Source organism: Rhinatrema bivittatum, chromosome 1, assembly GCF_901001135.1.
Source record: "Rhinatrema bivittatum chromosome 1, aRhiBiv1.1, whole genome shotgun sequence".
Classification (NCBI taxonomy): domain Eukaryota; kingdom Metazoa; phylum Chordata; class Amphibia; order Gymnophiona; family Rhinatrematidae; genus Rhinatrema; species Rhinatrema bivittatum.
This window is the reverse complement of record NC_042615.1, coordinates 344206294-345359726: the sequence shown is the minus strand read 5'-3', so window position 1 is coordinate 345359726 and position 1153433 is coordinate 344206294. Positions and strand designations below refer to the sequence as shown.

General features: G+C 43.1%; 1 protein-coding gene across 6 annotated transcripts; it reads left to right on the top strand.

Annotated features, from left to right (window-relative positions):
• The first annotated feature begins 187596 nt into the window (after nucleotides 1–187596).
• ARHGAP24 (Rho GTPase activating protein 24) lies at nucleotides 187597–1146186 on the top strand. 6 transcript variants are annotated; one of them, XM_029599271.1, is made up of 10 exons: nucleotides 187597–187787; nucleotides 392183–392382; nucleotides 639817–639904; nucleotides 1054633–1054755; nucleotides 1076097–1076304; nucleotides 1121509–1121641; nucleotides 1124410–1124483; nucleotides 1135817–1135938; nucleotides 1139347–1140418; nucleotides 1145340–1146186. In XM_029599271.1, exons 1-10 carry the CDS (start codon nucleotides 187682–187684, stop codon nucleotides 1145581–1145583), a joined length of 2370 nt encoding a protein of 789 aa, XP_029455131.1. In that variant the 5' UTR covers nucleotides 187597–187681; the 3' UTR covers nucleotides 1145584–1146186. The 6 variants fall into 6 exon arrangements, with proteins under 6 accessions (XP_029455131.1, XP_029455175.1, XP_029455147.1 ...); XM_029599315.1 differs by lacking the exons at nucleotides 187597–187787; nucleotides 392183–392382; nucleotides 639817–639904 and adding an exon at nucleotides 845502–845623; XM_029599287.1 differs by lacking the exons at nucleotides 187597–187787; nucleotides 392183–392382; nucleotides 639817–639904 and adding an exon at nucleotides 847479–847577.
• Nucleotides 1146187–1153433: the final 7247 nt, after the last annotated feature.

The window sequence follows — 1153433 nt, the reverse complement described above, 5'->3', positions numbered from 1 at the left end:
CCAAGGACGCGCGACCCAAAAGCCCTGGAGGTTTGAGGCTTGTCCTCCAGCAACTTGTATAGCTTATTGTCCCCTAGGGACAATTAGCTGTACAAGTTGTGCTTCCAGATCATCCCCAAACAAGAATTTCCCTTTAAAGGGAAGATTGCCTAGCTGGGCCTTGGAGGAAACATCAGCCGACCAGTTGTGGAGCCACAGAAGCCTTCTAGCCGAGACTGCCGAAGCCATAGTGCCCGAGGACGCCCGAAGATCATACAAGGCATCCATGGTGTAAGCCACAGCTGCCTCCATTCGATCTGCCTGCTCCACTTCCGCTGGAGGAAACTCCTGCATGGTGAGCAACTGTTGCACCCTTCATGAGGCTACTGCAGACCACCGCCCTAATGCAAAGTGCCGAGACCTAAAAAATCCTCTTAAGAAGGACCTCCAGCTTCCCATCCTGAAGATCCTTAAGAGCGGCAGCCCCTGCAACCGGAATGGTCGTCCGCTTAGTGATGGCTGAAACAGCCACGTCCACTTTTGGAAACCTAAGGATGGCCAAGGACTCGTCTGCCAGCGGGTAGAGCTTCTCCATGGCTCGCCCCACCTGAAGGCTGGTCTCGGTAGCCTCCCATTCTCGGGTCACAAGTTGTAGTAGCATAGGATAAAAGGAACAGCTTTAGGAGGGGCCCGAAGCCCCGAAAGAACGGGGTCCCCCTTGGTAGCCTCCGAGCTCGGCTGCGGTGCCTCAATACTGAGCTCTGTCAGAACATGAGGGATTAAATGATCAAGCTTCTCCCTCCGAAATAATCTGAGGACCCTCGGGTCATCCCCCTCAACTGGGGTGGGCTCATCAACATCCCTGTCAATAACCAAAAGGAGAGGGTCCAGCAAAGGGGGATCCGGTGGATCAGAGGTCAGGATCCCGGAGAGATCCAAATCCACACAGCCCGTCCTCTCTCGGAGGAATTGGAACCCCCAGAAAGCCTAGCCACCTTCGCAGGCGGAGGCTCCTCAGCCTGCAACTCAGGGCCTCAGCCTCCAAAAATGCCTTGTGCATTAAAAGCACAAATTTGGAAGAAAAAGGAAGCTGCTCCTTTAACACCCCCCCCCCCCAATGTGGGGGGGTCAAAGCTCAGAGAGGAGGCAGGCACTGGGAGCCGCTATCTAACAGGGCTCAAATTCGGCGGGGAGAGCGGAGAAGGGTTCTCCCCTCCCCTGCATCCAGCCCTACACTGGGGCGTGGTGGAGGCAAAATGGCCATCGTTCCTGCACTAGACGGGGATGGGGCAGGCCGAGGCCGGCAGAGGCGGGAATTCCTCCCTGTGCCACGGGAGCGTGCTGAAAACGACCCGCTGTTGCTCTCCAATGGTCCTTCTCCTCCTGGGAGGCACCGTGTACAAAGGCCATCGCAGGAGAGCCGCACCACCGGCTCCCCACATGCTGAACATGCTGAACCCCGCAGCATACCAGCGGAGAAGGAGCGAGCACGAGGCCGAAAAACTTGGCGAAAATCACCCCTCCGGAGCCCCGGGAAACCTGTGCGCACAGTAGAAAAATAACTCTCTTTTTTTTTTTAAACGCAGACATGCATCCACCCAAGGGGAAAAAAATGCCCCTGGGACTTCAATCGCAGCACAGGCAGCCCCCCCGAGGAATTATGCCATCTCAGGGTGCAAGGGGGAGGGGAGGGGAGGGACCGGCCCACCGGTAAATCCCCCTACTCACCGGTAGAAGAAGCGGCTCAACCAAGGCCACAGCCTCGGGAGGACTGAGTCTGCTCACCTCCAGAAAGAAAACTAACTTTTTTTTTTTAAACAGTTTGATTTAGCCACTAGTAGAAACAAACACCCTTAGCTCTTATAATTTCTAGTTTGCTTTGTTTTCTTTATAAAGGATCAGGACCGCAGGTTCTGTCAGCCTCATCTGCTGGAGTCAGAGAAATACTGAAGGATCGCAGGTGGCACACCAGTGTAAGAGGGGGTGCCTTTCAGCTTTTTTCTCTGACTCCATCTGTTGGAAGGGAGACACAACCCAGTGGTCTGGACTGATCCTGGTATGTACAGGGAACTATGATTAACTATATGTTCAATAAATTTGCTGTTTATAATCGTTTCAACCATGTTTTCCGGCACTGACATAATGCTTACAGGTCTGTAGTTTCCTGGATCACCCCAGAACCTTTTTTAAAAATTGGTGTTATGTTGTCCACCTTCCAGTCTTCAGGTACTGTAGCTGATTTTATTTATTTATTTATTTATTTTTGGTTTTTATATACCGGAAGTTCCTGTATACAATACATATCACTCCGGTTCACATTTAACAGAAATAACTATCGCCGGGGAGGCGGTTTACATGGAACATATCGAATATAATGAACGGATAATAATCAAGGTAATAATAATCAAGGAATAATCAAGGTTTTAATGATAGTTTACTGATTACTAATAGTACATCAATTTCATTTTTCAGTTCCTTCAGCATTCTGGGATATATACTGAATCAAGTGATTTGCTACTCTTTAGTTTGTCATTTTGCCTTATTATATCTTCCATGAGCACTGAGGTTTCCTTAATTTGCTCTAAATCATCACCTTTAAATATCACTTCTGATATGGGAATCTGCCTTACATCTTCTTCAGTAAAGACCAAATTAAATAATTCATTTAATATTTTTCTATGGTCTTGTCTTCCCTTAGTGCCCCCTTTTGGCAGCATGGTAAAAAAGTAGGGATGTGCACACATTTTTTTTTCATTGGTGTTTGGTTTTCGGGGCCAGAGTGGGCCATTTCTGTCCACTCCCCAAACCCGAAAACTTTTTTCGTTTCTATTTCGGGAAAAACCTGAAAAAACAAAAAAACCTCCACTTGACCCTTCAAATTATTTAACTATAATCCCCCCACCCTCCCGACCCCCCCCCCCCCCAAGACTTACCGAAGGTCCCTGGTGGTCCAGCGGGGATCCCGGGAGCGATCTCTCCCTCTCGGGCCGTCGGCTGCCAGTAATCAAAATGGCGCCGTGGGCCCTTTGCCCTTACCATGTGACAGGGGCTGACCAATGGCACCGGTAGCCCCTGTCACATGGTAAGGGCAAAGGGCCACCGGCATCATTTTGATTATTGGCAGCAGATGACACGAGAGGGGGAGATCGCTCCCAGGACCCCCACTGGACCACCAGGGACTCTCTCAAGTCTTGGGTTGGGTCAAGCAAGTCTTGGGGGAGTCAGGACGTTGGGGGTTTGTAATTAATTAAATTTGAAGAGTTGGGGTTGGTTTGGAGTTTTTTTTTATGTGCCCTTTCTCCCCCCCCAAAAAAAACAAAAGTAAAACCACACGGAATTTCGTGGGTTTTCCTTTCGTTTTGTCAGCCCCCCCGAAATGCAAACGAATGCACATCCCTATTAAAAAGTAAGGTAAAAGAGGCTGACCAATGGCACCGGTAGCCCCTGTGACATAGTAAGGGCAAAGGCTATCGGCGCCATTTTGATTACTGGCAGCCGACAGTCCGAGTGCAGGAGATCGCTCCTGGACCCCTGCTGGACCACCAGGGACTTTTGGCAAGTCTTATGGGACCCTCCTGACACCCACAAAACTTGACAAAAGTCCAGCGGGGGTCCAGGAGCAACCTCCTGCACTCCGGCCATCGGATGCCTGTACTCAAAATGGCGCCGATCGCCTTTGCCCTTACTATGTCACAGGGGCTACCGGTGCCTTTGGTCAGCCCCTGTCACATGTTAGGAGCACAAGATGGCGCCGATGGCCATGTGACAGGGGCTGATCAATGGCACCGGTAGCCCCTGTGACATAGTAGGTCAAAGGCTATCGGCGCCATTTTGAAACCGGCACCGAGGGTGTGAGTGCAGGGGATGGCTCCCGGACCCCCCGCTGGACCACCAGGGAGTTTTGGTAAGTCTTGGAGGGGTCAGGAGGGTGGGGGGTTGTAGTTAATTTAATTTTAGTGGGGAAATGAATAGGAATCAACGTATCAACGTATCGGGGCGCCATTCGGCCGAATGCAATGTATCTGCCCCCCGACGAATCCGAATCCCAAATGCAATGTATGGCGTCCCTCTGCACATCCCTACAAATCTCCTTCATTTTTTTGAAGGAGTGAATAAACATGTGGACAAAGATGAACCAGTAGATGTGGTGGATTTGGATTTTCAGAAGGTGTTCGACAAAGTCCCTCATGAGAGGCTTCTAAGAAAACTAAAAAGTCATGGGATAGGAGGCAAAGTCCTTTTGTGGATTACAAACTGGTTAAAAGACAGGAAACAGAGAGTAGGATTAATTGGTCTGTTTTCACAGTGGAAAAAGGTAAACAGTGGAGGGATCTATACTTGGACTGGTGCTTTTTAATATATTTTTAAATGATCTGGAAAGGGGTGTGACGAGTGAGGTGATCAAAGTTGCGGATGACACAAAATTATGCATAGTTGTTAAATCTAAAGCGGATTATGATAAACTGCAGGAGGACATGCAAGGCTGGAAGATTGGGCGTTCAAATGGCAGATGACATTTAATGTGGACAAGTACAATGTGATGCATATAGGGAAAAATAATCCTTGCTTTAGTTATACTATATTAGGCTCTATATTAGGATTTACCACCCAGGAAAGAGATCTAGGTGTCATAGTGGATAATACATTGGAATTGTCTGCTCAATGTGCTGTGGTGGTCAAAAAAGCAAACAGAATTTTAGGAATTATTAGGGAGGGAATAGCAAATAAAACAGTGGTTATCATAATGCCTCTGTATTTGTCCATGGTGAGAGCACACCTTGGATACTGTATGTAATTCTGGTCACGGCATCTCAAATAAGATATAATTCCACTGGAGAAAGTACAAAGAAGAGTGACCAAAATAATAAAGGGGATGGAATGACTCCCTTATGGGAAAAGGCTAAAGAGGTTAGGGCTGTTCAGCTTGGAGAAGAGATGGCTGAGGGGGGATTTGATAGAGGTCTACAAAATCATGAAAGGACTTGAACAGGTAAATGTAAATCGGTTATTTACTCTTTCATACAATAAAAGGACTAGGGGACACTCCATGAAGTTAGCAAGTAGCTCATTTAAAACAAATCGGAGAAAATTATTTTTCACTCAATGCATAATTGAGCTCTAGAATTCATTGCCAGAGGATGTGGTTAAGGCAGTTAGTGTAACTGGGATTGGATAAGTTCCTAGAGGAGAAGTCCATTAACAGCTATTAATCAATTTAGGAATAGTAGCTTGGGATCTATTTAATGTTTGGGTACTTGTCAGGGACTTGTGACCTGGATTGGCCACTGTTGGAAACAGGATGCTGGGCTTGATAGACCCTTGGTCTGATCCAGTACGGCATATTCTTATGTTCTTCGGGATAGAAGGTAAAGTTTGTCTGCAGATGATACTAAGATCTGAAACAGAATGGAAATGTCTGAAGGAGTAAAGAGAATGAAAAATGATTTAAGAAAGCTTAAAGAGTGTTTGAAGATTTGGCAGCTGGGATTCAATGGCAAGAAGTGCAGTCATGCATCTGGGATGCGGTAATCCAAAAGAGCTGTATATTATTGGGGGGGGGGGGGGGGGGGGGTGAAAGACTTATATGCATGGACCAAGAGAGAGATCTTGGGGTAACAGTGTCTGGCGATCTGAAGATGGTAAAGCAATGTGACAAGCTAATAGCAAAAGGCAGAAGAATGCTGGACTGCATAGAGAGAGGAATAACCAGTAAGAAAAAGACGGTAATAATGTCCTTGTACAGCTCCTTGGTGAGGCCTCACGTGGGGTACAGTTCTGGAGCCCGTATCTCAAAAAAATAGAGACAGGATAGAGGCGGTCTGGAGAAGGTTGACCAAAGTGGTGTGGGGTCTGTACTGGAAGACTTATAAGGAGAGACTGAAGGATCAAACTATGTATATCATGGAAGAGAGAAGGTGCAGTGGAGATATGATACAGACCTTCAGATACTGTACCTGAGGGGGAAGGAAAGGGGAATTGGATAGGGGTATGCATTCGTTTCCTACGTATTTGTAATCCGCAACATATAGGGCCATATTCGTTGTATTCGTGGGGAAGCGAATCGTATCGCTATTCCCCACGAATACAATGAATCTTCGCCGAATTATTCGGCCGTCTAAAGGAGCCAATTTAAACAAACCCCCCACCCTCCTGACCCCCCCCAAGACTTACCAAAACTCCCTGGTGGTCCAGCGGGGGGTCCGGGAGCCATCTCCTGCACTCACACTCTTGGCTGCCGGTATTCAAAATGGCGCCGATAGCCTTTGACCTACTATGTCACAGGGGCTACCGGTGCCATTGGTCAGCCCCTGTCACATGGTAGGAGCAATGGATGGCCGGCGCCATCTTGAATACTGGCAGCCGATAGTCTTTGCCCTCAATATGTCACAGGGGCCGACGGTCATACATTGCTCCTACCATGTGACAGGGGCTGACCAATGGCATCGGTAGCCCCTGTGATATAGAAGGTCAAAGGCTATTGGTGCCATTTTGAATACCGGCAGCCGAGGGTGTGAGTGCAGGAGATGGCTCCCGGACCACCCGTTGGACCACCAGGGAGTTTTGGTAAGCCTTGGGGGGGTCAGGAGGGTGGGGGTTGTACTTAATTCAATTTTAGCTGGGAAACAAATAAGAATTAATGCATGTACATATCGGGGGGCCCCCCTTGCCGAATGCAACGTATCTGCCCCCCAACGAATATGAATCCCGAATGCAACGTATGGCGTCCCTCTGCACATCCCTAGAATTGGATTCAGATGACAACAATCGTGGGCCCTGACTTTTATGGTATGGGATACTGATAAGCAGACATAAGGGAAAAAGCACAGGACTGCTTCTATGGCCAAGTCCATAAGCAAAGCATGTCAAGAAGCACTGTCTGAATTTTCAAAAAGGCTCATCACCCAGTAAAAATGTTGCTAGCTGTAATTTTTTATGGGTTATCTTAAGGCTTGGGGGAAACTGCACAGTGTGGCAGTTACTACCCTTAAGAGAAACATGGGGTATCCTGCATGAACCAGTAGTTGCTACCCTTAACATTAACATAGAGTTAACTTGTAAGGAGCGGCAGTTACTACCATAAGAATCTTGCCGGGCAAACTGAATGGACCCTTTGGCCCTTTTCTGCCATTATTACTATGTTACTATATATTATTATTATTATAACCATACTATTCCTCTAAGTTTTCTTAACTGAATGTAAATTAATTATTTTTATGTGAAATGCAGTATCACAGCATCAGCCTTTCAATGCATATTTCCCTCCTGTGAATTGGAAAAGCATCTGTCCTTCTTTTACATTACATTGGCTTTAGGGATATCATAAAAGAACTAAGGTCTTGAAACAATCTTTCCTTGAAATAGCAATCCATGTTAGATGAAATATATATATATATATTTTCTTTTAACACATTTCTTGCCAATAGCTGCATTTACATCCTTTATTCAACAAAAAAAAAATGTTGCTGCTAGTAAAAGCTTGCTGAAGATTAGCCTACCATCCAGATGCAGTTTGAATTGAAGAGTAACCAGTGAGAAAGCTGTTGCGCTTTATGGCTGCGTTTGCTCCGTGGCCGGGCCTACTCACCTTTCTCGTCCGTCCACGAGCTCTGGGCTCTCCCACTCTGCAGCCGCAGCCAGTTCATGGTGTCCTCGGCTCCCCCACGCTCAGTCACCCGTCCAGGCCTCACGACGGGGCTCGGCGTCCTCTGTGGCATCAGCCCCGCCCCTAGGCGCACATGTGCGGACTGTCTGGCCTCTTAAAGGGCAAGGGGAGGATCCAACCTCCACGGCATGCCCTGTTTGATGGCTGCATTAAAGGAAGTGGTCTGACAACACTTCCTCGCCTTGGCAATTGGGTCGTACACTCCGGTGTCTCTAGTTTGCCTTCCAGCGGCTCCTGTTCCATTGTCTCTTGTTCCTTCGTCTCTCCATCCCTGGTAGTACCCTTCAGACTGATCTCACGGTACTGACCATTGCTTGCTCCTGACTACTCTTAATTGCTGCCTTGACCTGACCTCTGCCTGTTCTCTGACTACTCCTGATTGCTACCTGGAACATGACCTCTGCCTGACCTGACTACTTCCGGATTGACTACAGGTACTGCCCCCTGCTTTGGCTGACCATTCTGAACTGTTACTCTGGCCTTGATCCTCGCTATCCACTCGGACTCTCTGTTCTGGCCTCCTGTGACCTCGGGACATTCTTGTTTGGACATCGACCGCGCACCCTTGTTCATGGTGGGCACTCCTCTTCACTTCCTCTCTAGGAGATCCTGCGAGGCCCACCTAAGACCAGGCGGCCCGGGTACCCAAGGGCTCAACCTGAGGGAACCCCAGGTTGCTATTGGTGAAGCTCCAGCTAGCCTCTGTCTCCTCCTGTGCTCCGCCTCCTGGTGGCAGGCGCTCTCAGGGTCCGACCGGAGGGCCGTACCAATCCTGTACCAGGCCAAGGGTCCACCTCCAGCGCAACCAAAGCATCTGCAGCATGCAGCCAATCTATTGTACTACTGCTGCATGTTTTGTTGTTTAATATTCACAGAAGAGCTAGATGCAGGAATAAAAATGGATCCTTGCATTCTCTATTTATTTTTATTTTCTAGGTATAACGTTTTTCTTTTATTACGGTATGTGCTGCACTACACACACATTGACTATTTCAGCTATATGAAAATAAACGAGAAAGCTAATGTTTTTAAAGCTTGCTTATTTTTGTGCATACACATGATTGGCTAAGTATGCATGGACATATGTGTGCATGCATACACAGCAGTGATTCTCATCTCTAGTTCTCAAGACTCCCAAAACAGATCATGTTTTGGGATATCTACAATGAATATTTGCAAGATATTTGTTAAGTTAATTTGCTTATTTTGATTAACCTAGAAACCAGACCTGTTTGAGGTTGAAACCACTGATATGCAGTAAATATTTATATGTATGTATGCATACTTGTATTATACAATACATATTGAAAGTATGTACATGTATTGGACCTCCTTTGTTATGTGCTCATACATCCCTTTATGACCACAAGAAACAGTATGTTTCTCACCTGAAGGTTGTAAGGAATTATCGATGATAATATGTCTCATTTCCCAGTAAACAGAAAAAATCTGCCAGCATACAGCAGCTGTTAGTCCTAGTGTGTGAATGTCTGAGATTCTGGGAGCTGGAATGCAGGTTGTTATGGTTCTTTTGTGCAGTTATTTCAGTAACCCAGAGAGCAGCTGTGAGGTTATAAGTATTTAACCCTCTGGTAGTGATAGCTGTTGCTTTAATCCTGGGCTGAAATGAAAACCACAATTATTAAAGACCTTTATGAACTGACTTAGTGCATACTAGCATTTGGTCTGGTTTTTGGTATGTTTCTCTTTATTTCCTGTTCTTACTTCATCCAGATTTCATATATAAAAATATTCTATATCAATACCCATCTTTGTGTAACCATATCAATACTGATATCCCTTTCTGCCCACACTGAAAAGAGAAATATTGTTTTTGGTTATTTTTAGATAATTTCCACTGTCCGGAGGTTAGGGGTTCAAGCAGATTTGGAAAATAAAAGGATCTGTTTATGAGAAGGTCAAATTACAAGGCACTCAGAGGTAGGGTGTCCTTGTGGTGACCTTAGCCCTTCCCGCAAAGAGGGAGGACCACCCTCAGTAGAGAGTACATTATTCAGCCTTTACATTTGTTGTTGTATTAACATTTTTGTGGTTCTACTGGACACATGCAGCTAATAAATTTCATTAAAGATAAAGACAGTGACTAGAACCTTGTTCTCCAGGGCACCATTTGTTCGTTATCAAATACAGACATCACAGCTTCTGGAAACTACACAATACTTCAAGCTTCATTGTATTTTCGTAAATCAGAGCATGTCCTCGAGAGCTATCCTAGAGCGGGCCAAGGCATAAAGGGAGCCAGGAAATGGCATGTGAAAACACTGTATCATATCATCACTGCCAAAGAACGAAACTTAATTATCAGGGGAACTAAAGTCTAGTTATATGGCTTCATATCCTAACCAAGCGAGCTAAAGTAGGCACTGCTGAGAAATGCTAATTCCTCATTATCCACAAATTTTATTTCTTGTCAGTGGAGTCAAAGGAACAGCTGTGCCTATTAATGACACTAAACACACCTGACAGACTTCATTATACTCTGTCTTGGTCTGTAGCTTAATTTGCTAAGGTTAGAACTTGTGATGCTTTAACTTTTTACTGCTAATACTAGCACCTCAATGGAATATTGCATGGGATGTATTATTTTTGGTCAATTTCAGGACTTTGTGAATTTTTTCTTTTTATTCTAGTAATTCTGTCCTCTAGTAAAGTTGTTTGAACCAAACAAAGCAGGATCACATATAAAAAATTGAATTTGCCAGGAGTAAAAATAAACTGAAAATTCAGTATATATAAAAATCAGGGAGATAGATATTCAGCCACTATTGGGCTGAGAAAGTTAGCCAGACAAACATTTCTGGCTAAGGACCAGATTCATTAAGGCTTTTCTCCCATTTTTTGTCTATGGGAAAAACCCTTAGTGAATCAGGTCCTAAATTAGCTGGGATATTCAGTGTCGAGGCTGAGCCACTGATTATACCTAGTTATATAAAAGCTATATCCAGTTAACTTTAGGATTGTTCAATAGCAGGTCTATCACATCTGGTTATCTTAGCTGAATAAACCTGAATATCGACACTTATCTGGCTTAGGCCTAGATTCATCAAAATGTGATAATTTTCACATGAAAAACACCTGTGATAAGTAAAAGGGGCATGGCTATGATAATAGTTATCACACTCTGCAATATTTGAAGTTCACAAGTTGTGAAGTACTGTGTGTGTGTGTGAGAGAGAGAGAGAGACTGACTCTTTACAAGGTTCTCATAGTAGTAAATTCTTTATACCACTATAGGAGGGCCCATCTAGTAACTCGAGGTAAGGTTTTGGTGGTGGTCTAGGATTTTGGGGCCAGTTTTACATGCACAGTGAGACATACAAACAGTTAGGATGAGAGAACATTGTAGAAATCTCATCTTTGTGTGACTTTCCTCACTCCAAATCATGACAAATCTTCACTGATATGTAATGTGCTGTTCATATGTCTCACTCTGCATGTAAAACTGGTCCCAAAACCTTAGACCACCACCAAATCCTATCCTTCAGTTATTTTCTGGCCCTCCTATAGTGGTATAAAGAATTGACCACTATGTGTGCCAGCCCAGAGGTGTTCTCTCTCTCTCTCTATTCCATTACACTCTATTCCTCTCCTCTCCCTCTCTCTCCCCGCTCTCTGCCTGAAAATGGCCAAAATGGAATTTGCAATAAATATCGCAAATTCCACATCAGGGCTATCGCACAGTGTGATAATGCCTCTCATTTTCATTGATCCCACCCAAACTCCTCCCCGATCCCAACCCTTTGAATAAATTTAAAAAATTTGCATTCACGCCACACACTGCGATAAATATCACATGCGTTATGACATTATCGCAGGCATTAGGGCCCTAAAGTCAACACATTTTGATAAATGACCCAGAGAAGTAGCCACTCCTCAGAATGCCCCCAAAAATCTAAAAGGTGAATTTTAAAAGCCCAGTGTGTGCCAAAACCAGGCGATATGCGTACAAGTTAGGCTGGCGCAGGCCGAGCAGATTTTAAGAGCCACCTGGATAGGCACGTACTTGCCACTATGTGCACAAATGAAAAGTTCAATAAAAGAGGCGGGGCATAGGCATGGTCTGGTTGAGGCATGGGCGCCCCTGGATCCCCGTGCCGGGATCCCCTGCCGCATAACTTTGCTTCTGCTATGGATGATGGAACAACATTTGATATGTTTTTCTAATATCAATAAAATTGTAATGTCTTGAATGCTTAGGGCTACCCAACCTGCCCTAGTTTTGTTTAATTATTTATTTCATCTTCTTTTTACTTTTACCAATTTTTTTAAACACAGATTACACCAAATACATACACAATAATACAGTCAGTCATAAATAATACATAAAACATATTAGAAGCATTAGGGGTAATTTCCAGATTGCATAGTTGCAAAGTCCGAAGGCAGATTTTACCCACAGACTTTGCATTAGTTTTGCAGATCATTTCACTTTGAAATTTTTCTAAGAAAAATTACCTGCACAAATTTACATAGTTACATAGAACATGAAGGCAGGAAAAGATGACTCATATAGTCTCTCCAGCAAATTGTTTCGGGTTGTAACTATTGCTCTATGCAAATTACCCTTATGCCTTCTATCAAGGTAGTAACTGCCACTCTGTCCAGGATACCCCATGCAGAAATGTTACACTTAGAGTTAAAACGCCCAAAGAAAGAGAGGCAGCTAAATACAGGTGAGACTTGCAGCACATGAGCACTTATTCATAGAATGGGTATCAGCAAGCTGGGACATGTGCTCGACTTTTTGTAAAACACAGAGGTAGTCTGGACCTCTCAATCACCCAGAAACATTTTTACACCCTGCTTTTCCACAAGCCAAATTCAAACTTTCAATTGTCTTTTTGACCTGGTGTTTGGCATGTTTTCTTCTCACGGTGACAGGAAAGGGTAGATTGCTAGTAATAGAGCTAGATGGGGGTCTAACAGGGAAATCGATATCCCTGCCTATAAGTTTGTTTGGCGTCTGATTCTTTTCTAACTTTTGTTTTTGCAGGTTTCTCCTTCTGTCTCATCCAAGGTTTGCTTCCATTCTTGGGATGGTACTGCATTTCTAGGAAGGGGGTGTGTGTCACTGGGGCTGCCTAGGACTAACTGGCTGCCTGTGTGTGTGTGTGTGTCACTGGGGAAATCTGGGGCTAATGGGGGGGAGGGGGAGGGGGGAGGAGTGAGTAGTGGTGAAGTCAACATTAACATGAGTATTACAAATGTATGGATACTCTGGGCAATGTTTGAGATGAGAAAGAACCGGGGAGGAGGAAAATATACAGAACCACATCACAATTTCTGGATGTGTCTGAAGAGCAAATTTAGCGCAGGTTCAGGTTCAACAAGGGAACTGTATTATACCTATGCCAGTGTTAAACCAGAACCTGCACCACTTTACTTGGAGGGGCCTTTTCTTGCCACGTCACCTTTTTGACATCTCAAGGCTGTCGGCAGGAATAAGTCAGCCATCTCTTTATGTAATAGATCAGTTTCTGGCTACATTTCTCAGGAAAACACATTAGTATATCGCTTTCCCTCAGTGCAGACAGCGACAACAATGACTGATTTCTACTGAATTGCACATTTTACCTCTGTCTGGGGAGCAGACAACAAGGCGACCTTCTGCGATCACAAAGGAGTCCACTTCCTCAACAATGCCAAAGGGATCTTCATGGATATAGGGCCCAGATTTCTGGGATCCTGTCATAATGACTCCAGGAAATTCATGACTTCTTCCAGGATGGTCATACCTCTGGAAGCTGTCTTCTAGAAAATAATGCTGCTCTCACTTCAATGACACAGCAACTAATCTCTACCTTTTTCTCTATCTGATCTTACTGCTTAGGCTCAGGAGGGCAGCCTCACCATCAACCAGCCAGTGTATCAAGTTTAATATTTTACTTTCCTCTTTTTTTGCCTTCTCCTATATAGGTGACAGAGAAAATTCACTCAAAATCTGGCTCATGATCCTGCTGGCATACACACACACTGCAGCTACAATAGGGCCCACTGGCTTAAGAACTTAAGAATTGCTATACTGGGTCAGAGAAAGGGTCCATCAAGCCCAGTATCCTGCTTCCAAGAGTAGCCAATTCAGATCACAAGTACCTGGCAAGATCCCAAACAATAAATAGATCCCATGCTACTATCACCAAGCCTTGACAAATAGTGACTATTCCCTAAGTCAATTTGGTTAATAACAGTTTATCAACTTCTCCAGGAACTTGTCCAAACCTTTTTAAAATCTAGCTGTGCTAACTACCTTAACCACATCCTCTAGCAATGAATTCTAGAACTTAATTGTGCATCGAGCGATATTTAGGGAGCTAATGAAATTGAAACTGCAGGGGTGTCACATGTTCCCAGGGAGAGTCCTTCTTGACCAAATGTTGCACTCCTTCCACAGCTGGAGCCACAGGAGGCGCTTACCTTCGAGGCCTGGAGGCCGCCGAAGCCGGGGCCTTTCCTTCAGCCCGGAGCTGCACTCACCAGGACTCTCTCATGACAAGGAGTGCCGCCAGGGTCTTTCTCCTTTTCTGCGGCCGGTGGGCCACTTCGGAACTCCTCTTCAGTGGCAGGGAGGCCGCTTCCAGCGTCGGGGCCCGCAGCCCAGTCTCTCTTCTCAGTGTCGTCAGCGGCAGGATGCTGCTGTCCAGGGTCCTACTTTCTGTTCCTGCTCCTAAGGGGCAGGCCTGTGGCTCTCTTCCCTTCTTAAAGGGATAGCGCAGGTGGGGCCCTCCTGGCCCATCTGTGGACTCCTCCTTGGGTGTGGTCCTTCCTGCCCTACAAAAGGGCTCTGAGCTCACTTCATCTTCGCCTTGGCAAGGAGCTAGTCATCAGGAACTAGTCCTCCCTAGGACACCTGTGCTTCATGGACTCCATGTCTCATCTTCCACATGTTCCTGATGTCTTCGTTCCAAGTGTTCCTGAAGTCTCCGTTCCTTGGCTGCTCAAGTCTTCTGTTGATCCCGGCTTTTAACCTTCCTCCACTGAGTCCTGCCTCAGTGCTCCGGTCAGAGTTCTGTCTCTGGATTCCTGGCTCCAAGTCCTGTCTCCGAGCTTCCTCCTTGAACTGTGTCCTCGTCTCAGGAGCTCCCTGTACTTGCCTCTGTCTCCTTGATGTTCAAGTTCCAAGTCCTTGTCTTCGTTCCAGTGTCTCCACATCCTGATGTCTTCACGTCCTGAAGTTCTTTGTCCAGAGGTTCCCTGTGGCTCCGCCATCCCGTCCCAGCGTGGTCCATGACCAGCCCGGCTGGTTGAATAGGGCGCTGGTGGGATTCCTCCATCACACGGGGCCGAAGTTCCTCCTCATGTCCTACCCTGGTAGGACATGAGGAGTGAAATGCAGCCCCGTTGATAAACAGGACCGGCACGGAGTAAATTCGCCGAAAGAAGAAGACGTTTTCTACCACCTGAATTGGCTTTCTGAATATTTTCCCCTGAAGCAGGACAGAAGTCCGAAACATGGCCATGTCGGGTTCGGGTTCCGAGTGCGGATAAGTATCCGTTTTTTACTCTCGATTGCAATTGCTTAAAAATTTTTGAAAATCAACAAAAAAAATTATATTCGATTAAAGGATTAGTGACCCCTATGCGAAACGAGCAGTACTGATAATGTCTGCCCGTGAATAGAGGGTCATACACAAGTTTGGCGTATTAGGTGCTATTTAAAATTTAGTACCAGGACACTTGTTGTTTTTTGGATTGTTTACATTGGTGTGTACTGGAATACACCGTTGGTGTGTGTGGGTTTTTTTGGTGTGATTGATATCGTATTTTGCTACCCTGGTAGTACCATCTGAACTGATCTCGGTACTGACCTCAGCTTGTTCACTGACCACATATGACCTCTGCTTGCCTGACCATTTGTTTCCTCTTGGACACTCTCTCCTGGCCATCTCCACTCCCAGATGAGGGAGGTCTTTCCGCAAGGGCACACTCATCTTGTCCCGCAATGGGGAGCGCCCCCTAGCACTCCCTCCCATCGGATTGCAACACCAAAATTTTATAGAATCTACAGCATGAAGATGGGAAGGCCTAAATAAAGGGCCTTGTAGTAGTCAATTGTCTATAAAACAATTGACCTTGTAGTAGTCAATTGTCTATACAACAATTTTCTCAGTGGAAGGGAGTGGACAGTGGAGTGCCTCAGGGATCTGTATTGGGACCCTTACTTTTCAATATATTTATAAATGATCTGGAAAGAAATACGACGAGTGAGATAATCAAATTTGCAGATGACACAAAATTGTTCAGAGTAGTTAAAGCACAAGCAGATTGTGATAAATTGCAGGAAGACCTTGTGAGGCTGGAAAATTGGGCATCCAAATGGCAGATGAAATTTAATGTGGATAAGTGCAAGGTAATGCATATAGGGAAAAATAACCCATGCTATAATTACACAATGTTAGGTTCCATATTAGGTGCTACCACCCAAGAAAGAGATCTAGGTGTCATAGTGGATAACACATTGAAATCGTTGGTTCAGTGTGCTGCGGCAGTCAAAAAAGCAAACAGAATGTTGGGAATTATTAGAAAGGGAATGGTGAATAAAACGGAAAATGTCATAATGCCTCTGTATCGCTCCATGGTGAGACCACACCTTGAATACTGTGTACAGTTCTGGTCGCCGCATCTCAAAAAAGATATAATTGCGATGGAGAAGGTACAGAGAAGGGCTACCAAAATGATAAGGGAATGGAACAGCTTCCCTACGAGGAAAGACTAAAGAGGTTAGGACTTTTCAGCTTGGAGAAGAGACGACTGAGGGGGGATATGATAGAGGTGTTTAAAATCATGAGAGGTCTAGAACGGGTAGATGTGAATCGGTTATTTACTCTTTCGGCTAATAGAAAGACTAGGGGGCACTCCATGAAGTTAGCATGGGGCACATTTAAAACTAATCGGAGAAAGTTCTTTTTTACTCAACGCACAATTAAACTCTGGAATTTGTTACCAGGGGATGTGGTCAGTGCAGTTAGTATAGCTGTGTTTAAAAAAGGATTGGATAAGTTCTTGGAGGAGAAGTCCATTACCTGCTATTAAGTTCACTTAGAGAATAGCCACTGCCATTAGCAACAGTAACATGGAATAGACTTAGTTTTTGGGTACTTGCCAGGTTCTTATGACCTGGATTGGCCACTGTTGGAAACAGGATGCTGGGCTTGATGGACCCTTGGTCTGACCCAGTATGGCATTTTCTTATGTTCTTATACAAAAAAATTGAACAATGATTTTAAAATCACTGGGATCTAAAACATAACATACATGCTGAAGCATTTCCAAGTTAAAATTAATGGATTTTAATATAGACTCAATATGACCTCTGTAACTAAGATTGGTACGAAAATGAAATCCAAAATTTCTCACTGTATCTAAGAATTTTATTACAGAAACATTCACCGTTAAAACACAGTTTAACAAATCAGGGGGGAGAAATATAGAGCCGTAGATTTAGCTAAAATGTATTATTCATCCAAGTATTAACAGATAAACAACTGGAAATATGCTCCATTACAAATGGGAAAGGACCCTTAACTGGAAAAAATAGATGTATGTGGCCTGCTTAGACTCTGACTTCAACTCCTAATTGAAACACAAAGATGCCAGATAAACATTAAATAATGCTAGGGTATTGCATAACCCATCTCAACCCATTCTGAAAAATTATCATTGAAAAAAACCCCCACTGCTTCCGTTCAGACAAGTAGGAGTTGAACAATTTGAGAACTATACTACTGAGTCCCATCTCTTTCAAAAGGCAATTCAAAATTACATGTTCAACAGTATCATACACTGATGATATATCAAGAAAAACAGCTATCTCAATGACTTTTGCATCCATTTCCTTTAACAAGAAATTTGTAACTGGTACCAGAAAAGTTTCCATACTGTGCATCTTTCTAAAAGCCACATTGATAACGATGTAATGAATTACTGGTTCGCAGGAAATCACTAAAATGAGAATACACAACATTTTCCAATAATTTACCCAGTGATGACACATTTGAAATAGGTGGAAAGCTAGAGGGGAGTGTTGTCGAGAGCAAGCTCTGTTTTAAAACATTCTGAATCAAAACTTGCTTTAAAATTAGCAGCACATCCCCTTCTATTAAGGCAAAAAATTACGTTTGGTTAAAATACCTAGAAAAACTTCCCTTAACAAGTAAATAACAGATAAAGGGCAAGGAACAAGAGCACAGAGTTCTTCAATGTCCGCAATACTTCCTCCACTTCCATGGTTCGTACTATTTCAAAGCAATCACAGCTAAACCCACTTTTACCTGATTGATTAGTAGGAGGGACCACAGTTGAGCTCCCCAAAGTACTAATTCATTCTACAGAAAAGTCAGCTTACTCTTGAGGACTAAAATTAATTTCTATCCGGGAAGCAAGTTTGCTATATCAACTAATTTGTTTATTAATGAAAATAATTTCTGAGGCCAATTTAATGACTCATCTAAATAAGATTTAAAATAATCCTTCCTTGCTGAGTCTAAAGCATGTCTATATTACCTATGGGCAAAAGGGGCAGTTTTCTGGGCCCAGCATAACAGGGGGCCCATAGGTAAAAGCGACCCGGTGTGCAAGGCCTGCCGTCAGCGGCAGCAGAAGGAGCCCGTGCCCAAAGTATCAGCTGCTGTGCTAAAAAATGTCTTCCTTTTATTCACTGCATTGGCTTTGCAACGTGCTGCCAACTTTCCAGGTCTATAGGCAGCACAATACAGCACGACAGGCTGTAGAGACTGAGAGCATGTGCAGCCCTCTCTCTCTCTCTGCCGGTAAGCTTTGAAACAGGAAGCATGCCAGGAGAAGGAGGAGGGGGGAGGGTCATGAGGAGTGGCAGTACTGCACATGCTCATTCTCCATGGCCCTTCGTGTAGTGAAGGCTCCTCCCTGCTGCACGACCAATAGACCTGGAAAGGAAGAAGCATAGATTGCGGCTACTCCTGCTTGCTGGGGGCAACCTTCCCAGACTGGAGCGAGAGAGAGGTTAACTTTGAAAAGAAGGAGAAAGATGAGTGGAAGGAGATGTTGGGAGAAAACAGAAAGCTATGAAAGAGTGGGAAGTAGGGATGTGCAGAAGGAAAAAATTCATTTCAGTTTATTCATTTGTTTCATTGGTACCTAAATTTGTTTCAGTACAAAAAACTCCAAAAACATTTGTTTATTCGTTTCATTAGTTTATTCATTTGCCATTAAAAGCTATGGGGGAAGCATTGCAGTTTATTCTAGCCTTCACAATAATGATTTTCTTATCAATTCTAATGAAATTTGTGAAAATAAATCATCAGAAGAAATGTAAGGTACTTAGACTGTGTCAAAGTGGTATCAAAAGTGGCATAAATTCTAGCCTAAGGCTCTGCAAAAGGGTAAAGAGCGTCCTGCACTGGCAGGAGTTCTCCAAAATACCATGGGACTCATGTAATAAGATCTGCAGCAAAACAGGCGCTTGTTAGGGGCATGGGTTTTGATCACCGCGCGTGGCTGAAGCTGCCACTTCTGCAGGATGTAAAAAAAAATAAATTATGCAAATGATTTGCGCGCAGAAATCTGCACACATAAGGAAAAATGTGCATACATAAGCATGGTACAGGGCCTATGTAATAAGCTGCCGCATCCGTGCTCAAAACCCGCACTGATAATCCGTGCATAAAAGCGAGTGAGCGAGTGAATGGGTCTCCCTATTAAGTGAAAGTTGGAAAGTATTTTTAATATTTCAGATAACTGTGCTCCAGAAAATATGTCAAATATTTTCATGGATGCTAATTCACAACAATCCTTCAGCTCTTCTGGCCGTGTATCTGTCTGCCCAGGGAAGCGCCTACCTCGGATGCCTCAGGTGAAAAGAACTTTGTTAAGCTGGCCACACAGTAGCTGAGATAGGCGCTGAGTTAGGTGCTTATCAGGCCACTTCTGTTTTATTCGTGGCAGATAAATCTATACGATAGGGTGCCCAGAAAGGCACCTAGCTAATCTTGCTACTCAGGCACTGAGCTAAGTGCTCTTCTGGCTGTGTATCTGGCTGTTCGGGCACTGAGCTAGGCGCTCAGCTGCTTACAAATCTGGCCGCTCAGACATCGAGAAAAACTCCTAGGAAAGCACCTACCTAAGCTGGCCATTCCAACGCCCAGAAAAGTGCCTAACTAAGCTGGCAACTCGGACATTGAGATAGGCACTCAGCAAGGTGGTTTTCAGGATGCTTGGACGCAAACATAGGCCCCCCGAGTCAGCACTGACACTTAACTCATGCCCTGACCATGGCGGTAAATACCCCACATTTAAAAAACTCGCAATAACATTAGCACGATTCCCTGCATTGCCTATGATTAGCTAATCCCCTCCTTTGCATGCCGTTAGCATGCATTCGTGCAGGAAAAACTGCGGGTTTGTTTATTTGTAGCCTTGGCTGCATTTTGCCCTGTGCCACCACCCGTGGAGGTTTCCTAGTGCCATAAGGGCATTGGTGCTGCCCTCTGAAGCTTTGAACAGAGCTGTGCTGTTGCTGCTGCTCCAACAGCTGTGGTTATGGGGCTGCACATAACCCCAGTGTGCCCATGTATGAGAATGCACCTTAATACATGAAACCTTTTCCCAGGTTTTTGTGCAAAACTGCATGCAGTGTACAAGAACCTGCAGCAGGTTCATGTGGTTTTGCACATGTGCCCTAGTTACCCTCACACCCCCCCAATCCCCTAGTTCCCTTCAGATGCTTAAATTCTGAGGGTAGGAGGCTCCATGGTTTAATTGTCTCCACAGGGCCTACCTCATAGTGCGGGTGTTTCTCTACAGTCACTGGATGGCGAACAGCATGCTCTCATCCATGGTGGTGAAGCTAAGCTTTCCAGGGCCCATGTTGGAATGAGCCTGCCCCAGTAATAATGGAACTGCGCATCTGTCTGAAAACGTATTCATGTACTAATGTTCCCAAATACATGTGAAAGTTTGTGCATACTCGTACTTTAGGGGAAGGAGATATGCGTATTTTAAAACCTGTGCACATGGGTCCTCACAGGTTCTAAATACTATAACAATTCTCTACAGACCCCTATATTCGAGTATATGGGGCCATGTGGAATGTTTGAAAGCTATCTTTTCTGCTTGTATCTGAGGCAATGGGCTATTCTGGACTTTCTGAAGCCTGTGCATTGGTCTTGGGTTAGTTACTGACTTGCTGTTTCTCACGGTTTACAGTAATTTTTATAATGATTTCTGCATTGTGTATTTTTTGTAATATGCTCTGGATGGGGCTTTAGATCAAAACTTTGGTTCAGCCGAAGGATAAAAGACACAGAGGTACTTGGCTGGGTCTGGAATTAACTTGAATCACCCTTGGCACACTGGGTAAGGATAAAAGAAGCCCAGAGGGTCCCTGGAATCTGACCTCCCCCTGATTGTCTCACGGCTCATACTATCCCCATTTGTGAGTAGCAGGTCCAGTATCGCTCCTCCTCTCTTGGATTTCATTATCATTTGTCAAAGCAGAGCCCCTTGAATGGCATCCACAATCTCTCTCTTTCTTAAAGTTTATTTATTACTTGATTAATCACAAATCTTCCGCATGTAAACCGATGTGATATTCAATAGTTTCTCAAGCTAGCATAACCTTCTAAGATTCCGCAGCAGAGATACTCCAATCCACATCCAGCAGATTAGAATCTCAGATGAAGAACATCTCTCCCTTCCTTCCCACTTTTTGGATGTCTTTGGCCAAATTTCTGTACAGTTCTTCTGTCTGAATCAGAGGCCTTTAGACCACACCAATGTAAATGTGCAAGCACCATCATATCATTCTAAGGCCACCCACAGTATTTCTTTCTTTTCTGACGCCCCCTGCATTTCAGTTGTTAAGAATAACTATTCCCTCTTTTGTGTCATCTCAATCCTTCCTCAACAGTTTATAACCTGGTATGGCCGTATTCTATTCATGAGACTCACTGAAACATGTCTTTCTAATAGCAACAATGCCCTTCACCTTAGGGCCTGCAGATCTGCAACTTTATTGCTCAGACTAAGAGCATTTGCACTCACAGCTTTCCATCTTTTCTCCCTCAGCTTTCTGTTCTTCCTGGTCAACTTTTCTTCTATTTTGCTCAAGACTGGACTATTGAGCTGATATTTCATGCATTTGTATTTGTTGGGAGTGATACTCCAAGTCCATTGGCTTCCTTCTACCACTCCTGTCCTCTAGTTTACACCTGTTATTTTGTATGGGTAAATTTTTTGAGTAAAAATATACACATACATTTGAATTTTCAAAAATATATGCATAGTTCCAAATCCTGCCCCAACCCTGACTCCAAGATGTCTCCCTCCTACTGCATATAATAGTGTGTACTTAGTGTCACTGTTGAATTAATTTTCAAAGGTTTCTATATGTAAAGATAGCATTTGCACACAAAGTAGCATGTACAAATGAATATTCTATTTTATAAATGTTGAGAGCATGTGTGTATTTTTCATTTCATGCATATAGTTTACTGGGGAAAAAAGAAGCAGTCTGTTGCAGGTGTGGAATCTCCTTAGACTGAGGTGGAGTTGGCACAACCTACACGGAGGAGCTCTGCAGGTCCCCACCATCGGCTGGCGGAGCTGGCTGTGGCAGAGACCCAACTGGAGCTTCACCTATACCAACCCTCATTCCCCTTAAGTTGAGCACTCGGGTGCCGAGGCCAGCAGGTCTTAGGCAGGGGGGGGGGTTGTTCTTCTGATGAGCTGGATGTCTATGGACGTGGCCGGGTCACAGGCCAGGGCCCGGGGTAGGCTGGATTCAGTCAAAGTCAGAGGCAGGTGGTGGTCAAGGTAGGCAGCATACAGACATGGTCAGTAGTCAAGCGATGGTCAATGGCAGGCAGAATTCAAGCATAGTCGAGTGTCAAGAAAGCTGAAGTCAGAACCAGAGACCCATCCAAGGGAAGGCAGGATGGATAGGTAGGCAGGGAGGTGAGGAATGGCACAGGTGGGCAGGAGACTCAATACACTGAAGACTGACCACAAGATCAGGACCTGACCACAGGACAAAGACCAGGGATGGCAAGACAAAGACCAGGAACACAGGATTGCAAACCAGGACCTCGCTGAGGCAACTTGCTCTACTCACAGTAGTGGACCTATTGCCGAGGTGTGAACTGCAGGGAGAAAGGCGCTTTTATGGGCCAAAGGTAGTGATGTCATCCATGGGTGTCATGGGGGATTTCCCACCGTGGGCCCTTTAAGTTTAAGAAGAGTGTGAGCACGCCTAGGAGTAGCATTGGGGGTGAGTCTGCGGTGTCTTGCTGTAGGTGGCGTTGGCCTTGCTTGAGTGCAGTGGCCTGCCATGTCACAGTTTGAGGGGTTTGTAATAGCATCAGGGCTGGAGATAAGTGTGGTGGTTCGTAGGGCAGGGTTCAGAAATACACATGGTAGTTGATATTTTGCAAGAGATATAAATGCAGGGCTGGTGTGTCCCAATAGGCAAATTAGGTGGTCACTTAGGGCGCCAGCCATTAAGGAGCAGTAAAGAACAGCCATATGGAGCCACGAGTGCAGCCCATCCCACTCATGGCCGAGAGAAGTAGAGACTTGGTGGCCACGAGTGGCAGACACTTGGCAGGCCACAAGCAGTGCCCATCCTGCTTACGGCCAAGATACGCAGGCACTTGGTGGGCCACGAGCAGCACCTATTCTGCTCATGGCTGCGAGGAGCAGTCTCAGGGGGCCACGAGTGGCACCTCTGTTTGGGGTGGGGGGGGGGGGGGAACAGAAGGTTCGCCTAGGACAGTGATGGCCAACCTTTTGAGCTCAGTGTGTCAAAATTCATAAAAAAAACCAGGCATAACTCAGGTGGTGTGTCACTTCTAGAAAAATCCATAATTGTGATATTTGTAGCTCTAATTAATAACAAAGTTATAATTTTAATATGTACTATATTTACTAATAAAGCAAAAACAAATAATTCTTTACCTTACCTGCTTAGTGACTTTTTTGTTGCTGAATTTCATCGGCTAAATCTTCAATTAAAACACTCTCTCCCCCTCCCACAAAAACTCTTACTCCCCTGGATTTTCTCATACATACTCATGCTCTCACACTCACTGGCTCCCTCACATACACACAAACACACACACCCAGGCAGGCTCCCATTCATTTTCACACCACTCCCGCTCCATCCTCCAGGCAGGCACCAATTCATTCTCACACACACAGACCCCCAGGCAGGCACCCATGCATTCACACACATATACCCCCAGGCAGAGTCCCATTCATACACATGCACACAGTAAAGGCAGATCCCCCTCTCTTTTGCCAGCAACCTCGGAGCCTCTCTCATTCCTCTGCTGCCACTATCACTGCTGCCACATGACTATTGGGGATGTTGCTATTCTTGCACATTCCCAAAGATTACATGTGCCAATCACTAAAAAGAATTTTTTTTTTTTTACTTTGCTGTCTGATCTTAGTTTTCTAATTGGTTGGTCACAGGTTTTTTTTTCCCACCTTCCCTTTCTTTTTTTTTTGCCAATTCCTTTTATATTGTCTTTTTTTCTGTTTCTTTTCTCTCCATCTTCTTCCCTCAAACACAGTCAGGTTCTCATTCTCACATGCATTTCTCTCTCTCACACACACACAGGCTCTCACTGTCACATGCTCTCTCTCATACAATCATTCATGCACACAGGCTCTCACTGGCACATGCTCTCTCTCATACAATCATTCATACACACAGGCTCTCACTGGCACATGCTCTCTCTCATACAATCATTCATACACACAGGCTCTCACTGGCACATGCTCTCTCTCATACAATCATTCATGCACACAGGCTCTCACTGGCACATGCTCTCTCTCATACAATCATTCATGCACACAGGCTCTCACTGGCACATGCTCTCTCTCATACAATCATTCATGCACACAGGCTCTCACTGGCACATGCTCTCTCTCATACAATCATTCATGCACACAGGCTCTCACTGTTACATGCTCTCTCTCATACAATCATTCATGCACACAGGCTCTCACTGGCACATGCTCTCTCTCATACAGTCATTCATACACACAGGCTCTCACTGGCACATGCTCTCTCTCATACAATCATTCATACACACAGGCTCTCACTGGCACATGCTCTCTCTCATACAATCATTCATGCACACAGGCTCTCACTGGCACATGCTCTCTCTCATACAATCATTCATACACACAGGCTCTCACTGGCACATGCTGTCTGACTCACACACACAGGCTCTCTCTCACTCCCACATGCTGTCTTGCTCAAGCACATGCAGTCTCTGCAAACATTCAGGTCCTCACACACAATCTCTCAACTCATCTCATACACGCGCGCACACACGCATGCACACACCCTTTACAGACCCTCAGCCTCTCTCTCACCTCTGGGCCTCCTCTTCGCGGGTCGCCGCAGGATGGGCTCTGCAGCGGCCCTGCTACCGGGCCTCTTCCTCTTCTCGGGCCGCTGCGACTTGGGATTCGCGGCGGCCCGTAAGCGCAAGCGATGCTCCTCTTCTGCACACGCTGATGCTTCACCTCCTTCCTGCCCACGCGGCTCCGGCAACGTTTACTTCCGGGGCTGCACAGGCAGGAAGGAGGAGGATCAGCGCGTTCAAACACGATCTTTTTCTTTGGGCTGTGGTGACGCCCTGCCTGTCGCTGCGCCCGGGGGCATTGGGGAGATACTGAAAAACTAATTTTAAAGGCTCGGCGCAGCCGATTAAAAAAAAAAAAAATTCGATAGTCCCAAAACGCTACGCGTGTCAGCAAAAACGGCTCGGCGTGTCACCTCTGACACGTGTGTCATAGGTTAGCCATCACTGGCCTAGGATGCCTAATACCCTTGCACTGGTCCTATATAAATGTATGCATTACTGAACTTGATCGTACATTTTTACATGTGCTAATTGACTCCCACAAGTGAAATTGGACTTGTCTGTTGTCTTCTGTTTTTGGGTGGGAGGTGTGGGTGAAGAGGTGGGGATTCAGGATGATGTGCTAGGGGTTGTAGGTGAACTGATGAGTCATGCATACTTTGTAAAATACCTGCCTGCACATTCAATTTTGGATGTTTACTCATGCTCTTTCAGTCATTTTTGCCTGTAAAATGCAAGCAAATTTTTATAAAATATGTAGAGAAAAAAGGCCTGATTTTTCAAAAGCATTTACACACTTAAAACTGTGTTTTACATGTGTAAATGCACTTTACCCGTGTAAGTGGGCTTTTGAGCATTGCTACAGTATATGCCATTGAATTGTCGATAGGCTTTTCCCCACATGAAATGCACTGAATGGAGGTAAATGTCTTTTCAAAAATTGCTATGATAGCATGTTACATTTTACATGCATAGCTCCTTTGAAATTTCACTTGTATGTGTTTTATTGCATTGGAAATATAGTGCATACTGAAACACGTACATACTTTTGGAGCAGAAAAATGTGGTATTTTATCAACTGTGCAGATCCTACTGCACATTTTATAAAATATTAGCATTAATCTCCGCATGGCTACTTACCCATGCAAATGCTGTTCCGTGGATAGGTTCAAAATTAAACTCAGTGTGCATGCTTTCCCACATACAGGGTGGGCAATTTTCAAAACACCCATTTTCATCAGTAAAGCATTATTTTACCTGTGGTAATAGCTTCCAAAATTACCCTCCCTAGGGGCAAATGCACAAATAGACAAATGCACAAATCAAAAGTAGTGGTGCCAAGGATAAAGATGGAAGAAAACAAATGGAGAGTTTTGATGCTTAATGTTACCAATACATTTACAACTGGCCTTTGAAACATATAAGCTTTTCTGCTGCTTTGATGAAATAGCAAAGTCTGACAGGTTTAATTAGTTACACCTGGCCATTTCTTTACAGTTAAGCATTTCAGGAATATGGAAGAAATATGTCAAATGGTTTGTTTGGCCTAGTTTTCAAAAAGCTTCCACAGCTCAAATAAAAATAGACCACATTACACACACTGACTGAGCCAAAGAAAATGTTAAAATTAACATTTTCAGCGATCGTCTGTATGCATTAAGAAAAAGATTCAGGAACAAGAACCCATACCAAGACTTACAACTCCACCTCCTCAGATACCACTGACCACTGCCTGACCTTTACCTCAGCTACCTCAACTACCACGGCATTGTCTTGGATCCCCCATGTTTCATGGGGGATCCAAGACAATGCCGTGGCTTTATAGCAAGTGCCGCATGCACTTCCAGCTACAGCCTGTTTTGTTCCCTGATAACCGGACCAAAATCACTCTTTTTCTTTCTCTCTTGGGTGACACCGCTTTGGCGTGGATCCCCTTTTTGTGAGCATAAGGATCCCATACTTCAGAACTTGGGCAGTTTTCTGCAGAAGTTACGCCTTGTTTTGACAAGCCAGAAAGGGACACTGCCTGAGCCACTGACATGCTACAGATCCAAGAGGGTTCCCAAATCCTCTCAGAGCACACCATTGAGTTTAGGACGCTTGCCTTGGAATTGAACTGAGGTGAGAACAGCCTCACGGCCATCTTCCTGCAAGGCCTGTAGGCCACATAAAGGATGAGTTTGGAACTTCCAGCTTTACATAGAAACATAGAAATGATGGCAGAAGAAGACCAAACAGCCCATCCAGTCTGCCCAGCAAGGTTCACACTTTTTTTTTTCTCATACTTATCTGTTTCTCTTGGCTCTTATTAACCTTTTGGTTCTATTTCCCTTCCACCCCCACCATTAAAGTAGAGAGCAGTGTTGGAACTGCATCTAATTAGTTAGGGGTAGTAACCGCCACAACAAGCAAGCTACACCCATGCTTATTTGTTTACCCAGACTATGTTATTCAGTCCTTGTTGGTTGTTGTCTGTATATATATATCCACTTTTCTTCATTCCCCCTGCCATTGAAGCAGAGAGCTGTGCTGGATATGCGTGAAGTATCGCTCTTTCTCCCCTGCTGTTGAAGCAGAGAGCTATGCTGGATATGCATGAAGTATCTGTCTTTCTCCCCTGCCGTTGAAGCAGAGAGCTATGCTGTATATGTGTGAAGTATCTGTCTTTCTCCCTTGCCGTTGAAGCAGAGAGCTATGCTGGATATGCATGATGTTATGGCTTGGAGAGTGGACCCCTATTCCGAGGTAGAGTCAGCACTGCCGAGAAGGGAGTTAACCCTTGTCGGTCTCTACCGTCGGATGGCAAGGCCTGTTGGAGAGGTAGAGCTGAAGACTTCACCCTGGAAGCTCGTGAACCCCTCCAGGAGGAGCCCGTAGGGGCACGGCTGCTGGGACTTAGGAGACTCCCTGAAGAATGAAGATGGTCTGGATGCAGGCGCCTCCTGCAGGTCGTGGTTTCCAGATGGCTGGCGCCTCCAGCAGGTCATGGGAAGTCGGGGAGTATACTTGAAGAATAGTCCCAGTCCAGTCCAAGGGTCGAAGTCCAGAGAGAGGTCGAGAGCCGGTCCAGGAGCAGACAGGAGAATGGTCCGAAGCCAATCCAGGAACAAGAAGGAGAAGGGTCCAGAGCCAGTCCACGTTGAAGCCAGAAATTCACTACCACTGGTCCAAAGGTCAGGAGCCAAAGAATCAATCCAATGGGGAGAAGAGCAGAAGCGGGACAACAAGCGGATCCGTAACACCAAACAGGAAACCAGGAACTGAGCCTCAGTACCAAGGCAAGGTCTGAGGAGCAGACCTTGCCTTAAATACCTGGAAGAAGGGAGGAGTCTTCAGGAGGGAGCCACGACATTTCCTGTCATGGCCCCTTTAAATCTATTCTTCAGCCGCGCGCACGGCCCTAAGCAGCCAGGAAGTAGGAGGAGTCATCGCAGCCCTGCTGGGCTCCGTGGCCGGCCTGGGCAGCAGCCAAGGCCGCGAGAGGAATGCCGAAGGAGGCTCCCTGCTCCTGCAGGAGCCCCCGAGTCCACCCTACGTCGAGGGTGAGTATTAGTTCCCGGCTGCGGGCTGCCGCGGCCAGCGGCCATGACGGTCGGCCCCGGTCGCGGTTTGCCGTGGCCGGAACACATGAAGTATCGGTCTTTCTCCCTTCTCTCATCACCCTGGTCGGTCGTATAGACTACAGACTCCAGAATACTCGTGAGCACAAGTCTCAATGCACCTTCCCCTTGGCACCACACTTCCAGTGGTCTCTTTCTCCACCGGTGACTCAACCCTCAGAGCACAAAGCCCAGGATGAACCCATGCAATGGGTTACAGCTGGCTGACAGTCAAGGGAAAAACATGTTGTAGACAACAGGGCCTATGCATATGCCTTGCTGCTCCAGGACTCCTGGTGGCCCACTGCCCAGAGAAACCAGGAAACTTCCATGCCTAGGATTAACTGGGGAGATAATCCTAGGCCGGACTTTCCCTGCTCTTCAACTTCTGGTTCCTGTAACAATCACTTAAGGTGAGACCCATTTCTTCCCCCAGGCTTTCCTGGATTCTGTAGTGGGGGAAAATTTCATAGATCAGGCCCTGGTAAAACACCATTTAACTATGCTTCCCTTGGAGCAACCATTTATAGTTTTCTCCATTTACGGCGAACCTCTACTGGTCAGGATCACACAATGCATGGTCTGCTCATCCTCCATACTGGCGTATTTCATTCTGAGTCAATCACGCTCTACATCCTATCTTAAGTGGTCCATTCGATTGTCCTGAGTCTTCCTTGCTTGCAAAAACACCAACCCATCATTGATTGTACCACACTGGAGATAACCCACTAGAGGCCATCTTGTTCTTCCTCCTATCTTACCTCAGTCACTCCTCCGGCTCCTCTTACCATTACCGCTACCCAGATTGAGCTACCACCACAATATGCGCAATATGGGGTCATGTTCTCCAAACAGCAAGCCGAGACAATGCCCACCTCACTGTTCTTATGACTGTGGGATCGAGCTCCTCCCAGGCAAGAACCCTCCATGAGGCAGGGTGTATCCACTTTTGGGATTGTAAGCCAAAACCATGAGCAATTACATCCAAGAAAATCTTGCCATGAGCTTTATTTGGCCATCCTCCTCACCTGCTGATGCAGGGTTCTTCTTTGTGGTGAAGAGATATGGAATACTGAGACCCTGTATTGATTAGAGACCTGAACGCTATCACCAAAAAGGATCACTACCCCTTGCCATTGATTTCTGAGCTGTTTTACTTACTCAGGGGGCTTGAGTCTTCACTAAATTGGATCTCTGGGTTACATATAGTCTCATCTTAATCAAGCATGGGAATGAATGGAAGACCACCTTTAATACAAAGGATGGACACTATGAATATTTAGTCATGCCTTTTGAGTTGTGTGATGCCCCAGCAGTCTTCCAAAAAATGGTGAATGATATTTTAATGGACCTTCTTTATTCTTCTGTGGTGGTATTCTCATCTCTTCTGCTTTCTGCCTGCTCACAGGATCCACGTAAAACAGCTATTCAAAATCTTACTAGAAAATCATCTGTTTGCCAAATTGGAGAAATGCCTCTTCGAATAAGAGAGCCTGCTCTCCTCCAATACTGGAGTCAGCATGGACCCTGCAAAACAGAAGGCCATCCTAGAATGGCCCCAGCTGGTGGGCTTGTGAGCCTTACAAAGGTTTCTTGGATTCGCCAATTACTACCAGCAATATAGCCATAGGTACTCCACCCTGGCTGCCCCCCACACAGCCTTGACCTGAAAGGATGCAAATACCAGAAACTGGCCACCAGAAACAGTGGAAGCCTTTCAGAAGCTCACAAAAGCTTTCACGTAGGGACCCTGACTCTAGCATCCGGACACTTCCCGTTCTTTCATGCTTGAGGTAGATGTCTTTTCCCTTGGGGTTGAGGCTGTCCTCAATCAATACAGAATGCAAGGGAAACATCTCCCTTGTTCATTCTACTCTCGAAAATTTTCTCCAGCTGAGAAAAATTATACTATCAGAGACAGAGAACTTCTAGCTGTCAGTCTTGCCCTGAGTAATGGTGGCATCTCCTGGAAAGCTCCAAATACAAAATCACTATCTACACGGACCACAAAAACCTCAGCAGGCCTCTTGGTCTCTCTTCTTCTCTCTATTTGACTTTGAGCTCCATTACTGTCCTGCTGAGAGTGGAGGCTGTATCTCATTCCTTTCTGACCAAGTATACTGTAGAAACACTGTAACATATCATTGACCCAGCAAGGGCTCTTCTGGCCTCCTTCACTTCTGTTCTGGCAGGGAAGACTGTTGTTCCCAAGAGACTCCAGGAAAAAGTGCTGAAATGAGAGCACAACTCCTGTATAGCGGGGCACCCAAGAATGTCTAGAACTCTCGAAATCCTTCAGCACTACTACTGGAAGCCACATATCAAACAGAATACAAAGGACTATGTAAGATCCTGCTTAACCTGTGAACAGAACAAAACTGATTACGCTGATCCTGGGGCTTGTTACAGTCACTGCCAGCCCCCAGGGAACCCTGGATCCATATATACCTCAACTTCGAGGTGGATCTCCCTCTCTCACATGGCTCCACATTGATATAGATCATCGTGGACAGGTTCTCCAAGGTGTCTCAATTCATGCTTCTCACTGGACTTCCTTCAGCTCCAGAACTGGCCTGCTACTTTGTGCAACATGTTTTTCATTTAATGGATTAACATCCCATATTCTCTCCAACAGAGGCATGCAATTTACTGTCCATTATTGGCAGGCCCTTTGCTATGAGTTTAGCATCTCACTAGACTTCACTATAGCCTATCACCCACAAGGCAACGGACAGACTGAAAGGATTAACTAAACTCTCAAGACATTCCTCAGATCTTACATCAATAGAAAGCAAGATGATTGGGAACTGCTACTCCCATGGGTGGAATTCTCCCATAATAATCATTTATTTTATTTATTTGTTGAGTTTTATATACCGTCATTCGATGAAGCCAACATAATGGTTTACAAGATTCAAAAGGTATTTTCTTAACAATTGTGAATTAAGGTATAACAGGATACATATTATAAACGAAAAGTTAATCTTTTTTATAGTCCAGAAAAAAATCATTTTTGAATGAGAAGGGTTTGATTGGTGCTGGTTGGTGACAAGTTATTTCATGGATTCGGTTGGCAGTTCTGTTGGGTGGTGGATGTTGTGATGTTTGATTGTCAATGTAGACTTTGTAAAACAGCAACGTTTTTAGATCTTTTTTGAAAGTTTTGAGTTTAGGTTGGGTTCTCAAATCGTTTGTGTGGGAGTTCCATATTTTAGGGCAGGTGATGGAAAATGCTCTTTCTCTGGTTGTTGTCAAGTGAGCATCTCTGATGGGGGGGACTGTTAAGCGGCCTGTGTTGTTTGAGCGTAAGTTTCTTTGGGGATTCTGGGGAGTTATGTTTAAACCAATTTGACCTTGATGTTCATTGTTTAGTAATTTGTGTATGATGGTCATGGATTTGTGTTCGATTCGGGCATTAATTGGAAGCCAGTGTAGTGAAATCAGTATAGGCGTTATGTGGTCATTTTTCTTTATTCCTGTCAGAATTCTGGCTGCTGAGTTTTGCAAAATTTGGAGAGGCTTGAGGTTGGAAGATGGTATTCCAATCAGTAAGGAGTTGCAGTAGTTGATAGTTGAGAATATGAGTAGTTGTAGTACAGTTCTAAAGTCATAAGGGTTAATAAATGTTTTCAGACATCTTAGGGTTAGTAGTTTGTGATATCCTTCTTTGATTTTGTTTGATATATGGTTCTTGAATGAAAGTTCTTTGTCAATAATAATTCCTAGGTTTCTGGTGTGGGTGACAGGGAGTATTGGGTTCATTTGATTGTCAAGTATGAGTTGGGGTGGTGGTGTTGGATTGGGTTTTTTGTCCATGAGGATTATTTCAGTTTTGTTGATGTTGATTATGAGTTTCAGTGATGTTAGAAGATGTTTAATTGAGACAAGTAGAGCAGATGTTTCTTTGTGCGTTTCTTCAATTGAATTTTGGATGGGAATTAGAAGTTGAATATCGTCAACGTAGAGGAAGTGGGTGATTCCACTATCTTTTAGTAGTTGGCAAATGGGAAGAAGGTATATGTTAAATATGGGGAACTCCAGTGTTGAGGCTAATCTTTTTGGATGGGTTGTTGTTAATTGATACTTGGTAGGTTCTATCGGATAGATAGGATGAGAACCATTGTAAGGTGGTATCAGTTAAACCGATTTCAGTAAGCCGTTCTAGGAGTATATTGTGGTTTACTGTTTATGCTACCCCTAGTTGAAGTTATCAGCTAAATTATTTGGTTTATTGGTATATACTTGTTGACTGTTCCTTGTTCTTTGTAAAGGCCATGCCTATTTATACTTTTGTTATAAGTTATATGTAAACCAATATGATGTGCAAACGGCTGTCGGTATATAAAATCTTTAAAATAAATAAATAAATAAATAAATAAATACTGTGTCGAAGGCAGCTGAGAGGTCAAGGAGAATGAGTAGGTATTTTTTGCCTTTGTCAAATCCTCTTAGTATCATGTCATTCAAAGAGAGTAGGAGAGTTTCTGTGCTTAGGTTCTTTCTGAATCCGTATTGGGTTGGTGATAAAATGTTGTTTGTTTCAAGATAATCATCAAGTTGGGAGCGTACGACTTTTTCGATGATCTTGGCTATGAAAGATAGGTTTGAAATAGGGTGGTAGTTTGCAAGGATTTCAGGATCCAAGTTGTTCTTTTTTAGTATTGGTTTGATTACTGCAGATTTGAGGCATTTGGGGTAATTACCTTCAGTCAGGGATAAATTGATGATCTTGGTGATAGTTTTAGATATGGTGGGTTCGATTGTTTTGAGGGATGTTATGGGGATGCTGTCTGGGGGGTGGTTGGCGGGGTTCATTTTTTTGATAATAGATTGAATTTCAAGGGTGGAGGCGGTGTCAAAGTTTTTCCATGTTGAGGTTACCTTAGTGTTCAGTCTGATGTTTTTGGCTGTTGTTGCTTAAGTTGGTTTGTATTAGGTCTGATATTTTCTTATTGAAGAATTCTGCAAAGTCATTACTTCCATGTTTGGTACATTTAGTTTCTTGGGTGGTTTTAGTGAGGTTTTGTACTATATGGCAGCAGCGCCACTGGTTCCTCGTCCATCCAAATCGTATAAGCGAAACTTCCACAAATGCCACTTCCATTTCCTCTCAGTTCAGGAGCTCCATGGTCTTTGGACTCAAACCTCTCAAGTAATTTCACAGGCTGCCTCACAAACTAAAAAGTATGCAAATACTAAAGGCTGACCTGCACCACACCTCAAGGAATGTGACACAGTCTGGCTGAGCACCTAACACCTTCAACTCAGATTTCCTTCTCTATGCCTGGTACACATTTCATTGGCCCATACCCCATTCAATGGCAGATATACCTTGTCACTTTCCAGCTAAAAATTCCCCAGACACTCAGAATACCTAACGTATTTCATGTCTCTTTGCTAAAACTATTAATTCTATCCTGGCCATCCAGAAAGATTCCCACAGCCATGGATGTGATGGGAGAAGAAGATACACAGTTTGAAGTGGAAGAAATTTTGGATTCCTGTAGGCAGCGAACCAAACTTGAATATCTCATTGTCTGGAAGCACTTTGGGCCAAAAGAAAATGCTTGGGAATCTGCCATCAACCTTACAGCACCTCTTCTGGTAAAGGAACTACATACACATTTTCTCTCTAGACCCTGAGGAGAGAGCTTAGAAGAGCGGGTACTATTACGTTTGCTATATCACAGGACAACCTTGCAAGCTGGCACACTCACCTGATGCCGCCCAACCTGCCTGGCATTTCTACTTCATGTGGCCAATGATGCTGCCACTCCATGCAGCTAAGAACATTGCCATTCTCTTCTCCCAGTCATTCCCTAGGCACACTTGTGTTATGCCGGCACTTAAAGGCTCTACTGTGGGAAATCAGCTCTCCAGTGCTCCATGATGACATCTCACGGTCAGGTATTTAAACCCCAGCCTTGCAACACAAAGGTGGCTCAGCAACTGGTCGACTACTTCCTGGTGTTGTGAGTTTCTGCTTCAGACCGTTTCTTCAGCCTTGCCTAGCATTGCATACATCTTCAGCCTTGGCCAGATTTCTGTGTCTTCAGCTTTGCCTTACCTACATCTTCAGCCTCGACCAGCCTTCTGTGTCTTCAGCCTTGCCTTGTCCCCCTTGGACTGTCCCCCAGCATCGTCCATAGCCTGTGACCTGACCATCCTTCTCTGCCACCTGCCTCAACTACTGCTTGCCTATGGAAACTCTCCTAGCCTTCACAAGAGATTCTCACCTAAGCCCTGTTGGCCCTTGAAATCCAAAGGCTCAAACCATGGGAAAAGGGACTGGTATAGGTGAAGCTTCAGCTCAGTCTCTGAATTGTCTTCCACCAGTTGGCAGTGAGGACCTACTGGGCCTTCCCAGTGGCATCAACCTCACTCCAACACAAGGGGCCATAACTTTAACACTCCTCTGATAATTGAAGGAGTGGTAGATGTTGAAAGAAGTAATTTCTGACCTCCACAGTACATGAGCATGCTGAATAGTATTTTATAATATGAAACAAAAGCTTCTGAAAACGCCTCTGTAGTCACATGACTCCATATTCCATGGGACAGTCTGTGGTTTTGTTTCCTGAATTAAGTTTGCCAAGAGTTTCCCTAACTTATTTCACCATTGATGAAGTTTAAATTTAGTTGTCTGAAAGCAAATCCTCTTTTCCACATTTCCCCTCTGCCGTAGAAGCAGAGAGCAACACTGTTTTTGCATTCAAAGTGATGTATCAGGCTTAATTGGTTTAGGGTAGTAACTAGGGATGTGCATCATCTTTTTGATGGATGAAAATATCATACGATATTTTCTAATCCGTCAATTATCGGGGGCCCCCCGAAAATGATATGAAAACCCACGAAGTTTTCGTGTGGTTTTCTTATTGGTTTTTTTTTTTTTGGGGGGGGGAGAAAGGGCACACAGAAAAAAAACCCCAAATCCACTTTCACCCCTTAGATCTAATTATTTACAATCCCCCACCCTCCGGACCCCATCAAAACTTTCCTAAAGTATCTGGTGGTCCAGCGGGGGTCCCAAGAGTGATCTCTCTCTCTCGGGCCATCGTCTGCCACTAATCAAAATGGCACCGATGGCCCTTTGCCCTCACCATGTGACAGGGGCTATCGGTGCCATTGGCTGACCCCTATTATATGGTAGGAGCAATGGATGACCCGCACCATTTTTTAAGATGGTGCCGGCTGTCCATTGCTCCTACTATGTGACAGGGACCGGCCAATGGCACCGATAGCCCCTGTCACATGGTAAGGGCAAAGGGCCACCGGCACCATTTTGTTTACTGGCAGCCGACGGACCGAGAGAGGGAGATCACTCCTGGGATCCCCTGCTGGACCATCAGGTACTTTAGGAAAGTTTTTTGGGGGGGTGTCAGGAGGGTGGGGGATTATAAATAATTAGATTTAAAGAGTCAGGGTGGGTTGGGTTTTTTTCGGCTCGGGACAGCCAAAAACAAAAACCGTGTGGACCGCGGGAAACTGAATTTCCTGCGGGTCCACGATCCCGAAACCGGAACTGATTCCGGCACCTGATTCACATCTCTAGTAGTAACCGCCGTAATAAGCAAGCTACACCCACACTTATTTGTTTACCCAGATTGTGAAGTTCATTCCTTATTGGTAGTTGTCTGAAAGCAAATCCTCTTTTCCACATTTCCCCCTGCCGTAGAAGCAGAGAGCAACACTATTTATGCATTCAAAGTGATGTATCAGGCTTAATTGTTTAGGGTAGTAACCGCCATAATAAGCAAGCTACCCCCACGCTTATTTGTTTAACCAGATTATGAAGTTCAGACCTTGTTAGTAGTTATCTGAATACAAATCCTCTTTTCCACATTTCCCCTTGCCATTGAAACAGAGAGCAATGTTGGAATTGCATTAACCACGCGAAGGCTTATTGAGTAAGGGTAGTAATCGCCAGGTACTAGCCTCCACTCCAGTAATCCACCCCCATGGCTCTTCTCTTCATTCCCATCCTCTAATCTTTATGGATCCACAGTGTTTATCCCATGCCTCTTTGAAATCCTTCACAGTTTTAGTCTTCACCACTTCTTCCGGAAGGGCATTCCAAGCATCTACCACCCTCTGGAATGCCCTTCCGGAGGAAGTGGTGAAGACTAAAACTGTGAAGGATTTCAAAGGGGCATGGGATAAACACTGTGGATCCATAAAGACTAGAAGACATGGACACAGTGTGCTGGCATATTGGGAACACAAGTTGGCAGTCTGGCCAGACCTAGTCAAATTTGCTCAGCACTATCTTTTCTGCACTCTAAACAGTATGCCCAGTGAATGTGTCTTCTCAATGGCAAGGGATATCATGAACCCTCTTCATTCCAGGATGGCATCAGATTTGATGGAAGTTAGTGTTTTTGAAAATAATCTGGCTTTGTTAGTCTTTCCAGAATTTCTATGTGAGTTGCAAGACAACTGAAAATACCTTGGAGGTCTTGCTGCCACTACGTCTAGCTGCCATGCTTCTGATATACCACCTTAGGATCTTGATGTCATTCTGCCCACCTCCCATGCCCCATATGTTATTTATGTATAGCCTACTATGAACCAGATGTACCATCTTAGGGGTCTTGCTGGCAATGAGCCTTCCTCCCATGTCCAGATATACCACTTTAGCAGTCTTGCTTTTACTATACATACCTGCCATGACGCAAATATATCACACCTTAGGGATCTTCCTGCTGCTATGCCAAGCTGTCATGCCCCAGATATACCACCTTAGGGGTCTTGCTTACACCCTGTTTATCTGCCATGCCACAGATGGTACCATCTTAGGGGTTTTTCTGCCCATGTGCCTATCTGCCATGCCCCAGATGTACCACCATAGAGATCTTGCTTCTACTATGCCTACGTACCATGCTCCAAATGTATGATCTTGGGAGTTTTGGTGCCTCCAAGTTTGCTGTTTGTATCCCAGTCTAGTTCTTCCACCTTACTTCTTTCTTTTCTATATGGAGGTTTTCATCCCCACAATAAAAATATGAAACAAGAAAAAGAAATACATGTTTCTTTTCCCACCTCTTTTCTCATTCTCTACCTTACTGTTTTGCTCTACCTTCTATAATCCCAGGCTAGTTCTCCCACCCTTCTTCTTTGTCTCTTATTCTGGGATGTTTTCTCCCTTTGCATTTGTGCTGTTTGTGATTCTTCACACTGTATACTTGTGGGTTTTGATGCCTTTGTGCTATTTGCAATTCCCTATACTGTACACTTTTGGGGTTTGATGTCTTTGGGCTGTTTGTGATTCCCCACACTGTACACCTTAGGGGTTTTGATGCATTTATGCTGTTTACAATTCACTACATCTTATGCCTTGGGAGTTCTGATGCCTTTGTGCTGTTTGCAATTTACATCACTGTAAGCCTTTGGGGTTTTATTTTTTATTTTTTTAAATACTTATAGTCTGCTTGTTTAACAAAGCCATTCCAAGTGGATTATATACAAATATCATGAAATACAATAGAAAAACATTTAATACATTTTACAAATTAAAGCATAATCTATATACAATATAATATTAATTAAAAGCGCCACAAAATTTAAAAAAAAACTTTTTACTTCTAAGCTGTTTCTCCCTTAACAGCTTAACATCCTGGGTTTGTTTCAAATTGTCTGAGAGCGCATTCTGCAATGGTGGCCAAATTACTAATAAAGATCGTTGAAGAGATATCTGGAAATGGACTGACTACATTAAGAGCTTCAAAAAGTAGTTGATTAGCAGATCTTATAACACGCACTGGACGATATTTCTTAAAAAGGTCAGACAAATGTTGTGGGGTACCTTTGTGTCTTTGCAGTTCCCTGCACTGTATAACTTGGGTGTTTTATGAATTTGTGCTGATTATGATTCCCCACACTATGTCTTGGAGGTCAGCACTCATCAGCATGTATTATTTCCACAATTACCACAGTTATCCAACTAACAGATGGAACCTTAACTGATGTAATGAACCATTTGCAATTTCACTGGCCATGTATACTTTAGATGTGCATGGCTTAATCTTTGACAGGATCAACCAGGTGACCATGCCTCCAACTGGGTCATGTATCCCCCACTCTGGCTGCTTTCAAGGGCATTTTCAAATTCCCTTCCCTTGTCAACTCTTGGTCTTGCCCTGCCATCTGTTGTTCTGCATACTTGCTGCACTATTCCTTGGGCATTTAATACCATTCTTCCTCCTACCTCAGCCCTCGAAGTACACCTTGGGAGATTTTCAGTTACTCTTCTCGCTATATTTCTTTGCCTGAAATCCAAACTGCTGTGTTTCTCTGAAGGGTGATGATATGGAGGTGGGCTGGGAGAGGTGGGATGTTTTTAGTTATTTGGGATGAATAGTCTGTTTTTAATGTAATGGAGAATATTGTTCACTGCTCTGACCAGGTCTTGAATCAGCATATGTAGTTTATAAAGAATTTTAAAATAAATTTCTGTATTTTATTGTCAGCACCACTGCTACTTCCACTATTCTAAGCCAGTCATGGTATCTTTGGGTGCTTCCTCTTCTGCTTTATTTGTCTTCAAACTTCTGTCCAACTCCCTTTCCCATATAGTACTTGCTGACTTTTGCTCCTGCTCTGGCCATTTGTTGCCATGCACACTTGTTGCACCAATCCTTGGGTCTTTTATGCCACTCCTCGTACCACTTTGCCCCTACACCTTGAGGGGTTTTCAGCTATTCTTCTTCATGCATTGCTTTGCTACTATAGGCTCTGGTTTTAATTGTCAGTGCCATTGCTGTTGCAATTGCTCCAAGCCAGTCTTGGTACTTTAGTGTGCTTTCTCCTCTGCTTTGCCAGTCTTCTTGGTTCAAATCTCCTTCAACTACAGTACTTGCTGAATGTTGGTCTTACCCTTGTTATATAATGTTTTACACATAACTCATCCAGTTATCTTTAATAGTTTCATGCCCTTTTGGACATTTTCTTCCAAACACCATTCTTTTACTAGTCTTGCTATTATTGCTTTCATCTGGTATTTAGTCTTCAATGTATTATACCATAGGAAATGGCAAGAGCTGCAGAAGTTCAGCACCCAGAATCAGGACCTCGCTCTTCCATATTTACTAATTCTGAGGATATGGAGGCAGTATTTGAAAAAACTGATTCAGAAGAAGAATCATGTTCTGGATTCCCTGAATCACAGGACATTAACAGCTAATGATTAAAGAGAATTTGTGCCTCTAATCAATAGCATCTCAGCCTCCAGTGAACAGCCAGCTCCTTCACCTAATGAAAGTCATAGAGACATGGCATCAGGCCTCATTTAGGGATTTTCTCTGGCTTCTCTCTGCTTAGGAATTTCTACCAGTTTGGTTAGTTCCCTTTGCTCCTCATTTGCACTCTTGGGTTGTTCTTACCACTCTGGGTGGATGCTTTTTAACTTTTATGATACTTTTGGATCTTTATGACACTTAGTTGCTTTGACCCTCTTTCACGCCTTGGGGAGTTTCTTCCTCTTTTGGTGCTTTGTTCATTTTCATTGTGCCTTAACTCTTCATGCCATACTTGGTGCCACTGTGCTCCTCTCATACAGCCTTGGGGGGAGGGGAGTCATGCCACTGTTGGTGTTCTTTGATCCACATTTACAGCCTTGGGGTATTCCGGCCACTCTTGATGATTTGCTTCTCTGACAGTGCTTTGGATAAATCCTGCCACTATTGGTATCAGTTTGCCCCATTGGGGGTCCTTGGGCTCTTCATGTCATTTTTGGTGCCATGGTTACATTGTCTTGATGCATAAGAATGCCTTCATCCTTCTTATGATATCTATCCACCCGTTTTATTAGAAATTAATAAAAAAGCCCAATTTGACAGCCAAAATTAGGCTGTTTTGCTTCCCCTATGTTGTGATCTATATATGGAACAATGCTATATAAAAAGTCTAAATAAATAAATAAATAAATATAATGCTAGACAAATTAATGAACAAACCAAACAAATGAAAAAAAATTGTATGAACCAACCTGAATGAATGACTGTGACCTAAGAAATGAATGAATGAATCAAATCAATTTTTTGACTCTGCACATGCCTAGCTATCATTACAAGAAATGTAGTCATTTTGCCATGGATTTCTATTTTGTACCCAGGAGATATAAAACTCCTCAACATGTAAAAAGGGCTAGTATTTTTCCAGCAATAAAAGAAATCAAAAAATTATCAGACTGCAAAAAATTGCCAAAAAGTCAATCAATGAGAAGATAACCACTGGATCTACCATGAAGCAACTTACAATCTATTAAAAATAAAACATATAGATCAAGAGACAAATGACAGAAAAAAACTATTTTCAGTAGATTCTGGTGCCTCAAGTCATTCAAATGAACAGCATGAATTATTTAATAACTACAATGCAGTACAGTACAGATCTGTAACAATGGCTGATGGCACATCCAAGAAAGCAGTGGGAGTAGAAAGTATTCAATTCAAGCTAAATAGAGACAGCAACTATGAAAGTATGATAGCTGAAGGTATACAATATCTACCTGAACTAGTTGATAATCTCATTTCATTTTCCAAATTAATAGATGATGGATTGAAAGTGATTTTTTTATAGATAGTTCCAAAGTAAAAAATGCAAAGAACTTTTGTTAACTGCATCAAAAGATTGTGATATTTATCAGATGAACACCAAGGCTATACAACTGAGTAATCATGCAAATATTGCACAAGAAAAATATTCCATAATAGGATCTATAGCCTGTACATCATCATCTAGAAAGAGCAATATATTATCTGCAAAGAGACATAATTTCAACTCTTTATTACCATCCTTTAATCCAGTAATATCCACTGCATCCTGAATTCCAGTAGCTAGTGGTTCTATGGTTAAAACAAAAACAAACAGAAGAAGGGATAGGGGACAGCTCTGCCTCGTCCCCTCACTCTAATAAAAACTCTCTGTATAAAGCCCCAATAGCCAGTATCCGCACCTTGGGGTCGGTATACAATGATTTAACCCAATTGAGAAAGGGCCCCTCTATACTATATTTGGCCAAGACCCAAAAGATAAACTGCCAATTTACCGTATCAAAAGTTTTTTCCAAATCCAAGCTAAGAATCATGCTTACATCCTGGTGTGCTCTCTTCTTCCCTAATATTGCTAGAACTTTGTGGACATTATTGACCCCATATGTCCCAGGAACAAATCCTTTTTGATCTGAGCCCACCAATGAAGGCCCAACCAACCCTAATCTTGCTGCTAAAATAGAGGCGAGCAGCTTAGTATCAACATTCAGAAGAGAAATACGCCAATAAGATGCTGGATTTCCCAGATCTCTGACCTTCTTTGATAAAATGATTATGGCCACTTTATTCATGCAAGAGGAGGCAAACCCATGTTGTAGGGCACAATTATACATACATTGTAAGGGTTTAAATAATTGAAATTTTAATATTTTATACAATTCTGCCCCAAATACATCCCCCTTGGTGTTTTACCTGCTTTAAGGTATGTAATTGGGGTGGGGGGGGGCATGAAGGGAAGGTTGAGGGGGAGAGAGCGAGAGAACTTCTGGGGTGGCTGCATAGTAAGCAGCTATTAATGCTACTATATGAGGCCCACCTAGTAACTCGAGGTGAGGTTTAGGTAGTAGTGTAGGGGTTAGGGGCCACTTTTACATGCAGAGTGAGATGTACGAACAGAACAGTACACACTTGTGAAAATTTGATGTCCTTCGGAGTGAGGAAACTCACAAAAGATGAGATTTGTACAGTGTTCTCTCAGCCTAGCTTGATGTTATCTAGGTAGAGAGTCCATCAACCTAGAGTGAGAGAACATTGCAAAAAATCTCATCTTTGTGTCAGTTTTCTCACTCCGAAGGTCATCAAATCTTCACAAGAGTGCACTGCTCTGTTCGTACATCTCACTCTGCATGTAAAAGTGGCCCCTAACCCCTTCACTACTACCTAAACCTCACCTCGAGTTACTAGGTGGGTCTCCTATAGAGATATAAATAGCTTACTACTAGACAGCCCTCATAGATATTCTCTCTCTCTCTCTCTCTCTCTCTCTCTCTCTCTCTCTCTCCAGCAACTTAATCAAAGTCATTTGGCTACCAGTCAGTTAGTCAACTCCTCTAGTTACAACCCAGAATGCCTCTAACTAAATTCTAGCTGCTGGATACATGCTCAAATTTTCATTTAGTTAGCCAGCTAAATGTTTTTTAATATGGACCTTTAAAAAAAAGCTGAGTACCTACTTTAAGTCCCTAAGGGGCCGATGTAATAAATATGCACAGAACAGTCAGCATCCGCTTTCTTAACGCGCCCCCAGGCACCCCTCTTGGGGGCACCATGCATTATTGAAATTAGGGAGTCACGTTAGCAAAGAGGCACTAGGGGCACTAGGGGACCTCCTTGCTAACGAGAAAACCGATGCCGAGTTTATCAGCGTCGGTTTCCTAAATGCCACACAGCCAGGGAGTTCAGGAAACGGACATTTGTCAGTTGAGCATCCGTTTCCTGCATCCGACTGCCAGTGTTTTGTTTTTAACTTTTTTAAACTTCATTTTGTTTTGTGTTTCCTCCTAATTAATATTGCAACGATATTAAGTAGGAGGCAGTACAGAAAAGCAGTTTTTTATTTTTTTCTGTACTAACTTTAAGAGCGCTCCGCTATTAACACCTGCTCCAGGCAGGCATTACTTTCTGATCGCTAAATTTGTATCCTAGACGCACATATTTTTTTTTGCATCGGGAGTGAATGACTAATAGCCTCAATCACATACATTTGCACCGTGATGAGCGTTATTAGAGTCACTCCACATTGGATGTGCGTTGTAGAGGCGCTAATCCCCTTATTGCTTAAGGGGATTAATTAGCGTCTATACAACCTGCATCCAACTGTGGGTTATACAGTGTGCTCGGCTGAGTTCACAGTATTGCATTGGCCCCTAAGGTGGTACGGACCTGATTTTCTAAGGCTTTCCTCCCATTCTGTCTCTATGGGGAAAAATATTTAGTAAATGAAGCCCTTAGACACCAATGTTTAGCCAAAATTAGGGTCCAAAGTTTTTAACTGTAAATTCATTACTTGTTTTCAAGAAAATAAAAAAATCATAATTATTACCTAAAGTAAAAACAACAAGGATTGAATATGAAGAAATACTCTAAACAGGATGGATTGGACAAGAAGAATGTTACTGCTGCATCTGTCTCTTCTGTGCTTGGGAGATGAGCGGAAAAGTGGCTGTACACACAATGAGTGAATCAGCCCAAGGAAATGCCAATAACTAGTTCAAATGATAACTTATTTTGAAAACAGTTATTATATTTGTTCAAATATGCTAGTTTTGCATATCTCCCTGCAAAACTCTGCTAACTTTACACTGAGAAAGTTAAGCAGTAAAGACATTCCAGCCTGCAGAAACCATTATTAGCCAGGTAAACTTGTGAAAGTCACTGCTTGTCCTTGAAGATGAGCAACAAGAAATGGATCTACAGGATTGACCACTGTCTGATACAGGATGTTGGGTTTGATGGCTCTTTGGTCTGACCCAGCATGGCACATCTTATGTCTTGTTTGTATTTCCTCCTGCTCTTTAGGAATCAAACCAGAGACTTTGCACATGACAACACTGAGCCAAGCTGTAAATAGATGATTTTGATGTCTATTTAAATTTTTAAAAGCCCCAAATAATTTTACAATAAGGTATTTACCAAAAATCAGCAAATTGTTTTCTGCATTTTCCTGCTAGTTGACCTTTATAAGATTAAAATTGGAATATAGTTTAGTAATGCCTTTTTTTCAGGTTGACTTGAGTTTCATCCTGTAGAACAGTTTATCTGCATTTAACATTAAAATCTGTGGTATAATAAATGTTTATTGAGTGCTTTGATGTCATAGTAGACATATGCTCATTTTATAGTCACACATATCCTGGCTCAGGCACATTAAACTGCCTAGTTTATAAACTGCAATGGGGTGAAGTACTCTTGTCAGTAATTACTATTGCTCATGATATATAGTGGTGATTTAGTTACATGCATTGTGGAAACATCAGTTCTGAGCAAGCTACATACATTATGACATACAAAAATTAGAGTAAATAGACCTGGCAGTCATGAAGCAAGAACAATTTTCATTTCTATCTCCTCATCAGGTTAAGCCTAATGTCTACAGACAGTGCAGCTGTCATCTGTTTGTACCACACACTGGTGGGATAGCATTAATAATAGTAAGAAAAATGCAAACATGAAGAAAGTGTTATGATCTCATTAGGGACCATTACTGGGTGCTGTAAAGCATAACAACTTGCTCTAAAATAATTGATAAAAGAAATCTTGTAAAGGATTTGAGGAGGGCCAATCCACTGGCTCAGTGGCAATGCTGTGTGAGCTGCCATGCACATACCTGGGAACGTTTGAGTTGTAGTCAGAAGAAAAGGGTGCATGGGGGTAGCCTGCATGGAGCGGCAGTTAGTACCCTTAACAGAAGACTTGATGGTTTTAATGCAACTATGAGGGATAGGGGGAAGGGTATTGGATTCTGTAAGCAAACTAAAGGTGTTCTATAACCTATGGGGGGGATATCCTGCTTTCCTCCAACCCCCCCCCCCCCCCCCCCCCCGTTTCTCCCTGTTTCATTGGGGAGGGGCAGGGCTACTGACATTTACCTCCTATTTATCTTCTTTGCAATCTCGGCAGCCCAGGAAAGGACCACTGTTTGCTTCAGAGACAGATCTTTATTGATCAGACAGACTGCTTAAAATAGTACACACCATTTACGTCACTTATGTCAGAAGCTTATACTACAATTCTTAACACCGCATATGCTTGTAATGACTACAGATTTGCATATCCCTGGTGAACTCAAAGCAACACACATCAGACAACTTTGACTGACTTTGGATATTATCAGTAGACTGAGCTAAATAACCCTCATTACTTTAGAAGATACTTTCATTCTCATCCTGGAACGTTCTTGGCCCCGGTCGCTGGTTGGGCTAAGGAGACTTGTCTCTGAGCCCTGGAGAAGAAAATATAGGCTCTTCACAAGCTCTCAGGTAACAGTCAGGACTCTCTTCTGTGCACTGCCTTCCAGGACACAGGAGCTCATCTGCTTTGTTGCAGGGAGGGGCAGGGCGTTACAGCTCAGGTGTCATCTACAGGTGTTAATAGGTCATCTTCTGCCAGCTGCCTCCCTGAACACCTCTCCCGTGCTGCTTTTGTAAGCTAGGTCATGCATATGTACGAGCTCATACATAATCAAACAGGAGCACTCTTCTTCATTTCAGACTGCTAGATCCCCCTCTCTAGTCCTCATGATCTCTGTCAGCGTGATACTGGTGTTGTGGCATCTTAACCAAGAAGCTGACTTGATCGCGTGAATTCTGGTCTTGTGACATCTTGACCAGGGCTCTGACCTGGTTGTGACAGAGCTCACCTGTCTGATAAATCAGCCTTTCAGAACTGGCACGTTCTCGTCTCTAGAAAGATTTGGGCTCTGCAGCAGGTCTTGTGACCTGTGCTGCCAGCTGGAAAGATTTCATGACCAATTGAGATAGCTGTGCAGATCGACTGCAGGGAATTTGAGGCTGTTGTGGGGTTTCTTGGGATACTTTTAAGGGCATGTGCAGTTTTTTGGAAGATATATCAGCCTCTTCACTCTCTTATTATTGAATTTAAAATGTATATAAAAAGGGAAGAGTGGGGGCAAAACAACCGAGAGGATTTCTTTTGAAAAGATGAAGACTCATGTACTGGCACTAACGTCTGTCCAGCGTTCAGGTAGGTGCTGCTGCGAGGGATACATCGTCCTTAGTTTTTCTTGAGGGCTGTTCAGGAGTGTGAATGTGAGAAACACTGAGGTTAGTCCTTACTCCTCACTTCCCCATTGGCTTTTTTAAATGTTTGATAAAAACCCCAAACTTTTAGCTGTTAACATTGATTGCATTGGTCCCTTTTCTCCTGCTTCTAAAAATGATTTCTTAGTACTTCTCCTCCCCTCCCTCAAGGCGACAGGACAGTATTTTAATTGAAGGCTTTAATGTGCTGGTGAGTAAGGTGAGTAAGGTTGATACGGGTGAGCTTTTGCTCCATTGATATTGGTAGAGATGGAAACAGTAGAGGAACATTTCCCCTTGCAGCCAGCCAAATTGTAAGCAGAAATGAAAGGTTGAATAAACAGAAAAGCATGGATGGAAAGAATGCTTCTAAAAGGGCATGACTTTCTTTCTTTCCAACATAAAAATGTATGATGCTTTACCCTGTTTTGCTTTATTGAGTCACTGGGTTTCCCCCACCTCCACCTCTATTAGATTTAAACAACACAAATTCCATAGTAGGAGGAAAATGTGCTCTGACTCCAGTTTCTTTGCAGATCTACAGTTTCTTTGCAGACCTCTGTGTCTTGTCGAGGATAATAACTGGTATCCCTTCTTCTGCTGTGCTTGCCTGATACAACTGACTTTTTCAGTCAATGTATAAAGTGCCTAAGATTATCACTTTTATTTATATTCTACTTTTCACACTTTTTTCAGTGCTTCAGAGTGGATTACCTTCAGGTACTGTAGGTATTTCCCTGTCCCCACAGGGCTTACAATCTAATAGAGTCATTCACTAAGGGGCGGATTTTAAAAGCCCTGCTCGCGTAAATCCACCTGGATTTACACGAGCAGGGCCTTGCGCGCCGGCGAGCCTATTTTCCATAGGCCTGGCGGCGCGCGCAGAGCCCCGGGACTTGCGTAAGTCCCGGGGTTTTTTGTCGGGGGCTGGGCCGATCAACACGGCATTTTGGGGGCGGGATGCGGCGTTTCGGGGGCGGGCCCGGAGGCGTGGTTCCGCCCGGGCCGGTCCGGGGGCGTGGCTGCGCCCTCCGGAACCACCCCCGGGTCATGTCTCGGTGCGCTAGCGGCCTGCTGGCGCGCGGGGATTTACTTCTCCCTCCGGGAGGCGTAAATCCCCGGACAAAGGTAGGGGGGGTTTAGATAGGGCCGGGGGGGTGGGTTAGGTAGAGGAAGGGAGGGGAAGGTGAGGGGAGGGCGAAAGAGAGTTCCCTCCGAGGCCGCTCCGATTTCGGAGCGGCCTCGGAGGGAACGGAGGCAGGCTGCGCGGCTCGGCGCACGCCGGCTGCCCAAAATCGGCAGCCTTGCGCGTGCCGATCCTGGATTTTAGCGGCTACGCGCGTATCTACTAAAATCCAGCGTACTTTTGTTTGCGCCTGGAGCGCGAACAAAAGTACGCGAATGCGCCGTTTTTAAAAATCTATCCCATAACCTTTATTGCGTGCGTTAGGGCCCTTCGCTGCCAGGGAAAACATTATCGTCAGCAGTAGCATGCCAAATAGCACCACCTTTTACAGTGGCGCTGTTTGGTGCGAAAGCCAGCAGCAAAGACTGCTGGCTTTCACAGTTAATATAGCTGTGTTTAAAAAAGGATTGGATAAGTTCTTGGAGGAGAAGTCCATTACCTGCTATTAAGTTCACTTAGAGAATAGCCACTGCCATTAGCAATGGTTACATGGAATAGACTTAGTTTTTGGGTACTTGCCAGGTTCTTATGGCCTGGATTGGCCACTGTTGGAAACAGGATGCTGGGCTTGATGGACCCTTGGTCTGACCCAGTATGGCATTTTCTTATGTTCTTATGTTCTTAAAGACACCACTCTGGTGCAAAGGCTGCACGCTTTCACAGGCCCACTGCTTTCGCTAGATTCATCATTCTACAATGAATCCAGGCCTAAGTTTGTACCTGAGGCAATGGAGGATAAAATGACTTGCCCTAGGTTCAACAGCAGGACTCAAACGCTGGTCTCTTGGTTCAGAGACCACTACTCTAACCACTAGGCTACTCCTCAGACAAGAGGGTTAGTTAATTTCCTAAATTCTAGAATTTGCCCCACCACCCATTTGTGGCAAGGAGCTGTACCAGCGCTGGCCCATACACCATTTCTGGCTCATCTCTTTCTCATATGTCTGTATTTGCCCATAGGTATAGGATGTGTCTGTGTGGGCGGAGGACAAGACGCACGCCCTAAGTAAGTATTCATGTTTACCTGTCAGGTAACCATAAAGGGAAATAGTGATAGTGTGCTTCTAACAGTGTTCTGGATGTGGTATTTACAATGTAGGTTTCTAGGCTTTTCTAGCCTTGCTTAAGGCTTTTTATATCCATAGTTATTAGAAGCAGAATTTTTTGTCGATTTTTCAGCATGGAATAAAGGATTCTATATAGAATCTTACATAATTAAAGTTTGATTTGAATTTTTAGTTTCTATATAGTTGTTATAGCCCATAATAAAATTTGGGGCTAGATGTTGTGATAGGTTGGGCTATAAAAATTGTTGGCATCTGGCACCATTGCTTGTGACATTTTACACACACACCTGACTGGTGCTGTCTTAGGTCAGTTTGTTTACAGAGACAAGTTGTTATTCTAATCTTCAGTGAGACCTAGTTAAAGAGACAAATCAGATAATGCAGTCATGTCTTGCAATTCTGGCCAAAGTTCTTCATCTCTGTATTTCTGTTGAAATACATGTCATTGTCCATCTTTTTTTGTTTGTTTGTTTTCTTTATTGGTTTTCAAATAACCAAACATTGGGGTGGATTTTAAAAGGGTTACGCGAATAAGTTACACGCGTAACCCTTAAAAAACCCCCTGTGTGCGCGTGCGAGCCCCGGGACCCGCATGACCTGGGGCTTTGCTAGGGGGGGCGTGTCAGGGGGCGGCGTGACGTTTGGGGCGTTCTGGGGGGCATGGTACTGGCCCGGGGGCATTCTGGGGGGCATGGCCAAGGCCTCTGGACCAGCTCCCGGGTCAGGTGATGGCGTGCCAGCAGGCCACCGGTTCACGCGAGTTACGCCTGCTTCAGACAGGCGTAACTTTTGCGATAAAGGTAGGGGGGTTAGATAGGGCTGGGGTGGGGGGGGGGGGGGGGGGGGGGGGGGGGTAGGGAGGGGAAGGTGGGGGGAGGCAGAAAGAAAGTTCCCTCCGAGGCCGCTCTGATTTCTTTTCTGTGCACCCTTGCATTCTCAACTAGGCCACATCTACATCCCTCTCCTCCACTTCATTCCTCTTCTCTTTCTCTGGCCGCTGCCACTCGCTTCTCTTTTTTCAAATCACAGTAAAGGAAACGGCCTGTTTTATCACCTCTGCCAAACTCATTACTAGTTCTTCTGACCCCCAATCCCACCTAGCTTCTAAGTTCTATTTCTCTTGCAGTCATCCCTTCCATCTATTACATCATCAATCTATCACTTTCTTCTGCAACTGTTCCTGCTGCTTTCAAATATGCTGTGATCACACCATTCACCCAAAATCCTAACTGGACCCTACCAGCCCTACAAATTATTGTCCCATTTCTTTCCTCCCTTTCATATCCAAACTATTCAAATAAGCTGTCTTGACTTTCTTTCATCTCAAACCATTCTTGATCCACTCCAGTCTGGTTTTTGCCCTCTACACAGAAACAGCTGCTGCCAAAGTCTCCAATGACTTATTTATGGCCAAAACCTAAAGCCTTTACTCGATCCTTATGCTTCTTGATCTGTCCACTGCTTTTGACACTGTTGATCACCACCTTCTCCTTGATACTTTGTCCTCAGTTGGATTTCAGGACTCTGTCCTATCTTGATTCTTTTTTGCCTCTCCCATCACACTTATAATGCATACTCTGGTAGATCCTACTTTACTGTCAGCCCTCTATCAACTGGAATGTTTGAAGGCTCTATTCTGGGTCTTCTTTTCTTCTCTCTCTCTATACTAATTCCCTTGGTGCTCTGATTTCCTCCCATGGTTTTCAATACAATCTTCTATCTCTCTACACCAGAAAGTTCATCAAGAATCTAGTCCCAAATCTCAGCCTGCTTGTTTAACATCACTGCCTGGTTCTACTACTTCCAATTTAAATTCAACATACCCAAGTTTTAGGGATTTTCAAGACTGCTGAACTACCATATATACTTGGGGGAGGGGGGAGAGAAAGAGAGCACTGTAAGTGGGGCACTTTCAGCTCAGGGGGGGTTTGAATCATAAGAATCTTTTCCAAACCTTTTTTAAACTCAGTTACACTAACTGTTGTAACCACATCCTCTGGCAATGAATTCCAGAGCTTAATTGTATATTCAGTGAAAAATAATTTTCTGTGTTTTGTTCTAAATGAGCTACTTGCTAACTTCATGGAGTGCACCCTGGTCCTTCTATTGTCTGAGAGAGTAAATATCCGATTTACATTTACGTGTTCAAGTCCTTCATTCCCTCCCCCATGACCAGGGTGCAAGGGTCTATAGCGCACCAATGTAACACCGCACCCCCCCCCCCCAAACCCACTCTTGAGTTGAAAGTGCTCCTCTTACAGTGGTAGAGATATTTAGTGCCATATTGTCTCTCCTACAGTGCGTTCTCTCTGACTATTCCTGCCCTAGGACATGAAAAGACTGGTTTTCCCCTTGTGTGAGCATGTGTGTTTAAAAGCCCTGGTAATACGGGTGGGGCATTTACTCGAGTCTCCTCTTAGGATAATCTGAGGTTGGTTATTTCAAATGATGTGTGCGCACAAACACACATATCTTTGCTCACGTGTTTATGGGTGCATGCGCGTTCTTTTTAAAATTAGCCAGTTAAGGAGCAGTTTGTAAGCTCCCTCCCTATTGATAGAAGTAGTTCTTAAGGTCCCTTTTAGTCAAAGTCCACTCCCAACTCTCCTATAGTTCTTCTTCTTTACTAACAGTATGTGATGAGCACCTCTATATGCCTCTTCTTGAATCTCCATGAGATGATAATGAACCCAGTGATAGGTCTAATAGACTCCTTCTTTCAACTTCAGTCCTTCATCATCCAGGAATGAATAAGAGCCCACTCCTCTTCAGAACTCTTTACAGTTCACACATGTTCTTAGACTGAGGAACATCTCCCCTTTAGTTTACACACACTGAGCATCTGGTGCACCCGGTCCATCTACTGTCTGAGAGAGTAAATAGCCGATTTACATTTACGCATTCAAGTCCTTCATAGACTTAGTTTTTCAGGCATGTTGGAAAACCAAATGATTCCAAAATGGGAAAACCAAAAATATGACATGAGGATGCTGTGAAAAACACTTTATCTCTGAAGCACAAAACATTAAAGGGTTTCCAGTCATGGTCTGCACAGTTTCAGACACATCCCTACAAAAGAGTCAAAGCTCTCTATTTCCTTTTCTGAACCCAAGCATCAATCCAGAAAGCCCCAGTGGCCTTCCTCCTGAAACACAAACAAAACCAGGAAATGGCCATGGAGATGCTGTTCCTGGAAGGGCGATTAAAGATTCCATACCCTAAATTGGTGGCAGTGGTTTATATAGTCTAAGAGTATACCATCTCAGACTCCATGTGGGAGAGCTGCACACCCAAACTATTTACTTCTCTATTCTCTCTCCACATTAAGGGATATTCCTCTTGGGTACTGGTACTATTAGAGATCTATGGGAATCTCTACATATGCAAATTTAATTCTCGTGGCTTGACTTTGATTTGTAAGGATGGGTTTGGAAGACGATTGACTGAGGTTTGTGACTCATAAACTGAAGGAAGGAGTGTGTAAAATATGAGATTAATTGAGATTATTTCTTGAATAGCACAAATAAAAAGATTTTGGTTGAGACCTGCCCTTTCTTGTATTCACAAAGTATAACATGGAATTACGTGGTCTTGTTGTTCTAGTTACTTCAAGAAAGCCAAGACTTCTATGTCACAGTTGTTTTGTATCAGATTCACTAAAATGGAATTTTAAAAGTTGCAGAGAAAGCAATGCACTTAGAGTTACAGGTTCGGAAACCTCAAGATAAAGTGCATGGAATGTAGTGACTGAACATAGTATATTTAGGTCATCGGGCTTAGCAGCCTAGTGTGATTAGCAGCTGGAGCTCAGTGTCAGCAGTGGATACAGCTCAATACTCTCCCTTGAGAACATGAACAGAGAGAGGGATGCGGAATAAATCTTAGGGTTGTTTTTCAGATTTTCTTCTGTCTGGATTTTAATCCTGCTCACCCTAATCCTTGCCCATCCACCTCAGTGTCTGCTTTTCTTAAACGGCTTTCCAAGGTTATAGGTCAAATGACAGGGGATATATAATACAGACATTTAAATACCTGAAACGTATTAATGCACAAGAAGCAAACCTTTTTCAGTTGAAACGAGTTGTAATACTTCATGATATGAAGTGCCAAAGGGGCAGACTCATAAAAAAAAAGCAGAAAGTATTTTTTCACAGAGGGTGGTGGATGCCTGAAATGCCTTTCTGGAGAAGGTGGCAGAGATAAATCTGACAACAGAATAAAAAAAAACCCAAAACCAGTAGGGTAACCACAAAGGATACCTGGAGACAGAGAATAGTAATGAAGCACTGCTTAACCTGTATGAAATGGTGGTTTGGCTTATGACAGCAGTGGTATGGCTGCAGTGCTTTGTACTTCTTGGAATGCATTAGGGGTGACTAATGCAGAGTGGTGATTAAAGTCCTTGGCAGCAGGGGACAAGGATCACATTGGTCTTTATCTGCCACTATTTACTATGTTACTTTCAAGAGAAGACCTGAGCTAGACCTTATGCTGCCCCATTGGATCTGTGATCTTCCAATCCTGTTTTTTTTAAGCAAAATCTTAAGTAGAAGTCCCTATAAAGTATGTAATAGAGGAAAGTTTGAGGTGGCTCTGTCTGTTACAGATAACCCAGAAATATGATAACCCTCTGACAGTTTCAACTTAACTTCCTATTCCAGGACAGAGGATTCTTATGGATTGACTTAAGAGTTGAAACAAAGTCTAATTCTAGGGTTCTATGTGCAGAATGAGAGATATAAAATAGTCTCAGACTCCTTCTCTTGCTTTCAGTTTCCCTACCTGTCTTCTTTAGTTTATTAAAACTTAATCCTCTTTGTGAAGTAGTAGTCAGAGTGATTGTTATACCCTTCCATTCCTTTCTCCCATCCATTCTTCTCTGCCTGAAAGGAGCAGCAGCGGCAGGAGCAGCAAACTGCAATTCCATTTGCCCATCAGGCGGAAAGAGCAACGCTTCCAATGAGGAAGGGACCACGAGGACACCCAAAGCTCCTGACTCTATATCAACAATATTTTTTCATTATGAGTAAAGCATTTCAAATAAATGCATTTCCAATAATGGAATTATCTTTTATAACTACCTTTTCCATGCTTCCAAATTAGAGTTCTGTAGGAACAGGCTGCAAATCAACTCTGTGAAATCAGTCATTCGAGGGCCACAGCTTTTTCTCTGTATTCTCTCAGTTTGGATCTTTTTCCACCCAGTTCAGATGATGTTATTTCCAGGTGCATATTTACATCTGATATTTGTAAAAGTTCACACAATTTTGGAATATTTAACATACTCCAACTTCACTGATATTTACATAAATCTCAATGCAAGTGACATCCAAAGTCAGAAAGTTTCTCACAGAATTAGATATGAACTGGGTCAAAGCTGACTACACCTGAGGCAAAAATGAGAAGAACCAAAACTATATTTGAACTGAAATAGAAGTTTGTTCATCCTTAGTTTGTGAGCGTGAGATCCTGTGTGTGTGAGTGAGACAGCATGCGAGAGTGGGAGTCAGTATTTGTGTGAGAGAGAGAGCGCATGCAAGAGCCTGTGTGTGTGAAAGAGATCTTTATTTGTTTTTTGGTTGAGTTATAATTATGAATGTCACTTTGTAAACTGTTGTAATCTACACATGGAACAATGGTATATAAAAAGTCTAAATAAATAAATACATAAATAAATAAATATGGGAGTGGGAGTGTGTATGTGAGAGAGTATGTGAGAGTGAGAGCATGTGTGTCTGTATGAGAGAGAGAGAGAGAGACAGCATGTGAGAATGAAAGCCTGAGTATGTGTTAGAGGGGAAGAGAAGAAGATATGTGTAGAGAAAGCAACAGAAAAAAAAAAAAGAAACCCTGGAAAAGGAATTGGTAAAAGCCCAAGAAAGGGAACGTGGAAAAATAAAAAGCCTGGGACTAATCGATTATAAAAATAAGATCAGACAATAAAGGTAAAAAAAATATATATTTTGAATTTTTAGTGATTTGGCATATGTTATCTATGGGAATGAGCATTACATAAAGTATTTGTATTTTGATCTTTCTTTAGTATTCCACTGCTCAGAGTCTGATTTTTCTAGCTTTCCATTTTATTTTTGTTTGCATGTTTCTGTTTCTAATTTGTAGTCTCTTATTCTGTATTAGGTAAGGGTCTGTTTGTGTTCTGCATGAGTAATTGATGTGCAGTACTTCTGCTGGAATATAGTTTTTCTGTAGGGCTTTGAAGCAATACTGCTTGTTCTGGTAACCCCAGTAGGTGGTATATTAGTGTTCTATGGCATGGTATAATATTTGCATTGCTGCCATGTCATAGATAAGGCTGCTGCTGTTTGAGCCCTGAGAAAGTGGTGGTATGTTATGGCAAGGTTCTAGGTGACTTTTCTTTTTTGCAGGGGTTTGTGTTATTTCTCAAAGTGCTTGGTAGTGAAGGTTTGCTGTTACTGAGATGAGTGTGTGTGTGTGGAGGAGGAGGAGAATTGAGTGAGTGTGCATGTACATGAAAGTCTGGGGATTGAATGAAAGGAATGAGAGTATGTGTGTGTTTGTGAGAATGAGTATGTACTGTATATTTGAGAAAAAGTATGTGAGTAAATATGCAGGGATGTCAGTATGGGTGTGTGTGAGAAAGTTTGTATGCATGCTGCTACCAATGTTCTTTCTAAGGAATAGATTGCTTTGAGCATAAAATTGATATGCTTTTTGCAACAAACAAAGCAGTGCTCACCCAATCCTTATTTATTTATTTTATTTATTTTATTTTTAATTTTTATATACCGAGGTTCTTATAGAAACAACAAATCACTCCGGTTTACATATAACAATAAACTGCCCAACAGAGATAAGGGGCTTTACATAGAACAGTGGCACATATGTAAAAATATAACTGGATGACAATATAACAAAATGATAATAAATATTATAGATTAACATTGTAATTAATAAAATTATGTAATATAATCTGTATAATTTAACTATTTAACTTGGATATAGTGACATAGAACCATGCCAGATGTAAATAATACGATAAAATGAGTTTTTGAATTTTTGAACTTAGATATTGTAGTCCAGTTGCAGAGGAAAATATAAATAAAAATAAGACGAATTTTTAGAACTCAAAGATTGTAGTCCAGTTGCAGAGACCTGAAGGTAGGACTTGGTACATTGACCTAAATTAGGGGGATACTTCTTATTTGGGAAGGCTTTCCGTCTTGGTAGGATTGAGAGACTGGGAAGGCTTGTTGGAAAAGAAGAGTCTTTAGTCTTTTTTTGAACTCTTGATGATTGGGTTCAAGTCTTAGATTTGGGGGGAGCATGTTCCACTGGTGGGGGCCTGCTAAGGATAGCGCTCTTTTGCTCAGTGATGATTTTACTTGTTGGGCTTGCAGTGTTCCTTTGTAAGCGCTTCTGATTGGTCTAGAAGATGTGTGCGGTTGGAGTAGAGAGCTTAACGTGATGGGAGCTATTTTGTTTGTCGCTTTGTGGATGATTGTGAGTACCTTATAGAGTATCCTTTGTTTAATGGGAAGCCAATGTAGGTTACTAAGGATTGGGGTGATGTGATCTTTTTTGTTAGTGCTTGTTAGAATTCTGGCAGCAGAATTCTGTACCATCTGTAATGGTTTGATCGTGTTGTTGGGAAGACCTAGTAGCAGGGAGTTGCAATAGTCGAGCTTAGATAATATAATGGATTGTAGTACTAGCCTGAAGTCGGAGAAGTAAAGGAGGGGTTTAAGTTTTTTGAGGACTTGCAGTTTGTAAAAGCAGTCCTTTGTGGTATTGTTTACGAACTTTTTTAGGTTAAGATGATTGTCAAGCCATGCTTCAAGGTCTCTGACGTCAGTTGAGAACATGTTATTAGCGTTTGGTAGAGAGAGGCTAGAAGAGATTGTAAGGGGATCTTGAGAGACAATGAGCATCTCGGTTTTATTGGCATTCAATACTAGGTTGAGGCTTGAGAGTAATTCCTTAATGGGCTGTAGGCATTCGTTCCAGTAAGTGATGGTTTTTTGAAGGGATTCTGTAATCGGGAGAAGGATTTGAATGTCGTCTGCATAGAGGTAATGGGTAAGCTTGAGGTTTGAGAGTAGGTGGCAGAGAGGGAGGAGGTAGATATTGAATAGGGTGGGAGAAAGTGAGGATCCTTGCGGGACTCCTTGTTCTGTAAGGATTGGATGCGATTCTTTGTTGTTTATCCTTACTTTGTAGAATCTGTTGCTTAGGAAGGAGTGAAACCATCTGAGGGCTGTGCCTTTGATCCCTATATTAGCTAGTTGGTCTATAAGTGTAGTATGTTTTACCGTATCAAACGCCGCAGAAAGATCAAGTAGAACCAGCAGGTAAGATTGTTTTTTCTCGAGGTTCACGAGGATGGTATCAGTGAGCGATAATAAGAGAGATTCGGTGTTTAGTCGTTTTCGGAAGCCATATTGAGCCGGGGATAGAATGTTATGATCTTCCAGATATTCTGACAGTTGCTTGTTGACAATTTTTTCCATCAGTTTGGCGATGAGTGGTAAGTTTGCGATAGGTCGGAAGTTAGCTGGGTCTGATGGAGAAGCGTTTGGTTTCTTTAGTAATGGTTTCAGGATTGCCAATTTTAACTGATTAGGAACTAAGCCTTGAGACAGGGATGTGTTGATAATTTCTGCTATTGGTTTTGAGATGGTGTTTGGTATGGCAATGAGGAGATTTGTTGGTAATGGGTCTGATGGGTGTGAGGATGGTTTGAGTTTTTTGAGTGTATTTTCAATCTCCAGAGAAGAAGTGAGCTCGAATGAGTCCAGGCTTGTGTTTTGTTGCGGCACTGTTGTAAGATGGTGTGTTAAGGTGGGGCTGTTGGATGTGATTGAATGGGTAAGGTTAGTGATTTTTGTCTTGAAGTAGTTGGCTAGTTCGTTTGCTTTGTTGAGAGCTTGGTGGTCTGGGATAGTGGGAGGAGATGGTTTGGTTAAAGAGGAGACGTAAGAGAAAAGAGCCTTTGAGTCGAAAATGAAGTTGTGTATTTTTTTTGCGTAGAATTCTTTCTTTTTTCTAAGGATAGTAATCCTGTAGGTGTTGAGGTGGGATTTGTAGATGGTTTGTGTCGAAGTGGTTGAGTTTTTTCTCCAGCTTTGTTCTTTTTTTCTAAGAGATTGTTTAAGGGATTTAAGTTCGGCTGTAAACCAAGGTTTTCTATTGTCTAATGTAGGTTGTATGGTTTTGGTTGTGGTTGGGCAGATTTTATCTGCAATTGTGTTGTTAATATTGATCCAAGAGGTGGTAGCAGTTGTTGCGTCTGTGAGGTCAAGTTGATTTAAAGCTTCGGACATCTTTTCACTGAGTATGTCTAGCAAGCAAGGTTTCCTGAATTGGATGGTGGATTTGGTAGTGAATTGAGGTGGTGGGTTGTTGATCCTGAGGGTTGTGTGGATGACTCTGTGGTCGGACCATGGAACTGGTAAGCAAGTGGGGTTGGTGTGAATGTTGAAGGGTTCGTTAATAAAGATGAGGTCCAAAGTGTGGCCTGCCTTGTGGGTAGGACTGTTGATAATTTGAGCGAAGCCCAAATGGTTGAGTGAGGAAAGGAAAGTTTGGCAGTTGATGGATTGTGGAGTAGCGTCTACATGTAAATTAAAGTCTCCGAGGATTATAGCAGGTTTGTCAGTGTTTATGTGTTTGGCTATAAGTTCGATCAGTGGGGAGGGATCCAGTTCTAAGGTACCTGGTGGGGCGTAGACTAAAGCTATTTGGATTTGATCCGATTTAAAGAGGGAGAATTCTAGTTTGGTGGAGGCGTTGGTAAGTTGTAAGGTTATATTAAGACCTTTTTTTGCAGCAAGGAGGAGTCCCCCACCTCTTTTTTTGGGTCTGGGGACAGAAAATAAGTCATAAGATTGAATGGGCAGCTGATTTGTAAGTACAGTATCTGTGTGTTTTAGCCATGTCTCTGTAATTGCACAGATATCTGGGTTGACTTCTATGAGATAGTCACTAAGGATGTCCATTTTTTTGGAAAGAGACTGAGCGTTGAATAGAGTTAAGGTAAATAAAGAGAGTCCTAGGATTTGTGTTATAGGTGATATCATTATTGGTAAAAGCCTTTGTTGTCGTGCGATGTGATGAATTGCAGGTTTTGTATGCTTTCTGAGATTGTGCCAGATTTTGGGTATGGTGCAGAGGTGCATTGTTGTGGTTCAGTTGGATGAGAGCAATGTTGAGATATTGAAGATGCTGCGCTAAGTATTGGTGAGGCTGACTTAGTGCTGGACTGAATGCTGAGTGAATGCTGGAGAGGCTGAGTGAATGCTGGAGAGGCTGAGTGGATGCTGGAGAGGCTGGATGAATGCTGGAGAGGCTGGATGGAGGCTGGATGAATGCTGGAGAGGCTGTAGGCTGGATGAATGCTGGAGAGGCTGACTGAATTGTGGAGAGGCTGACTGAGTGCTGGAGAGGCTGGATGAATGCTGGAGAGTCTGGAGAGGCTGTATGGAGGCTGGATGAATGCTGGAGAGGCTGGAGGCTGACTGAATGCTGGAGAGGCTGGATGAATGCTGGAGAGGCTGACTGAATGCTGGAGAGGCTGGAGGCTGGATGAATGCTGGAGAGGCTGACTGAATGCTGGAGAGGCTGGAGGCTGGGTGAATGCTGGAGAGGCTGACTGAATGCTGGAGAGGCTGGATGAATGCTGGATAGGCTGACTGAATGCTGGAGAGGCTGAAGGCTGGGTGAATGCTGGAGAGGCTGGAGGCTGACTGAATGCTGGAGAGGCTGGATGAATGCTGGAGAGGCTGGAGGCTGGGTGAATGCTGGAGAGGCTGGAGGCTGACTGAATGCTGGAGAGGCTGGATGAATGCTGGAGAGGCTGACTGAATGCTGGAGAGGCAACATTGGATAGGTTTAAAGGTAGCCGGCTAAGGTAGCCAGTTAAGTGGCACAATGAAAAATAAAGAGTGGCATGCAGGCTTGCGTTCCGATTCCCATACCCCCACCCATTATGTTAAAAATGAGGTCTTCTGAGCCGAGCGCCTCCAACCCTACCAAATTACTACAAGAGCACTTTAAAAAGAAATGTGGTAAGGGGTCCTCTAAGTGGCCTTCCCCCTCATCCAACCCCTCCCTGGTTCAGCAAAATGTGCAATCAATGCCCCCTGCTCTCTCACCCCACTCCAACTCAATCCGAATCCTCCTACCCACTTAGTACCTTCTGAAACTCGTTCCTTGTGTGGGGATCACATTACACCCCTACTACGACCCAGTAGCTTTCAGTGTTGCTGTCACATCATACCATGATCTTGGCATATGGAAGAGGTTTCTGAAGGTACCAGGTGAGTGGAAAGGTTAGGCCTGGGGTAGGGGGCTGGGGGTTGCTTGGCCCAACATGGTCCATTTTTTAAATATGGGGAGTATACATCACTTTTTTTTTCACAGTGCCACTTATATTCTTTTGAATATAGCCAGTTAAATCTAAAGTTATCTGGGATCACGTTCCTATATAACTTTAGACCTGCTCCAGGGGACGGCTAGTGTTAGCCAAAAAAAATTACTCAGCTGACTTCCAGTATCAGAGTTAGCTGGATATGTTTCCTGGCTAACTTGTCCTCATTCCGGAACGCCCCCTGAAATGCTCATCACTTATTTGGTTAATTTTTATAATGGCTTATGCACCTAAAAGTTAGACGAATAAGTACAAGGGATATTGAAAAGTTAGCATTTAGTTAGATAACTTTAAATATTGGCTTTGAGGGTGTGTAACTTGTAGAAATGCTAGAAAATGAGAGTTTGGTAGCTTTACAGGTCAAAAGCACACTCGTTTCATTCATGGAACATAAGTTTGGTTTGAAAACCTGGTTTGGAAAACCTTTCTCCGAACCCTCCCTATGAACATCTCTTTAATATGTTGATTGGTCTCAAAGTCTTCTCATCCTTGTTGTACTCTTAGAACGAAAGAATGTTCTGCACAGTTCGGTCACTGGGGCATGGTGCATCTATTTATGAAACCGGGATGAACTTAGTATTTAGTGCAGATATCATATATTAGCAGATAGTATCGCCGCCTTGATGTATCAGTTTGAATAAGCAGTGAAAAGAAAGGCAACATAAGTTTTAGTAATACCTCCGACTGCATTAATTTGGAGAGTTGATTTTTTTTTTTTTACAGCTAGTTTGCTGGGCATCGAATTGTTAATTGAAAATGAGTTATCAGTGAACTATATATATCAGTATTGGTTTTCTTTGTATGCCAGTCACTGAATTTTCAAAGGCTCACTGTGTGCATGCTCTTAAGTCTAGGTGCTCACAATACATTTTGAAAATATCTATGCATTAGCTCCTCAGTGCCAAGGGTACTGTTAGGCCACTTGACATGGATTTTTCAGAGACAGTATAGACAAAGCATTTAAATTTCATTTTCTAATCCAATTGATTTTACGTTTTCAAGACTGGGCATTGAAATTCCTCAGGTGCGTGCTTTCAAGAACCCAAATGAACAGGCATTGTAATTGGGATTCTGCTTCCCGGCGCACATCAGTTCTTAATATTATTTCCCTGAGTAATTTTGAAACTGGAGGTTGCATTTTGACTGTGTTAACTCTTCTAGTGCCAGCGCACAGTGATATCCTAAATTACTCCTCTCTTCCATCTTATCGCTTTCTGTGGTATGGGAAAGGCTTTCTGCTTCTAATTGTTATAAATTATGCTTCAATACAGTGACTATGCTGGCGCCTGGATGTGCTTTTTGCATGATTGTCAGTTTTGCCTCTTGTCTTCCTCCTTGAACTGAAACTAATTGCTTTTTAAGGCTGCCCATGTAGAAGAATTATCCAAAGCTCTCCAAAACATCTTTTTTTTTCTTTGAAGGTGTGTGAATTTGTGCTTGTGCATTGAAGGATGCAAGTCATTTGCTTCAGTGGTTTTCAAACTTTCTTCTTGGCGCCCAGTGGAAGAAAAAATGTGGAAGGCAAACACTTTCACCCTCTCTTCCCCAGGCCCTGTTTCTCATTCTCACTCCCTTCCTTTCTCAATCACCACTGCTCATTCTCAAACCCCCACCCCTTGGCTTCCACTGCTCACTTTCCATCCTTTCTCCCAAGTACGGTAAATGATTCTCTGCCTTCTCCGACGTTCCTGCTGGCTCCGGGATTGCTCCATGCCATTGCTCTCAGCCTCTTTTGAGCTACGTGGTGCCTCTACTTCTGCATTTCTCGTCAGTCATCGCAAGAACAGCACAGGAGTATGGGTACCGTGCAGTTCAAACTTCCTGAGATCTGGGTGGAGCCCATGTTTACTGCCGCATGTGCTGCCTGCTCCCTCCTCCCCAGACAGAATGCATGCAGGGCTGGGAATGGTGAACCATTACTGGCATCGTGCGACCCAGTAATGGGTCATGACCCCAGGTTGAAAAGCACTGATTTACTTCGTTACTCTGATAATCAGTTGGTAAGGATCATTAGACCTTTTTCCCATTCGGTGCTTGTGGAAAAAAATCTTTATTAAATAAATCATATTGAAGGAAGTAATATCTGCAGTAGTCTGTCATTTCTTGGCACAGCAACAATTAGACCATCTTACACAAAAATAATGGTTAAAAATATTTATTCAGAAGGCTCAGTGTGTGTGGATGTGCCTATCATTTAGGTATGCAGGAAATTGCTTCATTTTTTTATACAAGTAATTTAGTGATGTGCAAATCCGTTCTGATTTAAATTGAACTCATATTGAACTAATGTTATTTGGATAACTGAAGTCAAACCAGAACAGGTGATGGAGTGATTTGGATAAATGTGAGTCTTTTGTAGCTCCTCTCAGATAAATTCATACCTGTCATGGCTCATCTCCAATTAACACCCTGACTATGAATATTTGCAAGGCTGTAGACAGTTTTAATATCTCAGCTATGTAAGTATTTCATCCAAATCAGTGGTTCCTAAACCTGTTCTCAGATACAGTATTTCCAGCTGGTTAGGTTTTTAGGATATCCATAATGAATATACATGAAATATATTCGCATACAATAGAGGCAGTACATACAAATATATGTTATGCATATATATACCGTGGATACAATATCCTGAAAATCAAACTGATTAGAGGGTATTTGAGGATAGGTTTGGAAACCAGTGATCCAAATGCCGCAGAAACCAGTGCATTGCTGCAGCTACTGGCAGCAGCAGGAAAGTGGTACTGCTAGCAGCTCAGTGCTCATATTGGGCTCTGATTGCTGCTATGCATATGACAGTATACCAGGCAGGGTCAATGTGCCAGCAGTGAGCGTGACCCCGTCTCAGATTCTATGATTCTGACTTGTTTCTGATACTATTGGAAATAATTTAAGAACATAAGAAATTGCCATGCTGGGTCAGACCAAGGGTCCATCAAGCCCAGCATCCTGTTTCCAACAGAGGCCAAACCAGGCCACAAGAACCTGGCAATTACCCAAACACTAAGAAGATCCCATGCTACTGATGCAATTAAAGCTGTGGCTATTCCCTAAGTAAACTTGATTAATAGCCGTTAATGGACTTCTCCTCCAAGAACTTATCCAAATCTTTTTTGAACCCAGCTAAACTAACTGCACCAACCACATCCTCTGGCAACAAATTCCAGAGCTCTACTGTGCCTTGAGTGAAAAGAATTTTCTCTGATTAGTCTTAAATGTGCTACTTGTTAACTTCATGGAATGTCCCTAGTCTTTCTATTATTCGAAAGTGTAATAACCAAGTCACATCTACTCATTCAAAACTTCTCATGATCTTGAAGACCTCTATCATATCCCCCCTCAGCCGTTTCTTCTCCAAGCTGAACAGCCCTAACCTCTTCAGCCTTTCCTCATAGGTGAGCTGTTCCATCCCCTTTATCATTTTGGTTGCCCTTCTCTATACCTTCTCCATCGCAACTATATCTTTTTTGAGATGCAGCGACCAGAATTGTACACAGTATTCAAGGTGTGGTCTCACCATGAAGCGATATAGAGGCATTATGACATTTTCCGTTTTATTAACCATTCCCTTCCTAATAATTCCTAATATTCTGTTTGCTTTTTTGACTGCTGCAGCACATTGAGCCGACGATTTTAAAGTATTATCCACTATGATGCCTAGATCTTTTTCCTGTGTGGTAGCTCCTAATATGGAACCTAACATCCTGTAACTACAGCAAGGGTTATTTTTCCTTATATGCAACACCTTGCACATGTCCACATTAAATTTCATCTGCCATTTGGATGCCCAATCTTCCAGTCTTGCAAGGTCCTCCTGTATTGTATCACAGTCCGCTTGTGATTTAACGACTCTGAATAATTTTGTATCATCCGCAAATTTGATAACCTCGCTCATCATATTCCTTTCCAGATCATTTATATATATATATATTGAAAAGCACTGGTCCAAGTACAGATCCTTGAGGCACCCCACTGTTTACCCTTTTCCACTGAGAAAATTGACCATTTAATTCTACTCTTTGTTTTCTGTCTTTTAACCAGTTTGTAATCCATGAAAGGACATCACCTCCTATCCCATGACTATTTAGTTTTCATAGAAGCCTCTCATGAGGGACTTTGTCAAACGCCTTCTGAAAATCCAAATGCACTATATCATTTTTGAGTTCCTTCAGTACCCTAGGATGCATATCATCTGGTCCAGGTGATTTGCTACTCTTTAGTTTGTCAATCTGACCTACTACATCTTCCAGGTTCACAGTGATTTCGTTCAGTTCATCTGACTCATCACCCCTGAAAACCATCTCCAGAATTGGTATCTCCCCAACATCCTCATTAGTAAACACGGAAGCAAATAATTCATTTAGTCTTTCTGCAATGGCCTTATCTTCCTTAAGAGCCCCTTTAACCCCTCAGTCATCTAATGGTCCAACCGACTCCATCACAGGTTTCTTGCTTCGGATATATTTTAAAAAGTTTTTATTATGACTTTTTGCCTCTATGGCCAACTTCATTTCAAATTCTCTCTTCACCTTTTTTTATCAATGCTTTACACTTAACTTGACAATGCTTATGTTTTATCCTATTTTCTTCAGATGGATTCTTCTTCCAATTTTTGAAGGATTTTTTTTGGCTAAAATAGCCTCTTTCACCTCACCTTTTAACCATGATGGTAATCGTTTTGCCTTCTTTCCACTTTTCTTAATGTATGGAATACATATGGATTGCGCCTCTAGGATTGTATTTTTAAACAATGTCCAAGCCTGATGAACACTTTTAACCTTTACAGCTGCACCTTTCAGTTTTTTCTATTTTCCTCATTTTATCAAAGTTTCCCTTTTGAAAGTTTAGTGTTAGGGCTGCAGATTTACTTATTGTCCCCCTTCCAGTTATTAGTTTAAATTTGATCATGTTATGATCACTGTTGCCAAATGGCCCCACCACCTTTACCTCTCTCACCAAATCCTGCGTTCCACTAAGAATTAAATCTAAAATAGCTCCTTCTCTTGTTGGTTCCTGAACCAATTGCTCCATGAAGCAATAATTTATTATATCCAGGAACTGTATGTCTCTAGCAAGTCCTGATGTTACATTTACCCAGTCCCCCAGAGAACTATATAGATCATATCCAGAACTCTCAGGCCTTCTTTGAATCCTTAACAGACTTAAATCCATTCCCAGATTGATACCTTGCTTCTTTGTTTTAGCCTACATTAGGCTCTGTAGCATTTACGTTATGTTATGTTATTTACGTTATGTTATGTTATTACCCCATATAGCTGTGTCCAAGTTACTTTTACCTGTTCATTGTAAGACATTAACTTGTCATTATTCTGTTCAGAATGTAAACCGAATTGATCAGTAGCTCTGTTATTGGAAAATCGGTATATAAAAGTGCAAAATAAATAAATAAATAAATATTGGGGTAATTGAAATCTCACAGACTATAAACAGTTATGTTAAACCACAACGAATGCAAATCTCGTTGAAAAGACGTCGGGTAATTTTATTTTCTTATATTTCAATGTGCATTACTGTTGTTTATAGAGCCATCATAACACCTGCAGGCATACCAGCATATTTAGCTTGAAGGTTTTGCCACTTCAGGTCATATTTAATCATTGGCTCGAGTCCTTTATTCTTCAACTTGCAACTTGCAACAGCAAGAATCACACGGCGACAAGGTTGGAAGGCTAGAAGCAAGCCAAAAAACAATTGAGTAACGGGGCAACTCCTCTCCGTTGATAATAACAAAAGCGGAGAATCTGTGTTTCGGTCCCTGATGAAGCAGTGCGAAACGCGCGTCGGACTGGACTCTAAACTTCCTTGATACTCTGAGTTACTTTCAAGGAATACATTTACCCCGATACAGAATTTTACAAAAACAAAAATTAACAAAAACAAGTTGAAGAATAAAGGACTCGAGCCAATGATTAAATATGACCTGAAGTGGCAAAACCTTCAAGCTAAATATGCTGGTATGCCTGCAGGTGTTATGATGGCTCTATAAACAACAGTAATGCACATTGAAATATAAGAAAACGGTAATTGAAATCTCCCATTATTATTGCACTGCCAAATTGGTTTGCTTCCCTGATTTCTCTTAGCATTTCATCATCTGTCTGACCATTTTGTCCAGGTGGACGGTAGTATACTCCTATCACTATACTCTTACCCAACACACATGGGATTTCTACCCATATAGATTCTACTGAGCATTTAGTCTCTTGTATGATCTTTATCCTGTTGGAGTCTATACCCTCCCGGACATAAAGTGCCACACCCCCACCAAGTTGATCCTCCCTATCATTGTGATATAATTTGTACCCTGATATAGCACTGTCCCATTGGTTATCCTCCTTCCGCCAAGCCTCTGTGTTGCCAATTATGTCAATCTCATCATTTGCTGCTATACACTCTAACTCTCCCATCTTATTTCTTATACTTCTGGCATTGGCATACAGACATTTCAAAGTTTGTTTTTTGTTTGTTTTAACAACCTGCTTTTCAGTTGTTTGGGATAATTCGGAAATCATTAGCTTCGGTGATTTTTTACATATAGGCATACGGACTATGTTTGCTTTTAATGGAGCCTCTCTGTTGGGATGCCCTAACTCTCCTGTTTCATTAGTATCCTTCAAGGATACATTTCTCCGAACCATGCACTGCTGAGTGACCGTTGTTCTAGTTTAAAAGCTGCTCTATCTCCTTTTTGAAAGTTAGTGCCAGCAGCTTGGTTCCACTCTGGTTAAGGTGGAGCCCATCCTTTCGGAAAAGTCTCATCTTTCCCCAGAGGTTTCCCCAGTTCCTTACAAAGCTGAATCCCTCTTCCCTGCACCATCGTCTCATCCACGCATTGAAACTCTGGAGCTCTGCCTGCCTCTGGGGACCTGCACGTGGAACAGGAAGCATTTCAGAGAATGCCACCCTGGAGGTTCTGGATTTCAGCTTCCTACCTAAAATCCTAAATTTGGCTTCCAGACCTCTCTCCTGCATTTTCCTATGTCATTGGTGCCCACATGTACCACAACAGCCGGCTCCTCCCCAGCACTGTCTATAATCCTATCTAGGTGACGCGTGAGGTCTGCCACCTTTGCACCAGGCAGGCAAGTTACCAGGCGGTCCTCACGTCCACCAGCCACCCTGCTATCTACATTTCTAATAATCGAATCACATAAATTGAATGGTATTGCTGCAGAGAAGCCAGCCAACAGCCATGCACTGGTAGCAATGGCTGTGTATAGCTGTATTTAAAAAAGCAATGGCTGTGTATAGCTGTGTTTAAAAAAGGATTGGAAAAGTTCTTGGAGGAGAAGTCCATTATTTGCTATTAATTAAGTTGACTTAGAAAATAGCCACTGCTATTACTAGCAACGGTAACATGGATTAGACTTAGTTTTTGGGTACGTGTCAGGTTCTTATGGCCTGGATTGGCCACTGTTGGAAACAGGATGCTGGGCTTGATGGACCCTTGGTCTGACCCAGTATGGCATGTTCTTATGTTCTTACAGACAAGAAGTGCCAATGAGTCCATGTTGGGAATAAGCATTAAGCAAATTCTAGAAGGCTTAGTAATTCTTAGAGTGTGGTAAGTAATTCTAAAATATGCAGCAGAAAGACAAGACAGTAATAGTAGTATCCTAGTACTGTCTGCATTATCTATTGTAATATAAAAGCTACTTATAAGCAGTGCAAGTGTGCTTTACTGAATCCAATACCAGAGGGACCAATCATTTCTTTTCATGTTTATTTGGCAGATAGAGTGGTAGTGGTGTGCATGGAAACATGAGAAGACAGCTACAATTCTGGGCATACTTGTAATCATAATCACACACAAAGTTGTACCATAGAAGGCTGAGGAGGCTAACAGTGTACCTGAAGGAACACTGCAAACAAATTGCATAGGGTGAGCTGACATGATCATTTCCCCCTGATCTATTGTGGATAAGGGAGAAAGAGTGGCAGAATTCTCAGAGCCTGTAGAGAATATGGCATACTGGAAATCCCAGGGCCGAAGAAACATATTCTAACAAGCTTATCATCTTTTTAATCATTTTTTTGGCAGCTTCTAAGGGTATACATGAATTTTGATCAAGCTTACATTCTTTCTTTAGTTGACAGATTTATTAAGTTCAAGTGATTTGATTTTCTTTAAGTATGCCAGTTTTTCTGGAAGGTGTGGATTAGTAGTTAACACACTAGGAGGCCTAATGGACTAAACTTCACTTAAACTCACAAATGTGAGAGCACAATAAAAACACTGTTAGTGCAAGGACACTAGGATTACCTGTGCTATTTCAGGTGAATTTTAAAAGTAGTTAATTATATGTGTAAATGTAACATATTATTGTAGCATTATTTACTCATGTAAAGTGCACCGATACATGAATATCCTATAGACATTTCAATGGTATATGTTGTGGCAATTTTTAAAAGCATGCTTACAAGGGTAAAGTGCATTTACGTATGCAAAACCCTATTTTAAGCGTGTAAGTGCTTTTTAAAATCAGGCCCATAGTGTTTATTTCACAATTTATCTGTCTTATTCTTAACAGCTCTTTTAATGTGTGCACTTTAACTTTGATGAGTTTAAATCCAACGACCATGTTAATGAGGTACTGTGATGCAAAATTATGGAAAGCAGCTCATTAGTTTCTCTTATTAGTGATGCACGTGTCCCCTCAGACAGACAGCAGTGAGGACAGAGAGGAGGTTTGGGAGTTTTCAGACACTCCAAAAAAAAAAAAGTCTGTTTTAACATCTCCCTACATGTTTCCCATTCACCCCCACAATGTGCCCGTCAAAGACCCGAGCAGGCTGCTGAGCTTGTATGAACACCAATATGAAAATATATATTATCAAATTCATGAAAAGGTGAATTCAAATTTACCAATTCCTGCAAGATCCAAATCAATCCAAGTAAATCTGTATGCTGTAAAAAAAAAAAAAAAAAGCAAGCTGACTGGTTAATTAGAGGCAACAATTTAAAGATACAAAGCTTGACTTGGAGTAATAGAAGGTAATTTGCAATTATTAATTGAAATAATACATTTAAGTATTTTAAAAGTTTATATACCACATAATCAGTGTAAAATACAATAAAAGAAGTTTACAATATCAGCAGTATTTTCAGATTTAAGCACTGACAAACAATCAACAGTATTTTTAAAACTAATTTAGTCCTTTATAACAAAGATGAATATTAGGATAGGCTATACCTAGTCAATTATTCCAGCACTGAGTAACACCAAATTCGTTCTTATGACATAGATTCAAGCTTGCCATATCGGGCATATTGTTGCTTTGGTATAACCTTATGTACCTCTGATAGGTCTGGTTCAATGTATCAAGTGGAAAAGGGGGAAGTTCAAAGAGATGGAAAGAGAGCAGATATACTACCCTTCCACAAGGGCGGCAACAAAGGGAAAGTGGACTTGCCAGTTTGATATTGGTGGTAGACAACGTTACTAAAGGCTAAGACAGTACCATACCTTGATGTTAGTTTATTACAAGATTTATTTATTTAATAAATTTCAGTTACACCTTTTTCAAATAAATTGTACCAAGGTGTATAGATCTCATGCAGTACAGATACGGAAAGGGAAGATCTAGTCAAGCAATTTGATTAGGAGGAATGGAGATATCTGGCAAGTTGGTGGATGTGAGAATTGCTTGGCAACTTGCTTGCCAGGTGCAAAGGAGCAGATCTCACTCATTAACCAGATGGGATTTTGTAGAGTGTGGGGAGGGGGAGGGGAGCCGGCCGACGCGATATCTGTGGGTACCAATAGCATAGGAAGGTGCAGGAGGGAGGTTCTGGAGGGTTAAATTTAGGATTTTAGGTAAGAAATTCAAATCCAGAACCTCCAGGTTTGCATTTACAGAAATGCTCCCTATTCCATGTGCAGGACCCCAAAGGCAAGTTGAGCTCCACATTCTCAATGCGTGGATGAAATTATGATGGTGCATAGAAGAGGATTTTAGAGTTGTTAGGAACTGAAGAACATTCTAGGGAAGGGAGAGCCATATTTGATGGGATGGGATGCATCCTCCAAGGATATTTTCAAAATAGGGAAGTAGAGAGATTGTGATTAAAGCTAAAGTAGCCCAGATGGATATAAATAAAGAGCACACAAATGTGAATGACTCTTTACTGCCTGGATCTTCTGCAAATAAGCAGGTTGTTGTGCGCCCCGTCCGCGTCCGGTCCGCGCACGGGCCTGCTCACCTCGCTAGCTCCTCTGCAGGTCACGGGTCGGCCTCCCCAGCCGAGAGGGGCACAAAAATGTTGCATGGCCTGCACTATGAGCCTGATTTTTAATAGGATTTACATACATAAAACCCAGTTTTTCTGTGCATAAATCAGATTTTGAAAATTGCTCAGTGGGTTGTATGCATAATAGAGAGAGACACTTGTATGTGCATACTTTCAGTTTTTGAATGTATGTGTATAAATACACTCATTCACAATTACACCTGCTTCCAAGTAAGTGTAAATGCGTGCACATATGTTCTGCGCACACCCGCTAATTTTCTAAGTGGACTTGCATAAGTCCACTTTGAAAATTTCATCTGAAGTCTGTGGGTACTTTCAGTTCAGCTCTGAGCGCTACGTTATAAAATTACCCTCCTTATATGCATCACAGATGTGCCCTCTAAAAGAAGAGAAAGGGCAGATGTGTTGAAAACGTTCACATATCTAGCAGACGTTAATAAGGTAGCAGAAAGTAGCATTCCCATAGAGTAAGAAGCTCTGGGCAAGAGGTCATCATGTGAATCTGAAAGCAGAAAGGCTGGAAAGGAAAGCGAGAAAATACTTTTTTACAGAACATCTGAAGCAGACTTCCAGTTAAGGAGAGAGGAATCAAAACAGCATGCACGGGACAGACATAGAGTGGGTAATTCTAAGACTGGCCACATAAGTGCAAAGTCTATGGGTTATTTTTACTCGTGGACTTTGCGCTAATTTTCAAAGTGAAAAAAATGCACATATTTTCTTTGCAAATGATCCCAGGAAGACTGCCAGCACATTTATAAACCTGCTGATGTGTGTAGGTAGTTTTCCCATGAAAAATCACACAGATAATTTTATTAATCCTAAAGCATGTGCGCAAATGCAAACCCTTGTGCAACCTGCCCTCCGAAATGATGGGAGGAGAGAGGGTCAAGACCATGGATAGAGGAACATCTGTGACAGTACAGGAAGCAGGCACATATGGTCAGACTAGGTGGACCTCGTTGTCTTTATCTGTTGACAGCTTATGTGTTCATTTGTTTACATATGAGCAAGGTATTAACTCTGACTCAAAATAGATTTTACAAGTCAGTCATGGCCTTCATAGAGTAGATGCATATCCTCTGAGAATACATAGAATGATATCACATAAATAAGAGGTCAAAGAAACAAATTCTCCTAATTATATTTTATTCATAGCATGCTTTACATCTACAATTTTTATTGCGATCGGACCTTATACACCTCATTTACATACAATATTTAATACATTAAGGAAATATTATCTCCAACATTTATAAACATTTATAAATATAATACCCACAAAAAATCCCCACTCATGCTTGATCCTCATTCACACCACACCTCATACACACATTACCCATCATATTACCATCCCCCTATTAAAACAAGATAAAAGCTATGTTTGTTTCAAAGTACAATGTATTATATTTGACTAGAGCACAAATCTATTTCTTCCGACTAGAGCACGAATCTATTTCATCCAAAATAGTGGGGATTTTTTGTGGGTATTACGGTATATTTATAAATGTTGGAGATAATATTTCCTCAATATATTAAATATTGTATGTAAATGAGGTGTATAAGGTCCGGTCACAATAAAATTGAAGATGTAAAGCATGTTATGAATAAAATATAATTAGGAGAATTTGTTTCTTTGACCTCTGATTTATGTGATATCATTCTTCATAGAGTAGAGCCTTACATATTCTCCATTCAGGTATATTCAGTCACTACACTAGATATCTACATGAGCTTCACAGAGGGCTTCACTATCAGAGAAAATATACATCAAAGAAAACTGCGATCCAGATGGCCTCCAAGACGAATTCAGATGACTTTGCCAGATTCAACGATGAGACCGTGGTTTGAAGAAAAGGGGCAGAGGTCTGAGAATTGACGAGATTGTGCATTGAATTGCCACCATCTACCTCTCTCTCTCTCTGCAGCTGAATCGCTTCATAAAGTTCAGCATTTTCATTGCCAACCTGAGGCGCCATGGAGTCTTCAGCCAGCGACTCCCCTTGCTGCAGGATGGAACCCCGAGCAGCAGCCAGACCCAAGGAAGTGTTCTGGATGCTGGGCTCAAGAATACTAATGAGCCTTGGAGAGACGGCAACAAACTTTCCCCTGCCATTCTCCTCAGAGCCCAGGGTCCTGGAGAACAAGAGCATCCATAGGCCCTGACACAGGCACCTGCCTTACTTTTGCGCCCCATAAGAGCCAGGAAACAAATAATAAGGTAATCTCAACAGGAAGCAAGAGCACACGTTACACACTATGTCCGCCATCTTGAATGCCTCTTTTTAAACTGGCTAAAAAGTACAACATTTACCCAGGCACACAAGGACAATTTTCAGTCAAGCCCTTGTTTTTACCTTGCTAAAAAGTGAATTGGCTGGGACATGGCTTTGAAAATTGCCCTATTCGATTTATTTCCACACATTTACAGATAACAAGTAATGACTTCCTTATTCAGCATGCTCTTAATATTATCTTTCCTCATCAGTCTGAGCAGGTAAACTAAATCCACCGAGAAAGAATCAAGGGAAGGGCCACAGAGGGCATTTCAAGTTACTGAGAGGGCTGGGGCCAGGGGCATGGTCCTCCTCAGATTTTCCTGAGCTGGGATGAGGGAGGGAGAGAGCCTTTCAGACTTATTTGCTGAGAAGGGTTTGAGGTGGGGACTATGCCTGGCTCTTTCAGCGATATGAAATGCTGGAGAAAAGGGGAGAGAGAGGTCAGTGTTCCCAGGGATGTAGAAGTGTGGCAGATAGTGTCGGCAATATATTTCTAGATTTCTCCAAATGTGGCAACCTTGCCCCCTGCTTCTCCCCCTTCACCAATTTCTGCCCACCTAAGGAAGTAGGATGAGGGTGGAGTGCAGAGGGATGGAAGAATGGTGTGTGTGTGTGTATATATGTACTCTCTCACTCACATCCCATCCCCCAACCGAATGGTTCCACTCATGCTGCTCTGACGTGCTGCCCCGTGCACTTCTAACTTCAAGTATCTGAGCTGGTGGTGCTGGCAGAATGTGCTCCTGCTGCCACCACTGCAGGCCATATCAGTCTCCGTATATCATCACTGCTGCAGGTTGGATCAAGTTCCTTCTACTACTGATGCCAGGGGCTGGATGAAATTCAGCCAAGGGCTGCATCTGGCCCTTGGGCCATAGTTTGGGGACTCCTGCCTTAAGATATACAATTTTAATAACTAAAAGCAAGACACATCCTATAGATTCATCATATACCTTCCTTTTTTTTTTTTTTTTTTAGAAGAGTTTTGTAGGAATTTTTTTCCATGACATTTTGACGTTATTAGCATTGTTTGCTCAAACCTATCTCAATTGATAATGTCAAATTTATATTATTCTTGCTCCAAATAAGAATATTCCTATTAAGCTGCCTTTATGATTGTACCATACTGTACATGCATGAATAACTTAAAGCTATGTTTAATATTGATTTAAAAGACAGTTTTATTCCATTACCTAAAAACAGCCATGGTTTGTATCATGAGTTTAATTGTCTAATCTTGTATTAGAGGATTTTGACTTTGACCCTGATCATCTACCTACTGTCACTCACAGGCAATTATTTTATTACAGAACCCACCACTGTGGGATCTATCATTTAAATTTTGTGTTTACAAAAGAAACCAGTTTGACAGGCAATGGAATCTGAAGTCCTCCACTTACTCTAAATAGTGGTTCAGTACAGCAGGTCAGTATCTTGATGTGCTTTTCTCCACGGATTTCACCAATTAGATTAAAATGTATTCTAGTGGGACTTTCTTTTTTTTTTTTTTTCAGCCATGCTGCCTCTTCTTGCTCCTCCTGCCACCTTTCCTTTCAGGCATTCCTAATTAAATAACCTGCCCCCCAACTCTGCTTCCCTTTCAAGCTATTTCTAGGCAGGACCTGCTCTTTCATTAGGCAAACTAGGCGATTGCCTAGAGTACCAAAATGGAGGGTGCAGTAAAAGAGGCTGCTAGAGAGGTGGGGAGAGGGTTTGGGAAAGATGGGGTGGGGCTGCTTGGGGATTAGGAAAGAGAGAGAGTGCTGGGAAGAGAAAGGTAGTTGAGGGGGGAAGAGAGAGATTGCTGGGCTGGGGGGTGGGAAAGAGGAGGGGCTGGGGCTGATGGGAAGAAGAGACTGAAGGTTTTACTAGGGATGTGAATCATTTTTTGACGATTTAAAACAATCGTCAGATATATTTTAAATCATCAAAAATCGTTAGAGCCGAGATACAATAGCAATTCCCCCAATTTATCCTCAAAAAATCGTAAACCGGGGAGCCCAGGAGAGAGAGAGAGTGTGAGGGGCGCCAGCACTTACCCATATTGGAAAAAAGAACTGCCCGAAACAACTACGGACTCATTCGTTGAACCCATGGTGAGAAGATCCGACCCTCCCCCTCCCGGCTGCGAGAAGGAGGAGTTTTGATGACGTCGGAGGAGTGCGACTGCCCATAAAACCACGGGCAGACGGTTACATCTTGGGAGCCCAGGAGAGAGAGAGAGTGTGAGGGGCGCCAGCACTTACCCATATTGGAAAAAAGAACTGCCCGGAACAACTACGGACTCATTCGTTGAACCCACGGTGAGAAGATCTGCCCCTCCCCCTCCCGGCTGCGAGAGGGAGGAGTTTTGATGATGTCAGAGGAGTGCGACTGCCCATAAAACCACAGGCAGACGGTTACATCTTGGGAGCCCAGGAGAGAGAGAGAGAGTGTGAGGGGCGCCAGCACTTACCCATATTGAAAAAAGAACTGCCCGGAACAACTACGGACTCATTCGTTGAACCCACGGTGAGAAGATCCGACCCTCCCCCTCCCGGCTGCGAGAGGGAGGAGTTTTGATGACGTCGGAGGAGTGCGACCGTCCATAAAACCACGGGCAGACGGCGCACCGCTGCTGTCAGCGCGCGCTGTCTAAGCCACCCGCTCTGTAAGGGGCGCGCGGCTTGGACCGGCTTAGGCCGGCGAAGGCGAGAAGGCGCCCCCCCCTCCTTGATGTTGAAGGGGTTGCAAAGCCCGGAACGTCTCTCTAACTCCATATTTGATGATTCTAACAGGAACTGTGAGTAAAAGTTTCAATTTGTTTTTGGGACATTTGTTTGGTACCTTTAGGAAATATGCCGCACACCAAGCGGAAGGGGAAGGTTCGTTTGGATGCCTCGACCCCGGTGAATCCTTCCCCAATGCAAACATTTTTGACAAACTTTTACCCACCTGCAGATCCAATAACCCCGGAGTGTCCCGTTATAGAGGTGATAGGAGAGCAAACCCCACCTCTATTGGGAGAAGTGAGCTTAAGTCCCGGGGCACCAACTATCCCTCCACCTCCGAGAAGTGGCATTCCCACTGGGGTTTCTGGCTCAGCTGACATACGGACACCGATGGTACAGCTGAGCTTGATCGAGGCGGACTCTAGTGGTATGAAGCTACACAGTCAAGATCAGGGCAAGGAACTTGGGATCCTACCCTTTAAAGAGTTGAGAGGGGTTGGAGAGATCATGGAAAGTTCCAGGACCTCAATTTCATCAATAGAATCGGTAGTAAGCCCTCCATTGAGAAATATCGTGGACCAGGCACACGTTAATGGATCTTCTCCATCTCAAATACCCGAGGCCCAGCTTGGTAATCCAAAAACGGTGACTGTGGAAACACTCTGGCGTGCTATGAATACATTACAAAATAATATTTTGAAATTAAACAATAGTATTAAAGAGATGCAAAATGTATTGATAAATTTAAACCCCATGGTAGTTAACTATGGGATGGTAATAAATAAAGTGCAAGAGAGTGTATCTTCTATAGAAAAGGTGCATTCATCAATTATTAAAGGTGAAACAGCTTTAAGTAAAAAAGCTGAAGTACTGGAAAACCGGGTTAGATATGCTAACTTAAGATTTGTCAATTTCCCCAAGTGTAAGATGGTTTCACCTAGGGAACAACTAAAAAATTATTTTTTGGAAATTTTGTCATGGCAGCCTGATCAATTTCCACTAATAACTAATGTGTACTTTATTAATGAAAAGAAATGTAATTCTCCAGAGCAAGTAGATAATTCTCTGAATTTAACTGAGTTAATTGAAACATCTTATACGTCCCAAGTGAAGTTGAGAGGAACTCTTTTGGTTAAGTTTGAAAAGTCTCTAGATAGAGATAAGGTCTTAAAAGCCTTTGGGGCAGATTTTAAAAGGCCCGTGCGCGTAAATCCTTCCGGATTTACGTGCGCAGGGCCCTCGCTCGCCAGTGCGCCTATTTTGCATAGGCTGCCGGCGCGCGTAAAGCCCCGGGACGCGTGTAAGTCCCGGGGCTTTCGAAAAGGGGAGGGAGGGGGCGTGTCCGGGGGCGTTCCCGAAACGATGCGGCGTTTCGGGGGCGTGCTGGGGGCGTGGCACCGGCCCGGGGGCGTGGTTGAGGCCGCCGGACCAGCCCCCGGGACCGGAAGACGGAGCGGGGCTGCCGGCCGACGCGCGCAAAGTTACGCTTGCTTTCAGCAGGCGTAACTTTGCCGACAAAGGTAAGGGGGGGGGGGTGGGTTAGGTAGGGGAAGGGAGGGGAAGGTGGGGGGGAGGGCGAAGGAAAGTTCCCTCCGAGGCCGCTCCGAAATCGGAGCGGCCTCGGAGGGAACGGAGGCAGGCTGCGCGGCTCGGCTCGCGCAGACTGCCGATTTTGTGCAGCCTTGCGCGCGCCGACCCCGGATTTTATAAGATACGCGCGGCTACGTGCGTATCTTATAAAATCCAGCGTACTTTTGTTCGCGCCTGCTGCGCAAACAAAAGTACGCGCTCGCGCAAGTATTTAAAATCTGCCCCTTTATGTTGAAAAGATCCTCCCTCTACTTAGGACAGAAAATCTGGATATATCCAGATGTCTCTAAGGAGACACAAGAAAAAAGGAAAAAATGTATTGCTCTGGCTAATATGGCAAGGACATATGGCATACAAATAATGATAAGATTCCCATGTAAGTGTGTCATGCGGGTGGATGGAGTTAGATATGTGTACTATGATCCACTTCATTTAGAGAAGTTCCTGGAAGAGCGAAGGAATCAAAGAGAGGGAAATATTGCCGTAATCTAATTACCAATTGGGAAGAAAGTAATATCTATCTACAATTCCTGTTAATATTGAGTACCTTGTTAAATGTATAAATATTTTGCTCAGTGCTCCCCTCTTGTTTAGTAATTGGATACAAGATATGTTATTAATATGTTATTAATTAGTGATTTAACTTTATTTGGTTTCTATATTGGAATATCTTGTATACCTAAAGAATATTCAAAGGTATTTGAATAATGTAAAATTTGAATGATACTTATTCTAAGTTGAGAATTCAGAAATAAAGAATTAAAAAAAAAATAAAAATTCGTAAATCGGGAGAGGGCGGGAAAACCGGCACACCAAAACAACCCTAAAACCCACCCCGACCCTTTAAAATAAATCCCCCACCCTCCCGAACCCCCCCAAAATGTTTTAAATTACCTGGGGTCTAGTGGGGGGTCCCGGCGCGATCTCCCGCTCTCTGGCCACGGCTGCATTAATAGAAATGGCGCCGGTGGCCCTTTGCCCTTATCATATGACAGGGCAAAGGTAGCGCCAGCGCCATTTTGGTTCCTGGCTCCTGACGTCATGCGTGCAGGAGATCGCTCCCGGACCCCCGCTGGACCCCCAGGGACTTTTGGCCAGCTTGGGGGGCCTCCTGACCCCCAAAAGACTTGCCAAAAGTCCTGCGGGGGTCCGGGAGCGACCTCCTGCACGCAGGCCGTATTGCCAATATTCAAAATGGCGTCGGCGCTACCTTTGCCCTCACCATGCCCCCGGACCACCCCTTTTTACAAGCCCCAGGACATATGCGCATCCTGGGGCTTGCGCGCGGGGCTGATTTTCTCGGGTTATGCGCGTATGTTACGCGCGTAGCCTTTGAAAATCTGTCCCTTAGTGTAGCTGGATTTAAAAAAGATTTCAATATGTTCTTGAAGTAGAAGTCCTTTACCTGCTATTAATCAAATTGACTTAGAAAATAGCCACTGCTATTACTAGCATTAGTAGCATGGGACATACAGTTTTTGGGTACTTGCCAGGTTCTTATGGCCTGGATTGGCCACTGTTGGAAACAGGATGCTGGGCTTGATGGACCCTTGGTCTGTCACAGTTTCACTCAAAGCATTTCTTCTTGTCGACTCCTCTTTCTGCTGATATCATCTACTGCGGATAGCTCTTATTTCAGACCCAGCCACTTCACCTACAACTGCCTTTTTCTACTAGTTGAATACATTGTACTTATCTCTACTGCTCTCTCAACCAATATGAACACCAAAAATAGAAATCTTACCAAAACTATCAACCCTCTTCTCCTCTCAACAAACAACACACACCAATACTACAAAACAGGCCTTCTATTCACCCTTCTACTTCTAAATGCTCAATTCATCTAAAAACAATCCCACTAATCATAATCAATGACATTATTAATGACCTAAAACCATCTATATTCTCTATTATTGAAACATGGCTAAATGTCACGTAATCTCATCCAAACGACATTCTATTCCATATACCTAGAAAAAAAAAAAGAAAAGGTGGTGACTTACAATCTGCAAAAAAAGAACTCAACCTATCTCTAAAGAAAATTGATATTGACTCACCATATGAAGTAGCCATATTAAAATCTAAACAAATCAACATTGGTTTAGTATACTGCCCTCCTGGTCTTCTCCTTAAAGACTGCTCACCTCTAACCGAACTCTTCACTAAGGAATTCCCTAATCCTGAAATTACAATTATCCTAGGAGACTTTAGCCTTTATGTAAATGAATCTCCAAGATTCCCCCCCCCCCCCCCCTTATGATATTTTCCTTAAACAATGGAAGCCCTGGAATGGACCCAGCATGTCTCTGGAGCCACTCACAAAGCTGGAAACACTCCTGACCTAATTTTCGCAAACCCTAACAGCTATTATATAAAAACTAAGCATTCATGTTTAGAAGGAAAATAAAACCGATACTCTAATGCTTTAGAAACCAAAATCTGTGACTTAAAATTTTCCAACTGCACTGAAGCCTTTAATTCATGGGATTTAATGCTTAAGGAAATAACAGACTAATTTAACCTGATACAAAACAGAATCATAAAAAAAACAAAACATTATAAAAAAAATTGATGAACCCCTGGTATAATGAATCTCTGAAAGAATAAAAAAAATACCTAAGAAAACTTGAAAAACAATGGCAAAAAAATCTTTCAGAAGAATCTCTAAAAAAAATAGAAAACTCATCTTTCTCAATATTGAACCCTCATGAATAAATCTAAAAAGATTACTATGCAAAGTAATTCATGGAGTAATCTTCAACTCAAAACTTCTATTTGATACAAAAAGAATCTGATTAAAAAATCTTCATTTAATCAAACAACCAATCATGATTTCTTTAAAAAATCATGCAACGAATATGTAACTGCTTTATCTGAAAAAATTCTGAAACTTAAACAACAATTCTCTATCACCACCTCTCCTTACAATATGACCTTATTGATCCGAAAGACAAATGGTCAGACTTTGACCCAGTATCAAAATTAGAAATAAACAAAACTTTTCAAACTTAAACCTGCTACTCACTCTCTTGACCTGATTCCAGCCTCATCACTAAAACAAGTAAACCAAACAATAACCCCTACAATCGCAAGTATGATGAACCTCGCCCTCACTGAAGGCTATGTACCTCATAAGCTAAAACAGGCTGTAATTAAACCAATTTTAAAAAACAAAACTGGAAAATCTTTTGACTGGGATAACTAGCACCCAATCTCCAATTTAACCTTCCTTGCAAAAATCCTTGAAAAGGCAGCTCTCTCCCAACTTGAATCTCATCTTGATGACAAAAAAATCCTATACCCTAACTAATTCAGCTTCAGGAAGAACCGCTCAACAGAAACCCTTCTTCAATCAAAAATTGACCCTGTATTACGTGGCTTCGACTACAACGAATCAGACTACCGTACCTAGTACTAATTGACTTAACCGCAGCCTTTGACATCATAGACCATAATCTTCTATGCCTCCAACTAAGAAACATAGGAATTGAAGACAATGTCCTAAAATGGTTCTCCTCCTTCCTTACTGATAAATCATTCCAAGTAAAACTTAATAATCATCTGACATTTTCCAACGTACTTCTGGCATTTCACATGGATCAGCACTTTCAGTAACTCTATTTAGCATCTACTTGTTGCCCCATGCAAATTGTTAAATGAACTTGTTTTAAATCTCTTCCTATACGCAGATGATCTGCAATTCTATATCCTTTTTAAAAATGTATTTGAAAAAACAGCTTGAAGGCTACACGAGAATTACCTTGCACCGGTGAGAACAGATTTGTTTCCTTTGGGTTTGCAGCTGGAGAGATCGGGATGCCGGGCTCTCACCCGACGTCAGAGGGAGGCGCCGGAAGAACTCTATAATAAGCGCATTCCCGTGAGATCCCTCAAGGCTACACAAGAATTACTTTGCACCAGTGAGAACAGATTTGTTTCCTTTGGGTTTGCTGCTGGAGAGATTGGGACGCCGAGCTTTCACCCGACATCAGAGGGAGGCGCTGGAAGAACTCTATAATGAGCGCATCCCCTCCGGTGCGTCGCCGAATCGGTGCGTCGCCGAAGCCGTGCACACACAAGGGGCGTGCGCGACTTTGCCTAACTTTGCCTGATGGAGCCCTTAAATTGGTTTTCTTAATTTCTCTGGTAAAGGAACAAGTGTCATAGGTCAAGTTGAAGTGTTTCCTGGATGGTTACCATGCCTGCGAAGAGGAAGGGGAAAATTCGGGTTTTCCCTCCAGAGCCCATGCCCCCTACCTCAACGCAGTTAGAAATTCATAAATTCTTGACACAGCTGGGGAAAAATCAGGGAGCCGAAGTGTCTATTGGAACTCCTCAAGAATGAGAGATGAGAAGTTCCCGGAATGAGACGTCCCTAAGCCCTCACAGTAGACCTTCACCGGCCCAACACACTTCCGAGGATCAGACAGCTCAGCCGCCAACCCAGACTAGGGAAGAAACGACAGAGCAGGAGGGGGCCTCCTCTTCGAACATAGAAGATCTTATGCGGATAACATCTAGGTCTGAAAAGGTAACCCTCGAGGCAATTTGGGATGCGGTGAAAAGTTTGAGCAATGCCATGACTAGACTGGAAAAAAAGATGGAGAAAATGACTTCTGATTATCAAGGGAATTTACAATTAGTACAAACAAATTGTGTAGAGATATCTAAGAAGGTTAATAAGAATGAGGAAAATATACAAGCGATGCAAAAATTGAATGTAATGGTTGTTAAAGACCAATTATCTACATCTTATCACTTAGAATTATTAGAGAATAGAGCTAGACATCTAAATGTTCGAATTACCAACTTTCCACAGGTTTTGGGTGAGCTACCTTATATTTCCTTTAAAAAATACCTTAAAGATGTATTGTTATATTCTGAAGATGAAATGCCATCTATAAATACGTGTTACTTTTTCTTAAAAAATCCCCAGTTCCATCTAATTTATCCAATTTTTTGGAAGATTCAAGTTTAGATGTGATCCATAGAAATACCTTGATTGATTCTTTTATTGTGACCAAGGATATAAGTAATCTTATGAAAAAATATTTTCAGAAATTCCCAACTTCATTTCATGGTCAGATAGTAAAAATGTATCCAGATCTAGCCCCTATTACCAGAATGCTTCGTAGAGAATTTCTTTTGTTAAGACAAAAAGTAATTTCATTGGGATATACTTTTTTCCTACAAGATCCCTGTAGATGTGAGGTTAAAAAAGGGGACTATGAATATGTGTTTTTTCAAATTGAACAACTCCAGCAGTTTGTGGAGGCTCAACAGCCCACTGCATCCACTCTTTTGCCCAATAGATTGTCAACAAATGAGGTGGAACCCATAAGTGAGTAACTACTATGGACTTAATATAGAAATTGAATCTCAGCTGTCACTATGTAAAGCTATTGTTAGAAATTTCCTGTGGTTTAATCTCCTTCTGTATCTTTAGGTTCCTAATTAGCCTCATTTTTTTACATATAAGATAAATTTGTTTTCTTTTTAAATTTTCAGATATACAAGACTGGATTGTATTTTGTTTTTTGAAATTTCATAGATTTGGTTTCTAAAATTATGTAATGTATATTATGTAATGGTAATGTAATAGAAAGAGTTAATCTGTTTTCTGTATATTTGAAATGAGAAAAATTAATAAATAAAAAAACAGCTTCACTTATTTATGAGTACGTGATCACCATTAAAGAAACTTTTCCACAATTGAAACTCTCAATGAACCCTAAGAAAAGCAAACTAATCTGGTTAAGCAAAAATCCACCTAAAACTATTCCCCTCAACATTGATCTTGGAAACTACCTTCTAACTCCAGCAACACAAGTTTGAGATCTCAGCGTCCAAATTGATGAAAATATAACTATGAAACCTCACATAAGCAAACTGATTAAATCCATTTTTTTCAAACTACGAATACTAAGCCGTCTGAAACCCCTATTGACATTATCAGATTTGAGAACCGTTTTACAATCACTTATATTCTCTAACTTGGACTACTGCAACACCCTATTCCTAGGACTTCCAGCCAGTCAACTTAAACCTCTCCAACTTCTTCAAAATGCAGCGGCCAGACTCTTGACTGGTAAAAGAAAATGTGATCACATAACCCTGACTCTGATTGCTTTACATTGGCTCCCTGTGCAATCCAGAATAATCTACAAAGTTCCTACAATAATTCACCATGACCTGAATCCTAACATTGAATTACTAGGAGTAAAATTCAATCCACATATTCCTACACATTCACTTAGATCTCATGACAAAAGCTTACCTGAAATCCCAACTATAAAAAACTGCCACCTAAAACAAACAAGAGATAGAGTCATATCAATAGCAGGCCCTAAGCTCTGGAATTCCTTACCAGAAAACCTTTGAACATCTACTGGCACCAAGAAATTTAAATAAGATCTGAAATCTTGGCTTTTCAACAATGCCTTCTCGCGAACTCTGTAACTAAATGTTCACCCTTAATTCAAGGATATGCTCATTGAATGTATCCCTGTTTATATGCCTTCCTTTAAAGTCTTCTTTTGTACTTTAACCTTATACACCGTTGTGATCTAATAATTCTCTCATGGAATGCCGGTATATAAACCCCAAATAAATAAATAAATAGGTCTAAAGTTTGTATCTGTAAACAGCAGATGATAAGGAGGTAGGCAAGAGAGAGAAGACCAGGAAAGGAGAAATAGCTGGAAAGCAATTAGCACAAAAGCAAGACTATGATAAAATTCCAAACTTGCAAGCCCTAATGGCAGTCAGAGGCAAGTCTAGAAAGTGTTGCTTTCACAGAAACATGCTGTCTGGCTTTAGCTCTCACTGTCTTCACTCATTCACTACACAGAGAGAAATGCCTAGCTCAGAGGTTCCCAACCTGGGGTCCCTGGACTCCCCAGGGTCCATGAGACCATCCCAGGGGGTCCTCCAGAAGGGATGCAAGAACTTTTAGTTGGGGAGAAAATAAGTGGGCTGCTGCTACCTGTGATTAGTTGAGCTGCTGCCACAGGCCATGAGAGTGAGATGGGGCTTATTAATCCTGAGAACTTCACCCCACATTGCTATAGACCAGGAGGAGAAGGGACAGAGAGGGGCCATTTGCATCCATTAGAAGCCTCAAACCACACTGCCGCATGTTTAGTAGAGGTGTGAAAAAGAGAAACCAATTGCAGTCCTCAATAATCATAAACCCCACTGCTGCACTTTGTTAGAATGTGGGGAAGATAAGGGCCCATTCCAGCTGTAAGAACTATTGTAACCTCAGCTGCACACTGAGGAAAGGAAAGGAAATCTGGGTATTCACAGTAGTGAGAAACATTTCCCACTAGTGCCACATGCTCTCCTAATGGACTGTCAGAGAGGGAAGAGAGGGAGCTACACCATAAAAGTGGGTAGATAAGATCAAAGGAAGAGGAAATGGACCTGGGGTTGACAATATGAGGGGAAAGATAAAGAGGAGGCTTAGGAAGGGGAAGATGAGGTGGTGCTGTGTGAAGTACGCATGCTGCACAAAACAAGGCCCAGCTATTCATGCCCTGCAATTACCACACTTATGCTGTAGCTGGGAAGATGAGGCATGCATGATTACACATGTTCTCAGAAAGGAGCGCCTATACATTAAAAAGCCACAACTGGTGTCTCTTGTTGCTGCCAGGTGCTGAGAGCAGATTCCAGGTGCAGGCCTGGATCTGAACATCAGGCAGTAGTGACTTTTCCATGGCATGCCTGATCAGGTCTGAAGGTTCACCAGTGTGCTATGGAACACTAGTTGGGAAACTCTGCTCTTATGTTTGATACTCAGTGAGAGTGGTGCAGTTTTCTTCTGTATGCATCATTCTTTTATTCAACAATAATAATTTCCTGGCATGTAGCCAGATGGACTCAGAACGAATGGGATACTATCCCATGCGTTCTGAGTCCATCTGTCTACACTAAGGAAAAGGAGATTATCAGGTAGTAATCTCAACATTTGTCCCATGTAGCTGACTTTGTAGCCCAGTTTCCCCCTTCAAATAAAAATGGTTCAGTGAGTACTTGTGCCAAATGTTCGTCTGTATAACTAAACCCATTCTCCCACTATAAATGTTCCATTGACTCAATAAACAATAACTAATTATAGTTAGAGTACTGTATTTGAATGTAACTCAAAGAATAATCAAAACAACATTGCACAGTATATACTTTTGACTCTAACAATAGTGTAACACGCCTTCATAAATGAGAGCAAAAGTCTATGTGACACCCAAGGGTAGAAGAAGCAGTAGAAGAAAAATAATGCAAAGTATGCCTGAACTTAATTTTTCCTATACGGGCTTTGTAAAAATCAAAAGGTGTTGTGTGAGGTATCTTTCCTGTGATTTTCACATGCAAATATGTGTGGTCTCACATGCATGCCTCTTTGATATGAAAATCATGATGCAAAGTTGAACATGTGACATTTAAAATGATGTAAGGTGACCTCTTTTATCAGTTTAACAAGATCATATAAAGCATTGTAGTGTGTGTGTGTGTGTGTGTGTGTGTGTATGTGTGTGTGTGTGTGTAGAATAAAATTATGTTAAATTACCTGCATTCAATTACAAAGCCAACAAGTTGTGTGTGAGAAATAAGATCTAATGTGCAAGTTGATGAAGGAATCTGACTGACATGATCATCATCATAATCTACAATATAAGAGTTATACAGAGACTGAGGGGATAAAACTTCCTGGTTTTTTTGGGGTCTTTTAGCCAGACTGCTTTGCTAAACTCTGTCAATAAATCATAATGCTATTATACACCTCACGAAGTGCCAAAATAAATTTAAATTAAAAAGATGCCTCATACCAACTGATGTTATATCAGTGCTCCTTAATAGCTATATTTCCATCTGCTCATGGATATCTTATGTAATTCAATGTTTATATTAGTTTCGACTTGTGTTTCCTTAAGTAATGTTTATTTAAAAATGTGATGCAACTTAATAATATATGACCACCTAACATCTAGTGATTGCTTTATATCCATCATGAAGAGCTATAAAATCAGAGCTCTTTGAAGCGCAAGCTTAGGGCTCAATTTAACCATGTTTGGGCTTTAGAAAAAATTGTGTTAAATAGTTATTCACTGACTGCGGAGAATAAAAATAATCACATCCTGTATTAAGAAAACATGGCTAAGAGGTACCCTGGAAAAAAATGAATAACGTCCCCTATATGGTTTTGCACAGGTCCTTTCTTTGAATCGCATAATACATTACTAGCATCAATAATATTTCTATGCTCCACATTATCTTACATAGAAACATATGGAAACATAGAAATGACGGCAGAAGAAGACCAAACGGTCCATCCAGTCTGCCCAGCAAGCTTTCACTCCCCCCACCCCCATACTTATCTGTTACTCTTGTCCCTTGTGATTTTTTTGTTCTATTTCCCTTCCACCCCGCCATCGATTTATTTCCCTTCCACCCCTGCCATTGATTTATTTCCCTTCCACCCCCGCCATCAATTTATTTCCCTTCCACCCCCGCCATCAATGCAGATCTGTATATTCTTTCAGATATACAGAATTACCAATATCTGGAAATGGACAGAGGAAATACATTGAACATATACATGCTAGGATGTCAACTTGAACCAAGGACAAGAAACTAGATGCAATAAATGCTTCGTGCATTTCAGTCACCACATTTTGTTTAGATATCAGAGTGGACACACCCAATGGGTTAAAAAAAATAAATGAAGGGGGGAAGTGGGAAGAATAATTAAGGGGTTTGGAAAATGAGCTTCCATGTTAAAAAAAAAAAAAAAAAAAAAAGTAAATTCATGTATTTGTGATGCCAAAATCTATTAGCACATATCAGTTAGAAGGGGTAGAACTGGAAACTGTCAAACAAGGAAGAGATTTCTGAATAATCATCTCAGATAGCCTGTCAATGTAATAAAGCAACTGAGAAAGCTATTCGTATTCTTGACTGCATAAATAGGGGTGTTAGGGGGAGGGGGAAAGGAGGTAATATTGCCTAGTGAAACCCCAGCTTGAGTAGTGTTCAGTTCTGGGGCCATTCCTTCATCAGGACTTTGAAAGGAAGGAAGCAGTTCAGAAAAGGGTTGCAAAATGGTAAATGGTCCTAAAAGACAAACTGTGTACTGAGAGGCTTAAGTCACTCAAAATGTACTCACGGTAAGAAAGAGAGATAATGGAATATGCTAGAAACATTCAGATATTTGACAGTAATGTTTTCCATAGAAAAGGAAATTCTAGGACAAGGGGCTATGTTCTGAAGTTAAAGGGAGAGCAGATCATAGAAAAATTGAGAAAATGCATCTTTACTGATAGGGTGGGAGGTGGCTGAAATAGCCTTCAGGCTTAGATAGTGGCAAGTGAAACTGAGAATTTAAGTATGCATGGGACAAATATAGAGAACAGTAATAGGAGGAAAGATAGGAGGAGGCAGCATATAAACAACTCACTCTTTACTGTCTCAAGAGCAGATGCAAGGAGAGAGAGATAAAGAGAAGAAGGTGCAGATAAAAGAAGCACGAGCCAGCAACACTGCAAGACCCAGGATAGCCAGTGGAAATGAGCAGGCTTCAACTCCCTAGAATCCAACCAGGTTGGTGCCGACAGATTGGTGATGGTTGGGTACCATCCAGCAAGGGCATAGAGGGGGTTGGATGTCAGGGCAACAGCTTCACTTGTTTAGTATCTATTTAGATTATTGCAAAAGCTTGCTAGCAACACATGGGGAGTGGGAAGGCCTAGGTGTTGAATAAAGGATGGGCACCAGTATGTTCATGTAGTCAGGATGGTAAAGATCCAAAGAGGAAAATGACAAAAACCGATATAAATATGCAACAATAGCCTGCAAGTGGTCAGGCTTTTATGGTTTGCTACTGGGATATATCATTAGCAGTATAGACCAGGAAAAACTGGGCACACTGGATGGAGCAATGGTCATAATCTGCTATCATCTACTAAATTACTGTATCCTTAAGAACACTTATATAACCCAACCCCACAGAAAAAACTGTGTGTGGGGGGGGGGGGGGAGAAGGAAAAATACAAGAAAAATAGAAATATTTCTATCAAAATCACAGACCTCAGTTTCTGCAGCAGCTCAGGGGTGGATTCGGTGGCAAGAGTTAGAAAATGTTGCAGTAAATTTTCTGAAATTCTGCATAAATTCTGTGGCATATTTACCTCAATTTGAATTGTATGCTTATTAAATAATTTGCATTTATTTTACATAATTAAAGTAGTTTTCTAACCTTCCTTTGTGTCTGAATAATTTATTTTGGGGCTTTTATTTTTTTTGGAATCTCAAGTACTGAAGTGGGGGAGGAGGAGAAGAAAAACAGGAGATCTCAGGAATGGGGAGAGGGAGGAAGGATTAGGGAATGGAGAGGATATGGAGGATCAGAGATAGGAAGGCAGAAAGACAGGAAGGATTGGAGATGGAGAGAAGATTGGGATGAAAAGATGGAATGAGAGGGAGGAGAGATTCAGAGAGGAGAGATGGGGTTCTCTTGTTTTTTTTTCTCTACCTCCTCACCTTCCCTTCCCTTCCTCTCCACATCCCATGTGCCCCTAGCTTCTCTTTCACACACACAACTCATCACCCCAGTCCCTTTCACCACCACCATCCGCTCCATCCCCTGTTTCTTACAACCTTCACTCTCCTTCCCAACCCCTTTTTCTCACAGTACCCCTAGCAAAAAAAGGGCCAAAGATAATTCTACAAAGAATAATACTGAAAGTAAAAAAGAAGGGTGTCGAAATATCAACTACACGCTACCCAAATGTTAAAGACTTGCATATAGAGAGCATCAGAAGAGGAAAACATGAAATGGCCATATATAAAAAAACAATTTTAAGTTATGCCAGAGCCTACATATCAAAAAGAAGCAATCATGAAATATTTAAGTCAGGTATTATGATTTGTGGGTTTGTGGACCCTTGGCCCGAGGCGCGAGTTGTTACAGCCTGTGGGGAGGAGCCCCACAGGTCCGCACCATCAGGAGGCGGGATACCGGCACAGCGGGGAGCTCTAGGCACAGCGATGGAGAGGCCCCAGGGACCAGTAGCTAACCTCCGCAGAATGGTAAGCCGTAAGAAGTTCTCCGGAAGGTCGGCCCCAAGATGGCGCAGCTGCAAGGTGATGGACGTAGGAAGGAACGCAGACCACCCATGGGGTGGGGTAGTCCAGTCTTGACCACAGCAGCTGATGTAGGTAGGAACCCTGAGAGCGGAGGTGTTGCCAGAGACGAAGCAGTAGCTGACCCGAGGAACGGGACAGTTGACAAACAGGAACAAGCTGGGGTCCAGCCCCGAGGAGTGGGGTGGAACCAGGTAGATCTCTTGAGTAGAGTCGCGGCCCGAGGAGCGGGCAAGCACTGCCAGTCTTAGGCAGGGATGCAGGCACAGCCCAGAGGAGCAAGGAGGCCAGACGAAGAACTCACAGGTATTGTGATGATCCGGAAGAGACTCAAGTAGTTGGAGCCAAAGCAGGGTTGGACCCAAGAGGCGCAGAGCCAGTCTGAGGAGAGGGGTAGGCCAGGGGAGCAAGTCGCGAGGAAGCGCACACTAACCCCCGAGGAGCAGGTGCCAGACAGGGTCCAAGGCAAGGCAGCAGTTGTCGTCTCAGGGATCTGCAGGAGCTGAGTTTATGGATGGAACTTGTTGCCAAGTTGGTTTGCTGGGGGCGACGGTGGAGCTTATATATGAAACATCATCACAGCGGGACGCCCCCAAGGTTCCCGCTGAAGAGGCTTCATAGGCAGGGCCTGTGGTACGCGCACATGCCTAGGAAGGCCCAGTGTCGGAGCAGGGAGCAGCGACGTCCATGCTGCTGAGGAGAGTCCCGTGGGAAGTGGCGATACAGACAGGCCTACGCAGTGAGCAGCTCCGGGGAGAGCAGAAGAGTAGTGCAGGATGTGAGTACTTGCGGTCGCAGCTGTCTGCGACCGACAGGTATAACATCAGGAATAAATGTATTGAGATCAATAACGTATTATAAACTTTAATTTTTGCAGTTTGATAATAAACCTGGCAAAATGCTGTCTCATTTGATTAAAGCATGTTGTCCCTCTAAGTTTTTTTTTATGTATAATAAATAGGTTAAGAGTAAAATGTATACTGCACAAATTTTTGGGATATTTAAAATTTGTATCCAGATCCATGTAGTGCCAAAAGAGATGAATGGACAGCTTAATTCAATTCTTTAACTGAATTTGTAATAAGGAAATATTTATATTAATTAAATCTGGTAATGCTTTCATAATTTTGTAACTTTATGTTATGATTTTTGTTTCTTAAGCTTCTCAGAGTTTCTATAAAAAGAGCAAGGTACAAATTAAAACCAGAATTTAAATTGAGGCTTTCTGACCAGTGATTTAAATTGCAATGAAAATCCTTGATTTAAATTAAATCCACCCTGCCTGTTGTAGAGAATTTCAAAGGATACATATCTGTTTTTATAACTCTGTTTCTTCAGGTGAAAAATTTTACCAGCTGGGTAAGATAATTTCAAAAGGCAATTAATTGTCAGAGGTCTCCTCTCTGTGAGAAAGGGCATTTTATCGTCATAGATCTAGCTAGAGTCACCAAATATTGGTTTGTAGTAGAAGCAAACATTACATCTACTGGAAATGAACAAAATTACAGCCTAATAAAATTCAGATAAAGAGTTAGATGCTTTCTTTAATAAGTATGACCATTTGTGTAAAACTTGTACATGGGTTAAACTATAGTCCTTATATAATTCAGTTTTATTGCAATATTTAAACATTATTTATATATGTGCATCACACGCAACTACAATGGGTAAATGGAATAAGTAATGCATCACTATATTTTTAGCTTGTCTCAGTTGGGTCTGTGTGAATATTTATTACTGAGATTGATTGGTGGCTTAAATCTTGAAAACAGAGGGGGCTGAGTGTCAAGTGTTTTATACTGCCATGCAGAACATATGAGTTTGATTCCTGTACCAGACTCCAACTTATTGAGCTGACCAAGACCAGGGAGGCTGCAAAAGTAATACTCACAATCCCTGGTTGGAGGAATCTCAGCCATCACCCAATAGTGACAATTAGGCACTTAGGCACTGCCTAGATAGACAAGTTAGTCGGATAAACTTATCTGATTAACTTTGGAGGTATAATCAATAGTGTAGCCATACTATTGAATATGGCTGGCTAAAAGTTAGCCAGCTAACGTTATTCAGCTAACTTTAGGACAGCTCTTTGGTGCACCAGACTTAGCTGGATAATAAAATACAGTATCAGGCTAAGATTTAGACAGATAAATACCCAAATTTTCATTTAACTGGATAACTAGTGAGTTACTAGTGAGTGGCTCCTGGCCAAGGACTGTTGCTAAGATGGCTTTACTGAATTGAGAAGAGGATATAAAAATAGGGGAAAACCCTAGGCATTTGCAAGTAAAGACTTATGACACCAAATGTTGCATATCCCCGTCGCGGCAGGCCCGCAATCAGGCCTACTCAACTCTGGCGCCCGGCTCCCGGACCTGGCCCGTCCTCCCTGGTGGTGGTGGCTAGCCGCTTGTGCTCCCGCATCCCCCGCTGCCTCCTCGATCTCTCTCTGTCCCTCTGCAGGTTCCCCTGGCTCTCTCTGTTCTTCCATGGACTCCTCCAGTTCCCAGCGGGTCTCCCCATGTGTGCCATGGGGAAACGCAGCCGTCCAGCAGTCCGTTTCCTCCTAGGCACGTGCACACACGCTTCTTCTACTTTTAAAGGAGCTGTGGTGGGAATTCTACCCGCGGCCCCGGATGATGACATGATTGGGCCCTACTACTTAAGGCATTCATTCCTTGCCTTGGCGACAGGTCTCCATGATTGACGTGTGCTCATTGATTGTCCTAGTTCCTGACTTCGTTCCTGGTTCCTGTTCCTCACTTCGTTTCTGGTTCCTGTTCCTGACTCTGTTCCTGGTTCTTCCCTAGCCTTGTGTTATGCTCAGACTTGTGAACCCTTGGGCCGACGGTAGGATGGAATACCTTAGGAGGAAGATCCATAGGTTCTCCCGTCGGGTGGCGAGGCAGGAACAGAAGACGTGACCAGCTGACCCTCGGCACTGGAGACAGAGGTGACTGTGGAGGCAGTTGAAGAGTCGTGACGTCGAGGAAGGAGCTGTGTCTTTGCCACTGGAAGCCCGTGGTTCCCCCAGGAGGAGCCTGTAGGGACCCGGACCGCTGGGACTTAGGTGGACCTTTGAGAGGTCAAGAAGCAGTGCGTTCGGTGCAAGGGCTGACTGGAGCTTCACCCCTGGAAGCCCGCGGTCCCCCCAGGAGGAGCCCGTAGGGACCCAGGCCACTGGGACTTAGGTGGGCCCTTGGAGACGATGGTCCAGAAGAAGTCCAAGGTCAAGTGCCAGAGGGTCATCACTTACCAGTCTGAGGTCACACACCGAGGGATCACCACATGCCAGTCCGAAGTCACACACCAGAGAATCACTGCTTGCCAATCCGAAGTCAAACACCAGGAATCACCGCTAGCCAATCCGAAGTCAGGAACCAGGAACACCAAGACAAGACAGGAACAAGGATGTGAAGTAGAAGAACTCACCAAAGCAAGTAGACCTGACTAACCCAAAAGTTGCCAAGTCAAGGAATGAGCAGAGGAAGCCTCCTTTTATACTTCCTCTGCTCTGGACCATAGGCAGCAGCTGTGGGTAATTAAAGGGCTTAGGTCCCTTTAATTCTGGTGAGGAGGCGCGGCCTCGTGCCTAAAGATGGTGACGGCCATCTTGGATTTCCTCCGGGGAGGAAAGCCTACAGAGCGCCGCGAGGGAGGAGCGGGGATGGCTCCCTACCTGGCGGCCAGACCGGGAACCTGTGCTGGGATGGCGGGCACCGGCCCAGGGTCATGACTCAGAATTACCATGGCGGGTCGCCGCCGCGGATGAGGTAGGGGGCCGCACCCATTGCCGTCCACGGGCGTGGAACACAACACCTTGCTTGGACTTACTATTGACTATGACCCTTGTTATGTTTGGACCATGCTCAGTACTGATCGCTGACTTTGACCCTCACTTCATTGGAACTACGCTCAGGACTGATCACTGGCTTTGACCCTTGCTTCGTTGGACTACGTTGGACTTCTTTAGACCACGCTCAGGACTGATTCCTGGCCTTGGCTCTCACTCCACTGTACCTCAACTAGCTCTGCCGCCTGCCCCGACTCTAGCCTGTTCCCGACCATGCCTTTGGTATCTCCTTGGACTTGGCCCTATAAGGCTCCATCCTTCTGCTGCCCGGGCATCATCTGCTTTTGTTTCTGGCCCGTCCTTGGTGTCTGGCCTCTGGATCTCTGCCTTGTCCGGACCTGCTTCGGTCCCTCTGATACCTCTGCTGGTCCCTGGCTACCTGCTACAACATCCACTGGGAATTGTCTGATGGAGGCCAGCCTAAGACCAGCTGGCCCTGGCACCCAAGGGCTCAACCTGCGGGGAACGTGGGCTGGTATTGGCGAAGCTCCAGTCGGCCTCTGTCTCCTAGTCTGCTCCACCTCCCGACGGTGGGGACCCGTGGGGCTTGCCCTGCGGGTAGCGTCAACCCTACCTCGGGCCAAAGGTCCACCACCAGCACAACACCATAATCCAACAGATGCTGGCTCCAATTGAGCTGGAAGCCCAAATGGTGCAGAAGGAAACTGCTGAGCCAAAAAAATCCCCCAAACAAGTATGGAATTAATTGCATGGCATCTTAAAAGAACATGTTTTATGACTCTGTGATCTGCAGGTGAATGAGTACGTGTGTATGTGTGTGTGTGTGTTACAGGAGTTCCAGATGTTTGAGTTTTGCAGTTCCTCCAAGATACAAATGTGAGGATGCGTGAAGGGTTATATGTAGGAGGCTATCGGAATGTAGTGGGTAGTGTGTGAGTGTGTGGAGGAGATAAGTGTGGTATTGGGGTGTGGGTATGGTTGAGTGAGGTGGGTGAAGGGGATGTGGGTGTGGTTGAGTGGGGTTTCAAGGATGGGATATATATGGAAGGATATGGGGGATGAGGCGGTATGGTGTGGGTGGATGGGTAGGTAAATGGGTGGAGGTGTTCGGGGCTGAGTGCATGGGAGTGTAGGTGGGTGGGATGGCTCCTCTTCCTCTTCTTGACCTGGTGGTTCCACAGGCTCTACTAATGGCTCCTCATCTTTTTCGGCTGGTGATGCATGGGCACCCAGTCAGACCTGCTGCTCTGGCTTTTGTCAGCCTTTTTTCATTAGCTGGCAATGTCTGTGGAGCACACGAGAATGACTGGTGCAAGGATATTAGGCACCCTAGGCAACCTTACAGCCTGGCAACCCCCGCCCCCCCCCCCCCATTTGACTTCCCTACTGACAGTTTAATATTAAGCATTTATAACAATAGATTTTACTTGAAAAAGTACACTCAAAGGTAAAAATATAATATATATGTTTTTGTGACAATTACATGCACTGCTGTGGTACCAGTCTAAAAAGTACAAAAAATAAATACACTTGGAACCAATATGGTATTAAAATATTATAAAATGTTGGGTGTGGACTTGGTTTTCTCATACCAAAACAGCGCTAACTGCTAACACTCAGCCAGTGACAATCCTACCTATGAAAAGGTACATTGCAAATATTACAGCAGGCTAAAAGACGCCAATACACCTATCAGAAAAACAGAACAAGCCAAGCTGATATAGATCCCTACACAGAAACTACATGCTGGCAGAACACCTCACCTTAGTCACACATGCAAAACACAAACAGACCCTCACCAAATACAGAATAAAAAAACTATAAAGTATAAATAGAAATGTGCAGACAAAAACTGAACTGTAAATCGCAACAAGCCAGACTATGTATGTGGTGCAACAATAGAAAAACAGAAACATTACCATTCCTCATAAAACATCATCACCATTCCTTTTAAAACATGAAATAATAAAATCAAGAAATATAAATCATTAATCATAATTGTAAAATCATACTAATAAAATATTTCTATACAGTTTACAGTGGTAACAATGCACAAGCTGTCTCCTCTCTCTCTTACATACACACTCTCCAATACATACACACACTCTCTTACTCACACATTCATACATCACTTTCTCTCCCTCACATGCTTTTTCACACACACACACACACACACCCTTTCTCTTTCCCACATGCTTTCCCCCACACATGCTCGCCACCTGATCACACACAATGCTCTCTGCCTCACATAATCGCACACACAAACTCATGCACTCTGTCCTGCAAATGATCTCACACGCATACTCTCATACAAACACCCTCTTTCCCACATGCTTTCCCCCACACATGCTCGCCACCTGATCACACACAATGCTCTCTGCCTCACATAATCGCACACACAAACTCATGCTCTCTGTCCTGCAAATGATCTCATACAAACACCCTCTCTCCCATATGCTCTCCTACACACATACTCTCAAAATCATGCTCTCTCTCTTTCATCACACGCACACATTCTCTCTCTCTCTACCCCCCCATAATCACACATGCAAACACATGCTCTCTCCCCCACATGATTACAAACATATGCTGTCTCTCCACATCACAGACATATGCTCTCTCCCACATGATTACACATACATACATATGCTCTCTCTCGCCTCCACATGCTCTCATATGCTCACACACACACACACTCTTTTTTTTCTCTTTTTGAAGGCAGAAGAAGCAGCTTCAGTTCTCACAACATAAGGAGGTCTCCTCTCTTCATTATGGAGAGGACGCAGCTCTTCTTTCGATTGGGCCCTTGCCCCTCTTCAGCCATGTGGCCCAGTCCCTGCTCCTCTTTGGCCACGAGGCCCGATCTGCCACTGCTGTTTCTCTCTTCAGCCATGCGGTCCAGCCTGCCGCAGCTCCACCACTCTTCAGCCGTGCGACTCGACCTGCTGCTGGTCCTCCTCTCTTCAGCCACGTGGCCCAGCCTATCGCACCTCCATTGCTCTTGAGATGCACAGCCCGTTCTGCCAATGCATCTCCTCTCTTCAGCCACATAGCCCGGCCTACCGCAGATCCTCCACTCTTCAGATGTATGGCCTGACCTGTCACTGCATCTCCTCTCTTTAGCCACATGGTCCAAACAAGTCGCAACTCCACCGCTCTTCAGCCGGGAGGACCTCCTCCTGCTTCTGAATAGTATGGAGTCTTTTTTTTTTCTTCTGGCTTAGCCAGGCCAGGAAGAAGGAATTCCAATTGCTGTGGGTTGGTGCAAGCAGTAGACGGCTGCCCCCAAGGCAGCTATCTAGTTTTCCAACTGCTTCCACCGGCCCTGCACACCTGCACTGCTGTTCCAGCTGCAGGTAGCTCCTTTCCTTGAACTGATGGGGCCTGGAGAACCTGCTGCTTCAACCACCAGTGGCTTCTCCACCAGCACTTACATTTTCTGTTTGTTGACCCCGCCTGCCACTACTTCTCATCTATGATGTCAGTGTCATTGATGGGCAAAGTGAAAACAAAAATGCTTTTTAAAATTACATGTGCTAAAAACTGCTTTTTTTTGTCCAAGTGCAGACATTGGCATGCTGGGCCATATGTATTGTTATATTACATTTGGAGTTCTGAATGATTTTCCTGAAATGAACTAAAAGTATTTTCTTCTATACCATTGTAATGGTAATGGTCATTTTTATTTAATAGACTATTTTTCCAGAAATCAAATTGGTATCGCCTTTAACAATTAATACACTGACCTCTGGAGCTCCTTTTTTTGCCGCTCATGAACATAGGTGTCAATATAATTTGGCATTAAAAATATTTAAGACAGCTACAGAGAGAAAGGGAAATCTATTTAAAGTTAGAAATCCATGCAAGAAATGTGTAAAAAAAAAACAACCCAAAAACAAAAACAACCTGATTGATTCATCTTGTTCCTAATCATCAGGAACTATGATCAATCAGTGTATGTGCTGGCAGTTTTGTATCCTACTCCAGATTCGAGGAACGAATGTAGTATTTTAGAAAGTTATAACGAGGTAAAAGATTATCTTGTCATTGAGGTTTATACATATATTCATACTATTCCTCCCAATATGGCCAAGATTAACCATGATTTGAACAAGGGAGTTTGAATGATAAAAATATTGCATTCAGACTCAAGGCATCTTTTTTTTTTTTTTTTAAAGCTACCAGTGTTTTAAATTGTTTGATGAGGACTTCTGAAAGAATCATTCTAAGCCTTTCAATTCTATTGCAGTTACTTTTTCCAACAGAGTGCCACTTAAAAGAGGCCACCTTGAAATAAATAGCTATTTTATACAAGGCAAATGCCAAAGAAATGATTTCTTAAATCTTAGGAACTTATTTACTAAAGATTTTGTCCTTTTGAGTGTCTGTGGGAGAATGCTTAGTAAATAGGGCCCTTATTTTGCCTTTATTATACTACTAAGACCCAAATCATTAGAGGTCGTCATCTTCTTCAGTAAAGAGTGATAGATGCATGGAATGGCCTCTCAGCTGAGGTGATGCAGACAAAAATGGTAAAATAATTAAAAAAAAGCAAACAAACCTAGGATAAGCACAGAGGATCCATAGAGGCAAGGACATGAGGGGAAAGCCTGAGACTGGATGAGCTATGCAGCGGTAAGGGTAGGCACACTAGCTGGGTCTAATGATATTGATAAGAACACAGAAACAGAAACACAGGTTGCGAGGCTGAGGAACATAGCAACATAGTAGATCATGACTCATTTTATTCATATTCAATGCATTTCTCATATTTTTATGGCCTAACAACATTATTGTGGTTACAATTTTGTACTAACTCCCTTAAATCTGTATTTAAGGATTTTATAGGATTCATGACTCATTACAAAGCCAGAAACTTGTAAGACCGCGTCTCTCTTCATCTCTTTTCTTTTACTCAATTTTCATGTTGATTACTCATACCTGTAGTTGAGTAGATAAACAGGGGACAAGCATAGTATCAAATATTGCTTTTGAAAACCACAATGCTAATTTTTATTTATAAATTTTTAGTTTTGTGTTGGCTTGCACCCTATTTTTCATCATGTATTTAGACATCAAGGAAGATACCGGGAAGGTCCCATTTGTTTCTTCCTGATGACTATTCTTTTTTAGCAGCTGGTCAGAAATCCTCATGGCCTTATTTAATATAACAATATCTGAGATGAATTTGCAAAATTAATTTCCAGGATAAGTGGTATGTAACTTCTCTCAGGTGACTACTTTTAAGGATGTTCATGAATGAAGAAAAGATGTGCTTGCTGGGGGTATCATTCTTATAATTACGGGCTCCGTATGCTCTGAATAGCAGAACCTACCAGCCAAATTCTTCAGGAGATTCCTGAGGGGATTCATATATATTTATTTATAAAATACATGTATTCACGCTTCACTCCAGGTTATTATGTGAACATGTTTTAATTATTATTCGTGTAAAATGTGTCTGTTTGTGGAATTTTATAAAATGAGATGAAAAATGATACGTTTTCTTGCATTACAAATATACACTTGTCCTGAATCATATGCACATACTTTTGGGGCAGAAATAAGTGGTATTTAATAAAACATAAGCACAAATATACATGAAGCCACTTTATGTACGCATTTGGTGACTTACACAGGCTATTGAAAATTGGACTGATAATGTTTTGGCTCACCAGCTCAACCCTTTCTGATGCAACCTGAAGTGTGTTTTGAAAAGAACATTTGATCAACATAAGAACTTAAGAACATAAGACTTACCATACTGGGTCAGATCAAAGTCCACAAGCCCAGTATCCTGTTTCAAATCCAGGTCACAAGTACCTGGCAGGATCCCAAAACATCGCTAGATTCCATGCTGCTTATTCCAAGGATAAGAATGGATTTCTCCAAGTCTACATTAATAATAGTTTATGAGCTTTTCTTCTAGGAATTTGTCTAAACCTTTTTTAAATCCAGCTACACTAACAGCTTTTACCGAGTTTAATTATGTATTGAGTAAAAAAATATTTTCTCCTATTTGTCTTAAACGTATCACCTAATAACTTCATTAAATGTCCCTTAGTCTTTGTACTTTTTAAGAGTAAACAACTGATTAACGTTTACTCATTTTTATAGACCTTTATTATATCTCCCCACAGCTGACTCTTCTCCAAGCTGAAGAGACCTAACCTATTTAGCCTTTCCTCATAGGGGATTCCTTCCGTCTCCTTTATCATTTTGGTTGCCCTTCTCTGTACCTTTTCAAATTCTGCTATATCTTTTTTGAGACGTGGTAACCAAAACTGCACACAATACTTAAGATGAGATCATACCATGGAGCAATACAGAGCATTATGATATTCTCTGTTTTATTCTCCATTCCTTTCCTAATAATCCCTAGCATTCTTTTTGCTTTTTTGGCTACTGCTGAACACTGAGCAGAAGATTTCAAAGTATTATCAACAGTGATGCCTAGATTCTTTTCCTGAATGGTATCTCCTAATGTGGAACCTTGCATTGTGCAGCTATAATTTGGGTTACTCTTCCCTAAGAGCATCACTTTGCACTTGTCCACATTTAATTTCATTTTCCATTTGCATGCCCCGTTTTGCAAGGTCCTCCTCTAATTTCACACAATCCTCTTATGATTTAAAACTTTGAATAATTTTGTGTCAACAAATTTGATCACCTCGCTCATTGTTCCCATTTCTAGGTCATTTATGTTGCATTTGGCCGGTCGCGGGTCTGTCCTGTGACTGGCGGCTCATACCTCCTGCCTGGGGTTGCAGGGGGCCCACCAACGTCGTGGCTGGGCCCTGGTCAGAGATGTGGCCAGCTGCCATGCAGGCCTCATGCACTGCGCTAAAGATGATGCTTGATTGAGCGGAGCATCCCTAGGTGCATGCGCATGCGGCTCAGGCACATTTGAAGGACCCATGTTGGGAAATCCTCCGTGGCACTCCATGGCAACCTTTCACTATATAAGGCCTGCTGTTAGGGATGTGCAGCCAAAAAGTTTTCGTTGCATTCGTGATACGTATTCGTGGATGGTCGATTCCGTTTCATGCGGACGTATGGAGAATTCCATACTTTGTTGATCTGTCAATACGTTTCCCGGTTCCCATTAAAGTCAACGGGGAAAGGATTTCCTAAATAAAAATGTAAACCCCCCACCCTCCTGAACCCCCCCCAAGACTTACCAAAACTCCCTGGTGGTCCAGCGGGGAGTCCAGAAGCCATCCCTGCACTCGTTTGCCGGTTCATTATGGCGCCGATAGCCTGTGTTACAGGGGCTACCGGTGCCATTGGTCAGCCCCTGTCACATGGTCACCGGCGCCATCTTGTGCTCCTACCATGTGACAGGGGCTGACCAATGGCACTGGTAGCCCCTGTGACATAGTATGGGCAAAGGCTATCGGCGCCATTTTGAGTCCTGGCATCGGAAGGCCGGCGTGCAGAAGATCACTCCGGGACCCCCGTTGGACCCACAGGGACTTTTGGCCAGCTTGGGGGGGCCTCCTGACCCCCACAAGACTTGCCAAAAGTCCAGCAGGGGTCTGGGAGCAACCTTCTGCACGCCGGCCGTTCGATGCCAATACTCAAAATGGCGCCAATCACCTTTGCCCTCAAAATCGCCGTCCGATGCCAATACTCAAAATGGCGCCGATCGCCTTTGCCCTCACTATGTGTGACATAGTGAGGGCAAAGGCGATCGGCGCCATTTTGAGTATTGGCATCGGACGGCCTGCGTGCAGGAGGTCGCTTCTGAACCCCCGCTGGACTTTTGGCAAGTCTTGTGGGGGTCAGGAGGCCCCCCCAAGCTGGCCAAAAGTCCCTGTGGGTCCATCGGGGGTCCCAGAGCGACCACCTACATGCTGTCCATTCAATACTGGGGTAATTGAAATCTCCCATTATTACTGTTCTGCTGATTTTGTTATCTTCTCTAATTTCTTTTAGCATTTCATTGTCTGTTTGTTCATTCTGCCAGGTGGATGGTAATACACCGTGACTGCTATTTTATTCCCCTTTCACCTGGAATTTCTATCTATAAATATTCAACATTGCATTTTGTTTTCTGCTTGACTCAATGCCCTATTTAACGTATAGTGCCTTCCCTCCACCAGTTTGATCCATCCTATCATTTTGAAATAATTTGAACCCTGATATCACAGTGTCCCATTGGTCATCCTCCTTCCACTAGGTCTCTGAGATGCCAATTATATCTACCTCTTCATCCAGGTCTAAATATTCTAACTCTCCCATTTTATTTTTTAGACTTCTAGCATTTGTATACAGACATTTCAAAGTATGTTTTTTGTTTGTATTAACATCCTGCTTGTCAGTGGACAGGGGTAATTTGGAATCTTTCTGCTCTGTCAGCTCTTAAGGGCACTTTATTCACTTTAGCATTCATTGCAACCTCTCTACTGGGATGCCCTAATTTCTCTGTTCTGTTTGTATGCTTCAAAGATACATCATTCCAAACCATGCACTTTTGAGAGACTGTCAGCTTTCTCCCATCATCTAGTTTAAAAGTTATGCTATTTCCTTTTTAAAAGTTAGTGTCAGCAGCCTGGTTCCATTCTGGTTAAGGTGGAGCCCATCCTTTCGGAAAAGGCCCACCTCTTCCCCGAAATGATGCCCAGTTCCTAACAAACCTAAAATGTTCTTCATTACACCATAGTCTTATCCATGCATTGAGACTTTGGAGCTCTGCCTGTCTCTGGGGCCCTGCATGTGGAAGAGCATTATTTCTGAGAATGCTACTTTGGAGGTTCTGGATTTCAGCTTTCTACCAAAAATCCTAAATTTGGCTTCCAGTACTTCCCTCCTGTACTTTCCTATGTCATTGGTACCCACATATACCAAGACAGCCAACTCCTCTCCATCACTATCTAAATCCTATCTATATGATGCGTGAAATTCACCACCTTTGCACCAGGCAAACAAGTTACCAAGTGATCCTCACATCCACCAGCCACCAAGCTATCTACCTTCCTAATTATCAAATCACCATCTACAACAGCTATCCTAATCCTTCCCTCCTGGGCATGTGTCCCTGGAGACACATCCTCAGTGTGAGAGCATACTACATCATCTTGTGGGAAGGTCCTAGCTAAGGATTGCTTTTTGCCACACCAAGATGATTCTCTCCTTCCAGGTGACCTTTCCTCTCCAGGGTAGCACAGGGGCTGTCAGATTGAAGGTGGGATTGCTCTGCCTTTTCCCTGAAGGTCTCCTCTATATACCACTCTGTGTCCCTTAGCTCCTCCAGGTTTGCCATTCTAGCCTACAGGGATCAGACTCATTCTCTAAGGGTTACATTCTAAGTGCAGAAAATCATATATATGGCACTCATTTCAAAAGACTGGAAAACTCCCTCTTGCTGCTGGACCGCTATCTGCATCTTCATTTTATTGATTTGTGGCTGGGTTAAAATTTATAAGGGAGTAGAGACATAAAGCTAATCTAAAGTATTTTTAGTTGATTGAATTATTTTATATTCATCTGACAATGACCCTCAAATCACTACAATTAATCTATCTATATCTATCTAGTTACCCACCTTATTGACTTTTGTTTTGAATTAAATTCCTTCTTTATAAAATCTATAGCAAATTTATAGTAAGGAGCTTTGATGTGCGCTCCTGATGCTTTGGATACTTCACAGGACCAAACAAGATCTGTAAGTAATGGGTAATAATTTGGGATTGTCATTGTTAATTTACTGTCTAGTGCCTATTTTACCCCAGTTCAGCTTTCTCCTTTTTATTACAGGAGCAATAAATACAGTACAGTCCTCATTTAACTTCCTCTCAAATGAGTGTGAAATCCATTGCATTTGAGGTTAAAGCATATTTACTCACTCGTTTGAGGTACAGATGGAATACATTTCAAGTCAATTGGTGGGAAAGTTAAATAAAGGCTCTGCTGTAACTAGGGAAGAAAGGAATATGAGAACGATGTGTCTTCCCTGCTTAATTTTCTCACACTGTGTATCATTGATAGCAGACAATGTTTGAAGCAGTCCAAACATCCTAGACTAGTGATGTCGAACAGGAATGTCCTGCATTAAAGATCAGGGACGACAAGAAAGTGTGAAAAAATCAACTAGCAGCATAACAGTGGTCTTTCCAGTGAGTCATTCTATGGCCAGTCGGGAAGTGTAGTAGCTTGTAGGTGTTTCTGAATTTATATTTGCTTTCTTGAATATGTCCGGTCTTCCATGTGCATATCACCATTTCTTGTCTCACTTTTCCCATTAAGAAAGCATGCAGTAGCTATTAAAGTTCTTTTTTCATCCCTTGCATTAGTATTTCATTTTTAGCCATTCGGTTATGTAGCATTTCATACAATCTATTTCAATGTATGAGTATAATGTTCCAATCAATGCAGTTTTTTCATATGCTGCCAGTCATCTTGCAGAGCATTCATTTTCTTTTAAATAAAAAAAAAGTATTTCTCTATTTTTCTCTCATCTGTATCCCCTACCCCAGGTGGTATATATATACACAGGCAATAACTGGGCCCTAGCTGGCCAAAATGGTGGAAATGAAGTCTCTGAGATTTACCCTTAGCACTTCTCCTTTCCCTGGCAGGAGTTGCTGCAACAGCTGTATTGGATCCTTTCCTGGGATGTAGCCTGCACAGTGTACCGAGCCTCTGGTGGTCCCATTGGGCAAGAGACTCAACATCATAGAGCTTCTGAACCACAGAGTTGATGAACAGTTTTGACATATTACTGATAAGATGAGCTGTCTTTAAAAAAAAAGGCTTGCTTAAGGAATCAGGACCATATTCTTATACAACACAATATTTGAAAAGATCACAGAAGGAATGTGTTTGGTTTTTAGGTAGTTCCCTGCAATGAATACATTATTGATAGGTCATTTGTTTTAGATAGGTAAAAAAGAATCATCCATGCTTTGGATTGCAACCATGAAAGTATGACACCAGGCTCAGTTCACCTACTGTAGCAGCTAATTCACAAATCTTAATTAGGTTTGTGTCAGCACAGCAGAGTATCTGCAACCTGGGTACATCTTCATGAATGCTATGAATACCTAAAAAAATATATAGCACACAGTCTAAATACATGCTTTAGCTTTCAATATAACTAACGGAGGAAAGAAACATTTTGTCCTGACTGATGTGAAAGGTCTCTGGAGCTTTCTCCATTGCAGAAAGCAAAGCTAGAGGTCAGTTTTCTTGGGGAAAAAAGTAATGTTGTCTTGAAATGTCAGGCTTTTGACTAACACTAAGATATTCTTGTGAGCAATCCTTTTGCTTTTACCAATTTTTTTCCAGCTGATTTGCAAAGCCTTTACTTTGATCTGCTTGCTAAAACTGTGTTAAAATTGGATATTAATGCCTGATTTTATCCCCAGTTACTTTCCATAGTATTCACTAAACTGTGGTAACCGAGTACCGCAGCTGAGTTTCATGGATGCCGTAGGCTTGTTCCCTTGGCTGGGAAAGCATGCATGTTACCAGGATGGTAACATCCATTCATTTCTGTTTGTGAGAACACATGCTCTCACCTGCCTCCTTCCCTCGCCCTGAGCATTTTTAAAGACGAATGACGCTTTGAATTCCAAACCCCTCTGGCACTGAAAACTTGCCTGTTACAAATCCCCCTCTGGGCTCCCTTCCTAACATCCTCCCCCTATCATGTGTAAATATTTAAGCCTCGCTCCCAGTTCTGAACCTCACCCTTCCACTCAAATTATAAAAAAATGACAACTCTGGACTCCCTATCCCCCTTACCAGCACACATCCTCAGTTCGATAATGGGACAAAAGTGAGTCCAGTTGATCCTGCCTGGCCAGCGCCATTATCTAAAATGGTGTCACCTGGCCCACAGGAGATATGCAACGCAGTATTCAGAGTGATAAGAAAAGATTCAGCATTGCTTAAAACAGATATTTGTAGTGTGTAGGAGGGGGTGGCGCCAATAAGGGTCCTTTACTGCCCTTTCATCCACCCATGAACGTACCCACAATGGGTTATTCACCTACACATTTGTGTTTTACTTATTCACCACTCAGAGCCTTTAGGCCTAAATGTATTTACTCCTACCGAGGACTGGAATATTTCCAGCAGGACCCTTGGTGCAGCTGCTTGGTTTCCATTATACTCTAGAGGAGTGTTCTATCCCTTTTATTTCCTCTCATGGCCAAATCAGCAAACTAGCTACAACAAGCTGTGCCATTCTACTCTATCACACCCCATGAGACTGAAAACAGACACAGTCTTCTGCTCTATTGAAAAAATTGGCTGTATTGTCTTATGGCTAAAGCTTTTATAGAGACAGTACTGATTTGTCTGTAGCATTCACCTTTTTTAAAAAAGCACTTTGACACTGAACTATTTCCATTTTCAATTATTACAACATTCGCCATTATATCTGTCAGTAATGTGTCACTGCACATGAAGCAAAAGTCTTTCCCATTTGACCCTTCACCAGCAACATTAGAAATGTTCTGGATTCTACAGTAATGTTCTAAAGGACATCTGGCAGGACATCACATCAGCAATTTTCTTCTTTCCTGTGTCATATATTAATAATCTGAAGGGACTGTACAATTCATCCTCATGGTAACAAGTATTTTCATTTGACAAAATGTAGGAGTACCCATTCCAAGCCTTCCAAATCAAGGGGTCTTTCTATATTATAATAACCACACTGATTTGTTTGCATACCTACCAAGCATCTAAGGAGATAGCTTTGAAGATAAATATTCCAAGCAAGATATTCTTGACAACCAGGAACAGTGTTGTTTACAACAGATGAAAGATGGTGGAATCAAGACATCAGAACATCCATAACCTAATTGGTATAGCTTTTCAAGATACTCATGACTTCTCTTTCCTGATAGACATCTACGAGCAAAGAATGCAGAACAAAACCATTTAAGAAGGGCAAACTGTAAGAAGGATAGTATCTTTCAGCCTCTATGTACAAATAGCGAACCGGAAATCTGGAGATTACATGACTGGAGTAAGGTGCAAGAAACCATGCTAGATTTGGGGAATAGAGGGCCTGGCTTTTTTTATAGCCACATTTCACTGCCAAGTCTTTGACTTTCAAAGCTACTTGTCCACAAGTATGAGACCTAGAGAGCAGCTGTGAACATACATATAGATGGAGCTATGACCAATGATTGGTATTTCTTTAACACAATTACATTTAGGGGTTGGAAGACTGCTTCCTCCTCAGTTGCAATCATTCTTGACTCTGAGAACTGTTGCCTCCTAGGATTCAGGAGTAGATGTGACTCATTGCAAAGCTTTGCTGGTGCTGATTGCATGCAAATTCTTACTTCAAAGTCTGCAGAAAAGTTCATCTTCCTGCTCCCTGCATATCAGATATTGCTTCCACATTTGCTGCTTGGAAGTAAAATCCTATTCAGACATCCAAAATGTAGCATTCGCCTCTTGCAGTTCTCATGGCATGCAGCTCAGTTACACGTTAAGCCTGCTGATTCTTTTGCGTACTCACTAAAATGCATAACAGTCCAGCTTGAAGTGACAGTTAAGCAAATGTTCATTATATCTTCTCCCATGATTCTTGAACTGCTCAAAGGATGACTATCTCTCAAAATGGGTTGGTTCCTGTGTTTCCCCCAGGAAGCTGTAGGCTAGTAAATGCATGCCTACTGAAAAGAGGATGCCTTCAGCTCTTTGATTATAAAAACTGTAGAAAATGTATTGCTTATGTATTGAGTTTACACTTGAGGATTTTGGCATAATTTTAGTTGTGTGTTCTGTATTCCATTTCTAAGATTTCTCTATTTTTGAGATAGTTGTCAATATATGCATGTGCCCTTACAGGTTTGGTATACTTTTAGGTATCCTGTATTCCAGATAGATTGGCTATAGACATTTAGATACATATATTAGAGAGATTTATAGGACAGAAACACAATAGTAAATTATATTTATGGCAGTGTTGGAGCATATTCTAGTCAGACTTGTCTCCTGCCAGGATAAGATTGCCTGGCTTCCTGCAGCTCCTGGAGGGTCTCCTGGACAATAGTGTTATTGTAAACAACAACTCCAGGGGCATGAGTTACTCTCTGCGGGGTGACCCTCTGGTACTTCTGGCACAGCTTGTGATCTTGGATTCTTTGCAGTCCATCTGCGCCATCACACCTCTCCAATGGTGTTTCAATTACTTCAACTCCCTGGGGTCCATTCCAATGTTATTGGTATTACTGTCAGTGGTCCTACAGTGTACCCTACAATGGAGAAATATCGGAAATGTAAGACTATGTCACGGATTGACCTCCATTTCATTAAGATGAAAGTTGGGCAGGCAAGACTTCCTGCCTTTTCTATACTCTGTCATTTGCCAGCCTCAGTATCCCTCCGGTCTCAGGATTCTGCCAAAATATTGACTACTGAAAGCAATGGTCCATTCCTGAGAAGTCAAGGTCCCTGCAAGATGCTCTGTTTATTTGGAAATGGGGTCCTGGTTATCAGCAGCAATTTGACCTGTTGCTTCCATAGTGCAGCTGGATAAGGAGTGGGGTATGTCAGGGTGCCCCTATGTAATCAATGTGCTTATTGATTTTATATACTTGTTTGGAGTTTACCTCTATGTTATCCCATATTTTAAGTCAGTTTAATGTTATTCTATGATACTAAGATGGTTTAACATACTATATTGTAATCTGTTGTGAGCAATTCCCTAGAAAGACAGAAAATAAATGAGGATCAATGTATTTTAAAGTGTAGTCTGTATTCCTGTTAAATGCTGAAAGGTGTTACTTTTTTTTATGAAATCCAAGTGCTTTAGTCAAGACCTGCATATTGGGAGTCGGAGGTAAACTACAGGATAAGGATATTAGTTATCATCCCTTCCAGAAAACCCTTCTACCAGGCTCCAAGATACTTAATTATATTCCCAGTGTGAGATAGCAATTAACACAAGTTGCTATTTGTACATATTTCTGTGAGTTCTGTTAAAAAAAAATTAAGATACCACAAATCTTCCTATTTAATTAAATTGTTCACCTTATAACTTTCATCATACTGCCCTTTCCCAATGTTTCCAATGAAGCAGGTCTGTGAAAAACATTATTAATTAATTTTTGTATTAGTCCACTGCATCTGACTAAAAGACTCCCAAACCATATTCACTGATTTTCGAGTTGTTGCTTGTTGTATACCTATAGCTAGTCATGACAAATCCATATCTGGTTAAAGATATCTACTCTAATTTCCAGCAATAACATAAGCATTTACTAGAGAGCTGTCTCATAGACTCTCTTTAATAGAGACCCAAGGCTCTATAATCAACAGTTGAAACTATATAACTAAAATGTAATTAAGATAGGAAAAAATGCATATTGATTACAGTGCCTATTATTAAAATGTGGTATGTTATCTGTGTTCCTTTATGCAATTTCTTTGTTTTCAATTAAGAACGGTAAATGCATAATTAAAGGACCTTCCAGTTTCCTATCTGCATGCATAACTTATTATAGGTGTAAAATTGGCATAAATGTAATTTGGCAAGAACTTAAATAGGGTTAAACTTTGCCAAATTTGTTATTTATGCTAACTGACTCTTACCATTTTTATTTATTTATTTTAAAAGGTTTTATTGATCGTCGTTTAGTTGCCACTTTCACAACGGTTTACAAACTTTAAGAAAATAAATATATCATTTTCTATAATAACATTAAAAGGCATAAAACAGAAATACAGTCTTAACACAGATTATTAACAATAAAAGTAAAACAGAAAAAAGATAAAACAGGGGGTAAAAGGTAAAAGCACTGAAGTTGTTTTCATGCATCTATACTATACTAACTTTGTAGTTGGATATATTAATTCTCAGCGCAATTCACCTACATTTGTGTCTTAGAAATATGTATCTAAAAGATGTTCATTGACTTGGTAAATAGCACAAATTTAATCCTATATAAAGAATACAAGTATATTTAGAAAAGCCATGTAAATGTCTTTTGGGCTTCTCTTTTGACTGGCTCACACTCAGACTTAGAGAATACATTATTAACCTCATGACAATCTGCATGTGAAGAAGGGGCATGATTGAAATATGTTCTGTAGCTCTAGTGCTAGAGAAAAGACAGTGATGGCAATTTTAAAATGAGCATGTGATGTATTCTGCTATCTGATGGGAGGAGCAATCAGATAGGAGTTAGCAATCTGTTAGGAAAGCTCTGTGTTAGAGCTGGGAGTTAGCAATCTGTAATGAATCTCCTTGAGGAGTTTAGCAATCTGATGTAGTTGTGGGTGGATCCCTGGGCCGGTGGCAGATGACCACGCCCCCAGGAGGATATCCCGAGAGGGACCACCAGCTAGGCTTGAGTATGGAGACAGACACACATTAGTTCTTTTATTAAACAGGTTTTAGAAACCACCAGAGGTGGCAGTAGTGAGCTGATATGCCCGGCAGGGCTGTAGTCCCTCAGGTACTGGAACAGCGATCCAGGATGGCTGAGCTGTTGAGAAACTGTAGAAAAGTGAGTAGGCAGAGTTCATGAACAGAACTAGATGACGAAACTCACATAAGGTCTCAAGGAAGCTCAGGAACTGGAAAGGTTTAGGCCCTCGAGGAACGAGTACCTGGTTCCAGGGAAAGCTCTGAGAGAGCGATGGTAACTCACAATTGTTTGTAGCAGCGATAGCTTCCAAGCAGTAGAGAATCTTCAGAGTGTCCAGGAACATGGGCCCTCTAGGAGCGAGTACCGGTTCCTATCTGTAATCTGAAAATAAAGAAAAGAGCGAGGCCCCCGAGGAGCGGGTACCTCTGGTAAGTCCGAGGAGGCAGATTAGCTTGGGGGGTGTAGCCGAAACAATCCCCATCCCTTGCTAACTCAGTTAGATAGCGAAATAGAGATCTTTAAATATTGGAAGCAGATGACGTCATCTCAGGAGGATGCCCCTGAGATTCACGCCCTTGCTGGTACTTCAATCAGAGTGCGCGTGCGCGCCCTAGGTCTTCAGACAACATGGCTGATCTGCAACATCGAACCGGTCCGGGGACGCCGGAAGGAGACGGCATGGAGACACCGCGGCAGCCAGCCATCCATCAGACCCCAGAGGGAGTCGCCACAGAGGTAAAGAGGGCGGAGTGAGGGCATCGAGCAGCGACGGTTGCAACAGTGTGTGTGCACTCATACATGTGCGTATCAGCATGTGAGCCAAGATATGCTGGAATTTTTCACTGTGTGCGCACTTGCACGCATATGTTGTAAAATACATCAACCAGGCGTAAGTAAGCTCCTCATTTTAAGAGGTTACTCGAGCATAGCTAGCATGTGTCTTCCATAGGACTTTGTTGGCTTTTATATGCGTATGTCAGCGGATTCTATATTCAAAACATTTTATTCCTCGATACAGCAGAAATGCAACAAAATACTGGACAATTGATGAACTCTTCCAATGGCCCGCTCAGCTCTGTTGAACAATAATTCCATTGCCCACAGAGTGTGCTTCCCTCCTTCCTCCCCATCCACTCTTCAAAAATCCCCAAGGACATATTGTCAACTGTGGTCAATTCTGTTGAGGAAAATATCCACAAGTTGGGAAAACCAGGTCCATTGTGCTTATAAATTATGCAAAACTGTTAAGAACCATGCTTCAAGGGCCCAAATATGCGGAAATTTTTTCATGTATTGCTCACAAAGACACATCTGATGTATTTGACTTTTCTGTTGAGTTATCTGGTGGATCTTCAGCCAACCAGCAGTGTAGTATGATTTTTTTTCACTTGAAGCAAAGCTTTATGTATCCATTGTTTAACAAATGTATTGCTACAGGCAATATCTTGAATATTGTCAAAAAGAATCATTTTAGCATCAAGGGGCATGGATACTCCAGTTAAACAGTTTATGTAACTGATAACTTTCTACCAGAAAGTTCTAATCTTAGAACAGTCTTAAAATTGATGCCTTAATGTTCCAATTGCTAATGTACACATAACACATTTATCTGTAGTAGATATCTTAAGCACAAAAGCTAACTGTTAAGAGAAATGAAAACACATAAGAAATTTATAAAGCATTTCACGCAAAGTTATATTGCTAGTCAAAGAACAATTCCTTTTAAAAAGTTGTAGATATTGATGGGATGCATCTAAGTTGGTGGCTTTTAAAACATTCTCGCGTGAGGCTCATTCCCAGTTTTTCAATTAGTCCACCAAGTTTGCTCAGTTTGCCCTTCTGGTTCTTCATCCTGCATACCCAGTCCTCCCTGACCACTCACCATGTTCTATAAGCCCTAAAACTCGAGATCTCTAGACTTGTTCCTCATCAAGAGCAGCAGTAAAGTTACATGAGCAGAACACGAGCAAAAAACACTTCCCTCAACCACAATTTAGTTATAGGAAATCTTGCTCCTCTGATGACCTCCACAACTACCTAGTCTCAGAACTCCCTCTCTTAGACGTCTCCACTCCTAATTCAGCCCTCCACTCTTGGTCCAATATAACAGAAACAGCAGCAAACAAACTTTGCCCACTGGCTACAAATAAACTCAAACACAACACGTCCAAAAGCCAACCATGGTTTAACAAAGAACTCCAAAAACTCAAACTTTCCCTTCGCCAGAAAGAAAGCAAATGGCGCAAAGCACCATCAGCAACCACCCTCTCCGATTACAAAACCGCCCTCCACCTTTACAAGAGCTCTACTTTAAAAACAAAAAGAGATTTCTTTGCTCAGAATATCCACGACCTTATCTTCGACTCAAAAGCCTTATTTGCTTATGTATCTAATTTAACACAAATCAATGCACCCGACATTCCACTCAACCAAGCACAAGAAAAAGCCGAGGAGCTGGCCCTCTTCAACAATAAAATATCTAACCTTCTTACACAGCTGAAGTCTAATACCTCTTCCCCATCCAACACCTACCATCACCCCAACAAAGACACTTCTCTCCAATTATTCGAACCCATCACAACTTCAGAAGTCCAATCAGTACTGAAGAAAATGAAACCTTCGTCACATCCATTTGACCATATCCCGACCAAACTGCTTCTTCTAATTCCAGACACCATCTCCAAAGCTCTGGCAGACATTATCAATTGCTCTCTATCCCAAGGGATTTTTCCAGAAGACCTTAAAATAGCTTCCATCAAACCGCTCTTAAAAAAGCCAAACTTAGACCCCAAAAATCCTACTAACTTTCGTCCAATCTCCAATCTCCCTTTCCTAGCCAAAATAATGGAAAAATTAAATTATCAGAATACCTCGAAGACCACAAAATCCTGTTCCCTATGCAATATGGCTTCCGAAAATCATTAAGTACTGAATCACTACTCATATCACTGACAGATCACCTCATCATGGGTCTCGATAAAGGTCATGCCTACCTTCTGATCCTCTTGGACCTCTCTGCAGCATTTGATACGGTTAACCACTCCATCCTCCTAAATCAGTTAGCTAACATCGGCATAACAGGCACGGCACTGGCCTGGTTCAAAACTTTCCCTAGCAACAGAGGCTACAAGGTTAAAATACACAACAAAGAATCACAGCGTTATCCTTCCTCTCTAGGAGTTCCCCAGGGCTCCTCCCTCTCACCCACGCTCTTTAACATTTACCTCCTCCCTCTCTGCCAACTGTTAACCAAACTGAACCTAAAACACTTTCTATACGCCGATGATGTCCAGATCGTCATCCACCTTAAAGAATCCCTTACAAAAACGCTAGAATTCTGGGAAAAGTGCCTTCTAGAAATCAACAGCCTCCTCTCCAGTCTAAACTTAATCCTAAACTCTTCAAAAAGCGAACTCCTACTCATATCTCCGGAAAACAGTTACTTCACAAATCCACTAGCCAACCTACAAACACCTCAAGTTAGAGACCTAGGAGCAATCATTGATAATCGGCTAAACCTAAAACCATTTATAAACCAAACTACAAAGGACTGCTTTCATAAACTGCATGTCTTAAAAAGAATAAAACCTCTCTTCCACTTTCACGACTACAGAGCTTTCCTCCAAGCAATAATCTTCTCTAAGCTAGATTATTGCAACTCTATTCTACTAGGTCTCCCCTCATCTCACACTAAACCCCTTCAGATGGTTCAAAATACAGCGGCGAGAATATTGACAAACATACATAAGAAGAAGAGATCACATATCTCCAGCTCTCAAAGACCTACATTGGCTGCCAATCCACTATAGAATCATATACAAGTCCATCACCTTGATCTACAAAGATATCCATAAACACTCTCCGCTTAACCTACAAATCCCATTCAGAAAACATACCTCCTCCAGACCCATCAGAGAGTCCTATAGAGAATCTCTACAGGTGCCACCCTCCAAAACTTCTCAGCATATAACCTTCAGAGACAGGGCCTTCTCCACTGCAGGACCACCTTTATGGAACTCCACACCACCGGATCTGCGACAGGAACCCTGCCTTCCAACATTCAGGAAAAGACTCAAAACGTGGTTATTTAAGAAAGCCTTCCCAGACCCTAACTGTACCTTTAACTCACCATTAACCGACTTTCCGACCTTACCTTATCATGATAAACATTTTCATGGCTATATTCAATTACTTAGTAAATACCATAAATTTGTAAATTTGTTCCTTCTGTTAATTTCCTATCGACTTTTCACTGCTCCCAGTTGTGTATCTCCCTGTTTTATTGTAACTGCAATATTTATTGTAACTGAAATGTCCTTCGTTACGCACCTGTTTTGTTATTGTTTATTCTTTGTACACCTCCTTTTGTTAATTGTAAACCGGCATGATGTGAAACCTTTCGCAAATGCCGGTATAGAAAAACACAAAATAAATAAATAAAATAAAACATGAATATCTAGCATACGCATGCTGTGGTTTTCAGTTTTAAAATATGGAGGTAGATGCGTACGTCTTGGCCTCACCCGGGAATGCCTATTCCTCGCCCTTGTCACTCCCTTATTCTTCACATGTACACAGGTACATACACACATGTTTTGTGGCTTTTAAAAATCAGTGTTACTCACACGAGTTCCACAGATGCGCAAATTTGGGCATTTTTGCATGAGTAACGCTTTTAAAATTGACCTGTCTATGTGGCAATACAACCTAGTGCTTAAGTACTCAGAAAGGGTGAGCCATGCTTTGCTAGTGTAGCAGTATAATTCAGGTGGAGGTAGTTAGCAAACTAAAAGCAATCCGAAGAAAAGCAGTCAGTTGACAGAGTACCAGAGGGAGAAAAACAAGAGCTGCAAAGGAACAAGAGAGAGAGAGAGAGAACCAGCTCCTGAAGCAGATAGCCTGAAAGCAGATACATGGGTAGGAAGTTAAATACTAAGGAGTTTAAACAACTTGTTAAGTAACTGCAAGTCTTTATGTGGACTTGTGTGAAATCCTTTTGTACTTACCAAGGATGACTTAAGAGGTACAGTGCTGAGAAAGTTTGTGAACCCGAAGTATAATAATGAGAATTAAAGTTCTTACCATGATACTCTTATTTAACTAAAAGCAGTCTTCTCATGAAATAAAAAGGGTATAAATTAAACAATTTGGTGTTTCTTGAGATACAATGAAGTCCAAAGTAGGAACAATAAAACTAATTCGGAATCAGTGTGTGTGAAATAGCAGGCAAACCTCTCCTTAGCACAATCAATTGTCTAATTAGAATCTAGTGCTTAAATAATTGGATAACAAGTAAATCACTCTGCAGAGGAAATATGCACGACTGAGTTTAAGAATCTTGTCCTATATAAAAGTCCAAAAGGTTTTGAATTTTGTCTTCACCATTAAAGTTAGTGGGAACTCATCATATCACGATCAAAAGAAAATGCAGAGGATCTATGAAAAAGAGTGGTTAATGCTCATCTGTCTGGACAGGGTTACAGGACCATTTATTTCTAAATATTTGGGGTTCCATCCATCCACTCTCAGAGAGTCTATAAAAGAAAAAAAGCTGAAGACTACAGTAACTGTATCCAGGAGCAGTCTTCCTGCCAAGATCACCCCAAGAGCAAACCATAAAGTCATCCATGAAGCCACAAAGAACCCCAAACTAAAACCTCTGCAGACCTCTCTGACTTTGGCTGATGTGAGGGTTCGTGTGTCTGCCATCAAGAAAATAAACTGAATGGGAATGGTGTTCATGGGAGGATAGCTAGAAAGAAAGCATTGCTTTCTAAAAAGAACATTGTTGCCTGTCTCGTGTTTGCCAAAGAGTATCTGAAATAATCCTGACTGGTGTAAGCTGCTTTGCAGCAACAGGACCTGGACAACTTGCCATGGATGGAACTATGCATTCTGTTTTATATCACAAAAGTCTACGAGAATGTCAGGCCATCCATCTGTGAGTTGAAGTGGAGCTGAAAGTGGGTCATACAGCATGATAAAGGATCCTAAGTATTCAAGAATGGCTGAAAAAGAAGAGATTTCATGTTTTGAATTGTCCAAGTCAAAATTCTGACCTAAACTCTACTGAAATATTGTGGCAAGATCTAATACAAGCTGTTCATGCAAGGAAGCCCTCAACCATCAGAGTTGAAACAGTTCTGTATGGAAGCATGGGCCAAAATTCCTTCAGGGTCATTTGAGAGACTGATCAACAGTTAGAGGAAACATTTAGTTGAAGTAATTGTTGCTCAAAGAAGTTCCACCAGTTACTGAATAAAGAGTTTAATACTTTTTCACACAAGGATATTTATTGAACTTTTTTGTTGAATATATAGTCAAAATATAGTCTGAGGTTTTTTATTCAATTTGGTTACCTTTCTCTCTGATCAAGGTTTAGATTAAGATCTAATCATGTTATGAGCATAAATTGCGCTAAAATTCAGGGGTTCTTCTCAGCATTGTAAAACATAATTGTCAGCTGTATAACTGCTTAGATGTAAATAAAGGCAGAAACCATAGCTATGGTGACTTACCCAAGTGTCCTTGGGAAAAGTAGAATTTGCCTTCTCTGTTTCTAAGCCAGTGGTCTACTCCTCCACTCCATGCGATCTCACAGGTGGATATGTGTTAAAGGGTTTGCATACATGAGGCATATGAGGTATGACATGTAACGGGATGAGTGTGTAAAATAGTGAATAAAGGTATTAATACAATTAAACTTTGTTCTACAATAGCTTGAGAAAAGATGTGAATGCTGTCTGGCTAGTGGTTCTTAACCAAGTCCTCAAGAATCACAAGGCCCTTTGACCAGTCCAGTTTTCCACAAGAAATCTGCCCCCAAAGTAAATCTGTACTTAAGGCTGATTTTTACAAACTCGCCTATTATATTGTATTGGACGTTTGTTATATCCCGATGACTTCTGCACAGTTGTCCATGCCCTGCTCTTTCCCACCATTGACTTCTGGAATACCATTTACCTTGGTATACCAGCCACTCCTATCAGGATGCTTCAGCAATTGCACTATGCAGCTGCACACTTAATTGCTGGATGTAAATAAGAAGTCTTATTTCACCAGTCCTATTTGACCTCAGCTGACTTCTGGTACAGTGGAGGATTGACTATAAAATTGTTATTCTAGTACACAAACTCCTAGCCTTGGATGCCTTGCAGGATGCTGTGTTTCTCACGTCTCTTCAATATGGTACGCCAGAGCAGACTATCTTGGTCGTTGCTCTGATCCATTGGCATATCCTTTCCCCAGGAGATTCGACTAATGGAAATCCACAAGACATTAAAAAAAAAATAGCTAAGACAAATTTCTTTAAACTGGCATTCTTATAGGCCAATGACCCTAGTACTGAGGCCATGCAGCAGCACACCAGGTCTCAAGATTCTTTTTGTTTTGTCTTTTCTGTGTCCATGATATGAATGTTTTTATTTTGTGTATGTTGGCTTGTATGCTGCCTAGGGCCTCAGTTTAGGTGTCATATAAATACATAAATTAGGCAGATTTGTATGCGCTGTCTCCATTGTATACAAACAGTTCATGCATATTCTTTATAGAGTTTCCTGACAATCAGATTTGCTGGGTGCATTACTGGTCTAGGTTAATCTAAGTGTTGGGTTAGACCAAAATTGTTTATAAAAGGTTAGAACTGTCATTCCTGGTAGAAAAGTTTGGCCAGGTTTTGGAATTTGGGAGAGGTTGTTAAAAAAATTTTCAGGAGTGTTATCTCATCGAGTAAAAATAGCTAATTTTTGCTTCTCCGCTATATTTCTGTTGAGGCTCTGGTTCAGGTGAAGCATAAAAGACGACACCATCTCCGGTGTAGCACAGGATGTCAGGGCAAGACTAGAGGAAGGACTGGGCAGTTCAGTAAGGCTTGAGCAAGTCTGAACTGACTGGTAAGGCTAGAGAAATGTTTGGACTGTCTGGCAAGGCTGGAACAAAGCTTGGACAGTCTGGTATAGAGTACAGACAGTGCTGGAACTAAGGCTTGGACTGGAACAACGTATAGGTAAGATTGGAGCTCAGGAACATTGTGCAGAAAAGGCTGGAACTCTGGAACGGTGTGCAGGCAAGGCTGGAACTTAAGAACGGTGTGCAGGCAAGACTGGAACTCAGAAATGGTGTGCAAAAAAGGCTGGAACAGAGTGCAGGTAAGATTGGAACTCAGGGACAGACTGCAGGTAAGACTGGAACTTTGGAACTGCAATGCAGGAAAGACTGGAATTTGTGAACAGAGTGCAGGTAAGACTGGGACAGAGGCTTATCCAGGAACAAACCAACACAAGACAGGGCAAGATCTGGACAACACAGAACATGGAACACAAAGCCCAAAGGTAGCAGTACAGGAAGGCCCTGAGGGGCATGACATGGAGAAGCCTAGATAAGCCACAGAGCAAGAAAGGCCTAGATAGGCCAGAGCACAGGAAGATCGGATGGCCACAAGTAAGGCAAGACTTAGGTCAGGAGACCCAAAGGTCATGAAGCAAGGCAAGGCAAGGCTGAGGTCATAAAGCCCGGAGGCCAAGAGACAAGGCAAGGCATGACTGAAGTCAGAAGGCCCGAAGACCCCAGGGCAAGGCAAGACAATGCTGAGGTCAGAAGGCCCGGAGGCCACAAGGCAAGATGAGGAAAGACCTGGGTAGGCTGCTAGGCAAAGGTGGCTAAAGCAGGGATCCAAGAGAGACTCAATACAGAAGTATTGAGGCAAGGGACAGGCTGGGTTAAGCAGGGCTGGAGTCTGGGTGTGGTGCAGGCAGGAAGGATGAGCTTGGCCAGCCTGTAGACTATGCTTTCTGGGGTCTTCTGGTGGAGGGGATGCCGCACAGCAGCTGGAACAATAACAGTACCCCCCTTTAAGACCACATCCTCCTGGGTCCCATTTTCTATGGGGGTCACAAGTGGTTGAGCGAGGCGAGACTTGACTGAAAGCTTGTTGACCGGGGTAGAAGCCGCTTGCTAGGCAGACTGACTGTGAACAGATACTACTTTCTGGGTGGACTGACTATGGATGGATACCCTCTCCTGGGCAAACTGGCTGTGAACAGATGCCTCCTCTTGGGCAGACTGACAGTGGATGCTCTCTTTTGGGCAGACTGACTGGCTGGTGCTCCCTGCTGGGGGAACTGTGTGGACAGATGCCCCCTGCTGGGCAGACTGGCAGTGGACAGGCACCCCCGTGCTGGGTAGACTGGCTATGGCTGGGTACCCCCTGCTGGCAGACTGGCTGTTGATGAGCATCCTCTTCTGGGCAGACTCTGTGAACAAGTCCCCCCTGCTGGGTGGATTGGCAGTGGACAGATGACCCCTGCTGGGCAGACTGGTGATTTAAAGGCATCCTCTGCTGGGCAGATAGGCTGTACTCAGGCACCGCTTGCTGGGAAGACTAGCTGTGGGCAGGTATCCCCTGCTGGTCAGACTAGCTGAAGCAAACACTTCCTGCTGAATGGACAAACTGTGGAAGAGCACCCTCTTTGGGGTGCTCAGGTGGTAGAAGAGTGCCCTCCACTGGGCGATCAGACTGTAGAAGAGCGCCCTCTGCTGGGAATCAGGCTGTAGAAGAGGTCCCTCTGCTGGGCCATCAGGCTGTGGAAGAGCACATTTTTCTTGGCAGTTAAATTGTAGAAGAACATCCTCTTCTGGGCGATCAAGCTGTAGAAGAGTACTCTCTGTTGGTCTTCCAGACCATGGAAGAGCGCCCTTGGCTGGATGATCAGACTAAGGAAGAACACCCTCTGCTGGATGCAGTGGTAGAGCACTCTCTGCTGGATGAACGAGGTCAGGCTTTGGATGAATGCCTTTGGCTAGACTGGCAACATCAGGGTGGGAGAACTCTGTTGAGCTGACTACATCTGGATGAGAGCCCACTGCTGGGCAGATTGCATCTGGATGAAAGGTCTCTGCTGGACTGGCTGCTTCTGGGTGAGAACCCTCTGCTGGGTTGGTTGCATCTGGGCGACAGCCCTTGGTTGGGGTGACTGTATCTGGGCGAGGGCCTATTACAGGGCTAGCAGGAACAGAACTGAGGCCCTTTGCTGGCCTGGCTGGAACAAAACTGGAGCCATTTTTTTGGGCTGGCTGGAACAAAGCTGAAGCTTTTGGGCGGCTGGAACAAAGCTGGGGACCTTTACTGAGCTGAGTAAGTGGACAGTGCTTTTCTCTGAGTACTGGGTATCTGAGGCAAAGCTCTTCTGGTCTGCACATCTGGGTGTTATGTGTGAAGCTTAAGGTCAGTAAAAGCACATGCTACTCTCTAAGGCTTCAATGAATGGCTCGATAGCAGCTGTGGGGTTGCAGCTGGCATGGACTGAGCTCTGCCTGAGTTAATTAGTCCTTTCTGCTTTAGTCAGTTTGATGTCTGTGAATGAAGCAGGGAAGCCATGGAATCACTGCAATCAAGGTTTGTGTCAGTCCTCTTTAGTAAAGATTTTAAGTTACCTTGGTATATTGTTTTTGCTGTATTTGTTCAAGAAGAATTTGAGAGTTTTAATTCAGGTGCAGATTTTGCTGTTTTAATTTCTAAATTAGTTGATTCCTTTTCCCCAAAACCTGAAGCTGCTTTACTAAGAACAGAATTCAAGCTAGTAAAACAGGTTGGAGTTTTCTGAACTGCTGGGCAGATATTTTTTGCAGCAGTCTGAACAAAGCTATCTTTAATTAGCTTTTCTCATGCTTTAGGCTCTGTACCTAATTGTGCGCAGTCTTCCTAGAAACTGAATAGGTAGCACCAGAGATGGGACAGGTTCTATCTGGTGGCCGATAGTTAGGGATGCATGGGCATTTCCATGAGCTTGGGTTAGGGGAATCACAGCTGAAGCAGTGTGTGAACAGCAGAGCGTTTTTCTCTTTACATTAGCTGCATGCCCAAGATTTAAAGTTGGGGAATTGACAGGTTATGCAGACAAGGTAGTGTGGAAGGTTTACAGTTGGCAGGTAGTGCAGGAAAAATACCATTCAGCAGTGGGTATATTTTTCTTGTCTAAATTAAAAGCAGACTCACCGGGATGGTCTAGGGTTCTGCCCCAACTCGTGAAGATGATAGTTGCCTTCTGCATCCTATTGCAGCTCCAGTTCAGGTGGAGCACTCTGGACACCACCTCCAGAGTGGTGCAGGATGACAGGGCAAGACAAGTAAGGCTTTGCAGTCCATTAAGGCTGGAGTAAGGCTTGGACTGTCTGGTAAGGCTGGAGAAAAGCTTGGACAGTCTGGTACAGTCTGCTACAGAGTGCGGACAGTGCTGAAACCAAGGCTTGGACTAGAACAGCGTGAAGGTAAGACTGGAGCTCAGGAACAGTGTACAAGCAAGGCTGGAACTCAGGAACAGTGTGCAAACAAGGCTGGAACTCAGGAATAGTGTGCAGGTAAGACTGGAACTCAGGAATACAGTGCAGGTAAAACTGGGATGGAGGCTTGACCAAGAGCAGGGCAAGACAAGGACAGCACAGAACATGGAATACAAAGCCCAAAGAAAGCAGCAAAGGAAGGCCCCAAGGGACAAGACAGGGAGAGGCCTAGAAAGGCTGCAGAGCAAAGAAGGCCTAGAAAGGCCAGAGTGTAGGAAGATCAGATGGCCACAAACAAGGCAAGGCTGAGGTCAGGAGGCCCGAAGACCACAAGGCAAGGCTAAGATCAGAAAGCCTGGAGGCTGTGAGACAAGGCAAGACATGGCTGATGTTAGAAGGCCCGAAGGCCATAGGGGAAGGCAAGACAAGACTGAGGTCAGAAGGCCCGGAGGCATGAGGAAGGTGGATAAGGCAGGGAGCCAGGAGAGACTTGATGCAGAAGCATTGAGGTAAGGGGCAAACGGTTAAGTAGGACTGGAATCTGGGTGTTGTGCAAGCAGGAAGGAGGAGCTTGGCCAGCCTATAGAGTATGCTCACTTAGATCCCCTGGTAGAAGGGAGGTTGTACAGCATTCGGAATCATAAAAATTTCCTGAAATGTAAATAGGTTCATATTTATTTGTTTGTTTACACCTTATCACTGCATGTGTCCTAGGTGAGAGACAACATCAATTACTTATGATTTCTGTAACGTGGATTAAAATAATCTAACAAACCATACATTGATAAATATAACCACAAGAAATACATGAATATGCTCTTAAACAAAGCATAAGTCAACAAATGCCTTCCAGTGGAAGGAAGTTATGTATCTGTGGCAGCGCTTCAGCCTGAACTTACAGCAACTTTGAACAGGAATAAATATGTGCAGGTCTAAGAGCTCTCAGAGGTGAATAAAATGTACCTACACATTTAACTAAATGGGTGTTTGCGACCAGATGCATGGAAGAGTAGAAGGCATTAATGCATCATCAATAATGGCTCTCTATTTTCTATTCCCTCTAAATATCCTTTTTTGAGTTGTGATTGATATCTTTTTTTCCTTTTATAGAATATTTCCCAAATGTCAGTTTATAGCACAGATGCTATTTGGATTTTTGGCTCTATTGACCCTCAAGAGATAAAAAAAAAAAAGTATTTGGCTCTTTAGTGGTTAATTCACCTAATGTATTCCAAAGTCTCTTTTGCCCTGTTTGTTTCTCTTAATTAGATTGTGAACTGTATTGAGCAAGGGCTGTTTCTTATGTGTTTTTGAACAGAGCTTGTAAAAGTGATAAATAGTCATAGTAGTAGTAGTAGTATTAAAGAGCATCAAAGTTATTGCAAGTGTAAACACAGGGGTAGTTCTATAATGAGGCAGGGTGAGGCAGCTGCTTCAGGAGGCAGGATTTTGAGGTGGCAAAAAATGCCCCTCTCAGAACGCGGCTGTGGAGTCCACTTCATACTGCCTGCCCCTGCCATGGCTGCCTCAGCTGGCTGGGGGGTGCAGCTGAAGCTCAGGCCAGTGGCGGCTGAAGAACAGAGGCCGCATGGCTGAAGAGAAGAGGCCGCCATCAGCCGGGCTGCGCAACTGAAGAGAAGAGGCTGCCACACAGCAGGGCAACACAGCCTTCTCTTTTTGGCCTCCCGGCCCAGCTGACAGAGGCCTCTTTTTTTCAGCGATGTGATCCGGCTGACAGCGGTCTCTTTTCTTCCGCTGCGTGGCTGAAGCAAAGAGGCCCCTGTTAGCTGGGCTGCAAGGTAGAAAATAGAAACCTGTAGTCTGTGGGGCTGCACCGCCAAAAAGAAGAGGTCCTGTCAGCTGGTATGTTCCGCGGAGAGAGAGAGCAAGAGTGTGTGTGTTTGTGTGTGTGTGTGTGTGTGTGAGAGTATATGTATGTGAGATGGAGCATGCATGTGTGAGTGAGCATATGTGTGAGCAAAAAGCATGTAAGAGAGCATGTGGGTTAACATGTGTAGGACATGTGTGCATATGAGCAAATAGCATGTAAGACTGTATGTGAGAAAGAAGCTGTGCAGGCCCAAGGAAGCCTCTATTTGTATGTGCTGGGGAGAGAGAGTGCGCATAAGAGAGAATGTGCGTGAGAGAGAATGCGAGAGTGCTTATGTATGTGTATATGAGAGAGCATGTGAGAGAGAACGTGTGTGAGGATGTGTGAGTAAGCAAGTATGTGAGTGTATTGGAGAATATGAGTATGTGAGAGAGAGGAGAAAGTTGTTCCATTCCCTCCCCGAATGAATCCATGACAATCTCAGAGTGACTTGAAATCAAAAGTTCCCAGGTATGGAGAGCAGGGGATTTTTTTATCCTTATTAGTTTTAATAATTGAGTGTTATTTGATGTCTTCTGTTTTTAAATTTTATTTATTTGGTTTATATTCTGCGTTTAAGGGTATTTGGGAATAATTTCAAAAAATAATTATTGGGTATCTTTTCATCAGCTATTTTGAATATTTATTCTTTTTAAGATTATGGTTTTACTATTATGATTGATGATTATCTTTCTAGATTTTATTTATGTTTAATAAGGAATAGTGATGTTTCTGTTTTTATGTTGTTGCACTTCATGCAGAGTCTGTCTTGTTACGGTTTCCAATTCAGCTTTTGTCTGCATGTTTCTAGTTATACTTTGTTTCTTTATTCTGTATTTGGTGAGGATTTATCTGTATTCTGTATGTATTTTGCTAGCATGTAGTTTCAGCTTGGCTTGTTCTGTTTTCCTAGTATCAGGTGTATTGGTGTTTTAGGGCCTGGTGTAATATTTGAAGTGTTGCCTTGTTACTGTTTGAGTGCTGGCAGTTAGTGCTCTTTTCACATGGGAGGTTTACTATATGGTAATTAAGTTTACTTAAAGATTTCTGAGGGCCGACATGCTTTACAATAATCCCAATACCATATGATTGTAGGTGTCTTTTTTGCAGAGTTTTCTGGTTGGTACCACCAGTAGTACATGTAAATAATATACATGTTTTAAGTGATATTTTTACTTTAGAACACTGAATATTCTTTTTCATGTAAAATCTGTTACTATAAATGCACATTTTTAAAAATTATTTGTGGGAAGGGTAGGACCAGGAGTGTTTGCAAGGCTATAAGGTTACCTATGACACATAAGACCTTCACACCAGCTCTGGCTGAACTGGCTCCACAAGCGAAAGCAAGATTCCATCTGGAACTGTGTGACTTTGGGTTAGTGGCTCTCCCCAGTCTTGGCCAGGGCTTACTTTTCTGTTTTTATAAGCCCAGGGTGTTGTAAATCTACTCCTCCAGAGGGGAGGAGTTAACATTCTGTTAGGATCTGCTATGCTGATGGGAGGAGCAAGCAGATGGGAGTAGCAATCTGTTATGATATAGCCTGCTGAGTTGGCAATCTATACCAGCAGAGTGCTAGAGAGGGCACTCAGCTGGAAAGGAATGTAAATAGGTGAATCCTTGGGCCGATGGCAGATAACAGCGCCCCCAGGAGGATATCCTGATAGGGACCACCGGCTAGGCTTGGGGATGGAGACAGACAAAAATAGTTATTTTATTAGACAGGTTAGTAGAACCACCAGAGGTGGCAGTAGTGAGCTGATATGCCTGGCAGGGCTGAAGTCCTTCAGGTACTGGAACTCTGATCCCAGGTTGCTGAGCTGTAAAGAGACTGTAGATAGTGAATAGACAGGGTATGCAGTATACATAGCCAGTATTTAGATGATAACTCACATAAGGTCTTGAGAAAGCTCAGTAGCTGAAAAAGGTTAGGCCCTTGAGGAGCGAGTACCCTGTTCCAGGGACAGTTCTGAGAGAGCGATGGTAACTCACAATTGTCTGTATCTGTAATAGCTTCCAGGCAGTAGAGAATCTTCAGAGTGTTTAGGAACATGGGCCCTCGAGGAGCGAGTACTGGTTCCTATCTGTAATCTGAAATAGTAACTCACAATGTCCGTAACTGCGATCGCTTCCAGGCAATAGAGAATTTTCAGAGGGTTTAGGAACATGGGCCCTCGAGGAGCGAGTACCGGTTCCTATCTGTAATCTGAAATAAAGAAAAGAGAGCTAGGCCCTTGAGGAGCGGATACCTCTGGCAAGTCCGAGGAGGCAGAGTAGCTTGGACGAATTCGTATCCTTGTCCGAGTCCGAATCCAAGTCCGAAACCAAGTCAGAGTCCTTGCTAACTCAAATCGTAAGCATAAGTGAAGACCTTTTATGTTGGAAGCAGATGACGTCAATACAGGAGTACGCCCCTGAGGTTCGCGCCCTTGCTGGTACATACTTCGGAGCGTGCGTGCCCTACGTCATCAGGAACATGGCGGATCCGCAGCATCAAGCTCGTCCGGGGACGCTGGGGAGAAGCGGCATGGAGATGCCGCGGCAGCAAGCCGTCCATCAGGCCCGGAGGGAGTCGCTACAGAGGTAGAGAGGGTGGAGCAAGGGCGAAGAGCAGCCACGAAGGCAACACAGGGACAATAGGGGTCACTTCTTGTCCCCTCTCCCCTGGAGTCGGTAGGCAGAGCAGAGCCTGGGAAACCATAAAAGCAGCAGACTGTGTATCCTGCAATCATTGGGAATGCACTAGAGTGGTAGGAGGGTTGCGGAGAAGTGGAAGCAAGCTATAGGCACAGATAGGAGAAAGTGCCTATGCAGGGCCCTTTATCTCTTGCGAATGTTCACGCAGACGACAATCAATTTGTCCTGCAAGATCAATGAGGGAGTCCAAAGTATCGTGGAGCTCACGGGCATCTAGTTCGTCCTTAATGCGGTAATTAAGACCTTCTAGGAAAATAGTCCTTAGACAACCCAAATCTCTGAGTATAGGATCATTACGCTCCCAGAGAGGTGAAGCCCAGGCCAGGGCTTTCCCGTCTAAAAGGGACAGGATGTATGTAGTTTTGGACACTACATCTGTAAAATAATTAGGCTGTAAGGAGAAGTGCATATAGCACTGGTTTAGGAAGCCTCTGCATAGTAAGGGATCATCTGTAAAATGAGTGGGTGCAGGCAACGGCACTGAAAATCTTACGGATCCAGAAGGTGGAGAGACAATAGTTTTGTCAGGCGAAGATGTAGCGTTCAGTCGGGAACTGAGCTGATTGAAGGCATTAGCCAGTGTCTCCAAAGTCCTTTGCTGTTCAGCCAGTCACTGGGCCAGGCCACAGATGGCCTGAAGGGCTGAGAGCTGAGCCGGGTCCATGGAGTTATAAATCCGTTATGTTTAAGGAAGAATGTGAACCCTGGGCTGAGATGAAGTGATGTTTCCGCCCACAGGGAGGAGCCCTGTGAGCCTCACCATCAGCAGACGTTGTCTCAGTGGCGTGGCACACAGCTAGAGGAAGAGACTTTATTATATAGAAAAGGAAAGCAATGTCCACAGTATTAGCAATATGGAAGTACAGTCCTGGGCAATGAGAATTACCCAGAATGAGACACAATGGAGAAGATCCGGTAGTGGCACTTGGAGCGGGGTATGCCGTGGATCTCCTCTGGCGAGAGTAGGCACCTCAGGATACAGATCCGGTAGTGACCTGTGGAGCGGGGTATGCCGAGGAAGTCTGTACAGTTGATATTGGTAGCAATGCCAGACCCGGAAGTGGTTCTGTGCAGATGGTAAGCAGGAATACTGTAGAGCAGGAAGGATGAAAGGCTCTTACTGAAGAAAGGCGGTAGTGGCCCGAGGATCGGGGTACTCCGTGTAGGGTCCTCAGTGTAGTGCAGAAATGAAGATGTCTGTAGAGGTACTCACAATAGATGGTTCCTGGAGCAGGGTAAGATCTGAGAAGCACATCCAGCAGCAGACATGCAGGAAGGCCCTCCAAGGAGCGGATAGCCGGGAACACAGAGGAGCTCCCGAGGAGTGGGTACTCAGAGCGTCCAATTGCCAAAGTTGAATCAGGAACAGGAAGTCTTGAATGAGCAGAGTACAGCAAGATTGAACCAGCAAGGGTTGGTTTGATTAAATACGCTACTGGGTTGACGTTATCGGGAAGGGACGCCCCTGAGGTTCCTGCCATGACGTATTAAAATAAGACCGACCGAGCGAGCGCACGCACGCCTAGGTAACTCCGTGTCCAAGATGGCGGCCTGCAGTATGAGCTGGCAGACATTGCCATTCTTCCTAGACTTGATGGAGCGGGGTAAAAAAAGAGGTGAGCACAAGAGGTCACAGCCGTCTGCGACCGACAGGCGTAACACCCTTGGGCTGATATTTTCCTGCAATCCACCCCTTTTCACACTCATACCTGGGAACTCTCTGGATTTGGCCCGGAGATTCCAGAATTCTGAACAAATTGCTGGGTCTCTGGGCCAACACCCGAAAACTCCAGGTGCCCTGTTGTAGATGGCCAGAAGAGAAAGGACCTGGAGCAGCATACACTTGAAGAAGGAGGAGCATCAGTACCCGTGCCCCCAGAAGAAAATGTGAAGCACAGTGCTGCACTGCAAGAAAGATGAGCAGGAGCATCACTCTCCTCCGCGGGGAACAAGAAACAGAAAATGCAGGAGGAGGAGCAACAGTATTGGGCTGTGTGGCAAAAATAAAACAAGGGCAGAGCGGGCTGACGCTACTGGAGAAGGAGGAAGTGGAGCACATGTCCCACAGGCCTGGGGAAAGTGAAGGCTCCTGTGGCTAATGAGAATCGAGGTAAGAAGAGACAATGAGAGTGCATGTGTGTATGGAAGAGGGAGAGAAGTGAATGAGTGTATATGTGTGTGCTCATGTATGGGTGTGTGTAGAAGAGGGAGGGGGTGGGGGGGCACCATCTCATCCCTCACCTTAGGCAGCAGATTGCCTTGAATCCCCCATGTAAACACATGGTAAAAGTGGTTAGTGAGTGAAAGCTAGTTTTATGCAAACTAACAGTGTTTTAATGCACATAAATCCACTTGTGATTTTTTAACATTAGATCTATGCTAATGAGGTAATCCAATGCAAAGCTATTCAAAAAGCTCATTACATATTAGCACAAGGAAAAAGCACATGCATAGAGCGCTTTGCAAATGCTTTAGTGCGTACAACTTAACAGCAACTTAGGTAGGTGTAGTTAGTTTTGTGCAATTCCATAGTATGCATATAATTTACCAACTTCCTCTTTTGCATGTCATTAACCTCAGCTGTTAGTACATGCAATAAACATCATGCATTAAGAACTGATGGTAGTGCGCTTTAGTGCATTGGCCCCTAAATGTATTAAAGAGAAAATTCAAAGTGTAAACTGACATACTTAACATAAGAACATAAGGCTTGCCATACTGAGTAAGACCAAGGGTACATCAAGCCCAGTATCCTGTTTCCAATAGTGGCCAAGCCAGGTCACAAGTACCTGGCAGGATACAGAGGGGTAGATAGATTTCAAACTGCTTATCCCAAGAATAAGTACTGGATTTCTGCAACTCTACCTCAATAATTGTTAATGGACTATTCCTCCAGGAAGTTGTCCAAACCTTTTTTAAATGCAGCTATACTACTAATAGCTGTCATCACATCCTCTGGCAACGAATTCCAGAGCTTAATTATGCATTGAGTAAAAAAATATTTTCTCTTCTTAGTTTTAAATGTATTACCCAGTAACTTCATTGTGTGTCCCCTGGTCTTTGTACTTTTCGAAAGAGTAAACAACTGATTAATGTTTACTCATTTCATTCCACTCATTATTTTAATGATTTCTATCAAATCTCTTCTCAGCGGCTCTTCTCCACGCTGAAGAGTCCTAACCTCTTTAGCCTTTCTTCATAGGGGAATTGTTCCATTCCCTTTATCATCTTGGTCACCCTTCTCTATACCTTTTCTAATTGCCTTTTGCCTCCTCTTATTAAATTTCTAAAGTATTTTCTGATGGTTACCTTGTCATTTTTATACTTGTTCCCTTTGTATCTCCCTTCTCTTCCTTTCTTATATTCTCTGCTATGCTCTGTCCTACTTTCTCACTCACACACGTTATATCTATAGATCTGTGTATACAGAATGCTAATTGATTATATAAAAAGGAAGCTGCATTGTAATTTGGTAATTTTTTTGACTAAATGATTAGAATACTACATAATTTCTATAAGTGTGAAAAACGCTGAAGAATTTTTATTGAAATCAAGTAGCATCAGATTTCCTAAGCACAATCAAAGGTGTAGATTTTTTAAAAATCTCATGGATGTCCATGTGTGTGCGGTTCACAGTGCACGCACATGGACGCGATAATTTTATAACATGCATGTGTCGGCATTTACATGTATAAAATAGGAGTCCCACATGCACATGTGTATCCATATGCGCATGTGCGGGTGGGAGGGCTCTTCCACGTGCAGGGGGGGATTTTTAAGATTACGCGCAGCGACGCAATTTGTCTTTTTCCCAGTTTCCTCCCAGTCCACTCCAATAAAGGATCAAATGGGGAGGGAACTTCCCTACACTCCTACCTGGCCTTCTTACCTTTTCTTCTCTCCTCTCCTCCCTGACCCCTCCCTAAATTTTCTAAATTTTTTTGTTTTTTTACTTACGTGCTCTAAGGAGCAGACATAAGTTGCCGGCGCGCGCTTCCCAGGGACGGCATCTAATGGCACTGTCCTGGTCCATCCCTCCATGCCCAGACCCTGCTCCTGGCCAAACCCTTTCTTCAGGTCTGGCACTTGTGTGCATATCGAGGGTTACGAGCGTGGCTGGACCTTTTCAAAAATGCGCGCAGCGCGCACAGGGCCTAGCCACACACATAACCCTCGAATTTTTTGCACGTGGGCCTTTTAAAATTTGAGTGATATTGAATAATGAATTATTTACTATTTTATCTTGATAATGTATGGATTAAAGACTCCACTTGTCTATGCAAAAAAATTATGGAAATGACCTAAGCAAACGGAACACCCTGAAGCAGCAGTTTAGGTTGCAAAACATGGCCATGTCAGCGTTGTTTGCTCTCCAGAAGTCTGCATAAGTCTTGAAAAGATAAATACTGGTATTTGAAAAATGTTGGTTATACAAGATTGAATTGCATTGTGTCCAAGAGAACTATAGACAGAGTTTGCATTGCAATCAGAAGAAGTTTTTTGGATCTAAAAGAAAATAAAGGAATCATTGAGATTGGTTAAAGCAATGGTTACGTTGAAGTGGACATGCACACAAAGGCTTCTTTTTTTTTCCAGTGATGGCAGCTCAAAGTGGCTTTATGCACCGTTAGAAATTGTCAGTTTGACATTCAATGGGTGCGCTGTTTAAGGTTTTCCCCTTCTTTTGCCATTGCTTAAAATACAGGGCTAGATGATTGACTTCTTTTAAGTTATGTATAACATGTGAAGAAATATTTGAAGGTAAAAAATTAAAACTGCAAAAACATTATTGCATAGGCAAGTGGGGGATGTATTGATTTGGTTACAGTATGTTTGGGGGACACTTCTGAATCAGTCTTTTTCCCGTGGATTAAAGACTCTGCAGCCTGAAAGCAATCCACCACCTGGTTTATGAGCTATAGCATTATCACATCTGAATGTGTGAGAGACTCATTACCATTAACCATGTATTTTTTATTTATTTACAGTATGTGGAATTTGCATACTAGCAAATTACCATATTTTACATTGGTACAAAGAAATGGAAAAAAAGGAGGATTAATGGAATTTCTATTTAAAAAATCAGGTTGTGGATTTATCTGCAGATATATAGGATGGTGTATTCACAGACAAGATGCTAGAAGTGAGAAAGCACAGAAACACAATGGAAACTGGCAAATATGAGGAACCTCTACAAGACTGCGTGTAAAAGAGCAGAGGTAGTATGATGAGGAGTAGCAACAAATCAAAGGAGAGAGATATAAAGAGTAATATTGTTTAGCCATTTGAATGCTGATTAAAATTTTGAATTGGCATCAAAACTTGATAGGATTCCAATGTACAAAAGTAAGGCATATAGGAAAGAGTGCAGGCCTAAGCAAAAAGAGTGAATATTTCAAACGACAAAAAATGTAAATGGGCAGCTGAGTTTTGAAGTACCTGCGGTGGTCAGAGAAAGATTCAGTTAGGCTGGCAAGAAGTGTGTTTTCAATAGTCCAATCAAGAAATTAATAAAGCCTGAAGTAGAGAATGATTAGTGTTAGTGGAAAAGAAAAGGCAGACTTTGTGGATATCATATAGTTAGTGTCCAAGGGTGGAACTGAATTTAAAAATTATGAAAGGAAATAGAGTATAAAAAAATGACTTAGGGTTTTAGCAGAATTTGAAAAAGGAAAAGATGAAGTTAATGAACTATAGGAATATCTTGTGTGAATAATTACAATTGATTAAAATTATTTAACCTGATAACTTTGATATGAATTCATTAGTTTTAAGGTAACAGTTGCTTATACTTTTATGTTTTTGGTTTTAATGTGTTACAGTTTCACAGTGCAAAGCGCTGTTTTGAAAGATAACGCATAGTTCTGTTTATCTCCAGGCCCAACTTTACACTTGTTAATTACGCAATTAATTAACCCTGCTGAAAGGTAATTAAGCCAGTTTTATCTCACCCTTAACCAGTCCGGGTCACACTCCTGTAGAAGGCCAGGATCTGTCTCAACCCCACAAGCAAATCCAGTGAAATCCTTTGTGGAAGATAACAGAACCCAAAGGTTTCACAGACGTCTCTGTGAGATATAGGATGGCAGAAACAGGATAAAGATTTCCTAACTTGCCAAAGTCTTTCAAGGGATAAGTTGGTAATACTCCTGCTTCACGGTTATAGAGCAAGCTGCTGAGTATGCAGTGCAGTCTTACTTGTAAGTTCACAGGTATAGTGAACTGCAGTAGTCAAAGTTCTGGAAAAGAAAGCCCTTAGCAGAAGTTCTTCGGGATAATCCACAGTCTGTATAATTTAGAGTCCTTTTCTCTCTTCAGAACCTCATTGTATATACAGTTTCATAGGATACAATGTTGATCTTGATGGGATGTTACCACCTTCTATAGACACAGGATTGGTGGAGTGCAAATGATGTCATTTGAGTCCAGATGCATCTGAATATTCTCACTGCGGGTTAATGAAACTCAAAAAGTTCATCAGCAGACATGTGCTAAACAATACCTGTTTCATAGCTGGTCTCATCGTTCGATACAAAGTTTTCACCAAGGACATTTTCTTGGCCAGTATTCTCCTCTTATATAGTGAGGGGCTGACAAATGTCTGATATGGAAGAACAATCACAGTTTATTCTCCTCTGTGTGAATCACAGTCTCATATGAAGTTGCCAAAGTCATCACATGGCTGTGGACTCCATCTTTGTTTTGCTTAGGCCTGCACTTTTTGGTTCAGTTTGTGTACACAGCAGCAGACCTCAGTTTATTTATGTACATCCTTGTTTTGGTTCACTAGTGTTTATCCTACAGACAGAGGAACAGGAAGAGAATTAGCAGAAGCAATTTTGACTGAGAACACCAGTAACTAGGTTTATAGTAGATTCAAAGAGCAATTGTGAGTACATCGAAGCACTTAGGAGTTGATAAACATGCGCTGAGGTCCCCTGCCACATAACTTTAGTTCTGCTATGGAAGGCACATAAGTAAAAATAAAAAAAAAAATCTAACAAGACATTTCAGAGAGGTGTAAAGGGTCTGAGGTAACTGGGTGGTGTGCAGGCTGTCAAACCAGTGAGGTTTGGAGGACCTAGCTGATAACTTGGTGAACTGGGTAGGAAGTTAGGAATTGGCAAAATAGACAATGGCGTCAGCTCGTGTTCCTTTTAAAATTTCCCCACTTATGCAGTAAGTGGCTTTTGCGTGCACAGGTGCACATCCACTTAAAATTGGGTGTACTTGTGCATGCGGCCAGGCTATTTTATAACATGCGTGGATATACCAGCATATGTTATAAAATAGCTGTGTCCCTGGGAGCGGGCTGACGAACATACGCATGTGTGCCTGCGCGCCATTTTAAAAGTTACCATCTTAGAGAATAGCTACTATTTGTTACTGCATGATAGCAGCATGAGATCTGTTTACTGTTTGTGATCTTATCAGGTACTTGTGACCTGGATTGTCCACAGTTGGGAACAGGATACTGCGTTTGATAGACCCTCAGTCTCACCCAGTATGGCAATACTTATGTTCTTATTTTACTAAAATCAGTGGCACAACTGGTATTATTCAGCACCTCAGCTGTGAGTATCAACAGAGGCCAAGTACGGATGCTGGATGGGGGCCTAAAAGTCCTTTCTTTTTTTTAAATTCATAGAGGTGGTTTCTTAGGATATGATTCACAGAGTTCTGTTTTCGAAGACTTTCAGTGAACAATTTGTAAATAGACAATCTAGTTGCAAAGTACACAGGTGCTTTTAGTGCTTGTACTTTATACTAATTTTCAAACAGAAAACACCCAGAGAATTTTTCTGAAAATTACCATTAAACACATGTACTAAATGTGCCATGTGGTTTGTATCTATGTTGTGCAGGTGGCCAAGTAGGGTAAAATAACATGCCTACCTTTGAAAATGCCACATATATGTACTACTTCATGCCCCCAACCTAAACACACCAAGGGTACACCTCTTTATCCCACAGCTAAGACTGCCTGTACTGTGGGAGCCCATTTGTACTTTTAGCTGGTCAGAGGAAGGCAATCTTCAGACAAGGTCATCGATGGGGCACTAATCTAGTTAATGTGCCTAGGTTACCGTAAAGTTTGTCCTGCTTGGGTTTATCTTTTAGTTGTTCAGGTGTTTGAGAGTTGCTGAGTTATTCCTATTCAACCACAATCATATTTTAGATGTCTATTAAGTATAGCCCCTTGCTTTGGGTGTTGTAGTTCAAAGTAGTGCAGGGGACACATTCAGTCCCAGTACTATATCCTCACATAGAATCTGGGGAGTGGATTCTCCAAATGAGGGGGTAGGCTGCACCTCTAGGACCCAAGGCTTATAGGGAAAATCTCTCTCTCTCTCTCTCTATCTGTCATGGAGTGTGAGTCCTTTGGGCTTTGGTGAGATTGGTACTGCTTGGCTGTCAAACCAGCTATGCCCCCACCGACAGTAGGCAGGCACACTCACTCAGAGACAAGGACTAGGCTTCACCTGCACCAGCCTCTTCCCCCACAGGTTGAGCCCTTAGGTTCCAAGGCTGGCAGGATTTAGGCAACGGACCTGTAGAGTGCAGTCAGGCAGCATCAGTAACCAGGCCAAGTCAGGGCAGATAGACAGAAGGCATGTCAGTATCCAGGAAGAGGTCAGGGCAGGTGGAGATTAGGCGAAGTCAGGATCCAGGCCAGGATCAATGAACCAGAGGACAGTCCAAGAGGCAGAGGAAAAGGTTGGAAGAGACAAGGCATGCGACAGGCATGATAAGGACAGGAACAGACCCAGTACAGACAGGCAGGACGAGGACTGGAAGAGGGCAAGACAAGAAGCAGGACTTGAACAAGGCAAGGTGAAGCACAGAACTGGAGCAAGGCTGGAGCAGGAATGAAGACAAAGCAAGGTGAGTAGCTGGAATAAGGCAAGGCTGCAACAGGAACATTGCAACACGTACTGCAGGCAAAGCATGGCAGGGGACTTGTTGCTGAGGTGCTGACTGGTAGAACTGAGCTTTCTTATATACCAGAGCTGGGATGACATCATCAGTCATCTCCCACAGGAAATGCAGGCTGCATGGTCTACCACAGAGTTACAGGAAGTGCAAATGATTTCAACTAGGCCCTAGGATGCAGCACGCTACAGGAAGCTCTGCCAGAAGCATTTGAGATAAGGGGCATTACACTATCTTTCTCGTGTTCTTACAGTTTGTTGACTCCTTTACCCGGTCTCTGCCCCAGGACCAGTGTCTCACAGAACACTCAAGTGAGCGGTTCCAAACCAAAATGTTGCTGTAACAAATCTTCAAAGTCAGTAACAGGAATCTTCTCATTTAATCTTCAGCAACCAAATCCAGATGTGAATACAGTATCAGTCCTGTTCCTCCATGCAAGTACCTCTCAGAATGGCGGTCACAGGGAAAACACAGGTTGTGGGAGCTCAGCTCCTACTGGGGGTAGTAGGGTCTCCTGTCTCTCTTCTGTTTCCAAAGGACCTCTCAGGTAAAGACTCCCACAAGCTGCACACAGTAAAAGTACACTCTCCAGTTCTTCTCCTGTGCAGGAATGGGTAGGCAAACATTCCTCCCAACAATAATATTCTCTAAATTTTAGCAAAACACTACTGCCGCCTCCTTTTATTGCAGACAAGGAGCTATAGCACTTCCCTGAGCTCTTCCAAGCAGGAGGAAAAATCCTCCTGAAGCCAGACACAGAAATTCTTCTAAAAACAAAACTTCCCAACAATTTCTCACTCCTCTGAGCCATCCCCTTCCAGACCTGTTGCGTACTAGATAGGGAGATGGAGATGGAGCTATCAGGCTGTGGGACCTAATGTTTTGAGACTGGGGGAGGGAACACCAAAAATATATCTCCTCACTCTAAATCTAAACCAACGTGCCATGCTGATTTTCCCTCTCCGCCTGCTTTTTATACAGGCTGGGCTGACCATTCCAGCAGATTCTCTGGAGGTGCTAGCCAAGGATGGTCTGCCACCTCCTATTTCTTAAGTCCTAACCCAGGGCTTGAGTCAGGGGTCTCTACATAAAAACAGAAAGCAAGTTAAGAGCATTGAATGGTTAATGTTGGTTAATAGTGTCTGTTTCAAGACTTAACAATGCCATGGGGCTAGATAAAAAAAAAAAAACTGACTTACAGTTAAGTGAGCTCAGCAGTAGAATATTTTGAAATGCTATGAACAGCATAACTACCCATGGGCTTAATTGCAGCTCTGGTGTTCTTTTATTATCGTAGATAAAACACCCATCCTTATGTGCAATGTTAGGATTTCAATCTTCTGCTCCACCATGGATAAGATAACTCTATTGCTTCAGGTTTACATGTTTTATGGTTTTATTCTCCTCCTAATTTTATTCCTTATTCAAATGCCCCCCCCCCCATCAAAAAAGTGTTAATTATAGTGCTTCAATTAGCCTCTAATAGCAAAAGCACTCCCTTGAAACTCTGAGCTATTTTAATGCACTTCTATAATCAAGTATTTCTCAATCTAAAGTATCAGAGAATAATGTATCAAAGTAATCCTCCTTGATGATGCAGGTCCTCCCAATCTATTTTGAATGCCTTCATCATTGTGCTATTTCAGTTGATATCTTTCTATCAGTCTGCATCTGGCACTCTGCTAAGCCCAAGGAGAGTACAGGTATCATGCTGTGCAGAGATTTAATCATAAGTATTACTGTTAGTAGCATCATCATTTTAGAACTGGAAATGCTTTAATCCAAAATGCATACACTAGAAAAAAGAATGCAAGATTTCTACATATATATACATATATATGTATACCCATACATATGTATGGGTATGACCTCTAGTTAAGCCACAGTATTTTTTTTCTAGTGAATTATGAAAGGAGCCAGCTTCATAATGTTGGAAGCGAAAGTCTTCCATTTTATTCATAAAATAGGCCCAATGCAGTCAGTGGCAGGACAAGCTTTTCTATACATCCCTGTTGATGTTCCTCAAGGCTTTTCCGGAGAGACTATCAGCTCTGTGCTTATTCAGTCCTTTCCCTCTATGCTAAGATGAATGTTCCCTCTAAGGGGTGCGCATGGCTGGTGCAGAGTTCTTCATGCTTCTGCACACACTGTACCTCAACTCATGCACAAGAACTGAAGGAAAAGTGGGAGCCCATTTTGTTGATCCTCCTTGTAAGCTAGCCCTGGGAGCGAACTCAAAATTTGGGGGTTGGCATGTCTTCCATGCTGATTTTATGATACAAGAGAGGCCCAGCATGCCTGACAGAAATAGAGGGAATCTGCGTGTGTGATAGTATGGCCCCTGCCCCACTAATCCACAGCAAGCTCAGGATGACTGGAAATTAAAAGTTCCCAGGTATAGAGAGTGGGGGATTTTTAAAATCTTTATTAGTTTTTTATTATTGGCTGTTTGATATGTCTGCTATTTTGAAAAATATTATTGGTGTTTGTAAAATTTTTAAAAATGTTTGATTTCTTAAATATTGGATGTTATTCTATTCATCAGCTGTTTGGAAATATTTATTCCTTTTATTAGTGTGATTTTACTATTGTGATCTATATTTCTTGATCTTTTTGTTTGATGCTTTATGAGGAATGGTAATGTTGCAGTTTCTGGTTCAGTGTTTGTCTGCACATTTCTTTTTCTACTTCATGGTCTCTTTATTTTGTATTTGGTGAGGGTCTGTCTTCTGCATGTGTGACCAAGGTGAGGTTTTCTGCTAGCATGTAGTTTCTATATAGGGATCTATACCAGCCTGGCCTGTCCTGTTTTTCTAAAAAGAGGTGTATTGTGGAGTTAGGGCTGGGTGTAATATTTGCAGTGTTGCCTTTTCATAGATAGTGTTGTTACTAGAGATGTGAATCGGAACCAGAATCGGTTTGGATTCACATGCGCTTTTTTTTATCGGGCCCGATGGCGGTTTTGTTTATCGGCTGTGCCTGAGCCGATAAACAAAAAACCCACCCCGACCCTTTAAAACTAATACCTTAGCTTCCCCCACCTTCCCGACCCCCCCCCCCCCCAGACAGTTCTACCAGCCAATGGTGGGGACCTGCAGGGCTCCTCCCTGTGAGTAGCACCAACCTCACCTCAGTCCAAGAGTCCACTTCCATAACACGTTTGAATTCTGACCCTACAAAAATGTTGCAAAAAGAGAGTTACAACTCAACTAAGAATGCATTGGAATCTGTTTTTTTAACTAAAAAAGAAATGAATTACTTGAATCTAAAACAGCTGCATATTCCAACAATATATACATTGCCCAAGGTTCACAAAAATGCTTTGGATCCTCCCGGTAGAACCATAATTTCAGCCAATGAGTCTACACTTGAGAGAATTTCAGCATTAACAAAACTGTTTTCCCGTTATGAACAAATCTCTGGAATGGCAATGGGTGCCACAATGGCCTTAACATTTGCCAATCTGTATATGCAACAGATCCGCAGTGGGTTCATGGGTATTGCAGGGATGCTGAATGTGTTGGGTGCTATCTACTGCACTCATATTGCGTTTTTGAGGGTATCATTTATGAACAAATCTCTGGAATGGCAATGGGTGCCAAAATGGCCTCAACATTTGCCAATCTGTATATGGAAAGATTTGAGAAAGAATGGGGTGAGTTCTCGCTATTTAGAAGTAAAGTAAAACTGTGAAGGAGCTTCATGGATGATTTTTTTTGGTCAGATACAATGCCTCTGTATTGCTCCATGGTGATACAGCACCTTGAATACTGTGTACTATTATGGTAGCCGCATCTCAAAAAAGATATAGTTGCGATGGAGAAGGTACAGAGAAGGGCAACCAAAATGATAAAGGGGATGGAACAGCTCCTCTGTGAGGAAAGGCTGAAGAGGTTAGGGCTGTTCAGCTTGGAGAAGAGACAGCTGAGGAGGGATATGATAGAGGTCTTTAAAATCATCAGAGGTTTGAATGAGTAGATGTGAATTGGTTATTTACACTTTCGGATAATAGAAGGACTAAGGGGCACTCCATGAAGTTAGCAAGTAACATATTTAAGACTAATTGGCGAAAATTCTTTTTCACTCAACGCATAATTAAGCTCTGGAATTTGTTGCCAGAGGATGTGGTTAGTACAGTTAGTGTAGCTGGGTTTAAAAAAGGTTTGGATAAGTTCTTAGAGCAGAAGTCCATTAAATGCTATTAATCAAGTTGACATAGGGAATGGCCTCTGATATTACTGGCATCAGTAGCATGGGATCTTCTTGGTGTTTGGGTACTTGCCAGATTCTTGTGGCCTGGTTTGGCCTCTGTTGGAAACAGGATGCTAGGCTTAATGGACCCTTGGTCTGACCCAGCATGGCAATTTATGTTCTTATCTTATAAATGTTTAAACAGCTATGAAGAACAGATACAGTTTTCTATGAATTTTGATTTACAGAGTATCTCATTTTTCGATGTGCTTAAAAAGAAAGATGAAGAGGGAAATAGTTACAACTTTTTTTTTTAAATTTGCAGATCATAATACATTTTTAGCATATTCCAGCTTCCTTCCAAATCATTTAAGATAGTTTATATTTCTCACAGTTTTTGAGAATTCGTAGGAATTGTACAGATGTTGTTGAATTTAAGGATCATTCAAGACAATTATCAGAGAAATTATTAAAGAGAGGATATCCATATAAAAATTAGGGATGCACATTCGTTTTTTAAAAATTAGACAATGTCAAAGATATTGTCTAAATCGTAATGGATCGGATACGCCAACATTTTTGCTGAAATTTCGTGATAGTACGCACTAATGGAGTTACTGTGCACTACATATCTGTTAGTGCGCAGTAATACCAATTAGCATGCACTGTTTTTCTAGCTAACGAACTCCTCTGAATTGATACTTTTTCTTTTTAAGTTGCATTTTTTAGTGCGCACTAACATTAGTTACAGCGCACTAACACTTAGTGCACTGTAAGCTCTATTAGGGCGCACTAACTAACCTGTTAATGCGCATTAACATCTAGCTCGTTCGGTGTACTGCGCACTAATGCTGAGAGAGTGCATACTAACTGGTTGTTAATGCACATTAAGGATCGTTAGTGTGCACTAACGCACTTTGGCGGAAATTGCTGAAAAAAAACGAAATTTTTCGCAAAGCGGCCGATCCGAAGCCTGACCCAATATCTTTAAACGAAGCACATCTAATAAAAATGTAAAAAGAGCCTATAAATGAGCATTGTTTTTCAATAGGGATTTATTATTATCAAGAGCAAATATGGAACATTGTAAAGAAGGGAGTTTAACATTCATTACACGATACTCTATAGCTATGCCCTGTAGTGTTAAAATTATGAAGAAAAATCAGACTATCTTGGATATACATCAGTGTTTTAGTGACACAAAATCAGAAATTCTTATACCCGCTCAAAAAATTTGAAAGAATATTTGTGTCCACCTATATTGCTGATGCCAGAGAATTCATTAAAAACTGTCAGTGCATCCAAACTCCATGAGCATTACAAATGCTCATGGAGCATTTGTAATGCTCCGCAGCCTCCCCTCCACCCACCCCTTAGCAACCTTTCCTTGAAAGTACCATTGCTTTAATGTACCCTTGTTCCCTCCACCCCCCTCCTCTCCTTTTCCCTCCTCGCTCCCCCCCTACTCCCCCTGCTCCTGCATTTAATTGTACATAAGTGCACATGCCTCCTTTATACTGTAAATAAGTTCATATGCTAAGTTCATAAGTGCATACGCCTCCTTAACATTGTTTATGCATATCTAAACTTAACATGGATAATCAAATCCCATTTCGTTCAACAAATTTGTATCTCTGCTCGTTGACTCTCTCTCCTTATACTTTCGTATTTTATCCAGTATCGTATATTATCCAGTTATTATCCAGTTAGCCCTTTATCCTCGTTCATTGTAATTTCCTCTCTGTTACTTGTGAACCGACATGATGTGTCCTACGAATGCCGGTATATAAAAAGTGTTAAATAAAGAAAATAAATAAATGTGGGAAATGCTCTGTGATATTACTTTGCATATTAAAGAATTCTGCAATCCATATAATCCAGGATTGTATGTTTTAAAACATTTTATTATGTGTCTTTCTGAATAAGTGATTTACGTAATTCAATGTCCGTGCCCATTTTTACATATCGGGAAGACCATAAGGACACTCAGAATTAAGAACATAAGATATGCCATATTGAGTCAGACCAAGGGTCCATTAAGCCCAGTATCCTGTTTCCAAAAGTGGCCAATCCAAGTCACAAGTACCCAAAAATGTAATAAATCTCAAGCTACTATTGCTTATTAATTAATAGCAGTTTATGGATTTTTCCTGTAGGAACTTATTCAAACCTTTTTTAAACCCAGTTACACTAACTACCATAACCATATCCTCTGGCAATGAGTTCCAGAGCTTAACTATGTGCTGAGTGAAAAAGAAATTTCTTTGAATTGTTTTAAATGAGCTGCTTCCTAACCTTATGGAATGTCCCCTAGTCCATCTATTATCTGAGAGAGTAAAAAATAGAGACGTGTTTCAGCCGAACCTTTCGGTTCAGCCTTCATTATCAGCCCACCGTGGGAAATTTCACTTTCCTGCGGTTCAGGCCGATTTTTTTCAGCTGCCCCGAAAAAAAACAAACCCACCCCAACCCTTCAAATTCAATTACCTACAATCCCCCCAAAACTTACCGAAAATACCTGGTGGTCCAGCGGGGGTCCCGGGAGCAATCTCCCATACTTGGGCCGTCAGCTGCCACTAATCAAAATAGCGCCGGTGGCTCTTTGCGCTTACCATGTGACGGGCTACCTGTGCCATTGGTCGGCCCCTGTCACATGGTAGGAGCAATGGATGGCCCGGGCCATTTTCTAAGATGGTGCCAGCCATCCATTGCTCCTACCATGTGACAGAGGATGGCCAATGGCACCGATAGCCCCTGTCACATAGGGCAAAGGGCCACTGGTGCCATTTATTGTATATGTACTGTTGAGTGTCCAGCCAGGATGAGTGGGGGCGGGATAGAACCACGGGTGTCTGGGCTACCCAGTTACTCATTCTCAGCCCTTGATGGCTGCAAACAGATAAATATGCCTCCACTGTATGCAAATCTATCCATGCGCATTCATTAGGGATAGAGTTAATTTTTTTTATTTATTACTCGCCTCCACAAAAAGACTGAGACGAGGTATAAAATACCTGCCTCCGCTTGTAACTCAGGGTTATTACACATACATGTTATTTTTTTCACATGCATGTGTATAAAATGAGTAAAGAATGTGTTTTCTTGCACTGGAAATATTTGCAAAATTATATAAAATATGCTGCTTTCACAAAATACTTGAAAACATTTTTTTAAGAACCAAAGCTGAATTCAATATTCATATCAAATGGATGAAAAGACCTCAGAACCAGAGCATGTCTAGTTAATAAAACTTAAGAACATACTCTATATCATTCAATCATCAGTCATAAAAACCTCCAACCTTCGTTAATTTTATTTATTCACAAATAGTTTTAAAGTTTCTTTATATATATATATATATATATATATATATAAAACTTATCTTAGTTCATAGTCCATTGTGCTTCTCAAGTTATTGTTACCTGCTGATGTTGGCCAAGCATTTCTCTGACAAGGCTGCTTCAGGGAGTATGTCTAAAATACAAATTCTTTGTTATAACACTTATTTTGTTAATTTTGAAGCACATTTCAAAATTAAAAATCAACTTTTTATTCACATTCCATGCAAATTCAGTGTCATTTACTCATGGAAGTAAATGTTCTCTCTTTGGCTTGTTTGACAAAAGACACTGGTGCAGGTGCAGTCCATTTAAATACATCAAACACTGAAGACATGTGCATAAGACCATCTTGTTGCAACTAACTGTTTGGCAAAAAGCCCGTTGCCTCATTTAATTAACCATTTATTCAATCTCCACTAATTTTTCAATGTCTATCTTCCAAATCACTTTTATTAAGCTATATATAATTGGTCTGCTGCGATTAAGCTCTGTTCAATTGATGTTTATCATACAATGTTATTGAATACCATGTGCCAACATATCCATTATCGAAAACCCCTTATTTCTTAAAGAATTCATTACTGCTATTTTTGCAATAGAACCAGCAAAGACACATGGAAAAACTTATCAGCCACCATTTATAAAAAGAACTCCATTCGATGGCAACATTTAAACCATGCATATGTATTTTATTTTAGTTTGATTGTTGTAATTTTTGTTTCTAGTGCAGATTTTATTGTGAATGTTTTATTTTGTATACCACTTGGTTATAAATAAGTGGCATATAAGAAAGAAAGAAATACATAGATAAATATACATCATTTTGAAAATGTTTGCAAGTATACTTGAAATCACCAGTTCGCCGATACCTCAGCCAGTTCACCCAGTAACTCTCCAGTTCATCTAGACCAGGGGTCAGGAACCTTTTTGGCTGAGAGAGCCATAAACGCCACATATTTTAAAATGTAATTCCATGAGAGCCATACAATATGTTTAAAACTAAATACAAGTAAATGTGTGCATTTTATGTAAGATCACACTTTTAAAGTACAATAAGTCTCTGAAAATATTACACCAGGCCTTAAGACACCAATACATCTCCTATTAGGAAAACGGACCAAGTCAGGCTCCTATAGAGTCCTACACAGAAACTACACGCCAGCAGAAAACCTCACCTGAATCACGTGCTGTCCCTCACCTAACATAGAATAAAGAGACTAAAACGCATAACAAGAAGCATGCAGACAAAAACTGAATTGGAAACTGCAACAAGCCAGAGTCTCTGTATGCAGTGTAACAAAGGAAAAAAGAAACATCACACATCCTTATAAAACAAATCAAGAAATATAAAATCATCAGCAGTAAAACTGTACTAACAAAAAGAACATATTTCGAAACAGCTGATGAGTGGAATATCCAATAATTAAAAACTCATATAAAACATTTCCAGATACCAACAAAATATTTCAAAATAGCAGACACAAAGATCCAGTAATGAAAAATAATAAGGATACAAAATTTTTTTTGCTCTGCATACCTGGGAACGTTTGATATCCAGGTGTCCTGAGATTGTTCTGAATTAGCAGGAGGTGGGGTGGTTTGCTTGGAACTTTCTCCTCTCTCAGTCACATACCAGCGCTCTCTCTCACACTGGCTCTCAATGACACACCTATACACACATGCTCTCAGTCACTCACATATACAAATGTTTTTTCTCTCTCACTTATATAGGCTCTTAATTACACATTTACACACATGCTGTCTATCTTTTCACGCTTACACACACACACAGGCTTTCAATCACATAAATACATGCTGTCTTTTTCTCTCACACACAGACTCTCATTCACATGCTTACAAACATGTCCTCTCTTTCTCTCATTTACACACAGGCTCTCAATCACATACTCACATGCTCCCTCACCTAAATCAGCTCTCAATCACACAGACACACATGGTCTCTCTCTCTCATTTAAACACAGGCTCTCAATCACATACTCACATGCTCCATCACCTAAACCAGCTGTCAATCAGACACAGACATACATGATCTCTCTCTTACTTATACACACAGGCTCTTAATCATACATACACATGATCTCTCTCACACACAAAGGATCTCAATCATACACACATACTCTTTCAAACAAACAGGTTTTCAATTACAAACTTACACATACAGGTTCCCAATGGTAAACTTACATTCATGCTCTCTCTCTCACAGGCAGGATCTCAATCACAGACATACTCTCTTTCACATATACAGGCTCTCAATCATTCACATACATGCAATCTCTCACTCACACACACAGGATCTCAAACACACATGCTTGCTCGCTCATTCATTCACTCTCTCTCCCCCCCCCCCCCCCCCCCGGGAACTCGCGGCAGCAGCAGCCACCTCCCAACGCTAACCTCCTTCATTTTCAGCCCTCGCGGAGGCGAAGGCGGAGTCCCATCGGCCGCGGTTGAAGATTTTCATTTTCCTCCGAGCCGCGCTGCAGTCTTCTTCCCGTCGGACACTAGGGTGCCTGCGCGGGTCCGATGCTCACCACTTCCTCTTCCGGGCCGCGGGGGGGGAGGAGAAGAGTGCACGCCGACTGGAGTCATCCGGGTGCATGCGCGGGAGTCATCGGGTGTCAGCCGGGCGGCACCCGATGACTCCAGCGCTGGCACCCGGCTGACTCCAGTCGGCGTGCACTCTTCTCCTCCCCCCCCGCGGCCCGGAAGAGGAAGTGGTGAGCATCGGGTGCCTGCGCGGAAGAAGAGACCACGCTAGTGTGGTCTCTTCTTCCCGCGCAGGCACCCGATGCTCTCCACTTCCTCTTCCGGGCCGCGGGGGGGGAGGAGAAGAGAGCACGCCGGTGCCGCTGACTCCAGCTGTCCTGCCGCGTTCCGCCCGGGCTGACAGCATTTTAAGCCCGGGCGGCGGAGGACCGGGGAGCAGCTGGGTCAGCGGGGAACCGCGAAGTATGGCGACACTTGTCTGCGAGCCAGATGCAGCCCTCAAAAGAGCCATATCTGGCTCGCGAGCCATGGGTTCCCGACCCCTGATCTAGACCCACTAGCACCTCACCCTGAACCCCCCACCATTTCAGCTGGGCCTCCCACCCAAAAGCTGCAAACAGACAAGTCTGATTTGAATCTTGTGAGTCAATTTGCAGTGTAAAAGTAAACGAATGAGTTTGGCATTGTGTACATGGGTATCTCTTATAAAATAGCAACTACTGCATGTACTTCTCATCCTTGCCTTGGAATGCACCTAGCCAGCCCCCCTTTTTTCCCGGTATAATGTATATATAAAATGGAAAATACCTGTGTGTTCTCAACATTTATAAAAAGGATTTTAAGTGCATACATGTTACTTGTGCGCATAGATGCTATTTTTACACATGAAACCCCTCTGATAATTCACTCCACATTAGCACTATTTTTCCCTGTGTGTTTTTTTTAGTTTCCCAGTCTTGCAAGGTCCTTCTACAATTCCTTAGGTCTGATTGGGTTTTAACCACTTTGAACAATTTTTTGTTATCTGCAGATTTAATAACCTCATTCATTTCTTCTTTTTCTAACATAGCAAAATACATAACAAAGTAACATAGTAATAACTGCAGAAAAATATCAAATGGCCCATCCAGTCTATCCAGCATGTTTCCCATGGCAGTAACTGCTGCTCCAAGCAGATTACCTTCAAGCCTTATGTTAAGGGTAGTAATATTTACAATCAAAATCAATCAACTGTCAAACCCATAACAAAATTACTGCTAGCAACATTTTTATGTGGTGACCGTAAACATCAGGGCTCAGCGTCAGCGTTGGCTGTCTTCTAAATCCAATTCCCCTTTTTCCCTTGCCGTCAAAGTAGAGAGCAATGTTGCAGTTGCATCACAAGTATCAAGACTAATTGGTTAAGGGCAGTAATCTCCCTGTCTTCTGTCCCCCCCCCCCCCCCCCCCCCCCATGCACCTTTTTTTTAAATTTCCAACCTCTAGTCTTTAGGAATCCACAGTGTTTATTCCATGCCTTTTGAATTAATTTACTTTTTTCATGCTCACCATCTCTTCTGGAAGGGCATTCCAGACATCCATCACCCTCTCCATCAAGAAATACTTCCTGAGTTGATTCTAGATCAATAATGATTTTGTTGAGCATTGATCCCCAGAGCATTCTGTTTTCTCCCTCTGTCCTTTGAGAAAACTGATCATATAATCCTACTCTATTTGCTATCCTTAAACCAGCTACAAGTCCACAATAGGACATTGCCTCCTATCTCATAACTTTTTAATTTACTGAGGATTTTTTTTTATGAGAGACTTTGTCAAATACCTGCTGAAAATCCAGATACACGTTAATTATCTGGCTCACCCAAATCAACATGTTTATACCGTCAAAGAATTTAATAGATTGGTAAGGTAGCCTTCTCTTCTCCATTAAGCTATGTATATCCATGTGAAGAGGAGGCAGAAGAGCTGATTGTGGGACGGGGGAGAAGGAGGCAGAAGAGTGGATGCTGAAGGAAATGGAAGGTTGTTTGGAAGCAAGGGTTAAGCATTGAAATGGAGGCATTATATACAGTAGGTGATATATAGTGTGCAGTTAGAGGAATGGGGAAGGAGGTGGAAGGAATGGGAGACAAAAGGAATGGAAGGCTAGGAGAGAGGAAAATGGTAAGATCTGAAAACGTTAAGAAAAAATCTTAAAGAGGAATGAGAAAAATGGTAATGAAGAGAAAAGATGGAAACTGAGAAGAGACAAATGAAAAGAAAGAAGCAGAAGGGTTCTTGGTGATGATTCACTAGCAACAGCAAATAACTCATGGTACTATGGTAAAAACAGTATTTTGCTGCCACACCCCTCCCCCCCTCCCTACCACTCATATGCAAACGTTATGTGCTCAGTGGTAGGGGGCATTCGCACCCAGCTAGAAAAAAATTAGAAGGGATATTTGTTGAGACTGCAAGGATACAGAGACTGGCAAGAGTAGAGCAAAATGGCTGAAGTAAAGTCAGTGAACCAAACAATAAAGTAAATTAATGACAAAAAATGACTTGAAAAATAAATTTTTGTATTACTGTGAAATTATACAAAACCAGGGCCCTATTTAATATTTACTGTTGTTGTAAATCACTTTGATCTTAATTTTGCAATGGTGGGTTATAAATACCATAAGAAAAATAAAATATATAGGCAGCTTATGCAGAAATGGAGACTAGGGGAGGGGAGGTACTCCCAGAGATCTGAGACTGGAGGAGGTGGGGGGGGGGGTGGGAATATGGAGAGGGAGTGCTACTGCGGTATCCCTTTGAAGTGGTGCCGGCACTCAACCCTAAAGCAAACGGGAGCAGGATCATCGGGCCTAAGTATTTGGCACCTTCAAAAATATGGAGCCGTAGGCCATTGCCTGTGTTGCCTAGGCCTAAATCTAGGCTTGAACAAAAATATTTACTATATCTGGTCCATATATCTAATATTTGTTTCTGCTGGGACTCATCAGAATGTTGTTGGCATTTCTTAACAGCAGCAACAGTGTACATTGGGCTGAGGCAGAGACTTTCTGCGACACCAATATCACCTGCAGTGATACAGGCCCAGTCTCACAGTGACTAGTGCTTTCTTGTACTATTCCTTCTTCTGAGCTCTTCTGAGTATAATACAACTTTTCCAGGCACATCTGGAGTATCCACAGCCACTTTCACTAGAAGTATAAAGCTAATAGCATCATCACATTTCTAAAACCTAATATTGTTGCCATCACAAGAAAAATAGCTACAATCCTTTTCCCAGGACAAGCAGGATGGTAGTCCTCACATATGGGTGACGTCACTGGACGGAGCCCTATCACGGAAAACTTTTTTGTCAAAGTTTCTAGAACTTTTGACTGGCACACTGAACATGCCCAGCATGCCATGATCCTTGCAGCCACAGGGGTCTCCCTTCAGTCTCTTTTTTTCCACACTGCAGTTTGCTTCACGGTTAGGAGCACTGGGAGAATTTCTCACAATTTTCCTCACTGAAAAAGTTAATATTTTACTTCAAAAAAGATTCCCTCATAGGGGTCTCCCATTGTGATACCGTTTTCCATCGCTTGGTGAGTAAGTTCACTATTCCCGGTCTGTTCCCACTCCCACCTTTTTCAGTGTCCGCAGGCCATCGACCGTTTTTGGGCCTCGACCTCTCATTATGGCAACAGGTTTCTGAAAATGTCCGGAGTGCCCCGAACCATGTCGATTACCGACCCACATGATGTCTGTGTGCTGTGCCTCGGCTCATCACACGACGTGTCTCTCTGCCCAAGTTGTGCCCAGATGACTCCAAAGGGTAGGTGGTAATGCCTTGACAAGATGGAGACTCTGTTCAAAATCAAGATGACTCCATCAATGTCCAACCAATCATCACCAGCAGGACCATCGAAGAAATTAGTCATCAAACCTTGCCAGGAGCACCAGGGCAGCGGTGACCACCCATCACCAACTCCGTCTAAGGCATCCACATCATCTACCTCGGTGCTGGGGAAAGACCGGACTGAGCACCGAGGGAAGCACCGATACCGGCACAGACGAGAGTCTACTCCCATTGCCGGCACCGACCCCCGTATCGGCCTTGATGGCTATGGATCCGCTTGCGAAGACGACACGGGTAGAGGAGCCTCTAACACCCTCTCCACCCAAAAAACCAAAGTGACCCCCACAGTTATCGGTGCTGGGTACTGAGCCCCCACAAGCCCCTGTGGAGGTGCCAGTAGTGCCTAGCCTGCCACCCCCTGTAGCTGCGATATCTACACCAGCTTTCAGGGAGGAACTGGATGGTTTCATCTGCCAGGTAGTGCTCGATGCTCTCTAAGACCTACAGGCATCGATGCCAGCACTGACACCGGAGCCATCGATATTTGCACCATTGCTAACCAGGGTGGATACATTCATCTGTGCCCTTTGAACACAACCTGGGCCACTGATGCCAAAGCAACCTGCAAAGCCTCTGAAATCTACGATTCCCATTTCGGGGTCCTCAGACGAAGAAGGTATGGATTCCAGTCTTCTGTCACAGATGCCTGAACTGATGCCTGGTCCATCAGGGCTCTCGGGACCGAGAGGCCCTCATTTTCCATCGATGCCTCTGGTGCCGCCGAAACACGCATCGGTGCCACTGCATCTTCCATCAAGGCCATCAAAGGATCCATCGGTGCCAACCCATCCTACCATACCGATCTTCTTCCTTCCTTCATGATCTCGACAAGAGACCTTTTCTGACACATGGGAAGATGTTGATACTGACATATCCATGGGGGATATATTATCAGAACCATCTCCTCCAGGAGAAAATCTCTCTCAGAGGATCTCTCCTTTGCCAATTTTATTAGGGAGATGTCAAAGACAATTCCCTTTGAACTTATTACAGAGGACACACGCCACAAAACATTAGAGGTTCTCCAATTTGTGGATGCACCAAAAGAAGTGATGGCTATACCAGTACATGAAGTGCTAGTAGATCTGCAACATAGTCTCTGGAAGCATCCTTGTGCTGTTCAGCCTGTGAAAAAGAGGACAGATACAACTTATCTTGTCCAACATATTCCTGGTTTCCAAAAACCACAACTGCCCCATCAGTCGGTGGTAGTTGAATCTGCACAAAAGAAGGCCAGAAGACTGCGACCACATTCTTCAACACCTCCTGGCAAGGGCCAAAATTTCCTTGATATCTTAGGTTGCAAGATGTTTCAAGGTTCTATGCTAGTGTCACGCATAGCTGCATACCAAATTTACATGACAGTATCAAAAATCTCTGGAAGCAGGTTCAGGGAATAGCCGACTCTCTTCCCCAACAGCAACGCCATACTACATAAGGGCCTTGAGGCTGGAAAACATGAGTTTTGTGCTGCATACAACTCCTTTAAAACAGCTTCTCGCATGTCAGCGACAGGAATCAGTGCCAGGAGATAGACCTGGTTAAAAGCCTCTGACTTGAGACCTGAAGTCTAAGACAAACTCGCTGATATGCCATGTACTGGTGAAAACTATTTGGCGACAAGATGTAGTGGCTCAATTAAAAGACCATAATGAGACCCTATGGCAATTATCCACAGTGATTACCACTTCTTCTGCAAGAAGATCCACTAGAAGGGACCCTGGAAAACAATTTTATTGCCCACACATACTACCCACCTGCATCTCACTTAAGGCCAACTAGACCATCTCAGAAAACACATCCTCGACAGCCCAAGACATCCAGGCCTCAGCCACTACCGCAAACAGGCCAGGCCTCTGGATTTTGAAGCATATCCAGAGAACAGCAGTCGCTCCATAAATCCAAAATCAGATTTGCCAGTAGGAGGTCAAATTTGCCACTTCATCACCACCTGGCTCAACATAACCACAGACCAATAGGTTATATCCATCATAACCCAGGGATACTATCTAAACTTCCTCATGGTACCCCCCGGACTTACCACCTACTTCTCTATGGATGCAAGATCACACATGTCTTCTAGAGTCAGAACTGTCCACCCTACTGGGCACCAGGGCCGTGGAACCTGTCCCCCGAGCACAGCAGGGCAGAAGGTTCTACTCCTGCTATTTTCTCATTCCAAAGAAATCAGGCAGCCTCCGCCCCATCTTAGACCTCCTCAATCTCAGATTTCTACGAAAAGAAAAATTCAGGATGGTGTCTTTGGGCACCATGCTTCCCCTTCTGCAAAAAGGAGATTGGCTCTGTTCTCTGGATCTTTAAAACACTTACGCTCACATTCCAATATCCCCACATCACCGCAAGTACCTGCGTTTCCTAGTGGGACATCAACATTTTCAGTACCGGGTCCTGCCTTTCGGACTTGCCTCGGCACCCCATGTATTTACAAAGTGCCTAGCAGTGGATGACTGGCTCATCAAGAGCCAATCCAAGTAATTAGCTCTCGACGCTCTCAAGCTCACTATCAATCTGCTACACTCTCTGGGATTTCTCATCAACTACCAAACATCCCACCTGACTCCATATCACCTCCTGATTTTCATTGGAGCAGATTTGGACACCACAGTGGCAAAGGCCTTCTTGCCCAATGACTGCGCAGACACACTCTCCAGACTAGCTGTATCTCTGCACACAAAGAAAATAGCCTCAGCCCATCAATTCTTAAAGTGGCTGGGACACATGGCTTCCACGGTCCACATGACTCCTATGGCCAGACTGGCCATGAGAATAACTTAATGGTCTTTGAAATCTCAATGGCTCCAAGCCATTCAACCACTGTCATCCCAGATTCAAGCAACCCACTAATTACGTTTATCCCTTCTCTGGTGGACGAACAAAGTCAACTTGCTAACAGGTCTACCTTTTCAGCAACTAGTTCCATAGATACCTTTGACCACAGATGCATCCATCTTGGGTTGGGGAGCTCATGTGAACAATCTTCAAACCCAAGGTACTTGGACACAGTTTGAAGCAACATTTCAGATCAACTTCCTAGAGCTTCGAGCTGTACATTATGCTCTATATGCGTTCAAGGACTGCCTTTCACACAAGGCTGTTCTCATACAAAACAGACAACACAATTGCAATGTGGTACTTGAACTGGCAGGGCGGCACAGGCTCTTATCTCCTCTGCCAAGAAGCCATGCAGATCTGGGACTGGGCCCTTGCACACTCCATGTATCTATGGGCCACTTATTTGGCAGGCATGCAGAACGTGGTAGCAGATAGACTCAGCCGACAGTTCCATCCCCATGGGTGGTCTCTGGATCCTGTGGTAATGACCAGAATCTTCCAACGCTGGGGTCAACCAACAATAGACCTCTTTGCATCCGAACTGAATCACAAAGTGGACAGATTCTGCTCCCTGTACAGACAACCAAACAAGTTAGCCATGGACCCCTTCGCTCGCCCCTGGAACACAAGCCTCCTATACGCGTATTCCCTGATACCGCTGATAGCCAAAACCCGTGTGAAGCTACAACATGACAAAGGGTCAGTAATACTCATAGCCCCATATTGGCCTCAACAAGTATGGTTTCTCATGCTTCTTGACCTCTCGATCAGACAACCTATTCGCCTGGGCACAGCACCCACTTTCATAACTCAGAACCAAGGCATGTTACGCCATCCAAACCTTCAGACCCTGTCCCTCACAGCCTGCATGTTGAAAGCTTGATCCTTTAACCGCTCAACCTTTCAGCTGGTGTCTCTCAAGTGCTTGTAGTCTCACGAAAGCCTTCCACATGAAAATCCTATCATTCTAAGTGGAATAGATTTACTATATGGTGCATGCAAAAAGGTATTGACACTTTTTCCTGCCCTACTCCATCTCTATTAGACAATCTTTGGTACCTTTCAGATTCTTGTCTCCAGACTTCTTCAGTGAGGGTACACCTGAGTGCCATCTCAGCGTACCACAAAGGAATTGGGGATGCCCTGGTAACAGCGCAACCCCTTGTGAGTAGGTTCATGAGGGACCTATTACAACTTAAGCCCCCTCTAAGGCCACCAGTCACCGAATGGGACCAAAATGTAGTACTTACAAGGCTCATGTGCTCTCAGTTTGAGCCTTTACACTCCTGCGATGTTAAATTTCTTACATGGAAAGTTCTCTTCCTACTAGCCTTTACATCTGCTCGAAGGGTTAGGGAGTTATAAGCACTTATCACATACTCACCCTATACCAGGTTCCTACATGAACTAGTGGTCCTACGTACTCACCCTAAATTCCTTCCCAAGGTGGTTACTGACTTCCACTTGAATCAGTCTATAGTCTTGCCCACCTTTTTCCCAAGGCCTCACTCTCACCAGGGTGAGAGGGTTTTACACACCTTGGACTATAAACATGCACTTGCATTTTACCTAGACGGTACTGCAATCCATAGGAAATCCACCCAACTCTTTGTTTCTTTCGATAAAAACAAACCAGGAGCTGCAGTGGGCAAACAAACTCTCTCCAATTGGCTAGCAGACTGTATTGAATTCTGCTATGAAAAAGCAGGCTTTCCTCTCCAGGGATGAGTGAAGGCGCACTCAGTGAGAGCCATGGCAACCTCAGTAGCACACTATCATTCAGTACCAATTGCCGAGATCTGTAAAGCTGCAACATGGAGCTCTCTTCACACATTTGCAGCACATTACTGCCTGGACAAGAAAGGGCGTCAAGACTCTGCCTTGAACTTATTTCCAGTATAATCCCAACTCCTTCCTCATCCATCTGCTGTGATTTTCAGGCTGCCTCATTTTTCCCAAAAGTACGCCAGTTGTTGTGCCTGTTACACAAGTTGTACGCTGTTGGTCCAAATTAAATATGAGTCAGCTAATCACCCATATGTGAGGACTAACTTCCTGCTTGTCCTGGGAGAAAGCAGAGCTGCTTACCTGTAACAGGTGTTCTCCCAGGACAGCAGGATGTGGTCCTCACGAAACCCATCCCACAGAGTTGGGTCAGAAACGTTTTATTTTTATTTTTTCGCTCGCACCTTTTGCTACAAATGAGACTGAAGGGAGACCTCTGTGGCTGCAGAGATCATGGTATGCTGGGCATGTTTAGTGTGCCAGTCAAAAGTTGTAGAAACTTTGACAGAAAAGTTTTCCGTGATAGGGCTACGTCCAGTGACGTCACCCATATGTGAGGACTACCATCCTGCTTGTCCTGGGAGAAGGATTGTAGCTATTTTTCTTGTGATGGCAGCAATATTAGGTTTTAGAAATGTGATGATGCTATTAGCTTTATACTTCTAGTGAAAGTGGCTATGGATACTCCAAATGTGCCTGGAAAAGTTGTTGTTACGAGCGCGCGCGGAGCGCGGTCGTCTCAAGCGGGTGGTGAGCCCTTGGGCCACGGCAAGACTTAGGGAGCCCCAAGCCACACTGTGGGAGGTGAGCCGAGCAGGCATGGTGAGCCAGGCAGGTACAGAAGCAGGGAGTAAGGAGGAGTCTGACCCTCAGCCGGACCTGCACGCCCATGGCAACCAACATGGGGATGTTGATTGATGAATGGTCCTCTGACTGTTCCCGGCCCTTTCGGACCTGCCGCTGGGTACGGCAATGGGCAGCAGGCCGGACAGAGGCGAGGGCAGACAGAGTCCTTACACAGAAGACGTCAGACGGGGGCTGAAGCAAGACATCCAAGACAGGCTGAAGCAAGACATTGAAGACATCAGGGCAAGGGCTGAAGCAAGACATGGGCACTGTCTCTCAAGGCGCCCTACACAGCCAGCACGGCTGGACTGGTCACGGACCACCCTGTCCCACAAACACGGGAGCGTGACACGCGCAGGGAAGAGGAAGCGGTGGGTTGCTGCACTCCTGGCAGCCTCAAGCAGGAAAGGTTGCTGCACTCCTGGCAATCTCAAGCAGGTAGGAACTGGATCAGGCATGGGATCAGGAACAGACATCAAGGCAGAGACACTGGACAGGGAGCCATCAAGGCACAGACGACCACGGAGGACCTAGATCAAGGCAGAGGTACAGATAACTGTAGTGTTCAATCCAAAGGCAAGCAGGAACTGACAAGAAAGTCCTTTTATACAGCTGAAGAGGGTAACTCCCTGGGAGGAGTTTACCTGGACCGCCCCTCGTTGGTCCTATAACTAAGGTGGAGAGCTGCGAGCCAGCCCCTAGGGAAAAGGGCGTGGCCGGAAACCAGGAAGTCCAAACAGCCAAGCAAGCCACAGGCAGGCCTCAGGAACAGCTAGGCCTCTCAGGCCCTGAAGCAAGTCCTGGATGGAAACCAGGCAAGGCCCTGGCTTCGAAGCGGCCTCCAGTGGAAGGTGAGATACCACCTGTAGCGCAGCAACAGGGGGGATCGTAACAGTTGTATTATACTCAGAAGAAGGAATAGTACAAGAAAGCACTAGTCACTGTGAGACTGGGCCTGTATCACTGCAGGTGATATTGGTGTCTCAGAAAGTTTCTGCCTCAACCCAGTGTACACTGCTGCTGCTATTAAGATATGCCAGCAACATTCTGATGAATCCCAGCAGAAACAAATATTAGATAAATGGACCAGATATAGTAAATGTTTTTGTTCAAGCCTAGATTTAGGCCTAGGCAACACAGGCAATGGCCTACGGCTCCATATTTTTGAAGGTGCCAAATACTTAGGCCCTAGGATCCTGCTCCCGTTTGCTTTAGGGTTGAGTGTCGGTCGGCACCACTTCAAAGGGATACCGCAGTAGCACTCCCTCTCCATCTTCCCACCCCCCCCACCTCACCTCCTCCAGTCTCAGATCTCTGGGAGTACCTCCTCTCGTCTCCATTTCTGCATAAGCTGCCTATATATTTTATTTTTCTTATGGTATTTATAACCCACCATTGCAAAATTAAGATCAAAGTGATTTACAACAACAGTAAATATTAAATGGGGCCCTGGTTTTGTATAATTTCACAGTAATACAAAAATTTATTTTTCAAGTCATTTTTTGTCATTAATTTATTTCATTGTTTGGTTCACTGATTTTACTTCAGCCATTTTGCTCTAATCTTGCCAGTCTCTGTATCCTTGCAGTCTCAACAAATATCCCCTCTAATTTTTTTCTAGCTGGGTGCGAATGCCCCCTACCACTGAGCACATAACGTTTGCATATGAGTGGTAGGGAGGGGGGAGGGGTGTGGCAGCAAAATACTGTTTTTACCATAGTACCACGAGTTATTTGCTGTTGCTAGCGAATCATCACCAAGAACCCTTCTGCTTCTTTCTTTTCATCTGTCTCTTATCAATTGAAAAAGGTGGGAGTGGGAACCGACCGAGAATAGTGAACTTACTGACCGAACGATGGAAAACGGTATCACAATGGGAGACCCCTATGAGGGAATCTTTTTTGAAGTAAAATATTAACTTTTTCCATGAGGAAAATTGTGTGAGAAATTCTCCCAGTGCTCCTAACCGCGAGGCAAACTGCAGCGTGGAAAATAAGCCTGTGGCTGCAGGGGTCATGGCATGCTGGGCATGTTCTGTGTGCCAGTCAAAAGTTCTAGAAACTTTGACTGACAGAAAGGTTTTTGATATGGCTCCGTCTAGTGTCGTCACCCACATGTGAGGACTAACATCCTGCTGTCCTGGGAGAACACCTATTACAGGTAAGCAACTCTGCTTTCTCCGGCAGCAAAGCCGGGGGAGGGGGATGGGGTGGTGTGGAGGGTAATGAGAAATTTAAAAAAAAGGATGTTTATTAATAAATGAACAAGATATTACAAAGGAAACACCTGCAAAAATAGCAGAAGGAGGAATGAAAAGCAAAACACAATCATCTGAGAAGTTAAAGGAAAGGGAGTGGACAGCAGTTGGTACCAGGAATACTCTGATAATAAGATCTGTATGTGAGGAGTCCAAGGCGGTGAGCCCTACTGCACAGTTAAATGGCTAAGCAGCCTTTGGAGGCCTCAGAGAAGTGTGGTACAGCTGAAGGTGAAGTATCATTGAGGGTTCTAGGCCATATCTCATCTTACAAGTGAGAACGCTTTCCCTATGAAGGGTTCTTCTGCCTCTCTTGCTGCGTAGTGTGGATGGGAGCTGCCAGTTGTCAGTGAAATCTGAAACCTTAGCCTGTGTCTTGAGGGCTGGCCCTGCCACTGTATCCCGTCCTCTTCTACTGTATATTTACACATTCGCACACAATCGCTCTTTCTGATTTCTTTCTCGTGCAACTGCTTTGTGAAGTGCATGTGGTGATTCTGCGGAGCTCTGTGTTTGGGTAGCTGGAAGTCCCAGAGGGACTTTGAGTGTACAGATGGTCTGAGCATTCAAGAGTGGAGAGGAGGAAAAAAAAAAATCCCCAACATTTGCTGCAGTGACAGCTTATTTTTAGGCACTGCTGTATTTCTGCTCCGAAACTGCCCGTGAAGCCTCCCAAGTTTACAGAACTCATTTTGTTCTCGCTTGAACTTGAGTGATTTTCTTCTCTGAGTGCTCGTCTCTGTTTCTTCACTGGAGTTTATTAGCCGGGATCACAACTCTGTATACACATAAAACGCGGCCGGTTTGGATCAGCCCTGCAGTTGGCACGGTAGGTGAAATCGTTAAATTGCTGTTTATGTCTGTGAGAGGTTGCGGAAGGTCCAGACAGGACGAGCTTCTCGTTGCCAGCCCTGGGAGGCAGCAGCTGTCCTGGAGAATGCGAGGTTTGTTCGCGGTCACAAGGCTCGGATTCATCGCCAAACTGTGTAACAGTATCCGTTTAAAATGCAAACTTCTGTGCCAGCCAGGTACTGTCTTCTGGGCAAAACAGCGTTCACAATAGAAGCATTATTCTGGGAATAACCATCTCCTCCAAACGCTGGGTCCTTTTTCTGTTTACATTTTAATAAACGTGCATTTTGGTACTTAAGCTCCTAGTGCACAGCAGATTCCGTGAATAAGGACTGTGGTTTTTAGAGCACTCTGCCCAAAAGACTGTCTTGTCAAAACCTCATTGCATTCTTTATCTAGGGAAATCATTTCTGTATAATTACAGCAGCATTATGCATATAGGAACATTTTATCTCTTCCCATGGGTGTTCTAATGAAAGTAATTTGTAATTGTCCTTAATTATATCCCCTTGTCTATACAATACAGCAAGACTTCCCTAGCTTTGATAGCATGGAAGGTATAATTGCACTGAAAGAAGACCAGAGTTTCCAGGTCGTCCTTAAATTTAGAAGTACCACAGGTATGATGTCTTGAGTGAAGAGAAAAGCAGATTCAGCAGTTCTCATCCTACCTGTGCCCCATTCTGTTGAGATGGTTAAAGGAGGAAAAATCCTGGTCTTAGTGTATTCTTTACAAAGTAATACGGTATGCAACTTTAACTACATGGACAAGAAGCATGCATGGTGATAATATCAGGCATATTTTAAAATGATATTCTATGGCAGAAATGCATTAGAAGGTCATGTGATTTTTTTTTTTAATTTGAAGAACAAGTGGCAATGTCATCCATAAAGCAACCTGGTGAATACTGTTTTTAAGAAGCGGAGAATGCTGGGTCACCAGTGGCAAACATTTTAAAGAATTAGGAGAGGAGGGAGATGCTAAAGGAGTGGAGGAAGTAATAGAGGGAGTAAAGAGTGAGCATTATGGTCAGGAGGATAGACTGGGCAGTGGCAAAGCTGTGGAGAAGTTTGGAGACAGTTGGGGCAGTTTTGAATTTGTTCCTTTAAAAAGAGCGAGAAAACCAAAATAGTTCCTCGGGACTTGAAAGTTAAGCTGCCCATACATCTGTAATCTATTTAAACACACAGCACACTTCCATGGCATTATGGAAATCCAAGCTGAGAAGAGAATGAGTTCTTGTGTGAAGCGAATGTAATATTGTAAAGGATGAGTCCTTCTTCTTGTGCATTGTTGGGATGATATGCCCAAGCAGTTAACTGCATTTTGTGACACCCAATGGCAGTCTCCAAGGAGAACTGCACTAATAACCTTGGATCGGCATGACACTTACTACGTGCAGGCATGGCCTCCTGAAATCCCACACTGTCGGGCCGATACAGTAAACCACGCGGGAGAGCGGGCGAGCGATTCAGTAACTTAATTTATTTTAATTAGGGCCCGCGGTAAAAAGAGGCGCTAGGGAAACTAGTGCATCCCTAAGCGCCTCTTTTTTGACGGAAGTGGCGACTGTCAGCAAGTTTGACAGCCGACGCTCAATTTTGCCGGTGTCGGATCTTAAACCCGCTGACAGCCATGGGTTCGGAAACCGGACGCTGGCAAAATTGAGCATCCGGTTTTCAACCCGCGAGCCCATTTTAAATTTTTTTATTTTTACCTTTTTTTAACTTTTGGGGCCTCCGACTTAATATTGCCATGATATTAAGTCAGAGGGTGCACAGAAAAGCAGTTTTTACTGCTTTTCTGTGCACTTCCCCGGCGCCGGCAGAAATGAATGCCTATCTTTGGGTAGGCGCTAATTTCTTAAAGTAAAATGTGCAGCTTGGCTGCACATTTTACTTACTGTATCGCGCTGGAATGACTAATAGGGCCATCATCATGCATTTGCATGTTGCAGGTGCTATTAGTCTCGGGGGAGGGGGGGTTGGACGCGCGTTTTTGATGAGCTATTACCCCTTACTGAATAAGGGGTAAAGCTAGTGCGTCAAAAACGCGTGTCCAAATGCCGGTTAACAGTGCGCTCCACTGGAGCGCACTGTACTGTATCGGCTTGTGTGTTATTTCACTGCACCAAGGGTTTTATGCTGTCGATTCCTGCCACAAGACCCTCATTTTCTGAGTTCAACATAGGGCAGCTTTTCCCTGATTCCTCTGTATATCTTTTTTGTAACCATGAAATTAGATACTTTTTGCTGTCTATGGGGGTCATTCATCAAATCGCGTTAAGGCCATAATGCTTGCGATAAATAATGCATCACAAGATGTGGATGCAAATTTTAACATTTTTTTCCAACTAGGTGGTGTTAATTAAAATGAGGGGTCCTTAGCATTGCATGCGATAGCCTGTGATAGTTATGCGTTACTCCTAAAAGGGGATTTGCAATAAATATCACAAATCCTGATTCAGGGAGGGAGCGAGAGAGAGAAAGAGAGAACCTTTAGCAAAGCACCCATATTAGTCAACTATTTATACCACTGTATATTAATTCTATTCTGAACTATCTCTAGTCCGGAATTTGTTATTTCTCTTTTCTTTACTTAACTTTATCTCTTTTCTTCCAGCTACCTAAGCTTCCAAGTTCACGGTCCTCGTTTAATGTAACTTTGTCTCTTCCTTTACCTAATTATTTTTATCCCTGTTCGATGTAAACCGTCCTGATATGGTATTTAACCATGAAGGTCGGTATAGAAAAATGTTAAATAAAATAAATAAATATATATATATGTAAGTCCTGCTGAATAGTTAATGTGCAAATGATGACACCTCCCTTCACCAGATTTAAAGGAAAATCTTGTCATTTTGAAACTAATTGTGGATTATGTCACATGCAAACATACATGTTGAGTTACTTTCGGGTGCTTTTTATACTATGGGCCTAATGTATGAAAGGGTTTTTCCCCAGACACAAAATGGGGAAAAGCCCTTTAGTATTATTGGTTCTTAGTGCTATGAGCAGGCGTTTTGACTAAAGAAGCAAAGCAAGAAGAGAGCAGCTAGATATTCAAACACACAGAAATGCTTCTTCCAGAGCCCAATTCACATCTTGCCTGCTCCATTTTGATTTTGGTCTCATTACATGGTATTCGGCAATCTGTTTTAAGGTTTGCCTTGAAATGGGATCCAGATAAAACAAGTTTTGGCTCCTACATTTTCTACCATTTTTTGTTAACTTCTCAGGCATTTTGGTTAAGATCAAAGGCAAAGTCTGAGTCACGAGCTTGAGACTGAGAGCTTGTGTAAACTGGGCAGCAGGGAGAGTTCATGCACTGCCATCTGACCCCACTGGGGCTACCAAATGTTTTGGATTGATTTCAAGTCAAGAAAGTTAAATCTGCCATTAGAAAATAGTCCCTGCTAAGGAGTATGCTCCTGGAGAAGGGCCAGTTCAGATTAGAGAAATGTACCATTTTTTGCCACAGCACTCCCATAGGAGGTTTATGTACTAGGTTGTTCTTGTTTTCATGTTAGGGTGTGACCCCCTCTCCTGTCTCTGTGTATTTTCTGAGTTGGATTTTGAGAGACTAGGAGCCTTTTACCTACCTCCTGTGCCTATATTTTGAGTTTCAGGCCCAAAGCTTTGGTGAGGATCCTAGGTGTGGGATGGGAGATTTGCTGCTAGTTCACCCCCAGTGGATAGTGAGCTGTTTCTCTTTTTTGTGATTTTTATTTGGAAATAAGTTTTATATACCTAATCCTTCCCTTCTATGGAAAGAGGACAGGTGTTGCCTAAGATCTGAAGGAAAGCTTCATTTTCTCCAGGGCCTTTTCTTGCAAGACAGACCCTAACGATATTTTGAAAGACGGGAGTTTTGTTTTTTTTGGCTGAAGGTTACTCTGAGGTTTTTTGTTTTTTTTTTAAGAACTTTTCAGTCACCTCTGTGTCCCTCAGCCCAAGAAACTCAAATGCCAACTTGGCAGACTCTGGAAAAAGAGTGGAATTCATCCAATATCATACTTTGGTGAGGAGAGAGAAGCCACCTTTTGTGGTCCTTCCTCAGCAGAGACAGCGAAGGAGGTACCCAAAAGGTACAACACAGAAGAAAAGTGAAATTGGATAGTAAAGTTCAGGCAGTGGATTCCAGGTATTTAGGGAATAAGAGGACCCATTTCAGTTTGAACCAAGGCAGCTTCAGATTCCACCAAGGAAACTGAAGGGATCCCGAGGGAGAGCTCAAGAGAACACAGACTCACTTAATTATTGTTTCAGTTTGCATCATGGATGCTACTAAGGGAAAACTACAAAATGTTACTCGTTTTACGTTGAGCAAATATTTCAGTAAAGTTATGTTGGAACCCCACCATGAAGGCTTTACTAATTATTGGCAGATAGAAGATAAGGGTACTCTTAACACTTTGGGCCTTAGATTTATCCTTCTTGCCAATAGAGAACCTCATTGGAGTTTTTGGACTCGAGGAGGGTAACACCTTATAGACTAATCAATTTATCGAGGCATGAGCTTTCGGGGACAGAGTCCACTTCGTCAGATGCATGACAATACATTTGCTTGTATTTGTCCTTTCATGCTTCTATCATTTCTTTGCTTCATCTTGTGATACAAAAAATCTTTGAGCACAGGGAAGATGACCCATGTTAATCTATCTGGAGTTAGAAACTATACCTGGGTTAGAGTCAAGGCAATATTACCCATTCTGGAAGAAAGGTCACATATGTACACAGAGATGCAATATCCACTCTGATATTGTCTGATATTGTACACAGCCACAGAAAATAAGGCTATGACATTCATCTGTCATGTTGTAATTCAATATAGTCTTGGTTCACCCAAAGTGTTTTTGATCTCTGAAAAGGAGGAGAAGATACAAATATCAGAAGAAATACAAATAGCATCTGTCAAAAAAAGATACAGTATTTGTCAGAAATTCAGCAATAAAAAAAAATATATATCTGTCAAGACCTGAAAAAGACATTTAAAAGTACACAGGAGCCCTCATACATACTTCATTATCACTCTCAGCTCCACCCCTAGATCTAGCTATGAACACCTTTTCACCCAAATACATGCATGCCTTTTTATTCACTCCTTGCAGGTCTAAGACCTAAATATATTTATTTCTGCTAGACGCAGGCATAATGCAAGGCTGGAGTACTGCCAAAGCCTTGCAGCCCCCATTGCTTGCTATGAAAGCAATTTTAACAAATTTAAAAATTAGATTAAGCTTGTACAAAAACAGAAATAATAAATAGAACAATTCCTCTTCTTTCACTCTGACAAGCAGTGTTTAGCAATCTTCCTCTGTTTTTAAACAGTAGCTACATTTTCCCATTCAGAGTTCTTGTTTTAATAGGATAGTATTGCTTTTCTCGCCAGGGATAGTGGCATTCACGCTGACCTAATCTAACACCTTTATTAACCTATACACCATGCATACTATCACTTATCCTTCTGTGAGTTTAGTTTCCCTCACATTCATAGGTTGCCATTTCCCTTCTCTCACACATAGCAGATAGCCTTGCTCTCCATAAACTTCATTCATGCAAATAAATGTATACATCTGTAATCTATTTAAACACACAGCACACTTCCATGGCATTATGGAAATCCAAGCTGAGAAGAGAATGAGTTCTTGTGTGAAGCGAATGTAATATTGTAAAGGATGAGTCCTTCTTCTTGTGCATTGTTGGGATGATATGCCCAAGCAGTTAACTGCATTTTGTGACACCCAATGGCAGTCTCCAAGGAGAACTGCACTAATAACCTTGGATCGGCATGACACTTACTACGTGCAGGCATGGCCTCCTGAAATCCCACACTGTCGGGCCGATACAGTAAACCACGCGGGAGAGCGGGCGAGCGATTCAGTAACTTAATTTATTTTAATTAGGGCCCGCGGTAAAAAGAGGCGCTAGGGAAACTAGTGCATCCCTAAGCGCCTCTTTTTTGACGGAAGTGGCGACTGTCAGCAAGTTTGACAGCCGACGCTCAATTTTGCCGGTGTCGGATCTTAAACCCGCTGACAGCCATGGGTTCGGAAACCGGACGCTGGCAAAATTGAGCATCCGGTTTTCAACCCGCGAGCCCATTTTAAATTTTTTTATTTTTACCTTTTTTTAACTTTTGGGGCCTCCGACTTAATATTGCCATGATATTAAGTCAGAGGGTGCACAGAAAAGCAGTTTTTACTGCTTTTCTGTGCACTTCCCCGGCGCCGGCAGAAATGAATGCCTATCTTTGGGTAGGCGCTAATTTCTTAAAGTAAAATGTGCAGCTTGGCTGCACATTTTACTTACTGTATCGCGCTGGAATGACTAATAGGGCCATCATCATGCATTTGCATGTTGCAGGTGCTATTAGTCTCGGGGGAGGGGGGGTTGGACGCGCGTTTTTGATGAGCTATTACCCCTTACTGAATAAGGGGTAAAGCTAGTGCGTCAAAAACGCGTGTCCAAATGCCGGTTAACAGTGCGCTCCACTGGAGCGCACTGTACTGTATCGGCTTGTGTGTTATTTCACTGCACCAAGGGTTTTATGCTGTCGATTCCTGCCACAAGACCCTCATTTTCTGAGTTCAACATAGGGCAGCTTTTCCCTGATTCCTCTGTATATCTTTTTTGTAACCATGAAATTAGATACTTTTTGCTGTCTATGGGGGTCATTCATCAAATCGCGTTAAGGCCATAATGCTTGCGATAAATAATGCATCACAAGATGTGGATGCAAATTTTAACATTTTTTTCCAACTAGGTGGTGTTAATTAAAATGAGGGGTCCTTAGCATTGCATGCGATAGCCTGTGATAGTTATGCGTTACTCCTAAAAGGGGATTTGCAATAAATATCACAAATCCTGATTCAGGGAGGGAGCGAGAGAGAGAAAGAGAGAACCTTTAGCAAAGCACCCATATTAGTCAACTATTTATACCACTGTAAGAGAGGCCACTAGCAACTCGTGGTGAGGTTTGTGGAGTGGGATGGATTCTGGGGGGCAGTTTTACATGCACAGTCATACATACGAACAGAACAGTTACCATCAGTGAAGGTTTTATGTGATGAAAGGTACACAGAAATGAGAATTGTACAATGTATTCTCGACCTAGCTTGATGCACTCTCTATCTAGCTGCTATCAAGCTAGCTTGAGAGTACAATGTACAAATCTCAGCTTTGTGTACCTTTCATCACTCCAAATCACACTATCACCCCCATAGTGCTGCTGGGAGATAACTCCACCCAAATCCTGCCCACGCTCCTCCCCTTCCCCTAATTTTAATAATACTGCATGCGATTCCAGCACATCGCACAATAAAGAATGACCCTCTAAGTTAGCAGCACAGTATCTGTCTTTTTAGGGCTATCCCTCACATTGTGCACAAAAAATGTCTCTGTCTGTCTCTCTCTCTCTCTCTCTCACACACACACCTATACACAGACACAAACACAGAGACACACACACACATACACACACATATCTACATTGTATGTGTGTGTGCACTGCTGACTGACTTCTTTTGCATACACAAAAGAACTGTCACAAACAGAACCAAGAAGGCTGGCAAGGCTGTGCTTCTCCTCACTTCAGTCTATCTGCAAATAACCTCACTGCATTGCCACTACCTACTTTTTTAAGCTTTTCTTTAATTCTAAGAGAGCTTCTGATAAAGAGATCCTTCTCTGCAAAATCCACCAGAGCAAATGGAGTTTCTTTGCACATGCTCTGACCTTTCAGTGGGAGGACATCAATGTCACTTGATCCAAATAGCAGCTAGTTAAAAAGATGCTTCACTGTGATTTGTCCTCCATCCAGTCTCCTTGCCAACTTTTCCCACCATGGCTCTGATGAGGCTGCTATGTTACTCAGGAAAGAGTTGGTTGCTATAGTTACCTGTAGTCCCTTCCTTCGCCTGCTGCTTGTTCAGTTACAGCCATGGACTTGAATAGGAAACATAAATGATTGAAACAAAAAATTTCATTTAAACTTTTGGGCAACCTCCATTTGTTTTGGAGGTCCGTGAATGAAACAAAAATGTTCTTATTCATTGCATTTTACCCATTCATTTCATATGAATGCACATCCCTACTATTTAACTGAAGCAGTGTGCTCACTGTAGATCTTACTTCTAAGCCTTATGGCGGCATCATGCTCATTTAATGACCTTTGCCCAATTCCAGACGTTAGTGATGTCAAGAGAATGACCCTGGATATCTGAATGAGGACAACGAGGTGCATGCATATTGTAAGAAACCTGATGAGTTTGCATGAGAAGCAGTTAAAATCCCCTAGATCAGCAGTGCTGAAACCAGTCTTCAGGTCTCTACCTTGTCAGGTTTTCAGGATATCCTCATTGAATATGCTTCAGATATAGTTGTATTCACACTACCTGCACTGTATGCAAACATATCTTTTGGATTTTTGTTAAGGATGTCCTGAAATCCTGGAGGACTACCTTTGAAAGCAGGCTCTCCAAAACAATTTTTTTCAAAATATGGGATTTAATAGTAGGGATGTGCAATCATTTTTCCCGAATTAGGCAATGTCAATGAAATTGCCTAATTCGGAATAGTTTGGGAGAACCGAAAAATGATTTAAATTTTTCCGAAATTTCGGAAAAAAATTCATTTTGGAGTTAGTGCGCGCTAACTCCCATTAAAGTGCACCAACTCCCGATAGTGCGCACTAACCCAAAAATTGGGCCCCCCCTAAAAAAAACCCCCAAACCACAGGAAAAATGAAATTCCCGCGGAGGGGGGGCCCCAAAACGAAGCCCGACACAAAAGTTTTACCCAAAGCACATCTCTATTTAATAGGTTTTTTTTTTTTTACAAGGGTGGCAAATATCTTTCTGCTGGAAATAATTTTGAGCCCCAAATTTGAACTTATTGATCTCCATGCGATGTTAGGCACACCAGGATAAAATACTGTGTAGATGCCTCTCAGGAGGCGACACACAGTGATTTGCATCCTATTATTTTCATGTGCTTCACTTTGGCCTGTTTGGTGTTTACTAGCAGCATTCTGATTATTCCTAGTGTGACCCTGCTGGCCTTTTGAAGTACATTTTATCCCCAGAGCTATTAATGATCTGGTATGTTTCTCTGTGACATGAATAAGAAAAAGCAGCACTGGTGCAGACTCCATTTCTTGCACTTGTTTTTTTCTTTTTTAACTTCAGTATCAAGCTAGAATCTCACTGGTCTCCTAAATAGGATCCATATCAGGTTACTGGTTAAAATATGTTAGTTTCAGAAGGAGAAAACGGTTCCACATTTCTCTGCACTCATGTTCTTTTAACTTCTTTCTTGGTCTTGTGTAAAACTTAGCCTGGTCCTGAAAAAAAAATGTTGTAGCTGCTGTTATCCTATTAAATATTCTTTCTGTATATTTAGTTTGTTCATACATTCATTACTGATGTCCCTTTAGATCTAGAATGACAGACTAAAGTTATGAAAGGCTAAAGTTAATTAGGGGACATAAAGACTGCATCATCCCTCATTGTATGCAGCAAGGTTTATTGATAATACATCTTTTTGTTTGTTGAGTTTTTGACTATAACGTTGATATTTTTCTCTAACATAGGCAGGACCTTCCCAGCATCCCATTCCATACTCCTTCCTTCCAATAACATGAGAAAAATGGGTTTATTATAAGCCACAATGTTTTTTGCTACGATGAACAGTGCCAGCCTGAGCCTTATATACAATATTAACATAAATCTCCCCAAACCACAATACCCCACCTCCAGCTTCGGGACAATCTACTGCTTCAACACAGCAGAACACCGCCAACAGCCCACCAAAGCTTTGGAAGCTCCAGTGGAGTACCACCACATGCAAAGCCCATACCATCACAACCCAAAAGTAGAGATCCTGCAACATGATCACACTGTCCCTGCCGCTGCCTTGGGTAGCAATCCTCCCACTCCCCCCCTCACCCAAAAAAAATGCATAAAAGTCAATTCCAATAGTACAAGCATATGAACCTAATTTGTTTTCTACATCTTATTTAGTTATTTAAATAAAATGCTCTTACATTCTGCCTATTTCTGTACCAAACCTACTAAGTGGATTCCAATGTAAAATATAGACAATCATTGACAAACAACATAAACACAATTAAAACAGTCTTAATAAAAAATCAATAAACTCAGTTGAGAACCACTACCAAAGATTTTCTTGAAATAAATAAGCTTTACTATCTTACAAAAACACTTCAAATCATGTTTGCTATGTAATTCAGCTGGAATAGTGTTCCATAAAGTTGGTCCCACAAAGAAAATGCAAGTATATCTAAAGGAGGATATACCAGCAGGAGCTTAGTAGGAGAGTATATAGGGCAACCAGGAGGAATCAGAGTCGGGACCAGCTTTTTCTGTGCCTGGGGCAGATATCCAGAATGATGTCCCCTTCTTCCCTTTCACTTACCAGTGTCTGCTCTGACACAGCACTTTTTCCTTTAGCAGCAAAGGCACAGCTGTTGTTATTGTGGTGGCAGCTTCAGCAAAGCACCCTCTCTCTTTTTCTCTCTCCCCTCCTACCTAGCATCCCATATTTCTCTTTCCTTTTCCTCCTTCCCCCCCTGTATCCCCTTCTCCCTCCCACTCCACTCTCTGCCCTTTCTCTCTCCACTCCTTTCTCTGCCTACCCCACTACCACTTGCCCTAGTTCTTTCTCTTTCTACCCCACCCACATCTTGCATCCCCTTTCATCCTCACCCACCCCCTGCCCTGCAGCAGGAGTCCCTTCTCCCCTACCCACCTATGCCTAACATCAGGAGTCCCCTCTCCACCACTCTGCCCAGCAGCAGCAGTTGCCTCATTCTTTTTGCCCTCTAATCGACTGCACAGCTGTAGTCCCTTCTTTGGCTCCACTCTTTATACCTGCAAAGCAACAGTCCCTCTCCTTCTTTCTCTCTCTCCTCCCTCCTATGCTCCTTGGGCTGCAGTGCTGTAGATCTTTCTGCAGTGGTGACAGCAATAGTTGAAGAAACATAAGATCAACACAGGGACACTGAGCCATGAGGGAGCCCCCTACCTTTCCTCCTACACAAGCTTATTCATTGCAGTATCCTGAAAACATGAATGGCTGGGGATCCCCCAGAAGAACACATTTGGGAACCTCTTCCCTAGGTCCTTCAGCTGTGCACACCTTCCTCAATTCATTTTCAGGCTCATAAGCTCCCCCTGAGTGTTTATAATTAGACTCAACTATCATTGTTTCTCCATTACAACCTTTCCCAGAGCAATCCTGTAAAATCACATAACTGGACATCATACTTTTAAATATTAAACATTGATTTGCAAAATATATGTTTCAGAAATTATGTCACAGTGATTGATAAATGTGTTCTGTACTTTTTGGAAACAGACTGCAAAAAAAAAAAAAAAAAAAAGATCCCAAGAAATACCTAAATTTATCAATTAAAGAGGTACATATTCAGCCGCTGTGCAGCTCTGTTAGTCAGCCAGAGAAACTTATCCGCCTGACTAGTGCTGTCTATTCAGTGGCACAGCCACACTGCTGAATATACCTGGATATCGTAAAGTTAGTTGGACAAGTTTTTCCAGCTAACTTTATAACAGCTGTACAGGACAACCAGAGTTCACCGGATGACTCAGCTCCTCCCCAGAATGCCTCTGGACCTCCCCGGAACACCCCCTCACTTATCTGGCCTAATTTTAGCCAGTCAAATAGTTGTCCAGCTAGAATTTAGCCAGCTAAATGGCCAAATTTTCATTTAGCTGGATAACTTCTAAGTGGTTGAAAAGTGATCCTGGAATAGCTGGCTGGGCTGGAATTTTTTCCCTTTATTACCCACTATAGGAAAAAAATTCAAATTATGTTGTCACTTCAGTTATAAATTACTAGACACTTTGTGAGGTAACACACAAACCCTGGAAAAAGTCACTCAAAACCTATATTACAGGCCTGCTATACCAACACAGCATTAATTCCAAGAAGCCCAAATAGCAACAATCCTGCATGAAAAGGCAACACTGCAAATATTCCACCAATACACCTTCTAGTGGGAAAACAGAACGAGCTGGACTGCAACAGATCCCTACACAGAACGTATATGCTGGCAGAATACTTCACCTCCGATACACATACAGAACACAGTCAGACCCTCGCTGAATACAGAATAAGGGATCACAAATTAGAAATATTCAAATAAAAACTGAATTCTTCTTTGATATACTATCTTCTCTCCCCCCCTTCTGTACTCTGCATGTAGAAGGGGAGAGAAGGGGATTGATAGGGGGGGGAGGGGGCTGTTCTTGGCTTTGCATTGTGCTCTGCCTACTCCAGGCTCACATCCACCCCCATGCAGTTACTTGCATGCTGTCTGGGAGGGAAGGGTTGGAGTAGGAAGCACAGGGCTGACCTCTGCTGTCTGAGACTTTGGATGATGGTCAATAAAGACAGGCTGCGTTTATCTATGGACAGAGCCTTGTGTGCTTATGCCCACAGGTAAAAGCAGCTTTGATGATATCACCCCCAGGGGCTTGACACCCAGGGCAGCCGCCCTCCCCCCCATCACCACCGTCCCCCTAGTCCCACTTCTGCCAGGAACATAAGAAGAAAACCGGTCACTTAAATATTGGGAGGTGTATCACCCTTCAGTACTTTAAAAATCAAAGTAAGGATATGAAATTGAATTACTGTATGTGATCCATGGGCAACCAGTGCAGTTGGCACAGTATTGGAGTTAGTTGGTCTTAAGAGAGTAGGTAACAATCAAGTGTGCTACATCTGAAGAATGCTTAGATCATATTTAGGAAGCCAAATATATAAAGAGTTACAGTAATCAATCAAAGTTAATATATAGGCCTGGATGACTGCAGAAAAGTCATCGTTGATAGAATGTACCTTATGAAAGCTTGAAAAAAGTCACTTTTAACACTGCCCTCCATTGAGGTTCTAAAGATAAGTGGGAATTAAAGAAATAAAGACGCCCAAAACATGCACAACACTAGAAACAGGGAACAGGGTACCATCAATTTCCAAATTACTTGGGCTATCAACAAATGAGGCCTAACTCATCCATAACACATTTGTTCTAGCAGTATTCAACATCAATTTATTTTGCTTGAACCAGAACTTAATATCTTGAAGGCACAGTGATAATGCTTCAGCTTGTGGAAGTTAAATTCTTCCATATGGGACACAGCTCACATGCTGTCTGCATGGATTTTTCTTTCAACTGCATGCACAGAAAAGGCAGTAGAAAGTGGCTGTGAATGTGTGACAATGATGAACGCTGAGGAGCTTTGGCATCTATGGGCTCCCAAGAAGTTATTTGATCCGCCAGTCCTTCTGTAACAAAAGATGTAAACCAAGCTGAATCCTTATCTGTTAACCCAAAACGAATTCAGTCACTCAATCAAAATGCTACGATTCACTGAATCAAAAGCATCTGAGACGTCTAGAAAAAAAACCACCATAATCACTCCTCCGCCACTGTCAAGTTCCCTACAGTGCTTGATCGGCTGCTGATAACCACCATGTTACAGCTCTTTGCTCTTTTCTGAAACCACATTGCTGGGGCTTTAATACCTGATACTCCTCTCAAAACTCATTTAACTGGGACAGCACAACTTTTTCCAATGCTTTTCCTAAAGTTGGAAGAAGTGGAATGGGCCTCTAACTAGACAGCCGCTCTACCAGTAAACTTGGATTTTTATTATGTAGGTGAAACCACAGCGCTTTTTAAAGTATCAGGATTGATGCCTTCCTGGAGAGATTTGTTAACAAATTTGGTAATAACCTCTAAAAATACATGTTTGAGGCCTCAAAGAAACTCAACGAGGGCAAGCATCCAAAATATAAAGGGACTTTCATCACTGCCCTCCACTTTAGAGGAGGCTACTTCTCAGAATACACCTCACAATGTAGACCCCACCCCCTTCTTACCGTACACTCATTATTATGTACCTCGGCACACACAGCTATTTTCATCATTGAGGTCATCTTATAACCAAACTCTGAAACTCTATTACTATTTAGCATTAAGAATTCATCACAATTTTTTAGGTGGAGATTCTAACCTATTTACTCTGCCAAACAACTTGTAAGGATGGTTCAATGCTGCATGAAGAATTTCTGCATAGAACTATCTTTGAGAGGCCTCAAACCCTTTCATAAAAATTCTCTGTGCAGACTTTACATTATCCAAGTTTTCTTTAGAAGGTGCTTTACCTCACTTCCACTTAGTGTGCCACATACTGGACTTTAATAAAAGCAGTTCTTGAGTAAACTGCTGCACTCAGGGGTGGACCCTTGTTCTGGAGCAGTGGAGAACGGCTCCCTGGTAGGGACCAGGAAGCACCTGCCCCCAGGGGGCAGAGCACAGGAGGAGACAGAGGCTAGGATGAGCTTCACCACTGGAAGCCCGAGGTCCCCCCGGGAGGAGCCCATATGGACCCAGGCTGCTTGGACTTAGGTGGGCCTCGCAGGGTCTCCTGGAAAGATGGAAGCCCTGCGAGCCCACAGACAGAAGGGGATCGCGGTCAGATGGAGCAAGGAGAACCAGAATAGCGTAGGTGATGATAAGGCTAGGAACAGAGCCAGAATCTAGAGATGTAGTCAAGCAGGCAAAGATCAAAGTCTGGTGGTCAGTCCGTGGAGTGGTCAGCAAAGCAGGGGTCAGGTTCCGGAGGTCAGACGAGGTCACAGGCAGGCTGAGATCAGAAGGCAGGCAGCAGGCAGATGAGTCTAAGAACAGGCTGAAGTCAGAAGGCTGGCAGCAGGCAGGCAGGTCAAGGAACAAGCCGAGGTTAGTATCAGTGAGACAATCTGAAGGTACTACCTGGGGAGATGAACAGACAAACAGAAACAGGAGGATGCTGGAGAACTAAGAAGCAGGAACAGAACTGGAACAGAAGGATCCTGGAATGAGACTTGGAACAAGACTGGAACAAGGTACAAACACAGTGACAATCTAGCATACAAACCGACTCTATTGCCAAGGCAAGGAAGTACAAGCAGGGACTTCTTATATCAGGGAATCAATCAGGGTACGCCGTGGAGCTAGGACCTGCCCTTGGCCCTCCAAGAGGCCAGGCGGTCCACGCGCTTGCGTAGGGGTGTAACCAATGCCACCAAGGATGCCGAGCTTTGGTGTGAGGCCTGGTACGTAGTGGAAGGCCTGGCGACTGCTGCCGTGGGACACCAAGGCCTGGAAGAGATCGCAGCTGCTGCTAGGGAGGCCAACCCGGGACCTGCAGTGGAACCAGAGAGGTGAGCAGGCCTGTGCGCGGGCCAGGCGCGGATGGGGTGCGTAACATAAACCAAGGCACTCGATAGGCAAGCTTGTGCACAGACCCCGATTTCAAAGGAAAAGCAGTCTCTAGTTTGTGTGCCAAACCAGCTTTAAAAGGAGGAGGAGGAAGATTCATAGTTAATTGAATCAATAACCGTAGCTCAATTCTACTCAAACTTTTTTAAGACAATGGATCTACGGTGAGCCGTACTGGGCTTAATAATGCTAAAAAGGCCACCCTCTGAGAAACATTAGTAACAATATCACTGCCATCCCAGGATTCAGTGGCTATCTAAACAGTGACCTGCTCGATGACGGGGTTCCTCCACTATTTGTACCATCCTATGAATAAACAAGAATAATAAATATTCTTCTGCCTGTTTATTCACTTCATTTATTCATTTGTTTCATCTGATTTAACCTGGGCTTGGGTTACCCACCACTGTAAAAAGAGCACCAGTTTATAATGAATGTGAAGGGAGAAAGGGAGGGGGGATAAGCAGACAGAATACCCTGCAGCTGCTTAAAAGGAGAAGAGGTGCTATACCCCAGACCATCAACCAATGCAAGGCCAGTCCAGCCCCTAGATGGGTCAAGGGAGTGCCAGAAAGCTCATTAATGCCCCCCATCCCTCCAAATGGGACCACCAAAATTCACAAGGATTCAGTCCTCAGATATATTTCCAAATATCTAGCCGATATTATCAATTGTTCCCTCTCACAAGGAATTTTCCCAGACGCTCTCAAATCAGCCACACTTAAACCCATTCTCAAAAAACCGAACCTGGATCCGGATGACCTCAACAACTACCGCCCCATCTCAAATCTCTCGTTTATAGCCAAGATCATGGAGAAATTTGTAAATAAGCAGCTTTCAGACTACCTGGAGGACCATAACATTCTACACCATTCACAATATGGCTTCCGAAAAGAACACAATACTGAAACCCTCCTCATCTCTCTCCTTGATCAAATTCACATTGGCTTTGACAAAGGTCAATCATTCCTTCTAGCCCTGCTTGACATCTCCGCAGCTTTCGATACCGTAAATCACAATACCCTACTAAACCGGCTGTCAGATATAGGTATTACTGGATCAGCTCTCAGATGGTTCGACTCCTTCCTTAGCAATAGAGGCTATAAGGTTAAAATCAATAACAAGGAATCCTCTCATACCAATGCCCCATTCGGAGTTCCTCAGGGTTCCTCCTTATCGCCCACCTTGTTTAACATCTACATACTCCCTCTCTGCCATGTACTCTCAAATCTAAATCTTAAGTTCTATATATATGCCGATGATGTACAAATTTTAATCCCCATATCCAGGTCACTGGACTCAACACTCAAATTATGGAACTCTCATTTACAAACGATCAACCATCACCTTTCAAGCATTAACCTGGTACTCAACACTTCCAAGACTGAACTACTGCTAATAACCCCAGAAGGCAGTCCTCTTCATAACCAACTGCATTCTAACATTCAAATATCCCATGCCCGAGATCTTGGAGTTGTAATAGATAGTCACTTGAATTTAAAGCAGTTTATAAAACAGACAACAAAGGAGTGCTTCTACAAGCTACAAGTACTCAAAAAACTCAAACCACTACTATTCCACCATGACTTCAGATCCGTCCTTCAAGCTATTCTTTTCTCCAAGATAGACTACTGCAATTCCATCTTGCAAGGTCTACCGGCTTCTACTATAAAACCTCTCCAGTTGCTCCAAAATGCAGCGGCGAGAATCTTAACAAATACCAATCGGAGAGCGCATATCTCCCCCATCCTAAAGGACCTCCACTGGCTCCCAGTAAACTTCAGGATCCTTCATAAATCACTGACAATTATCCACAAATATATTCACCATCAGACTCCTGTAGATCTGCTACACCCTCTCAAACTACACTCGACGACCAGACCCTTAAGAGATGCCTACAAGGGATCCTTACATGTTCCCCCAATCAAATTTGTACAACACGCTGACATCAGAGACAGGTCATTCTCTACCGCAGGACCCTCCATCTGGAACGCTATACCCCCGGACCTCAGACAGGAAACCTGTCTACTAACTTTTAAAAAGAAACTGAAAACATGGCTATTCTGCCGAGCCTTCCCTGCCAATAGCCCAACAGCCTGATTTAGAATTATCATGCCTCCCTCCCATTCTCCATTGTAAATAGTAGTTTATTTATTGTATATAGTAATCTATCTTCGTTCTCCCCCTCTTTTTTTCCCTTCTCCCAGTTAAGGCAACCTTGTTAGAATGTAACTTTTATGCTCCTTCAAATTGTCTCTTGTTATATGGTTGGTTATAGTTCTGCTTTGTTCGATGTAAACCAAGTTGATTTGATCTGTATCAAGAAAGTCGGTATATAAAAGCCTTAAATAAATAAATAAATAAATATAAGAGAAATGCATGGGATAAGAGCCAGGCCTGTTGTCATATTAATGGCGAAAAACACACAGGGATATTAAAAAAATAATTCTCTATCCTTCTAATCAATATACTTACACAGAGAATAAATTGTATATAGATAATAAATTGTACATACAACTTTAAATACACTATGGGGTAGATTTTAAAAGCCCTGCGCACGTAAATCCAGCAGGATTTACGCGCGCAAAGCACTCGCGCCTATTTTGCATAGGCCGCCGGTGCGCGCAAAGCCCCGGGACATGCGTAAGTCCCGGGGCTTCGTAAAAGGGGCGAGAGGGGGCGTGTCCGTGGGGCATGTCGGCAGGCCAGGGGTGTGTCCGGGGGCGTGTCCAGGGTCAGGGGGCAGTCTGGCGCGGGTCCAGGGGCATGGCAACGGTTCGAGGGCGGGCCGGGAGGGCGGTCCCGAGTCCCCCGGCACTGTGGCCTGTGCCGGGGGATGCTGGGGCGGCGCGCTCAAGTTACGCCTGCCTCAAACAGGCATAACTTGCACAACAAAGGTAGGGGGGATTTAGGTAGGGCTGGGGGGTGGGTTAGATAGGGGAAGGGAGGGAAGGTGGGGGGACACGGAAGGAAAGTTCCCTCCGAGGCTGCTCTGATTTCGGAGCGGCCTCGGAGGAAATGGAGGCAGGCTGCGTGGCTTGGTGCACGCAGGCTGCCGATTTTGCGCAGCCTTATGCGTGCCGACCCCGGATTTTATGATACGCGTGGCTATGTGCGTATCTTATAAAATCTGGCGTACTTTTGTTTGCGCCAGTTGCGCGAACAAAAGTACGCGTGCGTGTACTTTTTTAAGATCTATCTCAGCATGTATAAACTTTATTATTATCACAAAATCTAAAGCATCCTATCTAAACAATTAAAAACTGTCTGATCACACAATACAATCTCACTTTCATACCACTTTAAAAACAAATAGCATCTGTAAACATAGTGACCATAAATACACTTTGCAGTTTATACAACTGTTTTTATACACCAGTATTTTTCACTATCTTATAACAACTAATGTCAATGGCAATTGTCTTCTATATCAGCTCCCCACTTATAACTCGGTCAGAAATTCTTATCCGGATCTCCCAACTAGGAATTCTCTTCTTATTTCCGTCATGAAGAACGATCATATTCCTCCAGGTCCAACAAAGATCTTTGTTTCACCCCCTACTTGGGGCTTCCTCAGGGCCTCATCAATATAATAATATCCAAGATATCCTCTCTCCACACCTTCAAATCTCAACTTATACTCACAAAAAAGCTTATACTTCAAGATATCCACCTCAATTGCACTCGTCAATCTTGTAGTTTATATTCCACATTTTCAAGTAGTTTATAATCCAACCGGAACCGACAAGCATCACATGTCAAAGAATGTCATGATTTTGCGATAATAATAAAGTTTATACATATAGGGGTAGATTTTAAAACCCCTGCGTGCGTAAATCCTCCCGGATTTACGCGCGCAGGGGTTACGAAGCCCCGGGACGTGCGTAAGTCCCGGGGCTTCGTAAAAGGGGTGGGAGGGGGCATGTCTGGGGGGCGTGTCCGGAGCAGGGGCGGTCTGGGGCGGGTCTGGGGGCGTGGCGACGGTTCGGGGGGCGGGCCGGGAGTGCGGTTCCGAGTCCCCCGGCACTGCGGCCTGTGCCGGGGGATGCTGGGGCGGCGCACGTAAGTTACGCCTGCTTCAAGCAGGCGTAACTTGCCCAACAAAGGTAAGAGGGGGGATTTAGGGTAGGGCTGGGGGGTGGGGAAGGTGGGGGGACGCAGAAGGAAAGTTCCCTCCGAGGCCGCTCTGATTTCGGAGCGGCCTCGGAGGGAACGGAGGCAGGCTGCGCGGCTCGGCGCGTGCAGGCTGCTGATTTTGCACAGCCTTGCGCGCGCCGACCCTGGATTTTATAAGTTACGCGCGACTACGCGCGTATCTTATAAAATCTGGTGTACTTTTGTTCGCACGCGCGTATGTTTTTAAAATCTACCTCTTAGTGTATTTAAAGTTGTATGTACAATTTATTGTCTATGTACAATTTATTCTCTATGTATGTGTAGTCATATTAATGGTAGCAGGCCAGCCTTTCACCCTCCCAATCTGTAACATAATTTTGAAAACAATGTTGGGATTAAAAAAAATAGTTTATTTGAGTGATAAACCCTCCAACCAAATTATTTTTCCCAGCTCCTAGACACTGCACACCCTTTTTTTTTTGGCTTTTTTGAGAACAATACTTAGTGCTGTACATTCAGTTCAATGCTGGTAATTTGTGATTGCCATTAAACCCACTGAAAGGAGCTAAGTTATCCTCCTTCGATGATGAAGATGTGGACTGGTATGAAAAAGGGAGGATGGTGGGGAGGCTTGAGTGGAGGAGGAGATGGCAGAGGAAGTCACATACAAAGAAAAGAGAATAACTGGTAGGGATGTTTGAATGGTTTGTTACACACAAATTTAACAATACATCAATCACATGGAGACAAGATAGAAGGCCCTCACTTCCTCATCATTTGATCTATAAAATGTGATCATCTTCTTTTTTTATTTTTTTTTTTTTTTACTAGAATGACGATACAGTGCAGTTTGCAAATATTTTATAGCCTGTTTCTTAGAAGTAAAACCAACCTGGATAATTTGCTGTAATTTATTACTAGAAAACTGTTATTAGCAATACTGATACAATGAAATAAGGTTAGGTCATGCTTTCTTCTACAGTATATATTTTAAAACCTGTGGTCTAAACATCTGCTAAGCTATTTACATTTATTTTTATAAAGATTAGTGTGTCTGATACAGTAAACATGGTTTCAAAATTATGCCATGACATCAAAAGCACAGCTATGATATATATTAAATTAGTAATCAGTTTAAATGTGTCTTACTCCTGTAGTTGCTGGATTATTTATTTTTAAAAATAAAGATTGTGAATGAAGATGTTATTCTAGCACATAATATCCAGCAAGTCGTCCTTAATAGGAATGCACAAAGGCATATCATTTATGAAGTCTTTATTTTAATCTGTTGCTAATCATAGTTTAATGACTATCCAATGTTAGGGATGTGCAGGACAACATTTTTCATCTCAGGTTTTTTTTTTTTTCATTTTAGGGTTATTTTGTTCTTTGTCCTGGCTAAAAATTATTTTTGTGCCAAAATGGGACAATCATGGTTAAAAAAAATAGGAGGTTTCTTTGACTCGTGATTTTGCTTTGTCACCAGATCTGGGAATTTATATCAGATTTGATATCTGAAGTATTTTCCTCCTCATTAATAAAGTCAGTTCTGATGATGTGATTACTATTGACTGGGTGCAATTTTCTTTGCTATTGTAAGTTTTTTTATTGCATCGTCAACCTCTTTATTTTTTTTAAGTTTAATCTTTAATTAAAACAAAATCATTGGAATTACCTTTTTGAGCCTTGATTCTATCCAGAGGATCGTTAGATCATATGAATATTTGTGTGTGGTGTAGTTTCTGTGGCCGTGTGCATTTCCACTCCATGCACACACTTATAACTTGGAAATGGCTACACGTAGAGATATGAGATTTTGCAAACACAAAGACACTTGGAGGAGGATGTGATGTGTACTGTTTCCAGTATCTGAAAGTAATTAGCAGGGGGAGTTTTATGGGAAAGAAATGTGTGCACAGCACATTGAATTGTAAGCCATGCAGCAAAAGGAAGAGAAAGCATTTGGCTGGTCGAATGTCTAACTATAAATTTTTATAATGTGTGCACCTAATTTAGGCAAGAATGTATTCCAAGTATTCCATACTGTATGCAGCTACAAGTGGACAGAAACAGAACCGAGGTTGTTTAGAATGCATTGTTTCTTTGGATTCATTCTGAGTTTTACAATTTGTTCTGTAGGTGAAAAACATTACAATATATCCCTTTGATAAACCCCTGGGTCAGCTAGTTTGCCATGTTTGCATTTCAGAGTTACTTAATAATCTAGCTATTGTTTCGGAAAATGCACATGCATGAAGTTTTGAATACTGTCAAATGTAAGATTGTAATGATAATATGCAAAAACAGAAGAGATCTCTTCTTATGGTTCAAATACTAGTAGTTGTAAATACAAATCAGCCCAATTTGCAGAACTGAAATTGGCATTTTTTTTTTGCCAAGTACACAGCTAAAGGTATATCTACTCTACCAAGCTGTTTGCAGCAGTGGTTTTGGATATTCCTTCTACCATGTCGATCAAGGCACCTATGCATTCATGAGCTTCATCTACTCTCCTTCTCTCCATTCTACTTTGTTACTACACACTTCCATACACCCCTGCCTTAGCTCCACTGATCTTCACACCATATTGTATTGTACACAATGACCTGGCTACTCTCTACTCTCTTGTTTCTTCTTTTTTTTTTTTTAACTCTTACAGCGATACTTCAGGATGAAGCAGCTTCTTTTTCCTTGAGAGAAGATTTTCATATTGCTTTGGAGCTTCCACTAACACTTCTCACCTATACCTTAATTCTTTTATACTGGCATCATGTGTACTTTGACTATTGATTTATTGTAGTTAAATGCCTAGTAACTATAGCATTTATGGATAACAGCTACTGTTGCATGCTGAAGTCTGATCAGCTAGGTAACTGTACCCGCTGGAATTGTTTATATCCAAGGAATGTGAACTTGGTATTTGCTTCTTACAATTTTTGAGGCAATGATCAGGTTTTGTTAAAATATTCATATACTGGGTAACATCTTATTATTTTTCTTGGAAAAAAGATCAGGAAAATGGGAGTTTGATAAATCAAAGATATGAAAACACTTACAAGATATATTCTTTGTAGAATAAAAATGATTCACATCAACTCATATCAGGTCTATCCTACTTTGCGATAATGCAATTATTATTAGTCATGTTCTTTTTGTATAATGATTTAGACCAGTGGTTCCCAACTGTGTCCTGGGGACCTCCCAGTCGGGTTTTCAGGATATCCACAATAAATATGCATGAGAGAAAATTTGCATGTTATGGAGGCAGTGCATGTGTTGCGTCCGTCGGTTCCCGACACCCTCCTCCTGCTCTCCTTACCTTGTTGGTGCCTCTCTCTTTGCCCTCGAGAGGACTAGTTGCTAGGGATGTGCATTCGTTTCATCCGTTTCATCTGTTTCCTATACAAGCATGTAATATAAAACATATGAAACATATGAAACGAATGCACATCTAATTGACATGTAATGGGAAACGTATGAAACGAATGAAACAAATGAAAGGAATGCACATCCCTACTAGCTGCTACGAACCACCATGGCTCCTGCGGACCTAAGGGCGCGTGTGCGGTGCGACCCCGATGGAAATACCGGCAATGGCGTGAACTTCGGGGGCGTTCCCCAAAGATGACATCACCCGCAACAGATAAAAGAACTCTGCATTGCTAACATGTTGAGTTAGCAAAGGTTTACCTATGGACAGTGTTGCGACCTAGCTACTCTTTTCTGGACTTACTAGAGGTACCCACTCCTCGGGGGCCTCACTTTCTTTCTTCTTGATTTCAGATTGCCAGATCACTCAGTGGACTCCTCCTTGCCTGGAAGCTATCGCGGTCGTGAACACAGTGAGTTCTATTACATAGGAATCGGTACTCGCTCCACGAGGGCCTACATTCCTATTGCTCTGAAGACTCCCTTCCATCCAAGACGTTATTGCAGGTACAGAGATCAAGAGTTACATTGGCAAGATTACAGATAGGAACCGGTACTCGCTCCACGAGGGCCCATGTTCCTAGAATCTTTATACAGACTCTCTTCTACTCTAGAAGCCATTTCATATACAGCAATTATGAGTTCTTATTACAGACTGTTTGTGGGAACCAGTGCTCGTCTACGGCTCCTGTTCCTGAATGTACTGAAGTCTCTCTGTGGCAGAGAGCATTGCAGACATCTACTATTGTGAGTGTACCATCTTGTATCCAGTATACCCTGTCTACTCACTACTTCTAGTCTCTCTCTGCAGCTCAGCGACCCAGAGATTATATTTCCAGTATCAGAAGGACTTCAGCCCTGCCGGACATAGCAGCTCATTACTGCCACCTCTGGTGGTTCAACTTCCAGTCTAATAAAGAACTATCTGTGTTTGTCTCATACTCCAGCCTAGCCGGTGGTTCCTCTCAGGATCTCCTCCTGGGGGCGCTGTCATCTGCCATCGGTCTAGGGATTCACCAATTCTACTAGTGTCACTCCTTACACTATAGAGTGGTATTTCATCTGCTACTCTGTGGGAGCCAAGCACTACAGACCATTAGCTCCGCCTACGGAGTATTATAAATTGCTAGCTCCTCCCCTTGGAGGAGCAGCATTGAACAGCAAGCAAATTTTCTCTCATGCATATTCATTGTGGATATCCTGAAAATCTGACTGGTTGGGGGTCCCTAGGACAGGGTTGGGAACCACTGATTTAGACAATAAAACAAGTATAAATAAATATGATGATATTAGCCATTTTTTCCCATAGGCATAATAGGTGAAAACTTCACTGTACATCTAAGCCATTTAAGATTACTTGTGCCACTTAGTGGCTATTTATCTATAATAGAAGACCCCTCTGTTGGTACTGTTTGAAGCCAGGGGCCTATAGAAAGAAAATAAGACCTATCTGCAACCAGTTCTCCATGAATAGCTTTTCACTTCTGAGGTACAGGCTCCCGGGGGGGGGGCATAGCATCAAGGCCCTTTTGCATTCTCCAAAGTATGCAGCCCTTTTCCCTATCTCTGTAAGCAGCACTAATAACCTCTACAGTCTACAGCAGCAATGATCACACCAAGAAACAATATGGTTTCCAACTTCTTTATTGATAGTTGATTAAATTGACTGAACAATATTTACAGAACATAGATTTTAAATGAGGTGGATGAACAATAATGAAGAAGAAAAATTAATACATTTGTGACCTCACTCTTTTAGTAAAGTGTCTGATTTTATAGAAGCCAATTCCTTAATAATTGATTTCCTCCTCCCAATTGCTCAAGCTAACAAAGGATGATAGCCTACTTCAAAATCCCAAATTTATCTCAATCTTCTCCCCACTGCGAGGATGTTAAATCTTAGCCACAATTACTTATCAGAACATAGCAATTCCCAGTTCTCATACCTGTCCTGTAGTCTTCTTAAATAGCCTGGATCTCCTTCTGAAAGCACCAAGTGGGTATTTTCCTCTCAAGTGCAGCATACTTGAGTCAGCAGCTCGTAACAATTTCTTCACTTCTTTCCCTATGGTAATAGATAGGGGTCCATTCCTCTCTGATGAAATCTTCTCTTCTCAGGCACTTCCATGACAGAGGGAGAGACATATTTCATCTGGGATGTCAGCCCTTGGGCTGTGGTTTGTTAGACGTAACCTAGTGGGTGAACTCACTAGGTCTATGCTGATAGCTGGTAGACTCGCTGTATTGGGACTGGAACTGGAGCTTCACCTGTACCAGACCTGTTCCCCACAGGTTGAGCCCTTGGGTTCCAGGAGCTGTCAGGGCTTAGGTGAAAGTCCTGTAAGGAGCAGTCTGATGAAGTCAAGAGCAGGGAAGTGGTCAGGGCAGGCAGCAAGTAGGAGGTATCCAGGTCTAGGCCAAAGATCAGGGCAGGCAGTGAGCAGGAGAGAAGTCTGAATCCAAGGTAGGGGGTCAGAAGTGAAGTGGAGTAGTGAAGGAGTAGCCTAGTGGTTAGAGCAGTGGGCTATGAACCAGGAGACCAGCGATCAAGTCTCACTGTTGCTCCTTGTGACCTTGGGCAAGTCACTTTTCCCTCCATTGCCTCAGGTACAAACTTAGATTGTAAGCCCTGTGGGGATTGGGAAATATCTATAGTACCTGAATGTAATCCGCTTTGAAGTGCTGAAAAAAAAAATGCATGAATAGCGGAATATAAAAAAAACAAAAAACTGGAGAATCAGGCCAGAACAGATGAGAGAGAACAAGACACTGTACAAAGGAACAAGACAAAACTGGGCAGACAAGGCAGGACAAGAGAGGTGGGGTAAGGCAGGAACAACAGAGTTAGGGCCAGGCAGGAACCAGCAAAGAGGCAGGACAAAGAGGCAAATCACAAGAACAATGAGGCGCGGCACAAGGTAAGCAACACATACTGCAACGCAGGAAGACCTATTGCTGAGGCATAAATTCCTGGCCATGCCAATGATATCCAGGAGCAATCTCAAGAGGATTTCCCACCACAGGGAAATACACCAGAGACGCATGTGTACACCTAGGGGAAGGCACAGCATGGGCAGCAGGGCAGAAAATGGTGGTGTCTGTGCTGCAGGGGAATCCCAGCAGCATCCAGGGAATAGGTGTGGCCAGTTGCAGAACCTTCTTTCAGCTGGCTGGAATGTTAAATCCTCCCAGTAGATTGGAGAGTGAGTCCCTAGTATCATTTGACTCAATACAAGGAGAAAAACGAGACAAGAAGGGTGGAAAAACCTTCCTTGCCTCAAAATTGAGGAAAATAGACACTGAAGAAAGATAACTCAAGGTTGAAACGCCTCTGCACCAGGTCACTGACTGATCCAGCTGCTGGAGGCAAGGTAGAGAGCAGCAGAATCTTCCCTACTCCTTGATCTAACTTTATACAGTGACACCTCAATCCTCTGAGAAGGGAGCACCAAGGCTCTCAAAGGGAAGGCTCCAAAAAGTGGCTTAAAAGAGTAACATACAATCAGAAATAAATCACATTGACCTGCTGGCCCACAGAGGGCAAACAAGAGAACTCTTCTGGAATGAGTTAGCAAAAATAAAAGGAGATAGGGCGCTCCTGTTCTCTTGAAAAGTTAACTAAAATCCCATACCCTAAATGGTGCCTGGTGGTTAAAAAAGGCTAGGGCAACACCATCTTGGGCTCCCGCATGGGGGAGCAAAATCCAGCCCCTCTTTATGAAATCTCTCTGCACCTCCCCAGCTAGTTAGTACTCTCCTTCTGGTAAGGAAACAAGAGGCTCCTTCCACAGGTGTATGTGTGGCTCTCATGTGCTGGAGTGGGCCACCCACTGGTAATGGGGTATGAAAAAAATTCATCTTAACAGGATTTCACTGCATTTTCAGTTTTCAGTAGGGAAGATTTTAACAGAAGGGAAAATTGAAACCAGGTGACAAACACTGCTTACATATAGCGTTACTAAAAAATAATAATAATTAAAATTATGTACTTCTATCACATCTAAAAAGATCAAACTCGTAATTTCTTTTTCTTTCTTTTTATATAAAATAAATTATGGAAAATAAAGACCCATTCACCCATCCAGTCTGTCCACTGTTTAGATCAACATATAACTCCTCTACTTAAAACAGCATCAGCTCTCTCCATTTAATTTAATTTTTTTGAGTATTTGTAGGCCATCTTTCCTGACTGACCAGCCACTTCTACACAAATTATATTCGGGTACCATAGGTTTTTTCCTGTCCCCCAGAGGGCTTAGAATCTATTTATTAAAGGTTTTTTCCCCATTTTGTGTCTATGGGAAAATGCTTAGGAGTGAATTTTCAAAGGAGTTACACGTGTAAAGGTAGTACATGTCGTAGCAATTTCAAACATCCATTTACGCATGCAAAGTTCATTTACATGCATAAAGCCTTTTGAAAATTACCTCCATTGGATTTTTATAAGTCGGAGACTTCAGAACTGGCCATATATCCTTACTAGCTTGTAGATCAGTGATTTATCAAATCTGGGCCTTGGAAAGCCCAACTGATCTGGTTTTAGGGATAGCCTAAAGGAATATTCATGATATATGTGCATACATTTCATCTTTATATCATCTTAAGTATGCATATTTCGGTAACCCTGACAACTAGACCAATAGTCCTCTTAATCAATACACCTGTCAATCATACATTTGTTTCCTGAGCAACTAATTGATTGGCAGATTTAGCACTGGAGCATATTTGCATGAAACATTGTCTACATTATATAGACCATGAATAGACAAAGCTTAAATGTAAAGCACTGACGAATATAAATATAGCACCCTTTCAAGTAAGGTCATGATTTTGTTCTATTCCATTAAGGAATGAATTTTCAAAGGACTTACATGCTTAAAAGTAGCATATATCTTAACAATTTTCAAAAGCCCATTTATATGCATAAAACTTTTGAGATTTTCGTCCATATTATTTATGCCAGGGGTGACCAATTCCGATCCTCAGATAATCCAAAATGAATATGCATGAGAGAAATTTGTATACTATGGAGGAAATGCATGCAAATCTATCTCATACATATCCATTGTGGACATCCTGAATACCAGGCCAATTTTTAGATCTTGAGGACCAGATTTGGTCAGCCCTGGTTTATGCTTTTCAGCTTTGGCTTCTGGACATTGGCTTTTGTGATGAATGGCTTACATTTAAGTATGAAATTCCACATAAGACAATTAAGAAGCTTGCCTCCTTGCAAGAAAAAAAATAATCATTTTTCAGATTAGCTTCCTGGAGATTGCTTCATATCAGTTGGACTGCAGCATTTTAGCAGTACTGACAAGGGATACACAAACTGGCCAATCATGTGTGGTGATTATTGTAGTGATGGGAAATTGGAATGAAGTTTCCTAAATAATGCGAGTTGGTGCCACGATATTTTGCACCTTCACTGACCTTCTGAGTCTTAATTATGCTTCACACCGACAAAAACATTGCATTTTTTCAGAACAGTTATGGAGCAAGAGGTGTTTCTTGTTTCTATAAACAATAAATGTCAGCAAAAAAAAAAAAGGACCATTTTGTCTATTCAGTCTGTCCATTTGTACCTGCCTACTGCACTTTCACACATCTTATGTCAGGGCTCCCCAAACTGTGGATTGGGACCCCAGATGGGGTCCCGATCCACAGCTGGGGGTCACAAGTGCCTCGAATGGCAGCACTCTTCAGGAGCCAGTAGCATTAGTAATGGAAGTCAGTGTGGGGCCTATGAAGCAGCACAGGCTCACAGGCCCTGCAGTGGTACTGCCCTTGCAGGAACTTTTGTGGTAACTAGAGCCCTGCACAATTACTAATACTGTGGACACAGATCACAGCTTGACTTGGGACCAGCCATTAGAGAAGGGGAGGGCTGAGTGAGCATGAGTCAAAGATTACCACTGCTCCTCTGTTCTCACCCACCACTCAATCTACCTAAGAAAATAATGTTGACCCTGTCATCAGCCTTCCCTCTCTTCCCATCAATTGCCATCCAAAGGATGTTGTCCCTGATCCTGGCCAGGAGGATGTTTGGAGATGGGGCTATCTGAAGAGGGGGATGAGATGCAGGAGGGGTCTGAAGATTAGATAAGGTGGAGAGGGATTGGCTGTGGAGGGTGAAGGCAGGGACTGATAGAAGATCAACTGTGGAATGTAAGAGGAAGTGGGTGGTAAGAGGGGGATCAACTGGGGACAGTTTTCGCGGTTTGGAGGGGAGGAGGTGATACTAGGAGGTGAGAGAAGGGATGGAGATGGGAGAAATGAGAGAAAGGGGATGGAGTGAGAGGGGTCATAGATGACAGAGGATCAGGGGGATTATAAGAAGGGCTTAGGTGAGAAAGGATCAGATGGATTGGATGAGAGGTGAGAGGAGCAGAGATTGAGACAGAGGGTTCACTGGAGGGGGAGGATAAGAGAGAAGGTCTTCTGGAGGGGGTGAAGAGTGAGAGGAGATCAGTTGGAATGTGGAGTGGGTGAGGAGGAGTGATTGTTGGAGGGGGACCACAACCCTGGTAATTTGGGTCATCTTTTGGGATTATGAACATTTTCAAGTGATGAAATGGGGCCACATTGGCTAAAAGTTTGGGAAGTCCTGTCTTACGTGATATGTGGTCTTCTCCCTCCCTTTCTCCCTTCGCCATTAAGGTCTCTTTGTGTCAGTCTTATGCATGTTTGAATTTGGTCACTATTTTGGTTCCTATAAACTATGCAGAATCTCCTCCAAGTGTTCCCCAGTTTCCCAATGAAAAAGTATTTTTTTCATATTTCTTTTGAGCCTTCCTCACTTCAGTTTCATGTGATGACCTCTTGTCCTTGAACTTTTCATTGAATGGAAAATGCTTCCTTCTTGCACATTATTGTTTGCTAAAACATTTGAATGCTTATCAGATCTCCCCTTTCTCCCTTCTAGGGATTACATCTGTAGTTCCCTCAGTCTCTCTCCATGCAGCATTTTGGTGGCCCTCCTTTGACCTGCCTGTGGTCTTGTCAATGTCCTTTGGTAGATGCGGTATCCAGAATTGTACACAGGTTGCAAGGTGGGGGTTTCACCAGAGATCTAGAGAGGTAATACCGTGGTCCTCTTGCCATTATGCACCCAAGCACACTGGCGTTTAAAGGTCAGGGATGAAGACACCCCCCCCCCCCCCCCCGTAGCACCAGAAGTAGGCGTAGGCAACATAGGCATGTGCCAGGTTCTAAGGTGCCCGAAACCTGGGCTTCCCCCTTGCTGCTCTTTGATTCCTAGGGGCAAACCCCATCCCCCACCCCATCCCCCTCCCCTAGTTTTCTGCCTATGGAAACAATAAATTTAAATCCAGCCCTGTGCCCAGGTCTCTTTCTTATTTGGTGACTGACTGTTGGTCCTTCACCTTCAAAAATGTGTTTGATCCTTGGATTTTTGCATTCTAAATACCTGATTTTTCTCTTTTTCTTTTTGTTTTTTTTAATTACAGCATAGTTGCCATACCTTTGACCTTTTTTTTTTCCCAATTGTTAAAATCATTTTTTTTCCATCTTTCTCCCTCTGGCATGTCTACATTTGTGAAACGGGCACACCTTCCCTTGTGAGCCTTCCTTAAATGTCACTTTTAAAGACATTGAAGAGGACTGGACCGAACACTGATTTTAGTAGCACCCTGCTGGTCATTTCTACTCCCTAGAGTGGATTCCCCTTTATTATCATTCGGCACACTGCGCCCTTTGCTTAGTGCAATTTATTTTTTTTTTAGAGGAAAAGAGGTGGAAAAGTTAGGCAGTGGCGTTTCTTCGTTCTCCCGTTGCCTGTTTTTGCAGACCGGAGGCAGCACCACTGCCCCGAGGCGTCTGCTCTCCCTCTTTATTTGCTCTTGGGTCCGTCTTGTTTAATCGGCGGTTCAATTCCCATGCATATGGCAAAATGCACTTGGCAGCTTGAGGACCGTGTGCTAGGAGGGCTCAGGAATGCGTCGTCCCCCCTCCCCCCCCTGCCTCTCTCAGTCTCAGCTGACATCAGGAAGGGACGAAAACCAGCAAGCTGAATATGTGCACCACATGGCACATGGGCTTCCAGAGACTATTTATCATGTAAGAAGATGAAACGTCTGTGCCGCGGTGCTGGGCTAGCAGGGACACACTGCTGCTGCTGCCGCCGCCGCCGCTCCGCTCTGCTCCTCCTCCTCCGCCTCTGCCAGCTGCACGCGCTCTACCTCTCCGGCACTTTGAAAAGTGCAGGAGGACACATTAGTTCAGCCAAGGTGGACCGCCGTGTGCCGCGAGAAGGCAGGAACGAGCGCTCTCAATGCCCAGGCTTCCCTCAGACAGATGCTTGCGATTTGATGGTGTCGCCTCCGGGGCACTGCTTCTTCTCTCCTCATCCTCGATCGGGGGAAGGAAATCAGTAAATCGTGAGTTGCTGCTCCTTATTTTTTTCTTTCCGTCTTCTTCTTCTTCTTCTCTCGGGGAGTGACTGACCTTGCCTCTCCGGGTGCAAGCCTCCCTCCCCATTTGCTCTGATTCCTCTCAGTGAGCCGGCGAGAGAGATGTGACTCTCTATATAGGTGTCTGTTTAACAAGGGGAGGAAATTAGAGTGACTTCCTGAACCTTAGGGGCATGCAGGGCATCTAAAAAAAAAAAAAAAATTAAAATTATTTCTCTTGCACTGAAAAGTCAACACGGGTGCACTGTAAATAATAGTAATACAAAAAAAAACCCCGGACAGGATAAGAAAGCAGACTTCTCTGCTCCCCGTTAAAGGAGAATTTCGCTGTGAAATTGTGCATAGGCTTTCGGATCCGTTGAAATCTTCAGTCTTAACGTGAGAAGCGGATTCTGTCCCAGTCCGGCTGAAGAGGGAGGGAGGGGGGGGGGGGGGGGCAAGTCCTTGCTGTGCAGTTATTAAAAAAGGGACTGCAACTTAATCCTTAATGCCAGCGTGTGCCTTGTAAGTTTATAAGCAGAGCACACAGTGCTAGCAGCAGCTAGTGACGTAATGTGGGGCTCGCGGGCCCGATAGGAGGAAGGCTTGGCTTGGCTGCTAATTATCTGTCGGAAAGACAGAGCTGACGCTCAGCCGGCATCGATGGCTTGACTTCATTCAAACCTTCTTAACTCTTCCTTCAGGCTGTGCCCCAGCCTTCGTATTAGATGTCTGATAAAAGCAGCTCGGCAGAGAGGTCCTAGCAAGCTGTTTCTCCCTCTCTCTTGTCTGACAAGTTTTGCTGTGTGCTTGCTTGTACTTGTCAATCGGTTTCAAACCTTACTACAGCCTGATGCAGGTGGGGATTTCAACGGTGTTTAGACGGAGGAGGTTTATCAATTGTGTATTGCTCTTTGGCGAGCCTCTGGCGTGATGCGAACTTGATAAACTCCACGGGTTATAATGGACACAAGCAAGCGTACCTGTGCTGTACTGTAGTTATTCCAGCCAGCAGCTGCTCCCAACAGCAATCCCTCCGCAGTGATGAATTAACTGTCTGGAGACTTCCCAGGAATTAGGGTAGCCAGCTAGCTCTAGGGTTTTTTGTTTGTTTGTTTGTTTGTTTGTTTTTTACTCCCTAGGACGGGCTGCTCTAGTCCGGCTGTTACCATGCTGTATGCATGGACTTGTTATTCACTGTTTGGTTAGGGAAGTCAAAATCACAAATCCATGCCATGTAGCAAAGCAGCAGACAAGGATTGGACCAAACTATACAAAAAAAAAAAAAAAAAAAAAATAGAGCCAGCTGCCAACTTTACCAGAAATATTCAAGGTACCAAAGAGGGTTTTACTTAAGTAGAATCCAGAGAATAGGTCACAGATAATTCCCTATGAAATACTAAAGTTTTAGTATCAGTGAAAAGTACTAAAGGGAAATAAGAAAGCCTCTGATTCTCAGATATCAGTCTTTGTAAAAGGGGGGGTTTTCGGTTCCTAGTTCTACCTTGTCTTATCTTCATATGAATTTGCCCCATTGTTGTATGGGAAACCACATCATAGTTAATTATTCATACTTATGCAAACCTAACATCATGATTTGCAAAGCAATAGGCAAACCAGTTGCTTTTTTATTTGGACTGTTCCATATTTAAATAAAAACAAATTGTAAATAGATGTGCATATCTGGAATCCCTGAGTGACTGTGAGTCCAGCAGGTTATGGCTCTAGAGCAGAGGTTCCCAACCCCGTCCTTAGGGCAGAGCTAGGTAGTCTGGGTTTCAGGGCATCCACAATGATAGATTTGCATGCACTGCCTCAATTGATTGCAAATCTATCTCATGCTTATTCATTGTGGAGGTTCTGAAAACCACATTGGATGGGTGTTTCCTGAAGACCAGGATGAAAGCCACTATTTTAGATGGTTAATGCTGCATGCCATGGGCACAGGTTTTGAGCTGTGACAAGATTCAAGTAACTTGGCAAAAAAAAAAAAAAAATCATTCCAGTACACAATTTTTGACATTTTTTTTCATCCTAATTCACCTTAGTTCAGATACAGCATATGGAACTTGCATGTGCTGTAGAAGTCCTACAGTGGCAAAAAAATAACTAAGCGCCAGTGTCTTATTTAGTAAATTTTCTTTTCTTTTGAAGTCTGGTAGCAATCAACTTTTTCTGCAACCTTTTATTTTTTTGTACTTTACAATTCCTTTAGGCATGATAACTTTTGTGAAAGCTTGAAGGAAAGTTGGGGACATTTTCCTGGCACCTGCCCTATTAACATGACTTTGATCCAATAAGGGTGAGGTCATTTTCACTAAGTCCAATTTGAAAAGAGCTGGAAAATCCATGCATAAGGACACCTTTCACTCCCTGCCTTGTTACATTTGGCAGTACGTGTTTTTAAGTAAAGGGGAAACTGGGCATCAGGGAATTAGTCAGATTTTAGTCTTGGAAAAACTTTGGAGAACCAGAGCATGGATATTGTTCTTACAATCAGGTTTTAGCTGTGTTTCACAGTCACAGTCAGCTATTGCTGTCTGATCAAAATCAGATTATTTGATTGTTCTCAATCATTTCATAAGTAGGCTAATAACACAAGGGATCACACCTGAGTCGTAAGATCAGAAGACGAATACTTTCAGCACCAAAGAAGTGGACTGAAAATATTTGAGGATGCTCTCTGAAGTAAAATATGCCACATCCAAATAAATCCTGGATGTTTTGTTTTAAAAATGAACACAATTAACGCATTATACATTTTTTTAACTAGCTGTTTAATTATCTCAGCTGACATTTCAGTAAGGGCAGAGCATACTGTAAGTTCTTTTCGACAGTCTAAAGCAAACTCTGTAATATGCATTATAGCAGAAAACCACTGTTGATGTTTATGAATTGGACCTTCATATAAAAAATGGGCTACTATGCTCACGCAGCTCTTGGTTGAATACACCATATATTTGTGACAGGCACACTGATCAGCCACTATATGGCCCTAGCTCTCAGGTTTAGGATTTACATCAATTTAGGCGGAGTCATAATTCCTGCATAGGCCCTCCCCCAGAGGCTGCCTGTGAGGGATGAGCTCCTAGTCCACAAGGGAGGGGTTAAGTCCTACTTAGAAAGCGTGGCAGTGTAGATTTTATTTCAAGTGAGTTTTTTTTTTCAGTCTATGGTTTTTAATATTGATTGTTGTGATCCGCCCTGAACACACTATGAGTGAAGGGCGTGGAATATAAGCCTTTACATAAATAAACAAATAAATAAATAAATAGTGTGCTTTCCAAGGGGCTGATGCAATAATCTGAGTGCTAAAAAAAACTGTGCGCTGGTTTCCAGCGCACATTTTTAATGCTCTGGTTATTTTTTTTTTTATTAATTCCGATGCAGTAAGCTAATGATATGCTAATACATCAGGAGTTAAAAATGCATAAAAACTATAAATGTGTGTTCGTCACAGGCCGAATGCATATTTTAACACAAGGAGGGGTGAGCTGTCTCAAGTGGTGGCAGCCACCATCACATAGATAAATACCAACTTCTCTATTTTGCAGTAGGAAGTAGCTGCCAGATAGCGCAATAAATTAGTACTTAACCATCTATCTGGCACAGGTCACTGCTACTGCACCAGGTAAGTACTAATGTATCCAGCTATCTGGCAGCTGATTCCTGCCGCAAATAGATGAATAAGTCAGTAGTTATCTGGCTAGGTGGCGGCGGCTGCCACCACTTACCTGCCCAGACAGTTTTTTCCCCATTTAATTATTTTTTCTATAGTGCTGGAAACTTAACTCCAGCTTTGACCCAGGTGTTAAGTTTCCAGTGCTAAAGAAGGTGCGCTGGCCAGATGCAGTCTCTCTGCATCAGAAAGTAATACTTAATGCCCTCATTTGCATAGGATTTTCCCTGCAAAGGCACTAAGTATTCCTCTCCTTGAGGTATGAACATTTTCTGCATGCAGAACTCCTTCCTGCATCAGGAGTAAGTTTTGCCTGCAGAAAAGGTGTGCACAAATGCAACCTGCATCACTCCCAAAGTTAGGCCCTCAGCTTAGCACACAGGAGAGACACTGCTCTGCCAGGTCCCCAGAAGTGGACTGGAGGGGAGAGAGAAAGGAAGAAGGATTTTTTTTTTTTTTTTTTTTTAGTTTTTTCTGGACTTTTGCTGTTCCTGGTAGACTGTATCTTGTGCTCAGGGTAGTCAGGAGGGAGCTGAGTACCTCTTTGCATAGTTCAAGAAGAGGTTGCAGTGATCATGCAGGAAAAATAAAAGTGTTTTGATCGGAGATTTAGTTTTCTGCAAAGGGGAAGAAGCTGCTTTTCTGTCACCCTTTCTTGCTCTGAGCTGGAAGCTGTAAGTAAGGACTGCCTTCACTGGCTGGACTTTCCTCCAGGAAGGCTGCATCTGTTTTGTTTTTATTTATTTATTTATTTAGGGCTTTTTTTTATATCGACATTCATGATACCAATCACATCATATCGGTTTACAAGAAACAATGGTGCAATAACAATAACATCAACATGAACAATAGGTGAAAAGTGATAAAAGTTATAATAAAACGGGCACTCGAACTGGGAGGACGAAGAGCCAGAGGCATGGGTAACTCAGAGAAAATAATATCTGGTCATATACTCAGGACTATATTAATAACATGTACTCAGGACTGAATACTATCAATTATATAGATAAGATCATATACTCAGGACTGTAATAATATCGTATATTCATGACTAAATAGTGTCGGGTCATAGAGCTCGTAACTGACTAATATAGAGTCAGAAGCCATGTCAGGGTTGGGGTACATTGACTGGAGGACCATGGCGAGTTATTGTAGTTGGGGAGGTCAATGATCAGGGAAGGCTTGTAGAAATAGCCAAGTCTTGAGTTTCTTTCTGAATGTCAGAATGCAAGGTTCTTGTCTAAGATCGGCGGCATGGCGTTCCAGATGGTTGGCACCACTGTCGAGAAGGCTCGATCTTTGGTGGATGAGAGGTGTGTGGATTTGGCTGGGGAGGTGTGTAGCGAGCCCTTGTAGGCTTCTCTGATGGCTCTAGCAGAGAAGTGCAACGTGAGTGGGTAGTGTATATCGATGGGTGTTCTGTTGTAAATAGCTTTATGGATGATGGTGAGACACTTGTGTAGAATTCTAAAGTTTACAGGGAGCCAGTGCAGGTTTTTCAGGATGGGTGTGATGTGGTCTCTTCTGTTGGAGTTTGTTAAAATTCTGGCGGCTGAATTTTGTAGCATCTGAAGCGGTTTGGTGAAAGAGGCGGGAAGGCCTAGCAGTATGGAATTACAGTAGTCTAAGTTGGAGAATATAATGGCCTGGAGTACCGATCTGAAGTCTTGAAAGTACAGGAGCGGTTTGAGTCTTTTTGGTATCTGAAGTTTGAAGAAGCAATCTTTGGTTGTGTTGGTGATGAACTTTTTTAGATTTAGCTGGTTTTGAAGAGGAGTGTTTTACCATCATTTAGGAAGGAAGTATTTTGCTGCCCCTTACCTTTTCCAGAACTGGACTGTAAGACCTGTTCCATTAAAAGCTCTTCCTCCAGGAGGGTCAGTATTTTTCTTGTGAAGAGGAGATTAATAGAAGGAAAGAAACCATCTGAAAACACCCAATTGGAGTGAAGAATAGTAAATCACTTGGACCGAATGGTATACACCCCAGGGTTCTGAAAGAACTCAAAAATGAAATGTCAGACCTATTTCAATTAATTTGTAACCTATCATTAAAATCATCCATTGTAGCTGAAGACTGGAAGATGGCCAATGTAACCCTGATATTTAAAAAAGGATCCAGGAGTGATCCGGGAAATTATAGACCGGTGAGCCTGACTTCAGTGCCAGGAAAAATCGTGGAAACTGTTATAAAGAATAAAATCAGAAAACATTTAGATAGACATGGTTTAATGGGTCACAGCCAGCATGGATTTACCCAAGGGAAATCTTGCCTCACAAATCTCATACTTTTTTTTTTTGAAGGGGTGAATAAACATGTGGACAAAGGTGAACCGGTAGAAGTGGTGTATTTGGAGTTTTAGAAGGCATTCAACAAAGCCACATGAGAGGCTTCTAAGAAAACCAAAAAGTCATGGGATAGGAGGCGATCTCCTTTTGTGGATTGCAAGTTGGTTAAAAGACAGGAAACAGAGAGTAGGATTAAATGGTCAGTTTTCACAGTGGAAAACGGTAAACAGTGGAGTGACTCAGGGATCTGTATTTGGACTGCTGCTTTTTAATATATTTATAAATGATCTGGAAACGGGTACAATGAGTGAGGTGATCAGATTTGTGGATGACACAAAATTATGCAGAGTAATTAAATCTCAAGTGGACTCGATAAATTGCAGGAGGACCTTGCAAAACTAGAATAATGGGCTTCCAAATGGTAGATGAAATTTAACGTGGACAAGTGCAAAGTGATGCATATAGGGGGAAAAATAACCATTGCTGTAGTTACATAATATTAGGTTCTATCTTAGGAGTTACCATCCAGGAAACAGACCTAGGTATCATAGTGAATAATACATTGAAATCATCAGCTCAGTGTGCTGTGGCAATCAAAAAAGCAAATAGAATGTTAGGAATTATTAGGAAGTCAATGGATAATAAAAAGGAAAATGTCATAATGCCTCTATATCGCTCCATGGTGAGACCACATCTTGAATACTGTGTGCAATTCTGGTTGCTGCATATCAAAAAAGATATAGTTTTACTGGAGAAAGTGCAGAGAAGGACGATCATAATGGGGCATGGAATGGCTGCCTTATGAGGAAAGGCCAAGGAAGTTGTTCAGTTTGTAGAAGAGGAGACCAAGGGGGGATATGATAGAGGTCTACAAAATCATGAAAGGACTTGTGCAGGTTAATGTAAATCGGTTACTTAGTCTCTTACATAATAGAAGGACTAGGGGGCCCTCCATGAAGTTAGCAAGTAGCTCATTTAAAACAAAGCAAAGAAAATTCTTTTTCACTCAGCGCAAAGTTAAACTCCGGATTTTATTATCAGAGGATGTGGTTACGGTAGTTAGGATAACTGGGTTTAAAAAAGGTTTGGATAAGTTCCTAGAGGAAAATCCATAAATGTATTAATTAATAAGCAATAGTAGCTTGAGATGTACCTAATGTTTGGGTACTTGCCAGGTTCTTATGGCCTGGATTGGCCACTGTTGGAAACAGGATACTGGGATTGATGGACCCTTGGTCTGACCCAGTATGGCATGTTCTTATGTTCTTATGTTTCCACCCTGGGATACAGGATACAGGCAAGTTGAAGTTTGAGTGTGCCCTATGGACACCAAGTACTGTGGAGAAGGGGACATCCACTCTGCTTAGGACACAACAGCCACTTTGGGACAGTTATTCATTCCACGTCATGGATGAGATACTAGTCCCAAGTTTCAGTACCAAGGGATGATTCCACAGAGGGAGATGCTACTTAAACCTGTACTCCCATATGGATAAAGAATCTGGATGTAACTGCACACTTCATTATTTGCTCATATTGATTTTCACTCAATCAATCACAGTAAACTTTATTTTGAACACCCATCCAGTGAGTCCTGCCTGTTTTGTCAAGGTACCTGTCCCATAGAGCTATGGTAACACATATACATAGCAGGTTTCCAGTGCCTGGGACCCAGAAGGTTAGCCTTCCCCCACCCCATTGGAGACAGAAGAGTTGGGGGAAATGGCAAGGGAACTGTCCCTGTTTAAGAAATCCTTTTATGGACCTTTGGAAGCCGTACTATTCCTCCCAAAAAAGGTTACAATAGATTCAGATATTAAGTGGATTTTGCCTGCTTAAGATGAAAACATGACATCTGTGGTCCATAAGCTATTGTTGGACATAGTGACACCCTTTCGGGTCAGTAATTTTCTATTGTAACCCTCCAGTCTGGTCAGTACTTGTATGCTATAAGGAGGTACTTTCATAACAGCTCACATGAATTTGAAGGCTGTTACACTCCTAAGATATACCAGTTTTCAAGCAAATCTGCATACACTAGATTTTACTTTAAAAATTATGCCACAAGACGCTGCTCAAACCTACACCTGCTGCTTTATTCAGGGAAAGTTTTCTGGGAAATTTGCATGCATACTTTTCAAAATCAAAAACTATGAGGCAGATATTCAAAACCCCCCTAAGCAGGTAAGACAACTGGCTAATTATAGTCAGATATGTTCCTCAGAGTTTTCAGCTGAACTTAACTGACTAGATTTTCAGCTGAATATTCTGTGAAATCTAACCAGTCAAAATGTGATGCTTTTGATGCAACTGCAACATCACTCTCTCTTCGAAGGAGAGGGGATAGAGGGGGGAGGGAAGGAGGAATTTGGATTCAGAGACAACCAACATGAGCCATGACTTTTTACAGTCATGTGCAGACATTGGAGAAAAAGCGCAGGACTGCATCTACGGCCTATCCATAAGCAGTGCATGTCAAACAACACTGACCAATATATGGGGGTAACCTGCTCCGTGTGGCAGTTACTACCATGGGAAGCTTGCTGGGCAGACTGGATGGCCCCTTGGTCCTTTTCTGCCATTATTTCTATGTTTCTAAGATCACTGAGGCTGGGGTTCCCCAGGTAAAATTAGCCTGATCGTGCTGAAAATCTGGCACTAGTAACCAGCTAAGTCCTTTTTTAAAAAAAAGAAACATTTTTAAAAGAGGACAGTTAAAATTTTTTTAAACTTATCCCATGGTCCCCATCCCTTTCCGCTCACTCTCCCAATGCACCTTCTTTTCCACGTTTAGCTATCTCGGATAATCAGGAATTATTTCAGATTCTAAAGAAGCTTTGGAAAGGTCAGCCAGCCTGTGCTAAGCATTTTTAAATTCTGTCACGTTTTTGCTTGTCACTACCTCTGCTGGTGAGCTATTCTAGGCATCTGCTGCTTCCTTTAAGCCTTTCTCCTACCCTTTTATTTACTTTCCTAGCATAAAGATGTTTTTCCCTTACAATGGCTCCTTTAGTTTAGTCACAACCTATTTATTTCTAAAGATATTTTCTTAATACAGTTGTAAAATTCTAAGTCACACTTTTGCCCTTGAAGCAAATATTTTTCTTTACATCAGGGCTGTCCAACTCCAGTCCTCGAAAGCCACATATGCAGGATAACCGTAATGAATATGCATGGCATCAGTTTGCATGCACACTGTCTCAGCTGTATGCAGATTTCTCATGTGTTTTCATTAGGTTTAACCTTGAAAACCAGTCCTGTTTGTGGCCCTCAAGGACTGAAGTTGGATACCCCAGCTTTATATTGACTGGTTTTGTCAGTACTGAAAATGCTAGAGATAGCAAACTAAAAATGTAGACAGATTATTATTTATTATTATTATTTATTCTTTTCTATACCGTCGTTAAGCAGATGCCATCACACTGGTTCACAATAGGGCACATAACTACATGTTGCATAAAATGTCTTAAATTATAACAGCTAAACAGGTGCCATCAAAATACTGTAACATAGTTTCATAATAAGTATTAATTGGTGGGTGTTATAAGTCATGTCCAATTTTTTCTGTATCAGCTATAAGATAAAGTACTACTTAACTCTAGTTCTTTGTTGTTAAAATAAAAGAAAGAATAAAAATATAAAAATGAGAAACACACACATTAAGTAAAAAGGTGTGTGTGTGGGAGTTCGACTGACCGCAACCTACATTTCCCTAGGTTCTACTCTCCATTCTCTTTGTGGTATGCTTGCTTAAATAGCCATGTTTTTAAACTTTTTTCTGAAGGTTTTGATGTTTCTTTGCAATTTGATTTCTAAAGGCATATTGTTCCATATTGAGGGTCCTGCTATGGATAGGGTCCTATCCCTTACTTGAATTAGTCTGGCCGTCTTAACTGAGGGAATAGTTAGCAGTGCTTTGTTTGCTGATCTCAGGTTTCTGTGGGGGGTGTGTACACGGAGGGCTGTGTTCAGCCATTCTGCTTTTTCGTCATGTATTAATTTATGTATGGTATATAAAGTCTTGTATTGTATTCTTTGCTCAATGGGTAACCAATGCAGTTCAATTAGTTTCGGTGATATGTTCTCTTTTACTTTTACCAGTTAAAATTCTTGCAGCTGTGTCTTGTAATATCTGTAGTGGTCTTATTGTGGTGTACGGTAAGCTCAGTAGAAGGGCATTACAGTAGTCGGTACTGGAAAAAATTAAGGCTTGTAATACTGATTGGAATTGGTAGACATTAGTAGTGGTTTTAGTCTTCTAAGAGTCATAAGTTTGGCGTATCCTTCTCTTACTTTTTGAGATATATGTTGTTTCATACTTAGTTCTGAAGCGATTATCACTCCAAGGTTTCGTACTTTCTCAGCTAGTTGTATTTTTTGGTTGTTATTGAGTTTAATTGGGTTCTGAATGATCGCTATGTTTTTTCATTTTATTTGTAAGAATTCTGATTTCTCTATATTGATAACTAGTTCCATTTGGTTTACAAGTTGTTTTATTATATCTAGATACATGTTGGATATGTTTAATGTTTCTTAATTGTGTTATCAATTGGGAGTATTAATTGAATATCATCAGCGTATATGTAGTGTGAAATGCCTAAACCAGCTAGCAGGTGACATAAAGGCAGCATGTATATGTTGAATTGAGTGGCAGATAGGGCAGATCCCTGTGGAACTCCTGTTTGAAGGTTTATTTTCTCTGACATTATGTCTTTGATTTGTAATTGGACGTATCTGTTATTTAGGTATGATTTAAACCATTTGATTGTTTTGTTGCTTAATCCTATTTCATCTAATCTATTTAGTAGGATGTCATGGTTTACTGTATCGAATGCTGCTGATAAGTCTAGCATTACTAAAATGTACTGTTTACCACTGTCAAACCCTCTCATTATGTTGTCTGTTAGTGCAAGCAGTAGTGTTTCAGTGCTGAAGTTTTTGCGAAAGCCATGTTGTGATGAGTACAGAATATTATTGCTCTCTAAGTGTTTTGCTAATTGTTTTTGTATGTTTTTTTCTATTAATTTTGCAATTAGGGGTAGGTTTGATACTGGTCTATAATTGTTCAGGATTAGTTGGTCACTGTTCTTTTTCTTTAGAATTGGTTTTACTATTGCTCCTTTTAGTGAATCTGGCATGTTTCCTTCCTTTAGTGATAGATTCATGATTTTTGTTAAAGTCGGCAAGACTGTGTTAGCTACTTTTTTTAAGTCTTTGGTTGGAATTGTGTCTTGTGCATGTGGGGCAGGGTTAGTTTTTTTTAGCATCAATTCAACTTCTATTTCAGATATTTCATCAAATGTTTCCCATTGTTTAACGTCTCTTTCTTGCATTTTGATTTTTTGTTTAGTTATTTTTGGAATCTTTGTTTTTAGATTCGTAATTTTGTCATTAAAGAAAGTAGCTATTTCATTACATTTATTTACTGGTAGGTTCTGAGAAGCATCAGATTTGTCAGTTGTGAGATTTTTTACTATGGTAAACAGGGATCTTGGGTTATTTGCGAATTTCTCTATTTTAGTGCTGTAATATTGTTTATTTGCGTTGAGAATTACTTGTTTATAGTAGGCTAGTTGTTTCCTGTATTTAGTCAGGTTTTCTGTTTTATTATTTTTCCATTCCTTTTCTTTTTTCCTTAGGTTTCTTTTGACTGCCTTTATCTTTTCATTATGCCAGGGGTTTGTTTCTTTGGGTTCTTTGATGCTGATATATTTTATTGGGTTTATCTCGTTGGCTAAGTTTTTGCTTGTTTGCATCCACACTGTCGTGGCGGAGTCGCAGTCGGTGCAGTCTATTTCAGCTAGTTTTTCTTCTAGTTTGTCTTTCAGGGTGTCTATGTTGTATGGTGGGCGGTATTTGAATTCAATGGTTCTTTGTTTTGTGTCACTTGTTTTTCGTTAAATTTGATAGAGGATTCTATTAGGAAGTGGTCTGACCAAAGTATCTGTGTATATTCTGATTTGATTTGTTCTAGGTGGCTGTGGTTGATAAATGTTAAATCAAGAGAGTGTCCTGCTTTGTGGGTGGGCTTGTCAGTAGTTAGGATGAATCCTAGTGCCGTCATGATATCTATTAGTGTTTGACATGTGTTAGATAAGGGGTGCGTGTCCATGTGTAGGTTGAAATCACCTAGTACAATTATGGGGTTAGAGGTGTTTAAGTGTGTTGTTAAGAATTCAATTATTGGGGGGATGTTTAGTTCTAGTAGGGTGGGGGGGGGCAATATATAAGGCAAATTTGTAAGTTGTTGGTTTCAAAAAGAGTGATTTCATGGTTTTTTGGAGGTGTTGTCGGTATTAGTTTACACTTTAGACTTTTTTCAATTATTAGGAGTAGTCCCCCTCATCTCTTATTTATTCTGGGGATTGAGAAGACATCATAGTTTTTATGTGCGATTTGGTTCTTTAAAACAGTGTCTGACTTTTTTAACCATGATTCAGTAACTGCTATGAAGCTTGGTTTTTTGTCATATAATAGGTCCGTGATTATATAGGATTGTTTCCAGCAGGGAAATATTTAATGTTCATCATTTGACATCAAATGTCTGAGAGATGAATGAATCAGATGTGAATCACATCCTGACTGATAGAATGTCACAGAAAATTTGGACTGAAAATTTTTTATTAGAATTGGGGGGTGAGCTCTGAGGGATGTCAGTTGACCTGGAAGAACTGGATTCCTTTTTATACAGACTTGAATAGAATCCAACTCTGCCTCACTTGTCTACAAGAATGAATGATACTTTTTTTAAACCATTTTATCACTAGCTAGAGAAGTGCATGAGTAGAGCAAACCACTTGCTACAGCACCCCGTGTGGTGTTGATGGTGGTAGGTTCTAGCCTGCTTAAGGACAAGCTGTGTCAGATATCTGATTGGCAATTTTTATTTAGCATTAAAAGAAGAAAGAGCTATGTTTCCCCCCCCCCCCCCCACCCCCTTGTTTTCCCTATCTCTGATGAGCTAAGCCTTACACCTCCGGCTATCCAGGATAGAAAGAGAAGACCTACCATTTTATCTCACATCCAGTCGATGGGCAGTAGTGACTATGTTTTTGGAGAGTCTGTTTTAAGGAGTTTTTGTGAGTTTTTTATTTTTGTTCATGAGGAAGTTTTGTCTGCCCATCCTTTCTACCTAAAAATGGGAAAGAAAGAATAGGTTATCCCTGCTGTTCTATGATGGCCTTTTTACCAAAGGTCCCGGAACATCTGGAAAGGTGAATTAAGAGGAAGAGGAAATCATGTGCGGGCTCCCATCAGAGTCTTCATCCCAGGAAAAGAGAAGATTGATAGATTTTCTGGAGAATAGTACTTGAGATACTCAACCTGGTTGTAAACTGGGGTTTGTCCTATTTGAGGGCCAGAGCTCCAATGATGAGTCAAAGGTTGAGTCCCCAGGCTCCCAGACACAGCAAGTTAAAAAGGCTTGCCTACCTGTTCCAGCCTCGACCTGCAGACCCACCACTGAGTGTCTGGATTGATCCTCAGGCTTAGATAAGAGATTGCTGGGGCTGTCCAAATGTTCGTGGCGAGCTGATGGCTTAAGAGGTTTCATTGAGGATTCCTGAGGTAACGCTGTATCAGGACCCAGATTCCACATGCTTTGAATCTGTCTTCCTTGTATCTTGAGGCAGTTCCCATTTGCTTTGAACCTGGCATCTGAGTGAGTACCGTGCATCTGAACTGATGAGGCTTTCTGTTTGATTACCCAGTACTACTGGGTACCAGCTGTGAGCTGCCTTGCTATGTGTGCTTTGACTACTAGGGTGAAATAACCCTTGTTTTCTTTTGTTAAGAATAAAACTCAGAGTTTAAAAACCCAGCCTAGAACCATGTGATGTCCTGCCTAGCCCCAGCCTGATATGCGGAGAGACTGCGAAGGCTTAGATAGAGAACAGTGTGGCAGCAGCTGGAGGAGCTGAGTTGTCTGTTACATCTCTGAACTCATCTGGGCTGAGAGCTCATAGCCCTGGAAGTGGTGAGCTGATGAAACAGGAGCAGCACCCATGCCTCTTGCTTCAAGCCATCACTGTTAAGACCTAAGATGATAAGCTTGGAAAGTATATGGGAAGCTATTTCAGGACTTGAAAAATCCCTGCGGGAACAGAATATGCAACTTTCAAACCAGTTACTAAAATTCTCTGGCAAAAACAGGATTCTGGAGAGAGATGGCGGATAGTAAGACACAATAGCATACTGTAGAAATTATTGTTGGAAAATTTCAAGAGAACACATCTTATTTGGTAAGAGACAGTTTAAATCTGCATAACAAAATAGAGAAATTAGAGAAAATGTTCCATTTAATTAATTTTCCTAAGACTGTGTCATTCCCACCTGTTACTAAAGCTCTGTTGTTAAAGCTGAGACCAGGAGCTGGTCCGGGATGTGGGCCCTTGAGGAGCGAGTACCAGTTCCGGACTGCGACCTGAAATGAAAAAGAGAGAGTGAGGCCCTCAAGGAGCGGGTACCTCTAGTGAAGTCCGAAGAGGCAGAGTAGCTAGGTTTGCGGAGAGAGAGTCCCATCCGCAACAATACCCGGAGGTAGCAAATTCCATACCTTGCTAACTTGTCTTGTTAGCGAAAACTGAGACCTTAAATATCTGGAGCTGATGACTTCATCTCAGGGGGACGCCCCTGAGGTTCGCGCCAATGCCGGTACTTCAGTCGGGCCGCGCGCACGCCCTTAGGCATCTGGTCAACATGGCGGCTTGCAGCGTCAAGCTGATCCGGGAACGCCGGAGGAGGATGGCCAGGAGACGCCGCAGCAGCTAGCCTTCCATCAACCCCTGAGGGAGTTGCCAACAAGGTAAGGTGGGCGGAGCAGAGACATCGGACAGCGACGGACACAACACCACCTTTGGATAATTTTTTTATTTTAAAAGCATAAATCTCCTAATAAATCCTCTTCTCCCTCCCCCTCATATCCAGAGCTTATTATTTTCTAATTTTTAAGAAAAAGGAGGATGGTGAAGATCTTTCACAGGCTCCGTGGCTGTACTTTGACTCTTGGGATTTAATTGGAGCCCTGGACAAGTCAGGTAAAGAAATCATTTCTGTTCCAGTGCTGAGTGTGGACTTTGTACTTGACTCTGATAGGGACTGGATGCTCAGATAATTTTTTTTTTTTTTTCAAAAGAGGGGATCTATTGTTTCTTAACTGCAAAGTCAGAGTTTTTACTGAGGTTGCTAAGGTAACCCAGATGAAAAGAAAACCATTTCTTCTTACGAGGGCTTGCAATCTGGCATCCTGTTTTGGTTCACCTTTTCATGCAAATACACTATTAAATGCCAAAGGGTGAGACACTGCATATCTTCTAAGAAACCCTCAAAAATGACTTTATTTATGAGCCCTAGATGCATCCATGTTGCCTCTGCAGTTACCTTCGAGATTCATTGAGGTTGTAACCCAAATTAAGGCAATGTGACTGCCCTGACTTTGCTGTTTCTTTTTACTTTCTTCTTCATTTTGATTCTTCTTGTTTTGTCGCCTGCTCGTGAACTGTTCAGCCACTGAAAATGATTACCTTTCCTCCTTTTCATTTTGTTTTTCTGTTAATGAATTGTAGAAGCCAGATTCCTAAAAATGGATTCTCCCTTTTTTTGCCTATGACAAGCAACACACTCGCAGAGCATTTACTCAATTTACTAAGCACTCCAGTCATGGAGTGCTTGGTCAGACAAAGCAGGGACATCCTCACGCTGCTACTCACCCCATTAAAGACAAAACAGTCTTCTTTATTCTGTGCCAGATTTAAAATACTACTTTAAAAAATGCTTGTAGATCAAAACAGGGCAGAATCAACTCTTCTGCAGTTTCACACTTAGGTACATCCCCTGGCAGTGCTGTGTGCAATATTTAAGTACTCCGTACCATGAAGTGCTAATAAATTTCATTATATCGTTAGCTGAATACTCAGTTTATACAATCTATTGTCTAAATGAACCATTCCTTATTATTTTCCAATTCAATAAACTATGATCAATTTTCAATATAAATGTTCTCATAAATATATCATGACAAGCCGTTAAGCCCGTTAAAACGGGCTACATCCCTCTGTCTCTCACCTCCCCCTCTTCACCACCCCCTACCTCCCTCCCTCCCTCCCTCTCACTCACTCTCCCTCAGTCCCTCTCCCCCTCCGTCCCCCTCCCCCTCCGTCCCCCTCCCTCTCCCCCTCCCCCTCAGTCCCCCTCCCTCTCCCCCTCATTCCCACTCCCTCCCCCTCAGTCCCACTCCCTCTCCCTCTCTCTCCCCCCTCTCCCTCCCCCCTCACTCAGTCCCCCCTCTCACTCAGTCCCACTCCCTCCCTCCCTCCCTCTCACTCAGTCTCACTCCCTCCCTCTCACTCAGTCCCACTCCCTCTCTCTCCTCCCCTCTCACTCAGTCCCTCCCTCTCTCTGTCAGTCCCTCCCTCTCTCTCTCCTCCCTCATTGCCGCCGCCGCCGCTGCCACCCGCCGCCACCACCGGACGCTTCCGCTGCCACCCGCCGCCGCTACCACCGGACGCTGCCGCCGCCGCTGCTGCCACTCAACGCCGCCGCCGCTGCCACCCGACACCGCTACCACCGGACGCCGCCGCTGCCACCCGCTGCCGCTACCACCGGATGCCGCCGCTGCTGCCACTCAACGCCGCCGCCGCTGCCTCCCGACGCCACCGCTGCCACTGGACGCCACTGCCACTGGACGCCGCCATTTTTTTCTTTTTTTCTGGCTCAGACCGACGTGCTCGCCCGCACATGCGCGGTAGAGCTGGTCTATACTGCGCATTTGCGGCACGTCGGTCATCCTTCGTTTATTAGGTAGGATATAATTAAAACAGATACAACATCCGTATTCTGTGTATCACTGGTCTTACGCAATTACTACTATGCAAAAATTCAAATCATGCTTTCTATTCCAAGGATTATACTGCTCATATCATTAATTTAATAACTGACACCCATTACTAACTTAATAAAATTATGCAGTCTTAATTACTTGCTTTATATTTCCCTTCTAGCAGCCAATACATTTTAATTTCTCTATTTGTATCTACTTTTATAATTCCTGTTCTCTTATCAAAAAAGAAAAATTGGATGTTAAATTGATCTCAAAATGTCCTTATCGCATAATTCATAATTTCCTTAATTTGATAGTTGCAATAAATCAATTCAATAAGTGATTCAATTACTTAGTAACACAGAGGTCGATATTCCAAAAGCATTGAGCGCTTCGATGTAGGAACCCAAGTCAGGTATCTATGTTAGGAGCCTATTTTCAGCCAATCTAAGGCACCTTAATTTGGGCTGAATATATATAAGATTGATTAGATTGCAAGCTCCACTGAGCAGTGACTGTCTCTTATATGGTTTTGTGCAGTGCTGCACACGTCAAATAGCTCTGTGGAAGTGATAAGTAGTAGTAGTAGTAGTTAGTCACCTAACTTTAACTTTAGGAGCCTTAAATGGAATTTCCTAAATGTAGGCTCACAATTACTCTCCATACGTTAGGCACTGAGCACTGGAAATCAACTCTGAGCACCTAATTTTGCTCCCTCAATCTGACCTCGCTTTTGGCCCTACCCATGTTTAAGGCACCTAAATTTAGGCTCTGAGCAGGAAAATATTTTTATGTAGGAAAGTTAAAGTTAGGTGCTTAGAAATTTTGAATACCAGGCTCTTAATGAATGACAGCAGATAAAGACCAATAGGCCCATTCAATCTGTCTAACTGTCTGGTTTCTACTTCGGATGTGCATTTGTTTTCAACGAATTTGCAATCCACAATGCATAAGTCCCTGTTCGTTTGATTCGTGGGTTCGCGAAACGCATGGCAATCCCCCACGAATGAAACAAAACATATATTTGTTTCATTCTTTTGGTTCGCAGTGATTTCTTAGCATCCATTTGAAATAGGAGAAGGCCATGTGGGAATATCCATAGCAAAAAACCAGCCCTTTCCTGTGAATCATAAGTGACCTCACAGCCTTGTCATAGAGTGGGTCAGACAGGTTGGCAAGGAGACAAGAATGCAACCTATCAGAGCTAAGCATTTTTCTAATGCAGCCAATCTCCGCTCTCACTCAGTGCTCTGTGACACTGTACTATTTATACCTTAAGCACACAGCGTGCCTCGCTCTTTCTTTTCAGGTGTTGTCCAGGGAGGTGGCTTTACTCAGAGCTAGTCTGTCTTAAATCTGTATTCAATTGCTAGCTACTTTGATAGAATTTTCCATTGAAAAAGATACTTGTTCGTTTTTGCTGCTGTGCCAGCCAGGCTTTTTTTGACTGCACTTGTTTTATTGAACTCAGACTGTCTCTCTGTCTCCCTCTGAGACAAGCTGCCAGCAGTGGCATTTTGCTGCAGATCTTTTGGAGTTAAAATTTTGTTGTGAGTCTCAGTTGTAGTATACATCAAGGCACTGCACTGTGCATCAGTGGGTAGTTTACCAGACTCACATATATTGGTACAGCAGGGTTCTTTTAATCCAAATCCCCAGTAGGCATCTTTTGGAGTTAAAATTTTGTTGTGTGTACATACAGCAGTCTCAGTTGTAGTGCACATCAAGGCACTGCACTGTGCATCTGTGGGTAGTTTTCCAGACTCACATATATTGGTACAGAGGTGGTCATTCACCAATAAAGAAATAATTCTTTTAATTGAAATCCCTAGTAGGCAGTGACATTAAATCCATGATGTCAGGGAAAGGTAGATGAGTGACTGGGACTGGCAGAGCAGGCACTTCAAAAGGCAGTGCCAGTTCCCCATTAAAGTTAAAAAGGGAGCAGTAACAATCTAAAATCTCCGGAAAGGCAGCCAGTTCCATCCATAAAAAACTGAAATTTAAAGATGATGCACCACCACCACCTGTTTCTGACCCTGTAGTTTTGGAGGTGAGGGGAGGCTGAGTCATGCAAGACAAAGGGGCGAGACCCAAAAGCAGCAGTGTGACTCTACTTAACGCTGAAAATGTAGCGCATGCACTGTTTGCTTTTGATTTGCTTCTGATTTGCTTCTGATTCTGTTGAAGAATCATCTTGTGTGGGATTCTCATCATCAGAAATGGAAGAAGTAATAGCTGAAGAAGGTTTAGGAGGATTAGTTAGTTCTGTCTTAGCCTCCACTTCAGTGCTGCAGGGGAGAGATGAAACTGATGATGATGAGGAGGAAGAGCAGTCAGCGCACGCACAGAGTGTGACTGATGCCCCTTGCATTGCTTCTCAGGGTGCACCCACTACTTCAACTCCACTGCCAGCATCAACCCCGAAGGCTATAGAGAAGGAAGACGAAAGAAATCTGTGATCTGAGCCACTTTAAAGTGATGGAGGACCCGCGTTTTGCTCAGTGTAATTATTGTGCCAGGGCTATTGGCAGAGGCAAGAAAATGGGACATCTAACTAATTTTGGCATGATGCATCATATGCAGAAGCAACACCCAACAGTACTGCCATTTGGGGATGATGGCAGTACCAGTCAGGGGATCCCGTTTTCCATGCAGCGTAAAGTGGTTGAAAAGGAGCAGAGTCACCCCACGCCCTCAGCCCCTTCTAGCAGTCAGGACAGCAGCCCCCTGCCATGTGTCAGAAGCGACAACCCACCATGGAGGAAATAGGGTGGTGTTCAGTAATGCTATCCCGGGGAAGGAGGCAGGCAGCCTCAAAAGTTGTAACCAGGAGCATCGGGGAAATGATTACCCTTGATGACCATCCCTTGCAGGTAGTGGAGAATGTGGGTTTCAAGCATTTGCTGAAGGTCTTAGTTCCAAATTACAAAGTCCCCTCCATAACCACATTTAGCAGAAAGGTCATCCCCAGCCTGTACAACCAGTGTCGCAGTCGCATCCAAGCGCTGCTAGCTAAGGCACAGGGGAGTGTGCATTTCCCCTATGATATCTGGACTGCCATGAATGCTGCACACTCTTATCTCTCCCTGACAGCATACTGATGGGCCTAGCTAAGGCAGGGACAGGCAGCAGCTCTATTAGTGAACAAATATCAGGGTAGAGGTGGGCTTTACTGCACACCCACCTGACAGATGAGGCCCATACCACAGCCAATATTCTAGCATGCATCAGACAGATGCTGGAGGGCTGGCAGCTACACCAGCGAGACAGGAATCTTCAGGCAGGGTTCTTTGTCACAGACAATAGTGCAAACATGGTAAAGGCAATATGCAATGGGTGCTTTCAGAACATCCAATGTTTTGCACACACTCTGCACCTGGTAGTGAAGTCAGCTCTGAGACTGGAGTTCAATCACCAAGAGAATGAATACCTGCATATGTTAATACACACGTGCAGGAACATAGCAGTGCAGTTCCACAAAAGTGTAAAGGGGGTGGGGGGGGGGGGTGGGGTAGGTTCTCTGACAAAAGCGGACTGATATGGAGATGTCTCATAAGCATCTCATTCAAGACATTGGCACCTGGTAGAATTCCACCTATATGATGCTGCAGAGGTTAGTGGAGCAGCAGACACCCCTTCATGAACTTTCTGTGGAAATGGACACAGGTGTGCAGAGTCCCCTAGGGCATCATGATTGGTTAGTCATGAGTCAGCTGGTAAAACTCCTGCAGCCCTTCAAGGATGCCATGGAGGAGCTGAGTTCCAGAAGTGCCATCTTGGCTTACATCATCCCTATAGTTAATTTTCTGGAGGAAAATTGGAGGGCTTTAAACAGGAAGAGGGAATGACAGCAGAGGTGCTGCATTGTCTGGACTTTTTGTAGAAGCAGGTGCAAGAGAGGTTAAGACCTTTAACAAAAGACCACACATACATGCTCACCACAGTCTGTGATCCCCGTGTGAAAGGGAAACTCGCCCTATAGTCCGATTGTCTCACATTTGTGAAGGACCTGCTGTTAGTAAAAGTCCGTGAACAGGAATGCCATAGGCAGAGACAGATTAGGCATGAAGCAGAGGAGGAAACAGCGGGCACTTCAGAGAGTAGTGCAAGCCCAAGCAGGAGCAGGTCTCTGTCAGTGACAGCTAGTACTTCCTCCTTCACTTCAGTATGCTAAAGCCATGTTGCCCCTAAAAAAGCATCTGTTCTGGAACGGGCTAGAGCGAAAGCAGTTGGCAAGAAGGACTCTCAGCCCACCCAAGCAAAGGAGACACCAGCACAAATGTCAGTGACATGGTATCTCACAGAGCCCATAGAGGACATAAAGACAGATCTGCTGGCATATTGGGCATACAAGTCCACTGTCTGGCCACAGCTAGCCAAAGTGGCTCAGCGATATCTGTCATGTCCACCAACCAGTGTGCCCAGTGAACGTGTATATTCAATGATAGGGGATATCATGATCCCTCACCGCTCAAGGCTGGCACCAGAGTTGATGGAAATGCTAGTGTTTTTGAAAATAAACATGCCTTTGCTTGGGATTCCAAATTTTCCCTGTGAATGGCAAGATGAATAAAAGCAATTTAAAGCCTTGAAGCAGTTCCAACTGCCACATATGCTCCAGATAATATCAGCACATGTACCTGACCTTAACCGCTGTGCCTGTCTGTCCACTGTCCAGCCCTTACGTCACTACAAGGGCCTGACCTCAAACCGTGTGCCTGCCCAACCAGCCCTTACGCCACTATAAGGGCCTAACCTTAAATGCTGTGCCTGTTTGTACACTGTCCAGCCCTTATGTCACTACAAGGGCCTGACCTCAAATGCTGTGCCTGCCCATCCAGCCCTTACGTCACTACAAGGGCCTGATCTCAAACGCTGTGCCTGTCTGTCCAACCCTTACGACACTACAACGGCCTGACCTCAAACGCTGTGCCTGTCTGTTCCCAGTCCAGCCTTTACGAAACTACAAGGGCCTGACCTCAAATGCCCTGCCTGTCTGTCCACTGTCCAGCCCTTACATCATTATAAGGGCCTGACCCCAAATGCTGTGCCTGCCCATCCAACCCTTACGTCACTACAAGGGCCTGACCTCAATCGCTGTGCCTGTCTGTCCACTGTCCAGCCCTTACATCACTACAAAGCCCTGACCTCAAATGCTGTGCCTGTCTGAGTTTATTTCTAGTATTTCTAATTTTAGTTTCATGTATTTGTGCATCACTTCTTTACAGAATATTCTTTTTCCTGTTTTGCAACATTTGAAATGTAAGAACATAAAAAGCTGACAAGATGTTTGTTTGGAGCTTGCCTATGTCATATGCGCAATATTTTTCATGGCCTTCATAATATGGGCCATGTTCCCTAGATCTTTCTTAGGTGCCAATATTAATGTTTCTAGTACTATTGAAAACTGGTGGTAGTTGCACTCTAGCTCATCCTCTGTGTTCCCATAATTTACTGAGGCACTGTTTAGGGTACAAAGTCAACATAGGTTGAAATTGTAGATTTGGGTGGGAGATGATGTTGGCACTTCTTTTGGTCCTAACGGCTGTACCCTCATTGCAAAGGGAACCCTCAGTCTCTGGCAATCCTAACTACTAATCCTTCACAGCATGGATCCTTAATTAAACAAACAATTTTCTTTTAGTTTCAGGGCAGAGCAGAGAACTTCCTCCGTCTTGCTCAGGAAGTCATGATCTGTTTGTATATGCTTAAATCCTAACAATTTGTATCATTATACAGGCAAAATAATAATGAAACTCCATTACAAGTCTCCTAAATAATCAGAGCTAACTACAATACAATTCACATCAATGCACATATAAATGGATTTTCTTTCTTTACCTTAATTAAAACAAATTTTGGCCTCTTCCACATCGACTCGCCACACTTTGAAGGCTCGTGCTCCGCTCTAGGGGCCAACAACCCATTCTAGGGAGCCCTTTCCTGCACAAAGGAAAGGGAACTCTCCTAGGGTGTAGCCAGCTTATCTCTTAGTACCCACCAACCCATGTTGAACCAGAATGCTGTTCACATGGAAACTTCCTCCACGTTGACTCGCCACACTTTGAAGGCTCATGCTCCACTCTAGGGGCCAACAACCCATTCTTGGGGCCCTTTCCTGCGCAAAGGAAAGGGAACTCTCCCCAGGTGTAGCAAGCCTATCTCTTAATGCCCGTCAACCCATGTTGAACCAGAATGCTGTTCACATGGAAACCTCCTCCACATCAACTCGCCACACTTTGAAGGCTCATGCTCCACTCTAGGGGCCAACCCATTCTAGGGAGCTCTTTCCTGCACAAAGGAAAGGGAACTCTTCCCGGGTGTAGCCAGCCTATCTCTTAACACCCGCTGACCCATGTTCAATCGCTGTTCACATGGAAACCTCCTCTGCCTCGGCCTTCAAAATTCTCATTTGTATATCTGCTACGTCCACCAGATTTTAAAAGATCAGTGAGAGCTCACTAGATGAAGGAGAATAAAATGGCAATGTCATAATAACACTGTATTGCTCCAAGTTGAGACCATGTCTAGAGTACTGTGTGCAATTCTGGTCATCACTTCTCAAAACAAATATCACTCAACTGGAAAAGGTGCAGAGAAGGGTGTTCAAAATGATAAAGGGGATAGAATGGCTCCCCTATTAGGAAAGGCTAAAGAGGTTAGGGCTGTTCAGCTTGGCGAAGAAATGGCTAAAGGAGGATATTGTAGACATCTACATATTCATGAGTGGAATAGAATGGGTCAATGTAAATCAGTTATTTACCCTTTCAAAAAATACAAAAACTAAGGGACATTTCATGAAGTTAGTAAGTAGCACATTTAAAACAAATCTGAGAAAATTCTTTTTCATTCAGCACATGATTAAGCTCTGGAATTCATTGCTGGAGGATGTGGTAAAGGCAGCTAGTATAGCTGGGTTTAAAAAAGGTTTGGACAAGCTCTGGGAGGAGAAGTTCATAAATTGTTATTAACCAGATAGACATGGGAAAAGCCATTTTTTATCCCTGGGCGTTAGCACATGGGATCCTGCCAGGTACTTGTGACCTGGATTGGCTACTGTTGGAAAAGGCTACTGGACTTCATGGACCCTGGGTCTGACCCAGTACGACAATTCATTTATTCTTGTGTTGTAACCATGGCCATACCTTGCAGGCTTCCCCAGCCATTATGGAAGTCTGATGCAGTTGTCCACCACTTTTGGCTTATATTGTCTTCTCTTTAGCCCACTAATGTTTCATGCGACTGAACAATCCCTCAAGCTTCCTCCTTCATTTCTTTTACCTGTTACTCCCACTTGCCCTTAGTACTGTACCCTGTGCTCTGTCCCAAGCATCTTTAAATTCTGCCACAGTTTTGGTTGCTACTACCTCTGCTGGTAGGCTATTTGAGGCATCTACTGCTTCCTTTGAACCTTTCTTCCTGCAATTTCATATCATGACTCATGGATGGCCCTCAGGAGCCCACAATTCCAATCTGGATATGGAGGGTAGGTCGTGTCATTGGCCATCCAGCATACATGAACTAAGATAATGCAGCATGGCAACAGAGAGCGGCTTGGGTTCTCAGAGTGCCTGGCTCAGTCCCTGGATGGGGCCCTGCCATTCATCACCAGTGGAGCAATGCCTGGGATTTCACATCATATGGTAGTTTTGGTGGGCCGTATCCTTACCCCCCACCATGGGAGCATTGGCCAGCTCCCATTCCTGGAACAAGTATCTCACACAGCCAAGGGCAGACAGCAAAAGAAGTTCAACATGCCAATTCGAACAGCTCTGGAGCAGTAGAAGGCGGCATTCCATGTAGCACATTTAAGACTAATTGGAGAAAATTCTTTTTCACTCAACGCACAATTAAGCTCTGGAATTTGTTGCCAGAGGATGTGGTTAGTGTAGTTAGTGTAGCTGGGTTTAAAAAAAGTTTGGATACGTTCTTGGAGTTGAAGTTAATTGCTATTAATCAAGTTGAGCAAGGGAATGGCTTCTGCTATTACTGGCATCAGTAATATTGGGATCTTCTTAGTGTTTGGGTACTTGCCAGGTTCTTGTGACCTGGTTTGGCCTTTGTTGGAAACAAGATGCTGGGCTTGATGAACCCTCGGTCTGACCCAGCTTGGCAATTTCTTATGTTCTTATGTTCATATGAAAAACATAAGGTGAAAACATATGGCGAAAACACCCCTCTCCTGCTTCAAAAACTATCTACTACCAACTCATGCATGCCTATAGAAATGCTATCCATAAAACGAAAAAAGAATATTATGCCAAAAAAATTCATCACTTACAATTTCCTAAGGCCCTTTTCACCTTAATATCCAATCTTACCAAACCAAATTTGACACTACCTCAGGAACTCCCCACACAAACACGTTGCAATGAAATAGCTCTATTCTTTAAAAATAAAGTATCCAACATCACCTCCAAATTCTCCCCTAACACTAACAAAATAACACTCCCCATCATCCTCACATCTGCCTCTCTATCATCTTTCGAACTCTCCTCATCCCTCGAAATAGAGAACATCCTAAAAAAGATGAGACCATCATCCTATCCCCTTGAAGCCATTCCCACTAAACTCTGAGTGGTAGATCTTTAAAAAATTCGCGATCGTGTACTTTTGTTCGCGCACCAGACGCGAACAAAAGTACACGTAGCGCGTAGCCGCGCGTATCTTATAAAATCCGGGGTCGCGCTGCCTGTTCCCTCCGAGGCCGCTCCGATTTCGGAGCGGCCTCGGAGGGAACTTTCCTTCGCCCTCCCCCTACCTTCCCCTCCCTTCCCCTCCCTAACCCACCCCCCCGGCCCTTTCTAAACCCCCCCCACCTTTGCACGCGCCGGCCGGCAGCCCCGCTCCATCCTCCGGTCCTGGGGGCTGGTCCAGAGGCCTCAAGCATGCCCCCAGGCCGGTGCCATGCCCCCGGGCCCGCCCCCGAAACGCTGCGTCGTTTCGGGAACGCCCCTTTTCGAAAGCCCCGGGACTTACGCGCATCCCGGGGCTTTACGCGCACCGGTGGCCTATGCAAAATGCTCTTGGGATTGAGTGTTCAATAATCCAAGCAATCAATGGAGTCAAGCACAGATCTGCAAAATACAATTAAGAATTATGAGAAGGTGTGCTTGCCCGGTCCATCCTGTCATAAGTATTGACTGCTGTGGATCTCCATCCACTGTATGGTGTCGATCCATAGACTTGCTTGTGTCATGCTTGTGGCTGCTCCAATCCTAAAGGAATGTGTGGTAAATTTCCTGGCATCAGGCCCATTCTTATTACAGCATTCCGAGCACTGTGGAAAACTGATATCTGGGCATTTGGACCTGGTCAGCGTGCACCAACAAATGTACACCGCCAGAGGGTCAAACATCTAGATACTTTTCCATGTTCTGGACTGGACAAGTGATACATGCCTGGATCCACTTTAAAGAAAGGCTTGCTCCCTTTCTTGCTTGATTGGTTTTCAACCTGTGTATCTTTGTACGGAGTGCTAGAGGTGTACATGTCACATTCTGCAACAATTCGCTGTGGGTACCTGCTTTTGAAACAAACCCCTCTTAGCATGAGATAAGGAATCAGCAATATCATTACAAATCCCTGGAACATGCCTTGCCCTGACCTTAGTATTGATGTACAAACCCACAAGGACAACCTCACTTAGCAAGTCTACCACCTTGGGGCATTTAGCCGAATGTCGGTTCAAAACCTGGAACACCACTTGATTGTCACACCAAAAAATTATGTTTGTCCCTTAACCTTTCACTCCATAACACGAGGGTTACCTATATAGGAAATAATTCCAGGAATGTGATGTTCCTCATCAAGCCGACTTCAGCCCACACAGCGGACCAAAGCTTGGTGTACCATGCCCCTTGACAGAATATCCCGAAGCCCCACTCCTCTGAGTCATCCGAGTGTATATCCAAATCTCTGTTTGAGAGTAGGGGTCCCTGCCATACACCATTAAATTTGTCCAGAAATAAGGCAATATGGCGATGTCCGCACACATAGTCTTCGACACCCTCACAAAGTGATGTGGCTTACTAATGCCGACTGTGGCAGCAGCCAACCTTCTCAAGAAAACTTACCCAAGGCAAAGTTCAGTGTCCCCAAGATGGCTTGGATTGATGGCAGTGTGAGTTTCTTTGCTGTCAATGCTTGTTACAACATTACACATAGCTTTGCCACTTTATCATTTGGAAGCCTAGAAACCATGTTTATCGAATCCAACTCTATGCCAAGGAAACAAATGACTGCAGGACCTTCGGTTTTCTTGTGGGCCAGGAGAACACGAAGTCATCGGCAACAGATTGGAATTCCTTTAATAGGTGTGTGCATGCATCCCATTCCTTTGGCCCGACGAATAAAAAATCAAAGTAATGTATGATGTTGCTTGATCCTGCCTGCTGTGATGTCACCCAGTGAAGAAAAGAACTGAAGAGCTCAAAGAAGGCACATGAAACTGAACACCCCATTGTCATGCATTTATCATAGTAGTATTGGTTTCTGAACCAAAAGCCCAACAACGGAAAGCTGCTCAGATGAACAGGCAGCAACCTGAATGCTGACTCTATAATCGGACTTGACCATTAAGGTGCTTGCACCACACTCCCTGAGCAATGCGATAGCAAGGTCAAATGAAGCATATTGCACTGAGCACTCTTGTGGGGGAAGCTGTTTATTCACAGACGAGCTGGGAGAGTACAAGAAGTTCTGAATAAGAAAGACCTTTCTGGTCTTTTTCTTAGGGATCATTGCCAAAAGTGACAGGTACATTTTTTCAAAAGGCTGATGTGAAAATAGACCTGCCATACATCCTAGTGCCAACTCTATGTCCAATTTTGCTTGTACAATGTCTGCGTGTCACACTACAGGTGTAGCATTGGAAGTAGTTGTTCCCTCCAGGTGACCCTGGAATGGAATGGGGAATCCATCATGGAAATCTTGGACAATCCGTTGTGCCTCTTTGTGCTTGGGGTACCAATTGAGCCAAGGGATCATAGCCGACAGGTCAATGGGTGATGGTGCTTTGCCAAATTTCTGGTACCCATCTCCCTTTTCCATTACTCTCTCCCATTGGTTTCTTGGAGGATTTCGTGACCAAGTGAGGACCAGTGCAGGTTGATCAAACATGTTTGAATTTACAGTCCTGGAAAGTACATGTCAAATCTGTTGTAATGCCAGCAGATGTTGTCTTGTACCTGTGTTGCCCCTGTAGCCTGCCTGGTCAATGATGACTTCCTCGGTGCCCACCTGCATGCTCTTGCATTGCTTGCCTTGCTTGCCATTTGCTTCACCCACAAGCTGACATCCTGCGTTCCCCATGATAACTAACGATTTTCTTCCATTTTGTCTAGAAATTTCTCACCATAATTCAGGCAAGCCCTACCATCATATTCCTTGTAAGCTTTGAGGATGTTGTCTGCATAGCGTAGCATGAGGCCATATTGGGAGCGGTCATTATGCCCTACAATGCTTATCATATGCAGGAAGGCACGGGTCCAACTGATGATGTTCCTAGGGACTCTTTTGTCAGCACCATGTACTGCATTCTCATACTTTGTTTTCTTCCTTGTGACCCTCTAATGACCTCCCCCTCCATGATACAAAATATGTCAATGTAAGATTGCTTTTGAATCTTCCTCTGAAGGGATCTGGGAACGCTCTCCCACAATTCAGATAGAATGGTTAACACCAGAGGACCTCTGGATGCTTCGCCGGCTCCTGCTGCAGGGGGCTGAGATGAGTCTAAGTCGGATGTCTCTGAGGAGCTACCACTTGAACTAGAGCTGTCCCTATGCTTGCTCTTGACCTTATATTTTTTCTTGCATGCCGTCTTCCCTCCATCAGCACACATGCTACCCTCCTCAAGCATGCTACCCCCAGCTTTCCCTCTTGACCCACCCTCGACGACTTCACTGTTCTGGGCTGCTGGTCCCGTGCTGCTGGGTGCTGTGACTACAGCCAGAATCTATGGATTAAGCTGTGTTCCTGGGTCCTTTTGGGTGGTCGGTCTGACTTGCGATACGTCCATCATTGATGGGTTCCCAAGAACCTCCTGCAGTCTCATATTTATTTATTTATTTATTTATTTATTTAAATGATTTTATATACCGACATCCGTTTGCACATCGCATCGGTTTACATATAACTTATTACAAAAGTATAAAGTAGGCATAGCCTTTACAATGAACAACAGAACAGTCAACAAGAATATAGTAATAAACCAAATAATTTAGCTGAGAACTTCAATTAGGGGTATCCTAAGTTAGGAGAGGGGGAAAGTAAAATCACTATAGGAGAGGCTATGTACAGGGTTCAAAATAATACGTACGTTAAGATTGCTGGTTTTGATTATGGGGGAAAAATAGAGGAAGATTGGGAGGCCTGACGAAAGTGAGGAGGTTTTTAACAGTAAGTCACAGAATGGGAAGAGTTAGCATGAGAGGAAAGCGATGGGTAGGCTTGTAGGAAGAGCCAAGTTTTGAGTTTTTTTTTTAATTTGAGTGTGGAGGTTTCAGTGCGTAAGTCTGGGGGCAAGGAGTTCCAGAGGGTGGGGCCGGCAAGTGAAAGTGCTCTGTTTGTGGAAGAGATGAGTCTTATTGATTTTATAGATGGCGCGCAGAGGGTTCCATGGAGAGCGGCGCGAGTTGGTCTTGAGGAGGTGCGAGGAAGGAAGGGGGGGTTTATCCAGTGGTAATGCTCATTAGTAATACTTTTGTGAATAAGGGTAAGGATTTTGTATAGGATACGAGATTGTATAGGAAGCCAGTGGAGATCGATCAGAGTGGGAGTGATGTGGTGGTTCTTATTAGCATTTGTGAGGATACGTGCAGTAGCATTTTGAAGAAGTTGCAAAGGTTTGATTGCCCCTAAGAACTGCACTTGGGATTGGCACCTTGCGAGCTGGTTGTGACATGGATGGGCAAGCCAGGCATACGTTGGAAACATTTGTTACCCCTTCTTCAGCATTTGAGGGATTCGATGGTGGCCCCGGATGCCATCATAATACATTTGGGGATCAATAACCTTGGCAAATTATCAGGCAAGCAGTTAATTATGAGGATCAAGAATGACTTGGCTGAGTTATCATCCTAGTTCCAGCGTACTCATTTCTTGTGGTCTGATATTATTCCACGGCCAAAATTGAACGATTCAAGACTGTGGAGTAGAGGGCGCAAGAAGGTCAACCGACATATTGGCATAGGGACCTGCAAGCTTGGTGGCCACCAAATAAGGCACGAATGGGCAGATGTCCATTAACAAGGTTTGTTTAGGTTGGACAGCAGTCATCTTTTGGATGTTGGCTATGATATATTCAATAGCACCCTACAGGCAGCTTTGGAAGGATGGATGTTGGGGGATTGATGTCAGCCGCAGTTAAACGTTGGTGGGAATCATGAGGCAAGGGCACACCCTACCTCATGCCTATGGCAGTTACCTGGGCTAGTAGGGATGTTTCGGACATGGTGCAGGCATGAATCATGGTCCAGCAGTGGACTGGCGCCTTGGGCAACACATGGCAGGGCATTCCATATTCCTCAGGGGCGCCCCTTGCTTAAGGACAAAGCAGGGGACCTGGGTTTGATGCTGTATTTCTTGGTTATTATGGCAGGCAGCGGAGGTAGTGGTGTAGCCTGGTCTTTGGCAATTACCATATCGGCTCGAGTACTGGTTTGTCTAGGGGTATATTCAATAAAGCTGTGGCTTTTTTTTTTAAATCCAATATCTGTGTCTGTTGTTATTGCATTGTCTTAAGAAATGTATACATGTATGGCAGTGGCTTAATTAGAGGTGATAGGGGTGGTAGGGGATTTGGGAATAGGAGGGACGTAGACAGGATGACACTAAAGTTGTGGCTGCTAGAGTTACCTTTTCTATGGAAAATCTCACCTTCCCATTCATTATTGATATCATTTAAATGCATCATTTTTTAGAGGAATAATAATACATTTCCACATTTAGACCTCTGGCTGTCAACGTTTTACATATTAAAATGCAAACATTTTCATGCTGTAAAGATTTATGCAGTCTGTCAGCTCTCCTACCTAAAGGCTTTCTCCATTCCAGTGCAGCAAAACTTAAGTTGTCCAGTCTTCCTCATGCTCATTAGTAAAGGATCTAGTTGTAGTGTAATACCAACAGTCATTTCTTCTAATGCAACCTAATTGATCACCTATTCTCATAGAGGTTAAAATTCAGAAATATCTGGCCAAGTGAGTTAGCTGGTTAAGACCTATCGGGCTAACTTACAAGGAATAAACTACAATACGGCTATACTGCTGAATATCCACGAAACAATCACTATATAGCTGGATAAGTCTTATCCAGCTAAGTTTAAACCTGCTATTGAGGAGGTTTAACATATCTTGTTAACTTAACCGGATAAATCTGAATATCAGCACTGTGAGGGAATATATAGACTACCTTAAAGGACCAGGCAGAGCTGTCTTGCCTGGTCCTCCTTAAGATCTAGACCCATAGGGAATCCTGGGTGAAGGGAAGAGTTCTTCACTAGAGTATAAGAATGCAGGGCCTAGAAGGGTTAAGCAGAACCAGGGAGCAGGCACTCACCCTACGCTAAGACCTGCAACATTTAAGGATTGTGAATTACCTGAAGTTAAGGTGAGCTGCACTGTTGGTTTTTTTTTTTTGTTTGTGTATTGTAAATAAACTGCACCTAAAGAACAGCCAGAATCTGCCTCCTTATTTCTCTTGGCTGATTCCTACAGACCCTTTGGCCTCGTTACCACATATGGTAGCAGTAATGGTATATCTTGCCTAAGCAGGAAGCACAGGCAAGAGCCTACAGCCACAGCAGTGTAGAGAAAAAAAACCCTGCAGTATTTTTTTTTATTTTTCCTGGGGCCTCCCAGTTCTACCCAGCATGCCTTCACACAATAGGCCAAGGGGGCTAGCCCCACCTGTGTAGTTAGGGATCAAGCAGTGAGTAAGGGCCGGACAGGCCAGCAGTTGTTTTTTTTTTGTTTGTTTTTTCCCCCTCTCCTTTCCCCGGAGAGGTACCTAGTTTGGAAGCAGCTCTATAAGTAGGGAAGATGGAGCAAGTGATCCAGGTCCTTGCTATAGAGCAGCAATTACAGAATGCCTTGTAAACACAAATTGATCAGCAGCGGGTATGACGAGAGCAGGTGGTGTAGTAGCATACGGTGGTAATCCAGATAGCACAAGCTGTGCAAACTTCCTTAACCAGTCCACCTCCCATGTCACCGACACTACTTAAGATGACCCCAGGAGAAGACTCCAATGGTTTCCTGAAAAACTTTGAACGCATAGCATGACTGGCAGGTTAGCCAGAGGACAGATGGACTACCTATCTAGGGACTCTACTCACCGGAAGAAGTCATGATACCATCCCATCAGCCAATCTAGAAGGAAAGGCAACATACCAGGAAGTCAAGGCTGCCATTCTAGAGAAAGTGGGATTCACCCCAGAAGCCTACCAACAGTGATTTCGGCAGGGAGTTCTGCAGGCTGGAGAAAACCAAAGAAACCTATTCCACAGATTTATAGATGTCGCTTGGAAGTGGCTGCACCCAGAAGGGAAGACCGGGCTGGAGGTAGCCAAAGCGGTTCTGCTAGAATAGTTCCTAGACAGCCTTGAATTGCCTACGTGGTAATGGGTCTACTGACACCCAAACCTTACAGTTGAAAAGGCGCTGGAAGTAGCGAAAGCCTATTATCAGGCTTAGACCATGCTTGAGTCATCACGGTTCCCAGAGAAGCTACTTGACCCGGGTAGAGGAAGGCAGAGTCCTAAGAGTCAGAGATCTTGACAACTAGTATCGCAGATCTGGCAGGACTTCTCACCTCACCTGCAAACCTCAGCTGGACCGCCATGTTTCAGCTGTGGAAAAAGGGGAAACTGTCCCCATTGGGAAGATGAGACAATGGAAGTTAATGCCGTGACCCCACACATTTGTAATTTTGTGACTGTCTAGAGCAAGGGAGTTTCTAGTTTTGTGATTGCAGTTGATCTGGATGGTGTTTCGACCCAGGCATTAGTGGACTCTGGGAGTGTGAAAATGCTTGTATGAAAAGAGTTAGTGAAGTGAGCCCAGATTGACTATGACAGAGTAGTGACCCTGGCATGCATTCACAAGAATGAATGGCAGTATCCAACAAGCTTGGTACAAATAAGGACCCCGGTCAGACAAGACCAAATTGAGGTGGGAGTTCTTCCTTGGCTATCCTACCCTGTGGTGATAGGACAGGACTGTCCAAACTTCAGGAGACTCTGGAACCAGCTCACAATGGGCTTGTCCAACCACAACAATGAAGAATTAGAGTTTCCAGAACTATTTCCTTTGGAGAATCCAGATCTATATCATAAAGACCTTAAGCTCCTAAGTCCCAGAGGCAATGCTGACAGGACAAATATAGTGATGTTGCTAATTTAGAGACAGCCAAGAAGGCAGGGTCGGAGTCAGGGAAGAACAGAAACCAACCCAGAATGTCTTATCTGGCCCTTGGAGATGGAAAAGGGGAGTGATCTGGGGAGCTTCAGGTAGGCCCAGAGTGAGGATGAGACCTTTAAGTGGGCCCAGGAGCATATACAGAGAGTGGATGGAAAGCTAGTCCTTGGGGCACAGTTACAGACCCTATTCCTCCTTATTTTGTGATGAAAGGGGTCCTACTTTATCAAGTCACAAAGAGAAGTGTGGAGGGGGAATTGATAAAGCAACTAGAAAACTAGTTCCCAAACCATGTCACCAGAAGATCATGCAACTAGTCCATAGACACCTTTTAGGGGGTCACCTGGGGAGGAAAAGACCCGAGAGAAAATATTGGCAAAGTTTTATTGGCCAGGTCTACATAAACAGGTCCAGTTGTATTGCCAGTCCTGCCCTACTTGCCAACTCACAAAGCCTGCTGGCGAACAGGTGGCAACTCTCATCCTCATGTCCATAATCAAAACACCTTTTGAAAGGGTGGATATGGACCTTGCAGTGCCATTAGAGAGATCTACTTGAGGAAATAAGTATATTCTCGGCATTCTGGACTATGCCACAAGATATCCGGAAGCAGTGCTGTGTACATAATTTCCTGTACTTAGGGCCAGGGACACAAGAACACTTAGACTCAGTAAAAGGTATAAAGTAAATTTTATTTGGCATTATAAGTGTTCTTGGGAGATGCTGGATACTGGGTGCCCTTTGTCTTTCAAAACGACCAGCATCTCATTGAATACAGGAAGTGACCCTTCTTTTATAGTTAAACATACAGTATTGCCGAAACTTCTAGAATCACGTGACTGCCCAAAGACTCATTTACAGAGACACATCATGCTGTTGTCATGACAACCTATCCTCTGAACTGCCCTGACAAGTTTTTCCCAGATGTAGCTCATTTGCCCCCACTCTCCAGATAATCCTTTTGTCCTGTTAATGATCTTGTCCAGTGAGGTTTCAACAGGATAGTGCCTGAAGCTCCCGCCGTTGGTTTCTTCTGTGTGACCCATTGAATAGGCTCACCTCCTTTGGTGCCAGCTTGTCTATCTGCTCAGAGACATTCTGCAAGTCATGCTCAGAAAGGCACTCAGAGTTCATTCAGCTCTGACAGGCCACAGAACAGCAGAGGCGTCTGGGTATTTTCCTTCTCAATATTGGTTGTCTGATCAGGCATATTCTTCAGCTGCTATGGAATATGAAGGCTCTGATGGTGGTGACTGCCCTAATGGAGGTTTTTTCATGACTTAGGCTACCCAAGGAGATGCCAATGGATCAGGGAACCCCATTCATGGCCAAGGTAATGAAACAGTTCTGTACCTTGCTCAAGGTAAAAACTCTGCATACCTTAGTGTATGACCAGCAGACAAAAGGCATCATTAAGCGCTTCAATCAGATGCTGAAACAAATACCTGTATTGAGGAAATTTGTGGATGAAGATGGCAAGAACTGGGATGCATTGCTACCCTACATGCTGTTCGGAATCCGCTAAAGAGACACAGAGCTCGATGGGAGCTCGAGGAGGCCAAGAGGAATCTTGGACATAGCTCACAAGACTTGGGGAGATGAAGGAAATCCTGGGCAGAACCTCATTGGCTATGTTCTCCAAGTGTAGGATTTCCTAATAAAGGCTGAAGAGGTGGCCCACCTATGCCTAGAACAGGCTCAGGCTACCCAAGCTAGCGATTATAATCACCCCACGGTCCAAAGAGTATTCCAGCCAGGGATCTGTGTCTTTGTCCTCCTTCCATCTTCAAACTAACTCCTTGCCTACAAACTAACAATTTGTTAGTTTGTAGGCAAGGACCTATGAACTTTTGGAGAAAATAAGGTCCATGGATTTCAAAATAGCCTAGCCAGATAAACAAAAAACCCTCAAATCTACCACATAAACCTTCTGAAAACGTGGGTGGCAGAGGAGTGTGGAGTGGTGCAAAAAGGAGAGTTTAGTTCAGAGGTTAGTCATAAAGTGGACCAAGCCTAGGTTCCTTTCAGAGAATAACTGTCCACTTCTCAGACAAAGCAGCTGGAAGAGACATATAAGGAGATCTTCTCAAACCTGCCTGGTTGAAACAACCTGGTACAGCTGCACCTCCTGGAGTTGTTTTGCAGCAATGACAATATTGGATTCTTGAGGCCAGGCGCTGCATCATTGAGACCAAACAGAAGGAGATGCTCCAGCTCTGAATTATAGAGGAGTCTAACCATGATTGGTCCTCACCTATAGAGTTTGTGCTGAAGCCAGATGGGCGCATACAGTTCTGCATTGACTTTAAAAAGGTCAACGAGATTTCAAAACTCGACGCATACCTGATGCAATGAGTGAATGAACTGATTTAGCATCTGGATTCAGCCCAGCTCATCTCTACCCTAGACCTTACAAAAGGCTATTGGCTGGTACCTCTCATGCCAGCTGTGAAGGAGAAGACTTAATTATCAACACCAGGGGACCTTTTTCAGTTTACCATCCTCCCATTTGGACTCCATGGCAGCCCCGCAACATTTCAATACTTGCCTGCTCCGCCCACATCAAGAATAAGCAACTGCCTACTTGGATGACATTGTGATATACAGAGTCAATCTTACTTTTATTAAATAAGAATACAAAACATCAATGACATTAAATACCCCACATTGCACTCATACCTCTCATTCACTCCACATACATACACCCACCCCTAATAAAAATTCTGTGATTATACCGACAAGCAAATCTTGAAGAAAAAATAGTAAAGATAAAAAGACATGGCCGCAGTGATGGCACATTGAAAGTGGAAACATTTAGACAGAGTTTGTACCAAGATTATAGTTGTCATAACGGACACATTGCTGCAAGCTGAAAGTGAATAGATTTGGTCAGGGCTCATGCCAGGTTTATAGTTATAACAATGGACATATTGACATATGCTATTGTATGCTTGGAAACAAGTAACAAAAGGATATTACAAATGATGTTATGTATGTTTATATAAGGGGTTTGTGGCCTTTATGGGGCAATTAAATGTGTGATTTATAGTACGGTGTGGCACAGAGAGTTCTCTGAGCTTGCATATGTAAACATATTTCTGTGTCTTCATTTACATTGGTTTATAAAAATATTTTTGGTTTATCTGGCTAGGCTATTTTAGTTTAAAAAAATAATTTTGTGCCTTCATTTGTTATTTATTTATTTATTTATTTATTTATTTATTATTTTTATTATACCGAGTTTCATGTTATGAATCACATCAACCCGGTTTACAATTAACAATGTGAATAACTGCAGAGAGTAACATGGTAGAAACATTTCCCAATTCAACATCAAATATAATAAGAAACTTAACAATTAAAAACATTGTAACAATATTTAAGATGTGAGGAAGTTACAAAAAACAATGGTTTTTTAATGTAATGGTTGTTGTAATAGTAATAATATTGGTAATAGTAATGATGGTAATAATAGTAATAATAATAATAATAATAATTATTATATAATAATAATAATAGTAATAATAATAATGGTAATAGTAATGGTTGTTGTATTTACTTTCCATTTGTATGCGACAGTATATAAATATCACTATAAGTGAATTTTTATTAGGGGTGGGTATATGTATGTGGAGTGAATGGGAGGTATGAGTGCAATGTCATTGATGTTTTGTATTCTTGTTTAATAAAAATAAGATTGGCTCTCATTCATGTTGTTCAATGAGTCATGTGATATTTGAGAGTCGTGTGTAATTTTGCCCATTTGTAGTTTACCATTGTGATGCACAGCCCAGATTGTAAGACACATCTAAGACAAATCCAGGCCTTGCTAACCCATCTTAGGAAAGCAGGACTAATGACTAACAATAAGAAGTGCTTGTTGAGAGGGCAAGAAGTCTAAAATCTTGGCTTCACCCTGGAAATGGCAAGGTCCATTCGCAAACCCGAAAAATTGAAGCAATCAGCCAGGTGTCAGTCCCACAAATACAAGTGAAAGTGAGAGCATTCCTAGGCCTTACTGGGTACTACAGAAGGGTTATCCCCAATTACTTGGAGAAGATGGAGCCTCTCACAAGGCAGTTGTTGAAGAAAAACCGAGAGAAGGTCTAAGTGGTCAGCTTAAGCAGAAAAGTCTTCTGGGCTCTGAAAGAGGTGATATGCTCTGAACAAGTCCTGATAAGTCCACACTTCACCGAGCCCTTCACAGTGCAGACTGATGCCTCAGAAATAGGCTTGGGAGCAATCTTAGTCCTGGAGAAGGATGGCACAGAATATCCTGTGGCTTACATTAGCTGGAAACTGATGCCACAGGAGAGGCGTTACTCAACAGTTGAAAAGGAGGCCTTGGGTTTTAGAGGCCTTGCATTATTACCTGCTGGGATGGCAGTTCACGCTCATAACAAACCACCAGCTGCTCCTATGAATAAATAGAAATAAGGAGTCCAATGCAAGAATGTTGAAGTGGTTTCTGGCCCTACAGCCCTTCAGTTATTGAATATGACATAGGGCAGGAAAAGCAAGCACAAATGCAAATTTCCTGTCCATAGAGGTGTCCTTATATAGATAGGTGCTAATCTTGACAAGGCTGAGCTGAGGGGGGAGGGTATGTGAGGGAATATATAGAAAACTCCCCCAGATTACCTTAAAGGACTGGTCCCCCCTTAAGATCTAGACTCATAGGGAATCCTGGGTGAAGGGAAAAGCTCTTCACCAGAGTATAAGGACTTAAGGCCAAGAAGAGTTAAGCAGGCCCTGGGGAGCAGGCAGAGACCCACCCTATGCTAAGACCTGCTACTTTAAGGATTTTGAGTTACTTGAAGTTAATGTGAGCTGCACTGTTGTTTGTTTTTTGTTTGTGCACTGTAAACTGCACCTAAGGAATAGCCAGAATCTGCCACCTTATTTCTCTTCAAAGAACAGCAACCACAGATGTAGGTAATACCAAAAGTTTCTTTCAGTGTCCTATCCAGCTAAATTTCATCAGCATTTATTCAGCTAAGTTTCATTTTTTCTACTTTGATTGGTTAAACAATGGGAGAAAGTCTCACAAAGCAATTTTCATCAAGTAATGTTACAGGGTCTATTTGGCTAAGTTTTATTAATTTGTGTATGTATAACCATGGGACATTTTGGCATTATCAACTATCTCGATATAAGTAAGCATTGCTAAGCCTATGTAGACACTACAGTTTGGACAATTCCCATTTCTTTATAACAACAATTAAATTAAAGCACGTTGAATTAAGACTTACTTTTTGAATTATGAAAAAATACTTTAAAAAAAACAATAAGGGGGATGGTGGTATGTTCATGATTAGAAAAAGAATGTGGGAAACCTAGATGGTACCCTTTGATTCAATTTTATGAAACAACCACCACTCTCTTAAAAAAACTTTTTCTTCGACAAACGTTGTCTTGAATTCATTTTGAATCACAGAAGGGTTGAACAATTAAACAACATATCCTTATTTCTCTTGATTGATTCCTATATACCCATTGGCCATGTTACCACAGGCACTTATCCTGCTAAATTAACTAGATAAGTAACTCCTCCCCACTCTCCATTTCCTGCTCACCATTTAGCCAGATAACTACTTTTCTTGCTAAGTACTTATAAGTGGTGGCTGCAAACGTGACCAGTTAGCTGGATAAGTTCTTACTTATCCGGCTAAGTGGCACTGAATATCGACTTTTATAGAGGAAAATTTTCAGAGGGATCACACATCTGCAAAATCCATTGGTCCTTACTACTTTTTACCTGCAGTCTTTGCATTCATTTTCAAAGGCAAAGAACTCGCTTAACTTTCCCTTTTAAAATAAACTATACACATTTATTTCTGCTATTTTGTGTGGGCAATTTCTCAGACTTAAAATAGTTTTGTAAAGAATGAGCATAGTATCAAACACCACCACAACCTCACTCCCAGGAATGTCTTTCCTACTGAGGGTGTAAAAGCACACACCTAGTTGTAGGTACAAACTGGTTAAAAGAACAAAGGAAAACAGAGAGTAGGAATTAAATGGTCAATTTGTCTCAAATGTAAAAAGGGTAAACAGTGGAGGTGCCTCAGGGAGCTGTACTTGGACCAGTGATTTTCAATATATATATATAAACTGGCCGTTAAGCCCGTAACAACGGGCTACATTAACAATTATTTTTCGATTCCATTTCCTTCCCCCTCATTTCTCCCTCCCCCTCTCTCTCCACCTCCCACCTCCCCCTCATTCTCCTTCCACCTCCCCTCCCCCTCATTCTCCTCTCCCCCCCCTCATTCTTCTCTCCCCTCATTCTCCCTCCCCCTCCTCTCCTTCCCCTCCCCTCCACCCCTCATTCTTCCTTCCACCTCTCCCTTCCACTTCCCCCTCCCCTCCCCCATTCTCCCTCCCACCTCTATTCTCCCTCCCACTCCTTCTCACCTCACTCTCTCCTCCCTCCCCCTCCCCTCAGTCACTCCCCTCCTCTCCCAGCTCATTCACAACCCCTTCGGATGGTGTGCGCGCGCCGCCGCCGCTACTGGCCCTCGCCGCCGCCGCGCCATTTTTGTCAACAGGCAAACTCTGGCCGACGTGCTCACCCGCGCATGCATGGTAGAGCTGCTCTCTACTGCGCATTTGCGGGCCGTTGGGTCAGAGCCCATTTATAAGGTAGATGATCTGGAAAGGAATATGACAAGTGAGGTTATCAAATTTGAGGATGATACAAAATTATTCAGAGTAGTTAAATCACAAGCAGACTGTGATACATTACAGGAGGACCTTGCAAGACTGGAAGATTGGGTATCCAAATGGCAGATGAAATTTAATGTGGACAAGTGCAAGGTGTTGCATATAGGGAAAAATAACCCTTGCTGTAGTTACACGATGTTAGGTTCCATATTAGGAGCTACCACCCAGGAAAAAGATCTAGGCATCATAGTATATAATACTTTAAAATCGTCGGCTCAGTGTGCTGCTGCAGTCAAAAAAGCAAACAGAATCTTAGGAATTATTAGGAAGGGAATGGTTAATAGAACGGAAAATGTCATAATGCCTCTGTATCGCTCCATGGTGAGACCACACCTTGAATACTGTGTATAGTTCTGGTCGCTGCATCTCAAAAAGATATAGTTGAGATGGAGGCGGTACAGAGAAGGGCAACCAAAATGATAAAGGGGTTGGGACAGCTCTCCTATGAGGAAAGGCTGAAGAGGTTAGGGCTGTTCAGCTTGGAGAAGAGACAGCTGAGGGGGGGATATGATAGAGGTCTTTAAGATCATGAGAGGTCTTGAACGAGTAGATGTGACTTGGTTATTTATACTTTCGAATAATAGAAGGACTAGGGGGCATTCCATGAAGTTAGCAAGTAACACATTTAAGACTAATCGGAGAAAATTCTTTTTCACTCAGCACACAATAAAGCTCTGGAATTTGTTGCCAGAGGATGTGGTTAGTACAGTTAGTGTAGCTGGGTTCAAAAAAGGTTTGGATAAGTTCTTGGAGGAGAAGTCCATTAATGGCTAATAATCAATTTTACTTAGGGAATAGCCACTGCTATTAATTGCATCAGTAGCATGGGATCTTCTTTGTGATTGGGTAATTGCCAGGTTCTTGTGGCCTGGTTTTGGCCTCTGTTGGAAACAGGATGCTGGGCTTGATGGACCCTTGGTCTGACCCAGCATGGCAATTTCTTATGTTCTTATGTTCTTAGTGCCTGTACATGCATACTTTTACTTGCATATAGAGTGGGCACTTTTCAAATAGGCCCATTTCTACAGGTAAAGCACTGTAAAATTCATGGAAATGGCTTTGAAAATTTGCCTTCCTATGTCCTATTCACCTTTCCTAGTTATTTAAGACTGCAAGTACACTGAAATAGCTATACCACAAAGGTACTACTACAATTAAGAAAATCTAAGATTTTAAAAGGAAAATCTTATTCTTCAGAAAACACTGGGAACTGAATGTGTGTGCGTGAGTATTCTCACATTTCACTATTCATGATCCTTCGCTTCTCTCGTGATTCCTTGGGGATGTGCGTGTCTGTTTTTATGGGCTGCTTTGTCTCTCTCGCAGTGCCTTGGGCTATTGGTGCCTCTTTGCCCTACTCTTGATGACTCGGTGTGTTGTTGCGTCTGCTGCTGCTGCTGCCTGCCTATAAGTTTGATGAAGCTTGGATGGAAAATAAGATGCATTCTTTCCCCTACTGACTTTCATGGAAACAAAATAAACAACATAACAGAATAACTTGAGAAACAGAACTAATGAAATAATTGAAAATGGCAAATTAAACAAAAGAACAACATGAAACTAAATTTGTTTCTGTGCACATCCTATTACTAATTTAGAGAGGCTATGTAGACACAAATAACGTTGTGGATTTTTATTTTAAACTTAGAAGCAGTATGAACTTGATTCACTCACAGTCAGAGCTAAGTAAAATTTACTGCTAGAAATTGTTCACAGACTTCAGTGAATAAAAATTATCACATCTTATGTTAAAATGTGTGACTTGGAGGCCCTGCATATCTCAGAAAAGTCACTTAAATATCCTTTATGTGCATTTTTAGACAAGCCCCTGCTGTTAATCATGTAATACATTATCAGCTTCCTTTCAATATGCATGACTCTCATTAACTCTTTCTCAATAGGCAGTCACTTTCCTGGCATCAGCATCACCTGAATCTGAGATTAAACACAAAGGGAATGTTCCAGCTATCACACCTGCTAAAAGTAAAGGCAAGAAGTTTAAAAGCTTGCCAACACCTTATAATAATGGGGTGAATTTTGTGCATGTACAATCAGCTTATACATATATGAGCAGTCTTTGTGCAGTCCAAGTGAATTTTCAGAAGGCCGCAATTACAAGTGTATTTCCACTGCTGCAGGGAAACGTGCATAGAGAGAAGGTGTGGTGAGGTTGTTCCAGGGCGGGGTCATAAAGGACTTGCACTCTCACATAGTTTATAAGCGGAGTACTCGCATGCATTATCAAATGTGCGTGCATGCTTTTACACCTTCTCATCAAGTTTCAGAAATGAAATCTCTTTTGTCTGCAGTTTTTGGGTGGATGGGGGCGGGGGAGTCTGGATTAAGTGGTGGAGGGTGTGGGTCAACTAGTGGTGATCTCAGCAAACTGGTGCTTGGAAGAAGGTGCACAAGTAAGCATTTTCATATGTGAGATATGCAAATACATCAACCAAGTCAATGAGTGTAATTTTCAAACAGCCTGCATTGGCCAAAGTCTGCAGTTACTTTTTACCCACAGACTTCAGACAGAATTTTCAAAGCTTGTGGCATGTGTGCACAAAATTACAGCTGTTTGAGAGCAGTCAAAACTTTGTGTATGCAGATTCACACACAAATACTTCTGAAAATTGAAAGTATATGTGTAAACCTCAATCCTCCTAACTCCTCCCTCTGCAATGACTATTTAGTATGCATATGAAAGTTCATACAAAATAACATTCCATGCATACTTTTAATCGCATGCCCGCTGGGGCTATTGTCAAAGATCTGCTTGCGTGCATAAAAAGGGTTTTATGAGCATAAGTGCCTTTGAAAATTACCTCTTACAATACACTTATTTCTGCACATAAACGGGTTATTACACACGTTACAATAGTTTGCATGTGAAATATATGCACCTTCTTTAATAAAATAGGTATATAAAATTGAGGTATTTTTCAAAAGGATTTACATGTTTAAACATGTAAATCGGGTTTACGCATGTAAATGGGCTTTTGAAAATTACTATAAATCCTTTGAATGTTCACTTCATGATGCAGATCTCTGCATAAAAAATGTACGTGAAACATACACGCAGACTTTTGGGGTGGCGATATGTGGTATTTAAGAAACTGTGCATTTCCCGCTGCACAGTTGTTAAAATACAGGTGTAACTTTAGACGCTCCTACTTATGCGTGTACATGCTGAGATACGCACACTACTGAAAATTACCCTCAATACATTCAGAACTACTTACGCAGCTATTCCTTAAAAAGCAATGGGGAAAAATGAAAATGAAATTAGAAATACAAATGTATCAGTCCAGTTAGGAAAGATAGTGTTTTCATTAGCAGCATCTTAGAAAGAATGCAATACAGGGGTTAGGAAGATGGCTGTCTTAAAACTGCCCTCCTTTAAGTGGCTAAAGTAGGCATGCTGATTCACAATGCATGCCAACTTTTAGCCACCATGAGAGGAGATGATCCCAGGGATGTGATTTGGGCAGGATAGAAAAATAACACGTACTAATTGCTTTTCAAGTCTACATGTTGTTGTATTTGTGGATGCTTTGAACAAGGTGGAGTTGGTGCAGTCTGCAGGTTGGAGCCCTGCAGATCCCCACTGCTGCCTGGTGGAGCTGGCTGTGGCAGAGGCCCAACTGATGCTTCATTTATACCAGCCCTCATTTCTCTTAGGTTGAGCCCTCGGGAGCTGGGGCTGGCAGGTATTAGGCGGGGGCCTCTGTTGATGAGCTTGATGTCCATGGAGATGGTTAGGCCACAGGTCATGGTCTGGGGCAGGTTGAGTTCAGGTGTAGTCAGAGACAGGTGGTGGTCAAGGCAGGCAATGCTCAGACATGGTCAAGAGTCAGGCAGTGGTCAGTCATAGGTGGTATTCAAGCATAGTCGTGAGTCAAGCAGTGCTTGTTGGCAGGTGGAGTTCAAGCATAGTTGTGAGTCAGGCGGTGGTTGGTGGCAGGTGGAGTTCAAGCATAGTCAAGTATCAACAGGCAGAAGTCAGAACCAGAGATCCATCTGAGGGAAGGTGGGACAGGTAGGCAGGCAGGGAGATGAGGAGCAGTACAGGTGGGCAGGTAAAACACAGAAGAAACTGAAGAACTGAAGTCTGACCACAGGATGAAGATGAAGACCAGAAATTGGGGAACAAGGACCAGGAACTGAAGAGATGAAGACCAGGAACATATGAGCGAAGACCAGGAACACAGGCAGAAATGCAGAGGCAACTTGCTCTATTTCGCAGTAGTGCCCTATTGCTGAGGCATTTTGATGTAGGAGAACTGCTCTTTGATAGGGCAGCATTCATAATGTTATCCATAGGGGCCAAGGAGACTTTCCCACCATGGTCCTTTTAAATCTAGCAGAGTGTCACATGCGCACACCTAGGAATGGCATAGCACGCAAGGGCTGTCGTGCAGAGAGTAGAGGCAGTTTGAGTGTGATGGCCTGCTTTGCATCCTTTTGGGGGGCTTCCCCAGTGTCAGCGTTCACCCCACCAGGCTTGGGGCTGGAGGTAAGAGTGGTGGTTCATTGAATGCAGCACACATATGATTTTCCTTAGAAGTTTTACCTACAGGTACTAAGTAACCCTAGCAATTTTCAAAGGGAAAGTAGATATGTACTTTCCTTTAAAAATGTCACAATCATGGACATTGTATCTAGGTTGTCAGTTTGAAAATTGCCTCTCCTCCCCAGGATCAACAATTTAATAATCAATATTGAGCCATGGGCAATCTGGGTAAATTATTTAGATAAACTTTTCCAAATAATTTATGTAGAAATCCCATGGAATCTTCACTAGAGATTGTGATCTAGTGTTAGGAGCTAGCATTATAGAGTAGAGGAATATATCATTTTGCCACAGCACCCCCATTGGAGGTTGCTGCAATGGTATTTTCCTGCCCGTATAGAAGCATATGACCCCTAGTTTCAGTGAGGCATTTTTGTTTTGGAGTTGGCCAATAACAGGGGTATGCAACTTTAGTTCTCAAGGGCTGCAAAACATGTTGAGTTTTCAGGATATCCCTAACAAATATACATGAAGGAGACTTGCATGCACACTGCCTGACTGGTTTGCGGCTCTCAAAGACCCATAATTGCTCACCCCTAGAAGAATCTGATTTGTTTGTAATTCCCCCTATCAGTACCCAGGATTGGCTAAATCACTGTGCTGATTAGGGCTGGAAAAGAGAAATCCACATTTTCTGACCATACGCGATGGGTAGGAAGTGGATTTCAGTGTTTATGTGTCTGGGATATATGTGGAAGTGTTGTGTTTTATTTGGAAGGATGTTTCTTGTTTAGCCCTTCCTGCCTAGGAGAAAGGAGTGTGAAAGAAAGATTATTTCTTCTTTTTGGTATTACTTGTGGATCATTCCAAAAGATCCCTATGACATTGGAGAGGAGGTTGAAAAAGTGAAAGAAAACCATCTGGAAGAGAGAGGAGAAGCACGTGGCTCCCTCCTTTCCCCCATCCAAGGAGTTTCAGCCAAGGAGGAACAACAAAGGAAATGTTTGGAGATGCTGAGCCAAGCTGTGGACCACTGGTATTTGGAAAGGGAAGATCCATTAGGAATAGGAGACCTCATTTAATTTCATCCTGGGCAACCTTATATTCTACTCAAGAAGATAGGGAGCCCCTGGGAAAAATCTAAGCGATTATAGACAGAGATCAATTAGAATTTATTTACTGCTGTGATTATGGATGTAACAAAACAAAAATGTACCTGGTGACAATGAATTATGCTTGAGCAAGCTGAACAGTAAACTTTTTATCTTGGATCAGATGTATTCCACACATTAAAAAAGGTGGAAAGAAGGCAAAACGATTACCGGCATGGTTAAAAGGGGAGGTGAAAGAAGCTATTTTAGCTAAAAGATCTTCATTCAAAAATTGGAAGAAGGATCCAACAGAAGGAAATAGGATAATGCATAAGCGTTGGCAAGTTAAATGTAAGACATTGATAAGACAGGCTAAGAGAAAAGCAAACAGAATGTTGGGAATTATTAGGAAGGGAATGGTGAATAAAATGGAAAATGTCATAAAGTCTCTGTATCGCTCCATGGTGAGACCCCACCTTGAATACTGTGTACAATTCTGTTCGTCACATCTCAAAAAAGATATAATTGCGATGGAGAAGGTACAGAGAAGGGCGACCAAAATGATAAGGGGAATGGAACAGCTCCCCTATGAGGAAAGACTAAAGAGGTTAGGACTTTTCAGCTTGGAGAAGAGATGGCTGAGGGGGGATATGATAGAGGTGTTTAAAATCATGAAAGGTCTAGAACGGGTAGATGTGAATCGGTTATTTAGTCTTTCAGATAATAGAAAGACTAGGGGGCACTCCATGAAGTTAGCATGTGGCACATTTAAAACTAATTGGAGAAAGTTCTACTTCACTCAACGCACAATTAAACTCTGGAATTTGTTGCCAGAGGACATGGTTAGTTCAGTTAGTATAGCTGTGTTTAAAAAAGGATTGGATAAGTTCTTGGAGGAGAAGTCCATTACCTGCTATTAATTAAGTTGACTTAGAAAATAGCCACTGCTATTACTAGCAACGGTAACATGGAATAGACTTAGTTTTTGGGTACTTGCCAGGTTCTTATGGCCTGGATTGGCCACTGTTGGAAACAAGATGCTGGGCTTGATGGACCCTTAGTCTGACCCAGTATGGCATGTTCTTATGCAGCTTACTTGTGTGTCCCGACTGTTATTGGCATGCATCTCTACAGTGACAGAGAATTTAATCTTGCATCCCTGGAGGTCTTTTCTCCACCCGTGCCAGGGTTTTGTGGGACTCAGGGCTAAATCTTGATACTTAGTGTGCCTCTGCCTTCATAGCAACCACTAGAAATGGGGTTACATTTAAATTGGATATTCAGCAGCACAGGTACACCACTAAATATATCTGAATAAATTAAAGTTTTCCAGCGAAAAGTTTAAGACTGCAGCACGACCAGACTTGTTCAGATAACTTGCCTGGTAATTCTGATTATTGGAGTTATCTGGGTAAGTTATCCAGGTAACTGCTTGATTCACTGAAGCTTTTCTCCCATTCTGTGCCACTGCCTATAGGAAAATACCTTGATGAATCAGGCCCTAAGTTTGATCACTCCAAAATGACCCCGCAGTGCCCCTGCTTTATGCTGGTAAATTGTATCTGACTAAACAGTTACCTAGAGAAGCCAGGGCTGTTCACTGTGACAGAAAATTTGAAAACCACAATTTGGCTAAGTCCCGAACGTAGCTAGACACACTGTCTGAATCTAGACCTCTTACTTTATGAACTGCATGATGAAAACAAATCTTCGTAATGTACATTTTGAAGAGAAGTTAATGAAGTAAATGCATCATGCTATACCAGTGGCAGTGCTCTTATCAGCTAGGGCCATAGGAGACATGTAGATAAAGGGAAATGGGGAGGCAGGAAGAAACGACACATGACTAACCACAGTACTTCGGAAAAAAGAACTCCCCAGGCCCTATCTTAGAAAGGTCACCATCATTTCAGCATTATGACAGCATTGGAAAGATAATTCTGGAAAAGGTCATGTCCTGCACAAGAGACGTGTGTCTCCCTTCAGTCCATGCAATATCAATCTCTGCTTTTAAAACATTTAATCTTGTGCTTCCCGGTAAATGTTTCTAAGATGAAAGAGCTAGAAAAAAAAACACCTGAAAAATTTTTTCATGTAATAGTACTTTGGATTTGCTTTGGTTTTGGTAGTTTCATTGGCAAAGCAACAAGTAGGTCATTTTGTGCAAGCGAGCCAATTAAAAATTGCAGACAAAAGGTATAAAAATTAATAGGTCAATAATTGCCCCAGCAGTTACAGTTACTGTATAACAACTTATTTCAATTAGGGTGAATTAAACATTTGAAAATCAAGGAACAGATTTTCAAACACTACAAGGAATACATTGAACAACAGTGAATCTATTGTGGCAGGTTCTCTGATATCCACTAACCTGAGCAGCTCCAACTGAATCACTTAGGTGAGAGTAGAGGATGACGTCACTTTATCACAATATTACACATTCAATAAAGTAATGGACACAGAATTGATTGCAATAATAATATGGCTGCAGATTTATTAATAATTCTGACATTACCAACTATGAGGCCGATGCAATAAAGTCACGAAGAAAGCGGACGATGATTGGTCAGCGCCCACTCTCTTAACGCACCCCAGGAGCCCCCAAGGGGGGTGCCATGTAATATTAAAATTAGGGGGGTCGTGTTAGCAAGGAGGAGCTAGGAGACCCTAGCGACCCTAACGCCTCGTTGTTAACGCGAACCAAATCGGTTTTCGTGACCGCCGTACGCTGGTCATGAAAACCGAAGCCAAGTTTATCAACATTGGTTTTCCTTACCGGCGGACAGCCACGAAAACCGATGCTGATAGACTTAGCGTCAGTTTTCCTTAGCAGCGAACGGTAGTCATGAAAACCGACGCCGGGTTTATCGGTGTCAGTTTTTGTGACTGTCTGCTGTTAAGGAACTTTTTTTTTAACTTTTTTTTTTTTTACTTTTATTTTTCATCCTACTTAATATCACAATGATATTAAGTAGGAGGCAGAACAGAAAATCAGTTTTTTCTGCTTTTCTGTACTTTTTTTTGATGCGCACAGCTAGTAACGCCTGCTCCAGGCAGGCGTTAATAGATGACAGTTAAATGTGCGTCCGAGACCCACATTTTTATTTTTTATTTTTTTGCATTGGGAGTGAATGCCTAATAGCCTCATTCATATACATTTGCATGTGATGATCGCTATTAGATTCACTCCACATTGAACATGCACTAATCCCCTTATTGCATTACGTGATTGATTAGCACCTATTCTACCCTCATCTGACTGCAGGTTATCCGTGTGCTCGGCTCGGCTCAGCACACCGTATTGCATCAGCCCCTATGAACGTACCGTAGCCATCCTAAAGTGTGTGATAGGAATTTCAAAGAAACTCGCTGACTCATTTGGGAGCGACCTTCGCCACCACAAGCAAGGTCAAGATTCTTGGATAAATTAAAGACTGGGCAGCCCGCCCCATTCAAACCGTGATTCCTCTGGGGCCATCGCAGAACCGCGCGGGAACTACTGGTCTGCTTGAGAGGCCCAAACCCCCTTTGTTGTGTCTTGCAATTCAGTTTTGACAGCCCCTTTCTTCCTCTCGCTCAAATTCCTTCCCCTTTTTGGCTCGGGATCTGACCCCCTGCTGTGACAAATATACAGAATATCATACAGAACAACTGATTTATTACACCACTGCTGCACCAGGCTTTAGCTATACATACCTTTTGCATCTTTACTCTAAATATTTATGGGCTGGCTATTTCCTTGTTCAGACAATGTAATGAAAGAACTTAAGCTTAAGAAGTGCCATGTTAGGTCAGACCAATGATCCATTGAGCCCAGCACTGTATCTCTGACAGTGGCCAATCTGGGTAACTTGGAAGTACTGGGCAGAACATAATGGAGACTTCCATTAGGCTGAGGTGAAAGTAGCCAAGGCACCAGGATGAACATGAGAAAGGTAGTTTATAAGTATAAATAGAAATAGAAATAGCACTTTAGCCTCATTAGGCTATTGGTTCAAATTCAGTTGCCCCTAACAAATAGCTTTGCCATGTTTTGTGTAATACTGTATTAATATGTGTACTCATCAAAACTCTTTCAGAACCCAAAAGTTGTCAGTATGGGTTTATAGCTCCCTCATATGGAGCCTAGGGGGTGGAATCTTAAGTTTATTCTTTCAGATACAACATGTCCATGGCTGTTCCCTGGTTTTGTTCATTTTTCAAGGAGGAAGGCACCTGAGGTCTCTAGGAATGAAACTTTGGTTAAGAGAAGAGACAGAGAGCCTTTGTTCTGTTAAAGATCATGTTTTGGAATCCCTTTTATTCCATAAGTCTTTTGTTTCTAACATGCCTTAGCACTCAACCAGAGGCTTAGTATACATAAACCATCCAGAGAACAGGGTAGGACTGTGACTAGTTCTGAATTGGAGTGGGTTTTCATCCACTCCTGGATGAAAAAGAAAAGGGAATGGTTTGGATAAATTACTAGGTTCCTCATCATCTCAAGGAGATTCAAGGAGGAGAGGAGAATGAAAGATGCTTATTAAGGAGAAGTAGAAAGAAGAACTTTAGGAAAGGTAGAAGTTTTTTGGAAATAAGAACATAAGAACATAATATAATACCATATTGGGTCAGTCCAAGGGCCCATCAAGCCCACCATCCTGTTTCCAAGTCACAAGTACCCAAGCATTAAATAGATCCCTAGCTACTGTTCCTTATTGATTAATAATAGTTTATAGACTTCTCTAGGAACTTATCCAAACTCTTTTTAAACCCAGTACACTAATTGTCATAACCACATCCTCTGGCAATGCATTCCAGAGCTTAACTGTGTGCTGAGCGAAAAAGAATTTTCTCCAAATGTGTCTATGATATCCTCAGATTGGCTAAAGGGAGTATCCCCTATCAATTTGGGAGGGAGCTTACAAACTGCCTAAAATTATTTGAAGAGAAAGGGAAATTGGGCTTATTAATTGGAATTGGTCAGCACCATTCACCCAACTATTTAACATCTATCTGGCTCCTATTTGCCAGCTACTTGCAACCATCTGTGAGGGGTTCATCTCTATGCAGACGATGTTCAATTTTGCTTTTCTCCGGCCTCTTCATGGACGGACACCATAGCTTTGATTTCCTTAATCCTGAACACTGTAAAGCGATGAATCACTCATAACAAACTGTCAATGAACTTTAGTCATTCAGTAGAATCAAATAATACTGGTCCTGCTTATGGTTAAAATCAATGGGTTGGATTTACTGATCATGGCACAAGCAAAGAACCTTGAGGTTATTATTGAGCCAAGCTTTCTTGCATTCCTCATATAAAAAATACTGTTTGCTTCGGCTTTTATGAACTAAGGCTCCTGCAGGGTCTTAAACCACTTCTTCAGCCTGGAGCCTTTTGCTTGATTATTCAGGTATTATTAATGACAATTCTAGATTACTGTAATTCCATTCTTGTAAGACCTACCTGCAACCAACCAATGCAACTTGTAGAACTCCATAGTGCGTCACTGCGTCTGATCACTGGATATAATAGAAGAGATCACATCTCACCAGTATTATACGATCTGCACTGGCTTCCAATTCAGTGAGAATTTGATATAAAATCTCAATGCTGGTTACAAGTTACTGGCTGTGGACTCACTTCCATGGATGAATTCAATGCTACAAATATATAACCCATTAGAGCCCTGCACTCCTCCCAAAGAGTCTTCTTTGACATGCTCACGATTAGTCAAGCAAGATTAGTGGATACAAGAGAAAGTGTGCTCTCAATCCCTGCACCAACTCTGTGGAACTCATACCCTTAAGACCTCAGATTTACAAGCGGTACTAAGACATTTAAGAGACTTTTGAAGACATTTCTGTTCAGGGAAGCTTTTACCTAAGGTGTATTGGATTAGACTGCAATTTAAAATGTTGTTGCATTTGGTTCTTTGTGATGTGACATGTTGTTTTACTTGATACAGAATAAACTTATGCATATTTTGCTGTAAACCTCAGAGGGCCTTTAGTATTGACAGTATATAAATAAATCAATATAAATTTATTAATAAGAAATAAATCAATATAAATTTATTAATAAGAAGAAAAGTCACAAATCTATTTAAAGGATTACATTTGTAACATCATACATTGAAATAACTGTATTGAACTTTCATCAATGTCATCATTCATCAGTAAAAGTTATGTTGGAAACCATCCCTGCTTCCAGCATGATTATTGCTGCTGTGATCGTTAGTGCTGTTTACAATTAACTTTAGCTTGAGACTTACTAAATGCAATGCATAGGGCCTAGAAGAGAATTCTCCCCCCCCCCCCCCCATTCAGGGAATCATGGACACTCAGATAGCTTGGTAAGACTTTTAAGAAGGACTTGTGTTTGAAGTATGGTTCCTGGGACCTTTATCTGGTGTTATCAGCCCAGGCATTACATATGTAACCATTAGTCACTCTTTGGGTATTTGTGATCAGGATTTTCCTCAGTATTGTTGCATTCAGTTCTGTAGAACACAAACAGTACTGGTTATTTCATGTGGCTTCTTAACTTGCCTAACTTGTAGGAATCTAATTTGATTTAAACCAGACTCAGCTCTGCATGTCACCTTAAAAGCGCATCACATATGCTCTGGAACTTTGCTGGGGAAGTATGAGCTGTGTCACATAGCACCAACCAGCAAGGGGTTCCATGGAGAGAGACCTGTACCCCAGCCAGCCTGATGTAAAGAGCCAGACTCAGAATGCAGGCTTGGTTGATCTAAGTCAAAAGTAGGCAACTCTGGTCCTGGAGGGTGACAAACAAGTCTGGTTTTCAGGATATCTGCAGTGAATAAGCATGAGGGACTATATATTTGCATGCACTGCCTCCATTATATGAAAATATATCTCATGCATATTCCTTGTGGATGTTCTGAAAGCCAGACCTGTTTATGGCAGTCCAGGACCAGAGTTGCTTACCTCTGATCTGTAGGACAAGCTCTGGATTATCTTGGTGGCCTAAAAAATTTCAAGTAGTGTTTTAGTTACAGTGATGCTTTCGTGAGTGAAATCTGTAAAAAGGCAAATGATTTATATTATATGAGGTTCCTAGACTACACCTGTACTTATCTACTATTTTGATAATGTCTGATCAAATATCTTTCATTCTATTAATGGTATACAATACTTATACATATTTAGTTAGAGTTATTTTTGTTAAGGGGTAAATGGGATGGTGAGAAGTAGACAGTATCAGTTTCCATGAAAAAAAATCTCTCTCTTTCTCTCTCTCTCCATTCATCCAGGAGGAGAGGTCTACTGGTTAATGCAATGGGCTACAAACTCAGGAAACCAGGATTCAAATTCTGCTTCTCCCACTAATCTTTGTGACATTGGGGAAGCCACTCTGTCTCTCATTGCTCCACGTATCCACCTGAAGCCCATCTTTCAAACCTATCTGCGGTACAGCATTCACATACATAAGTGGATGGATGCATGAAGATGCTAGTATTTCATAAACTCTGCGGTGAGAGCACAATTTATAAAATGCCACATATTTCTGCTCCAGAAATAGATGCATATATTTCAGTATATGCAAATATTTTCAATACAAGAGAACACATACTTTCTCTACCCATCCTGCAAGGCAGTCACACTCCGGTGAGGCCATAAAATTATTTGTAGTTCTTCAGGGCAGGGATACCTGACTAGCTCTTCTCACAGACACCTTCTCCAGGATGTGGATTCTTTTTATGGGGGGAAAGAGTTAACTTTCAGGGGACAGGTGCTAGGGGTGGCTTTCTTTGTGTTGTCCCTGGGAGAGGGGTCTCGCTTCCTCTGCTTCTCAGTTTGAGTCCCCTGGGGGAGGGAATGGTGAACTCACTGTCTGCTGTGTGCTCAAATAACCACTCTGGAACCACTTCGTTAGAGTCCAAAGTTAGTCTTTACTGTTCAAACGATGATGATATATGGCACAATACCTTAAACTGCAGCACTACAGAATTCTCTTCCTTTTGTCGCTTAGTCTCTTCCTCTATCTGCACAGGACTTACATATCAAGGCCAGGGAAACATCCATTCACCGGGTCTTGGTTAAGTGGAGTTCCCAGGTAGGCAGGGTCACCTCCAATCTGGCAAAAATAGTAAATAGTCTGGCATACTTTTTCCCCAGAGGGTGAAAACACCAGATAGGTGCCCTCAGTGTTTGATGGTTTCTCTTACTCATGATTAGCAGATCTTCTGGATCTCGTGGTTCTTACACAGCCTTTTTATTTCTTCTTTCGGGATCCCTGATGGGAAGGATCCCCTTGAAGCAAGCAACTCTCCTTGCTTTAGACAGGAAGGAAGGGGCAGCCAAACTTGGATCTTGAACTCAAAGTCCTTTTCCCTTTACCGAAAACTAACACTGGAATTCCTTCTTGCAGCAGGTCACTGACACCCCCTTTTCTTGCTGAGGACATGGAGGGCAAGTCTTCCTTAACCTATACAGCCCCAGATGCAGAGTTAACCCATGCCGTGGGCCAAGCAGGTGCATAGATGCTCAAAAAGATCCTACCACTAAAAATCTTAAACCTAGAAAATATACCCAGACAGAAAATCCTAACCAGCCAGGGAATGGACTGGATAAGGGAAACCCTCCTGACCCTGATCAGTTTCCCCAGGCAGGGTTTGCCTGGCTCCTTTGACTGGGCCTGAAAACAACTCAAGCAAAAGCTCCTCTCTACCTCCTAACTCTGAGCAAACCATAAGGGACTGCCTCTTGAGCTCTCTGTAGAGAGCTGCTATATAGACTTTCAGGGGATGGCATTTCCAGGCATCTCAAAGAGAGTGGGGCTGCATTTGAATGGATCTTCTCCCCATTCACTAGTCTATACTATCTCCGCTAAACTAAGGGTTTTCCCAGGCCTTAATGGTAACAGTGGGGCTTTTGGTTACATAAACATACATGCATATATTTTAAGTGCATAAAATATATAATAAATATGCGTGATAACCCTGATTTATACACGGAGGCAGGTATTTTATAAACTCTGCACGTATACTGTTTTGAAAATAGTTGCATGAATACTTAAAATCACCAGTTTGCTGATACCTCCACCAGTTCACCCAATCCCTCTCCAGTAGACCCTCTAGCACTTCACTCAGAGCCCCCACCAATTCACCCAGGCCTCCAGTACAAACACTGCAGACAACAGCCTAGTGCACTGTCATTTGCATGAGTCAACTAACATTTGTAAAAGAGTATGAATGAGTTTGGAAATGTGAACACATATGGCTCTTACAAAATAGCAACTACCGTGCATAATTCTGAACTCCCTCCTGGAATACCCACGCCCGCTTCTCCCCCCCTAGTAAAATGCAGGCATGAAATGATAACTATATGCATATTCTCAATATTCCTAAAACAGCGAGTACATGGTTCTTGTGTATGCATAATGCTATTTTTATGCATGAAACCCCTTTGAAACTTTACTCCTTAGATTTTAAGCTTTTTGGGCTAGTGACTTATTATACCTGAAAAGAATGCTTTAAGCCAGTTAAAGGTGGGAAGACAGTCTAGAGCAGGGCTTCCCAAACCTGTCCTGGGGATCCCACAGCCAGTCGGCATTTAAGAATATCCACACTGAATATGCGTGAGATAAATTTTGTGTATCGTGGAGACTCGGTATATGGAAATTTATCTCACACATATTCATTATAGATATCCTGAAAGAACAGGTTTAGGAAGCCCAGGTCTAGAAATATGCTTTCATTCTTTAGTAATGGTCTCTTTTAGTAGAATGGTTTTGTTCTGATTTCCTGCCTCCCTGTACCTTTAGAACAGCTGCCATTTTGATTTTAAAATCCATGCATTTAATGTGCATTTTAATCAATCAGCGAAGCACTCCGAGCAAGTCAGGGGCAGTGCTAGCCATAGCTACAGGGGCTTGGGCTCCGAAACGGCTATAGCCAGTGCCCTGAATCTCAAACAGCTGTTCTGTTTACTTTTCCGCAGGGATGGGGAAGGGAGAAGGTGGAAAAGGGAGCAGAGCGATTTGTTTTCCAGCTCTGCTGCCTCCTGTGCTCCAGTCTCCTTCCCTTCCACTTTTCTCCCCTGTGTTTCACCAGGAGGGGAGGGAGGGGCTGGACCTGATACAGGCACAGTCACAGCTTGGGATCCCAGGACTCAGGAGTCAGCTGAGGGCAGCGTGGGGGGGAGGAGGAAGGAGGGCATCAGAGTATAATCAGGGAACTGTGAGTGATGGGGAGGGAGGGAGGGAGAGGAGGGATATGCTGAAAGGGGATGAGATGAAGAAGGGATGAATGCTGGTTCTGGAAAAGGATAAAGAAATATTGGAGGAGAGGACGGGGCGGGGGGGTTGAATTCTTGGAAGAGCACGGGGAGATAAATGGAGTATCCTCCCCCAGCTTCCTGAAATCAGCAATGCAAATTTGGGCTGTCTCGGGTGATGAAAGAGAAGCAGGGTATGGGGGATATATGAGAATCATGTGGGAGGAGGCATGTGGGGGTACAAAATGTCTGATGGTAATGGGGTGGAAGGGAGAAGCAGGGAGGGGGGTCTTTGTGACAGGAAGCTAGAGGTGGTGATGGGGAAGAAGAGAACCAGAACTAGGTGGAGGTGGGGATGGGCAGAGATGGTGATGGCGTGCTAGTGTGTGTGTGTGTGTGAGGGAGAGCAGGGGGTTGTGATAGGGAGAGGAGATCTAGAGGCACAATGGGTTGGGGGAAGAGAGATTCCGAGGTGTGATAGAGGTGAAGGGGGATAAAAGGAGACAGATTCAGAGATTAGGAAGCAGAAGAGTTTAAAAGAGAGAAGAGGGCTGATATAGGAGCTGGTGTGCGAGAGCCATAAGGGGTGAATAAGAAGCATGCATGATAGAGAGCCAGAGAAGATATTTTGGGAGGGGGGGAACAAGCAAGGGTGACTGGGGTGAAAGTGAGTTAGAGAGAGGCTGATGGGGAGAAGTCTGAGAGGAAATAATCGGGTACAAGGGAGTTAGAATGATGGAGTAAGGGAGACAAACTGGAGGGGATTGGAGATTGTGAAAGAAAATAAGTAAAAGGAAATGATTGAGAAAAGATGAGAAAATCAATCGGGCCGATGCAATAATTTTCGCGGAAAGCGGGCGCTGACTTTTCAGCACCCGCTTTCTTAACACACGCATGGCGCTGAGTTTATCGGCGGCCATTTTCATTATTGGCAGATGGGAGGTTAAGAAAACCGATGCCGAGTTTACCGGCGCCTGTCTTCATAATCGGCAACCGTCGCAAGGTTGTGCAAGTGATCCTATCACCTCCTTGCTAGCGTGACCCCCTAATTTGCCTATTGCATGGCACCCCCCTTGCAGGTGCCATGCGTGCGTTAAGAAAGCAGGCGCTGAAAAGTCAGTGCCCACTTTCCGCGAAAATTATTGCATCGGCCCCATTGATTTTCTCGTCCTTTTCCAATAAACTCATTATCCGTTTTTATTACTGGCAGACAGCCGGTTATGAAAACCGATGCCGAGTTTACCGGCGTCGGTCTTCAATAACTCAGCGGTCTGCCGAGATATTTTTTTTGGTTTATTTTTTTACTGAAGAAGTACATAAAAGCAGCTTTTTTCTGCTTTTCTGTACTTCTTTTACAGGCGCTCAGCTATTAACGCCTGCCCCAGGCAGGCATTAATATCTGAGCGATAAATGTGCGTCTGAGATGCCCATTTATTTTTTTAAATGCGGAGTGAATGATCAATAGCCTGATTCACATGCATTTGCATGTGATGAGCGCTATCTCATTCACTCCGCGTTGGACGAGGGTTAAATAGGCGCTAATCTCCTATTGCATTAGGGGGTGGATTAGCGCCTATTTAACCCACGTCCGACAGCAGGTTAAACAGTGCGCTCATGTGACTGAGCTGTATTGCATCGGCCCCAATTTGGGGATGATGAGAAATGGTGTGAGAGGGGTTGGCTGTTGGATGAGAAAGTAGCCAAATAGCAGGAGACTGATGAGGGAGCAACACAGAGAGGGGGAGATGGAGAGTGAGAGGAGCAACAGAGGAGAAAGTTGGGGAAATCATGTGTTGGGACAGGGAGAACGGTGGGTGAGAGATGGACTGAGAAAGAAGTAGCAATAAGATCCCTGTGTGAGACTAGAGTGAAGTGTTGATAATGAAAAAGAGAGATGTAGAGCAGAGACGAGAGAAACAAAGGAAAGATAGATGGTGGGGAGGGAAGGATGTGATGAAGACAAGTATGAGAGGGAAAAAAAGTAAAATGGAAAGGAGTGCCTGAAAATGAGCTAGGAGGAGAAAGATGAGGACATCAGGAAAAAGATACAGATCAAGGCAAAATAAATCCCATCAGATAATAAAGGTAGAAAAAAGCATTTTACCTTCAGTTTAGTGACAGGATTATGTAACGCAATGATCTAATAAATATATGGCTTCCAGAACAAACAGGATTCTCTGCAGGTGTGATGGCTTTTATTGGATCATTTATGAATTATCCAAACGTGTTATACACGAGCTATCGAGACCAGATAGGTCTCTTCTTCAGATGAGAATAATGTCTCTGATGTGACATCTGGGGAAGGAACCTCTGTAGTTTAGAATGCTCATGCTCAATGGGGCGGATTTTCAGAGCCCTGCTCGCGTAAATCCGCCCAAAACCGGGCGGATTTACGCGAGCAGGGCCCTGCGCGCCGGGAAGCCTATTTTACATAGGCCTCCCGGCGCGCGCAGAGCCCCGGGACTCGCGTAAGTCCCGGGGTTCTCGGAGGGGGGCGTGTCGGGGGGCGGGCCCGGTCGTCGCGGCGTTCCGGGGGCGTGTCGGCAGCGTTTTGGGGGCGGGTACGGGGGCGTGGCTGCGGCCCGGGGGCGTGGCCGCGCCCTCCGTACCCGCCCCCAGGTCGCGGCCCGGCGCGCAGCAGGCCCGCTGGCGCGCGGGGATTTACGTCTCCCTCCGGGAGGCGTAAATCCCCGACAAAGGTAAGGGGGGGGTGTAGACAGGGCCGGGGGGGTGGGTTAGGTAGGGGAAGGGAGGGTAAGGTGAGGGGAGGGCAAAGGAAAGTTCCCTCCGAGGCCGCTCCGATTTCGGAGCGGCCTTGGAGGGAACGGGGGGGAGGCAGCGCGGCTCGGCGCGCGCAGGCTATACAAAATCGATAGCCTTGCGCGCGCCGATCCAGGATTTTAGGGGTAGATTTTAAAAGAAGCGCGATCAGCCTACTTTTGCTTGCGCATCAGACTCAAGCAAAAGTACGCTGGATTTTAGTAGATACGCGCGGAGCCGCGCGTATCCACTAAAATCCTGGATCGGCGCGCGCAAGGCTATCGATTTTGTATAGCCTGCGCGCGCCGAGCCGCGCTGCCTCCCCCCGTTCCCTCCAAGGCCGCTCCGAAATCGGAGCGGCCTTGGAGGGAACTTTCCTTTGCCCTCCCCTCACCTTCCCCTCCCTTCCCCTACCTAACCCACCCGCCCGGCCCTGTCTACACCCCCCGCTTACCTTTGTCGGGGGATTTACGCCTCCCGGAGGGAGACGTAAATCCCCACGCGCCAGCGGGCCTGCTGCGCGCCGGGCCGCGACCTGGGGGCGGGTACGGAGGGCGCGGCCACGCCCCCGGGCCGTAGCCACGCCCCGTACCCGCCCCCAAAACGCTGCCGACACGCCCCCGGAACGCCGCGACGACCGGGCCCGCCCCCGACACGCCCCCGACACGCCCCCCTCCGAGAACCCCGGGACTTACGCGAGTCCCGGGGCTCTGCGCGCGCCGGGAGGCCTATGTAAAATAGGCTTCCCGGCGCGCAGGGCCCTGCTCGCCTAAATCCGCCCGGTTTTGGGCGGATTTAGGCGAGCAGGGCTCTGAAAATCTACCCCTCAGTGAATACGCGCGGCTCCGCGGGTATCTACTAAAATCCAGCGTACTTTTGCTTGAGTCTGATGCGCAAGCAAAAGTAGGCTGATCGCGCTTCTTTTAAAATCTACCCCAATATTTTTAGATGATTCATATGCTAATCAAGTAAAAAGTTTTAGAATCTGCCTAGAATCCCATAACTGGAATGTAATTTTGAGTGCTAAGCTATTGTATGTTCTGTGTAAAATTAACTTTTTGTTATATGGAGAGAGATGGTGGAAGGCTAAATAATTTTGTGACAACAGCGAGTGCCTCACCAGGTAGAACAGAACTGATCAGAGCCCCTTGATAAGAAACTGGCAGCACATCACTGATCGTGTAAGAATAAGCCAATGCAGTGCTATCTCTTTGGCTCTTCACGTGATTGCTACCAGTTTCTTGAACTGTCCCCATAATGCCAGCAGGATCTCAGTAAACCAAAGTCCTCTGTTTTTACATGTTCACTCTTGGGGGCTGTGTGGGAGGGGGAAGCTGATCGTGATTGTTGAATTTAATTATCAAAATTTCAGGGGGAGTCCAAGTCCTAAATACCTAGCCACACCTCTGGAGCAAGTGAAAAGATCCTGGGAGGTGAATTAATTAGTTTCAAAACATCCGGATGAACATTTTTTAAAAATATGCTATAAAACGTGTGTGTAAAAACCCTCTGCTTATGCATGGAGGCATAAGTCTGTATAAGTAATGCATAAACTTTGCAGAGGGAACACAGAAAATATGTACATATGAAACTTTCAGTACATGCACATTTTTTTAATGCAAGGATCCTCCTAATTTATATACCTATTTTATAAAAAAAAACATGCGCATAGATTTTGTGTGTTAAGTAATTGTAATGACTGTGTGTAATAACCCTCATCTTATGCACGAAGGCAGGTATTTTATAAAGTTGATTGATATATGAGCATATCTTGCTTATGAAAATACCTATTTGTGCGTGTTCTTCCAAGCACCAGTTCACCCACATTGTCCACCACTTGCTCCAGTCCCCTCACTCAAGAACTGCAGACAAAAGAGAGGTCAGATTAAATTTCTGTGATTTGAAGGTGAATTTTAAAAGCCCTACGTGTGGCAAAGCTATGAGATACGCGCAGAAGTAGGGCCGACGCATGCTGCATGGATTTTAAAAGGTGTGCACATACAGGCGTACCTCCTGGTAAGCGCACAAAACGTTTTTTTGACAAAAGGGGAGGGGCATGGGCGTGGTCTGGGCGGGGAATGGGAATTCCTGGATTTTTGAATGAAACCAGTGCATAAGTATTTACACTCAAGCACCTGCTGGGGTCCTCTACCATGTAACTTTACTTCTGCTATGGATGGTGTGTAAGTCATGAAACAATAAAAACTAGCCTAGTCAGTGGGGTTTTAAGGGTTGTGGCTAACAAGGTAAATGGGTGTCTATTTAACTAGGGGGCTTAGAAAGTCCTATCCTTTACCTGAGCAAACTGGGAATGATCTGGGGAAACTGGTAATTGTGTCAGCATGCGTAACTACTAAAATTCCTTCATTTACACAGTAGAGAAGGCATTTCTGCACACATGCTTGTCTGTATAAAACTGTGCGCACATCTACGTGCATACAGCCTATTTTATATCATGCATGCATATACGTGCGTATGTTATAAAATGGCTGCGTCCACTGGCACGAGACGGCATACATGTGCACATATGCACCCGTGCGGATCTTTAAAAGTTACCGTCCCTATTAGTAGGTGTAAATGCATATGAACATGTTTGATGGTATAGACGCGTACTCTGGGGCCGATGCAATAAATATGCGCAGAAAGCTGGCACTGAACAGTCGGCGCCCGCTTTCTTAATGCACCCCAGGTACCCCCAAGGGGGGGCACCATGCAATATTTAAATTAGGGGGGTCACGTTAGCAAGGAGGTGCTAGGGTTGCTTGCGCGCCCCTAGCGCCTCCTTGCTAACGAGAACCCGATCGGCGTTGGTGGTGCGCCGGTTAGGAAAATCGATGCCGAGTTTATCGGCGTCGGTTTCCCTAAACGCCGCATAGCCAGGAGGTTCAGGAAACGGACGCTTGTCATTCGAGCATCTGTTTCCTGCACCCGACTGCCAGTGGGGTTTTTTTTTCTATTTTTTAACTTTATTTAATTTTGTTTTTCCTCCTTCTTAATATCGCAACAATATTAAGTAGGAGGCAGTACAGAAAAGCAGTGCTATCTGCTTTTCTGTACATTTTTTTTTGTATCTGGAATGAATGCTAATAGCCTCAATCACATGCATTTGCATGTGATTAGCGCTATTAGACTCACTCCGTGTCAGACGCGAGTTAAATAGATGCTATTGCATTAGGGGATTCATTAGCGCCTATTCAACCCGCGTCCGACTGAGGGTTATACAGTGCGCTCGGCTGAGCGCACTGTATTGCATCGGCCCCTCTGTTTACAAAATATGTAAAAGTGCATGTTCTGTACTTCCAAATCCCGCCCAGAAGTGCCCTCAAAACACCCCTATTCGTACACACACCCTTTTCAGCATGGAAGCAACAGAGTGCATGTACTGTTGCCCTTCTGAAAATTTGCTTACCATGCAGAGGCCCAACCCCCTACATACGTCCTTGAAAATTCACCCCATATGTACAGGTGCTTACTACTAGGCAGCTAAATTATTTGGAATTGTCAAACTGTTCGTGTTATCTTGTCTGCTTTGCCAACTAGTAGCTTGATTCACTCCTGGAGGTTTGGGCCGAACATTGGGTTGTCCCAAGTATTTGCTGTTCTAAAAAGGGACATTGAACTATTATGCAGTGCATTTTGAAACAATTCAAAACTTATTCTGAAGGGTTAAAAAAAAAAAGATATTTAGGGGACATAAGAGGCATAGTTTGTTCAGATTATTATTGGGCTCCACACTCACTTACAGTCCTGTCCCAAAAGGGTTATTCACCCACCTAAATACTGCATGTGGCTTCTATTTGCTTTCCCAGGGTTGCTACTCTGAATAGGTTTACTCCTGCTCAGAGCAAAATTAAGTCTGGGCAGTCTCTCTTTTGCCTTTGTAGCTCCCCCTCCATTTTTACAGGAGGAAAGATGCAGCTTCAATTTCCTTTTGCTTCTGTGGAAAATAAAGGGAACTGTCCTGTTCTGCCTGCTTTCCTTTTTAAGTTCTCTTATTCCATTGGAATGAAAATGGGGAAAAAAAAAATTCTCAGGGAAAGTGCTGGGAAACATTGCGTCTCAGAGCCCTTTCTTGCTGCTCTTAAAGAGGCAGTATGGCAAGAAAAGTGGTTTAACAGTATCTACCTGTTTGGCAAGCGTTCCACATACTTACTAGTACACATGGGCTCTCCTCCCCCCCGCCAATATTCCTACATCATCCTCATATTTGCTCTATCGCACCTACACTACTGGTACCTACACTGCACATGTGCCCTCCTGCTTCTGCACTGTGCCCCTTCATTCAGACCCACACATCAGCAAATCTAGTCAATAACACACATACCTATGGCACAGAAGTTATATAAAATAAAAGGCTTTTAATAACAAACTGAATATTTTGACCATCTTCCTGTGGGTAAGGAGGAGGAGGGGGAGAGCAAAGAAGGGAGGGGAGAGTTACAAGTATTTGATGGGGCTGCCTCCATTTTTCTCTGCTTCTAGAGGTGAAGCATGACCTTCTGGGAGAAGCTGAAAGAGAGAAAAAAAGATAGTATGCCCCCAAACAACACACAAAGCAGGAAAAAAATGCAGTATATGCAACTGCTCCGCCAATAGGGGCTTCTATTTAGCTCCAAAATAACCCCAAGGAACTGACTCCTTCATTAGTAGCATGCATGGACAGTGAAAGGGTGGCCATCTGGAGTGGCTGCTGCATGCTCTGGGTAACCTAAGGAAAAGATAAGATATGGGAAGGAACTTATAGGAAAGGAGGAAACATGCCTCTAGGAAGCATGAATAAAGAGTGAAAATTCAGGATGCATAGAAGAGAAAAGATATAACATGCACTGCAGGCCTGCTCCCAGTCCTGCCATCACTCAGTTTATTACCCCCACCACCCTGTTGCCCCTTCCACACACCCACCCCAAAGAGAGTCTGGAGTCAGTCTTGTGGAAAACAAGGCCGCAGTGGTCTTCATTCATAATAAAAGCTGGACAATACAGCTTATGTATCCTAACTAAGGGGGTCATTTATCAAACTGCGCTAAGGGGTTTTCACATGCGTTAGCACCATATCGTATGGTGTGATGCAAATGTAAAAAAGAGGAGGAGTTAGGGGTGGGTTTGCCAGTCTGTGAAGTGCTATTGCACAGACTTAACTACACCTTTTTCAGGAGCGTATATCTGTGTGATAGCTTGCATTACAGAGTGGTAAGGTTTCCTTGCATTGCACGATATCACCTGAAAGGCCTGTTTTAGTAGATTTGAAGCTCCCAGTGCAAATGAGAGAGAGAGAGAGAGAGAGACTAGCCATAATGTCCTCTCCCTGGATAGGTATTTGTATCCCTATGGGTGGCCCACCTAGTAACTGGAGGTGAGGTTTAGGTATTAGTGTAGGGGGTTAGGGGACACTTTGACATTCAACGTGAGACGTTCGAACAGAAAAGTGGTCTCTTGTGAAGATTTGATGACCTATGAATAGAGGAAACTCACCCAAAGATGAGATTTGGGCAATGTTCTCTCCACCTAGCTTGATGTTACCCAGGTAGAGAGTCCATCAAGCTAGGCTGAGATAACCTTGCACAAATATCATCTTTGGGTGAGTTTCCTCACTCAGTAGGTCATCAAATCTTCACAAGAGACCACTGTTCTGTTTGTATGTCTCACATTGAATGTCAAAGTGGCCCCTAACCCCCTACACTCACCTCGAGTTACTAGGTGGGCCACCCACAGGGATACAAATACCTATCTAGGGAAATTACATTATGGCTAGTCTCTCTCTCTCTCTCTCTCTCCCTCCCTCCCTCCCTCCCAGTGGTTGAATGCAGGAAATACAACAGGTATGGCACTTATCACAAGGTCTGAGCATGTTATTGCAATTTCTGCTAACTTAGCTTTTTGCATAGGTAATTAGCACAACTTGCAATAAAACACACCCCTTTTACTATCACATGCGATACTTTTCACATTTTGATAAATCCAGACCTAACTTTCCTAAGATTCAGCTTACTGCCAGACAGATCTGGCTGATAGTAGGAATGCAGAGCCTGCTGGACGGACCAGCCATAGATTCCTAAACCTATATACTTGGCCTGCCAGACTGACCCAGCTGCTTTCTTGCTTGAATGAACTTTAACTGCACAAAGGCTTGCCCCAATCTGTGGGACTCGAATGTACTGCATTGTCCATTTTCTTCTCTTAACCAGTCTTAGATGCTATACCTTTAAAACTACAGATTTCTTGCCAAATTCCTAAGTTGCAAAAAACCATCTACACCATCAACCATTATTGGCTGCCCACAAACTCCCAGGGGGGTTGAGAAGGCAGGTGAATCCTATCCTGCCTGCAGAGGAAAAGAGGAAGTCCTTGGGAAGCAGTGCCTCTTTTATTGAGGGATTGCTCAGTCCCCCTCCTATCCCCATGCCATACCCCAACTCACTGCTTCTGATAGACACTACTCAGGGAATACAGAAACAGCAGTTGTGTTTCCATTGTATGTATCACACCCAAAGCACAGAAAGGAAACACCACCATGCACACCGGGACCGGTGCTAACGATTGTGCTGCCCTGTGCAAACAATTTCCGTGCTGCCCCCTACCACTCGCTCAGGGCCGGTGCGAGGGACACAGATGCCCTAGGCAAGCCATCATGCCAAGCGTTCTTCTCCTGCTCCCCCCCCCCTGCCGTCTTTCTCTCGCGGGCCTTCCTGATTGGGAGGAGAGAGTGGAAGCTGTGCAAGCATATTCTCAACACTCCATGATGGACAGCAATAGGAAAATTCTCAGAGTAAATATCCTCTACCACCTAAAGGTGTGTTCACCAGAAAATTTCATTTTATTTCATTTGGGTGCAGGGGGCTGGGAAGAGGGTGCTTCATTTAATTTCTTAAAGCATTTTAGTGCATGGTAAAGGTGTTGCGTACTAAAACAAATCCACACTGCCAACATTTAATAATGCTGTCCCCTGGCTTGCTGCCATTCCCCTGCTCCCCCACCCCAAATATCTTACCTCGTTTGTGGGTCAAAAGGGACCAGGAAGTGATCCCTTGTCTCACTGCCCTGCCCGTGCAGTATTTCAAAATGGCACCGATCTCATTTTGACTGGTTCCATTGCGACGTATGATACCAGGAGGCCAGGAGTGATGGGAGATTGCTCCTGCTGCCTGTTGACCAACAGCAGCGGTAAGATATGAGGAGAGCCAGGGGGAATAGTTGAGATGTCTAATTCTCTACTACCAGCCATTCCTTATCCTCTGCATCCTTATAATCTGAGGGCTCTTCATTAACCACTGAGGTATCCTTGCCTCCTCCACTTCTGCCTCTTTGTACCCAAAAAGGGTGGCACACATCAACTCATGGGCCAGAACAGGCCTCACGGAGTTCAGAAATGCATTAAAAAAGGAAAGATACTTATTACTAGACTGCATCCAAAAGTATAAAGCGAAGGAATAGCCTAGAGGAAACACTTTAACCCTAGCAGCACATAATTACACCCATGAATAAAGTATGTTGATTCTGTTCTTCTGACACAGAGAAATAAAAAAACAGGACGTATAAGACTTACTGGAGTTTGAAGAGGACTCACCGGGGTCGATAGTCCTTTTTTGTCCCAGTACTGGTCCTAGAGGGCCAGTTTGAAGAAGGCTAGTGTTTAGCAGATGGAGGGTTGCTGGCCCTAGATGCCATTCTGTCTGTCAGGCAATGAGCACAAGTATGTGAAGCCTGCATGTTTATAGTGGGTTAAGAGTCACCTCTAGGATAGCACGATACCAACATTTTAAGAACTAACATCTGTTTGTGCTGCCTAGCCACACCTGACTGGCATCCTGTGCTCTTTGGTGCTGAAAAATGTAAGATTTTTTGCCAGTCATCGCACCCATTTTTGTAGAAAGGTAGATAGTTTATAGTCTTGGGGAATTTAATGTCCAGATTGAAAATATATCCTTTGTTGCTGCCAGGGAAGTTTGTAATGGGATGATTGTTGGGTTTTTCACAGTGTGAAATTGAACCTAACCACAATGCAGGGCATACTTTGCTCTTGACTTTTTAATCTATTGGTGGGCCATATGATTGAAGAATGAATAAAATGCACAGTCCCCCTTTCTTGTACTGATCACTTTTTAATTACATTTAGAATGTGTTCTTAGTCTTCCTATAATCAGCAAAGTTTTGAAAAGGCTTGAAGGATATGGAGGATAACATCAGAAAATTTGCTGGCATCACTTGACATTCTATCACTGTTATCAGAGAGGCTCCTTGTGGAAACCATAGTGGGGTTATGGGACTTTCAAATCAGACGTTCAGTAGATGCAATTACTCCTGTGAGAGTACTCAAGACAAAAAGTTAAAACCTATTCGTTGGTTCACTGATGAATTGTGACTATCAAGACAAGAAAAAAGGCCCCTGGAGAGGCACTGGATAGGATCTCATCTAGGTTTTTGGATAGATGTAGATAGCAAAGAGCCATTTATAATAAAGCACTGAAGAATGTTAATTTCTCCTTATGGATGGCTGAATCACAAAATCCCCCTTTAATGTGCAGCAGCCTTCATTATTAGATTTTTCTAATTTTGTAGAGGAAGACTGTGAATGATTTGCCTGTCATTTTTATGATAAGATCCTAGGTATTCAGCTGGAGAAAGTGGATGGTAAATCTGATCTGGCCACTACCCTAAATCCTCTTCCTGTGAATCTGTCATCGAGTAGGTTTGAGTCAGTCTCTACTGAAGCAATATAAACATTCTGATGGCTTTAAATCTGTCATCAGGTATTTTGAGTCCCTATCATTGCTGGCTAGCAAGAGCTGTAATATCGGACTAGTTTATGTGAATTCACTGGCCGATTGAATAATTCCAGCCTCTTTAAAAAGAGCAGTGATCCATTCCTTGCTTTAAAAAAACAAAACAAGAAACAAACCCTAAAATACTGTTTTTTTTTGGCCAAAATTATTGAACAGGTAGTACTACTGCAGGTGTAGAATCTTGTAGAGGAAGGAAATTTGTTTGAGCAGCATTGGTCTTTGCTATGTTAAGGCCACAAGCACTGAGGCAATGCTCGTGGCACTGTTGGACGATATCTACCGAGTGACAGATAAGGGTAAATCTCTTTTTCCAGTTTCCACTTGATTTAGCTGCCATATTCAATACTGTCGATGATGATGAGATTTTAGTATGTAGGCTACGGGAAATTGGAATGGTAGTTAAGATGCCAGCATGGTTTCAGGCTTATTTAGAAGAGAGAACATAGCAGGTAGTGTTGGGGGACTTTTGCTCTTCAGTAAATCCTATGTATTGAAGTATAATACAAGGATCAATTTTGTCCCCACTGTTATTTAAGGTTTAGTTGAAAACACTTGCTGATGACATAAGGATTTTTGGCTTACAATTCCAATATATATGCAGATGAAATCCAACTGTGTGCCTCTTTAGGGTCAGATCATAAAACTACATAAATAATATAAATGATGTCTGCAAGCAACATGGAACTGGGTAACTGTTAGCAAGTTAAATTGAACCCTGGGAAATTGGAGGTCCTCCAATTTGGAAAATATTCATCTCGGATAGATTTTTTTTTTGTAGACTATAAATTAATGGTATTTCTTTTCCTGTGAGAAATGTGGCCTGCCATTTGGGAATAATATAAAAATCCAGATTTAAGTATGGACTCATATATCACTATGGAGTTGAAGAACACTCTTCTGCAGCTTTATTTGGCCTATCCATTAAAACCTTATTTCACTGATTCTAGTTTTGCACTCAGTCTTCTGTAATATGGAAACTCAATTGTTGCTATGTCTTTTAATTTGGGTTGCCACATTATGCGATTGAGGCACCTGCAGATGGAGCAGAATACTGCTGCCCAGCTATGATCAAGTTATGGTTTTAGGCAGCATATCCTCCCTGTTATGAAAAATCTTCCTCTGTTGCCTTTTATTTGATTGGACAAAATGCAAGGCTTTGTGTTTAAACTTTAAGGCCTTAAATGGCCACGTTCCTCTGACCTCAGTGATTGTTTGCAATATGTGTTCCTTCTTGTTCACGCTGGTTGTAAAATGAGGTGTTTCTTTCAGTCCCTTCCTTAAAAGAGATTTCTGCTACATTCCAGAAATCTGGAATTTGCTTCCTAGAGAAGCACAGTAAACCAAGGACTAGCTACCGTTTTGCTGATTAGTGAAAACATTTTTATTTCACCATGTGAATGAGTCTTAGCCCTTAATTGTAGTTATGACTGCTGTACTTTTTTTACCCTTTATTATTTTAAGAATTTTAGCTTCTTATTTTTAGTTATTTATTTATTTATCTATTTATTTATTTACTTATTAATTTATATTTTTGCGGTTATTAATTATGATATTGAATTGTTTTTCCTTGCTTTGACCACTTTGTGGTAAGGCAAGTCATACATTTTAAATAAATAAATACATCATATCTGTGGTCTGATGATCTCTGCTTCATCTCCTTGAGAGCCAAGAAGTTCTCAAATTTAGAATAAGGAAGTAGTGTTTTTCTGCATGTAAGAAGCTTTAAAATAGCGCTGGCAGTCAGAATAATATATTTTCCCATGTCATGCATATCACCAAAGCAAAAATATAATGAAGGAATGAAAGCCGGCATGGTGGGCATGAATCAATAAGTACTGCAGCTGAGCTACTGTACTGCAGCCTCGAAGCAATCCTTGTCTCAGTGGTGTCTGTCCACTTCTGCAAGACTTTAATGCACCAAGAAACCTCTTCAAGCATCTACACACAGGGCAAGTATTGTAAAAGGGAATACTCGAGAGATAATCAACAGAAATAAAAATATTTGGCTGAGTCTGTAAAAAAGATGTATGAGGTGCACTTGAGAGGATCAGCCATAGATGCTCCATTAATGCCCTCCTGTCTTCCCAGAAGCAGCCATTCATTCAAATGCATAATGATCTTTCTCTCCTGGAGCCTTCATAACAAAATAGATTTACTCTTGATTCTCAACAAGCTAGCTTGATAACTTGGACAAAGCTCTTTATTAATCTAGTGTGTCAGTTATTATTTTCTATTATGCCAAAATTAGTAGCTATAATTTCCATCCCAGACTTAGCTGCGCATTGGCTTTCTTGGATTCTTGATTTTTAATTATTGCTTCTATGGTTATCACTGTTAGTGCTATTATTAAAGTAGGAAATACTAGTAATTTTCAAAATTAATAGAACAAAGATCAATTTTTCAGTTCATTATTCTGTGAAATGTAGGATAATTAAAACATCAAACAAATATTCCTGTATGATCCTCAATTACAGCTTTGCATACATAATTCATAATAGTGTTATATTGTGCATTAATCCCATAATACTTCATAATTCCTTCACCTTGATGAATATCAAAGAAATTAAGAAAATATATATTTATTAATTTCATCATTAACTGCATGGTCAAAAAGGCTCCTTCTTTAAGTTATTTGTATTAAGTATTGAACATTATAACTTCGTTTAGTGTCCATTGCAGAATCTCTTGTGCACAACTGCATGACATGCTTTTCTCAAACTATATAAGCTATCAGTATATAACAGGGATCTCCAACTTTTCAAAAAACTGCCACATAGGAATTTTCAAATCATTGAGAGAGGGCCAGGGATTGGGCAGGGAGGCAGGGGATGTATCCTCAGACTTTTGCTGAGCTGGGGTGAGGAGGATGAAAGAGATCCTATGAGTTACTTGATTCGAAGCATTTGGGTGGGCTGACCATGTCTGGCCCTTTTGGTGAACATAAGAACATAAGAGATTGCCATGCTGGATCAGACCAAGGGTCCAACAAGCCCAGCATCCTGTTTCCAACAGAGGTCAAAACCAGGCCACAAGAACCTTGCAATTACCCAAACACTAAGAAGATCCCATGCTACTGATGCAATTAATAGCAGTGGCTATTCCCTAAGTAAAATTGATTAATAACCATTAATGGACTTCTCCTCCAAGAACTTATCCAAATCTTTTTTGAACCCAGCTACACTAACTGCACCAACCACATCCTCTGGCAACAAATTCCAGAGCTTTATTGTGCGTTGAGTGAAAAACAATTTTCTCCGATTAGTCTTAAATGTCCTGCTTTGAAATGCTGAGTACGAAGTGAAGTAGGGGGGGAGGGAGGGAGGAGGATTTAAGGTTCCCATGGGTATAGCGATGGGGCAGATAATGTCAGTAATATTTCTAGATTTCACCAAAGTTGGCAGCCCTGCCACACAGAAATATGGCCCCCTGCCTCTCCCTTCTCCAATATATAACTGCTTAGGGAAGCAGGAGGTGGATGTCAAGTAGATGGATGTTAAAATGGGGGTGTTTTGTGTGTGTGTGCTACAATATTTCTCACTCACAACCCCCCCCCCCAAATAAACTCTTGTTTCCTTTCTACTCCCCTCTCCTTTCTCATCCCTTTCCCCACCTCTTTTCCCTTTTTCTCTCTTCTCATCCCCCTCTCTTAGACAACATGCCAGATTTGTGGTATGAACAGAACAACCCTCTCTGGAGATCCTAAACCAGGGGAAGCACTCAGATTTGGTATCTTGGTTACAATGAGCATTTCTGCACTCTGCACCTCTAAACCCTGCATCCTTAAGGGACGATGTCCATGATCCCTCCCCTATAGCTCCTAACAAGTGGTAGTTGGGAGCACCAGAAACCACCATCCTTACTTGGCTTTTCCTGGCAGTTGTGTAAAACCCAAGGCTCGGTACCAACGGTTCCTACCTCCCCATAGTATGAACCACTCTCTACAGTGGCTAAAAATTCATTGTGGCTGTGCTGAAGTCTCTCTCTCTCCCCCTGTCCAAGTTGTCCAATTCAGCCAATAGCGGTGGCCTTATACCAGTATGCCTTCGCCATGCCACTCTAATTTGCTGCCACTTGTACTTCCAACTTTAAATATTTGAGTTGGTGGTAGTTGTGGAATATATTCCTGCCACTGCCACTACTGCAGACCAGATATAGCTCCATCTGTCATTGCTGCTGGGGGTTATTTCAAATTCAGCCAAAGGCCACATCCAGTCCTTAGGTCATAGTTTGGGGACCTTTGACATATAATTTGCAAAATCCACAATTCAATAAGACTAATTTTATAAATTAATCTTTATCTTAAATTTTAAAGATTCTTCCAGTCCCTTCACTTCTGTTTACTGATCTTTTGAATACTTTGAGAGGGTCTAGAACAATGGTTCTGAAATTCAATCCTAAAAACTCTAAAACAGGTCTGGGTTTCAGGATATACAAACTGAATATTCCTGAGATATATTTGAATATAGTTTGTCCAAGAAATTCTTAAGCCTCATTTTGGTCCCAAATGCTTAGGCTTGTATTGGAGAGTGTGAGACAGAGAGCTAGGAGTATGAGTGATGAAGGATAGGGAGCAGGTATTGTGAGGGGGGTATGATTAAGGGATATAGGTAGAGTTATGCAAGAAAAGCTAACAGGTATTAATGGTGGGGTGTGAGATGAGGCTAGGGGTATGAGATGGGGCTGAAAGGTGGAGAGTGGGTAAGAGATGGTGTGAAGGACCTGGTTCACTGGGGTGGGAAATAAGAGGAGGAATAGTAAACTGTGTAGGATGTAAGAAATAGAAGACTGATGCCAGAGAAGAGGCTGAATGACAGGGAAGGAGATTAAGCTGGGGAAGGGATGAGAGACAGAAAAGGTAGATGAAGGCTAGGATGGGGATGAGTACACAGGGTGAGAGAACCAGAAAAGAGGCATCATTTGGCAGTAAGGACAAGGGAGCTATATATCTAGAGATCAGTGAGGGTGAGATGGATGTCAGGGATCAGGGTAGGGCAAAGGAGGGTAGAGTTGGGGGGGATAAATAGCTGGGACAGAGAGAAATGGAGGGATGAAATCTAACTATGAATGAGTAGAATGACAGAGAAATAAGATGAAAGATCAATGTCAGAAACAAATGTATGGGAGAGAGTGAAACAAACAAGAATAGATAAAACAGACAGAAAATGGAAAAGAGACCCTGGAAAAGGAGTTTGGAGAATATGGAAAAGTGAAAAGCATTGAAAGCAGAAAAAAAGACTAGGTTCAGTGTGATTAAAAACAAATAAAATATCCAGACAACAAAAATAGAAAACATTTTATTTTAAATTTAGTGATAGGAATATATCAGCTTTGGGAATTTGCATTTTTTATGTCTTTGGGTTTGAGAAAATGATTTCTGTTTTTTTTCTTCAGTGTTGCACAGTATGCAGAATCTGACTTCTCAGGGTTTCTATTTCTATTTCTAACTTATGATCTCTTATTCTGTGTTTAGTGAGGGTCTGTTTGTGTTCTGTATTTGTAACCGAGGTGAGGTATTCTGCTGGAGAATAGTTTCTGTGTAGGGATCTGTAACAATCTGACATATTTTGTTTTCCCAGTAGGAGGTATTTTGATGTTCTAGGGCCTCTGTAGTATTTGCACTGCTGCATTTCATAGGCAGGATTTTAGCTATTTGAATGGTGGGAGTTGGTGCTGTTTTTGTATGGCAGGTTTGCCATATAAGTTCAGAATGTTTTTTATTGGGCTTTGTTTTATTTCCAAAGTGCCTGGTAGTGGAGAGTTTGTGTTGCTATTATTGAGGTGATTCCAGAATTTGTATATTATGTATATTACACTTCACCTATGAAGGTTTAATTGTGTATTTCTGCTTTTGTACATATTTTAATATAAACTTAATATAACAATAATAAAGATTTAGATGGGATGGGGTAGTTTTTCTTTTAAAGTTAGGGTAAATGTTAAGAAAACATTTGTGTGTGGCAACCCTAGGCACATCCTTGGAAGGGACTCCTTTCCCTCCTTTCTCCTACTCTCACACCTCTTCTTCAGCCTCTCCAAACAAGTCAGTCATTAGCTAAGGATGTGCATTCGTTTTGAACGAATGCGCAATCCACAACGTATAGGTCCCTATTCGTTGCATTCCTGGGGTTCCGAAACATATGACGAACCCCAACGATTGTAGCGTATCATTAACGAATAAAACCCCCACCCTCCTGACCCCCCCCCAAGACTTGACAAAAGTCCCTGGTGGTCCAGCGGGGGTCCTGGAGCGATCTCTGCACTCGGGCCGTCGGCTGCCGGTATTCAAAATGGCACCGATAGCCTTTGCCCTTACTATGTCACAGGGGCTACCGGTGCCATTGGTCGGCCCCTGTCACATGGTAGGAGCACAAGATGGCGCCAGCCGGCCATTGCTTCTACCATGTGACAGGGGCCGACCAATGGCACCGGTAGCCCCTGTGACATAGTAAGAGCAAAGGCTATCGGTGCCATTTTGAATACTGGCAGCCAACGGCCCGAGTACAGGAGAATGCTCCAGGACCTCCACTGGACCACCAGGGACTTTTGGTAAGTCTTGGGGGGGGGAGTCAGGAGGGTGGGGGGTTGTAGTTAATTAAATTTAAAGGGTTGGGATGTGTTTTTTTTTTTACTTTAATGGGAAACAAATACCATACGTAACTAATGGATGAATCAGGGTCCCCCGAAAATGGTTGTAATGGATTTGGGTCCCTATGAATACCGAATCAAACGTATCCATCCCTGGTGCACATCCTTATCATCAGCTGCCAATGGGAGAAGATATGAGGCCGACTAATGCCTACCAGTGCAGAAGCAGCTGGCTAAAGCAGAGGAGTAGTATGCATTTCACCAATGATATCTGGACCAGCAAGAACCTTATGCACTCTTACCTCTCCCTGATAGCACACTGGTGGGACCTGGCTGAGGCAGGGTCAGGCAGCAGCTCTACCAGGGACAGAGCATGAAGGTGCAGGTGGGCTTTGCTTCACACCCAGTTTTTGCATAGCTTCCATACCTCATGCAATATTCTCTCAGATGCTGGAGGGTTCTTAGCTAGACTGGAAAGGCAGGAGTCTTCAGGCAGGTTTCTTTGTGACAGACTGGTAAAAATATGGTAAAGGTAATAGACAATGGGGGCTTTAAGAATATCCATTGCTTTACATACCTGCTGCACCTAGGAGTGAGAAATGCCCTGAGGCTGGGATCCAATTATGATGAGAATCCATTCTTGAAGAATCTAATAGAGAGGTGCAAGGAAAGAACAGGACATTTCTATAGAAGTGTGAGGTTGGTATAACTTCTACATAAGAAAGAGAAAGAATTTGGGATGCCTCACTAGCAAGTGATTCAAGATGTTGGCACCTGCTGGAATTTCACCTGTATAATGCTGCAGAGGTTAGTGGAGCAGCAGCCATCCCTTCATGATTTGTCTCTGGAAACAGAAATAGATGTGGATCATCCTCTGGGGCATTTTGATTGGGTAGTGATGAAGCAGCTGGTTCAAATGCTGAAGTCATTCAAGGATGCCACTGAGGATATGAGTTTAAGAAGCACCGCCCAGGATGGGTGTCATCCCTATAGTAAATATAGTAGACGAAAAGTTAGAGGGCTTCTGTGAGCAAGGGGGAATGGAAGCAGAAGTGCTGTAGTTTTGAACTTCTTGCAGCAACAGATGAAAGAGAAACTGAAACCTCTCACAAAATACAATAGATACATGCATGCATGCTACACTTTGCGATTCATGGGTGAAAAGGAGTTTGCCCCTCCCCCAATCCATTCATCTCATTATCATGCGGAGATGCTGGTATCTAAGGTATGTGAACAGGAGTGCCAGAGGCATTTAACACAGTAGGGATGTAGCATAGGAAAGAGTGGCTACTTCAGAGAGTAATGCAAGCAGGAGCAGCACCCTGTCAGCTAGCACTTCCTCCCCCATCTCTATGTTGCCCACAAAGAACCATCTGTCCTGACACAGGCCATAGCAAAATCAGCTGGCAAGAGAGACTTTTCGCCCAACCAAGCACAGGAGACCCCAGCAAAAATTTCTGTGACACACTATCTCTCAGAGCCCATTGAGGAAATGGACACAGATGAGCTGGCATATTGGGTACACAAGTCTGTAGTCTTCTAGACCTAGCCAGAGTGACTCAGCACTATCTTTCCCGCCCACCAATCATTGTACCTAGTGAACATATCTTCTCAGTGACGGGATATCATGAAACCTCATCATTCAAGGCTGGCACCAGAGTTGATGGAAAAGCAGATATTTTTGAAAATCTATCTGTCTTTGCTTGGGTTTCCAGAATTTTAATGTGAGTGGCAAGATGACTGAAAGAACTTGAAGGCCTTGCTGCCACTCTGCCTAACTGCCTTGCCCCAGAGGTAGCACCTTATGGTCTTGTTGCCTCATGCCTACCTGCCATGCATCTGATATGCCACCTTAGGGGTCTTGCTGCTACCATGCTGCCTGCTTGCCATGCTCCTGGCATACCACATTAAAGGTCTTGCTGCCATATGACTACCTGTCATGTCCCAGATTTACCACCTTAGGGGTTTTGCTGCCATTGCTCTCCCTACTTGCCATGCCCCTAATATTCTACCTTAAGGATTATGCTGTTAATATACCTAACCTGCCATGCCTTTATTTATTTATTTATTTGTTGCGTTTTATATACCGTCATTCGGTAGAGCCATCATACGTACCAGCATGTGAGTTTTGTTGCTATTTGAATCTCAGCTTAGTTCTCCCACCCTGTTTGTTTGTTGTGTGAGGAATCACCAGGTATCTCTCTGGTCATTTGGACCAAAAGGAAAGGTAAAAGCTTTAAAACCCCTGGACAGGAACAATTTAAATCAAAAAGCATGATTAAGTTAAGATGGTTGCCCAGGGACTACATTTCCCAGCTGCCCTACCTTCCAGCTTCTGGGACGATCGGAGCAGGGGGAAGTTGGGGGGCGAGTGAGGTCACCCACGCTTGCAGCAGTAGACTCGCAGGTGAAACAAATGAGGCAGCCTTCTGCAGTAGTAAGAGAGAGGAGACGATAATGGAAGAGACTTCAGGAGGAACCAGAGCTATTACTCATGAACACCACAAACCTAGAACTAAGTTGCTTGTGTTATTATTAAAAATAGGATTTTTCTTCCTTTTAAATTATGGTCTCTGAGTTAGAAGAACCTGAGTAGAGTTCTTTGGGGAAAATAGGGCTGGGAAATATGGCAAGGCAGGTTGAAAAGCTACTGGACTCTAAGAGGGCCATATTCAATAGGCCAGTTAGTGGACAACTTATCCAGCTAAAGCTAGCTTGATAACTTGTCCCATATATTCAGCAGGAGTAATGTCTCACTGAATATTCCAACCTAAAGTTATCTGGCTAAATGTAACTGGATAACAAAAAGCTAACCGGCTCGCTGGGTCATTCATCAAGTTGTGTTAGGTCTTTAACTCATGATATAGTGCCTTTGGCATGCTATATTGCCGTGATATTGCATTATCACGGCAATATCGCGAGATATACGTGATATTTTACATCTTCCCACTCAGATACCCTCCTCTATTACAATAACTATCTTTTGCATGTGATTTGTATGAATGAATAATTGCAATGCATCCAAAGATGGTCATTAATAAGCAATTTGATGCTAATATTTTAATGTGGCTGACTAAGAGGTTGATCAGCTTCGATAAATAACAAAACCTCCTAGGGAAGCATTAGATGTATGGCGGGAGGCCCAGGAACCTAACGCATGTCCTGAGGCTCCCGCTACATATTTAAAGCATCCGTAAGAAAAAACAAAATACAGCCAAAGGGGGAGGTTGAGTGGGGGTCAGTGATAACCCCTGTTTCAACCTGGGGTCGCCTGACTCCCCAGAAATGAAAAATAAGTGCAAATATGCATGTGGTGGGTGTGGTGGCCCCCCGAAGTCTAAGCCCCCAGCCCCCCTGTCCCCTTGAAGATTCAAGCCAAATACCTCCCACTCCCCTGGCCCCCCCAAAGGCTCAAGCCAAACACCCCCCACACCTCTGGCCCCACCGAAGGCTCAAGCTCCTCACCCTCCCAGCCCCCATGAAGTGTCAATCCAAACACCCTTCACCCCCTGGTCCACTAGAAGGCTCAAGCCCCACCCCTGCCTCCCTTCCAGAGCCCCCTTACCTTATCCTGGATCCTACTTTTATGGGCAGATGCACCCTCGCCCTTGTCCCAGTTGTGGATAAATCATAAACTTTAGAAAATTGAATGAATGTACTAGAGCAACACCTGGATTAGATTAAGAAATTGGTGGAGATTGTGGAAAACTTGATTGAGAAACATGTTGGGATACAATTAGCTGTTATTAAGGATTTTAATAATTTGCATTCTAAAGTGGATAATTTGGTTAACTCACTTAGACACCACAGTTTGTGTTTTTTAAATGTGTTTAAATGTGATGTGGCTTTGCCTATCACTAACATTTTCCCCCAATTTTCCATCATGGGCAGTGGGAGGGGATTTTGGGGGGGGGGGGGGGGGTGTTTGGAGAATCTTCCACCAGCTGTAATCCCACCTTTTTGGGGGAGGTTTCAGTAGGGTATAAAATCCCCTGGAGCATGCTCAGTGATTTAGTGGGAATGAATTAGTAGGTTGGAGAGAGAAGGAGGAGGAATTGAAATTCTGGACGGTCCCTACCTCATCCCTGGAGGTTTGGAAACTTGAAGGAAGATGAGTGAGATTTACATTTGAAGATATTTTGGGGAGATTTATCAGTCAGGAGGGAATGGCATTCTCCCAGGACTCCAAAGAGCTGTATGATAGAGGGTACTGACAATTCCTTCACTCCACTTTAAGGAGCCTGGTTCAGGCTTTTAACCAAGTCCTCCTTAAGACAGGACACAGCAAGGGATTCTGGGTGAAGGGAGGTGAGGCCGGGAAGCTGAAAGGGTCTCACAATATGCAAGGAGCAGTTACGTTTCAAGTTTGTGATTGAAATAAAGATAAAAATCCTGCTCTATTAGGATTTTGAATTACCTGGACTTAAGGAAAGCTGTCCCACTTCTTTTGAGTTGATTTTTGTACCACTGAAGCTAAGGTGAGCTGCACTGTTTATCTTGTGTTTGGTAAACACACAAGAATAGATGCCTGATTCTTTTTCCAAAGCTTTATTGATGCAGAGACGTGTCAAATAAAAATCGCCCGACTCAGGCCGAGTTTCGCAGCTCTTTAGCCGCTGCCTCAGGGGCTACAAATAGAGTAAACAGTCACAAATCAATAATTTACTAAAACACCAATATTAATATTATTAAGATCTTCTAAATATTAAAAAGAATTTTATGTAAAAATTAATAAAACATCCTTTTTAAACATTATAAAGATCTAAAATCAGATATCCAAAAAATGGTAAAAAACTTTAAAAATATTAATAATAAATTAAACGGTGACAAAATATCAAATAGTAAAATGCAATTCAAAAACATATTTGTAATCACAAAATTACAAATAAAAATCTTTTGACTAAAAAATCTTTTTAAATAACAATTTTTACCTCCAATATTCAAATCAGTGATACGATTTCATCCAATCATTTGCAATGTTATGCCAGCTGTACAGAAGCAACTAGAAAGAAATCCAGCTACTATTAAAACATAATCCTAATTCATACAAGCAAGTGGCAAAAAATATCATAGATGTATAGCTAAAAATAAACTTCCAAATAACTTTGCAATTGCTAATAAGTATATACCTTATTATTACTAGATATCTAATATAAATCAGAACATTTATTATACCACACCCAAATCAATTAAATTAAACACGATGTGTCTGAAACAAAATCGTGTTTAATTTAATTGATTTTGATATTTTGTCACCGTTTAATTTATTATTAATATTTTTTAAGTTTTTTACCATTTTTTGGATATCTGATTTTAGATCTTTATAATGTTTAAAAAGGATGTTTTATTAATTTTTACATAAAATTATTTTTAATATTTAGAAGATCTTAATAATATTAATATTGGTGTTTTAGTAAATTATTGATTTGTGACTGTTTACTCTATTTGTAGCCCCTGAGGCAGCGGCTAAAGAGCTGCGAAACTTGGCCTGAGTCGGGCGATTTTTATTTGACACGTCTCTGCATCAATAAAGCTTTGGAAAAAGAATCAGGCATCTATTCTTGTGTGTTTACCGAACGGTATCATAGATCGCCTACCCCTTTGCTTTCTTGGACCATCCTATCTTGTGTTTGGAACAGTTTTTCACTGTAAATAAAGTGCACGAAAGGGTAACAGCCAGTGTCTGCAGCCTATTTCTTTCTGGCGGTTACCAAGCTGCTCTCGTCAGGTTACCACAGATTGCATCAAACAACCTTTTGCCCAAGTAACCAGCAGCAGAGAGGGTAAAGAGAATTGTTGCCTCTTGAGAAGAGGCCTCCAGGAATTTGAAGAGTTTTGGCTTACAAATTGAGATTTTTGGATTATTGGCCTTTGAAGATTTTTGAGCTTGGGAATATTTTTCCCATCTTTTGACCAGTGCATGCTGGAACTATACTGCAGTTACTCTACCCTTCAAGAAAAGGAGTTGCTTAACAAGGGTGGCGGTGGTTCAGAAGGGGAGACACAGAATGGACAAATAAACCTTGATTTTTCTTAATTTGATTTTTCTTATACTGTTTCTAATTTTTACTATTTTGACCTGGATACTCATCTTTCAACTGAAGTAAACTATATTTATTATGAACACCAACTAGACTCTTGGCATTTTATTTTTATTTACTTTTGGTGTTTCATTACAAGTGAATGAATAGTGAATACATCTGGTAAGCTTTTCTTTCATGTTGCCGGCTACTCTTGTTCTTCCTCCTGATTCTCTTAATCTTTACTAATCACCACCATCCAGCAACAAGGACAGGATTTATTGACCATCCAAGGGGTCGAGAAAGTTAATCTTTTCCCCCATCCATACCTGAACCCAGACCCATAGCACATCTGGATGAAGTCACATCACCAAGCAGAGAGTGGCTACATAAATTTTACTAAGATTCAGGTCGCCTCTACTTTGGAGATGTTTAAGCATTATTTGACAGAAACACTTAAGTTGCTTCGTAGTTGATTTCACCAGTTTCAAGGGAATACCATCTAATGCCATATTAAAAAAAAAAAAAAATGGAAGCTAATCAAGTTGGTTTGTCTCCTATGTCTGAAGATAGACATAGGAGACAAACCAGCTTTCTGGAGATGTAGCATGAGCACTTGGCAGCCCCCTGCAATTTTTCTTGTATTGTTGATATTTGAATTGATAGATTCTGGTTGCTTAAATTGTTTTTTAAGCACTGGGAAGTGCAGTTTTTAAAAATGAGAGAGGTCTATATTCAGTGTCAATATCTGGAGAGCAAAGTTAGGCAAAGTTAGGCCTGGATTTATCAAAATGCGGTAAGTACCGCATGTGATAGCAAAAGGGGTGTGTTTTATGCTAATATAGCATTTATTGCTAATTACCTGTGTGAAGAGCTAAGTTAGCGCAAATTGCGCTATCATTTTCAGATTCTGCGATAAGTGCCAGACCTGTTGTATTTCCTACATTCAACCACTGGGGAATATAAATAAATAAATATAGTGCAAATGACTAGACCATAATTTAGCTGACATTTATTGTACTTGAATTATCTTATTTATTTTCACTTGCTTCAACAGTTAACACTTTAAAAAAAATCCATAGGACACATAGAAAAGTTAATGAAAGGAGGCCCATGCAATTCACAATATTTTGCTTTTATTTTGTGATGTATAAGTTAAATTATAAACCAGACCCTTAACCAGTTAGTCTTGATGCTTGTTGTGATACAACTGCAACATTGATCTGTGCTTCAATGGTAGGGGAAAAAGGGGAATTGGATTCAGACGACAGCCAACACTGGTCCCAGACTTTTACAGTTTGGGGTACTGATATGCAGACATTAGAGATAAAACAGAACGCATGGCAGATCGCATGGCAGTTACTACTATGGGAACCTGACCTGTTTGTGGTATTCAAGGACTGGAGTTTGCCATCTCTGTTCTAGTGTAACCTCTGAAGTGAGGTCCTCTCTAGGAGTACATGGCTCCACACATAATCTCTTGGGGATGAATATAGCCAATGGTAATAATCCTGCTAGAAACAGATGGGATGGTCTAACACAACTTTACTGAAAGGCTTCTTTAAAAATGAAGCATGGTACTTTTAAAATTCTTTCCTTGGAAAGTTATGTGTGGTAAATCTGTCACTCTGGTATTTCTTCATTAATTAATCTCAAACAGATCCCTCTCTGATGGTAGTTTCTTGGTTTGTCTGCACTAGCGGGATAGCTAACAACAATTTAACTCTGCATTTACCATACCTTCACTCAGATGTGCTGGTTTCAATGTCCTACTCCTGATGTACCTGCAGGGTACCTCTTTACTTCAATCCGTGGATACCGGATAGGATTTGTACTAGATAGGAGCCCCTTCACTCCTCTTCCTTATTTCTTTTACTTCCCTCAGACAATGGAGAAATGTCCATGCACTTTCCATATTTTCTGCACATAAAATATGATTTATGCACACACAAACTATTTTCTGTGCATAAATCCCAAGTAACTCATGTTGCGCTCTTAGGGGCGGATTTTAAACCCCCTGCACGCGTAAATCCGGCCGGATTTACGCGCGAAGGCCCCTCCTGCGCCGGCGTGCCTATTTTGCATAGGCTGCCGGCGCACGCAGAGCCCCGGGACTCGCGTAAGTCCCGGGGTTTTCGAAAGGGGGCGTTTCGGGAGCGGGGCCTAATGACGCAGTGTTTCGAGGGCGGGACGTGGCATTTCGGGGGTGGGACCGGGGAGCGTGGTGCCGGCCCAGGGGCGTGGTCGAGGCCTCCAGACCAGCCCCCGGGTCGGATGACGGCGTGCCAGCAGTCTGCTGGCACGCATAGATTTACGTCTGCTTCTAGCAGGTGTAAATCGAGGAACAAAGGTAAAGGGGGGGGGGTTTAGATAGGGCCGGGGGGGGGGGGGGGTGAGGTAGGGGAAGGGAGGGGAAGGTGAGGGGAGGGCGAAAGAAAGTTCCCTCCGAGGCCGCTCCGATTTCCGAGCGGCCTCGGAGGGAACGGAGGCAGGCTGCGCGGCTCGGCGCGCACAGGCTGCCCAAAATCGTCAGCCTTGCACGCGCCGATCGCGGATTTTATAGGATACGCGTGGCTACGTGCGTATCTTATAAAATCCAGCATACTTTTGTTTGCGTCTGGTGCGCCAACAAAAGTACGCAATCGCGTATTGTTTTAAGATCTACCTCTTAATGAGTTAGGAACATAACTTGTGCTCCTAATTATTGTTGTGCTCTTAACTATGATAGGATGTGGACTCAGAATTTGTGCATGAGCTCTGGAAACTTTCTTCTAGTTCTGTCTAGGAGTTAAATTTCCAGCCTTATTAAACATCAATTAAGCCAGCACATCTCTCTGCATTGGGGTGTATAAGCTGTCTTCATTATCATTAAATTTACATCAGTGGTTGCTAACCTGTACGCACACCGTTGTGTAGGCATTTTTTTTTGCACAAAACTCCTTCCAGCATCAGCAGTAAAGTCTGTGCATAAAAAGTATGCACACAACTGTAGGTAAACCTGTGCGCTTTCCAGAGAGCACAGTATTACATTGGATCCTGAATTCTTCTTCAGATCCAGGCCCTTATGTGCAAGGTCTAGGATTTCTTCAATACCAGGATCCCCAATGAAACACTTCCTCACTCTTTGCTTTCAACTAAAAGATCCAACACTTCCACAAGGGGTCCTGACGTTATATAGGAATAGGTAGCAACCACTGTAGTAGCCTTTCAACAGGATCTCTGTGAAATATATGGTATGCTTCTCTAATACTGCTCTACTTAGCTGATCCCTGATCACTCTCCCTGACAGTAAACATTTCCTGCTAACCCCTTGGTAGTATCACTCGTGAAAATATTGAACAGAACCAGGCCTGAATATTATCTGCCATCTTGCTTGTCTTTGCTTTCCTTAGCTACAGTGTATGTCTTCTGTGCCTTTGCATTCTCTGTGTATACTTGTGTGACCATAAGAGAATGGCATGAATTTTATGGGTTGGGGGGGATCAGTAGATTACGGATGTGCTGGCAAAATATTTTTGGTTTGGTTCATTTCTTTCGTTTTTGAGCCTGTGTCACAGTAAAACAGATTCTAAGTGCTAAGTCAGCTAATATTTGAGGCTTAGGAATATGAATGATGTAACTGGAACTTTATTTTCCCCTTGTGCTTCTTCTTTAAGACAGAGCATGCCTGCAGACATGCTCTGGTACCTGTATTTATTAATCATAGTGCTTAAACTTAATTACGGGATGGGGGATGCTTAATGGGTAAGCTTAATGGGGTGGGGGATGGGATAGAGGTGCATGGGTAGAAATGAAATTATAGATGACTGGTCCAATGACCTACATGAATTTAAATATGAGAAGGGATATGTATGAAGTATTTTTCTGTTTCCATTCACTGTTGTATTCATAGACTTGTTCTCTTGTATCAGGCTACATATTCGGTTGTCAATGAAAAGTTCCAACTTCCATGTTTCGCACTATCTTCTTTATTTAATAATATTAACATTTCCAGAGTTTCAGGTGGGGAAGCAGTCCCTCATATCAGTAGTTTTTGCTGCTCCTTTAGACTTAAGACAGGCTCCCTCCCCCCTGCCAGTAGGAATGGAATTTGTGTAACTTATGGGCTCAGGTTGGGCTGGTGGCTTGCGGATAATGCTGTGCACTATCATGCAGAGGAGCGGGGTTCAATTACTGGATCAGGACTCTGCTCTCCTAATCAGTTGGGATGGGAGATGCTGTGGCAGCAGCGTTTAGAGCCACTAGGGGAAGATGACCACTCAGGGTCTGAGTTACCGCATTCTGGAGGCCACCACAGTTTGTGACCCACTGATCTAGGACCGTCACTGCAATGACTGATCTACATAAACTTGGAGGGGATTTATAGAAATAAGTGAAAAAACTCCTGGCTAGTAGTAAATAACGGCTCGTGGTGCCCTAGCCCAAGTGAATTGGAAACCCAAAGCAGTGGGAAGTGCAAGCAGGCATGAATCAATCCATTTATCCAAGTGCAAGTCATGAGGCATGGCAAGTCATGTACCTTGATGAGGGAGATGCAGCTGGGGGAGCTGGAGTAGGGAAAAGGGAGAGAAAAAGAGGAAGAAACCCTTGAACATAAATAGTAAATAAGGGATGATTGCATGTAGTAACACAAAGTAGACTGTATAAAAATTATGAGGGCAGCTTTCATAAGCCATTTACCAATCTGAGTATTACGCACCCTTAACTCGGCAGAAAGTACCACTGTGTATACTTTTAGCCAGCTGGAGGGGGAACGTGCTTGGTGATGTGTTTAGGTGGGATTAGATAATTGCATGCATTGATTGTATTTTCAAATCTGCGCACCCTGTTTCCCAGTCAAATAAATCCTGCACAAAAAAGCAAAGTCCATGGGCCACTTGCACCCATGGACAATTTGCAAAGGGAATGTACGTGTGCGTGGACTTTGCACCTGAATGGGCTGTTTTGAAAATTTCACCTTGTAGTAACAAAATATAAAAATATTGCAAAATAAAAATTCCACTAATTTGTACTTACTAATCTTTGAACCGCTGATGAAGTGTCACATGTACCGAGTGGAATGTTACACAAAAATAGCTGAGAAACCAGGATACTAAGATATTTACCTTCATGTTACTTTGTTCAATAAAAATCAAGATTAGTTAGCCATTTAAACATTTGCTCTATTTTAAGTAAATATTTTACTTATACTTTATCAAACAATTTAGCCATGAAACATTGGAAACTTGTAGTTTATGATGGAAGAGAACCAAACTGTAATCTGCAGGCTTCCAAGTAAGACTTAACATCAGACAGGAATAGGAAAATGAGACAAAAAAATACACATGCTGCTTTCTCCTTAATATCTGTTTCTATACTATATAACCATACATGGCTCACTTGTTCTTTTCCCTGCAATCTTATGTAGTAACATAGTAATGACAACAGAAAAAGACCAAACAGTCCATCCAGTCTGCTCAGCATCCCTGCACGAGAATTAAACACTGAGCCTGTTAACAAACTGTATAGATCTTGTCTTTTTCACAGAGAAAATAGGAGGCAAGACATACCAGAATTACTGGAATTGGGAGCAAGATCCAACAGGGTTAGTCTATCCCAGTAGCACCAGCTGAAGGAGTCTCTGGGTAGCAGCTGGGCTGACAGCACTTGTGGCCAGGGCTGTTTCCCTCAATAGGCTCTCAAATAAGCCATGATCATGAGCATGTGATTCCTGCAGCATGTGAGGCCTGTAACTTTTGTTCAGCACCACTGCTAGGATTTATTTATTTATTTATGTTAAAAATGTATATTCCATTTTCATTGTATACATATATTCCATTTGTATTGCACACATAATAAAAAGAAACAATTTGAACAAGAAAAAATAAAACAAGAAATCACAATGAAAATTCCACACCAGAGGGCAAATTCCTCAATAAATTGCCCTTCGATAAGAGGCACTAGACAGGTCCCCATAAGTGACCTTGCAGAGGGACTACAATGATAAGCTGAGCATAAAATAAAAATAGTATGCAAGTTCTGCTCCTGACAAATTAGACCTTCTGCCGGAGAGATTATACAGACATAACCTCACCAAACACTCCTTTAAAAAAGTAAACATTCACAGCTTTTACTGAATGTAGATGCACATATTATGTTCCTAACAAATTCAGGGAGTGTATTCCAAACTGTTGGTCCTATAACAGAAAAGGCCCAATCCTGCACCAATGCTAGGTAGCCCAAGCTAAAAAAAATGGAACTTTAAGCAGTGATCTATTAGCGGAATGAAGAAGGCAATATGGTACTTAAATCCTTAGGACTGCACTAATCCAAGGTACAATGTTATTATTTAAGAATTTGTGAACCAGCATTACAATTTTATATTTAATGCACCATGCTACAGGTAGCCAATGTAGATTGAAGAACTGGCATTATATGATCATGGGAGCCAAGACCCATTAGGATTCTTGCGGCAGAGTTCTGTACAATCTGTAGTGCCCATAACACATTGGCTGGAAGGCCAACGAGCAGGAAGTTGAAGTAATCCAGCCCGGTTAAAACTAAAGCCTGCAACATATTCCAAAAATCATGGGCAGAGAGAAGGGGCTTCAGCCTATGATGCATCTGTAATTTGGCAAAGGAGTTCTAAACAACAGATTGAATCTGAGATCTCATTGATAGATCAGAATCTAAAATAATGCCAGTTACGAACAGTGAGACCTTGATCTCAAGATCCTCAAATTTGAAGAAAAATGGGGCATTATCAGGAGCAAACCTGCTCAAAAATCATGATTTATTCTTATCTAAATTGAGAACTAGGTGATTGTAGAGTTAACCAAACTCTGATAGATGAACAATAAATTTTTAATAGGTAGTGGATCAGGAGGACTGCTTGGGAACAAAAAAACTAATGTATCATCATATAGCTTATAGTTAATGCACAAAGGAGTCACAAGAACCGTGTCTTCAAACATTCAAGAAACACCTCAAAACTTGGCTCTTCAGACAAGCCTTCCCAGAGGCTCGAGAACATTCAGACACTGGTCAAAGGACATAACAGGACATTAGGGAGACACTGGTCAATGGACTTAACTGAACCGTAGAGAGACTCAACCTCTCTAGCATATCCCCTGATCCGTAGAGAGACTCAACCTCTCTAGCACATTCCCCGATCCTGATTCAATGCCACTCTTCCCTCCCCCTCCTCGATCTTCCTTTTCCCCCATCCTCCTCGCTCTTCCTTTCCTCCATCCTTCAACCAGATCTTCTCAATCCACCTTTCAGCCGGAGCTTCTCAACCCTCTCCTTCCTCATGGCCACCCGATTCCCCTGGGCCCCACCACGCCCATTCTATTCCGCTTACGCACAGCAATATATATAAGTCGCCTTTCTTTATGTATCGCTTGTTTTCCACTGTTTTTGCTGCCCCATTATATTTGTCATTCGTTTTTGATGACCTGTTTATTTATAATCAAATTTTAACTATAATGGTTTTATTTATAATTGCTTATCTATAATTATTTTTTTTCTATATTCACTTGTTTTAGTTACAATTGCTTAGTTACAATTATCATTTTTTCTATATTCACCTGTTATTTAATGATTTGTCGACTTGTTTCAATGTAACGCCATAGCTGAGACTGTTCTGTTTCAATGGAAACCGATATGATTTGATATTTTTATCAAGAATGTCGGTATATAAAAATTCTAAATAAATAAATAAATACATACATAAATATACGGTATATGTTAAACAAAAAAGCAGAATGCAGAATGCTGCAGGACCCCAGTTATCATCTTGTGCCACTTCGAGGATGTTGCAGGTTTAATCACTTTTTGAGTACACCCATTTATATAAGATATAAAACCACTGAAGAAGTATGACATAAATTCTAAATTCTGCAAGGAGGTTGAGTAAGATGGAATGATTAAGTGTGTCAAATACCTCAGATATATCAAGAAGTAACATCACATAACATGTATCCCTATCAAATCCATGCCTGATTGTATCAATACTGGAGAGTAAGAGAATCTCAGTAATGATTCTGAATAACTTTTGAAATCCAAATTGGAATTGGTCTAGGATGTTATGCTGCTCTAAAATATCATCAGACTGGTTCAGTACAGTACTCTCAAAGATCTTAAACATAGACACATAGAAATGACAGCAGAAGAAGACCAAACGGCTTATCCGGTCTGCCCAGCAAACTTTCGCACTTGTTTTTTTCTCATCTTTATCTGTTACTCTTAGCCCTTAGTAACCTTTTGGTTCTATTTCCCTTCCACCCCCGCCATTAATGTAGAGAGCAGTGTTGGAATTGCATCTAAGTGAACTATCTAGCTTAATTAGTTAGGGGTAGTAACCGCCGCAATAAGCAAGCTACTCCCACGCTTATTTGTTTACCCAGCCTGTGCAATTCAGTCCTTGGTGGTTGTCTGAATATAAATTCACTTTTCTTCATCCCCCCTGCTGTTGAAGCAGTGAACTGTGCTGCATCTGTATTTCAAGTGAAGTATCAGGCTTAATTGATTCAGGGTAGTAACCGCCATAACAAGGAAGCTACATCCATGCTTATTTGTTTTCCCAAACTATGTAATTCAGTACGTTTTGGTTGTTGTCTGTATATAAATCCACTTTTCTTCATTCCCCCTGCCGTTGAAGCAAAGAGCTATGCTGGATATGCATTGAAAATGAAGTATCAGGCTTATTTGGTTTGGGCTAGTAACCGCCATAACAAGCAAGCTACTCCCCGCTTTTTTGTAAATGCAAATCCTTTTTTCCACATTTCCTCTTGCCGTTGAAGCTTAGAGCAATGTTTGAGTCGCATTAACCATGTGTATGTTTATTGAATAAGGGTATTATCTCCATGTAGTAGCCGTCATTCCCACGAGCCACCCTATCTTCATTCACATCCTCTGGACTTTATGGATCCACAGTGTTTATCCCACGCTCCTTTGAAGTCCTTCACAGTTCTGGTCTTCACTTCCTCCGGAAGGGCATTCCAGGCATCCACCACCCTCTCCGTGAAGAAATACTTCCTGACATTGGTTCTGAGTCTTCCTCCCTGGAGCTTCAAATCGTGACCCCTGGTACTGCTGATTTTTTTCCAATGGAAAACATTTGTCATTATCTTTGGATTATTAAAACCTTTCAAGTATCTGAAAGTCTGTATCATATCACCTCTGCTCCTCCTTTCCTCCAGGGTGTACATATTTAGATTCTTCAATCTCTCCTCATAAGTCATTCAATGAAGACCATCCACCTTTTTGGTCACCCTTCTCTGGACTGCCTCCATCCTGTCTCTGTCCCTTTGGAGATACGGTTTCCAGAACTGAGCACAGTACTCCAGGTGAAGCCTCACCAAGGACCTGTACAAGGGGATAATCACTTCCCTTTTCTTACTCGATATTCCACGCTCTATGCAGCCCAGCATTCTTCTGGCTTTAACTATCACCATGTCACATTGTTTCGCCAACTTCAGATCGTTAGACACTATCACCCCAAGGTCTCTCTCCTGCTCCGTGCACATCAGCCCTTCGCACCCCATCGAATACAGTTCTTTTGGATTTCCACACCCCATATGCATGACTCTGCACTTCTTGGCATTTAATCTCAGCTGCCATATCTTCGACCACTCTTCCAGCTTCCTTAAATCCCGTCTCATTCTCTCCACTCCTTCCAGCATGTTCACTCTGTTGCAGATCTTAGTGTCATCCGCAAACAGACAAACCTTACTTTCTATCTCGTCCGCTATGTCGCTCACATAGATATTGAACAGGACCGGTGCCAACACCGATCCTTGCGGCACTCCGCTTAACACCACTCTCTCTTCAGAGTAAGTTCCATTTATCATCACACATTGTCGTCTGTCCATCAACCAGTTTGCAATCCAGGCCACTACCTCGGCACTCACTCCTAAGCTTCTCATTTTATTCACCAGCCTCCTGTGCGGGACCGTATCAAAAGTTTTGCTGAAATCCAAGTAGATGACATCGAGCGCTCTTCCTCGATCCAATTCCCTAGTCACCCAGTCAAAAAAGTCAATCAGATTTGTCTGACAGGATCTTCCCCTGGTGAATCCATGCTATCTCTGGTCCAGCAATTCTCCTGACTGTAGGAGAAACAGTCCCCATGATGATTTGTGGATAGCAACTATGAGTCTAATTGCTATACAATGAAGGATCTAAAAAACACTTCTTTAATAAAGACTGAATAAGAGGCCTTTTTTAAAGATGGTGGCCAAAATACTTCCATTAAAGAAACATTGACAACCTTCACTATAGGGACAATCAGATCTTCTCGTAAGATCTTAAATAAGGCAGGAGAGTACTGATTTAGAGGGCAAGTTGATGGATTCAACTTGGCTATGGTATGCAAAATTTGCTTCCTAGAAACTGGAGTAAAAGCATCTCATAAAGAGGTAACAACAAAGTCTATATGACATATTCTTTTTCCTGTTATCAAAAAAATGGGAAGTCAGTTTTTTAACTAAGTGAAACAGCTCTCGTGGGTTGTTTCCAAACTCATTTTGGTGGAAAAAATACTTTTGTTAGCTGCATCTGTTGTAGTTTTATAATTTGCCAAGCAGGCTTGTTATTTCCGAAAACTCTAATTTGAAAGTTCATCTGGTTTAAGAACACGTAGGCCAGGTATAAACCAAAGGGCACTATGACTGCACTTAAGCTGACAAGTTTCTCAGGGGCCAATTCTTCAGAGCTACTGACAAAGATACCTAGTAGCATGTTAATAGCATCTGTAATGCCAGATGGATTAAAATGTGTCAACCTAGGAGTTCTCTTATCATGAAACATAGCAGAATCAATGCTTCTACATATTTTAAAGTGTGATGGAGCAATCTTAAAGAATTGCCAAGGTTGCTAATTAGTAATTGGCATGAAATTAGAACATGATCAGACCAAGGGAGGTTTTTTTTTTTTTATTAACTCTCTTGGGTAATGCCTTATAAATTAAAGAAGGAGGTGCATATGACAAAATTTGTGTAGAGACCCCTCTACCTGAATATCCCATCCCAGCACAGTTATAGTCTCTAAAAATGTTTCACCAGCAGGAGGTAAAACATATGCATCCATATACAGATTGAAATCACCCAAAACAATGATGGAACTGCAATTCACCTCCATACTGGAGAGAAACTCAAAAACAGGAGAAAGACTGTGTGCACTGTAAAAAGTTCAGGTGCACTGTAAAAATGGCAGATATTCCCAACTGAAGAAGTTAGCAGCAGAACCTCATATGATAACATCAGATTGCACACACATTTTAAATTGACTGCTTAAAAATATCTAAAAGACCCCCACTATGTCTAGTAGGGAGTGGCTGAGAAATTGTTGTGTACTCTGGGGACAGAGCTGATTAACTACCACAGAGCCCGAGTCAGTTAACCAGGACACTGTGATGCAAAAATAATCTGGTTGTTTATCATACAAAAAAAATCACAGGGCCCATTTTGGAAACTGACTTCAATAACACCATGTTATTTATACCATCATTATAAAATTGAAACAATGAATATTTCCTTAAAGGGACAAGAGAACATTCACAAAAGCTGCTGATGCATATCAGTAGAGAGAAAAAACATACTTTCCAATTCCTATGATTATGGAGATGGATAGATCATGATCTGAGGACACAATGTAATCTATGGAATCAACTTGAGCACTTTGTGTGCATAAAGAGGCAAGCTCCTTTCTTCTGCTCCTTCAGGCATGCTCCAAAGGTGCATACCCATCCAGCAGAGCACCTCTGGCATAGCTTGTGCCTGCATCCCGGGATGATGTCAGACTGGGGGGGGGGGGGGGGAGGGAGAAAGATGGAATCCAAGCAGATATAGGGCTGGCAAGTCGCAGAGCCCAGCGGCAGAGACAGGAGGGGCTCCAAGATGGAAATCAGGAGCAGTGCAGTGGCAGACAGACTCAGGTGGGATTTGTTGGGTTTTGTTTAGAGATTGGGTACATGCTGGCCTTGCATTATTTATTTATTTATAAAAATTTTATATTCCTCCTATTACCAAGCATGGCCTCAAGGTAGATTACAAGTGATCCAAGACAACAATTGCAATTTACATAAGTTACAGTGATGATCTGATTCACAGCAAGGTAAATAAGGTCAAGCTCTTAGTCAGAAGTAGAGGGGATTAGATTAGAGGGTATGGGATCTCTGCAGAGACCACATGGTTGAAAAGCCATGCCTTAGCTTTTTTTCACCGACAGTAAAATAGCAAGGTTCACGTTGTAGGGGTAACAGTACCTTGTTCAAGACTTTTCGTGCATAACAAGTGAAGGCACAAAGTCTAGTGCAGTAGTCAGAGAAGGAGACAAAAGAAAAGACATTAAGGAAGACTGGAGATCTTTATTGGGTGTGTAGGAGGAAAGAAGCTGGGAGAGATAATCGATTGCTTGCTTATTTATGCATTTGTAAGTGAAGTACAGAGTTTATAATGTATCCTGCTTTTCACTGGGAGCTAGCATACCAGCAGCTTCCCATGTACCACATCTTGATACATTGGTAGCTTGTTTGTCTATTTGAGCGAGTTGTGTATTTAACCCATTTATTTTTATATAGTTCTGATAGCATGTTTTCCCCGGCATGCTGACCTCTAGTGTCCTCTGATAGCAATCTGGCTGCCCCCAGGAAAGGAATTCTATAGGAGAAGGAAAGGAAGGAGGATTTTATCATTTAATTCTTGCTGTATGGGTTAATATGGTAATGCTCCAAACAGAAAGCCCTGCAACTTTGGACAGTGTTTCTGTCTTTGCTTCATGTTTCTTTCTTCTCTTCATGTTTCGTACTAATACAAGACCAGGAGAATTTACTCTTAAAATAGAGATATTTATTGCCAGGCTAGCGGTTTCCCTGCAACCGCCTCAAACAGCACTTTCCATGACATTCTACCAAGACCCCAAGCGGCTGGCTTCCCACACTCCGGCATGGATATTTCCTACAGATATCGGGTTATTTTGCTCTGCCTGGTCAGACTAAGGCCTTTCTGGCCACATTCAAGACCCCAGACAGCTTCCTGGTCCCTGTCACTCTGACCACTTCTAGGCTGGGGCTCCATGCTCTTTGAGGGCAGTTTTCAAATACATTTCTGCTGGTAAAAACAGCAATTTACCAGTGAAAATGGGCTTTTAAAAATTACCTGCTCTCAATGCATGAAATCTACAATGCATGTAACTTTAGCCACATTGTTTGGAGATATTCCCACCAGTGGAGTTAGGTCAGGAGAGGCAACAGCATGCATAGCTCTGGATTTTCAAAACCATGCATGCTGTTTAGGCTGGAAAAATGTACCCACAGAAAAGGCAGGTGCAGATTTCAGAAGGTGTAGTCCCAGGACCTTCTGGGACTACACCTCTCAAGAGCCTCTGTTTTAAAGCAACCTCCCTGCTTTTCTCTCTTTCACTGCACCTTCTAGTGGTCGTTTGCCACTATCTCCGGGAAAAATTGCACACTCCATTTTAGTAGTTAAGGGAGAAAAAGTATTTTAGAGAATGAGAAATAAGCCAGCATGCAGATTAAAATGTGGTCAGGCATTTTTTGCTTCTTGCCTTAGGTTCACACTGATGTCATGACCTGAGCATGCTCGCTGTAGTTTCCCCACCTTTATCTATAGGAGTTCAGCATCATGCAAATGACTTTGCATGTGAAAAAGGGGATAATCAGGGTATTGCATAGAGAAATGAGGCAGCTAATGCTTTCTGTGATTTTGAGACAGATATGCCCAACATGAATCATTATACTCCCGTTAGTACCCAATTCACTGCTATTTAGATTTAGCTCATGTCTTTCATAAGGCAAGTTACATTCAGGTATGGTAAATATTTCCCTATCCACCAAAATGCTTACAATCTAATTAGTAAATTTAAAACTGGTTACACATGGAAAATTAGCATACATACACGTACATAGCTTTTATTCGCTTATATGCTATTTTATAAATATAAAAACTACATGCATATTTTCAGTTTCACATGCACATTTACCTGCAGAAAAAAGGGGCAGTCTACAGGTGTTCCAGATAGGGCCAGGAGGTATGTACGGAAGTTGCCATTTTGTAAGAGATGTAAGCGAGTACATTAGGCAACTTATTTGTGTGGTTTTATACTTGCTAATTAACTAGTGCAATTGATATCAGTCGTCTGTTATCTGCTATTTTTTTTTGGGGGGGGGAGGTCAGGTTGATCTGGGTGGAGTTCACGGTGAAGTACTGGGAGGGTCTTGGTGAACTGGAGACAAATTGAGTGAACTGGAGGATATATTGGCAAACTGTTGATTTCAATTATGTGCACATATTTTAAAATATATCTACTTCCACACATAAATCAGCGTTTCATGTCTATATGCTCTATATTTTTTCACATTTATTTTTTTAGTAAATGGAGCACTTTCAGAGCTAAAATATGCTGCACTTTACACATGGGGCAGCAACCTGCAGCACTGTTGAGAAAATATTAGGATACTTATGCATGATAATACAGTAATATGCATATGTTTAAAGGTTATCCTCTAACCGTGTACTTGAGGCAAGGGAGGGTGAAGGACTTACCCAAGGTCCCAAGGAGCATCAGAAGGATTTGAACCTTGGCTTCTGTGGTTCTTAGCCTGCAACTCTAATCACTTTACTCCTCTGTCTACTGCACTGTTACTGCTCCCATTTTGAGTAGCAAAAATTGTTAATTGCTGGGTTTTCTGAGTACCTGTTTATCTCAGCCTTCTTTCTGGCCTCAGATTGGGAGACCTGACCCTTTTATACATTTGTGACTAGCTTTTTGACAGTAGTAATCCAAGTTACAATGTACTTATATATTCAAACATCATCATCCTTAGCTGATGTTGCCCAGACCTGATGAAGGGAACTTAAAGCTAAAAAAAATAGTCACAAAACTTATTAAATATGTCCAATAAAAATTTAGCCCATGCAACTTGTTGTTTGACCTTTATTTCTATGCATCTTGCATGGGTTTGATCAGCACATTTTTATTGTCCAGTGATTTAATTTCCTGCAACATCTGGAAAGTAAAAGATTTCACATAAAAAGAATTTTACAAACAAAAAGCACTTTGGCCAAACCTTGAAGTTAGCACTTTTGGTTGAGGACAGCTGTTGGAACCAAAGTTATTCTTGCCAAGTATTTTCTACTCAAAGGGCTCTTAAAACAATGTTAAAAGGAACCTCCAAGGTTGGATGAATCAGTCCTTGGAGGCAGGCCTATGGATAACATTGTGGGTGTGAACAGCAGCCTCATTCATGTGGCTTGAATTTCTATTTTAAGCTGCTTTCTAGAATTTTGAGTGGGGGGGGGAGAATATCTATTTTAACACATTTTTAGATTTGACAGGTAACAATATCGCCTGCCATTGGCCTGCTGGAGACCAAAACTATTTTGAGAAAGTCAAGCCTTTGATATTTACAGCATATTGCCCTTCTGCTGATACTAAGGATATGTTATCACACCTGAATTCATTTTGTTTGAATCATAATACATTTCTGCTTGAAGGCTACGTTGTAAAGTAAAATAAATATTGACTTCTGGAAGAGAACATGCGGCTCAGTAAAGACACAATCTCCAGTATCAGAGGCTGATGCTACAGGGATAAACGTTTTCGGCAGCCTCTGTTGTCCTGTGCATTCTTGCTATCCATACCTTGTTGCTGCTGATGATATTCAGATTTCAGCACTATAGTTAGGATTTGCTAATGCCTTTATATATTAGAAAATCAAGGTTTGTGTGTTACACCCATCGGTTGCAGACGGCTGTGACTGCTCTTGCTAACTTCTTTCTTCACAGCATTGACTCCGTTGGGTAGACTTGCAGCCTCTGCCAGCTATCGCCGGCCTGCCTACCACTCCCAGGCCTCCCTGGACGGCATGGATGCTGACGACCACCATCTTGCCCTCGGAATCCATTAGATGCGGGCACGCATGGGCCAGTCTTAAGCACGTCATGGCGGGAACTTCAGGGGCGTACCCTCCGGATGATGTCATTCCTCCAGGACACTTAAGCTGGCTGGCCCTTCCTACCGGCGACTTGGCAATGAGTTCCCTCATTGCTGAATTCGCTTTACTCACTACGGACTTCCCATTCCTGTTGCTGCCTCTTTGGCGTGAGACACTCTGGGTACCTGCTCCTCGAGGGCCCTTCCTCGTCTCTGGCTATCCGCTCCTCGGAGGGCCTAACGCCTTGGACTGATACCTGCCCTATTCTCCAGGGTTTCTCTTGGAACCTTTGCTACTGTGCGTACCTCCACTCTGAGGATCACTACCATAGCATCTTTAGTGAGGAACCCTCATTGGTGTACCCCATGCTGTAGACCACAACCATACCATCTCTAGTGAGGAACCCCCATCGGTGTACCCCGTGCTGCGGGCCACTACCGTACCATCTCTAGTGAAGAACCCTCATCGGTGTACCCCATGCTGCAGACCACTATCTTCGAGAACCATGCTTGCATCACCCTAATCCCGACAACCCTTCATCGTCGAAGTGGACACTTCAGATGTCAGTGTTGGTGCGGTCCTCAGCCAGCACTCAGCCAATCACACCTTGCACCCATGCTCATTCTTCTCTCGAAATCTCTCTCCCATGGAGCGTAATTATGGAATCGGGGACAAGGAATTACTGGTGATTAAATTGGCCTTTGAGAAGTGGCATCCCTGGCTCGAGGGAGCACAGCACCAAATCACGGTATACACTGACCACAAAAACATCGAGTACTTACATCATGCTCAATGCCTTAATCACAGGCAGGCCCGCTGGTCTCTCTTTTTTAGCCGGTTGAATTTCCTCCTACGATATCAGCCAGCCAATAAGAACATCCAAGCCAATGCACTCTCCCATTCATTCACCACTGAAGATGTTCCAGACTTTCCACGGCACATCATTGACCCAATGAAAGTTCTTCTCTCCGCCACACTCACAGTTCCATCTGGGAAGACAGTGGTTCCCTGACCACTTTGAAGGAAGTACCTCCACTGGGCATATGGTTCCTTGTTCGCAGGCCACCCTGGACAAGCTAGAACTCTTACCACTCTTCAGAGATTCTACTGGTGGCCAACCATGAAAAAAGACGCCCAAGTGTATGTAGAATCATGTCCCACTTGCACCCGTCAGAAGCTGCCAGTGGGTCTCCCCGGGGGCTCCTTCAGCCTCTTCCTGCACCTAGTGAGCCATGGACACACACAGCCATGGATTTCATTGTGGATTTACCCCATCCAGTGGGAAAAACACCATTTGGGTCATCGTGGACCGCTTTTCGAAGATTGCTCACTTCGTGGCATTACCTGGTCTGACTTCAGCTCCGGAGTTAGTGAAATTGTTCATTCGCCACATCTTTCGCCTCCACGGATTCCCAAGACATATACTCTCTGATCGAGGGGTGCAATTCACGTCGAAATTCTGGAGGTCATTATGCAAGAAATTCGACATAGCCTTGGACCTCACATCAGCCTACCACCCACAGGCCAATGGACAGACAGAGAGGACGAACCATACTCTAAAGCAGTTTCTTTGGGCATATGCAAACTCTCGGCAGAGTGACTGGTCCAACTTACTACCCTGGGCCGAGTTTGCCTTAAACTCCCACCAGTCTGCATCTACTGGATCATCACCCTTCCAAATAGTATACGGACGCCAACCTCTGCCTACTCTTCCAGTATCACTGTCTGTGTTGTCTCCAGTGGCACAGGCTTCTATGCAAGAGTTACACCAACTTTGGGAACACACCAAACTCCTTCTCCAGCAAGCCACTCAAAAAGCAAAAAGATTCTAGGATGTCAATCATCGGGCAGCTCCTCAGTTGAACCCCGGAGACAAAGTGTGGCTCAGCACCCACTTTATTTGCTTGAAACAGCTTCAGCTCGATTCACTCCCAGATAAATTGGGCCTATTCCCGTACTTCACCGACTGGGCCTGGTCACTTACAGCCTTCGTCTACCCACATCGCTCAAGATTCATAATGCCTTCCACATATCGCTATTAAAGCCACTCATCCTGTTGGAATTCTCTAAGAAACCACCTGAGCCCCAGCCTCTGGTGGCTGAGGAGGATATAACATATCAGGTTGAGGACATATTTGACGTGAGGAAGCGCGGGAAGCATTGGGAATATCTGATCTTGTGGGAAGGATTTGGCCCCGAAGAGAACACCTGGGAGCTTGCAGTCAATATCCTTGACAAAGAGCTGATCAAACAGTTCCATGCTTCTCATCCAAGAAAGCCAAAACCCCCCGGGGGGGCCCCTAAGAATGGGGTACTGTTACACCCATCGGTGGCAGATGGCCGCGACCGCTCTTGCTCACCTCTTTCTTCACAGCATTGACTCCGTTTGGTAGCCTTGCGGCCTCTGCCAGCTATCGCCGGCCTGCCTTCTGCTACAAGGCCTCCCTGGATGGCACGGACACTGACGACCACCATCTTGCCCACGGAATAAATTAGGCATGCACACGGGCCAGTCTTAAGCACATCATGGCGGGAACCTCGGGGGCATCCCCTCTGGATGATGTCATTCTTCCAGGACACTTAAGCCAGCTGGCCCTGCCTACTGACGACTTGGCAACGAGTTCCCTCCTTGCTGAATTCGCTTCGCTCACTACAGACTTCCTGTTCCTGTTGCTGCCTCTTTGGCATGAGACGCTCTGGGTACTCGCTTCTCTGGGGCCCTTTCCTCATCTTTGTCTATCCACTCCTTGAAGGGCCTAATGCCTTGGACTGCTACCTGCCCCATTCTCCAGGGTTTCTCTTGGAACCTTCGCTACTGTGAGTACCTCTGCTCTCTGGATCACTACCGTACCATCTCTAGTGAGGAATCCTTATCGGTGTACCCTGCACTGCGGACCACTACCGTATCATCTCTAGTGAGGAAACCTCATCGGTGTACCCCGTGCTGCGGACCACTACCGTGTCATCGCTAAGTGAGGAACCCTCATCTGTGTACCCCGCACTGCAGACCACTACCATATCACCTGTACTGAGGAACCCTCACCAGCGTACCCTGTTCCACGGACCACTACGGTATCATCTCTACTGAGGAGCCTCATCGGTGTACTCCACTCTGCGTACCATTGCCGTGTCTTCACTACAGAGGTATTCCCTTTGGATATACCCCACTACACAGACTGAGACTTTCTCCTGTATTCCCCGCTCCATGGGCAGTGCTTCTCTATCTCTTAATAAAGACTCTAACCTATAGCTGTGTCTGACATCAACTGAGACTTCGCCTCCTGATGGTGAGGCTCACAGGGCTCCTCCCTGTGGGCGGTACCATCTCTCACCTCGGCCCAGGGCCCACATACTTACAAATCCTAACATTGGGATGTCAACGGTTAATTATTTTTTAAAGAGAAATTTTTTTTTTGGTTATAAAGCCTTAATTTTTATGAAGTTCTGACTCTCCTGGAGTGGTGCAGGTATTCACATATTTGAAAAAAAATCTGTTTGGTTAAAAGAAGAAAACATTTATACTATCAATTCACTTAAAGAAAAAGTAGGTTATTAAACACAATAAAAGCAAAATTGCTTACTTTAAACATTGTTTTCAGTAGATGATTAGCCATGATCTGTGGGTTACGTCATCAGGCAGCACTGAATGGAACGGACTTTCCAAGCTAGTGGATCTGACCTCTCCTGAGCATGTGTGGAAGTTCTTGCATGGACATTGTCTTAGAGTCTCCTAAATCTGTTTCAAATCTGATATTAAGATAGTCTGCTGTCCAGGGAGGGTGGGCACATCTCATGGCTAATTCATCCTGTAATCTATGGAAAACATTGTTTACGGTATGCAAACTTGCTTTTTTTCATTTATAAACAGAGCTGAATTAGCAACCCAGACTCCACGATAGGAGCAGACTATTTTTTGTAGTAAATGGTGCAAGATTGCCTGTCCCACTGCACTGACCAAGGTAGCTAATCTATCTTGGCTGTAAGGCAATGTGAAAGTATGCACTGATGATCAGGTAGCTGCTATACAAATGTCTTCAATTGGAACCTCACTGAGGTGTGCAATAGAGGAATCTGTTGCTTTAATCTAGTGAATTGACTGGATTAGTGAGATTGAGACCAGCTGCAGTATAGCAATGCTGAATGCAATTTGTAATACAATTGGAAAGTGTTCTCTTAGCTGCAGCTGTCTCTCTTTGGATCATATGAGACAAATAAGTGTGTTGTTTTCTTGTGGGATTGTATACAGCCCTTACAGTAAACCAAAGCTCTTTTGCAGTTCAAAGTATACAGCGCTTTTTTACCATCTTGAGCATAATGGTTTGGAAAGAAAGTAGGAAGATTACATTGAATTCATATATCACTTTTGGCAAGAATTTGGGATGCATTCTGGGCACCACTATATCATGAAAGAATTGCATGTAAAGTGGGTACTGTACAAGGGCTTGCAATTCACTGCCTCATTGAGTAGAGGTAACTGTGACTACATTCCAGGTTAGGTACTTTAGAGGGCTTGAACAGAAATTGCTTCAGGTGAGTGAGGACTACTAGAGGTCCCACTGACTAATGGTCTGCAAACTGGTGGGTTCAGGTTAAAGACCTTTCATGAATCTGGAGGCAAGGGGATGCATGGAAATAAGTGTTCCATTTTCTGGAGAATGATAAGCCACAATTGCTCTGAGATGTACATGTACTGATGCTATGGCAAGTCCAGATCGCAAGAGAAAGTGAAGATAGGACATGAGATGACTCAATTCATAAGTAAATGGATTTAGCCTGTGTAAAGCACACCATTCTAAATAACGTTTACATTTAAAAGAGTAACTTCATCTCGTGTATGGTTTCCTCGCAGAGAGGGGTACATCTTGTATTGGTTCTGATAAGGACCATTTTACTAAGACTGAACCCTTAATATCCATGCCATGAGATTGAGAGTCAGAAAAATAGGATATAGGAGAAAGCCATCTTCTTGAGATAGGAGACATGGGTTGTCTCCCAGGTATATAGGAGATATATGGATATATAGGAGATTTGTGGATAGTTGTACTAATTATGCATACCATGTTTGTTTAGTTATGTTGGGGTGATCAGAATCATGATGGCATGATCCCTCATGAGTTTCTATACAGTCCTCACTATAAGTGATATAGGTGGAAAAGCATACACGAGATCTGTATTCCAGGGAATCAGGAAAGCATCTTGGGCCTTGCATAGAGAATGGGTAGTATGGAGCAGAATTGATCAAGTTTTTGGCTCTGTTGTAAAAAGGTGGATCCAAGGTTGACCCCAAAGTCTGAACAGATGATTGACTATGGCCTGATGTAATGACCACTTGTGTGGGTGTAGTATTCTGCTGAGCCTGTCTGCCAGGGTATTCGCAAGGTTAAATGGCAGATAAGTGGCCTGCAAGCATGGCTTTGATCTCTTTCACCCACTATCATATATGCAAGGCTTCTTGGCACAGGATCCATGATCCTGTTCCTTTCTGTTTGTTTATGTAGAACATCACAACTTGATTGTCTATCTGGATTATTATGTTTTTCTCTCAGAATATGTGGCTGAAGGTGTCAGTACATTGCGCATCACTCTGAGCTCCAATAGGTTGATCTGTAGATATCCTCTTTGAGTGGACCACTGAACTTGGGTCTTGTAGGCTCCAGTGAGGGCTACCCATCCCAGAGTAGAGGCCTCCATGACTAGTATGACCTGATATGGTATGGGTTGAAGGGGAGCACCTTCTTGAATTATCGATGGCTGTAACCACCATTGGATTTCTGTTACCATCTCTGGTGTGAGTAAGATCCTTGCGTAAAATGGTTGAAGGAATTGATTCCACTGAATCCTTAGTCTCCACTGCAGGTGATGCATGTGTATCTGTGTTAGAGGTATCATGTGACTTGCTGCTGACAAGTGGCCCAAGATTATTAGAATGTGGTGAGTCATACTGATGAAGATTCCAGTAGCGCTTTGGCAGCCTTGGATAATGCTGCTATTCTGTCCAAAGGAAGGAATGCTCACATATGCTTGCTATCTATGATGGCTCCAATGAATTGAAGGCATTGACTGGGTTTTAGGATTAATTTCTCAAAATTGATCAGCAATCCCAGGGATTGGTTATTGCTGTGAGAAGATGTGATCAGATATTGTCTCTTGTTGGGCCTACCAAGATCCAATCATCCAAATAAGGGAATATACAAATCCCTTGATAATGTAGGTGAGCTTCTACCACTACAAGGTATTTCATGAAGACTCGGGGAGCAGCCAAAAGTCCAAACAGAAGAACTTTGTGTATGTACTTTGAAACACAGGTAATGCCAAAAAGAAGGATGTTTTGGAATGTGTGCATATGCTTCTTTGAGATGTAGGGAGCATATCCCATCATGATATCCCACCATGCCTCCAGACCTATGCCAGAAACACTGCCCACTGACCTTAAAAAAAAACTAAAGACATGGCTGTTCAAACAAGCCTATCAATAACCATATAAGTGGTAATGTTACATTCTGTATTCTTTATTTTATATTGTATATATTGTTCTACATGTTTATTTTATATATATTATTGCCATAACATATATCATTTACTATTCTTCTTATCATTGTTATTCCATATATATACTGTTGTTGTTGTTCCATATATTTACTGTAACTCAACTGTTCCTCTCTCCTTACTGTCTTCCGACCTCCAAGTTCCTGTAACCCTTGTTCTTTGTAACTTACTACTTACAACTTCCCTTAACTCTATCAATAGCTCTCTAGCTATGATTATTGTTAAGTTAAACTCCCATGTTTGATGTGATATGACATGTGCCATGAATGTTGGTATAGAAAAGAATTAAATAAATAAATAAATAACCTTGTTGGATGAAAGGAAGGAGTGTACTCAAGGAGGTCATTCTGAATTTCTCCCGATGAAGATGTAGATTGAGATCTCAAAGATCCAAGATAAACCGTAGACCCTAAATATTTTTGGAATTAAGAAATACTGGGAATAGAATCCCTTATTGTGCAGGGAATGTGGTATCTTTCATATTGCATTCTGCAGTAACAGTTCTGGGAGATCAAAAACTTTGACCTAGTTTTAGTGGTTGTTATTGCTGTGTTTTCTGCTGACAATGCTCCCTTGGGTGACCCCTTATCAGAGCTGGTTGTGATTGTTGAATCTGCTTCTGCGGAAGAGGTAGATGGTATTGATGGTTAGATGTGCATGACCTTCTCAGATAATAAGAATGCTTGTAAACAAGATAGGGCTGCCTTCTGGAAGGATGTGGATCAGCTATTGTGGAAAGCGATTGGACACCATGTTTTGCTCTTTGATTTGGAATAGAGTTTCCATCAAATTCTCTCTGAAGAGATTGTCATCAAGACAAGGTAGGTTGGCTAATTTTTTGTGGATGTCCTCCCTAATGCTGCTTCCTCTCAGCCAAGTAATGTGGCAGGCCCCAGTGGAAGCAGCTGATGTTTGTGCTGTAATATGAAAGGATTCATATGCGGATTGAAATATGAGTAGATGGTGGATGACTTTTTCCAAATCATAAAGGGTAGCTGGTGAAAATTGTTCACTTGTCTAACTGAATGAAGGGTTTTAGTTCTGAACACAGTCATAGATATACTGAAACTTGTAGAACTGATGTTGTGTAATCCTTGTCATACGCATCATTTCTTGAAAAATCATTTTACCAAAGTTATCCAGTATACAGTGATCTTTTTTGGGTGGAGTGTTGGAGTGAAGGTGGATCTTTTTCACCTTTTTAAGGGCTGATTCCACCATTACAGAGTTATGAGGAAGTTGTACAACACCATAACCTGGGAAATTTTTCATCCTGAATTTGAGGCCTAATTTGCAGGTAGTGGTCATGTCCAGATAGGTCTCCCACATTTTCATGTGGGCGACATCCAGTACTGTGTGGATAAGTAAGGATGATGGTTCTGCCAGAATGGATCCTTGCATACTGCTATGTTAATTGATGTTCCCATCTTCTTCATGAATTTGGAATATGCCAAATCATCTGGTCAGGCGGGTCAGAAGAGATGCCAATGGAATTGCTGGGGGACTACCCTTGAGAGTGAATACTGAACCATGAAAATCATGGTGAGTATGAGGACTGAATCCCACAGAGGGAGCTGGAGTAGGTGGGGGTCATTCACTGGATGTAGACCGCATAAATCTGGAAGACGATGATGTTGGTAAAGGAGGTGCCCCTGGAATTGCCTTTTGAGGTGAGTATTACGTAAGCCTATTGAAAGGCTGGCTGCTCCAGTTCTGGTATGAAGGAGGTAAAGAATCGGTGTACTATATCTCTATGGTCTGTTGAGACCTTTGTGACTGGTGGTGGATTGGAGTCCAGTGGAAGAATGGAGCATATGGGATCTGAAGCTTGTAGACAGAGGCCCTGGGGCAGTAGTTGTCATCTAACAAGAAAAAATTGAAATTTAATTTTAATCTAGAACAGTGGTTCTCAACCCTGTCCTGGGGACGCCCCCAGCCAGTCGGGTTTTCAGGACATCCACAATGAATATGCATGAGAGACAATTTGCATACACTGCCTCCATAACATGCAAATTGTCTCTCATGCATATTCATTGTGGATATCCTGAAAACCCGACTGGCTGGGGGGATCCCCAGGACAGGGTTGAGAACCACTGATCTAGAAGAATTAAGATAATTAGAATTACTTTTCATTCTACTGCAAAAAATAAACACATTGAGGGAGCGAGTTTCAAACTGTTCATTCCGGGATTAAATTTGTGGGGTATTTTTACCCACGGACTTTGCCCCCCCTTTTACAAGCAAAACTATAAACATACTTTATGTTTGAAATGTGCTTCAGGAAAAAAGTTCCCACAGACATCATTCTGTACCTGCTTTTTTTGTCTACAGTTTTTTTTTCCATGGAAAAAAACATGTGTGGAGTTGAACATGCAAACTTGATGTATTCTTTTCCTCCTCCGACTAAAGTGATGTCCCTGTGAAAGCTTCCCCTAAGGGCTGTTACCAAAATGCGCATTGTACCGCACCACGTGCGCCTTAGGCCACATCAAGGGAGGGAAGTTTTTGATTGGCTGATTAAGACGGGTGAAATACTTTTTTGCCTGCTGAAATAGCTTTTAAAATTGTCCTCCCTATGGCTTTCAACTATAACAATTTAAAAGAAAAAGACAAATCAAAAACAAAATATTGTAGTCTTCCTAAGACCCCAATATAAACAGATGTGACTAAAAAAACATGCTGAAGTTGAGTGCACATTTTCTTTACTCTCATGCTAAATGAAAGTTAAGCTCCAATATGGTATGCTAATGCATCAGGAGTTAAAAAGAAAAAGAATGTAAATCTAAGATGTGCACAAGAAACCTGAATAGCTTGCATAAATCATGTTTAAATGTGTACAAACCATGATTGAGGATCACAAAACATGGTTTTTACTCAAAATGATTTGCATGCATAAGTCATGGTTAATGCACATAAAACATAATTTAGAAGCATAAACCATGGTTTATGTGCATTGTGTGCAGAAAACAAGATCTTTGTGCATAAATGTTGTGCTCCAAAGAGATATGTGCAAAAACAAAAAAGAGTTAGGAGCATACGCTATACTCCTAAAGGTTGTGCACAGAAAACATAAGTTGTCTCATAAAAGCTGTGCACAAAATACACACATCATGTTTTATGTGCATAAATGCTGTGTACAGAATCGACACCATGAGCCCCAAGTCTACCTCATAGACTAATACCAACTCCTACTCCACCTCTTACCAGGAGTTAAATTTCCAGTGTTAAGAAAACATGATTAAAAAGTCTACTCCATTCTCTGCACTGGGGAGTAATAGCTAATGGCTCGATTAATATGAGATTTTCATGTAGGTGCACTAAGTTGTGCTCAGAGTTTACTCACAGTTGTATGCTCCTTTTTTGTGTGTAAAACCCCTTGGTACATCAGGAATATAATTCTATATACAAAAATGTGCCCTTGGCTGCCTGCATATAGCCTCCTTACATCCCATGTTTACTTTCTTGAATAGCAAACATTTTTATTTGCTAGGTTACCCAAATAACTACTTGTCTCTGGCTGTTTTCCAGTAGCAATGTGAGTGAATCAACCTTTTAATGTTTAAATCATTGTGAGCATTTAATGAACTGGCAGTAGTAGTTGGCAAATACTAGGAAGCGTTGTAGGGCTCGAAGGCTGACCGGCCAGTGCCAATCCAAGATGGCTTTCTGTTTTGCTGGATCCAAGAAGAGATTAGTGTGAGAAAAGATATAGACTAAGAAGGGAATTTGTTTCCATTTAAAGGGGCACTTCTCGAGTTTAGTGTAGAGGTGGTGTTCCCATAGTCACTGAAGCATCTGTCATACATATTGCCTGTGAACAGCCAAGGAGTGGGAGTAGATAAGGATATCGTCTAAATAGACCATGAAGGTGGAATAAAGAAGGTCTTGGAAGATTTTGATGACTATGTCTGAAACACGGCTGGAGCATTGTAAAGCCCAAAGGGAATAACGAGGTACTCCTAGTGTCTATCGTGGGTATTAAAGGCTGTTTTCCATTCATTACCTCAATTGATGCGAATGAGGTTATAGGCTCCTCTGAGATCTAGCTTTGTGAAGATTTTAGCGCCCTGGAGGTGATCAAACAGTTCAGAGATGAGTGGCAACAGATAACAATTTTTTTTTAGTAATGGCATTAAAGACTTTTTAATCAATGCAAGGTCTGAGTGTTCCATCTTTTTTGACTACAAAGAAAAAACCTGCTCCTGGCAGGAGATAAGGAGGGCTGGATAAATGTCCTGGCTAAAATTTCTTTACTATGGTCTCAGTCTTTAGTGGAGATAATAGGTAAACTCTTCCCTGTGGAGGGACTTTATCAGGAAGACGTTCGATGCCACAATTGTACGGTCGATGCGGCGGTAGCATCTCTGCCTGCTGCTTGGAGAACAGATCAAGGTAGCCAGTGTACTGCGGAGGAAGTCCATGAACTGTAACCACCCTGGCTAAAAAAACTGCAGGCTGGACAGATGTCAGACAGGTGATGGAACAAGAAGGACTCCATTGGGTTAGTTCCAGAGAGTCCGAGTCGATCATGGGCTGATGTGCTGGAGCCAAGGCAGGCCCAATATAATGGGATTCACAGCTCACGGGATGACATGGAATGAGATGGTTTCAGAGGGAAGAAGTCTGGTATGGAGAGTCCCGGGAATGGTCATCTCAGATAGTTGGCCAGGAAGAGGATCCCTAAAGACGGAAGAAATGGACATGGGTTTCTTCAGCAGAATGGTAGGAATCTAGTGTTAATGGTGTAGAACAACTATAAAATTTCCTCTGGCTCCAAAGTTAAAGAAGGCTTCAGAATGAAATTGGGTCTTACCTATGGTGATCATGACCAGAACAATTAACTGAAGGGAGGAAAAGGTACGGCCTAGGGTTGCCTCTCCAGTCAACCTTAGGCATGCCAGTTTCCCTGCTTCTTGGGGCAATTGGACATGATGTTCCTCCAGACTGCACATAAAGACATAGGCCCATCTGCAGAGTCTCTTCTCTGGAGAAAGTTTGCTTCTGTCCAGTTGCATGGGTTCTTCCAGTGTTCAGGTATTTGAGGTGGATGCTAGAGATAAAGGCCACAGGAAACATGGTGCTAGGGATATCGGCCGCCATGTGCATTTACCTCTGTAGCTCACTCTTGAAAGTGGTGGTCAGTACAGCCAATTAGGGAGATTAAGGCATTCAGCGAGGTAGAGACATCTCACCTTTCTAGCTCATCCGTGATCCTCCCTGATAGGCCCTATAAAAATATAGCCATAAAGCTATGTTCTCCCTAATGTAATTCAGAGTCCAAGGTGTGAAGCTCTATGGCATATTTACTTGTGCACGTCCCTTAGTGGATCCCCAAGAGATTGGAGGCCAGGGAAGAGGTTCGTCCAGGTTCTTCAAAGACAAACCTGCATTGCTGAAGGAAGTCCTGCAGACTGTGGTATGGGAGTCCTCTCTCTCCCATATGGGAAAAGCCCAGACTAATGCCTTACCACCAAAGAGCAAGAGGATGTAGAGGACCTTGGAGCGATCCATCAGGAACAAACTGGACTGTAGTTTGAAATGTATTCTGCATTGGATCAGAAAACCTTGGCACACCTTAGGATTGCCCACGTAGTGAGGTGACATCGTAAACTGGGGTTCCAGTCTGGATAACGTGGCAACGTTAGGGGAGGAGACAACTGCAACAGGAGGAGCTGGGATCAGAACATACATATGGATTGGCAGCCTTTCCAAGGCTCTGGTGACCTGGTTCAAGACAGTCTGTCTGTTTCTGGACTCATTGGGCCAGGCCCAGGATGGCTTGGAGCGAAGACATGGCTTCAGCAACCTGTAAAGTTTGTGGACCCTTGATTCTGTAGGGAGATCGACTCAACCTACAGAGTAGGCCCTGTAGGTCCTCCCTGACAGCTGGCAGGACTGGGCTGGTGCAGGACTGGCCTAGGGCTTCATCTATACCAGCCCCTTTCCCCTTAGGTTGAGCCCTCCAGTTTTGGGGGCCGGCAGGATTTAGGCATGAGTCTTGTGCAGAGTAGTAATGAGAGATGTCCCAGTCATTGCTAGGGTAAGTGGCAGGTGGCAGACAAGGATGGTCATGATCCAGGCTGAGGTCAGAGACAGATGGCAGGCAAGAATAGTCAGGGTACAGGTTATGGTCAGATCTGGTAAGTCCGAGAAGAGAAGTGAAGGACTCTGGAGGATGAAGACACCAGGTCAGGGAGGAGAAAAAGGCTGGGCTTGGAGAGACAAAGCAGGCAGGCAGGGCTTGGAGAGAAGAGGCAGGCACTGGGACACTGGATTGGGAGGTCAGCAGCAGCAACTCACCACTGTAGGGATGCAGGCGACCCCTTGCTGAGGCATAAGTCTGTTGCACGGCCGGGATTTAACTACCTGGCTTTGTGATGTCATCTCCATGCACCATCTGAAGAGGTTCCCACCATGGGGCTTACAAGACTAGGTGCACGCTGTATGCCTAGAGAGGAGCGTTGGGATGGTCATGGCAGTAGCGTACCCACCACAAGGCTGAGTCGAGTGTCAGTGGCTTGGGGTGAGTGCAGCGGCTTTGGGTGCAAGCCCAACAGCCGGCAAACAAAACACATTTTATTGTTGTCATATTTCCTCTATATCTCTTACATCCCCTACTCCTGACAAGGTGAAGTAGCTAACCTATAGTTATATTCACTATCAATTTACTATGAATCCAATTTTTAAAAAGATCATAGTCATCTCAGAATTACCGTAATATTTGCCTTCTTTAAAATTTTATTAATTTTTAGTCTGATGCTTTTATGCCATAGAATATTTCAGTGTCTTAAAATGTTTAAGACCATTGAATGAGAAGGAAAGGAAGACCCCCATGTAATACCATGGCACTTTCAATGAACTTCAACTCATGTCTGACCACCCAAGAGATATCCTGGTATGCCTATTTATAGTTTATTCATCCTAACTTTAAAAACAAACAAACCTGGGTAGTAAAGGATGATAGATAAATAATATAGCACTCTATGCACAAGTTACGGTGATATGATTCAAGAGACTGCAAGTGCCAGCTACTTTGTATTTGTAATTTGTGAATTGTATCAGAAAAAAAAATGCCTTTACTGTGAAGTGCAGTTCTAATTGCCTATGATTCCTGCATAAACAAATATATGTAAATTTAATTTTATTTGTGCTTATCTTATCTGCAGCAGTATAATTCTTCTTTCTGCTCAACTTCGTTATTCATAGCAATACATTCTAACTATACGTGATGCAAATTTTCTATTCTGATTTTTTCTTTCCCCTAAATAGCTTCCATTGTTTGCCCTGCTGCACATATGCAGAATTTATTTCTTTTTAGGCTGCTTATCTACAGAAAGAAGGCTTTCTGAGATCACCATATATGAGTTCATGTGTTCCCTCTCTGCCCAATAACTTTTGCACTTAGGAGCTACTAGCCTGTGCGAGCGTAAGTAGCATGTACACACATCTATGCTATTTGATAAATGTCAAGAGCATGTGAGTATTTTCAGATTCATGCACATATTTTGCCAGGGGAAAAAAGGGTGGGCTCGGGACATTCCAGGGCAGGTTTCAGAAATACATGCAGTAGTTGCTGTTTTTGTAAGAGACTTACGTGTATATATTACCAACCTTATTTGTACACTTTTGCACCTGTTATTTGACTCAGACAAATGAAATCAGACTTGTCTGTTGTCTGAAATTTTTGGGTAGGAGGTCTGGGAGAAATAATGAGGATTCAGAATGAAGTGCTAGAGGGTCTAGATAAACTGGAAAAGGTTTGGGTGAGCTCTTGGAGGTATTAGCAAACTGGTGATTTCAAGTAATTGCACATATTTTACAAAACACCTGTCTCCGTGTTTAATTTTGAGTGTTTACACAATGTCCCAATTATTTTCTGCTTAAAATATGAGGTGAATTTTAAAAGCCCGGTACGCGCCAAAATTGGGAGATTTGCGTACAAGTCAGGCTCAAGTGCGCCCACCAAATTTTAAAAGCTGCGCAGATGCACGGGTATCTCCTGCTATGTGCACAGCTCAAAAGTTTCAAAAAGGGGTGGGGTGTGATTGCGGTCTGGGATGGACATGGGCATTTAGGGGTGTGGCTATGAGAGGTGAGTATAAATACTTACTTGCCTGGGCGCGCACCCAGATCCCCTGCTGCTTAAGTTCACTTCTACTATGGAGGAGATATAAGTTTAAAAATAAAAAGAAAGCCATTTGTCAGAGGTTTAAAGGGCCTGGGGTAATTGGGGGACTATCAAACCAGGAGGGTTTGGAGGAGCAAGCTGCTAACTGGGTGAACTGGTGAACAAACTGGTGAAACTGGCAATGGTGTGAATGCATACCCCTTTTAAAATTTCCTGATTTATGCGGTATAAGCAGGATTTATGCTCATAGGCAAGCGCCCACTTAAAATTGGACGCACATATACGCGTGGTCAGGTTATTTTATTACATGCGCGCATATATTTTCAGGCAAGTTATAAAATGGCAGCATATCTGGGCGTGTGCCAATAAACATGCGCCATAGTGCGCCCGTGCACCAATTTGAAAGTTACTGTCCCTCTGCGTGCTTCTTTATAAAATGGGTAGCGAATGTATGCATTTTTTTGCATTGAAAATATATGCATGTGCTGAAATATATACGCATACTTTTGGAGTAGAAATACATAGGGGTAGATTTTAAGACGTGCGTGCAGGCGTACATGTGTATGCGCTACCCGGCGCGCACACATGTACGCCCGATTTTATAACATGCGTGCGCACGAGCCCGCGCCAAACCGCACTGCCTTCCCCACGTTCTGTCCCAGGCCTCTCCGAAATAGGAACGGCCTCAGAGGGAACTTCCCTACCCCGCCCCACCCCACCTTCCCTTCCCCTACCTCCCCCGCCCTTTCCCCCCTACCTTTTTCTTTTTTTAACTTCTGATTTAAAACTTACTTCAGCCCTGGGGCTGAAGTAAGTTGCGCGTGCCGGCCAACTGCTGGCGCGCGTTCCCCGGCACATCGACAAATGGATGCTGTGCCGGGAGCCTCTGACCTCACCCCGCCCCTTTTTGCAAGCCCCGGGACTTACACGTGTCCCGGGGCTTTACGCACAAGCCTGGGCCTTTTGAAAATAGGCCCTGGCATGCGTAAACCCGGTTTTATAAATGAACAGGGCTAGTGCTAGCTTTTTTGCAGGCTTGTGCGAAAAAGTACTGTGCTACTCCCCCCTCCCCCCCCCCCCCTTCCGATTCATTTGGTGCCTGTCTGGGGCCCAGCTCCATCCTGCAATATACAAATTTGGTCCCTGAATACAAAAAAGAAAATCCCTAGACTTTTCTAGACAAACACATTTAAAAGAAGGAACATCTAAGTTCAACAGGGATCCTGACTGGAATGTTCTCTTTGGGCAGTATTCATACTGCCCAAACATACAATGTTTGTATGAGGCATTGCACCTCATACAATGAGGTGCAATGCCTTTCTTTCCTTTGTATACTATCATTAAAACTCAAAATTTTATCTGCCAGGCCACAGGAAGCCAATGATGTTTTAATATATATGGATTAATATGAAAATAAGATGGAATTTGCTCTATTGTTCTCATGGCAGAACTTTGGGGTAGATTTTCAAAGAAGTACGCGCGTAAGACACGCGCATACCCCCCCGAAAATCTGCCCCAAGCTCCCTCTGCGTGCGCCGAGCCTATGTTGCATGGGCTGCCGGCGCGCGCAAAGCCCCGGGACGCGTGTAAGTCCCGGGGCTTTCCTGAGGGGGCGTGTCGGGAGGGCGTGTTGCGGCGGGCGTGTCATCGGGGCATTCCGGGGGCAGGCGTAACTTTTCCAACAAAGATAGGGGGGGGGTTAGATAGGGCTGGGGGGTGGGTTAGGTAGGGGAAGGGAGGGGAAGCTGCGGGGGAGGGGGGGGGTGGAGGGAACGGAGGCAGGCTGCACGGCTTGGCGCGCGTAGACAGCCGATTTTGCACAGCCTTGCACACACTGATCCCAGATTTTAAAAGATATGCGTGGCTATGCCTATATCTATTAAAATCCGGCGTACTTTTGTTTGCGCCAGTTGCGCGAAGAAAAGTACGCCCGGGCGCAGTTTTTTAAAATCTACCCCTTAATGTGTATTGTAAAGCTCGAATGGCATTTTTTGGAATACCGAAATAAAGAGCACTACGATAATCAATGGTGGACAAGGCTATTGAGTGAAGAATCATTTTTAATTCAGAAACATTCAAAAAGGGTCAAATTCTTCTAAGTATCCATAGTTTAAAGTATGAGGTTTGTACTATCTTTTTTTATCTGAGGATGAAGTGATAGCTTGGTATGCATTATGATAAATCTGTTTTTATTTTTTAAAAAAACATACAATAATGAACATTACAATATATATATATCTGATTACATACAGTATATTTTTGTAAAACTCTTATGTTCATTTTTCTCTTCCTAGTCCATTTAACTCCCATCCCTTCTCTCAAAACCCAAAACCACCCCTACATTCTATTCCTCCCTCCAAAACCCAAAACCACCCCTCCATTATATTCCTTCCTCCCTCCCTCCCTGCACCAATGGAGTTCTTAAATAAAAATACATTAAAGATCTTAACAAGTCCTTAATAAAGTATATTATTAAGGACTTGTTAAGATCTTTAATGTATCAATAATTCAAATTTTTTGGAAGAAAGTTTACAGTTTTGCTAATATGGTTGTGGGATTTAAAATTCCTTTTTCATCTTTAGTGGCACTTTTTGGAATTATTCCAAAATCTTTCAAAGGAAATAAGAGCTCGATTCTTTGGATTATAAAGGTTTTTTTGTTGGCTTGTAAAGCTATATTGACAAATTGGATAACATCAGAAAATCCTTCTATAATATATTGGCACAATATATTGTGCCTTCTATAATATATTGGCACAACTTTTTAAAATCTGCCCCTTTGTGTTGTGTCATTTGATGTCATTTGGGGGAAAATTTTCCATGTTCTTTAGTTTTTCTCCCACTGTTTTTTCTTTTTTTTTTAGGTTTTAGGAAAGGTGCACACTAAGAAAAATAGAAGGAGAAACACAAAATTTTGTGGGTTTTTTTTCTATTGTTTCATTTTGAAAATAACATAAAATGGCATAGACAATATTATTGACATTGTCATTTCAAATGAATGCACATCCCTATTAATTAGGAAAAAAATGCAACACATTTATAGAACCATAATTAAGGCAATATAAATAGTTAGGAAAACAGACATATAAGTCCAATAAGAGAGAGCGAGAGAGGAGGAAGGAAAATCAAAAAGGAAAAATGCTATAAATCACAAGGATACCTGAAGGTGGATAGCATAAATTTAAAGATCCCTGACATACAATTAAGGCTGTATTCCACTAGCCAGGTAAGATGTTTATCTTTCTTCAGGAAACTTTTCAAGCTGATCAGGATCATAGAAAATGAAATTAACCCTCTGGTATTTGACTATACCCTTTACTGGAAATTTAAGAAAAAAGTCAGCCCTCAGATATAACACTACTCTATTACGCTTTGACAGAAATGTTTTCCTCTTAAATTGAGTAACTCTACAAAGGTCTTTGAGCAACCTAACCTTTTGGTAATAAAACAGTGCATCTTTATTACAAAAAAAGCTCTAACAGTCCAGTTCCTATCTGATTCAAGACCAAATGAAACCAACAAAGTAGTCCTGTGATTGTTCCAATATCTCTGACAAATTTAGTTCAGGTCCTTCAATTCAAACCCGCAGACATTCATTTATGCCATCACCATTTCCTACTGTCCAAAAAACAGGACGATATTGGTTCCTCATAATAGGAGGCAGTGATTCAGGAGAAAACTTTAACAGTACCTATGAAGTATTCTCTCAGGTGCAACACTTTGGGAAAATTTGTTGCATGCAAAGCTTGAATGTAAGAAATATTCTCTTTTTATTGGCAAACAGAAGTTGAATTTAAGGAAATTCGTATATCTTAATCTCTCAATTTATTGACTGTCTTATCTGAGAACATATAAAGTTTCACAGTTCTAAAAGGAGAGGCTTCAATAAATCTGAGATTCCACAGCTCAAACTTCTTGCAAAGAAGCATTAGAATTAATTTGCATGGAAGGTGGAAGAGGAAAGCTGACCGCCTCTGGGACAGGAATTGCCTCCAACAGTTCTCCCCTCTCCATGTTTTGCAAAACTAGCGAAGAAAAAAACCCAGAAGATCTTACTCCTTCTAGGCAGTCCACGAACAGTCCAGAAGGTATTCCGTCTTCTGTCCTATTTGTGAGCTTCCACCTTTCAAGAGTTGTTTTGAGCCTCCTGTGTTCTGCTGATCTAACATATGCAAAACTGCCTCAGTTTGTCAGCATCTGATATCATCAGTCAATGATGACAAGCAAGGCTCAGCTGGTGTCTTTTCCCATTGTTGGCTGTTGCTGAGGAGATCAATCCTCAGAGCTCAAAGGGATCTCAGTAATGGGCTTGTCTAAAGCCAGTTGCTCCATCTCCTTCTTAGATTAACCCAGTTATTCTGGGAAAATATAGCCCACAAACTATGAAGGAATCTGTTGGACATCCCAGAGACGAGGAGACTGGCAACATGGATGACTTCCTCTTGGCCTCACTGTTGTAAGGCAGTATCTCTCCTGGAGCAAACACTCATATGTCTATCATCTTGAACAAACTACTCCCCTCTTCATGCACATTTTGAACTATTACAATTGCTCTAACAACTGATTTTCTAAATGTCAAAATAACTGCTTCTAATTTTCTAATTTTATCAAAGTTAAATGCAGAGAAGTCACTTGACATAATGTGAGAGCATGGACGTGTTCTCCATCTGCACCGGGACTCCACTCCACATTGCAACTAACTAAAGGACTCTGTACAAGAAATATTGGGTTTTGACATATGTGTTAGTTTAGTGATTCTGTGGACAATTTTGCACGTGTGCAGTCAAGCAGTATTCACTATGATCTCAGAAATTCAGTGGAGAGAAAAAGAGAAACTCAAGACCACAGATGGAAAGATGACCAATGTAGCGAGCAGCCTATCCTCTCCAGAGGCCCCCAATATGAAAGAAGTGGCAGCTGCAGTAGTCTTATGTAAGCAGTGGGTAGATGAGAGATTCTCTTTGCAATCAAGTAATAAAAAAGCTAATGTGACCATTCTTATAGGGAAAATGGTGCCCTTTAGTGCCTCCACTGTAATAGAAGATCCTGATGGGAGGTATTTGTTAGAGGTGGGAGCTCTCTGTGGAAAATTTGTGGTGGTGTGTATGTGTATGCTCCCAACATTTACAATTATGCTTTTTTATTAAAATGTACATACTTGTTGACCGATTATGCCCATGATATTGAGCTGGTGGAGGGGTCTTTAATTATCTATCTCCATGATTATGACCTAGATAGGTTGACTTCAATTCCTTCTCCAGGTCCTCAGAAAGCTAAGGGTATTCCTTAGGGAAATCTGCGCAAAAAAATTTAAAATTCTGCACACAAAAACTTAAAATTCTGCATAATTTATGTTAATCAAAATAACACAATTTACATTACAGTCTTTAAGTAATTACATTTTAAATTAATACAGAATAAAGTTATTACTTAAAGATGCAGAATTTTAAATATTTTGAGCAGAATTTCCCTAGAAAATCATTGTAAGAGTGTCCCTTCCATTCTTTCTCCCTACTCCCCTGGCCACTTTGCCCTGTCAGGCCCCAACGCCTCCACCTGTCAGTATCTCTCCCCTCCACCTCTAGGCTCAACCCCTTCCACTTTATCACCACTCCCAGAATTTGACTCCGTTCTCAGTACTGCCCCTCACCCAGGCTCCCTCTGTCCCTCCCTCTCTCACATGTATGCTTCCTCTCTCTAATATACATACACACACCCTCATACAGGCTCCCTCACTCCCTCACACACATACATCCCCTCATACAGAGTCCCTCTCTCTTGCAAACACACCCACACAAGCTCCCTTTCTCTCTCTCATGCATACACCCTCACATGGGCTCCCTGTGTCTCTCTTTCACACACACCTTCACACAGGCTCTCTCTCTCACAACCCCTGCTGACACCAGCTCCCAATTTCTCAGACACATACACATTCCTTCACAATTTCTTCATTTAGGCTTCCTCTCTGTGGCACCCACACTCTAGAACCCACCCTGCTCTCTCACAACAACCTGCTTATCCCCCTGTTCTCTCTCATACCCCCCTGCTCACCCACCTCCCCTGCTCTCTCTCACACATCCCCAGCTCTCTCTCACACATCCCCTGCTCTCTCACTCCCTCCCCATTCTCTCTCTCTCTCTCTTATGTCCCCTCCCTCTACTCCCTCTTCCCTCCATCTCACACCTCCTCCCCCTCCCTCACACCTCCCCTCTCTCTTACCCCCTCTGCCCTCCTTCCCCCTCCCCTCTCTCACACCCTCTACTCCTTGTTCTCTCTCACACACACCCCTCCTATCTTTCACTCCCCCTCTTCCTCCTCTCTCTCACACACTTTTCTTTCTGTCACACCCTTTCCTCTCTGTCACACCCCCTCCCCTCTGTCATACCCCCCTCCTCTCTCACACCTCCCTCCCTCTCACACCTCCCTCCCCTCCTCTCTCTCACATCCGCTCCCCCTCCTCTCTCTCACACCCCCTCCCCCTCTCTGTCTCTCTCACACACACACACACACACACAAACACACACCTCTCTACACACACCTCTCTACATATATTCACTCTCACCGGGGTCTTCATCTACGCCACGAATGGTACACTCTGCATTTGTGGCATCCCGGGGCCTTCATCTTTGCCGTGAATGGTGCAAGCACCGTTCGTTGCATGCCAGGGTCTACTCTGTCTTTTTCTTTACAGAATTTGGCAATTCTATGCAGGGAGGAATTCTGCAATCCACAGTAGTGCAGAATTCCCCCAGACCTAAGTTATGTAATAACTTGGACTTGGTCAATGTGTGGAGGAGTCTACATCCATTAGAGAGAGACTATACTCATACCTTGAGAGCCCACAACTCACAATCTAGAATAGACTACATGTTAATTAAAAGAAATGTATTTTCTAGAATTATAAAGTCAGAAATAAGTCCCCTTATAATTTCAGATCATTCACCTATCTGGTTGAATATGGAGGGTTTCCAGTCCTTGAGTTCAACAGATCTTTGGAGATTTCCCATACTATTTGTACAATGATTAAGGATTTAAGTCATTTCTGCTACAAAGATGGGAGAATTCTCTAAATTTAATTCAGAACATCAGATTCTTCCATTTTATTTTGGGAAACAGCTAAAGCTCTATTAAGGAGGGAGCATTATTTCCTACATTGCTGCAGAGAAAAAGGTCTCTACCAATGAAATTTCACTTAAAATGGCAATACGCCAAGAAAGCCTATGAGCTGATATATATACCACAGCTAATAAACAGAGGTTTGTGGCAGCCAAAACAGCTCTTAATTTCCTATTGCAACAGAGGACTAAGAAAAATCTCATATACTGCAAGTATCAAATTCTTCATTATGGAAATAAGCCAGGAAGAGTTTTAGCCACTTTAATGGGGCAGAAATATATTGCTGTTTTACGGAACAGCTCTGGAGATGTGGTAAATTGTAATAAAGGAATCTGTAATATCTTCTGATTCTTTTCTCAATCATTGTACACAGCAGGCCCCAATAACTAAATAGCGAATTTTAAAGCCCAATGCATGCATCAGTCGGGGCTACACAAATAAGTCAGGCCCACACGCACCAAGCAGATTTTAAAAGCTGCAGAAATATGTGCATCTCTCCCTCAGCATGCACTTTCTTGAAATTTTTCAACAGGGTTGGGGCTTGAGTGTGGTGTGGGCAGGACATGGGTGTGTCAGGATATAAACCATAGATGCACGTGTTAATACTGATGTGACCCAGCGTGTGCTGAGGCCCCCTGCTAGATACATTTCCTTTTGCTATAGAACTAGGTAGATCTGTCAGGGCTAACTGGGGGGAGTTGGAAGACCTATCTCTTTAACTGGGTGAACTGGGGACTTAAAAGTTGCTAGGCTATTTTATAATATGTGCGCCTATGTACGCACATGTCCCTAGGAGAGGGCTGAACTATACATGCAAATATGCCCACGTGTGCCCGTTTGAAAGTTACCATCATAGGTTCCATAGATGAATATTTATCTGTAGTAAGATTACCCAAACTATGGATAGATGAAGTAGAATGATTAAATGACCTAGTCCAGTTATTAGAAATCCAGAGGAAGATTCAGACAGCTAAATTACTTAAGACTCTGGGGCTCTACAGGTATTCTGCTAAATTTAAGATCTTACTCCCTAAAATTATTTTTCCATTAAAAGATATATAAAAGCAATTGGTGGATTTAGATCATTTCCCATTATCACCTACCTGTGCCCTTATTGTTGTTACCAAAACCAGGAAGGGATCCTTTGTTCCCTGGATCCTATCGACTCATCTCCCTATTACATTTTGATGTGAAGCTATTGGCAATGATAATGGCTGACTAACTGGTACAGGTGTTGTTATTGTTGTTGATAAGGGGATGACTGGGTAGGTTTTGTCAAGTGGAGTCATTCTGTCTTTAATGTCTATAAAGTTGTTGGCTCTATAGAAGTCAGTAAATGGAGGCAGCTCTCTTCCATATTGTTGAGTTTTGATGCTGGAAAAGCATTTGACCGGGTGAATTAGATGTTTTAAGTTTGAAATCCTGAAAGAGGTAGGGCACCCAAGGGTATTTCCTGAAGTTTGATCTTCAATATGGAACTCATCAGGGCTTCCCTTTGTCCCCCAATTATTTTGGAAGAATTCTCTATGATATAGTAATTTAGCCAGCTTGCAGGTAAACTTGGACAAGTGGGAGACTTTAAATACAATTGTGTGGTCCCAATTTTCCTGTACAATGGGCAAGACACTTTTTTAAATATTGGAGAATTTAATTGCATAAATATCAGTTTAAAATGCAGGCTATAAATTATCAGTTTTACTTTCCCATAAATAGATTTTGTTACAGAATTGGATGGATTTTCACTTATCTTTGGCTGGCAGGGGCTGTATTGTTCCAGATGATTCCATTGTATTTAACAAAAAAGGAAGTAATAGAAATAGAAAAACGTGTTCGTCAGTTTCTTTGGTGCAAAAAAAACAACAAAAAACCCACACATTTTTCTAACCACCCAGATGAGGAGATGGGAAAGTGGTGGTACGGGTCTGTCTTATTTGAAATTATATAATCTAGCCTTTAATCTTCTTGGAAGATTGGTTGATGGGTACATGGTATTTGAGAGATTGGTTTCTGGGTACGAATTTTTATATCCCTTTAGCTCTGGAGAAAGAGTGCTTTTTGCCAATTAATAAGACCCTAAGAACATAAGACTTGCCCTACTGGGTCAGATGAAAGGTCCATCAAGCCTAGTATCCTGTTTCCAACTGTGACCATTCCAGGTCATAAGTACATGGCAGGATCCCAAGGGGTAAACATAATTCCAAACTTCTTAACCCAGGGATAAGCAGTGAATTTCTGCTTATCCCTGGAATATTTGTTATATTTTACATACTACTCACCTGGCATATTCAGTATAGGATGTTAGTTATCCCCATCTGAAAAACTTGGAAATGGGTTTGTAGCAAATTAAACTTGAACTACCTATTACAGGTAAGAAAGATTTTGTACCAGGTTTCCATTCCTCACTTTTCACCAGGTGGTACAGTAAAGGTCTTCAGACAATTTTTCAGTAATGAGGAGGGAATGATGCTCTCATTTCAAGATCTTCAACAGTGACTTGAGATTGATCATAAGCAGTTTAATGCCTACCTGCAGGTGAGACATCATGTCTTTTCTTTAGATTTGCAGGAGCTGAGCCATAAAAATAGGGAGTTTTTATCAGAACTTTTCGACCTTCACACTATCTCCCCATCATTCTCTAACATCTTAACTAGGTGATGTATGAGGTCCAATACCTTTGCACCAGGGAGACAAGTTAGCAAGGAATCCTCACAGATGTCAGCTATCTAATTATCTAATTTCCTAATAATCAAATGACCATAATAGTAGCCCTATCCCTACTCAACTAGGCACAATTCATCGGTGCTAGAGGATAACACATCACATAGAAGTGAGATCCCAGCTGCAGAATCCCTTTCAATCACTCCAAAAATAATGATCTCCTTTCTTGGCCCTCCAAACCAGCAGTGGAGGGAGGACTTCTCTGCTATGTCCCTGAAGATCTCCTCCATATACCTCTCTGTCTGTCTGCCTCAGTTTTTCCAGGTCCTATCACTCTCACCTCCAAAGAATATACTTGTTCTCTGACTGCACTTATAAGACTTCTCTTTCCATTTGACAAGTAGTCATACATGTTGTGTATCACTTAGTGCAAAAGTCCAGCTGCTGGACTGTTACCTGCATTTTGTTTTTAGTTAGTTAATAAAGGCAATGGGAAATGCTTAACAAAATTTAAGTTCCTTAAACTTCTAAACTGTGTGGCCTTGGAGTTTAGGTTAGGAATTTATTAATAGGGATTTTATATAGCTAGCTTTTCAAGGCTGTCATAGTGCTTACATTTTTAATAGCTTAGTGCCTAGTCCCCTGAGTCTCCTCCCCCTGTAGCTTAGCTCTCACAGCAGTCAAAGTGTCAGCAGCTCACTCTGCCAGCGTCTCACTCCACTAGGGGCTCTCTGCTTTCCAGTCGAGAGGATCTCTTGCAGTGAGATTTCAAATTATATTATCAGCTAGGTCTCTGTCTCTCCTTCAGCCTTATTCTTTAATGGGATTAAGTAAAGGTTTTGAAACTTTTCACCTAGGCTGAGATATATAGCTTAACTAATTAGCCACACACAGTAGTCAGTTAATTAAATAACCCGTTTGAAGCCTCTCACCTATGGTGAAGTGTATTGACTAAATTACTCAGCCTCAATACTAAATACAAAAGGAAAATTTAAGCAGCTTTACCTCTCCTCACCTTAGCCCAGCTCTCAGCAGCTTACCCTGCTAGCTTCTCACACCCCTCTGGGCTGTCCATTCGATTGACATTCAAAATTGATCCATCAAATTCACAGAGAGTGGGAAAGTTAATTTTTGAGAGTTGAGAGTTCATCAGTACAAAAATGTGGCAAACACAAGTTTTTTTGATAATAAAAGACTCAGAAACAGATGGCATAATCGTAAACATTCCACAACACAAAATCTACCTCCTCATGCACCTTGAGTAGATTGCTAACAGGAGAATTTGAACTTTCCTTCACTCTCAAAAGATCTTTCTTTCTCAGATACCCACACAGGAATTAGAGTATTTCTGACAATATTAAACAGTAGGGATGTGAATCGTTTTTTGACGATTTAAAATATCGTCCGATATATTTTAAATCGTCAAAAATCGTTAGGGCCACGATACAATACCAATTCCCCCCGATTTATCGTCAAAAAAATCGTAAATCGGGGGAAGGGGGAGGGCAGGAAAACCGGCACACTAAAACACCCTAAAACCCACCCCCGACCCTTTAAATTAAATCCCCCACCTCCCGAACCCCCCCCCAAATGCCTTAAATTACCTGGGGGTCCAGTGGCGGTCCGTAGCTAAATAGGGGGAAGGGGGAGGGCAGGAAAACCGGCACACTAAAACACCCCCGGCTGAACGACCTCCTGCAGTCGATCTCCTGCCGGCGCCATTTTCCGTACGGAAAACAATTCGCGGCAGGAGATTGCTCCTGGACCCCCGCTGGACCCCCAGGGACTTTTGGCCAGCTTGGGGGGGCCTCCTGACCCCCACAAGACTTGCCAAAAGTCCAGCGGGGGTCCGGAATGACCTCCTGCAGTCGAATCGTGTTGGTCTATGGCTGCCGCCATTTTGCACCGCCATTTTGCAAAATGGCGGCGCAGAATGGCGCCGGCTGAAGACAACACGATTCAATTGCAGGAGACCGTTCCGGACCGCTGCTGGACCCCCCAGGTAATTTAAGGCATTTGGGGGGGGGGGTTCGGGAGGGTGGGGGATTTAATTTAAAGGGTCGGGGGTGGGTTTTAGGGTGTTTTAGTGTGCCAGTTTTCCTGCCCTCCCCCTTCCCCGATTTAGCTACGGACCGCCGCTGGACCCCCAGGTAATTTAAGGCATTTTGGGGGGGGGTTCGGGAGGGTGGGGGATTTAATTTAAAGGGTCGGGGGTGGGTTTTAGGGGGTTTTAGTGTGCCGGTTCACGATTTTAACGATTTTCACGATACTCTAAACACCCAAACGGCGACGATACGATTCCCTCCCCCTCCCAGCCGAAATTGATCGTTAAGACAATCGAGGACACGATTCACATCTCTATTAAATAGTACCTGGTTGTGCACACAGTCTTCAATCTCGCTCTAAACTCACCACTTGTTACTCTGACTCTGTCCCTACCCAATTCCTTACCTCTATCTTCACTGTAGCCATCTCTTCCATCTGTCACATCCTCAATATATCACTCTCCACTGCTACTGTTCCTGTTGCTTTCAAACATGCTGTAATCATACCACTCCTTAAAAAACCCTCATTGGGTCCTACCTGTCCTGCCAACTATTCTTCCATCTCCCTTTTGCCTCCAAACTATTTGAATGTGCTGTTCACCACCATTGTCTTGATTTTCTTACATCTCAAGCCATTCTTGATCCACTCCAGTCTAGTTTTCATCCTCTACATTCAACTAAAACAGCCCTTGCCAAAGTTTCCAATGACCTGTTTATGGCTGAAGCCAAAGAACTTTGTCCTTATCCCGCTTTTGACATTGTTGATCACCAACTGATCCTTGATACTCTGTCCTCAGTTAGATTTCGGGACTCTGTCCTGTCTTGGTTCTCTTACCTCTCCCATCGCACTTTTAGCATTTCCTCTGGTGATTCTTCCTCTACTGCCATTCCACTATCAAGTGGTGTGCCTCAGAGTTCTGACTTGGGCCCTCTTCTCGTCTCATTATATATTACTACTATTTCCTTTCTGATTTCCTCTCAAGGCTTTCAATACCATTTTTATACTGATGTCTCCAGAAATCCAGTCCCGGATCTCAGCCTGCCTGTCTGACATTGCTGCCTGGATGTTCTGTCGCCACCTTATACTCAACATGGCTAAGAAGGAGCTCCTTATCTTTCCCACCAAGCCCACCTCCTCTCTTCCTCCTTTCACTGTTTCTGTGGATAACACAGTTATCACCCTGGTCCCATCAGCCTTGGAATCCTCTTCGACTCTTTTCTTTCCTTCTCTACACATGCTAAAATGTGCCATTTCTTTCTTTATAACATTGCCAAATTTGTCCTTTCCTTTTTGAACACACTACCAGAACCCTTATCCAATCTCTCATTTCCTCTAGCTTAGACTATTTGAATCTTAGTCTCCCAGCAAGCCATCTCTGCCCACTACAATCTGTCGTAATTCAACTGCACAACTTATGTTTCGCCAAAGTCGCCCTGCTCACATATCCCCTCTTCTGAAGTAACTGCATCGGCTCCCTATCCGCTCCCGCATACAATTCAAGCTTCTCTTTCTCACCTACAAATGACTTCAGTCTGCAGCACCTCACTACCTCTCCTCTCTTACCTCTTTCTGTGCCCCTCCTTGTACTCTGCTCATCAGACAAGTCACTCCTATCTGTGCCCTTCTCCTCTACCACCAATTCCCAACGCCATGCTTTCCACTTGGCTGTGTGGAGTAGTCTTCCTGAACTGGTGCGTCATGTTCCCTCTTTTGCCATGTTTAAATCTCATCTAAGGACCCACCTTTTTGAAGCCACTTTTAAATCTTATGCCTTATTGTCTGCTTTTAGTCTTGTTAACCAACTTTCTTTTCTTTCTTAACCATTGTGTTGCTTTATGAAATACCCGCAAGTCTCTTGTCCTGTTTGTTTGTCTAAATGTATTGTAAGCTCTATTGAACAGGGATTGTCTTTTTTGTATATTTGTACAGTGCTACATATGTCATATAGCGCTATAGAAATGTTAAGTAGTAGTATAATCCTCATGGTTGGGGGACAAGGGAGCAGAGCAGATGTTTGGGGGAGCTGGTGAGGCTGATCCTGATCGTTGAAGGGGAGACTGTATGGGCCTATGTCCCAAGTCTTTAAAAAACCTGGCAATGCCTCTGTCATCTATATTACTCAAACTAACCACTCCTTGAACCTCCCAGCATTGTAATGTTCCCCTCTTTCTCTATAGGAAGGTCTACCCAACACTATATAACAATGTTGGTTTTTTGTCTTACATTTAGGGAGGGTAGTTTTATAACTGTATGTGTTGAGGTAAAGTCTGTACTTACCTTTCACACACAGACTTTACTACAGATTTTCAAAGCAAACGTAGGCACATAAGTTCACTGTGGAAATTCTCAGGTAGGTGGCCTGGGACATGCACAAACTAAGCTGCTCTATCAAGGGTATAACAAGAACAGGCTAATTTAAGCACGTTCTTTTTTTTAAATACAAAAGTATGTTCATAAGTGCCTTCTAGAACACCAATCCTTAGGTCACATAAAGTATGCATGAAATTGAGATGCGTGCATACCTTTATGCGATCTGGGCCCCAACCTATTGTACAACTGTGTTTTATCTGTGCAAATGGTTTTGAAAATGAGGCCCTAAGGGATTTGTGCTAGGTAATTATGCCTCTTTACTTTCCCATATTGTATTTTTAAAAAATATTTCAACAATTTTAGGGTCAAAATATATTTTGCAAAGCAGTGACATCACAATCCTTTAGAAACTTGTGATTAGGTAGATCCAAGATGGCTGCCTACAAGCAAGTTGTGTGTTGAGAGAGCTCCCGATTTGACTTTTTGTTACCTGCTAAACTATGCCGCATACGAAAAGAAAGGGCAGACTGCGAATGGAGACCCTGACTATCCCTAGTACTGCCCTTTCGCAGCCGTTAATCGAAGGGTTCCTCTCTCCTCTAAATGCACTAACTCCAGGAGAAGTATCCATTGAGGGCGTCGGCCAGGAGCAAACGCCGACGCCTCTGGATCATCAAACCACTCTAAGCCCCGGAGCGCCTGTGACGCCGGAACCGTCAAGACCTGCCATATCTCCAGAGTCGGTGTTGGTTACCTCCTCAGAAGGTGCGGTGGTACCGGATCGGGGATGAGACCAGATATATAGAGCAGGGGATGAGACCAGATATATAGAGCAGGACTACAGGTTGGAGGAAACAAAGGTGACTCGCTGGAGCAAGTAGAAAGGCACAGCGGAGGGAGAAGCCTGACTTTGGAGCCACTAACCTCAACACCTAACGGCGGCAAAGGTAGAGCAGCGGTCTCAGAATTGAGACAGGAATGCTGCTTTCAAACTGTAAATCTTGCTTCTACCTCTATGGGAACGGGTGGTGCGAGCACACAGAAAATATCCCTAGAAAATATATGGCTGGTATTGATGGATTTAAAAACAGCAATGGTTGATCTTAATGTTAAGATGTCTGAAATACAGACTCAAGTTAAACAAGCAGAAACTGTGGTAATAAAACATTCTGAGAAGTTAGAATGTTTTTAAAATCAGATCAACCAAATACAAATAGCTCAAGTAGGAACAATGAAAGGAGAGGTTGCCAACGCCAGAAGAATCGAGATAATTGAGAACTTAAGGCATAACAACATTAGAATTTTGAATTTTCCCAGTGTAAAATGTATTTCACCATTTGAACAGTTTAAAATATTTCTAATTGAAAATTTACAATTCTCATTAGAAAAAATTCCACCTATTGAAAAAATCTTTCTTATAGTTTCTAAGAAGAAGGAAAAAGATGAAGGCTTAAATCATTCTCAGCAATTGAGTAATATCACAAACTTCTCGGAACAGTCGATGGAAGATCAGGTGGATTTGAGAGGAACTTTATGTGTAAGATTCTTGAAAACTGAAGATAGAAATAATATAATGAGGCTATTTCTTCGCAATTGTGAAAAACCTTACTTAGCACAAAGAATGTGGATGTATCCGGACATAACCAGACCTACACAGATAAGAAGAAGGAATTTCCTACAGATGAGCCAAGAGGTTAAGAGCTTAGGGGCTCAGATGGTTGTTTATTTCCCCTGTAAATGTATTGTTAAACATTTAAGTGAGAGATATGTGTTCTTGGATCCACCTGAGCGCAGGAAGTTTCTAGATGCTCAGATTTCTAAGCAATAATTTGTACAATTTGATCACAGGTTATACGTGAAATAAGCATTTAGATCCCTCTTTTTATCTCCCATTTGGGTATATTTGGATTTCCTTATATAATGCTCCAATGATTTATGCCTACTGTCTTGGATCTCCAGATTCCTTATAAATGGTCTATTTCTGCTATTGTCATAAACATTATATGCTGGCATGTAATATTTTCCTTGATGGTAATTGTACAAAGAATTGAAATGGTGCCACTATGTTTTTGTTTTATGTATCTATAGATTTAAATATTTTTCTTTGAGACCATTTCATTGACAATAGAAATTGTTGTCTATATTTTGTTAAAATGCATAAATAAAAATATATATATATAAAAAAAGAAACTTGTGATTAATTTCCTTTGGTATGGATTCTACGGCTGCATTTCAATGCAAGGGCATAGCTTGGTAGCTGAAAGTATGGTTGGGTCAGTGGAGATAGGACAGGGTAAAAAGAGTTGATAGTCTATGTGTAGGGGAGTATGAATGATGATCTCAGTTCTCTGTTTACAGTTGCGTTGACTTGGGCACATGGCATATCACTTCATCAAGGTCATAGCAAGACTCAGAGGTAGTCTGTCCCCTGACTTGATTGAAATCCAGGTTTAGATGTCTACAGTCTTACTAAGAAAATCAGTCTTAATTTGAATCTGACTGACTTTTTTTTAGAAAAAAATCTGAATTTACTGGTTTGATTTAATGAAAACATCTATGTATTCAAATTGTTGAAGTACCTGAAGATAGTATTAATCTTTGAATACTTGGAAAATAAGAAACTGCCAATATTCAGTCACGTCTTCATTGGAACTGAACAGGGTGAATATAGAGATTTGAGATGAAGTGCAGATAGCTTAAATTTATCTAAATTGATTCATGCCCTCCTTGTCCTGTTTGGATTCTGCATATCCACATTCCCTTTGCTTTTAGTTCAAATGAAGTTTGGATTTAAGCCAAACTAGTTTGTCCGTGTCTTATTTAAATCTAGGAATTGTCAGCTCCCACTGTGGAACTGTAATCACTGGGCCAATTCTTGCATGCTTTCTTATGGTTATGTAAAGATATGACTGTCCAAATCAGCAGACTCCATAGTCCTACTAAATATTAATCATCACTAATTTCCAGTTTTCAGAGGATAAACCAACAGGGCTGTTGAACCTTTCACTCCTCCAGGAGAATTCCTGGCACTGAGTGTAATAGAGGTGATACAGATGGATGGATATAAGCTGTTTGAAATTTTGTTTAAAATAGAGACATGGTTCTTATTCACATCAATTTCTGATAATCAGGTTACTCACTAAAGTGCTGCAGGAAGGACATTTATGTCCACATCCAAAGTTCTAGGCAGAGCATAATAAAACACACATACAACTTTAAAAAGGGTAAAAGAAAAGATGAACAACAAGCCTTCCATCAGAAACAGCAGCCCACAACTTACTGAAAGTTAATACTCAAAAAAGAAGAAAAAGAGAGACTTACAGGAAAACTACTACCCCAAACTAACAGTACACTGGGTAGGAAACAAGTGAATAATATGTTCTCTGGTGCTGGTATTCTTTAAGATATGAATGGCAGAATTCTGTATGATCTGCAATGTTCTTAAGGTGTTAGCTGGGAGCCTGTAGTAGACAGAATTAAGTCCTGGAAGAATCAGAGCTTGCACTACCGTGCAGAAGTCATAAGGCCTCAATAAAGGCTTTAACCAGCACAACATCCAGAGCTTAAAAAACACTCCCCTCACCACAGTTCCAACCTTTTTTTTTTTAATTGGACAAATGGTCCCCTGCTTCATTTTGACAGGCCATGTACCGTCCTGAAAGGAAAGTTTCACAATTTGAGTGATAAATCCGCAGATATCATTTCTCAGCACCTTAAGCAACACAGTATTACATGAATTCAATGGCAGGAAAATCCATTAATCTCTGATATAATACGTATGATCTCTTCATCTGTAGTCAAATCAAATCGATCCCCTTCTTGTACGAATTGATGAGAGGTACATTAGAATCAATAGGGAATTGTTCACAATTCCATACTATCTGGTTTGAAAAAAATTCAGCACATCCTTTACAATGCCTAGAGTAAGTAACAATAGTTAACTGTGCACCAGTCTTCTCTATGTTGCTGGTAAGTATGAAAACGCTTGTGTGGATTTTTCCATGCTAATTGAATCTTGTGGGCATAGTAGACTCTCTTTACCTCAAACGTCAGCAAGATTTAAAGGGCTCTGATTATTCTGCCAGCGACACTCCAAATGGCACAGGGCGGGCTTAGCATCCATTCAGGAGTAACACAAGGAACAATGTTAGCACATCAAGGTCATAAAGGATTTAACAGAGCAACTTCCTCAACAGCATTTAGGAGACTAGGGTGCTAGCCATGAACAGCAGAAAGTGCATCAGCATAACTTACCAAAAGTAGACGTGAAAGCAACTGGTCACACAGCTGGTTAAATTCAATATGTCCATGCTTAAGAATAATATTCTGACTGTTGCAAAGGATCTTGCTATCTAAAATAACAGGTGATGCAAGTGAAGTTAAACTGTGGTCCAACCAGGAAATCTCCTGAATAGAGACCATAAGAACATAAGAAATTGCCATGCTGGGTCAGACCAAGGGCCCATCAAGCCCAGCATCCTGTTTCCAACAGAGGCCAAAACCAGGCCACAAGAACCTGGCAATTACCCAAACACTAAGAAGAACCCATGCTACTGATACAATTAATAGCAGTGGCTATTCCCTAAGTATAATTGATAGCCATTAATGGACTTCTCCTCCAAGAACTTATCCAAACCTTTTTTGAACCCAGCTACACTAACTGCACTAACCACCTCCTCTGGCAACAAATTCCAGAGCTTTCTCGTGCGTTGAGTGAAAAAGACTTTTCTCCGATTAGTCTTAAATGTGTTACTTGCTAACTTCATGGAATGCCCCCTAGTCCTTCTATTATTCGAAAGTGTAAATAACCAAGTCACATCTACTCGTTCAAGACCTCTCATGATCTTAAAGACCTCTATCATATCCCCCCTCAGCCGTCTCTTCTCAAGCTGAACAGCCCTAACCTCTTCAGCCTTTCCTCATAGGGGAGCTGTTCCATCCCCTTTATCATTTTGGTTGCCCTTCTCTGTACCTTCTCTATCGCAACTATATCTTTTTTGAGATGCGGCGATCAGAATTGTACACAGTATTCAAGGTGTGGTCTCACCATGGAGCGATACAGAGGCATTATGACATTTTCCGTTCTATTAACCATTCCCTTCCTAATAATTCCTAACATTCTATTTGCTTTTTTGACTGCTGCAGCACACTGAGCCGACGATTTTAACGTATTATCCACTATGATGCCTAGATCTTTTTCCTGGGTGGTAGCTCCTAATATGGAACCTAACATCGTGTAACTACAGCAAGGGTTATTTTTCCCTATATGCAAACCCTTGCACTTGTCTACATTAAATTTCATCTGCCATTTGGATGCCCAATCTTCCAGTCTTGCAAGGCCAGTCTTGCAAGGTCCTCCTGTAATGTATCACAGTCTGCTTCTGATTTAACTACTCTGAATAATTTTGTATCATCCGCAAATTTGATAACCTCACTCGTCGTATTCCTTTCCAGATCATTTATATATATATTGAAAAGCACCGGTCCAAGTACAGATCCCTGAGGCACTCCACTGTTTACCCTTTTCCACTGAGAAAATTGACCATTTAATCCTACTCTCTGTTTCCTGTCTTTTAACCAGTTTGTAATCCACGAAAGGACATCGCCTCCTATCCCATGACTTTTTAGTTTTCGTAGAAGCCTCTCATGAGGGACTTTGTCAAATGCCATCTGAAAATCCAAATACACTACATCTACCGGTTCACCTTTATCCACATGTTTATTAACCCCTTCAAAAAAATGAAGCAGATTTGTTAGGCAAGACTTCCCTTGGGTAAATCCATGTTGACTGTGTCCCATTAAATCATGTCTTTCTATATGCTCTACGATTTTGATCTTGAGAATAGTTTCCACTATTTTTCCCGGCACTGAAGTCAGGCTCACTGGTCTATAGTTACCCGGATCACTCACTGGTCTATAAGTTACCCGGATCGCCCCTGGAGCCTTTGAGCATAAAAAAAAGCAGAGGAATTTAAAAAAATGAAGGCCAAAGCATGGCCTAGTCTATGTGTAGGGCCACAGATAACTGTTCTCAGCTCAAAAGGGACATGGCATCTAAAAATACCTTGCATGAAGTTGGTAAAGGATCTTTATCAAAATATAAGTTGAAATCGCCAAACTGATGAATGAACCTAAATTCATGTCGGTATCCACTAAACATTCAACAATAGGAGAGGAATTGAATGTGAGTAGCTTGGGTGGGGAGGCAATATTAAATATGACCACAGGAGATGATAGGAGCACCTCATAGGGTGGAGCTATCACATGGTCAACAAAGGAAAAGGCCAAACAACGCTTAAAAGCAATCAAAAGGCTGCCCCCACGTCTAAGCTTACATAGGCAGGACTTAACAGAATAATTGGGAGGGCAAAGTTGATTTAATAACATTGTCTGTGTCATAAACCCAGGTCTCAGTGATACATAAACAGTTAGGGGTTTTATCTTTTAGTAAATCAAGTATAACTGCCAATTTTGTAGTTACTGATATGGGAGAATGGACAGCACAGTATTACTGTGTCTCACTCAAAGGATGCTATTTCAAGTTCAGCAGAATTTGGAAGCACAAAAAAATTATTGTAATCTGACACCTGCTGGCTTATATGAAATGAGTTCAACCCAGTTTCCATGTCCATATTACCTATTAGCAGAGGAGGGAAAGGATAAAGGACAGGAAATATGAGGTGGAAGTAGCGGAGGGAAAGTGAGTTAAATGGAAGAGGAAGCAAGAGAAGGAAGGTGAGAGATGGGGGGGGGAGAGAATGGAGAGCAGAAAAAGGAATGAAGGATTGGGGAGCAAGAGAAAGGAGAAGAAAGAAAGGAAGAATAGGAGAGTGGCACAAAAGGTTGGAAAAGAAAGTAGAAGGGTGAGTAGGAGAGAGGGGGAGAAGAAGGAATGAAGAAGTAGAAGCAGAAGAGAAGAATGGAGGGAGAAGCAACAGAAAAAAGAGTAGGGGGAAATCAAAGAGAGAAGCAACAAAGGGAAGAGCATAGAGAGCAAGAGAGTGGAGGGGGAGCAGCAGAGAAGGGGAAGTGAGCAGGGGAGCAAAAAGCAAGGAAACAGCAGGGGGGGGGGAGAGAAAAGGGAAAGGCAAGAACAAAATCAGGGAGAAGAGAAAGGGCAAAGAAGGGGAAGAAAAGAGTCAGTGGCCAGATACCGAAACCAGTGAAAAGTTAAATGCGAATATGGTAAGAAGAGGAAGCAGGTGACCCAACCTAATCCAATTTATGAAAGAGGAGGAGGAAATCAGCTTACCGTGTCCCTTGATCCTTTGTAAGAAGGGGAGATGGAGAGTTTGTAGAGAAGGCTACAAAGAACTGATGGATGAAAAAGTGTGGTGGGGAGGGGCACCAGATTGATAACTTATCCCATTCTATGGCCCTAGCAACATGAATTAGGAATGTGCAGAGGGACGACATACATTGCATTCATAATTCATATTAGTCGGGGGGCAGATACGTTGCGGTCAGCAAGGGGGGCTCCCGATATGTCCATGCGTTCATTCTTATTTGTTTCCCAGCTAAAATTGAATTAACTACAACCCCACACCCTCCTGACTCCCCCTCCCCAAGACTTACCAAAACTCCCTGGTGGTCCAGCGGGGGGTCCGGAAGTCATCTCCTGCACTCACGCTGTTGGCTGCCGGTATTCAAAATGGTGCCGATAGCCTTTGACCTTACTATATCACAGGGGCTACCAGTGCCATTGGTTGACCCCTGTGACATAGTGAGGGCAAAGGCTATCGGCGCCATTTTGAATACTTATAGCCGACAGCCCGAGTGCAGGAGGTCACTCCCAGACCCCGGCTGGACCACCAGGGATTTTTGGCAAGCCTTGTGGGGGTCAGGAGGGTCCCCCAAGACTTGCCAAACATCCCTAGTGGTCCAGCCGGGGTCCGGGAGCGATCTCCTGCACTCAGGCCGTTGGCTACCAGTAATCAAAATGGCACCAATAGCCTTTGCCCTTACTATGTCAAGGAGCTACCGGTGCCATTGGTCGGCCCCTGTGACATAGTGAGGGCAAAGGCTATCGGAGCCATTTTGAATACTGGCAGCCGACGGCCCGCATGAAGGAGGATGCTCCCGGACCCCCGCTGGACCACCAGGGAGTTTTGGTAAGTCTTGGGGGGGGGTCACGAGGGTGGGGGTTTGTTTACATTTGCTCCTTTAGACAGCCGAATAATTCAGTGAAGATTCGTTATATTCTGGGGAATCGCGATACGTTTCGCTTCCCCGTGAATACAACGAATATGGCCCTATACGTTGCGGATTACCAATACGTTGGAAATGAATGCACACCCCTAACATGAATGGCAACTGTGTGCATACTGCTGCACCCCAGTACCACATGCAGGAAAGGCAGGAGGGCTGTGGGCATAATGTGAAGAAAGCTTGATCTGGCCTGCCCCCTCCATACCTAACTTGACCCCTTTTGCCCCCTTAAATTTTAATTTAACTGGAATGATGTTGTGGAAAAATTAGTTAAAAGCTTTAATGGAAATTACACCTATTCTAATAGGTGTAATGCATGCTATTGTTGCACTGGAGGTGGACCCTTAGCCTGGTGCAGGATTGGTATGGCCCTCAGGGAGGTCCCAGAGGGCACCTGCCACCAGGAGGCAGAGCACACGAGGAAACAGAGGCAAGCTGGAGCTTCACCAATAACAGTCCGGGGGTTCCGCAGGTTGAGCTTTTGGGTACCCAGACCACCTGGGCTTAGGTGGGCCTCGGAGGGTCTCTTGAGGACAGCTGCCTGCAGATGGCATAGTTCTTCTCAGGATGGGTTTGCAGAATGAGAACTCAAGCACCGTGGAACTGGAACAAATAGAGGGTGCAAGAGCACAGAGGGGCCGAAGGCATAAGAGTCAACAATCCAGGGATAAAGTTCACAAGAGAGATGACGTGGTCAGACAGGCGATTGTCAGGCTTGGAGAGGTCAGCGTAGTCAGGCAGGCGATGGTCGAAGTCCAAGAAGCAATCCAATGATAGAAGGTTTCAGAAACCAGGAAGTAGCCTAGAAGCAAGAGGAACCAAACGAACCTTGTTGCAAAGGCAAGCTCTGATTGCCCTAGCTTTCCTTAAATAGGTCCTGGATTATGACATCCATAGATCGGACTGGCAGCCTCTGCGTGCCGTGGCCCCTTTAAATTCAGCTGGGGAGCACACGCGCCTAGAGACCCCAGAAGAGGAAGCAGCCAGCAGCGGTGTGTCTGCCTCGAGGCAGAGCCACAAAGAGGACAACCACGGCATTTCCACCATTCCAGGGCCGCTGAGAGAGGAGCAGCGCAGGAGCTGTTCCCTCCACATCGTGGAGAGGCTGGCGCTTGCTCCGGCGGCGGCAGCAGGGGGTAAGGAAGACCAGCTGCAGGATGCGTGGCCGGCCGATGCAACAGCTATAATGCATGTGATAATGCCGTAACGCATGTGATAAATAGCGCATTGTAAAATGGTGAGAAATCTTTTGATAGAGTTAGCCAATATTATGAATTTAAATTTCCATGTAAATACAGTTTTGGATCATTTTAACGAACTCTGCAAAAACTCCACGTACAATTGTTGACATTTCTGTGTTTACTAAAGCTTTTTTTTCAAGTCTAAAAAGTTTATTTTAGAAAGACGTACTGGACAGAATTGCCCATTGCTCGGTTTTCTTCTTGGTCTTTCATAAGAAACCATAGCAGCTGTGTATGGTTGAGTAGTGCTATAGCAATAATAAGTAATAGCAGCTACAGTTAGGATTCTTTGCTAACTGGAAGTATAAAAGCCTTCATTCTAAAGAATTATTAATTGCAGGTAATGCCTTAGGATGTGTTTCTGGGCCCAATATACAATCATATGCCTGCTAGACATAAGACAAAAATATGGTTCCTGGGTCTGGTTATAAAGCTAATTGAACCAATCTAAAGTCCTTCCATGATGAGCAGCTATTTAAAATGCCATTTTTCTGCCTGCTATTTCAAATATCCCCCAAAGGCTTCAAGTGTCTAGGAACATTTCAATGAAATATGAACTGTGTATTGAAAAGCAACACAGAACTGAAACTAGACCACATTAAACATGATCGTAAATGATGAAACTATATGTCATTTGTTTCCTTGGGGAAAGAGTAAAATGAATGTGCTTCTGTATATATTTTATATATTTAGATATTCTACCACTAAAGCCTTTTTGTGAGGAGAACTTGTAGCTGTGATGTCCAGGAGTGAAATGGATTCATTGCAAAGTGTGATTCTTTTTATTTGGACCAACATAAAAATTATCCCAAGATGATGTTCTACATGAGCTTTTGGGACCACATTGATCCTTTCTTCAAATATAAAGTAGAAAAAGGGGTGGCAGGAAACTTACAGCAAGGCTTTTCAAATCTGTCCTGGTGACCTCAAAGTTGAGTTTTCAGGATAACTATCCACTATAACTATACTTGAGAAAAATGTGCATATGTTGGATCTCTTTAGCTATGATTACTCCTTGTTACTGAGCTTTTCATTTTATGGAAAATGCCACATTCCAGTACCTTACTGAAGTCTGCTAGATATTTTAATGTTTTTATCATATCTCCCATGTACTTTCTTCAAGAGTGTACATTTTAAGCATCTTAAGAATCTTTACTATGGCTTACAGTGAAGGTCATGCACCATTAACAACCTTGTTCCAATGTATCCGCCCCTGGAGCGACAGTTCAGTTCTCTGTAAACCGGTGCGATATGTATTCTATACAGGAACATCGGTATATAAAAATTAAAAATAAATAATAAATAAATAAATAAATTAAGGTGGTTGTTCTTTGATTGTACCATTTTCTAGATGTGGTCTCCAGAGTGGTATGCAGTATTCAGAATATCTGACACAAATACACAAAATATAAAAAGAAAAAAACCTCAGAAACTGTTTAGTAGTCCACTCCCTCTCTGAGCAATTTGGGAGAGTGTGAGGTAGATATTCAAAAGCCATTTAGACGGATAACTAAAATGTTATCCATCTAAATGGCTTAGCCATGATATTCAGTGAGATATCCTGCTAAATTCTGGTTGGCTAGCTCTTTATCTGGCTAGAATTTAGCTGTATATGTCAGGTGTATTCCTGGCACGGGCAGTAGGCATTGCAGAGAGGAGTGGACTTAGCCAGTGAACTTAATCGACTAATGCTGGCCATGCTGTAGGCAGGTCTAAGTTAGCCAGATATACCTATCCAGCTAACTTTTAAGATAGCCTGGTATATTCAGCATTGCTGCCACGCCGCTGAATATCCCGGTTAAGTTAGCTGGATAGGTGTATCTGGCTAACTTATTTAGCCACTAAGCAGCTGCATATGGACCCCTGTGTGTTTTGTAGCTCAGCAGTTTGTAGCATGCCTTTCCTATGTTGTCCTTCAGATTGTAAAGGAAGATTAAGGATTCCAAAGTTGAATGAGGCAGATGGACATCTATTACTCAGTCTTCAAACTCTTCCTATGCTAGTTTGCTTTCAGTTTATAGTTTTCAAGGAATTCTATCCTAGGAGGGGCAGACCTCAGCCAAATGTTTCAGAATAATAAAAAGAAATCATGTGCTTCTGAAGGGATTTTTTTTCCCCATGCTGTGTAGTGCTGCTGATGTTAATGATTACAAGACGAATTGTGAAAAGACATTGTTTAATTTTTTGATCTCTGGAAATATGTGTGAGCATAAAAGGGCACAGATGTTGTGGCTTGCCTTGAAATGGGACGTGGTTGGAATGGGGAGGCTGATACTCAGCCCTCAAGCCACTGGAAGGCTCTGATAAATCAAAGCTGAAGCAAACCAGGGTCTGAAGTAAGATCAAGTCCTTGACGACCCAGATTGTTCTTCAAAGATTACTGAAGAGATTCCTTGGAACAACATTTTGTTCCTAGTAGTTCAAGGGCTGTTTAGCTGTGTGCAAAAGAGCCATCAACTCTTGGTAGCTAATTAAGGCCTAGATTCATCATTCCGCTATAAATATGATGAATAACGGCCCATCACATTTAAAAGAATGACCCTGTATGTGTTGCAGTTCTGGCCGCAAGCACCGCGGCCAGGCCCTTAACTCTGGGCTCCCGGTCCTGCTCCCATTTCCAGAGCCCTGGTTTGCGGCCTGTTTGGCGGCATCCCCGCTGGGGCTGCGCCGCTGCGAGCTCTCCCGTGGACACCCGGCTCCTAGGCGTGCGCGTGCACCACTTGGGTGCTTTTCTAGGCCGTTTCCTGCCAGTGGTGACTCCACCCAACTCCTGACATCAGACACCACGGCCTTGATAAGCCGGCCGCGGTCATCCAGCCTTTGCCTTGTAACGGGTTAGCCTCCCAGTTTCCTGTTGCGCTGTGCCCCGGAGTGACTCGCTTTGCTTCGTCACTCCGTTCCTGCTACAGTACCTGCCTGGTTCCTGCTTGCCTGCTACAGTACCTGCTTGGTTCCTGCTTGCTTGCTACAGTACCTGCTTGGTTCCAGCCTGCCTGCTACAGTTCCTACCTGGTTCCAGAACCCGAACCCAGTTACAGTATTGCTACTGTCCTAGTCTGGTTCCCGTTACCTGTCCTGATCCACAACCTGCCTAAGTCCCAGTGGCCGGGCCCCTACGGGCTCCTCCCGGGGGGGGCTTCGGCTTTCAAGGGTGAAGCCACCTAAGACCCAGCGGTTGGGCTCCTACGGGCTCCTCCCGGGGGAGTACCAGCTTCCAGGGTGAAGAGCATCTACGTCCTGCCTGAACATCTGCCTCCCGGCCTGCTATTCACTAGAGACATTGACCACCTTTCCCAGTCTCCAGCAGGTCGGCCCAAGGGTCCACTAAACAGAGACTCCCATAACAGTATGTGCCTCATTTACTAAGCATTTTTCCCATAGACATAGAATGGGAGATAAACCTTAGTAAATCAGGCCCTAAGCATTTTTCCTATAGACACAAAATGAGAGAAAGCTTTCAGTAAATGACCCCCTAAACTATTGTCTATGTGTTTGGATTAATGCTCTGGAAACTGGATCCTGGACTGAACTTGATGCAAACTGAATTTGAATACAACTGCTGGAACTGAAACCCTTATTGTGTAAATGTGTGTAGAAGTAATATGAACTGTCTTTTGTTTAAATCTGCAATATGTAAGCCAGGATGCCGTTGTTATGTTACCATTTTTAATAAATACATACACACAATGCAGAGCAGCATTACACAAATTTTTACGCATGCCGTCCGCGGCAAACCCGTGGCACGACCCTCTCACCATCTTACATAGACTCCAGCTCCTGGTTCCTCCTCGCTAGCAGCGGTGAGCGCCAGCTCTGACCTCGGGCCACCCCTGGTGCCTTCAGCTCTGCCATGGTCCCCAGTGTTGCTGGCCAAGATGCCATTGCTCGTTGGGCCTCTCTGCGTGACCCACGGAGAGATGCCGCTACCCGCGTCGCGTCCCTCCCTAGGCATGAGCGCACCACTGATCCTTATGAAGGGCTCGCGGTGGGAAGTCGGCCGCGGCCCCGGATGATGATGTCAAACCATCCAGTGTATTTAAGCTCAGGCTCCGCTCCCTAGCATTGCCTTTGCAACAGGTCTCCTCGCTATTTGAGTACTCGTTGCTACTAGAGAGAATCCTCTCTATGCGTGTTCCAGATCTCCATTGTTCCCGGTTCCTGTCTTCCTCATTTCTGCCCTGTCTGTGTTTTGGACATCGACTTTGCTTTGTTTGAATATGCTTCAGCCTATCTCCAGACCCGGACCTCCACTACGCCTGACTATGCTATTGCCTATCTCCAGACCCAGACCTCCGCTACACCTGACTACGCTATTGCCTATCTCCAGACCCAGACCTCTGCTATGCCTGACTACACTGTTGACTTCTCCATGATCAGAACTCTACATCGCTTACCATGACTTCCGTTTTGCCACTGGCCCTGATCCAAGCCTGTCAGTGACGCCTCTTCTAGCCTATCTCCTGGACGTGGACTTATTAGGCTCTGGCCTATCTTTGCTCGAGTGCCTCCAGCTAATCTCCGTCCTGTTGGCACCCGATTTCCAGTACCATACCCTGCCCAGGATAGGACTACGCCACCTACCGACTGCTGTCTCTGGGCTGAACCAACCTCTCTTGTCTCTCAACCTCGAGGCCCACCTACGTCCTGCTGGCCCTGGCACCCAAAGGCTCAACCCGCGGGGAACGAGCGCTGGTATAGGTGAAGCCAGTGGCCACTACCTTCAGCCCACTCCACCTGCCGATGGTGGGGACCCGTAGGTCCTCACCTACGGGTTGTGTCAACCCCACCTCGGCCCAAGAGTCCACCTCTGTCGCAACACAAACGGTTACAAAAAACACTTTGCACATGATGGAATATTAAGTGGTATGTTGTGTGTTTGAATGCAAAAAAAACCCCCAAAAAGGGGGGGGGGGGGAGTATATTTGAAATATAGGTAGATGCATTGTAGGATTTCAGCCTAAAAAGAATACTAAGTGATATAAATTATTTTGATATATTTGATATAAATTTGCTTGAACTCTTAAATACTGTTCAGCATTATGTGACTATATTTATAATTTTGAAGTACAGGATAGCGTTTTTCTTGTTTATGTTAGTTGATACCATTTTAAAGCCAAGCTTGAACTTTACAAATGTGTGGCTTGCAGTTAGAGAGGCTGAAAACCTTACAGTGAGCCTTCCCTAACATCTGAATGTCATTCTATTTAACTTCTTTCTTCATATGACAGCATGTATTTTGTCAGAATCACAGATTTTTAATTTATTTTATGTTTTCTCTTCTCCATTGCTTTTATGGAGTTGGGTTTTATAAATGCTTTTGAGCATACTTAAATTAGACCTTAATGGAGTAGATATTCAAAACATAGCCAGTTACCTAAGTTAGCTGGCTAGACTTATCTGACTAACTTAGATAGGATATTCAACTGGATGCCATGCAGCTGAATACTCCCATATTTGGCACTACTTTAGCTGGATAAGTTTTATCCTTCTAGGTTTAGACCTGTTATTGAGCATATAATTTACCCAGCTAAGTCTCATTATCACTAGTTAGGCATATAACTTAGATAATTTAGTTCGACTTAACTGACTAACTGCCATTTGAATATCGGGCTCATAGTGATTAAAGTATGGGCAAGTAATTTTTGTGTTTTTGTCCTTAGTCTGAAATGAATTATAGTGGGTGCATGCTCAGTTTGCTTTCTTTTGCCTAGAGTCATCTTTTTGCTATAAATATTGCAAAAATAGCACCTGTGATAAAAAGGGGTGTGGTTAGACTAATTTTCTTGTAATGTATATTTAAATTTATGTGTTACTAACCAGACAGCTTTTATTGTGTTTTGGGCTGATGGTGAGTGAGAGAGAAAGAAAGAGAGAGAGCCTCTGTAGAGGCTCACTAAAAAGATAATTCTTTATACCACTGTAAAATGGGGCACTAGTAACTTGTGGTGAGGTTTGGGGGTGAGTTGGGTTTTGGTGAGCAGTTTTACATGCACAGTCATACATATGAACATCAGTTAACATCAGTGAAGATTTAATGTGATTCGGAGGGATGAAAGGTAAAACAAGAGCAGATTTTTACACTTTACTTTCTATCTACCTTGATTGCAGCTAGGTAAAGAGAGCATCAAGCTAGGTAGAGAGTAAAGTGTAAAATTCTACTTTTCTTTTACCTTTCATCCCTCCTAATCTCATTAACTCTTCACTGATGTTAACTGTGCTGTTCGTACGTACATACGTATGACTGGGCATATAAAATTGCCCCCCAGAACCCACCACACCCCCCACAAATCTCTCCCTGAGTTCATAATGCCCCCTCTTATAGTGGTATAAGTTACCCTCCTCAGAGGCTGTCTCGCTCTCTCTCTCTCTCCCCCCCCTCCCAAACTGGGATTTGCGATAAATCCTGTTTTGACTGTAACACACAGTGATCGCAGCAATAATGCTAAGAAAAAAGGTGTCATTATTTCTGGTGTTCAAACCTGTGATAGTGTGCATTACCTTATTGCAAGCAACGTTAGCCAGCCCTTATTTCCATTTACTCCACCCAAACTCCTCCCCACTTAACTACTAATTTTAAATTTGCATATGCATTTCGCAATGCAGTAATTATCGCATGTCTTATGGTGTTATCGCGGGCATTAGGGCCCCAGTGTGCGCGATAACGCTGTAATGCATTTTGATCTGCCTGGACACCTCCCAATGACATCACCTGAGCACAGTACTTAAGGCAAGGCTCTTCCCCCAGATCCTTGCCTTGGCAAAGGGTCATCACCTCGAGTGAAGCTAGTTGCCATCCTTGTTCCAGTGCTTGTTCCAGTGTTCCAGCGTCTGTTCCTGAGTTCCTTCGTTCCTGAGTCTTGTTCCATGTTCCACTACCCAGGTAGTGCCTCCTTGGACTGATACCCGGTACTGACCTCGGCCTGCCCCTGACCTCGCTTGGACTGATTACCTGGAACTGACCTCTGCTTGCCTTTGACCACATTTGGACCGATACGGAACCGACCTCTGTTTGCCTCTGACCATGTTTGGACCGATACGGAACTGACCTCTGCTTGACTCTGACCATGCTTGGATTGATACCCATTACTGACCTCTACTTGCCCTGATCATGCTTGTACTGATTCCTGGAACTGACCCTTGCTTTGGCTGACCACCCTCAGATGGATACCCTGGCTTTGACCTTTGCGCTCCATTCGGACACTCTCTTTGCTCCTCCTGTGACAACCAGGTCCACCAGCCTTGAAGCTGTCTGTGGCCTTCCTCGACTTAGACCACTAGGCGCTGCCTATCCTGCCCAGAGGACCTTTAGTTCTTGCCTTATACCCCTGGTCTCCGGTATTCTCTGTTCCAGTCTAGCTCGCCTGTTCTCCGACAGCTGTGCACCACTTCTCTTGGTGGGCACACCTCTCAGTCATCTCTCCGGGAGACCCCCAGAGGCCCACCTAAGCCCAGATGGTCCGGGAATCCAAGGGCTCAACCCACGGAGCCCCCGGACCATTATTGGTAAAGTTCCTGTTAGCCTCTGTCTCCTCGTGTGCTCCGCCTCCTGGCAGCAGGCACCCTCTGGGATCCCTCAGAGGGCCATTCCAATCCTGCGCCAAGTCAAGGGTCCACCTCCAGCACAACATTCATAATAGAACACTTCTTCCTATCCCATGATTTTGTAATGTCTTGAGGAGTTTGTCATATGGGACTTTGTCAAATGCTCTGGAAATCCAAATACCTTATATCAACCAGCTCACCTTTATCTGCCTGTTTATTTATACCTTCAAAAACTTCTAAAATATTGCTTAGACAAAACTTCCCCTTGCTAAAACCATGCTTACTCTTCTCTATTAAGCCATGACTATCTATATGGGCAGCGATTTTTTAAAGAATGGCTTCTTCCATTTGCCCAGTACCGATACCAGGCTCACCATTTTGATATAAGATTTAAGAGATGTTTGAGGGATCAAAAATTCTGACTACTTTGTACACTCCAACTTTACCCCTCCCCTCCTGTTCACTTTAGGACAGAAGGAAGGAGATGAGAGGAACAACAGAAGGAAAGGGTTCCCTGCAGATTGTCTGCAAGGAGCAGGTGTAGAGAGATAGCTGAGACTGAAGGCATAGAGGCATCCTGTAGCTTTCTTCAAAAGATTGAATTAAAAGGTAGGAATGACTCAAGATCACTGTAATTGGTTGCTTTTGGCTGCATTTATGGCATATATTTTGTATTAGGATTGTTCTAATTATTTTTCTTTTGTTGTTGTCTTGATGATTTTGTTATGTATTTATCTTTGCATGCCGCCTAGGGCTCAGGGCTGGATTTAAGATGAAGGTGTCCATAGGTGGAAGACTTAAGTTAATGGGTTCTTCCTTCCTTTCCCCCTGGAAAGCAGAGAGCAGCAGGGGATATTCCAGTTTTTAGACACCTTTAGAATTTGCCGCCCAAGGCATATGCCTATGTTGACTGTGCCTATATCTGACCCTGCTAGGCCTTAAGTGAGGGGACTTATAAATTTCCTGAAATAAATACTTACATTTTCATTTTGTGGTAGGCTGACAATTATGTGGCAACCTGCTAATTATGTGGCTTCTCCTACAACTTCACAATTGCGGGAGCTTGGGGCATAGAATAACATGTTTGCACTTAACATGTTCCATAGAATGAACTAATACATGTTGACCAGTATTTCTTTCTGTAAATTGAAATACTTTAATTCTTGCCTTTTTATATTGATGTGAAAAAATGAATTCATCCAGAAGGTCCACGATAATTCTTACTTGCTTAAGAAAGAATAAAATGTGAAATACAAATCAATATCATTTGGTATTTGCTGGCAAATACAGATGAATAACATCTTTTTTTCTGGGAACTTCTACTACTGAACTGTCTCCAGAGAATTAAAAGTGAACATCACGTTCCATCAGCATGGCTAAAGGTTTCAGAGAAAGCGGCAGGAAGACAGAGCCAAGCGTTCAAGGCTTTAATAAAACTCATGTGTGTGGGTGTAATAACAAAAGTATAAAGAATACAGCTAATATGGAAATGACCAGAAGATGTATGGACACTAAACACTGAGTAGTTCTGAACTATAAATGTACCTGTTCCACCATGTAAAAAATCTATACAATATAGAATGAAGGGCATTGTTTTAGAAAGAAAGTCTACAGAAGAAATTATTGTCCCATGACAGTGAAAATGTAATGCGCATGATTTTAACATCCTAATTTAAGTTTTTTTTTTCTTTTTGTTGCAATTTAAATGTCTTGATTGGCTGAGAGGATAGTTTGTGAACAGCTGTTTTCATGCTGCTCTGTGAACCAGATGTTTAGACTGGGCGAGAAGCCAGCAGCAGGAGCACTGTGAAATGAAGGAACACACAGCAGCTACCAAATCATTTTCTTATTTATTGTTTCTAATCTTTTTATCTTCACTTAGCTTACCTTTCTGACCATACAAGTTAGGGTGGTCCAGCTTTAGCTGGACTCTCTCTGCCTATGACCCTAGAGGTTTATCCTTGGGGGGGGGGGGGAGCAGTTGCTCCAAATGAGTTTGTTTTGCGCATACCTGAACAGGAATGATCATCATTTGTAAACAATGGCATGTTGGGGATGATCTCAATCTCTCAAATTAACTGCTAATGCCCTCCTTCGTACTTGCATTGTGCCAAAGTGACCTCCTCCTGGAGTTCACAGGGTGTTATCTTCACAGGCAACATAGCAAAGCGCACATGAAAAATCTTCTTAATTAGAACACTGGCACCCAGTATGATTGGGGCTATTTCTGTATCTTTCTGCTATATTTTCTTGGCCTCTGATTGCATCTCGGTACTTAAGGATTTTTGCTTTCTCCACACAATCCACAGAATAGTCACTGGGTGCCGACACCCCTATCAGAAATGTCGCTTTTGTGATCCTCGCCTTCACCACAATCAGGCTAACACAATACGGACGCGCTAAAAATCGTGTCCGCTTCGGCGCCTGCTTCTTGAATGCGTGCACAGGCCCCTCTCCTGAGCGTGCGATACATAATGCAAATGAGGGGTCGCACTAAAAGGAGGCACTAGGGGCAATTACGCACCCCTAGCGCCACCTTGGCCCAGGAGAGGTGACTGTCAGTGGGTTTCGGAAACGGACGCTCCATTTTACGAGTGTCCATTTTCCGAGCCCACTGACAGCCATGGGTTAGGAAAATGGACGCCCATAAAATGGAGCGTCCGCTTCCCTAACCTGACTTGCCAGTTCAATTTTGATTTTATTTTTTTTTACCTTTTTGGTTCCTCCGACTTAATATCGCTAGGACATGAAGTCAGAGGGTGTACAGAAAAGCAGTATATTTTCTGCTTTTCTATACACTTTTTTCAGCTGCTCAGAAATGAATGCCTGCCCTTGGGCAGGCACTAAGTTTGGAGCGTAAAATGTGTGGATTGGCTGCACATTTTTTTTCAGTATCCCAAGTGAATAACTAATAGCCTCATTAACATGCATGTGCATGTGATGAGTGCTATTACTTTCCAGGAAGGTTGGACACGCATTTTCGTCGTGCTAACCCCTTACTGTATAAGGGGTAGTGGACACATGATGAAAACGCGCGTCCAAATCGTGTAAAATGGCGCACTAGCCCAGGCGCACTTTACTGTATCGGCCTGTTAATGAGGTTTTTCATATATCGATCCTTTTGTCAGTGGGAATAGGAATATTCCAGGTGATCACAACTTCTTCATTCTCCTCTGTTCAATGTTTGTCAGGTTCATGGAGATTATAATGTTTACACAGCTTCCATTGAATAAGCCATGCTACCTTGTTGTGCCCCTCTGTATACCTGACTTCTGTCATCAGTACATCACATCCAGTGACAAGACGTGTAACCATTTCCAGGTCTCTCCCACAGAATCTGCATTTGTCCATTTTACCATCTCTCCTATGCTATTTGTGAACTGTCTCTTCCATAACCCACTATCCTGTACTGCAAACCATTGCTGTGTCAAATCTTGATCCATGTGGGGTTGCTGAAGTAGCTTTCTGTAGGTTGGACTTGGTGATTCTAGGCAATTAGAAAGCTGAGAAGAATGTCACTTCTACTCTAAGGATGAAGGTGATGGGCAGGAAGCAACCCTTTAAGCAGCATGGGACATGACTTGAAAGTGGCATTCCCTCTCCTTAACTTTCATTTTTCAAACAGCAGTCATAGCACTACCTTGTGGCTTTGGGGACAAACTGCTCCATCCAGAGTCTTGCTTTATGAAGCGCTTGGACTGGTTGGCAGGTATTACTAAAGTTGCTTCAAGCACTGCTTCTCCCTGTGGTTCTGAGGTTCGGGCTCTAGGTTTGGATCACCTGTATAGCAACATCAGTATAATATTTTTTTTTCATTATCTAATCCAAAATGTCCACATTTTATGGCAAAGAGATAAAAAAGAAACTTGATGCGGAGGTTTTTAACTTGCAAAGAAATTGGTTTAACAAAGGAAGTAAAAATGTGTAGCCAAAGAACTGGGACACTGTATGAATCAGAAAGAAAACCATATAGTTCAGTGGTGGGCAGTTCCGCTCTTCATGGGCTCCAAATCATTCTGGTTCTCAGGCTATCCACATGGAACTCACACCAGCTTACATGTGCATGCACTGCCTCCATTGTATGCAAATATATCTCATGCATACAATGACTGGTTTAAGGCCTTTGAGCACCGGAATTGTGCACCATTGGTAAAGCATGCCATCAAAAGAGGCAGGACAAGCCACTCCTGGTTTTACTCCCATTGGCTCTATGAACTTGCACTTCTATTTCTTAAGAAACAAGACAATAGAATTAAAACCAGGGTTGGCTAGATTTTCCCTTTTGACAAGGTCACTGTATATGGCCATCTTCCATATACAGATTTTAAGCTCAACACATTTTGTAATCAGATATGACAGCTGTGGGCGAAAATTGTGAGTGGAGGTCTTGGTTAAGTTATTGCCTGCCTCCCTCTTCTCTCTATGTTCACACCAACATACTGAGAAGACCTTCACACCTAGGGAAACATTAAACCACTTGAAAGTGAATCGGTGCTGCCTGCAGTGCTCCAAGGGGTTACGAGACAATGCTTCTAGCAATAATATTACCGCACAGCTATGCGGTGATATTTTCTGGAAAGATGACAAATATTTGCCAAAGGTGCAAAATTCTTCTAAGGCCCTTTGACCTCGCTTTAATGTTGAAGCAGTTTGGTTTTTCACATGGTCATATTTTATAAGCTCAAGCTTTGAATAGAGCCTATTATATTAGCATCCATTCAGATCAAAGTAAGACGCTGTCCCATCTTTGGAAAAGGAACAGACAAACTTTCTCACAGAAGAAAATGCTTGGGCTTACTAGTTTTTTTTTTTTTTTTTCCCATTCTCTTTTTTGATGCTTTCGTGCTAATGGTTTTGACTAATCTTGAGGCTGCTTGGCTGGCCTCTTTGAAAGTGGGTTTATATCTTTCAAGCCATTTTTTTGTAGTCTATCAATAAACAAATGAGTGGATACAAGGGATACGTTTTGTAAGTTCTTTACACTGCCTTTTCTTTCTTCACCTGTCAAACTCAATTTTTCCCCCTTCAACACAACTGGCATTCAATTACAGTGAAATGTAAAAGAGAGAAGATGACTTTAACCTACTGTGCAGGAGATAAAAGTTCAGCTCTGTGGTATCCTTGCTTATTTCACTTTCTTAGACAGTGGTCTCTGGCTTTCTTCTCTCAGGATGGCATGCTATCAGGAATTGTCAGTAAAAGTTGACACATTTCTGTAAGCACATGCAGAGCTCTTCTTTCATTATCGCTCTTTTTTTCTTTACAGTGAACAAGCTATCAAAACCTGCAAGAAGCTCGTCTTTTATCATGTGTGTGTGTGTGCCATCTTTTGGTAGCGTGTCCTTTTTCTGCGTTACGTTTTCAGTGGTCCGTTTTTCTGCCGTGACAGAACATAGATATTGTACTCAGACAGGAGTTCAGACACCGTACTCCAGTGTCCTTCTAGAAAGCTGTATGTTCTCCATGAGGCAGCAGGCTGGTCGAGGCAATGCTGGGATATTGCAATGACTTAGATTTGATCTTTTTGCTTTCTTTCACCTTTTTTTTTTTTTCATGTAAGCTATCATTTGTAATAGGCCTTGAAGATGCTGGAATTACTTCCTCTTTGTGCCATCCCACTGATTTTCTTGTAATTACATTTTATAGCCTGGGTGTTGAAGCAGCTGTAAAAACATCCAGTTGGCCTGATCTGTTCCTTTGTAGATTTCCAGCCAATGTTTATATTTCAGTATTCAAGTTTAAAAGTAGCTAATGAAAGAAACCCTATATTTTACAACCTGACACTTTGAGTTTTAAATAGGCTCAGCATTGACTTAAATTTCATAAAATCCTTAATTGCATGTGAGTTTTAATTATAAACAGTTATGGTTGCACCTCTCAAGCACCCTATAAAGGAGAAGAATCTCTACATGATCTTGCCAAAAGTATTTTATTTAAAGCATATCAAAGAATCTGATAAAGCAACCACTGAAAACAGAATATAAAGTATATTGTGGGAATAAGACAAATTTTCCAATTGGTATTTTATATTATATAATACTTCCTCAAGAGGTGTAAATAAACATATGCAGCCTGAAGTCTATGTACCCCTCCCAGTCAGTGCCAACATCTCATAAATGTCTAATTCTAAATTTAATGATCTTAGCATTCAGTATAAAATTAAAACAATCATAGATCTAAAGTAGCGGTTATCAACGGTCCTCAATATACCTAGAATCTAGTTCTACTGTACACTCAAATACTTCAGCAGAACACTGGGGTCTTTATAGTTAACCTTTTTTTTCAGCATAATTAAAACATTATAAAGAGCTTTAAATATTTTAAGGTTGGTTTTCTTTAATTGATAACTTCAGTAAATTCCTAATCTTATGTGGAGAATATACTTAAAATTGATGTTTACCTTCTATCCAGAACTGCAAGGAAGGCAAAACTCAACCATTTAAAACTTTTTACAGAAATGCCCCAGGTCTATCTCTCCATTGGGAATGTTTAGGCAGAGCCCTGGTTTTTCACCATTCTATGGGCAAAACAAAGGCCTCAGAATTGGCCCTTTGCTGTGGTGGAATGTTGGAAAACATTGATTTCCCCTGCCTGCCTGGAACACTTTTCCCTCTGCTGCTGCCAGCACAGCATAATTAAGAGGCCCACCGGATAGGGCTTGTTAGAGGATGTTGAAGATAGAGCGGGGGGGGGGGGGGGGGGGGGAGAAAGAAGGGAGGAGAGAAGCAAGGAAAAACTGAAGGAGGGAAGAGAAGGAAAGTAGACGTGAGAGACAGAGATAAAATGGGGAGGAACGGGACTGAGAGAGGAAAGCTGGAGGAGAGGGGAAATTTTATTTATAAATGATGGAGAGATGGAAGCTGAAAATTAAGACAGGCTGGTGAGGAAACAAAGAGGAGTGGCAAAGGAATGGGGAGGGGAAGTAAGAGGAAAGAAGAAACACTATTGAGGAGGGGAACAGATGGAGATGTAAGTAAATGTGTCACAGAATCTGAAAGAATCTGTGCTGCAGAATGCATCCGAGCTACCAGAGGAAGCTGGAGCCCTAGTGATAGAGCACGAAGAGCAAGGGTGGGGAACTTCAGCTCCTTAAAGGGCCTGCAAGTCGGGTTTTCAGGACATCCCCAATTAATATGCATGAGGTAGATTTGCATGCACTGCCTCCAATGTATGCAGATCTATCATATGCATATTCATTGGGGACAACGAAAATGTGAGTGGTGTACAACTCTCAAGGACCCGAGATCCCACGCCCCAGTATACCACAGAGTCAATATGTTTCTTTCTATAAGAAAAAAAATTCAACCAAGTACAAGCCTATCATTGACTCGGACTCTTTTATTCAGTGCCTATAAACCCAAATCCTCCTAATCTTCTTTCTGGAACATTACTCACTACAGCAGTGGTTCTCAACCTTTATCCCGCTGTGACACAACTGACAAACAACGCTTACGGGTGTGACACACTGCTTTCTACAATCCAAGGTGGAAATTTAAAAAAACAAGGCCCTGTATTACTTTTATTGTTAAGAAAGACACAAGGGAAACATAAGAGTACTCTCTCTGAACAGAAATTACATAAATAGTAAACCTCCCATATGAGAACAACACCAACTTCCAACACTCAAACACAAACAGTAACCACCTTACCTAAGAAAAGACAATTCTGAAAATATTACACTAGGCCTTAAAACTCCAATACTCCTCCTATTAGGAAAATGGAACAAGCCAGGCTGCTATATTTATGTATTATTATTTTATATATACTGACATTTGATCTCAATTGAGATATCACACCAGTACCATTCAGGTACTGTAGGTATTTCTCTATCCCCAGAGGGCTTATAATCTAAGTTTTTGTACCTGAGGCAATGGAGGGTAAAGTGACTTGCCCAAGGTCACAAGGAGGGACAGCAGGACTCAAACCCTGGTCTCCTGGTTCATAGTCCACTGCTCTAACCACTAGGCTATTCCTCCTCCCTATAGAGCCCTACCCAGATATTACATGCCAGCAGAATATCTCACCTCAGTCACATGTGCAGACCTTCACCTAACAAAGACTAAAGAGACCATAAAGCATAAACAGAAGCATGCAGGCAAAAAGTGAACTGGAAACCGCAAGCCAGAGACTCAGTAAGCAGTGCAACAATGAAAAAAGAGCAACATCACCAGTCCTCATAAAACAAATCAAGAAATATAAATAGCAGTAAAATATAAATATCAATAAAGCCATAATAATAAAAAGAACAGATTATTTCAAAACAGCTGAAACATGGAATACCCAATAATTAAAAAACATTTTTAGACACTTTTTTAGACACAAATAAAATATTTCAAACAGCAGACACAAAGACCCAATAATTAAAAATAATAAGGATACAAAACTGCTCTGCTCTCCATACCTGGGAACATTGGATTTGCAGGTGACCTGAGATTGTTGTATATTTGCAAGAGGAAAGGAGGAGCGAGGGGAGGGGGGCGGGGTTGCTAGCTCTCTCAGTTACACACAGGCAGGCCAATGCAATACTGTGTGCTCAGGCTAGCGCACAGGTTAACCTGCAGTTGGATGTGTGTTTTGGACACGCATCCATAACACCTGATGTAATAAGGGGATCAGTGCGTCCAAAACACATGGCCAAACCAGGGTGTAGCTAATAGCGCTCATCACATGCAAATGCCATGTTGAAGAGACTATTAGCTATTACCCTCGATGTAAAAAATAACCCTGCATCCGACGCGCATATTTTAACCCTCAAAAATTAATGCCAGCCCCAGATCTGGCGTTAAGTTTTGAGAAGCCCCAAAAGTTGAACAGAAAAGCAGAAAATATTGCTTTTCTGTGGTTCCTCTGACTTAATATTGTAGTAGTGCACGGGTTGTGAAAATGGACGCTCGTAAAATTGAGCGTTCGTTTTCCTAACCCTTGTACAGCCACTTCTCCTGGGCACCCAATGCCGAGGAGGTGCTAGGGATGCAATTTTCCCCTAGTGCCTCCTTTTTAACACAGTGGATCAAATCCTTACTGCATTATGTGCCTGGGATAGGTGGATGGGTGTGCGTTAGGAAAGCGGGCGCTCAATCATGAATGCCTGTTTTTCAAGCATGGATATTGCATCGTCCTGAAATTCTCTCTTTCACTTTCATAGGCTCTCAGTCACACACAGACACACTTGCACTCTCTCTTTCCGTCACTTATACACAGGCTCTCAATCACATACAAACATGCTCTCTCTCTCACTTACACATACTTGTTGTCAATCACACACTTATGTACATGCTGTCTCGCTCACACAAACAGGCTCTCAATCACACACACATACTCTCTCACAAACAGGCTCTCAATCACACACTTACAGACATGCACTCTCTCTCTCTCTCATACACACAGGCTCTCAATCACAAAAATGGACATTGTCACACACATAGAAACATAGAAACATAGAAACATAGAAATGACGGCAGAAGAAGACCGAATGGCCCATCCAGTCTGCCCAGCAAGCCTCACACATTTTTTCTCTCATTCTTATCTGTTACTCTTAGCTCCTTGTTCTATTCCCCTTCCACCCCCACCATTAATGTAGAGAGCAGTGATGGAGCTGCATGCAAGTGAAATATCTAGCTTGATTAGTTAGGGGTAGTAGGGGCAGTAACCGCCGCGATAAGCAAGCTACACCCATGCTTATTTGTTTTACCTAGACTATGTTGTACAGCTCTTGTTGGTTTTTTTTTTCTTCTCCCCTGCTGTAGAAGCAGAGTGCCATGCTGGATATGCATTGAAAGTGAAGTATCAGGCACATTTGGTTGGGGTAGTAACCGCCGTAACAAGCCAGCTACTCCTCGCTTTGTGATTGTGAATCCTTTTTTTTCTTCACCCCTGTCGTTGAAGCTATGCAGGATATGCGTGAAGCATCAGTTTTTTGTTTTTGTTGTTTTTTTTCCCCCTGCCGTTGAAGCAGAGAGTTATGCTGGAAATGCGTGATGTATCAGTCTTTCTCCCATGCCGATGCAGCAGAGAACCATGCTGGATATGCATGGAAAGTGAAGTATCAGGCACATTTGGTTTGGGGTAGTAACTGCCGTAACAAGCCAGCTACTCCCCGCGTTTTGAGTGCGAACCCTTTTTCTTCTCCTTTGCCGTTGTAGCAGAGAGCTCTGCTGGATGTGTGAAGTATCAGTTATTCTTCTCCCCTGTCATTGAAGCAGAGAGCTATGCTGTATATGCATTGAAAGTGAAGTATCAGGCATATTTGGTTTGGGGTAGTAACCGCCGTAACAAGCCAGCTACTCCCCTCTTTATGAGTGCAAATCCTTTTTTCCATTACCTCTTGCTGTTGAAGCTTAGAGCGATGTAGGAGTCACAGTAAGCATGTGTATGTTTATTTAATAAGGGTATTGTGTCAATAGCCATCATTCTGGCGAGTCACCCACTCTTCATTGGTGGCCTCTTGACTTTATGGATCCGCAGTGTTTATCCCACGCCCCTTTGAAGTCTTTCACAGTTCTGGTCTTCACCACTTCCTCCGGAAGGGCATTCCAGGCATCCACCACCCTCTCCGTGAAGAAAATACTTCCTGACATTGGTTCTGAATCTTCCTCCCTGGAGCCTCAAATCGTGACCCCTGGTTCTGCTGATTATTTTCCTACGGAAGAGGTTTGTCGTTGTTTTTGGATCATTAAAACCTTTCAAGTATCTGAAAGTCTGTATCATATCACCTCTGCTCCTCCTCTCCTCCAGGGTGTACATATTTAGATTCTTCAATCTCTCCTCGTACGTCATCCTATGAAGATCCTCCACCTTCCTGGTCGCCCTTCTCTGTACTGCTTCCATCTTGTCTTTGTCTTTTTGTAGATACGGTCTCCAGAACTGAACACAGTACTCCAGGTGAGGCCTCACCAAGGACCTGTACAAGGGAATAATCACTTCCCTTTTCTTACTTGATATTCCTCTCTCTATGCAGCCCAGCATTCTTCTGGCTTTTGCTATCGCCTTGTCGCATTGTTTCGCTGTCTTCACATCATTAGACACTATCACCCCAAGGTCCCTCTCCTGCTCCGTGCACATCAGCCTTTCCCCCCCCATCGAGTACAGTTCATTCGGATTTCCACTCCCCATATGCATGACTTTGCACTTCTTGGCATTGAATCTCAGCTGCCATATCTTCGACCACTCTTCCAGTTTCCTTAGATCCCGTCTCATTCTCTCCACTCCTTCCGGCGTGTCCACTCTGTTGCAGATCTTAGTGTCATCCGCAAAAAGACAAACCTTACCTTCTATCCCGTCTGCAATGTCGCTCACAAAGATATTGAACAGGACCGGTCCCAACACCAATCCTTGCGGCACACCACTTAAAACCGCTCTCTCTTCAGAGAAGGCTCCATTTACCATCACACATTGTTTTCTGTCCGTCAACCAATTTGCAATCCAGGTCACCACATCGGCACTCACTCCCAAGCTTCTCGTTTTATTCACCAGTCTCCTGTGCGGAACCGTATCAAAAGCTTTGCTGAAATCCAAGTAGATGACATCTAGTGCTCTTCCTTGATCCAATTCCTTGGTTACCCAGTCAAAAAAGTCAATCAAATTTGTCTGACAGGATCTTCCCCTGGTGAATCCATGCTGCCTCTGGTCCATCAATTCTCCATACTGTAGATAGTTGACTATTCTCTCTTTCAGCAGTGACTCCATTACTTTTCCCACCACCAAAGTGAGGCTAACCGGTCTGTAGTTGCCTGCCTCTTCCCTGTTCCCACTCTTGTGAAGCGGGACCACCACCGCTCTTCTCCAATCACTCGGCACCACTCCCGTTTCTAGGGATCTATTGAACAGGTCACACAGCGGACCCGCCAGAACATCTCTGAGCTCCCTCAATATCCTTGGATGAATCCCATCAGGCCCCATGGCTTTGTCCACTTTCAGGTTCTTTAGTTCTTCCCACACATTTTCTACTGTAAAAGGATTTTCATCTATTCCCCTTCCCTCCAGTTTCTTGTTGTTTAGAGATGGTCCTTCTCCAGGGTCTTCTTTAGTGAACACAGAGCTGAAGTATTCGTTTAATATTTCTGCCATTTCTTCGTCTCTCTCTACACATTGATCATTACCACCTTTCAATTTCACTATACCACTTTGGACCTTTCTCTTTTCGCTGATGTATCTGAAAAATGTTTTGTCACCATTTTTTATCTCCTTGGCAATCCTCTCTTCCGCTTGACTCTTTGCCAACTTGATTAATTTCTTTGTCTCCCTCAGTTGATATAAATATTCTTCTTTGTGCTCCTCCCTTTGGGATCCTTTATATTTCTTGAATGCTGTTCTTTTAGCTTTAATTTTGTCAGCCACCTCCATTGAGAACCAGATAGGTTTCAGTTTTCTTTTGCTTTTCTTTACATTTCTAACATATAGAGCAGTTGCCTTGGTGATTGCTCCTTTTAGATTGGTCCACTGCTGATCCACATCTCTCTCGTTCTCCCATCCTTTAAGTTCTTCCTCCAGGTAGTTCCCCATTTCCTCAAAGTCTGTGTTTTTGAACTGTAAAACTCGGGTCTTTGTGGTTCTTTTCCCTATTATTTTAGTGATATTAAACCATACCGTTTGATGATCACTGCTGCTGAGATGGGCGCCCACCTGGACATCTGAGACATTATCTGCATTAGTGAGCACTAAGTCGAGTATAGCTCCTTCTCTCGTGGGTTCCAACACCATTTGTTTGAACAAAGATACTTGCATGGCATCCACTATCGCTCTACTATTTTTAGTTTCTGCAGATGGGATTTTCCAGTCTACATCTGGCATATTAAAGTCACCCACGATCACCACTTCTCCCTTCTTACCTATCTTATGGATGTCTTTAACCAGATCTCTGTCCAGCTCTTCCTTTTGGTTTGGAGGCCTGTAAACCACTCCAATATAAATGGATGCTCCTTCATCGTTTTTTAGGTCGACCCATAGAGCTTCTTCAATACCCCAACTTCCTTGTAGCTCAGTTGCTTGGATGTTGTTTCTGACATAAAGAGCCACACCTCCCCCTTTTCTATCCTCTCTGTCCTTCCTTAACAAGTTGTAGCCTGGTATTGTTGTATCCCATTCATGAGATTCTGTGAACCATGTTTCTGTGATAGCAACAATGTCCAATTCTGCCTCAGCCATTAGGGCCTGCAGATCTGGGATTTTATTTCCCAAACTATGAGCATTTGTGATCATAGCCTTCCAGGTACTCTCTTTACGGTTATTGCATTTCCTGGACTCCTTGTGAGATATTTGTTGAGATTTGTTATTCACTTCACTATTTCTTTTTGCGGTAGTGCCACTGTTGACAGAGTTTTCCATCTCAATTAGATTTTTTTTTTGCTTATGGATCTTTAAATACTGCATGCATTGTGTTTTCTCTCTCTTTTCTGGTAATACTGCAATGCTTTTCTCAAGAACTTCTTCAGTTTTTATTTTAGAGAAGGCTTGTTGTTCTTTTTGCATTTGGTACATTGTGTACCAAATGCACACATGCACACACACACACACACATACAGGGTCTCAAACACACATGCTTGCTTGCTCACTCACTCTCACTCTCTCCCCACCCACTTAACAGCAACTAGTGACAGCAGCCTCCTCTTCTTATAACCATCGTGGCCTTGAGAAAGCAGTCCCATTGGCCACTGGGGCCAACTTTGCTGTGGGCTGCACTTTTCTTCTCTTTTGGACCGTTACTTCATGCGCTTGTATCTTAGCATGGCCTCTTCTTCCCACACGCATGTGACCGCTGCACACCACTTCCTCTTCTGGGGTGTGGGGGGAGGGAAGAAGAGAGCATGGTGCTAGTGCTGTTAATTCCAGCTCTCCTGCCGCATCCCATCTTGGCTATCAGCATTGGAAGCCCGGGCAGAGGAAGAGTTTGCATCTTGCTGGGGAAGGGGGAGCAGCTGGAAGGACTGGGAAAGTGTGGTGACACACCAGTTGAGAACAGCTGCACTATTGGGTATTTTCTCTCATTCCTTTTAATAGCGTCAATGTTCTTCTTAATTCTCTCTTTTGATCTTCTAGTTGTTCTTGCCACGTATAAGCTTTTGTTGCATTCACAATTAATCAGGTAAATCACATAGTTACAGTGGCAGTGTTTTGTATATATTTTAAAAGATAGAGTTATACGATGTGAATAATAATGTTATCCTGTTGTGACAGGATGCTGCTCACATCCTGCCCTGGACTGTTGTCAGGAAAACCACAAGGATTAGATGCCACGGTCTTTTTCAAACCTTTATTGCAGTGGAGACGTATATATTCTTATAGCCCGACTCTGGCTGAGTTTCGCCGTTAACAGAACGGCTGCCTCAGGGGCTCTGATGTATTTGGACTTAGGTTGCAACAACTGTGATCTTGTATGACATGCCTGTTTTTCCAAGTACAGTCCGCTGTAACATTAATTCTTTTTGTTTTGTTTGTGATTCATGATCTTGTCAATGCGATATGTCTAATTGGACCTCCAACTCAGACAACGCATTGGTCATGCACTGCGGCTAGGAAAGCTTGCGCTTCACATTCAGTTGCTCGTCTCCACTACGACTAGCGATCATTGAACGACAAGATCATGAATCACAAACAAAACAAAAAGAATTAATGTTACAGCGGACTGTACTTGGAAAAACAGGCGTGTCATACAAGATCACAGTTGTTGCAACCTGAGTCCAAATACATCAGAGCCCCTGAGGCAGCCGTTCTGTTAATGGTGAAACTCGGCCAGAGTCGGGCTGTAAGAATATATATGTCTCCACTGCAATAAAGGTTTTGAAAAAGAGTAAGACTGTGGCATCTAATCCTTGTGGTTTTCCTGACAGCTTTCTTAGATCGCCTACCTTCTTGCTTTCTGGACTGTTGTCAGACACTGCACCACAAACCCGACAACTTGGCAACGTGTAGAAAACAGCATCTTTTCTTTTCTATGTTAAGGCTGTCCCTTCACTGAGAACAAAACAAAGTCGGGCCTGCTTTTTTTTTTTTTTTAAATACATAAACAGCAGGCGTACTCAGGCTTGTACAAACTGGTAAACACAATCATCTTAAAACTCCTTTAAGAAATTTATGGCACCCTTTCCCTGAGCCAGACTCATGACATAAGCGCCCCGGGCTTTAGAGCAGGTCTTCCCAGACCTGCCCTGGGGACCCCACAGCCAGTTGGGGTATCTACGATGAACATGCAGGAGAGAAATCAACATGTACTAGGTTTCCAGTGTATGTAGATCGACCTCATGCGTATTCATTACCTGTTTTAGAGAGAGCTCATGCTCAGCTGGAGTGTTAGCTTTCAGATTCCGTAGTCCTCCTTGGCTCTTCTGTCTTTCTGTGTAGCAAGTGCCTGCCCCTTCCAGGCCTCCATGTTTTTCCCTGTTTCTGTCTCTGTAGCTGGCTTTACCCTCTCTCTCGCTACACCTGAATTAGCTTTGCCTACCTCCTAAGGTGAAGGCTTTGTGGGACTATAATTAGCCATAAGTCCTAACAGCAAGATTTTTGTTCTCTTGTGGGTCCTTTTCCTCTTTTAAGCTCCACCTGTTGCCCTGGTGTGTGCCTCTCTGAGTCTACACCACCCAAAAGGAGATTATCTAAAGCTATGCTGGGTTTTTATCCCTCTTTTCCTCCTGTAGAGTTTTCTATTTCTCTCACAGGCTGTCTGCTCAGCCTCACCCAGCTGTTTGTGCATGTGCAGAATTACCCATTCTGTCATGTCTGTAAGGAACAGATGAATGTTCGGTTTGAAATGCATTAAATACGCTCTACAAAATCATTGTGCTTTTATGATAGTTGTATTAACAAGTCATTTATTAAAATGACCTCCTGGCATTTCAGACCTTGAAATGTGCTAGCACTCTTTCTGCCCTGCCTTCTTGTCTGTTTAAATGCAGCAAGACTATTAATAATGCTGCTTTGCAGGCAATATTAGTGATGGTGCCTCAGCAGTAACCCAGAGTAGGCCCGTCCAGACATGCTTAGCTTACTTTGCAAAACCTGGACAGATTTGGGTGAAAATCTGATAGCAGAGAGTTAGCAGGAATGCGAGTAAAACAAGCAGAAACTGTAAAGCACATGGAATACCTTTAATAGTGTGCACAAAAAGATAGAGATAGAACAGCTTCCTGCTTCTTGTAAAGAGTGCAGAGGAAGTAACTCTTTTTTTTAAACTTTAAGCAGCACTGACAAACAGTTTCTATACAATACTGGTACACAGCTGAGAACAGTTGTTGTAATGACAGTCTGGGTTCAAAATACAGGTCCAACATCCCCACTCAACATCTGTTTCTCAGATATGTCCCAACTTAGAACTGATACTCTTGAAATTAGAATTGGCTTAGTCATAATATCTACTAGCATATTTTCATACTCACAATATTCAAACAATCACATCTTGTTCCACTAAATCTCGAAGATTATGATGTTTGACATCGACTTGTTTGGTTCTGGCATTCATTTTCTCACTGTTTGCAAGGCTTATACATCCTTGACTGTCCTCAACACTATTGATTGAGCAACTGACTTTCCAATATCTTGTAGTAGCTGATGCAGCCAAATGACGTCTTGACTAACGCAGGCTGCTGAGATGTATTCAGCATCTGCTGATGATAGTGCAACCAACATTTGCTTTTTAGTTTTTCTGGACCAGGAAATTAGATTGTCGCTAAGTTTAAATAAGTAGCCACTTTTTGATATACGATCACTGGAATCACTGGCCCAGAGTCAACATGTCCTTTCAGCTCAAGATTACCTTTCACAATCATTTTTAGAGTTGTCTTGAGTGTGCTTAAGGTACTGCATGACTCTTTAAATGGAATTCCAAATTCCTTGGTGAGGTTTACTGACATGTCTAAAAAGATGAGACATTGCCAGTCCAATATCTGGTTGAATAGAGGTTGCCACATACAAAATTGCCCCTGCCCCCGCTACTTGTCTATACTGATCATTACTTGGTAAGACATCAGCCTCTCTTGCCATCTTCAGATAAGAAGCATCCATTGGTATTGCACCTCCCTTAGCATCTGACCTCCCAAATTGGTTGAGAATTGCACATTTTAGCAGACTGATTTAGAAAAAAAACTCCCATTCTTCTTGTCGCTGAATATGGATTCCTAGATATTGTCACTTCTCCGAGATTCCTAGTACTGAAGTGGAAGTTAAGAACTTTGTTTAACTTTGAAAATGTTAAGCTTTCTTTATGGGCATTAATAAAATAATCTACATATAGTATAGATACATCCATTTTCCATTCTCAAACTTAGGGTATAGGCATTGATCAGCCTTCACATGAACCCTTGTTCTAGCAAAACTTTAGTTTCCAGTTCTATGTTCTAGCTGATAGCTTAAAACCATAGGGAAATATTTTTGTAGTTTGCAGACAAGATGTTCTTTTTCCTATTTAATGTAACCTTCAGGTTGTACCATATACAGCTCCTCTTCAATCTCACCATTGAGAAAAGCAGGTTTAATGTCATAATGTCTCACTTCCATATGTCTCAAGGCGGCTATAGCAATATAACATCATAATCTTCCCCATATTTTTGAGAAAAACTCTTTGGCGCCAATCTTATTTTCAGAGTCACCCTTGATTTAGAAAACTCTTTAACATCTGATAGCATGTTTTCCTGGGGGTAACTCTGTAAGCTCCCACGTCTTGCATTTTTTAAGGGATTCCATCTCTTCATCAGCAACTTTAATTCATTGTGTCTTTTTGCATGTCTTTCCAGGATCCTGGCTCAGGTTTATTGGTATCTGAGCAATGTAAGATAAACAATTAGGTGGGATACCCTTGTTCCACCTTGTGGATGTCCTGAGTGAAGACTGAAGTTGTTGCTACACTTTCTCTTCAGTATTAACTGGATCATCTATAGCAGCGGTTCTCAACTAGTGTGTCGCCAAGCACACGCAACTGTGTCACCACATTTCCCAGTCCCCCGCTGGCCAAGTTGCTCCCTCTGCCCCAGCGAGATGCCAACTCTTCCTCTGCCTGGGCTTGAAATGCTGATAGCCAGGGCGGGATGTGCCAGGAGAGCCGGAGTCAGCGGCACTAGCAGCCTGCTCTCTTCTTCCTGACCCCGCAGCCCGGAAGAGGAAGTGGTGGGCAGCGGCCGCACGCACAGGAAGAAGAGACCATGCTAAGGTACAAATGCATGCAGCATCAGCCCAAAGGAGAAGAGCAGCATGGCCCATAGCAACATTAGCCCCCACAGCTAATGGGACTCCTTTCTTGAGGCTGTAAGGGTTGCAAGAGGAGGAGATTTCTGCTGCTGCTGCTGCTTGCTGCTCTTCGATGGGGGGGGGGGGAGAGAGAGTGTGTGAGTGAGGAAACAAGCATATGTGTTTGAGAACGTGTGTGTGTGAGAGAGTATCCACAGCAAGTGTGTGGTTGAGAACCTGTTTGTGTGATTGAGAGCTTGTTGTGATTGAGATCCTTTGTGTATGTCAGTGTGTGGCTGAGAATCTGTATATGTAAGTGAGAGAAAGCATGCATGTTTGTGATTGAGAGCTTGTATGTATAAGTGAGAGAGATCGCATGTGTGTCTGTGTGTGATTGAGAGCCTGTGTTGCTTGATCCTTCTTTGTCTGTCCTCCCTGCTAGGGGTGAGGAATCAGAAGGCTAATAGATGCCAAACCTTCCAGGTGCTTGTACCCAGGCTTTACTATAATTAGAATTTTCTCTTACTCACCAGAACCTGACAGACAGGAAGAGATATACATAAAGCCAATTTGTCAAATTTAGTTAAATTTATTCAATAGCCAACAAATATATCTTAGTGCATACAAAATCGATCTCGTTTAGTGTTCAATAGTTCAATTTTATTAGCGTCCGTTTTCCTAACCCATGCTCAGCCACGGGTTAGGAAAATGGACACTTGTAAATTGATCATCCATTTTCCTAACCTGACCACAGTCAAGACATTTAAAAAATACTTTTTTTTCACATTGCTGCTTTTTGTGGTTCCTCTGACAATTACGGGTCGTGGATCCCTGGGCCTAGGGGGAGTTGGCACTACCCGTGGGGAGGAGCCCCACGGGTCCCCACTGTCGGCAGGCGAGGCTGGGAGTGGACTGAGACCCCGGTGGAGCTTCACCACTACCAGTCCTCATTCCCCTCAGGTTGAGCCGGGGCTGGCTGGACTTACTGGTCTCATGTACCATAGGGACGGGAATGGCAGCTAGAAGACCGGGCATAATGTGGAACCTGGCAAGGCGGCTCATGAACGATGAGCACAAACTAGCGTCGTGACAGGCGGCGGATCTCGTGGCCTGGGAGCAGGCGTAGGTCTTGGCAGGCGGCGAATCTCATAGTCCGGGTCAGGCATAGGTCAGAATGCACAGGCAGGTGAAGATACAGGAACGCAGGAAAAGAACTTCCAGGAACAGAAGCAGGAGCCAAGTAGCCAAGGCAAGGCCTGAGAAGCAGGCCTTGCCTTATATAGGCCGGGGTCAAGAGGGAGGAGCCCTAGCACCTCCCGTAGAGGGCCCTTTAAATAGGGTCAGGAGACGCGCGTGCCTAGGAAGCCCGGGGTGTGCAGGAGGGCCCGGACGGAGCTTGGCTGCATCCCGGCCGGGAAAGAGAGGCAGAATCAGAGGCCCAGAGGGGAATCAGTGCAGGTGGAGCGCGTCTGCTGCGGCTCCCCGCGGCCGCGAGATTCCCAGGGTCGGCGAGCGGCGGGCAGCCACACCGGTAGGTGGATGGAGCCAGTTGCGGCCTACTGTGGCCGGTTCCCGTAACACTGACTTAATATTGCCATGATGTTAAGTCAGAGGAACAACAGAAAAGTAATATTTTATGCTTTTCAGTTCAACTTTTGGGGCTCCTCAAAACTTAACACCAGCTCCGGTGCAGGCATTTAATTTTGAGGGTTAAAATGTGCACATTGGCTGCATAGTTATTTTTTACATTTGGGGGTGATATTAGCTAATAGTCTCATCAACATGGCATTCACATACGATGAGAGCTATTAGCTAGAACCTAGTTTGGACACGCGTTTTGGATGCACTGATCCCCTTATTGCATCAGGGGTTATGGATATGCATCCAAAATGTGTATCCAGTCGCGGATTAAACTGTGCACTAGCCTGAACACACAGCATTGCATCGCCTGCCTGTGTGTGACTGAGAGAAAGGAGAAAGTTGCTAGCAAGCCCCCCCTCTCCCCTCCTCTCCTTTGCTAATTCACAACAATCTCAGGGCACCTGCAAATCCAATGTTCCCAGGTATGGAGAGCAAAGCATTTTTTAATCATTATTTTTAATTATTGGGTCTTTGTATCTGCTGTTTTGAAATATTTTATTGTTGTCTATACATTTTTTATATATGTTTTTAATTCCTGGATATTCCATTCATCAGCTGTTTTGAAATAATCTGTTCTTTTTATTATTATTATTATTATTATTATTATTATTATTATGGTTTTATTGCTATTGATTTTATATCTCTTGATTTGTTTGATAAGAACTGGTGATGTTGCTCTTTTTCCTTTGTTACACTGCATACAGTCTCTCTGGCTTGTTGCGGTTTCCATTTCAGTTTTTGTCTGCATACTTCTAGTTGTGCTTTATGGTCTCTTTAATCTTTGTTAGGTGAAGGTCTGCACCAAACTGCATAATCTGCCTACTTTCACAAAGTATCTTATTCATTCTTTTAGCCACACCATTTTGTTCTGGGTTATATGGAACTGTGGTCTAGAATACAATCCCACATTTTTTCAAAATACCTTGTGTTTTGCCACTTGTATATTCTGTGCCATTATGTGCACATAGGGCCAGATTTTAAAACTTATGCGCAGGCGTAGATTTGTTCGTACAACCCGGCGCGATCAAATCTATGCCCGATTTTATAATTTGCGCGCGCTGCCATGAGCATGTTATAAAATCCGGGGCTGGCACGCCCAAGGGGGTGCATACATGTGCACCTTGCATGCAACGAGCCCGAGGGGAGCCCCGATGGCTTTCCCCGTTCCCTCCAAGGCTGTTCTGAAATCGGAGCGGGCTTGGAGGGAACTTTTTTTTCAGACCCCCCCCCACCTTCCCCTCCCTTATCTAACCTACCCCCCATCCCTAAGTAAATCCCCCCGTACCTTTGTTTAAAAAGTTACGCCTGCCCGAGGAAGGTGTAACTTGCGCGCGCCGGCTGGCTGCCGGTGCGCCATCCCCCGGCACAGGCTGCTGTGCTGGAGGACTCGGGACCACCGCCACACCCCCATCCACGCCCCCGGACTGCCCCCGTCCACGCCCCTGACTCGCCCATTTTTTAAAGCCCCGGGACATGCGCTCATCCCGGGACTTGCATGCGCCGCCGAGCCTATGCAAAATAGGCTCTGCGCATGCAGGGGCAGATTTTCTTGGGTTATGCGCATATGTTACGCACATAGCCTTTGAAAATCTGCCCTATAGTATTTTAGGAAAACTGCCAAATTTGTTGCTTACATGAGTAAGATATCCCTCAAGTTTTTCAGAGACTTCATCCTTGCTGGGTAGTAGGTAAACTGTTGTAAATCTTGAGAAATCATAAATGAATGTAAGAAAATATTTTTTCTTTCCTGGAGGTTCACTTTTCATTGGACCACACACATCTTTGTGAATCAGATCCAAACACCTTTCAGCTCTGCCATTTCTGATATTTGGAAAAGATTTCCTTGACATTTGCCTTTTTAAGCAGCTAGAACATTTCATTACTTGACTTCACAGATTCATTTTCATATCATCAGCTTGTTGTTTTCGGGTTAACTTCTTTATTGCTTCAGGATTTCTGTGCCCAAAAATGACTGTGCCATACATGAATACAATTAACATGATGTTCTTGCTTAGCAGCATTAACAATTTCACTGCAGTTTAATTGTTGTAGCTAATTTGAGATTTTGCCTTCTGCAACTGTGTGACTTCCATTTGTGACAAGGCAGCTGTCCTCTTTAAATATTATAACGTTACCTTGCTTGGTAAGCTTTTTCACTGACAGCAGGTGCATTCAAGATTAGGTACCTTAATAAATATCTTCCTGATAAGATTTAGCATGGCAGGGCAGTGAAGACACCCTTTCTCTATTCCTTCTGAGACCATATACTATCAATTGGCTGTGACAATCCTTTCAGATTTATTCTGATTTCATTTTGTGAAGAAATGTTTATCATTTGTCATATGAATTTTGGCACCTGAATCAATACACCAAGTATTTTGTGAAATTGCACTTGCATTAGTATTAAATGCAAATTTTACCCTTTTTCATAGTATTTTCGGCTTTTTGCTTTGCACTCTGTTTCTGTAGTTGGTTCATTCTAGCTTTCCAAACTCTGCAGTCTGCCTTTAAGTGAGCAGGCTTTTTGCACACAAAACATTCCCTTGTTTTTCATTTCTTAGTAGAGCTTTTAGAAATACAGGCCTGCACATGCAAGGCTGATTCACTATTATTTGTGCTTTCTGCTTTGTGATTTATTCATTCACAAGCTTCCTTTCACATACTCTAGAGAGTAACCTCAACATTTGGTCTAGCACCAGGTGTTGCTGCGAGTTTCTCATAACTATCTAGGAGCCCACTGAGCAGCAGGGCTGCAACATGAAAGTCTTTAATTTCTTCTCCTATCCCACACAATCTTTCCACCATTTCTAAGTCACATTTTATATAATCCCGCATGCAATGGCCTTTGAGCAGTTTAGTTTGGTACAGCTTTCTAAGTAAATACAGATTATTGCTTACATTTGCTCTGTTGTGCACTTTCTTCAGCTCATTCTACATCTGTTCGACTGTTACACATTTACAAATATGGACAATCTGATCATCATTAAGGCTGAGAGAAATAGTACTTTGAACTTGCTGATCTTTCTCAGCCCATTCCTGTGTGACCGGGACAGGGACAGTCTCTTCTATACATTTCCATATACCTTCTCGTATAAGCAGCATCTTTACTTTAAATTTCCATGTCTGGTAGTTCTGGTTAGTCAGAAGAGCAATTGCAAACTTGGCTGCTATTTCCCGTGACTTTGTCTTTTTTTCTTTTTTTGTTTGTTTTGCTCACTGGCAACCAATTTTCAGCTCTCTTCTGAATGCAGTCCTATGTTTGTTACAGTTCTGGAACCATAACCTGGTAGCAAAGAGTCAGCAGAAATGCAAGAAAAGCAGACTCTGTAAATCACATGGAACACCTTTAATAATGTGCACAAACAGATGGAGACAGAATACCTTCCTGCTTCTTGTACAGAGTGCAGAAGAACTGTAAACAGCACAACACTGACAAACACACATTTTCTAAACACTAGGACACAGCTGAGAACAGTTGTTGTGATAGACTGGATTAAACATACAGATATAACTCATCAGTCCAGTTAAGTTTTAACCAATTCTGATGTTTACAGCAGTGGAAAATGAAAAAATACCAAATGGAAAACTTATTTACCTTTTTCCTGAAATGGGCTTGAAATGCTTTTTATTTGAGTTTCCCCTTCCAGGTTCAAAGTCCATGGCTACTTTTTACCTGCAGATGTAACCAGGGGTTAAAATATATAATAAGAGGGCAAAGAACATTTTTTTTACTGTCTTGAGTCCTGGGGCTGTAAGAAAACATTGCCGGGATGTGGCATGTTTTTCCTTCCTCTCACTAAGTATGTGGCTACCTGGGGGGAATGGAAATGTGGTGGCTCAAATTGGAGGGAACTCGAGCTACGTGACAAGTTTCTTTAAGTTCAGGGAGTGACAGGCTACAGAGAGAAAAACAAAACCAACAGCATTGAGTTATCAGTGCTGGCAAGAGCAGAGAAACTCCAGGGAACTTGGAAGCCTTGAGAAAGGTAAGGAATCAGCTATGATGGGTTTTTTTCTGTCTTCCTTTCCCTGTCCAGTAGCCAGGGGTGGGCGGGACTGAAGTAGAATGAGCTAAGAAGGAGGAGCAGGGCTGCAGAGTTTGATTGTCATTTTGCTATGTCAGACTGCTAAAGCTAGGGCTGATGGGAATTCCATGCTGAAGCATATGCAAATTACCAGCTCCCATAATTTGGTGAGACTTGAGCACGTGGAGAGAGAGACTGGGCATAGAGGAGAGCAGACTTTATGCTGCTTTTACTACTTTCATAGGGCCTGTTTTTGTGTCCAATGTTGTGAAATAGAGAGGTAATTGAGGCAAACTTGTTAATGTCTACAGGTTTAAGAGTGAATGAATTTGTTTTGAGAGTATTTAATCCTAGGAACTCCAGGTAAGGTGCAGATAGCCAGATATTGTAAATACAGCTGGGCTGCGTGTTTTTTTCCCCAGTTTAATTGAGGTAGAACTATTGAAAGAAGATATGGTGTGAAAGAAAAATAATTTTAAAATCACACTTTGATTTAATTGTGTACCCTTTATGAGTTATCTACCATAAGCTTTCTGAGTTCATTCAGGTGGTTGTTTTAGATGCCTGCTTAACCCTGAGTTCAAATAGAAGGATAAGTAAACCGAGAGAGAGAAAGAAATTGCAGCCAGCCTGGTGGCTGGTGTTAATATTCATGCTATCAGAGTGGTTACTTTTAAATGAAAGCAAAACTCTGCACAGAAGGAAAGGGCTAGAGGGGATCCTGTGACTATCTTCAAGGAAAATCTTCCTAAATTGTGAAAATACCTGAATAAAAGTCAGTGAAGTACATCGGACAGTTTGAGAAAATGATATCAAGGACATTTGTTAGGGGTGTGCATTTGTTTGCAACGTATTTGCAATCCACAACGTATAGGGCCATATTCGGTGTATTCGTGGGGAAGCGAAACATATCGCGATTCCCACAAATACAACGAATCTTCACCTAATTATTTGGCCATCTAAAGGAGCGAATTTAAACAAAACACCCACCCTCCTGACCCCCCCAAGACTTGCCAAAACTCCCTGGTGGTCCAGAGGGAGTCCGGGAGCCATCTACTGCACTCACGCCGTCGGCTGCCAGTATTCGAAATGGTGCCGATAGCCTTTGCCCTTACTATGTTACAGGGGCTATCGGCGCTATTTTGAATACCGGCAACCGACGGCGTGAGTGCAGGAGATGGCTCCCGGACCCCCGCTGGACCACCAGGGAGTTTTGGCAAGTCTTGGGGGGGTCAGGAGGGTGGGGGGTTGTAGTTAATTAAATTTTAACCGAGAAACGAATAAGAATGGAACGTATGAACAGATCGGCCCCCCCCCTTGCCGAATGCAATGTATCTGCATCCCCCCACGAATACGAATACCAAATGTAACGTATGCGATCCCTCTGCACATCCCTAACATTTGTCTTGGAGAGAGAGACATTAACTGCTACCTCCTTATTCCTAGCCAAGATAGCTACTATTAATAATAATTAAAACTCTGTCAGCCCTGAACATCTGATCCACAGAAATAAAGTAGTTTAGTTTAGTTTATTGAGTTTTATATACCGTTGTATCAGATATACCATCACAACGGTTTACAATATTATAAGAAAGAAAATACAATTACAGGTATAAAATCGATAAAACAGGTTTACAGCAGTTATATTAACTAAAATAGTAACAAATAAATAGATATTAATAAGATTTTTAAGCAGAAAGATTGTGAAAGGAGAAGAGTGTAATAGTTAATATAAGAAACCACAAGAGTGAAAAAGACATTGCTTATTCCCTCTGTTAGCCAGAGCAGGGTCCCTTGCTTATCTTTTTATTTCTTCACTAAACTAAAACAAGTTCAATTAGACGGCGAAGACACCACATGTATTAACACCAGTAGTACATCTTTGAAAGAGGGGGACACGATAGAGTAATTAGGGAACACATATTTATGTTATTAAAAGATAGTCAGGAAACCTGCGACAGACAAGATATGGCTGAGAGAACCAAACTACAGACAGGGAACTCAAAGATCTATCAAAGATTCATCAAGGCTCTACAGCATGAGGAGACAGAGCATCACTGGACTTTATTTGGAAGAGCTAAGTGTATACACTCAACACAAACACTTAGTGTCTAGCTAGACTGAACAAGAAAGTAAGAGGTGCAGAGATACACACAGTGAAAGAAAGAGAGAGAGAGAGAGAGGACAAAGTGACAGCATTAATGGACTCAGACAAACTTAAGAAACACTGAGAAAGAGGGAAATGCACCAGAACACCTGTGAAGTGGAGCATAAGAGAATCATACGCTCTTAAACAAACATCTGCTTTACTATTCATTATTTCAAGTGGAACAAACTTTACTACTCAGAAATATATATATCCTATGAGAGTTCCATATTAGCAAGTACCAGTACCAGGCAGGGAATAAGAATCCTAGGAGGAAAAGAGATAGAGAAAAAGTTTCTTTAATGCTATTCACTATTGTAAAACAGTACTGTCTGCTTTGAAAGTTCACAAGAATTTGAATTGCTGATTTACACTACTTTCTTGTAAATACAATTTTTAAATTGTTTTCTTTAATTACCATTGAATTTATCTTAGTATTATACTTTTAAAGACCCTGCCTTCCCTCTCTACTCCCTGGAGACTGGTTGGGTGGGTTCAGTCCCTTTGGTTCCTGTTATTGGGAGACCCAACAGGAAGTAGGGGACATTTTCCTCTTTTGTGGATCTAGTGGCTCCAGGAGTAACAACAGAAACCCCATATTCTAATAGCCACCTTAGGGGAAGAGTCACTGCCCAAAAATAGCAGAGTATACAGACTTTGCAGTAAGGTTTCAAAGGGAAACTTGTTATGGGTGTCAGGCACCTGCTTTATGTGCAGGAAGATTGAACAAGGGAAGTAACATGCATAGACTTGAAAATGCAGTCTACCTGTATTGTCCATCACGTGCCTTCAGGAATGCCTCCACTAAATTCAGCTAAGAGTAGCACATTGTGGGACACCACAAGTACTTTTAACCATGCTAAGGGAGGGCAATTATCAGGCAGGCAGACAGTTTATGTGGGTAAATTGCTCTTTGCACATGTAAATGGCTCTAAAAATTGTCTTCCCCACTCATTTGAGATAGTGTTGAGTGAGGATTGTATTGAAAGTTTCACAAGACCAAGATGTGTAAAATTTGCCATAAATGTTGTTAGGGTATGGAGGTTAAAGACAGAGTTTCAGTGACTAACTGAAGTTCCGATATCTAAACATATCTCAGAATAGTCAAAGAGTCAGGTACCCCCAATGTAAAAGCACATTATACAGTTCTTGACTTCAGTACAATGTATTTTTTTAAATATTAGTTTATTTATTAAAAGTTTATATCACTTATAATAAAAGAAACATACTAAGCAGTTTGCATAGCAAGATAAACAAAATAAACATAAAACATAACTAGCCAAAATGCAATGCAAACAAGACATAATTCAATAAAATAAATAAAACATTTAAAAACAGCTCAGAAATCCATATTAAAAGGAAAGTACAGAGAAAAACATCAGGAAAAAGCTAGCTGAAAAAGATGGCTTTTCAGTTTTTTCCAAAAATAAAATTTATTGTCCTCTATTTCATTAAGCTTGAGAGGTAAATTGATCCCTAGAAGTGGCCCTGCTATTAAAGCATGTAAAGTGTACTCGTGATCACTGTAACATGCCTCCTTGGAAGGATCCAAAAACATTGGAGGCATTTAGGAAAAAGGTCTTCCAAAAATTCATGCATAGCACTCAAATAACAGCTCATCAGTTGTTTATGGTGTTATGGTCCCGGTCGCGACCCGGCCATTACCTCCTTGGTCCCGTTCTGTCTCCGAGAGCCTGCGGCCTGTTTCGCGGCGTCCCCATGGGGGGGGGGGACGCCGCTGAGAAACCCTTCCTGGATGCCGTCTCCCTAGCCGTGCGCGCGCACAGGAGCCGCACTTATGAAGGCCTTTTCCCGTCACTGAAGGCTCCACCTTACCCCTAATGTCAGATGCTGCAGCCTATGTAAGGTCGCCGCGGAGCCCAGGACTTTGCCTTGCAGCGGGGTTCCTTGCGGTTCCCAGTTGCTCCGAGCCCCGGAGCGTGCTATTGCGTTAGCAGCTCCGTTCCTGCCTATGACTTGCCACAATTCTGTGTCCAAGTCCTGTCTTTGCTTTCACCTGGGACCAGTTTTTTGATATCCCTTCCTCTTCTGGTATGGAGAAGGGTCCAGTGCTTTCTTCTGGAATGAATCCATGTCACCGGGGATTGGTGAGTCTTGAAAATTGTGAAGTATGGTTACTACTTACACTTCTCTTGGCCTCCTCTGACCCAATGAATTCAATCTTCAGCTCCAACCCTTCTCAATCTGCCCAGCTGCAGCTGGAGGTTGGGAGTCTCATTTAACAGAAGGCAATCAAGTTTGTCCCTTTCTAGGAGGGTGGCCAGAGGTTCTACTCCTGGTATGATTAACTCCCCAAGAAGCCAGGGAGATGGATACCCATCTTGCACTTATTTATTTATTTTAAAACTTTATATCCTACACCATCCACAACTTTGGCATGTAACATGTACGTTCACGTTTAACATAAAACACAAATAAAATAAAACAAAAATGAATAAAACAAAGGATGAACAAATTGTTGGTTCTGAAGAGACAGAAGTTAAACTTTCTCCAGATGATCCATCCTTTCATTCAAACTAGAGACTGGATCTGAATTATGCTTATGCAGATTCCCATTCTTCCCACCCACGGAAAATTCTTCAGGTTTGTGGTGAAAGACGTGCACTACTAATACAAAGTTGCTTCCTCCTGGCTTTTTGGCGACAACAAATGTTAACAAACTGTCTTGCAATAGTGGCTGCTCATCTCCATCAGCAGGGAGTCTGCATGTGCCCATACCTGGTTGATCATGGGTCTCTCGAGAAAATCATCTAACTTCTCCAGTCTTTGGGGTTCCTGAACTGCTTCTCCAAGTTTAGCTTGATTCTGTCTCAGAGAATTTAGTTCATAGGAACCTATCATTAAAATCAGCCATTGTACCTGAAGACTGGAGGGTGGCTAATGTAACCCCAATATTTAAAAAGGGCTCCAGGGGCGATCCGGGAAACTACAGACCAGTTAGCCTGACTTCGGTGCCAGAAAAAATAGTGGAAAGTGTTCTAAATATCAAAATCACAGAACATATAGAAAGACATGGTTTAATGGAACAAAGTCAGCATGGCTTTACCCAAAGCAAGTCTTGCCTCACAAATCTGCTTCACTTTTTTGAAGAAGTAAATAAACATGTGGATAAAGGTGAACCAGTAGATGTAGTATACTTGGATTTTCAGAAGGCATTTGACAAAGTTCCTCATGAGAGACTTCTAGGACAAGTAAAAAGTCATGGGATAGGTGGCGATGTCCTTTTGTGGATTATAAACTGGTTAAAAGACAGGAAACAGAGAGTAGGATTAAATGGACAACTTTCTCAGTGGAAGGGAGTGGACAGTGGAGTGCCTCAGGGATTTGTATTGGGACCTGTACTTTTCAATATATTTATAAATTATCTGGAAAGAAATATGACGAGTGAGGTAATCAAATTTGCAGATGATACAAAATAATTCAGAGTAGTTAAATCACAAGCAGACTGTGATAAATTGCTGGAAGACCTTGTGAGACTGGTGAATAAAACGGAAAATGTCATAATGCCTCTGTATCGCTCCATGATGAGTCCGCACCTTGAATACTGTGTACAATTCTGGTCCCCACATATCAAAAAAGATATAGTTGCGATGGAGACGGTACAGAGAAGGGCGACCAAAATGATAAAGGGGATGGAACAGCTCCCCTATGGGAAAAGACTAAAGAGGTTAGTACTTTTCAGCTTGGAGAAGAGATGGCTGAGGGGGGATTTAATAGAGGTGTTTAAAATCATGAGAGGTCTAGAATGGGTAAATGTGAATCGGTTATTTACTCTTTCGGATAATAGAAGGACTAGGGGGCATTCCATGAAGTTAGCATGTGGCACATTTAAAACTAATCGGAAAAAGTTCTTATTCACGCAACGCACAATTAAACTCCAGAATTTGTTGCCAGGGGATATGGTTAGTGTAGCTGGGTTTAAAAAAGGATTGGATAAGTTCTTGGAGGAGAAGTCCATTACCTGCTATTAATTAAGTTGACTTAGGAAATAGCCACTGCTATTACTAGCAACAGTAACATGGGATAGACTTAGTTTTTGGGAACTTGCCAGGTTCTTATGGCCTGGATTGGCCACTGTTGGAGACAGGATGCTACCTGCCTCAACCTTGGCCTGTCTCTGATTCTCTCAATCTGCTGCCTCTCCTGACCTGATGTGCCTTTCGACTCTAGTTCTCTTCACTGCTCTAGGGACTATCTAAGTCCTGCTGGCCACCAGAACCTCAGAGCTCAACCTGCAGGGGAGGCGGCTAGTATAGGTGAAGCTCCAGACTGTCCCACTACAGGGCATGTTCGCCAGTTGCCAGCTTAGGCCTTGTGGGTTCACTCTTGAGGCTGCATCCACTTCATCGCAGCACAAAGGGCTTACACACCTGCTACCCTTCACAAAGAGACCCCTGATGTACTACTGAAGAGGATTCAACCTCTTCAGTAGTACAGCAGCTTTTCAGCTATTTGTGTCCTTTGATCCCAACAAATCTGTAAAGGCAGTTACCAAAATGAACTCTGTCTAAATGGCTAGCCAATTGCATAGGGCACTGTTACACACTAGCTGCTCATATTTCAGAGCTTTAAAAATGATGCTGTCCACCTGGGGATGGTAAAGATGAAGCTCCTGCTCTGTCCCAAGAAGGTGTGTCTGCCAGCTGGTGGTATGGGCCTAGTAGGTTCACTTAGTAGGCTGTGTCAACCATGCCACCGCTCAAGAGCTCACAACTGTGACCATATTGTAGTATGCAGAGCACACAAAAAGGTGTATTTGGTATTTTTATAAAGTGTGCCCATGAAGGTTAAAGGGTAAATGAAACAATATTATCAATGTTATTGCCTAGAAGTTTAAGGTTCCTCTGAATACCTCAGGCCTGATCTACAAATCTTAGCAGTTTCTCATTTGTATGTCATTGTAGCTCAGTCCCAGTGTTATTGTAGCATCATCTGTCAGTAGGAACCCAGTTAACCTTCAGCGCATTGTGGGGTGTACTTTAGTAAAAACTTCTGAAGTAAGAACCTAGAAATGTGCTCATTTTCTGCTTGGGCACCTGCCAGAACCAGCTGTGATGTATGTTATAGAGAAGCTCTTTCTTGCAGACTAAGCATGGTTAGGGAATGAAGGTACACACAAATTCAGTGAGGGTAAAAGTGCTCTGTGGACATAAGAACCTACCTTGTTCATAGTTGTGCACCCGTTCAGTGTTAGCCGGTATCACTAATGATTTTGCTTTGCTGAAAATAGGACATCTAACGCACAAAGGACCTGTTTATTACTTAAAGCCTCAAAAAATCATTTGCCATGATATTAAGAGGGACATGTTTTAAATGTGGGCAGGCTCTCACTGCTGTATAAGAGTTTAGGTATCCTTTAATCAAACACAGCTCTAGTAAATCACGGTCACCTTTTAAAATTAAAAGGTTAATACGTCTGCATCTGCTGTTTGCTCCAGCTGGGGAATGATAAAAAGAAAAACATTACTGCTTTTATAAGCAATGGCAGCGATCACTTGCTGAGAGAACTACCGTACAATTTAATTTGCAGAAAAACCCAGTTGGGTACAGCTGCCATTAATACACATAAGCTGGGTGTTAGATGTCAGTCAGCCTTCAGGAATGTGTATATTGATTTTGCTAGAAGGTATCCTGCAATACACTAAAGGGCCTATGCACTAAAATCTGTGCTAATTCACATTAAACATTATAGTTTGAAGGTTAAAAGCCCATTTAACATGGACAAAACCTTTAGCAGGTGTGCAAAAAAAAAAAAAAAAAGAGAGAGAACATGCTAGCATAAAAAAGTGTAGCATGTGCATGGTTCAGATCAACATCTCTTGTACTAATCAGTTCAAAGTGAAAGAGTCAGTTAATATGGGGAATTTCATCTTCCCAAGCCTCCCTATCAACCACCGCCATCAAGACTGACCACCACCCCCCTGGAAGCCGATTTGCTACACCAACTCTGAACCCCCACATCAAGGCCTGAATCCCCTGGAACCTTCCCCAAAGAAGAAGCCCTAACCCACCTCTCTAGCACACTGTCGTACTATTCTGAAGGAACTCAATCCCCGATCTTCACTGTCGGGAGGCATGAACCCCTCCGGCCAGCAACGCTGCAGACCTGCAAATGACGCTGCCCAACAGAGTTTCAGCACTATCACATGGTGATAGCATTCAGAAATCTGCAATGATGCCTCCTTCCAATGGTAAGATGGCATGCCAGAGGGTAGGAGGAGGAGTAAGGGAACAGGGGCTTCTTATTGTGGAGATGGGAGCAGGGAGCAGGGATTCAATTAAGAATCAATCAAATGTTAATCCAAAAATAGCAAGGCAGCACCTAAATCTTAAATGCAATTTTATAGCTCTAAAATCTCTTGGTAAGAAAGTACACTTTGAGCCAGTTAGCATTAGTGATATGTGGCCCCAAAATGTTCAGTTTCGTTTGTTTTCTCATTAAATATATATTCATGAAATGTTTTTCTCACTTCAGTTCGTTAGCCAAATCAAAAAAACAGCATTGAACCCTAAACCTCTCCCCCAAAAAACAAACCGTTTAAAAAAAAAAAAAAGGAGGGGGATCCAGCAGCCTTGGCTGACCTTCCTGGGCCAAAATCTACCCTGAGCGGGTGCTGGCACTGAGGCCTATTCCTGGCGCCAAGGACTAGCCCTGGAGCAGGCTTGAAACTGAAAATTGGGCCTGACACAGAGGTCTAGCCCCAGGCCAGACGCGATGCCAGGGCATAGCCCAGAGGTCTGCTCAGAGTAGGTTGGAAACAGGTCTTTGACAAGTGTAAGGGCTGGGGAGCTCCCATACTGGCCATGTCTTACCCCCTTAAGAACATAAGAAGATAAGAAATTGCCATGCTGGGTCAGACCAAGGGTCCATCAAGCCCAGCATCCTGTTTCCAACAGAGGCCAAACCAGGCCACAAGAACCTGGCAATTACCCAAACACTAAGAAGATCCCATGCTACTGATGCAATTAATAGCAGTGGCTATTCCCTAAGTCAACTTGATTAATAGCCGTTAATGGACTTCTCCTCCAAGAACTTATCCAAACCTTTTTTGAACCCAGCTACACTAACTGCACTGACCACATCCTCTGGCAACAAATTCCAGAGCTTTATTGTGCGTTGAATGAAAAAGAATTTTCTCCAATTAGTCTTAAATGTGCTACTTGTTAACTTCATGGAATGCCCCCTAGTCCTTCTATTATTCAAAAGTGTAAATAACCAAGTCACATCTACTCGTTGAAGACCTCTCATGATCTTAAAGACCTCTATCATATCCCCCCTCAACCCGTCTCTTCTCCAAGCTGAACAGCCCTAACCTCTTTAGTCTTTCCTCATAGGGGAGCTGTTCCATGCCCTTTACCATTTTGTTTGCCCTTCTCTGTACCTTCTCCATTGCAACTATATCTTTTTTGAGATGCGGTGACCAGAATTGTACACAGTATTCAAGGTGCGGTCTCACCATGGAGCAATATAGAGGCATTATGACATTTTCCATTTTATTAACCATTCCCTTCCTAATAATTCCTAACATTCTGTTTGCTTTTTTGACTGCTGCAGCACACTGAGCTGACGATTTTTAAGTATTATCCTCTCTAGTGTTGAAGCGGTCAAGAATAATGCCCAGTCACTCCCTCCCATGTCTTGGCACTTGAAAAATGGTTCTGTCTACGTAGGGACATCATCAAAATGAAGTCACTTTGGCAACTTTCTCCAGTGAGGCTGGCGACATTTTATTGTACAGCTGTACATTTCTAAGGCCACACAACGAAATGGTGCTGGTTGCAATATAGGAAGGTTCTAAAGCAACCTTTTTCTAGACAATAACATTGATAATCCTTGTTTTATTTGTTGACCCTCTAACCCTCATGAGCATTCTTTATAAAAAATACCAAATATATCTTTTTGTGTGCTCTGCAGACTGCAGTATTGCCACAGTTGTAAACCCTTGAGCTGTGGCATGATTGACGCAGTCCAGTAGGTGACAGCTGGCGGACACGTGCTTGATGGGGCAGAGCAGGTGCTTCATATTTACCAGTCCCATTCTCTGCAGGGTTCCAGGTGCCAGCAGGACTTAGGTGAGTGACTCATAGGGATGGTCAGAGAGAGAGAGAGTCCAGATATAGGCCAAGGTTGTGGCTGGTAGCGAGCAGAGAGTAACCAGGTCAGGCTAAGAGTCAGGGGAGGCAGCATTCAGAGAGCGGTCATAGTCCGTAGCAGAGCTCAGTACCAGGAGATAGGTCAGATGGACAGGACAGGGACGGACACAGGAACGAGACTGGAACAAGGCACTAGGCAAGGTAGTGGACAAGGCAGGGCAGGACTTCAAGGAGGAGATGCAGGGAAAGAAGGGCACTGCAAGACACAGGCAGGCTTCTTCTCTCATGCACATGCATACACACACAGGAAAACTTCCTCTCTCACAGTCAAACATATAGGCAGGCATCTTTCTTACATGCACACATGCAGGCAGGCTTTCTCTCTCACACACATATTAAGGCAGGGTCCCTCACACACACACACACACATACATTCAGGCAGGCAGTCTCTCTCTCTCACAAGCCCACATGCAGGCAGGCTTCCTCAGGGCATGGACAATGAGTTTTATTGAATTGTTGTACTGACTCCCAGTTGCCTAATAAAGGGAGGCTCTCACAATCTTTAGCAAGCCATGGCTGCAAGGAATAACAAATAATAAAGGAAACTAGAAGAAATGATCTGCAATTGCTACAGACTTGTTTCACTGCAGCATTTGTACTTTTTCAGAACCATATGCTTCAGGGTAGGACCGTCTACTTCTGGAGGAATTCTGTGCCAAAAAATTTAAAATTCTGCACATAAAATCTTAAAATTCTGCGCACAAAACTTTAAATTCTGCTAAATTCTGTAAAATTCTGCAAATTTTATATTGGTCAAAATAACACAATTTACATGACATTCTTTAAGTAATTACATTTTAAATTAATACAGAAAAAAAGTTATTACTTAGAAATGCAGAATTTTAAATATTTTGAGCGGAATTTCCCTAGAAATTCACTGTAAGAGCGTCCCTTACACTTGCTCTCCCTACTCCCCTGGCCACTTTGCCCTCTCAAGCCCCAACTCCTCCACCTGTCAGTATCTCCCCCCTCCACCTCTAGGCTCAACCCCTTCCCCTCTATCGCCAGTCCCAGAGTTTGACCCCATTCTCAGTACGGCCCCTCACACAGGCTCCCTCTGTCCCTCCCTCTCTCTAGTACACATATACACACCCTCATACAGGCTCCCTCACTCTTGCATACACACCTACACAGGATCCCTCCCTCTCTCACACACATTCTCCCTTTCTCTAATACACATACACACTCCCTCATACAGGCTCCCTCACTCTCTCGCGCACACACACACACATCCCCTCATACACGGCCCTCTCTCTTGCATACACAGCCTCACAAGCTCCCTTTCTCTCTCATACATACATCCTCGCACAGGCTCCCTCTGTCCCTCCCTCTCTCTAATACACATACACACACCCTCATACATTCTCCCTCACTCTCTCGCACACACACATCCCCTCATACAGGGTTCCTCTCTCTTACATACACACCCACACAAGCTCCCTTTCTCTCTCACACATACATCCTTACATAGGCTACCTATGTCTCTCTCATGCACCCCTTCACACAGGCTTTGTCTCACACATACACAATCCCTTCACACAAGCTAGCACCCTCACATACACAGGATCCCTTTTTCATACACATGAGCTCCCAATCTCTCACACACACATACACAATCCTTCACAATCTCCTCATATAGACTCTCTTTCTCTGGCACCCACACTCAAGCATTCCCCCCCCCCCCCCCCGCGCTCTCACTTCCCATGCTCTCTCTCACACCTTCCTGCTCACCCCCCTGCTTTCTCACCCCTTGCTCTCTCTCACACCCCCTCTCCCTGCTCTCTCACCCTCCCCTCCCCTCCCCCGCACCCCCTCCTCTCCCCTCTCCCCTCTCCTTACTCCCATCCCCTCTCCCTCTCCTTCTCCTCTCACACACACACTTTCACTCTCACCGGGGCTTTCATCTTCGCCGCGAGCAGAGCACACGCCATTCGCGGTACACGGGGGCCTTCCATCTTCACCACGAACAGCTCGCCGGGGCCTTCATCTTCGCCACAAGGGGAGTGCGTCCCGTGGCACATATAGGCCTTCATCTTCACACGCTTTGTTCACGGCATGCTGGAGTTTCCTCTGCCACTTTCTGTACAGAATTTGGCAATTCTGCTCAGAAAATGGCAATTCTGCGCACGGGGGAATTCTCACAAATTCTGCGCTCTGCAGTAGCGCAGAATTCCCCCAGGACTAGGTAGGTTGTTAGAAATTTGATCCATGAATCACAAGTGTGAAGTGGATTATTTCTGAGTCCAGTTTGCAGTGGAATACCATAGAAATAACCTCTTGTGGTGATTCTTATGGCATAGCAGCTCTTTCTCATTTGTAGATTTGCTCAGTTGAATCTCCTTCATCTGTTATCAGAGGAGAAGTTGGAGTTGAAAACTTCTTTGTGTGCCGTGAGGGACTGAGGAAAGGACAAACACAATGAGAAAATGCAATGAATATATACAAAGAAAAAAATCAGGAAAAATATCAGCATAAGAGGCAGATGGAGGTCTTAACATAGATATCTTCAGTATAAACAGGTGTTCCCTCTTATAACACACCAAAAGTAGTTGGACCATTATATTAAGCACTACCGGTCAACTGACCTTCTTTGCTCTATACATAATCATCTGTCCTTACAATGTTCACTTTTTCTTATTTTATCTTTTTTTGCTGCATTTAAAACTATTTTTCAAATACATATACACACACTTATATGCTGTGACAAAGTGAGGGCAAAGGCGATCGGTGCCATTTTGAAACCAGTCCAGCACCGAGGGTATGATTGAAAGGATGGCTCCCGGACTCCCCGCTAGACCACCAGGTACATGTAAAAGGTTTTTGGGGGGGTCGGGAGGGTGGGAGAAGCAAAGGGGTAATTTGTAAAGGGTCGGGGTGGAGTTTTTTTATCGGGCCATCGGCGCCATTTTTATCTGTGGTAGCCAAAATGGCGCCGATGGCCCGAGAGCGGGATATCGTGCCGGGACCCCCCCCCCCCCCCACTGGACCACGAGGTAATTTAACATTTTGGGGGGGGGGGGGGTTCGGGAGGGTGGGAGAGCAAAGGGGTCATTTGTAAAGGGTCGGGGTGGGGTTTTCTTTATCTGCTCAGGCCTCACTAAAAAATTAATGATGTGAATTGGAATCGGAACCGATTCCAATTCACATCTCTAACGATCCGATTTTTTTCTCCCTCCATCCGAACCTGATCGTTAAAATGATCGGGCACACGATTCACATCTCTAGTCTTAACACAGAAACATGATGATAGAGAAAGACCATATGGCTTATCTAGTCTGCCCATCTCTACAATCCCTGCCACTCTTGCTAAAAGAGGAGAGGATAGGAGTCTTACATTACATTTAAGTGAGAATGGCACAATCTTCTTTCTGCTCCTAGGAGTGTGGCTTGGATATTTATATCCTAGTGGGATACTGCTGGGATGTGAGTACAAATGCAGGGGTAAGTAATTTGTACTCGTATTATTCATCAAATATATCAGTGAGGCAGAATGAAAAAGGAAAGATAATACTTGGGCTGAGGGGAAGAAAACCAAACTTGCCTTACAAAATCCTTCTGGATTGCCTTGTGCTAATTAACATCTTACAGAGTCCTATAAAGAGGGCAAAAAGGAAAACTCAGATGCAGATCAATGCACCCCCAACTGGAGATGAATAGCGATTAAATATTAGGTCATCAAAGAGGATGCTCGTCCACAATGTAGGTTGTTTTCCAACTTCCTAATAGATATTCACAAGGGTCAAATACAGCAATGCACAGCAAACAGGAGGTGGAGCACTCACATACTTTGCATTGCCAGGTTTTCTCCATTCCACCCACAATTTGTAATTCATCCCCTAGTGTGATGCATGGGTATTATTTGCCACCTAGAGGTGAATATCTTTGCTTAGAATCAGAGCATGAGTAAGTCTATCCAGTTTGTTTGAATAGCTCCCTTTATATCTTAAAAATACTTTTTAAGTTTAAACATGGAAGATAAATCACAGTTGGCTTTCCAGTGCAAGCAACAAAAGAACATGCTCAAGGCACTGTAAGAAAACAACAGCACAACCCAGACCCAAGCTGGAAACATTGACTCTGGGGAAAAGCTGGACCAAAAGAACATACAAGAGACAAGACAAGAGAACATGAGATGCCACATTGGCATGCCAGATACGTAGGATGTGTTGGGTATGTTCTGTTGTGAAGTCAGACCTGCTATTATGTGTAATTGTGAAGCTTGCTTTGGTCTATGGGCAAATGAAAGGATAAAGTTAAGGTTTACCCTGTTGGAGTGTCAAACCCTGAAGGGTTTGCGGTCTGATGGATGCCTTTCTTATGCTGGCAGTATCTCTGGTAGCAGTAACGTCTATGCTGCAAGTTCTCGACTGCAAGTTCTTCAATGGAGGAGGCCTCATTGAGCCTAGAAGTCCCTGTGACATCAGTGGATCCTTCATTGGCATTCACCTCCCTGTCATCAGCTGACTCACTATTAGTGTAGCTATCCCTGGGGTTTCTACAGCTCACCAGGGCACCCAGGATTGGTTTGGAGTGAGAGTCATGGTATTCTTAAGCTGGTGATATATCTGAGGTGGATCAAAGGTCAGTAGTGGTTGAGATATCTGAATATTTGGGTGGGAAATGTCAGTGTGAATACTTTTGATTTTCCCTTTGCATTGAGGCCTTCTGATTCCATGCTATTCTGATGGCATCTTTTGTGTTTTTACGGAATTGTGATTGCGATCTTAAAGTTTTCATGTGGAAAAAAAAATGAGATTTTGGGGGATTTAAAATATTTTATTTATTTATTTGATTTGATTTGATTTTAAGTTGGCTGGGTGGTACTGGCTCAGTTGGAAATTGCTCCCTCTATAAATGTAAGATTCAGAATTCTTACTGAAAATCTGGATATACGTTTGGGTTAGAGCAGATGTGTAGAGCTTGGAAAAGAGAAAATATCTCTTGGATATTAGTTATTTGATTAAGGATGGATCTTTAGAGAAGAGTGTAAAAAACATAGAAAATTCTATGAAATATAGAAAACTTGAGAAGTATTAATTTTTCTAGAGTTGTGTTTCATCATTTAAAATGTAAATGTTATCTACTGGATGGATCCTTTAACTGACACCCAGGGGCACATAGAAAAGAGAGAAATGGACCCTTTCTGCCTATAATTCTTCTTTATTCTCTCTCTCTCTCTCTTTCCAAGGATAGCATCTACTTTCTAAGTTCCAGGATTCCCAGTTGGGAAAGAACAAAAGCTCTAGTGCCCATTACTTGCAATACAAGCCCCTCTCCGTCCTCTGTGTACAGCACTGATAATTATCACAGTCTTTTCATCTAAAGAACACACTGAGAAGCAGAGTGGTTTCCAGCTTCTTTTACTGGTGGTTGATTGGATGATTGAATAATATTTACAGCTTCAATTCAGATTTCAATTAAAGTCAATAAATAGTAAGACCGCAGAAAAATTAATGAACATGTGACCTACATTTTTTAGTTTTAAGCTTTGTTGAAAAATCACTTTGAGAGTTGTAATCAGGAAGTCGATTAAGAAGTAATTTTTAAATAAATAAATAGCAACATTTCTAAACTTCTTTGGAAGCACGCTATTCAGCACTTCAGTTCCTTCTCTTTCCCAGTTACTCCAATTACTCAGATTACTCAGATGGTTGCTAGTTCAAGCCACTTGTAGATTCCCAATTTTATCCCAGCTTCTTTCCATTGTAGGTCCCTGCTTTGGGCCTCAACCTATGCCCTAGGCGAGGCCCCTGCCTTGGGGCTAGACCTAGGTTCGATGCATTAATTTTAAACAAATGCAACAAATAAAGTTTGTTTCATTCGGGGGGCCTTCAATTCGTTTCGGGGCTGCCCAAATGAAATGAATTGCCCTTATTCATTGCATTTTTTAAATTAATTTAAAATGAATGCACAGCCCAACTAATTGAAAATAGATTGGTGGGCAGCAACTTGGGATGGTGGGGGTACTGCCTTAGACTACCATTGTAGGCAATGAACATGAGCATGTGACACCTGCCTTTTTATACTATGTAACTCCTGGTGGGGCACATAAAATTAAAAAGTCCTGATGCTGGGGTATTTCCCTCCTTGACAGGTAAGATGGTAGATTGGACCTAGCTCATAGGTCAATGAGGTGTATTTCTCTGCAGGACAGGGGAAAATAAACCAAACTCTTGTCCCTTCTGTCACAATTTAACTGAATTACCCAAGTGGACCTTCAATACTCCTATTACCCCTTATTAAGAATGCCTCTTCTCTGTTGAACCAACTTCCTGGGATTCAGAAAGGTAGACTCTATAATAAAGTATTGTTAAACTTGTATTTATTCTTCTGGGGCTCTAGTAGTACAAATTAGGATTAATCACAAAACAATAGAGTGAGTCATAGGATCATGCTGATGAAAAATCAACAGACATCCTGGGAGAAACAGATCCCAATTCTCTATAGGCATTAGAACTTTAACAACTCCAGCAATCCACACACATAAAAGAACAAAGCCCACAGCCTAACCCATGATAAAACCAGCTATTACTCACATTTAGCCCTGATTTAATCAACTCAAACTTTCTCCTGGGAGGAAATTGTTTTGGCAATCAGGGATGTCTATTCTTCCTTCTGGTGCTTTTGATAAGCTACTAACTAGGCTTTCACGTCTAGAAACAGGGATATGCATTTGTTTGAAACAAATGTGTAAAATGCAATAAATAATAGAGATGTGATTCAGCCGAACCTTTCGGTTCAGCCTTCGTCATTGGCCTGCCGTGGGAAATTTCATTTTCCCGCGATTCGGGCCGATTTTATTTCTTAAAAAAGGGCACGGGCCATCCATTTCTCCTACCATGTGACAGGGGCCGACCAATGGCACCGATAGCCCCTGTCACATGGTAAGGGCAAAGGGCCATCAGTGCCATTTTGATTAGTGGCAGCCGATGGCCCAAGAGGGGGAGATCGCTCCCGGGACCCCGCTGGACCACCAGGGACTTTTGGTAACACTTGGGGGGGGGGGTGTCGGGCAAGTCTTGGGGGGTCGGGAGGGTGGGGGTTGCAATTAATTAAATTTGAAGGGTTGGGGTGGGTTTGGGTTTTTTTTTTAATGTGCCCTTTCTCCCCCCCCAAAAAAAAACCCGATAAAACCACAAGAAATTTCATGGGTTTTCTTATCATTTTGTCACCCCCTGAAACACGATGAATATAGGAAATATTGTCTCTGTTTCCTATTTCATCGCAAATGAATGCACATGTTGCACTCAGGAGTGGACCCTTGTCCTGGAGCAGTGGAGAACGGCTCCCTGGTAGGGACCAGGAAGCACCTGCCCCCAGGGAGCGGAGCACTGGAGGAGACGGAGGCTAGGATGAGCTTCACCAGTTGAAGCCTGCAGTCTCCCCCGGGTGGAGCCTGTAGGGACCCGGGCCACTTGGACTTAGGTGGGCCTCGCAGGGTCTCCAGGAGAGGTAGTAGACAGGCATGCCCACGGAGAGCAAGGGAGTGCGGTCGGACTTGAGACTGTGGGTCAGATGGAGCAAGGAGGACCAGAACAGCGTAGGTGATGACAAGGCAAGGGACAGAGCTAGAATCAGGAGACGTGGTCAATCGGGCAGAGGTCAGAATCCGAGGATCAGTCTGAGGAGTAGTCAACGAGGCAGAGGTCAGGTTCCGGAGGTCAGACGAGGTCACAAGGCAGGCAAAGGTCAGGATGCAGGCAGCAGACAGGAAGGTCAAGGAACAGGCTGAGGTCAGTACCAGAGAGACTGTCCGAGGGTACTGCCTGGGAGACGAACAGACAGACGCAGTAATAGAGGGACACTGGAACAGTAGGATGCAAGAACAAGGCTGGAACAGTAGGATCCTGGAACAAGGCTGGAACAAGACTGGAACGAGACTGGAACAAGGCTTAGGATGCAGTGACAATCAGCACACCATGCAGTGCCGACCTGATTGCCAAGGCAAGGAAGTGCAGGCAGGAACTTCCTTAAGTAGTTCCTTCAATCAGGGCGCGCCGCAGAGCTAGGACCCGCCCCTGGCCCTACAAGAGGCCAGGTGATCTGCGTGCGCACGCGTAGGGGCGTGGCCAATGCCACAGGAGACGCCGAACTCCGGTGTGAGGGCTGGTGCGCAGTGGAAGGCCCTGTGACCGCCGCCGCGAGATGCCGAGGCCTGGAGACACTCGCGGCTGCCGCTGGGTAGCCGACCCGGGACCTGCAAAGGAGCCAGAGAGGTGAGCAAGCCCATGCGCTGGCAGGACGCGGACGGGGCGCGCAACAGGCACATCCCTAATGAATAAGTCAATTTTGTTTCATTTATGGACTCTTAGCGGTCTCTAACAAGAGTTTTTAGTTGAAAATTACTCCATGTATCTGTTTTGCAAAATATTCTTTTTTTGATTTGTTCGTTAGTGTTCGGTATTGGGATAGGTGATATTTCTATCTTCTTAATGATTCATCTGTAGGGTTTTTTCACCATCTTTTTTCTAGTTTTCTTAGTAGTTTTTTTAGACTTTCAGTTTTTCATTATAGAAGGGATTCATTTTTCTCAGATTTTCTTCATTTTTGTTTATAACTTTTTTTGTTTGTAATGGGCTAAATTCATTTGAAATTTCTTTGATCATATTTTCCCATGATTCAAATGCATCATAGCAGCTGTTTAGTTTTAAATCATTAATTTTGATCTCTAATGCATTTGTTAGTGTTTCCATTTTTATTTTCTTTCTGAATGTTTTGGTGTTTTTCATATCAGAGCTTTCAGTTATTAGTTTTTTGTATAATAGATCAGCTTTGATTAGATGGTGATCAGACCATGGGATTGTCTTGTGTTTAGTACTTATATTGTAGTAATTAGGATTTGCGAATAAGTGTATCACCAGCTTTGTGGGTGCCTTCAGAGAAGTTGAGTCCATCCTAAGGCCTCCATTGCATCAAGAGGGGGTTCTTGTGAATCCTTTACATGTAGATTAAAGTCTCCTAAGATAATTGTTGTTTCTGGAGGACGGAATTCTTTTGTGAAAAGTTCAATAATGGGTGAGCAATCTTTTTTGAGTAAGCCAGGTGGGCAGTATATCAATCCAATATTAATTTGTTTTGATTTTAAGATAGCTACTTCGTATGAAGTGTAAATTACGATTTTCTTTAGTGTTAATTTGAGTTCTTTTTTGCAGATTATTAGTAGGCCTTCACCTTTCCTTTTTTCACTAATTCACAACAATGTCAGGATGACTGGAGTCAACAGTTCTTAGATATGGAGAGCAGGACAATTTTTTTAAAATCCTTTAGTCTTTTTAATTATTGGAAGGTATTTCATGTTTCTGCTGTTTTAAAATATTTTATAGATATTAGGACATTTTTTAAACTTTTTCAATTTTTGATTGTTGGATGCTCTAGTCATCAGCTGTTTGAAATATTCTTTGTATTAGTATGGTTTTAGTATTATAATTTATCTTTTGTGTTTTTATTATTCTGTGTTTTATAACGAACGATGATGGTTTTCTTTTTCCATTGTTGTATTGCTTGTCTGGCTTGGTTGCAGTTTCCAGTTAGTTTTGTCTGCATGTTTCTATTATAGTTTATCACCTTCCTATTCTGTATTTGGTGAGGATCTGTTTATGCTCTCATGTGTGACTGAGGTGAAGTATTCTGCTAGCATGTACTTTCTGTGTAGAGATCTATATATTTATAAATGATCTAGAAAGGGGAACAACGAGTGAAGTGATCAAATTTGTAGATGACACAAAATTATTCAGGATAGTTAAATCACAAGCAGATTGTGATAAATTGCAGGAGGAACTTGCAAGACTGGGTGACTGGGCATTCAAATAGCAGATAAATTTAATGTGAACAAGTGCAAGGTAATGCATTTAGTGAAAAATAACTCATGTTGTAATTACACGATTTTGGGTTTTATGTTAGGAGTTGCCACTCAGGAAGCAGATGTAGTTGTCATAGTGGACAATACATTGAATTTGTTGGCTCAGTGTGCTGTGGTGGTCAAAAAAGCAAACAGAATGTTAGGAATTATTAGGAAGGGAATGGTGAATAAAACAGATAATGTCATAATGCCTCTATATTGCACCATTGTGAGATTGCACCTTGAGTACTGTTTTCAGTTCTGGTTGCTGCATTTCAAAAAAGATATAATTGCACTGGAGAAAGTACAGAGAAGGGCAACCAAAATGATAAAGGGAATGGAACAGCTCCCCTATCAGGAAAGGCTAAAGAGGTTAGGGTTGTTCAGCTTGGAGAAGAGATGGCTAAGGGGGGATATGATATAGGTCTACAAAATCATGAGAGGACTAGAATGGGTAAATATGAATCAGTTGTTTACTCTTTTAGATAATACACAGGCTAGGGGGCATTCTGTGAAGTTAGCAAGTAGCATAATTAAAACAAATCTGAGAAAATTCTTTTTCACTCAGCTCACAATTAAGCTTTGGAATCTGTTGCCAAAGGAAGTGATTAAGGCAGGTAGCATAGCTGGGTTTAAAAAAAGTTTGGACTAGTTCCTGGAGAAGAAGTCCATAAACTGCCATAAGTCTTGTTGACTTAGGGAATAGCCACTGCTTATTACCAGCATTAGTAGCATGGGATCTGTTTAATGTTTGGATACTTGACAGGTACTTGTATCCTGGATTGGCCACTGCTGGACTTTATGCTGGACTTGCTGGACTCTCAGACTGACCCAGTATTTATTTTATTTATTTATTTAACAGTTTTTTATGGCAACTTCTTAAGTTCTTATGTTTTTTATGGCAACTTCTTATGTTCTTATGTTCCTGGCTTTTCTGCTTTCCTAATAGGAGGTGTATTGGAGTTTTAGGGCCTAATATAATGTTTGCAGTATTGCTTTTCTTAGGGTAGGGTTGATATTGTTTGAGCTCTGGAAGTTAGTGCTGTTTTGGTATGGGAGTTTTACTGTATTGTAATTTGAAATTCTGTTTATTCATAGCTTTCTGAGGGCCAAGCTCACACCTAACGCACTTTACAATAGGTCTAATACCAAATAGGTTTCAAGAATCTTGCTTTTTTTGCGGGATTTTTCCTGGAATATCTCTAGCACTCTTATCTGCCACTCTTCTGGGAACTCTCACATCCCCCCTTCCCCAGCATTTCAAATCACCAAGAAGGCTAGTGAGATAACCCCTTCCCCCCGCTTCTTCTCTGATTTGACCTGCACTATGCCTTGTGGAGGGGGGGGGGGGGTGTTTTTTTTCCTCGCCTCAGGTAGCAGATTACCTTGAGCTGCCCCTGCTGAGCATGTCCAAGAAAGTCTATATTTGCTGTCTAGAACTTGCTAGAGAAGGATCTTTTTTGTGAAAAGCTCTCTCACAGTTCAAAACAATTTTGCAACTGGTAAAGGGACTCTTTCCAATTTTTACCTGCTGCAGTGGTGTCCCTGTGACAGATAGAAAAGATAGAGGCATGTCACTGCTCTCTTTCACTTTTCACTAGAGGAAGGTAGGGAAGTGACACTGGAGACTGAAACACAGTGCTAGTAAAATTTTGCCTCTGTCTGTCTGACTGTTTGAAATACAATAAGGTTAGTACACTGACAGATTGAAGTGAAAAAATGTCTCAGTCCTGCCACGCTGCTAGCCTTCAAGATCTTAGTTCTGTTTAACTTTAGTAGTTTCTAATAGGGGTGTGCAGTGGTGTTTTTATCGTGTCATTTTTGTTTTGTCATTTTTTGCTTGATTTTGTTTTTAAAATGGTTAGGTGGGGTTTTTTTTTCATTTTTCCTTATATTCTTGGTTAGTGCACACTAAATTCTATTAGTGGATTTAGTGCATATTAACTCCAAGTTAGTGCATTCTAAATCCAAGTGCTCACTAACAGGCCGATACAGTACAGTGCGCTCCAGTGGAATGCACTGTTAACCTGCCATTGGAGGCGGGTTTTCCCTTACCACTTATTCAGTAAGGGGCCGAAAACGAGCATCAAACCCGCCGAACCTAATAGCACCCTCAACAAGCAAATGCATGTTGATGGCCCTATTAGGTATTCCCACGCAATTCAGAAAACAAAATGTGCAGCCAAGCCGCACATTTTGCTTTCAGAAATTAGCGCCTACCCAAAGGTAGGCGCTAATTTCTTCGGGCACTGGGAAAGTGCACAGAAAAGCAGTAAAAACTGCTTTACTGTGCACCCTCCGACTTAATATCATGGCGATATTAAGTCAGAGGTCCCAAAGTGTAAAAAAGAGAAAAAAAATTTTGAAGTCGGCCCGCGGCTGTCGGGTTGAAAACCAGACGCTCAATTTTGCCAGCGTCCGGTTTCCGAGTCCGTGACTGTCAACGGGCTCGAGAACCAACGCCGGCAAAATTGAGCGTCGGCTGTCAAACCCGCTGACAGCCGCCGCTCCGGGCCAAAAGGAGGCGCCAGGGATGCGCTAGTGTCCCTAGTGCCTCCTTTTGCCTGTTTCTACCGCTGGGCCTCATTTAAATGCTGAATCGCACGCACAGGCGAGTGGCCTGTGCGCGCGCCGGGAGAGCGGGCATTCGCCCGCTCTCCCGTGGACTTTACTGAATCGGCCCGTATGTCCAGTTAGTGTGCACTAACACAAAACTAAGAAAACCCCCAACATTCTGGGGATTTTATTTTGTTTTGTGGTTCCACCGAAATGAAAAGAAATAGACAATGTTGTTGACATTGTCTATTTTGTTTTAAATGAATGCACATCCCTAGTTTCTAATATGCATGGAAAGGAGTAAGTTAGTCAGCACTTAGCAGTGCACAGCACACACATTAATGCATGTTGTACAAACATTTTTCCACAGAGTGGTAATATGAGTAACAGTACCAATAGTAAATTCCTTTGTGATATTAAAACCTCCAGTAGGCTCCAAATTGCATCATGCCACTGAGAGGAACTGACAGAGGAGGGAATGACAGAGGCTGCCCAAGCCTAGCACTAGCAGTAGTAGTGAGAAAAAAAGGAGTCATGCCCTTAAACTGAAAAGAGACTTCTTTAGCCACAGTGTGACAGGAGTGGAAGCCAGCTCAAGGCAGAATAAATTGAAAGTTGGAGAGCATATGAATATGCCACCACAGCCTGGTCCTCCCCCTCTTGTTCTGGAGCAAAGGGAAAAGGTGGTAGAGCTATCCAAGGCTGGCATGAGCAGGACAGGGGCAGCAGAAGTGCAACACCCAAAACCAGCAGCATTCTTTCTCCCCTATGGTTACTGCTTCTGAGGCACTAATTTTACCAACGGATTCTGAGCAAGATTCTTGTGTGGCTTCTCCAGATCAGAGATTGAAGAGCTAGTAACTGAAGAAAATTTAGGAGGACTAGTCATTAGAGTCTTAACCTTCAGCGCGGCGATGGGGACGTCAGATGATACTGAATGTTCCGTCTCCACAGTGTGTTTGTAGGTATCTTTAGTATACTTCCACCTTGTGTCACCTTGAGAGATTGCTTGGCTTAAATTTTAACCATGTTACAGGTTTTCTCTATCCTGACTGGTTAATGTTTGAATGTTTCTGAATTTCTTGTTGCATCTGTACCTGTTTGCTCTCTATCGCTCTCTCTGTGATTCTCTCCTTTTCCTATTGGTCCTGTGACCAAAAGCAGCCTGGGACTGTTTAATTTCCTGTGAAGTTTCTCAGTTGGAAAAAGCTCTTGGCAGCTAGTAATCCTTCTCTTCAAGCTCCTAGAAACATTGCTTTTTTTCACCCAATCTAATAATATCCACAGCTTCTTCTATAGCTGCCATTATTTGCCCCTGATCCTGGGCTTTCGAGGATTCTCATCACAGCTGTACCAGGTTCTGTTATCTGTGGGGCTATCCTTGATATGCCATTCACAGTGAGTGTTAAATTGTTCATCATTCAATGGATATTTTGGTATCAAGAACTGAACTTTCTCTGATTTCTGAGCTGAGGAAACAGATTTAAGTGACTCTTTAGCAATTAAACAAAGGCAGATGATTTGTGAGAACAGTTATACTGACAGTGTTGAGAGCAACCTCCAGGAAGAGCGGACAGAGCTGGCTGAGAGTGAGTCATGCCTCCTGGCATTTTTCCTCAGGGTCCACCCTCAATCTCAATTCTAGTGCCTGCATCAACCCCCAAAGGTGTAGAGAAGAGATTACAGAAGACACCCACTATCTGGAGGCACCTCAAAGTGAGGGAGAACCCACGTTTTTGTTCAGTGTATTCACTGCAGTAAGGATATCTGTCAGTGGAAGCAAGTGAGGCATCTAACAAATGCCTGCAGAAGCAGCACCTGCCCGCATTGACATCAGGGGAGGGCAGCAGTACTAGCCGGGGAGGGGGGGGGGGGGAACACACACCACATCTGCTATTCAAAATCAAAGCCAGAGGAAAGGGGTTGAAAAGGTGGAGAATTTTCCCCAAGCTGATCCCTCAGCCCTTTCCACCAATCAGGTGGCAGACAAACAGCCCTGTGCCATGCATCCGCAGTGGCAACCCACTATAGAGGAAATGGGATGGTGTTTTATTTCATTGTCCTGGGGTAAGCATTGAAAGTAGGAGCATCAGGGAAATGATTGCCCTGGATGACCAGCCCCTGCAGGTAAAGGAGAACGTGGGCTATAAGCATCTGCTGCATGCATTAGCCCCCAATTAAAAAAATCCCCTCCAGGACTACATTTAGTAGGCAGATTATTCTTCATCCTGAAAAAGCAGGTGCAGCTGGCTAAGGCAGAAGGGCATAGCGTGCATTTCACCAGTGGTATCTAGACCAGCGAGAATGCTTACCTCTCCATGATAGCACACTGATAGGACCTGGCTGAGGAAGAGGCAAACAGCAACTCTAGAGGGAACTGTGCATCAGGGTGCAGGTGGGCTGTGCTGCATACCCAGGTGATGGATAGCTGCCATACTTCCTGCAATATTGTATCAGCTATAGGAAAGATGCTGGAGAGGCAGGACTCTTCGGGCAGGTTTCCTTGCAACAGACAGAGGGAAAAATATGATAATGGTAATAGATTATGGGTACTTTTGGGGTATAAACCAAACACAAAGATTCTCTTAATGGAAAATCCCACGATTGAAATGAACTTATATATAAAGACGTGGTATTTGATAATTTTGAACAATCACAACGCTATGTAAATCTTTTTATCAATTTTTACAATGTATATTTAAGGACCATCATACCACCCCCAGTGCTCACAAGTCATACTTGCACTTTCTGCACTTTCACAGGGTCATGTTTAATCAATTGGTCCAAGTGACATCAATGTTCAATTTTTTTCATTTTTTACTGTATAATAAAAAGGCAACTTTCCTTATTTCCAGGTTATCGGGGTTGCTTATCCCGGGGCTGTCGGAGGCACTTGTCCGACGCGCGCGTTTTGCCAAGGCTGCTTCAGAGACATCCGATTCAAGCTCTCCAGATCCAGCACTTCCCCTTGCTTAGCGGGGTATCTAAACAGCATTTATTTCATGCAGAATGCTGCTGAAATTTTCTGAGCAGGGAGACGGCGTCGGTGTCCGAAAAATTTATGGACCCGCAGCATTCTGCATGAAATAAATGCTGTTTAGATACCCCGCTAAGCAAGGGGAAGTGCTGGATCTGGAGAGCTTGAATCGGATGTCTCTGAAGCAGCCTTGGCGAAACGCGCGCGTCGGACAAGTGCCCCCGACAGCCCCGGGATAAGCAACCCCGATAACCTGGAAATAAGGAAAGTTGCCTTTTTATTATACAGTAAAAAATGAAAAAAATTGAACATTGATGTCACTTGGACCAATTGATTAAACATGACCCTGTGAAAGTGCAGAAAGTGCAAGTATGACTTGTGAGCACTGGGGGTGGTATGATGGTCCTTAAATATACATTGTAAAAATTGATAAAAAGATTTACATAGCGTTGTGATTGTTCAAAATTATCAAATACCACGTCTTTATATATAAATACTTTTGGGGTATCCAATGTTTTGCACACTTGCTGCAGTTAGCAGTGAGGGATGCACTGGAGCTGAGACACCTAGGACCATGGGAATCTATTCCTGATGTACCTGATAGAGAGGTGCATAAAAATAGTGAGACATTTTTGCTGAAGCATGCAGGGTGGGCAGCTTCTCCTAAAGAAACAGGATGCCTCATAAGCATTTGATTCAGGATGTTGGCACCCACTGTAAATCCAGCTATCTGATGCTGCAGAGGCCAGTGGAATAGCAATCATCTCTTCATGATCTGTTACTGGAAACAAACCTCTAGATTTATCCAAAAATGGGGCATGTTCATGGAAATTTTTAAGTTACTGCAGCATGTGGTAAAGTTAGCACACACTGCATTAATCCCTATGTGAGAGAGAGAGAGAGAGAGAGTGAGAGAGAGTGAGAGTGTCTGATTCAGTAGAAGGCCCTCCTAGTAGGGATATATATCTCTATAGGAGAGCCATCTAATAGGTCATGGTGAGGTGGTGGTGGTGGTTTAGGGGCCAGTTTCACATGTAGTGTGAGACGTACGAACAGCACAGTACACCTTGGTGAAGATTTGATATCATTTGGCGTGAGGAAAGTCTCAAAAAGATGAAATTTCTACTGTGTTCTCTCACCCTAGCTTGATGGACTCTATCAGGGTACCATCAAGCTAGGGTGAGATAATATAGTACAAAATTTCATCTTTGTGAGATTTTCCTCACTCTAAATGACATCAAATCTTCACAAAGGTGTACTGTGCTGTTCGGACATCTCACTCTATATGCGAAACTGGCCCCTAAACCCTAAACCACCACCAACACCTCACTTCAACCTATTAGATGGCCCTCCTATAGAGATATAAATAGGTGCACACAGTGAGGCCCCCCCAGAGTCTCTCTCTCTCTCCCTTTCTCCCCACTCCCCCCTAACCCAGAAATGGCCAAAATGCAGTTCCAAAAATTTATCGTGAATTGCAATATGGCCATTTCAGGCATATCGTACAGCCTAATGCCAGGAAAAAAGGTGTAGTTATTTCTGGCACTAAAACCATGCGATATTGCCCCTAATTTAACTAAATCCCACCCAAACTCTTCCCTGATCCCACCCCCCCCCCCCCCAATAATTTGCATTCGCACTATGCATTATCATACTTTTCACATGCATTATGGCGTTAATGCATGCGTTAACGCTTTATCGCGTGCATTGATGCCATAATGCATTTTGATGAATGATGGGGAAAGATAGGTGTGGCTCGTCCCCTGAGGAATTATTACTGAGTAGTGAAGAGGCAGCTGATATAAATCATGAAGCCCTTCAAGGATGCCAAGAAATGGTACTCTGAATTCCAGAAGTGCCATTCTGGGTGGGTTACTCTATAGTAAATATTCTGGAGGAAAGGTTAGAGAGTTTCTGTGCAAGTGAGACTAAAACCTCTGACAGAAAACAATATGTATATGATTTCAAACCTTTGTAATCCATGGGTGAAAGGGAGTCATACTCCAGTCCCAGTGTCTCACTTAGTTGAAGGAGATAATGGTAGCATGTTTATGTGAACAGAGCACCAGAAGTAGAGGCACATTGATATGTTGCACAGGAAAGAGTGGCCACTCCAGAGAGTAGTGCAAGCATAAGCCTCACCCTGTCAGCTAGCACTTCTTCCCCCACCTTAATACACCAAAGCCATATTGTCCTCAAAGAGCCATCTCTTCTGACATAGGCCATAGGGACCAACCCAGCAAAAGAGACTGCAGCAGAAATTGCTGTGACATGCTTTCTCATAGAGCCCATTGAGGACATGGACACAGATGCACTGGCATATTGGGTGCACAAGTCAACAGTCTGGTCAGACCTAGCCAGGGTGGCTCAGGACTATTTTTCCTACCCTCCATCCAGTGTGTCCAGTAAATATGTCTTCTCAATGGCAGGGGATATTATGAGCCCTCATCATTCAAAGTTAGCCTCAGAATTGAGGGAAAAGTTGATTTTTTAAAAAATCAATCTGCCTTTGTTGGGATTTCCAGAATTTCCATGCAAGTGGCAAGAAAACTGAAAGCACATTTGAAGTCTTGCTGCCAGTCTGCCTATCTGCCATAGCCCAGATGTTCCACCTTGGGGGTCTTGCTGCTACTAAACCTACCTGTCATACCCCAGATATACTACTTTAGGGGGTTTGCTGCTTGCCTTTTTACATACTGTGCCCCTGATATTCCACCTTTGTGGTCTTTCTGCCACATGTCTACCTGCCAATCCCCAGATACACTAACTTGGGGTTCTTGGTGCTTCTATGCCTAACTGCAATACCCCTTATGAACCACCTTAAGAACATAAGAAGTTACCATATTGGGTCAGACCAAGGGTCCATCAAGCACAGTATCCTGTGGCCAATCCAGGTTACAAGTACCTGGCAAGTACCCAAACATTCAATTGACCCCATGCTATTAATGCCAGTTATAGCAGTGGCTATTCCCTAAGTCAACTTGATTAATAGCAGTTTATGGACTTCTTCTCCAGAAACTTATCCAAACCTTTTTTAAACCAAGCTACACTAACTTCCCTAACCACATCCTCTGGGAATGAATTCCAGAAATTAATTGTGTGTTGAGTGAAAAACAATTTTCTTCAATTTATTTTAATTGTTCTACTTACTAACTTCTAGAGATGTGAATCGTGTGATCGATCGTCTTAACGATCGATTTCGGCTGGGGGGGGAGGGAATCGGATCGTCGCGGTTTTGTTTTTTTAAATATCGTGTAAATCGTAAACCGGGGGAGGGCGGGAAAACCGGCACACTAAAACATCCCTAAAACCCATCCCGACCCTTTAAAATAAATCCCCCACCCTCCCGAACCCCCCCCCAAAATGCCTTAAATTACCTGGGGTCCAGAGGGGGGGTCCCGGTGTGATCTTTTACTCTCGTTGTAGAAATGGCGCTGGTGCTACCTTTGCCCTGTCATACCTTTGCCCTGTCATATGACAGGGCAAAGGTAGCGCCGGCGCCATTTCTACAATGCACCGGAGGCCCGAGAGTAAAGATCTCACCGGGACCTCCCCCCCCACTGGACCCCAGGTAATTTAAGGCATTTGGGGGGGGGTTCGGGAGGGTGGGGGATTTATTTTAAAGGGTCGGGGTGGGTTTTAGGGTTGTTTTAGTGTGCCGGTTTTCCCGCCCTCCCCTTCCCCTCCCCCTTCCCCCGATTTACGATTTTTGACGATAAATCGGGGGAATTCCTATTAAATATCGCCTCTAACGATTTTTGACGATTTAAAATATATCGGACGATATTTTATATCGTCAAAAAACGATTCACATCCCTACTATCTGAAAGAGTACATAACTGATTAACATTTACCCATTCTAGTCCTCTCATGATTTTATAGACCTCTATCATATCCCTCCTTAGCCATCTCTTCTCCAAGCTGAACAGCCCCAACCTCCCCAGCCTCTCCTCATAGGAGAGCTGTTCCATCCCCTTTATCATTTTGGTCACCTTTCTCTGAACCTTCTCCAATGCAACTATATCTTTTTTTAGATGTGGTGATCAGAATTGCACACAGTATTCAAGGTGTGGTCTCATCATATTCTCATATTCCCTCTGCCAATCTTTTACATTACCCATGGCATATCCCCTTATTTTATTTTAAGTAAACGTTTGTTTAAAGCTAGAACCTACCTAGCTATTTTTGTCAATTTATGTATATTTTATTCTCAAATTTTAATTGTGTTCCCTACTTTTTGTTTTAATTGTTTGTGAACCGTTTTGACAACATTTTATTTTAAAAAATGGTATATAAATATTTTTAAATAAATAAATAAATCATGGAGCGATTCAGAGGCATTATGATATTCTCCATTTTATTCACCATTCCCTTCCTAATAATTCCTAACATTCAGTTAACTTTTTTGACCTCTGCCACACACTGAGCTGACAATTTTAATGTATTATCCACTATGACGCCTAGATCCTCTTCCTGGTTTGTAACTCATATTATGGAGCCTAACATCATGTAACTACAGTATGGGTTATTTTTCCCCATACTCATCATCTTGCACTTGTCCACATTAAATTTCATCTGCCATTTGGATGCTCAATCTTCCAGACTCACAAAGTCTTCTTGCAATTTATCACAATCCACATGTGATTTAACTACTCTGAAGAATTTTGTCATCTGCAAATCTGATCACCTCACTTGTCATATACCTTTCCAGGTCATTTATGATATAGTGAAAAGCATTGGTCCAAGTATAGATCCCTGAGACACTCCACTGTTTACCTTTTTCCACTGAGAAAACTGACCATTTAATCCTACTCTCTGTTTCCTGTCTTTTAATTGTTTGCAATCCATGAAAGAACACCGCTTCCTAGCCCATGACTTTTTAGTTATTTTAGAAGCCTCTCATGATGGACTTTATCAAACACCTTCTCAAAATCTAAATACCTGAAATCTACCAGTTCACCTTTATCCAAATGTTTATTATTCAAAAATAATATAGCAGATTTGTGAGGCAAGACTTCCCTTAGGTAAATCCATGTTGGCTGTGTCCCATTAAACCATGTCTATCTATATGTGCTGTGATTTTGTTCTTTAGGATAGTTTCCACTATTTTTCTCAACATTGCAATCAGACTCACCAATCTATAGTTCCCTGGATCACCCCTGTTTTTAAATATCAGGGTTACAGTGGCTACCCTCCAGTCTTTGGGTACAATGGACAATTTTAATGATAGTTTACACATTTTTTATTAATAGGTCTGAAATTTCATTTTTGAGTTTTTTCAGAACCCTGGGATGTATACCATCTGGTCCAGGTGATTTTCTATTCTTCAGTTTATCAATCTGGCCTACTACATCTTCCAGGTTCACTGTGATTTGGTTCAGTTTATCCGAATCATCACCCTTGAAAACAATTTCAGGAACCGGTATCTCCCCAACATCCCCATTAGTAAACATGGAAGCAAAGAATTAATTTTGTCTTTCCATGATGGACCTATCCTCACTAAGTGTCCCTTTAACCCCTTGATCATCTAATAGTCCAACTGACCTTGGTGGTCTTGCTACCACTCTACCTATCTGTCATGACCCTTATACTACACCTTGGGGGTTTTGTTGCCTTCTTGTTTGCTGCTTGGATCCCAGCCTAGCTCTTCTACCCTACTTTTTGTGGTTATACTGCAGTATTTGATCCTAACAATGAAAGGTAAAATTTTGGAAATAAATACAAGTTTCTCCTCCTACCGCACCTCTTTATCTTGTTTTCAAACTTGCTGATTTGTTGTACTTCTTTAGAATCCCAGCCTAGTTATTTCATCCTACTTCTCTCTTTTTTATAGCAGGGAGTTTTGTCCCCAGAAAGAAATATTGTTTAAAAAAAATAGAAAATATACAAGTTTCTTCTCCCACCCTATCTCTTTTCTGTTTCTAACACTCAGTAATACAGAAACACAGTAAATGATGCAGAAAAAGACCCAAGTGGTCCAGCCAGTGTGCCCAGCAAGTTTATTTTTATTTTATTTTGTATGTTATTTTTATTCCTTAGGGTATGCTGCTCTGTGCATGTTACCCCATTTAACATCAGTTACTCCTTTCCTTCATTTCCATCCTTTAGCAACTAGGGATCCCATGCCACTCTCCAATCTTCAAAAAAAGATGATCCCAGAAACAATAATACAGGAACACATCACTGGGAGCTCAGTGAGAATCTGAAAGGGAAGAAGGATACTTCTGCCTGTTCTGAGTGGGGAAAAAGTGCAGGAATTAATGCATCTCAGGAAAGAAGCAAAGAAAAGCAGCAGGAAATTCAGCTGAGAATTCTCCTGTGTATGAGCAAAGTGCTAGTAATATCACATATACAGGGAAAGATCAGAAAAATGATACAGTAGAAGAAAGATATATACATGATGTACATGTGGTATTCCTCAGGGATCCTATAATTCTGAAAGCACAGCAGAGATCTTGTAGTATACATATACAGACTATAGCAAATCCCTGAGTCAGAAGGAAGAAATGCAGGCACACCAAAAAGGCATGCCAGGAGAGACCTTTTTAAGGTTCTGAAGGAGGGAAATGTTTTAGTAGGAAGAAATAATCAATACAACATGGGAAAATCAACAAAGGGAAGAGACTGTGTTCAGCTACAGAATATGAGAAAAGCTTTATTAATAAAGGAAATTTCACAAATTTATCAGGAAAGCCATACTGATGAGAAACCATTGTTATGATCTGATTGTGACAAGAATTTCAATCGGAAAGCAAATTTCACAAGCAATCCAAAATTACAACCAGCAGTAGATCAATTTCAGGAAGGAAATGTAATAAAAATGTATTTACTAAATCTGAAAAGTGGCAAGTATGTCAACAGGAAGACAGACACCTTCCATGCCACTCTGTCGTGCTGCTATATCCCTTATCTACACCTTAGGAGTCTTTCTTCTGCTCAGCATTGCTGCCATACCCAGCCTTTGCACCTTCAGGGGCTTGCTTTCACTCTATCTTACTTTCCTACCCCAGACACTATACCTTGGGATTATCTTGACATTGTGGTTGGCTGCTTTGCACCTCTCATGGTACTTTTATGTGCTGATGCCACCTTTTGTGCTGCTTTGTCTGTTTATTGGAGCCTTTGGGTTTTTCCTGCCACCTTTTCTGCTTTGCTCTCCCTTCATGGTGCCTTCAAATGTTGATGCTACTCTTGGTGCCACATTGCCTCTGGCACTGCCTTCAGGATTTCGTGTCACTGTTGTTGGTGCCCTCTTTTAAAGCCCAGGTGTTTTTATTCCCATTCATGCTGCTTCTTTGCTCCTCTCACAGTGCCTGTGGGAACTCCTGCTACTGCTGGCATCCCTTTCTCCCTTTACAAGCACCTTAGGCTATTCATGCCACTTTTGGTGTCACTTTGCCACAGTGTAGATGACTTGGAGTTCTTTCCCCTGTCTAATGATGTCTTCCTCTAAGTTTCATTAGAATTGATGAGAAACTCCATTTTGGAACTCAAAATAGGCTGTGGTGCTTCCCCCATTGACTTTAATGTAAACAAGTGAATGAATAAAATGAATAAATTATTATTATTTTTTGTTTGAAACAATCCAAACAAGTAGAGGTGACCTATGAAACAAATTTACAAACCAAAATGATAATTGTGCCCCTATGCCTATATAAGAGTAATCCTCTGGTCCATCAGCATCCATTTTGAAACGGAGGCCCTGTTGGACTTGCAGAACCAGCAGGCATTAAGGGATATCCCCAGACCCCAGGGCATGGCTTTCCTTTTGAACTCCAAATTCCTTGGAATATGAATTCTCCTTCTCACTCAGAACTTGGACTTATATATATATATATATATATACACACACTAGGGATGTACTTTCTTTAATAGTCATTTCTCCATATAGTTACTTAAAGGAATAGTCAAAGAAAAGAATATCCTGTATTGAAGAACCAATCCACTGAAACTGGCTACCGGTAGAGGTTAAGCACCAGGATATGCCTGTAATTTGGGGTGATTATAATATAAACTGTAAGAGAAGGGGCAAGAAAAGCAAGTAGCAACAGTTACACTCTGTCCTCTGTATTTGTCTATAGGTTGGTGCATTACATGTCATGCACACATGTATCCTTGTTCAGAGCAGTGAAAGCTGGAGCTAGCCTATTGATATGTAAAATGACTGTACCATAGAAGGTGATAGCATGCTTGCAGATGTGGAATGGACGAAGGCAGCCTTCTGCCTATTCTGGTATGGATCTGGGAATAAAATGATGGATCCCTTGCTGGTGAAAATTAGACTCCAGTATTGGCCAGAACAGCAAAGCAGGAGTTGAGGTTTACATGGTGTATGTATACAAAAATATGTATGACTGCTGTCCTGTGAATGCTAACCCCTCACGAAAAGGACAGCTGTGAGTTAAGAATACAGAATAAAAACTGTGTAGGTAGGAACGCATGGTTTTTCTTCTTTGTGGATACATGCTGGCCTTGTATTTCAGCAGTTTCTTCTGCAGCTTTTCTCATTGTAAGAAGTATTTTTTTTTTCTGTCTGTGTGAGTGCTGGGGTTTTCCCCATGTGACTTATATTGAATTGGGGCAAATAGTTTTGTTTGGTGAGCATGCAGATGAAACAGTGAGGAGAAATTTTGGTGAGGGCAGATATTTTTTGCTTCCTGACCTTAGATTGTACTGACATCATGCCCCAAACTTGCTCGGTGTGGTCAGCCCATCTTTTTCAATTGGTGATTGACATCAATAGAGTGACAGTTTGCATCTAGAAAGGAAAAGTAAGGTTCATGTACAGAGAAATGAGGCAGCTCATGTATTGCGTGACTGGGAACTGAACTGCTTTATTAAATGCTCCTTTTTGCCCCATTCACCTCTAATTGTCATCCTGACCAGCCCCTGCTCTGGGTGTGAACAACAAATGTTATAATTTGCTGACCTGCTCGAATACCTATTTACCTCTGACTGCTTTCGGGTGGTGAAATGGCTGAATTGACCCCCATGGTGCTTAAAATAAAATGTATGTATAGGACGGAAGCATTAGCAAGGCCGGGCGGATAGTGATGCTACTGAAATCTACCTACCAGGCTTTATTTCTTCTCATTATTGAACATCACATTTTTCTTCTATTGGTAATTTTGATGGTATTTGTGCTGCTTATCCTCTTCCAGCTCATTAAGGATGATTTAATGCAAATAGAGTTAGCACTACAGGCCTTGGTAGTATTGCTGTAATCAGAGAATTAGAACTGTGTCACTAAGACAGCTGGTGTCAAACCATGCCTGCAGGGAACGTATTTTAGTCCCAGAAAGTCTAGTACATTTTTTTTCAACTTCTGCAACAGCCAAGTTGTATTGTGCAATAGCAAGACAAAAAGACAGTTATAGCAATCAATGTAGTAGACTATTAGGAAGGCAGCACCAATGTATTCACAGGGAGAGCATTCCAAGTCATACATGACAATTATTTTCTCATATTTTCTCTCTGTTAATAGAGACCTATATTCTAAGCATTTTTCCCCATAGACATAAAACAGGATAAACATCTGACCCTTAGAATGCTAGCAAGTACAGAGGCCGGCAGTGGCACTGATTCTCTGATGTTGGAGTGGAGGAGTAAGCCTAGTGGTTAGAACACCTGGCCCTGACCCAGGGAGACCAGCGTTTAAATCTCAGTCTCGCTCCTTGTGACCTTCGGTAAGTCACTTTACCCCTCCATTACCTCAGGTACAAACTTAGGCCTAGATTGAGATTCATCATTCCCTGCAGAATGATGAGCTGCCACGGCAAAGGGGGTGGGGGGGTTGTGTGGTGTGCAGCCAGTCGCAGTGCGGTTTCGCCTGCTGCGGTGTGGCTGTGCCGCACCCTAGTGCCACGCTAAAAGGTAGTGCTATTTCCCGCGCTACTGCTGGCGATCACGTCCAAACTGTTATCGCTGACAGCGGTGCCGCCACCCCTTCCCCTCATTTTAATTTTACCACCGCGATAATGGGCTATCACGCCTTGGAAAATGCCCCCTTTAGATTATGAGTTCTCTGGGGACAGAGGAATAATGACAGAACCTGAATGTAAACCAATTTGGAGTGCTGAAAAGTGGAATATAAAAATCTCATAAATAAACTTGATTCCTATCTTGCTACAAGAGTTTGGTATCTTTAGGATCATCCTCAGTTTAGGTTATACCTATCCGCAAGATATCATCATTGTCACCATTGACTCTAATAACTCAGAATGGCACACGATAACGCAACTGGTGTGTCCCCCAGGGCTCAGCACTATCCACCATGCTTTTTAACATCTGTATGGTTCCCCCTTTGCAGATTGTTGGTTGGGCTTTGTGCGGGATGCCATGTGTATGCAAATATCCAGCTTTTTAATCCATTTCCTACATCTTGGCATATTACTTTTGGGCTAGTTTACACTTGCCTTTCTGTGCTCAAGAGATAGCTTGGGCACAATGGCTTAGCTCTGAATTTGAGTAAAAAGAAGTGGACAGTGCTACAGAGATCCAGTGGGACCAATAATAAGACCAGAGGGTTTGGGTACTTGCCAATTACCTGTAACCCGAATTGGCCACTGTTGTAAACAGGATGCTGGGCTTGATGCACCTAGAAAGGCATATCTTATGTTCTCATGAAATGCCATAGTTTTTTTGAATTTGATAACATCAGAATTCCAGTTGTTGCCCAGTTAAAGGGCCTAGGGATTATTCTGGACAGGGAGCTTTCAATATCACCTCAAATTGCCAGTGTTATTAAATCCGGTTATTACAAGCTTCGTTTATTGGAGCCATTAAACAATCTGCTTGCTAAACATAATTTCCAGTCCATAGTCCAAGCTATGATATTGCCTAGCCTGGATTACTGCAATGCATTTATTGGCTTGCTGACATATGCACTTATGTGCTCTTCAGCTACTGAGAAATTCAATGGCCTGGTGATTACTAGGCCTGAGCAGGAGAGTGCATATTTCACCAACTTTATGTGAGCTGCAGTGGCTTCCTGACAGTTTTAGGGTGCAATACAAAAAAGTTTCTTTAGTCCATAAAATGATTAGCACAGATGCCCTGCCATGGATGAATTCTGTGTTGCACATCAATCCATCAAGGGCTCTTAGATCTTCACGGAGGGGCCTTTTGGATGTACCTTCGGTACCTTTTGCATGGCTTTCAGAGGCGTGAGAGAGAACCTTTTCTGTGGCAGTGCTTCAAGTGTGGAACTCACTCCCAGAAGCCCTATTGTTGACAACTGGCATAACAACATTTACGAAAATGCTAAAAAACGTTTTATTTAATTTGGGATTTTCTGATTTTGTTTGAGCAGGGGCCTGAAGATAGGATGCAATTCTGCATATTTCTTCTTTGGAATTTTGTACTGCTCATTGAATTTTAATTCTTTTTTGTCTATGAATATTTTATTCTGTATGCTGCTCAGAGCAATAGATATTGTGGTAGCATAACAATATTTGAAATAAATAAGTAAATAAATATAGTATTTCCCCATTTTGCCAGTAGAAGTAGCTTTGACTACAGAACTAAGGCAATTGAAAAGTAAATTCAGAAACTGGCACAGTGGCTCAGCAGTAGTGCTGTATACTGCCATGTAGAAAAACCAAGTTTGATTTCTGGGGTCTAGTGTTTACTCTCTAGGTCAACTGGGACTGTAGGATGCTGAAAAGGCAATGCTCAGAGCCCCTGGTGGAGGAGGGTGGGATCCCCAGCCATTTCTCAATTGTGTAACCTATTGTATTTAATTAGGATACATGTATACTTAATGCTAGAGGGAACCATAGTCTGTGGCCCCTGGCCAAGGGCCATATCTGCAATGAATGGGCTAGGAATGTTTATAAAAATTGGGGAAACTGTATTTGTGATTTAAGGTTCATTGCACCATTGCCCAAAATAGACTGGTTCCCATTAAGCTGGGAACCCAAAGGAGCAGGTGGAAACTGCCAGGTCAACCCCTCTTCCCTCCCCCAGAAAATAAAAGAAATGCAAAAGTACAATAAATTGGACAAGTTCTTAGAGGATGTGATTTTGGTAGACAACCTATAGTAACATGATAAGTGTTAATTCAAGAACTCTGAGTCATTTGCCATATTTGGAGAACTGACTAGAGAATGAGTTGTGCAGTGCTTTTTTTTTTCACCTTTCCTTGGATTACCATGTAGAGAGAATTGTTAAGCAATCAGAAGAAGTTTGAGACTCAAAGGACCTCTGCTCTTCTTCCAACCTTCCTATAATCCAGGAGTGGCCAACTTCTGTCCTTAAGAGCCACGTATGGTCTGGTTTTCTGGATATCCATCATGAGTGCACATCAGATAGATTTGCATGCTCTGCCTCTGATGCATGCCAACCTTTCTCATGCGCAGTCGTGTTTGTGGCTCTTGAGCACTAGAGTTGTTCACCCGTCCTATAATTAACTATGTAAACCCCCTTTGGCACATCTGGCCCTAAGTGTATGTGATCATAGCACAGTAACAGCAATTTATTGGCACATTTTTTGGCAAAATGGATACCCAGTTTCATCTCCTTCTGATAATTATTGTACAGATTTGAGTCCTTCTCCCTGTTTCTCTTCTAACCCCTTTGAGTATCACTGTATGCACATACACACAAACCATATTTCCTTTGAGAACCAAGAGAATTATTGCCCTTCCTAATAGGCTATATGCCTTAGGTAATAGTTTGATCCAGAAACCAACTGCTGTGTCTTGTGATATGTTAACCAATTACCTACAAGTGAAACCTCAAGAGTACCCTTACATTCTGATAAAAGTTCAAATAAAAAATAATGTCTTCGCAGAGCACCAAGCCTAATAGGTTTGGAGATGGTTGAGTTAAAGTGCGCCGTGCACTATACGGTGGTACAGATAATGCCTGGATAAAGAATAGAAGCCATGGGGATCTGTTACATTGCACTTGAAAAGTCCTTTTATTTTCTCATTCAAGTCTCTGTATAGCAGAACTTACCTTTTAATGATACTTTGGGAACTAGGTTAGCTCCCTACTGACTAGCAGAGGCAAGGAGATAGGTTTGAAGAATTGATCAGCAACCCGTGCTGTGCACCATTGTTGTCTGACTTTTATTTTTATTTTTTTTTTACTGTTTTCAGTTATACAGTGTCTCCTGCTTTAGAAAGATGGCAGGGTGTCTCTAAAATAAAAAAAAACAAAACAAGAATACAAAGAGTACCATTTAATATAGTATTGTTTTTTTTACCCTTTCCCTCTTTTTATTTTTTTAAACAGGAAAGTCTATCAGTCTCTTAATGGATGATTACAATGACTCTGCGGACAGTCCCCAGCCAGGCCAGGGGCGGCAGAATGCCATTAAATGTGGGTGGCTGAGGAAGCAAGGAGGCTTCGTCAAAACCTGGCACACGCGCTGGTTCGTCCTCAAGAGCGACCAGCTCTATTATTTCAAAGATGAAGATGAAACCAAACCCTTGGTGAGTGGGGGCAAAATGGGGCTTGGGGGTAAAGGAAGTACTAGGCATCGCTGGGTCAAGGAAAAACAAGTCCTTGACTTTTTACAGTTTTATTATGGAACACATCACATTTCCACATAACTGCTTGGTTTTTTTTGTGTTTAAATGTGGAGGAGTCTAACTACTCATATCAGGAGGACAATACTTGGGGGGGGGGGAGGGAATGTTTGTTTTTGTGGGGTGTTAATTTGTTATTGATTGTTGATGAACTTATCAGATTATGGAATTGTGTATGTTTTCTTTAAAATTGTAAACTGCTTAGATGTGTCTTTATAGCTGGTATATCAAGTAAAATAAACGTAAAGTCTTTTTGGCGGCATTCAACAATCCTTTAGTCTTTTTAGCTGTTCCAGCACATTCTAAAAGGCATCTAGCACCACAGCAATTTCCTTACCTTCATGGAACACCTTAGAGCACCTAATGAGACATATCAGTGTGTTCGGCATTCTTCTTTACTGTGGTGATAAATCATTTATGTGGTGGACCTCTGCCTAAACCATTTTCCCGACCCCCCCCCCCCCCCCGAACAAATACGTATGCTTCTGCCCCACATGTAGCTTTAATATATCCACATCTAGGGGGCAAATTATGTGGAGGGTTGCCAAGTGCACAGGAACATTTCCCCATGGACTGTGCACTGGTTCTTAAAGGGAAAGTACCTGTCTATTTTCCTTTTGATAAAGTACCCACAGAGAATTGTGCATCCATTTCTGTGGATACTTTTGTCCTAAAAAAGCAAAATGCATAAATTGTGAAAATGCAAAACTATGCATGTTGTTCCCCCCTCCCCCACCCTACCCCTGCCATCTAATCCCACTAACTCTTCCGGCAAGCAAAAGTACCCGTAGTGTAGATCACCATGTATAATTTTAACCTCATACAGGGTGGGTAATTTTCAGACCGCCTGCTTACTTGGATAAATGGCTTTTGAAACTTGTCTTCATAAGGTCTTTACACAGCTGTAATGTACTGTTAAGTAATTACCATTTGGACTTTTGTTCTGTGCAGTTAATTCACTGCTATTTGATGTTCCCCTTTTTTCTAACTTACTTTCTGCTTCTTGGCCATTACATCTGACCACAAACCATGAATGTGTCATAAAAAATAAAAGAGGAAACAACTCCACCTCACACAGTTTAATCCTTGGCAACTGAGATAAAGAATTTTTTTCTCGGTCTTGGCTGAAAGACAAACTGATACTTAAAACTTACTTGGCTGTATTTTCATTGATGTGCTGTTCAGGCAAGTGCTGCAAAAGACTGATGGGTACTTAGTTTTAGATGTACTAAAAATTCCTTGGCTTTTTCCTTGCACAAGGAGTTGGATCTATTTTGCATTACAAAAATACACATAATTTATTCTGTACAGATAAAGTCATGTCACAGCTGCATATTTAGCATAGTGACATGTGCAGTCTATATTTTATTATCTTATGCGTTTAATAATTTGAAATCTCATCACTGAAGCAAGCATGCTAAGCAAGCAGCCTATATCATACAGATTTTCTCCTGTTTTATGTCTATGAGTATAAGGCTTGGTGCCTAGGTGAGCAATTTAAAATTCATGATGATATGCTTAAATTTGGAGGGGGGGGAGGATTGTGTAAAATATTAGAAATAGAGTGGGGCCGATGCAATAAGCGCACTGTTTAACCCCGCAGTTGGATGCGGGTTGTATAGGCGCTACCTAATCCCCTTATGCGATAAGGGGATTAGCACCTCCACAACGTGTGTCCAACGCGGGGTGAAACTAACAGCGCTCATCACGTGCAAATGCTGAGTGTTGAGTGCCCGCTTTCAGCTCTCTTTAATTGCATCGGCCCCAGTTAGAAGAAATCCAGGCTATTGCCTGAAACAAAGCATTTAAGTAGGGCAAAAAATTTGCATGGTTAAGTAAAAAAAGAAATCAGATCCTTTTTCTTGAACAAGATGGTCCTCTACCCCTTTTTCAATCACATTGGCTGTTGACAATATTTGTAGATCATGGTGGTTTAAGTTTGCAAATTGCAATAGAGTAGCCCCTCCTGCACTAGCAGGATGCAGCAGTGATGAGAAGAGTGCAGGAATGCACTCATCCAGAAATGAAACACATGTGCTGCAGAAGTGAAAGCCTCAAAGTAGAAAGGGTATGTGCAGAACACAGCCACCGCATGCACATGGCAAACATAGCATAATTGGCAAAGATATGCTTCGCATATCTGACTCCACAACCCTGGTCCCTGGCACCCTAGCAACAGGATGTGAACAATACACTGCATTACACTTTTTTTTTTTTACTTCAGGAATAAAATTATCAAAAATCATAAAAAAAAAAAAAAAAAAAGACCATAAACATTTTTTTGGGATTTTAATTTGGTATCTAATGGCTAATGATGATTACAAACAATTAAAATACAATATAAATCTGTAACATGGTTTGTTGCAGAGGTTCCTAACCAGGGGTATGTGCACCCCTGGAGGTACTTGGAAGCCTGTCAGGAGTGCACAAGCAGATAACTGCTGCCACACAGGAGAAGGCTTCCTGAACTGCAGGAGACAATCACCTGCCACTGCCACAGGAAGAATCAGCCTTGTTCCACTCAGTGATCCATTGCCAGCACCATTCTGCACTTCCCCGCCTCCCAGAGCACTTGTGGCATTTCCAGTCTTGTAGGAACTGGAAAGCGGGCAAAGCTACTACCACTAGCAGGAAGAGAGTAGGAGAGGCAGCTGGGAGTGGAACTAAAGCAGAGGCAGCAGGCACCGCCTCTTCATCTTCCTCATTAGAAATGAAGCCTGCACATAAGAGGATAAGGAGGTAGTCATGGGGGTCCGGAAGTGTAATGTTTTCACTGACTCCTTTGCTACCTGCTGTCTCTCTTGAGTTCTGCTACTTGCACACATATGGTGGTTACTTTATTTTATTTATTTATTTATTTATTTATTTATTTATTTATTTATTTAGAACGTCTTGTTACCCATACCCTCCAATATTCAGGGTGAGTTACAGTAAAATCATTCACAATAAAAGAAGAAGCATATTCATAAAAGAAAAACAAATAATAAGAGACATCAAAACAAACTAAATACTCCAAATTGCTTGATATAAAATCAATCGTGCTGGACTGGGCAAAAAAAGCATAAGGTTACTGTCCTTGAAGGATGATGCACATTGCTGACATTTGGATGTGCCTGTCTGAATAGGTAACTTTTGAAGGCTTTCTTAAAATGTTTGGCACTGGGTATAAGTCTCATGGATGGAGAGATCGAATTCCAAATAGTGGGACCTTACGTTTTGAGAGAGTACATTAAGGGTTAGGGTTGAAAGTAGCCAAGGGCTAGTAATATTTTGTATTAGGTTGTAAATAATGGAGAGTATTTTATATGTTATTCACCATTGAACTGGCAACCAGCGTAATGAATACAATACTGGAATAATGTGCTCTCTAGGTTTAGTATTAGTGTTGCAAAAGTGGATCCTTAGACCGAGGTGGAGTTGGTGCAACCTGCAGGGAGGAGCCCTGTAGGTCCTCATCATTGGTGAAGCAGAAGCCCAACAGGATCTTCGCCAATACCAACCCTCATTCCTCTTACGTTGGGCCCTTGGGTGCCAGGGCCACCTGGAGTTAGGAGTGGGCCTCCATGGAGGTGAAGATCTGTTGTATAGAATGTGTTGCACCAATAGGATAGCAGAGTCATGACAAGTAGTGGTCAGGGCAGGCAGCAGGCAAAGCAGGACCAGGTTCAGGCTGTGGTCAGAGGCAGGCGGAGTTCAGAAGGTGACGAGGTTCAGACAGTGGTTGGGGCAGGCAGAGTTCAATCAGTAACGGTGAGAAAACAGTGGTGAGTGGCAAGCAGAGATCAAGCAGTGTCAAGGTCCAATCCCAAGTCAAGCCAGAAGTCCAATCCAAAAAGACAAGAGACAAAGAGAAGGATGAAGAACCACAGGAACGGGGGGAATGCTGAAGACAGATGACGAAAAACTGAACACGAAGAAAGGAACTCAAGATGAGCCAGACTACCAACTGAACCAGGAAATGGACACAAGAACACAGGAACACACAATGGGATACAGGAACCAGGAACCAGCAAACAAGAACTAGGAATGCAGAGACAAAGCACTTCTCAAAGAGATGACCTATTACCAAGACGCTGGATGGGAGCTCAGACAGGCTAATTGTACTGGACGTATGGAAATGTCATCTGAAGGTACCAGAGAGGATTTCTCATCGTGGGCCCTTTAAATCACCTCAGATCGGGCGTGTGCCTGCCCAAGAAACTCATGTGTTTCAGCAGCGATGGTGGCAGCCACAAGCTGGTGCACCTAGGCTGGGGGGGGGGGGGGGGTAGGGGGCAGCCACAGCATTGGGACATCATTGTGGGAGGCCCAGGCTGGAGGTAAGAGTGGCGGTTTAGGGGATGGACCCGCGGATCACCAAATGGAACAGCTGCAGAATTTTCGGTAAGTTGAAGTGGTCTTGTAATGTTCTGAGGAAGACTGACATATGGAGTATTACAATAGTCTATTCCAGTTAGTATAAAAGCTTGGAGAATGGTCTGAAAGTCATATGGTTCAAGGAGAGGTTCAAGGAGAGCAGTCAGAGCTTGTAATAGGTTATTTGTAGTACAGATTTAATATGAGATTTCATGTCTGATCTTGGGTCAAAGATGACCCAAGGTTCTGAGCAGAATGTGAAATTTTTAGAGTAGTATTAAGGGGAGAATGTAGGTGTCATGTCAGAAAGGGTAGAATTGCCTGGTACCATGATCTCAGTTTTTGATAAGCTTAAGCAAAGTTTATTGTGGGATAACCATTCATTGATGAAAGATAGACAAAGGCTTATGAATTGAGCAATAGATTGCCAATTGTGTTTAATAGGAAAGAAAAACTGAATGTTGTCAGCATAAAAGCAGTATGAAAGATCTAAGATAGAGAGAAGGGAACAGATGGCAGTAATATAAATGTTAAATAAGACTGCAAATAATACTGAGCCTTGGGGGACCACCAATTTTAATGGAAAACCATGGTGAAGTGGCCGAGTGCAAATGAATCTGTTGAGAACAGCCATAGAGGTATGATTTAAACCAAGGGTATACTGTTCCAGTCAAGCCAATATTGGCAAGGCATGAGAGAAGTATATCATGGTTAATGGTGACAAAAGCAGCAGTGAAATACAAAAAAATGAGCATATAAGAAGTCCAGAGTCAAATCCGCGATAGATTATGTCAATACTAGATAAGAGTAATGTTTCTGTACTATGAACCCCTACAGATAGTACAAAATGCCGCAGCCAGAATCCTAACTAACACTAAGAGAAGAGACCATATTACCCCCATCTTGAGCAACCTCCACTGGCTACCCATCAAACAGAGAATCCTATATAAAACATTACCCATCATTCATAAAGCAATTCATAACATCGCACCTATATCTCTACAAACCCAACTTCGTCCACACTTATCTTCCAGACCCATCAGAAGCGCCTACAAAGGCACTTTAGCCGCAGCTCCTGCCAAATCAACACTAAGAAAAAGAGCACTCTCCACTGCGGGACCACACCAATGGAATGCGCTCCCACCAAACCTACGACTCGAACCCAATCTACCAGAGTTCAAAAAGAGGTTAAAAAACCTGGCTCTTCAGGCAAGCGTTCCAATAGGCACCTCCTCCTGACTTTCAGATCCAACCATTGCAGGGTGTCACCAACACCTTGACACTTAATTTTCATACCGTACTTGCTTATTCGCATTTATATTTAACAGTCATTATTCACCTTTATATAACCGTTTACTGCAGACCATATTCGCTACTAAAGTTCCTTGTAAAAAGGTTAAATTTGTTAAATATTATTGTTACTTTCAATGTTCCTTGTAATAATGTTCAATGGTTGATTGTTATTGTTCTATGTTCTATGTAAAAAAAAAAACCCTGGTCTAACCTCCCAGACCAGGGCAACCTTTTCGTTACTTGTAAACCGGATTGATTTGTATTGCATACAGGAATTCCGGTATATAAAAATTAAAAATAAATAAAAATAAATGAGGTCTGAAACTGAAATGAAATTGATCCGAAATTGAATGATCATTGAGAAATTGTGTTAACTGTTTAAGGACCACTGATTCAATTATTTTAGAAAAAAATGGGAAAGAGGATATTAGACATAAATTATTCAAATCAGTACTATAGCAGATTTATTTTTTTTTATATTGGCAGGACTGAGGCAGTTTTAAGGGGGGATGGAAGAGATCCAGAGGAAAGGGTTGAATTCATGATGTGAGTGATTGGTTCAGTGAAAGTGACCTTGATCAATTTTAACAAACTAGAAGAGCAGGAATTTAAAGGGCATGAGGAAGACTTCATTTTTTAGATAATTTGAAGAGTTTCACTAATAGAAACCTCTTCAAAGATATCCCAAATAGAAGCAGATGTCACATTGAGTACTTGCTGAGTAGGAAGAACATATGGTGGAAAGGAATTTACAATTTTAGTAGTTTTGGAGCTAAAGTGATTTGCAAAAGCATTACATAGTTCAGAGGGAGAGTTTGCAATAGGATATTCTGATATATTGTCTTGTTTGGTGAGAAAGTTTACTGTATTGAAAAGTGTTTGAGGTTTATTGCCAGAGGCTCTCATGCATTTGGAGTAGTAATCTTTCTTTGCTGAATTAACAGCAGTTCTATATTGCATTAACTGCCCAATGTAAAGTTTTTGATTACTGGGAATTCTATATTTTCTCTAGATGGCTTCAGCCCTATGCAGAGCTTTTTTCATGGTTGATAGGGTATGGGTGTACCAGGGAGCATGATGTTTCCTCTGAACAATAGTTTTTTTCAATGGAGCTAGTCTATCTACAGTGTTCAGTAGTGCCGAATTCCAGATCTCAACAATGGTTTCAATCAAACCATCAGGAAGACTAGAGATGGGAAGTAACTGCTCTTTAACTTGATCAGGGTCAATATGTTTCCGTATATAGGTAATAGAAGAGCAAGAATTAAGTGAGGAAGACATTAAATTGATGCCAGTCGTGGCAGTGATTAAGAAATGGTCAGACCAGGATACAGCTATAGAGGTGACAGTTAGATTAACAGAGAATTCAGATGGATTAAGGAAGAGCAGGTCTAGAATGTGTCACAGCAGTAATAATTTGTTGCCAATTACAGGCTTCCATAGTACTAGGAAATAGCTCACCGGCATGAGAGAGAATATCTTGGTCCATGTGTAAACTAAAGTCACCTAAAATTATTATCTTCTTGGGGGACAAGAGAGCAGTAGAAGGAAATTCAATGAGTGGGGAGTAGTTATGGGCAAGAAGACCAGGGGGACAGTATACTAGACAAAGGTTGAATGCTTTGCTAGGAAGAAGCATCGCTTCAAAAGGGGCAGGCATATCCACCTGAACTTGAGTGAGGTTCAGTTCATGTTTGTAAAAGATAACAAGCCAACCGCCTCAGCGGCATGGATGAAGAAGAAAAAAATGTGTGTAATCCTTCTGACCTTGGGTAAGTCACTTTACCCTCCATTGCCTCAGGTACAACAACTTAGATTGTAATTCCTCTGGGGATAGGGAAATACCTACAGTACCTGAATGTAATCCACTTTGAAACGCTGAAAAAAGTGCGAAAAGTGGAATATAAATAAAATAAATTATTATTATTATTATTATTATTAAAAATAATCTGAGGGGCAGCATTAGTTCAGTAGTGATGTGTCACTGTTAGAAATCCATGCCTCAGTAACACAAAACAGTGAGCTTTGTAAGCAGAGAGACTATCATGAATGACAGGTGCTTTCTTAGACAGGGAATGAGCATTAATAAAAAATAATGAAAAAGCAATGAAAACAGATAATAATTTCAACAGTTGCAATGCAATGTTGATTAATGCAGACCTTGATTCCAGATGGCGCAGTTTCGGTCAAAGAGGTCCATACCGGCCATAGCCAGTAATGGTGGTGATATTCATAATGATAAGCAAATTCCAGGCTTTTAACAATTGATGTTGTGCATGAATGGGTGAACAAAGAGGCATATTCCTTTATTTGTGCTCCTTCGCGCATGTGCAAAACATACATGCCCCACGGCATGGGCACCTCCGGCATCCACGGCCCAGTTTAGTAGGGCCGACAAACTCAGATGCCCTCACAGGTCGGGGAGTGGGAATAGCAGTGCAAGAGCAAGAGCTCAAGCTGGAGCCAGCAGAGCAGCGTCAAGAGGCAGGGAAGACCCAAGAAGAAATGGATCCCATGGCTCAGAGTCCAGGCAGAGAGGTGTTCTCAGGCAAGCAGGCAGCTTATATTCAACCCTTAGTTATCATTGGGGAGAGAGTAAGATGGGGAGATGGAATGGTGAGACGTGGGAGGAGCTGAGAAGAGAGGTGGGAGCTTGGATTTGGGGAGAAGAAACAGGAGTGATATAGGGGCTAACAAATGAGAGTGAACAAGAGTAGGGAGGTCAAGAAGATGGGCAAAAGCAGAGACAGAGAATGGAAGGCTGGGAAGTGGAAGGAATGCTGGTGTGTGTTGGAGGAAGAGGATCATAAGAAAGGAGAATGGAGGGCTGAGAATGGGGGAAAGCCAGAATGAGCTTTATGGTTGGGAGATGTGAGGAGAAAGAGTCTGGGAACGTGAAATGGATAGACAAAGGAGGGCTGTGATCCAACAAAGAAGAAATGGAGAGCTCAGAGGGGTCAGTGAGAAAAGAAACAGGGAAGTGAAAATGTGGGAAATAGATGAAGATTGAAAGATGGGAGAAAGAGTAAGAGACAGAAGGAAGATGGAGAGACATTAAAGAGAGATATCTGAGAGACAGGTTTAATTTATGTCATTTGTTTGTCATTTATATAGCACTTCATCAGTCTTAAGAAGGTTGTCCGAAATGGTGGCAGAACATTAAAACAAGAGCAACACAGTGTAAATTAAAATAATACATTAACAAAATAGCTACTACTTCTAACCAAAAAGAAAAAGTTCTGCCTGTATATTAAGATTATTTTAGGTAGTTAGTTAATTAGATTCCCAGAAGACATTGTATGTGAAGGTGGGGTTAGTGATGGACCAAAAAAAAATCACCAATAATTGATAAATGTGGATCAATGTATGTATATTGTACATAGTAAGCATAAGGAAGGCCTGAAACTGTAGAATGCTGTTACTGATTTTCATTAGTCAGACAGCATGGTACTAGTGAGCTGAAGATAAGCAGGAAACTGCTCTTCCTAACATTTATTTTTCTAAGAGATTACACCAAAGAAGGCTAATGTCCAGAGACTAGCACAGAGTACCTCCTTAATAGCCATAGCTCAATGCACAATTAAGCTTTCTTCACTCAACGCACAATTAAGCTCTGGAATGTGTTACCAGAGGATGTGGTTAGTGCAGTTAGTGTAGCTGGGTTCCAAAAAGGTTTGGATAAGTTCTTGGAGGAGAAGTCCATTAACTGCTATTAATCAAGTTTACTTAGGGAATAACCACTGCTATTAATTGCATCAGTAGCATGAGATCTTCTTGGTGCTGGGTAATTGCCAGGTTCTTATGGCCTGGATTGGCCACTGTTGGAAACAGGATGCTGGGCTTGATAGACCCTTGGTCTGACCCAGCATGGAAATTTCTTATGTTCTTATAAATCATATTGTAACTGTGAGTATTAATTAGCCATAGCTTAATGAGTCGCAGCTGACCTGGCTAATATCAGAGATATGAGTACAAGTCACATCACTTAATACTTGTAGATGCTGGATTAAAGACAGAGAGAATGAGAATATAAGGAATTGCATTTGGTAGAGTTCTTTCGATGAGCCACGAATATGAGCAGATAGCTGGCATGTGGAGTCTCCAGGCCCGTATAATTTTCCATTTCCCAGAATACATTGGCTCATAGAATGTAAGGCCTATGAGGGAAGTATTCTTTGTATAAATCCTTTTCTTTATGTCTATCTTTGTTATTCCAATAATTAATTGTCTTGATTAATCTATGTAATGCTTAAAATGAGGCTGTGTGTTTATTACTGATATTAACTTTTGATATTGTCTGCTGATTTTACAATTTTCTACCAATTTTTATATTTAGTAATCTAATTTTTGCTTTTACAGGATTATGTATGTGATGATATAATATAACATCACTTAGCCCACCTTTCACAGTCTGAGTTAAGAGAACACAGTAAAACAACAAACTCAAAAGGGACTGTAGCCTATATAAGGATCTTCACGTTGGGGTGAAGAGAAATGTCTTCATATATTTTCTAAAGGTTTCCCATGACAGTTCTTGTTTGAGATCCTCTGGGAAATAGTTCCAGAGTTTGGGACCTGCTACAGGGTTTAAATAGTGAACTTTGAGAATTAGTGGGTTAAACCCCTGTTCTTAAAAATTTCCCGCTGCTGAATGGTAACCGTTATCCCCTAAATTCACAAAGTGGCTAAATATAGCCAGTCAAAGAAACATAAGATTCCAGAGGCCTTCCCAGGCAGACTTGGAGCTTAGCCAGTTAGTGCTGATTTTTAGTGCAAATCAGCTAAGTTTACTCACTCAACCCCAGTCACAAAAATTTCTGACTTTTAGGCTATTGAAACATTTTCAGCAAAAAATCTAGTTGGTTAGGTTTGGTTCAAAATTTGTCTAAAAACAACTGGTTAAAGTTAGCAGGTTATTTTTGCTGGTCAGCATTTTTTTTTTTTTAAATTGATCCCTATGGAGCAGATTTTCAAAAGCCTATGCGCATACTTAGGTGGGGTTACGCACACTTGGCCTATTTTAGAAAGGCCTGGTGACGCACATAAAGCCCCGGGATGCGCGTATGTCCAGGGGCTTCGAAAAAGGGGCAGGGCCAGAGGCCCGGAGGCAGGCGCAACAGGTAAAATAAAGGTGTGTGGGGGGGGGGGGGGGGGGTTAGGATAGGGCTAGGGGGGGGGAGGGTTAGGGGAAGGGGAAGGGAGGTTAGGTTAGGGGGTTAGGAAGTTCCCTCTGAGGCCTGGGAGAGAATGGGGGAAGGTCGTGGGCATCGGCGAGCACATGTTGCACAGTTGTGCACCCTCTTTCGCGCACCGACCCCCGATTTTATAACATGCGTGCGTCGATGGACGCACGCGCGCAACCTTTTAAAATCTATCCCTATAAGTGTAAGTATTGTTGAATAGTAGTGCTTTATACTTAACTGTTCTTAAACTTTCTATTTTATTAAATTTTAGTCTTTACATCAAGAATAACATTTTGAAAAACAAAATACAAATATAAGAGTGTATTATCATAAAAGAACAAGACAATACCACTCTGTCAAGAAATATCAATAACTATAAATTTCCTCAACTGAGAAGGGTTGTAGAAAACAAAACATAGCACCTTGATATGGTATTATATATTTCAAAGGAAATGTAAGAAAAACAGTAATCCCTAACTGGACAAGCCTGGAACACATAGCAAGGGACCCTTATTTCTTACCCTGAGTAGTCTTAAAAGGTCAGGAAAATCCCAAACCTTCTGATTATAAGATAAAATATCCATATGATGAAAAAAGTTTTCAGAATCCAGTTCTTGTCAGGTTCCAAGACACAAGAAACAATCATTGTTGGTATCGTCATCACCTCCTCCTGTACTTGTTCCAAGAGCGGCATCAAATTAATATCCTCTCCAGGCTTCTCTGGGGCTCTCTTCACTCCACTGTCTCCTTAAATGTCCTGGGAAAACACCAGCATATATTGCAGTCTCACTCTAGGTGGTCATGCTTCCACAGAAAATATCAATACCTCCACCAAATATTTACTTACCATATCTTTAGGAGAACTGAAAGGAGATTTTAAAAAATTAAAAAATCAAAGCTTACATTTCCTACTAATATTTTCTAACATTTCTACTTTATCACATAAATTTAGGTTACTGCTGCAGCAGCTGTGGCCCTGCAGCAGGCAATGGCTGTTTGTGTGTCTCTTCATTTAAGGGATCTGACAGAGAGCCCTGGATCCACAGAATTGGTACAGGAGTGCGTAAAAAATGATGTGCAAGTCTCTTCAGGACTTGTTTCTGCCCCCTACTCCAGTGGCTTCCAGCTCAGTTTCACTCTAGGAAATTTGGTCCTTTTGAGGCTAGGATGGAAGCCTTGCTGACAGGTTGTGTTAAACTGTGTGCCTTTTCAAACGACATGCAAGCTCAGGAGTCATAAATATTATCATATAATTGTCTATAGGGATGTGAGGAGAAGGTAATGTCCCTTCACCTTATGGATGTAGCCTTAATGAATGACAACCTGAGGTTTCAGCTCCACAGACTGTCAACATCTTATGTCATTGTTGGGCATTTAAGTCATTGGTACAGCTAACACTCCCATGCTGTTTGGCAGTAGTGGGGAGATCTCCCCTTCAGGCTCAATGAGATGTCAGTTGCAGGACCCCCTTTGCTCTACCATCCCCTCCTGCTGTGGCTGACCTCTGTCTTCAAATACGTAAACCCATGTAGTCCAAAGAAATTAATTGGACCATTCTCCCATGGTAATGCCAGCTCCATAGGATAAGTCCTAATTTCATCTGAAAACAGTAACATCGACACAAATCCTCCACCCAATTTACTCCACAAGTAAGAAACCTGGGAGCTATCATTGATAACAGGTTAAACCTAAAATCATTCATAAATCAAACTACTAAGGACTGCTTCTATAAACTCCAAGTCTTAAAAAGAATAAGACCACTTTTCCACTTTCATGACTACAGAACTATTCTGCAATCAATAATATTTGCTAAACTAGATTACTGCAACTCTTTGCTATTAGGGCTTCTTTCATCTCACACTAAACCCCTTCAGATGGTTCAAAACATGGCTGCGAGAATATTAACAAACACACGGAGAAGAGACCACATATCACCAATCCTCAAAGACCTGCACTGGCTGCCAATTCACTACAGAATCATATATAAGTCCATAACCACTATTTACAAAGCCATACATCAACACTCTCAGCTCAGCCTTCAAATTCCTCTCAAAAAATTTACTTCCAACAGACCAATCAGAGAGTCCTACAGAGAATCCCTACAAGTACCACACTCCAAAACCATGCGGAACATAACAGGACCAACACTGTGGAACTCCATCCCACCAGATGTGCGATAGGAATCCTGCCTTCCCACATTTAGGAAAAGACTCAAAACGTGGCTATTCATGAAAGCCTTTCCAGACCTAAACTGAACCCAATTCCATTATTAACTAGTCGCTTAGACTTTGCCTTAACATGGTAATTAATAACTCCACCTCATCAGGGCAATTCATTAATGCTACAATTACATTGACTGGCATATATGTTCTCTCTATTAAAACCCCAGCTTCTTTTCTCTGTTCCAAGTTGTATTACTCCCTTGTTTTATTGTAACTGCAATCCTTAGCTTTCACTTGTTTAATGTTTACTACTATTATTACTATTATTATTATTATTATTAGGATCAATGTTATTTATTACCTTTTTTGTTCCCTATCCACTTGTTAATTGTAAACCGACATGATGCGATATTTATCGCGAATGCCGGTATAGAAAAACTTTAAATAAATAAATAAATACATAAATAAATAAATAAGTCTTCAACTTATCTTTGTGCTTCAACATGGTGAATTTGGAGGCCAGGAGATCTAACTATGAGGCTGTAAAGTATGACACCATCTTGTTCCTCCTACTTTTTTAAAATTCTGTTTTCTGCATGTAGTATACATGCCTAAAATGCATCTTTGGCATTTTATTTACGCAGGGAGAAGTGAGGAGGGTAATGTAGTAATCTCTTGTAATATCCCCCCCCCCCCATACCCATCTCCCTGAAGTGAGCAATATAAAACTGAGTTGTCTAGGTTTCCCTCCACCACCACAGCCCTATCCATTAGAGATGTGAATCAACATTCAACCTCCAAGCAACAATTTTCTTTTTACAACCATCCTGGCAACCTACCCTAAGCATTATCAACATCCAGAATTTTCATTATTTCTGATCTCTTCCTTATTGTTAAAAACTACATTTATTTGAATTGATCAATTCATTGTAAATCACACACTTCCCTTTTTGGAAAGTCTACCATTTTACGGGTTAATATACTATGTTAAAGTTACTATCTTTTCTTCTTCTTGCTCCTAGTTGTACAACTCCTTGTTTTATTGTAACTGCATCTATACTATGTTTAGTACATATTATCTCGTTCTCTGTTACGGTTATCACCCCATTGTTTATTGTAAACCGGCTTGATGTGACATTTTCACGAATGCCGGTATAGAAAAAATCTAAATAAATAAAATGTGATCGATCGTCTTAACGATCGATTTCGGCTGGGAGGGGGAGGGAATCGGATCGTCGCAGTTTGGGTTTTTTAAATATCGTGTAAATCGAAAACTGGCACACTAAAACATCCCTAAAACCCACCCCGACCCTTTAAAATAAATCCCCCACCCTCCCGAACCCCCCCCCAAATGCCTTAAATTACCTGGGGTCCAGAGGAAGGGTCCCGATGTGATCTTTTACTCTCGGACCTCCGGTGCGTTGTAGAAATGGCGCCGGCACTACCTTTGACCTGTCATATGACAGGGCAAAGGTAGCGCCGGCGCCATTTTGTTTTTTTGTCCCCCGACGGCAGGAGCGTAGGAGATCGCTCCCGGACCCCCGCTGGACCCCCAGGGACTTTTGGCCAGCTTGGGGGGGCCTCCTGACCCCCACAAGACTTGCCAAAAGTCCAGCGGGGATCTGGGAACGACTTCCTGCACGCGAATTGTTTTTCCGTACGGAAAAATGATTCGCGGCAGGAGCATAGGAGATCGCTCCCGGACCCCCGCTGGACCCCCAGGGACTTTTGGCCAGCTTGGGGGGCCTCCTGACCCCCACAAGACTTGCCAAAAGTCCAGCGGGGGTCCGGAACGACCTCCTGCAGTCGAATCGTGTTGCCGTATGGCTGGCATCATTTTGTGCAAAATGGCGCCGGGCGTACGGAAAAATGATTCGCGTGCAGGAAGTCATTCCCGGACCCCCGCTGGACTTTTGGCAAGTCTTGTGGGGGTCAGGAGGGGGGGGGGGGGAAGCAGCAGAGACAGGGCAGGGAGAGTAAAGAGACAGAAGGTATAGAATGTTGCCAGAAACGAAAATAATTTTGTAGCCGCTGTCATAAAGACTCAATCAGGATGGGGTAAGGTAGGGGGCTAACTACAGTGCCTACCCATGTTAACCTTGGGTCCCCCCCAAAATATTCAGTTCTGGCTACTCCCCTGCATGGAAGAGAAATTAAATTGAAGCAGGGCCAATCTCTGCCCTCCAGTGATCGCAAATAATAGACCTCCTGCATCCCCAAATCATTGAATCCATGCTTAACACGTCTCTCCAATTCTCGTGGCAAAGGAGAAGCGAGAGAAAAGAGCAGCTTCAAGCTCATTATCACTAACACTTTTAGCTTTTCTCCTTTCAGTTTTAAAGACTCCTTTTTCTCAAAGAATGTGGTACTGCATAATAATCTTGTATTTTCTTAGAGAAAAGTTTAACAGATCTAAACTACTTTCAGTTACTCTACACAGCTGCTTTATTCCTTTCACATTTGTTTCAGTCTCAAGCGGTGACCCTATAGTTCGATATTGTTCAGTCTTTAGGTTTGTCAGACAATTCTGTTTTTAATTGCAATAGTTACTGTTTTCCATCAGTCATAATGTCTAAGTTATTGCCAGCTTACAATACCTTTGAATTATGGTACTGTGTTAAACACTTCATCCCAATGCTCTGTATCCTAGTTTTCTTTTTAATTTTATCAATTTACTTCTCTAAATCATAAGGCATGATAGAAATAATAATAATAATAATCGTAATGATATAAATTAGCGGTAGCAATGTATTAATCAATAGTAGTTATATAAATCTTCCAGACTAGCTAAACTCTATGGGAACCAATACGGTTCAGATTATATAGTGCAGACTTCACTGAACTTTCCTACTCATTTGTTGGTAATTCACTGCCAGTAGTAGAAATGAATGAGTCGCTGGCTTATTGGTAATGAGAGGGCAATCCCTTCCTTTGTGTTATTTATCAACTTACGATTACCGGGGACGGTTTTCAGTGTCCCTACAGAGGTTGCAGGCCAGTGGGTAATTTGTGCTTTATACCCACGGGCCTGCAAGTTCATTTTCAAAGGGAAACTCTCTGCGGAGTTGAAAATTAATATCGGGAAAGTCCACGGGTTGAGAAATAACTGCAGAATTTGCACCTGCTATTTACTTCGGTTGGGTCCGGAGGAAAAAGCACGCACATTCACTTCTCTGACCTCCCGCTGACCCTGGGAATACCCGGCTGGTAAAAGTATGCACCTGGTGAAACACCGAGGCGAGCAATTTTCCAAAGCCCATTTTACATGAGTGAAGACACGGTTAGTCACATAAAAAATTTTTTGTGAACTTTGTCCTCCCCCAAGTGATGAAGAAAACAATGCAATTCAATTTTATTTTATTCTGAAAATCAGTATATAATTTTCTCCTTAATCTCTTAACTTTTTTAAACCAAATGTCAAAGTCTGGCTGTCAAACTCGCAGCTGCTATGCAAATCAGTTTCTAATCATATGTCTGTGGGTTCCTCTGCAGCCTGTTTTCAATTCATCTACCACAGCAGTAGCAAAGTATTGCCGTCACCATTACATTTCTACAGTGGACCAGGTTCTAGGAATATCATTCAGGTTTTTTCTACTAAATTATCCAGTCAAAACATCATTATTTTGTCAAAACATTGTTCTGTTGACTTATATACTGTATATGATATTGTAACACGTTATAGAAAAATAAACGAAACAGCTGGTTGGACACTAACCTGCCAAAGTCCACGAAATGACTGGAGACTGCCATTCTTAGAATCACAATTCATAAACCTGACGGTGGGTAAATACTCAGAGTATAGAAGTAAGGTATAGGATTAAAATTATTAGCCTATTGGTGCATCAATCAATGACAATCACATACAGTCAAGTATAAATTATATTATTTGCTTTCTCTGGAAAAAAATTGATGGAACATAATTTCTACCTGTCAATATTTAAATTACTTGCTGCAGGAATTTTCTTGCAGTTAGCTGCTTGTTGGCATACATTTGACACTTTTGTAAGGATTTTATGCAAAACTGAAATTGCCCCTAGTAACAAAGAAGTACATTTTCAGGAGTGCTCCTAATTGCATAGCTAAGCTTGCAGTTTTACACATGCACAAAACCCCCAATTTTTTAAACACAAGGTACCCAGATACATTGTGTTGGAACATCCAATTATTTGGCTAAACATACTTGCGTAATTTTACTGTTTCAAAATGTTGGAAAAACTTAATGCATCACGTTGGTATATCAGCCATGCTATGCTTTATGGAAATTCAAGCTACCAGTGTAGGTTTAGAACATGCCTCTGAAACACTCCTTTAGAATGTCTTTTTTTTTAATGCAGCCAAATGTGTGCATGTTCTGAACTTATGCACATAAATTCAGGCAACTGAAAGTCCACTTAGGTTAATTCAGCCAATCTACTCATGTAACTCATTATTTTAAGCATTTGAAAGTCTAACCTTCAAAGTAAAACAAAAGCCATCACCTCTGCAGCTCCTCAGGGATCAGCACTCTCTGCAGTGTTATTTAACATTTGCCCAAGTCTCCTGGGAGAAATTATAAAATCACTTGGCATAAAAAAAATAACATTTCTGCAGATGACATAGGGTTGTACACGTCAGTTAGAGCTGCTTATGGAGATGAGAAAGCAGCATTATCAAACTACATTAAAGCAGTTGTTAAGTGGTTGCATGGAGTAGGCTAATCTGAAATGTAAAAAAACCTGAAGAGATATGGATTAGTCAAGATGATAGTATGCACGATAATGGGAATGTTGTATTGAACAACCGGACTTTCCCGCTTTTGACGAAAGTCTGTGACCTATGTTTTGTGATCAGCTCCGAGTTCCCATTCCAGTCTCAGCTGAGTGCAGTTCTAAAAACAGCTTTTTTTTTCAAATTAGTATTTGCGAAGGTCGAGTTATATTCTTTTAAAGGAGGATTTTCAAGCAGTAGTTCATAGCTTAGTATTAAGCTAGTTGGACTTTTGTAACAGACCTTATATGGACCTTCCTAAGGGACAAATTCAAGCAATGCAACTGATCCAAAATGTGGCAGCCCAATTGATTACAGGCTGCCAGAGGGGAGAATGCGTGACCCCCTTCCTAAAAGACTTGTACTGACTGCCGGTGATTTTAGAAATGCAATATAGTGTATAATTCCTCATAACATGAGGCCCCAACACACTTGAAGGAGCTTTTGCAAGATTGAATCCTTCCCCACCTCCCACTTCTGTCCCTTCATTTGGAAGATAAACATTTTCTTAGAGAACCCACATATGGGGAATGTAAACTGTGGTGCTCTCAGTCATAGTCTCCGTACTTTGGAACAACCTGCACCTGGTGATTAAGATGGAAGGTGATGCCAAAGTCTTCAAAAAGAAACTGAAAATATTACACAGGCATTCCCAAAATAGCAATGATAATAAGAGTGACTGAAACTAAGGAAAGCTGTAGGAAGCTTTGCATTTGATTTATGCTCTTGTTGTATTTATTGTTTGTTAGTGCTTTTGAATGTAATTTTATAAGTGTTTTAATACCGTGGACCACCTAGAACAATAGGTATTACAATGGCAGGTTTACATGTTTTAAGTAAATCAATAAATAAATTGGGTTAGGGACATTAGCGGGTTTTGGGACTCACTGTGGTGAGGTGTGGCGGGAAGGCTGGAGTGTGTGTACGGGAGAGGTTGTGAGGTTTTCTGTTATAGGACTCTATTGCAGGGGCACCATACTCAAGTTTCCCTGGTATGGGTCTGGAGCTCTTGCCCCTAGTAACCTCAGTTCTGGGGATCCTACACAAGAATCCCAGATCAGAAAGCCTTCAAATTCCCCCTCCGTCCCCACTAACACACACACACACACACACACACACACACACACACACAAACACACTATCCTCCCTTCCACTTAAGCCTCCACCCTCTAATACACCCCCAATGTAGCCCATATTCCTATTTAGTATACCTACCCACTCTCTAACACACCCCTAGCCTCAGCCCACCCATCCATTGAATCCCAAAACCCACTGACCCACCTGCTAATACACCACCCAAAGCCCACAACACACTGACATATCTACTGACCCCCCTCAATCCAGTAATGTTTTTCACTGACCCCCAAAATCAAGGATTTGAGGATTAATGGTGTATAGCGGTGGTTTGGGGGGGCTCAGTGAGTGGGGCAGGGCTAGGTGGATGGGTTAGTGGATGGGACTGGGTTAGATGAGTGATGGAAAGGTAAGAAGGAGGGTAGGGTGGATTGGTGGGGATTTCTGGTCCTGGGACAGAATCCCTCTGCTTCTGGGGGCCACTCGTTTTTTGTTTTTTTTTTATTTCCACCTCTAGCCATTGAAGTTAAAATGGAAGTAAAGTTAACGATTTATTTATTAAAAAATCTCCAGGTCGCACTATCCTTTGTTCTAAGTGGCTAACAACAAAAATTATACTTTACTTCCATTTTAGCTCACGTTCTTTTCACTTTAATTCTAATTTAGTGCACATTTTAACTATGGTGCACTATGCATTTCATTTTCTTATTACGTCAGAAGTAAAGTAACATTTACAGCAGTAGTACAAAAAAAAAATCAGCACTAAAAATTAAAGGGCAAATTTTTAAAGGGTCGTGCGCATAAAAATCAGGGCTTACACGTGTGGCCGGGCCCAGCACGCTCTGCGCACATTTTCAAAATGGCCCGGCCCCACACACCAGTCCCGATATGCGCACAAGTGCCAGGCCCTGAAAAAGGGCTGGGCCGGGGGGGTGTGATCTGAGTGGGATGGGGCGGGGTGGATGGAGGCCATTAGTTACTTCTGCTCCCAAGGAACAGTAAGTAAAAAAAAAACACATGGGGATAGTTAGGATTATGTTAGGGGTCAGGGTGGAGAGGGGAGGAGGTAGGAAGATTAGGGTCAGGGATAGGAAAGTTCCCTCCCAGTCCGCTCCTTAATTGGTAGACGTGTGCATCCATTTTCCACGTATTTGTAATCTGCAACTTATTTTTTGCTATCTGTTAAATACGTGGGGAGGCGAAACGCATCGCGACTCCCCACGTATTAAACAGATTTCTGTTTAATTCGGCCTAAATAAAAATTTAAACCCCCCCCACCCTCCTGACCCCCCCAAAACTCACCAAAACTCCCTGGTGGTCCAGGGTTTTTGCAATCAGGGGCACACTTTTTTCTGAAGTTCGCTTGCAAATGCTGTATTAAGTACTATGGTACCTCATATGCTTTTTGGGCTTTTTTTTTTAGCCTAACCAACTTTCCATTTTTCATAGACATAAGCCTCTACACCCAAAACCTCCTGAGTCTTTGTCCTCTGAGCCAGTATAATTTTTTATCTCGATTGTGATCTCATTTATCATAGTCCTGCAAGATAGCTGCTTAATATTTATTTGCCTGAATATTTTCGTATTTCTTCTTGGATTGTGATCTTGGACCCCTCCCTGATATACCGTGGACTTGATCTTCAAGAGCTGATGGTTAATTCCTTTGAAGTGAATTTTAAAAGCCTGGCATGCGTGAATAAGTCGGGCTTGCGTGCACTGAACGGATTGTAAAAGCCGCCCAGGTATGTGCGTCTCTCCCGCAGTGCACGCACATCTCCAAAGATTTCAAAAAGAGACGGGACACGGGCATGGTCTGGGCGGGGCATGGGCATCTGGGGGCATGAACCAGAGATGTGCGCATAAATACTTATGAGCCCCAGTGTGCACCGAGGTCCCCTTCTGCATAACTTTACTTCTGCTATGGATGACGTGTAAGTTAAAAAATAAAGAAAACTACGCACATCTGTGAGGTTTTAAGGGTCAGGGTTAACTGGGAGGAGTGAAGGCTATTAAACTAGGGAGGTTTGGAGGACCTCTTTCTTAACTGGGCGAACTGGGAACAAACTGGTAAACCTGGGAATGGCATCAGCGTACACCCCTTTTAAAATCCCCTGATTTATGTGATAGAAGCAAGATTTGTGCGCATTTGCTCGTGCTTAGTTAAAGGTTGGTCCACATGCGTGCATGGCAAAACTATTTTAGAACACGCATGCATATATGCGTGTTTGTCATAAAATGGCCGCGTCCCAGGGCGTGGGCCAACGTATCTGTGTAAATGTGCGCTGGCTTGAAAGTTACCATCTTCATGTGTATGTCCTTTGTTTTATTTTTGTTTTTCTTACTGCAACTTAAGATTCTCTTTCTCAGATTCATCTTGATTAATGTCATTTGAAATATAGAGAGTTAAAAAAAGAAAGCATTCAGAAGTAGAACACAGTTTCAAAATTTCAGCTATTAAAATCCTTTTTTGAAGTAGTTACTGCTCAGGAAGCTGCAGTATAATGCTTCTAATATAAACTGTAAATGTCATTATCTTATTAAAAAAAAAAAAAAAGGTCTAAGATACGACAGCTAAACATCCCATGAGTCTAGATCAGCTCTGAATCACAGCCCTGCTGCTTCCAGCTCCCTGTGTTGTGTGTCAGCTTCCTCATTTTCTCTCTGACACTGTCCTATCCCCTTTTACAACACATTTTATTCCAATGGAAATCTAGTGGATGCTTGCAGAATTACTCATAAGGCTTATTCAGACAACCGCACATGATTTTACACACAATCTTGTATGGTGGCAGTTAACCCCATGCCTGAAGTTACCGGGAATGTTGGTTGTTCATAACTAATGTGGTTTTCAGTGCCGAGAATAAGTGCAAGCATGCCAAAATGATCAGTGGTCTTATGGCTCAGAGCAGGACCACTAAGAGAATTATAATTTGTACCGGCAGAATTGTGTGCATGTGTTACATTTTCGTAGCTGGGAGCAATCGTCCTTCAGAATGCTCAGGTCAGTCTTAGTGCAAAAAAGATGGTCTTAAGATACTGGAAAACCAACCACATCTCTAAAGAGAAAACACGGTGTCAAGAAATGTTCCACACAGCTTCTCATGAATATATAATCTCTAAGCAAGAAGATAACCTGTCATCATTTCACAAGATTTGGTCATCCCTCCTGATGATATCTGAATAAGGGGCTGTAAGAGCAAATGCTAGCTGTGGTGTGCCTGCTCCTTCTCTTCCTCCCTCTTCCATTCCTTCTTTTTTTTTTTTCCTTTCATTTTGTTTTGTGAATCATTTTTTATATGTATAACAATGTAATTTACATAGGCAGTAAGAAGGAGATTTTTGCAATATTTCTTCTGGATGCTTGTTATTCTGTGTTTATATAAAAAGTAAATTAAACAATTCATATAAAAATAACCTTTTTTTTTTCTCTGTCACACCCCCACTCCCACACATATACACTTGCATATATACTTTTTATTTAGTTATATTTTTGAGCCAGCAGTTTCTTCCTTCTCCTTTGGGCTTCCAGCTCCATCAGGACCTGCATGAGTCTTTATGCCTAACTACCTGAGGTATTCCCTCTGTCTTTATAGCCTTCCCTAGCCTAGCCATTGCAGTGACAGTCCTTGGCTGGAAGCCGCAAACCATGGATTCCCTGGGAACTCCGAGCATGTGCACTCTAATTCCAGCCTGTTCAAGTTACTGTTGAGCAACGGTTGGGAATCTTCTTCACCCCAGGGGCTGCAAATATTGCCTCCACAGCATTCCAGCTCTGGATTTGTCAGTAGGCACCCTTTATGTTTGTGCATAGGATATACAAACATTTGGGGGCATGAAGCTTGCTCAGATTTGCTGCCTTCCAGCTCCGTTGAATCTCATTAAGCAGAGAACAACCTCTGCTGCCCTATAGCAGACCCTTACAGGAGGTGGTGATGGTGGGGGTTTAAAGCACCAAAAGTGCCTAGGGGCAGCAAATCCTAGATCCATAAAGTCTAGAGGACGTGAATGAAGAGCGGGTGGCTCGTGGGAATGACGGCTACTGCCTGGAGATAATACCCTTATTCAATAAACATACACATGGTTAATACGACTCCAACATTGCTCTAAGCTTTAACGGCAAGAGGAAATGTGGAAAAAGATTTGAATTCACAGAAAGCGGGGGGTAGCTTGCTTGTTGTGGCGGTTGCTACCCCAAACCGGGTAGGCCTGGTACTTCACTTTCAATGCATGGCCAGCATAGCTCTCTGCTTCAACGGCAGGGGAGAAAGACCAATACTTCACGCATATCCAGCATAGCTCTCTGCTTCAATGGCAGGGGAGAAAGACCAATACTTCACGCATATCCAGCATAGCTCTCTGCTTCAATGGCAGGGGAGAAAGACCGATACTTCACGCATATCCAGCATAGCTCTCTGCTTCAATGGCAGGGGAGAAAGACCAATACTTCACGCATATCCAGCATAGCTCTCTGCTTCAATGGCAGGGGGAGTGGGGAGTGGTGGATCTGTATACAGACAACAACCAGCGGGGACTGAGTCACGTAGTCTGAGTGGACAGATGGGCAAGGGTGTAGCTTGCTTGTTGCGGCGGTTGCTACCCCTGGCTAGTTGAGCTGGATGTTGCGCTTGGATGCAGCTCCAGCACTGCTCTTTGCATTGGTGGTGGAGGTGGAGGGGAAATGGAACCGGGGGGTTACTAAGAGCCAAGAGTAACAGATGAGTATGAGAAAAAAAAAAAAAGAGTGCGGGGCTTGATGGGCGGACTGGATGGGCCGTTTGGTCTTCTCCCCCTGCAGCATTCCCCTTTCCTGACCAGCCCAGGGAGCAACAACCAGGACCGGGAATCAACAAATCTGTATAGTGTGTCATAAAATTCAATAATGACCTGTAATTGCAAAATTAGTAATGACAAACCCAAATCTCTAGAAACTGCATATGAGCACATTTGAGGTCCTGTATTAAAAAAGGAAAGCAATAAAATGAGAGAATAATTTAGTATGGTTCGATTGGTATTAATTATTTTCTTAGACATGCAGCAATCTGTGTTTTGTTTTGTTTTACATAAACAGCGGAAATTAAATTTGTGGTTTTCCTATAGGAATTATTATTACAAGGAAATCATTGAAAACATCTTTTGCTACATTTTTTTTTTTACCTAAATTTCTAGCTTTGTTTCCCTGCACTGTTACTGATTAAGAATAACTGCATAAATGAAAGACCTCCCAAGCTATGGTACATATATTTGTAGAACCACTGGAGATCATTTTCATGGTGCCTTGGGTTTCTTGGCCAAATGGTCAGGATGTAAAACTGTCTGAGGCAAAACTTCAAGAACATGACAGGAGGTAAGAAGATGGAAGAGTCTTCCTGGATATGGTTCAAATACAAATTCTGTTTCTAGAGTAGGAGCAGCCAAATCCAGTGTTCAAGTGCCGCAAACAGATCAGGTTTGCAGGATATTCATCATGAATGTGCATGATATATATTTGCATTCGGTGGAGGGAGTGCATGTAAATCTGTCCTCTGCATATTCATTGTGGAAATCCTGAAAACTAGATCCGCCTGTGGCACTCAGAGACCAGAGTTTCCTACCCCTACTTTAGAGCATGAGATCTCTGAGGTTCTACCCAATACCATGCCATGTGGTCATTCTTCCTAAACTACAGCTTGTGGGTACACATGTAGCCTTTGTGTAAGTCTTATAAATGATTGTTAGCATGGGGTTATGCATTGTTCCTGTAAGTTTAGTCAGAGATCAGACCAAGCAACCTACTTCTTTTTCTCCTTTCTTTTTCTCCTTTTAATAGTCTACCATGTATTTTATTAGTATTGTTATTCTATTAATAGTACTTTTTATCACTATTATGTTTAATTTGTAATTACTTTATTGTATTTCCTTCAACTCTGTGAACCGTTGTGATGGTACGTCTGAACGACGGTATATAAAATTCAATAAATAAATAAATAAATATGAAAATTAGAGTTGAATCCTGCTTCCAACCTCTGGAGAGCCTCTTTAGCAATGGTATAATGAGTGATCATCTCTTTAAGAGGTGTGAGTTATTGCAGGAGGGGTGACATGCCACTCATTTATATTGACATAGCTTCTCATCCTGGTTAACCTATGGACCACCTGCAACTTCAGTGCTCTCTACTTTTGTTGTGTGTTACTCTGATACTGTTTACAGCAGTCTGGATGCCGTTGCTTTGTAGAATTGCAAATGTTTCTAATTTGTTCCCCAACCCCCATCTCATGAACCAAGACCCTTCCTACTTTGTAGTAAAAGCTGATCTTCTAGGCCTGTAAGGTAAACTATATATTTTGTAAACATATAGATTTATGATCAATCCAGATAATAAACTCTTCATGTTTACCTTGGATAATGAATTTTTTCACAATAAATCTATTAACCACCAGAGGACTCTGGTGAGCCCTGTTCTGAACTGTACTCTCCAGCACATCCCCGTTTTCTTGCCTCAGCTAGTCCTACAGCCTCCAATCTACCAGGGGACCTTCTTGAGCACACTCGCCCTGGCTATCCAAGCTCTTCTTGCTTGCCTGCACCATGCCCACACTCCAGCATTACTTATCTCAGTCTGTCCCTTGCCTCAGTGCTTTGGCATCGAGTTCCTGTCAGCTTCTTGTTCTAGGCACTTCTGTCTTGTGGCATTTCCTTGTCTCACCTCATGGCCTTGGGGTTTCTGACTCCTGTTTTGACTTTTCCCTTGGCTCCTGGGCCTTCTGATTTCAGCCTTCCTTGTCTTTGTTTTGTGGCCTCTGAGCCTATAGATCCTTCCTTGTTTGGGGCCTCCCCTGACCTCTGGTCTAGCCCTGAAGTCTCCCTGGGTCTCTTCCTGATTCTAGGTCTCTTCCTGCCTTTCCCCCCAGGGCCTGTCTTGTCTCTCTGCCTTTGGGCTTTATGTTCCATGTTCTGTGTTATTCTTGTCCTGTTCTATCCTGTCTTGTCTTGGGCTATCCATGCCCTAGCTTTTGTTCCAGTTCCATGCTTACCCACACTCTGTTCCAGTGTTCTTCACTCTTACCTCTACACAGCTCCACTCTGTTCCTTGTTACAGCTCACTCTTACCTCCATGCAGCTCCAGTCTGTTCCTGTGTTCCAGTTCACTCTTACCGCCACTCAGCCTGCACTCCGTATCTGAGTTCCAGTCCAACCTGTACTCCATTCTTGAGCTCCAGCCTAGTCTGCACAGCCTCCCTTGCTCCAGCCTCACTAGACCACCCAAACCTAGCCCTACTCTTGTCATGCCATCCTGTGCCACTCCGGAGATGGTGTCCACCATGCTCCTTCTCTTGCTGATTCAGGGTCTCCCATGCTGGGATGTCTCTGGAGCTGTTGTATTTCTACTCTTCACATTTATAGCAATTTACCTGAGATGGGCATAGTTGCAGTCTCTTGAGAAAAACTGGATTGTGCAGGACTCAAAGGCTAAAGGAAGAGTGCAGATGAGATCTGTTTGTGTTGGTTCCCATTCCAATTGATGCATGTGTCTCTCTACTTTTAGTCTTTTGTCTCGCCCTTTCTTAGTTCATTAATGCAAATCAATTGACTTCAAGATCAGCAGTGCGATTGGTCCAATTCATCCAATTTGTTTCAGACAGTTGGTTCAACTTGCAGCCAGTTGAACATTCACCACATGGCTTGTGCTAAATATTTCCTTGATAAGTCCACAGGCTCTGATAAATGAGTTGGTATGGAAGAGCCATAAAGATGAGATTTGGTGGCGCCGAGCCAGCTCTATTTTCTAGAAAGCAATCCTTCTTTGTCCTTGCTCCCTGTTCAGAGAAAAATGGTCAAAGCATCCCATGATGTTCTTGAGATGACTCCATCTTGTCTGCATGTAATTGTGTTAGAAGGTTTTACTCGGCCTTGTTCCTATCATTTCTCTATGTGATCTGTTGCTTTCCAGTAGCCAGCAGAACCTCTGCATACCTCCAGTCCCAGGATCTGGAGTGGTGCCCAGGTTCCTTGCCATTAAAAAATATGATCATTATTAAATGCTTAAGGTCCTCATAGGTTCCTCTCTATATGAAATTGGGGTCTTGTTTTCATGAGTGCTTTGTTTTCTAGTGCATTGATTCTGTAACAGATATGTGTGGGCTATGCACAGGTAGTGCTTAAAGTTATTCAGCATCCTGCTGAATTAATAAAGGTGTTAGGTCATTGCAAAATCAAGGCTATATTGAGGATTTGTTCATGTGTGCTGAATGTTGTTTATCTTCTAATTCAGCTGGCTCTTGAGAGATATCTAAATAGTTTTAGCATGGCTCTGAGCACTGTTAACAAATAAAGATATTTCTTGTTTGCTACTAATGGGATTCTATTTGTGTTCAAGGATTCAGGTACAAAGACTTATTTCAATCCTGATAAGCACCTACTGGGGTTTTATAGTAGTGACCTGAAAATTCTATACCTTCTCCATTGTTACTATGCCTTCTATTGCTTCCGTACCTTACCCATTGCCAATCATGTTAAATGTAAATGAGACTCTGTGGTAAATGAAGTCTGGACAAGCATTTTTTTTTTTGACTTCTTGTGCTTCACTCAGTCTGACATCCTGATGTAATCATGCTTAGTGGTCCTTCTCTAATTGAGTCCAGATTTTTGCCAAAACTAAGAGGGTGATTCATTACATTTGAAAAGAGATGATGAGTGTCATGCATATTGTGATGATCCTGAAACTGTATTAGATGAGTGTGAGTGGGTGCTGGATTAAAAACTGGAATAAAGGGGGTTTATTTTGACATAATGCTTCTGAGCCACATTCTTTTAAAACATAGAATATGTTCATTGTTATTTGTCAAAGTCAATCAACACTTTCTTCAGTAGATTTTTCTAAGTCATGACTTTGGGTGAATAGAGTCCCATGTAGTTTAACTTTCTTGTGTGCTGTGTTATTGGCTGAACAAAAAAGCGCTGTACTTAATATCATTATTATTTTTCGAGTTGAATATTTGTGTAAGGGGATCCTAAAACTGTATTGTACTAGTGAACTTGGAGACTCCCCAGTGATGTCACACAGCAGGTGTAGAGGTCTTTCACAAACTCCTCACCATGAGGCATCTAAGGTTTGGCTGACTGAATAAAATTTAAGGAGCCCCGAAGTCTCTGTGCTCTTTCTCCATGGGCAGTGCAGGACTCCAGTTCAGAGTCCCTGGTAGGGGTAAACTTGGAAACAATTTTTTGTTTTGTTTAAATGGTTTTCCATTTTGTCTGATGTTTATTTTGTTTGGTTTGGTTTATTAGAAGCAAATAAACACCAAAACAGAAAGGAAAAATAAAGAAAAAAAAACCAAAGGGAAAGGCAGGGCCCTTCCTCCACTGAACCCCCACCCCCCAGCATTGTTGACATTTAGTAACTGAAACCCTTCCTTCCAGGCCTTCCCCTATCCCCCAACCCTTCATGGACACCCGTTACCCATGCTGTGGGGTTTGTGAAGTGAAAATGGGGCAGGAGTGATTCCCAGTCACTCCTGTTCTGCTGGGTTCCGGATTCACAATCTGATTAGCTGATCCTGAGGCCGGTGTCATTTTGTTGTAAGATCATATGCTGTATGGGTCTATGATAAAATGTCACTGGCCTCATTTCAAAAACAGGACCTGGCAAGGCAGGAGGGACTGGTGATTATTATTCCGTCCCCATTTTGACTTTTGAGACTCCATGGAGGGGCTGAGAAGCATAGGGGATGACTTATGCTGCTGAATATTCTTAAATAAGTCACCAGTGAGCCAGATAAGTCTTATCTGGCTAACTTTAGACTTGCCATTGAGCAGGTCTAACTTATCTGGTTAACATAGCCGAATAAGTTTTAATATCGCTACTTATCCGACTATGGGGATCATTTTCCAAGTGGCTCGCACGTGATACCAGGATGGAGGTGGAGTCGGCCCTGGAAGAGGAGGAGTTGGGGCGTCACCGGGGCCGACTCCGCGAAGACGCCGCGGACGGCGAAAAGGTAGGTGCCTTTTCGCGTCCTAGTTCACACCCAATAGCTACACCTTCTATTGTGGCGCTATCCGGCTAGTGCAGGACCGCCCCCCCCGTTTCGGTCCCCGCCCCTCATTACCTAAAGTATCGCAGGCCTGCGATACTTTAGAAAATGAGGCCCTATGTTAGCCGGATAAGTAGCTCCTCCCCGTAACACCCATTACTTTGCTGGATCTGTATTTATCTAGTTAAGTCCATATCCAGATAAGTGGTGGTTACTAAATTCAGCAGCCACAATTTAGCTAAATAAGACCTTGCTTATCCAGCTAAGTGACACTGAATATTGACCTCCCTATATGTATCAAAAGGAGAAGAAGGAATTATCAGCTTTATTCAGGTACTAAAAGAGGGAGTCTCTAAATAGTATCCTCATAGGGTTCTGGGAATCAGAGGAAGGCACTGCTGCTGATTGATGAACTACATTTCTCTGACTACTTGGGTTTTTGTTTCTTCTATGGATGTTACTGGAAGAAGGTGTACATTTTGCCAAATCATTACCATTCCACAATTTCCTTAGTAAACTTTTACTTTTGGAGCCACTCCAAAACTATGTGGCTGTGTGGTGTTTGCGCAGAGAAAGTCTAGAGCCTTAAGGATCCTGAAGCAGGTCTATCTCCCACCTTTGGAAGAACCTGGGAGTCCCATGGGATGCCAGCTGTATCCGTCTTTCTAAAATAGAGTGGAGCAGGGTTTATGTTTTGGTTCTTGCTATCCAAGAGTCTTGCATAGATACTGCTATTGCTCATTGTATAGGCTGACAGAAATTTGAAAGACCCACATAAAATTAAATATGAATATGAAAGCCTGTAATGTTGTCCCTTTAGAGTTGAGATTATATTTACTAAAATTCTTTTTTTTTGTGATTTGTCAGCTAAGACATTCTCCATTGTGACATTTCCTTTTCTATTATTATTAAAAAATTGTATTCCCAAATGCTCTGCAGGCCTCCTGTTTATTGGAAACCCAGTTTTGTGCCAGTTTTGAAGGTCAGACTTCCAGCCAGAGAGTGGCCAGCCCTTGAGATCAACAAGGGAAGCTTTGTTGCAGTTGTTGTGTAGCTGCCACTGATTTACAAGTATTTCCAGTCTCTCCTTTATTTTTGATAGAAAGAAATGTTTGTTACTTTGGTTAAGTTAATGTGATGTGCTAATATAAAAAGGTTATAATACAGATATGCTGCTTTTTAGCCTAATTTCTGAAGGGAAGAAGGCTTAGGAGATTGGGGGTGGGGGGGGGGGGGGTGTATGTGGTTTTTTTTTCTCCTAAAAACTTGGTATCCTGTCCAAAACAAAATTTCAGGACATACCAGGGAAGACTCTAGTAGAAGCAGTATTTTTGGATCTACAAATGTACGCAGACTCTGGATGCACACATGTGAATGAAAGCCCTGGAAAGTAGGCTATTTTAGATCTGGGTGGAACTTCTTGCTTATTCTATTATTACAAAGGGAAGAGTGCTTATGAGGTCATCGTGTGTGTGTGTGTGTGTGTGTTTGTGTGTGTGTGAGTGTGTGTGTGTGTGTGTGTTTGTATGTCTCTCTGCCAAAATAACTTTAGTTTTTAGTGTCCTAGCAAGACCAAATTAACAGAATATGCCAGGAAATCCAAGTGGATCCTGACAAGGGGTTTTTGAGTTAGATAAACATCTGGGGTGACATAATCGATAACTAGATAAGTAGGACGTATCCGGCTATCTAGAGGGCCACTGAATATCCAGGAATGTAAGCTCAAGAAGCTCTGAGTGGAACGTCTTCGTTTGTTTTTTTTTCTTTTTCATAAATTTACAATAAACACAAGGATACCTTGTACCAGCAATAAGGAACATTGAAAAACTACAATAAAGACAGATTTAAAAAAGAAAAGAAAAATATTAACATTCCTTCAAATTATAGGAAATTGGAGAGACCAAGAAAGAAAAGGAGCAAAATATCAATGAAAAGTCATAAAAAGAAAAATGAGAACATAGCCTATACTATAACATTACTGCCAAGACTGAATGAGTGATCCATAGGTGTGTGAGTCCAAAAAGACCCTTAACTGCGCGGTTCAAACAAAATATAATTTACATTTAAATATTTCACTAAACATTTACTTGGATAGTGTAATATATATATTACCCCACACGAGAGAGAACCTCAGGTCTCATAGATAGAATGTCTTTCGTCGCTCCTGTGTTGTTCTTGTTACATCTGGATAACCCAAAACTTGTTTTCCATGAAAAGGAAGATTCCTGTTTCTCAGAAAAAACCTTAAAACAGTATTCCTGTCACTCATAAAGGCAAAGGTAACTAACATAGTCCCTCTTTGTGTAATATCTGTCTCTTGAGAAAGTTCCAAAATATCTGTGATATTCCTAAGATATTGATCTTGAGAAATAATTCCTGAAGATTCTGCCTCATCCTGAGGTAAATAATAAGCCCTTGTTATAAGAGGCATAGCGTTCAACGGTATCTTGAGAATATTTAAGATATAACTTTTAAAGAGATCAATAGAAGAGATCAGTTTAAGAATTGGAAAACTGAGAACCCTTAAGTTTAAACTTCTTAAGGAATTCTCTGTGTTCTCAAGTTTTTTGGAATGAATTATCTTGTACTGGACCAATCCTTGTTGAATCTTTTCAAAAGAAGAAATTTTAATTTCCATAGATTTTAACTTTGAATCTTGTGATGTAACCATTCCTTCCATTACCAATACCCGTTAATTTGTGTCTAATGAAACTTTAGAGGCTATAGCTGCCTCTAAAGAGACCAAAACATTCTAGACATTATCCAGTACCTGGGGTAGCTGGAGCTGCACCACCTTCACTTTGCGGGATATTGAAACTTGGTACCCTTGATGAAATCACCTTGGAGATAACCACAGGGATCTGTGAAGCAAGACAGGTGACAAACTCTTTCCCCGCAGTTAACACTGCGGACTCAGAGACTCCCGACGCCTCCAACCCTGCTCCCAATAGAGCAGTCACTCCCCTGTCTTGCAAAGAAGAGGTCAAAGAGGAATCCAAACTTGCCATAGGTAATCCACAGGGGGGAGTCGGCTTTCTTGGTGCACCAATGAGATCTTCTCAGCCAGTGGGGTTGACGTTCGCTCTGCGTCCACTCCCACAGCAGTCACCGCTCCCGGCATAGATGGCGTGGAAGAAAGAAAATGCTCAATCCTCTGCTGTATTAGATCAGAAGAAACAGGAGACTGAAAAGTTTCCTTAAGTTTAGCTTTGCATTTCGTATGTGGCATGTCGATAAGAGGAAAAACCGAAATAAAAAGAAAATCGAGGAGAGAAGGCTTTCGCCCTGCTTCTCATATGGCGGCCATCTTGGTCTTCCTGAGTGGAACTTCTTATTGCTATGTGTAGCCCCCACACCGAGGTGTGGTCTATATAATGATGGATTCCCTTTCAGAGAATAGCATTATGTCCTGAAAATGTGTGCCCTAGAAGTGTACCCAACCACTTTTACCTGTTAGCCAATGAACACACTAAGGCCTGGATTTTCTAAGGTCGCAGACCTTAGATAATCTGACAATAACGGGGGATGGGGTTGGTGAAGTGGGGGATGGGCCTGCGAAAGCTGGTAGCAATAGCACCTCCGCGGTCCAATCGCTGCCAGCTTTCGCACCCAATAGCGCCACCGTGAAAGATGGTGCTATTGGGCACGCTACTGGTGGCAATAAGGAGTCTTACCTTTTGCCGTCAGCGAAGTTGTTGTGGAGTCCGCCCCGACACTGCCCCGACTCCTACCCTTCCGATGTGGACTCTGCCCTGATCTAGGTATTGCACACGAAAAGGGACTTTTCACATGTGGAAAGTCCCTTTTTGCGTGCGATCCCTTTAGAAAACAACCCCCTAAGTGTGCAATTTTAATTATTTTAATAACCGGGGCTACAGTAAAAGAAGACATAAAGGGTAATCATAACCAGATGTGAATATAGATTCACAGTCAAACTGATTTCTAGTGATACTCAGCCCTAGGGCAATAACCTATAACTTTAAATCTACTGATGCCAAGGCATTGCATACCTTTACATTATTAGTGAGCTCACTATAACCGTCAAGAGTATATATTTTCAGAACTAATTGGACCCAGTAACATATATGCACAAACATATATATTTCTCCCCATGCCCTCAGAAATCAACTGCTGTGCTACATATATATATATATATATATATATATATATATATATATATATATATATATATATTTATTTATTAACTTTTATTTACTGACATTTGTGAAGCACATCATGCCGGTTTACAATGAACTCAAAGGAGGAAAATTACAATAAAACAATAAAACAATAGAGCAATAAAAACAGGGGAGGAGAGTAGGGAAGGAGGATACGGAGGGGTGGGAGAGGGAGGGGATAGGGGGAAGGGAAAAGCAGAACTGATAGAAGAAGTAAGAAACAAAATAGAGGAAACTATATACAGTTGACAATATGTACAGTTACAATCAAATTATGTAGAGCTAAGGAGGTATTGAGAGACTGGCAGTATTATCTGAGCGATGGTATTCACTTACATATAACGTAAATTTGGGGGTGGTTAAGAAGATTTAGAGGCGGCATGCTGTTAACCCCCTTTCCTCTTGGGGGTTAACAGCAATGTGATGTGCCTTCAATGCCTCCAAGAGCAACAGACAATAATGGACAATAAAGGACAATAATGAAGCACGCAAAGAGTTGAACTGGGGTGTTCTAAGAGATTCTTCCTTCTTTCTTTAGGATATGTCAGTGGTTCTGGGGATTCAAGGGTTAAAATTAGAAACAATAAAGGACATGGATTTAACTGTAAACCATGGAGTTACTTCTGGTGATGGACATCACTGGAGTATAGTCTGATGGCTCACTGATTTATGCAAGAGCCAGGAGAATTTATGCACGTGTGGAGAAGAGCTGCTCATGCTCTCCAAACAACTCCTCTGAGTAGTAGGGATGTGAATCGTGTCCTCGATCGTCTTAACGATCGATTTCGGCTGGGAGGGGGAGGGAATCGTATTGTTGCCATTTGGGGGGGTAAAATATCGTGAAAAATCGTTAAAAATCGTGAAAAAATCGAAAAAACCGGCACATTAAAACCCTCTAAAACCCACCCCCGACCCTTTAAATTAAATCCCCCACCCTCCCGAACCCCCCCCCCAAATAACTTAAATAACCTGCGGGTCCAGCGGCGGTCCGGAACGGGCTCCTGCTCCTGAATCTTGTCTTCAGCCGGCGCCATTTTCCAAAATGGCGCCGAAAAATGGCGGCGGCCATAGACGAAAAAGATTGGACGGCAGGAGGTCCTTCCGGACCCCCGCTGGACTTTTGGCAAGTCTCGTGGGGGTCAGGAGGCCCCCCACAAGCTGGCCAAAAGTTCCTGGAGGTCCAGCGGGGGTCAGGGAGCGATTTCCCGCCGCGAATCGTTTTCGTACGGAAAATGGCGGCGGCCATAGACGAAAAAGATTGGACGGCAGGAGGTCCTTCCGGACCCCCGCTGGACTTTTGGCAAGTCTCGTGGGGGTCAGGAGGCCCCCCACAAGCTGGCCAAAAGTTCCTGGAGGTCCAGCGGGGGTCAGGGAGCGATTTCCCGCCGCGAATCGTTTTCGTACGGAAAATGGCGCCGGCAGGAGATCAACTGCAGGAGGTCATTCAGCGAGGCGCCGGAATCCTCGCTGAACGACCTCCTGCAGTCGATCTCCTGCCGGCGCCATTTTCCGTACGAAAACGATTTGCGGCGGGAAATCGCTCCCTGACCCCCGCTGGACCTCCAGGAACTTTTGGCCAGCTTGTGGGGGGCCTCCTGACCCCCACGAGACTTGCCAAAAGTCCAGCGGGGGTCCGGAAGGACCTCCTGCCGTCCAATCTTTTTCGTCTATGGCCGCCGCCATTTTTCGGCGCCATTTTGGAAAATGGCGCCGGCTGAAGACGACAAGATTCAGGAGCAGGAGCCCGTTCCGGACCGCTGCCGTTCCGGACCGCCGCTGGACCCGCAGGTTATTTAAGTTATTTGGGGGGGGGTTCGGGAGGGTGGGGGATTTAATTTAAAGGGTCGGGGGTGGGTTTTAGGGGGTTTTAGTGTGCCGGCTCACGATTCTAACGATTTATAACGATAAATCGTTAGAATCTGTATTGTATTGTGTTCCATAACGGTTTAAGACGATATTAAAATTATCGGACGATAATTTTAATCGTCCTAAAACGATTCACATCCCTACTGAGTAGTGGTCTTGCCTTGGGGACCTGCTCTGCATCATGGCGCATTGAGTTACACACTGGCAGGTTTCCCACCCCATCAGCAAGAATAGGACCTGTCCTGCACCGCATCACAAAGAAGACCACCACAGTTCACTGGCAAGGTTCCCACTCACCACCAGCAAGAAGAGGTCCTGCATGTTGATGGGCCTGAAGTTGATTGTCAGTGGGCTTCCAACACCCAGCCAGCAAGAAGACGATGACAATGCCAGCAGGAAGGTGAGTCACATGGTTAGCTGTGTTAGCAAGGGACGGGAAAGAGCAAGGGTGGTGAGTGACAGAGGGAAGAGAAGGAAAGGGAGTGAATAGGGGATGGAGAGGATGAGGAGAGAGGGAGAGAGAGGGAGGATGAAGCCTGACAGAGGGAAGGGAGTGAGTGGGAAGGAGGGAGAGTGAGCGAAGAGAGGGAGTGAGTGAGGGGCATTGTGCAGCCCCATAAGGAAAGGCTGAAATGTTGAGAAAGGCTGTAGATGTCTCATAAACAGCAAATCAACAGTGTCCTGGCTGCATTTCTGTGACAGGTATAGTGGTGACTGCACAAAGAACGTAAAAATATAAAAACTGCCTGCTGTATCAGACCAAAGTCCATTGAGACCAGTACACTGTCTCTAACAGTGGCCAATCTCAAAAAATAGATCCAATTTCCTATTGCTCATACTAGGGATGTGGAGGGGGTTCCCAGAGTCACCTGGTTAATAACTCTTAATGCATTTTTCATCCAGGAAATTGTCCAAACTCTGTTTTTAAATTCAACTATTCTAGTTGTCTTGACCACATCCTCCAGCAACAAATTCCATTGCTTGATTCTGCGATGAGTGCAAAATATGCTTTCTCAGATTTATTTTAAATCTGCCACTTGTTAGTTTCAAGATGCCCCCCTAGTCCTAGTACTATTTGAAAGAGTAAAAACTGTTCCCTATTTATCTGTTCCATCCTACTCATGATTTTATAAACCTTTATCATATGTCCTCTCAGTCATCTCTTCTCCAATCTGAAGAACCCTAAGCTGTATAATCTTTCTTCGTAAGGGAGACATTGACATCCCCTTTATCATTTTTCTTGTCCTTCTCTGTATATTTTCTAATTCTTCTATATCTTATTTTGAGAAGGGGCAACCAGAACTGCACACAATACTCAAGGTGCAGAGACGTTATAATATTCTCCATTTTATTCTCCATTCCTTTGAGAATAATTCTTAACATTCTGTTTGCTTTTTTAACCACTACTGCACACTGAGCTGTGAATTTCAAAATATTGTCCACACTGACTCCAAAATCATAAGAGTTGCCATGCTGGGTCAGATCAAGGTCCATCAAGACCAGCATCCTGTCTCTGACAGTGGCAATCCAGGTTGTAACTACCTGGCACATCTCATAAAGTAGTCTAATTCCTCTTACTCACTCTCTCTGAATAGCTAAAGCTATCTTTAGTCTACCTGGCCAATATTGTATTCTGGATGTTTCCTCCAGGAACTTGTCTAAATATCTTTTAAACTCTGCTGATCACGTCCTCTGTTATCAGATTCCACAGCTTGATAGTGTGCTGAGTGAAAAAGTATTTTCTACAGTCTGTTTTGAATCTGCAATTTGTTAGTTTCATGGAGTGTTTTACTATTATTTGAAAGGATAAATAATAGAAATGTGTATTCGTTTGAAACAAAATAGGAAATGATAACAAATATTTTCTATTTAGTTTCATTATGTTTTAAAAATGAAACAATAGAAAATCAAACTACATTCCGCTGATTTTTTTTTTGTTTCATTTTTAAAAATAAAAAGTCATATGTCAGGCCCGACGCAGGGGCCACAGCATACACCAGGGCACAACACTGGGTCTCGATCTGGGCCTAGACTTGGCCCAATACTGGGGTCTCTGAATAAGCCAAAGCCCGGACCCTACACCAGGAACTCGGCCAAGACCCAAGCCCAGGCCTGGAATCCATCACACAAAACTTGCTGGGGTCAGGAAACTTCCCATCCCTCACTTACTACATCTGTCAGGATTCCACAGACACAGCCTGTCTAGGCCCAAGCCCTTGCTCAGGCTCAGTTTCAATGCTGAGGCCCGGCCCAGAAGCCAAGTCCTGACACTAGGGCCTCAGCCTAATCCTCGGCCCAGTCCTAGGCTCACACCCAAGGCTAGGCTCAGGCCCAACTCTGAGGACTCAGCCTAGCAAGAAAAGCCTGAATATCGCAACTTATCTGGCTAAGTTACCTGGATAAGTAGCACTGCCCAGTTATGCTCAGCGCCTGCCCAATGCCCACCAACTGACTACCTGGCTAATTACTTACGCAGATAAGAAACTTATCCAACTAAGTTACAGCTGCTAATCAAAGACAGATAATCAACAGCTGCCACTTAGCTGGATAAGTCCTAATTATCTAGTGTTAAGTGTGTTTTGAATATAGGAGCACATAGGTCCTAGTACCAATCCCTGTGATACTCCACTAATGATCTTTCTCCATTTGCAAAACTGATCATTTAGATCTACCCTCTGTTTCCCGCCTTTTAACCAGTTACCAATGTACAATAGAATACTGGCTCCTATCCCATGACTGTAATTTTCTGAAGAGTCTCTCATGAGGGACTTTGTCAAATGCCTTCTGAAAATCCAAATACACTATGGGGTAGATTTTCGAAGGGTTATGCACGTAACTCCGAAAACCTGCTCCTGCGCGCGCCGAGTCTATTTTGCATAGGATCGGCGGTGTGCGGAAGCCCCAGGATGCGCGTATGTCCCGGGGCTTTGAAAAAGGGGCGGGAAGGGGGTAAGGTCATGGGCATGGTGCCGATCTGGGGGCGGGACCGAGGCCTCCGGCACAGCGGCTGTGGGCAAGAGAGCAGGCGTAAATAAGTAAAACAAGGTAGGGGGGATTTAGGTAGGGCTGGGGGGTGGGTTAGATAGGGGAAGAGAGGAGAAGGTGGGGGAAAGCAGAAGAAAAGTTCCCTCTGAGGGAACGGGGAAAGCCATTGGGGCTCCCCTTGGGCTTGGCGCGCAAGGTGCACAAGTGCGCACCCCCTTGCGCGTGCTGACCCCGGCAGCGCACGCATGTTATAAAATCGGGTGTACATTTGTGTGTGCGGGGTAGCACGCACAAATGTACCCCACGTGCGCAGATTTTAAAATCTGCCTCTATATCAACTGGTTCTTTAACTACAAGTATCTTTACACCTTCAAAAAAATTCTAAAACATTGGTAAGACAATAATAGTAATAATTTAAAAAGAAGATCAGTGACCAATGCCATTTAGTTGTCATCCTCTGGGCAGATTCCATCCTGTTTATATCCTTTTGAAGGTGTGGTCTCCAGAATTGTACACAGTATTCCAAATGAGGTCTCACCAAGGACTTATACAGAGACAATATCACCTCTTTTTTATGCTGATCATTCCTCTCCCTATGTATCCAAGAATCACTCTCTGGCTTTTGCTGTTGCCTTATCCACTTATTTGGCCACCTTGGAATCATCAGATACTTTCATCCCTAGATTCTGCTCTTATTTCATGCATAGAAGAATTGCACCCCCTAGACTGTATCGCTCCTTTGAGATTTTGCAGCCTAAATACATGACTGCTTTTTATAGCATTAAATCTTAGCTTCTGGCCCCATCCCTTTTCTACTTTTAGTTTAACTAGCACCTCATGAATATAGTCTTCTAGGGATGTGCATTCATTTCAAACAAATTTCAGAAACATAATGAATATGGGCAATTTGTTTCATTTGGGGACCCTGAAATGAATCGTGGACCCCCCCGAGTGAAACAAAACTAATTTTTTGCATTTGTTTGAAATGGGGCCTCAGCTAAGGCATAGGCTGAGGCACAAAGCAGGGGCCATGGCCTACGCCCCAGCGCCTAGAGTCAAGCCGAGGCCTGGAACTTAGTGCTCGCAACTTCTCTCATGCTGTCCTCTTCTTTCTTCTAATACTGTGGGCTAGGTTTGCACCAGAGTTAATTAGGTCTGATGCATTTATCCAACGGATGGCACCATTTTGATGTATGGCATTGCCATACATCAAAATGGCTCCATCCACTGGGGTGGGCACAGGACCAAGCTGAGGCCCCAGCATAGGCCCAGGCATCAGGACCTGGCCTTCAGTTCTGATTGTAGCGTCGGGCCTGGGTCTGTGCACCGGCCTAGGCCGAGGTGTCAGCCTTGAGTAGGCCAAGGCCATGGCAGCCTACCGCAGCCTCAGCCTCAGCCTTTGCAATTCCAAGACTTCAGCACACGCATAGCCAGTGGATTCCCTCCGGATAGGGTAAGTGGGGGCTGGGAGTATCCTGGCCCCAGCATTTTGCCAAGAGGTGGGAATAAAAGTCTAGTTTTCACTTTTTAGACTTTTTTATTATTTTATTTATTTTTTTACACAAATGAAACAAATCAAGCAATCCATGAACCAAAATCTGTGGGAAAAAAAAAAACCTCTCGAAAATAAAATGAAAATGAAAACTAACTTTTTTCCTCTGCACATTCCTATAATTTACAAGTGTCCCACATGAAGAAAGTAATCAGTTTTCCTATTTTTGTAATCTTTTCATTAGCATAGATGTTCTAATTTAGATATTTGTGATGTGCTAACCGTGTTCAAATGTTTTCCATGGATATTTTTGTTGCATTGAGTTGTGGTGCAGATCTGCCATGGAGGTATAATGAATAGTTTTTGATATTCTTTCAATGGATTTCATTATCTTTTTCAGTAACATTAGATAGTACCTAGATTCACCATTGCAAGAATTCCTTATCCTTCTATAAAATAACTTTACTGAGTCGTAGGTAGAAGATCATTGAAAATAGATAACTAAGACCTGTAGCAAATGCGGGACAAATGGAAACTGGATTTTAGCACTGATATAGTTCTTTCATAAAGAAGAAATGCAGTCCTCTGTCAAGAGATACAGAAATTGCATTCTCAGATGCACTGAAGTCATACAATATATGTATAATTCATTTCCTGAAAATATTAGGTTATATACAGGGGCATGTATTGAAAATTTCTTAAGGAACTGAAAGCGTTAGACTACATGATGTAGGGCTACCCTGGGAAGAATCCTTATGTCAGACATCAAGGCAATTTTAGGGAATAGATTTTCACTCCGTTCTCTACAGTTACTGCAGTTCTTTGGTTTTTAGAGCAGCTTCATGTTTGGAAATGAATAAGTGCTGAATTGGTCGTTGATAAACGAATTAGAAGGAAATATCAGGACTGCCAGTAACGCAATGATTCAATGTATAGGAGGCCCGTAGGGCATGCCTGGATGCAGTTTAGTCAAGTCTGGATACAATGAATATAGAAGTCATTACATTTAAAGCATTTATTTTCTTTTTATAATACCTCGTGAGCATTGATACTATATGCTATGCCACTGCACTGCTCAGTTTCTACTGTGGTTGTTTTAGTCCCTTTCAGTCACATCTGCTGACCTCCAGTCCCTTTGTAAAACAATGCAACCACTCTTGCTGCACTGAATTTGTGGCATTATAACTGATGGGTGTTATAATGTCAATCGCTTAGGTTTACGGTGGAAACTGATTCCATACTGTGAGGAAAGGTGAACCGAGGCAAATACAGGCCAAAGACTCTCAAAACTAATTGTAGTACGCTGCTCATTTCATATACTATAGTCAATGTGATGTTTCCAGCTGGAAGAAAGCAGTGAACAATAAGGACCCATTATAAAGTCTCACTTTCTAGAATTTCCTCTAGAGTTATCTCTGACAATTCTGTGAAAGGGTTTCAAATGGCACGACAGTATCAGAAAGCTCCAGACTATTGGGTATAAGCTTTGATGCATTGCAGCTATGAATGTTTAGTCTTGCCTTTATTAGAGAAAATGGGAATATGAGCCCACAACTACAGCATGGCGAAAACCAGGGCTGCCTAAGCCTTTCTCAGATAACATGAAGCCACCCAGTTACTCTACGTATATATATGCAAATTTAAGATTCTGTAGATGCACACTGTATTTGGTTAATACAATATTCATATTGACAATTTATTCTCATTTACCTCAAGTTTACTGAGTTTAGAATAATAAAAAGGGAAGATTCTTTCTGTACGTATCTTTGAACCTATAGCTTCCAAGCCCTGCAGTTTGCTCTTGTTTGAAGTCTTAAAGCAGTTGCCAGATGGTTAACAAATAAAAAGCCTTTGCAATTAAAAAAAAAATAAAAAAATATATATATATATATATATATATATATACACACAAACCAAAACAACTCCCTCTGGAGTGAGATATAAGCACTATTCTTATAATCAGATTAATCTTTTTATTGAGAATTTTTAGACAAATATCAAAAGGTGAACAGTTCTCTTCACTCACAGTTTACCTAAAATCTCCACTAAACATTTATATTGCATGAAAAGTGCATCTGTGACGTGATATAATGCTGAAAAGCAGCCTTCATTCACACTCAAGCACACCCATTCACATACATTCTCACTATTATATTCCAAGCATAAATAATCTATACAACAAGCATACATGGTAAAATGTATCAGAGTAAGTAAAGTACCCATATTCAAAAGAAGATAAAAATGGAAAAAAACAACAACAAATCAGCATGACACTAGTTTTCATACTCCCTGACCTCCTGCTACCCATCAGGTACGATGCTCCATTCCAGTCTCTGGACCAATGGTAGGATAAACTTGATGGGGTCTGGGAAGTACAAAAATGTAACAGGATATAGACCCATCAACAGTCTATGATGGCCTTCAGTCCTACAATCAGGCAGTGGAAAAAAGGATACCTATCAAAGCTGGCAGGAGAAGCCATCAAGAAGAGTCATTGGTTTCCCAGTACAGGCTAGAAAAGTCCAGCTGCTGGAAGGCAGGCAGGTGATGACTTGGGCACTGCCAGCCATGGCTAGTCTCAGACAAGTCATGAGCATATGAAATCTGCATTTTTATTATTCTTAATTTTCCCCAATATGGGTGATGGGTATGGTGCTGCTAGTCCTGGCATGTATGAAGATTGAGCTCTCCTATACGAGGTCATTGCTGTTGAGAATCCACCATACTGAGAACTGTAAGGAAGGTGAAACAGAGCTGGAATCTTTTTCTGGCCAAACGAGACTCCAATTTCTATTGCTCCTCCTTGCCTGCCCCTATATTGATGTGTGATCTGCTTTGTGAACTATGAAGCCATGAAGGTATATGGTTTCTGTAAGGGAAAGATCTGAGGTGTATCAGAGCTGTACATTAATTGGCAGGACTGTTCTCATTCAATAATGGATAACAAGGATTGCAGAGATGGAAAATGGTGTTATGTAGTCTTGCAACGTATTCTGATCTTCCATATTGTGGGGAAGATTTTAAAAGCCCTACGCCCGTAAATCCAGCTGGATTTAAGCGAGCAGGGGGGTTACGCGCGCCAAGCCTATTTTGCATAGGCCCAGCAATGCGCGTAAGCCCCAGGATGCGCGTATGTCCCGGGGCTTGAAAAAGGGGTGGGGAGTGGGTGGTGCGGGGCGTGGCCAGTGGCCTTTGTGGGGCTGCTAAGCTGGGGGATCACACGCCGGCCTGCCGGAGGCAGGCGCAACTTGTAAAACAAAGGTGAGGGGGGTTTTAGGTAGGGCTGGGGGGCGGGTTAGGTAGGGGAAGGTGGGGGGGAGGGGGCGGAAGGAAAGTTCCCTTCGAGGTCGCTCCGATTTCAGAGAGGCCTCAGAGGGAACAGGGAAAGCCATCGGGGCTCCCCTAGGGCTCGGTGCGCGCAAGATGCACAAGTGTGCACCCCCCTTGCGCGCGCCGACCCCGGATTTTATAAAATCGGGTGTAGGTATTAAAATCTGGCCCTGTCTGTTCCTGATGCGTTGAAACTTGCTAGGTGGTTGTGGTTGTTTATTGGACCCTGACAGGTTATTTTCTATATGTGTCTGGTTGCTGGATTTGTCTCCATCTTATCCTATGGAACAACATAAGTATGGCCAAGTTGTGATTGAAGTGTGGGTAAGTATTTATCTTCTTGCTCTTAGACTGAACTGACAACACTCCTTAAACATGCTCATTGCATTTGCTTTGCCTGTTTTTTAAAAGGGTCAAACATTATGAAACAACTTTACGTATCTGAAAAAGGAGTAACAGACTTAAGCATGTTGTAATAAGAGGCCTATGCATAAAATCCTTCATGTGCTCTTTATATGATATTTACCAGTACCTGGGCTCCTAAGGAGCCATTTTAAAACTCAAGGTAAAATATTGAATAATTAGATTGCATCCTTTTTTTGTATCATTTTTTAATGTTGTTTTAGTAGTGGCTTGGGCAGTGAGGAGAAACATTAGCTTTACTTTTGCTTTGGGGAGCAGACTTTGTCACCTGAAATTTCTTTTTTTATGGATTATTTGTAGAGGTGCTTTACTTTGATGCAGGCACATTTGGAACGTGGCTGAAGTATTAGTCAGTAAAATGAGAGAATGAAAAAAACAATAGATCAGTTGTCACTGAAAGTCACCAAAAACAAACATGTCCTTTATTTCTAATGTACTGTCATTCCAGATCAATATTTGATGCTTGTAAACTCCTTTTGTGTAGTCAGTCTCACAAATTACAATGTGATACAATCTGGATGTTACAATTTAGAAAGAAAAATGTAAGCATTATTAAATTGTATGGGGATGAGCTATTCACCCTTGTTCTGAGATTTTTATGCTGTAAACATAGTCAACAAGTGAAACAGTAATTGATTTCCCAATGGAGTTAAGAAGCTACACCATTTTTTTTTTAAACATGTAAAAAGTAGGTGAATATCCAGGTTGTTTGGCTTTGCCTATGACATGTCCAGTTTGAATATTTGCTCCAATAAAATAGTGTCAGAAAAGGCCAGCTTTTGGGGTGTGTGAGCTGCGCGGCTGCACAGGGTGGCATACATAAGAGGGCACCCCACCTACAAATGTGCCTTCTAAGTTGCATGCACAGCTTCTGTTTATCCATGAACGTCTAAGGCATTAGACAAGCAGTCAGGAAGTGTCAACCCGTAAGTTTTGAAAATGCCTCCTGGTGCAGCAATGGAATGGTTGATGAAGCCTATCCTGCCAGCTGCCAAAAGAAAGAATGCATCCCGGGCTGGCTGGCAGAACCCATTCTGCCAGATGCTGAAGGGAGGAAAGAGGCTCAGGGCAGTTGGCGTCACCCATTCAGCCAACCATCAAAGAGATGAGGAGGTCTGCGTGTCACTGTAACCGAGGGAGGGCTTGGACTCGGGAAAGTAGGAGAGGAGGGGGAAAGAGAGGGAGAAGAGCATGCCGCAGAGCAGGGAGGGAAAAGGTGTTCTCTGAAGGGAGGAAACAGAAACAACGACAGAAGGAGAGGGATGGAAGCTGCCGGGTGGGGGGAGAGAGATGGAGATGTTTGGCAGGAGTTTGACAGAGAGGAGATGCTGGGCAGGGAGAAGGGAGGGAGTGGGGATAGATACTGCTGGGCAGAGGAAAGAAATCCTGGGTAAGAAAGAGAGAGAGAGAGAGAAGGGGATGGATGATGCAGTGATGTGGAGAGATACTGCTGAGCACAGAGGAGAAAAAGTGGGATGCTGAGCAGAAGGTATGGAGAATGAGGGATATGCTTGACAGCAGGGAAAGAGAGGGGGGGGGGGGGGGAGAGAAAGGTGTGTTTGCTAGGCAGTGAGAGAGTGGGGGGAGGAGGTCTTGTGATGGAGACCACCACTGCTGAAGAGGGATGTCTGGTGGGAGTGGGGGGTTTCATCGCCCAATTTCAGTTTTTGCACAGGTAGGCAGTTAGCCGGAGCCAGCCCTGGTGCCAAAAACATTCACTTCCCTTCCAGTTTCCCCAATTAGCATACCGTTCAATATAAACTCTCCTAAAAATTAGTGTGGATCATGCAAGTGTGCAAACAATTGGTGCAAAATGTCACTGTTCAGTTAACCAGCGTGATTTGGAAAGAGCACCCATTTTGCCTTAGGTGGAAATATGGTCTGAGGCCAACGCTTGCACTAAAAAAAACAAAAAAAAAACTGCACAAGTTACGAGAAGCTGCAGGGCGTTTTGCATTCTGAGACTCACAGGGAAGAAGAACACTAATGAGCTGCTCGCCTCTCAGACTGGGAGGCTGATGCTGTGTCTGGAGTGCTCATTGCTCTTTGCAGATGTCATGCCATGTCTCAGTGTTGCCACTTATCCTCGGTCCCTGAAAGCTCCTTTCAGGTTATTGGACATGGATACCAACAGAGATTTAATGATTCAAGTCCAGGGAGGGAGGAAATGGGTTCTTTTGCATTTAAAAAAAAAAATTGCATGGTCCCTCTTCATTTTCCCCAATAGTCCAACGTGGCCTTCTGTAGAAGAGACCTTAAACAAAGGCTTGTGTGGACCAGCCCAGCTTCTTGCCAAATATTTGTGCTGCCTGTGGGGTGAACTGATTTTGCATCTTCTGTGATGCTGAAGACCTGAGAAATTGTGTTCTTTTCAAATGAAACTCTAAATGACCGAGTTGCGTCTGTACTGCCTGTTCAATATTTGATTATTCACAAGGAAAATAATAAAAGTAGATAAACACTGGCAAAACGGAACAGAATACGATAAGCAGCGAGTGCATGATTTCTTAAGTGTGAATGCTTACAGGGACTGATAACTTTTCTTTCCATCTGCCAACATCTGCACTGAGACTGGTAAAACAGAAGGGCTAGATTGGGCTGCTGGGACTTCACACCACAGGCCTTATTCAGTGGAGATTTGTTTTCCTAGGCACAGACGGAGAAGTGGGCCTTTTACGAATAAGACTCCATGAGCGACACTAATTCGATTTTACAGATTGCTTTTCCCTCATGATGAAATAAATTGCACCAGTGCCCCCTTGTCCAATGCTGTGACTAAAATAAAGAAAAATATCAATCTAGCATTTATAAACCCCCTTCCCCCACCAAAATAAAATAAATACAAACAGGATATAAGCCCCTATAGTTGAAATTCATTTTTGGGAGATGGGATTTATTAAGTAAACTTTGCACCAAGCTAATACATTGAGAACCATAATTTAAAATATTCTTATGTGTCATTAAAAAAAACAAAACAGACTTTAAATTGACAGCTGAATATCAGAGACAGACAAATGACAGAATTAGATATTAGTCTTTCTTAAATGAGGACTGTCTCCCAGCATTACTGAATCACTGACCATTACACATTAAGCAAATTATTGGTAGGACACACTACATTTCCAGTTTAACGTTCCCGTGACTTAAATCAAGGAGACTGCGGGATCCATAATTTATCACTGGAAAGAGGATAGAAGAAAGGACACTCGCTAACACCAGTCTAGTGGAAAGGAATAAGGCTAGGGGAAAGGCAATACATATAGCATGAGAGGCAGTGCAAGCCCCCATGCACTGCCCTATATCCATGTGCATCCGCTCTAGGATGGGGGCAGGGTCAGCGAAAAGGGCAGGCATCGTCCGGGGGGGGGGGGGGGGGGGGGGATGCCAGCATGCCATGTGGCAACTGTCAAATCAGCAGCGGCGAAAGTAACCTTCCTCCGACACTCTTGTGTGCCCGCATCATGCCAGGGGGACCAACAGGCTGGCATGTCATCGGAGAAGGGACTCTTCTCCTTTGCCCTGACCACCCGGCATCCGTTCAGCTCGGTGAGACAGTCCTAGTGGAGGGACCACCTTTAAGAGTGAGGGGGACAAATCAGCTTCCAATTGATGACACTTTCTTTAGTGATGTGAGCCCCTGGCCAGTGGCATCTGAAACAAGACCCCCCGCCTGTGTTAGTTGCTTAAGCTGCTCCATTGTTGTTTTCTACATAATCCTTCATGGCTTGCAGCTGCTATTAGTATGTCACACAGAACTGCAATTGTACGTCACTGATGCACATTTTACAATGCACACTTATTTTATTTTTCTGCGGGGCTTGTCGTTATCTTTCTGGTCAGCTATTCTCAAAGGAATGCAAGGAATGAATTGGCTACTCGAAGGGGAGGTTTTCTTTTTACAAGGCATTGGTGGCACGTGGGTTGAGAATATATTTACCATGGGTCAGGCCAACCATTTACATAAAATGCATATTTGGCATTCCACTTGCTTCCAAGTAATGACTTTTTACATATTTTATTGCAACAATATGGCAAAGCAAGACAGGATATGCTTTAAAATAAGCCCCTACCCTTCTTTAGTCCTATCAGTTTCCCAGGAAGTTTTGCATGGTTCGTGAACACCTTTAATACTAAATACAAAACAAACTTCTATTGGGAAAAGTGCAGTGCAGTCCTCAGTATTTCCAACTGAGTTCATACTAGAGTTTGCACACAACATACAGGTCTATCCAGTACCGAGCGGTAGGAAGAGCTGCGTTAGTGCCCAGCGCACCCGCGGTTGCTGCACGCACAGTGCAGCTCACCTACCGCTCGATCCTGAACAATAATTTTATGCAAATGTAAACCGCGTCTAAGAAGGGTCCGTGAAGCGTTAGGCCCGCGCAACCCATTTTACTGGATAGAGCGCCTATACAGTATCCTGGGTGCATGGGCCTAACGCTTCACGCCACGCTGGTATCTGTCATTTCAAATGTCATTTGAAATGACAGATACCAGGAAGTCGGGACTGCCAGTCCCCCCTCCCCTCCTCCCGAAGCAGGGCGCGAAAAGCAGCCTTGCTCCGGGAGGAGGGGAGAAGGGACTGGCAGTACGAAGCGACTTACTTTTTGCAGCCCCCTCCGGACATCGGACGACCTCTCCTGCCTCCAGCTGCTCGCGAAGATGGACGCCTGCAAAAAGTAAGTCGCTTCGCCGCTTCACACTGTCAGTGTCTCTTCTTCCCTCCTCCCGGAGCAAGGCTGCTTTTCGCGCCCTGTTTCGGGAGGAGGGAAGAAGAGACACTGACAGTGTGAAGCAGCGAAGCGACTTACTTTTTGCAGCCCCCATCGGACCTCTCCTGCCTCCCGCTGCGCGACTTACTTTTTTTTGCAGCCCTCCGGCCATCAGCAGGAACAAATCGTGGCTCCCCTGCCTCTCGGGGAAGATGGATGCCAGCACGGGGGAAAGCGACCCCTGTGCATGCAATTGGCCGCTCAAGACGTGACGTCACATGCCATGACGCCAAACGTCGTGACGTCACGTCTTGAGCGGCCAATTGCATGCACAGGGGTCGCTTTCCACCGTGCTGGCATCCATTTTCCCCGGGAGGCAGGGGAGCCACGATCCGTTCTTCCTGATGGCCGGACGGCTGCAAAAAAGTAAGTCGCGCAGCGGGAGGCAGGAGAGGTCCGATAGGGGCTGCAAAAAGTAAGTCGCTTCGCCGCTTCACACTGTCAGTGTCTCTTCTTCCCTCCTCCCGAAGCAGGGCGCGAAAAGCAGCCTTGCTCCGGGAGGAGGGAAGAAGAGACACTGACAGTGTGAAGCGGCGAAGCGACTTACTTTTTGCTTTTACGGTTTTTTCGCTTTTTTTTTGCTTCGGGAGGAGGGGAGAGGACTGGGGCTGCCCCGGAGACCGGCACCCATGATCGCGGCCGGGGCAGGTGAGCGGGGGCTAGGGGAAAGCTTGCCGCCTACCCTTACCCCTGCCTCTACCGCAGGGGTAAGGGTAGGCGGTAAGTTAGCAGGTTAAACGCGCGACAAAACGGCAGGGAAAGATAGCGATAGTCGGGGCGCGGGTTACGGGATGCTAGGGAATAGCTAATTCGCTTGTTTGCATGCAATATACATGCCGCGTGCGGAAGGGGTTGCCCGGGGATTTTAGGACGCGGTAGGAGTAGGTTAAAGGGGATTCAGGATCGCAGGAAGGGCTAACGCGGGTTAGGAGCGGGTTAGGAGCGGGGTAAACGCGGCCGCACTTTACTGGATAGACCTGATAGTTATATGGAAAAAAAACAAAACAGAAGGCAAGGAAAGCATATCACACCATTACTATAGCCATTTTTAGAAATCAACTTTGTCTGAAAGAAGGAGAAGGACAAGACACATATTTGGGACAGGAGAGGAAACAGAACACGTTGGCATACAGGGAAGGTAGAGGAGATGAAGAGAGTAGCTCAGGGCTGGAAAGGTGAGCCTCTGTGCCAATGATGAAGAAAGAAGACCACAAAGAGACCAGAGCAGGTCATTTACTAAACCTGTGCTAAATGCATTAACGTGTGGTAAACGGTTTATAGCATGTTAAAAAGCATTAACGCAGGAAAAAGGAAATAATGCACAGAAATTTAAAAATCCACCTGAAATTTCCTGGGCTGTAAACCCTGGCAAAATGTGAGCATGGTAACTGAGTTGGTTTGCATGCAACTATATGCAAATCAGCTCATTTCTATGTAAATCGAATAGCAAAGGTTGTGTTAAGCTTCGCAATCCATATCATTCCATGGAAAGCTGACTACACCTCAAGAAGTGCGGTTGTCTTTCCCCTGGGAGCTTCAGAATGCTAATGTGCATTCTGATGCCCCTGGGATCTTAAGGGCACCACCCTGCCCCAGAACTCCCCCCAACACCCAGAAAAAACAATCCCTGGGGGGGATCAAATTGTAAAGACCTCGCTAGGCCTCAACCCTGAGGAAGAATTCCTGTCCCTTACAAAACATCCCCCCACCTTAGAATCCTGAGGTTTAGTTGGGGTGGGGCCGATTCCCACTCTCTCCTGCCCCACTGGTGCCATATTTCAAAACGGCGCCAGTTGGCCCCTAAACGCTTCATGCCCCCATTCCTCCCAGATGAAAGTGCAAAAGCGCACCAGGGTCAATTGTCATTATGAAATGTGATGCTGGTGGGGCCCAGAGCGAGTGGGTCACAAAGTAAGCTTTGGGAGGGTCCAGGGAGAGGAGGGAAATCTTTTGCAACGGGCAGGGATTTTTTTCTGGGGGCAGGTCCTAATGGAACTTTTAATTTAAAATTGTTTGACGTATGGAGAGGGGGGCCTGGGAAAGTGGGTCCCACTAGACCCCCAGGGATTATTTTACTGAGGGCTTGGGGGAGGAATTTTGGGGCTGGCAAACCCTTTAAAACATGGCATCCCTGGGATCTGGGGCCGGCATAGTGGGTTGCTGTGGCAGGGGACGCGTGGAAAACATTGTAGTATTTACTAAATTGTGGTAGTTGAAATGGCATTTAAATCTCGCAGTAGTTTTACATGCATTAAGCAAAGAACACTTTAGAAAGTCAGCCCCTGAGAGAGGTAAAGAGAAGCTACAGAGGGGAATGATGAAAGGGAAAAGGAGGAAAAACAGGAGAAGAAAAGGGAGGAGAGAGAAAAACCCAAGATGACTGAGCAGGAGAGTTAGGATGATGGAGCAGAAGAGTTAGGATGATGGAGCAGGAGTGTTTTAGTGTTTTCTGGTGCAGGTGACAGTTCAGTAGAACTGCTAATGTACCTATTCTGCAGGTCGGTGTGTTAGCATCTACATAGCCATTTCTGTCGCCATCATGTGTAGCAGAAAATGCTGCATGAATCTCAGGAAGAGCAGAGCCCATAAAGTTCACAGATATGATAGGTTGGAGGAGTTTTTTTCCTAAAAGTTTCAACTTTAATGTTTCCGTAACTGGAAGTTTGGCATTTTATCCCAGTTGTATTGCCCTAGTAGTGCTGCTTTAGCACTGACCCTGGTGGCATTTTTAGTTTGTATGCCAGCTGTGTCACTTTTGCCATACAGTGGAAATAGTTTTACCTGCGACAGTTATTATCTACCAATAAAATTGCCAAAAGTTTCTAAATGAGATGTTTAAAAATGTAAAAAGAGCACGTGGAAGGAAAATCTGCAGCTTTCAGGGACAGTAACTTTCAAAGCGGCATGCGAGCGCAGGTTGGAGCATGTTAGAAAATAGACTGTGTGCACCTAATTATAAATAGGTATACCTAGGTGTGCAAATCCCGTTTCTACTGCGTAAGTCAGGGTATTTTAAAGCTGGCGCACGTCCTCGTGTTGACCAGTTTCATCAGTTCATCCACTAGTTTGCCCAGTGTAGAGCTAGGTCCTCCAAAACCCCCTGGTTTAATAACCTGCACTCCCCCAGTTACCCCAGACCCTTTAAACCCCCTCCAAAATGGCTATTGTAATTTTTTTTTTTACAACTTAACACCTCCTCCATAGATGACATAAACGTGCGTGGCACTGGACCTAGACGTGCATTGGGGCACTTATCTCTTGGCCATGCCCCTAAATGCCCATGTCTCGCCCATACCATGCCGCTTTTCGAAATCAAGTGAGATGTGCCTGCAGTGAGAGACACGCACAGATCTGGGCCGCTTTTAAAATTCAGTGGGTGCGCGAGAGCCCGACTTGTGCATGCATCTCCTGATTTTCGCATGCCCCGGGCTTTTAAAATTCACCTTTAAGTGTATGTGACAGTGTAGCATGAGACAGTGTGGAAAATAAGTACACAAACTAAATCATATGCATCTGTCCTAGGGGCAGGCAAATGTGGTGCCTGAGAGCTAGACACTGGTTACCAGACACGCACATGAATTGGTGCCTAGATCCAGTGCACGCTGGTATCGTGAAAATCAGACCTGCTTGAAGCTTTCAGGAACCCTGGAGAGCTTGCTTCTTTGGTTTTTCAGCTGAGTCCCTTTTTGAAGCTGGAAGGTTTCTGGCTCGGATCCCAGGACCTTCAGCTCTAAAACCAAGTTTCAATTAGGGTGGAACCCTTGGAAGAAGGAGCTTAATTGCAGCCAGCCAAACAGTAGTAACTGTCTCTCTTGTACCTCATTATCTTGAGCAGAACCAACAATGTGATTTACCAAACTGCTTAAGAGTAATGGGGAATGAACTGTGTCTTAAATAAAAACTAGTAACAGGGTGAATAATTAACATTCTACTAAACCTGCTTTAAATCAGACTAATAGGATTTTTTAACATTTGACCGGCATGTAAATTACATTTACCACAGTGGTGAAAATTGCAGTTGGAAATTACTAACATATATAAGGGCTGTTCTATCAGCACCCAATAATTTAGGGAAGGAATCAATCTCAAGATAAGATTTACTTTATTTATTTATTGATTGATTGAGTGATTGATTAATTGATTTCCATTTGATATTATGCCTTTTCCTAGGAAAAACACAAGGCATGTTACAAAGAAAGATGTGAATTGCATTACATATGTCAGGGGAGGGGACCTAATTGTAGCCCTGATCTAAACTGGAAGCTGTTGGTACACCTTTAATTGTACTTCACCTTTTCAGCTTAACCTCAACTATTTTCTGCAGCACAGGATGACCTTTCACTATTCTTTCAAGTGAAGGTGCTGAGAGAGATTACCTCTAGCCCGGATATATAAGCCTGAGTTCGAGGGCTTCTTTTTCTCTGTTGTTAATAAAGGAAGAAGAAAGAGGAGTGGACCTGTCCCTGGGTTCTAGGGTTTATTCTCTGAGGCTGGCTGGTTCTTCCAGTACCATCAGGACCTCTTTATCATGGAAGCTACTGGGCCAAAAAGCCGCTGCTTTGCACAGATGCCTGGTTTCTTTTTAAGAGCCTTGGAGGCGTTTATTGACACAGTTATTCCTCCTGGGAAGGCTTTTGCTGATGGTTTATCTGTAGGGTCAGAGCTGGAGTTGAGGGCGCTTTACTGTGTTTTAATGCTATCAAGGATAGCAAAGCTGTCTGTTAAGATTTCCACAGTTTGAATTTTGTGACTCATTCACAGAAGGGAAACATTAAGGTGTTATGTCAAACTGTTCTTTATTGAATCCAAGGATGTGAGTTCAATGAAGAGGAAGCCACTGAAGGACTGTCTGAGAGGAAAAAAGATCCACTTTGGGGACAGTTAGATGGCCACAGAGGAAATAATCCCAGCATCAGGACTTTATGTAACCCCTAGCGGGAATAAATAAAGAACTCGTTCATTTTTTCAACATGTTCCTTGTAAATCGCCTCCCCGGCGATAGTTAACTCTGTTAAATGTGAACCGGAGTGATATGTATTGTATACAGGAACTTCCGGTATATAAAAGCTAAAAATAAATAAATAAATAAATAACTCATAAACTGGGGACTGAACACTGCAAAGTTGTATAGGTAGCAATGCACAGTATACACTGATTTCATAGTATAAGGAAGATATAGTAATAAGATGACAGCGATGCAGAGTTTAGGGGAAGGCCTGGCTGAATATCCAAGGTTAGCAGGTTTCCTTGTTTAAGTCCTTTGGGATATTGTTCTGTAATGGGTCCCCAGTTTGGTCTGTGTGCATCGTCCAGGGGTGCTATGGGTCCCGGGTTCAGGTCCTGAGATAGGGGGCGAGATTAACTTCTGGGGCTCTTGGCATGGACAGTAAGTTCTCTTCTCAAAGCTTCTGGCTGGGGCATTGCAGAGCTTAGAAGGTACAGAAGGAACCTCAAGCAGACTCTAGAAAAGAAATAGCAGAATTTCCAGAAACAGTCACTGTCAATTCACTAACAAAAAAAAAAAAATAAATAAAATCACCAAGATGATAGAAACGATACTCCAAAAGTCCTAGTGGTGTTCAAAATAAAGAATTTACTGTAGTTTAAAAGTAAGAATCCAGCCCAGTATTGTGAAAATAAACAGCTTCAAAAATATAAGAATATAAAAGATTCTGGTTTCCTTGTCCATTTTGTTCTTCCTACTTGGTCTTTGCACCACTGCACCACTATCTACACTCAAGAGTCCTCCCCCATGAAGAACAGGGTAGTTTGAATGTAGCTCCAGCCTAAACTGGGTAAAAGATAGAAAAAAATCCCCAAGTACAAAAATGTAACCAGGGCACCTTATAGGGTTACAAGTAAGCCCTTGGAAAGACCGTTTGCGCAGTTAGAGAGAGAGATAATTAGGGGAGGATACATTTGTGTTCAGCCTCTCTGCTTCAGGGTGCTAAAATGGACATCCCACTCAGAGGTTTTATACATTGTACATTGTACTCTTGACCTAATTTGATGCACTCTCTACTAGCTAGGGCGAAGAGTACATTGTACAAATCTCATCTTTGTGTACCTTTTCTCACTCCAAATCACATCAGATCTTCACTGATGTGTACTGTGCTGTTCGTACCTCTGATTGTGCATGTAAAACTGCCTCCCAAACCCTAGACCACCACCAAAACCTCACCTCGAGTTACTAGTTGCCCTGGCTCCTACAGTGGTATAAAATGTTGACTAATATGTGTGCCTCCCCAGCAGCTCTCTCTCTCTCTCTCTCTCTTTTTCCTCCCCCCCCCCCCACTCCTGCCCGAAACGGGATTTGCAAGTTTTAGCTTAAATCCCATTTCGGGCTTATCACACAGCATAACGCCAGGAAAAAAGTTGTAGTTGTTTCCGGCGCTAAAATGTGCAATGCGTGCAGTGTGCTATCACATGCAACAATAAACACCCCTCATTTTCATAAACTCCAACCAAACGCCTCCCTTTTGACTACATTTTTAGAATTTGTAGATGCATCTCGCGATGCGTTATTTATCACATGCGTTATGGTGTTATCGCGGGCGTTAGGGCCCTAACGCCCGTGATAAGACCCTAATGCAATTTGATGAATGAACTTGTAAGTTTGCAGTTCAGGAGGAAGGTTGGAAATTTTGGCCTTAGTTATATTTTTGGCCTACCTGGGGCCTGGGTTCCATCCTGTCTGGAATCCATCAGGGCAGGTCGAGGGCACCACTGCTGTACTGTTCTCCCAAAGTGCAGAGTGGTTGCCCTGGGAATATTTTGGATTTTGAGACTTTTACTTCGCAGGAGCTTGCAGGACACCTGGGCCTTTCCTAGATCCAGGGCATGGGGAACCCTGGGTCTGAGACACCCAGGATTAGGGAAGAGCTGCCCCTGAAGTGGTGGTGACCCATTGCGAGGGACAACTCTGGTGTTATTTCCTTTCTGGGAACCAGAAGAAGTTATTTTTTAAGATCTGGGAGGACGTGTTTTCTGCCCCTCTTCCTACCCATCAGCAGACCTGTGAAGCAGCAGTCCATCCAGGATCCCTCCCAAAAGGGATCCCCATGAAGGAAACAGAAAAAAAGAACTACTAACTGTGAGTAAGAACTATTTACAGGTTGGAAGACACCCAATTGGAGTCTTCAAAAGACCCTGCTGAGAGAGAGAGTTTGCCCTCTGTGCAAGGTTAGGTTTCAGCCAGCTTGGAATGGGTTTCCTGACCAACTAAGGGTTGCCCTACCCTCTGAGAGTGCCATCGTCTAAATCCAGACAGAGGGAAAGTTTCCTTGCCTACTAGAAAAGATTCCTGCCCAGATATAGGATTAAGGAATTGTAACCAGAGAAAAGAAAATACCGTGGCTCTATATCATACTTATTGTGCCATTATCCAATTGGTGTCGTCAGTAAGGATGTTAAGGTAGACACTCATCCAGAGGCTCCAGTGTGGTTATTTGGCAATCGGCGCACAGCGAATAGAAAGTACCCCTCTCCCAGGGATACCTAAAGGGAAGTTAGCCATCCCTGCATTGGGACCCGAGAGGAACTCTTTCATCCTCAAGCCAAAGGACCCATACAATGGGTAAAGGGGCAAAGAAAAGGCTAGTCCGGGTTCCTGCCCCAAAGAACTTACAAATACTTTTATGGCCCCACCTGTGCAGGACATGGTCACTGGGGGTGGGGTTACAGAAATATCTTGTAAAGTCAAAACAGTTTTAAAAAACCTCCAATAGGTCTTCAGTCTCCAGATCCAGCAAAACTCCACTGGCCTGGAAAAAATATTTTCTTCTTCTCAGCCTTGCCATTTGCTTGCAGCTTGGGCAAAAAGATTAATGACCCAGGTCTTCTGGATACCAGGGGATGCCCTTCTTTCCAGAATGGTCAAAATCCACAAAATTCTCAATAGGAAAAAAATCCTCCTCTCTTCTTGAGCAATCCCACTCTAGGATGGCCAAGATCAATAGCAAAAACTCCTTCTCTTCCTTACCATCACCAACCTCTAGAGATGAGGCTAGGCTAGGGATGGTGAACTCCAGTCCTCTAGTGCCACAAACAGGCCAGGTTTTCAGGATATCTGCAATGAATATGCATGAGAAAGATTTACATGAAACCCCCCTCCCCATTGTATGCAAATCTATCTCATGCATATTCATTGCGGGTATCCTGAAAACCTGGCCTGTTTGTGGCAATTGAGGACTGGAGTTTGCTATCACTGGGCAAGGATCATCAGCAAAGCTCCTGCTTCTCTCTCAGTGTTGCCTGAGCTTGCTCCAGGGGCCATTTAGAGCCCACAGAAGCCTCCCACAAAAAGGTGGGGTTAAAGTTAAGGAAGAATGCCAAAAAGACAAAAAAATCCTCCCTCTATCTATGATGGAAAAATACAAGAGAAAGTCTTTAGTGACAGGCAAGGCCAGGTAACAGTTCCATAATTTGTACACAAAGCAGTTGAATACATAAAGCCTGGTGCAGGCTAGCCTTGCTGTAGCTAGTGAAGGGATGTATAAAAGTGGCTGTTCTCTCACTGAGGTGTATGTTGGCAAGAGTTGAGACAAGTGTGCTGGTGTTGTTTAGTTCAGGCATTTGAAGAAAATACATGGGCAGATTTTAAATCATTTGCACGTGTAAAAAACGGGGGGTTACACGCGTGGCCGGGCCTTGTACACACCGTGTGCATTTTCAAAGGGGCCTGGCCACGCGCGTAACCTGCGTTATGTGCCGAAGTGCCGGGCTCAGATAAAGGGGCTGTCCGGGGGTGGGGAGGGGTGTGGCTGGAGGCGGCCAGTGCAGCGGCCATTTGCCGCTGTGCCAGGGAAGCGTGCGCCGGCACCCTGCCGGCATGTGCAAGTTACTACTCAACTTAAAAAAAAAAAAAAAAAAGGTAAGGTAGGGTAGTTTTAGGGGGTGAGGAGGAGAGGGGAAGGGGAAGGAAGGTTAGATAGGAAGGGTAGGGAAGTTCCCTCCCAGTCTGCTCCTTAAATGGAGTGGATTGGGAGGGAACTGGGGAAGGCCAGGATGTGTCGCCGCTCAGAAACTGCATAAGTATTACCCCCCCCTTGCACGCACCACGCGCATGTGCGCAAGGCCCCCGGATTTTATAACATGCGCGCGCGCTTCTTTTAAAATCTACCCCACAATGTTTTTGTTTTTTTTAAATGTTATCCTGCTCTCACTGGGGAGCCAGTGGAGCTTCCACAAGACATGGTCACCAGACTTGGCTCTTGCCAAATGACTCACTGCAGGGTGACAGTTGGAGGTGCTTGAGGGCTGTGTTGTAGAGCACCGTGGTGTAGGATATTGTATTCAATGAGGCTGAAGATCAGGGAGTGATCATTGCTGAATTTGAAACATAAATGGAAGAATGTGGACTTCACTACAACTGAGGAATTTCTGTCGAAAGCTGGTGGTTATGTACAGAGTCAGAGGGTTTGAGGTTGAAATGGAGGGTGGGAGTAACAGATATTGTCTAGACCAGCTTATCCAAAGAAGGTCTGATTTGGCAAACTGAGTTTTTAAGTTTGTGATCGCTGAGTAATTGGACTACTGCTGAGAGATGGTCATCAAGATTAGAAATGGCAGAGGGTTGGTCATTTTTTATTTTAACGAATAACTAAATGTCATCAGCAGATAGTTTAGTTATTTATTTATTTAAAGACTTTTATATACCGGTATTAGTGGGGGACTTCATACCGGTTTACATTCGAACATTTAAGCTTGGAAAATACATATTAACAGGGAGATGGAACTGAGAGGGGAATAACAAGTTGCAGTATGGAAATATAGATTACAACAAGAACAACAAGAAACATAAGGCATGTATAATCACATTCAGGCCGATACAGTACAGTGCGCTGTTAACCTGTCATTGGACGTGCGTTTTCCCTTTCCCCTTATTCAGTAAGGGGCGGAAAATGCGCGTCCAACCCGCCAAACCTAATAGCACCCTCAACATGCAAATGCATGTTAATGGCCCTATTAGGTATGCCCGCGAGATTCAGTAAGTAAAATGTACAGCCAAGCCGCACATTTTACTTTCAAACATTAGCACCTACCCAAAGGTAGGCGCTAATTTCTTCGGGCACCAGGAAAGTGCACAGAAAAGTAGTAAAAACTGCTTTTCTGTGCACCCTCCGACTTAATATCATGGCGATATTAAGTCGGAAGTCCCGAAGGGTAAAAAAAGTAAAACAAAAAAAGAAAAAATTTGAAGTTGGCTGGCGGCTGTTGGGTCGAAAACCGGACACTCAATTTTGCCGGCGTCTGGTTTCCAAGCCCGTAGCTGTCAGCGGGCTCGATAACCGACGCCGGCAAAATTGAGCATTGGCTGTCAAACCCGCTGACAGCCGCCACTCCGGGCCAAAAGGAGGTGCTAGGGACGCGCTAGTGTTCCTAGCGCCTCCTTTTGCCTGTTTTTACCGCTGGACCTAATTTAAATACTGCATCGTGCGCACAGGCGAGTGGCCTGTGCGCGCTCCGGGAGAGCGCCCGCGCCCGCGCTCTCCCGCGGACTTTACTGAATCGGCCTGTTTGTGAGGGGCATTATGGGCTGACAGAGAGGGGGAAAATATATTCTGGATAGGCTCCTTTAAATCTATTCTGGATAAGCTCGTTTAAAAAACCAAGTTTTTACTTTTTAAATTTAATTATACATGGTTCAAGATGCAGGTTAGGAGGCAGGGAGTTCCAGAGGGCGGGGCCAGCAATTGAAAGGGCACGGTCGCATGTGGAGGAGAGATGGGCTATTTTCAGTGAAGGTACAAGTAGGGTGCCTTTGTTGGCAGTTCTGGTGGGTCGGGTGGACAGGGGAGAGTTGAAAGGAATGTCTAGCCATTTGGAGTTGTGGGCATGAATAGATCTGTGTATTATGGTCAATGTTTTGTAGTGAATGCGGAAGAGGATAGGGAGCCAATGTAGATCTCTAAGGATGGGGGTGATGTGTTCATGTTTACGGGTATTTGCGGTAAGTCTTGCTGTGGCATTTTGTAGCATTTGTAGAGGTTTTATTGTGGAGTAAGGGAGCCCTAGGAAGAGTGCGTTACAGTAGTCCAGTTTGGGAGGTATGGTGGCTTGGATCACTGTACGAAAGTCTTGGTTGTATAGTAGTGGTCTAAGTTTTTTTAAGTACATTGTTTGAAGAAACCTGCTTTAAGGATGGAGTTAACGTAGTTCTTCATGTTTAGTTGATGATCAAGGAGAACTCCTAGGTCCTTTACAAATGGTTGTGTTGTAGAGGGGTTGAGCTTGGGATTGATAGATAGGGGGGTGGAGGGGGAGGAATGGGAGGAGATAACCAGGAGTTCAGTTTTATTTGTATTGAGAGCAAGGTGGAGGTTGGTGAGCAGGGAGTTGATGGCTGCAAGGCAGCATACCCAGTGCTTTAGGGCGTCAGAGATGGAGTTGTGGATAGGAATGATGATCTGGACATCATCAGCATAGAGGTAGAATTTTAGTTTGAGATCAGAGAGGAGTTGACAGAGAGGGATGAGGTAGACATTAAAGAGGGTGGATGAAAGTGATGAACCTTGCGGGACTCCTAGATGTAAGGGGTGGGGGGTGGATGTGGTGTTGCCGATTTTAACAGAGAACTTTTTGTTCGATAGGAAGGATTTGAACCAGGCGAGTGCTAGGCCTGTGATGCCAATGTTTTCCAAACGGGCCAGGAGGTGGTGATGGCTGATGGTGTCGAAGGCTGCCGAAATGTCGAGGAGGGCGAGGAGGTAGCTGTGGCCTTGGCCCATGCCTCTGAGGAGGTGGTCAGATAGAGAGAGGAGTAGCGATTCAGTGTTAAAGTGTTTTCGGAAGCCGAATTGTGAGACATGGAGGACTGCATGATTTTCGAGGAAGTCCATGAGTTGTGAATTAACAACTCTTTCCATTAGGTTGGCAATAAATGGGAGGTTAGAGATTGGGCGAAAATTGGAAGGGTCTTTCTCTCCCTCATCAGTCTCTCTATCACTTCTCACACACAGTCCCCACCAATGTCTCTCTCCTCCCCTGAGTCAGGCTCCCTCAGTTTCTCTCTGCTCCAACAGTTGGAGTGTCATAGGATTAGGATGCTCTAGACTGACTAGATGCAAATGTTAAAAAGGATTGGTGAAAGAACTGATTCCTAAGGAAGTCTTCAATCAAGTGGCAAGAGCAGGAACAATGGTGCATGGTCTGCAGTGAAAAGGTACAGTGGGAGCCAAAACAACAGCTGAATCAGTGGGGAAATGTACAGCCTGATGCAGAAGAAATCTTGGGAGCAGGGTAAGCAGAAGCAGCAGGAGTGGTAGGACCAGCAACAGCCCGCAGATCCTGGAACAGCAATGCAGGAGGGGGGAAGAGAGAGGGACAGACACTAAGAGGGTGGTTGGGTCATCTGAGCTAGAGAGATTGCTTGGCGTGTCTGGGAAAAGAAGGGGGATAGAGATTGGTGAGGGTCGGGAGGTGAAGAGAAAGTGAGAAAGTGATGATCTATGGAGGGGGGAAAGAATGGTAAGGCTATGGAGGGGAGGGGGAGAAAGACTTGTGGAGATTGGCTGAGGGGCTGAAACATGGTGAATGGCTGGGGCAGGAGGGAGACACTGGTGGGTGAAGCTGTGGGGTGGTAAGAGACTGATGGTGGCTGGCTGAGGGGGGTGAAACTGGGATAAGCAGAGAGAGACTGAGGGAGCCTGACTCAGGGGAGGAGAGAGACATTGGTGGGGGTTGAGTGTGAGAAGTGATAGAGAGACTGATGAGGGAGAGAAACTGATGGATACTGACTGAGAAAGAGACTGATGGGGATTAGTGGGGGGAAGAGAGAGAGAGAGAGAGAAAGACTGAAGGGGGAACTGGTTGGGGCAGGAGAAAGACTGATGGTGACTGCCTATGGAAGGAGGAGAGACAGGGGAGGCTGGCAGGGATGGGCTAGGAAGACAGAGATGGAGACTAATGGGGATGATGTAGAGATGGGGATGGAGTAGAGGTTGATAAGTGATCTGCATGGCCAATAATGTTGGGAAACCCTGTTCTAGAATTTTCCCCACAGAGCCGAGGACAATGTGAGCAACTTCATGGATCATGACCTCCATGTTCCTAGTTTAAAAATTGGCCTTGTAATGCTTCCTGTCCGTTTTGTATCACTGTCTAGTAGTGGATGGATCCACTGCATTTCTCTGGTCTTCAGAGCCTGAAGGCCGATGGAAGTCCTGGCTACTGGAAGTGACAGATGCTTCCTGAGCGACTGAGGTACTCAAAGGCTATTCTCTTCCTGGAGGCAGAGGTCTTGTTCCATCACCCAATCCATTCATTCTGTGGTGGCTCAAGGCATGGGTGTGTGTGCAGGCAGCTCTTTCTTAAGGTCCAGCTGCTTTTTAAATAAAGTTTTTCAGAAGATGTTGGAGTAAGCTGCCCGGTGCTCTTATTGATTGGCATGTGATGGCTACCCAAGTTGTTTTTATGGCTGTGGGTATAATTATCAGGCTTCTACCTCTTTCTTTTTTTAAGGTGTAAAAGACTTCATTGTGGCCTTGATAGGAGTTTGAAGGTTTTTACAGCTGTGATGAGGTAATGCTGAATGTTCCCACTGAATGGGGTTCAGTCACATTAGTGGGAACGGGCAAGCGTTTTAGGATTCTTGTCCTTAGTCTGAGCTGAGACCACAGCAGGAACATGCACAATGTTCTCCTACACCCAGTTTCAGATGTTGGGGATCTCAGGAGACTATCCAAATTCCTGGCTTATCTGGAGAGGTTTAATCATATTGCAGTGATGCTGAAAGAATATTACATGATTCCGAGTGAGGGCCAATCTTAAAAAGTGAGTAAAGGGATTTACATGTACTTCCTGTGATACACAATGCCTCTGAGCTGCATTTACTTTTCCATAGGATATGATAATTCATATTCTTTGAAGCTGGTGAATAACATTTGGCCATAATTTTTCTAATTTTCAAATTTGCATGAACTGAGTCCTTGAAAATTGTTGTTTGGTGTAACTAGTAATGCTACTGTCTTTCTGGAATATGATCTTAACTAAAGCATTTTCAGCATCTCAAAGAACCAATCAACAATTTCTGCAGACCCATGGAAATTACAGTGGAGTCTGTGTCAATAAACACAATATCTGACACTGGCGTATTGCTGTCAATAATTTATAATCCTATGAGAATAAAGCTGATTAAAAATGTATTCAGCGTGCATTCTCAATATCTTGATCTCCTGCTTGCATGGGTAAACCTTTAAAATTAATATTTGTCAAAGCACTAGCGCTATGAAATGAAACAAATAATGGAATACAAACTTTTTGCAGGCTTGCTAAATCAGGAATCTAATGTACATCATAAATTGTCAGTACTGTATAAGTTAAAAGAGCTCAGCCTAGAGAAGAAAAATGCTACACACACCAAAATCTCTACAACAAGGAAAACTATCACTGCAAAACAGATGTTTTTGATGTGCAAAACAGTTGTGGTTGGTGAGATTTAAGTGGGTAGTTAGTGAAATAAGTGAGGAAGTTTGAGAGGGTTACAACCGATAGCAAAAGATATCCCTATCACACACCTTTGAAAAAAAACTTAAATCAGAATTTTGTCAATGTTTACTTCTAAATGATAAGTACAGAAGGTTGAACATAGTGCCATTTAATTGTTAAATCTAATTATAAAATGTTAATTTTACATACTAATTCTTAATTCAGAACTTTTGAGTCAGACAATTCAAATTGAAAATACTTTTTTCATCTTTGAGGCTTTTGTTTCCTCATCACTTTTCTGCTTTTGTTTTTGCCTTCTGACTTTTCCTGGTTCTCCTTTCCATTTTACTTTTTTCTTCATTCTCTTTCCTTTCTCCGTTCTTTCCTCCTTCCATCTCCCTGATTTCTTGCTCTCTTTTTATTTCATTTATCTCTTTCCTCCATTGCCACATCTTCGTTTTTCTCTCCTCATTGCCCTTCCTGGCCCTTCACCTTCCCCTCACATCTTTAGACCACAATGGGGATAAAGAACAAATTCACTGTTCCCATGGCTACAGCTCACCCTCCTTTAGTCACTGTGCACACTTCTTGCTTAGACCCGATGCTGTATGACTTGCTAACTGAACACTTAAGGGTGAATTTTAAAAGCGTTGCTCACGTTAAAAGGCCCATATACGTAAGTATCTGTACCACACATGAGCAACGCAAATTGTAAAAGCCACAAATTACACAAGTATATGCATGTATATATTTACGTCTGCTCCCGATGAGGTGTAAGTCTGCAGAAATCTCTGCTTAGAACTCAGCTGACAGGGTGAGGAGTTTGGGTCAAATGGGAGGAGGGCAGGCTGAAGAACCAGAGGGGTCTGGATGACCTCGAGACAGACTGGGAAAACTGATGGACTAATTGGTAAAACTGGGAATGTCCTTCACACGAGCATGTTTTTAAATCTGATTAGCTGCGCACGTTAAAGCTGACAAAATCCTAAGGAAGATATGCGAACTATGCTTTTTCGAGAAACAGTTTAAGATTAGGAGCACACATACATGCGGTAGGCTTATTTTAAATCATACGCACGCAACTGAATATGATGAGATTACGCGGAATATGTAATTTTTAAATAAACAATTGTGTACATGATTTAAAATTCCAGCGTATGAGCGCTCATGCGCCTATACGCGTATGTATGGGAGCCCACGTGCTCATATTAAAGTTATCATCCTTGGATTTTTTTTTTTTTAGCTTACTGGTTAAGGGAGCTCTTTTTCTTTTCTTTTCTTTTTTCTTTTCTTTTTTTTTTCTTTTACTGTCCTCTCTCCATTATCATCCCATTCTTCCCTCTTAATTTTCTTTTCACTCTTCTTTGAATACCAGTGTCCCTCCATTTTCTCCACAAATTTCTCTCTTTCCTTTATTTTTAACCTTGCTTGCTTTTTACCCTTGGTGTAGTGATAGGTAACACAAGCAGTGCTTTCAGTACCTCTCTGACTCCAAATACCTGGGTGATGCAGACTGCCCTGGGAGTTCTTGCTCACTCCCCCCCCCCCATCCCCCTTTCACCTTTCCTCCTTGGCTAGCTGCTCCTCTTGCTGTGGTGTCAGTGCCTCATCTCTTCTTTCTGCCGCTAAATGAGTCATTGATCAGCTATTTGAACTACATGACACACTGTATCGACAGAGCACCATGTCGTTCAAGCAGCTGATATGTGAACCATGCAGGCCGCAAGAGGTAGAGGAGAGTTGCGCACTTGCGGCAGAGGTGTGCTGCACTTATCTCTGGTGCCCCTTCAAGTTGGCACTCCAGGCAATTGCCCCGTTTGGCCACCCTTCATGACAGCACTGCTAATTCTGATGCAGAGTTTTATTTCTTACAGTATAACCACTTTGTATGTATTCCATTGCTAGTCTAAGGATAAATTAATTGTAATCAGTGGTAGTGCATGTTCCTGGTGATGCCTGCTATTTTTCATTGGTCAGCACTGTATTTTATAAATGCTATAGTTTAGGGAAAGACAAATCATCTGCAGCCTGGTCTTAATTCCAGACTAGATGGGATCATGTCAACTTGGATTTCTGTCAATATTTCTAAGTTTTGCTCTGAACAGTCTGAATGAAAGTTCAGACTTTTACAAATTACTCAGATTTTACTGAATCTGCTTTACATTTTTTAAATGAACAGACTCAGATTTGTCCTCCTTACCAGGAAGAGGCTGGGCAGGACTATATGTTTGTAATACAAGCACTTGCTTTCTCACTTAGCAGCTAATGCACTAAGCCTTTTTTTTTCTCATCTGTGTCAATAGATAAAGAATTGATGCAACAGGCCTGTAAGAGTATTAAAGTATCCTTACTATACGCATCTGAGTCTTCATAGCCTCTGGATGCATGATGTCAAGGAGAGAAGAATTGTGTAGTTTTACATGACACTCCCTAGGGGGATGTATCTTGCAGGGAGTGTGTGTGTTGCAAAACTCACGAGTCCACTTAGGCTCATGTTCTTTTCCTTCAGGCTCCTGTCCTGAGAGGGTGGCTGGGACCCAAGGGTGGCACTCCCAGTCCCTGGGACCAAGCTTGAGCTCAAAGGAGAATCTAGAGAACAGAAAGGAACAAGAGATGATCCAGAGGAAGAAGGGAATCAGTAGGGATGTGCATTAATTTGAAAGGAATGGGTAAAATGCAGTAAAGGAGTCCATTTTTGTTTCATTCGTGGACCTGAATCTAGTTAGAAATTGGAAGGAACCAAGATGTTACCAGAGAGGATACGTCCTCCTGTTCTGACTGTGGCAACAAAGTATAGGAATAAATGTATTTTTTAATTGAAACAAAGAAATTCAGCAGGAAATACAGCTGAGAATTCTCCAGTGTACGATCTACGTCCCAGTGTGTTTTATCTTTATGCGCATACATGATGTAACCCACCCTGAACCTTGGAGGGCGTGGGATAGATGTAAGTTTAAATAAACAAATAAATAGATAAGTAAATGAAAACTTTTTTGTTTTTCATACGAAACAAAGCAAACAAATGGAGGTGACCTACAAAATAAATTACTTAACCAAAATAAAAATGCTAGGAATTGGTTCCATACATTTCCATCACCATGGAAGAGTTCTGACAGATTTGGAAATCTACTTGCAGAGTTGCTGTTGAAAGAAACTGTCAGAAACTGATCTGAAGTTCTGTCAGGAGGAATTTCCAGTTTCCTACCATAAAGAAATCTGCACCCAGTTATCAGGTAGTTTTCAGGGGAAGTGCCCAGTGAGGGTGCCCTTTCAAGAGTACTTACTGTAAAGGAGTGCAGATTTAACAGTGACTATCTTTTGTTTATTGGATTTTCTTTTCTGTCTTGAAATTAATTATTCCCAAGTATAGCTGATGTAAAGCTTCATCAACAGCAGGGGGTGTCAATATGCAAATATTTCTCATGCATTTTCATTAGGGATATCCTGAAAACCCAACTGGGTAGGGGGACTCGTAGGACCAGTTTGAGCATCCCTAATCTTCAATCATGTTAACTAGTAAAAAAAAAAAAAAAAAATCTGTTCTTTTATCAATTCCAACTCTGTTGCCTTTATTAAACTGGGACTTGGCTAGAAGACCTCCAGACGGTCCAAGGGCATTGAATGACTGTACATTTCCCCCTTGTCAGGAAAAGAAACTGAAAGCATGGGTCAGAATGTGGCCCTTGAAACAGACTAGCCAGTGGAACAGGGCTACATATGACTTTAGGCAGCAATTATGCAGCAGCTAGACATTAATAGCTCACTTTAAAAAGGGCCACATGCATACAAAAAATGGGGGTTACGCATGTGGCCGGGCCTTGCTCGTATCGTGCTCATTTTAGAACAGGCCTGGCCATGTGCGAAACCCTCATTATGCACTGAAGTGCCGGACCCTGCAAAAGGGGCGAGGTAGGTGGGCCATTAGCCACTGTCCTGGGGAAGCGTGCGCCAGAGATTATGTCTGCTCCTGGGGAGCAGTATTTTATTTATTTATTTGTTTGTTTTTGTATACCAATGTTCAATCTGGCATATCACAATGGTTTATATTACAACAGAGTTCAATAAGAGTTAGGCTTCTTATTTTACATTGAAACTTTGTATTGTCTGTAACAATATAGTTTAGGTTAAAAGTAGTCCCAACGACATGGCTCAGAATCAGGCAAGAGTAACAAGTAACCAGTAACAGGTAACAAGTGAAAGTAACAACATGGCTTAGGTTCATAAAGGAGTAACAAGAATTTTAACAGTTTGATTTAGGGTAGTATATACAAATTTTATAAATAGATTCAATTGATGGAATAGACTCAATGAGTAACATTGGTGGGATATGAATGGTTATTGCGATGATTGATGGTCGTATTAATAGCGAGTTAGGGGGGTAAAGGGGAGGAATTCTCTATGCAAATATAGTGGAGTACAGCTTGTGGTGAATAGGAAGAAAGAGAGAGGGGGTGGTGGCATAGAAAGGGGGTGGGGGGAGGTAAGTATAAAAATAAAAAAGTATTAAAATAAAATGTAATTAAATTAAATTTAAATAAAAAATTAAATTAAATTAAAATAAAAAAATATTAAAATAAAAAATTAGGGATTGGTAGGGTTAGGTTAGGGGTTTGGGAGGATAGGGGAAGAAGTAGGGAAGAGTAAGGTTAGGAATAGTAAAGTTCCCTCCCAGTCCGCTCCTTAATTGAAGCAGACTGGGAGGGAACTGAGGGAGGCCCGATTGTGTCACTACGCATATTTTGCTAAAATTCTCCCTCTGCACACGTCAGTCGTGGGCCAACCGCACATGCGCACAAGTATTTTTAAATCCAGTGCGCATGAGCGTGCAGCCATCGGATTTTATAACATGCGGGGGCTAGCGCGCACATGTTATAAAATCAGCATGTCCATGTGCGTGCGGGTCTTAAAATTGACCCCAAAGCAATTATGTGACTTTTAGAAGTTACCAAGTTTTAGACAAAAACTTGATATTCGTAACTGAGTCAGATACTTAAATCAAGCCAGTTGATTTAATTTGCATTATTAGATACAGTTTTAGCTATAGGGTAGGTGGTAAATCTACATAGATTATAAAAACATCTACTGTCTGTGACCACTAGATGGTATCAGGAAATGACTGAAATGTAGGAAGCCAAACAGAAGGTATTACAAATAGGTATCTTGATCTAGGTTACTATAGCAAACAAATGGGATGGCTGGAAACAGGTTCATTGTGAACCAGATGACCATGATATAGGGCACTGTACATTGATCCTCTCTAGGCTGGAATGAATAAGAAGCCAAAAGCTAGGCAAGAATCTCAGGAGCCATATTGCCAGAAACAACATTGGTTAATAGAACTGTTCCCATGGAGCCACTAGGTATAAATACTGTAATTAATCTAGAATGTTGCCTCTGTTGAACCAATGGAATCTCGTCTTGATGTGTCCTGTTACTATATGATTTCCTCGTGAACCTGTGGCTCAGCAGGAAAGTTCTATGCCCTTTAAATCCCAGAGCCACTTGTTTGAGCTCCATCAGTCCTTAAACCCAGTAAGCCAGGCAAACAAGTGACAGTTTACATTAAAAATCAATTCCAGTTTATATTAAAATCTGAGGCAGTTGTCTAAGACTTGGAATATCAAAAATACTCTAGAAAATTCTGATTTTAACACAAGTTCAGGTACAGCTGACTTGAAAATGAGACAAAAATTCTGAGAGGGACCATCTTAATGAAAATTAGGAATAAATTAACAAATAGAAGCATTTTTTATTGAAAGAGAAATGGGGGAAGCCTGAAAATGAAAGAATGGTGGACATCTGTTACTGATTTCCAGTGGAGGTGATGGGACTCAAAGCATTGACAGAATTAAAGCGTGCATGGGGTAACTACAAAGAGACTTTAGTGGCAGGGAAAGTTAAAAATGGGAGCAAGGATTAAAAATCCTCAGTATCAGGTTCAGATGGATAGTCTGGGTGGAGAAAGTGGTCCTGATCTATCTTTCTATGGCCAATCTGCATATCTTAAATTTTTATTTAAATTCTTTTATTTAAATTCTTAAAGAATGCACTAAAAATGTATCAAAAAGTTAAAGCACTGATTGTTGAAGTTGTGGACCCTTGAGCCGGAGCGAGAGGTGAAGGCCACCGAGAGATCCCCTCAGTGGGACTCATCTCCGGGATGTGGCGTAGGCGATGAGGATAACTGACAAGGGACTGGTTCCGTGAAATCAGGTCGAACGGCCCTCCAAGGAGGGGATAGCCTATGAACACAGGAGAGCCCCCGAGGAGCGGGTACTCGGATCACCCAGCGAGACAGGAACCGACCTTCACAAAAGATGGTGTAAAGTCCAGGCAGAAGGTCTGAGTCAGGCAATGGAGAGACGACGTGAAGTTCAGGCATTAGATATGGAGCAGGCAGCAAAAGGTAACGAAGTCCAGGCATCAGGGTGAACAGCAGACAGAAAGATCAAGAAGCAGGCCAAGGTCAGTACCAGACAGTCCGAAGGTACTACCTGAGGAGGCAAACAGATGGCACAGGAATAGTAGGATCCACAGTCGAGGGCAGGAAACTTCGGGGGTGAGGATCAGAGGGGTTAAGAACACTGAGGCACAGGAACACGAAGACACTGGAGGCACGGATACACTGAGCCCAGGCACAGGAAGCACAACCCAATTGCAACAGAGGAAGTCTGTTGCAAAGGCAAAGAAGAAAAGCAGTTGCAGGGTTTACATTAGAGATGTGAATCGGAACCGGAATCGGTTCCGATTCTGGTTCCGATTCACATCGTGAATTTCTTTTCATGCGGCCTGATCGGGTTTTTTTTTTATCGGCTGCGCCTGAGCCGATAAACAAAAAACCCACCCAGACCCTTTAAAACAGCTCCCTTAGCTTCCCCCACTCTCCCGACCCCCCCCCCAAAACGTTTTAAAATTACCTGGAGGTCCAGTGGGTGTCCCGGGAGCGATCTCCCGCTCTCGGGCCATCGGCTGCCACTAATAAAAATGGCGCCGATGGCAGGGTAAGGGCAAAGAGCCATCGGCGCCATTTTTATTAGTGGCAGCCGATGGCCCGAGAACGGGAGATCGCTCCCGGGACCCCCAGGTAATTTTGAAACATTTTTGGGGGGGGGGGGGTCGGCAGGGTGGGGGAAGCTACGGGAGCTGTTTTAAAGGGTCGGGGTGGTTTAGGGGTTGTTTTTGTGTGCCGTTTTTCCCGCCCTCCCCCAAAATGATAAGAGAACCCATGAACAATTTTGTTGGGTTTTCCTATCGGTTTCGGGGAGCCCCCGATTTCTGACGACTTTGAAAATATCGTACGATATTTTAAATTGTCAGAAAAACAATTCACATCCCTAGTTTACATACCTGAAGTGATGTCATAATCCGAAAGGGATGTCATAATCCTGGACCATCTTGCTTTGCAAAGGCAAAGAAGAAAAGCAGTTGCAGGGTTTACATACCCCTCTGAAGAGATGTCACAATTCTGGACCAGCTTGAATCTCCCGCCGCGACCCCCCCCAAGAGGTGGGACCTCCCGTGCACGCGTCAATGGAGGTCCCGACGCAGCCGGGAGAGAGGAAACCACTGTGTCAGTAGGTAGGAAGGGCCGGTCGGTCTCGGCGCCATAACACTGATGTTCAGATTTATAGTCAACCATTTTCATTCCAAATTATCAGCTATACATATGTATGTTAATTTGTTAGTCATTTTTCTACAGTTTTGTCAGTGACAATCTTGATTTACTTACCATTGCCCTATAGGTTCTCTGTTGTTGATTCTGGAGTGTTGTACAATTGTTTCATATTACTTTTATCCTTTTATTTAATATCAGGATTGAATTCCTTAACTATGTTATATTGGTTCACAATTATCAACCATTAGATATATGGCCTTCTTTGTAGGTTGACTGGACCATTAAATATTTGAAAGCAATCCACTGTAATTTAAAATTATAGCACAAATTAAGAAATTTCAATTAAAAGCTGTCCACAAATAGGAGATACATAGTATGAGTGTAGCCATGTTAGAGAATGAAGGAGAGAATCTAAAGAGGTATAGCAGGGTACATAATAATAGGAGGGAACAGTTAGGCAAAAAACAAATAAATAAAAAAAAATATATATATATATAAAGGTCAACAAACAAGTTATACTACTACTTATCATTTTTATATTGCTATGAGATGTTATAGAAGAAATTGTTGTTTGTTGACCTTTACGTCTGCATATCTGAATGTACTAACACAACCAGACTACTTTATGTAATAAAATAAAAGGTATAGGAAATTGTTCTCTCAATGCAAAGAGTGCATAAACTCTAATGAAAATAGTTGGGTCTAAATTTAACTCTTCAATCAAGAAAGTATAGAAAACAGAGACTGTCATTTTTGGTAATAATGTTGCCTCTGACATTCTGTAATCTATATCCCTGCTCTACAGATAATAATCCCCTTGTATGTCAAATTCTGGGTTACTGGGAACTTATTTCTGATGGGATATCATTGTGGTCTACATGTACTTCTGATAAGTCTACAGTATCTTTTTTCATAAAGATAAACAGAATATCTCCATCTCTTACATTATAACATGTTACCAGCAAGAAACAAAGCCTGGTAATAAACCTCTGGCTATATTAGGGGTGGATCTAGGTGATAATGGCTACACTGCATTGCTCTGTTCTTGGCTTTTATGGTGAGTGAATGTTTCAAAAGAGAGATCCTGGGGATTCACCCCTGTAAAAATGAAATTCAATATGGTGCAAGACTGTACAGCAGAGGTGGCCAACTCCAGTCCTTGACAGCCACAAATAGGTCGGGTTTTCAGACTCTCCATGAGATAGATTTGCAGGTACTGCCTCCATTCTATGGAAATCTAGTTCTTGCATATTCATTGTGGATATCCTAAAATCCTGGCATGGAGTGACTCTTGAGGACTGGAGTTTGGTCAGTCCTGCTTACAGTTTACAATTATACTTGAGTAAGTGAATGAACAAATGAGACAAGGGGAGAGATTTCCTGTCTAGGAGATAGTTTTATCAATTATTTTGATTTGGCAACTTTTTTTTTCTAACTAAAGAGGGTGTGGAGATAAGTAGCCCAGGTACATTTAAATAAAGTCAATACTATCACAAGAGCCAGGAATTTCCACCCAAAGTGACATCAAACGTAATAAAAGAAAACTCCAAAAACCACCCGGTTGTCAATCCTATTTAACATCAAATAACTTGTACATTGTTCTCTCGACCTAGTTTGATACACTCTCTACCTAGCTGCTATCAAGCTAGGTTGAGAGAACATTGTACAAATCTCATCTTTGTGTAATTTTTCTCACTCCAAATCACATCAAATCTTTACTGATTTGTACTGTAATGTTTGTACCTTTGACTGTGCATGTAAAACTACCCCTCAAATCCTAGACCACCACCAAAACCTCACCTCACCTCACCTCCTACAGTGGTATAAAAAGTTGACTAACATGTGTGAATCCCCAGAGGCTCTCTCTCTCTACTCCACTCCTCTCCTCTCCTCTCTTACCAGAAATGGGATTTGTAATATTTATCACAAATCCCGGTTTCGGCATATTGCACAGCATAATGCCAGGAAAAAAGACGTAGTTATTTCTGGCGAGATAGCATATGTTACACTTTTGCACGCAACATTAAACACCCCTTATTTTCATAAACTCCACCCAAATTCTTCCCTTTTGACTAAATTTTTAGAATTTTCATATGCATCTCATGATGCGTTATTTATCGCATGCGTTATGGCGTTATCGAGAGTGTTAGGGCTCTAACACCCATGATAAGGCCCTAACGCAATTTGATGAATGACTCCCTAAGTTTGGGATAAAAACCGCAGGTTTCAAATTTCCCACTACTCTGCCTCTGAATGAGAATGTTCCAGGGCAGCGATAAGTTAGCTGGTTAACTTATCTAGCTAACACCAAACTTGTAAACTGTTATGATGGTGAAACTGAATGACAGTATATAAAACTCGATAAATAAATAGATTTAGTCAGTTAACATATAGGGTCATTTATCAAAATGCTATAAGGTATTTTTGCATGTGTTAAGGGCTTATCCATACTGCAAATTGTGATAACATTTTTGCACTTTGAGATAAAGCATGTTATTTCCTACCTACAACCAGTGGGGGGACCATGTTTACTGAGAGAGGAAGAGAGAGAGAGAGAGAGAGAGACTAGCCATAATGCCCTCACCCTAGATAGGTATTTATATCTCTATGGGAGGCCCACCTAGTAACTTGAAGTGAGGTTTAGGTATTAGTGTAGGCAGTTAGGAGCCACTTTGACATTCAAAGTGAGACATACATCAGAACAGTGCTCTCTTGTGAAGATTTGATGACCCTCGGAGTGAAGAAACTCACTCAAAGATGAGATTTTCCCAGTGTTCTCTCAAACTAGCTTGATGGACTCTCTACCTGGATAACATCGAGCTAGGTTGAGAGAACATTGCAAAGGCCTCCCATAGAGATATAAATACCTATCTAGGGTGAGGGTATTATGGTTAGTTTTTTTTTCTCTCTCTCTCTCTCTCTCTCAGTAAACATGGTCCCCCCAGTGGTTGTAGGTAGGAAATACCACACTTTATCTCAAAGTGCAAAAATGTTATCACAATTTGCAGTAACTTAGCACTTCACATAGGTATTAGTGCAAATTGAGATAAACTGCCTATTACCATAAAACACACCCCTTTTTCTATCGCATGCAGTATTTAGTGCATTTTGATAAATCCAGGCCATATCCGGCTAAGTCTGATAGTGACAGAGAGCAGTTCTAAAGTTGGCCAGGTAAGTTTATCTGTTGAGCTATGACTTTAACCAGCTATATTAAGCAGAACTCCTAATTGGCAGTGCTCTGCTGAATATCTGTGACAATTTATCTAGCTAAATTTTGCTGGATAAATTGTCCACTCACTGGCTGCTGAATATCATCTATATGTATATTTTTCTGTTTTGGTTTATTTTAGGTAATTGTATTAAGAGCTGTTTTTTGGATTGATTGTGATTTTAACTTAGTTTTATTATATTCCCCTTGTCTGTTTTACCTTCATTTTCTCCTCTTTTGTTTTTAATGTATCCCTACTTGGTTAGCATGCTTTACAAGTGGTATATATAATTTTAATAAATAAAATAAAAATCCTTTCAGATCTACATTCACACAATTTCTAAAAGACTGCAACATTTGTTTTAGGGAAATGGAATATTTATTAGGCACATTTTACCAAATTTCCATGTTTTGTGTACTTCAGTCAGTATCACCTTTTTTGTAATATTCTATTATTCAGTTCCATATGTTGTTGGTTTTTTTTAAAGTAAGTCGAGATGACTGATAGCACTGCAGCTGAAAAGAAGCAAGTCTGCAGCCCTGTTCATGAGCAAGAAAAATTATAGTCAGGCATATTAAGAGACCCACATAAAATATATAATATATACTAGAGTGTTATTGAAACATTCACTAGCGAGAAGACAAAGCTCTCCTCAGAGGTGCAGAAAGCAATACATTGTATTTCATTAAAATTCCTCCATCTGGTGCAAATGTCTTCATGATGGTATATTACCTGTCTTCAATAGATATATCTGGTTTGGCTATTGAGCACTGTTTGTGTATAGAAAATTGTAATACTACTGTCTACTGTTGTCTACCCTCTCACTCAGTGCACTTAAAGCAAAGAACTATGTATGGTACTATAGATTATAGATCATTAGTTTATCTATTCATTATTCCTTCTAAAAAATAAACTTTTTTGCAAATGTTTTCTATGGATTTTTTTTTTGTTTAACATTATATGTTGTATTCTCATTTCCCTAGTTCCAGTTTTTGTTTTCAAATTGAATTGTACAAATTGATTACAATAACAATAACAATGACTTACAACAATCTACAGGGTTTCCACAATTTAAAACCCCAACCACCCCATCCTGCTTGTCTGACATCACTGCATGGATGCCCCCCCCCCCACCACCACCACCTAAAATTTAACATAGCCAAGACGGATCTTCTTGTCTTTGCCCTTATAAAATCCAGCGTACTTTTGTTTGCGCCTGGTGCACGAACAAAAGTACGCGCTCACGCAAAATTATGAAATCTACCCCATAGTTTCTTCCTCTATAACTATTGAATATCTCCCTTGTTTCTCCCTTTTCCAGATCATTTATAAATATGTTGACGAGCACAGATCCAAATACAGATCCCTCTGACATTTTGCTACTGACCTTTGTCCATTTGGAAAATGGGCCATTTAGTCCTACTCTGTTTCCTGCCTTTGTACCAGTTAACAATGCACAATAGGACACTGTTTCTTATTCCATGATTTAATTTTCTGAAGAGGACTTTATCAAATGTCTTCTGAAAATCCAAATACACTATCGGGCGGATTTTCAAAGCCCTGCTCGCGTAAATCCGGGCGGATTTACGCGAGCAGGGCCTTGCGCGCCGGCGCGCCTATTTTCCATAGGCCGCCAGCGCGCGCAGAAGCCCAGGACGCGCGTAGGTCACGGGGTTTTCGGAAGGGGGCGTGTCGGGGGCGGGGCCAAACGACGCGGCATTTTGGGGGCGGGGCGCAGCATTTCAGGGGCGGGCCCGGGGCGTGGTTTCGGGCCGGGGCATTCCGGGGGCGTGGCTGCACCCTCCGGAACCGCCCCCGGGTCTGGTCTCGGCTCGCCAGCAGCCCGCTGGCGCGCGTGGATTTACGTCTCCCTCTGGGAGGCGTAAATTCATGGATAAAGGTGGGGGGGGGTTTAGATAGGGCCGGGGTGGTGGGTTAGGTAGAGGAAGGGAGGGGAAGGTGAGGGGAGGGGGCGAAAGAGAGTTCCCTCCGATCCCGCTCCGATTTCGGAGCGGCCTCGGAGGGAACGGAGGCAGGCTGCGCGGCTCGGCGCACGCCGGCTGCCCAAAATCGGCCGCCTTGCGCGCGCCGATCCAGGATTTTAGAAGATACGCGCGGCTACGTGCGTATCTTATAAAATCCAGCGTACTTTTGTTTGCGCCTGCTGCGCAAACAAAAGTATGCGATCGCGCAGTTTTTCAAAATCTACCCCTATATCAACTGGCTCACCTTTATCCACATGTTAATTTACACCTTCAAAACAACGTAATAGTTTGTTAAGGCAAGACTTTCCTGTGCACAAGCCATGTTGACTCTTCTTTATTAAGCCGTGTCTATACAAATTGGCAGTAATTTTGTTAGGAATAGCTTCTATTATTTTGCCTGGCACTGATGTCATGCTCAACTGTCTATAGTTTTCTGGATCATCCTTGGAGCCCTTTTTAAAAAGTGGCATTACATTGCCCACTCTCCAGTCTTCAGGTACTATGGCTGTTTTAAATTATAGGTTAGAGATTGCTAGCAACAAGTTTACAATTTCATATTTGAATTCTTTCAAAACCGTGGGGAGAATATCATACAGTCCTGGTGATTTGTTACTCTTTTGTTTGTCAATTTCACTTATTGCATCTTCTAGTTTCAGAATGTTTCAGGCGCGGTCATGTCGCTGACTCCCTCAGTAAAGACTGAGGCAAAAAATGAATTGAGATCCATATTCAGCCACTATGTGGCTCAGATAGTTAGCCAGATAAACTCAGCACAGTTCTCCCTTACATGCAGAAGAAAGAATGAATGTGTGCCCTGGATGCATATGCTCACATACCAAACCACCCTTCTCGTTGACACTTCCTTTGTTTCAAGATAGATTATTCCTACTACCAATACAAAGTACTCCCATTTGACTTATCAGCAGCTCTGAGAGTGTATAAGAAATGCCTTGCAGTGGTTGTGGCACATCTGTATCTTCAGGGAATATAGGTTTTTCCACTCTTGGATGACTTGCTAGTCATGATGAATTCTCGGGAAGAAGTACTCTGTTCCTTACACAAGACAATTTTTCAGTTGCAAAGCTTTGGATTTCTAATCAATTTCTAGAAATTGCATATACTCTATACTCAGAGGCTCAGATTCATTGGGGCCTGGATAGACTCACTACAACAGCATTTCTGCCTTTGGAATGGGTGACTATCATGAAATTGCTCCTCAGTAGACTACTCTATGCTCTGAACTCTCAACAACCAGTGCTCGTCATGCTCTTGGATTATATGGCGGCAGCCATCCAGGTGGTTCCACTGACCTACCTTCACATCCATTATCTTCAATGGGGTTTTTGGACTCGGTGGGATCACTTAACTCAACCACTGTCCTCTGTGGTACAAATAAGAATGTATATGAAAAGAGAATTGCAGTGATAGTAGTAGTTCACCAGGAAAAAAGTTCCTCTTCAATCACTCCCCCTTCAGAGAACATCAGTGACAGACATCTCCACCAAAGGACAGGATGCTTACACAGAGTCATTTCAAACCCAGGGTACTTGTCTCTTGAAGAAAGATATTTTCAAATCAGCTTACTGGAGTTTTGAGTGATAAGATGTGCTCTGTCATCATTTGTGCATTTTCTTCAAGGAAAAAAAAAATCTTGATTCAGACGGACAACCAAGTTGCCATGTTTTATGTCAGCAAACAAGGAGGCAAGGGATCATATGCCTCTTTTCAACAAAGTGCTATAGATTTAGAATTGGGCAATGGAGAACTGATCCATTCCACAGGTCACCTATGTCTCATAAATTTACAATACTTTGGTGGATCGTTTTAGCAGAGTATTTTGCCCACATGAATGATCGCTACAACAGTCAACAGCTGTTAGCCTGTTCAACTTGTGAGGTCTTCTGTCTGTGTATTTATTTACCCTGGAGCAGAATAGAAAAACTAAATCAATTTTGCTCAGTTCTGCCTGGTGATATATGATGCTCAGGATGCTTTCCAGCTCAACTGGGGAAAAAGCCTCATGCATGCTTTTCCTCTGATATTTTTGATTATCAGGTTAGTGCAGAAGCTTCTATAGGATCATGCTCATCTGATCTTTATTGTATCAGTGTGGCCCAGACAGATTTGGTTTGCATATCTCATACACCTTTCTAGCAGTTTTCCCATACCTCTGGGGGCAGACCCCATATTGTTGACTCAAGACAAAGGAACAGTTTATCATCCCAGCCTCATAGCCCTCCACTCGAAAGCTTGAATGTTGAGCATTTGCTAACTGCAAATCTATGCTTTCCTGGAGAAATTGAAGACATATTAGTATTAGTTTTATCCAGGAAGCCTTCAAATGGAACATATATTGTTAGTGGTGTCAGCAAAGCATTTTGGACCCATTCTCCTGAGATCCCAAGCACTTGCTTAAGTACTTGCTCCAACTTTCCAGTTCAAGTCTTGCCACCTCTTCAGTGTGAGTACATCTTAGTGTCATAGCAGCATATCAGTTAACAGTAAAGTCAGTTTCTACTCATCTGCTGGTATCCAGATTCATGAAAGATCTATTGCTTGTTAAGCCTCCAATTCAAAAACTGACGATTCCATGGGACTTAAATGTTGTCCTTTCTCAAATGATGAAGTCTCCTTCATCAATTGAGAAATGAGGAAGCCATTAGAGTCAGCTTCATTGAACATGGAAAGAAATGTTCCTTGAGTGGTTATTTCAGCTAGAAAAGTCAGAAAAATCCAGGCTCTTGTTCACTACAAACCATACAGTATATGCACTTCTTTCACAACATGGTGGTCATCCATACTGACCTGTAGTATCTGCTGAAAGTAGTCTCCATTTTTCAAATAAGTTAATCATGTTGCCTACCTTTTTTCAAGACCTCATGTGCATGAAGGAGAAAGTATCTATCATACCTTGGAATGCAAAACAGCATTAGCCTATGACAAGAAACAAACTCAGCCACATTGCCAGTCTTCTCAGCTGTTTGTTTCATACACAACCCTAACAGGTGTTCAAGTCACCAAACGTACTTTTTCCAACTGGATAACTGAGTGCATTCAGCACTAGGCATGTGCATTCATTTTAAATGACTTATACAATTTCAACGAAATTGTCTAATTCATCATGGTTCGGGAGAACCGATATATGAAAGGAATTTTTCCGATAATTCAGAAAAATTTGTATGTCGTATTAGTGCGCACTAACAGGAATTAATGTGCACTAACATGTAGTTAGTGCATACTATGTTGCGTTAGTGTACACTAACAAAGTTGCAGGCTTAATGCGCCCTAACGGGGCTTAGAGTGCACTAACCCTATGTTAGTGCACATTAAGTCCCGTGAGTGTGCACTATCTAGTTTTCTAATTTCAGAGTTAGTGCGCTCTAATAGGACTTAGGGAGCACTAACTGCACTAACAAAAAATGTAACCAATAAGTTACAAAATGTGTCAATTGGGAAGTAGTTCATTAGATAGAGGTATGGTTCTGCAATCCCATTGGCTGTCTCCTTACTGTCTCTTTAGAAGGAAAAAGCTAATGGGAATGCAGAATCATACCTCTAGCTAATGAACTGCCCCCCAATTGACACTTTTTAACTTATTGGTAACAATTTTTGTTGGTGTGCGCACGTTAGTTAGTGCGCGCTAACCACCAGTTAGTGCGCCTTAAGTCCTATTAGGACATTAACTCCGGAATTAGAAAACTAGGTAGTACGCTCTAACAGGACTTAATGCGCACCAACATAGAGTTAGTGCGCTCTAAGCCCCATTAGAAAACTGGTTAGTGCACATTAACGTGATTTAGTGCACACTAACATGGAGTTAGGGCACACTAAACAATGTTAGTGCGCACTAACACCGAAAAGAGAGAAACACGAAGAAAAAACCCTTGAACCACGTGAAAAACAAAATTTCCCGCAAGGGCCCGAAAACGAATCCCGAACCAAAAAAAAAGATGCACATCCCTACACTGCTATACCTTTGCAGGATTGCAGGTCACTGACTATAAAAGCTCATCAGGTGAGAGCTATGGTTTCTTCTGCTGTTCATCTCTGAGAAGACATCTGCAAAGTTGCCACCTGGTCTTCAGTTCACACCTTTACATCCCATTACTTTAGTAACATGAGCCGGTCATGGGATGGCCCCACGACCGAATACACTAACCCTGAATTCCACAGGATGATGCTGGACCTCCCTCGCAGCTAGGATACTACCATCACGCACCTGGCAGGGCATGCCATGTCTCCCCTAGGTGCAAGCACACATACTCACAGGAACTTGTAGGCCCCGCAGCAGGGAAGAGATGGTGGTGCCTTATGACGATGTCAGCAAGACTGGGTATTTAAACCCTGGCTGTGCTTCTGACAAATACCTCAACAACAGGTCCTCCTACTGTGCTTCTGCCAGCAGTGCATGTTGCCTTGTTCTTGTGTTTCCAGCCCATGTCTCCAGCCTATTCTGGTCCTTGCCTCTTGCTTGCTCCTGTCTTTGCCCCTTGTTTGTCCTAGCCCTTGTCTCTTGCCCAGTTCTCTTCTCTGTTGCAGTCCTCCCTCACCTCTATCTATTTTGCCCGGTCTGTCTTCTGCCTAACCTCTGTTCTGACTTCTACCTTGGATCTGACTGCCTGATTGCTGTCTGCCCTGACTACTGCCTGAACCTGATGCCTGATTGCTGCCTGCCCTAACCACTTCCTGCACCTGATGTTGCCTGATTGCCTCCTGCCCTACCACGGCCTTGTTCTCAGCCCCACCATTGAGGTAGATGCCTCCACCACTTACTTGTCACTGAAAGAATCAACAAGAAAGCCAGTGAAGTGAATAAATGCATGTTAAATGTCAGTACATTTTTCTGCCATACCAATTTTTAATACTCAAGTTAGCGGGAGGAGAACAGAACCTTTGCTTCTCACGCTGGCTTAACTGTACGCATTTGGGGGTTTTGGGAATTGTGGGGAAAGGATCAGGGCTGCTCTCAAGCTGCTTATTCTTTTAATGGGGGCAACGGGAGGGAGCAGGAGAGATCAGGGCTGCTTTCAGGCTGTTTATTCTTTTATTGGGGGCATCAGGAGAGAGTGGAAGGGATCAGAGCTGCTCTCAGGCTGCTTATTCTTTCATTCAGTGCATCAGGAAGGAGTGGGAGGGATCGGATCTGCTCATGGGCTGCTTATTCTTTTATTGGGGGCATCGGGAGGGAGCAGGAGGGATCAGGGCTGCTTTCAGGCTGCTTATTCTTTTATTGGGGGCATCAGGAGGGAGCAGGGATGTTCCTGGGCTACTTTAAAAAAGTATATGTCCAGAAAGTCAGCTAGAGGCTAAGTTACCTCTTACGAGCCTGCCCGTGGCCCGGAGGCTGTGCTGAAGACTGGACCTTTCCTTCACCTTGCTCCCACACTAAGGAAGGGCCGGCAAGGCAGGAGCCGTGCCGGCTCTTCCTTAGTGTGGCAGGAAGCCGCCGGTGACCTTGTTTGCTTTGTGGCCCAGAGGCCGTCGAAGCCGGGACCTTTCCTGTGGCTGGAGCCGCCCTTGGTGATTCTTCAGTGGCTTGGATGCTGCCGTCTTCCTCGGGGCCTGACTAAGGCCCTCCTACGGCGCTTCTGCACATCTGCAGCAGCATGATCGCTGCCCAGGGTCTGCCCCCTGCTACAGCTCCTCCAAAGAGGCAGGCCCATGGCTTTCTTCCCTATTTAAAGGGATAGTGAAGGTGTGGTTCCTGGAACTCCTCCTGCAAGCTCCTCCCATGGTGTTTCCTGCTTCAGCCTACAAAAGGCTTCCACTGTCATTCCTTCCTCGCCTTCACAAGGAGCAACTTCCTTCCTGGAGCTGGTCTCTTGAGGATCTCCATTTCCAGCTCTTGCCTGGCATCCTTGTCTTGGGATCCCACTCCTTGTTCCAGACTACTTTGATGTTCTACGTTCCTGGTCTCTTGTCTTCGTGATGTCTTCAGTATCCTGATGTCTCCGTTCTAGCTGTATCCTGATGTCCATTCCATTCCAGAGGTTCCTAAGGTTCCGTCTTCCTCTCCCTCATGGTCTGCGACCAGTCCAGCTGGGCTGGTAGGGTGCGTAGTGGCCCAGTGGTCCGCGACCACCCCGGCTGGGGTATGTAGGGCGCTGGTGGGATTCCTCCATCTCTGGAGCTGAGGCTACCCATGTTCCTGTCTGTCCCTCCTGGGTCTGGAGTCTTCTGGATGTCCACTTCATCTGTCCCAGCTGCTTCTCTTTGAGTGTCTAGGGAGTCTGTTCTGGATGTCCTGGAACCTTGCTTTGGAGATTCATCTTCCTCCTTCGATGCTCTGGACTCTGGCTACGCCTAGCCCCCAGTGGGCAGTGCTCCGGTGGATAGCCTAAGGGCCGTTCTGACCACCGCAGCCTCCTCCCTGGCTGTGAGTGTTAGTGCTCTATCTGGAGTCTCCTTCATCTTGGATCAAAGATTTCCCTCGTCCATCTGAGTTCTGTCTCGGATCTTCACTCTCGTCTGATCTTCTTCATGTTCAGGGTTCCGGAGCTCCTCTCCTGTGGTCCATCTTCAAGTCTAACTTCGGGATTCCTTCTTGATGCGTCTTCCATGCCGGGTCAGAGGGGTTGTCCTCCTGCTGTTGATCGTCTTGATATGTTGATCACGCCGGGTTCCCAAGGCTCATGTTCAGGACGGGGCCACCTGGAGTTTTGGCCAGTTACCTTTATTGTCTGTCCTGATGTTCTTCTCTTCAGTACCTATTGCCATCTTGATCTCTAATGTAATTGAGTCGATGCCAGCCTTGCTGCTTCACCTCCAACGTGATCCATGACCATCCTGGCTGGGGTGTGTAGGGTGTGTGGCGTCGCAGCACTCCTTTCAAGTTTACCTCAACACCTGAGTCTTCGTCTACTCCAATGTCTGAGTCTTTGCCTGCCTTGAGTCTTCATCTGAATCCTCGTCCTGTGTCTTGTCCTCATCTGCCTTGTCCTCTGTCCGACCTGCTGCTTCCTGCTGCTCCCTAGCAGCAGTCCGAAAGGGCTTGGAACAGTCGGAGGACCATTCAGAGACCACCATTGCATTGGTGGTCTCAAGGAAGCTCGCAGGTTCGGTCGAGGCTCAGGGTAAGGACGTTTCACCGCAAGGGCACACATTTCATCCCACGCTGGAGAGTGCTCCCTAGTGCTCTCATCCATCGCAGCGCAACATTACCCGGGTAACGTTAGCCTTGCACATTCAGGGGCGGATTTTAAAAGCCCTGCTCGCGTAAATCCGTCCGGATTTACACGAGCAGGGCCTTGCGCGCCGGCGCGCCTATTTTTGATAGGCCGCCGGCGCGCGCAGATCCCCAGGACTCGTGTAAGTCCCGGGGTTTTCAGTCGGGGGTGTGTCGGGGGTGTGTCGGGGCGGGGCCAATTGGCGCAGCGTTTTGGGGGCGGGATGCGGCGTTTCAGGGGCGGGTCCGGGGGCGTGGTTTCGGCCCGGGGCGTGGCCACGCCCTGCGGGACCGCCCCCAGGTTGCATCTCGGCGCGCGGGGATTTACGTCTCCCTTCGGGAGGCGTAAATCCCCGGAGAAAGGTAAGGGGGGCGGTTTAGATAGGGCCGGGGGGGTGGGTTAGATAGAGGAAGGGAGGGGAAGGTGAGGGGAGGGCGAAAGCGAGTTCCCTCCGAGGCCGCTCCGATTTCGGAGCGGCCTTGGAGGGAACGGAGGCAGGCTGCACGGCTCGGCGCGTACCGGCTGCACAAAATCGGCAGCCTTGCGCGCGCCAATCCTGGATTTTAGCAGATACGCGCGTATCTACTAAAATCCAGCGTACTTTTGTTTGCGACTGGTGCGCCAACAAAAGTACGCGAACGCGCCATTTTTAAAAATCTACCCCTCAGTGAGAGATTCCTCTTGCTGAAAATTTTGCATGTTATCTGGGTAACATTACGCAGATAACTTTGCGGTTGGCTGGCTTACTGAATATTGACTTCCTAATCTTATTTCACAGAATTATAGATTATATTCAAATGCCTCAAAGATATAAATAATTATTTATTATATCTTTGTTGGAGAGGAAGTTCAAGGATAATTGGAGGCAATATTTGTTCACAAGATTGTGGATGCATGGAGCAGCTTCCCAATGAAGATAGTGGCAACAAAATTGGTAATGGAATGCAAAAAAGCTTGCGATAGCACAGGGGATCTTTAGTGATAGGAAAGAAAAGATATAGCCAGAGTTTAAATAGACACTCTGGTACCAAAGCAAGAAAAATGTACAAACTAGATGGCCTTACAGGCTTCTTCTGTCATATTATTCCATATTTCTATGTATAGGACATTGTAACATGACCTTTAGAATATGATTTATTTATAAGGTCATCATGGTATCATAGAGAAACAGAATAACTGCTTTTTCCAGCAGAACTAAAGGGTGAAGGACCAGATTCACAAATTATAGAATATTATGTAACAAAACTCTTTAAACTGAAACAATAAAGTGAAATTATTACTAAAATAAAATATGAAAAATATAACATGGGAATGAATATGGACATAGTAATCAATATTCCTTATCCAACTTGGTTCTAACATGCTATAGAAACAAAATGACATGAATGGGGAAGGAATGAAGAGAATAATTAATGTTGGTATGTCAAGTATTATATGCAGAACTGTACAAGAGATTTCTAATAGTTACAGTATCATTGCCCCAAAGATCCTGCAGCATAAATTTGAAGATAGGGATGTTAAGGGATTTAGTCAATGCCACATGGGAATTTCTAGGTTGCAAATCTCTTTGCAATTCTGAAATACCAGTCCATTTTTTTCATGTGTGCATGATAGAATGGTATGCTTTTCCTAATATTATTTCATGATGAATTATTTGATTTAATATACAGTTAATAAATTCTCAAAAACAGTAGGATGGGGCTCCGAATATACATCTAGAAAGATAGTACAAGACTGCACAAGAAGAATTTGGAAGGATAGAGATAGTATATATAGAGAGGATATGAAGTGGATAGGGAGGTTTTATTAGTAAACTTTGGATGCACAGGTTTTAAAATAGAGTAACAGTGGAATATTAATGTTGAAAATGACTTTTGAAACTCAAGAGCATCATTGTTTGATGAAATATTCTTGAAATGTCCATGCTGTATATTGCTTGTGACAACTCTTAAAAAATACAAATCTCCTGTCTTATCTGGTTGAATCATCATTATATACTCTGGCTGCTGCTACTAATACTCCCCTCTTCCTGAATTATTTTTTGTTTGCTTTAAATCTCTGTGTAGCCCTCTCTGTCTTTCCCATTGACTCCTCCAAATATAAAATATCACATCTCATATCTAGCCAGACCTTCCAGTCTGACACTAGATGTCCCTATTCAACATAAGAACATAAGATTTGCCATACTGGATGAGGCCAAAGGTGACATCGCCCACTATCCTGTTTCTAGCAAAGTCGAACCAGGTCACAGTACCTAGCAGGATCCCAAGGGGTAGATAAATTCCAAGAAGCTTATCCCAAGAATAAGCAGTGGATTTCTGTAACTCTACCTTAATAATAGTTAATGGACTTTTCCTCCAGAACTTGTCCAAACCTTTTTCAAACACTGCTACACTAATAGCTTTCACCACATCCTCTGGCAATGAATTCCAGAGCTTAATTATATGTTGAGTAAAAAATATTTTCTTTTTATTAGTTTTACATGTATTACCTAGAAACTTCATTATGTGTCCCCTGCTCATTGTACTTTTTGAAAGAGTAAATAACTGATTAATGTTTATTCGTTCTATTCCACTCATTATTTTATATGCCTCCCCTTAACCATCTCTTCTCCAAGAAAGGATAACCTCTTTATCCTTTCTTCATAGGGGAATTATTCCATTCCCTTTATCATTTTGGTTGCCTTTCTCTGTACCTTATCTAATTCTGCTAAATCCTTTTTGAGATGTGGTGACTAGAACTGCACATAATACTCAAGATGAGGTCGCACCATGGCATTATGATATCCTCTGTTTTATTCTCCATTCCTTTTCTAATAATCTCTAGCATTCTATTTGCCTTCTTGGCTGTTGCTGAACTCTGAGCAGAAGATTTCAACGTATTTTCAACAATGACACCAAGATCCTTTTCCTATGTGGAACCTTGCATTCTGTAGCTGTAATTTGGGTTACTCTTTCCTAAGTGCATCACCGTGCACTTGTCCACATTAAATTTCATTTGCCATTTGCATGCCCAATCTCCCAGTTTTGCAATGTCCTCTTGCAGTTTCTCACAATCAACTTTGAATAATTTTGTGTCATCTGCAAATTTGATCACCTCACTTGTTCCCATTTCCAGGTAGTTTATAAATATATTAAAAAGCAGTGGTCCCAGAATAGATCCCTGGGGCACTCCACTATTCACCTTTTTCCACAGAGATAATTTACCATTTAGCCCTACTCTCTGATTTCTATCTTTTAACCAGTTGGCAGTCTACAGTAGGACACTGTCCCCTATTGTTATTATTTGTGATGGTTGTGGGTGGATCCTTGGACTGGTGGCAGATGACCACGCCCATGGGGGAAGATCCCGAGAGGGACCACTGGTCAGGCTCAGAGTTGGGAGGCAAACACACACAAGTTCTTTATTAAACAGTTCTTGAGAACCACCAGAGGTGGCAGTAGAGAGCTGGAAGAGCCCGGCTGGGCTGTAGTCCCTCAGGCACTGGAACAGTGATCCCAGAAAGGCTGAGCTGTAGAGAAACTGAGATAGTGAGTAGGCAGAGTATGCAGAGTTCAGGAACAGAACCTTGATGTTAACACTCACACTGTAGACTCTTAGAATAGCCCAGGAGCTGGAATGAAGTAGGCCCTCGAGGAGCGAGTACCTGGTTCCAGGGAAAGCTCTGAGAGAGAGATGGTAACTCACTGGTGTTGTAGGCAGCAGTGACTTCCTGGCAGAAGTTGTATTCAGTAGCAGGTTCGGGAACGTGGGCGCTCGAGGAGCGAGTACCCGTTCTAGACTGCGACCTGAAAAGTAAATGAGGGAGCGAGGCCCCCGAGGAGCGGGTACCCTTGATAAAGTCCGAGGAGGCAGAGTAGCAAGGTATGTGGAGAGCGAATCCAATCTGCAGCGATACCTGGAGGCTGCTAGGTATGAATCCCTTTGCTAACTCGATTAGTTAGCGAAATGAAAGACCTTTAAATATCCGAAGATGATGACATCATCTCAGGGGGACGCCCCTGAGGTTCGCGCCACTGCTGGTACTTGAGTCGGGGCCGCGCCATACTTGCGCCCTTAGGCCTCAGGAGAACATGGCAGAAGGCATTGTCTAGCCGGTCTGGGAATGCCGGAGGAGGTCGGCAAGATGACACCACAGCAGCCAAACTTCCATCAACCCCGGAGGGAGTTGCCAAAGAAGTAAGGAGGGCGGAGTGGAGACGTCGGGCTGTGATGGTCGCAACACCTATCCCATAACTTTTTAATATCCTAAGAAGTCTCTCATGAGGTAATTTGTTAAATGCTTTCTGGAAATCCAGATATACTACATCAGCTGGTTTCCCTTTATCCACATATTTCTTTATGCCCTCAAAAAATGTAGCAAATTTGTGAGGCAAGACTTCCTTTGGCTAAATCCATGTTAGCTTTGTCCCATTAATCTATGATTATCTATATGTTCAGCAATTTTGTTCTTTATGATAGATTCTACACTGTTAGCCTTCCAAGTCCCCTCGGCCTCCTCCCAACTTGGAGAGCTAGAATTGGTTGCTTTTGCTTTTATCACTCAGCCATTTTGTGATTCAGCGTGTGGCTAGAGTTAGTTTTTGATTAGACTTAGGGGTAGATTTTTAAAAAAAGCGCGTTCGTGTACTTTTGTTGGCGCACCAGGTGCAAACAAAAGTACGCTGGATTTTATAAGATACGCGCGTAGTCGTGTGTATCTTATAAAATCCTGGATCGGCGCGCACAAGGCTGCCGATTTTGGGCAGCCGGTGCGCGCCGAGCCGCGCACAAGGCTGCCGATTTTGGGCAGCCGGTGCGCACCGAGCCGCGCAGCCTGCCTCTGTTCCCTCCGAGGCCGCTCCGAAATCGGAGCGGCCTCGGAGGGAACTTTCTTTCGCCCTCCCCTCACCTTCCCCTCCCTTCCCCTACCTAACCCACCCCCCCGGCCCTATCTAAACCCCCCCCACACCTTTATCCATGGATTTACGCCTCCCGGAGGAAGATGTAAATCCACGCGCGCCAGCGGGCTGCTGGCGCGCCGAGACCCGACCCGGGGGTGGTTCCGGAGGGCGCGGCCACGCCCCGGAACGCCCCAGGCCAAAACCACGCCCCCGGGCCCGCCCCGAAATGCTGTGTCCCGCCCCCAAAATGCCACATCGTTCGGCCCCGCCCCCGACACGCCCCCTTCAGAAAACCCCGGGACCTATGCGCGTCCCGGGGCTCTGCACGCGCCGGCGGCCTATGCAAAATAGGCGCGCCGGCGCGCAAGGCCCTGCTCGCGTAAATCCAGGCGGATTTACGCGAGCAGGGCTTTTAAAATCCGCCCGATAGAGCAGTAAGGATGTCTGGTTTTTCCTCCCTGATGAGGCCTCCCTATCTCATCAGGTTTTTGCTTTTTAAAGAGGATCTCATCTGTGCAATCCCTGCCAGAGAGTCCCTTTGTTTCTGAGTTGCAGTAAGATAGACTTTTTGCTGGAACCCCTTTGGGATTCTCGTTTCAGGACCAAAGACCAGTGAGCCCATTCACTCCCTGAATGTGGCAAGCTTGGCAGTATGAGGTGTTTGATGGCCTAAAGATAACTATTTTTGAGAAGGGACAGTGTTTATACCTTGCTCCTTTGGGGAAGGTCATCCTTGCTGGCTGGACACAAAGGGCAGGGGCTGAAGTTAAGTGAGCCCATTCACCCATTGAATGTAGCAAGCACCTGTGAGAGTAAACACCAGTCAAGGAAGATTTTAAATTAAGGAAGGATTTCTCTTTTATTGTGAGGAGGTTTTTTAGGCAACCCTCCATACTGGGAGCCAGGCTGGTTTAGCAGGTTCTCAATTCTTAAGACTTTTCTACACAAGGAGTCACTATTTAAAACAACTAAGGAGGCGAAGTAAGTCCTGGAGATTCCCTTCTGGATCTCTACCTTCATGGGACCAGGACACAGGCCTGGGTATTTGGGAATGAGCTGCAGTTTCAGGTAGGATGGTTTTTCTGTATTCAAAGGAACCCCTCCACTAGGATTCCCGATAAGCTGCTGGGAGAGCTTTTGTGCACTTAAATATCACCATGGGAAGCTCTGCCCAGATTGCTGAAGTAAAAGACACCTACCCAGGAGAGACTCCCATGTCTGTACCAAATTCATCTGTAACTTCACCATTATGGATAAATGGACTTTAATTTAGTTATTATCAAATCAGTAAATTATAATTTAATACTCAGTGCCTTGTTCTGTCTGGTTTGCCCCAGCATCTCTCTCCTTGGGATGCTGCAGCTAACAACACACATAGGGAATAACATCCACTCTCTGGGCCATGAGTGAGAGGTTCCTCCCCATAAAAAGAGTCCACTCTGAAATATAGTTTGAGCCTGGGAGTGAATCATTAGCCAGAGCAGCCCCTAAGAAGATAAATGCTTGTGTGCCTTTGAGTAAAAACCCCAATAAGAATTATAGATAGTAGAGATATGCATTTGTTTTAAATGAATTAGACAATTTCAACAAAATTGTCTAATTCATCATGTTTCGGGAGTATTCTGAAACGAAGGACGTTTTTCTGAAATTTCAGAAAAATTCATATTTTGTGTTAGTGCGCACTAACACGAGTTTTGGTAACCATGAAAAAAAATCCCGAACCACAGAAAAAATGAAATTACCCGCGGGGGACCCAAACTGAACCACGAACCAAAAAAAACAAAACGATACACATCTCTAATAGATAGTTTCTAAATACTGACAAATTGTGCCATCCTCTCATATAAAACCACAGAGCAGACACTAATGGAATATAATTTAGCAGCCTGGTGAGCTAATAGAATAGAGCAGACCAACAAGAATACACCCCTGGCAGCTATTAGGGATGTGAATCGTTTATCTGACGATTGAAAATATCGTCCGATATTTTCAATATCGTCAGATATCGGGGGTCCCCGATAGCGATAGGAAACTCCACGATTAATTTAGTGGGTTTTCTTATCGTTAAGGAGGGGGGGGGGGGGGGCGGGAAGAAAGGACCCAACCTAAAAACTCAACCTGACCCTTTAAAATGAGTTTGTTAGTATCCCCCCACCCTCCAGACCCCCCAAAAAATATTTTTAAATACCTGGTGGTCCAGCAGAGGTCCCGGGATTAGTGGCTGTCGGCTGCCACTAATCAAAATGGCGCCGATGGCCCTTTGCTCTTACCATGTGACAGGGGCTATCGGTGCCATTGGTCGGCCCATGTCACATGGTAGGTGCACTGGATGGCCTGCGCCATTTTTAAAGATGGCGCGGCCGTCCATTGCTCCTACCATGTGACAGGGACCGGCCAATGGCATGGATACCCTGTCACATGCTAAGGGCAAAGGGCCATCGGCGCCATTTTGTTTACTGGCAGCCGACGGCCTGAGCGCGGGAAAATGCTCCCGGGACCCCCGCTGGACCACCAGGTATTTAAAAAATTGGGGGGGGGGGGGTGTGGAGGGTGGGGGGATACTAACAAACTCATTTTAAAGAGTCAGCTGTATTTTTTGGTTATCGGCTCGGGCACAGCCGATAAAAAAAAAAACCCGATCGGACTGCAAGATAAAAATTTCACGATGTGAATCAGAACCAGAATCAGAACCGATACCGGTTCCGATTCACATCTCTAGCAGCTATATAAAACTGGAAACTGATTGGCTGTTGTTTCCTACAGCATGAACTCTGTTAGTGATCAGCCACAAGTGAATTTTAAAAACTGAGGGGCATTATAAATCTATAAGTGTTTTATAAATTATAAAAATGTGATTTTTCAGATTTTGTAGCTCAGAGGAAGGGAAGGAGGAAGCCAAGGAGGAAACATAAAAAAAAAATACTCAGGCTAAGACACAGAACAGGGAAGATAGCAGGCAGCAGGTTTAAACAGACTAAGGTCAAACAAAAATGTGTTTGAAGACAAGAAGCAGACAGTGGGGTGGGGGGGGGGGGGCAAATTTTACCTGAAAATAGGGGTTGGCAGGCATTCTGGCTGAGTCTTAAAAAAAAAACAAACAGCCATAGCCAAGTGGTCTGTGCTGATATGGATTTCCTGACTAGTTCCAGTTATCATGGAGAAAGGGGTCATTCTGAATTAGGGGTGCTACTCTACCAACCCACTCTTCATGCTGCTTGCAAAATTTTGAAAATTCTCTGTCACGGTGTTGGCATTACATTGCAAGGTTATGGCACACTTGATGAGGGTAATGCCTTAGAACATTTTAAGAATGAATTGTAAGAAAGAAGAGGTATCATTTCCTATATTGACCAGTCATTGCTATAGTTTAGGGAACTGCTGTCTGAACAACAGAAGATTTCCAGGGAATCAATGAAAGATCATGAGCTTGAAAATTATAATTCTGAAAATTGAAAAATTAGTCTAGTTAGCCAATCACCTTACCAACTTATCGTAGAGTACATTTTCAAATCGTGTGTAGCCGTCTTCCATGGGTCCTTCATGTTGCGTCTGTCGGTCCTAGACGGCTTTGCCCCCTTTGCCTCACCTTGTTCTCGGCTCCTCCCGCTTACCTTGGGAAAATGGCTACCGCCATGTCTGCAAGCCGCTCTCTCCAGCGTCCCCGGAACGGCTATGGTGCTGCCTCCCACTATGCTCCTCCTAAGGGCCTACTAGGGTGCGTGCGCGTGCCACCCACGTCTTTATTCCAGCTATGGTGCGAACCTTGGGGGCGTACCCCTCATGTGACATCACGCCATCCAGGTATATTGCCTGAATTCAATTGCTAGCTCATTGAGTTAGCAAAGATTCGGATTCGTCTTGTCTAAAGCTACTCTGCCGCTTCCGTGCTGCCGCTGGAAGCTCTCTCTCTGCCCTTCGGGGTATTGACTAACTTGGGTACCCGCTCCTCGGGGGCCCTCTGCTTTATTTCAGGAGCCTTACAGGGATCAGGTACTCACTCCTCAAAGGCCTGCTCTCCCTGCCTCGGTGCCAGTACCATCTACTTCAACCTGGTGGAATCGCATTCCTGCAGCAACCATCTAGTGAGTAATCTAACTCTCAGTCTGTCTCCTACACAGCATTGCCTTGCTGGGAAACCTTCACCAGAATTCCTCTATACCAATGGAGTGAGAAGGGTCCCCTCTGCCGAGACTGCTACATCCAGACTACCTCACTACTGCCACATCTGGTGGTATACCTCAAGCTGTACAATAAAAGATCTAATTCTGTGTTTGTGCATCCTAAGTCTAGCCCAGTACTGTGGCTCCTCATGGGGCTCCTCCCCGTGGGCGTGGTCACCTGCCACAGTATCCAAAAATCCACCCAAACACTGCTTAACCATAACACTTCAATGCTAAGGAGGATGGCAGGGTCTTCTGTAGTAGCTGAGGTCTGACACAATTCACTACACTTCAGGCTTCATCCTGAATAGGAGGAAAGATGGACTTTATCCCTTAGGGGTTAGAGCAGGGGTGGGCAAGTCTGGTCCTCAAGGGCTGCAAACCAGTCGGGTTTTCAGGATATCCTTAATGAATATGCATGAGAGAGACCTGCATACACACTGCCTCAGTTGTATGCAAATCTAGTTCATGCATATTCATTAGGGGTATCCTGAAAACCCGACTGGTTTGCAGCCCTCGAGGACCGGACTTGCCCACCCCTGGGTTAGAGGATTAATTATCTCAATAAAGACTCTTCACATTTGAGTGGTGTTCCAACTTAATTAAATTGTAAAATTACTTCAGCATAAATTATTTGACATCTGGTACAGTTTCTTTGTGTGAAATCCATATACATCTGAATATTCACCTTAGAAATCTCTACTTTCACTGCTCGTTCCCTTGAGATCCCTTCAGTTACTTTTTGTAATTTGGGCATTTCATTCCAAATTAGCTTATTATCTATGTTCACTTAGCTAAATAACATGCAGAAAATGGCCCTACAATGATACAAAATATAATGCAACAAATTTAGCTACAATCTAATTTGCATTCAATTAACATGGGCAATTATAATGTGCAATAACAGTCCATATTATCGCAGCTTAGTACATCAATCTCAAAAGCTTACTGCATATCTTAAAAATCTAAACTCATCCTTCGTGACAGACTCTTCCTCATGCACACATCCTTCTGGAGCAAGCATTACAAATCAATCTCATATCCAAATCAAAGCGATCTAATCTCACTTAAAAAAAAAAATTTGGAGGGAAAAAACCAATAACAAAAAACCCTACAGTTATAAATCCTACTGCCACTTTCCCTAAAGTTTATTAGACCAAGAAAGAAAGAGGTTGAAGTTTTCTGTACTTGATTGAGGTTATATGAAAGATGGCTGCATGTGTTCTGCTCTTCTGGAGCTTAATTTGGCCAGCTGCAAAATCAGACAGACAAGCAAGGCCTGCTGTAATAAGAATGCAGTGTGTGGTCTAAAAGGCATCTGATATTGGTAAATTTTTTTTTGCTTTACAAATATAACAAAACCACACCCATTCTATTTTCATAACTGCTCTCCAATGCAATTATAAGTGGTGTATGTTTTTCACATAAGTCAATAGCAATCTATTCCTGCTCTAACGGCAAGTATTCTTTTTTTTACTTTTATCACACGTGCTATGGGTTCTGTGATTAGTAGCCATTCTTCTAAAGCGTGGGATGAGGTATTTTATTCATTTCTTTGTACTGTGTGAGCCTCTTTCGAGGCTCATAAATTGAGAGAGGGTCCGATGCCTGTTTGTAAGTTCAGCACCAGTCTCTCCTAAGGGTCACAACAAATAAAAAGCAGATGGTACAGTGGACCTGGAACAGAGGCAAGGGTAGTATTTATGAAGCTGGATAGGGAAAACTTCACAAAGCCTTTATTTCCCAATTGTTATTTTTCTGATGACTGCATCCCAGCTTTAGACTGACAGATGCCTCTCTTGAACCCATGCCTTGGGATAAAGAAGTGTCTCACACACAAATGTTCCGGTTCAATGTATTTCTCTTACTTTCGGGCCGATACAGTAAAGTCTGCGGGAGAGCCCCCGCTCACCTGCCCTGGTCACGGCCATGCAACCCCCAGCAGCAGCAGCAGCAGCAGCAGAAGGGCGTCCATGGGTGCCGGTCTCCCGTGCGGGCGCGCTGACAGCTCCGGAACAGCCCCAGTCCTCTCTCTCCTCCTCCCGAGGCGCGCACCGCAGATCCCCTGCCTCCCGGGGGCAGATGGCGGCGAGAGCGGCTTCAGCAGCCTGGGGCGGATCGGGCGCTCCCCATGCAAGGCGGCTTCCAGCAGCCCCCGCCGGCGAAGGTGCATGAACGCACGCCTGTACGCTCAATTTGGGCACTCAAGGCAGCAGGCGCATGAACGCATGCCGTGACCTGAGCGCCCGGCTGGACGACTGAGGTCACAGGGAAGGAGAGGAGAAGATCCAATTACCTGTACACTGTGGACCTGGAACACCTGAAAATCGTTGCAACTGGGGGCAGGGAGACCTTGCCCCAACGGAGGAATTGCATCCTGGAAGTGACGTCACTCCGAGGTATTGGGTATTAGGTAAGAGCACTGCTTCTTTCTTTCATCCCTCTCCAGCTTTCAGGCCGATGCAATATCAGCACGTAAAAAATGTGCATCCAAAGTGGGCACATGTTTTTTGAATGCATGCACATCCACCTGTCCTGGGCGCTCGATGCAATAGGCAAATGAGCTGCCGTGCTAAAAGGGATGCACAATGGGTAATTTGTGCATCCCTAGCGCTCTGCATCAGGTGCCCAGGAGAAGTGGTTGTGTGTCTACAACAGCCTGGCCAGAGTTCTCTCCCTAACCCCCCCCCCCCCCCCGGCATGGCTGTTCCCTTCTCCCTATCTCTATTCTTACTGTCCCTAGTCCTCCTCCTTTTATCATTCCCACCCTCCTTCTCCTCCTTTCCTCTGTACCTTTCCTCTTCCTCCTCCTCCTTTCCTCATGTCTCTCCCTGAACCTTCCATGCTCCATCCTCTCCTGCTCCTCATCACTCCTCTCTTCACCATTCCTCTCTTCACCATTCCTCTCTCCACTTCTCACCACTTTTCTTCACAATACTTTTCCACCACTCCTCATGACTCCTGCACTACTCCTCACCACTTCTCCATCACTCTTCCACCACCACTCCTCCACACAAAGGGACAGACAGACAAACAAGACAAACATATAAAAATGTTCACACACAAATAAACACAATAGACAAAGGTAAAGGTAAACAGATGAGAAACAATAAAGAGGACAACTTATTCAGGTAATCAATAGAACTCTCCTCCAAAACTCCAATGAACCACCAACTAAATTCTTCTCCTCTCTCTCAAACTCCTGACATACCCTCAAAAAGGCAATTGCAGGATGTCAGTGTATATAAAGCACCATATGTAAAATGGCGCACAAGGTGTTAAATGATGCGATACTTACATGTGCAGTGTGGTAGTCCGTTAATTTCTCTAACAATGCCCATCTTTTTATTGCGGGACGCTAATGCATCATATTTCTGCTCCATTTACCACAGCTTGATGAATCTAGCCCTAAATCAGCTAAAATAAAATACAAAACTAAAACTTCATCATATGGTTTCATAGAATCCTGATTAAACAGACATAACTTCACGTATTCCCTAAATTTGTAATGTTTTTTTTCTAGCCTCACTTCTAATGGTAAGGAGTTCCACATTAAGGGGGGCTTAAAACAGGTTTGCCTAGTACTTTTTAGTCTAATGTCAAATGGAGGGGGAAGTCTCAATAATTCTTGCTGACATGATTTAAGATTTCTATTTGGTCTGTACAAAAACACAAGATTTGCTAAATATGAAGGAAGATCTCAGTGAACTGCTCTTAACATAAGACATACAATTTTGAATACAATTCTCTAAATGTGGTGTTACATGTTTACATTTTGATGTGCCGAAAATAACTGGCTGCTTAAATATTGTTCCATCACATCCCATTTAGTGAATTCAAGATTCAACATGTGCATGGGTTATCATCTCAAGTTCAGGTTTCCCTAAAAAGGGTGTCAATCTCCTAATCACTCATAAAATCTTAAAATACAGATTTTGTCAAGTTAGCCACTTGGCTAAACTTTGACAGCTTACTGTCCATTTTCATAATCAGTACTATTGTTGCATCTGATAACAGGATATTAATCTCTGCAATCTGTGGAGTTATCTTCAAATTATCAGCATGTTGACTAAATAATATTGCATCAGATTTCTTACATTAACTTTAAGTTTATGTGATGTGAGGGAGTTTACAAACATCTCCCTCAGACTACCTTAAAGGACTGGGCAAAGCGATCCCACCCGGTCCTCCTTAAGGGTGAAACCTGCAGGAAATCCTGAGGGAGGAGCCCTTTACCAGAGCATAATAGGCAGGACCTGGGAGGCCCTGAGGATCATCCAGAGAATTCCCATATGTGAAGGCTAACTGTTCCCTGAAACTGTGCCTCTGTATCGCTCCATGGTGAGACCGCACCTTGAATACTGTGTACAATTCTGGTCGCCGCATCTCAAAAAAGATATAATTGCAATAGAGAAGGTACAGAGAAGGGCAACCAAAATGATAAGGGGAATGGAACAGCTCCCCTATGAGGAAAGACTAAAGAGGTTAGGACTTTTCAGCTTGGAGAAGAGACGACTGAGGGGGGATATGATAGAGGTGTTTAAAATCATGAGAGGTCTAGAACGGGTAGATGTGAATCAGTTATTTAGTTTTTCAGATAATAAAGACTAGGGGGCACTCCATGAAGTTAGCATGTGGCACTTTTAAAACTAATTGGAGAAAGTTCTTTTTTACTCAACGCACAATTAAACTCTGGAATTTGTTGCCAGAGGATGTGGTTAGTGTAGTTAGTGTAGCTGTGTTTAAAAAAGGATTGGATAAGTTCTTGGAGGAGAAGTCCATTACCGGCTATTAATTAAGTTGACTTAGAAAATAGCCACTGCTATTACTAGCAACGGTAACATGGAATAGACTTAGTTTTCGGGTGCTTGCCAGGTTCTTATGGCCTGGATTGGCCACTGTTGGAAACAGGATGCTGGGCTTGATGGACCCTTGGTCTGACCCAGTATGGCATGATCTTATGTTCTTATGAGCTGTACTACTGTTTTGGGACTTACAGTCAAGCTGGGCTGCCACTTGCTGCTTTAGAAAAGACTGTATGCCTGCACTCTCCTGAGATTAAACTGAATTGCTTCACTGTTTGCTTTTGTTTGCATTTCTTGTCCTGAAGTGAAGGCCGATGGCCATTTAGTTAGTTAAATTTCACTGTAAATAAAGAGCAATGAAGCACAGCCAGAGTCTACTGGTGGTTTCCTCTGGCTGCATCCAAGCTACTGACCACTCGAGTGACCACAGTGCTCTCAACCAAATAGTGGTCTTGTCTAAGCACTAATCAAAGTTGCACATCTCTGAGGGTGAACCAGAATTCAAATATGCTGAATATCATCCATATAAAAATAGAAATATAATTCAAGTCTTGGATTAATATCGCCAATGGAGCTAAAAATAAATTGAACAAAGTTGGAGACAAAATAGATCCCTCTGGAATCCCACATGCCAGTGCCTTTGATGGAGAGGTCTGATCCCAGGATACTTGAAATAAGTGATTTTTTTCAGAAAGGATTTAAACCAGGTTAACACCTTTCCCATTAAGCACAGATCTTTAAACTAATCCAACAAATGATTATGATTAACAGTATCGAAGGCAGCACTCATGTCAATAGTGACCATGAGTTCATCCCTTCCCCTATCTAAATTTAATCTCACTTTGTGGTTCATTTTCCTCCTAGGCTGTGACAGGACATCACCCAAGATCCCAATAATGGTTTGGTGCTTCCCCATGCTTAACCTGGCTGGACTGAGTAGACCTGGCTGGACTGAGTAGACCAAGGAACTGTGGAGCTCCCTACTCCCAATCAACTTTTCAGAAAATCTGCAGCAAGAACAATTCCCACTCTGAACACCACCTTATATTGACCATGAAGAAGATTCCTCTTGTGGGCCTCCTTCATAACATCACTTAAAGAAATATACTAAATCCCCTTAATAAACCTCTGCTACAATGACTCATTAAAATAACCCACAAGTAGAGGTTAAGTGACATAAGAATTTCCATACTGGGTCAGACCAAAAGGTCCATCAAGTTTAGTATCTAGTTTCCAAAAGTGGCTAATCCAGGCCACAAGTTCCTGGCAGGATCCCAAATAGTAAACAGATCCCATGCTTATAATACCCAGAGATAAGTAGCGGCTTTCCCCAAGTCTACCTGGTTAATAATGGTTTATGGAGTTTTCCTCTAAGAACTTGTCCAAACTTTTCTTAAACCCAGCTACACTCATTTCCTTTACCACATCCTCTGTCAATCCCCGAGTTAGGGACAGTAACTTTCAAAGTGGTGCTCGGGCACACAAGTGTGCGTGTTCATCAGCCCATGCCCAGGATGCGGCCATTTTATAACATATGTTGTATATGTATGCATGTTATGAAGTAGCCTGTCCACGCACACATGTGCACTCAATTTTAAGTGGATGCATGTCTGTGCATGCAAATGCCGCTTCTGTTCACCCAGTTAAGGGATAAGACTTCTAAACCCCTCTAATTTATTAGTCTCCCTTTCCCCCGTGAGCCCCGACCTTTAAAACCCCGCTGATCGCCCTATATATTTTTTGTTGTATAACTTATACGTCATTCATAGCAGAAGTAAAGTTAAACGGCAAGTGACCTCAGCATGTGCCAGTGCGCATAAGTATTTACGCGTAAATTTCCTGGTTAAATCCCAGAATGCCCATGACCCATCTAGACCATGCCAACACCCCGCCCCCCTTTTGGAAAATTCTCATTCGCGCACGCAGCGGCATGTACGCGTGTATATGGGTGGCTTTTAAAATCCGCTCGGCGTGCACCACCCTGACATATTCATACATCCGCTCATCTCAGTGTGCGTCAGGCTCGGAGGTGGATTGCAGGAAAAAATTGGCCCAGGAGATTTTTTTTCAAAACTGGCTCATGGGGTATCTGACGCCCTCATGCACTTTCCTTGCAGAACATGTGTCAACAGCTTCTAAAAGCACGCCAAGCCAACCCTGGAACCTGAGAGAATTGAGCCAAATATCTGCAAAATAAACTTCATCTTTCCTAGATAACTAAGAAGTTGAGGACATTCTAGACCAGGGGTGAGCAGAGCTGCAGCAGCCCCTGTTCCATCCATGCAAATTGGTTGGGCCCCCTACACATTTGCTTAGAACTCTTTAGAGATATATTCTGGATTCCCAGGCTGGTTGCAAGTAATGACACTGCCAGCCAGTGTCAGATATACACACGCTCAATCACAAACAGATTTTTAGATTGCAGAAACTTTATTGGCACATACACACTGACACCCACAAAGACACATACTCTTTCTCAGACCCAAAAAACACACCCACACACTGAGAGAGTATGTGTGTTATTTGTGTCAGAGAAAGATCCCCCCTCCCCCCCCCCCACACACACACACACTCTCTCACAAAGTATGTACGGGTGTGTGTGTGTCTCTCACTTTCTCTGACACAGACACATACACATTCTCTCTGACATGCTACTTTCGTACTGCTCTTTCAGTGAGTGCCCCCAGTCCAGCACTGCTGCATCATGGTGTAAAAGTTCTTGCTTGCTGCCAGCCCTTCCCCATTCTGCAGCAGACCGCTCTCTTTCCCAATCTCATTCTCTGAGACACTCGCTGGTTCCACAGCCAGCTGCTTCTCTCAGACAGAAGCCTCCCCAACACAGCATAGGCACTTCCTCCTGGCTCACCCCCTTCCTTCCTGTGCTTGTAGCTTGCCTGCACTTCTCTGCAACCCTCCCACCTCTCTAGTGCATTCCCATTGATTGCAAGCTGCACAGTCTGCTGCTTTTATGGTTCCCAGGCTGTGCTCTACCTACCAACTCGGGGGGAGGGGGAGACCAGAACTGATCCATACTGTTCCTTAGGCTTGCTAAATAGAAAATTAAGCCCAGCCAAGTCTGGGGAGAGCCACTAACCCAAAGTAGCACAGTTCCAGATGGAATCCTGCTTTCTCTTATGGAGCCACTGCAGCCTGGGCTGTTGCAAGGATATTAGTTATCATAGGCAAACCTTACAGCCTTGCACATACTCCTAGCCCCCTCCCTAACAAATAATTTAAAAGTATGCATTTATAGTAACTGATTTTACATGAAAAAGAATATTAAGTGTTCTAAGGTAAAAATATAATTTATAATATGTGTATTATTTACATGCACCACTGTGGTAGCAACCAGAAAACTCTAAAAAAAATAAAATAAAATAAAATAAAAAAGACACCTGCAGCCATATGTTATTGGGACTATTGTAAAGCATGTCAGCTGTCAGAAAGCTTTAAATAAACTGAATTACAATATAGTAAACTTCCCATACAAAAACAGCACTAACTGTCAGCACTGAAACAGTAACAACCCTATCTATGAAAAGGCAACACTGCAAATTATTTATTTATTTATCATCATTTATTAAATGCTTTACCGAAAAATATTTATCGCCCAAAGCGATTTACAGAAATAATCCAAAATTTACACATAAAAATAACAGTAATTACAATTTAAAATAAAATAAACACATATTACACTAGGCCCTAAACACCAATACACCTAATATTAGGAAAACAGAACAAGCCAATCTTAAGAGCCTGACACAGAAACTACAGGCTAGCAGAATACCTCACCTCAGTCACACATGCAGGACACAGACACATCTGCAACAAATACAGAATAAAGTAACAATAAAGTATAACTATAAACATGCAGACAAAAACTAAATTGGAAACCATAACAAGACAGACATCGTATGGAGGGCAACAATAGAAAAACAGAAACATCATCATTCCTCATCTGCGCGCACCAGCGGGCTGCTAGCATGCCATCACCCGACCCGGGGGCTGGTCCAGAGGCCTCGACCATGCCCCTGGGCCGGCGCCAAGCCCCCGGTCCCGCCCCAAACCGCCCCTCTGACACGCCCCGGACACGCCCCCTCCTGCCCCTTTTACGAAGCCCCAGGACTTACGCGCGTCCCGGGGCTATGCGCGTGCCGGTGGCCTATGCAAAATAGGTGCGCCAGCGCGTGAGTGCCTTGCGCGCGTAAATCCGGCCGGATTTACGCGCGCAGGGCTTTTAAAATCCGGCCCACCGTGCATTGTCACGATGGAGCAATACAGAAATATTATGACATTCTCCGATTTATTCTCCATTCCTTTCTTAATAATTTCTAACATTCTGTTTGCCTTTTTGACCGCTATCATACACTGAGCCGAGGATTTCAAATTATTGTTCATGATAAGGCCTAGATCCTTTTCGTGGGTGGTAAGTAAGTCCCAATATGGAACCCAATATCATGTAATTACAATTTGGATTCATTTTCCCTATGTGCATCATTTTGCACTTGTCTGCATTAAACTCCATCCACCATTTGAATGCCCAATCTCCCAGACTTGCAGGATCCTTCTGCAACTTCTCAAAATCCGCTTGGATTTTACTACTCTGAAGAATTTTTTGTCATCTGTAAATTTGACCACTTCACTAATTGTTCCTTTTCCCAGATCATTTATAAATATATAGAGATCCCTGGGGTACTCCACTGCTCACCTTTCTTCTTTGTGAATACTGACCTATTAAGTCCTATGCTGTATTTCCACCTTAACCAAGTTGCAATCCACAATTGGACATTGTCTCCTATTCTGTGACGTTTTAATTTTCTATAAGTCTCTCAAGAGGGTCTTTATCAAATGCCTTCTGAAAATCCAAATATACTATATCCAGTGGCTCACTATTATCCACGTTTATTGAGCCATTCAAAAAACTGTAGCACATTGGTGAGGCAAGATTTCCCTTGAATAAATCCATGTTGGCTGTGTCCCATTAAACCATGTCTTTCTGTATGCTCTGTGATTTTGTCCTCTAGAATAGTTTCTACAATTTTTCCTGACATTGAAGTCAGGCTTACTAGTCTATAGTTTCTCATGAGTAGCTTTGGGATTCCCAGAGAACAGACTTCAGGATGGACTCCGGCAAAATCTTTCATAAAACATCTTTATTTGTGACCTAACAAAGAAAATAGTGCTGCTATTCTTCACAGTTCAACAAAACAAATGCAATAATATAACTTACAGTTCAGAAGTATTCTCTTTCCTTGGGCTTCCTTCTCTCCCCTGGGCCCTCCCTTCATTCCCGGGGCCTGGTTAGTTATAGTCCTTCCCATGGACCTCTGCCCAGCACCAGAATTCCCAACTGAATCAGGCTTAAGGTGGACCAGGCCAGATCTCTGGAGACAGTCCCTTTAGGTGTTCTGGGGTTTTCTCCTGTAAACCTCTTCACAAAGCCCTTTTTAAAGATTGGCACCTCATTGGCTACCCAATAATCTTCAAGCACAATAGCTGACTTTAATGATAGGTTACAAATTCCTAGTAATAGATGTTACATTCGCCAGTCGCAAAGGCCCGTGACCGGCTCCTTCTACTTACTCGCGCCGCAGCGCAGTCCAGGCCAGCCCTGGGAAGCTAGTGGCGGTGGGGTTCCACTGCAGTCGCAGCTCCCTCATGCAGACTCCCCGTCACACTGACGCCGCCGGCACTGCTTCCGGTCAGGGCGCAGCGAATGCTGTCCTGGACCACTCTCATGCCCCGAGTGTCCTGGACGTGCACACGTGCCGTCCTCTGAAATTTAAAGGGACCACGACAGGAAATTGCCATGCCCCCTCCCTCCTGAGCCAATGTCCCAGCCTATTTAAGGCCTGGCCTGCAGATCTGGCCTTGGCTTCTTGGCTCCTGCTTCCATTTCCATTTCCCAGGAGGTTTCCTGTTCCTGTGTCTCGTGTTTCTTCTGGTTCTTGACCTTCACCTGGACTTTGACCCTAGCCTGTAGTTCGGACCACGAGATTCACCGCCTGCCACGACCCTAGCCTGTACTTCGGACCACGAGATTCGCCACCTGCCACGACCCTAGCCTGTACTATAGATCATGAGACTCGCCGCCTGCCTCGACCTTTGCCAGTGCGACTGACCACGAGATTCACCGCCAGCCTCAGCCCATGCCAGAGACCCCACGTAAGTCCAGCCGGTTCAGGTACCCATGGGCTCAACCTGAGGGGAATGTGGGCTGGTAGTGGTGAAGTTCCAGCGGGGTCTCTGCTCCTTTCCGGCCTTGCCAGCCGATGGAGCGGGCCTGTGGGGCTTCTCCCCATAGGTGGTGCCAACTCCCCCTCAGCCCAGGGATCCATGACCCGTGTCAATAGATCTGCAATTTCATTTTTTAGTTTTTTCAGAACTCTGGGGTGTGTACCATCTGATCCAGTGATTTGTTTCAGTATCTCCAAATCATCAACATTAAATATTACTTTCAGCATGGGTATCTCCCCAACATCCTTCTCAGTAAACACCAAACATTGACATCCCTGAACATTTCATCCAGGAACAAATCTTTCTTGACCAGGATCTATCTTTGGATCCCTGTCACATGCATTAAATGCGATTTTTTTTTAAATTGTTGATGTATTTATTTATTTATTTATTTACGATTTTTATATACCGATGTTCATTTCAAAAAGAGATATCACATCGGTTTACAATAAGGTACAATAGGTAATTCACTATCCCATAAAAGGGCTTACAATCTAAAATTTTTGTACCTGAGGCTAAGAGATTACAAAAATAAAATCATCAAAATCAAAGTTCTTAACAATTAAACAAAAGGTATAACAAGGAGCATATTAAACAAATAACACGAAGGGGTGCACAAAGGGGAGTGCCTTACCCTGTCCATCAGAACTGATGGCTGCGTCATTAGTGTTATTTTGTTTTTGATTTGTATTTGAATATGTATGCAAGTCATCTTAAACTTTGCTATCCCATGTCTTGAGCACTTTCGTGATATGTCATTATGTCATGTTACAAATATTTTAAATAAATATCTGTATTGATATTTAATATGTTTTTTTTATATACAATTCTCAGAGTGTAATCTTTATCTTTAATCTAATTCAGGGTGGGTTGAGGGGCTGGTGGTTAGAATTCATGTTGGCCACTTACTGTTAACAAATGTTGAAAAACTTTCCTATACACATTTTTTTCAAAAACAAATGGGATCACAAGGTTAATTGTCAGAAAAGCAAACAGCAAAGCAAAAGAAGAGTTGTTATACTCTGTTATTCTACTGGTGATATTTTTATTCCCATGGAACAATCATGAAATGAAGCCTACTGTCTAGGAGACCGATAAAAGAGAAATAAAGGGTGTACAGGTTAGAAGCCACATGACAACCCCCATCTCTTCTTACCTACAAATTTACTTTTTATGACACACATTCTTCCTATATTGCACTGCTGGCAGATAAAGGCAAATCAGAGAAAGCAGAGAGCCAAAGGCCAGGGAGCAAATGAAATACAAATTTATTTCTAGCTATTCTTTTCTGGCATGATTCAAAGTATAAGCAAACCGAGACCAATAAAGGGTGAATAATTGTAGGTACTGGCTGTCATCACCAAACAGGATTTTAAACCTGCCACATCCAGGGTAATCTATGCAGCTTTCTTAATGTGGGCTGAAAAGTACATTGTGAGCTTCAGAAATCATTGGGCAAAAAATGTGATATTTACTTTCTAATGAAAATGACTGCCAAAGGATTTAATTGAACACTCTTTAGGTAGAGGAGTAGCCTAGTAGTTAGAGCAGTAGGCAGACAGCCAAGGTTCAAATCTTCCTTATCTTGCTGATGCCCCTTGTTACCTTAAGCAAGCTACTTCATCCTCTATTGTATCAGGTACAAACTTACCCCTAGATTCATCAAAATGCTATAATATCAAATGTGGTAAAAGAAAGGGGTTTGTTTAGGGTCATTTGTAGAATTACCACACAGTAAAGTTTTCATACCCTGCATTACTTCTACAGGGGGACAGCTGATAAGCTATGTGAGAGAGAGAGACAGACGATTTATAAGAACCTCATAGTAGTCAACTATGTATATCTCTATAGGAGGGCCAGCTAATAGCTCGAGATGAGGTGTTGGCTGTAGTTTAGGGTTTGAGGGCCAGTTTTACAAGCAGAGGGATATGTACAAACTGCACAGTACACCTCAGTGAAGATTTGACATCATTTGGAGTGAGGAAAGTCTCACAAAGATGAGATTTCTACTATGTTCTCTTGCCCTAGCTTGATGGACTCTATAACCCTTAGAGAGATATAAATAGTTGACCACTATGAGGGTACTCTCTCATTCTCTCTCTCTCTCTCTCTCACTCACTCCCGCTTCCCCTCTCCCTCTCTCTCCTGCATCGGGCATTTTGCACAGCTTAACACCAAGAAAAAAGGTGTAAGTATTTCTGGCATTAAAACCATGCGATAACATAACGCATGCTATTGCACGGTGCAATATTGCGCCTCATTTTAATTAATCCCTCCTCTTCCAAAAATTTGCATTCGTGCCACGCCATAGTATTATTAACGCATGCGTTGACGTGTTATCGCGTGTGTTTAACGCCATAATGCATTTTGATGAATGACCCTATTAGATTATAAACCTGTTGGGGACAGGAAACTAACTGAATTCTAATTCACCTTGAGTTTGGAAAGATGAGTAACTGAATCCAGAATTTAAAAGCACGCATTCTATGTATTTGTATCAAAGATTCTATTAAACATCTTTTTTCAAAGATTATCCCTCTCATTTAGACAGAGATAATGATGCATGAATGGTGAGGTTGCTGTGCATTATAGGATGCATGTATATTCATGCTAAACTATCTCACCAAACTCCTCGCAAACCTTGTGGATTCATTTTATAATGAATGGACTGCCTCATGAGCAGAAGAGAAAGCTGATTTTTCAAGGATAGATACAGATCGTGCCAAAAATACTGCACAACACACTCTCTCTCTCTCTCTTTCTACATTATTTCTATTTTAATATGAATAATTTACAAGGGGATTAACAGTCTACTTTCTTTCAAAATATATTCATACATCTTCAGCCATCAATATATTACCCCCATCTCTGTTTAGCTTTCAGTGTTATGAAATTCGGTTTCTGGATCACAGCATTGAACAGGGGTTCTCTTGTCCCTGTGAAGACTGTGTTGGTAGCTCACCTTCCTGAGAACATAAGTCAGCTGTTGTTGTGGAAGAGATAGGGAGCACTCCAAACACTGTCATACTGCTCCAAAGAGATAACAAAACTAATGCAAACTGGTAAATTAGTCTTAATACCGACTTCCCATTATAGCACAATGCACAAGAACATTTACATTTGTCATGCCTGCAGAATAATGCACATTTAGCATTATGTTTTCTTCTTTAAATTCTGCAGTTCAATAGTTCATACGAATGCATAGCCTCCGTACCGGTCAGCTCTTGGGCATGGGGCCATATTGGGATGGTCACGGATTACATAAGGCCCCATGACCTCCCAAAGTTCCTGCACTACAGGAAAAAGTTCAGTCTTTTCAAGACCCTAAAGGGTAGATTTTAAAATGTTACGCGCACACGTCCATGTGCACGCGCGCTATTGGATGCGCAGTTTTATAACACGTGCACGCTCGCACATGCGTGTTATAAAATGCCGGGTCGGGGCGCACAATGGGGGGAACAGATATGTAAGAACGTGCGGTGACGCATCGGAGCCTTCCCCAGTCCCCTCCAATTAAGGAGCGGACTGGGAGGGAACGTCCCAACCCCCTAGCCTAAACTCCCTTCCCCTTCCCCTATCCTGGCTTCCCCCAATCCCTATCCTAAATGCCCCCACTCAGCCTAGTTCATGGGTTTATGTGCGGTTGGGTGCACGTTTTGGATGTGATAGACTAGCGCCTGTTGCAATGAGATCAGCACATCCAAAACATGCGCCCAAACAAATACATACCTGATATTGCCCATCAGATGTAAATTGCATGTAGATGAGGACATTAGATATTACCTCTCCCCCTGAAGTAGTAAAGCGCTGGGCGCCCAATACACACTTTTCAACGCGTGAATTCCAGCCTCAGAGGTAGAGTAAAGTCAGCTTGCAATCAAGGTCTCATGAAAAACGATTAAAAATAGGTTCTCTGTGTTGCGATAACTGTGTCCTCCTCCTTAGTATCATTGTGACACTTTAATTTACTGCTTTTGATGGAGAAAAATAATTGTATATTTTGACTTGATTAAAAGAAAATCCACTGTTCTATGGCTGCACAATTTAGATGTCCATAGCAAGGAGCCCCTAATATTTTGCCGAGGTTGCTAAAGTGAATTATAACAAGAAAAGAAGCGGGATTAAAATGGATGCTCGTATTGAGTGCCCTTTGTAGTTGGGCGCCCGATGCAATAAACTATTGAGCGCTACGGATGCACAATTTTCCTTTACCTTGCCCTTGTTAATGCTGCCTCTCATTTAAATATTACATCAGGCACCGGGGGGGGGGGGGGGGGATGGGGGGGATGGGACTGCAGACTCATTAAAACAATGGGCGCTCAATACTAGCGCCTGGTTTCAGCGTGCGTTTTACTCCATTGGCCCCTGAGTTAGCTGACACTCTTGAGTGGTTTATCAATGTTTCATTACATTTTAATTTTAACCTGCTGTATGTTCTACCTCATATGTCCTCTCTGTTTGCTTATTCATTATTTACATATGTCTCCTCGTTGCCTGTTTATGAATGTGCAGGCTGATGCCTGTTTGCTAATGTATAGGATGTTGCATGGTGCTGTCATTGTAAGTACTATATTAATCTTATGGCTTTCATGTAAATTCGCTAATTTCCAATTTTAACTTGCTGTACCCACGTTGGGCGAATCGCTTTAAAAGGCAGTTAATAGATCTTTTTAAATTTAATCTTTATTGAATTTTCATTTAAGTCTTTTAAACAAAAATATCAGGAGGTAATTTTGATGTAATAAAACTATTACATATATTTTCCATAATCATACACATCTCAATTACATAACCCATATTATGGGGGATCTAATTTATACAATCATTTATAAGGCTAAACAGAAAAACAGAAGGAGAGAGAGAAGGATTTCTATTGACCTTCTATATTATTTCCTCCAATTATATCTTTGTCTAAAATAAAAAAGTTTCCAATTGTAATGGGTCAACAAAACTATATTTCTTCCCTCTAAAATTGATATGGCACACAGATGGATATTTAAGGAAAAAAGTTGCCCCTAGGGCTATTACTTTAGTTTTTAGAGAGAGAAAGTGCCTCCTTTTAGCCTGTGTGGCTCGGGACACATCAGGAAACATTAAAATCCATTGCCCCCAAAAATTTAATTCTCTGTGTTTAAGGATATCCCTGAACACTCTATCCTTGTCATTTTCTAATAACATTGAAACAAATAAAGTAGCTCTGTTTTGTATAATATCAGTTCACTCTTCAAGTAATGTAGGCACTCCAATAGTTGAAATATCTGGATTTTCTGCTTCTGCCTCTCCAGTTTTTTTTAGAGAAGTAGAAGACTTTTGAAATAACAGGTATTTCTTTCTCTGAGTATTGCAATATTTCCCTAAAATATTTTTTTAACATTTCACTGGGTGAAAGAAGCCTTGTTTGAGGAAAGTTTAGCAGTTAATAGATCTTAATCATAGGCAGTGCTTGTGGCACTGCCTATAACATATTTAGGCTTGGTTTTTTTGGCTAAAAAGTGCCACCCTCCACCCCCTTCCTCAAGAACCAGTTAATGCAGAAGGATGTTTTTTTTCATAAACTGTAGTACTAAGGCTTACAATTTGGGTTATTTTTGTTTATGCTTTGATGACTCATATTTCTTTTTCTGTATTTCATATTTTGATAATTGTTCAATGAGAAAATTATCATGAAGCCTGTCAACAAGGATTACTACATGAAAAATGTACAAACAGTGCTAAAATTATAATGAATATTAGATGGGGCGAGTCTCTAAAGGGCGTCTTTTTTCCATTTGTTGATATGTTACGTTTGAAAGGTATTTTTTGTGTCATGTGTCTGCTGTAGAAGATAAATAAAAAGCTTGTGTTGATCACACTGTCGTGTCTGTTTGTGCTCCCCTCCCCAAACACAGACACAGGCTCCCACAGACACACATGCATATACAAACAAACACAGGCTCCCCTGTACACACACATAGACACAGAGACAGATATACACATCCACACCCATATAGAAATTCACAGGCTCCCCTCCACACACATACACATTGGCTCACACACAGGCACACTCCCATACATGTGCATGCACATAGACTCTCCCCATTCACAGCCACACCCACATACACATACACATGCATGGGCACACACACAGACTCACACACACACACATACATACACACACAAATACCCAAACAAAGGCTCCCATGCATACAGACACAAACGGCTCCCCTATACACACATACATGTACTCACACACACACACACACACACACACACACAGCCTCTTCTTCAGACACAGCCACACCTCTTCTTTATCTGACGTGGGATGGCATCTGCAGCAGCCCTCTTCCTGTTTGGCTGCTGCAGGATGGGATCTGCATTGGCCATCCTGCAAGCCTCTTTAGCTGCTGCAGGATGGAGAGCTGCAGCGGCCAGCTATGGGCAATGTCTAATAGATTGTCAGTGTAGTTTATATAGAGGCTCTCTATGTTTTAATATGCTTTTTTTTAAATTAACATAATAAAATAAAACAATATATATCATTTTCACTCTTATTCGATTTTACTCTGTTACTGACCAGACCACCCGAGCAATGTCAGGCCCTTTTTGCCACACACAATGCGAAGCGTATTATGATGCTTGGACCCTAGCGGGGAAAAGGGAGGATGTGCCAGAGCTTCGGAGCTGTTGAGTGAGGGAATAGGGTGGAACACAGAAGGAAACAACTTGTGGGCGGGGGGGGGGGGGGGGGAGTGAATGCATGGGAAGGGGAGGGAGTGAACCATGAGGAGGGGGGCAGTAAGTAAACTGGGGACTTTATTGAGTGGGGGAGGGAGTAAACTGGGGTGAGTGAGGGGTTTGTAGGGAAGGAGGGGGGTGACCGGAGTAAGTGAGGATTTTGTGAGGTGTGTGAATGGTTTGTTGGGGAGAGTACAGAAGGGTGAGGGGTTTGTGGGAGGGAGAGATTGAACAGAAGTGAGGGGTTTGTGGGAGAGAACCAGGTAGATAAGGTGTTTTTAATGGGGGAGGAGTGAATGAACTGAATGGAGATCGTGAAGGGGAAGATGGCATGAGATGTAGGACAAACTTGACTATATATAGCTAGAAACAGGTTTGAATTAAAAAGAGCACAAAATTCAACATTTTTGCTACTGTGTTCAGGAAATGCAAGAAATTCACTTGCAGAGTATGCAAGCAAACATTAATTTGCCTTTACAGGCTACAAACAAGGAATAACATTTCACTCAAATGAAAGACACCTACAAAGGAATTTATATCTGCAAAATGTTGTGGCACATGACTATGTATTCACTTTTTCATACTGCACCTCATAGGGAATTGCTCTGAGGCCATGGAATATATTTGGCGAACATGAATACAAATTTTTCAGTAATTCTTCCAATGTACAAATGTAATGTCCATATGGTAACACATGTGGTTTTCACTTTTTCCTAGTTCCTTTCTTTTCAGAGCTTAACTATGCATTCAGCAAATAACATTGGCATTTTTCCTAGCCTGAACCTTTTAAGTGTTTAGTTAACTAGCCGAGGATAAAATATATTCATCGTTTTTGCTCTAATCGGAGCATTTTTCTCACTAGTAAATAAAATAAATATAGAAGCCACAACATTAAGAGATTGAACCTGTATACCACACTGTTTGAAAGGTGGAAAAGCAACAATTTACATCTTAACAGGTAGATTTTTAAAAAATTCCTTGTGCAAAAACTGCCCCCTACATGTGTAAGTGGACCATGCATAAGAACATAAGAACATAAGAACATGCCATACTGGGTCAGACCAAAGGTCCATCAAGCCCAGCATCCTGTTTCCAACAGTGGCCAATCCAGGCCACAAGAACCTGGCAAGTACCCAAAACCTAAGTCTATTCCATGTTACCATTGCTAATGGCAGTGGCTATTCTCCAGGTGAACTTAATAGCAGGTAATGGACTTGTCCTCCAAGAACTTATCCAATCCTTTTTTAAACACAGCTATACTAACTGCACTAACCACATCCTCTGGCAACAAATTCCAGAGTTTAATTGTGCATTGAGTAAAAAAGAACTTTCTCCAATTAGTTTTAAATGTGCCCCATAGAGATGTGAATCGGAACTGAAATCGGATCCGATTCTGGTTCTGATTCACATCTCTAGACTGCCCCATGCTAACTTCATGGCGTGCCCCCTAATCTTTCTACTATCCGAAAGAGTAAATAACCGATTCACATCTACCCGTTCTAGACCTCTCATGATTTTAAACACCTCTATCATATCCCACCTATATCATATCATGGCATTGCATGTATTTGTTTTCCTGTTACCTGTCAAACGTAACTTAAGCATGAGCAATGCGAATTTTAAGAAGCTGGGAAGTATGTGTGTACATACCTGTGCACGGGTGGAGCCAAGTCTTACGTGCATAACCCTGAATTTTGCAAGGCTGATCATGGCAAACATTGCCATGTTACCTGCCATCATTACTGCTGGTCCTGATGAGGCACAAATCTGGAGATTTTGAGCCAGAGGGATCCTGAACACCGAGAGAGAGACAATAGTTCACTCTATATATCTCCCACTGTAAGAGGGACACTTTCAACTCAGGTTGGGTTTGGGAGGGTGAGGGGCCCACGGCGGTACATTTGTCTGCCTAGGGCACAACAGTCTGAAGACCCTTGTAACAACACCCCACCCTGAGTTGAAATTACTCCGCTTACAGTAGGAGATATATAGAATGTCATATTGTTTCTCTAACAAAGTTTCTCTCCATCTTTCTCTCTCTCTCTCCATATAAAGCTGCACACACATGTGCAGCAGGGACATTTTAAATAATGTGTCTACTTGCACACACAATATAAAATTAAGGGTATCTTTGCTTGTGGGCGCATGTAAGATCCTTTTAAAATTGACTTGCAAGTGAGAAAAATGTACTGAACCATACCAAATGTGGAGTAAACACACAGTCCCATCTGCTTCTGAGTGAGATTTCTAATTACAGTATGTAAGTTGCTCGAACAAGTGTTTTGTCTTTCTCTTTCTAAAAGGTCAGTAGGATCATAGTCCTATTTAATTTGCTAGGCGTGTTCCATCTTTTTGTGGTGTTTGTACAGTTAAGAACATAAGAACATGATTGAGATCTGCCATACTGAGTGAGACCAAAGATCCATCAAGCCCACTATCCTGTTTCCAACAGTGGCCAAGCCAGGTAACAAGAACCTGGCAGGATCCCAAGGGGTAGTTAGATTCCATGCTGCTTATCCCAGGGATAAGCAGGGGTATCTGCAACTACACCTTAATAATGGATTATGGACCTTTCCTCTAGGATCTTGTCCAAATTTTTTTTAAATGCAGCTGCAGTAACAGCTTACACCACATCCTCTGGCAACATTTACTCGTTCCACTCCACTTATTATTTTATAGACTTCTATCATATCTCTCCTCAGCTGTCTCTTCTTCAAGCTGAAGAGTTCTAATCTCTTTAGTCTTTCCTCATAGTTCCATCCCCTCTATCATTTTGGTCACCCTTCTCCAAATCTTTTCTAATTTTGCTATATTGTTTTTGAAATGTGGTGAACAGAACTGCATACAATACTCACAATGAGGTCGCACCATGGAGCGATTATAGAGGCATTATGATATTCTCTGTTTTATTCTTCATTATTTTCCTAATAATTCTTAGCATTCTATTTGCATTCTTTGCTGTTGCTGCATACTGAGCAAAATATTTCATCTGATTATCAATGATGATGTCTAGATTCTTTTCCTAAATGGTGACTCCTAATGCGGAATCTTTCATTATATAGCTATAATTTGGGTTACTCTTCCCTAATAAGTACATTTTCAAAGGGGTCTACGTGTGTGGCCAGGCCTTGCACATGCCGTGCGCATTTTATAACGGGCTGCCCACATGCATAAAACCTGGTACGCGCAGAAGTGCTGGCCGAAGGAAAAGGGGTGGCCTGGGGGCGTGGTCTGGGTGGGGCGGGGGGGTGGGCCAGGACAGTGCTATTAGCCGCTGTCCTGGGGAAGCACGGCCAGCAGCCAGCCGGCATGCACAGATTACTTCTGCTCCAGAGAGTAGTAAGCATTAAAATAAAAAAAAATTAGGGATAGTTAGGGTAGGTTTAGGGGCAGGGAGGAGAGAGGAAGAGGGAGGAAGGATAGAGTTAGGTGTAGGAAAGTTCCCTATTAAGGAGCGGACTGGGAGGGAACTGAGAGAGGCCTGATTGCTTCGCCACGTGTTACTTTGTAAAATTTCCCCCCCCTGCTCGCGAGTTGTGGGCAGCCCATACGTACATGCAGATCTTAAAATCCAGCATGTGAGTGCGTGCAGCCATTGGATTTTATAATATGCATGCGCCGGTGCATGCATTTAATAAAATTGGTGCGTGCATGTGCACGCGCCAGGAACCACATGCGCATGATCGCGCGTGCACTCCTTTTAAAATCGACCCCTAAGTGCATCATGGTGCATGTGCCACATTAAATTTCATTTGCCTTTTGAATGCCCAATTTCCCATTGCTGCAAGGTCCTCTTGCAATTTCTCACGATCCGCTTGTAATTTAATAATTTTGAATCATTTTTTGTCATTATCTAATTTGATCACTTCACTCCTTGTTCCCATTTCTAGCTCGTTTATAAATATATTAAAAAGCATCAGTCCTAGAACAGATGCCTGGGGCACTCCACTATTCACTTTTCTCAATGGAGAAAATGTATCATTTAGCCCTACTCTCTATTTTCTTTTAACACAGGACACTGCCCTCTATCTCATGACTTTTTAATTTCCTAAGAAGTCTCTCTTGAGGGATTTATCCAAATTCTTTTAGGAAATCCAAATACACTATATCAACTGGAACTCCTTTATCCACATGTTTATTTATAACCTCAAACCAATGTAGCAGATTGATGAGGCAAGACTTGCCTTGGCTAACTTTGTCTCATTAAGCAATACCTATCTATGTGTTCAATGATTTTGTTCTTTATGATAGGTTCTACCATTTTCCCTGGCACAGATGTCAGGCTCACTGATCTGTAGTTTTCTGGATCACCCCTGGATCCCTTTGTAAAAATTGGCATTGCATTGGCAGCCCTCCAGTCTTCAGGTATCATAGACTATTTTAATGATCGTTTACAAATTACCAATAGCAGATCCAAAAGTTTATTTTTCAGTTCTTTCAGCAGTCTAGTCCAGGTAATCTGCTACTGTTTAGTTTGTCAGCTTGCCCTGTTACATCTTCCTGATACATTGAAGTGAATATTGAGAAGCTAGCCAGCGTAACTAACAGGGTCATTCAGCAAAATGCATTAGGCCATTATCATGGGCGTTAGGGCCCTAATGCCCCCAATAATGCCATAATGCATGCGTTATTTATTGTGTCATGTGACCTGAATGCAGATTTTTAAAATTTATTCAAAGGGGAGGAGTTTGGGCGGGGTTTATTAAAATGAGGGGCATTAATGCTGTGTACAATAGTGTAATGTATGTTTTTAATGCTGGAAATGATTTCACCTTTTTTTTCCTGGTATTAAGCTGTTTGATATGCCTGAAGTGGCATTTGTGATATTTATCACAAATGCTGTTTTGGGCATTTTTTGTGGGAGAGAAGAGGAGAAGAGGGGGGAAAGAGCGAGAGCCTCTAGGGTGGCGAGCATAATTGTCATCTATGTATAACACTATAGGAGGGTCATCTAGTAACTGGAAGTGAGGTTTTGTTGGTGGACTAGGGTTCTGGGGCCTGTTTTACATGCACAATCAGATGTATGATCAGCAAAGCACACATCAGTGAAAATTGGATGTGATTTGAAATGAGAAAATATACACAAAGATGAGATTTCTACAATGATCTCTTGCCCTAGCTTGATAGCACCCAGGTAGAGGTGCAACAGTCTTATGCATTCTCATAACATGTTGCTGTAAAATGCCTAGCGGTAATCTAGATAGTAATTTTTCTCATTAATGACTATACTGTTGGGGAGTATGACTGTGGGTTATAGCTGTGGCAAATGCTGATGAAATACCATGAGTTATTATGCCCCAAATGCTGCACGATGGTGGCCTCTTTGCCTGGGACTGCCATCCGGTTAAAAGGTTGTAGCAGTCTGAACCAAATCCCCATCCTGACATGTGAACCCCCCCCCCCCCCCCAGGCCCCTGCCCAAGCCTCTAGAAACAGCCCCTACACATAAAAAATAAGTAAATTGAAACCAAAAGTCACATGGTGGCAGCCTTCCCAACCACACCCTCAGGAACCCAGACCCCACCCCTCTAGTCAACATGGATCCCCCCCCCCCAAATCATACCCAGACCTTCACTGGTGGTCTGGAGCATGATGGAGCTTAAGTGCTACCATTTTTTGTCAGACAACGCAGAGGTTGCTCCCGATCTCCCTTGACTGTCAGGGAAACGTTAGGTATGACTGGGATGGGTCAAGCTTGGTGGGGTCCAAGGTGACTGAAGGCGGTTCCTGGATGCCTGGGAAGGGGCTAAATGCTCAAAGGATGGCGTTGGGAAGGGGGAGGCCGTGTGACTTTTAATCTCTTTTAAAATTACCTCTACTGCAAAGGGGCCACCCCCTATTTTATTTATTTATTTATTTGTTTGTTTGAAAACTCTTCTATATCGTCGTTAAGTTAATTCACCATCACAAAGGTTTACAGAAAGGCACAATAGGGAAAAACTATAATTGGTATAGATTACAAATTATAAATGTGCCAACATAAAACGGTAACATATTTTAATAAGAGAAACTATGGGGCGGATTTTAAATGCCCTGTGCGTAAATCCGGGCGGATTTACGCGCGCCTATTTTGCATAGGCCGCCGGCGCGCACAGAGTCCCGGGACGCGGGGGTGTTGGGGGGGCGTGGCCGAATGACGCGGCGTTTCGGGGGCGTGATGCGGCGTTTTGGGGGGTGGCGACACGGGCATGGTTTCAGCCCGGGGGCGTTCCGGGGGCGTGGCCGCGGCCTCCGGACCAGCCCCTGGGACCGGAACACGGAGCGGGGCAGCCGGCCGACGCGCGCAGATTTACGTCTGCTTTTCGCAGGCGTAAATCGTGGAATAAAGGTAAGGGGGGGTGTTATATAGGGCCGGGGGGTGGGTTAGGTAGGGGAAGGGAGGGGAAGGTGGGGGGAGGGCAAAGGAGGGAACGGGCAGCGCGCGCTGGGCTCGGCGCACGCAGGTTGCACAATGTGCACCCCCTTGTGCGCGCCGACCCCGGATTTTATAAGATACGCACGGCTACGCCTGGTGCGCAAACAAAAGTACGCGATCGCGCAATTTTAAAAATCTACCCTTATGTGTTTAATTAAGGCTTATATGCCGGTTGAGAAACTGTCAAGCGGTTCAAATCTATTGTTAATATGCAATTGGAGATATTAAAAGGAAAAAAAAACTGATTACTTGGTGCGTCCTTATTTTTCAACTGTTTTCCTCCTTCTCTTTGTCTTTATAAAAAGCTTGTTTAAAAAGCCAGGTTTTCAGACTAGTTTTAAATAGTTTCAGATTTCTTGTGACCCCTTTTACAAGACCCCTGAAAGGGTCCTCACTGCTGGGCAGCAGGGAGCACTGGCTCAAGCTGCTTTGATGCCCCCCCACCCCCACCCCCACCCCTAAATGACTATAGCATCCCAATGCTCCTGGGGAAAGTTAGCTACAACATGAAATCACCTAATAAAGATGTTCTTTTAGCTGTTATATTCTCTCTCATGTCACCTTTTTTAACTATGCCGGTAGTCATTTAGCCTTCTTTTCATCTTTTCTAATGCATGGAATACATCTGGTCTGGGCTTCCAAGATAATATATTTAAACAAGGTCCATGACTGTTGTAAACTGTTAACCTTTGCAGCCACTCCTTTCAGTTTTTTCCTAACCATTTTCATCATTTTATTATAGTCACCATTTTGAAAGTTAAATGCTGTTGCAGTAGTGTCCTCCCTCCATTTATTAAGTCGAATTTGATTATGCTGTGATCACTATTGCCAAGTGGCTCCAACACTGTTACCTCTTGCACCAAATCCTGTGTTTCACTAAGGACTAGATCTAAAATAGTTTCCACTCTTGTAGGTTCTTGTACCAGCCTCTCCATGAGTAGTCGTTTATTTTATCTAGCATGTCCTGATGTGACATTCACCAAGTCAATACTGGGGTTGCCATAATTTTAGTCATTCTACAGTATATGGAACAATTTTCCTTTCCTTTTGTTTCTGAAAATGCCTTGTTGGGCATTGCACTGAGAAGTTTCCATGAGTTACATCCAAAACGCAACTGCACGTGTGTCTTGGATTAAAGTCTCTTACTACATTCTAATAATTTTTTAATCATTAAAATAAAAAATTGTCAAGTTGAATTTTATTTTTGTTTTACCAGGAGATTCCTCCTTTCTTCTACCTCAATCAGAACCAGTGCTGGAATCCTGGCAGCATGAGTCTTCATTTGCACTTACCCAAGGATGTTTCCCTTATTTTAATCGACCCAGTTTCCCACTGTTCCTAGTCTGATCATTGCAGCAAATGTCCTGTGGCTCACAGCTATGCACTTATAAATCCTGCCACGGGTCCCTTCCCCAGAGGCTGTGAATGCTGCCTCCACAGCATTCCCAGCCCTGGGATGAAAAAGACCCAATCCAGGAATCAAACCACAGACCCTCCTCATAGTGAGTGGGTATAGTGCTACCACTGAGCCACTGTGCCAGCCTGTGAAATGATTTTGAAAACCTAGGCTAATCGATCATTTTGGGAGTTCTACATAGTATGCTTTAAAAACAATGATCCTAAGAAACTTACTACTTACCATTTACCACTAATCATATCTTTACCCCGACATAAAGTATGCAGATTTTGATATATCAGTACAATTCTGCTCTAAGAAAGTCTCCTTTACAGAAACAAATATATTGATCCTCAGTCCCATGATTATTTACAGGTGCCACTGTATGCAGCTGCTCCCCAAAAACACAAAATAGGAAATGATGCTTAATTACAATAGGAATCAGCCTCTGAATTAACATAGTCAGCAAGTATTCAAAATAAAGTTCTCATGCACAAATACATTCCTCTCAATTGCAACTATATAAGGCTCAAACTATAGTGCTAGAAGCATTGCCTGGACATTGGATCCTTTGTTAGGGTTTTGTTTTTTTTTTGTTTTTGTCTGCCTTTGCACCTGCATATTTAACTCTTGGCAAAACCCTCAATGCAGTATGTTGAATGTTCATTCCGCTCTCTGAAGCAGATGTTAGTTATTTCATAAACATGAGCTATGTACTGTATTTAATAATTTTGGGGTGAAGAGCTAGGATAAGTAAGAGAAGCAAGAGAGAGTGAACTGCGATGATAAATATCCATATGTGTCTTTTCCAGACGAGTTTGGAAAGGAAGCATCTCTTATTAACTATGTGCCTAGAGTCAGGCTTATTTCCTGGGCCACCTGCAGAATAATGATTAAAAATCAGATTTGCATCATTGCAGGTTTAAACTACACCTCAGATATTCAAAAAGCAGAGAATAGCACGCGTGATATTAACCATCTAATTGCCTTAATTTTATCAAGAGATGCTGAATGTCCTTTATGCAAGCTGCTTTCAGCTTCAACATCAGATCCAGATGTGCAAGTGTCCCCCCCAGGAGCTGTACTTTATGAACTGATTTTTCCAGCACACTTTAGTAAGAATAATCGGAGTGGCTTCAGCAGTGAAGTGAAACACTGGAGGGGCATGAAAACCAAATTAGTGCGCCTTCATAACACTGGTGTGATCTGTGCTGAGGACTGCTGTTGAGGGACATCCTTCTGCAGTAGCAGAGAAGCTTCATTGCCTATGAGTGAGCTGTACTCTCTTGATGTCTACATGGAGAACTTCATTGTCAATTGCACTGTAAATCCAAAGCTCCAAATTTGTAAAGTATACTACCAATAATAACATTAATCATATGTAAACTTGACATTGTGTATTCTAGATCTTCACACATGGTGGGGAATAGATCATCAGTACACAGCTTTTCTTTAACTAGGCATTGCTTCTAGATAGCCTGTCAAGCTACCTTTACTTCATTGGAATATTATGCTAAGTATTAAAAAAAAAAAAATCAACATTTATTTTATTTCTATTTATATTCCACCAATGCCAATGGCTCTAGGTGGAATACAGAGTTACATGCATAATAAAATAAATACAAAACATAAGAGACAGTCAGGGTTAGATCACCTGCAAATAGGTCTAGATCATCTGCAATTAATTTGAGTGGCCTGAAACAAGGTTTTAATTTCCTGCAAGTTCTAGAAGAGGAAAAAATTGACTAGCAAAAACTTGGCAAGACTGAACTTGTTCAAAAGGCCAAATATAAAAAGATTGGAATTTTGCCCAATCTTTTCATAGTTTGCCTTTACTAGCAAATGTCATGCAGTGCTTTTCTGCATAAGGTTATCCTTCCAGAAGATGTAGGACATGACAACATTGGCAAAAGATGCACTATTTCAACATGGTGCAAGCAAGCTGACTTGCAGGTTGTAATTTTTGCTCAAAATTTGACTGATCCTTAAATCTGACCCCTTATGAGATTCAAACATACCAATGTGATATGTGCAGAAGCTCTGACAAATGAACTGATGCTGCTGCTGCTTCAGGCAGGTTATTTATTTGATGCTGGATTTGTTACGATTGTGCACTGTGCAGTAATAAAACAGTGCAGCGCTGGATACAAGTCATGTTTCCAGTTAGCTTAAGTAAGATCAAGAACAAAGATTGTATGCTCTAACACAGAATACAAATCCTATATGCCTGGGGCCATTGAACAAAACCTTAAATAAAATCGTTGAAGCTTTCAGTGAAATTTTGTGCTATTTTGGTTGGTTTCTTGACCATCTATTAAAAAAAACAAAAATCTTTTTAGCAAGAATGGGAGGTCACTATACTAATTGTATACTAACATTTATATCCCAGTATAATCATCCATCTGGAAATACTTGGAGGTCAATATTCAACGGGGCAGTGAACAGAAAACTTACCCACGTAACTTTATTCAGGTATTCAGTGGCACTTACAATATCTAGATAGGTCTGCTCTAAATATACCTGGCTAAAATAACATGGGTAACTTTTTTTTCCGGCCAGATTTACAAGGTTAAGATATCTGGCTACTGCTGAATGTCGGCACTAGCCAGATAAATTGTAGCCAACCCTCTGGAATGCCCCCTTCCCTGTCTCTATTTATCTGATTAAATTATAGCTGAGTAACGACTTACCAAGTATTTTCTTTACTTTGAAGGGGCAGGAGATTCAAAATCTTGGGATTTGTCTGGCTAATTGAAAGTTAACCAGACAAACCTCATTGAATGTCAAGCTCCTGAGTATTGTACTGCAATATTAATCAACATATATTAATGAACCCCCAACCACAGTTATATGAGATTATAAACTCTAGCTAGATTAGTGTGATGGGAATTACTTTATATGTCCTGAATCTTAGGCTGCTGGTGTCCGTTCATATTGTACTCCTGGGGGAATTCTGCTTACTACAGAGAATTCCCCTCATGCACAGAATTTGTATTTTTTGTCCCGAATTTGGAGAAAGACCTGCAGGCTACAAGCAGAGCCCTTACCATTCACAGCAGAAGAAGGAGGCTGGTGATCGTGTGCAGAGCCCATCTCACTCATAGCCAAAGTCGAAAGGGGTCCAGTGGTCCGTGAACAGAGCCCAACCCATTCACACCATATGAAGACAGGAGAAGCAAGAAAGCCTGTATGATTGAGAAGTATGGCATTGTGAGCATGAGAGTGAGTATGTGTGCCAGAGAGAGAGTGAGTATTTATGTGAGTGAGAGATTAGGAGCCTGTATGTGTGAGAGAGGGATTGGGAGTGCCTGCATGCATGTGTGAGGGAGGGTGTGTGTTTGTGTGTGCAGGAGTGTATGTGTTTGTGTGTGTATATGAGAGAGGTAGCCTATGTGAGTATGGATGTGTATACAAAATAGGGAGGGTGTGTGTGTGTGCGATAGAGTGGGAGCCTGTATGAGGGTCTGCATGTGTGTGTGGTTGCATGTTTTAGAGGGAAAGAGGGAGTCTATATGAGGGAGTGTGTATGTGTGAGAGGGAGAGAGGGAGAATGTTGTGTGCAAGAGAGAATTAGCCTGTGTGAGGGTAAGTGATTGGTGTGTACAAGAGAAGGAGGGTATGTATGTGCAAGAGAGAGGGGGAGCCTGTGTGAGGAGATGTATGTGTGCAAAAGAAAGAGACAGTCTGCGTGTGTTGAGTGGGGAAGGAGCCTGTGTGAGAGAATGTATATGTGTGTATGTGTGTGTGTACGAGAGAGAAAGAGGGAGCCTGTGTGAGGGGCTATATGAGAGAGGAGTCAAACTCTGGGATTGAAAGGCTAGGGGTGTGGAGTTAGAATGGAAGGAGTATGGAGGGGAATGGAACAGATAGTGGTGTTGGGGCCTGTGAAAGGGGTCTGGCCAGGGGAGTAAGAAGCAAGGAGAAGGAACTTTTAGGGGAATTCTGCTCAAAAATTTTAAAATTTTGCATCTTTGAGTAATAACTTGTCTGCATTATATTTTAAATTAATTATTTTATCGACTAGAAAGTATGCAGAATTTTTCATTTTTGTGACAGAATTTACAATTTTTGTGTGCAGAATTTTACATTTTTGTGAGCAAAATTCCTCTACATTAATATGGTAACATTTGTCTTTGACCTCATTAAGGACAGCGACAATGGTGTAGCTCAAGCATCTTCCACTGATCTGAGTTACTAAAAATTGCCTGTCATGAGTTTAGTTCTCTGCTAGATGAGTATTACTGTAGGTATAGCTAAAATACATAGGACAGGTAAGGCAGGGTAGGATGTTAAAATACATTTTTCACAACAAATACTTAACGGAAGAGCCACAGTCAGAGAACTGCCGCCTGGATAAAATAGAAGTGCCAACAACATAAAAAAACAGTTGAAATAATCTGATTCTACTACTTTCAAATCCACTTACAATTAACCTACTCTGACTGCTTTCATCCTACTGACTATATTTGTTTTGTAAATCAACCCAAATAATAAAGTAATCAGGTTAGCATCCTAAATCATGAATTAAAAGATTGTAAGTGGTTAAAAATGTAATCCTAGATTCACTTCAATACTGTTAATTCATAATCTTTAGTATCAAGTAAATTGAAAATGAATTCCTAACTTTCATATCATGCTAATGTGCTATGAATTTCCAATCCACTAAATATCACAGATCAGTTCCAATGCAGGAAACTAATAAAGAATACTAATTTAACTAGTGAAAAAAATTAGTTTTTATTATATTAGTGAAATAGATAGTCCTTGATGATATCCCAGATCCTTGATATTAATTAATACTCTACCAATGAAAGTATTTTGTAACATAATGTTTGGAAATCATAATATCTTGAGGGCAGGCTAATTTTTGTAATATAGGTAAACATATTTTTGTACTTGGGCAAAATATTATAGCTTCTAAACTGTTCAAAATGAGCAAGTGCTGATAGGAGCAGATGACCTGTGCTTGCGTAACAGCAGGAAGTTAGTCACAGCATTTCTGTATAAAGATTTTAACAAGCATAAGAAGGAAATGGTAAACAGCAAGGGAAACAAATGATGAGATAAATACAACTTAGACCAAAAATGGAAGAAAATGAAAGGAAGGATTGGTCATTTATTTGAGGTCTTGCAATGTTTTTTCATGCTTAGCCTATTCACTTCAATGTACAATGCCCTGCTCCCTAAGCCCTAAGAGGAGCATTATAAAAATTCTATTGCCTTTCCATTCTCTCTTTACGATCCATTTTAACCCAGTAATGCCAATAATAGGGGTTTGTAGGAATCAACAGAAGTAGTAAATAAGTGGTGGCCAGCTGTAACATGCCTCATTCAGAGCACAATTTCCAATGAAGTTGTGCCTTACTAACCTGCTCAAGACTCCAGGTCAGGTGTTCTCATGCCCTAAGGCTGTAACAACCTGTTCGGTCAAGTGCTTTCACTTCTCTACCTCAGGGACAGAACGGAAGGCCCATAAAATCAATCAGTGGAGTTAGAAAAATTGAGACACCGTGATACTAACAGCTCTGTGTGTTTGTATCCAGGGCTGGTAAACTCTTTGATTTGGAATTCCACTTTTATGTGTATAGAAATGAAGGCTGCTTCTTTTTGTTTGTTTATATTTTTAGTGGATAATACAGTAGGGATGTGAAAGCAACATATATTCAGTTTATTTCTTTCATTTTTGGCCTGTTTTTAGCCAAATTTCCTTTCAGGACAGAAGTTTCATGGAATGTCCATCTAATCCATGACTTTTGTTGGAAGGATGAATGAATGGTTTTCTGAACCCTGAATTAGTGATTTGTGTTCAGGTCATTATATTTGGGAGGTATTGAGCTTGGGCATTGTGGAACAGAAGAGAGGGGAGAGACAAAGGAGAAGAACAGAGAATGTGAGAGAGAAAGGAGGAAGCTAGAGAGGAAAAACACCAACACACACATACGAGTAAAAGAAATTCCACATTTATGTAGACAAGACAATGTATTTTCAAACCAAAGGTTGGCTGATGGCAACCATTTTTCAAACATACACTACACAGCATTTAAGATACAAAGCTGTAAGTAGTTCAAATAAAGGCCATCCCACAAGTTCCAAATGAATGCCATGATTGTTCTGAAAATATTGCATTGTATGACTATGATCTTAAATGGCACCAACAGTGGGCAAGACAGGTGTTGCAGTGGATACAAATCTGCAGCAATGGAACCACAAGTATCTCACAGAAGGCGTCAAATGGAAACTTGAAGGGAAGTCATGAGTGACCTTCTTCCCACCCAAGGTTTGATACTCAACTCCAGCCTTTCCACTTATCGATCATGGCCTTCTGAGATGGTTGCCATGTATAACAAGAATCCTCAGAAGTGGGGCAGAGGAATGGCTTCAATAGCTTGGGGAAAATGGTGTTGTAGTCATCTAAACTTGCTTTGCTACATCTGGTGAAAGCCATTGCCATCATTGGTGTGATTAGTCTTTCCAAAAACAACATACTCTTGGGGGAATTCTGTGCAACTGTAAAATGCAGAATTTGTGTAGAATTCCCTTCTTATGCAGACTTCTCATATTTGGTGCTGAATTTGGACATGCCTCGTGGGCTGTGAGTGGAGCCCATCCCACTCGTGGGCAAAGATCAATGGAGGCCCGGTGGACTGCATGTGGAGCTCATTCCACTCATGGCCGAAGATCATGGAGGCCAATTGGGCCACAGGCAGAGCCCATCCCTTTCACGACCAAAGATTAGGCCCAGGAGAACTGCAGGCAGATCCCATCCCACCCATGGCCAAAGATACATGTGTCCCCCCCCCCCCGCCCTTGGTCAGGACTAGGAATTACCCCTATGCTTGGTGTGGGGAGTACCACATGAGAAATTATATTTATCTTTGGGTTCGTAGCCTGAGTGAGGGATGAAACAAGGTCCTGGTCCCCCCAATACAATTCTGTGCCCTTCCCAAACAACTTCTCACTTGTGGCACCATAGACTAGATAAAATCATCACAGCAAAATAAAACAGTAATTAACCTTTTTACTAGTATTACTAGTATTAAGCAGAGTAATGAAGAATAATATAAAAATGCAATTTTCTTATTTTAAACCAAGCAATGCAAAAATAACATTGGGTATGGCCTGTTAGCCAGGGCAACCATTATACTCATATGGATAGTAAAAAATAATACTAAGGACCGCTAATAGAGAAAGTTTGGGGGGGAAAGCAGTGATGTACACAGCTTTCAAAAATTGTCTTTATCCTGAGTACTCAAAAGGGAGGAGGAACAGATCCACCCTAATGTCATCAGTTTGTAAAGGGTGCACCCTGTCCCAAACACAAAATTGTGTGGAAAACAACAATCAAGAAAATGAATGAGTCCCTCTGATTGGCTAGATGACAAACTAAATAGGTGAGCACTGCAGTGTTTGTGGAAGGTCTTTCTCTCCTGGGGAGCTTCCCCAAATGGCTTACTTGGTATTAAACAGAAAGCTGGCCTGGATTCAGTCTCTTACAGAATGACCATGGTCCAACAGCTTCTCTTTACCTTCCCTATCTTGTGTGGCTGTGGCAAGGGTTTATGCTTAACTTCAGTTGAAAGGCTAAATTACTGAATTTATGACAAAAGGCAAGGAAATAAACTTTCTCCCTTCTCTGCTAAGATACTCTCTGTGCAAAGTTTAGATTAATTAACTCAATCTCTTAGTAGGGTGATCCACCATGTGCTCCTGGGCTTGGATAGGAAGTCTCTCAGCTCCTGGCTCCTCTGTTTCTTGTTGGGATTTTACATGTAACTCGGCTATGAAGCAAGAACAGTTGACTCTCTCTGCAGTTTCTCAAAGTGCAGACTTCTGTCTCTCCCTCTTCGGGAGACGAACTAATTGCAGGACTGCCAGATGCATACCTCTCTTCCTGGCTTCTGGCTCCAACTCTTGGCCATCCCCTCCCCTCATACACAGACAGAGCCAAACAATTTGCACCTTTTCTTCCTTAAATGTTCTCCCAGCATTCCTTTTGCTTCCTTCTCTGCTGGCTATGTAGTGCTATTCTCTGGCCAGGTACAGCCATTTTCCCAACTTGTTAACTCTGTTAGTGCTGGATGCTGGTTCTTGCATAACATTTGTGATTATAGGAAAGCACACATTTTGATGTAATTTTAAATTCTTCACCTTGGCTGAGGCAGCTTGCAGTCTCTGCATGGTTAAAAACCCTTTTTTGACCGGTCCAAAACACATTACTCTTTCAGATGCAGCTCGGACCATATTGTAAGACTTCAACATATGATAAGCTCGTGGGGGCTAAAGCATGGTTAATATTAGCTTGATACATACAGAAAAAAAGAGGCCCTGATAGCTGCAGAGTACATCCCACCTGCAGTTGATGACAGAGGCCTAGGCACGTGAGCCTAAGTGAAAGAAATAGGAAGTATGCATGTGAGGGTATATATGTGTGTGTGTGTGTGCGCATGTGAGAGAGAGAGGGAGCCTATGTAAAAGAGTGTGTACAGAATGTTAGTAAAAGATTGAGAGCCTGTGTATGTGAGCCTGTGAGCGAGTAAGGATGCATGTTTGTGTGTGAGACAGGGAGCCTGTGTGAAGGGGTATATATGTGAGAGAGAAAAGGAGGATGCCTGCATTCAGGGATGTGTGACAGCATGTGCAAAAAGGGAGGAAGCCTATGTACAGGGTTGTGTGAAAGGGGGTGTGTGTGAGAGAGAGTGCCTATGTGAGGAGTAATGTGCATGCAGGAGAGGACCAAAGATTAGAGATGGCCAACGAGTTGTGAGTGCAGCCATATCCCGAACATTGGGCCTAGTGCCATGGGCGGAGCCCATTCTGCCTGTAGCTGAAGATATAGAGTAAAGAGGCCTGCAAAAGAGAGGGAGCCTGTGTGAAGGGGATGTATGTGTGTTTGTGAGAGGAGGACAGAGAGAGCCTGTGTGACGGGCTGTATGAGACAGGCATCAGACTCTAGGAGTAGAGTGCTGGGAGATGGAATAGTGTGGAAAGGGTTGAGCCTGGAGTGGGAAGGGAGAAAAAGTGGAGAGTGAAGGAGTTGGAGCCTGTGTGGGCAGAGTGAAAGGAGTCTGGGCAGGGGAATAAGGAGAGAGGTGGAAGGGACACTCATACATTGTACTTCTAGGGGAATTCTGTTCAAAATATTTGTAACTCTGCATCTTTGAGTAATAACATTTTTATATTAATATTTTAAATTACTCAGAGATTTCAATGTATATTGCAGGGGTGGCCAACTCCGGTCCTCAAAAGCCACAAACGGTCCAGGTATTCAGGATATCCACAATTAATATGCGTGAAATAGATTTACATATAATGGAGGCATTGCGTGCAAATCTATCTCATGCATATCTATTGTGGATATCCTGAAAACCTGGCCTGTTTGTGACTCTTGAGGACCGGAGTTGGCCATCCTTGGTATATTGTGTTATTTTGACCAATATAAAGTATGCAGAATTTTGCAGAATTATACATTTTTGTGCGAAGAATTCCCCAAGAAGTAACAACTGCGACATTCTGAGGCATCCGCATGAACAGCTGTCAACCTGCTGTCCCAGTACTATAAGGTGCTCATCAAGGAGGCATGGTTGGATGCCTGTGTCCTGAATAGGGGCTGGAAAATTTATGTCCCTGGCATCTATGGAATGGATGTGCCAGGGACATCGCACCTTCTGATGCCAGTGATTTTCCTCCATGGTAAACTTGGCTTTTGGTCTGCTTTTTCCTCACCTGGATGTCTCTTTTCTTCTTTTATCTCTGGAATCCAGATCCTTTCCCATGTCTGTCCTCAGCATTGACACAGTCCTTTGTCCCAGGCTTACTTTTGTAAAGGTTTGCATCAAGGAGGCTGAGACATTAGGAGAAAGGACTGTGCATGTACAAGCTATCACACAGACGCTATTATTGAACAGATGCTACAATGTTATGGCTTAGCATGCATGTAGGGAGGGAAATTTTAGAAAGGACTTCTGTAGATAAAACAGTATTTTATGAGCAGGAATGGCCTTTTACAAAATTGTCTGCCCATTATGCAGGTAAACTTATGTGCGTCTATCTTGCTTGCACATAAATTTATCCAGATTGAGCCAGAGAAATTGATGAGGATGGAGTTGGGGAGTGATTTGGACTTACATGCATACTTATGGATTTTTTAAAGTATGCATATAAATTCATGGAAAATTGTGTGCGGATGTTTTAGTAGGTTTAACTTGTGCAGGTGGGATAATTTTCAAAGCAGACTTATGTGCCTAGGTCCATTTAAAAAAAAATGATGTAATATATATGCATATTTGCAAACTTTTTTATGCATGAGTTTTAGTACATAAGTCCCATGATCGGGAGGGTTATTTGTCATATTTGCAAATTACAGTACTAATAGCATGTGTACTATATCTAATATAATATCAGTAATTTAAGGCTGGAAGCAGGTTACAGATGTTTAATGACCTTACTATTGACTAATATATTTAAATGAATAACACATTCTACATGTTCTAAATCTGCAGCAAGTAACTCATTCAAGATCAAGACTTGCAGAAAAACAATTGTATGCTGCTACCTGTGTGTGGGTTTATTTATAAAAAAAACCCAAAAGCACCAGATGTGGACCACCATGCTCTTTTGATATACTAATCTCATTGCAAATTAGAATATTTTATTCTTTCCATGTAGGAATTTGGATTAGTGCGTTAGGCTGAGGGCAATTTTAGAAACTGAGAGAGAAGTCAGAAGTAGCGCATCATGCAAGTTCCAAAATCTCAAATGGAAATTTAAACAAAGCCTATAGAGCCACACATGTCAGGTCAGGTATTTTTATTTAGTTATTTTTACAGGGGAATTGGGCTATATTCAGTAAGGGACTTAGCATTTGTTTGAAATGAAACATAAGTTAAAAGCGTAATCACTATGTCATTTCTACTATATTCTGAATGGTGGCTCATGGTAGCTCTATAGGGATTGCTTTATCCATTAAAAGGCCAGATAGGAAGCCATGATGAACAGCTATTCAGTAGAGTCAACCAAATATTGTAAACAACATTCTGCTATAAAAGAAAGGCTGCCAAAGGAATGGTGAATAGTCCTGTAATGAGTATATAATGAGGCATTTGGGGGTCAACCATGCTCTGAATTGTGAAATATATTAGCAGCCTCATTAAAACATGCATGACTTATTATCCCTTTTTGAACATTCAGATTGACCTAGAAGGCAGAGAAGTGTAAGGAGCATGCATGATGAATGATGTCAGCATGAACTAAGGGCAAGAGTCAAAAAATGGCTGCCCACACTTCAGTCTTCACAATGCCTCATTTACATATTTTTTAACACCATAGGAAATAATGGGGGGAAGGGGGAATAGCAGCTACAAATATATATATATTTGTATTTGTATTTATTAAAATGTATTCATTGCTTATAGGCCCTAAATGATATACATAATAACATAAACAATAATTACAACATTCCAAATTAAACCAAATATTACAGAACTGAAATGATTAACAATTTGAAGCAGGATCAACCATTGCCGGAGTCATCATCAAATATGCTGCAATCTTGATAGGTTCCAAGCACATCAGATCAAGCAAAAGCTAGTCCCAGCAAAAAGGATTTTAGGAATGTTTTAAAAGCTTTCATATATTCTGTTCCCTGTCAGAGTTCAAGTTTTGTGTAAACCAATACGATGTGCAAACGGTTGTCGGTATATAAAAAAAAATGCAAATAAATAAATAAATATTCCATCAGTCTTAAGGCTTCATGTATTATATTCCAAATAGAGGGCACGGCCACAGAGAAGGCACATTCTCTTGTCACAGAAAAATGTGCTTCTTTCACTGAAGGTATCCCTCTTTTTTGGGATCTAAGGTTTCTTGCTGGCTGATATATTCGTAACAAAAAATTTGTCCATGAAAAGGAATTGGTGCTGAGGAGCTAATGAGTTATGAGTAGTACTTTAAACCAAACTTGAAAATGAATAGGTAACCACTGAAAAAGAGTTGGTGTGATATGATCAGTGCATTTCTTACCACTAATCAGGCGAGTTGTAGAATTCAAAAGTAATTGTAAAGGTTTCAGTGAAGAAGCTGGCAGGCCTAGGTAAATCGCATTACAATAGTCCAGTATAGGTAACATAGATGCCTGTACCACCAGTCTGAGATCTTCAATTTCTGATAAAGCCTTTAGGCCACAGAGCACCTGGAGCTTAAAAAGCCATTATTTATGATCATTTCAATGTGATGATGGAAAGACAATCTATTGTATAGCCATACCCCAAGGCTCTTAGCATGTGAATGAATGGAAAATTTGTGATCGTCCAAATTATTGAATACGGGATAGAATCATTATTTGAAAGTTGGATTGTCATAAATTCAGTTGTTGAAATGTTTAACGCCAATTTGTTGTGGTGAAGCCATTGTTTGATGGCTGACAGACAAATTCCAATTAAGCTGACTGTATCAGACCATGTAGGAAGTACTTTAACAAAGAAATGGATATCATCCACAAAACCTTTGATACACTTCACAGAGATTTGCTAAGATTTTGCAAATGGGCGCAAGATAAATGTTAAATAATAAAGTAGAAAAAGCCAAGCCTTGAGGTACACCAGTGGGCTTGGTGTACCAGGTTGAGCTCTTGCCTCCCATTCTTTGTGAAGATCATTTAGAAAGATAAGAACCAGGATAATACCTGACCAGATATGACGCATTCTTTTAAATTAAAGAGTAGAATATCATGATCTATATTATCAGCATCACTATCACATAGCTGTTACCCCAGACTGTCAAGTAGAGAGACCATGATAATCTCAGTATTTGGAGTTTTTCTAAAGCCAAATTGGTATAGGTTTAGAATATGGCATTCTTCTACAAATTCAGACAATTGCTTGAGGATTAATGTTTCTAGGAGCTTAGATGTGGAAAAAGATAGAGAGGAAATTGGCCTATAGTTTGCAATATCTATAGAGTCTAACCCAGACTTCTTCAATAGAGGCCTTACAGAAGATATTTTTAAGACAGTAGGTACTACCATTTCTCACAATGTTAGATTAACTATGGTGGTAAGAGCTGGGGAAATTATTTCTCTAGAGACCTTTGAAGTAGGCACACTGCATGCATCTAAGGGGAAAAAGTAAGGAATCATCTTTGCTATAATACTGGAAACCTCATTCACAGATGTATTGAGTGAGGACCATACAGGTGTTACGAGGGCGTCCTCCACGCTGCTGACGATCCGAGGGCTAGGAGGCCTTTCGGATTCTGTTGCGGGCGCGAGGAGCGCGATCGCCTCTAAAGTAGGTGAGGTGAGCCCTTGGGCTACAGCGAGACTCAGGGAGGAGTCCCAAGCCACACCGTGGGAGGTGAGCTGATGCGAGCATGGAGAACCAGGCAGGTACTGAAACAGGAATAAGGAACAGAGTCTGACCCTCAGCCGGACCTGCATGCCCAAGACAATCAACAACGCAATGTTGATTGATGAACGGTCCTCCGACTATTCCAAGCCCTTTCGGACCTGCCGCTGGGTAACGGCATTGGGCAGCAGGCCGGACAGAGGACGAGGGCAGACAGAGTCCTTAAAACACTGAAGACATCACAGACGAGGGTTGAAGCGAAGACATCACAGACTGGAGCTGGGAAGGAAGACATTGGCACTGTCTCTCAGGGCGCCCTACACAGCCAGCACGGCTGGACTGGTCACGGACCACCCTGTCCTACAGCCGCAGGAGCAGGACGAGCACAGGGAAGAGGAGGGTTGCTGTACTCCTGGCAGCCTAAAGCAGGTTGCTGCACTCCTGGCAGCCTAAAGCAAGCAAGAAAATCAGGAACTGGAACAGGAACAAACATCAGGAACATCCGGAACAAACATCAAGGCAACAGGCAGAGACACAGGACAGGGAGCCGTCAAGACAAGCGAAGACCACAGAGGGTCTGGACCGAGGAAGAAGCACAGACGACTGTGAAACTCAATCCGAAGGCCAACAGAAACTGAAGTGAAAGTCCTTTTATTCTGCTGTATGTAGGCAACTCCCTGGGAGGAGTTCACCTGGACCGTCCCTCACTGGCCCTATAACTGCGGTGGAGTGCTGCGGGACGACCCCTAGGGAGAAGGGTGTGGCCGAACCAGGAAGTCCAAACAGAGCCAAGCAAGCCACAGGCAAGCCTCAAGAACAGCGAGGCCTCTCAGACCCTGGAGCAAGTCCTGGATAGAGCGCAGGCGAGGCCCTGGCTTCGGAGCGGCCTCCGGAAGAGAGGTGAGATACCTCCTGTAGCGCAGCAACAGGGGGGATCGTAGCAACAGGTTCTGTTAAATCAGAAGTATCTGTGTGCCAAGAAGGCACCATTTGAAAATTAGCTAGCAAATCAGAAATTTTTGAATTAGGATGATTTCTGAAATCATCGCAACTGATGGAACCCAAAGAACCTACTTGACTATTCATTGAGGTTTCTGGATCATGTGAGAGTTTTTTCGCAATAGTAGATAGGGCTTTGGAGTTAAATCCCATTTCACAAATCTGTTTCAAATAGTAAGACTTCTTTGTTTGCAAGACTAGATTTTTATATTCATTAGTTTTATTTTAAAGTTTCAAGATATTCCCTTAAGCCTAACATTGCAACAATTCTTTCATTTAGCTCAACAGTCTAAATGCCCGACCCAGCCATTGTATATTCATTCGTGTTCATTCTCCAGTTTTTTCTGTCCTTTATTTCCTGGCTACCCTAGCCCCCAAGTTCATTCTCCCTGTTATTTGTAACTGCGCCTTGGCCTTCTTGTTATATGGTTTTGTTAAGTTAACCCCTAAGTTTGATGTAAACTGGCCTGATATGAAGCTTGTCATGAAGTTCGGTATAGAAAAATGTTAAATAAATAAATAAATAAAATATTCTGGGGTGCAATGTTTTCGCTAGGCACATTCTGATTTTGTAAGTGTTACTGAATATTTTTAAGTTCTAGTGTTATCCACCTTCAGTCATCATGTGCTTGATAGAAAGGGACAGATATATATGGTGCAATATTAGCTAGGATATCTGTCAGTAGAGTATCCCAATCAGTGATGGCTGTTTCAATGTAATTTGGATGAAAGGTAGCTAATTCATAAGGTATTATCTCAGAAAATGTTTCTTGATCTCTGTGCCCTCTCATAAAATAAATTCAGAAGGAGGTTTTGTTGGTAATAATGCACTGGTACAATGAACATGGAAAGAAATTAATGAGTGATATGACCAAGGAAATGGCCAAACAACTATAGATGTGCAGCCAAAAAAGCTATTTTTTCATTTTATTTTTGGGAGGTTTTTTCCCCCACTGTTCAGTTTGTTGATTGCTTAATTCATTTCATCCATAAGAAAAAAATGAATCAAACAATTAAAAAAAAACAAAAAACCCCAAATGGTCAAAAAACAAAAACGAGGCCTCACGGGGCCTTCTGTTTGTCAGCCTGGAAAATGCTGGGACAGGGATTCCCTTTGACCCCCACTTACCCAGTATAGTGGGAATCCTCCATCAAGGCCTAGGCCCAGGGTGAAGCCTCGCCTTTGTGCATGCCAAGAGAGCCGTATGTCACTGCTTTCTTCACCTACTCAAGGCCCAGGCTAGGCCAGAGCTCGTAATCAGGCTGGGTCCCAACACCGGGGCCTTGGCCCAGATCCAGGTCTGCTGCTGTGACCTAGCCCAGAGGTGATGTCAGGACTCTGGCTGGGTCCTGACACTAGAGCCTTCGCCCAGACCCAAGCCCATTGCTGGGGCCTAGCTTGTAGGCTGAGTCCTGCCACCTAGGCCCAGTCTCAGAGCCCAGGCCTCACAGCTGCTCCCATGTCATCATCTTCTTTTTTCTGGGATTGCATCGGAGACCAGCCTCCTAGTCGGCTCATGGTATCAGGCTTGGATCTGGGCCAAGGCCCAGCCTTGCCATCGGATACCCAATGGATCAGGTAAGAGATTTTTCAGGTCTTGGGCAAGGCCTCGGCATCAGTCTGGACCTAGACCAAGACCACAGCATCATGCTCGGTCGAAGGCCATGGCCTATCCTTTGGGCCTCGGTCTATGCCCTAAGGGCTGAGGAATAGGCTGAGGCATTCTTTTAAATTAATGCAACGAATAAGGTTTGTTTCATTCAGGGGGCCATATTTGTTTCGATGGCCCCCAAATGAAACAATTTGCCCTTATTTGTCTATTTTTTAAATCAATGCACATACCTACAAATAACTGGACTTACAGACTCAGAACCAACTAGTGTGAAGTTGTACTACACTTGAGAAGGAGATGGAAGCAGGCAACTGCCCTTCTACATTTTTAAATGACTCTGCCTCCATAATTGATTTCCCTATGCTAATATAACCTCTTGTTATCTTTGTTTGGGGACTTTTGATATGATCACAAGTATCTTCTGTGCTACTTGTGCTGGCACTAGTTCCCTCTACAGGAGGAGCAGTCTATGCCCTTGGACCTCCATCCATTCTCATTCTTCCCAGTACACAAATGTAAATGAAAATTGTTTTTGTTTTTGGACCCCCCTTTCCATTAATTTTGTTTGGAACAAAACAAATGAAAAAAGGTGTTTTTCAGTTTCGATTACGCTTTTGTTCCAAATAAACAAGCATCCTTACCTTTTGTAAGGAAAGATTTTGTTCGTTAAAGCCATAGAGAATTGCATTCATTTTAGTGCAGTTTATTTGGAAAATCCGTTTTAACCTACTATAATTGATGGTCTTCCATCTGTGTTCTTCATAAGTGGATGCATCTTAATACATAAGTGATACAACCTGCAGCAAAAATAGATTCAATATATATCTCAGCAGGACTTCCATGGAGTAATTACTCATATTATTTGCACTATCTGATCCATTCTTGTTCTATACAAATTAAAATGAATGTTAGATTACCTACTGTTCAGGGACAGGAAAATACTGCCTCGTAAAATATAATCTGTGCTTACACCTTTACAACATTCATGGCAGTGGAGGGATGTTTGTTACTGGTTTTGTATAAATGTCTTTATTCAATTGTATAGCAATTGCAGACTACAATCATCAACAGTTTACAACATTAAACGAATCTCACCCCAAGTCTCATTCCTCACCCCTCCCCTCCCCTCAATGTAGACACACTATTGAGAGAAATGAACACACAATTAGGTCATAATATTTGCAGCTTGGCAGTCCTTGTTACTATTGGATGCAGATATCAGCACATATTTCCCTTGCAATGAAGAAGGTAATGTTGCTATAAATGCTCCCCAAATTTTATGAAATGATCTTTTCCCATGAGGATTCAAAGCCAGGTTTTATGGTCCAAATTTAAAAGCTCGAACATTTCTGAGGACAAGAAATTAAACGTTGGGACTACATTGAGAATTGATTTAGACAACATACATTTTCTAGCAATCCAGTCCCTTTAACCAAAAAACATTATCTCAAAATTAGTACAGTCAATATCATCAGAAATCACCCCCAAAACACACAAAGTTGCCTGCGCTATTATTCGAGTCACCTTTTCCCAAAAAGCATAAATTGGGGGACATTTCCACAACCCATGGAATAAAGTGGCTTTAATCTCAGAACATTTTTAGCACCTGGGATTGGGTATAAAATTCATCTGGTGAATTCTGTATGGCAAGATTGTTAATCTGTGAATAACTCTTAGTAAAATTGATTAAATAGTTCTATAAAACCAGTCTATACTTGAAGAGATGTCATCATCTTCAAGATTTGAGCCCAAATCCACATTCCACACCCCCACCAAAACAGAAAACAGATTTTGTGTAGTGACCGAGCTAAGACACTTATACAGACTTGCTAAAGTCTGCTTTTTCCCCTTATACATCTGGATAAGCCTTTGAAACACTCTGGATGAATGGTAGACTGTTATAATTTTCAATTTTTTGGAAAGAAAACTAGCTAACTGTAGATGAGGCAGAAAATTCTTTGACTGAAAGTTAGAATGGTCTTCACAATATTTGAAAAAGAACATTTGTTTATTTGGATAATCAATAAAAAATTAAGTTTCATGCCCTACTTGAATGATTTAAGAAAACATAAGTATGTTTCCCCCAGTTTAAACCAAGGTTACCACTAATGAGCAGCCATTAGTGGTAACCTTCCATGAGACATCTTCCATGAGAGCAACAATAACTTCCTTATATTTCTCCAACCATATTGCATAAACCTGATTAGATTATTATCAGATATATACTTTGGTGCATCCTTATCTCCTGCGTGTAACAGGGAATGTAAATCAAAAGAGGAAACAAAACTTGTTTTCCATTTCCACATCTTTGAAGCAATTACTACCCCAAAGCAAATCACCTAATGCTTGCAATGCATTGCAATGCATTGGAGATATTATAATGCTAAATTATAATATCTCCAATTTGGGAATCCCCATTCCCCCCCTCTAAAGAGGGAATCATAAGCTTAGTGAAAGAGACTAGCTTTATGTTCTTTCCACACAAACCTAGAGCAAATTTGTTTTATTTCCTTAATATCTTTTCGGCATCATTTGTAAGATATATAGTAATTTAGGAAGAAGAGACACCATTAAGGACACCGGAAAATGCATCCAACTTTGAGTACATTTCTTAAATTCTCGTATGATAGGCGATATACTTATTAACCTGACACCACATCCCAGTCTCTCTATGAATATGAACCCCTAGATATTTAATCTAGTCTTCAACCCACCGGAGAGGAAAATCCAACCAATTAGCTTTCAAATGACCCATAATATCCAAAGCCTCTGAATTCTCTAAATTTACCTTGAAGCCTGAAAACTCCCAAAACACTGAAACACTTCCAAGTCGACTGGAAGAAGATTTTTTGCATACAGGATAAATAAAAGAATATCATCCACAAATAATAAAGTAGCTAGAAGGGAAAGCCATTAAAAGTAGGGTATTTTTGGAGAATGTCAATAATAGCATGTAGTAAGTGTTCTAGAGATAGTATAAATAATAAACAGGTATATTTTAAAAGGGTTACACGCATAAGTTATGCACGTATCCCTTTCAAAAAACCCCTGCGCACGCCGAACCTATTTTGCATAGGCTTGGCGGCGCGCGCAAGCCCCAGGTCGCACGTAAGTCCCGGGGCTTTGCTAGGGGGGCGGTGCGACATTCGGGGCATTCCGGGGGGCATATCGGGGCGTGGTACCGGCCCAGGGGCATTTCAGGGGTGTGGCCGAGGCCTCCAAATTCGCTCCTGGGCCGGGGAATCGTGGAGCGGCAGCCAATTGGCATGCACGAGTTACGCCTGCCTGGGGCAGGCGTAACTTTCACAATAAAGGTAGAGGGGTGTAGGTAGGGCTGGGGGGGTGGGTTAGGGGAAGGGAGGGGAAGGTGGGGGAGGCTGAAGGAAAGTTCCCTCCGAGGCCACTGATTTCGGAGCGGCCTCGGAGGGAATATGCAGCGCGTGCAGGGCTCGGCGCACGCAAGGTGCACAAATGTGCACCCCCTTGCGCGCACCGACCCCGGATTTTATAAGATACGCATGGGCATACATTTATAAAATCTACCTCAAAGGCGATAGAGGACATCCCTGATGATAGCCTCTGTAACTGAAATGGGGCAGAAAGACCACCATTTACCCAAATCTTAGCTGTAGGATTAGCAAAACAGAATGTATTTAAGAAAAGCCCATGAGATCCTATCAAAGGCATTTTTGGCATCAAAACCCCAAAATATGGGATCCGTGAAATACTTGCGTTTACATAAATCCAGTAGTAAAATAATACATCGTATATTTATACTCGATCTTCTCCCCACTTGACCTTTAGAAATTAAGCCTGGCAATATGTCAGCAAGGCTATTGGCCAGCAGCTTCACATAGATTTTTATATCAATAGGGATATTTGTCTATACAAAGAAGCTAGTTGGGGATCTTTGCCTGGTTTGGGAGGAACCACAACATTAGCCAATTTGAGCATATCTGGCATTTTACCCATGTCTACCATTGCGTCAAACATGTATTTCATTCTCAGTAATAGAGTAGAATTCAATATTTTATTAAAAAAAAAAAAAAAAAAAAGGGTTGTCAGCCTATCTGGTCCTGGGACCTTGAAGTTTTTTAACTCTTTTATGACCAATGCAATATCTGAGGCATGAATGGGTTCATTCAATCTCTCCAATTGGGGAGTTGATAAAGTAAGTAGAGCAATATTCTCCATAAAATGCTCCTTTGCCACCTTATCCTCCTCTTCTGCTTATATAATAGAGATGTGAATCGTGTCCTCGATCGTTTTAACGATCGATTTCGGCTGGGAGGGGGAGGGAATCGTATTGTTGCTGTTTGTGTGTGTAAAGTATCGTCATAATCGTTAAAATCGTGAGCCGGCACACCAAAACCCCCTAAAACCCACCCCCGACCCTTTAAATTAAATCCCCCCCCTCCCGAACCCCCCCCCCCCCAAATGCCTTAAATTACCTTGTGGTCCAGCGGCACACTAAAACCCCCTAAAACCCACCCCCGACCCTTTAAATTAAATCCCCCACCCCAAATGCATTAAATTACCTGGGAGTCCTCCGTAGCGGCGGTCCGTGGCTAAATCGGGGGAAGGGGTAGAGCACGAAAACCGGCACACTAGATCGTGAGGTCTTCAGCCGGCGCCATTTTTCAAAATGGCCACCGCAAAATGGCGGCGGCCATAGACGAAAACGATTCGACGCAAGAGGTCGGTCCCGACACCCGCTGGACTTTTGGCAAGTCTTGTGGGGGTCAGGAGGCCCCCCCAAGCTGGCCAAAAGTTCCTGGGGGTCCAGCGGGGGTCAAGGAGCGATTTCCTGCCGTGAATCGTTTTCCGTACGGAAAATGGCGCCGGCAGGAGATCGACTGCAGGAGGTCGTTCAGCGAGGTCCGGAACCCTCGCGAGATTTCCGGACCTCGCTGAACGACCTCCTGCAGTCGATCTCCTGCCGGCGCCATTTTCCCTACGGACAATGGCACCGGCCATACGCCGGCGCCATTTTCCGTACGGAAAACGATTCGCGGCAGGAAATCGCTCCTTGACCCCCGCTGGACCCCCAGGAACTTTTTGCCAGCTTGGGGGGCCTCCTGACCCCCACAAGACTTGCCAAAAGTCCAGCGGGGGTCCGGAATGACCTCTTGCGTCAAATCGTTTTCGTCTATGGCCGCCGCCATTTTGCGGCAGCCATTTTGAAAAATGGCGCCGGCTGAAGACCTCACGATCTAGTGTGCCGGTTTTTGTGCTCTCCCCCTTCCCCCGATTTAGCCACGGACCGCCACTACGGAGGACTCCCAGGTAATTTAATGCATTTGGGGGGGGTTCGGGTGGGTGGGGGATTTAATTTAAAGGGTCGGGGGTGGGTTTTAGGGGGTTTTAGTGTGCCGGTTTTCCTGCCCTCCCCCTTCCCCCGATTTATGATTTTTTGATGATAAATCGGGGGAATTGGTATTGTATCGTGGCCCCTAACGATTTTTGACGATTTAAAATATATCGGACGATATTTTAAATCGTCAAAAAACGATTCACATCCCTATTATATAATTGCCTATAATATTCCTACAAAACCTCACTAACTCTAGCAGGAGTATTAACTATCTATGCAGAATGTTTCTTCAGACAAGAAACAAATGTTGATTTGTGATCCCCTCTAACAAGACCTGCCAACAGTTTCTCTAACCTATTCCCATACAGAAAAAGTTTGTTTCAGAGAAAACAAGGAAGATGTCATTCTCTTATGCAAGATATCATCCAGCACTCTCCTTATTAAAAGAAACTGTTGCTGGGTTTCCAGAGAGGGACATTTAATTTTTGCTTTTGCTGGTTCAATTGTTTAGTTAGGTCTAAAATATGCTTCTCCAAATCTCTCTTTCTATGGATAGTATAAGGACTACTTTTTCCGTTTCCCAAAACAAAATTGGTTCCAATTTATGATAACTATTGTTCCTTTCAAAATCCTGCCATTTGGACAACAGAAATTCTCGAAAAGTCTTATCTTGAATCAGCCATGGTGACATTTTCCAATTTGTGAAATCATTGCATCAGTCATTTCCTTGTAACATACACGATAATGGAGAATGATCAGAGATGACCATGGACTCAATATAAGATTTCCTCAGCTTTGTGAAAAGATGTTCTGAGATTAATAGCTAATCTATCCTAGATTTCGAATTATTAGAGTGGAAATAAGGGTTAAATCTCTAGAACATAAATTTAAAACCCACCAAACATCTATAACCTGCAAACAATATCTGTTAATTGCACAAATTTAGAAGAAACCATGCTGACATCATATAGTAGAAATCCAGCATCTTCTCAAAAAGACAACCAAATAGGGCAACAAAATAAAATGACTTTTGCTTATTAACTTGTAAAGTAAGCTAGCATAGAAGACTTTTCTTCTTATCCAGCAGCACCGCCTAGATAACTTCCAGTAATCAAACTTGTAAAATAGTGATTTCCTTCTCGATGTGAGCCTATTTCATCAATAGTAATATCCAGCCTTCTCTGGTGAACTCACAAAGTCCAGGCATTTCTAGGGAAAACTCAAATAAACTGCAAAAACTTGATTTCATCAGCAATACTTCTGATAGGTGTCACCCCCAGATGTATATTCAAACACAAACTGGGCCACAATAAACAGAGCTGAAATCAGAATATGTTCAGTAAATTTTTAAACCTCATGCCGCCTTGTCTAAGGAATGCACAAAAGATTCAGCCACAACCACCGTGAAATAGAACAGAGGACCACCATTGTACCACACTTTAAGCTTGGCCAGGTACAACAACGCAAAACGGACCTGTTTTTTAACACGTGCCAAGCATATTGGTACAAACTCTCTCTGTTGTGACTCTCACTGAGAAGTCTTGGAACAGGCGAAGTTGCTGGTTTTGACATACAAGCTCTTTTTTCCTATGATATCCTTGCAGGATTAGAACTTTGTGTGCATAATTTAATATCTTTGCTATCATGATGCATAGCTTGTTCCCACCTGCATTTTGAAGCCCCAATCTGTGTGAGCATTCCACCCACACACAGCCTATCAGTTCCTGCAGGCCTAGCTCTATGGGGAGCCATTGCTTCAGTATCTCCTGCAGTTTCACATCAGAAATATCTTCCATGAATCCCAGAAAACGAATATTAGACTGCCGGACTCGATTCTCTAAGTTCTCCAGTTTCGCATCCTCTGCACCCACCAGCTTCTCAAGTTTGGCAATTTTACCTGTCATGGCAAGCACATCATCTTCAACTAGGCCCACATGGCCCTCAACTTGGTCAAGCCTGAAGTTGAGTTCAATAATGGGTGAATTGACCTCTTCGATCTGCGCTGAGATTTCCTCAAACTTAGAACTGAGTGCTGCAACTACTGCCATGGTAAGGTCCAAAACTGTTGTCTCATTTAAAGCAACCATTGGTGTGTTATCCTTAGAGTATTTTCCTTAGTGGCAACCATTTTTATCTCAGTCATTCGTGGTCTCTCCTTTTCTTTTCTGGTAACATAATTTGACATGACCTTTGGAAATATCATGACAAATTTTTCCATAGGTTAGAGAAATCACCTCTAAGCATTTTTAGCATAGTTGTAGTCAGCATTCATACAGATGGACCCAGATGTAGAGGGAAGGCACCAGAGTGCAAGAAAGTGTAACTTCCTCTGCTCACCACATCACATGATCCATCTTGTTACTGGTTTTAAGTGAAATGCTAACTCTATGAAGTTGTATTTTGCTAAGTGTATTCTAGACCTCATTTTTTCTTACATGTTAAACATAATAGAGGGTTTCCTTCATCTCATCTATTCTGTGCTTTAATTTTCATTATTATTATTGTATTTATGTAGCACCTTAAACCTGAATTTGAATGCCATTCAGATAATGTATCATCATTAGTATCATGCCTGGTCAGTCCTAAAAACCTTAAAAAAAAATGCCATTTTGGATCAGACCAATGGTCCATTAAACCCAGCATCCTATCTCTGATTCCAACAAATCTGACTCACTTGGAAGCAAATCCTAATTGGGGGGGGGCGACATTCCCTGTTGCTCTTTTACAGAAGTAAGAGATGGCAATCCTGCCTAATTATTGTTAATGGATCTGTTTGTTTATATTTTTTTTGCATCCAGCTATATTGCTTGTCTTGATCACAAGATTGAAGCTGGAATGAAAGACAAGTAAATTGGTATTAAACAAATCAAAAACAGAGATTTCAAGAGTGGAGAGACTGGTTGAGCAGACTCAGGAGCAGGCAGGACTGGCAGGATACAGAAACAGATAGGAGAAGACCAACAAGGCTGGCTAGGGCAGGAGTAGACAAGTCAGACAAGGGAAACACCAAACAAAGGACACAGATGTTCGAAGGCAGCATGGTTTGGAATAGAATAGGCCCGAAGGCCCCAAGACAGGATAAAAGAGAGAATGACTTAAAACTTCTTCCAGTTAGTTTCATGGAGTATTCCCTAGTCCTATAGCTTTTTTTGAGATTAGGTGACCAGAACTGAATATAATCCACAAGTTGGTGGCCACACCATGGTTCCATACAGAAGCACTGTGATATTGACAATCTAGTTTTCTGTTCCTTTCAGTATTTCTAACCTTTTCTTTGCTTTTCTTTAATTTTTTTCTTTATGCATTTTAAAAATGTACATCAAGACATATATATTATTTGAAAAGTAATGAGAAGAATGAAAACAAATATCAAAAACAAAAACTACAGAAAAACACAATCCAAAGCTTCAATTACTAAAGTCCACCACAATAAGGGAAAGGATAAAAAAAAAAGAAGAGAACTTATGCAAACAGAAAAATAAGCAAGTAATAAGGCAGCCAGCTCTAGGGAAGACTTTGCATAATACCAGAAAGAGAAAACATCAGAAGAAACTTAGGCCTGGATTCTCTAATACCGCCGGGCTCTTTGAATTGTGCGGCACAGGGGGGCGGGCCTGTGAAAGCCGGCAGCAATCGCACCTCTGCGGTGCGATCGCTGTCGGCTTTCGCACCCAATAGTGCCATCATAAAAGGTGGTGCTATTGGGCGCGAAATTGACAGCGAAAAGGGTTCTTACCTTTTCGCTGTCCGTGATGTCTTCGCAGCGTCTGCCCCGACTCCTCCTGTTCCGGTCTTGATGCCGCCCCAACTCCGCCCCCATTTAGTGATTGCACGCGAAAAGTCCCTTTTCACGTGTGATCGCTTTGGAAAATGACCCCCTTAGTCCACAGAAACATCACTTCCAACAGGAGTAGAGCTTATAACAAGTCCAATAGGATGCTTATCACTAAAAAAAAAAGAAAAGAAAAGCTGTACAGATTCAAAAAACACATATTTAACTTGTATAAGTCCGATTACACATTTGCATGAAAACTTCAAGAGAAACAATGCTCCAATCTAAATCACTCTTGGATGTAATACCAAAAACTGCTTTGTCTAGATTTTTGCCACGTCAGGAAAAATTCTGACTTTAGGTTTCTCAAGCAAATCATTTTGATGTTTAAATTATAACTTCAATATCAGTCATGATCACTTTCCATTTCAAAATCCACAATCAACGTGGCGGGACCCACATAAATTCCACCAAAACTTTCTAAAAGAAAGTCATGAGATCAAAACTACTGAAATCTCCCTTGTCTTCCTGTTTAGACTGTCTCACAGGCAAAGGTATATTATAGAAAAAAAAAACCCCTTAATTAATCATGGCATTGAGTCTAGTGAAGTTTTAAATATTTTAACTAAATATGTCTTGAATTTTTCTTTTGCTGAAATTTTACCACTTAAGTAAATTATTCAACTGAAGATTCCTTTGTTTTATAATATTCTCAAAGGAATTGCTTAGAGCAGTGGGTTATACACTAGGGCAGCGGTTCTCAACCAGTGTGTCGCCAAGCACCGGCAGGTGTGTTGCGTGGCTCCCGGTCCCTCCCGCTGCTCGTTCTTCCCTGCTGCCGTTGCCGCCGGGCTATCAGCACGTTCAAGCCCAGCGGGAACGGCAGCGGTGCAAAAAAAAAAAAAAAAAGCTGTGGCATCCGCCGCTGGCCTTTTCTTCTTCCCGCGCCTGCATTCCTCCCCCCCCGGACCCGGAACAGGAAGTGGTGCGCGGGAAGAAGAAAGGCCGTGCTGCGTGATAAACTAGCAGCGGCCGCTGCAGCATCGGCAGTGGCGTAGCCACGGGTGGGCAGGTGCCCACCCAACTGGCACCGGAACTGCAAGGCTGTCGCGGGATCCCATCCCCGCGACAGTGAACAAGAGAACCCACGCCTCGCGCGCCATCACGGCACACATGGGGAAGCACTGCTGCGGCCGTATGGCCAACCGGTCTTCCTGTTCGGGGGGGGGGGGGAGCGGAAGCGCCGCGCGCAGCTTCTGCTTCCTCCCCCCAAGGCAGGAAGATCAGCTGCCTCTCCTGCTGCCACCGGCCTCCTGCTATCTTCGGGCGTCGGGCCGTATGGCCCGCCGATCTTCCTGCTTGGGGGGGGAGGAAGGAAGCGGACGTTGTGCGCTGCGCTTCCGCTCCCCCCCCGACAGGAAGTTCGGCGGGCAGTACGGCCGACGCCCGAAGATAGCAGGAGTCCGGTGGCAGCAGGAGAGGCAGCTGATCTTCCTGCTCTGGGGGAGAAAGCGGAAGCTGTGCACGTGCTTGAATGTGTATGTGTGGATGAGAATGGGAGTGTGTGTGGGTGAAAACTGGAGCCTGGGTGTGTATGTGGGTGAGAATGGAAGCTTGAATATGTGGGTGAATGGGAGCTCGAATGTGTGTATGTGTGGTTGAGAATGGGAGCCTGGGTTTGTGGGTGGGTGAGAATGGGAGCTTGAATATGTGGATAAGAATGGGTGCTTGAATGTGTGTATGTGTGGGTGAGAATAGGACCTTAAATGTGTATATCTAACCTAAAAATTCAGCTATCCCTTATTATTCCTCACTGGCTCCAAGTTCTTTTCCTCGCATTTTGTATTTACATTCTGCTATTCCATACCCCCCCACTGTTACTCAATTTAGGCTATTGTATGCAATGTGACATTGGTCTCGCTGCTGACAGTTAATTTGCTCCTGCGAATACATGGTTATTTATATTTTATTGTTTGATATTTAATGATGTATGCATATTATCTTTAAAAACCTTGTTTCTGTAAAGCCTGTTACTGTCAAATATTTTACTGTTTTTTTTTTTAAACTGTTACATGTAAAGCCTGTTGCTAATTTATTGTTTCACTGTAAACCGAGGTGATGTATGTCTATACGTACCGCGGTATAAAAGAATCTATAAATAAATAAAATAAATAAATATATGTATGAATGAGAATGGGAGCTTGAATATGTGTGGGTGAGACTGGGAGCATGGGTTTGTGGGTGAGAATGGGAGTCTGGGTTTATGTGTGTGGGTGAGAATGGGTGCCTGGATGTGCGTCTGTGTGTGCATAAGAATATAAGCCTGGGGAGGGGTGAGAAAGTGAGAACTTGTATGTGTGTCTGCAGAGAATGTGAGCTTGGGGGGGGGGAGAGCATATGAGAGTGACAGCTTGAGTGTGTGAGAGGGAGTCTGTGAGAGAAATCGTGTATGTGTGTGTGTGTGGAAGGGAAGAAGACAGTAATAGAAGAAAGACACTGAAAAGGAATTAGGAAATGAGCTATAAGGGAAAAAATGGGAAAAAGAGACCAGGACCAACTGATTAGAAAAATACAAAGATCAGACAACAAAGGTAAAAATATATATCTATATTTTGAGATGTTAGCAATTTAAATATAAGCAACACAACCACTCTCTCAAAATTTATGGACAGGTAGGAGCCGTGTATAAAATTGTAATAATAAGAAGGCTAAAGTACCACAAATCACCGTGAATTATGTTTGTACCATTAAGTAAACCTCATACTTAGGTGTAGATGTGAATGCTATGCTGCATAATTTGGCATTATTTATCAGTAAAAAAACAACTAGTAGACCAGCATGCCTACAGCCCACCCATGTTAACCTTGTGCCCACCCAAAAAATCAATTCTGGCTACGCCACTGCATCGGCCCCCAAGCTATTGCAGCAGATGGTAATCGGGAAAGGAGAGAGCAGCATGAGCCTCCCGCGATCGATGGAATTCTTCCTTCTTGGCCTGCAGGGGCTGGAGGAGGAGGAGCAGCTACCGTTTGTGCTGGGGGGGGGGGGGGAGAGGAAGTGAGTGACAGAAAGAGAGAGAAGCAGCCAGCCAGCCTGTGTGTAAGTGAGAGAATGTGTGTGATTGAGAGCCTGTGTGTAAGTGAGAGAATGTATTTGATCGAGAGTATGTGTGTGATTGAGAGAAACTGGTCAGAGAGCTGATGTATGTGTATATGTGAGAGACAATGAAAGTGACTGCTCAAGGAGATGACTGATGTGTATGTGAGAGTGTGAGACAGTCAGGGATGTGTGTGTGTGTGAGAGAGAGAGAGAAAAAGCATGGAAGTGAGAAATCTGGGTATGTGAGAAAGCATGGGAGTAAGAAGCCTGGTGTTGTGGGGGTGTATGTGAAAGAAAGCATGGGAGTGAGAAGCCTGATTATGTGAGAGAGAGCATGAGAATGGGAAGCCTGTGTGTGTGCATGTATATGAGAGAGACTGGTTGGTAAGGTGACGGTGTGACTGGTGTGTATGTGAATGTGAGAGAGAGAGAATGTGATTCAGGGAATGAGAAGCCTGTGCACGTGGAGAGCGAGCATGGAAATGAGAGAGAGACTGGGTGTGCGTGTGTGTGTGTGTGTAACAGAGAAAGTGATTATGGGAATGAGAAGCCTGTGCATGTGAAGAGAGTGAGCATGGGAGTGAGAACCTGGGTGTGTGTGAGACACAGCATGGGAGGGAGAAGCCTGTGTATGTAAGACAGAACATGGAAGTGGGAAGTCTATGTGTGTGTGTGTATGCATGAGAGAGATCAGGTGACGGGTGTGTGTGAGAGAGAGAGAGAAAGTGATTATGGGAATGAGAAGCCTGTGCAGGTGAAGAGTGGGCATGGGAGTGAGAAACCTGTGTGTGTGTGAGACACAGCATGGGAGTGAGAAGCCTGTATATCTGAAAGAGAACATGAGAGTGGGAAGCCTATGTGTGTGTGTATATGCATGAGAGAGATCAGGTGACTGGTGTGTGTTTGTGTGTATGTGAGAGAGAGAAAGAAAGTGATTATGGGAATAAGCCTGTGCATGTGAAGAGTGAGCATGGGAGTGAGAAAGCTGGGAGTGTGTGAGATACAGCATGGGATGGAGAAGCCTGTATATCTGAAAGAGAACATGGGAGTGGGAAGCCTGTGTGTGTGTATGCATGAGAGAGATCAGGTGACTGGTGTGTGTGTATGTGTGAGAGAAAGAAAGTGATTATGGGAATGAGAAGCCTGTGCATGTGGAGAGAACAAGCATGGGAGTGAGAGACTGGTGAGTGTATGTGAGAAAGAGAAAGTGATTATGAGAGTGAGAAGCCCATATATGTAAATGGAACACGGGAGTGGGAAGCCTGTGTGTGTGTGTATGGCATGAGAGAAACTGTTCAGGAAGGTGACTGGTGTGTTTGTCAAAGACTGGGAGATGATTGGTGTGTGAGAGACAGAAACTGGTCATGGGGGCATGACTGGTATGGTGTGTGTGTGTGAGAGACATGGGCCCTAAGGAAGAGGACCATGAGTATAGAGCTTATCCACTACTGCTGCTTCTGGTGTGTGCTACAGCCTGCATGGAAGAGGAGTAGGAGAGCTGCTGGAGGGGGTAAGTAAAGGTGGCTTTTTAAGCTTATTTTTCTTGATTGACTGCCATTTTAATTATTTAATATTATGTGATGTGTCTGCTTTTTTTGAAATATTTTATTGGTGTTTGGAGAATTTTTAATAGTTTTTATAAGTTTTTAATTGTTGGATGTTATTCTGTTCATAGTTGTTGTGAAACATTTATTCTGCTTATTAGTATAGTTTTACAATTATTTCTGTGTGGGGATCTATAGCTGCTTGCTAGTTCTGTTTTCCTAATAAGAGGTGTATTGGTTTTTTAGGGCCTGATTTAATATTTGTAGTGTTTGCCTTTTCATAGATAGGGTTGCTCCTGTTTGAGTGTATTCCATAATACAGGTGTAACTGTGTGTGGATTAGTTTATGTGCATTACTACAGATCCTGGGAGTATGTTAGGTCGGTTCTGTGTCTGTTACAGAGATATTTTACTAGCATGTAAGTGTTTTATCAGTCTTATTTGTTGCGTTTTCTCAAGAGGACATGCATTGGTGGTAAACTGCTGTCTTTTCATAAGTAGGGCTATTGAGCCTGAAAGTAGAAGGAGTTTGAGTTGCTGTTACTGAGATGACACCAGAACCAGAATATCTTTTTTGTAGACTGGGTTGAATGGGGAATGTCATAATTCTGCTTTACATCCATTATTGTGGATCAGGGGGGTTCCCGTGGATGCAAACTGTACATTTACATCTAGCCCTGTGACGATCATGGGTCAGTGTGTCACGCATGTGAGAACCATCTGTCAGGTGTGTCCCGACAGAAAAAAGGTTGAGAACCACTGCACTAGGGAACCTAGGGTTCAAAACCCTGGGCAAGTCATGTTACTCTCCATTGCCTCAGCTCCATATTGATTAGAAAGCTTAGCAAAATGTCCTGGAAGGGACTTACTGAGATTCTCTATGGCATGTCATATGGCTTCCAAAATAAAAACTTCAGGCCTGGGAAAATAAAAGGTCCAGTATACTGAGCCAGGTAGAACCTTTCCAGGATGTATGGGATCATGCATCAGCTCTACTCCTTGGCATTTCAGCAGAGACAGCCCCTGCACCACATGAATTGCATGGACTATGTCCTTCCTAATCTCTTTCCCCAAATCAGCAATAATGATGTCATCAGACCACGACTCAATATCTAACCGCATTGAAGAATCCTCAGATCTCTTTCTAACCTTTGGGCTAATAGATGTTTTGAATGCCGGGAATGGAGGGGCCTGGGAGACTTCTGCTATTGTTCCAGCTTCCAATAGCACAATATAGGAGGTAGATAAAGCCAATTCTCCCTGGATCATGAAGCGAACAATGGCCCACATAGTTAGGGAGCCAGCGACCTCAGAAAGGAAGGAATGCACTTTTCCCTTCCTAGTCACCATTCTAATGACTTATTAGCAAGTAAAATAAATAAATGCTTACAGGTCCAAGATGCTCAGCAACCATCTTCCTCCTGCACACTGAACTATGGATTTTAATGGACTTTCCACAATGACTCCAAATTCCTATCCTGAATAATCTCTCTTAATATGAGACCCGGCTTTCTGTATATATAATTGGAATGATTTTTCTCTATGTATACCATTTTATATTTGTCAAGATTAGATTATATTTAGGTGCCCAGTTTCCCAGTCTCACTATGTCTTCCTACAATTCCTTATACACTGCTCATGGTTTAACAGCTTTGAATGATTTTTTGTCATCTGGAAAGATAATTACCTCACTCATTGCTCCCTTTTCCAGGTTGTTAATAAATAAGTTTAAACAAAACTGGTCTCTCCATTGGAAAACCTGACTGTTTAGTCTGCTCTTTGTTTTCTTTAACCTTTTACCAATCTAGGCCATAGCTACAGTGGTTGGCGTCTGAGACCAGTATCCCTCCCCCCCCCCCCCCCCCCCCCCCCCCCCCAGCACAGGAGACCCCTGCACAACTTTCAGCTATAACATGCTACCTTACAGAGAACAATAAGGAGATGGCCACAGGGCCATTGGCATACTGGACACAAAAGGCCATGGCCTGGCCAGATCTAGTCAAGGTAACCCAGCAGTTCCTTTTTACCCAACATGTCTAGTGAATTTTATGTTTAATGGCAGGGGACATTGAGAGTCCACGTTTTCTATGGCTGGCACCAGTATTGGTAGAAACATCCGTCTTCATTAAAATAAATATATATAAAGTGCCATCTTCTCTACCACAGTCAAAAGTTACATATATAAATGAATAAGTGGAATAAATAATTTGATATTAATTTACACACTTATAACCCAATAATGACTAATCCAAGACTTTTGCTGGAATGAGCATGAAATGAGCAATAATGGTAAAACACATCAGCTAGATTCGACCCTCTGTATCTCGTCACTTGCCAATCACTTTTTAGAAAAAGCATTTTTTATTTTGCATATTTAAATTTGGCCATTTTCATTCAAAGACACTTTCCAAAAAATCCTTAAACGTCTCTGCAATGTTAGTTAGTGTCTAACAAGTCCATTAGAATTGTACCTAAATTCAGTGATCTGTGACAAGTGTTCATTCCACTGGTCCTCACATCGATGTTTCAAATTTTCTGCTTCAGGAGAGCTATGAAAAAAGATTAACAATGTAGTTTGATTGTTGAGAAACTTTTAAATGAATGCCAACAACTATTTAACCTGTGCCAGTGTAGCACATGATCATCCAACCTCTGATCATAAACTAGGACATTATTCATCAATGAAATGATCCATCTCAAAGAATGTTTTTCAAAACATGCTTTCAAAAGACTTCAGAAAGAAGAAAACATAAATTTAATTTGTGTAGTTCATATGAAACTTTCTCGAAGTTGGAACCAACCTTGCTCCCAATTTACTGAAAATGTAAATGTGAGCATATTTTAAAATTTATCATTCTTTAATACATTATTTATAGATCTCACCACAGCCTACCAATGACCTTACAGTGGAGTGTGCTTATAGTTCCCATTATTAAAACATGAAAGTAGTTCTGTGGACAGTTAAAATTAGATTATAGGCTACCTCATTTTCTACTAATTATTGGGAATGCAGATTTCATATCTGGGTCACAGACTAAGGCATTCCAAGACTGGCATTAAAAGAGAGTGAACTCGATTTTTTACATTCTCACTGAAGAGGAGGGAATACAAATTTTTCAAGATCTCTGTCAAAGTTTTAATATTTCCCACCTTCCCCTCCCTTCCCCTAGGGCAGGGGTGGGCAATTCCGGTCCTCGAGGGCCACAAACCAGTCTGGTTTTCAGGATATCCCTAATGAATATGCATGAGAGAGATTTGCATGCACTCTGCCTCAGTTGTATGCAAATCTATGTCATGCATATTCATTAGGATATCCTAAAACCTCGACAGGTTTATGGCCCTTGAGGACTGGAATTGCCCACCCCTGCCCTAGGGGAAGGGAGGGGAAGGTGGGGGGACGGAACAGGGAAAGCCAGCTGGTCTCCCTGAGGGCTCGGCGCGCGCAAGGTCCACTAGTGCGCACCCCCTTGCGCATGCCGCGCGCATGTTATAAAATCAGGGGTCGGCATGCGCAAGGGGGTGCGCACTAGTGCACCTTGCGCGCGCCGAGCCCTCAGGGAGACCAGCTGGCTTTCCCTGTTCCTTCCGAGGCTGCTCCGAAATCGGAGCGGCCTCAGAGGGAACTTTCCTTCCCCGCCCTTCCCCCTACCTATACGTAAGTTGCGTGCTCCGGCCAACTGCCTGCGTGCGATCCCACGGCCTTGCAGAGGCCTCTGTCCCCGTCCCGGAACTGCCCATTTTTTCAAGCCCCAGAACTTACACGTGTCCCGGGGCTTTACGCGCTCCGCCGGGCCTTTTGAAAATAGGCCCGGCGCGCGTAGGGCTTTTAAAATCTGCCCCATTATGCAGCGTGTTACGAAGTTGCCCTATCGTGGGTACTTCTGGTGATGCCAGGTAGCGCGCACAAATGTAGGCCGTGCGCATACATTTTAAAATCTGCCCCAAAATGTGTATTATGAAAAAGTACATAGACCAAATGGATGCAACAAGGGAACACAAAGTTTTTCTGTTAATTTGGGTCTCTTATTTACAATCTCTATCTGTTCAAGCCAGAAGTTTGATTTTAAATGATATGTCTACTTCTAATTACCAAGAAGTGTATAGTGGAAGACGAAGGCTAATGGGTAACTAACCAGTCATACCCGGATGTTATGTTCTGATAGAAAGGGGGGATGAGGGGGAATGACACAAGGAGGGGTAACTGTTTGTTGATACTTATTACTTAACCCCGGGGGGGTGCAGAACAAAACCATCGCTAGGCATTTGCATTGTAGTAAGTGATTCTTTAATGAAAAAAGAAGTAAACATAAAAATTATTTAAATAAGCCTTCTTCTACTAGAAGTTTCCAAGAATTTCCATGTGAATAGCAGGAGGACAGCGCACTGCCCACACTTTTGCCCTCAGTGCTTGCTGTGCTCTTATCAGTTGTCACTCTCATTGCTGCTGCCCGGCCTGCTCCTCCTACCCTGCCTCTCTCTTGTTTATACTGGGGTGTTTGGGCCTTCAAAACAAACAAAAAAAAACGTTTGAAAAAGAGAAACCTTCTCCTCTTACCCTGACTCTCTCCTGGTTCAATGCCTTATTGTGCTGTTCTTCCACTGTTACTGATCAGCCTGCTCCTGTCCATTTCATTGTAGCTTGGTGAAAATCTGCAGCTGTTGGTACCACTCTGTCCCTCTCACGGTGTCTTGTGGCTGAGGGTTGATGCCCCTTTTCTTCCTACATTACCCCTCGCTCCATGCCTTGGGGTGTGGACACCAATTTGCTTGTCGCCTCACTCTGCACCCTGTATTTTGGGGTCTTGATGCCACTCTTCTTCCCCTCTTACCCCTCAGTCCTTCTCTTGGGGTGTTGATGCCACCTGTCTTGCTGCCTTGTTCTGCAGTCACAGTGGATAATTTTCAAAACTGTGCATGGCCCCTTGTATGCATATATATGGCCGCACAGAAATCTACAACAATATTTTATAACCTGTGTGTATGAGGTACATGCATAATATAAAATACGCGTATGTCTACCCCCATCATACACGCATATGTATGGTTATGCATGAATATCTGCAATGCATTGAAAATGTGTATTTGAATGCATTGAAAGAGTATACTTTTCCTCCTTATTGTATAAACATGCACAAGTAAATTTTATGCATGAAAAAAGTACTTCTTGCTCACGTAAAACCCTGATTTATGCATGTAAGTAATTTATATTTTAAAACATTTGCATGGAATTAAAATCGACAGTTTTCCCAGTTCCTCTACAGATTCACCCAGACAAGTCCGATATCAATTGCACCTGATACTTAGCAGGTATAACGTGTGCAAATAATTAGCCAAATATAAACACGCATATCACTTATAAAATAGCAACTTATGCTTATACCTCTTGGCCCTGCTGTGGAATGCCTCTAGACCGTTCCTTTTGTATACACATAAATGCACAAAACTAAAAGTATGCTCTCACTTTGGATGTTTCTAAAATAGGGTTTCAGTGAGTACAGGCTACATACACGCATATTTGCTATTTTTACTCACATAACACTTTTGAAAATTCATTCCACTCTCTTTGGGTTTAAGAGGTAAGCATTCCTGCTATTTTGCACCTTTCTTGATGCCTTTAGGTGTTTTCCCCCTTTGCTCCTGCTGTTTTCAAAGTTATTTGAAATTCCCTTATGGTGCTTACCGATTATGGGACTCATCTGATATGTGGATGTACTGAAAACCATTCAGAATCAAGCTTCTGAATGAGAATTTAATGATTATTAGTGACTTTAATGCCCAAGTTAATAGCAATCCCAAAAGTCAAAAGGGAGAATTCCTCCTTACCCTTTTTAGCCTTGAGCTAACATAACTAATTACTGTTCCCATACATCAGACTGGGCATGTATTGAACTTGTTGCTTATATCTGAGGTATGGACAGTTGAAGATTGCATTTTAGATCTAACAATTGATCACATTTCATGATTGGACCATTTTCCTATAAAATTTACATTTTGACCTGACCTGGATGGACAGTCAATTTACAGTACTTAAAGGAATCCAATAAGTTATTCTGAGGTCCTATCAATTTAGCCAAGTTTGGGGAGGAATGGTCCAAGGCTCATTGAATTATGAGTTTACAGCCATCTTGACTGAAACATTTACAAATACACTAAGTCACATTATGCAATCATAGGCTATCTGTCATGTTCTCTGCTTCACATTGGAGTTGATTAATAAGAAAAAAGAAATGTAGTAAGCTGGGTGCAAATAGCACAAATCTCAAACGCCTGAGCATAAAGCCAAGTTCAATATGACACATACCTGCTACAGGGCAGATCATGGTTGCAAGCTTCATTGAACCATCCACGTGAACTATTTATTAGAAAGTTGATGGAACTTCCCAAAGTGAGGGATCTAAGCGAAGGAAAGGATCCAGCTGGCATTTACAATAGCATTCATCCTGCATGCATGCAGCTTCTGTCAGATGATTCTAGATTCTTCCACCACTCTGCAGATACTGAAAGGGATAGGGAGGGTAATTTGCAAAAACTTATAGAAATGACGGCAGAAGAAGACCAAACGGCCCATCCAGTCTACCCAGCAAGCTTTCGCACTTTTTTTTTCTCAAACTTATCTGTTATTCTTGGCCCTTAGTAACCTATTGGTTCTATTTCCCTTCCACCCCCGCCATTAATGTAGAGAGCAGTGTTGGAACTGCATCTAAGTGAAATAGCTTAATTAGTTAGGGGTATTAACCGCCGCAATAAGCAAACTACACCCATGCTTATTTGTTTACCCAGACTATGTAATTCAGTCCTTGTTGGTTGTTGTCTGTATATAGATCCAGTTTTCTTCATTCCCCTCTGCCGTTGAAGCAGAGAGCTATGCTGGATATACATTGAAAGTGAAATATCAGTCTTTCTCCCCCTGTCGTTGAAGCAGAGAGCTATGCTGGATATGCGTGACGTATCAGACTTTCTCCTCTGCGGTTGAAGCAGAGAACTATGCTGGATATGCATTGAAAGTGAAGTATCAGTCTTTCTCCCCTGCCATTGAAGCAAAGAGCTATGCTGGATATGCATTGAAAGTGAAGTATCAGGGTTATTTGGTTTGGGGTAGTAACTGCCGTAACAAGCAAGCTACTCCCCTCTTTTTTTGTGAATGCAAATCCTTTTTTCCACATTTCCTTTTGCCGTTGAAGCTTAGAGCAATGTTGGAGTCGTATTAACCATGTGTATGTTTATTGAATAAGGGTATTATCTCCAGGTAGTAGCCGTCATTCCCGCAAGCCACCCACTCTTCATTCACATCCTCTAGACTTTATGGATCCACAGTGTTTATCCCATGCCCCTTTGAATTCCTTTACAGTTCTGGTCTTCACCACTTCCTCCAGAAGGGTGTTCCAGGCATCCACCACCCTCTCCGTGAAGAAATACTTCCTGACATTGGTTCTGAGTCTTCCTCCCTGGAGTTTTAAACTGTGACCCCTGGTTCTGCTGATTTTTTTCCAATGGAAAAGGTTTGCTGTTATCTTTGGATCATTAAAACCTTTCAAGTATCTGAAAGTCTGTATCATACCACCTCTGCTCCTCCTTTCCTCCAGGGTTACATATTTAGATTCTTTAATCCCTCTTCATAAGTCATTCGATGAAGATCATTCACCTTTTTGGTCACACTTTTCTGGACCGCCTCCATCCTGTCTGTGTCCCTTTGGAGATACGGTCTCCAGAACTGAGCACAGTACACCAGGTGAGGCTTCACCAAGGACCTGTACAAGGGGATAGTCACTTCCCTTTTCTTACTCAATATTCCTCTCTCTGTGCAGCCCAGCATTCTTCTGGCTTTAGCTATTGCCTTGTCACATTGTTTTGCTGACTTCAGATCGTTAGACACTATCACCCCAAGGTCTCTCTCCTGCTCTGTGCACATCAGCCCTTCACCCCCCATTGAATACAGTTCTTTCGGATTTCCACATCCCATAATCATGATTCTGCACTTCTTGGCATTGAATCTCAGCTGCCATATCTTCGACCACTCTTCCAGCTTCCTTAAATCCCGTCTCATTCTCTCCACTCCTTCCGGCATGTCCACTCTGTTGCAGATCTTAGTGTCATCCGCAAACAGACAAAACCTTACCTTCTATCTCGTCCGCTTTGTCCCTCACAAAGATTTTGAACAGTACCGGTCCCAACACCGATCCTTGCGGCACTCCACTTAACACTGCTCTCTCTTCAGAGTAAGTTCCACATTGTCATCTGTCCATCAACCAGTTTGCAATCCAGGCCACCACCTTAGCACTCACTCCTAAGCTTCTCATTTTATTCACCAGCCTTCAGTGCAGGACCGTATCAAAAGCCTTGCTGAAATCCAAGTAGATGACATTGAGCGCTCTTGTTTTAGCCAATTCCCTAGTCACCCAGTCGAAAAAGTCAATCAGATTTGTCTGACAGGATCTTCCCCTGGTGAATTCATGCTGCCTCTGGTCCAGCAATTCTCCCGAATGTAGATAGTTCACTATTCTTTCTTTCATCAGCAACTCCATCACTTTCCCACCACTGAGGTGAGGCTAAATGGTCTGTAGTTACCAGCCTCCTCTTCTCCCACTCTTGTGAAGCAGGACCACTACCACTCTTCTCCAATCACTTGGCACCACTCCCGTTTCTAGGGATCTATTGAACAGGTCACATAGCGGACCTGACAGCACATCTCTGAGCTCCCTCAGTATCCTGGGATGAACCTCATCAGACCCCATGGCTTTGTCCACTTTCAGTTTCCCCAGCTCTATCCCACATGTTCTCCACTATAAACGGAGTTACATCTACTCCACTCCCTTCCAGTTTCTTGTTAACTAGCGACGGTCCTTCTCCTGGGTCCTCTTTAGTGAACACTTAACTGAAGTATTCATTTAATATTTCTGCCATTTCTTTGTCTCTCTCTACACACTGATCCTTTTCACCTTTCAATTTCACTATATCACTTTGAACTTTTCTCCTTTCTCTGATGTATCTGAAAAATGTTTTGTCACCTCTCTTTACCTCTTTGGCAATCCTTTCTTCTGCTTGACTTTTTGCCGTCTTGATTACTTTCTTCATCTCCCTCAGTTGTACCAGATATTCTTCTTTGTGCTCCTCTCTTTGGAATCCTTTATATTTCTTGAATGCTGTTTTTTTTAGCTTTTATTTTGTCAGCCACCTACTTTGAGAACCAGATAGGTTTCATTTTTCTTCAGCTTTTCTTTACCTTTCTAACATATAGATTAGTTGCCTTGATAATTGCTCCTTTTAGATTGCCCCATTGTTGATCCACATCTTTCTTGTTCTCCCAGCCTTTTAGTTCTTCCTCCAGGTACTTCCCCATTTCATCAAAGTCCGTGTTTTTGAACTGCAAAACTCGAGTCTTCATGCTTCTTCTACGTATCCTTTGTGTGATAAGAAACCATACTGTTTGATGATCACTGGTGCTGAGGTGGGCGCCCACCTGGACATCAGAGACATTATCTCCATTAGTGAGCATTAAATCGAGTATAGCTCCCTCTCTCGTGGGTTCCATTACCATGTGTTTGAACAAAGCCCCTTGCAGGGCATCCATTATTTCTCTGCTATTGTTAGATTCTGCAGAAGGGATTCTCCAGTCTACATCCGGCAGATTAAAGTTTCCAACGATCACCATTTCTCCCTTCTTTCCCATCTTTTGGATGTCTTCAACCAGATCTCTGTCATGCTCTTCCTTTTGATTTGGAGACCTGTAAACCACTCCAATATAAATGGATGCCCCATCATCTTTTTTTAGGTCGGCCCATAGTGCTTCTTCATTGCCCCATCTTCCTTGCAGCTCAGATGCTTGGATATTGTTTCTGACATAAAGAGCCACTCCTCCCCCTTTCCTATCCTCTCTGTCCTTCCTACCCACAGAAATGATCTCTTTTACAATTGCCCTTCCAATATGTGGGTAAACTTACATGCATAAAGGTGAATTTTAAAAGTCCTATGTGCACCAAAACCAGGAGATACATGCACAAGTCAGGCTGGTAAATGCCGAGTGGATTTTGAAAACTGCCCATGTACATGCATATCCCCCACTACATGCACAAGTGAAAAGTTTTGAAAAAGTAGCAAGGCGTGACCGTGATCATTTTGGGGGAAGGCCAAGATATATGTGCATAAATCCTTACGCAAACAAGCACGCACCAGGATCCCCTGCCACATAACTTTACTACTGCTATGTTTGGCATGTAAGTAATAAAATAAGAAATTCTAGGCTAGTCAGCGGGGTTTTGAGGGTTAATGCTAACAGGGGGAAAGGAAGGTTATTAAACTAGGGGGGTTTGGAAGTCCTATCCTTTGCCCTGGTGAACTGGGAACGAACTGGTGAAACTGGCAATGATGTGCCCATTTTAAAATCCTCACACTTACGTGGTGGATGCGGGATTTGTGCACACATGTGCGTGCCTCTGCCTATTTTATAATGAGTGTATACACGCGCATATGTTATAAAATAGAACCTTCCATGGACGCAAGCCAGTATATAAGGGCACATGTGCGCTTGTGTGCCTGTTGAAAAGTTACTCTCATAATATGGAAGCTAGAATTTGAATCTTGCCTTTGTAGCAACAAAAATACTAATCTAATGGAAAAAAGTATTCATGAGATATTCCTAGTTTGCTGACTTAATTCCATCCTTTGGAACATTGCGATTTTCCTTGCCTGGCAAATAGAGCTCACAGAATTGAAGAGCTGCTTATAGCCAGTATCCTGTAGGTGGAAAATATGTTGAATGAGTTTATGTAGGAGTTTCTCTCTAGGGCTATTACATTAACATGCTTTTTGGTTTTCAGATGAGTGTGTGGGAATAATGTTAAGATGCATAACAGATGGGTCTCCAGATGCACATAGACATTCTATGGGATGTTGAACAAGCTTATCCAAAGAAAGCTTACACAGATTTCAAAGAGCCTTCTTTATCATTCATGCACTTGGTATTTATGAGCACCTTTTATTTCTTACAAATCATGCATTTGCAGTTATAAATGTTGAGGCCCATATTCAAAAAGCCATTTAGATGGATAACTCAAAAGTTATCCATCTAAATGGCATAATTAGCATATTCAGCACTTATCCAGCTAAATTGTAGCCGGATAGCTTCTTCCAATGGTCCAAAAACCCCTGCCGGGAATGGGAGTCAGCACTTACCCGCTTCTGTCAAAGCTGCGCTAGAAGCGTAAAGTACACCAGGTAGCTGGAAGCACAAACCTAATGCAGTTTATGCTTCCAGTGCAGCTTTGACACAAACTTTGCTGGACCTCGCCGGTAACAGGTAAGTGCTGACCCCACACCAGGTGAGGTTATTTTGGCCATGGGGTGAAGGTTTGGGGGGGGGAAGGGGTTAGGGTGGGGTGGGGTGTTAATTCAGGTTGCTGGGGGGAGGGGAAAGAGCCTGCCCTCAGTGAGTTGATCTCTAAAGAAGGGATTTGTCTGGGGGAAGGAGGGGGCCGTGATGGATCCATCAGATTTAAAGATATGGGGTGGGGTTTGCAAGGCCTGATAGGGCTACTTTAAGATTAAGTGGGGGGGAAAGAAAAAAATCGGGCCATAGCCCCCTTTAATACTTGGGGGATTTTCCTGGCAAAAGTGCTACTTACCCGGATATCTTTTGGACATCCAGGTAACTAGCAAGGTATCTGGCCACACAAGGCTGGATAACTTACTGTAAGGCCCACACATAGCCGTTTAGGTAGCCGGATAACTTTAAGTGAGCATATTCAGCAGGACGTTTATCCCGCTGAATGTACAGGACAAGTTATGCGGCTAATATTGGCGGGATAACTTGTCTGCTAAACGGCCTGCTGATATTGGCCTCAGGGAAAGCAAGTTAATTGAAAGCATTTTAAAATATGAAGAAAAGCTGAATACAGGTGATAATACCAATATACCCACGTGTCTTGTTTTCCTATGTATTCTCCTGCTGAATTACTGTACTATATTGTGTCCAGCATTCACACCAGTTCAACTAACAATAGCATAATACAACATCTTCAAATTCAGATTGGATGGATTTGAAGCAGGGAAAAAAACCCCATGGGAACTAAGCTTCTAAATTACTGAGTTTTCATAAAGTTGTCATGGTGGCCAATATACTCTATTACTAAAGATCTCCAAAGTTGCCTCCTCTTTGTTTTGTTATCCAGGGGAATAATTTGTATTTAGTCAGGAAGGAGACAGATGGGTATCTAAGGTAATTATCTTCAGTCTAGGTTTATATTTTCTTATCTGAAGTCTTGTTATTGGAGCAGCAAAGCGGCTAATCAATGCAAAACGTATCTTTAGTCTTTGCTTTAAAAAGTGCTGTGAGGGGGATTAGACACTGGAATTATATTGCAATAATTGTGATTATTGTTAGATGCTGCATTGGAAGGCTCAAGTTCTTTTTCCCCTTAGAAATGTTTAAGAGATTAAAACTAGTATTCTTCTAATAAAAAAACAAATTTTCTATCTGTCGATAATATGAGCTACATATAAAAAGAGCGATAACAGAATGATTTATTTGATCCTGAAATTTAGTGCTGTGAAAGTGTACCTGTTGTGACTGTAGTAGCCTCTCTGGTTTTGATTCGCCGATTTGGGCACCAGCAAGCATCCAGAGGTGACTAGCTATTTGGGCCAGCCTTTGAAGAATCATTTTTCCAATACACTCCCAGTGCAGGGCCTAATCAATTGGGAATGTATTGTATATGAAATGTGTCTAAGCCCCAGAATATATTAGCTGCCTCATTTCTTTATGATTAAAAAGTATTCTCCCTTTATTTGACGCAAAGTCACTCATGTGAGATTGTACAACAAAAAGCAAGGCTGAGAAAGTGATCCGAGTGTGCATGAGCTTTGATAACACATCCAAGTGCAAGAAGCCAAAAATGCCTGCTCACATTTTATTTCCCACGCTACCTCATTTACATACTCAGCCCAGTTCCATAGGAATGAATGGGGAAAGCATCAGCACATAAACACATCAAAAAATGACCTCAGTCAGAAATGAAACTGCCAGTGCTTTAGCAAGCTGCAGGGTTTGAGGAATTGCAGACAGGCAAGATCAATATTGTAGAAAAGTCAATAAGTACACTTGTTCAGATTTACATGATCTTTATTCTGCATCCTTTCATTACAGCTCTCCTCTCAAATTTATTTATTTATTTATTTAAAGAATTTATATACCGGGGTTCCTGTATAGTATACATATCACCCCGGTTTACAAGGAACCAAAACTATCGCTAAGGAACCGTAACTATCGCTTCATTTAGCGGTTTACATTGAACATTTAGCGGTTTACATTGAACATAGTTAATTTGAGAAAACATAAATAAACATAAATAAACATAAAATAGTTAATTTGAGAAAAGGTATATAATATGGTTAACCAGTTAATAACTAAAAGGCAGGTTAATAATAAGCAGGTTAAAAATAATAATAAGCAGGTTAAAAATAAGCCAAAGCCTTCACTAAACATAAGGCACACACCTTTCTCTTATAGACACTAAACTATCCTTGAAAACCAGCATTGCTGGTATGTACTCACTACCTGCCAACCTCTTTCTATACAAATCAGGAAGGTCAGAGTAACTGGCCAATGCAGCCTCAGTCTCTCACACAAAGGCTCCATCATTGCATAAGCTCGCCTATGTAAGAGTACAGGGCAGGGGGCTATCTTCATCCATTCCACTCCTGCCAGCACCCTCATAACTTCTACAACACAGGCCTGAATGCCCTGCACAAGAGCTGGTCTTATTTCTCGGTACAGGTATGTATCATGCCAGTACTCGTAGAAATCAATACTCAAAGGGCATTGCCCTGATCATTTGTGTGTCAGCCGGACAAACCCCAAGGCTTGAATATCTGGTCCCTATTTTCAGATAAATTTTACCTAGCTAAATCATTAATTGGTTAAAATGTATCCAGAAAAATTGGAAGCATTGTGGGGTGGAGTTAAGTTAGCCAGATAAACTGCTCACTAACTTCCATATTCAGAGTTAACAGATATAGTTGGTTCAGTGCCAAAATACATTTTTTAAACAAATATTGCAAGTTTATAGGCTCATGGGTCGGCAGCCTCTCTCAATAAAAAGTGGCCACATGTGCACCTTGCCCCTAGCTAATAAAGCAGCTCGACTCTAAGAGCTGATGTGCATTTTTAATAAAATATTCCTAGTGTGTCTGCACTATAAAACCCTTGTACGGAGAGCTTTGTCTTCCTAAAAGGCCTCTGATTAAAGCAGCTCTTTTTTCCTCTGCATTCAGTTTACTGGGCTTGTACAAACCAGTTTATATATCTCTGTTCCACTGTCGAAGGGTTTCTCAAGGTCATGACTTAAAGTGGTACTACCTCCAATTAACTTAGCCAACATGTTACAAAAATGTTTTCATTGCCTCCAAAAGGATTCTTTTATATTTCCTTCCATTGATTTTTGAGTGGTTTTTAATTCTAGAGGCTTTAAAAAAAAAAAAAAAAATCTGCCATACCACAGTTTGCTGCTACCATGTATTTTTCTCTGCCAGTACATACTTCACCTTCATTTCTTTATTCCAAATCTTTAAGGTTTAGCTAATAAAAACTCACAATCCATAATAAAAGGAGAGACATAACTCTAAATTGACAAATTTGAGCTGTGAATTTGTGAAATGAATTTAAAATCCAAGTTCAAATATAGATTGGACCCTTAAAAAGTATTTTCAAATTATTTTTTTTTAAATATAATTTTGTAAACCCTATGAGTGAACGATTTAGGTGAATTACTGAGGAGGAAGTACAAAGCTCACCATGATATGTTGCATTAAGATTTTACTTCAGAATTCTTTGTCTGTTTTGATATCTTTTAATACACCAAATAAATACAAATGTTTCAAAGATGACATAATCCTGCAACATCTTCAGGTTAAGCTTAAATTCTATCAAAGCCTATGAACAATTCATTTTTTTCCCAGAATCAATGACTCGCAGACTTTGCATTAAAATTGACAGCGAAGGAGGCACTGCTGTTTTCAAACAGTAAAACAAAATATTGGTATTTCTGACATTACTATACTAATTTAGAGGGTAATTTTGTATTTGCTTGTTTTTGGGTAAAGTAGGCATGTACTTTCCCTTTGAAAATTATCCCACTTAAAATTATCTGCACACATTTATACCTACTAATATGTATGCAGAGATTTTTGGGGGTTAAACATATGTATACTCTTGAAAATGTAGAAATGTGTGTGTAAGGGCAACCTTCCCCAACCTTACTCCCAAGGATCACCTCTGCTCACTGTGGATAAATGTATGCACATACAGGCTCTACATGTATACTGTGGTGAATTTCTGGATTTCAGGCTTGAAATCCTCAGTTAGGTTATGTTAAATGCCATCATAAGGTAAGACTGTATTTTTAGGCCCAGCTAGTAAAAGCTAAAAGGCATAAGTACTGAAAATGATGTAGCTAGTGCTACAGCATGCTAAGAATATATATTTATATAATCTTTAGTAGCAAAAGCCTAACCATATATGGAGGAAGTTAAAGTTGTTTACTCCAAAAATTAATGGTCATTTCTTAGGAAACTCTTTATGTATATATAGGGAACATCACAATAGTTATTTTCTTAGAATTATATACTCAATACTAACAATGTCTCCAATATGCATTAATTTAACGCCATATTACTTCGCATTATTAAATATTATTCAATTTTATTTATTCAGTACAACATATAAATACACAAGTTACAAAAAGTAGTACATATATATTTTCACATCAACTACTATACATGTTTCTTAGGAAAAACATAAGTTTATGCATTGGTATTAGTTACATGGAATTATGCATAAGATTCTTATGAATATAATGAATATTGATATAATGTCATAAATATTCATCTAGAGTATGATAAAGTGATCATTGAGTTGTCCATCACTTGTTATTATGGTCCTAAGATCATATATAAGATGTGAAATATTATTGCATCACTTAGGGCTCTCATTATCTTCTGTTAGCTGCTAGTGGCATTATTTTGTCTTTGTATGCACAATCAGATAATAAAATAAGGAAGTAAGCTAATTGCCTTCTGTTTTCTTAGAGATAAAAGATTTTTCTTTAAAGCTTTTAAATTGGTACAGACAGAGATGCACAAAGCCAAGCCAAGGGGCCTTACAGCTAAGTCCCATTTAAGGGATTTTCCATAGTACTTACCTGCATATTATGCAGACAGTTTGATAAAAACTCATTTCCATGTGTAAAGCACAGTTGTACCCAAGGAAATGGCTTTGAAAATTACCATCTAAGTACTTTTTGTTCCTCTCTCCCTTTTGTTTCTTCTTTTTTTGTCTGTTCCTTAAGCAAGGCTACTGTTGCTCCATGATCTGACTTTGTTCTTCTTTCCACAGCAACCTGAGGCATAGGCATGTGCATTTGTTTGAAACAAATAGATAAAGCATAATGAAAGAACCATTATTTTCTGCATTCGTGGTCCCTAAAACAAATGGAGGGGGGTCCCATGAATGAAACATATTTTTCATCTCGTTTGTTTATGTTTCCCATTCATTTCTATGGCACTTTGAAATCTATGGCTATACACTGCTAAGAAATGAAAACTGGTAAGTATATCAATCAGTTCTTGTCTGAGTGACTTCAATGCCTTGTCAAGGCCTTGTTGGAGCTGAGGCAGGATAAGTTGGCAAGGAGACTAGCCAGAGGACAAATCAAGGTGCAACATTTTTGTAAATAGCCTATAGCAGCTATTTTGATCAAGTGATGCTGATCCACTCCCATTGTAAAGTATGAGCATGTGCCACAAGCAGTCTGTATTTCATTTCTAGCTGTTCTCAGAGAAGGATGTGCTAGGAGTGGGTCTCACAGAGTTTTAAAAATGCACAACTTATGGATTTGGGAATGGTAAATAGTTCCTTCTAATCTTCTCTGTGCTGTAGTGGCCTCACTCACTGTTCCAGAAAAAAAGGCAGTGCATTGCTTCTGATGTTGATTTTTCTCTTTGTTGGGGGAGCATCAGGATGGGAGACATTGCGCAGATTGCATTTGCACCTTAGGGTTCTTTCTACTACCGCTCTACTTACTTGCCATATCACTGGTATACCAACTTAGAGATATTGCTGCTAACAATCTGCCAACCTGCCATGCCCCAGATGTAACACCTTAGGGATCTTTTTGCCACATGCCTACCTGTTGTTCCCCTTATATACCATTGTAGAGATATTGCTGTTACTGATCTTCCTACCTTCCATGCCCCTGATATACCATCTTAGGGGTCTTGCTGCTTCTACTCTTTCTGCCTTGCCCCTGATTTATCACCCTTGAGGTCATGCTGTTAATATGCTTACCTGCCATGCCTATTATATACCAGCTTGAGAGTTTTGATGCCTCCTTGTTGTTTTTTTTGTTTGGATGTCAACCTATTTCTCACAACCTTTTTGGTTGTTGGTTATGCTTGACTGTTTTATCCCCAGAAATAAATTGAAAAAAAAATACAAGTTTTTCCTTCTACCCCTCTTTTTTTCTGGTTCTTTGTTTGGTTCTACCCCTCTACAATCCCAGCCTACGTTTCCCACCCTCTTTTCTTGTTGTTTATATTGGTGTGTTATGTCCCCAGAAAACAATCTGATTAAAAAAAATACAAGTTTCTCTTATTATCCCATCTCATTTCAGTTTTTCTACCTTACTTTTTTGTTGTATATTTCTATGATTCCAGCCTAGTTCTCCCACCCTTCCTATTTCCTATCCAGAAACCCTAAGTCAGAAGAAAGAATTTAGGCACAATAGAAAAGATTCACAGGAAAGATGTTTTACTTGTTCTGAATGTGGTAAAGTTTTCAATAGGAAGAGAGAACTAATGCAACAACAGAAAATCAACAAAGGGAAAGAGACTGTGATAAGCTACATAATATGGGAAAAGCTTTCTTAATAGAGAAAACCTCACAAATTACCAGGAAAGCCACATTAAGGAGAGATCATTGCCTTGTTCTAACAGTGAAAAAAAGGTTTAAATTGGAAAGCAAATTTCACAAGAAACCCAAAATTCCACTCAGCAGCAAGATCAAGTTCAAGTAGGGAATGTAATAACAGCTTATATCACAAAGGTAATACTGATGACAGATAATTCTCTTGTATTAAATCTCACAAGTAGCAAGTGTTGTGAACCTCGGCCGTGGGCGGCCAAGGCTGGGTTCCCCCGTTGCCTGCTGCACATCTCAGGATTTCCCTGCGGCAGTCTCCATGTGGCTCCGGGCCGCGGCTGGGCCTTCCTGCAGCGTTCTCCCCATGAGGGAGACGCCGCCAACCTCCTCCTCCAGACGCTGCCCCTTAGGCGCATACGTGTGCAACGGGCCGGGATTTAAAGGGGCAGTGGTGGAAAACCTCGGCCCAGCCCCCAAAGATGACGCTGGATGCCCAGGGTATTTAAACCCAGCTTGGATCTCTGTTCCCTGCCTTGGCAACAGGTTGACTCACTGAGTGGGTAGTTGCTGCATTCTCCAGTTCCTGGGTTCCAGTTCCTGTGTTCCAGTTCCTGCGTCCTCCATGTTCCTGTTCTGTTCCTGCCTCCATGTTCCTGCCTTGCTCCACTCCCAAGTTCCTGGTCCAGCTTCTGTTCCCTCTTCAGCTTGCTTCCCTGGTTTGACTTCGGCCTGGCTTCTGTTCTCTGTCTGCTGCCCATTGTGACCCTTGGCTCATCCTTCTACTTTGCTTGTCTTCAACCTGCCTTGACATCTGGCCTAGATCTCCATCTCGCATCGCTGCCGCCAGCCATGACCTCTGGACTGTCTCCGTCTCTCCCACTCTTCTGCCTGCCTCGACCCAGACTGTTCTTTGCACTATTCTTTGCCAGGAGACCCTCGCGTAAGTCTTGCCAGCCCCGGCACCCAAGTGCTCAACCTGCGGGGAACGAGGGCTGGTATAGGTGAAGATCCTGCTCTGTCTCCTGGTCCTGTACCACCTGCCGTCTATGAGTCCCGCTGTAGGTCTTCCTCCAGAGGATCCTTGCAGCACTCTAGCTGGTCCAAGGGTCCACGTTGATAACAGTTTGCCAAGGCTGTGGACCTGGCAGACATTTCGGGCCTCCAGGCTATTCCAGGCATGGCCCAGCGCTTGCAACAGCAACAACACTGCCTGGACGATTTGGCGGCTACTATGGAGAGGTTAGTCAACTGCCTGGACGCTACTCCTCCTGCAGCAACTTCACCTCTGGCTCTGGTTCCTGCTCCAGGACCTGCTGGATCACTACACCTGCCTGCGCCACCACGTTACACAGGGGATCTGAAGCAGTGCCATGGCTTCTTGAACCACTGCTTTATGCGGTTTGCCCTACAGCTGGCACCATGCCCTTCAGACCAGATCAAGACAACATACATATTGTCTCTTTTGGATGGTCAAGCCCTAGCCTGGGCTTCACCATTATGGGAGCGTGGTGACCTCTTGCTTGGGGATATGAAGCAGTTTGTTCATGCTTTCAAGCTGGTATTCGACGAGCCGGCCCGGCAGTCTACTGCAGCTACAGAACTTCTTCATCTTCATCAGGGGCCCCGCCCCCTAGTCAACTACGCGGTCAAATTCCGCACCTTAGCATCGGAGCTGGGTTGGCAAGAGGACAGCTTGAGGAGTATTTGCCTGGAGGGGTTGTCTCCCCGAATAAAGGATGAACTCACTGCTCGGGACCTCCCGGAGGACATCGAGTCCCTAATAGACCTCACAGGGTGGATTGACCGCCAGCTTCAGCAATGTGCCCAAGAAGTCAAGCCTGCTCGGAGACCGGTTCCACTGGCTCCTTCCTTTACTTGTCCTCTCGTCTCCTTTTCTGAATCTCAAGCCAATCGAACAGAGGAACCCATGCAGCTGGGTCGCAGTCCACGTACTCCAGAGGAGAGAAAATGCCGCCGTTCTCTAGACCTTTGCCTGTACTGCAGAGGCAAGAGTCACTTGCTGGCTCAATGTAGTGAGCGGCCGGAAAACTCCAGAGCCTCGGCATCACTGGGGAGCTGACCCTAGACTGCATTAATCCTGCTCCTCAATGTACTGGTCCAGTCACCCTAGAATATCCTGGGGGGACATTTTCCACCCTGGCCTTTATTGACTCTGGGGCAGGAGGAAACTTTATCCTTGTGGATCTTGTGCAACAGCTGCAGCTCCCATACTGCCTTGCATGCCACTGCTACGGATATCTTCCATCCACGGCACACCACTTCCAGGCTGTGTCTCGGCCACTACGGTTCCGGTGACCCTCTGCACTGGAGTGCTTCATACCGAGGAGATCTCCTTTTTTGTCCTGGGGAAGGCCATCTATCCCATAATTCTGGGCTTACCCTGGCTCCAGAAGCACTCGCCTGTCATCAAGTGGGACACTCTCCAGATTGCTGCTTGAGGTCTGTCTTGCTTCTCTTCATGTTTGCCTGCATTACCCCAGCCATACATCCCTCTGCCTGCCACTCCACTCCAATGTCTCTGCCACCACTGAATTCATGGATGTTTTCTTAAGGAGATGGCTAAACGCCTTCCGGAACATTGCCCCTTTGATTGTTCCATAGACTTGCTACCGGGCACCATGCCTCCCAGGGGGCATGTCTACCCTCTGTCCCTTCCAGAGACACAAGCCATGTCTCAATATATTCAGGAAACTTTGGATCGTGGCTTTATTCAACCTTCGACCTCTCCAGCAGGAGCTGGGTTCTTTTTTGTTGCAAAAAAGGATGGCTCTCTCAGACCCTGCATAGATTACCGTGGTCTCAACACCATTACCCAGAGGGACAGGTATCCCCTACCACTCATTCTGGAGCTCTTAGACCGGCTACAAGGGGCTAAGGTCTTTACCAAGCTCAATCTTCGTGGTGCTTACAACCTGGTACGAATCCGCCCAGATGACACGTGAAAAACCGCTTTCAATACCCGAGATGGGCATTATGAGTATCTTGTCAAGCCCTTCGGGTTGTGTAATGCCCCAGTGGTTTTTCAAAACCTGATGAATGAGGTCCTATGTGATATGCTACATTCCTTGGTAATCATCTATCTAGATGACGTACTTGTATACTCCAAAGACCTCGTTACTCATCATCGCTACCATTCTTGGGATACATCATATCCTCCACAGGATTCCACATGAACCTCGAGAAAGTATCGGCCATCAAAGATTGGCCATGTCCAATTGGGATCAAGGCTCTTCAACGCTTCCTTGGATTTGCAAACTTCTACAGGCAATTCATACCCCACTACTCGCAAAATGTGGCTCCACTCACTGCCCTCACTAAGAAGGGAGTGAATGCCAAGGATTGGCCACCAGCGGCATTGCAAGCTTTTGAAAAATTAAAACAAGCTTTCCTCTTAGACGCCTGCTTACATTACCCAGACTCTCAATGCCCTTTCGTTATGGAAGTGGATGCATCAGACCTAGCTGTGGGGGCTGTCCTCAGCCAACTGTCTAGCAAAGGCAAACTTCTTCCTTGCTCATACTTCTCCCGGAAGTTCTCAGCTGCTGAGAAGAATTACGGCATAGGTGACAAGGAACTCTTAGCCATAAAGTTGGCCTTTGAGGAGTGGCATCGGTGGCTGGAGGGAGTCCAACATCCAATTGTAGTATATACGGACCACAAAAATTTGGAATTCTTATGTCAAGCCCAATGCCTGAATCCCAGACAAGTTCGTTGGTCATTGTTTTTTATCCACCACCCTCTCCATGAAGAAATACTTCCTGACATTGGTTCGGAGTCTTCCTCCCTGGAGGTTCAAATCGTGACCCCTAGTTCTACTGATTTTTTTCCATTGTAAAAGGTTTGTTGTTGACCATGAATCATTAAAACCTTTCATGTATCTGAAAGTCTGTATCATAACGCCTCTGCTCCTCCTCTCCTCAAGGGTGTACATATTTAGGTTCTTTAATCTCTCCTCGTAAGTCATTTTATGAAGACCATCCACCTTTTTGGTCGGCCTTCTCAGGACCGCCTCCATCCTGTCTCTGTCCCGCCTCCATCCTGTCTCTGTCCCTTTGGAGATACAGTCTCCAGAACTGAACACAGTACTCCAGGTGGGGCCTCACCAAGGCCCTCTACAAGGGGATCATCACTTCCTTTCTCTTACACACCCAACTATATTATGACATTAATTATATTAGTTAAATTAAAAAAAAAATAAAAAAAATTATATATATATATGTACCTTGTTGCACTGTTTAGCAATCCCTAGTGTCACATTGTAAATCTGTTACTTCTGCACTGAACACCTGTAATCTGCTTAGTTGTTTTTCTGTTAAACTGTTATTATAGTTATGCTCTAAAAGCTGTTATATTGGTTACACTGCAAAGCTCTGTTGCTGAATACTTGTTGCCTGTAAACCAATATGATGTCCAACAATGAATGTCGGTATGGAAAAACCTTAAATAAATAAATAAATAAATAAATAAATATTTCTCTCTCTCTATGCATCCCAGCATTCTTCTGGCTTTTGCTATCGCCTTGTCGCATTGTTTCGCAGACTTCATATCCTTACACACTATAACCCCTAGGTCCCTCTCCTGCTCCGTGCACATCAGCCTTTCCCCCCACCATCAAATACAGTTCATTCGGATTTCCACTCCCCATATGCATGACTTTGCACTTCTTGGCATTGAATCTCAGCTGCCATATCTTCGACCACTCTTCCAGTTTCCTTAAATCCCATCTCATTCTCTCCACTCCTTCCGGTGTGTCCACTCTGTTGCAGATCTTAGTGTCATCCGCAAAAAGACAAATCTTACCTTCTATCCCGTCTGCAATGTCGCTCAGAAAGATATTGAACAGGAACAGTCCCAACACCGATCCTTGCGGCACTCGCTTAACACCGCTCTCTCTTCAGAGTAAGTTTCATTTACCATCACACATTGTCTTCTGTCCCTCAACCAGTTTGCAATCCAGGCCACCATCTTGGCACTCACTCCTAAGCTTCTCATTTTATTCACCAGCCTCCTGTGTGGGACCGTATCAAAAGCCTTGCTGAAATCCAAGTAGATGACATCGAGCGCTCTTCCTCTATCTAATTCCCTAGTTACCCAATCAAAAAAGTCAATCAGATTTGTCTGACAGGACCTTCCCCTGGTGAATCCATGCTGCCTCTGGTCCATCAATTCTCCCAACTGTAGATAGTTCACTATTCTTTCTTTCAGCAGCGACTCCATTACCTTTCCCACCACTGAGGTGAGGCTAACCGGCCTGTAGTTTACAGCCTCCTCTCTGCTCCCACTCTCTGCTCCCTCTCTCGTCAGTTCAGGAACCGACGAGCGAGAGAGCAATTTTAGATCTAATTATCAGTGGAGTGCAGGATTTGGTTAGAGAGGTAATGGTGTTGGGGCCACTTGGCAATAGTGATAATAATATGATCAAATTTGAATTAATGACTGGAAGGGGGACAGCAAGTAAATCCACAGCTCTAGCACTAAACTTTCAAAGGTTAAACTTTGATGAAATGAGAAAAATAGTTAAAAACACAACTGAAAGGTCCAGCTACAAAGATAAAAAGTGTGCAACAGGTGAGGACATTGTTAAAATATACCATCTTAGAAGCACAGTCCAGATGTATTCCACGCATTAAGAAAGGTGGAAGGAAGGTCAAACGATTGCCAGCATGGCTAAAAAAGTGAGATAAAGAGGTTATTTTTAGGGATGTGAATCGTTTTTTGACGATTTAAAACAATCGTCAGATATATTTTAAATTGTCAAAATCGTTAGAGCCGCGATACAATAGCAATTCCCCCGATTTATCGTCAAAAAATCGTAAATCGGGGGAGGGGGGAGGGCGGGAAAACCGGCACACCAAAACAACCCTAAAACCCACCCCGACCCTTTAAAACAAATCCCTCACCCTCCCTCATCCCCCCAAAATGTTTTAAATTACCTGGGGGGTCCAGTGGGGGGGGGGCCCGGCGCGATCTCCCGCTCTCGGGCCACGGCTGCGTTAATTGAAATGGTGCCGGTGGCCCTTTGCCCTTACCATATGACAGGGCAAAGGTAGTGCTAGCGCCATTTTGGTTCCTGTCATCCGACATCACGAGTGCAGGAGATCGCTCCCGGACCCCCGCTGGACCCCCAGGGACTTTTGGCCAGCTTGGGGGGGGCCTCCTGACCCCCACAAGACTTGCCAAAAGTCCAGCGGGGGTCCGGGAGCGACCTCCTGCACTCGGGCCGTATTGCCAATATTCAAAATGGCGCAGGCGCTACCTTTGCCCTTTTGGGTAAAGTCATGCTGACTTTGTTCCAGTAAACCATGTCTTTCTATATGTTCTGTGATTTTGATCTTTAGAACACTTTCCACTATTTTTCTTGGCACTGACGTCAGGCTAACTGGACTGTAGTTTCCCAGATTGCCCCTGGAGCCCTTTTTAAATATTGGGGTTACATTACCCACTCTTCAGTCTTCAGGTACAATGGATGATTTTAATGATAGGTTACAAATTTTAACTAAAAGATCTGAAATTTCATTTTTGAATTTCTTCAGAACCCTGGGGTGTATACCATCCAGTCCAGGTGATTTACTGCTCTTCAGTTATCAATCAGGCCTACCACATCTTCTAGCCTCAATGTGATTTAGTTCAGTTCATCTGAATCATTACACATGAAAACCTTCTCCAGAATGGGTATCTCCCCAACATCCTCTTTAGTAAACACCAAAGCAAAGAAATTGTTTAATCTTTCCACGATGGCCTTATCTTCTCTAAGTGCCCCTTTAACCCCTCGATCATCTAAGGTCCAACTGACTCCCTCACAGGCTTTCTGCTTTGGATATATTTTAAAAAGTTTTTACTTCTTTTCAAATTCTCTCTTAGCCTGTCTTATCAATGTCTTACATTTAACTTGCCAGCGCTTATGCTTTATCCTATTTTCTTCTGTTGGATCTTTCTTCCAATTTTTGAATGAAGATCTTTTGGCTAAAATAGCCTCTTTCACCTCACCTTTTAACCATGCTGGCAATTGTTTTGCCTTCCTTCCACCTTTCTTAATCTGTGGAATACAACTGGATTGTGCTTGTAAGATGGTATTTTTTAACAATGTCCACACCTCTTGCACACTTTTTACCTTTGTGGCTGCTCCTTTAGGTTTTTCCCTAACTATTTTTCTCATTTTATCAAAGTTTCCCTTTTGAAAGTTTAGTGCTAGAGCCGTAGATTTACTTACTGCACCCTTCCTGACAATTCAAATTTGATCATATTATGATCACTATTGACAAGCTGCCCCACCACCGCTACCTCTCTCACCAAATCCTGTGCTCCACTAAGAATTAGATCTAAAATTGCTCTCTCTCTCATTGGTTCTAGAATCAATTGCTCCATAAAACTGTCATTTATTCCATCCAGGAACTTTATCTCTCTAGCATGTCCTAATATACATTTACCCAGTCAATATTGGTAATTGAAATCTCCCATTATTACTGCACTAACAATTTGGTTAGCTTTCCTAATTTCTCTTAGCCTTTCACTGTCCGTCTCACCATCTTGGCCAGGTTAGGGCTATTCAGTCTGGACAAGAGATGAGTGAGGAGGGACATGATAGAGGGCTTCAAAATCATGAAAGGACTTGAACAAGTTAATGTAAATCGGTTATTTACTTTCTCAGATAATAGAAGGACTAGGGGGAACTCCATGAAGTTAGCAAGTAGCTCATTTAAAACAAATCGAAGAAAATTCTTTTTCACCCAGGGGCAGATTTTAAAAGCCCTGCTCGCGTAAATCCGCCCGGATTTACACGAGCAGGGCCTTGCGTGCCGGCGCGCCTATTTTCCATAGGCCTGCCGGTGCACGCAGAGCCCCGGAACTCGCGTAAGCCCCGGGGTTTTTTGTCGGGGGCGTGTCAGGGGCGGGGCCAATCGACGCTGCGTTTTGGGGACGGGATGTGGCGTTTCGGGGGCGGGCCCGGGGGTGTGGTTTCGGCCCAGGGTGGTCTGGGGGCGTGGCCGCGCCCTCCGTAACTGCCCCCAGGTTGCGTCTCGGTGCGCCAGCGGCTCGCTGGCACGCGTGGATTTACGTCTCCCTCCGGGAGGCGTAAATCCATGGACAAAGGTAGGGGGGGGTTTTAGATAGGGCCGGGGGGGTGGGTTAGGTAGAGGAAGGGGAAGGTGAGAGGAGGGCGAAAGAGAGTTCCCTCCGAGGCCGCTCCGATTTCAGAGCGGCCTCGGAGGGAACGGAGGCAGGCTGCGCGGCTCGGCGCGCGCCGGCTGCCCAAAATCGGTAGCCTTGCGCGCGCCGATCCTGGATTTTAGCAGATACGCGCGGCTACGCGCGTATCTACTAAAATCCAGCGTACTTTTGTTTGCGACTGGTGCGCCAACAAAAGTACGCGAACGCGCATTTTTTAAAAATCTACCCCTCAATGCGTAGCTACACTCTGGAATTCAATGCCAGAGGACATGAAACTGGGTTTAAACATGGTTTGGATAAGTTCCTAAATTAAAAATCCATAAACTGCTATTAATTAATAAGCAATAGTAGCTTGAGATTTATTTAATGTTTGGGTACTTGCCAGGTACTTGTGACTTGGATTGGCCACTGTTGGAAATAGGATACTGGGCTTGATGGACCATTGGTCTGACCCAGTATGGCATATCTTATGTTCTTATGTAACTGGGGAGGGAATCTCGAAGTGGAAAGGAATGATACCTAAGGATGAGCACTGTTGGTGGGTTCAACCTATACCATTATGCTGGGATATTTGGTTTGGATCAGAAACTCCATCAGTCAAATCATACTGCATGGATTCTTCCTTCTAAGGTTTAAAATACTGCCACATATAACATTACTATATCATTATATCTACTAATGTGAGCCAATTGATACTTGCTAACTCTTAAACTCTTATTTTCTTTGGAGCCCTTGAAAGTGCCATATGGCTCCTAGAGCAGGAAAAAAAATGACATGACTTGCTAGAAGTGGTCATTCGTCTTTGCTTAAAAAGAATGTAGCTGTTTTAGCATATTAGCTACTCCTTTTCATTTGTTTACCTAATATAGAATGTTACATGGCATTTAACCCTAAGAAACGGATGTGAATCTTGTCTCTGGTCCCATATATATGTATATACTTTTTTTTCTCAAATCACACATACACACATATATCATTATATCTACTAAAAAGAAGTGACGAGGTACGGGAGTGGAATGGGCAGGGAGGCGAGAAAGAGGGGAAATACAAGTAAAATGCATAAAATAGATAAATAAGCAAAACAAAACATTTAAAAAAACATGTATATATATGTGTGTGTGTGTATAATTCATTAAGAATATAATTCTTGCCAACTTTTCTGAAATTGAAAAGGATGAGCAAGTAAGCTCAGATTTTTCTCTCTGTTCAATACATACTATAAATAACTTCTTTTCCTGTCTAACATGGACCTTAAAGCAAATCTACTAAATGGTAGGGGTGTGCATTCGGATTGACCGCATTAGTAAAACGCAACTCATATTTTTTTTTTACTTAAAAAATTGATTCGACATAAATGATCGGATTTCCCACATATCGAACATAGATATGTTCGATATGTGGGAAATCGCGATTGTTGAGCCAAAATAAAAATATAAACCCCCTCACCCTCCTTAATCCCCCCCCCCCCGACTTACCACAACTCCCTGGTGATGGAGCGAGGAGTGAGGACGCCATTTTCTGCAATCCTTGGCGAGAAGCATGTGACGTCGGCGGCACGTCGAGTGACGCCGGCGTCACGTGATTCCCGGCTCGTTCGCGCCGGACGGCTCGTTCGGCCCAAAAAGAACTTTTGGCCAGCTTGGGGGGGCCTCCTGACCCCCTCAAGCTGGCCAAAAGTTATTTTTGGGCCGAACGAGCCGTCCGGCGCGAACGAGCCGGGAATCACGTGGCGCCGCGTCACTCAGACGCGACGTCACGTGATTCCCGGCAAGTTCGCGCCGGACGGCTCGTTCGGCGCGAACAAGCCGGGAATCACGTGACGCCGACGTCACGTGATTCCCGGCAAGTTCGCGCCGGACGGCTCGTTCGGCCCAAAAAGAACTTTTGGCCAGCTTGAGGGGGTCAGGAGGCCCCCCCAAGCTGGCCAAAAGTTCTTTTTGGGCCGAACGAGCCGTCCGGCGCGAACGAGCCGGGAATCACGTGACGCCGCGTCACTCGACGTGCCACCGACGTCACATGCTTCTCGCCAAGGATTGCAGAAATGACGTCCTCACTCCTCGCTCGATCACCAGGGAGTTGTGGTAAGTCTGGGGGGGGGATTAAGGAGGGTGAGGGGGTTTAATTTTTTTTTTTGCACATATGTACATATACCCAACTCATTGGATTTTTTTTATGTCCATATTGGCCGCAAGTGGGACCCCCTTTCGGACATAAAAAATATGAACATAAAATTTTGCTCTGCACATCCCTACTAAATGGAAAGGAAAACATATTAGACTAACTTAGTGAAATGGAATTGTATCATTTTTTAAAAATGTTAATTGAGTTTAAAACAGCTTTCCAAACCAGTGCTCAAGGCTTGGTACAAATAACAGTCACCAATTGGCAAATGGAAAAGAACTAACAAAGAATAATTATCTATAAAATACAGAAAATAAGAAGTCAGGGTATGATCCTTTCAAAGAAAAGAAAACATACCCCCTTTTTTTATTTACCTTAATATCCTGCTGCCCGAGACTAGCCAGTTTTCCTGCAAGATAGACAGGTCACAGTCCCACTGTCTGCAGGGTTTGATGTGACCTTTAGTCGTGTTGCATATGTTGAGCTTGGCCAGCTTTAGTGCATGTATCAGAATGGCAAGGCCAATGGCAAACCAAGAAATGACCCAACATAATATTTTTCTATCAGAGGAGATATCAGTGGATACTAAATTGATAAACCTAATATACAGTATGCATTTTCTATCTTTTGGTTTTGCAAACTTCTAGAAATATGAGAATTAAAGCAAAACTAGACAGTGGAACCTGCAGAACTTCAGTTTGGAAGGTGAGTTTTCCATAATCAGGTTCTGCATAAGCTTGTTGCTGTTTCTCGCTCTTCTAGGTCAGGGGTGTACAAATAGGGGTGGGGGAGGGGGGAGAGACAGGCCCCCCAGGAAGGATGTGAATGATTCTGAAGGGGTCAAGGAAGAACATAATTGCTATGCTGTTGAGTCTTAGTGCTGTAGAGGCACTGCAAGCTCAGGAGGGAGGGAGCGTCAGCATAGTGATATCATCGTAATCATGCATTTTAGCAGGCCCAAGAGAAGAACTGCTTCCACTGTGGCAGGCCTAGCCATGGAAGGAGCCACTGTGGTATTCCAAAACTCAGGAGGAGCTGTCACACTCAGGCCCCAGCCTGGGAGGTGTTCCTGCTGTCACTGGGCTCCTACTCAGGGCGAGAGCTCGCAGCTGCTATCCACCCCGGGGAACAAGAAGTGACGAGGTACGGGAGTGGAATGGGCAGGGAGGCGAGAAAGAGGGGAAATACAAGTAAAATGCATAAAATAGATAAATAAGCAAAACAAAACATTTAAAAAAACATAAACAAACAAAGAAAAAAAATTCAAATATAAAGAGAAAAATAGGAACAATTCGTTAAAACATTTAAAAAAAATAGCAAAAAACATGTTGGACAGGCTGGGTTAGAGATTTTCCCAGCTCCTAAAGATTTTGGCTGGGATTCAAGTTTTTTGAAAAATGTTCTACCCCTTACCATTTGTCTGTGGTAGGTGGCCTTTCTGGGTGTGGAGTTTGTGTGTCTGCATTTGTCTGGTCTCTCTCTGACTTCATTTCTATCTGTGTCTGGGTGTGATGTGTCTGGAGTCTCTGCCTCTCTGAAATGTGCTTGTTCCTTTGAGTAACTTGAAGAGAAACAAAATGCAAGCTTTGAGCCACTGATTAGCACTATGGCTTCCGGGTGGCTTGACAGCTAGTTGGTCCACGTCTGCTGAAGCACACATTGGATCCTGAGACCATTGGGCATGCCAACTTGTGCATTCAAATCAACTGAAGAAGTTAGCAAAACAGCCAGTGTCGGGGGTTTTTTGATGCTGGGATTGTGCTACAACAGATATAAATTTGTTGCGATAAGTATTGAACATTGTACATGATCCTATTTTTCAAAGATGGAACAGTTTTATGTGCAGTGAGAAGTTAAAAAAAACCCAAAAAAACAGTTTCAGACCAATGATTATTAGGGATGTGCAGAGGGACACCATATGTTGCATTCGGGATCGTATTCGTTGGGGGGAAGATATGTTGCATTCAGTAAGGGGGGCCCCCGCTATGTTTATACGTTAATTCTTATTCGTTTCCTGGCTAAAATTAAATTAACTACAAAACCCCCCCCCACCCTCCTGACCCCCCCAAGACTTACCAAAACTCCCTGGTGGTCCAGCGGGGGGTCCGGGAGCCATGTCCTGCACTCACACCCTCGGCTGCCGGTATTCAAAATGGCGCCGATAGCCTTTAACCTACTATGTCACAGGGGCTACCGGTGCCATTGGCTCATGGCTCATGGCACCGGTAGCCCCTGTGACATAGTAGGTCAAAGGCTATCGGCGCCATTTTGAATACCAGCAGCTGAGGGTGTGAGTGCAGGACATGGCTCACGGACCCCCCGCTGGACCACCAGGGAGTTTTGGTAAGTTTTGGGGGGTCAGGAGGGTGGGGGGGGGGGGGGTTGTAGTTAATTTAATTTTAGCCAGGAAACGAATAAGAATTTTGTCAAGTCTTGTGGGGGTCAGGAGGGTCCCCCAAGACTTGCCAAAAGTCCCTGGTGGTCCAGCGGGGGTCCGGGAGCGATCTCCTGCACTCGGGCCGTCGGCTGCTAGTAATCAAAATGGTGCCGATAGCCTTTGCCCTTACTATGTCACAGGGGCTACCGGTGCCATTGGTCAGCCCCTGTCACATGGTAGGAACAATGGATGACGCCATCTTGTGCTCCTACCATGTGAATAGATGCTGCTTATGCACATATATGCCCATTTTTATGTGTATCGCTCTTTGAGAGTTTGCCCCTTTATATGTCACAAGGAGGTCCATTAATGCAGCACTTCTAAGGATGATGAATAGGAATGCATGTCTGTAAGATACTGCTTGTTAGGCAAATTATCCCCTATATTCATCATTCAGCTATATTTATAGCAGAATGACGTGCTACGCAAAAAAAAAAGGGGCGTGGTGTGATAGTGGGCAGCCGGCCACATCTCATGCTATCGCCCCCATAGCATCATGGGAAAAGGTGACGTTATTTCCCGTGGTGCTGCCGGCAATAGTGTGAAAAGCACTGTCGCCCGCAGCGCTGCCGGGAGATAACTCCGCACAAACCCCGCCTACACTCCTGCCCTTCCCCTAATTTTAATAATAATACCACTGCGATGCGGCCGGTATCACGTGCGGTAGGGCCTTATCATGGTAGGCCCTACCGCTCGCGATATTGGCACAATAAAGAATGACCCTGAAAATTTGTTGCCACCTATTAAATTGTGTATTACCTTTTTTTTTTTTTTTTGCCTTTACATAGGGGGTTTTCTAACTATTCTAAGGAAATCTGAAAAAAAATCTTTTAAGAGGCTGTGGCCTTGCATTTGTTGATGTGGTTTACCCAGCATAGCAGATGTTCGGTATTTTTGACTACAGAAGAGTTGTATTTGCTACTGTTCCGCCAGCCACAGCTTTTTTCTCCTTTTTTTGATAATGTGGTTATTTCCACCTAATACTTGAAATTGTTTTTTATTATTCCTTGGCTGCTAGCCTTTTGTTTTCCTATTGGTTAACATATTTCATACAAACTAATTAATCTCCCAGAAGTTTTGAATATGTTGAATTTTCTGTGTGATATTTCTGTTGTCTGTATTTAGGGCTTCTGTTTTTATGTTTAAACCAATAAGAACTTAAGAAATTCTATGCTGGGTCAGAACAAGGTCCATGAAGCCCAGCAGTCTGTCTCCAGCAGTGACCAGTCTGGATCATGAGTATCTGGCAGATCCAAGGAAATAGACCTATTTCCTGTTTCTCTCCCTGGGATAGCAATAGCCTTCTTTAGTCTAACTGGTTAATAATGTTCTATGGCCTTTTCCTCCAGTCTCCCCGGGAGACATAAGAACAGAAGGATTGCCATACTGGGTCATCAAGCGTACCATCCTGTTTCCAACAGTGGTCAATCCAGGTCACAAGTACCTGGCAGGATAGCAAGCAGTAGATAGTTCCACATGGGGGACTTTCAAACTTTTATGATCCCAATTGAATTGGATGATTGCCCTGCATGAGCCTTGATAGATTCTGAGTGTGGGAAAACACTCATTAGGAAGGAGTTAGCTCAGAGACTGTACATCACCTATAAGAAGAAGGTGATACTCGCTTGTATACATGGGGATCAGCAACAATACCCCACCTGTCAGGTCATACTGGCAACTATGGCAGAGCAAGCCAGGGTAGAGGTGGGAGTGATTCCCAAGCTCCTCTATCCAGTGCTTCTGGGGCATGAGTATCCCTACTTTGGGGTAGATTTTCAGACCGTGCGAATAGGCGTACTTTTGCTGGCGCATCAGGCGCCAGCAAAAGTACGCGGGATTTTAGTAGATACACGCGTAGCCGCGCGTATCCGCTAAAATCCTGGATCGGCGCGTGCAAGGCTATCAATTCCGTATAGCCGGCGCGCGCCGAGCCGCGCAGCCTACCCCCGTTCCCTCCAAGGCCGTTCCGAAGCGGCCTCGGAGGGAACTTTCTTTTGCCCTCCCCTCACCTTCCCCTCCCTTCCCCTACCTAACCCACCCGCCCGGCCCTGTCTAAACCCCCCCCTTACCTTTGTTGGGGGATTTACGCCTCCCGGAGGGAGACGGAAATCCCCGCGCGCCAGCGTGCCGCTAGCGCGCCGGGACGCGACCTGGGGGCGGGTCCAGAGGGCGCAGCCACGCCCCCGGACCGCCCCGGGCCGTAGCCACGCCCCCGGCCCCGCCCCTGAATGCTCCCGACACGCCCCGAAAACGCCGCGCGGTTCGGGCACGCCCCCGACATGCCCCCGACACGCCCCCCTCAGAGAACCCCGGGACTTACGCGAGTCCCGGGGTTCTGCGCGCGCCGGTAGGCCTATGTAAAATAGGCTCACCGGCGCGCAGGGCCCTGCTCGCCTAAATCCGCCCGGATTTGGGCGGATTTAGGTGAGCAGGGCTCTTAAAATCCGCCCCTTTATGTATGACTCCGTGAACCCGGCTTATCGCTGGGTTAACCAATGCTAAAGAAGACAAAGTAGATGAACAGTGGACACCCTAGGGACTATTAACTGACACCCTACGTTGGGTGGAGAAGAAGAAACCCAAGAAGATAAGATAACCCCAGCAGAGGTTGGGAAAGGAAAATAGGAACATCTGTTTTCTTAAGCGTATACTCCTACTAAGTACAAGTGCTCAACCTGAGAAGGTATTTGAAGGAGTATGCAGGAGAAAACACTAGACCACCTTAAAGGACCAGCTCCTTAAACCCTATAGAGCAGGGAATTCTGGTCCTGGGCAGAGGTCTCCAGGAAAGAAGCATATCTAACCAGGCCCAGCGGGGTAGAGGAGGCCCTGGGAAGAGAAGGAACCTAGGGAGGGAAGGCTCAGATTGCTAAACTACAATCTACTTTGCTGTTCTCTAGTTAAAAAAAAAACTGCTACAGTAAGCAGAGCTGTTTTTCTGTTGTTTATTAATAAAAGTTGATGAAAGACAAGCCGGAGTCTAGCCTGGGTCTGTTCTCTGGCCAGCCACAGACCACTCACGGCGCCACAGGTGGAGAAATGTTACTTGTTTAAATGACAGTGTTACAGCTAGGTTAAATGTGTTATGTAAAATGAACAATTATGTACCTTATTGTTCAATTCTTTAAGTCAATAACTGGATTTAAACTAATCAAGCTAATTTTACCTATTTCTTTTTTTTTGGGGGGGGGAGGGGGGTGAGAGGATTACAAGTGTTACAGAGAAGAGAGTGATGTGATCTTAAAAGTAGCTTCAGCCAAGTGATTGGAAGCAACCTATGGGCAGAAGGCAAGAAAGTAAAAAACAATATCCTATGTTATTATCAAAAGATGATATAAGTGCTTAAATTGTACCGCAGCAGCAATACACATACTCACTATAAGTAACTTTCCCAGTGCATGTTTGTTTTTTGGGGTTTTTAGGAAGTCTCATAAGACAAGCTGCTTCCTTTGAGTTCAATATTTCCATTAATGTAATACTGAAAACGAGAAGTGCCAACAGAGAAGTGGTATCTTGTTTCTAAATTTAAAAAGATAGGTGCATTATTACTGCTTCAGTTAGTTTTTTTTTCTAGTGGGGTTGTGGTTGTATTATCCTCCTGTAGCAAGTTTCACATTAAACATCTGACATGACAGTACATAAATGCTCTGCCGTTATGTAAAATAAGGTTTATGTGCTTCCAGGTTGTATGGCCTTTATTTCACAGCTCTTTGAGCAGTCTAAAATTGAATTTGAATGCCTCCCTAAAGGTTTTGATCAGATGTGGCCTCATTCCCAGACAGGGGTGGGAGGGTGAGGGTTCAGTTCAATAATACAGAGTCACAACCCCTCAGCTCCTGTTGGGATTTAATCCGTCCCTCATCTTATTTCATGATTGGAACTTGGTGACAATTTCTGTGAAATTTGATAATGTTTCAGCATCAAAAGCATTCAGTATTCAGGCTAAGGCCACGATAAGGCAGCTTTTAAGCCCACTTTTGTTCAATAGGACAGTGTAATCTTGGGGAAAAGAGGTAAGATCCTGATTAGGGCATATTAATTATTTGCACATATCTACTGCAAACCTTTTTTTCTTTCCCATGCCTTCTCAATGGCCAAGCTTTGAAGCGAAAGTCTCTTCTAAGATCAAATGCTTCAGCTCTATTCTTCTGCTGGTCGGGGGCCACCAAAGTTGTCTGTTGCCATCTTCCATAATAAGCACATCACCTCCACAATGGGCAGGCATCGTAAACCCAAATTTCCCATGCCACAGCGCATACTGCTACAACTGAGCCAAAGAATGTCCCTCATGCGTATTCTCCCTAAAGAAAGTATTATGAGTGCAAGTGTGAAAGTCATTTATGTTGGTAAATACTCGGGATTTTCCTGGGTGAAATGGCTTGGCCGAAAATTGCCTTCCTCAAATATTCCCTGGCATGGGTATGTTTAGTTGCCAGAAAAAGAGGCATTCTTGGGGGCAACTTTAGGTTGCGGGAAGAATGGAGCCTGTATGCATTCAACTTTCAAACGTTCGCCTGCTATTTTCTTCCCTACTCTCTGCTGCCCGCACAGGTAGCAGATGCAAGGTTGCAGAAGATTTTAACTCATGCGCTTTGCACTTGTAGATTTTCAGAGAGAAACAACACGGGTAGTTTCTTTTTGAATATCTGCATAAAGCAGGCACGTAAAAAAAAACAAAAACGCCCGCATAATTTGCAACTTCGCTGGCTTTTTTAAATTACCCCCTACCTCTGTCACCATTTATAGATTTTCTGTGTGCAGTTTGAGGCCTAACTTAGCAGCATGGAATGCAGCGCAGATGACTCTTGCATCATAGAATTGATACAGTCAGGCCTGTTAATTGCGACACAACAGGATATGCCGTCCCCGCTGACGCAAGTAGAAAGCTGCTAGGACTGCCTTTCACTCCCTGCCCCTGCTCGGGCTGCTAGAGGGCATGGCAAGGAGAAGATCAGAAATAATTCTGCTCTATGAAAATACATACCCACATAATTCTAGAAACTGCAAAGGATGAAGATGATTCTGCTGCAGTGTAACACTATGCATGATCTTATTGGTAAAACTGAGACCTTGTACATCCGTGAGGCCACAGTAAGGGAATATTTGTACCATGGACCTTTTATTTTACCTTAAGGCTACACAGGAAAATGAGGGAATTCTGGTTCTTAAGTTAATTGGTACATTCAGGGGGACTCTGAGGTTTCATTTTATAGTCTGTATGATAAAAAAAAACCGAAAACAGAGGCAGCTACGGACATGACTTACAAGGTCATTATTCTGTCAAGTGGTTTCAGTGACATGATTAACTATGAGACCAAAAGGTCAAAATATTCATCAATGCCACTGGAAAGAGAGGATTACAAGTCTGGTAAATCACTTTTAGCTAATATGCGAACGAGCTTTGTTCAGACAAATCTAAGACATGCTACTCTTTTCTCGTATTTTCAATATTGCACAGTTACTAGCATATAAATCATAGCTTCTCATTGTTTTATAGAAAGGCAATTTTTAAAGTAATACAAAAATGTTTTTCTTTAATATTAGCAAAAATGAAGCCCTTACAAAATCCAAAGGCATGACTTGTAGTTTTTAAATGTCTTTAAAATAAAACAGGAATTTAATCCTTTCAAGTTGGTTGTGTTGGAGCAGATTTACGTCCGCATTGAGGATCAGATGGCAGAGCATTAACCCCTACTCCCACCTTATACAGCTTCTCAGTGTCCATCAAAAGGTCAAGAATAGAATATCCTCAGCTCTTGCCTCTGATCTTAGCCAAAAAACTGAAAAGTAGTGTTTTGGGTTTTTTTTCCTTTCCTGCTGGTAATGCTCATCTCTCCTCACACTTCTCTTCGGGCATGTGTTTCAGTGAAGCTTTCCCATATAACCCAGATTAGGGATGTGCTCAGCATCAGCTGAAGTGGCAGATGTTACCCAAACCCTCAGCTTAGCTGTCTGAATAAAAAATTTGGTTACAGGATTACCTAACCGCATGACTGGTATATTGTTGCCATCCTATGACTGTCACAAGTGAGCCGGCTAAATGATTATTTGGGCACTTATCCAGCTAAATTCTATTTATTTATTTATTTATTTTTGGGTTTTTCTATACCGGAAGTTCCTGTATAATATACATATCACTCCGGTTTACAAGGAAAATAATTAACTATCGCCTCGAAGGGCGGTTTACATTGAACATATAAACAATTTAACAGTTAATAAATTCTAGCTGACTAATAAGATACCGCCCTAAAGCATGCGATAACTACCTCATCGCGATGTTAAGATTTAAATGAGGGAATGGGGAGGAGTTAGCACGGAGTTTGGGCGGGGTTAGAAATGTTTTGATTCCCCTATTACTGTGGGCGATTAATGCTTTAGACAATTATCACCAGCAGTAGCGCCGGAAATAACACCAACTTTCCCATTGGCGGTATGGGGGCGATAGTGTTTGGCACGGCCGCAACTGCAGCAGGGTAAAAATGCCACGATGTGGCTGGGTGCACACACTATCACCCCCTCCACCCTGGGATGTTCTGGGGCTGTAACTGGGAGGAGTTGAGTTAGCCGGGTAACCTAATGGGCAGAGTCTGGTCAGTCCAAAAAAACCAGTCCTAAAGTTAGCCAGCTATATTCAGTGGTGCGGCTGCACTATTGAATATGCCTCCAAAGTTAGCCAGATAAGTTTATGTGGCTAACTTTCCTGTTCAGACTTTATCTGAAAATGGACCTCAATATATACACATAAGTGGCAATGCAGAGATTTATGCAAGTATTTTATAAACTCTATGGTGGGTGCCAGATAGTTTATAAAATACTGAATATTTCTGCTGTAAAAGTACACACGTATGTTGTAGTAAACTTGCATATTTACAATGCCAGCAAATGCTTACTTTCTCTACCTATTCCTATTTTATAAACATACATGTGTTTATTTTAGGCGTGTAATTATATATAGAATGATATATAAGAAAAAAAAATGTCCATACATAATAATTAAATGATATCTAAAAAGACAACAAAGTATGTTACAGAATATATTCAATAGAGAATTCCAATAATTTTATTTTAAATCCTAAACAAAACCATACTAACAAAAATTAAAAAATATGCAAACTATTTTAAACAAGAAAATATTTTTGGCTACCTAAGGGGGTCATTTTCAAAATGGATCACATGCGAAAAGGGACTTTTTGCACAATACCTAGATCGGGGCAGGTTCTGGGCAGTGGAAGGGGAGGAGTCGGGGTGGCACCGGGGCGGACGCCGTGAAGACGTCGCTGATGGCAAAAAGGTAAGGGCCCTTTTCACCGCCAGTTTCATGCCCAATAGCACCACCTTTTACAAAGGCGCTATTGGGTGCGAATGCCGGCAGCGATAACACCGCGGAGGTGCGATCGCTGCCAGCTTTCGCAGGCTCGCCCCCTGCTTCGCCACCCCACCCCCCGTTACCACCGGATTTTCTAAGGTCTGCGACCTAAATCCAGGCCTAAGTTTCCATACCTATAAATAATCAACAATAAAGGAATCACACTACAAGGGCCCATCAAAATATTTCCCAATTATACTTTACAACCTTTCATTCCAATATATCAAATACAGAAGAACCTACTGATCCCACCCAACCAAATCTCGTTACATATATCATAAACCACGTAATTTCCAATTTATAATGAAAGAGAATCTGCATTTAGAGTCCCCTTAGTCATGTATCCAAAAATGATTATCAATATTATAATAAATGAAAGAGCTATCTTATAATGTTCCCACTTTCTCCTTGTTGTTCTTTATCCAACTTCTATAACCACAGTTTCCTTTCTTGTAAATTCTTAGTAATATTCCATTTCCATGGCAAATTGTTCACCACGCACGTAAATGAAGGAAGAGACAATCTTCAACAAATTGAGTGTAAACCAATAGTAAACATCATTCAAAATATTGGCCCAACATGTTTCGCTGAAACCAACTTCCTCAGGGGCACAATATATTAACCAAAGCCTCCTGAGGTCCACAAGCATATTGGACTCCGTCATCTGAAATGCTGAGGGTGGGATCTGGACCTCCAGTTGGATCCAATTCGCTTGGATAAATTGTATTCCATTCACTAAAAATGGCTGAAGGAAAACCAAAGGACTGCCAGTGTGATTTAATAGGGTAAACAGTGGAGTGCCTCAGGGATCTGAACTTGGACCGGTGCTTTTCAATATATATATAAATGATCTGGAAAGGAATACGACGAGTGAGGTTATCAAATTTGCGGATGATACAAAATTATTCAGAGTAGTTAAATCACAAGCGGATTACAGGAGGACCTTGCAAGACTGGAAGATTGGGCATCCAAATGGCAGATGAAATTTAATGTGGACAAGTGCAAGGTGTTGCAAATAGGAAAAAATAACCCTTGCTGTAGTTACACGATGTTAGGTTCCATATTAGGAGCTACCACCCAGGCATCATAATGGATAATATTTTAAAATCATCAGCTCAGTGTGCTGCAGCAGTCAAAAAAGCAAACAGAATGTTAGGAATTATTAGGAAGGGAATGGTTAATAAAACGGAAAATGTCATAATGCCTCTATATCGCTCCATGGTGAGACCGCACCTTGAATACTGTGTACAATTCTGGTTGCCACATCTCAAAAAAGATGTGATGGAAAAGGTACAGAGAAGGGCAACCAAAATGTTAAAGGGGATGGAACAGCTCCCCTATGAGGAAAGGCTGAAGAGGTTAGGGCTGTTCAGCTTGGAGAAGAGATGGCTGAGGGGGGATATGATAGAGGTCTTTAAGATCATGAGAGGACTAGAACGGGTAGATGTGAATCGGTTATTTACACTTTCGAATAACAGAAGGACAAGGGGGCATTCCATGAAGTTAGCAAGTAGCACATTTAAGACTAATCGGAGAAAATTCTTTTTCACTCAATGTACAATAACGCTCTGGAATTTGTTGCCAGAGGATGTGGTTAGTGCAGTAGGCTGGGTTCAAAAAAGGTTTGGATAAGTTCTTGGAGGAGAAGTCCATTAATGGCTATTAATCAAGTTAAGTTAGGGATTAGCCACTGCTATTAATTGCATCAATAGCATGGGATCTTCTTAGTGTTTGGGTAATTGCCAGGTTCTTGTGGCCTGGTTTGGCTTCTGTTGGAAAAAGGATGCTGGGCTTGATGGACCCTTGGTCTGACCCAGCATGGCAATTTTTTATGTTCTTATGTTCTTATGTTCTAATACTGAGGTGAAGGAGGCAATTAAAACCAAAAGGGCATTATTCAAAAATTGGAAAGCAGACCCAAATACATACATAATTAAAATAAAGTAAATAAAAAACAAACATGGTACATTCTTAAAACAGAGATTACGAAAGACAAAACAAGGCTGAATGTGTCAACAGGTCTGCAGGGTTACTAAAGAACTTGCAAAGATGGCTCACATGGTGTTTATTATGAGCTTAAGGAACTGATCTCCGAAGGCATATATGAACAAATGAGGTTTTTACAACTGATTTTTTTTATGTTTTATAATAAATTCAATAAACAATACAATGCAATAATGCAGTATGCGAGGATGCATGACACTTCACAAGCCCACACATAAAAGTGATCATTTTACATACAATAACCAGAAAACCCCCCCAATATACCCAAACCCCCCTCCCCACCTCCTTCACTCGACTGAACAGAAGAGATGGTAGGAAATCCTAGCTGTTATTCAATGTACCCGAACCATGTAGACCCTTGAGGGTGTTCTGCAATTAAAGGTAAATTTTAAAAGACAGACGTGCATTAATTAGGAGATGCGTGAATATGTTGGGCTCATGTGAGCTGAGCAGATTTTGAAAGCAGCCCGGATTATGCGAGTAAATGCTGCAGCGTGCCTGTCTCAGAAGTTTTCAAAAAGGGATGGGGCGGGGCCATGAGGGTTTTAGGGTATGAACCGGAGATGTGCGCATAAATATTTATGCGATCTGGTGCGTGCCGATACCCCTGCCGCATAACTTTGACTGCTTTGGATGCCAAGTAAGTTATAAAATAAAGATAAATAAACAGATCAGCAGGGTTTTAAGAGTTGGGGGCTAACTGCGGGAGTGAAGGCTATTAAACCAGAGAGGTTTGGAAGGCCTGTCGCTTACCTGGGTGAAATGAGTGCCATTGTATAGCATAAGAATCAAGTGTGGGGAAAAACTGCAGTATTCCTAATGAGCCAATGTGGGAAAGGCCTGGTTGAATAGCCATGCCTTGACCTTTTTTTCCAGAAAGCGAGGTAGCTTGGTTCTAGGTGGATGAGCAAAGGAACCTCGTTCCAGATTTTGGGTGCACAACAACTGAAGACTCTTAGTCTTGTGCAGTTGAATTTGGCAGAAGTCAGGGGTGGGGAGGAAATAAGGGCCTTTTAGGAAGATCAGAGCTCTAGCTGTGATGTAGAAGGCAAGGAGATGGATGAGATACTCTGGGGACTGTTTATTCACAAATTTGAAGACGAAGCAGAGGATTTTGAATTTAATCCTGGTTTCACTTGGTAGCCAGTGTACACTGCAGAAGATGGCTGTTATGTGGTCTGATGGTTTGGCCCCTACCAGGATTCTGGCCGCTGTGTTTTGCAGGGGTTGTAATCATTTCCAGTGGGTTTGGGAGGTTCTGTTCACATGAGAGTTACATTAATCTAAACAACTAGTGATTAGTGCATGGATAACCGATGCAAGGTTGTGCTGACTGAAGTAGTAGCGTAGTTACTGGATCTGTTGATGGTACATTCAGGAGGCTCTCACTACTTTAGAGGTGTGCTTCCCTAGTGAGGTTAGGAGTTAACACGTTTTTTGCAAAGGGAAGTATTTACTAGATTTTTATGGGGGTGTAAATAAACATGAGGCTAAAGGTGAGCTGGTTGATATACTTCAGTGTTTATCAACCTATGGTCTTCAGACCTCTAGGGGTCTGCTAGACCTTAACATGGTCTCTGCAAACTGCCTGCACCAAGAAGAGGCCTGACAAGCTGCCACAGACCCCATCCCATGGCGGCCACAAAAGAGAAGGACCAAGATGCAACCAGTGCACTCTATCTCACCGGCTGCAGAAGAAAGGAGGCCTTGGGGCTGCTAATACACTAGGGATGTGAATCGTTTTAGGACGATTAAAATTATCGTCCGATAATTTTAATATCGTCTTAAACCGTTATGGAACACAATACAATACAGATTCTAACGATTTATCGTTATAAATCGTTAGAATCGTGAGCCGGCACACTAAAACCCCCTAAAACCCACCCCCGACCCTTTAAATTAAATCCCCCACCCTCCCGAACCCCCCCCAAATAACTTAAATAACCTGCGGGTCCAGCGGCGGTCCGGAACGGCAGCGGTCCGGAACGGGCTCCTGCTCCTGCATCTTGTCGTCTTCGGCCGGCGCCATTTTCCAAAATGGCGCCGAAAAATGGCGGCGGCCATAGACGAAAAAGATTGGACAGCAGGAGGTCCTTCCGGACCCCCGCTGGACTTTTGGCAAGTCTCGTGGGGGTCAGGAGGCCCCCCACAAGCTGGCCAAAAGTTCCTGGAGGTCCAGCGGGGGTCAGGGAGCGATTTCCCGCCGCGAATCGTTTTCATACGGAAAATGGCGCCGGCAGGAGATCGACTGCAGGAGGTCGTTCAGCGAGGGTTCCGGCGCCTCGCTGAACGACCTCCTGCAGTCGATCTCCTGCCGGCGCCATTTTCCGTATGTTATTTTTTGGAGTAAGCAACTTTAATTTCCTCCATATATGATTAGTTTTCTGCTACTTAAGATTATATTAATATATTATTCCTAGCAAGCTGTAGCTATTTTTCAGTACTTCTGTCTTCAGCTGTTTCAAGCTAGGTCTAAGAGCTCAGTCTCAGTCCTTATGATGGCCATTAGCATAACCTAACTAAGGATCTCAAGCCTGAAATCCAGAAACTCACCACAGAGAGCATGTGTGTGTATGAGAGAGAGGAAGAGTGTGTCTGTCTGTGTGTGTGATGAGCGTGTGTGTATGAGAGAAGGAGCATACGTGTGCAAGTGAGAATGAATGTGTGCATGTGTGTCTGTGTATGAGAGAGTGGAGAAGTTTGTGTGACCCCCACCCCTACTAATCCATGCAATCTCAGGGTGACTGGAAATTAAAACTTCACAGGTATGGAGCATGGGGAATCTTTAAATACTTATTAGTTTTATTTGTTGGCTGTTATTTGATGTGACTGTATTGAAATATTTTATTGTTGCTTGGGAAATTTAAAAATATTCATTCATATTCAGATTTATTTATGAAAGTATAGTTGTTCTGGAGAAACATCATGGCAGTTCACAATAAAACAGCAATAAAACTATTTCAATTGCAAACAAAAACACATAATGTCATTATTATAAATTAAAATTAAGAAGACATAAAAATACATAACTGCTCCCCAGCCTTATTAGGACTCAACTGTACCCTTTCTTTTCTTAACTAGCATATGCGCCACTGAATAGCCATATTTTGAAAACCTTTCTAAACTGCTTTGTATCTTTCTGAATATGCAAATTGCCCGGCATTGTCTCTTTTCCACAGTTTTGGACCAGCAACTGAGATCACCCTCTCTCTCACTTCACTTAAGTGTGCAGAGTGCAAGGAAGGAATTTGTAAAAGACCCTTATCAGCAGACCTCAGGTTTGGTGGTGGAACATATAAGTGCAGTGAAGCGCTTAACCAATCAGCATTGATATGGTTAATCATGTTATGAAGATTAGAAAAGCTTTGTATTGTATCCTAAATTTAACTGGTAGCCAATGCAGTGTTTTCAAAACAGGTGTGATGTGGTCATATTTATTGTTACCTGATAAAACTCTTGCAATGGCATTCTGGAGTAACTGCAAGGGTTGAATTGTACTGGCTGGCAAACCTAGTACTAGGGTATTACAATTGTCAAATTCAGTAAAAGTAAGAGTTTGTAATACTGTCCTGAAATCTTCATGTGTAAGAAGAGGCTTTACACATTTTAAAATATTTAATTTATAGTAAACATTTCTTATTTTGTATGAGATGTGTTTTTTCATCGACAAATTATTATCCATCAGGATGCCAACATTGGGAGCCTTATCCGTCAACTCTGTTTTCATGAGATCATTAATGACAGAAATTGGAGATATAATGGGAATCTTTCTATTTAGCAGCATGATTTCTGTCTTTTGCGAATTCAAGACTAATCTCATGTATTTCAACAACTGATGAATGGTAGAAAGATATATTTCAAGCATCTTTAAAGAATGTTCAATTGAAATGTCTATGGGGATTATAAACTGTACATCATTTGCATAAATATAATTACTGATTCCCATTCCTGACAATAAACGACATAATGGAAACATGTACATGAATTTTAAATTATTGGATGTTGTATATGTCAGTTGTTTTGAAATATTCGTTTTATTACTATGGTTTTACTACTATTTATATTTTATATTTCGTGATTATATTATTTGATGTTTAATGAGGACTGGTGATATTTCTACTTTTCCACTTTTACAATGCATGCAGAGTCTGGCTTCTTGGGGTTCTCAGTTTAGTTTATGTCTGCAAGTTTGTATTGCTGTTACTGAGGTAACAACAGAATTTGATTATTATTTTTTCTATGGTGAACGGTAAGGAGAAGTGTCCTTGTTCTTCCCTGCATCCTTTGTTGGGAGAGTTTCTATGAATGCATGGTATCGTAGAACTTGAGCTACAGTTTTTACAATGGGATTGTAATCAGCGAACAATCTTTTTCACTCAATATGCAATTAAGCTCTGGATTTGTTGCCAGAGGATGTGGTTACAGCAGTTAGTGTAACTGAGTTTAAAAAAGATATGGATAAGTTCCTAGAGGAAAAATCCATAAACTGCTATCAACCTAATAAATGAAGGTTAACCGAAGTGCCGCAAATGCGCAGTAGAGAGCAGCTCTACTGCGCATGTGCGGGCGAGCTCGTCGGTCTTAGGCAGCGTCAGGGAAAAAAAAACATGGTGGCGGCGGGGGCGGGTGGCAGCGGCGGCAGCAGCGGGCGGCGGCGGTAGTGGCGGTGGCAGCGGACGGCGGCGGCAGTAGCGGCGGCGGTACCAGCGGCGGCGGTAGCGGCGGTAGTGGCGGCGGCGGGCGGCGGCGGCGGGCGGCGGCGGCCAGTAGCGAGGGAGGGAGGAGAGAGAGAGAGGGAGGGACGGACTGAGTGAGAGGGAGGGAAGGAGTGGGAGGGACGGAGAGAGGGAGTGGGAGGGAGTGACTGAGTGAGAGGGAGGGACTGAGTGGGAGGGACTGAGTGAGGGGGAGGGACTGGGAGGGAGGGACTAAGTGAGAGGGAGGGAGGGAGGGACTGAGTGAGAGTGAGGGAGGAGTGGGTGAGTGTGTGGGAGGGAGGTAGGGGGTGGGGAACAGTGAGGGGAGAGGGAGAATGAGGGAGAGGTGAGAGACAGGGATGTGAGTAAGTGGAAGGGGGAGAGGGAGAATGAGGGAGAGGTGAGAGACAGGGATGTGAGTAAGTGGAAGGGGGGAGAGGGAGAATGAGGGAGAGGTGAGAGACAGGGATGTGAGTAAGTGGAAGGGTAAGAAGTTGTGGAGCAGAGAAAAAGGGAGTGGAGGAGGGCTGAGGGGGAAGGGATGGGATTGAGAGAGGGTAGGGAGTGACTGAGGGAAGGGGAGAGAGGAGGGAGTGACTGAGGGAAGGGGAGGGAGGTGAGAGTGAGGGGAAGAAGGCAGTGGGAGACAGAGGGTGAGTAAGACTGAGTGGAGGAAAGGGGAGGAGTGAACGAGGGGAAGGGGGAGAGAGGGAGAAAAAGTGTAGAAGGGTGCTGTGTTAGAAAATGGACTGAAAACAAAATGTAATGTAGCCCGTTTTAACGGGCTTAACGGCTTGTTAATTAATAAGCAATAGTAGTGTGAGATTTATTTAATGTTTGGATACTTGCCAGGTACTTGTAACTTGGAAACAGGATGCTGGGCTTGATGGACCCTTGGTCTGACCCAGTATGGCAGTTTCTTATGTTCTTATGTTCTCATTCTCTGCCCATGTCTGCTTCTCTTGTTTTATTTTCTTTTTTTCTCTTTTGTCCTCTTTTATTTTCTATTCTATTTCAGTTATTTCTGTTTCTTGTCTCTTTCCTTTAGCTGCAGATATTTTAATACTTTCTCTTCATTTTTCTAGCCTCTTCCTCATTTTTTCCCCTTTTCCTCTTCTTATTCTTCCTATCTTTTCTCCTTTCACTATTTCACCTCCTCTTTCTCCCTTGCTTGCTTTTCCATTCCTATTACCTTCCCTCCTACATTATCTTCCTGGATTTCCCCCTCCCCCCTCCCAGACACCCCTCCCCCCCCAAATCCAGGGTCCTCTCCTTCTCCTGTCACTCTTGTTCCTGTCATTCCCCTTTATCTTCCTCCTCCCCTTCCTCCACCCTCTTGCTCTCATCTCTCTCCCTTTTTGCTCTTTTCTTACCTTTGCTCACCCCTCTCTTCTCATCCTTACTTTTGATTGCCCCTCTCTCTCACACACACACACACACACACTCTGGGCCCCTCCTTCTCTTGTTCTCTCCTCTCACTATCCTCACGCAGCCTAGTTACTGTGAGGACCAAAGTACAGCCCTTGTTTCTCCTCCTTTCACTGCTGATTGGCTCCTTATGCTACCCAGAGCCAATCAGAAGGGAGAGGCAGGGAAGCAGCTGCAGGCTGAGAGGCTTCTCCCTGCTGGCTTCCTGCCTGCCTCCTAATGCTAGCAATTTCTGTGGCCTATGCTACAGAAAAAGACAGCTACGTGGAACCGGGAAGATGTTTAAGACCCGGAGATCCTGGGTGCTCTCCAGCAGACCCAGAGTTAGGACGCTAAACCCTGAGTCTCCGGGCCAAATCCAGAGAGTTCCCAGGCATGGAAACCAGACAGAGCTGCTGGAGGGCATGCAATGAGTGCAGAGGTATAAGGAGGGGGCAAAAAAAATGGAATGGGATGAGAGGATAAAGAGACAGATTTATGACAGAGGAGAATTATTCTCTCAGCTTGGAGAGATTGTATTGGAATAAGAGATAGAAAAGCAGGCCTAGTCTTGCTGGTGACAAGATGCAGAAAGATTTGGGCAATCAGACCAGTGTTACAGATAACCTATTTTAAGAATGACTGTCTTAGTATCGTGTTAGTTAGGACCCTATCTACACATATACAGATTAGGTCTGTGATAGGGGCATAAACTGAAATGCAGCCTGGAGGCACAATTTTTCCTCAGAAGTCAAAGAACCTGGAGCCTAAGGGGTGGTCCGGGCCCCACTAGGCCAACTGGGTTTTCAAGGTATGACCGGGGGGAGGGGGGAACGGGTTCAGGGGATCCTGAGACTAAGATAGAAGATTTCTGGGGCTGGGGGTGTGGGTGTCATTTTTTTACAGAGTGGTAAGGTTGGGAAGGGCCCTGCATCGCAGCTATTTATTGTTAATTTTTTTTAAATGTTGGATACTGGGCTGCATCTAGGAGCAGTAGGGGTGTGGGATTGGGGGCTCTCACATTGGGAGGCATTTCATTCTGGCTGCTCTGGACTTTTAAAAAGATGGTGGCCCCATCCAAAGGGGCTGCCATCATGTGGCTTTTGGGGGCCAACTAACCTGCAATGTTTTTCTCCGCTGTATTTTTCCACAGAGGAAAACACCATGGGGTTACTAAATTCCAGTACCAAATACTGAAGTTCAGTGAATCCGATTTGGCATTTTCCCGTCTACAGAAAATACCATGGCTTAGTAAATGACCCTCTTTGCTTGGCAATGGGCATTTTTTTTTCCAGAAAGTTTATCCCTTAGAGACATGAAAGCTAGGTTACTTTTGTCATTTCATGTAACTTGTATTTATTATTTTTCAGGCACAATGAGATGCTCATCTGTTAATGCATTTCTGATTACTCATAGCACAGTCTTTTCTGGTATTACACATGCTTTGCTATATTCTGCCAGCAAATGCATTACTTTATCCCTTTGTATTTCTGGTAGATCTCAGTGTGGATGATAGGGAGAGGAGGTAATCTCTGTGGTGTGTCTTATAATATGTATATATATTTAAAATATTATATACCATCTATCGACGTTACTAGGCGGTTTAGAATTTAACACTCATAATAATATATTAAACCAGAGGTGCAAAACATAAAACTAATATTCAGCACAGTTAATTTTAAAATAATTAAAACAGAAATAAATAGACATTTAAACATAAATATGTTAAGATGAAAGCCTATAAGTTGCAAAATTAATAAGTTGGCTGTCTCTTGTATACCCATGTATGCTCATTTTTACTCATTGTTACTCATGTTCTGATTAAAATATGTTTATAGGTAGATAAGGCATGGACTAGGCCCTCCTGTTCTTTCTAGGTATGACAGAAATGTTAGCATCATGGTGATTGCCTGTACTGTTGTTGTGCATTACAAATTCATTCTAGAACCAACCTTATAATTTGGTCCAATGTGATAAATAGAATGCAAAATATGCTGCTTACCATAAAGAACATTAGATCTATCTTCTCTTCCAACCCTAGTTGCAATTTTTCTTTCAAAACAATGAACAGAGATTTTGGGCAAGTTAAAGAGACATCTGAATTTCTAATACTTCCATTTGACCTACATTTACTTAGTCTTCCTATGGTCTTGCCAATCAGCTGTCATCAAGCAGCTATCATACCTGGCCTCCAGTGATCTAACATTTGTTCCAAAACTATACAAAGGGTACCTTAGATCAAGTATTATAGATTCTTATATGGGCAAAAAAACAGGATAACAATCACTTCGTAGCAACTTTTAATGCTGTTGTAATTAGCTAAAAATGTTACAGTAACAGGTGAATTTTCAAAGGAGTTATGAATGTAAATATAACATACTATCATAGCAATTTTCAAAAGCCATTTACATGTGTTAAGTGCACGTAACGCAGGTAAAACCTATTGACAATTCAATGGCATATATTGTAGTAATTTTCAGAAGAGTGCATTTATGCATATAAAACCCAGTTTTATGCATATAGATGCTTTTGAAAATTAGGCCCTTAGAGTTTTCTCTTTCTCTTCTTCCAGTCTCCTAAAGGTTAAGAGTGCCAATTCAGTATTCACAGCCCCAGCCATCCCAACACACAAACCTCAGTTGGGTCAAATGAAGCAGAGCAGACACTACAGCAACATAAGAGTGTTAACCCCTAGACTAGACATAAGAACTTAAAAACACAGTGGAATGTCAGAGAGCCATCCTAGCATCTAGCAAGTGGAAGTTCCAATAAAGATTCAATTTGGCAATAAATCTTCAGAGAGAAAGCCATGTTAGTCTGCTGTAGCAGAAATGACAAGAGGCAGGTGGCACCTTATAGACCAACCAATTTATTGAGGCATAAGCTTTCGAGGACTTTGGCAATAAAAAATTGATCAGCCGTATAATATTTATAAAGACTCCCTTTTGAAATTAAAAAGAGTTCCCAGCTAGTCTGAAATAGAATGAGAAGCGATTGCATTAGTTTGGTAATTTCTTTGAAAATGTATAAAGAAGCGGGATTTTAAACAGAGAAAATTCAAAATAGACGATTCCAAAAATCATAATACCAGTGAAACCATAGAGAGGTCCTGTGAAATGCAGATCCCATTTGGCAGATTATTTGCTTTGTACACCACAAATACTCCTTATTTGAAGCATAGAGAACTATATGTTGGTTCTTTTTCATTGGTCACAATACTTAGCAATTGAGCACAAGTACTAATTGCCTGCAATTCTAATTAAATGCTTTACAGGACACAATTGTCAGAAATGAAAGCAGGTGACTTGATAATAATATGTCATTAAATATCATCTTTACAAGGTCATATTCCTCTGCCAGGTGTGAACTGTCTAGAAGCATTCAGTGCAGGAAACGAATTAAAAGGGCTGTGATGTGATAAATAATTGAGGATAATTGTAAATCTGATACATTTTTACTACTGAATTTGATTGATCATGCATCTATCATGGCTGCCTTCAACAGGATGCTTTTGTGAACAGGATAATTTATCGCATTGACGTGATTTTTGCATAAATATTTTAAGATGGAAGCCATAATAAATCTGTCTGCAGTGTACACACAGCAAGGCTGCCAAAACCTGCCACCTGTTCAATGACTGAATGATCTATTTTGTGCTTAACACAAATCCTCATTAGATTAATATTTTCATTTTACTTTCCCCCCCTTGTTGTCAGAAAGGTCACCACTTTGTGACTTTAATGCAGGTAAATATTTTCATGGCAAAGAATTCAGGACTTTACTCATGTCTTGGTTTTGCAGTAGTCCTGGAAAATGTTAGTCTTTGCTTTCACGTGGGCAAAGTTAAAATCATTTTGATGCTATTGTAATATTTAGACTTCTTTGTTTCTTGGAATTTTAACCAGATTGTTTCTTTAGCATTCTGTATCAATTACAGCCTCTAGCATTGACCTCAGGATGTGTTCTAACATGAATAAAAGAATACATTTGAAAAATATAATCTTCCTAAAACATAAATATGAGCCCTTGTTAATACAGCTATTTTCTCATTTTCTTTGTAAATTTGGGGCTAGTTCCAGATGTTGCACACCTGGCTGATTACTAATCCCCAGTTAAGTTTATCACAAAACTACTCATTGACAGTAGGCTCCTTGATATCCCAAGAGAGGATTAGAGCACTACCAGGAAGAGAAGACTGAGTTCCTGGTGCATAGTAATACACAAAATATAATATTTTTTGTTATGCACCTAATGTAGCCATGCTGAACACTTCAATCTGTTGTGCAAGCCAACTAAACTGAAGATCTTTAATTTAATTTGAGATTAATAACCCGCCTTTCCAAGGGTTGAGAACCCATTCAATGTAGATAATAAGACTGGGACGATCTGACAAGTTACAAGTTATAATCAAGGAACAAGGATATAAATGACTTATCGTTGGCATGAGTATGAAAGTTTTGGCACAAATGAGTAAATTATCAAAGGGGTTATGCGCAGAAAATTAGCATATATGCATATAAGTAGCCTGTATTTGTGAATATGCTATTTTATAAACATCGAAAGTATACGTGTATTTTCAGTTTCATGCAAAAAAGGTATGGTCTAGAGTGTTCTGGTTTGGTTCCCAATAGATACGCACGGAAGTTGCTATTGTATTAGAGCATGAATTCATTAAGCAACTTATTTGCAAAATGTTACGTCTGCTAATTAACTAGCACAATCGATATCAGACTTGTCTGTTGTCTGCTATTTTTGGATGAGAGGTCTGGGTGAACTGGAAGGAATGCATGGTGAAAGTAGGAGAGTCTTGGTAAACTGGAGATGGACTGGGTGAACTGGCAGAGGTATTGGCAAACTGGTTATTTCAGGTATGCATCCAATTTTAAAATAAACCTGCTTCCAAGTATAAATCAGGATTTTATGCATACATGTTATATTTTTTTCATGTGCAAAATATATGCACGTATGTTTATAAAATAGGTAGAGAAAGTATGCACTTTCAATACATTGCAAATAATCACGTGCACTGAAACATATGCATGTACTTTTAGAGCTGAAGTATGCAGTATTTTATAAAACTGAGCAGTAGGTTGCTGTACAGTTTATAAAATATTAAGACAAAACATGCGTCCACCTACACACGCAAATCCTGTATTTTGAATACATTTTAAAGTTAGGCTCATAGAATCTGGAGATTTGAGGTTCAGCATATAGCAAATCCAATAGCAAAAGAACGAGTTAGCCTTACTGTTGCTGTGAACAACTTCCTGTTCCCCTACAATCTTTTTTAATTGAGCCTCAGCCAACCCTGATGACTATAGGTATGGCCTTGTTGGGGGCCAGATTGGGGGAAGCTACTTTAGCCTTCTTCTTCTCTGCTTGCTTTAGGTCCCCAGCTGGTCTGAGGATAAGGACTTCTTTCTTGAACTCCAGAACTGACCCTGGTTCAAGTCCCTGTATGGGTTTCATCCTAACAGATCCAGGGAAGTACTTTAAAATTGGATAGAGGGTGACTGATTTGGGGCAGGTGGGAAAATAACCAGCCTTTTAATAGGAGTTGATAATGTTGTTTAGCCATGTTAATATTGTGTTAGATTTTCTGAGAAGCTATGTTTGGCATGAGTCAAGGTCACATATACTTTTACTAAATTTGGTCATCATGTATTTGATGTTGATACCTATCATTTCTCTAAAACTCTCCAATGTTGTTGTAAGTTCTGGAGAGACTCTGATTTAGTTTGAGACATATTCAGAGATGGTGATAACTGAGTTGGCTAGATCTTGTCTGATATTAAATACTTTTTTAACAACAAAGACTGCCAGTTCTTTGCAGTTAGGCATGCTTACTGGGATGTATCATTTTGATGGTTCTCTGACCTGCTTTTAGCTACCCTGATGACTTTGGTAGATGACTTTGGTAGAGACAGATTTTTGTGCCTCTTGGACTTCTTGTTGTGCCCGTTGCTCACAGACGGCTCGTCCTCTATTGCTCACCTTTTTTCTACCTGATTCAGCTCAGTTTGGAAAGATGGCTGCCTCTGCTTCTCCATGCCGACTCCTTCAGCGTTCCCAGTCCGGCATGGGTGATTGCTTCGCCATCTTTCTTCTGGAGTCACCTAGGTCATGCACGCATGCGCAGCCCTGTCCTTTACGTGCATCATGGTGGGAACCTCGCGGGTGACCCCACCGCATGAAGTCACTAGCTCTGGTGTTTAATCTCTGTTCACAAATACAGATACAAGTTAGCAAGGAATCCTCCATGCTGATCTCTCCTTGCTACCAGACGCCTCCGCTCTGTGTACTCTTGCTCCAGGATGACTTAGGTACCCGCTCCTCGGGGGCCTTGCCTCACTCCTCTACACTGTCTAAGGTTGCCTACCACCTTCAAGGACGCTTAAGGTACCTGCTCCTCGGGGCCTTATTTTGTCCCAGACCTCCGCTCCTCGGAGGATCTCTTCTTCTACAAGTGCCAGTATCAGAATGAGTGCTACCACTCCAGTTCTGTCTCTGCAATGTCTTATCTCTCTTCTCAGATCCTCGGTCTACCCCGCAACGTGGACCACTACCAGATCTACTCTCACTGGCCTTTCCATCTAGGCCTGGGTTCTCGACCTACCCTGCTTCGCGGACCACTACCCTCACAGGACCTGGTGAGACTGTGGAACTGCCTTTTCCACCTTGCAGCCCTCAGAACAGAACAGTGCCATCAGACATCTCCTCTTCTGGCTGGGACCACTACCTGTTCCTCGGGTTACCATCTACATTGCAGTATAATAAAAACTATACTTCTCTGTGTCCATCTCTGCTCAGAGCTAGCCTTTCGCTGCGAGTCCCCACAGGGCTCCACCCTGTGAGAGGTGTCATCTTTTGCAGCGACCAAGGGCCCACGCCTCAATGTCCAAAGTACAACAGATTGCTAACTCTATGGACCCGGCTGAGCTCGCAGCCTTACAAGCCATTCCTGGCCTGGCCCAATGGATCACATAGCAACAGAAATCTCTGGAGACACTAGCCGCTGCTTTCAACCAGTTAAATGCCTGACTGAATACGCCGACTGTTCCAGAGAAAGATTCTTCTCCTCCAGTGGTTGCAGTTTGCACCACTGTACCGCTTCCAGCTCCTACACGCTTCTCTGGTGATGCCTGGATGTGCTGGAGTTTTATCAATCAGTGCTGTATGCACTTCTCATTGCAACTGAACTACTTTCCTAATGCTGTTTCCAAGACTACCTATATCCTAACACTATTCGATGGAAGAGCCCTGGCCTGGGCTTCACCTCTCTAGAAATGCAGTGACCCTGTTTTAAATTATCTGACTGAATTCTTGAACCTGTTTAAATCAGTATTTGATGATCCAGCACATCAGACCATCGCAGGATCTACTCTTCTTCACCTTCAACAAGGAAGTAAGCCTTTACCGGACTATGTTATTGAATTCAAGACACTAGCCTCTGAACTCCATTGGAACTCGAGATGTCTACATGCTATATTTTTAGAGGGCCTCAACACCCGTATAAAAGACGAACTAGCGACTCGTGACTTGCCAGACACCTTGGAATCTCTCATTGATTTAGCTGGGAGAGTGGATCGCAGGATATGCGATTGGACCCAAGAAGCAAAAAGTCACAAGAAGCACCCTATGGGAAGTAATCACTTTCGAGGCATGCACACGACTTCAGCCCAATCTTCTGCACCCAAGAAAAGGAAGAAGAGCCTATGCAGTTAGGACGCAGTCACCTGACCTCTAAAGAGAGACGTTTTCGCAGACGCTCTGGTCTCTGTATGTACTGTGGCCAATCCAGCCATGCTGTCCAGACCTGACCTATCTGTCCTGGAAAAGGCCAGACCTAGGATCTGCAGGAGGACTCCTCCTAGGACTAACTGCTCCTTCTCCTCCATTATCTCTCCCCATCTCTCTCATCTCTGGAGGCCTTGAATTCTTAATACTTGCAGTTGTGGACTCTGGTGCTGGAGGAAATTTTATGCTGAAGAGAATTGCTGACCACCTGCGAATTGCTACTCCACCTATAGCTACCCCTCTACTGCTGTCTTCTATACACGGAGAACCACTTCCAGGAAAGGTCTCACTGACCACGCAACCCATATGCCTTCGCACAGGGGCCTTACACACTGAGAACATCTCCTTCCTACTTCTGGAGAAGGCCATTCACCCCATGGTGCTCAGCCTACCGTGGCTACAGGAACACACCCCTCAGTTCAACTGGACCACTATGGAGCCCTGGTTGCCATGATCATTGTCTAGCCAAAGTTTCACCGCTGCCCTGCATGACAACGACTCCCTCACTACCTGGTCTACCACCTCAATGTGCGTCTTTTCAGGACATCTTCTCCAAGCAAGCAGCAGACATACTACCTCCGCACAGGACCTTTGATTGTGCGAAAAACCTAAAGCCTAACTCGAAGCCTCCCAAGTGAAGGGTTTATTAGACCTTCTAAGTCCCCAGCTGGTGAAGGGGTTCTTTTTTGTTGGGAAAAAAGATGGAGCCCTTCGTCCTTGTATCGATTACAGAGGACTCAATGAAATCATCAAGGATCACTACCCTCTACCGTTGATAACCGAGCTGTTTGACAGGCTTCAGGGGGCCAAGGTGTTTACTAAGCTGGACTTAAAACGGGCATACAACTTGGTCCGAATCCGTCACGGGGATGAATGGAAAACAGCTTTTTACATCTGTGATGGACACTTTTAATACTTAGTCATGCCTTTTGGACTGTGCAATGCACCAGCGGTGTTTCAGAATATGATGAATGATATTCTGCGAGATTTACTGTACCAGTGCATGGTGGTATATTTAGATGACATCCTGATTTTCTCTCAGGACCTTCAAACACACCAGGCAGATGTGAAAAAAGTACTTCAAAGGCTACGTGACAATCGTCTATATGCGAAGCTTGAGAAGTGCGCTTTCCACCAGGAGTCAGTGCCTTTTCTGGGGTACATTGTTTCCAAGAACGGCTTCCAGATGGACCCTCAAAAGTTGAAAAGCATCTAAGACTTGCCTCAACCCACTTGAAAGCATTGTGCCATTTCCTCGGCTTCACTAACTATTACCATACCTTCAACAAGCACTACTCCACCCTAACAGCACCACTCACAGCCATGACCAGAAAAAGGGGCTGATCCATCCCGATGGTCTGCTGAGGCTGTAGCAGCCTTGCAAACTCTCAAAGATGCCTTCCAAACTAATCCTTTTCTTCACCATCCTAATCCTCAGCATCCTTTCATCGTCGAGGTTGACGCCTCTGACGTTGGCGTGGGAGCAGTACTGAGCCAATACAGCGATACAAATGTTCTCCATCCCTGCTCTTTCTTCTCATGACGATTCTTTTCCACTGAGAAGAATTATGGTTTCGGAGATAAAGAATTGTTAGCTATAAAATTGGCCTTTGAGGAGTGTCGCCCTTGGCTGGAAGGTGTGCAGCACCAAATAGCGGTATATACCGATCATAAAATTTTGGAATACCTTCGACATGCCCAGTGTCTTAATCATTGACAAGTGAAGTGGTCATTGTTTTTCAACCGCTTTGACTTCCTCAGAATGGAACATTGCCATCAGACATCTTCTCTTCTGGCTGGGATCACTACCCATTCCTCGGGTCACCATCTACATTGCAGTATAATAAAAACTATACTTCTCTGTGTCCATCTCTGCTCGGAGCTAGCCTATCGCTGCGAGTGCCAACAGGGCTCTGCCCTGTGGGAGATGCCGTCTCTTGCAGCGACCAAGGGCTCACGCCTCAATGTCCAAAGTATAACACTTCTTTTCTATGTATTTTAAACTTTAGAGCCCATGTAATTCAATATTTCCTGCATCTGAGCCTCACCAGATATATTCTAGATGCCAGCAGACATTTTTTAGGATTTTCAATTCCTTAGTGTACCAGGATGATGTGCCTTTCTAGGATTCAGTGGGGCTACTAAGTTGAGTGTATTTTCTTTTTTTTTTTTTGTTTATGAATTTCCATAACAAATTCAAGAAATTACTCACTTGATTAGCAAACATAATGGCTACAGCAATACTTTTACATAATAAAGGAAAAAGAAAAATCTAAGGAAATAAAGAACAAGCCAGTTATGTATTTAGTCAGAAGTCCTTAATAGCTGAGTGTATTTTCACAGGAGTTCTACATTTTTAAGAGGTCATCTGTGGAAGGAGGCCCTTTTGTGGGCTCAGTTAATGAGAATGTAGCTATGAATATAGCTTTGTCAATTTTTCTTCCGGAGATGAACTTAGACCCTGTTCTGCTGCTGTAAGAGGTATATATAGTTGAATACAGAATTATATTTTTATTTTTTATTAATTGATTATTAATCCTCTAATCTTAACATTGTTATCCTCAGCAAATTACAAAACAAGCAACAATTTGGAAGTGGTCTGACCATTAGTGATTGTGTGGATACTCTAGAAATTAGGTCATGTTTGTTGTCATTTATGGGGACTAAAAATAAGTCTATGATGTGCCCATGGGTATAGGTTGCAACAAAGTTGTGTTGGTCGGGATCTAGCATGTCACACCTGAGAGAAGGTGCAAGGCTAGTGTGGACAAAACATCATCAGAGTTTAGATTGAAGTCATTCACAACATTAAGCAGGGAATTTCAATGAGCACCTGACAAATCAGAGATAGTCATTCCTCTATTCCTGAATTGTGTATTTTGGGTAGACAGTAAGTCAGGAGGAGTCCTGCATCCATGACCAAGTCTATTTTAGCTAGTAAACTTTCAGTTATTGGGTTGTTTTATTTTCTTTTATAATATCTAAAAAAGAAATGTCATCAAAATATACTGTCAAGTAGAGATGTGAATCGTGTCCTCGATCGCCTTAACGATCGATTTCGGCTGGGAGGGGGAGGGAATCGTATTGTTGCCGTTTGGGTGTGTAAACTATCATGAAAAATCGTTAAAATCGTGAGCCAACCCCCTAAAACCCACCCCCGACCCTTTAAATTAAATCCCCCACCCTCCCGAACCCCCCCCCAAATGCTTTAAATTACCTGGGGATCCAGCGGTGGTCCAGAATGGCGGCGGTCCGGAACGGCCCCCTCAATTGAATCCTTTTGTCTTCAGCCGGCGCCATCTTGCAAAATGGCCGCCGCAAAATGGCGGCGGCCATAGACAAAAACGATTCGACGCAGGAGGTCGTTCCGGACCCCCGCTGGACTTTTGGCAAGTCTTGTGGGGGTCAGGAGGCCCCCCCAAGCTGGCCAAAAGTTTCTGGGAGTCCAGCGGGGTTCAGGAAGCGATTTCTTGCCGCGAATCGTTTTCCGTACGGAAAATGGCGCCGGCAGGAGATCGACTGCAGGAGGTCGTTCAGCGACCTGTTCTGACTGTGACAAAAGTTTCAATCAGAAAGCAAATTTCACAAGTAACCCTAAATTCCACCCAGCAGCAAAATCAGTTTCAGGTAGTGATTGCAACAAAAGCTTATGTCACAAAAAGGATACTGATGCCAGATCATTCTTTTGTACTAAATCTGCAGGGCCCTTCATTTTCAGTTTTTTTAATTTTTTCCTGGGAATTTCAATGTGATAAAAAAAAAATCAGTGGAATAAAATGACTTTGTTATAACACATAGGAAAATGTCAGTGGAAAAGTCATTTTCCCACTGATTTTTATCTCATTGAAATCTGTAGAAAAAAATAAAATAAAAATGGAAAATGAAGTCCAAGTGCTTCAACAGGAAGATGACATCTCCCATGCCACTTTGCCTTGCTTCTATACCTCTTATCCTACACCTTTTTTTCAGTCAGCATATCCAGACTTTGTACTTTGAGGGTCTTTCTGTCACTTTGTTTTGTTGTCATACCTCAGACTTTACATCTTGGGGTGCTCTTGCTATTGTGTGGGGGGGGAGGGGGCTGCTTTCCACCTCTCATGGTACCTTGGTGTGTTGATCCCAAAAAGCAAACTGGAAGCTGGTCTGTCGAAGCCAGAAGGCGCGATAGAAACAAAATGTTTTGTGCGAATAAAACAAGTCTGATCTAAGGTGACAGGTCTGTCCTGTTTCTATTGTGCCTTGGTGTGTTGATGCCATTCTTTATGCTGCTTTGTGCCTTTATTGGTGCCTTGGGGATTTTCCTGCCAACGTTTCTGCTTTGTTCCCCCTTCAGGGTGCTGATGCCACTCTTGGTGCCACTTTGCTTCTCATGCTGCCTTTCTTCATGCCCCTGTTGTTGGTGCCATCTTTTGATATGTTGGGGTGTTCTTCCCGGAGGAGCAACCTAGTGGTTAGAACAGTGGGTTGCGAATAAAGTAGGCCAGGATTCAAATCCTGCTGCCACTCTTTGTGACTCTGGGCAAGTCACTTCATCCTCCATTGCCTCGGGTACAAACTTAGAGGTGAATTTTAAAAGCCTGACACATTAATTTGGGGACACGCGAAGAAGTTGGGCTTGCGCATGCCAAGCGGATTTCAAGAGCCGCGGAGATGCGAATGAATCTCCTGCCGCGCGCACATATTGAAAGTTTTCAAAAAAGGGCATTGGCATAGTCTGGGCAGAGCAAGGGCATTTCAGGGTATGAACCTAAGATGTGCACGTAAATACTGACATGACCCGGCGCGCACCAAGGCCCCCTGCCCCGTGACTTTACTTCTGCTATGGATGCCACGTGAGTTTAAATTTACAGAAAAATAGGCAGATCTGAAGGTTTTAAGGGTCGGGACTAACTGGAAGGAGTGAAGTCTATCAAACTGGGGGGGGGGGAGGGGTTGGAAGACCTACCTCTTAACGGGGTGAACTGGGGACGAACTGGTAAAACTGGGAATAGCGTCGGTGCACGCCCCTTTTAAAATTCCACGATTTACGTAGTAGAAGCAGGATTTGCACGCACATACACGCCCACTTAAGATTTGACGCACATGTGCATGCAGCCATGCTATTTTATAACACGCGTGCATACACACGCACAAGTTATAAAATAGCCGCATGCCTGGGTGCGGGCCGACTTATGAGCCCCGTGCGTCAGTTTGAAAGTTACAGTCTTAGATTGTGCACCCTATGGAGACAGAGAAGTATCCACAGTACCTGAATGTAATCCGCTTTGAAGCGCCTGAAAAAGTGGAATTTAAATTAAATTAATTGCTCCTCTGACAGTGCCTTGTAGAACTCCTGTCACTGCTGGTACCCCTTTGCCACTTTTGGCGCCTCATTGACATAGACTTGATTCATTGGCATGCCTTCACTCTTCTGATGATGTCTGCCCACCAGTTTCATTAGAGTCCCAATTTGGGAGTCCAAAATAGTTTGCGTTGTCTTCCCCATTGAATTTAATGGGAAACAAAAAATAAATGGAGCTGATGAAATGAAATTGTTTTCTGTTTGAAACTAGTGAATCAAATCTAGGTGCCCCATGAAATGAATGAAGGAACCAAATGAAAATGTTTCCTCTATACATCCCTACAATTTTTTATTTATACAACATTCAGAATAAAACATTGAAAATAAAGGACAAACAAATGGGGGCATTTCGAGATTGAAGATTACAGGATCGTGTACAAAGTTGCTTGGGGGCCTGGGTCCAGGCCTAGGCCCTGCCATCTGGATACAGCCTCTGGGTTGCGTCGCGGCACTCGTGGCATTGGACCTAGGCCAAGGACCTGGTGTCAAGACTTAGCCTCTGGGTCAGGTTGCTGCATTGGACCTGGGTCCGAGCTGAGGCCCCAGCATCGGGACCCGATCTCCGGTTAGGTCGTGGCATCAGGCCAGCCTAGGCCAAGAACCTGGCATCGAGACCCGGCTTCCCAGTCGGGTCATGGTTTTGGGCCTGGGTCCAGGCCAAGGCCCTACCATTGGGACTCAGTCTTGTGTAGGCTGAGGTCACAGCGACCTACTTTACCCTTGGCCTATGCAAAGCTGAGGCTTCAGTCTGGGCCTAGGGAAGAGCTGGCAGATCCCCACCAGACCGGATAAGTGGGGGCGGAGGTGATCCCGTCCTGGCATGTTTTCGTGCAGGCGGGCGGCAGGCCCCAGGATGCCTCATTTTCATTTTTTGGCCATTTTTGTGGGAATCAAATTGTTTGATTCGTTTTTTTCCACCACCGAAATTCATGGGAACAAAACCTCCTGAAAACAAGAATGATTTTTTTTTTCTCCAGCACATCTCTAGTAGGTTCATAGAACGCTGTTTAACATGCATATATAGGTCTTTTTAAAGTTACTCCAGGAAAGTAAGCATTAAAGTATGCATTGAAGGAATTTCATGCATACTTTCACGTGCACTTGAAAGAGGCATTTCCAGGGCCGCAGTTAGGGCAGAGAAACTATTTACACAAGCACTTTCTAAAATCAAAAGCATGCATGTAAATGTCTGCATGAACATTTACACCTGCTCCTTTGGAGTAACAGTGTGTGTGTATGCCATTCAGTAGTTCGCACATACCAACTACTTTTAAATGTGGACTTATGTGCATAATGCACGTTAAATTGTGCTAATGCACATTAAATTGTGCTAATGCACATTAAATTGTGCAATATACTCAAAGGGGCGGATTTTCAGAGCCCTGCTCACCTAAATCCGCCCAAAACCGGGCGGATTTAGGCGAGCAGGGCCCTGCGCGCCGGTGAGCCTATTTTACATAGGCCTACCGGCGCGCGCAGAGCCCCGGGACTCGCGTAAGTCCCGGGGTTCTCCGAGGGGGGCGTGTCGGGGCGTGTCGGGGCGGGCATTTAGGGGGCATGTCGGCAGCGTTTTGGGGGCGGGTACGGGGGCGTGGCTACGGCCCGGGGCGGTCCGGGGGCGTGGCCGCGCCCTCCATACCCGCCCCCAGGTCACGTCCCGGTGCGCAACAGGCCCGCTGGCGCGCAGGGATTTACTTCTCCCTCCAGGAGGCGTAAATCCCCGGAGAAAGGTAAGGGGGGGGTGTAGACAGGGCCGGGCGGGTGGGTTAGGTAGAGGAAGGGAGGGGAAGGTGAGGGGAGGGCGTTAGAGGATTCCCTCGGAGGCCGCTCCAATTTCGGAGCGGCCTCCGAGGGAACGGGGGTAGGCTGCGCGGCTCGGCGCGCGCCGGCTATACAAAATCGATAGCCTTGCGCACGCCGATCCCGGATTTTAGCGGATACGTGCAGCTCCGCGCGTATCTACTAAAATCCAGCATACTTTTGTTTGCGCCTGGAGCGCCAACAAAAGTACGCCTATGCGCGCTATTGAAAATCTACCCCTAAATCTTGCTTCTCCCCGCTCAGATACAGTCCCCTATTACAATGAATTTCTTTGCATGCAATTTGCATGCATGAAAAATGCAAATGCATGCAAAGAAGATCATTACTACTCAGTATTATGTAAATATTTTATCGCAGCCCACCAAGAGGTGGTCAGCCATGATAAAATATCTACACCTATTTGAAATGCATTAGATGTGTGGCAGGAGGCCCGGGACCCTAATGCAACTGTGAAGGATTTCAAAGGGGCGTGGGATAAACACTGTGGATCCATAAAGGCTAGAGGATGGGAATGAAGAGAAGAGCCATGGGGGTGACTTGCTGGAATGGAGGCTACTACCTGGTGATTACTACCCTTACTCAATAAGCTTTCACATGGTTAATGCAACTCCAACATTGCTCTCTGCTTCAATGGCAAGGGGAAATGTGGGAAAGAGGATTTACATTCAGACAACAACCAACAAGGACTGAACTACACAGTCTGGGTAAACAAATAAGCGTGGGGGTAGCTTGCTTATTGCGGCGGTTACTACCCTAAACCAATTAAGCCTGATACTTCACTTTGAATGCATATACAGCATTGCTCTGCTCTCTGCTTCAACGGCAGGGAGAAATGTGAAACCGAGGATTTACATTCAGACAACATCTAACAAGGCATTGACGTGTGCAGTCTGGGTAAACAAGCATTGGGGTAACTTGCTTGATGCGGCGGTTACTACCCTTAACCATTAGGCCTTATTCTCACCTTTGATGCAATGTCAATATTGCTCTCTGCATGAATGGCAGGAGGTGGCAGGAAATTTGAATCAAACAGTTACCAACAAGGGCCCTGAACTTGGTGGTCGGTGAAACAGATAAGTATGGGAAAATAAGTGTGGGAGCTTGCTGGGCAGACTGGATGGGCCGATTGGTCTTTTTCTGCCGTCGTTTCTATGTTTATGCAAGTCCCAAGGCTCCTGGCGCACATGTAAAGTGGTAGAAAAATAAAAATATAAACAAACGGTCAAACGGGTAGGTTGAGCGGGATTGGTACTGACTCCTGTCTCAACCTGGGGCTGCCATTTGTGATTGGGACCGCCTTTGTGTTATAGGGCCACGCGCCATGTTCTTTTGTGCTTCGGTGATTGGCCATAATATAAAAGAATGTGCCATGCAGTTGCAAAGCATTTTCAGGGGAGGGGCCCCACTATCGCAGCTGGGACCCCCCCCCCCCCCCCAATAGTTGGACCTCCCCTGTGTGGCTTAGTACATTTAAGGATAAATTAGAGGGGCCCTTAATCCTGCATCTATGCCTACCAAATTACACTATCATATACCAGCCCAGGAAAGCAAAAAGAGGAAGAAAAGTTGCTATCATTTATAAGAAATTCCTTACATTGTCATAGAAGAAAATAAATCCAAAACACTAAAGACTGGTGAAGAATAATATAATATCCAAAAAGAAACCAAAATATAATCTCAAGAGTATCAAAAGGGGAAAAAAGTTGTCTGGCGTGAGCCCTACAGAGGACATCATTTGACTTGCAAGTGTCAAAGAATGAAGAGAACCAAGGTGAGGCTCCCAGGCCTGGACATCAAGGCATGAGCCTGACCCTGGGCCAAGGCCCAGGTGTCGGGACCTGGCTTCCTGGACAAGGCTCCGGCGTTGGCCTCACGATTCTGTTTGGGGACCCCTGAATAAAATGAATTAGCCTTATTTGTCGCATTTTTCAGTTTCATTTTAAATTAATGCACATCCCTAGCACATATATGCTTTTGAAAATTCATGCCATAATTTCTGGTTTTTCATCTTTTATGAAGTAATGGATCACCATGGCTTTATTGACCTCTGAGTGTGCGCTGAAGTAGATACAGTTGAGTGTTTTGTGAGTGTAAAATTGAGGTATAATTTGTGCAAAATAGATTAGTGAAGTAGGAACATGATGTCTGTGAGCTAAACATTTGATTAAGCAGTGGTGTTTTTCTGTTCCTGTTATGATTTAATCTTGTTCTGGTCTACAAGAGGATGGCCCAGATATCATGGTCAGGGGACTTCGGTATTTTTGGATGAGAGGTATAGAATTATTTCCTGGCTTATTATTACTGGGATGTAGTCGGGGGTTTGGTGGGAACAGCACCGACTTATGGTGATGATCCATTCTATGGGGCACCCATTGTTGCACTCGGGGGTGGACCCCTGTCCTGTGGCAGTACAGGGACTATCCACAGGAGGCGAAGCACGGAAGGAGACAGAGGCAGTGTAGATCTTCACCACTGGAAGCCCGAGGTCCCCCCAGGAGGAGCCCGTAGGGACCTGGGCCACTTGGACTTAGGTGGGCCTCGCAGGGTCTCCTGGGAGAGTTAAGTCCGGCACTAGAGGAGCTCTATCGGGTTCAAGGCTGGAAACAGGTTGGAGGAGAGCGAACCAGAATAGAGATGGTGAGGACAAGGCTAGGGACAGAGCCAGAATCAAGCAATGTCAGGCGAGCAAGGTCAAAGTCCAGGAATCAGTCCAAGGAATGGTCAACAAAGCAAAGCAAGGGTCAAGATCCAGAGGTCAGGCAAGGTCGAAGAGCAGGCTGAAGTCTTGGGCAGGCGGCAGGCAGGTCAGGAACAGTAAGTCAGTCCAGAGTAAGACCAGGGAGACAAACAATGAACACTGGAATAAGCAGGGCAAAGAAGCAGGTACAAGCAGGAATGGAACTGGGACAGAAAGATCCTGGAATGAGACTAGGAACAAGCAAGCAGGAACACAAGCAAGGGCAATCTCAGGAACAAACCGGCCCAATTGCCAAGGCAAGGAAGTGAGGCCAGGAAGTTCCTTTTAACATGAGTTCAATCAGGGTGTGCTGCGGAACTAGGCCCCGCCCTGGAACCTACATCAGGGCGGCTGGTCCGCGCACGCATAAGGGAGTGGCTAGCTGCTGAGACGCCGAGGCCCGGCGTGAGGCCTGGCGTGCGACCAAAGGCCTGGCGACCGCAAGGGCCACGAGGGAGACAGGTCCTGGACCCACTGTGTGACCCTGAAGGTGAGCGGTCCCGTACATGGGACGTCCGTGGGTGGGGCATGTAACACCCATGTTTGTAGGGCACATATTGAGCCTGTTCAGGAGAGATGTTTTGCTGGGCTGATATCCATAATGTGAGCTTGAGGGAATATTTGAGAAACACCTGTGGTTCAATGGGCTTTACTGACCCAGCAATCAGGGTACAGCCAGGTTTTGTAGGTCTTTCTTACTGTCTTCTTGTTGCTCCTGATGTGGATCCCTTTGGTTTCACACTGCTGGTGGCACATCACCTCCAAGCGACCCTTTGAAGTGGTGGAGTTAGCAAAGACCAGTGATGTCACCCATGGAGGGGGCAGGGCTTTGCAGCAGTGATGGTGTGGCCGGGGATGGGATCTGGCAGAGAAGTCTCAGAGGGACCCAGCAGTTGGGTGATCTCACTCCTAATCCCTTCTCACATCTCCCTTTGCCTCTTCTCTGTTCTACCGAAGGATTTAAGGAAAATGAAGCTAGTGTTACTCTTTGTCTCAGCTTCATTTCGTATTTCATTCCCGTACAGCTTGTGTATCGAATGCTATTTACCTTGGTGACATTTAGTTTAAAGAATGAGAAATATGGTCCAATTTCACCCTGCAGATTTGTAACCTATTAAAATGCACAGGTTGACTTAGCAAAAGTTTGAAATTTGTCAAGCTGTTACACTAGTAATCAAGGCTTCAGCCTTATCTACTGACCATTAAAGCAGTCATATAAAAAATGTGTTTGATCTTAGGAATGATACCATTCTGTATGTATATATATATATATTTTACAAACATTGCAGACACATCATTATCTAATAGCAATGGTTCCCAAACAAAGATGGCTCAGTTGATATCTTTGCTATTCATCTTCTATGCATCAGCTAAAAACGGAGAGTGCCTGATAACGATATAATAGTACAGGACAGTATATTTTATATAATTAGTTTGAAGAAAGTTGCCTCTTCTTTTGAGTAATAATACAGTTCTAAAAGGCTGTGCAATGGGAAGATTTAAGATAAAACGCCAGGAGTTTTAGTTTAGGGTTTTGTTTTAAACCGGCACGGGAGCACACGTACGCATGTGCATCGGCCTTCACCCACAGACACGGCTATTTGTGCGCCTATGTGTGCCCATTTTATAAAATACACATGTGCGCCAAAATGTAAGTGGGACCGCACATGTGCATGCAAATGCCACTTCTACCTCATAAGTTGGGGGATTTCGAAAGGGGCATGCGCTGCCGCTGTTCCCAGTTTTACCAGTTTGCCCCCAGTTCACCCAGTTAAGAGACAGGTTCTTCAGACCCCTCTTGTTTGATAGCCTTTACTTCCGCCAGTTTGCCCCGACCCTTAAAACCCCACAGATCTGCTTATTTTTCTTTAGTTTTTAGCTACACGTCATCCACAGCAGAAGGAAAGTTATGCGGCGGTGGGCCTTGGTGCATGCCAGATCTCAGAAGTATTTTCGCCCACATCTGAGGTCCACGCCCTGAAAGGCCCATTCCCCGCCTCTTTTTGAAAACTTCCTAGATGTGCACGCTCTGGGAGATACACAAGTATCTCGGCAGCTTTTAAAAATCCGCTCGGTGCGCGCAAGCCCAACGTATTCGCACATCCCCTAATCGATGTGGACACTGGGCTTTTAAAATTCTCCAGGTAACTTTTATTTTGCTTCAGTTTTATTCAGCATGAAAGGATTTGAAAATTTCAAGTAGTGGACAAATTAAAGGGAGTTAATTATAGGGATTAAAAAGAAGCGTTACAGCAGGGCTTCCCAAAACCTGTTCTGGGGACCACCAGCCGGTCAGGTTTTCAGGATATCCACAAGGAATAGGCATGAGATACTTTTGCATATACTGAGTCTCCATGTTGTTCACATTTATCTCATGCCTATTCGTTGTGGATATCCTTCAAACCCGACAGACTCTGGTGCCTCCAGGACAGGTTTGGGAAGCCCTGCTTTACAGTATGATGGTGTAAATAAGGATAATAAAAAATGAATTTTTTTTCCTCTTTCAAATATTTTCATAAATATTCACTAAGATTTGATGGTCACACAGAAATATTTGCCATATAGCTTAATGAGTAAAGTTTTGCATAAACATTTTGGAACCTGCAGAACTCAAAGGTTTTTTGGTTTTTTTTACAGTTTTTATTTTAACAAAAGAGCACTAGTTTGCGAAAGTCAATGAAATGCTACAAAAGCAGAGGTTTTTCCCTATTTCTTTCATAAACTCTGGCCCATCCAAATATGTTCCTTATAAATCATATGCAAAAGTTTACTCAGAAATAAAGGTTTTTCAAATAAAAACAAAAAAAAATATATCAAAGGTGATATATTTTTATTAGACTTACCATACATTTTTTGACCAGCTTTTGAGAGCTAATACTTTTTTTTTCAAGGTCAGAATTCAAATGAGGAAGCAAGTATTAGCTCTCAAAAGCAAGTCAAGCAATGTATTTAGTCCAATAAAAAAGTATCATCATATATAGATAGATAGATATAGCTATATCTATATATATAGATATAGATAGATAGATAAATATATATATATATTTATTTATATTTATTTATTTATTTATTTATTTATTTATTTAAATTCTTTTGATATACCGATACTCAAGACTGGCGTCTTATCATACCGGTTTACAGCGAAACAGGGGGTAACCAATTAACTGGAAAGATAAAGTTACAATGAACAGGGATTTATAGAGGGGAGAGCCGAGAGCAAAAGAATAGGAATAACATAACAAAGTTTAACATAACAAAGTTATAAACAGCATATATATATATGTAAAAGTTATATGTATATGTATATATGTACATACGTATATGTTATATGTATATGTATATATGTATATGTATATATGTTATATGTATATGTTATATGGTATATGTATATATATATGTATATGTATATATTATGTATATATTATATATGTATATATGTATATGTTATATGTATATGTATATATGTACATATACATATATATGTATATGTAAAAAATATGTATATATAAAAGTTATAAACAACATATATATATGTAACCCCACCCTAGGGCATATAAAATGATCGGGGGGGGGGGGGGTGACCCTATTGAGGGAAGGTTCCATCTCCTAAATTTATTTACTGAGTTCCAATTTATGGGTCTTGCAGATGGTGAAATAGGCCTGGATGGAGACAGTTGGGTTGCTTGCAAATCTTTGGCCTGGTCAGGGAGAGCTACCATTATGCTCCCTTTCATAAACTCTGGCCCATAAATTATCCCATCGTGCTAACAGCATTAAGGCATTACTCTTAGTAAACACTAACTCTTAACTTTATTTCTGGCTTTAATCTAGCCATTATGGACAGAAACAGTTAGGATAGGCATACATTATAACCAGTGAATACTCAGAATTCATGGGATACAAGCAGTCAGAGTAAATCTTCCCCACAGGCAGGCAAGGGACTCCTAACAATCCCATCTCCTAAATTGGCACAGCTCAACTCAGTAAGAGAGAGAGCTTTATCACTAGCAGGACCTGGGCTATGGAATGCACTGCCACTTGAATTAAGACTAGAAGGGAACCCACAGACCTGTAGAAACAATGATGGGCAGGCAAGAAATTTTAAAAATAAATAAATAAATAGGTGTGGAACTCTAAAAAAAAAAAAAAAAAAAAAGAATTTCCATATCCCAGATTATAGAGAAGATAACTATAACGAAACACTCCTGGGAACATGTGAGCAGGAAATTTCTCATTAAAACTCCCTCTTCAATAATCAAGATACAGTTTTGGGACTGCAGCTCTCCTGGGTACAGAATAATAGTGAGTGATCTGAAGATGAGTCTGTCACAGACTCTGAAGTGGGAGGAACCTAGGGACAAGATCTCCCAGGAGATAGGGAATGCTTCTCTCTTGCTTCCTTTTTCAGTAATCGCTTCTGCTGCAGCCTCTCACAGACTCTTCCAGGGATTCCAGGGACAGGATCTCTCCCAGGGAACAGAGATCACATTTCTCTGGCTTCCTTCTCCAGCACATACTCCTGAAGTTTGCAATCAGGGCAGCTGTCTGTCATGTGCCCACAGAAATAAAAAATAATTTTACATGCGTTTGCAAAATAGACTTTAGGCCTTCTTCCTAGCTCAAGTGTTCTTATGCAGCCGGAGCCACACTGTAATTGGAAAGTCATCTGCTCCTAGCTTCAGAGGGAAAGACTTTATACATTCCAGTCATAGACAGCTTTTCAGCATGCAGGCTGGAAAACCTGGCTTCAGTAACAAGCCTCAACCTTCCCTGTTACAAGGATGCATTTAGAGGCACGTTCCATCAAGACGTTTTTACAGCACTCTCTACCAAGAAGGTGTGGTTTCCTGTGGTCTTTCACTAGGTCTGCCTAGGTCAGTAGCAAGAAACCTGTGAGGGCCACATTTTTTTCTCTGATGCAACTTGGGGATCTCTTACGGTCCGCAGAGAGAAAATGGTGGATCAGGACTGGGCAACTCCAATCCTCGAGTGTCACAAGCACTTCCGGTTTTCAGGATATCCACAATGAATATGCATGAGATATATTAGCAAACAATGGAGGCAGTTCATGCAAATATGCCTGCCTGTTTGTGGTACTTGAAGACTGAAGTTGCCTACTCTTGGGGCCGATGCAAAAAAGTTGCGCTGAAAGTGGGCGCTGTGTATTCAGCACCTGCTTTCATAATGCGCCCCCAGGCACCTCTCCTGGGGGGGGGGCGTGAAGCAATATTTAAATCAGGGCTCGCGCTGTCGAGGAGGCGCTAGGGGCGATTGTGTGCCCCTAGCGCCTCCTTGACAGCGCCAGCCAGGGAGAGGTCCATGTCAGTGACTGTCCGCCGGTTAAGAAAACGGACACTGAATTTATCAGCGTCCCGTTTTCCTAACCAGCGCACATGCAGGGGTTAGGAAAATGGACGCTGATAAATTCAGCGTCCATTCTCCCAACCTGACTGTGGGCACCAGAAGGAGTGTATAAGTCAATATTAAAGTGCCAGGCACTTAGTATTAATTTATTCACTCCTTCACTTATTGCCGATTGGTCCCTTTACTGTCACATGTCAGTGAAAGGACCAATCACCTTTCAGAAGGCTGTCTTGAAAGGGGATTGGTCCTTTCACTGACAAATGTCAGTGAAAAGGACCAATGGGCAATAAGTGAAGGAGTGAATAAATGAATATTAAGTGCTCGACACTTTAATATTGATTTACACACTCCTTCTGGTGCGGGTAGTCAGGTTCGGAGAATGGACGCTGAATTTATCAGTGTCCATTTTCCTAACCCCTGCCAGTGCTTTTTTTAAACTTTTTTTTTTTATTATTATAATTTTAAAGAGTTGTTCCTCCCACTTAATATCCCAACAATATTAAGTAGGAGGCAGTACAGAAAAGCAGTTTTTTTCTGCTTTTCTGTACTAGTTCTAGTAGCGCTCAGCAATTAACGCCTGCTCTGAGCAGGCATTCATTTCTAATCACTAAAATGTGCATCCTAGACGCACATTTTTTTTTTTTTTTTGCATTGGGAGTGAATAGCTAATAGCCTCATTCACATGCATTTGCATGTGATGAGCGCTATTAGTTTCACTCGGCGTTGGACACTCGTTGTAGAGGCGCTAATCCCCTTATTGCATAAGGGAATTAGTTAGCGCCTATATAAGCCGCTTCAAACTGCTGGATATACAGCGTGCTGGGCTAAGCGCACTGTATTGCATCGACCCCCTTGTGAGAGAGGATGAGGGTAAAACTGTTGTTGAAAGATGTAGATAATAAGATATCAATTGTGATACATTTTTTAACCTTTTTGAAACTCTTCCTGCCCTGGTGGTTACCAGGAGCCCATGCTAAGTGCAAAGGCTGGAAAGATGTCTCCTCCAAGGCAATCCTTCATTGCTGCTCTTTATGGCCAGCTGGGGCTAGCACAGTAGTGTGCCTGACCCTAGCTGATACTGACAGACAGCAGACCTGAACTGAAGTGCTATAGCCTGACCCCGGAGCTAGCTCTAAGGTAGTTTTTAAAAAAGTAAACTCTTGCTTGGTCAGCTTTGCACTCTGCAGAATACAGGACATGACTCACTGTCACTGCTATTGCTATTAGCAGAGCTTTTGCGTGACCCAATTCAAGGAAAGTGATATAAAGCCAGTACTGGATTTCTGACAATCCCACCCTGAACCATTATGGTACCTGCAGCATTGATTTCAAATTGATATAAGGAGGGGGCCGCAAAGAGCACGGTGCTTTGGGAGGTAAGTTCATGGACCAGGACTGGCCGAATGCCTACCTCCTTGAACTGCATCACGTGGCAGCCCTGCGTTTGGTGCTGAAACTCAATGAGTACAATGTAAAACAAACAATGCCCTTCGTAAAAGAGGAATTTGGTTCCATTGCTCTGGAAAACAGAAGATTGTATTGCAAATGCTCGGTGAAATGAGACAGGAGAATTCTTTCCTCGTAGGACGCAGGTGCTGGGAATGAGAAATGATGGCAAGTCGCTCTAGAAAACACAGGACCAAAGAAACACGTGCCCTGCCCTAGCCTAGCGCCCTAATACCCTTCCTGCCAGAGGCTGGCTAGGATTGTAAGCAGGTTAGTAATTACAGCTTTGCTTTCTCTGGCTGAAAACAGTGCCAGTCTGCTCAGCCAATGTTTTAATGCAGAGCAAGGGGCACTCATTATTTTTAATTGCACGAGGGACTGAATGCTCATTAAAGACAGGCACACAGGTGCGGATCATTATCCCCCCCCAAAAGGTTTTTTGATTTTTTTTTTGTTGTGTTTTTTTTTGTTTTTGTTTTTGTTTTTTTTTAAATCCCCACTTCATCTGCCAGTTAGTTCATTCCAAGATATTTGTCTTGAAAGTACTCTAGCAAAAGCAATGCTTGCACGGCATGATATACCCTTGGCTTCATGTGTAAGAAATCGGCAACGCAATTGGGGTTGAAGGAGATAAGTCATAAGTGACATACCAAACGTTAATTGGGTAAGAAAAAGAAACAAGCAGAAGATGAGGTTTAAAGTGTTAGCAGAGTTAGCGGACATCATCTGATGGCTGCTGCACGGGAAAGCTGGTACTATGATCCTTCCCCATCCCCCTCCCTCCCAAGAAAATGGTCAGATGGTATAAAACACAGAAGAACCAAATGTGTGTTTATTTATTTAAAACACTTATACCTCCTCAATCACCCTCTGCTTAAAAGTCCATGAATTATATTTTAAAGTAATTGTGTCACGGAACTTTCAAGCATTCCTTTGGGAAGAACTCATGATGATTACACTTAAGATAGCAATTTACTAGTTTCTCCCCATCTTGCCTCTGGCTTGCCATGAGGGATGCATGGCATTGAGCAAATTTCATTCTGGAGTTCACTCCAAAACTCTGTTCGCAAACATTTAATCCGGCAAGCACTAGCAACTCCTGGGATTTAACTAATCCTGGAGTTAAACCACATCCCTGAGTGGAATTATTTACTCCGGGATTAAAGATGAACTCTCTTCTGGGGGCGGAGAGAGGCACAGAGAACAGTGAGCCTGGAATGAATGCACTGGTCTAGGGGTGTGTGTTTTACTTTTGCATTAGTTATTCCAGGAGTGCAGTTCTGAAGTCAGTTTCTAGATTTAAGTGCCTGAGTCACAAATATTTTTCTCTCATTTTCTATGTTTAGGAAAACAGTGACTCAGTTCTTGCTTGAACAGAAACAGAGACATGCAGGAAAGGTTCCATAGTATGAATGGAAAAAGAAGCAAAGCCACATTAATTACCATTAACTACCCATAAGCTGAATACCAATTCAGGAGTAGGAGGATTCGCATGTGGCAATAGGGATGTGCAGAGAAAAAAATGTAGTTTTGGTTATTCAGTTCATTTTCGGGAGGTTTTTTTTCCATCCCCTTCATCATTTTGGTTGCCCTTCTCTGTACCTTCTCCATTGCAATTATATCTATTTTGAGATACAGCGACCAGAATTGTACACAGTATTCAAGGTGCTGTCTCACCATGGAGAGATGTTGACAAGAAGCCCTTTATTAAATAGTGCCCGACTCTGGCCGAGTTTCGCTCTTTCATATAGAGCTGCCTCAGGGGCAATCAAATTCAGCAAGGCTGGAAAATTGCCTGCAGGGCTGATATCTCAGAAACAACAAAGGCAGGCCAATAGCCTGTTGTGTATTGGAACACTACTTATATTCGTGTTATCAAACCATCCAACAACTACAGGACAGATGACCCCATATTAAGGAGTAACAGTTCAGTGCGTCAAAAAACACATTCACATGGAGGCGTTTTACTCCAGTGGTAATCGGCAACATCACATGTAGAAGACATGTGATGTTGCCGAATATCAGAGCTTGCCTTAAATAGGTCCTGGCACGTGGCATCACTGGGAAGGGCCAGCAGCCTTAGCATGCCATGGGTTCTTTAAATCAATCAGAGAGGCGTGCGCGCGAGCCTGGGGAACCCAGATGGGAGAGGCAGACGGCGGCAGCATCTCTACCATGGTGCGAGCCTGTCGGCAGCGTTACTGCCGCATCCCGGGCCCAGAGGAGTAGTGGAGAGGCTGGGGCCTGCCCCTGGCAGGGCGGTAGGCCAGGTAAGGAAGGCCAGTCGTGAGTTCCATGGCTGGCCGACGCAACATCACCTTGCACTTATCCACATTAAATTTCATCTGCCATTTGGATGCCCAATCTTGCAAGATCCTGCTGCAATTTATCACAATCATTTTGGGATTTAACTACTCTGAATAATTTTGTAGCGACTACAAATTTGATTACCTCACTCTTAGTAATCCTTTCTAGATCATTTATAAATATATGGAAAAAGACAGACTAAGGTCCCTGAGGCACTCTATTGTTTACTCTTTTCCACTGAGAAAATTGACCATTTAATCCTACTCTCTGTTCCTTGTTTTTTAACCAAATTGTAATCCACAAAAGAACATCACCTACTATCCCATGACTTTTTAGTTTTCTTAGAAGCCTCTTAGAAGCCTCTTTGTCAAACGCCTTCTGGCGCATCAGGCTCCAGCAAAAGTACGCGGGATTTTAGTAGATACGCGCGGAGCCGCGCGTATCCGCTAAAATCCGGGATCGGCGCGCGCAAGGCTATGGATTCTGTATAGCCGGCGCGCGCCGAGCCGCGCAGCCTACCTCCGTTCCCTCCGAGGCCGCTCCAAAATCGGAGCGGCCTCGGAGGGAACTTTCTTTTGCCCTTCCCTCACCTTCCCCTCCCTTCCCCTACCTAACCCACCCGCCCGGCCCTGTCTAAACCCCATCCTTACCTTTGTCGGGGGATTTACGCCTCCCGGAGGGAGGCGTAAATCCCCGTGCGCCAGCGGGCCGCTAGCACTCCGGGACGCGACCTGGGGGCGGGTCCGGAGGGCACGGCCACGCCCCCGGACCGCCCCGGGCCGTAACCATGCCCCTGGACCCGCCCCCGAAACGCTCCCGACACGCCCCCAAAACGGCGCTGCACTCGGTCCCGCCCCCGACACGCCCCCTCTGAAAACCCCGGGATTTACGCGAGTCCCGGGGCTCTGCGCGCGCCGGTAGGCCTATGTAAAATAGGCTCACCGGCGCGCAGGGCCCTGCTCGCCTAAATCCGCCCGGATTTGGGCGGATTTAGGCGAGCAGGGCTCTTAAAATCCGCCCCTAGGTGTTCTCTCTTCCAAGGCAACTGAAGATCCCTCCTCAGTCACCAGTCTAATTATTGGAGTCCTGGATCAGTGTTCACTTACCTTTAAGCTCCAAAGAGGATTCAACTTGAATTCCCTCCAACTCCCCTTCAGAACATCCAGGACACTTGTTTCCCCAGAAGACTTTTTGGATAAATTATGAAAAGTCATTGAAGTGAATATACATAAGAGTAAATGTCTTTGTGCAGATTTCTTGGGCCTTCTTCAAGCTCTGGAAGCTCCAATGGACCCAGCAGCAATTTTGGTTCATCATTTTCTACAAGATTTACAAATAAGATGTGGTAAAATCCCATTTCCTGTGCCACAGTAGCAAGGAAATTTGACCTCAAGTACAGAGTTAAAAAATCCTCAAGCTTTGGAATAGTGCAATTACCCCATCAATCAGAAGTGGTAGAATCAGCTCTTAAAAAAGCAAAGAAAACAAGAAGATGTTCAAATGCACTGCAAAAAGATGTTTCAAAGCCCATGCTTAATGCACAGATCACTGTTCATTGTTTCTACATGGTCCAAGCTATTTCTTCTAGCCAATTACAGCAGAATCACATTCCCATAGCCACTTTTGGATGCAGAAGAGTATGTATCATCTTTTTCAATCTTTCTACAAGTCGCTCGATATCACCTCACATTCCTCATTGAACTCCATTGCAGCTCACCTCATGGCCTGGCTGGGAGCCTGCACCCTATGCACGGATGTCCACAAAATGTTGGCAGACATGCACAGCCTTGGTGATAACCTCTTTGGAGAATAGCTTAGAGAAACAGTGACTCAAATAAAGAAACAGCACATGCTGATGGAGTCTCTCTCCATAGAACAGCAGTTTTCTGCAAGGCATCCATTCTATGCTTTAAAATACCATATTTTAAGATATGACCCTTCCAGCAATACCAGCTCTACCAGATGCCATATTTACTTCCAAAACAGGAACAACTTCTCCAACTCACTCTTGACAACATGAATGCTGCAACCAAAATCACGCTAAGTCTGGGCCATGTTTCTGACCATCCTTCATTCCTAGCAGCTATCCAGACAACCTAGAAGAGTAGCGCAAGATCACCAAAGATCACTGGGTTTGCAAGGCTATGGATATCGCTTGCGTATCTCTTGGCTTCCCATGTTCTACTGCGCATGTTCGAGAATTCCTGCTAGGGAATTGCCTCATGAGCCCCTCAGTCAATTTTTAACGTAAGTCTAGCTTAGGTGTCTGCTGGACTTATTGCACTGCTTTTGGTTGATAGCATTCACATTATCGAGTTTAAGTCGGAAGTTGTCATAGCTGGATGATGTCACCTTCTTGTTACTTGTTATGGCTAATTCATCCTGCTGTCTATGGAAAACACTGTTTGTGGTAAGAAAATTTGCTGTAACTACATAAAATACCCTTGTTTCATGGATCACTGGCTCCTTCTAATGCATTATGTATTATCATTCAGATAACATTTTTCTCATAAAAATTATCAAATATTGTAACAAAGAAAAGGAAAATCACATTTTGTGCAGGCAGAACCAGACAAAAAAATACTTTGCAAAAACACTTGGCTAAATAAAGAGAGGATATACAGGTAAGCAGAAGAGTTCATAAAGGGCAATTTTCATTAGCCCACATTGTTGCAAAGTACACAGGTACTCTGCACCCACAGATCTTGTAATTAACTATCCAGGTACTTTCCCTTTGAAAACTGCCCATGAGGTCTGTGGGTATAAAGTGCTTGTGTGTTCTGTACCTGCTGTTTCTGTGGATGCTGTAATGGAAATAAAGCTTGTGCATCTATTTTTTATGCCCCTGACCTAAACAGTCCCCCCCCCAGAGACTCTTTTTAATCTGGTTATAAGGACCTGTATTGTGAAAGCTCACATACTTTTAGATGCTGTGAAGGAGTCAGTTTTCATTGCAGCACAATCTAAAACCCTTTGAAATTTTCCCTCCCCATACATTCCTGGGCTCTTATTTTTATATTTGATGTTTTATACATGGGGGCGGTAAATTTGAAACAGCTACATGGGCACACATGTACATGCGTATGTCAGCTTGCTCCAAAGGAGGAGGTGGCCATATTATAACATATGCGCGTATATGCACGCATGGTATAAAATCGGCTGTATGCACAGATGTGGCAATAATTTTATATGGCTGTGCGGATATGCACACAAATGCTGCCTCTACTGTGTAAATAGTGGGATTTTAGTAGATGCACACTGATGCAATTACCGGTTTCCCCAGTTCATTCCCAGATCACTCAGGTAAAGGATAGGACTTCCTAACCCATCTAGTTAATTAGCCTCCCTTTTATCCTATTAGGCCCTACCCTTAAAATCCCACTGACTAACCTAGTTTTTTTTGTTTTAGGACTTACACGCCATCCATAGCAGAAGTAAAGATAAACATGGTAGGGGATCCCGCTGCGTGATTGTGCGCATAAATATTTACGTGCTAGGTTCATTCATAAATCCTGAAATGCTCATGTCCCACCCAGACCATGCCCACACCCTGCCCCTTTTTTCAGAAAGTCTTTTTTGTGCATGTACTGGGAGATCCGCACATAAGCGAGCGCCTTTTAATATCCGTGTAGCAAGCTCTGGCCCGACTTCTGCGCATACCCCCCATTTTTGGTGCGCACTGTGCTTTTAAAATTCACCTATGTGTGCATTAGATGCAGAATATCTTATTTACTCTGGGCTTAAGTCACCGGAATTATTTTGACCCCTAGAGGGCAGAGTAAAAACCCTAAATAGTGACATTCATAAGGAAGTACATTCAGGGGCACATGTTTCCCACTAAATGTATTCAGGTAAAAGTGTACTTGGATAACTTTAAACTTAGCTGGTTATATTGTGAATAAATCTGGATAACTTGAACTTTAACCGGCTATATTCAGCATATAGCTGGTTCAGTAAAAATGGGAAAAAATGGAAAGCAGACTGATCCCCCAACTTCCATCTCCACCTCTTGCCAAATAAAACAATATTGGAGGCTAGACCAGTGCTCCTAACTCAGTCACATCTGACAGGGGAAGGAAAAGAAGACAGGGATCAAAAGAAGAATATCTAAAGGAAGTGCAACAAAGAAATGGGGAAGTACTTAGACCTGCATGCACGAATGAAGAATGCAGAAAAGAAGAAGAGATTCACATAGAGCACAGGTGGCCAATTCCAGTCCTTGAGAGTCACAAACAGGCCTGGTTTTCAGGATATGCACAATGAATATTCACAAGATAGATTTGCATACACTGCCTCCATTGTATGGAAATCTAGCTCATGCATACTCATTACCCACCCCTTTTGGGGAAAAAAGTTTTGTGCGCACAGTGGGAGATATGCGCATTTCTGGATGGCTTTTAAAATCGACTCGGTGTGCACCTGCCTGACATATTCACGCATCCCCTAATTTTGGCACATGCCGGGCTTTTAAAATTCACCTTTAACTGAGAAGATTCAGAGGCATTTAATGAAGAGAGGTTGAGTTTGACTCCCCCATATGGGAGCTGCAGATGGTGTGTTCTAGCACTATATAAACCCCTGTTACCATCTTAGGGTGTGGGGTTTTTTTTTGTTGTTGTTGTTGAGTTTTGGTTAGTCTTTCAGAAGGACAGCTATCCCTGCCTCCTGTTAATTATTTTTAACTTATTTAAGAGGTTTCTCCTGAATTGCTTTCTTATGGCTCAGCCCTTTGTCTGACCTATTTTTGCTTATTTACTCTCTTTGATCCATTTTTTGGAACTCTTCCCTGTGAGAGCCTTGGTACCCCTTCATAGAGGATTTGGGGAGTCCCTGTATAAGATTAGACTGAGGGGTAGGGAAGTTCTACAGTTCTCTATCTCACGTCAAGTGGATATATCAGTCAGTGATCTAATGCAGAGGAATTCCTTTGTGAATTGTTTTTTTTCTTAGTGATCATCTTCCCAATTGGAGACAAGGGAGTTTTTTCCCACCCTTCCTGACTCTTCTTTGTTCTTTCCTCTTTTTTGAGACAGAGTCTATTTTTGTTCTTTTTCAGACTGGATGACTTAAAAGCCATCCAGAAATGCGCATATCTCCCACTGTGTGCACAAAACATTTCATCTCTGAGGAATGGATTTCCATCCAGTACCAGGGGGAAGGAAATGAATGTAGTGTGCAAGAGTTTGCTGACCCAAGTGTCCTACATTTGGGAGGAAAGTGTCAATCTGGTATTTCCAGAAGAAGATCTAAAATATCCAATAAAGACTGCAGGAAAGGTGTGAGATTTTAGACTTGTTGGGCTCTGATAAGTAATGGGGACTACATTTGGAAGAAAGACTACATTTTCTTCAATCTGAGTAATTGAAAGGAGGAAGAGATAAATTGTTAATGAATTGGTTTCAATAAATTCAAAGACTATTGGAAGAGTGCGGTCACAAATGTATTAATCTTTATTCTTCATTATTGTTCAACTTTATTTAAAAGCTAAGTTCTGTATTGAATTTTCAGCCAATTTATCAACCATCAGTAAAGGAGTTGGAAACAAAATTGTATCTCAGTGTGATTGTTGCTGTAGTAGACCATGGAGATTGTCAATGCTGTCTATAGGGATTGGAAAGAGGGCTTTGTACTTTGGTTAATGTAAAAGCCCCTTGAAGCTATCCTTCCTCTCACAGTGTAAGCAAGGAAAAGGCTATCAGACTCTATAATATTATTTGTACATGTAGATAATACTTAACTTTGTTGGTGTAACAACCTTTTCTTCAAGGACGCCAGGTCTCAAATTATTCTCCAAAGTGCCGGGACAGAGACCGCCTTAGACCTCAAGTGACCATGGAGTACATTGGATCTTTAACATTTGTACAAAATTCAGGGGCACAATATCTATTAAATATCAGCAAGTTTGACCGGATCACCCCTCTCTTATAAACCCTACACTACCATATTCAAAACCCTGGTCATAGCTTTCAAGGCGTTCCTTATGTTTTTACTGCCCATATAAGTATGTGTAACAAGCTATACCCAGTGTTAATTTTGCATTGCTTGATTTAAAATAAGAAAACTGCAAGTTTATATTATACTTCACTAATGTACTTTTCCCATTTAATGCTCTGGTTGTATTTACTGTCTAATGTCTACTCTATTTTATCTGGTCTGTGGTACTACAAGTGAGAGGTTGTTTGGGAAGGGCAGAGAATTGTGGTATCGAGGTGACTGGGACCCTGTCTCATCCCCCACTCAGCCTACAAACCCGAAGATAAATCATATTAGTAAATATAATTTCTCATGTGGTACTCCCCACCCCAAGCGTAGGGGTAATTCCTAGTCTGGACCAAGGGGGAGGGGAACCACTTATAAATCTCTTCATTTAAAAAACTTGATTAAAAAGCCACATCTTAATTTACTTTCTACACATCCCTTAATTGACTTTGTGACAAATTTATAATGGAAGGACATTCCTTAGAGATGGGGCTTCACAGGCAAAGGTCGCGCATTTGGTCCCTTCAAGTCTAATATTTGATGGTGAGAGTGACCTTTGAATTTCCTGTTGGGATTGACCAAAAGGCTCTCTCTGGTTTATAAGGAACCAGTAAGCCTGCCTTTTATTGTAGTAAGCCTCTATACCCAGTTTCAATATCAGGTATACAATTTTAAATTGGATTCTGGACCCTACAGGGAGCCAGTATGGTTCTTTCAATAAAGGTGTATTTAGATAATCCAAACACCACCCTGGCTGCCATGGTTTGCAAGAGTTATAAGCATCTTAATGAGGTCAGACAATGCATACAGTGAGTTACAATAATCAGTTGTGTCAGAGCAAATGCTTAAACCAAAATCACTAGGTCAGATTTCTTCATATATGATTTCAAATGGTGAATAAACCTAAGTTAATACAAAGTGATTTTTGTCATTGTTGAGATTTGACTTGACATAGTAAGAATGCTGTCCAGTTTCATTCTTAGTACCGCCTCCTTCAGAGAAATGTTGATACAATCCAACATAGAGGTTTGTTTTGAAACTGAATTTGTCTTGCTTATCCATATAGCCTTTGTCATGGTTTTGCCTGCCATGCAGCCTCACTGTACCCTGATCTGGCCTATTATGACACCTCTCTGCCAGCAGAGGCCTCCAGTGAGCCTAGGTACCTGCCCCATCTCCTCACTGGCCATCTGATCCAACCTGTTGTACAGCCTCTGCTCCACCAGGGGTCCTCAGAGAGCTTACCCTCCACCCAAGGTGAGGTTTTTGTGGTGGTCTGTGATTTGGGGACTAGTTTGACATGCAGAGTGAGACGTACGAACAGCACAGTGCATTTCAGTGAAGATTTGACATCATTTGGAGTGAGGAAGAAAACGTCCTCTTTGTGAGACGTTCCTCACTCTAAATGATGTCAAATCTTCACTGAGATGTACTGTGCTGTTCGTACGTCTCACTCTGCATGTCAAATGGGCCCCAAAACCACCACCAAAACCTCACCTCGAGTTATTATTAGCTGGCCCTTCTATAGTGATATAAATAGTTGAATACTGTGACAGCCTCCCCAGAGGCTCTCTCTCTCCCTCTACCCTCTCCCCTCCCCTCCCCAAGCCCAGAAATGGCCAAAATGCAATTTTCAATCTTTATAACAAATTTCATTGCATTATGGCCATTTCTGGCATATCATACAGCTTAACAACAGGAAAAAAGGTGTAGTTATTTCTGGTGTTAAAAACATGCAATAGCATGTGTTATGCTATCGCACAGTGTGATATTGACCCTCATTTTCATTAATCCCGGCCAAACCCCTCCTCAGTCCCACCCTTCAGAAAAATTTGCATTTGCTTCTCACGGTACTGCAATTATCTTGTGCGTTAAGCTATCGCAGGTGTTAACACCATAATGCATTTTGATGAATGACCCTGTTTGTTTGGTCTTGTCTTTTCCTGCCCAGCCTATCCTATCCCTGCCTTGCCTTAACCCAGCCCCAATTCATGCCCAGTATCCTTGCCCATTCTGTGCCTGTACTCAGCCCCAGCCCTTGTCCTGTGTCCAGATCCAGTATCCAGTCCAACCCTGCTCCGGCAGCCTGTCTCTGTCCACTGTGCCAAGCCTTGCCTCATTCAGGATGTCCAAACATTGCCTTATCAAGCCTAGCTTCAGCCTGCCTGGATTCACTATGATGTACTGCCACCACAAATATCTCCTGGCCCCCAGAATCCAAGGGCTGAGCCTGTGGGGGAGGGGGATGGCTAGGTGGAAGACAGGCACTTATCTAGCCCAGTGTCCTGCCTTGCAGTCCTGCACCGCTCCTGAGATGGTTTTCCCAGATCGCACTTACCGTGACAGCCTCTGGCTTTTGTGGGGTTTTTTTAGTTTAAAAGCATCAAGCCATTTCGACATCTTGGTCAGACTTTGATTAAATTTAGTAATCTCTTCTAACGGATAAGAATTGAAGTAAGCAAGGACATGGACATCATCAGCATATAGAAAGCAGCTGTACCTCAGGTCTTGGAGCATGTCTAACAGTGCCAAACAAATTGAATAATACTGGCAAAGAAATTGAACCTTGAAGAATTCCACATGTAACTTCTTTAACCTTGGATATCTCTGATCCCCCAGTTTACACTAGATGCATTATCCCTTAGGAACGACTAAAACCAAGATAGGGCAACCCCTTCTAACCCTAAATCTACCAGAGTTTGTGAAAGCAAATATGATCAACCATGTCAAAGACAGCACTCAGTTCAATCGTGACCATGAGTGCTTCTTTGCCTTCATCTGCGTTTATTCTTATTTCATTTGTTAGTGCTGTCAAAGCTGATTCCATACTAAATCCTTCTCAGAATCCTGACTGCCTCAGGTGTAAGACATTAGTCTTTTCCAAGAAATCTTCCAGTTGTGTCATCGCAGCTTTTTCAATGGCATTCATTGCAAATGACAAATTAGAGAAAGGTCAGTAATGTTTGATCTCTTTAAGATCTAATAACTATTTCTTTAAGAAGGGTTGTACCCTGGACTCTTTCAAAGCCAGTGCAATATAACTCTATGGGCCTCATTTTCCAATATCGCATTGGTAACGCATTAGGGGGCGTTACCAATGCAAATGAGGCTTCTTTCGTGCAGTGGGAAAACATCGCGTGCGGCGATGTTTTCGCCATTCACGAAAACAGTAGCGCAATTCACGATGTTTTCCCAGTGTGCGATGAGTCTTTGGGTGTTTCATCGCAGTGCACGATATTTGCCATCGAATCATCGCAGTCCACAGCGAGAGAGAGAGAGAGAGAGAGAGAGAGAGAGAGAGAGAGAGAGAGAGAGAGAGAGAGAGAGAGAGAGAGAGAGAACCTTACTATAATGCCTATGCCCTAGACAGGTATTTTAACCCCTATGGGAGGGCCACCTACTAACTCGGGGTGGGGATTAGGTATGAGCGTCGGGGGTTGGGGGCCACTTTCGCATTCCACATGAGACCTACGGAAAGAACAGTGGTCTCTAGTGAAGATTTGCTGGCCGTCGGAGTGAGGAAACTCACTCCAAGAGGAGATTTGGGCTACGTTCTCTCCACCTAGCTTGTTGTTGCCCAGGTAGAGTGTCCATCATGCTAGGTGGAGGGGTAGGGAGTTGCACAATTTTGGACCAGCAAATGAAGATGGGCATGATGTGGTGATGAACATAATGTTCTGCTAGGGGTATATAACTTAAGGGGTAGATTTTCAGAGCCCTGCTCGCCTAAATCCGCCCAAAACCGGGCGGATTTAGGCGAGCAGGGCCCTGCGCGCCGGGAAGCCTATTTTACATAGGCCTCCCGGCGCGCGCAGAGCCCCGGGACTCGCGTAAGTCCCGGGGTTCTCGGAGGGGGGCGTGTCGGGGGGCGGGCCCGGTCGTCGCGGCGTTCCGGGGGCGTGTCGGCAGCGTTTTGGGGGGCGGGTACGGGGCGTGGCTATGGCCCGGGGGCGTGGCCGCGCCCTCCGTACCCGCCCCCAGGTCGCGGCCCGGCGCGCAGCAGGCCCGCTGGCGCGCGGGGATTTACGTCTCCCTCCGGGAGGCGTAAATCCCCCGACAAAGGTAAGGGGGGGGTCTAGACAGGGCCGGGCGGGTGGGTTAGGTAGGGGAAGGGAGGGGAAGGTGAGGGGAGGGCAAAGGAAAGTTCCCTCCAAGGCCGCTCCGATTTCGGAGCGGCCTTGGAGGGAACGGGGGGAGGCAGCGCGGCTCGGCGCGCGCAGGCTATACAAAATCGATAGCCTTGCGCGCGCCGATCCAGGATTTTAGTGGATACGCGCGGCTCCGCGCGTATCTACTAAAATCCAGCGTACTTTTGCTTGAGTCTGATGCGCAAGCAAAAGTAGGCTGATCGCGCTTCTTTTAAAATCTACCCCTAAGTGTTGCTTGTGTCCAGTGGGAAGTGATGTTATACATTAGACTATGGCTAATGGTAGCCAGTTTATATTGAATTCTCCATGTCACTGGGAGCCAGTGGACTGAGATCAGAACTGGTGTGATATGGTCGCATATATTGGAACTGCTCAATAGTTATGCTGCTGCATTTTGCATAATCTGTAAAGCGCAAAGAGTGTTTTCTGGTAGACCAATGAAGAGTGAGTTACAGTAATCTATTAATGAAAAATGAAGGATTGTGGAAGAGTTCTGAAATCATTCTGATCTAAATATGGTTTAATGTGCTGTAGCATCTTTAATTTCAGATTTGAAGTTTTTGTAATGTGTGAGATATGAGGTTTTATAGATATAGATGAATCGAAAGTGACCCCTAAGTTCTGTATCTTCTTAGATATATGGAAAAGAGTCCAGGATCTCGTGTTTAATGCAGCAACCGAGAATGAGAACTTCAGTTTATTTTAAGGTTGAATGCTAGCCAGTTACGAGATAACCACCTTTTAATGCTTGAAAGACAGTGTGGCTAAGTGCCTCGTGGAGCAGGACAGACTGCTAGTGGTATGAATCGTTAGTAAATTGCTAAACCATAAAGAGAGGAAATAGCAGGAAAAGCCACTTAGACCGTACTAGTTTGACAGGACGTAGAGGTTCTTTGGCCAGAGGTATTTGGCCTCAGGTTTGAGAAAAAGGGACCCCAAATTCTTTGCACTTGGGGGGAGGGTACATGGGGAGGGAAAAGGTTGAGTGTTGCTTGGCTCTTGTTTGGTTATAGGGGGCTAGTAAGGGAGGAAAACCCAAATGTGAAGTACTAGCTGGTTTAACTATTGTATGTATGGCCTGTTCACCACTACTTGTTGCATGACTACTCTTCAGGGGTTTGATTACTTGTATTCTGTGTAACACATGGTGACAATATTGTTCATGTTTTATTTTAATGCAACGCTGATTGTTCTGCACCTTTTTACTTCACAATAAAAATATGATTTAAAAAAAAAAAAGAAAGACAGTGTGGCAAAGTCAACAGTAGCAGCCCATGAAGTTTTCAAGGGGGAAAAAGATCAGGATGTCGTCTGCGTAGATTTTGTATATAAGGCCAAGAATTGAAAGGAGAGCACAGAAAGGATCTATGTAAATGTTAAAAAGAGCAGTGGAGAGAGCAGAGCCTTGTGGTACACCTGTAAAAATGGGGCGCCAAGAAGAGAAAAAGGAGGCTATGTGCACTTAGTAAGACCATTCAGAAAGATAAGATATTCTGGCATCCGCCAAATGGGTTAGGAGGCTGCTATGATTTATTGTATCAAATGCTGAACTTAGTAGAATTAACATGTAGCAAGCACTGGTGTCGAATCCTCCAAGCATGGTATCAGTGCTGGATAAGAGATGGATATATTGTGATAACGGCGGAAACCAAATTGATACTGATCGATGACTGAATTTTTGTCAAGAAACTCTGTTAGCTGAAATAACATTAACTTTGTAAGAAAGCAAAGTGAGGATATTGGACGAAAGTTAGCTGGATGATTGAAATTGGAGATGTTTTGCTTGGGTAAAGGACTAACAATTGCTTTTGTAAGATGTGAAGGCATGTAACCTGAAGATAGAGAATGGTCAATGATTTGTGTTATTGAATCCAAAATTATGACTGGAGAGTTTTAATAGTGCTGTTGAACAAGGGCTTAATGGGGATGATGATGAGTTAAGCTTATTAATGGTTTGTAATACTTCAGTTGTAGTGACTAGTTCAAATTCGGCCCAGAGAATAGGTTTCTTGTTGTTTGTATGGGTGTACACATGTTGGAAAAGTAGCACAAATATTAGCTATCTTGTCTGAGAGAAATGAGATAAAACCATTGCATGAATTTACAGGAGATTCTGAAAATTGTGGGATGTTAAAGGATTATAGAGACTTGGTCAAATTATGAACAATATGAAAAAGCTATCGAGGGCTTTGCATGGCATCTTTAAGACATTTTGAGAAAAAAGATTTTTTTAGCTAAATTGATAGCTCTTCTGTATTGATCAAGTAAATTGTGGTAGGATTTTAAATTTTCTGAAGTTGGATTACATCTCCAACCTACTTCTACCCTTCTCAGGGATTGCTTTTGAAGTATGAGGGATTGTGTGCCCCCTTTAGCTCTCGTTGTTCACATGTTAATATAAAGTTTGGATGGCACTAACTGCACTGTGACAGATTGGATTGTATCATGCCAGTTTAGCACCATGTTGTCCAGAGAGTCCTCTGAGAAGGAGGGCAGTGCAGATTGTAGTTGATCTTTGAATTGTGTGAGGTCAATAAAGGGATGTCTAAGAAATGATGATTGTGCCTGAGGTGGGTTGTGAGGTAGTGCAGGTGATATGATATTGACATTTATATAAATAGTGGTCAGAACATGGTGCCTTGTGCATTTGTACATTTTGTTCTGGTAACTTGAAATATGTTGAATTTAAGAAAATTTAATCTCCTGTATTTCCTGCTTTGTGGGATGAGGCGTAAATAAGGTAGTGCATGCAGGAGACTGTTTTTCAAGGTTAACACACAGGTTGAAGTCACCTAGTATAAGCATTTTAACAGGATCTATAGGAGCATTTGCAAGACAATCAAAAAATGGGGAACTGTTGTGTTATAAGACACCAGGGGAACAGTATGTGAAACATATATAAAATTGTTTAGAAGTCATAATTAATATTTCAAAAAGTGAGGGAATTGACATATGAACATAACTGAGATATTCTACTGGTGGCTCTGAGGAATGCAGACAAAACGGCTAGGGCTCTTTGCAGATGGCCTGAATTTTGTCATTCAAATACTGTAAGTAGCAAACTTTGCAGCTGTAAAAGGAGGAACATCTAATTGGACCTCCTTCTGTCTTGTTGCAAATTGATAGATTAGCTTGAATAGTTGCTTGGGTTCACTATCAGATGCTATAAGTTTTTGTAGAAAGTACTGGAGAAAGTACAGAGAAGGGCGACCAAAATAATAAAGGGCATGGAACAGTTCCCCTATGAGGAAAGGCTAAAAACATTAGGGCTGTTCAACTTGGAGAGGAGATGGCTGAGGTGGGATATGACAGAGGTTTACAAAATCATGAAAGGACTTGAACGGGTAAATGTGAAAGTTATCTACTCTTTCAGATAATGCAAGGACTAGGGGGCACTTCATGAAGTTATCAAGTAGCACATTTAAAACAAATCAGAGAAAATTATTTTTCACTCAACACAAAATTAAGCTCTGGAATTCGTTGCCAAATGATGTGGTTAAGACAGCTAGTATAGCTCGGTTTAAAAAAGGTTTGAATAAATTCCTGGAGGAGAAGTCCATAAACTGCTGTTAATAAATGGGGAATAGCCACTGCTTGTTGCCGCATTAGTAGCATGGGATCTATTTAATGTTACGGTACTTGCCAGGTACTTGTGACTTGGACTGGCCACTGCTGGAGACAGGATACTGGGTTTGATAGACCCTTGGTCTGACCCAGTATGGCATATCTTATGTTGGATTGGCCAGGTCACAAGTACCTGGCAGGATCCCAAGGGGTAGATAGATTTCAAGCTGCTTATTCTAAGAATAAACAGTGGATATGTGCAACTCCATCTTAATCAGAGGCGGATTGGCCTATCGGGGGATTGGGCATCCCCCAGTGGGCCGGTCGCTCCAGTCACATGGTCTGCCGTGCACGGCCGTGACGGAGCCAAACTCGGCAGACCACATGATGCATCCTGGGCCGGCCTGGGCGGCGAATCCACGGGCCGGTCTTCCTCGGAAATCTGCCACTGATCTTAATAATGGTTTATGGTCTTTTCCTCCAGGATCTTGTCCAAACCATTTCTAAACACAGCTACACTAATAAGGGCGGATTTTAAGAGCCCTGCTCGCGTAAATCCGCCCGGATTTACGCTAGCAGGGCCTTGCGCGCTGGCAGGCCTATTTTACATAGGCCTGCCGGCGCGCGCAGAGCCCCAGGACTCGCGTAAGTCCTGGGGTTTCTCGAGGGGGGGCGTGTCGGGGGCGGGGCCGATCGGCGCGGCGTTTCGGGGTGGGACGCGGCGTTTCAGGGGCGGGCCCGGGGGCGTGGTTTCGGCCCGGGGCGGTCCGGGGGCATGGCCGCGCCCTCCGGAACTGCCCCCGGGTTGCGTCTAGGCGTGCCAGCGGGCCGCTGGCGCGCGGGGATTTACTTCTCCCTCTGGGAGGTGTAAATCCCCCGACAAAGGTAGGGGGGGTTTAGACAGGGCCGGGGGGGTGGGTTAGGTAGAGAAGGGAGGGGAAGGTGAGGGGAGGGCGAAAGCGAATTCCCTCCGAGGCCGCTCCGATTTTGGAGCGGCCTCGGAGGGAACGGAGGTAGGCTGCGCGGCTTGGCGCGCGCCGGCTACACGAAATCGGCAGCCTTGCGCGCGCCGATCCAGGATTTTAGCAGATACACGCGGCTACGCGCGTATCTACTAAAATCCAGCGTACTTTTGTTTGCGCCTGATGCGCCTACAAAAGTACGCGAGGGCGCCCTTTTTTAAAATCTACCCCATAGCTTTCACCAATGAATTCCGAAGGATGTAGTGAAAGCTATTAGTGTATTTGCATTTAAAAATGGTAAAGGCTGAGAACTAACTCTCAAAAGTCTGGATCATTTCCTTTCTTGGCAAGAAGGTATAGCTGGCTCAGAGTAATGGATCCATCCAGTACAACCACTCTGAACAGTACCTCAGGTCCTGACAGCCAGACATAGACTCTAAGAACCGCCAGCATATATTGTGCATACAAATAAGCAGCTACATCAAGTATGGTTTTTCTGCTTATTTTTCTGTTTTATATTTTATATATAAACATTACTTATGCATTTGTGTAGAATTGTTTTTGTTGTTCCTTGATCAGTAACTTTTTTGGTAAATGAACAAGTCAGAAAATTGATGATAATAATAATTAATAACTATATACTTTTTTCCATTTTTTAAATGGTTTGGCTGGCTTTGTGTCTGTGGCTCTGACAGGATCCTGGTCTGGTAACTTGCAGTTCTGCTCTATTGCCAAGTCTTAGGGAGGAAGGATAATGTCCTCTCGGGAAAGGGAGAGACTATAAAAGTTGAGGAATTTCTCGTCTTTTCTCTCTGCTTTAAAACCCTCATAACCTTTCATGTGCTGTAAGTACCCGATTGACTCCATACACTGCTCTTCCTGAAAGAACTTGGCAACAGTGCTGTCCAATCACGGCTACACAGCCCAACAAGAGCCAGGAGGGGGGACACCATGTGGAAATTGGGAGGACAATGATCCCCAGTGCTTCCTAGTCCTGGGACGCTGGGCCTTCACAGTAATGGTGGGAGGACAGAAGGGAGAATGCTGTTATTTGGGGGACAGGTGCTTTTCCTTTAAAGGTTTCTTCCAACCAATTAAACAAAGCTTTGGGATTTTTCCCAGGATGTTTGAAATGTTTACAAGCCTCTTTTAAAGAAGGTCCACACATATGGAAGTAAACATTGCTACTACATGCAATCCATTCTCAAGTATGCAAGTGAAAAGAACCATATGCAACTCACGCTTCTTGTTGGCACTACGCTACTTACAGTTCAGCATTTATGTCTTTTTTTTTTTTGTCATATACAGTACAACACACAGCAGGTGTAGCGGGGATTAGAACCCACACAGGTATTTTATCCAGTGATCATCTTGAGATTTTTGATGTGGCCTTTTGCATTTTCTGAGTCGCCCCAACTGCTGGGCTATTCTCTTTTTTGGGGATGGGTCTCCTGGGGTATAAATTGCCACTGAGTACGTGTAGAGAGTCAAAGGGATGGAGAAGGGTTGGGAGACATTGAACGGGCTAGTGATGCAGTGATGATATCAATCCAAGATCTCACAGTGTAGAGAAATGTTGTAGGAGAAGAGTTTTGAGTAGGTCCTTAAGATCTAGTTGAGAAGTAATTTGGGTATTTTTGTTTTAGAAGGTTGGAGAGTGATTTTGCTATTTTGGTTCAGTTCCTGTCTGAGAGAGAGGACCCCTGGAAGGAAGGGCTGGATTACTTTGTTAGCACCTTACATTTAGTTAACAGCTGAGTGGAAGACAGATTGGGGGTTTTTCTGAGAGTTTGGGGAAGTGTTGTGGAGAATTTATCTAGTTTTGAATCTGAGGGAAGTTTTTGCCATCACCTCTGGTGTATATTGGTCATGGAGGAGAGCTTATCTACCCTTATTGGGATGGGCATTTTTGGACCAGGACATAGTAGAGAGAAAGAGAGTCATCAGAAGAGGCATTATGGACAAAGAAACCTACTTCTTTTTGATATGTATTTCTCTCATTTATGACTTTTGGGATCATAGCTTGGATATTCATTTTTCAGCTTAAATAAACATTTTTATGATTTGAACACCACTTTTGCACTCTGAGCCCTCTTCATTCAAGTGTGCCCTTTTGGACTGAACAGCCACTTTACTATGTGTATTGAGCAAGGAGGGAGAGTGACTGTGTGCAGTCTGGTTACCCCACCACAGCACCTAGGGCCCTGCAGAGGCTCAGGCCTCCTCCTCGCCAGAGAACCCCGGCCTCTAGGGCTGAAGCTTGGTGCATGGGTGTGTTAGAGGTCTGGGAGACAGCCCTGGGCCTTTGCTGTAGCTTCTGCACCCGGGGTCCTTCACCAGAGAGGGGGGGGGGGGGGTGGGTTACACAGGTCATACACAACTGAAACTGACCACATCTGCTAGATGTTCAGAGAGGAAAAGAACATGAATAGCCTCAGCCAGTTCCTAACTAAAAGATTGATGATGGAGGTTCGGTATGGCTTGGGTTCCTTTCCTCCTTTTTTGGTCTGCTGGAGCTGAGGGGGGGGGGGGGGGGCAGGAGGAAAAGCTCAAAGGTCCTTCTCCTCCTGCCGCTCCTGATCATATCCTTTGCATATTATTTGGTCATCTGTCTGAACGCTTTGGTAAAGAGGTTGTTCTGGATTTTATTTAGCACTTGCTGTAGATTTTAAATATTTTTGCAAAGATTTAAAAATAGCTGGCCAAATAAAATAGCATAGTAGGAGATGCTAGAACAAGGTGTTCATTTTTTCCCTTCCAGGTGAAGCAGGGCAAGAACAGGCTTAAATTCAACAGATAGGCCAGATTACTGAGTAATCATCTTTTATTTCATTTGATGCACTTATTTCACTGGCTACACAATTCATTTGATGCACTTATTTCATTGGCTACACAAAGGACCTAAAAACCCCCCAAAAAACAACAAAAGGACACTGTTCAATGAGTTTTCAACACTGTGACACAATATGATCTAGAATAAATTTATGAAAGAACCGCATCAGCAAGCCTGACAAAGGCAGTGCATACAGCAAACCGTCCGGTCTAATCCGGTCTAATAGGACTGTATTTTTTGGTTCCTTTGTTTTTTTCCTCAAAGGACCTAATACATGATAATGTTTAAAAGTGTTTTATCCCTTGTTCCAGGATGAATTGCATGAACAGTGAACAGTTACATCGTAAGCTATAAGGGTGCAATGAATGTGCTCGGCTGGTAACCGTCTTAGGCCCAAGCAGTAATAAGTGTCTTTGATTCTCAGAATCTCTGCCTAAACTCACTGGAGCTTGTATTTAACAAAAGGATTATTCTGTTCCCTTTCCTCTTCTTTCTGGAAATGGAAATGATTCAATTATGGCATCTTTACCACTGCAAAAGACATTGAAACCAGAGAATTTTATGACTTGATTTGTGCAGTGCTTTGCCACCAGTTCAAAACCTCTGCAGTGCCGTAAAGGTGCTCAGCTTTGGATTTATTCTGCCAACTTATTTTAGAAAACTCGTTGACATTAGCACTCCAGGCACAAAAGAAGCCATTAGTCCCCACAAATCACCACACAATGCAGCCTCACTTCAGACCACATTGTTCCCCCATTGCTCTCCTTTTGTTTGACATTTCTGTACTGCCTGCCTGCTGAGCTCGCTCTTCACTCACATGTTAAGCAGTGCTAGTTCATCAGGACCACTAACTGGATCAGCTGTAAGGCTTCTACAGGATTCTCGAGGTGTGTTGTTTTTTGGTTTGTTTTTTTCAGGACACTAGTATGGTTTAAGCAATTATCTGAGGTCATCACAAAAGTAGAGCCCGTTCCATTATCTACAACATGTTTTCACCAGTGTGAGAAAATGGTGGAACATTCAAACAGGAAGTACTGCACTTTACTAGAACACTTTGGCATGGGGCACTGAAGAAGAATATCAGAAAATTATAGTAGCTTGCATTGTTTCTGTTTTGAGGTGGCTATAGGCAGAATTACAAGACAAGAAGTGGAATGAGGAAGACCAAAGGCTTAAAGTCCAATGTCTTACTTCTAAATTATTTTAAATAAAACTGCATTATTTCTTGAGTGAGAACTTGTCAGAAAGAGATGCTTCATGGTGCTTTAAGAGCTTTCGACCTACTCATAGCATGCATTGATTTTGAGATGAGAGGTGCAGTGGCTTCAGAACTGTTCCTCCTAGGAGCCTATATATTAAAGGTCATTAGTGTTAACACCCACAATTAAGGCATGTTAATAACTAGGGATGTGCAATCGTTTTGGACGAATTAGGAAATTTCAACAAAATTGCCTAATTTGTCCTGGTTCGGGGACCCTGAAAACCAAAGGATTGTTTCCTGAAATTTCGGAAAAATTTGGTTTTCGGTTTAGTGCGCGCTAACATTAAAATGTTAGCAAGCACTGACTGAAGTTAGCGCGCACTAACCCGAAATTTCAGGTCCCACAAAAAACAAAAACCCAAACCATGGGAAAAATGAAATTTCCTGCGGCGGGCTGAAAACAAAGCCCAAACCAAAAGGTTCGGGCGATGCACATCTCTATTAATAACCATTATCTAATGCCCACTATAACATGTGTTATTTGCAAGCATGTTAGCACATCGGGTGGAAATGTAATGCATATACAAATGAGCTGCATATGAGAAAAATATTATGCTGATAAACTCATTAGATATTAACACTGGATAGCACCTAAGTAAATTCATGCAGGAAAGTTAATCTCAGGATGTGAGGTTAAATGTCCTGCAGGTAGCCTATGTTAATGTGTCAATGGATTCCCCACCCATTCCTCTGCTTCACAATCCCCGCAAGCTCCATATGGCTCTGCTTCACTATCAAGCCTCTAGTCTCACAATCCCCTGCTCCCATATCCTCTGATCTCAGCAGCCCTGGAATCCTCAATATTTCCTCTCCCAGTAATAATGATGTGTCTCAGGCCTAGCCCCAGAAATCTCCACCCCCTGCCCAGAGCAATGACAGATATTGGGCATCACGTGGTTGGCCTCGTCTCAACAGCATTGAATCCAACGGGAACATGCTGTTGAGACAAGAATCGTCCTGTAAGAAGGACACTGTAAAGCGGATATTGAATGTAAGCGTGAATTGTTTGAAGTGGAGTGCCCTTTAAATATTGGTGGGAAAGGTTGAATATCTACAGCTCCTGAAGAAGCGGCACAGGGAAATATCGGCTGGGTGTCGGGCTGTTCACTTTCCTTCCCCTAGATTGGGACCACAGAGAGTTAAAAATATATACATATAAAAATTGAAAAATATTGTATTTGAAAAAGAAAAATTAGAATTGTAACGGACTTGGACCGCAGATGATTAAAAGACCAGGCGGCTTCCCTTTACAAAATGCATAAGGAAGCACGTCGACAGGCTTGCTGATGTGGTAAAGATATATTCTTATGAGATTTCTGAGGGTTTGAGTGGTGCTGAACGAGAGAAAGTTGTTTGGCGTTTTTTTCCTTTTTTTGGATACTTGCCTTTATTGTTGCCATGGTAATGCTGTTGTGTTGCATTCTGCATATCATTAGGTTGTACATTTGGTGTTAAGTCCAATGTAACACTGACATTAAATCCATCAAATAACTAGAGCTATCATGCTGTTTTTAAGACTGGTTAAAACATAGGCTTTTGAGATAGTAAGCTCTTTTGAGGCAGAGCAGGCCTCCTCCTTTCTATGCTGTCTGTTATTGTTCATCTCAACAGTTTTATATAACTCTGATCCCCTTTATAGGTCCTTACAAACATATAGTAGTGCTGTTAAGTAATAAATACTATTTGTAATTAAATTCTATGGAGTAGATCTTCAAAAAATACACGATCGCGTACTTTTGTTCGCGCACCAGGCGCGAACAAAAGTACACTGGATTTTATAAGATACGCGCGTAGCTTATAAAATCCGGGGTCGGCGCGCGCAAGGGGGTGCACATTTGTGCAACCTGCGCGCGCCGAGCCCAGCGCGAGCTGCCTGTTCCCTTGCCCTCCCCCCACCTTCCCCTCCCTTCCCCCTCCATAACCCACCCCCCCCCCCCCGGCCCTATCTAACCCCCCCCCAACCTTTGTCGGCAAAGTTACGCCTGCTAAAAGCAGGCGTAACTTTGCGCGCGTCGGCTGGCAGCCCCGCTCAATACTCCGGTCCCGGGGGCTGGTCCGGAGGCCTCGGCCACGCCCCCAGGCCGGCGCCACGCCCCCGGGGCCGCCCCCAAAATGCCACGGCACGCCCCCGAAACGCCACGTCATTTCGGGAATGCCCCCTGAAACGCCCCCTCCCGCCCCTTTTCGAAAGCCCCGGGACTTACGCGCGTCCCGGGGCTTTACGCGCGCCGGCGGCCTATGCAAAATAGGCGCACCGGCAGGTGCGGACCTTTTAAAATCCACCCCTATGTGTAATTGAAATACCTCATGAATGTTACTGTCATATGCAGATGTTCAAATATTTTAGTTTCAGAGGTGAATATTCAAAGTGCTTTCAGCTCTATTTAGTTGCATAAATCTAACTTATCTGGCTAAGTAGCAGCTGCTGAATATGCATCTATATTCAGCGGCCGCTACTTAGCCACATAAGTCACTTATATGGCTAAAACATTAGTCGCATAAATTGTGGGCGTATAATGGGAGGATCAGGGCGGAACAACTTAGCCACATAACTTAAGTGGCTAAGTAGCGATATTCAGTCTTAGCTACATAAATTAACTGGCTATAGAGCAGGTCTAACTTAGCCAGTTATTCCTTATATGACTAACACACATATTTATTCGTGTATTCAGCGGCTTAGTTACATCCGGCTTACAGGGTCATTTATCCAATAGCGTTAAGGTGTTTTCGCATGCATTATGGCGTTTTTGCATGCGAAAAATGCCTTAACGCATGCGATAAGCACCATAATAAACGGTGCAATGCAAATTTTTAAAAGGAGAGGGATTGGGGTGGAGTTGGGGTGGGATGTTTATAAAAGTGGCTGGCTTCACAAAGCCATAACACATGATATTGCACAGTTTTAACGCTTAAAAAATAACTTCACCTTTTTCAATTGCTTTAAGTTGTCCAATTTGCAATTTTTTCACAAATTCTGTTTTGAGCATTTTTGGGCTAGGGAGGGGTGAAGGGGGGGGGGGGGAAGAGGCAGAGAGAGAGAATGAGCCTCTGAGGGGAGCACCATAGTAAGCAGCTATTTATGCTACTATAGGAGGCCCACCTAGTAACTCAAGGTGAGGTTTAGGTAGTAGTGTAGGAGTTAGGGACCACTTTTACATGCAGAGTGAAACGTACGAACAGAACAGTGCACTCTTGTAGGGATGTGAATCGTGTCCTCGATCGTCTTAACGATCGATTTCGGCTGGGAGGGGGAGGGAATCGTATTGTTGCCGTTTGGGGGGGTAAAATATCGTGAAAAATCGTGAAAAAATCGAAAAATCGAAAAATCGCAAAACCGGCACATTAAAACCCCCTAAAACCCACCCCAACCCTTTAAATTAAATCCCCCACCCTCCCGAACCCCCCCCAAATGACTTAAATAACCTGCGGGTCCAGCGGCGGTCCGGAACGGCAGCGGTCCAGAACGGGCTCCTGCTCCTGAATCTTGTTGTCTTCAGCCGGAGCCATTTTCCAAAATGGCGCCGAAAAATGGCGGCGGCCATAGACGAACACGATTGGACGGCAGGAGGTCCTTCCGGACCCCCGCTGGACTTTTGGCAAGTCTCGTGGGGGTCAGGAGGCCCCCCACAAGCTGGGCAAAAGTTCCTGGAGGTTCAGCGGGGGTCAGGGAGCGATTTCCCGCCGCGAATTGTTTTCGTACGGAAAATGGCGCCGGCAGGAGATCGACTGCAGGAGGTCGTTCAGCGAGGGTTCCGGCGCCTCGCTGAACAACCTCCTGCAGTCGATCTCCTGCCGGCGCCATTTTCCGTACGAAAACGATTCGCGGCGGGAAAGCGCTCCCTGACCCCCGCTGGACCTCCAGGAACTTTTGGCCAGCTTGTGGGGGGCCTCCTGACCCCCACGAGACTTGCCAAAAGTCCAGCGGGGGTCCGGAAGGACCTCCTGCCGTCCAATCGTGTTCGTCTATGGCCGCCGCCATTTTTCGGCGCCATTTTGGAAAATGGCGCCGGCTGAAGACAACAAGATTCAGGAGCAGGAGCCCGTTCCGGACCGCTGCCGTTCCGGACCGCCGCTGGACCCGCAGGTTATTTAAGTCATTGGGGGGGGGGGGGGGTTCGGGAGGGGGGGGGATTTAATTTAAAGGGTCGGGGGTGGGTTTTAGGGGGTTTTAGTGTGCCGGCTCACGATTCTAACGATTTATAATGATAAATCGTTAGAATCTCTATTGTATTGTGTTCCATAACGGTTTAAGACGATATTAAAATTATCGGACAATAATTTTAATCGTCCTAAAACGATTCACATCCCTACACTCTTGTGAAGATTTGATGTCCTTCGGAATGAGGAAACTCACACAACAATGACATTTGTAGAATGTTCTCTCAACCTAGCTTGATGTTACCCAGGTAGAGAGTCCATCAAGCTAGGTTGAGAGAATATTGTACTAATGTCATCATTGTGTGTTTCCTCACTCCAAAGGACAAATTAAATCTTTGCAAGAGTGCACAGTTCTATTCATACATCTCACTTTGCATGTAAAAGTGGCCCCTAGCCCCTACACTACTACCTAAACCTCACCTCGAGTTAGTAGGTGGGCCTCCTATAGTAGCTTAAAAAGCTATCTACCACAAGGGCCTTGTAGATAGTCTCTCTCTCTCTCTCTCTCTCTCTCTCTCTCTCTCTCTCTCTCTCTCTCTCTCTCAGCAAAAAGTTAACACAATTTGCAGTAATACACATCTTGATAAATAGACTATTACCATAAATCACCTCCCCTTTCCTATTATATTTACTGCATTTTGATAAATCTAGGCCTAAGTTACTTAAATGGCCAGCATTGAATATTGACCTCAAAATGTACAGTACTATTTATTTATTTGGATAAAGAAATTCACTTCCTGTGGGTACAACATATTAGAATAGTAACATAGTCAGAGACCAATATATCTGGTCCTTGAAGGCTGTAAATGAGTTTGATTTTTAGCATTTCCACAATGAATATGCATGAATATATGTGCAGATATCTCATTTATATTCATTGTCGAAATCCTGGAAACCAGACCTATTTGCGGCTGTCAGGGACTAGATTTGGGGACCTCTGCAATAGATTATGAAATGTATTTTGTGCTAAGTGAGATGCTCATTTTTCTTTTGGGATCTCTTATTGTGTTGGTTTGAAGCCTGGGGGTTATTTTTATTTCATTGTGGAGGATTAGGCAGGCATGCAACACTTTTAACAGGTGTTGGAGCTGCATCCCTTTGTCCCAGCTCAGTGAATGGAAACTTTAACCCCTCTATTGCCCTGCTCATTCTTAGAAACAGGCAAACTTCTTCAAATAGGTTTATTAAGCCATTGGAGAAACATGAAACATTTTTAAAGTTTTCTTGAATTGGCTTGTTTTGAAGAAATCCAAAAAGGAATCAAAACATTTGCTCCAGATTTTGTCTTTTTCCCAGATTCACTTTGCATTTTTTGAAAACCCAAAGCAAATTGTTTTCAAATTTCTTTCAACGATTTCCTCAAACTCACTAGTAAAAATCAAACAAATTTCTCTAGCAGATGTGGAAAAAAAAATGTGAAAATTCCATCTAACTCGAAACAGTCAGATATCCACCTTGTTTGCATTTGACTTTGAATTGTTTAGAGATTTCTACTCATTTGCACTGATATTTCTAGTGAAAAAAGAATGTGCTTGTGACAACTACATTTTTGCAGTGTTGTACCTCCCAAGGGACAGCCTTAAGAAATATTTACATGGAGGTTCTTAACCACAGAAACACAAACATTTTTTTCATTTGAGGGTCATATATACAGAAAGCAGGATTTAGCTGGTGCTGGTGCACTATAAAATATTGGCACTTTTGCAAGTCAAAAAAGATCATACATTGCAGCAAGAGCAGAATTACTTTTCATTGATTGCCCATCAAGGTCAATAGTTCTCTGAGGCTGACTGGGTGTTGGAATCAGTGGCAAAACCTATGGAAACTATGGCGCTTTCAATAAACACCAATAACATTCTTTAGCCATTCTATAGCAGGTCTGAATGAAAACATGCCTATGTAATAGTGCCTTTTAGAAAGTGAGAAATCACTGCACCTGGAAGGGAACATCTTTCTTTTACTAATTAGCTATTGAAAAATGTTATCTAATTATTTATAGATAGTGACGTTGCTCTTGATTAAATCTCCTTTGTGAAGAAAAGGAAATTTTGCATCACATGATTTAATTGCAAATTCCTAATATGAGCAAACTGTCTTCCCCGTCCACATTCATCCAGTGTTAAAAGATCAGTGCTCATGCAGAATACACATAATTCAATGCATTTTAAAAAAAACTCTTTTCTCCTAATTGGCTTTCTTCCAGGTATTTATTCTTAACATCTAATTCTTTCCTCGAGGCAGAATGAATTTTGTATCTTGCTATGATGATTATGATTGGTCTGCCTATGCCATGTGTTTATATTCATAATAATAATAATAATAGTAACAATAATACTTTATTTAGCTCACACCTTTCCATGCATGTGCACAAGGCACAATATAGCACTATACAAAAAAATCAAGGTGAAAGTAACAAATATAAAATATTAGCCAGTATCAATTATCATACTACCTCCTGCCTAAGGCAGCAAATGAAATAGCTGATTTTCTTTTTTATTTCAAAAGCTACACTTGTTATTGCTATCCATCTTTAATCATTTTCATTATTTACTCAGTTATGAATGTATAAATGTTCTTACTATGAAAACATTAAAAAAGAGTCATTCTGTGGCATTGTGCCAATTTTGTGGCATTCACAAAATTCTGTATCCATACTTTCACAAAAAATAAGGCCTTGTTTATTAATGTTCTTGATGATTGGTACATTACTATCTTAAATATATTTGCTATAGCATCAATGTCGTGCTATTGCTATATCAGTAAATCTTTATTAGATGAAACTAATCTGCATAGACTAAATGATGACTTCCACTGTAGCTGCATTTCAGTCTCACTTTTTCATAGGTGTGAATGATGGAGCCTGCAAAGTTTTAACTGCTGAGAAAGATTAAGAAGGGTGCCCAAAAGTGCCTACTAAGCATGATTGTTTTGTTTGTAACAATGGGCTCAGCTCTGTGAAGTCACTGTGCTCCAGTGCTGGAACAGTATCTACCCCTTGAAAACTAAATGTGTGATAATTCTTGGGAAGTACTTGGAAGTCTATTTAATAGTTGCTCATGTAAAGGTTGAATATGATGCTTATTTTAGCTTAACTTGGACTGATCATGAGCAAAATGGTGGGATACCAGACATTAGAATGTTGGCAAAACTCCAAACCTTTCCACACGGCCAATCAGTGGGGAACCAGTAGGACTATTTGGCCTGGGCCTCAAGCTCAAAGTGGCCCTCATATTTAGATACCTGTTAATTTTGTGTTACTTGGTGTTTCACAGCTTATTTCTAAGCACATCCCTATTGCAACTGCTAACATCTTAAGACAAAGGCCTCCCACTCTGAATGGTTTGTCCTCATCCTCCTCCGCCTCTGGAATTTTACAGAATGAAATTCATTGCAGCCTTACCTCCATCCAGGATAAACACTGATTGACTATATTTTTTTATGCAGTACTTACTGTATGTTTCTTCCTCCTTTATCCTCCCTCAGTCTGATAACCACATGGAACTCCCTAACGGGACACATAAAGGGGCTGATGAACTATCGTATGTGCAAAAAATGTGTGTCCAACTTGGATGTATGCTTTTTGAATGCACACACACATCCCCTCTTTTGGACGCTCGATCTAATATTCTCTAGAGCTGGCATGCTAAAAGGGGAATTTGTGCGTTTCTAGCACATCCATGCCATCAGATGCCCAGGAGAAGTGCAGGTAAGGAAACGGGGCTCAATTTTCTGAGCATCCATTTCCCTAACCCGTGTACAGCCACAGTTTAGGAAAATGGATGCTCATAAATCGATCTTCCCTTTTCCTTACCTGACCACTGTCCGTTTTTTTTAAATTTTTTGTTTTCTGCTGCAACATTCTGTAGTTCCTCCTGCTTAGTATCACAATAATATTAAGTAGGAGGAACCACAAAAAAAATACATTTTTTTGCTCTTCTGAGCATGGCTTGGGGTGCCTCAAAACTTAACAGCAGCAGCCAAAAAAAAAAAAACAACCCCACAATAACAACAAACTTTTTAACTCTACATACTATATGTACCACAGATAGTTTACAGCAAAAAAAAAAAAATCAAATTAGTTTATCCCATGTCCCCCCTTCAGCAAACTAGATTACTGCACATTCTTCTCAAGGTTTTCCCTCAAAACACAGTCACATCATTAGTAATCTTTTACAGAAATCATAACTCTTCATAAACTCTGGAATTACTCAGTATTTTCCTGGGATGTTATAGGATCACATCATTGAAGCCATAAGTTAGAGATGCCTGGATGTCCTAAGCTTCAAGCACTCCTGAACTGCAGCTCCTAGGCTCTCCATAGCCTGTGGAGCTCCCAGCTCTCTTCCTTATTCTTGATCCCTGTGTAGCTTCCCCTTGGGCCTTAAGCTTTGGGCCTTTCCTGTTGAATGACAATGCGCCCTAAAGAACCTCTCCTTTTGGAGAGTCACTATAGAACTCCAGTCTTCTGGTGGATTCCTTCAATCTCCTCCCAACACAACTTTAGACTCCAGCTTATACAGTTCTCAGAATACTCCCTCTAGAGGATATTCTTCACCATATCTAATAGAACACTCAATAGAAATTCCATTGATAAACTTCTCGTTAGTTAGTATATCATGTTCTTCTCCCATATACTCTGCCATCTATTGGTTGTTCAAGGTTGTTCAAGGTAACATGATCAATCGTTTGCAAGAATCTCAGAAAAGAGGTCATAGGATTCTGGGGGCGGGGGGGGGAGACGTCCCCCCCTCCCCCGAATCTCTCCAGGGACATACTAAAGAGACACAAGGTCTAGCTTAAAGCTCCATCACACAAACACACACAAAAAAGAAAATGTTCTAAAATTAAGCTAAAAAGAAAAGTTAAAATAAAGGCTTTTTCTGATCATGCTTATTAATTCATATTTTCCTTTATTATATTTAGGGCACCATATTCCTGCCTGGAAACCGAGTTGTTGAACATCCCTGCAATGAAGACAGCCCAGGGAAATTTCTATTTGAAGTTGTCCCAGGTAGGCAAGTCCCAGGAAAATTTTGTGTATCTTTCCCACTGTTATCTCCTGCGATTAATGATTAGTTTAACTTAGACTGGGGAAGGGCTGCTGATGGTTAATGATTCATCAGGGATTGTCTACTGGCATGCACACAAACTAATTTGGTTGGTTACTTTTTAATCATAGGATTATGCAAATAGTATTTTGTTTTTGCCCAGGTTTATTTTAATACTTTTGTTTCTATTTTTTCCTAGTTACAGTTAGCAACACATATATATGGTACACTGGACATTGAAGAGAATTATTGTATGGAATTAAAACACAAATGGTCTGAATACAGGGCTAGGATCTTATTGCTTAAATAAAACAGGAATTAATTTTGATAATAGCCATTTGATATGTGGTTACTGTGCTGCCTGTTTAGTTCATTAACTTGTGCTGGATCATCAGTAACTTCTTTGTTCTTCAGCAAGGCTCTAACAAACATTCTGTGAATTCTTATGCAGAGCAACTTTCATTGCCAATGCACAAGTGTTTGGGTGGCTGCTATGAGGATGGGGAAAAGATGGGGTCCTGGTAGAGATGGTTTTGCCAAGTAAGGGCAGGTGTTTGCCGTGGGCTGAGGCTGCAGAGAATGTTTGGCAGTAGAGTCATAGGCCTGTGCCTAAAACTAGCCTAACTACAGCTGAGTGCAGCTTTTTTCCCAGGTACGTTGGATGCATGGAGTCAGAAACTCTAGACACTGGCAGCAGCTGCAGCATTGAATTGAGCTGGCCAACTTCTGGAATCCATTACAAAATGTCAAGAATGCACCTGAAGTGAAGAAAAGTTAGTCAGCTACATTTGACTTTTCCCAGTGGGATAGTATTATTGAAAGCCTGCCTCCAGTTTTCCTTAATGAATCCTTTATTTCCACTTTCATGGCTTTCCAGATGTAAAGACAGCATTTGGAAATGAAGTGCATTTTTATTAGGGAAACTTTTTTTTATGGATGGGATCTGTCGCATTGTTCTCAGGGCTTTATAAAGCTGTGATTGCCAGTGATCCCTTTCCCTTATAAAGTAAAAGAAGACTGAGGCTCAGTACGGTCTTTCCTCCTAGGAAAGGAAATCATATTTTGAATTACTTTCTGCACTTCAATTAATAATTGAGCACTTTGCAAGCTACTGTACAAGACTGCAGAACTCAATTAAAGCTTTGGAGGCCCCAAGACAATTTTAAGTATGAGTCAGTTCCTCCTTTCTGCCTATTGCATGCCAGTGGCATAATCTACCAAGGTCAGAGGACAAACAAGATGTGTATCATGTTTATTATGATCTGGTCCAGATCATAAACTCATCTTTCCAACAGGGCCAGTTACCTTGTGCATTAAAAAGAGAAGTTTCTAGGCTTGTGGTATATAAAAAAAAAAAGGTTTGGGTCCCAGCAAGATTGAACATTATCAACTGGTTTCAAACCTTCTTTTTAGGAGCAAAATATCTGACGGATTATGTTATAATCAAGGAAGTTTTAAAGTATCTTGAAGAAAAGGTTTTTGATTTGTGACAGGATTCTGTGTGGGTTGTGGTACTGAGGTAGTGTTTTTAAGCTTGCTAGTCAATGTTAGAGCAAGAGTGGACAGGAGACGTGATTCTTTATTGATTCCCGTTGACCTGTCTACCACATATGGCACAACGGGCCATGGCCTACGTATTGAGCGTCTTGCTTTAGTGGGACTCAACGGAATGGTACTGATGTAGTTTTCATCATTTTTAAGTGATAGGACTTACTGGGTCCACTGGGTGAAAAAAGAATTTCTTTGCTTTGTGGAGTCTCAGGGTCCTATCTTGGCTTCACTCTTATTCAGTTTGTGCCTAGTTGCTTTGGCAGATGTTATTTATAACTCTGGTCTTGATTGTCATATTTTCGCAGACAATGTATACCTTTTTGCTGACACATGTCACTGCCAGGTTACAGACAATACTAAAATAGATCTTTGCCTTGAGGCTGTGTTGAGCTGGTTAGAGCTCCAAAGGCTAAACTCGACCCATCAAAGTGTGAAGCACTTTGGATAAGCTGGAAGAATAGTCCGCTTACTAAGGATGTGCATTTGTTAGAAAATGAATGGTTTTTCATAGTGAAAAAGTTGAGGTTCATATTCTAAGGATATTTAGATGGATAACTCAAACATTATTTGTCTAGATAACAAAATAGGCATATTCAGCCACTAATTATAGCCAGATAGGTAGTTCTACAGCTATAATTTAGCTTGATAAAAAAGGGGCATTCGAGGGGTGTTCCGGGGAGGGCTTGAGTTATCTGGATAACTTAGCTGAATATCGCATATATTTGGCTAAGCTAGCCAGATAACCTTAGACCTGATTCCGATCAGATCTAAAATTATTCAGCCTTGTGTGGCTGGATAACTTGTTACTTATCCGGATACCTTCAAAAAATATCTGGATAAATAGCACTTTTTGAAAGAAAAATAAAATAAAGAATTACAGGGGCCTATGGCCCGATTTCTTCTCTCTCTCTCCCCCCTCCCCCCACCAAATAATAAAGAAGCCCTATTGGACCTTGCATCCACCCACTCTCATGTAATAATAACAAAAAATATCCTGGGATCACTGCAAGCCGTCCCTTCCCCATACTCCTCCCCCCTGACAAACCCCTTATTCAATTAAAACCTGTAACAGAGGCCAGGCCCTCCCTCCTCCCCCTCTGCAAATGCAAACTATGACCCCCACCTCACCCCCAACTCCCCTGGATACTCCCCCCAATTTCCTGAGGTCTTAAAATTCCTGCCGGGAGCGGTGTCTGCATTTTCCTGTTCCGGGCAAGGCTGCACCTGAAATAAGAAGCCTTCTTGCGCTGGAAGCATGAACTGAATATAATTTGTGTTTCCAGTTCAGCTTTGAGGTAAGCAGCGCTGGACCTCGCTCCCGGCAGGTATTTTTAGGCCTTGGGAAGTTGGGGTATGATGGGGTCCCAGTTTGCATGGCAGATGGGGGGGGGGGGGGGGGGGATGGGAGCGTCTGGCCTCTGTTATAGGTTTTAATCTGAGGAAGGAGTTTATCATGGTGGGGGGGGGGGGAGGGAGGGACAGCTCACAGCCTTTTGTTATGTTTGGGGTAGGGGGTTGCAAGACCTGATAGGGCATCTTTATTGTTTGATGGGGGGAAGAGAGGAAATCAGACCATAGGCCCCTTTAGTTCTTTTTTTTTCTCCAAAAGCACTACTTACCCAGATATCTTTTGAAGGTACCCAGATAAGCAACAAATTATCCAGCCACAGCAGACTGGATAACTTAAAAATTGAAACAACTATATTCAAACATCGCCAGTTAGGTTTTTAAGTTATCTGGCTCAGCAAATAAACCATGCTGAAATAAGCATTAAAACAAACCAACAGAGAACCCCCCCCCAACCCCCACCCCAACCAAAACAAAAAAGTTAACCTGAGCATAACATTTTTATCTGCACATCTACTTACTGTCTTTCCTACGGTCCTGACAATACCACTGCGTGCAAAGGGTTTGAAATTGGATACTACTGCACTGGCTGTGATGGCTCACATTTCATCAGTGGTGCATGCTTTTTACTGTTTAAAATTTATTAGACAGCTTCGCCCATATTTATCAACTAATGAACTTGCTACGGTAGTTTATTATTTAATCACAAGAACGTTGGACTACTGTAACTCACTGTACGATGAGTTTCTAGACATTTGTTTCAGACGACTCCAACTGCTTCAAAATACAGCAACATGCATTTTGTCAGGAGACAAAAGATACAGCCATGTTTCTCCTGTCTTACATGGTCTTCATTGGCTCTCAGCTGAACTAGAATTCAGTTTAAAGTCTTATCTCTCATCATTAAATGTTTATATCAAGGCCACCCAAAAATTTTGACTGACTTACAGGCTGATTCAGTAAAAATCGCAGGAGAGCGGGTGAGCGCCCGCTCTCCTGGCGTGCGCATAGGCCACTCTCCTGTGCGCAAGATTCAGTAAAAAAAATTATTCAAATTAGGGCTCACAGTAAAAAGAGGCGCTAGGGACACTAGCCTCTTTTTTGACAGGAGCGGCGGCTGTCAGCGAGTTTGACAGCCAATGCTCAATTTTGCCGGCGTCGGTTCTCAAACCCGCTGTCAGCCACGGGTTCGGAAACTGGACACTGGCAAAATTGAGGATCCGGTTTTAAACCCGCTAGCCGATTTAAAAATTTTTTTAGATTATTTTAAACTTTTGGGACCTCCGACTTAATATCGCCATGATATCGCCCGATGCCAGCAGAAATTAACGCTTACCTTTGGGTAGGCGCTAATTTCTGAAAGTAAAATGTGCGGCTTTGCTACAAATTTTGCTTTCTGTATCACGCGGGAATGACTAATAGAGCCATCAACATGCATTTGCATGACGCGGGCGCTATTAGTTTCGAGGGGGTTGGACACATGTTTTTGACGCGCTATTACCCCTTACTAATCACCGGAGCATACTGTATTGTATCGGCCTGTTAATGATTAGGTATGATCCTACGAGAGAACTTCAGCCCTCTCAGTAACTTTTCTTGACTGTGCCTTCATTGTCGGAAGCGAAGTTGTTCCTGACTCGGCAGACTGGGCCTTATCCTGGCATCTATTCAATTCACATCCACAAGCTGAACAGCATTATCTGAGGTTTAGAAAGATGGTTAAAGCCTGGCTATTTGAACAGACTTTTTCTGGTCATGCAATAAAATGAATGAGGTTGAAATGAAGGTGGAAAGTGACTGATACAATAGCTGTAAGTAATTACATTTTGAATTATGCATTATCGCTGGAATAACTTTATTCCTTATTTTATTTGTTTTTGTTATCAACATTCTATGCTTGTATTTTGTATCTTGCCCATGGGAGATCACTCTTTGGAACTGGATCACTACCTTATGATCAGGTTAAAAACAAGAACATTTAACACAATCCAGGAACATAAGGCTTTTAAAGTTAAAAAGATCAGACACTTCAGAACTGACAAGAAAGGATTCAATAAAGACCTATTTTAAATCATTTATGAACCCTCTGATCACCCATCAACCCCCCCCCCACACACACACACACTCACACACATACACACCCACACACACACTCACACACATACACACACTCACACACACACATACACACACACACACACACACACACACACACACACTCACACACACACACACACTCTCACACACACACACACACACACATACACACACACACACACTCACACACATACACACACACACACACTCACACACACACACACACACACACACACTTGCCCTCTTTCCCTTTCATTCTAGCCTTTTATGATTCAATTATTTTTTGGTTATGTCATCTTTTGCTCATTCTGTTCTGATGTGCTCCCGAAACCTAGTCATGAAATGTATTGTTAATGCAATAAAAAAAAAAAGTAACACCTTATATTTTTCTTTTTTTTTGGTTTTTAAACCTTTATTTCTGATTTGGCAAGTGATCAAGCCCAAATAAAAACATAAATAATTAAATGTATTCATTCCAAAAGATGCAAGTCGAATGAGTGATGCCCTCTCAAAGTGAAAGAGGCCAATGATACAAGAGCATGGGAGCTGGCACTTTAGTAAACTGAGGTTGATTTTGCACATCTGCAGTAGAAACCTGGAGGTCCTGCTGAGAGCTAATGAAATTAATTGAGGGGCCACCAAAATTAAATAAATCCTATTTGTTGCATTTGATTAAAAAGAATCTCCCCTCAGGCCTTACCCCTATGCCCGACACTGGGGCTTCACCAAGGGAATGGGCCGAGGCCCAAAGAAGGGACCATGGTCTATGCCCGAGCACAGTGCCAGGGTCTCAGACTAGGCCTGGGCCCAATCCTGGAGCCTCGGCAAAGATCCAAGCAAAGATCCAAGCCTCCCAAAAAATGTTTTCAGAGTCTGGAAATTTCTGAATCCCCACTTATCTGATCCATCAGGGATCCGAGGCCATGGCCAGGCTGAGTCCCGATGCCTGGGCTTAGGCTTAAACCACTGCCCGGACCCAGGCTCAGTGCCAGAGCTTGGCCTGGAGGCTGGGTACCAGCGTCTAGGCCTTTGCTTAGACCTCATACCAGGCCCCAGCTTAATGCTGGAGCATAGCCCAGAGGCTGGGTCTTGATGCCTGGTCCTTGGCCCAGAACCAGGCCTGATACTGGGATCTAGCCCAGAGGCCAGTACCCGATGCTGGGGCCTTGGCCAAGGATCAGGCTCAGGCCCAGAAGTCAGAGCCCAGGTCATATAGAAGACATCTTCTTTCTTCTTCAAATTTACTGCTTTACAGCAAAATGGCACCTTCTGCTGAGGAGCATGCACCAGAGTTAGTTTACTCCAGCACATTCCCAGTGGATGACGTCATTTGAAGAAGAAAGTTGATATCTTCTACGAGGCTTGGGCTCTGACCTCCAGTCCTGGGCCTGGCTTGGGCTGAGGCCCCGGACTTGGGTCTTGGCCTCCACACCAGATCCCAGTGTTGGACGTGGGTCTAGGCCAAGGTCCTGACATCGGGATCCAGTCTTTGTGCTGGGACACCAGTTTCTGGCCAACGTCTGGCTCTGGTCTAGATCAAGGCCTAGGCATTGGGATTTGGCCTCTGGCATCAGAACTCAGTCTTTGGATCATGCCCGGAATTAGGCCTGGGCTCGCGCTCTGGTCTAGGTCAAGGGCCAGGTGTCAGAACCTGGCCTCTGGTCTGAGCCTCAGCATTGGGCGTGTGCCTAGGCTGAGGCCCAATCATCAGGAACAGGTCTCTGGCTCAGGCTCCATCATCAGACCTGGGCCCGCGCTCTGACACAGGCTGAGACTCAGTTGGTATCTGGGCAAGGTCAATGCCCTGGTGCCCAGTCTAGGCCCCCAGCATCAGGTGTAGGCTGAAGCATCAGGATCAGACCTCCAAGTTTCAGCCTTGCGTAAAGCCTAGGCTGAGGTTGCAGCAGATCCCCATCGAACCAGGTAAGTAGGAGTCTGGGGGGATCCTGGGCATGGCATTTTGCCAGATGGGAGGTATAGGTGGTGAAGACAGGAGGCCTTGGGAGGCCATTTCCTTTTTTCCTTTTTGGGTTGATTTGTTTTCAAATGTTTCATTCTTTTTTTTTTTTTCTTTTAAATGAAAGAAACAAATTAAACAAATGAAAAAAAAATGTATGTGGGAACCTTACCCCTACCCAAAAATGAACAGAAAAATAAAACAAATTTTTTTCGCCTTCCTCTCCCCCCAATATACCTCTCTTCTTCAGTTTTCTAAAGCTCCAACAAAAGTAGAAAAGCCCACTTGTACCTCTTGTATCAGGCTGTGGGGCTTAAAGGTAATGGAATATCCAATGTGCAACTAAACCTTGAAATCCTAAAGCAAAAACCCTAAAGCAAAACCAGTTCTCTTTTATAGTACACTGCTGATTAATCCAAGGAACCCAAAAGGGGGAACCTGCAGGAATGGTCTGCAAACTACTGAATCCTGGCTGAGAATTTAATGCTAGGGGCAATTTGGCTATTGAAGACCTATGGGTCTTTACACAAGAATTATGGGGTCCAATATTTAAAACCCATTTAGATGGATAACTGAAAAGTTATCCATCTAAATGGCTTAGCCACTATTCTTAGAGGACTTATCCGGCTACATTCTAGCCAATAACTCTTGATCAGGCTAGAATTTAGATGGATAATTTGGGAGCTTTCCTGGGGAGGGTGCTAAGCATTCCAGGAAGGAGTTAGCCAGTTAGGTTAACTGGTTAGGATAACCAGCTAGCTCTGGCCATGCTGTAGGGAAGGTCTAAAGTTAGCCAGATATATCTATCCGGCTAACTTTTAAGTTAGCCAGGTATATTTTGTGGCATCAGGTATATCCGGCTAACCTAACTAGCTGCTCAGCAGATGAATATCGACCCCCTTCGACTCCAATTAATGAACATCTTAAATCTGTGAGGTAAATGCAGATCTTGTCTGAAATGTGAAACGTAATATTATAGCTCTGTTTTCTCTGCTTTTCTGCTCAGTTCAACAAAGAGGGCTTGAAAAATGCATTAGGGAGGGGGTTTGCTGGGTTTTGAAAGGTTTTGGTTCATATATCTTGAATATGGGATTTGAAAAATGTTTATAGATTTTGTTCCTAAAATTTCCAATATTTTCAGTCTTAATGCTGGGTTAAACCAAGATCCATCAAGCCCAGCATTCTGAATTTGATAGTGGCCAGTGAGTCACAAGTACCCAGCAGATCCCCAATAGTTGATATATTTCTTGCAGTTTACTCCAAGTGTTGTGCTGGCTTTCCCCAAGTCCACCTGGCTTACACCTGTTTATAAGCATGCACGTTATAAAATTGGGCATACATGAGTGCGCGCCGAGTAGCGCACACACATGTACTCCCGCGCGCACCTTTTAAAATGTATCCCTAAGTCAACGAGGGTGACTGGGATAGAGAGAAAAGAGAAATAAAAACAATCCTGCAATAGGTAACTTAAGCTGATTCCCTGTCCATTTCATTTAAGTGACTACTACCCCAACCTCTTCCTATGTGCTGAAATAGGATTGTGCAGTGGGGTGGGGGGAGACAGGGCGGGAGTAGCCCTCAAAAGAAGTGAAGTGGAGGGTCCATAGGAGCCCCCATGTCTAGAAAGGAGCTATGTGGGGGAGCCTTCATATCTCCAGGCACCATACAAACAAATAACGCACAGCAGGAGGCAGATTACAAATGTCAGAAGTACTGACTATAGACAAACAGAAAAGAGCCATCAGAGATAAGGTAACCTGTCACTGGCTCTCTCACAAGGGAAGTAAAAAAAGAAGCAGTAGTAATGGGGAAAGAAAAAACACTTTGATTCAATAGTCAGGCAGGAGAAACTGCACATCTCTCCCAGTGCAGTCTGAACGTGTTTGCTTCTAGCATCTTTATGCAAGTATATAGAGCTATGGGATATGGATGGAGGATGGAGGGGAATTAAAACCACTCGGAGGCGACAAGCTCCAGGATCCAGAGGAGAGACAAGGTGAAAGAAAAAGGGGAAGAAAATACAAGGGGGCGATCATGGAGAAAAAATGTAAAAAATAGAAACTCTAATGTTTCAGTATACTCGCAATAATAAAAGAATGTTTTGTAATGAGTGCCTCACATCCTAGTTTGTGAGCTGAACTCTTATCTGTAGATGAATCTGTGCTGAATGGAAATATTCAGAGATTGTCAGAAATTAAAAATGGAGAAACTTTATTAAACGCTTTTCTGTATAAAACATAGGACTGGTTTACAAAACATTCAAAGAGTCAGCTTGGGTAGAGGCTTTTCTTAATCCCATATTAAATAAAATTGTATTGGTTGATTTCTGGCCACCTATTATGAGAGGTCTTTGACATGGGCTTTAATTGTCATCAATTCCCAGACATTTGCTTTTCAACTGTTAGGAAATAAATTAAAGAAACTTAAGTCTAAGGTTATATCTAATGCACTTAAGAGAAAAAATGGCACCACATTTATATTTCTTGGTTATGGCAGCCATACAGGCAGTAGCTAGCAATCTCTAAGATCTGTAATACAATGTGAATTGCGTACTGACATGCATCAATAAAAAGATGTTTTAAAGAAAAGTTAGCCAACAAAAAAATGTGCTTCTATCACCCACTATATATGAAGCAGCTTTCTAAAGTAATAAGGAACAAGCCACAAGCTTGCTCTATTTTACTGATGTAACATTTAAATTTGCCCTTTTAGCCTTGTCTTCCTTTCCATTGTGCACATTTAAATGTAACAAAATTGAACTGAAGTCTTTTTATATAGATTCCTAAAAGCCACCATGCAGCTAACAATCTTATTCTTGTCTGTCACATCTGTGGGCAGCAGTAAAACACTTTTATTTTGTGTTTAGTAATGCATGTAAATTATTTTGAGAATGTAAGTGGGAGAGCCGTTATTGTGTAAAACCATAAATCTCTGTAGATAACAAACATTTTTAATTTCCAATATTGTTTTTACATTTGTGTGCACAAAAAATTCATTTTTTATATGCAAATTTATTCTTTTTTTTTTTTTTACAAGGCGTCCATGGATATTCATAAGGCTGTATATGAGAAAAGAGACATTTCTAACTCTTTTTCATACCCTGCTCCAAACAATTAATTGGGGGCAAGAGTGATAATTAATTAGCATGCAGAGTGTCTATTGAATGGAAGGCAGAGATCTGCAGAGGTGGTTGGAAGGAGACTAATGGCTGTGTGTCTGCCAGTGTGCTGGTGAAAGTAAGACCAGAGAGTAGTGACAGAGGGCGGCACAATTTCTCAACAAGGATGAACTGTAAACCAATATCAGCTATTGTGGTGTGGCACACCAAGGCTCCATCACATTCTGATATACAGAGATATATAGATAGTTACATATGGTTTCCAGATCACTTGCAATTAAAAAAAAATAGATATATGGAAAAAAGAATAGCTAAAGCTTTTTAAAAAAAAAAAATTGCAAGTGATCTGGAGATATAAGAAATAATATTGGAAGAATACCAAGTTTGGGTTTTTGCATTATTTTTATTTTACCGGGTAAGACTTTCTCTAAGAGTGTCCTTTGAAAGGTTTCTGAAAATGGCAATGAAAGGATGTTTTATTTTTAAAAGCATATCGGAGAGAGGTGCTTCTGGACAGAAGAGAACACCACCTCATAAAAACAAAAATACCCAACTTTCACTGGGATAATATTGCATTTGCCATGCCTGGAGGTTATCAGCAATGGATTACTCAGCCATGGACCAGTTGATTGCTGCTCTGGATCTGTGCAAGCATCCGTGCAAGGCAGCAAGATTGCCTGGTGAATCCTATCCCTGAGCCTTCTCTACATTAATTAAAGTATTTATGTATTTGCTAGGAGCTCCATATTCAGACACAGTCAAGATAGCAAAGTTAGCCAGATAAACTTATCTGACCAACTTTGGAAGAATGTTCAATAGTGCAGCCGCTCTATTGAATATAACCGGCTATTTTTAAGTTAGCCCACTAACTTTAGAACAGCTATGTAGCCTGACCAGATTTAGCCAACTAACGGAGTTATTTTCCAAGCCGCGATAGGCCCTTATCGCAGTGGTAAGATTTAAATTAGGGAGAGAGGAGGAACCGGGGCGGAGTTAGGGAGGGAATTATGGAAATCGGCGGTGGCACCACCACTGCTGGCGATAAAGTTTCGAACATTATCGCTGGTAGTAGCGCGGGGAATAGCACCACCTTTTACGGTGGCGCTATGCCCACGATAGCCTTCAGCCAGCCGCACCGTGGCAGGCAAAACCACACCGCCATGGTGCGGCTCGCTGCAGGCTATTGCCCGACCGCCCCCTACCTCGTATCCCCCGCCCCCTGTAGCACAGAGTTCATCATTCCACATGGAATGATGAACCTTGGCCAAAGTCATCCGAATAATTCTGAATATCAGAGGGGGTCATTTATCAAAGTGCTATATGGCATTTTTGCATGCAAAAAATGCCTTTAATGCATGCGAAAGCACCATAACGTTTGGTGTGATGCAAATGAGAGGATATTGGGGTGGGAATTTTGGCCAAGTGGGCTGGGTTCACAGTTCTGTGAAACCATATTGCATGGCTTTAATGCGAATTTTAACTACACCTTTTTCATTTGTGTAAAGCCATGCGATAGGGCTTTATTGCGGTTGGGATGTTTTTTGCACATGCTGTTTTGAGAGAGAGAGAGAGAACCTAGGGTTAGATAGGTATTTATATCTCTATGGGAGGCCCACCTAGTAACTCGAGGTGAGGTTTAGGTATTAGTGTAAGGGTTAGGGGCCACTTTGACATTCAAAGTGAGACGTACGAACAGAACAGTGCTCTCTTGTGAAGATTTGATGACCTTCGGAGTGAGGAAACTCACCCAAAGATGAGATAAAGGTCATCAAAGAGACCTGTTCTGTTCATACACCTCGAGTTACTAGGTGGGCCTCTCATAGAAATATAAATACCTATCTAGCATGAGCATATTACGATTAGTGTCTCACACTCTCTCTCTCTCTCTCTCTCTCTCTCTCTCTCCTTAAGCATGGTCCCCCCAGTGATTGTATGTAGGAAATACAACAATTCTGGCACTTACTGCAAAAAAAAAATATTGCAATTTGCAATAAGATAGCGCTTTACATAGATATTAACGCAAATTGCACTAAACTGCCTATTACCAAAAAACACACTCCTTTTCCTATTGCATGCGATATTTAGTGCATTTTGATAAATCCAGGCCAGAGTCAGGTGGTTAACTTAGCTAGCTAAGTTAACCACCAGTTATGCCTCCAGAATGTCTCTAACTTAAAGAGTCATTTATCATTTTGCGTTAGGGCCTTAACATTAGCATTAAGACCCTAATGCATGCGATAACACGAGCGTTAAATAGTGCAATGCACACTATTATGCAAATTTGTATTTGCTATGCTAGTGGGAGGACTTTGGGTGGAGTTAATGTCAAATGCAATAGAGTAATGCACAACAACCTTTTTCTGTGTGTTGTGCCTGCATTTTAGAGAGAGAGAGAGAGAGAGAGGCCAATATGTAACGTTACTATTTATACCACTGTAAGAATACTCAATATAAATTCCAATGATAAACCTCTTGTTAGTTAGTATACATCATGTTCTTCTCCCATATACTCTGCCATCTATTGGTTGTTCAAGGTAACTGTGTTATCAGTCCTATTCCATGAAGCTTAACTTTTTAATCAAACATTCAGAAACATGATCAATCGTTTGCAAGAACCTCAGGAAAGAGGTCATAGGATTCTGGGGGCAGGGGGGGTGACTCCCCCCCCCCACCCCCGAATCTCTCCAGGGACATACTAAAGAGACACAAGGTCTAGCTTAAAGCCCCATCACACACACAGTCTATACATTTAACTACAATTAGCCAAGAAAAAAAAATAAAAAGAAGACATAAAATGTTACCAGTGCTCCTACTGAGAGAAGATCCCTACCAGGGAAGGCTCATGCACCATGGAATCGCCTCACCTTAGGGAATAACCATACCTTAACTTGCTTACAAGTCTTTAGATTAGTTCTGATATAACCAACAACGGCAATTCATTCCAAGAGCCATAGTTGAAAAGCCTGATCAAAATGTCACTTAAGACACAGTTTTTGGACTAAGGCGTGAGAAGACCTAAACATATGACCAAGCCTGTACCAAACCAATTTCTCCTGCAAATATTGGGAACCATGAATCCTCACAGAACAAAACACTATGGGGGTAATTTTCAAAGGAGTTACGCGCATAAATGTAACTACTATTGTAGCAATTTTCAAAAGCCATTTACTCACGTAAAGTGCACTTATGCGAATAAATCCTATGGACAATTCAATGGCATATATTGTAGCAATTTTCAAAAGCCCACTTACTCGAGTAAAGTGCATTTACATGCGTAAAACCCAGATTTACACATGTAAATGCTTTTTAAAATCCGCCCCTAAATGGGGTCGGATTTAAAAAGTCCGCGCGCGCATCAATGTGCACGTGGTTCCCGTCGCGCGCACGTGGATGCGCCAATTTTACAACGTGCGCGTGCTGGCAGGCACGTTATAAAATCCGATGGCTGCGACCCGCGACTCACGCACGGGGAGGAGAGGGGAATTTGTAATCTACGCATAAGAACGGTCATATATAATCATAGGTCCAGGGGTCTTTTTTTTTTTGTTTGTTTGTAGTTTTGAATAAGCAATTAAAAAAAAAAAAGACCCCTGGACCTATGATTACATGTGACCGTTCTTCCGGTTCTTCCAGTGTTATGGTGGCCCTTCAATGAATTAAATTTTGGTTGCATCTAGTTTTGTGCATTGCCGAATTTTTTAACTTTAAGTGTTTGAGAGTTTTTTTTCTCTCATTGATTTATTTTCCACTCTCACTTTTTTGGAGTATTTTTGATGATTTATAAATCTTATGTTATGTTATGTAGATGTGGCCTCCCCTATTATAGTCAATGACATCTCACTAGCATTACCTACATGCAGAATTTCTGTCTTACCTTTATTTAAGACCAAGTAACTGTTCCTGAGCCGAAAGGCTAAAGACAATTAAACAAGAATTTAAGAAAATAACAGTCTTATTAACCAGCCTTATTTTATTCCACAATCGCATGTTGAGTCCCTGGACCTAAAAGGTAGTGATATAAGAGATTGTGGGATGGAAATAGCCCCCCCCCCCCCCCAGGTTTTTCTCTCAATCCCTCCAGTGCTAAAGACTGGAGACAAAGTGTTGAACCCTGCAGTCTCATGCATCACCCTCCTCTACTGCTTTCTGTGCAGTTGGATTTGAACCTGGGACCCCGTGGTGGATTTAATTGCTGCTGTCACCGAGATGAATACTGTCCATGTTCACGATGACAGCTAGCAGTGCTTCTTCATTAGTCCGGGGGAGCGCAAACCCCCAAGGGCATCCGTGACACTGCCAGCTGGATTAATTGCACGTGTGATACCTCAGCCAGCACGAAGCCTGCCCTAATTGAACTGATTCTCACTTTATTGGAAACTAGGATCAGGGAATATTGATGTTGTATTAGTTTGCTGCATTTTACTTGGTGCAAAATCCATTCAGGTGGCATGGAAGTGAGTATAGCCATTCAGCATTGCTTGCTTGACTGAAGGCTGATTTTTATTGCTTTCTCATTAAGGAGATGGGTGATTCTGTGTGAATATACGGCAGCCTTTGTGCTGTCTAATTCATCCCAAGAGAAATAAAACAGTTTACAAAATTAAATGCATCTTGAAGTGAGATCTCTCATGTAATTGCTGAAAAGTAAAAACAACTTACTGTACAGTGTAGAAATGGAGTAACAATTATTTCTTTATTAACCATTTTATTACCAGGGGGTTTGGTACCCCTTAATCAATGGAGTTTTCATTTAATATATTTATTTTTTATGACCTGGTACTTTCCTCTTGCTCCACTGAGATGTTCTGGTTAATAGGAACTTGTCTTTATTGGACTGTAGTCAGGGACGGTCACCTAAGGCTGCAAATTTATGGGGGTGGCACAGGGGCATTTTTTTCAAAACCGGCCCACAGGGAATCTGACTTTCTCATGTTAAAACAGGTCACAAACATCTAATAATTTTAAAAGTTCACATACATTTGTTCTAATATTTTCCAAATACCACTAAAATATTTCAAAAGAGCAGACACATAAAATACCCCAAATTTAAAATAATAGGATTAAAAAATCTCCAGCTCACGATACCATAAAATAAATAAATAAATACCAGGGATCTTTTGATCTCCACTCACCCAGAGATTGTTGTGGATTTGGGGGGGGGGGGGGCCCACACAATCTTTATCCTCTGTCTTTTGCCCCTTCATACATATAGGCATGCTCTCATACACATGCAGGTGCTCACTCTCTCATACACTCATGCAGGCTCTCTCTCTCATATACATGCAGGCTTTCTCTCATATAAACATGCAGGTGCTCTCTCTCTCTCTCTCTCTCTCTCTCTCATACATACACTCAGACCCACACACAGGCTCTCTCTGTCTCATAACACTCATGCAGATGCTGTTTCTCAAACTCTCATGCAGGTGTTCTCTGTCTCTCAACACACATGCAGGCATTCTCTCTCATGCACATCTTCTGGCTCTTTCTCTCATATACACATGCAAGTGTTCTCTATCTCATATACTCATGCAGGCTCTCTCTGTCTCTCATACACACATGCAGGTTCTCCCTCTCTCTCATCCACACATAGGCACTCTCCTTCACGCATGCACACATTCAGGCTCTCTCATATACACACACACAGGCTCTTTCTTTCATACACACAATCATGCTGATTGCTGATGCTCTCTGTCATACACACATACCTTAGGCCTCCTCCTTTGTTTTGGGCCTTGGCCACACTGGCACTGCTCCTTATTTACTGCCGTAGGGAAGGTGAAAGGAGGTCAGTGCTTCTTGTGACCCTGCAACTGCCAGATGTGTCTTTCTTTCAGCCCTGAAGGCCTTTCTCTTTGAGCCAGAGTAGTTAGAGCTCCATCGTGGCCCCGCAGAGCCCTTCATTGAACTGTGGCTGGTTGAACTCTGTCACGACCCCACTAAGCCCTTCATCAAGCTGCAGCAGGTGGAGCTCAGTCACGGCCCCACCGAGACCTTCTTCTGCAATGGCCCCTCTCAGCCTACCAAGTGACCAGTGCCACCAGCTCACCAGGGAATGCCCAATTCCCTGATAGGCCAATCCGCCACTGGCAGCAAGGAAGAAGACCCATGAGGATGCACAATAAGTGATGCTCGGTGTTGTTACCACACCCTGCTGGCAGGAAAAGGAACCATTCAATGGTGGAGTGGGTGACATGCCAGCAAGGTTCCCACCCTTCTTTGGCAGGAAGAAGATCCACACTGCAGTGCAATGAATAGTGGGGGGAAAAAAGGCTGTGAGAAGTCAGAAGTGTTGGGGTGTGAGTGACAGGGGAGGGAAGGGAAAAGGGAGTGAGAGGAGAGAGAAGGAAAAAATAAGGAGTTTGTGAACAAGAGGATGAAAGGGAAAGGGATGTGAGGGAGAGAGGAGGGAGTAAAGTAAATGGGAAGGTGGTGTGAGTGAGAGGAGCGGGAAGGAAATGGGAAGGGAGTTGTGAGTGAGAGGGGAAGAAAGCAAGGAAAGGAGAAGGGGATGTGAGTGGGGTAGGAGAGGAGAGTGAGAGGAAAAGAGGGGAAAAGGGAGATAAATAGGGGAAAAGAGGAGTAAAAGAGAGAGGAAAAATTATATGCTAGTTGTGTGAGTAGGATAGGGTGCACCACAACCCCACTCCCACCATTCACCCATCTCCCATTCCCCCAGGAGGTAGAATATGGGGAGGCAAGTAGTAGGTTTTTGGGAGTGTAGCAGGGTTGGCAGCTTCATAGAAATGTAATTACTGATGATCCATCAGTTTTTATTTTATTTTGCCTGGAAATGTCATTGTTATAATGATTAACAGAACAAAATTAGTGGAAAAAAGACTTTTCTGTTGATTTTTCTCCTGTGTGCTATATCAGTCATCTTTTCACTGATTATTTATTTAGAACTTTGAAATTCCCAGGTAAACTAAAATAAAAACTGAAATCAAAAGTCCCTGTCTATCTTCCACATCTCTAGGAATGCTGATCACTGTCTCCCCCACCCCCCCCCCCCCCCCCCACACACACACACACACATATACATTAAGCAAAGCAAAGCTCCAAAGGGGATACTCCTTTGACCTTCATGAGCTTTCATTTACAACTACCAGGAATTTATGCCCATTATTAACCCTCTCCCATCTAGCTCAGTCATCACAGCAACAGCCCTCAGCGAGAGTCCACAGAATCCAGTGTGCATGTACTAAGTGTCACCCTGTGATGGCTAGGACTGCCTCCTTGTAATGTCTGGAACGTTTGGTTTCTATGCTAGACACTCTCGGAGTTCTTGTTCCTGTCTCATCTTTACTGACTGTGCAGTTCTCACCTAAATGGGTTCTAGTTTACATACTAAAAGTTGGTCAATATTTGCTGGCTCCACCTAATATTGTACATCCATTTTCTGGTGACAAAGATGTGATCCTGTTGCTGTTTATGTGCACAGATGTCAGTGAATCTAGCACGGTCAGTCAGCACTCAGAGGGCAGGGCCATGCTGAGAAATCAAATCAACACATTCACCTGCAGCTAAGGCCGCTGGTGGACACATTCTACAATTTGATGTGGGACGGTTCAATGCCTGGAGCTCTTATGCAGAGAGATTGTCATTCTATTTGGAAGCAAATAAGATTGAGATCTGTGAAAAGAAATGAGCTATTCTCTTGACTGTGTGTGTGGACAAAACATACAGCATCATACATTCGCTGGTCTCTCCACCCTTGCCAAACATTAAGATATATGAGGAGACCATAGCACTGCAAAAGGTCCATTTTTCACCTAGGCCATCCATCATAGTACAAAAGTTTCAGTTGCATAAGAGAAATCAAGGTTGTAATGAGAGCGTTGACACTTATATGGCTGAACTGCGCAGAATGGCAGAGCATTGCAAATTCAGTGAATTCTTAAACCTAGTGACCGTCTAGTCTGTGGGGTCCAGAATGAAGCGTGTCGGTGCTGTCTCCTTGTTGAGCCAAATCTATCCCTTACAACAGCATAGGAAAAAAAAAAAAAAAAGCTTTGGCAGCTGAGATAATGCTGCAACACACGAAAGACATCGGGTCACAATGGCTGATGTGGATATTGTCAGCCATAAGAAGAAAATCACTCAGCAGAAAACCAAACTGTGCTTCCGAACTTGTGTTTTAGCTGTGGAGGACCACACTGACGCTCTGTATGCAGATTTAAAAGGTCGGGGAGTCAAAAAGAAAGGCGACACTGAATGAGTTTGCAGATCAAATCTCGGTGAGAGGCGTAGGGGGAACAGCAAGGACTCGGATTCACAAATAAATATGCTTGACATAGCAATGAGTGATGAGGCTGGTAAACTATATTACATCCAGATTGTACACAACATGGAGTCACCTAATTCAGAAGTATTAAAAACAGTGCGTATGAATGGCTGTGAATGTGAAATGAAAGTTGACTCTGGGTCTGGACACTCTCAAGAGTTGTTTCCTACTCACAGTCTTCCCGATTCGCCTACCCCACAGTGCACCCTCTGCAGTTACAATGGATAGAACGTGAAATTTGCAGGAAGCTATGTTGTAAATGTTTGCTACAGGACTTTTTAGAGGATGCTGCCGCTCAAGTGCATCCTCGGAAAGCAGTGATTCGCATCTTTAGGAATCAGTATCCAACAGGTCCCTGTTAGAGATGTGCAACCAAAAAAGATGTTTGGTTTGGCTTGTTTTCATTTTGGCCAGTTTTTGGAATTTTTGTTAGGAAAAAAAACATTTGTTTCAATTTGTTTTTGGAAGTTATGCACATAAAAACCATTTATATGCATGAAATTAGACTTTATGCATGTAAGCTCTATTTAACTGCATACAATAAAATTTTATGTGCATAAATAATTTACATGCATAGATCTCTGAAAATGAATTGAACGAATGTCCATGTCATTACTGATGGGCATCTCAAGGACATCATGGATGCATTATCTTAGATGTTTTCTGAGGAGCTGAGAACTTACAAGGGGCTAGCAGTGTGTTTCCATTTGGACCCAGCCATTATACCCACTCACCTGAAGGCCAGGAATATGCCTTTTGCACTACACCCTAAGACTGTGACAGAGTTCATGCATATCATAGCACATGGTGTCCTAGAATCAGTTCAACACACAAAATGACCACACTCATTATACCAATGCTAAAACAAAATAGAGATGTGCAGTTCTGCAGAGTTGATAAGTGCACCATTAACAAGGCACTTAAAGATCGCCCTCTTCCTGTACCTAATATGAACCAATTACTCACTACACTCATTTGGCGGGAAGATTTTTGCAAGTCTTGACCTTGCACAAGTCTACCAACAACTGATTCTGGATGAAGAAGTTGCTGATGCCCAAATAATCGTTTCTCATTGAGGAGCTTTCTGAGTTAAACTTCTCCAAATTGGAATTTCTGTTGTACCAGGTGTTTTTCAGTGCTTCCCAGAAACATTGATGGCTGGAATTCCAGGTGTTGCACCTTTCAGAGAATGAACTCTAAGGGAAAATTATGGAAACCCTACACCAATTTGAAGAGTCAGTCATTTTAGTGAAGAAACATAAATGTGAAATTGGGACTATCAATGGAACATTTTTGTGTTATTGCAATTGATACTTCAGGAAACCACCTAATGGAGATTTTTAGGAATGCTCAATTTCTAATAATATGTTTCTTCTGCAAAAGACAACACTGGCTGAACACAGCTTTCTCCATAAAGGGGTTCCATTGAAGTAGATCTGCCAACATGCTAACACTTTCCAGAACATTACGAAATTTCTGACATCAGACTCTTGTGCTTATTCACAATGAAGAAAAGAAGCCTGTCAAAGTCACTTGTGATGCCTCATCATAGGGTGATGTGGCTGTGCTGAGTCATGTTTTGCCAGATGTCACAGAGCACTGATTGCCTACTATTCTAGATCCTTCTTGTCATCTAAATAGAAATATATTCAGATTGATAGAGAGGTGCTCTCTTTGGTAGCTGTGGTTGAAAAGTTCTGCAACTGCATGTATGACAGACTTTTGAAATCCATACTGACCACAAGTTTCTGTTGAGCATATTTTCCAAAGACAAGCCTACAGCCCTTGTCATGTCACCTATGTTGACGTATCATGCTAAGTGCCTATGACTGTACATTGGTGTACAAGCCTGTCAAAGCAATTATCCATACTGATACTGATGCCTTAAGCTGCCTGCTGCTATGGGAACCAGACTTTGGTATTTCACCTCTGGTCACAGTTTTGAAACTAGAAACCCTTTCTTATGCTCCTTTCCAGGCTGCTCAGCTAGCTGGGCTGACTGCAAAAGATCCTCTCCTGACTCATACCTTGAACTAGATGTGGAGGGTATGATCAAGTAATAAACTGCCTGAGGAATTCAGACCATTGTCAAATAGGAAGCTTGAACAATTAACCCATATGGGATATCTACTTTGGGGAAATTATGCTGTTATTCCAGGGAAAGATGATCACATCATTTTAGCCATGTTACATGCCACATATCCTGGTGTTGGGTACATGAAAACACTGGCCTACAGGTATGTGTGGTGTCCTGGGATAGATGCTGTCATAGAAAGGGTTTTCAAGGAATGTGACACATCAGATATTTAGATGCAACCCTTGAAAAGCCCCACTTTGCCTTGGGAGGTGACTAATAAACCATGGTCAAGGTTCACATTGACTTGGCAGGTCCATTTCAAAGGGAGAACTTCCTTGTTGTGGTAGATTCTTTTTTGAGATGCTTTCAGGTGATTGAAGTATCCTCAAAACCATCTGCTACAATTAGAGCACTTTCACAGCTGTTTGCAACTCAAAGGCTACCGAACATGATTGTGTCAGACAATGGGTCAATTTTAACATCTGATGACTTCAAAGACTTTTTGCAAAGAAACCTCATTAGGCCTATCTCAATTGCACCACACCAGAATAGATGGTGCAACAAAAGATGCATTAAAGAACATCATTGAAGAACATTTGCCTATCAGGCTTGCCTGATTCCTCATATTTCAACTTGTCATACCTTTTCCAGTTGTTTATGGGGCACTGCCAAAAGACATACATAGATCATCTCAATCCTGACCTCACTGTGGAATTATAACTCTCTGGGGTCATCAAAATTGTGACCCCAGAGAGTTGTAATTATGGGACTGAAACTAAATGGGTCCCTGCTGCCATCATCAAGATCATTGAACCAGTGTCCTACAAGATCAAGACCACTGATCGAGAGATCTGGTATTGTCACATTGATCAACTGAGGGATCCCTCATCCTCAAACACTGGAGTGCTTCACGAGAGTATGGAAGTCCCTAATGCTCAGCACACTGTCATTCCAGTGCCAATGATTACTCCTAGATGCTCACCTTCCCAGCACCACCACTATGTGAAGCTAATGCTCTTGGCTTATCATGGACTGAGTATGCAGTAAAGCCTTTAGAACCACCGATTGAGGGTAGAAGTTTGCATAGACTAGGAGTGTGCAGCCTTAAAAACTTTATTTCAGTACATTGGTTCATTTCATGGGCACCTTAATACTTTTCATTTGTTTTAGAATAAAACAAATATTAGTTTTTAATTTTTTATTGAAATTAGTGATGTCTCTGTAAAAGAAAAAAACAGACCAATAAAGCAAGAGGGTAGGCTATCTAAGAAGGCCGTTTAGGCAACAATGTAGATTAGACGCCAAGAATTGTCCAAGTTTAACTTTTATTTGAGAGGAGACGTATATTTTGTGCGTGTGCCTGACTCAGGCTGAGTTTTGCTCCAACAGGGGCTGCCTCAGGGGCTGTATATAGATGAACACTAAATGAGCCAGAAAATGTGCTTAACCTTAGTGCGCCAAAATTCACATAATCTTTTGGTACAAATATAATGATGGTGCGATTAAGTCTCCGCTCATAAATAACAGGTCCTTGTTATTTATGAGCGAGACTTAATTGCACCATCGCTATATTTGTACCAAAAGATTATGTGAATTTTGGCGGATAAAGGAAAAAAACAGGACAGGACCCAGGTCTGATGACGAGATCAGGCCTGAGACTGGATCCCATTGCCAGGACCAGACACTGTTGCTGAGGTCTGGACCTGGGCCTAGGAAAAGGCCTAACCCCAGGTCTGATTCCCCAAAGCCTAGACCTGGGTCAAAGGCCTAAGTCCAGGTCTGCTGCCAGGGCCTGATAAAAGGCCAGGTCCTGGTTGCCAAGACCTGGGCCTGAGTTTAAGACAAGGCCTGACACCAGGACATGGCTGAGGCTGGGTCCCAGTTGTCAGGTCCAATGATGGAGGCTGCCCTAAGGCCAGATCTCAGTTACAAAGACCCAGGCCTAGGCCTGAGGCTAAGGCCCAAAGCCTATGCCCGGGTCTGATGTTGGGGCCTAGCTGAGGCTGGGTCCCAGTAGTTGGACTAAGCCTTGGTCTGATGCCAGAGCCCAGGAGTTGCTAAAGCCCAAGCCTGGGTGTAAGCCTAGATCCAATGCAAAAGCCTGGCCTGAAGCCATGTCCTGGCCACAAAGGCCCAAGCTTAGGCCTGGGCCCAATGCTGGGGCCCGACCAAAGTGGATTCCATCAACAAGTCCTGGGCCTAGGCCCTGGCTTAGAACCAGACCTGATGCTGGGGCCTAGTTGAGTCCGTGTCCCAATGCCAGGGCTTGAGACCTAGATCTTCTTTTCTTCATCTGGAGGACATACTGCAGTGACATTACCATAGCTCCTTCCTCCAAGGTGGATGATGCAATTTGGTTGTATGGCTATAAAATAAAATGGCACTGTCTGCTTTGGAGGAAGGTGTTGCAGTAATATCACTGTGGCGCATCTTCGGGGCCGAAGATGTCATTTGTAGATGCTGGATCAAGGACTTAAGCCCATGCCTTAGTTTTTAGGCCCTGACCAAGGCCTAGGCCCTATGTCCAGGCCTCAGTAACTGGGAACTCGCCTCAGCCAGGTTCTGGCATCAGGCCCGGGCCTCAGCAACTGGCACTTAGCCTCAACATTACCCCAGCATTGAACTGGGCTTAGGCCTGGGCTGCAGCAATGGGGACCCAGCCTCAGCCAGGCCTTGACTTTGAACCCTGGCCTAGGTCTAGACCTTAGGTCTGGGTCTCGGCAACCAAGACCCAGTATAGATTAGGCCCAAGCATTTGGCAAGGGACGGGACTAGGCTTAGGGCTGATCTCACTGGAGGCCTGGGTTTTTTTTGTTTTTTTTTAAGTAAATACTTTTGTATATATTCATCCAAGGCATATTTTTAATTCATATCATTCATACTAACCAAAAATGACCTGATTTGTTGTGTTTTTTTTATATTCATTCAAAATTAATGCACAACCCTAACAGAGACCGGTGCAATTGTGGGCGGCCCCTTGACTGGAGAATTATATCATCTAGAGCAGTGGTCCCCAACCCTGCCCTGGGGGCCCACCAGCCAGTTGGGTTTTCAGGATATCCACAATGAATATGCAGGAGAGAAAATTTGCATGCCCTGCCTCCATAACATGCAAATTTTCTCTCCTGCATTTTCATTGTGGATATCCTGAAAACCCGACTGGCTGGTGGGCCCCAGGACAGGGTTGGGGACCACTGGTCTAGAGCAGAGGGGTGTTATGAACGCAGTAGGGTGTGCTCTAGTTGTATGGAATGTTCAGGTTCCATGCCAGACATTCTCTTGGTTATTGTTTCTGTCTTTTTTTTTTTTTTTCTGACTGTGCAGCTCCCTCCTAAGTGGGTGCTAGTGTACATAATAAATCTTGGTTGATATCTGCTGACTCAACCTACTACACCTCCTCTGGAGGGGTGACTGCTGCCTCTGTAGCATCCCCACCACCAGGCAATCCAAGAAGCAGAAACTGAACTCAGAAACATGCATGGCAGTGTGTAGCGCTTCTTCTAAAACATTGGGCTAACCCAGCCAAAGAAATCTTGTGGTTTTTTTGGAATAACTTTCAACCAGTGATAATTTGGAACTGTATTGTGTTTACTTAGGGAAACTATAATTATTTTTTCTGCACATTAAGGATTTTCCATTCAAGCAAAGCACGGCCTATTTACCTCAAGTCCCTCTCCAACTATGACTAATTGGTGGCGCTAAATTATTTTTCAGTAATGATATTCCAGTCCTAGGTGGAACGAGAGGTGATGTTGTAAGTAACATAAGATTGTAAGGGAAGGAGCAGTAATTCATTCTGAAACTCCTTTTGTCTAGTTTCAGCAAATATAACTTGTGGCAGGATGATTTATTGTATAGACACTGTTTTCATAAGAGAAATAGTGGATAACAAAACACAGTGACATAGCCTATTACCCACCTTCTTTTGGTTCTAGGAATTCAGTGTCCACAAGGAAAGGTATCTGTGCATAATTTTATATGTTCCAAAACTACGCAGCATATGGGTTTTGGGAATAGAGGAAACATATCTTTTCTTCTTAAAATTCTCTTGCCCCAAATCCCTCTTGAACCAATATAAAAGTAATGAATTATAATACTTTTCAGTAATTATGATCTAGTTCAATGGAGAATCATTGGTAAAAATATATTTGCAAATTAAAGAATTGATACTTTTTCCTGAAACCCTCTTTTGTCTAGTTTCAATCAATCAATCAATCAATAAATAAATAAACAAATATATATATTTTTTTTTATTTGTTTGTTTGTTTTAAGGGTTTTTTGTGGTATATATTTCAATTTATATACTGGTATTTAAAAGAAATCATACCGGTTTACATTCTAAAACAATAAATTACATTCTAAAACAATAAGATACATCAAAATAAAAAGCATAAGAAGTGGCAGGATGCCTTATTGTGTACACACTGATTTCACTGGAGGAATGAAAGGCTGGGTCTATGGCCATTTTTAGGTATCTGTTAACTTGTAGCAGGTAATGTTCCTGCTATTATCACAAGTAAAATAGGAAGCATAAAAAGAAGCAGGGAAAAAAAAAGAAAAATTATCCAAGGTGAACATCCTAATTGGATCTTCTATTCTCCTATAAGAGGCAGTATGTGCCCTAGTTAAACTGCACATAGGGGGTAATTTTGAAAAGGATTTACACGTGTAAATATAACTACTAGTGTAGCAATATTCAAAAGCCAATTACCTACCCTAACCTTTCAGATCTAATTATTTACAATCCCCCACCTTTCCGACCCCTCCCCCCCAAAAAAAAAAAACTTGCCTAAAGTCCTTGGTGGTCCAGCGGGGGTCCCAGGAGCGATGTCCCCCTCGGTGCCATTGGCCGGCCCCCATCACATGGTAGGAGCAATGGATGGCCCGCACCAATTTTTAAGATGGCGCCGGCCATCCATTGCTCCTTCCATGTGAAAGGGGACAGCCAATGGCACCGATAGCCCCTGTCACATGGTAAGGGGAAAGGGCCACTGGCGCCATTTTGTTTACTGGCAGCTGACGGCCAGAGAGCGGGAGATCGCTCCCGGGACCCCCGCTGGACCACCATGGACTTTAGGCAAGTTTTGGGGGGGTCGGGAGGGTGGGGGATTTTAAATAATTAAATATGAAGGATCAGGGTACGTGCTAACTGGTTTGTATTAGCGCACACTAATGGGAGCTAGCATGCACTAACTCCTGTTAATGCGCGCTAAACCGAAAACGATTCTATATGAAAAAAAAATGCCGATCCGCAGGAATACAAACTTTTCCCGTGGCTACATGAAACGAAAGCGGAAATGATCAGTCACTCGATGCACATCTCTAGTTATTTCATGCTCCTTCTGTGAGAGATTTGCATACCATGCTTCCATAGTATGCAAATATACCTCATGCATATTCATTATGGATTTCCTTAAAACCAGGCCTGTTTGTGGCTCTTAAGGACCAGAGTTGGCTACCCCTGGGTTAGATTATTATACTATTGTACATAATGTTTTTGTATTAGTAGATTTATTATATCAGGGCTTTCCAAACTTTTAACCAATGCAACCCCATTCTAACATTTAAATTCATGTGACCCTGGAGGAAAACCAAAACAAAATTAGCAGAAGTGATGTCTTCTTCTAACAGTCACTCAACTCTCACCCTCAGTGCAGTCCAGCTGATCCCGCCTCTCAACCTCCACCCTCTCTGGTTGATTCTCACTCTCTTCATCCACAAGAGGATCTCCTCTCTTAACTTTTTCCTTTCAATATACCCCCTCCCTCAACTTCCACCCCTCCAACTGATACCATCTTTCATTCTCCAGCTCCTCCCACTCCCTCTCTCTCACACCTAAGCCTTTCTTGTGATGCCCGACTAATTCTGTCACCTTTCCCTCTCACATCCAAGCCCATTTTATAATCCCCAAATGAGCCTGTCAATCCCTCCCTCTCACTCCATTCCCTATTCCCTTCTTGCTCTTAATCTCCATCCCTCCTCTCTCACTTCCCAGCCTCATCCCCACCCTTCCATCCCTTCTCTCACATTCCCAGTCAATCTTTCATTCTTTGTCTCTTACCTTCCGCAACCAATTCCTTTCCAACTGATTCAACCTTCAACCCCCCCCCCCCCCCCTTCAAAATCCCTTTCTCTTAACATCCCTCTGACAAGGGTCAGTGGCAACATTTTCCTTTGGGCACTAAGCCAAGGATGGATGACAAGTGGTGAGAGGAGAGGGCAGGCTGATGACAGAAGCAACTTTTTTCTTGGGTAGATTCAGTGGTAGGTGTGGAGAAAGGAGCCGTGGCAATTTCCACTGGCACATGCACACTCGGCTCTCCCCACCCCTCATGGCTGGTACTGGTCATGCCTGATGGTGATCTGCAAGCAGCGGCAGGATCAGTAATGAAAGCATGGGGGCCTGTGTGTCAGTGCAAGATCACAGGGCCCTGCAGTGATCCCGATCTCTGTGCAGGGCTTCCTGTTACCACAGAAACTCATGCAATTGCAGGGTCACAGCACAGGCCAGTGAGAGCTTGCTGGTTCACAGGCCCTATGCTGGCTTCCACTATTAATGCTCCTGTAGCTGGTGCCTAAAGAGTGCTGCATTTGAGGTACTTGTGTCCCCAGCTAAAGGTTTTGTGACCCCATTTGTGGTCCCAACCCCAAAGTTTCGGAAGCCCTGTATTTATTGTTATAAGGTGTTAAATACAGCTCTCTGACCCAAACCATTGATAAAATAGTATGGTCTGTTGGTATGTATGAGCCTTACAAAATCAATGCAAGGAAATTAGTAAAAGAAAAGGAAGTATTTTTGACAATGGTTCTAGCCACTTTAAGAGCCACCACATTTCCTGTTTTCATTGTCAGACCATCATTTTTTGTTATCTCTTGTTTGGTGCCAGGCACCTGGAAGAAGCACTTGGATGAGACTAAACAGTTGCTCATTTTGATGAATGTTGCTCTACATTAGAGAAGTCAGTTGTGTCCCCAGGTCTGTTATCACAGACCTGGTAGTACTAAACACACACTTAGTAAGACTGCTGGCTTTGATTTCACAATAACATGTAGAAGTGCTGACCACACACCCCTGTTAGTTTTCCAGTACTCTAAAGAGTCCGTATTTGTGGATTAAATGCACGTGTCCTGTATGCATCTAGAACAATGTTTCCCAACCCTCTCAAGGAGGCACAGATGAGTTCTCAGGATATCTGTAATGAATGTGCATGAGATCAATTTGCATATATTGGAGACCCAGTGTACACCAATCGATCTCATGCATATTCATTGTGGCAAATTTGAAAATCTGTCTGGATAGTTATACTTCTAGGAGAAGATTGGGAAATACTGATGTAGACTATCTTCTCTGCCCGGGCTACGATGCTGACTTACATTGTTGTCTAACAAACTATTTATTCCTTTGTGTAGAAGCAAATCTCATAGTAAACTGCCATTGCCATAATGAGTGCTGACATTTGCATTATGATTTGGTGATAAACCATTACTATCATTCTGACTTGGAATCATTTGGGGTTCAAGTTCCCAAGACTAACATATACTGATGTCGATGAATCAGTTTCCTGAAATAGTGGATGCCAAAATTGTTATCCTCTTGCTCATATTTATCTTTTTGACCTATTCATATTATTCAATAGGGATGTACATTTGTTTCAAACATGAAATTTTAATGACATTTTCAGTCCTAGGTCATCATTTGAATTCCCCATCTGAACCCTTTAACCAAGTTTATGTTCAGCACGAGGCAGGAGTGAACCCTTGGCACTCCTGCCCTAATGGTACTGCGATTAAAAATGGTGCTGGGTGAACAAGGTTGGTGCCATTTTAAATTTCCTCCATACATAATGGTGGCAGCCTGGACTTCAGCCTGGCTGGTGCCATTTTGTACAGCAGAATTAAACATGGCCTTGGCCTTAGTCTGCCAGAAGAACTAGTTTGTATAGGAGAAATTTAAAGTGGCACATTCTTTAATCTGCACAGTAAGTTATCTGTGCAGAACTTACATAAAACTACACAACATATGGATTTCAGGGAAGAGGGAGACGGGGGAATTAGGAAGAAGGCCTGGGAGTTATTTTTTTTGGGGGGGGGGGTGGGGGCATGAGGCCAACATTTATTTTTACTTTGCTATTGTTTATTTATTTATTTATTTTTAACATTTCGTGTTTTTTTTTTGTTTGCTTTTTTTGTTGTAAATAAATGAAAAGAAACAAATAGAGAGAAAAAATGAATAAAATGAAAAGCAAAATGAAAGCAATGCCTGTGTACAGCCTTATCACTCAATGTTCTGATTAACCATATCTGCAGGGAGCTCACTGCATCTTTTCACAGTTTCCTCTCCTGCCACAAATTCTGCTACCCTCTCCTTAAAATGAGGCTCCAAGAAAAAGATAATTACATGTTCCTCATTTGGTTTATGTCCATTACTTGAGGGTCCATACACCAGCCCCTCTGGCATGCTGTCAATCAAGTTTCAGATGTCAGTGTCATCAGTAGTCTCACGTTCCATTTGTATGCTCTCCAACTTTGTCATCATCAAGTATATCAACAGAAGGGTTTCACTGAGATCTGCATCATCAAAGCTGACCAGATACTGCACGTTGCCTTTTTGATAGGACAAATACATTACACATATCTCATTAGATGCTACTCTCTGGACAAAAAGAAAGCCCCCTTTAAAGTCACTGGAGTGAATTTTCAAAACAGTTGGACACGTAAAAGTAGCAGTTTCCAAAAGCCCATTTACACTCACAGAGCCTTTTGAAAATTATCTCCTTTGCATATGTCATAGTATAAACCTTTGATTATACTATGATATACCCAAAGACATATATATATATATGTGTGTGTGTGTGTGTGTACAGTATATACAATATATATCTGGAACTCCAATGTGCTAGAACCTCTATTTTCATCTGTTGATAGGCCAAGAAGTTTTGATCCTGCAGCTTGTACAAAGCACTGTGAGAACAGCCAAAGTGAAACCATTTCCTGTGAACTGTTTATAGCATTTCTTTCACGTTATCCAATTCTGACAGACTGTGATTCATTGCCAAATTAATTATGTAAGTCAAACAAGGAAAATGTACTTTGTTTCCCTGTTCCAGAGCAGTTATGATATTGGAACTGTTATCTGCTGACATAAAACCAAAAACAAAAGAGAGATATGGATCAATAACACCATGCAACTTGTCAAACTGCCTCGTGCCTTGTCTACTCAAAATTCTACATGCAGAGTCCATAGTCAACAAAAATGACTTCCCTGGGCCCATATTGCTGGTATTGGTGGTGTTCTTTCTGAAGCTGCTGCTGCTAATGGTTTCCACAGATGCAAAAGATGCCTAGACAGCAGTGCAGATACAGTACAATCAGTGCTCTGTCCATTCATCCACATGTTGATATGGATCTTTCTGCTTTTTTATTTTTCAAATGCCTTATCTACTGCTACCATGCCCTGTCTGCACAATTCATAACGAACCTCTTAAAGAAAATTAGGTGTGACTGGGAATCTGCTAATATGTCCAGGGCCTGGCCAGGACCATAATCCAAAATGGCACTGACCTGACCTTGCCCCCTGTCACATGGGCCGAGGGGGCCTCAAAGGCACCCAATTCTTTGTTTGTCTATTTCAAGGAGATCAGTTCTTGGGTCACATGGCCTTTTAATTCTAAATGTGGGAGCATTGGGACTCATGTTAGGGTCTCAATCCTCCCATGATGGAGTAACATTTTTCAGAAATCTGTGGGTAAAATAACATAACTGACATTTCTCAGTCAGCTACATTATTTTACTTACATTAAATTACTTATGCATGAGCTGCTTTGCATGGATTTGCAAAATTCATGCATGCAAATGTGATGCAAAACAGTTCATTGGCATAGGGGAGAGAATCTAGTACTTTTTATGCAAATTATTATGAATATCGCATGCTATCACCACAATAGGGCTATTCCACGTGATATACAGCATTTATCACACAATATACACTGTTTAACGTGCATTATAGCCCTACCATGGCTTGATGCATCTCCCTGAAGGTTAGCTGGATAAGGCATACCTGCTATTGAGCAGGGCTGAAGTTAGCTGGATAAACTTATCCAGCTAACTAAAAAGTTATCAGGATATATGCAACGGCATGGTCACACCACATAATATCTCCGACTATCTCAGATAAGTAGCTGGGTAAGTTTATCCGGCTATCTTCCCTTCCTGAATAGTTTCTGAATACCTACCTCCTAATTTATGGCAGGATATCCTAAAATCCAGACATGTTGACAAGGAATATAAAAACCAGCATTGCCAAAGTATATACAAGTTGTTTCAATGAAACAATTTCAATAAGGCTAGACTTCAAAAAGTTACTTTGTGAATAGCAGAAAATCACATGAAAGGCACCTTCATTCAAAAGTCCACAAGAAAAAGATACTTTGTGAATATTACACAGAAGTGTTGTGTAGAGTCCCCATGCATTTCTCTATCACCTCAGAGATAACACAAGATATAGAAAATCGGTACAGAGATAACACAGGATATAGAAAAATCATTGGAACAGAGACAATAGAGGACACAGACATATTTTTGGAATCTATATGAGGTGATAGAGAAATGCAAGGAGTTATGGGTAATAACACTTTGAGTCCTGTATACTAAGGGCTTGATTTTCAAAAGCATTTACATGCTAAAAATGTGTTTTACACAGTAAATGCACATTACCTATATAAGTGAGCTTTTAAAAATTGCTATAGTATATGCCATTGAATTGTCCATAAGATTTACCCACGGAAATGCACTTTACACAGGTAATGAATTTTGAAAATATCTACAATAGTAATTACATTTACACGTGTAAATCCTTTTGAAAAATCCCCTCGATGCGTTGTTGTCATAGACACAGGAAGGGTAATTTTCAAAGACATTTCTGATGGGGAAAAAAAAGTGTTTTACCCATAGTAATAGCTTGTTATAAAATTGTCAGCCCAATACAGTATGGGGTAGATTTTCAGACCGCGCGGGATTTTAGTAGATACGCGCGTAGCCGCACGTATCCGCTAAAATCCTGGATCGGCGCGCGCAAGGCTATCGATTCTGTATAGCCGGCGCGCGCCGAGCCACGCAGCCTACCCCCGTTCCCTCCGAGGCCGCTCCGAAATCGGAGCGGCCTCGGAGGGAATCCTCTAACGCCCTCCCCTCACCTTCCCCTCCCTTCCTCTACCTAACCCACCCGCCTGGCCCTGTCTAAACCCCCTCCTTACCTTTGTCGGGGGATTTACGCCTCCCAGAGGGAGGCGTAAATCCCCGCGCGCCAGCGGGCCGCTAGCGCGCCGGGACGCGACCTGGGGGCGGGTTCGGAGGGCGCGGCCATGCCCCCGGACCGCCCCGGGCTGTAACCACGCCCCCAGGCCCGCCCCCAAAACGCTGCCGACACACCCTCTAAACGCCGCGTGGCTCGGGCCCGCCCCCCGACATGCCCCCGACACGCCCCCCTCGGAAAACCCCGGGACTTACGCGAGTCCCGGGGTCTGCGCGTGCCGGTAGGCCTATTGAACATAGGCGCACCGGCGAGCAGGGCTCTGAAAATCCGCCCCTAGGTGGGTAAACTTATGTATGCACTTAAGTTTACCCAGATTGATCTCAGGTATTCCCGAGGGGGGGGGCAGGGTTGAATTTTGGATTTTGAAAAGTGTTTGTGTAAAATTCCTTGAAAATTTCCTGCACACAAATTGGCCGGTGTAAATTGTGCAAGGATGTAAATGGCTATGTCTATATCTGAGAAGAAGCTGTGTCTCTAAATCACGCCATTGGCCCCCTGATAAAGATGGATTCCCATTGAAGCACTGGCAGAGTTGGGGCGCTGTTCTCTTTTTAGTGTCATCATCATTGCATGTGGCGTGTCATCAGTGATTTGCAAAGCTTTGAGTTAAGTCATGGTTTGTTTCTCTTATTCTCAGGAAGGGAGCACCATGAACAGCTGGTGGGATGCATAATTGTGTAAACTTGACAAACTGCACATTTGTGTGAGCATTTCAAGAGTGACTTTTGTGTTACACATCAAGCGAAAAAGACTAAAAAATACTGATTATATAATTATACTGACAACCATATACGATGGCTGCGATGTATGAGATATGATATCACTAAAAGTTTGAGTACAAGGATCCTCTTCCTTTTTTCAATTGGGATAATTTTTAAAGCAAACATCCAGGCGGAAGTTCACATTGACATTCGTGTAACTTATGTGCCTATTTGCCAACTGTCTTATGCAGGTGGATACAAAATGACCCCCAGAATGGAAGAAATCTTTATAGGATCCTTTGGGTGAGGATGTTTCCTTCTTGCATCTTTCTCTTATATTACTGTGGTCTATTTTTAGAAAATATACCTCCTGGAAGATTTATTTATTGTTCAGATCCTACTTTCATAACATTTACAGGGGGTAGGTCTCAATTTGCTTTGAAATTAGTTTTTATTTTCAAACTTCCAGTTAAAAGAGTGACTGAACAGGAAGGCATCAATCTGCAACTAAAATGATCTGAAATGAGACAATATGATGAGTGCTGCAGTGTATTATCAGCATTCTCATCATCATGGAGTATAGTGAACTACAATATGATGAGTGCTGCAGTGTATTATCAACATTCTCATCATCATGGAGTATAGTGAACTACAATATGATGAGTGCTGCAGTGTATTATCAACATTCTCATCATCATGGAGTATAGTGAACTACAATATGATGAGTACTGCAGTGTATTATCAGCATTCTCATCATCATGGAGTATAGTGAACTACAATATGATGAGTGCTGCAGTGTATTATCAGCATTCTCATCATCATGGAGTAATAGTGAACTACAATATGATGAGTGCTGCAGTGTATTATCAGCATTCTCATCATCATGGAGTAATAGTGAACTACAATATGATGAGTGCTGCAGTGTATTATCAACATTCTCATCATCATGGAGTATAGTGAACTACAATATGATGAGTGCTGCAGTGTATTATCAACATTCTCATCATCATGGAGTATAGTGAACTACAATATGATGAGTGCTGCAGTGTATTATCAACATTCTCATCATCATGGAGTATAGTGAACTACAATATGATGAGTACTGCAGTGTATTATCAACATTCTATCATCATGGAGTATAGTGAACTACAATATGATGAGTACTGCAGTGTATTATCAGCATTCTCATCATCATGGAGTATAGTGAACTACAATATGATGAGTGCTGCAGTGTATTATCAGCATTCTCATCATCATGGAGTAATAGTGAACTACAATATGATGAGTGCTGCAGTGTATTATCAGCATTCTCATCATCATGGAGTAATAGTGAACTACAATATGATGAGTGCTGCAGTGTATTATCAGCATTCTCATCATCATGGAGTAATAGTGAACTACAATATGATGAGTACTGCAGTGTATTATCAGCATTCTCATCATCATGGAGTATAGTGAACTACAATATGATGAGTGCTGCAGTGTATTATCAACATTCTCATCATCATGGAGTAATAGTGAACTACAATATGATGAGTGCTGCAGTGTATTATCAGCATTCTCATCATCATGGAGTAATAGTGAACTACAATATGATGAGTACTGCAGTGTATTATCAGCATTCTCATCATCATGGAGTATAGTGAACTACAATATGATGAGTGCTGCAGTGTATTATCAGCATTCTCATCATCATGGAGTAATAGTGAACTACAATATGATGAGTGCTGCAGTGTATTATCAGCATTCTCATCATCATGGAGTAATAGTGAACTACAATATGATGAGTGCTGCTGTGTATTATCAGCATTCTCATCATCATGGAGTACAGTGAACTACAATATGATGAGTGCTGCAGTGTATTATCAGCATTCTCATCATCATGGAGTAATAGTGAACTACATAGACATTTGCTCCATGGAAGGAAGAAGGAAAGGGGGGATCAGCAACTTTTATTACTCAGGTTTTAAATGGCATCACCTGGAGCATGGCTCCTTGTTACTAAGGTTTTTTTTCCCATAGATACAGAATTGGGACCACATGTCAAATAGCAGTAAAACAATGACGTGTTTGGTTCATTTCACTGAGATCCTAGAAAAAAAAAGTCTATTTTAGTGAGCAAGTGCTTACAGTCAGGGCCGAATTTTAAATGCCCTGCGCGCGTAAATCCAGCCGGATTTACATGCGCAGGGCCCTCGCGCGCTGGCGGCCTATTTTGCATAGGCCGCCAGCGCGCAGAGCCCCGGGACGTGCGTAAGTCCCGGGGCTTTCTAAAAGGGGCGTGTCCTAAATGACGCGGCGTTTCGGGGGCGTGACGCGGCATTCCGGGGGTGGGCCCGGGGGCATGGCACCGGCCCGGCAGTGTGGTCGAGGCCTCCGGACCAGCCCCTGGGTTGGGTGATGGCGCGCCAGCAGCCTGCTGGCGCGCGCAGATTTACGTCTGCTTTTAGCAGGCATAAATCATGCAACAAAGGTAAGGGGGGGGTGGGTTAGGTAGGGGAAGGGAGGGCGAAGGAAAGTTCCCTCCGAGGCCGCTCCGAAATCGGAGCGGCCTCGGAAGGAACAGGCAGCGCACGCTGGGCTCGGCGCGCGCTGGTTGCACAAATGTGCACCCCCTTGTGTGTGCCGACCCCGGATTTTATAAGATACGCACAGATTTTATAAGATACGGGCGGCTCGTGCAAAATTATAAAATCTACCCCTCAGTGTTTCCATTGACTAGGGATGTGAATCGTTTTAGGACGATTAAAATTATCGTCCGATAATTTTAATATCGTCTTAAACCATTATGGAACACAATACAATAGAGATTCTAACGATTTATCGTTATAAATCGTTAGAATCATGAGCCGGCACACTAAAACCCGCTAAAACCCATCCCCGACCCTTTAAATTAAATCCCCCACCCTCCCGAACCCCCCCCAAATAACTTAAACATTTCCTTGCCAAATCCTACCTCCTTCAATCCCCCCCCCCCCCAAATGACTTAAATTACCTGGGGGTCCGGAACGGCAGCGGTCCGGAACGGGCTCCTGCTACTGAATCTTGTTGTCTTCGGCCGGCGCCATTTTCCAAAATGGCGCCGAAAAATGGCGGCGGCCATAGACCAACAGGATTCAACGGCAGGAGGTCCTTCCGGACCCCCGCTGGACTTTTGGCAAGTCTTGTGGGGGTCAGGAGGCCCCCCCCAAGCTGGCCAAAAGTTCCTGGAGGTCCAGCGGGGGTCAGGGAGCGATTTCCCGCCGCGAATCGTTTTCCGTACGGAAAATGGCGCCGGCCATACGCGTATGGCCGGCGCCATTTTCCATAAGGAAAATGGCGCCGGCAGGAGATCGACTGCAGGAGGTCGTTCAGCGAGGGTTCCGGCGCCTCGTTGAACGACCTCCTGCAGTCGATCTCCTGCCGGCGCCATTTTCCGTACGGAAAACGATTCGCGGTGGGAAATCGCTCCCTGACCCCCGCTGGACCTCCAGGAACTTTTGGCCAGCTTGGGGGGGCCTCCTGACCCCCACAAGACTTGCCAAAAGTCCAGCGGGGGTCCGGAAGGACCTCCTGCCGTTGAATCCTGTTGGTCTATGGCCGCCGCCATTTTTCGGCGCCATTTTGGAAAATGGCGCCGGCCGAAGACAACAAGATTCAGTAGCAGGAGCCCGTTCTGGACCGCTGCCGTTCCGGACCGCCGCTGGACCACCAGGTAATTTAAGTCATTTGGGGGGGGGGGGGTTCGGGAGGGTGGGGGATTTAATTTAAAGGGGCGGGGGTGGGTTTCAGCGGGTTTTAACGATTTTAACGATATATCACGATATTTTACCCCCCCAAACGGCAACAATACGATTCCCTCCCCCTCCCAGCCGAAATCGATCGTTAAGACGATCGAGGACACGATTCACATCTCTACCATTGACTTCTGCCTATGATTATTTATCTATAGTATAAATGAATGTATACTTTTTTTTTTCATTCCTTTACCATTTACTTCCCACTTTTCTGTCCTTGCTCTTTTCCCCTGTTTTTCCTTGATCTTTCTGTGAGCATGATCTCATCTTCCCTTTACATCTCCCACTTCTCCGTACCTACCTCCTTCTGCATACCCCACTCCTGAGCTCCTCAGTGCCCTGTACCTATCATCCTTCCTGTTACCTTCTTATCTCAGTTCCTAACCTTTTCCCCACACTTCTTCCTGCCTTCCTTTATTTATTCTTCTGACAGTTCTATTTTGTAGTTTAATATTCTTAACTTCTTTTCTTTATTCTTTTCTAGTTTTACTTTTTCTGCCTGCCCTTGTGTCTTCAAACTCCATTTACTCTCTCCCTCCCCCGCACGATGCTTAATCATACCACCTACGGTGTGATCCTGCCTGCCCCCTCTCCTTCTGGCTCCTCTTCCTCACCTCTGCAGGCTAATTTGGCACTTTAGCGGAGCACTGGCTTTCTGTTCAAGACACTACTGTGTTTGCAATCTTGACTTTTGCCCCAAATGTACAAATATGAATTCTGCCCTAGACATGCATTGAGTGCACTGAGTGTGTAGGGGTTAAAGACATGGTTTCTTTACAAATTAAATTTGTCTATCCTTTCTTAGATGGATATATATTTATCAAATAAAACTCCTAAGTATATGGAACAATTTAAAGCAGAATCGCCATGCTACCATAATGTGAAAAATTACTGCATAGCTTATAACATCATATATTTTGCCTTGATTTGAGGTAAAAATAACCAGAATTATATTTGGAATGGTAAGCGTGTCAAAATAGATTAATTTAATACTTGTGTCGGTATGGAAAAGAAACTGGGAGTAAGAGTTGGACTGGAACATATACATTATACTAGCTGAACATGAAAAATGTTCCTTTAGAAAAGTAGTTTCATTATTTACAATAGTACAACTTTGTGTAGTTATTTATGTAGCTATTGTTATACTAATCATGAATTGGCAGCCTTTTCTCTTAAATAGTCTTAATAAATTCAATGTCATATGATACCACCAATACAGTCTTTAGTTTGATCCCATAATATTGGTTTATCCAGCTAAAAAAAAAACCAAAACAACGTGAATCCTAAAATAGTCTATTTTCTCCTCCAGCACCTTAGTAAATAGATCCAATAGAAATCTAAATCTTAGTGCAAATTGCAATAGCTATTACCCACGTAGAGAGTCCATCAAACTAAGTTGAGAGAATATTGCACTAATCTCATCTTTGGGTGAGTTTCCTCACTCTGAAGGTCATCAAATCTTCACAAGAGAGCACTGTTCTGTTCGTACGTCTCACTTTGAATGTCAAAGTGGCCCCTAACCCCTACATTAATACCTAAACCTCACCTCAAGCGACTAGGTGGGCCTCCCATAGAGATATAAATACCCCTCTAATGGGGGGCATCATGGCTAGGCTCTCTCTCTCTCTCTCTCTCTCTCTCTCTCACACAACAATGCACAATAAAACCCTATCACACAGCTTAACAAAGCTGTGAGCCCACTTGGCCAAACATTCCTCTCATTTGCATGGTGCTTTCACATGTGTTAAAGGTGTTTTTTGCATGTGAAAACGCCATATAGCACTTTGATAAATGACCCCCTTAGATTCCTAAATGTAGGGACTCAGCTTTATTTGAATTTCAGCCTCTTTGTGTATAAGAATTGCAAGACATATATCCAAGTCATGTAAATAGGTAAATGGATAGTTGTGGGCAGAGTGGAGGGTGTAACTGGAGTGTCTGTGGTGAAGACCTCTGTGTGCTTGCAACATTTCTTCAGTGTAACAGAGGAATCACCGGGTTGTTGTGTCTTGAGGTAATATGGAAGTTTCCCCACAGTCGAAAGAGAAAAGAAAGTCAACCCAATCCTGCAGGCTTTGTATAGGAAAGTAAATATTGATGAGTGGTAAATAAAGAGTGTCCTTTATTTAAGCAGTCCTTATATCAGCTTAAAAGATGGCTTTTGTAATTAGGTAAGCTGAGATTCATGAAGGGAGGGGGAAGAGGTACAGATATTGCTGCCCCAGGTCTTCCAGAAGGAAATCATAAATATAGACCATAAGACCCCTGTCCCGGCTGCACAGGCTGGTTAAGACCCCAGGCAGAAGCAGCGCAGAACACAAGAACTGAGCAGTGCAGGATCTTCTGCCTGACCAGCCACATCTCCCTTGGGTTAAGCCCGCAGGTTCTGGTGGCCGGCAGTTCACTGGCAGTGCCCTTGGAGCAAGGGGGGTACAAGCAGAAATGAGGCAGATTGAGGTCAGGGCAGGCAGCAAGTGAAGCAGCATTAAAGGGCAGGTCTATGTTAGCAACGAGAAGTCAGTCCATGGCAGATTAAAAGAAGGGCAGGCAAGAACCAGGGAAGAGTGCATGGTGCAAGGCAAGACAGGGACCCAGACAGACAAGACTCCAGAGAGGACAAGGCAAAACAAGTGCAGGGCAAGGAAGACACCAAGGCAGGGGCAGGGACAGGGCTAGACAGGCAGAGGGCAGGGCCAGGGAAGGGCAAAGCAGAAACAGAATGCAGGGCAAGACAAGGATCAGATAAACAAAGATAGAAAACAGGCAAGAGGATCACTGGTAGGCCTGGCCACACAGGAAACATGGGCCACACTGAAAACAGGAACAAGGACAAGGCAGAATAAAGGCAAGTATGGCCACAACAAGGAGCAAGGAAAACTTGATGATGAGGCAGTGGGCTGTGAGTGAGGCAGACTTTTAAGGTGCAGCAGGACTGCCTCTTGTGCATTCAAGGCAAGCCTGCACTCCTCAGACTACAGCCCACTGAGGGCCCCTGCAGGCAGAATCATTACAACTTCCTTCACCATGCATTCAGGTAAATGAACACCCTGACACATCTATTAACCAGATTCTTCTGGCCAGGCATATACATGCAAGTTAAAGACTTTTTCACTTCATGCCCTGAATGCCAGTTTGTCTCACTAACTAGAAAACCCCTATTGATTCCCATTCCAGTTATCAGTACTCATTTTATGAAAGGAATGGATATGATAAGTCCTTTTGATAAGAGTGCAGCCAAGTTTGGGTATATGTTAGTGGTGGTGAATTATGCTTCCCTGGGCTATCTCACTCCACTCTACTTTGGTGAGGGTGATTACAATTCAACTACTGAACTTATTTAGCTACGTAGGGATCCCTAGCAAGATCCTCATGGATCGAGACAGTCATTTTTTGTCACAACTACTCAAGGTGGTTTATGATTTATTAGGCATCTAGTTGATCCAAATAATGGCCTACCATTCTTAGACTAACATGCTGATAATATGTTTTAATCAGATGTGGAAAACAATGATGTGGAAATTCATCACAGATGCTCATGAATGGGATACGTTGCTGACTTTTCTGATCTTCATCACCAGGGAATTTCCCCAGGCCTTGACAGTCTTTTCCCCTTCAAGCTCCTCTATGGTTAGCAGCCCTAGGTTTGCTACAGGTGGTCTGCTAGATCCTGAGGAGGGTAACATCCTAGACTATGTACTATAGCTTTATCAAAGGCTAAGTTGGAATATCCAACTAGTTTGGGGGCTTAAGAATATAAGAACATGCCATACTGGGTCAGACCAAGGGTCCATCAAGCCCAGCGTCCTGTCTCCAACAGTGGCCAATCCAGGCCATAAGAACCTGGCAAGTACCCAAAAACTAAGCCTATTCCATGTTACCGTTGCTGGTAATAGCAGTGGCTATTTTCTAAGTCAACTTAATTAATAGCAGGTAATAGACTTCTCCTCCAAGAACTGACTGAAGAAAGCCTGGGGCAGGCAAGGGATGAGTTACAACTGAAACAACCCATTGTGCAAATATGCCCCCAAGAGACAAGGTTTTGGTTTTACTCCCTACCAGCTTGTATAAATTAATCATGAAATAGAGCAACTTCTATAAAGTTTGGTGTTGGTTAGGCCTGGTAAATTATATGATATACAAGACAGATCACTGGAATATGATAGTATAATATATGAATTTGCTGAAACTTAGATTTGTATCAATACCTTACTGGCCACAGCGGAAGAGGAGGAGTTGGACATAGGGCTAGAGCCCAAAGATGCCTATAAACAAGGAGATGTACATAGAGGAATACTTCTCTATGCAAGAAAAGCAACCAGTGTTAGTGTTGTTCCAGCACTATTCAGAGGTGCTCTAATTGATACCTGCAAGGATGTCTCTCAACTCACATTCATTAAGAATGAAACTTGGACAGGAAGTACCTAAGAGGCACTCCTGGCTACCAAAGGTGAAAAAGATAGAAGTCCAGTGACAATTAGATGAAAAATTTGAGAGGATCCAAGAAAATGCCTGGTCCAGCCCATATAGAAGAGAGATGGCATGAGCAGATTTTTCATAGATTTTTGACATATCAATGCTATATTATAGTTTGTTGAATATTCATTGGCTTGAGTCAATGAGCAGCTGGGCTAATTGGGCAAAAACAAGTGTATTACCACCTTAAACCTAAGGGTTACTGGCAGATCATCCTTGATGAAATATACAAGAAAAAATACATCCTTTGGAATTCCCAAGGGTCTGCCTTAATTCTGAACTCTACCTCATGAAGTGCTGTACCCACTCCAATAATATGTGGATGTACATAAACAATGTGATTACCCGTGCTTGAGACTGGAAGACACATCTGTTGAGTGACAGTAGTCTTTGAGTCCTTTTTGAGGGTGTACTTGACAGCCAATCCTGCTAGGTATTTCATAGTCAAGAAAGAAACCCAGTATTTGAGTTACATTGTAGAACATTAACAAAACAAAATAGTAATTTCAAAGGTCCAGACTGCCCCCAAAGAAGAAATAAATACAATCATCATGACAGAATATTATAGGAAATTTATCTCCATCTTTGCAGATATTTGAACCTTCTCCTCACCGACTTGATGGAAAAGACAGTTCTGAACCAAGTCAAGTAAATCTGTAAGGGCCTTTGTAGAACTCAAAACGTTATGTCAAGAACCAATATTATATAGCATACACTTTCACTGCAAGTTCATTGTAAAAACAGATAGCTTTGAGGGAGCTTAGGAGCAGTTCTTTCACAGAAGATGAAAGTAGAGATGCGAACATTGATTTATCTGAGTGGAAAATTGTTCCCCGGGTAGAAAAACTACTCAAGTAATGGAGAAGGAATGTTTGATAGTGAAGTTAGCAATTGAGTAATTAAGGGGCTAATTTTGGAGAAAGAGAAGAAAATGTGGTGAGAAACCCTCACAACCAAAAAGGGGTAATCGGGTTAGTCAGTAGAGATGTGAATCGTGTGATCGATCGTCTTAACGATCGATTTCGGCTGGGGGGGGGAGGGAATCGGATCGTCGCAGTTTTGTTTTTTTAAATATCGTGTAAATCGTAAATCGGGGGAGGGCGGGAAAACCGGCACACTAAAACAACCCTAAAACCCACCCCAACCCTTTAAAATAAATCCCCCACCCTCCCGAACCCCCCCAAAATGTCTTAAATTACCTGGGGTCTAGAGGGGGGTCCCAGTGTGATCTTCCACTCTCGGGCACACTAAAACAACCCTAAAACCCACCCGACCCTTTAAAATAAATCCCCCACCCTCCCGAACCCCCCCCCCCAAAATGTCTTAAATTACCTGGGGTCCAGTGGGGGGTCCCGGTGTGATGTTCCACTCTCAGGCCACGGGTGCATTGATAGGAATGGCGCCGGCGCCATTTTGGTTCCTGTCCCCCGATGTCACGAGCGTAGGAGATCGCTCCCGGACCCCCGCTGGACCCCCAGGGACTTTTGGCCAGCTTGGGGGGGCCTCCTGACCCCCACAAGACTTGCCAAAAGTCCAGCGGGGGTCCAGGAATGACCTCCTGCACTCGAATCGTGTTGCCATAATGCAAAATGGCCATACGGCCGGCGCCATTTTGCAATACTGTCATATGACAGGGCAAAGGTAGCGCCGGCGCCATTTCTTTCAATTCTTTATTTTACTTTTCTTAATTATAACAGGCAAATGGATACAATACATATAATATACTTATACATTTCCTATGGAAACTAAATCTCAATCTTTACCCATATAATCAGATAATAGTAATATTTAAAGCAAAAGTGGACCGTTGAAAAATTAAACAGAGCGAAAAATATAAGGTAAATATGGTTTCACCCATAATACTAGGCAATAAGAGAAAACAACAATTTAAATAATTTTTTTTTGCTCTCAACCATTTTCTGCACTTTGGGGGTGTGAGTCCAGGAAAGCCTGTAATGCTGCAACTTCAAAATAAACATACTTTTGATCTTTAAACCAAATTTCACACTTGCAAGGGTATCTTAAAAGAAATCTGGCACCCCTGGCCAGGGTGGCAGACTTCAATTTAAGAAACTCTTGTCTCCTTACCTGAGTTGGTCTAGATAGATCTGGATAAATCCAGATCTGTTGACCATGGAAATTTAACAATCTATTACGTAGAAATAAACGTAATATTGTATCTCTTTCTTGTGGAAATGTAAAGGAGACAAAAAGAGTTTCCCTAGAAGTTATAACAGTGTCTAAAGTAGTTTCTAAGACATCTGATATATCAATGGATTGCTCTGGTTGTTCTTCGCTTATAGAGGATTTTTTAAAGATATAATAAATTTTTGCAATAGTTGGTATCGCTTGTTCAGGTATCTTTAAAAATGGCATGGGCCATCCAGTGCTCCTACCATGTGACAGGGGCCGGCCAATGGCACGGATACCCTGTCACATGGTAAGGGCAAAGGGCCATCGGCGCCATTTTGATTAGTGGCAGCCGATGGCCTGAGAGCGGGAGATCGCTCCCGGGACTTCCACTGGACAACCAGGTACTTGCAAAAAGTTTTTTTTGGGGGGAGGGGTTCGGGAGGGTGGGGGAAGCTAAGAGATCAATTTTAAAGGGTCGGGGTGGGTTTTTTGTTTATCGGCTCAGGTGCAGCCGATAAACAAAACCGCAATCAGGCCGCACAAAAAAAAAATTAACAATATGAAATCGGAACCGGAACCGATTCCGATTCACATTTCTACTTTATAATGAATTCTGGATTGTACAGGAAGCCAGTGCAGTGCTATCAGTGAGGGGGGTGATGTGGTCACATTTCCTTGTCCCTAGTAAGAGTCTAGCAGAGGCATTTTGGAGTAGTTAAAGTGGTTTTAGTAGTCCTGAGGGTAGGCCTAGTAATAGGGAGTTGCAGTAGTCTACATTTGAAAATATTAGTACTTGTAAGACACTGCAGAAATCCTGTGTTGTTAATGAGGGTTTCAGCCAATGTAATATTCTCAGCTTGGAGTATCCTGTTTTGATTAATTTGCTTATATACTTCTTCATAGTGAAGTTCTCATCGATTTGTATTACTAGGCCTCTTATTTGATCTGAGGGAGTGATACTAATAATTCCTAGGTCTATGGTTGGTGGTTTGATTATTGTGGTGTCTCTCCTTAACAACACTATTTCAGGGGGGGGGGGGGGGGGTTTGGGTTTAGAATTAGTTTCAGTTGAAAGAGAACATAAGAACATAAGAAATTGCCATGCAGGGTCAGACCAAGGGTCCATAAAGCCCAGTATCCTGTTTCCAACAGAGGCGAAACCAGGCCACAAGAACCTGACAATTATCCAAATACTAAGAAGATCCCATGCTACTGATGCAATTAATAGCAGTGGCTATTCCCTAAGTAAACTTGATTAATAGCCGTTAATGGACTTCTCCTCGAAGAACTTATCCAAACCTTTTTTGAACCCAGCTACACTAACTGCACTAACCACATCCTCTGGCAACAAATTCCAGAGTTTTATTGTGCGTTGAGTGAAAAATAATTTTCTCCAATTATTCTTAAATGTGCTACTTGCTAACTTCATGGAATGCCCCCCAGTCCTTCTATTATTTGAAAATGTAAATAACTGAGTCACATCTACTCATTCAAGACCTCTCATGATCTTAAAGACCTCTATCATATCCCCCCTCAGCCGTCTCTTCTTCAAGCTCAGCTGAACAGTCCTAACCTTGTTGTATAGCATTCATGTATGTTGACAGAGACGACTCCATTTTTTCAAATGTTTTGTCGAAACTTGGGATATGGAATTGTATGTTGTCTGCATAAAGGAAGAAGTTGATTCCTAGATTTGCTAGTAATGCGCATATGGGCAGTAAATAAATGTTGAATAGTGTGGCCGAGAGTGCTGAATCTTGGGGAACACCTTTATCGATTGGGAAGGTGTCAAAAATTTGATTGCCCAGTTTGACTTGGAATGTCCTATCTTTTAAGAAGGAAGAGAACCATTTGTTAACATTTCTGTCAATTCCAATTTCTCTCAGCTAGTAGCATAGCAGGATATGGTCAACTGTGTCAAATGCTGCTTTTAGGTCAATTAGTACAAGGATATATATGATTCATTGTTGTCAAACCCCTGTAGGAACAGGGTGAGCCAAAAAATTAAGGTTTCCGTTGAGTGATTTTTTCTGAATCCAAATTGGTTTGGATATAGTATATTATTGTCTTCTAGGTGGTTCTCTAATTGAGTTAACACTGCTTTTTCTAGGACTTTGGTGATGAAAGGCAAATTGGATATTGGTCGATAATTGTCCCAATCATCGATTCCGCCAGTTTTATTTTTTGGGATTGGTTTAATCACAGCTTGTTTTGCCCTATTGGGGATCAATCCTTCTGCTAGCAAGTGATTTATTATGGTTTTGAATATCGTAGTTATTACGCTGTTTACATTTTTAGGGTACTTGCAGGGATAGGATCCAGTAGCTTCATTTTTGTGATGATTTTTTTCAAATTTAGAAACTGGGTCGAATGTGTTCAATTTTACTTGGCCCAAATTTTCAGGCTCTTTTGTTGGTAGGAGGTGAAGAATTGTGTTTTTAGTGCATTGATTTTGTTTAACAGTGAAATAGCATATTCATTGCATGAGTTCTTTGAAAAGTCATAGTTATTTGAGATGGAGGGTGGGTCATTGATTAGGTTTTCAACTGTTTCAAAGAGCAATTTGGAATTAAGTATTACACCAGGAATCTGTTTTGTGTAGTAGTCTTTTTTTTTTTTGCTTTATTGATTTGTTCACAGTATTTTGTAATAGTGATTTCTATTTTTCAACGGATTCCATAGATTGGTATTTCTGCCATTGTTTTTCAAATTTTCTAAGGGGCTGTTTAATGTACCTTAATTCTTCACCATACCATGGTTTCTTTTGTTTGGTTGTGTTGCCTTCATTTGGAATGTTATTTTTTTTTTTTGATTGGGCATAGGGTATCTGCTATTTCATTGATGATTTTATCCCAGGAGTGAAATGATGAGGAAGCATTATTGTGATCAAACTCAGTGATTTTATTTTTAATTGTTTCTTCAAGAATTTCAGTTCTATATTTTTTCTATATGCGAAAGATTGATTATTAAGTGAGTTTGTTATGTGGTGAGGAGAGTTACTTCTGCTTTTATTAATTGGTGATCAGACCAGGGCAATATGTAGTGAAAAGAATTGATTGTGTAGTTATTGTGATTAGCGAAAATTAGGTCAAGGATATGCCCTGCTTTATGAGTCGGGTTGCATACAAATTGTGACCAGCCCATGGCTTCCATAATATCTAGGAAGTTTTCACATGCTGTAGATTTAGGTATGCTGTCTACATGTAGGTTAAAGTCCCCTACGATTAGTTGATTCTGGGGTTGGGAATGCTTTAGTGAAGATTTAGGTTAGAGGTGAGCAATCTTTTTGGAGTGTTCCAGGTGGGCAATAGATCAATCCAATATTCAGTCACAGATAACTTCAGAACATGGGGCGGATTTTCAAAGGGTTACGCGCGTAACCCCAAAAACCCGCTCCTGTGCGCGCCAAGCCCCGGGACGCATGTATGTCCCGGGGCTTGAAAAAGGGGGCGGGGTTTGGGCGGGACGGTCCGGGGGAAGGGTGGGGGTGGGGCAGGAGCCTCCAGGCACAGCGGTGCGCAACCTACGCCTGCCTACTTAGCAGTTAAAGGTAACAGGGGGGGGGTTAGGTAGGGAAGGGAGGGGAAGGTGGGGGCAGAAGGAAAGTTCCCTCCGAGGCCGCTCTGATTTCGGAGCGTCCTCAGAGGGAACGGAGGAAGTCTGTGCGGCTCGGCGCGCACAAGTTGCACAATTGTGCACCCCCTTGCGCGTGCCGACCCTGGATTTTAAAACGTGTGTGCAGCTGCGCACACATGTTATAAAATTGAATGTAGATTTGTGTGCGCCAGGTTGTGCGCACAAATCTACGCCCGCGCACAATTTTTAAAATCCGGCCCATACTGAGTAAATTGCCAAAATGTCTGATATATATTCTAATTTGTGTGATGTATATGCCTCATTGATAAAACATAAGCAATTGCTTCACAGGAAAATAGAAAGCATGAGTAATTATTCCAAATGTTTTAATTTGAGTTATTCTAGAAGTTTAAATTTCCCACTGTATTCTTTGATTTTTCCTATGGAGATGCTCAGAAAGTTTTATTTGGATTGAAAATCTCCAAAGAGGCAATTCCTGAGATTTTTAAGGTGTATTACATATCAGGGATAAAAGGTTATGAGTCACAGAAGGTGGAAAATATAGTGAGTAAATCAAAAGAAAATCTTTTGGATTTAGCTAACTTTCTTGAAGAATCTGATTCTACAATTCAGGATAGAGCAACTTTGTTATTGGTATTTGCTAGAGAGTATGATAAACAGTGGACCTTGAAATTCTTTTTAAATAGAATATTTTTTTGGGTTTAGGACAAATATATTTCCAGATGTGTTCAAAGAGACACAAGCAAGAATTTTAGCTTTAGGGGCAACTTTGAATTGAAATTCCCTTGCTAGTATCTTGTTAGACTACAAAGAAATAGTTACTTGCTCTATGACCCAATCCAGTTAGAAAAGTTTTTACAAAATAGTTCTCCAGCTGCTATTACTGCTGTCAACTAATTCTGACCTGGCCCATTTTATTTAATATTGGATTTATTGGATTTGTACAATGTTCTCTCAACCTAGCTTGATGTTACCCAGGTAGAGAGTCCATCAAGCTAGGTTGAGAGAACATTGGACAATTCTCATCGTTGTGCGAGTTCCCTCACTCTGAAGGACATCAAACCTTCACAAGAGTGCACTGTTCTGTTCGTATGTCTCACTCTGCATGTAAAAAGTGGCCCCTAACCTCTACACTACTACCTAAACCTCACCTCGAGTTCTTAGGTAGGCCTCCTATAGAGATGTAAATAGCTAACTACTACAAGGACCTTGTAGATAGTCTCTCTCTTTCTCAGCTTCTCTCTCTTCCCCCCCCCCCCCCCCCCCCCCCCCCCCCCCAGTGGTGAAATGAGAATTTTGCAGGTAGGAAAATGCATGCAGCGTGAAAAGTTAACATGCTTTACAGTAATACCTATGCAAAGCACACATTGTAATAATTAGGCTATTACCATAAAACACACTCCTTTTCCTATTGCATACAATATTTACAGTAGATTGATAAATCTAGCCCTAAGTTGGTAACTTTTATGTAGGCGCATTCAGTGGCCCGCAGTAGAGATGCATCCATTTTATAACATACACACGTATATACCAGGCTAAAAAAGAAAAGCTGTTCCCAAGGAGGACTACAGCAGCCCAAGGGGAAGAAATGTCACTGCTGCAGCCACTGCCTTCCTCAGTGTGGCCTGCCCCATGCTGAAAAGCAGCCGCTACTCAGCTACTGATGCTTGCCCAACCCCACCCCTTTCCACAATCTTTAACTGGCTAGGACAAAAGGAGGAGTAAGCAGTTTCCAAACTGGAGAGCAGACAGAAAGCCGGAACTGGGGGTGGGGGTGGGGGGGGGTGGGGGTGGAGTGGGGGGATTGAGTGGGAGCTTGGGAGAGGAGTGCAGATATGAGGATATGAGGACAAGGGCAGGGTAAGTGGGGACATGGGAAAGGGAAGATTCAGGGATGCAGGTAACAGTGGGGACTCAGGAGCACAAGAATTTGTGGTCGGGCCCAGGGATTGGTGGGAGGAGAACAGCGATTGGGTCAGGAGTATGTGCAAGGCCTGGCGAATTGGGTGGGGAAGGGGAAGAGCAGAGAATTGGGAATCAAAGTATAGAGGACTTGGTGGATTGGTGGGAAGGAAAGGACTTATTGAATGAGTGAGGGTATGAGTGGGAGATAGAGATGGGGATGTGAGATGGGTTAGGACATGATGGGGAGAGCTGGTAGAGTGAGACAGATGGGAATGGAAGGAGCTGGTGAAAGAGCAAGCAGAGACAGATAGTACTAAGGAGGAGTGAGAGGGGGAGTTAGAAAGCTGATCCATCCTAGTACTGCATGTTGCTGCCTCCAGCATGATGCTGTTTTCTGCCTGTGTGACCCACGGTGCTGCTATGGGCTCAATACTCTGTCCCCTCACCAAATGCTCCCTGCTCTTTCTCCTACCAAATGCTTCTTGTCTCCTTTCCCAGCTTCTCTGCCCCCCTTCCCTATCTCCTACCAGGCTGCCTGCCTCCCTTCCCTCCCTTCCCTCTCTTCCTCAACGCTGCCTCTCATCCTCTCCCTTTCTCCTACCCAATGCTGCCCCCTCTTTCTGTTTCTCCAACCAAATGCTGCAGCTCTTCCTTCCCTCGCTCATTTACTTTCTGAAATCTTAATTAACCAGTATAAAGAATCCTGGGACCCAATCCATAAATATTATGATCTGCGTGTATGTCCCAGAGCCAGAGAAATTTTATATTCTGAAAAGAGATGAATTTCATTGGCTGATTTGGTTCTTTCTGGTGTCTATTTTTTTTCTGTGAAGGACATCTCAGATGGACTAAACTGCATCAATAATGTTTTGTGGTAAGAAAAATTCATAGGTTTCAGAAAATTGTATTTATACTTAGTTGTTAAAACCTTTCTGATGGAAACTTCGCAGTGATATTGCCATTCTAGGCTGAATGGAACAGATCCTCTGCTGCAAGTATCAGGGTCTCCTCCCCTCTTCTGGTTGGCTGAACAAGTGACTCAGATTTAACTGGCAAAAATGTGGTATCCCTAGTCATGGCTGAAGAAGAACTGCTGTCATCCCAGCAGATATGGAGCTAAAAAATCCACAGCTGCCTGCTACTTGCCTGATAGGGCCTGCAGCAAGCTAAGGGGAGACCTCTCCATCCCTGGTCCAATCCAAACAGAGCCACCAGAGCCATATTCACTATTGCCATCTGCCCTCCCCCACATTGCACTGCCTGATGTGTCCTGTTGTAGGGCCAAACAAAACCATTGTTCCAACATCATCTACTTCGCCTGCCCATCTTCATTCACTCTGCCATTGCCACCTACCTCTTCCCCCTTGGAGAAAAAGTAGTGACTGAGGGACTGGGAGATAGGACCATCCTTGGTGGGGGGTGGGCACAACACCACCAACAGGCCTAGAGGGTGACAAAAAACAAATTAGTCCTTGGTTGCATGGACAAAATATGGGTGAAAAGGATTGTCAATTTATTGATGAAACTACAAAGCCTGGTTAATTTCTTTTCCTGAGCTTGTTCTACTTAATAGCAAAGCATTGTAGAACAAGCTGTCTCCAATCCCCAACTGTATGTAATTGTAAAGGTCAAAGCAGAACTCTGATTTTTAAGCCTTCTTTCAGAGGTAATTATGGAAAATAGGACTTGAATGCTTAAAAAAGCCACCTGGTTGCCAAAACGGAAGAAACAACAAGTTTTGCCCAAAGAGGGTGATCTTTTCAGTTTGCTGACTGTAGTACAGCGACAGCAAGGTCTGTGGGGGGAGATGCCATCTGCTACAAGTACTTGGCATGGCTTGGACGCAGAAGCACAGAGCATGTCATTGTCCTTGACCTTGGCAGGAGAAACTGGCAGTGAGCCCAAAAGTCTGCTGCCTTCAGAGGAGAGATACGATAGGAAGGACAATGATCTGCTACTGACACTGCTCATTTATCCTTTGATCCTATGGCATATTGTTCATGAGAGAGAGAGAGAAAAAATAGTGTTACATCTATTAGAAAGAAAAGGCTTTGTCTGTGCTGAGTTGGATTTTAACTATTTATTACAGCACAAAATTGGCAAGTGACCACCAGCTTGCATGAGTGGACCTAACAGCGTTTGTGTGCAGCCTTTCTGTGAATTATTGTATGCATTTTATTTTATGACCTGTGCATTTAAATAAAGATGTTGGTTGATTTGTTTTAAACAAGAGTGACTGTGATATTAAAGAACGTTTTATTTGTATAAGCATGAGTTCATGTGGGAAACAGAACAGGATTAGCAATATGAGAAGTAGATGCATTAACATATCACCATGTCTTTTTCATGCATCTTTTAATGCCTCTTATACCTAGGCAGAGTTCTGCAAACGTTTTAAAAGAATGTAGTTAGTGAACTGGACCAATTGCAGGAAGTTTGCCAGATTAGATTAGAAATGTTAAAAATGAACTAGCTGACAGGCTGATGCAAAAAGGTGCAGAAAAAGTGTGCTCCTAATCGGGAGTATTGCTTAACACCCTCGCATGGCACTTCCATGCAAATGAGGGTGTTAAGCAGTATCCCCAATGCAGAGAGACTGCATCGGGCCAGCACACATTTTTCAGTGCTGGAAATTTAACTCCAGGTCAGAGCTAGAGTTACGTTTCCAGCGCTATTGCGCTGGCACTTAAAACCCCTAAAAAAGGTGAACAAAAAAAAAGTTTAAAAAATGTTTTAAACGGTCTGCTGATATATACAGACTTATCTGGCTAAGTAGCGGCTGTTGGCACTTAAGAAGACAAGTATTGATTTATTTGTCTACCTGGCAGAGGGTAACAGCTGCCAGACAGCCAGATAAGTCAGTATTTATTTGTCTGTCTGGCAAGGAGGGGGCAGCAGCCTGCACTGAGCCCTCTACAGTGAGCCTGTGGGCATGTGGGCGCCCAGTTCACTCTGCTACCTGTGCCAGGTAACCTGTGCCAGATAGCCGGATAAGTACAGACCAGCTGGCCTGCTGCTGGAGCTTCTGGGGTGAGCTGAATAAGGCTCATCTGTACCATGGCCACATGGCACATCTGCTGACTGCTGCTGCCAGCAGCCCCAAGGACTGTGAGACACTGGGCACCATCATCATGGAGAATATTGGGAGGGGGATGGGGGGCAGCAGCCTGCACTGAGCCCTCTACGGTGAGCCTGTGGGCGCCCAGTTCACTCTGCTACCTGTGCTACACCTGCCAGGTGGCCAGCGGGATCCGCCATCCTGCACTCGGCTGGCATCACGCACCTTGACCTGACACCCGCTTACCTGCTGCTGGCCCAGGGTGACGTCTGCAAGATCGACGACTTTGGCTGCTCGTGAAGGCTGCAGGACCCGCACTCACCCACTGCTGCCAGCTGGGAGGCACCTACACCAACCAGGCCCCTGACCTGCTGCGTGCTGAGCAGGTCACGCCCAAGGCAGAGTTCTACTCCTTCGCTATCACGCTCTGGCAGATGATGAGCCGGTAGGTGCCCTAATCTGAGGAGCAGCAATGTGTGCCGGGTAAATACTGATTTATCCATCTATCTGGCAGCAGGGAACAGCTGCCAGATAGGCAAATAAATACCAAATTTATCCATCTAAGTGGTGGTCACAGGCGTCATGGACTGCTCCCCCCCCCCCCCCCCCCCACCTCTTCCTGTGCATTTTTAAACTCCCAATACATTAGCATATCATTTGTTTATTGCATTGGGGATTAAAGAAATAATAATCTGGGCATTAAAAATGTGTGCTAAAAACCAGAACACATTTTCTTAGTGCCCAGATTATTGCATCGGCCTGTAAGTTTGAACAGTTTCACTTGATTCAGAGTCTGCAGTGGGCAGGCTTAAAACAGATCCCCATGAACCAGTGTATCCATGGCAAATCGGCATTGAATCTGGTCAGGTTTTCTCCTGTTGCATTAGGAAACTTTAGATGAAAGATCAGACAAATTTGGAACAGTGTAAAAATCTGCATGGTTTAATTTTGGTCTTGAATGTTTCCCACATTTCTGTTCCTTGGTCTCGTTTCCTTTCATCATTGTCTTTTACTTTGTTTTTGCATTTTTGGAAGTAAAGGCTGTAGTCCTTTCATATGTCCATAACTTCTTTTGTGAAATCTCTTTCCAGTTCAAGTCTTCAGTTGTCTCTGCTGTACATTACTGTTTTGCTCTGATAAAGGATGAGCACAGTAGCACTTTGATTTATTTAAATTAAGTAAAGGAAGCCAAATTAAAAAAAAATTATATGTTTGAATATATGGGAAGTTAGAATGGTAACGGGGCCAGCAGGTGATCTGTTTGGTCTCTCGTAATCAATCTCCTTGACCGATTCCTGCTGCACCTTCTGCTTTCATTCCCCCCTGGGCTAGGTGAAGAGACAGCTCTGCGTACCTGCTTACCCTGCTGTTGATACTCGTGCTCTTTCCATTGCAGTGGGGACCCATGGATGCATTTGTAGTGATCTCAGCAGCAGGGACTGGACCGGAGCATTCAGCTGAATGCCCAAGTGCATCACCATCAAGCACTGCTGATGTTACACTTTGCCTGGAAGTAGAGGATTCAATGCCCCCCCCCCCCCCCCCCCGATCCCATAGCAATTGAAGTGACTGGGATGTGTTGGCAGGGTTTCTGCTTTCTTCTAGTAATGAAGTGTGGGAAGCAGTGGCTGCCGCGTCCTGCAGAGAGGACATGTCTTAAGCTCAGGGGGCAGGAGGAGCACCTCTACCTGGGGAGCTGCTCAGGAGCGGAGTCTTGGCTGCAGGCAGTTCGGTCACCGTGATCCTCCCATCCTGCGGCAAAGTTGATTGTTTACATCTGCAGAAGAAGGCCCCTGTGCTACTTGGCCTGGCAGTCACATTAGCCTGCCGTTGTAATGCCATCAAAAATCACCTTGAAAGAAATACGGAGCGCTGTCCTCAAACTGGAAGCAGTGATAAGCTCCACAGTCATTGATTTTAAATTGCTTTGTCTCAAGATGTCAGCACCAAAGTTTCCAATAAGGCTTTAATTCTGGAAGGGCATGCTATAAAGTTTACGGAGAATGAGGATCAGGTTGTCAATACTTCAGTCCATAAATTCAGTTATTGTAAAGGACACTCTGATCCTCCATTGGATGGTTGAAATTTTAGAATAAATAGCAAGGGCTGAACAGCTTCATCTTATAAATGTTCCCTGCGCTCAGCACATATCTGTGCCTGGCTGGAATTCTCTAATTCCTAAAGAATCTATGACATCTCTGTCAAAAGCATATTGTTTGCCAGAACCAAAGTCAAAATCCTTAATTCAAAGACAGAACTTAGCAACAACTGTAAAAGGAGGTTTCTAGGGATGCAGCTCAGGTTTTAGAATTGGAGAATTAAAATGTACTGCAGAGTTAGTAGCTTTTATTCTTAAGCCTAACAAAAATTGGATCTAGAATTTGTTTTGTTTGGGTTTTTATTTTTTTTTAGTAGGAGAGATATTTTTGCAGTCATAAAAGTATCTGCTTTTCCTGACTTCTCTTGTGTCGCTCAGACTCTGCGTTAAAAAAAAAAATGTCCTTCCTCACATCAAGGTCAGTTTGGTGCTCAATCTGAATTAAAATACCTCTGCAAATGGTGTATTAGGTTCAAGGAATACTATTCAATTATAAGGGTTTTTTTTGTTGGTTTGTTTTTGACCCAAAACAACATTTTCAAAGAAAAAAGTGGAATAGTTCTGGAATTCCTGTAGCGAGTGCTTCTGTCTGTATCTTCTTCCCCAGTGACAATTTCTGGTGTTGTGTGATAGTATTACTAGTCTTAGTGTGTGAATCTTTATAAAACATTTTCTTTTTTGGCATTTTTAAGCTGATGTTTTTCTTTTTTGAATTGGTTTCTCATATTTTTTTTATATATATATTGGGGTCACGTTTTTCAGAAGGTGATGTATGCATCACCTGTTGTTTCACTTGTTGCCTATATATTTCATTTTGTTTTGTGTTACCGTTGTATATTCTTTTCAAGACCTTGTCCTGAAGTATTGGCTTAAAATGCAAAGAAAAATAAAGTTATTTAAAAAAAAAAAAAAAAAGGAAAAGCTGCCAGTTGATTTATCTAAAAATATCAGGCTCAATCCACTGTCCACCCTTCCTCTGCCCGCTCCCTGAAGTCTGGCCCTTCACTAGATGAATAGTGGGAAAATATCAGGCTTTCCTGGGTCCCTGTTGTCATATTCGGTGTGTTTTCAAACACTGAAAAAGTCATTTGGAAGGGCCTGAAAGGATATTCAGAATGTACTGGAGGTTTAGCATACTTTTACTTTTCATCAGGGGTTATGCTTCTCATCCACCAGTCACCTGCCTAGATGTGTGCCTTTTATCCGCCTGCCCAAGGTCTCTCCCCTGACAATATTGACTCCAGCTCAGAGCAGGACTAAGCCTAGCAATGTCCCTTTCGCCTGCATAGCTCTCATTACTTCCTTTGGCAGGAACAAAGAAATTTATTTTTTTTATTTCCCTCCCACACAAAATCAAGGGAGTTGGCCTATGGCACCCCTTTTTTCCCCTTTAGCTTTATCCAATTGTATTGTAATGGAATCAGAAAAATGTAGCATGAAATGATGATGAAAAAAAAAAGAAAAAAGCCCTGTTTGGAGCTTCTTCTCGCTGCATTTAAAGAGGCAGTGCCACAAGGGTTACAGCATATCTCACCACTTATCTATTGAAAAGTGGCACTGACAGAGTCCCTACCTACTGCACCAGCTTCTCAATACACTATTCACACACGTGCCCTCTTGGGCCCCCTTCCTACTCCCCCCACCTTCTCGCATGCACTCTCACAAATATGTTTGCTACCTGCCCTATACACATGGCTTGATGGCCCTATACACATGGGCATACGTTGATGGCTTGTTGGTGGTGCACCAGGAAATTTGTTGCAGCTATGCAGTTCCATATCAAATTAAGAACATGCTAATTTCTTAAATGAGGAGGGGATAATGAGCTTCTAAGCTGGTATCCCTCTGTGCACAAAGGCATGCTGCCTTTCTCACAGCTGTGAGGCCATGAGAAAGTTAATGGCATTGGGGCAGGGAGAGAGGATGAGAAAGACAGCACACTAGCCTCTTTAGCAACCTGCCCACCAGAACAGCAATCAGGCTAAGAAGTGGGCTTGCAACCTGTCTCTGGTATTTTTTTTTTTAAGTATTTTTGTGCAATTGCAAGCAGTAACGCAGAGCGAGGGGTTTGAGGCTTTTTCAGGAATTCCCTAAGGGGGATTTATCCCCAGTCTTTCCAGGAAAGCCCTCAATAGCTGCAGAATTTTGGATGTTGCAGAGAATGGAGATGGGAAGAAGGCAAGCCTGAGAACAGGATATTGCAGTAATCCAAAAGAAATAGACATTGAGCCAGAGTGCGGAAGTCGTGATGGTCTAAAATAGGCTTGAAAGAACACAATGTATGGAATGCACTATCCCAGCCATATGGAAGTCGTGATGGTCTAAAATAGGCTTGAAAGAACACAATGTATGGAATGCACTATCCCAGCCATTATATGGCAACGGTTTACATTCAGAGGGCTTACAATCTAATTTTTTGTACCTGAGGCAATGGAGGGTAAAGTGACTTGCCCAAGGTCACAAGGAGTGACAGCAGGACTTGAACCCTGGTCTCATGGTTTATAGTCCACTGCTCTAACCACTAGGCTAGCGAATCTAAACAGCAGCTTTCACAGAAGGAGAGAGGAGAATGACTGGCTGCATCCAGATGTCCGTATATTTGCAGGAAAGGCATGGTTTCTTCTGGGAATGCTGCCATGTATCCCTGTTCAGAGCAATAATTGCAGGAGGTATGCAGGACCTATCCTATCCTAGAGAAGTGGCAGGGTGCTTACAGGAGTGGGATGCAGGAAAGTAGAACCTCCTCCATTTTGGCATGACTGTTAAGTTCAGAGAGTAGGTGATGCTGAGATGACAGACGAGGGATCCAGCAGCCAGTGTCCCTTGCCTTGTTGGCCTGTGTGCACAATTGTGAGGCCTTGACAGCAATACAGGAGCTGAGAATTGCATGCCATGTGGCTAGTGTCCTTTAAATAGTATCCCCTTATGGAGAGCACAGTTCTGCATGAAGGATCTAAAATAAATATTGCTTAGATGCGAATACAATTTGTTTTCTTTCTCACATGCTGACCCTTGTATCCAACATTCTTCTCACTCTGCAGCTTAAGGCATTACTAATAATTGTATTTTTTTTTCTGTGAATGAGGTTTCCCCCCCATTGACTGGTATGGTACTGGTGTAGATAAATGTTGGACAGATTATCCAGATTAGGTGGTGAGGGCAGAGGTGTGAGGGCAGGCATTTTTTTGCCTTCTTGCCCTTATATTGTAAATGTCCCGAATGTACTAAGATCAGTTTCTTCATCTTTTTCTATAGGGGACCAATATACGATGAGTGACTTTGCAGGTCAGAAAAATATAATCAGATTTATGCTTAGGAAAATGAGGCCACTAGTGTATTTCATGGCTTGGAGAAAGGTAGGTCAGATTTCTCTCATTAAGAGAGTCATTTTCAAAGCCATGTCCATAAAAGAAAAGAGGTGCTTTACACACAAAAATGTTCCTTTAGAAAATGTCTCATCCTAAATGTGAGTATACTATTTATTTGTTTGTTTGTTTGTTTTTTATATACTGACATGCAACTAAAGTCATCACATGTAACAAAAATTAGAGAGATTACTTTGTAATAGAAAGTAAAACAGAAAATGATAAAACAGAGGAGAAATAAAAAGAGAGATAAATAAGTTGAATTAGGTGTTAATTCTTCTTCTCATGTTATAAATGCTTTTTGAAAAAGCCATGTTTTTAGATTCTTCTTAAAAGTTTGAGAGGTTGATTTTAAAATCAGCACGCATGCGCCCATATCCACGCATATTGGTGTGCAAGTGAGGACACGCTGTAATTTTTAATTCTGTGCACCCTTGCGAGCGTATGTTTTAAAATGCACCAACCGTGCATGTTCTTCATTTTAAGAGGTTACTTGAGTACAGCTAGAGTGCATTTCTCTTCCATAGGATCTTGTTGGCTTTTCCGCACCTATGTCAGCAATTTTAAAACCTGCTCGTGCAAGGCACGTTGCCAATTTTCCAATTAATCTACCAGTTTGTCCAGTTAATAGCTAGGTGTCTAGTTCTTCATCCTGCATGTTCCCCAGTTGACACAGACTCCTCATCCTGTACTATAAGCCCTAAAACCCGAGATCTTCAGACTGGCAGCTCATCAGGAGCAGCAGTAAAGTTATGTAGATTTGTAGCATATGTGCTCTGAGGTTTTTGATTTTAAAATTCGGAGCTATGTGCATAAGCCTTAGCTGGCCCTGGCCTGGAACGCCCATTCCCTGCCATTTTCTGGCCCCTTGTTCCTTACACAGGCACAGGTACATACATGTGTATTTTGCAGATTTATAAAATCTGCATTGCTCACGCATGGCCCACATACATATATGGGCATTTTTGCACAAGGAATGCTTTTAAAATGGACCTGTAAGTGAATAGGGCATCTGTGTGCATTCATGGGGGCTGGGTTAGGAAGGGGTTAGCTTGTACACACATACTTTTGAATGTTTGAAAGTATGTGTTTAGTTTTTCTTGGAAAAGCTAACTGTACAAATTAGCAGTTACATTCTGCATGTTTTATTATGTACATCGCTTAGTACATTCTTAGGCGATAAAGGAATTTTGATAAAGAAAGATAAAGATAAAGAAGGTGCAATATATGTGGAAAGTTTTTTGGGGGATAATTACAGGTGAATTTTAAAAGCCGTCTGTGCGCCAAAAGCGAGAGATACGCGCTCAAGTTGAGCCGGCACGTGCCGAGCGGATTCTATAAGCCACCCATGGACAGGCATATCTCCCACTGCGTGCACAAGTGAAGAGCATAGGTGTGGTCTGGGTGTGTCGGGGCCTAGTCAAAATGGGTGCGCACAAATACTTATGTGCACAGGCGCAGGCCGGAGTCCCCTGCCACGTACATTTGCTTCTGCTATGGAGGACATGTAAGTATTAAAATAAAAACATTTAGGCCAAGCAGTGGTGTTTTAAGGGTCAGGGCTAATGGGGGGGGGGGGGGGGGGAGTTCAAGTCCTATCCTTAAACTGGGAGAACTGGGAACAAACTCAGAAAACAGGGTATGATGTCAGAACTCATCCTTTGTAAAATTTCCCCAACTTATGTGGTAGACACAGGATTTGTATGCACATGCGCATGTCCATATAAAATTGTGCGCACATGTTCAGTCTATTTTATAATGTGTGCATATATGTGGGTATGTTATAAAATGGAAGTGTCTCTGGAGGTGAGCTGGCATCTGCACATACATGTGCGCCCGTGCGACTGTTTAAAAGTTGCTGTCTTAGTGAAAAGTCCACAAGCTAAAAGAACCCACAGGCTAGTATGCACCAATTTGGGCGGTTTTAAAATTATCCCGAAAATGACCATTTTTCATTCTGTTTGTCCCTAATTGTGCTATGCAGCATCTATTCCAGCTTTGAATAGCAAATATTTGAATTCTTTGGCTATTTGCATCTTCCTCCTTTCTAGTTGAAATGTAATGTGGACAAGTGCAGAGTGATGCACATAGGGAAAACTATAGTTACTCAATGTTAGGTTCCATATTAGAAATTACCACCCAGGAAAAGGATCTGGGTACTATCATGAATAATACTTTGAAATCCTCAGCTTGGTGTGTGGAGGCAGACAAGAAAACAAACAAAATGTTAGGAATTATTAGGACAGGAATGGAAAATAAAATGAAGGATATTATAATGCCTCTTTATCACTCCATGGTAAGACCTCACCTAGAGTACTGTGTGCAATTCTGGTCACTACATTTCAAAAAAGATATATTGAACTGAAAAAGCTACATAGAAGGGTAACCAAATTGATAAAGGAGATGGAATGACTCCCCTATGAGGAAGCCTAAAGAGGTTAGGAATCTTCAATTTGGTGAACAGATGTCTTAAGGGAGATATGAAACAGTTCGATAAAAGCATGTGTGGAGTGGAATGGGTAATTGGAAATTGGTTGTTTACTCGTTCACAAAATAGAAAGGCTAGGGGACACTCCATGAAGTTAGTAAGTAGCACATTTAAAACAAATCAGAGAAAATATTTTTCACTCAATGCACAATTAAGCTCTGGAATTCATTGCAAGAGGTTGTAGTAAAGGCAGTTAGTGTAGCTGGATTTAAAGAAGGATGGAACAATTTCTTAGAGGAAAAATCCAAAACCAGTTATTAACCAGATAAACATGGAGAATGCCATTGTTTATCCCTGGGCGTAAGCAGCATAGGATTTATCTGCTATGACCTGGATTAGCCACTGTTGGAAACATGATACTGGGCTTGATGGACCCTCAGTCTGACCCAGTATGGTGGTTCTTATGTTCTTATGTCCAGCCACAAAGAGGTCATTTGACTCAATATGTAGACCTAAAATTATAAGGACTTCTATATACTTCATGATACATGATTCTTACTAAGCAAGCTACCTAATGATACTGCTTTGATGTTGTGACAACCACATAGAGGAAATAAATTTCAACAAGCTAAAGGGATTCTTTAGTTTTGCAGCTGGGTTTGGATGAGGCTGCATATCCATGGTGTATCTTGGGAGGATGATTTTTAGCTGGTCCCCGAGCACCTTAGATAGGTAGCAAAAAAATATAGCAGAAAATCTTAAACTAATGGGGTTTGGCCAAAAGTGAACTTAGAGTTCTGATTTACTAAAGTTTTTCCCCGTACATACAGAATGGGGGAGGGGATGAGAAGCCTTTGGTAGATCAAGGCCTAAACCTAACCAGGTAAGACATAGCCTGCTCAATTTATGACTGCCATTGGAGCGCAGAAGGTTAAGTGGCTGAACTTTGCCAGCTGGACTCAAACTGCAGAATAATACAGAACATACATACCACACTTTTTTCACTTAAAAGCTTTTAACTTGTTTCTTTTTGTAAGGGAGTCAGTTAACAGGATGAATTCATCCTCCTGTCCTTTGCCCCATTGCATTTGTATAACTGTTGAGAGATGATGTCAGCGAATAAATGGCTCACATTGTGAATTTATCTTTATCAGCTGGTATTCTCTCTAATTCGCTCAAACAGGCCTCTGTCCATCCCCGTCTTAAAAAACCCAACTGCTGATCGTGTCATCTTGGCTAATTATAGGCCAATATCCCCTCTGCCTTGCCTAGCTAAAATAACTGATACTGTTGCAATTGCTCGGCTAACGGATTTCGTTGAAAAAAAAATGCAGGACCGATATCAGATCACTTTCAGAAAGTTACATAGTACAGAAAATATTCTTTTGTCTAGTTTTAAGTTTCAATAGCAGTATTGAGTATGCGTTAGTCTTTCTGGATATCTCCATCGCTTTCAATACCCTTGATCATGAGACACGTTTGGCCCATCTAAAATCATCTGGGATATCTGGCTTGCCTCTTTTTTTTTTTTTTTTTTTTTGCTGTTTATAAAATTATCTGCTTTCAACAGTTTTTCTGGTTAGAAGGAGGACTATAAATTCTTGAAAATATATATATATATTTTTTTTGTCCAATAGGACCCAGCAAATTAGGTTTGGCAATGTTAGCTGGAACTGGAATGCTGTGATTACCAGCATGCCACAGAACTCTGTTCTGTCCTCAACACTTTACATTTATCTTGCTCCTATTTGTAAGATCTCTGCTTGCCTTGACATAAATTACAGAGCCTATGCCGACGATAAACAGTTTTTTGTTCCGTATTCATCTTCCAGGTCTGAGACTTTCAAGTTGGTGCCCTTATGTCTACAATGTGTCAATCGTTGGTTATTTCACAGTAAGTTAATGTTAAACATTGCAAAAAAAAATGAAATAACTATCCTTAGCAAATTTCCATTGTGCGTTATCGATTCATTTTGATAATCACAGCATTCTAGTTAGTCAACAGGTGCGTAACTTGGGGGTGATTATTGATCCCAGTCTGTCGTTAGTAGAACAGATTGAAGCAGTTGTCAAATCTTCCTTTTTCAAATTGCATATGATTAAGAGACTGCGGCCACTTCTGGAGTAGCAGGACCTACTCACCATTCTACAGGCTTTAATACTGTATGGGTTGTGTTATGTTTGTCAGCTTGCGGGATGCTCCTGTGAGCTACTGCACTCACCCCCATGTCTCTCCGTGGCCTGGAATGCCGGCTGTCACCAACTGCCACCAGCAGCGGCCTGGAATGCCACCAGACCACGCCTCTCCTGCTCCTCCTAAGGCACACGTGCACAGGACCTTCTCTTAAAGGGCCTGAGGTGGGAAAATCCCTGTGGCACCCTCTGATAACATCCACCAGCCCTCCCTACTTATGGGTTCTGCAGATAACTCACTATCGCCTCTGCAACATGTTGCTAATTCCTGCCTTGTCCAGCCCAGCCTTGCTTCATCTCTCCAGCCTGCCCTGCCTCGTCCAGCCCGGCTTTGCCTTGTTTCTCTAGCTTGCCTTGCTTTGTCATATACAGCTCCTCTTGCCTCTCTGCTCATCTGCTGTGACAGTCCCTCCTGTCTCATCCTTGTCTCCTTTTCGGACTGACCACTGGATTGACCCCCTTGCCTGGACACTGACTTCACCTGTTTGCTGCCTGCCATTCACCCATTGCCCGGACTCTGACTATTCTTGACTGCCGCCTGCCTCTGACTCTTTGCCTGGACATTGACTTTTCTTGCTTGCCGCCTGCCTCTGACTCTTTGCCTGGCCCTGAATCACCTTCTACGCCATTCTCAAAAGACTCTCGCCTAAGTCCCGCTAGTCTCTAGAACCCAAGGGCTCAATCTGCAGGGAAAGGGACTGGTAGAGGTGAAACCCTAAACCAGTCTCCCACCAGAGAACCTCTGCCAGCTTTCGGTGAGGGTCTCTGGGGCTCACCCCCAAAGGCTGCGTCCACCTCACCACAGTAGCAAGGGTCCACACTTGTTACAGGTTGGATTACTGCAATGCACTGAGTGTATACCGGGCTTCCGGCAAATCTGCCAAGTCCATTAAACTACTAGAGAACGCCGTAGCACACATCTTGATGGGTATACAAGCGCGGATTATGTAACTCCTGTATTATCATTGATTACCAAATAAATGGAGAATTCAATTTCAGTTTGCCTTTCTGATACATAAAATAATTTATGGAAATTCCGATGGCTGAGTCAATTCAGTTCCGCAGGTTTACAAGCCTTCCCAATTGCAAAGATCTGAAGGGAAGAACTTACTTGAAGTTCCATCTATGAAGCTGGCACCCTTGGACGTCGCAAGGGACAGAGGCTTTTCAGTCATGGGATCACTGTTTTGGAATTCATTACCAAAACATATTTGGATGATTGAATGAGCAAATTTTTTATAAGGACTCTGAAAACACATTCGTTTAGGCTGGCATTTATTCAAGGGAGATTTGTCTAGGTATTGATTTGTCAGGTAAGGACTAAATGCAGGCGATATTATATGTCTGACTGAGCTGGCAGATAAGGATTGGATGTAGGCTATGTTTGTATTATTTGTTTCATCTTGTGTTCTGTTTATTGATTTTATGTATGTATTGATATGGATGCTACCTCAAACTTATTGTGACGAGTGTGGTTAATACATTTTAATAAATTCAAATGCAACATAAACTGATTTATCTCTACCTAGTAGATTTACAAATAGTAAACCTATTTTAATGTTACAGATCTTGTTCTATAACACCTAATATTGGCTGATATTGCCTTTTTACTGAATGCCATGTTGAGTTTGGTTGGCCAGCTGATATGTTGATTTTTTTCCCCAAAAAAATCAAGTTCCCTTTCACGCTGTTCATTACATAGAGAGGGTAATTGTGCAAGGCATTTCTGCAGGTAAAACAGTGCTTTACCCACAGAAATGGCCTGTCTTGAAACTGCTTGCCCGATATGTGGGTAGATGCATTGCAAGGGGCAGGGAGAGGTTTCCACCTCCATGCATAATTTCACATTTTCAAAAGTATGTATATGAATTGCCTCTAAAAGTCTTTGCACACAAGTCTGCAGGTAGATTTGTGTATGGATAGTTTTGTTGGGATCATTTTCAAAGGCAAAATAATGCACATAATTTCCCTTTGAAAACTGGTGTTTTGCATGCATAGTGTTTGATTTAAAATGTGTGCAGTCTGTTGCAAAATTAGCCCATACTGTACAATAAAAATACAGCACTGAAATATTGCAACAAATCTATATCCACAATTAATTCCACCTCCAATTTCTCATTTATATAATGCATGCAAATATATGCAAATGTATTGTTTTTATATCCTCAGCCAGACTGATGAAATGTAATATTTCTATTTGATAAACAGAGAGCCTCTAATCACAGAAACAGATGGAAATTAAGGGGCCAATTTATCAAATTGTACTAGTGCATGTTGCTGGTGGCTCATGCTGTGGAAGGCTCCTGGTTGGATTCCAGGGTTGAGTCTTCTGCTCAGCTGGGGATGCCGTGGGGGCAGCTAGCAATCCACAAGCACATGCATCGTCTTAATGCAGTTTGATCAACTGACCATTAAATGCAGCATCCTACTACCATCCTGACCTTTCTTCGAGCAGTGGGGCCTCTGTCTTGTTTCACAAATTAACATTGTGGGGGTGGGGGTGCTGGTGCTGACAGGGAAATGGAAACGTGTCTTTCTTTAAAAAAAAAAACCCAACAAATAAATAAAGTAAAAAATTGAATTCTAGTGGGGCTTAGAAAAACCGCTGTAGTGTTTTTGGTTCCCTTTCATCATTTCTCTGCAACCAAGCTACCAAGCTGGTATTGCTTTAGAAGTTCTCAGCTGATAGCCCGGCTTTGACAGTACAGGGATGGAACAAGAGATGTTGTCACCTGCCGTGAGGCTGGCCAGCAATCCCGTGACAAAGACTAAACTGAGCCAGTCCTGCTCTTTTACTCCGTAGCATGCATGGAGATATAATCCTGCTTTATGTAAGGAAATCAGAATTACAAGGCCATCTGCTTTTATTCTTTGTCCTCCTTTTATTATTACGTTTTATAGCACGTACCAGATGATTGCAGCGCTCTACAGAGACATAATGGACAGTCCCTACTCCTTGGAACTTACAGTTTAGTTGAGACTGACAGACAAGATACACAACAAAAAAAACAATAAAAGGCTTTGAGTCAGAGCAGTGGGCAGGGCAGAAAAAGGGATGATAGGGGGTGAGAATGGAATAAAATAAATGGGTGATTTGATTTAACACTAGGAAGGAAGTATAAGGAGGTCGGCATGGAGGTAGAATGGATAATAAGAAAGCAAGTACCAGAAAGCGCTTGCATAGCACTAGGGAAGAGAAAAGGTAGTCAGAGGATGTAGAGATTTGGAAATGGGTGGGGTGTGAGGATGAGTGAGCAAAACTTCACTCTCTAGGAGTCAGGAAACACTCTGACTCCAGCCATCTTCATGCAATGACACTTTATTTACAACACAAAATCATGCATACAACAGACTGCCTACCTTTTGCAGTATCTTCATGCACTTTCAATACCTTGGGGTTGGTCAGCAATATTGCAGGAGCTGCCTTCTCCTGGAGGCATACGAGGCCTGTCTATCCCCACCTGGGTCCCAGCTCTTATTCCCCTCAAGCCGGTCACGCCCTCTGAGCCCCTCCTGTCCAGCCGGGTCCCTTTCATGGAGCATTCTCCCCTTAGGGGATTTAAAGGGAACCAGGCATCTAGCCTGGTCCTGCACAGAGTCATAGGATAGCACCAGGGGTGCACTCTCACATCCAGTTTAATTGAGGAGAGGGAGGGATCCCTTTATCTAACTGGGTAATTATGTGAGAAATCTGGTTTCTGTACATAAACCAATCTATATATAAGAAGCAGAACTTGAGGTGGCTCTGTCAGTCTGCAATGCCCAAAGGGGTTAAGCAGATAGCAGTCTGCTTTACACAGGAACAAATAAAAGGACTTGCCCCCCACTTCACTCAATATTTGATATCAAGGCCAGATTTGGATTGCAAAGAGGGCTATTGGCTATTCCTGCAATTTAAGAACCACCCTTGTAAAACAGAGATCTTAGGTAGCATGGAATGGGTTAAAGCCAGGACTGGACTGGCCTGACATCCATTATTTTCCTGGAGTCTAGTAAATTGCTTATCTGGTCTCGCCTTTAAAAATATAAATAAAAAAATGAATGGAAAATGAAAAGTTTTGATTTCCAATTTCTTGCTCTGCCTCCTATTCATTGTGAAATTATTTATTGTATGCAGGGAAAATGAAGCACTGCCGCCTTGAAACACTTCAATCTTTGCCTTCGTGTTTTTGCAGCGTGAGTAGAACGTAAAGAACAAAACTGAACAAGCTAAAGGTGGATTGCCATTTTGCAGCTGAAAACTCTTCAGCAGCTTAAGCTTCTTTAATGACATACGCATTAACATAAAATGTCAATACCAAATCTAGCGCTGACAGCTAGAGCTGGCTGACGTTGCCTCTTTGGCATGGAAAGTCAGGATGACTAATAACTGTTTGGTTTTTCTAATCCTAAAGCCCTTCCTCGTATATATTTAAAATGGAATACTGAGGCTATTACAAACCAGAACACATACAATTATATTGTAACTTGCCTCCAGATCCTCACTGGACAAGGGGACACAGCCAGGAGCTGCTATTCTGAAACTCATGGAGCTCCCTAAAGTTCTTCTGGCAGGGGACAAGTGATGAATCAGGGCCCTTAAGACTCTTGTGTCACTCCCGACAGTGTGGATGAGGAGGACTAGCCTTGTGGTTAGAGCAGCAGGCTGTAAACCAGAAATGCCAGTGTTCAAACACTACTCTTGCCCCTTGTGACCTTGGGCAGGTCACTTTTACTCTCCATTGCCTCAGGTACAAACTTAAGGCCTGACTAAGCCCTTTTCCCATCGACAGAGAATGGGGAAAAAAAAAAAAACCATTAGTAAATAAGCCCCTTAGACTATGAGCCCTCGAGAGACAGGGAACTATGGGGCAGATTTTAAAACATACGCGCGCGGCCTACATTTGTGCGCGCTACGCGGCGCGCACAAATGTACGCCCAATTTTATAACATTCGCGTGCAGCTGCGCGCATGTTATAAAATCAGGGGTCGGCGCGCGCAAGGGGATGAACACTAGTGCAACTTGCACGCGCCGAGCCCTCGGAGAGACCAGCTAGCTTTCCCTGTTCCCTCCGAGGCCGCTCCGAAATCGGAGCGGCCTCGGAGCGAACTTTTCTTCCCCCCCCACCCCTGACCTTCCCCTCCCTTCCCCTACCTGTCCCGCCCCCCCAGCCCTAAAGAAACCCCCCTCGTACCTTTGTTGTAGAAGTTACGCCTGCCGGCTGACTGCCAGTGCGCAATCTCCTGGCCCAGTGGCCCTGCAGAGGCCTCTGGCCATGCCCCGCCCCACCCCCGGACCATCCCTTCCCACCCCGCCCATTTATCAAAGCCCCGGGACTTATGCACGCCTTTTGAAAATAGGCCCGGCGCGCGTAACCTTTTGAAAATCCGACCCATAGAGTTTACTGGTGAAAAACTTGGAAGAAAATAACAAGTGGAGGAAAACATTCTGGTAACAGCCATAAGAAAGGTGATTTTCAAAGCTATTCCCAAGGGTAGAAATGACTTGATATGTGGGTACACTCAAGGCATGTGTGTCCTGTATGCATATACGTTTACTTGGACTGAGCAAAGGTGCTCCTGGGGGTGGAACTGGCGTGGTGCTTGGATTTACAAGCATGCTTTTGGATGTTCAAAAGTCCATGTAAATTTCCAGGAAATTTTCAAATGCACAAATTAGCAGGTATAATTGTGTGCGGGTAGTTTTGATGGGGGAGATTTTCAAAATGAACACGCACATGTAAGTTCACTTTGAAAATTCATGTTACTTATGCATGAATTTGCCAACTTTCTTCTGCGGGCTGTCACAGTGTTAACCCGGAAAGCACAGTTACAGAAATGACTTGCACAGATCAAGAAAATGCAGGACTCTTCTGTGCCTCTGGCTGCCCTTTTAAGCTTTTCCAGGGATCTATCCTCCATTCTTTGCCTCCCTGCCCACCCCTTTGTTACCTGTATCACCTCGACTCCACAGAACTGATTCTCCTCGCATTGAAACGCAGCAAAGCAAAGTTCTTTCTTCCCTCTGTCTTGACCAAAACGCATCCTGGAGAAAGTTCTGCACTTCCTCTCTCCAGGAATCCTTTCCTAATTCCACCTGCAGCTCCCTCATGGGCTGCTTCAGGAACTTAATCCTCGACTAACCAAGAGGCTGGCTCCCGAAACCACTGGAACAATCCTTAGAAAGTCCCAAAACATTCGGAGCCTCTGCTTTTGTTATTTCTCTTTCAAGGACACTGTTTAATGCAGTGTACCCAAAACATCTTAACTCCTACTTCTCCCCTCTTGTCATACGTGTCACAGGTAAGGAATGTTTGAGTCCTTTACATTAATTACTCATAAATTTTGTAAATGAAACCCAGAAGCTTAGCATGTGATGGCAGTTAAGGACTCTAGAGCCTAAGTCTGCCCAAACTACTTTCCATTGCATTTCCATAGACTCCAGCTGATTTTGGGCTTTCTTTTTCCTTCTTTGCCTCTAAGGTCTTTCCATACATATCCTATCTGTTTTAACTGTTATTGCCTTTATTACTTCCTGCAGACTGCAGTTCCATGCATCCACGTCTGTGAAATAGTATTTTCTAATCTTAATATATAGACTTCTCCCTTGGAACCTTACGTTAGGCCTTTTGGTTGCAGAACATCCTGTCCACTGGAAAAGGTTTGTTTCTGGCAGGTGCATTATTTATACCGTTACAATATATGAATAGATAGATCATATTTCCCCGCACCCCTCCCCCCGACACTCCTGTTCTCTAGGGCAGAGCTTTCCAAACTTTTCATGTTGGTGACACACTTTTTAGACAAACATAATTTCGGGACACAGTAATTCAGTCTACTAGCAAACCAGAGGTTGTATGCAGTGTAACAAAGGAAAAAAGAAACATCACCCATCCTTATAAAACAAATCAAGAAATATAAAATCATCAGCAGTAAAACTGTACTAACAAAAAGAACATATTTCGAAACAGCTGATGAGTGGAATATCCAATAATTAAAAACTCATATAAAACATTTCCAGATACCAACAAAATATTTCAAAATAGCAGACACAAAGACCCAGTAATGAAAAATAATAAGGATACAAACATTTTTTTGCTCTGCATACCTGGGAACGTTTGATATCCAGGTCTCCTGAGATTGTTCTGAATTAGCAGGAGGCGGGGTGGTTTGCTTGGAACTTTCTCCTCTCTCAGTCACATACCAGCGCTCTCTCTCACACTGGCTCTCAATGACACACCTATACACACATGCTCTCAGTACTCACATATACACGTTTTTTCTCTCTCACTTATATAGGCTCTTAATTACACATTTACATACATGCTGTCTATCTTTTCACGCTTACACACACACAGGCTTTCAATCACACACATACATGCTGTCTTTTTCTCTCACACACAGACTCTCATTCACATGCTTACAAACATGTCCTCTCTTTCTCTCATTTACACACAGGCTCTCAATCACATACTCACATGCTCCCTCACCTAAATCAGTTCTCAATCACACACAGACACACATGGTCTCTCTCTAATTTAAACACAGGCTCTCAATCACATGCTCACATGCTCCATCACCTAAACCAGCTCTCAATCACACACAGACACACATGGTCTCTCTCTCTCATTTAAACACAGGCTCTTAATCATACATACACATGATTTCTCTCACACACAAAGGATTTCAATCATACACACATACTCTTTCACACAAACAGGTTTTCAATCACAAACTTACACATACAGGTTCCCAATGGTAAACTTACATTCATGCTCTCTCTCTCTCACAGGCAGGCTCTCAATCACAGACATACTCTCTTTCACATGTACAGGCTCTCAATCATTCACATACATGCAATCTCTCACTCTCTCATACACACACACAGGGCCCCGTGGCCCGGAAGAGGAGAGTATCGGGTGAGTGCGCGGCAAGAAGAGGCCACGCTAGTGCGCTCGGCATCGGCCCGAAGAAAAGAAGACTGCAGCGCGGCTCGGAGGAAAATGAAGAGGTTCAGCCGCGGCCGATGGGACTCCGCCTCCGCGAGGGCTGAAAATGAAGAGGTTAGCGTTGGGAGGAGGCTGCTGCTGCCGCGAGTTCCCGGGGTGGGGGTGGGGGAGAGAGAGAGTGAATGAGCGAGCAGATTCACTCTCTCTCACTCCCACCCCGGGAACTCGCGGAGCAGCAGCCTCCTCCCAACGCTAACCTCTTCATTTTCAGCCCTCGCGGAGGCGGAGTCCCATCGGCCGCGGTTGAACCTCTTCATTTTCCTCCGAGCCGCGCTGCAGTCTTCTTTTCTTCGGGCCGATGCCGAGCGCACTAGCGTGGCCTCTTCTTGCCACGCACTCACCCGATACTCTCCACTTCCTCTTCCGGGGGGGGGGGGGCGGGAAGAAGAGAGCACGCCGGTGCCGCTGACTCCAGCTGTCCTGCCGCGTTCCGCCCGGGCGGAGGAGGACCGGGGAGCAGCTGGGTCAGCGGGAAAGTGTGGCAACACTTGTCTGCGAGCCAGATGCAGCCCTCAAAAGAGCCATATCTGGCTCGGAGCCATGGGTTCCCGGCCCCTGCACTTGCCGGTGTGTCACGTGCACTGGGCTTGCGCGACACACCGGCACACCTCAGGCGACACAGTAAAGTGTCGCGACACACACTTTGGAAAGCTCTGCTCTAGGGTATACACATAGTTATGTGTATACCCTAGATGCAAATTTACCACTTAAATATGGTTCACTGTGTTTGTCCAGAGAATGAGTGGGCATAATGTTGAGCAACAACAATTGTGTGTAGGGAGACCCTTAATTATTGGTGCACCCTTTGTGAGCCTGATGGGCTTAAAGAAGGCTCTGGATGGGAGAGACCCCAGGAACTATCAATGTATCTGAATTTTGGAAAATGTTTAAATGTTTGTGCATGTAGTAAAAGTGGTTGGCCTTTGCATGGCATTTATTAATAGGTAATAATGTGCTCATGGGGAAACGTGTGTCTGTTCCCTTAAAGTGTTGGGGGCTCTCTAATTGGGTGCCCAAGGTTGAAGTGGGTGGTATAAGAGTGTGGGGGTTTGGTGGGTTTTTGCCTTTTCTTCCCCTGCCCTTTCCCATGTGAGGTGGGGAATAGGGATCTCCAGAAAATGTGACCTTCTTGGGGTACTCAGAATGTGGCCTGGGAGGCCCACTCCAAGAGGAGTGGAACCATGCAGGGGCTCTTCCCCCACAAGGAGAGAGGCCTAAGGCCGTGAAAGAAGTGGAGGTCATCTTCATTCAGAAGAGTCAACTGGAGAGGAGCAAGCAGAGAGGCCATTGGCCATGGAAGTGTGGGTTTCTTCTCCCCCCTCCCCTCCCACAGGGGAAGCAACCAGGCGTCTGGGGACAAGGGGTCCAGAGATGGGGGTAAGTCCTCAGTGAGGAGTGCTCCAGCGGGTCAAGATAGTGCAGCTGTCTGGGGAAGCCTGTACTGGGAGGACCTTGAAGAGTGGAGACCAGAGGATAAGTGAGTAAACCATGCATACCCACTATTTGTTTGGCTCCAGTGGTTGACAGTTTTGAGATGGGTATGTAAGGGAAGAGGTACTTGTCTCTAGCAGTCCTCATTATATAGGGCGATGTGAGATGTGGTAGAGATTTTATACCAGCCTCCAAGGTTGGTCCAGGAAAAAAGGTTTGGGCGTGGGAAGTGTATTATTCAGGAGGAGGGTACCCTTTTGTCACCCAGCCAAGAGGAATATGTTGTATAATGCTGACTGTTGGGATACCCACGATTTCTGATTTATTCAGTGTTCACTTGTGATGATGCATTCATCCCTGTATATAGTTTTGTTGGTTGGATTATTCCAGAAAAAAATTTAGAGGTTTTTTTTTTTTTTGTATTTTGGAACGTGGGGGTCTATCACAGTTATTTCATCACACTATAAACGACACACACATACAGAAAAATCCAACAGAGAGAATGTGTGGCAAAGAATAATACATTACTGTTCAATACATGTCCATCAGTTTATTACATTTTGTGACAAATCAAGAAAACACATTAATACAATGTACCCTCATGTTTTCTTGATTTGTCACAAAATAAGTTGAACAGTAATGTATTTTATTCTTTGCCTCAAATTCTCTCTGTCACAGTTATTTCATCAGCCAGCCTTGGGAGTGAAGCAGGGGCTCGAGGTTCATGAAAGGGAGCGAGGAGCGTCCTCCGATTCCAGTCAACGAAGGGCAGAGGAAGAGGTTCGATATTTTACCCTGCTGTCACCGTAAAGGTCCGCTTCACCGTCTGCATGGCTGTTTTAAGAATCCATAAAATAAACTTGTAAAAAACGACCACTGCACAACAGGGAAGTCCCATTCCAACATTTTAGGTACCCGATCGAGGGGCGGTGGGGGAGGGTTACATGTGTAAGGAGGACCCTCTTCCTATGTGCAGTTTTGCTCATAGATTGCCATTGTTACACTTTCAGAGAGGCCAGGGAGAGAACTTTCAGAACTCTGCTCTGCAAGCCTAGAGTTGAGATAATTAAAGAAACATCATGCTGGAAAAAGGGCTGGAAGGAAGATCAATAATTATTATTCAGCTGCCGCTGAGGTTCTTAAGTCCGAGGAGACAAGAGAGCCCGATAAGTTGGAGAGAAGAGGATCTGGGAAGGTAATTCACAGTAAGAAGGGTAAAGGAGTCAGGAGGAAGTGCACACAGGGCCGGCAATGGCAGTGTTTGGGGCCTCGATGAATCTACAAAAAAATCTACCGGTTGCCCTGCCAGCATTGTGGCTCTGCGCTTACCCACTACAAAGAGCAACTGCTTAATGTAAACCTTTTGAGCTCTCCAGTTTCCTATCTGTTACTTATTGCTGTCTGTCGGAGAGATTGGCACAAGTAAGGCACATAATTTATGTGTTTAGGTCCCTGGCACCCTGCTCCAGCTCAGTGATAGATTCTGCGGTTACGGTTAGAAACTTCTGCACCAGTTTTCGAGATTCTAATAGTGATTCGCTGGCATGCTGGTTCCTGAAAACCAATGTCTTTTGAAACTTTGTAACTCAAAATCAATTGTCCCATAAAAGCAATATATTAAATGGATGATTAATTCTATACCAAAGCCCAAACCCTATTTTCACCAAAATAACCTAGAGTTTAGTAATATACAGTACTGTAAAAAGCACAAGCACATTTGAAAGCATTACTTTTTTTTTTTTTTTACTGTATATCTGAAGAGAGAAGTGCCAAGGTATGCATACAGGACATTGCTCTGAGGAAAGGCAGCCCTTGCTGATGGAGCCTTGCTTGGCCTCCCAGTCATCAGGGTGCCAACAAGAGTTGCAAGCTAGCTCCAGATCTGCCTGACAATGTTGATCCAGGTCTGGGTTTATCCCATTGCATGCAGGGAGTTGTAGTCTTACTTTTCTTATGGAAATACAATAGGGAAATCAGAATGACCTTCTCTTTTCACTCAACTGTGTCCTCTTAGATGAATTTCTAGTAGAAAACTCCTCCCCTCACAGGTTTCTTTCTCCTTGAGCAGGGCAGTTTCTTTACCTTCAGGAACTCCCCACCGCAAACCATACAATGTCAGGTTACAATTTCCTCAACTCTCTACTGGGACAACTGAAATATTCTTCCTAACCTCTTATCCCACTCTTCTCTGACTAGTAAGGTCTGAGCACCTCTCTTTGGCCCCAGCATTTTCCCTGGTCCAGACTGTCACTCCTTTCCAGAAATCCCTCTTCTGGCGGAATCTTCTTTTCCAGGCCTTCCCTGTGGAGGGACACAGGCCCAAAGGTGCCACTCTGTGAAGAGATGGCTAACCCTTTCAGATTCCAAGTCCAGAAGTCCTTTATGTTACTCCCTTGCATCAAAGGTTGCAGAAGCTTTTATTGACTCTCAAAGGCCTCCCATGGAGGAGGGGTCACTCCTCCCTAGATACTGCTACCACTTGAACATCACATTAGGGGCAAGGTCTGGTTGAGACCCCTGACATACACCACGGGCACTCAGACCAGCTCAAGCCACGGCTGCCATTTTTGTAGGGGCCAGAAATTGCTATTAAGGGGCTGAACTTGGGCACCCATCTCATCTATTTTTATTTTTTTTATTTAATTTTGAATTTAATCACATTTGCTGTCAGTAGCCCAAGGGAAAGTGCAGTAAAATGATATCTAAACATTACAAGCTCACAATTATAAACATCACCCACATCGGTGTCCCCCCCCCCCCCCCCACCCCCAATAATTGTATCATCTGTCATGAAAACATAACCATCCTGGACAGTCACCCGACTCTTCTAGCACCTGAATACAAGAGGATGTGAGTCGGAAAGACTGGATAAACATGAAGTGAACAAAATTGGAAGCAATGAAAGAGGACCAGGTTGTATTTAGAAGTAAAGATCCAATTAGCAGCTCAGATAGTAAGAAGGACAGCTCCTAAATAGAGGCAGTTACTAGCAGGCCGGTGGATGATGAGAATGACATTTGCAAAGGGACAAAATGGATTATCTGGCCATAGTACACAACAGAAGAGACTAGCAACAACAATAAAAGAACCAATGCTTAATAATTTTGGCTTTCATATAGCACCTATACAGAGTATCTTACTATTAATATACTGTGATTAGTATTAAATATATAGCATTAAATAGTACATATTCAATGGAAAAATAATTTAAAAGAAAGCAATGTAATATGAAAAAATTTCCCTAACTCTGAAGGTCAGGGGTAACTCAGGCTTAGCCAAGGTGTCATCCCAAGATTATTGTGGGATGGCGAGAGCCTCAGGATTCCTACACCTTTGCCACTGCTTGTAAGAAGACATATAGGAGGCAATTTTAAAAGGCATTTACAAGTATAAAACCCTGTTTTATGCGTGTAAGTGGCACTTTGAAAATTCAGGTATGTGCATAAAATTACGCATTATAAAACACTTTTGTGCATACTTTGATGTACATACTAAACAGATATTCTGAGGTGGAGTTGGGGCGTTGGAGTGGAATCAGGCATTACGCATGCATACTTTCAATGTATCATGTAAATCCTCATGCAGAAAACAATGAATTTTCAAAGGAGTTCTGCACATATATCGTTGCAATTTTCAAAAGTCCATTTCCGAGCATAAAAATCTTTTGAAAATCCATCCCTCTGCAGTAAATTTTCAAAGGAGTTAGGCGCATGAAAGTAGCAGTTTTCAAAAGCCCATTTACGGGCATAAAGTCCATTTATACACATAAAACTCAGTTATACACATGTAAATTCTTTTGAAAATTACCTCCAAAGTTACTGCTGCTCTCTAGCAGGAGGTAACTTTGTGTGTCTATGTCATGTGCCACACATGCCTGCAGTTTTTTAAAGCAGTTTTATGCACATAAATCCGCTTTGAAACTTCTGGCTAAAGTCTGCAGGCAGAAAGTACCAGCAGACGTTCACTCATGCGGACTGCCTGAAATTCCCCTCCCCATTAACTTTTAAAATCTAGAGCAGATCAATAATGCGGTGCTTGAAATTAACAATTGTGCCAAATGATACATGAGGGGGCACATTATCTTCGTGAGCCACAGTACTGCCTTAATTTCCAGTAATGCTAACAGGAATGTTTCCGCATTTGTGTTTCAGGAAAATCGCTCATGCTCTTGATGATAAATCAGAATTTATAGGTATGCACGAATGACTAAGTAGCTTTTCTAATCTTTTTGTAAATGCTTATTTGTTGGTGCATTTGAACCATTTTTCTTTGATTTAATATACTTATAGACAAGGCTAAGTGCTCTCATTGGGCCGGATTTTAAGAATTTGATTTTACAACATGCGCGCAGCCACATGCATGTTATAAAATCCAGGGTCGGTGCATGCAAGGGGGTGCACAACTGTGAAATTGTGCGTGCTGAGCCGCGCAGCCTTCCTCTTTTCCCTCTGAGGCCAGAGCGGCCTCAGAGGGAACTTTCTCTCCACCCCCACCTTCCCCTCCCTTCCCCTACCTAACCCGCCCCCCAGCCCTACCTAACCCCCCCCCTTACCTTTATTATTTAAGTTGCGCCTGCCTCCGGGCAGGCGTAGGTTGTGCGCGCCGGCCGACGGCTGGCCCGCGATCCCGGGCACAGCAGCAAATGGCCACTGTGCATGGAGGCTCTGGTCCTGCTCACGCCCTGCTCCGCCCACGCCCCACCCCCTTTTCAAGCCCCGGGACATCCGCACATCCTGGGGCTTGCGCACGTCGCTGGGCCTATGCAAAATAGGCTTGGCGCGCACAGGAGCGGGTTTTCGGGGTTACGCACGTAATATACGCACGTAACCCTTTGAAAATCTGCCCCTTTGTCTATCATTAACACTGGACATTTTCTTTTGCATTTTACAAGTTTTCTAAAGGATATTTTTGCAAGATTGGGCATGGAGCTAAAATAAATCTCCAGTTGCACTCTGACTTTGTATATTCAATCATTTCTTCTATAAACAGCTGTGATAATTTCAGTGTTTGCCCACAAATTTTCTGAAAGAGAGAGTAGAGAAAGAAGGCTGCTAATAACATCACTATTTTTTTTTTCTTGCTGATGCTACTATTTCATAATTATATTTGGATGACCAAAGGTACAGCATTATACATTGGGTAATTTTCAAAGGGATTTCTGTGAGTAAAGTAGTGTTTTACCTTTAGAGAATTGCATGACCGAAACACGAGTAAAAATGCATGCATACACGCTGCTCATGCTTTTGCAAACACAGGAGGCAGAATCTGGGCAGGGTTGGGATTTCACACACATACGTTTTCATTTAAAAATATTTGCACATAAATTCTCTGAGCAAAACAGTGAGCACCAATTAAATGGTATAACTGTGTGTATCGTTTTGACGGGTTAATTCTCAAAGTGAAAGTATGTGCGTACATTTGCTCTGAAAATGAGTATGGAAGCTGCAGGTAGAAAGTACAGACAGACTTGTCACAGGCAGAAAATTACTCCCCTAGGTGCTAATTTTGTAACATTGCGCATAAGAAAGTTAGTGAAAAGAGTCTTCATTTGCACCAGTTTTCAAGGCAGACTTGCACACATAAGTCCACTTTGAAAATGATCCCACCAAATCTACCCACACAGGGTTATGGCCGTTAAAACGTCAGCACAAGTTTTCCATCGAATCTTTACGTGCATACATTACAAAATCCAAAGGAACTTGCACAAACTCTTCCTCTGGTCTGCCCCCCGGGGGATGCCTCTGCTCAGTCCCGATTACTGTTGCTTGAACAGGACGTATATGCATGCGTTTACCACCAGTGTGTCAGGTGGGCAATTTTGTTAAAGCACGTTTCTCTGTCAGAGAGTGCAACAATCAAAGTCATTTCCTCGGGTAACATGATGTTTTACCATGCGAAAGGTTTTTTTGGGGGGGTTTATTGACCACCCTGTGTATGTTTGCAGCAAGGGTACTCTTACCCGTAATATCTTTGGAAGCATTCCCAGGGTGGGGTTTGGTTAGGGGAGGCCCTTACATGGGAAGCTTTTAATAATCAAAGCCATTCATTTAGTTCTGCCTTGAAAAGGTACTCTCACAGAAAACAGGTGCCCATTTGTATGGATACTTTATCATGGGGCAATAATCGAAACAGAACTACTCGAGGAACTATGCCCTCATTATTCCTGCCAACCCTGTGTGTATAGCCTACCTGCGGGGTTTGCAGAAATGTGGGCACTTACTGCTCCTATAATCCTAGATGTGAGTATTGAAAATATCTTTCATTGTAGGCAATTTGGTCCTCATAGCATATTACAGGGGTGGCCAACTCCTGTCCCGGAGAGTTGCAAAACAGGCCCACCCAAGATATCCAAAATGAATATGCACGAGAGAGATTCGCATGAGATGCCTCCACTGCATGCAGATCTGTTCATGCATATTCACTGTGGATATCCTGAAAACCTGGCTTCTTTGTGGCCTCTTGAGGGCTGGAGTTGGCCACCTCTGGTATATTAGAATACATTATCACTTTAATATTAAAGACACCTTTGTACTAATAACACAGCGCAGGGTCTCATTCCTGCCTCACTATATAACATGCAGAAGTAACTTGTCTTACTCTGGTTTGAAACTTGAAATCCAGACACTCCGTCTGCTCCCTGTCCTGTCTTCTCACCTGCACATTATTTTCATTATCTTCCATTTATCCTTAAACTGGGATATAGGGGACTGAGAAGCTGAGGGAATTCTTACAGCCCACCTTCTGGTTAAACAAAAACTTGCAGACTCACTAGGGGTAGGGGTTCTTTTCCAGGATAAGAACGCCCACAGAAAAAAGCAAGAGAGAGAAGGAAAGAGACCAGAATGTCACAGACTGGCCACCAGACCCCACAGAGCCACGATACAGAGACCACACGTTGGGCTGCATAGATAGAAGGCCTTTAAACTAGAGTCAGGAACAGGCACGATGAAGGGGCCTCCAGCTTGCCAGACTGTACACCTTCAGGGCAGAGAAGGGTTCAACTACTGCTGGGCAAGGACCCACTTGTTTTATGTCAGTTATATGAGACTGGAATAAAAAAACCAAACTCTTCTTGTTTGAAATATAAAATCTGCACCACACCCGTGTAAAAAAGAGCTTCATTAGTTGTGAGCATGCTGGACTGAGGACACAGAATTGCTACAGATCAAGAGACCTCACAACGCCATACATTAAATACCTTTGCCACAGATTCCATTTCATATGGAAAATAATCATTTTCTTCATGCAGATCTATATAGTTTGGGGTTGACACGCAGGCTTACAATGTAGAAAAATTGCACATAGAAAGATATTTATCAAGTGGTGGGAATAATAATAATTGCCTCCTTTGTTAAAAGACATAGATAGGGGCTGGCTTGCTGGCTCAGTGGTGCTGCTGAACATTAGCGCCATGAGGAGAACCTGAGCTCAGTTTCTGGCTGAGGTCCTTCCACTCCCCCTCTCCCCCTCCTCCATGGAGATGCCACCGAGGCAGTGCTCCCAGCCCCAAAGACACAAGGCGCCACGGCCGTCATGCGATGACCGCCTTAAGTGCTAAAGGAAAGGCTAATTATTTTAGTTTGCTTCTACCGCCAAACAAAATATTTTAGAAAATACTACAAGTGAGGTTTTACATTAATTATTCTGGCTTTTATTTTTCTTACGGGGTCGATTTACTAAAGCTGTTTACCATGGAGAAACATTTTATAGGATTTACTGACTGTCGTAAATCTCACATAATTTTTCTCATTTTGCCATAGCCTGGAGTTTCATGTCTTCCTGGCTACGGTAAATCCCGGGCCTGCAATTATTAAAAGGGGTTGCAAGGTCCCTGCAAAGCTTCCCTCTGCCAGGTGGCAAAACTCCTTGGGGGTCTAAAGGAACCCATCGTTCCCCACCAACCCTCATGGACCTCCACCTGTTCCCCAGAATCCTCCCAAGCTTACTTGGTCCTGGGGGTCTAGTGAGGGCAGGAGCTTCTACCCCTCCACCTGTCCTGTTTTTCCAAATGGTGCCGGCTGACCCCAGGATTCTGGAAGGAGAGGGGGCTTAGGGAATTAAGGCTGTGGGTCTTCTTAATGAAGGCAGTTAAAGGGGCCTTTCAAAATTCTATTTAATGCATAACAAAAGTGTGCTAGACCCCACAAAGAAGCAACACAGGATTTGCAGGGATTTTGTGTACCCTTTAAAGTCCATCCCTGAGAGCATTGCCAGGCATGTTATCTGGGGGGGGGGGGGGGGGGGGGGGAGTAGCTACATCTCTTGAGGTGAGCGTTTTGTAATAGCTGGCTTGAAATTGAGAAGGATCTCCTTCGCATGCATATCTTTGTCCATGCTGCAGATTATTGTTTTACCTGCCCTGGGCCAGATGTTTGCACCTGCAAACAATGCACAAAGTGTTTGCAAAAATCGCAAATCTAATGCGTTATTTGAACATACTACAACATAATATATGTTTCTACACAGACTTCCTCCCATTCTTTGTGACTTCTCTCTCCCCTCCACCCCCATAGGGTCTACCTCAGTCTTAGGATGTGATTTAAATTTAAAAGATGAAAATCAGTCAAGACTTTCTTACCAAAACTGGTAATCTTATCCTGGTACCCATCATAAATATGTGCTAGCAGATATTGGCGGCATCAAAGCCATATATTTTTCCTGTTATCAATAGCAGTACTTTAGGAAAACACGTTACACATATATAGACTCTTGGACACACTCAAGTCTTTCTCAATAAAATAGCCAGAAGGCTCTCTGTATTGTATAGCGTGCGTTATTTGCAGTATAGCCTAGGATATGATAATACCCAGATATTTTCCGTCACTGATAGCTCATTGCTACTGTAGGTTATGTTTCTGTGTGTAAAGTGCACAGCAACAGTGCCCTCTGCAGCTTCTATTGAACTGAGCTGCAAAGCTCATGGTTTGAGTTTTAAATGAGACCCTAGCTGGATAATAATGGTGAGAATAACTCGTAATCTTTGCAAAGGCCTCCTGTCGGCACACTAACTCTTGGACGTGCCATTGTATAGCACACTGAGACTTCTATTATCAATCCCTTCCAATAAGCCCGAGGATGCTTTATTCTGCCAGCAACTCACTTCAGCTTTCCAAAATGTGATCCAAAGCAGCTTTACACAAGCTTAAATGAAGCACTGGATACTTGTTGGAATAAAGGTAAATAGCGCTGGTGTTTTCTGCATAGACATTAAGGTGCGTAGTTTGATACCCACATGGTGTAATCCCCTATCAGTGTCAACATTTTTAGTTGATTCTGACTGAAAATCACTAGAACTGAAAGTTCCTTTCTGTGTTCATGTGTTTTTTTGTTTTTTTTTTCAATCTGTGCTCAGATATTGGTGGCTTGGAAAATGAATGCCCTGTATTTCACAAAAATAAGCTAAAAGAGATTTAGGGAATTCAGCTAAAAGCATTTATTAGTTTTTGCATTTCTGACGGTTGAAGAAATGCATTGTAGGTAAATGTATTCATCTATGATTGCTTTTTCACCTATTTGGGCTGATATATTTTTATTCAAGACTCCATACAAGAATGGACGAACTATTGGCGCTCATCACATGCATTTGCATGTGATGAGCGCCATTAGTTTTTTTTTTTTTTTCTGGGGGGGGGGGGGTTGGCCACGTGTTTTCCTCGCACTATTACCCCTTACTGTATAAGGGGTAATAATAGCGTGTCTAAAACGTGTGGCCAAATGGGGGCTAAATGGTGCACTTGGCAGAGCGCACCATTCTGTATCGGCCTGAGAGTGTATTCTGTAACTGCCACACAGATTTGGAAGGTGACATGCTGGATGAAGACAGGGGGTGGGAGAGGAAGAAGGAAGGGTTTAATAGAAATCTTGTCTCAGTGATGTTTTTGTCATATTTCCATATTATAGTCATTGTTTGAAGCTGCATGAGACTCTTCTCAGATGAGACATGACTTCTTATTGTACAGCAGAGGACATTCATGGATGCTAGTTACATAGAGGATGTAAAAGACATGAATCGGTTGGTGAAGAGTAGCATATTGTATCCCTTTCTCTATCAGACAATCATTCGGGTGTATGAAATAATGCATAGACAGGGGAAAAAGGTGTCATTTTTACAAAATATCAAACCCCTTCCTCTCCTTACCACCCCCAAAAAGTAAGAAATGCCATCTTCCTGGACACTGTGGTGCATATGTTTCATATTTATAAGCTATAAAATAGTATGAACGTGTAGCAAAATCATAAATAATCCTAACAGAGCAGCATTAACTACCGAAGAATCTTCAAGTACGATTCTTCCTGTTTCTTAGTTCTGTTGTTTTCCTATTGGATCTTGTAGATCTGCCCCAATCCTTGACCTAACATATTTTATTACTTATTTAAGTACACGTTTTAGAAAAAGTGATGTGTACCTTTTATTTTTTATATAGCAATACCTCCTGTTTGAAAAAAAAAAAAAGCAAAACATCTCTTTCCTTCACTGCAGTCTTCGGTTATTCATGCTATCCTGCTACTCTTTAGGAATCAATGTCATCCCTGTATGGGCTTTTAACATGGTTCAGCCCTTGTGGGAAACCAATCTACTTAGATTCACGACTGGTGGGTATGGCTAAGTGGAAGACACTGTAAGAACATTTCTGTATTAAACAATATTAAATTTCCTCAGAAGCAGAAAAAGGTAATCAGGATCATTTTGTTCTAACTGCCAACTGAGTTATTAAAAAGAATTGCTAGCTCTGGTAACTTTAAGTAACTTACATCTCGCTGGGTAGTCTACAATTCCACCGAGTATCTGAATTCATCTGTTTCAGAATCAATCTATATTTATAAGAATTATGATGCTTATTATATCTCGACAGTTGATTCTCAATCACAAGTTCCAGTAAACTAGAGATGGTCTGTTATGTGACTTGCGATCAAATACTGCAATCCGGCAGCAGATTGGATCATCAGTCACTTTGCAGTTCCTCATCAAATTCATCATTAAATTCTGTAAAATCAGGGAGAATAAATTTGAGAGAGCCTTAATTTAAACTGTTTCAGTCTGTATATAAGCCTCTAACATTAGGTACCACTTTAGATCATGATGGGATTCCCAGACATTATGGGACAATGTCTAATGAAATGCTAGCATTCTGCTCGTTTTGAGCCCAGCTTTCAAACCTTTCCGCGTTACAGCGTTTGCGTACATAAGTCGACATGCGGAGATTAATGCTAGGATAAACAGTGTGACAGAAGCTACACAGTTTATAAAATACCACATATTTCTACTCCGAAAATATGTGCATGTGTTTCAGTCTGCGCAAATATTTCCAATGCAAGAGATTTCTTTACCCATTTTACAAACACACGTGCATATATTTTACATGCAAAATAATTGAGGCATTGTGCAAATAAATGCCCAGAATTAATGCAGAGGCAGGGATATTTTAAAGTATGTGCGAATGTTTGGAATCACCAGTCCGCCAATAGCTCCACCAGTTATCCCCGAACTTTTCCAGATCACCTAGACCCTCTAGCACTTCACCTGGATCCTCACCACTTCTCCAACACTTCTCAACCAAAAATTGCAGAAAACAGACAAGTCTGATTTCACTTGCGCAATGTATGAACAAATTCTGTAATGTACAAATGTATATCCCTTACAAAATAGCAATTTTTGCATGTACTTCTTAACTCCACACTGGAATGCCCCAGCCTGTTCCTTTTTTCCCTGGTAAAATATGCACGTACTCCCAATGTTTATAATAGCAAATATTCACATATATGCTATTTATGCCAGTATATGCTACTTTTTACACGTGGAACAACTTTGAAAATGTACTCCTTTGCTTGGAGATTTCACCTGGCTTATATTTTGTTCGAATTCTCTTTCTCTTTTTTCTTTTCCTTTCCCTGTTCTTTCTCATAGGGTCATAATTATCCAAAATCTTTATACTGATTTTGTTTATTTTTTATTTTATTTATTCAGAAACATTTTATTCTCCATCTTCCAATTACTATTGATCAAGCGGAGTACGTACTAACATGTATAGGTTCTAACATATATACCTCCAATGCACCAACGTACCTCCCCCATAAACACACAAACACAGACACTCGCACACACACACCAATCAGACACCCCTGCACACATAAACACATCCTCCCAGCACATACACTCATACCATTTCACATATACACATCCAATACACTCCCTTAACAATCTTCACAACACACCCCTCACAGTCCCACAAATACCCCCTCAACAAATATCCCGCAAGGCTTTCCACAGACACATAATCCCCCACGCACACTAACACCTACACAGATACAGTCAGACACACAAGCACACAAGTTGAACATTTTGCAACAAGTGAATAAACTGCACTGGAGAAAAGCTTACATTAAATATGTAAGAATCCCATCAACTCTTCTACATATCTATTTTGATAAACATTCCTGAAGCAATGTCTCTGCATGTATTCCCCATATGATTCCTTTTTTTCATGCATGTGAGCCTTTTGTAAGACCTGTGAAGCAGCAGCACTGCCCTAACTGATCCTTAGAGCCCCAGGAGCCAGTTTTGCCTTCCTGCTTATTCCTATTAAATATATATGAAATACATTAGCATACCTGGGTTTTAAGAACTAGGTTGATGTGTGTAATATTTTTCATGCATTTTCATTAAGGAAATCCTGAAAAAAAAAGAAACCTGATCTACTGGTGTGTGTGTGTGCGGGGGGGGGGGGGGGGGGGTGGTGGTGAGAGGAGTGATTGAGAGCCAATTTGTGCACCATTGCTGTATACAGTTCTCTTTAATAGGGATGTGGAGAAAATATAAGGTCGAGCTCAAGCCAGACAAATATCAGTCTGGTTCAAGTTTGACTGAATTTTTGGATTTTCCTCAGATTTATAAAAACAATTTCCTAGTGAATAATGAGAACATTCTGATAGAATTTATAGATTTGCTCCAGATTCACCAATTTATAGAAATCTGCATTGAATCTGACCTTTGCTAATCCTGTGAGTGAGGTGAATTTGCTCTTCTTTGACACAGATTCACCTATTTAAGGAATCTGCATTGGGGGTGTTTCAGAAAAAATTCACAAACTAATTTGACAAATTGTGGGCTTTCTTGTATTATTCATCAAACTAAATAAAAAAGTTTGAACACTCTTAATCTTTAGCTTTCCTCTATTTATGACAGTGGCTATACTATAAGAAAAGAAAGGTTTCTCTTTCCTGTTCTCCCATTAATTCTTACATAAGAACATGCCATACTGGGTCAGACCAAGGGTCCATCAAGCCCAGCATCCTGTTTCCAACAGTGGCCAATCCAGGCCATAAGAACCTGGCAAGTACCCAAAAATTAAGTCTATTCCATGTTACTGTTGCTAGTAAAAGCAGTGGCTAATTTCTAAGTCAGCTTAATTAATAGCAGGTAATGGACTTGTCCTCCAAGAACTTATCCAATCCTTTTTTAAACACAGCTATACTAACTGCACTAACCATATCCTCTGGCAACAAATTCCAGAGTTTAATTGTGTGTTGAATGAAAAAGAACTTTCTCCAATTAGTTTTAAATGTGCCACATGTAAACTTCATGGAGTGCCCCCTAGTTTTGTATTACCCGAAAGCATAAATAACTGATTCACATCTACCCGTTCTAGACCTCTCATGATTTTAAACACCTCTATCATATCCCTCCTCAGCCGTCTCTTCTCCAAGCTGAAAAGTCCTAACCTCTTTAGTCTTTCCTCATAGGGGAGCTGTTCCATTCCCCTTATCATTTTGGTAGCCCTTCTCTGTACCTTCTCCATCGCAATTATATCTTTTTTGAGATGTGGTGACCAGAATTGTACACAGTATTCAAGGTGCGGTCTCACCATGGAGCGATACAGAGGCATTATGACATTTTCCATTTTATTCACCATTCCCTTTCTAATAATTCCTAACATTCTGTTGGGCTAAATGCTAGGAATGTTCATTAGTTTGAAACGAATGGATAAAAAGAAACTAATAAGGTCCAATTTGTTTCTTTCCCTAAAATAAATTGAGAGGGGCCCCCATATTAAATGAATCCTATTTGTTTCATTAATTTTGAATAACATGATTTCTATGTCATTAAAGTCATTGGTCTCATAGAAATCAAAGAGAGACCAACAGGTGTACAGTTAGAAATTGATATAAAGTAGAGAGCAGCCAGCTAGCAGACATGGGTAGGATGGACATGTTGTCAAGGGGACAACAGTGATGACGTATCACAGTGAAATATTTTTCCAATCCCACCTATTGCTGCCCACTGGATACAATGATGCTGATCTTGAAAACTGAGCTTGTCAGCGATTTCCTGTGCATTCCTTCTGAAGGCACTGTCTGTGAAGGAGGATGCCGTTTGATCTCTCTCTGAATTCCTAGATAACTTTTACCAAACAACATTTTGACTGCTGCCCCTTTTAGGCTGCCACTGTGCAGTCACACAGTAGAAGAAAGCAGCCAGGCAGCACTGCGTCAGAAGCTCTGTGTCAGAGCAGACCTGTTGCTTGCTGCTGTTTTTTTTCCTTTGTGTAGACTGGAGGAAGACTGGAGAGTTACTTGCAGAGCTGCTATTGATTTGGTCTCTACCTCGGCAGTGGGGCAGTGGGCACAAGGTGAGCACTGAGGGCAGGGCAGAGATTGGTGAGCACAAGGTGAGCACTGAGGGCAGGGCAGAGATTGAAGCATACCAGGCTGTGTTGCCTGTTACTAAGTTCAGCAGTGTAAGAGAACTATTGCACACAGTGTGATATTCAGTGCAGCATTGTCTCTTTTCCCTGCATACACACACACACTCACACACACACACACACAAACACACACACACACACACTAGTGTGGCACAGTCAGTGGGCATTATGGTACCACTGAGAAATATTAAATCATTTTAATATTCATAGCCCCACTAACAGAATCAATCATGTTAGGGATAGGGTTAGTCAGAGCAGGTAAAGAAATGTTTCCAAAATTGGCCAGGTTGGCAGTGCCAGCAACAACCAAAGAAGTAGACCTTTACCTAAGTTGAAACCCTTCTAAAATCTCAGATTGGTCCTGATGTTTGATGGTTGACTGGGTGGTTTATCCAAAAAAGCCCTGGCACAAGAGAAAACATTTATTTTTTTTATATACTGACATTTGATCTGAGATGTCACATCTCAGATTACCTTCAGGTACTGTAGGTATTTCTCTATCCCCAAAGGGCTTACAATCTAAGGGCCTCATTTTCCAATATCGCATTGGTATCACATGCGATACCAAAACGCTCTACATTGCCAGTTTATATCATGGAGAGAGAGAGAGAGACTTGCTATAGTGTCTCCTCCCTAGACAGGTATTTGTATCCCTATGGGAGGCCCACCTAGTAACTCGAGGTGGGGATTAGGTATGAGTGTAGGGGGTTGGGGGCCACTTTCACATTCGAACAGAACAGTGGTCTCTTGTGAAGATTTGCTGGCCTTCGGAGTGAGGAAACTCACTCCAAGATGAGATTTGGGCAATGTTCTCTCCACCTAGCAGCTAGGTGGAGAGAACATTGCCCAAATCTCATCTTGGAGTGAGTTTCCTCACTCCGAAGGCCCCCAACCCCCTACACTCATACCTAATCTAGGGAGGAGGCACTATAGCAAGGCTCTCTCTCTCTCTTGCCTGCAGCATACTGAAACAGGCTGTCCAGAAACATCGTGAACGGTTATTGGCCACGTTTGCCCAAGGGCACAAGGAGCAACAGTCGGACTCGAACCCTGGTTTCCAGGTTCATAGCCCAGTGCTCTAACCACTAGGCTATTCCTCCTCCCTTTACTGTACTGTTAAGAGGTTAGAGTAGTAAGAGCGAGCTCATGCAAAACCAAAATAATGAGGAATTGCAACAGACAGAGTTCAGATACAGGACATGGGAAATGTTTCCAATAAAAAACAGCCCTCACAACTTACTATAAAACCCGGACTCTATCATTGGGAAATCATCTCCATGTACTAAATGTGATACAGTTTTCATTTGGAAAGCCCATTTCACAAGAAAATCCAAATTCCACCTGGCACCTTGGGGATTCTTGTGCCACTTAAGCCTTGCTTCCATGCCCAGAACTTACTCAGACATCTCTTTGCCACTTTGCCTTACTGTTGTACTTTAGACCTTGCACCTTGCTAGTCTGGGGGGGGATGCTTTGCATCTCTCATGTTTGTTTGGAGTCTTGAAGCCACTCTTTATGCTGTTTGGCTCCTTTATCAGTGCCTGCCTTGGGGTTTTTTCCCTGCCACCTTTTCTGCTTCGTTTCCCCTTCATGCTGCCTTATAAAGCTGATGCCACTTTTGGTGCCAGTTTTTCACTTGAGATGCCATCAAGGGTTTGTGTCACTGTTGCTGATGCCCTCTTTTGTAACCATGCGGTGGTGTTCTCGATTTTGCTGCTTTTTTGGCTCCTCTCACAATGATTTGGAGAATTCCTGCCAATGCTGGTATTCCTTTGCCCTGTTATGGAGTCTTAGACTATTCATGCCACGTTTGGTGCCACTATCGAGGGTACACAGTCCTTCTAGGTACCTTTTCCCCTTCTTTTGATTTTTTCCCACAAGGTTTAAACCCAGTTTTGCAGCCCGATATAGGATATAATGCTTTCCCCACTGACTTTAATGGCAAAGGATAAATGAACAATTGGGGTCATCACGAAACAAAATTAAAATTTTCCTCTTGCACATCCCTACAAAGTGCTATTGAGCATATTTAAGTGAGGTTAAGGAGTGACTGAGGGGTTTCTCTTGCTCTTACTTTGTACTGATATCACGGTCAGAGCATGTTCAATGTGTGACCTCCACTTAATTCCAGGCTTTGATATTATCACAAAAGTAACTCTGGAGAGCAAGAAAGAAATAAAGAAAATCAGGTAGTAAAGCTGATAATGTATTATATAATTCTAAACAGAGGCTGGCTACTATCCAGATAGTAAAGTTAGCCGGATAAACTTATCATGCTAATATTGGAGGCATATTCAATAATGCAGCTGTGCTATTGAATATAGCCAGCTAACATTATCTGGCTAATTTTAAGACAGCTCTTTAGCTCAAACAGATTTAGATGACTAAATTATCTAGCTAACATTGAATATCAAAGTTAGCTGGATAACTTAGGGCTTTATTGTGTGCTGTTTTAAGCTCCTGGAGAGCCAGCCTAGCTGGCAGGGCTGTTCTATAACTGAGAGAGAGAGAGAGAGAGAGAGAGAGAGAGAGACTAGCCATAATGCCCTTGCGCCAGATAGGTATTTATATCTGCATAGGAGGCCTACTTAGTAACTCGAGGTTTAGGTATTAGTGTAGGGGTTAGGGGCCACTTTGACATTCAAGGTGAGACTTACAAACAGAACAGTGCTCTCTTGAGAAGATTTGAGTTAGGAAACTCACTCAAAGATGAGATTTGTGCAATGTTCTCTCAACCTAGCTTGAAGTTACCCAGATAGAGAGTCCATCAAGCTAGGTTGAGAGAACATTGCATAAATCTCACCTTTGGGTGAGTTTCCTCACTCCGAAGGTCATCAAAACTTCACAAGAGAGCACTGTTCTGTTTGTACATCTCACTTTGAATATCAAAGTGGTCCCTAACCCTTACACTAATACCTAAACCTCACCTCAAGTTACTAGGTGGGCCTCCTATAGAAATAAAAATACCTACCTATGATGAGGGCATTATGGCTTCTCTCTCTCTCTTTCTCTTGTAGAACAGCCCTGACAGCTAGGCTGGCTCTCCAGGAGCTTAAAACTATTAAACATGGTCCCCCCAGTAGTTGTATGTAGGAAATACAACAATTCTGGAAAAAAGGTTATCGTAATTTGCAGGCTGATACAGTACAGTGCACTCCAGTGGAGCACACTATTAACCCGCATTTGGATGCGCTAGCTCTACCCCTTATTCAGTAAGGGGTAATAGCGCGTCGAAAACACCCGTCCAACCCTCCCGAGACTAATAGGGCCATCAACATGCAAATGCATGTTGATGGCCCTATTAGTCATTCCTGCACGATACAGTAAGTAAAATATGCAGCCAAGCTGCACATTTTACTTTAAGAAATTAGTGCCTACCCAAAGGTAGGCGTTAATTTCTGCCGGCACCGGGGAAATGCAAAGAAAAGCAGTAAAAACTGCTTTTCTGTGCACCCTCCGACTTAATATCATGGCGATATTAAGTCGGAGGTCCCAAAACCTAAAAAAAGTTAAAAATAAAAAAAAAACATTTTAAATCAGCCCGCGGCTCACGGGTTGAAAACCGGACGTTCAATTTTGCCGGCGTCCAGTTTCCAAACCCGTGGCTGTCAGCGGGCTCAAGAACAGACGCCGGCAAAATTGAGCGTCGGCTGTCAAACCCACTGACAGCCACCGCTCCTGTCCAAAAAAAGGCGCTAGGGACGCGCTAGTGTCCCTAGCGCCTCTTTTTACCGCGGGCCCTAATTTAAATATTTTGTTTTACTGTATTGCACGCACAGGAAACTCAACCAAAGATGAGATTTGTGCAATGTTCTCTCAACCTAGCTTGATGTTACCCAGGTAGAGAGTCCATTAGTACGTCTCACTTTGAATGTCAGTGGCCCCTAACCCCTACACTCCTACCTAAACCTCATCTCGAGTAACTAGGTGGGCCTCATATGGAGGTATAAATACCTACCTAGTATGAGGGCCTTATAGCTAGGTACTTCTCTCTCTCTCTCTCTCTCTCTCTCAGTGATTGTAGGTAGGAATTGCAACAATTTGGGTAGTTACCGCAAAGTGTGAAAAAGTTATCGCAGTTTGCGGTAATACCTATGTGAAGTGCTAAGACAGCACGCTTTGTGATAAACAGCCTATTACCATAAAACATGCCCTTTTCCTATCACATGCGATATTTAGTGCATTTTGATAAATCCAGGCCTTAGACAGCTAACATTTTCCAGTTACACCCCTGGAACACCCTAAACTTAGCTTGCTAAATTCTAGCTGGCTAGAATTTAGCCAGATAAGTATGCAAATCTTCATTTAACCAGATAACCTCTGAATTATTTGACTAAATGCTTTTGAATCTAGACCTCTAACCACTCAAGAAGTGGGTGGTTCTGGGGGGAGGGGTTGAGTTGGGAAGAGGAAGTTAGCTAATATAGCCAGTCTAACCTAGGCACAGGTACTGAAGGCTTAATTCTAGCTAAGCTAGGTTGTGACTGCGAACAGGATTAAAGAGCACAGGGCAGCTGAAACATGACAGGCTGCCTTGTGCTGAATATCAGATCCCACAATTCTGATGATTTATATCCCTACAAAATCTGAAAACAAATTAATGCCCTAAGAAATTGTCCTATTTATTGGTACTCGGTATTGCTTAAAACATTTAATTCCCAGTGAGCAAATGGCTAAGGGAATACCATATGGTGTTTTAATTAATTAAAGACACGTTCAATAGAACTGTGAGAACAACAGATTTTTTTTATAGCTAAAAGTGGGATATCAAGCTAACCATGTGCTGTCCTCATAGGTGTCATTACTCAGTCTTTCAGTAATGCAGAGTTCTGATAGCCATATAGATCCTGGAAAAAAAAATGAATTCTTTGTTGATTGTGATACCTTTATTGTAGTGCATGAGCTTCAAAACCACATAGATCCTATATTAAGATGTGCCAAGCTTTCTATAGAATTTTGGCAAGACCCTAAACCATATAACATGGCGAGGTGAGTGGGAGAAGGATAGAGATGATGTCACTCCAACCTGTTTGGGATTTTTTAATGGATTTGGGGCGTGAAAATCTTTACTCTAGTTGTAGAAGTAACTGGGATTCATGAAAATGCCAGGTGACAGACCAGACCATATCCTCTGCTATCTTTCCTGCTCATCCATAGTTTGTCAGTTTGAGCCACCAGTGTGGAGCATCTGTGGACATGAGAAAGCTATTAGTACCATGTAAAAATGTTGCTCTATCAAACATGGAGATTCCTGTATCATTTAGGCCTTGAAAAACTCAATGATCTTCATGATTATGGGTCTCCAGTTACATTGTCATTTGGAAGGTAATTTTTAAAGAGTTACATGGGAGCTGCATGCATAAAATTAGCACACACAGTGTATCAAATATTAGCATAAATCTCCGTGGACTCACTTATGCATGCATTTGATACATTGCATGCACTTCTGAAAATTGGGCTCTTGAATGCTTGTGAAAGCATATTTGATCATTTGAAAGAGGGGGGAGGTAAGAGATCTTTGTTTTGAAGACTAATCTATGCACTGAAGAGCAGCATATGAAAGGCAGGATATGTCATAACATTACTATGCTGCAGTGTTACCCTGCATTTTATAAGCACTGATTATTTGGATTTCCTAATAAGATGCAGGGAGTCCAGAAGATACTATCTCAAGGTCAATCTTGTGTTCTAGTAGGAAGGTATGCCACTTAGCAGTTTCACAAATAAAGTCCTTGACATTACAAGTCAAGATCGCTAATCTTCAGGTCTTTGTATCGTATATATTTTTCAAGCTGTCAGCAGCCAATTTCAGTGTAGATTGGCTTTCAAAGCTATTTTGTGAGACATTTTAGATCACAGGGAAGAAACAGCAGAAAGCTCTACTGAAATGGTACATCGAACTGGCTTCTTTTTTATTTTTTTAAGGACAGGGAAGAAACATGTTTAAGAAAAGCTATGAGGTTTTGCCTTCAAATACAGGAAAGATAATCATCCTATCTCAATGGGTCTTACTATGATGCATTGTGCTAAGTCAAGCAAGGCTGGTGCTTCCATTTGGCAAACTAATGGCCGGATTTTCAAAGGCCTACGCCAGTGGCGTAGCCAGAATTGATTTTTTGGGTGGGCACAAGGTTAACATGGGTGGACTGTAGGCAAGCAGGCCTACTAGTTGTTTTTTTACTGATAAATAATGCCAAATTATGCAGCATAGCATTCACATCTACGCCTAAGTATGAGGTTTACTTAATGATACAAACATAATTCACGGTGATTTGTGGTACTTTAGCCTTCTTATTATTACGATTTTATACACGGCTCCTACCTGTCCATAAATTTTGAGAGAGCGGTTGTGTTGCTTATATTTAAATTGCTAACATCTCAAAATATAGATATATATTTTTACCTTTGTTGTCTGATCTTTGTATTTTTCTAATCAGTTGGTCCTGGTCTCTTTTTCCCATTTTTTCCCTTATAGCTCATTTCCTAATTCCTTTTCAGTGTCTTTCTTCTATTACTGTCTTCTTCCCTTCCACACACACACACACACACACACACACACACACATATACACGCTTTCTCTCACAGACTCCCTCTCACACACTCAAGCTGTCACTCTCATATGCTTCCCCCCCCCCCACAAGCTCACATTCAAGTTCTCACTTTCTCACCCCTCCCCAGGCTTATATTCTTATGCACACACAGACGCACATCCAGGCACCCATTCTCACCCAGACTCCCATTCTCACCCACAAACCCATGCCCCCAGTCTCACCCACACATATTCAAGCTCCCATTCTCATCCATACATATACACATTTAAGGTACTATTCTCACCCACACATACACACATTCAAGCACCCATTCTTATCCACATATTCAAGCTTCCATTCTCACCCACCCACACAAACCCAGGCTCTCATTCTCACCCATATATACACACATTCAAGCTCCCATTCTCACCCACCCACAAACCCAGGCTCCCATTCTCAACCACACATACACACATTCGAGCTCCCATTCACCCACATATTCAAGCTTCCATTCTCACCCACATACACACCCAGGCTCCAGTTTTCACCCACACACACTCATTCAAGCACGTGCACAGCTTCCGCTTTCTCCCCCAGAGCAGGAAGATCAGCTGCCTCTCCTGCTGCCACCGGCCTCCTGCTATCTTCGGACCAAACGGCCTGCCGAACTTCCTGTTTGGGGGAGCGGAAGCGCCGCGCACAGCTTCCGCTTTCTCCCCCAAAGCAGGAAGATCAGCTGCCTCTCCTGCTGCCACCGGACTCCTGCTATCTTCGGGCGTCGGCCGTACTGCCCGCCGAACTTCCTGTCGGGGGGGGGGAGCGGAAGCGCAGCGCACAACGTCCGCTTCCTCCCTCCCCCCCCCCCAAGCAGGAAGATCGGCGGGCAGTACGGCCGACGCCCGAAGATAGCAGGAGGCCGGTGGCAGCAGGAGAGGCAGCTGATCTTCCTGCATTGGGGGGAGGAAGCGGAAGCTGCGTGCGGTGCTTCCCCATGTGTGCCGTGATGGCGCGCGAGGCGTGGGTTCTCTTGTTCGCTGTCGCGGGGATGGGATCCCGCGACAGCCTTGCAGTTCCGGTGCCAGTTGGGTGGGCCTGGGTCTAAGTTGGGTGGGCAGGTGCCAACCCAGGCCCACCCGTGGCTACGCCACTGGCCTACGCACACCGGGCCTGTTTTATAAAGGCCCGGCGACGCACGTAAAGCCCCAGGATGCACCTATGTCCCAGGGCTTGAACAACTGTATCAGTTTTATCCCTTTGTTATTCCGTCATTTCCTGTTAAGTTATTATCTCTTGTCACAGTTACCCCCGGATTCTTATATTCTCAGTTACCACATTCCTCACATAATTGTTATATATTATGTTCTTGAGTTCTCATGTATAATGTTCTTGAGTTCTTATGTATAATGTTCTTGAGTTCTCATGTATAATATTCTTGAGTTCTTATGTATAATGTTCTTGAGTTCTCATGTATAATGTTCTTCAAATGTAAACCGGAGTGAAGGCCAACAATAATACTTCGGTATATAAAAACAAATAAATAAATAAAGAGGCAGTCCGGGGGTGGGGTGGGTCGGTCCAGGGTGGGGCAGGGGTGGGGGGCAGGGCCTGAGGCCTCCGGCACAGCGGCCATTTGCCGCTGTGTCAGAGGATCGCGTGCTGGCAGTCTGCCGGTGCGTGCAAACTGCGCCTGCCTCCAGGCAGGCACAAGAGGCACAATAAGAATTTGGAGAGGGGTTAGAGTAGGGCTGGGGGGGGGGGTAAGGTCAGGGGAAGGGTTGGGAAGGTTAGTTTAGGGGGAGGGAATGGGGGAAGCCCGTAGGCGTCAGCTCGGGCAAGGTGCGTGCCGACCCCCGATTTTATACCATGCGCACGCATGTTATAGAATTGGGGGTGCATGTATGCGCGCCGGGTAGTGCACGCGCACATGTACGCCCGCACGTACTTTTGAAAATCTACCCCTGAGTGTTCGCCTAGAGTGCCAAAATTTTAGGGGTGACAAAATCTCACCAGCACAGGGCCCAGAAGGGCGCTGTGCTAAAGGCAATACCAAAGAAGTAGGCAGTGAGCTGGAGCCATTGCCACCAGTAAAAGGGAGCGCTGTGCTGAAGCTGCAACTAATAAGTACATTGGGGAAGGAGCAAAGGTTTGCCGAGGGTGCCAAATACTCTTGCACCGGCCCTGAAGGCAAGCAGTGTGTATGTTTGCAGAGGTAGGATCAGCAGCCAAGGATCTTGTAGCTGCTGGGCTTTCTGATTTCCGACTTGATTAACAGTGCCCTGTTTGTAAAATCTTGCATCCTCACACAGGTCCATTGATGCCTTTGCTTGTTCAATGCCATCGCTTTACATGCAGTTTGATGTTTCCCAGTGGCACAGGGATTCAGTGCTTTATTTTGATTGTTTAAAAACCCCAATAAATACATTTTTACTGCATTGCCAAGCTACATGGCTGAATACGAGGAAGATGTTTTTCATTTCATTTACTTTTTATACGGTTGGATTCAAACCTTGTGTTCTGGCAGATATTCACAGCATGGAGAGGCTTTATGTCCTAGAAAACATTAAATTAAGAAATTGGATTAGCTGATTTATCCTTTTCTGGTATACAAATCCCCTCTATGTGGAGCCCATGTGCCGGAACGCAAGGTTTGAATCCGGCCTTGTAAGTATTTAAACACAATGTTGTTGTATGTACTGCCTGAAAGACTTTCATCTTAATAGCTTTATAGTACTCTCAGTCAGATTTTTATTGAACTACTCTGTCTTCATTAACTAGGTATGTAATTGCTCCATCCTAATTGTCCTATTGTTTTACTTTTAATATGTTCCATGTACTCGGCTTTGCTTAGAAAACAGTTGAAAAATAACATTTTTGTCTTAATTCAACTTTCCTGGCCAACTCATGTAAATAAATGCTGCAGTATATACAACGGAGACATTAAAAGCAAAATACTACTAATCATAGGTTAGTTTTATCCTTACTGAGAAATGTAAAGCTGGGGATCCATTATCATGTGAAGGTTATAGTCCCATTCCTCTAGAATTACACAGTTCTGATTAATAATCTAAGATAATAAAAAGACTCGTGCAATGTACTATCAGTGGACTTGCTATTTTGTATAGAATATAATCTAAATGAAATTCAGTTTTTCTCAGAAGTGATAACATGATTTTTAAAATGTTGTCTTGTATGTTTGAGTCTTAGATCTCATGTGGACATAATGCCTTCAGGGTACTTTTGTGATGTTATAAGGGTCCTTGCTGGCAACGCATTCCATGCTATCATGAGTATCTAATCTCATCATGCTTATCTAGCTGCCATTCCTATGTATGATGCTGGACAACAAAGGCAAGATTGCAGTGGTATTGGAGTTAGCAAGCCAGGGGGCCGATGCAATAATGTTCGCGGAAAGCGAGTGCTGAGATGCACATTTATCTTTTTGCATGCAGAGTGAATGAGTAATATGTTCATTCACATGCATTTGCATATGATGAGCGCTATCTCATTCACTCCGTGTCGGACATGCGTTAAATAGGCGCTAATCCCCTATTGCATTAGGGGGTGGATTAGCGCCTATTTATCCCGTGTCTGACTGCGGGTTATAAAGTGCGCTCGGCTGAGCCCACTGTATTGCATCAGCCCTCAGAGGGCCAGTGTTACGTATGGGGATATAACGTTAAGCTGATAATGCTTGGAGTCCCTCATGATTGACACCTAATTGCATGTGTCTGAACATCACATACAATTCATGGGTTCGATAATCATCATATTAAAACTTTTGTTTTGAATTGGGATGACCTCTGGAAGGATATAGACAGAGTGGAGCTGGTCCAGAGAAAAGTTATCAAAAAGATGCAGGGTGTGCATCAGAATCCCTGTGAGATTAGGCTTAGAAAAAATCTATTGGAGAGGAGAGACAGGCAAGATATGACAGACATTCACATACATGAAATGTATTAATAATGTCCTAAGAAGAAAACTTTCTTCAAGGAAAAGAAAATTCTAGGATAAGAAAACATAGTATAAGGGTCTGACAGGGGTAAACTGAGGAGCATCATAAAGAAATATTTTTTCACAGGAAGGGAGATGGATGCGTGGAATGCCCTGCTGGAGTGGGTGATGAGGACTAAAACTGTAAAAATTTAAGGGCTTGATGCTCCAAGCGTTTTATGTATGTACATTTTACTTTTAAAATCAGCTTGAGGGATCTGCTGGTAAAAGTACATGCAAAACCAAATTTCGCATGGACTTTTACCCGTAGTTGAAGTAGGCGTTCCAGGGGGCGGAGTTGGGGGCGGGGAATGGATTTCCGCACATACTTTCAGTTTTTGAAATTATGTTTTTAAATACATGCACAGAATTTCACCTGCTCAGGAACGGTCAAACGTTGTGCGTGTATATCCACCGCATATCTGACAAACGCAAAAGTCTGCAGGTATAAAGTACCTGAAGACTTTTAGCCCTACATAGGCGTTATAAAATAGCCCTCTAAGGAGAGGGTAAAGCAGAAAGCATATCCTAATGGCATGTACTTAATAGTGCCTCACTCATCTAACTCAGTCACGAGTGTAGAGACCGTTAAAATGAATAGCACATGGTTAACATGAAAGTTAGACGTTCTAGTGAAACATAGACAGTGGTTATGAAAGGGGATTGGACAGACAGCTGTCACTGATGCAACCAATCCCGGCTCCAGTGAATTGATATTCAGCCCATGGGAGGAGGTAAGAGCTTCTCCTCCACCTACCAAGGTACTGGGAGGCTTTCAGAGATTCGGGGAGGGGGGTGGTGCCCCATCTTTTGAAGAACATGAAGGGAGAAAGGGGCTTTTGATCTGCCACCTTATTTTTTAAACTTGGGGATAGCAGAGAATTGGCCGCCTCTGCCCATGACCTTTTTTTTCAAACCTGTGGGGGGGATGGGGGGGGGGGGAGGAAAAGTGGATCGGGCCTATACAGCACACAACCTTTTTTTTTGGGTGGGGGAGATAAGACAATTGTTGCTTACCTACAGTTTTGTTTCTAAACTTATTCAGCTAACTTTAAACATGTATTTTTTCTGACCAGAGTTAGCTGAAGAAATGTATCGGTACTATCCAGATACATTTTGGCCATGCCCCCAGAACACCCCTGCTCTGCTTCTTTTAGAAAAACTCACTTACCATTAGGGTGGGGGGTGGAAAATTCAAAACTTGGGGTTTGTCTAGCTAACTCCTGAACTTTGTCAGACAAACCTCTTAGAATATTGCTCTCCACTTTAATATTTTGCTCCAGGTGATAAGAAATTAGTATCTTGGGACAGATTTTCAATTCCTATTTCACAATGTTTCACACTGATAAATTCCCTCAGTGTTTTAAACAAAGAGATGAAAACCAGAGCAATAATTAAACTTCTTAGTTGCTGTCAAAAAACCTCAAAATGAAATATGAAGAAAGATTGTACCACTTGTGTGTAGAGTTTTTGTAGACTGTGACACCTTGTATTGACCCAACATTAGTATGCGAGCTTTCAAGACTGCAAAGGTCACATCTGAAGATGAATTCTGTGTGCTCTCAAAAATTCAAGTACTATAACATTTATTTTGTGGTCCTTTAAAAGGTATCACAACCTACTAAGATTTCATTTTCTCCAGTGTCAATATGGCTGTTTGAAATCTTCCCTGAATCATTATATGTGTCATAAGCAGAGTGGCTGTCCAGATTTATTCTAGAGCTCTGGCTTATGCCATGCAGCCATAAGGAATGTCCCCATATATCATCTATACTGGAAAAAAATTTCTCAGCTGGCCCCCATAAACTGCTAAACAAAGATGAAGAGCAAATGGCATCTACCAATTAGTCCCAATTCAAATAAATGAAGTTATATATTGAGCAGTACTGTAGATTAGCCCTAATCATAATATAGCTTGGATTCTCTGGATCCATGCTTTTAGCTGGGCTATGGCCATATAGTGGACTAGTACTCATCACCTCCTTTCATAATGTAAATGATAAACACAATGCTAAGCACAATAGGGACCTTTCGTTGTGTGAATTCTTGCTGTGGATATAAATGGAAGAAGAACTTTTGAAAATTAAGCCCTTTTGTTTCGTAATATATATTTGAAATCTATGGGAGCAATTGACACTTTTATTATCCTTTCATGATACATATAGCTAACCTACAGTAAATATGCCATGCTGTTTTACTATATCACGAAATGTGCGAAAACCTTCAGCTCTCTAAAAATTACAGGCTGCATTTGTTTATGATTAAATTCATGCTTAAAAAGGGGGCAGTACTGCAGAGATCACAGCACTCGCTTTTTGGAAAGTGCTTAACCATATCCTACATCATACACAACCAGCCTACCATTGTAATTTGTTACACATGCTTTCACGTTACAGGTGCCTTTATAAAAGAAGCAGAATAAGTGAGTAGCAGCAGTCATTCATCTCTTTCTAGACTTTTCTGCATGCCATGGTTCCCTATATGTCATAATATATAATAATAATATATGTCATGATAAGATGGGTATTTTACCAGATAGATCACTTTCCCAGTGCAGGAGGTGGAAATGTTAGACATGTTGACCTAGTCTTGGAAAGCTAAGCCCCCCATATAAGTACATGACCGGTGAGAATGCCAAGGATGGATGGATCTTTTCCTTAAATCCCATTGATGCCAGGTTGTAACTGAAAGGAACAATAGTAATGAAACAAATCTTTATGTAAGAAAAGGAAATAAAAGGAAAAGGAAAAGGAAACAAATGTGGATCTCCAAGTGTAGCTGAAAAAATAAAAGCAAAAAGATCAGCATTCAAAAAATATAAAGAAACTCAACAAGGGGAGCACAGGAAAGAATATCTAGAGAAGCTGAAAGAGATGAGGAAAATCAGGATAGCGAAATCTCAGCTGGATGAGAGAATTGCGAATTAGGTGAAGCAAGGTGACAAAACATTTTCAGATATTTCAGAGAAAGGCCAAAAATGGTATTGTAAGATTGAAAGGAAATATGGAGCAATGAGTAGAGAAAGATGAAGAAATAGCAATAATACAAATTCTTCAGCTCAGTGTTCACTAAAGAAGACCTTGGAGAAGGACCGTTGCTGGTTGTCAAGTGTATCACCGAAGGTGGAGTAGATGTCACCCTATTTACAGAGGAGAATGTTTTGGTGGAACTAACAAAACTGAAAGTGGGCAAGGTCATGGGACCGAATGAGTTTCATCCCAGCATACTGAGGGAGCTTAAAGATGTTCTGATAGGTCCACTGAAGGACCTTTTCAATAGATCCTTGGAGATGGGAGTGCTGCAAGAAGATTGGAGAAGTATGGTTGTAGTCCTGCTTCGCAGAAGTGGTATCAGAGAGGAGATGGGAAACCACAAATTGGTTATCCTTATGTCGGTGGTGGGAAAATGAATAGAGACTATGCTGAAGAAAAGGATAATGAACTATCCACAATGTGGTGGGTTGCTGGAACTGAGGCAACATGGAATGTCATATCAAATGAATCTGATTGATATTTTTTGTTTGGGTGACAAGGATGAGCACTTGATGTGATTTACCTGCATTTGCCTTTGATATGGCCCCGCATAGGAGGCTCATGAACAAAATGAAAAGCCTGGGATTACCGTATCTACTCATGTATAAGTCGAGAAATTTATGCCAGAAAATAAGCCCAAAAAAAGCTGGGTTGACTTATACATGCATACTGGAGTTGTGCACAGTTTTTTTTTGTGCCCGTTTCATTTTTGAATTGGGGGTGGGCCATTTCGGTCCATCCCCAGATCAGATTTTTTTTTATGGCAAAATTTTGTTTAAAAAAAACCCAAACCAGCCTCAAATCTTCAAATTTTATTATATAAAGCCCTCCCACCCTCTCGATACCACCAAGATTCACCCAAAGTCCCTGGTGGTCCAGCGAAGAGCCTGGGAGTGATCTCCCACTCCCGGGCCTTCTGCTGCTAGTAATCAAATGCCGGTGGCTCTTTGCCCTTACCATGTGACAGTGCCCGCCCCTGCAATATCGCTCACAACCGGCACCAAAATCAATTCTTGAGATATTCCATTTATAAATCATCTCTCGTCAGAGTATATTCCATTCAACCAGTTACTTTGGGTGAGTCTTGAGGGGGTTGGGAGGGTGGGGAGCTTTATATTTAATGAAATTTGAAGGGTTGGGACATGGCTTTTTTTGAATTCTTATCTTCCTGATAGATCACTCCTTTTAAACCTCAACTTCTCCATGGGCCAATGGATTTCAGTGGATTTTTGTCTCAAAATCGCCCATTGACTTATACATAAGATTGACTTATACACTATAATTTGCTGTAGATCCCAAAGTGGTGGAATGGATTACAAATTGGTTGACAGATGACAGCAAGTAGTGGTAAATGGAATCTACTCTGAGGAAATAAGTGTTATAATGGAGTATTGCAAGGATTGATTCTGGTGCCGGTTGTGAGTGTTGTGTTTGTGCCTATTTCCGCCCTCGCTCCACCTTCTCTACCTTTGTGGCAACTCCCTTCAGCTCAGATAGACAGATGCAGCCGCGGCTTCTCCCCACCTCTTGGTCCCGGTGTCCCTGGGCTGGCTTGACGCCGCAGGATCCACCATGTTCCTGATGACATAAGGGTATGTGCGCATGCTCCAGACTTTGTACCAGTGCATGCTCCAGACTTTGTACCAGCGTCCCCCCCATAGTGATGTCATCTGTTTTCAATTTAAAAGGTCTTTGTTTGCTAACCTCAAAAGAGTTAGCAAGGAACTCCAATTGGACTTGCTTCGGCAGTCCACGCTATTTGCAACAATGATCCGAATCAGCAAGGGGAAACCTTTTCTCCACTGCTCGGCCTTTTCAAACTTACCAGGAGTACCCGCTCCTCGGGGGCTCCGCTCTCTTCTTGATTTCAGATTGTAGGATGGGATCCAGTACTCGCTCCTCGAGGGCCTACATTCCCAAAGAGTCAGAAGACTCCTATTGCCTGGAAGTGATCACAGACGTGAACTGTGAGTCCTATTACAGACCGGAACCAGTACTCGCTCCACAAGGGCCCTTGTTCCTTATCTCTAAGACTCCCTTCAGCCTAAGACGTTATCACAGGTACGGAGATCGTGAGTTACCATTACAGTTTGCAGAAAGGAACCGGTACTCGCTCCATGAGGGCCTCTGTTCCTAATACCTTTCTCAGACTGTCTTCTTTCTCAGAAGATATCGCATACCCATATCTTATGGTTTACTATTACAGATTAACAGATAGGAACTGGTACTCGCTCCATGAGGGCCTATTTTCCTAAATCCTCTCCTAGCCTCTCTTCTATTTCAGAAGCCCTCCTATAAACAGTTATCGTGAGTTCTATTTCAGACTGCCTACAGGAACCAGTACTCGCCTGCGGTTCCTGTTCCTGAATACTGAAGACTCCAAGTTGCTTATAAGAAGACATTACAGATATCTACATTTGTGAGTGTATCATCTACCACTGATTATGCCCTGCATACCCTGTCTACTCACTACCTATAGTCTCTCCTTACAGCACAGCAACTCAGAGAACGCAGTTCCAGTATCAGAGGGACTTCAGCCCTGCCGGGCACATCTACTCACTATTGCCACCTCTGGTGGTTCTACTTCTAGTCTAATAAAAGAACTATCTGTGTTTTTCTCAATACTCCAGCCTAGCCGGTGGTTCCTCTCAGGATCTCCACTTGAGGGCACTGTCATCTGCCATCGGCCCAGAGATTCACTATTTCTACCAAGTGTTACTATTCCTGTGGAAGCTAATCCATATCAGATAGCTATCTCCTTGTGGGGATCATACAGGTTGCTGGTTCATCATTCTACAGGAACAGAGCACTAACAGATTGCTGAACTCCTCCTCCTACAGGAGCCAAGTCTATCAGATTGCTAACTCCCAAGCAAGGTCTGTACAGATAGCTAACTCCACCTCCCTGGCGGGGTGGTCTTATACTGATTGCTACTCCGCAGCCTATTTCATAACGGATTGCTAACTTCTCCTTCTTCAGGAGCAGAAGCATAACACATTGTAATTTCCGTCTGCTGGCTTCTCCCATCAGCATCGCAGATTCTAACAGATTACTAACTCCTCCCTCTCGGGGGAGCTGGTCACTAGCAGATTGCTGGCTCCTCCCTCTCGGGGGAGCTGGTCTCTAACAGTGAGTGATATTGCTGAAGGCTTAGAAGGAAAAGTTTGTCTTTTGGCAGATCACACTAAAATCTGCAACAGAGTGGACACACCTGAAGGAGTAGAGAAAATGAGAAGAGATCTAAGGAAACTTGAGGAATTGTCAAATATTTGGCAGCTGGGATCCAGTGCCAAGAAGTGCAGTGTCATGGATATAGGGGTGTAGAAATCCAAAGGAGCTGTATATGATAGGGGGTAAATACTGATGTGCATAGACATAAGAACATAAGAACATGCCATACTGGGTCAGACCAAGGGTCCATCAAGCCCAGCATCCTGTTTCCAACAGTAGCCAATCCAGGCCATAAGAACCTGGCAAGTACCCAAAAACTAAGTCTATTCCATGTTACCGTTGCTAGTAATAGCTGTGGCTATTTTCTAAGTCAACTTAATAGCAGGTAATGGACTTCTTCTCCAAGAACTTATCCAATCCTTTTTTAAACACATCTATACTAACTGCACTAACCACATCCTCTGGCAACAATTCCAGAGTTTAATTGTGCGTTGAGTAAAAAAGAACTTTTTCTGATTAATTTTAAATGTGCCACATCCTAACTTCATGCAGTGCCCCCTAGTCTTTCTATTATCCGAAAGAGTAAATAACCGATTCACATCTACCCGTTCTAGGCCTTTCATGATTTTAAACACCTGTATCATATCCCCCCTCAGCCATCTCTTCTCCAAGCTGAAAAGTCCTAACCTCTTTAGTCTTTCCTCATAGGGGAGCTGTTCCATTCCCCTTATCATTTTGGTAGCCCTTCTCTGGACCTTCTCCATCACAATTATATCTTTTTTGAGATGCGGCGACCAGAATTGTACACAGTATTCAAGGTGCGGTCTCACTATGGAGCGATACAGAGGCATTATGACATTTTCCGTTTTATTCACCATTCCCTGTCTAATAATTCCCAACATTCTGTTTGTTTTTTTGACTGCCGCAACACACTGAACCGATGATTTCAATGTGTTATCCACCTTGACGCCTAGATCTCTTTCTTGGGTTGTAGCACCTAATATGGAACCTAACATTGTGTACCTATAGCATGGGTTATTTTGCCTATATTCATCACCTTGCATTTATCCACATCTGCCATTTTGATGCCCAATTTTCCAGTTTCACAAGGTCTTCCTGCAATTTATCACAATCTGCTTGTGATTTAACAACTCTGAACAATTTTGTATCATCTGCAAATCTGATTATCTTACTCGTTGTATTTCTTTCCAGATCATTTATAAATATATTGAAAAGTAAGGGTCCCAATACAGATCCCTGAGGCACTCCACTGTCCACTCCCTTCCACTGAGAAAATTGTCCATTTAATCCTACTCTCTGTTTCCTGTCTTTTAGCCAGTTTGCAATCCACAAAAGGAAATCGCCACCTATCCCATGCCTTTTTACTTTTCCTAGAAGCCTCTCATGAGGAACTTTGTCAAACGCCTTCTGAAAATCCAAGTTTACTACATCTACCGGTTCACCTTTAACCACATGTTTATTAACTCTTCAAAAAAGTGAAGCAGATTTGTGAGGCAAGACTTGCCCTGGGTATGACTTTGTTCCATTAAACCATGTCTTTCTATATGTTCTGTGATTTTGATGTTTAGAACACTTTCCACTATTTTTCCTGGCACTGAAGTCAGGCTAACCGGTCTGTAGTTTCCCGGATCGCCCCTGGAGCCTTTTTTAAATATTGGGGTTACATTAGCTATCCTCCAGTCTTCAGGTAAATGGATGATTTTAATGATAGGTTACAAATTTTTACTAATAGGTCTGAAATTTCATTTTTTAGTTCCTTCAGAACTCTGGGGTGTATACCATCCGGTCCTGGTGATTTACTACTCTTCAGTTTGTCAATCAGGTCTACCTCATCTTCTGGGTTCACCGTGATTTGATTCAGTCCATCTGAATCTTACCCATGAAAACCTTCTCCAGTATGGGTACCTCCCCAACATCCTCTTCAGTAAACACCGAAGCAAAGAAATCATTTAATCTTTCTGCAATGGCTTTATCTTCTCAGGGTAATAGTGTCTGATGATCTAAAGGCAGCAAAGTAATGTAACAAGGTAGTGGCTAAGGCTAGAGGATGCTGAACTGCATAAAGAGAGGCATAACCAGCAGGAAAAAGGAGATGATAATGCCCTTGTACAGGTTTTTGGTAAGGCCTTATCTGGCATACTGTGTTCAGTTTTGGATATCATATCACAAAAAGGATAGACAGGATGGAAGTGGTCCAGAGAAAGTGAACAAAATGGTGTAGGGCCTATATCAAAAGACATATAAAATGAGACTGAATATAATCTGGAGGAGAGGAGAGTCAGAGGAGATCTGATATAGGCTTTTAAATACCTTAAAGGTATTAATGATGCTCAGGAATCAAACCTTGTCCAATGGAAAGAAAGCTGTAAAACTAGGAACCCTGATATGAGACTCCATAGGGATAGACTAAGGAACAGGAACTATTTCTTCATGGAAAAAGTGGTGGATGCATAGAATGGCCTCCCAGAAGAGGTAGTGAAGAGAACAACAATATTGGAATTCAAAAGGGCATGGGATAAACACAGAGGATCCCTAGTGGCTAAAGGATGGAAATGCAGATAAGTGTTAATTTATGTTAACTATTAACTGGTATAACCTGCACAGAGCAGCAGTTACTACCTTTCACATTGAAGTAACCTGCACGGATTAACAGTTACTACCCTTCACAGTAGACATGGGGCTAACCTGCATGGGGTGGTATGTACTAACCCCCCCCCCCCCCCCCCCCCCCCCCCCCCCCCCGCAAACAAAAAATGCTGGGCAGTCTGGATGGACCACTTGGGTCTTTTTCTGCCAACATTTACTATGTTACTATGTGCCTGCTCCATACACTTCCTCTGCTCTGGCACAGACATTATTTACATTGCAAACTGTTTTTGTATGTCTGAAAAGAGACAATGAGTCCGATGTATATTGTGTTTGCAATGAAGACAATTATGCACCAGAGAGCGGGCACTGGCCTAAAATCCAGAATAAAGAAGGTTTATTTGACTTTTCTGAGATAGAGGGAGCATCTTGACAACCTGTTTCAAACAGGGGATTTGAATAAACATATTTTGGCAATACATTTTTCCATATCCTAATTGATCCCAGTCTTGGTAGATGCCATTTTGTTTATAATGAGGCAAGTCTCTCTCTAACATAATATTCAAGAGGTCCTTCCTATCACATCTTCAGGTTCCAGTTCATTTCCCCCGTGTTTTCCTATTTATAATAATGTTTCATGGGGGTAGAGCTTTACCTTGTGTGGCTGCTGGACTAAAACACGTGCAAACGTCATGCACTAGTTCATGTCATGTAGAACACTTGTACTCTGCATAACCTCCTTTTTGGAATAGCTGTCATGTGTCGGGTAGGAAGGCATGAGGGACAATGAGCCCATTTTGTCTATTTTTTTTGATAAAGCACCCAAATAAGACTGACTAGGTGGCGCATTGCTCACAATAGAACCAATCTACTAATGCTGCATTAAAATGAATGCACATTTCAAAATTCCACAGTTACTTTTGGTTCCTGCCGCTGACTGGTAAGTGTGTTGCTCAAATGAAGCCCTCGTTTCTTAGCATGCAGTGGCACTGCTCTCACTTCTTTTTGTTCCTTTCAGGTATCATTTCATTGCAGAAATATGATAAAGTACAGTAAAGCATGGGCTGTTTGGGCTCTCTGTACTGCAGTGCCATTTAATTTTCTTATGCCTCCATAAAGTAAAAGATCTGCCACAAGAAAAGATTGCGGTGTTGAGAAAAATATGAACATCTTTATTTTATCTTGACAAAGACCTCCGTGGATTTCCCAGAAGCCTCAGTACCAATATGGCTAGTTCATATTTTTTAATCAACAAGACTGTAGTATATGGAAATGGACTTAAGTAACAGAAAAGTATTCATTACCAAAAAACAAATATATATATATATGTATATGTATGTGTGTATATATGTAACTCCCAGGCTGATGTACCATTACAGGATGCCAGGGATCATCTTTAGACTTAAGGGATTCTGCTGTTCAAACTTACTCTACTGACATTTAGACGTTAACTTTCACACTGGAGTGCAGGTGCACTTTGACATATGTGTGTCGGCTCGCTCACAGGGACGAGGCGATTTTATAACTTGCATACACATATGTGTGCATGTTATAAAATACACTGAGCACGCCCACATGTGCACCTAATTTTAAGTAGGCGCATGCCTTGCTGGGTAAATCCCAATTCTACTGCATAAGTTGGGGAATTTAAAAAGAGGCACATGTCCACACCATTGCCAGTTTCACCAGTTTGTTACCAGTTCAGCTGGATCCTCTAAACTACCCTGGTTTGATAGTCTGCACTCTTCCCAGTTACTCCAGCCCCTTTAAACACAGCAGAAATGGCTATATCTTTCTATATTTTAACTTACAACTCCTCCATAGCAGAAGTAAACTTACGCAGCAAGAGATCAGGGCACGCACTCAGGTGCATAAATATTTACGTGCACATCTCTTGTTCACATCCTAAACACCTATGCCCCACTCAGACCACACCTACTCCCCGCCCCTTTTGGAAGGGGTGATGGGGTGTGTGTGTGTTTTTGGAGAGTATATGTGTAGCTTCAGGTGGAGGGGTATGTCACTGGAGAGGATAGCAGGGTGTGCATTTGGTTGGAGAGAATGTGTATGACTATGGGAGCAGTGGTGTGTGTGTGTACCCCCTCCTCAGCCCATTGCACTCTGGTGTCCCTTTTGCTCTCCACTACCCTCCCCATTGTACTTCCCCAACCCCTGCCCTCCCCCGTTCCTTCTCATACCATTGGTGGTTCTCCTTAGACCAGCAGAGTTTGGGTTCCCTGCTCGTCCGCTGCTCCCATGATCCTCTTTTTGGGACACCAGGGCTTGGGTTCCCTGCTAGCCTGCTGCTCTCATGGCACCTCTGTTTTATTGTGGCAGTAGGGCTTGGGCTCCCTTTCAGCTTGCTCCTATGATGTCATCCGGCCACTGCTTGTAATGGCCGGATGACATCATTGAAGTAACTTAAGGTAGGCATGCTTTCAGGTTTTTTTCAGTTAAATTAAAAAAAAAAAAAGATTTCCCGTCCGCAGTGTTTTATCAGTGTTTTTCGGGCTTAACCGAAAATCAGAAGCCCTAATTATAAAGGGCCCAATTTTCAAAGTGTGTTCAGCGCTATTTAGCTGGATAAGGAGGGTTTATGTGGCTTAAGTAGTGGCGGATGATTATGTGCCTATGTTCAGCAGCTGCTGCTTGGCCATATAAGTCATTTGTATAGCTGAAAGTTACACACACCTAAAGTAGGCGTGTATTGGGCAGATCGAGAGCGAAGCACGTTAGCCATATAACTTATAACTACTGATATTTGGAGTTAGCCGCATAAGAATATGTGTAAGTTTAGATGCTTCACAGAACAGGTCTAAACTTATCCAGGTACCTTTACCTGGCTAAATGCATATATATATGTGTGTATGTAACCCCAGCCCAGCCTGTGTGTCCTGCATGGGTGGGGCCATAAATAATATTTTTAAGTTGCTTGGGGCAAGAACCCTGACCAGCTCTTTTCTGTGCCCTTTTCCCCATGGTGTGGATCCTTTGGCTTTGGGGGGAAAGGATTGCTTTCTGGTCCCGGTGCAGTGGTCACTGACCTTCTTTTGATATTCCCTGGGAGAAAGGAAATCTCTCTTCTCTGTGAGTGCTGCATGCTCTAATAAAAATGCTGGACACACTGGGTTAGTGTCCAAAATTAAATTCTTTATTGATAAAATACCACAGTCTTTTCTCTCCTTGGTTACAATATTCATCTCTCTCTATGCAAGAATATTTGAAAGGGCAAGGAATCCTATCAATCTCCTGGGTTAAGTAAGATGGAGGTCATAGTGGGCAGGGCAACCTTTAAGCCTCTCCCCTCTGACTAGGCCTGAAAAGTACCAAAAATAAGCTCGTCACTAACTCTTCAAAATCATACATGACCTCCTCCAGGCTTTCAGTAGAGAGCTGTTATAAAGCTTTCTAGCGGGATGGCCATTCCCCGGCCCCTCAAAGGAAGGGACTGGAATTTGAATGGGTCCTCCCCCCATCCACTAACCTCATTTAGCTAGCATTCTCAGGGCTTACTGGTAACCAAAAATGGCTCTCGGTTACACCCCTCTCTCTCTTAGGCAAAATCTGGGCATGGGTAACTCCTGCACAGATTTTACAGTATAATACATATTATTGCATTACACTATCCACACTAGAAATTACAACACATGACACAACATATAGTACATAGTATTTGGGAACATAGGCATCCATGTCTGTCTGGGCTGGATCCAAGTCCCAGGCAGGTTCTGTACCTGTTGTAGGCACTAATATACTGGCATGCAGACTCCATCTTTCAAAGAAACAACACACAAGATATTTACACATACCAAACTTAGATGGAGGATGGTAAATTCAACAAAATGGCCAGCACTGCCACTATTGGCAACCAGCAGGTGCTACCACCACCCTTAAGTACTGTAGACTCTCTCACCATCCTGTAATCATGCAGCCAAATTATGCAAACCTCCATCTTCATAGAGAAAGGTGAAATCTCTTCTAGTCCTCTGGGAGGCGATTAGATGATTCCTCTAGCCTTGGCTCACATTTGCTGGAGAGACATGGAAGGTATTTCTGCCAGGAACTAGGGGAGAGTATTGATGGTTAGATTTTTACTGACACCGCCTTCTGTGGCATCTTCGTGTAACAAAATGTTATAGTGCACTAGTTGGGCTGCTGATACCCAGCCTACAAAGGAAATTATTATTTTACATTACAAGTTGCAAATAAATCCAAGGACACTATTTGGTTACTCTTCTCTGGTCCGCCTCCATCCTATCTCTGTCCCTTTTGAGATAGTCTCCAGAACTGAAGGTGAGGCCTCACCAAGGACATGTACTTCCTTTTTCTTACTGGTTATTCCTCTCTCTATGCAGCCCAGCCTTCTTCTGGCTTTATCTATCGCCTTGTCACACTGCTTCACCATCTTCAGATCAGTAGACACTATCACCCCAAGGTCTCTCTCTTGATATGTGTACAAAGGTCCTTCAACCCCATCACATACAGTTCTTTTGGATTACCGCACCCCAGATGCAGGACTCTGCACTTCTTGGCATTGAACCCCAGCTGCCATATCTTCGATCACTATTCAAGCTTCCTTAAATCATGTCTTATTCTCTCTTCTCCTTCCGGCATGTCCAGTCTGTTGCAGATCTTAGTATCATCCACAAATAGACAAACCTTACCTTCTATCACTTCCGCAATGTCACTCACAAAGATATTAAACAGAATCAGTCCCAACACTGATCCTTGAGGCACTCTGCTTAACACTGTTCTCTCTTCAGAGTAGGTTCAATTTACCATCACAAGCTGTCTTCTATCCGTCAACCAGTTTGTAATCCATGCCACCACCTTGGTGCTCGTTCCCAAGCTTCTCATTTTATTCATAAGCAGTTTTCCACCACGGCACCTTTAAAGGTCGGCCCTGTGCGAGTGCACCTAGGGGCCAACTGCAGAAAGGTATGACACGGGCCTCTCCTCGCCGCGAGGGACGCAAAGCACCAGAGCAGGAGGGAACTGGGTCCGGAGTTGAGGAGGCCAAGGAGCTAGGAGCCCGAGGGCGCAGACAGCTAGCTACAACTGTGGGAGAGACCGGGGGAGTAGTGGAGGCTGGGTCTAGAAGGTGAGCAGGGCTGGTCGCAGCCCTAGCGCAGTTGGGGCGCACAACACCTCCCTTCTTTCTCTGATATATCTGAAAAATGTTTTGTCTCCTCTTTTTACCTCTTTGGCAATCCTTTCTTCCACTTGACTTTTTGTTTTCTTGATTTCTTTTTTCTTCTCCCTCAGTTTTAACAGATATTCTTCTTTGTATCCCTTTTTTAGGATCCTTTATACTTCTTGAATGTGGTTCTATTTGCCTTGATTTTTTCAGCCAGTTCCTTAGAGAACCAGATTGTTGTTTTTTTTTTCCTCTTACTCTTCTTTACTTTCCTAACATATAGATTTGTTGCCTTTGTAATAACTCCTTTTAATTTGGCCCACTGTTGTTCCACCTCACCCATTTTCTCCCAGTCTTCCAGTTCTTCCTCCAGGTACATCCCCATTTTGACAAAGTCATATTTGTGAAATTCAAAGCTCAGGTCTTTGTGTGACTTCTCTGCAGTGGCAGATTCATGATGTCGGACCGGCCCGGGTATTTGTTGTCCAGGCCGGCCCAGGACATATCACGTGGTCTGCCGAGCACGGCTCTGTCACGGCCATGCACGGCAGACCACGTGACTGGAGCGATCGGCCCACCGGGGGATGCCCGATCCCCCGATAGGCCAATCCACCCCTGCTTATCTGTATCCTATTGGAGAAATCGAACCATACCTTCTGATGATTACTAGTGCTCAGGTGAGCCCCTACCTGAACATCAGAGACATTATCCCCATTAGTGAGCACTAGATCAAGAATCATACCCTCCCTCATGGATTCCATTACCATTTCTTTGAGAAGAGCATGTTGAAGGGCATCCACTATCTCTCTATTTTTTGCAGATTCCACAGAAGGGATGATCCAGTCCACATCCGGAAGATTAAAATGTCCAACGAGCAATACTGCTCCCTTATTTCCCACCTGTTAGATGTCCTCGCTCAGGTCTCTGTCTAGTTCATCCATTTGGATTGGTGTCCTGTCCTGTAGATAATACCAATAAAAATGGAAGCACCATCTTCTCTTTTTAGGATGATCCATAATGCTTCTTCTTTACTCCACGTCCTTTGCAATTTAGTTGCGTGTATATTGTTTTTGACATAAAAAGCTACCCTTCCCCCTTTTCTGTCCTCTCTGTTCTTCCTTAACAAAGTAGAGCCTGGGATGGCCACATCCCAATCATGAGACTCAGTGAACCATGTCTCCGTAATAGCAACAATGTCCAATTCCACCTCTACCACCAGGGCCTGCAAGTCTGGGATTTTATTGCTTAGACTGCGAGCATTTGTGGTCATAGCTTTCTAGCTGTTCTTCTTAGTCACCTTTTCTGTTTTTTTGAACTGATTGATTTTATTACTTTTCTCTTCCCACTTCCTTTATTGCTTGGGGGTGATTTCCAATTTAACTGGCCACCACCTGCCACCGCCACTCCCTAGTTTAAATGCCTGTTAATATATGTTTTGAATTTTTCACTTAGCATCCTCTTTCCTGCTACAGACAAATGTAAATAACAACAACAAATAGCCTAAAGGTAACCCAAAATTAGAAGATCACAAAAAAGGGGAACCACAAATAAACGAGAATTAAAGTAGTTGGCAGTAGGTAGCTCAGTATTAATGAAAGTTTAAAGTGTCAGCAAGTCTGCCAGTGTGTCCAACAAAAACTGAACTGCCCGGTCAGTTCGATCATTCACCTTTATCAAATCCAATTTGTGCACATTTTTTCAAGAAAATTTGTTAAAGCATCTAAAAATGTCATAAACAGTCCTGATGTGAATGTTCAAAAACAGCCCAACAAGGCCGATGTTTCACTTAACCAAGCTTCATCAGGGGTATAGATACATTAGTGAAGAAAATGATCAGGCTGTCATTGTGTATTCCATCCAACAAGACGCTTTTTGAACTTTCACATCAGGACTGTTTTTGAAGTTTTTAGATGCTTTAACAAAATTTCTTGAAAAAATGAGCACAACTTGGATTTGGCAATGGTGAATGATTGAACTGTCCGGGAAGTTCAGTTTTTGCTGGACTCACCGACAGACTTGCTGACACCTTAAACTTTCATTAATACAATGCTAGTACTACCAACCAGTTTAACAAACAAATGTAGGCCAGCCTTACCATATAATCTTTTATTGCTCCATACAAGGCCCCAGCCCCCAATGTATCCAAATCCATTTTCCTTGTGAGCCAGACATTGACATTTTCTAATTGGCATAACCATTCCTTTCCCTTTCCATGAACAGATAATATTTCTGAAAAAGCAATCGTCTTTGGCATGTGTCTAATCTTCTCCCCTTGATTTTGGAAATCTTCCTATACTTTGTGGAGACCGTTTATAGTGAAGTCATTGGTTCCCAGATGGATGATAACATTGATATCATCATTCTTACTTTGTTCTATAATTGCATTGACCACCTGGTTTGCATTTCTATTAGTTGAGCATCCTGGAATGCATTTCACCATTGTGTCCCCATCAAATTGCATTCCCAAATTGGTTCCTCTGATGACCGATTCTCCCAGAAGAAGCAGCTTTATTTTATGACATGTGTATTTCTGGATGGGTTTCTGGGTGCATTGGGTGACTACCTCCCTTTCAGATATCACTTCAGTCCTAAAACATTTTATGGATCAGAGCAGTATGGGCCTTAAATGCTCCATTTGCTCATTTTTACCCTGTTTGCCTCTATTCAGCCTTCTGCACAGCCTCTTCTTCAACTTTAGCTAATAAAATTGTATTTGTTTGTGTGGTTATATAGATAATCACCCTGACCTCCTTTACTGCCTCAAAATGGGTGAATTAACACCTATTGTCTGTCCCTATATTAATACTATATCACTCTGAACAACCTCATAGTTGGTAGCACCCTCATAAATATATGCCCCCCCCCCCCTGGTCTGGACTATGAATTACCCTTATGCTTGGGGTGGGGAGTACAACATGAGAAATTATATTTACTGACATGATTTGTCTTTGGGTTCATAGTCTGAGTGGAGGATGAGACGGGGTCCTGGTCACCCCGATACTACAATTCTGTGCCCTTCCCAAACAAACTCTCACTTGTGGCACCACAGATCAGATAAAATCATCACACCAGAAAAAAAACAGTAATTAACCCTTTTACTAGTATTGTATAAGTAGACTGTAAATCCAACCAGAACATTACATGGGAAAATTACAGTAGTGAAGTATAATGTAAACTTGCAGTTTTCTTATTTTATATAAAGCAATGTAAAAATAACACTGGGAATGCCATGTTAACCAGGGCAACCAACATTCTCATATGGACAGTAAAAAAAAATAGGGAACGCTAATAGAGAAAGGTCAGGGTGAAAGGTAATGAAGTATATAACTTTCAAAAATTGTCTTTACCCCGAATACTCAAAAGGGGAGAGGGGAAACATATCTACCACAATGTTACCAGTGTGTAAAGGGTACACCCTTTCCCAAATACAAAAATATGTGGGAAAAAAATGAAGAAGTCCATTTTGGTGGTGGAGCTGGCTAGTTGGCAAACCAAATAGATGAGCTCTGCAGTGTGTGGAAGGTCTTTCTCTCCTGGAGAACTTCCCCAAATGGTTTACTTGGTATTAAACAGAAAGCTGGCCTGATTTCATTCTCTCATAGAAAGTCCATGGTCCAGCAGTTTTCTTTCCCAGTACCTGCCAGCAAGGGTTTATACTTGGCTGAAAGGCTGAAGCGATTAAGATGAGATACTGAATTTTGGGACAAAAGGCAAGGAAATAAGCCTTTTTCCTCCTCTGCTAAAATACACTCTGTGCAAAGTTTAGATTACTTAACTCAGTCTCTTAGCTCCTCTGTCCCTTCATGGGATTGTACATGTAGCTGAACTATGAAGCAAGAACAGCTGTCTGTCTCTCTATTTCCTCAGAGCGCAGACTTCTGTCTCTCCCTCTTGATAATTAGTTCTTTAGGAGAACTGATTGCAGGGGTTTCCATGTGCATTCCTCTCTTCCTGGCTTCTGGCTCCAACTCCTAGCTGTCCCACCCTGCACACATAGACAGAACCAGCCAAATTGTGCCTTTTCTACCTTAGATACCGTAGTTTCCCAGCATTCCTTTGGCTTCCTCCTATGCTGGCTTTGTAGTACTGTTTTCTGGGCAAGCCAAACAGTACAGCCCTCCTCATAAACTTGTTTATACTGTGAATGCTAGATGCTGGTTCTTGTAGAAGATTTGTCATTCACAGGAGAGCTGACAGGGGTTTTTGACATAATTTTATATTCCTTCACCTCGGCTGTGGCAGCTTGCAGTTTCTGCATAGTTGAAAACCCATTTTTGACAAATCCAAACACATCACTCAGATCCAAATGCAGCTCGGTCCACACTGTAAGGCTCCAACACATGATAAGCTCATGGGAGCAGGAACCTGGTTTATAGTAGCTTGCTCCATATAGATCACCAATTCCGTAGCTAGTCCTTGCTGGTATGCATGTTATGTTTGAAAATCCGCTGTTTAACCTTTGCCCTGTGATTTTCCAATTAGATCCAAAAGTGTAAAACAATTGCCAGTCTTTTTGTTGATAATGAGTCTCCATAAAGAATGTCATATTGCTATGAACATGCTCACTGATATTTCTTAGCTAGCCCCTTTCTGGCAAGGTGGGGGGAAATGAAGCCCCTCAGCTTGTTTTCAGTAATCAGGAGGATTTTCTTTTCAAGGTAAACTGATGACCTTATTAGCCTTAGTTGTTTTTCTCCTAGTTGAATTCATGTATTGCAAGGATAAGCATAAAGTCAGTATCTGTTAAGCAGCTCAGTAATTTACCGGCTGGTGATTTTTTTCCCATCCAGTTGTAACAAAATGTTGGCTTCTTGGAAATTTCCAGCGGGCTAAGGTTCCTGAATAGATGGAGAAAAACACAGAGAAAACAGAGCATTGCTAAATGTGACAGCAACATGTAGCTGGCTTAGCGTGTGCTTCATTGCTTAATTCGCTGGCATAACTTTACACAGTCCAGTATTTAACTGGCTATCTTAGTTGTATAAAGGTACATTACTGTAGATTTGAGTTTCTTGGTAAGGACCAGGAATAAAAAAGACATGCAGTAAACTAGCATTTTTTTTTCTTACAAAGAGCTTTCCTGTTTTACCATAGCCTCAGGCAGAACACGCCTGCCGACGACGCTGCTCCTTTCCAGTCTGTGCACTGCTGCCCAAACCAGCCACTTCCCCCATCAGAATTCTGTTTCTGTTACTTTCTTATTTTATATTCTTTCATGCTCGGTCAATCAATTTGCCATGATTACTACTGGTGTTAGGTCATTCAGCACAACTATAGAAAAGAATCCAAACACGGGCTGAGCAGTGTGTGAATGAATACCAAAGGAGCTGCCTTTCCACGTGTCTTGTCTTGCCCTTGGCCATATTAATTGGTGATTCTTGCAGGATCGTTTTCATTCAGCTCTTTTTGTGTGGATTCAGGCATTTCACTTATTAGATGCCCAGGTAACTGGCACCAGGGAGCAATTCAATTTGCTGAAAACCAAGTCTTTTACATGAGGAGAATATTGTCTTGTGTAAAGCTACTTAATGGACTTTAGAATGAAGAGAATGACCTTCTGCTTTTCTGTTTAATTTAAAAATATTCACCTTCAGGGAGATACTCCTTTTGCATGTCATGCTTCTTGGCTCTGGCCAAATGATCTTGCTGACAAATAATTCATGCTTTTAAGTATCTGGGTGCTGCAATGGATACCTCTGATAAGAGCTGTCATTTCATGTTGGATATAAGTGAAAGGATGCTTATACCTGCGCCAACTAGAATGATATAACATTTATGTAAAGCAAGTAAAAAAACCAGAAATTTAGGCTCAAAAGGTATGCTGCCCACTCCAACTGAACACAAAAGCAAAAACGTGGAACCAAAAAAAAATGTAATTGTCTTGAAAAAAGTTGAGGGGACAATCATGTAACGCTCACTCCTGGTTATTTGGCTGGTTCTGTGGCGGGGATTACTATATTGAAGAATTGTTATAAAATTAGTTGCGCGTCACTAGGGAAAACTACGGGTTCTTTTGGGGGTGGGAGAACCAAGTACAATCTCAAGCCCATCTGTTCCAGTCCTTGGTAATTTCTTTACCTACCAACCAATCTGTCACCTCCCAACAGGAAGACAGATTGAATGCACCGACCCTCTAAAATGTGCTCTGAGCATTCTCTTCCTCACACACAAATGTTAGAAATGTTAGATTCAACAAATATAGTTCAACACAGCTTTACTGAATGAAAGTGAAGAACTTGTAAATATTAAATGTATACTTCAAACTACTAGTATGAAACCAAAAGGGCTAATAAAACTCTGCAGACTCAAAAGTCTTTATGGTGAAGTAACTGAAAATTAGAGTCTCGAAAAATAATGTATCTGCGGTTCAGGGAAAAAAACCAATGTGAAAGATCTCTCAGTGGTTCACTCTTCTTTTCCTTTCTGTTAGACAGCTCTCAGTTCTGAGCAGGGCCAGCAGAAGGGTATCACGCACTCCGGATGAATCTTCAATTTCAAGCCCTCCCCTTTGCAGACCTGCCTTTCGGAGGCCGCTGCGACGGAGCATCCTCCTTTCTCTCTTTCTCAGTATCCACCTCTCACCCTTTGCCAAGTCCTGCGTCTCCTCCCTTTTGCCGCTGTCCGCAGTATCCAGCACCCCTTTTCCTCTAGCCACCTTTCTAGCATCTCTCCGTCTCTCCCCGGCGTCATCCCCTTTCTCCCCTTCACTCCCTATTCAGCACATCAACGTCACCTCAATCTCTTTGGCCCCTTTCTGCAGGGCCCAGCATCCTCGCTCTCCACCCCACCCTCACTTACCCAGCTCCCATACACTCTCTCTCTCTACCTGCCCAGCATCCTCCACAACTCCCCCCCCCCCCCACCCACCCAGCTTCCTGTCTGTCTTCACAACCACACCTCTCCTCAGCACAAACACACACACACACCTGCCCAGCATTCATCACCTTCTCTCTTGTGGTGCCATGCCTTAAAAATGAGTAGATGGCACATTAGATATTTTTGCTGCCCCCAAAAGATTGGTGCCTTAGGTAACCACTTAACTTGCCTAAAGAAAGAGCCAGCCCTGGTTCTAAGTTACAGCAGATGATGTAAAAATTGGTATCTTTATTCCTTAGGGTAGGGGTGTGCAAGCGTCCAGGGGGGCCGCGAATGTCGTACTGCAGGAGAATCTGCATGCAGCCGCCGGTGGAACCGATCCCACCGGCGGCTGAGCAGGGGATACCCCATCTGTCCAGGCTCGCAGAATTAAAATTCGCGAGCGTTACGCTTTATGCTGAACTCACGATGCACAAGATTAGCATTGAGGAAATGCTAGTCCACCAATTTTTAATATCGCGGGATCCACACAGAGGAGGCGACAGCAGACTGGGCTTCAGTGACAGAAGCAGCAATGAGCAATCAACTCCTCCCCAACAGCCACATGGCAGCGGTGACAGTGGCAGAAGGAATGGGAGTGGCTCTGAGGCTGCCGGCAAAACAAAGAGAGGAGGCCTTCCTTCTGTATGTGTTTTTATATAAAGGGAGCTTGTCTGTGTGTGTGTGTGTGAGAGAGAATGGTTGCCTACCTGGGATCTATCTGTGAGTGTGTGTGTAAGAGTGAATTAGTGCCTACCTGATTGTCTATATGTGTGTGTGAAAATGAGTCCCTGCCTGGGGGTCTGTCTGTGTGTGTGAGAGAATGGGTGCCTGCCTGGGGGTCTGTCTCTGTGTGTGAGAGAATGGGTGCCTGCCTGGGGGTCTGTCTGTGTGTGTGTGTGAGAGAGAGAATGAGTACCTGCCTGGGGGTCTGTGTGTTTGTGTGTGTGAGTGAGAGAATGAGTGCCTGCCTTGGAGTGTGTGTGTGTGTGTGTGTGTGTGAATGAGAGAATGAATGCCTACCTTGGGGGTGTGTGTCTGTGAGTGAGAGAATGAGTGCCTGCCTTGGTGGGGGGGGGGGGCTGTGTGAGAGTGTGTGTGTGTGTGAGAGAGAGAGAGAGAGAGAGAGAGAATGAGTCCCTGCCTGGGGGTCTGTCTGTGTGTGTGTCTGATGGAATGTGTGTCTGCCTGAGGATCTGTCTGTGCATGTGTGAGAGAGAAAGAATGAGTGCCTGCCTGGGGATCTGTATGTTTGTGTGTGTGAGTGAGAGAATGAATGCCTGCCTTGGGAGGGGGGGTTTGAGTGAGAGAATGAGTGCCTGCCTTGGGGGGGGGGGGCTCTGTGTGTATGTGAGAGAGAGAGAGAGAATGAGTACCTGCCTGAGGGTCTGTCTGTGTGTGTCTGAGAGAGAGAATGAGTACCTGTTTGTGGGTTGGTGTGTGTATATGTGTATGAGAGAATGGGTGCCTGTCGAGGAGTTGATCATGTAGATATGTATGAAAATGAAAGGGTGCCTTCCTGGGGATCTGGTGGGTGAGAGCCTGTGTATGTATGAGGGAATCTGGGGGAATAAGAGCTTTTGTGAATGGGGGGAGAGGGACTTAGAGCCTGTGTATGAGAGTGTGTGGGTATGTATGAGAGAATGTATATATGTATATGTGTGAGAGAGAATGATCATGTAAGTGTATGTGTGAGTGAGAGAGGAAACGTTTGGGTATCCCCCTAGCCCCCTAAATCTCAACAATCTCAGGGTGACTGCAAAATAATGAAGTCGCATAAACAAATTGGTTTCCAGTTACATCCAGGTTTAAACTGTTCTCCTGGGATTAGTGTTCTCCTATCTATCTCTCTCTCTCTCTCTCTCTGTGGAAGTGTCCCTCAAGTGCTGGTTCCTGAGATTGGCTTACCATCCTGGGAATGGAACGATAAGTGTCCCAGGTGGGCTAAGGGTATCCTTAGTGTGGAGAGGATTCCCTTCCCCACAGTACCTGAGGTCCAGGTGCACTCCAGATCTTCAAAAACCTGCCAGTGCCCTATGCCCCGGGGAAGAGATTCCTTTCTCCTGCTTTCCTCTCCAAAACTGCTATAGTAGACCTCTCTGGAGGAAAGGGCTAACATTGGAAATGCAGTTTTTATAACTTCTCAGCCTTAGGTTAAGGAAGAGTTGCTTAAAACTTCCTTCCCAATACCAAGGTAGAATAGGGTACAAACTTGGGAAAAATACTCTTTTTCTCTCTCTACCCTCTTCAGGTCATTGTCTTCCCTTCTTGAACTGGGCAAAAGGATTCACAGGACCCTCCTGGCCTTCTCCTACTTCACTAATCCCAGGATTGGACTAGGGCCATCTAGTGGAAGGGTCTCTACATGGATATTTTGGTGAGGCTCGCGTTAAGTCATCCTTAAGGCCATACAAAAATGCATAGAAAAATAATTGAAAAGGTCATGAAAATTTAATTTTCCCCACACATGAGTACCCTTTAATGATAACACCCTACAAGAGCTGTGCTTTGAATAAGGGTCTTCATCAGTGTAATTTTTAAAGTTTTGCATTCATTACAAACTGTAGGCATCTACCTTTAATGTTTCTTCTATGAGAGCACCTCACTCATTGCAGCTGATTTATACCACAGACTGCAGACATTATTGGAAGGAAACAAAACATCAGGTTAGGCTGTCAGACAACAGAATACCAAGTCTCCTCACCTGTTAATTCAGAAAAGACAAGGTTATCAGAGATGCATGGCCATACAGTTTCATGCATCACTACAAATGAAAACAACGAGTTCATTCAGAGACAAGGCAACACGATGGGTGAAGGAGCAATAAGTTGATTCAGAAATAGGATGTCAAATGTTGTGCACTCAAAAATGAGAAAATGCTTAACATAAAAATGCATGAAAATACCATGTGCCGTGATAGTTGCGTGCACAGTAATAGAACTACCTTGTATAAACAATATTTTAGTGTAAAAAATTGAACATGCCCCTTATTTCAAATATAGCCCCTGTCCCGGTCAGTTCTTGGGTAAAGGGTCACATGGGGAGGGCCACAGACCACGTAAGGCCCCCATGTGCTCTCTTTTCTGGTCCCTTAGGGTTTTGTACTCATGGGAGCTTTTCCTGCACATCAGACAAGCACTCCACAAAGACCACATCCACACCAATTCTGTTGTTCAAAATAAAAATGTTTACTGCCTGATGGTAGGGAAAACACAAAGTCCCAAAATAGATACACTTAGAGCAGTGCACCACAGCAGTAAATCAATCCAGAAAAAAAGTTACAAAAAATAAGCACAGTCTCTCTTTCCTCTTCACTCTGCTTCCCCAAAACAGATCAGCTCTTCGGGTGGGTACCCCTTCCACCCTAGGCTCTCCCGGTACCTGGTAGCTGTAATCTTTTCCCCAAAGTCTTCTGCCTCTCTCTCTCTCGCCTTTGAGTCTCAGACTGTTTTTGGCAGAATCAGCCTCTGGCTCTGGTAAATCTTCCCATGCAGACTGCCCCTCCTCTGCCACCTTCCAGTACATCAATCCACTTAATCTCCAGGGAAATTCTCTTCTCCTGGGGACACTCTGGTATAATTTCTGAAGCAGGCTGTCCTTCCTCTGACACCTCCCATTACACCCATCCCCAGTTTCCAAAACCCACTTCATAAGCTTCAGGTCTTCCACGATCCTCCTCCTCTCCCATAGAACTCCAGTGCTTAGAATTCTCTCCTTACAGCCTCTAGTCCCTCCCTATGGATGGATAAGGGCTCTCTCTTTTTTTTTTTTTTTTTTTTTTAATTTTCTCTTTATTAGTTTAATCAAAATTTACAAAGGTTATTCACTTTGCACAGAAATCTAGGAAAAATAATTTTTCATTACATCTTCACAGTTCCACTGTATCTAAAGGAAGTAACATTAATTTGACCCCAAATATATATCTATATATATATGTGTGTGTGAGGGACAAGAGCCAGGAATAAAAGGAGCTATTACATCAAAAAGGAAACAAATAAAAGAAGAATAAACTGAGCGCTTTTGCTATTCCTATATCCTTATGGCTCACTTGTAGGACTTTCCTGGACTAAGGGAATAGGTGATACTTTCTTTCTATTCTCTATCAATACCTTTAATTGCTCAGGTACGAAGAAAATATATGTAACATTATCCAGTTTCAATATACATCGACAAGGGTATCTGAGCATAAACGTAGCACCTATAGAGCGAGCTTCCTGCCTCATTGCTAGGAACCTCCTCCTCCTTTCCTGGGCTACTTTGGCTAAGTCAGGGAACACCTGCACCACTTTACCCATGAACTCAACTCTCGTGTTTTGAAACTAGTTCCGCATTATTAAACTCAGGACCTGTTCATATATAAAGGACAGCAAGAGAGTAGCCCTCTCTATTATCTCAGCTGTTGAAGTCTCTAGAAAGGCTGTTAAGTTCTCCATATCAATCACAGGAGGTGCATCTTCCTCTCTAGATCGTACATGTGGTAGAAAGTACAGCCTTGTTTAAAGCAGGGATATTTTCTGGTGCAATCTTTAATACTTCCATCATGTATTTCCTAAGAGTAATCCTTGGTTGTTCTCCTGGAACCTTGGGAAAGTTTATAAACCTAAGGTTCAAGTGTCTTATCTTGTTTTCTGTTTGTTCCATTTTGCTATTAAGGATTCTACGCTCCTGCACCAAAGCCGATTGAGCATCCTGAAACTTCTTTCCTTGATCCTCTAGCTTTTGGATCCTCTGCTGCTGTTCCGATTGTTTTGAGTTAAAGACCCGGGTAAAGACTTCCACTTTTGAAGAAATATTTACTTGTTGCTGGGAATACTTTTGTAGTGTCGTCCCCAATTTAGCCACTAGCTCCCATAAGGAGTCCAGCGTCACTACTGCAGGTTTAGGGAATATGGCATTCACAGCTTCCAGCTCAAAAAGGTTTTCGCCATTTTGGGCTTTTAAAGAAGAAAAAGGTGCCGGCAAGATACTTGCTGTTTGCACGCCTGGCCATTCCTTCCCCTTCCAGGCCATGTTCAATATTCTCAGTTCCCGCGGTGATTCCCACACTTGCTCGGCTAGGCCCCATTGGCACCGCTTCTGCACTCACCGGGCTCGAGAATGCTTTGGGGAATCGGCACTGGAGGCATTCGTGGGTCTGGAGGGCTCCAGCTGGTTTCCCCTGGGTAGAGCGCTGCTCCTCCCGCGGTCACCACCGCGGGGCTTAGCACCTCCGTTCTGGAATAGCCAGCAGCCAGCTCCGTGATGGTCCGCTGTCCTGGAGCTAGGAAGGGTACTGCAGGATATACCCTAACCCTTCCTTTTTGTTTCGGGACCATAATTCCACGAAGAAACAAAAGAAAAAAATCAGATGAAGTGGACAGCGTCCTGAGCTGTGCTGCTAAACCGCCGCCATCTTGGCTCTGCCCCCACTTTTCTGTCGGATAAGGTCTCTCTGATGTCCTCTGCAAGGAGAGGCATCAGCTTCTTCAGCCCTGAACTAAGGCTGATTCTCAACTCCCTCTATGTCACATGGGCACAGGAGTTTTGTTAGATTCCAAACCTCTCCCAGTGGGGAGTGGTACACTATGCTAACACACCTACAATACACTGACCAAACTCATAGGGACCTCTGCCTCACACTGCTGGCAGGATGGCCTGTTGAGGCCACAATTGTCATTCCACTAAAGGGCAAATATCCACAACTTGCAGAATTTGACACTCCATTGCACAAACAAAAACACAAAAGTCCAATGTGCATTTAGTCCATTCAGACATGTTGCATCTAATTGTGAAATCTATCTATTGAGCAATCGTAGTTGGTCTTTTCTTCTCCAATCTTATCTATTCTATCACAAACCATATAAGTATCAATTGGATGTCAAGCTTTAATCAAATACTCTGCCATGAGCGCTGTCAATTTTCCAGTCTGCAGACAGCTGTAATGTTCCACCACTCGAGTTTATAACATTCTTTGCATTTTACTACATACAGTATAACAGTGGGCATGAACATAGACATGCATATACTACAAAAGTGAGATATTGCTAGGTATATGGGGGCAGATTTTCAAAGGGTTATGCGCATACGAAAAGCTGCCCCTGTGCGCGCCGAGCCTAAGCCCCGGGATGCGCATATGTCCTGGGGCTTGCAAAAAGGGGCAGGGTGTGGGCGGCCCGGGGAGGGGGCGTGGCCTGAGCCTCCGGGCACAGCGGCAAATGGCCGCTGTGCCCGGGATCGCGGGCCGGCTTCGGCCGGCGCGCATAAGTTACGCCTGCCCGCACTTCTTCAACAAAGGTAAGGGGGGGTTATAGGTAGGGCTAGGGAGTGGGTTAGGAAGGGGAAGGTGCGGGGGGGCGGAAGGAAAGTTCCCTCCGAGGCCGCTCTGATTTCAGAGCGGCCTCAGAGGGAACGGAGGCAGGCTGCGCGGCTCGGCGCATGCAAGTTGCACAATTGTGCACCCCCTTGCGCACGCCGACCCTGGATTTTATAACATGCGCGCGGCTGTGCCCGCACATTATAAAATCGGGCGTAGATTTGTTCGCGCCAGGTTGCACTAACTTACTAGCTCAAAATTAGCACACACTAAAAGCAAAAAATAAAATAAAAAGTGGGAAAAAATAAATGAAATGAAAACATGATATAACTTTTTTTGGCTTACATGTTTTTAAAATTATTTTTAAAGAAACTTGGGAAATAGTTGTCATCTGTGCAATAAAATGGTCTGTTTACTCACTTAACAAAATAACTATGATACATGCAGGATCTCATATGGTGGAGTACCAACCAATTTATGTTCAAACTGTTTATTAAACATAATAAAGTACAAACACAACCTTGGAGTACATTTGTTTCTTATACATCGCAGGGTTAACAATTTATAATCATAGCAGTACATTTTCAGATTTTTTCTCCCAATCTCCCCCTTCCAATAGCCAAAACCATCCCACCTAATTGACCTATATACCATTTCCAACAATGACCTTATCCAGCCCCTTTGACCCCCCACCCATCCCCACCCTATTGTCCATGCTTAATCCTTGAGCAGTTCCCATTTATTAAGCTAAATCACTAAAGACCCAGGGGCGGATTTTCAAAGACCCGCCTATTTTGCATAGGCCGCCGGCGTGCGTAAAGCCCCGGGACGCGCGTCGGGATGACACGGCGTTTAGGGGGCAGGGTGCAGCGTTTCGGGGGTGGTGACGTGGGCGTGGTTTCGGCCCGGGGGCGTTCCGGGGCGTGGCCACTGCCTCCGGAACAGCCCCCGGGACCGGACCACGGAGCGGGGCAGCCGGCCGTCGCGCGCAAAGGTAAGGGGGGTTTAGATAGGGCCAGGGGGGTGGGTTAGGTAGGGGAAGGGAGGGCGAAAGAAAGTTCCCTCCGAGACCGCTCCGAAATCGGAGCGGCCTCGGAGGGAACAGGCAGCGCGCGCTGGGCTCGGCGCACGCAGGTTGCACAAATGTGCACCCCCTTGCGCGCGCCGACCCCGGATTTTATAAGATACGCCCGGCTACGCACTTATCTTATAAAATCCAGCATACTTTTGTTCGTGCCTGCTGCGCGAACAAAAGTACGTGCTCGCGCAAGTTTTTAAAATCTGCCCTCCAGTGTTCAGTTCAAGGTGTAATACTCTAAACAACTCCGTGAGCGTCCATATATAAGTGGAGAAAGGTGGAATTACAAATATGGCTGAAGAAATATACCAATAACCATATACCTGTGTTTGTTATCAACAATATTTATTTATTACAAAAATTCTCTTTAAAACATTAACACATAGGGGCGGATTTTCAGAGCCCTGCTCGCGTAAATCCGCCGAAAACCGGGCGGATTTACGCGAGCAGGGCCCTGCGCGCCGGGAAGCCTATTTTACATAGGCCTCCCGGCGCGCGCAGAGCCCCGGGACTCGCATAAATCCCGGGGTTCTCTGAAGGGGGCGTGTCGGGGGCGTGTTGGGGGGGCGGGCACGGTCGTCGCGGCGTTTCGGGGGCGTGTCGGCAGCGTTTTGGGGGCGGGTACGGGGGCGTGGCTACGGCCCGGGGCGGTCCGGGGCGTGGCCATGCCCTCCGTACCCGCCCCCAGGTCGCGACCCGGCGCGCAGGAGGCCCGCTCGTGCGCGGGGATTTACTTCTCCCTCCGGGAGGCGTAAATCCCCGGAGAAAGGTAAGGGGGGGGTGGGTTAGGTAGAGGAAGGGAGGGGAAGGTGAGGGGAGGGCGTTAGAGGATTCCCTCCAAGGCCGCTCCGATTTCGGAGCGGCCTTGGAGGGAACGGGGGTAGGCTGCGCGGCTCGGCGCGTGCCGGCTATACAAAATCGATAGCCTTGCGCGCGCCAATCCAGGTTTTTAGCAGATACGCGCGGCTCCGCGCGTATCTACTAAAATCCAGCGTACTTTTGTTTGCACCTGGAGCGCAAACAAAAGTAGGCTATTCGCGCGCCTTTTAAAATCCGCCCCTTAGTGTTCCTTTATTTATTCACAATGGGGCGGATTTTAAAACAATACGCGCCGGTACTTTTGTTCGCGCCAGTGGCGCGAACAAAAGTACACCAGATTTTATAAGATACGCGCGTATCTTATAAAATCCGGGGTCGGCGCGCGCAAGGGGGTGCACATTTGTGCAACCTGCGCGCGCCGAGCCCAGCACGGCCTGCCTGTTCCCGCCGAGGCCGCTCCGATTTCGGAGCGGCCTCGGAGGGAACTTTTCTTCGCCCTCCCCCCACCTTCCCCTCCCTTCCCCTACCTTACCCACCCGCCCGGCCCTCTCTAAAACCCCCCCCTTAACTTTGCGCGCGTCGCCAGCAGCCCCACTCCGTCCTCCGGTCCCGGGGGCGTGGTCCGGAGGCCTCGACCACGCCCCTGGGCCGACACCACGCCCCCGGTCCCGCCCCCAAAATGCCGCGTCATCTTGGGAACGCCCCCGGACACGCCCTCCCTCCCCGTTTCGAAAGCCCCGGGACTTACGCGCGTCCCGGGGCTTTACGCGCACCGGCAGCCTATGCAAAATAGGTGCACTGGCGCGCGCAGAGGTTTTAAAATCCGCCCCAATATTTGTCATATTACATATACCATACTATTCATACCTCACATTCATACAAAACAACAATACACAGGGCCGAGCAGTCTGTCACCCCCTCCTTGCAGCTGGAGCCGCTGCCAGGCCCCTCGAGCAGCTGAGAGGCTGCCTCTGCTGCTGCCTGCTGCCTTTTCACAGCACGAAGCCGCTTATGCAGCCTGCCTTGCTCCTCTCTTCAAGGCAGAGTTGCCGCTGCCAATGCTGCTCCTCTTCTGGCCTTCCATGTGGCCGGGATGCTGCCACAAGCGGGCCTGGGACTTGATGCCGACACCTCAGCCTAGGCACAGACTTGACACCAGGGCCCAGCCTGAAGGCCAGGACCCTACGCTGAGGCCGAGGCCTAGGCCCAGGCTCAGAGACAAGGAATCAGGCCTTTAGACATCCTCTTCTGTCGATTTCTTCTTCAAATAATGTCCTCTGCTTGGAGGGAGCACCTGAATGATGCCTCTCTGGTGCATTCCTCCCGAGTGGATGCCATCATTTTGATATTTGGCCATTAAAATGAACAGTTTAACAGCAAAATGTCACTTTCCACAGGAGGAAGGTGCCTGAGAAACTTTACTCGGGTACATCCTCCAAGTGGAGGACATCATTTGAAGAATACATTGACAGGATATCTGGAAGCCTGGTCCCTGGCCTCCAGATCAGGACCTGGGCCTAGGCCTAGGCCAAGGCCTCAGCGACAGGCCCCAGTGTTGGGCCTGGTCTAGGTCCAATGCCTGGGTGACAGGAGCTGGCCTCCAGGTCACGCCCCAACTTCAGAGGGGTTCCTGGGAGTGGGCCCAGTCTGAAGCTGAGGCCCCAGCACTGGGCCTGTGCCTAGGCTGAGCCTCAGGAATAGTATCTGGCTTCCATGCTGGGCTCTTGCACTGGGCATGGGTCTAGGATTTGGGCCAGGCTTAGGCCTTGGGCCAACTGCATTGTTGGGACTCCTCATGGATGGGGTAAGTGGGGACCTGGGAAGTTCCTGGCTCCCAGTAATTATTGATTGGTGGGAGAGATAGGGTATAGCAGGACCTGGGGAGGCCTCATTTTATTTTTGTTTTGTTTTGGGGGTTTTTTCAAGTTAATTTCATTTCTGCAAACTACAGAAGGATACCCTCAAAAACTAAAACAAAAACCCTAATATTTTTTCCTTCCACATCCCTTGTTATTGTCATTAATGTTCTAGTTTTCTAAAATTCTAAAACCAAACAATATACATTGGGGAAACTGTATTTAACTTAGAAAACTGGGACCTCTTTTCCTTTAGAAAATCTGTACCATAAATCTATACATGCACTGAGGTGAAACCAGGACTCGATCAACCTCACCTGAAAAAAAAATGGAGCAAGCTGGCAACCTTAGACCTATTCAAGTAAAGCTGTGGCTTTTGACGCAGTTCTCGGGACACACTGAACCGGCCTGGTTTTGAGGATATCCACAATGAAGATACATGAGAGAGATCTGCATGTACTGCCTACATTGTATGTAAAGCTACCTGGTGTGCCTTCAGAGCTGATCAGGTGTGCCCCGGAAAAGTCACCACTGCTGATGCTCTGATCCAGGCCAGCGCCCGGCCTCTGCTCTCAGCACCTGGCAGCCACAAAAGTCACCAGCAGTGCTTTTTAAACTGATAGGATTTCCTTTCTGAGGACAGGTGTAATCATTCATGCCTCTTCCTCCTAGCTACAGTATGAGCCCTGGAGTGTGGTCATTAATGGACAGCATGCGTGGCACGGGTAGCCGAGACCCACTTTGGGCAGCACCTCCTCAACTTCCCCATCTTTGAGCCCCGCGAGCCCCTGTTTTATCCCCAGACTGAGTAAGACAGGGAAAGAGGATGCACGGAGCACTGGCTGTGAGTTTGGGGAGCAGTAAAAGTGAAGGAGCCCTGGTGGGCACATGTGGCAGCCAGGGTAACCAACTGAGCAGGCTGCCTGCACCACACCTACTTCTCCCTTCTCCTGCAGGAGCTGGTTCCTTGTGACAGGTTCTCGCGTGCCATCGCCCCCTTTGTTTTAAAATTTGGAAGAGAGACCGGTGGAGCCCTTCTTTTGGCTGTCTGAGCCCTCTGCATGTCCACACACTGACTGTACTGTGGAAGTTAGAAGGCCACACAACATTTTTGTTCATGTAGGTGTGCCTTGAACATGAAAAGGTTGGGATACACTGCAGTAGTATAATTTTAATACGACACCTGTCAGGTTTCCTTTTGCTGTGTTGAACAACAGGGTAGTGAATTGTGACGGCAGGCACGACTTCTTACATATTCATAATTCTGTTTGTTTCTGCTCTCAGTGGAAAAATAATTAAACACGATTTTGTCAGTTGTAACCATGTTTGTTACTAATATATCCAGATAGTGTGCTGAAATAATTAAGATATTTGATGGCAGTAAAAGTAAACTAGTGTGAATGAATTAAAAAATAAACCTTGATGCAATACAACAGCATATTTGTGCATCCTCGGGGAAAATCATCTTGCCACAGGCAGTGAGACAATTTTTTTTTAATTTTCTGTGCTTTAATTGAAGTTTATTGTGACAAAGCGTGTGCCTTCCCTAGGAGGACTCTACATTTAACTTCATCAGTAGCAAGTGCTTGTGTGGCAAACTGCCCTAGACTTTGTCCTGAATGCCTACATCACTAAAGGATATGGGAACTCATGAAAAGAAAAGCCTGGGAAATTATCATCGGTATACTTTCCCAGGTGATAATATTTTGATTGATCTGCGGAAATTTGATCTTGACCTCTAATTCCTGAACAGAGAAGGTCCTCACTGATATCATTAGCCACATCTAGCAGGGCTCTGACTCAGCCCTTTTAACTCATGAAAGCTATTGATTCCCTGGAAGACCTGAGGCACGATTAGCTTTACTTCTGCGGCTTTCCAAATACTTTTTTTGAAATGTGTTGTCTGGTGACAAATAAGATACAAGGAGGTCATTTAACCACAGAAGTGAAATGTGAAAGTTAGAAATGTTTAGCTTGGCAGCTCAGACTGTGGGTTCAAATGTAAGCAGCTCTACATAGGTTTCTTTTAATAACTAGTTAGTTAATTATGGGGCCGATGCAATACAGTGCACTCAGCCGAGCGCACTGTATAACCTGCACTCCAACGCGGGGTAAATAGGCACTAATCCACCCCTAATGCAATAGGGGGATTAGCACCTATTTAACCCACGTCGGATGCGGAGTGAATGTAATAACGCTCATCACATGCAAATGCATGTGAATCAGGCTATTACTCATTCACTCCGCATGCAATAAAATAAATGTGCGTCTCAGACGCACATTTATCGCTCAGCTATTAATGCCTGCCTGGAGCAGGCGTTAATAGCTGAGCGCAGGTAAAAGAAGTACAGAAAAGCAGAAAAAAATGCTTTTCTTTACTTCTTCTCTTAAGTAAAAAATAAAAAAAAAAAAACTCGGCAGACCGTCGAGTTATGAAGACCCACGCCGGTAAACTCGGCATCGGTTTTCATTACTGGCAGACTGCTGGTTATGATAATTGATGCCGAGTTTACCGGCGTTAGTCTTCATAACCGGCAGCCGCCGCGGGGTCGCGTTAGCAAGGAGACACTAGGGTCGCACAAGCGACCCTAGCGCCTCCTTCCTAGTGCGATCCCCTAATTTGGGGTATTGCGGGCGCCATGCATGCATTAGGAAAGCGGGCGCTGACTTTTCAGCGCCCGCTTTCCGCACTTTATACTGCATCGGCCTATAAGTGCATTCTGGAAGCGTTGTAAGCAATTGTAGCAGTGGCTTTACATTTTGGAAATAAATCAACATTAGGCAACCAGATTAGATTTTAGAGAGAAATAATAAAATAGGCTACTTAAGCATTAGGGTATGAGTGCAAGTTTAAGGTATGTAGGGTATAAGGAGAAAGTTGTTTACAGTCTCTCTCACCCCTAATCATGTTTAACATTATTTTCATATTGACTTTTGTGGGCATGGGCACCTTAGTGGAACTGATAGGAACAAGAGTACCAGAGTGATTGGGAACAGTATTACGTTTTGGGATAATGACAGATGAAGGACGGCTTGTTAAGGAGTCCCAGCAAAAACATCTGGCACTCAAGGAATGTAACAGATGTTAGCATTCTCCCTGTTGGTCAGTCCAGTGAGGTTCGGAGGATTGAAACTCAAAAGCAATCCAGAATGGGCAGATCACTAGAAATTTAATCTGCAAGTCACAAATATAGATTGGATCATTTCAGGTTCACACTGAAATATTGCATGGTTATTACCATGGTATTTCAGCCTTTCAGCAGGCCAAAGCATACTCAGCCCAGTCTTTCTTGCCATTTTAAAATAGCCATCAGTGGGAAATTTGGGACTGAGAAACTCTTTGTGAGTTAGGCTCTGAGAGTTAAAAAGCAGGCAGGAATGCGATAAAATGAAAACTGAGCAAAATAAGGAAGAATAGCCCAGGGAAAAGGAGGCACCTTAAGTTTACAAAGTAGCTGCTTACTGCAGACTGCAGAGAGATTGCCACATTTGCAGTCCATATAGTAACTCCTGCTTCCTTGTGTTGCTGCTGTTTGCCAAAGTATGTGTGTGTTAGTAGCAGGAGGAGAGAAACTGCTACAGCAGTCAATCAGTTAGTGACTTGATGTCATCTAATATTTATACAATAGACCAACATGTGTCCCAACCATAGGGACATAGGCTGTGCCAGCGTGCTCTGGAGGGGCATGATCTAGTATCAGTTACATTACCAGTGGAACAATTTGACTTATATATTAGTGGACTGCTCCCACTGCCTGGCACTGTACTGGTGGCTACATCAGTGAATCGATGATGCAGCGACACTTTCCTCTGCCCAAATCAGCCAAGGCACTGTGCTGCCACCTAGTATGCATACATAATGATGCTACCAATGCAGAAAGAAAGAAGGGCAAAAAAAAATAAAAAAGAGGATTCTGGGGAGGACTGAATTCTCCTCTCACTTTTAAATTGTTCTAGTCTTCTTTGGGATGTAGAAACTTTTTCATTGTGCAACAATGATTCGCAAAGAGGCATACAAAGGTCTGGCAATGAGAACTCAACTCCTTGTTCAAGGTGTGCATGTGTGGCAGTAGCAAAACCAGAAGGCCGCTCGCAATGGGACGGTTATTCCTTCTAATAATATCTCTGCCAAGGTTTTCTTCCTTTCATCACAAGACAGCAATGTGCGCTTTCATACCTGAGAAACAGGAATGGAAGCTTGTTTTTAAACAAGCCGCCATTTTGTCAGCAATTTTAGTTGCTACAAATGATGGATGGGAGGGTTGTCTAGTTTTATTATTCCTCATACATCTATATATCTATATATATGTGGTTTTCAAGTCTTGACTTATGGCCCAATTTTAAATTGGCCATGCGCATAAGAATTGCCACTTAAGCGTGTGGCCAGGCCCTGGGCGCGCCGTGCACATTTTCGAAAGGGCACGGCCATGTGCGTAAGTGGCAATACGTGCGCAAGTGCCAGACCTTGAGAAAGAGGTGGGCCGGAGGGCGCGTTCTGGACAGGGAGGGGCAGGGCGGGGCAGGACAGAGGCCGGCCGGGACAGCAGCCATTAGCCGCCAACCTGGGGAAGCATGCGCCTGCAGCAAGCCGGCACATGTTAAATTACTTCTGCTTCTGGGAGCAATAAGTAATAAAACAAAAAAATAGAGACAAGGTAGGTTAGATTTAGGGGGTGGGGAGGAGAGGGGAAGGGGAAGCGAGGTTAGGCAGGGGGTTAGGGAAGTGCCCTTAATTGGAGCAGACTGGGAGGGAACTGGGGAAGGCTCGATTGCGTCGCCGCATGGACTTTGCAAAAATTCACACACACATACCCCCCCTTGCAGGCGCTGCCTGCACATGTGCAATTGGATTATAAAATCAGCACGTCCATGTGTGCGTGCCGGGAACCGCGTGCACATGGACGCGCACGTGTATGTTTTAAAATCTACCCCTTGGCTCCCTAGTCATTAATTTTGTCGATCAAGAATCATACAATTTTGATGGACTCATCCGTAGTAATATGTTTAATTATGCTTATGTTTTTTTGACATGAGTTTTTCAGGATAGTTCATGAGTACTTCTTGGATTTGAACTTTGAAATGAGATGTTTCTATTAAGGGTTTCTGGAAATTCACTCCTTTATGATTGCAGAAATAATTGAATAGTATTTCAGCAACCTGAATTTAATATTGTGTTGCGGTATGAAATGCTAGAGGAAAAGCCAAGAGCCTTTATTGCATGTTAGATCATCATCACTATCTCCTTTTTGAGATTACTGCTATCATAAACTACTATATGTTTGTGCTGAGATTTTAAGTGCTTTTTCAGGATAATTTTCTCAAAGAAGTATATAACAAGAAAATAGTAAACAGATAAATCAGTAAAATGGCATTTCAATGGGAAATAGAACCTGATTTGGTAAGTTTTGTACCAATAGACATGAATGAGAAAAAGCCTTTAGTAAGGGCCTGATTTAGAATGGGACAGAGACATCAAGGTGTCCATATTCAATGGTATTTAGCCAGATAACTCACAAGTTATCTGGCTATATGCAAACTTTTGAATATTTCAGCCATTTATATGGCTAGTTACATAAAAAAAACATTAAAAATATAAAATAAAATTTAAAAAACATAATAATCCTGGCAAAATAACATAACAATTCAATAATAAACTCTTATTTTATCAATCAGTGGTAGACTCTCCATCCACCTATCCTTCCCAACCTATAAGTGCAATACTTTCTATCCTCATATTATTAATTATTATTATTATTATTATTATTATTTATTATGAACATTTGATATTCTGCTTTTTGCCAGGCTTGGTCTCAAAGCAGATTACAGGAATTAAGACCTAAGCAGGATAACATGGTTAAATGTATTTAACACTGAATGCCATTTTAATATTCCCAATGAACCAGCTGGGAAAGGCCCAGTTGAATAGCCATGCCTTGACTAGGTCAAGGTAGTTTGGTTCCTGGTAGATGGGTAAAGGAACCTCATTCCAGATCTTGGGAGCATTGCAGCTGAAGGCGTTTAGTCTTGTGCAGTTCAAATTGGCAGAAACCAGGGGTGGTGAGGAAAGAAGGGCCTTTTTGAGGGATCGGAGCTCTTTAGAAGGCAAGGAGATGGGGGAGATACTCGGGGGGTTGATTGTTCACACATTTGAAGATGAAGCAGAGGATTTAATCATGGTTTCAATCGGTAGCCAATGTAGTCTGCAGAAGATGGGTGTTGTGTAGTCTCATAACTTGGTTTCTACCAGGATCCTGACCACTGTGTTTTGCACGAGGTGTAATCATTTCCAGTGGGTTTGGGAGATACCATTCAGAAGAGAGTTACAGTAATCTAAATGACTAGTGATTAGTGCATGGATAACCGGTGCAAGGTTGTGCAGATTGCAGTAGTAGCATAGTTGCTGGATCTGATGATGGTACATATAAGAGGCTCTCACTACTTTAGAGATGTGCACTTCCAGGATCAAGTTGGACCCTTAGGCTTCATACAGAGTATTTGAGCTTGATGGGAGTGCCTAATAGAGAATGTACCACCTTGTCGGCCAATAAAACCATAGAGGTAAATTATAAAAATCACTGAGCTCTTAAATTTAGGCACATAATTTAGGAGCCTATTTTCAGTCAAACAGGTACCCAAATTATTGGCTGAAAGTTCAACTACATTTAGGGACCTAACAGGGTCGTTTATCAAAATGCGTTAGGATGTTATTGCACGCTTTAGGGCCCTAACGCCGGTGATAATGCCCTAACACATGCAATAAATACTGCATCGCAAATTGCTATGTAAATTTTTCATTTGTATTCAAGTGGGAGTGGTTTGGGAAGAGTTTGGGTGGAGTAAATGGAAATGAGGGTAGTTAGTGTGGCATGCGATAGAGTAATGCACCACAATGCTTGTTTTAAGGCTAGAAATAACTATACCTTTATCCTGTGCATTGTGCCTATGTTAGCTGTGCGTCACTGGCCAAAAATGTTTTTGTTTGGGAGCGGGAAAGAGAGGGAGAGAGAGAGAGAGCCTCTATGGAGGCTCACTTATATCTGAACTTTTTATACCACTGTAAGAGGGGGGCTTTATGAACTTGGGGGGAGGTTTGGGGGCTGAGGGGGGTTTTGGGGGGCAGTTTTATATGCACAGTCATACGTATGAACAGCATAGTTACCATCAGTGAGATTTAATGTGATTTGGAGTGATGAAAGGTGAAAGAAGAGTTGATTTGTACCATGGTCTCTCTACCTTGCTTGATGCACTCTTTACCTAGCTGCAATCAAGCTTGGTAAAGAAAACATGGAATAAATCTACTCTTCTTTCACTTTTCATCACTCAAAATTATATGAAAACTTCACTGATGGTAACTGTGCTGTTCATACTTATTACCGTACATGTAAAACTGCCCCAAAAACCAAACTCACCCCCACAAATCTGACCCCGAGTTACTAGTGCCACCTCTTACAGTGGTATAAATAGTTAATTTTCTGGTGAGCATCTACAGAGGTTCTCTCTCTCTCTCACTCACTCACTCACAATGCCCCCTTTTTTTTTTTATCGCAGGTGCTGTTTTGTTATATTTATAGCAAAATGATGAATCTAGGCCCAAGTTAGGTGCTTAGTGCTGAAAATCAGTGCTAAATACCTACCCTGATTCTGGTTCTGTAGCCATCCACTTTTTAGGGTGCTAAATAGGTGCCTAGTAAAACTGGGAGGATAAATTTTGGTATTGTGCCCTAGTACATTTTTAAAAGGGCTAATTTAGGGACACAGCTCCTAAAAGTAGTCTACTAAACCTTTTGAAAATTGACCTCATAGCCACAAATCACAATGACCAAAATTCAAGTCCAGGGAACCACTAGGAAATGAATCAATTATGAAAACAGTTAATCAATTTAAAGGGATGATCTAATTTTCATGGCTTACAATCTAGAAGTCAGTTGTATCATTGGTCATAGTTTAGAATCACAGTCAGTCCAATTCAACTTTTATGATCTAGAATCTCTTGTATTTTGATCATAATTTGCTCCAATGGTATAGAGAACCTCATAATTCTTTTTAATCATAGAAATATGCCTCATTCTGCATGAATACTTTAAGGAATAGGCAATTTTTTAGATCTTAATTAGAACACTCATTCAGTAGTATTTATGAGTTGTCATCCTGGTGCAGTCAATGAGCTGCTTTGCAAACTCCTGTTCCAAACCTGCATATTATGGAGGAACTGAGGCTCTCCACTTAGCTGGCCCATATATCAACTGACTATCAAACCTCAACATATAACTTTTATTAATCTGCACTTTTTCTGCTGTTGCTTGCTCAAGCTAGTGGCCATATGAAAAAAAAAATATGCCTTCTGGGGCGAGGGAATTAACTACAGTACCTGGATGTAATCTGCTTTGAAATCATGAAAGGCAAAATATAAATAAAAAATTAAATTAAATGAAAGACAAAGAACAAGAAAGACTCGACTAACCCTAAAAGTTTTTATGCAGAATGAAATACATTCTGAAACCTATGACCATCTCTCTCTCTCTCTCTCTCTCCTTTGGCTTTTGTGCCGAGAAGGAGCCTCATCTTTCATTAATTTTTTATCTAGATTTCCCAACCTGACAAAAAGAAAGAAAACTAATGTAACATTATTTCTAAAACCAGCTCTGTTTTGTTCATATAGAAAGCAAAGACTTTTGAGGAAGATGATCACCTAGAAGCAAATCTTTAACAGGCAAGATCTCTTTAAGACTACAAGACATTACTTGAACTTTGTAATCCTTAAGGCAACTGACTGTGGGAAAATATGCTAACTAAATTTAAGAATTTGTGTGCTTTTTCATTTCCAGACTAGGGTTAATAGGGGCAGACATTGTAATGGATAAGCTTACTTTGTGTGCTTGGATACAGTATCCATTATATAAATATAAATAGGTACAAATGCAGAAAGCAGCGGAGAACTATTCTTAGTCAGTTCACAGGAGAGCACTAGCCAAGAATCCTATTATTTAACCATGTGTGAAAACACAGTATGTTGTGTTTACATGCTTGCAGAAAGATATGAAAGAATGGCAAAATATAAAGGGAGAGAGTTTATCCATATTTGGGAATTATTGAGTTGACCTCACAAGGCCTTGTTCAAAATGGACTTTATCCCATTCTTTGCCTATAGGAAAGTGTTTTTGTTTTAATCGAATAAAGCTGATAAATGCAAAGAAGGACTACTGTAGGGAGGGTGATATGGAGACAAAGTATTTCTGGTCCATCAGGTCATGAAACTTAAGCTGCTCCATACCAAAGAAAGTCGGCCTACTAAAATATCAAAGTAATTATAAAGCAATGGGACATGAAACTTGGGAGATAATGCAATTTACAGCTTGGTCTAAGTAACTGCAGAGAAGCAGCGAAGATGAGGGATTCAATCGTCCATTAGTTAATCTCTTTAAAGTGGCTCAACTTCCATCTTTTATTTAGAAAACATATGTTATTGACATAAAGATTTTGCAGCTGTTTCTAATCAGAGGCAGCCAGAGCTTCTCTTACAAAGCCCGGCTGGAATGGACAGAAATGCTAGTGGAACAGAAGAAAGGATGACGTTCAAGATGATCTTACACTTTGCTGATGTAGCAAGGCGATCCTGACAGAAGAAAGAGGATTTAAATGGTACTGAGAAGATGGGGAAAGTAGGGTTGGGGTGAGATGTGGAAAGGACAGAGGGAGGCATAGGAGAGCTGATTTAAGGGTTTTTTTTATATTCCACATTTTGACATGTCAAAGTGTACATCAAAGCGGATTACATTCCGGTGCTATAGGTAGTTCCGTATCCCCAGAGGGCTTACAATCTAATGTTGTACCTGAGGCAATGGAGGGTAAAGTGACTTACCTAAGGTCACAAGGAGCAACAGTGGGATTTGAACGTTGGTTGCCTGGGTTTGTAGTCTGCTGCTCTAACCACTAGGCTGCGATTCTTGTCAGTTTAGGAGGACCAGAGAGAGGGGAATGGCTGGCACCGGGCCCCTTGCGGTTATGGTAAAACTCTGTCAGAGGGAGAGGTGGTGGAGGTTTGGCCCAGCAAGACCCTTGTTTTGCAGCTTGGATTGGGGGCTTTGATTTGGGTCACTAGGTCTGCAAGGTATATATGTTTTTTTTAAGTCAGCATAGCCACATAGCTGGTTTTATTATTTTGAATATAGTTAGTTAAGTTTAAAGTTATCTGATCACACAAGGCCAGATAACTTAGCTGGATACAGCTGAAAATCAGCTAAGTTAGCTGGATAACATAGGCTTGCCCCAGAACACCCTTGGAATGCTTATTTTTTTATCCAGCTAGATTTTAGCTGGATAATGACTTAAGATAAAATCTACATGGTTAAGTGCCTTAATATTCAAAAAGTTAGCATTTAGCCAGATAACTTGTGAGTTATCGCGCTAAATGGCTTTGCATATTAACCCCTATATAAAGGCAGAAGAGATAAGTTGATTCAAATGCCATTCTATTTAGACAGAGACCACTGAATAGGTTCTGAGACCAATTTGTAATCTAGTATTCTTGAAAATGGAAAAGAGCTAATAAGAAAATAAGAAGTTCCATGTTGGATCAGATCAATGGGCCTTTGAGCTAAGGATCTTGTCTCTGACAATGGACAACCTGGATCCTTCCTAATGGGGGTAATTTATTGCATGTTGCTCTTGGTCTTAAATAGACTGATTCACTTATCTGTGCTACCACATTAACACACAATAATGCATGTTATTTACACAGCTCAGCTTATTGGGGCCTATTTTCACTAACAACGTGTTCTATTGCATGTTAATGCAAGGCAATCTAGTAGTGCGTTTTAATAAATAAGCCTATTTCTGTTGTGACCGATGAGTTGGGGCATCTCAATATCACAGTGAGATTGAATTTGACGAGGTAATATGCACACTGTAGCTCATGCAGGTCTCATGTGAGCAGCGAGTGGGTGATGGTACCAGGAGGAGATAGATATTTCAGTGCAGCAAAACATGATGGTGAAGCTTAGTTCCATAAATCAATTGTTAGATCCCTTAGTATCAATATGTTGTGGCATATTCAGTGAGCCTGAAAATTAACATAACTGATTCCTGACTCCCCTCTCACTTCCTACCATGGCAGAAGAAAAAATTTACAGTAAAGTGTAAAATGCCTATGGATTGTTCTTTAGTGTATGACCCTTTTATTTTCTGATATACTTATGACACTATGACATCATCTTTGGGAGGTTCTTTACCCTTTGATTCTTAGAGCAGCACTATAATTCAGTCTAAGCACAGGTTTAACTGGAGACGCACAGGTTGCAATATAGAACACTTAATCTATGACATTTAGAGGGTCATTTTGTACCAACCCATATACATTAAACAGCAAGAAAGCACAAACGTTACACCAGTTTTCACAGTTAATTTGCATTTGTAAGGTCTGCTGTGGAAATGATCCCACTAAAATTTCCTGTACACGATTACACGTGCTATTATGTGCACAGAGATTTTGGGGGATATTTAATAGGCACACTTTTGAAAATGGAAAAAAAGGTGTGCACAATTGCAAACTATTCCTCAACAGTGCCTGAAGGAAGGCCCTGTTCAGTCAAGTTAACTTACATGCATACAGTTCCTACACGTGTAAGCATACACTCATACTAACATCCGGTCGTCTTTTTTGCCACCTTAAGCAATGAAAATATAATTCCCAAGTACTGGGAATACTCCAGGATCTGCCATGTACCTCCCATTCTCTACAATCCTTGCTGGCTATTAAGAGAGAGGGACTGGTAAGAGAGTGAGAGACTGGTATGAGGGTGACTGGGAATGGAGAGAGAGACTGGTGTGAGGGGAGTTTGACTGCACTGGTGAGACAGAGAGAGAGAGGTTTGGAGATGATTGACTAATGGTGAAAGAAAGAGACTAGTGTGGGGGGAGACTGAATTCACTGGTGACAAAGAGAGAGAGTATGGGGATGACTGACTGGTAATGAGAGAGAGAGACTAATGTGGGGGAAATCGCAACCCTGGAGGAGCTACTATCACTGTACTCAAGCCCAGGACCAGTCCCAGGAGAAGCTACCACTACTTCAGGCATCACAGAGAGGCTAGAACTGGGGTGGCCAACTGTGGTCCTCAAGAGCCACAAAAAGGCCTCGTTTTCAGGATATCCGCAATGAATATGCATGAGATAAATTTGCATGCACTGCCTCCATCATGTGCAAATTTATCTCATGCATATTCATTATGAAAATCCTAAAAACCAGACCTGTTTGTTGGTCTTGAGGACCAGAGATGGCCAGAAGGAAGAAAAAAATATAAATAAAAATACCAGCAAAAAAATATTCCAAGCAAAAAATAATTTACAAAAATGACAAAAAAAATCCAAAAAGCTAAAAATCTAAAAACAACAACAACAACAACAACATAATAATCCCTGTCTCCTAAACATTTTGGTTGGCCTACAAATTGGCTAAATATTTTTCCACTCAGCTAGGCAGACATGTGTTGGCCTGAATCCCAACCTTTGCTTTTCTAAGCTTTTAACATTTGGTGGTTTATGCAACAAAATACAAGTGAGGAAAGTACTATGATAAAAGATATGTATAATAAATTTGTTGCTAAAAACATCAAAGTCGATGACTCCAAAGCTGCAAGGCCACCTTGGAGAAAACTGAAAGGCATGGTGGCCCACTCTGAGAAAGACACCTGACTGAACACAGAGGATCTGGCCAGGCTAGTTTCACAAAGTGTGTCTTTGGCACTAGATGAAACATTCAGTAAATTGCAGGCAACAAACAGAAACAATTAAATTGTGCATGAAAGCCCAAGCATTACAATTTACAGAAGTGGAAAGCTGAGTCTCTAGGCAAGGGGAAACAATGGCTAATTTGAACCCAAGACTAAACATGCTAGAAAAAAAGAAATTAGGTCAAATAGCATGCATTAAGAAATGACAGAAAAATCCCTTCCATCCTATCAAACAAATAAAAACCTAAACAGTGAATTTTCAAAAGGATTTACATGCTAAGAAGGTAATTTTCAAAGGAGTTGCATGTATAAATGAAATATGCTAATGTAGCAATTTTCAAAAACCCACTTACACCCATAAAGTGCATTTACATTTGTAAAACCCAGTTTTATGTATATAAATCCTTTTCAAAATTACCCTCCCTGGGCCTGATTTTCAAAAGCATTAACATGCTTAAAATTGGGTTTTATACATGTAAATACACTTTACCCATGTAAGTGGCTTTTGAAAATTGCTATAATAGCAGTTACATTTATACGCACAACTCCTTTGAAAATTGCCTCCTCAATGAACAAAAACCCTGCACAATCCTACTATATGCTGGAATAAATCTTTGAATTATAGTAATGAGGACCTTTGACTATTCTTGCAGATTTATATTTTAGATGATTCTGCTTCTACTGATATGAACAATGCAAGAAATATTTAACCTCAAGCTGAAGAATTTTTTATCCCAGATTAAATCTGGAAGAGCTGACTTTGAGTACTGATGAGTTTTTGTCTGACTTAATCTTTCATCTGTGAACTATATGATTTGTATGGTGGATGGCTGGTGTTTCATAGAAACCACCATCCCAATTTGTTTGTGATAGTGAAAGGATTGACAAATCTTTGATGCCTAGCTGGTGGCTCATTCCAGGAGGATACAAGTGACATGACCGGCATCAGTCAGTCCTCTATCTCAATATATGTCAACTCCTATTTGGATGCCAGTGTAGCATACACTCCCACAGTACGCTCAGAATGCCTACCCAGATGTTCTGAGGGGTTTCTACAATGTAGCCCACTTATTCATTGTGGGCTAAGGATGGCTCCACTGTTCTAGTCAGATGGCCATTCAGTTCCTATTGGCCTTTTGATAAATCAATCGGTATTCTTCTGTCTGCATGTGAGTCTATACTATCCTAAAATAGGTGCAGTTCAGAATCAAAGTTCATTGCTGTGAAATGAAAAAGTATCTTTGTGAGGAGAATGTCTTACTTGATGTGTTCAGAAGTGAGCAAGGTCAAGGCAAGATATGCACTAGCGATGAAACTTTTATCGTTTTTGTTTACTTCTCCACATGTCAGTCTTTCTAAGCTTATGTACACTATTCTCCCTAACTTCAGAGTACATTTAAAAGTATTAGTTTACCCTTCAAATATAGAGTTTCTTTTCGCCTGCAAATCTTTTAAATTTGCTCTATAGGCCATAATCTGTTGCTGACTTTTGTATGCATGCATGTATGAGACTGGATTAACTACCAGTGATATGCATTCACTTAGAAGAGATTTACTGCAAAGGCTGGCCAAGGAAACAGCCTATGTCTGATTTTTGAAAGCCAGGGCTGCTGAATTCACTTATCTGCCTCTAACGTGATGCTCTGTCAAGTCTCATTCTCCTGACTAGCTGAAAAACATTAACTGAATCTTTATCACCATAAATGACGGCTGCTATGAAGAATTAAAGCTGATGCCTGTTAAGTAAACCCTGTTCTTTTTTTTTTTAATTAGACTCTGAAATGTCAGTGTGTACTGGGAATCTGTTTCTTTATATAGCACTGTCTAACAGATGAAACTTTCGCCTCTTCCAAAAACTAAAAAAAAAGAAACATCATAAATAAAACAAAATTTGACTTTCATGGTTACATAATTATATTGAAATCTATAGAAAATTATCAATGATGTTAAGCCCCTCAGTAGCAGGAGAGCAAAGAACTGAAGATTTGGATTGCATAGTGCAAATGGCACTTTGGTCAAAAGAAGGAGAATTTTTAAAGAGATTTAGTCAGATAACTAACAAGTACATGATGCTGGGTGAAAGCAGAGCAGCTAATATGATGAGTGGGCTAAGCTTTCACAATATGCATGCTTTAGTTGAATAAACAAGGCCTTCCCAGGGGTGCATTGAGGTCAGGGGAGTGAACCACATACATTCAGTTGCACTTTGAAATATAAAGGGATGTGCTTTAGTTGGACCATTTGTTTTGTAGGAATGCGCATACCTCGCGGATTTATGGTATGCGCATAAGAACAGATGGTGTGTGACTATTTTCTTAATGAAAGGATGGAAAGCAATCCCAGGAACAAAGATAGCCAAGTAAAGTGCATCCTTGGCACCAGGTGCCCAGGAGACGTAGCTGTATGCGGGTTACCAAAACGGATGGTCAATTCACGAGCGTCCATTTTATCCCAAGGCAGCTAATTTACTGGCACAATATACACAGCCTGGAGCGTGTATACTGTGTGTGTGTGTGTGTGTATTGTGCGCCCAGAAATTTTTTTTTTCCCTCAAGCCTTTATTTTTTTTTCAGGATGATGCTTTCTGTGATTCCTCCTACTTGTATAACGATGATCCTAGGAAGAAGAAACCATGGAAAAGCAGTGTTTTTTGTTTTTAAGTAGACCCCTTGACAGACAGCAAGACTTTACGCCTGCACCTGTTACGCTTGCTGACTGCGGGGCTCTGTGGTCGGCTTCACTCAGCTCCCACCGCCCTGCGGAAACGGCAGCGGGTCTGGGCTCTCTATCTGCACAGGGAACCGCTGCCCATGCAAGCCGTCCCATCCGGGAGCTGCAGGATCCTCCCCTCTCTCTGCTGCTGCCAGGATGCCTCCGACTGCTGCTCCCCTACGGGCACCTCCTATGGGCCCGCGCGTACCTCTTCTCGGGCCTTAAAGGGCCAGCGGCGGGAAATGGCTGCCGGCCTCCCTGATGACATCACAGCTCTAGCCTATTTAAGGCTGCTTCTGGCTCCCAGCAGGCGGCTTGGCAACAGGTCTCCTTGCTTCCGGCAAGTTCCTGCGTTCCCCGCCTTCGCTCCTACCCTTCTTGTCTCACTGCTTGACCTCAGCTGACCTTGGATCGGACTCTGACTTTGAGCTTTGCCGCCTGCCACGACCTGGGACCGGACACCAACTACGAGTTTCACCACCTGCCACCACTTTGCCTGGACACTGCCTTCGAGGCTATGCCGCCTGCTACGACCTCAGCCCCGGGCAGTGACTCAGTCCTGTGCTATCCTCGGACTCCGGCCTGCTGCAGAGACCCCTCGTAAGTCCAGCTGGCCCCGGTACCCGAGGGCTCAACCTGAGGGGAGCGAGGGCTGGTAGTGGTGAAGCCTAGCAGGGGTCTCTGCCATCTTCCTGCCTCACAAACTGATGGAGGCCTCCCTACAGGTGGAGACAACTCCTCCTCATGTCAAGGGTCCACAAGCAGAACAGCACCTTGGGCACATGATGATTTTTTGCATCGTGGGGGTAATAGGTAATAGCCTCATCTACATGCCATTTACAGGTGATGAGTGCTATTAGCTATACCTTTGTTTGGATGCGTGTTTTGGAGGCACTGATCCCCTTATTGCATCGAGGCTTATGGACACATGTTAACCTGTACTAGGTGCACTTTATTGCATTGGCCTCCTGGAGAGAAAAGAGTGGCTGGGAGATGTCAAAGAAGCCTGCTGGATGAAAACAGGAGCTCCTGCCAGTTGAGCCCTGCAAGGAATATTTCAAAGGAAAAAGAGGGCGGCCTGGAAGATGGAAGGCATTTCAGGGAAGACTCTAGGCAAGGTAAAAGTGAAAAGGAAAAAGGGTGTGGGGGAACTGTAAAAATACAGGGGCAGGTAGGCTCCAAGGCGAGCCAGGCCTACCATGTATACAGGAAAGAGGTCATCAGCAACTGGTCTTGGTGAGCTAAGAATTGACTGGTTTCTGTTGCTTGTAGGCCTTTGTTTACAAATCAGTTTCTTTCTGGTGGGGGGGAGGGAGATTAGAAAATAAAGGACAGTTTTGAGCTAGAAGAGGCCTTGAAGCTGCTCTGCATGTTAGTCCTTTCTTCAGATACCAGCTGGAAGATGCTGGGTGAATGTTCATGGCTCATCCATTGACAGTATCTTAAAGAAGAAGCACTCACTAAATTGTTTAAAATACCAATTTTAATATAACTATATTAGAAACAGTGGGGCAGAAACCAGCGGAAGCACGGGATGTAATAATGGTCACGTATGCTAATTAGATAACGTGCATAAAATCCACACACACCAAACATATGCGCCATAATGCGCAGAGCAATGCATGCTAATGGCCCTATGTAGTAAAATGCACAGACATCTGCGCAGAAACCCCCGCGGACACCCATCAGCATGTGAATGCTTATGATTGATTCTCGGGGTGAAAGACTTTCTTTTTCAAAAAAATGAATAAATTAGTGGTCCAGAAGTTGATGTGAAGGTGGGTAGAGCAAATCTAACCCCTTCATGATTGGACTCCGACCGCCGGCAAGAGCATGAAATGCAGATGGGCGATTCTGCCTCATCGAGAAGCTGCCTTCTCTCCAACCATTCCATCCGCCGCTTGGTGACCCATAAAACATCAAAAAACTGGTCTCCACACCAGCACTCTCACTTATCTCCTGCCCTGACCCAGGCGCTAAAAACCCACATTAAAAAACCCCACACTAACACAAACTTCCTGCCAGCGCGGCTCCCTGCATTGCCTGTAAATAGATAATCACCTCCAGTGCATGCCATTAGCATGCACTCGTGCAGAAAAGCCGCGGGTCTGTAAGCGCGCTTGGATGAGCTTATTTCCTGTGCACAAAACCCTTATTACATACCCATACCTGTGGCAGCTTCAGTGAACCTTATTACAACGGCCCCCACCGTGACTTATGTGGGACATCTGAAGAGATGCCTGACTTCTAGCAATTGGAAACCCAGTGCGAACAAATTTATCTTGAGCATCTTCATTATGGATATCCGGAAAACCTGACTGGCTTTGCCATTCCCCTAGACAGGATTGGGTAATATTTCATTTATTCAGTGACAATCTGTGGCATGAAGGTGTTACCCTTTTGCTCTGCATACTTTCTCATGAGTCACCTTTAGCCTCTGTAGTCCCCAACCAAACCTTTATTTTCTCTTTGACATGTTTTATTCTCCTTTCATATAAGGACTCTACTACATTTTTAACAGGAATGTTGCAGGAATGTTCTACTTCCTTTAATTATCTCGAGTTATATATAACTGTGTGTATATATATATATCCCACAACATTTACAATTTTGGGACTAGTCCTTCCCTGTTCAGATGCAGCGTCCTTCGGTTGTGTATTTCTGCCGCTGTCGTCTTCCCGCCTTCTTTAATTGCTTTCTCTTTAATTGCGTTCTGTCTCCGCTCTGTCTCTTCTCAGCTCAATTTTCAGGTTCAGTTAATTAATCTGCACACTTTTCACAAATTCATCCAGGGGTCACTTTGTCCAGTGTGTATGCACACTTTATTCCTTTTAATATGGAATTCTTAATAGGGGAAAGCATTAAAGGAACAGTCGCCTGATTTGCCTGTGGGAGTACAGAGCTGTTTTGCAGAGAACGGGCTTTAAAATTGATGAACAGAATTATTATCATCATTTCTACCATTTTTTATAATGCTTTTATTCAAAGGATTTTACAATTTTAATAAACAAAGTGACGGTCAGAATTTATCTTGGAGAAATTTTAGCAGATGAGATTGTAGAAGTTTTGTAGAAATTAATACATAGGAGAAGGAGGAATTTAATCATAATATGAAGATTAATATCCCTACCCTTGCAAAATATGCACTGGATTTTTATTTTTATAGAGTAGCCAAGACTTTGTTTTAATATTTAATTTGAAAGATGGCATATTCAACAGTATGGTTCCCCACAACAGCAAGCGAGGGTATTAGCTGCCGACTGAAAGTATACAACATACTAAATCACCAGCATTAGTTCCTGTAGCCCCCAGTGCACCTTAGTGGCTTTCACTGTGTATACTGTTCAGAGCTGTACCTGTTTTATTTCTGAGATCTCAGATCATCAGAGGCCAATGCACTTTGGTTACAAATGATACTTGATGCAATGAGACTACTGAGAAACGGGGAAACATTTATGCTGCTTCAAATGTTGGCACTGGATGCTGAAAAAAAAAAAAGACGTTTTGGTAACTGGTAGCATGTTTGCTCTTAGCTAAACATGTATCTGTTTATTTATTTATAAAATGTATAGCCTGCTGATCCACCGAGCTCAGTGGGTTACAGTAAACATGCATAATAAACATATAAAATAAAACAGGTGCAATTAAAACGATTCAAATAAAATCAACAGAACAGAACAAAGTAAAAATACACGGCAGCCTTTCATTTAACCTGAAATATCACATCCCCACATAGCGCAGCAACTGGAGTGGAAATGCAGATTGGAACAGGTGGGATTTCAAAAGTTTCCTGAAGTGTAGTAGGTCCTTCTGTGCCTTGAGAAAGGCAGGGAGCGCATTCCCTGGCTACAACTGAAAGTCAGTGAATATTCGCTCACAGGACTGGGCCAGACATATCAATCTGGCAGTGGAGATGACAAGTAAACCCTTTGATGCAGAATGTAAATGGTGCATAGGAAAAAGCTGACAGGCTTGGGTAGACTTTTGGGAGCAAGACTGTTAACTGCTTTGAAGAGATGAAGACTAGTGTGAGAACTTGAAAATGTATATGCCACTGTATGGGGAGCTAGTGCAGATGGGCTTGAGTTGGAGATATGTGAGAATGAAGAGGCATTCCCGAAACCAAACGAGCTGATGAATTTTGAATGGCTTGTAGAGCTGTCAGAGTGGACTGAGGAAGACCGAAGTAAAGAGAGTTACAGTGATCTAATGAAGTAAGAATTAGTGACTGTGTGAAAAGACATCAGATGGAGTTAGCATAGGCTTGATAGTACGTAACTTGCGGAGTCTGAAAAGAAAAATTGTAAAGTAATGGCTGGGTTTGTGGGCGTAAAGAGAGAACTGAGTCTAGCTGAATTTCCAAGTCTCACACTTCATATTTAATTGGGATATTAACATATCTAAAGGCCCAACTAGAAGGGACTCTCTTGGTTTCTGAGCACAAGAAAAACACAATCTTTTTTTTTTTTAGATTCTGCACAAGGCTATTCCATTAATAAACTGGAAATTAAAATATCTGTACACCACTAGAACAATAGAGCAATGGTTTATAAATGTTGCAAACAAACAAACAGAGGTGTCCTGATCTGATCCAAACCATAATTTTGGTGTTCTTGAAAAATTATCCAAATAGTTGAGAGAGAGATCATTCATAAATCATGCTATTCCTTTAAACAAAGTACTTGATAACAGTAATTAGGGATGTGCACTCATTTCAAATAAATGGCAAAAACTCAGGGAATGAGGTTATTTTTGGTTCGTATGAATAATACGAACTGAAAATTAACCTCAGACGAAAATATCCAAAAATTTTAGGGTATTTTCATATTCAAGCAAAAAAAAAAAAAAAAATCAAGACCACAAGCCTTCAGCAGGACCAGACCTCAACCAAGTCCTATCCATGGAGTCTGGCCCATTACTGAGGATCAGCCTAATCCTCAGGCATAATCCCAGCTTTGACTCCGATTTCTGGGCCTGAGTGTAAGCCTAGGCTCTATGCTGGGGTTGGCCTGAGGCTGAATCTCAGTCTCCAAGGCTCAGGCCTAGGCCAAGAAAGCCCAGTTGAGGCCATATCCCAGTTGCCCAGACCCAACACCGGGGCTGGCCAAGGCCAGGTGCTGGGTGCCGAACTCTGGGTCTAGGACCTTGGCCTAGGTCAGCTCCCGATGCCGGGACATGGTTGAGGCTGGGTCACCAAGGCCCAGGTCTAGGACCAGGTCTATTGCCAGGGCCCAGCCAAGGCTAGGTCCCATCACTGAGGGGCCCAGCTCTGATGCTGTGGCATGGGTGAGGTTGTGTCCCGGTCAGTGATAGCCAGGCCTAGGGCCTAGGCCTAGACCAGGATCCGATGCTAAGAGCCCAGCCAAGGCTGGATCTCAGTAGCCAAGACTTGGGCCTGGGCCTAGGTCTAGATCTGACATGGGGCCTGATCCAAGGCAGAGGCCCAGGCCTAGGCCCAAGATCTAGGCCTGGGTCTGATGCCAGGGTCTTGCCAAGGCTGGTTCCTGGTTATGGAGACATGGACCTGGATCTAGGTCTAAACCCAACACTGGAGCTCGGGCCTTGGACTAGGCCTTGGCCTGACAGTGCAGCCCGTCCCAAGGCTGGGCTTTTGTTGCCTAGGCTAAGGCCTCAGCCTAGGCCTGGCACTGGGGCTTGGCTGAGGATGAATACTGTCTCCAGGACCTAGACGTAGGCTAGGTCTAGGTCCAAGGCCTGGGCCTGGGCCCCAAGGCATCTTTTTTTTTTTTTATTCAGTGATTATAAAAGACGTAGTCCACCAAGAGAACTTATTGCAGTGATGTCGCTGAAGGTACCATTTTGTTGTACAGTTATACAAATATATTGCCTTAGAACAAAATGGAGCCATTCATCCTGGAATAAGGCACCATAGTGACATTACTGTGGCACATCCTTCGGGCAGAGGATGTCATTTTTAGTTGCTAGATCAAGAAAAGAAGATGCCGTAAGGCTTTCTCCCAGGACTTTTTACCTAGGCCTTGGGCTTGGGCCTTGCCTGGGTCCAGGCACTGGCATTGTGAGCCAACCTCAGCTAGGCCTCACCATTGAGCCAAGGCCTAGGTCTCAGGCCTAAGATTGGGCCTTGGGACAGACCCTGAAGTTGAGCCTAGGTCTAGGCCTAGGTCCAGGACCCAGCTTCAGTGACAACAACTGATCTTGGCTGGGTCACCAGCATCAGGCCTAGGCCCTGGCCCGGGCCTTGGTGACAAGGACTCAGCCTCAGTCAGCATCGGACTCAGGCCTAGGCTTTAGACCTGGGCCCCAGTTACTGGGACCTGGCCTCAGTTGAGTCTCAGCGTCGAACCCGAGCCTCATTGATCAGGACCCGGATTTGGTCCACCCCAATGTTGATCCTGGGCCAGGCCTGTTTTTCTTTTACATTGAAATCAATGGGGTCTTCCCCCATTGTCTTCACTATAAAACAAAAAGCGATTTAAATGAAATAAATTTATAAAATAATTTAGGTGGGATTGAAACTAATGAAACTAATTGAGGTACCCTGAAAAGAATTAACAAACTAGAAAAAAAATTTTTCCTCAGTACTTCTGTAATATCATTTCAATCACATTCTTCCCAGAACCCTCTCTGACACCATATCTTTCATCCCTTTTGTATTCAACAAATCTAACCCCAGTGTGTGAGAATTGCAGTGAAGAGGCAAATGTGTTTGTTTTTGCTTAGATTTTCCATATGATATTAGTGTCAACATTGTTTACTTCCTTCTCTATGTGACAAGCTGTTTGTTAACAGAAACTGCAATTACAGAAATTGAATTCTTTGTAAAAGATATGCTTTGCTGCTGCTTTTGTAGCAGTTCACTGAACTTCAGTTAAAACTTCCAGCTGGGTGCCAGATGGATTGCTTTGTAGTTTCCACTTAATCAGGCTTTCTTCAGGGCAGCATCAGGAGGAATGACAATTATCTGCTAGTTCTACAACCATTCATCTTTACTTCTTAGAAGTATTTTTTTTACTGCTAACTAGCATTCTAATTTTCTAGGGACTGCCATGCCTATATCTCATGCTTAAGACTAGCCTTCTGGAAGGATTTTGCTGTAAATGAGTTTTAGAGATCAGGCGTGTATCACAGGACATGTTTCTATGAGAGGCTTTTAAGATACTTTGCACCAAATTCTCCTTTAAGACAAAATCTGAGCTATTTCATTTGGGAAATGACAATGGGCCCTGCTTTCAAAGGAGAATTTTACCTTTCTGTGCTGAAAAAAAGGCCAAAATGGGAGAGAGTGAAACTCTTTTTCTAGGGCCGTGCTATGTTACAGTGGGAAATGGCAGTGTTGGTAATGACACATATACTCTGTCTGTCATTACCTACACGTCTCAATACCTACACGTGCTCGCAAACCTTGTATAATTTGTAACATCTATATGCACTAACTATTAGATAACAAATGTAATCTGTATTCCTCGACCAGTCGAATCATGTAAACCGTTGTGATGGCGAAACCGAACGACGGTATATAAAAGTCGACAAATAAATAAAATAAATAAATAAATAAATACTCCCTCTGGCAGAAGTCCCTGCTTCAGCAGTGAGTTAGAGTAGGTAGACATAGCTAGAAAACATACCAGTCTCTCAACCGGGAGAGAAACGAACACATTTTCCTACCATCGGTTAAAGCTCCCTTTATCTCCCCCCTTCTTCCCCGCCCCCTACCCAACCACTCCCAACACTGTTTAGCGAGATACTGCCTGTATGACGGGATTTGCCTCAGGGCTTCAAACAAGGAGCCACTGACAACATTTGAATAAAAATTCATACTTGGTGGCTAAAGACCACAAATTGCATAAAGACGATGGCAGTGCCATGATAAGAACCAAGAGTAGGCTCACCCTTCTCCATCATCAACATCCCACAAATTCAGTGGGAAAAGTCCCTTTCCTTTGCGTCTACCATAGTGATCATCCCACTCCCAGCACCTTGTCTTAATAACAACTAATTGTTCAGAGATAATTTGGAAGGGGGCACTGCATTATCAGGAGCCATTCAACTGCAGCACAGCTAAATCAGTTTAACAGCTGCTATGATAATCTTCTTTGCGGTTTGGGCAGTGTGATTTCTTGGGTCCTGAAATTGAAAGATTCCTAACCCTAGGTAACAGCATTAAATGGTCTTTTTTTTCCCAACTATAGAAGTGCCCAGAGCCTTACTCCAGCTTTAGTGAAAGAGCATTCATTGTCCTGAAGAGCAGTCCTGGGACAAGCAAACATTTGGCTATGGATATGTGAGCAAGTGGGTGGCTAAAAGTTTGGTTGCTGCTTAATCATTGCTATCACTATCACCCAACGCACAATTAAGCCCTGGAACTTGTTGCCTGAGGATGTGGTTAGTGCAGTTAGTGTAGCTGGGTTCAAAAAAGGGTTGGATAAGTTCTTGGAGGAGAAGTCCATTAACTGCTATTAATCAAGTTTACTTAGGGAATAGCCACTGCTATTAATTGCATCAGTAGCATGGGATCTTCTTAGTGTTTGGGTAATTGCCAGGTTCTTATGGCCTGGTTTGGCCTCTGTTGGAAACAGGATGCTGGGCTTGATGGACCCTTGGTCTGACCCAGCATGGCAATTTCTTATGGAATAGGAGAAACTTATCAGAACCTTACCTGCTTTTCAGAACCTGGCTGCTCATTGTACTCCTGGTTTTGGAAAGAGGCATGTTACATTTCACCTATTACAGAAACAAGTAGACACATACTTTACCCCTTATGACCTTTCCCTTAATTTTATCATTTTCGACAATAGATTAAATATTGGGGTTGATTCATCCAAAGAAAGCCATAGATAATAGCTATACAGGAAGTCTTGGGTGAATATTTTAAACGCTATTCTGTGTTTGAAAAGTCCATCATTGGGAGCCCAAATACTGGCAGAGAAGCAGTTAGAGGGTTATTTTCAGCCTGACTGAGAGAGTGCCATATTGACAAGAAGGAACAAGGCCAGAGCCCCCACCACTGGCAGATTATCCGCTTCATCCTGCTGCTTCTTCCAGTCCAATATTGGGATTTGTGCAGCAGAGAACACGACGACGTCCTTTAAGTATCAAGAAAGATTCCTGAAACTGGACCCTTGGTGATCTGGCCCTTTTTTTTCTCTCACGTTCCGTGTGAATGGAATAGGATACAGTAAAAGGAAAGAAGGTGGCAAGGAACAGCTCTCACCACCACCACTTTCCATGGGAAGAAAAGAAAATGCAACAAATTTCCACCCACAGAAGAGAATCAGAGCTAAGCAGCAAAAAAGAAGGCCTTAAAGGGACTTCTTCTCTGAGCAAATATGAAACAGGGGGGGGGGGCTCTCCTGGAGCTGAATAAGTCAAATATGTGTGGCACACAGAGTGGGTGGCGAAAAGCACCTTGTGGGATGGTTTGGAAGCAGAGCAGAGTGTGCGCCATAAATTTTACACTCCAAATTGTGCTGAATAAATGTTTGTTTGCCATGATTATCCCTCCCCCTTCTTCCTCCTCCTCAGCCCCCCCCCCCCCCATCAAATGAACTATTTTACTAAGAGTTGATAGTTAGCAAAACTCGAATGTCTGCCACAGTTCTCCAAGTGGAGGCTCAAAGCGATGGGGAGGTGAATCAGCTCCAGTGGAATAATGCTAATGTATTTAAACTGAGTGCCCATTTTTGTCTGGGAAATAACGGGCCTGTACAGGACACATGGAGGTTATTGTCCATTAAATCTGTGGGCATTGCAGACATAACAAAAACTACAGCAATCCTTATCGTTCCTTAGTGGACTGTAACTGTCTTTCAAATTATAACATCATTTTGTTTAAAAAAAAACCAAAATTGATGGGGAGATTATCCCAGCATGAGGACTTAAACTGATTTTATTCAGAGTGCACATTGAAGCATATGGTTCCTTTACTTCACAGCACCCTTAATTATTCCCCAATTATAAAGTACATGCATTATCCAAATTGTTGTACAATCATTTTCTAACTACATGGACTCCTAACACTGAAAATGTAATGAATAAAACTGTATGCCCAGCTGACAATGTTTACCGGATAGTACAATGGAAAGGAGTGAAGACTCAAAATGTGCCCTATTCCCCGTAGATGCAAAATCAGTAAATAAGCTTTCTTAGATTAAATATAAAGTGAAAGTAGTATCTTCAAAAATATCAAAAAGATGGGACAATAATCAGGTAATAAGCCAAAAAAAAGTAATGTAAGGATTCTATTTCTCTCAGGTCCCTTGTAAGTGCTGGAATAATTTATCTGACCTTTTTTCTGACATTCCTGTCTAAAATATGGACAGCTATCTGTCCTCCATCTGCTTTTCTTCTCAAAGATGTCACTGACGTGTGAGTAATTACTATTGTGAGTGGTTGATTATGAAATCTGAAGATGACATTTGTTTTTCATATGTTTAATGTTGACTGATCAATACGAAGATCCTCCATGTCAAATTACAGTTTTCTGATCTAATGTAGTGGCATAAAACATAAATGAAAATCTTGCCCCTTGTCCAGATTCCCATTTCTAGAAACCATGTATTTATCTATTATTAGGTATATAGACTCCTATGACCCTCAGAACTACCATTTCCTTTTTTTTTTTTTTACCCCCAGCAGTGTCTCCCAATTTCTTTGGGCTTCCAGCTCAATCAGAACTTGGCCTCCATTGGGCAATATCCTTAATGCACCTTTACTATGGGTCCCCGTCCCCCCCCCCCACCCCACCTCGCTTTTTTTCCTCCCCTGTAGCCCAGCCATCATAGCAGTGATTATCCTTGGCTAGGAGCCATGCTCCTTCTGGATGCAATGCCCAACCCCTTTGAGTCTATTTTGTGCAAAGACTGGGACCCCATCCCTCCAAGGGCTGTAACCTTGCCTCCGCAACCTTCCCAGCCGCTGCCAGCCCGGGGAGCAGGAGTCAGGCCCGGGAGGCAAGCCTGGCTCGGCTGCACGGCAAAACGCAACTCTGCGGCTGGGCCATCCCGGAGCCTGTCCTGCCTGGTGAAATATTGGCTGTCTGAAATCACATGGAAGTATTTTCAAAAGAATCAAACCATGGGGAATGATGCTGCAGTAGGTGTGCCAGAGATTTATGTTTATGGAGCTTTGGACCTTACATTCTTCCTGTAATAGGCCCTTATCTTAAATATGTTTAAATTAACAATGTGCTAGAGTCTGACCTCCGTTGCACCACTCATCTTTTCCCTTTTCCAATTCAATTTAAGACTGAAAACTCTCTTTGCCATTACAGTTATCATTTTTTCCTTAGGTCAAGAGCAGCCCGAGAACATAAAGAGTGATTGTCAGCATGGCGTTTTCAGCATGTGCAGACATTATTAAATTAGTATTCTGCTAATACTCGGCATGAATTAAACCTGAGCAATCTAACTGTTGCCAGTTTTTATGTCCTTTCTAAACTACATTTCACCGTCTTTCTACTTTTTTTTAAGGGAGGCGATAGAAATGTGTTTGCTAAACTAATGCTTGTCTTCAATTAATTTCCAATTGCAGTTCCTATAGCATTCATTTTCAATATGAATGTGACAGGCTCATGAGAGATTGGTGGCGGGAAGGAATGTTCAGAGATGCCACTTAACCTCTGCTTGTAGCTCAGGGTAATGAGTCATTATGGCTAAGGTTTATTAGGGGGATTTTATATATTCCTTTAAATAATGGTGTGAGAGTAATCCTCTAGAGAGCATGCTGTTTGGGTCAGTATAAGGTGGTGTTCAGATCGAGAAAGTATTTGGCGTTTTTTGTTGTTTTTTTTTCCTTTGGGAGTGGGGAGCTCTCACAGCTCCTTGGGGAGCGGTTGTGTCCACGCACTCCAGCAACGCCAGGCATGGGAGACCGGTGAACCATTTCTGGGCTCCTGGGTGGTATCCGATGGCAACCCAAGAGGGATATGGACCACAGTAGCCTTGTGGCAATCCAAAAGGAAGTGAAAGAACCATGCTGATGCAACTGCCATTGAGAAGAATTGTGTGAGCAGGTGTGAGTACTTAAGTTCAGTTGGATTAAGGAAGCTAGGAAAGTATTTTGTGGTACTATGCCATTTCAATAAAGAGTGTTTTCTTATCGCTGTTGATGATGAAGTTGCTAATGAGATGAATTAGTAGATTTTAAATATTTGTTTATTTATGTATTTATGTATTTATTTACTTTTATATATCGACATTCGATTGAGATATCACATCGGTTTACATAAAACTGAGTGAATAGGGCAAGGTCTGCCCTATTTTACATTGTAACGAGGTAACTTATCTATGATCTAAAGAAATGGGTGGAAATAGCAACAAATATGATATATTAAGGGAATAGCATTTAAAATAACATTAATATTACTTTGTAATGAGGTAATTTGTATCATAACATTTTACATTGTAACGAGGTCACTTAAATAACATATAACACTTATATACATTGTAACGAGGTCACTTATATAACATAACATTTTACATTGTAATGAGGTAACTTATATTAGGGCTAGAGAGAAACATTTCAAATTGATATGATGACATTGCTTGGGAGAGTAGGATTGGCTGGGGGATTTGGTAGAGGCTTCGGGATGTTATCTGGGGGAGGCAGGGGTGGGGAGGGATGAATAAAAAGAGGCAGTGGGGGGTTACCTAGGTGGGGTGTGGGCCAGTGTGAATGGGTGTGCCGGAGTGGGTGAGGGCAGGGAGGGAGATTTAATTAGGGTTGATACCGGGGAGGGAGCTAAGTGTCTGGCGGGGAGGTTTCCTTTTTTTAGGGAAGTGTTGAGCTCAGGGGGTGGGTTAAGTATCTGGTGGGAAGGCTTTTCTGAATAGCCATGTTTTGAGTTGTTTTTTGAATGCTTGGGTGGAAGGTTCATTTCTGAGAGGGGGTGGGAGTGAGTTCCACAGTGTTGGGCCCGCTACTGATATGGCTCGTTTGCGGGTGGAGGTGAGGTGTGCTGTTCTGGAGTTGGGAACGGAGAGGAGGCCAGTGTCTGAGGACCTGAGGTTTCTCTGTGTGGAGTGTGGGAGTATTGCGGTATTTAGCCAGTTCATTTCGTTGTTGTTAATTTTTTTGTGGATGAGGGAGAGGGTTTTATAATGGATCCTCTGTCTAATGGGCAGCCAGTGAAGTTCTTTTAGTGTGGGTGTGATGTGATTGCATTTTTTTATGTTTGTGATTGTTCTGGCAGCAGTGTTTTGCAGAACTTGAAGAGGTTTGATGTAGGATTCAGGGAGGCCCAGAAGTAGTGTCTTGCAGTAATCGAGTTTTGAAAAGATTATTGATTGTAGTACTGTTCGAAAATCCTGAGCATGAAGAAGGGGTTTGAGTTTTTTCAGTGTTTGCAGTTTGAAGACTCCATCTTTTATCATGTTGGAGATGTGGTGTTTGAGATTGAGTTGGTTGTCGATAGTCACACCTAGGTTTCTTGTTAATGTTGTGAGTTGCATTCCTGGGTTTTTTGTGGTGTTGTTGCTGAGAGGTGTAGAGGGGCGGTCATCGGGGATATGAAGGATTTCAGTTTTGGATTGGTTGAGGCAGAGTGATAGTTGCGATAGCAGTTGAGTTATATTTGAGCTAAGTTTATTCCATCTGTCCAGGGTGTATTCGATGGATTTGTTTATGGGGAGTAATATTTGTATGTTGTCGGCATATACAAAATAAGTGAGGTTTGATTCTGAGAGGAATTTGCAGAGTGGGAGGAGGTATATATTGAATAGGGTTGAGGATAGGGAAGATCCTTGTGGGACACCGTGTGTAAGTGGTACTTGGGAGGATTCTGAAGTGTTTATCTTTACGTTGTAGGATCTGTTTGTGAGGTATGATTCAAACCATTTGATTGTGGTGTCTCGTAGTCCAATTTCTTTGAGTCTGGTGAAGAGTGTTCTGTGGTTGATGGGGTCGAAGGTGGCGGATATGTCGAGGAGTATCAGGAGGTATGATTGGCCTTGGTCGTGTCCTCTGAGGATGGTATCGGTGAGTGTAAGGAGGAGGGTTTCAGTGCTGAGAAGTTTTCTGAATCCATGTTGTGTAGGATGTAAGATGTTATGTGATTCAAGGTGATCCATAAGTTGATTGTTGACTGTTTTTTCGATGATTTTTGCTATGAATGGGAGGTTGGAAACTGGTCTGTAGTTGGCTGGATCGGCTTTGTCAAGCTGAGGTTTTTTGATTATTGGTTTGACTACGGCGTTTTTGAGTTTGTCAGGGAATATTCCTTGTTCAAGTAATAGGTTGATGATGTCAGTTATTGGTTTGGCTATAATATTGCTGATTAGTTTTAGGGTTTTGATGGGGATGGGGTCCAAGGGGTGGGTTGTGGGGTTGGTCTTTTTGATGATGGGTTCAATTTCTGTTGATGTGACAGGGATGAATTGGGACCATGTGGGGTTGAGTGGGAGGATTTCTGTTGTGTCAGTGTGGATTGGGGGGATCTTGGATATTTATTTATTTATTTATTTTTAGATTTTTATATACCGGTGTTCCTATATGAAATAAAGATCACATCGGTTTACATTGAAACAGAACATGAAAATTGCCAAAAGGCATTACATAGAACAAGGTTATGAAACTTGGAACAGTGTACATAAGTTCAAAATTTAACTGTTGACCTTGTCTTTGAAGAATAGTGCTAGCTTTTCACTGGAGATGGGGGGCGGAGTTTGGCGTTGAATCATTCTGGATTGGGTTGGTTAGGTCCTTGACATAGCAGAAGAGGGTTCTGGGGTTGAATTGGAATTCATGTATTTTTGTCGTGTAGAAGTTGCGCTTTGCTGTGTTGAGATCTGCTGCATATTTGTGAAGTAGCGTTCTGTATCTGTCTTTCAGGTTAGGCATTGGGGTTCTTCTCCACAGCTTTACTGTTTGTCTTAGGGTTCGCTTTGAGTTTTTTAGTTCTGGGGTATACCATGGAGATTTTTTCTTCGAAGAGGCTTTGATTTCTTTTCTTATAGTGGGGCATAATGTTTTGGCTATGTCCGCATTGATGGAGATCCATGAGTTCATGACGGAGTTGGCGTCATTTAAGTTGATGGTCTTTAATGCTTCTGGTAGTAGTTCAGCTAAGTCTTTGCTGGAGCATGGTTTGGTGAATTCTATGATGTGGTTGTTTGGTTTCCCTGGGGTGATTTGGAGCTGGAGCTTGGCTTGAATGAGGCTGTGGTCCGACCATGGGGTGGGGGTTACTGTGGGTCGGCCTGTTGTGGATAATTTGTTGTTGATGAAGAGTAAGTCAAGAATGTGGCCTGATTTTTGGGTGGGAGTGTTGATGATTTGAGTGAAACCAATGGAGGACATGGTGGAGAGGAGGAGTTCGCTGGTGGGGGATAAGGGGTTGATGTCTATGTGGAGATTGAAATCTCCTAATATAATGGCAGGCTTTTGTAGGTTGATGTGGAAGGTGATGGTTTCAATTAGGGGGGAAAGGTTGTGCTGGAGGAGACCCGGGGGTGCGTAGAGGAGGAGTATTTGGAGGTTTTTTTATTTAAATAGGTTGGTCTCAAAGGGGGGTGGAAGGTTTAGTGTGTGGGAGGAGAATTTGTGTTTTTTGGGTGCTAAGAATAGTAGGCCGCCTCCTTTTCTTTTGGGTCTGGGTATGGAAAATATGTTGTATGTGTTTCTGGGTAGTTGATTTAGTAGAACAGTGTTGGTGCTTTTCAGCCAGGATTCAGTTATACAGAAAATGTCTGGTAGGGAGTCTATGAGTAGGTCGTGTATGATGGGGATTTTTTTGGTGATTGATTGTGCGTTAATGAGGAAAAGGGTGAGGATTGTGAGTGCAGATCGGAGTATGTTGGGGTGGATGGGGATGTTGGTGAGGCGTCTGATGGTGGTGGTTGTGGTTGTTCGGGTAGTGTGGTGGTGGTTTTTGTGGTGGGGGAGTTTGGGAATGTAGTATGTTGTGGCCATTGTGTGCAATAGAGGTGTGTTGCAGTTTGTGTGTCTTGTTGTTTTGGGTTTTCGAGGTGGGGCTAGTGGGCATGTGGCTGGGGGGGAGGGCCTTGCTAGAGGGGGCACAAGGGGCGGCAGTTTAATTCTGACTGTTGGATGGATACCCCGGAAATAAAAGTTTTGTTTGCTGGAAGATAATTTTATCCCAAGGTGTGGGTTTGAAAGAGGCATCTGTCAGTCTATGGAAGAAGCATCTGTGCCAAGCCCACTGCACCATCTAATTGACGATTTTTAATTTTTCTGAATGCATGAGAGATTGGTGCTAGACTTGCAAACAGGCATCAGACACTGTCTCATGATTGTACCCTGACAGGGAGTTAACATAAATTTAAGAAGTGAGATATTTCCTCCAAAATCATTGCATTTTGCAAACTACTCATCTGGAAACCAGCAAGCACAGCTTCTAACTCTGTCGAGCAGTTTGGTAGGCAATGCCGAATCTCCTAGTGTTAGACCAATTCAAAAGGGTGGTGATTGCATAAACAGTAGAGATGTGAATCGGAACCGGAATCGGTTCCGATTCCGGTTCCGATTCACATGTGGGGGTTTTTTCATCGGGCCCGATCACGGTTTTGTTTATTGGCTGCGCACGAGCCGATAAACAAAAAACCCACCCCGACCTTTTATAACTGATACCTTAGCTTCCTCCACCCTCCCGACCCCCCCCCCAGAAACTTTTTACAGGTACCTGGTGGTCCAGTGGGGGTCCCTGGAGCGATCTCCTGCTCCCGGGTCGTCGGCTGCCACTAATCAAAATGGCGCCGATGGCCCTTTCCCCTTACCATGTGACAGGGTATCCGTGCCATTGGCCGGACCTTGTCACATGGTAGGAGCACTGGATGGCCCGCCTCTGGGAAGCTGTTGCACACATCCACCCCCCTCTCTGTAAAGAAATATTTCTTAAGGTTCTGCCTGAGTCTACCCCCTTTCAACCTCATCTCATGACCCCTCATTCTAGAGCCTCCTTTCCATTGAAAAAGGCTCACCTCCTGTGCAGAGGCGGCTCAAGGCAATCTGCCGCCTGAGGCGAGGGATGAGATGGCACCCCCTCTCATTCTTCCCCCGCTTTCCCTGCCCCCATCCCTCCTCCCTTCAGCCGCCAACGGCCTGGCTTCTGGTGGCAGCGGCAGCCCTCCTCCACACCATCAGCCTGGCCACCTGCGACAGCGGCGTCCCTCTTCCATGCTACCGGCCTGACCTCTGGCGGCGGCGACATCCCTCCTCCCTCCTCCACACCACCAGCCTGGCCTCCGGCATTGGCATGCTTCCTTCATGCTGCCGTCCTGGCCTCCGGCAGTGGCGGCCATCCTCCCTGCCACTAGCCTGGCCTTCGGCAGCTGCCCGCGGCAGAGACCCTCCTCTTTTCTGTCACTGCCGGCTGAATCAGCAGCCATGACAGTGGCAGGCAGGGTGAGGCAGACACCACAGTAGCGTTCTGAGAGGGACATTTTTTTGCTGCCTCAAAATTCTGCCACCTGAAGCGGCTGCTTCACCCTGCATCATTATAGATCCACCCCTGCTTCTATGCATGGAAACCTTTGAGATTTTGAATGTCTCTATCATAGCTCCTCTCTCACCTTTCCTCTAGGGTATACATGTTTAGATCTCTAAGTCTATCTCTAAGTCTATTCCCATATGCTTTAGAACAAAGACCACCGAACATTTTAGCAGCCACCCTCTGGACTGACGCTATTCTGTTTTTATATCCTTTAAAAGGTGCGGTCTCCAGAATTGTGCACAATATTCCAAGTCAGGTCTCATCTATATAGGGGCAATAACATCAAATACAATTACCCTCAGATCCCGTTCTTCCTTTGTGCTTAGAAGAATTTCACCTCCAATACCTTACCTTTCTGTTGGGTTTTTGCATCCTAAGACGGTAACTTTCCAACTAATGCGTATGCGCAAATGTGCACGCATTTCCCAGTGCATGCACATGGACACACCAATTTTATAACATGCGCGCGTTTACGCATGTATGTTATAAAATCGGCTACCTGCCCATACATGCATGCATGATTTTATATTGACGCGCGCGAATCCCGTCTCAAGTACGTAAGGGGGGAATTTTAGTAGGTACGAGTAGTGACACAATAGGCCTATTTCTCAGTTCCCACTCAGTTCACCCCAGTAAAGGAGTGGACTTCTGAAACCCCCTACCTAACTTGCTTCTCTTACCCCACTACCCCCTACCTAACTTGCCTCTCTTACCCCACTACCCTAAAACCCCATTACCCTAAAACCCCACTGGCTACAGTCTTTTTTAAATTTAACTACTTACACATTGTCAATAGCAGAAGTAAGTTATACGGTTGTGGATTCCCAGTGTACGCTAGTGCGCGTAAACTACTTCATGGATGCAGTCCCAGCCCGCCCATGCCCCGCCTAGATGACGTCCATGCCCCGCCCCTTTTTTGCCAATCCTTTTTTATCCGCATACCAGGAGATACCCTCGTGGCCATGGGCCTTTTAAAATCCAAGCAACATGCGCACTGACAAGTCACACACTTATTTCCCTGTTTTGCCACACACAAGCCTTTTAAAATGTAACTTTAAATGCTTTACTCTGCATTTTATAGCAATTAAATCTTAGCTGCAAAACCTTAGACCATTTCTCAAGCTTCCCTAGATCCCCCCTCATGTTTTCCATTCCTTCCTGGCTGTCCACCCTCTTACAGATTTTGGTAATCATCGGCAAAAAGACAAGCCTTTCCCGACAACCCTTCCGTTTTGTCGCTCACAAAAATGTGAAAAGAATCAGTCCAATAATCAATCCCTGATGCACACCATTAAAAAAAAAACCCCTCCTCAGAGAAAACTCCATTTATCAGTACCCTTTGTCGCCTCCCACTCAGCCAGTTTCTAACCCAGTCAGTCATTCTACGATCCATACCAAGGGTGCACAATTTATTTATAAATCTTCTGTGTGGAACCGTGTCAAAGGCTTTGCTGAAATTCAAGTCCACTACATCTAGCGCTCTCCCTTGATCCAACTCTCTGGGTCACCCAATCAAAGAAATTGATCAGATTCGTCTGACAAGATTTACCTCTGGTAAAACCATAATGCCTCGGATCTTGCAAAAATTGCACTATCCTCTTTTAGCAGCGATTCCATTAGTTTGCTCACTGCAGAGGTCAGGCTAACTGACCTGTAGTTCCAGCTTCCTCCTTACTTCCACTTTTATGAATAGGAAGTAGGAACCACATTCGCCCTTTTCCAGTCCTATGGAACTGCTCCAGGCTCTATGGAAAAATGTAAAAGTTCAGCCAGCAGAGCTGCCAGGACATCACTAAGTTTCTTTAGTACCCTTGGATGCAGTGGCGTACTAAGAGGGGATGCGGGGGTGTGGTCCGCCCTGGGTGACAACTAGGAGGTCGGCGGCCGCAAGTGGAGCCCATCCCGCTCGCGCTAGAAGAAGAGGGAGGCCTCCGGGCCTAGAGCGCCATGGGTCTGGAGCCAGCAACTGCATAGCCTTCTTCCCCCCCCCCCCCCCCCCGCAGCCTGGAAGAGGAAGTGGTGGGTCCACGTGGGCGGGAAGAAGGAAAGGTCATGCAGTCATGGCCCAAAGCAGGAGGAAGAGCAACAATGCTGCCCCCCACCCTCTGCACTGCAGATGCAGGAAGTAGAGCCGCAGCAGCCCCCGTGCCACCTCAAGAAAAATGATGTGTCCCCATCTGTCGCGGGCTGAAGGAGGAAACTGCTGCTGTGCTTCTGATGGGAGCGGGATAGGAAGTGAGAGAAAGTGTGATTGTGTCTATGTATATGTTAGAGTATGTCTGTATGTGTCTGTGTGTGTGTGTGTGTGTGTGTGTATGTGTGTGTGTGTGTGTGTGGGTGTATGGGAGTGAGGGTGCATGTTTATGTGTGAGAGAAGGAGCTGTGTGAAGGTGTGTGAATGTATGAAGGGGGAGAAATAAAGGGAGCCTGTGTGCAGGAGTGTGTGAAAGTGTATGCAAGAGAGAGAGAGAGAGCCTGTGTGAGGGAGAGGGAAACTGAACATCACTGTTGGGGGGAAAAGAGGGACAGAGAAGTGAACAGGAGGGAGAAGGGATGGAGAAGTGAATTTGGAGGAGGGGGGGGGGGGTGCCAACTACTTTAGGTATGCCACTGCTCAGATGTATCCCATCTGGCCCCATCGCCTTATCTGCTTTAAGTTTAGTTAGCTCCTCACAAACACACAGTTTTGAAAATCGATTGAGGTTTACCTCACTCCCAATCTTATTTGTGTTTGTTTTATGTGGTCCAGCTCTAGGCCCTTCCACAGCAAACAGCAATATTTGTTAAGCAATTTCTTCAGGGTCTACTTATTCCTCCCTTCACCTTTGAGTCTCACAATGCAACTTTTGCACTTCCTTCTATCACTAACATTTCTAAAAAAAGAAGTCTTGTTCCCGTGTTTTATCATATCTGCTCTTTTGTCTTCTATTTGAATTTTCACATTCTTAACTACTTACCCAGCTTCTCTTAGCTTTTCCAGATATTGTCACCTGTTTTCCTCTTTATGCGATCTCTTGTAGTTTATGAACGCTAACCTTTTCTCCCTTATCTCTTCAGCTACTTCTTTAGAAAACCATAATGGTCTGTTTTTCATCTTCCCTTTATTTTACATTCCTAACAAAAAGATTAGTGAGGTATAAATATGAGAATTCTTTTTTTTTTCAACATACCCATAGTATCATCCACATTAATAAACCCGATTATAAGATACAGAGAGGTCCGTGATTTTAGATTCCAAGGGCAGGAAATAACATGAAAATAACATTTTTCTTGTGAATTGTCTTGTGATCATTTTTTAGTGAGAGCACAGCCTCCGAGCTAAAGATACCAAGAAGGAGAACCACTAGATAAATTCTCTTAAAACGTTCCAGTATGGGAAGCTTTTAAACAGAGTGTCTTTTTCTATATAATGATGGCTCTATGTACACACGTGGCAATGACAGCTCCTGGCTGTAAAAAGTAATGATTTTGACCGAGAAACTTGGCTAATGCTCCTCTTGTAATGAAGCCAATGCAAAAGGTAGCATGATTTACTACTTTCAAAATAGAGGTCAGGAAAAATGTAAACCAAGTAGTCTTTAGAGGCTAGCGCACTTGGAATGATCATCAGTCCGGCAGCTTTGACAAATTTGCTAGCATCTGTTCCTGGGCCATCTCTGCTGTACACTAGTGGCGAAAAAAAAGAGTTTTAATTAACTGAGCAGATAGGACAGTGAAATATTGATAAGATTTCACCATCTGGGTGGGATATTTTTTTTTTTTCCCTGGCTACAGTGCTGCAAAATATAGTTTAATAAGTTACCCTTGCGAGATGCATGAAATGCTTGTGACTCTCTGGAAGTCCAGTGGACACTTAATGAACGTAATGTTGAATCACTGCTGACTTAAGAGACTCTAGTGCGTGTTATTGTATGACTCAAAGAGTTTGACCCCCCAAATTGCGTATTGATTGTTTAATTTTATATCTAATAATCCTCATTTCGTTTCCATTTACTCCCGTACTGTGACTGGTGACAAAGTAATGCTTTCCCGCGTCCCTCAGCCCTGAAGTACAAACGCGGACCCAGGCACACATGCATCAGGACGGTCGCCATTGTAATAGGAGACTTCCTGAGAAAGCCCCCAGCCCCTCTGGATTCGTTTCAGTAAGGGCACCTTTGAACTTGTCATATGCTCAAATAGGAATTTTAGTTTAGCATGCTTTTAAGACCAAGACATCTGAGGGCCCACTCATTCTTAGTTCCACAACATCCTGGGGTTTATTTTCTTCCCTGCCCTGAACCTTGGAAGGGTGGGTAATAAATCTTTTAAATAAATAAATTGCTAGGTAGTGAGGAGATACAGAGTTAGTTGAGCTGCAGTAAGATTAGCCATTGAGATGTGTTAGAATGCTAGACAGTGTAGACATACTCATGCTAAAAATTGTGATCCTGGGCTCAGCTTGGCAGTTTACTCGGGAGGGGTAAATATGTCCTTAAAAATTAAATAAAAATGTGAAGAGGAGGAATGTTTGTTTCAAGTTTTAACTGCCAGATAAATTTTATTTTTAAAGGCTCTGCTACTCAACCTACTTTAAGTGACTTCCACTATTTCATAGTGAAAATAGATTTTTTTAATTTATTTTTTTATTTTTAAACATAAGGCTCTAAGTAGCAAATTACAGATGGACACAAAATAAAGAAACATGAAAACATCCCAATCAACAAAGTAAATACAATTAAAACATTTGGAGAGAAAAATAAGGCAAAAATAATGATAGGCACAATACAATCCAAGATAAAAATGGTGAAATTTAACAGTAAGTCTATGCCAAATCCAGTAAGGTCTCCAGATTTAATGGTATCTCTTGACTTTCTCTTTCAGGGAGATAAGTGATCTTCATAGATGCAGTCTCCACCAACGAAGTTTTTCAATGATCCAAGCAGGGTTAACATAGGGACACGAGACGGCCGCCCATGCCCCGCTTAATTTCCTTACCCCCTCCCCCTTTACCCCTGTTAAAATAAATAGACAGCACCACAGTATGGCATTAAATAAAGGCCGCAGTTTATTCACCCTAACCCGAGCCACAATCTTAGCATAATTTCAAACAACATCAAATAACTTCCCCCCCCCCCATCCTCTTCCTCCGCCGCTTGCCATTCTTCACTTACCACTGCGGCCCGATGGTAAGCTAGCTTCTGCCCCGCCCCCCCCCCCCCCCCAACTCACCCCGCCTCGTCACCAGCGAGGGTAAGCTTGCGGCCTGAGCATCGGCCCCCCCTCTTGCTCTTTAGACCTTCCCGTGTAGCAGCCCCCACGCTACACGAGCATTCCCCCCCCCCCCTCCGAAATGCCCCTTCACAATTGCAAACAATACAATACATCTGGCTCGGGTTTTCCGCCACTGACAAAGACAAAGCATTTGTCTTTTCCCCCACTGCGGCCTCCCCTTCCCCTACTGAGCTTGTAGCTTCAGACTATCTTCAAAGTCATTGTTAAATAAATCAAGTCCTACCTCGGACAGGTGAACCCCATCACCCAAAAAATATCCGCCCAATGTTTCCCACGACCATTGATGTCGTATCCAGAATCCTCCCTCCCTTACTAACCATTTCCCAATCTGCCTATTCAGCTTCTTGACACCATTACGCCATAAAGGCTGATCATGGTGTTTGATCCGTATGATCACATCCGACCAACCCAATTTTGTATGCGGCAAGAAATTCAGCAGGAAAGCCAAATCCTTCCGTACAATTTTAATCAATTCCCTGCACGTCATTTTGCCGACATCGTTGCCACCCAAATGGATGATAAGCCATTTGGGAACTCCCCATTTGATAACATTGCCACGTACGAACTCGCATAAATCCCCCCATCTCATGCCCCCTTTCCCAAACCATCTCACAACAATATGCTTAGAATTCAAGTTCAGATTCTCTCCATAAGGCCTCTTCCTGGCACGTCTATGAGCCCGATGGATAAAGGAATGGCCCACGATCCAAGCACATTCTCGCATTGCCTCCCCCCCGACCGAATCTGCAAGACACAAAGTATACAAGTAAGTCCACATGAAAATCGCCACCCCCTCACCATGCTACGGCCCTATTTGCGCACGTACCCCCGGAAAACACCCGACTTCCACCGTCCCAAAGCCTGAATCCGCTCTGCTGACCAACCCATTTCCGCCGCCGTTGTAGCCGCTCCAATCCGAAACGAATGTGAGGTGTAACAACTCACATCCCATCCCAACCCAGCAACCACCCGACGCAGGACAGCTGCAAATTGATACATCGTCAATGGGGATCCATCCTCGTGAACCAAAAAATGACCCCCCACCTTCGGCCGAACAGCGACATAATTCAACGCCAAACTCACCGGGCAAACAACCAAGTTGCTGGCGCGAATTAAAGAAATCCAATCTGATCCGTTTTAGATTTTCTAATACGGATCGTCACCCGTTGCTCATAAACACACACATCCTCTATCAGTAAACCCGTATCCCTTGTGTCCGTTTTGGATTTCACGACCAGCTCACCTACTCGAAAAGCCCCGAAAAACGCCCAAGAAAAAGCCAACCGAAACAACAATAACTCAAATTCGACCCTGCACACCCTCACCAACCCTTCCGCCAATCGGATCAATTCGATAAACCGAATTGGCCTCCTTTGGTCCTTCCGCCACCCATCCCCCCGTCCCCAACCGTCCAATAGTTTTTTAACCCGAAAACTACGTAACGGGTTACCCCATCCCTCCAACTTCTGAAAAAAAGCAAACCCCGCTACTCGACTTCTGACCGAAGCTAATGAGTACCCCGCATGCTTAGCCCACAAGATAAACTGTGCCATCTCCTCATCCCGCACCTCCCCCCTGACCCAACCCCTTGATAATAAAAAACGAGCCACCAGATCGCGCCCTACAACATAAGCTTTCCACGTCGCCGGAGCCACGGATTGCTGAATCAGGTTCCACTGCTCATCTATCCAAGGCGCCACAGATGTTCCGGAACAGCCTCTCCCTCCGAATTCGCCCGAGGAGCCTCCGCCCTGAAGACGTCCCACTTGAAACGAGAGAGAGCGTCTGCAATAAGGTTCAAGGTCCCCGGGACATGCCTAGCTCTTATGGTGATGTTCCACTGAAGACACAGGACTACCATTTCTCGTAATAAGGCCGAAACCTTGATACATTTAGCAGACTGCTTGTTAACTACCTGTACTACCCCTAAGTTATCACACCACCACACCACCTTTTTGTTGGCTAAGTCCGCCCCCCAAATCGTCAACGCCACCGTTATCGGAAAAAGCTCTAGAAAAGTTATGTTCTTCACCAACCCCTCCTCCCTCCAACGGACCGGCCATCGTTCCGCACACCACCTGCCCCTAAAGTATAAACCCATACCCGTCGCCCCCGCCGCGTCCGAAAACAGTTCCAACTCAACGTTGGACACCGCAGCTTCCTGCATAATGCAAATCCCATTAAAGGACTGCAGAAAAGCTTCCCAAATCGCCAATTCCGCCCTGACCGCCTGAGTGACTCGTATGAAATGGTGACCTGAGCGAACCCCCGCTGTCATGACCGACAAGCGACGGATAAAGGCCCTCCCCATGGGTATAACCCTGCAAGCAAAATTCAAGGAATCGATTAAACTTTGCAACGTCTTCAGGGTAACCTTCCCCACACCCCTGACCCTCGCAATCAACTCCCTCAACTGCATCAATTTGTCCCCTGGCAACCTACAAACCATCGCCTCAGAGTCAAGTTCTATGCCCAAAAACGACAATTGAGTGGTGGGCCCTTCTGTCTTCTCCTGCGCAATAGGAACACCAAAACGCTCCGCCGTCCGCAAAAACCCTTCTAACTGCCGCCTACACAAGTCCGACCCACCCGGACCCATAAAAAGGAAATCATCTAAGTAATGCAACGAGGCAGCACAACCGGTTTCGCACTTCGTGGCCCAATGAATAAAAGTGCTAAAAGCCTCGAAAAAGGCGCACGAAACCGCGCAACCCATCGGTAAACAACGATCTACGAAATAATATCCCTCGAAATAAAATCCCAACAACGGAAAACACGATGGATGGATTGGCAATAAACGGAAAGCTGACTCAATATCCGCCTTGGCTAACAAGGCCCCTGTCCCTGCATTGCGCACCAAAGCAATGGCCGCATCGAAAGATGCGTACTTCACCGTGCACGCTTCCCTGGGAATGAAATCATTCATCGAAGCACCCCCCGGATACGATAAGTTAAGGATCAAGCGAAACTTTCCCATCGCCTTTTTCGGGATAACTGCCAACGGTGACAAGTGCATCCGGTCAAACGGTTTGTTCACAAAGGGCCCCCAATTCGACCCTTATCCAGCTCTTCCATGAGCTTTGCTCGGGCAACATGTGCCATGCGGTAAGCCGACTTAGAATTCCTCGCCCTCCCCCCATGCCCCGGACCATTGTTCGGAATCCGAAAACCTCCACTAAAACCCTCCCGTAACAAAACTGCTGCCGCTGAATCTGGGTACCACCTCAAACCTGCCAACAATTCTTCCAAATTAATGGGAGAATCCGCTTTACACTCCAGATGACAGCTATTTGGCGCTCTTCCCCACCAGAGCTGCCGTACCCCGTGGACATTTAAGCACTGAGTGAGCTCCTCCGCAAGAGGCACACGCATGCCTAAACTTGCAGTCTGGGAACAAGCAGGTAAGCTTGTTAAATCTCCAACAAACATCCGCTGCTCCTCCGCTGCTTTTGCTGCTAGGCTCGCCGGCGCACTCAACACCCCCCGAAAGGAATTTCCCCGGACACCACTCGTGGAGGCACCCGCCACCGCAGGAATCCCTCCCCCTTGCGGCCCCTTCCTAAGCGCACCTGCCCCTTTATTAGTCATTTGTGTCAACCACAAATGGATATCCTGTGAGCCCCATGACATAAACTTGTTCCCCGCCATTTTATCCCGAAACTTTTCATCGTAGTAGAGCCAAGCCCAACCCTCATAGTCCTTAAACGCCCCCAGAATGCTATCCGCATACGATAGCAATGATCCATACTGGGATGGATCAAAATGACTGACTACGCTGGCTAACCTTAAAAACCCGTGCACCCAGTTCACTATATTTTTGGCAATCCTCGGCCCCGAGCCATGTTTTCTATGCCGTTTCTTAGCCTTCTTCGACATCCTTCTTCCACCCCTGCGGCCTTCCAGCAACCTAAAGATATTTACAAATTTTCTCCGCTTAATACGTTTCACCAAACGCGTAGGTACTTCCTCCCACAGCTCCGTGAGGGACGCCAATGCCGGTTGACCCACATCGCATTTGGGGCCATCACCTAAGGCCAAAAACCTGCTCCGACCCTCCGAACTGGAGCCCGACGAAGAGGTAGAGGAACTAGAACTAGAACCCCCCCCCCGCGACCCCTTTCGCTTTCCCCGACTACCCTTCGCCCGTGCCCCTTCCTTTGCCATACCTGGTTCAACTCCTGGCGTAGCCGCATCCCGCAGGTCCGGCACTTCTCCGCTCATCCCCTCAGACAGCACACTGCCACCGGCCTGCCTCCGCTGGACCGCCGCACCACTGGGTCGTGGCACCTCTCTCTCCCTCCACGCTTCGCGGCTAGACGGACCCAGGAGGTTGTCATCCATGGATCCTGCAGAAACCCCCCCCCCCCCCCGGGACCATCGAACCCCCAACCGACCCAGCATGCCGGACCTCCAAAACCCTACCACATACGGCCGGACCACTACCATCCGATCCCGCAACCCCTAGGGACCAAGCTGCCTCTGGCACGCTTGCCCCCGGGAAAGCTAATTCACCCAGGGGCGCACCAAACCCCGCTTGCCAACCTCCAATACCCGGGCCACCGAGTCCCCTAACATCTCCAGCCGCCGGAACAAGGTTATAGCCGGACCTCGCCAAATGCCCCAAAACGTCCGCAATCAGGGCTGCTGAGAGGACCGGGCCCAACCCAGGGGCAACGCGGCTGTTCCCAGGCTGCTGGGCTGCAGCACTGGGTTCAGAAACCCGTCTGCCCACCCCGATGGGCCCAGCACTACCGCTGCCGCCCTCAGAGGGAACTCGCTTAAGGCCCCTGCCACCCCTGGGGAAACCCGAACCCGGATAACCCATGCTGCGGCGTGGAGCCGAGCCGCCCTGCCGCTTCCGCTGCACCAGGGGGGGCCAAGGCCGAGGGGGCATAGTAGCTTCCCGGGTAAAGCGCGCACCCCGGGAATCCGATCGCACCGTGGACAGCCCCGCAGCCCGAGGCGAAGGGCCCGATGACTCACCAAACCCCGCCCCTCCAGGCGCCACCGAAACGACGCGCTCTGGCGCTCCCCCCTGACCAACATCCCCTGGAGACACCGCCACCGGCACCGTGCTGCCGGCGGGAGGAGGCTGCGACCCCCCCAGGGCACCCCCCACAGATAAACCAAAATGGGAACCAGGGCTAAGGGGGTAAGTCGGGGCTTCGGGCTCCGGCCCACTCTCACCGGAGTCCGAGGGTAGCAGGGCAGGAGCGAGGGGGGGGGGTGGGAACAGCCGCAGACGGGGTCGCCCGAGCCCTAGCCCTGCGAGTACTCACCGGGGGAGGCAAAGCCTGACTCGCCGCACCCAGCTCCCGGCCCGGCTTAGGCAAAGTGCGGGAAGTAGCCCGCGCCCTCGACTGACCGGATCGCTTCCTCGCCCGCCGCATAACGACACGAACACCTAGGCCTCCACCCAGCGAAACGTGAAAAAACGACCGCAGCAGTTGTGAATTCGACACCGGCAAGCAGCAAGAAACAACCGCCCGCTCCGCTGCCGAATTCCCAACTGACCTGCCAGCCCCCAGCTACTCTGACTAAACCCTCCGGGAACCAATAACAGAGCAGCATTTAAACGTGCCGCGCTATCATTGGCTCCCCTAACCCCTTAGCCTTTTCCCGACCCCGTCGCCATAGCCTAGCCACCCGCTCGCGCCCATGTTAACTTCGGCGCCCCCAGATAAACTCGGTTCGCCTTCCCATAGATTTCCAATGAAAAGCAATAGTCAATCGAGCGGCTTACCGTAAACAATACAAACGAGTCTTCATTTTAACTGTACATGTTTCTCACTCCATCTATTCAGTAAGCATAATTGGACAGAGAAACACAATAGTTTGTACATTCATGTGCAGCTCAGAAAAAAACCTTGCAACAAATCTAGATTCTGAATATCTTCTTTTGGCCTTTTGGTTTTTTTTTTAGAAAGGGCTTTTTCCTATTCCCTACCTATGGGAAACATCTTTACTCTATAAGGCCCTTTGTGTGCATTTATATTTACAGCTCTCTCTTATATATCCTATTGCTTGACTCTAACCACCAGGCCAAATTTCCAAACATATAAAACAACAACAGAAAGATTTAACAATTTGAAGTTAATGTCTATAGTATATTTTAAAATATGCGCGCATACTTGAAATCACCAGTTTGCCAATACCTCCATCAGTTCACCCAGTCTTTCTCCAGTTCACCGAGACTTTCCTAGTTCTTCACCTTGAACTCCTCCCCCAGTTCACCCAGATCTCCCACCCAAAAATATCAGACCACAGACGAGTCTGATATTGACTGTGCTAGTTAATTAGCAAGTGTAAAATTGTACAAAGTGGCCTAATATATTCGTGGAAATCTCATACAATACCAAATTCCATGTGTTCCTCTTGGCCCCATCCGAAAACACCCCTAGATCGCCCCTTTATTGCGCAGGTAAATATGCACATAAAGCCAAAAATACACATGTACTTTTGATGTTTATAAAAGAGCATATATGCGACTGCAAGTTACTTATGCAAGTATATGCTAATTTTCAGTGCATAACCCCTTTGAAAATGTACTCATTAAATTGGGTCTATGGCAAGCAGCAGGAATTACATTGGGCAGACTAGATGGGCCTTACGGTCTTCAACTGCCATCATAGGCTATGTCACATTACCATGTCATTCTTTATCTTCATGTCAAGGCTAGCCTTAGGGAAACCGGTGACCTAAGCACACCCCAAACATGGCATGCCCATTAACAGAGGTGCAGTGTTGTTTGGGGTGAGGGAAGAGAAGAGGCCATGGTGGAGCACAAAGCATGTAGCCTGGTACTGAAGAGGAGAAGTTACTTTGGCAGAGCCCATCCTGTGCTGCTGGCTGCTGGGAAGTGTCTGAGCAGACAGGCACGGAGAGAATGATTTTAAAATTTGGCCTGCGAGTTTAAAAAATACTTGCACAGTACTGGCCTGCGAGTTTAAAAAATACTTGCACAGTACTGGCCTGCTCCGGCACTCTTTTTGGAAGCCAGCATTATGGGATGGGCTCTACTTGCAACTCTGTTCTCATCTCTTCTACTCTTCAGCAGCCGGCACTGTGGGATGGGCTCTGCCAATGCCATCTTGCCTCTTTTGCTGTTCAGCAAGTGGGCTGTGAACCAGGGAAACCAGGGATCCAATCCCACTGCTGCTTCTTGGGTAAGTCACTTCACCCTCCATTGGCTCAGGTACAAACTTAGGGGATCATTTATCAAAATGCGATAAGGCGTTTTCGCATGTGAAAAGCCCCGTTAACGCATGTGATTGTATGGTGCGATGCAAATTCAGAAAATAGGAGGAGTGTGGGCCAGGTTAGCCTGTCTATGAAGAGTTATTGCACAGCTGTAATGCTGATTTTAACCTCTTTGGATTGTGTGAGGTTTCATTGCCATGTCTCCCCTAAGGCCTATTTCAGGTGAATTTAAGGAGAGAGAGAGAGAGAGAGAGGCCATAATGTCATGGCCCATAGGTAGGTATTTGTATCCCTATGGTAGGACCACCTAGTAACTCGAGGTGGGGTTTAGGTAAGAGTGTAGGGGGTTAGGGGCCACTTTGACATTCTACGTGACACCTACGAACAGAACAGTGGTCTCTTGTGAAGATTTGCTGGCCTTCGGAGTGAGGAAACTCACTCCAAAATGAGATTTGGGCAAGTTCTCTCAACCTAGCTTGTCCCTCAAGCTAGGTTGAGAGAACCTTGCCCAAATCTCATTTTGGAGTGAGTTTCCTCACTCCGAAGGCCAGCAAATCTTCACAAGAGACCACTGTTCTTTTCGTAGGTGTCACGTAGAATGTCAAAGTGGCCCCTAACCCCCTACACTCTTACCTAAACCCCACCTCGAGTTACTAGGTGGTCCTACCATAGGGATACAAATACCTACCTATGGGCCATGACATTATGGCCACTCTCTCTCTCTCTCTCTCTCTCTCTCTCTCTCTCTCTCTCTCTCTCTCTCTCTCTCTCTCTCTCTCTCTCTCTCCTCTGTATGTCTAGGACCATTAACAATGGTCCCCTGGTGGTTGAATGAAGGAAATACAACAGGTCTGGCACTTATTGCAGAATCTGAAAATGGTATTGTTATTAGCATAAACACACCCCTTTTGCTATCACATGCGGTACTTACCGCATTTTGATAAATCCACCCCCTAAGGGCCTGATTTACTGAGGCTTTTCTCCCATTCTGTGTCTATGGGAAAAATGGTTAGTAAATGAGGCCTTTAAATTGTAAACCATCTGGGGATAGGGACAAACCAACTGTATCTGAATATAATCTGCTTTGAAGCACCTGAAAGGCAAAATATTAATAATAATAATAACCTAAAGGTGGAAAAGCAGATGCCAGGCGTGCCTCCCCAGCCCCTTGTCCTATTCAATTATTTCATATTATTGAATTATGTCCTATTATTACAATGAAATAATAATAAGACTGTTATAACATAATAATATAGGTTTCTGAGTTCCTTACTGTTACAATGTAATAATAATAAGACACCTCAGTCCTATTATTCTCCATGTTAACATGTAAACCGATGTGATATACCCCAATGAATGTCAGTATATGAAAGCAAATAAATAAAGAAAATAAAATAAATATTCATAGCCGCTGCTTAATCCATTGTGGTATCTGGGCCACATTCTGTCACTGCCACAGTCCTGCACCTCCCAAAGCATCTGCTGCAGGGCAAGCCTGAGAGTAATCGCTTATGCTGCAATGGAATCGGAAAGAGTGAAAGCACGAAGGAAGCTTTTTTAACAATAAAAACGACAGAGCTTGCAATGGCTTAACTACGATGCTTTATTCCTTAAAGTGCATTTTACTATTCATTGCCACTCTTTCCAAAATGGCTGTAAATTTGTGTTCAACTTTGGGAACGACTAAAGCTGCAACTCCAGATCTAAGACGCTGCCTCAGTGATGACTCCTTGTGTTACTTTCATACAAGTAAAAAAAAAAAAATGGCATCAGTCCATTTCTTTCTTAGTGTAATAGTTAAACTTTACAATGTTGATTTTAATACACTCCTCCCATTACTTACTATCTTATCTTGGCTTTTATGGACTGATACAAAATGTTTAACCAAAGAGCCATATGTTTAAATGTTCATCCATGTGCTTGATGGAGATAGAGGGCTCACAGTCTTTCAGAGATCTAAAGAAGATATTTAAGGGGGTATTTTTCAAAGGTGTTTCTTCAGGGAAACAGTGCCTTATACATGGGAAATGACTCGGTCTAGAATTGTCTACCTGTTACGTGGGAAAACCAGGGACGGTAACTTTTAAACAGGCGTGCGGGCGCACATGTGCGCGTGTCCGCCAGCTCACATCAAGGGATGCGGCCATTTTATAACACACGTGTGTATATGCGCACTTTATAAAATAGGCTGACCCCATGCACATGTGTGCACAATTGTAAGTGTAAAGAACTCTCGTGCAATACCTCTGTCCTGTATCTGAACTACACCAATATACCAGAGGAACTCAGCCATATATACTGCCCAACTTTATTACATCTGAAATTTGATAAATTTAAATACACATATCATATATGTATATGTGTACGTAAATGTATATGTATATATGATATGTGTATTTATGTGTATTTAAATGTATATGTATATATGATATGTGTATTTAAATTTATCAAATTTCAGATGTAATAAAGTTGGGCAGTATATATTGCTGAGTTCCTCTGGTATATTGGTGTAGTTCACAATTGTAAGTGGGCATGCGCAGGTGTGCACAAATGTCGCTTCTACTACACAAGCGGGGGGGATTTTAATAGGCACGCACACACAGTCGCCATTTCCAGTTTGTTTCTAGTCCACCCAGGTAAGGGTTAAGGACTTCCAAACTCCTCTAGCTTAATAGGTTCCTAATCCACCTGTTAGCCCCTACCTTTAAAGCTCTGCCGGTCTATTTATTTTATTACTGCCTCCATAGCAGAAGTAAAGTTACACGGCAGGGGACCCCAGCAAGCGCCTGCGCATATAAAGTATTTTCCTGCAAATCTGAATATGAAATCCAGGGACGCCCATGCCCCACCCCTTTTTCAGAACTTTTCATTTGTGAGCGTAGCGGGAGATATGCGCGTGCATGGACACCTTTCAAAATCCATTCGGTGCATGTCGTCAGCCCAACATATTCACGTATCTCCCAGTTTTGGCGCACGCCGGACTTTTAAAATTCACCTTTTTGTGCATATGTCCTGCATGTGTGTATCTTTTCCTGGACGGAGTGGAGGTGTTTCTGGAGCTGGAATTGGACTTACAAGCATACTTTTGGATTTTTGAAAGTATACATGTAAATTACTGGAGTCATTTATGCTTCCAGTGTGGCTCCTGACAGTGCTGGAGCAGAGGGAACAAGTAAGTTTGGACCCCGCTGCATCAGAAAATAGTTCCATTTCCTGATTAGTTACTTCTCTGTCGGGTATTATACACACCCCATTAAATTCTTCCAAAAACACTTCCCAAACCTTCAGTTCATCCTTGATGGCCCGCATAATCCTAATGAAATGCTGTTGCGCCCTAAGTCCAGCCGTAGCTGTGGACAACCTCCTAATGAATGCCCTGCCCTTTGGGATGACTCTTCCAGCAAAATTCAATGCCCTTATTAAGGACTGCATTTTTCGCAATGTAATCTTTCTTGATCTACCCACTTCCCGCACCAATTCCCTTAACCTACCCATCTTTTCTTGCGGCAGCCTGGACTCCAATGCCTCTGTGTCCAATTCAATCCCCAGAAAATCAGCTTCGTGGTTGGCCCTTCGGTTTTGTCCTGAGCTATAGGCACACCCAGCCTTCGTGCCACTTCTAGAAACCCATTTAACTGTTTGATACTCTGCTCTGACTGCCCATTTCCTATAAAAAGGAAATCATCTAAATAGTGCAGCAAGCATCCTTCCCCTGTCTTATTCTCTGTCTCCCACTGCAAAAAGGAACTGAACGCCTCAAAATATGTGCAGGATATAGCACACCCTATCGGCAAACACTGATCCATGAAATACTTTCCTTCGAATGTAAATCCCAATAAAGGCAGACTGTCATGGTTAATCAGAAGTAACCTGAAAGCCGACTCAATGTCCGCCTTGGCTAATAGCGCACCCTTTCCCGCCGTTTTTACCAGCTCCAAAGCATAATCGAACGATGCATACCTTACGGTACAAACGCTCCTAGGAATAAAATCGTTAACAGACACACCTTTTGGGTAAGACAAGTTCAAAATGTGCCTAAATTTCGCTGGGATCTTTTTTGGTATGACTGCCAACAGAGATAAATGCATTTTATTAAAAGGCGGCTCATTAAATGGACTCGCTATACGCCCTAGCTCTATCTCCTCTTGCAATTTTCTAGCTGCTACCTCTCTCAACTTTGCTACTGACCTAGCGTTTTTTGTGCTACCCCCAACCCCCGGACCCCTGTACGGTATCCTAAACCCATATTTAAAACCCTTAGCCAATAAATTTGCTGCCTTTCTATCTGGATATTCCCTTAGTTCCTGCAACAATTCCCTTAACACTACTGGAGATACAGCTTTCTCCAACCGCGCCTCATTGCTTACCCCGTCTGCGTGGGGTAACGCTCTGACTAGAGGGGCATTTGATTGCTGTGTGTGCTCTGCTGCAAGTTGCGCAGGCGTGCCTGAACTTGCAGTCAGGGAACAAACAAGTGGAACAAGGGAACAAAACAATATTTTATTGCTGTGAAATCTACTAATGTGCACTGATGAGATGAAAATCTATGAATTAAAAAGTGGTAGCAAATCAGACAGGCATATATTTTCAATGTATTTTCTCCTATTCGGTGACTAATATGAAACCCTTTATAATCTATATTTTTTTATGTTTAGGAAAAAATAGGCTTGATATTCAGAAGAAAATGATTAGGTAAGTTAGTCGGTTATATCCAGCTAAGTTAAATCTGCTCTATCATTACTTATCTGGATCATAGGGTCATTTATCAAAATGCTATAAGGTATTTTCGCATGCGTTAAGGGCTTATCACATGGCCTTTAACGCATGCGATAGCACCATAACGTAGCCGCGCGTATCTGCTAAAATCCAGGATCAGCGCGTGCAAGGCTGCCGATTTTGGGCAGCCGGTGCGCGCCGAGCCGCGCAGCCTGCCTCCGTTCCCTCCGAGGCCGCTCCGAAATCGGAGCGGCCTCGGAGGGAACTCTCTTTCGCCTTCCCCTCACCTTCCCCTCCCTTCCTCTACCTAACCCACCCCCCCGGCCCTATCTAAACCCCCCCCCTACCTTTGTCCACGGATTTACGCCTCCCAGAGGGAGACGTAAATCCACGCGCGCCAGCGGGCCACTGGCGCGCCGAGACGCAACCCGGGGGCGATTCCGGAGGGCGCGGCCACGCCCCCGGACCGCCCTGGGCCAAAACCACGCCTCCGGCCCACCCCCAAAACGCCGCGTCCCGCCCCCAAAACGCCGTGTCGATCGGCCCTGCCCCCGACACGTCCCCAACAAAAAACCCTGGGACTTACGCGAGTCCCGGGGCTCTGCGCGCGCCGGCAGGCCTATGGAAAATAGGCGCGCCGGCGCACAAGGCCCTGCTCGCGTAAATCCGGGCGGATTTACGCGAGCAGGGCTTTTAAAATCCGCCCCAGTATTATGAAGCAAATCCCCCAACACGGACCCCGTGTTTCGCCAGTCCGGCTGCGTCGGGAGGGATGAAATTTTTAGCAACAAGCAATCTGTAAGAAAAGAACAGTATATATAGATCAAAATACAAAAACTGGGACTTAGGCATCATGTAGAATAAAGTCATATATCTAAACACTCTTAAAAAACGACATACCTGTGTTTCAAGCCATAAAACTTTTTTGACAGGAGCGCACTAAGTTGGCTTTATAGGAGGGTTTTAAACTCTGACAACCCTTTAGGTGCGAAACCGCGCACCAATGAGAAGAGCGGATACACTGACCAATCACAACACGTCCAGGCTAGATGACGTAAACATACTATCAAATGAAAAAACTCCACTCCACGCTGTGTTTAACAAAGTGGAGTTGCCATATTTGAAAATAAACAAACAAATATCTTATGAATCTTGACCAACAAGAGTTTACTTGCACTTGTCGTGTTTACACTAATCATGTTGAGTGCAGCATTAGCTCCAGTAGTGGACATCAGATGTTTTTATATGCCACAGTGTTCAATATTTCAATGGTTCCTCAATGTGTGGGTCAATTATTAACACCAAACCTCTAACTTAAACCAAGACTTCATGTCATTGATTTGCAAAATCAGAAAATTCATGTTTTCTCTCAAGAAAAAAGTGATTTATGACATTTCAAGAATGATTTGGGGAGTTTGACATTTTTGACACAATTCAGTGGCAAGCATATCAGATAGAGTCTTGTTTGTTATATTCACTTATGTGCAAGAAAAAAATAGGACACATATTCCCACTTAGCAGCCTACCCATCAAAGCATTGGCAAAGCGGCACTTACTTCAGTGACTAAAATTCCCATGCAACATTTTTATCCTTGTGCATGTCCAAATTGAGCAAGCATCTCACCCATCACCTGGAATCTATGACGCCAGGCTCTGCGTTCATTTTATGAGTTAAAGTGGAACTGTTTCCTTCTTGCCAAGGGATGCGAAACAGAGAGTTTGCAAACTGCAGCCAAGCATTTAAGTGGCTGGTCTTTGAGTGCCAAGCAGTCCTGTCAAAGTAAAGAGTCCATGATTCTTTCCTGAGTTGTGAATCCATTTCAAGTTGCCATTGTTCGTACGTGTGTGACTCAGATCTTGAATGAAATGTTGGCAAAGAGCCTACAAAAACTACAGCAACCACTAGTTTAAGTGGCCTGTTCAGTCTTGGAACTTTCAAAGGAATTCGTAACACCAATTGCTTCCAATAATCAACCCAGTGAGGACAAAAGGGATACACAGAGGAGCACCGTGGGACACTAATAGGCCCAGTGTGAGTATAAACTAGCTGGGAAAAGACAAGGATTATAGAAACCAAGAAAAAAAAAGGCGTGACATAAGTGCTTACATGGGGATAGGAAGCTGCAGCATCTTTATGGCTTTAAAGCAGAAAGGTAAATAAATATGCATTTAGTAGCCCCAGGATAGGCCGCAAGTTGACAAGCTGTATAATTCCACTCTTCCTGCAATCATTTCCAAACTTTGAGGATGGTATAAAAGGAAAGAGACATTTTTTAATGGAAGGAGCTTAGTATCCTAAAATTATGTTTTATCTTATTTTTACTAGTATCTTCTCTCTTCCTTTAAACTTTTCTTGTTCTTAAATATTTTGATAGCATTAGAAACAGGCAACTTAACTTTCAAACCTATTTGCGGTACGGGATTTGTGCAGGTAAATGGACATGTGGAGATTTAACCTAGTATTTTATAACATGTACATGTAATAACCCCATTTAAATGTGATCGCAGATACTGTATAAAGCCTGTGGGGCGGATTTTAAAAGGGTTATGTGTGTAATATATGCATATAACCCTTTTAAATCCCTCCTGCGTGCGCCAAGCCTATTTTCCATAGGCTCGGAGACGCATGCAAGCCCCGGGCTTGAAAAAGGGGGTGGGGAGTGGGCGGGGAGGGGTGGTCCATGGGGTGGGTTGGGGCCAGAGCCTCTAGGCACAGCTGCCATTTGCCGCTGTGCCCAGGATTACGGGCTGGCTGTCGGCCAGCGCGCATAACCTGCACCTGCTCGGAAGCAGGCGCAACTTAGCAGATAACGGTAAGGGGGGTGTTTTAGGTAGGGCTGGGGGGCGGATTAGGTAGGGGAAGGGAGGGGAAGGTGGGGGGGGGGAAGGAAAGGTCCCTCCAAGGCCGCTCCGATTTCGGTGCGTCCTCGGAGGGAACGGAGGAAGGCTGTGCAGCTCAATGCAGACAAGGTACACAAGTGTGCACCCCCTTGCGCGCACCGACCCCGAATTTTATAATATGCGCGCAGCTGCGTGCGCATGTTACAAAATCGAGCGAAGGTTTCTGTGTGCTGGGTTGCACGCACAAATCTACGCCCTCGTGTAGGTCTTAAAAATTTGGCCCTGTGTGTACACCATTCTGGAAATTCTTGCTAACGTACTTGAAAGCGCCAGTTCACCAATACTTCCGCCAGTTCACCCAGTCCATTTCATGTTCACCCAGATCCAATACGTCACCCTGAATCCTCACCAGTTCACCCAGGCCTCCCTCCCATAAATTGTAGACAGTAGACAAGTTTGATTTCATTTGGGCTAGTTGATTGGCAGGTGTGCAAGAATAAGTCTGATAATTTCTATGCATACCTCTCATAAAATAACAACTTCAATGCATACCTCTTGCCCCACACTGGAGTGCTCCTAGACTGCCCCTGTTTTTCACAAAACTGAAAACACTCATATACTTTCAATGTTTATAAAATGAATACAGGCTACTTTCCCGTGTATATGCTATTTTTCCACACGGAGCCCCTTGGAAAACTTACTCAGCAGTATACCACACTGGTGATGGATTGACATTTTAGAATAATCATGGAGCACAATTTCATTGACTTGTTTGGTTGCTTCAATTGGACATATTTTTCTTGTTCACCTACTATTGTTGAGAAATGTCACTTCTTCATAGTGAATCTGCTCGTGTCCATTGAAGTTGTTTCTTCTTGCAGCTAATATCATCGTGCAAATTTTCCTTAGTTAAAAAAGTAATCCGATAGGTTACCATCACTTTTATTATAAGCCTTTCCTGTGCATTAATAGATGCCTCCTGTGTCTTCATCTATGTTGCTATTGCTTGATTGTTTATTCCTACTATATTCCTACTAATAACTGGCAATAGCCAAAGCCAGAAGAATGCTGGGCTGCATAGAAAGAGGAATATCTAGTAAGAGAAAGGAAGTAATGATCCCCTTGGACAGGGCCTTGGTGAGGCCTCACCTGGAGTACTGTGTTCAGTTCTCGAGACCATATCTCAAAGGAAATAGAGACAGGATGGAGGCAGTCCAGAGGAGGGTGACCAAAATGGTGGGTGGTCTTCATCAAATGACTTATGAGGAGAGGTTGAAGAACCTGAATATGATACCCTGGAGGAGAAGAGGAGCAGGAGTGATATGATACAGACCTTCAGATACTTGAAAGGTTTTAATGATCCATGGTCATCAACAAACCTTTTCCATTGGAAACAATTTAGTAGAACTAGGGGTCACATTTTGAAACTCCAGGGAGGAAGACTTAGAACCAATGTCAGGAAATATTTCTTCACTGAGAGGGTGGTTGATGCCTGGAACGCCCTTCCAGAGGAAGTGGTGAAGACTAAAACTGTGAAGGATTTCAAAGGGGCATGGGATAAACACTGTGGATCCCTAAAAGGCTAGAGGATGGGAATAAATAAAAAAGCTAAACCGGCACAGAGCAGCAGTTACTATCCTTAAGAGAAACATAGGGGTAACCTGCACGGAACGGCAGTTGCTACCTTGGGAAGCTTGCTGGGCAGACTAGATGGTTCATTTTGATCTTTTTCTGCCATCATTACTATGTTACTATCAGGCCGATACAGTAAAAGCCCGTAAGAAAAAGTGCGGCAGGGCCGGGCGCCCGCTCGTTTGCCGCGCGCACAGTTCGGATCACATACCACTCGATACAGTATTTAAATGGCATGCAAATGCAAGCCGCGTCCATGAAGCGTCCATGAAGCGCAATCCATTTTATTGTATAGAGCGCTATACAGCGCCTATACAGTATCCTGGGTGTGCTGGTACCTGTCATTTCAAAATTCATTTCAAATGACATTTGAAATGACAGGTACCAGGAAGTGGATGGTTCTCCTACGCTCGGGCATTGGGGATTGCCAGTCCTCTCTTCCCCCCTCCCGAAGCAAGGCACAGGGCGAAAATTGACTCGACATGTTATTAAAGCAAATAGAAATTGTAACAAAAGTAAACTTACTGCATGCTTCCAGCAGCCCCAGTCCTCTCTCCCCCTCCTCCCGAGGTGCCCACCACGGCTCCCCTGCCTCCAGGGGGCAGCCGGCGGCGAAAGCGGCTTCCAGCAGCCCTGCCGGCGAAGGTGCATGAATGCACGTCCAATTTGGGCGCTCAAGCAGCGAAGGCGCATGAGTGCACACCATGACCTGAGCGCCCGGATGGACATCCGAGGTCACGGCGTGCGCACATGCGCCTTCGCTGCTTGAGCGCCCAAATTGGACATGCATTCATGCACCTTCACCGGCAGGGCTGCTGGAAGCCGCTTTCGCTGCCGGCTGCCCCCGGGAGGCAGGGGAGTCGCGGTGGGTGGAAAGGGATTCGCGTCGATGTAAAGAAGCGGTAAAGATTGGTAAAAACGGATAGTGAATTGCGGGTTAGACTTACGTGGCCAAATTGTGGATAGAAAGCGGGTTAGAAACAGGGTAACCACGGCCGCACTTTACTGTATCGGCCTGTATGTTATTATGTTACTATGAAATACTATGGGATCTTTATTGATTCTATGCCTTTCAGGATCCAATCTGAAATAATTCAAACCATCTTCAAAATCTCCCAGCTGTTCTCTCGTGCATATTACTTGGACAATTCTATCTACTTTCTACTTTAGCTGTTGTCTCCATTTTCTATATCCCATCTTTGTCATGGTATGACATTTCTAACTGTGATGACCCTTTGGGATTATCAGTATAGAGGCCCTAGTTTTGAACTCTTTTGGAGCTAGGAGTAGAGTTAGGTAGCAGAGGGAGGGATTTCTGAAAAGCTACTCCACTGAGGTGGCTGGAATGGTCAGCCCCCTGCTGCTTATGAAAGCAGGATGCAGCATAGCTAAGTGTGGCATTTTGGTTAGGAGTCAGAGTGTTAGGCTTGGCTCCTCAAGAAGGGAGGAGTTAGCAATCTGTTGGGCTTTACTCCTGAAGAAGGGAGGAGTTAGCACTCTGTTGTGGATTAGACTGCAGAGTTAGCAATCTGTTGTAGAACTGCTCCTCCAGAGAGGAGGAGTTAGCAATCTATTATAATTCTGCTGCTTGGAGTTAGCTATCTATTATCAAGCTCCTCCTGTAGAAGGAGGAGATAGCAGTCTGATATAGATCTCCTCCTGGAGAGAGAGGAGTTAACAATCTGTTATCAGTCCCTGCTGCTATGGGTAGCAATCTGTTATAAGTCCGCCAGGGAGTTAGCAATCGATTATGGATCACCCTGCCATGGGGAAGAGCTAACAATTGTAATACTCCGTAGGCGGAGTTAATGATCTGTGGTGGGTTGGCTTCCCACAGAGTGGCAGTCGTATAATACCGCTCTAGTAGTGTAAGGAATGAACGCTTGAGATAAATTGGTGAATCCCTGGGCCGATGGCAGATGACGGTGCCCCCAGGAGGATATCCTGAGAGGGACCACCGACTAGGCTGGAGTATGGAGACAAACACAGATAGTTCTTTATTTAGACAGGAAGTAGAACCACCAGAAGTGGCAGTAGTGAGCTGATGTGCCCGGCAGGGCTGACGTACCTCACTGGAATTGCAGTCTCTGGGTTCCTGAGCTGTAGAGAGAGACTATAGGTAGTGAGTAGACAAGGTATGCTGGATACATAGCCAGTAGTAGATGATACACTCACAATTGTAGAGATCTGTAATGGCTTCTCTGCAACAGAGTCTTCAATATATTCAGGAACAGGAGCCGTAGGCTCACAATATCTGTGTATGAGATGGCTTATGGAAGAGAAGAGAGTCCTTGGAGAGTTTTAGGAACATAGGCCCTTGTGAAGCGAGTACCGGTTCCTATCTGCAATCTATAATAGTAATGCACAAGATATAGGTTTATAATAGTAATAGCTTCTGAAATAGAAGAGAGTTGAGAAGGGATTTAGAAGGGATTTAGAAACATGGGCCCTCGTGGAGCGAGTACTGGTTCCTATCTGCAATCCACAATAATGACTGACGATCTCTGTATCTGCGATAGACAGAAAGGAGTCTTAGAGATTAGGAACATAGGCCCTCGTGGAGTGAGTACTGGTTCCTATCTGTAATAGAACTCACTGTGTTCACGTCTGCAATCACTTCCAGGCAGTAGGAGTCTTCTGAGCATTCAGGGACGTAGGCCCTCGAGGAGCGAGTACCGGATACCGTCTTAGCAATCTGAAATCAAGAAGAGAGAGCGGGGCCCCCAAGGAGCAGGTACCCCTGGTAAGGTGGAGGAGGCAGAGCAGCGGAGAAAGAATTCCTCTTGCTAACTCGCTTCGTAGTTGCAAGCAAAGACCTTTTAAAGTGGAAGCGGATGACGTCACTACGGGGGGATGCCCCCGAGGTTCACGCCCTTGCCGGTACAAACTCTGGAGGGCGCGCATGCCCTTACGACATCAGGAACATGGCGGATCTGCAGCGTCAGGCCAGCCCGAGTTGCTAAACTTTCAAAAACTTTAAACCCTACTCTCTTCAAGAAAGAAAGAAAAACTTGAAAGAGATTAGCTAAATGATTTAAACTGAAAATTGAATTAGCAAGGCTATCTTTTGCTAGTACTGTTGCTTAAAATTTGATTAGAATGCAATTTTAAGATGACATAACTCCTACAATAGCAGGTAGGTAGATTACATGAACCCTATCAGGTCAATTGTAACCCCCCCCCCCCCCCCGGGGCATAAAACCTGGGGGTTATGTGTGTGGCTGGGCCAAGGGGCTCAGCTGCGTGCATAACCCCCATTATGCACACAAAAGCCAGGCCTCTTCCAAGGGGCAGGCTAGGGAGCATATTCGGGGCAGGGGGAGGGGCCGGGGCAGCGCCAATTTTCGCAGCGCCAGCCAGCTGCCAGCGCACACAACTTACTTCAGCTCAGGAGCTGAAGTAAGTTGTTCAACAAAGGAAAATTATAAAAAAATTGGATTTAGGGGTTGGGGAGGAGAGGGGAAGGGAAGGGAAAGGAAGGGAGGTTAGGGTAGGTTGTAGGGAAGTTCCCTCCCAGTCCGCTTCTTAATTGGAGTGGACTGGGAGGGAACTGGGGAAGGCTGGGATGCGTCGCTGCGTGAATTTTGCAAAACTGTCCCTCCCCTTGCACGCGCCGCGCCCACATGCATGCACATGTTATAAAATCGGTGTGTCCATGTGTGCGTGCCGGGTAGCGTGCGCACAAGGACGCGAGCGCGCACCTATTAAAATCTACCCCTATGTGTAGCAAAGGCTTCGGAATTCTATAAACCTAGGTATATTATAAAGGGTTTCATATTAGGGTAGAATGGCAGAAAATGTATTGAAAATTTGTGCCTGTCTGATTTGCTATCATTCTTCAGTTCAGCTCATCAGTGCACACTAATGGATTTTACTGCACCAAAAACATTTAAAGGCCTCGACAGAATCTCATTGGGAAATCGTAAAAAAATGGGTTTTTTGATCAAGTCTTTTGCTTATCCTATTCCTATATAATTATAGAAGTTCTGTGATCAGGTGATATACAACTCAATGTAACACAATTTAATTAATCAATCAATTAATTTATTAATTAATTTATTGAGTTTTATATACCGTCATTCGGTAAAGCCATCATAACGGTTTACAAAATTTAAATTGTAACTCTCTTAACAATTGTGGAAAAAAGTACAACAATGTGCATATTAAACAGAGGTTAAACATTTCAAGTCCAGAAAGTATCATTATGTGGGAGGAGGAGGGATTGTTTGCTCTGGTTGGAGAGAAGTTATTTTGAGGTTTTTAATCTTTATTCAGTACTATTTAAAATGATTTGAATTCCCTTGTACTTTGTAGAAAGAGAAAAACAAAGGTAAATAGTTGCTGAAGAATACTAGATAAGACAGGAGGAGGCTTACTTTTAGGATATGTAACCCCCTCTCCAATTTAGAGGCAAGGAGGACAGGGACAAATGAGGAAAGGGGTCGTTATCCAGTGAGGAGAGAGAGCGCTTCTGGGGTGGGACACCTATTTGTCATCTATTTATACCACTATTAAAGGTCATCTAGTAACTCAAGGTGAGGCTTTGGTGGGTTTGGGGGCCAGTTTTTCATGCACAGTCAGACGTACGAACATTTTATGTATTTTGGAATGAGGAGAGGAGCACAAAGATGAGATTTCTACAATGTACTCTTGCTCTAGCTTGATAGCACTCATCAAGCTAGGGCGAGAGTACATTGTAGAAATCTCATCTTTGTGTACCTTTTCTCATTCCAAATCACATCTCTTTCTCTCTCTCTAAAATAGCGTGCGTTGCAGTAACTCAAAAATTACCCTAACCATGACCCTTTTTTTTTATCACGGGTGCTGTTCATATGAAATTTATAGCAAAATGATGAATCTAGGTCTTGGTGCCTCCTTTTCATGCAGGCAAAGAGAGAAAAAAAATAATGTACTGATTAGAAAATGTCATTTTTCTTGTGTACTGTGTTTTCCTGACCTAAAAAACATTCTGGTAAAAGCCCTTTTTAATGTGGCTAAAACTATGCTTCTTGTGAATTTTCTGCAGACTACTTAGGCTGTCAGATGAGGGCAAATTTCCGACAGGATAATTTACCCAGTTAAATTGCTATTAACTTGGCTGCACTGCTTTAAATATTATCCTCTTTGTTATTTATTTAGCATAGCATTCATTGTGCCTTATTTGCTAAGCATTGTTCCCATAGATGCAGAAAGGGAGAAAATCCTTAGTTAGATAAAGCCAATAGGTGAAGCATATCCTAGATGAACGCACACGGTTCTCTCTCTATGTATCTACATGGTATAGGAAGTACCACGTGTTCTCTGTGCAACCAACATGTGCAAGCCCACAGCTCCACAAATAAACCCTGCCTCTGCCTCTGCCCGCTCATCCTGGGCAACACTGCCCATTGGATCTTGCCTCAGTGCTAAACTTAGGGGAAACACGAGGAACCCAAACGCTCCACTTAATTGAAAAGAAATCCGGTGTTCTTATAACCTCGCTCAGGACAGCAGCTGGTGCCTGCTTCTGTGAGCTATGCAAGTAGCGCATCAAGAGAACCCACCCCCCCACACACACTTCATTCCCCATCACTGCTGTTTTCATGGCTAAGCAGAGCAATGTTTTACAAGTCAGATTCAATGCGAGATGTTTAGCTTTGGATATTTCTACTTCTTCCATCTGTGACAGATGAAGGGTAGAAAATCAGTTTCGTAGCTGATGACACTGATGGAAACCTATAACTATTCATATTCTTCTCCTAGTCATTTGCATCCAGTGTACATTAATTACAGGTAATACTTTTCCATGAAATCTCATTGCTAGGTCACATCTTGCAGAAATCACTTTCGGCTTATAGACCATCCTTTTGGGTGCTGGAGATGTCCGTCATTAGATACATTTACTTTTTCTGTAGGTAGGAAGGATAAAGTAATATTTATTTTAATGTTTTTCATTAAAAAAAAAAAGAGTGCACAGTCTCCATGCCTTGAATTTTGCTAAGCACTGGTGTGTTTTTAATGCTCCACCACGATAATAGTTTAGGACTCTGCTTGGTAATTTTCAGAAACTTTGTGGAATATCACAGATAAATCATTCTCTGGAGAGAACTCAGTGCATACCTGGGGACTGACCTCTAAAAACAGATTGAGAGTAATTTTCAAAACTATGCAGGTGTAATCCCCTTTTTTGAGGACCTCCTGAAATAGCGGGGCACACTGTTGTCCCCGGGGCCACGTTTACTCACCAATCTCCCTCGTCTCACAAAAACATAGTCCATTTGCCCCCAGGGTGCTGGGGTTTGTTCCGGTGGGGAGGAGGATTAACCTCCAGAACTGCAGGCTCATGGGGATGGGTACCAACACGCAGTCTATCAGTCTCTCTTTCATTGCTCGCTCATCTATACTCACTATTTGGATGACCTTGCTTTTGAGTATTTCTGATTCTCAATGAAAATGATGGATACTGGTGGGGTGTTCAAAAAATATTTACTGCAATCAAAAGTACTTGAAGTCCAATTTGCAACAAAAACATTCTCCAGATAATTTTCACACAAAAATTAAACCATCCTAAAGTGCCTCTTTCCTCAAATTTATTAGCTAAGTCAGTTTCCTTTAGGATGGCAAGCACTAGGAATAACTCAAAACTCTTGAATGATAGAGAGTGGGCTCCTAGTAGGGCCAGGATCTCCTATCTCTTTCTCTGATGGTAAAAACATGAGTCCTAGATTAAAAAGTCCAAAAAGTGTTCAACATCCAAAATCTCCTCCTCAGTGGACAGAAACTGACAGCAAAAATCCCTCCCAAAACAAAAGGAATCAAACTCTCTGCAAACTACTTCTCTCTTTTTCTCTGTCAGGTCACTGCTGTCCCTTCTTTGCTGGACATAGGGAATCAAACCACCTTATCCTGGCCTCCCAAAGCAGGGGTGACAATCCTCCTCGGGCAATAGTAGGCTCAACCAACAAAGCAAAACTCTCAGGAAAACAAACAGCTTTCTCAAAACCTCCTCTTCCATTTCTCCAAGACAATCCCTTCCAGAACTAAGGGATACTGGCCATGACATAGTCTCTTCCCCCAGATGCAGGTTGAGGGCCTGTTATGGGAAATCCCTCCGGCAACTCTCCTTGATCTCCAAAACTCTAAAAAAAACACCCCACCACTTTCCCTGTATCAGGCTGTGGGCTTAAACAGATGGGGACTGCTGCTCCAAACTGCAACTCAAAATGCCACACTCCTTCACCTGCACTAACTGCTTTCTATGGAAAACTGCTGACCAATCCAGACAAGCCTCTATGGTGCCTGCAGGGATGGGCTGCAAACCTTACTAAAATCCTAGTCTAGAGCTTAAGCCAGGGACCAGCTGGATAGTAGGGATGTGCAATTGTTTTTTGACGATTAGGAAAATCGTACGATATTGCCTAATTCAGTTTCCTGTCACGGATCGGGAAACTGATAAAACAATTGCATTTTCCCCAAATGTTTTGTTGCTATTTGTTAGTGCGCACTAACGGGAGTGCACGCTAAGCCGAAAAACGATTTTTTGACAAAAAAAAAAGCCGATCCGCGGGAAAATGAGATGTTCCCGCGGCCACACAAACTCGAAAGTGAAAACGATCGGGCACCCGATGCCCATCTCTACTGGATAGTATAGACCTAGGGGTCTCTACATAGGGCAATACAAAGTCTGCAGGTACCTTTACTTGTGGCTTTGCACCATGTCTCAAAGGGAATGCATTGTATGCATATACTTTCCCTTAGAAAATTGCCTAGGGAAAAAGTACCCCCAGAGATTAACATCTGCTTTTTCTGTGGATACCTTTTCCCTTCAAAACAGTGCAAGCAGTTTTGAAAATGCAAAACTATGTGTGCCATTGCCTCCCCAAACGTAACCCTGCCTCTGAGCCCCATCTACGTTTCCCATGTAAAAATGCACATGTTGTCAATCCTTGCCTATACCTTTATATGTGGATAGGGCAGGCAGTTTTCAGTGAGCCCCTTTTGCCCTGGTAAATGGCTTGGAAAATTGCCCTTTTAAGAGCTAGCCTGAAAATTATAAAAGTTTTCTAAAGCTCTTTGTCATTACAGCAGTTTTGAGGCCTGTGCCAATGCATGATCCCTAGTGGTAGTTCTTGATATATGTATCCACGACCATTGCTGTCATGTTTGCTGATGCTCATGAACCATCCAGGCACAGGGAATGCCAGCAGCACAATAATAGGTTAAAAAAAATGTTGCTCACTTAAACACTTGTTTTATGTTAGTGTGTAACAGTATAATTACTCCGACAACACCACTAAGCCAAGAATTATGTTGATTAAAAAAATGGCAAATGAGGTGGAACCAAGGTAAAATCAGTGGGCAGTGTAGAGGTGATTAAAAACAGGGAAGCTTCATACTTTATACTTGCATAACAGTAATTCCCGCTTTGCAAAAAAAGTAAGCAAGATTTCTCTGCCCTGCTGATGAGTCCTGACAACCACTTTTGTAGATCTGATTTACTTAATCGAATGACTCCAGTCTCAAAATCTTCTCAGATTTAAGAAAATGAAGTATGGCAGTGCACCCACAGTTTTTTTTGTCTCACACACTTGTTTGGTTTATGTGGCTGCTGCATGAGAATTCCTGAGATTTTTGGAAGAACAACGAAAGGATGCTCCCATATGGCAAATGTGTCATAATATGAATGCTCAGGTTTACATCAAAACCATGTGTTTGGTATTTGTAGAGATGACTCATTTCCCTTGTTGTAGTTAATTTGTGACCAGAAACATCTTGATATGTTTTTTTAATCAGCTCAATGGGAACTTAGACAGATGCCACAATTTTCTGGGAAGTCTCATTAAGGGGGATCTGTGCATGCCCTGCTCTCTCCGTTGAACTGCTTCTCAAGCTGACACCTCATAGGGGATCCAAGAGACCCCAATACTTGTAGATCCTTGTCTTAGATTATCTTCACACTGGTGGCTGCAGGCAAGACTCACCTTTTCTGATTTTACCAGATGGGTACTCCTTATTAGAGATTTAATGGATTAGTCAAATCTCTCCTTCACCCCCTTGATTCACAAGAGGGCACCTTCTTGATCTTCTACAGTGCATTTGGAGACCAACTGGAGACACCTCCTCTCCCTTTTCTGCAATAAGACATTCTCCTCTTTGAGACCAATGTAAAAGGATGCAAGTTAAAAATGTGCAGTAAACTTCAGGGCACATTTTCCTTAATCACTTGCTAAAAAAGTACAGGCAACTCTCTCTCTCTCTGTCATTTGCCATTACACACCCCAGCTGAGGAAAATTAGGGGTTACATGTGTCAGTCTCTGGAACACCCTGCTAGTTTTCTGGATGCACATACATTGACGTACGCACGCCCTTTCCGGCTATTTAAATTTTGCGTAGCTCCTGCACAGCCCACTTACACAGGTATGTGGCCATTTTTGCGCATGCAAAGCTTTTAAAATCTACCTCAGAAAGCCCAAGTACAGGAGTCCTGCATCATGAACTGCAGGTTCGGCCCCGTAGACTACCACTAGCCCAAGAAACTTTATTCCACCTCTGACCAGGAGTTAAATTTCTAGCGTTAAGAAACACAAGATAAGCTTAGACTCCCCCTAATTGGGGAGTAATAGCTAATGCCTTGATTAACATATGTTCCATGGAGGAGTGCTAATTTGTGTGCACATTTTTGTGCGTTAAACCCGTTGCTAAATTGGGTGCATGAACATGTGCTTATAGCTGAGCGCACCTGATTACACTGACCTATCAGACAGGAGAAATCTTCTTCCCTCCTTACCCCAAAAGAATCACTTTTTTTTCTGTTTTGCCCCAACCCCCCTCACCCCTAGAGGTCTCTCTCCCCCTCTGAAAATTACACCAATTGCATTCCTGGGAGACTGGGGGGGGGGGGGGTTGTCTTGAAACATGGAATTGAACAACTGCAGTCGCTGTGCTAGAAGACCCAAGGAGTCCCTACTTAGACATATAGGTAGGAAAATTCTAGAAAATTTACTGAACTTCAAAAAAAAAAAATCTCTCCATTGAAAAAGAAGCAGGCCTGTATCTTTATTTCTTCATTAATCAAGTCAAATCACGGAGAAAAGTATGATACATTCATTATGTTGAAGTATGAGGGCAAACCTTGCCTACGTCCCCCTTACTTCGCATTTCCTTGCCTCTGCTGTTTCATTTGCTCCCTTATTTAACTGCTCAGGCGGTGACTGTCTGTGTGGAAGATATGTATGACATTTTTATCACAACTTCTGCCAGAGGAACTGACTAATCTTCTTATTTGGGAGAACTTTTAATTCTTTTCTCTTTTTTTTTTTTTTCTTCTTGGGCAGAGGAAAAGGCGAGGTTATTTTGAACTAAGAACAGATGAGATTCTGTCAATAGACTTTGAAAGGCAGAGAAACAAAGGAGAAAGTAAAGGAAAGGAGGAGAGAAATAAGACCCTTGCTTGGATAATTCAGTTGTTTTTTGGGCATGGTCAGCTCTGAGCACATCTTCCAGGGGCTCTTTTATTAGAAACCACTGGTTCTTCCTTCACAGGGGAGGGAAGTCACAGATGAGTGACTCAGGGCCCAGCCACAGCTGAATTGCTTCTGCTAAATTAGTGTGCAATGATTTGTCAGTCTTGTTAATGCAACCACCTTGTCCTTCCCAGCCAGCTCTCAGTGTAGGCCAGGGGGTTAGTGTGGAAGCAAACAAAACTTTCAACAACAGGAAACTTCTTCAGGGTTCTTCAAGATTTGTCTTAGCTGAAAATTCTGAATTCTAAACCATAAAAACAGAAACAACAAAGCGGGGTGTTGATACTCAGCAACAATGACACCAATTCAGTTATAGTTTAAATAGGGGAGATAACTTTCAAACAACTGCGCATGCATATTTGGTATAGTATTTTATAATATGAGCATATGATAAGTGCATGTTTAAGAAAATACACGTAATTGTAACCCAAACATACACACATACATAGGCTTACGCGCAAATTCATGCAATGCTTTGAAATCATGTATATCAATGGAGTGAACATGTGTACTTTTTAAAGACATACATGCATATATTTTGCATGTGAAAGTTAACCAGGGCCTACTCGTGTAAGTCTTGATTTACACACAAACATCAGCCAATTTTAAAACATGCACATCGAGGAAATTAACCAGCTTACCAATTAGTCCACCAGTTTACCCAGTCCAGGTCATTGAGACCCTTCTAGTTTTTTAAGATGAACTACCCCTAGTCCACTCAGATCTCCCACCCTGTTAGTACTACACAATAAGCACACCAGATAATTAGCAGGTGTAAAAATATGCAAGTAAATTGGAACATCTACATGTGTGTCTTTTAAAATAGCACCTTATGCACGTAACTATTAGCCCCGCCCCAGAACAACCCTAGACCACCCCTTTTGTACCCGCATATATGTGCACACGAAAGTGAACATACACGCTGATTTTCAAGTTTTATACATCATGGAATACACACATAGAGGCTACTAACACATGTATATTCTATATTTATGATTTGAAAATTCACCTTAAAATGTTATATTGAAACAGCAAACTAAAATGGTTTTAAATCTTTGCACACACACATATGCGTAAATACAGTTTATCTACCCAGGCAGATTAGCAAAAATATGATGTATTCAGAAGAAGAAAAATATAAATTGCAGGCAACTCTGATTAACTGAGCAGAAAATAAAGTCAGAAAATTGATCAACTCATTGTGTCCACAAGCAACATTTACCAATTAGTTCAGTTCAATGCAAAAGTTTTGCCAGTGAGAAATCATTCTGTGAATCCATAGAAGTAAACTTTAAGACCTGCGAGCGTGCGTAGATGTGCACGTGTGTGCACGTTATAAAATTGACTATTCATACGTACATGCGCGCATGATTTTATATTGATGCACACGTGCCGTCTCGAGCGTGTAAGTGGGGGGAATTTTAGTAGGTAGGTGCGGCGACCAATAGGCCTTTTTCCCAGTTCACTCCAGTTCACCCCAGTAAAGGAGAGGACTTCATAAACCCCCTAGCTAACTTGCCTCCCTTTTACACTGTTAGACCCGAGCCTTAAAACCCTGCTGACTAGCCTCATTTTTTTGTTACACTACTTATATGCCATCCATAACAGAAGTAAAATTACACAGTAGGGGACTCTGGTGCACACTTGTGCATCTAATTACTTAAGCGCTGACTTCATGATGCAGTCCTGACCCACCCAGACCACACCCATGCCTGCTCAGATCATACCCACAATCCGCGCCTCTTTTCCAGAAAATTTTTTTATGCCCATACTTAGAGATACAGACATGGCTGTGGGCCTTTTAAACTCCACATGGCACGCGTTGGTCCAAGTCATATTGCGGAGGTGGCAACAAGAGAAGTCAGATCCAGTCCAGGGGTCAGTGGCAGGCAGCAAACTTATAGTTGGCTCCGGTCCAGGGGTCAAACCAAAGTCAGTCCAAAAAGCAGGGTGAAGGAACAAAAGCAGAGCAGGAACGGAAAGTGGAACTCAGGATCAGGAACAAGACTGGAACTCAAGATCAGGAACACGGCAACTCAGGAACTGCGCTCAGGACAAGCGAGGCAACCTGTTGCCAAGGCAAGCTCTGATTGTCAGAGCTTGCCTTAAATAGTCCTGGACTGATGACATCATCAGGAAGGGCCTGCAGCCCTTTCCTGCCGCGGGCCCTTTAAATAAACTAGGGAGGCACACGCGTGCGCCTAGGGGCCAAGATGCAAGAAGTAGTCGGTAGTGGCATCTCCGCCGTGCTTTGAAGAGTGCCAACAGCAGGCAGGGTCGCAGAATGGAAAGCTGCGTCAGGGGCATTTCCTGTTCATCGCCGGGGAGCCAGGCCCCACTCCCGCTACGGTGGCGTGATGGGTGAGGGAGACCAGTTGCAGGCTCCGCTGCCGGCCGACATAACAAGTCACGCGCATATCTCCCCGGTTTTGCCGTGCAAGCCTTTGAATATCGACAATTTATTTATTTTATTTTGACATTTTATATACCGTTGTTCCATGTATAGATCACAATAGTTTACAAAGTGACATTCAAAGTAGTGACTCAACAAATAAACAATAATTGGTTATAAGGGAAGTATTCATAGACAGCATTAATATTTATCAAGTAGGATTATTATGTATTAATAATTGATTTAGTACTTAAGGCAAAATAAAAGGAGATGATAGTTTTCACATCTAAGATTGTTGTTTTGAAAATCTTACATTCTCTCGTTTGGTTTATTTGTCATGATTCGATTATTATATTTTGTTCTTTTAGACTTTGTTGCTCTGTATATTCGATGTTTTTAAGTTAAATTATATACATTTTTGAATAGCCATGTTTTTAGCTCACATTTAAATATCTTTCTATCTGGTAAAATTCATAGTCTGTCAGCCACTGAGTTCCAGATCTTTGGACCCGCTATGGAAAATACTCACTCTTATTTGCGTCAGATATGAGTTCCATAATGTGGGAATAATTAATAATATCCTTTATTTTGTGATCTTAGTGTTCATTGCAGATTGTATAGTTGTAGAGTCACTCCTAACAAGCCAGTGTTATTGGAATGAATGATGTTGAATATAATCATTAATATTTTATGGTAGATTCTGGCTTGTACTGGAGTGGTAGCCAATGTAGTGACATCAGCAAGGGTGTAATGTGATCATATTTCCTAGATCTTAATAAGAGTCTAGCTACAGCATTTTGCAATAGTTGTAGTGGTTTTAAGTGACTTGCTGGGAGTCCTAGTAGAAATGAGTTACAGTAGTCAAGATTTGAGAAGATTAGTGTTTGCAATACCGTACAAAAGTCCGCAAAATTTAATAAAGGTTTCAGTCGATGTAGATACACAACTTGGCATCACCTGTCTTGATTAATTTACTGATGTGAATTTTCATTGTTAGGTTCTCATCCAACTGTATACCTAAGTCCTGTACTTGATTTGAGGGAATATTTTGAAGATTACCCAGGCTAAGGCAGGTGGTTTAACTATCAATGAGTTTCTACTCAGCCAAATTATTTCAATCTTTTTAGGGTTTAATGTTAGCTTAAGTTGCAAAAGTTCTTGTTGTATTGCTAGGTGGAGAGTATGGAGGCTGTATTTTCAAATGATCTGGAGAGAGGGATGTAGTATTGTATATTGTCAGCATACAGGAAGAATGTTATTCTTAGATTCATCAGTATTTTACATAGTGGGAGCATGTATATATATTGAATAGTGTTGCTGACAGGGCTGAGGCTTGAGGGACTATTATAATCTGGTGTGGTTGTGGACCCTGGGCCATAGTGAGAGTTGGCTCCACCCACAGTGAGGAGCCCTGAGGGGACTCACTATGGTAGGCGTGGCCTCAGTAGAGATGGACACAGATGAGATAGACTTTATTGTACTGGAATTGTGGGAAATACCCACAGCATGGAGAAAAGACACTGTCCAAAGTAGTAAAGCAGCTCAATGAAATATCCCCGGTAGTGGCCCACAGAGCTGGGTACGCCTGGGAACTCTTCTCCTAATGGTAACTCTCTGGAAGGATCTGATAGTGGCCCGCAGTGTGGGGTATACCGAGGATCAGCAGGTAGAGGTCCAGAGAGGTGCAGAAGGTCAGCAGAGCGAAGAAGATGATGGTACTTACTCCAGAGTGTAGAAGGGTAGCTGGAATGCACGGCAGTGGCCCACGGCATGGGGCACCGGCGGTTCCTTCAGCTAAGTGATAGAAGCAGAAGTAGTATTCACTAGGCTGAACTCACAATGTCCTGAATCAGGAAGATAGGAATCTCCAGGCAGGAAGGCCCTCTAAGGAGCGGATAGCCAGAATGTAACAAGGCCCCCGAGGAGCAGGTACCTAAGGCGTTCTAGTTCAGGAAGTAGTGAAGCGAAGCACCTCTGAATGGAGTGGAATAAGCAGGAAGGAAGTCCTTGCTAACTCGTAGGAAGCTTAGGCTGGCTGGGTTAAATACATCAGGCGGGTGACGTCATGCAGAGGGGATGCCCCCAAGGTTCCCGCCATGACATCCATAAGAGAGGGGCTGGCGCGCGTCCTAAGTAATCCCCAACTCAAGATGGCAGACGGGATCACCCACGCCGTCCTGGGAATGCCGAGGAAGGCGGGTTTGCAGGCTGAGACCGCCATGGCCCTTGAGAATCGCTGTAGCAGGGAAAAGAGAGGTAAGCAGCAAAGGTCGCAGCTATCTGCGACCGACGGGCGCAACAGGGACACCTGTATCACTATGGAAAGTATCTGAAAAATGGTTGCCTAGTTTGACTTGGAATGTTCTGTTTGATAGAAATGAAGAGAACCATCTAAGAACCATGCCATCATTCCCATCATTCCCCAGCTGATGGCATAACAGGTTATGATTCATGGTGTCAAAAGCAGCTGTTAAGTAAGATTCATCATCGTCAAGCCCTTTTAAAGCCAAGTCAATTAATGAGATCAGTTGTGTCTCAGTTGAGTGATGTTTCCTAAATCCAAATTGATTAGGAGGGGGGAATATTATGGTCTTCTAGGTGATATACAAGCTGCTTTCTCAAGAATTTTTGCGAGAAAGGACAAGTTGGATATTGGACAATAGTTGTCCCAGTCGTCAGTTCTACCAGACTTATTTTTTAGGATCGGCTTTATCACAGCTTGTTTTAATCCATTGGGAACAGTTCCTTCTGAAAGAGAAAGGTTAACATTGTGATTGTCTGAGTGTTAACCTCGTGTACTTATTTCAAGGAACTGGCTGGAATTGTGTCATGTGAGTGTATGGCCGGTTTAATCTTTGTAGTGATTTGACAAATTTCCAATTTCGATACAGGGACAAATGTGGACCCCCTTAACCATTCCATTCAAATCTTCATTTGTTTTTGCTGGTGAACATTTAGGGAGTTGAGTTTTCAACTTATTGATTTTTTCTAAAAGTGCGGTGGCATATTTAATTATTGCAGTCAGCCTTACAGGTAAACTTTCAAGCAAATGCATGCGGTGGCATATATGGTATGTGCCTATATAGCCTTGAGAAAATATACACAAGTATTTTATAACCTGCATGTATGATATACACACATTTTCTAAAATACGATAACTCTACCCCGCAACATCTGTGCATATGTAGGCTTACGTGCAAACACATGCAAACCATTGCAATTACATATATAAATGCAAAATACACGTTCATTTTTCCTACCTATTTTAAAAATATATATGTGTATATTTTACGTGCAAAAGTAAAATAGAACTTACTTGCCTAAGTCAGCCAATTTTAAAACACGTGCATGTAAATGAAATGAAAGTTTACCAATTAGCCCGCCAGTTTGCCCAGTTCTTTTCCAGGTCAGTGAGACCTTTCTTGTTCTTCAGCCTGAAGTGCCCTCAGTTCATCCAGACCTCCCACCCAGTCAGTGCCACACAGTAAATACATGTCAGATAATCAGCTGGTGTAAAAATACATGAGTTAGCTGGCAAATTATGCAAATGTATCCCTTAAAATAGCAATTTGTATGTGTAAGTGTGGCCCCGTCCCAGAGCACCCCTTTTTTATGCATATATATGTGTGCGCCAAAGTGAAAATACTCCCATTTTTTTTTTTTTACTTTTATAAAATATGGAATACACGAACAGAGGCTATTTCTGTGCGTGTATTACTAATACCTACGTAGAGTAAGTTTTGAAAATTCACTCCTTAGTGAAACTCTTCCAAATTGTCAAACTCCAAGTTCCTCGAGTCACTGCTGCAGTCTTTGCAACAAAAATATTTGCCCTTCTCAAAGAATATCCGTTTGAGAGATCCCTTGCAGTACCTCCTAGGGATGTGCAGAGGAGCCACATACGTTTCATACGGCATTCATATTCGTCAGGGCCAGATACATTGTATCCATTCAAAGGGGCCCCCCGATCCATTGATACTTGCCATTCTTATTTGTTTCCCTTTTAATTTAATTAACCACAACCCCCCACCCTCCTGACCCCCCCCCCCCCAAGACGTGCCTAAATTCCCTGGTGGTCCAGCGGGGGTCCCAGAGCGTCTCCTGCCCTCCCTCCGTCGGCTGCCGGTGCCATCTTGTGCTCCTACCATGTGACAGGGGCCGACCAATAGCAGCGGTAGCCCCTGTGACATAGTAAGGTCAAAGGCTATTGGTGCCATTTTGATTACTAGCAGCCGATGGCCCGAGTGCAGGAGATCGCTCCCGAACCCCTGCTGGACCACCAGGGACTTTTGGCAAGTCTTGGGGACCCCCCCCCCCCTCCACATCCTCTTTCCTTTGCTCCCTCCCTGGTTTGACTCTCCCTACTCTTTCCCTGCCCAGCTACCCCAACCTCCTATTTCTCATCCCTTTCTGCTCAGCAGCCCCCACACTCCCTCTCCCTTCCACCTCTGTCTGCCAAGAATTTCCAACCTCCTTTTCCCCACTCTCCACAGGGTGAAGAGGTCATCAACAGCATCACTCCCAGACTCAGCAGGGGAAAGATAAAGTTTGTGTTCCATGGGGGGGGGGGGGGGGTGATCTGGGTGTAGGAGGAAACAGCCTCCCTCTGGGCCAGAAAGAAGAGAAGGAAGTGAGAGCAGCCTCCCATCAGGCCCAATGTAAAAGAAGTCAACCAGGTCCCACCCGGGCTGATAAGGAGGCAGCCATCTGCTGGCCCTGCGACACACCAGTGTGTCCCATCATGCCTATTGAGAACCACTGCTGTAGAGGATACTGCAAACTTTAGTAAATTCTTACAGGGACATAAAGCATTTTTATTAACCTTTAAGTGCAGGGAAATCATAATAAGGGTTACATTAACATACCTGACCAAGGCTGGGCAGCTACTAATCGCAATGACAGCTTTTGCCAGCATCTTTTCAAAATTCTCTCACAAAGGTTAATTTGTCTGTTTTGATTCTGCTTTCTGCACTTAAAACATCACTTCACTCAAAAGCAAAACTCCCCCATTTTCAACTTTGTCTTAGAAAAAACAAAATACGGCTGAGATTAGTTTTCTAGGGTGCCGCCAGGAAAGAAAGAATTAAAAATTGTTTTAATTTCTTTTGAATCAAAACCATTTCTACCATCAGTCTTCTTTATCAGCTGAAAAGTGCTCTCCTTTGTTTTGAAAGGAGCAGGTGAGGGCACAAGGAAGAAACCACAGTTAAATTTAATAAAAAAGAAACCAAACCATCCAGTCACCCATCACAGCTCCTGAAACCACTAGCAGGAGAGTAACGGGGGGGGGGGGGGGGGGGGGGGAGACACCCAAGAATGGGGTGGGTCTGACTCCAATCTCAGCCTTGCTCTCTTTTTGGTGTTATGGAAATAGGACATCGGTAGGGAACAGATGATCTTGAGTACTGAAAATAATTTAAAACACAGGATTGCAGATTTTCAGTGCTTCCAGGTCGTCCCCCACCCAGCAATATCCTCCTACTCTTTTTGGGCTTCCAGCTCAATCGACACTATCCTTTCTTGGGTTATGTTACCATAGGTCTTCATTCATAAGAGCTTTTTTCTCTATTTTAGATTTCCCCACTCCCACTCATTTATTCCAGCCATTGCAGTCACAGTGACAGTCCTTGACTAAGGACCAGAGACTGCAGCTCTCTCCTTAGAACTCGGTGTGCGTGTACTCTGAGAGTCTGGCCAGTAGTTGTCGCTGCTGAGTGATGGTGTTAAGCAATGGCTATCATTCCCTTTCCCAAACCCCTCTGCTAGTCTAACATCCCCAGCTGCAAGTGGCTCAGGGAACAGAAGACTGGCCAAGGAACTGAACCTGGGTCTTCCATGAGGCAGTGCACATCCAGCTGCTGAATCAGGCTAGCCAGCCCATTTTTTTTAAGGCAAATGAGACCCCTTTATAACAGAATAATAACCTAATAATTAGGGCAAGAAAATATTTCAATTGCAACCTCCCTCCTAAAAACAAAACAAAACAAAGCAGGGGTAATAATATGTTTGTAGTACTATTTTTGCCATATTTATGCTTATTGATCTTGATATGCTGGTTATCAGGAAGTAGGTGGTTTACAATATAAAATATACTTAATATCATATTAAAATCATCAATAAAACTTAAATAAATAAATACATTAAAACCATAAAACAATATAATAAACCCACATCAAAATAATTCCCAAGACAAGACCATATCTAAAAGGTATATAATAGGGATCAAACCTACAAACACCTAAGTAAAGAAAACCTTTCAGTCATTAAAAATCAATCATCAAATGACCATCCAAAAAGCCAGGCCTTGACTAACTTCCTGAACTTTAAATAGTTAATTTCCATGTTGCTGTCCAATGGCAGTGCATTCCATAGAAACAGTGCCTGGTAACTGGCACCGTTGTATTTTCCACTGGAGCAGTATAAGTAGTGTGTTTTAAAAAAGGTTTAATCAAATTGGAAAATCCATTGGTAGAGAGATGCAGACTCTTTGCTGTCTAGGGCCTGGATTTAGCAAAATACACTAAATACCGCATGTGATAGAAAAAGGGGTATGTTTTATGCAAAGACCTAAGTTACTGCAATAACTTTTTTGTACTTTGAGATAACTGCCACACCTGGGGGGGGCAGGCATGTTTACTATCAGAACCACTTGGGGGGGGGAGGGGGAGGGGGAGAGAGAGACTAGCCATAATGCCCCCAACACTAGATAGGTATTTATATCTCTATGGGAGGCCCCCCTAGTAACTCAAGGTGAGGTTTAGGTAGTAGTGTAGGGGTTAGGGGCCACTTTGACATTCAAAGTGAGACGTACGAACAGAACAGTGCTGTTTTGTGAAGATTTGATGACCATTGGAGTGAGGAAACTCACTCAAAGGTGAGATTTGTGCAATGTTCTCTCAACCTAGCTTGAAGTTACCCAGTTAGAGAGTCCATCAAGCTAGGTTGAGAGAACACTGCACAAATCTCATCTTTGAGTGAGTTTACTCACTCCGAGGGTCATCAAATCTTCACAAGAGAGCACTGTTCTGTTCGTCCATCTCACTTTGAATGTCAAAGTGGACCCAATAAACCCTTATAGCATTTTGATAAATGACCCTATAGATTACTGGTTCAAATCAGGATGAGGCCAGACTCAAATGAATGGTATTGGCAGATGATCGACTTCCTGTGGGTTTTATAAAATTAGTTGGAGGCCTCCATCCAGGTGTCCATAATCACAAAACTATTATCTCGTTTGTCTCTCAGTGCTAGTCACCCTAGCTAGATGACTTGTGATAGGCGCCACAGATTGGGTGGACATATATATATGCCTGGGGCAGTTTTTTCAGCCCTGAAGTACTGCTGCTTGTACAGTAGTTGTTCTATATAAGGCCACAGGACTTCATTTTCCACTGCTTTTATTAACTTTAATGACTTGAAAATAAAGAAGGTGGTTCTGGAAGCTAAAGTTGGCATTTTAGGTAGGAAATTGAAATCCAGAACTTCCAAGGTGACATTTTCAGGAATGTTCTGTATTCCAGTACATGACTCTAGAGGCAGACTGGTGCAGGGAACAGGACTTAAAATTTGTTAGAAAATGGGGAACATTTTGAGGAAAGGGAGCCTATTCCGATGGAATATTCCAGGGTGGAACCTAGCTGCTGGTGCTAACATTTAATAAGGAGCTAGAGCAGCTTTCAAACTGGACCATAGGGAAAAGACAATGGTCACTCAGGAGCACGTGTTTTAGAGAGAGGTATCTTCAATGGATACTGGCATAACAGGGAAGTTAGAATATCCTGATAGAGAGGTTAAAGTAACCCAGGTGGATTTAAGTAAAGAGTAGAATGGTTCTAAATTACATGTATCAATTACTAATAAGCAGACTGTGGATACAAATAAAATATACAAACAAAATACTTAAATTATCTGTATGTGAATGCCAAAATTCTAAAAAAATAAGACTGGAAAATATATACAAAACATATGTATCTCAGAGTCCTACTGGAAGGAGGATAACCAATTGGATACCGTAATACCAGTGTTATGACAGTGGACCCTTGTTTCGAGGTAGATGACTACCGTCGAAGGGCAAGGCCTCTTGGACTGAAGAGACTTGCTAGAAGACTTCACCCTGGAGGCACGCAACCCCCCCAGGAGGAGCCCATAGGGGTCCGGCCGCTGGGACTTAGGCGACTCCTCTGAAGACTGTAGAAGGTCTGGATGCAGGCGCCTCCTGCAGGTCGTGGGTTCCAGATGGCTGGCGCCTCCAGCAGGTCGAGTCAATCTGAGGACGGAGTCAAAGAAGGGTCCAAAGCCGGTCCAAGAGTCAATATACCAGCAGGATCTGAGTCCAGTCCAGGGTCAAAGCAGGAGAAGGGTCCAGAGCCGTACCGGGGTCAAGCCAGAAGAAGGTCCAACGCCGTACTAGGATCAAGCCAGGAGAAGACACGTCCGCCAGTCCAGAGGTCAGAGCCAAGAATCAATCCACGGAGCAGGGGAGAAGAGCGGAGCGAAGAACCAGGAGCCAGGAACACACTCAGGCAGGAACCTTAATACCAAGGCAAGGACTGAATGCTCAGCCCTTGCCTTAAGTACAGGAAGCCAGGGGAGGAGCTTCAGGGGGAGCCATGACACTTCCTGTCATGGCTCCTTTAAGGATTTCCTTCAGCCGCGCGTGCGGCTCTAAGAGCAGAGGAGGAGGAGCTGGGTCGCCGCGGAGCCACGCTGCCGAATCAGCGATGGCAGTGGCCAAGAAAGAAAGAAGCAGGGCTGCCTGCCCCCGCAGACACCCCCAACCCTACCCTACCCGGCGATCCGGGTGAGTTAGTTGTGCTGCGCCCGTTGGCCTTGCCTCAGTCGCGGTCGGCCGCGGCCGGCAGCCATGACACCCAGTCCCGGTCGCGGCCTGCCGCGGCCGACGCTGCTAACAACCAGGATACAAATTATATTAACATGATAGAGCAGATCAGATAAACAAAATGCACTGTGGAATCTTTATAGGTAGAAATTCCATGCATGACAGGGAAGAGTATAGCAGTGGGTGTATACTACTATTTGCCAGTTCAGGATGAGGAAATAGTAAAATGCTAACAGAAATTAGAAATGCAAATAAAATCGGTAACACAATAGTGAAGGGCGATTTCAATAACCCCAGTATTGATTTGGTAAATGTCTCATCAGGACATGTTAGGGAGGTAAAGTTTCTAGAGGCCATAAATGACTGCTTTCATGGAGGAATGCATTCTGGAACTCATTCCTCCATGCGATGAGAGGTGGAATATAGGACCTGGTGCAGGGGTTACATTGGTGGGGACCATTTAGTGATTCTAACACAGTCAAATTTGACATAATCACTGGAGGGAAGACATTAAGAACAATTCTAAAGTAGTGTTCAGCTTTGAAGTGCAAAAAGCAGAATATAAAAAGTCTAAAATAAAATAAATAAATAAACTTAAAAAAGGGAGACTATGATAAAATGAGGAAATTATTTAGAAAAAATGAATGGTTGCAAAGGCTAAGTTTTTCTGAGGCATGGACAAGGACATGTTTAAGAATACTATCTGGGAAGCCCAGATAAAATATATTCTCTGCATGAAAAAAATTAAAGAAACTCCTATCAACTGTCAGAAATATCTAAATGGCAGATTAAATTTAATGTGGACAAATGCATAACGATGGGCATGGGGAAAAATAATCTTCTTATGGGGGTAATTGACATGGGAAATTCTTATGGGGGTAGGTTGACATGGGAAATTCACTGCTTATCCCTGTGAATGAACAATGAGGAATGGATCTAAACTTTGGGGGCCTGCCAGGTACTTGTGACTTGGAATGGCCACTTTTGGAGACAGGAAGCTGGGCTAAATGAACATTTGGCACTTCTTATGTTTTAATACTCGAAGCAAAATTTGAGTGGATGTACATTTTACCTTTCTTTTCCCCTCCATAACATTATCTTGTAATATTCAACATTCATCATTCTTTCTTTGTTCATGTTCCTAAGAGCCTGATTTGTTGATGATTGTTGCTACCAGCAGCCAATAGAAGATGTAATTTATTGCTAAAAAAATAGGGGGGGAGGGGTGTTCAAATTCCAAGATATTTGTAAAGAATTCCTTCTCTCTACTTTCCCTAAGTCTTGGCTTTATACAACATTTTATTCTTTAAAATTATGTAGAATTCCTAAAAGATTTTTTTTCCCTTTAGGTTGAGCTTTTTTATTTATATGCTATTAATGTTTATGTGATCCTTTCCTGAGGACATGTTCTGCATCTAACATTAAGGCCACCGAAGCAATTGCTTCAATGAAAGAGGAACTATATATTTAGTTTACATCTGCATTCTGTGCTCTCTTTGAACCCTGGGAAGCTATTGCACTGTGTATGCTAGTGATCCTACTGGAAGGTTGGATAGGAAAAGAAAATTCTCCCATCACAGGAAATCCCAGTAGAAGGAGGGGTGGTGGAGGGGGGGGGGGGGGGAAGCTAATCAAGGCAAGGTATTTAATCAAACTAGCATGATATAATTAAAATGCCCCTATTTGCATGATAAATGTTTCCTTTCACTCAGAGGCAGGTGTCTTTTGACAGATCATGAATACTTTCTCATGTATCATCGGATAATTTGCTTTAAACACCTCTGCTAAGAAAATTCTGGATTTGACCTGCCTTGGTTTTTTTTTACAGGCTGCTCAAAGAATATAAGAGAAAGTGTAAGCAGCCCGTTAAGATTCTTATTTTGGATGAGGGGGGGAGTGTAAATCCTCTTGTCTTGAGAAAACAAAGAGAACCGCTGACTTATAATAATTAAAGGAAATTGATCAGACTACGGTGGTGGTCGCGTATTGCTGAACAACCGCAGGGGTGAGGTTTCTGTTGCTGGTTCAGGGATATTGCAGATTGGCTCCGTCTCATATTTTGATCCGATTTAGTGTCCGTCCCCCCCTTTTCGCCCTCTCATTGTCTAAGCTGTGATGTTACACAGCCTACTACTACTTTAAGAGAGCTGGTCCCTGGAGTATAGGGGGGTTTTCTCTTGCTCTCTCTTGCCTCTGCTCCGACCTTATTAAACGCCAGCGATTCATACCTGAGCTTCCCAGCCGTGAGCTCTCCGCTGATATAACTGCGAAGCGGAGCCGGTTTGGCCATTCCTGGGTGCTAGAGTCATGGGAGAAAGTGCAGCGAGCGCACATATCCTGGGAACAGATGCAGCGCTGGATGCCTAAGGAGCGCAGAGCGGCTGCAGCCTGTCCGCGCGGCTCACTGTCTGCCTCCCCTCCCCCCGCGGTGGGGGTCTGTGCACTGCAGGACCCCTACGCCAGGTGAGCGCTGGAAAGCAACGCTGGTTTGGCTTTGGCTTTCTGCTGCTGCTGCTGCCTTGTTATCGTGCATTTCTTTTATTGCATGAGCTCGTTTTCAATGTAGACTCGGCTTTCCTTTGGGTGTGCAGACCTGTTGACTCGAGAGATTATTAGTCTGCCCAACCTGTCACTCGCGTTCAGGATCTTAACATGAAGTAAAGTGATGCTTTCTGTCCCCAGTTTGGAAAGTCTGCGCTTCCGTCCTAGGGAGGGGGCAAGAGCGTTGTCAGGGATGTTGGTGGGGCGATGCAGTTGGACGTTTTCATTTGACTCCCGCATAAATGCTGCTTTTGTAGGACGCAGAACTTTCCCCTTGAAATGCCTCTGCTAGCCTGAAAGCACTTGGAATCTGAGTTTTAGCTTTTGAACTGTTTCCTTCTTTGATTCATGCTGTTAACTGCCTTTCATCCCAGTCAACCGTCTCAAGGTACTGACGTTTGTATAAATGTTTAATAGCTCTAGGTTTTCTTTAAAAAATTGCAGAATAGCATACACTAGCAGCTATATTCATTTTATCATATGGAAGTTGAACATATATTTATGTATAAGCATAGTTTTATATTTAAGGTTCTTGAAAAAATACTGGAAGTATGGTCAAAGGTTTGTAAAATGAGCTTCAGCAGTAAAAAGTGTAAAGTCATGCATTTGGAGTACATTAGGCACACATCAGGTAGGACAAGAACTAGAAACTGTCAAACAAGGAAAAAGATCTAGGAGTAATCATATCGGATGACTCAAAGTAGCCAGTCAATGCAATAAAGCTATGGGGAAAGCTGACAGCTTGCTTGGCTGCAGAAAACGAGGTAGCAGCAGAAAAAAGGAGGTAATATTGCCTTTGTATAGATTACTGGTGAATCCCCACCCTGAATACTGGGGGCCAAACCTTCATCGGGGCATTGAAAGCAATTCAGAAGGGGCTTGTAAAATGATACCAGGCCTGCAACACAAAGAGAGGCTTAAGACTCTTAGAATGTACTTGCTGATGAAAGGAAAGGACAGGGGAATGTGACAGAAACATTCAAATATTTGACAAGCTTTAATACAATACGGGAAGGAAGGTGAAGTTTTCAATAAAAATAAAAAAAAGTTCAGGGGAAAATGGCTCATGATCTGAGGTTGCAGGAGGAAGATTAAGTGGAAACATTCCTTCACTAAGAAGTTGGTAGATGCCTGGAATATTCCCTTGGCAAAGATAGCGGCAACCAAAGCTGGGACAGAGCTTGAACATGAGTGGGGCAGACTCAGAACCCAGTGCTATGGACAGGTTGGGGGTGCGACAATAGTAAATGTCATCCAGGTTGAAAAAATGATGGAGGGGGGCTTGATTATTTGTTCAGTCATATAAAATTATAGAACGCCAAAGAGGGGAGAAGACAAGCCAGTGGGCAGGATGTGTGGAGGAGCAGTCTAGTGGTTAGAGCAGTGAACTGAGAACCAGGGAAGCCAGCGTTCAAATCCCGCTTCTCCCTCTGACATTTCTTGTGAACGTGGGCAAATCACTTCACCCTCCATTGTCTCAGGTAAAACGTAGGAGGCCTATTTGCTAAAGGTTGACTCCCATTCTGTGTCGATGGGGAAAAATGCTTAGTGTGACGAGGACATCACGGCACAAACCCAAAGAGTGTCAGGAAGGGCTTTAGCTAAGCCCAGTGGGAAAGAGAAACCCTCAGTGCAAAGTGGGGGAGAAAGGAACTACACATCCCAGCAGGCTTTGAATGTGGGACCTAAGAGGGAGTTCTGAGGGTGGAACCTTGGAGAGATGGGCGGGCCAGGGCTCCTCCCACCTAAGCACAGGTTGGGGCCATAAGAGGCTGGAAGGTGTGGTTTCTTTCCTTAGGACAACCCCAAAGATCCTGGAGAGGAGCAAACATAGAAGCTGAGCCAAGAAGCCTTCTGGAAGCAGAGTTACCGGGCGGTAAGCCCCTGAAAAATTGTTGCTGAAGGGAAATAACTGAAGCTCTGCTCAGAGATGTTTGCCAAACAGTTGGGGGAGGGGGGAAACAGGACATTGCAAACTTGTCTAAAGAGAGATAAAAGAGACTTTGCAATCTAGGTGCTTGGCTAAAAGAGTTTGGATATGCTGCTGTATGGGAGGTAAGATGGCATAGCCCAGTGAAGCAGATACACTAGAGAGGTATTTATTTTTCTCTTTACCTGGATGTGGGTTTGGTCAAAAGATTAAAGAACCATGAGAGACATTTGCTCTGCAAAACAATGAACTGACTCTGTGATAATATATTTTGAGAAAAGTAACAGTGAGGGAGAGTTGACACCACTTCAAAGACTGTGAAGCAGTCCAGAGAGCCTCGCTGAATTGGACTGAGACTTGAGCAGCATAGCATAGTTATTGGATATTGTGGTTAAAAGATTAATATAATGTCTTCAACAGCCTAGGAATAACTTAATGAGTAACAGATTGAGCTGTGAGGATTTTTCCCCAAGTTTACCAGAACTTTGAGCCCAAAGTCCTGCAGTGAGTAATAGGAGGCAAAAGCTTCATCTTGTATTCTGACAGAAATGAATTACCTGGAGGCTGAGGGCAACATATTAGTGAATAGGGCCCTTAGATAGTTCCCTGCCCCAGAAGGCTTACAAGCTACTGCACCTGGTTTGCAACTCACCCTGAGTTTGGATTTGGAAAGGCAATTAATTAAATATAAAATTAAAAACCAGGACAACTGTATCAGGCAGAAACCTGCATGGAGCAGCCATGGTTAGAATCTTAACGTCAATGATCACAGGATGGCTGGGAGGTTTGGACAAAAGCCTCACTAGTTTCAATGGTTTGTGGAGTATTATAAAACATGGAAGGGAATCAGGGTGTTGGATAGGGATGAGCATTCATTTCTAACAAATGCCAAAAATGCAATGAATAAGGTCATTTTCAGTTTGTTCTAAAGGAAACAAACTGAAAATACTCAATGTTCAGGTATTTTTGTAGAAGGCCTCTGGCTGGGCCTTCCTGGGGGAAAAAATAATTTTGCCAGTCCCCCCTCCCCAAGCTGGACCCAGTGCTGAAGACTGCCAAAGGGGCCAGAGACCTCCCCCCTTGTTTAAAAGTATTGGGGCCTCCCCTGGCCCTCACCCACTTTCCAGATCCTGGGTCCAAAAGAGCAAGAGCGATGAGCAGTCACTTGCACCCAGGTCCTGGTACTCTTACAAAAGGCGCCATCAGCCTGGCGGATGGCGCAAAACTGACGTCACTTTGGCACTGGTGCAGCCAGCTTCATTGTGATGTACAGCTGTAAATTTCTATGACCATACATGAAAATGGCACCAGATTTATGTCACTTCAGTGTCATCCTCCAGGTGGCCGGTGCCATATTTAAAACACTGGGACCTAGGCACGAGCAACAAGGCAGTGCTCCTGCCCTTTTGGAACCATGATCTGGGGAGAGGATAAGTGGGGCCCTAGTGTGGGGAAAACCTGGCCCCAGCACTTTTAAATGGGGGGAGGGGAGGGACCTAACCCTGGTACCAGTTTCAGCTCGGTGCAGTTTTTTGGCTCAGAAAACCCCATCCAGGGCAGCCAGAGGCCTGTTGTTTTTTGTTTTTGTTTTTTTTAAATCATTTTATTTGTATTTTTACATTTTAATTTTTTTTTTTTTTTGCTTAGCAAACAAACCGAACTGAAAAAAAAAAAATCATTAAACAAACTGAAAAAAATACTCCAGAATGAAAATACAAACTGAACTGAAAATTTATGGTGTTGCACATCCTTTGTGTTGGATTAAATATGGGTCAAGTAAGAACCAAAGAAGAACAGTGAGGCCTGGAATAACCCACCAGCAGATGAAGTGGATGCCAATGCTGTAATGATATTTAAATATGCATGAAACAGATATAGAGGGCAATGGTAGAAACAGGGTAGAGATATCAGGTGAAAGACAAGGGAGAAGCTAATTTTAATTTAGCTATTTGAATTTATATGGTTATATACCCAGATTAGAGGGGCCAATCTACTATCATTTACTATGTTACTGTATTATACATTTTTTTATTCTATTGGGAAAATGTTTAAATAGCCTTTGGTGAATGTACCTTATACTTGCAGGCCTGTAAGCACATTTTTTTTTTAAAGAGCAACACCGCAAAGATTCCAATGGAAAATTGTGGGCTAGCTGGCACCACTGGTGCATTAATATCCTGGGACTTTGCTCCGACTCTACAGCAGGTACAATATATAGACTGAACCTTAAATCATACTCGGGGATTTTATGAAATCCTCATATATTGTGGACTATCTCTACCCCATCCTCAGCCCCGCTCCTTTATAGCAGAGCTAAAAGTACCTATGCTGTTAAATAAATTTGTGTTTTTACCTGCAGAGGGGGAAGGCAATTTTCAACTCTTGATTTTACCTGGGTTAATATTTAGTTACCGAGGTAAAATGTATTTATTTATTTATTTGCAATTATTTGTATCCCGCGTCCTCCAAGGTTCAGGATGAGAACAAGATCACATACATAAAAGCAACGTCATTATACAATACAGACAATAACAATAAAAGACTCTTAAGAATATTACATTTCTCATGGCTTCAATTGAATGCTAAGCTGGAACTTGAGGAACACCAAGAGAAGAGGGTGGTGGAAGCCTAAGAGTTTTGGCGAAAAAAGGGCTGAGCAAAGAAGATTAGCTGTCTATGGGTGCTGGAGAGAAAGTGGTTGTGAATAAATGTGTCTTTAGGGCTATCTTGAATTCCCTTTTTTTTTTTTTTTTTTTTTTTAATTCTGTCAGAATGCACAAGTGTTGTGGGAGAGAATTCCAAAGTGTTGGTCCAGGAAAGGAGAAAGCTCTTTCGTGAGTGGATGGCAGTCTGGCTGCACCTAGAGAAGGAATTTCTAATGCAGCTTGAGAGGCTGAGCAGAAAGTTCTGTAGGTACATAGAATCTGAGAGCACTACTGTTCCATGGGGAAGTAATGTGGTATAATAGTTTATAAACTGAGTTTTATATTGTATGCCATACTCAACTGGGAGCCGATGTAGGGCTTGCAGTACTAGGTAATGTATTTGTGCTTCTATGTGGTGGTGAGTAACCTAGTGGCAGAGTTTTGAATTAGATGTAAAAGTTTCATGGAGGTATAAGAGAGACCGCTATTTTATTTAAACCCTTGCAGTAGTCTAGCGATGTGAGTATTAGAAACTGCAGAACAGTTCTAAAGTTTTGAAGGTTTAAGCGAAGTTTTAAATGATGTAAGAGGAGTAGTTTGTAGAAGGATTATTGTTTTTATATGGACATGCATGGATAGAGTAGAGTCTAATCGAACACCTAGAGGGTGGAATTAGCGATGGGGATGGACTAAGTGTCAAATTGTAAGGACAAGGGAATGTGATAAGGAGTGGTGTGGCCTAAAATCATGATTTTGGTTTTACCAAGGCTGAGTGAAAGCATGTTATGGGTGAGCCAGGCTCTGATAGCAGAGAGAGACAGAGAAATGAACTGAGAGGTGGATGATCAAGAAGATGTAATGGGGGGGGGGGGGGGGGGGGAATGAATGTCATCTGCTTAAATATGGTAGCATAGACCCAAAGAGGAGCCAAATAGATATTAAATAATGTGGCAGAAAAAGCTGAGTCCTGTGAGAAACCTAATGTGACATTAGCTAATCTAATCTGTTGTGTTCTGTCAGTGAGATACAATCTAAACCAAGAAAGAATAGATCCCAAGATACCTATACTAGAAAGACGACTAACAATTTTGTCATGATTTAAGGTATTGAAAGCAGATGCTAATATCCAGAAGAATCATTTAAGCAGGAAGACCCAGAATCGAAGTCTCTGTGGTTGACGGCAGTGCTGGAAAGCAGGAGGATTTCTATATTATGGAATTTCCTGAAGCCAAATTGATACTCTTCCAGCACTGAATGTTTGTCAAGGAACTGCATGAGTTGTTTAAGAACAGACGATTCAATTATTTTAGAAAGGAAGGGCAGAGAAGAGATAGGATGGAAGTTGTGAAAATTAGTGGGGTCTGCTTCAGTTTCTTTAGGATTGGGTGACTAGAAGCTGCTTTTAGTGCAAGTGGAAGAGAGCCCAAAAAGAGAGAGAAATTAACAATTGGAGTTACCTGCAATATGTATTCATGGGAAATTACTTTCAAGAGACCAGTAAAACAAGGGTTCAGTGGGCAATTTGAGTTTAATGATACAGTTGTTTGTAATATTTCTGGTTATGAAGTACAATCAAACTCTGACCAAAGAGAGGCTTGAGAGTTTGCAGAATAGCCATCCAGAGTGGAGAGTGGAGGGAAAATAGGAAGAGATTGGAGATTTTTTGTTGGAAATGGTTTGTGAATGATTCGCATAACCCTATATCGAGCTGTGTGGCTGGAAATTTAATTATGGATAAAGGGTTTGAAAGAAGGCTGTTAATCATAGAAAATAATTCTTTTGGTTTATTGATTGATTGATGTTTCAGTCTGGTTTGTGTTATTATTGTGTTTTGCTTTGTTTATTGAGGATCTGTAAAGGTCTAGAATTATGTGATAATGCTGCAAGTCTTCTATGAAGGTAGACTTCTGCCATTTAACCTCGGCTTGAAGTAAAGTTCTCTTAATTTCAGCTAACCGCTTGTGAGAACCAGGGAGTGTTCCTATGACATTTAATAGTTCTGGGAAGAAGGGGGTGGGGGCTAACAGATCAAGAGCTAGGCTAAGGTGAGAGTTCCAGGTGTCTACCATATTGTCGATAATGTCTTCGAGAAAAACTGATATGGTTGGAGCTAACTTGTCAATGAGCATTTGAACTTCAAAATGTGGCCTTCTAAAGATCCTATGATCTTTAGTTGTAGATTGAGCAACAGTTGATGATTGGATAGTGTTGGATATTAGGTAGTGGTCAGACCATATTATCCTTCCCATTTATCTTTCATACTATATTTCTTTAATTATGTAAACTCATAAATTAGAAAACTGTCTCCAATAGTAATTAAGAATAGATGCTGTATCTAAAGGACAAACGTAAATAAAGTTATTGAAAATTTAGCTACATGCACAGAAGTTTGCACAGTAGCTAATTGTCAAACATTTCAGTATAAATGTGTAGAAATGAAGGACAATAATGGGGAGGGTAATTTCCGGCTGCATTTCTGTGGATAAACAGTGCATACCTGCAGTAATGTGGTGTTTTTTAAAATTGCCCCTGTGAATTGCAGGTAAGTTTATGCATTGGGAATATTTCCTGTATGCGTATGCATTTTTTACTTGAACTGAACAGAGGCATTTCTGGGGATGAAGCTGGGGAGGAGTTTGGGCTTATATGCATACATTTGAATTTTCCAAACGTGCGTGTGTAAATTTCCCTGAAAAATGTGCACATTTTATTGGTTTCCCCTTGTTATTTGTAAACCGGTACGATAAGACCTGTCTTGAGCATCGGTATATTAAAAGAACCTAAATAAATAAACATACAAATTAGAAGATGTAATTGTGTAGTGGTGGTTTTGGTGAGGTAATTTTGAAAGCAAATGTATATGCGCAAGTGAACTTTGAAAACTGGTGCAACGTATATGTGTATTTTGCAAGCTTTCTTAACGTGGGCTGTTTTAGGTGTAAACCTTTCTTTTGGACCATGTGAAGGTTCTGCTGCCTGCGCTGACCGTGTACATGCCAAATACGGGCTGGAGTTCCCCTCGTACGGGGCAGGATAGGCTTTTCTTTGCTTGGCTGAAACACAGGGCCTAACTTGGGACAGGCCCCAGTAGTTCTTTCTCCTGAGCCTTCTGACGCAGTTTGTGACAGTAAAGGTTTGTGGTTCCCTTTTAATTGCTGAACCTGGTTCAGAGACTTGCTCTGGCAGCCTCTGATCTTCTTAACAATGACAAGTTCACAGCAACAGTCTAAAGGCTGAGCCTTGCTCTGGGACTTTCCCTTGCAGCTTCTGGCCTGGTTTGGAAAAAAGGAAAAAAACAAAAAAACCACAGTTGTAGCTCAACAGTTGTGCCATGGCCCTTCCTTTCCTGAAGCTCTTGGCTCTGTGGCTGCCTCAAGCAATTATAATTAACATCCACAGAGAAACGGATCAAAGATAAAAAACAAAGCCAGACAGGATTCCCCCTCCACCCAGCCCCACCTGCTGGTCCCCTGACTGACCACTCCCAACCAGGCTTTGATTGCTCCCCAGCTGAATTCACAATTACCAGTTCCCAAAAAAACCTGTTTATAACATACACATGAGAAAAGAAAAAAAAAATCCTCAATATTCCCATGTGGCTTGCTGTTCCCTAGCCTGAACAATTTATAGCAGAAAACAATTCCCAAAAAATACCTAGCGCCAAATTGTCAATCACGACCACTTTGCTTTACTTCCCTTTGCCACTGTGCTTCTCACTCTGCTTCCACCGGTTCCTTGCTCATCTCAGATTCAGAGTCTGCATCCCTGGGGGTGGCTGGCTGTGGTTCAGATGGGGGGGGGGGGGGGAGAATCCCAATCCCTCCTCTTCCTCCTTCCTTTCTTCCTGATCTTGGCTTCCCCGATGTAACTCTCACTCGTTGCATGTATGAGATCGGAGCCTCACAGGATATCCCAGTCCAGCTTACTGATGGCGGTTATAGTCCTAGACTTCAAGTTTACTTGCTCTGGGGCCTTTGGCTTTAGCAAATGGCTCCGCTCTAGTCTGGAGCACGAGTCCTCGGGTTACCTTGATACAGGGGTGAGATGTCCACACCTGGGAACTTTTGAGATTGCTGTTGATGAGCAGAGGGTGGGAGGAGGGGGGAAGGAATGAATAATTGTGGATCAGCTTTAGCTCCTCCACCGACCCACCACCCAACTAATCCACACTTTTCTTTTCTTCCCAACCATCACCTGTCCCGCCTCCCAAGATGATCCGGCATCCTTCCCCTTCATTTTTCCCGTGGATGTTTTTTTTTTCCCCTCTTGTGTATTTTTAATTTAAAGCCACTCTTACCTGAGGAAGAGCATCATGGCAAGAAGAGTAAATCTTACAGTGCAGCATGGTGGAGTTATTTTTTTGTGGGTTTCCTTTTTTGGTTCGCACGTGCAAATTTTGAACCTGAGGCAGCTGGCCTTTGATTGGGGAAGCACGTGGGAATACCTGCACAACTCCCCCCTTCTTTTCTTCCATCCCTCCCGGCTGCTTCGCCTCAACATTTTCCTTGCCCTCCCTCCCACCCATTTCTCGGTTTCTGTATGCTTCGGTTCACTTGCTTCTTCATTTCGTTGCAGTTGGCTGGTATAACCCGAGCCCGGAATAACTTTGGATTGTTGGGAATATTATTGGAAAGAAAGGGGGATGGGATTTTAAAACCCTAGATTTGGCAGGGTGGCGGCCTCGCCGGTGGGTTGCCAACTGTCCGGATTTTCTCCATACTCTACAGAATTTAAAGACTGCATTTGGAAGCCAGACTGAAAGGGCTGAAATGACCAGAGATTGTCCAGATTTTAACCCTCCAGTCCAGCGCAGCAGTTAGATTGGCATCTGCATCTCTTAAATTAAGCTTGAAAGCACTATGGTTTTATTCCAAAGCTGAGGTTGGCACTATACTATCACCGGGAAGTTAACTGCAAAGACCCTCTGTCCCTGCTTCACCAAACTGCACAGACAGGCTCATTAGCAAGAGGCACATGTGTTCTATACCTCAAGGCTCCGTTTTCTTTGTCCGCCAGTGGATGCTCTCTCGCTCACGGGAAAATAATGAGGCCCAGCTGTGCTGCTGAAACCTACCCTCTCACCCGCAGCACAACTAAAGGCCCAGCGGGACCCTCTGTTTGCTGAAATAAAGGCCCAGAGTGTGCCAAAACCTGTGTGTGGGTGCATGTAGGAGGGAGAAAGCCAATGAGTGTGATAGAGCTTCTGTGTGGGAGGGAGAGAGAGCCAGTGAGTGTGACAGAATCTTGTGGGGGAGGGAAAGAGAGCCAGTGAGTGTGACAGATGTTAAAGATCAGCTCCCCAGAGGGGAAGAGTTAGTAATCTGTTATGAATCTGGATGCTGGATACTCCCATTGAAGGAGAAGTTAACAAGCTATAAGTGATCACCCTGCCAGAGGGCGAAGTAGCACTCTGATACGGATCTTGCTAAGGAGTAGCAATCTGTTAGTGCTCTGCTCTTCCAGAGGGAAGGAGTAGCAATTGTTATGCTTGTTCCTGTAGAAAGATGAACCAGAAGCCTGTATGATTCCCACGGGGAGATAGCTATCTGTTATAGATTAGCTTCTGCAGAGAGAGGAGTGATGGTCTGATGTGGGTTGGCTCCCACAGAGTGGTAGATGATGATACCGCTCTTAGTAGTGTAGGAATAACACTTAGTAGAAATAGTGACTCCCTGGGCCGATGGCAGTTGACAGTGCCCTCAAGTGGAGATCCTGAGAGGGACCACCGGCTAGGCTGGAGTGTTGAGACAAACACAGATAGTTCTTTATTAGACTAGAAGTAGAACCACCAGAGATGGCAGTAGTGAGTTGATATGCCCGGCAGGGTTGAAGTCCCTCTGATACTGGAACAACGATCTCTGAGTTGCTGAGCTGTAAGGAGAGACTTATAGGTAGTGAGTAGACAGGGTATGCTAGGCATAACCAGTGATAGATGATACACTCACAATTGTAGATCTCTGTAGTGTCTTCTATATGCAACAGAGAGTTCAGTATTCAGGAACAGGAACCGCAGGTGAGCACTGGTTCTTGTAAGCAGTCTGAAATAAAACTCACAATAACTGTGTATGGTATGGCTTCTGGAATAGAAGAGAGGCTAGGAGAGATTTAGGAACGTAGGCCCTCATGGAACGAGTACCGGTTCCTATCTGTTAATCTGTAATAATAATCCATAAGATATAGGTATGCAATATCTTCTGAGGAAGACGAGAGTATGATAAAGTTATTAGGAACATAGGAATCGGTACTCGCTCCACGAGGGCCTATCTGCAATGGTAACTCACGATCTCCGTACCTGCAATAACGTCTTAGACTGAAGGGAGTCTTAGAGATTAGGAACATGGGCCCTCGTGGAGCGAGTACCGGTTCCTGTCTGTAAAAGGATTCACTGTGTTCACGTCTGCAATCGCCTCCAGGCAATAGGAGTCTTCTGAGTCTTCAGGAACGTAGGCCCTCGAGGAGCGAGTACCGGATCCCGTCCAACAATCTGAAATCAAGAATAGAGAGAGCGGAGCCCCCGAGGAGCAGGTACTCCTGGTAAGTTTGAAAAGGCCGAGCAGTGGAGAAGAATTCCCCTTGCTAACTCGGAACGTAGTTGCAAGTAGCCTGGACTGCCAAAGCAAGTCCCATTGGAGTTCCTTGCTAACTCACTAGTAGTTAGCAAACAAAGACCTTTTAAATTGAAAATGGATGACATCATTACGGGGGGACGTCCCCGAGGTTCGCGCCCTTGCTGGTACAAAGTCTGGAGCGCGTGCACCCTTACATCATCAGGAACATGGTGGATCCATAGCGTTAAGCCAGCCCGGGGATTCCGGGACCAAGAGGTGGGGAGAAGCCACGGCTGCATCTGTCCATCTGAGCTGAAGGGAGTCACCACAAAGGTAGAGAGGGTGGAGCAAGGGAGAGAATAGGCACAAACACAACAACAGAATCTTGGGGGGGGGGGGAGAGAGCCAGTGAGTGTGACAGAATCTTGTGTGGGAGGGAGAGAGAGCCAGTGAGTGTGACAGAATCTTGTGGGGGAGGGGGAGATCGAGCCAGTGAGTGTGACATGTTTTGTGTGTGGGAGAGAGGAATGGAGAGAACCTGTTTGTGGGAGAAAGAGCCAGTGAATAAGTGTGTGAGAGAGGGAGTGTGCATGAGAGAACATGTATGAGAGACAGAATGAATAATGTGTGTGTAATGAGGGAGAGGATAAAGTGTGCATCCTCCCTCTCCCCCACTAATCCATGACAGTTTCAGGGTGATTGGAAATCATATGGGGGAGGGGGGTATTTTTCACCCCATTTTATAATTATTGGACTTTATTTGGTGTGTCTGCTGTTTTGAAACATTTTATTGGGTTTGGTAAAATTTTGAAACATTTTAATATGAATTAATTATTGGATGTGATTCTACTTGTCAACTGTTTTGAAACAGTTATTCTTTTATTAGTATGGCTTTGTTGTTATGATTTATATTTCTTGGTTTTATTGTTTGTATTAAGAAGCCAAATGATCAACATTGTTTGAAGGGCCACTTTCAATGTTGAAATTGCACACACTGCATCCAAATAATGGAGGATTCAGGACAGACACCACCTAAGAAATCTTACATGAATTAAGTTGCAACATTATATTAATTGTACATCAGCATGGGTAGTATGTGCTTTAATATGCCCGTGTGACTTAATCTATGTGGGTCGAACTAAGTGACCCATCAGAGTGAAATTAAATGAACATCAAAGTTGTTTATCTGCCAGTAAAATACGTGCACTGATAGTGTAATATTGTTTGGAGAAGAAACATACTTTCAGACCTATGTTGATTAATAATTGATCGAGTTTTATCCCTGTAAATAATTCTTAGCTGACTAGACATACCAGAATTTAATGTTGAAAATTGGGTTTTTGAATTGATACAATGTGTCTGTGTCCATTATTGAGCCAGCCTGGGTTGATGGATGCAATCAGAGATCATGGAGGGGAGTGAGGGGACGACCTCCCTCTCCATATAGTGGAGAGCAGACTGTCCCCATCAGATTAACTTCACCAGCTGCAGGACCTACTTTGTAGAAGCCACACAAAAGATGGAGGGGATGGGCCTTTAAACAACAGGTAGACCCCCCTCCACCATTTATGTAATCCCCCCTTCATGGGGTTACATTGGCAAAAAAGGATGACGTGGTCCACACAGTGTACCAGCCTATAGCTTGTTTATTGACCTTTATTTCTACATATCCAAGTGAAGTGGACTAATACATAGGCGTGTACATGGGGAAAAATGATTTTTTTATTTCTTATTTCATTTTTTTGCCATGTTTTCACTTTTTTCATTTCCACATTTTAGCTTATACTAAATTGATTTAGCATGCAAAAACTGAAACAAAAATGTTTTTTCTGTAGTTCAGATTAGAAATAATAAAGCAAATGTCTCTTTTCTGTTATATTAAATGACATGTCCTTACAAACATAACAATTACACTACTTTATTCAGTTAAATGTCTAATACATTTTTAAAGTACAAATTGGGCATCTGAGTAGAATTAGATGGCTTAAGCACCTAAAAATGGACAGTATAAGAGAGATGGCATTGCTGTATGAAACACTGAGCTAACTTTTAATAAGCTAGATGTCTAAATTGGCTATAGATGACCACACCAAGTCTAACTAGGCATCTGTTTTACTAATCAGCTGGAATTTTCAGTCTGTCACTCTCTCTTTTTTCTTTCTTTTGTTGATTTTTAATCAACATCCATAACTGATGTACACTCTTAATTTTTGCAGTTGCTCCTTTCTGTTTTTCCTTAACCATTTGTTCATTTTATCATCCTCTCACTTTTGAAAGTTAAGTGGATTGGGGGGGGGGGGAGGGGGCGGAGCTTCTTACTACTTTGTTTTAAACATTGCTATCAATGGACTGAGAAGAGTAAACCAGCCTCCATGTTCTTCTGTTTTTGTATTGTTATATTTCAATAAAAATTTTTAATTAAATGCTACCATAACAGATTTTCTTAATGTCCTCTCTCTCGTTATCAAGTTAAATTTCATCATGTTATGATCATTATTGCCAAATGGCCCCAACACCATTACCTCTCTCACCACATCATATATTCCATGAAGGATTAAGTCTAAAATAGCTCCCCCTTTTGTTGGATCTTGTACCAGCTGCTCCATGAAGTAGCCATTTATTTCATCTAGAAACTTTACCTCCTTAGTATGCCTTGATGTGAAATTTACCTAGACAATACTGGGGTAATTGAAGTTGCCCATTATTACTGTGATTTTTTTTTTTTTTTTTTTTTTTTTAGCTTCCCTACTTTCTATTAGTTTTTCATAGTCCATCTATTCATTCTGGCCAGGTAGAAAATAGTACATTACTAGTGCTATTCCATTCTGCTTCTCACATGAAATTTCTATCCATAAAGATTCTATAGTGCGTTTGGTTTCCTGCAGAACGTTTATCCTGTTTGCCCTTTTTAACACCACCTTCCACCAATTTGATCCATCCTATCATTTCAATATAATTTGTGCCCTGGTATCATAGTGTCCCATTGGTTATTCTCCTTCCACAAAGTCTCTGAGATGCCAATTATATCTACCTCGTCATTCAGTGCTATACATTCTAACTCTCTCATCTTATTTTTTAGATTAGCATTTGTTACAGACATTTCAAAGTATGTATTTTGTTTTGTATTAACAACCTGCTTATCAGTTGACAGGGGTTATTTGGAATCTCTCTCCTCTGGGTGATCTATACTTAAAGGCATTTGGGCTACTTTTAGTATTTACTGCACCCTCTCTATCAGGATGCCCTAACATCCCTCTTTGGTTAGTATCCTTGAAAGATGCATCATTCTAAACCATGTCCTTCTGAGTGACTGTTGGGCTGAGAGCAGGAAAGAAGGCTTAGGTCGACCATTGTAGTGGGTGATTCAATCATAAGGAAAATAGCTAGGCATGAGTCTCACTTAAAATAACTTGCCTACCTGGTGGAAAGGTAGTGAATCTCACATGCCATTGAGATAAGATTTTAGAGAGTGCTGGGGAGGAGCTGGCTTTCAAGGTACACATGGGTGCCAATGTCATAAAAGGTGCAGGAGGGAAGTTCTAGAGGCTAAATTTAGGATCTCTTAGGTAGAAAATTAAAATCCAGACCTTCAAGGGTCACATTCTCAGAAATGTATCACAGACAGGACCCCAGGGACAGGCTGAGCTCCAGAGTCTCAATGTGTGGATGAGAAAATGGTGCAGGAAGAGGGTTTTTAATTAGGAACTGGGAAACATTCCGATGGGATGGGCTTCACCTGAACCTGTGTGGAATTAGGTTGCTGGCAATAATACTTTTAAAAAGAAAATAGCATTAACAAGCATTCGGGGGATCTAGATAATATAATGTATTTGAATTTTCCAAAAGCTTTTTATAAAGTCCCTCAGAGGCTTTTAGTGACAATAAAGTTGCCGTGGGATAAGGGGAAAAGTCATTTCATGGATCATTAATTATCTGAAAGGTAGAAAATGAAGGGCCAAAACAAATGGTTAGTTTTCACAGTCAAGAAAATTAAAAGGTGATATCCTATGAAGTCAGTGAAGTTTACTATATTCCTAACTAATCTAGAAATGAGAATAAACAGGTAGCAAAATTTCCAGATGATGAAACATTTATTCCAGATAATCAAAAGTAAAGCTGATGGTAAAGAGCTGAAAAGAGATCTCACAAACCTCAGTGAGTGGGCAAAGTTCAATATAAATTAAATGCAAAGCAATACACATGAGAAAAACCAATCCAAAGCACTGGTCACTAGAGATGTGAATCGTGTCCTCGATCGTTTTAACGATCGATTTCGGCTGGGAGGGGGAGGGAATCGTATCGTTGCCGTTTGGGTGTTTAAACTATCGTGAAAATCGTTAAAATCGTGAGCTGACACCCTAAAACCCACCCCCGACCCTTTAAATTAAATCCCCCACCCTCCCGAACCCCCCCAAAATGCCTTAAATTACCTGGGGGTCCAGCGGGGGTCCGGAACGGCCTTCTGAAATCGAATCGTGTTGTCTTCAGCCGGCGCCATTTTGCGCCGCCATTTTGCAAAATGGCGGCGCAAAATGGCGCCGGCCATAGACCAACACGATTCGACTGCAGGAGGTCATTCCGGACCCCCGCTGGACTTTTGGCAAGTCTTGTGGGGGTCAGGAGGCCCCCCCAAGCTGGCCAAAAGTCCCTGGGGGTCCAGCGGGGGTCCGGGAGCGATCTCCTGCCGTGAATCATTTTTCCGTATGGAAAAATGATTCGCAGCAGGAGATCGCGGCAGGAGATCGAATCGTGTTGGTCTATGGCCGGCGCCATTTTGCAAAATGGCGGCGCAAAATGGTGCCAGCTGAAGACAACACGATTCGATTTCAGGAGGCCGTTCCGGACCCCCGCTGGACCCCCAGGTAATTTAAGGCATTTTGGGGGGGTTCGGGAGGGTGGGGGATTTAATTTAAAGGGTCGGGTGGGTTTTAGGGTGTTTTAGAGTGCCGGTTTTCCCGCCCTCCCCCTTCCCCTCCCCCCTCCCCCCTTCCCCCGATTTATGATTTTTTAACGATAAATCGGGGGAATTGTTGTTGTATCGTGGCCCTAACGATTTTTGACGATTTAAAATATATCGGACGATATTTTAAATCATCAAAAAATGATTCACATCCCTACTGGTCACCTCATCTCAAAATAGCTATAACAGAAATTGAGAAGGTGCAGAGAAAAGCGACTAAAATGATAAAAGGGATGGAAAGAATCCCCTATGAGGAAAGACTAATCAGATTAGGGCTTTTCAGACTGGAGAAGAGATGGCTGAGAGGAGATATGGTAAAGGTCTATAAAATCATGGGTGGTATGGAACAGGTAAATAAGGAACAGTTACTTACCCTTTCCAGTAATACTAGGACTAGGGGATACTCCATGAAGCTAATGGGTAGCACTTTTAAAATTGGAGGAAGTCTTTTTTTCACTCAGTGTACAATTAAACTGTGGAATTTTAAAAAGGGTTTAGACACTTTCCTGGAGAAGTCAATAAACCACTCAGTCTTGTAGGCTTGGGGAAGCCACTACTTATTAGGGATGTGAATCGTGTGCCCGATCGTTTTAACTATCGGGTTCGTCTGGCGGAAGAAAAAATCAGATCGGCATGATTTTCTTAGTAAAAAAATTGTTTTTCTGAATAGTGTGCACTAACGGAAGGTTAGTGCGCACTATCAAAATTTGTTACTTAATGGTTTAAAAGTAACATTTGAGGAAATGTTCGTTAGCTAGAGGTATCATTCTGCGTCTCCATTGGCTTCCACCACCTTTTCTGAAGAGATCTGTCCTTCAGAGACAAGGGAGTGGGACTGCTTGGCCCTTCACCTCCCCCTTTCCCTTCCCTTCCCCTTCTCTCTCCCATATACCAGCAGTGGTATTTCACGTGCCAGTGCCTGGTAACAAAAATAATAAACAAACAAGTTCTAGTCACATGACTGATCATCACATTACTTTTTTTCTCAAGCTACCAACCGTTTCCATTTCCCAACCTCCATATAGTAAACCATCACCTCAGTGGGAACCTTGGTAACATCAATAAATAAGAGGGCAGCCAATAGGAATACATATTCATTCCTAACTGACCTTAACTGACCTGAAAAGTGTCAAATTGTATCATTTTCTGTTAGTGCGCACTAACTTCCTGTTAGCGCGCACTAACTCCAGTTAGTGTGCACTAAGATGATTAACAATTTTTTACGATAAATCGGGGGAATTTCTATTGTTTCGCACTCTTTGACTATTTTAAAAATATCTGATGATGATTTAAATCGTCAAAACGATTCACATCCCTACTACTTATCCCAGTTATGAGCAAGAAGGACTGGACCTGTTGCTTGGGATCCTACCAGACACTTGTGACCTGGATTGGCTACTGATGGAGACAAGAGTGCTGGGCTTAATGGGTCTGATCCAGCAATGCATTTCTTTTATTCTTATGATAATGAACCATAGTTTATTCAGTACTACCCAGGAAAGAGAGATCTTTTACAGTTGCAGTCAAAATAGCTAAGAGAATATTAGGAATTATTGAGAGAGAATTTACAAACCAATCAGAAAATATTATGCTATCATATGCATTCATGGGGAATCCACATCTTGCATACTGTATATTCCTCTGGTCATCATACCATCTCAAAAAGAATGAGAAAAAGTGCAAAGAAAGATTTGGGTTATGGAACAAAATGCATCTGAGGAGAGACTTGAAATGCTGAAACTTTGCAGCTTATAAAAGAAATAAATGAGAGGAGGTATGCTAGAAGAATAAAAATATTGAAAGGTGAGAACAGGGAACTATTATTAACTGTCTCATAATTCAAGAGCTATAGGGCATCTGATGAAATCAGGTGGCAGATGTAAAGCTTACCTGTGGAATTTGCCATAGGGCATTGTTGATGAAAACATTCTAATTGAGCTCAAAAAGTGATTAGATCTAAGTTTTGGAAGATGGGTTATTTTTTTTCATTTATTGATTTTCAGAAATACAATAATTAAAGAAAAACTTGAATCAGAAACAAGTAGATAGCTCATAACTAATTATCACTTATGAAACAGACAAAAAGAGAAAAATTAAAAATATATGATCACTGGTGTATAGACCACAATAGAGAGGGTGAATTTCTAGAAATGAATATAAAGTAACATTTCCCAGCAAATATTACTTTGGAATCCAAGCAACCTAAACTTATGGATTAGCTGTTTTATCTTGAAGAAATCTTTCCAGCTGTTCAGGACCATAGAAAATAAATTGAACATCAGCTAGCTTAATATGACATTTGCTGGGGAATCTCAAGAGGAAGCTAACTCCCAGTGCCAACACTCTCGATTTTTTTTTCTGAAGAAATAATTTGCACCTAAGCTAGATTGCTTTGATCACATCAAGAAAAATAGCCACTTTTCCCCCCAGAAAGTTTTCTCCTTAAGTCTGAAAAACAATTGTAAAGTCCAATCTCTCTCATACTCAGTTGCATGTGTAACCAATAATGTTGCACTAGAGAGATCCCCCTTCTTGAGACTCATGTAACGAAGTTAGAAAATCCCTACCCTCAGCTGGTACATCTGACCCAGTTGAGGGATTAGCAACAAAAGCCTTGAACCCCTCATTGTCAACTATTGCAGGGAAGCCTTTAATAACTCAAGATAGAATTTCTTTACCATATCATTAGAAGAAATTGAACCAGATATTAGGAAATGTTTAAAAATCTCAATTTTAAAATTCCTAGAATGGTTTTCCCTGTTTTCAGTTTCATGATGAAGAATCTCACTGTCTCTAATCAACACCAATGAAGAGTTCTCTAATGTGGAAACTTACCCTTCCAAAATCCCCAATCTTTCATTGATGCTTCAGAAACAATTGTGAATAATTGCTAACTTGTAATTGCAGCTGTTCAAAGGAGGTCATAGCTTTTATCAATCCTATACATAAGCAATCCCTCCAAATCTGTAACAGCGGTCCATAAACCTTCTCCTGTTACATTGGAGAACATTACTGGGCTAGAAGTAAATGATACCACATGAGCTCCAAGAACACTCACCAAAAGGATAGTCTCAGAGACCAGGTTAATCTCACCAACAGAGCTGGACCTAGCTTGAGAAGTAAGACCTTTATCCATCATGTAGAAATATAGAAACGATGGCAGAAAAAGACCAAATGGCCCATCCAGTCTGCCCAGCAAGCTCCCACACTTATTTTCACTGACCACCTAGTTCAGGGCCCTAGTTGGTAAATGTTTGATTCAAATGTCCTGCCACCCCCTGCCATTGATGCAGAGAGTAAAGTTGGAGTTGAATCCAAGGTAAATCATAGGGCTTAATGGTTAAGGGAAGTAACCGTCGCTTCAAGCAGTTACCCCGATGCTTATTTACCCAGACTGTACAGATCAATGCTATGTTGGATGTTTTCTGAATATAAATCCTCTTTTCTACATTTCCCCCTGCCGTTGAAGCAGAGAGCAATGCTATATATGCATTCAAAGTGAAGTATCGGGCTTAATTGGATTAGGGTAGTAACCGCCTCAGAAAGCAAGCTACCCCATGCTTATTTGTTTACCCAGTCTGTGTAGTTCAGTTCTTGTTGGTTGTTGCCTGAATGCAAATCCTCTCTTCCACATTTCCCCTTGCCTTTGAAGCAGAGAGCAATGTTAGAGTTGCATTAACCGTGTGAAGACTTATTGAGTAAGGGTAGTAATCACCAGGTAGTAAATGTTAAAGTGGCTTAAGACGGATCACAATAAACCTTGTGATCCAAGTTAAGCCAGGAAAAGTTAAATTACACCTCATGAGCTGTAGTTTGCTGATCCTGTTGGGGAAAGTTGACTAACATGCCTGACAGTACTCTTTGCCCCCTCCATCATCCCCACTGCAAGACACCGGTAGACAGGAAGCCCTGAGATTAGACCCTCTCATCACCAAACTGCCCCCCCCCCCCCCCCCCCCCAAAGAAAGGATGTCAATTTTCCCCTCCCCCCTGAACAAACCCTACTCCTCATCCAGCTTCCCAAAAAAAAGGGGCCTGTCCTCGAAACTTCCCACATCCTACCTTACCCGAGGAAGGTCAGTGGGACGGGGTAATGTCAAATTACTCCTGACCTACAAGCCCCGAAATTCAGAATGGCGCCAACTTATCCAAGGCTTCTCTTTTTCTCTTTAGATTTTGATTTCCATAAACACAGAGTACAATTACCTGTATTAAAAAAAAAAAATGTGCCCCATTCTGTGAAATTTAGGAGTTTAAACATTTATGTGAAAGAGTAAACCTCTGGGGGTTAAAACCTCAAGTAGCAAACAGAATGAACACTAAATAAACTATCATGGGCAGTACAGCAATTTCACATTTACCAGAGCAAATTTTTGACCTACAATTAAGCAAATAGCACAGACTTTGGAAATGAAAGCCCCCTGGTTCAGGGCTCCCCAAACCTACACTGGTAACCACAGAGAACTGGTCAGATTTTCAGGACAGCCACAATGAATATGCATGAGGTATATTTACACACATTGAATCCCCAATATATGCAAAGTTATCTCATGTTTGTTTATTGTGGTGTGGGATCACCAGGGCAAGTTTGGGAAATCGTGCCCTAGTCTACAATTATTAGGCCTTATTAAAATGATTTTACACAGAAGGAATGTGTAATGGGATTGAATGAGATGTGGCGGTACCAGGTTATAATCTATTTAGGAAAGACAAAGTTGGCAGTAAAAGCACTTTATATTAAAAATAATATCAAAGCAATGGAACTGCATAGTATCTGGGGAAAGGAGGAGGTGTTCTGAGCTGACTTGGATAAGAGAGATGGCACTTCTATCTACACTGGTGTGGTTTACTCCCACTTGGGCAGAAGAACTGAATAAATGACTGATTGAAACTGAGGAAAAAATACAAAAGATGTTGGTGAAGGAGAATGATAGTTGGTGGGAGATTTTTAACCTATTGGATGTCGATTGGAGTATCTTGCTGGCACACTTGATTAGAAATAGAGAGATCTGGGACTCCAGATACTCTTCTCAGACAAATAGTAATGCAGCCTTCAAGGGAAGAAGCTATGCTAGACTTAGTACTTGTGAATAGAGACAGTGTCTCTGTCTGGGTATCTGCCCACCTGCCCACCAGTAGTGATCAGTCTGGTTTGCGATAAGACGGAGAGAAGCCACACAATGTTCAAAGCCCTGAATTTCAAAAATACTAACTTTGGCTCTGGCAGGGTCGGAGCAGATAGGTGAAGTGGAAGACAATGGACTAAACTAAAAGGAGCTGGAGTAAAAGCAACAAATGTTTATGTCCAGAAAGTAAATAAAAACATCAAAAAAAGGAAATCAGTTTACCAAGAAAATGGCCGAAAAAACAAGGGCAAAAAAAATACAAAGGATCTCAAAAACAAGAACACAGGGAAGAAATATCTGGTAAAACTGAAAGAGGCGGGAAAAGAATGGCAAAAACACGTATGGAAGATTAAAAAAAAAAAAGCTAACGAGTTAAAGCAATGTGGCAAGGCTTGTTTCAGGCATATCAGCAAAAGAAGGAAGACCAAAGGTGCAATTGTAAGACTGAGATCAGAAAAAGAAAAAACAGAGAGAGAGAAGGAAAACACCAAAATGCTAAACAAATACTTCTATTCTGTGTTCCATAAAGAAGAGTGTAGAAAAAGACCATTCTTGCATGATACCGCATCATTTATAGAGAAGAGTGGCGGGAATTAACAAAACTGAAGTTGGACAAACCATGGGGCCGGATGTAATGCATATCAAGTTATTAATGGAGGTCAAAGAGGTTCTGGTGGGTCCACTGAGGGATTTGTTCAATAGGTCTTTGGAGACAAGGGTGGTCCTGTGGGACTGGAGAAGGGCAGATGCCATCTCTCTTCATAAAAGGTTAATCTGACCTCAATGGTGTGAAAATTAATGGAAACCTTGCTGAAAGGATAGTGGAGTATCGACAAGCCAGTGGCTTGCAGGATGCAAGGCAGTATAGCTTTACCAGAGGGAGATCATAATCAGCAAATCCGATTGATAATTTTGGATTGGATGACCAGAGACAGAGGGCATGTGCTTTATTTGGATTTAAGCAACACTTTTGATACTATCCCCAATAGGAGGCTCATAAATAAACTGAGTAGTTTAGGAGTGGGTTCCCAGGTAGTGGACTGGATTGTAAACTGGTTGAGTAAGAGATGGCAGAGGGAGTAGCAAATGGAACTCACTCTGGAGTGACTCTGGGATTGGTCTTTGGGCCAGTTCTGTTCAATATCTTTGTGAAGGACACTGCAGAGGATTAGAAGGAAAAGCTTGCCTTTTTGCAGATGACACATAGCTCAACAGAGTGGAGACCCCTAAGGGAGTAGACAGACTGAGAAGGTAAAAAAGCTTGTGAAGTGGTCAAATGCTTGGCAGCTTTTCACTCAATGTGAAAAAGTGCAGTCATGTATTTGGGATGCAAAGATCTGAGGGAGTGGTACACATTGGGAGGTGAAGAGCTGATGTGCACTAACCATGAGAGACCTCTGGGTAACAGTGTCTGATGAGATAAAGATAGTGAAATAGTGCGATAAGGCAGTAATCAAAGCCAGGAAGACGCTTGAGTGCATAGGGAAAGGTGTAATCAGCAGAAAAAAGGAGGTGATAATGCTTTTATATAGGTCATTGGGGAGGCCTCACCTGGAATACTGTGTTCGGTTCCAGAGACCGTATTTCCAAAAAGACAGAGCAGCTAGAGGCAGTTCAGAGAGAGGCAACCAAAATGATGTAGGAACTGTACCAAAAGCCATATAAGATGAGACTTAAGAACCTAAGCATGTATATCCTAGAGGAGAGGAGAGACAGGAGGGATATGAGAGAGACATTTAAATACCTAAAAAGTATTAATGGTGCACAAGAGACAAACCTTTTTCTACAGAAGGGAAACTGTAGAACTATGTGTCAAGATGTGAAGCTATGAGGAAGAAGACTCAGAAACGTCAGAAAATTATTTTTTCACAAAATGGGTGGTGGATGCCCTCCTGTCTCTCCTCTCCTCTAGGATATACATGTTTAGGTTCTTAAGTCTCATCTTATATGGCTTTTGGTACAGTTCCTACACCATTTTGGTTGCCTCTCTCTGAATTGCCTCTAGCTGCTCTGTCTTTTTGGAAATACGGTCTCAGAGGAGATGGTAGAGACAAAAGGAGTAGCAGAATTTAAAAAAATGCATGAGATAAGCACAGAGGATCCATAGTGCAAAGAGAATAGAAATGAAGTATATTGGGATAACCTGCACGAAGAGGCAACAGCAGTGGTATGAGTTTATCAGGGTCAAATAAGGCATGGGGAGGTCAACAGACTGGAAGGAGTTAGCCATGCTTGGGCAGATATGAGAGGAAGATGTAAAACCCAGGGGGAGAACTGGTGTTGGGTTGCATTTGGGAATTTTTTTATTCACATCTATCAAGAGGATGAATCTCAACTGGGCAGACTGGATGGGCCATTTTGGTCTTTTTCTGCAATCATGTACTGTTATTACATTTAATTTGGTATAAACAACTGATAACTTTAGTGGCCAGGTACTTTTAGTTAGTGGATGACTAGTATTTATAAATATAATCTTCTACTCAAGGGTGACGGAAAATGCTTTAACTTTTGCTTCCTTTGTTTCAATGTTAATAGCATATTAGAAGGTATGGTTGCAACATGGGTTAATCGCAAATTTGTTGTGATATTTTGTGATTACATATGCTATTGTACAGCATGATTTAATTTACCATGGTAAGACTTAAGTGTTCCTAAGAAGAATAGTGAATTCTCGATTGCATTTAATGTAATGTGTCACAGTATGGCATGCGGCACACCATGTTAATTGCACATTAGCCCATGCTGCTACCACCACTACTCTGCAGTAAATTAAATCCATGATGCCATTGCCAATCCAATCACTTCATGAGTAAGAGGAAGCCACCATCCTAAATAAGCAATTACATAGTTGGGGCAATAGTTTGTACCTAGCTTTAATATATTAAAACTGAACTGAGAGGAGCATTCTAAAATCAATGGAGTTTAGAGCTGTGTATAAAATACATTGATTTTCTTCCTAAGTGAAGCCAACTGGGCTATGGTGATTAGCAAAATAAATTCCCAGGGCTTCAAAATCTGATTAACCAAGACAGCTGTGTACTGATTTTTCAAGTGATAATTCTAGGCTTATTGTGCCACAAGGCTCTTTTTTTAAATGGAGTTTCAATTGATATCTTACTGGTGCAATGTTTTACCGCAAAATAGCATTTCATTCTCGGGGACTTGAAATCAAATTTGTCTAGTGTTATGTGTAGGCTGGTGTTCATAATCCTGCCTGTATCTGAGAAACGTTACATGTCTGTCAAACTCTGTTCATGGAGAACCTCGAAGGACATGAAGTCAAGTATTATCTCCTTTTGTCTGAGCCTTGAGTAAGTCACTTCCCATCCCTGAGCTCAATCTCTATTGCAAAATCTGTCCTTTTTATAATGCTATCTTGTTTTTTTAAAAGCCACACTTTTACTGATAGAACAAATTGTAGAAATGAACTCTGTATTCTTGTAAACTGTTTCAGAAAACATTTGTTCTGATACCATCTCACTGAGCAAGCATATCAATCATGATCATCTTAAGGAAGTGAAAAATTAACTTTAGTTTCCCTGAAAGAATTGGAATGAGAACATTATTTAGCGTGCTTAAATGCCTGAAAGGAAGTAGATAAAAGATGTAAAATTCAGACTTGTATTATGTGTATTCAGAGTAAGTACTGAACTGTTAACACTGGATGAATCTAGACAGCTCTTGCTGTAGATTTCATTTATTTATTTATAGCCAGCAGTATCTATGTTTCAGCACTGGTTACAAATCAAAACATTCATAAAATAGAAACACAAATGAAGGCCGGAAACCTAAACAAATAATACAATTAAAGACAAATCTCTAAACAATAACTAAATCAGTAAATAAAATTGTTAAAGATAAAATTAAAATACAAATTGTACTAAAAATGGTAACAACAAAGATGAAAAATAAAACAAAATGAGCCACTACCTTGTCAGCATGACTAGCAATACCTGAAACTAATAGGATTTGCTGCTTAAAACCCTGGATGTATAATAACAATTTTAAATGCTTCTTGAATAAAGTTAAACAAGGCTCATCTCATAAATTTTCAGGTAGCGAGTTGCACTAAAGCAGGCCACCGATGGTCAAAGTACAGTCCCAGATTTTAGCTAAAGGGGCTGCTTCAACTTAGGGAATATTTTGTATGGTGGTATAAAGAACTACTAGCAAAACAGGTGTAATATTTAACGGAGAACCAAGGAAGTTTGATGTCTGCATATAAATAATTAAGTAGCTATAGTAGCATGAGTTTTAATATCTACAAAGGAAACATTATCCTTTGATATGCAACGAATTATCATTGTTTAACTGGGCATATTTTGCACAGCTGACATGCCACAGATCTGATATAAAATTTTACAATTATGGTGTGTGCTTAACAGGGAGTTCACCCTTAAGCTGCTTTGGGTAAATTAAGCTACATAAAATGGTTAGTTTTTTTGTTTAGAGTAAGGTTTGTTCATACCTTTATGTGTGGTCATGACCATGAAATTTGCATGTATTACAAGTCTGCACTCAAATTGGTTTAATGTGTATTATCCATTTCTAAGAGGATAATGGATAGAGAAGGAGGAGACAGCAGAATCTTTAAATTATAGTATGACAGCTGAATCCAAGGCCAGTTTGTTATGACTGAAAGTTGTGGGAGGTCGACCGGACCTAGTGTCCGGTCTGCCAAAGTAATGTGGTGCCAGATACATTCGGGGAGCAGGCCCAGGATTCTGGTGGTGGGGGGCGGTTAGGCAGAGGGTCACAGGAAGGACAGGAAGCGGTTAGAGGTCAAGAGGGGCGGGGGGGGGGGGGGGGGAGAACAGAGAGAAGCTGGAGCAGATAGGCCCCGGGCAGTAAGGCCCAGGATTGGGCAGCCGCAGGGGCTGCTGTAGTGCTGGCTGGCTCTGATTGGCCAGCCAGGCTGAGGTCAGCAGAGGTAGGAGGAGTTCCCCGAGCTGTGCGACGCCAGCTCAGACGCTCTCTGGCGTCGCTGCAGCCGGCTTGGTCGCGTCCCTCCCACCCGCCCTTCTTCTTTGTGTTATTGTAATGGGGATCGTTTGTCGCAGCGGGGGGGGGGGGGGGGGTGGAGTTGTTGAGGTGGATGGCCCGAGCCATGTTTGTGTTGTGTTACGATTTATTCCTGTTACAATTCTGTATTTGTTGACAACTGGGGGCCGTTGTCGGGTACGGGCTCCTTGCTGGGAGGTGGCGGGGGTCTGAACTGGGTGTGAGGTCTGGAATGATGAACCGCGTGGCTGGTGCTGACTGTCTTGCTGGGGGAGTGGCGGATGGTTATGGGATTTTGTTGAATGTTAATTGCGGGGCTCGTCTCTCCCTGGTGTGTTATTAAAGCTGCGGCCCTGTTAAACCCAAACTGTTGTCTGTATATTGTTGGAAAGGTAAAAGGGTGGATGTGAACGAGTGATGTCCTGGCTGCCCATTTTATATCCATTTGACACTCTGATGCTGAAATGATTTTGTGGTTTGTCAATTACACAGTAGATACATGAGAGGAAGGATGCACTTTCGCAATTTGCAATTTAAGGTACAATCCGAACATAAAATGAAAGATTGTCTGATCATCAAAAACCTTTTTTTTTTTTTTTTTTTTTGGACCCCATAGTTTGTATTTGCTTATTCTGTCTTCCAGTTTATTTGTAACCCGGGCTGTGCTCTGGTGCCATGAGACTTCATTCACAGCTACCCAGGAATTTTTCCCCTGTTTTTACCTATTTGGAAATTTACTCCATACTTACAAAGCTGCTCGGGGTGGCTTACAATATAAACACAAACATTTCAGCCAACACACAATGAACAACATATACAATAATATAACAATAGCAATAATGCAACGCCAGACCCTAAAGCATTATCAGGCAAGCTGGTAAAAGCTTTTACACCTGTTTTGCTAGTAGTTCTTTATGGTACCATGCAAAATCTCCTCTAAAGGTTTTCAAAGCCATTCTAAAAGGTAAAAGATCCGAAAAAAAAACAAACCCACTGGGACAGCTTCCTCTACCACTCTGGGATTGTACGAGGACCAGCATGGTCTCAAGCAGCAGCCACACTCATCATCCTGGGTGACGGGGCCTCTAGCAATTTTTCCACTTGGGAATGCAATGCACGCATGGCATATGGTGCACCAAACAATCCATCAAATATGCCGCATCCAACTCATGGGAGATAGATATGTATATCCCTTCCCAATTAACTTTAGTCTGGTCATTACAGCGACAGTTCTAGATCAGGGGCCTAGGCTGCCTTCTGGAGCTCTGGACTCATAGGCCCTAAATCCAGTGATGACTATGCCTCCTTTCTCTTCAGGGGTTATAAAAACTGCCTCTTTGCCATCCCCAAACCCAGGGGGTGAAAGACCTTGAGTTCAGAATCAAACCTATATTATATGACAGCAGAAAAACAAACATTGGTCCATTTAGTCTGCCCAGTTATTTCTGTTCATAGTGATAAAGAAATATTATGTACTTTCAACCTTTTAGTTACATGTGAACCGGTATGATGTTTGCATACTAATGCCGGTATATAAAAAGTTTCAAATAAATTATCATCATTATTGTTATTTGTATAGTATAACATTACCAGATGTACAAAGCACTTTACAATAGATAGTCCTTGCTCTTTAGAGCTTGCAGTCTAGTCCAGATAGATAAGAGACTTTGACTTAGGACAGTACAGCCATGGAAGGTAGAATAAGAGGTTGGGGATGGTTAGAATCAGGCAGAAGAGGTTTAGTAGGAAGAATTGAGATGTGAAAGAAGTGGTGTTGATCTGGGGCAGGGGTGGCGAACTCCAGTTCTCAAGAGCTACAAACAAGCCTTGTTTTCAGGATATTCACAATGAATTTGCATGAGATAGATTTGTATACAATGGAGGCAGTGTATGCAAATCTATCTCATGCACATACATTGTAAATATCCTGAAATTCAGGCCTGTACGTGGCTCTGGAGGACTGGAGTTGGTGATCCCTGATCTAGGGTAATCCTGAGTCACATCTGACAGCGATAGAGCATGACTGATTTTAAGTTATCTCTCTTCATCCCGGACAATTTTTGTTGACTTCCTCCTTAGTAGTCCACCATCCTGGCTAGATGAGCATAGAAGATCAGCTTTTTGGTTCATACCCTGTACCACTTCCTTTCCATGTCTAACCACAAAGCTGTTGTCTGAACATCCAGCCTCCTAGGTCGTTCCCCCCCCCCCCCCCCCACCCCTGCATAGATCATCTACATTTCTATCAGAACTTTACTAGATCCCGTTGCTAGTTTAGTTTTAGACCACTTCTGCATAGCTTGTCAGAAAGACCCATGGACATGCATAGCACTACTATCGAGCCACTCCTATCAGCCCATCAAAACTTTCTTCTCAAGGAGGCTCTTTGGAAAGAAGAATGTGTCACAGGGAGGAAGATGTATTTGCCACCTGCTCTCTAGGCACAGTAAATGGGATCTCACTTTCTAATGTTGTCAGCACAGCACTATTTACTGGCATGGGATTTATTTAAGAAGCATGATTCAGAAAAGACAGCATGGTAGAAACATCTGTTAATGGCTAGACACGCAGAAGCAAAGAGGCATATATTAAGTAAGCTGGGGAGAGGAATAATTGTTTAGGTAAAGTTACCCAGATAATTTTAATCGGATAAGTCAGTGGAACGTGCCCGGATCGGTCTTCTGCTGGTAAAGTTATCCACATAATTGTAGTGCAGATATTTTGCTGTCCAGACATAACCAGCTAACCATATCCAGGCAGGGCTAAATAACAGCACTGCTCGCTCAAAGTGAAAGCGCACCCTGGGGATGACCCTGAGCCGCTTCTTTTTGCCCTGGTAAGCTGTGCATGTGGGGAAAAACCTGACGAGACATAAAGAAGGAGCAGAAGGAAATATTCAGATCTTGTCTGGTTGACTCCAAAGTTAGGCAGGCAAACTCTTTGAATATTGGTCTCGCAAAAGAAGTTGATGGACTGGTACCGCGCTGGTTTCACCCAGCCATCTCCTTTGTGTCTGCCCATTGGTGCTGTCTAAGAATGTGCATTTGTTTTGTAAGTGAATGGGGCGTTTTTGATTGGAAAAGGTCTATTTTTAGGTTTGTTTTGATTGAAACGAACCAAAAATAAACGAGTCAGAAAATATATGTGAAAATATTTGAAATTTTTGTTTATTCACAAAACACGTTTAAAAATCAAAGTAAATAAATAGCCTCCCAGAGCCCACCTCACCCCAACTTGCCGCTCCCTTGAGTACTGGGTCCATCCTGGGGCCTCCCCTGGCCCTTCTGATCTCCCATCCCTGACAATAAACCAGGGCCAGGTCTTATGCTTGGAGGGGCAATATCTTTTCTCCTCTTATTTACTATTAACCCACAGCTATTGTCAACTTCCAGATAAACTTATTACAGTTTTTATCAGTTTCATCAACCTGTTTGGCTACTTTTGGGACTTTCTCATGTAGAGTGTGTTTAACTGTTCTTCATTCAATTGTTTCTGGTAACCAAGAACGGGGCCCCAGTTCTGCTTCAGTTTTTTGTTTTTTAATTTCAGTTTGACAAATGAATCGAATCAAATCAAAATAAACATTAAATGAACCAAAACCCAAATAAAAAAAAAGCTTGAAATAAAAAAAACCAAAATGAAATGAAAATATAGGGTCTGTACATCCATACTACTGTGCTATTAATTCCTTTCAGTGAGAAGTAGTTTATACATCATCAAATCCATATATTTTCCTGTTAACTGACTTTAGATATTTTTATGTGGTTTATGGTGTATTCAAGCTGGGGTAAAATGTCAGATCTTATGTTAAACTAGCCTGTAAAGCAGCCTTTTCAGTCAATCTGTGCTGGGGGAATTGGAAGAAGGCATGATTGTCCGCAGCCACTCAATCCCTCTCTAAATTATGAGCTTGTCTAATTTTTAATGCAAACTGACATTCAGCAGAGCAGTAAGATGTCGATAAGCATGTTGAGATACATGCTTATCGACAAACAAAGAGCACACTTAAAAATATGCTGAAAATTCCAAAGTGTATGTATGTTTGTTTATTATGCTGCCACCTAATGCCACCTTGTGATATTGCACAGCTTAGATTTTTCTGCATGGTTTTAAGTTTCCTGCCCTGATTGGTTATTGTTTGAATATTTCTGAACTTCCCATTGGGTCTGTTCTGTTTGCTCTATCTTTCTCTCTATACATATTGATCCCTTCACTCAGAAATGCCTGGGACAGTTTATTTCCTACAGAGACTTTCAGTTGGGAGAAAGCTCTTGGGGGCCGATGCAATAAATATGCACAGAAAGTGGGTGCTGAACAGTCAGTGCCCGCTTTCTTAATGCCCCCAAGGGGGGCGCCATGCAATATTTAAATTAGGGGGTCGTGTTAGTAAGGAGGCATTAGGGTTGCTTGCGCACCCCTAGCGCCTCCTTGCTAACGAGAACCCGATCGGCGATGGCGGTCCGCCGATAAGGAAAACAGACAGAGTTTATCGGCGTCTGTTTTCCTAAATGCTGCACAGCCAGGGGGTTCAGGAAACGGACGCTTGTCATTCGAGCGTCTGTTTCCTGCACCCGACTGCCAGTGGGGTTTTTTTTCTATTTTTTAACTTTATTTAATTTTGATTTTCCTGCTACTTAATATCACAACGATATTAAGTAGGAAGCAGTACAGAAAAGCAGTTTTTTCTGCTTTTCTGTACTGGTTTAAGGAGTGCTCAGCAATTAATGCCTGCTCCAGGCAAGTGTTAATTGCTGAGGGTTAAATGTGCGTTTTAGACACACATTTCTTTTGCATCTGGAGTGAATGCTAATAGCCTCAATCACATTCATTTGAATGTGATTAGCGCTATTAGACTCACTCCACGTCAGATGCGCTTTGAATAGGCGCTAATCCCCTTATTTCATTAGGGGATTCATTATGGCCTATTCAACCCGCGTCCGACTGTGGGTTATAGACAGGCCAATTCAAAAACCCACGGGAGAGCGGGGCTACATGTTGAGAGCCCACTCTCCTGACGCTTGCTCAGGCACCTCTCCTGGGCGCGCGATTCTGTATTTAAATTAGGGCCGGTGCTAATAAGGAGGTGTCCCTAGCGCCTCCTCCTTATTAGCGGAAGTGGTGGCTGTCAGCGTGTCCGACAATTGACCGCCATGGATTCGGAAAATGGATATCGGCAAAATTGAGCGTCCATTTTCAAACCCGCCGACTGGCGGTCAGAATTTTTTTTCCATTTTTGGGGCCTCCAACTTAATGTCGCTATGATATTAAGTCGGAAGGTGTATAGAAAAGCAGTTTTTTCTGCTTTTCTGTACACTTACCCTGTGCCGTCTATGGTTAACGCTGCACATTTTACTTTCTGTATTTCGAGTGACTTACTAATAGGTTCATTCACATGCATTTGCATGTGATGAGTGCTATTAGTTTCGTGGCTGGGGTTGACCACGTGTTTTCCACGCACTATTACCCCTTAGAGTATAAGGGGTAATAATAGCATGTCTAAAACGCGCGGCCAAACGGGGGCTAAACGAGCGCACCGTTCTGTATTGGCCTGACAGTGCGTTCGGTTGAGTGTACTGTATTGCATTTGCCCCTTAGGAAGCTGCCAGCTTGCTCTCATCTTTTGGGCTCTGAGTGTGTGTGTGTGTGTGTGTGTGTGTGTGTGTAACTGTTCTTCTTTCAAATGTTTCTGCTAACTGAGATTATCTGATATCTACTGCAGGGGTAGATGTTTAACTTATTAAACATTGAACACCAAGAGCAGTTTAACTCCACTGCAGGTTCGGTACAAGATGCCCTAACTAAAACTTGGCTGTCTGCCTGCATCTCTTGTAGGGCTGTGCATTTGTTTTGTTTCATTACTCTAACTTTCTTGCATGCTTCTGCCTGAAAACAAAATTTAAAATAAATGTTATATTGCAAAAGCAACTGTCTTCATTTATCATGGAATGCATTTGAAAGTGATTTTAAGCAACTTTAAAAGGCATGGTGAGACTCAAAGGAGGCTGACACTGTATTTCAAGGAATTTTTAAATACTTATTAGAAAATGTGGGAAAATGGCATTTTTCTCGCTACCCTTATTCTTTGACGTTGTCCTCATTTTTTTTTTGTAGGGTAGTTTATTGTTGAAATTAGGCAACTAGCCCACAGCATTGCCTTTCATCCTGAAACTCCACATTTCTTTGTTTAAGTGGCTCTCTGCTAACTGTTGCAAGTTTTTAAGAATTTTGATGAAATCAGAAACAAATGTCCCTTGGTTTAATGCATGTCCATCTGTCTCTGAGTCCTTTTCCAAAGTAAGTTCCACCAGGTAGCAAACAGTACTTGTATATTGTGCATCTAAAGTCAGGAGACAACTTCTCCAGAGGCAAGACATTTACATTTAGTAGTTTTCTACAGCAGTGCGATTCTGAAAAGAAGGCTAGTTGTTTCAGATCATTACTTCTGCATTTTAATTACTTTCACAGCACATCTAGTGACATTGATTTCAAGTCAGTGTTGCAGCAGAATTTATCTCTTTACAGTTTTATTAATTCATTGCATCTGCAGGTCTATTTTTCTACTCCATTATGATAATGTTTTTTTAAAGCTTGACATAGTAGTGTTGATAACCCAAAGCCACTCAGAAATCATTAATCTTTTAGGTTCATTTTATTTCCCCTGGATTCAAATGAAACAATTGGAGGGGGGAGGGGGGGGGGGGAATGGCTGACAGAAAAGATATATCATCTTAAAGCAGCATTTCTGCATGGTTTTGAAACTGAGAGGTAAACTTCTGCAGTTTCGGTTTAAGGATGGTTTTCAAAGCCATTTCCAAGGGTAAAACAGTGCTTTACCTATGAAAACGGGCTTTTACGAAACTGCCCGTCCACTGTGCTTATAAAGTGGGCACCTGCACCTGTGCGTAGGCTTCTTGTGGGCGGGGTTCAGAATTCCATGCATTCTTTTATGTGTGATGGACCCTCTGGTTACGACACCGTCAAGCCCTGGGTAGTCCTATATTCAGAAATCATTCTTGTGTAAGCTGGAAATAGGGGAGGTAACATTTTAAATGCAGCCGCTCCATTTGAGGGTGCTGGGATGGCCCGCCCCCCTGGGAGTTAACAAATGCAGCTTGAAAGAGTGAGCTCTGGGGGTGCAGGGCAGCTTTGAGCTGGAGTTAGGTGGTAGTGTGGAGTCTGTTCTGAGTTGGGTTCTCCAGGCCCCGTCAGAAGAGCCAGGCAAACTGTGCTTGGGGGAGAATGACCAGGGTTGGGAGGGTTTTTCCTTTTCCAGATCACTTCCTGGCTGGTTGGGATTTTCCCTCTGGGTTTTTACAGTTTTTTTTGTGGTAGGATCCTTGTGAGACATCAGGGTCTCTCCCTGGGCACGGGGTCCAGGGAGAGGGAAGACCTGCCCTAGAGGTGCTAACCCGAAGCAAAGAGAAACTCCAGTCTCAATATCAGTGTTTTGGGCTTAAAGACATTTTTGTTCTGGGAGGAAGACTTTAGCTACCTCTTCTTCCTACCCTGGTGAAGGAATATCGAAAGCTGTGTGTTCCAGGCCCCCTTCCCAGCTCGGGATCTATGAAAGGGAGTGAGATTGAGAGCTGAGGAAAACTGTGAGTTACATCGGAGGACCCCCACGCAGAGTCTACGCCCCTGGGAAGCGAGATAATTGAGGATAGTGTGCAGAGACTGTGATGGATATCTGTCCACCTGGGAACCTCATTAATTCACGCCCTAGATGGCGAGTGTTTCCCTTGTCCCTGGATCAAAGTAAAGAGACCCTTGCACAGATAGGAAGAAATCGAACTGTAACAGCCACCTGTGGAAACTGAAAGATTTGAGCTGAATTTGTGCCATTTTTCACCCGATTACCCATCAGTAAATACTTTGATTTTTGGACACTCATAGTATCCCCGGTGTGGGGAAAGATTTCTCCCTTCCAAGGAATACAAATAAGAGTCACCCCTGTCACATTGGGCCCTGGAAGTAAATCTTCCCCTCTCAACCACAAAGGATCCGGCCCTGGGAGTAAGAATCTGTGAGAGAGTTAGCTGGTGAGAGGTTCCAGCCCCGAAGAGAAACAAATTCTTTTATGGCCCTATCGGGTAGCGATCCGCACCTGGAGATGGAGTTACATACGTTTTACAAAAATATGTGTGCAGTTTTTCAAGAACAAAATCTACACACGCACACATTAGAAGGCATAACTGCGTACAGGGTGGTTTGGGTGGAATAAGCTTCAAAGGAAAAGTGTGCATGCTATGCCTTTCATAGCTGATGTAAAGTATGTGGATAAAAAGTTTAAAACCATGCGGGCAGTTACAAAATGACCCTCTTAATGCTTACAGGAATTAAGAAAAATCCCAAGGGTAGACAAGAAATATTAGTCCAATAAAAAGGCATCCAATTTGTTGATGTCTCTTCCTTAGTGCTCCTTTTTGGTTTCTGAGGCTCCTCAATTCACTACGGCAGGGGTGGCCAACTCTGGTCCTCAAAAGCCACAAACAGGTCGGGTTTTCAGGATATTCACAATGAATATGCATGAGAGAGATTTGCATGCACTGCCTCTATCTCATGCATATTCATTGTGGATATCCTGAAAACCTGGCCTGTTTGTGGCTCTCGAGGACTGGAGTTGGCCACCCCTTGCACTGTTCTATCTGAGGAGAGTGAAGGGGGAAAGGAAAGATGCAAAATAAAATATTTTTATTCTTTTCTTTTTATTTATTTATTTCCTCAGAAATTATTTATAGTGCTAGTTTGCATGTTTCAGATCTTATTGAGATTTTACATAAAGAAGAGCACTTTATTTTGATTAAAAAAAAAAAAAGAAAAAATCTTGATGATGCTGGGGAGCTAACATGTACGTTTCAGTGAGCACTATTCAAGTGGATGATGCTGAGCTTTATTCATATTCTAGAATTAGTCAAAAGGTTTCATAACATTGATTAAAACGGAAGCATTTTCAGCTTTGGCAGTATAGTTTTGAAAAGCTACATCAGTGCGGTTCATTGCCCCTGAATAAGGCAGAGTTGCGTACCTGTAACAGGGGTTCTCCAAGGACAGCAGGTTGTCAGTCCTTACACATGGATGAAATCATCCAGTGGAGCCCGGCCTGGAAAACTTAAGTCAATGTTTCTAGAAGTTTAACTGAACCTCACTGGGCCATGTCCTCGCATGCCATTATACCACACATCCAGATGGGGTCCCTTCGGTCTTACATTTAGCAATAAAAATAAAACAAAAATCAGTGAAACCAAGTTCACAGTGAAGTTGGGTGGGTTTTGGGAGGACTGACATCCTGCTGCCCTCAAAGACCACCTGTTGCAGCTAAGCAAGTCCGCTTTCTCCGAGGACAAGCAGGATGGCAATTTTCACACATGGGGAATTCTTAGCTGCAAGCTCTTCCCAATGAAAAAAAGAGGAAAACAACAAGTGCCAACAAGCACAGCAACATTTTTGTGGGCAACAAGCCTGGTTTCCATTTCTATACTCCAGATCTATGAGGGGCAGCCAGGAATAAAAACAATGGGCCTTAAGAAGGAAAGGAGTTGGGTTCTACACCTCAAACAAATTCCAGCGGACAAACTGGCCAAATCTCCAGATTGAGCTCTGGCCGGTTCACTCTGCCCAAGCCATTGCAGTGTGGATGGCTCACCTCTAATCAGTTCCCATGGAGGAGATGGCTGTGGTACGGAGTAGAGATGTGAATCGTGTGCCAGATTGTCTTAATGATCAGATTTGGCTAGGGGGGGGGGGGGGGGGGGGAATCTGATCGTTAAGATATGTGAATTGGAATCAGAAACGATTCCAATTCACATCGCTAATTTTTTTTTTTTAGGGAGGCCTGCGCCGCTAAAAAAAAAAAAATCGACCCGACCCCCTCCCGACCCACCCAAAACCTTTTAAAATTACCTGGTGGTCCAGGGGGGCCTCGGGGAAAGATTTCCCGTTCCCAGGCATCAGCTGTTCTAAAAAAAAATGGTGCCGATGCCCCTTTGCCCTTACCATGTGACAGGGTATCGGTGACATTGGCTGGCCCCTGTCACATGATAGGAGCACTGGATGGCCGGAGCCATCTTTAAAGATGGCGCCGGCAATCTTTACTCATCAGCCCCTATTATAGAGTATAGTATAATAGGGGCTGATGAGTAAAGATGGCGCCGGCCATCCTGTGCTCCTACCATGTGACAGAGGCCGGCCAATGGCACGGATACCCTGTCACATGGTAAGGGCAAAGGGGCATCGGTGCCACTTTTTTTTTTAGAACACCTGATGCCTGGGAACGGGAAATCTTTCCCCGAGGCCCCCCTGGACCACCAGGTAATTTTAAAAGGTTTTGGGGGGGGTCGGGAGGGGGGGGTCGATGTAAAGGGTTGGGTGGGTTTTTTTTTTTATCGGGCCATTGGCGCCATTTTAATTAGTGGCAGCCAAAATGGCGCCGATGGCCCGAGAGCGGGAGATCGCGGCCGGGACCCCCCCCCCCCACTGGACCACCAGGTAACTTAACATTTTGGGGGGGGTTGGGAGGGTGGGGGAGGGTAAGGAATTGGTTTTAAAGGGTCGGGTGGGTTTAGGGGTTGTTTTGGTGTGCCGGTTTTCCCACCCTCCCCCAAATAATTCCCGTGCCCTATTTAACGATACAATACAAATGCCCCTGACGATAAATCGGGGGCATTTGTATTGTATCGTGCACTCTAACGATTTAGAACGATTTTAAAATTATCTGACGATAATTTTAATCGTTCAAAAACGATTCACATCCCTAGTACGGAGTGCTCTCCACTCACTCACATCTCACTACTGTTTGGACAGGGATGCAGGCGCGGCAGGAGGTTTGGCCAGTTTGTCCGCTGGAACTTGTTCGAGGTGCAGTCTGTTAGCCAATTAGATATAGTCTGTTTGGTAACGGCAATCCCCAGGTTGCTTGTGACAAAAGAAGCAAAAAAAAAACTGGGTGGATTTTCTGTAGGTTTCAGTCCACTCTGGGTAGAAGGCCAAGGCTTTCTTGCATTCCAAACTGTGCAGTGTTTGTTCATCTTGGTGGACATACTGCCTGAGAAAAACTGTTGGAAGAACAATTGACTGGTTAAGATGGAATTATACCACCACCATAGGCAGAAACCCAGGGTGGTCATACACACCCATACTATTGTAACCCATAGCAAGGTTTTAACCCCAAGCACATAGAAACTAATTTGTTTCTCTTAAGGGGCTGCTCCAGCTAGCCAATTCCATCTCACGCTTGCCTCTCAATCCCTGGGGGGATTCTTTATATGTGGGGGGAGCTCTCGCTTGTGGTCAAGACTATGTGCTGCTCTGTGTGTGTGTGTGTGTCTGTGTGTGTGTGTGCGTAGGTGTATCTCATGAGGTGAGAGGCTGGGACAAATCATACAGGACCAGGCTATGGCAGTTAAATAAAAGTTTACTGATTGGTAAACAGATCTTAAAGTCCATTTTCCAGAAGTCTAAATTTATATCTGACTGTACATTAATGATTTAGATAGGTGTCCTTTATTCAGATCTATGGGTAGAGCCCAGTGGTGTAGCCATGGGTGGGCCTGGGTAGGCCATGGCCCACCCACTTTAGGCTCAGGCCCACCTAATTTGGCTTGTTGGAGTAATGCCATCCCCACGACCATGAAGAGGAGGGCCTTGGAAAAAGCAAGGCCGTCATGAGATCCCATCCCCACGGAAGTAGGAATTTGTCTGTGCCTAATGGAAAAGGCCTGCGTGTCTGTGGGTGAGAATGGGAGCTTGAATGGGAGCATGGGGGTGGGGGATGAGAATGGGAGCCTGGGTGTGTGTGTTGGGGGGGAGGGGTAAGAATTGGAGCCTGGGTGTGTGTGGGGGGGGGGAGTTGAGAATGGGAGCCTGTGGGTGTGGAATAGAATGGGAGCTTGGGGGTGTGTGTTTGTATAAGAATAGAAGCCTGTGGGGGGGTGTGAGAGAGATTTTGTATGTGTGTAGAATGTGAGTTTATGTGTTGGGGGGAAGAGCATATGAGAGAGAGCTTATATGTGTGAGGGAGTCTGTGATAAAGCATGTGTGTGTGTGTGTGTTTGAGAGGGAGGAAGGAAAGAAGACAGAAGAAGAAAAGAGACCCTGAAAAGGAATTAGGAAATGACCTACAAGGGAAAAGTGGGGGAAAAAAAGACTGGGACCAATTGATTAGAAAAATACAAAGATCAGACAAAGGTAACAAAAAAAATTATTTTGAGATTTTAACAATTTGAATATGCCATCTTTGGGAATGTATATTTCTTATATTTTTGTATTTTGTTCTTTTTTTCAGTATTCCACTGATCAGAGTCTAGTTTCTCAAGCTTTCTATTTCATTTTTTTCTGTGGGGTTTCTGTTTCTAATTTGTAGTTTGTCTCTGTTTTGCCTGTGTGTGAGCGAAGAGCAGTATTTCTGCTAGCTAGCGTGTAGTTTCTCTGTAGTAGTCCAGCTGGTTCTGTTATTCCAGTATGTGATGTATTAATGTTCTAAGGCTGGGTGTAGTATTTGCATTGCTGCTTTTTCATAAGGTTGCTGTTATTTGAATCCTGAGAGTCAGTGCTGTGACTGTATGGTATTGCAAGGTTCTAGACATCTTACTTTGTAGGAGTTTGTGTTTCTTCACAAACAGGCCGATACAGTAAAAATTGCGGGAGAGCAAGCGAGCTCTCCCAGTGCGCACAAAGGCCACTCTCCTGTGCGCGCGTTTCAGAAAAAAAAATTATTCAAATTAGGGCCCGCGGTAAAAAAGAGGCGCTAGGGACACTAGCGCATCCCTAGCGCCTCTTTTTTTTTTTTTTGACAGGAGCGGCAGCTGTCAGAGAATTTGACAGCCAACACTCAATTTTGCCGGAGTTCTCAAACCCGCTGACAACCACGGGTTCAGAAACTGGACGCCAGCAAAATTGAGCGCCCGGTTTTAAGCCGCAGGCCGATTTTTATTTTTTTTTTAATTTTTATTTTTTTTTAAATTATTTTTAACTTTTGGGACCTCCGACTTAATATCGCCATGATATTAAGTCGGAGGGTGCACAGAAAAGCAATTTTTACTGCTTTTCTGTATACTTTCCCAGTGCCAGCAGAAATTAACGCCTACCTTTGGGTAGGCGTTAATTTCTGAAAGTAAAGGGGTAGATTTTTTAAAAAAGCGCGTTTGCATACTTTTGTTCGCACCAGGCGCAAACAAAAGTACGCTGGATTTTATAAGATACGCGCTTAGCCGCGCGTATCTTCTAAAATCCTGGATCGGCGCGCGCAAGGCTGCCGATTTTGGGCAGCCGGCGCGCGCCGAGCAGCCTCGGAGGGAACTCTCTTTCGCCCTCCCCTCACCTTCCCCCCCCTTACCTTTGTCCGTAGATTTACGCCTGCGAGAAGCAGACGTAAATCTACGCGCGCCAGTGGACTGCTGGTGCGCCGTGCTCCGACCCGGGGGCTGGTCCGAAGGCCTGGACCACGCCCCCGGGCCAGCGCCCCGCCCCCAAAACGCCGTGTCATCGGGTCCCGCCCCCGACACGCCCCCTTTCAAAAACCCCGGGACCTACGCGCGTTCCGGGGCTCTGCGCGCGCCGGCGGCCTATGGAAAAAAGGCGCGCCGTCGCGCAAGGCCCTGCTCACGTAAATCCGGGCGGATTTACGCGTGCAGGACTTTTAAAATCTGCCCGAAAATGTGCAGCTTTGTTGCACATTTTACTTTCTGTATCACGCGGGAATGACTAATAGGGCCATCAACATGCATTTGCATGTTGCGGGCGCTATTAGTTTTTTTTTGGGGGGGGGGGTTGGATGCGCATTGTACTGTATCGGCCTGAAAATAGCAGTGGAGGGATATTGTCTCCTGAGATTACACCAGAATTTGATTTTTTTTTTTTTTGTTGTAATATGAATTATCCTAACTCTGCTCTGCACCTGTTTTAATGATTAATGCACTTTTATTGTAGTTATGATGATTTCTGGCTTTCTGCAAAGAGACTTAATGAAAAAATCAAAGAATACATTGATTTTTATTTTATTATATGATTGATTGGATCTGTTTGTTTTCTTTGCTTTTTACATGATATACTTGTGCATTTATAAACTGCAATAAATGTTAAATAAATTTAATACAGATTCCTAAGGAATTTTTAATTCTGGTAAGTGCTTGAAATAATTGAGGAAAAATGTTTTAAAGTTTCACACATGATGCACAATGACTGTTGCAAACTACTTAGAAACAATATCCTGCTTCCTTCAGTGCCTATTATTTATCAATAAGAATCCAACTAGTAGGTCTCAGACCTGCATGCCTACAGCCCACCCATGTTAACCTTGTACTCACCCAAAAAAATCTGTTTTGGCTACACCACTGGTAGAGCCCATGGTGATTTTAATTGTACACAGCTCACCTAGCAGCTATCTGGGAATCCTAGTGGAGGGGTCACCAATGTCATAGCAAAAGTCCTACCTTGAGTCATTTTCTCCTGGGACACCCAGCCTATCCTGGTCCCATAGGTGTCAAGATCTAGATGGGGGTCGCCCAATCTTGTTCTTCCATCCTTGTTGTTTCTGGAGGGAATTATTGTAGGGAAAAGTCAGTGAGATCAAGCTGTATCAGCATTGCAATCCCAGTGGAAAGCAGTGATCCATAAACCTCTGCACACTTTTCAGATCCAAAAAGTACTTCCAAAGTTTAACTGGATACATTTTCTGCCCTCATTGTCTCTTGCAGCAGAATATATCACTGGTGCTTGCCCACCTAGGGTTTAGAGTGGGCTCACAGGTCTTTGGTCCCCTGGTGAGAGCCCTTTCACCCTAAAAGGGTATCAGGTGTTAGGGGTGTGCATTTGTTCCCTACGAATTGGGAATCCGCAACGTATAGGGCCTTATTTGTGGGGAAGCGAAACATATCGCAATTCCCTACGAATACAACAAATCTTCGCCGATTTAAACAAACCCCCCCCCCCCCCCTCCAAGACTTACCAAAACTCCCTGGTGGTCCAGCGGGGGGTCTGGGAGCCATCCCCTGCACTCACACCCTCGGCTGCCAGTTTCAAAATGGCGCCGATAGCCTTTGACCTACTATGCCACAGGAGCTACCGGTGTCATTGGTCAGCCCCTGTCACATGGCCATCAGCACCATCTTGTGCTCCTACCATGTGACAGGGGCTGACCAATGGCACCGGTAGCCCCTGTGACATAGTAAGGGCAAAGGCTATCGGCACCATTTTGATTACTGGCAGCTGATGGCCCGAGTGCAGGAGATCACTCCCAGACCCCCGCTGGACCACCAGGGACTTTTGGCAAGTCTTGGGGGGACCCTCCTGACCCCCACAAGACTTGCCAAAAGTCCAGCGGGGGTCTGGGAGTAACCTCCTGCACTCCAGCTGTCAGTTGCCAGTATTCAAAATGGTGCCGATAGCCTTTGCCCTCATTATGTCACAGGGGCCGACCATCGGCAACCGACGGCCAGAGTGCAGGAGGTCGCTCTCGGACCCCCGCTGGAATTTTGGCAAGTCTTGTGGGGGTCAGGAGGGTCCCCCAAGACTTGCCAAAAGTCCCTGGTGGTCTAGCGCTCAAAACTGCACATCTCTCCTCCACCAGAGATAGAGCATTTACCATAGCAGGACCCACCCTATGGAACTCACTCCCCACCTCACTCCGCCTCGAACCCTCCCTACTCAACTTCAAAAAAGGCATCAAAACATGGCTCTTCCTGCAGGCCTACCCCGACTCTAACCAAACCTAACCCCCCTGCCCCTGCCACACCGCCACTCTACGTCCTGCCACACCTCCCTACAAGAAAAGGTTAATTATGCAATCTATGAAAATGTAAGGATTTTGTTAATGCTGTTATTCCACTAAGAATATTGTTAAGACTGTTATTTCAGTTCCTATCCACTTTTCTCCTTTCTCACCCACTCTTGTTTTTCACGCCCCTCAGGCTCTAGCTTTCTCCCTACCCCCTCTCTCTCCCTTTTCCTCCTCTGCTCCCCTTCCCGGTTATTTGTAATTTCTATTTCCTTTTCTCCATGAGTTTATTGTGAACCGGTATGATGTGTCCCACGAATATCGGTATATTAAAAGTTCATAAATAAATAAATAGCGGGGGTCCAGGAGCGATCTCCTGCACTCGGGCCGTCGGCTGCCAATAATCAAAATGGCACCAATAGCCTTTGCCCTTACTATGTCACAGGGGCTACCAGTGCCATTGGTCAGCCCCTGTCACATGGTAGGAGCACAAGATGGCGCCGATGGCCATGTGACATGGGCTGACCAATGGCACCGGTAGCCCCTGTGGCATAGTAGGTCAAAGGCTATCGGCGCCATTTTGAAACTGGCAGCCGAGGGTGTGAGTGCAGGGGATGGCTCCCGGACCCCCCGCTGGACCACCAGGGAGTTTTGGTAAGTCTTGGGGGGGTCAGGAGGGTGGGGGGTTGTAGTTTAATTTTAGCGGGGAAACGAATAGGAATTGACGTATAGAACGTATCGGGGGGGGGGGCCCTTGCCGAATGCAACTTATCTGCCCCCCCCCCCCCCCCCCCCGACAAATATGAATCCCGAATACAATGTATGGCATCCCTCTGCACATCCCTATCAGGTGTAAAAATCTCTCTGTAAATTAGTTGAGAAGGACCCTCTGGCAGGGAGAGCATGATGAAGTATCACTTCTAAAAGAAACTCCTCCTGGGTTAAGCTGGGAGGCCTCATCAATGTGAAATTGAAACATCATTACTGTTCAAAGGCTTTTTCAAACTGATCCTGTGGTATCCTAAAATGGCTGGGCTAAATAGTGTTCAGACATCCAATCGAGACCCTCCAGGTGGGAGGGACTGTAGGGAATGGATGGCTCCTAGATAATGTGTTCTTTACAAGGACAGTGTCATCTGGTGGCCAGACCAGGGGTTGACTGCCACACTATCATGATAGAATTTGGTATAAGGTAGATAAATTACTAGAGCATGGAGCTCACTGATCCTGCATGCCAAAGAAACCGCCACCAAAAACACAATATTGCAGGTCAGGAACTTCAGGTCACAGGAGTGCAGTGGCTCAAAGGGAGCTTTCTTTAGCTTTCTTCAGCTGGGACATAATGACATAGCAGGTGTCACATAAACTGGAAAGCTAAAGACTGCACAGAGATGGGCTTACCTTATACATGGTGATGGTAGATGCCGATTGCACTAAGGTGAATTCTTATGGAGTTGGTCTTGAGACCAGACGGACAATGTAGAAAGTAATCAAGCAATTTTTCTATGGAGCAGGAGATCTTGGATCTTTTGCTCATACCACACAACAAAACTCCTCCACTAAAATTCATAGGATCTTCTATTGGAATCCTTCCTTGAAGCTAAAAGAACTCGAGACACGTCATCAACTCAAGGGGTTGGAAAATCAACCTCTCACCCTCCAAGCAACGAGTGACAGTGACTTGACATTGGGATGGCACATCCTGAGTGATGAACCCTTAAGAGGAGGAGAAGACCTTAGCTCTTACCCCGCAGGCTCCTGTCAATGTTGGTACAACTCTGAGCTATACCGATATGTAATATTAATTTATTCATTCCTTCATTGGCCTTTGATCAGTTCCTCCACTGTCAGTGAAAGTACCAATCTCCATTCAGAACAGTTTTCATTGGAGAATGATCCTTTCATTGATGGCTGACAATAAAGAGACCAATCATTGGCCCGTGAAGAAGTGAATAAATTAATATTAAATGCCGGTATAGCTCAGAAATGTACTGACATTGACAGAAGCCCTGATGGGCAAAAGTATGGCCTTCTCTTCCTCCTAGGGGGCTCCCTGGAAGTTAGGGAGGAGGAGGATGGTTTAGAATTCAAGTACCCCGATTGCGAGCTGGCTACTATTTTATTCTTTTTAAATTGGGTGGAAGTGGTGATTCTGCCCGCAGCTTGACTTCTTTTTGAATATGGGTGGGTGGGAGGTGGTTCAGCCTCATATTTTTTTTTTTTAAACTTGGGTGGATGGCAGGGAGGCAGATCATGCCCCACAGCCCACAAGACATTTGTTTTTAATGGAGTTTTTAGTATGGCTTGACATGCAAATGGGAACTATCCAAAGAAGCACTGGAGCACAAGTGCACTTTGCAAAAGTAATTGTAAACATCAAAAGCACACGCCAAACTTTACTTGGTCAAGGTTTGGTAACTTAAAGTTTTTATTTTAACACGGTGACTCCTTTCAGTAATACACAGTATTCAACAGGATATACAACAGCAGTCCCCAACATGGACCCGTGTTTCGCCAGTCCGGCTGCTTTGGGGGGATTTTTTAACAACTATCTGTGAACAAAAAAGATTTATAATCTGACCAATACAGAATCTCTAGGCCACACGAGGACAGACTAACTCAAGATTTCACATACCTGTGTCATCAGAGATCTTATATGGTGTTCAGGAGCACATAGTGCAGTCCCAAATGACAGAATTTCAATCAAAACAGGATGTTTTGGTGCGAAGAGGGCACCCTGGTAGGGTATTTAAAAAAAGCGTATAAACGAGCAAAAAAAAACCAAAAAACAAAAAAACATAGCTATCATTTTAATCCGTCATGTGCAGAGAGGATTCACTGCTCTTTTAATATATAAAATCCATTAGCTGTGTCCATGCGGCCACTAACCCTCATGTGTAATTCTGGACATGCTTCCCACATTCTGTCTGGACAGAGGTTACGGGGATCATATGGAAAAGCTCTCTAGACATCATGATAAAAATCTAGCTATTTAAATACCGGACTACTGTTTCAACATCGAACTCTGCTATGAACCATTCACCAGCAGTGTCAGCTGCAATAATACGATGCTACCACAGTCCCGCACCTGTTGCCTCTGAATATTCTCTTAGCAGTTGAAGGTTAAGGGGTTAGGGTGCATAAAGGGAAAACACTCTGTTTGGAGAGACTGCACAGTTGCCATCTGCCCTTTGTTCTTTAGGGTATCCAGTGCTTTAGGACAATCAGTCTCAAATGTCCTGTTTTCTACATCTACATTTCTTTCCTTCACCTTAACTGCCGGTAAGGTGCAGTGCGATAGTGATGAACAATAAGGGGGTAATTTTTAACATCGTGTATAAGTTAGCCGGCAAAAATATGCATAAGTTACCTTGATTTTCAAAGTCCACTTTAAAATATATCCTTCCAAAACTCTCTATACACAGGTACACCTGATATTTGGTGCACATATTGCCAACAGAATATGTGTGCATTCTTTTCAGAATCAGTGTGCACATAAGCTCCAGCCCTGCCTGGGAACATCTCACCCCTATGCATGTAGAAGTACATGAATGCAGTGTTTGTGCACATAATTTTATGCAGGTATCACGCGCATAATTTTCTAAAGCGGCATTTCTGAGAGTAAAGCACTGGCTTCCCTGCAAAAGTCCAAGTGAAGACAGATCATCTGCTTCTCTGGAAAGGATAATGTCAACCTCTGTTAATCAAAGGAACAGCTGATCAACCTTTAGTAAGTTGTTTTGTTTTTTTAAATACACAAAGGGCCAGATTTTGTAACCTACGTCCGATTTTATACCATGCATGCACAGCCGCAATCATGTTATAAAATCTGGGGTCGGCACGCGCAAAGGGTTGCACACTTGTGCACCTTGTGCGCGCCGAGCCCTAGGGGAGCCCCGATGGCTTTCCCTGTTCCCTCCGAGGCCGCTTCAAAATCGGAGCGGCCTCGAAGGGAACTTTCCTTCTGCTCCGCCCCCCAGCCCTATCTAAATCTCCCCCCCTCCCACCTAACTTTGTTTTATTATTTACTCCTGCCTCCGGGCAGGCGTAGGTTGTGCATGCCAGCCGAGTGCCGGCACGAGATCCCTGGGCCCAGTGGCAGGGGCGAGGCCTCTGGCCCCACCCTGCCCATTCCCCGCCCATTTTTTCAAGCCCCGGGACATACGCGCATCCCGGGGCTTGCACGCTTCGCTGAGCCTATGCAAAATAGGCTCGGCGCGCACAGGAGGGGTTTTAAAGGGTTACGCGCGTGTCAGAAGTAGTGACCTTGACTGCGGTATGTATTAGGTGCCCAAAGGCATGAATTTTGAAGGCTGTGAGCGGCTAAGTATTTACCAAGTATCATGGTGTATAAAGAATGCTATAATTCACTGTTCTTAAGCCAGCCTGGTTTTCAGGATATCCACAATAAATAGGCATGAGACAGCATGCACTGCTTCCACTACATTCAGATCTGTCTCGTGCTTATTCTTTGTAGATGTCCTTAAAACCAGACTGGCTAGGGGTACTGCTACAAGCAGTTTTGAAGGCAGAGAAGTTAAAGAAGCCTGCATGCATGGAACAAAGTTACTGGAAGGGCAGAGTTTCAGATTGCAATTATCACAGTTCATGGTGGTGTTCCTGCTCCAGGTATTTTCAGAAGTTTTTCTGTTTTTGAGGGGGAAAAAGTTCTGTCTCTATATTTTGCAATTCAAAAATTAGTAGGTCTCTAGTCATTTTTATTATTGAATTGTTAAATATCTTAAACTCCAGATCAAGGCATACCCTCTAGTTTGTAATTATGAGTTCTAAATTTTGACCAAGCTCTACCTATTCCTTACCCGTGTGTTATGTTCATCAGGAACACGGTTGCTTGCTAGAGATGGGCATACATTTTTCTTTCGTGCCCACTTTTGTTTTCAGTTCTGGGGTGGGCCATTTCAGTCCACCCCTGGATAGGAATATTTATTTCATTTAAATTTTGTTTTAAAAAAAAAATCCGTCACAGTCCTTCAAATTTAATTAAATGCAAAGCCTCCCACCCTCTTGACTACCTCCCCAGGTCTCACCCAAAGTCCCTGATGGTCCAGCGGGGGGGAGTGATCTCCCACTCTTGGGCCATCGGCTGTCAGCAATCAAAATGGCGCCGGTGGCCCTTTGCCCTTACCATATGCCAGGGGCTACTGGTGCCATTGGCTGGCCCCTGTCACATGGTAGGATCAATGAACGGAACTTCCCATAGGAAAAAAAATGCTAGGAAAACCATATGAAATTTCAAGGGTATTCCTATGGTTATATTTTCTTGCCGAAATGCAACGAAATAGGATATATTGTCTTTATTTCCTATTATGTTAAAAATGATTGCACATCTCTACTGCTTGCCACTCCACTGTTGCAAGGATATAAACTGCAAGGTACATGTGCATGAGCAGTCTCTTATGCTGAGCCAATCCTATGGGCTCCCCTTCTGGTAGAATTGTGGGAAAAGCAGGATATAAAAGATGTTATATGAAGAAGCTTAAAGTTTTTTACTTTAAGGATGTTTATCAATTACTTTATCTGAAATATTTTATTGATTATTTGTCTTAAAATGGTTTTATGTGTTTGTTTACATTTTGTTCATTGTATTATTTATTATGAATGTTTTTTGTAATCTGCCCTGAACCAACATTCGGAAGGAACAGAATATAATTTCTGTAAATAAAATAAATACCATATGTGACTAATTACAATGGGCAGCATTCTCATTATGTAAAAAGAGAATTTGCTGCCACTCTTATTATGGCTGCTATTTGTAATTTGAAAAATGATGAAAACGTGTCATAGGGCTCATATTCCCTGTGTGTATACTGTGATCTTCCTGTCTGTGTCAGAGCTGTAGTTTATTATCTTAGCAGTATTTAAGTTTATAAAAGATAATTACTGAATTTCAATCATCCCGCTAACTAGTACCAGTAAGCATAGTGGTTTTTGGAGGAGCAGCTGTCAAAGTCCATTTGAAGTTCTATAATATTCCCAAAGAAAGCATAAACTTGGCTGTACAAGCACTAACATTTCTCAGGAAATAGCTGTGAGAAAATCTTTAAGAACAGACCACAGATTATATACAAATTGAACTAGATAGAAGATAAATTACAACATGAATTGCCCAGCTGTTCACCTCCCATGCATCAGGATTTTTTTTTCATACAAATACATTTTTGCCTTGTTAGTAATGTTAGTGAAGATAGAAGAGAAGAAATATTAGCAATAAAATGTAATGATACTGTAGTTACAGTTAAAATGAATGGGTTAAGTTAGCTGGGCAAAAAAATAATGTATGGTGCAGGTCTGAGACATTTAAAAAAAAAAATAAAGCATGGAAAAAAAAATTTAGTGATGCGTAAGGATGAAAATGGGGTTTATAATGATTCTTTGTAATATTGGGAGAGTTATTTTCTGCCAGTTCTTTGCTACAGTTCAATAATTCAGTTGTCACTCCTGATCAGGGAAAGCAAAGCCAAATACTTACGTGAGTCATCGGAGAAGAATGATCAGGAAAGAGAGATTCAGGTAAACGTTTAAAGCCCGGCGCTTGGAAATCCCTGGTTTACGCTCGCCGGGCCAATTTTCAGACAGGCCTGACCATGCACGTAAACCCCGGTAGGTGATTAACAGCCGGGGCTTGGGAGGGGGGCGGTTCAAGGGCGGGGCTGGAGGCGGCCAGTGCAGCGGCCATTTGCTGCTGTGCTGGGAAAGCGCGCGCTGGCAGTCGGGCGGCATGCGCAAGTTGCTTCTGCTCTGGAGGAGCAGCAACTTAAAAAAAATAAAAATAATAAGTAAGGTAGGGTTAGGTTTAGGGGTCGGGGAGGAGAGGGGAAGGGGAAGGAGGGTTAGGTAGGTGGGTTGGAAAGTTCTCTCCCAGTCCACTCCTTAATTGGAGCGGATTGGGAGGGAACTGGGAGAGGCCAGATCTCATCGCCATGCATACTTTGTTAAAATTAGGCCCCCCACCCCCCTCCGCGCGCCACCCGCATGTGTGATTGCAGATTATAAAAATCCGGTGTGCACGTGAGAGAGGTCCGATGATTATATAACATTCGCGCGCATGTTATATTGGCGCGTCCATGTGCGCGCGCCGGGAAGTGCGCGCACACCTTTTAAAATATACCACATTGCATTTAGGCCTGGCTCGAGCTGGTTAAACCCAAGCTTAGAGATGGGTTGGGGAAGTTTTGCTTTCCTTACAGCGTCAAACTGGTAAAGGAAGTCTGATGCTGAATTTTGGTAATAGGCCGTATTCTTTTGGATCTGCCGAGTATTTCCTAGTGGCCTGGATTGGCCGCTGTTGGAGACAGGATGCTGGGCTTGATGGACCTTGGTCTGGCCCAGCATGGCATGTTCTTATGACACTGACTGACTGTAAATAAAAAATAAATTAATTCAGCATCTAATCCTACTTGAACATTTTAAAAGGTATATTTTCATTAGTAGGTCCTACTTTGTAAACTGTTAACCGGACTGTATCAGATGTATTTGCAATACCAATGATAGTAACTTTTAAACAGGCACGCGGGCGCGCATGTGCCCACAATTTTAAGAGGGCGTGTGCCTATGCACGCAAAGGGGTAGATTTTCAAAAAGGGCGCCCTCGCGTACTTTTGTAGGCGCATCAGGCGCAAACAAAAGTACACTGGATTTTAGTAGATACGCGCGTATCTGCTAAAATCCTGGATCGGCGCGCGCAAGGCTACCAATTTCGTGTAGCCGGCGCGCGCCAAGCCGCGCAGCCTACCTCCGTTCCCTCTGAGGCCGCTCCGAAATCGGAGCGAATTCGCTAACGCCCTCCCCTCACCTCCCCCCCCCCCCCCGGCCCTGTCTAAACCCCCCCCCTACCTTTGTTGGGGGATTTACGCCTCCCAGAGGGAGAAGTTAATCCCCGCGCGCCAGCAAGCCGCTGGCGCGACCCGGGGCGGTTCCGGAGGGCGCGGCCACGCCCCCGGACCGCCCCGGGCCGAAACCACGCCCCGGGCCCGCCCCCGAAATGCTGTGTCCCGCCCCGAAAACGGCGCGCCGTTCGGCCCCACCCCGACACGCCCCCTCGGAAAACCCCGGGACTTACGCGAGTCCCGGGGCTCTGCGCGTGCCGGTAGGCCTATTGAACATAGGCGCACCGGCCCCCAAGGCCGCTTCTGCCGCATAAATGGGGGGATTTTAAAAGACGCAATTACCAGTTTTCGCAATTTGTTCCTAATCCGCCCAGGCAAGTGTTAGGACTTTCAAAGCCCCCTGGTTTAATTGCTTCCCTTTTCCCCGGTTCCTCTTTTTGGCCCTGACCCTTAAAACCCCACCGATCTGTCTCTTTATCTTTATTTTATAACCTGCACGTTACGCGGCAGGGGATCCCGGCACACGCTTGTACGCGTCAGCATTTGCACGCTGGTTTCAGTGTGAATTCCAGGAATGCCCAAGCCCCGCCCCTTTTTTTAAAAGTGCATTTGTGCGCATAGCAGGAGATACTCGCGTACACGGGCGGCTTTTAAAATCCGCTCGGCACGTGCCAGCCCAACTTGTGTGAATATCTCCCAGCCTCAGCATGCACCGGGCTTTTAAAATTCAGCTTCATGGGGTAGATTTTCAAACCGCGCGAATTGGCGTACTTTTGCTGGCGCATCAGGCGCCAGCAAAAGTACGCGGGATTTTAGTAGATACGCGCGTAGCCGCTAAAATCATGGATCGGCGCGCGCAAGGCTATCGATTCTGTATAGCCGGCGCGCGCCAAGCCGCGCAGCCTACCCCCGTTCCCTCCGAGGCCGCTCCGAAATCGGAGCGGCCTCGGAGGGAACTTTCTTTTGCCCTCCCCTCACCTTCCCCTCCCTTCCCCTACCTAACCCACCCGCCCGGCCCTGTCTAAACTCCCCCCTTACCTTTGTCGGGGGATTTACGCCTCCCGGAGGGAGACGTAAATCCCCGCGGGCCACTAGCGCGCCGGGACGCGACCTGGGGGCGGGTACGGAGGGCGCGGCCACGCCCCCAGGCCCGCCCCCAAAACGCTGCCGACACGCCCCCAAAACGCCGTGCCGACCGAGCCCGCCCCCGACACGCCCCCCTCACAAAACCCCGGGACTTACGCGAGTCCCGGGGTCTGCGCCGCTGGTAGGCCTATTGAACATAGGCGCACTGGCTCGCAGGGCCCTGCTCGCCTAAATCTGCCCGGATTTAGGCGGATTTAGGCGAGCAGGGCTCTGAAAATCCGCCCCCATATGTTTAAGAAGGCTAAAAAGACCTATCTGTTTAAAAAAAAAAAAAAAAACAACCTGTTTAGAGGTTTATAATCCAACTGTAACTGAGCTGCAGTCCATTTCCTGTGTAAAATCTTAAGCATGGCAACATGTTTTTATATTTGTATTGCTTATATATTTTATTTATATTGATATTTTTATTATGAGCATTTTTATGTAACCGCCATGTAATGGTTTTTCCATTATATCCATATAATTTTTTAATAAATTCAAACTCAAGCTTTCCATAACGAGGTTAGGCTTGGGCAAACTTGCAAACAAATTGATGTAGTCTAGAAGCACTAGCTGAGGGAAGCTATGAATCCTTATTGAATAGCCCACAATTTTGTTAATACTGTGCCAATTCCTCATGGAGAAATGTGTGCTAATAAATTTTAAATCATTCGTTACTGTGTCCAGCCCTTGGCAGATTTTAAGTATAATATTTGAAATATGTTTATCGTCAACAAATATGCTGAATTCGATTTGCTATCATTGTATGTTTCATGCACAGCATTATCATTGCATTTCCTAGCATGTGCCTTGTTGGAAGTATTTTTCTTTAAACATGTTCCTCACCACATTTCACAATCCACTCAACTACAACCAGTTCATGATATGGATGGTGCCCCCCCCTGAGGAAATTTGCAGCTGGCCTTCGATATGTTACAATTCGTTTCTCTCAATTTGCCGCAGCATACCTGTGGCTTGGCTGCAGATTTCCACTGTCCAAATTAACTTATACGGTATGAAACATTGATTGGCATGAGTGAAAATTAAGACTGTTTGGGCTATATATTGCATGTGTAGTTCTAAGTAATTTCTATAGTGTACTGCGTGTGTATGTGCTCGTAAATAGTTTGTTGCATCTCCTAGTTGACCCTAGAGAAGAGGCAGGAAAACTTTAGCTCACAAGCCAAAATTGGCCACAGGATGCCAACCTTCTGGCCCGTGGTGACCTCGTGCATTTTGGTTGGCAGTACTTCCATCTCTGCCGCCTTTTTGCTTTTCCTCCCTGCAGTTGATTTTAAATTTATTTATTTATTTTTTTTTTTACTCCCACAAACCCAAAAGTTGGATCCATGACAATAAAAGAAAAAGTAAGATTAGTTGTTCACAGGACAGCTGATTTGTGGTCAGAAGGAAGGGGGTGCATGTGCACAGCCTTACTTTTGCCTGTTTTCACCACTGTGTCCCAAAACAGCTGATATGGGGCCATGCACTAAAAATAAATACCAAGCTCAGCTGAGCTCCAGACTGCTCCCTCAATTGTGCTGCCCAAAAATAATAGGCTGCTGGTGTTTACAGCCAAGAGGCTGCCAAGCCACGGCGCAGCCACGGGTGGGCAGTGGCACCCCCAGTTTGCACTCAGGCCCACTCACTCAGTTACCGAGCGCCTGAGAAGAGAAGCCTGATACAGAGCCGTTGCGGAGCTCATCCTGCGTGGACCAGGAGGGACCTGACCTTCTCAGGGCCGTCGCGGAGCTCATCCCACAAGACTCGAGGCCAGACCTGAACTTCACAGGGCCATTGCGGAGTTCATCCCATGTGGCCAGAAGAGGCCTTGCAGCGAAAAGTCCCGATAAAATGTGTATGTGTGTTTGTGTATGTATGAGAGTGAGAAGCATGTGTGTGAAAGAGCATGGGAGTGAGAAGCTGGTGTGTGTGTGTGTGTGTGTATATGAGAGGGAGCATGGGAGTAAGAAGCTTCTGTATGTATGCGTGAGAAGCATGTGTGTTAAAAGGTATGAGAGTGAGAAACCAGTGTGTATATATATGTGACAGAGAATGAGTGTGAGAAGTCTTTGTACGTATGAGAGAGCGCATCGGCATGAGAAGCCTGTGTGTGTGTATGTGGGGGTGAGTTGTTTGTGTATGAAAGAGCATGGGAATGAGAAGCCTGTGTGCATGTGTATGAAAGAGCATGGGATTAGAGAGCCTGTGTGTGTATATGTGAAAGAAAGCATGTGGGTGAGAGAGACAGTTGGTATGAGGGAGAGCATGTGAGAGTGGAAGCCTGCATGTGGGAGAGAGCTTGTAAGAGGTAGAGCCTGTGCGTGTGTGTGTGGGAGTAGAAACCTTCGTGTGAGAGTGGGAACCTGTGTGTGTGTGTGAGTAAGAGCATGGGTAACAGTGTGTGGGAGTAGGAGCCTGTGTGTGAAACAGAGCATGTGAGAATTGGAGCCTGTGTAAGACAGAGCCTGTGTGTGTGTAGCAGGGAGGAAGGAAAGGACAGAAGGGGAGAGAAGAAATAGAAATAAAAAAAACCCCTGAAAAGGAATTATGAAAAGACAGAAAAGGGGAAAAAAGAGACCAGGACCAATTGGTTAGAAAAATAAGATCAATTTGGGAATGTGCATTTCTTATGTATTTGTATTTTGCTTTTTCTTCATTATTCCAGTGTTCACAGAGACTGGTTTATTGGGCTTTCCATTTCAATCTTATGTGCATGTTTCTGTTTCTAATTTGTAGTCCCTTATTCTGTATTATGTAAGTGTCAGTCTGTGCTCCGCATATGTGACAGAGGTGCAGTGTTTTTGTAGCGTTTTATAGCAGTCCATCTTGTTGTTTGTCCAGTAGATGGTGTATTAGTGCCTAGTGCTGCTTTTTCATAGATAAGGTTGCTGATGTTTGAATCCTGAGAGTTACTAGGTGGCTTTAAAATATTGTTGTAAAGGTTTTTGTTACTTCACAGTGTTTGGTAGTGGAGGGAGTTTATCTTGCTGTTACTGAGGTGACACCAGAATTGGAATATTTGTTTTGCATGTTGAGTTGTAATTTGAACTGTTCTAGTTCTGTTGTGCATCTATTGCAAATCATAAGTTCTTATAATTGTTGCTGTTTTATTGTAGTTATGATATACTCTGCATTTTTGGAAACAGTATTCATAAAGGAATACATTAATATTTATTTTATTACATGATTGAATCTGATATCTTTGTTAAGTATTCTTTGTTTAATTTTTACATGATATTGTATATTTATAAACTGCAAATATAAAATAAATTAATACAGATTAATAAGGCATTTTTATTGTTGGTAAGTGCTTGAAATAATAGAATACAAATATTTTAAAGCGTCACTCATGCTGTATGATAGCTGTTGCAGACTACTTAGAATGCACCTGACAGTAGATTTCTAAGGCATTATTTATCAATAAGACTACGACTAGGTGGGCCTAGACCTGTGTACCTACTGCCCATCCATGTTAACCTTGGCCCCCCAAAATAAATTCAGTTCTGACTACGCCACTGCTGCCAAGGAATCTTGGTCATGAATGTAAGTTAAAAAATAAAAAACAAATTGTGGATGATATGGGGGAGCTGTCCAGAGGGGAGGGCGCTGGGTGGAGTCAGGTGGGGGTGAGGAATGTGGAGAGAACTTTCAAAGGGTTAGGGAAGAGAAAATGTGTGGTGAACTGGAGGGAGAGAATGGAGAGAGCTGTTGGGGCTCCAAGGGATGCTCGGCTGATATTCTGAGGGGCGTCCCCTAATGCAGGCAAGAGCAACTAACCTGGCCCTCTGTAACAAAAGAAAAAAGGTCTTTTCGCTCCTGTCCTAGACAATCTCAGGTTGCTTTTTAATCCATTGGGGTCCATATTCAGTGGCATTTAGCTGAATAACTGACAAGTTATCCAGATAAATGCCAGTTTTTGAATACGTTGGGGAATGATCTAGCTACATTTGAGCCACATATCTCTTTATCTGGCTAAAATGTATCCAGATGACGTAGGGCATTTCTGGAAGGCGTTACATTAGCTAGCTAAGTTATCGGCTAACTTTGATATTCAGAGTTAGCCAGATAATTTATCCAGCTAAGTTTGGTTGTGTCAAAGAGCTGCCCTAAAATTAGCTGGATAACGTTACCCAGCTATCTTTAAGATCGCCAGCTATATTCAGTAGTGCAGCTGCACTACTGAATATTTTTGCAAAGTTAGCTGGATAAGTTTATCTGGGTATCTTTGCATTCTAGCCAGTGACTGAATAATACCCCCACTATGATGAAGGAAGAAGTATTGCTGAAGAAGAAGAACAACTTAAAATGCTGAAGCTTACCCTCTCATCTTTGATTTTTCATGTTGGATATGCCTGAAGAAAAATATATTTCTACGTGTACTGTACAAGGATTGCACTTTCGTTCTAAGATGGTTTTTATGTAATTAGTAATTAGAAAAATGTTGCCACATGTTTGCACTCAGCAGAATCTCTGAGGCATAGAAACTGATACCCTTTGTACAGCATGTCATGGATTAGATCCCAAAGACAAGGTACTGGAGCATGCTACTGTGAGAAATTGGCAGTTAAGCTGATACAGCTACATATTAGGGAAAGGTGCTGTCACCTACCTGGATTGCCATGTGCAGGAAGCTAGTAGGCAACGAAAGAAAGATTGGGTTCCATAGAGCTATGGTTGTATTCTTTCAACCTATGGCCTAGATTCATCAAAGTGCTATCGATATAGCGGAAATAGCACCTGTGCTAAAAAAAAAAGTTGGCTTGGTTAGGATGATTTCCTTTGTCCCACATCGTGTAGGTAATTACCTCTAAGCATGCTATGTCATTGCGTCTCATGATGTGTTAGCGTGCCATGCGTCACTTTACGTGGCATGCATTGATTTATGTGGCACATTTTTACTGGTTTATAGATACCAGCTTTCTGCATCTGTCTTTTTGAGGGTGTATCTAGACGTTGGTTAGAGGAGAGGATGTGAGCTGGTGGTTTAGGTAGTTGATTGGTGTAGGAGATTTGCGATATCTTTGTCCTGTTCTTTTCTATTCTCAGCTGTAGCTGTTTCCCTTTACCTCTGTCTCTTTTCTTTATCTGTGAATGAAAGGTTTTGTCAGTTTGTCACATTTGTCTGTCTTTTTTAGTGGAGGAGTTAGGAGGAGTAGTGGTGGTGTGAAACAATGAGGTGGCATGGAGAAGACAGATTGTGAGATGCAGGGGGAGAGAGGAGAGAGGTATGAGGATGTTTTAATTAGTGAGGTTTGGGTAGACCCTTGGACACTGTGGTAGCTGACCATGCCCACAGGGGGAAGTCTCGTGAGGGGCCACAGGTCAGGCTCAGCTTAGGACACACAAACACAGAGATTGATCTATTATTAGACAATGTGATGAAGCCACCAGAGGTGGCAGTAGTGAGCAGTAGAAGTAGCCTGGCTGAGCTAGTGTCCCTCAGGCGCTGGAACAGCGACTCCTCCGGTAGCAGTGCTGTAGTGGAAAGAACTGAGAATAACGAGTACAGTGGAATATGCACAAAGCCCCAGTATGGAGAACCCCAGGATAGGGAGAGCAGGCCCTCGAGGAGCGAGTACCTGATCCCTGAGAGCTGAGAGGTTTAAAGGTAATGTATTCACAAAGCGGTTCCACGTAGGAGATGGCACTAGGGCTGGAACGGAGGCAGGCCCTCGAGGAGCGAGTACCTGGTTCCAGGGAACAGCTCTGAGGTGAAGATGGTAGTACTCACTGGTGTTGAAGATAGGGAGTCCTTCCAGGCAGAAGAGAAGATAGGAGCAGGCAGCGAGACAGGGAACATGGGCCCTCGAGGAGCAAGTACCGGTTTCCTGATAGTGACCTGAAAAGCAAGCGAGGTCCCCGAGGAGCGGGTACCCCGTTAGCGTTAAGAGTTCAATGGAAGATTGGAGAAGCAGAGTAGCTCGGTACAGAGCGCAAATCCCATCTGTAAGATCACCCTTGCTAACTCAAAGGCTAGCAAACATCATAGGCTTTAAATATCCGGGCAGCATGATGTCATCACAGGGGGACGCCCCTGAGGTTTGCGCCCTAAGGTACCAGCAGAGCATGGCGGGAGGCAGCGCCCAAGCCGGTCCGGGGATGCTGGAGTGGATGGCAGGCAGATGCCGCGGCAGCTAGGCATCCGTCCATAGCGAGAGGAGGTGCATAGAAAGAAAGGTAGGTGGAGTGAAGCCGTCGGGAAGGGACGGTTGCAACAGAGGAGAGGAGGAGGGAGAATGAGAGGAGTAGGAACAGGAACAGGAGTACAGATGGGGGGGAGGGATAGGAGGAGGTGGGAAGGGGACAGGCAAGCGAGTCTGGTGGGAAGAAGACAGGCTAGAGATAGACAGAGCGGGCAGCAGGGAAGGGAATTGGTAGGGCAGTTAAGGGGGGGAGAGGGGAGTGAGAGTGAGGAAAGGGAGGATCCCTCTCTGGAAGAGAACGTGGCACCTCATTCTAGTATCCAGCGTTCATCTGAGGGCATTGAAGTTCAGCCCAGAGGACAATGAGATGATCATTGCTAGGGTACTGGAACACTATGTCACGCTATTGGCAACCGTACAGCCAAGACCTCGAGGGCATCCAAGGGCCAGATCTGGCGCACTATTGCCCAGACTATCTCGAGGCACAGCGGCATGAAACACAATGGGGAGCAGGTGGCCCACAGGTACTGGGACATAAAGACCCAAATGAAGACAAAGATGGCTAACCACAACAAATAAAAAAAAAAATGATATAATGTGGAGAGGGAAAACTATATTCCCAAATATATTAAAAACAAATTAATCAATATATGCAAATAAGGAGACAGGTATCATAAATAGAAAAGGTGCCTACTAGTGTCAATCCACCGTCTCACGCCCACATAGGGCCACAAATGGTATCAGCTCTTATGGCACCATTAGTTGTAATCACGTACCCCTCTCTTATACATATATCTTTAAATTTTTTGTTTTTTAATCTCATTATCTTATTTTATTTATCCATGAAATCTCTAAAATTGCTCAGATGCAAAATTATTTTATCAAGATACTTAGCTCGATCACTGGCGTATCGATACCATCATCATCCAATACTGTATCATAAGTCACAAGTTGCTCCCAACATGGACCATGTTTCGGCTAAAAATAGCCTTCATCAGGGGATTTTCTTTCATACAATTGTTACCGCCTCGCCATGACCCCTTTGTATCTCCATACCCTAAAACAACGAGATACACAATTCATAACAAATTTAAAATCAACACCACATAATAGTGCCATAATCAATCACACCTAAGAGGAAATATATCACCATATGTTGTTGATTGACATGAATAGTGACGTACTACTTCCAGTTAGGTTGGGCTTTAAATCGGAAAAGAAAGCCTGGGTAACATTGAGCGTTTTGGCGCCATTGAAAATCAGCATTGGAAAGTTTACCCTGTCTTAAGAGTTCTTTTGTGCTCTGTATAAGGTAAGAAATTGTTTGTGTTTATGATTATTGGGCTGCCGGGCTGCGTGTGCATGTTATAAAATCGGGTGTTGACTTGTGCGTGCCGGGTTGCGTGCACAAATCTATGCCCGCGCGTACCTACTAAAATATGGCCCTATGGGCTTAGGAAGACAGACCAGGTAAGAACAGGAATTTTTATTGGCACAGGAGAGCACGGTTGGTGTCTCTGCTAGAAGGCCTCATTTTATCGCACATGATAGAAACACACAAAATAAGAGATATGGAACCATGTGTTTTCTGTCCAGGCACCAGCTCTGTGGGATCACTAAAAATGATTGGGTAAGATATTGGACTGGACTAGGGTTAGAGGACAAAAGACTGTATTACTCTGCAAAACAGGGAAAAGAAAAATGCCACCCTTTTCCCCTCTGTGACCATCTAACTGCCTAATTACCGTATTTTCCGTTGTATAAGACGAGTTTTTAACCCCTGAAAATCTTCTCAAAAGTCGGGGGTCGTCTTATATGCCTGGTGTCGTTTTATAGGGCGTATATTTGCCGGCGTATAGGATGCACTTTTTTCCCCTGAAAATAGGTGAAAAATAAAGAGTGCGTCCTATGCGCCGGTAATCCCTGTGCCCTCGCTCCCCGATTGGCCGATGCGCTCTTGCTCCCCGAGTCACTCACCCTCACCTCTGGATGCCGTAGAAATTGATTCTCCACGCCCTCGCTCCTCGAGTCACTCCCCTCGGATGCTGTAAAATGTTCATTCTCCGCTCCCCGATTGGCCGGTGCTGGGCAAAAGGGGCTTGCTTCAGCAAGCTCCTTTTGCCCAGCACCGACCAATCGGGCAGTGCGCCTTCGCTCCTCGAGTCACTCCCTCCCCCCCACCAGATGCTGTAAAAAAAAGTTCATTCTCTGCTCCCCTATTGGCCGGGGAGCGGAGAATGAACCATCGGCCAATCGGGCAGCGCGCCCTCACTCCTCGAGTCACTCCCTCCTGCTGTAAATGTTGATTTCATCAAAAAATATAGAAAATATAGAAAATTGGAAGAGGGGTAGTCTTTTACGGCGAATATATCCCAAACTATATTTTAACTGGAAAAGTTGGGGGTCGTCTTATACGCCCAGTCGTCTTATACGCCGGAAAATATGGTAATCTTTCTCGGTGAGCTTTTTTTTCTTTTTATCGAATCCACAACCTGGGACCCAATAAAAGAAGTGTCACGCAATGGCTTTCTGATTCCAATTTATCAAACTTTTAGTCACTTTCCTGGGATACCAGCAGTAAAAATAACAATGGAATGAGGCACAGGATCCCAACTGCAAAAATACTAACAAACAGACTTGCATGCACACAGATGTGAAACCTTGATAGCAGCAAAAACAATTACAACTCCAGGATCGCACAGAGGAAAAAAAACCTTTCAGTATTTTATCCCATTGATAAGCCAGGCATTACTCGCTAGTAGCCCTAAATCTAATAGCTCAAGTTTTTCTCCTGGGAGAAAATTATTCTAGTAATCAGGGTTGTCCATTTTTTCTCCTAGTGCTCTTGATAATAAATTAAGTCTTAGTATCTAGAAGTAATCCTTTGGGCTATCAGCATCCATTTAAAAGAGAGTCCTAGCTAGACTGGCAGAACCAGCATGCATTAAGGGATATCCTTAGAACTCAGGACAAGGACCCCTTTGTCTCCTTCCTCTGTTAACATTAATTCTCTCCTCCCCCCCCCCCCCCCCCCCCACCATCACACATACTCACACACTCAAAACATTAAAGAAGGATGTTAAAACATGGTTATTTTGCAAGGCATATGATGAAGAAACTCAATGATTGGATTGAATACCGATGCAGGACAGATGAGTCAAAATTAACTTTTTAAAATTACTGGTTTTTATTGTTTATTATCATTGACATTTTGATTTAAATTATTTTAATTAAATCTATCTTATATTATGTTCAAACTTTCTTAAATATTATTATTGATTAAGACTGTATTTTGTTTATATTCCTTTTATCTATTTTTCTTTTAAGCTAATTATTTATGTAAACCGTTATGATGGTATATTCTGAATGACGGTCTATACAAATTTATAAATAAATAAATAAATATACTCCATCTAGCTCTCTCAGCATATTAATTTAAAGGAATAGTCAAAGGCTATCCTGACTGCATTACCACCCATCCAATATGAATAATAGTAGAGGTTAATCAGTAGAGGTGAACTACATTTAGGGTCCTTTGTTTTCAGTTTAAACCAATTTTCTCCCATAAATTCCCAGATTTTTCCAAAAGTGACAGTTGGTTTAAACTGATTTTCATACTAATTTTACGCTCATTAAAGAGTAGCTCCAAAGCTGCAGATATAGCATCTCAAGGCATCTACCAACTGCTGGAAGCCAGTGTGGCTCAAAACACTTCTAGGGTTTCCAGTCTTCCCCCCCCCATCCCACCCGTGCTCACCCTCCAGTGCTGCTGATGTGCTGTTTTCAAATCCCACATCCCCTTCCCACCAAGTAGCCAAAGTGCCTTCTGCTTGGTTCTACCAGTGTAGCATTTGAAGTGTGTCATGCCCACTAGGGATGTGCATTCGGTATTCGTATTCGTGGGGAGCCAAATCCGTTGCATCCATTCTCGGGGGACCCCGATCCATTCATTAGTTATGTATGTATTCGTTTCCCAAAAAAAAAAACCCCATCCCAGCCCTTTAAATTTAATTAACTACAACCCCCTCATGCTCTGCACTTGGGCCGTCAGCTGCCAGTATTCAAAATGGTGCAGATAGCCTTTGCCCTTACTATGGCAAGTCTTGGGGGGGATTCCTGACACTCCCCAAGACTTGCCAAAAGTCCCTGGTGGTCCTGGAGCGATCTCCTGCACTCGGGCCATTGGCTGCCGGTATGCAAAATGGCGCCAATAGCCTTTGCCCTTACTATGTCACAGGGGCTACCGGTGCCATTGGTTGGCCCCTGTCACATGGTAGGAGCACAAGATGCACCGGCCGTCCATTGCTCCTACCATGTGACAGGGGCCGACCAATGGCACTGGTAGCCCCTGTGACACAGTGAGGGCAAAGGCTATCAGCGCCATTTTGAATACCGGCAGCCAACAGCCGGAGTGCAGGAGATCGCGCCAGGACCCCCGCTGGACCACCAGGACTTTTAGTAAGTCTTGGGGGGAGGTCAGGAGGGTGGGGGTTTATTCATTACATACATTGTATTCGTGGGGGTTCGCCATACGTTTCGCGACCCCACGAATATAACGAATAGGGACATATACGTTGTGGATTGCCAATATGTCGTAAACGAATGCACACCCCTAATGCCCACCAAAAGCACTTCCCAGCAGGCTTCCTTGCCCCGCAAAAAAGAAGTGCAGTGCTGCAGACTTCAGGAGCCTCAGGAAGCTGTTGCCGAAGAAGAGAGGCTCTATATGGAGCCACCAAATAAGTAAGGATGTGTGGCAGACCCTCCCAGTCTGGCCATTAGACGCCACTATCCCTGTCCTAGGATATACTTAGTAGGAGCCATCCATCCCTTCAGGCCCTCCCAGCAGGAGGCTTTGGATTGGGTGACTCAGTGTTATTTAGCTCAGCCATGTTAACACTCAGGGGATTCAGTTAGAGAGAGCAGCTGCAGAGTAAATATGCATTTTCTCCGCACTCTGGCAGGGCCTCCCAGCCTTACCCAAAGGAGTTTCTTTTAGAAGAGACAGCTCACCGTGCACTCCCTGCCAGAGGGTCCTTCTTATAATTTACAGTGAGATAAGACTTTTAAGCCTGACACCCTTTGGGGCAAGGGGCTCTCTTCAGGGGACCAAAGACCTGTGAACCTACTCTACTCACTAGGTAGGGAAGCACCAGTGATGGATCCTGCTGCAAGAGACAGTGAGGGCAGAGAAGCCATACAGATTAAGATTTAAAGCATTTTTTGGAACTAAAGAGTAGTGGGGAGGTTTTTGGATTCCCCCCTTCCCCACTGGGATTTCACTGCAGCATTTAATTGCCTGGTCCCCAGATTTTTTCCCCAAGAGAAATCTCTCGAAGTAACAGCTGAAAAATAAAGAACAGTCTTACCAAAGGAAGAAAGGACAAGAGAAGGAGATCCCATCTGGATTTCCGCCTAAAGAATCGGGACAGGCTGGATTTCCAAGGGAAAAAAAGATGTCTAAAGGTAGGATTTTTGCAGTAAAAAGGGAACCCTCTCACTAGGATTCTCACAGCACAGCCGCTGGGAGAGTTATGTGCATGTAAAGCCACCATGGGCTCTTCCCAGAGGTCTGTAATAAGGACACCTACCTACACAGAAAGACACCCTGTAACTGCAGATAGATATACACTCATCAGTTTTGGACAAATGGATTTTATTAAGCTTTAAGAATCAGAAAACTTTACTTTAACACCCAGCCTTGGTCCTGTCTAATTCTTAAAGCCTCTCACCTCATGAGAAGTACTTAAAGTACAGCACACTCACTGACAATGTTCCTTCATCATTTGGGGCATAAGCGAGAGCTTTCTCCCAATAAAAAGAGTAATCCCCCCCCCCCCAGGGATTAAGAGTCAACATGGGAGTGGAATGGATAGCCGGAGCAGCCCCAGAAGATATAAATAAGATTGTGTGCCCTTGGGACTTAATACACCTCACTAAGGGTTACTGATAAATGCTGTTGCAATGGAGGGGTGGGGAAGAGGGAGGTTCTCATTGGGGGGGTGTGGGAAAAGAAAGGGACATGCTAGGCAAGTGTTGAGGATAGAGATAGGGCTGCTGCTGAGTGTGAGTGGGAGAATCTGTTTAATATTTTGTTTATTGTCCTGGCTTCTGTCCACCAAAATAAACTTTGATATTGACCCAGAAAAATGACTTACATTTTTCCACTGATTTTCTTCTGTTTTTGTTGTCATAATAAACCCTGATAAATTCCTGGGAAAATGTAAAAAAAAAATAAAAAACAATAATGAAGGACCCTAACTACAATTAAGGGTATACAGTAACTATGGCATCCAAATTTAGACCAGGGCCACAAATATAACTATGACACAAGGAAGGCATGGAAAACTGAAAACAAACTTCTCCTTGCATAACACTTTGTCTCTATGGGGGCTCACCTGCTTTACCACTGTCTAAATCTATCAAGGGAAGAATATCTGGAAGAACCATAGGGGCAGATTTTAAAAGCCCTATGCACGTAAATCCAGCTGGATTTACGCTAGCAGGGGGGTTACGCGTGCCAAGCCTATTTTGCATAGGCCTGGCGACGCGTGCATGTCCCGGAGCTTAAAAAAAGAGGTGTGGGCGGGGCAAGGGCGTGACCAGGCCTCTCCGATTTTGGAGTGGCCTCGGAGGGAACAGGGAAAGCCACCTGGGCTCCCCTAGGGCTCGGTGTGCACAAGTGTGCACCCCCTTGCGGCACCAGTCTTGGATTTTATAACATGCCCGCAGCTGCGTGTTACATTTAGGCAGTGGTCCGGTGTTGTGAACACCACCTTCAGGAGTGACGCCAGGTGGAGAGAGACAGGGATAGCTGGAAGGTCTCCGATGATGGCTGAGAAGGAATGATGCAGGCAGGAGTGTATGGAACTGGGCGATGGCTGTGATGAGAGTAGCAGAGTACTGACTGGGAACAAAGTCAAAGTCCATACAGGGTCAGGGCAGGCGGCAGGCAAACCAAGGTCAAAAGGCAGGTGGCAGGCAACAATGTCAAAGTCCAGGCAGGGTCAACAGAACCTTATAGCAAGACAGAGAGCTTGAAGGCCATGCACACTTGGCAAGGCAGAGGGCCCGAAGGCCACACACACACGGCAAGGCAGAGGGCCCGAAGGCCACATGCACAGCAAGGCAAGGCAGAAGGCCCGAAGGCCACATACAGCAAGGAGGAGGCTAGAGCAGGGAGCCCAAACGAGCTCAATGCCGAAGCACTGGAGTCTAGGGTAGGCAGGACTATAAAGGAATATCCAGGACATAGAGCAGATGGATTGGGCCAGCCCGGAGAGCCTGCTCTAGAAGGACCCCTGGTGGTGAGGCGGTTGCACAGCAGCCATAGCCGTAACACTGCGCTCGCATGTTATAAAATCGGGCGTAGATTTGTGTGTGCTGGGTTGCGCGCACAAATCTCGCCCGCTCGTAGGTATTAAAATCTGCCCCATATGTATCATCTTCACCAAGGGGAAAGCTACATAATGAGAAATATATCTGTCTGTTCAAAATCCAGTGTCACTTTGTGCTAGTAAACTGTCTCTTGAATCTTTTTCATTGTGACAAAGGCTAAATTGTCCATCATATATTTTTTCATTTCTTTGGGGCAAGAGGAAATAGAAATAAAAGGCAAGAGCATTGCTTCATGAGAATGAAGGTGATAAGAACATAAGAAAATGCCATACTGGGTCAGACCAAGGGTCCATCAAGCCCAGCATCCTGCTTCCAACAGTGGCCAATCCAGGCCACAAGAACCTGGCAAGTACCCAAAAACTAAGTCTATTCCAAGTTACCATTGCTAATGGCAGTGGCTATTCTCTAGGTGAACTTATTAGCAGGTAATGGACTTCTCCTCCAAGAACTTACCCAATCCTTTTTTAAACACAGCTATACTAGCTGCACTAACCACATCCTCTGGCAACAAATTCCAGAGTTTAATTGTGCGTTGAGTAAAAAAGAACTTTCTCTGATTAGTTTTAAATGTGCCCCATGCTAACTTCATGGAGTGCCCCCTAGTCTCTCTATTAACCGATAGAGTAAATAACCGATTCACATCTACCCATTCTAGACCTCTCATGATTTTAAACACCTCTATCATATCCCCCTTCAGTCGTCTCTTCTCCAAGCTGAAAAGTCCTAACCTCTTTAGTCTTTCCTCATAGGGGAGTGTTCCATTCCCCTTATCATTTTGGTAGCCCTTCTCTGTACCTTCTCCATCACAATTATATCTTTTTTGAGATGCGGCGACCAGAATTGTACACAGTATTCAAGGTGCGGTCTCACCATGGAGCGATACAGAGGCGTTTATGACATTTTCCGTTTTATTCACCATTCCCTTTCTAATAATTCCCAACATTCTGTTTGCTTTTTTGACTGCCGCAGCACACTGAACCGACGATTTCAATGTGTTATCCACTATGACACCTAGATCTCTTTCTTGGGTTGTAGCACCTAATATGGAACCCAACATTGTGTAATTATAGCATGGGTTATTTTTCCCTATATGCATCACCTTGCACTTATCCACATTAAATTTCATCTCCCATTTGGATGCCCAATTTTCCAGTCTCACAAGGTCTTCCTGCAATTTATCACAATCTGCTTGTGATTTAACTACTCTGAACAATTTTGTGTCATCTGCAAATTTGATTATCTCACTCGTCGTATTTCTTTCCAGATCATTTATAAATATATTGAAAAGTAAGGGTCCCAATACAGATCCCTGAGGCACTCCACTGTCCACTCCCTTCCACTGAGAAAATTGTCCATTTAATCCTACTCTCTGTTTCCTGTCTTTTAGCCAGTTTGCAATCCATGAAAAGACATCGCCACCTATCCCATGACTTTTTACTTTTCCTAGAAGCCTCTCATGAGGAACTTTGTCAAACGCCTTCTGAAAATCCAAGTATACTATATTTACCGGTTCACCTTTATCCACATGTTTATTAACTCCTTCAAAAAAAGTGAAGCAGATTTGTGAGGCAAGACTTGCCCTGGGTAAAGCCATGCTGACTTTGTTCCATTAAACCATGTCTTTCTATATGTTCTGTGATTTTGATGTTTAGAACACTTTCCACTATTTTTCCTGTCACTGAAGTCAGGCTAACCGGTCTGTAGTTTCCCGGATCGCCCCTGGAGCCCTTTTTAAATATTGGGGTTACATTTGCTATCCTCCAGTCTTCAGGTACAATGGATGATTTTAATGATAAGTTACAAATTTTTACTAATAGGTCTGAAATTTCATTGTTTAGTTCCTTCAGAACTCTGGGGTGTATACCATCCGGTCCGGGTGATTTACTACTCTTCAGTTTGTCAATCAGGCCTACCACATCTTCTAGGTTCACTGTAATGGTGGGCTGTGCTTAGAGATTCCTTAAAATGGGAACAGAGTAAAACAAATGTAAATGAGGATAAGAGAAAATATCACTGGAGAGAGAGGATAGATGATTGAACGAAGAGGAAGATACAAAGAAATGTATAGGTAACCAATGAGTCAAAAGACTGAGATGAAGTGAGAAATACAAACTGGCAGAAAGAGACAGAGATGGAAATGTGATTCAGAAGAGGCAATAAGTGGGGAAATGAAGTATTAGAAGAAGATGCAGGGGCAAAAATTGAGAGAGAAATGAAAGAGAGATGGAGAAAAAGAATAATCAAGACCAGAGAAAAAAGGTGGGAAAAGAAACATGTAAAATAAAAGGCACAGAAAAAAGACTTGGGAGTGCCAGTTTTCAAAGGGTTTCAGCTCCTAGCTTTTGGAGTTATGCTCATAAATCTCCTACATTTTTTGAAGGGGTTAATAAACATGTGGACAAAGGAGAACCAGTAGATGAGGTGTATTTGGATATTCAGAAGGCATTCAACAAAGTCCCGCATGAGAGGCTTTTAAGAAAACTAAAAAGTCATGGGATAGGAGGCAATCTCCTTTTGTGGATTGCAAGCTGGTTAAAAGACAGGAAACAGAGAGTAGGATTAAATGGTCAGTTTTCACAGTGGAAGAAGGTAAATAAAGGGTGCCTCAGGGATCTGTACTTGGACTGGTGCTTTTTAATATATTTATAAATGATCTGCAAAGAGGTACAATGATTGAGGTGATCAAATTTGCAGATGACACAAAATTATGCAGAGTAGTTAAATCTCAAGCGGATTGTGAGAAATTGCAGGATGACCTTGTGAGACTGGAGGATTGGGCTTTCAAACGGCAAATGAAATTTAATGTGGTCAAGTGCAAGGTGATGCAGATATGGAAAAATAACCCTTGCTGTAGTTACACAATATTAGGTTCTATCTTAGGAGTTATCACTCAGGAAAGTGGATAGTATTAGTGGATAATTCATTGAAATTGTCGTCTCAGTGGGCTGTGGCGATCAAAAAAGCAAACAATGTTAGGAATTAAGAAGGGAATGGAAAGTAAAATGGAGGATGTCATAATGCCTCTGTATCGCTCCATGGTGAGACTGCATCTTGAATACTGTGTGTAATTCTGGTCGCCACATCTCAACAAAGATATAGTTGTACTGCAGAAAGTGCAGAAAAGGGCGACCAAAATAAGTGGCATGGAACAGCTCCCCTATGAGGAAAGGCTAAGGTTGTTAGGGCTGTTCAGTTTGGAGAAGAGACTACTGATGGGGGATATAGTGGAAGTCTACAAAATCATGAAAGGACTTGAACAAGTTAAAATATAGCTGTGTTTAAAAAAGGATTGGATAAGCTGTGTATAGCTGTGTTTAAAAAAGGATTGGATAAGTTCTTGGAGGAGAAGTCCATTACCTGCTATTAAGTTCACTTAGAGAATAGCCACTTCCATTAGCAATGGTAACATGGAATAGACTTAATTTTTGGGTACTTGCCAGGTTCTTATGGCCTGGATTGTCCACTGTTGGAAACAGGATGCTGGGCTTGATGGACCCTTGGTCTGACCCAGTATGGCATTTTCATATGTTCTTATGTTCATGAAGTTAGCAAGTAGCTCATTTAAAACAAATCAAAGAAAATTCTTTTTCACTCAGCACATAGTTAAGCTCTGGAATTCATTGCCAAAGGATGTGGTTACATCAGTTAGTGTAACTGGGTTTAAAAAAGGTTTGGATAAGTTCCTAGAGGAAAAATCTATAAACTGCTATTAATTATTAAGCAATAGTAGCTTGAGATTTATTTAATGTTTGGGTACTTGCCAGGTACTTGTGACTTAGATTGGCCACTGTTGGAAACAGGATACTAGGCTTGATGCACCCTTGCTCTGAGCCGGTATGGCAATTCTTATGTTCTCATGTTCCTAAACTGGGTTGTTTGAAAAAGTATAAGGACTGACTGCCTAAATGTAGTCGCCTAGTTTCATCCTATTTTAGAATCCTAAGTCTAAGCAAATGAATATTGGGCTCCTAAATTTATGTGGATTTTCAGCTGAAAACTCAAGGTCCTACCTTCATCTCAAAACAGGCACTAACTTGGGCATCTAACTTAGATTTTACATTTAGAAGCTCAGCTTTTTGTGAATATTGGCCCTGTATGTTTGGGTTTAAGTATCCACGAGGCATCACAGTATCCAACATAGCACTGCCCTACATTACTGGTTCACATCACTGAGTTTCATGGCTGCTTGTTATGAAACATTATCAAAATGGCTTTGAGTAAGGGAGAGATTTTACACCCCCTGAGTGGGTTTGGCTCAGTTTACTTGTACATAGTGTTTTTTTCCCTGAAGGCAGGCATGTGGAGGCTTTTGTGCACAAGGGCACATGCACTTGTATTCATTTCCTTCAACCCAAAGGTTGCCAGTTGTTCTGGAAAATGCAAGAGCAGCACAAGCTATCACAGTTGCTCATTCAGATATGATTACTAGGTGGAACTTGACATTTCTTACATTCCAGTGGCTACTGGAACAAAAGAAACCCATGCGTGCCTAAACTCTTGAATGTGATCAGTGATGCAGCTTTCTCTAAGCATCAATCTGGCACAACGAGCTTTCCTTCAGCTACTTCTCACAATTTTCCCATCATGTGAGGAGAAAGTTAAAAGAAACATTACGGCAAATTCAGCAATACCCAGGTCATATCACTGATAAGAGAAAATACTGTGAAATTTCATTTGTATCAGATTTTTGGACAAGCAGAACAATTGTGACACCATGCTGTTGAAACTGAAAACCAAGAATTCAAAAGAACGTCATCCAAACAATTATCGGTCAGAAATGATGACATTCAATAAGGCACTACAATCTGAACATTAAATTATGGAAACTGTCATGGACTAATATCACAATCAAACAAACTGATCACAGATATTAGTACTTGTCAGAGAACCAAGAAAACAAAAAATTGCAGAGGTAAATGTTATAATAGAAACATGACGTCAGATTGACTGTATGGCCCATCCACATCTGCTACTCAGCTTTATTGACCTTTCCTCTCCCTTTCAGGTCCTCTGTGCTTGTCCCATGCTCTCTTTTGTTCCGATGCTGTAGATGTGAGAATGAAGAATAATCTATTCTTTCCTCTCCTTCCATTTCAGGATCACAGGCAAAGGACAGCAGGCTTCTCCCTTAGAGTTTCATTATGATATCATTGTGAAGTAACTGGGGAAGTTGTCTTATGGTCTTCTTCAGTCACTTTTGATCCAGCATCAGTACAGACTATTATTGAGAGATAGATTGCAGAGTCCATTATTGCCAGGAACTTATAGTAACCTACTAGATGAGGACAGATAAAGACTAATTGGGCCATCTAGTCTGCCCAGTTATTCTGGTCTACACTGATAAAGATATAAACCAACTTCCAGCTGTAGAAGCTTGACCCTGTGTAACATATCAGTCCTTATCCAAATCAAGGGCCAATGCTAGCTTTTTTGCCGCCATGAGCAAACAGTTACCGTACTGCACCTTTCTGGGTTTTTTTATTTAACGCTTAATTTTCATCGGTTTTCCAGTCAGAGCCAGTGCAGGTGTATTATTTATTTATTTGTTTTTGTATTCTTGCCTTCATGTAAAAACATATCACGTCGGTTTACATCTCAGGTTAAAATAAACATTTAAAATCTAGTTACATATTATCCATTTTGCTTAAAATATCTAAAATAGAAATAAAGATTAAAAAAAAACCCAACTATACATCAGAAAATAAAATCATAAAATCAAAGCAACGAAAACAATATAAATAAGAGTAAAAACACCATCAAAGTCAACCGTTGTTATTAAATGCTTTGTTAAAAAGCCATGTTTTGACTTCTTTCTTAAAGACTTTGATGTTTGATTCCATTCTCAATTGTGATGGTAGAGAGTTCCACAGGTTGGGTCTGGCAATGGATAATGCTCTTTCTCTAACGGTGTTCATATGTGCGGATTTTAAAGTCTGGATTGGTAGTAGCCCAGTATTAGATGATCTCATTGATCATGTTGGTATGTGAAAACGTAGTGCTGCATTGAGCCATTCAACCTTCTCATGGTACAGGGATTTGTGAATTAGGGCAAGTGCTTTGTACTGTGATCTGTAACCAATAGGGAGCCAATGAAGCTCTTTTAGTATGGGAGTGATATGGTCAAATTTCTTTGTATTAGTCAGCAGTCTGGCGGCAGAATTTTGCAGAAATTGCATTGGGCTTTACGGCACTAGTAGGTAGTCCCAGTAAAAGTGTGTTGCAATAGTCTAATTTACTAAAAATGAGAGCTTGTAGAACAATCCTAAAATCATTGGAATATAAAAGATGTTTTAGTCTCTTTAAAATATTCAAATTAAAATATCCATCTTTAACTATACTGCTGATCCATTTTTTGAGACTCACTTCGCAATCTAGTATCATCCCTAGATCCCTAACATCAAAGGCAATGGGATGGTCTTTAGCAGCTTCCCGTACTTCCAGTTCTTTCAGTGTACTTAATTTTGGACAGATGTATAAGACTTCAGTTTTTTTTTGTCATTAAGCGCAAGGTTCATTTGAATTAATACTTTTTTTTAATGGCGACCAAATAAATGTCCCAAAGTTTTAAAGTGGAAGCTATAGAATTTTCAATAGGTATTAAAATCTGCACATCGTCCGCATAAATAAAATAAATTAGATTAAGACCAGATAAAAGCTTGCAGAGTGGAAACATATAAATATTAAAAAGAGTAGCAGGTGCCCTAGGTAAACCTTACAGTTTGGGCCCCACCAGGGCCCACACATAATTAATATATTCATTTGTAATAGATTTTACATGAAAAAGGACATTCAAAGAATGGTCTTCCGAGGTAAAAGAAATATCAGCAACAACATATATATTATACTTATCTCCACTGCTGTAGTGCCATCCAAAGTGCCATGCACACACACGCATACACTCTCATCTCTCTCACACATTTACACTTCCCTCTCTCTAATACATTCTCTTACTGACACACACACACACACACACACACACACTATCTCTCAAATACATGAGCTCTCACTGACACACAGACTCTCCCTCTCTCACTGACACATGCACTCACGCACTGCTTCTATTTCTCTCTGGCACATACATACACATATGCGGATTCACTCTCTTGTCTTTCTCTCTCTGCTAGTTTCTAAAGCTGCCAACACTAAAGGCCATGAGGCCTCTCTTTCTCTCATTTCTTCAGCCGCCTGTTGAATGTGGTCCACCAACAACCATGGGGCTTTTCTCACTTTCATTTCTTCTATCACCAGTGAGATGGGATCCACCAGCAGCCACAGGGTCGCTCAATTTTTTCAGCCACCGGATGGGTGTACCGGCAGCCATGGGGCCTCTCTGTTTCTGCTTCTTTTCTTGGGCCATGGAGGCCCTGCCAGGCTTCTTCTTTTCTACTGTCCACCCCACCCCCTCCGGTTGTGCCGCACTGAGCAATTGCACGGTTTGCAAACCCAGTAGCACCAGGCCTGTTCACATTATTTTTTTTTCTTGCTTCCTCTTTGGTTTTTTGATATCCAGGATAGATAAGCATGCAAGTTCCCACACTTAATCCAACTTTCTGCAGTGCTGCTTCCTCCCCATGTCTTACAATCAACCTTTATAAGATTTTAAACAGGTACTAAATCAGAACATCTGACTGCTTAGTCCTATGACCTTGCTGGACAGTACCAGGCCAGTGCTGTGTGTCAGAGTTGAAAATGATAAAGATTTGCTACAATACAACAACACTCCAGGAGCCATCAGTCACCTCTCTCCCTGCTAAAACTATGCTGTCACGGTTGGCTTGCTAACATTTAATACCTTTCTCCCAAAGTGGTGCTAAGTTTACAGGGACTTGAGGGGCCATGGTTGATTTAGTAGCATTTAGTTAGCAGGGTGCTAAGAGCTCATGAGCAACTTCTCATGCTATCTGCATAACTGTCCTGTGCAAGTTAACTACTTTTTAGCATGCACATTGCACATGCCTGATTTAGCAGGGGTTTTTGTCCATACCCTTAGGGGATGTTCTCCCCTCTCTGCTCGGAGCCCTGCCAGTACAAATTTAGAAAAAAGTTAAAGACCTGTCTCTTTAAACAGGCCTTCCCAGCTTAAGTCTCACAGCTCCCCCCCCCCCCCCCCCCCCCCAATTTTATTATTTTTCCATTTATATGCCCCTTTTTTTTGGCATCCATAGCCTTCCCTTGTATCATTAGTTTGTTTATGGTTATCTCTCCATAGTGCCCTTTTGCACTATTTTACATTCTTTTGTTAATCTATATCTTCGGTTATTTGCTCCCCCCTCCCTTTTGCCCTGTTCGCTGTATTTCTCTTAGTTCTTTGTAAACCGATATGATGTGTCTTCGAATGTCGGTATAAAAAAGTTGTTAGATAAATAAACAGTGATTTAGCCCTAAAGTATGTGTGCGTGTGTTTAAATATGGGGACAATTTTTAATATAACTGAGAAGAGATTTTGTGAGGAAAGCCATGATTCTGAGACCCGCCCCCTCCCCTGACATCATCGCAAACGGATCCGGGCAGTTTGAAAGGCGCCAAGCCAGCAGGCGCCGCGCCGAAGGGGTGCGACAAAGGGGCACTCACCTTTGTGCACTCCTTCGTGCAACCCTTTGTGTTATTTGTTTAATATGCTCCTTGTTATACCTTTTGCTTAATTGTTAAGAACTTTGATTTTGATGATTTTATTTTTGTAATCTCTTAGCCTCAGGTACAAAAAGTTTAGATTGTAAGCCCTTTTAGGGTATAGTGAATTACCTATTGTATCTTATTGTAAACCGATGTGATATCTCTTTTTGAAATGAACATCGGTATATAAAAATCATAAATAAATAAATAAAATATTACCCCTGGGGCTTGAGGTAGCACAAGTATGTTGTACCCGTGGGAACTGCAAGTAGATTTTCAAAGGGGATCCCTGCATTGTGTCTTTACTCTTTTCTATGGTATGTCAATAACTAGTCAGGACAACATAAAATTCTGCTTAATCACTTCTTCAAAGCAAACAACTTTGTACTTTTGTACATTTTTTCCTTGTGGCATCTGCCATATAAAACCAACTTCCAGTAATTAAATCCTTGTTTCCTAAGGTCTCTAAATGGAGTCCCTTATGAGCATTAGTGGATTTTAGAGCTGCCTCTATGGTAACATAAATAAATAAATCTGGCAGGGTTCCTTCCTTCTACATAAGGTTCCCCCTTGTCGATACCTGGGATCCATTGCTTGAAAACTCAACCACATTCCTCTCCTTAGTGTAATTTTTGGGCACCCCCTTTGCTTTTCTGCTGGGTGAGCACTGGATAGTTCTCTCCACCCAGTGTGAAACCAGATTGGTCCACACTCATCCAAGCAATTTCTGCCGTGTTGGCACTGAGTCTTTCAGGCTGAATAACACAGATGAACTGCAAAGTTCCCAAAGAACACAAGGCATCTCAGCCACTAAAAATTCTTCTGACTCAAAAAGTACTACCAGGACCTGACCCACAATGGACCAGAACCCTGAGAGATCAACATTCAAAAGCATTTAGCTGGATAACTTGTGAGTTATCCAGCTAAGTGCCAACTTTTGAATATCTCCAGTGCTTATCCAGCTAAAATGACACAAACAGGCTGAGCCCACCACCTCCTAAACTTCTCCATGTATTCCAAGGCATAAATAAATCTTGGATCAACACCCTCCTCCTGCCCCCATCCCCTCCCTGGTTAGGCCAATTTATCCCCCTCTCTCTTCTCTTCCATCCCATAGTCCAACCTTTATCCTTCCAGCTAAGCTATGACAACAGTTCTGGAAGCTGCTTGCATTGTCATACAAACAGTGATCCCAGGGCCAGAAAGGCCTTGACTAAGATGGATGAGAAAGAAAGGGATAGGGAGGGAGAGAAGGTGAGGCATTGGTTCATATTTTGCATAACGAGGGATGGGGTGGGGGAGGGGTTTGATAGCAAGCCGACCCAGGATTATTTTTTTTTTTGTGAAATGGAAGAGTTTGGGGAGGGGTTCAGCTTGGCAGGGTCCCTATGTGCCATTTTGGCTTAGGTGGGGGCTGTGATTGAAGCTGCCACACCCATATAGGCTGTGTTTGTTTGTTTTTTTTTGTTTGTTTGTTTTTTTTTTACACAGCATGGCCACTTAACTGGCTCTATTCTTTCAAATATAGCTGGTTAAGTCTAAAGTTATCTGGACACACTTAGCCGGATAAGTTCGCTGTATATAGGTCAAAGCTAACTTTATTCCACCACAGAACACCCTCAGAATTCCCATTTTTAATCCTGCTAAAATGTAGATAATGAGTTATCCGATTAAAATTTAGTCAGATAGCTGCTCCTAATATTGAAAAGTCGGCCTTCAACCATATAATTCACCAGAGATCTAGCTAAATGCTATGAGCATTGACCCACATGAGACCCAGCAAGTCTGCCCAATTATTTTGTCCTCCCCTATTCTTCATACACTACCTCATCCCAAACTTCTCTTCTCCTGTGCATTTGTCTCTCTTATTTTCACTTTGTTAGCATGGGGAGGTCAACAGTGTGATGACTGGATGGACCTAGCCATGCATGGGATAAATATATGAGGAGGGTTGAGAGATCTGGTAGGAGAAGTTGGTGTTGCATTTGTGAATTTTTGGATGAACATCTACCAAAAGACTGAATCCCAGCTGGGCAGACAAATTATGTATGCTGAATCTTTTAAACCCCTTAGACCTACATATTGTATAGGCGGTATAGAAAAGCTTTTAAATAAATACATAAAATAAGATGGGCCATTCTGGGTTTTTATCTGCCATCATTTACTATGTTAATATGTTACTGTTACCCTCCCTCCAGTCTGTCGATGGCCCCTATCTCTCTTCTCTTGCTCTCTTGCAATCTTTTTTTTTTCTCATCCATACTATTCACTTCTGCCTTCAGCTTGTTCATTAGTGATTATAGGCCACAATTTGTCTTTTCCCCTAGTTTGTAACATGAGGCGGGAACTTTACACAACAGTCTTTGATGTCCCTTGAACCATGTGTGGATCACATTCTTCTACCCCCAAACATGTACATCTTCTCTCTTTTCTTCTTCTTACCCCCATCCTCCACAGCTAAAAAATGTTTCACAGCAGTTTAATGTGTAGCCCAGCTCCAGGATACATAAAATGACAAGGGCGTTTTGTCCCTGTTTGAAGGAGAGCAGGCCTTCAAATTTATTTAGCGGGATTCAAAAATGTGGGTCATGCAGATGTCGAAGAAAAAATAGGGGTAGACCACTTTTCTTTGACTGGTCAGGGAAAGCATCAGCCTCTCCCCTGCATGAACTCTTTCCCTATAACTAACCATCAGTGCTGGCATAAATCAAACCTCGAACCCACAAAGTTACTCCACTCTCAGGTAAAACCAAACTCTCTTAACTTTTATTTCGGGTTTAAACAGCAAGTCACTATGCGCAGCTCAGCACAGGGTAGGAATTTCTCTGTTGTCCAGAGGAACAAGTGATTCCTTGTGTATTTTCTCTTAACCGCAGATGCCCTTATTTACAGGTTATCAGTAAGCCTGACTGACATGCCATGCATGTTTACAATGCATTCCCCAAATCTCTTCAATTTGCTAGAGTACTCTAAAATGTTCCAGAGGATTTTCTCCTTCTGGGAATTTTGTTCCTGGTTGGTCAGTCTCTTATTCCTTTCATAATAAGAATGGTATTTTGGATGTAAAATAACTGATTTATTCATTTAACTTTGTGGAAAACAAGCAAGCTTCCAACAATTGGTCATTCTCAGAACTGTGTGTGGGAGGATACAGAAAAATCCTGTTAAAGAACATTTAGCATGTGAACATTGCATTTTTTTTTTTTTTTTTTGTAGGGTTAAAAGCTAGATCTGTCCTTACTCATTCTTCATCTGGACTACCTACTGCAGGCAGCTGCAGACAAACCCTGCATGCTGCTTGGAAACTGATTAACTTAGGTCCTGAGCTAAAGGGACAACATTCCCTCTGTCACTATCCACAGTAACTCAGCAGTAATAGTGGTTGAGACTTAGTGCACACATGTTGATTTTTCTGTAGGCTTTTTGACATTTGGAGGGTAATTTTGTAACAGCTTATATAGATCTTAAATCAAAACATGCACATGTAACACCGATTTTCAGTTTTTGGCAAGTGATCTAAACACTGTAGCCAAACTCACTCATCCAGGTGAAATCATTAAACTTCGACCACACACAAACCTTCAAAATCCTTTTTTTCCACAACCAATGAACAGTAATTATCTTATGATGAAATTGCATACTCAGACCAATAACAATGGATTTTCCAGCACTAAATCAGCATCAGTATAAACTATCACCACAGCCCAAGGGCAGCCAACAAAGTTATTATAAAATCATTCTCTTTTGACTTCCATTGTGTTCCCTTTTAACTCTTACAAAGGGTTCTGAAGCGCCGCAGAATTTTCAAAATTTATAGTCATTGTGATCTGCATCCTCACTGGATAGAAAAGACCATATCTAGCACTGAAAGATTTCAGTTGTCCTCTCATCACTAGAAATTGTTTGCATCAGTGTGCAATCATTCTTTTTATTTATTTATTTTTGTATTTTGTTTTTATTAAATTTAACAATTTAGACAGCAATACAGCATATCAATGCAATACGGAGAAAAAAAGGGTTCTGAAAAAAAAAAAAAAAGGAAATTAAAGTAAATCTTAACCTCTCTAACTTCTATACCAAGAAATTGGGGGTAGGGAAATCAAGGGTTAAGTACGCACCCCATACAGAAGAAAAAGTTAAAGGAAAACAGAGAGTAGCCGGTGCATATTCAGATTATACTTCAGCTTACAGTTTGGCTAGTTAGTGGCAAATGGGAATCAAGAAAAAAGTGTAATTGAGAGGGCTCAAAGAAAATATCTGTTATTCTGAAATATTAGAATACATTTACAAGGATAAAGTATCACCATATTAGCCCCTAACTGACATGCTTCTTGACTCATCTCAAGAAATTTCTTTCTGCGCTATTGGGTGGCCCTAGTAATATCTGGGTAAATCCGTATTTTCTGTCCAAGAAATAGCTTATCACGATTACGGAGAAATCATTTCAATACTGAATCATGATCAGATGGAAAAACAAATGCAATAAACAAAGTTCCACGATACTCCACTTGATCTGTCCCAGAGGATTCCAAAATTGTGGATAACATTTCAATAGGGACCATTGGACCAGAGTTCTCTTGTAATGTATTTGGAAAATCAGTTTTCTTCTCCCGTGATGTAAAATATATCTGAGATAAAGGAGGAAAAGTGTCTGCTGAAAAAAACAAGACTTCCTGTAAATGCTTTTAAAATATATCTGTATTAAGTAGAATGTTTTTCTTATATGTTAATCTTTTGCTGTATTTCTAAGCAAAGTTATCTTTGTTTTTTGTTATTATAAAACTTAATAAACATAAAATTAAATTAAAAAAAAATATATATATATATATCATGAGTGTTGCAAACTTGACACAAGGAAAATTTAAAGCTCTCAGGTTTAAAGCTCTGAGAGCATTTTCCATATTTTCCAACTTTTTTGTATTAATTAAATCAGATTGTACAAGACCATTCTGAACTAATTGTATTGCCTCCATCTGTTGGTTCAAAGTAGCAATCTTAACATTATGGACAGAAGTTACAGTTTCTATAGCTTTACTGAATATTTATTTTCAGTCATAATCGAAGTTAACACAGAGATGGATCTTTGAATTGACGTAAGAGCTTCCTAAACTGAGTGTAAGGTAATAACGTCATGCTTGACCAATTTTGGTATAGAAATAATACTAGCCAAGTTGTCTGCTGTGGGACTTACCCAATCCTTGGAGCCACACAGAATCCTCATTCCTGACCAGGGTAGATGCTTGAATTGCACCAAAATGTTCCTTAAGCCTTACCGACCCCTGAGAGGGGTGTATTGGTATTAATTCTCCATTCCAGCCACTACCTCTGGATCTCACCATGCAAGGCTGGGTCCCGGCCTCCACCACCACCTGCTCCATTAATGAATCGCATCTACTTGGTGTAACCAGGTCCACAGTCTGGACATGAACCGAGGGAGAGGGAGTAGAAGGTGCTCTGGAGTTCAAGGTGACATGCATGTCCAGCGGGGCGGGGGGGGGGGGGGGCGTGCACAACTCACCAACACCCACAGCGGATGCTCCCGAAGTTTCTTCTTCCGGCTGGGCGAAAAAGCTCTCAATATGCTGTTGTACTGAGCCAGCAGTGGGAGGAGTAGAAGAAACCTCCCTAAAACTACCCTTTCTTTTGGTCTGCGGCATCAGTTACCAGAGGAAAAACAATTTCCGTGCGTGTGAGAGCCCAAACGCCATACTCTATCTTCACGACGCCAGTTTGCAATCAGTCATTCTATTGAGATCAGGCACAATGAGAATCTTATGATCTTCATAGCGCAAAGGTGCGCCGAGTCCTGAATTCTGTGATATCTTTAACACTTGTGTGTAGCATACAATTCAGAGAACAAATGGTCTGGGGAATTTAACCCCAGAAAACAAAAAAGGGCGAGCTCAGTGTGCTCTTTCAGTTTCAGACATCTCACCTAATTATAAATCCAGCAGGTTTGTCAAGAATGACTGCATAAAACTAATTAGTTCCATTCCTTCAGAATTTTCTGGAACTTCCAAGATGTGAATAGTTTTGTGTCTATTTCTGTTGTTCAGGTTCTCTATGTTCCTCTCTAGGATCTGGATCTTATTCACTTTCCATTGAAGCTCCACTCTCTTCTCTGTGTTCATTGACTTTCCTGCTCCAGAACCTCCATCTTTCTATGTAGTTCATCAAATTGGCTCTCTAATTCAGAAATATTGATCCCTATTTAGAAAATTTTAGCTGTGCTATCTGTCAGCAGCTCCTTGATTTGCAAGAACTCAGCATAACATGAAGGGATATCCCCGCGTCTTTCCTGGCTGTCATTTTTGCAGGAGATGGTGGATCTTCTTTAATACATTTTACTCCCTGCTACACTCCCAAAGAGGAATCTCTTTTTGCAGATTTATTGATCACCATATCCAGAACTCAAAAATTAGTGTTTAATCAAAACTCAAGGGCACTTGATGGTGGAAAATCAATTGAGTTAGCAGATATTCTCAGGAACTAAATTCTCAAGCAGCCATCTTGCATGCAGCTCACTAGTGCCCCCCCCCCCCCCCCCCCATCTCTTCCTTTCTGAGCATGCTACCAAAATGTTCTCTTATCACCTTCCACATTGACTACAGCAACCCTCTTCTTGTGGGTCTCCCACTTGAACCATATTTCTCCACTGAAATCTATTCACCATTCATCTATACAACTTTCCTTCCTTCAGAGTTTCTATGAACATGTAACCTCTTCTTCTCAAGTCACTACATTGGCTTCCCATTCATTTTTGTCTACAGTTCAAGCTTCTCTTACCTACAAAAGCATTTACTCTGCATCTTCTTATTGTTTTTCATCTCTCTCCCTACACCCTTCCTCGTGAACGTCATTCATCGGACAACTCGCTCTTAGTAACATCATAAAATGACAGCAGACAAAGACCAAAATGACCTATTTGGCCTGCCCCAGCAAGGTGTTTAGGTTTGAAACTGCTGCTCTGTGCAGTTTGTCCTTGTGCTTTTTGTTGAGGAAGGTTTGCCTTCTGTCAATTATTAACATATTTCACGTATTTAACACTAGAACAGCCAACTCTTGTTACACCCTAGAACCACTGCCAGCACACTTTTGTGCTGCTATGTTTTAGGCTCCATAATTGAAAGAAAACAAATGTTTTTGGTGTACAAATGAATACTCTGTATTAAGCACAGACACTAATTCTGCATTTTGTCTATATATTTCAAAGTTGTAGTTGTATAATCTGTGACAATTTCTTTACTGTTACTATCATATGACTTTCAGTAAAGACTTTGGTTTGTTCATAGTAAATGTTTTTATGGTGAACATACAATTATATCATTCAACAAAAAAAAAATCTTTAAAAAGAAAAGTTAAAATATCAACTGTGTTTATGTAATAAAATCTAAAAATGTACTACAAAACGCCAGCATGACTCACACCTTAGAACCACCGGAGGCATGTATTTATGCTGCTATATTTTAGGCTCTTATCAGTAAAAGAGAACACATTTGTTTGGTGAATGAACTGATGTTCTGTTAGTCACAGGTGTCAGAGTGAAAATGGAAATCAAAGTACCTCAAAAGATGAATCAGGATGAGCAGAAATTGAGAAAAATTTACCGGCACAAAAATGTGCCAGCAGCTGTTCTAGGGCATATGACATGAAGAACAAATACGGAAGGGGGTGAGAGGGCTAAAATTTTCAGGAATCAAAGGTCATCATAAATGAGCAGTCAGAATTTCAATCCGCTGTGACCATATACATGGATTATGCAAGCCTTTAGAACTTCTGTGACACATTTTAATGCTGCTATATTTTAGACTCTTATCAGTGGAATAAATCACATGTATTTGGTGAATGAACGAACTGATGTTCTGTTAGTCACATGTGTCAGAGTGAGGACAGAAATCAAAGTATCTAAAAAGATGAATCAGGATGAGCAGAAATTGAGGAAACTCACCTAGGGTGCATGACATGAAATTAAAAAAAAAAAAAAAAACTGAAGGAGGGGGGCTAAAAGTTTCAGAGATGAAAAATCATTGAATTGCAACCTTGTATAATCCTATACATGGATTGTGCAAGCTTTAAAAATCTTCACTGGCACGAAAACATGCCGACAGGGGTTCTATCTGTATCATGTCTCCTCTTTGTCTCTTCTCCTCTAGGGTATACATTCAGTATTTAGGTCCTCAAGTTTCATCTCGTATGTCTTTTAGTGTGTATCATGAACTATTTTGGTCACATTTCTATCCTTTCTTAGATATGGCCTCCATAACTGAACACAGTATTCTAAATGAGGCCTCACCAACCATCTGTAAAGAGGCATTATCTCCTTTTTTCTGTTGAATATGCTTTTCTCTATGCAGCTACAACTCCTATCACTCTAACCACCACCTTGACATAATGTTTCACTACCTTGAAATCATCAGATACTATCACCCCAAGGTATATTTACTAGTCAGTACATATCAGACTCTCACCCCCAATGTTTACAGTCCCATTGAATCTGGCAGACCTTATGCTGTTTTGGAGGAGCAAGGTCACCTGGTCTGTGAGAATCACTCAAGTGTAGAAGAAAATGATCCTGTAGCAAGGACCTGCTCTCCAGATAATGCATTATCCTTGCATTTCAAGGATGAATCTCCAAGGACTAGTGCTCAGGAGGGAAGGATTAGGTCGGCTGCCATAGTTGATGATTTGATTATTAGAAATGTAGATGGCTGGCTGGTGGACATGAGGATCCTGCTAGGTACTTCTGACCTGGATTGGCCACTGTTGGGGAACCAAGATACTGGGCTTGATGAACCTGCAGTCTGACCCTGTATGGGAATTCTTATGTTCTTATGTAACTGCTATTCAGGTATTCAAGCTTTTTTAGATCACTTCTCATTCTAGCTACTTACCAGATGTGTCCATTCTGTTGCAGGTATTTGTATCACCTGCAAAAAGACCATCTTTTCCTTCTACTCCTTTCTTACCTGTGACTTTCTACCCCATCACTTCCTGAGTTGGTGCACCATGCTTCCTCTCAAATCCAGTCTAATAGTTATTTCTTTGAGACTACTTTCAAATTTAAAATAAATGCATTTCCTGTAGACTTTTTTTTATCGGGTTTGTTTATCTTGATTAGATTATAAGCTCCATAGAGCAGGGACTGAATCTTATGACTTTCTGTACAGTATGTCTATAACTGCTTTAGAAATAAGTAATAATAATAGGATAGACACAAATGAAGGGAATAAGACAAAAGAGATAACTGAAAGAAATGAGAGGAAGATGGGAAAATGAGAACAGTTTGAAGAGAGGAAAAAAGGATAGAGGAAGCAGAGATGGAATTCAGAGAAGACCAGAAAAAGGTAAAAACAGGATCTTAAAATCAAGTCTGACTCCATTCAGAGAAGACCAGAAAAAGGTAAAAACAGGATCTTAAAATCAAGTCTGACTCCATTCAGAGAAGACCAGAAAAAGGTAAAAACAGGATCTTAAAATCAAGTCGGACTCCATAGCTCGGTTCACTCTACTTTAGATCATAGGCATAGCGCAGTGCCAGCTCCGGAGCTGAGATGCAGGCTCACAACCCATTACAGATAAGATAGAAGCAGAATTAAGTGAGGCACAGATTAGCAAGATGGGGGCAAAATTAATAAATCAAATTGATGTTAAAACTGGGCTAATCTTAATTGTTGATTCCAGTTTGTCTTAGTTTTTTGTCTCTAAATTGCCCATGGTCCATCTTGCACAGTCTCCTAAACCTGTGGGAAGTAAAACACCGTAAAAAAGCAAAATGTTTTATTTTGATGCGTAGGACTCAAATAATGATTTCATATTGAATAGGTTCAAAACAGCAGTACCATGAAAGGTTAGTTGTTACATCACTCTTGAAGATCTCAGTACTCAGGGGAAACACTCTGGGGTAGATTTTATAAATGTACGCACGGGCGTACTTTTGTTCGTGCACCAGGCGCGAACAAAAGTACGCTGGATTTTATAAGATACGTGCGTAGCCGTGCGTATCTTATAAAATCCGGGGTCGGTGTGCGCAAGGGGGTGCACATTTGTGCAACCTGCGTGCGCTGAGCCCAGCGCACGCTGCCTGTTCCCTCGGAGGGAACTTTCCTTCCGCCTCCCCTCACCTTCCCCTCCCTTCCCCTACCTAACCCACCCCCCGGCCCTATCTAACCCCCCCCCCCCTACCTTTGTTGGCAGATTTACGCCTGCGGAAAGCAAGCGTAAATCTGTGCACGCCAGTGGGCTGCTGGCACGCCATCACCCGTCCTGGGGGCTGGTCCGGAGGCCTTGACCATGCCCCCGGGCCGGCGCCAAGCCCCAGGCCCGCCCCCAAAACGCCGCATCACTCACTGCCCGCCCCCGACACGCCCCTCCATGCAAGCCCCGGGACTTACGCGCGTCCCGGGGCTTATGTGCGCCGCCGAGCCTATGCAAAATAGGCTCGGCGCGCGCAGGGGGGGTTTGGGGTAGGTTTTCGGGGGTACGTGCGTATCGTACGCGCGTACCCCTTTGAAAATCTACCCCTCTATTTAAAAAAAAAAAAAAAAAAAGACCATTTTTGTAAAGTTAAAATACGGTTGATAACATCCATTTCTCATTTAACAAACTTCAAAACAGGCACCTTGGAAAAATGAATGCCCAATCAACCTAATGGATTTTTTTTTATTCTAACTCCATAAACTTGATAGACTTTGGTGACCTTTTCTCACTAGCCATATAAACTCCACCAGAATTGTTTGTGCTTTACGTTAATTAGCCTGACACATGTGTTGCAGTGCACAGGAGATTAATCTTTTCAAAAGTACTTTCCACACACACACACACAAAATTCCAACCTTCTGGTGGAAAAATCTCATTACTTTCTTGCCCGCTTATACAGCTGGTAATGCTTGCCTAAGGCCCTCCTCTCTTACTCTGTTACAAATTAAAATGACTGCCTCTTTACTGCTGCTTTAATTAGGCTCTAAGTAACCTCTCATTTTCTATTGACCAGAGAGTATTTTTTTCGCATTTTAATTTTGAGGATTAGAAAACCAAGCATATCCTTTTTAGGACTGTGCTCTCTGTTGTAATGTTTCAGTTTTTTAATTAATATTGACTGACTTGTTTTTGCTACAAAGCAATAAAATTGCATGCTGGGACTGCTTTGCCTAAAGTTGTGGCAGAAATTTCCTAGTACACTCGAGATCTGCCCTGGGCCTGCTCTGTGGCTGAGGCATAGAACGTCTTATTTGCTTGCAAGTGAGTTGCTGAGATTTGAGATTGTCTGTCTGTTTGTCTAAAGTGCCTCAGAAAACTTTAGAAAGGATATAAAGGTGCAAGAATGTTGGCAGATGAAAATCTATAGATAAAGACCTGTGATTTTTTTTTTTTTTTTTTTTTTGCCTCTCCCAAGAGCAGATTGAGGCCACATTTCTGACAATCTAGGCTCTTCCACAGGCAGCAGCCACAGCAATGAGACTGGGGAAGTAAGGGGCCAGCAAAAGAGACCACAATCCCCTGAGCTCCCCCATACTCGTTGTTGCAGTATTGTCCTCATTAGTTTTCCAGCAAACTGCCCTTTTAGACCTCTTGCAGAATGGAAATAGCTAAATAAAATGTCACAAAATTTACCAAAGACGATTTTCAAGTTAGAATGCACTTCCTGTAAACAGTGACATATCAGTGCTTACTGTTTTGTAGAAATTAGGGGCTTTCACTCAAAAAGACCTTTTTTTTCCCTATCCCTATGGAAAGGCCCCCAGGCAAGGTTGCCAACTCATGAGAACAGTTTATACTGACAGTTTGCCAGATCTCTCCTGACAATCTTATTTTTTTTATACATACACATGTTTAACTGTTGCCATTTTGTGCACAGTTGAAATTACTAGGCTGAGAGAGACCTCTTTATGCATCAGAACAGAAGACCTGATCTCTGAATCTGGAGCTCTTATGTTAGCACTAGGGATGTGCAGACCAAAAGTTTAAGTTCATAAGTCGAAAGGGGGGGTCATTTGCGGTCAATATGGACATATGGAGAATTCCATAAGTTGAGTCTATGTCCATATGTGCAAATAAAAATTTAAACCCCTTGGGGGGGTCAGGAGGCCCCCCCAAGCTGGCCAAAAGTGCCTTTTGGGCCCAACGAGGGGTCCGGGAGCGGAACCGCGATGGACCACGTGACGTCGGCGTCACGTCGGAGTGACGCGGATGTCACGTGATTCCCCACGCGTCCGCTCCCGGACCCTCACGGAACTTTTGGCCAGCTTGGGGAGTTTTGGTAAGTCTTGGGGGGGGGGGGGGGATTAAGGAGGGTGAGGGGTTTAAATTTTTATTTAGATCAACAATCGCGATTTCCAACGTATTCAACATAGCTATGTTGAATAAGTTGGAGATCCGATCGTTTACGCCTCATCACTTTTTTAAGTTAAAAAAAAAAAAAAAGTTGCGTTTTCCATTTAAGTTCAAAACGAATGCACACCCCTAGTTAGCACTACAGTCTCACAGAGCATGAGCCCAGACTATTGGACCTAGGCCCAGCTCCTCATGATGTTTATACTGACTATTTTTATGGACATGGCATGATTTTTGTTTCTTGATTTGCTGGTTATTTTTTTTTTTTTTTTTTTTTTTACTGATTGTCGGTAAATTTCCTGATACTTGGCAATCCCTGGCCCCCAACAAAGGTCAAAGAGAATGTAAGCCCAATTCAAAATCACTGTCTGTCTAATAAGGCAAATTGACAGTCTGAATGAAAGGGATAAAATAATGATCTTCTTTATTAGACTATACTAATGGCCAAAAAGTTAACCTAGTTATGACTTTCTTCATAGAGTACATATGATAAAAATAAATGTTTCCCAAATATCTTCTTCCAGGTTTTCCAGTGCAAAAAAATGGAGTAGATATTCAAATGCTGCTTAGCCAGATAAATTGGACTTAGCCAGCTAAGTGGCTGCTGCTGAATATCCAACTGTACCCACTTAGCCAACTTACTCATTTATCAAGCTAAATAGTTAGTCATATACTAATCAGTGGGCGAGCAGTGGACATAACTGGATGGTGCTACCTATCCAGTTAACTTACCGGATAAGTAGCGATATTCAGACATCCAGTTAAGTTAACTGGATAAGTTAGATGTGGCCCATAATAAGTCTAAAGTTAGCTGGATAAGCTTATCCGGATAACTTTAATACTTCTCTAGGTGTATTCAGCGGCATTGCTGTGCTGCTGAATATCCCATGTAAGTTAGCCAGATAAGTCTTATTTGGCTAACTTAGGCCTGAATTCTCTAAGGTCACAGACCTTAGAGAATCCGGCGGTAACGGGGGGCGGGCCTGCTGCCAGCTTTCGCACCTAATAGCGCCATCTTAAAAGGTGGTGCTATTGGGTGCGCTACTGGCAGTGAAAAGGGTTCTTAGCTTTTCACAGCCAGCAATCTTTCTGCCATGTCCGCCCCGACTCCTCCTCTTCTGGGGCAGACTCCACCCCTTAGGGCCTTATTTACTAACAGGCCGATACAGTAAAGTTTGCAGGAGAGCGGGCAAGCGCCCGCTCTCCCGGCGCACGCACAGGCCAGTGTCCTGTGCGCACGATTCAGTAAACCAAAATATTTAAATTAGGGCCCACGGTAAAAAGAGGCACTAGGGACACTAGTGCGTCCCTAGCGCCTCTTTTTGGACAGGAGCGGCGGCTGTCAGCGGGTTTGACAGCCGACGCTCAATTTTGCCGGCATCGGTTCTCGAGCCCACTGACAGCCACGGGTTCAGAAACCAGACACCGGCAAAATTGAGCGTCCGGTTTTCAACCCGCGAGCTGCGGGCTGATTTTAAATTTTATTTTTTTTATTTAACTTTTTTTAACTTTTGGGACCTCCGACTTAATATCGCCATGATATTCAGTCGGAGGGTACACAGAAAAGCAGTTTTTACTGCTTTTCTGTGCCCTTTCCCGGTGCCTGAAGAAATTAGCGCCTACCTTTGGGTAGGCGCTAATTTCTTAAAGTAAAATGTGCGGCTTGGCTGCACATTTTACTTTCTGTATCGTGTGGGAATGACTAATAGGGCCATCAACATGCATTTGTATGTTGCTGGTGCTATTAGTCTCGGGGTGGACGCGCGTTTTCGACGCGCTATTACCCCTTACTGAATAAGGGGTAAAGCTAGCTCGTCAAACGGCCTGTAAGCAATTTTCCCATAGACACAGAATGGGAGAAAAGCCTTGGTAAACCAGGCCCTTACATAGCGGGATATATTTTAATATTGACCCCAGTTTGTAACAGAGCTGCAATTAACTATTAGTAGGACTGGGCTAAATTTAATTTCATATCTATGTATTGCATTGAGACTTCAGTATTATTTTTTATTTTGCTGGTGCAAAGAGCCTTTGTCAATGCAAGTTGAGTTTTGTTTGTCTATAACTTTGAATGTGTCCTTTTGTTTTCTGAAGAAAAGTGATTTTAACGATGAGTGGCGTGATATGCGATGGCATTTTCTTTTTGGTTGTATTTGCGGCTTAGTTGAGAAGACAGCATGTGTTCTCATAATTTTCCCTATAAAATATTGATCTGCTGTCCTGGTATATAAAATGTGTTCTTATAAATTGTATTTGGTCTCTTTCCATTTCTTTTCCAATACTAATATACTTGAATTTCATAATATGATGAAATGAAATAAAAACAGACCCATTGGAATGACTCTCCATGAGAAATGACATGTCTGTTTTTTAATGTATGTCTAGTATACTGTATATTTTTGTTGTCGTTTTGAAGACCTTTCTTTGTAGTGGTCTTTGGAGGGAAAAGCATAGTATGATTTGGTCTAAAGTAACTTGAATTGGAGCCCAGACTTTTTTTTTTTACTGCAGTGTAGTGCATAGATTAAAGTGCAATTACAAATCCTCTGATGAAGCCCTTTCTACAAGCAAATAAACTTTAGCTGCAAAATCGGGTTTCTTTTTTTCAGACATGGATGTACAGCCTCTCGCAGGTATCACAAAACATTTTTATCTCATTCAGACAATGACCTTTATTATAGTCATATATTATTCTAGACTGAATCAGGAACAAAGACGTTTAGCTAAATCAAAACATCACTTCCGCAAAACAATGAAACATCAAAGTTCGTGATGGATGAAATGGCGACAGTTCCGCTTTGAACAGCATGGTTTTTGTTGAAAGAATATGTGAGGTTTAACGATTGTCCAGTTATTCTATGTCCTGATTCGATGTGCTTGTGGAAGATGTAACGGTTCTTCCTCAAATTGGATATACCCCTGAAGCAGCCTCGTTTGTGAGGCAAAACGTGGACCTTTGTTGGAGTGAGATTGGTAGGAAGATGAGACCTGGAATTCCATATTAGAAGTTTGAATTTTGAAGAGTTAGATATACACCATCTTGAAAAAGTAAACCATCTTTTTGAACTGTAGGATTGAATTTTTGTCTTGAAGGTGGAGGAAATATAAGAGGACAATTTACGTACTGTAATTAGAAGTAGATGGCGCTGTTACTTTTTTAATGTGTGTAATGGGATTGTGTGTTTGTGGTTATGTGGGTTGGATGCTTGGGTGATTTGTGCTTTGAGCATGAGTTATTTGAATGTGTGGGTTTTTATTTTAAATTTTAAATATACAAGTGAATGTGTTAAGGTGTGGCATTACATCTTAGATGGATGCTGTATTTGTCTATGTATATTGATTTATGACTTTGCATAAGGACAACTCAAAAATCTATTTTCAGCAGTGTAAATGACATGTATTTGTAAAATATATTAAATTATATGCCTGTGATATTTGTCGTTTTTATTTGTATTTTCTATTATGATGATTAAAGAATTATTTTAAAGTATACTGCAAAGGATACTTTTAATATATTAGATGTGCATTGTTTGTGACACTTGTTCCTATCGACTTTCATATATTACTCTATGCATTATTACCTGCCTTACTTCATGGACAGAGCAGTAGTTCCCAAGCCTTTTCATGTTGCAGTGCTCCATCACCTTCCTCCCCCACTAACCGCCTGGCATAATTACCTTCCAGCCCTTCTCTCCCCTCCCCTCCCCTCCCTCAATATAGTCACTCTCTCACCCAGCTCCAGACATAATCACCTTCCCTCCCTCTCATCTCCCTGGAAAATATAAATCTCCTCCAACCTCAAAATCATCATGTGTCCCCCTCCATTCCTTCTTTTTTAAACATATTTTCCCTTCTTCCTATCATTTCTTCCCTTTTTCCTCTTTTCTTCTTTTGTATGTCTCTGTATCTGCAGGCTGTTTCCCACATTTTTCTGTCACCTCACCATTCCATTCACCGTAATATCTTCTACTCCCCTCCATCTAACCTCCTCCTGCCCTCCCTTCTCGTCTCCTCTCATACCCTCCTTCTTTCCCCTTTGTTCCATCTCTCCCTCACGCCATGGCGGAGCCTGTAGGTAGTTTTATTATTTGCCCCATTTCCACGGGTTACCTCGCTTTTTTGCAGTGCACACAGTGCTGATTTTATTTTTTGGGGGAGGGGAAGGGTACCGGATTGGGACCCTTCCCCCCCTCTGCCTTCCATTCTGGTTGCAGTGAGTCAAAGGCAGAAATTTTTGTTTACGGTTCTAGGTTGGTGACCCAGCAGAAAAATCAACACTGAGCGCACATCTCTCTCTCTCTCTCTCACCTCCAGTATCAACTCTTCCTACTCTTGGCCTGCTCCTCCTCTCTTCTCAGGGGTTGCCACCAGTTTGACTGCCACCACCCTTCTGCTTGGCTGATCTTCTTAGGGAGGTGCCACTGCAGTGGCAGGCTCTGACTACCATGTTAGTTTTATTATTTCTTTTCTTTTGTGGGGGTACTGCCCTTGGCTTTTGTGGGACTACTGATCTCTGTCCAGTGTCCGGGGAGCGAATTATGACAGAGAGACAAGCCAGACCATAGGCTGCATGGGAGCCAGCCACCTCGGGGAAAAGAGAGAGGAGAGTGACAGATCCCAGCATTGGTTGCTCACTTTGAGCCATGCATCAGCCATGAGGGAGGCAGGAACTGTGAGCAGTAGGAGCAAGAGCCAATGAGCGTCCAGTGCATTGTGGGGGCTGCAGTCAGAACAGCATCCCACATAAAATGAAGCACACTGAATGTCACTGACGGGTTGGAGGACTGGATGCAGTAACAGAAGGCTGAAGCTATAGATTGTCGGACAGAGGAAAAGAGAGAAAGAAAGAGGCCGCTTCTGGATGCAGCAGAGTCCCCCCGCAAGAGTGCTAGTGATGGGAAGGTGGGCTGTGCAGCCTGGGCCAGAGCTTCAAATGCAGCTGTGGTGGCAGGATGGGCTCTGTGGTGCCACCTTCTCCAGGACCAGGACAGTCTTTGTCTGCAGTGGAGACAGGACGGGCTCCACGGTCCTGCCTTCTTGTGGCACACTTGCTTATGTGTGATGGCACACTGGTAGGGAAATGCTAGTATAGAATGACTTATATGGTCCGACATCTTTTTCTGCTTTGAGATTTTTCTTATTCCGGATCTGATTTTTCATGCCTTAACAGATAAATGATAGAGCCTAGAGGCTCCTAGAAGATGTTGAAGTAAGCATGAAGCATTCTGTGCTGCAAAAGCTTTAAGGCAGTGACATAAACATGTTTTTTTCCCCCCACCGTGGGAATAGGGAGACATGCTGACGTCACTAGCTGCTGGCACAGAAGTCATTCTCCCAGCAGCTGCATGAAGCCTTTGGTAAAGCAGTCAAACTTTCATGATCCACTTGGGACTGAAAGGTTTTGTCCAGCCAGGCGCACACTGTCACCTGGAGGAGCAATAAACTCCCCTGAATTCTGAACACGAAAGCTCTGCTCTTTCTGAGCACCTGTTTCTAGATTACTGTAGCCGCAGAGTTTCATTGGGCTCTCAGTAGAACTTGTCATTCTTTCTTTACTTCTGGGAAAAGTAAAACAACTGAACATACTCATTGCTTGCTGTTGAATTGTTTTCTAAGTTCAAGCATACTCCTGCAAGACTTGAACTTAGCTTTTTGCTGCTTTCATTACAAGTCCAATAAAGAGCCAGACCTTCTCCGTGCTGGAATCAACAGTGGACCCTTCCCAGTGACTGTATTCATGTTTCAGTTAAAAGGAAAAAAGTGAGTCGTCTTCCGTTATGCAGTTTAAAGATGCTCTATTGTCTTTTGTGGGGGGGGGGGGGATTAGGTTTTTTTTTTTTTTTTTGGCACAATAGCTTATCCTTTGCCTTTTTCCGTCTACCTCAAACAGAACCAGTGCTGGCTCCCTGAGTTTCTTTGTTATTTTTATACACCCTCCCTTCCACTCTTCCTTATCTCATCATTGCAGCAGCAGCAATGGTCCTGAGGCTGGGAGACAGACCCCAGGGCTTCTTTCTGAACTCTGTATCATGAGCTCTAAATCTGTCCTCCGGATGTTGCTCTTAATGATGACCATGCTTGTGACTCCCTCCCTCCTCCCTCCTTCCTCCTCCTGCACCCAGGGGCCCTGAATGTTGCCTTGGGAGCATCCTTAACCCCAGCTGACCCAAGATATGGAAGATCTGATCTGGGACATGAACTAGGGATCCTCCACATGGTGGCACAAGGGAGCTTGAATTACGAGGTCAGAAACCTCTGGGCAGATTGTTTCGTGTATGAACTGTATCCCAACAGTGGCTCAATAACATGAAACTTGCTTTAATATAGCAAACCCTGAGATTGTAGTAATTCAGCGTATCACCCCGGTGGACATCCCTCAGTCAATTCAGATTGATACCGAAAGAATCCAGATCTGTTCACAGGCCCACAGACTGGGAGTGCTAGTCGATAAGTGATTGTCCCGTACCTCCTCCCGCTCCCCCAGATTAAATCGGTCGTACGGGTCGGCTTTTATAAGCTACGTTTAAGAGATCTTAAGTTTGTTTCTACTGCTACCTAGCAACTTTCAGCTAGGGATACAGACGTTTTTATCGCCAGCACTGAACTATTGTAACGTTTTATATCTAGGACTTCCTATGTCATCAATTAAACCACTGCAGCTACTGGAAAGTGCTGCGGCAAGATTAATTACTGGACACAAAAAGAGTGATCACATTTCACCAGTGCTGGCTAATTTACTTTGGCTGCCTGTGCAAGTGAGAGTCAAACACAAAGCTGCCATCTTAACACATACATTTACTTTCAATTGATACCTTACCATGGATTGAAACAATGTTGAGCTTTACGCTCCTCACAGGGGTTATTTTTAAATGTGCCATCTGGTGAAATCGGCTAGGCTCTCTGTGACTAGGAATTGTGCCTTTTCAGTTGCCATTTCCAAATTATGGAATGCACTTCCACCTGAACTACAAACAATCAACTGTCCAAAATATTCAAAAAACTTTTTAAAAAATGTTTTATTTCAGCAAGTAATCCATTGCACGCAAATATATCTCATCCATATTCATCGTGGATATCCTGAAAATCAGACCTGTTTGTGGCACTCCCGAACTGGAGTTTCCTAGCCCTGAAATAGGTTATTGCCATGCTATTGAAATATTTTACAAATGTTGGCACATTACCTTTATACACACACTCGCATATGCACTAAATAATGCGGGATACATTTTGCGGCAGAGATTTGTAAAGAGCGAGATAGATAACGAGAGGCCAGCTGGTAACTCTTATCCAGCTAAGTCCCAAAGATATTCAGCGGCATGGCTATGCCACAGAATATCTGCAATCAAATGGGACTTAGCCGGATAAGTGTTATGCGGCTAAGTCTAGACGCACTCAATAGCAGGTCTAGACTTACTTATGTGGCTAATCCCAATATCGCTATTTAGAAGGATAAGTTAGCTGGATAAGTAGCACCGCCCCCATCCGCCCACTGTCCACCCACCTTTTATTTTGCTAACTAGATAGCCAGATAAGTAACTTATCAGCTATCTAGCATCTGCTGAACTTGAGCGGATATTCAGTGGCTGCTAGGTAGCAGACAGGTCCTGCTTATCAGGCTATCCGCCAGTTGAATATTGGCATCACAGTGCTTTTTATCACATGATAAATGTGCTTACCATACTTACTAAAAATAGCATATGTTTAATCCATTGGCCCCTTAACTAGGTATTTCAGGACTGTACTCCTCTGAACCATGGAATGGATTAGCTGAAAAGTGCACAGCGATGCAGATGAGGAAAAACAATCCTAATTATATGAACATAAAGCTGAGTTCAGTGTTAGGATTTATCACTCAAGAAAAGGTACTTGGCATCATTGTGGACAATACATTGAAATCCTCTGCTCATTGTGCAGCAGTGGTCAAAAAAGCAAATAGAATGTTAGGAATTATATGGAAAGGACTGGAGAATAATATAGATACTTTAATATCGTTCTGCTTCTGTATAGATCCATGCATACCTGGGAACTCTCTGGATTGGACCCAGAGACTGAGGATTGGGAGAGCACCCAGGATCTCCCGGGTCCTACTAATCGCCATCTCTGCTCAGCTGCAGCCTCTTTCCTCAGTCTATGCTGAGAAGATGGTGGGCACTAGGATGGAGTCCAAGGCAGGAGGAAGCTCTGCTGCCGATTCTCTTCCACTGGTTGCTGATTGGTTCTAGCTATCACAATGGACCAATCAGCAGTGAGAAACGGGGAACCACTGCTAGTCTTGCCTGGATCATGGTAAACAGATGGAGAGTTGTCAAGAGAAACTGTACATGCAGTGTGATAGAGTGAGAAATCCAAGGAGGGGGGGGGGGGCAGAGGAGAAAAAACTGTGTGTGTGTTGGAGGCCAGAGAGAGGAGACAACTTGAGAACCTGTGTGTGTGTGTGTGTGTGTGTGTGTGTGTGTATAGAGCTGGGGGAGTAAGAATGTGGAGGGAGCCAGAATGGGAAGTAAAGATGGGAAAAGAGAGGGGAAAACAAAAGAAGGGACACAAATGTGGAGGTAAGGGGGCGTGAGAAGAGAGAGCCAGACAAGAGATCAAGAGTTGAGGGAGGAAAGGAAAAGGGAGAAGAAGTGTATGTGTGGTGGGTGGGAAAAGAAAGGTAAGATAAGAGTGAGGGTGGAAGAGAAAGGAGTTGGGTTTTAGAGAGGGGCCTGCAACATAGGGGAGAGAGAAGGCAATATATAGAAGAAGAGATGGTTGAATTAGGGAAAGATGAGCCAAGAAGATGGGGGGAAAAAGACAGCAAGGGGGGGGGGGGGATGGAGAGGAGGAAGGGAAAAGGGTATAAGGACCAAGGATGGCTGGAGATGGAAAAAGAGGACCCTGGGTTGGGGGAAGGAATCCAGGGTGATATTAGAGAAGGAAGAGTATGAGGAATAGAGGAGGGAATGCAGGAGAAATGGGAAGAACAATGAAAGTAGAGCAGGTAGGATGAAGAGGAAAAAAGGAGAGAAAAATAAGGAAGAGTATTAATGTATCTGCTGCTGAAAGAAGGAGAGAGAAAAATGAAACAAAAAAGATAAATGGAGGAGGAAACCAGTGAAAGAAAGCAAAGGAATAGAGATAAGGATAGAGAATGAGAAAATAAAAGGCTGAGCCAGAAAATCAAGCCAGAGACACCAAAGGTTGGAAACTATTTTATTATCTGATAGGAAGCATAAATTAAGAAGAAAGAAGTTGGGGATGGGGAGATAGAATCTGTACAGCCCGCCTAATCCCCACCCTCGCTAATCTCAGGGTGAGCAGAGCTCAGAGGTTCCTAGGTACGGATCCATGCTGCAGCCACACCTTGTGTATTATGTGCAGTTCTGGTCACCCCGTCTCAAAAGACATAGCAGAAGTAGAAAAGAGGGTGGCAAACATGATAAAGGGAATGGGTCAGCTCTCTTATGAAGAAAGGCTAAACAGGTTATGGGATATGATACGTGTGGAACATGTTAATAAGAAACAGTTAATAGAACAAGAGGACATTCAATGAAACTAAATGTTAACATGGGGACACTCCATGAAATTAAGTGGTAGCAGATTTAACACAAATTTAAGAAAGTATTTTTTCAGTCAAAGCACAATTAGGCTGTAGAATTTGTTGCCAGAGGATGTGGTCAAAGTAAAAGGAAAGTTTTGACCAGCTTTGGACAAATTTATGGAGTACAGGTCCATAAACACATATTAGCTAGGCAGGTCCTTAGACTGCCACCTCCTCTTACATCTGGGAATGAACACTTGGGAAAGGATCTTCTTGGTACTTCCAAGTAAACTGGATTGGCCCCTGTAGGATATTGGACTTTATAGACCATTGGTCTGACCCAAAATTAAACTACGTATGTTCTTAACTCATTTGCCTATGGATGAAATTCATTATTGCTTTTTAGATAGGTTAGGTCAATAGTTCTAAGATACACATCTTGTCAAAAGTTTGTTTTGACAGGTGGACAGTTTAAGCTCCACCCCTTTTCCCACCCCTCTGTCAATCAACGTTCACTTCTGCCTAAGCCCCATCCATTGGCCCTGCCTGGCAGGCAATCAGTGTTTGCATCCTGGAAGCCCCACCCTGTTTCTACCCTATCCCCACCCCTTTGACATTCAGCCTAGCTCTGCCCAAGTCCTGCCTCTTTTTTGCCCATGGGATAGCCATCTTGGATGACATCATGGCTAAAGGGGCAGCCATCTTGGATGACATCACCAGAAATGACATCATGGCTAAAATGGGAGGTGCCATGTTTGGTTAATAACAACACAGCAGAGCAGAATTAGGAGCTTTCCCTTATTACTCACTATGCAAAAAAGAATATTCAAAATCTAGTGTCATCCCTAACAGTGACACAAACACCATCTACTGCCAGAGGTGGGTCACAATACCACATCCTGCAGCCCCAGCTCTGTAACACTCCACGTTCACAGAACACCTTCCCCCTCCCCCCCTCCCAATAATGGGTGCAGAGCAGAATTAGGAGCCTTCCCTTATTACTCACCATGCAAAAAGAATATTCAGAATCTGGTGTCATCTCAGTAACAGAGACATAATCACTCTCCACTGCCAGCACGCTGTGATGCAACACTGCACCCTGAACCACCAGCTCTATAACACTCTGCATTCAGAGAAACTCCCCCAATAAGGGGGTGCAGAGCTGAATTAAGAGTTTCCCTTCCTACTCACTACTCACTATGTAAAAAAATAAAAAAGAATATTCAAATTCTGGTGGCATCTCAGTAACAGTGGCACAAACACGATCACTGCCAGCACTCTGACACAACACCGCAGCCTGCACCCCTAGCTCTGTAACACTCCACATTCATAGGCATGCACCTAATAATGGGTGCAGAGCAGAAGTAGGAGCTTTCCCTAATAAGACAGCATGTAAAAAGAATATGAATCATTCCCTCACATTCTCACCATTAATTATAGACAGAGGCAGAAATGAACATAATGCTTTTGATCTTAGTGTAAATAAGTCAGTTAAGATATTTTTTTGGCAGAACATAAGTGTAGAATTTCAGGCATCCTTCTCCTCCTTACTGATAACAGATCTGCAAGCAGGGATCTGTGTTTCATCCAGTGGGAGGAGTAGACAAGCCATCCACCCCCTCCTCCTCCTCTCCCCACCATAAGTCTTAACAAACTTAAAAGAATATTGAGGACTTGAAATGACCCAATATGAGGTAGATTTCAAAAGCCTTGTGTGCATAAAAACAGCCACAAGTCTAACAAGAGGAGTTGATTTGTACACTGCAGTCTCTGCTAGCTGCATTTTACAAATCAATTCCTTTTTATTGCTTGTAAGGACTAAAATTCTTTAATGATGTCAATTTTACAATGAATCCCTCTGGATGTTTCTATAACACCACCTCCCGAAAACTCACCCCGAATCAAAGTGCCCCCTCACAGTGGCTGAACCCTATAAAGAGGTGCTCTCTCTCTCTCTCCTCCCCCCTCCCCAAGCACACATAAAGGCTGCAGACATACGTGTATACTTGATAAAATAGCGTGAATATTTACGTGCATTTATGGCTGCACATGTTTGTTTATTTTTTATTTAACAATTTTTATATACCGGCATTCGTAGGACACATCATGTCGGTCGGTTCACAATTAACTGAGAAAGGAAATTACAATGAACGAGGATAGAGAGAGTCAACGATATTACAATGAACTAGGAACCAGGATAAAGAGAGTCAACGAGCAGGGATACAACTTTGAAAAACGAACTGGATGATGATTATCCATGTTAAGAGTAGGTATGCATCAGGATGTTAAGGATGCATTTACACTTAAGAAATTAACATATGAACTTATTTACAAAATTAAAATTAAATGCAGGGGCAGGGAGAAGAGGAGAGGGGGAGCGAGGGGGGGAAAGGAGAGGAGGGGGTAGGGGTATAGGAGAACGTTAAGGCAGTGGCACTTTCAAGGAAAGGCTGTTTGTAGGAAAAGAGGGGAGGGGTAGGGGCCCTTTTAAAATCTACCAGTATGTGTTTTAGAAAAGTAATGTATTGATTGACGTCAATCACTTTCCAGTGATGTCAACCAAGATGGCTGCCCTCTTTTAGCCATGATGTCATCCAAGATGGGTGCCCCATGGGCAAAAAAGGAGTGTGGCTTAGGAAGAACTAGGCTGAATGTCAAATGGACAGGGCTAGGGCAGGGAATAGGGTGGGGCTTAACCTGGAGGCGAATGCATGGACAGGGCCAGTGGGCAGGGATTAAACTGGAAGTGGGCATGGCCACCTGTCCAAACAAAGTTTTGACAAGATGTGTATCCTATAACTATTCAGGTCACTCGGGTGATGTTGGGTCCCTAGAGATAAACGTAGTCAAACAGTACTAAGCATGCTGTGACATAAATGTTAACATGATAATGTATTTGGATTTCCACAAAGCATTTGACAAAGTCTCTCATGAGAGACATAAGAAATTAAAATATCATTAGATAGGAGGCAGTGTTCTAATGTGGATTGCCAACTGGTTAAAAAATAGAAAACAGAGAGTAGAGTTGCATAGTAAATTTTCCCATAGAGAAAGTTGAATAGTGGAGAGTCCCAGGGATCTGTTCTGGGACCACTGCTTTTTAGAAATTTCATCACTTACAAGGTCTAAAATTCTTTACTGCTGTCAATTTTACAATGAATACCTCTGACCTTTTCTGTAACACCACCCCCCTAACCCCAACCCACCTCCCGAAAACTCACCCCGAATCAAAGTTCCCCCCTTACAATAGTCCATATATTGAGTGTCGGGCTGAGCTCTATAAAGAGGCTCTCTTGCTCGCTCTCTGAGCACACATAAGATATGCATGTAAAGGCTACAGACATACACACAGGAAGAGTATTTTAAAACCTCTGCATATCTTTGCACGCAGTGAGATGCACATGTGCGGCCCTTTTAAAATCTACCCATAAGAGTTTAGGCTCCTAACCTTTGGCACCTAAATTAACCCTTTGGAGACTTTATTAGGGCTAAATCCCTAAATGTAGGCTCTTAGTTTCATTAGGCTCCTAAGTTTAGGAGTGTAAGAAGTGGGTGGCTATGGGGGCAGAGTTAGGATAGGGGAAGAAAGGAGCTTACCACTGATTTTCAGAACTAGGCACCTAATTTAGGGTCCTAAAACTAGAAGATGAATAGCAGGCATACATGTAGGGTTCTAAATTTTAGGTATCACAAATTTTATGTGAATTTTCAGCTGAAAACTTGTATACTTAAGTTCTGCTGAAAATAGGTGCTTAATGTAGGCATGTAATTTAGAGGCCTAAACTTAGGAGCTCAGCTTTTTTTTTGAATATTTGCCTCTGGGAGTTTAGATTAAAGAAACAGATAAGGTACCAGGTGAGTGGAGGGAGAACAACCAGTGAAATCTTTCCCCTGTCCCAGAGGCACTCCAGGCTACATGGAAGAGCGCTCTAAGACTAAGTACTGTTATCTTATTCTATAAGGCTTGATTATATTTCTGTGAAGTTGTACATTTCAAAGCATCTGAGGTTGTTTCTGGTTCATTTAAAACAATTGCACAGTGAGAGTGGGTTAGGGGATATTATAGGAAGTAGGAGAATTACCCTGGGAAGCTGTAAATGAAGGCTCATGGCACCGCTGCCCAGTCGAGGCTTAGTTTTGATTGAGCTGGAAGCCCATAACTGGAGGAGAAAAAATACAGGGAGAAAAGTATAATAAAAGGAAAAAAAAATAGGTCCAGATGACCTCAAATTCCTGTCACTATCGTGGAAGTATTGTTAAATCTTGTAACTCCTCTTTATAATCACCAAAAATATTATCTCGGTATCAGACCCATGGGCATTCTTTAAGTGCGTTGTTGCATATATAGAATTTCTCAAATGCATTACGCATAGAAATGGGCCTCGTCAGGGGCTCTAAAAGCATCCCTCGCAGCCCCTCTCGCGTACTGACAATGTGCTCCTTGCAAACAGAAAAAAGTTCTCCGTCAAGGCTGCGCCAGCCCCAACTGTGCTGCTTAATTGGTGAGCAGATTCCGGCGGCTCAGTAATAATCCTCCAGCTGGTCTGTCTTGCGGGAACTTTGCATAAAGCACTGCTGTGTGTGTGTCCAGGGTGACAAATAATCATCCTTTTGAAGGGTGTACACCCTTAATGAAATGAATGAAATGTTGCTCACGCAATTTCAGCAGGATGCGTCAAGAGCACAGTATGTTAGGATGGGGAAGAGGGGGAAAGCAATACGGATGAGTCATTCCATCAGCACTGGATGAGCGCTAAATTTACAAGAACCACGTCACCGAGCGGTTGACTGAACTTCAGTCGTTTAGTCTCCAGCTAAAGGACACAAAGCTTTCTATTGATCCAAGTTAAAACTAGATGCCATCCTAGAATAGGAATTTCCAAGGACCAAAGTATTTGTGCTGTGTTAGAGCTTGAGGGATTTTCATTCTGTATCTGTTTGGGCAGGGGATTATGAATCATTAAATTAGATTTTTTTTTGGGGGGGGGGTGGGGGAATGTGTGTTCATCCTACAAGATGAAATTACAACAGTGACTGTGATACAAAAGCAAGACATCAAAACAGCCCGTTAAGCTTGTGGCATACTCTGGACGTGTGCCATCAGTTGCAGGCACTCATTTGTCTGGTTTCAGAATTACAAAACAGGATTTGCCCAGACAGTTTCTAGGGTTCCCAATGGTGCTATACTTGAGAAAAAGGATTAATGGCTTGACTACTGTTTTTTTTAAATGCAGAACAAGTTGTGTAGGGGGGTATGTTTAAAGTAAAATGATATTCTAGTGTTTGATCATGGCCGCAATGATTGTCTTCATTTTTTGTTTAACCAGTGGAAACTGAATGGCTTTCTGTATAACAAGGGAGATGCTTTTGTTGTGAAATGACACAGAAACATCAATCCTTGCTGTTTCAAGTTGTTTTCAAAATGAAAAGACAGAAAAGAAAACCCCAATAAAATTTAATTTCATGCAGCGCTTATTAAAACATTTTAATTGGTGTTTTAATGAAATGGGAAAAAAAAGAAATGATTAAAAAAAAAGAAATGACAATTTTGGACTGCATATCTCTTAACTCCCATGCTTTCTCTGCAAATGTGCCGGATCATTTCTTGCATAGCAGGATTGTAAAACTATACCATGCTGTAATCCCCTAAAAGTAATGAAAATGGCACAAAGCAGACAATTGTGAGTTGCAATCCATAAAAAAAATAAAGAAATTGCTATCAGGTATTTATCAATTTTGTTATATTAAAACAGTATTAGAGCTGTGCTCGATATGAGTTTTGTCCTTGCAAGATGGTAAAGCAGACAGGTCTGGTTTGCAAGGTACTTGTATAGGAACTGGGATTGATTGAAGGATTTTGAAATAATGTCAGTTTGCATTAATTTATTTTGAAATTCAAGCTTAGTTGTGGTCATCGTGCTTTATCAAAAAACACTGCCCTGCTTGTCAGATGGCCCCAACAAACAGTTATAATACAATGTTTCAGTGGGTTTCTCAAGATTTTTCAGGCATATAGAGGAACGCATGTCAATACTAAGGATCTGATGCCTACTGGACTCAAAGCTGATGCAAAATATATTAAAGAGGAGGGTACGGGTGTGCCGAATTCTAGTCCTTAAAAGCACTTGTGCCCCTTACAAAAATGACAGCGGTGGCTTCAGCTGGTCTGAGTGCCCTTAGTATGTGTCAGAGATCCTAACCAGATCCTGCCCCATTTCTGAGGTCAGTCTAGTGTAGATGTGTTAAGGAAGAGTACCACTCCCCATTGGGAGGGCTTGTGAGGATGTATAAAAGTACTGCAGCCATGTGATGCAGAAGGCAAAAAGAGAGAGGATTCTGGGATCTGGAGTTCCATCTCCCCATGGAGTAGTGCTAGTCGGCCTTATCCCTCGACAGGGAAGGGGTTGGCCTGGCCTTGCTGGGAAGGAGAGACAGGTCTTAAAAGTCCTAGCATTCCAGTGTATTTTAAGACTAAGGGCCGGATTTTCTATTGTCGCGGGGCGAGTCTGCGAAAGCCGGCAGCGATCACACCACTGCGGTGCGATCAATGTCGGCTTTCGCAAACCAATAGCGCCACCGTGAAAGGTGGTGCTATTGGGCACGTTACTGACGGTGATAAGGGTCCTTAACTTTTCACCGTCAGTGATGTCTTCGCGGCGTCCACCCTGGTGTCGCCCTGACTCCTCCCCTTCCGGTGCCGACACCACCCAGAACCCGCCCCGATCTAGGTTTCGCGTGCGATCCTGTTAGAAAATGACCCCCTAAGTGTTTTATGGAAAAATCCAAGTCTGAGGAACCCAAGGAAGAGAGGAATTCTTCAGAGTAGGGTGGATGAGTGTACTGTGGAGATTTAAGGAAGAAATAGCCTACCCTGGGATAGTTCACCAAGCTACTGACTAACTCCTCAAATGAGGCTCAACTAAGAGAAAATAAGGAATAGAAAAGAAGATCTACTTGCCCAAAAGGTCCAGTGAGGAAGGGTACCTTCCCCAAAGAGCTTACCTGTCTGGTAAGTGTGTGGAGAGGGTGAAAAGAGACTGAACGTGTTTTTTTGTGCTACTTTGGACATTGAGTTATAGTATTGGAGCATTGCCACTGGTGCTTCCAGCAATGTGGGGTGAGTGAAGAATGCCGCACCAAAGAGAGTTTCTTCAAGGCTTCTTCCCTTCCCCCTGTACACTTCTACCTGTAGTGTCCTCCACTTCAGCATCCAAACCTGCACCCCCCTCCCCTCCACCTCAAGCTCATAACCTCCCTCCTGGCTTATAATTGCCAGACCTCTCCAGCGTACCCCAATTTGCCCCTTGGTCAAAAGGGGACAGAAGCAACCCCAAGTTGCTCCTGCCCCTACGGCACCATAGTCCAAAATGCCAGTGGGCCAGGAGTGACTGGGCTTCACTCTTGCCCCTGTTCAAGCAGGTGACAAGTTGGGTGAACTGGAAGGATCCACCGGTATGGGCAATGGGAATCACTGGGAAAAGGGGCTTGTAATGATTGGGTGGAAAAGGATTTACAGGCCAGGTGTGGGGTTATGTGCTGGAGGGATGGGTTTGGATGCTGGTATGATGGGAAGGAGCTACAGACTGAAATGTGCAATGGGGAGGGAAGGGTACCTGAAGGGGGAGCCCTTCAGCACTGGGGCATTCTTCAGTCCTGCACTGCTGATTGTTTTCTTTGTTTCGCTGTAATGCAGGCTCAAACAAAACAAACCAAAATTGGTTTCTTTTTCTGTTTCATTTTAACATTTCAAAGTAAAAGTGCATCCTTAGAAGAGGATAGAAATCAGGTGTTTAGCCACATACAGTATCAAGAATGAAGGAAGTAGATGAAAAGCTCCGTTCCAATATGTTGCATGCATGTGACAAACTAGATTTGTCAGTCCATAAGAGACAAGCTGTGTCATTTCTTTAGATTCCTTCAATAGTTCTTTACTCACTTTTTTTGCATTGTCATCACATTGGAGGCATCTGAAACCGCATATCAACTGAACCGTGGAACTTCAAGTGGAAAGTAAGAAAGCATTTTACTGCCGTCTAGTAGTTTTGCAGAAGTTTTTCAGAGGGTTTGGGAAGTCATGAAGACATATGATGTAGTACCCCTTAAACATGCTCTAAACTGTCACTAAAAAAAAAAATAGGTGCAGATTTATCAAAATTTAACTCTAATGCCAAAATGACTTTTCATTTATGGTTTAAACAATCCCAGTATTGTAAGTAAGAAAAAATGATGATGCAAAAAGGATTCCAGTTTTTCACCAGAGTAGGGTGATGCACATTCACTGAGTAAAGCACTGTAAAAAAAAAAATGAATTTCTTGCTATTTTTGATGGAGTATTGGGGTGCATAAATAGTCTTTTTTTTTTTTTCCAGCAGCTCAGCAAATTCTTGGTAAAGCCATGAATTGATCTCTTTAATCTAGGACCCTGTCACTGTGGGAGAAATTGTATAGTACTTGGAAACAAATATTTGCATACCTACTAAAAAGATAGTCCCCCAAAGCAGCAAATAATACCATTGACATGTAATTGCCATTGTGAGTGATTATCTAGAGTCTACACAAGCACCTAATATAGAAAGTAGGGGGTAATCATCATAACAAAACTTGCTCTTTGATCATTTTCTTCCTTTCTTTCATTTCCACCTATGAGTCACTCTTTCTCCCTATATGTTTTTCAGATTATCTTCTTCCCAATGTGCCTCTTCACCTCATCTCTTTGCTCTCGCTGTGCCTGATTTTGTCCTGTGAATTTTACTTTTGTGATTCACTTCCAATCCTTCCTATAACTGGGATAAAGTAGTGTGGCTGCCCTGCTAATCCACATGGATACATGAAAATGAAGGTTACCAAAAATGAACAAAAAATAGGTAAAGGTGATACTTTTTTATCAGATCAATGTAACATGAGACCAATGTACTAAGTTGCAAAGTTTTAGGGTCATTCACTAAAGCTTTATCGCGTGTGTTAGGGCTCTAACGCATGCGATAAGGCCATATCGCATATGAAAAGGGACTTTTTGCATGTGATTATAATGCTAATTAGGGGGAGGGGAGGAGTCGGCGGTGCCTTCGCTGCCGACGATAATGTTACCAACGTCATCTTTGGCAGTAGCGCTATTCAGTGCAAAAGCCGGCAGTGAAGACACCGCGGTGGTGCGAAGGCTGCGGGCTTTCGCAGGCCCGCCCCCCCCCGTTTTTCCTGGATTCATCATTCAGTGATGAATGATGAATCCAGGCCTTTATTTGCAAAGGGAGATTCTCATGAAAACAAGTGCAAAATACCGAAAAACGAACAACAAAATTTCAGCATTTTGCACTAACCTTTACACAAAACACTTTATGCAAAAACATTTTGCAAAAGTGGGTTTAGAAATAGTACATGCAATGGGCCTCTGAAATGCTAAATCATGCAAAGCAGTTCATTAATGTGAAGTTTTGCAAAATCAGGCATGTGAAAAAGGATTTGAAAGCCTGTATTAGTAAAAACTGGGAGGAAGGGGGCAGGCGCATCAACATTATATGAATATGACAGGACAGATTGAATCGGTGGAGTAGTGGCACTAAAGGGTGGCATAGAATCAAGTGTGATAAAAATCCTGCAGGAAAAAAAATGTACTGTGGAATCCTTATGGATAGAAATTCCATGTGTGATAGGTAAGAGTCTAGAAGTGGCTTTATACTACTAGCTACCTTGTCATGATGAAGAAACAAACTATGAAATGCTGGCTGAAATTAGAAAGGCAAATACATTTGGTAACACAATAATAATGGGAGATTTCAAATACCCCAATATTGATTGGGTCAATGTCTCATTGGAACATGCTAGAAAGGTTAAGTCTTTAGATGTCATAAATGATTGCTTCATGGAGCAGCTGGTCCTATAGCTGACGAGAGGGAGAACTACTATAGATTTAGTCCTCAGTGGAATGCACAACCTGGTGCAGAGGGAAACTGTAATGGGGCTGCCAAACTGAGATCCTAATGAAATCACATTTGACATAATCACTACTGCAGTAGTCTATAACTAAAAAGGGAAACTGATAGAATGAGAAAATTAGAAAACAAACTAAAAAGAGCAATTGCAAAGATTAAAAGTGTATGAACTGTGTACATTGTTTAAAAATACCATCTTGGAAGCCCAGATAAAATATATTACATTTATTATAAAAGGTCAAAGGAAGATCAAATGACTGCTGGCATGGTTTAATGGTAAGATGAAAGAAGCAGATAAAGCCAAAAGGGGATCATTAGAAAAATGGAATGCAGACCCAAAAGAAAAAAAAATAGAATAAAGCATAAGCACCAGCAAGTTAAATGTAAAACATGTCAGGCCAAGACAGAATTTGAGAAGCTTGTCAGAGGGGCAAAAACTAATAATAAAAACTTTAAGTACATTTAAAACAAAAAGCTGTGAGGGATTTATTTTGACTGATACATGACCTAGGGGATAAAAGGGGTGCCAGGGAGCCTAGGCAATGACAGAAAATCTGAATTAATTCTTCACCTTGGTGTTTACTGAGGAGGATGTTGGGAATATACCTAATAAGGATGGGAATATGAGAGAAATGAAATAGGAAATGAGATAAATTCTGAAGAAATTTTGTTGTAATCTCATTAACTCCAATGCCTCCCAAGTAGACGGCGTCATTTCGTTGAAGAAGAAAGAAGACCTTCAAGGCCTGGGTGCTGGGCCTCTGCTTGAACTTGGGCTGAGGCCCAGGTGTCATGACCTGACTTCTGGGCTGGGCTCTAGTGTCAGGCCTGAGTCTGGACTGAGGCCCCGGCATCAAGACCCAGGCTCTGAGCCAGGCTGCGGCATTGAGCTGGGACTTGGGCCGAGAATCAGGCTTTGAAACCTGGCCTCTGGGCTAGCCCCCAGCATTGGGTCTGGGTTCAGGCCAGGCCCAGGCATCATGCCTGGATCCAGGCCCTGGTCTGGGCTGAGGCCCAGACATTGTGCCTGGGTGCGGGCCATGGCCTAGGCTGAGAGCCAGACATTGGTCCTAGGTCCAAGACAGGTTTCCAGGCTGGGCCATGGCATCAGGCCTGAATCCAGTTCCTGGCGTAGGCTGAGGCCCAGGCATTGGGACCCGTCCTCTAGGTTGGGCTGCAGCATCGGGCCTGGGCCTGGGCCCAAGTGTTGGGTCCAGGCCTCCAAGCCTGGACCTTGTGTAGGGCCTAGGCCAAGGTCAAAGTAACCTACCACAGCCTAGGCCTACACAGACTGAGGCTTCAGCTTTGGGCCTTGTGTAAGCTTAGGTCGCAGTAGGCCACCGTGACCTCAACCTAGGCCCCATGCAAGCCAAGGGCCTAGGGCTCATCTGCAGATCCCCCTAGCCTGGTTTATTGGGGATTGGGAAGGATCCTGGCCCCAGCATTTTCCCTGGGTGGGGGGATGGGTGGGAGCATAGGGGACTCTCGGATGTCACGTTTCTTTTTTTTTTTATTTTTGGAGGGGGTTAATGTTTATTTCATGTATTTTAAACTAAAGAAACAAAATGAAAACCATGGGGGAAAATCCCCCTTCACAAATGAATTAAAAACAAAACATTCCCCCCCCCCCCCTTCCCATTCCAAATACCTATACCTGTAGCATTTTTAATGGTGATGATTTGGCGCAACTAAAACAAATCTCTGTGATAATGGAGGATACACGAGATCAAAATGACAAACTAAAGCGTAACAAATCACCAGGACCAGATGGCGTCCACCCAAGAGTCCTAAAATAACTCAAACATGAAATTGCAAATCTGTTGCTAGTAATCTCATTATAATCTATACCTGAAAACTAGAGGGTAGTGTACGTGACTCCAGTTTTTGAAAAAGGGCTCCAGGCATGATACAGGAAACTAGAGATTGGTGAGTATGACATTTGTGCTGGGCAACATGGTAGAAGCTATTCTTAAAAAGAAAGTCACTGGTCATAATAATAGACATGGCTTAATGGGGAAGAATCAACATGAGTTTAGTAAAGGAAAATTTGATCCATATCTTATCTTTATCTTTTCTAAATTAGTCAATCGCTTAACTGCATATGCACTAAGTGATGTGCACAGTATAATAACGTTTAGATTTTTTTTTTTTTTGAAGGTGCAAATAAGCATGTAGATAAAAGTAAGCCATATAGTATGTTTGGATTTTCAGAAAACATTTGGCAAAGTCCCTCAGGAAATTAAAAAGTCATGGATAGGAGGCAGTAACCTATTGTGGATTGGCAGCTGGTTAAAAGGAAACAGAGGGTAAGACTAAATGGTCAGTTTTCAAATGGTACTTCATTAATGACCTTCCTCCATCGGGATCGGTATTGGCACCTGTGCTGTTTAACATATTCATAAATGATCTGGAAAGGAGAATGACAAATGAAGTGATCAAATTTGCAGATGACACAAAATTATTCAAACAGCTGCAGATTTCGTGATACCGCAGAGGGACTTTGTGAAATGAGGAGATTTGGCATTTGAATGGCAGATTAAATTTAATGTGGAAAAGTGCAAAGTGATGCACATAGGAAAACTGCTGGGGTCTGTTCTGGGGGTCACCACCCAGGAAAGGACTATGGATGTGGCAGTCCTTCTGGGCAATACATTGAAATCCTCAGCTCAGTGTGGTGCGGCGGTCAAGAAAGCAAATAGAATATTAGAAATGATCTGAAAAGGAATGAAGGATAAAACAGAAAATAGCATATTGCCTTCCTATCAATCCATGGTGCCAGTGCACGTTGAGTGTTGTGTGCAGTTTTGGTTGCCCCATCTTAAGAAAAAAAGACATAGCAGAATTAGAAACGTGCAGAGGAAAGTGACAAAAATGATAAAGGGGATAGAACATCTCTCCTGCGATGAGAGGCTGCGGAGGCTGGGGCTCTTCAGCTTGGAAGAGGGTCATAAGAACATGCCATGCTGGGTCAGACCAAGGGTCCATCAAGCCCAGCATCCTGTTTCCAACAGAGGCCAAACCAGGCCATAAGAACCTGGCAATTACCCAAACACCAAGAAGATCCCATGTTACTGATGCAATTAATAGCAGTGGCTAATCCCTAAGTAAACTTGATTAACAGCCGTTAATGGACTTCTCCTCCAAGAACTTATCCAAACCTTTTTTGAACCCAGCTACACTAACTGCACTAACCACATCCTCTGGCAAGAGAGGGAACACGGTTGAAGTTTATAAGATCATGAGTGGGGTAGAATGGGTAAAAAAAAAAAAAAAGGACTGTTATTTACTCTTTCAAAAAATACTAAAAAGGGAACACTCCAGGAAACTTTACAACCAGCAGATTCAAAACAAATCGTAGAAACTACCGTTTCACTCAGCGCACCAGAGGATGTGATCAAGGCGACTTGCGCAGCGGGTTTTAAAAGAAGTTGGACAAGTTGCTGGAAGAAAAGTCCATAAATCCTTATTAGCCAGGTAGACGAAGGAAACCTATTATTATCTCTGGGTATGAGTAATCAGACATTCATCTAATTCATGGGCTCTGCTGGGTACTTGTAACTGTCCTGGACTGACCATTGTTGGAGACAGGGTGCTGGGTCTGATGGACCTTTGGTGGACCAGCATGGCTTGTCTTATGTTCTTAAGCTGGTGCCACTTTCTTTGAAGTCAATGGAGCCAACAGGGCAAGAGTGTGGAGATTGCTCCTGCCCCCCGAGAAAACTACCCCATCAATGAAGGGGGGGGGGCCCCTCAGATTTTAAAAAGAGCTTCATTTGGGGGACAAGGGATGGGGCATACATGATGGGGCTTCCTAAATACTGTTTTTCTACATTTTTGAGCCACAACAGGTTCTGGGGTTGGTGGAGTCCCCTGGAACCAACCAGGGGTTTTAGCTAATATGTTGAGGGGAGGGGGGAGGGGGGTGGACGTCTTGCAGGCTACTCAGTCCCTTTAACACTGTGAGCAGTGAGGATCCCAGGCTTCCTTCATGTGAGTGGCACGAAGCTCCTGGCTGTGTCAATGTGCAAGAAATTTCTCGTGCAATTTTGCTGTTCATGCCCATGAGCTCTGAGCTCATTAGCACCCATAGCAAAACTGTGCGGAAATGGGTCTCTATCTAACCTAAGGAAAATTCTGTGGGTTAGTACATAGGTCTCTATATTTCCTGATTAGTACTTTCTTCAGGTCAGAATAAAATCGTTTCCTCATTCTATTCTAACCTGAGGAAGGGAGATTATATCCAGAATGCTCGTCAAAAAATGGATTTAGTCCAAAAAAAAAGTATCACCTTATATATTTGTTGATTTTATTTGCTAACATTTATTTCCTATATCTTTTCTAAATGTAGTTTTCCCCTTACACATTTATGCTCTCCTAATCTCTCTTGTCAGTCCTTCTACATTCATTCCGTCCTCTGAATGTTCTTTGTCTGCATTTCTTCTTTTCTTCCATTAGATTTTTTTAACTTCATGTATTACTTTTATCCCTTTCCCTTCCTTCCCCATCCAGTGGTTATACTCATCTGTTCATATCTTCCCAGAAACCATAGCACTCTTTATTCTTGTAGCTGCGTAATTCTCATTCATGAAGACATTTGTGATGTCATGGCAGTGTAAATAGGATATTTGGTCATGGCTGCTGAAGTGGCCATTTGCATTTTAGCTACATTACTCTAACATTTTTTTTTTTGTGTGTGTGTATGACTTTCTTAATTTTGTTTTATTTTACTTTGTTTTTAAAACCTGTTTTTCCTTACTATCAGGTAGATTTTAAAAGCATTGCTCGCACAAAAACTGCTCCATACATGCGTATGTGGGCCACGGGAGAGCAACACAAATTTTAAGAAGCCAGGAAGTACGCGCGTACATACCTGCGTGCGCGTCAAGAATAAGGAGGCAGAAAAGGGGCGGGGCATGGGCATTCCGGGGCGGGGCCAAGACTTACACACGTAACTTTACTTCTGTTCCTGATGGGGAGCAAGTCTGGAGAGCTTGGACCAGAGGTATCCTGAACACTTGGCGGGGGGGGGGGAGAGAATCTGTCACTCTATATATATCTCCCACTGTACGAGTGGCACTTTCAACTCACTGTGGGTGTTTTTTTTGTTTTTTTTGAAGGGGCAGTGTTACATGGGTCTGCCTAGGGTACAAGAGCCTGCAGACCCGTGCAACACTGTCCCCTGCCCCCCTCTTAGAGTGAGAGAGATATAGAGTGTCATATTGTTTCTTTAAAAGTCTCTCTGTCTCTCTCTCTCACTCTCTTTCTCTCTTGTATGCAGATAGTGACAAATATACAAATTCAAAGCAAGAAACATCTTATGCTCTCTGTCCTGGCAGGTTTATTTTAACAGTTTGGCGCATAGACATTGCACCAATTGCAGAATGGCATTGTTATCTTGACAGGCTGAAGGAGTTGGGAGATTTGAGGTTTTATTTAGTTTGAGGTGCACTGTCTCTTCCGGATCATCTACAAGTCTGCCTCTTTAAACTTGAAGACTGCTTCTCTGACTATAGGAGAAAGCAGCATCTATGGAGCCATTACCACAGAGATCAGTTTTTATTAACATAATCTGCATAAGAACTTGAAATCAACGTCTCTTTCATAGGCTACAGCACACCTCGAGGGTCAGCATACTAACAGGTATCATTTTCCCAACCCTTTCCTGGAGGCACACCTTGCCAGTCAAGTTTTCAGGATTGCCACAGTGAAGATGCACGAGATAGATTTGCATACTCTGGGTCTCCAATGAGTACAAATCTATTTCATGCATATTCATTATGGATATCCTGAAAACCTGATTGGTTAGGTGTGCCTCCAGGAGAGGGTTGGGAAACCCTGGCTTAACACACACACACATTAAATGGATAACATGGGCTGTGCAGGTTAACAGAGTGCATTCTGTTTAACGCAGTTATTGCAGTTCAACATTCTATATCTCATGAAAGGATCTATGTTTAGTACATCTACTGCTAAACAGTGGTTTAATGTGGGTATCAGAATCAGTAGGTAACACACATTACCTGGTGCTTTTTTAACACCTGCTAGTACAAAGACTGCTGCAGCAGTCAAAAAAGCAAACAGAATGTTAGGAATTATTAGGAAGGGAATGGTTAATAAAACAGAAAATGTCATAATACCTCTGTATCGTTCCATGGTGAGACCATACCTTGAATACTATGTACAATTCTGGTCGCCGTACCTCAAAAAAGATATGTTGCGATGGAGAAGGTACAGAGAAGAGCAAACAAAATGATAAAAGGGGATGGAACAGCTCCCCTATGAGGAAAGATTAAAGTGGTTGGGGCTGTTCAGCTTGGAGAAGAGATGGCTGAGGGGGGATATGATGGAGGTGTTTAAAATCATGAGAGGTCTAGAACGGGTAAAGGTGAATCGGTTATTTACTCTTTCAGATAATAGAAGGACTAGGGGGCACTCCATGAAGCTAGCAAGTAGCACATTTAAGACTAATCGGAGAAAATTCTTTTTCACTCAACGCACAGTTAAGCTCTGGAATTTGTTGCCAGAGGAAGTGGTTAGTGCAGTTAGTGTAGCTGGGTTTAAAAAAGGTTTGGATAAGTTCTTGGAGGAGAAGTCCATTAACTGCTACGGTATTAATCAAGTTGAGTTAGGGAATAGCCACTGCTACTACTGGCATCAGTAGCATGGGATCTTCTTGGTGTTTGGGTAATTGCCAGGTTCTTATGGCCTGGATTGCCCACTGTTGGAAACAGGATGCTGGGCTTGATGGACCCTTGGTCTGACCCAGTATGACAATTTCTTATGTTCTTAAAGCAAAATAGAAAATAGTTTTGATATAAAAAAAGCAAGCCGGTAATAACTAGTTTGACAAGCATTAAAGAGACATGATATAATTGACAAAGACTAAGTTAATTCTAGTTTAAAGTTGTGAATATTTCATCTAAATTTATTTGGATATTTAAGCAACTTTGACTCTGTTCAAATCAGATTTTTTTTTAATTCAGATTAGCTTCAATTTATGTGAACATTTCTGCCACACAAATCCACATTCAGATTTGGACAACGAAGCACCAGACTCAGCAAATAGAGTCTTAGGTCATGGAATAAATATCTCTGATTTACATAAATTGATTTGTGACCCATCCCAGTTCAAACTGTAGTTGTTTGCTCCTTTTCCCTTCTTCCCCCACCAGTTCAGATGTGGTTTAAATTAAATCGTCACGGGTTTGCCCATTCCTAAAGAAGAATTGATTTCCTTGTGTAATTGCTGAATGGTGAAGGAAATGCTAATAAATCCCTATACTGCTACAAAATCAATTTCTTGTATAGGGACAGAAAAGAAATCAATTTCTCCCACACCATGCAGCTACAAATTTAGCCACTAAATTGGTACAGAAACAAATTTGAAAAAGCATAGCTAATAGTTCATACATCTTTCAACATTTTGCACAAACTGTCTACTATAATGTAATTCCTGCCAAAATCAAGTTTTGTTATGAAGATCTTGAGGAGCTGAAGACTTTGCCTCTTAGCTTTGATTTTTCTATACCCGTGTTCTCTCTCTGATACATGTTTGAGCAACCACATGGAGGGAATCCCTATGCCACACACGAGTGATCCAAAACGCTCATAAATGCATCATCAGATCAGGGCATCACCAGACAACCTTTACTCTTGGATCTTCAGGCAGACTCTTGGGTGGTCTGTTCTCCCTCCCGACTCATGATTCCTCCAACTTCTCTCCTGCACCAGGCAAGAGAATTGCATCGGCATTATGCTCTCAGACCGAGAAGAAAGGCATGCGGGTCATCCCTGGGGGTACAGCAACAGTGCTGTGTGTACTAACCCTCCCCATCCCCCGCAGACTCCCTGCCATACACACAGGGAGGAGAACTGTAATACTTGTGCGAGCGTGCCAATGTTTGCACATGCCCAATTGCACAATTTTTTTTATTTTGCATGCAAAAGCTGCCACTTACCCAGAGAAGTCAAAATGTATCCAGATAAGTGGTGCACATCTATACGTGAATGTAGAGAGCCCTTGGTTCTCCGCCAGATGGCCCTAGCTCCCAGCCGAGTTAGACAGCTGCAGAGGGCCATGCTATTCTAAACAGCACCTCTCCAGAGGACTGCTGGAAGGGAGAGCTCCTGAGGGACAAGGGGAGGCTAGCATAGAGGTGTTTGTGGCAGTTTAGAGTGGCTTTCGAGAGACTAAGATGTATCTAGGTCTGCTTCCAAGTTAGGGCCCTGCCTAGCAAAAGAAGGGAGAGGTACTGCCCTGCAAGTTACCTTGTGTGGATTGGTGGGAATAGAGAGAGAGAGAGAGAATTGTTGCCCTTTTGTTGAGTTTTTGTAGGTTATTTCTGCCTGTGAGACCTGTGCCTTCCTGGGAGGCTGATTCCCCTTTCTAGGAGGACGTGAGTGATCTGTATGCCCATTCGCTCCAAGCAAGAAGAGGCTGAAGTCACTACCAGTTGGAGTAGGAGAGATTTAAAATTGTTTTTTTGTTTTCTCCATGATTGTGTTTGGCCACTTGAGTAGGAAAACAGTTCGTTTTTTTTTTTTTTTTACTCCCAGTGCCATCCATCCTTACCCTACCGCTGGGAAGGCTTAAAGTCTAAAGGCATCTGTCTGCAAAAGAGTGAAGAACATCTGGAGACCCACAAAGGAGCTTCCATCCCAGGGGCACTAGACATGGCTAGGTTGGAGTTTGGGAGTACCCTGGGACCTCAGGTACTGTGGGGAAAGGGGACAGCCCAGTCACTTTGGGACACTTATCAGTCCACCCCATGGAGAATAAGAGAATCTCAAGACCCTACGCTGAGGGTCACCTCCAGAGAGATAGAGAGACTGCCAGCCTGTACTCTCAGACAGCAGCAAAACCTGGATGTACCTGGACCTTATTTATGCACCTTAATCATTTGGCAAGGAATCGCACAATAACATGTGAAACAAGATGTCCTATCGCTGACCGCCACTCCCTTCCCCCTTTACAAATAAGCACTCTGACACGTATATTGGCTTAACATTTCACAAGGCCGCAGTTTATTAACAATTAACCCGAGCCAACAACTTATTAATACAATCAACCAAAACCCCCCCCCCCAAATAGCCTTCCACTTCCCCCCCCCCCCCGCTCCGATGAGCTCCTCTTCGCTTACCATCGTGTTCCGATGGTAAGGCAACCACTTCCCCCCACCCCCTAACTCACCCCGCCACGGCACCAGCGAGGGTAAGCATGCGGCCTGAGCATCGGCCCCCCCCTTGCTCGTTAGGCCTTCCCGTGTAGCAGCCCCAAAACTACACGGGCATTTTCCCCCCCCTCCACCATCCCTCCCCCAAGAAATACAGATAACTGTCAATTCATGGCTCGGGTTACCCGCCACAAACACTGGCAACTCATGCCTGTGTTCCCCCACTGTGGCACCTTATGAAATTTGTAGCTCCAATCCCTCCTCCAGGGCGTTGTTAAAGAGATCCATGCCCACCTCAGAAAGGTGTACACCATCTCCTAGAAAAAACCCCCCCATAACCTTCCAGGACCACTCATGCCGAATCCAGAATCCCCCTTGTTGTACCAACCATTTTCCCACTTGCCTGTTAACCTTTTTAACGCCGCTGCGCCATATGGGCTCCTCGTGATGCTTAAGGCGGAGGATGATATCTGACCATCCTATTTTTGTCCCCGGTAAACCATTCAATATTTGAGCCAGGTCCTTTCTCATAATGGTCACCAAATTACGACACGTCAATTTACCTATATCGTTCCCTCCCAAATGTATGAGCAAAATTCTCGGGGCACCCCACTTATGCACTTTCTCCTGGAGGACAGATATGAGCTCCCCCCACCGCATACCCCCCTTCCCGAACCATCGCACTCTCCATCTGTCGACCTTCAAGTTCAAATTTTCGCCGTATGGCCTCTTGCCGGCCCTTCACTGAGCGCGATATACATAAGAATGGCCCACAACCCAGACACATTCTTGCCCATTTTCAACCTTTCCAACATCTGTAAAACAAAATAATCGATTACCCGACTGCTTCCCCTTTCCCCCCCACCACTTAATCACGCACATAAGATTGAAAGACCGCTGACTTCCATCTGCCTATTCTCTGTATCCTGTTTGCCGACCAACCCAATTCTGCTGCCGAAGTCGCCGCTCCTATACGGAAAGAATGCGTCGTATACGCAGCCACGTCCCACCCCAATCTTTCCACCACCCATCGCAATACTCGCGCGAACTGAAATACCGTTAGCGGCGCCCCATCCTCGTGCACCAAAAAGAAACCCCCCACCCTCGCCCTAACCCATACAAAATTCTGCGCACACCGTACTGGACATGCTGCAGCATCCTTCGCCTTCACCAATGAAATCCAACAACCTTTACCGAATTGATCCGTTTTCGACTTCCGTATCAACAACCTTACCTCGTTTTCGTATACCCATACATCACCTACCTGCAAACCGTACCCCCCGCTCTCCCTCTTTGACTTAGCCACCAGCTCACTCACTCGCATAGCACCAAAAAACGCAAACACAAAAGCCACTTGAAATAGCAAAACCTCGTAACATGACCGACAAACACCCAATTCTCCAACCAACTGAAGCAATTCTTGATAACGAATAGGCTTCCTCCTATCCCGTCTATGCTCGTACCCCCGCCGCCATCCCCTCAATATGCGGCGTACCAAAAAACCCCTCGCCGGGTCCCTTTCCCCTTTTAACTTCTGGAAAAAAGGCAAAACCCGCCAACTGGCACCTTACAGATCCCAACGAATATCCGCCCCTTTTTGCCCACATAATGAACTGTACCACCTCCTTCTCACTTACCTCTCCACCTTCCCACCCCAAACCCCTCAAAAACCGATCTACCACTCCATAACCAGACACATAAGACTTCCAAGTCGTCGGCGCCACCGATTGCCGAATCAATCCCCAGGTGTCGTCCTGCCGATCTGCCACAAGTGTTCGGGAAAGACCTCTGCTCGCAGATTCGCTTGAGGTGCTTCTTTCCGGAATGTATCCCACTTGAAACGAGAAAGAGCATCAGCAATCACATTCAACTGCCCCGGCACATGCTTTGCTCTTATCGTCACGTTCCAATGCATACATAAAAACACCATTTCCCTAAGCAGTTCAGATACCTCCAAACACTTTGCCACTTGCTTATTCACGACTTGGACTACTCCAAGGTTGTCACACCACCAAACCAATCTTTTGTTCTGCAACTCCTGCCCCCAAATATCCAACGCTACTATGATCGGAAACAGCTCCAAAAACGTAATGTTTTTAACTAATCCTAACCTCACCCAACTCTCCGGCCACACCTCAGCACACCACCTACCCCGAAAATACACCCCAAAACCACCCGATCCTGCAGCATCTGAAAACAGCTCCAACTCCTCGTTCGATACCTCTTCTTCCTGAATCATACAAACCCCATTGAATGACTTCAAAAATCTGTCCCATACCGCCAAATCACTTCTCATAGCCACCGTAACCCGTATAAAATGATGCCCCGCTTTTACTCCTGCTGTTCGAGCTGACAACCGTCTAATAAACGCCCGACCCATTGGAATGACTCTGCACGCAAAGTTCAAAGAACCTATAAGCGACTGCAACTGCTTCAAAGTCACTTTCTTTGCATCATGCACCAATCGAATTATTCCTTGCAACTGAACTACCTTCTCCACTGGTAAATGTGAAACCATTGCCACCGAATCTACTTCTATTCCCAAAAATGTCAGTGTCGTAACGGGCCCTTCAGTTTTATCCTTAGCAATCGGCACTCCCAACTGTTGAGCCACCGACAAAAAACCCGTCAACTGTTTCTGACACTCCTCTGTCCCTCTGGGCCCCACGAACAGAAAATCGTCTAAGTAGTGCAACATGCTTGTATTGTTATTATACTGTATGGTTGCCCATTGTAAAAACGAGCTGAACGCCTCAAAAAATGCGCAGGATACCGCACAACCCATCGGCAAACAACGATCCACGAAATACCCACCTTCAAAATAGAACCCTAAAAGTGGGAAGGACTCAGGATGAATCGGCAACAACCTGAAAGCGGACTCTATATCTGCCTTAGCTAACAACGCCCCCTTTCCTGACCTACGCACTAACCGTAAAGCATCCTCAAAGGATGCATACTGCACTGTACAAGCCTGCCTCGGAATAAAGTCATTCACCGAAGACCCCTCCGGGTGCGATAGATTCAAAATCAAACGGAACTTCCCAGCTGCTTTCTTCGGAATCACAGCCAACGGAGACAAGTGCATAATGGGAAATGGCCGTTCGCCGAACGACCCGACTATCCTGCCTAATGCTATTTCCGCCCCTAATTTCTCCCTTGCCACGTCTGCTAACTTATAAGCTGATCTCGCATTTTTTGCCCTCCCCCCTGCCCCTGGGCCCTTGTAAGGAATCCTAAACCCTTCCACGAACCCTTGTCTTAAAAACCTGGCCGCCTCTGTATTAGGATAATCTTGCAACGACTCCACCAAAGCTGCCGTCACAATCGGGGATTCCGCCTTTTGGTATAATACATCATTGCTTGCCACCTCTTGCAGAGGCAGGCTTTTGCCCTCGGACACATTTTGTTGCCGGGTGGCCCCGCCACACACTGAGCACGCGTGCCGGAACTTACATTCTGGGAACAAACACGTGAGCTTGTTGTACCTCCAACATACATCCGATCCTCCTCCTGTGGACTGACCACCTTGCACCTGCTGTCTGGGGACTTCTGCACCTCGAAAGGAATCACCCTTGACGTTACCCCCCTTTAATCCCCCCCACTCCACCTCTCGCTGTGCCCCCTGCCATTCCACTTTTCATATTTCCCGCCCCTTTATTCGTCATCTGTGTTAACCACAGATGAATGTCCTGGTAGCCCCAAGACATGAACTTGTTCCCCGCCATCTTGTCCCTAAATTTTTCATCATAGTTGAGCCAAACCCAACCTTCATAATCCTTAAACGCCCCTAATATGCTGTCCGCATAGGACAGCAACGCCCCGTATTGTGAAACCTCAAAATGACTAACAACACTAGCCAAACGAAGGAAACCCCTTACCCAATTCACAATATTCTTTGAAATTCTGGGTCCGGATTTTTCTGCCTTCCCCTTCTTCTTTGCTCTCTTCTTCTCTCTTTTGCCCCCCCCTCCTCCCCTCTAACAATTTAAATATGTCCACAAACTTACGCTTGCGTATCCTCTTAACTAACCGCGAGGGAACCTCCTCCCACAATTCCGTTAAGGACGCCAGGGCCGGGTGCCCCGCATCCTGTCTCGGACCTTCACCCACTACCGAAAACCTACTTCGACCAGTACTAGTTGAACTACTGGACGACGACGAGGAGCTTGACGAAGAACTCCTAGCCGATCTCTTCCTTTTCTTTTTCTGTATCCTACCACTCAGCTTTATCTGATCATGCCTACCTGCTCCTTCCCGCGACATGCCGCTGTCCGGTACCCCTGCCGTTCTCTCTCTCACTCCCTGCTGTTCGTTCCGCTTCATCTGCGAAGATATCCTTCGTGTTATCTCGCTCTGCGCCTCGGGTTCTCTCTCTCTCCACGCTTCCCGCCTGGACGGACCTGGTACTTCCTCTCCGTCAAAACCTGTAACAGACTCAAAGGCCCTCTGCCCCCCATCAGATTCCTTCCTTTCCAACAGCCTGGCACTCCGTCCCACCTGTGCGTTAAATGCCCCAGTCTGACCTTGCCCAAAACCCACATCCTCCATCCCTCTGTGCCCTGCACATCCGCTTTGCTCCCCACCACCCCATGGTAACCACCCTCCGAAACCCCTACTAGCCTCTCCCACTCTCACCAGCTCGCTATCCCCTGGCCCTGTGTCCCTGTTAAAATAATGTTTGAGGATATCTGCTACCACCGCAACAGGAATGCTGTGCTCCCCTTTATCCCCTTCCCCTGTCAGCCTATCCGCTGGGGGACCTGGCCTTGCGCCCCTCCCTTCTCTTGCCCCAAAGGCTGGGAAACCGGAATTCCCCGGCCCTGCGCTCCCTTCCTGCGACCTCCCTGCCCCCCCGAACTCGCCTGCTGTTTCCTGCAACTCCGCTTAGCAGCACTGTGCTCCTGAGCCCTCCCCGCCCCCTTTGCTACCTCTGGCCCACCCCCTGCGCTTCTGGCCCTCCCCCTGACGTCCGTACTTCTTCCTCTGCTGGGAGGAGGCAACACCGGCCCCCGCCCCGCCCCCTCCATGACGCGTGCTGGGGGCGTGGACGCAGCAGGAATGCGGCAAGGCCCGCGCTTGGGGGAGCCGCTGCACGGGATCCCTTCCCCCACTCCCTCAGCTACCAAACCGCCGCCCGCTGGATGCCGCGGCGCTGGACGCACCGGTCCTCTACGGCCCCAATCCTCGATCGATGGCATACCCTCCCTAAAATCGCCCGATTGCCGCGGCCAAATGGCCCGCGAAGCTAAGGTAAGCCTTACAGGGGGAGGCGCGATCGGAACGAGGTCCTCCGGCTCCGCCCCGCTCTCCCCCGAATCCGAGATGAGAAGCGGGGAAGGCCCAGGAAAAAGGGGGGGGGCGCGAAACCGGGGAAGGGGAACGCGCCACGGTATCAGCGTGCACCGATGCGCCCACCGAAGGGCTCCCACCCGAGTCGACCCGAAACCGCGGGCTGGGGGACAAGGGAGCCGAAACGCAAGAGGCAGGAACTGCCTCCACAGGACAAGAAGCAGGGGGGTCGCCGGGAGGAGAACCACTTACCCTAGCCCCGGAGACCAAGCGGCCCGACCCAGTGGGATCCCTGGGTCTGGGTGCAGGCCCCGCCAAGCCGCTAGGCAGCGACGCCTCCGCTCTCCCCGCCCGCCTGCTCCTTTCCTTCCTCATCCTACGCTGGATCTGCCGTCCGAGAATGCCGGAAAAACCGCACAAGTTATTAATTGGGCCCCACAGCTTACAAGACACAGAAAACAGTTTTCTGCCTCTTGCCCGCTGCTTCCACCCAACTGCCCGCTTCGCCCACTGCTACCCTCATTCAAACCTTCCCACAGCCAATAGCAATGCAGCAATTTGAATTGTTGCAATTTGCCATTGCCTGCTTCCACCTTCCCGCCTCCCCCTCCTCTCTCCTTAAGCTAACGGTCACTTGCTCACCAGTTATTAGACGCAGGGCAATACTTGATTGCCCGCTCTCTATAATTTGAACACCCAGGTTTGTCAGTTTACCTGTGCCAAAGAACCATAGTAACACACACAGAAGAGATTTCACCCCAGCCCTGGGCCTTGAAGGACATCCTTCCCTCCAAGAGTCAAGAACCCACATACCCCAGGGCCGCAGAGACTAGCGACTGTGACATTGGGACGTAGCCCTGGGATTTTTATGGCCCCATCGAGATTCAGCCCATCCACTGAATTGGGGTTACACAAGTATTCGTGCTTCTAATTTTAATCATTTACATGTGGAGATTTAACTCATGGATTTTCCTTAGCCCTTGTTGGCTTTTTCCTGTGTAAGTCATCAAATTTTGTAACCTACGCGCGTGAAAGAAATGACCAGTTTTACCAATTAGTCTTCCACTTTACCCAGTCTATCTCTAGGTCATCAAGACCCTCCTGGCTCTTCAGCCTGAACTTCCCCAAGTTTACCCAGACCCCTCACCCAGTCGGTATTTGGCTATAATGAATTTTATTCTCACTTACAGCAGATAAGTAGCAGGTGTAAATAAACACAGGGAACATACGCATGCACGCCACTTTAGCAGGTTATAAAATAGCAACTTATATGCGTAAATGTTGGCCTGGCCCTGGAACGCCCCTGGCCTGCCCCTTTGTTATACAAGCACATTTATTTAAGTACCTTTACTTGCATGTGTATTTTTGAGGTTTATCAATTAGCATTTACGTGAAGGTGTGCTATTTGTGCACACATCTGCTAATTTATACGCATGCAACTCTTTAAAAATGTACCTTGTACATTTTGAAAAGGAAGCACGCACTGCTGGGACAGCGCCAGGCCTGGATTTTAGGTATAGGCAACGTAAGCAATGCCTAGGGTGCTAAATTTTGAAGGCAGGCCAAAAAAAAGAGCCTGCTTTTCCTTGCTTTAGGGCTATGTACCAGCACAGCTTCAAAGGTGCTCCACCGTAGCATCCTGCATATGGCTGCCAAACTCTTAAATCTGGCCCTGGATAGCCTATTGGCATTATCACTGTTTGGGACACAGGCTGCAATTACTGTCACTCTAGCCATAGGGAAGTGAGTTTTGAGAGGGCGGAGAGAGGAAAAGTGGAGGGGGGAGGCGCTGAAAGATAGAAGGAGGAAGCAGCAAAGCAGGGGAAGTTGTCTGAAAAGGGGAAGCTGGAGAGCTTGAGAGGCAGTAAGGAGAAGCTGTGAAGAGAAGCTAAGAGGCAGTGTAGTTGTTGGGGGAGGATTTAAAAGAAAAAGGGGAAGCTGGGGTAGCTGAGAGAGTGCAAGAGGGGAACTGAAGGGGTTTAAGAAATATAAAATAGTGCTGGTGACTGTAAGAGAGGGTTAGTTGTGGTAGGGTTAGAGAGTGTGACTTAGAAGGAAAGGTAGAGAGCAGTCCTGGATTTATCAATGGGCAACCATTACCCCGGTGTCTACAGCGGCAAACATGTCGGGGAACAGGTGGGCTAAGGTTTGTTGCCTCCCAACTCTGCCGAATCTCATTCAGCAAGGAACAGCCCTCCGCTACCTTCTAATAGACCCTTCTAGGAGGTAAAATAGTTGAAAGCACCAAAAATGCCCAAGGGTGGCTAAATCCGTTCCTGGGTAGAAGGCTGAGATGTGGGTGAAGGATATGGGGAGATCTGTAGAGGAGTGAGAACGTAGAATTAGATCAGCATTACACAAATGTCTGGATCAGGGTTGGGTTCTTAGGACTTCTGTATGAAATGAGGATAGCTCTATCATTTTTTTTAATCAAAAAGGGTGTGGAGTAGAAAGCCCTGCACATCATTTGTAATAGTAATCTGGATGCCACTTACAAATGACGATTGGAGATCAATATAAAAAAATGCACAGAAATCTTCTGTGATGTGAGTTTACTCTTGTTTATTAGTTTGCTCCATAGCACTTATAGGTTTTATTAAATGTAACTGTTCTGCTAACTTAGATGATCATGTTGGTACAATCAGAGATTCCTTTTGTTTCCCAATAAGCATGAACAGAGAGTCCAGAACACCCCTCTTCCCTGCCTCTCCAGTGGGGTTAGTGAGCAAAGCAAATTGAACAGGAATGCAGCTCCTATTTAACTTACATCTATGCTAACTCTATGAAGGTTAACATAAGAACCTAAGAAATTGCCATGCTGGGTCAGACCAAGGGTCCATCAAGCCCAGCATCCTGTTTCCAACAGAGGCCAAACCAGGCCACAAGAACCTGGCAAGTACCCAAACACTAAGAAGATCCCATGCTTCTGATGCAATTGATAGCAGTGGCTATTCCCTAAGTAAACTTGATTAATAGCAGTTAATGGACTTCTCCTCCAAGAACTTATCCAAACCTTTTTTGAACCCAGCTACACTAACTGCACTAACCACATCCTCTGGCAACAAATTCCAGAGCGAAAAAGAATTTTCTCTGATTAGTCTTAAATGTGGTACTTGCTAACTTCATGGAATGCCCCCTAGTCCTTCTATTATTTGAAAGTGTAAATAACCGATTCACATCTACTTGTTCAAGCCCTCTCAAGATCTTAAAGACCTCTATCATATCCCCCCTCAGCAGTTGATTTCTGACCCAAGTTTACTTGGGATAGGTGGGTACACTTGACAGTAGGACTGGCAGAGCCAGAGCTCTGAAAGCCCGTCCATCTAGAATTATGATATACAGTGTACTGACCCACATTTCTACAAACGTGAGCTCAGTTACTCTCCAGGTATCCCAAGAAACTGATTTATTTTTTACTTTGGAGGTAAGTACAATGGATATGGAGAGATAGCGTGCATGTTTAAAAAAAGAAAAAGGAATACCCATATAGCATGTATTTTTCAAAGGGACTTCTGCGTTTAAAATGGCGTGTTACGTGCAGAAATGGCCTTCTATAAAATTGTCCATCAGATTTGCAGGTAAACTGATGCCTTTGTCTCATGTCTGAGTGTAAATTTACCAGGATTGAGCGAAAGCATTTCTGAGTTCAGCGTTCAGGAGGAATTTGGACTTAATATACACCTACATTTGGGTTTTAAAAATTATGGGGTAGATTTTAATACATGTGTGTGTGCTTCCCAGCGCGCACACATGGACACACTGATTTTATAACATGAGCGTTACGTAAGGACTAGGCTTTGGCCTGGGCCTAGGCCTTCGTTTTGGATCCCTCCCTTCCCCTCTCCTCCCCACCCCCTAAACCCTTTCCCTTACCTTTTTGTTTTCTTATTTTGTTGCTTACTGCTCCAACGGAGCAATAGCAACTTGCGCGCACCAGAATTCCCTTCCCTGGTTCAGCAGCAAATGGCTGCTGTACCAGCCACCTTCAGCCCTGTCATGCTCTGCCCCCGGACCGCCCCTTCCCTCCCCTAGGACCTCCCCCCCCCCCCCCCCCCCTTTACAGGCCTTGGCACTTAATTGTGTACTGGGGTTTACGCGCATGGCCGGGCCTGTTTGAAAATTGACCTGGCATGCGCATATTATTTCACTTTGAGAACAAAATAAAACAAAATAGGAAACTATCTTATTTCCTGTTTTGTTTCCTTTTGTTCTCAAAGCAAAATGATTGAAATTCCAATGAAATTCCATTGGTTTTCACGTAGTGTTTTGAAAACAAAAAAAAATTGATCCATCGGGCCTAGCACAGGCCCAAAGCAGAAGGCTTTAGCCTACACCCGAGCATGATGCCGGGGCTGGGGTCTGGGTCCAAACCTAAAGTCAGGGCTTCACCTATTCTTAAGCCACGGCCTGATGCAGGAGCTGCAGCCTAGGCCCAGGCAAGATTGCAGCCAAGATCTGGGCCCGACGTTGGGGCCTCAGCAGAGACTCCATAATTGAACAAACTTACCTGCTCCGTCAGGGATCCACTGTCATGGTCCAGGCCCAGATCCTTCCCTTGGGATTCAGCCTAGGCCAGCGCCCAGGCTCAGCCCCGATTGCAGGGCCCAGTCCAAAGACTGAGTCTCAACACTGGGGCTTGGCCCACAGACCAAGTCCCGACACCAGGACCTCAGCCCAGGGTCAGTCCCAGGCCCAATGCCCAGTTCTCGGAGGTCTTCTTTCTTCTTTGACCAAATGACGCTGTCTGATTGGGAGGCAATGGAGTTAATTAACTTAAGCGTATCCTCCCCAGCAAAGTGTGCCCCTTTGGTGTACAGCAGTACAATTAACTGCTGTCCATCAAAATGATGCCCTCTGCTGGGGAGGATGTGCCAGAGTTAATTAACTCCCAAATGAATGGCTTTATTTCATCGAAGTGGAAAGAAGACCTTCGAGGCCTGGGTGCTGGGTCTTGGCCTAGGCCAAGTCCCTGGCATCTGGACCAGTCTCTGCACCGGACTCTGGCCTAGACTGAGGCCCAAGTGTCGGGTCCAGGCCTCAAAGCCTGGGCCTTGCCTAGGGCCTAGGCTGAAGCCATGGCGACCTACTGTGCCCTAGGCCTATGCAAATCTAAGGCTTTGGCTGGGCCTAGGCCTTGGTTTTGGATCCCTCCTAGACCAGGTAAGTGGGGGCTGGGAAGGATCCTGGCTCCAGCATTTTTTTGTGTGGAAGAGATGGATGGGGGGGGGGGCGGGGGGCATGGGAGGCCTTGAGAGGACCCTTTTTTTTTGTTTGTTTTTGGGGGGAGGGGTTGTTAATTTAGTTTATTTTGTTAAAAAATGAAATAAACATTAACATTAGTCAAATCAAAAAACAAAACACATTTTTTTCTTCTTCCCACCCCTAACGTGCAGATATTTTAGCAGGTATAACTTGTGCAGGTAGATTTTGAATGATAATTTTTGTAGCAAACGTATGGTGCAAGTCTTCTTTGAAAATTGGTGTAATTGATGTGCATATTTGTTACCCCCCTAGTTGTGATCTTACAAAACATATCTCAGAGGATTCATTTGACTCAAATAATTTCAGGCCTCTCGAAGATGGAAGTGATCAGTTGAAAAATCCAGATAGCTGCTGTTATAAATGAAGATAGTTACAAAATCTTAGTTAAAAAAAAAAAAAAAAAAAGAAAAAAAGGGAGCATTCATTGTTGCCTGAAAAAAGGTATTTGGAGCCTGCCTGAGATGAAACCCCTCCTTTATCACCCTTCACTCCTAGAGAGCTGCCTACAAACACCTTTATTAAAGTAGTTTGAGGCCCGAGAGGAGTTGTCAGTTCGATGATCTGCTTCATCATCCCCTCTTTGTTTCTCTCCCTGCCCTTAAGAGTGTTTTAAGTCCTCGCCACAGCCCTGTCCCTCTCCTTCCTAGAGAGACTCCAGGACGCTAGTTGCCGCCTCCTATAGAGTTTGGGGTGGGCCACCTTCTTACATGGACCGAACCTCTGATTATATCCCTCCGTCTCCCTCTTTCCCCCTCTCACTCACTTACCACCTTCACATTCTTACTATCTCCCGATCCATAGTCTCTCCCCACCCCCCCTCCCTCCCTCTATGCTCAGTCTGCTTCCTGCTTATCTCTGCCACCTATCTTGAACTGCTGACCTGGAGACATTCTGGAAGAATGACAGAGCCCTGACCTGGAGTTGTCCTTTTTGTATAGTAGCACCAGAGGGTATGAGTTTGAATCCTGGTAGGAATCTGGGCTGTTGCAAAATAGTGTGGGGGAAATCAAAATTAAGGTCTGAGCCTCCTTCTAGGCCATTTGTTTGAAATTGAGGAACAATAAAATATGGGGGGGGGGGGGAGGAACAGGAGAGGGAGACATCATGATATAATGACCCTTGTCAAACCGAAAGATTAAACCACCTCTAAAACAAAAAAATCACAATTGGATATTTTAATTTAAAATTAAATGTGTTTTCTGCCTTTGTTGTCTGTTTTCGTCACACTCTTCTCCTCCTTCCCTTTGCTCTCAGTTTATCTGACTCATGATTCATTTTCCAGGTAGCTCTTTTTTCTTTTCTTCTATGTATCTGTTCCTTTTCTCATGTATCCTTACTCTTCCATCTGTGCCTTCCATGTCATGTCTTTCACTTTTCTTCTATGCCTTTCCTCTGTCACTACCTGCTCACTTCCTTCCTTCCTCTCCATCTTTCACCATTTTCTCATGCCTATCTCCCCTGGGCCTGTCTCACCACTATCCCAATTCTTCTTCTCCTCCTGTTTTTCTTTTCCCTTCTGTCTCTCCCTCTGCACCTCAAGACACCCTCCTTCCCTCCCACGCCCCAGGACTCCCTAATTTCCCCACACAAGGATTCCCCTTTTCCTATCATTTGCTCCACCTTCAGCTTAATCTCAGCCTCACACACGAAGCCGTCCAGAGCATGGGCGTGATGATGGGCCACAAGAGTGAGCTCCTTCCAGGCCACAAGAGTTGCCATAGGAAGAGTAGCTGCTTCATCCTTCTCACCAAGGCTGTGACTGTACGTGGGTGCAGAGCCCTCTTTTTCCTTCTGAAATCAAAGAGCAGGTAAGTCTGTCGCTGTAGCTCATATCTCACTGCTGATACCTGCACTGCATGAGCAGCTCTTTTTCCTATGATAACTGTTTCAGGATGGCATTCCTACAGCTAGGGTGACCTTAATAGCCCTATCCTCGCGCTCTCTCGCTCTCTCTCTCCTTCCCTTGGACATCCACTCTCCCTTCCCTGGGCAATTTTCCTAGCATCCACTTTTCCTCCTCCCTACCTCCTTTCCTTGGGCATCTATTCACTCCCCTCCTCGCTCTCATGAAAAAATGTTTTCATCCCCCTCCTCCTTTCTTCCCTCAACTTAAGCTCCCCCCTTAGAACTTCACTCCCCCTCTTTAACCTGTTCCTCATCCCTCCCTTCTTCATCTCCTCTTCTTGTGCAACTTTTGCTCTTTCCTCTTGCTCACCTCTCTCCCCTCCCTTATTCTCTCTCCTCTTTTACACTTCTCCTTCTCTCGCTCTCACTCACCCTCTCTCCTTATTGTCTTGTTCTCCTCCCTTCTCCTTTCTGCTGGTGCCCTCTGTGGAGCTTGAGAACTGCATGTGAACAGTTGATGATGTTTCCCACCTCTTGCAACTGATTGGTTCTGGTAAGCACAGTGAGCCAATCAGCAGCAGCAGCAAGCTGTGAAGTGCTTTTTCCCCCCCCCCCCCCCCCTATTTCTGAGCTGGCAGGTTTGCTGCGGTCCTAGTGTTTGCCCAATGCTGGCTCTGATCTTGCTGGCACTGACAGGAGAGAGGCAGCTGAGGTGGGGGTGGGGGGGGGGGAGAGTAAAGAGGGGGGAATAGCACAGTATTTAAGGGGGGGAAAGAAGTGTAGTTCTCCCCCCTGCCAGCAGGCAGGCATGCAATGGGAGGACTGCACCTGAGTCCCGGAGGTGAAAGTTAGAGGGATCGGTGGAAGGCAGAACAGAAGAGGTTTGCCAGCAACATTACAGCAGGCCCACATGGGCCACACACCCAAACAGCCAGCCCCTGTTGAGGGCTACATAAAATAGGCTAGCATCGTGGGAGGCTAATCTTAATCTTCAGGCGGCTTTAACGTTAAAATGTGGCAATGTGTTAACTTTGAATTGACTGTACCAGCCATAGACGGGTCCTTTACAGTTCCAGCATTTCTGTGCAGAAGGTAAGAAATGACACCAACAGACTGAGGAAAGTTTATTTTCTAATTAGGATTGTGGAACATCATGATGAAAAAAAAAATCCTCAAATATAAAAAGAAACTTAGTGGGAGCACTCTTTGGGCAAAACAAATAATATATACAGTATGTACATCATGTCAGTCTAATTTGGATCAAATAACTGTAGCAGTCTGAAAGCAATCTCTTCTCCTTAGTGAACTGCTTGACCTTTAATCTAGAGATACATGCAGAAGTGAATTTTTGGGCTTCAGGAAATTATCTACTGCCAAATTGAATCAATATTTTCCTTGAGGCTGTTTCTGTTTGACAAAATATGCAATAAAGAATATATAATGAAAAATGAGGTGAACAATTTCAAGAGCAGAGCTTTTCCTAAGATTCAATGAAACAGAGAAGGTTCCCTCGCAAGAAGTAGAAAAAAAAAAAAAAGCTACATTTCTAATCCCCCTTATGCATTTGGAGATAAATCGACCGTTGCTTATCTGTCTGCATATTTTTCTTAAACCCAGATATTCGAAAGGACTTTTGGAAGATATATTTTATCCTGCTTGACAGCTTACCACTGATCATCTCTGTATCAGAAAGACAGAAACAGTAGCACCGTGCAGAGAAGGTGCAGTGGTCGCGAAATGTAAAAGCCCCATTTTCAGAGGTCCTGGGAAGGCTGGGAAAGAAGGTGTGGTGATCGCTCTGGCATTCAAGGACAGAAGGCACAGCCAAAGAGCAGTGAAGTTGCTTCAAAGCCTGGCTCTTTAAAGCGTGGTGATCTCCTCACTGTGGAGCCTTTTTTTTTTCTTTGTTTTTGCTAGGGACCGGTGGGTGTGAGCTTATCCTGCAAACAGTTTCTGTGAGGCTCAGTCATGTAAACATTTGTTAAGGGGGGGAAGAGGGATTTGGGAGTTACTATGTGCAGTCACTACTGCACTCATCCTGCAACACAAGTAAAACTAGAACTATGGAGCCAAGAGCCTGAAGGAGACTAATCTATGGAGTTACGGCATAGTTTCATCCTTGAAGACCCATTGAGTAGGGGACTAGCGCAGGAAAAGTCTGCCCGCGGAATGATTCATTTTCCAGTAAAGAATATGGCAGGTAAAATAGCCCTTGATTTTCTTTTTTTTTTTCGCTGTGTTGTGGCATGCCTGGAGGCTTTGCCTCTGCCCTCTGGTTGAGAATCCGAACAATCATCACAAAATTGAATTTGCTGTAGTAGATATGACAGAGAAATTGCTGAAAAGTGCATCTGTCTGTGAATTTTCTGCAACTGAAAAACATGACCATACTATGTTAGATTGCTAGGCTGATATTCTTCTAGTACATTAGTTTGCAGATATGACGGTCTTTCTCATCTTGGTGGTTTTATTTAAAAGAACTTGATTTACTGAATTGTATTTTCAAACGTATAGAACTTGGTTGACTGTAATGACCGTGTCTAAAATGAGTAGTTTTTTTTTTATTAACTTTAAAAATCTCCTGATTTGTATTTTTATTATGATTTTAAGTGTAAGAAGAAAGTCCAAGTTTGAGCTTTCAAGTATTTCAGTAGAACGTACACCAAATCAATATTTTTGGTCTTAGCACAAACTTGTGTCGTTTTTATGTTATTGATTAGCAGGCCGAAGGAGTATCGGTGCACGTTAAATGGGCGCTCATAATTGAGTGCCTGCTTTCTTCACGCATGCCGATCCATCTTTACCGGGCGCCCAATTTTCTATTAAAATTAGGTGCCCCGGTAGAAAGGAGGCGCTGGAGGGAATTGTGCATCCCTAGTGCCTCTTTGGCATTGGGCACCTGGGAAAGGTGGCTGTCAGCGGTTAGGAAATGGATGGTTAATACGAACGTCCATTTTCTCCTGCTACCGGCACAATATACACCCACAATATACACGGCCTGGACCGTGTATATTGTGGGTATATATTGGACGCCCAGAATTTATTTATTTTTTTTTTGCAAACAGTTTTTATTTTTTTTTTTTTTTAAAGTGATTCCGCTTTCTGTGGAAAGCAGGAATTTGTTTTTTTTTTACAATGCGACCTTGAGTGCGGCAGACCTTTACGGCAGCTTCGGGCTGGCATAAAATTTGCCGCGTTGCAAGGGCACATTGACAGCGCAGACATTTTTTTTCATTGCAGCGATTAGCTAATAAGCTCAGCTACATGTACTTTGCATGTGACGAACGCTATGAGTTTGCGCTCGATTGAATGTGCGTTTTGGACCTGCTAACCCCCCGTTTTGCATTGGGGGTTATGGATGCGCATCCAATCACGTGTTGAGCCATCGGCCTGTAAGTGTGTTGACATGTCATAAAATAAATTACAGCCTCAATGTAGATTACATCTAATTATATTTAAATTAGTGGGTTTTAATCAATAGCACTGTCGAGCAGAAATATTGCTGCATTAGTGAAATGTAATATAAGTCAAAAGACTTATGGGGTGAATTTTCAAAGTTCTATACACGCATGAAGCCCAGTTTTATGTGTGTAAATAGCCGTAGGAAAATTGTCAGAGAGGGATAGGGAGTATGTGCACATAAAAGGACACACACACGAGATTTTGCGCACACTTTTAGGCACACTATAACGAGGGGTTCTGGGCACAGTTAGGGTAACCATTTACGTGCACAGTTTCAATTTTTAAAAGTCTGCAGGGAGCAGGTGCAAATGCGTGCATGTACGTTTGCACTGCGTTTCACGCACACCAGGGAATTCTCAAAGCGTACTTACGCGCTTAAGTCCCCCTTTAAAAATTTGGCCTAATGTGTGAGGATATTTTGTACACTCAAACTTTAGCCCTATATGGCCCACTGAAAATTACTTTCCAAGTTCAAAAACTATGCGCTCCATTCACCCCAAATTTATTTTGGCCCCTGGTGGTCAAATAGTGGGGGGAAAAACTCTAAATAGCAGTTAATGTAAAAATAGATATTTGCGAACTATTTAACCTGGAAAAATAAAGGACAATGTATTAAGGCTCAATACTCAAGTTGTGCAGGAAGAAGAGCTTGCATTTGATCGGGAGTGCACAAATTTTATGGCCCTTGGATCACATTGGCACAGGTGGCTGTTCCTAGAGGCTGGGTTAATAATCAGGGCATCCCTCAGGAGTCCAGAATTGAGGACCCTCTTGGAGAGTCTAGTGGAGCAGCAAAGACCCTGCTAGAAGTTCCATTCAGGGTAACAAAATGGCGAACTTGTATTGGGTGGCTTGGAGACATCATGATAAGGTGTTAACATTTTGGACTGAAGTTTTTATCTACCCATTTTCTGAATTAGTGACTGTTCCAAATAAAAGCTTGCACATCTCTGTTCTTCTTACAGTCTGCACCTTGATGGCCCAGTATACAAGATATAACTCAATTCATTGTGTTTTCTTTAAATAAATAATATAGATACAATTATTTTGTTTTCTTCATGAAACTATGTCACTGCTTTACATCTTGGCACACAGACATGCTCTCTTGCCCGTCACTGACTTCTTACATGAAAGAAATGTAGAACATGTACTACAAAGTTGCTGGCCCACCTTAACCTTGCCTCTTTGACACCAGTAAACCTCCTGTTCACAGCCATGGTCCAAACAACTGATCAGGTGGCGGCTCTTACAGCTCACTGCCACCTGCTGACAGTAATCTCATGCTCACCTCTGTACAAGCAATATCCTGATGCTGCACAGCAGAAGTGATATCACTGCTACGAGCTCAGGTCACATGGGCTGTGCCATAGGTCAGAAGAAAGGTGCCCTACGGTATTGGATCGTGAGATGTAGTTTGCCCACCTCTGCCTTTGTTCGTTAACACCCTCCACTGGGCCCATAGACCAGACTAGGCAAACCCATTCGCCCAAATACATATTCACCTTTTATTTATCTCCATAGTAATGACACAGAAAAGAACCAATTGGTCCATTCAGTCTGCTCGGCAAGCTTCCTATGGCAGCAAATGTCACTCCGTTTCTCTTAAGGGTAGCAACTGCTGCTCTGTGCAGTAATCCCCAAGCTCTTGCACCTGAATATCTTTACAACTGTTTGAGTGTGGCATAAATCTGGACCTTATTACTGCTACCAATTTGCATGATATTCAATGGGAGCAATTTTGACTTTCTTAAAAAAATATATACATGTTTTTGTAAATTAGTTTTCCTCTTTTATAAATTGGTTTCTTGTTTCTCTTTTAATTATAGTTACTGTTCCATGTAAAGGCCTTGCCTATAAGTTCTAAGTTAATTGTAAACCGATACGATGTGCAAACGGATGTCGGTATATAAAAATGCCAAATAAAATAAATAAAACTAGAAAACCGGAAGGAACAAACTATTTTCTTTTAGTCTGTCAGCTAACACCTTCAAACATTATAACAATGTTTTCCTTTTTTCAAAAACAGCCTAAAATTTGCCATAGACAAGATGCATATTTACATGAGGTGGGGTTCAGTGACTGATGTGTGAGCAGGTGTTCTTAACGTCTCCTTCCTTCGAGCTGACATCATGATGTGAGCGTGCTCAGTGCATTTCCTCCACCCAGTTCCAGATGCTACTGTTGTAATGGTAGTGACTCTGCATATCTAAAAGGGACAAGCTGGGTCATATACATTCTTGTAGTGAAGCTGAAAATGGAATAGGTGGGTTGGGGCCAGTTTAAAAACCCATGTAAAGGGAGGTATATATTTGTTGGGTTTTTTTCAGGATACAAGGTTCTTTGCACCAACACTGCAAGATAACTTTCTGCTAGAAGTTTCTCTTAGTCACAATTTTGAGTGAATTGAGGCCTTTTAGTCTATAAATTTAAGCAGCATTATATAATATAAATCTAAACCTACTAGGAAATATAGAATTAAAATATAATGTCTTCATTATGACACATTGAACCTCATTTATAAAGGATTTTCTTTCATTTTGTGCCTGTGAGAAAAATATTTTATAAAATCAGGTCCCAACGGTCCTTAACATTCAATTTCCAGTATGCAAGCTGGAAACTGCTAGTACTACATAAACAGAAACAAATCTCATAACATCACTGCAGGATACAGAATATGGAGACATATGTCTCATGCATTCTGCGGAACTTTTTCTGAAGGTTTTGTGCCATCCTCAGTCTATCAACAAGGACTTTGCACAAAAGATTACATAAGCTGAGAGTGAATTTGAGAAGTTCTGACACCCTAAAACGTGAAAGCAGTGGTATCCTTATTAGCACAAGAGGTCATCTCACAACAGCCATGGGGCTCAGTAGATATTAGTCCACTGGAAGGAAAAAGGCAAACACTCCTAGGGGTTTTGTTTCAAGAGCTGAAAATGGTTTCTCCTTGTTTATTTTTGATGTCCTCATTTTTAAACTTGTAAGCTGCTGCAATATATGAAAAATCCTCTTCTTTCTTTGAGTGTCCCTTATGGAATAGGACAGAGGCAGCTCATTGAATGAAACCACCAGTAGGACATGCAGTTTTATTATTCAGTAACTTTTCAGATTTTCATTTCGTCTTTCACTATATCAAGGAATGCAATCATGTCATTAGAGGTGTTTAAACACATGACTTGGAGAATATCACAATTATTTCCTAGTTATCTGTCAGGCCTGGTTCTTTTATTATAGGAATGATAAATGTTTATTGGATTCTCTTACTAGCTGGCAATAATACTTTCTTTGTCTCACTGAAACTATTCCAGTATTCCATGTAGCATTAGATCACAAGTTTTCGGCAAATCATGAACCTGACCTAATAAAATAATGGAGAACAGTGCATTGTACTATGTCAAGTAAAGAAGTAATCGCTGTTCCAAAAATAATTCTATTGATTCCTGTATGAAATGCTGCAGCGTGAGTCAATGTGAACTGTGAACATGGTTTACAGCTGTACTGAAGCATCTGCAAGAAATAGTATGGGCAAGGGTGTGGTGTTAACAGATGTTTGCTTAATGTGCATTGTGTACACACTCATTACAGAAGAATTTGGATGATTTGACTAGTGTGGTGCATTATTTTCAAGTGCTGTAATGTGCCCCATCTCTGAATATCAGACCCCTGTTATTTTCCATCTGGTTTCATCTGCAGTGCTCACCCCAGGCAATCCTACAGGATTCCGCTCTTGAATGGCTTGGGGAACACAAGCCTGGGCAGTTGTGGTCACCGTGCATGACCAAGCAATTAGAAGGTCACATGACTTATGACCTATAAAATCACAAGGGCTACACCATGAGGAATGACACAAGGCTCAGAAAACCGTAAATAATTACCTGCTACCAGACTTGCGAAGGAGAGAGGAGAAAAGGGGATGTTTTGAATTGAGCCAGATCTGCACCTTTTAGAAAGTATAAACATACGATATATATCAGCTGTATGGCATCACTGTGTCGTGTGTTGGGAGCTACAGAAAGATGAGAATGATTTCCATGCAGCGTTCAGCAAAGTGAGTATTGCCACAGTCATGTTTGTATTGATCTCTCATTGAATATTCTAGTTTTTACAGAACATGCTCAATTAGTTCATTATTGAGAGAGTGTTGGATTGTTTCATGGAGCTTTTATAAGTTTGGTAAGTCACACTGAGATAGTCATGCAGTTGTTATGTGACAGAAACACTATACCAGAGATGGAAATAGGTTGGCATTGTAATTGTAAGTAGTAAACATTCTGCTTTCATGTTTCAGGCTGAGGGAGAGAACCCTATCTGTTTTTGTCCAGGTGCTCATATCCCGTCTCTCCTTCCTTTCAGGGTTACTCATATGGGTATTAATCTCCAGTGATAGGAAGGATGCATGTGCACAATGCATGGAATTTGATTGGTTTATGGCGGAAGGAAAGTGATTCAATAGACCATTGTATAAACAGATGCATGGACCTCTTGTTATCGGGATCTAGTACACAACTGTTAGCTGTTATTTCTAGCTTAGAAACAAAAAATAAAAATCTTGCAGGCTTCATAAGTTGGATGCATTCAAATACTGAAATGCAAGTTTTTCTTTGAGATAAGCAGATGCATAGTTGTGTGCCGCTTTTGATGACTTGTGTGAGGAGTTTCAATGGTTTGATTTCAGTGAAGAAGTAAATCCATTGAAAAACTGATGGCCTCTGTATTAGTGTTGCCAGTAGTGAGGAAGAAGAAAAAAAGCAGCCCTTTCTCCTGTCCCCTGCATCTGTACTCCATATCTCCTTCCAATCCCTCCGTTTCTCACACCTTCCCGCTGGCCTCTCCCAGGTTATGTTCCCGCGCTCTTTAATCCCACTCCCCATCCACCCTCAGTCCCTCTCCTGCCATACTGAAAAAACAGCAGCAGCGTGGCGGGAGGTGGCCTTGTGAGACAGAGCAAACTCATCTGCCACGGCCACGCATGCAGCACCATTTCAGGGGCCCCACTCTGCTAAAGAGCTGCTGGGAGGTGGTGTGTGGGGTTAGGTTGTGGCTGGCGTAAGCCTCATGATCAGAAGAAGGCTCTGCTCTTTCCCTCTCTTCCCCTGCCTCAGTTTCTCATACCTTCTTTGAGTCTACTTGTGCTCATCATCTTTTCTCTCTTCAGAGCCGTGGCTGCTCCTCCCTATAGTAATGCTGTCAGGTGCCTTTACCCAGCACCTTCCCATCTTTGCTCTTTCACCACCCCTCCCTTTATATTCTCTTCTCCTTCCCCCCTTTGCTCTCTCTGTTCCCCCTCTTTTCCTCTGTGCTCTCCCCCCCCCTCTCTCTCCCTCTCTCTCTCTTGTGGTCATTGTGTAAATAGGGCCACCGTCATACCTGCTGAACACAGCGAGCGGCCATGGGAGAGGGCAGGCACTCCTGTCGACAGCCAGTAGGCTGTGGGAGGAGGCAGAAGCAACAGAACAAGAGACGGAGTAATTTCTTGCCTACCCTCCCCTGTGGCTACCCCTGCTGTACCACCGGCACTGCTGATACTGTGGTAGAGGGGAGGACTGGCATCATCGGCACAGCTGGAGCATCTGAAGAAGCTCAAACCTTTCCAAGAGATCTTGAGAAAGGGGGTCCTCAGAGCCTTGGGTGAAATCCCGCGTTTTCTCGGCCATATCTGGAATGGATGGTTTAAAGGTTCTACCAACGGTCGGTCTCTTACCTACCAAAAGCAGTCATGACCAGCCAAATGTCAGTCAGTTGGCTAGCCATTCCCTTTCCTTTATACCCATGGTCTTTCAAGGTCAGTAAGTGATGTCTTCTAATTTCTGCTTAGGAAAAACAGCATAGGACCCAGCAATTAATAGTCTCTCCAGAGTCCCTCACAACTAAAAAGGCAGGATGTCCAGGCACACTTTGGTCTATATCTGGTGAACTGCTCAGCTTTGCCTCATGCTACTTTTGGGATCAAAACTGTAGCATAGTGCTACAGAAAAACTTTATATCACCTTTATTTTCCTAATCTGACATTTTCTACAGCAAATCCTGCAGCAATATTTTACATTAAAAAATAGGAGGTTTTGACCAATTAAATTACTTGGATGGACGGGCAGTAAATTAGGGAAATGAGTTGGAGGGTTGTAATTGTGCTACACATGATTTTCTCTTGTATTTATAGTTTGCATCATTTCCACCATTCTGTACTACACGTATTAAACACAGTAGGATCTTGCTAAAATTTACAAGAACAGAATGTTAGGTGACCAGAACAGTTCTGGAATAGAGATCTCCAGACTCTGCAAAAGAATTGAAAGGATTGCAAACCAAGTGCAGGAAATCTTAGAGGTTCACCAAATATTGTCAAATTAAAAAATAAAAATAATACCAAATTCCACCCAACATCAAATTCTGAGTGACTCCCACCAATTTGCGCAAATCTTCAGCAGGGAGAGCCAGGGTGAACTTCAATGACTGTGCTTGCATCTCCTCCTAGGTTTGCTGATAAAACATCAGCCAAATTTTCCCAGCACATCTGGGAAAAAATCTGAAAATGTCTCTGGCCCTGGAGCAACCCGTAAAATTCAGCTGGTTTAATGTTTTGTATCGAATGCTTCCCAAGTCTCTGTTCTGCAGTTTTCTCCTCTGAGAAACGCAGGACCAGCCCTCGGGGAAACCTCTCAAGGCTCTTGCATGGAATGCAGCAACTTAAAATGAATGAAAAGCTGTGCTACTCATCTCAAGCCTGCCGGCAGCAGGGAAGGAGAAAGGATGATAACAACCGGGCCGGGCTTAATCAACTAAAACTGCATTCGATCTGTCACACAACTGATTGAGCAAAGTGGGGTCAAAACACTTTTAGCATTTCATTCTGTCAGAACCCTCCCCCCCCCACCCCCCAAAAAAAAAAAGTTAAATTCAGACATGAATCACATTATTCAGAAAACTAAAGATTTCAGGGTCACAATTGATTTAAAGGGCTGAATTCATTTCACTGAGTGAGAAGTTCTGAACTATCCTATGGTAAACTTTGAGCTTTTTGTTCTAGGTACTCCACCGGCATACTAGAATTTTACATCTATTAAACTCTTTGAAGCAGGGATGCTCTTCTTAACTAATGTTATAGGCACTGATTAAGTTTAGCGTCCTCTGATCTCCTTGCCTTTCATCTGTGCTTTGTTGTCTGTGCTATACTTTTCTCTGGGAGTGCACGCCAGACTTGGAATGCTTCTGATTGCTTTTCCCTTATAGCCGTGGTGTTAAAACGACACAAGGTAGACACAGACACAACAGCAAAGTCCTCCAGGGGAATGGTCCCCAAACTTATCATGGCAAGGGACGCATGGAACATTTAAGATCACAGAGACGGCCGGGGAGGGGGGCTCCTTTTCCCCTTGGAGTTTGCTGAGAAGGGGGAGTGACGTATGGCCTTTTCAGTGATTCGAAATCGTGATTCCAGGGAGGGGGAGGCAAGGATCCCAGGGGTGGAACAGATAGTCAGAGTGGAAGTAATAATATTTCCATATTTCCCAGAAGTTTGTAATCCTGCCACATCCATGGGGAACCATGTCCCCTCCCTTCACCTCTCCCTCCCACACAGCATGTCCCCTTCACTCTTTCTCTGTCATCTACTCTCTCTCTCCATCTCCAGAACTTGGGATGGTGTAGCATCTCAATTTTGTAAAGAAATAAGTCCTCCATTTCCCCTTCTTTCTTTTGCCTACATTTCCTCTTTTCTCCTGCCCGCTCCACCTCCGCAGCATCTCCCCTTCACTCTTCCACCAGGATCTGACCTACTCTCTTCCCTTTACCCCGACCTCCCTCTTCTCCATTTCCCTGTCCCTGAAAGCATATGCTCTTCTGCTTTCTCCCACAGTATCTCCTCTTCGCTCATCCACCAACATCTAATCTTCCCCTCTCTCTAATAGTACCTCCTTTTATGCTCTGTCCCACAACATCTCCACTTTTCCCTACTCTACCCTTTTTTCCTCTACTACAACCTCTGCATCCCTAGCATCTCCTCACTCCTTCTCTTTGAACTGTGGTCAGGGGGCGGTTCTAGCATGAGGCAGGGTGAGGTGGCAGCTTCAGGCAGCACAATTTTGGAGTGGCAAAAAGTGCCCCTCCAAACCCCCCTGCCCTGCCACGGCTGCCTCGCCCTGCCTACTACAAAGACAACCTGCAGCACTTGTTGATGACATCCCGTGGGGAGATTGGGAACCCCGCAGGCAGGAAATAAGCGCGGTGGTATGATTTTAGTGACATATCTGTGAGGCTCCTGGCCCTGTGGGCAGAAGAAATGAAAGGTGGCAGCGGCAGTCTTGCTGGCTTGCCCGCAGAGATCCCCTCCCCTGCAGGCAGGAAATAGAGCCAGGCGGCATGGTTTTAGTGATGTGCTCGTGAGGTTCCCATCTACCAGCGAGCGGAAAAAAAAACCCCAAAGAGGCCAAGATTGAAAATAAGAGGATGGTGAGTGTATGAGAGAGAATTTCATCCCCTTCCATCAACTTAGCTACCCTTCCTTCTTAGTGAGACGGGAAGGGGAGAGTGAGTGAGTGAGAACTTCCCCTTCCCTTCCTAGAGGGAAGGGGGGGGGCTGAGCTGACTGAAGGGGTTCTCACTCTTCCGCCTCTCCCCTCCCCTTCATACAGCTCTGCTCCCCTTCCCTTCTCTTCTCACCAAGAAGTGAGTGAGGGAGCAGGAGGAGAATGGAGTTGAGTTGGGTGCAAAAGTGAAGGAATGGGAAGGGGAGGGAGGAGGTGAGAGTGAAGAGAATGGAGGGGAAAAGAGATGGTTAGGTGGAGGGGAAGAAAGGATGTGTGTTAGAAAAGAGAAGGAAGGGATGTGATAGGGAGACAGGTAGGGAGGAAGTATGGGAGAGGGAAGGGAGAGGGCAAGGACGAAGGTAGGGAATGGGAAACGAAAGGGATGAGGTGTGAGAAGAGAGGAGGAAGGAAGAGTTGGTGGAAGGATCTGTGAGTGAAAAGGGGAAGGAAGGATGTGTATAAGGAGAGGGGAAGGGAGGAGGTATGGGGAGAAGAGGGAGAGGAAGGGAGAAGATGAGGGGGAGGGGTGGGAAGAGGAAGGAATAGGAATTAGGGAAGTAAGGAGGGGAGAGGAAGAGAGGAGGTGAGTGGGAGACAGAGGAGAATGAAGGAGGTGTTTGTTTTGATGTTAATTACCGTATTTGTATCATGCACTAAACTGAAAAATGATTGTGTATGCCTTTTGTAAACCACATAGCAATGTTGACAGGCGATATATACATTAAATACCTTCCGTAAATACCTCAATACAGAAACCCTCCTGCTCTCCCTCACGGACCACTTACTCATAGGCATGGACCGAGGCAACTGTTACCTCCTCGCCCTACTCGACATCTCAGCTGCCTTTGATACCATCAACCATAACCTCCTCATCAACCGGCTATCCGAAATAGGCATCTCAGGCCTAGCCCTACTATGGTTTAAATCCTACTTATCTAACAGAAAGTTCTCCGTCAAGATAGGAAACGCCAACTCCACACTCTATCCCTTGTCTCAAGGTGTCCCACAAGGCTCCTCCCTCTCCTCCACCCTTTTCAACATTTATCTCACACCTCTATGTCAGCTCCTCACAGACCTCGGCCTCAAATTCTACCTCTATGCAGATGACGTTCAAATCGTCATTCCCATTCACAACTCTCTCTCAGATGCCCTTGCCTTCTGGAACACATGTCTTGCCAACATCAATGACTTCCTCACCAACATCCACCTCGCTCTAAACTCCTCCAAAACAGAGCTGCTTCTTATCTCTCCTCACCTCCCTCCCAAACCACCAATCTCCAACGATCCAGCTTTCAACGTCATAACACCCCAACCCACAGTAAGAGACCTTGGGGTTATCATAGATCAACAACTCAATCTCAAAAAACAGATCAACTCCATCCTCAAAGAAGGTTTCTTCAAGCTTCACATCCTGAAGAAACTCAGACCCCTCCTCCACTATCATGACATTCGCACCGTCGTCCAAGCCACCCTTTCCTCAAAGCTGGACTACTGTAATGCCCTCTTCCTTGGCCTACCCTCCTCCACCACCAAGCCCTTACAAATGCTCCAGAATGCCATCGCCAGGGTCATCACCAACTCAAGGAAAGCTGATCACATTACCCCAATACTCAAAGAACTCCACTGGCTCCCCATCGCATCCCGAACTCTCTTCAAAATTCTAACCATAGTGCACAAGTCCATCCATTCGCACAATTCCAATTGGTTGGATGAACCCTTTCGTCCTATACGCACTGAACGACCCACTCGCACTGTCAACAAAGGCACCCTCTCCATTCCCCCTTTGAAAAAAGCCCACCTCTCCTCTACTAGGGACCGTGCACTATCCATTGCAGGCCCTAAACAATGGAACGCCCTCCCTACCACTCTCAGGCTAGAGCCATGTTACGCCAAGTTCAGAAAAAAAACTTAAAACATGGCTCTTCCGACAAGCCTACCCTGATTAAGTACACCGACTTCTGCAAGTATCTTGCCTACGCCTTGTATATTCCTGTAAATAGTCCGTTGCAGTTTTTATTTATTGCTTTAATTCCTCCACCTCCTGCTCTTTGTATACTCCTCCTTGTTCGCCCTCCCTGTTCATTGTAATTTCTACCTTTAAAGTTACATTGTAAACCGGTATGATGTATGCATACTAATACCGGTATATAAAAGTTTTTAAATAAATAAATAAATAAATAAGTGTGGAGGAGGCAAGGGTGAAAGGAAGGAGAAGGGGGGAGGGGAAGGGAGGATATGTGAGTGAGAAGAGGAAAAGAGGTGTGGGGGAAACCAAGGGAAAGGGAGGAAGTATGGGGGAGGAAAGGGGGAGAGGGAGGGGACGGGAGGAAGGTATGAGGGGAGGGAAAGCAGGGATGGGAGTTGAGTGAGAGGGAAGCGGGTTGAGTGAGTGAGAGGTAGGGGCTTCTGCAGCTTGTGTGTTAGAGGGTGAGAAAAGTGTATGTGTAAGCATGCAAGAGAGTTCGAGTGAGCCTGTGTGTGTAGTGTGTGCATATGAGAAAGTTTTGTGTGAAGATTACCTCCTCCCACTAATCCAAAGCAATCTCAGGATTACTAGAAATAAAAAATCCCCAGGTATGGAGAGTGATGAATTTCTTTTATCCCTATTAGTTTAATTATTGAATGTTATTTAATTTCTATTCTTTTTAAATATTTGATTGTTTTGTGAAATTAAAAAAAAATTGTATGAATTTAATTATTGAATGTTTTATTTGTCAGCTGTTTTGAAATATTCTTTTTCTTAGTATGTTTTCACTATTATGATTAATATTTTATATTTCTTAATTGTATTGTTTGCTTATGAGGAATAGTAGTGCTTCTATTTTTCCATTGTTGCACTGCATACAGAGTCTGGCTTGTGGCAATTTCCAGTTCAGTTTTTGTCTACATGTTGCTATGTGTACTTTATGGTCTCTTTTTACTGTATTTTATGATGGTCTGTCTGTTTTTTGCATATGTTACCGAGATGAGGTATTCTGCTACTGTACAGTTTCTGTGTAGGGGTCATAAGAACATAAGATATGCCATATTGGGTCAGACCAAGGGTCCACCAAGCTCAGTATCCTGTTTCCAACAGTGACCAATCCAAGTCACAAGTACCCAAACACTATCTATCTATCTATCTATCTATCTATCTATCTATTTATTTATTTATTTATTTATTTATTTGTTTATAGATTTTTCTATACCGGGGTACGTAAATAACATCACCTCGGTTTACATTCAAACAGTAATTCAGCATTGCACTTTACAATATAACATGGTAACTGAACTAATACAATACAGTATATAACTTTGTATTAATAGAATATAAGCAATATATGAGAGATTGTGGCAGTTAGGAAGAGTAATTGAGGATTCAGATCATTGATAGTAGGCTTTTTTAAATAGCCAGGTTTTAAGGTTTTGTTTAAATTTTTTGTGACAGAGTTCCTGGCGTAATTCAGAGGGCATGGTGTTCCATATTGTTGATCCAGCAATGATGAAAGATACTAAATAAATCTCAAGCTACTATTGCTTATTAATTAATAGCAGTTTATTGATTTTTCCTTTAGGAACTTATCTAAACCTTTTTAAAACTAATTTACACTAACTGTTATAACCACATCCTCTGGCAATGAATTCCAGAGCTTACCTATGTGCTGAGTGAAAAAGAATTTTCTTTGATTTGTTTTAAATGAGCTACTTGATAACTTCATGGTGTGCCCCCTGTCCTTCTATTATCTGAGCGAGTAAATAACCGATTTACATTAACCTTTTCAAGTCCTTTCATGATTTTGTAGACCTCTATCATATCCCCCATCAGTAGTCTCTTCTCCAAACTGAACAGCCTTAATTTCCTTAGCCTTTCCTCATAGGGGAGCTGTTCCATGCCCCATATCATTTTGGTCACCTTTCTCTGCACTTTCTCCAGTGCAACTATATCTTTTTTGAGATGTAGCAACCAAAATTGCTCACAGTTTTCAAGACGTGATCCCATGTCTACAGCAGCCTGGCTTGTTCTGTTTTCCTAATAGGAAGTATATTGGGGTTTTAGGGCACTATGTAATATTTGCAGAATTGCTTTTCCATATGTAGCGTTCTTACTATTTGAGTGCCGGCAGTTAGAGCTGTTTTGGAATGGGAGGTTTACTGTATTGTAATTTGCAAATCAGTTTATTCATGGTTTTTTGAGGGCCACGCTCACACATAATGACTTCACAATAGGCCTAATACCACATGGGTTCAAAGTGTCTCGTTTTTGCTTTTTTAGAGGGTTGTCTGGTTGGCACCATAGTAGTGCATGTAAATATAAAATGTTTATTGTAAGTGATGTTTTTACCACAAAAGACTGTACTTTAGCCTTTTTCATGTAAAATCTGTTGTTATAAACGCATAATTTTTAAATGTGTATGGGGAGGGCCGGGCGGGGGTGCACAAGGCTGTGAGATTCACTTAGGATGCCTAATACACTCGCACTGGCCCTAAGAGTCACAAACAGAGCCACACGCTTCACCCATCTCTTTCTTTCCCAGCAAGCAAATACTGGGGAAAGGTCAGAGGCAGGTGGAAGGCTTCCTAGAATTATCATTCGCATTCTATATCTCCCACATTTCTGGAAATCCTGACCCCGTGTCCCATTTCCCCCTAGCATTTCAAATAGCCAAAACGGGAGTGCTAGACACGAAGAGAGATTTCCTCCCCCCCCCCCACCCACCCCCTTTTTTTTAATGTTTTCTCACTAATTTAACCTGCGCCAGGCCTCTGGGGAGGGAGCTCTTTCCTTACCTCGGGCAGCAGATTGTCTTGAGCCCCCAGACCATCCAGACCAGGTCTCTCTCTCTCTCTCCTCATGCTGCCATTGGGCCCTGCTTCATATGTCACCAGTGATACCTGGGCCTCTCTCCTCGAGCTCTACATGTGCTGGTCCCCCTTGCTTCAGTGATGCCCCTATCCTGGCAGTCTCCCTCCAATAACACCGACTCCACAGGTGCATCACTCAGGCTGCAGCCAGTTCATTCAGTGGCGGAAGATTTATATTGGAATGTGCCATGACACTGGATGCTTTATTTTCCTGCAGGTAGGCGGGCCAGATCTAGCTTATGGACCATAATTTGGGTACCCCTTGCCCCAGGATAATATGGGAGATTCAATGCTTGCTTTGGTATTGGCTGCTCGACACAGGATTAAAAGGGCTGCATACTAGCTGATTTAATTAATAAGCAAAGGAAGTAAGGGCAGAGCTGTGGAATGACTGCCTTTTACCAGTCAGTCTGTTGGTTTGCATTGCATGTTTTATTCCCATTTTGTTAATAACTTTGTTGTGTTTTTTGTTTTTTTTTACTTTATTAGGATTTTAAGATATCAAATATTCAATATTTTAAAGAAAAACAGAAATATATAGTAAGCAGCACAAAAAATGTATATAATAGAAGCAATTTAACAATATGCATTTCCACTAAAGTCCACTAATCAGAGAGGATTCTGAAAGAAAAAGTCAATGGGATATTGACAAAAAGGATAGCAATCAAAAATATGTGCCATCTTAAAATGCAGATGGTGATTCCCTTTACGTATAATCAGTAATCCTTATCCTACTCAAGATTAATTCTCAACTACTCTGGTATCCAAAAAAGATCTCAGTTGGATAGGATCATAAAACTTATACTTCACAGCAGCCAGTGCTGCAATATATTTACAAGGAAATCAGATAAAGCAACTAGCCCCTAATGCCAGTACTTCAGGACATATAGAAAGAAATTCCTTCCTGTGTTCCTGAGTAATATTTAAACATGTTGCCCTTTAAATAATTCATTACACTTCTATTGTACGATTATTTTTTTAGAATTCTGATCTTCAGAGAATACAAATATAATAAGTACAGTTGCTCTGTTGATTACTTCTTCATCAGACCTTTCCAAGGAACCAGAAATGTTCAAACTGTCCATAGAGTCGTCCACTGCTTCCCCTTCTGTTAAACCCCCTTCAGCCACCTTTTTTTGCAACTGAAAGATAAAAAAAAATTCATATGAACTGAGGGAATTCTAGCCTCCGATAGAAGTAACACTTCTATATGATAAGATTTAAACAATTCTAATAGTGAAAGAAACTATATAACAGGAAAATTCAAAATCACAAATTCAAGGATTTAAAAGAATGGTTCAGATTTTCAAACCTTCAATGGATCCATTATTGATTCTGTATCAGCTTTGTTTGAACCACTTTCATCTGAGAAATAGAGTCCTCTATTTCACTCATTCTACTTTCACAGGCAACTGCTCTGGTCTCTTGAGTTTAAAGGCTAGAATGTATATCAGCTGTGAGTAATGCCAATGATGATACAGACTGTTCAAGAGAAGCCATCACATTCCAAATTGACTGCAGAGTAATAGTAGCAGGCTTTATCAAAGAAGTTCTAACCTTGAGTCCAGTAATCACTTTAGTAACATCAAAGGTGCTGGACAAGATCTTCCCCGAGGCTGGAGGAAAAAACTCCTCCATCTTCAGTCATCTCACTGATATCACCAACTCCAGCCTCGGCATCTTGCAGACTAGGCGACACAAAGTAACCCAGTCTCCTCTTTCACATTCGTGGAGACAGGCATCCAGAATACAGATGCCGACAGACATTAAATCTGAATCATACTCTGCTGACCGCTATTCCAGAGTCTGAGAACACACCAAAAAAGATCACAAGAGAGGTTCTCTTTGACCTTTGGGGGTTCTATAAAATATTGGCCACCTGCAAGCTGGTCACCCCACTCCCAGCTATGCTGGTCAACAAAGCCAGAGAAAGTACAATTTGTGCATGTTCCATAATAGACTTTTGACAGAGCTGCAGCCCAGAAAGATGAAAGGACTTTCCCTTCACAACTCTTTAACACTTCTCCATCAGTATATTAATAAAGTAGGAGAACACCTGAGCAAATTCTGAAAGGCAAAAGAGGAGCTCATGCAAACACATCTGCACTCAAGACGCCATCTTGGATCCCTTCTCCATGACCTTCTTAATTATCAGTCAGTGAGCAGCTTTTTAAATCCTCTGCTGCCTATCCCTGAAGATGAGCTAGTTTTCAGACTGGAATGCTTCGGGTCTATTTACCAGGTGAACACATTAATTCAGGGAATCCCATAGAATGAGTGGTAATGCAGCCAATGTATTCGGACTTGCAACTCCTCATCCTTTTTGTTCCTAATACAAAAAAAGTAGGGGGGGTGGTGTTATTGCTGTTGGTCTTTGCTCCTGTTCGTAAAGTTGTTGTTCATGAAAACACTCATTATCAAGCACCCATTATTCTTTCTGTGGGTGACTGCTCACCCAGACCAAAGGCAGGAGTGTAAGAGGGTAAACAAGACAGCTGCTACCCTGTTGAATCAACAGTTTTGACCTTCCTCCTGCAGCAGGCTCCCCAGCAACATAATTAATGGAGCTTAGAGCCTGGCTCTGAACAGAAAACAAAGGTGGAAGAGGCAGGCGCTTTGCTGCCAAGCGGCAGAGAACTGTACGTTTCACAGAAGTTGTTGACTGCTTCCACAACAGAACACTGCATCATGCACAAACGTAAAAAACGATAGAACAAAACTATGCATCAGTGAAGCGCTTCCTGGGCAATGCAGAGGAATAAAGTAGCACATTCTGAAACACTTTGATTTTCAAAAGCATTTACATGCTTTAAAATTGAGTTTTACACGTGGTGAATGCACTTTATCCATGTAAGTGGGCTTTTGAAAATTGCTACACGACATTGAATTTTTCATAGGATATTCACATGTAAGTGCAATTGTACGCATGTACATGACTTTTTAAAATTGCTATGATAGTATGTTGCATTTACATTTGAAAATGTCCTCCCTAAGTATTTTGAATAATGATTTTCCAAGAAGCTGCTGAGCATTTTACGACACGTACCATTTGCATTTTTTTGTACAGACCTACAAGTACACGTGCTTTGCACACTCTGAAAAAAAACTTTACAACTTCCATATAAACATTTACATATCTGCATCCATCTACAAATAGCTTAAATGATGACTATTTATTCTCAAGTTCATCACTGCATTTGGGGCTCAGTATATTACAATGTGCAAAGTATATTTGATGTTTACAAGATACCATGTTTCTGGCATAAAATATTTACTGGAAGCAAATGTTTCAGAAAATTGAAAGCACAAATAGTATTCCTGAAGAAAGTGACTGACTGACGTTTCAGACAAATTTAGCATAAATCAGTTTTCTAGAGATCAAAAGAAGTCAATGGATAATTTGCAAATCAAGCCAATTTCTTAAGGGAAAGATTATTGGCTACAGTCTGTGACATTGAAATCCAGCTTGTCAGAAACCCAAACCACTATAAACTAGAATTACTGATCTTTGAAATAGAGGGAAGCAGTAATGTGGGTGAGGGGTTTAAATAAAGGTAAAGAGGAAAATGATAAAATGAGATTTATCACACATTGCATTAGGAAAAGCAAAGAAATGGGAAAACTCATTGAGAAAGTTATGATGAACCGTGCTATCCTTGCGCCAAGATTATGTTATATATTTAGGAATGCGGACAAATAGCAGAGGATGTCTACATTGGGTCAAAGACCACAAATACTTTTTATCCATGAGCTTTGAATCAATTCTCAAACCAAAGGTTATGTGTGCTCTTCCATGTTAAAACTTGCTGGGGGTCCAAAGAAGGAGCAATTCCGTGCACCTGCTTTTTCAGAGGGCAGGCTTTTACCAGAAAAGTATGCGCAAAGATGTGAAAATGGCACGTACTTGTGTACTTTTCCTCCCTCGACCCATACCTCCCGAAAACACCTCCTCATGGTGTGGCTAAATGTTTGCCCCTTGAAGTAGAATGCCCAGAACTAAGCTGCATTTAGGGACAGCAGTTTTCAGCCATCCAATTTACCCCCATAAATTGCTATCTGCATGTGTAAATCATTTCGAGGTTCATCATCACAGGAACCAAAACATGGTTGCCCAGGTCAATAATAATGTCTATTGATACACTGTTTTTTCTCTCTCTCTCTCTCTCTCTCTGTATGTATATATAGATAGATAGATTGTTGTAAAACAGCCAGCCTGCTCAAGGAAAAATGTGGCTCCCTACCCTTACTAGCACCCTAAAAAAGAAATGCATAGCACATGTATTGTAAAGTAAACCACTTTGAGCAATGGATCTTCACTGAAAATGTGGTCCTATAAATTAAGATATTAAATTGCATATTCGAAGTCAGTCATAAATGTGCTCCACATGAGGTGATTCATTGCTGGTTAGCCAATGTGCACCCAAAATGCAAACAACAGTAGCTCACAACACATCAAACCAATGGCTATTCATAAATCATGAAAGTTCAGAAATAGGCAGCCTCATTATCTTCCCTGCTCCAGTTATATAACCTTTCCAATCTCCAACAGGCATAAAACGGAAATGCAATGTACATTTTGTCAGCAAACTTGCTGACTCCTTCAGGAAAGGGGAGCTAGAAAAATATCATAGATGCACAGAAAATGACAGCAGGATCATTTAGTGTGCTCTGTTATCCATTCCATTTGCAATAAGTGGACGAAATACTAGTTTCCAGAGTTACCTTCAGCATAATTTCCTACTCTCTAGATGAGATGCATTTGAGGCTTTTTGCCTTGGGTTATCAATCTAGGGTTGACTTGAGCATTAGCCAAACTAATCGGTCACCTAGGAGGCCAGCTTCTGGGCTGAGGGTGGCAAAGGGCAGAAGCAGTGAGAGCGAAATAATAGTTCCTGACAGCCACACAATCAGTGCTTTCATTCACTTTTGTCTTCACATCTTGCACGTGCGCAAGCAAACAGTGACCACACCATGGTTTTGCTTATTTTTGTGTTTCGGATTTTGAGTTGTTTGACTCACTTTGGCCCTGACCTAATACGGAGCACTAATGTATGCGCACCTGTTAGTGTAGGGTTGTGCACACATTTATTATGCGCAAACTATGCTGCTGATTTAAAGAAGTTTTGTGCAAAAATTAGGGAAGATAACTTAGTGTGCATGCGCTTGCCCATATACATATATATATGGGCACATGCAAAACTGCTCTGCTATTTTATAACCTATGGGGCGGATTTTAAGAGCCCTGCTCGCCTAAATCCGCCCAAAACCAGGCGGATTTAGGCGAGCAGGGCCCTGCGCGCCGGGAAGCCTATTTTACATAGGCCTATCGGCGCGCGCAGAGCCCTGGGACTCGCGTAAGTCCTGGGGTTCTCCGAGGGGGGCGTGTCGGGGGGCGGTCCCGGTCGTCGCAGCATTTTTGGGGCGTGTCGGCAGCGTTTTGGGGGCGGGTACGGGGCGTGGCTACGGCCTGGGGCGGTCCGGGGGCGTGGCCGCGCCCTCCGTACCCGCCCCCAGGTCGTGGCCCGGCGCGCAGGAGGCCCGCTGGCGCGCGGGGATTTACGCCTCCCTCTGGGAGGCGTAAATCCCCCAACAAAGGTAAGGGGGGGGTATAGACAGGGCCAGGCGGGTGGGTTAGGTAGAGGAAGGGAGGGGAAGGTGAGGGGAGGGTGTTAGAGGATTCCCTCCGAGGCCGCTCCAATTTCGGAGCGGCCTCGGAGGGAACGGGGGTAGGCTGCGCGGCTCGGCGCGCGCCGGCTATACAAAATCGATAGACTTGCGCGCGCCGATCCAGGTTTTTTAGTAGATACGCGCGGCTCCGCGCGTATCTACTAAAATCCAGCGTACTTTTGTTTGCGCCTGGAGCACAAACAAAAGTAGGCTATTCGCGCTCCTTTTAAAATCCGCCCCTATGTGTGTACGATGAACGCAAGTTATAAAATGCACGAAAATGTATGCCAGAGCATGCATGCACATGGAAAAAATGTGAATATATTTTGCACTTATCCAGATAAGTTTTGAGCTATCCAGCTAAGTAGTGGCACTATACAGCCGGATAAGTCTTAAAACGCTACTTAACTAGCTAATTCAGATAGCCGGATAAGTAGTGCATTTTAGTCTTATCTGGTTATGTGACTTAGCTAGATAAGTAACTTTTTAAGACTTATCCAGATAAGTGCCACTGTTTAGCCAAATAACTCATAGGATTTCTGGATAAGTAGCAGCAAAGCAAAAGTATACACAAGTAAATTTAACATGCATAAATTAGACACATTTACCCCCCCCCCCCCCCCTGTAAATTGGCTTTTACGCCTATAAGTTGGGAGATTTTCTAACATGCACGTGGCAATAAAATTACCAGTTTTACCAATTCGTCTACCAGTTCACCCAGTCCATCTGCAGGTCTTCAAGATCCTCCTGGCTCTTCAGCCTGTGGACCCCCATCCCCCCCCCCCCCCCAGGTCAATATTAAGACGTTTACAATCACTTACCTTAGGTATAAATACGCAAATAAACTGTCAAATTTCCATGCGTAAAATGTTTACTCTCCATTATCCATTATCCATTGACTTCTTTTGATTATATTGACTCTGCCCTGGAACGCCCTAGCCTACCTCTTTTTCTCCATGTGCAAATTTACTCATGCACCATTATTTATGCATGCATGTTGAAGCTTTTTATACTTGCATATATGCTATTTTACAGGCGTATCTACTCATTTTTATGTGCGCCACCTTTGAAAATTCATCTTACTGTGCGCACACATTGGTGTTCCTTCATGAAATTCCCATGTAAATTAAGCCATTAGCTATTACTTCCCTCCATCCTCCTCCCGCAAATGCAAAGAGGTGGATATACTTCACCCATGTTACCTTAACACTCAAAAGTTAACTCCTGTTCAGAAGTGGAGTAAAGTTTCTGGAGTTAGTGTTAGCCCATGGTGATTTCCTGGTATGGGAGTCCTATATTCAGGTTTTATGCACATAAAACACAATTTCTGCACAAATCATGCTTTTTGCACATAAACCATTTCTGCGAATAAAATGTTTTGTGCACATAATTCAGACTTCATGCATGCTAAATATGTCTTTTTGTGCACATTTTCAGGTTAGTGTGCTTTATTATCTCCTGATGCATTCATATACCTTTAGCTTACTGCATGGGAAGTGAAGTATACTTCATTTATACTGCATGCATATAAGAGCTGCTGTCCCCCCCCCCCCCCCCCAATCCAGTCATGCAGAGGGTGGGAGGGCAAGAGGTAGAAGGGTGGAGATTGAAGAAGGAGCAAAAGCTGCAGAGAAGAGAAAAATTATTCTGCTCCCAAATCCAACCCCTTTATATTGTTTTCTAATTGAATGCATAAGAGGGTCACAAAATTCCCCTTCCTAGCAAAGTTGCCCTTAACTGTTATGCTCATAATAGTCTCAGCAGACCTGGTGTGCCAGTAAGTTAGCGTCAGTAGTCCAATAGACCCTGCTTTTGTGTAGAGATGCCAGTGTAAGCATGTGAGCCGCTTTGGGCCTTGGTGTAAGCAGCACATGAATGTAAATAAATAAATAAATGTGTGGTAAGGATGTATGACACTTCCCAATGGGAGGGGGTCCTGAGAGGGGTCTTAGTCTTAATATAACTCCTGCACCTGGTAATAGAGAGGAGTTGTACATTAGGATTCCGAGGTCTGGAGTTTAGGGTAGCTGCCTCTTTACAGAGGGATGCCAGCAGGCCTGATCCCTTTCACGGGGAAGGTTCCAGGAATGATGAGAAACAGAATTATTCCCACCTAAGAAAGATGACTGCAGTCCAGGGCCCAGAATGGGTTAGGCCTTACAGGCAGGAAGGAGCCTCACAAAGGCACGAACGCATGGGAGACCGGGGTGTTTCAGACAAGAAATCCAGGGCGAAGAGTTGAAGAAGGAATACCTCATTCGTTCCTAAGGGAGTTCTTGGAGGAAAGGAGGTTATTCAATGGAGGAGAGATCCTGTGGGAGTGCCTGACATAGAGGTGTTCAGCCAGAAGCTCCTCAGGGAGCAAGAAGCTGCTGAAAGAAAAGAGGAGAGCATCCTTACAGAACAGGTACTAGGGAAGAATCGGGGGGGGGGGGGAAGGAGAGGAGTCCCTGCCCCAGAGAGCAGGCCTGTCAGAGAAAAGGTTGATTCTGCTGAAAAAGGCTGAGCTGCTTTCTATACTGATTTTATTGGACTTCTTGCAGAGTGGTGCACCATTCATTGGTGTACCTGTATTTTGGACTCTAGGTTGCCCATCTTCAGTCCCAGGAAAAGAACTTTCATTTTTTTGAACATCAGTCTTGGATTCTGAGTGGTGTTTTAGGTTTTGAGTGACCTATGAGTAGAGGAGCCCCAGTGAGAAGGAAGCCTAAGGACCTTAAAATGAAGAAAATGTCCCTCCTTTGGGAGGTCCTTGGGGCCAGGCCTGGTCCCCAGCAGTAGGAAAAAGTGACTGTGAGGATGTAGATTTCTCTGTCATAGCTGGGAAGTGTCGTTGAGATCTGAATATAAAACTCTATAAGTTGGGAAAGATGGGTTCCTTTTCCTACCACCAGCATCTGGGAGTGCTAGATCTGCAGGCTGGTGGATCCACAGTGCCAGCTGAGGGGTGTGGAGAGTGTTTGTGCTGTTGGGAGTCTCTCTTCACTACAGATTCAGCGAGTGGTTCGGGGAACCAGTGAAGTAGAAGAGGTGCGTGAGAAGAAGCTGCCTAAGGAGCTGGCACTTGTTCAGAAGAGCAGCACACCCCCCCCCCCCCCCACTTGGAGATAGAAAGGGAGACTGTCTGCTCGGGGGCTCTGAAGAAGCCTCTATCTAGAGGGGGGAAATATCTGAGATGTCCCAGAATCCCTGATGGATTTTTTCAAAAATCATCCTGTCTGCAGCCACATGGCATGAACTGTAATCGGCTATTAGTTTTCTGAAGCTCTTATTTTTATGGATGATCCATTTCAGTAAATGTTATTTGCTTGTGCAGCCAAACCCCGGTGTGGACATTTGCTTTATTGAGAAGTGGCTGTGCTTGTTGACAGAAAGTGCCAGAGATTAGAAGGAGCTTGAAGCTTGGCTCCCCCCACCCAACATATGCTCTGGGGTAGGGGGAATGCTGTTCTAGCCCCTGCCCATTGAGACGCCCTGGTTGCCACTACAAAGGGACACAAGGGCTACCTGATCAGTTACACTCTGAATGGCTTCCTGCTCTCTCGCATCCCCCTGCATGGGATGTTGATAGTTTGACTGATCACTGGCAGCATTTCTTCAGGCTGCCTTGATCACTCTTGGCCCTATGAAATTTTTGCTTGTCTGGTGGCAAAAAAACTGCTCCTTGGTACACTACCTCTCTGTGGACTATAAAATGGGAACTTCGAGTCACCATCCGTCATTGATGCAGAAATAAGTCTGACACTAATCTTCCTTCCTACTGGCCCAAATTAGCAGCCTATAAGATTGCTATGGATCAGGCGAAGCATACATGGTATTGCTGCCAGATTACAGAGGCTGTGCCCCAGGCTCGTGAGCTACTTATGATTGTCCATTTATTAGTTACTCTCGAAACATGCAATTCTCTGGTTCCCTCACACGCATTGTGTGAGACATTTGCTTCCTATTTTGCTAAGAAAACCGTTCAGGTGGTGGAATCCTTTACAACGCTTGCACCATTCAGCTTGCCTTGTCAACATTCCACCTCACCTTCCTGATATGAATCTTCACTTACTTCAAGCTCTGAAGTTGCCGCCATACTAGGTTAAATGAAAGACAATTTCTGCGTGTTTGATTTTTGCTCCTTTGCTATGATGTTGGTTCCATTATTTCCAATGTTGTTGATGCTTCTCTTTCCAAGGGTTTTTTGCCCCTCCCTTCCCCCAAGCTGAAAAGTAGCTGCTGAAAAAGGCCAATTTGGGTTTCTCAGATCCGTCAAACTATCAGCCCATCTATTCTCTTCCTCTACTATTTAAGATTATTGAAAAAAAATAGTCCAGGGCCAGCTACAATAATTCTTGGACACTAAACGATTTCTTGGACAGCTATCAGTTCAGATTTCTATCGAGTTTCAACATTATTCATCAGGGCTTTGACTCTGCAGTTCAGTACTTCCTAGTCTTACTTGATGATATATCCTCAGCCTTTGATACTCTAAATCAGTGGTTCTGAAACCTGTCCTGGAGACCCCCAGCCAGTCATGTTTTCAGGATATCCACAATGAGTATGCATGTGATAAAATTTGCATGCACTGCCTCTGTTTCATTCATCACCTTGATCCTTGATTTTGAAGGCCCCTCACAGCTTGCTCCATCATGTATTGCATCTACCTTAGCCACTAACTGCGTTCTTCTGCTCAGAACCTGTTAGAGAATCCTCCTCTAAAACAAGCTTGGTTACCTACATCACACAAATGGATATTTAGCATAGCTGGTCCTACACTTTGGAACAAACTACTTGTGAAGGTTAGGTCTGAGAATGAATTGCTATTTAGGAAGATACTAAAATCCTTTCTCTTTAGTCTGGCATTTTCTTGCTGATTTTTGCTTTGATAGATTGGTGTGGGCTCCAGTGTCCTGGTGCTTAGCTTGCAGCCAATTATGTTAAAGTTTTCTGCTATGGTCTGTCATGATTCATTTTGTCATTGTTGATCTGTCTACGGTGTAATTTGTTTATGCATGTAGATTGAGCTTATTATATATGTCCATTGTTATCCATTGAGATTTGGGGATCAGCGGAATATAAATTGTTCAAATAAGTAATAAATACATGTGTGTAACCCTCTGTATGGGGCACATAAAATGTGGAGAGGATCTCGCACAGCTGGCAGGCTGAGAACCAGCCTCGTCACATAGGGTTCAAATAAGAGTTTAGGTCAAGCAGATGTGTAATGGACCTGGACCTAGAGACTAACTAGGGTGAACTTGGTGTCTTTAGCTGAACAGGGCTCTCAACCCCTGAGGACCCCTCTATGACTTCCCTCTGATTGCTATTTCTTCTTTCCCCATCTCTCAACAATCAGACAATGGACTCACTCCATGACTTATTCCAAACAAAACATTTTTTTTTCTGGAAAACCAGCAGTCAGGGAGTGAACAAGAGTAGCATGGATTCATTGATTAAACCAGGGCCATAGGCTTGCCCATTACAGAAAGACAGAGCAATGGTACAAGCATAAAAGTTTCCATAATTATGTCTTCCCCTTATTTAAAAAAAAAAAAAAAAAAAAAGAGCACCAATTCACATTTACAAACATCTTCCATCATCTCTGTTTCACAACTCAAAGGATCATGAGAAAGATACAATCTTCACAATTCTCATCACTTTCCCAATTAACTCATTCCCATTCCCTTTGAGAGACAATGGATATTACTATCCTTAACATAAGGCATGGGTTTACTTGATTCTTTTTAACGCAACTGGCAACATCAATCTCCCCTTTGGCAAGGGTGGGATGGAAAGAGATATTGGATTCAGACAACAACCAACACGGGTCTTGACTTTTACGGTCTGGGGTACCAATACATAAGGGAAAAAGCACAGGAAAAAGCATATCAAGCAGCACTGTCTGAAGTTTCAAGAAGGCTCATTACTTAGTAAAATAACAATAACATCTCCTCAAACCCTCCAGCCAACCTTCAAACCTCTCACGTAAGAGACCTAGGAGTTATCATCGACAACTGTCTCAACCTAAAACCATTCATCAACCAAACGACCAAGGATTGCTTTCACAAATTACATATCCTTAAAAGAATTAGGCCACTCTTCCACTCCTAGGACTTCAGAACAATTCTACAAGCAATAATATTTTCCAAGTTAGATTATTGTAATTCTATTCTACTAGGTCTCCCTGCTTCCCATACCAAACCCCTACAGATGCTGCAGAATACAGCCGCCAGAATTCTGACTAACTCCAGGAGATTTGACCACATCGCCCCAATCCTTAAAGCCCTCCATTGGTTACCAATTCACTACAGAATTATGTACAAGTCCATCACCACCATTTACAAAGTCATCCATCAACACGCCCCACTCAAATTACAAATTCATTTCAAAAAACACACCTCCGCCAGACCCATTAGGGAGTGTTATAAAGAATCACTACATGTTCCACACGCAAAAACCTTTCAACACAAATCCCTCAAAGACAGAGCGCTCTCAACAGCAGGACCATTTTTTTGGAACTCCATCCCAGCTGAACTGTGTCAGGAACCATGCCTACCGACTTTCAGGAAAAGGCTGAAAACCTGGCTTTTTAAAAAAGCCAATCCATACATAGACTGATCCCTGCTACAGTCATCACAAACACATTGTTATCAATGGGTTTAAATAGTAACCATTCACCAACACCAACACTCTGTCATCAACCTCATTCACGATTACATTTCTACCACATTGGAATTAATTGTGCATCTCTGTAAATAATCGCTGTAAATAATTTGCTGTCAGTTAATCTCTCTTTTCTTCTTCTTCCTCTGCTCCCAGTTGTGTACTTCCCTGTTTTATTGTAACTGCAATTCCTTTAACCATGCACCAGTTATAGTTGCTCGAGTTCTCTGTATATTGCACACCCTGTTAAATGTAAACCGGTTTGATGTGACTCCTGTCTTGAAAGCCGGTATAGAAAAATAGTAAATAGAATAAAATAAAAATAAAAGAGAAATATGGCAGATACTACCATAAGAAGCTTGCTGGGCAGACTGGATGGACCATTTTGGCCCTTTTCTGCCGTCATTACTATGATACTATGTTATAATCCCATAATCCATGTATAGATCACTGAATTATTTTAGTAGTCTGTACTTGTTACACAGTATCACTTCTCCAAAGTTCTGGAAATGCTCAATACTCCAGAATCTTGTCCTCCCAGCTCTCAATCAGGCAATATTCTTGAACTTCCCCAATGACCAGGCTATTGCCCTTCCGCTCCCACTCTTCTCCCCACAGACTGCTTCCCCAAACTCCACTTTTATCTTCGGAGCTCAGGCTGGCACCCTGCTGACTCTCTCTTAGAGGACACACCCTTCTGGCTGCACTCCCATGAGGAGAACTGCTTGCCACCTCAGACCTTTCTGCTTGAGGGGGAAAGACCTTGTAGAGCCCTCTCAAAGAGGGGTGGCCCCAGGCTGAGCCCACTCCCCAGATGGATTCTGTCCAGCTCCTCCAAATCCATAATGAGGAGTCGAGATAGCTGCCATCAAAATCCTAAAAGCCCTCTTATATACTGAGAGACAAAATTCCCTCTAGTCTATAGGATCTCGTTTCCTACCCTTAAAGGACTACCAGGACACACAGTAGTTGCCTCAACCTAGATTCACCATAAAAATCTAATGTCATCTAATGATCATTACGAAAATCACACTCTCAAACAAGAAAAGACAATGTTTGTTTGTGTTTTTTCTGCCGTTTAATCATACTGCAGAGAAGCATCCCAGGCAGTCTTCCCCCGCCCCCACCAGAATCATTTCAGGGTCTCTCCAGTGATGGAGAAGACTCCCTGATGGGAGAACCGTCACGCACGTCACACTGTATTCATCGCCACAACCGTTTTTTTACTGAGTTAGCATTGAATTTGTCTGCCATAAGGCACAAACATAATAAAAGCCGCTTTTGCCAGTGCAGTTGGTTTTGATGGCTGTTGGAGATGGCGACCTATGAATGTTTCTGCAGGGGGTTCAGGACGTGCAAACTCCTTTTTAAAAATGAGGAAGTGTGAAATGTTGCAAGCGTGGGTTGCTGCACCAACCCATTACATGTCTTGCAGTTCCAAAATATGACAATTCTAACCTGCCGTAGAATAAGTGGTTTGTTTTTTTTTGTTGTTTTTTTTAAATCATTCAGTCTGACTCATGCAGCGTATGTTCACTCCATGAGTCCTTTCAGTGCAGTCGATTGTCTGTTGAGCAGCGGTCATCCAGCAGGAAAGCGTCCTCGTGAGTCATCACTTCTGCCACTGTCATTTAACTTTGTCTAGCTTACATTACTTATTAATTTCTCATAGTTCAGTGATGGTTCCTTATTCCTGACTGATATGATACAGCTTCTAGGCTGGCATCGGCTAATGCAGAAATCGAATCCAGGCTCATTGGGTCTGTCTGTTAGATTTATTGCTGTTTTGCTGGAGAAGTTAGTTCAAAGTGGTTTTCATGCTGCACGGGGGTTGTTCTTCCTCTACAGAAACCTAGTCTTCGCCTGGTCCTGCCATGTAACAGAGAGATTAATGACACAAGGATAGAATGTGAAAACCAGAAAGGGCTTGCTGTTTGCAAATAAAAGAAGGTAACGGAGGCAAATTGGATTACAAAATATCTCTTTCAAATGTGAAAGGCAGTTTTGCAGTTGAGATTCAACTTTCTAAGCTACCACAGCCAATTTTTTTAATACTCTCTAACTGCAATAACATATTTCCTTCTAGAGTTACCGAAGAAATTCAATGCCCTTTGCATGCAAACTGGGGCATGTGTCAGGCATGACCCGGGAAGCCAAAAAGTGACAACAGGCAGGGCTGATTCAGGAAAGCAAAGGAGAGGGAAGGAGGAAGGGAGGGAGGGTATGATAATGGCTTAAAAAATGTGCAAAAGATTCATCACTGATTCATGAAAAGAAAAAAAAAGCTGCTTTTGCTTACTTTCAGACACTATAACTTGTGTGAGGGTGCCTTAACGGGCAGATACTATTCTCACTGTAGAAACAGACCATGGGCAACAGAAAACTATAATGCTGCCTCTAACCGGTTGCTTTTTCTCTCTCTCTTTTTGCTGGAGCTGGATTGAGAAGACATACGCCATCGCTCAACAAATCTCACCAGGTCCCAATTCCCCCCCCCCCCCCCCCCCCCTCATCTCTCACCTACCTGGATCCCAACTGCCTCCACCTCCTCCATTATCCCTCCACCACCTCCTGTCTCTTCTCTGACTAGCTCTCCTTCTCTTAATCTACTGCCCTTAACTTTTTTTCCCACCTGGTCTCTCGCTTTCTCCCTGTGCCCCTCCTCCCTCTTTTTTCGGTCTGCTCCCTCCCTCTCTACCAATTTTGCCCTTTTCTGCCCTCTTCCCTCTCACACTTAGTCATTCTCCCATTCTCCTCCCTTTTCCTGTTCCCCTCTCTGCTCTGGCCTGCAGCATGATTGTGGCAGAAGCAGAGGAACCCATATCACATGCAGACTGCTCTGCTCCTTCTTCCAGCATACTTCAAGGTTAGAAGTAAAGCACACTATGAGGATGAGGAGGAGCAGTGCTGGGGAGAATGCGTACCCTCACTCACTGTGGCTCTCTCATGCTGCTGCCGCTCCTGGGCCTGTTTTCTTTCTTCCACTGTTTCCCAACTTTGCTTTTTTTTTTTTTTTTTGGGGGGGGGGGGGGGCGAGGGTTGGTTTCTTCTGTCTTCATCAATTTTATTTTTCTGTATTTTACTGTAAGGTCCTGCTGTATCACCATCCTTTGGGGATCATGATACAACAGGGCCTAATCTTCAAAAGGTTTTACACACGTGTAAATCTGTATTTGAAAATCAGTTTGGAGGTCTCTCCATGAGAAAGATTGCACAGAATGCTATTTTACGGGTACTTTTACATGCAGGGAGCTAATTTTAAAAAGACCTGCGCATGTGCTAATATATTGTGCATATGGCCACGCGCAAATCTACCCCATTATTTTATAACAAGTGCATATCATGTGGGGGCGAGGGGTTATAAAATCCACTTAATTCTTCCCTGCAACATTCGTGCATGTGAAAAAAATATGCATGAATAGATATTCAATTTAGCCTGATATATCTTAAAACGTGCGATTTATCTGGCTAAATAACATGGATGGATAAGTTCTAAAAAGCACTAATTATCCGGCTAGGTAGGATAGACAGAAAAATCTAAAAAAGTGCTACTTATCCAACTAAGAGGGATCATTTATCAAAGTGCTATATGGCATTTTCGCATGCAAAAATGCCTTTAACGCATGCGAAAATGCCTTAATGCGTACGAAAATGCCATTAACGCATGCGAAAGCACCATAATGTTTGGAGCAATGCAAATGAGAAAAAGGGGAGGATATTGGGGCAGGAATTTTGGCCAAGTGGGCAAATGTTCTCTTAACCTAGTTTGATGGACACTCTACCTGGGTAACATCAAGCAAGGTTGAGAGAACATTGCACAAATCTCATCTTTGGGTGAGTTTCCTCACTCCTAAGGTCATCAAATCTTCACAAGAGAGCACTGTTCTGTTCGTACGTCTTACTTTGAATGTCAAAGTGGCCCCTAACCCCTACATTAATACCTAAACCTCACCTCGAGTTACTAGGTGGGCCTCCCATAGAGATATAAATACCTATCTCGTGTGAGAGCATTATGGCTAGTCTGTCTGTCTGTCTGTCTGTGTCTCTCTCACTCTACTAATAGCACTTCACATAGGTATTAGCAAAAAACACACCCCTTTTCCTATCACATGCAATATTTAGTGCATGGAAGAGGAGTATTGAGCCATTCCTGAAAGAAGAAAATCCCTAAGTTCTGAGTTTTTCCCATAGAATAGGAGAAAAAAGCTCAAAGAAGTAGTATAATCCTTAAGTAACTTTGACACTGATGTACTAAAGAGGGATAAATTTAACAAAGCTTGCTTTGCATACTAAAATGCAAAATGGTGCACATCATTGGCAAGAGCATGTACTATTTTCTGTTTTAGTGCTTCACAAATAACATTCTGTGCATAGCTTTACGTGTAATAAATTGTATTTAAGTGTTAATGAGCTCTTGTGATGCTAAATTATGCAAAGAAGCTCATTAATTATAAGTGCATTAAAACTGAGTGAAATTTGTTTTGCCAAATGATTTTCTCATAAAAGTAACTACAACTTACTCAGTTGTAAAGATTTTGCAAAATAACTTTGGAGAAAAACTACACACATTTTTCTATTGGGTTCATTTGCATAGCAAACTGGGTTGAAAGGTAGCGCATGCTAAATCTCCAGTAGTGCACAAAGTTTTTCTCTTAGGGGAGACGGAATCCTGCGATAGTGAATGATGGAGGGAGAATCCTAAAGTTTCTGGGATCAGGAACTTCTATCTATTAAACAAAAAAGAAATAGAACGAAAGAAGAGAGAACAACTATCACAGTGACTAAGGTTTGTCAGCATCTGGACCTATTAACAAACAGTTTTGTGAGTCATCTAAATCCTGTACTGTGTGAATCTGCTTGAAGTGAATGGCCTTCATCTGTAACATCACCCTGACCCCTATTTCTATAGGAACAGAAAAATGCTAGTACCCAGACAGTTTGCTAGAATGTTTTGCTTCTATAACTTTTTTGAGTACTGAGATTGTTTTTCTTTGGGAACCACAAATCCAGTGTGCTCTGTTGTTTGAAGGGAAAATACAGCTGGAGTTGAGTGTGCAGGCTTCCCATTGCACCAGAGGGCCCTGGAGAAGTCTCCCCTGTGATCCACCCCTGCCTATCCTATTCCAAGAGACAAGAACCCCTCTTTATCCTTTGTGTAACATGCGAGTCAGGACTGCACAACGTTTTGGTTCCTCCATGTCTTCTTTCACCCTGGGGCTGAAATAAGTTGCGCGTGATCTCCGGCACAGAGGCAAATGGCCGCGTTGCCAGGAGCCTCTGACCCCGTCCTGCCCACTGGACTGCCCCGCCCCCTTTTTGCAAGCCCCGGGACTTATATGCGTCCCGGGGCTTTACGTGCGTTGCCGGGCCTTTTGAAAATAGGCCCGGCACGTGTAGCCTTTTGAAAATCCCGCCCCCTATGTACAAAGTGAAACACTGTTAAGATTTCCTTCCTCTCTCCTCTTTTTCTTCCCAGTGATGAGCTCAGTGCTTTATGCTTTTGAGCCTTTATCTAACCTGACTTTGAGCAATGAACTTGTTTCTTCAACCCTACTGAGAAACTGGAGGCTTAAGTTTCATCTTCTTTGCCACTGGGGTCACCAAGAGACCAGGTTTCCTCAGATGATGATTGGTTGTATTGAATCTTATTCATTAGCAATACAAAAAGAAAGAAACAACTGTAGGAGACCGATAAAGTATATTGAGGCTTATAGTAACATGCTATTTCATAATGAACTACAATAATGAAAGCAAAACCTTTCATCCGGACATAAAAATCAGGCTGTTATCTCTTCCAGATGCCAAGTAATCATGGCTCTCCCAGACCTTCATCATCACAGTCCTGGAATAAAAACAGAGCTACTTGGGCAGTAAGAAGTTGAACAGCAGTAGCACTAACTGGGTAAAACAGAGAGGATGTACACTGTACATTCTCAGGGACTTGTAGATGTTGGTTCTTCTAGTGATGTACCGTGCACATCCGTATGGCATGGAAGAAGTTAAATATCAATGTGGGGCCACTTTTACCAACAGGGAAAAAGGGGCAGCTGTCTTAGGCCCTGCATAGCTAGAGGCCCACTGCATGAGTACCCAGGGCTCTTTCCCATGACTTTTATTGGCCAGTGCTTTGAATTTCAGGCAGCAGAGCCCAGCTCTCTGCTTTTTGCCTCAAGTCCCCTCCATCGCAGGTAGCCAGACAGTGTGCGGGGAACAGGAGAGGAGAGAGATGAGTATGCAGTACAGCATAAAGCAAAGAATAGGCATTCTGCCCCCTAATCCAGCCCCTCCCATCCTTGTCTTCCTCCTCCTCCTCCAGTCTGCAGGTAGCAGGAGGGGGAAGGGTTAGAGTTGGAGGGGCAGCAGAGTAAAGACAAATTCAGTTTTGTTTGCATATTTCTTCTTCTATTTGTAATTGTGGTCACTTGTGCTGCATTTGCTGAGGGTCTGTGTTCTGCGCGTGTGACAGAAGTAAGGTATGCTGCTAATCTATAGTTTCTGTGTAGGGTTTCTTCTGTTTTCCCGTAGGAGGTGTATTGGTGTTCTAGGGCCCAATGAAATATTCAGTGTTGCCATTTCATTTAGGGTTGTTGTGGTTTGAGTTCTGGGAATTACTGCTGTTTTGGTATGGCACGTTTTCTATATGGTTGGGATTGTGTTGAGTAGGAAAGTATCATTTACATAAAACTGTCTAATGCTGAGTTACAGAGTTGGAGAACTAGTTGGGTTCATGCATGGTGGGTTTTTTATGGGATTGTATTGGGAGAGAGTGTTAATATTTTAAATCAAAAGTACTGCAGCGGGCACCCCAGTGAAAATAGGATTGGAATGTTCTTGCTAGGCCAGTATTATATTAATAGTTTTATTTATTTTTAGTGTATTTATTTTGAGATCCATATTCAAAGGCTTTGTCAGAATAACTTTTCAAGCTACCCAGAAAAAGCAAAGATTTACCTCCTCTAACTAGCTATTTTGTCTGGATAAGTTGTTACCTATACAAAACTTACCCAGATAAAAAAAAAACCAAAACATAGAAACATGATGACAGAAAAAGACTGTATGGCCCATCCAGTCTGCCCATCCATCCAATTAATTTAGCATTATAAATCCCGTCACTTCCTTAGAGATCCCCTGTATTTATCCCATGTTTTCTTGAATTCAGATACTATTTTTGTTCCACCACTTTTCCAATGCATTCCAACACCCTCTCTGTAAAGAAATGTTTCCTATCTACCCCTTCTCAACCTCATGACCCCCTTGTTCTAAAGCCTCCTTTTCATTGAAAAAGGCTCACCTCCTGTGCATGGAAACCTTTGAATATTTCAATGTCTCTATCATATCTCCCCTGTCTCTCATTTCCTCTAGAGTATACATGTTTAGATCTTTAAGTCTATCTCCATATGCTTTAGAGCAAAAACCCCTGACCATTTTAGTAGCCCCCTTCTGGAATGACTTCAACCTGTTTATATCCTTTTGAAGGTGTGGTCTCCAGAATTGTACACAGTATTATAAGTGAGATCTCACAGGGACCTATGCAGGGGCAATATCACCTCCCGTTTTCTGTTGACTACTCCTCTCCCTATGCAGTGAAGCATTGTTCTGGCTTTTACCATCACTTTATCCACCTATTTTGCCACCTTAGGATCATCAGATACATTTGCCCCCAGATCCCACTCTTCCTTTGTGCATAGAAAAATTTCATCTCCAGTACTGTACCTTTCCCTTGTCTTTTGCACCCTAAATGCATCACTCTGCATTTTTTTAGCATTAAACCTTAGCTTGTAGACCTCAGACGATTCCTCAAGCTTCACTAGATCCCTCCTCGAGTTTTCCCACACCTTCCTGTTACTAGGGATGTGAATCGTGTGCCCGATCATCTTAACGATTGAAATCGTCTGGCAGGAGAAGAAAATCGTGTTTGGCATGATTTTTTTAGTTAAAAAATTGTTTTTTCCGATTAGTGCGCACTAACAGAAAATGATACAATTTGACACTTTTCAGGTCAGTTAAGGTCAGTTTAGGAATGAATATGTATTCCTATTGGCTGCCCTCTTATTTATTCATGTTACCAAGGTTCCCACTGACAATATATGGGGGATGGGAAATGGAAACAGTTGGTAGCTTGACAAAAAAAGTAATGTGATCAGTCAATGTGACTAGAACTTGTGCCCTAGTCCTGATACCGGGAGTGTTGTGATCTTCCTGCATGCAGTGCCTTATCCCTGATACCAGGGGTGTTGTGATCTTCCTGCATGCAGTGCCCTATCCCTAATACCAGGAGTGTTGTGATCTTCCTGCACACAGTGCCCTATCACTGATACCGGGAGTGTTGTGATCTTCCTGCACTCAGTGCCCTATCCCTGATACTGGGAGCGTTGTGATCTTCCTGCACACAGTGCCCTAACCCTAATACCAGGAGTGTTGTGATCTTCCTGCACATAGTGCCCTATCCCTGATACCGGGAGTGTTGTGATCTTCCTGCATGCAGTGCCATATCCCTGATACCGGGAGTGTTGTGATCTTCCTGGACGCAGTGCCCTATCCCTGATACCAGGGGTGTTGTGATCTTCCTGCATGCAGTGCCCTATCCCTAATACCGGGAGTGTTGTGATCTTCCTGCACGCAGTGCCCTATCCCTGATACTGGGAGTGTTGTGATCTTCCTGCACGCAGTGCCCTATCCCTGATACCAGGGGTGTTGTGATCTTCCTGCATGCAGTGCCCTATCCCTGATTACGGGAGTGTTGTGATCTTCATGCACACAGTGCCCTAACCCTGATACTGGGAGTGTTGTGATCTTCCTGCATGCAGTGCCGTATCCCTGCTCAGTGCAGGAAGATCACAACACTCCCGGTATTAGGGATAGGGCACTGCATGCAGGAAGATCACAACACCCCTGGTATCAGGGATAGGGCACTGCATGCAGGAAGATCACAACACTCCCAGTATCAGGGATATGGCACTGTGTGCAGGAAGATCACTACACCCCTGGTATTAGGGATAGGGCACTGCGAGCAGGAAGATCACAACACCCCTGGTATCAGGGTTAGGGCACTGCGTGCAGGAAGATCACAACATTCCCAGTATCAGGGATACGGCACTGCATGCAGGAAGATCACAAGGGCACAAGTTCTAGTCACATTGACTGATCACATTACTTTTTTTGTCAAGCTACCAACCGTTTCCATTTCCCATCCCCCCAACCATCACCTCAGTGGGAACCTTGGTAACATCAATAAATAAGAGGGCAGCCAGCCAATAGGAATACATATTCATTCCTAAACTGACCTTAACTGACCTGAAAAGTGTCAATTTGTATCATTTTCTGTTAGTGCGCACTAACTCCCGGTTAGTGCGCACTAACCCGATTAACGATTTTTTAACGATAAATCGTTGGAATTCCTATTGTATCGTGTTCTTTAACGATTTAAGACTATTTTAAAATTATCGGACGATAATTTTAATAGTTGAAAAACGATTCACATCCCTACCTGTTACAGATTTTAGTATCATTGGCAAAAAGACAAACTTTTCCCAACAATGCTTACATTTTGTCACTCACAAACATGTTGAAAAGAACTGATCCAAGGACCAGTTCCTGAGGAACACACTAGTAACATCCCCCTCCTCAGAGAAAACTCCATTTACCACTACCATTTGTTGCCTCCCTCTCAGCCACTTTCTAACCCTGTCAGTCATTCTAGCATCCATACCAAGGGTGCTCAGTTTATTTATGTCTTCTGTGCAGAACTGTGTCAAAGGCCTTGCCAAAATCCAAGTACACTATGTCCAGTGCTCTCCCAGATTACCCAATCAGAGAAATGGATCTGTTTCATCTGACAAGATTTACCTCTGATAAAGTCATGCTGCCCTGGGTCTTGCAATCTTATTAGGTTCCAAAAATTGCACTATCTTCTGTTTTAGGGGCCGATGCAATAAAGGCGCATAGAAAGCGGGCGCTGAACAGTCAGCCCCTCTCTCTTAATGCGTGCATAGTGCCCCAAAGGAGGGGTGCCATGCAATATTTAAATTAGCGGATCGCGCTAGGAAGGAGGTGCTAGGGTCGCTCCTTAGCGCCTCCTTCCTAACGCGACCCGCCGCGGCTTCCTGTCTGCCAGTAATGAAAATGGCCCCCGAGTTTATCAGCGGCCATTTTCATTACTGTCAGACAGCCGGCTATGAAAACCGATGCCGAGTTTACCATCATTGGTCTTCATAACTCGACGGTCTGCCGAGGTTTTTTTTTTACTTTAAGAAAGAAGTACAAAAAAGCAGTTTTTTCTGCTTTTCTGTACTTCTTTTCAATGCTCTCAGTTATTAACCCTGCTTCAGGCAGGCGTTAATATCTGAGTGATAAATGTGCATGTGAGACGCACATTTATCTTTTTGCATTGGGAGTGAATGAGTAATAGGCTCATTCACATGCGTTTGCATGTGATGAGCGCTACCTCAATCACTCCGCGTTAGACACGCATTAAATAGGCGCTAATCCACTTATTGCATTAGGGGATTGTTTAGCGCCTATTTTACCCACGTCTAACTGCTCGTTAAGAGTGCGCTCGGCATATTGCATCAGCCCCTTAGTTTGCTTACCACAGAGTTCAGACTAACCGGGCTGTAGTCCCCAGTCTCTGTCTTACTTCCGTAAACACCCCCCACCAAGGAAGAGGAGGGTAAAGAACCTGCTGCCATTTAAGTGAACTGCAGTAGAACAAAAGAGGGCAATACAACTACATAACATGAGCTGCTAGGCCAGAAAACCAGAGTGAGATTGAAAAGGATGCCATGCCCCTTACTATGAAAGTGCTTAAATGACCATTACATAGATGCGTCAGTGACTCAGGTAGGGGATTTGCATGTCACAGCTCCCTTGACTAAGGCTAGTGACTCCAAACCCAGCTTGGCCTCTCTCCCCATCCATGCCACCCCCCACCTCCCCTCTCTTCGATCCCAGTTCCCTCATTCCTTGGTTGTCCTGGCCTGGTTCCCTTCTCCCTACGTTTGGCTCAGTCCGGCTTTCTCTTTGGATTTTCAAAGGGGCCTATGTCAAAGGCTGAGGACCTTGAGGCCCTGCTTTTTTGCCACACATTGCTTGTTTCTTAGTTTTAGGTGTTGGATGGAGGAGCTGGAATCGCCACTTTTGTGTTGCATTCCTACCTCCCTGCCACAACACTGGAACCTCTGATGATTACAGCATCTGTCCCGGTGGGTGGCTTGTGTATGATGCAGTTTATGGCATGACAAGGTGATGACATCACACCCAGCTGGAGCAGCCCATTGACAGCTCCCATGCACCCCCCGGGTTCCTGGTGTGACGATGCCTGCACTGTAGGTAACACCCACAAGTGTGATGTTTGTTTGACCGAGTTGGCAGGCTGTTGGGGTCTGAGGGGATTTTCTTTGGTGTCCCAGTTATTTTTTCTTGTTAACCCCCGAGTCTGCCATTGTTACCAAGCAGGGTAGGTGATATTCTGCTTCTGTCAAGTGCAATACGGTGGGGGTAATAACTTTTGCAAGACCAAAATGGCAGACCTTGATATTTATTAGCGGGTTGATCATGTTTCTCCTTCAGAACCGTATAATGTGAACGACTTTCTCCTATTTGGCTGGCACAGTTTTTTGTTTTGGAAACCAGGTTGACGTGGGGACTGCTTGCTGCAGAGCTGTACGTTTTTGCTGCAAAAGCAACGTTTGTATTTGTCACTGAATGCTTTTTTGAAAAAAAAATTGCTTTGTAGGTTAATACAGGTGGGGTTGGAATAAAATTGGGACCAAATATGGCATGACATAAATGTCATTGACGCTTGGGGTTGATTTGGCCCCCTGCTGAGGAAATTGGTGGCTAGATTACTTTTTATAGTTGCCATTGGTCTCTGGTTTTGAGTTGCGCTGACCAGAATAAAAATCACGTGCTTCACTAGTATGGCAGTCTAGTGGAATCTTTTTGTTTAATTTTTTTAAGGTTAAGGCCCTCTGCAACGGAATTTTCTTCTTAGATTGTTTTTAAAGTTAAAGGTCTATCCAGAATTTATCTATTGTTTTTTTGTTTTGTTGGGGGGGTTTTTGTGTACACGGTTATCTTCTCTGATGCATTTTAACCTGGGGTGTATCCAAAGAGGGGTCTTTATAAAATTGTGATTGTACCAATGACTGTGTGTTGTGGTTTGCATGGCTGTGTATGTGGTGTCCTCCCCCTTATAATTCAGAAACGGCTTCAGATAAGGGTCTGAACCTTTGGTAGTGCTTGGAGTCGTACGGAGGGATGTGACTTTTGTGATTTATACAGTGGGGTGTAATTATGGATGGTGGTACGCGGCAAAGAAATTTGTGCATGGGAGATCAAAGGACGCTAAGGAAAATCAGAGAACCAAGGCCCCTTAAAATGTTAGTTTCCATGTGTTATTGTAGTGGGTAAATCCATGCAGGCTATGACCCATTAAACCATGTCTATCTAAATGTGTTGTGATTTTATTCTTTGTAACAGTTTCCATGATTTTTCCCGGCACAGTTCTCCGTAGCAGTCACTATATCTAAATCAGCTTCTGCCATAACTGCCTCTAGATCCAGCACTGTATTCCCCACTGCTATGAGCTCTAGTGTACATAGCTTTGCTGGCGGCATAACAGGGGCGGGACTTAACTATAGCTGAGCACTGATATTCAGCACCACCCAACTAAAGTTATCCAGGTAAGTCTGATCGGAGAAATTGCTATCCTAAGGTTACCCAGCTATATTAAGCAGAACATTTGCCCTGGAGGTCTTAGATCGAAGGGGGAAAATAGCATGCATACTTGGCAGTTTCAGAAGGACACCTACTGCTTAATGCTTGTCCACCTCCCGCACACAAAGAGAAGGTGAAAAGTACGGAGGTGCTTTCAGCTAATTTTCAAAGGGAAGCTGGGTAGTTTCTAAATGTGTGTGTGTGTGTAACCCCATTCACAGGGCACATATAAAATATCAAGATAATCTGTCCCCATATGATGAGCGTTAGTGTCTCTAATTTATTTTGTGGGTTGAAGAATTTGGGTCATGCAGATGGTAAAGTGGACCCAATTAGAAGCAGGGGGCAGAATATCTCTTCCTGGTTGCTACAGGGAGAACGTTGCCTCTCCTCTCCTCCATGAACCTGCCCCCCCTCCCCCGCCTTTCTCTTGATTATTGCCGGCATTCATAAAGTTTCACAAACAAATATCGCACCATTGACAGACTTAACCAAACTCCTGCCTTTATTTTTCGGGATTTTCCAGCCAACAGCTATGTACATTTTAGAAGAGGGTAAACAGACTGATCTGAATTCCCAGAGTTCATGGGATACATAGTGAGAATAAAATACACACTTTATTAAAATGACCTGGTACTCCCATGGTTTGGAATGCTATACTCCAGTCCACACTTGAACAGAATTTGGATCCTTTAACCATGGAACCCCTTTCCAATCTCCCTCTCTCTCTCGCTCTCTCTGTCTCTTTGAGGACGTTCGCACTGCGGCGGTGCGAATTCGCCGATTTCACTGTAAAAGGTAGTGCTATTCGCCGCACTACTGCCGGCGATAATGTTCCTCACATTATCGCAGGCAGCGGTGCCGCAGCTGACTCGTCCCCCTCCCTGCCCTGTCTCCTCCCCTCCCCGACTCATCGCACGCGATAAACATTTAGAAAATAACCCCCCAAGTTTCTTGGAGGAATGAGGGTGGGGAAGAAATAAAATGAAATGGTTTGTTATACCCGTGGTGACATCCATGGATGTACCCACAACATTTTCTGGAAGTTTGTTCCGGGTGCCTACCACTCTGAAAAAAGAAAAAAGAAAAGCATCTGCCTCTGGAGATGAGTAAAAAACTTCATCTCTTGTTTGAGAGGTGCTTCTGTGTTCTGTGACTTGCTTTTTAGATAAATGCTTTAGTTGCGCTACCAGCTTGGAGTACAAACCCCTTAATGCATTTGTACATTAAAGTGATGCCCTTCCCAACCCTTTCCTCAAAGGGCAACCCCTCCATCCCTTGAATTAATTTGTATTAGTCTTCATCCAAAGTTCCGCAAAAATGGATTTGAACACAGCAGCTAAACTTATATATAATTAAAATGAGAAAACATAGAATTAACTGAGAAATCCAAAGAAACAGTATAAAGTTAATCAGATACACTGAGAGCCTTAAACATGGTAATGAGTAATAAGATGTGCATTTGAGCTTTGGAAAATTGTATCCATTATATGCAAATTATAAGAAGATATTCTGGGGATCCCCCAGCTTCCTGCAATTCTGCGGTCACAGCAGGAGCCAGGCAGTCTTTGACAATGGGAAAGAACCAGCCCGCTTACCTCATGCCACCCATCCCACTCATCACCATCCTGCGTTGCCCACAAGCCTGTATGCTGCTTGGGCTCTTTTGGTTGCCTGCGAGCCACGCAGTGGTGACTTTAAGTCTCTGCTCGTGTGGCAATCCAAAAGTGCGAGGGAGAAGAGGGCAGGCTGGTTGGGGAAGAGGAAAAAAAGAGGAGGAGAGGAAAGGGGAGAAAGAAAGGCGGGACTGAGGCTATATTGAAAGAGTAGGATAAAAGATGGATGAGAGAAAGAATGAGATGTAAACGAGCGGAGAAGAGAATTTTTAATACATATTTGGACAACATAAGAGAACATGTTTTTTAATTGTAAATATTGAAAAAGAAAATAATTGTCTTTTTTCATATACTGAGTGATGCAAAAATGATATGCAAATTTATACAGAATCTCAAACATTCTGATGTAGAATTTTCTACTCTGGCCTCAAAACTGACCCTTGAGCAGCTACAAAGTTGTGGGGGGCCATGAGGCTAAATTTGAGATGCAGCATCTTGCATATAATTTATTGACATGATACTTGCCAATAATGGTGATAAGATTTGGACTGTGATTCACAATATAGTTTATGGAAAAAGACTATGTACGATTTTTTTTTTTTTTGCAATGAATACTAACGAATGGTTCTTCACACAAGAAGCTGATTAACTGAGAGGCTTAAAATAATCATGTGCTCATTAGGACCCTGCAGACCCCTTGAGAGAGGGTGGACCATACAAAACATCAGGGTGTAGTTCCACTTGTGTGCTCGCTGACTTTTGAATATAATGGGAAAAAATATATTCATACCTTTAATCTTTTTACCACAATGCTATGCCATTCTGGTTGTGGTTTTGAAGCTGTAATTTAATTCATTGCTGGAGAGAGCATTACTGGGAGAAGAGGCCTGGGGGCATCGCTTTGTGTTTTGTTTTGTTTTTTTCTTCTCCTAAATCAAAAGAAAACTGCACACCCTGCAGTGTAATCTGTTTCCCAAGGTCATATTGCAAGTGGTAATTCCCAGTTTGTTATAATTAAACAGCCTAAACTCACACAACAATTGCAGTCAAATGAATAATATCATTATTGAAAGAGTTGTGTAAATCCAGGACTTCTAGTTATTCTTTTACCAAAGACTTTAACAGAATCAAAACTTCAAGGGAGGATTGAGATTGAGAAAGGATGGAAATTGTGACTGAAGGGGCAGGATGTATTTCCCTCACCCTCATTCTCACATTCCCACTTCCCTCCCTACCCTCAGTCCTCATTTTCTTGGTTACAGTTTCCATCCCTGGGGCTAATTCCCCTCTCACAGGTATCTCTGGCACTGATCAAACACCTCTTTCGCTCTCTCTTTCCCTCTCTCACACATACACACACACACTCTAAGTTGGTGACCTCTCACCCTCTGTGACGATCCGTTGCTGACGCTTGGACTATTTAGCCAATCCTTCCATCTCTGTCGCCCTCACTTCCCCCTAGCGGCCATCTTGTTTCCTGCCTAGATCTATATTTATACTTGGGCGTTTTGTCAGTCAGTTGCTATATATTGGTCCTACCTCCTGGTCTTCGTACTCTGGCTCCGTCCTTGTTACCTGAATCCAGAAGACGACTTTGTCTCTTATTTTCTACTTTCAGTATTTCTGCCTGATCTCCTTATTCCTAAAATCCTGGTGTGCTCCAGCTCCTCACTCTGCTTCAAGCTTTGAACTCCTTGCTGGTATCGGGGCTACCTCCATTTTTCATGCCTTCCTGGCTCCCAGCACCTGAGAACACAACTCGAGGTGAAAGTGGTTGACATAGGCAGAAGATGCTCAGCTTTCCTGCTTTTACTGCCATTAGTCTGGATTCACCTCTCCAGATGTTAGGCTGCTTATTCCTGGGGTAACCCACAGACAACTGCTGTCACATCCTGCCCCGGTTGATCCTTTCTCTCATCCTGCAAGCCAAGACAATCTAACTCTCTCTCCTCTCTTATGTCCAGGCCCACATCCTTTCTCTCATTCACCGCTGATCCCCCTCTCTTACTGTCTCCAAGGGTGCCTGACATTAGGAACTACTGGATTATAATCTGTTCAGGAGGACAAATGTAAGACCTCTCTCCCCCTTCTACTGGGGCCACACTTCACATTGCTGAGCCCTATCAAACTCATTGCAGTCTCTGGAAAAAAAGACAGACATTTGTCCTATGAGGGACAGGCTTAACCTGTAAAGCCCATGGAATGATGCTCGGAGAAAAAAAAAAAACATTCCTCACATCAAGTGTTGTGTTCCAAATCTAAATTATTTTACGGAATAAAAATTGTAAAAAAGTAAATTCAGCAGTATAAAGGCCGAAAAACAATTCAGATGGATGTATAGTCCAAAAAAACAAAAACAAACGATGTATCTTCTCACACTACTTGAGTACTCTGTCAGGACTCAGAAAGATCCCTCCTAGTTGGATCCATGGAATAGGAAAATCTGCATATCTGACAACAGATAGGATACAGAACTTCACAGAATACCGTACTGCACTGTATGAAAAGGCAGTGGACATTGAAGCGTGTAATTTATTTTTTTAAAGGTGATAAGCCAAGTACAATTTTGGTTGAACGCGCAAAGATCAGATAATAAAATTCTTAGAATAATAAATGGTCTTAAATTGGGCAAGGATGCCGGCTCCCACACGGTTAGTGACGGTCCATGAAGAGGGTTAACAAAACAAAAACAAGACCGTGTTTAATAATATTAATAAAAGAACTTCATTCCACGGTACACGGTCTTGTTTTTGTTTTGTTTGATTTGGCTACGCTTGACCACCTTCCGTTTTGTTTTGTTGGACCATGAAGAGGGTTAGACATTGTTCTACCCACCTTCAGTTCTACTCCCGAACCACTAACTCACTACTGTCTTATAAAAGGGGAAGGCTTGCAACCGAGAATCAATCAAGGGTCACCACATTAATGCGGGTTTATGTGCGGATTATTGCATAAGGTCTTCGGCGTTCATATCTGTGCAGATATTTGCTTTGTGCAGATTTTCTGCATGTATCTCATTTGCATGTCATCCCCTTATTTCATCCCGCCGAGGTGCCTGCTTTTGCCGATTTCACCGCGGGTCTTATTACATTGGCACCTAAATGTAGTGGTCCCAGACCTGAGAGCACCTGATGAAATAGGATTTGTGAAGGAAAACATTGCTTTAAAAATGTCTGAGGGTGCTGGCCGCTCTTTGGGAGGGAATTAATCAGGGATTAATGCTAAAATGAGAGGCTAAAAAGACATTTGACAAAGTAATTTGAGATTACACATTTTCAGGTGAATTTTCAAAGGAGTTATGCATGTAAATGTAACATATTGTAGCAATTTTCAAAAGCCATTTACCCACATTAAGTGCACTTTATGCAGGTAAAACCTATGGATACTTTGATGGCATATATTGTAGCAATTTTCAAAAGCTCACTTACCCGGTGCATTACACATGTAAATCCAGTTTTATGCATGTAAATGCTTTTGAAAATCAGGAAATTAAAGGAGACATCATAAATTGGAATAGACTAATATATATTTTACTCCAATCAAGATTACTAATAAATGGGCATACATCAGTTACTCTTGAGTTAAGAGGTGGAATGGGACAAGAATGCCCATTATCTCCAATTTTGTTTATTCACACACTGGAACCATTATTTATTTATTTATTTATTTATTTATAGGTTTTTATATACCGATAGCCGTTTGCACATCGTATCGGTTTACAGATAACTAAAACTTTTTGACAGTGTCATTATACAGAACTTTTGGCACTGCCATTAGCAATAAAATGGATACATTGGAGAACATACCAAGGAATATTTGCTAGGTGCCAGGGAGTTAAGCTATGCATGTTTGAAGATGACATTTTATTATTTATTATCCATGCATATGAAGCTGTTGAGGCTATTGTGCACACTTTTTTTTCCCAATATGAGGCTTTCGAGGAGGGATTAAAAATAATTTTGCTAATCAGAGCCTATGTCTCTGAGGCCAGCTTTACAGAAAAACTTGGAAGAGGCCTTTTCCTTTTTCAGATGTTTAATAGAATGCTTTAAATACTTAGGTGTGCAGCTCTCAAGGGACTTGGCTGACTTGTAGCATATAAATTTTAAAGAATTATTGAGATAATTAAAAAGACAAATTGAATTAATGCAGAAATTACCATTTTCCTTCCTGGGAATACCCGCCCTATTTAAGATGGGCAGATGTCGCCATGCTGGATAACACGTTTGAGCCTGACAACATTGCAATCTATGATGTCGATGGTGGGGAAAACGAGCTAAAGTAGGATATGAAAACTTTACGAGAAGCAAAGCATTAGGTGGCTTAGATCTGCTGAATATAAAATTGTATAATGTTGCATGTCAGGTAAGGGTTGTATGGGAATGGGTGCCTAGAGAGTGTACATTTTGTACACCTAATATATTAGAGGATATGTTTTATCTGATATTCCTGCTATGCATTATCCATGCGGCGTAGATCCCAGGAGATGCTCAATGCAATGTTCTGTTACACGGAATGATGTTAGCATAGAATTGCTTTAAAAAATGCTAGGGGCTCAGATAAAAGTCGCTGTTACTCTCCGTTAGGGGGAACCCACATTTTTCGCCAGGAATGAAGCAGGAAGTATTTGGAGAGGGGTAGGTGAAAAGTTTGAGAAGCTCTGGCCTGACCCAGCATGGCAATTTCTTATGTTCTATGTTCTTAAGTTCTCAAGTAATGAGTTTGGTGAACACAGGTGCAAGCTATGTTTGGCATTCCATCATAAGCAATTTCATACATTTGTACAACTGAGGCATTACATGAGGGCCTTACATCATAAACCAGGAAAAATGAGGGTGGAAATGGAATTAAATATAAAAATGTGACAGTAAAAATTATTTTTCAGGCTAGCATCAGATGTGCATAGAGATAGAAACTCCTGATATGTTGAAAAAATTAAAGATGATTTTGGCAAGAAGAGTTAGAGGAAGCATTGTCAGTAACAAAAATAATTTAAAAAAAAAAAGACTTGAAGGAGCCCATAGGTGCATTTTCATGGGTGCCAGTAAAATACTCACCCAAGGAAATGCAATTCTAAATACTTCGTTACTGTTACATTAATAATCTCTAATGGTATAAAATGGGTTTAGGTGAATTAGCAAACTGTATCTAATGCCAAACAAATCAAGATAATATGAGGTACATACTGAAAGGGGTTCCTCCGACTAATGCAGGGAAGATTTGGAGGTGTTATCCAGCTTACAGGCCAATACAGTACAGTGCGCTCCGGCGGAGCGCACTTTTAACCCGCGATTGGACGCTCATTTTTGACGCGCTAGCTTTACTCCTTATTCAGTAAGGGGTAATAGCACGTCGCAAACGCGCGTCCAACCCCCCCCCCCCCCCCCCGAACCTAATAGTGCCCGCAACATGCAAATGCATGTTGATGGCCCTATTAGGTATTCCTGCACGATACAGTAAGTAAAATGTGCAGCCAAGCCGCACATTTTACTTTCAGAAATTAGCGCCTACCCAAAGGTAGGCATTAATTTCTCCGAGCACCGGAAAGTGCACAGAACAGCAGTAAAAACTGCTGTTCTGTGCACCCTCTGACTTAATATCATGGCGATATTAAGTCGGAGGCCCCAAAGGTTAAAAAAAAAGTAAAAAAAAAAATTAAAATGGGCCCCGTGGGTTGAAAACCGGACGCTCAATTTTGCCGGCGTCCGGTTTCCGAACCCCTTGGCTGTCAGCGGGCTCGAGAACCGACGCCGGCAAAATTGAGCGTCGGCTTTCAAACTCGCTGACAGCCGCCGCGCCTGTCCAAAAAGAGACGCTAGGGACGCGCTAGTCTCTCTAGCATCTCTTTTTGCCGCAGACCCTAATTTAAATAAATTAATTTACTGTATCGCGCACACAGGAGAGTGTCGTGTGCGCGTGCTGGGAGAGCGGGTGCTCGTCCGCTCTTCCGCGATTTTTACTGTATTGGCCCGTAAGTTAGCCAGATAAACTTATCCAGCTAATTCTCCAATAGCCACTGAATATCCAGTATATATTAGCCGGATAAGTTTATTTGTTTATCTTAGCAGGACTCCCTGCCTCTGAATATTGTCCCCTATGGCTCATAATTTCTAATTATGCAGCAACTGTTTTCCTCTAGGGATGTTATAGCCACAGAAATCAAGGAAAGTGATAAGGGCTTCAAATGCCTTTTCAAGGTGGAGTGTTACTTTTTTGGGATGCTGTCAACCTTATTTGGCCTTTCTAATGGATAGAAAAATGTGTAAAGTTGGCTTTGTTATTAGCACATAATTGAGTATTGATTAAATGGACAAAGGAAACCCGCTGAGGCCCCATCATTAGTGTCGTGGAAAGACAAGACGGTGCATCTGATGGGAGATGGAGAGATTAAAGGTGAGATGAGGACACGGCGCGCTGGACAAGGCTTATTTAGAGGTGTGGAATGATGTTTGTTTATATGCTTGACCCCATCAATGGGTGCGGATTATTACCAGTGAGGTCATAAAAGAATTAGTTGTTTCTCTTTGGGGCCGGTACCTTCCCAGGCTTTGCCTATTGCACAGTCTCTTCTTTTCAGGGCCTGGATTCTTGCTCGAGTGGGGTGGGGGGAATTATTCCCAAGGCCCCGAGCGCTAAGGATGGCTCTACTTATGATCTCTGGGGAGGGGTGGGTAATATGTCCACGTGTGTGCTGAAGGAGCCAAATAAAATCCAGTCTCTGGATTTGTCTAGCAGGCTCCAAGTACTGAAATAACTTGAATACCAAGCAGAAATGCATGCATGCATGTAGCAGTATCTATCTGGACAAGAACGGGTACGTAGGAGGCTAAATGCCTGGGCAACAATCACGCTAGTATTGCTGATTTGTTTAGATTATTACGCAGCCTTGTGGTTAGATATGAGAGAGGTGGTTTGTGGAAGAGAACTAAGAGAGGATATCCTGTATGTTCATTTATCAAACATGGTGGACTACCAAGGAGGAAGACAAAAAGAATGTCCTGGATAAGAGATGTCTGGTAAGTGGTCATAGTCTTTGGCTAGGAGCTGGAATATGTCCTGGGCAGTGTGTGCAGAATAATTGAGCAGAATGGATGGTCTTTTATCTGGCATCGTCTCCTATATTATTCATGGGATATTTTTGTAACGTCACATCTAAGTTATACCAATTCTCATAGTGGATTTGGCACACGCAAAACTGCTTTGAAAATTATTTCAGTAGAACTACGAGTGCATAGTTACACTGCTGTGTGGTTCATGTAGTTTTGCCAAGATAATTTATATATGTTATAAGATCAGCAGTACATGCATACATGTGCACGCAATTTTATATGGACACGTGCATATGTGCGCATATGCCACTTCTAAAGCATAAGTGGGGGGATTTTTCTAGGCATGCAAGCCGATGCAAATACTCTTTTCCCCAGTTCATTCCCAATTCACCCCGGTAAAGGATAGGACTTCCTAACCTCCTCAGCTAGAAAACATCCCTTTTACCCTATTAACCTCGACTCTTCAAACCCCACTGATTAGCCCTGATTTCTTTATTTTAAAACTTACACACCATCATAGCAGAAGTAAAGTTATGTGGTAAGAGATTCCGGCGTGCGCTTCTGCACACATATATGTGCACGCATATTTCAAGTGCCTTCCCAAGACACCCATTTCCTGCCCGTGCTCCACCCAGTCTCACCCACACCCTGCCCCTTTTTTAACTTTGTGATTTCCGCGTGTACTTGGGCACTTCTCAAAATCTGCGCGGTGCACGCCGGCCCAGTATATGCATGTATGTCTTGGCTTTGGAGTGCGCAGCACTTTTAAAATCCGCCTGATATCGTTTGCACAGTTTTCCAGTTCTGCAGGCAAATCATTACTTTATCCATAGAAGTCCCTTTGAAAATTACCCTCCTCATTTTAATGCTCCATCCACACTTGCAGCAGAATAAATGTATTTAAAAAAAAAAAAAGCTTAAAAATAATCTAAAAATGAATAATTGTTCCTTTTTTAAAATCCATTCATAACCCAAGAACCCATTAAAAGGAACATATATGTTTCATTAATATTTAATTAACATCAGGAAGATACAGAAAAAAAATTATATAATATTCCAGTTAAGCATGGGTGCATCTTTAAACTACCACGCTACAGAAGGGAGATTTTTTACTCTGGGATTTTCATCTTATGACTATTTTTATCTCTTTAATTTTTGTAAGAATATTATAATTATATGCATGTAGAGCTTCTGCATCTTTAATCGAGAATCTTTCCTTGAGATAAGACTCATTTGAGTTAAAACGTATATTAGCTTTGGAGGAAGCTCCTAGATGTGTACATTAGTTCTCTCTTTTAATTGTGGGTTAAGTAGGAAACACTTTATTTATATCTTTTTTTTTTTTCATTATTCTATTTTCTTATTCCTTGTGTGTACTTAAATTACTTTTTTTTTAAGTTATTGGAGTTTGTACATTTTGTAAATGAGAACAAAGCAATGTGCATGCATACATAGATCTGTAAAATAATCCCTGGCATGATATGGTTACTTGACTGCTATGATGATATTAATACGCCTGAGGTTTGCATTTCCAGAGAGCTGATAAAGTACAGTACCATTTGCTGCCATAATGCTTCTGGGATTGCATCAGAATAGATACTAGGGGTCTACAGAAGTAAAAATTTAATTTCGTTTTTTGCTTCATTTTAGAGTAGTTTTTACCCCATGAATTTTGTTTTGTTTCCATTTATTTAGTATAAAAAAAAAAAAAGAAACGGGGCCTCCTGAGGCCTCCCATCTTCACCATCCATCCCTCCACCTGAAAAAATACCAGGGCCAGGTTCCTCCCCAGCCCCCACTTACCTAGTCCAGGGGGATCTAAAAACAAGGCCTTGTGTATGTGTAGGCCGAGGTAAGTCGCCATGACTTTGGCCTAGGCACTACACAAGACCCAGGCTTGGAGGCCTAGTCCAACTGTTAGGGCCTAGGCCAGGTCCCAATGCTTAGGCCTCAGCCTAGGCCAAGGCCCAAGTCAGTTCAGTTTTGAAAACCTCCCGAAATAAAATAGGAAAAATTTCATCTCATTTCCTATTTTATTTCTCCAGAATGCACATTCCTAATAGATATGCCTTGGTTGGGATTACGTTTTTTTGCAATGTGTACCCTCAGCAGCTTCCAAGTATATACTCTGCAGAGAATGATTTCACTAAGCAGCACCCATGGCTGGGAGGAGGAATAGCCTAGTGGTTAGATCAGTGGGCTACAAACCAGGAGACCAGGGTTTGAGTCCTGCTGTCACTCCTTGTGACCTTGGGCAAATCACTTTACCCTCCATTGCCTCAGGTACACCTTAGATTGTAAGTCCTCTGGGGATAGGGAAATACCTACCGTACCTGAATGTAAACTGATGTAATATCTCAGATCAAATGCCAGTATATAAAAATAAATAATAATAATAATGGCTTGAGTCCACTGGTAACTTCTCTGATTTTTGTATGACCTGGGCAATCTGTTACTTGAGGACAATGTGAATATTACCTGCCTGGGAAATGGAATTTGAGTTTGAATTATCCAGCTGACTCAAATATACATGTTTACAAGAGTACAAACATTACAGATTCATAGTGCCGACTGCTGGGTGTTTCTGGGAATGCAAATTCTACGTTACGGTTCTCAAATAAGAAATTATGTAGCGGAAAATCGCCCTTTAAGCTAGAGAGCCAGCATTGCTTAAATTAGTCTAATAAAAAGAAATTTTGACCTGTAATTTGTTCATTAACCTTTATTTTTTCCTCTGTAGCCTGACATAAAGGTATGTTTAGGACTGTACTCTCAATCTCTGGTCCTCTCACTCCTACTCTCTCTCCCATTCCACAGCTCCCCTTTCCTTCTGGCTATTAAGCTTCGGGGAAAGAAAATCAGACTGAAACACGAACTAATCAGACTGAAACACAAACTAATATATAGGGTCCTGAAGGAACTCGAAAATGAAATTTCTGATATATTAGTTAAAATGTGTAACCTATCATTAAAATCATCCATTGTACCTGAAGACTGGAGGGTGGCCAATGTAACCCCAATATTTAAAAAAGGCTCCAGGGGTGATCCAGGTAACTATAGACCAGTGAGCCTGACTTCAGTGCCGGGAAAAATAGTGGAAACTATTCTCAAGAACAAAATTGTAAAGCATATAGAAAGTCATGATTTAATGTAACATAGTCAACATGGATTTACCCAAGGGAAGTTTTGCCTAACAAATCTGCTTCATTTTTTTGAAGGGGTTAATAAACATGTGGATAAAGGTGAACCGGTAGATGTAGTGCATTTGGATTTTCAGAAGGCATTTGACAAAGTCCCTCATGAGAGGCTTCTACGAAAACTAAAAAGTCATGGGATAAGAGGCGATGTCCTTTCGTGGATAACAAGCTGGTTAAAAGACAGGAAACAGAGAGTAGGATTAAATGGTCAATTTTCTCAGTGGAAAAGGGTAAACAGTGGAGTGCCTCAGGGATCTGTACTTGGACCGGTGCTTTTCAATATATATATAAATGATCTGGAAAGGAATACGATGAGTAAGGTTATCAAATTTGCAGATGATAAAATTATTCAGAGTAGTTAAATCACAAGCAGACTGTGATACATTGCAGGAGGACCTTGCAAGACTGGAAGATTGGGCATCCAAATGGCAGATGAAATTTAATATGGACAAGTGCAAGGTGTTGCATATAGGGAAAAATAACCGTTACTGTAGTTACACGATGTTAGGTTCCATATTAGGAGCTACCACCCAGGAAAAAGATCTAGGCATCATAGTGGATAATACTTTAAAATCGTCAGCTCAGTGTGCTGCAGCAGTCAAAAAAGCAAACAGAATGTTAGGAATTATTAGGAAGGGAATGGTTAATAGAACAGAAAATGTCATAATGCCTCTATATCACTCCATGGTGAGACCACATCTTGAATACTGTGTACAGTTCTGGTTGCCGCATCTTTAAAAAGATATAGTTGCAATGGAGAAGGTACAGAGAAGGGCAACCAAAATGATAAAGGGGATGGAACAGCTTCCCTATGAGGAAAGGCTGAAGAGATTAGGGCTGTTCAGCTTGGAGAAGAGACGGCTGAGGGGGGATATGATAGAGGTCTTTAAGATCATGAGAGGTCTTGAACGAGTAGATGTGACTCAGTTATTTTCACTTTCGAATAATAGAAGGACTAGGGGCATTCCATGAAGTTAGCAAGTAGCACATTTAAGACTAATCAGAGAAAATTCTTTTTCACTCAACGCACAATAAAGCTCTGGAATTTGTTGCCAGAGGATGTGGTTAGTGCAGTTAGTGTAGCTGGGTTCAAAAAAGGTTTGGATAAGTTCTTGGAGGAGAAGTCCATTAATGGCTATTAATCAATTTTACTTAGGGAATAGCCACTGCTATTAATTGCATCAGTAGAATGGGATGATCTTAGTGTTTGGGTAATTGCCAGGTTCTTGTGGCCTGGTTTTGGCCTCTGTTGGAAACAGGATGCTGGGCTTGATGGACCCTTGGTCTGACCCAGCATGGCAATTTCTTATGTTCTTATAGAGCTGCCAAAAATAGAAAATCAACCAAACAGAAAAGAAAAGTAAACAAGCAAGCAAATGGTAAATGATAAAGAAGAATGCAAAGCTGTGTGCCTCTACCAGTGGTTCTGGTTCTTTGGCAAGCGTTCACTGCTAAGTCTAATACTTGAAACACAAGAGTAGCTCTCCTGAAAGGTATTAATATGATGTGCCCAGTCCTGCATGAATCCACTCAGCCTGTGATGCTATTTATGTGTAACTTAATGCACTGTGGAGGGACACTGATGATCCATCAGCTGTATTGTTCTCTCTAGTTCCACTCTGAGCTTAAGCACTGTTTGACTTTTCTCACTGGGAGGGCATTCTGTGGTCGTTCACCTGACTCCTAATGTGATTTACCGTGGTTTGGATAATAAGCTCAGAACAGCACCGCAGTTAAACATTACTTTCTTCTACCCAAGGTCCTAATGACCTTTTGAAGGGGGTTATGAAAAGGTAATGCATAATAGCTACATTATTTATTAAATCTTGTGTTTAAACTCTAACTTGGACTTAAATTTTCGATCTATGGATAAATATTTGTTTTTCAACAATGCCTCCTGATTTTGCCAACAATTTTTTTGGGAAGATATGAATGTTTTAAAACTGTCTTAGAGTCCTCATTTCAAAAACATTCTGCAGCCATCATGCATTTGGAATAAATATTTTAAACCTGGACACTGTAGTATTCAGCACACACTGACTGAGGAATATACAGTAATTCATCAATAATGAATACAATGGATGAGAGAAGCTGGACTGAACAAATTATGAATAATTTCTAAATCTACCAGTCAAGACATCAGTGTGTAATATTTCCCATAATTATAACCATATACTCCAGATTCTTGAATATGTTAATGCTATCACCCACTATTATATTGTAGGTGGGAATTATTTTAGAGTTGAAGCCTTACTGCAACTGGTTTCCTGAACTTAATGTTGCATCCTATTGTGATTCTGGATGTTATTTTTCCTTATGTTAGTGTTCTGTAGGAGTGTAGCCATGGATGGGTCTGGAGGGGCTCTTGCCCCCTCACTTTTAGCTCAGGCACCCTCCCCTACAGCAGGGACATAGCCCATTTGGCCAACTCATAAAGGTGCAGCATTTAGAGGGTCTGGAGGCACTGGAATCACTGACAGTCCATAATCTCCTACTCCTTTAAGAAGGCTAACTTGAATGGGAAACAGCACTGCCCTTGGGCTAGATATGTAAAAGTTTAAGGCCATCAAAGTCTTTGTTTACTTTTAGCAAGTAATTATTTATCTTCCCCCTCCCTTCAGCCCTTTCAATGTCCAAGAATGCCTGGGCTGGATATAATTCTATTTACATAATTGGCCTATAACAACCTAAAGATATTAACACTTAAATAAAGTAGTTGCCTTAACCATGGAGGAGAGTGAAAAACACAGATTAGGGAGACAATTAAAAGACAGATGATACAGAAAGTTGCTAAAAATGAAAAGGGTTTATAGCCTCTGCCAAAAGACCCACAATGAATCCAATGGGAGCACTGAGAGGAGTATATCATTTTGCTGGTGGCTAAAGAGAATCAGTAAGTATTGCTTTGGGAAATTTTAGAACCAAAAAAGTTTTTTGGAGAGAGGTAAACCATCAGTGTATATTCTTTAGTTTGTGTGTGTGTGTGTTTGTTATAAAAACTAAGCCAAAAGGTAGGAAATAGCTTAGAGTTTGCGTTTGTCTTCCCTCTTTCCCTCCCACCCCTCTCCCACTTACTTCTAGCTCATCCTTTGATTTATAGGCCAGAGACACTTTCACATTATAAATCAATCAGCCTTTTATCTAAAACACAGGATTTCCCCAGTCCTTTTAAAGAGTTTAATTATCTCATTGCAGGTCACTGCCAGATTAATAGCATATATATACCATTAAATTTAAAGGGCTCTTATTTATACATTCCTATCCCTTAGTAACCTAAACTTAACTAAAAACTCAACAAAATTAAGATGAATCACATGTATGATTTTCTACCTGATGGTGAGAGATTGTATGTGTGCAAAGAGTTTCCTGCTGTCAGAGAATGAGTCCGATCTCTGGAGGTTAGAGTGGCAGACCTGGAGGAGCTGAGGCAGAGAGAGAGATGTAAATAGATGAGAACTTCAGGGACATAGTAGCTAAGTCCCAATTCCAATCTGGCAACCCTGATGCTGCCTTGTAGAAGGAAGGACTCCTGGTCAGAGAGCATCATCCTGGTACAGCAGGAAGTGATCCTATAGCAAGGACTTGCTCTCCAGATTATGAATTGTCCTCTCACACCAAGGATGTGTCTCCGAGGGCTACTGCCCAGGAGGGAAAGGTTAGGTTGGCCGTCATAGTTGATGATTTGATTATTAGGACTGTGGATAGTGAACATAAGGATCGCTTGATAACATGCTTGCCTGGTATGAAGGTGGCAGACCTCATGTGTCACCTAGATAGGATTTTAGACAGTGCTGGGTAGGAGCCAGCTTTCTTGGTACATGTGGGCACCAATGACATGGGAAAATATGAAAGGGAGGTTCTGGAAGCCAAATTTAGGCATTTAAGTAGAAAGCTGAAATCCAGAACCTCCATCAAACATTCTCTGAAATGTTCTCTGTTCCACAAGCAGGTCGCCAGAGTCAAGGAAGAGTTCCAGATTCTCAAAGCATGGATGAGATGATGGTGCAAGGAGAGGGAATCAGTTTTGTAAGGAACTGGGCAACCTTTTGGGGAAGAGGGAGTTTTTTTCAAAGGGACGGGCTGCATCTTAACCAGGGTGGAACCAGGCTGTTGGCACTAACCTCTATAAAGGAGATAGAGCAGCTTTTAAACTAGAAGAGAGGGGAAATCCAACAGTCACTCAGCAGCACATGGTTCAGAGGGAGGTATCTTCAAAGGATACTAATTAAACAGGAGAGTTAGGGCATCCTAATAGAAAATTTTCAAAAAAAGCAAAAGTAGTTAATGTGCCTAAGCTAACAGATTCCAAATTATCCCTGTCAACTGAAAAGCAGGCGGTTAATACAAAAATCTGTATGCCAATGCCAGAAGTCTAAGAAGTAAGATGGGAGAGTTTGTGTGCTATAGCAGGGTGCAAATTATATCGCAATAATAGGAAGAAGCAACTTGGTGGGGGGGGGGGGGGGGGGTGCTTTATGTCTAGGATAGTATAGAGTCCAACAGGATAAAGATTGTGCAAGAGTCTACACAATAGAATCTTTATGGGTAGAAATCCCATGTGTGTAAGGTAAGAATATAGTGATAGGGGTATACTACTGCCCACCTGGCCAAAATGAGGAGACGGATGATGAAATGTTAAGAGACATTAGAGAAGCTAACCAAATTGGCAGTGCAGTAATAATCGGATGTTTTAATTACCCCAATATTGACTGGGTAAATATAACATCAGGACATACTAGAGAGATAAAGTTCCTGGTTGGAATAAATGTCAGCTTTGTGGAGCAATTGGTTCAGGAACTGATGAGAGAGGGAACTATTTTAGATCTGATTATTAGTAGTGCACAGGATTTAGTGAGAGAGTTAACAGTGTTGGGGCCGCTTGGCAATAATGATCATAGCATGATCAAATTTGAATTAAATACTGGAAAGGGGACAGTAAGTAAATTCATGGCTCTAGCACTAAACTTTTAAAAGGGAAACTTTGATAAAATGAGAAAAATAGAAAAAAACTGAAAGATGCAGCTACAAAGCTTAAGAGTATACAACAGGTGTGGACGTGGTTAAAAAAAAAAAAAATCATCTTGGAAGTGCAGTCCAGATGTATTCCACGCATTAAGAAAGGTGGAAGGGAGGCCAAATAATTGACAGCATGGTTAAAAGGTGAGGTGAAAGAGGCTATTTTAATCAAAAGATCTTCCTTCAAAAACTGGAAGAAGGATCCATCTGAAGAAGATAGGAGAAAGCATAAGCAGTGTCAAGTTAAATGTAAAACATTGATAAGACAGGCAAGGAAAGAATTTGAAAAGAAATTGGCATTGGAGGCAAAAATCTCATAATAACTTTTTAAAAATAGATCCAAAGCAGGAAGCCTGTAAGGGAGTCAGTTGGACCGTTAGATAATTGAGAAGTTAAAGGGGCACTTAGGGAAGATAAGGCCATCATGGAAAGACTAACGGGTAGATTTTCAAACAGCGCGATTCGGCGTACTTTTGTTGGCGCATCAGGCGCCAACAAAAGTACGCTGGATTTTAGTAGATACGCGCGTAGCCGCTAAAATCCTGGATCGGCGCACGCAAGGCTACCGATTCCGTATAGCCGGCGCGCGCCGAGCCACGCAGCCTACCTCTGTTCCCTCCGAGGCCGCTCCGAAATCGGAGTGGCCTCGAAGGGAACTTTCTTTTGCCCTCCCCTCACCTTCCCCTCCCTTCCCCTACCTAACCCACCCCCCCGGCCCTGTCTAAACCCCCCCCTTACCTTTGTCGGGGGATTTACGCCTCCCGGAGGGGGACGTAAATCCCCGCGCGCCAGCGGGCCGCTAGCGTGCCGGGACGCGACCTGGGGGCGGGTCCGGAGGGCGCGGCCACGCCCCCGGACCGCCCCAGGCCATAACCACGCCCCCGTACCCGCCCCGAAAACGCCGCGCGGATCGGGCCTGCCCCCGACACGCCCCCCTCGGAAAACCCCGGGACTTACGCGAGTCCCGGGGCTCTGCGCGCGCCGGTAGGCCTATGTAAATAGGTGCACCAGCTCGCAGAGCTCTGCTCGCGTAAATCCGGGCGGATTTACGCGAGCAGGGCTCTTAAAATACGCCCCTAAATGAATTCTTTGCTTTAGTGTTTACTGATGAGGATGTTGGGGAGGTACCTGTTCTGGAAATAGTTTTCAAGTGTGACAATTCAGATGATGTAGTAGACCAGATTGAGAAACTGGCCTGGCCCAGATGGTATACACCCCAGGGTACCGAAATAACTCAAAAAATGAAATTTCAGACCTATTATAAGTAATTTGTAACCTATCATTTAAATCATTTGTTGTACCTGAAGACTGCAAGATGGCCAATGTAACCACAATATTTAAAAGGGTTCCAGAGATTATTCAGGAAACTATAGTTCAGTGAGCCTGACTTCGGTGCTGGGAAAAATCATGGAAACTATTATAAAGAATAAAATCACAGAATGTATAGAAAGACATGGTTTAATGGGACACAACCAGCATGGATTTACCCAAGGGAAATCTTGCTTCACAAATCTGCTACATTTTTTTGAAGGGATGAATAAACATGTGGATAAAGATGAACCATAAGATGTAGTGTATTTGGATATTCAAAAGGCATTTGACAAAGTCCCTCATAAGAGGCTTTCAAGAAAACTAAAAAGTCATGGGATAGGAGGCGATGTCCTTTTGTGCAAACTGGTTAAAAGACAGGAAACAGAGTAGGATTGAATGGTCTGTTTTCACAGTGGAAAAAGATAAACAGTGGAGTGCCTCAGGGATCTGTACTTGGACTAGTGCTTTTTAATATATTTATAAATGATCTGGAAAGGGGTGTGACAAGTGAGGTGATCAAATTTGCGATGACACAAAATTATTCAAAATAGTTAAATCTCAAGCGGTTTGTGATAAAATGCAGAAGGACCTTGTGAGACTGGAAGATTGGTCATCCATAAGGCAGATGAAATATAATGTGGACAAATGAAAGGTGATGCATATAGGGAAAAATAATCCATGCTGTAGTTACATGATGTTAGGTTCCATATTAGGAGTTGCCTGCCACCCAGGAAAAAACTCTGGGCTTCATAGTTGATATTAGAGATGTGAATCGGAACTGAAATCCGAACCGATTCTGGTTCCGATTCACATCTCTAGTTGATATTACATTGAAATTATCAGCTCTGTGGTGGTCAAAATAGCAGTCAGAATGTTAGGGATTATTAGGAAGGGAATGACAAATAAAATGGAAGATGTCATAATTTCTCTGTATCACTCCGTGGTGATATGCACCTTTGAATACTGTGTGCAATTCTGGTTGCCGCATCTCAAAAAAGAAATAGTTGTATTGGAGGAAGTACAGAGAAGGGCAATTATAATGATAAAGGGCATAGAACAGTTCCCCTGTGAGGAAAGGCTAAAGAGGTTAGGGCTGTTCAGCTTAGGGAAGATAGAGGTCTACAAAATCATGCAGGGACTTACTGGTAAATGTGAAATGGTTATTTACTCTTTCGGAGAATACAAAGTCTAAGAGGCACCCCATGAAGTTATCAAGAAGCACATTTAAAACAAATCGGAGAAAATTCTTTTTTACTCAAATCACAATTAAGCTCTGTAAATCATTGCCAGAGAATGAGGTTAAGCTGCTTAGTGTAACTGGGTTTAAAAATGTTTGGATAAGTTCCTGGAGGAGAAGACCATAAACTGCTATTAATAGGGAATAGCCACTGCTTGTTGCCAGTATTAGTAGCATGGGATCTATGTAATGTTTGGGTACTTGCTGGGTACTTGAGATTTGGATTGGCCTCTGTCAGAAACTGGATGCTGGGCACGATGGACCCTTGGTCTGACTCAGTATAGCATATCTTATGTTTTTATGTTCTTATGTAAGATGATCAGTAGGTGGTGGCGGGTTGGCTAGAGAGCCTACCTATGTTAACCTTGAAACTCCCTCCCCTCCAAAAAAAAAAATTCTGATCTTTCTATGCTTCTGGTGGTGTATTTGGGTCAAGAAAATATCCTCTCTCCAGGATCTCTATTCCTGGCAACTTTGGCTTGTAGTGCCTGAATTTGTTTCCATACTGCATCAGTTTTATTGTTCCTCCATATACAAGGAAAGCTATCGTCAAGGGGTCTGTAACCCTGTCAAACTTAAATAAATTTAGTGTCTGCTTTTCACCTATGAGGTGGTTTGTGAAGACAAATGAAGCCCAAGAGGCCTGCAGAAATGGAGTTGTCTTAAAGCTGCTGGTAGTAGTCACCAACCTATAATAACAGATTTAAGGATACAGTAATAAATTGGAAATTATATTTGTTAATAAAGAATACAGTTGTAAACCAACTACAAACTCCTTAGTGCACTTGCCTGCACTAAAGGGTTTCTACTGCATTAGCCTGAATATGAGGGGGGTGTCATATTCAAGCAAATATATTAGTTTTGCTCTTGATCCAAAATTCATTACATGGGCAGTTATCGTTTATATAAATTGAACGTGACACACTAAATCCTTTTTAATGTTAGTATGAACAATTACTTTTTATGTAAAGTGTAAAACATCTTAGGTGGATTTCTAATCAATCTTATTCCATATCATCATCATATAACACATATTTTCATTGCAAGTTTCCTCCGTTGGCTTTCTTCTGTGATGATGTATTTAACCATACTGCAGTAATTGCATGAGCTATTTCAGTGATGAATAAAGGTCAGTTTATTAAAGTAAATTCTGAGAACATGATTTGAGTCTGTGCATCATCACGTCAACAGTTTTTGCTCTAGGAATAATATTTTGTTACAGTGAAATTCAAAGCACATAACTGTCACATTTGAATGAATTCACTAAATGATAATCAACACCCCTTGCCTTTTCATTTTTACATTTTCTTTTCTTTTAAGCCTGCCCAGGTAGCTCAGGTGCCCCTGACTGCCCAGAGGGTTGGAGGCAGGGGCGGATTGGCCTATCGGGCATCCCCTGGTGGGCCGATCGCTCCAGTCACGTGGTCTGCCGGGCACGGCCGTGACAGAGCCGTGCTCGGCAGACCACGTGATGTGTCCTGGGCCGGCCTGGGCAGCGAATACCCGGGCCGGTCCGACATCGTGATCCGCCGCTGGTTGGAGGGGAGCCTTCTCTAGTGTGTGCACTTGGCATGGCTTGTTGACCAGCAGATATCACCACAGTGGTGGAAATTTGTCCCCCTTCTCTCCCCAGGCCTGAGTTCTGCCATAGGGCTCTTAAGGCTGTGACAGGCTGTGATGGACCAAGATCTGCCCATGCCACAGCATGCAAAGCTATGGCTTAAGCAAGGAGGCAGCCTCACTACTTACCTTTTAATAATCTATGAAACCAACATGGGAAACCATGGCAGTGCTGTCCTGATGCTCATTTAATTTTATTTCTGATTAGCCTTGAAAACAAAAACTGAGGAGACAATAATGACTGAGAAGTGCATGTACTTCCAAAATCATTAATGTGCCACTTATCCTGCTATTGCTCATGAATTTAAAAAGGACATAGATATTCCAAACAAAAAAACTTGTATCAGTATCAGCAGGCACAGTATAACACAGTCACAGGGATAAAATCATGGGGTCCAGTGGGACACAGCTTAGGGAACTCGGAGGCTCTAACAGGTCTGTTGAAGGGCCTGTTCAATAGTTCTGCAGGACGGGAGAAGGGCAGACATTGTACCCGTTTATAAAAGTGGTAATAGAGAGGGGGTGTTGGGAACGGAGAATATAGTACTTTAATGGTTCTCTTCCTATTTACTGGATAGAATTTGATGATCTTAGTGGGTTACATTTTTCTCCCTGGGATGCATTTGGTGGGGTTACTTAGGGGCAGATTTTCAAAGGGGTATGCGCGTAAGATAGGCTCGTACCCCCAGAAAACCTGCCCCAAGTTCCCCCTGTGTGTGCCGAGCCTATGTTGATGAATAGGCTCAGCGGCGCCCGCAAGCTCCGGGACGTGCGTAAGTCCCGGGGCTTTCCTGGGGGGCGTGTCGGGGGGGGGGGTGTCACGGTGTCACGTCATTCGGGGGCAGGGCCAGGGACGTGGTTCTGGCTGGGGGCGTTTCAGGGACGTGGCCGAGGCCTCCGAAACAGTTCCCGGGCTGGGGAATTGTACGCCGGCCGGCAGGTGTAACTTTTAAAACAAAGGTAGGGGGGTTTAGATAGGGCTGGGGTGGGTGGGTTAGGTAGGGGAAGTGAGGGGAAGTGAGGGGAAGGTGCGGAGCGGGTGGAAGGAAAGTTCCCTCCAAGGCCGCTCCGATTTCGGAGCTGCCTCGGAGGGAATGGAGGCAGGCTGCGCCGACCCTGGATTTTAAAGGATACGCACGTCTACGCGCGTATCTATTAAAATCCGACGTACTTTTGTTTGCGCCTGGTGCGCGAACAAAAGTACGCGCGGGCGTACTTTTATAAAATCTACCCCTTAGTGTTCAATTTTATCACCTTTTATATTTAATATTTTTGTGGCCGCCTTGTGTAGGTTGTTGAGGTTGGTAGGTCTTAAGTTATTATATTTAAGCTGATGATGTCTGAACGGTGTTTCCAGGAAAATTTCAAACTTTTGACAAACAGGCATTTATTAATGATTGTCTTCTGAAAATATCTAGATGGTGTCAGTTCTATTGTGGCTAGGTTGGTCTGTGCCAGAGACCAATCTTTCCTTCTGCTGAATGATTATAGTCTTTCACTAAGTACAATTGTTGTTGCAATTTTAAGGGTCTGACTCAGATGGGACATGACCCTGCTTTCAGGGATAAGGGGCCTGAGCCAAAAGTGAGGGAGCACTGGCCCCTGAGGCCCACTCGCGGCTATGTCTGCGGTAGAGGATGTGGCAACTTCTTGAAAAAAACTCAGTGATGTAGTAGCTGTTGCAAGCTTGGCTTTGTTCATTGTTTTTCTCTATTTTTGTTTATCGAGCTCCTATATTTTCATTGAATTCCCTCCAATTCTTTATAAAGGGATTTAATAGGGAAAATTTATTTTTTTCTAAATTAACAGTAAAGCTTTTTTTATCTTCTATTATTTTTTCTATACAGTATACTTCATTTCTTATTTAAAGATTTTATTTGAAATTTGATTGTACATATTGCATACAAACAAAATGTTTTAAAAATGGCTGTATTCTGAGACTTTCTCATATTTGAAGATTTTCACAGAAGGTACAGTAGCTGATATGAAATAGGTATTATCCTGAGATATTCCAGCTAAAGTATCCTTTTCGTTATTTTCCAAGAGATTTAGAATGTGAGGCATCAGGTAGTGATTTGTAATGGGTCAAATACATTTAAACAAAGAGAACTCCAGGTGATTTCAGAAGTGGATTTGTTGAGGATTCATCACTGCTTGCTCTTCTTTGCTAACTCTAGCTCTGTTGATTTTCTCACGCCTGGACTCCAAAAGATGATATGATATAGTATTAGAAATGCATGGATGCTATCAAGCAAAGAAAATATCATCTTCTGGTGTATCTCCTCCAGTTTTTTACTAAATCCGTTGACTTACTCTTCCATGACGTTATTGCGAATACTTCAGAGAATTTCAGTAGATACTGTTTATAAGAACCCCTCATGTAATATAGCGTAAAATATATTGGTCACATATAATTAATCAATGCTAGTTATCCTTTGCTTTCTGTCATGTGTATCTGATCTTTTTATGAATATTCTTTAATTGCACAACTCAACTAGTGGTTGGTTATTGTGCTGTTCATCTAACCTTATATTGTGCCTGAGATGTTTAATAATTGTATAGAGCAAGGAAAGGCAACTTCAGTTCTTGCATAACTCAGATAAGTTTTAGTTTTCAAAATATCCACAACAAATATGCATGAGATGGATTTGCATACATTGGAGGCAATGCATGCAAATATGTCTCATTTATATTCAAGGAGGTAGATATTCTAAAGAAAACATCTATGTAAGCTAGCCAAATAAGACTTATCCGGCCAACTTACATGGGATATTCAGCAGTACGGCTATGCTGCTGAATATCCCCATCAAATGGCTACTGACTAAGGGCCTGACTTACTAAGGCTTTTCTCTCATTCTGTGTCTATGGGAAAAATGTTTAGAAAATGAGGTCCTAAGTTAGGGCAGGTCTAACTTATCTGATTAACTTAACTAGATAATTACGAATATCACCTGGCTAATTTAGGGCCTGATTCATCAAGGCATTTTCCAATAGATGCAGAATGGGAGAAATGCCTTAATAAACCAAGCCCTTAACCAGATAAGTACCGCCGCCCCAATCCCATCCCTAGGTACCAGTCTACTCCACAATAAGCCATTGCCTCCAACTTCTGACTTTTTAATTTCTTGAAGAGCTCTCATTAGGGACTTTGTCAAATGGTTTCTGAAAATTCAAATGAACTATATTGGTTGGTTCACGTCTAGTAGAGCAATTTTTATTTCATTTAGATTTCAGCAAGATTTCGACCCATGTGCAAATACTTAGCTGTATGTGAGGGCACAGTCTGCTATATTTGAAAAGGGAAGTATTGATATGGAAAATCAAACAACTTTATTTACTTTTTCCTTGACTCAACCTTGAACAAAATGCTTAGTTTGCAGAATGATGCTTTGCCTGCAGACAGGGCCTGCAATAAACTTGCTTGCTCAATGTGCAGGTAAACTTACATATGTGCATTCTCCTGTATGAGTGTAAGAGTACCCACACTCAGTGGGAGCTCTTGGGGGCAGAGTTAGGGAGGGGTTCGCACTTACATGCATACTTTTGGATTTTTTCAAAAGTAGACATAAATTTTCAAAAAAATATGTATTTCTAAAGCTTCTATACCACCTCCCTGAGTCAAAGGCACATCTGAGGCTGATAATGAAAGTTAGCAGATGTAAGTGCATCTGGATAATTTTGGTAAGATGATTTTCTAAGCAAAGAAGATGTGTGCATAAGTTCACATTGATAATTAGGGTAACTTGTGCACGTATCTGTCAACATGTAAAAATGCAGAATAACTCTCTTAACGTATTCAGAATTGATTATAATTCTCTTAAGTGCAAAAATGTCTTTTATATTTTTCAGAATACCTGCATTTTAAAAAGCATAATTATTATAGTCGTTTTGAAAATAATAAACGATCACTCTATGATCTTAATGCATATCCTTGTTTTGTGCTTCAGCTAGGCAAATTTGCCAGACATAGGATCTCATTCACTAAGCTTTTCTCATAGCCACAGAAAGAGAGAAAGCCTTAGTAAATCATCCTCATTTGTCCCTTAGAAAGTTAAAATTAAAATTAATATTTTTCCTTTATCTACATATATACAAAAGGTCACACTATCATGTCTGTCTGTGGCCACCAGATGTCACCCTGAACAGTTGAAGGTGCACTGTGCAAAGACAAGTGTTTCAATCACCCATAGACACACAAGCACTCATGGCTAGGGATGTGAATTGGGCTTCGGACGATTGAAAATATCGTACGATATTTTCAAAATCGTCAGAATCGGTTCCCCCAAAACGATAGGAAAACCCCACAAAATTGTTCGTGGGGTTCTCTTATCATTTGGGGGAGGGCGGGAAAAAGGCACACAAAAATAACCCCTTTAAAAATGGTGCAGGCCATCCAGTGCCCTACCATATGACAGGGGCCGGCCAATGGCACAGATACCCTGTCACATGGTAAGGGCAAAGGCCATTGGCGCCATTTTTATTAGTGGTAGCCGACGGCCCGGGAGCGGGAGATCGCTCCCGGGACCTCCACTGGACCACCAGGTACCTGTAAAAAGTTTTTGGGGAAGGTGGGGAAAGCTAAGGGATTAGTTGTAAAGGGTCGGGTGGGTTTTTTGTTTATCTGCTCGGGCACAGTCGATAAAACCGTGATCGGGCCGGACGAAAAAAAAACCACGATGTCATTTATAGAGTCATGCATCTGGGGTGTGGTAATCTGAAACAGCTGTATGTAATGGGGGGTGGGGGGGCTGTTATGCACAGAGCAAGAGAGGGTTCTTGAGGTGAAAGTGTCTAGCAATCTGAAGACGGCGAAGTAATGTGACAAGGTGATAGCTAAAGCCAGAAGAATGCTGGGCTGTATAGAGCAAGGAATAACCAGTAAGAAAAAGGAGATGATAATCCCCTTGTACAGGTCCTTGGTGAGGCCTCACCTAGAGTATTGTGTTCAGTTCTGGAGACCGTATCTCAAAAGGGACAGAAACAGGATGGAGGCGGTCTAGATAAGGGCGACAAAAATGGTGGTGGTGATGGGGGGGGGGGGGTGTCTCCATCAAATGACTTATGAGAAGAGGTTGAAGAACCTAAATATGTACACCCTGGAGGAGAGGAGGTGCAGGGGAGGATATGATACAGACCTTCAGATACCTGAAAGGTTTTAATGATGTACATTTGACAAACCTTCTCCGTTGGAAATAAATCAATAGAACTAGGGGGCACTTAATGAAACTCCAGGGAGGAAGACTCAGAACCAACATCAGGAAATATTTCTTCATGGAGAGGGTGGTGGATGCCTGGAATGCCCTCCCAGAGGAGGTAGTGAAGACAAAAATGGTGAAAGATTTCAAAGGGGCATGGGATAAACACTGTGGATCCCTAAAGGCTAGAGGATGGAAATGAGAAAAAGAAAAAAAGCATGTAGGGGTAACTTGCTGGTGTCGCGGTTACTACCCTTAACTAACAAGCATTCATTGGAGTAGATTTTAAAAGGGTGCACACGGGCATACATGCGCGCACTACCCAGTATGCTCACATGTACAACGATTTTATAACTTGCCTGTGCAGGCGTGAGCAAATTATAAAATCAGGGGTCAGTGCACACAAGGGGGGTGCACAATTGAGCACCTTGCACACGCCGAGCCGTGCTGCCTTCCTCTGTTCCCTTCCCCCTAGTCTGAACTTCCCACCTCTTCCCACCTCTTCCCCTAACCTTTCCCCCCTAGCCCTACTCTAACCCCCCTGAACTTTATTTTACCTTTTGTGCCTGCCTTTGGGCAAGTTGCGTGCACCAGCTGATTGCTGGCGCGCGATCCTCAGCAAATGGCCACTGTGCCAGGAGCCGCTGACCCCGCCCTCTCCCCACCTCTTTTTGCAAGCCCCGGGGCTTACACACGTCCCGGGGCTTTACACATGTCGCCGGGCCTTTCTAAAATAGGCCCGGCACGCGTAACCTTTTTAAAATCCGGCCCATTCTGTTGATGAAACTCAATTATTGCTCTCTGCTTTAACAGCAGGGGGAAAAGAGGAAAGGAGTATTAATCTCTGATAGCAACCAGCCTTTTACACAATCATGATTTCTATACTATTGTTCGAGCAATTATCTTCTCCCATGTCTACTATTGCGACAGTTTATTGTTAGGTCTTCCTAATAGTTCCCTTCATCCTCTGCAACTCCTTCTCAATTCTGCTGTAAGACTGGTTTCTGGTTCTAGTCGATTTGATCACATTACACCAATTCTTGCTAAAATGAATTGGCTGCCGATTCGAGAGCATATTCATTATAAAATTGCAATGACTACCTTTAAATTGTTATGTACAGACTCTTGTTCTTGGTCGAATGCCCTGCTAAGGATTTGCAAGCCTTCCCATGAATTAAGATCTTCACAACGCGGTTTATTAGACATTCCCTCTGTATGTCACGCTCGCCTTGCCTCAACTAGAGAGACAGCATTCTCCGTAGCGATGCCTACCTTATGGAACTCGCTACCTTCAGACCTTCACCTCCAAGATGATGTAAAAAAATTCAGACTCCTTTTGAAAAGCTTTTTGTTGATTTTTCTTGTGGATTTCATGTTTTATTTTGTTGTTCTGCAATGATCCTCTATTTTATGTTTTTATTATTGCCTAGTTATCAATTTTGATTATGTATGTTTTTTATTGTAAATCGCTTAGGCCTTCATGTGTTAGGCGATTAATCAATTTTAAATAAATACTAAATACTAAAATGAATTTTACGGTCTGGGAAAAGAAATACGCATGGGGGTAACTTGCTGTTGCGGCTGTCCCTGCCCTTAACCAATAAGCTTATATTTGTGATGCAACTCCAACATTGATCTCTACTTCAACGGCAAGAGATAAAGGGGACTTGGACTCCGAGAGAACGGTTTGGGAAAATAAGTTTGGGGGGGGAGGTAACTTGCAAGCCAGTTGCCACCCCCTGATAATACCTTTATGGGGGAGACATGTATGGCACAGCTGGTGCTACCATAAGCTTGCTGGGCAGACTGGCTGGACCATTTGGTCCTTTTCTGCCATCATTTCTATGTTTCTATATATATATATAATAACTGTGACTCCCTCTCTCCAGCCTCTACAGCATCAAAAGCCCCATTTTCTAAGGGAGCAGAAGACCTAAGCTGGGAATTGAACCCAGGTCCCACTGGGCAGGCCTCAGCTGTACAGTGTTTTAAATATTTTCCCCTCTTTCTTTCTGCTGCCATGTAAGTGATGGGCAAAACTGCTTACAGCGGGGGGGGGGGGGGGCGGGCAAAATATGACAGCCTGTTACACTCCACTTCCACAGAACAGGAGCATGTGATCCCTAGCCAGTCCCTAAGGGCAACATTCTCCGTTCAAAATCTAATATGTTCTATGGCTTGAGCCACGGGATGCCAGACTATTTGCATCTATTTTAATTGCATATATTTAGCTATATAAATTAAATGATACTAGAACTGTCAAGTAGGCAGTGCTCAATATGATTTTTTTAGTTTTATTTTTATCTGCAGCCCTATGGAGGATATATGTCCCTTACGGATTCTTTAGTTTTGAGCCGTTATGTATTGTATTGATTAATAGTTTATGATACATAGTTGACGACGTAAGCATTTGGAACAGTGGCCTGCCTGAAGAATTAAATCTAGACTTCATGTATGGGGACTAAACAGAGAGGTTGCAAGTGCTGTATCAGCACAGCATTCCACTATTTATCTGTAAATTAAATTCTTGCTGGGGGTGAGAAGGTTATTCTGCTGCTTTAAAATATATCTCTGCAGAACTACCTAGTACTGCAGGTCACTTCCTTTACTTATAAAAATCCAGGATTTTTTTCATTTTAGGAGGAGAGGAGGAGGTAGGGATTGAACAATTGAGCCACAATTTTATAATAAAAGAGTATACTGTGTAGGGATGAACAAATGTATAGAACATGCACATACCACAGCGAAAAGCAGCAAGGAACCCTCCACATCCGTTGTCCCCTTTTGGGATCTGTCTCTCTGCTAAGAATTTAATCTGTGCCCCCAGGGAGTTGCTCATTGGAAAAAAGCAAGAAAAGCAGTTACAGCACATACTTCAGGGCAGACTCCAAATTCCTGTAGATACACAACTCCTCCTCCTGCACAGAGGTTAGGCTGCTGCATTGTGTAAACAAATCAGGGATGATTAACCTCTTTTTTTTTCATGTTCACTGAAGTCGATCACTTCAAGGACTACATCAACTGCACCAAGAAGATCTTTTTCCTCTTTTATGAGCAAGATGAAGTTGCTGGAGTGATTTGCTCTGTCACCTGCAGCCAGTGCTGGCTGACTGCCTCCAAGAGGGGCCAACACACAGAAGTTGCCTTAAGTTAAGGAACCCAGAAGTGAGCCGGCAGAGGCCACTGTGTTGCTGAAGGGGTGTTAATGGCAAGAAAAAGACAACCTATCAAAATATTCAGGATGCGGCTTCATGGCAATAGAAGAGCTGCGATCTGGTGACCAAGAGCTGAGCTGTGCAGTGCACTCCTCTCTATTTTCTCTTCTTTTCTCAATAGTGGAATAAATTACAATACGTTTCAGAATGGATCACAGTAGCATAACATTTTATCTCAGTTCCTTGAACTGTGGCCCTGTACATATTTATCTTTTTTTTTAATAATGCCCACAGAATAGCCCTCTGTGTATTTGCAGTATTACAAAGGGATATCTGCATGCATAATTGGACAGGATGGGATTAGATATCTCTTGAGTGAAAGCAGAAAACCAAATTAATTACATGGTCAAAGACTAGCTAGTGACTGCCTAGGGAGCGATAAAGAATCAGATGAGGAGGCAGCAAATAAATGGCCTTTTTCCATCCTTTTCTTCTCTTCCAGCGAGTAGTTGTACCTTACGGGTCTGCTATCACAGTCCTTGCCAATATTGTTCTTGGCAGAGCACTGGAGTGACAGAGCAGCATATCGCTGCATATTTTTTTGGAACACCATTCAACCAAAGTCAATTATTACAACTTCAATTTGTGTAAATAGCATGCAGTATTTTAGCATGGCTTAAAATGTGCTTTATAACTCCCCAGTCTTTCTGTGTGGGCATTTTTCCAGACTGTCTTTGGTGAGACAAAGTCCGCAAGTAAAAAGTACCCGGGGACTTTGCACCAAGTTCCAGAGCGGTACTTCCAGAGGGGATACTTCCACTTTGAAACTTGTCATGGGCACAAAGTACCTCCAGACATTTGCATCTCTTTTCTAATGTGGATAATTTTTCCATGGAAAATAACGTGCCTAGATTTGAAAATGCAATCTTTGTGGAAATATGGATATAAGTATGTGCGTTGAACTTTTAGCCACATTCAGGGAGGACAATTTGCCACATAAATAGCTTTGAAAATTGCCCTTTTTATGGTATTGAAGGCTTGGAAGGGTCATGAAATGCTGCATGAAATGTATTCCCATATGATATGCATGTCCTTTTTTTGTTTCTGGTTTTGTTTTTTTTTTTTACTTTTTCTGCTTTTCTGTTTTTAATTCATGCAAAAGAAATCTGCTGAAATATATAGTTAGTCACTGGCCAGTTTGAAAAGTTAGCCAGATAAACGTATGTGGCTAACTTTACTTGGATATTCTGTGCCACAGCTGCACTGTTTCAAAGTTAGACAGGTAAGTATATCCCACTAAACTGTAGGACTGCTTTCAGGCAGTCCAAAAGTTATCTGGTACCTTAGCTAGATAATGTTGAATATTGGCGGTTATTGGAACATCCCTGGTCCTCTCACAACTTATCTGGTTAACATTTTGTTTGGCTAAAAGATTAATGCTGTCCACTGAATGTGGCTGAATATTTAAACAGCACCATTTGTCCGGCTAAGTCCAAACTTAGCCGGACAAATGTCACAGAATATTAGGCTACTTTTACGCAATTATGTAAAAGCATATATAACTCCTTGTAACTAGTAGGGATGGACATTCGGGAGAAATGAAATAGGAAATTAGACAAAACTTCCTATTTCATTTCATTTCGTTATCAAAGCAAAATGATTAAAAATCCAACAACTAATTGATCCGTTGGGCTTAGATGCAGACCCAAAGCCAGGGAATAGGCCGAGATCCAAAACATGGGCCTCTGCTTAGCTAGAGTGCATTTGCCGTGGTCATGGCCGAGGCTCAGGCCTAATACTGAGGCCTTAACTAAGACCCCAAAATTTAAAAAATCTTACCTGTTTCAGGGATCCAGCGTTGCAGTCCAGGTCCAGGCCCGACACCTAGGCCGGGGCCCAAGCCCAGGCCCAACACTGTGATCAGATCCGAAGACTGGGTCCCAATGCCCACCCAGAGGCCAGGTCTGATGCTGCAACCTGACCCAAAGGTCAGGTCCCAATGCCAGGTCCTCTGCCTAGGTCCGTGACCTGACCAGGGGTCGATACCAGGGCCTCAGCCCAGACTCAAGCCAGGATCAGGCCCAAAACTTGGAACCCAGGTCTGGGAGCTCCTCTTCTTACTCTTCATTATTTGGTGTTTGAAAGGCAAATGACGACATCTGTTGAGGTTGCACCTAAGTCCAAAACAATCTCAGTGAATGTCATCATTTGCCTTTCAAGCGCCAAATAAAGAAAAGGAGCTCCCAGGCCTGGGCTCCCAGGTCTGGGCCTAACCTTGGGCTGAGTCCCAGGCATTGGCACCCATCTTCCGGACAGAGGCCCCAGCATCGGCACAAGGCCTCCGGGCCTAGACCCTGGCATCAGGACATAGCCTTTGAGTCAGGTCACAGCATTAGGCCTGGGTCCTGGCCGAGGCCGCGGCAGTGTGATCTGACCTATGGGTCGAGTCGCAGTGTCAAGCCTTGGGTCTAGTCTGAGGTCCCTGCGTTGTGGCTTGGTCTCCAGACCAGGTCACGGCATAGGGCCTGGCTTGGGTATCGGCTCAGTCATCATGACCATGCCTCTGGGTTCATTCTTGGCATTGGGCCTGTGCTCTGATCGAAGTCCAGAAGTTGGAACTGGTGTCCAATCCGGGTCATGGCACCAGGCCAAGCCCAAATGTCGGGTTCTAGCCTTAAAGCCTGGGCCTTGCATAGGGTGTAAGTAAAGGTTGCGGCGACCTACCACAGCCTAGGACTACATAAGGCCGAAACTTCAGTTTGGGCCTAAGCCTAGGGACCATTCTGATGCTTAGGCCTAGGCTGTAGCCTCGGCCTTGTGTAGGCCTAGAACCGTGGTGGATCTCTGCAATCTTGGCCTACACCGTATGCAAGGCCCAGGATTTGGCCTGGCTTAGGCTTTGGCATTGGATCCCCCCTGGACCAGGTAACTGGGAGCTGGAGATGATCCTGCTTTGGAATTTTTTCCAGTGGGAGGGATGGGTAGAGGGGCTTGGAAGGCTTCGTTTCTTTTCTTTTTTTTTTTGTTTTGTTTAAATGTTTGTTTTGGCTTTTTTAAACTAAAAAAAACAAAATAAACATTTAACAAAATTAAATTTGTGGAAAATCAAACCCCTGAAAATGAAATGAAAAACTAAATAAAATGTTTTCTTCTTCCCACCCCTAGTAACTAGGGGTATTACTAAACAGAAGTATTTGGAGCCAGATTACTGTTCCAAGCTCCCAGTCATGTAGAGGGTTCCGTTTAGGGAGGGCTAACAGGAGTGGGGGAAGGTGGCCTTATACTGGGAAACTTCAATTTAAAATATGTATTGACTTTTAAGAGTGGAAGAGGGGAGGGAAGCTATTCGGATGCATAGGCCTGCAACATTTGCTGCATATTTTGAAAGGCTTGAGAGGAAGAAAATCAACTGGTAGGACTTGCACTGGATTCACTGGGGTGGTGTGAGGGTAGGGGATCGAGCCAGTAAGCCATCTCAGGAACTATGTTTTTAAATTTCAAGCATTTCTTATCCAGCTATATTCTTTGAATTTAACTTTGAAATCTAATCGTCAATATTCAAACATAGGGCCTCGTTTTCTAAAGCTATCACAGGCTTGTGCTAACAGTGCAAGCCTGCGCTACCTAAATTGGGGCGGAGTCGGCCCCGGAAGAGGAGGAGTTGGGGCGTCACTGGGGCCGACTCCTTGAAGACGCCACGGACAGCGTAAAGGTAAGTGCCTTTTCATGTCCTATTTTGCGCCCAATAGCTACACCTTCTATGGTGGCGCTATTGGGTGCGATCGCTGCCGGCTAGCACAGGACCGCCCCCTGTGTTGACCCCCCCTGCCCCCCATTAGCGAGATTTTCTAAAGTATCGCAGGCCTGCGATACTTTAGAAAATGAGGCCCATAGAGAATATCCCTAATAACTTATCCATCTAACTTTAGCCGAATACCTTTAATTGGATAATTTATCCATTTTAAGGTTGTTTAAATATTGGTGCCCATGGTCTAAGGATGTGCAGCCCAAAAAATGTTTGTTTTTCATTTCATTTTTGTTTTTCTTTCTGTTTTTGTGCTATTTCTTTTTCTTTTTAATGTGCACTAATTTCCATTTAGTGTGTACTATTTTAATTTACTGCACACTAATTCTTCTATATATTCGGACACTAGTTTTGGAGGTATATTCAATAGTGAAACTGCATTATTGAATATAGCCAATTATCTTAACGTTACCCAGCTAATTATAGCTATATAACTTTAGGACAGCTCTTTGACCCGACCAGATTTAGCCAGCTAAGTCATCTGGCTAACTCAGCTCCTCCCAATTACGCCCCTGGAATTCTGAGTTAGCTGGCTAAACATTTTTTAATATGGACCTTTTAATGTACACTAAAAAAAAATTAGTGACCACTAATCGAAACAAAAAATACAAATGCATATAACTATTGTTCACTGTTCAAGAGCAAGACCATCTTATTATCAAGAACTCCAGGTTCAGCCTAGCTGATGTGTTGACAGGGAAAAGAAGACCAGGTTGTGTCACACATATACAGTACATATTTATAACTCACATACCACATAGGGAAAAGTAATTTGTGTGTATAACTCTGAGCATATCGAAACTAGATGTATGAAGTATATATTTCTTCATTGACAAGGCTACATCTTTTTTCCGCATTGATCATGGCTTTAGGACTCATGGAAAGATGACTATATACAGACAATGGGTAGAACAATGAAGGTGTTTTAAATGTAACTAATGTACCACTTTAAAGGGCAGGAAATTGTAGGTAAAATGATTATTTGCACATGTGGTTTATTAATTAGGCCAAGCTGATAAAGGCTTGAAAACAGGGTCTTTTCCAGTGCGCTCCAGTCCTATGGAATAAGTTAGCCATGGAGAGCAGAGTAATGTCCAGTTATCTGGGTTTTCATAAACTTTTTAAACTGGCTTTTACCAAGCTTTTGGTTCATGAGTTCTCCTAGAGTTTGACATTGTGAGAGGGAGCTATTTTAGATTTAATTCTTAGTGGAACACAGGATTTGGTGAGAGAGGTAACGGTGGTGGGGCCACTTGGCAACAGTGATCATAACATGATCAAATTTAAACTAATAACTGGTAGGGGGACAATAAGTAAATCTGCAGCTCTAACACTAAACTTTCAAAAGGGAAACTTTGATAAAATGAGGAAAATAGTCAGAAAAAAACTGAAAGGTGCAGCTGCAAAGGTTAAAAGTGTTCAACAGGCTTGGACATTGTTTAAAAATACAATCCTAGAGGCGCAGTCCATATGTATTCCACGCATTAAGAAAGGTGGAAGGAAGGCAAAACGATTACCGTCATGGTTAAAAGGTGAGGTGAAAGAGGCTATTTTAGCCAAAAAATCATCCTTCAAAAATTGGAAGAAAGATCCATCTGAAGAAAATAGGATAAAACATAAGCATTGTCAAGTTAAGTGTAAAACATTGATAAAACAAGCGAAGAGAGAATTTGAAATGAAGTTGGCCATAGAGGCAAAAACTCATAATAAAAACTTTTTTAAATATATCCAAAGCAAGAAACCTGTGAGGGAGTCGGTTGGACCATTAGATGACCGAGGGGTTAAAGGGGCTCTTAGGGAAGATAAGGCCATTGCAGAAAGACTAAATGAATTCTTTGCTTCCGTGTTTACTAGTGAGGATGTTGGGGAGATACCAGTTCCGGAGTTGGTTTTCAGGGGTGATGAGTCAGACGAACTGAACGAAATCACTGTCAACCTGGAAGATGTAGTAGGCCAGATTGACAAACTAAAGAGTAGCAAGTCACCTGGACCGGATGGTATGCATCCCAGGGTACTAAAGGAACTCAAAAATGAAATTTCTGACCTATTAGTTAAAATTTGTAACCTATCATTAAAATCATCCATTGTACCTGAAGACTGGAGGGTGGCCAATGTAACCCCAATATTTAAAAAAGGCTCCAGGGGTGATCCGGGTAACTATAGACCAGTGAGCCTAACTTCAGTGCCGGGAAAAAATAGTGGAAACTATCCTCAAGATCAAAATTGTAGAGCATATAGAAAGACATGATTTAATGGGACACAGTCAACATGGATTTACCCAAGGGAAGTCTTGCCTAACAAACCTGCTTCATTTTTTTGAAGGGGTTAATAAACATGTGGATAAAGGTGAACCGGTAGATGTAGTGTATTTGGATTTTCAGAAGGCGTTTGACAAAGTCCCTCATGAGAGGCTTCTACGAAAACTAAAAAGTCATGGGATAGGAGGCGATGTCCTTTCGTGGATTACAAACTGGTTAAAAGACAGGAAACAGAGAGTAGGACTAAATGGTCAATTTTCTCAGTGGAAAAGGGTAAACAGTGGAGTGCCTCAGGGATCTGTACTTGGACCGGTGCTTTTCAATATATATATCAATGATCTGGAAAGGAATACAATGAGTGACGTTATCAAATTTGCAGATGATACAAAATTATTCAGAGTAGTTAAATCACAAGCAGACTGTGATACATTACAGGAGGACCTTGCAAGACTGGAAGATTGGGCATCCAAATGGCAGATGAAATTTAATGTGGACAAGTGCAAGGTGATGCATATAGGGAAAAATAACCCTAGCTGTAGTTACACGATGTTAGGTTCCATATTAGGAGCTACCACCCAAGAAAGAGATCTAGGCGTCATAGTAGATAATACATTGAAATCGTCAGCTCAGTGTGCTGCAGCAGTCAAAAAAGCAAATAAAATGTTAGGAATTATTAGGAAGGGAATGGTTAATAAAACGGAAAATGTCATAATGCCTCTATATCGCTCCATGGTGAGACCACACCTTGAATACTGTGTACAATTCTGGTCGCCGTATCTCAAAAAAGATATAGTTGCAATGGAGAAGGTACAGAGAAGGGCAACCAAAATGATAAAGGGGATGGAACAGCTCCCCTATGAGGAAAGGCTGAAGAGGTTAGGGCTGTTCAGCTTGGAGAAGAGACGGCTGAGGGGGGATATCATAGAGGTCTTTAAGATCATGAGAGGTCTTGAACGAGTAGATGTGACTCGGTTATTTACACTTTCGAATAATAGAAGGACTAGGGGGCATTCCATGAAGTTAGCAAGTAGCACATTTAAGACTAATCGGAGAAAATTCTTTTTCACTCAACGCACAATAAATCTCTGGAATTTGTTGCCAGAGGATGTGGTTAGTGCAGTTAGTGTAGCTGGGTTCAAAAAAGGTTTGGATAAGTTCTTGGAAGAGAAGTCCATTAACTGCTATTAATCAAGTTTACTTAGGGAATAGTCACTGCTATTAATTGCATCAGTAGCATGGGATCTTCTAGGTGTTTGGGTAATTGCCAGGTTCTTGTGGCCTGGTTTGGCCTCTGTTGGAAACAGGATGCTGGGCTTGATGGACCCTTGGTCTGACCCAGCATGGCAATTTCTTATGTTCTTATGTTCTTATGTTCAGCTCTGTTATGGCACAGGGGCATAGGAGTTTTGTTGAAACCCATGACACCTGCCATTGTCACACCTTCTTAAACACTCCGACCTACACTGACCTCACTAGCAGGGTCAGAATCTGTCGAGACCACTAACACACAAGGTCTATTGAGACCAATGTGGCCCTCCAAATAAGGAGAAAAGTTGGGGTCCCCCTTATATTGATATATAAGCAGGCCAGAGAGCTTCTGTAGTCATGCCACATAGGAATCTATTTTGACACTTTTGGAAGAAAAATAGGAAAATGCCAATGAACCCTTCTGTTTTACTCTATTACCCAAAGCCTCAAAAACAAATTAAGTCTTCCCTATTTTAAAATACTGGTGAAAACTTCCCATTCAAAACTTGCTGTTAAAAACCTGATGCAGGGAATTACAGTGCTAAATTTTTATTTCCCTAATACTTATAGTATCCTGTTCAATATCCACATCTCCCTTATATTGATCACACCTTGTATTTCCTTGCATAAGGTCCCTGTGGACACTTAATAAACTTCTGCTCAGACCCAAGCTCTAAATCAGAGATGATTTCATCCTAGCCTCATCCACCACTGTTGATGTGCCTGGTTGTGTGTTGGGGGTAGGTGCGGGCAAGAGATTATGAGGACTTCCAGAAGGATGTGACGTCTTCCTCTAGGTTGGAGAGAAGTGAGGGGTGACACATCGAATCTCTGAGAGTAGACGGTAAAAAACTGCAGAAGCTTGTCTCAAGAAGGCAAAGGATTCTTTGTACATAAAGCTGACTTGCCTGTGAGTCAACAGGCTGAGCCCACCTTTTTTTGGTTTGTAAATGATCGCAATGGTAAAAAGATCTTTGGGATATTTTCTCCCAGGTCCAAAAATCTTGATAATTTCTTTTGTTTTTCTTTATTAGTTCAGGTATATCGGCCTTCTCAAACTTACATAGAACCACTTCTCTAACTTCCATATACAGATGAAATTGTTTTTCAATTAATTATTATAGATTTTGAATTCCTTCTTCCTATTGGTCTCTATTAGGGATGTGAATCGTGTCCTCGATCGTCTTAACGATCGATTTCGGCTGGGAGGGGGAGGGAATCGTATTGTTGCCGTTTGGGGGGGTAAAATATCGTGAAAAATCGTGAAAAATCGAAAAATCGCAAAACCGGCACATTAAAACCCCCTAAAACCCACCCCCGACCCTTTAAATTAAATCCCCCACCCTCCCGAACCCCCCCCAAATGACTTAAATAACCTGCGGGTCCAGCGATGGTCCGGAACGGCAGCGGTCCGGAACGGGCTCCTGCTCCTGAATCTTGTTGTCTTCAGCCGGCGCCATTTTCCAAAATGGCGCCGAAAAATGGCGGCGGCCATAGATGAACACGATTGGACGGCAGGAGGTCCTTCCGGACCCCCGCTGGACTGTTGGCAAGTCTCGTGGGTGTCAGGAGGCCCCCCACAAGCTGGCCAAAAGTTCCTGGAGGTCCAGCGGGGGTCAGGGAGCGATTTCCCGCCGCGAATCGTTTTCGTACGGAAAATGGCGCCGGCAGGAGATCGACTGCAGGAGGTCGTTCAGCGAGGGTTCCGGCACCTCGCTGAACAACCTCCTGCAGTCGATCTCCTGCCGGCGCCATTTTCCGTACGAAAACGATTCGCGGCGGGAAATCGCTCCCTGACCCCCGCTGGACCTCCAGGAACTTTTGGCCAGCTTGTGGGGGGCCTCCTGACCCCCACGAGACTTGCCAAAAGTCCAGCGGGGGTCCGGAAGGACCTCCTGCCGTCCAATCGTGTTCGTCTATGGCCGCCGCCATTTTTCGGCGCCATTTTGGAAAATGGCGCCGCCTGAAGACAACAAGATTCAGGAGCAGGAGCCCGTTCCGGACCGCTGCCGTTCCGGACCGCCGCTGGACCCGCAGGTTATTTAAGTCATTGGGGGGGGGTTCGGGAGGGTGGGGGATTTAATTTAAAGGGTCGGGGGTGGGTTTTAGGGGGTTTTAGTGTGCCGGCTCACGATTCTAACGATTTATAACGATAAATCGTTAGAATCTCTATTGTATTGTGTTCCATAACGGTTTAAGACGATATTAAAATTATCGGACGATAATTTTAATCATCCTAAAACGATTCACATCCCTAGTCTCTATGGCGCTGGCATGTGTAAGGTATTTTTTCTGAAGCTGTTGAAATGAGGATGGTATAGTGACAGAAGCGTGGGCTCTTGCTCTCAGCGTGAGCAGACATCACACCAGAAGCACCCTTGTTTCATATTCTGGGTCCAGTTCCTAATGTTGGTGGCATCAAGAAAGTGGCAGCAAATCAGAAAAAGGATAACGTGGCTCATCTGCATCGCAATGAAATGGCTAATGATTTGCGTAGTTCTGAGCAGTGCCCGGTTTAAAAACTGACTTAAAGGGCGCCTAGTTTTCCCTGAGTCATGTTTTTTAAATCTAAGATGCATTTTATTTTGTTTGCCAAGCTTGACAAATAACGTTTTGTCTTTCTGAAATGTTTCTAAGCCCTAAATTTGGGCAAAGATGAATCAAGCCCCAAGTGAAAACCTTTTAAATCATAAAGTCATGGGGTGTCTCTCCCAGCTGATTCACAAAGTAAGAAAATAAGAGATACCATCATGCCAACTACAGGAAGCAGCTTCCCATGACAGAGTAGATCAGGATGGTAATCTCCAAACCTCCTTGCATTCCTAAGGCTATGCACTGAGTACTTGTATGCAGCAAAATACTGTCAAAAATAATAGATGGCCTGCAAATGATACGTTGGGGTTTGGCTGTCATGGCTTCCTGCTCAAGCACATTTTGATGGTGATCCTTCGGACCGTAACCTTCTCAGTTTCTGTCATTTCAAAACTACAGTTGTATTTCGAATGCTGTCATGTATATTCTACTGCCGCACAGTTGTAGACAGAAATAATTCTGAGGTTACTGTGCATTATTTGTCCTATTTGGTTTATGATCTCCTTTTCCAAAGCACAGGTAACCAGTTTACATGGGTAAAGCTTAAAATAGAGGGAAAATATTTGGAACAGGGCAGGTGCTTCCGATAGGCAAATTAGGTGGTTGCCTGGAGGGCCAAGATTTTAGGGGGCGGCAAAATCCTGCCAGTGTGAGGTCCAGAGGAGTGCTGTACCAGAGCCAATACCATCAAAGGACGGAGCACTATGCTGGAGCCACTGCCACTAGTAATTAAGTTGGGGGAGGGGGTGAATGACCAAAGATTTGCCTAGGGCGCCAAATATGCTTGTACCGGCCCAGATTTGGAATAGCTATACATCAAACCAAACATATGACTGGCTGTCCAACAACTTTGCCAGTAGGTCAAGAAAATAACTGGTATGTAATATGTGAATATGATAAACACTCTTACTGACTGTCTCTCACATAGTATAAATAGGTATTGGGATAACAAATCACTCTTTAATAAAATCATGCATCAGTATAACTTACTTTTTAAATGACATTTCTTTTCATTCACCTCCATCTTCTGGTGTAAAAAATAGATCCTGGAATAACCTGTGAAGTATTGTAGGGTCACTGCATGGCAACTGGAACAGCCTTGTTGATGACATTGGATTGTGTTGCTTCCTCCTGGGAGCATAATAGAATTTTGTAATCAGATTGTGAATCCGCTGACCTGCTCTCCAATTCAGGCTGATGGAGAATGATTACAGATTTGGTCAGATACTATGGGCATGCTTCACTTCCACTGTGAAGCTGTCCTTTCCATGCTAGTTAGATGAGCGTGAAACTTTAAACATTTGATCGGCTTTTGGCCACTGGAAGGCGCATGGTCAAGGACAATGTGTAAAAGCTGCCTTCTTATTTTCCTATCCAGGAGGTGATCGAGAGCGAATGACAGCTAATCATGAGACATACCTTCTCATGGCCAGCACACAGAACGACATGGAGGACTGGGTGAAATCTATTCGCAGAGTTATATGGGCACCATTTGGAGGAGGTGAGTTTATTTCTACAGCAAGCAGACATATATACAAATAAAAGACATGTATTGCTGTCACTTCTGAGCTCCAGTGATATCTATGGTTCCAAGAATGGGCAAAGAGATTTCATTACACTGATCAAGATTTTTTTTTTTTTAATCATGGTGAGGTCTGAGCTTCTTCATAATTACATTTAATTATTTAGGTGAGCAAAAGGCAACTTCAATTATCCATGTATAAATAAAGTATTCACCTCCGAGACCAAAAGTTAACATCTCAGATGAAGTTGGTGTGATTGCAAGCTTAGAGACTATAGAAATAAAGGTCAACACACAAGTTGGAGGTGATAACTTTCTATTGAATTAACTTGATGCCTAAGGCATTGAGTCAGTCTAATAAAAAGGCATACGGACTAACACATAGCAACCATTCTACTTTATTCAAAGGCTTAGCACTTGAACCACTATACTGCAGCCTAAATCTGGAAGGTAGTTTGGAAGAGTCAATCTTTAGTAGATTTTTATCTTATTTTTAGTTTGACTGCATTATCAGATTCTTTAATACAGTCACTTCATTACTTCTCCAAGCACAGGGAAGAAATGGATGGAATTTATCCATTTAACTAACAGCAGCAGAATGAGCATGACCAGATGTCTCCTAGTGCACTGCTGTAGGATGTAAACAGATCAGCAGCAAGAGAGTCCCTTGCTCCGAATTTAAACAAGAATAAAATGGGCCACCAGAGATAGATCAAATCATTGTATATTAATTAGAACATCTTCCTTTAAATTTTGGTCTGCAAATCGCAGTCACCGAGTCACTGGCTGAGACAGCAAAAAAAAAACAAAAAAAAAAAAGCAGAGCGTCATGGCTCATTAGATGGATTGTTTACAAACCGTGATCCCTAGACCATAAATTTCAGTTTACATTTCTTAAATAGCTAAAATACCGCACTGGATCAGCATGGGTTTTGTTCCACCATACCCGCTGCCCTTTGCTCTCCACATATCTCGCCATCTCTCTCACATAGCTCTCCATATTTATGACTATATTAAGGATGGGATGAAAAATCATGATCTTGGATTGCTATTTTAAAGCTCTTCTATAACCCAAGGTCATTCCAGCCCTGGTTCTAGTTAGCTGTGAGCAAAAGTGCTGACTTACTCTGTGCTGCAGAGTTGGGAAGGGGAGAGAGTAGTTTGCAATTCTCTAAAGATAAGCAATTAACAGACAGTTGGACTTGATGGATCAGTGAAATTCATTCAACTTTTATATGTGAGAAAAATAATGTGGTCCCAGGAATGAGACCCACAAATGATGCCCAGAAACAAGGTGGTCCATATTCAAAAGCCATTAGTTAGCCAGATAACTTTAGGATGGTATATTCAGCGCGACTGGTTAACCAAATAACTTTAACCAGATAACTTTAACTGGATAACTTTTCCACTATCCATCTAATGAATATGGCTCTGAAGGAGTTTAGGGCTAGATGTACTAAGAATGTCGTACAATTTGGGGGTAACATTTCAAAGATTTAATCACTTTTTATGTGCATAAAACAAGGGTTAACTTGCCTAAATTAGCTCTCTCCAGGTAAGTGGATTTTTTAGTAGGATAAAAATCTGCATTTGCTTTCAAAACGTGCATAAGAACTTGCCATACTGGGTCAAACCAAGGGTCCATCAAGCCCAGCATCCTGTTTCCAACAGAGGCTAAACCAGGCCACAAGAACCTGGCAAGTACCCAAACACTAAGTAGATCCCATGCCACTGATGCCAGTAATAGCAGAGGCTAGGTATTCCCTAAATCAATTTAATAGTAGTTAATGGACTTCTGCTCCAAAAACCTATTCAAAACTTTTTTAAACCCAGTTACACTAACTGCACTAACCACATCCTCTGGCAATGAATTCCAGAGCTTAAGTCACATAGAAAAGAGGCATTTCGGGGCAGGAGGGTTTCGCATGCATGTTTGGAAATCACATGCATTCACCGTACAGGTAATATTAAACAATTTGCTTGGGTGGACTTCTGTGCGTACCTTATGCCATCATTGTAGCCACAAAAGAAGCCAATGATCAAACATGACATATGTGAGTGGGCTTCTGCATGTATCCTATGCCATTATTTTCATCTTGTGTAATTTTTTTTATCTTATAACAAGACGACATTCAAATGCAGTGCAGACGGGTGCTATATGTTTGAAAACTGGCAGGGGTTTTGGAGGCTGAAAAGTAGGTGCACAGTGTGCCAGTTGGTCGCTTTACTGAAAACCTACCCTTTGCGCCTCTAGGGAAAATGTTATTACGTTCAGTCCTTAACATTTTGAGGAATTTAAAAATTGTTTTTTTAACTGCTTGGCCAGCAATTTTCAGATGGTCCGCTTTGGGGCAGAATCTGTGAGTACATTTTATCCTCAGACTTTGTGGCAACGTTCAATGAGAAAGCAAGCATGCATGGATAATTTTTTCTTCAAAGTTTTGTGCATGCACAGCATTTGCACCCTGTCTTTCTATGCAGGTCAATTTTCTTAGGAAAAGAATGCACGTAGACTTGAAAGCACAATCTTTCCACATTACTTTCCGATCCCACCCAAAACAGGGGCTCTCCTCCCCCTGCATGCTTTTCCTAAACTCAGCTGAATGTGCACACTCTGTGAAAGGACTTGCATATTTTCAGACTGGACAATTTACGTGCATAAAATCACTATTCGTATGCAAAATTTGCTTTTTAAATTTTTCCTCTTAATGTATTATTTTGCCACCACAGGTATACAAATTGCCAATAACATTTCCTGAATCTGAATCTAGTAATGTAGCATATTCTACTTTAGCTCTTCTTATGACTATTAGTTTTCTGAGCGGATTCATTTTTTCCATCTAGCTGGCCACTTTCACACAGTAATGGAGAACTTAACATTCCACTTGAGCTCAGCTTACTGTGCTTCTGTCTCTGACCCATTCTCCTCTCCTCCTCTCCCTACCTCGGGACAGTAGTGTGATTTGGGAAAGGTCCTGAGTAGGTCTGGAATGCACAAAAGGAATTAAAGAGGCTCTAGATGCTGGCCAACTAACTTAGGGGCTCTGGCCTAGGCACTGCAATGGCAGGTCTAAATCTAGCCATCCAGATCTTAGCCAACGAGACTGAAGCTCATTTTCAGCTGCATACCTAGCAAAGAGTTTTGGTGTAAAATGTAGTTAAACTTAGCAGGCCAGAATCTGGCTGGCTAAATCGGGATCTCTACGCCGTGCTGAAAATGCACCCCTTTATGACTTGTGGTCATTCCCCAGGTTTGAAAGTGTCACCTGCTGAGATGCTTCATAGTTGTTGGTTTCTAAGTGGAAATGTGTAGAGAATATTTGCACGTCATATGGATTTATACAAATTTATATTTCTTCCTTACATGGTCACATGTGGTAGATATCAACACAGGAGACTCACTGGGGCCATGTTATAGTTCAGCATAAGTCTTATCTACCACACTAGTGGACCCTAAATACAGTATAGTATACACAAACTGTGTTTCTGTCTTTGCAGGGATTTTTTTTTTTTTCAAAATAATTTTTATTGGCAGCAAGAGTATGCATCCATATGCTAGACAAAACAACATCATACGGCCACCGCCAACATGTCACGGCATATCAGAACAGTATGGACAAAGCCATAACCAGAATACAAACATTCAGCTGATCAAGTACAATGCAATTCTCGCTGTTTCACATTTTCTTTAACCCCCGACTCTCTCCGCCTTTCATCCCCAGTAGTAGCCACCTCCTTACATTCACCCCAGCCACATTCGTCCAACATCCTTACTCACTCCTATTACCCCTCCCCCATACAGTCACCCTGCCTCCCAAACAAGCAGCGGCAGTCCCCCTCCCTCTCCTCCCCCCCCCCCCCCCCCGAGACCAGGGAATTCAATGCTATGATAAAGTATAACCAGTTTCCAACAGTCCAGTTTGTATTTCCATGGGTAATAAAGCAATGCATGTCTGCTAACACTCCTTGTATTTTGTATCTCGCTTCCGGCTGCCGGCAATCCATGCGTTCCATGTGCATAAATGTTGCCATCCTGTGGTGCCAGGCCGCTAAGGTAGGAGATGTGGAGGGTTCTACCCACACCGACAGAATCGTGCGGCAAGCTACCAAGACGGCTACTCGCCCGAACTTTGTCTTAGAGTGAGTTCCCGGAGGCTGCATCTGGAAGGGATGTGTCATCAGAATACTGCCAGAGGCCTGAGTGGCAATACTGGTACAGCGGGTGATAGTATCCAACACAGCCGCCCAGAACTGTGTGAGCAGCGGGCATTGCAATAGACCGCAAGGTACCTTCCTCTAGGCCACATTTGATACAGAGCGGAGAATCGGTGAGGCCCATCTTGAAACGGCGAACATCGTCATAATAGGCCAAATGAAGAATCTGAAACTGCAGCTCATGGAGCCCTACATCCGAATTTTGAGCGTGGAGAGTTTTAAAGCAGGTCAACATGTACTCCACCGTAATATCTCGGGTCAGGATAGTTGACCACCGGCGCACCTGCGGTTGCAGAAAGTCATGTGCCTGGCGAGCCTGACCTAAGGACTTCCATCCTGCTATAGTGTTATGGAGACAGGCTGCATCAAAAACCGTATTGGCAAAAGCAGTTTTCGCAGCCACTGCCTCCGCCGTCCATGAGAAGGATTGCAGATAGTGACGAGCTTGTGGGTATGCATAGAAGTGAAGTGGGGATAAATGGTAATCCTTAATGAGCGTTTGAAACTCCAGAATGGCATGAGATTCTGAGTCATATAAATGAAAGGTAAAGATGACCCCGCCACTGGCCCACTGTTGGAAAAATGCCGTTGGATTCCCGGCCCGGTAGAAAGTCCAGGTTACCCACCAGTGGCATCAGTAAAGAGGTGGTGGCCGCCATACCATGGAGCTTCCTCAGCCACCTCCAAGCTTTGATACAAGGGTTCAGCAGCCATTTGGGAAAGTCCAAAGTGCGGAGATGCGAGGGCTGGAGATGTAACAAACATAGCGGCGACCTGGGTGCCGTCATTCCACTCACTAACCCCCTTCTCACAATAACGATAGGTATCTGTTAGCCATTCTCCCACATATCTCAGCTGGCAGGCGACATTGTAGAGCTGAAAATCAGGCATCCCGCACCCTCCCGCCTGTCGCAGGGGTTCCAGAGTGGTGTATTTGATACGGACGGCCGTGCCCCGCCACAGAAATTTGGAGATGCTGGATCGCAGGTGCTTTAAATCATTGACAGTAATCCAACAAGGGAGCATGTGAAGCACATATAGAATTTTGGGAAAAATTACCATTTTCACCAATGCGCATCTGCCAAACAGATAGAGTGGGAGAGATCGCCACTCTAGTAATTGTGCCTGTACCTTATTCATAACTGCAGAAAGATTTGGTTCATACATTTGGCCCAAATCCCTGGGAATCCAGGCTTTTCTGTATGGCATTTCTAGTACCAGTACCGTACCTAAACAATCAGTAACTTGGGGGGGGGGAGTGTCACAAATATGAGTTTTTTACTGTGAATATTATCAGCTGATGATAGTAACTCAGATGGTTGCTGGCACACGACCAGATTGAAAGTAACTAGTCTAGCCCAGTCTGATGCACAACGGTACAGCGTGCAGTAAGTTCTGCCTCAGTGCCTGAGCTGACTTCTACCAAGTTTGTTGGCAAAGTGCAATCATGGATAAAACACTGTCTGTTTGCAAGTCAAGGTCTACATGATCCAGAATGCAGTAGAGTTCTTTAGTAGGATATGATGTCCTGTTTCTGTTTCTACTTCAAATCTATATTGCACTGTTGCTGCTCACCTTGGCAGTAAGGTGCAATAATAACATGTGACTACTATACCACCACCTGTGCCTCGATTGATGAGAGCATGGAAAACCAGGTCAACTCACCTTTAAGTCCCCCAAAACACACACACACACTTCTAGGCAACACTGGTCCAAGTCTGTTCTGATATGACCCATCTAATCAGTGACTCAACCCAACTCGAGCACTGCAGAAACATTTGCGCACTTCAGTATCATTTATTTGACTGAATATCCAAGTTATAATCTTCCAGCTCAGAAAATGTCAGAACTCAATTATAGTTTGATGAACTCCACGGGTAAGGAGCTATATATCTGAATTGGATAAGGATCAGACAACCAGGTTAAATGGCCTATGATAATTGAACAAGGAGCAGCCAAGTCCCCATTTCTATTTTTTTGCTATAGTAGCTTGTTTTTTTTTTAAGCAAGCATGATTTATGCATATTTTAGACTTAATTCAGTTGTGTGGCAGTTCATGTAAGCAGGTACGTCTGAACCACTGAAGCTTACGGTGTGTCCAGCAGGAAAGGCAGGCCACTTTTCGCCTGGGAGCAAGCAGCTCTGGGAATCATTAACCCAGATGATTAAGCTGATGTTTGTTCACTCATGCTAGGGGGTAGGTTATGGAGCTCTGAGCAGGATTGTTTTCTAGCTAAAGAGTAAGAAAGCTAGTGAGAACTTTCCTTAAGGAAAGTCGCATAGGACCTCTAATGCCTGTTTGCACATGAGATGACTTCCTTGATATGAATGGAAAAGAGAATTTAGGTCGTCCATATAATTCTTTATTGTTAAAGAAAGGTTGAAGCATTACCTGTGACCGGAGTACAGCAAGCAGAATTTAGACACGTAGCAAAAGACCTATAAATCAGTGGAAAATAAAACTGGAGCTTAATGCGAGGTGCGGAGCTGACTTGGCATCCCATACAAGAGCCTAGGTTTTTAAGCCGCTGCACATGATTACTTTTTGAAGTCGATTCAGGGTTTAAAGAAAAAAGTCCTCAGAGTTACTGCTGCCGGTGCTTTCATGAGTGTCCCTCCCTCACGTTGTTCTGCTGCATTCAGTGGCAAAGGGCTTCACCTGCAGCACCGGACCGAGCGAGGGGGAGGGAAGAAGCTCTTGGAAAGGGTCATTAGCCAAAGAGAGAGAGAGAGAGAAAGAAATTGTCTCTCAGAAGATGTGGTCGTCAGCAGAACCTGAGCATTTTCCTGTAAGTCTGTGACTGCTTGCCTTCGCCCGAGTCCTCTCCCACAAGAGGAGAATTTTCAGAGACAAGAAAATTAAAAAGAAAGAAAGAAAGACCCAAAGGGATTGTTTGCATGGGACAGAAAATGCAGCAAAACCAGGATGGATTGAGGGGAATTAGGGACCGTGAAGTGACTTTCTTTTTATTTGTTTTTAACCGTGATGGAAGAAGGCAGCACAAATTACTCTGAGGTACCTTTTGGAGACTCCCCTACTACTGTTTTCCTCTCTAGCTCCTTGTGTAGGTCTGCCCGCTGATATTTTTGGAGGAATTTGGCATCTCACTTCCAGCTGGTTCTGTTTCTTCCACGCAGGCGCTGCCATTTAAATGGAAGCCATGTAACCTTTCATTGAAATCCTATTGTTGTGACATTTTGACTACAGCCGGTGCTCTCATTCTTGCAAATCAAAGAGAGAGAGAGAGAGAGGAAAAAAAAATACTTCACAAAAATCCTGGCCGCACATTGGGCAACAAAGATCAGTGATAAGAATCAGAGGAATACCGAAGCTGTAGCGAGGAAAAACTCAAGATCATTCCAGAACAGCACCAACAGAAAAAGAAGTTATGCCTGACTGTAGAGCTTAAAAGGTAACTCTGCTTTAATGCCAGGCTTCGGCGTGTATAATGCTTGAAGACAGACATGCTGTGGTTCGCAGCACAAGTGCCCTGGCATCTGCCCCTCTCATACGCAGAGTTGCCTATAGAAGAATAAAAAGATGTTTTAGTTTCCGAAAAGGTATGTATTGCATTTGCGCTTTTGGCAGTTCAGTATGAGTTGCTGTGTGTTCAGTGTTTTTTGTTGTTTGCCATTTTAAAAGAAAGATCAGATGTCCCGTAAAATCAGAGCAGGGAAACATTTCATTTTTCACCTGGCCGTTGCTCATCTTTGTTTTATTTTTAACGAATGCATCTACCGTATGTGTCTCTTCTAATGACATTTATGTTAATAATGCACACATTAGGCTCAAGTTTTTACTTACAGGCACAGAAATGAGAGAGAGCATTTGATCAGGCAGACGCAATGCATATTAAGGAAACTTGATGAGTTGCCCAGGCAGTATCAAACCATTCTGTAGTGTGTCAGGCCCGTTTTATTCTAAGTATTGAGCCTTCAGATCCCATTCCCTCCTCGGATTCAGCAATTGCAGAAGCACTGGTGGGGCTAAGTGACCGAGCTGATCAGATTTATAGTGCCAAAATGCTGATCTTAATTTCAAGGAATGGGTGATGGAGATAACCTTTCACGATTTCTCCTGACAATGGGAATAAACATGGCCTTTAGAAATCTGTTGCTTGACTAATGAAAAAGATTACAGGCTTTAACTCACAATGCCTGGATTTCAAAACTTAAAAGCAACAACATTTTCCTTTCATTTTCCTCCCGATTTGGTCCTGGGCACAGGGTCTCACAGAGAGGCTCGTGGCCTAGAGCAGACCCCGTACTTCCAGGTGAAGAAGTCTCTGTTTCACTGCCCTTGGTGTTTCTACTTCTCCGAGGTTCTTCTGTTCATCAGCCGCAATCAAAAGCACAAAAAAACCCCCCACCAAACTGACTCCAAAGCTGTTATTCAAAAATAGAAGTGCTTCGCTTTGCTGGCACTGATGGCAAAACAATGATACGCCAATGGCTCATGCACCACACAGTAAAACAAAGCCTAAAAAGCATAACAAGTAAATCTCAGTCACTTTCAACAGAAATCTGCTGTACTCCTGGGCAAGTGAGCCCTCAAGGAAGGGACTCGCCTCACCTGGGTCTCCCCTGTTACCTGCTCTGATGGTCAGCTCTCCTCTTTTCTGTCCAAAACTCCTCCTACTCTGGCAATCTTGTGGCTGACTCTTCTCTCAGACAGGACCCAGATAGGACCCTTCCTTGGCAGGGCAGTTTTTCCTTTTTCAGCCCTCACCAAGAATAAAAGCCTCTCTTTGAACCCTCTCCAAGGACAGATGAGGAGTATGGACTGAATCCTCTCTTCCCTAAGACTTCTTCATAAGCATCAAGACCTCTCAGGAATGAACACTCTGGAACCCCAAGACCTCTTCCTTCCTAGCAGACCCAGGGACTTCAACCTTGGGCCCCAGCCACATTCCATGAATAGGAACTCTTCTCCTCCCGGCACCTCTCTGTTGAGGTCTCTCCCCTGTGGAGGGAAAGACCCTCCCAAGTGTACGTCCTGTCCTAGCAGACTCCTCAGTAAGACACAGGATAAACTTTATATCCCAGAGCATCTTTCATCCCCATTCCTCTGTTCAGGGTCCTCAGGTCAGGGAGAGGGGTAGAATAGCCTCCTGGGCCCTAGGTGTTAACTATCTGTCCCTTAATTAATGAAAATGATGAAGCTAGACACAGTACTAGTATTCCAACATAACTTTACTAAGGACATAGATAAAACATACAAATGGCATTTTCCACACGCTCTCTAAGAATATACATCCAGGTACTGAAATCTGTACTCTGTGTCTAGGTAAAACTGAATTTGGTCCGTCTGTTCAAGGTATCCACCACTTCTCCTACACTTGCTGGTTGAGAAGCAGCACAGGGGTTAGAGAAGAAGGTTGCAAATCAGGGAAGCCAGGGTTTAAATACTGCTGCCACTCCTTATGACCTTGGGCCTCCATTGCCTCAGGTAGGGGTGTGCATTTGTTTTCGCCGTATTGGCGATCCACAACGTATATTGCACTATTTGTAGTATTCGTGGGGAAGCGAAACATATCGCGATTCCCCACGAATACACGAATCTTCGCCGAATTATACGGCCACCTAAATAAAAATTTAAACAAACCCCCCCACCCTCCTGAATCCCCCCCCCCCAAGACTTACCAAAACTCCCTGGTGGTCCAGTGGGGGGTCCGGGAGCCATCCCCTGCACTCACACCCTCGGTGCCGGTTTCATCATGGCGCCAATAGCCTTTGTCACAGGGGCTACCGGTGCCATTGGTCAGCCCCTGTCACATGGCCATCGGTGCCATCTTGTGCTCCTACCATGTGACAGGGGCTGACCAATGGCACCGATAGCCCCTGTGACATAAGGCTATCGGCGCCATTTTGAGTACTGGCATCGGACGGCCGGAGTGCAGGAGGTCGCTCCGGGACCCCCGTTGGACCCCCAGGGACTTTTGGCCAGCTTGGGGGGGGCCTCCTGACCCCCACAAGACTTGCCAAAAGTCCAGCAGGGGTCTGGGAGCGACCTCCTGCACGCCGGCCGGCCGTCCGATGCCAATACTCAAAATGGCACCGATCGCCTTTGCCCTCACTATGTCACAGGTACCGACGGTCGACCCCTGTAACATAGTGAGGGCAAAGGCGATCGGCGCCATTTTGAATACTGGCAGCCGATAGCCTTTGCCCATACTATGTCACAGGGGCTACCGGTGCCATTGGTCAGCCCCTGTCACATGGTAGGAGCACAAGATGGCACCGATGACCATGTGACAGGGGCTGACCAATGGCACTGGTAGCCCCTGTGACAAAGGCTATCGGCACCATGATGAAACCGGCACCAAGGGTGTGAGAGTGCAGGGGATGGCTCCCGGACTCCCCACTGGACCACCAGGGAGTTTTGGTAAGTCTTGGGGGGGTCAGGAGGGTGGGGGGTTGTGGTTAATTTTAATTTTAGCTGGGACACGAATAGAAATCACTATATTAAGAACATAAGAACATAAGAAAATGCCATGCTGGGTCAGACCAAGGGTCCATCAAGCCCAGCATCCTGTTTCCAACAGTGGCCAATCCAGTCCATAAGAACCTGGCAAGTACCCAAAAACTAAGTCTAGTCCATGTTACCATTGCTAATGGCAGTGGCTATTCTCTAAGTGAACTTAATAGCAGGTAATGGACTTCTCCTCCAAGAACTTATCCAATCCTTTTTTAAACATAGCTATACTAACTGCACTAACCACATCCTCTGGCAACAAATTCCAGAGTTTAATTGTGCGTTGAGTAAAAAAGAACTTTCTCCGATTAGTTTTAAATGTGCCCCATGCTAACTTCATGGAGTGCCCCCTAGTCTTTCTTCTATCCGAAAGAGTAAATAACCGATTCACATCTACCCGTTCTAGACCTCTCATGATTTTAAACACCTCTATCATATCCCCCTTCAGTCGTCTCTTCTCCAAGCTGAAAAGTCCTAACTTCTTCTTTAGTCTTTCCTCATAGGGGAGTTGTTCCATTCCCCTTATCATTTTGGTAGCCCTTCTCTGTACCTTCTCCATCGCAATTATATCTTTTTTGAGATGCAGCGACCAGAATTGTACACGGTATTCAAGGTGCGGTCTCACCATGGAGCGATACAGAGGCATTATGACCTTTTCCATTTTATTCACCATTCCCTTTCTAATAATTCCCAACATTCTGTTTGCTTTTTTGACTGCCGCAGCACACTGAACCGACTATTTCAAAGTGTTATCCACTATGACACCTAGATCTCTTTCTTGGGTTGTAGCATCTAATATGGAACCCAACAGTGTGTAATTATAGCATGGGTTATTTTTCCCTATATGCATCACCTTGCACTTTTCCACATTAAATTTCATCTGCCATTTGGATGCCCAATTTTCCAGTCTCACAAGGTCTTCCTGTAATTTATCACAATCTGCTTGTGATTTAACTACTCTGAACAATTTTGTGTCATCTGAAAATTTGATTATCTCACTCGTTGTATTTGTTTCCAGATCATTTATAAACATATTGAAAAGTAAGGGTCCCAATACAGATCCCTGAGGCACTCCACTGTCCACTCCCTTCCACTGAGAAAATTGTCCATTTAATCCTACTCTCTGTTTCCTGTCTTTTAGCCAGTTTGCAATCCATGAAAGGACATCGCCACCTATCCCAAGACTTTTTACTTTTCCTAAAAGCCTCTCATGAGGAACTTTGTCAAATGCCTTCTGAAAATCCAAGTACACTACATCTACCGGTTCACCTTTATCCACATGTTCATTAACTCCTTCAAAAAAGTGAAGCAGATTTGTGAGGCAAGACTTGCCCTGGGTAAAGCCATGCTGACTTTGTTCCATTAAACCATGTCTTTCTATATGTTCTGTGATTTTGATGTTTAGAACACTTTCCACTATTTTTCCTGGCACTGAAGTCAGGCTAACCGGTCTGTAGTTTCCCGGATCACCCCTGGAGCCTTTTTTAAATATTGGGGTTACATTTGCTATAAGAGAGCAATACCTGTTCAATTAACGCATCTGGGCGCCATACAGCTGAATGCAACGTATCTGCTCCCCGACGAATCCGAATCACGAATGCAACATATGGCGTCCCTCTGCACATCCCTGGCCTCAGGTATAACCTTGTGGCTTGGTAAATATACTCCTATTAGGAATTTGCTGTGTAGTAAATGCCTGCGCTATACAAGTATTATCCCCCAATATGCTTTCTACACAAAGCAGTTCATTAGCAGGTAGTTTCTTGCTAAATAAAATAACCTAGCATTCCTGAATAGTCACAAGCCGCATTATTTTCTAGAATGTTAGCTGCAACTCAGAAGTAACTAACATTCCCCAGGAGCATCAGGACACTAACGTGCATCCCTATGCCCCCAGAACCACACCTGAAAGGGGCCAGTTATCCCAAATACCTCTCTGAATCAAGGCAAAACAGGGATCATGTGAGACCTCCTCCACCGCCCCTAGAGGTGGCTCCATTTTACAAAATCTTTAAAAGCTGGGGGTCCGGGATTTGAGAAAAAGGGGAGGGGTTTAGGAGGGGGAGGGGTATGCTTTGCAAGTATTATTCTTTTTAAAAAATTTTATGCCTTGGGGCTACCTCTAGGGGTGGCAGAAGGGCAAGGATGGGGAGTCTCACAAGACCCCCCTCCCTGCAGTTTTTGCACGATTTAGGGGGGATTGACTTTGCACAGCTCAGTCCTTTTAACAAAGTGGCCATCCCGGACTGTACAGCCATCATCATGTGGCAGTTGAGGGCTCCTACTAACCTGTGGCATTTTATCCCACAAATATTTTACCACCAGAGAAAATATAATTTGTACTGTGGTACTTTGTACTGCAGTTTAATAAATTCCATGGTATTTTCCCTCTCAGGAAAAAAGTCCATAGCTTAATAAATGACCCTCAGTCTGCAAACACTCTGGGGATAGGGAAATAAGAACGGTACTTGAATATAATCCATTTTGAAGTGACTAACCAATCACAAAAAGTGAACTATAAATCAACAAAAAGTAAAAGTCATGGGATAGGAGGCAATGTCCTTTCGTGGATTACAAACTGGTTAAAAGACAGGAAACAGAGAGTAGGATTAAATGGTCAATTTTCTCAGTGGAAAAGGGTAAACAGTGGAGTGCCTCAGGGATCTGTACTTGGACCGGTGCTTTTCAATATATTTATAAATGATCTGGAAAGGAATATGACGAGTGAGGTTATCAAATTTGCGGATGATACAAAATTATTCAGAGTAGTTAAATCACAAGCAGACTGTGATACATTACAGGAGGACCTTGCAAGACTGGAAGATTGGGCAACCAAATGGCAGATGAAATTTAATGTGGACAAGTACAAGGTGTTGCATATAGAGAAAAATAACCCTTGTTGTAGTTACACGATGTTAGGTTCCATATTAGGAGCTACCACCCAGGAAAAAGATCTAGGCATCACAGTGGATAATACTTTAAAATCGTCGGCTCAGTGTGCTGCAGCAGTCAAAAAAGCAAATAGAATGTTAGGATTTATTAGGAAGGGAATGGTTAATAGAATGGAAAATGTCATAATGCCTCTGTATCGCTCCATGGTGAGACCGCACCTTGAATACTGTGTACAATTCTGGTCACCGCATCTCAAAAAAGATATAGTTGCGATGGAGAAGGTACAGAGAAGGGCAACCAAAATGATAAAGGGGATGTCACAGCTCCCCTATGAGGAAAGGCTGAAGAGGTTAGGGCTGTTCAGCTTGGAGAAGAGACGGCTGAGGGGGGATATGATAGAGGTCTTTAAGATCATGAGAGGTCTTGAACGAGTAGATGTGACTTGGTTATTTACACTTTCGAATAATAGAAGGACGAGGGAGCATTCCATGAAGTGAGCAAGTAGCACATTTAAGACTAATCGGAGAAAATTATTTTTCTCTCAACGCACAATAAAGCTCTGGAATTTGTTGCCAGAGGATGTGGTTAGTGCAGTTAAGGTAGCTCGGTTCAAAAAAGGTTTGGATAAGTTCTTGGAGGAGAAGTCCATTAATGGCTATTAATCAATTATACTTAGGGAATAGCCACTGCTATTAATTGCATCAGTAGCATGGGATCTTCTTAGTGTTTGGGTAATTGCCAGGTTCTTGTGGCCTGGTTTTGGCCTCTGTTGGAAATAGGATGCTGGGCTTGATGGACCCTTGGTCTGACCCAGCATGGCAATTTCTTATGTTCTTATGTTCAAAGATTTTTTATTTACATTCCTGGGTTAGAGAAATCATAGCTGAACAAACAGTGCCCCTCTTACTCCAATTGGAGAGAAAGGATGGCTTGAAACTTCCTCCCTAAAACAAAAATCATTTTCTTAGAAAATATATTCAGGAATATATTCTGGATGCGAGTTCAAGATTAAAAACCTAATTTCTTCTGGGGCTCCTTACCCTAAGACTCAGGGCTTTACTTTTATAAATTAATAGGAGCGCAACAGAAAAGCTCCTTCCTTCTCAAAAGCAAAATCAGTATCCACACAGACCATTAGGGGGCACCTTGTTTTATACCAGGAGGATCAACCCCTGGCAGCAGCCTCACATGGTGCATTCCTCTCTCCTCCTTTTAGTGCCCTACACAGGTCTCCCCTCCGCATGGAGAGGCTCTCACTGACCCTCAGACATTGTGGTGCTCAGGCAGAACTCTCAAGAACTCTTCAGCTCCAGCTCCTCCTGAATCGCATGGGCACAGGAGTTTTATGAAGCCCATGACACTTCCCACTGGGGAGTGTCGCACCTCCCTGAACACTCCTACCTGCACTGATCTCACTCCCAGGGGCAGGGTCCGTTGAGACCACTGACACACCAGGCCTCAGCTGGCCCCTACTAGTAAGAGGAATATTTGGGGTCCTCCTTACACATAAATTTGGCAGGAGAGGGCCCAGTTGCCTTTGTGCCCAAACATTTAAACTAGTAGTACTCCCCTTCTCTTCTCCAACCTTCTGCTCTTGCCTCTCACCTTCTTGTCTTCCCTTGCTAGTCTTTCTTTTCTTCTTTCTCATACTCCTTTCCACTCTTTATCCTTCTCCCAATTTCTTTGTTTAATTTTCTTTCCTTTCTGCTTCAATTTTCTCTCTCTCTTTTTTTTTTTTATTGGGTATAACATGGGTGCCCTTGAAAACTATCCACTAGCTGCTGAGCGAGCCTTAATTATAGCATTCATGAGCAGGTGGCACCAGAAGAAGCAGATGTAGCTTATCAAAAGGTTACCATGAAGGACAAATCAAGAGAGCTATAATACTGTTTCTTAGAAAACCCATACAGTTGTGGCAGGCTATGGGAATCTCCGATATAGGCATCATAGCTGATTTCATCTTGGACAAAACAGCAAGTGAGCGTGCCAAAGAAAGAGAGCAATACCTGTTCAAGAATTTATCAGTTTGTCTGAGATGACAAAAATATCTACTGACACATTTAGACATTTTCCTTACAAGTATAAGCATATCTTAGCCAATTTATCCACAATAACTGCCAGCTGTGTCCCAGGTGCTTTCCATCTCCAGGGTATTTTGCTATTCAAGCCAAACATAATTTGAGAAAAGGATTAATAGATTGACTTGCGGACAGTACTGTATGAAAAATATATATTTTAAATGTTGTGCTCCTTATTCCAGAAGATGCACTTCAATGTCCCATTGAATATATTTCCTTCCTTTAACACTGGTAGGACCCTACTTTAGGAATCCCTAGCCTTGTTGTTTTTCCATAATGCTTTAATGTAACCGTTTTGACATTCACAGAACCACGGTACTAAGTACGGGTTATTAGGTAGCCAACCTGCTGAACTGTGTAGTTCAGGCTTCCCAAACCTGTCCTGGGGACCCCACAGCCAATCGAGTTTTCAGGCTATCCACAATGAATATGCGTGAGATAAATTTGCCTATCACGGAGACTCAATAAGCAGTAGCAAATAGAATGCTAGGAATTATTAGGAAAGGAATGGAGAATAAAACAGAGAATGCCATAATGCCTCTGTATCGCTCCATGGTGCGACCTCATCTTGAGTATTGTGTGCAGTTCTGGTCACCGCATCTCAAAAACGATACAGCAGAATTAGAAAAGGTAAAGAGAAGGGCAACCAAAATGATAACATGAATGGAACAATTCCCCAGTGAGGAAAAGCTAAAGAGGTTAGGAATTTTCAGCCTGGAGAAGAGATGGCTAAGGGGAGATATGATAGAGGTCTATAAAATGAGTGGAGTGGAATAGGTAAATGTGAATCAATTGTTTACACTTTCTGAGTACAAAGACCAGGGGACACACAATGAAGTTACTAGGTGATACATTTAAAACTAATAAGAGAAATTGTTTTTTACTCAACATATAATTAATCTGTGGAATTCGTTATCAGAGGATGTAGTTGAAAGCTATTGGTATAGCTGCATTTAAAAAAGGTTTGAACCAGATTCTGGAGGAAAAGCCATTATCAAGATTGAGTTGCAGAAATCCCTGGGATAAGTAGCTTGGAATCTGTCTGCCCCTTGGGATCCTGCCAAGTACTTGTGACCTGGATTGGCCTCTGTTGGAAACAGGATACAGCGCTTGATGGACCTTTGGTCTGACCCAGTATGGCAAATCTGATGTGCTTATGTAAAGATTCTTGTAGCATTCTGAGGCTAAGACCTCACATTGCTGTAGATTTTTAATGAAGAAAATAAAATTCTAATTTCCATGAAATCCTATTGTAAGGGAGCCAGTTGTTCCAAGTGACCATATGTCTCCAACAGGGAACACATATGTTAGGAGAGGAAAAATAGGAGGGAAACGTGCACTAGGCACACCCCAGGAGGTTCTGTCCTGGTAGCTGAGAAATAATAAAAGTAGGATGTTAAAATATTCTGAAAGGAGAGGTTCAGAAAACAAGACAGGGAGGGAGAGAGTAGGTACTAGGTAGTGCTCTCTGCTACGGTCTGTGCTGTGTCAGGCCACACACTAAGGCGAGAACATTTCCATCTTAAATGTGTGTTTTTGGGAGCAGGCCTGAGAGATCAAGAGGAAGAATGACACATGATTCTTTTCCCTTAGTTTGGTGTTTAAGAGAGAAGTATAAATGTAGTATCTTGTCCAGAGAGCTTTATCCAATACATTGCCAGGTATTTCAGTCCAAGAAAGAAAGGAGGGAAGAATGCTTTTCAGCATCTCAGGAGAAAAAGAGAGGCACACCATTTGGATTCAAAGACGATTGAAGTAAGAAAGGGGAATCCAGAGTAGCCTGAAGGAATACCTACTGTAGATTCAATGGAGACCCCCTGCAAACATTTGATCTGTGGATGTGACCTTCTTAAAGTGCTCTATGGATATCACCAGAAGAAAGTGTGCTTTCTGTCAGCTTATCACTGTCCACCAAGTTATACATCAGTGCACTCTGTTCATTTGGAATAACAAATCCTGGTATGCAAGCCTGTAGGGGGATCAATAGTCCTAAGGGCCCAGAAGCATCACGTCACCCTGTCGGAAGAACCCCAGGGTCCCCCATGGGATGCACCATGGCCCATTGGCTCCCAAAGGTGCCCCCTTGTCCAGTGAGATATTGAAAGGGGAGTTACGCTACTCAAATCAAATAGTGACCAGTCATATAGGTTCAAAATAATTGCTGAATACTACAGAAATGGCCAAATATTTCAGGATTTGAGAGCCTTCTTGACTACAAGTATTTGACCATATTTAAGATGACATTGCAAACCATGCCTTTTCCGAAAACCCATTATCAAATCGGGCAGTCACAAATCTAATTTGACGTGGTGATTATACATGATTAATATTATATGCATCATAATTGCATAGTTATTTATCAACTAATATATTTACAGCAACATGATTCTTTTGTGATTTATAGACGTTTTATTTAAAAAATCAAAATATGCGTAACAGGAAAATATAATTAGATGTATAAGTTCAATTAAAATCTGTGAGAATAAAGATATTTTGGAAATATTGCATAAGTCTAGATTGTGTTCAGTGACACCAGTAAAATTCAGATTGCTTTCACACACCACCATTGTAGGATTTTTTTTCTTGGCATACATTTTAATGAAAGTTCTAGTGAGTTCTTTTCTGTAGACATAAAATACAATTAAAAAAAACATGTAAGTAAGTAGGGCCTGTATATTGTAAAATATTCATGTGAGGGGTATACATATCTATTGAGGTGACAGATGTACAGTAGGTCATAGAAAGGTGGTTCCATGGTACAGCATGACAGAGCCATAGCTAAGCAATTTGGGACCTATGGACAAATAAAAAGATGTGCCCCCTATGTCCCTCCCCCCCCCCCCCCAGCCACCACAATACCACATTCTCCCTCTGTGTCCCCACTTCCCCTCCCCCAGCCGCCGCCACCACCATCATCCCCACTTCCATGCCCCCAGCCACCACCATCAACACCCCCTCCCATCCCCCCCAGCCTCCCCACCCTATTCCCCCTCTCTACAACCAATAACTGTTTCCCCTCATATGATCATTGTCTCCCAGAGCTCTCAAACACAGGTAGTGAAACCGTGTGACAAGGTGGTGGCTAGAATCACAGGGATGCACAGGGCAAGGCATAATCAGCAGAAAAAAAGGAAGTGATCATGGCACTGTCAGGTCACTGGTGAGACATTTCCTAGAATATTGTGTCCAGCATATATCTAGCAAACCTGTCATATGTAAACAGTACTAACTCTCAAAATTCAAACAGCAACAACTCTACCTATGAAAAAAGTAGCTCTACAAATATTACACCTGGGCCTAGAGCACTAATACGCCTCCTGTGGGGAAAACACATAAAGCTATAAACAGATCCTTTCACAAAAACTACACGCTAACACAGGGGTGGCCAACTCCAGTCCTGCCTCCATTGTATGCAAATATATATCTTGCATATTCGTTATGGATATCGTAAAAACAAGGCCTGTTTGTGGCTCTTCAGGACTGGAGTTGGTCACCCCTGTGTTAGCAGAATTCCCTCACCAGAGTCACACATGCAGAACAGACACCTTCACCAGACAAAGAATAAGGGACCACAAATTAAAAATGTTCAGAAAAAAACTGAAGTGGAAACCCCAAGAAGCATGCAGTGCAGCACTGGAGAAATACAAATAGAAATGCATTTTCTCCTGTAGTGAGCAAAGCACAAAGATTAAGAGATGCACCTTCCCAAAGATGACCTATTCCAGTCACTAAAATGACTCCCAGCATATCTCCCCCTTTCCCAACATATCCTCTCTCTCTCCTCCCACAGTATCTCTCCCTCTCAAAATCTCTTTTCTCCTCCCATCTCCTTTATCTCCCTCTCTCACTCGTCTCTCCCCACCACATATATCCCTTCTTCCCCACTTTCGCAGCATACCTTTCCTCCTTCCCTCCCACTTTCCAGCAACTCCCCCCCCCCCCCCCCCCCACACACACACACACACACTTTCCAGCATTTTTACCTCATTTACCCATCATTTACTTCCACCTCTCTCCTTCTCCCCTCCACTAGTATTTACCTCCTCATCTCTCTACCCATGATCCATTCTGGGGCTGGGTCCTCCTCCATCACCTGGCTGATCCAGCATTCCTCTGTATGGAGAACTCAGCCTGGATTGTCTGCCTTATCTTCTGGTTTTCTGTTGCCCATGACAACCCCACTCCTTGTCCCCTGCCAGCAGACCTTTAAAAATTGCAAGCTGCTCCAAGTCCTATCATGGCAGGAACTGCAGCAGAATCAAGCACTGAATGCACACTAGGATAGGCAAGAGTTACACACACTCTCCTTCCAGACCTGCAATGGCCCCGTCCCATCCCCTCCTGCCAAGGACAACCTTCGCAAACTATCGCACATCCCCCCATGCCTTCACTGGTTGATTTTGTTGAGTTCTTTCTATGATAGGACTTGGAGCAGCTTTCAGGAGTTAAGGGTCTGCCAGCAGCGGAGAGGGAGCGGAGATGCAGCAGCTCTCCTGCACCACCAGCCTCTGCACTGCATATGGCACCCTTTCAGCAGTGGCACATATGGTTGTGGCTATAATAGCCATAGGCTAGCTACGGCACTACAGCATGATTCAAGAAATGCCATGAAATTCTTGAACTTCTAATAGTTTTTATAATCAGTGTAAAATACATTATGCAGGAAGGTTCAACTTGGTTAAAATATTCATGCCTGAAGAATTCATAATGTTAATATGAGCATAGAAAAGCTAAGAGACTTGCCCTAGTTGACATATTGAGTACGCAGAGAATCAAACCAGTCTTTAGGGTTTTAGCTCTGTACTCATGTCAATGAGATGTCCCAAGTCAATGTTCTACAATGCTTTTTCTAATGAAAGAGTGATAATTGCATGAGAAGATACTGACCTTTAATTTGTGAGCTCTCTTTTATACCGTAACTCATCTGAGGATCTTTTTAGACTATGAGGTCAATTTTAAAATGAGCGCGCGTTTGCCCAGGCAAGGATATGTTGGAATTTTTAATTGTCTCTGCTTTTATGCGCGAATGTTTTAAAATGCACCAACCGTACGTAAATATGCTTCTAATTTTAAGAAGTTACTCGAGCACAGCTAGTGCGCATGTGTCTTCCATAGGTCCTTGTTGGCTTTTACGTGCGTATATCAGAAAATGTAAAAACATGCTCGCGTGAGGCACCTTTCCAGTCTTGCAGTTAATCCACCAGTTTATCTAGTTACTGGCAAGGTCTTTCTGACTTCTCTAGCACTTCATCCTACACCCCCCCCCTCCATTTGACCCAGACCCCTCACTCTGTTCTATAAGCCCTAAAACTCAAGATCTACAGACTTGCTCCTTATCAAGAGCAGTGGTAAAGGGATGCGGATATCTATCGCATGCACGCTATGGATTTCGGTTTTCAAATTTGGAGTTACGCTTGGCTCTGCCCCAGAATGCCCATTCCCCCGTCTCTTATTCCTTACACGTGTATTTTGTGTCTTTTTAAAATCCACATTGCTTGCACGCAGCCCACTAACGTGCATATATGGGCATTTTTGCACAAGCAATGCTTTTAAAATCGACCTGTAAATCTGTGTATTACATACATGGAAGGCATGTTTGAACGTAAAGACTAATAGTGCCTTCTTTAACCCTCTATTTTGTATGTTTGTGATCCAAACAGGTATTTTTGGCCAGAAGCTGGAAGACACAGTTCGGTATGAAAAACGATACGGTGATCGTCTGGCACCTATGTTGGTGGAACAATGTGTGGATTTTATCAGACAGCGAGGACTGAAGGAAGAGGGTCTTTTTAGGCTCCCAGGTCAGGCTAACCTTGTTAAGGAACTACAGGATGCCTTTGACTGTGGAGAGAAGCCATCATTTGACAGGTAAAATGTAGAAATATATACCATGCTCTAGAAAAAAAAGCAGATCAAAAGCAATAATACCTCTGTTGACACTAATATTACGATCTTTTTTTTTTCAAGTAGACCTGATGATAGATGTATATGAATAGGTACATACAGATGGATGGATAAATGAAGATAGATATTGATGGATGAATAGATGCATCGGTGGATAGATGGGTGTAGCTAGGCAGAAATACATAGATGATAAAAAATATGAATGAATGCAGCTGGACTGATGGATAAGCGGCTGGTTGGAAGCCAAGGCAAAATCTTTAGGAGTCAAAACACCATTCTTGCCAGTGATCTGTGTATGAAAAAGGAAATACAAAAATATTACAGTTAGGTAGGATACTGTCAGAACATTTTTCTTGGTATTTTATACTTGTACTTTATTCTTTTTCATCAACAGAATTAAAACCAAAGCTCATTAAAAGTAATTGGAGTATTCACAGCATACCTGTAACAGATTTGACTGAATACTTTTACAGCAGCTAATCTTTCTTTATATGTTTGTGAGGTAAAGGCTGCTTGTTTACACTGTCTCGTCCATATGCTTTGCAGAACAGCATACACATACAAAGTAGCTTGGGTGTCACATGCCTTTAGTCTGCGGAGGGTTCCTAACTCAATTACTATTCAGTTTCTCTTCACACAGAATTTAAACCCAATAGTAAAATCATGCATTCTATGGACACATCTTTGAGGTAGGATAGTAGACATTTTCCTTCTTTCCTGACTAGGACTATGTACAATTAGAAGGAAGGAGTTTTGGGTTGTGGATCACTGAAAAAAATAGTTTATCATAACTGAAAAAATATGATATTTTGGACTTCCCTGACAAAATTTATACCTTTGAATGAGTTTACTGTATATTCTTCCTAACAAACCTTTAATAAATACAATATGTCAGATTATACGTCCAAGTGTCCAGCTAATTCCTTTAGAGTCAATTGCAAGAGTTTGTGTTCCTTGAGCTGCGTATATCATACCAACACAATGGAAATTGGACACTGCCAAGAATGTAAAAATTGAGAATAATTTTAAGCAAACATTTTAAATAATTATATTTCCCTAAAAAGAGAATTATAGTTGTCTATTGTTATGTAGCAACCCTTTCAGAACTGAGTATGACTGCAATATATTTCTTCAATATTTTGACTTTGGAGTGATTGCTTAAGCATTGCCAAGATTGCAAGACCATGAACCCAGTTAGAGAAGCAAATCTTGCCTTTATTTTTATGATTTATGAATGGGTTATGTCCCTAGGAGCAATATTTGTTCTCAGATCCATCCCATCTCAGGTACTGCTCAGCATAACTTTGAATAATAGGAATGGTTAATTTTTTGTTACTGTTAATGTATCACTGACTGTGTTTCAGTGAGCAAAGAACAGCACTGAAGCATAATCAAGTATTACAGGATACATCTCTGTATTCACATGTCCTCATGGGGAAACTTCATATGATAAATGATGTGTAGCACTGGACTGTATTTAGTCCAGTCCTTAAACCACGTAATAGCTTAATACAGTATACACCTTAGTTTTACCTGAGTTTGACTGTCCAGTAGAGGGTGAAGAGATCTAAATAAAATTGTATAGGGGAAGAAGGATATCACCTACTTAGTTGAGAGTAGAAGAGTACAGGAGAGTGACTGTGGAACTTCTAATGCACTATGTCAGCAGTGGCAGAGACATAAGAGGCTGGCATTTGATTGAAATGATTAAAGTATTGAACCAGCCTGATTCCAAAATTAGGAACAGTCTTCATGTGGGAGAAGCTGTTCCAACTCAGTTCAAAATTGAACTCTTGTAAGAAAGGGCAGGGAATCCTAGGGTTTTCTCAGTGATGGGCTGAAGAGACCAATTTCTTTGAAGTGACTGGGTAGGTATGATCACACTGGGAATCTTTCATCTGGGAAAGTGAAACTTATTGGCTTGCTTAACTCCCAGCACTGGTGATGTGGAGACCCTAACAAATAGAATTCTGGTGCCTTAGAAATCACTGAGAGGGAAAGCAACTTGGATTTGAATAATACTTGCTGTTCTACATTGAAAATAAGTCAGTATGAACAGTCTCCCCTCAAAAGCAGAGGAGCTGGGAAAGAGGAAAGCATTCTATCAATTGCACTATTATTTTATTACCAAATCAAATTTTGAAAACTATTTATTACAATTTCTTTGTCCACCTTGGATATACTGAGGAGGCACATTTGGGAGCTGAGAGACCATTAAACAACCCATCGTGGGGTCCAGGAATCCTGACAGGGTGAAAGTCATGCTTTCAGAGCACTGAGGATTTTGAAAGATGTGTTCATTTCCCAGCACAAATTCACAACCGCATAAATGAGTAGTAGTCAACAAATTAAAGTATACTGGGGTACGTGGTAAATGTGGAAGAGTTGGCAGATAGTAGGGATGTGCAATCATTTAAAATGAAAGTGCAAAACGCAATGATTAAGGCTAATTTTTCATTCAGGGGACCTGAACCAAATCGGGGGCCCTCTGAATGAAATTAACTTTATTCATTTGTATTATTTTAAGCTAATGCATTGGACCTAGACCCGAAACAGGGGCCTCACCTAGGGCATAGGCCAAGGCTCAAAGCAGGGTCAGTGGCTTAGGCCCAATCACTATGCCAAGGTCTCGTCAGAGGAAAGGTCCGACACCAGGAACTCGGCTGAGAACCCTTGAAAGTTAAACAAAACAAAAAAAAGCTTACCTGATCCATCAGGTATCTGATGAATGCTGGATCCTGACGCCTAGGCCTCGGCATAGCACGGAGCTTGAGCCCAGGCCTGACCCAACCCAGAGTCCAGATCTCGGCCTGACACTGCAACCTGACCTGGAGGCCAGGTCCCAACACCTGGCCCTCAGACTACACTGAAGCCCAGGCCTGATGCCCGACCCGGAGATTTCTTCTTTCTTCCATCTCTTCAGCACCAAAAAAGCCGTACATCAAAATAGTGCCATCTACAGGGCTGAATGTGCCAGAGTTAATTAACTCTGACACAATGCCAGCAGACACAGTCATTTGATGTTGAAGAGCCAAAGAAGAGGATCCAAAGAGTGTATCTCAGGCCTGAGATCCAAAGCCTGGGCCTGACTCTGGAGCCGGGTCTAGGTGCCAGTGTTGGGACCCAGTCTCTGGGTCAGGTTGTGACATCGGGTCTAGGTCTGGGCTGAGTCCCCAGTGCTGGGACCCAGCCTCTGGTTTGGGTCACAGCATCGGGCCTGGGTCCAGGCCAAGGCCTCGGCATTGTGACCCAGCCTCTGGGTTGGGGTATGGCTTTGGACCTGTATCCGGGTTGAGGTCCTAGCATCAGGACCTGGCCTCCAGGTCGGGTCACAATATTGGGTCTGGGTCTGGGCTCCAGTTTAGGCCAAAGCCTCAGCCTTGAGTAGGCCAAATCTGCGGCACTCTACCGTGGCCTCGGTCTATGCAAGCCCAAGGCTTCAGCCTAGTCTTGCTGGTGGATTCCTACTGGACTGGGTAATTGGGGGGGTCAGAGGGGATCCTGGCCCCGGAATTTTTCCAGGAGGGTGGGATGGAGGATTTGATTTCATTTTTTGCCCATTTTTAGGGGAGTTTTTTTATTGCTTAATTTGTTTTTTTTTTCACAAGAATGAAACAAATCCAGCAATCCACAAACCGAAATTTGTAGGAAAAAAAACTCTCGAGATGAACCAAATAACGAAAACAAATTTTTTCCCCTGCACATCCCTAGCAGGTAGTACTCTAATGCAATCCATACAGAAAAGGAAAAGCAAAACTATCCAAATATACTGTCATTGTCATTACTAGGGATGTGAATCGTTTTTCTGACTAAACTCATCAGAAATCAGGGGCTCCCTGAAACCGATAGGAAAACCCCACGAAATTGTTCATGGGGTTCTCTTATTGTTTTGGAGGAGGGCGGGAAAAATGGCACACAAAAACAACCCCTAAACCCACCCGACCCTTTAAAACACATCATTTAGCTTCCCCCACCCTCCCAACCCCCCCAAAAAACTTTTTAAAAGTACCTGGTGGTCCAGTGTGGGTCCCGGGAGCGATCTCCCACTCTCAGGCCGTCGGCTGCCCCTAATCAAAATGGTGCCGATAGCCCTTTGCCCTTACCATGTGACAGGGGCTGGCCATTGGCGCCATTTTGATTAGGGGCAGCCGACGGCCTGAGAGCGGGAAATCACTCCCGGGACCCACACTGGACCACCAGGTACTTTTAAAAAGTTTTGGGGGGGGTCGGGAGGGTGGGGGAAGCTAAAGGATGTGTTTTAAAGGGTCGGGTGGGTTTTTTGTTTATCGGCTCGGGCGCAGCCGATTTAAAAAAAACAAAACAAAAAACGATCGGACTGCACGGAAAAGATTCCCCGATAGTCCCCGAACCCGGAATCGGAACCCAGTTCCGATTCACATCTCTAGTCATTACAGCCACAGAATCTGCAGACTAGGGGGTGTCTCCTCTCCCAGCCCTAGCAGGGTACTTTTTAGAGATGCTCCCATCACTGGGGCTTCCCTGGTATGGATACCTGAACACAGTGAAGGTCTACGCCAGTTCTGACGAGGCATATGGTGTTAACTCCCCTCTTACACAAAATCACCTAATTATCTCCAACTCAAGAGTTTCCCCGATCCCTTGCTTTCTCTCCTGAAGGCCTGAGGGCTCTGACAGTGAGCCTTGGTCACCTTCCCTAAAGAAGATGGCCAAAGCAGTAAAAAAAAGAAAGAACAAAGGAACCACAAGTCAATTCTGTTATGTAGATTCTATTCTTCTGACCAGGATCTCTCTTGTTGAGGAATGTCTGAAACACACTAGCACATCTATTCTCCGATTTCATCCATAAATGATTGTGGAGACAACTAAGGAATTAGTAAGAGGCACTTTTGTGCTATAAGTTATTGGAGACGTCCCCCCCCCCCCCCCCCCCAAACAGTAAATATTTCAAAACAGCAAACACATCAAATTACACCAAATGTTTAAAATAAATAAGATTAAAAAAATCCCCTGCTCTCCATACTTGAGATCTTTTGATTTCCAGTCACCCTGAGATTTTCATGGATTCTGGGATGTTGGGCTGCACAAACATTATCGTCTTTCTCTCTCTCTCTCTCACACACACACACACAATAACACACACACACAATAACACACACATTCTCTCACGGATCCCTGTCTCATATACATGGGATGAGCTCCACCACGGCTTCGCGGGTTCCTCTTCTCATCAGCCCCACCACGACCCACTGGCCTTCCTGCTTTTTTGGGGAGGAGGGGGTTTAGTGCTGAAGCGGGAAAAGTGTGAAGGCGCACACACGGCATATAACAGGGAACACTTTGGCAGCGTAGTATTTCCTCTTCAGCTTCAAGCAGCCAGCATCCTCTCTTCCCCTTCTCAGCCACCAGCAGGTTGAACTTTACTGGCGGACACTCTTCCTCTTCAGCTGCCGACAGTTTCGGCTTCGCTGGTGACCCCGTATCCTCTCCTGTTGCCGCCGCCCACAATATGTGCCGTCCCCAGTATGTACCACCCCGTGCAAATGCACAGTATGCTCAAAAGGTCAGGCCGGGCCTGCTAAAACCAAGAGGTTTTGAACCATTAAACCTGACAGGCCTTGAATCTGCCTACAGAAACCAGGCTACAGGATGTAATGACAGGGAATATTTGATCTTGGAAGAGCAGAAATGTTATCTTTTTAGTATCTATTTAATTCAACATTTATATTCTGCTAATTCACATAAAATGAATCGTAGTAGATGCCAACCAAACATTCACAATAGTCTACATTTATATACATGAGGCCCCACCCAGAAGAGTGGCTTGAGTAGAAATGGATTTCCCCCTCTGCAACAGGTAACAGGGCTGTGTTAAACTCTGCATATAAAAACAAGATCAGTCAAACAGTGCTAGCATTCATAAATGCTAATATCAATACGCAGTACAACAGTGTTCTCACACTCCCCTTACCTTAGAATATTCATCTATGAATATTGTTTTTATATGTTACTGGTACCAAGGCTTGTTGGACTTTACATTGTTAGTGAGCTATTTTTATCCCTCGAGAGTATATCACTATCATTTACTCTTTTTTCCTGCCCAGAGCTGTACTGCAATGCTCAATGTTCCTTGACCCATGGGACATGTCTTTTGATTTTTAGAGGGGCAGATAAAAATGAAGCACTGTCCCAGTGCAACTGGGATGAATGAATACTCTTTCCACCCTTGGGGGTACGGTAATGGGGTCAGAAATTCAAAAGCAGATATTTAAGCGGTTCATAACTAACTTGTAGGCAGATTCATCAAGCCACGGCAGTGCTCTTATGTGTACTATATCACGCGATATCACCGCAATAGACCACTGTTGTGGTGGCCCTAGATTGAGACAGGGATTAGCCCTGACCCCCCCACTCAGCTGTAATTTTTTTATATTTGGGCCTGCGGCCCTTTTAGTAGATAGTGGTCCCGTGAGGTTCTTTTGACCCACAGTGTTTGGCCGCGAGACAAAAGAACGCGACAGAGAGCCATGATGTTTTTCCGTGGGAGGGTCCCCACTGTCACGGTGACAACCCTCACCCCCACCCACGATAATGGGCCCCCTCCTGTGATAAAACATCACAGTTTAGTGAATCTAGGTCTTGGTTTGTAATCCAGTGGTTTGTGGGTGATGCAGATAACTAACTATCTTTTAAGTTATGAAAGATGCCCCAGTAAAAGATAGCAGTTAGGATATTCACACAGAGCCCTGATCCACTGTTACTTATTAATATTCACAAGGCTGCTCAATGGTTCTCTGGTCTCCACTAAGCAAGAGGGTACAGCAAAAACAGCTTTCAGCCAGCTCCAGGGTCTCCGTGATTTCTTTCTTCAGCTCTGTTATACTGTTGGTCTGTTCTCTTATTTAGACTGTCCAAACCCAGCAGGAAATTTCACTGTTCAAATACCCTGCAGTGTCCAGTGAATTTCTTCTGCACAGAGCCAGCCTGTTTTAAATGTTCTGTTATTCTTCAGCTGCTCCACCAAGCAGAAAATTCTCAGAAAAAAATCCTCTGCAGAGAGTCCGAGACGAGCATCTCCTCTTTCTCTCTGTCTACCAACTGATTTTCTCTTAAATAACAAACAAACAAAAAACCCCAGAAAGCCCCTTTCAAAAGACTCTCCTCTTTCTTATTGGTTCATATAATCAAGTCTCCTGAAATGATGCAATGACAACCTAGAGCGGCCATGTTGAATTGGTCAGCAGCAGTGAAGCACTTTGACCTTCCTTTTGTGTCAGAACCTGCGGAGCAAAGTAGGAGGGTCCTGCATATACAAACTTAAAACAGCACAACAAAATGTAAGATCTAACTGTAGCTCAGAAAACCAGGTAGAACTGTTACTCACCAGCATACGCCCTTAAGAATTACACTGTGAATATCTAAAATGCAATTTTCAAAGCCATTTACAAAGGTAGAAAGCATTTTACCCATGTACATGGACTGTCTGAAAATTGCCCCTCCTCCAATGCATTGCTCCACACCATATGTACTTTGCACCACATTAAGAGACAGAGAGGTGTCCCCAGGGGCATGTTTTGCCCCTGATCAGAAAATCATGCACTTTCAGCCGAACTTTCAAAACTATTTGCAGTGCACCATTTGAGTGCATAAGTGGACACGCAGAGATTTATGCTGTTGTATAAACTGTGTGGCGGGAGCCTCACGGTTACTAAAATATCATTTATTTATGACCCAAAAGAACACACGTATGCTGTAGCATGTAGTGTAGGAACGCGTTAACTTCTCTACCCATTAAAAAAAAAAAAAAAAAAAAAAAAAAGTGTCTATTTTATGTGCGAAATAATTATAACAATTCAGGTGCAATAACCCAGAATTAAACGCAGAGGCAGGTATATTTTAAAGTATGCACATACCCCATTTGCTGATGCCTCCACCAGTTACCCAGACCTTCACCCTATATACCCCCACCAGGTCTCCCAGACCTCCCACCCAAAAACTGCAGACACAAGGCAAGTCCAGTTTCAACAGTGTGAATCAGTCTGCAGGTGTAAAAGTATATGGACAGGTTTGGTGCGCATATACCTCTTATAAAACAGCAATTTGCACACATACTTATGAACCCCCATCCAAGAATGCCCCTTTCCCCCCCCCTCCCCCCCCCCTTTTTTTTCCCCCGGTTAAAATGTATATGTGATACTGCCAGTATGCACGTAGTTACGAAGTTTATAAAATCTCATGTACGCATGCGCATGCTACTTTCACACACACACACATGCTATTTTTACACATGCAACCCCACAGATTCTGAAAATTCACCAGATAAATTGCATTTTCAAATCTATGTGCCTTATTTTCCATTCACAAAGTATTCCGGCTACTTTTTACCCCTTAGTTACTTCTAACTTTCAACTATAAAGTGCGCATATATATTCACTTTGAAAAGTGGATTACAGCCCGGGGGTAAGCAGCATCTATGGACTTTATTCCGAATCAGACCTTTTGAAAACTGTCCTCATAGAGACCGGTCCTCTTTGGGATCCAGCATGCCAGTTCATAGCCAAAGAACTCGACTTGAGGCCATTTAGGGAGGTCTAAGGACATAGGTACCTCCATTGCCTTCCGAGTTGGACTCTTCAGAAGATGATGTGTTAAGGGCCTGTCTCTGCCTGCAGCTGAAATTTTAAGGAAGTACTACGAAAGGGAAATGTTGGCATAAGGAAAAAGCAATGTGAGATAAAACATTTTCTTTTTTTTTTTTTTTGTTCTGTTCGTTTTTCCTTTGAAGAGCTTTGCCCAGGGAGTAACTGAGTCTGCCCGACTGAAACCTCCGTAGAAATGAGTGACTCCTTTAAGTACTTGCGAGGTCATGGACAAAAGGGACCTTCCCTGCTGGATAAGAAATTGTGGACACTGAGGTGCCACTGACTGTGCAGCGCTGCTTTTTGGGCTTTGGTACGCATTTTCCGATTTTTTTTTTTTATGGCAGTGGAAAATAGTGGTCCAATAAAGCATTTTCTACATTTTTTTTTTTTAATTCTTGACTAGTTTTCATGCTTATATACTTCTCTGCCTCACCTTTTATTTAGTTGGGTCTCTGTTGGCACACAGGGACACAAGGTTCCTCCTTCACTTCTCCCTCATGCTTAAGTGCCCTTCGGTAATGCTTCGAACCTGAAGAAGAATATTTCAGCATTGCTTAAACTGGATGCTCAATAACTGTTTTACATGATATAATCCTGCAGTGGCACACTCATTATGCGCAGCGGGAGAGCTCTGATAGTGGTAAAGGTCCTATCAAGTTTCACCTGTGTCCATCTTCACTGACAAGTGAAGCCAGACCCTGAAGCACTCGCCTTGAAGCTTCTCCTACCTGTCCACGTCAGTTTACTAGACACGTGTCAAGCATATAAAAAGATTCCGCAGGTACTAGAACCTTCCGGTAAGAAAAAGAAATTAAGGAATTCTCCCCAAGGCACATTTTGCTTTCCTCTACAAGTTTAAAATGAATTATGTTGGTTATGACAGCTGATAGATTTATTTTTTATTAATATGAAATTATTAATAGCAACACTTTTCCATTGTTGCCATGACAATATCCTATTACTGCACAACAGGATAACGAAGTCTTTAAAAACAGTGAGGAAACAGCAGTCTAGTACATATGAGTGTGCTTTCTGTTAGTTATTTTAAGACCTAGTAAATTACATCTTGTGAACGGAACTGTGGGAAGAAAGTGATGAAATACCATGTATTGTTGGTAAGGATGGCTAAGAACTTTGGGATTGATTCACTAAAAAATGTTTTCTCCTCTTGAGCATGAACTATGAGAGTCAACCAAATGTCACCAAAGTGAAAGAAGGTATTTGACTGATATTCGTTAAAAATAAAAATTGCTACAGGCTGAAAAAAGGTATCCATTGCAAAGGTTTTCAGACTTTTTACAATATTTATACTAAAACAAATATGATTCACTGATTCATCAGATCAAGCAGGAGAGACATAAGATACAAAAAAAGCTTTTATTGTAAAGCTCTCTTCACCAGTTGATTCTACTATTGTGGGATTTTTGCCTCCTGGATCTCAGGACCATCTACTATAGCAATCAGCATTGCCTTAGTCTAAGCAAGCAGGTGTTCTGTGACCCTGAAAAGCTGGTAAATGTATGTGGTGGTCAAATTCTGGATCTTGTCTGTATAATAAAATTCTTGAAATAGAAGCCATCATGGTAGAAGACCTTAATGTGGTTGCAGTCGCTGAATGACTTTTCAGTGATAATCAAGACGAGGACGTGACTAAATTGGGATGCAATGTTTTCACAAGGGACAGAATACGTATTAAAAAATAGAGTTGCCGTTCTACATGTTAGGAAAAAACTAAAAACTACTGAGGTACAAAGTAAGAAAGGAACAGCAGACTTAATGTGGGTTATCTTGAAAATTTTAAGTCTAATGTTTATGTAGGTGCAATCTATGTTCCTTTTCCTTTCTGAAAGGCTCCCTCACACCATCCAATGTGTAACATTCTCAGGAAAGGTGTTGTTTGTGGAGATTGGAAAGTGCCAGCTGGATCAATTAGAAATAGAGAGTTACTGAAATAATTTTAAGAGGTATTTCATAAACAAGTAGTTGAAAGTACCACTCATGGTAAGGTGACACTGGATCTGATACAGAGAAATGGAGGCAGTATCACTAAGATTATAACAGGGAACAAAATGGAGGCCAATGAGTGTTATATTATGTGGTTTCATGTAAACTTTGGATCACAATCAAACAATATTAGAACAAGAGTCCTAGACTTCAGAAGGGTTGACTTCAAGAAAATGCATGATTATATCAAGGAAACCTTGTCAGAAATAGGAGATCTAAGATTTACAGATGAACCGTGGACATCAGTAGAAAGGAGTAGTGAAATGACAACATATATTTGTCTCAGACATCTTAGTAAAAATAAAGATAAAGAAGCAACTCTGGTTCATCGAAGATGTAGGAGAAAAAGTAAAAACACAAAAATAAGCAGTTTTGGTTGTCATTCAAACAAGCAAACTGGATACATTTGCACATAGAGAAGTGTCTCATTGCTGCAAGTCAAGAGCAGAAATTGGCAGTAAGTGCAGGACATCATCTACTTCCCGAACTCTGGGTGATGCAGTGAAAATAATTGTCAGCCTCATTTGCCAACACTAGTGAAGAAGGCCCAATACTGGCAGAGATAAAACTACAAAATATTCCAACAAGAAATTTCAACCTTTTATCCAAGCTAGAAACCGTTTTTGTAGGATTTGGGGCGTTCTCTAAAACAAATAGATAAAAGAGTGACTGAAACAGAGGCTAGAACAATGGAAGGGAGTCCTCAAGCAAGTGCTGAAAAGTTCTATATAAATAAATAAAATAAACATCTACTAGATAAAAATAAAAGGCTAAAAAGTAGATAGAAGGATATTGAGAACAGGCCCAAATGAAACAACATTCAGATTTCAGTTATTCCACAAGAAAAAGAGAAAGGTATGAGGATGATACTGCTAATTTACTAGAAGATACTTCTGGCAATGTGAAAGATTTGGACATTAAACTTGAAAGAGTTCACAGGACCAGTGGCCAAATCAACTGACCTGAAAAAATAAATGAGATCAATATTAGTTAGATCACTAGACTGTGCAACAAAGCAAGAAATACTACAGTAAGCTTGGCAAACAAACAAAAAAAAAAGGAATAGTACTATGGAACGGCGAAAGAATGTGTTTTGACCAAGATTTCTCTCCAGAAGCATCAAAAATATACAGTACTTTCTCAAAATTATGATGCATTTAAGGAAAAAAGATTTTATTTCAAACTCCATACCTAGCTTATCTGTAACTATTTCTTCTAGACCATGATTAGATCTATGAGAATCTTTTGAAAGCCATGCCCAAACTAGAAGAATTAAGAATTAAGTTTCTGGAAGACGAGAGGGCTACCTTGAAAACGGATTTAGTAGCACATGCATAGATTTGTTTCTCAAGAAAATGGAAGAGGATATCAAACCTAACAGGAGACTACTTCAGAGAGCAAAAGAGACTTTGGGGAGCTTTTCAGCATGAAGGTAGAAACAATCTCGTGGATTGGATCATCAGTAGATTGCTTCCTACCTGGGGAAGTAAAATTGTATTAATTGGAATGTTAAAGAACACAAGTTCTCCAGAACACAATATCAGTGATGAGAGAGGGAAAGCTACCTTGATGCAAATCTTAGGTAAGAAAGAGAGATATTTTCCGTAAAGAGGAGGGAGGGGAAGAAGAGTCAGGTAGGCGTGAGAAACTGCTTTTCTTGCTGCCTTTTCTTTGAGCATGATTAGTGTGCTTACAATTTCATAGAGAGGGTAATTTTCAAATAGCCCACATAGGACTATACAGGTACTGATTACCCACAGACTCTAGCTAAATTTTCAAAACATACATATGTGCATAAGTCCACTTTGAAAATGGGAGAGTTGTCCCAAACCACGTACAATATTACACAGAGAAAATTATAACTTGAGTGCTGGTGTAACTTTTCTGTGTGCAGATTTACATACATGCATTTGAAAATTGAATGTATGTGTATAAATGCTTTTCCTTTCCAGAATCCACCCCTTAGGACATCTACCTCAATTGTAGGTAAAAGAATGCAGGCAATTATATTACCTGCATATTTTTACATGCACACTCACTGGTTGATTTTCAGAGTATCACTTACGTGCATAACACAGGATTGTATATGTGCAATTCACTTTGAAAATCAAGCCCTGAAAGATCTAATATGGAAATCTCTCTGAGCAAACCATTTTTCCCTTGTAATCAATATGCCTCAGAAGCATAAGTTAGATGCTTTAAAATGTCATTATAGGTTATATTTGCATTATGTACTTATCTGCTAGAGAATCCTGACCTTATTACGGTTAGATGGATGAATGTGGCTATTGGAATGAGAGTATTATCTGTGAAAAAAAAAATAGCAACATAGGGAAAGAGGTGATTGTTGATATTAATTTGATCTGTTACAAGCATGGGTCGTTTAAAAATTACTTCTCAAAATGTGAACAAGGTTAATTACCTTGTGGAAGGGGGGAAAAAACCCCATACTAAACCTGTTATCATCACCATCATCATCTTCTATCACAGGCTAGGCAGCAGTGCCTGTTCCAGCTTCATTAAAGATCACCTCACATCCATCTTTCCTAGGACTGCCTGAACTTCTAAACCTATTAAACAGTGAAAATTGTGATATAGCATGTTTACAAATCACTCATTTGTCTCCCTCCTGAACTTGAAAAAGTTACAGAGGGATGGCAAGGGTCTAGTATTCTTGTCCTACCTCCTGGAAAAAAACCACAGAATCTGGTATTTTATAAAATAAAAATCTGCAATGGGAAAAAATGACACATGCAGAAAAGGAGGAAAGGGTCATTTGGAAACAGGAGACATTTCAGGAAAGCTGATCATTTTGGGGAACTTTTATGTGCCAATCTCAGAGATGACTATTTTTCTTGAGAAAGTTTTACATATTGTAGCAAACAATTGCTCCTTATTGCTGGTATGAAAGGGGGATTTCGTACTGTGCCAAACAAAAGACTAGGATGGCCATAGTCAAAGGCATTTAGCCAGATAACCTGCAGAAATAGCGCACTTTATTTGTGAAACAAAAAGCCCCCCAACAAATTGGAATTCAGTTGAGAACCTTAGCCAAATGAAACAAAACAACATTGTTTTGGCCTGCACAACTCTATACATTATTATATCAGCCCAAATGAATTCGGTTGTACAGATCTATATCCCTACTTATATATGTATAATAACATTAGAATATACATTTTACCTAAAGAAGGATATAGTAGACTATGGTGCAGACTGTGGTTCATGCAATTCAGGCATGGTTTATTCTAGGCTTAAGATGTGCAGGCAATGTGACCTTCAAGAATGTTGCTTCAGTGTCATCCAGCTATTGTTGTTCTCACCCTTGATGCAGGAACAGTTTTGATTGGCTTAAGCAAAAATATCTATCATTGATAGATCTTTGCCAAGGGCATTTATTGATTGGGTTCAAATGATTAAAGTTGCCCCACTTCTACCATTTTTTTCAGCGAAGAAAGAGATGTAACGTAGGGTGTTGGCTATTTCCTTTGCTTTGCTATTGAGCTATTATTTTCTCTGGTTGAAGATGTGGAAGGGAGAAGATGTTAGAATACATTTCCCTTTATGCAGATGGCATCTTAAGGGTGAATACCGATTAAACTGCACAGCAGCAAGATAAGATAGCTAGTTAGGTTGTGGCTGAAAATTAGATTAACTCTGGCTATATGTCATAACATACATATGAATGAGAGTATACAAACTTTATTATCAAAATTTACATGACATTACAATGAAACATATACAAATGGCATGGAATCACTCACCCTTATACACATACACACTTATACACATTAATTCTTCCATATTAAAATTATATTGTAATGCTTATTAATAATAAGCAATGTTATACAAAACAGCAAGCATAACCAAATCTGTTCTCTTCTGACATTGATGATTATATTACACACCCTTATGGCTTTTATGATTGAAAAAACTCTTAATCACTACCATATCTGTTGCGCTTCCCGGCCGCACTGGTGCTGCTACCGGACCTGCTCACCTGGCGCGACCATCTACCAGCTCCTCTCTCAATCCCAGCGCTACACTTCAGTGGCTCCCACGAGCGTCCCCAGCCCATCAGGGCCTTCCTCCTCACAGCGCTCCTTGCGCCAGGGCTCGGTGTCCTCCTCGGCATCAGCCCCGCCCCCTAGCATGCGCGTGAAGCTCTTCCAGCTTTAAAGGGCCAAGCGTGGGAAACTCACGGGCGGTACCCAATTCTGACGTCACTTGAGCCCTGTATATATACCAGGGCTCAGCCACTAGCTCATTGCCTTGGCAATCTGGTTGTACACTCCGGTGTCTCCAGTTTGCCTGTTCCAGTGTCTCCTGTTCCAGCGTCTCTCCATTCCTGGTAGTACCCTTCAGACTGATCTCACAGTACTGACCTTTGCTTGCTTCTGACCTCGTCTGACTGCTGCCTGGAACCGACCTCTGCCTGTCCACTGACCATGTCTGACCACTGCCTATAACTGACCTCTGCCTCTCTACTGACCACATCTGACCGCTGCCTGGAACCTGACCTCTGCTGTCCACTGACCACATCTGACCACTGCCTGGAACTTGACCTCTGCCTGACCTGACTACTCCCAGACTGATTACAGGTACTGACCCCTGCTTCAGCTGACCATTCTGGACTGATACTCTGGCCTTGATCCTCGCTATCCACTCAACACCCTTTATGGGTAGAAATCCCATGTGTGTTGGGGAAGACAATAGTGATAGGAGTATACTACCATCCACCTGGTCAAGATGATGAGATGGACAGTGAAATGCTAAGAGAAATTAAGGAAGCTAAACAAATTGGTAGTGCGGTAATAATGGGAGATTTCACTTACCCCAATATTGACTGGGTAAATGTATCATCGGGACATGCTAGAGAGATAAAGTTCCTGGATGGAATAAATGACAGCTTTATGGAGCACTTGGTTCAGGAAACGATGAGAGAGGGAGCAATTTTAGATCTAATTCTCAGTGGAGCACATGATTTGGTGAGAGAGGTAACGGTGGTGGGGCCGCTTGGCAATAGTGATCATAATATGATCAAATTTGAATTAAAGACTGGAAGGGGGACAGTAAGCAAATCCACAGCTCTCGTGCTAAACTTTCAAAAGGGAAACTTTGATAAAATGAGAAAAATTGTTAGAAAAAAACTGAAAGGAGCAGCTACAAAGGTAAAAAGTGTGCAAGAGGCTTGGTCATTGTTAAAAAAAAATACCATCCTAGAAGCACAGTCCAGATGTATTCCACACATTAAGAAAGGTAGAAAGAAGGCAAAACGATCACCAGAATGGTTAAAAGGGGAGGTGAAAGAAGCTATTTTAGCCAAAAGATCTTCATTCAAAGATTGGAAGAAGGAGCCAACAGAAGAAAATAGGATAACACATAAGCGTTGGCAAGTTAAATGTAAGACATTGATAAGACGGGCTAAGAGAGAATTTGAAAAGAAGTTGGCTGTAAAGGCAAAAACTTACAGTAAAACCTTTTTTAAATATATCCGAAGCAGAAAGCATGAGAGGGAGTCAGTTGGACCGTTAGATGATCAAGGGATTAAAGGGGCAATTAGAGAAGATAAGGCCATTGTGGAAAGATTAAATTTTTTTTTGCTTCAGTGTTTACTGAAGAGGATGTTGGGGAGATACCCATATCAGAGAAGGTTTTCATGAGTAATGATTCAGGTGGACTGAACCAAATCACAGTGAACCTAGAAGATGTGGTAGGCCTAATTGACAAACTGAAGAGTAGTAAATCACCTGGACCAGATGGTATGCACCCCAGGGTTCTGAAGGAACTCAAAAATGAAATTTCAGACCTAGTAGTAAAAATGTTAACCTATCATTAAAATCATCCATTGTTCCTGAAGACTGGAGGGTGCCTAATGTAACCCCAATATTTTAAAAGGGCTCCAGGGGCGATCCGTGAAACTACAGACCAATTAGCCTGACTTCAGTGCCAGTAAAAATAGTGGAAAGTGTTCTAAATATCAATATCACAGAACATATAGAAAGACATGGTTAATGGAACAAAGTCAGAATGGCTTTACCCAAGGCAAGTCTTGCCTCACAAATCTGCTTCACTTTTTTGAAGGCATTAATAAAAATGTAGATAAAGGTTAAACCAGTAGATGTAGTATATTTGGATTTTCAGAAGGCATTTGACAAAGTTCTACATGAGAGGCTTCTAGGAAAAGTAAAAAGTCATGGGATAGGTGGCGATGTCCTTTTGTGGATCACAAACTGGCTAAAAGACAGGAAACAGAGAGTAGGATTAAATGGACAATTTTCTCAGTGGAAGGGAGTGGGCAGTGGAGTGCCTCATGGATCTGTATTGGCACATGTACTTTTCATTATATTTATAAATGATCTGGAAAGAAATACGATGAGTGAGGTAATCAAATTTGCAGATGATACAAAATTGTTCAGAGTAGTTAAATGACAAGCAGAGTGTGATAAATTGCAGGAAGACCTTCTGAGACTGGAAAATTGGGCATCCAAATGGCAGATGAAATTTAATGTGGATAAGTGCAAGGTGATGCATATAGGGAAAAATAACCCATGCTATAGTTATACAATGTTAGGTTCCATATTAGGAGCTACCACCCGAGAAAGAGATCTAGGCATCATAGTGGATAACACATTGAAATTATCTGTTCAGTGTGCTGCGGCAGTCAAAAAAGCAAACAGAATGTTGAGAATTATTAGAAAGGGAATGGGGAATAAAACAGAAAATGTTATAATGCCTCTGTATTGCTCCATGGTGAGACCGCATCTTGAATACTGTGTACAATTCTGGTCGCCGCATCTCAAAAAATACATAGTTGCAATGGAGAAGGTACTAGGGATGTGAATCGTTTTTTGACGATTTAAAACAATAGTCAGATATATTTTAAATCGTCAAAAATCGTTAGAGCCGCGATATAATAACAATTCCCCCGATTTATCGTCAAAAATCGTAAATCGGGGGAAGGGGGAGGGCGGGAAAACCGGCACACCAAAACAACCCTAAAACCCACCCCGACCCTTTAAAAGAAATCCCCCACTCTCCCGAACCCCCCAAAATGTTTTAAATTACCTGGGGTCCAGTGGGGGGGGGGGGGGGTCCCGGCGCGATCTCCCACTCTCGGGCCACGGCTGCGTTAAGAGAAATGGCGCCGGTGGCCCTTTGCCCTTACCATATGACAGGGCAAAGGGAGCGCCGGCGCCATTTTGGTTCCTGTGACCTGACGTCACGAGTGCAGGAGATCGCTCCCGGACCCCCGCTGGACCCCCAGGGATTTTTGGCCAGCTTGGGGGGCCTCCTGACCCCCTCAAGACTTGCCAAAAGTCCAACGGGGGTCCGGGAGCGACCTTCTGCACTCGGGCCGATTTGCCAATATTCAAAATGGTGCCGGCGCTACCTTTGCCCTCACTATGTTGACATAGTGAGGGCAAAGGTAGCGCCGGCCCTCACTATGTCGACATAGTGAGGGCAAAGGTAGCGCCGGCACCATTTTGAATATTGGCAATTGGCCCGAGAGTGGGAGATCGCGCCGGGACCCCCCCACTGGACCTCAGGTCATTTAAAACATTTTGGGGGGGTTCGGGAGGGTGGGGGATTTCTTTTAAAGGGTTGGGGTGGGTTTTAGGGTTGTTTTGGTGTGCCGGTTTTCCCGCCCTCCCCCCTTCCCCCGATTTACGATTTTTGACGATAAATCAGGGGAATTGTTATTGTATCGCGGCTCTAACGATTTTTGACGATTTAAAATATATCTGAAGATTGTTTTAAATCGTCAAAAAACGGGTCACAGGAACCAAAATGGCGCCAGCGCTACCTTTGCCCTGTCATATGATAAGGGCAAAGGGCCACCGGCGCCATTTCTCTTAACGCAGCCGTGGCCAGAGAGCGGGAGATCACGCAGGGCCCCCCCCACCCACTGGACCCCAGGTAATTTAAAACATTTTGGGGGGGGGGGGTTCGGGAGGGTGGAGGATTTATTTTAAAGGGTCGGGGTGGGTTTTAGGGTTGTTTTGGTGTGCCGGTTTTTCCGCCCTCCCCCGATAAAACGATTTTTTAACCTAAAAAACTAAGACGATCAGATTCCCCCCCGCCCTCAGCCAAAATCGATCGTTAAGACGATCGATCACACGATTCACATCCCTAGAAGGTACAGAGAAGGGCGAACAAAATGATAAAGGGAATGGAACAGCTCCCCTATGAGGAAAGACTAAATAGGTTAGGACTTTTCAGCTTGGAGAAGAGATGGCTGAGGGGGGATATGATAGAGGTAAAATCATGAGAGGTCTAGAACAGGTTAATATGAATCAGTTATTTACTCTTTCGGATAATAGAAAGACTAGGGGGCACTCCATGAAGTTAGCATGTGGCACATTTAAAACTAATCAGAGAAAGTTCTTTTTCACTCAACACACAATTAAACTCTGGAATTTGTTGTCAGACAATGTGGTTAGTGCAGTTAGTGTAGCTATGTTTAAAAAAGGATTTGATAAGTTTTTGGAGAAGTCAATTACCTGCTATTAATTAAGTTGACTTAGAAAATAGCCACTGCTATTACTAGCAACAGTAGCATGGAATAGACTTAGTTTTTTGGTACTTGACAGATTCTTATGACCTGGATTGGCCACTGTTGGAAACAGGATGCTGGGCTTGATGGACCCTTAGTCTGACCCAGCATGGCATATTCTTATGTTCTTATGTTCTGGCCTCCTGTGATTCCTGAACCTGCTTGCTTGAACATCGACCGTGCACCCTTGCTCGTGGTGGATATTCCCCTGCGCTTCCTCTCTGGGAGACCCTGCGAGGCCCACCTAAGACCAGGCGACCCGGGTACCCAAGGGCTCAACCTGCGGAAACCCCGGGTTGCTATTGGCGAAACTCCAGCTAGCTTCTGTCTCCTCCTGTGCTCCACTCTCTAGGTCTGATCAGAGGGCCGTACTAATCCTACACCAGGCCAAAGGTCTACCTCCAGCACAACAGGTTGCCAAGGCCATGGACTCGGCGGAGTCTCCCACCATTCCTGGCCTAGCTGCTCATGTCCAAGAATAACAATGAACCCTAGAAGCATTAGCTTCTTCTGTGGAGAGACTATGGTCTCAACTAGAGGATTCTGTTGTGGCAAACTCAGGAGGTCTGGCTCAAACCCTGCCCCCTCAGGCATCATTGGCCCTCCCAGCTCCACCCCGTTTCAATGGGGATCCGCGCTTCTGCCGAGGCTTCATCAACCAGTGCTTTATGCAATTCGCACTGCAGCCTGCACTGTTCCCGAGTGAGATAACCAAGATCACTTTCATCCTCTCATGCCTTGAGGGGAAAGGCCTGGCATGGCCCCCCCTACTTAGGGAACGTTCTGATGCTATCCTCCTCCATCTTTCCCAGTTCATTTCCATTTTCAAGCGGACCTTCAAGGATTCCGGCCGACAGGCGGTTGCGGGACACCAGCTTCTCCAACTCCGACAATGCTCACATTCGCTCATCGAGTTCACGGTAGAATTCAGAACATTCACCACAGAACTGTGGTGGTAAGAGGACTGCCTATGGGCAATCTATCTAGAGGGTTTGTCTCCTGCCCTCAAGGATGAGCTGGCTGCTCGTGAGATTCCCACATCTCTTGAAGACCTGATTTCCCTGGTTGGCAAGATTGACCATCGCCTACGACAGCGACACCAGGAGGTAAAGGTCCTCCGGCCTCTGCCTTACGCCCAGCTCATGCTGTGAGTCCCCAGATGAAAACTTTACCAGCACCTCCTCCATCACCAGAAGAACCGATGCAGATTAATCACGGGCGCTTGTCCTCTGAAAAGCGTCTCCGACATAAGAAGCAAGGCCTTTGCTTATATTGTGGTGGTTCCAGACACTTCCTGCCCCGTACGTTCGGGAAACTGCAAAGCCAGAGCTCGGTGGGGTCCTGAACTTGGGCACTACTGTTACTGGCCCCCAGATACTACTTCCTGTGTCCCTCTTTAGGGAATCACGCTCCTTTGCCACTACTGCACTCGTGGACACTGGGACGAGTGGCAATTTTATTCTGGACGATATCGTCACACTACCCCAGATCCCACTTCAACCTCTGGAAGTATCTCTCTGCATCACATAAATCCAGGGAGAGCATTTTCCCAGACGCATTACTCATCGCACCGTGGCCTTTCGCCTCTCTGTGGAAACCCTCCATGAAGAGGAAATTTCTCTGTTTGTCTTGAAGCATTCCATGCATCCGATAATCTTAGGACTTCCTTGGCTCTAGGTACATGCACCCCACTTCAACTGGCAATCCCTGCAGTTAACTCAGTGGGGACCCCAGTGCCAGAACCACTGTCTGCGACAGGTATCTCCAGCGGTTATCGTTTTGAACTCTACAACCCTGACTGGGTTACCTGCTCCGTATTCTGACTTCAAAGATGTGTTCTCCAAACAAAATGCTGACATTCTGCATCCGCTCCGAAAATTCAATTGTCCCATTGAGTTCCTACCGGGCACCAAGCCTCCCAAGGGCAGAACCTACCCCTCTCGCTTCCGGAAACCCAAGCAATGTCAGAGTACATTAAAGAGGATCTGAATAAAGGATTCATAAGACCCTCCGACTCCCTGGCAGGAGCCGGATTCTTCTTCGTGAAGAAGAAAGTTGGCAGTTTACATCCTTGCATAGACTACCAGCGGCTAAATGCGTGACTCGCACGCATCGTTACCCTCTGCCACTCATCAGCGAACTATCTGATCGCCTAGGAGCTCAGACCTTTACAAAGACAGATCTCCGCGGGGCATACAATCTTGTACTAATGCAGTCAGAGGACATCTAGAAGACCGCCTTCAATACAAAGGATGGCCACTATGCGTATGTAGTAATGTCTTTCAGACGTTGTAATGCCCCTGCCATCTTTCAGCGTTTGATGAATGAGATCTTCCGGGATCTATTATACTCATTTGTCATGGTATATCTGGACGATATACTGATCTTTTTCAAAGACCTGAAGTCCCACCGCTCACATGTTCAAACAGTCCTCCAACGCCTCAGAGACAATCACCTCTACGGAAAATTAGAGAAGTGTATTTTCGAACAGACTCGCCTTCCATTCCTGGGCTACATCATCTCCAATCGAGGCTTCACCATGGAGCCTGAGAAACTTCAAGGTATTCGAGATTGGCCTCAGCCAGTAGGCCTCCGCGCCTTACAAAGATTCCTTTGATTTACAAATTATTACAGAAACTTCATTGCTAACTACTCCACGCTAGCTGCTTCACTCATGGCCATGACTGGGAAAGGTAGTAACCTTCAAGTTTGGAGCCCCAAGGTTCAATCCACTTTCCACGCCTTAAAAGAGGCCTTCTGTACCGGACCATGTCTATGTCATCCAGATCCTAACCGCCCCTTCATCGTCGAAGTTAACGCCTCCTCCATTGGAGCAGGGGCGGTCCTGAGCCAATATTCCTCCAAGGGGCCTTAGTACCTTGCTCTTTCTACCCACACAAGTTTTCTTCTGTAGAGCAAAACTACATGATTGGGGACCGTGAGCTCTTAGCTGTGAAATTGGTCCTTCAGGAATGGCGCCCCTGGTTAGAAGGAGCACAACATAAGTTCACGATATTTACAGACCACAAGAACCTCTAACACTTAAAAGAAGCCCAGCTACTGAATATTAGACAGGCCTGCTGGGCGCTGTTTTTTGAACGCTTCCACTTTGAACTCCGTTACCGTCCAGCAGCAAAGAACATCCGAGCGGATACTCTCTCTCTCACTCCCTCGAGCCAGAAGATACGCTCGAAACTCCTAGGCACATCATCAACCCAGCGTGCATATCCCTCGCAATTACCAACACGGTACCTGCCGAGAAGACGGTGGTCCCATGCCGTCTCTAGGAGTGTGTCCTTCGCTGGGCCCATGACTCGAAGTTGACCGGCCATCCTGGCCGGGCTTGGACCCTCGAGATGTTAAGAAGACTTTATTGGTGGCCTAACATGGTTAAAGACTCCCGCAATTATGTGGACTCCTGCTCCATCTGTGCACAGCAAAAACCCCCGAATGGTCATCCATGGGGGCTCCTCCAACCTCTTCCGGCTCCCACTGAACCCTGGTCAAGCATCTCTACTGACTTCATTGTCAATCTGCCTCCATCAAAGGGCAACACAGTCATTTGGGTTATTATTGACCGCTTTTCAAAAATGGCCCATTTTGTGCCACTTCAAAGCCTCCCCTCAGCTCCTGAACTGGCAAAACTCTTCCTTAAAGATGTATTCCGCTTACATGGATTACTCAAAGAGATCGTTTCTGATCGTGGACTGCAATTCGCTGCCAAGTACTGGAAGTCTCTTTGTAAAACATTTGCCATTACCCTGAATCTGACATCGGCCTACCATCCTCAAGTGAATGGCCAAGCCGAGAGGACAAACTGCTCCCTGAAGACATTCCTATGAAGCTATGTCAATGATCAGCAGGATAACTGGGCCGACCTCTTGCCATGGGCCGAGTTATCCCACAATACCCACATCGCCTCAGCCATGGTGTCTCACCCTTCTCAGTGGTATTTGGTCGCCAACCACGCCTGTCTCTACCAGTGCCACTTTGCATCCCCTCTCTTGCAGCCCAGTCTACGGTACAGACAATATGCCGCCTGTGGAATCAGGTCAAAGAACGACTGGGTCAGGTGGCCGATCGTGCCAAACGCTTCATGGATGTTCATCGTCGCACTGCACCGCTGTTCCAGCCCGGCCAGAAAGTTTGGCTAAGTGCCAAACACATCAGACTACATCTTCCTTCACAACGATTGGCTCCCAGGTTCATTGGACCATTCCCAATCATCCGACACATAGGAACGGTTACATACCAGCTGCAACTTCCTCTCTCCAAGGTATCCACAACACATTCCATGTCTCCCTATTGAAGCCATTAGTCTTGACCTGACCTTCCCGAAGGCCTCCTGCACCTTCCCAACTTGCCGGAGAACCTGAAGACATCCTCCAGGTAAAAGAGGTCCTGGATGTCCGGCGCCATAGAGCCCATTGGGAGTACCTCCTGTCATGGAAGGGCTTCGGGCCAGAGGAGAACTCCTGGGACCCCTCCCACCACATCTACGACAAGTACCTCCTCTCTGAGTTCCACTGGACCCATCCTGAGAAGCCCAGGCTGTTAAGGGGGAGGCCTAGAAGGGGGGGTACTGTTCTGCTTCCCAGCTGCACTGGTGCCGCAACCGGGCCTGCTCACCTGGCGCAACAGTCTACCAGCTCCTCTCTCAATCCCAGCGCTGCTCCTCTACGGCTCCCACGAGCGTCCCTAGGCCCATCGGGACCTTCCTCCTTGCAGCGCTCCTTGCTCCGGGGCTCGGCATCCTCCTTGGCATTTGCCCCGCCCCCCTACTGTGCGCATGCATGCGGAGCTCTTCCAGCTTTAAAGGACCAAGCGCGGGGAAACTCACGGGCGGCGCCCGATTCTGATATCACCTGAGTCCTGTATATATGGTACTGACATTTGCTTGCTCCTGACCTTGTCTGACCACTGCCTGGAACTTGACTTCTGCCTGATCTGACTACCACCAGACTGATTACAGGTACTGACCCCTGCTTCGGCTGACCATTCTGGACTGATACTCTGGCCTTGATCCTCGCTCTCCACTTGGACACTCTCTTCTGGCCTCCTGTGATTCCTGAACCTGCTTGCTTGAACATCGACCGTACACCCTTGTCCATGGTGAGCACTCCCCTGCACTTCCTCTCTGGGAGACCCTGCGAGGTCCACCTAAGACCAAGTGGCCTGGGTACCCAAGGGCTCAACCTGCAGAAACCCCGGGTTGCTATTGGTGAAGCTCCAGCTAGCCTCTGTCTCCTCCTGTGCTCCGCCTCGTGGTGGCAGGCGCTCTCTGGGTCCGACCAGAGGGCCGTACCAATCCTGCACCAGGCCAAGGGTCCACCTCCAGCGCAACAATATCAATAGTTATATTGCACACCCTTATCGCTACAATGCCATTTACAACCCTTAATAGAGAATATAATAAAAAAAAATCTCTTAATCAATATTATAACTTCGATGTTTAAATAACAATCAATTTCTCCCAAGCTCCTATGTGTACTTTATGCTGCCATCATCAGTGCTGAAGTCTTTTCACATTTCTGACTGGCGACAATTCTCCCTATGTGTTATTCACAAATCAACCCTCCTGAGCTAGGAGCAGGTCTAAATACACAAAAACAACTCTCTCAAAAGACAAAGCTCATCCTTCCCTACTCACTCAAGGCAGTACCCTCCAGGGCCATGAGGGCTCTAGCAAGGTTACTGGCCATGACAGAGCCGTGCTTGGCAGACCACTTGACGTGTCCTGGGCCGGCCTGGGCGGTGAATACCTGGGCTGGTCCGACATCGTGAGTCCGCTGCTGGTTACTGGCCTTGTTTTTCCCAGTTCTGCAGGCTGTGGGGCCTACTGGGATCCACCAGAAAAAATAAACACTCCTTCTGCTCCAAAATCAACACTACAACCAATCACACATTGTACATGCTCAGCCCAAATTGTATAACGGGAGGCAGACCAATCCCAGGCAGGGAAAAATCTTAGGTATAGTCCCAAAATGTCAAAAACATCCCCCTAAGGATGGAAAAAGGAAAACTTAGTGTGATTGTTAGATGTTTACCCCTAGTCTCTTTCCATCACATAACCAGATAGTGCAAGAAAAGTTAGTGTGATTGATTGGGAGAGGTAATCAGTTCAGACTTCTTTTCCTCGCCTACATATGCGTTCACTCTGCAGCTGCTCTTTATCTATCTTCACCTCTCTCCCTGTACACCCTTCTTCGTGAGCTCCATTCATCAGGCAAGTCACTCTTATCTGTGCCCTTCTCCACTGCCAGTTCCCAGCTGCGTGCTTTCCACCTTGCTGTACCGTATGCCTGGAACAGGCTCTCTGAGTTGGTGTGTCACACTCCCTCTGTGGCCAAATTCAAAGCCACTCTAAAAACCCACCTTTTTGGAGGATGCTTTTAACACCTAATCACTTCTTCAAAATAAATACACTTCTGCAGACTCTTGTTTGTCTTGTATGTTTGTCTTGATTAGATTGTAAGGTCCAGAGAGCCAGGACTGTCTCTTATGTGTAACTATACAAAGCTGTGTATGTCTAGTAGAGCTTTAGAAATGATAGATGTAATTAGTAGTAGCAGTCCTCATGTATTTTATGGATTTGAAACCAGTTCTGATGTGTTTTAAATTCACTTCTTTCTAAGTTGAAAAAATACAACTTCTACAATTCTAAAATAATTTAAAACTGGTTCTCAAAACACAGTGATAGGTGTTCAGTGTCAGATCCACTATATTTAAAACTGTAATAGTTATGTTTTATAGTTCCATAATTCATTAACAGAGAGCTAAGCAATTATATATAAACTGACAAAGGATTTAGATGTTGCTGGATCTTGATATATTACTAAATTTCTCTAGTACTAAAAATAATTCAGATAGATGTGACGCTTACATTCAGATAAACATACTATATATGCAACCTATTACATAGCCTTTATGTTGGCGTGAGTATGCAAAGCTCCTAATTTAGCCCATAATACTCACAAATAGAAAACTAAAACATCTAATGACTTTTAATACTACCTCCCCTTTCTAGATTTAACAGTAGCCAATTGAGTGACTCTTAAAGAATAAATCCTTTTAAATGAGAACTTGATTTTTACACATAGTTTGGCAATTATCTACACAAGGAGAAGCAAGTTTCCAACTCAGCATAATGACAAGGTCAGTAAATCAGGCTAATTGGTGTCCAGCTGTGGTATTTCATGAATTAATAAAAGAAAAAAAAAAAGAATTCTGCAGAGTCTGCTACTTAATACTAAGGTACAAATGGATTATGAAACTATGTAAAAGTCTCATATCATATCTGAAATACCAGAAAATTGATCTTTAACTTTTACCAAAATTAATGACACAAGAATGGAGCCCTGCACTTTTTCCTGAGCATTGGGCTTCTTGCATGCTTTTAATTTAATTTCTACAAGAACAAATAAACAAACCAGTTCCATTATCGAACTTACATAAATGGATACTTTTGAAGGTTCCAGCGAACTCCTTTCTTGATGATCACTCTTGGAGCAGTGGGAGTACAGAATTGAAAGCAGCAAAGGACAGAATCTATGCATGCACTCTCCAGGAACCAACCGGCAAAAGGCAGACTGCCTCCTAGGCTTCCTCAATGCCATTTCCTGGAGAATGATGTTTCTCCATGGGGTGCGACTCACATAGGATTTATACAATCCATTTACATCTTCACTGTGATATCACTCAATCTGAATACCCCTCCTAGATCCTCTCTTCCCTTATGCCTGAGCTGGAATTATTATTCAACATTGCACTGGTGCGGGAACCCTGGGAGCAGTCCCATTCCTGGAGAGGAAGTGCACCCTTGGGCCAAGACATGACCGGAGAGGATCTCCGGGGAAGCACCGTGGCAGGCAAAACGTGCCCCAGCACGAGCCAGCAGGCTGGAGATAGGGAGCCCTGGCCTCTGCCGAACCTGACACAGAGAGACCCAACAACGCAATGTTGGTCTCTGAAGTAGCCCTCTGGCCATTCGATAGCCCTTTCGGACCTGCCGTACGGAACAGCAGATGCGACAGGACAGGACAGACAGAGGCTGAGGGCAGAAACGAACAGACAAGACGAAGACTCAGGGTACTTGAAGGACTCAGACGTAGACTCAGGATACTTGGCAGACTCAGATGTAGACACAGGATACTTGAAGATTCAGACGGAGTTCAGAATTAAGGAGAATACTGAAGAAGTACTGCCACGCGCCCTACTCAGCCAGTCAAGGCAGGCCATGGGCCACATTGATGATGAAGCAGACCCCAGACTCAGACACCGACTCAGATTGCTTAGAGTTCAGGATTACAGAGAGTGCTGAATGAGTGCTACACAGCCCTACACAGCCACTCAAGGCAGGTCGCGGACCACGCTGTTGGTGAAGCAGACTCCAGGCGAAGCGGTGGAACTTCGAATCAGGGCATGACAAAGATTCAGATGAGGCCTGCACCAAGGTGCACCCTCCACAGCCAATCAAGCCACGCTGGGATGGAGCAGGTTCAGGCAGAGACTTAGGCATGGACTGAAGCAGACACGAGATATTCCGGAGACCAGGTCAGGATAAGAATTCAGAACAGAACCTCAGGATCCAAAGCTTGGAGAAAGGAACTCGGAGCAGATTGCTCGGAGAAAGGAAGCTCAGAGTGATGACTCGGAGCAAAAGGAACTCTGAGCTAGGAACCTGAAGCTTGTGGATTAAAAGCGAAGGTTCCCGGAGACTTGCGCTGCTGAAGAGAAGAGCATCTGGATATGAAGATCAGGAACATCAGAGCATCATGACGAAGACACAAGATCGGACGAGAGACCATGACAAAGTCACAGGATCAGACGAGAGACCAAGATGAAGACACTGGATCCCACGAAGAACAGAGTGCCTAGGAGAAGCTGGGATGCTGAGAAGTCCTAAGGAGGACTGGCTCCTTGCAAAGGCAATGAAGAAGTGAAGAGAGGCCCTTCTTAATGGGCTGAAGAGAAACTCCCACGATGACATCATCAAGAAGGACTGCAGGACTACTCCCACTGCAGGCCCTTTAAGATCCGGAGAGAGGCGCGGCCTCGGGCCTAGGTGCAGGACCCTGGAGAGCGGTGTCCATGCCACGAAGAGGAGCAGGAATGGCACCAGGCCGCAAAACCAGGCCCAGCATCTGCGGCTCCCTGCCACCACGGAGGAAGGCTTCTGAGCGGCCTCCAAGCCGCAAGGGAGGAGCTGACGATGGAAGCTCCCTGTGCAGGGGAGAAGATGATGTCGGTGGCCTCCGGCCTGCAAAGAGGAACTCCAGGGCAATGGCGGCAGGCTCGCCACGGAACACGGCAGCAGCTCCTGCTGCATGAAGACAGCGTCAGCGGCCTCCGGGCCGCATGGAGACCCAGACAGTGGTGGTTCCCTGCCACAGACGGTGGTGGTGATGGCAGCGGCCTCCAGGCCATGAGGGGAAAGAGGATGGTCACTGGACCACAGGACTGGATGGCGGAGAGGTGAGAGGCTGCTTGTGGGCTTATCCCACAAGCAGAATCGTAACATGCACATCAACCATTAAACTTTTCATTCTAATCATCAAATCGAAGAGGTTACAAATCAACAAACGAGAGATATCACTGTGAATATTTAAATGAATTATATTATTCTGTTGGGAAATACCCTTCTGCTCCCCTGAGGAAGAGTATTTTGCTTGAAGCAATGTTTGGGAAGCTTTGATCCGATTCTGAAAGCAGTCTGTCTTAAACTGCTGGTGTTATCCTTTGCCAGGGAACAATAATGATGATTGTTTTACTTTTCCTCAGTCAAATGCTTCTTGGTGAATACCATGATCCTTCCCTTTACTGCTTGGACTTTTTCTTAATTCAAATGTATTTAATTATTTTCACATTTATAACCTATCTTTTCCCAAGGGCTACAAGGTGATGTACAAAAATGATCCCAGGGATTTTCTTCCCTTTGTCCTTGGCTGTACACTGAGGCCTAAGTTCATTTTGGAATGTGTGCTTTGGAAGTGGACAGGTGGGTGCTATGGTCTATCTGTTGACTACAACAGTGATGAGGGTTTTTACTGGCCAGGGTTCTTATTTTCATCATGTATTTCCCATGAATGTCAAATCCAAAAGAGATCTTTCTTCCTGACATAATTTATAAAGAAATTACTAGTGGAGTACTCAGTCAGTAGAGGCTAATTCGATGGCAGTACTGCACATGATATGTGAGATCCACATTCAGGAATGATGGATATTATTCATCCTGTAGGGTGAAAGGTTTTAGGAAAAATGTAAAGATGATGCCTCTGGATCAGTGGAATGTGCCATGAGTTGCTTCTTCTGACCAATGGGTTGAAAAGGTTTCTTACCCAACTTCTTGGTGATAGCAATCTCAGGCCTAGAGCCACTAAGCCATGATATATTTTCATGGTAGGGGTTCCACTATCGCAAGGGGGTGTCACCACAATAGTGTGGCTCTTCCTCCGAAAAAACATTGCTGCTGTATGACGCATTCTTTTGATTCGTGGCCAAACACCACAGGACAAGAGAACGCAGCGAGCAGTCCTTGAATGTGATGGTGGCCCCAAATTCATGGACCTAGCATCGCTTTAAATGTCCACTGACCCCCAAAAAACCCATCCTGGCAAAGAAGGGAGGTTGAGCGGGAGTCAATGTCTCAACCCGAGGCCGCCACACAACTGGCTGCTCTGACTCCCCCAAATAAAAAAAAATGTGAACATGTGGTCACATGGTGACATCAACCCACCCTCTCCCCCAAAGACCAACCAGAAAATCATGGTCCTGCCCCCCCCCCCCCCCAAAGGACCAACCATACAGTCATGGCCCTGGCTCCCCTATCACCCTGATCTAAAAAGATAAAAATTAGGGTACCAGCCCTCTTCTCATACCTGCCTCCCCACCCTCCACTTGGTCCAATCCCAGTCACATGGCTGCAGCAAGATCAGGTTGACGTCATTTTGAAGAATGGGATGGACTGGGTCATGTGCAAGGGTGCACCTGACCCCACCACAGGAGCCCCAACTTGGATTTCAGGTTCTAGGGGGAGTGGAGTGGTGTGCCGAGGGTCAGAGGCCTAATTTGGACTTCTGGGAATAGGGGGTGGGAATGGTAAGGGAACCAGGACCCTACTTAACTTTGATTTGGCTCATGGGCTAGAGGGTGGGCTATCATTCTATGTTCTTTGGGGGGAGAGGGGGTGGGGGGCCAGGGCCATGATTGTATAGTTGGTCTTTAGGAAGGAGGGAGCCATCACCACGTGAGTGCATATTCACCTTTTTTTATTTGCGGGAGTCAGGGCCGCCTTGAGTGGCAACTTGGGTTGAGATGAGAGTCAGCACTGACCCCCGTTCAACCTCCTTTCTTTACTGGGATGCTTTATTTTTAATTGTTTGCCATTGCTTTATATGTGAGGTGGGGGCCTCAGGACCCTTCTTAGCTTCAATAAAATATTTGCATAGGATTGCCTATGCATGACCTACTTTGCATGCATTTGCATTATTCAATCATACAAATTGCATGCAAAGAAGGTCATTGTAATAGGGGAATCTGGGCGATAAGATACACAATATTGCATATATCTCGCGTAATAATGCGCATTAAAGCACTATTGCAGCTTGATGCATCTCCTAGTCAGTAAGGAAAATCAAGACAAGAAATCTCCCATATGCATTCTCAAATACATACCCATATGCTTCTTCACATGCCCACTCACACACACACACACAACACAGATGCTCTCTCTCTGTCGCTCTCTCTGTCTCACACACACGCACACACATACATGCACTGTCACACACACCTGCTCTCTGCATTTCTCTTCTCTCTTTCTTTTTTCTCTCTCTGTCATACCCACTCACACATGCTTTCTGCCTCTCTCTCTCACACACACACACAAATGCAATCAGTCTCTTTCTTACTCACACACAAAGTTCTGTGACTCTCTGGAACTTGCAGGCAACAAATAGCCTTCTTTCTTCAGTCCCATGGACCCACTGAGGCAGCAGTCTCCTCTTTGTCTGCGCAGGCCTGGCTGATGCACAGATTTCTACTTTCCCCGCACAGGCCCAGCTGACCTAGCTTCCTCTTCGTTGGACAGCGAGGTTCTGGCCGATGCAGCATTCTCCTTTCCCCATGTAGGCAGGCCGATATGTTTTCAGTCTCCTTGCCTCCTAGTTTCACTGTGCAGTCCAGCTAACACTGCTGCAGACTCATTAGTCTCATCCATAGTGGAAGCCACTGCTGTGACTCTGGGCACTAATCTTTGGACTCTGGGTATAGGCCCTGGGTGCCAGTGCTAGTGATGTCTCTGATTAGAGTAATGATGGGGGTTCAGGAAATAAAATGTGTGATTCTGGTGTTGACAATCCATTGTTTAACACATGTTTTGGGGTTAGCATGAGGCCTTCCTTCCTTAAGTGTTGTTCAGGAAACTCAAAGCATTGTTGCAAGTATTCTCTGAATATATACCTCCAGGTATTTTTAATAAGGGGGAGTCAGACAGCATTAGGAAACCCTTAAGCTCATCTTGGGATACCTACTATTCCAAGCCCAGGAGGGTAGGATATCTCAGAACCCAAATACCAAGAGACAAGTTCACAGATACAGAGAAGTTTGGGAAACTGAGTTGAGAAATGGATGTAACAAAAAATCAAGTGTGTATGGTGCCAAATGATCACTATTGAAGATCTGCAGCAGTAGAGTTTAAATTGAAACACATATCCAGAGCGTCCAGAATTTATCCCCATTCACACTACACTTATTAAGAACATTGCCCATGGAAGGGTTTCTTCCTCTGCACTTTGGGTCCTGGACTGGAGTGGTTCTATAATGAGGCAGGGTGAGGCGGCCGCTTCAGGCGGCAGAATTTTGAGGTGGCAAAAAATGCCCCTCTCAGAATGCCGCTGTGGCATCCGCCTCACACTGCCTCAGTCGCATACCGACGGAGGGGCAGTGTACAGCAGGAAGATCGGCAGGGCCGTGGTGCCATCACAGCCCGATGAAAAAGTCACTTCCAGATGCTCCTCCTCCCTCTTGCCTGCGTGGCCCCGGAAGAAATACGTTGCCGAAGCCGCATGTGCAGGAAGGAGGAGGAGCATCCGCTGCATGCTGAAGAGGAGCTGCATCCTGCATTTGTGGCATGGCTGCCGTGGATCCCATCTCATTGCGGCTGAGAAGAGGAGGCTGGTGCTAGGGCCGCCGTGGATCCCACCTCATAGCGGCCTGAGTAGATCAGGACCACCGTGGAGCCCATCCCACGGCAACCCTCGTAGAGGAGGCCCAGAGGGGAGATAGAGGCTGAGGCCCTATAGAGTGAGTGTGTGTGTGTGTGTGAGAAAATGAATTGGTGCTTGCCTGGGGGGTCTATTTATGTGTGAGAATGAATTGGTGTCTGACTGGGGGGTGTGTGTTTGTGTGAGAATGAATGTGTGCATGCCTGGGTAGTTGGGGTGGGGGGGGGGGGTGGGGAGATGTGTGAGCTGGCCTGGGGTTGTGTGTGCATGTGAGGGAGCCAGTGAGAGTGACAGCATGTGTGTGATTGAGAGAATTCGGGGAGTGAGAGCTTGTGTGTGGGTGTAGTGAGATAGAGCCTGAGAGTGTGTCAGTGTCTGTGAGAGGAGGTTGTGGGTATGTATAAGTGTATGTATGTATGTACATGTGACAGTATATGTGTGAGAGAGAATGAACATGCGAGCATGTGTGAAAGAGACAGGATAATGTTTGTGCGCCCTCCCCCCTCATCCACAACAGTTTTAGGGTGAGTGGAAATCAAAAGATATCAGGTGTGGAAAGTGGGGAATTCTTTTTATTCTTAACTGATGAATGTTACTTGATGTGTCTTGTTTTGAAATATATATATATTTTTTAGAACATTTGAAAAAAATTGTTGATGTCCTGTTCATCAGCCATTTTGAAATATTTATTCTTTCTATTAGTATAGTTTTGCTATTGTGATTAATGTTATATTTTTGATTTTTTATTGTTTTATGAAGAATGATGGTGTTTCTATTTTTCCATTGTTGCACTGTAAACAAGTCTGGCTTCATGCAGTTTCCAGTTCAGTTTTTGTCTGCACATTCCTGTTTATATTTTATTCTATATTTGGTGTTGAACCGTCTGTGTTCTACATGTGTGATCAAAGGGACATATTCTGCTGGCATATAATTTCTGTGTAGGGATTCAGCAGCCATACATTTTGTTTTCCTAATAGGAGGTATCTTGGTGTTTTAGAACCTGGCATCATATTTGTAGCATTGTCTTTTCAAAAGTAGGGTTGTAACTGCTTGAGTGCTGGCATTTAGTGCTGTTTTGGTATGGGAGGTTTATTTAAAATATTTCTGGGCTGCTTATAGAAAACATATTGTATTAAGCAGATTAATCATTACAATGCAAGCATAAAATACATCATAATAGGTTTACTATATTATCATTGTTATTCAGTTAACTCATGGCTTTCTGAGGACTAAGCCTACATCAACTGTATTTTACAATATACTTAATAACAAATGTCTTTTTTGCAGAGTTTTCTGGTTGGCACCAATGTAGTGCATGTAAAAATAATATACATGTTGCTGTGATATTTTTATCTTGGAAGACTATATCTTTTTTTCATGTTCAATCTGTTGTTATAAATGCACAGTTTTTAACTATGTGGTGAGGGTGAGTGTGTAAAGTTCTCCTAGTGTGCCTGATATCCTTGCACCGACCTGGAGAGAGTGTGCCACACACAGACCCCCCCCACTATTCACCCATTTCCCACTTCTCCAGGGGGCAAATGCTGCAGAAACGTGGGAGGCAGGTTGTAGTATTCCTGGGAGTGTAGCAGGGTCGCCAGCTTCCAAAAAATATCATTAGTGATACACTCTTTGCCATTTGTTTGGGAATTCTAACCCTTTCTTTCCCCCTTCTAAAGCATTTCCAATCACTGGAAGGGCCAGACTTCAAGGGGGACTCTCTGCCCCCACCCCCCCCCAAGACCCTCTCAATGATTTGACCTGTGCTTTGCCTTTGGGCGGGGGCACCATCTCATCCCTCGCCTCAGGCAGCAGATTGCCTTGAGCTGCCATTGGTCCTGGAGGTCTACCCTCCCCCCATATCAGAGAATCCATCCCAGGGCTGTGAGAGACAGGGTCAGAACTTAGCCCTAGGATTGTGTGTGACATCAGCGTACAAGGATAAATATCGGAAAATGGCTTACATTTTGTTTGAGGGCTAGGGAGGTTATTTAGGGAGAGATTGTTTATGGTTATAAGTACAAGGATATTTTCTGTTTAAAATAAAAATGGTTGCAAGCAGGATAAGGAAAAATGAAAGAACAATGCAAGGAGCAAAACTGATGGCCCATTGCACTGGTCGTTCCTCCTGCTGTGCAGGAGGCCTGGGTTCAGTTCTTGGACCAAGCTTTTTCTAATCAGAAGCAAGGAGGAGAAAATTCCAGTCATCCCACTCTGCCTACGCCTACTAGGGGACTGTGACTGTGATGACTGGGTTATAAAAGGAGGGTGAGGGAATAAAAATAGAGCAGAGAGGAGAAATCCGAGACTGCTGCAAATGAAGGCTCATAGTGCCATAGCCCTAGCTAATTCAGGTCCAGTTGAAGTGGATACCCAAAGGTGCAAGAGGAAGCTGCTTGGACAGAATAATCAAACCTGTGTTCTTCTCTTGGATTCTTTCATTTATTAGAAATAACATTAACATCTGATCAGAGAGTAATTGGATACATATTTATTTATGTTGTGCTTTGTACACAGAGAACACTGTGGGAATAACATGTCAGTGATTTTGATATGTCCTTGACCTCTTTTTGCATTTCCAAAGGAAATTCTAAAACATTAATTCTAGTGTGCTTGAGTCTGAGTCTGATTAACATAAGTATTAGCTTCCTGAATATTTAAAAAATGTCCTATAGACCATTTTTGCAGACTGCAAAGTTCACTAATATGCTGTAGAATATGTGTTGTAATAAAAATAATTGTGACATGAAAAGTGAGAAAAAGCAGCTAGAAAGATGGTAGTTATTGGTTCTACACTGTGGGCCAGATTTTCAAAATCTTTTACACACATAAATTGCCCAGAAGAGTTGTGTGCCCATAACTCACTTATGTGCATGTATAGGAACTGAAGAGCCCCCTGGAAAGGTTTCTGGTTGGGGGAGTCCAGTTAACCTTTTCTTGGGATTTTATAACGATTGAGTATTGTGATTAAAAAAAAAAACTACTGATGGGACAATTCTCGGAGCAGTCCCTGTGTGTGGTAAACTTATATTATGCACATGCACTTAGGAGATTATGGGAAGAATGGTGCTGAACTCTACTTTGAGTCTCCTTTAAAAAGGTTTTACATGAGGGATCCTCTAGGGGAAGTGGTATTGGGACTATATAATCCTGAGTTTGAAGTCTGGTGGGAGGAGTTGAGGAGATTGCAGGGACCCACAAGAGGTGTGGGCTGCCCGGAGCGCCTGCCCCTAAGGAAAGAGCCCAGCAGGGGCTTTCCCTCTCAAGGGGAAAAGTCCCAAGCTGGACAGAAATGTCTCCCCACCAGGGAAGCAGATAATGGATCCATCTTGGGTCCTTATAGAACTGAAGTTGATCCAGAAGGGAGGTGACACCATTATGGAGGACTTGGGAGTGAGGTAGCCAGAGAGGTTTGAGTTGGGGGAAATCAAAGAACCCCTGCCAAGGTCTCAAGAAGTGTTCTTGTATTGAGCTGAGTGGTTTACTGTGAGACACAAAAGTGTTAAGAAAGATTTATGATCGTTTATTGTATTTATATATTGGAATGCACCATAAGCAAACGTGAAAGTGATATTTTTGTGAGGGGATTTCATGGAGTAAGAAGAGGGAGGAGGGATGGGGAAAAGTATTCTGTACCATTTTGAAAGTAACAGTTTGGAATATTTAACGTTTGGACATTAACAGGGTCATTCGTCAAAATGCATTATGGCGATAATAACGCTATCACAAGGCGCAGATGCAAATTTTGGGAAGGGGCTGGATAAGGGAGGAGTTTGGGTGGGAATTAATAAAATGAGGGACAATACTGCACTATGCAATGGCATAACGCATGCTATCGCACGGTTTAATGCTGGAAATAACTGCACCTTTTTTCCCAGTGTTAAGCTGTGTGATATGTAATGTAATACATTTTTAGATTTGCATTTCAGCCATTTCTGGGCTTGGGAGAGGGAAAGAGCCTCTGGGGAGGCTCTCACAGTGTTCAACTATTTATATTTATTTATTACAAGTTTTTATATACTGGTATTCGTTTTCACATCATATCGGTTTACACAGAACAGATTAACGAGGAAAAGAAATACATTTAACTGATGAAACTCAAAACTGAAGATAAGGGGAAGGTTAAGATATGTAACAGAAATGATATAATTCAACATGGTGGAAATTATGTACAAATAAAGGTAGTCAAGTTATTTACACTTTCATAAGAGTTAAGGGAAGGCCTGTTTAAAAAGCCAGGTTTTTAGCTTTTTTTTTTTTTTTTTGAATCTCTGAAAACAGTGTTCCTGGCGCAGATCAGGGGGCATAGAATTCCATATCGAGGGCCCTGCTACAGATAAGGCACGTTCTTTTGTGGCTATGAGATGAGTGAGGTTGGGAGCAGGAGACTATAGGAGGACCATCTAATAGCTGGAGGTGAGGTGTTGGTGGTTTAGGTTTTAGGGGCCAGTTTTTCATGTAGAGTGAGACGTACGAACACTGACAGCACAGTACACCTCGGTGAAGATTTGACATCATTTGGAGGGAGGAAAGTCTCACAAAGATGACATTTTGTACTATGTTATCTCACCCTGTTATAGAGTCCATCAAGCTAGGGCGAGAGAACATAGTAGAAATGTTATCTTTGTGAGATTTTCCTCACTCCAAATGACGTCAAATCTTCACCGAGGTGTACTGTGCTGTTCGTATGTCTCACGCTACATGAAAAACTGGCCTCTAAATCCTAAAACTCCACCAGCATCTCACCTCGAGCGATTAGATGACCCTTCTATAGAGATATAAATACTTTACTACTATGATGGCCTTATAGATAGGTTCTCTCTCTCTCACAATAGGAATTATTGTGTGGTGTGAAAAGTTTACCACAAATTACCCTAAACACACCCCTTTTTGTTATCCATGCTTTAATAACCCATTTTGATGAATCTAGGGGTAAGTTGTTTATAGGAACTGATCCTGATGCAGCCTGGCTGTGGAAACCCCTGATTTAATAAGTGATTTTTAGCATTATTTTGTAAACTGTGACTGTTGATAACCCCAGAAAATAAAAGTTGTTTAAATGTATCTTCTAAGTTCCTATTTTATCTGCAGGTGCAAGTTTCAATTGGACAAATTTGGGACAGCAGTCAGAGAGGTTGAAAGAGACGAGGCCCATGTGGTTTAGGTTCCCTGCCCAGTTCAAATTTTGCCCTTGCCTTGGGACCCAGAGACATTACAGCCTCTATTTGTCTCGCTCCACTGAGACTGATGTGCTTCCACCAGACCCTCTCACATTTTATGTGCCCCATCTGGGGGGGAGGGGGAGGTTGCGCATGTATTTTTACATGCGCAAAAAAAGAGGCATTCTAGGGTGGGGGTGAAATTGGGGCAGGAGAAATTATTTATGTTCAATTTATGTGCATAAATATGCATTCTTAAATGTAGACTCTGAAATCTGCTGTTGTTGTTAAGGCAGATTTATGTGTGTCGGTTCACTTTGAGAATTTGGGCTAAAGTGTGCCGAGTACCTTATATTCTCTGACTTTCAGCTCCTGTGCACAGTTATAAAATTCACCTCTAAAAAAGCCATGGTAGATTTTCTCATGGAATCTATTATCCTTTTAACTTGCTGTTAAGGTGGTGGTTTTATTTATGCATTCATTTTATTTATTTGAAAAATTGTATTCCCATTTATAACACAAGTGGGCTAAGCAAGTTACAACATATATAAATATACAGAAAATTTAGTCACAATACAACTTTTCATGGAAAACAGCACACGCAGATTTGAAAATAGAATCTGCACGTGTTCTTTTCCAACCCCGGCCCCCCAGGAAGGCCTCCCCTAAATGCAGCTAAAAGTGTATGCACTGAGGAACATCCCCTGTACTTACATGCAAACTGAGGGGGGAGCTGGGAGTTTTCAGAGAGGTTATTTACATAGGTAAATCACTATTCACCCATATAAACAGCTTTGAAAGTGTCCTACCTGTATTTGAATATTTGTAGTTAAGGGTAGGCTACTGATGAGTAACTGAGTCTAGCTTCCCTATTTTCCGTGCTGTTTCCTAAAGGCTTATATTGTACATTGCATGTGTATTGCACACATAGGTTTGCCAATCTGTAGGACTCCAACATATTAAATAGCATCTGTAAATAGGAATTCGACATGTATGGTCAGCCACTTCAAAGCGGGTTACATTTAGGTATTTCCCTGTCCCCCAAAAGCTTATAAATTAAGGGTCTTACTTACTAAGATTTTTTTCCATAGTTTAGTCACAGAATGAAGAAAAGCCTTGGTAAATGAAGCCCAAAGTTTTACTAGAGGCAACAGAGGTGGGTGAAGTGACTTGCCAAAGGTCACAAGGAGCAACTGCAAGATTTGAACCTAGAAGTGGCGGGCAGTCAGGGCCTTCAAGGGATTCAGCCCCAGTTTTAAACATTGATTGTGCCCAGTCTGATCATTAGCAACAGACCTGCCTATAGCCCCCCAGGCAAAAGGAGTCGTGTTTATACAAACATCATTCCCTGCTACTGTGGGACTGTTCTCACAGCTTTTATTGTCAGACCAGCCCCACGGCAGCAGGGGATGACATTCGGATAAATGTGACTCCTGTCACTGCTCACTTCACAACTCGGCAGACTGCTGTGAAGCCTATTCCGCGGTGACAGAAGAGAGAGAGAGAGAGAGAGAGGACATCACCAGGGGACCCCATTCCGCTGGTGGCTGAAAAGAGGAGGAGGATGCAGTGGCCTCCAGGGGAACTCATCCCATTGGTGACTGAAGAATAGGCCCAAGCTCTATGTTTGTGTGGCTGGTTGAGAGCCTAGGGGTGTGTGTGTGAGTGAGTGTATGTGTGTGTGTGTGTGTGTCTGCCTGTGTGTGTTTGTATATGCTAATAGGTATGTGACTGCCTATGTGTATGTGTCTGTGCATGGCTGCCTGGGTGGGTGGCTGCCTACCTGCCTGTGCGTGGGTGTGGGAGGGTGGTTGCCTGCATTTATATGGATGTGGATATGGGTGGGTGACAGTGTGGGGGAGGTGACTGCCTTTGTGTGCATACATTGACTACCTGGGTAGGTGGGTGAGAGCCTGGATGTGTGTTTGTGAGTGGGTGAGAGGCTATGTGTGTGTGTGTGTATATATGTGTGTGTATGTGGGAGGAGACTGTGTGTGTGAGTGAGAGAGAGAGTGTGGATGACTGTGTGTGGGTGGGTGAGAGCCTCTGTATGTGTGAGTATGTGGGGGAGAAGTTGAGAGGCAATGTGTGTGTGTGTGTGTGTGTGGCTGGGTGGGTGGGAGCTTGTGTGTAGGGATATGTGTGTATATGCGTGACTGCCAGTGTGTGCAGATTGGTGGATGATTGCCTATTTGTGTGTTGAAATGGTAAGTGGGTGAGAACCAGTATTTGGGTGTATGTGTGTGTGAGTGAGAAAGTGAAAGCCTGTGTGTGTGTGTGTGTGTGTGTGTGTGTGTGTGAGGAAAATGTTTGTACAACTCCCCCCTCCCCCATTCCACAACAATCTCAGAGTGGATGGAAATCAAAACATCCCAGGTATGAAGAGCAGGAAATTTTTAAAATTCTTATTAGTTTCACTATTTTTTGGTTTTTTTGTGTGTGCTGTTTTGAATTATTATATTGGTATTTTGAGAAATTGTATAAACATTTTTATGAGGTTTTAATTATTGGATGTTCTATTCATCAGCTGTTTTTAAATACTTATTTTTTTATTAGCATGGTTTTACTTTTATGATTGATGCATTATATTTCTTTATTTTGGTCTCCTATTTTGCTTTTGGTTAAGGTCTATGTTCTGTATATGTGATCCACATGAGGGATTCTGCTAATGTATAGTTTCTGTTTAGGGGTCTATAGCAGTCCATCTATTTTCAATAGGAGGTGTATCAGTCTTCTAAGGCCCGATGTAATATTTTTAGTGCTGTTCTTTCCCAATTAGAGTTGTTGCTGTTTGAATCCTGGGAGCTAGTTTACTTTTGATATGGAAGATTTGTCTCTTGGGGGTAAACTGTATTCTTGGTAGGCTGTGTTAGCTTTTTTTGGAGCTATGTAACTATTATCCAAAAATACTGTATGGGAGTCATTTAGACAATATAGGACCCTTCTTTACAAGTGAATGTGTCTTATTTGATATCTGAAGAAGGGACTTGTGTAGTTTTTATACAATATTTTTAGGTACATGTATTTTTTTATTTACAGGAATTTTAGGCAGTCAAGCTTGTTCTGTTTTCTAAATACGAGGTATATTAGTGTTTTACAGCTTGGTGTAATATTTGCAGTGTTGCCGTTTCGTTGGTAGGATTGAGTTTGAGTGCTGTTTTTCATATGGGAGGTTTACTATATTGTAATTGTTTATTCATGACTTTCTGAGGGCCAAGCCCACAACCATTTCATGTTACAACAGGCCTAATACCATATGGCTTCCATTTTTGTCTCTAGAGGAGAGAGGGTTGAGGGAACAAGACTTCGGCAGGGCGCCAGCAAATGTGGGAGGAGAGTGAGACTGTCTCCCCTGCTATAAATGTCACCACATGCCATTGGCTGTCAGGCTTCCCTGGTTCTCAACTTGCTTCCCTAAGCTCTAGCCAACCCCATACATTTCTTAGGCCTAGATTCATTAAAATGCAACTAAAGGCATGGCAATTCAAGAGTTACTATACACCCTGTCATATATATTTGTACTTTGCAAGTTATGAAGTCCCCAGACAGACATTTCTGTGAGAGAGAGAGAGAGATGAAGCCTCTTTGTGCAGCTTTCATAGTAGTCAACTATTTATACTGCTATAGGAGGACCAGCTAGTAACTCAAGGTGAGGTTTTGGTGGTGGTCTAGGGTTTTGGGGCCAGTTTTACATGCAGAGTGAGACGTACGAATAGCATAGTAGACCTCGGTGAAGATTTGACATCATTTGGAGGGAGGAAAGTCTCACAAAGATGAAACTACTACAATGTTCTTTTGCCCTAGCTTGATTGTAGCCTGGTAGAGAGTCCATCAAGCTAGGTTGAGAGAACATGAAATAAATCTCATCTTTGTGTGACTTTCCTCACGCCAAATCACATCAGATTTTATCCAAGGTCTGCTGTGCTGTCCATACATTTCACTCTGCCTGTAAAACTGGCCCCGAAACCCTAGACCACCACCAAAACCGCACCTCGAGTTACTAGCTGGCCCTCCTATAGCAGTATAAATAGTTGACTACTATGTGTGCCATCCCAGAGGTGCTCGCTCTCTCTCTCTCTCTCCCCCAAAAAACAGAGACATTAGGGCCATAATGCACTTTGATGAATGACCCTGTTAGTTTGTAATCTTTATCACATTGAAATATTTTATCTTTTAAAAAAATGCAAATTCACCCCCTAAGTCCACCCATCTTTCTCGTCAAATAAATTTCCATTAAGATTCTTTCATGCCCTGTAACTTTCCTTCAGCATCCAACATTCACTTCAGTGTCAGACAATCTTAAGGGTGAATTTTCAAAGACTTATGCACATAAAAATTAGTATATATGCACATAAGTAGCATCTACTTGCATACCTGCTATTTTATAAGCCTCCAACACACACACACATATTTTTGCTTTTATGCACACATATTTGCACGCAAAATGGGGATGGTCTAGAGGCGTTCCAGGGCAGGGCCATATTTATGCAAACTACAATTTTAAAAGAGACACTCGCATAATTTTAAACCTGCTAATTATCTGGTGTAAGTGATATTGAATGCATTTACTGTGTAGTATTGCCCAGGTGGGAATTCTGAGTGAAGAAGCAGGAGGGTCTTGATGGCCTGGAGGAGAACTGGGTGAACTGGTGGAGTAATTGGTAAAACTGGCAATTTCACTGATGCACACCATATTTTGAAATATACCGACTTATGCGCATAAATCTTGATTTATGCAAGTAAGTCCCACTTTATTTATTTTTGCATGTAAAATATATGCCCATATAGAGGTAGATTTTAAAAGCCTTGCACGCGCAAAAATGGCAACATATGCATGTAAGTGGGCCACTTGGGGGCTACATGAATTTTAAATAGCTGGGAAGGGTGTGCGTACATTCATATATGTGTGTGTGCAGGGCATGGGTGTTCCAGAGGCAGGGCCAGCACTAATGCGCATAACCCTTAATTTTTGAGAGAGAGAACAAACCTCTTTATAAGGCTCAATCTGATTATATATGGACCATTGTAAGGAGGGCACTTTGATTCGGGGTGAGTTTTCCGGAGGTGGGTTGGGCTTTAGGGAGGGGGGTTACAGACACATTGGTCCTTATAAGGGATGAAAAGGACCACTTTTGGTCTAAAATTCTTTAATGATGTCAATTTTACAATGAGTACCTCTGAATTTGTCTATAGCAACAACCCACCTCCCGAAAACTCACCCCGAATCAAAGTGTCGTCCCCCCCCTTACAATGGTCCATAAATAGAGTAAAATCTACCCAACGTTTTTTAAATGCATCAGAAAAGCACAAGCATTCAATACATTGAACTATTTGCTTTCAATGCATTGCGTATATCCGCACTGAAGCATACCTATGCACATATATAGCAGGGCAAAGAAACACGTATTTTATATACATGCGTGATAAATGTGATATATAAAATATTATGGTAAAATTACTCATGGCCATATAGGCGCCTATATGCCGCCATACGCAGTTGTTTGAAAGTTATCCTCCCTGTGGGGTAGATTTTCAAAGGGGTACGTGCGTACCCCCCAAAAACCTTCCCCAAACCCCTCCTGCGCGCACAGAGCCTATTTTGCATAGGCTCGGCAGCGTGCGCAAGCCCCGGGACATGCGTAAGTCCCGGGGCTTGCATGGAGGGGCGTGTCGGGGGCGGGCCGCAAGTGACATGGTGTTTCGGGGGCGGGCCCGGGGGCGTGGTTGAGGCCTCCAGACCAGGCCCCGGGTCGGGGGATGGCGTGCCAGCAGCCCGCTGGCGCGCGCAGATTTACACCTGCTTTCCGCAGGCGTAAATCTGCCAACAAAGGTAGGGGGGTTTAGATAGGGCCGGGGGGTTGGGTTAGGTAGGGGAAGGGAGGGGGGAAGGTGAGGGGAGGTGGAAGGAAATTTCCCTCAGAGGCTGCTCCGATTTTGGAGCAGCCTCGGAGGGAACAGGCAGCGCGCGCTGGGCTCGGCGCATGCAGGTTGCACAAATGTGCACCCCCTTGTGTGCACAGACCCCGGATTTTATAAGATACGCGCGGCTACGCACGTATCTTATAAAATCCAGCGTACTTTTGTTCGCGCCTGGTGCACGAACAAAAGTACGCCCGCGCGTACATTTATAAAATCTGCCCCTGTGTGTATATATCATTGGTGCATTCACCCTGACAAGCCACATTAAGCACAGTTCACCATGGAACGCATGTACTGTTGAAAGAAACACCCTGCAAGACCTTGAATGTGTTATTTGTTCTAGCAATGAATTGCGCAAGTCAAGCTGTTTTGGAAGTTTACTCTTTGGATTTAAAGTAAGGCCGCAAAGCACCAGCAGTTTCACCATGACATGAATAGGTCACCCTGAAGAATATTAAATATTTAAAATATAGCCTGCAATGGAGATGCATAAAACAGAGCCAAATCATGGACTAGTAAGTCAAGCTTAGGTAAGGATTAGAGTACCAAAACATTAATAACTTCCTTTAGGAGCAATGGATTTCCATTTTACCCCTAAGCCCAGAATAAGAGCCTCCTGACTGCTCTGTTTATTCTAATAATTTCTCCGCTATCTCTAGCCTTTCCTTCCTTCCAGCAGTCTATGCCTCCAAGTTTAATTTCCCTGTTAAATGTAACTTTGCTTTTTCATGTTCAACCTTTTGTTTTTGGTTACTGTTCTTGGTTCAGTTCCCCTATTCGATGTGAACCGACCTGATATGGTCTCCACCATGAAGGTCGGTATAGAAAAGTGTTAAATATAAATAAATAAATAATGTAGACTATCACTTTTCTCTAACCTGTTTCTTTTTATGACTTACTCAAGGGAATTAGGACAAAATCACAAGGCACAGCAACTCCAAACCTGATACCTTGCTGAAAATATTATCTGAATTTTTGTTCAAACCAATTCATTGAAATGGGGAAGGCAGATAAAAAAAAAAAAGAAGTAAACACCTAAACTTATCAGTGTAAAACTGCCATTGTACATATAAATGAGTGGTTTCACGTCTTATACCCATGCAGTTGTCAATAATTTACACGGAATGGAAAATTCCTTATGTGGAGCTGGCACTCGCTCTCCAATCCTGCCATCTCGTGGTTATACCGCAGGCAGTCAGTCAGGCTTCAGTGGCGATGGAGGGGAATTTAACGACAGAAAGGAAGAGCTGCTTTAACATCCTATTATTTGAGACTCATTTGAGTTGGAGAAGATCTGGGAGGGAAAAAATTGAAGAGCAGAATTTTGGTTGGAAGATATGAAGTGGGGGGGGGGGGGGGAAGATGCAGTATCTTTGGGGAAGGGGAGGCTCCAAAGTGATCTTTTCCGTCCAGATTTAAAAATAACACAACTATAAGAACAGAATAAAAGTGAATAACGCTGCAATTGTGCATAAAGCTAGAAGATTCGTTTTGCCATATTGAAGTCCTGGTTTACTAAAGCTTGTTCTCCCATTGCGCCTCTATGGGAGGGGGGAGGGGACGCGAAGCTTTAGTGAATCAGTGCCCAAAGTGCCTTAACTGAATAAAACCAGTGACATTTGGAGGGGAAACTTACTTGCATTTCATTCACAGGGCTGTTTACTGTTTTCTCCCTCATCCCCCCACAGCGATACAGACGTGCACACGGTGGCATCCCTCCTGAAGCTGTACTTAAGAGAACTTCCAGAGCCCGTCATCCCTTATGCAAAATACCAGGAGTTTCTTTCTTGTGCCAAACTGCTCAGCAGGGAAGAGGAGACTGTGAGTTTCTGTAAACACCCTCTGCTTGCCTATTCACCGTAACTCTGCCTGGGTATTTTTTTTTTTTTTTTTTTGCTTTGCTCCATAGCTTGCGTCTTGCATTAAAAAGAAGAATTAAGCATAGATATCTGTTATGTTTAGTAACGTATAGAGGTTGCACTCCTTGTCGTTTGCTTCATCGCAGAATGGTTTGGATGTCCTGAGCGGTGCACTGTGCTCTATTCTTTCCTTAAGAAGAACTGCAGCTTTGCCTCCTTTTCCTTTGCTATCCTTTTTCACCCTTTCCCCTGGCTTAGAACTGAAATATCCTACGCATACATGTAGCCGGAGAACTTAAAGATATAGACGGCCGTATTTGAATATAGCTGTTTGTGTTTTTAAGTTCTGAGTCAGGGGTGTGGCCGGATAACACGTTACATGGCCGCATATCTTTAAAAGAAAAGCCGCTGAGTAGCGTTGTCCTCACATAAAATTTAGTATCAGAATCCCCTTTCTCTTCCATCTAAATCTAAAGTTGTGCCAGTTTTAAACCAGTCCTGATTATTAGATAAACATACAATCTGGCTGCCTCTCCCCCTTCCCCGCCCCCAGCAGAAGGATGAATCGGGTCACCTGTCCTCCATCCCCCCTCCACCTGTCCTCCATCCCCGATCTCCCCCATAATCTTTTTCTATGCGAGCCAGGGATGCGGGACCCCCTGCCCCGCTCTCAGCGCTGCTCTGATAGAGTCAGCGCTGGAATTGTAAGCTAACATTGAAGTTTGGTAGGGCTGAATATAGCCAGCTGTGCCATTTAGTTATCCATCTAAGTGGCTTTTGGATATTGACCTCTCTATGGGTGCTAAATATTGTGTACTAAAGCAGGTGTGAAGATACTGTAGGACAGCAGAAGCTGTCATTACTATTAATTCACTGTAAATAAAAGTGTGGTATTCTGAATGGCCACTAGATGGTATAATGAATAGTAAAATGACACTGTACATGTACCAAGAACTAAGTACACTATGTATATGTACGTAGTGTATTTACTGAATTCGACTAGGGAAGGTTTATTGGGGGACCAACTTTCAAAGAGTTTAGGCTCCTGATTTGTGCATTTAAGTTCCTAAATTGGTCCTTTTGAAAATTTACTATGGCTGATTCCCTAAATTAAGGAACTGTTTTGTTAGCCTGCTAAATATAAGGCCCTAAAATAGTAGGTGGCTGCAGGGGCAGTTCAGGGAGGGAACAAAATTAGGAGCTTAGAACTTTTTTTCAGAACTAGGCACCTAAATTAGGGTCCTAAATCTAGGCAAATGAATAGCCTTCCTAAATTTATAAGCCGAAGTTTTAGGACCTTAAATTTAAGTGAATTTTCAGCTGAACACTTAGGATCCTACATTCAGCTGAAAATAGGTATCTAACTTAAGATCCTAACTTAGGGTCCTAAAATTAGGAGCTCATTATTTTTTGAATTTCGGGCCCTGTGTTTCTAGTAGTGACCTTTTTAAGAGATGTGGCATAGAATATTCTATAGAGGGGGGTATTCTTAGGACTTTAAAATGCTGAGTTTGAAGTTTGTTGGGAATAGGTTTCAGGAATCCTAAAAGGGAGTGGGTGGCCCAGGGTACCTCTCCCCAAGGGGAGAGAGCTCTGCAAAGCCTGAAGCGTGATGTTTCTCCTCATGGAGGATTATCCAGGTGAAAGAGAGAGCATGGGGTCTCACTCTCGTGGAGGACCTGAGTGTCAGAATCCAGGGAATTTCTGTCAGATCCTCAAGGAGAGTTCTGAGTATCTTGTGAGTGTATGGGAAGTCATCAAAATGTTAAGAGAAATTGGTTTCTGTAAGAAGGAATGATATCCTAGAAACAAATTGAAGCTAACAAGACGGTGGAGTAACTTAGGGAAGGTAATCTATATCTTTCGGGAAAACAATAGTTTGAACTGTCAAAAGTGTGAGTGAAAATTGGTGCTGCTGCAGCCTGACTGTAGAAGCCACTGATCTCCTGCTTTAAATCTCCATTAGTAAATTCTGGCTACTGGTAACCCCTGAAAATAAGCATTGATTAGTTTTTTTTTAATATATTTTGGAGTGAGTCTCTCTCCTTTATCTAACTGTTTGAGTTTCTAAGGACAAAGTTGGAGGAGCAGTCAGAGAGGGTTTCATGGAGGGGGGGGTAGATGTATGTGGCTTGCTTCCCTGACCAGCTCAGGTATTTCCACCCCTTGCCTCTGGGCCTGAGTGCATTACACCATCTGCTTGACCCATCATTTAGTGAGCCCTACCAAGAAATCAGCGCTGTGTTCCCAAACTGGCATCAGATCCTTTTTTTGTGTTTCCTTCTGTGGAGGGTTACAAAACCAATAGCATAAATAATATAAGGAGTCTATGTACTAAGGTGTGGCATTTGGTAGCACACTTTGTAGAGTATTATTAGTGAATAGCCCCCATTAGAAATAACGAGAGCTGTGGTAATTAACACATAGACAAACCACCAGGCCTGCCTAATAAGGAGCTCAGAAGCAGGACTGAGGATGAGTGAAGCACCAGTTATCTAGTACAGTACCCAAGCTGGTAATGAGCTGCATCTTAAAAAAAGGATGATACATTACTTGGTTTGGGACTGTGAAGATGGGTGTTTGTTTACCCCATGCGCTGTCAAAGCCATGAGTTGCCCTTAATGTGTAGTGATCCACATTTTAATAAAGTCACTTATTTCAAATACTGTTTACCTGTATTGCTCTCATTTATTTATTTTAATTGAAGACTGCTTTTTTTTTTCTCTATAGGGAGTAAAGGAATTAGTAAAACACGTGAAGAGCCTGCCGCCAGCCAATTACAATCTCCTGAAGTACATCTGTAGGTAAGGGATCTTATAAAGTTATGCAAACCGCGTTTCTGTGGCCCGCAAAGGAAAACAGTATGTACATTGATCACCTCTGGAACATGAAGTGCTTTTATTGGATAAGAGTGCTGATTTTTTTTAATAAGTATGATGAAAAATCAAGATCACACTGTGGTCTGGGTTGCTCTGCATGAAGCCCTGCCCGAGGCAGATAGGATTCTAGGATCATGGCACTTAGTCATTCCAGATGCCCTTAGGAGAGGCAGTGCAGTCTTCAGCATTGGGAAGTGCTTCCTTTTCCCTGCCACTGCATGAATGTGAATGTTGGAAGAGGAAACTGGACAAAAGTAGAAGTGCATGATGGTGTAGATCCTAGTGGTTAGAGCAGTAGGCTACAAAGCAAGGAAGCCAGGCTTCAAATCCTACTGACATTCCTTGTGAGGTTGGGCAAGTCCATTGCCTTAGGTACAATCTTAGGGACCCAATTACTAAGCATTTTTTCACAAAATGGGAGAAAACCTTTAGTAAATATGCCCCTTAGATTGTAAGCCCTCTGGTAGACAGGAAAATACATCCAACCTGTGAATGTAATACTCTCTGAAGGGACTGTCACAAAAGGTGGAATATACAATTAAAATTATTTACTTATTTGTTTTATAGACAATGGCAAACTGCAGGCCCTAATGGTGGAGGTGGATTTGGACATTTTTTGCCGCTCTGGAGTCATGGTTCACGGAGTCTCATGACTGGGATATGGCCATCCTGTGCTATAACTTGTTAAGGAAGGTCAGAGAGGACAGAAAAGTGTGTGTATGTGTGTGTGTGGGGGGGGGGGGGGGGAATAGCTCTTTTTGTCAAAAACAATATCAATACAACCAAAATGCAAGGGAAGTGGGGTAGGGAGGAAGCATTATGGGCTATCCGAAAACAGGATGATGGTTCTTCCATTTGAACTGGTATGGTCTTCAGAACTCCAACCCAAACTGAAGACCTGGATCAAGATCTGATGAAAGATCTCCAAAAGGTGAGAAAGAAGGGAGAAGTGTTGATCGTTGAAGATTTTAATCTGCCGGATTTGGATTGGACTATCTCTGCTCCGGAATCTGCATGAAGTAGAGAGAGAGTGGATGCCCTTCAAGGGGATCTGCTCAAATAAATGGTAATGGATCCCACGAGGGAGGGTGTGATACTCGATCTGGTGCTCACAAATGGGGACGATGACTCTAATGTCCAGACAGGTGCCAACCTGGGCTCCAGTCACCATTAGATGGTGTGGTTTGATATCACAAATAAGAATCAGAAAAGTCACACAAAAACCTGAGTTATGCATTTCAGAAATACAGACTTTGACAAAATGGGGATTTTTCTGGAGGAAGAACTAGAAGACTGAGAAAAAATGGGCGAGGTGGAACAAGAGTGGGCCAAATTAAAAGGAGTTATTACAAAGTGCAGAATAAAGGCAACAAATCTATATGTTATAAAAGTAAACAAATGTACAAGAAATAAGAAACTGATTTGGTTCACAAAGGAGGTAGCTGAAAAAATAAAGAACAGGGTTCAAGAAGACCCAAAAAAGAGGAACACAGGGAAAGAATACCTGGTGAAACTGAGGGAGACGAAGAAAGAAATCAGGAAAGAAAAAGGTGAAGTAGAAGAAAGGATTGCCAAAGAGGTGACAAAACATTTTTCAGATATATCAAGAGAAAGCAGGGAGGCCAGAAGTGGAATAATGAAATTGAAAAGGGACAAGGTGCAAGGTATAGAGACAGATGAAAAATGGCAGAAATAATTAAAAAAGTACATCAGTTCTGTATTCACTAAAAAAGACTGTGGACAAGGACCGTTGCTGGTTGAACTGTAAATGGGAATGGGGTAGCTACAACTCCTTTTACAGAAGAGACTATATGAGAGAAGCCAGGAAAACTGAAAGGTGACAACACCATCGAGCTGGATGAGGTTCATCCCAGGATAGAACAAGAGCTCAGAGATGTCCTGGTGAGCATGCTGAAATACCTGTTCAATAGATCCCTTGAAACGGGAGTGGTGCCACAAGATTGGAGAAGAGCAGTTGTGGTCCTGCTTCACAAGAGTGGTAGCAGAGAAGAGGCTGGGAACTATAGGCCCGAAAGCCTCACCTCAGTGGTGTGCAAATTAATGGAGACTCTGCTGAAAGAAAGAATAGTGAACTATCTACAGTCCAGTAAGTTGTTGGATCTCTGGCAGCATGGATTCACCAGAGGGACATTCTGTCAGACAAATCTGATTGATTTTTTTGATAAGGTGACTAGAGATTTGGACAAAGGAAGAGCACTCGATGTGATTTACTTGTATTTCAGCAAAGTTTTTTATACAGACCTGCATAGGAGGCTTGTGAATAAAATGAGAAGCTTGAGAGTCAGTGCCAAGGTAGTGAAGTGGATTAAAAGACTGGTTGATTAACAGGAGACAGCGGGTAATGGTAAATGGAACCTACTCTGAAGAGAAAGCAGTGTTAAATGGAGTGCCACAAGGATCAGTATTGGGACCGGCTCTGTTCAATATATTTGTTAGGGATGTGAATCGTTTTCCATATCGTCTTAACGATAGAAATCGTGTGGCAGGGCAAGAAAATCGTCTTAGGCACGATTTTTTAGTTAAAAAATCGTTAAAAATCGTTTTTTCCGATTAGTGCGCACTAACGGGAGTTAGTGCGCACTAACTGGGAGTTAGTGCGCACTAACTGAAAATGATACAATTTGACACTTTTCAGGTCAGTTAAGGTCAGTTTAGGAATGAATATGTATTCCTATTGGCTGCCCTCTTATTTATTCATGTTACCAAGTTTCCTACTGACAGTATATGGGGGATGGGAAATGGAAACAGTTGGTAGCTTGACAAAACAAGTAATGTGATCAGTCAATGTGACTAGAACTTGTGCCCTAACCCTGATACTAGGGGTATTGTGATCTTCCTGCACACAGTGCCCTATCCCTATTAATACCAGGAGTGTTGTGATCTTCCTGCACACAGTGCCCTATCCCTAATACCAGGGGTGTTGTGATCTTCCTGCACACAGTGCCCTATTCCTGATACTGGGGGTGTTGTGATCTTCCTGCACACAGTGCCCTATTCCTGATACCGGGGGTGTTGTGATCTTCTTGCACACATCCCGATATCAGGGATAGGGCACTGCATGCAGGAAGATCACAACACTCCTGGTATTAATAGGGATAGGGCACTGCATGCAGAAAGATCACAACACTCCTGGTATTAATAGGGATAGGGCACTGCATGCAGGAAGATCACAACACCCCTGGTATCAGGGATAGGGCACTGTGTGCAGGAAGATCACAATACCCCGGAGGAGTGAGGGTCAGGCAGCTCCCCCCTGTCTGTGAAGCCAGCCTCTCACTAGTAATGCAGGGAGGGAGCTGTCTCAGACTTCACCATCCTCCCCCCCCCCCCTTACCCACACAACATTCACTAGCTGGGACATGGGGGAAGTCAGGAGTGAGGGTCAGGCAGCTCCCCCCTGTCTGTGAAGCCAGCCTCTCACTAGTAATGCAGGGAGGGAGCTGTCTCAGACTTCACCATCCACCCCCCCCCCCCTCACCCACACACCATTCACTAGCTGGGACATGGGGGAAGTCAGGAGTGAGGGACAGGCAGCTCCCCCCTGTCTGTGAAGCCAGCCTCTCACTAGTAATGCAGGGAGGGAGCTGTCTCAGACTTCACCATCCTCCCCCCCCCTCACCCACACACCATTCACTAGCTGGGACATGGGGGAAGTCAGGAGTGAGGGTCAGGCAGCTCCCCCCTGTCTGTGAAGCCAGCCTCTCACTAGTAATGCAGGGAGGGAGCTGTCTCAGACTTCACCATCCACCCCCCCCCCCTCACCCACACACCATTCACTAGCTGGGACATGGGGGAAGTCAGGAGTGAGGGACAGGCAGCTCCCCCCTGTCTGTGAAGCCAGCCTCTCACTAGTAATGCAGGGAGGGAGCTGTCTCAGACTTCACCATCCTCCCCCCCCTCACCCACACACCATTCACTAGCTGGGACATGGGGGAAGTCAGGAGTGAGGGTCAGGCAGCTCCCCCCTGTCTGTGAAGCCAGCCTCTCACTAGTAATGCAGGGAGGGAGCTGTCTCAGACTTCACCATCCTCCCCCCCCCCCCCCCTCACCCACACACCATTCACTAGCTGGGACATGGGGGAAGTCAGGAGTGAGGGTCAGGAAGCTCCCCCCTGTCTGTGAAGCCAGCCTCTCACTAGTAATGCAGGGAGGGAGCTGTCTCAGACTTCACCATCCTCCCCCCCCCTCACCCACACACCATTCACTAGCTGGGACATGGGGGAAGTCAGGAGTGAGGGTCAGGCAGCTCCCCCCTGTCTGTGAAGCCAGCCTCTCACTAGTAATGCAGGGAGGGAGCTGTCTCAGACTTCACCATCCTCCCCCCCCCCCCTCACCCACACACCATTCACTAGCTGGGACATGGGGGAAGTCAGGAGTGAGGGTCAGGCAGCTCCCCCCTGTCTGTGAAGCCAGCCTCTCACTAGTAATGCAGGGAGGGAGCTGTCTCAGACTTCACCATCCTCCCCCCCCCCCCCCTCACCCACACACCATTCACTAGCTGGGACATGGGGGAAGTCAGGAGTGAGGGTCAGGCAGCTCCCCTCTGTCTGTGAAGCCAGCCTCTCACTAGTAATGCAGGGAGGGAGCTGTCTCAGACTTCACCATCCTCCCCCCCCCCCCTCAACCACACACCATTCACTAGCTGGGACATGGGGGAAGTCAGGAGTGAGGGTCAGGCAGCTCCCCCCTGTCTGCGAAGCCAGCCTCTCACTAGTAATGCAGGGAGGGAGCTGTCTCAGACTTCACCATCCTCCCCCCCCCCTCACCCACACACCATTCACTAGCTGGGACATGGGGGAAGTCAGGAGTGAGGGTCAGGCAGCTCCCCCCTGTCTGTGAAGCCAGCCTCTCACTAGTAATGCAGGGAGGGAGCTGTCTCAGACTTCACCATCCTCCCCCCCCCCCCTCACCCACACACCATTCACTAGCTGGGACATGGGGGAAGTCAGGAGTGAGGGTCAGGCAGCTCCCCCCTGTCTGTGAAGCCAGCCTCTCACTAGTAATGCAGGGAGGGAGCTGTCTCAGACTGGTATCAGGGTTAGGGCACTGTGTGCAGGAAGATCACAACACTCCTGGTATTAATAGGGATAGGGCACTGTAAGAGATGACTGTAGTAGATTGAATAAAGATCTGATGTTTCTGCTCTCCTCACACCAAACAAAAACAACACACAAGCAGAGAAGCCCTTCTTACAAAGCTGAGCTAGTGAGTTAAGTAGGAGGAAAAGTAAACATACTGGTGCCAGTGTGGCTACTTAAAAAATACACTTACCAACAATCAATTACATATATTTGAACTGTGTACAGTTCCAGCCAGGACCACCTTTCTAAAATGCACAGTGATTGGCAAATTCAACATGCACTAGCATTTCAGGTGCCTGCTAACAAAAATAATAAACAAACAAGTTCTAGTCACGTGAGTGCTGATCATTACATTACTTTTTTTGTCAAGCTTCCAACTGTTTCCATTTCACATCCCCCCAACCATATTGGTAACATCAATAGATAAGAGCACAGCCAGCCAATAGGAATACATACATACATATTCATTCCTAAGTGACCTTTACTGACCTGGGAAGTGTGAACACTTTGTTTCATTTTCTGTTGGTGTTCGTTAGTTTCCAGTTCCATTTCCCATCCCCCCAACCATCACCTCAGTGGTAACCTTGGTAATATCAATAGATAAGAGGGCAGCCAGCCAATAGGAACACATATTCATTCCTAACTGACCTTCAGTGACCTGGAAAGTGTTTATTTGTATCATTTTCAGTTAGTGCGCACTAAATCGAGTTAGTGCGCACTAACGGGGAGTTAGTGCGCACTAACTCGAGTTAGTGCGCACTAACACGATTTAACGATTTTTAACGATAAATCGTTAGAATTTCTATTGTATCGTGTTCTATAACGATTTAAGACGATATAAACATTATCGGACGATAATTTTAATCGTTGAAAAACGATTCACATCCCTAATATTTGTGAGTGACATTGCAGAAAGGATATCTGTGGATAAAACTAAGATCTGCAACAGAGGGGACATACCTAAAGGAGTGGAAAGAATGAAAAGTGATTTAAGAAAGCTTAAAGAGTGGTGAAAGATTTGGCAGCAGAGATTCAATGCCAAGAAGTGCAGAGTCATGCATCTGGAATGTGGTATTCTAAAAGAGTTGTATGTGATGGGGGGTGAAATACTGATGTGCACGGACCAAGAAATGGATCTTGGGGTGATAGTGCCTGTTGATCTTACGGCAGTGAAGCAATATGACAAGGCAATAGCTATGGCCAGAAGAATGCTGGGCTGCAGAGAAGGAGGAATAACCAGTAAAAAAAAAAAAAAAAAAAAAAGGAGGTGGTGATGCCCTTGTACAGGTCCTTAGTGAGGCCTCATCTGGACTACTGTGTTCAGTTCTGGAGCCCATATCACAAAAAGAATAGAGACAGGATGGAGGCAGTCCAGAGAAAGACATCCAAATAGTATGAGGTCAGTATCAGAAGACTTATGAGGAGAGGCTGAAGGATCTAAATATGTACGCCCTGGAAGAGAGGAGGTGCAGGGGAGGTATGATGCTGAGCTTCAGATACCTGAAAAGTTTTAATGAGGCACGGACTTCTATTGATTTCTTTCCAATGGAAAAGGTTTGAACTAGAGCTCATGAAATGACTCAGAACCAACACCAGAAAATATTTCTTCACGGAGATGGTGGTTGATGCCTGGAATACCCTTCTGGAGGAGGTGGTGAAGACGAAAACTGAAAGAATTCAAAGTTGCATGGGATAAACACTGTGGATCCCTAAAGGCTAGAGGATGGAAACGAAGAGGGCATGGGGTAATTTGCTGGTGCAGCGGTTACTAACCGTAACCAATAAGCCTTGATACTTTCAATGTAACTGCAACATTTCTCTCTGCTTCAATGGCAAGGGGAAAAGGGGAGTTGGATTCAGACAACAATCAACGAGGGCCCCAACGTTTCTGGTCTGGGGAACTGTTAGCATGGGGGTAATCTGCACATTGCAGCAATTACTACTCTTAACAGAAGGCAAGGGATTATAACCCTTAACCAAAAAGCGTAGATGCTTTTGATGCAACTACATCACTTTCCACTTTGACAGTGGTGAGGGAGGAGGTGGAAGAGGAATTGGATTTAGATGACCACCAGCCCGGAACCTGACTTTTAAGGTCTTGGGTACTGATATGCAGACATAAGTGAAAAAGTACAGGACTGCTTCTAAGGCCAAGTCCATAAGCAAAATACAACAGCACTGTCTGAATTTTCAAAAAGGCTCATCGAATAACTGCATGGAGCGGCAGTTGCTACTCTTAAGAGAAATATAGGGGTTTCTCTGCAGATACTACCATAAGAAGCTTGCTGGGCAGACTGGATATAGACCATTTGGTCCTTTTCTGCCGACATTACTATGTTACTAAATGATCACTATGTTGTGAACAGCTGAATTCCGATGTTGAATGCAACCATACTCTAGCAAAGATTTTCTTCAAACCTTGTCTAGAATTTCCTAGGGAATCATATACAACAAGGCAATATTTTTGCCGCGTGTATACACCTTGGCACTTCAAAGCATTCATCACATTTTCAGATAACTTTCAATTTATTCATCAAATTGTGCTTTGATGCATTAATAACCCAAATCTTCAGGTGCTGTGCAGAAACTAAATCAGTTCAACCAAGAGCAGAACATTTTACCATTTAGTTTGCAAAAGCAAATGCAAAGAGCTGCACAGTGAAACTCTGTGTACTGAGAGGATACAAATTAGACAATTTGTTTATGCATATTAAGGAGGCAACAGTGCATTTATTACATATTGTCTGGAATAGGAATTAGTTCCTTTAATTTATTTAAATAGTTTTTATACTGCATTATCCTATATTCTAAGCAGTTTACAAGTAAAATACATCAAACATTAACAATAACAACACTGAATACTTAAAGAAAAACAGCAGCTGATAAAGAAGAATGTGGAAAATAGTCCATCAGGCCCTAGTAATCAAATAAGTTCCTTTGTAGTTAACATTAGCACTTCAAAAATAGTATATCATCAGTGCAAAAAGCCCCTTGCAAGATAAAATTTACATTTATTTTTTAAGCCACCAAAGGAAAAACAGTCCTTCGTCTTGTTTTGTTATCACTTCCTGATTTCATTCCACAGCTGTAATCCACCTGTGTAAAATATAATAACAGTAGTAGACATTCCTGTTTCTCAAATGGAATGAGTTATAACGTATCAGTTATTTTAGTCACAGTGCACAAACATGTCCAAAATAACAGAACCAGTCCATGAGAAGAGTCTTTAGAATGTTTTAAAATATTTCTTTTATTTACTCAGAGATCCATATTCAAAAGCCATTTAGATGGATAACATAATAGTTATCCATCTAAATGGCTTAACAGACTATATTTAGCCCTTATCCGGCTAAATTCTAGCATGGTAACTAGTTACCCAGCTAGAATATAATCATGGGCAGGCAAGATGCATTCTGAGGAGGAGCAGAGTTAGCCACATAGGTTGAGCAGCTAACTCTGATATTCGGCGTTAGCCCCTTAACTTATGCGGCTAACTCTGATCGGGCCTTAGGACTGTCCTAAAGTTAGCCGGTTAACTAATATTTATCCAGCTAACTAGCCAAACCTCACAGTGGCTGAAAATGGACCCCAGAGTGATTAGCAATAGATTTTTTTTTTAAATTAGATGTTGAATTCCAAAGGCCTTAGAATTTATTACTACTTTAAATAGATAACTGCGAGCGGTTGTAGGGTGCATGAATGCTCTGGGGTGCGGAATTGTGTATTACCCATCCCTGTAAAACGGCACTTATAAATGTACTGCTGTACTTGTGTAAAAGAGATCTCCTAACGCTGTTATAACACCTCTAACTTCATTACAGCCTTGCAGTTTACCACCATAACTTTGTGTCACCATGAGATGTTAGCCCAGTCCTGGTTTTATAATTGTTGTTCCATTGTTCTTCATAATGCATTGAGATGGAATGATTTAAAACTCATCAGGAAATAGGAACCAGCAGGAAACCGTGGCATGGTCAGCAGAGATCTCTTGCTTGATTACTGATTTTAAAAAACATAGGTAGCATTTTTTTTTTTTTTTGGACTGAGCAGTGGCTCACTGGCAGCTCAGTGCACTGCTGTGCAGAAGATCTGGGTTTGATTCCCAAGCCCAGCTTTCTCTTCCTCGAGATGGAAGGGGCCAGGAATGCTGCAGCGGCTGTGTTCACTGCTTCTGGGAGGGAGAAAGCAGGAAGTGAGTCCCAGCCATTGTGCAATGACAAGGCTCAGGGCCTGATTTTAAAAAGCATTTACTCGAGTAAAAACCAGGTTTACTGGAGTAAATTCACTTTACTTGAGTAAATGGCTTTTGAAAATTGCTACAATAGTAGCTACATTTACGCATGTAACTCCTTTTGAAAATTACCCCCTCAGGGTGCATTCATATTATACTATATTCTGGAGGGAGCTGTGGTCTGTGGAGGAATGTCGCTGTGAAGGCTAGGATTGATAAAAGGGGGTAGAGGGATAAAAATGGGGGGAAACCCTAGGTAGATGCGAATGTATAAATGGTATTATAGCCTCCATAGAAACCAGTTCCAATCTGAACTGGAAACCCAAAGAGCAGTAGGAAATGTACTTTGGGTAAAAATTTTGTGTCGAGCTTCATTTCAGGCCCCCCCCCCCCCGTGGGAATTTAGTTTTTCCCGCAGTTCGGGGGGGGGGGTTTTCGGGGGCCCTGATTTTCGGGTTAGTGCGTACTATCAGGAGTTAGTGCGCGCTAACTCAAAAATGAAATTTTTTCCGAAATTTCGGAAAAATTAAATGGTTTTTTGGTTCTACCGAGCCATTCCGAATTAGGCAATGTTGTTGACACAGTCTAATTCAGGAAAAACAATGGCACATCCCTATTAACAGGGGAAAAACCCAACGTAGTGTAAGCTGATCATGTACACATTGAGTGCTGTGTTGTCAAAAGTGAACAAAACGAATGCTTGATCAAGGAGCTAAGCATCTTACTCTTCTGAGCTGCTTGCTCATCTATGTTTTCTTAAGTATTCGATTTTATTAGTACATGCACCTTGACTTTAAAAAAAAAAAAAGTGCATTTAGCAAAACAAGTACATAAATTGAAGACATAAGCATTTAACTTGTCAATTGCTCCAGCACTTATTTGTCTCATTTTGAAAACTGAATCCAGTCATGCCTTAGTGTGGAAGAAAATTAGATTTATGTTAAGGACTGGCTCTGTTGTGTCCAGCTGTTTCTGCAAGGCAGTGAGGTCAGAGAGGAACGGAGGCTGAAAGTGTAAGACTGGAGTTGGAACAAACCCAACTGGGATGAGGAAAGCAGTTCACTCCATGCATGAAATCCAGCTTCACTTGGAGCTGCTAGGTTTGACAGCCTCGTCTTCTGAGAACAGCTCCAACACTCGGGCTCACGAGCCATGGAATCTGGGAAGAAGTAATGCTGAAAAACTGAAGCAGGGTCTCCCAGCCAGTATTAATATACAGATCTTAATTCCTGAATTGTAAATGTTTATACAACTGTTTCCTTTTTTTTTTATTTTTTATTTAATACATTGAATGTAATGATTGAGAAAGGTGGTGTAATGGCATTTGTACATTTGCATTTGCTACTTTATCTAGAGGATAAATATAGCATAGCACTGATAATACAAACTACTCCACCGTGGTCTGCCATTATGTCCCGACCTTAATCAGGTGGGATTCACATCTTGCTTGGGAGATTACTAGTTATTTATTTTCCCTAGCCACTTATAGTTTGATATCTGAGTTTCTCAGTGAGATTGCAAGTATTAATGGTAGCTCCACTGATATGAGCACCTGCTCACTGAGAACTGGGCTGAAACTATCAATTCGTTTTACATACAGCACCAAACTGCCATGAGATAATAAAGAGTTTGCTTCACAACAACAACCAGTTACTACTACTAGAGTAGCTGCCTGGACCACATTAAAAGCTGTAGTCTAACTGAAAGCAGCCCTATATTCCACTGCAGGCTCCTTAAGGGGGTGATTTCATGACCCAGGCGTTTATAAACGTGCAGGCTGTTGTGCGCCTGAGTTTCACTAGCTTTCAAAGTGAACTCGTGCACTCCTCTGTGCATGTGTGTATATTCTGTAAAGGTGCTAGTAGGCATTATACAGCTTTTATTCCAATACTGTATACTAATTCTTTGTGTTGTATGCATTGTAGGTTCTTAGATGAAGTGCAGTCTTATTCAGGTGTGAACAAAATGAGTGTGCAAAACCTGGCTACTGTCTTTGGTCCCAACATCCTGCGGCCAAAAGTGGAAGATCCTCTGACCATCATGGAGGGTGAGTTAGAGGCAATCTCAGCGCAGAGCCGAAATGGTGAAACTGCTAAAAGCACGTCCCTCCCTACCATTGCTTTCAGGCTGGAATATTCCCGGAATATTTGAAAATGGCAGCAAAAGCATACCCCTGCGGTGATTGTTTTACTTTGGGGCAATGAGATCCTAATTAGAGTTGAGCCCTACTCGCTTTCAAAAATGAGGACCAAATGATTTTTCCCAGCATTCAAGGCAAGCTCATCAATCTTTAGTTTCCTGAATCACTTCTGGAGCCCTTTTTAAAGATTGGTGTCACATTGCCTACCCTCCAATCTTCAGCTACAATAGACAATTTTAAGGGTAGGTTACAAATTACTAGTAAAAGATCTGCAATTTCATTTTTTTTATTCTTTCAGAACTCTGGGGTATAAACCATCTGGTCCAGGCAATTTGCTGCTCTTTAGTTTGTCAATCTGCCTAATATATCATCCAGGTTCACATGATTTGTTTCAGTTCTTCTGAATCATCACCATTAAATACTGTTTCTGGCACATCAATGAAATATGTGCACACATATTTGTGCATTGGTGTTCACCATGGTTCCTAAAGGCCCCATATAAAGTACTTGAAAGCTATCTCTGAAACTGGATAGCAGAGCGGCCACCACCACCTTGTTCAGTTATGTGGATAAACTGTCCACCGTTTGTTCCCAAAGTTCATATGGATGCACCTGTGAACCCGATCACCCACCTTTCTATGAGCCCTTGTTGGAATGATGGCTGGCTGCACAGGAAGTACAAATGTTTGTATTTGCAGTCCAAAATGATGCAACCTGCTCGTTTGAACCACCAGCACACATCTGCGATTGCTAAGTTGCTTCATGACTGAGCCAAAGTGCTGGTGGCCTCTTAAAAAGTGCAATTCGCGACCTATGAAGTTGACATCCCGAAAGTCATGTGAGACAGCCATAGGACATCATGGGTGCCCTATGACATCTTGGGGGTATCGGATATCCTTTCCCTGAAGGCTTTGTTGTTGTCTAACCACATGAAACTTTCATATTTAGTGTGTGCATTAACAATAGTGTCAAAGTAGAACCAAAGAACAAAAGTTTGTGAGGTGGGGTTCTGTACTACTGACAATGTTCACCCTCCTGAAAAATGATCGTACACTATATTGAAAATATCATGTGACAATCTCTTGCACTGGATGCTCATGCTTCTTATTGTCTTTCGCTTTCTTTGCTTCTTATGCCCCTCAAATATCCACATCCTGTTGTGCCTAATGTGGCACCACAGAGAACATGGTATTCCCACCCACAACTGTTTGCTGCCTGGAAAAGCTAGCAACCCAGACATAGCAACCACCTGGGTTTGTGTGGCTACTGCCACTGATGAAGCCGTGGTGCTAAATAAGCTGAAGGGATTAGTGTGTTACTAGAAGATCCTCTTATGCTTGAACTTCCCCTAGTTTCTATTACTGCCCGTCTCTGCAGTAACTACACCCTCACTCATCCAAGCCCGAACCCCTGCCACAGTACTCCTCACCGTTCCCTGTAGCTGGCATCTACTGCAGTGTTGGTGCTTGCTGTGATGTAGGTATCTGTTGCACTATGGGATCCCATCACATGTGCGATCCCTGAGGTAAGGGCTGAAAGTTGTTCCTGCAGCTGCATCACAGCCTGGGCAATTATTTGCTCGAATGTTGGTTTTGACCCACAGAGGCAGGGTAGCTCCACCGACTACAGTATGGCAACCCTACTGGGCTGTACCCCAAGGAATGTGTGGGACAAGGTTGGGCCTATATTGGCAGCATCAATCCCTGGGTCCACAATCCAGATCCCACTACCTGCAAACCCAATGAACCCTGGCCAGTTACCAGTGGGAGTGCCAGTGAATTGGCACAGGACTCTGTGAAACACAAACCTGCTTCTTACAGGCACTGAAGCAGCTCAGCCTGGCTCTCAGGCATTCCAGTCAAGCCCCTGTGCCAGTTCCTGCCTCTGCCTTTTCCCTTGCTCAAGATCCAACCACCCCAGAGACAAATGCCTACGAGCTGTCTATTTAGGAGAAGGAAGAACAAACCTATAAGGGTGTTTGGGGGATTTTTTACAGGAGACAATCATGGAAACAACAACAGCAGAAAGCAGAGGAGGAAGCCCCAGCAAGGCCCATGACAGCGGGATTATAGCTCTCTCTGCTTTATTTTTCTTAATATGGGCCAAGGTGTTTTGTGTGTTTGTAAAACGGTCTAACAGGTTCAGGCTCAGGAGGCAGGAGAGAGAGACTGAAGCTAGCATGGTGGGCCAGTGTCTTTTATTCTCCCCCAGTCCACCATTCCCTTGCTGGGAAATCAGACAATGAGATTGGGGCCACTCTGGTGAATGGGCCGATCCCAGGTGAAATCATGTGATCCACCTGCCCAGAGAGATGGCTGCCAGGCCGTTCTCCCTCCCTTCCCTTCCTGGAAGTATGGGCCGTGCAGACCCCCTCACAGATCAGAATCCACGCACAAGGTTTGCCAAGGTGGAAATAAAGGAGGTTGTACAGCCCGATGACTGTCAGGCAGGCTCTGCACGATTGCCCTAGCACTGCGCCCTTTTATGTGCACTTTTGCAGTTAGATCTCCTACTGCTTAAATATTGAAAATACAGTGCAGAATAGGTGAGCTAGTTATAGAGTCTTGTCCTTGCAGGCATAGTTCTGGATCATTAGGAATCAAGATTACAGCTTGACAAATGAAAATGAAAAACAATTAATATGCGCTTGAAGCTTATATTATTTATTCTTCTCAAATAACTAAAGCACCCTAAGTTTACTGTGTGGAAGATGGCATTCTCTAAATGTGACTGCCTAATGCACACACAAAAAGACATGTTTTGATTGTAAGTAAAGAGAAGCTATTTCAGTGAAATAAAAAAAAATGGTACCATTAGTGTTTAGAAAAGCATACTCTGGAGATTCAATGCACTGTTGAATTTAAGAAGCTGCATTTGAAGTAAAGAATCTTTGATATTTAAATGTACCTCCCATGAAACCTATAAACCAGTGGGGACGCTAATTCAATGTGTACAACATGGTCCTTTGAATTATTCCTAAGGGCTTGAAAATAAGCCAGAGATTACACTTGACCACTGTGGTTGAGACACTTAATTATCTCCGCATGGGTTTTTAAATAACAGTGGTACCACTGACCACCATTACAGCTTTCATTATACGTCTAGCTAGAAATTACAACTCTGTAAATTAAGGTGAAGCAAAAGGTGGCCTTGTCCTTTATTCTGCTGTCATTGAATGTAATTGGTTATTATTCTGTGTCTGTTTTTAATGTTTTTGCTCCTAGATTATTCGGCTCTTCAACAAAGCCGCTGGTGTTGCATGGAAAAAATGCATTAGCCAAGCTAAAGTCAGCTAATTTATTTTTAATCCCACAGGTACTGTGGTGGTTCAGCAGTTGATGTCCATGATGATAAGCGAACACGAAAGACTGTTTCCCAAGGACGCAGAGATTCAGAGCGGACAGGAGATCAGCAACAACAACAATGAAACACAGAAGAAAATCGTTATCGGCCAGTTACAGAACAAAGAAAACAACAACACCAAGGAGACAGCTGTGAGGCGCTGCTCTTGGGAGAAGCCCGAATCCCCCCAAAGGGGCAGCATGGACAACGGTTCCCCCACCAGCCTGAATGGGAGCAAATCGAACAGCCCAAGAAATAGTGTTCACAAACTTGATGTTGCCAGGAGCCCCCCACTCATGGTGAAAAAGAACCCGGCCTTCAATAAAGGCAGTGGTATTGTCACAAATGGCTCCTTTAGCAGTTCCGTTGAGGGCCACGAAAAGAGCCAGCCGTTACCAAATGGAACCCTGCAGGCCAGGAGGACGCCATCCATGAAGGGACCGGGAACCAAGATGGGGACGCACAGCGTGCAAAATGGAGCTGTACGAATGGGCATTGCAAGCACCGACGCCCTTAACACCACTTTGAATGGTCGAAGTGTGGGCTGGATGCCCAATGGATATGTCACCTTGAGGGACAGCAAACAAAAGGACTTGGTGGGTGATCCAGCCCAGCAACAGCACAGGCTATCCACTTACGACAACGTTCACCAGCAGTTCTCCATGATGAACTCTGATGATAAGCAGAGCATAGACAGTGCAACCTGGTCCACATCCTCTTGTGAAATATCCCTCCCTGAAAACTCCCACTCTTGCCGATCCTCTACCACAACCTGCCCTGAGCAGGACTTTTATGGAGGAAATTTCGAAGACCCTCTGTTAGATGGACCCCCTCATGAGGATCTTTCCCATCCTGGAGATTATGAGAGTAAATATGATCGGAGAAGCGCCGGAGGCCGCAGTAGCCGAGCCACAAGCAGCAGCGATAACAGTGAAACGTTCATCATGACTGCCACCAGCAATCACAGTGCCTTGCATAGCCTGGTGTCAAGCCTGAAGCAGGAAATGGCAAAACAGAAGACAGAATATGAGACAAGGATAAAGAGGTAAAGTAAATTGAGCAGCATCCTATGGAAGTAAATAATGCCGATGAGAAGTATGATCAGGCATGCACAAGATGAGCATAGCTGGCAGGATATCAATGAGCTTTCTGTGCAAGGACTCAAAAAGAATTTAGCATAAGGCTGTGATTTCTTTTCCCTCCCTTTATAACTCTCTATAGCAGATGGCATTCCCAGGTGACTCCTCTGCCAAGGCTGAAGGAAAGGTTCCTTGGGGATTAGCCCTCGGCGTCACTCTGAGTGCTTAGGGCCATTAAGCTAGCAGCTGGGAGTACATTAGCAGTGCAGAGTGATCAAACACCCTCAACCCCCATCAGAACGGAGGCTTGAACATGACGCACCTGCAGTGCAGCAGGTAGCGCTGCTACCTGAGGCACACGGCCAGCTGGTGTTATTCATTAGTCCTACAGAAATATCTATCTATAGAGATATATTTAAAAAAACAAAAAAAACAGGGCAAGACCACTTCTCAATATAGAGGGGAAATTTTCAGACAGTTCCCTTTGGGATGAAGTTCACAGGCATTTTTTACCCTTGGGGTTTGTACCACACTTCAGAGAAAGTCTGTGTGTACTTTGCATTTGAAATGTGCCTTGGGTACACAGCACCTGCTTTTTGCCTGGGTAGATTTTCTATGTAAAATAACATGTACAGACTTGAAAATTCAAGGTAGACGAGTTAGGTTCTGATCCAGCCCAAACCACGCTCTTGGGAACACCTCCCCTGAATGAGGATAAAGGCACATGCATTGTTCCATAGTGAGCACACTTTTTAGCCATATTGAGTCAGAGCACTTTTCAGACAGCCAATTTACGCATCTACGGGCTAATTCTCAAAAGGTTTCCAAGCATAAAATCAACTTTATGTTTGTAAGTAGTATGCAAATGCTCTATATCAGAGGTCCCTAACCCTGCCCTGGGGGCCCACCAGCCAGTCGGGTTTTCAGGATATCCACAATGAATATGCATGAGAGAAAATTTGCATGCACTGCCTCCATAACATGCAAATTTTCTCTCATGCATATTCATTGTGGATATCCTGAAACCCCGACTGGCTGGTGGGCCCCCAGGACAGTGTTGAGGACCACTGCTCTATATGATAATTGGAACGTATTGCGAGTACGCACATACCTGTGTTGTTGCACATAACTGTTAATAGGGAGAAATGGATGGTTTACGAGCGTTCCGGCGTGGGCTTCGGAAGAACGGGCACAAGTTGCCATTTGTAAGCGGTAAATGCACACACATCCCCAAACTTGTCTATACCATTTTTCATCTGCTAATTAAGTTGTGGAAGTGAAATTGCCTTTGTTTTTTGTCTGCAGTTTTTGGTGGGAGGTGTGAATGAAGTAGTGGGGGGGGGGGGGGAGGGGTGAAATGCTGGAGGGTCCAGGAGAACTGGTGGAGGTGCCGGTGAGTTGGTGATTGCAAGTATTTTAAAAAATGGAGCATTCCTCTTATAACTCAGGGTCATGAAGCGCACGTGTTCTAATTAGTACACATATAACATATGTACATAATATTACTCAGTGGGTAAACAGTGCAGTTTCCTACATTGCAAATTTATGCAGATACTGAAATATGTGTGCACCTTTTTGGGGTAGAAACACCCAATAGTTGTAAACAATGCAGCTCCCACCACACTAACAGAAACCTCTGCGAGCCCTCATACACGTGCATTTGGTGATTTATGCAGAGTATTGAAAATTGGGCTCAGAAATTGCTATTTACCTGTGTAAATGGGTTTGAAAATTGTCCCCATTAAGGCTTAGCTGCTAGAAAAATTGGATGCACCAAATTATTTAACAATTTGAAGTGCGTGTGAAATATGAGTAATAAAAAAAAAAAGACACCTCCCGTTCATAAAGTGAGAACTTAAATTTCCTGGCTTTTGTGCATGTGATCGAAAGAGTAAATTTTATTTTAACGTAGTTTTTAATGGACGAACTTCACATTTTTGGTTTTAAATTCACTTTGTATTACTACATAGACCATGGAAGTTCAGGATGGGGGATCACACTTTTTTCCCTGACAGATGTAATTGAATGACCTCGGCTCATCTTCGCCATGTGATTTGTACAGCCACGAGTAATAATGTTAGATAAGGCTATGGTTGTTTTCTTCATCTCAATGAGAGACTGGAAGGATTCAAGCAGAAGTGAATGTGATTTAAAAAAAAAAAAATTCTTAGCCCCGTTGATCCTGAAGTTTTGGACAATTGCTATTCAAAGAGCAATTCAAAAGGGATGGATCACTGGGAATTCAGAAGGAGGTTGGTCATATAATAAGCACGGTTGCAGTGAATATCTTGACAACACCCATCTAACTTTCAAATCGATAGCTTTCAATAGCAGATTTGTTGAAATCCAAAGCCGCAATCATAGTTTTGAATTTAATTTGAATTTGATGGACTTTTGAAGATTTTTAAGGGAACATCTGAAAAGTGCACCAAAATATTGTCAAACCAATTTTTATAAGATTTGCAAGTCTCTATGGTGACCAGCATCTAGCAGTAGCTGCCAATAGCTCTTCTCCTGGCTCTGCCATCATGAGATGGGCTGAGTTGCTTTTAAATGGAGAATGGGAGTGAAAGTCCACATTCAATATCAAAATGAAATGAAAGTCAGAGAAATGCGGTAAATATATTTGTCTTGTGATGAACCAATCAGCTTCCAAATCAAGTGCAACTTTTATTCAAACAGGTAGCTCCTGAATCTTTAAACATTTATTTTAAGCAAACATACGGGCCGATACAGTAAAAATCGTGGGAGAGCAGGCGAGCGCCCGCTCTCCCAGCGCGCTCCCAGGTCACTCTCCTGTGCGCGCAATACAGTAAATTAATTTATTTAAATTAGGGTCCGTGGCAAAAACAGGCACTAGTGACACTAGTGCGTCCCTAGCACCTCTTTTTGGACAGGAGCGGCGGCTGTCATCAGGTTTGACAGCCGACGCTCAATTTTGCCAGCATCGGCTCTCAAACCCGCTGACAGCCACGGGTTCGGAAACCGGACGCCGGCAAAATTGAGTATCTGGTTTTCAACCCACGGGCCCATTTTAAATTTTTTTTTTTTTTTTTTTTTTTACTTTTTTTTAACTTTTGGGGCCTCCGACTTAATATTGCCATGATATTAAGTCGGAGGGTGCACAGAAAAGTAGTTTTTACTGCTTTTCTGTGCACTTCCCCATGCCGGCAGAAATTAACGCCTACCTTTGGATAGGCGCTAATTTCTTAAAGTAAAATATGCGGCTTGGCTGCACATTTTACTTACTGTATCGCGTAGGGATGTGAATCGTTTTAGGACGATTAAAATTATCGTCCGATAATTTTAATATCGTCTTAAACCGTTATGGAACACAATACAATACAGATTCTAACGATTTATCGTTATAAATCGTTAGAATCGTGAGCCGGCACATTAAAACCCCCTAAAACCCACCCCCGACCCTTTAAATTAAATCCCCCACCCTCCCGAACCCCCCCCCAAATAACTTAAATAACCTGCGGGTCCAGCGGCGGTCCGGAACGGCAGCGGTCCGGAACGGGCTCCTGCTCCTGCATCTTGTCGTCTTCAGCCGGCGCCATTTTCCAAAATGGCGGTGGCCATAGACGAAAAAGATTGGACGGCAGGAGGTCCTTCCGGACCCCCGCTGGACTTTTGGCAAGTCTCGTGGGGGTCAGGAGGCCCCCCACAAGCTGGCCAAAAGTTCCTGGAGGTCCAGCGGGGGTCAGGGAGCGATTTCCCGCCGCGAATCGTTTTCGTACGGAAAATGGCGCCGGCCATACGCGCCGGCAGGAGATCGACTGCAGGAGGTCGTTCAGCGAGGGTTCCGGCGCCTCACTTTAAGGAAAATATTTTGAAATTGCCTGCTAATTTTGAAAGGAAAACTCCCTGCAGAGTTTCCCTTGGAAAATTCAGGGCCAGAGGGGATGGGCTTTTGCACCTGCTTGGCAGCATGCACACTTTTAGCCACTGAGGGGAGGGCAGTTTTCAGTCAGGAGAATTTACCCATGTAGCTAGCTTAGGGGGTCATTTATCACGTGCGATAAACCTCTATCGCATGCAAAAAGGGCCTTTTTGCAAGTGATAGATTGCAAATTAGGGGGAGGGAAGGAGTCGGGGAGAGAAGGGGAGGGGGCGAGGAGGGGCAGAGTCGGCGGTGTCTTCGCTGCCGGCGATAATGTTACTAAAATTATTGTCGGCAGTAACACGCTGAATAGCACCACCTTTCACGGTGGCGCTATTCGGTGCGAAAGCCGGCAGCCGGCGCACCGCCGTGGTGCGAAGGCTGCGGGTTTTCGTAGGCCCCCCGTTTTCACAGGATTCATCATTCTGCGAGGAATGATGAATCCAGGCCTTAGTTAGCAGGTCAAATGTCTTTGAAAATAGTTCTCCCCAAATGAAGAATTTCCATGTTCTTGGTACAGTATTTGGATATGTCACTTCAATGTAGTCGAATATAATTTAAAGTGATCATTCCTTATGAAGAAAAGGCCTTCTGTGTAACTCAAACTGACAGTTTGACCTGATGTTTTAGGTAGCATTCTGTGATATGTTATGTTAATCTAAGTATGTCACTACAATAAGGAATTTCCCTCTCTCTAGCAACTTCCTAAGATGTACCGCATACTTTTTCAGTTTTGAGGGGTAAGCTTAATTGTATTTCTCTATGCCTAAGTGAACATGCTCCTGCTTCAGCTGAAATTCATAGGCTTTAAGGATCACAATAACCTCATACTTAACATTGCCATTTCAATAATCTTAAAGTTACTGTGGGGAAAAAAAATCTCTCTTATTTTCTCAAACATTTATGAGAATAAAACAGACACTTGTTTATTAGTGATGAAGTAAGATGAGCCATTTCCTATTTGCCATTTTACCGAGACAGTCTCTTTAATATCTCTGTAGCTTGGAGCAAAGAAACTTGGCACTGGAGACAGAAGTGATGGCCCTGCACGAGGAGCTGGACCAAGAGAAGAAGAAGTTCACCATGGTAGAAATCAAAATGAGAAATGCAGAGCGGGCAAAAGAAGATGCGGAAAAGAGGAACGACATGTTACAGAAGGAGATGGAGCAGTTTTTCTCAACATTCGGAGAGCTGGCTGTTGAGCCTCGCCGGCCAGAGAGAGGCAATACTATATGGATCCAGTGAGAGGTCTAACACTGTAGGAAGGGTATCTGGAATTTAGTTAAGACTCATCAGGTGGCTGGTCACCTAACTGAGGCTAGTACTCAATATCATATTGTGAACCCTTGAAGGAGAGCGGGTTAGACACAGTAATTAACGGTACCTACAGTACAGTGCATATCTAACATAATATTGTATTCTCAAATGCTCCATTATGCCATTGTCAAGTGTTAAAACTGGATATATGTACATAGTTAAAAAAAAAATCTCATATAAAACAAAACTAGAAGTGTATCTGAAGGAACATTTTAATGCAAGTCGTGTATTTCAACCTGTAAATGAATACTGTAGTTTGTTGCAATCAAGCTTTATCTCAAAGCTAATTTCCTTGCACTTAACATATTAAGATTTTTTTTTTTTTTGCATTGTGTTACCATCAGCTTATTTTGTATATCGAATAGATTTTATTATCTTTTGCTGGGGAATGAAGATAAAATGAATATAAAAAATGTTAATTCTTTGAAATAAAAAAAAAGGGATAATTTGTGGCTGTGCTGTTTGTGCCAATGGACTTGATGATGACCAAAAACAATGTACATAATTTTATAAAGTATAACATGAATATCAGACATGTTTGGATCTTTTTTCTTTAAAATCTAGGTCCTCTTCATCAATGTGATTTTTATGAAATTTGTTTGCATAGAATTTTGCAATGGAAAAATAAGATGCTCATTCCAAAGAATATACAATGCATTTGTGTTGTAATTGCTTAATACCCACAATTATACTAGTGAAAAACAAGGACAATTTTTTGCTTAATTCTTTTCATATCCTGATCAAAGAAAGGATAATTTTACATAGAAACATAGAATCTGATGGCAGATAAGATCCTTAAGGCTCATTTACTCTGCCCACTTTATTTCCTCAGGTCATCTCTGTCTTTACATTCACTTCTCTGTAACTAGAGAGCCTTATACTTATTTCATACTTCATTGTATTCTATTACTGTTTTTATTGCCTCCACCATCTCTCCTGGAGGGCCATTCCATATGTCCAACACTTTTTCTATGAAGATATCTTTTCTGATGTTACTCCTGTATTTACTTGATACTTGATACCATGACCTCTTGTTTTGGAATTTATTTTCCATTGAAAAAAGCGTTTGTTTCATTTGCATTGTCTATACTTTTGAGGTATATGGCTGTTTCTATAATACCCCCTTTGAGGTATTTGGATGTCTCTGTAATGCTGGATTCAAGATTCCTTATTGTTCCTTCTGTTTGAGAAGTCTCCATTAATTGTCTTATCTCTGAGGTTAGACTAAGTAGCTTATAGTTTCCAATCCTCCTCCCTATTACCACTTTTATGAAAAGAAATGGCATCCCCTTTTCTTCCAGTCCTGGGTAACGATTCCAATCTCCAAAGATCTTCCTCCTTTCATTGATGTACCAGAAAACAGTCTTGTCATTTCAATTTGCCACCTTAACAATTCTTCCTCGCTCATTCTTGCTGCTTTTGCTCATCATTCACTGAATGTCTTTCATCTACTGAGCTCCTGGCCCCCAAACTGGTTTGAATTTCCGATAAGCAAAATTTGCAAATTATATGCAACTGTTTCTCATTCATACTCATTGTAGATAGTAAATTACAGACAACAGGTCTAAAAGGAGATCATTTACCTGTAATATTCATTCTCTGAGGATAGTAGATCCATGGAAATCTATATAAGGGTCCTGTGACTTTTGTCAAATGTATTATTTGAGAATCATCCAGAGATCTCTAGAAACATTTTGCACATACATAGCAAAGGACCATGGACTCATCTATTGTTAACTCTTTGTATAGTTAAGATAAGTGAAGGACAAGTCCCAAAAAGGGAAGAAGGAAGAGTTGTATATCTTCATTTAGATGCTATCCTCTGAGAATAAACATTATAGATAAGTAATTTCTCTTTGTTAGTGTAGAAATTGAAGTTATCAAACAGGTTAATTAGAACAGGGCATATAGCTTTCATAAAAAAAGCCACAAATGTATCAAGTTGTTTCATTAAAAAGGTGTCACCTACAGCTTGTTGTTAACTTTTATTTCTAGATATCTAAGTAAACTAACCACAGCAACCATACTACTTCTTTCTGACTCTGAAAGTAAACATCTTCATTAGCACTATATTTCATATATTGGATTTTCTAGTGTAGCCCCTGTCCTGATTAGCTCTTGGGCACAGGGGCTCACTGGGAAGCCCTATGATCCCTCAGGAGTTTCGGCACAGAAGGGAAAGATCTCCTTTACAAGGCCCTTAAGGTTTCTTCTTACAGGGGTTCTTCCACTTATTCCAGTCAACATCAAAAACACCCCTTGGACTTCAAGATTATTGTTCAAAATTTAACTTTTACTGGCACTGAAGATGGCAACACAAAGTCAAAAAATACTGGTATGCTAGTGAATAATGCACCACATTACAAACAAGTTCTTTTTTCTCTATTTCACGCTACCTATCTTTCCCTCTTCTCCTGTCCCCTTTAGCCCCCTCCTCTTTCTGGCCTGCTCCCATCCCCTGCCCCCTGTTCATTGTAATTCCTCCTTTAATTGAGTTATTTGTAAACCGGCGTGATGTGCCATACGAACGTCGGTATATTAAAAGTTGTTAAATAAATAAGTCCACAAAAGTACTAAAATATTCTCTGTCTTTTTCAGTAGTATCAACCTTTTCTCAGACAGGTCTGCTTGGACAGATTCCCCTCTTCAAATAAGCCTTTCCCCAGCATTCATTGGTTGATTTGTTTCATTTGTTTCAACAGTACATGCATATCTCACAAATAGAAAGTGGGACGCAAAACTGATGGTATGTACTTATGTAGGCACCCACTCATAAAAGCGCATACCATCAGTTTTGTGCACCCACTCTCCATTCATGAGATATGTGTGTACTGCCAAAATGAATGAAACTAATCAACCAATAAATGCACATCCTTAGTATCTGTTCAGAAAGATGGCTGTCCTTTTTCACCAACTTCTGGCACTTGGATGAGCTTCTGCTTGATGTCCTATATCAGACAGCAATTTCACAGGATATTTCTTCCGGTGGGTAGACTCCTTTCTCCAAGGACAACCTACTAAAGGAAAAAGTCTTCCTAGGTACAAATTTCACCAAAAATCTTTTCAGGTATGGATGAGGAATCCTCCTTCTCTTCTCCTAAGACTAATGATTTGCACATACTACTTTCTCCAGCCAGGTAATATTTTTGTTTCTCCTCACTCTTCGAGCCTTCCATGTGAAGGGGTTAGGCCTACTGTTAAGAGATAGAGACCTGGACTCTACTTTTTGAAATCCTACTCTCCAGACTCCTCCAGCTTTTAGTTGACTAAGGCTCTCAAGAACTCTTCCTATTCTAAATCCATCCCAGTGGGAAGTAGCATGCCTTCTTAGCATACCTACTCACACTAACCTCACCATAGGGGCAGGAAATGCTGAGATCATTGACTGACTGTGGCCATCAAAGTTAAGGGCAAAATCTTCCAGTAAGGGGTAGAATTGGGGCCCCCTTATACTACCTAGGGTAGGCCATTTTAAAAAGAGGGGAAATTAACATCAATGGGTCAAACTACATGATGGCTTTTTTGTAATTTAATAATTTTATGCAACACAAACAATAAGACAACTTTGGAGACCTAACAGAATGGGTCCTAAGAGGATGGGAGTTAGGCTTTGCCCTTAGTAAAATCTCTAAAGCATTGATCAGCCAAATCATGAATCCTGATAAGAGGCGGAATCAAGACCTGAATATTTTGTGCATATATGAATTGAACTTCATGTTGCAAATTTTGCAAATCTGTTCAGTGGCAGTTGATCTGTTGCTCACTTCTGATGTTGCTATCACCCAAACACTTTTAAGATCAAACTTGTCTAGGAATAACAATGTGAGATGCAATCTGCTTGCCAATGTTTTATTAGGAATACTGGGTCTATTAGTAACAAAAGAAACAATCTGGGTGCACTTTTTAAGGGCTTCAGGCCACTTCAGATAGAAGACGATAACTATCTTGCATTCCAGCTTGTGAAAGGCAGATTGCCCCTAGGGAATGCAAGGGAAAAACATTGGAGAGATGACTTTTTAATTAAAGGGCCTATGATAACTTGAGACAGTCTTGGCTTCAGGGAAGGATGCTGGAGATCAGAAAAATTACCTGGGCTCCAGCATTCAACAGAAAACTACACAAACAGAAAAGCAGCAAAAGCCTGCTAACTTCAGCAGTGCTACATTCCAAAAATCTACCAGGTCCTGAGTAAGGATCCCACCCAGCTCAACAGGGTGACTAGTATAAATAAAGTTTCAAATGTGAGGTGTCATTAAGTTGACATCCATAGCCTCTTCCTCATTCTGGGGACATTCCCTTGCAAAGTGTCCTCTCTCTCCCCATCTGAAGCTTGGCAGTGGATTTAAGTCCCATGGCCAGTATAATATCCCAGTCTAGTCATTCTCTGGGATCTGCGGTAGAAGCCTTGCTCCCAACTGTGGACTAAGGGATCTGGTGATGACCATTTCTTTTGTAACTTGTTGCACTCCAGCATTGATTAGGTTTTGTAGAAGGTATGTGTGACTTCTAGGGCAGCTTTGAAAGTAAGCTTTGAATGCTGGCATACCAACTATTGCATAGATGATGCAAGCTGTCTAAAAATTATTCCAAATGATTTAGGTTGGCTGCTTCTATGCCAGTCTTCCCTTTAGGTTGTAGCCACTTCCATCCTATATCCTTTAATCGATAAAAAAGGTTTCATTGACTTTCTCCTGTCTGGAGGGCTCCCCATCAAACTCATTGTTGGTACATTTCTAGGCACACGCCATACATTCAAGATGGTGGCTTTAAATGTTGCATAGGTGGCCACTCTGTCTGGATATTCAGCCTGGAATGTAGCTTGACTGCTACCTGTCAACAAATTGCCTATATAGGTGGCCCACATTGACTCTGGTCACCCAGCTATGCAAGCCATGCATTCAAAATTTACTAGAAAACTGTGTGGCTCCTCTCCTGGAGTCAACTTAAATAACACTGGGAGCTAGAGGGTTAGACTGGGCTGGGGTAGCTTTCAAGGACTGTGCTATCTGTGTCAAGGAAGTCTGTTTATCCAGTTGCTCTTTCAGGACTTGTTGCTGGGCCTACTGGCCTAACATGATGCCTTGTAGCTGTTGTTGCCCATGTGTGAGCACCTAGAGTAGTTGCTCCTATACATGAGATTAGGAATTCAGAGATCTGTCTGCTACTGTGCCCCTCATTTCTCCTTCCCCACATCTCTCAGGGCCAGCAGTGCTACAGACAGTTCTCTCTCTACTACCTCTTATACCCACACAATCTGAATATTTCAGGAAAGTCAATGTGTTTAATCTACAGAATTAGGCTTTTATTTGACAGACTTTACAGGAATAGCATTTAGAAGAAAATACACAGTACCTCTATCTAACATCCTTACTACTGAGCTCCAATTTATACTAAAGATTCATCATTAGTGGCTTTAAACATGCCATCAACCCTAGCCTGCATAAGGATTAATACAGGTACTAACTGACTAGCCCCACCTGACTTTAAGAGATTCCCCTCTGTTTAGCTCTAAAGCAGTCTCTGGCTGGAGATCTTGGGGATCATCTCAAGGTAAAGGCTTGTTTCCTTGGTTCTGGTACCAGCTGGGTTCAGTGCATCTCTCTGCTCTGGGCTGTCCTAACTTTGTGCCAGGCCTCCCAATACTGGCATGGCTTTCCTCTCTCTCTCTCCAGACTCCTAGAAACTCCCATTCCTAGACACAGAGAGGGGCCGGGGATACCTTCATGTCATCAGCTCCTCTCTCCCTTCTGTTTATCCTTCCTTATAATAGCTGATGAATATGCATAAAGTCCATGCATAGTCATGTAGCAAGCAGATGCTGCTGTCTCTGCATTTCAGGTCACTGCCCTCCCCCTTTTCCATCAGGAGGGGGGTCCTGCCATATCTTGAGCAATGTTAACTTGTCATATCAGCATTCTCGTCCTTTCAGATGCTCCTTCTATTCCGGAGGGGGCACATCCTGGTACCTCTGATTAAATACCCTTGGACAGGCTCTGTTTTGTATTAAGCTGTTTTTTTCCTGCTGTCCTGGTTGTTCAGGGCTGCTTACTTTTTTATTTAGACAAGAGTTTATAGTCAGCAAAGCTGATCTTAATAAGCTGGCTAGCATTGTTTAGGCTGGTCAAAGTTCTTATCTGGTTTCTTTCTGCTGAGAAAGGGTCTTGGCTGGCTTATATGTCAGTACCCATATTTTACAGTTTGTGTCCCTCTTAGCAACAATATTCATAATTTTGTTGTTTCCAGTGATAAACATCGGGTATCTCCCTACATTTCCCACGTTTTAAGCTGGGATGAGCTGGCAAGGGAGCTTATCACTGCTTAAACTTAACTATCAGACTACTGTGCAGGCCTCAGCTGTCATGACATATATAACCACCGTTGATGACATCATCAACATGAAGTAGGAATATCGCAAAAATAATAGAGCCATGATACTGATAAGGCATCATAATAGTAATAATAGTAGAATGACAGCAATGTAATAGTATAATAGAGGGAATAATACTGAATAGAATCCTTGTAATAATGGTGAAAAGTAATAATGGGATAATAGTAAAAGAAAATAAATTGAGAATAGTAATATAAAATGTAAAAGCATTAAAAAAAAAATAAGGGAATACTGTAGCTCTCATATAGTGCATACTGTAGAAATCTGAGGTAGGAGCATCAATCTTAGACTTAAAGTAGAACATGTGTGAGTGTGCAAATCTCCTTTTCCTACTGTAAAAGGTAAAAAGTATAATCACTGATTAATTTGGTAATTCATATCTTTAATTACTTTTAAAGCCATGTGTAAATATGCGAAGCCAAACTTGTTATTGTTTGTAAGGTTTTGGGTGGACCCTTGGACACTGTGGCAGATGACCATGCCCATGGGGGTTAGTCCCGAGAGAGGCCACAGGTCAGGCTCAGCTTTAGGACACACAACATAGAATTATCTTTTATTAAACAGAGTTGAGAAGCCACCAGAGGTGGCAGTTGTGAGTAGAGATGAAGCCCGGCTGGGTGTGTAGTCCCTCAGGACACTGGAACAGCGATCCCTCAATAGCTGTGCTGTAGTGGAGAGAAACTGAGATAGTGAGTACAGTGAAGCATATACAGGGTTCTGGTATAGAGCCTCGTTGGTTGATTACTCACACAGCAGTTTCTCCCGGAAGGTAACACAGAAGCTGGAATAGAGGCAGGCCCTTGAGGAGCGAGTACTTGGTTCCAGGGAACAGTTCAGAGAGAATATAGATGGTAACTCACTGATGGTGTAGGCAGCAGTTTCTTCCAAGCAGAAGTGAGCTCAGGCAGCGAGTCCGGGAACATGGGCCCTCGAGGAGTGAGTACCGGTTCCAGACAGCGACCTGAAAGAAAAGAGAGAGGCTCCCGAGGAGCAGGTACTCCGATAGAGTAATTCCAATTAAGGAGAGGCAGAGTAGCTAGGTACGGAGAGCGAATCCCATCCATAAGGAGTCCCCCTTGCTAACTAGAATAGCTAGCAGAGTAGGCTTTTGTATCCGGGATGCGTGACATCATCACAGGGGGACGCCCCTGAGGTTTGCGCCAAGGAAGGAATAAGAAGCAGGGCCACGCAGCACGCGCATGCCCTATGGTAGCTGAACAACATGGTGGAATGCAGTGCACAAGCTGGACCGGGGATGCTGGAGAGGGCGGCAGGCAGACGCCGCGGCAGCCAGACATCCATCAAACGCGGGAGGAGTCGCCAAAGAGGTAAGGAGGGTGAAGTGGAGACTTCGGGCAGCGACAGTTGAACAAAACTACAGATCCAGAGA

Bases quoted from the DNA above. Each gene is read 5' to 3' on its own strand.
- ARHGAP24 (XM_029599271.1), top strand. From the start codon at position 187,682: ATGCCCAGGCTTCCCTCAGACAGATGCTTGCGATTTGATGGTGTCGCC. The intron at 639,905-1,054,632 runs GTAGGCAAGTCC...TTTCCTATCCAG, and splicing joins TCTATTTGAAGTTGTCCCAG to GAGGTGATCGAGAGCGAATG. The intron at 1,076,305-1,121,508 runs GTAAAATGTAGA...ATCCCCCCACAG, and splicing joins GAGAAGCCATCATTTGACAG to CGATACAGACGTGCACACGG.